At 38.3% G+C, this 1153433-nt stretch overlaps 2 protein-coding genes and 1 long non-coding RNA gene across 20 annotated transcripts; all 3 read right to left on the reverse strand.

Moving 5' to 3' along the window:
* Nucleotides 1–24663: 24663 nt before the first annotated feature.
* Dlgap1 (DLG associated protein 1) lies at nucleotides 24664–907292 on the reverse strand. Of its 18 annotated transcripts, none has more exons than XM_070029505.1 (17): nucleotides 906889–907291; nucleotides 838628–838722; nucleotides 795685–795844; nucleotides 604946–605051; nucleotides 474358–474451; nucleotides 364461–365507; nucleotides 269193–269407; nucleotides 197427–197604; nucleotides 186005–186245; nucleotides 127884–127913; nucleotides 126601–126663; nucleotides 80484–80857; nucleotides 74717–74808; nucleotides 56831–57252; nucleotides 36509–36600; nucleotides 28722–28874; nucleotides 24664–25475 (listed from the first exon to the last, which is right to left on the reverse strand). In XM_070029505.1, exons 6-17 carry the CDS (start codon nucleotides 365433–365435, stop codon nucleotides 25266–25268), a joined length of 3045 nt encoding a protein of 1014 aa, XP_069885606.1. In that variant the 5' UTR covers nucleotides 365436–365507; nucleotides 474358–474451; nucleotides 604946–605051; nucleotides 795685–795844; nucleotides 838628–838722; nucleotides 906889–907291; the 3' UTR covers nucleotides 24664–25265. The 18 variants fall into 18 exon arrangements, with proteins under 18 accessions (XP_069885606.1, XP_069885604.1, XP_069885611.1 ...); XM_070029503.1 differs by having other exon boundaries at nucleotides 838624–838722; XM_070029510.1 differs by lacking the exon at nucleotides 838628–838722 and having other exon boundaries at nucleotides 80484–80773; nucleotides 906889–907292.
* LOC138832114 (uncharacterized) lies at nucleotides 245286–246925 on the reverse strand. The gene is made up of 3 exons (XR_011373511.1): nucleotides 246815–246925; nucleotides 246070–246135; nucleotides 245286–245377 (listed from the first exon to the last, which is right to left on the reverse strand). It is a non-coding gene; the product is annotated as an uncharacterized lncRNA (long non-coding RNA).
* Nucleotides 907293–1067440: 160148 nt separating the features above from the next.
* Nucleotides 1067441–1071743, reverse strand: LOC138832115 (chromosome-associated kinesin KIF4A-like). Its single transcript, XM_070029523.1, has one exon. It carries the CDS (start codon nucleotides 1071660–1071662, stop codon nucleotides 1067964–1067966), a length of 3699 nt encoding a protein of 1232 aa, XP_069885624.1. The 5' UTR covers nucleotides 1071663–1071743; the 3' UTR covers nucleotides 1067441–1067963.
* Nucleotides 1071744–1153433: the final 81690 nt, after the last annotated feature.

A 1153433-nucleotide genomic window follows, 5' to 3' on the forward strand; every position in this document is an offset into this window, starting at 1 on the left:
TAAGCCCATGAACAAGAATAGTAAGTCTTACTCGGACTGAAGCAAAGGTCAAGGAAATGGGATTTTTATGTGAAATGTTTTGTAGACAACATTTGCCTGTACAACCTTGGAAGTCCTGTGTGTATAAATTACAAATGACTCAAACCCCATGGTGGAAATTTACTCAGCTTTAGGAAAACTATGGTTCGATTTAGACATTTAACTAAGAACAGAGAGTAAAGAGAATTAAACTCTAGAAAGACTAAAAGGAGATAATCCGGTACCTCAAGAAGCATGGTGAGATTGTTCTTTAGTCTTTTTCCCTCTCTCTCAAAATATTCTATACTATTATCTTTATAAATATAACCAATGAAACTTGAACATGTTCACATTTGAACTTGTTTGAGCATCAATGTTCTGTTGCTATAAAGGTCTTTCTAGTGATTTTTATTGTGAAATTTAATTTGTTCTAATGAGTCAATGAAAAGCCAATGTGTACTACAATCCCACTTGATCTGCAGTTTTCCTTCCCAGGTTTTAGTTGATGATTAGTCAAGGTCTGAAACAAATAAATGGAAAAATCCCAGAAATCAGAATCTCCTAAGTTATAAATTCTGTGTTATTCTGAGTAGAATTGTGAGACACACTCATAAGTACATCATACCTGGTGTATCAGTCATTTATTGTATCCACTTGGGATCTGCTATCCTCCTAACCGTCACCTAGTGGCCATCTTGGTTCTTGGATCAACTGGTGATAAGTAGAGTGTATTTTAAGTAGGCAACTCAATGGTCCCAAGACATAATCGTAGAGGTAGCCATTAGAATATATCAGAAAGTAGTTATAAAGTGCTTCCTTTGAATGAAAAAGGTGAGCATTCTCAATAAGGTAAGAACAAAAATCCTATGGTGACAGTGGCTCATGCCTGTAATTCTAGCTACTCTGGAGGCTGAGATCTAAGGATCGTAGTTCAAAGCCACCCTGGGCAAGAAAGTACCTGAGATTCTTATCTACAATTAAACACCAAAAAAGCCAGAAGTGCAGCTGTGGTTCAAGTGGTAGAGCACTAGCCTCGAGCAAGAAAGTTTAGGGACTATGCCCAAGTCCCAAGTTCAAGCCCCAAGCCTGGGGCAAGGGCACAGGCGCACAGGCACACATGCACACACACACACACACACACACACACACACACACACACACACACACACATCCTATGGTAAAGTTGCTAATATCTAGGGTAAGAAATCTGTGAAACCAAGAAGGAAAAAGAAATTCATGCTTCTTTTGCTGTCAACCCCAAACTACAGATATTATGGCCATTACTTCATTAGCATCCAGGAAGAGCTATATTTGTACTTAGGAAAAGCAATTAGAGGTAGGATTTTTTAAATTAGCAATGGTTTCAAGCATCCACCAGAGGTGTCAGAATATGAGGCCAAGCTATGATGTCTACACAGGTATACTCAAATCTTGGGGCGGGGGGCGGAGGGGGGCGGTTACTGGGGCTTAATTGAAGGCCTTACACTCTCACTTGGCTTTTTTGCTCAAGGCTGGTATTCTATCACTTGAGCTATACCTCCACTTCTGGCTGTTTGCTGGTTAAACTGGAGAGTCTCATAGATTCATCTGCCCAGGCTGGCTTTGAAGTGTGATCTTCAAATCTCAGCCTCCTGAATAACTAGGATTTCAGGTGTGAGCCACATGAAAAGTTTACCTGTGTGTAATCCTATCATCGAGGAATACTTTGTGTACATTAGTAAACATTTCTCCCCAGCTGATATGTACTGTAAACTATACAATCTAGAACACCCTGAGAAGTTACCCAATCCAATCATTTCTGTTTATACATAAATCAAGACATCACATTGTACCCTACAGTATACATTTTAATTTTTTTTCATTGAAAAAGAATTTTTAAACTTCAAGGAAAAAAAAAACTTAAAACTTTTTTCTTTTTGGTCAGTCAAAGGGCTTGAACTCTGAGCCTAGGAACTGTCCCTGAGCTAAAGCTCAAGGTGAGCACTCTACCACTTGAGCCACAGCGTCACTTCTGATGTTTTGGTGGTTAATTGGAGATAAGCGTCTCACAGAGTTTCCTGTCCAGGCTGGCTTTGAACTGTGATCCTCAGATCTCAGCCTCCTGAGTAGCTAGGATTACAGGCATGAGCCACAGGTGCCCAGTTAACTCAGAACTTTTGATGGAAGAATTTTTTTATATAATGATTTTTTTTCCTAGTAGCCAGTAAACCCAGTATTGCTATATAAATTTCAGATTTGTTTAAAAGGAAAAGATGAAATATTTGCTGGACGCCTTGAACTATTATTTCTTATTATTGTGCCCAGTGAACCATTTTATCTGTCTATCTCAGTCTTAAACTCCTAATGGGAGGTGCCATTCTATTGAACAATTCATCCGAGTTTAGTTCCCAGCTGTCTTGGAGTCCTGGCTCAGTGACAAATTCACTTTTTTTTTTTTTTGTCGGTTATTGGGCCTGGGCGCTGTCCCTAAGCTCTTCAGCTCAAGGCTAGTGCTCTACCACTTGAGCTACAGCACCACTTCCAGTTTTCTCATGTTAATTGGAGATAAGAATCTCATGGACTTTCCTACCTGGGCTGGCTTTGAACCTCAATCTTCAAATCTCTGCCTTCTGGGTAGCTAGGATTACAGCCGTGAGCCACAGGTGCCCAGTGAAAGTCACATTCTTAACACACCCTGTCTGAAATGCAACAACTTAGAAAATCCCTGTTGTTGTTGTTGTTGTTGCTCTATTAAAAAACGACTTGGGGGTTGCTTTGGCACATGATTATAAGTTTCATTGCCCAAGCACCTCACCTTATTTTCCTGCAGTCTATCAAATTACTCTTTTTTCCCATTCCATTTTCATCTGAACACATTTGCTTCTTGGGGAGACTTGTCCAGGCTCTAACACAACCTCTGAGTTCCTAAGTCTCTGACCTGATACAATGAACAGTTGCCATAATGAACTTCTCCATACCCAGAAATTTATTTTGTGGCTTTTCCATGTGAGTAGTTGCATGAAACTGGATTTATTTCTCAATGCATTACATTTCTTTTCCAGGCTTGCAAATTTAAGCTATTTTTGTTGTTGTTGTTATTTTGTTTGTTTTTTAAAAAAACTGTACTAGACTCTTTCGGCTTATCTTTGTGTCTACTGTTTCATTCTGTAATCCTGATACTCAAAAGGTTGATATCTGAGGATTGTGTTTCAAAACAAGCGTAGGTAGAAAAGCCTGTGAGACTCTCATCTCTAATTAACCAACAAAAAGCCAGAACTGGAGCTGTGGATCAAGTGGTAGAACACAAGCCTTGAGTGGAAAAAGTCAAGCAAGACTGAGACCCTGAGTTCAAGCCTCATTACCAGCATGTGCACTTACACACACACACACACACACACACACACACACACACACACACACACACACACACACACACACACACACACACACACACACACACACACACACACACACCATAAAACATGCTTTCCTTAAACAGAGTTAGGAGGACTAACAGGCTGTTTTGAATCCCATCTGCATTAAAAGCTAAAGAATATGACAACACATTCCCATTCTCTCTCTACCCCCAAAAGTCCATCTTTTTTTGAGAAAAGGCAGATATACATTGATTAGAGACAGAGGGCTTCAATGGTATACACTGTAAAGCGAAGACCAGCTTTAAAATAAACAAATACTTTTGTGCAAAGAAAATAGATCATTGCCACTCCTTCAGAGACCCGGATTGAGTGGGAATAAAGAGCCCAAGTAAGTTTTATGAAAGGATCACCGCCTCCCTCCCACCCTTGACACAAAGATTAGCTTTATTGGGTGAAATGTGTTGCTATTCCCAGGCAGGTGCGGCCCTGATTCGCCAACTGCCCGTTAATTTGAGGCTGCAGAGGTAGCTTTGATCAGCTTTTGCAGAGCCTCCCTGCCTTCCACAGCTGGCTCGGGAAACATCAAAAGAGCCATAAAGCTGACTCTAATCTCAGCCTTCCTGTTTCTAAGCCTGCCCCCGAGGTTCACCACACAACAGCCTGGTTTCCTTGAAGGGCATTGACCATATTGTCCCTCACTGTGCACTGAGCTGTGGATGAATGATTGTACCCAGTGTCTGTCCCCTTCCAGGTTGTCTCACTTTGCGATTCACGTATTTACACAAGGAGAGTAGAGACTTGGGCTCTTAACAATGGCATGTATAAGGTATGGAATTTACTGCCTGATGGCCTGAAGCTACAAGGAGAAACAGTTTGGTCTAGGGGAATTCTATTGTTTGGGGACAGCTTGAATTACACAGTGAGACACTGTCTCAAAAAAGGTACTTGAAGGAAAAAAATGCCAGTAGCTCATACCTGTAATCCTAGCTACTCAGGAGCCTGAGATCTGAGGATTGGAGTTTGAAGCCAGGCTGGACAGGAAATTCCGAGACTCCCATCTCCAACTAACCATCAAAAAGCCAGAAATGGAGGTGTGGCTCAAGTGGTAGAACAATAATGCAAATGAGCAAAAATACAAAAGGAAAGTGCCCAGGCTCTGAGTTCAAGCCCCAGTACCAACACATTCTTCCTTCTCTTCATCCTCCTCTTCCTCTTCCTCCTCTCTCTCTCTTTCTCTCTCTCTCTCTCACACACACACACATAAACATAGACATAATGCAAACAAACATTCAGGTGCAAGTATACTGAAGTACTCAGAGAGGTGTGTCTGCAATTAACTTTGAAATTTATTACAAGATAAACTGATACACAGAGGATGGTAGATATGTGCTCTAACGGTAGGACATAAACATTAGGATCTTGGTAGTAGGTTTTGGTTTTGGCTTCATGTTCAAAAATTTTGCTGAAAAAAAAATGTGATTTGGTGTACACAACTGATGAAGAGTAAGTGAGTCAAACCCAAAACTAACCTGTTTAACTGGTTGAAAGGCTCTTAGGCTAAGTATTTAATAGCTAATCTAAGATGTTGTAGTTGAAATGTTTCAGGCCTTTGTTGAAGGGGCAAAAGCTACAAAGATTCTGCTAGAAGGTTTAAAGAACTGATTGTTGAGGGCTAATTTGGACTCTGTTGAATGTTTTCTATGAAGTGCATTATTTAGTTGACGCCTCAAAACAACTTATGAAATAGGTAACCTACAAGGAAACCCAGCCTCAGAGAGGTCAATGGTCATGGCATTGGTAAATAACCGAACAAAAATCCAGTCCTTAGATGAAGATTGCTCTTAACCTGGGTTCTGTCCTGCTCTGCTTGCTCCTCCAAGCATGTCAGGAAGTTGATGGTAAGGTGAGGGTTATAGTTTGGGAGTACATTAGTCAAGGCTGGCCAGCTTCAGAGCAGGCCTAATGTGGTAGAGCCTGCCTGCTCATGCAGGGTTCAGCACTGCTGAAAATGACTCACTGTGATCCCCCCACCCCCCAAGTCATTATGAAAACCTGCATCCTAATGTCTTCACATGCAAATGAAGATACAAAGATACACCCCTGTCTTTTTTGTTTTTCCTTTTTGAGCCAAGTCTCACTATGGTGGCCCCGGGCTGTCCTGGAACTCTCTATTCTACCTCAACCTTTCTCAAGTGCTGGGATATATTAGGCTTCACTGAGCCTCTGTGTTTTCTTTCTTCACACTTCTTTGTGTGACCCCTTCAGCCTTCATTTGAAGGACTGAAGGCCTCAGAACCAGGAGGAGTGTGAATATTGATATACTAAGCAAAAGATATTCTCATTTTGCTTATTGGTTTCACTTTTTTTTTTCTTTTTTTGCTGATCCTGGGCCTTGAACTCAGAGCCTGGGTACTGTCCCTGATCCTCTTTGTGCTCAAGGCTAGCATTCTACCACTTGAGCCAGAGCACCACTTTGGCTTTTTCTTAGTTGTTTATTGGAGATAAGAGTCTCACTGAGGGCTGGGAAGGTGGCTCAGTAGTAGAGTGCTTGCCTTGCATGCCTGAGGTCCTGGGTTTGATTCCTCAGCACCACATATGCAAAAAGAAAAAAGCCAGAAGTTGCCCTGTGGCTCAAGTGATAGAGTGCTAGCCTTGAGCTGAAGAGCTGAGGGACAGCGCCCAGGCCCAGAGTTCAGGCCCCACGACTGGACCCCACCTAAAAAAAAAACAAACAACAAAAAAAAGAGTCTCACTGACTTTTCTACTCCAGCTGGCTTTGAACCATGATCCTCAGATCCCAGCTTCCTGAGTAGCTAGGATTACAGGTGTGAACCACCGGTGTCCAACATTTGGTTTCACTTTCAAAGTACAACTTGAGGGCTGGGAAGGTGGCTCAGTGGTAGCGTGCTTGCCTTGCATGCATGAGGCCCTGGGTTCGATTCCTCAGCACCACATAAGCAGGCAAAAAAAGCTGGAAGTGGTGCTGTGGCTCAAGTGGTAGAGTGCTAGCCTTGAGCTGAAGGGCTGAGGGACAGCGCCCAGGCCCAGAGTTCAGGCCCCACGACCGGAGCAAAAAAAACCAAACCAAAACAAAACAAAAATCAAAGTACAACTTGAGGGTCAAGGAAAGGCTGGGCATAATGGTATACACCTGTAATTTTAAGCTACTTTGGTGGTTGAAGCAGGAGGATTTCAAGTTCTAGACCAGCTCTGGCAAAGGTAATAAGACCCTATTTCAAAACCAGTATACAAACAGAAAGTAGCCATGGATCAAGGGATGAGACATTTGCCCTAGCATGAGACTCTGAGTGCGATTCCCAGTACCACAAGAGAAGAAAGAAAAAAGAAAGGGAGGGAGAAGGATAGAGGAAAAAAGAGGACAAAAATGAGAGGAAGGGGCTGGGAAGGTGGCTCAGTGGTAGAGTGCTTGCCTTGCATGCATGAGGCCCTGGGTTCAGCACCACATAAGCAGAAAAAGCTGGAAGTAGTTCTGTGGCTCAACTGGTAGAGTGCTAGCCTTGAGCTGAAGAGCTGAGGGACAGCAACCAGGCCCAGAGTTCAGGCTCCATCACACACACACACACACACACACACACACACACACACACACACACACACACACACACACACACACACGGGGGGGGGGGGGAGAAGGAAAGCAAAACATAATGTTTTAAATACAACAATAGATTAAAATGTGAGGAATAGCCAAACTACACTTATCAAAAAGGTCAAGGCTATTGGGAGGTCAAGGACATCAGAAAGGCCGTGAGGACTTGAGTGAGAAGGGGTAGAAGATGAGGCCATCTGCATAAATTTCCAGATCAGGATAGAAGGGAGCCACAGTGATTGAAGAAAGGGAGACCACTGAGCCTCTGAATCCCAAATTTGGACAGTTGGTCTGACTAGAGACTTTTCTTTTGGCATATATATGTACCCAAACAAACATCTATGGTCTTTCTTCAGCAAAACCCATGTTGAGGCTTGATCCTCAACAGATCCAAGTATAACCATGTTGAGAGGTATTGGGGCCTTTAAGGGTGACTGCTTTTCCTGAGGGAATGAATTCTCACTCTGATTGCTGGATTAGATACCATAAGGGTAGGTTTTTATAAATGAGCCTGGCACCTACCCTCTGTCTCTCTCAAACTTGCTCTTCAACCAATGCCTGCTTCCCCTTCTCACCATTAGTCGGAGTGCACTGAGGCTCTACCAGAATCATTGCAGTTACTTGCGCTAGGCTCTTAGATTTCCCTTGAAATGTAGCTTTGTATATGTGTGTCAGTCCTAGAGCCTGTGTTCTGTCCCTGAACTTTTTTGCTCAAGGCTAGTGCTCTACCATTTGAGTCACAGCTCTACTTCCAGCTTGTTCGAGGTAGTGGAGATAAGAGTCTCACAGACTTTCCTGCTGGGGCTGGCCTCTAGCTGTGATCCTTAAGTGTTATCCTCCAGGCTTGAGCCAGTATTGCCAGGTTGTATCTCTTTTCGTTATAATGTACTAAGACTCAGATAGTTTATTATGACACAAAAATAAACTAAGAATGTAGCCAAAATGTATATCATCAAAATTGGATCCTGGATCCATCAAAAATGGGTCCTGGAAATTTCAGGACCCATGGTTTCTTAATCATAGCTCAAATCTCATTCTGTTTTTATTTTCTGGTTGTAAGTGTAGGTTGGTTAAAATGAGGAATCCATTTCCACATCTTTTTGTGAGACAATCTATCACTGTCTTTTTGTTGCATAGGATTCATTCTATCCAATATTGAACATCTCTCAGAATAAATAATATTGATTACTATGTAAATAATTGATGACTCATGATCAAGTTGTCTATGGATTCTGGAATTTCATAACAGCAAGTGATTTTAAAAATACTGTCATTTTAATTCCTTGTAAAATGTAGCTCCTGTGTGCTAGATAGCCACAGAACAGCTTTTCACATTCAATCATTGCTTTCATTTAGTTACTATATAGGAAGATGCTCCCAACTTCTGTGCTATGATTCTCAGAATGACTGTCAAGGAGCCAGCTGACAAAAATGTCAAGCCTTAAAGCTAAGCTCACACTAGACTGACACACTCACTTATGCTCCTGACAAACATCTCTCTGATACAAATTGAGAAGTCATGTCTCCCGAGTAAGCAGGTCATAAAACTTGCAGTCATGCTTTAAGTAAGGATGGATTATGTTTTTGGTGTGTGTACAGTATACTAGTTCTTACTTGTCCTTGTGCTGGCATGTGAGTTAAAGTCCAACTTCTGCAATGAATAAGTTGTCATTCTAGTTATGTCTACTTCCCTGTGACTTATTTCTCAAATATTCACTGCTCCCATGCTCTTCCGGACCTTTGTTCAACCTCTTCCCTTCATTTCAAATGCCTTTTCAATGACAGCCGCACAAAAAATAGGTAAAACAGGAATGCATTTGCCCTCCATTGCTGCTGTCTGATTTTGATGTCGTTGGTGTTCTGTGCAGGGTTTTGTTTGTTTACTAGTTTTTTTTTTCGTCATTCTAGGTTCAAACCCAGAGCTTTATGTATGTTAGGCAAGTGTTCTACTGCTGAGCAATTGTTCCAGCCTGTGTGCAGATTTCTTAAAGATTTCTAGGCTGAACAGTGGTTTCTTAGAGGGTGGTCTATGCAGGGCAGTCTGGCATTAGCTTCAAGTGGATAGATTTGTTAGAAATATACATGGACTCACAGACCAGTTGTTCAGTCAAGATCTGCTGTGGGCTCGGGCTGGGTGGGGGTTAGTGGAGCTGGGAAGATCCCAGCAGATCCTTAAGAATCAATGTGGTTTTTTGTTTTTATTTATTTTTGTTTGTTTCTTTTGTTTTTGTCGGTTGTGGGGCTTGAACTCTGGGCCTGGGCCTGGGCCCTCAGCTCTTCAGCTCAAGGCTAGTGCTCTACCACTTGAGCCACAGAACCACTTCCGGTTTTGTGGTGGTTAATTGGCGATAAGAGTCTCATGGACTTTCCTGCCTGGGATGCAATCCTCAGATCTCAGCCTCCAGAGTAGCTAGGATTACAGGCATGAGCCACAGGTGTCCTGCAAGAATCAATGTTTTTATGGCTGTGAAAGGCCATGAGAAAAATCAGATCTTACTTCATCCATAATCTTTGCCTATTCCCACATCTATTTATCCTATACATATCTATGAGAGCGTTTTGGTAAAGGCAGAATGATTTCTAAGTTCTTATTTCTTTGAGACAGCATCTCAATATGTAGCCCAGCTAGCCTCCACCTAATGATCTTCCTGCCTCAGCCTCCTCAGTGCTGGGATTGTAGGCATGCCCAGGTATTATCAAGCTTTGAGTTGCTTTGTTTCTAGTACATTTAGACTGTGCATGTTTTTCTTTTCCCTTTCCCACCTGTGAACTACAGAATATGGCAGCCAGAACCTGGGGACAACTTAATCCAATGTTTCACATTTAACAAGGAAAAGGAGGATTGAGGATTATAGCTCATGGTAGGACAATTGTCTAGTGTGCATGAGATTCTGAGTTTCATCTCCAGCATTACAGAGGGGAGGGAAGAAGGAAAGAGTTGGAGAAAGAAACAAAGTAAACAAAAAAGTGGTTTAAACATATAGTTTTTCATCTGAAATTGACCAGGCCTTAGAAAACTGAAACTGCTGTGTGGGTTCCACAACAAAAAGTTCTAATGCATACATGTGGAAAGACACCAGGCTGTTTGTCTAATCAAAGCTGAAAGTTCGCTCCTGGTCACAGCCAGGACACCGGTGGTGTTAGGTGATTACAGCCTGGAGGGACAGGCAGTGATTTTGTGGCAGCAAGGAGCTGCAGAGGCTACAGGGAGAAAGGGTCACTCCCTATAGCCGGAGGAAGAGAAGCATCTGGAAAATGAAGAGTTCTTGCTTTTGACAGGTCTCAAAAGTCCCAGCCTCTGAAGTGACTGCAAAGGGCTCAGGTAGAACAGGAAAACAAAGATTTCTGATGTGTCAAGAGGTCTGCTTGAGAAGAGAAGAAGAGAGGAGGAAAAAGAAGAGGGAAAGAGAAAGAAAAATGGGTAAGAGAAGAAGGTGAAGATCAGAAAAGAAAAGAAAAAAAGAGCACAGTTGAACTATTGCTTACTTCCTAGAGAAGAACACATTTTGGGGCTTGATGTTGGATTTAAAAAGGACAGCAGAACTAATTTCATCTTATTTTGGGATCATTTGTTTGTCCTGAACTCCGACTTACTCAAAACAATTACATAAAAGAGGAGTAATTTTGTTGTTGTTGTTTTGGTCATGGAGCTTGAACTGTGGGCCTGGGCACTGTCCCTCAGCTCTTCAGCTCAAGGCGAGCGCTCTACCACTTGAGCCACAGCACCACTTCTGGTTTTCTAAGTGGTTTATGGGAAATAAGAGTCTCATGGACTTTCCTGCCCAGGCTGGCTTTGGACTGGGATCCTCAGATCTCAGCCTCCTGAGTAGCTAGGATTACAGAGGTGATCCATGGCACCTGCTAAGAGGAGTAATTTTAAAGACAGATTACTACCATGATTACAAGGTAGTAATGTTCATTGTGAACTTACACATAGCTTAGCTGTGTTTGCAGAATTATCTCCATAGCTCTTTGGACACTGAAGGAACATGTAAAGTTTAGGTGCCTACAAAGTGAATGAAGACTGACTGTAAAGTTCTAAGCATCGTCCTCTGCCTAGCAGAAAGCAAGGAGAGACATTTCATGTTTTCTTGACAAACTTAAGAATTTGGGAGTTTAGTGAGCTATTTACTTATTTTCTTTTCTCTTTCCTTTCTTTTTTTTTAAAAAACTGTTCATAGGGCTATAGCTCAGTGGCAGAACATTTGCCTGACATGTGCAAAGTCCTGGTGTCAGTCTTCAGCAAAGGGGAAATAAACGTTATTTGATGTTTTGTGCTAGGCTTTGGATTCAGGGCCTCATATTTGCTAGGCTGGTACTCTATCACTTGAGCCACGCTTCCAGTCTTGTTTTTTGCTGATTATTTTTGAGACGGGTCTGATGAACTTTTCTACCCAGCTGGGCTTGATCTTGGATCTTCTACTCTCAGCCTCTCAAGTAACTAGGACTATAGGAGTGAGCTATCAGCACTTGGATAATGCTTTAAGTTTTAGTTCTGTAAACCATCTTGAAGTCCTTTTAGAAATGGAGTTTCATTTAAAAGGGGGGGGCAGGTGCTGATGGCTCATATGTGTAATTCTAGCTACTCAGAAGGTCGAGATCTAAGGATTGTGGTTCGAGGCCAGCCTAGGCAGAAAAGTCAATAAGGATCTTATCTCCAACTAACCACCAGAAAATTGGAACTAGCTCTGTGGCTCAAAGAAAAAGGTCAGGGACAGCATCCACACCCCAAGTTCAAGCCCCACGACCAACATGACACAAACAAAAAACAATGATAATAAAATAACTACCAAACATCCAAATTGGTATAAATCCATACAGTACCTAATTTCTCAGGCTCTCTTCCTCCTTCTAGAGGGTTCTCTGTCTTTAAGGTAGACACACATAGATACACTTCTTCATGGGTTCCCATTCTAGAGCTAAAATTATATTTATTCCTTTACTTCTGTCTACTACATCCTGAGAATTATAGAAAAGATTACATTCACATCACATCCACATTTTTGGAAATGTTTTTCACCCTGGTATAGTGAAAACCAACTGGAATATGCTCATTAAAATTTGTTTTTGTAGTAGCTTACTCTGAATTTACTGTCTATTTCTTTGTCTGAGGGCTTTGGGTGCTAGGGATTGGACCCAGTGTCCTGCATGCTAGGCAAGTGCTCAATCACTGAGCTAAGTAAACACATACCGAACTGACTTTCTGAATGTTTACATTCATCATTTGCAAAAGTAGATTCTATAGCTGGACTATGCCTATGATCCTAGATATTCAGGAGGCTGAGATCTGAAAATCAAGGATCAAAGCCAGCCTGAGTATAGAAGTCCATGAGACTCTTATCTTCAACAAACTAGCAAAAAGCTAGAAGTGGAGTTGTGGCTCAAGTGATAGAAGGCTAGCCTTTAGAAAAAAGCTCAAGGACAGTGCCCAGGCTCTAAGTTCAAGCCCCAGGACCAGTACACACACACACACACACACACACACACACACACACACACACACACACACACACACACACACACACACACACACACACACACACACACACACACACACACACACACACACACACACACACACAAATCAAGGGAGTCTTTTGTGAAAGTAATTTGATAACACTTAAAAGCAAAAATGTATACTCATTTTAATTTGCCAGCCCTGGGGCTTGAACTCAGGGCCTGGGCACTGTCCCTGAGCTTCTTTGTGTTCAAGACTAGCACTTTACCACTTGAGCCACAGCAGCATTTCCAGCCTTTTCTGTTTATGTGGTACTGAAGAATCAAACCTAGGGCTTCATGCATGGTAGGCAAGCACTCTACCACTAAGCCACATCCCCAGCCCCTGTATAACCATTTTTTTTAAAGGAATATAGTCTATGGATACATTGCCATGTATATTGAAGATACATTGTAAAATGATTTTTCACTTTGGACCTTTATTTTGGGGGGTGCACTGGTTCTAGGTCTTGAACTCAGGGCCTGGGCACTGATCCTGAGCGGTTGTGCTCAAGGCCAGCAATCTAACACAGCTCTACTTCTGGCTTTTTTGGTTGGGTTTTTTTTTGGTCGGTCATGGGTCTTGAACTCTGGGCTTGGGGGCTGTCCCTACGCTCTTCAGCTCAAGCAAGCGCTCTACCGCTTGAGCCACAGCGCCACTTCCAGTTTTCTAGTGGTTTTATTTTTTTTTTCTAGTGGTTTTATTGGAGATAAGTCTCACAAACTTTCCTGCCCGGGCTGGCTTTGAACCCTGATCCTCAGATCTCAGCCTCCTGAGTAGCTAGGATTATAGACGTGAGCCACTAGCACCCGGCTCTTTTTTGGTTGTTAACTGGAGATAAGATTCTCGCAGACTTTCAAACCACAATGCTTACAACTCTCCTGAGTAGCTAGGATTATAAGCATGAGCCACCTGCCCAGCTCAGCCACCTGCCCAGCTCAGACTATCTATCTATCTATCTATCTATCTATCTATCTATCTATCTATCTATCTATCTATCTATCTACCTACCTACCTACCTACCTACCTACCTACCTACCTACCTATCTATTGTGGCCAGCAATGAAAATAGCCTTTAAAAAAAAAAAACAGCAGTAGAACGCTTGCCTTGCATGCATAAGGCCCTGGGTTCGATTCCTCAGCACCACATAAGCAAAAAGAAAAAAAAAAAAAGAAAAGAAAAAAGCCAGAAGTGGCGCTGTGGCTCAAGTGGTAGAGCGCTAGCCTTGAGCTGAAGAGCTGAGGGACAGTGCCCAGGCCCAGAGTTCAAGCTCCATCACCGGACCCCCCTCCAAAAAAAAAAAAAAACCCATCAGTAGAAGAATTTAATAACATATTATGGTTCATGTGCAAAAAGGAATACTGTGGAAAGCAGTAAAGAAAATAAATGGATCATAGTATTTTGAGGCAAAACAATACATTATTAGGTGAAAAAATGAGGTGTGTAGTGTCCTTCCATTTGGTGGGGAAAAATATACACAGATTTGAATATTGTTTGGTTGCATATACAATCAGCTGTTCAAAGATGTTGAATATCAAGGGAAGAGCCAGAGGGAAAAGTAGGTCCAATGTGTATCACTTTCATTCTTTTGGAAATCTGTGTGTAATCAGAAAAAAAAGTTCAACATAGGTTAGTTGCTTTATCCTACATTTATCACATGCTTATGAACAAAGGACCTGATTCAAATAGTAGATCTATATCCCTTCCCAGTGATCTTGGGATGTTTTCTACTCTCTCCTGTACTCACCTCCTAGGTTATCATGAGATTATACTTACTGAATACACATAAACAGTCCAGGGAGGGTACAAGGCACTTTCTCAGTAAATGATTAATGTTTTATAACAATAATAATGATTAATATTAAATCATGATAAACAATATGATAAAATATCATTTATTAGCTAGATGGTGACTGGGTGCCTGGCACTCAACTAGTTGACTTAATCCTATAGGTACCTTGTGAGGATCTATCTCACAAAGGACAGGCACTATTTTCAGGCACAGAGAGGTGAAATAACTTGTTCAAAAGACAACATCAGTAAAGGAGAGAGCCAGGCTTCAAACTAGGTAGTCTAGTTGAAATTCAAACCTTTGCCTGGTTCCAGAAAAAAAAAAAGTTTCTGGGGAGGCTTGGGACATGTTGTGGCTGGTAAGAAGGTGGGTGGAGTTTATAAGAGAAATGCGGGGAATATTTGTAAGCATAAATTTATGACAATGCCTTCCTAACCCAGTCACAAGTCAGATTATTATAAACAATATAACATATGATACCTGAGGCTCAGGGTTTGACTCCTAGCATTGCCAAATACACCAAATCCCAAAATGACATGTGAGTATTTCCGGTGGAATGTATTGAGACTTTTCCTTCTGTATTTGGGAATATGAGGTTGATTCCAGCAATCCTGGTGTAGAATTATTACTTAGGATGAAAGCCAGCAGGAACAATGGAGTGGGACAAACTACCTGTTATGAATCCATTCTCCTACACATTTAAACAATAAATCTACAGAAGACCTATGTTCCCTAGCAAACATCATTCAGATGACAGTTTTGTCAGAGTGATTTCTCTCAGGTGTCTATCATGTTTCTCACATTCAACACCTGACTTTTTAAAGTTAATTTAAAAATTATTTATTTATATATTTATTTAGATACCTGTTCTGGGGCTTGAACTCAGGGCCTGGGTGCTGTCCCTTAGCTTTTTTGCTCAAGGCTGGTGCTCTTCCATTTGAATCATCCCTCCATGCCTAGCTTTTTGGTAGTTAGTTGGAGATAAGAGTTTTGTTGACTTTCCTTCCTAGGCTGGCTTTGAACAGCAGTCCTCAGATCTCAGCCTACTGATTAGCTAGTGTTACTGAGCATTTCTTCTGATTCTTTCTTTCTTTCTTTCTTTCTTTCTTTCTTTCTTTCTTTCTTTCTTTCTTTCTTTCCTTCCTTCCTTCCTTCCTTCCTTCTTTCTTTCTTTCTTTCTTTCTTTCTTTCTTTCTTTCTTTCTTTCTTTCTTTCTTTCTTTCTTTCTTTCTTTCTTTCTCTTTTCCTTTCTTTCTCTCTTCCTTCCTTCCTTCCTTCCTTCCTTCCTTCCTTCCTTCCTTCCTTCCTTCCTCCCTCCCTCTTTCTCTCCCTCTCTCTCTCTCTCTCTCTCTTTCTCTCTTTCTTTCTTTCTTTCTTTCTTTCTTTCTTTCTTTCTTTCTTTCTTTCTTTCTTTCTTTCTTTCTTTCTTTCTTTCTTTCTTTCTTTCTTTTTCATTATTTCTCTTCTTTGGCTGGTCCTGGGGCTTAAACTCAGGGCCTGGACTCTGTCCTTATGTTTCTCTGAACTCAAGACTAGCGCTCTACCACTTGAGCCACAGCAACCACTTCCAGCATTTTCTGTTTATGTGGAACTGAGGAATCGAACCCAGGGCTTCATGCATGCTAGGCAAGCACTCTACCACTAAGCCACATCCCCAGCCACCTGATTATTTCTTTAGGCAAGCAATTAATTAATAATTTTACCCAAGTTGTCTCAGTTGAATATTTAACCCAATTCTATGCCAAAAGAATAGCTCATCCTTGGCTCCACTCATAATCTAGCTTCAAATAAAATACACATGAGACTGTGATGAGTTCAGCTGCAGATAGATCTGAAATAGGCTAAGGCCAAAGCAGCTTAGGTTTTCCTATGTAGGATGTTTTGCTCTTTCTTTGTTTCTAGAATTACCCAGAATTATCTGAATAATTATTCTCACACTTCACCATTATTTGCAAAATGATTAATATTCACTTAAAACCAGTGTAGAAATCCTCATTTCCTTTGCCAACACCTTCCCACTGTGCCAGTTTTCTAGTTGATCAATGTTGTCATTCTCTTTAACTCATGAATCCCATTTTGAATAACTTGCTGGTCAAGGAACCCCTGCTGTATCCACCCTAGGTTAGACAGAAAATTACCAAGTCCTTGACAGGGACCCCTCACAGACTCATCACCTGGCTTGGCTCACAGACTTGCTCTTTCATGTTTTTGTAGCCCTATGTTGGAAGTGCCAGGGTCCGCACCACCTCCCAGGGACCAGGCTGCATGAAGAAAAGAGATGATCTCTACCAGTAAAGGCAATGCAAGGAATGCAAGGGCAAATGAGTGAAACTCCCTTTTTACCTTTTGGTCAAGTTCTGCCTTTGGGAACTACTTCTTGCCTCTTGGGAGATACAGACAGATTTCACAGGCTAAGGTTGTTGAAAGCACAGTAGATCTTATTCTGGAAAGAAACTGATAGGACAAATCTATTATTTGTTTTTAAAAAGTGTCCCATAGGGCTGGGAAGGTGGCTCAGTGGTAGAGTGCTTGCCTTGCATGCATGAGGCCCTGGGTTCGATTCCTCAGCACCACATAAGCAAAAAGAAAAAAGCTGGAAGTGGTGCTGTGGCTCAAGTGGTAGAGCGTTAGCTTTGAGCTGAAGAGCTGAGGGACAGTGCCCAGGCCCAGAGTTCAAGCCCCACGACCGGACCCCCCAAAAAAAGTGTCCCATAGAGAAGTAAACATTTTCTAGAGCAAGAAATTTCTAAGACAAAAAATTCAAACCAAGGGCTGGGAAGGTGGCTCAGTGGTAGAGTGCTTGCCTTGCATGCCTGAGGCCCCGGGTTCAATTCCTCAGCACCACATTAAGCAAAAAGAAAAAAGCCGGAAGTGGCGCTGTGGCTCAAGTGGTAGAGCGCTAGCCTTGAGCTGAAGAGCTGAGGGACAGCGCCCAGGCCCAGAGTTCAGGCCCCACGACCGGACAAAAAAAAAAAAAAAATTCAAACCAAACAACCAAAAAAAAAAAAAAAAAAAAAAAAAAAAAAAAGCAAAAGCACTTCCCTCTAAAATAAACCCTTTATTTATTTATTTATTTATTTATTTTTGTTAATAGAATATTTTTCTTTTAATCCCTGGAGATGTTTTCTTGACTCTTTATGGGGGCAGTTCTGGGATTTGAACTCAGGGCCTCACGCCTTGCTAGGCAAGCACTCTATCACTTGAGACGCTGCCCTCATGTATGGTATCACCTAACTTCTTTGATATTCCTCCTCACCTTTTATAATTAAAAATGCTGATGCACATGAAAGCCCTAGCAGGAAGGAAGTGCCCACAGTCATTTCTCCATACCCACAGCTGACTGGTTCCAGGATGTTTCTTGGATACCTAAGTCCATGGAACCTCAAATCCCTCCAATTTGCACAGGCCTATGCACATCATTCCATATAGATGACTCATGACACTCAGAACAAGGTCAATGATAAGTAGCTGTGCTATGTTGCTCAGGAAATAATGACAAGAAAGAAAAAGTCTGTATATGTGCAATAGGATACATTTGTTCTTTTATGAGTATTTTCTATCAATAGTTGCCAAAATTTGGGAAGTGAAACAGATGGATAAGGAGGACTGACTGTAAATATAAATTTCTGAACCCCACCTATGCTAGGATATTTTCTATTTGGAAAATATTGATCTTCAGAAGCAGCAAAAGTACCAGGTTATATGACTACAGAAAGCCACCACTGTTGATTACAACTCTGCCTAAAGAGCAAAAGGAAGAATGTGTGTGTGTGTGTGTGTGTGTTGGTACTGTGTCTTGAACACAGGACTGGGTCCTATTTCTTAGCTTTTTCTCTCAAACTGGGTGTTCTACCACCTGAGCTCTACTTCCAGCTTTTTGATTGTTAATTGGAGATAAGAGTCTTATGGACATTTCTGCCTAGTCTGGCTTTGAACTGTGATTCTCAGATTTCTGCTTCCTGAATAGCTATGGTTAGAGGCCTTATCTGCTGGCATGGGGCCAAGAATGTACCCCCCCCCCACACACACACATATGCACACTCCAGTGTGCATATGCTTCCTTCCCTTTCTGGTCCCAAAGTGAAAGTGTTTTCTATTGAAGACCTTCCATTGCAATCTTAGCAGAAGATCCCTAGTGACACTAGTTCACCCATTAGGTTTCCAGATGAAATTAGCATATGTATTCCCCCAAAGGCAGTTAGATTAGACTTTGTTAGATTAGACTTTGCCAACATCACAAAGCATTTTAGTAGACAGGAGACACAGAGACACATGGCATACCATAATGCAGACAAGTACACCAACACAGAGACATGTAGCATGCCATAATAGAGTAGACAGGAGACAGGACAAGAACACCCGTGGCATGCCATAATGGTGCCTGGGCCGGTCAGGGGGGAGTGTTAGATTAAATTAGACTTTGCCAGAAAACCATGCAGACATCCAGAAAGGTTTATTGCCAGGAAAGGGGCCGGCAAGACCCCTTCTCACAAGGGAAAAGTGAGAAGTACTAGCTATTGTCTGAGGTGACCTATATAACCTAGGAGGTTTAGGAGGGGCTAGAAGGGGCTAGGAGGTAGAGACCCTGGTGTGGACGTGAGAGCCAGAGGCTTCATCATGGAGGACTAGGATTTATGGCTGCTGCCCAAATAGTAGATAAGGGGTCCTGCAGCTGCCAGACCTGAAGGTCACTCTGAGGGGCTCTTGTTGCCTTATATGGTGGTAGCTGCCCCAGAGAAGTGCCATCCCAAGGTAAAGGGGGTTGGAGGCTGATTATTTACTGCCTTTACTACAGGGGCCTAGTGTTGCCTAGGAAGGGAGCATGCTAAGCTGTGGAGAGGGGAAGGAGTGTATAAGTACGGGAAGGGAGTTCATTTCGCTAACAGGCATTCTTCATCATTCTTCATCTTTGTATGTGATGAATCATAGAGGTTCAATCAGCTACAGGTCAGAGCTTGACTTTTTGGGATTTATGAAAATGCTTACCTGCTTTCAGCTATGTTCTTTAGCTCAGATTTGTGCTCATTTACATAGAAGACATATGGAAATAACCTAAGATGGTTGTCTAAACGGAGAAACAGGAACCACACTGGGACTCCACATTCCTGTGATGTTTCTGGTTATGGCAATCCTGGGCCAGCAGAGAACATTGTACCAGGAAGTGGCATTGTTCTCTTTTCTTTTCGTCATGGGTGACAGAGACTTATGGGAGAATTTTAAGACTTATTTTGTAAATGTGTACTAGTAAATTTGTTAGGACTAACAGAGGAATTTCAAACAGGGTTATTTGTTCCTGTTTACAAAAAGAATTGATTGGATTGATTGCTCACTGAAAGTTAAAGAGCCCATCTGGTAGATCAGAGAGGAATTGCTGCCTCTTTTCATACCACTGGCATTGGAGAATGAACACATCCACACACTATTTTTAAAATATATCATTTATTTAAATCCATGTCAATGTATACCTCAAGGAGTGAATTTCAAGAATTGAAAAAAATGTCATTTTTCAGAGCAAATAATTTTGTCTAATTTCTATTAAAATAAAACGAAATGATGTTGGGTGGGGGAAGTTAAGCTCTGCAATGGGAAATTGCTTTGCTGACATTCAAATTTCTGTACTCCAAAACTACTTCCTTTTGTTTGGGGATTGGCTGAAGCATTTACAGGTCCTTTATGAAACAGAATAATTTTTGAGAAGGCAAGAAATCTGATCATGGTGCCGGATGCACCAGAGTAATGAGATCCTGGTGACTTCACAGGCTTCAATCACCTGCTCATTTCTCTTTTGAAGCAGTTTCAAAGGTGCATCATGTAATTTTGGTGACCAGTACAGGCCTTATGTACAAAATCTCAGAATAGGTGACTTATCTGCTTATTAGTTTGTTGCAGATTAGTGGATTGATTTCCAAAAAACAAAAACAAAACAAAGCAATAACAACAGCAGCAGCAACAAGAAAGCATTGATAGGGCCTGGGGAAGAGATACTATGGACATCATTTCATAGTCCTGTGGTTTGTTTAACCAACACCAGGGTGCAAGTCCACTTCATAGGTCACTCTGTTACCTGGCCCCCCTCCCCCCTCCAGACACCTCATTACCTTTCTTTTTTCTGTTATCTTTTTTTTTTGTTCTATATTTTTGTGTGTAGTGTATGGTTTACAAACATGACAGATAAAATTGAATGGCAAATGTGGAAAGAATGCACATAGAAGGAACTTGGATTTGAGCTGGCCATTGGTGGTTCACACCTGTAATTTTAACTACTCAGGAGGCTGAGATCTGAGGATCATGGTTCCAACCCAGCCTGGGCAGGAAAGTGTGACTTTGAGTTCTAATTAACCAGCAAAAAGCCAGAAGTGGAGATGTGGCTCAAGCAGCAGTGAACCAGTCTAAAGTGAAAAGGCTAAACTATAGAGCCTAGGACCTGAGTTCAAGCCTCAGCGCACATACACAGACACACACACACACACACACACACACACACACACACACACACACACACACACACACACCACAAAAGGCTGAGATTTAGGGCTCAAATATGTACCTTAGTAACAGTGTCACATTGGGTAAGTCACTAAATATCATTGAGCAGGAATTTTCTTTTCTTTCCCTTTTTAAATTTTTATTTTATTTTATTTTATTTTTTGGTTGGTTGTGGGGCTTGAACTCTGGGCTTGAGCGCTGTCCCTGGGCTTTTCAGCTCAAGGCTAGTGCTCTACTGCTTGAGTCACAGCGCCACTTCCAGTTTTCTGGTGGTTTATTGGAGATAAGAGTCTCAAGGATTTTCCTGTCTGGGCTGGCTTTGAACCCTGATCCTCAGATCTCAGCCTCCTATGTAGCTAGAACTTCCTTCCTTCCTTCCTTCCTTCCATCTCTTCCTTCCTTCCATCTCTTCCTTCCTTCCATCTCTTTCTTTCTTTCTTTCTTTCTTTCTTTCTTTCTTTCTTTCTTTCTTTCTTTCTTTCTTTCTTTCTTTCTTTCTTTCGTCCTTCCTTCCTTTCTTTCATTTCTTTCTCCTTCTCTTTTTCTTTTTTTTTCTTTTTTTTTGATGAAGATTGAACCTAACCAACCTCATTGCACCTCCAGCCCCAGTGAACACTGATTTCCATGACTGTGAAAATGGAATAAAAGCCACAAAGCATTACTACTCTGGTCTTCCTTACCCTGAAAAACTATGTAGAAAACAAAATGGGTAAAATGTTTGCAAAGAATTAAGAACAGATAAAAAATACATGGATTGGGCTGGGTAGGTGGCTCAGTGGTAGAGCGCTTGCCTTGCATGCATGAGGCCCTGGGTTCGATTCCTCAGCACCACATAAGCAGAAAATAAAAAAGCTGGAAGTGGTGCTATGGCTCAAGTGGTAGAGCGCTAGCCTTGAACTGAAGAGCTGAGGGGCAGAGCCCAGGCCCAGAGTTCAGGCCCAACAACCGGCCCCCAAAAAATAAAAAATAATAAAAAATAAAAAATAAAATATACTAAGCTGTCAGAAAGTTCTGGCAGCTCCGGAACCCAAACTCCACATGCATATGATTATTAGATTTTTATGATTAAAAGACTTCTTTAGTTCTTTTCCTTTTTTTCTTTTCAGCTACTGCTCTACCTCTTGATCCACAACTCTTCTTCCAGATTTTTGGTGGTTAATTGGAGATAAGAGTGTCAAGGACTCTCCTGCCCATGCTGGCTTTGAACCCATGATTCTCCTGATATCCAAGTAGTTAGGATTACAGGCATCAACCATTAGTACCAGATTTAATTGTTCACATTTGAAATCCCTGCATATGTCCTGCAATTATTAATCTATACTCTCCTCCAAAGACAGATGGCTACTAAGATCTTGGAAGAAGTGGGATTCTAGTAAAAACACACAGACCTGAAAGCAGTGCATTGATTATTTTATTAATTTCTTCTTTTTACATTATGGGAAACATTTATCTATTTACATTTTTTTTTGCCCACACACAATCTAGGTAAATGAGCCTATGAAATTCCAATTCAGAAAGCCATAAAAATGTTCCCCACCCCTCCATCTGAAGGCTTTCAAATGAATCTATTTTTTTCCAAACCAAAATAAGTTTTAAAAATTACATTAGGGAATTCAGATCTTCTAGTGATTTACATTCCCATTATTTAAAATATGCATCTAGACATGTATTTAAAAAAGAAATGGTAAATTCACAAGGATAAGGGTTAAATGAAAGTCAGAAATGCACAGTCAAACATTAAGGGCACATCTATAAATAACAGAAATATATTACAAATAAATTAGTTCTATTTACCATTTCAAATATTAAAAATCTTTGATCCATTTCTTCATCTCTCTTTACAAAAAGGTTATGTGAATTGTATGGGGACAGCTACAAAAAATATAATAAATACGTAATTTCTTTGATTATTATTATTTTTTTTGGGAGACAAACTTCTTTTGTAATTCTCTCCCTCCCCAAGAAAATGCTCAACTTCTTTATACCAAAGCTAAACAAAATAATTTTTCAGGGCACATACATTCTCCATTATGAACTTAAATAAAAACATTTCTACAAATTACATCAAAAAGAATGATGTAAGAAGGATTATGCTCGTGAATGTCAGGTCAGATGGTTAACAAGCAGCATTGAATAGGGTCATGTTGTAACATGAATAATTAGCTTTTTATAAAGTGTTTGTACAATTTAAACTGTGTTTTTAAGGAAGGCAAAGGTCATGATGCCCTAGGCCTGTTCCACTAAAAGATTTTAAATTCTTACCAAAAATAGCTTTTGAATATACAAATACCATTCACTTAGACAAGATAAATAGACCTTCTCTCATCTCTCTTTAAAATATCCTGGGCTAAATCAGTTGGCAAAGAAAATATTTTAAGATGATCTTGAATCACATTAGCAAGTGATTTCATGATTCAGATCTTAACCCTACCTCAGAGCCTGGAGCTATACTTGAACATGGATCTGGGGATGGATGCTGCTTCCTTTATGCTAATCTGTAGTGAATAGGACCACAGGGACCCACGGTGACAGTTGGCCTTCCTTCTACAACCTCGGTGATCTTTCTTTCATCACTGCTACAATGTAAAGAAAAGTATATTGTTTTTGAAACTAGCAAGTACTTGAGCTCCAAATCTGTTCCTTCCAATTTTACAAATCATTTCAGTGCTTTGTTTACCCTAGTTAAAAGTTGGTTCGTTGGTGTTTAAATAAGTTAGTAGCCCTTTTCTTGTAAACCACAGCAGTAAACATCTGTGCCCTGTTGATTAAGATAGCTCAAAGCATTGATGGCTCTGAGAGGTAGCAAATTCTCTAGTGGTTTTTAGAATATGTCCGTGAAAATATTTGTTGCCAGAATCCATCACCTCTCTTAATTTATAGAGAAAATTAAATTAGCACCTGGCTATGAAAGTGTATTTTTTTAAAAGAGCTTCTCTGGTGCAAGCATATTTGATATTATTGTTATTATTATTTCCTTTGTTTTTTTAATGACAAATTTCTAATGCTTCAGGGTGTGAGCTTGATATAAAATGCAGGTGAGACTTTCAAATCCCCACATTGGAAATGTTTAAACTGCTACAAGTAAGGGCATTTGAAAACAACTTCAGCTAATCACTAATGCCATGCATCCTGCTCATCAACCATGACTGAAAATGGGAACCAAAGTTCTCGGCCAGAAGCTTGAATTTGTTTCAGTGTCTACGAATCCTCCTCCTCTTCCTCACCTCTTCAGGCCAAACATCTCTCTCTACCTTGAACCTCAAAATGACTGTGGCAGCTCTTCAAATGAAGCAACCTGTCTACCGGGAAGGGAAACTTCTTTTATCCACTTGAGATAGTCTTCTGCTGGACAAGTGAGCTCTGTATAGTGGTGAGAGGAAGTTAAAGAAGAAACATCCCCGAAATATGAAATACTAGGTTAAACTAGATGCATGGGGAGCATTCAGAAGGATTATGGGAAAAGCCAAAATCTCTGAAAAGAGCTTCAGAGGCAGATGGGTATTTCTATGTGTGGATAGAGTAGTAGGGCCACTCTAAATCAATAGGATTTACACTTCCCCTTTAAAAATCACCGCTACCACTCCAAGGTAAACACACATGGTACAATAAAAGTTGATTAAAAAAAAAGTAAAAGAAACATTTCATATCTAAATTTGTATAATAAGACAAAAAAATCCCTTCTGTTGAATCTTTAAAGCATCAGTGCCTTTGCCTTGCCTTTCTTCTTGTTATTGCCTTTCAGAATAGATTAATTTCCCTGAAAGATGGAATTTACAATCTTCTGCTGATTGAAACATTTGAAGCTGTGGTTGATGATGGAACACTGAGGCAGGTTTTGTGCAGCTGTGAGCAATGAAGTCCCTCCTCCCTCTGGGGACAGGCAGGTTTGTGTCTCCCCTCTCTCCCCCCCCCCCCATTTCCCCAACCCCCAGGCCAGCTTGGTCCCTTGTCTCTTTGTTACTCTGATTCTGGTGAGATGGTGTGAGTTTTGAGCTTGGAAAGAAAGTGTAATCTGGGTTCTTTATCTTTCTTTTCTTTCTTTCTTTTTTCTTTTCTCTTCTTTCTTTCTTTTTTTTAAAAATAGAATAACCACTTGGAGGGAAATAAAGGGAGTCGGAGCTCCTCATTCCTTCACGTGGAAGACGCTAAGTCCCAAACGGATCACCTAGTGATATACTGGATTTCTGAAATTCCCTATGGTTTTTATATTGCTGACACACTAGCTTGAGAGAACTGAGGATGGCAGGTGACCTAAGGGTGTAGTGTCTACACGGGGGTGGGGTGGGGGCGTGGGGTTGGCTTGGCCCAGAGTCATCAGGACAGGGGACGAAGCTTGGTGAAGATGGGCAGAGTGATCTAGGGAGCAGAGGGGCTGCTGGAGGCTCCAGCAAGGTGGACAGAGGTGGGGGAAAGAAGGCTTGGAGGGGGCGTGGCGACAGGAGGTGGGGCTGGGTCGGGACGGGGCTTCTGGAGGGCGGGGCCCGCGGTGGGCGGGGCGGGCGTGCTCAGAGCCGGGTCTGCGCCTCGGGGATGTAGATCTCGATGCTCTCGGCGCTCTCGGTGGCCGAGTTCTGGCGGACCGACGCGGCGCGCTTGGCGGCCATCAGGCGCTTGCGGGCCTCCTGGCGCTGCGAGCTCTCCAGCGAGCGCTCCCGGATCAGCGGCGCAGGGCCCTTCGCCGGCTTCTTTGGCACTGGAGGAGGGGCCCTTCTCTCCTGATCAAAGCAGAAGGTTCAGGACATTACACAGCTTCTCAGGACAAGCTTGGGAAAGACTCGGATAGGTCAGTAGTTAGAACATCACACACACACTTGTTGGATTGTTTTTAAGATGTTGCCCTAAGGGGTGATTACTGTTGATCTGCACACTGTATAGACATTTCTTTCCCCTCCTCTTCATGATTCTGGTTTGGGTAGTCAAAGGATGCAGGAAAACTTAAGAAATCCTGATGAGCTTAAGGCTAAGGGCAAGACTGGATTGCAGAACTAGGCCTCTCCAAGGGCAGGATGTGAGTATTTTAAACACCTCCCTCTACCTTCTCATCAGACCCCTGGTTGAAAGACTGAGGACCCCAGCACTTAACACCTGGGGAAATGGGGTCTCTGGAGACTCCAGGCTCTTCCTAGTGCCAGAGATGGGCTAGGAGAGCACAGTAGCCGCAGAACTATCTAGAACACCGGATCCCCTTTACGGAGGCAAGTCGCATCATCATCATCATCATCATCATCATCAATGTGCCCACCCAGATTCCCCTGCCCTCCACACTTAGTCAACCAAAGGAGCTTAGAAGACCATGTCCTTTAGCTCTGTTGATACCACGGTGAGTGAGACCCTCTGCGTGTTACACGAACACACAGCAATACAACGTACAGGGTGACCGAATAGGGAAGACCCTGCTATTTCCTACCCTGGGGGGTGGGGAGGCAGGTCGTTTCCTCAAACATCCTTCTTTAACAATGTCAATCCTGAGGAGGTCTCAGGATAACTAGTAGTCCCAAAGGGAATTCCAACCACAGGGAGAGAAACGGCAGGAACGTTTAACACTAGGCTGAAGAAGGCCCATCTGGCTTATCAGCAGCAGCAAACAATAAAACGGTTGTAGATATTCTCAATGTTACTGCAAAACATAACGGTTCATCTCTTTGGCAAGAAAACCAGTAGGGTGGGAGAAGAAGGGCATCTAAGGCACAATGCTTTAGAAAGAGGATGTTCAGCTTCCAGGGTGTGAACAGATCTACACAAACCCAATGTGTCCATTTAAGATAAAACATCCCAAGGTGCTATGGAATGAAATGTGACCCTGTTCTTAAAATCTGGATCAGATCCAAAGGGTACACTTTGTGTCTTAACACAGGCTCAGGGCAGCAGTTCTTCCTTGCTTGCCAGGAAGAAGTACCAAATTCATTGTAGTACAATGCACTGGCCCACAGTTGTCTGAGGTGGTGGAAAAGTCGTGAAGGGGAAGCATAGTGCAAACTGTCCACCATCACAGTATTAGATTCTTTCTCTTTCTTTCTGTCTCTCTTTCTCTTTCTTTCTTCCTTCCTTCCTTCCTTCCTTCCTTCCTTCCTTCCTTTCTTTCTTTCTTTCTTTCTTTCTTTCTTTCTTTCTTTCTTTCTTTCTTTCTTTCTTTCTTTCTTTTCTTTCTTTCTTTCCTTTCTTCCTTTCTTCCTTTCTTTCTCCCTCCCCCCTTCTAAGTCCATGGCACGGTGAAAAGTTCTGATCATTGACAAAATCCATTAAAAATGAAAACCTTTAAAAGTTGAGATAACTAATGATTCACTGTGCATGTATCAAGAGGTCTCATTATTGCAATTTGTACTACTTCTTTGGGACAGTTTAGCTCTTCATTGTGGGGTAATTCAGTGGATATTTTTAGGAGTATGACTGTTGGGAACTTTTTAGTCATTTACCTTTCCCCCTCCCATTTTTCTTTATTATTATTATTTTCTAATGTGTCAGTACTGAGGCTTGAACTCAGGGCTTTACACACGCTCTCACTTGGCTTTTCCACACAAGGCTGCCCCTATGTGAGCCACACCTCCATGTCCAGCTTTTTTCTGGTTAATTGGATATAGGAGTGTCACACACTTTCCTGCCCAGCTGGCTTCAAATAGTGATCCTCAGATCTCAGCCTTCTGAGTAGCTAGGATTATAAGCCACCGGTGCCCAGCCTACCTTGTTTTGTTGTGTTTTTTGTTGTTGTTTTGTTTTGTTTTAAGAACGCTTTTTAAGTAATTAATGAATGAGAAATAAAATGGATCAATTCTGGAAAGTAAATTACCAGCACGTATATACCTGCCAGGATTTCTTCAAATAAGATCCACTTAAAAGCCTTGACAGCAGATAGCTTCACACGCAGAGTAAAGAAAACTAAATGTGGTACAATGTTTGGCTTCTCAACTAAAAGCCCAGATGTACACCATATAAATTTCATATTTAATACTACAACCCCCAGTTTGGTGGCAATAGAACTGGAGGTGGGGACAGTGAAGAGATGGCATTCTGTTACAGACTGTCCCTTGGGACCAGATTTCTTCCTGGAGTCCATTGACCCCAGGAACCCCAATATAATGGGCGGCAGTGTCAATAACTAGAATGCCATTGACTCTAATAAAGGAGGAGACTTGAAGAGAGCAAGACCACCATTGCTTCAAAGGAGCCTCATTTTCTGAGGTTGAATCTCTTGGAACTATTTGACCTCAGGCAAGTGTTTCAAAACAGTCATGTATGAAGGACAGCCTGAGGAAGCAGACATTGGATACTTGTCTGAGCCTGGTGGAGCCACCCTAATCAGATATGAAATTACAGTTGCTTAATTAAAGTAAAAGAATTCCAGTCTTTATTTCTAAACTGTTGCATGAGGACCACAGTGAGCAGTATTTCCCTCCCCAGGCAAATCAACCAAGAGTAGAACTTTGGAAAAAAAAATCCCAACATTTATGATGACTACGGAAGCTTATGGTATTTTAGACTTGAACCACAGTGATTTGTTTATTACTATATTTATGAGATGATCATCAAGTCAGTTATTTTTCAGGGCTTCCTAATTTTCTCGGAAACACATCCTCAGCTTGTAAGGAAGTTGAACTCTTGCTCTATGGTACCATGCATTGTAGATGTCATTTATTTTCATTTAAAAAGCAAAAGGGAGGCAATTCCTTCCAATGACTAAAATGGTTTAACTTAAAAGTTTAATTGACCAAAAAAAAAAAAAAGCCACATTCCCATTTTCCAATTCACAAAGACAAGTTTTTTTTTTCTTTTAAAATATGCCTGAAACATATTACAGATAATATCCCAAATGATTACTATGTAAACATTGTCATTACAATGAAATTTATATGATATCAGCTCCATTTCACATTGTAAACAGCAGGACTGAATGCAGAAGCCTATTTAGACTGTCCAGCGTTTGTACAAGTTTTTAAATGAACCATACAAAATCTACATTGTTCTACCTTCTTGTCAAGAGGATCCATCTGTTTCCAATTATTGGCCTTTAACTGATGAAGTTCGTCAAATTTCATACTAATATTTTCTATGGACAACTGCAGCATGTCCCAAAACCCCGCCAAATCCTGGGAAGTGGGTCTCGGATGAGCATTAGGGTTCTGTACAAGAGAAAGAAACATATTTATGCTTTAAGGACCATGTGACACACCAGGCTCAGAGCCAATGAGACATTTGCAAATATTCCAAATAATGTAAGAATGCCGGGTTCCTTTTGGTGCAAGGAGATAAAAGCGAGGCTATGAATGGTAATCTTATCTCCACTTTTGGTTGGAGTTGGTGACTCAATTGTCAAGGCTGTAAAATTCCTCTCTTAGAAGTATCTAGACTTGTTGTATGGGTCTGATAAAGCGGATAAGGTCAAACATTTGAAAAATTCTAGCATGAGTTATTATACCCTGCATTTAAAAACAACACATTTAAATATCAACTTTGAAAAAAAACAACTTAGTATATTTATATTAGATATTCAACACTATGCCCCATAATTTGTTCACTGAACAGATAAGGAATCTAGAATATGATTAGATTTAACATTCATGTTGAATAATAATGTTTTCTAAGCACTCTGTAGGTATGTGTTTGGTTTTATTTCGTGGGTTTTGTTTTTTGTTTTGGTTCTGGGTTGAACCTTTAATCTACCATTGAAACACACCCTCAACCCTTCAAAATACTATGTATTTGGCAATTAAGATGTTATTAGTATAGGAATTCATTTTATGTGTGGCTGCTTGGATAAAATCACTTAGAATTTAATTAGATTTTTTTTTTTTTTTTTGTCATGGGGCTTGAACTCTGGGCCTGGGCTCTGTCCCTCAGCGCTTCAGCTCAAGGCTAGCACTCTACCACTTGAGCCACAGTACCACTTCCAGTGTTCTGGTGTTGGTTGGCTTTGAATTGTGCTTCTCAGATCTCAGCCTCCTGAGTAGTTAGGATTACAAGCCTGAGCCACCGTTGCTTGGCATTGTTTGTTTATTATGCCAGTACTGGGGCTTGTGCCAGGGTGTTGCGCTCTCATTTGACTTTTACCATCAAGGATACTGTTCTACCACTCTAGCCACATCCCCATTTCCAGCCTCTTGCTAGTTAAGTCTCATGGACTTTTCTGCCTGGGCTGACTTCAAACTGAGATCCTCGGACCTCAGCCTCCTGAGCAGCTAAGATTATAACCATGAGCCACTAGCACCCAGCATATATTTATTTATTTATTTTTCAGTCCTTAATTGGTTTTAAATAGATTGCCACATCATACAGTAAGCATGAACAAGTATCTATACATATAGAAGCATGATTACAAGGATTAATATGCTAGGATTGTAAACCTTCAGGGTTTGAGTTGGTTTTCTTTGTCCTCACCCATATATCTCTGACAATAGAAGGTATGACCTTAATTTATCTGATCTAAGAAAGGAAAATAAACCACATTCAAGAGACAAAGGTGACTTGGTCATTGCTGATCATTTTCTGCAAGAGTAGTTTAAGGCAGGCAAGTCAGTTTGTGGGAGCCTCCTCGTGTCAAGAGCCTCTGGCTAATGTCACTTTTTTCATGCCATGGAAAATCTGTGAGACCTCATATTGTATAATAACATGAGGCCAGCTTGTACTTTCAAAACTCATCCCTACAAAAAATGGTACCATCAGAACTTAAGAAAGAGCAAAGTTGTTGACCATGAAATTTAACAGGGTAGAAAGAACTTTGACATCTTTGAATGGACTAGTATCACTAGCCTGGTTTTTCTTTTTAAAAAGGTATAGGCAGGCACCGGTGGCTCATGCCTGTAATCCTCACTACTCAGGAGGCTGAGATCTGAGAATTGCAGTTCAAAGCCAGCCTGAACAGGAAGTCTGTGAGATTCTTATCTCCAGTTAATGACCAGAAAACTGCAAGTGGTACTGTGGCTCAAAGTGAAGAGTACTAGCCTTGAGTACAAAAGCTCAGGGACAGCACCCAGGCCCTGAGTTCAAGTCCCATGACTAGAAAAAAATAAAAAAGAAAAGGACGCATTGCTGGTGCTAGTGGCTTATACCTATAATCTTAGCTATTCAGGATATGGAGATCTGAGAAGAGAGATTTGAAGGCTGCTTGCATAGACAAATTCCAGATACTAATTTCAGTTAACCACCCAAAAAAGCCAGGAGTGGAACTGTGGCTCAAGTAGTAGAGTAACAGTCTTAAGTGGAAGAGAGAGTATACAGCCCTGAGTTAAAGCCCCAGTGCCAGAACATACAAACAAAAGATGTCTTTGCTGGGCACTATAATCCTAGCCTCAGGAAGCTGAGATCTGAGGATCGTGGTTCAAAACTAGCCTAGGCAAGAAAGCCCATGAGACTCTTATCTTCAATTTACCACAGAAAACTGGAAGTGGAGCTGTGGTTCAAGATAGTAGAGTGCTAGTCTTGAGCACAAAAATTCAGAGACAATGTCCAGGACCTGAGTTCAAGCCTCATGTCCAACTAAAAAAAAAAAAGAAAGAAAGAAAAAACAGAAAAGAAGATATATGTATAACCATAGTTCGAAAACATTCTCATAATCCTGATTTTCTTGCAAAAAATAAACTATAACATTGTAAATCCTTGAGTCACTGTTAAAATGTATTCTTGGGGTTAGTATAGCTCAGTGGTGGAATGAATGCCTGCTTAAAAAGTTTAAGGCCTTGGGTTCAATCCTCAGTATCATACAGCAACAACAAAAAATTATTTCAGTGACAATTAATGAAAGGATTTGTGTATGGTATTTTGACTTAGTAAATAATAAAATTTCTTTTTGGGCATGTTAGTGCATGCTTGTAATCCCAATTTGGGAAGACTAAGATGGGTGGATCATAAATTCAAGTTCAGATTGGGGAACACAGCAAAACCCTGTCTTTATAAAAACATTCCTCAACATCTAGACATTCAAAACAGAAAGATAATAGTTTAAACAAAGTGCCTTTCAAATAGTTTTTGATCACACAATATATTTGGCCTTATCAGGAAGAAAAAAGTAAACTACCTATTTTGGATTCATGATCCCTATTGGCTAAACTTTTAGTTTTACCACCAATATAAAGAAATAGTAGGGTTGAATACCTTATCTAAAACCACTGGGCTCTGAAGCTGAGATTTTGTACTTTTTAGGGTTTGGGAATATTTACATTTACATAATGAGATACCTTGGGGATGAGACTCAAGTTTAAACATGAACTTCATTTACATTTCATAAATACCTTACACACGCAGCCGGAAGGTAACTATTTTCCACAGTAAGAGGAGTTGAAGTCTGGGCCTCCCACTTGCCATGCAAACGCTCTACCACTAAAGCCACACCCACAGCCCTTTCCTTTTGTTTTTTAGGGGTTTTATTTTGTGTGTGCCAGTACTGGAGCTTGAACTCAGGGCCTAGGTGTTATCTCTGAGCTTTTCTGTTTAAGACTTGAGCCACAGCTCCACTCCCAACTTTTTGCTGGTTTATTGGAAATAAGGATCTCACTGACTTTCCTGTCTGGTCTGGCTTTAAACCTCAATCCTTAGATCTTAGCCTCCTGAACAGCTAAGAGAACAGGCATGAACCACTGGTGCCTGGCTCTAGTTTGTTTTTGAGGTAGGGTCTCCTGTTAAATTGCCCCTGCTGCTCTAGAACTGTCTCTACTTAGCTACTATCTGGGATTACAGGTGTGTGTGTGTGTGTGTGACACAGGGGAGGAGATTTCATGTTACCTTTCCATAGAGGTTTACAATAGATTCCAATCACTCACATACTACACCTGTGTTTAGACTACAACTTGTTATATGAAGTCAGATGTAGGATTTTCTACTTGTAATGAGTATCATGTGAGTGTAACAAAAGTTTCAGATTTTGAAGCATTTCTGGCTTCAGATTTTTTTTGTTGTTGTTTGTGGATTTTTTTATTTTGTCCATTGTGGGTTTTGAACTCTGGGCCTAGGCACTGTCCCTGAGCTCTTCAGCTCAAAGCGAGTGCTCTGTTGCTTGAGCCATAATGCCATATTGGGATTCTGGTTGTTAATTGGAGGTCAGAGTATCATGGATTTTCCTGCTGGAGCTGGCTTTGAACTGCAATCCGCAGACCCCAGCCTGCTGAGTAGCTAGGATTACAGGCATAACCACCAGTGTGGCTTGTTTTGTGTTTTTTTTTAAGGCAAGGTCTCACTTTGTATCACAGGCTGACTTAGAAATTCGATCTCAGACTTAGCCCACCGATTGCTGGGATCACAGAGGGACATCACCATGCCCAGCTGATTTCAATTTTTTTTAAATTAGAAATGCCCAATCTGTAGATCATTGGGCACAAATACCTGTAATATTTTTTTCAGTGTACTTAACTCTGTATCATAGGCAATTTATTCCCTCTTCTCAAGGGATCTCTTTTTTTTGTTGTTGTTGTTGGTTGTGGGGCTTGAACTCTGGGCCTGGGCACTGTCCCTCAGCTCTTCAGCTCAAGGCGAACGCTCTACCACTTGAGCCACAGCACCACTTCCCTCTCAAGGAATCTCTTTGCCTTACCTTTGTGAAATAGATAGGTAAGGAAACAGAAAAAGAGAGCTAGGGTCTGACCGTTCTCCAAGTGGATAGTCATGTGACTTCCCACACACAAAAGTGAGTAGCAGCTCAATGCTTAATCCAGGCCATCGTGGAGGTTAGAGGTCAGAAAGTAGAAGAAAGAGGAGGCTGGGTTCTTTGGTTTAGTTATGTTGGAAAAAGCCAACTTTTGTCAATTCATTCTAAGCCTGAGAGTCTGGTTTGGGATAATGTGTAAGTGTATCCAAAATAAAGGGCCTATTATTTTTCTCCTCCTCAGAGTAAGAACTAAAGTAAGGAGGGTTGACTCTCAGTCTGGCCAATCATAATGCTGCTTTTATGTGGCTGTAAGCCTGAGTGAGGCCAACACTAGGCTACCTTGCTTCCTGCTGCCAATGGGGTGGAGCTAACTCCTTCAAGCTAAGGAATAGAACTTCAATCCTGAGTGGAATTTATGGTACTGAGGCCAAATACACTGGGCTGTGAGTCTTGGCTCTGCCTATAACTGTGCGTGGTCATAGATTTTTAGCTTTTCATATTCATTTTTTCTCATCTATAGTATCATCATAAAAATGAGGTCACTATTATTAACTCTAAATGCTCATTCTAAGGATTGAACGAACTCAGATATCTACAGGTGCTTACTTAATACAGAGTCTGGCACATGTATGCTCTTGGCCTTTCCTGCAGAGGCCTGGCTTCACCACCAATGACCCTCTTCCCCAGTGTGGCACTGGATTCCTGCATTTCACTTTGTTTCTCCTGTTTTCCCAGAAATAAGAGCCCACCAGGAACAAGGAAACATCAGAAGTTGTTTAATAAGGCTTTAAAGTTTCTTAGAAGTCAGCAAATCTTTTCCAAATATCTTGTCTACAATGACGTCTTTAAAATCTACACAAAGTGCTAGGTGTTGGTGGCTTAAGCCTGTAATCCTAGCTACTCAGGAGGCTGAGATCTGAGGGTCATGGTTCAAAGCCAGCCTGGGCAGGAAAGTACATGAGATTCCTATTTCCAATAAACCACCAGAAAACTGGAAGTGGCACTGTGGCTCAAGTGGTAGAGCACGCCCCTTGAGCTGAAGAGCTGAGGGACAGCGCCCAGGCCCAGAGTTCAAGCCCCAAGACTGACAAAAAAAAAAAAAAATATCTGCACAAAGTTTACATTCTACTCCACAGTACAGTTGTTCATTAAATAATTTCTTTGGGTATACCAGTCCTGGGGCTTGAACTCAGGGCCTGGGTGCTGTTCCTGAGATTTTGTGCTCTAGGCTGGTGTTCTACCACTGGAGCCACAGTTCCCCTTCTGGCTTTTTAGTAGTTAATGGGTAATAATTGTCTCTCTAGCTTCCCTGCCCAAACTGACTTTGAACCATGATATTCAGATCTCAGCCTCCTGTGTAGCTAGGATTACAACTGTGAGCCAAAGGCTTCTGGCACTTTTTTTTTTTTTTTTTGTCGGTCTCGGTGCTTGAACTCTGGGCTTACACACTGTCCCTCAGCTCTTCAGTTCAAGGCGAGCACTCTACCACTTGAACCACAGCACCACTTCCAGTTTTCTGGTGGTTTATTGGAGATAGAGTCTCACGGACTTTCCTTTTGGGGCTGGCTTTTAACCATGATCCTCAGATCTCAGCCTCCTGAGTAGCTAGGATTACAGGCGTGAGCCACCAGTGCCTGGGTTTGGCTAATTCTTCCAACAACTGTGACTTCCACAGTTTCAGCAGTATAGCTTTCTATTTCCCTCCCTCCCTCCCTCCCTTCTTCCCTTTCTCCCTCCCTCCCTCCCTTCCTTCTTCCTTTCTATCTTGCAGTGTTGGGCTTTGTGCTAGCTAAGGCAGGTGCTCTACCACTTGAGTCATGCCACTTGAGTGTGTGTGTGTGTGTGTGAATGTGTAGATTAAAAAAAAAATAGCCTAGAGAAGAGAAATGGCTTTTGCTGATTTTCTCTTTTCTCTTCATTGAGCTCTGTCTAGATAAATCTCCTTCCCCCTCCTACCCCCAGTCCGTATCTGTCCTTGTAAATAAGATCTGAAGAGAGAGCAATGGGCCAGTGATACAGAGTTAAAATTCTAAAATCATATTTTGGGTCATTTATATTGCAAACAATCAGGGTTTCATGTTCCACACATAAATAGTGGCTTTTCCTTTTCTTTATTTTAGGTCCGGCATGTTCAACAACTTAGTAATCAAAGCCAGGCTACTGAAATTATGCTTTAGGAGACAGTAGCAAGCTTTTTATCTTTTGTTTCAAGCCCAGGTGAGTTGTAGCTTGCTTTATTTTGCAGTCGACTCTTAAAATAGGATGGCTTAAATAAGGTAAAATTTTTTTCCTTTTTTAAAAGTTTACCTTATTTTTCAGTTAGTGTAAACTTGTAGTAAGAGGGGATTTCATTGTGATATTTGCATACATGTACACAGTGCACCCTCAACAGAGTTACACAAGTAGTAGAAGAGGTGCTTTTGTTTTCTTTTCTTTTTGTCAGTCATGGGATGGAACTCTGGGTCTGAGCACCGTCCCTCAGCTCACCCAAAGAGAGTGCTCCACTACTTGAGCCACTTCTGGTTTTCTGGTGGTTAATTGGAGATAAGAGTCTCACGGACTTTCCTGCCTTGGCTGGCTTTGAACTGAGATTCTCAAATCTCAGCCTTCTGAGTAACTAGGATTACAGGCATGAGCTATCAGTGCACAGTTTATTTTCTTTTTTGTATGTCCAAAATTGTTGGATTGGATCATTGTCTCAAAGAAATCTAATGTACACTTCAGGATACCTTCCACCTGTGACCTTTGAGGTAAAACAGAAACTCTGTTTAGGAAATAGCCATTGACAGCTATTTTAGAGAGAATCATGATCCAAGATGTTTTTCTTTGTAATTTTTAGCTTTGAAACAGCAGCTTGCTTTATATTATGGGAAGAACAATAAAAATCCGAGCTATCATTTGAAAGCCAGGAAAATGGAAATTTTTAGTTTCATAAAAGCAGGAAATGAAGTTTTAATGTGAGTGCTTTTCTCTCCAAAGATGATTTAAGTGTAAATATTTTTTTAAAAAAAATTTAAGAAAAGCAGGAAATAAGATTCATTAAAAAGTTGTCTGTTCTAGGTAAAAGACCCCAAAGCTTGAGTTCAAACAGTTTTACTTTAGTTTGGCTAGTCTTGAGGACAAGTTCTTCTCATGATTCTCTACTAGCAGGAGATCGTGAGGAGGCCAAATGTTACCTACCAGGTTTTCTTCACACAGTTCTCTGAACTGGTAGAATTTCTGGGCCATGAGAAGTTGGGCACTGCCCACTGCGGTTCGGATTTTCCCTAGAACTGAAAAGAGCAAACACACAAGAAGTTTACACAGATGCCTCATGGCAGAGATTTAGTCTGGTAAATAAAGAAAAGAGAAGGTTATGATGTCACGATGGGAAAAAACAGCGTACGTGGCACGTCCCATGCCCACCCACGTCCTTGTGATGTGAGTCCATGCACTCCGGGCTCCTGGGCTAACGCATAAAATGAGAGTTCTGGCTTCCCATCACAGCACTGCATGAGAAGAGGCAAATAAGGGTTTCTGTTTTGTTTTGTTTTAATTTCTAATTTTTGTGCTGGGCTTCAACTCAGGATGCTGTGTTCTCACATGGCTTTTTCTATTCCAGGTTGGTGCTCTACCATTTGAGCCATACCTCCACTTCAAGCTTCATTGCTGGTTAATTGGAGATAAGAGTCTCACAGACTTTTCTGCTTAGGCTGGCTTTAACCTCCATCCTCAGATTTCAGCCTCTTGAGTGGTTAAGGTGTGAGCCATTGGCTCCTGGCTAGGTTTTTATTTCTTAAACTTCTTTTACTCCAAGGATGAATTTCAACTGTTTGTCAGTACAGTTATGGATTCATAAAATAAGCAATTATGGTATACTACCTTATTTTTCTAACCAGAACTCAAACATAAGAAAAAGCAAAGCTTGGAGGGAGGAATCTCTTGGCAATCGCCAGACCTAACCCATAACCTTTATTATTTTGCTGGAGTTCAGCCACTGATTCTGCCAGGGAACAGTTTTTTTTTTTTTCTTTTCCTTTGTGCCAGTCCCAGGGCTTGAACTCAGAATACTGGCATTGTCCACTTCAGCCATGGCTCCACTTTCTGCTTTTTGGTGTTTAATTGGAGATAAGAGTCTCTCAGACTTTCCTGCCCAGGCTGGCTTTGAACTCCTGATCCTCAGATTTCAGCCTCCTACATAGCTAGGATTATAGGTGTGAACCACTGGTGCTCAGCAAGGGAAAGGTTTTCTAAGCAGAGAGAACATGCAGTTTGCTGCCTAGAGAATACCAGAGCCAGCCCAGCTTGTATGGTGCAGCCTGCTTTTCTCATGAATACAGGTTCAGTTCCCTATATGGACATATAGGGAAGCTATATATCTTTGTTTGTTTGGGGGTTTTTTGGGTCCGGTCATGGGGCCTGAACTCTGGGCCTGGGTGCTGTCCCTCAGCTCTTCAGCTCAAGGCTAGCGCTCTACCACTTGAGCCACAGCGCCACTTCCGGCTTTTTTCTTTTTGCTTATGTGATGCTGAGGAATCGAACCCAGGGCCTCTGGCATGCAAGGCATGCGCTCTACCACTGAGCCACCTTCCCAGCCCTGGGAAGCTATATATCTAAGGAAGCTTTTCTTCACAAGAAAGCTACTTCTGGTTCCCTGTGCAGTCCAAGGCCAGCACCCTGACTGCCAGGTGGATGTGCCCCAACTGGGTAGGGCTCTCTGGAAAACCTCCCCAAGTCTGTGTGTCTCCCAGGGATCCCCTGAACCAGCCACCGACGCAGAAGCAGCTACCACTGGTGGAGCACTGCCACTGGGCCATTTATAACATGTCTGCCCTCTGGGGCAAGAGGGAAGGGGAAAAGATGCCCACATGGAAAACCAGCTTCAGAAAAACCCTGGCCCAGTGTGAAAACCTTCCTGGAGAATAATCGACATCTAGGCAATCTTGTTGTTCTGAATTTATAGAGTATCAGAATGGAATTCTATGTGTCTCTCTCTGTCTCTGTCTCTCTGGTCTCTCTGCCTCTCTCTCTCTTTCTCCCACTCCAGCTAGTGTGGGTGTATGACCTGGGTGAGAGTTTAGAGCAATGCTTTCTCCTCCACTGAGAACCTTTGGTGCTGGTGGTACTGGGGTTTGAACTCAGGACCTGGGCTCTATCCCTTTGCTTTTTCTTTCAAGGCTGGTACTCTACCATATGAGCCACAGGTCCACTCCTGGCTTTTTGGTGGTTAATTGGAGATAAGAGTCTCATGCACCTCCCTGATCAGGCTGGCTGTGAACTGTGATCTGCAGATCTCAGCCTCCTGAGTAGCTAGGATTACAGGCTTGAACCATTAGTTCCTGCCCAGTGTCTTCTTTTCTCAGCCACATTCCCCAAAGAGTTTGATAAGAATACAGAAGAGAAAGAAACTTCATTTCCCAGGTTTTTCTAGTAATTCGCCTCTTTCTTGTCTACAATATCAGGCTGGGTAATAGTTCATCATAATAGTTTATAATATATATTATACATGTGACACTACTTAAATGTTTTGGAACATTGTTCATATGTCACAAATCACACCAAATAGCTCAGGGACAGACATGTTCCTTTTCAGTCACAATATGAGGCTATCTGGCAGAAATTCTTCAGGCCTAAGTTTTGACCTTCTTTCTACTTTGCTCTAAAACTCTTTTGAGATGCTTATCATTTCCCTCATTAACTAGGTTTCCTCTCAGTGTCTGAGCATCTCTGATCCAGAAAAGACAGCTATGTAAATATAAGATACTCTGTATTGACTGGACCCCCCCCAAAAAAAAAGATACTTTGTAATGATTGAGAGGTGATTGGGGCACTCGTGGCTCATGCCTGTTATCATTGCTATTAAGGAGGCTAAGATCTGTTCATAGTCTGCTCCAGGAAGATTCTTCATCTCCTGTTAGCCAATAAAAAGCCAGAAATGGAGGTGTGACTCAAGTGGATGAGCACCAACCTTGAGTGAAAAAAGCCAAGTAAGAGCTCAAGGCCCTAAATTGAAGCTTGCGTACTGGCACACACGCATGTATACACACACACACACACACACACACACACACACACACACACACACACACGTTTAGAATTGATGACCTGAGTGATCCTGAGTTCTTGCTTCAACTTACTGTCACTCAATCTCTGGTTTCTCCTATACAGGAAGAGGGCTACCGGTATCTATTTGTTGAGTTATTCTACTAATCTATATGAACTGTTAAGGATAGTGCTGGATATACAGAAATCATGTAATAAACATCGGTTATTGGGGCTGGGAAGGTGGCTCAGTGGTAGAGCGCTTGCCTTGCATGCCTGAGGCCATGAGTTCGATTCCTCAGCACCACATAAGCACAAAGTAAAAAGCCCGAAGTGGTGCTGTGGCTCAAGTGGTAGAGCGCTAGCCTTGAGCTGAAGAGCTGAGGGACAACGCCCAGGCCCAGAGTTCAGGCCCCACGACTGGACCCCAAAATAAATAAATAAATGTCGGTTATGATCCTTTATGGATGTGACAACCAGAGAGCCACACTTACTCTAGTCAGAAGAGAAGAGGGAAAAAAAAACAAAGTCTGAATATTTAAGGGTGACTGGACATCCTGGTTGCTTGAAACAGGTTTATTTTCTGGAGGGTTTGTCCCAGATTTGGCAAGGTAAGTAGAACAGGTAATTCCTAAGTGAATAGGTAGTTTTAAGCGAGCCCTGGGGTTGGGGAAACCTCTCTGAAATATCTTGCCACAGAGCAGATTAAGTGTGACACACCGATTCTCAGAATGTATTTTAGGAGTTTACAAAGAGAGACTCAAGTTCTCTAATTTGTTGGTTGGGATTCCATAGCTTCTGGAAGTTGTTGTAAAAACTTCAGCTATTCTGATTGACCTCAGGTCTTGAAGTTAGTGGTTCTCAAATATACCTGAATATCTGAGCTTCCTCAGACCTCCACAAAAGCAGTCAATATGACAGTGGTTCTTGCCAGGCACCAGTGACTCCTACTACTGAGGACGCTGAAATCTGAGGATCAAAGTGCAAATTCATCCCAGGCAGGAAAGTCTGTGTGACTCTTATCTCCAACTAACCAAAGTGGAAGTATGGCTCAAGTGTCAGGGCTTCAGCTCCAGCCCCTGTAGTGGCAAGCATGTGCACGCCCACACCCACACACCACATGATAGTTGTTCTCACCAGAGAAAGCATTGCTCTAAACATTCATCCAGCTGACACATTCATCCGATGAATAGAGGGTAACTTAAATGTTTTCTTAGAAGTAAAACAAGGGACATCTTTCTTCATTTAGCAAGGTCTAGAGCAAGCCCTGGATTTAGAGCCCTTGTGACAATATCTCCGGTAGAGTTCCCAGGTTTTTGCCTCGTGTTCCTTGGATGGAAATTTCTTAGGGACTGTAGGGTACTGGCATCTTTCCTAGGTCCAGGGAAGGGATAATGACGTGGGCCTAAGAGAAACCATGACATGGGAGGGCTGGGGGATAAGTAGGCAACAATTTATATTTCCTTGCCCTCCACACATTCTCTTGCAGATCACTAATAACTAACTCACTCTGAAGTTAAGAGAGAAGTCCTATTGGGGATTTTCTGGGGTTTTCTTTGTGTTTGTGTGTGTGTGTGTGTGTGTGTGTGTGTGTGTGTGTGTGTGTGTGTGTGTGTGTGTGTGTGTGTGTGTGTGTGTGTGTGTGTGTTCCCTTGATAGGTGAGATAAAATGTTTTCTCTGGAAGGCAAAATTTTTTTCTTTGTTACATGAGCCTCCAGGAAGTAAAAAAGTAATACACAATAAATGGAAACATCAGTGGAAGTAGAAAACAGAAAGGAAAAAGACCAACTATTATAAGTGAGAAATGAGAAACAAAAGATGAGTTGAGCATAGGGGCACATGCCTATAATCCCAGCACTCATGAAGCTGAGGAAGGAGGATCCAGGCCAGCCTAGACTACAGAGCAAAACCCTATCTCAAGAAGGAGAAGGAAGCTAGGTGCTGATGGTTTATGCCTGTAATCCTAACTATACAGGAGGCTGAGATCTGAGGATGTGAGGATCACAGTTCAAAGCCAGCCCAGGTAGGAAAGTCCTTGAGACTCTTATCTCCAACTAACAACCAATAATCCAGAAGTGGAGCTGTGGCTCAAGTGGTAGGGGGCTAGCCTTGAGCACAAAAGCTTTGCAACAGCATCTAGGCCTTGAGTTCAAGCCCTAGGACTTGAAGAGGAGGAGGATGGGGAGGGGAATAGAGAAGGAAGAGGCAAAGAAGAAGGAAAGTCAGAAGGAAGATGAGGGGGAGAGAGAGGAGCATCTTGATACTGTTTGATAATGTTTTGCACTCTAAAATTACAATGCCTACCTACAGCAAAAAGAAAATACTCGGAAAAGCAAGAGCAAAAGTAGAACGAGTGAATGAAATACAGGTGCAACTGTGGGCTCTTCCCATACATCTAAAGGAGCACATCTAGTATTAGAAAGTTGGATCAGGCTTTGGTAGCTCATTCCTGTAATCCTATCTCCTCAGGAGGCCGAGATCTGAAGATTGTGATTTGAAGCCAGGCACGAAAGTCTGTCAGAGACTCTTATCACCAATTAGCCACCAAAAAGTGAAAGTGGAGCTTTGGCTCAAGTGGAAAAGAAAATGTTCAGGGGCACTGCGCAGGCCCTGAGTTCAACCCCCAACAACAGCGTGTGCATCCTTGGCACGCGTGCACACACACATACACAAATCTAGTGTTAAGCATGCCTTCCAAAAGTGTTTTCATAGAGCACAAATAGGCCATGTGAATTCTGAGAATTCATTCAGTCCTTCAGCATGCTATATGAAAGCATTCTGCTAAAGGAAAATGAGATCTGGAAAGCAAGGGTCAAGTCCCTCCCTCACAGAACTTATGTCTTGGTAGAGATAAGTGGGGAGAGAGCAATAGGAAACATACAGACAGTGATAGAAACATTCTGGATTCACTAGATTACTTGTATTGGGACAGGTAGAATTCAGCCTGACTGAGCAAACCCAGAAGGTCAAGGGAGTTAGAGAACATTGTATTACAGAACATTTCCTACAGAATGGAAAACATGATTTGCAGTCAAATTGGCTACAGTATAAAAGTTGGGTCTGAATGAAAATATTTAGTTTTAGTCATCACAATTTGATAATGCCAGATTTTTTTTCCATATGGGAAAAAAAAAAGATTCAAATACTTTCAGATACTTTGGTGTTCAAAGAATGATAGAACAAAGATCCAGGTTCCTCCTCTTCCTCAGAGGAACCAATGTTGATTTTGTTTTCACATTTGCTCCCGAATTTATTTACTTGCCCACCTCCATGAAATGCAGCTCTAGAGAGTAGTAGGAATTCTCTCCTGCCCTGTTCCCCTTCAGGGACAGAGGGTGGGGTGGGGAGAAGTCGCTGGAGTAGAGAATGACTATTCCACACCATCTCTCAGCTCACTAAGGTCTCCTCACTGGCCATTGGAAAGGTGATAAAGACTTTCTGAATGTAAGCAAAGGAACATTAAATTGGGATCATCTCTCTCATCAGGCTTTGTGGCTTGAATTGCAGTAGTAGATCTTCTTTGACAGAGTGGATAGGATGTGCCCCTGGGGTTCTGTGTTGTTCGGTAAATGCAATCTTTCTAGGTTGTTCAATCTAATGTAGTATTATAGCTCAGATCCTGAATGTCCTTCCAAGTCCCATGTGTTCAAAGCTTGTTTTGCTAGCCTGTGCTGCTACCAGTAGATGGTGGGAATGAAGGAGAGAGGCCATTGTGGAAGTAAGTTAGGTTATTGGCAGCAGGACCTTGGAGATGATACTAGGGCCCAACCCCTTTCACTCCCTTTTGTTTCCCAGCTATCAGGAAGTGAGCACCAGCCTCTGCCATGGTATTCCATTACAAGTTCAAACAATAGACTAAAACCTCTGGAACTATGAACCAAAAGAAACCCTCTTTCTTTCTTTCTTTCTTTCTTTCTTTCTTTCTTTCTTTCTTTCTTTCTTTCTTTCTTTCTTTCTTTCTTTCTTTCTTTCTTTCTTTCTCCTTTTTGCTGGTACTAGGGCTTGAACTCAGGGCCTGGGCACTGTCCTTGAGCTTCTTTGTGCTCAAGGAAAGTGCTCTACCACTTGAGCCACAGCACTACTTCCAGATTTTTCTGTTTATGTAGTACTGAGGAATCAAACCCAGGGCTTCATGTGTGCTAGGCTAACACTCTACCACCAAGCCACATTTCCAGCCCTAACCCTTTTCTTTATTAAGCTGACTCCTTCAGATATCTTGTCAGTGACAGAAAGCTGACCTAACAGAAGTAGCTAGCAGTTTTAACCACCCTCTTTTCTTCTCTCTCAGCATTTAGGGGAAGTTTGGTCTGAAGCTACTTATGTAGAAGCCATCAGGGTGAACTTGACAGAGATGATTGCTGTAAATTGTAAGTTCTATTTATTTTTCTCAACTTCAAAAGGTAGTACAGTACAGGGAAGTTGCAATTTGACATGTCCAATGCTTCTTGAGGAAGTTGTGTTTTCTTTAAAGATTATACACCATAACGAAGAAAGATGTGTGTGTGTGTGTGTGTGTGTGTGTGTGTGTGTGTGTGTGTGTTGGGAGGGGGCATAAATGCAATCTGTGATTTGAAATTTCTAGCTAGATTCAATCGAAGACGAAGAGACATTTAGAGAGAAGCACATCTTGTGTGTCTCACTGACCCCTGTGGAGTAAGGTTTTTACTTGAGAACACAAAGGTATAGAAGCACACAAGTGAAGAAAATGAACACTGTCTTAGTGTTCTGCCAGTGAATCTCAGGCAGATGCAAGTTTATGCTGGTGACAGCAAGGTAGAACAAAGACCACTTTCTTTGAGGATATGCTTGACTTTTTACTGGGTCAAAATCAGGATGTCAGGGCTGGGAGCAGGGGGCAGTGCATAGCTCAGAGCTAGAGTATGTCCTTTAGCATGCATGGAGCCCTGGATTCAATCCCCAGCACTGAAACTTAATGATAAATACTAACCTAGATTTCAAATCCTTAAGCATAATTATCACCTGTATAATACCTCATACTCCAAGATGATTAGTGTTTAGGTCTGAAAAGGCAGGATTAATCGCCCTTATTTATGATATCCTACTCCACCATCATTAAGCCTCCATGTGAAGCCTCAGGCACAGTGAAGAACCTACACCTTTCTCCAACCTCTAACATAGATGTGGACATTGCATCTCACCACAGAGGACACATCTAGCTGACCCCTAGTGGTGAGACCATTACATCATCATCATCATCATCATCATCATCATCATCATCATCATCATCATCATCATCACGTGTGTGTGTGTGTGTGTGTGTGTGTGTGTGTGTGTACACCAGTGCTGGGGCTTGAACTCAGGGCCTTTCACTCTTACTTTGCTTTTTCATTCTAGGCTGGTATTCTACCACTTAAGCCACACCTCAGTTGTTTTGGTTTTTTTTGGTCGGCCGTGGGGCTTGAACTCTGGGCCTGGGCGCTGTCCCGCAGCTCTTCAGCTCAAGGCGAGCGCTCTACCACTTGAGCTACAGCGCCACTTCCGGTTTTCTGGTGGTTTATTGGAGATAGGAGTCTCATGGTCTCTCCTGCCCAGGCTGGCTTTGAACCGTGATCCTCAGATCTCAGCCTCCTAAGTAGTTAGGATTACAGGTGTGAGCCACCAGCGCCTGGCACACCTCAGTTTTTTTTAACTGGTTAATTGGAGATGAGAATCTCAAAGACTTTTCTGCCCGAACCAACTTTGAATCTCAATCCTCTGATCTTAGCCACCTGAGTAACCAGGATTACAGGCATGAGCCACCAAAGGCCAACTCAGCATTCTTTATTGGTCAAACAGTGTCACTTTTTAAAAATAAAAAATAACATGTTTAATTTGCTAGGGTCTATCTGGAATTATAACTTGTATATCCTATCTATTCTTTAGTTCTTGGACATGTACCTAGCAAACTAAAAAGTGGTATGGCCTAAATCAGGGCATTATTTCCTTTGCATTTTCTTACTTTAGTATCTATCCTCTGGAGTATAAACTAATTGAATGTCTCCTGTTGATGGCTTTCATTCAGGAAGATTTTCACAAATGTTACTGTAAGGGCAAACCATTTCTTTTGCCTGTATGTAAAAGGAATCCATAATAATTACTTCGAGATGCAGATTTTAGTGTCTCTGTGTGAAGTCTGGAATGGTTTCCTCCACCTATCTGAGTTAGAACAGTGGTCCAATAGCTGCTGGGTGATAAAGAACCATAGAAGAGACATGCTCTTAACCATGACTGGAAATAAGAGGCTCCCACTAATGCCCTCCTCCCACCTCAGGTCAGGACATTGCTCAGAAAACAGATTTGCCATGAGTTGAAGGGTGAGATGCTGTTCATGTATGGCAGCTCCCACTGCAAAACAAGGCCCATCACAATCAGGTCCAAAGAGTCTGTCACATGAACCTGCCAACCAGAGCAGCAACCCTGCTTCCCACACAGTGCCGAGCCTGTGCCTTGGTGCCAGGAAGAACCCACACCCACTCATCTTTTTTTTTTTTTCTTTTCTTTTCTTGTCGGTCATGGGGCCTGAACTCTGGGCCTGGGCACTGTCCCTCAGCTCTTCAGCTCAAGGCTAGTGCTCTACCACTGGAGCCACAGCACCACTTCCGGCTTTTTCTGTTTATGTGGTGCTGAGGAATCGAACCCAGTGCCTCATGCTTGCAAGGCATGCACTCTACCGCTGAGCTACCTTCCCAGCCCACCCACTCATCTTTTACTGCTGTCCACTAGTCCTTTGAGATGTTCTTCATTACCTCCCTTCCTCATTTATCACTTTCCTTTTTCTTTATTCGGTCCCTATTCCTTCATCATCAACCATAACCTTGCCTCTTATGAAATTAAAGGAATCACAACCAGGCATGAAGACTCTCAATGTTCTGTCTTCTCCTAAAACGTGTTCCACATTCAGTCCTATAAACCCTTCAACTGCCCTTACTATAACAATCTTTATTACAATTAGATTTATAAGACTTGATCACAATAGGAATAGCCTCCATCCTTTGCCAACCTTGTAGGACTGGTTTTATTATTCCTTCCTTCCTCCCTCCCTCCTTCCTTTCTTCCTTCCTTCCTTCCTTCCTTCCTTGCTCCCTCCTTTCCTTTCCTTTCCTTTCCTTTCCTTTCCTTTCCTTTCCTTTCCTTTCCTTTCCTTTCCTTTCCTTTCCTTTCCTTTCCTTTCCTTTCCTTTCCTTTCCTTTCCTTTCCTTTCCTTTCCTTTCCTTTCCTTTCCTTTCCTTTCCTTTTTTTTGGGTCTGGTCGTGGGGCCTGAACTCTGGGCCTGGGCACTGTCCCTCAGCTCTTCAGCTCAAGGCTAGCGCTCTACCACTTGAGCCACAGCGCCACTTCCGGCTTTTTTTCTTTTTGCTTATGTGGGCTTGGGAATCGAACCCAGGGCCTCAGGCATGCAAGGCAAGTGCTCTACCACTGAGTCACCTTTCCAGCCTTCTTTTTCTTTTTCTCTGTCTCTGTCTCTTGCTCCTAGTTCCTATTTCTTTTCTTTTTTTCCTTTTTTCCTTTTTGTTCATGCTGGCAATTAAACCCAGGGCCTCCCAGATGCTAGGCAAACTATCACTGTGCTACAAGCTCCAGACCATTTTCTTATCCCATGTTTTTCTCACATTTCAACTTTTCCATAGTTTTTTTTCCTGTTTAACATTGTTTTTGTGTTGCTATAACAGGAAACCACAGACCGAGTGATTTACAAACAACAGAAATTTATTTGCCACAGGTCTGAAGGAGGGGGAAGTCCAAGGTCAAGGTACTAAGGGGTTGAGTGTCTGATGAGAGATGCTCTCTTTTTCAAGATAGCACATTAAAAGCATCATTCAAGGCCCCTAGTTGCTTCTAAGGCCCTATTCCTTACACTATCATATTAGCAATTAAGTTTCAACATGTGAATTTTGGAAGATACATTATATCATAGTACCAACCATCCATAGGATAATCTCTGTTCAGCCTTATCTTTGTTCATTTTTCTACTGATGTAGACACTGCAGTTTCCAAACCCCCACCCTCCACCCCTGCCCAAGTTTCTCTTTAATAGTGTCTCTGTGGGTGCTAAATTACTAAGCAGGGATGCCTCCGCCTCTGAGTACTCTGCCATAGCTCCGCCCCCTTGGCCTGGCAACATCCACATCCTTCCCATCCTGGTCCTGTGCACCCTCCTCTACAAACTCCACCTTGCCACCTCTCCCTCTCCCTCCTCAAGGCTTCTTAAGCTCCCATGTCTAACCATGTCTGCACATTCCGCATTCTTCTCCTGTTTATATGTCTGATTTCAACCAGACCATGGTCCTAGGCTTACACAAACTGTGACTATGGAACCCCTGGGATCCCATTAAGGGAGTAAGTTTTGAAATAGACTAAGCCATTTACAGACACTGTGTCAACCAGAAAACGAACTGCCACATGCTAATCCTTAAGCATTTTCATCTCATCTTGCACCACTTTTTATTTTCTTCCCAAGGCAGGCCATAGACACTAGAGTTTCTTTTCATAGAGGCAGATTATAGAAACGAGTGGTTTTCCTAACCTTGGAGCTGGCCACAAAGAAATGCTCTGATCTGCCTTGCCTAATAGCAGACGATAATATCAGGAGTCTTGCTGCATAGCCAGGAGGAGGGAATGCTTAAGAATCTGAAATGAGGGCTGGGAAGGTGGCTCAGTGGTAGAGTGCTTGCCTTAAATGCCTGAGGCCCTGGGTTCCATTCCTCAGTACCTCATAAGCAGAAAAAGCCAGAAGTGGCGCTGTGGCTCAAGTGGTAGAGCGCTAGCCTTGAGCTGAAGAGCTGAGAGACAGTGCCCAGGCCCAGAGTTCAGGCCCCAAGACTGACAAAAAAAAAAAAAAAAAAAAAAAAGAATCTGAAATGACAAGTCTTGTTGGGTTTCCCCACTCAGCCTATTACCATTGGCCACACCCTTTCTCTGCTCATCCAATCACACTGCAAGAGTTTGTGCATGTTGTCATCATACCTATGCAATTGAATTTCCATAAAAACCCCCAAAGAAGAGGGTTTGGCAAGATTCCAGATAGCTGAATGCTTGGAGAATTGCTTGGAGAGTCCAGATAGCTGAAAGCCAGAATTAGTTCTCAATGGAGAAAACCATGGGGGATCATGCTTGGATGAAAACCATGGGGGATCATCTTTGCAATTTCTAGAATCAGGGAAATTTACTGGCCTTGGAAACGGATTTGTGTCCAGGCCTTGTAACCTCCTCAGGCTCCACACCCCTCCCCTCAAAAGGATACCCCCAAAAGGATGCCCTCTAATTGTTCTCACACTGCAGTGAATTGAACATTCTCAAAACTTAAGCCTAAAGTGCAATGCACACAATTTCTTTTTCACAACTGCCACGTCCCCACTGGTCCCTAATTTCAGGTTGGGCCAGAAGCAATTCTTCAGTGAGTGTGTGTGTGTGTGTGTGTGTGTGTGTGTGTGTGTGTGTGTGTGTGTGTGTGTGTGTTGTGTGTGCGTGTGTGCGTGAACAGACCAATTAAAGGCTCACTTAGAACACTAGATGAGAATCAAACAGGAAACAGCTAGGGTGCACCAGCTAGGTGCACATGACTGGCAGCAAGAGAAGGCCAGACCTCAGAAAGTACTACATTGTCTGTCACCCCCTAATCCACAGTCTGTGGGGATCCAGCAGACGAAGTCCAGCCATCCCCAAGATAGCCGAGTACAATAACGACTGTGCACAGCTTCCGTAACCAAACTCCACTACAGGTTTCATCACCAACCTTATATTCTTGCCAAGGTTTCAGAGCAGTCTGGAGAACGGAAGGCCGAGTTTCACTAACCTGGATGCTATTACAGGCAAAATTAAAGTGGAATGGATCTACCTCCTGTGCGCGCGCACACACACACACACACACACACACACACACACACACACACACACACTGTGTTTATCAGTTTGTTTCAGATAAAGCCAGGAAAATTCCACCTATAAGTTGTCCACAATTCAAGAAGCTAAAGATAGATTTCAGAGTACAAATCAACCAGTATTTCATCTTTGGCCCATTGAAACCTGAGTCTATTTTTCCCTCCACAGCTTTAGACTGCATTCCTAGTTAGAAACATTCAATTCCATCTGGCCAGTTCATTCTCACTTAGATAATAGCAGATGTATCTATGTAACATACAAGCCACTGTCAAACAACACTGTGCATCTCCTGAGACAGCTGTTTCACACAAGGGTGTCATTGTCTGAGAAAGCCTTGTATCATTTTACTCCAAGTGTTGTTGGGGGCAGGACGGGAGAGGGGGTGGCGGGGAGGGAGGCATTCTGTCAGCTGGCTGGGATGTAGCCCTACTCACTGTAGAGTTCCATTATTTTGTTATCAAGCCAAAAAGCTGCTATCAACTGGGAGAGCTGAAGGTTTACAACAAGAACTGCAGTCTTTGTTCTGCTCTGCTTTTATCAAGGGAAATAATAGCTCTACACAGCCCAAGAATTTATGGTTATACTTTTGGAAAGACAGCTTGGAGGTAACTGGTCTGCTGTAAGGGCTTGTTTTCTTTCCTTGGCTAAGGAGACTTTCTCATCCGCAGTTCAGGTCAATGAGGAAGCATTTTCCAGCCCAAGGATGCCAAAATCAGGATCCCAGATGAACCTTCAGAGTTAAAGATAACAGCTTCACAAAATAACTGATAACCAACTAATTCTTCTAAATGAGATGGATCTTTTCTCCTTTGACTCTCAAAAAAGAAAGGCTACAACCAAACATACTGAAATTTATACTTCTAGTTGCCATTGAGCAAATAGCTTCCTTGCTTACCAAACTTCTTTTTGCATATTTTGAATTTGGAAAGGTATTTTAAAAAGGTTCTCTCCCTCTCTCTCTCTCTGGTGGTTTTTCTTTTGTTTGCTTGTTTGTTTGCCAGTGCTAGGGCTTGAACTCAGGGCCTGGGTACTGTTCCTTAGCTTTTTTTGTTCAAGGCTGGTACTCTACTACTTAAGCCATACTTCCACTTCTAGCTCTTTGTTGGTTAGTTGGAGATAAGAATCTTATGGATTGGGCTGGGAAGGTGGCTCAGTGGGAGGGCACTTGCCTTGCATGAATGAGGCCCTGGGTTCCATTCCTCAGCACCACATAAGCAAAAAGAAAAAAAAGCCAGAAGTGGCACTGTGGCTCAAGGGGTAGAGCACTACTAGCCTTGAGCTGAAGAGCTGAAGGACAGTGTCCAGGCCCAGAGTTCAGGCCCCATAACCGGACCCAAAACAAAACAAAACAAAACAAAAAGAATCTTATGGATTCTCCTGCCCAGACTCTGTGTGTGTGTGTGTGTGTGTGTGTGTGTGTGTGTGTGTGTGTGTGTGTGCGTGTGTGTGTCTATTTATGTCTCATTACTGGAGTTTGAGCTTGGCAGCTACTCTACCACTCAAACCATGTCCCCAGCCCTTTTTTGTTTTGGTAATTTTTCAGGTAGGGGTTCACATTTAATCCTGGCTGGCTGTGGACTGCAATTCTCCTATCTATGCCAGGTGCACTCTACTATGCCTGGCAAATTATCTCACACTCTTATGAGCATGATGATAGTTTCATGGGCTGCAGCCTTTTGTGGAGGAGATTACACACACACACACACACACACACACACACACTCAGTGTGTGCTGAGAGTCAAATCTAGGGCCACCATCATACTAGATAAGTGCTATATCACTGATCTATACCCTCAGTCTAATCTTTTTTTTTTTTTGGTCAGTCGTGGGGCTTGAACTCTGGGCCTGGGTGTTGTCCCTGAGCTCTTTAGCTCAAGGTGAACACTCTATCACTTGAGCTGTAGTTAATTGGAGATAAGAGTCTCATGGACTTTCCTGCCTGGGCTGGCTTTGAACTGTGATCCTCAGATCTCAGCCTCCTGAGTAGCTAGGATTAAAGGTGTGAGCCACCTTTAAAGGTACCCAGCTAGCCTAACCATTTTTTTTAAGGGAACAATTGGAAACATTGATTATATTCACCAGTATAATTGTGTAAATAATCCTGGTACCTCACAAAATAAATTAAGCAAGTATGATTTGAATTTTCCTTTCTCTCAATCTATCCTAATTGTTCTCTAATGACTATGAAGAACAGATCTGGGAGTATTTTATTAAGAAATCACCTTTTGCCAGGTGTTGGTGGTTTATGCCTATCATCATAGCTATTCAGGAGGCTGAGATCTGAGGACTGAAGTTCAAATCCAGACTGGGCAGGAAAGTCTATGAAACTTTTATTTCCAATAAACGACTTAAAAATAATAACTAAAAAACAAACAAACAAACAAAAAACAGAAATGGAACTGTAGCTCAAGTGGTAGAGTGCTAGCCTTGAGCAAAAAAAAAAAACCTCTGGAACATTGATTGGACCCTGAGTCCAAGCCCCAGGACGGGCACAAAATAAAATAAAATAATTGGCCTTTTTTCTTTTTATGGGAGAAGGGATTCCAAGAAATCACCTTTATCATGATCCCTGGAGGAGGGTCCTCCCTGGGTGAGATCCAAAGAACACATCACATGGCTTGGCTAAGAGCTAGATATAATAGTGGCTGACCTAGTTATCGATGCTATTGTTTCTGGTGTACATAGATTAAGAACTAACAAACAAATACTGGCTACTTAGAAGCAGGCTCTTCTCCCATCAAATGGATTGTCCTTTCTCCCTAGCCACTCCTCTTGTTTTTTCAAAAAAATATATTAATAATAAAAGAAGTTAAATCAGAGAATTAGGAAAACAAAGGCCCTCTGCAACCCCAGGCCAGCTATCAGAACAAATGGTGGTTGCCAAGAAACCAGGGGCAGATATGTGTGGAGAGCTTACTGGGGGTAGTGCCAAGCAACACAAAGTATCATTATCTTGTCAAATGTTATTCATGTTGTATCTGCTCTATCAGACACTTCTGTGTTCTGAAACCTTGGACAAGATGCTGCCAGAGCGCTGTTTTGAGGGCAAATAAAACAGCACCTGTCAAAAGTCTCCAGTCCACTGGCAGGGGCATTGTAAGGACAAGATGAATATGCTTCCATGGGCCTTGGCCCTGTCTTCTAGCTGTGGAGAGTTGCTACTGCTTTAAGGTCAGCTTCTCACTGATTTGGCTTTGCCTCATTTGAAATTGGTGACTTCTTGCCCAAAGGAGTTTGCAGCTGTGCTATTTAAAAATGTTGAAATCCTAGCAGTTTGAAGTTTTTGCCTCTCAGAGCATGAGAGGAAAGAGAAAGCTTCAAATGTTTTGAGAGCTGGAAGGAATGAATGCCTGGGACTCATTGAGACCATCCACTTGGGCAAGATAGAGGTTCTTTGTAGTGCTACATGGCAGATGCCCACCTCTTGACCCTGTTCAGTGTCTCACCAGTGAACATCATGTGAAGCTTCTGGCAACAATAACTGCTGTGGTCTGAATCAGTATGTCCCCTAAACTCACCTATTGAAATCCAATCACTGAGGTGAGAGAATAAAGAGATGGAGACCTTTAAGGAGTGATTAGACTGGGTGTGTAGGGGCAGGGAGGGCTCAGGCCTCGAAACCTAGCTACTCAGGAGGCTGATATCTGAGGATGGAAGTTTGAAGCCTGCCCAGGCAGAAATGTCTGTGAGACTCTCATCTCCAATTAACCAGCAAGAAGGTGGAAGGGAGGCGAGGGCTCAAGAGGTAGAGCGCCAGCCTTGAGAAAAATAACAACAAAAGCCTAAGGGACAACTCCCAGGCCCTGAGTTCAAGTCCCAGTACTGGTGTGGATGCACGCATGTGCACATGTGTGCGTGCACGTGCGCGCGCGCGCACACACACACACACACACACACACACACATTTCACTTTCTAGTGGAAAAGAGAGATACTGACTGTTGTAAAAGAGTGTTGGAAGTACCTGACAGACAAATGCATAAGGTGTTTCTAAAGCACTGGGGAGTTGCACCCAGTTTAGCCTGAACAACAAATGCTTAGGTAGCTCCTACATATTCATTGCTTTGGCATGACTGATACTATTCATTTCAAAACAAATATGCTTCTCTTTCCTCCAAAACACAGCTTGAGAACCTCTTTTTTTTTGGCACGATTTTCACCCTTGGACATATGTGAGTTGTATCAGAATTCACAGTTTCCATAGCTCCTTTAGTCTCAGGAAGAATTTCCCACAGCTTTATGCCACTGCCCACCTTACCATCTTGCAGTTGGGTTGAGAGAAGAGCCAGTGTGAGATCAGAATCCAATTAAAGACTCTTGTTAGCAGATTTCCTGGGTCTTACTAATAGCCTAGGAAGCTTCAACAAGTCCTGAATTAATGAACTGAATGAATAGAAATCAAAGACAGCTTAGCCTGTTCAGCAGCAGCTCCACAACCTTTCACTCCTTAAGACAGTGGCATTTTCACTGCATTTTTCCTGGGAGTAGATGCCATTTTTCCATCAAATAAATTTGGGGTACAACCAAGAAGTAGGGAGAATAAGATAATGCAACGGTTGCCAGCCACTGGTGGCTCACCTCCAGACTCCTAACTGTGAGGAGGCTGAGATCTGAAGATCTCAAGTCAAAGACAGCCCAAGCAGGGAAGTCCACAAGACGCTTAGCTCCGTTTAACTAGCAAAAAAGCCAGAAACAGAGCTGTGGCTCCAATGGTAGAGCTTTCACCGTGAGCACAAAAGCTTAGAGACATCATCTAGGCCCTGAGTTCAAGCCCTAGTACCTGCAACTATTCACTTACCTACTGAAAGCTGCCCAGTCCCCACTTAGAGCTTCTGAGCAATGCTTCTTTTACCTGTCACTAGGAAACAAAGGGTAATTGTGCCTGAAGATCACCACTCAGGCTTTGGATCTAGGCTTAGGTGAGTCTGCATGGTACTGAGTTAGGGACAAATGTTGAGGATGTATATTTTCCCATGGTCAAGTTGTTTGTACTCATAAAAGAACAAGGGAAGTTTACAGAAATCGACTTATGAATTGTTTAACTTGCAAGAAATGAGTGAGGCAATAGGGCTCAAGCAGGAGGAAAAAGTAGGAGGAGCGAGGAGAGTGCAGGCTTAGCAAGGACATCACACCCATGACCTGATAACTGCTATCTTCCAGACGCTCTTTTCATACAATGTAATTCTTTTGCAGAAAAATGAACTGCTTCTTCACACAGCTGGTTTGGTGCATTTAGTGCATGGCTATATTAAACTTCATTAGTGGCTCATGCCTGTGATCCTAGCTACTCAAGAGGCTAAGTTCTGAGGATCACAATTCAAAGATTGGACAAGCAAGTTTGTGAGACTCATCTCCAGTTAACTAGCAAGAAGCCAGAAGTGGAGCCCTGGTGCAAGCGGTAAAGTGTCAGCCTTAAGCAAAAAAGCTAAAAGACAACACACACACACATACACACACACACACACACACACACACACACACACACACACACACACACACACATCTCTTTTGGTAGCCGTGTTTATGACAAAAAGTTATTTTTCAAAAAACAACTCAGCTAGATGTCAATGGCTCATACCTATAATCCTACGTACTCAGAAGGCTTGAGACCTAAGCTGGCTCAGAAAAGGAGAGTCTGTGAGATCCTTACCTCCATACCTGAAGTGGAAGTATGGTTCAATTGGGAGAGTCCTAGCCTTTGTGAAAAAAGCTAAGGCCCTGCGTTCAAGTCCCACTACTGCAACACGTGCACACACGGGCACGTGCACACCACACACACACACACACACACACACACACACACACACACACACACACACACACGAAAAGAAAAGCAAAAAGAAAAGAGAATCTCTAAAAAGCTACATCATGAGGATCCTTTTCTAGATAGTTCCTATACAAAATTAAAGTAGGTTTATGCCTACCACTGAATTTGATTCAAAAATATAAATTGGAGGATCCATTGTCAATTTCATAATAGTTTTCAGAGGAAAATTAACATATAACATTAAAATATACATAACCTATATTAGAATTATTGAAGATGTGTCAAATCTGCTTCAAAACTGAGATAATCTAGTAAATTTCCTATGTCAATTGTACTCTGAAGTATGTTTGGCCTGATGCCTCCATACATATGTTTAAGTTTCACCTACAGGTTTCTCTCTTCTCAGTGAATTATAACCCCAATTGATGTACTAACAGATTGTAATGTCTGTGTAACAAGTAGCAGCGTCTCAACCAGTCCAAAGCAGTCTGCAGTTCAAACCTCATTCAAATAAGATAAATACAAGCTGTAACCAATCAACCTGACTTTCTATCTCACTTCCTTTACCTGTAGGTCACTTCCTTTTCTCCATTCACAATCAGAACATGCTTATGTGATAGAGCAGAGCATTCTGAACAACTTTTGGTCTAGACTGTTGCTTAATTCTAGGACTTTAGAGAAGGCCCATGAAGAGCTGCAAAAATAGATTGGTTATAATTTTCTTTTAATTACAGGAGTTGTTAAAAGGCCAACATTATTACACAATTATTACACATAATGGTGTACAAAACAGTGCCTATTATTTATCTACTCAGCATTTGTTTTAACTCATTAAATTGAGATTGGTTTTAATTATTTTAGTGATCCAAAGTTTACATCCCTAATACAAAATGCAAACTAAATGAACTTAAAAATGCCACAAATGAGCCAAGCATCATTGTCTCACGCCTATAATCCTAGCTACTCAAGATGCTACGATCTGAAGATCTTGGACTTTTCCTGAGTAGGAAAGTCCATGAGACTCAAGAAGCTGAGATCTGAGAATCTGCTTTAAAACCAACCCCATGTAGGAAAGTCCCTGAGACTCTTATCTCCAATTAACCACCAAAAATCTGGATATGGAACTGTGGCTCAAATAATATACTAGCCCTGAACACAAAAACTCAAGGACAGCTGGGCATGGCTGGCTCACACCTGTAATCCTAGCTGCTCAGGAGGCTAATATCTGAGAATCACAGTTCAAAGCAAGACAGAAAAGTCCCTGTGAGATTCTTATATCCTATTAACCACTCAAAAACTGGAAGTAGGGCTGTAGCTCCAAGTTGTGGAATGCTAGTCTTGAGTAAAAGTGCTCAGGAACAGCAACTAGGCCCTGCGTTCAAGCCCCACAATGAAAAAAACAAAATAAAAAAATGAAAAATAAAATAAAATTATATATAGTATATGAATAAGAATAATAAAACGGTAAAGCTTATAATATTCCATGCACATATGTAACTATAGACCTTGAAAATAAGAAGAATTATTTTCAATCCTCTGAGAATCAGTAGTGTTTCAAGATCATCTTGGGGAAGGGGAAACAGCAGAGAATGAGTCCATTTCCACATGGAGCTCCCAGATCTTGAACTAGAACGTGTAATATCTGCCCAGTGCCTTTCTAGTGTGCAGCCCAGAAGTTTCTGGTCACTCAACTGGAATGGCCTACCTCTTCCCCACGCTGTGGTTTGGGGGTGGGAAACTGAAAGAGAAGCTGGCAGGAAAGGAAAACAACAAAGCCAACAAATTCAAAGGAATGGTGACCTAAGCCCTGGGGGATCCAGATGGGCATTACTTACTGTCTTCCGGTAAGTTGTTTTCCCGTTCTTCTCTCTCCATCTGCTGGCACCACCCTTCCATACGGTCTCGCTCTGCCTGGAGAAGCTTCAGAAACCAATGGCCATCCCGGTGGCACACAGACCTTTGCACGGCCTCCAGGGGGTCTTCTGTGATAGAGTCAATCCAAGGGTCGGGAGGAGGCAGGATGGAGGGGTCAAAATCTGTGTCAAAGTCATCATCGGCAGCACAGGCGTGGTAATGGTTTCCTGAGCCCTGAATGCTAACAGTGGAAGTACTGGCATCCCGGGAGAACTGTCTGGCCATTGGACCAGGACATGAATTGTCCTCTATAGATTCCAGAGAATTTTCCAGATTATCGTGGAAGTCCAGGTCAGCCTGTACCGCTGTGGTCACACTGTTAGATCGAGTAAACCTGCGGAAGCTTGGGAAAATAGAAAAAGAGAGATGTAATTCAAGGATATTTTCCTTTGGTGGTCTTACACATGCTAGGCAAGTGCTGATCACATGAGCCAAACCCCTGCCCTTTGGTTTGTATTCTGTTTTTGAGACTGAGTCTTGCTAATTTTGCTTTGGCTGATTTTGAACTCACACTCATCCTGTCTCTGCCTCCCAAGTTGCAGGAATTTTAGGAGTGTGCTAAAATGCCTCAAAGATATTTCTTGAAGGTGAGTACTGTTGACTCACACCTACAATCCCAGCTACTTGGGAGGCTGAGATTGGTATGTTTACAGATTGGTGCCAGCCTGAGGAAAAAAAAAGTTTGTAAGACCCTCTTCTAAACTCATAGCTGGGTATAGTCTCATGCATCTGTTAACTAGCTACAACCAGAAGTTTAAAAATAGAGGATCATAGTACAGGCCCAGGCCCAGGCCCAGCAGGAAGTAAGACCTTATCTCAAAAATAACCAGCAGGAAAAAAAAAAATCATTGCAGATGTGGCTCTGTGGTAGAGTGCCTGCCTAGCAAGCTGAAGGCTCTGAATTCAAACTCCAGTTTGACCTAATTGTGCAGAACTTGAGGCAAAATTCTCTCCTTCTCTGACTATGCTTGAGGGAGATCCTTGATTCAAGCATTTTGATCACTATGCATCTAATAGAATGACTGGGCAATTCTTATTTTTTTGTTCCATATGGAATATCAAAGCATATTTTGAGCTGTTTCATGTGTGGGATAAAGTACAGAGCTAACCAAAGTCAGTATAATTAATATCCAGTGTCCCACTTCTCCAAATCTGGCATGACTTAAGTCCTGAAATTAAGGCTGATGACGGGTAAGGAAACAATTCAATTATATCTTAGTCTGTGTAATTTGCTTAGAAATTTGGAGAAAACCACAGCCTGGCCTGGACCAAGACTATCATAAATCCTGCATTTTCCTGCCAGGGTAGTTCTTATCAAGTGAGACTTCCTGAAAGCAAACCAAAGTCTCATTAGGCTCCCACTCAAATGAAAACTCTTTTGGAAAGATTGCAAGAATGTGCCTCTTAGTTCTGTAGGTCCCTGTTGCAATCTGGTTCAAAGTCTTTTTGGTGCAGTGCAGCTTATGGTTCTAGAGTTCTCTGACACTGCCCCCATTCCCTCCCTCCCCCCCCCCCCCCCTTTGCCTTTAATTTTCCTTCCAAGGTAACAAAAGACAACATTAACTAACAGGTTCCACCTGGGTATTTTGCATGGGTAAACATGGCACCAGTGTTTCTCAAGCAAAGCTCTGTGTTTTTCTCCATGACTGCTGCAGTGAAGGTAAGGACCTTATGTAATTTTTTGTTTTTTGTTTTTGTCGGTCATGGGGCCTAAACTTTGGGGCCTAGGTGCTGTCCCTCAGCTCTTCAGCTCAAGGCTAGCATTCTACCACTTGAGTCACAATGCCACTTCTGGCTTTTTCTGCTTATGTGGTACCGAGGACTCAAACCCAGGGGCCTCATGCATGCAAGGCAAGCACTCTACCACTGAGCCACCTTCCCAGCCCCCAATGTAATTTTTTTTTGGGGGGGAAGGGTCCAGTTGGGGGGCCTGAACTCTGGGCCTAGGCACTGTCCCTCAGCTCTTCAGCTCAAGGCTAATGCTCTACCACTTGAGCCACAGCGCCACTTCAGGCTTTTTTCTTTTTGCTTATGTGGTGCTGAGGAATCGAACCCAGGGCCTCTTGCATGCAAGGCAAGTGCTCTACCACTGAGCCACCTTCCCAGCCCCCTGATGTAATTTTAAACACAAAAAAATTCATTGGCCGGGCACCGGTGGCTCACACATGTACTCCTAGCTACTCAAGAGGCTGAGATCTGAGGATCACAGTCCAAAGCCAGCCTGGGGAAGAAAGTCTGTGAGACTCTTATGGCTAATAAACCACCAGAAAATGGGAAGTGGCGCTATGGCTCAAGTAGTAGAGCGCTAGCCTTGCGCTGAAGAGCTGAGGGACAGTGCCCAGACCTAGAGTTCAGGCCCCACAACTGAGAAAAACATAAAAAAACAAAAAAACAAAAAAAACCAAAAAACAGAACTTCATTGACCTCTAGAACAGGTAGGAAGCAATCGAAGTCCATGGATAATGGTATCATGATCATTTCTCCACTGTGGTTTCTGTGGTTGTTGTTGTTGCTACTTACTAGTTTAATATTTTAATATTATTGTGATAAAATATACACTTTACCACTTTTGCCATTCTGAAATATATAGTTCAGTGGCCTAAAATACATTTGCATCTCACATGCAAGCATCACCACCACATTTTCTTTTTTGTGTGTGACAATACTGGGGCTTGAACTTAGGGTCTAAAGTACTTCCTTAGCTTTTACATTCCAGGCTGACATTCTACCACTTGAGCCACAATCTCCACTTCTGGATTTTTTGGTGGTTAGTTGGAGATAAGAATCTCACAGACTATTCTGTCCAAGCTGGTTTTGAACCATGCTCCTCAGATCTTAGCCTCCTGAGTAGTTAGGATTACATGTGCCTGACTTAGTAATCTTTTTTTTTTTTTTAAGGAGCTATCACATTGCTTTCCATCTCAGCGATATCATTTGCATTCCTACCAACAGCACACAAGGCTTACAATTGCTCCACATCCTCTTCCACACTTGTTATTTTCCAGGGTTTGGAAACTTGCCTTCCTAACAGGTGTGCCCTGGGACATTTCCTCTGGTGGCTCATAATCACCCCATTTAAAGAATTTGCTTGCCTGGTGATTTCCCATCCATCTCACATTTGACAATGCCACTCTTAAAGGATTGTGCACCAAACAATGACTGTCCAACACTGAACGATATAATATGTTCTTTCTTAATGCTTCTGGACAGCCCTGTCAAAGTCAATTAAAACTAGTACTCTAGTCCATCAGAATAAATAATGACAAGAACAATACCAGTAAGTAGTTATGAGTAAGATTTTAGAAGACTCGGAATCATCAAAAGGAGACAGAATAATTACTTCAATGAATCCGTTTCCATATATACACACCAGAGAATAAATGTCAAGGAAAACCTAGCCACAGTATTGATCTGCGTTAATCATTAGGATGGTCAAATCATCATGGTATGTCATGATTCTGGCCATTCATCTTATGACGATAGACCAACCAAAGCCAGCCCATTTCAACCTCTGATGTTTTTAAGAAATTACATCTGTCACCATTATCAGACCTGGCAATGTTTTTCACCAAGAAAGAAGCAATTTTGCTTGCTTGTAGCAGTGGGGTTCAAATCCAGGAACTTATGTATGCCAGGCAAGCACTTTACTGCTGATCTTATACCCCTAGTTCATCTGATCAGTTTTTGTTGTTGTTGTTGTTGCCAGTATAGGGGTTGAACTCAGGGCCTGGGCACTATCCCTTAGCTCTTTGGCTAAGGGCCAGCAATACTACTTGAGCCACATCTCTGCTTCTGGCTTTTGGGTGGTTATTGGAGATCAGAGTCTCTCAGACTTTCCTGCTGGAGCCATCTTTGAACCACGATCCTCAGATTTCAGCCTCCTGAGTAGCTAAGATTACAGGCATAAGCCCCTATCACCTGGGCACTTCTATAAATTCTTTAATGCTTAAATGGGCCAAAAAAAAACCAACAACAAAACAATTTTTCAGAAAGCAATGGTACAAGTCTCTTGTATTAGCAAGGAAAGGAAGAACAATACTGCTACACTGCTCTTCTAAGCAGTCCGTGTTTCCTGGAGGCAGTAGCCATGTCTGCCTTCTTCCTGTTCATCGCCCAGGATCACACTTAGTCTCCTGAAGCTGTGCTTCCTTCCAGCTGCATGTGTGTGTGACTTGGATGACTCCTCACAACCGTTGACATCTTGGCTGTTGTACTAACACAAAATTCCAACTACTAAAACATGAGGCTTCACTCCACAGGATCATGTTGCCAGAGGCGTTACATTTCCAAACTTCCATGAAGACTAATCCCTGATTGTTTTCTGTCATTTGCCAGAGACAAAAATCTGTTCCCCACAGAAAACAGAACAGCTTACTTTCCCTGAGCCTGTTTTTATCTCTACAAAACTACCACAGCATTCCTGAGAGCGGTCTCCTAGCTGTGGATCTTGTAATGTATCCACCTTCTTAAGAAAAAAAAAAAAATGACTTGGCAGTAGATTAATAGAACTTTGCAGTTTAGTCACCCAGAAAGAAATAAAAGTTAAGCAAAATTAAAATGGTTTGGAATTAAAAGCGGTGCCTTTGAACTCAGGCAGCCCTGTCCAAGCTGCTTGCTTCTATCAATTAAGTTCTCTAAGCAAGGGCTTTCTTCTACCAGGAGCTTTCAAAGAATCTTCTGCTCCACAAAGCTGTTTTATGTCTTTCATGTGTAAAGTCATCAAGTTGTTATTGTTGTTTTAAAAATGTTGACAGGAACATAGAAGAGGATCACTTAAGATTAATTTCTGTATTTTTTAAATGTGTGTGTGTGTGTGTGTGTGTGTGTGTGTGTGTGTGTGTGTGTGTGTGTGTGTGTGTGTGTGTGTGTGTGTGTGTGTGTGTGTGTGTGTGTGTGTGTGTGTGTGTGTGTGTGTGTGTGTGTGTGTGTGTGTGTGTGTGTGTGTCTTGGAGCTTGAACTCAAGGCCTGGACTGCTAACCCTTGAGCTTTTATCATTAATGGCTGATGTTCTACCACTGGAGCCACAGCTCCACTTCATTTTTTTTTTTGGCGGTTAATAAGAGTTTTACAGGTTTTCCTGCCTGGGCTGGGTTTGAACTATGATCTTCAGCTCTCAATTTCCTGAGTAGCTAAGATGATAAGCCTGAACCACCAGTGCCCAGCTCATTTCTGTATTTTAAAAAGAATTGACCAATAGTCATCAGGGGGAGGTATAAAAGCTGTACCTTGGGGCTGGCTGTTTCCAAACCCACAATTTCCACTCTTGAAGCTTCTTTGGTCCTTCCTGCCCTGCAAGCCCAATGTGTAATGATTACAAGTTGTGAAAACTGCTGGCCAACATGCCTGCCTCGGGGACAGAAAATGAAAGACTAGACTGACCTGTGCGGACCACAATACCCTGGCTGATCTGAATCACAGTGAAGTCACTTGTTAGCATTCTCTTTTGCAGTTGCTTTACACTGCTTCTATGAAAGAAGTTTATATGGCTTTCCTGGACACAGAATCTCAAAATGTGGTCCAGGCCGGCCTCAAGCTCATAATCTTCCTGCTTCTTCAGTGCTAGGATTATAGATTATAGATATGTGCCACTAAATCAGACTTCGATTTCTGATTAGAAGGTTTTTATTTGTTTATTTTTCCTCTCCAGAATTAAGCCATTAACTGTTAGGTGTGGTAACTCTTTCCATGACAAAATCCCCTGGCCTCTTCTTTTATCAAAAGGGAAACACTAGCTTTTTGGCTATTGTTTTCCTTTTTGTAAGAACTCAGACATTTTCCACTCAGCCTCACCAAGTCTTATGTGAGATCTGAAAAATGCCCTCAAAGGGCCAGTCATCTGGGAATTGTGTGAGGTAGTACCTTTTAACAGGTAAAAATCGAATATGTCTCATTAGATAAAATAAAGCATCAGAAGAAAGGGTAGGGGGAGAAGACTGAGATCAAGAATAAATACTTTCCCTAAAAGCTTACTCTTTTATTTTAGAGATACTAGGGTGTGAAATACTAGGGTGTGAAACTCTGGACCTTGCCATTTCAGCAAAACCCTCAGCAATTTTTGCTTTCCCTATTGTTCATGCAGCATCTTATATTTATGCCTAGATTTGCCTGGACTGTGATCCTCCTATTTATGCTTTCCCTGTAGCAGGGGTGACAAGCTCACACACCACAGCTTGCTTTTACTCGTTGAGATGGTCTTGTGGAATCTTTGCCAGGACTGGCCTCAAACTGCAGTCTCCTCAGTCTTAGCCTCTCAAATAGCTAGGATCACAGATGTGAGGTTTATCACACAGCTACAAGTTTACTATTTCTTATCAGGTCAGCTTCCAAATCAGAGCAGATTATGGAGGAACTGGGATTGCAGTACAGCTGTACAGGAACTGCTCTATCTTGGCCATCAAACTGTCTCACAGAAAGCATCTATTGTTTGTTTTGGCCCATCCTGGGGCTTGAACTCAGGGCCTGGGCACTGTCCTTGAGCCTCTTTGTGTTCAAGGCTAGTGCTCCACCACTTGAGCCACAACACAACTTCCAGCTTTTTTTTTTTTTTTTTGAGTAGTTTATTGGAGATAAGAGTCTCACAGGGATTTTTCTGCCCAGGCTGGCCTCAAACTGCAATCCTCAGCTCTCAGCCTCCTGAGTAGCTAGGATTAAAGGTGTAAACCACTGGTGCCTAGCTTCTATTGTTTATTTCAAATCTTCTACATTCATTGTTCTTTTGCTTGTAGATTTCTTGAAACAAAATAAGATAGAGGATTTTCTCCATTCTGAGCAACATACATTTGTGTATGGAAGAAAGGATGAAAGATAATGACAGAGGGCCACTTATCTTCTACCAGTTTCTTTCAGAATGAGTTGAAGCCAGGCGCTGGTGGCTCACGCCTGTAATCCTAGCTACTCAGGAGGCTGAGATCTGAGGATCGCGGTTCAAAGCCAGCCCGGGCAAGAAAGACCATGAGACTCCTATCTCCAATAAACCACCAGAAAACCGGAAGTGGCGCTGTGGCCCAAGTGGTAGAGCGCTCGCCTTGAGCTGAAGAGCTGAGGGACAGCGCCCAGGCCCAGAGTTCAAGCCCCACGACCGACAAAAAAAAAACAAAAAACAGAATGAGTTGAGTAGGTGCTAATAGCTTCGGTGGACTGTCACTATAAAAACCTTGGTTCTGAGTCTCAACAAAGTATTTTTTTAGTTGAATGTCCCTCAGATGCTCAGCAACTGGAACTTGAGGTCAGTCACTCATTGGCTCCTGACCTGTGATAACTAACAAGCATGGGAGGCCTCACTGGTAAGTTTTAAATATTATTCTTTATACAGTAGTTGTACAGAAGGGTTTCAACTCCACGAGTCAGGTTATGAGCATAATGCATCTTGATCAATGTTACCCCTTCTATCGTTCTTTCCCATCTTTCCCCATCTCCTCCCTACCCTCAAGTTACATAGTTGAAGTCTTGCACAATGTATATTGAATATGATTGCATTTGAATAGTTTCTTATTGAATCTTATTTTAAGTTAAGTGGAGACCACCAGTTTTATGAGTCAGATGATCATTTTTCTTGCTGCACAATAAATTGTTTTGAAAAAAATGGTGAAAGGAAGGAAGAAGGTGAAAAAGAAGAGGAAGGCAGATAGAGGGAAAGAATGAAGCCAGAGTTAGAGGAAGGGAAAGAGAAAGAGGGAGAAAAGAGAAAAAGAAGGAAGAAAGGAGGGAAGGAAAGAAGGCAGAGAAGGCAGATGGGAAGAAGAAAGGGAGATGAAGGTGGAGGGAGGGAAGAAGTGAAGGAAGCAAGAAGGAGTAAGGAATGTATAAGGTCAGGAGTTGAGGCCAAGCTTTCAACTTTTGAAATCTGAAACACAGGAAGGCCACACCTTTACAACTCAGGAGCAGGGTAAAGAACTGTGTGGCTAGGTCATGGTATTGTTAATTTTGTACTGGGAAGAGATTGATGAGGGTGGGTACGAGGCTATGTTGTTCTCCAAGGAAACAGTGAGGAGTGTGGATAGATTCAGAGTTTTTGTGTGGACAAAGAAGAGAGGTAGTTGACTGCCACCTGTCTTCCCAAATCTTTGGTCCCTGGGCTGGCTGCCTATCAGAGATACTTTTTTGATTCTGTCTTTAACATCTTGCTTAGTTGAAAAGATCCGAGCCACCAAAGGGCCAAACATTTATACATTTAAGTCACATGTGATCAAGAGATTTTTGCAGCAATCGACATTGTGCTAAGTTATGAGCCAGGAGCTTTAGTGTGTGAAGAAGGAAGGATTTTAAAAGTACAAAACTGGTTTACTTAAGGAGAGGCAGATGGAAATAGAGGTGATTTTGGTGAAAAATCAAAAGTATAACATTAGAGCTGGGTGTGGTATGCATGCTTGTAATTCCAGGACTCAGGAGGCTGAAGCAGGAGATCTGTGAGTTAAGGCCAGCCTGATCTACAGAGAAAGACCATGGGGCAGAGAAAGCTTCCCCAGGAATTAAGTTCCAGATTCAGCTAACTTCACTAGTGACTTCAACAAATAAATATTAGTGAAAAAATAAACAAATTTCACAAAATATCTAAAAGGAAAGAAAAGTATTTCTTAAACAGCATTATTTTGATATCAAGACAAAAAGACATTACATAAAAACTATAAAAACAAAAATCTTTCATGAATATAAATACAAGAACTTATAATCAACTTTAGTCAATCATTCAACACATACAAAGAATTATATAGGATGACAAATAGGATTTATCCAAGAAATACAATGTTGAGGTAACATTAAAAAAAAAAATGCTGGGCACTGGTGGCTCACGCCTGTAATCCTAGCTACACAGGAGGCTGAGATCTGAGGATCGAGGTTCAAAGCCAGCCCAGGCAAGAAAGTCTGTGAGATTCTTATCTCCAATTAATTATGAGAAAACCAGAAGTGGCGCTGTGGCTCAAGTGGTAGAGTACAAGCCATGTGCAAAAAACTTAGAACAGCTCTCAGGCCCTGAGAGCTCAAGTCTCAATACTGGCACTAAATAAATAAATCATTGAAACTGAATGCATATGGCTCAAGCCTCTAATCCTAGCTACTCAGATGATGGAGATTGGAAAATAACAGTTCAAGGTCAATTCAAGCATAAAAAGTAAGACTCCATGGGCTGGGAAGGTGACTCAGTGGTAGAGCGCTTGCCTTGCATGCCTGAGGCTCTGGGTTTGATTCCTCAGCACCACATAAGCAACAAGAAAAAAGCTGCAAGTGGCTCTGTGGCTCAAATGGTAGAGCACTAGCCTTGAGCTGAAGAGCTGAGGGACAGTGCCCAGGCCCAGAGTTCAGGCCCCACAACCAGACCCCCCCCCCAAAAAAAAGTAAGACTCCAAGGGCTAAACAAAGTGGTGTGTGCACCTGTCATTCTAAGTACAAAGTGAGATATGAGTCTGATTGGCTCAGGCACAGAACAAGACTTATCTTAAAAATAACCACCAAAACGCAGAAGGCTGAGATCTGAGGATTGTGGTTCGAAGCCATACCAGGCAGGAAACTCCTTGAGACTCTTCTCTTCAATAAACTACTCAAAAAAGCGAGAAATGGTGTTGTAGCTCAAGTGGTAGAGTACTTGAGAAAAAGAAGATCAGGCATAGCTCCAAGGCCCTGAGTTCAAGCCCCAGGGTTAGCAAAAAATAACCAACACAGCCTGATGCTGGTGGCTCATGCCTGTAATCCTAGCTACTCAGGAGGCTAAGATCTGAGAATCACAGCCAGAAAAAGTCTAGCCAGAAAAGTCTGTGAGACTCTTAACTCCAATTAACCACCAGAAAACTAAAAGTGGTTCTGTGGCTCAAAGTGGTAGAGTGCTAGCCTTGAACAAAAGGAACATAGGGACAGTGACCAGGCCCAGAGTTCAGGGCCAAGGACTGGCAGAAAAAGAACAAAACCAAAACAAAACACACACACACAGAACACATTACACATTAAGTGAAAGAAGTCAATATGATCATCTTAGTAACTGCAGAAAAATAAATCTTGACAAAACTCAACATCTCATAATCACAGAAGCCTAGAGAAACAAAGAATGTAAGGAACATATACTTTAACATAATAAAGATTACATATTTAAAATCTATAGCTAACATGTACTAACTAAGAAAAAAAATGAAACCATTTCCTTTAAAGTCAAGAACAATGTAAAGGTGTCTAGCCTTTCTATCTTTTTTTGGGGGGTGGGGAGGGGGTCCGGTCGTGGGGCCTGAACTCTGGGCCTTTGCGTTGTCCCTCAGCTCTTCAGCTCAAGGCTAGTGCTCTACCACTTGAGCCACAGCGCCACTTCTGGCTTTTTTCTTTTTGCTTATGTGGTACTGAGGAATCGAACCCAGTGCCTCATGCATGCAAGGCAAGCGCTTTACCACTGAGCCACCTTCCCAGCCCCTAGCCTTTCTATTCTTGTTCAATATATTTCTTGAATTCTTAGCCAGAGAAATAAGGCAAGAAAAACAAATAAAGGGCTTATAAATAATCAGGTACCATGCCTCATGCCTATAATCTTAACTACTCAGGAAGATGAAATCTGAGAATTATGGTTTGAAGACAATCTCAGGCAGGCAGTCTTATCTCCAATTAATCAGCAAAAAAGCTGGAAGTGGAGCTATGGTTCAAGAGGTAGAGTACTTGCTTTGAGCAAGAAAGTTCAGGAAGAGCACCCAAGCCTTGAGTTCAAGCTCAGGACTGGCACAAAAAAGTGATACAAATAGGAAAGAGGAAGCTAAAGTTTTCCCTATTTGTTGATGATGTAATCCTATACTCAAGAGGCCCTAAAGATTCCAACAAACAAAAACCAAAAAACCAAAACTCTTAGCTCTCATACTTTTGATAAAATAGTAGAATAAAAAATTAACATACAAAAAACAGTAGATTTTCTATATGCCAATAACAAATGGACAGAGAGAAATCAGGAAAACAATACCATTCACAGGATCTCAGAAAAATTTAAATACCTAGGAATAAATCTAACTAAGGAGGTAAAAATATCTCTATCATGAAAACTATATAACCTAGGAGAAACAAGCTGAAGAAGACATTAGAAAATGGAAAGATCTCTCATATTCATGGACTAGCAGAATTATTATTGTGAAAATGGCTGCAACTAATGAAAGCAGTCTTCAGATTCAAAGCAATATTCATTTAAAAATCTAACATCAAGCTGGGCACCTGTAATCCTAGCTACTCAGGAGGCTAAGATCTGAGGATCATGGTACAAAGTCAGCCTGGGCAAGAAAGTCTGTGAGACTTTTATCTCCAATAAACCTCTCAGAAAACCGGAGGTGATAGAGCCCTAGCCTTGAACTGAAGAGCTAAGGGACAGTGCCCAGGCCCAGAGTTCAAGCCCCATGACTGGAGAAAAAAAAAAGAGAGAGAGAAAAATACATAAATTCATATAACAACTCTCAAAAAGACCCCGAGGAGCTAAAGCAATCTTGAGCAGGACAGATCACTTCTGCAGTCATCACAGGACATTATTTCAAGTCTACTACAGAGCCAAGTAACAAAACAGCATGATTATAGCACAAAACCTGACATGTACACCAATGGAGTAGAATAAATAAGCCCGAAGCTCACACAGCTATAGACATCTTATTTTGACAACTGCTCAAACACACATTGAATCAAAAATAATGTTTTCAACAAATGGTGTTGAAAAAACTGGATATCCACATTCAAAAGACTGGGAATTAGGCCCTCATCTCTCATTCTGGGCAAAAATAAACTCTGAATGGACCAAAAATCTCATGTAAGATCTGATACTTTAAAATTATTAGAGAATCACATAAGAAAATTTAAAAATGTAGACATAGGTACTACTCAGGAAATAAAAGTACAGATCAACAAATGGGATCATATTAATTAAAAAGCTGCTGTACAACCAAGGAAACAATTTCTAGACAGAAGACAAACTACAGAATGGGAGAAAATCTTAGTTGGGCATGGGTGGCTCATTACTATAGCTACTGTAGCTACATAGCTACTCAGAAGTCTAAGATCTGAGGATCTCAGTTCAAAACCAGCTGAGGCAGAAAAGTCAAGAGACTGAAGTAGAAGTGTGGCTCAAGTGGTAGAGCACCAGCCTTCAATGCAAAAACCAAGGAAGAACACATAGCCCTGAGTTCAAGCCCTAGTACCAGCACGGGTGCGCGCGCGTGCACGCACACACACACACACACAATTTCAGTCAAGTATCTTTTAATGGCTTTATAAGTCTGTTAAGAGAATATAATTGGCTTCCTTACCCAGCTGGCATAAAATTTTAGTAATACATAGAAAATGTCTTCTGCAATGTTAATTTTATAAAAGGCCACAAAATTGCGTGCACAAAATGGTTTCAACAACTTTTAAAATGTTGAAGGGCTGGGGTGTAGCTCAGTAGTACAGTGCTAGCCCAACACAGGTGACAGGCCCTAGGTCAATACTGGTCTTATTGATACTCTATATTCTATTAGCTAAGGGATCATAATTATTAATATACTCTATTAGTTATGAGATTATAGAAGATTAATTTTATTTTTGTAATTTATAGATGTCTAGAATGTACAAAACATTTGCTTACTATTCTTACCACTGATTGACTTATTAGTAAATAATTCTTGTAGGAAAGGTACATAATGTAAAAAAGATTCACATACTTTGTAAAAAAATTTACTCCAAACCCATTAGAGTTATTAATGGTTAACCTGGTCCTATACAGTTGTCTCCCAGCAAATTTACATACTACTTTTTATCACGGGAACAATAATATAATAGTCTTCCTCTTTGTGTCCACTGTTAGAGCCACTAGTGAGCTCAGGTAACAAAGTGCAGTTTGAATCACTCTTAAATACAATTGTTACTTAAGGAAAGGGGAGCTTCCTGGGAGCAGCTTCCCTTTCTCATCTTAGTCAACAGAAAGGATTGGTTTACTAGATTTGCTAATTATCAGCTTGAAAGGCTAGAGGACTTCATAGAAATTCCTGAAGAGCGGTCAAAAGGATGAGAGAGGATGGGAGGGATGCTGCCGGCTTTGCTCGGGAGGAGGCATTGCCAGGATCTGCCTGCATTGTTCAAGATCCATCCTGCATACCAGTAAACAAGTGCCCAGTGGATCCTATAGACAGAGAGCTACTAGCTGCACTGTGAAATTTGGCAGAGCATTAGCTAATGTTTGATGGAAGCGATCAATTTCTTCACTGAGTCCTTAAGAGAAGCAGTCTTATTTCAAAACAACACATCTCACAGATCTCTGACCTGCTGCTGCTGGCAAATTTAAACTAGTGACCTTTAGATAGCATGTGTTGGTGTAGAGTCTCCTCCTCTGCAAGGTTGCACATGGTACAGTTGATATCCATGGCATTTTGAGGGTGTTCTGGCTGCCTCCAAGTGTCCCAGGAAGATTTTCTGTGTGTGTGCACACACACAGACACACAGACACACACACACCAGTGCTGAGGCTTGCACTCTGGGCCTGGGTGCTCTCCCTGAACTTTTTTACTCAAGTTTGGCATTCTACCACTCAAGCCACAGCACTACTGGCTCTTTGTTGGTTAATTGGAGGTCAGAGTCTCAAGGATTTGTTGCCTGGGTTGACTTGGAATCTCGATCCTCAAGCTTCAGTCTCCGTGAGTAGCGAGGATCACAGGTGTGAGCCACCAGGCCTTGCTCCAGCAAGATTTGTAATACTTCATTTCCATATCTCTTCTTAAAGCTGGGCATTATCTGGTGCCTGCTATTTGTTTACCAATAGATTATTTTATTTTGATTTGAAACACTGAAGAGCACCTTAAATTTGCAAGACTATTTCTTAACAAACAATTCAATGGAGGGCTTTTCTGGGTTAGTTTGGGCTCCTAAATTGTGATCATTCAAAAGGTAATGAGTCTCTAGGCTTCTTACTAAGTCTTTCAATCTGGCTTTCTTTGTCCTATCTTTTCTGGCTCTGTTTTCTTTCTTTTCTCACTTTTTTGTTAGGTTGGTGCTTTTTATCAGCTTGTTTATTTGAGGAAGGAAGAGATAGATTGTTAGTGGACATTCAGTGTGAAAACAGCAGGCTCACCATTAACACTACATAATTTTTTAAAAATCCTCAAGTCATTAAGTGCTCTCTAGTGACCATATTTGCTTTTAAAGATCCTATCTAAATGAATTACTATCAGCAAACTTATAAAAAGAATTATAGTTTAGAGCCAAAAGATAAAGGTAATCCCTTCATGTTTGACAAAAAGGTTGAAAACAATGGCTAACATCAATTCAAATGCTTATTTATAGTGCTTTACTATAAAGTGACCTTTGACAAAGGGTATGTTTTGGAAAGTTCAGGTCTGCCAGCCCTTTCAAGGATGTGTCTGAAGTAAATCACTCAGTTTATTGAGGAACTGACCATCCTGCAAACCAATAACTCAATAAATGTTTAACACATTTTTAAACAATGACAAAAGTGGCTTATCTGATGTTGGGGTGACTGTTGGGTAGGCCATACTTTGCATTCTTATAAATGGTAAAGAGTTGAGGTGTTAATTTTGAAAGATAAACTGGTTGGCTGCAGGCAGGGTCTGAAGTAGAATACAAGATTCAGATGGCTTTCTCCTATGTTTTGAGAAAAGGTGATAATGTTGCTTTGTTAAACTTTAACCTTTAAAGAAATTCTTTTTTGAAACAATAATAGACTAAGAAATATGTGTGTACACCATCCAACAGGTAAGGTATTGTTTAAGAGAATTTAAACCACTCTCCCATAACACACTGACATTAAGAATAATATCTATCCACCTTTAAGAATTAAAACTTTAAACTGGGTGCTGGTGGCTCATGCCTGTAATCCTGGCTACAGGAGGCTGAGATCTGAGGATTGAGGTTCAAAGCCAGCCCAGGCAGGAAACTCTGTGAGACTCTTATCTCCAGTTAACCACCAGAAAATCAGGAGTGGCGCTGTGGCTCAGTTGGTAGAGTGCTCGCCTTGAGCTAAAGAGCTCAGAGATCAAGCCCTACAACCAACAAAAAATATAAAAATAAATGAAAATTAAAACTTTATCTTTTATTTTTGTGTCAGTACTCAGGCTTAAACTCAGGGCCTCATTCCTATGCTTGGCTTTTTTCGCTCAAGGCTGGTGTTTTACCACTTGAACTATATTTGTCTGTTATTTTTTTAATGACCAGGATAGCTGCAATGATACATTTCCTTTCATGTTTCATGATGATAAATTGTCTTCAATCTTTTTTCTTTGTTTGCCTGGCTTATCAATTTATTTATCTTTTCAAGAATCATATTTTGGCCAGGCACCCAAGGTTTGTGGCCGTAACCCTAATTAATTGCTCAGGAGACTGAGATCTGAGGATTACAGATCAAAGCCAGCCTGGGCAGAAAAGCTCTGTAAGACTCCTACCTCCATTGAGCACCAAAAAAGCTGGAAATTCAGCTATGGCTCAAGTGGTAGAGCAATAGCGTTGAGCAAAATAGTTCAAACAATACCCAGGTCCTGAGTTCAAGCCCCAGGGCTGGCACACACACAGAGTCATATTTTGGTTTTGTTGATTGCTATGTTTTAGATACAAGGTGAATCCTATAAAGCCCATGAGTTAAAGGCTTGCTTCTCAGCTGGGGGTGCTGTTTTGGGAGGTGGTAGAAAGTAGGATGTTAGACCTTGTTAGAAGGAGTATATGTCACTGAAGGAGTTGCCCTGGGAATATACAGTATGTCCCTACACCCTTCCTATTGCCATCTCTGTCTCTCTCTCTGTTTCTCTCTCTCTGTCTCTCTCTCTGTCTCTGTCTCTGTCTCTCTGTCTCTGTCTCTGTCTCTCTCTCTCTCAGCTTCCTGGCTACCAATAGGTAAGCAACTTTGTTCTTCCAAGTTCTGCCATGATATTCTGACTTTACCACAACAATAGAGCCAGAGTACCATAAACCAAAACCTCTGAGACCATGAGCCAAAAGAAATCATTCTTCCATTTCATTGTACCTTTAAGGGACTTGTCACAGTCATGAGACTTTAACACATCCATGTTTCCTGTTAATTTTCTGCCTTCAATTTCACTGATTTCTATTCTTGTTCTAAAATATTTATTATTTCCTTTCTTCTATTTGCTCTGAATTTAATTTTTCTAGTTTACTGAAGTGGAAGCTTAGATAAGTGATTCCAGCTCTTCCTCCTCCTCTTCCTCCTCCTCCTCCTCCTTTTTCCCCCTCCTTCTCCTCCTCTCCCTCCCTCTGTCCCTCCCCTTCTCCTCCTCCTTGCACTCTACACTTTGAGCCACTGCTCCACTTCAGGTTTTTGAGTGGTTGATTGGAGACAAGAGTCTCATGTACTTTCCTGCCTGGGCTGGCTTCAAACCATGATCCTCAGAACTTAGCCTCCTGAGTAGCTAGGGTTACAGGTGTGAGCCTCTGGCTCCTGGCTTTCTTCTTTTTAAATATTTGCATTTAATGCCATCTAAGCACTGTTTTGGTATATCCCATAAATTTGGTGGTTATATTTTTATTTTCATTTAGTTCAAAATATATTATAATTTCTTAGATTTTTAATTTGGGTGTTTTGTTGCAAGTGTAATTTAAGGGTGTTGTTTAATCTACAACTATTTTGAGAATATCCAGCTATCATTCTGTCATTGATTTCTAGTTTAATTTGACTGTGGTCTGACAGCAGTGTTTGAGTTAGATTCTTTTAAATTTGTTAAGGTTTGTTTTATGGCTGAATGTGTGACCCAGTCTTTTTTGGTAATCATTCTATGTGAGCTTGACCAGCCAGTGTAATCTACTGCTGTTGAATGAGGCAGTTTATAGATGGCAATTCTATCCAATTATTGGTTGATGGTGTTGTTGAGTCAACTGTACCCTTATTGATCTTCTGCTTTTTTTATCTGTCCATTTGCGATAAAGAGTTTCTGAACTGTCCAACTCTAATTGTGGAATTATCTGCTTTTCTTTAGAGTTCTAAGAGCTTTCTTCCTTGCACTTGTTTTTGTTGTGGTTTGGTTTGTTTTTCTGTGCTGGGGATCTAACTAAAGCTCTCTCACTCGTGCAAGGCAAATACTTACCATTGAGCTATACCGACAGGCCTTGCCCCAGGTATTTTCAAGTTCTGTTGTTAGGTGTTATATATTGTAATAATTTTTATGTCTTATTTTTATTGTTTTAAATTTTTGTGGGGTATTGAAGATTAAGCCCAGAGTCTATAGCTTGAAAGGCAAATATTCTATGCCTTCAATCATAGAGGCATGTACACACACAGACACACACACACACAGACACACACACACACACACACACACACACAGCATGCTCTTTGACTCTCTGCAGGTTTTGGTGAAATGCAATAGTATTCTTTTCTTTCCTTCTTCTCTCTCTCCCCTCTGTCTCTGTCTGTCTGTCTGTCTCTGTTCTTTCTTTCTCTGTCTCTATCTCTGTCTCTCTCTCCCCTCTGTGTATATAGTCTCATACCTAATACCAATACTTTATACTATACACATACACAAAAATTAAATTTTGTTTACATTAGTTTCTGTCCTATATGATTTTTCTTTGCTCAGAATGTCTTAACATTTCTTGCAAGGCATGACTAATGGCAATAGATCTCCTCCAATTTTGTTTGAAGAATTTGGTAGTCCAAAGTACTACATACAGTGTTTATGCCAATGTGATGTACTTCAAAATACAATACTAGCTAAAACATACTATAGTCCTAAAATGGATTCATGTTTACCATCTAAATACCCCCAAACATTAGTAGGAGGCCACTGCCCTTTGTAGGCCCCACATGAAGACTACTACTTCCCCTGTACTTGCCAGTAGCAAGATGAAAAAGGATGCATGCATGTGGACTCACCACTTCTCCTCTTCTACTTGTACGCCCACAGACTGGAACTTACTGGGTGCTTTGTTCTCTCCCGTTTTCTCAGGTTCTTCAGCATCATCCACCTGAAGAAATCATCAAACAAACACTTGACTCATTTCAGTGCCTCCCTAGAAAAACAAATACCCAGCTCACCAAAAACATCTGTAGTGTTGCTGAACTGTTTTGCTACAAGTAGACTCTTTGTTGAGAAGAACCATCACTACCTTATCGGCATGCTCTTTGACTCTGCTGGTCTTCATGAAATGCAATAGTATTCTTTTCTTTCCTTCTCTCTCCTCTCTCTTCTCTCTCTCTCCCCTCTGTCTCTCTGTCTGTCTGTCTCTCTCCCCTCTATCTCCTTGCCTCCCCCCCCCCCCCACTCTTTCTCTCCCCTCTGTCTGTCTGACTGTCTGACTGACTGTCTGTTTCTCTCGTGCTGGTCCTGGGCCTGGAACTCAGGGCCTGGGCGTTGTCCCTAATCATGGCTTGAAGCCAGCCTGGGCAGCAAAGTCCATAAGACTCTTATCTCTAATAAGCTTCCAAAACATCATTATGGGCACTGTGGCTCAAGTGGCAGAGAATTAGCTTTGAGCAAAAAAAAAAAAAAAAGCTGAGGGACAGTGCCCAGGCCTTGGATTTAAGCCCCAAGATCTACTTAAAAAAAAAAAAGACAAAAATGCTTGCAAAAGATTTAAATGCATTGAAATTGTCTTCTTTGCTTTTCCTTATTGTTTTAAGCTATCAACTATGACAATATGACATTTTTATTTTAAAGCCTACTTTTAAGCCGGAGTAATTAATATTTCATTTGATTTTGATTGCTCTAAAATAATTAATTGGAGGACTGGGAAGTTGGCTGATGGTAGAGTGCTTGTCTTGCATGCATGAGGCCCTGAGTTTGAGTCCTCAGCACCACATAAGCAGAAAAAGCCGGAAGTGGCGCTGTGGCTCAAGTGGTAGAGTGCTAGCCTTGAGCTGAAGAGCTGAGGGACAGTGCCCAGGCCCAGAGTTCAGGCCCCACGACTGACAAAAAAAGAGTTAAAAAAGTTAACTTGGTAGAGGCAAATTTACCATTTGCAGTTTGGCTCATTTCTCCACACAGGATATAAAATATATCTCTGTATAGGTGATATAAACATATCAAGTAGTTAAAAAAAAAACAAGTAAACTATAGGGGAACATGGCAAGGATTCATGTGGTACAGAAGTCTATAGTACAAAATATGAAGCCTTCCTTTTTCTGCCTCTTGAACCCCACTCTCCCAAAGTGGCCACTGGCAACAATAGGTGACACCATCTTTTTTTTGGGGGGGGGGTCTGGTCGTGGGGCCTAAACTCTGGGCCTGGGCGATGCCCCTCAACTCTTCAGCTCAAGGCTAGCGCTCTACCACTTGAGCCACAGCGCCACTTCTGGCTTTTTTCTTTTATTTGCTTATGTGGTGCTGAGGAATCAAACCCAGGGCCTCAGACATGCAAGGCAAGCACTCTACCACTGAGCCACCTTCCCAGCCCGGTGACACCATCTTTTTATCTTAAGAGTAATTCTAACTACACAACTTTGGTCTACTTCCAAAGCAGTCTGCCTTCTCCTTGCCTAGCATTAGGATACATAGATGCACATGTATATACGTATGTGTGCATACACACAGAGGCATGTAAAACATGTTTGACATGTATTTCCAGATAAAAGAAGCATCTTGAAACTATTCTAGAAATCACATTTAGTAAAGCGTTTCCAATAGAAGATGGGAATTAAGACTACATTTGGCCTTTAAGAATCCAATGTAGCTAGATCATGGTGGCTCACCCCTGTAATCCTAGCTACTCAGCAGCTACTGACTATTCTGGTCTGACACCAGTTCAGGCAGGAAAGTCTATGATAAGACTCTTATCTCCAAGTAATCACCAAAAAACCATAGTGGAGATGTGGCTCAGGTGTTAGAGCATCAGCTTTGAACAGAAAAAGCTAAGGGATAGTGCTCAGGCCCTGAGTTTAGCTCCAGAACTGGTGTGCATGCACATGCACAGATGGAATAGAAGGCAAAAACAATCAGTGGAGCTTGGGAGGTGATTAAGATAAGCATATAGAGGTTTTAAAATAAAGTCAGAAGTTAAGATTGACAAATAAATTTCTTCAAAATATATTGCTAAGTGCAAAAAGGCAAAAAAAATGTAGAATTGTTTGAGGTATATAACTGCAGAATAAATATATTTTACTGGGATGTGCTCATACCAGTTCGGAATGGATATGCAAATATTGATCATATCAAGTTTTCCTCCAGAAAGAACTGCTGAGTTTTGATCAAGATTATATATATTAAGATATATAAGCTGGGCATTGGATACACTTGTAGCCTAGCTACTCAGGAGGCTGAGATCTGAGGATCACAGTTCAAAGCCATTGAGGGCAGGAAAGTCCGTGAGATTCTTTATTTTTTTGTTGATCGTGGAGTCTGAACTCGGTCTGGGCGCTGTCCCTCAGCTCTTCAGCTCAAGGCTAGCCCTCCACCACCTGAGGCACAGCGCCACTTCTGGCTTTTTCTGCTTATGTGATGCTGAGGACTCGAACCCAGGGCCTCATGCATCTGAGGCAAGCACTCTACCACTGAGCCACCTTCCCAACCTGTCTGTGAGATTCTTATCTCTAATTAATCACATAAAAAGTCAGAAATGGCTCTGTTCAAGTGGTAAAGCACTAGCCTTGAGCAAAAGAAGCCCAGGGACAGCATTCACGCCCAGAGTTCAAGCCCCAACACCAGAAAAAAAAAAGATATATAAGATATATAATATATATGTATATTATTAAAAATAACAAAGTGGCAGGGCACTGGTGGCTCAGGCCTATAATCCTAGCTACTCTGGAGATTGTGGTTCAATCCCCTGAAGTCCAGGAAGTCTGTGAGACTCTTATCTCTCATTAACCAGCAAAAAGTTGGAGGTAGAGCTGTAGCTCAAGTGGTAAAATACCAGTCTTGAGTGAAAAAGCTAACTCAAGTCCTGAGTTTAAGTCCTAGTACTGGCACTAAAAAAAAAGTTCTGAGCGAGGGAGAGATGAACTATTGAAATTAACCAAGCGAAGGGAGAAAACAGAATGAACTTTCTATTGAGGAAGTAGAGGTACGCTAACATTCCTTAGTGATGACCATGTGCCAGGGATAGTAAGGTAGATATTTTTAATTATTATAGCAAAAGATATGTACTAAAAATTATTAATCACCTAAGTGGACTGTTCAGTGATACTAAGTACATTCACATTCATGTGCAACCATCACATTGATTTATGTATTTATTTTTTCAGTTGTGGGGCTTGAACTCTGGGCGTGGACGCTGTCCTTGAGCTCTTCAGCTCAAGGTGAACACACTACCACTTGAGCACCACTTCCGGTTTTCTGATGGTTAATTGGAGATAAGAGTCTCATGGACTTGCCTGCCTGGGCTGGCTTTGAACTCTGATCCTCAGATCTCAGCCTCTAGAGTAGCTAGGATTACAGATGTGAGCCACCAGTGCCTGATTTAGGAGTTAGATATTTTAATTAATTAATTAATTATTTTTTGCCAGTATTGGGACTTCAACCCAGGACTGAATATTTTTCCTTAGATTTTTCATTCAAGACTTGCGCTACGACTTGAACCATCTTCCACCTCTAGCTTTGTTTTTTGTGCCTGTCTCGGGGTTTGAACTCAGTGCCTAGACTTTGTCTCTGAACTTCTTTTTGCTCAAGGCTAGCCAGCACTCTACCCCAGAGTTCTATTTCTGGCTTTTCTTTGGGGGTAGGGGTGTTTATTGGAGATAAGAATCTCATGGAAGTTCCTGCTTAGGCTGGCTTCTCACCAGTATCCTCAGATCTCAGCCTCCGGAGCAGCTAGTATTGCAGAAGTGAGCCACGAGTGCCAGGTTCACTTCCAGCTTTTTCTTTTTTCTTTTCTTTCTTTCTGGTTAATTGGAGATAAGAGTCTCACAGACTTTTCTGACCAGACTGTCTTCGAATCACTATCCTCAACTCTCAGCCTCCTGAGTAGCTAATATTACAGGCATGAGCCACCAGCACCCTGCAGAAGCCAGACATTTTCTTTAAAGCTCTATTTTCAAAACAATCCTATGAAGAATAAACAATGAAACAAAAGCACAGGAAGATCAATCAATTTGCCTGAGACTCTTTCCCCACTCCTGGGCTGCTTTGGAGGATGGGAGGAGAATTGGCTTATGGAAATGAGGAGACATGGGCGGGGTCTGGCTTTGGGCCCTTTCCTCTCAGTCATCCATCTACTCCAACCCTAATGCTACAAATGCATTTAGGAAACTAGACAATGTGTACTATGGAAACCTGGATGTTAGAAAGAGGCATTTGACTTGTTGCTACTAGAGAAAGATTAATTGCACTTTAAAAGTGAACTTTGAAGAGCAGACTGAAAATACAGCAGTGTTGTGAGGCTGTACCTCATGCCTGCCTTTTCTATGTGCCTGGGTTTGGTTCGGTGGGGATAGATTTATTGGCTATTATGTTGAGAAGTTATTATGCGGGGTGGGCACCTGCAGAATGATCCATACCACTAAAATGGAGAGGAGAACTGATTCTTCTCTGTAGAAGGGTTTCCTGCAGGGTAACCCACACCAAACAGGTGCAAACAACAACAACAACAACAACAAGGCAGAAGGAGCCTAAGTTTTCCTGAGAAAAGCAGGAAACAATGAGCTGAACTGCAAGTCTGCTGAGTTGCCAGTACTGGGGCTTGCACTCAGGATCAGGGTGTTGTCCCTTAGCTTTTATACTTGGCTGGCACTTTAGCCACTTAGCCACAACTCCACTTACAGCTTTTTGCTGGTTAATTGGAGATAAGAGTATCATAGACTTTCTTGCCCAGGGTGGTTTAGAACCACGATCCTCAGATCTCAGATTCAGGTATGAGTCGTCCGTGTCCAGCTTTGTCTGCTATATGATTATGAAATTCATGATTAAATAGTCAACAACTAGAACAGAACTGATGTACACTTTTCCCATACTATACCAATTGCTCCGGTCTCACTTTCCCATACCTGTGAAAAGCAATTCCAATTTTTGTTCCTACAAAGTTATTCAATGGGGTCAAACATAACATAACACAACCTAATAACCCTAACATCACATAACACAACCTAATAACACATCCTTGGATGTGTACTCCTTGGTTTTGAGAATAAAATTCACATGAAGAATTGAGGGGCACTTTATGTTTGTATTTGTGTTCCCTGAATTACTCTCCAGTTGGAGTTGCATATTCAATTTAGAGAATAAAAATAATAGCTGCTAATAGTATCTTCAGACCAAATATTTTCATAATTTTGGTCACATTTTAAAATATAGGGAATTCAAATGTGGGCCGGTAGCTCAAGCCTGTAATCTTAGCTGCTCAAGAAGTTAAGATTTGAGAATCAAGGTTCAACACCAGTTTGGGCAGAAAAATCTAAGACACTCTTATCTCCAGTTAACCAGCAAAAAGCTAGAAGTGGGCATGTGGTTCAAGTGGTCAAATGGCAGAGCAAATAACCTGGAGTGAAGAAGAGCATGAGGCTCTCACTTCATGTTCCAGTACTGCTTAACAAAATTAAAATTAAAAATTAAGAAATCAGAGCCACTAATTGGAAGGTGTTTTTATACACAGCTAAACTATCTCAAGTGGCAAAATAGTAATCTCTTGAGGATTAAACAAACACAAACGACCATACGTGTTAGAATTCTTAGTTTTGGTTCCTACTTCAAAGAACCCGGAGAAGCTGTTACCTGTATTCCAATGGACAGACATCGGTTTTTTTTGAAGTCCTTCTTTCTGTCCTCAGTGGTAACCGTGGCTATGGTAGTGGTGGTGGTGGTGACAGTGGCAGTGTTGTTGCCCATATGTTGACTTGCAGGGCCATGGATCTGAGCATTTGCAGCCTCGATGGCGGCTGTCAGAGCCTTCATACTGTCCAGGCTTTCCGTGGAGTTGCTGAGACCAGACTGGCTGATAATGTCTCCTCTCTGGCCTTGTCCATCCATGTAGGCATCCTGCGCAGACTCTGTGCTACTCTGGGCTGTGATAGAAATGAAAGGTTTCGTGGTAGTTCTGGGTGGGACTGGAGGTGGTGTCTTCTTATATGTTGTAATGCAAGATGACACTGGAAGACAGTGAAAACAAACACACTGTGATTTCTGCCTGGGCTTTCATCCTGCTATTGTCTCTGACAGCCATTGGAAATGGGGGCACACAAAACACACCCTAAGATGTAGAAGATGAAAACAAGTCCATGTACAGAGGGAGATCCCCTGCGGAGCTTCCAATGAAGCAACTCACTCACAAAACTCGGGGGAAAAGACGGAAAGAAACAGCCTCGGAAATGGAAGTTTCTGGAATGGAAATTATAAATCAACACGAATTAGATATAATTGGCTAACTGTAGACAACTTTACAGGCCACCACATGTTATGTACACATATGGAAAAGGTGAAAAGGATTCTATCTTCTCAGGAAAACATCAAATGTAGCTAAACATCAAATAACATAATTCACTAAAGACGATTTTGGTGGTTATAGTAAGCACTGAAAGGAAGGAGGCTGTAAGTATGTGTATTCTGTTCTTAATAATGAGTAAGAGTGACTCCTAGCTCCCTGAAGTATGTTTGGTTCATCAACACTCAATTCCTTCCTTTGTTCCTCCTTCCCCCTCTTCGTTCTTTCTCTCCTTCCTCTCCTTCCTTTCTTCTTTCTTTTGGATAGGTGTTCACTAGACAATGTTTTTCAGTCAGTTGTTGGGTTGAACTCGGGCCTAGGTGCTGTCCCCCTGTTTTTTTTGCTCAAGGCTAGGGTTCTACCACATTGAGCCACAGTGCCACTTCTGGTTTTCTTGTGGTTAACTGGAGACAAGAGTCTCATGAATTTTCCTGCCTGGGCTGGATTAGATCTCAGCTTTCTGAATAACTAGGATTACAGGTGTGAGCCACCAGCATCTGGCTCACTAGACAAAATTTTGTTCTCGATTTGTTTTCTAAGCACAACTATTCACTAAGAGGGATTGCAAAATCAATCTTCTATTGTAAATTGTTTTTTTTTTTGTCAGTCTTGGGGCTTGAACTCTGAACCTGGGTGTTGTCCCTGAGCTCTTCAGCTCAAGGCTAGCACTCAACCACTTGAGTCACAGCAGCATTTCCGGTTTTCTGGTGGTTAATTGGAGATAAGAGTCTAGCAGACTTTCCTGCCCAGGCTGGCTTTGATCCTCAGATCTCAGCCTCCAGAGTGAGCCACCAGCACCCAGCTTGTAAGTCAATTTGTATTATAGTATCTGAAACACTTTCAGAGTGTGTCTTTGGTCTCCATGAACTTATTTCTGAGGTGCCTCCTTTACAGCTACTTGACCAAGTCAAGGGTCTGAATCCATTCATCTGTAGCTGCTGTTCTGGTACATTTTAATCAAGGTCTTCCCCAAGGCTCTAGCTGAAGCTGACTCTAGCCTCTCTCTCTCCACCTATCTGACATTAATTTTCCACTTTTCATTTGTGAAAAACCATTTTGTCAAAAAACAAAAAGCTCAAGGGGCTGGGAAGTTGGCTCAGTGGTAGAGTGCTTGCCTTGCATGCATGAGGCTCTGGGTTTGATTCCTCAGCACCACATAAGCAGCTGGAAGTGGTGCTATGGCTCAAGTGGTAGAACTCTAGCCTTGAGCTGAAGAGCTGAGGGACAGAGCCCAGGCCCAGAGTTCAGGCCCCATGACCAACCAAAAAACAAAAAGAAAGCTCAAAAGAGAATTATGAAGCTTCCAAATGAGAATGTTTACCTAAAAAGAACAATGCCTTTCCTAGCTTTCTGAAGAGTTTTGCTAGTCTTCTTAAAATCTATTAGAGTTATTACCAAATATTCACCATGTGGACTGTCTCCCCCACCACCTCCATGTCTTTTCCTTTTACAGGTGTATCCCTGTGGTTAGGCCCAGGAGCTAGACCCAGCTGCACAAGCCTGGCTCATTGCCTGTATGTAGTTCTGGTGATCACTGGTGCCATTTCACCAAATAAAATATTTGCTTCAGTATTGTCCATGTTTCCTCTGGCCACACAAAGAAAATATCCTACAATAACAGTAAATAAAACTGTTTTGCTGTCCTCATCTCTACTGCCCAGTGGCTTGGAGGAATTTCCTTACATTTAAAAGATATAGCAACATTTCTGTTGGGCAGCTCCCCAGGGATTGGCTGTGAATTGAGAGAATGTCACACAAATGTTACTGTCCAAGAGCATATTCATTCTGGAAGGGCGATGGGTGGAGAAGCACGTACCCAAGAAAAGTGTGGTCCCCTCCTAGTTACCTAGATATTTGATTAACAAAAATTTCCCCCAAGAAGATTTTCCATGTAAGCTTACCACATGATATTATATCTTTAATATTAACAGGGTGAGCAAAACCAAGCCAATTTACTATTTCATGTGTGTGTGTGGGGGGGGGGTATGCATGTGTGTACTGGTATTGTGGCTTGAACTCAGGGCCTAGACACTGTCCCTCGGCTTTTTTGCTCAAGGCAGGCACTTAACCACTTGAGCTGCAGTTTCATTCCCACTTTTTTGGTGGTTAATTGGAGAGAAAAGTCTCACAAACTCTCCTACCCTGGCTGTCTTTGAACTATGATCTTCAGATCTCAGTCTCCTGAGTAGCAAGGATAATAGGCAGGAGCCACCAGATCCTAGCCAATGTGCTTTTGTTGTTGTTGTTGCTAAGTCTCCTGAGAGGTCCTACCACTCAGGAAGATGGTAGTGTGTGTTTATAGAGAGCCATAGCAGGGCCAGTCTACGTCAGCTTCTTCCCAATGACTCACAGCTAAGCCTCTGGCCAAGCTATGAGGGTGTTGAGATGTCTTGTCCCATTTAACTCCATGCACCTAACCACCAAGAGCTACTTCTGGATTTCCAGGAAGGGTTGAAGGATGGAAACTCTGGGACAGCAGTCAATGTCAGAGGGAGTTGGGAAGGGGAGACATGCTCAACTTGAATCTAAGGAGACTAAGTCATTACATTATTTCTCCAAAGACAAGTCTTTGCGATGTAAACTCATAACTGCCTTCAGATGGATTCTCAGGACATTCAGTTCACTCATATTCCAAAGAAGTGATATAACTAGTTCTAACATTATATGCCCCATCTTCTGGGGCATATACTGCTTATTTACACCCTCCCTGGTGTCTTCTTTCTGAGTAGATTACTTAAAATTGGGTGCTGCAGCCCCAAATCATTTCATTTCTTTTGCTGTAAAGGGCAGTGGAATTCTTGCTGTGGTATGGTAATGGGGAGAGGGGTGGTGATTAGATCCTGTTACTTCTGGTACAATTGCTAGACTTGAGCTCTGCCTCCCGCATGGTCCAACACACTCCACAGGCCAACCATATTTTACTAGTGTCAGGTAGAGTGGAGAATTGGTTTCTCCAACAGGCTGGTTTGGCTCTAACACTCAAAGGTGATAAAAATTTGAGGTTGGCCCACTTGGAGTACAGAACTTGAACTATCTGCCATGGTGGTACATTGAAGTTGCTTTGCTTTGAGACTTTACCACTGGAGTTGGCTCAAAGATGCACCTTGCAGTCACCAAACAGGAATTGAAGAGAAATTCAAACCTTGGAGGTTGATTGGTTTTTTTGAATCAGCAGCCTTGAACCTTAAACCTTGAGCCTTGAATACCCAATGCCTTGAACATACCACACAAGTGCTCTACTACTGATCTATAGTCCCAACCCAAGATTGCCTTTCAGAGACAAGTAAAAAGGATCCAAGTGACAACTCCCCCTTCTTCTGATTTCATTCCTTAGGTTGTTAAGCATTTCTGCACCTCCAAGTGCAGAGCTGTGCTATTCAACTGGTGTCTGTAACATGGGACAATTTTCAGACCACTCTATTTGTTACCGTGTAGCTCGCTGTGAAAATGTGGAGCATGCTTTTAGCAACTTTTATAGCAATGTCGTAGTGGGTTTTATCAATCTGTTGATCTAATTAAAACAGTGAGCTGGACTCTGGTGGCTCATGCCTATAATCCTAGGTCCTCAGGAGCCTGAGATCTGAGGTTTATATTTCAAAGCCAGCTTAGGCAGGAAAGTCCTTGAGACTCCTTTCTCCAGTTAGCCACCAAAAGAGGGGAAAAACAAAGAGCTGGAAGTAGAGCTGTGTCTCAGGTGGTAGAGTTAGAGTGTTAGCCTTGAGCACAAAAGCACAGGGACAATGCCCAGGCCCAGAGTTCAAGCCCCAGGACTGACACTAACCCTCCCCCTCAAAAAAATCAACCCCCCCAAACCCCAAAAATCCAAAAACTAAAACCAAAAGACAGTGGGCTTGTGTTCTGCATGTTTTGATTCTTCAAATTTCTTTTTTTTCTCCCTAAGAATTAGTTTTTATCAAATCATTGATCTGCAACAGATTGAAGGTCAAATACACAAAACTAGTCCTTCCATCAGAGATAATTTGAGAACACTGATAAATCCAGGTGAACAGTACAGAGGTGGTATAGGTGAGACAAACATATCAGACAGCTGAATTAAAACTACAGACTATTTGACAAAGCAAATGGCCTGAAGAGGCCAAAAGGAAAAAAGACCTGTGGAAGAACTGAAACGTGGGACATAAAGAGACAACTTCAGACATAGAGAATAGAAGGATTAAATGTTAGGCTTAAGAAGCACTCAGGTGCCTGTTTCTGAAAAGGCATGTACTGACTGGCAGTGTGGTATCTGCCACAGAGAAGGTGTCTACAACCATCCAATGCTGCGCTGTATTCTGGGAGAACTACTCTCCCTCACCACATTTCCAGGGCTGGGGATCAAGCCAAGTTCCTTGGGCCTGCTGGCAAGTGCTCTATTGCTGATGATTCCTCATATCACATCCCATGAGGAAGAGAGGCTTCATTTGGAAGAGAAGGAAGACAGGGTTTTTCAATGATATGAAATGCAGTTGAATAGAGCATAGAGGGACTTACTGTACATTACTCCCCAAGGGAAGAATTAGAGGTAAGAGAGGCATGAAAAATAATCAGTGGTAGAGAACTTACCTAGCATGCATGAGGTCCTGGGTTTGATCCCTAGCAATACACACACACACACACACACACACAAAACTCTTCATTGTCCACACATGTAATAAAAAGGGTAGTGAGTTCTCAATCCCTGGAGTTGTACTATGACAGACCAACTCATTTTTTTGGCTGGAAAGTTATAGAAATTGTTACCAGCATCTGATAAGTTCCTGAATTTGGTGACAAGGGATCTTTTAAATTGGTGATCCTGTGGCACTATGAATACAAGTGAAATCTAGAAAAGAATTTGAAAAGTAGGGTCCCCTGGAGAGTGACACAAAATAGCCAGAGAAGAAGCAGGGTGCTAATGGCTCATATCTGTGATCCGAGCTACTCAGGTGACTCAGATTTGAGGATCAAAGTTCAAAGCTAAGCAGGAAATCCACGAGACTCCAGTTAAGTACCAAAAGCCAGAAGTAGAGCTGTGGCTCAAAGGGTAGAGCACTAGCCTTGAGCAAAAAAAAGCTCAGGGACAGTGCCCAGACCTTGAGTTCAAGCTCCAAGACATAAATAAAATAAACAAATTTTAAAAAAGGAAACCAAAAAGCAAGCCTCCTCAAAGAGGCTGTCTGGTAATGATGATGAGTGTCCTGGAATCTCTAGGAAGCATTTGGCATTGAGGATGAAGCTGCCAGCAAAGAAGTTAGGTGCCACCCAAAGCCCAGAACTATGAGTCTAGACATCACTCTGTTCCTGGGATGTGCTAGATAGGGCAAGCAGGCCTACACATCAATGCTAGACACATTGTCTGGCTTGGGTCCTTCTCTGGTGAAAAAGGACAAACATGGTCTCAGAGATGAGAAAGATTTTACTATTTTGTGTGTGTGTATGTGTGTCTATGTGTGTGTGTGTGTCTGTCTGTGTGTGTGACAGTTCTGAGAATTGAACCCTGGAGCCTCATGCATACTGGCAAGCCCTCTACCACATAGTACCAGTATAAAAAAAAATCATTTTATTTTTTGTTTTTGCTGGTACCCTGTATTAAACCTAGGACCTCATGTTCTTGCTTGGCTTGCTTGCTCAGCTGGTGCTCTATTACTTGAGCCACACCACTAGAACAGCTTTTTGCTGGCTATTTTGGAGATGTATTCTATTGCATTTTCTACTGAAGCTGGCTTCAAACCACCATCTTCTGATCTCAGCCTCTTGAGTAGCTAGGATTACAGGCGTGAGCCACCAGTGCCTGGCTCATATTTTATTTTGAGACAAAGACTAGAAAAATTTCCTAGGCTAGTCTCACATGCATGACCCTCCTGTCCCAGCCTGTAGACTAGCTGGGATTATAAATATGTACCACCATACCTGGCTCCATTATCCCTATTTGATTGGTAGAAATATTAGACTCAGGACAAAGAGCGCCTCTAAGTCATATGGCTTCTAAGTGGTAGAGTTAGAGAACCCAGATTGCACAGCCCAGTTTAAATGAATGAATGAATTCCAAGTAACCCACAAGAATTGGTCAACTCCAAGTGGCTGTAATTTTTTTTTTTTTTTGGGTCCGGTCGTGGGGCCTGAACCCTGGGCCTGGGCACTGTCCCTCAGCTCTTCAGCTCAAGGCTAGCGCTCTACCACTTGAGCCACAGCACCACTTCTGGCTTTTTTCTTTTTGCTTATGTGGTACTGAGGACTCGAACCCAGGGCCTCAGGCATGCAAGGCAAGCGCTCTACCACTGAGCCACCTTCCTAGCCCCAAGTGGCTGTAATTTTAAAGTTTGTAGTCAGGTGAAGTGGCCCAGACCTGGAATCCTGCTACTCAGGAGGGCCGAGGAAGAAGGTGTCTTGAGTCCAGGTGCTTCAGACTGGCCTGGGCAGCACAATACGAAACTATTTTAAAAGAAATGAGTAAAGGAAGTAGGCATGTAGATCCGTGGTAGAGTGCTTGCCTAGGGCAAAGCCTGGGTTGATCCTCAGCACAGCAAGCAAGTGAGCAAGAAAGGAAGAAAGAAAATGAAAAGGAAGTATTTGAAGAATAAATATCAGAGGAGGGAAAAAAAAAACTCCCTCTATCCAACAAAATACACATGGAAAGTCACTAGCTTGTTTCAAAAATATTTACTGTTTCTCATTCCCAGGCCACCCAAAGTGTGGCTACCAGCCTCCAAAGGAGGCAGAGCTGAGGCTTCCCAGGCGGGGTCTATACTCTTCTTTCTCAACCCACTTCGGTGAGGTCTGGCACAGCACATCCCATAGTCTCTCCGGGTCAGTTTGGCCGAGGGGGTGGGGGTTGGGGGGGGAGGGGCTGTGAGGATGATTTCCACTAAAGCCATCCTCCAGGAAAACAACAAAGCTGACGAGTTCTACTTTTCTCCAAGTAGAAAAAAGCATGTTGGAGCAGGGGAGGACAGAATAATAACTTTTGCAGCCAGGCCCTGGCCAGTTGGTGCTTACTAGTATTCCAGACGCTTCCTAATGCCAGACAAATGCCCAAGCCCTGGCATGTCTGGCTTGGAGATCTATTCAAGTGATAGCAGCGGGCTCCGGTGGGGGAGCACCAGCCACGCTGCTAATCAAACACAACATTGTTCTCACAAAGCAGGAAGCACCAGGTTTGTTCCAAAATCACAACTTTTTTTTTTTTTTTTTAAAGAGGCACCAGAGTTGTTTTAACAAGTTGCTACAAAAACTTGTGCTTCCTGGGGCAAGGCAGTTTGGCACTAGCAAACACTGTAGAGAAATCCAGGGAGGACCGGATCAGAAAGTGAGTCATAAAAAAAAAAAAAAAAAAAAGCCCCAGGCACTTGATGCCTGGAAATGATGTAAGAAGCAGCCACTCCTGTTAAAACTCCAACCAAACAATGCTCCCCGTCCACTGCAGCTGCTCTCCAAATGTCAGCGCCAGCCCAGTCAAAAGAGCTTGAAACTCACCAGGCTGAAGGAGTTGCTGTATGCTTTCTCACCCACATTTTCTCCCAAGCACTCTTAGGAACCTGGCAACAGGTAACGTGGCAACCTTTGACTTACAAAATGGCAAGTGGCACCATCTCAGAGAACAAATGGATGTTTTGCAGGCCAGCTGCTTTCTTTCCTCCCCACCGACCCCACACCCCACCCCCTCCCTCCTAAAATACCCAAGGTCTGAGAAAACAAACTTCTGCTGCAGACAAGCCTATCTCTCCAGCATACCCTGCTGGCCAAGATTGGAACACCACCTATGTAACATAGGCAGATAACGCTGCTCAGCTGCAAGGTAAGTGGAGCTGTGGAAGGAGTGGACATCTTTGCTGGATTTAAGTTGCAAAAAGGATAAAGAATAGTCAACTCAGAGGTCTTGCCTTTGGGGATTTTTCTGTTGTGTGTGAAGGTTCTGGATCTTGAACTTCAGGCCTAAGTGCTGACGCTGAGCTTTTTTGCTCAAAGCTGACACTCTACTACTTGAGCCATACCTCCAATTTGGGGCTTTTTGCTGGGTAATTGGAGATGAGAGTCTCATAGACTTCTGCCTAGGCTGGCTTGGCACCTTGATCCTTTGCTCTTTGTCTCTTGAGTAGCTAGGATTACAGGTGTAAGCCACCAGTGCTGGAATCCAATGTCATTTCCCCCCCCTTTTTTTTGCCAGTCCTGGGGCTTGAACTCAGGGCCTGAGCACTGTCCCTGAGTTTCTCTTGCTCAAGGCTAGTACTCTGCCACTTGAGCCACGGTGCCACTTCTGACCTTTTCTGTTTATGTGGTACTGAAGAATTAAATCCAAGGCTTCGTATGATAGGAAAACACTCTACCACTAAGCCACATTCCCAGCCCTGTCTTTTGTTGTTGTTGTTTAACTTAGCATTTTAACAATGTTTTTTTAAGTGCAAGATGAAATGTCTGGGTTGGGAGGATTTTAAAATTATTATTATTATTATTATTTTGGTCGGCCGTGGGGCTTGAACTCTAGGCCTGGGCACTGTTCTTGAGCTCTTCAGCTCAAGGTGAGGACTCTACCACTTAAGCCACAGCACCACTTCCAGTTTTCTGGAGGTTTATTGGAGATAAGAGTCTCACGGATTTTCCAGCCTGGGCTGGCTTGGAACTGTGATTCTCAGATCTCAGCCTCCTGAGTAGCTAGGATTATAGGCATGAGCCACTGGTGCCTGGCTGGGGGAAATATTTTTTAAGGAAGCAAAGTAGAAAGTAGCTTTTGCCATTTTCTCCCAATATATTTTCTTCACTTTAACCACAGGCAAAACTGAATGGTAGTGAGGATTAATACTGGAGATTCCCTGTTATCTGAATTTGCACAGTGTACAGACACTTTCTATCCAGCCTGAAGCATTTTGACCCATTTGCAAAGATTACCTAAGATTTCCCAAGTGTAAATTTAGCTTCCAGGATAGCACACCTCTGTGTCCCACCTACTTTCTTTTATCTCTGTGTGAGGTAAAAACAAGGCAAATGCCAAAGGCAGTGCTTCTAACCTGCCTTTTCCTCTTAGTTATCCCTTCTACTCTGCAGTTTGTTTTGGAGGATGAAGAACCACAGTTGGTTGCTCCAGTTAGTACAGAGGACAGGTCATTTCTTTCCAGCTAAGAAAAAGGTTCAGATCAAAGTTAACTATTCTCTTCAGAAAGTTTCATTAATCAAGTAAATTAGAGGACATTATTAGCTGGGCATGGTGGTACATGCCTGTACTCCCAGTACGCTAAAGCATTAGGCCAGATGATCCAGCATTGGAGGCCAAGCCTGGGCTAGCAAGACCCTGTTTCAAAAAAATAAAAATAAATGTTTAAAAAACATAGTGACATTAAATGATGTTTGGAAGAAGGTAGTTTTAGAACATTCATGTCCAGGTATAAAGGTAGTAATGTGGGCTGGGAAGGTAGCTCAGTGGTAGAGTGCTTGCCTTGAGCTGAAGAGCTGAGGGACAATGCTCAGGCCCAGAGTTCAGGCCTCATGACTGACCAAAAAAAAGGTAGTAGTGTGTGTGTGTGTGTGTGTGTGTACGTACTGGGACTTAAACTTAGAGTCTTAGTCCTCTTTTGGCTATTTTGCTTAAGACTGGCACTTTAACTTGAGCTATACCTCCACTTCTGGCTTTTCAGTAGTTAATTGGAAGAGTCTCACAGACTTTCCTGTCTGGCTAGTTTCTTACCATGATCCTTGGATCTCAACCTCTTGAGTAGTTAGGGTTATAGGCCTCCAGCCTAATGTGGAGGTTACTGAAGTTTGACAAGTAGCTGAATACTATTAGAAGCTGAGGATTACCATATATGAAATCAGTTGTCTGAAATCACTAATGTCAAAGGAGTAATCTGAAAACAGGCACATATTTACTTAGTGTTTGCCCAGACTGTTAACTACTGAGGCTTGGGGTTCTGAGTGAGTTAAGTAAGCATTGCTTGGCCAGTTGTAAAGACAAATCACAGCTTCATAGAATGAGGGCACACATGTCGCAATCTGGGGGCTTAAACGTTGGTCTTACTCATTTTAAAGGCAAGAGTGTTGTTTCCAGTAGGAAATGTGATCAAGATTTCACAGCTCATTTTCCTGGCTGTTCAAACAGGTGCTCTTGAGTCACCGAGCCACAGAAGTGACTGCCCTGGCAGCTTCATTGCTGAGGATTCAGTTTCCATTTTTTCTATTACTTTCTGAAGTGATTTCTACTATTGAGTCAGATATATCACTTCCTCTTTAGACTTAGGGATTTTTTTTTTCTTCCTTTGTCAACATTTGTAACCATGTGCATGTTTTTCAAAATGTGTCCCAGCCAGGTCTACAGGTCTTCCTGGGTTGAATAGAGTGTTTACCAGAGGGGAAGATGCAAAGCCCCAAGGTCAGGGTTACAGAATGATATAAGGTTTCCTGTTTGGGCAGCTGGTCTACCAGCCCCTCTGGTTAGGACAGACAGATCTTGTTGAAAGACAGTGTGCCCATGTGCCCAGGAGGCTGGAGTGGAGATGGTGCCAAGGGTGAGAACTTTGTTCTGTAAAGCTTTTGTGAATCATTTTCCATTTCTTGTCATATTCTATATTCCTTGGTGTGTGTGTGTGTGTGTGTGTGTGTGTGTGTGTGTGTGTGTATTTTCCTGGCCAGATTGAAAGAAGGGAATTCACTAAGGATGTCATAATCACAAGGGCAAGCTTTGGTGCCTGTCTTATTCACAAGCATGTCACATAGTCCCACCATGACCATTACATAGACAAATGCTTGTTACATGAAAGAATAACCATGGTATCTGGAGAAAAAGGAAAAAGGTCTAACAGGCGGGAAAGAATATATGTAAAATAAAGTATTGCAGCAAAGCCATTCTCTGTGGCTTCCTCTGTATTCACAATTCCAGCACCCACAGTTCCAATGGACGTGGCCAATGGAAAGTATTTGCAGCAAAAGTTGCTTCTTTTCTGCGTCTTTGAACATACAGTATAACACATATTTATACAGCATTTGTTTTAGGTATTAGAAAGAATCTACAGATGACACAATGTAACGACAGAAAGTGTACAGGTTATATGTAAATATTACATGAGGAACTTGAGCCCCAGAGGCTTGGGGTATCGGGGATGTCCCCAAAGCAATCTTATTAGGCAACCAAGAGATAATTATTTCAATTCTTACCAATATCCACTTGTGTTTGGCATTAGCCAAGTATTGGCCAAGTACAATTATGGTTGACCAACTTTTGCCATAGAGCTAGAACATCAAACCCCAATGTAATGTCACTTGTGAAGGCTAGGGGTATAGAGAGTAGGCACTTGGCATGAATGAGGCTCTGGATTCAATACCAGCACATAAAAAAGCAAAGTGTTCCCGGTGCAGGTGGCTCATGCCTATAATAGGTACTCAGGAGGCTGAGATAGGAGGATCACTGTTCAAAGCCAGCCTGGGGCAGGAAAGACTATGAGACTCTTATCTCCATCCTCAAAAAAAAAAAGCCAGAAGTGAAGCTGTGGCTCAAGTGGTAGAGCACTAGCCTTAAGCAAAAGAAACTCAGGGATAGAACCCAGACCCTGAGTTCTGGCACTAAAAAGAAAAAAAAAAAAAAAAAGAGAAAGGAAGGCAGTTCTACACTCACTTGTGAACTGCTTTCTCTCTGCCAGGTGTTATTCAGGGGCATAAAGCAGATGGAACCTGAGGACTCAGCATATTAACTGCCCTTTCCCTTTGTGGCTGCTTTTCTTTTCCTTGCTGCTTTCCACTTCTTCTTGGCCTTCTTATCCTGTGATCTGTCTGCTTGCACACAAGATGGATATCTGATGGCCAAGAAACTTGCTTTAGACTTCCTGGTTTCACTTCATCAGAATTAGTATCACCTGGCCCATGGAGACTTGGGAGTGGGGAATGCTAGGACAAATCTGGAATGGAATCCCACAGCATTCCTGGGTCATAACCACAGTGGAGTAAACCTACCCCGAGGTGAGGTTGTATGGTGCAGGGTATCAGCACAGGTCACTCATGTATCTGACTGCAGATAGAAGCTGGATGTGAAGCCAGGCTAGAACTTGGGTGTGAATTTACCAATTGCCTTTCCCTGGTCATCTGTGCAGTGAAGAGAAAGTGGATCTAGCACAGCTGTTCATATTTCTAGGGGCCCTGTGAGAGAGGGTCTGTCTGCATCAAGACCTCCTGGAGCCAAAGCATTTGTACCCAGTTCACTGAAAGCCTAAATCTGGGGGAAAGGAATATATGCAGAAGTGAAAGAAAATGTGCCCATTTTGCTTTATGAGGAATAATTAGCCAGGACTGGAAGGCAGGTCAGTGGGAAATGGCCCCAGGCAGCTCTGGGCTGTATAGTTAAAGCACTTGTTATTCATCTTACTCTTTTCCTCCTTCCTCCCTCAAGGAAAAAACATCTGGGTTGATATTGTTTTACATGAGCCCACTTGGCTCAGAAAAGTTCTGCGTTTAAAATGTCTTAGTATCATAGACATAAGGAACCGAGACCTTGTCCAGGTATGCCTCCATCTCTCTCCTAGTCCACTTCCTTGCCCAGCAAGTACAAGGCCCCCTGGGAGCACTTGTTGTTTGCCAGAATTAAACAGAGTAACCTACAAAACTTTTGAAGTCAAAATGTAAGTCGGTATCAATTTACTCTCCCACTCCCCTCAGCCGCCCCCTCATTCACTTAAGTGTTTGATGGAAGGAACTGCTTTGGCTTGTCTCATTAAATTCTTAAAACAACCCTGCAGAGGCGTCTGTGGTCTCTGTTCTGCAAGCCTGAGAGTGTGCGTTAACCAACTTCTCCCAGGGTGGAGTTTGCTTGGAAGCTGGGTGCTTCCCACCAGGCCCACTGGGCCTGGGCACTGTCCCTGAAGCTCTTCAGTTCAAGGCTTACACTCTACCACTTGAGCCACAGCACCACTTCTGGCTTTTTTTTTTTTTACTTACGTAGTGCTAAGGACTCGAACCCAGGGCCTCGTGCATGCAAGGCAAGTACTCTACCACAGAGCCACCTTCCAGCCCCTGGGTGATGGTGATGGTGATGGAATGAGGTCTTACTCATCCCAACTGAGAGCCCTGGCAGCAAGACCAACCACCAGGGGGGCATCCTTCTGCAGCCCCCTTTCAGTTTCTGGACTTGGGTCCCACCTGTGAAGGTGGCGCCTGCTGGTGAGGGAGTGTATGTGCTTTACCATTTTACAATGAAAAGGATGAGGGTCCAAGATCAGATTTTTTAAATACAACACTTCTCATATTGTCCCTCCTGGCAGAGTTCTGCTTATCCTAAGTGGATGGTAATAGTAAGTGTGCTGGTTTGGTGTGTGTGTGTGTGTGCGCTTTAACTTGGTCTCTTGCTCTCACTTGGCTTCTTTGCTCGAGACTGGTACTCTACTACTTGGGGCACAGCTCTATTTCTGGCTTTTTGCTTGTTAATTGAAGATAAGAATCTCAAGGATTTGTCTGCCCAGGCAGGCTCTGAACATCAACCCTTAGATATCAGCTTCCTCACACCTCAGCTAGGATTACAGGCCTGAGCCACTTGTACACAGCATTTTTTTTTTTTTTTGGAGTCCTGGGGCTTGAACTCTGGGTCTGGGCACTGTCCCTGAGCCTCTCTGTGCTCAAGGCTAGTGCTCTACCACTTGATCCACAGGGCCTTTGGCTTTTTCTGTTTATGTGGTACTAAGGAATTGAACCCAGGGCTTCATGCATGCTAGGCAAGCACTCTACCACTGAGCCATATTCCCAGCCTGACAGCATTTTTTTCTTTTTTTTTTTTTAAAGGCAGGGTTTTTCTCTGTAGTCCAGGCTGGTCTCCCAACTTGTGATTCTCTTGCCTTACCTTTCCATGTCCGGGGATTACAAGCTTTTGCCACTACACACCAAATTTTCCATTCTAGTTTTTGAAATAATTATAAAAGGCATAGGCAAAAAAAAAAAATCTGAGTTTGTTTTGATACCTAATTATGAGAGCTCAATTGTTTTTAATTAAATAAAATGTTAGAAAAACTGTCTATACCCACGACACTAGAGCCAGAAGATGCTAGAAGATTCTGTGGGTTGTAAGCCCAGAATCTCGGGCTGTGATGGAATGAACTCCTGGCGGCCACTGGCACTTCTCAGAATGACGGCTTCATTCCAAACGGAACCCAGAAAGACAAAGGTCGGGTTAAGAATGTGGAAAAACTTGAGAAAAATTAAGAGTTAGTCTGCGGAACGAAAGGAAATGGATGGCCGGGGAAGACAATCACTTTGCAGTCCAGGGCTCCAAGGTTCTGCCCATTTGCAGTTGCTGATAACCTTGTCAGGTCCCCAGATAAAGACAAGTCGAGTCACCGTTGGGCATTGGGCTGAGGAGTAATAAAACCTTAGCCTTATCTTCTAAGAGTGGAGTTGGCGAAACCACTGCCAGCAGTAATTACAGTACACAGCCGCGGCCGGTGCTTTAAAGAGAGGGAGGAGGAAGGTGGGAGGGAGAGAAGAAAAAAAAAAAGGCTTAAGGCAGGAAATTGGTGTTTGTTTCGCTCCCTGGATTTAAAAGAGAAAGCAAGCAAACCAGCAAGAAGCTTTCTGGGAGTGAGAAAAATAGCTGGCTAAGTGGCTAGACTTGCCAGGCCGGTGTTTGCTGATCAATGCAGCCCGAGTGATGATGCTGGAAAGTGGCTTGCGAGAGAGGCAAAAGGAAGAAATCTTCTGGGGAGCCTTTGTAAATGTAAATGCCCTACGCCACGCCAGTGGGGGAGGGGAGGAGGTTACAATCACCTGGAGTGACTCAGTCCCTGCTGTGAGCTCTGGCTGGAGGATAAAAGTTCTAGCAAAAGCAGCCACGGATCTGCCCTACCTGCTAGCACGGTAAGGGAATTCCTCTCTTTCTGCATGAATGCCGTCCACTCTACAGAGCCCCTGTGGACATTTCCTTTACAATCTCCCCCAGGACACAGACAAGACCCCTTCAATAAACCCAGCTCAGAAACATCTGTTGTTCACAAGAAAGGGTTTAGCTGCCACTGGAAGCTGGAGGAAGAGGCAAGAGAAAAGTCCTTTGACCTGTGGTTGCCTCAGTGTGTGTGTGTGTGTGTGTGTGTGTGTGTGTGTGTGTGTGTGTGTGTGTGTGTGTGTGTGTGTGTGTGTGTGTGTGTGTGTGTGTGTGTGTGTGTGTGTGTGTGTGTGTGTGTGTGTGTGTGTGTGTGTGTGTGTGTGTGTGTAGAATAAAACTAATAGTTCCATTTTTTTTTTCCCCTGAGATGTATGGAAGAATTGCCTTGGAACAGTTCTCATCTAGGGATTGTGAATTCCAAATTGGATGACAACTTTGGAAAGAAATTAAGTTCTTCCAACTCTTTAATTGCCTGCCTGGTGAGTTTTTGATGGGTTGTTTGTCTCACACAAGATCTTCTAGCTCAGGACTGAAGCGCCCACCTGTCCATTGAGTTCCTCATAACCACTTCCCCAATTTTTCAATAAAGCTTTCATGTTTTCTGGAGTGTTATAGTGCTATCCAGTTATACCTCAAACGAGGCAACACATTTTTGTTTGGCAAAAAAATGAGGGGGAGGGTATTTTCAAATGTTCACTCTTCACCCTCCCAGAGAGCTACTAGTTAATGTTCTAATTTATTTTCAACCAGCGCCCTGGGCTGTATGTTTGGGGATGGGGGCGGGGCACTGGGACTTGAACTCCCGGCCTGGGTGCTGTCCCTTAGTTGTTCTACTCAAGGCTGGACCTTCCAGCCTTACTGATCAGAGTCTCATGGACTTCTCTGCCTGTGCTGGCTTCAAACATCTCCTCATCTTGAGATCTCAGCTTCTTGAGTAGCTCGGATTACAGGCATGAGCCACTGGCACTGGGCTCTGGGGCATATCTTTAACAACGGTGGGCCCTTTTCTCTCTCCTCCTGGAATTGTTCCACATCCTTTTCATTTTACTACTTAACTACTCTTTGGAGTGTCGCACCAACTTCCTAAGTCAAGCTTTCCCAGACTAAATTGTGACTTATTAATGAATCATAGGATCCACTGAGGTGAGTCACACACTTTCACCACTTAGAAAAAGGAAATAATTAAATAAAAATAATCAGAATTCATCATATGGAAAAGGATTGTGAAACTGGTTCCATTCTGTGTTTATGTCAGTGTTTATGTGAGGGGGCTTGTGAGTTTATGTGTGTTGTACGTATATATGTTTATGTGTCTTTGTATGTACATGTTCATATAACTGCATGTGTTTTGTTGTATGTATTCTTATGTGGGTTTATGTATATTTGTGTAGGTGTATATGTATGTGTTCAGATCTGTGCATTCAGCAAACAGGTACAACCTTCTTTGTCAAAATATTTCTGTCTTGTTCCTCTTTTCAAACTAGTGTACATAACCATAGCAGGAGTCACAGCTGTTACTCCAGTTGACACAGCTGCCCCCAGGGAAAGCCCCATTGGCTATGAGATTGCTGCTCACCTGGTCCCCACCTCCTAGGTCTTCCCCCTACCCTCTTTCTGACCATTTTTACTTTTGTTATTTAACCCATCAAGGCCCTTGTCCCTGGGCTTCCCTCTGTGGGGACAGTCTGTCTTTCCTCCTCGTTCTTATTCAGATATCAGCTTCTGGTCATCGCTTCCAGGAAGACACCCTTATTGCCCTTCCAAACGCCTCTTCTAGGCTTCTTTAGACCACTGCACTTTTCAGTGGTCAGAGCACTTGTTAAGTTGTAATTATCTTCCAAGTTCCCATTGCATCATAAGCTCCAAGAGGGCATTTAGGAAGTACTTGGTGGGGGATGTAGTGTGTCAACCAGTTATACCCAGTTTAGAGCTCCTTGCTGCACACAACTCAGATAGTTACTACAACAGACCCGATCCCTGTTTCTCAAAGACGTGGTTTTTATCTTACATGTCTCCCTACCTCAAGTTTGTTTTTCAAACTGAACCTATTTTTTTTTTTCAGATTTACTGAATTTCTCCTAGAAGTCAAAATAATAAAAGTTTGGAGAAAGAAGTTTGATTTCTGGTTTCTGTTAGTCTCAGATTCTTCATATGTAAAAACAAGTGCAGAATTCAGTAATCTCTAAGATCTCTTCTTTCCCCAACATTTTGGCCCTCTGACTGGAATTTCCTCCCAAGATCAAAGAGCTTTTTAGTGACATAAAGTTAACTTTCTAAAGATTTTTTGTTATTATGATCATTATTAGTATTATTATTTAATGGTGCTTTACCATGGAGATGGAGGCCAAATTTTCTCTCTCTCTCTCTTTTTTTTTTTTTTTTTTTTGCCAGTCCTGGGGCTTGAACTCAGGGTCTGGGCACTCTCCCTGAGCTTCTTTTGCTCAAGGCTAGCACTTTACCACTTGAGGCACAGCGCCACGTCTGGCTTTTTCTGTGTATGTGGTACTGAAGAATTGAACCCAGGGCTTCATGCATGCTAGGCAAGCACTCTACCACTAAACCACATTCTCAGCCCCTAGGTTTTTTGTTTTTGGTCAGTCATGGGGCTTGCACTCAGGGCCTGGGCCCTATGTCTGAGATCTTTTTCTCAAAGATAGTGCCCTCCCACTTTGATCCACCACTTCCGTTTTTCTGGTGATTAATTGGGGCTAAGAGTCTCAGACTTTCCTGCCTGGGCTGGCTTTGAACCATGATCTTCAGATCTCAGCTTCCTGAGTAGCTAGGATTACAGGTGTAAGCCAGCTAGATTTTTTTCTTTATTCTGCTTTCTTTTCTTTTCCCTCCCCTTCTCCTTTTCTTTCTTTTTCGGGCCTTGTATTTGTTAGGCAGGTAATCTACCATTTCAGCAATGTTCCCAGCCAAACTTGAACCTTGATCTTCTGATTTTCCTGCTGTCTTCGGCCTCTTCAGTAGTTATAATTGTAGGTGTGAGCCACTGGTATCTATATTATTTTATTTTGTTAAGATAGAACACTCATTTTCCCATTTCAGGCTTCTGAGGGCTAGATTTATAGGTATACTCTACCATGCCAGTTCCTCTATAGAAATTAAAAGCAAGCCAAAATGTTGGGCTATAGCTCAGTGGTTCTGGTCTTCTTAACATTGTGGGAAATGAGGCACTGTCTCTGAGCATTTGGAGTAGGAGACACCCGGCTTTGTAGTATCTTTGTAGGTGGTTTTTTTTTTGGTCTTCCTGACCCTGCTCAAAAGTCAATTCTCAAGAGCCCAGAAAATGAGTTCTGTTAGAGGGCAAGGCTTGAGAAGGTAGAAGGGTTTTATGCCAAAGCTCTATCTTACGGAATTCAGGGGACCCAGGGGGCTTGTACAGAGAGGGTAAGTACTGCCCAGTGGAGTCTTTCCAGGATGTGTCTCTTTTTGTTTTCCTTCTTCACTGGTCAGCATATCACCAGGGACCTTAACTTCCTGGGCTAGTTTGTGTGCTTCTTTAGACAGATGTGGTGCGTTTGGCAGTCTACATGTTTTGTATTTGTGGATGCAGGGGACTGAAGAATACGCATTCTGATGTTATCCAAAGTCACCAGATATTGTGGGGTCTGTAAACCTAAATAAGGATTATTTATCCATGAGCAACTTAATCATTTAGATGGGGCTTGTCTAGAATTTAGAATAGGAGGTAAAGGGAAGGCTGTTCCCTTGAGAAGGATTGCTTGTAGGGAGCAGGTGCTGAACTTCTCCCTCCAAGTAATGTATTGCTATTTGATGAGCAGATTATCTAAACCCAAATTTAACACTATGCAACAAGAAAGTCTCTCCTTACTGGATAACAGGGAATAACAGGGAATTCTTTTTTTTTTTTCTTTTTCTTTTTTTTGACAACAGTGCTGGGGCTTGAACTCAGGTTCTGGGTACTGTCCTTTAGCTTTAGCTTCAAAAGGATGGTGTTCTACCACTTGAGCCACAGCTCCATTTCAAGCTCTTTGTTAGTTAATTGGTAATGAGTCTCATGGACTTTCCTGCTCAGGTTGGCTTCAAACTGCTATCCTCAGATCTCAGCCTCCCAGGTAACTAGGATTACAGGTGTTAGTCACCAGCTGCCTGGCTAACAGAACTTTAGTGTGGAAGGCTGGGAAACATTGGAAGAACTGAGACTCACTCAACTCCTTTTTTTTTGTCTGTTTTGGGGCTTGAACTCAGGGCCTCAGTACGGTCCCTCCCTGAGCTCTTTTGCTCAAGGCTAGGACTCCACCACTTTGAGCCATAGCTCCACTTCTGGTTTTCTGGTGGTTAATTGGAGATGAGTCTCATGAACTTTCCTGCCTGGGCTGGTTTAAACCATAATCTTTAGATCTCAGCCTCCTGAGCAGCTAGGATTATACGTGTGAGCCACTGGTGTTTGGCTCCAACTCTATTTTAATTAGCTGTAGCTTTCTACCGGAACACAATTACTGGTTCAGAAATTAGGGCCTCAGTCCTAAGAAATGTACTTGGGAAGTTCTAGTACCTTCATGACATGGTGTCTGTACATTGGGTCCCCAAGGAATGCCCAGTCCAAGGGGTCAGGATACCTGATTTTAATTATTTGTATAATTTGCAGGGCTTTTTTTTGAGACAGAGTTTATTAAGTAGGCTAGGCCAGCACTCTATCATTTGAGCTATGCCACTAATCCATTTTGCTTTATTTCTCCAGATAGAAAATAGACCACAGATCACGATCATCCTTCCTCTGTCTCCTGTAAGCTGGGATTATCGATATGAACCACTAAGCTCAGCTTGGCCTCTGACCACACTGTGACAGATAATTATACTGCTTTTGCTGAAACAAGCACAGGCTCCACAAATTAAAACGCAGGAGGAAAGCTTGGCAGCTTTGCATCCATATTGTATCTGTCTTTGTTCTCAGCCATTCTCTCTGCAGTCATTTTGTGGTCACCTTGGATTCCAGGAGGAACAGGACTGATTGAAAACATCTCTGGCCAAGGGCCAGAAACTACTCCCCAAGGAACAGCAGAGTTTTGTAGGGCAGGACCTCCCTGTCCTCCAAAGGAAGAGAAGTAACTGCAATAAAGAAGCTGCATTCTGGAAGAAAGGATCATCTCATGAGAACCAGTATGCTCCTCTCAAATGATGACAGTGAGAACAACTCCAGAAATGCAGTATGACTCAATTGGGCAACACTTTGAGCAGGACTGTTGTTCAGTGACACACGCCTCTTTCCCTCTACCCCAAATTTTTGTTAAATCTAAAGCTCATGTCTGGCTGAAGTGCTTACTTCGCCTCGTCCCATGGTGTGTCCCTGGCTGCATGGTAGATCTCCTTTCTCTGCCTTTTCCCCTGGCCATCTATTTTTGGTGTCTAGAGGTGAGTGGCTGGACCTGATTGGTGGGCTCTCAGGAGTTTAGGCCTGAAAACTAAGGTTTCAGTACTTACGATACTGCTGCACACACTTCCCAGTTCCTTTAGCTTGTTCACTTCTCAAGGCTCTCATGCTGACCACAGGGACACGTATGACAAAGAAAAGTTATGTAAAGCCAGGCAGGAGTAGCTCACACCTGTAATCTTAGCTACTCAAGAGACTGAGATGTAAGGATCTCAGTTCAAAGCCAGCCTGGGCAGTAAAATCCATGAAACTCTTATCTCCAATTAACTGCCCAAAAAGCTGCAAGTGGAGCTTTGGCTCAACTGGTAGCCTTGAGCAAAAAGTTCAGGGACAGCACCCGGGCTTCGACATCAGACCTGAGGACCAGTACCCAAAATACCAAACCAACCAAACAAAAACAACCACTAAACGACAGCAACAACAAAAAATATGTTAAATTAAGATGTGTGGTTTTTCTCTTGATAACCTGTCTCTGGGTCTATAGTACCAGCCATGAACCTCGCAAAACGATGGGTAAGCAACACTTTTCTATTACTTTTTCTCCCCTTCATTGGAAAAAGCAGTGTCTCAGGGTTAGCCAGACTTGCCAATTGCAAGCTACCTCACTGTCGATGATGATGATGATGATGATGATGATGATGATGATAATGGTGATGATCCTTTTATTTTGGTGGTGTCCAGCAGCTAGATCATTAAATTATCTTGCCAGTGGAAAAAAGGAAGGGGATTAGGGTGAACCCCTGATAAGAGAAAAGAGAGGGATCCTTTCCAGTATCTTCACAAATCACAGGACTTCGAAATCCATGATGAAAAGCATTTTTAAGGGTTTTACAAAAAGGAAACTCACAAAGTAGATGTTTAGCACAGACTTATTTAGCAAAGCAAGGAAGGTAGATAGAGACAGAAAAGGAGCAGACAGCAGATGCCAGTGGCTCACGCCTGTAATTCTAGTTAGTCAGGAGGCTGAGATCTGAGGATCTCTGTTCAAAGCTAGTCGGGGTAGGATAGTCTGTGAGACTCTTATCTCTAACTAACCATCAGAAAACCAGAAGTGATGCTGTGGCTCCAAGTGGTACAGCGCTACATTTGAAAGGAAATGTTCAGGGACAGTGCCCAGGCCCTGAGTTCAAGTCCCACAACCTGAAAAAAAGGGGGGGGTTGGTGGTGATGGGGAGGAGCACCTCCTGCCAGGACATGGGTACAGAGGGTGAAAAATGGTGGTCTCAGCCAGGCTCAAGTGATAGAGCACTAGCATTGAGCACAAAAGCTCAGGGACAGCACAAAAGAAAAGAAAAAGGTGTTATTCGTTTTAAGTATATTTGGGTATATGCATATTGCCTATATCAACCTGAACTCACACAGTCAGGTCACCAGGAAACTGTCTATCACGTCATTAAATTATTGGTTTAGCTATTATTCTGGGAAAAAAAAAAAAGGATCCAGATGGGTCTTTTTTTTTTTTTTTTTTTTTTTTTTTTTTGCCAGTCCAGTCCTGGGGCTTGAACTCTGGGCATCGGCATTGTCCGGGGACTCCTTTTGTTCAAGGCTAGCACTCTACCACTTGAGCCACAGTATCACTTCGGGCTTTTTTTTTTTTTTTTTGTCAGTCATGGGGCTTGAACTCTGGCCCTGAACGCTGTCCCTCAGCTCTTCAGCTCAAGGCTAGCGCTCTACCACTTGAGCCACAGCGCCACTTCCAGTTTTCTTTATGAGATGTGCCTTTATTATGTGTTCTCCCAGGCTCTTTCTACAAGAGTATAATTTTCTTAACACCTAAAATAATGCTGGTGATGTGAGGAATGCTGGTGGCTTTCGGTGCCTTTCAGCTTTACTTCCTGGGTGTGTTAATTTCTGAATCTGTTTCACAAACATTAAAAAAAAATCCTTCTACTTTCCTGGTGGTATCCTGCTATCTCTGGCATCATTCCTGAGTTTTCCCATCTGTTGAGCCAGCATGACAATTCCACCTTGTAGCTTAGGAGGTGAGTGAAGCTCAGATAATGTTCAGTGACACTGTAGGCACTTAGCATCTGATATGGAGGAAGCTGACCCTTCCTTTCATTCCTACGTGATTTGATATGACAAGATTCCAATATTGCAAGAGTATTTTGAAACTCCTCAGGGGTTGTGTGTGTGTGTGTGTGTGTGTGTGTGAGTGTGAAGAGGGGGAGGTCAGTGCATTTTCCTAATGATTCAGACTAAAAGTTCATCTTTCTCTGGTTTCAATTTTTCATTCTTTTGTTTTTTTTTATTAATTTTTTTTGTTATTGTTGTTACTAAGACTGGGGTTTTGAACTTGGGGCCTGAGTGCTGTCTCTGACCTTTTTTGTTTTTGCTCAAGGCTGGCACTCTACTACTTGAGCCACAGCTCCACTTCTGGCTTTTTGCTGGTTAATTTGAGATAAGAGTTTCATAGATTTTCCTGCTGGGATTAACCTTGAACCTCAGTCCTCACATCTCAGGCTTCCTGAGTCAGCTAGGATTACAGGTGTGAGCCACCAGCTTCTTGTACTCTTTCTTTAGTGAGGCCTTTCCAGACTAACCAGCCTGGAGCAGACCCCTGTTCTCCCATCCCAGCCCCGTAGCCCCTCCTGATTTGAGGAGCTGCTTACACAAAATAAATGGGCTGTGATGCTGGAGATGTAGTTCAACAGTGGAATTCTAGCTCATCCTGTGGCATGCCCTGTGTTCTACCCCCAGCCTAGAAAATAAACAAAAACAAAAAGCAAAATGAAACTATGTAAGCATTTCATTTTCTTTCTTTTTTTTTTGGTCGGCATTTCATTTTCTTTCGTGGACCTTGAACTCTGGGCCTGAGCACTGTCCCTCAGCTCTTCAGCTCAAGGCTAGCGCTCTACCACTTGAGCCACAGCACCACTTCCGGTTTTCTGATGTTTATTGGAGATAAGAGATTCATGGACTGCCCGGGCTGGCTTTGAACCGTGATCCTCAGATCTCAGCCTCCTGAGTAGCTAGGATTACAGGTGTGAGCCACTGGTACCCGGCAGGAGTTTCATTTTCTATAGGGGCAGGTCTTCAGGCTCTCCTTGCTCCTTGGTATTATATTATTATTATTATTATTATTGTAGGTCTTGGGGCTTGAACTCTGGGCCTAGGCATTGTCCCTGAGCTCTTCAGCTCAAGGCCAGTGCTCTACCACTTGAGCCACACAGTGTCACTTTTGTTTTTCTGGTGGTTAATTGGAGATAAGAGTCTCACAGACTTTCCTGCCCAGGCTGACTACCTACCGTGATCCTCAGATCTCAGCAGCTAAGTTTACAGGCATGAGCCACTGGCACCTAGCAACCCAGGCTCTCCTTGGGATGGGTAGTTTTCTCATTCTGCATGATTCTAGGCGTCAGGATCTCACTCCACATCGCTAGATGCAGGCTCCTCCACCCTCCCATGGGCTGCTGTCCCTGTTTGGCGGGTGGTGAGGGGGAGCTAGAGCCTTTCCAACACCTTCCTCCACCTTTTGTCTTTCTTATTAACATGCTTGTCCCACCCCAATGCAACCCCACAGCATGCCGGGATCCTGCCTCTGCTTTGTTGTATCTGGGAAAGAGAATATTTGATGATTTGCCCTGTGGACTTCTGTCAGTGGTTTCAAACTTGCCCTCGCGTCACCTTACAGCTCAGAAAGTACAAAGAACAGAAATTCTAAAACTAAACAACAAAAGCAACAACAAACCTTGCAGGTATGTTTCCAGCTAGACTGGGCTCGGCGGAGTAGATGTGACTCAGAGACTGTGGTCAAGTTGAAGCATGTAGTGGGGAATTTAATACCACACGGCCCTCCCCAGGTGGGGCTGCAGCCTGTCGTCCAGACTTCCCTAACCTACCATGGAAACAAGGTAAGGTACTAGATCTGACTGTATTCGCTGGAGTTACTACACATCTGGCAAATTGGATAATGTTTTAAGAATATTAGTTTGAGCTCAGAGTGTGCTACCCATTGCCAGGTGTCAGGGGCTCATGTCTCTAATCCTGCTACTAAGGAGGATGAGATCTAAGGATTGAGGTGTGAAGCCAGCATGGAGAAGAAAGTCCATGAGACTTTTCTCTAATTAACCACCCAAAAGCTGGAGGCGGAGCAGTGGTTGAAGTGGTAGAGCTCTAGACTTGAGTCAGAAAGCTAAGGCAGAGTGCCTAGGTCCTGATTTCCAGCTCCAGGACTGGAACAAAAGATAAGTAAAGGGGGGGGGAAGGGAGGAGGTTTAGGTGAGGGGGTGGGGGGTGGATGAGAAGGGATGAGAAGGGGAAACAAAGGAGGAGGCTACAATGCTTGATAAGAAATGTACTCATTATCTTGCCCATGTAATTGTAATCCCTCTGTACAGTATTTTCACAATAAAAAATAAAATCTATGAGGAGGGGAAAAAAAGATAAGAAGTAAATAAATACACAAACATTAAAAAAATGTGCTACCCAGGACATTTGTTTACATTTCTTTTTTGGTGGTGCCAGGATTTGAACTCCGGGCTTCCTACTTTCTAGGCAGCCTCTCTACCACTTGTGACACACTCTCAGCTCTTTGTGCTTTTGTTAGTTTTGGAATAATGTCTCACTTTTGCCCAGGTTGGTCTGGACCAAGATCCACCTATTTATGTTTACTACATAGTAGAGATAATAGGCATATACCACCATGTCTAGCTTTTTACTGGTTGAGATGAGGTCTCAGGAACTTTTTTTTTTAATTTTTTGTCTCAGTTGGCCTCTAACATTATTCTTTCCCATCTCTGCCTGCCAAGTACTTAGGATTATAGGTGTGAGTCATGTGCTTGGCTTTTTTTTTTCTTTTCCAGTACTACAGATTGAGGGTCCAAGCTCTATACCATTGGAGCCACCTGTCCAGCTTGCTTAAAATTTTTTAGACATCTATGCTTATTCTATAAGTTGGGGACAAGAATGACTAATTTCCTTATAAGGTTGAAGACAAAGCAAAATAAAGGAAATACTCATTATATTGTTTGACTTATCTCCAAGTATCTGATAAATGGTATACAATGTAAAAACCATTTTGCAAGTACCTCCTCTTCCTCCCACCCTCTCTCTCTCTTTTTTTTTTTTTTTGTTGGTCATCGGGGCTTGAATTCAGGGTCTGGTCTTTACCACTGAGCTCTTTTGCTCAAAGTTAGCATTCAACCTTTGAACCATAGCTCCACTTCTGGTTTTCTGGTGCTTAATTGGAGATCAAGAGTCTCATGGACTTTCCTGCCCAGGCTGGCTTTGAACTGTGTTCCTCAGATCTCGGCATCCTGAGTAGCTAAGATTATAGTCATGAGCCACTGGTTCCTGACTAAACCCATTCATTTCGTATTTTCCCTACTAAGCCAGGTGAACTTATGATCCTATTGCAGAACAACAGAGACAATCTAGAGCTGCGTATTTCCTCTGCATTAAGGTGTGACATCCATCTCCATGACAACCAGATGTTTAGTACCAGATAGGTTGTAGGTTTGTTTTTTTGTTTTTTGATAAAGCAAATGGAATTGCAGGATAAATCTCTGCTGTTTAGTTTACTTGTTAGTGGTGTACATACTCAAAATCCTAAGTTTCTATGTATGAACTTTATATTCACATTTTGGTCATAGGGTAGTTCTGAAACACTGATTACCTGTTAGTTTTCCCTTGTTGTGACAAAATATTTGAGACAAATAACTTACAAGGACAAAGCCTTTGTTTACATTCTGGTTTTAGAGATTTTAGTCCCTGGTGATTTGGCCCTGTTGCTTTGGACCTGTAGTGGAGCAGAGGTCACCTGTCAGGGGATGAAAAGAACAGAGGGGCTGGGGTCCTAATATGCCCCTCAAGGACCCCCCCCCATGACTTAACTACTTCCCACAAGGCTCCAGTTCCTAAGGGTTCAACCACTTGCCAATAGTGTCACAGGCCTGTAATCAAACTTTCAAGTCATTAGATGGAAGACATTTAAGATCCAAACTACAGCACTGTCTCATATATATTTTTACTTTTATTCTCCAGATGTTTTCCTGATGTTAAAAATAAACAAAACAATAAAAAGCTCTCTACTCATAGTGGAGGGGAGGCGCTGGGATGGAATCTAGGGCTTTGTGCATGCTGGGTAAATGGTGTAACACTGAACTCCATCTGTACCCCCAGCCTTCTAAATATATCTTGTTGCTGTTGTTGTTGTCAGTCATAGTAAATATATTTTGAAGTAAGAAATTTTGTTCATTTCATTTCCTTCCTCTCTTCCTTCCTCCCTCTTTTTCTCCTCTCCTTTCTTCCTTTCCTTCCTCTCTCCCTTTCCCCTCCTTCCTTCCTTCCCTTCCCTCCCTCCTTCTCTCCATCTCTCCTTTTCCTTTTTTTTCTTTTCTTTTTAGACAGATCTTACTATGTAGCCATAGCCTATTTGGACCTTCAAATTTCCTGTGTAGCTCAACTAGTCTCAAATTCATGAACCTCCTCTTAGTCTCCTGAGTACTGCAGTTACACTTGGGTGAGTTACACTTTTCAAGTTGATGGTTCTCTCTCCCCACATTCACCTCCTTTGCAACTAGGCCCCTGCTACAATGGAGGGGAAATTATCCTTTATTTGTTTGAATTTCCCAGATTCCTAGCCCACTGTCAAGGGCTCTATTGTTCCTTTTTTCTCCAATTTGTATGTTGAAGTCCTCAGAATATAGCCATATTTGGATACAGGCTTTTTGTTTTGTTTTTTTGTGTTGGTCATGGGGCTTGAACTCTGGGCCTGGGTGCTATCCCTGAGCTCTTCAGCTTAAGATGAGCACTCTACCACTTGAGCCACAGTGCCACTTCCAGTTTTCTCAGTGGTTTATTGGAGATAAGAGTCTCATGAACTTTCCTGCCCAGGCTGGCTTTGAACTGCGAACCTCAGATCTCAGCCTCCTAAGTAGCTAGGATTACAGGTGTGTGCCACCAATGCCTGGCTATGGATACAGGCTTTTAAAAGAGGTGATTAATGTGATTCCTTAGGGTGGGTCTTGCCCCTGCATACCTGATGCCCTTATAAGAACTAAGATGCCTGGATCCACAAGCACAGATGAGACAGCAAGAAGATGGCAGGTTTAAGACAAGGAGAGATACCTCTGAAGAAACAGCCTTGGTGAAACCTTGATCTTTGCTGCTAGTCTCCACCAGTGAAAAAATAAAATCTTGTTTCTTAAATTATTGTGTCTGTGGTGCATGGTTACCCCACATACCCATATATCTGCCAACAGAAAGATCACAGGATGGGACTTCAGCTCAGAAAAGTTGGGAAAGTAGTAACCACAAGTTTCAAAAGGCAAGAATCAAGACTTTTAGTACAATTCTTTTTTCCACATCTGTTACGGTTTGAGATCTTCCTCACAGGCTCCTATCTTTGAATCCTTAGTTCCCAGTTGGTGACATAATTTTGGTAGGTGGTTGACACTTTAGGAGGAGCAGCCTGGCTGGAAGAAGAAGGTCCCTAGGGGTTGTAACTTTGAAGATGATTCCTCTAGTTTCTCTCCCTCTCCTTCCCTTTTGGTCTCTGCTTCCTGTCCACTAAGAGGTGATGCTCCTCTAACACATGTCCTTGCCACCATAATTTTCTGCCGCATTACAGGGCCTGAGAGTCAACAGAGCCGAGGACTAGGAAGAAATTTCTAAAACTGGCAGCCAAAACAAATCCATTCTTGTCATTCAGGATGGATTATTTCATCATAGCATAGTAGAAGTAATTGATGTAGTGTATTTCCCAACTAGCCTGCCGGCCGATTTAGGAAATAATGCTAGTGGCTGACCTGAGGCAAGTACTGACCTTTTGCAGGTCCAGTGGTGACGCTGAAGACTGAGTACTCAGTGTCCAGGATATAGTTGAAGACTCAGTAGATGTTCAAGGTATGATCATGAGGCTGGTGTCAAACACTTCATTAGCCCTCTCCTCTACTCCTGGCTATTCTAGTTATTTCTTTTCTCCCTTCACCTCTTCCTCATCCATTCTTTGCCTTCTTCTCTTAGTTCTACTCCTACACTGTTTCATTACCAGGTAAGTAAGAAGAAAGATTTTGTCCTTATTCTTCTGATTTAGTACTGTGCAAATCCTGATGCTGTTTTGCCTTTTTGTTTGGTGGGTGAAAGGGTGAAGGGGGATGGAGGCAGGTGCTGGAATTCATGTAGAAAGTAGGATGCCAGAGTGGCAGACAGAACAGTGGCCTTAAAAGATGGCCACATCAAAATAGTTGAGATCTGTGACCTTGTTATCTTATGTGGCAAGGAGGGGTCTCTGCAGATATGATGGAGAATATTAAAATGGGAAGGTTATCTTTAGTTATCTGAGTGTGCCAAGTCCTTATAAAAGGGAAGGTAAGAGGGTCAGAGACTGAGAAGAAGATATAATGATGGAGAGAGAATACAAGAGAGAGAACAGAAGAGAAAAAGAGAACATGAGAGAAGATGGGGAACAGACTTGAAGATCTACTTTGCTGTGGGCTTTGGAAATGGTGGAAAGGCCTATAAACCTAGGAAATCCAGTAGATTCTACAAGGTAGTAAAGGCCAGGAAGTGGATTCTGTCCTTGAACCTCCAAAAATGAACACAATCTTATCAACTTATTATCAACATCTGGCCTCCAGAAATGAAGTTATTTGTTATTCAGGCTACTAAGTTTGTGGAAATGGCTCAGCAGCCACAGGAAACCAAGCAGGTGGTAAAGATGAGAACCCTTGAGAATAGCTTCCATCATATCAGAGTAGGTCATAATCAATATTCAGAAATAAATTCTTTAAAAATGAAACAAAGCTTTTATTCCTTAAATAGTGGTTCTGAATGGGTAGTACATACCTACCCCACTTCCCCTTCCCACTCCCAGCGGCCCCCGTGGGTCCCATTCTTTTAGGTTCTGCGGCCATCGGGGGTTGCCCTGGTACCCTGGGATTAATGGGCCCTTTTGGAGGTTCTGATGCTTGGTAAGGTCTGCCATAGAAAACACATTCTGGAGCTGGGTCTTTGAGAATGCAGGGCCCCATGCACATGTAGTATTGGGCATTGGGTGTGTGTATTCACATGGTACACACAATTACTTATATGATTTACGCCTAGCTTGGGATCTGGGAATGATGGGCTATGCAGGAGGAAAGTGGGAGCAGGGCGTGTCCTGAGAAGAAGCCAGCTTCCCTGGGGCCATGACTCTGGTGCTCTCTCCCAGCCTATACTGGTGGGAATCAACCTCTACCCCTGTGAGAACTGGCCCTGGGCCCCACCTGTCCCAGCCCTGTCCTAGCCTGGGACCAACAGAAGGACAGTTGTTTGGCTCTCCACTTTCCCCTATCTCTGCTGAGGTCACCCTTCACGTGGTAGCTAGAAAGATACAGGACTCACTTTGAACCTACCAGCAAGGTAGGAAAAGTGGAAATCACACAGGCTGAGTGTGATTGTTGAGTTTGGATCTGCCTCATACCAGCTGGGTGATCTTAGGTGCTTAGCCTCTGTGTCTGTGTCCTCATCTGTGAAATGAACGGATTTCTCTTATGGATGTATGAGAGGATTAAATGTCGCCATCTAGGGGAAGGCCCTTTTGTACAGTCCAGAGCAAGGGAAATACCTAGAAGCATTGTTATTAGTGTAATTGTAGTTAATAACTACAATTATTTATACCAGCTCAGGTATTAGTCCTCTAATGCTAGGTTATGTAAGGAATACACACACACACACACACACACACACACACACACACACACACACACACACACACACACACACACACACACACACACACACTCATACACCCTCATTTATAAAAGGAATCCCAGTCCTTGTCCCTCTTTATTTTTGGTTGGTTGTAGGATTTGAAGTGGGTGCTGTCTCTGAAATCTTTTGCTCAAGGTTAGTGCTCTACTAGTTGGAGCCACAGTGCCACTTCTGATTTTCTGGTGGTTAATTGGAGATAAGAGTCTCTCAGCCTTTTCTGCCTGGGCTGGCTTTGAACTGGGATTCTTAGATCTCAGCCTCTTGAATAGCTGGGATTACAGGCATGAGCTACCAGCACCTGGCTTTGTGTTTGTGTCTTAGGGCTTGAACTCGGGGCCTGGGTGCTGTCCAGGAGTCTTTTTCCTCTACTATAGCTCTACTTCACATCATCTACTTTTGTTCTACTATATTCTACTTCTAGCTTTTTTGGTGGTTAATTGTAAATAATTGTCTCTTGGACTTTTTTGACTGGGCTGGCTTTCAACCATGATCTTCCTCAGACCAGCCTCCAGAGTAGTTAGGATTATAGGCATGCATCAGTGCTTGGCGAGAACTTCACTGAGGACTGATATGCCTGGCTAGCATGCATGAGGCCCTGGGTTCTACCCCTGGATTATATTGGGGGATTCATTGTTGCCCCAACCTACTGGAATTTTTTACAAGGGATGATGGGAGCTGAAGCAGGAGCTGGGTGGATGGTAGTGTGGATTGCTTCCTGCCTGCCTGCCTTCCTCTGGCTACTTGTCTGGCCTGGTACTTTTCCTCCCTCCTCCTCAGCTGAGCCTCTGCATCATTCGGACAGCTGCTACCACATTCCAATGCCCCTGAAGCGGAAGTAAGCACATTGAGGCCCTTTCTGGGTGAGTGACAGCATTGGAGATGAGATTAACAAAATGCCAGTGTTGAGGGAAACCAGCCTTTCTCAGTCACCTCTGTGCCACCTGTTACATGATGCATAAATCCAGTCTGCTGACTGCCAGCCTGTGTGATCAGAGTGTGTATCAGCCGTGGGCTGCTGGGTAGTGAGACCTGTGACCTAGTGTGAACCATCCAGTCCTGAGCAGAATCTTACTGAGTGAGCCAGTGTCTGGCCTCCATGTCCTGACTTTGCCACCCACTGGGCATGTGCAGTCTGCCATTCTGATGGAGGAGGAAGGATTATTCCAGTTTCTGATTGATGTTGCAGGGATTTTCCTCACTACCCCATGTGGATGGAATGAAAGCATTCCAGGAAGCCAGAGGGCCGGGCTAGCCTCTGGAATTTCCAAGTTGACAGCTTGGCCTGGCTGGCTGGCAGTTCCTTTCTGTGGTGTCATTTTCTCAGAGCTGTGAGGTGCTTCTGAAGGAGAATTCACTACCAGAATCCCACAGATGTGAAGATGAAGACTTCACCTTCTAGAAGAGGAAAAGCTTGGTTTTCCCTACGCAGTTTAGCTTTATACAATTCAATGTGTCCATGCTGGGTTACATCTGTAATTCTAACTACTCAGGAGGCTGAGATCTGAGGATCACAGTTCAAAGCCAGCCCGGGCAGGGAAAGTCTGTGCAACTCTTACCTCTTATAACTCTTACCTTCAATAAACTACCAAAAAAGCTTAAATTAGAGCTATGGTGACCAAAAGAAGCTCAGGGACTGAATTTGACTGGCGCGCGCGCGCACACACACACACACACACGGAGTTTCAGTGGGTCGTCAAAAGTCATGATAAAGAATCAGGGGTAACTAACAGATAAAGAACTACCTTTTCCTCTTTCAAATTCAAATGCATTTTGTGTATTCTGATTAATTAGAGGGAGGAATGGGTTATAATACTACATCTGATTTAGGTTATATGTACCTAAGTGTACCTCAAGAACCCAAATCCCAAGAAACAGACCATAAAGAACCACCTAGGAGTACCCTGTATTCCTTCTCCCCCAAAGACCCCAAACAGTGCTCTCCCCGGGAACAGGCAAAAGGGAAAACGAAGTTATGAGCCAGTGAGTCACACCTATATTCCTAGTTACTTGAGAGGATGAGACCTGGAGGATCAAAGTTTGAAGCCAGCCTGGGCTGAAAACTTTGAGGGATTCCGTCTCCAAATTAAACAGCAAAAACTGAACTGGAAACATGATTCAACTGGCTGAGTGCCAGGTAAGCAAGGAAGCCAAACCAGCTTGAAATCCTGAGTTCAAGCCCTGGTACTGGGAAAAATTAAATAAATAAGTAAAATAAAATAAATATTAATTTTGGTTGGATGATGGTGGCTTGTACCTGTAATTTCAGCTATTTGGGAGGTTGAAAACTGGAATATTGAGGCCAATCCAGGCAGAAAAGATTGCTAGACATCTTCTCTACTAAGCTGGGTGCAGGTGTGTATATCTGTCATCCCAAGCTACAGGAGAGGCTGAGAATAGGAGGATCATGGTGCCAGGCTCACCTGTGAGACTCCCACCTCCAATTGACCATGGGCTGAGTTAACAATGAACTTCTCCTCCTCCATCCTCTTCCTCCCTCCCCCCATCCTTTTTTGTCAGTTATGGGGCTGGAACTCAGGGCCTGAGAACTGTCCCTGAGCTCTTTTGCTCAAGGATAGTGTCTAGCCCTTGGAGTAACAGCCCCGCTTCCAGTTTTGGAGGTAAGAGTCTCGCAGGGACTTTTCTGCCCAGGCTGACTTCAAACCATGATTCTCAGATCTCAGCCTCCTGAGTAGCTAGAATTACAGGTATGCGCTACCGGTGCCTGGCTTGCTCTTTTTCTTCCTTGCTCTCTTTCTGCCTCTGAGTCCTCTACAGTTTCTGTTTCTCTGGAGATCCTGATTATAGACAGTGCAGTCCGGTTTCATGTTTTCCAAATCAACATTCCTGGTGCCAGCATCATCTACAGTAATGTTGTCCCTTCCCTACTCATCTGCAAAGCTGCCTCTCCAGCTTCCATCTGTGTCCAGGGCTATTTCTGTGCTCTGTGGTTTGTTCTGTGGGCCACTGCCATGTCTGGGTGCCGTGCCACACGTCTGGCTGGTATAAGCTAATTCCAGGTCTTGGTGCTCTGTGGGCAATTCGCCCATTGTGTCCCTTTTCAAGACTATCTGGCTGTGTTCACCACGTTCACAAATGCAATCACTACACAAAATCTTGTTAGGATTTTAATTGAGATCGCACTGGAGTTATAGGTAAGTTTTAAGAAGACTGTCACCTTTATAATTTTGAAAGTTATGGTTGTTTCGTGTTGGAGTGTTGCTCAGTCTTAAATGAGGGCTTGGATGCTGGATTGTGGACACATTAGGAGGTAGGGCTAGTAGAGGAAAGTGCATTATGGGAGGATGTCCTTCGAGGAGATATTAGAACCCCTCTCCTCTCCTCCCTTCCCTGTCTCTTCCCTTCTACTTTCCTCCCCGCCCCTCTCCTCCCTACTCTCCACTTTGATCCTCCACATCTCAGCTTTCTGATAGGAAGTTTTCAGTTCTTCTCTCCCCCCACCCCCTTGGTGGGTTGCGGGGCTTGAGCAGGGCCTGGGCACTGTCTCTGAGCTCTTTTGTTCAAGGCTAGCACTCTACCATTTGGAGCCACAGCTCCACTTCTGGTTTTCTAATGGATAATTGGAGATGAGAGTGTCATGGACTTTCTTGCCCAGGAAGGCTTTGAACTACAATCCTCAGATTTTAGCCTCCTGAGTAGCTAGGATTACAGGCAGGAGCCAACCAGTGCTTGGCTTCTCTTTCTTTACATAAACATGCATACTTGTATGATGGGAATATTAACCTAACATTTAAGTTTGTGGCGAGTCTATGTTCTCACTATGGTGTGGTGTTCCCTTGTACGCTTGGTTATTTTAATTTTTAAAATTGTTATTATAAAGGTGAAATAAGAGGGATTACAGTTACACAAGTCAGGTAATGAGTACATTTCTTGTTTTCTTTTTTTCCTTGTTGATCATGGGGCTTGAACTTGGGGACCTAGGTGCTATCCCTGAGCTTTTTTACTTGTCAAGTGCTCTACCACTTCAAGTCACAACACTACTTCCTGTTTTCTGGTAAATAACTGGAGATGAGTCGCATAGACTTTCCTGAATGGGCTGGCTTTGAACGGAGATCCTCAGATCTCAGCTCCTGAGTAGCTGGGATTACAGGCGTGAGCGACCAGTGCCTGGCTTATGATGAGCACATTTCTTTTTGAATAATATCACCCCTTCCCTTGCTTTCTCTGTTTTTCCCTTCTGCCCCCACTCATTGCTTGTTTTTTTGTTTTTGTTTTTGTTTTTTGATGGTGACCAGATTACTTTCCTGGAGCATTTATTTGTGGCCTACAAAAGTATTTCTTTTTCTGGGCTGGGAAGGTGACTCAATGGTAGAGTGCTTGCCTCTCATGCATGAGGCCCTGGGTTTGATTCCTCAGCACCACATAAGCAGAAAAAGCCAGAAGTGGCGCCGTGGCTCAAGTGGTAGAGTGCTAGCCTTGAGCTGAAGAGCTGAGGGACAGCACCCAGGCTCAGAGTTCAGGCCCCACGATCGGAAAAAAAAAATTCTTTTTCTGTAGGGGTTTATCACTTGAAATATCTTTCACGGCTTGTGATATTTGGCTGGCTCAGGTGATGTGAATTTGGGCTGATGCATGGTTATACTTTCTCATGAAAGGATCATCGTTCATCTTGTCTTGAGAGTTTGTTTTCATCGTTCATCTTGTCTTGAGAGTTTGTTTTTGTTGGTTCTCCGTGCGCACCAGCGTGCGTGTGTTTGTTTAGTAGTTGGGGAAGGATCATATTAACTTTCTGGTTAATCTTTACCTTTAGGGTATACTTGCTTTAAGTTCCAGTTTTGATAGAAAGTATTTCATCACAAAAATATTTCCTTGGGCAAGCTTTTGGACTCTGGAAGACTTTTGAAACCTAAAGACCAGGCACTGTTGGCTCATACCTGTTATCCTAGTGACTCAGGAGGCTGAGATCTGAGAACTGTAGTTTTAGACCAGTCTAGACAGGAAAGTCTATGAGAATCTTATCTCCAGTGAATCACCAAAAAGTCAGAAGTGGAGGTATGGGTCAAGTGGTAGAGTGCTGCACTGAGCCGGAGAAGCTAAGGGACAGTGCTCAGGCCCTGAGTTGGAGCTTCAGTACTGGCACAAAATAAAACAAAACAAAAAATGTAAAGACCTTTAAAATTGGCAGATGTCCTTAGGACAGATGTACTTTAATTGTTTGGTTTGCCTTTCCAAGTTCCTGCTTAACAGGATCTCCTTACTAACTTATTAGGTCTTTGATTTTGACGGGGAGAGGTAGGTAGGCTGCTGGAGACTGAATCCTGGGCTTAATAGTAGGCGAGGTCTATGACTAAGTTATATCCACAGCCCAGGTCTTTGATGTTATTAAGAAATGAGGCATATATAGATGCTCTTTGTCTTTCAATAAGGTAATATCTATAAGCCCATGGTAACTTAAAAATAAGTTAAAAATGGAATGGAGGTACCTAACCATAGAAAATCCATGCTGTCTCCTCTCCAGTGACTGACTGAGAGTCATGGCTCATGGCTGGTGCCTAGCCTCAGAGAGACCTAAGTTCTAAGTTCAGGACAGTTTCTCCAAAATATGTATGGCTAGCTTTTGCACCATTATGAAGTTGAAAAATGGTTAGGTGAGTTTGCTTTAAGTTAGAGACTGTCTGTGTATCCTATTTTCAGTGGAATGGTTTGTCTGAATATTATCTCAGAACATAATTTCACATTTGGAAGAGTAAGTATCTTTGAAAAGTAAACATACTGGTTTTTATATTTCAATGACAGAGAGTAAAGATCAAGTCAATCCTTTGTGCTCCAGATGCTACAGTGAATGAATCCCAAAGTGGTAGAGTTGGGGTGGAATGGGTAGATGGGGAGGATAAGGGGATGCTTGCTTGCCAGGGGGTGCGGGTCAGGGGTGGGAGAGTGGGGAGTGGGGAGGGGTGGCTAATAGAAGGATGACAGGGAGGGAAATGCTTGAGAAGGTGTGGGGGGGAATGGCCACAAGGGGGTGCATATTTCCATTAGGGGAATTTCTCAGAATATGAGTGGCAGATGGTGATTTCTGTCAGGGTGGTTATGTGTATGCATGTAGATCAAGTCTACAGGGTCCCTGGGTTCTCTTCACCTACCTTTGTTTTTGTGGTGTGTGTGTGTGTGTGTGTGTGTGTGTGTGTATACACACATGTGTGCGTGTGCACCCATCCTGAGGCTTAAACTTTTTTGGAGGGGAGGGAGGGTCCTGAATTCTGGGCCTGGGCGCTGTCCCTCAGCTCTTCAGCTCAACGTTAGCGCTCTACCACTTGAGCCACAGCACCACTTCCAGCTTTTTCTGCTTATGTGGTGCTGAGGAATTGAACCCAGGGCCTCATGCATGCAAGGCAAGCGCTCTACCACTGAGCCACCTTCCCAGCCCCACTGCGGCTTGAACTTTGCACCTGTGTGCTGTCTCTGGGCTTTTGTGCTCAAGGCTAATGCTCTACCAATTGAGTCACTACTCTGTGTGTGTGTGTGTGTGTGTGTGTGTGTGTTTACACGCACGCGTGCATGCTTGTGCACACATACATGTCAGTACTGGGGTTTAAATTCAGGTCTTGTGTACTGTCCCTTAGCTTTTTCGCTCAAGGCTGGCACTCTATTATTTGAGTTGCTACTCCATTTCTGGTGGTGGTTAATTGGAGATAGGAGTCTCATAGACTTTCTTTTCTGCCCTGGCTGGCTTTGAACTGCAAACCTCAGATCTCAGTCTCCTGAGTAGTTAAGCTTACAGGAGTAAGCCAGTGGCACTTGGCTGATGGTTTGCTTTTTTTTTTTTTTTTTCTGCTTGGTCATGGGGCTAGAACTCAGGGCCTGGGTGCTGTCCCTGATACTCTACCACTTTGAGTCACAGTGCTACTTCCAGCTTTTTCTGAGTAGTTAATTGGAGATGAGAGCCTCACAGACTTTCCTGCCCAGGCTGGCTTTGAACCACAATCCTCAGATTTCAGCCCCTTAAAGGTATGAGCCACTGGTATCTGGCAAATAATGCAATTCTTTAACTGTTGGCTCACTGACTCCTTAGGTATTCTGCTAACTCTTATCCAGAAATAATTCACATATGAACAAATGCACAAACTTAATGATAATTTCAGATAGCTTTAGAGAACCTTTAGATCTGTATGTGATGATACATGTCTATAATCTAGCTACTGCAGGGACTATGGGTAGGAGGATTATGAATCTGAAGCCAGCCTGAGCAATTTATGGGGGTGTAGGTCAGTGATAGAGTATTTGCCTAACATACAAGAGGAAGACCCAATGTCCACGGGTGCGGGGGGGGGGGGGAAGTAGGGAGGAAGGGCTTGGATATACATAGGAAAGTAACAGAAGGGCTACTAATGACTAATAGGTCCATTCATTAGCATGGACATGCTTGGCAAAGGTATGATTCATGTCCTGGGTGAGCCAGAATGACATAGGGCAGGATGTCATCATTGTAGTCAGAGCAGTGTTGAACCTTATTGTTTCTGGAATCTTCCATTTACAATTTGTATACCTTGGTCAACAATGGTAAATCAATACTACAGAAAACAAAATTACTGATAAGGTCAAGTCCTGGATTTGACAGACCTACTACCTGTGGTCTCACCCCCCCCCCCCCTTTCTCTGTAGTATTGCACACCAAATGCACTTCCTCTCTTGACCTTAGCCAGTACTCCAACACTGAGCTGAGTCCCGGCCCTCCCTTACTTACCTGGCCAATTCCTACTCAGCGGCAGCCTGTTCTCACCTCTCTTGTGAGGCCTTCCTGGATTGTCCACATGGTCCCTGGGTTCTCTTCACCTACCTTTCTTTGTTTTTGTGGTGTGTGTGTGTGTGTGTGTGTGTGTGTGTGTGTGTGTCTCCTGGGGCTTGAATTTTGCACCCGTATGCTGTACCTGAGCTTTTGTGCTCAAAGCTAGTCTTCTACCACCTGAATTACTGTTCCACTTCTGGCTTTTTTGTGTGGCTAATTAGAGATAAGAGACTCTCAGGCTATCCTGCCCAGGCTGGCTTCCAGCTATTATTCTCAAATCTAGGCCTGCTTGTTTGTTTGCTTGCTTGCCTGCTTGCTTGCTTCCTTCCTTTTTCTCTTTCTCTCTTTCTTTCTAACTTGAACTCAGGGCTTTGTTTTCTCATTTGGCTTTTTTTTTTTTGGTCAGTTGTGGGGCTTGAACTCGGGCCTGAGCACTGTCCTTGAGCAACTTTTGCTCAAGGCCAACACTCTAATTAGATCATTAATTTGAGATGAGTCTCACAGGGATCTTTCTGCCTCGGTTGGCTTCAAACAGTGATCCTCAGATCCCAGCTTCCTGAGTAGACAGGCTTATAGGTGTGAGTCACCAGTGCCCAGCTCACTTAGCTTTTTTACTCAAGGCTTTGTTCTACCACTTGAGCCATACCTCCACTTCAGGTTTTTTGGTAGTTAATTGGAAATAAGAGTCTCAAGGACCTTTCTGTCCCAGCTGGCTTCAAACTATGGTCCTCATACGTCAGCCTACTGAGTAGCTACAATTACAGGCATGAGCCACCAGTGCCTGGCTCTCTCAGCATTTAGAAGCTGACATTCATTCTTCTCAGTCCCTCATCAACTATAGATTTTTATCTTTCAAAGAAACCAAAACCAAGTTAACTTCTTCCCTCCTTCCCTCCCTCTTTGGCTCCCTGCCTTCTTTCTTGAGACAAAGCCTCACTCTGTAGACCAGCTTAGCCTTAAACTCGAGTCCTCCTTCCTCTGCCTCCTGAGTGCTAAGACTAAAAGTGTGCTATCATTTAATATGACCTTTTTTTAGCTTAAGTACCTGGAGTTCCATTTCATTCCATTTTATAGATGAGAAAAGTGTGTCTCAAAGAGTGCTATGATTTGCATATAAAGTCTCCCCTTAAAAGGCTTATGTATTGAAAGCTTGGTCCCTAGCCCATGACCCCAGCCATTCAGAAAGATTGGACTGTGGGGCTTTGACTTATTCAGTAGATAAATCATTTGATGGATTCAGGGTATGCTGATATTGTTGGAAGGTGGTGGAGACAGCATGTGTGTGTGTGTGTGTGTGTGTGTGTGTGTGTGTGTGTGTGTGTGTGTGTTTGTCATTGTTTTAGTACTAGTACTGGGTGCTTGAACTCCGGGCCTTGGACCTTATACTCTTGTTTGGCTATTACTTGAACCACAGCTCCACTTCCAGCTTTTGAGTGGTTAGTTGGAGATAAGAGCCTTCAGGACTTTTCTGCCCACGCTGACTTTGAACTGCAGTCATCAGATCTCAGCCTTCTGACTAGATAAGATTTCAGGACTGAGGTACCAGCACCTGGCTTACATCCGGTTGTTCTTTTACAGAAAAGGGATATGATAGTCAAAAATCTTCCAGCAGACTTCTAAAATAATAAAAGCCAATTTGCAGACACTGGAAACCCAGTTAGAGTTCTTCATCTTACAAACCAGAAAGAAAATAGAGAAAATAAACCAACAGTTAAGCATGGGAGATTTTCCCTACAGTTTTGGAGTTATACATTTCCATTTCGGGCTCCAGGGACTATGGTGAAGAGAGGTTAAGGTGTCTGGATGAGAACTGTCTTCTAGGTTCTGCTAATTTGTTGCTAGTGCTCAAGACTGCTTATTCAGCACAGAGTTTTATTCGTTTAGGGTGATAAAAGTTCACAGATTTATGAAGGATTGCTCTCTGGAAAGCTGCAGTAATATTTGCTTCACTTCTCCTTATTTGAAAAGTTCTATATTCTTCTTTTTTTTCTTTTCTTTTCTTTTTTTTTTGGTCCAGTCGTGGGCCTGAACTCTGGGACTGGGTGCTGTCCCTCGCTCTTCAGCTCAAGGCTAGCGCTCTACCACTTGAGCCGCAGTGCCACTTCTGGCTTTTTTCTTTTTGCTTATGTGGTGCTGAGGAATCGAACCCAGGGCCTCAAGCATGCAAGGCAAGCACTCTACCACTGAGCCATCTTCCCAGCCTCCTTCTTTTTTTTCTTTTGAGGCATTTATTTACTTTTCCGCATCACTCGAAATGGATCATTTTATTATTATCTTTGGTCATAGAGCTCTTGATTTTCATCATCATCATCATCATCATCATCATCATCATCATCATCATCATCATCATCATTTTCTGTACTGGGGTTTCAATTCAGGGCCTTATGCTTGTTATCCTGGTGTATGACCACTTGAACCACTGTTCCAGCTGGGCTTCTTGAATTTTTTTTTTTGTTGGTCGTGGGGCTTGAACTCTGGGCCTGGGCACTGTCCCTCAGCTCTTCAGCTCAAGGCTAGCACCCTACCACTTGAGCCACAGCACCACTTCCGGCTTTTTCTGCTTATGTGGTGCTGAGGAATCGAACCCAGGGTCTCATGCATGCGAGGCAAGCACTCTACCACTGAGCCAACTTCCCAGCCCCCAATTTTTTTTTTTTTTTTTTGAGATGGAATCTAGTCACTTTTCTGTCTAGCCTAACCTCAAACCATGATCTTCCGGTTTCCAGCCTCCTGAGTAGCTAGCATTACCAGGGGTAAGCCACCAGCATGACAGCTTATAATAAGTTTTTTGAGTCTGTGTCTTGCTATGAAGACTGTGTCTTTGCATATGAAATCTCTCCTAAAATGCTTATGTATTGAAGGCTTGGTCCCTAGCCCATGAGTCCAGCCATTCAGAAAGATTGGACTGTGGGGGTTCAAGCCCCAGGACCTGCAAAAAAAAGAAAGGAAGGAAGGAAGGAAGAAAGAAAGAAAGAAAGAAAGAAAGAAAGAAAGAAAGAGAAAAAGAAAGAAAGAAAGAAAGAAAGAGAAAAAGAAAAAGAAAAAGAAAAAAGAAGATCCTTAGCTGGGAAGGTGGCTCAGTGGTAGAGTGCTTGCCTAGTATGCATGAAGCCTTGGGTTTGATTCCTCAGTACCACATAAACAGAAAAAGCTGGAAGTGGCACTGTGGCTCAAGTGGTAGAGTGCCAGCCTTGAGTAAAAAAACTCAGGGACAGTGCTCAGACCCTGAGCTCAAGCCTCACTGGCAAAAAAAAGAAGGAAAGAAAGAAAGAAAGAAAGAAAGAAAGAAAGAAAGAAAGAAAGAAAGAAAGAAAGAAAGAAAGAAAGGAAGGAAGGAAGAAAGGAAGAAAGGAAGGAAGGAGGGAAGGAAGGAAGGAAGGAAGGAAGGAAGGAAGGAAGGAAGGAAGGAAGAAGAAAACAAATGTACACTTCAGGTTCAATTTCCCATGAGAATCTAGTCCATTAGCTATCTATTTGGTAATCAATTACCATAGTGTATCTTGACACTAAGCAGATGGCTTGCCTCACAAATGGACACAATGACAAGTGCAAAATTCATCTGGATAGGTAACTACAAAATATATGATTTGTAATGTTTCTTGAACATTAAATGCATTTGAGGATGTTTGTATACAGTGCATGCCACAGTATGGAAAAGTTTTTTGTTTGTTTGTCTTTGTGGCTGGTCCTGGGGTTTGAACTCAGGGCCTGAGCATTGTCCCTGAGAATCTGCTCAAGATTAGCATTCTACCACTTGAACCACAGCTCCCCTTGTGGCTTCTTGGTGGCTAATTGGAGATAAAAGTCTCACAAACTCAGGGCTGGGAAGGTGGCTCAGTGGTAGAGCACATGCCTTGCATGCATGAGGCCCTGGGTTTGATTCCTCAGCACCACATAAGCAGAAAAAAAAAAAGAGTCTCAAAACTTGCCTGCCTAGGCTGGCTTTGAATTGTAATCTGTAGATCTCAGTCTCTTCTGTAGCAAGGATTACAGATGTGAGCTACTGATACTGGGACAGAATTTTTTTAAAAAGTCTTTAAGTAATTGCACGAAGAGGTCAGAATATTAAGCAAAGTAAATTACAGGTGCACGAGAACAGATCAGAGCTCCATAATAGGAAGGCAGCTCTTTTTGAGATTTACAATACAGAGAGTAAGCTCAAAGTGTTGATGGAGCCCATTTTAATGATCTTAACTGTTCTATTCCTCTCTCTCTTTCTCTCTCTCTCTCTCTTCCTCTCCCTCTCTCTCCATCTCTCTCTCTCTTTCTTTCTCTCTCTCCCTATGGTACAAATATCAAACCCAGGACCTAGTGAATTGAGGGTAAGTGCTCTACTCCAGAGCTATATCCCAGCCCTGTTTTTAATTTTCTTTTTGTCCTCCTCCTCCTCCTCCTTCTCCTCCTCTTCTTCTTCCTCCTCCTCCTCCTTCTTTTTAAACTGTTGAGATGTCTTTCTGTTTGACAGACGAGAGTCCATGAAGCTATGGAAACCATGCCCATTTGTATATGACAACAATCCTAAAGTAGTCCTTCTCTAAGGGAGATTGTGGAGTAATAAGATTTAAAATATTGAACTTAGAATGAAGTGAACAGAAGGAAAGGAAAGAGAATATCACCTGTGCAGGGGAGATTTTCTCTAAGGATACTTCCTTATCTAGGCTTTAAAAGAATTCAATGTTAATTTGGTGTTTCAAACCATCACCCAAAAGGCATCAAGTTGTCTTTGGTGTGTGTGTGTGTGTGTGTGTGTGTGTGTGTGTGTGTGTGTGTGTGTGTGTGTGTGTGTGTGTGTGTGTGTGTGTGTGTGTGTGTGTGTGTGTGTGTGTGTTGGGCTAGGGCACTATACTTCAGCTTTTTTCCCATGGCTGGAGCTCTACCACTTGAGCCACATCTCCACTTCTACTTTTTGCTAGTTGGAGATAAGAATACAACAGACTTTTCTGCTTCAGCTGGCTTTGAATTGCAGTCCTCAGATTTCAGCCTCCAGAGCAGCAAGGATTGCAAGTGTGTGCCACTGGTGCCCAACGACAAGTAGACTTTGAGGGGGAGTCTTGTCAAAGAGCATACCTGGTCATAGCCTTTACCAGCCTTCCACCATGGCACCTCATCTAGTTCCTCCAGGCTGCTGCTCCCATGATACTCTACTCCTTCCACGTATTTCAACACAAACCATCAGTAGTATCACATTGTTTGGACCAATAGCATCCAGCTGGGGCTCAGAGTAATGCTGATTAAACTCTTCAGAGTTGTCACCTGTCTTTGGTAAAGATGCTGCTCTGTTTATACACCTGGCAATATGTGTCTACCCCAACCCTAATTCTTTCTGCTCTAATTTCCAGAGACAAATCCCTTTAAGAGGAATAGTTAGAGGATTCTTTTTTGCAATACTTGCCAGGCCCTTGCTTCAACTATCTCCCCAAATTGCTATCTGACTATCTCTTACCCCAATCATCTCCAAATTTGGAGCTATTCACCTAAAATTAGAGGTGAGAATTCATCAGTATTATTGATAAAACTTTACAGTTACGTCCCCCCTGCTTCCCCCTCCCTGCCCCAAATCCTGGGCTTGAACTCTGGGTTTGAGCTCTATTCCAAGCTTCTTTTGCTCAAAGCTAGTGCTCTACCACTTGAGCCACAAATGCCACTTCTGGCTCTTTCTGAGTAGTTTATTGGAGATAAGAGTGTCATGGACTTTCCTGCTCAGGCTGGCTTCAAACTGCAATCCTCAGATCTCAGCCTCCTGCAGTTACTTCTTTTAATCATTGTGAAGTCATATTGCAAAGTGTGCTTTTATTTAATTTCGAATCTTTTAAATGATATTTAATTTTAATTTAGTCATTAATGACACGAAGCAGCCCAGTGCTGCAGGCTGTTTGGCAAAGGTTTTGGTGGGAAATAGCAAGTGAAATCTTCATGGGTTTTTCTCTTGTGATATTCACAGTTGTTTATCTTTTCTTTTAGCAATGCTGGGGATTGAATTGAGGATCCTCATATATGCTAGGCAAGTTCTCTTTCACTTCAAGACCTAGTTATATCCCCAGACTCTCACACTTGTTTCTTCTCAAAAAGAAAAAGAAAAAAAAAAAGAAAGAGAGAACCTACCTAAAATCTTAATACTATTTTCAGAGTTCTAGGATAATCCAGAACAGTCACTTTTAAAGAAAAGGAAAAAGATTTTGAGATTTTATTTTTGGCAATGGATCTTTTCCATGGATGTGCATATTCTTCAACATGACCGAGTTCCATAAAGCTGCCTGGAATTCATTCCATAAATGGAAACTGGTAAGCACAGTAATTAACTAAGCAGTTGAATCTCTGCTGTTTTAATGGCTCAAGACAGTACTTGACTCACATTGTACTGAGCATGCTCATAAGAGCCTCACCTTCTAGAAGCATTAAGAAGGCATGCACGGAAATATCCCCTTACTCAATCACAACATCCCCCAACCGCCCTTGTACACACATATTCTAACACAGGTACAACACAGCATGCTCCCGAGCCTGCAAGCTTTACAGACCTCAGCCAATAAGCTGCCAAAAAGATGCTCAAGCTGCAGTCGAATTGGGCCTGATGCCTGGTACCCACAACCTCCAGGGACCCAGGGGAAGACTAGCAACAAAGCAGGCAACTAGAGGCTTACTGGCCCAGACAACTATTCTGTTTCCAGCCCTCTATTTAGTCCATGCTCCTGTCTTTCTTGGGAAAACACAACCCTGTGTGGAGGACTCAAGCCATTCCATAGTAAACCTTAGCAGAACAATTAAAAATTATTTACAGTTCTCTTGGCTTTCCGGTTTCTTTTTTTGGGGGGTAGGGGTGGAGGTAGGGGATGCCAATTGTTGAACTTGAACTTAGGGCTGTCCCTGAGCTTTTGTGCTTAAGGCTAGTGTTCTACCACTTGAGCCATAGGTCCACTTCTTGTCTTTTTGGTTTTTAAATAGGAAACATGAGTCTCATAGACTTTTCTGCCTGAGTTGGCTTCCAACTGCGATCCTCAGATTTCAGCCTCCTGGGTAGCTAGGATTACAGGCGTGATCCACCAACACCCAGCTTGTTTCTGAATGCTTTTGTTGCAAGTGGTACATTGTGCTAAAAGAAAGCAGGTAATGTAATGACTTGAAAGGCATTACTTGATAAAACATTTAAAGGGCCTAGGGTGGACCAACTGTTGCTGTCTTTCTCCAGATAATGAGCTCAAACTCAAGGCTCAAGCTGCTACTGTGAGCTCCTGTGGGCAGGGCCATTTTCCTGATTCAATTTTCTGGACTCTTTATTAGGTAGGGAACAGACTGGCGAGCCTGTGAACCAAACTTCATTTTGCATGCTGACAGAACTTGGCTTAACAAAGTCCTCTCCTTGAAGGGACATCATTTTGCTGATACTTTCTACCCATCCTGAGTCACCACTGCCTGCAACATTGCCCTGTTCTTTCATTTCTGGACTGAGGGCCTCACACAGGCTAAGCATGGACTCTTAACTGTGAGCCTCATCCTCAACTTTCTTGTTCTTCATTAAGTCTCTGGTCGTTCACTCTCCAATATTAAATACTGCTTTTGAAGCATGTGATGGTACTAAATCCACAAGGAAGGTAGAACTCCCTAGTTCATGTGAAGAGATGGCTGAGTTCATTCTTCTCTCCACCTTTAAGGGCCAGCCCTCTCAATCCTCTGCCTGAGTCCAGCTTTACTCCCACTCCGACCTGCACGTATTGCCCATTCATCAAGCCACATCTCCATGCAAGCTAGAAAACTCACCTGAAAGCCCACCACCTCTTCCAGGCAGCCTCCCCCGATTAGGTGATGAGGATGAAGACAACCCTGAAGCATGACCAACACATTCTCAATAAATGAGAACACTGACATATACCCCAAAACAAACACAGACACTCACAAAAAAAGAAAAATTACACATCCTCTATTTCTGGATTGGAAAGCCCCTAAGAGGGTAAGGAGGTCAAGTTCATGCCAATAACCCATTAGTCATTTCAGATAATGAGCTTTTTTTTTTTTTTTTTAAAGCACTCTTGGGGATTATGCAGTAAAATCTCTGGTATGTTATCTGTTGTCTGTTTTGTACTTTCTTTTTTGTTGGAGGATTGGTGATTGAGACAAGATCTCACTCTGTAGCTTAAGCTGACCATGACTGACCTAAAACTCTTGATCCTCCATGCTTCTTGCTCCCATTTGCTGAGATTACTGATCTGTATCACCAGGTCGATGGTACATACTTATTCCATTTTAATTTTATGTGTGTGTGCTGGCTCTTGAACTAGGCACTGTCCTTTAGCTGTTTCACTAAGGGACTTGAGCCACAGTTATTAGCTTCTTGAGTAGCTAGAATTACAGGAATGAGCTACCAGCACCCAGCTATATTAAGATTTTTTTGTTGTTTTTGGTGCTGTGACAGGTACCCAGGCAAGTGCCCTACCACTGAGTTGCTCCCCCAGCTCTTTGTACTTGCTTTAAATCCCCCTCTTTTTCTTCTCCTCAGGATCTTGATCTCATAACTGAAAAGGAAAGTCCACTCACTAAGTAGACAACACTAAAGTTGGTCCTTACAACATCTTGTGATGGTAAATTCTGGGTCCAGGAAGACCTGGCAATGAGACTGACCAATTCTGTCAATACTTAGATCTCTTGTTGGGAAGTCTTCACACCTCATCTTCTGTTATGTGGGGACACAAGCCCAAGGCCCTACTGAGAGAAGAAGGCACAGGTTCCTAACAGGACTGTGTCCAACTCCTCCAGAGAAGTGCTGGGGAGCCAGAGGCTCTTGGCAGAGCTCTGGATCTGGGGCCATCGCACGAGGAAATAACAGACAGACACATGTGCTCCCTTACTGCCACCCTCACTGCAGGGGGAGGGCCGAGAGACTTGCAGCGTAACAGGACCAGCACGAGGAAAGGCACGGACAAAATGGCCACGTAGGCAATTGGAACATGGCGTAAAACACCACTGCACAGAAGCTTGCTAGCTGCAGGCCACGCTGTGCAGCCTTGAAGCAAAACATTATGGGTTTTGTGCTGGTAAAAACGTACCTTCAACGGCAGAACTCAGTTTTATGACACCTTGAATAAAAACAAAAAATGGCAGTTATAGCATAGTCCCAAATTACCTTTCTTCCCCCCACCCCAGTCTTCTCATAACACATAGTTGCTTCTGATTTGAAATTTTTTCAGTTGGTGTTACGAGAACTTAATTAAACAAGCATCAAAAAAAAATCCAATGATTTCTTGTCCTTAGTTAGGCTGGACAGTGTTTCCCTTTCACCAGTTAAACCATGAAGGAGAATTTTTCATACAGTAAAGCATCCATTGTGGTTTCGGATGAGACAAAGGCCCAAATCCAAGTGGGTACTGCTGGACTGTAGATCTGTAAGACTTTAACCATCACACCTAGGTGTCAGCACTACCCATCTAATACTGGAGACAGACATCATTTTATGCATGTTCAGACAGTTTGTGTTGAAATATAGCCATGGTTCCTTTTCTGTGTGGGTTGGATTAGAAGCTTGCTGTTGTTGTATGGTTGTTGGATGGGCTCAACTTTTGGCTCTGCAGGAAAGTCAATAGGTGCACATACCTAATTGTTCAGGAAGCCAACCGGGCGGTCATGTGTGTTTTCAGTGAGTTTCAAGGTGAAAATACTAACCTAAGATAAATTAGACCTGCTTCAATAATTTGATTTGGAGAGTAAGCTTGTAAGTCATTGTTTTAAACAGTTTCCCAATTTTTATTCTATTATCACAGTCCTTAGGGCTGAGCCAAAAATGTCTCAACTATCGTTTACTTATGATTCTCTTTCTAAATGGAAGTGTTTCAAACTTAGATGGAAGTAGAAATGTTTTCAATACTGCTAAATTAAATAGGTATGAGCAAGATCTAATAAATTATGTCCACAGAGAGGCAAACTTCTTACTACCAATTACTTTATGAAAAAGCCATATTCTTTCTTACAGGACTTGTGATATGCTGCTAATGCTTAACAAGGGATTATACAGAAGAAAAAGTAGACAACTCTTTGTATGTATGTAAATTGCAATTTTATTTATTTGTTTGTTTGTTTGTTTTGCTGGTCCTGGGGCTTGAACTCAGGGCCTAGGAACTGTCTCTGAGCTTCTTTTTGCTCAAGGCTATCATGCTACCACTTGAACCACAGCTCCACTTCTGGCATTTTCAGCAATTAATTGTAGATAAGAGTCTCATGAACTTTCCTACTTGGGTTGTCATTGAATCACAATCCCCAGGTCTCAGCCTCCTGAGTAGTTAGTGTTACAGGAATGAGCCATTAGCCCCTGGCTTGTAAATTGTAAATATTATTGATACAAACAGTGTATAGCACACAATTTGATAGTAATAACTAAATGTCCATGCTTTTTATAGCAAGTTCCTTGTAGTAACAGCTTCTCAGGGAATGATCTTGTGGATTTCAGCTGAACTCTTACATCGGTCAGCGGCCAGCAATTTAAAATCATAATTGGACAAAAATTACCATTCAGTTGTAATCCAATCTGGTCTTGATGTTAATATATATATAGTATATATATATACTATAATATATACATCATATATATATGATATATATATATCATATATATATATATATATATATATATATATATATATATATATATATATAGTTACTGTATCCCTTCATATATTCTTTTTGGTGCCAGTCCTGGGGCGGGCTTGAACTCAAGGTCTGGGTGCTATAGCCTGGCTTCTTTGCTCAAGACTGGTGCTTTACCACTTGTGCTACCCCTCCACTTTTGGCTTTTTGCTGATTAAATGGAAATAATAATCTCACAGACTTTCCTGCTTGGGCTGGCTTTGAATAGTGATCTCAGATCTCAGCCTCCTGAGAAGCTAGGTTTACAGGTGTGAGCCACCGGCGCCGGCCCTACGAGTGATTTTTATTACGTGAAAATGTAACTCAATTCAATCCCAGTACCTTGAATAACTCTTCCTGGACTTGGGGTGGGCAAGAAGTGGGAAGTAGTTATCATACGGGCATAGGAAGTATCAAATAGTCTCAAAAGTAGGGTTATAGAAATGGCCAAATAGGGATTCAGGAATTCTAGGAACTTATTGCCTATGTATTTGCAGTATTGGGGTTGGAACCCATAGACTCTTATATTCATACCACCACTAAACTACAGTTTAGTATTTTTAAAAAATAGAATAGATTGAATTGTAACTTTATGTAATTTAATTTGTAATAACAGGCTCACAAACTTTCTGGCAATGTAAGAACATAAGAACTGGCTCTTGGAATGGCCGTGAGTCTCACATTTAAGGGACCACAACATAACTGAAGTTCTTTTGCACTCAGGCTCAGAGATCTTGAACTTTAGAATATTTCCTGAAATATTTGCAAAAGGGGTTGCAACTTAATTGTATAAGCCAAATGTGAGTAAGCATAGTATTTACTTTCTCATTGGCCGATACTACAAAGCATTTTAAACATGTCATAGGTGGGAAAAAGTACACTATACATACATCATTTTGAAAATAACAGTTCATGACAATCAACAAAAAGCACATCTAATATAATTAAGCAATTAAACAGAGGTGAGTCAAGTATGAGCGGTAGATTTATTAAGCAATGATTTACTGTATTCAAACTGTAGATCCTTCTGATAGGTCAGAATATTAATCTTTCCAACAATACTCATTTTCATGTATAATTATGGTGATATCAAGTGTCACCTAAGTGGAAAGAAAACAGTATATTCTATCTGTATGTAGACACAATGCATGCAAGGACATTGAAGACTTTCTTATAGTAGGTGAGGTGGTAGCCGTGGGGACCCAATAATGGATTTATTCAGTGAGGGAAGAGAAGGTAAATTAATCATAAAGAATAGTCTGCTTTTAGAGTTCTAAATTATAAATACTATTTCAATAAAAACAAAATTATTACTGATTCATTTGGATATTTCTTGTGTTTTTAAACTTTAAGTCAAACTTTTCTCTAGTCCGGTAGGCACTGATGCTGAAAAGTAACTATGTTATAGCGAAAAGCCTAAAATTAGCGAAATTTAGTTATGTGGCAAATATTAACATTATAATGTAATTACTGAATGACAGGAAAAGATATAAATTATGTTAAATTGTGAAGCAACCGGTGTAGACATTTGAAAGCTACTATAGACCTATGGGATACACAGCAGACATTATCTGGTGAATGAATGGCTGACATTGACTTTGGCTGGAATTCAGGGTAAGCCATAAGATGTGTGTGTGTGTGTGTGTGTGTGTGTGCGCGCGCGCGTACACTTGTGCGCACGCTCTCTCTCTCCCTCTCTCCCTCTCTCTCTCTCCCTCTCTCTCTCTCTCTCTCTCTCTCTCTCTCTCTCTCTCTCTCTCTCTCACACACACACACACACACACACACACAGGGCCTTTCACCCCTTTCTAAACTTGTCACAGTCTGCAGAATTTATTTGAAAGTAATTAAGTGAAAAAGTTTAAAAGGAACCAACCACCACCACCACCAACAACAACCCTTCCACTGTGTTTCCCTGGACTTGCTATTTTCAATGTGGGAGAAATCCTGACTTTGTGGTGGTGACTTGTGTATGCTCTGTCAGCATCCTTCTGAAAGTCAGAGCCAGCCTCTGGTCACTTGTGTTTTCAGCAGCACATGACCAGTTCCAAAATGACTCTTGCTTTTTGCTAGTACTTTCACCTAATGATTCTCCCCTCCTATTCCTCCCTCTTTCACCCTGTCTCTCTGCCCTCCTTCCTTCTTTCCTTCAGGCTAGGGATTGAAGCCAGGGTCTCCCACTTTCTAAATGCACACTCACTCCACCACTGAGTGACACGCCAGCCCTAATGCTGAATTTGCAATAAGCCAGATTCAGAATGATGGATATCATATATGAGAGATATATGACATAAAGTGTAAATGGGAGACTGTTGGAATGGGCAATGGCAGCTGGAAGGGAGAGGGCAGCAAGGGTGTGTGTATGAGAACAGAACAATGAAATCCGTTAAAAATTGTAAAAAGTGGCCGAGCACTGGTGGCTCATGCTTGTAACCCAACTTCTCAGGAGGCTGAGATCTGAGGATGGCAGTTTGAAGTTAGCCAGGGCACAAAAGTCCCTCGTGAGAATCTTATCTCCAATAAACTACTCAGAAAAAAAAAAAGCCAGAAATGGCACTACCACTCAAGGTAGAGCACTAGCCTGGAGCACAAAGAGGCTCAGGGACAGTTCAAGCCCCAGGACCCACCAAAAAAGAAATAAGTTATAAAATGTTATAAAAGTTAATGTTATAAAAAGTTATAAAAATGTTAGGTACTGGTGGCTCATGAGTACAATCCTATTCATGAGGGATCAGAGGATTACCATGCAAGGACAGCCCAGAGGGAAAAAATCTTTGACACTTCAGCTCCTATTAACCAGCAAAAAGCAGTGATAGAGGAGTGGCTCAAGTGGTAGCACACCAGCAAGCAAGCTGAGTGAGAGCTTGAGGCTCTGAGTTCAAGCCATGGCACCAGTACAAGAATAAATAAACAAATAAAGGACATGTGCTCAATGGGTATTAGCACAAGCAAGATACTCCCTAATAACTGAGGATTCCACCCTCCTGACCTACTTGTTATAGAGTCAGGGTAAAATAGATTATGCAAAAGTATGAATGACTAAGGCTTCCTGAGACTCTCCAGTGACATCTCATTGATGAAATACTTGATTTCCTTCCTCCCTCCCTCCCTCTCCTCCCTCCTTCCTTCCTTCTTGGTGTGGATAATTTTCAAGGTAGGGTCTTGCTTTATATCAGGAAAGCCTGAATTTCCATCCTCCTACTTGTGTTTCTCCTGTAGCTGGGATAATGGGCATGGTTTACTGTGCCCAGTCTTTTTTTTTTTTTTTTCAAATTTATTTTTTTAATGGAGAGCCAAAATAGAGGAGGGGGGGAGAGGAAGGAGAGAAGAGGAGTGAAAAGAACACTTTGTCAACAATAGGCTTTTCTGATTCTAAGCCAGGAGAACAGATTCCATATAGTTGGGATAAACAGAACTAATTAGGAAAGAGACCTTATATCCCCTAGTTTTAGAGCTTATCAGTATTTTTTTTCCCCCATCTTTTATGGTACTTGCCATTTGGGAGGCTGAAGGATATGATGCACTTTAAAAGAAAGCTAGGAAAAATAAAGAATATTTCATAGATTTAAAAACTATTTTGATATTAATTCTAGAGATGCAATTAGCAATCTATGAAAATGCCTATTCAGATTTTTCAGAGACCAGGTTATAGAAACAAAGATAGTATTCCACAACATATTGTGGAATGAATGAGAAGAAATGGAAGCTTAACCATCTCCTTGATTCTTTTTCTTTTTTGCTGGTCTAGAGTCTTGAACTCTGGGCCTAAGTGGTATCCCTGAGCAACTTTTGCTCAAGGTTAGCACTCTATCACTTGAGTGAGAGCACCACTGCTAGCTTTGTCTATTTTTTGGCCAGACCTGGAACTTGAACTCAGGGCCAGAGCACTGTCCTGAGCTTCTTTTGCTCAAGGCTAGCACTCTACCACTTCACCCACAGTGCCCCTTCTGGCCTTTTCTGTGTAGGTACTACTGAGGAATCAAACCCAGGGCTTCATGCATGCTAGGCAAGCACTCTACCACTAAGCCACGTTCCCAGACCCAGCTTTGCCTTTTTTTCAAGGCTGTGCTCTACCATTTGAGCCATAGCTTCACTACCCAGCTTTTTGGTGGTTAATTAGAGATAAGCATCTCGTGGACTTTCCTGCCTGGGCTGGTTTCAAACCATGATCCTTAGATCTCAGCCTCCTGAGTAGCTAGGATTACAGGTGTGAGACACTAACCTTGGCCAATAAGGTCCCATATGATATATGCCTATTTATCTCCCTAATTCAGCTTTATCTTACTTGACCATTCTTGTGATGCTTTAGCACAGGTGTCTTCTTGGTGGTTTGCAATGTTAGTTCTTTTTTGTCACCAGCTACTCCTAACTGCTGCTTCTGCTGACTAAAATAGTCTTCCCTAACGGTGCACTCTCCCTGTGACTCTCTTCATGCAGATGTGATTCTAATACCTTCCCAAGACTCCTGTGATATCCTGTGGCTCTCATTCTTTTAAAGGCAGTTACTATTTTTTTTGACATTATCTTGTTGACACATCCTATGTTTCTTTGTTTCCACCTGTCTTCCTCATTGTAATACAAGGTGAGGGAGAACAGACACCAGACACCTGTCTGTTTTGGTTGTTCCTGTTACTTCCTGCCCAGATCAATTCCTCACATAAATCCATTCAATACGACCTTAGCGAATGGATAAGTGGTTGTGATCTGGGTGGGGGGGGTGGGCTTATCAATTCCAGCAAATGTACTTCCAATGTGTGGCCTCAATCATCGATATCTGAGCAGGATACTCAGATTGTGTCATACTGTATTTCTTTTTAGAGGCTGGTTTTCATAGAGCTTGGTCAAGCTTGATATAATACACATACTTATGGGGATACTTAAGTGTTTCAGGATTGTAATGTTAGCAATGTTTCCCAAAGCATTTTAGTGGCTACTTGGAAAGAAGATTATATCCCACATGAATGCCAAGAATTACTAGTTAATAGTCCATTTTATGAGCAGATATCTTTAGACGGTCTAGTTCTTTTGTCTCTATTATCATCATCCTGGACCAAATTATTGTAGCAAGGTTTACAGGAATCTTCATGATAAGGTGCAGATAGAGAAGATACTCAGAAAGAATCCTTCTGGTTTCCTGAGCACTGCGAGTTCAGGCCCACAGCGCCACACCTACTTTATTCTACTTTATTCATCCCTGTACTGACAGCGGAAGAGCTTCTTAGAATGGCTTGGGATGTTCCTCACCCTGTGGACTCCTCCATGGCTTTTCCTTATCTTAAGGTAAGGAGTTCTCACGTGACCTGCAAAGCGTTTCAGGATGTCATCTACAGCAGAATCCAACCAGCCCCAATTCCTCTGACAACCTTCCCGCAGGGAGGCAGAGGTTGCTCCCTCCCTATGAATGTGGACAAGGTCTAGCTGGCTACGATCTTCATAGGAAGGCAGTGGTACCTCCTGTGCCATGAGGTCAGAGGGGCTGAGACCATTCTGATGGAGAGGTTCTGCGCAGATGTTCTCAGGAACACTGCAGCTGAGGCTTCAGGCAAGGCAAGCGCAGAAGCCATGAGATGATGAGGAGACTATTGGTAAAGGTTGACAAGATGGAGAGAATGTTGTCATTGGAGCTAGACCAAAGGCAATCTCTCTATGGTGGCAGCATTTTCCTGGTGTGACATGGAAAGTAGAAACTACACCTCATAAACTCATGAATTTTATTGGTTGGTTGGTGGACTGAAGAGCTAGAGATCAATCAAGTCTTAAGGTCTTAGGCATGCTAAGCAAGTACTCTCCATCTTAGCTCCATTCCCAGCCTGAATTTACAGGTGTTTGCTAATTAGATTTCCAAACTGAACTCCTAAAGTGCCATTATACTTTTTTTTTTTTTTTTTTGGTCCGGTTGTGGGGCCTGAACTCTGGGCCTGAGCACTGTCACTCAGCTCTTCAGCTCGAGGCTAGCGCTCTACCACCTGAGCCACAGCGCCACTTCCGGCTTTTTTCTTTTTGCTTATGTGGTGCTGAGGAATCGAACCCAGGGCCTCAGGCATGCAAAGCAAGCGCTCTACCACTGAGCCAACTTCCCAGCCCCACCATTATACTTTTTAAGCTACATTGCAGGTAGAGAAAGATGAATCAAATGAAAACTAGACAACTATGCAGGTTAGGGACAAAAGAGTAGAAATATAAACAGCTAGAACTCACTGAGTAAAAATCCTAAGAACAGGTAGGCGCTGGTGATTCACAAGATCTGAGGATCATGGTTCAAAGATAGTCTGGGCAGGAAAGTTCATGAGACTCTTACCAGAAAACTGGAAGGCTAGTGTTCAAGTGTACTAGCCTTGAGCAAAAAAGCTTTGGGATAGCGCCCAGACCCTGATTCAAGCCCCACAACTGACAAAACAAAACAAAACAAAACCTAAAAACAAACTGAAACAAATATTGGCCTCACATTTTTAGGGGATTGTTATTAAGATCAATTTCCCCCCGACCCCCCGTCAGTTCAGTGCGCTGTCCCTGAGTGTTTTTGCTCTAGGCTAGCACTCTACCACTTTGAGCCACAGATCTGAGGGCATACCCATTTCCAGTTAAATATGGAATGGAAGAATCATTCCGTTGGATTTTGCTTACATTGCTCATGTGAAATTGTCCAATTTGGCAGTTAGCTTCCCATTGCTGTGATAACATACCGGAACTAATCAACGTAAAAGGAGGAAGGCTCTCTTCTGGCTCATGGTTTTACAGTTTCAGTCTTTGGATTTGCTTTGGGCCTATGGTGGAAAGCATGCTCTGGAAGGAGCAGTGTTCATCTCACGACAGCAGGGAGGCAGAAAAGGAGTGGAAGAGAGGACTGAGGAAAGGGAGGGGAGAGAGAGAGGGAGGAGAGGGAGAGGAAGAGGAACAGGGAGAGGCAGAAGAGGAGGTGGAAGGGGAGGGGGGAACTGGAGGAGCTAGGAACTCAATTCCTTTTGGAGGCACACCCCCAATGACTTAAGTCTCTCCCATTAAGTGCCATCTTGTAAAAGTTCCCCCCTAATAGTTCCACAGACTAGTGGGAACCAAGCCTTCAATAGATGGGCCTTTATGGACATTTCAGATCCAAACTATAACCTAGAATATAATAAACACAGTTGTTTTACGGTTTGTCTTAGGTAATATAGAATTTGTACATGGCTGAACTTGTCAACTGTGCCTACATTTTCTGACCTTAGATCCAGCTCTTCCATCAACTTTCACTGTTGCAGTTACACCATACATTCAATCTTCTGACTGCAAACACCTGTCTTCTCTCTATTTTCTTCACTGATGAAGATTTTTTTTTCTCAGGGAAGTGTTCTTGATAAATTCTTTGATCTGGTAGATTCTTCCTCAAGCACTTGGGTTCATGCTGGACTCTGCCCCTAGATTGTAAACTCCAGGAGAACAGACTTCAAGGTGGAACTGCTGAGTTCAGCATAGTGTCAAGACCTAGTAAAGTGCTGCATAAATATTTGTGAAGTGGATGAATGAAATGTTTGGTACAGTGGATAAGGACTCCCTGCTCCACAGCTGGCAATCATACATTGTGAAACTTGGGTTCCAAATCCTGGAACTGGGGAAGAACTTGTGTGACTGCCTACCTGGAATTTGGTGCATGAACCTCCAGGAAAAGCAGCAGCAGGGTAGGAGGGATTTGCTTACATTTATGGCATTGGTTGCAATCTGGGAGCTTTCTGGAAAGTCTACAGAAAATTGCAGGTGTTCAAATGTCTAAAGCCTTTCTAAATTGTAATTTGGAAATAATTTATTGCCAGATGGTGAGCTGTTTTCTGAGCCAGGTACACTTAGTACTTTCTACAAGTCTTACTACCAGACTCCTTCCTTCCTTCCTTCCTTCCTTCCTTCCTTCCTTCCTTCCTTCCTTCCTTCCTTCCTTCCTTCCTTCTCTCTCTCTTCTTTCCTTCTTTCTCTCTTTCCCTTTCCTCCTCCTCCTCCTCCTCCTCCTCCTCCTCCTCCTCCTCCTCCTCCTCCTCCTCCTCCTCCTCCTCCTCCTCCTCCTCCTCCTCCTCCTCCTTCTTCTTCTGTCCTGGGGTTTGAACTCAGGGCTTCATGCACTTGTGTGGCTTTTCCCACTCAGGAATGGTATTCCACTACTTAAGCAACGCCTTTACTTCCAGCTATTTGTTGGTTAATTGGATATGAGTCTTTAGGATTTGTCTGCCTAAGCTGGTCTGACTATGGACCCTCATATCTCAGCCTGGAGAGTAGTTACGATTACAGGCAAGAGCCACCTGCACCTAGTTTAGAACTTCTTTCTTAGCATGTAATTTGCATTTGTTTGAAACTTCATCCAGGGACTTTGTAACTCCTCCCTTCCGTTATGGGAACAGGAAATGTTTCCTCTCCCCCTCCCCTTTTCTCCCTACTTTTCACCCTGTTATACTAACATAAATTCTTGTTACAACTAAAACAAAAACACAAAGGACCGAACAAGCATCCCTTTTAAATAGTTCTGTGGATATGGAAAATCAGCTACCTAGAATCTTCCCCCTCCCCCGGCTTTCTTATTAAGTACATTTTTTTTTCCTGTGAGTGACAGAAGCCCAGGTCTCTACCAGAGTCTCTGTGATTGCCATTTTATAATGTAAAAAGTGTTTTCTTAGAAATCTATATGAATGCACTCCAGCCCACACGCATGCTAGGCGAGCTCGTTACCCTCCGAACGGATTTCACTCAATGGGATTTCACGGGGGCTCCAGCTGAAGAAAGGATTGGCAGGGACCTTCGACATTCTTGCTCTTTTGAAAAGAAATCCCGGGGCGGTGGCCGGGTTGCTCGGCCCGCGGATCGGTGCCTCGGGACCGCGCCGCAGATGAGCAGGGCGGGGCCGTGGCAGGTGCAGGTGCAGGCGCGCCGTGCACCTCCAGCCTGGCAGGTTACCAGCGAGAGGGCGGACACCTGCCGGCCCGGAATCCCCTAAGACGGAGCGGCCACGCGGGGCTCCGGGGCAGTGGGGGGCGCGGGCCTGGCACCAAGGCCAGAGAGCCCCGGGCCAGGCGGAAGGCCAACAACGGTGGGATGGATTCGGACTAGCCACTAACCGGGCAGAGGCACAGAGAATCAAACAGCTGTATTAAGAAGAAGAAAGACAAAGCTTTGGTCAAAATTTCCACCACCTGTGCACAAGTGCTGGAAAAAAAAGCAGTGTGTGTGTGTGTGTGTGTGTGTGTGTGTGTGTGTGTGTGTGTGTGTGTGTGTGTGTGTGTGTGTGTGTGTGTGTGTGTGTGTCCAGGTGCTCGAACCCAGAGCCTGACTGCTGTCTCTGACCTTTGGGGCTCAAGGCTAGAACTCTCTGAGCCCACAGCTCCATTTCTCAGCCTCCCAGTGGTTAACTGGAGATAAAGAGTCTCATGAACTTTGCCTGCCCTGCTTGGCTTCGAATCTGAAGCCTCAAGATATCCACCAGCCTCTTGAGTAGCTTCCAGGTGAGCCACCAGAGCCCGAGTTCGGAATAACACTTTTGATAAGCACTCAGGAAGCTTTCAAAGAGAATTTTCAACCACTTTCCTCCCTTCACGAAACTTAAGATTTCACGTTTCCACCAGGATGCTGTGAACGTTCATCAAGGTCCTGTACTTCTGTGAATCTCTATCGCCCCCTCGTGTCCCTATCTGATCATCACGCCATCACCCCTTCAAGTCAACACCAAGGATCCATGTGCCACATCCCATCCCACAAAGAGAAACCTGTCAGAAAGCACCAGAGCTGGAAATACAGATTTGAACATCAAATCCAGACCCAGATTAGAAGACATAGAATAAAAAATACAAAATGCGCTGTTCTTCTTTCACCATCCTGAGCGGTTACTGTCTGGGCCACTCAAGTGGCTTCAAAAAGAAATTAATCAGATTTGAATCTGCCAGTTTAGTCATGAGAGTGACTACCCTCCTTTTCAGAGCCAATTCAGATGTGCCTGGAGAATGAAAACCCTTTTCTGTATCTCCTTAGCAACTGATACAGCCAAGATAATCACTGTCTTCCTATCTTACCATTAACTTCTCTCATGGAAACAGGAGAGTAATTGTTCTGATTTGTCTTTGTAACCAGGTGATTAGGTACGACCTTTCAGATACTGTGTGTCCGAAAAAAGGGTTGTTTGCTGGTCACTGAAGTAACAGTGTTTTATTTTAATTTGGTTTTTTGGAGGGGAGATTGGAATAACTTTGTAGACTATATCTTGCTGTAGCAGTCTAGAATCTATGAAGTTGTATAAGTTTTACTTCTTTCCAGAATGGTCTCCAGTGAGATCGGGAGTATGTAGTACCAATGAGAATACAGATTTCTTTTACAGCAGATATTTCTGGGGTTAAGTCTAAATTTGCTTTGATGAGGTTATAGACGATACTGTGGTATATGGTTCAGGGCCCTGAAGATTGAGATAAGTGTTAATAAAAATGAAACACAGGGGCTAGGAACAGGTTAATGAGGGGCAGAAACTGTGGCTCAAGAGTTAAGTGCACTTAGTACCATGAGTTCAGTGGTATTCTGCTCTAGGTGTCATCTCAGTGTGGGAGAAACAACCAGATCAGATCATAGGATTAATTTGCAACTCCCTCCTCCCTCCTTGAGTCTAAGAGAACAGAGGAAAAGTGCATTTGGCCAAGTATTGAACTTCATTGTGGGAAATCTCTGCCTGGGTCAGCAGAAGCTGTGTGGCACTGTGCACCAGGATACCCTTAGGTTAAGCAGCTGTGACAAACAAGGTCACAGACATCCAGATCCTGCATGTCATTGTCAATGTGTTTATATTTCTGTAGCATCTTTGAACAAAGACTGGCAAAGAGAAGCGTTAGGTGAATGCTGGTTAAATAAACAGTGATTAGGGGTAGGGAAGGTGGCTCAGTGGTAGAGTGCTTGTCTAGGCCCTGGGTTCAATACCTCTGTACCACATAAACAGAAAAAGCCGGAAGTGGTGCTATGGCTCAAGTGGTAGAGTGCTAAAGAGTGAGGGACAGCGCCCAGGCCCAGAGTTCAGGCCCACAACTCCCCCCCGCCCCCTCAAAGTGATTATTTATTGAATTGTACACTCCCAGTCTTTAAGGCAAGACAGACTAGCTTTGAGAGTTCCAGATCTCTCAGAGGTTTTTTTCCTGATTTTGCATGGTATCTTTAAATCCATTTGCTGACAAGAAAAGTGTGTTGTTACGAAGCACAGGTTGGGCTAGAATGTGAACCTTCTGCCTCATCCGCAGTGCTGGGATTATAGCAGAAAAATTGCCTGGCAAGGTAAAACAATCTTGGCAAAGAGCCCCTTCCACAGGGGTTCTGTGTCTCTCACCATAGCCTTGAGAAGTTCTGGGTGTAGGCTCCCAGACATCACATCACCAGGGCCTTGAGTGATCCCAGGTGCAGGTTCCTAGACATCACATCACCTTGGCCTTGAGCAGTCACACACACAGGCCCCTGGGCATCATGTTATGGCCCATCGCCCTTGGAAGACTTGCATATGAACAGCAGACCGACTGGACCCCAGATGTGTGTGCCTGGATGGGCACCCAGCCGCTCTGTGGAGCCTCTGATTGGGTCTGGGACTGAAGTAGCCCCCAGGCTATCCCATGATCTTAAAAGTCACATGCCTCTCTCTTGGAAACACCTTATTAACTCCTGTATGGTGCCGGTCCCTTGGCACCTTTCCTGACTAGTGCTTATTTTTTTGCTTTCGATAAATCTTTACCATTTTGCTTCTCACTCTGGGTCTGTCGATCAATCATGGAGACCCCCCAGAGACAAAGGATCTGATCCAGTGGTTGCAATTTTCCTCTTATCAAGGTGTGAGTTTTATATGTTTTGTTGTAAGAGTAAGACAATCAAAGCGAGATCAATGAACTAACATCTGTCTTCGAAGTGTAATTCTTAGCAGTAATATGAACAAGGCACAGCCAGACTTATACCAAGATGAAATGGGTAGATGATTAGAGAGATAAATGGTCCAATAATCACTCACAATGGTGTGAAATTTTATATTCCTTCAGAGTCCGGAAGTATCTGTTCTTTTTGAGAGGAGGATGGTGTAGGATTAGGCCTTCTAATGTGATTTCAAGATGGAAAGCCTCAGGAAACTATGTAGGCTGGCACAGCATACCCCGATTCCTGGGGGTTCCCCCACATTCCAGGCAAACCTGGCCCCTGACAACTTCCAGCACAGCTGTGTGCCCCATTTACTTGCAGTTCTTTTTTGGTAGTTGTCAGTTAATCTTTTCACCAATGCAATGTCCATCCTGAGGAAATAAATTCACCACAGAGGGTTTCACTTCCACTTGGCGAAAGATTTGCAGGATGGTGTTTATCCTTCAGTAGACCTAAAGAGAAAATGTGTATGTGCATTTCTTCCAGGTGCACCTAGTCTTATATTTTAGACTCTTGGTGAGAAATGCCTAAGTAAGTTCTGTGTCAATGTCCTAACTGGAAATCCCAACTCAATGTATATGTGCTTGTATAAACCATATCCTGAAAGTAATATCTGACACGTGTCATATGAGCAGAGTACTATAGTTGAATAAATAAATATCAAACATGAACTTTCCCATAACTAAGTGCCACGAGATCAAGGTTAATCTTTCAGTTTTGTTTTTGTTTGTTGCCTTTAATAAGACAATTGGAATGGAGTAAGCACTGTGTGTGTGTGTGTGTGTGTGTGTGTGTGTGTGTGTGTGTGTGTGTGTGTGTGTGTGTATGTGTGTGTGTTGGTTCTGGGGCTTGAGCTTTTTTGCTCAAGGCCAGCACCCTACCACTTGAGCCACAGCCCCACTTCTGACCTTTTTTTTTGGTAGTTTATTGGAGGTAAGAGTCTCACAGATGGTTTCTCCAAACATGATCCTCAGATTTCAGCCTCTTGAGTAGCTAGAATTACTGGTGCCTGGCTTTGTACTTCTTGATCATAGCCCCTCACTGCTCTTGGCAGAACTTTCAAGGTGACTGATGACACTCTGATTTATTTGGGTCCTTATTGCTCCTACTTGTGTCTTGGACCATTCTTATGCCTTCCATTCCTCTTTCTGTTCCTCCTTCCCAGTCTTTGTATTTCCATTACTCTCGATTGCTGAGTTCATTCACTATTCTCTCTCTCTCTCTTTTTTTTTTTTGGCCTCTGGCTTCCTCTCATCAAGGAAGACTTCCTGGATGAAGAGGCAATTTATTTTTCTTAACCAGAGAGCCTATGACTATGTTAGACAATAAAAATCTCCCTTAACCCTCTCTTCCTATTACTTATAGTGTAAAGTTATTTCCTCTCTCTCTCTCTCTCTCTCTCTCTCTCTCTCTCTCTCTCTCTCTCTCTCTCTCTCTCACTGTAGAAGTGGGTTTTGAACTCAAGGACCTTGTGTTTACTAGGCAGGTAGGCCCTCTATGGCTGGAGCCACACTACTAGCCCTGTTATTTGCTCTTTCAAGTCTTGGCAGAAGCTGAGTCTATGATATTGCTGTATCCTTAGGAGAATCCTGGTGCCCAGGAAAACAGGTTGTGCTTGCTAGGTTTAGGTAAGTGTCCCCCCACAAAGGCCCATCTGTTCGTGGCTTAGTCTCAGCCCCTGATGCTATTGGATGTGGTCAGAAATTTAAGGAGTGAGGGCTAATGAGAGGGTTTAGGTCAGCGGGGGCATGCCTTTGAAGGCGCTTGAGGTCCCAGCCTCTTTTTCTTCCTTTCATTTTTCCAGTTCTGGTCATGATGTGAACACTCTACCATGGGCAGCCTAGCCATATCCCAAAGCACCGGAGGCCAGTTAGTTGATCACTGAAACTTCCAAAGTGTAAGCCAAAATAAATAATTCTTCTTGTTCCTGTTCCTGTTCTGGTTCCGGTTCCTCCTCCTCCTCCTCCTCCTCTCATTTTGTGTGACCTGGGACTTGAACTCAGGTCCTGGACCTTGTCCCTGAGCTCTTTTGCTCAAGTTCTCTACCACTTGAGCCACAGCTCCACTTCTGGCTCTTTTAGTGGCTAATTGGAAATAAGAGTCTTATGGGCTTTATTGTTAAAGGTTGACTTTGAGTCTAGATCCTTAGATCTCAGCCTCCTGAGTAGCTAGGATTACAGGCATGAACCACCAGCATCTGATTTGTTCTTCTTTTTAAAAAGTTGACTGATATAGGAAATTTGTTATAGTAATGGAAAGCCAGCAAACCCAGACCTCAATAAATGTTTGGTAAATAAGGAAGAGGATTTTAATTCCTCTTGGCATTTCAATAGACAGGTTGTACTTTTCTGCTTCATGGCTTTACTTGAGCAGAAATGACTACCATGCCAGGGAAACTGGCTACTGGAATGTGAGACAGAGCTGGTGATAGAACCCAGGGCCTTACTCATGCCATGTGAGCATACCCTCTCTCACCAGGCCACACTCCCAGCCTGAGGAAATAGATTTTGAGCTTACTTTTCAAACACATATTTTCTTCCTTAAATACTTATTCATGAAGCTTGGGGGTATAATTTGTAAGAGAACCTAAACAGATACAATCCTGTTGAAGTAATTCCAGTTCAGAATCAAGGAAAGGATCATAGATGCATTTACCCTTTCCCACATGTGGTCTATTTCTCATGGAACAACAAAACAACAAGAACAAGTCTTTGGGAACCAAGATCATCTGAGTCACTGCTGAAAACTAGAAGCAGCTCCTACTTCATATGGGGCAGAAGTGAAATCTCCATGGCTGACAAAGTCTTGTATAATTCATGTACCTTTTGAATTTTTGCCTGTTTAATTCAGAATTTCCTGTAGTTAGTTTGTTGTTAGTTTTGTCCTGGAAAAATGAAAGCATTACTATTTTTTTTTTAAAAAGAACAATGCTATTGAGAATGGCATGTGTGAAAAATCAATATTCTGTTTCTCATTGAAAATAATGAAGACTCCAGATGTTTCCAGATGTTTTTGGGAGAGGGTGTTCTAAGTCTTGTGCTTACTGGAGTGGAGTTCTATCACTTGAGCCATGCTTAGGATCCCTGGTTATTTTGGTTGTTGTTTTTCTGGTATGATCTCAAGAGGTTTTCTGTTTGAGCTGTCTTTGAACTATGATGTTCCTGCTTTCAACTTTCTGTGTAGATAGGATTAGATTTTTTTTTTCTTTTTTTGCCAGTCCTTGGGCTTGAACTCTGGGCCTGGTTGCCATCCCAGAGCTTTATTTTTTTATTTTTTTATTTTTTAGGTCCGGTTGTGGGGCCTGAACTCTGGGCCTGGGTGCTGTCCCTCAGCTCTTCAGCTCAAGACTAGCACTCTACCACTTGAGCCACAGCGCCACTTCTGGCTTTTTTCTTTTTGCTAATGTGGTGCTGAGGAATTGAACCCAGGGCCTCATGCATGCCAGGCAAGCACTCTACCACTGAGCTACCTTCTCAGCCCTCCCAGAGATTTTGTATTTAGGGCGAGTGCTCTACCACTTGAGCCAAAGCTCTACTTGTTTTTAGGTCTAGTGCTGTACCACTTGAGCCAAAGCTCTACTTGTTTTTTTGTGGTCTCATGGACTTTGTTGCCTGGGCTGGCTTTGAACCCATAATCTTCAGATCTCAGCCTCCTGAGTAGCTAGGATTACAGAAATGAACCACTAGTGCCTAGCAGATTTTTTTTAAAAACATGATCATCACTATTTAGTCATTCAATTGCTGGCCAAACACACACACACACACACACACACACACACACACACACACACACACAGACACACACACGAATTTGTTTGCTGAGTTCCTCCTCTTCCTTAAAAGCTAATGAGAAACAGATAACACCAGGACATGTTTAAGACTGTTTCAGAGACCCCTCACTACTACATAGAAGCTTCTAATTTGTATCTGTTTGAAGTCATTGTGTTCATCTTCTTGGCTCAATTTCAGGCACGCAGCTCAGTGCAAGCCCATTTCACACATGTGGCAGGACCGACTCAATGTGGAGGAGTGGGAGGCACCAGTCCTTTCTCTATAGTCTCTTTCCTCACTGCAACACTTCTGGATTATTTTACATCTGTGCTCTTCTCTCGGTCCGGAGAGTCATGACTGCCACAGCACAAAAGGCTCTTGTCTCCTCTGTCCAGACCCTTTCATCTGTACTTCAGCTAATTTTCCTTTCTTTCTTTCTTTCTTTCTTTCTTTCTTTCTTTCTTTCTTTCTTTCTTTCTTTCTTTCTTTCTTTCTTTCTTTCCTTCTTTCCTTCTTTCTTTCTTCCTTCCTTCCTTCCTTCCTTCCTTCCTTCCTTCCTTCCTTCCTTCCTGGGCTCAAGCCCCAGGATTAGCAGACACCTAAACAACCATCCCCCTCCCCCCAAACAAACAAACAAATAACATTAGCTTCATGCTGCCCAAAGAGTAAAGTTCAAGGACCACTTGAGTCAAGATCCAACCTCACTGATCACTTTTCCCATGAACCTTACTGGGTTCACTTGTTCCTTCACACATTGAGAACAGGCGCGCTTCCACATCTTTGCATATGCCTGGGGAGCCCCTTCCCAATTTTCTTTCTGAGCTTAACTCTCTGCCTTTGATAGCAAAGCCTTCCCAATCCTGATCAGCCATAAATGTATCTTTTGACTATAGTGTAAGACCACGTTGATTACCTCTAGAATTGTTTTTACTATACAGTATCCTAATTCTTGGTTTCCTTTCCTTTCCTTTTTTTTTTCCCTCTGAGACAAAGTCTTGCTGTTTGGTCCATGGTAGCATAAAATTCTCAATATATCCCAGGCTGTCCTTGAATGCATACTCTTCCTACTTCGGCCTGAACTTATATTGTCTTTAGTGACCTGTGCATTCTACTACCACTGCGCTCCCATTAATTATCTAAAACTGTGTTTTTTAGAAACACAAACAGAAGATGTTGGTAGATAGGATATCCATAGAGAACTGTCCTAGCAAACAGGCACTGAAAAACTACTGTTACTGTACAAATTCCTTCAATGAATGAGGGAAGATCATCGCTATTGTTGAAAATGCTAACATCATCATTCCTAATAATATATCACCAGCTCTATCACCTCTCCTAATACCTCTGCCATCACCACCATCACTGCTACCACCGTCATCACCACACTTCTACCATGTCTCCAATGTATCTACATGTCTCTGCCATCTCCACCATCTCCACCATCTCTGCCATCACATCCACTGTCACCATCACACCTCCATCAATTTTGCATTCTTCCCTTTAACCATCACTAGCCCTACCTCTACCACTTCCATCATTTCTACCTTCCTTTTCTTTATTCTCTTCACCTCCACCATCTTCACTGTCTCCATCCATGTCCACCAGCATTCCTGCCACTAACTCTACTGTCACTGATAAGTGTACCAGTACTGTAATCTCCACAAATCAGCACTAACAGAGCACTACCCAGTGCTAGGCCCTGATTTCACTGTTTTCATATGCTTCATCTCACTTTATCTCTGCAGTATGATTAAATAAGAGAGAATGGAAGTTCGGAGACATAAAGTAACATCTTTCTTATCATAGAGCTCTAGGTGGAAGAGTTTGTATTATAACTTAGGACCATGATCACTGTGTCAGAGATCTTTACCCACAAGCAAAACATCTCTTACTTTCCAAGTTCCTGGGGACAGAGGGTATTTATTCATTTTATTTCCTTTGTAACTCCTCTTTCAGAAATTTTTGTACATGGTGAGAATACAAGAAGTATTAAAATTCAATATTGGATGCAAAGGTTGGTAGTTTAATTAACGTCCAGTTTGCTGGAGTGTGTCTTTTAATTAAAAAAGACATACCACATTATGACTAATTGGTTCTGGTGTTCTTTATAAAGTCTCCATTTCAACAACAGTAACCTGAGCCAGGCACTGATGCTTCACACCTGTAATCCTAGCTACTCAGGAGGCTGAGATTTGAGGCTAGTGGTTTGAAGCCAACCCAGGTAGGAAAGTCGATGAGACTCTTATCTCCAATTAGTCATCAAAAAGGTAGAAGTGGGGCTGTGACTCAAATAGTAGAGAACTAGTCTTGAGCACAAAAGCTCAGAGTGCAAGCCTCAGGACTGTCAAAAAACAAAACAAAATAAAAAAATCCCCCAGTAACCTGGTTTTTAGTGTATTTTACTCCATATTAATTTCATATTAAATCCAAGACATTTTGTTTTTGGCTTAATATAGCAAGCCAAAGGAAAGCTAAGACTGAAGATATCTGTGTCTATGTGGGATTTAAAGGAATATTAATTATAAGGAGATCAAAAGGAAGGAAGGAGTTAAAAGGAAAAGAATGACTCCTATACATTGTAGAATGTTCGTAAATTGAACAAATGCATGAAAAAAGGCCTTAAGTCCCCCCCTTTTTTTGCCAGTCCTGGGCCTTAAAACTTTGGGCCTGGGTGCTGTCCCTGAGCTCCTCTTAGCTGAAGGCTAAAAATGTACCACTAGAGCCACAGGCCACTTCTGGCTTTTTCTGTGATTAATTGGAGATAAGAGTCTCACAGACTTTCCTGCCCGGGTGACTTTGAACCTTGATACTCAGATCTCAGCCTCCTAAATAGCCAGGATTACAAGCACGAGCCACAGATGCCCAGCTATTAAGTCCTGTTTTTGTTTTTGTTTTTAACCCTAAAACTCAAAAGGGAAAAAAATCTAACTGCAGAAATGATCACCCGTCTTTGCCTGAGTGTTCAGGCTACAAGCCAGGAACAGATGATTTTCTATCAGGAAGGCAAATCTATAGAGAACTGAGTGGGTGTATCAGCATTTTAATCGAGACTTGGGAGGGAATAAATCAGTTCTTTCCTGTGACTTCACATTACAACTTTGTTTCCCTTGTTCCTGTCATCTTCACTCACTTCCATCCACTCTTGACATCTCACCCTCCAGCTGTCTCCTCCCTGTGATTCACTCAATCATTAACCCTCCAACAGTGTGTCCATTATGCTCTACACAGTGCTGTGTTGGTAAGTATTTAACAATAGGCTCTCTGACAGGAAGAGAAGGAGCCTCTGCTTTGACAGGCTTGCTCATTTCCATACTTTTTCAACCAACCAAGTTGGCATCAACCAGCTGGGAAAGAAAATTCCTTAAACTATCACCATCAGCACGCACAGGCAAGTATGTACTGCTTCCAGAGTCCTCTGAGTCCCTTTTCCACACATCTCTGCCTGAAGGAAGCCAAGGGCTTTCCTCTCTGGGACCACTGCTCTTAAGCCCTTGCTGACTTGAAGATTCTACCCTCAGCCTTTGACCAGAAGCTAAATTGAAATTGGCAATAAAACACATGTTAACTCATTAGAAAAATAATAGCCATGTTGTTATAGCTTAAAACTCAAAATTCAATAGGCAAATCGCTGGAAAGTCATTCCCTTTTTTGTGTTGTATCAAAAGGCTCTCCCCAAATGCACTCAGTGTTGTCAGTTTTCACATGTATCTAGGTACGTGCTATAAGTACCATTGCCACTTATGGCTTATTTTTCTATTACTACGACCCCGTAGAGTCTTTATTTTCCATGCAAACCATTTTTTTCTCCCTCTGTCTACTAACATCTGAGACATTCTTCATGTTCTGTAGTGACTTTGGTCTTTCTGTCATTGACCTTTCCATCTCCTTTTCTCCACATTTGTGTGTGCAGCATTAGACTTCTTTAACATAAGCCACCTTAACCTCCATTCCAGATCCCAAGTCACCAGCCCAGTCATGACTCAGACAACCACATTTCTCCTTACCACCCTAACTGTTAAGTATGGGGAGAGTAACTGAGTCCCTGCATTTTATACCTTGGTCACTGCTCCTCTATGGAGTCTGCCCTGCCATTATTTGTGAATTCCCAGTGCTTTGCCATTTTGGTCCAGCAAGTGAGCTTTTCTGGTTTCATTCTTTTCTGTCATGACAGCATTTCAGCAAGAGAATTCTCTGTGTGATCATGGCTGATCACCACTTACTTCTATTAAAATGTTAGCCATTACTGATTTCTGGGGCAGTTCTAAACACATTTCTGTGCATTAAACTTGTTGGGTTTCCTATGAATTTAAGCCAGAATTCTCAGCAAAGCCGAGTCAACACTTCCCATACTATGAAGAGACCCATGATTCTATTGTCTGTAACAACCTACTTCTTGGACCTAGTGCTTGATCTTGCTTGACCAACTTGCTTTTGTTTGAACACAGCTTAGACTTTACTACTTGTCTTATTATTCCTTCTGCTTCCATAACCTTCCCCACCTACCACTGCCAGCAAAGCCCACTGTATGACTATGAGGAGGTCATGGCGTTCTGGACAGAGGTCTAGACTGACAGTTCAAGGCTAAATGATTGTTTGAGGGGTATATAGCAAAGACCATGAGTGAGGAAAAGAAAGTAGAGCTGAGCCCGTCTATGTATTTTTCTAAAGGTGCTATTAAAATATGAAGCCAAAAGCTTGAGTAAGGAGTTATTCTTTTCTTTTTTTTGTGTGTGCTGGCCCTGGGTCTTGAAGTCAGGGCCTGGGTGCTGACTCTGAGCTTCTTTTGCTCAGGGCTAGCACTTTACCAGTTGAGCCACAGAGCCACTTCTGGCCTTTTCTGAGTCGTTTATTGGAGGTGAGAATCTCGGGGACTTTTCTGCCCAGATTGGCTTCAAACCATGATCCTCAGATCTCAGCCTCACGAGTAACTAGGATTACAGCTGTGAGCCACCGGCGCCCAGCTGATTCTTTTCTAACAAGGTGTTTACATATAGTTTCCTTGCTTTTATCATAGTTGCCTAGTCTTAAAATTTCTCTAGAAGAACTCAAAGAGCTTTCTACTGTGGTCTCCTGAAGTGTGTGCTGTAAGAGCTGAAGCTGGATCAGGTTCTGGGAATACTTCTCAGGATTTGGTTCATTCCCATGCAGACAGTCCCTGAGTTAGGACAGTTGGACTTCATGATTTTTCTAGTAGGAACCATACTTAGAACTTTGAACTTTATTGGTTTAATGATAATGAATGCTTTGATGATAATGAATGAAATAATACCTTTTTAGTAAAATGGTTTTTTGTGTTAGATGATTTTTGCAAAATAGCAGACTAACGTAGCTGTTCTAAGCACATTTTGAGGAAAGGTGGCCCAAGGCTAAGCTATAGTGTTCAGATGGCGAGGTGGATTAAATAAACTTTTTCTTTCTCTTTTCAGTGTTGGAGATTGAGCCCATAGCCTTATTCTGCTAAGCATAGCTTTCTTTCTCTCTCTCTTTCTTTCTTTTCTTTCTTTCTTTCTTTCTTTCTTTCTTTCTTTCTTTCTTTCTTTCTTTCTTTCTTTCTTTCTTCCTTCCTTCCTTCCTTCCTTCCTTCCTTCCTTCTTTCTTTTCTTTTTTCTTTTTTTCGGTGCCAGTTCTGGAACTTGAACTCAGGGCCTAGGCATTGTCCTTGAATTTCTTTTTGCTCAAGGTTAGTGCTTTATCACTTGAGCCACAGCTCCACCTCTGGCTTATTTTTGGTGTTGTTGGTAATAGGTCTTGAACTCTGGGTCTGGACAATGTCCCTCAGCTCTTCAGCTGAAGGCTAGCACTCTACCATTTGAGCCACAGCACCACTTCTGGTTTTCTGGTGGTTTATTGGAGGTAATAGTCTCACGGACTTTCTTGCCCAGGTTGGCTTTGAACTGTGATCCTCAGATCTCAGCTAGGATGAGTAGCTAGGATGACAGGCTTGAGCCACCGGTGCTCAGCTCCATCACTGGCCTTTTTTGGGAAGTCTGTTAGAGATAATTAGCATGGGTTCGAACAACAATCCTCAGATCTCAGCTTGAGTAGCTACGATTACAGGTATGAGCCCTGGCCTCTGCCTAAGCATTATTCTTTCTTTTTTTTTTTTTTTTGGGTCCAGTCATGGGGCCTGAACTCTGGGTCTGGGCGCTGTCCCTAAGCTCTTCAGCTCAAGGCTAGTGCTCTACCACTTGAGCCACAGCGCCACTTCTGGCTTTTTTCTTTTTGCTTATGTGGTGCTGAGGAATCGAACCCAGGGCCACATGCTTGCAAGGTAAGCGCTCTACCACTGAGCCACCTTCCCAGCCCCCTAAGAATTATTCTTAACACTGAGCTACATCTCCAGCTCCTTTTGCCCATATATTATAAGTATATATACACACATGTATATGTATATATACATATGTGTATACACACACACACACACACACACACACACACACTAGGTTTATTGCAATATACCTTCCCCACTGGAAGCTGAAAAACCTCTGCAAGTATTGATTAAAGATTAAATTTAAAGCTTTGAGGAAAAAACTACATTGAGTATGGGTATGTATGTATGTATGGGTATGTATGTTAGTGATTGCTTTAACTCATAAATTATGGCAAAGGAGGTGATGTTGTATGAAATCAAGTGCCAGATAATATCCCTAAACAGCAAGAGATCAATTTAGTTTCTCTTGATAGTAATGATACAAACCAAAAGAACTGTGAATACATAGTAAGAACTGTTCTGATAAAATCTTTAAAAAGAATCCAAAAATACTTTTACTGAAACCCAGCCTGAGGTTTTATGAAGAAAAGATGAGACTTAAAAGGCTTCCAAATCTGTCAAAAGAGAAACACTTCCTTTGATTCTTATTTGGGGGGGTGATAAAGGATGCATTTTGGTTTGAGAAACCCAACAAGAAACGAAAGGTGAAATAATAAGTGCTTAAATGGGTTAGGAATAGATATAGCCATCACTTCCCTCAAGTGAGGAATGGCTGCAAAAAGGATTATCACCATGGAGAGGAAATGAGGCAGTAAGTAAATAACTAAGGAGCACTGAATCTTCTCAGAGGATATTTGTAAAGGTATAAAAGGCCAAATTGCTGAGAAATAATAGTAAGAAAAAATGGATGAAATAAAATATAGCTGGGCAGGGTGGGGGGAAGAGGAGAGAATGCATGGTATTGTGATCTCTTTCTAGATGTATTTATTTCTGCAACTTAGTCTAACAGGTTCTTAGTTTTTCACCTGAAAAATGGAGCAAGAATGATTATCTCCTTCACTGGGTGACTACAGATTAAATGAAGTCATGAATATAAACCACATAAGTCTTATTCCGGCACATAAATGGGTCAATAATCAGTATTACTCAAGACTAGAAATAAGGTGATACTTGATCCAGCTGTTTAAATAATTGTATTCTATCAATGATAATGGGAAATGTACTCTAGGAGAGGTGATAGCTCATTAAAATACTATCTACTCATAGTACTGAAATAAGGATACCAGATCTAAGTATCTCACAAACATTCTGGTACCTTGCTGAGTAGTGGGGGTTTTTCACCCAGCTCCAAAAAGCCTAAAGGTGAGATAGTCCATTCTTTAATATGCAGATATATCATGCTGTTTATCCCTAGGAAAGTTTAGCTACAGAGATTGCTTGCCCTTGATCATTTCTCTGGATGGCTGGATTTGCTCACCCCTGCCTCTTCCCCTATATGGAAAGTTTTGTATTTTCCTAGATGGAAAGTTTTGTTTGCCCCTGAGTATTCCCCTATATGGTTTGCTTCTGTTGGGCTTGGGTCTCCACCTCAAGCATGTGTTATTATTAGTATTGTCTTTAAAAGCTTTGTACTAGCTGTATTCTGGGCTGCAGGTGTTTGCGACAGGAGTCTACCTGCAGTAGTTGGCTTTCTAATAAAGACTCCCAATTTGACCTCTCAAAATATGGCTTCTCTATTTCTTGTGATTCAATTCCCATATAATAGTATGATCAGGAAAAGATGATTTTCATGGAAGCCGTATTTCCTCAAAAATGGGTTATTCTTCATTGCATAAGTCGTGCACAACTGGAAAAGCAATCTCCCCCAAGATTCTGCAATGTTCTACAGAACAACTCTTCCGTGTAAAGTGGAAAAAGGAGGGATCATGAGGTTTGGGGAAATCTTCTTCAAGGCCAACAGAAGCATTCACTGAAACAATTTGCACAGAAGGTCTTTTTCTTCAGAAGAAAAATCTCTGAAATCCTCATGGAATAGAAAAAATAATGACACTTAGAATAAAACCATCATTAGCTGTCAGCACCCTGACCAAAGTCTTGAGGAGGGAAGGCAGCAGTGTTTGCTGACCTATCTGACAAAGTCAAGCAAAGATTGGAATACTGCAAAAAATTTTCTTTCTCAGTACTTCGGTTTGAACTCAGGACCTTGTATTGCAAGGCAGGTATTTTACCACGAAGCCATACCTCCTACATTTTGAGATTGGGTTTCACTTTTTTGCCTGGGTGCACACTTGGACTGTAATCTGCCTATTTTATACTTCCTGTCATAACAGGTGGTTGCTCCATGCCCAGCTTTGTCCACTGAGATGTACTTTCATGGACGGTTTTTGCCCTTATTGGTATGGTATGCAAGATCCTCCTGATCTCACATCCCATGTAGCTGGGATGACAGGAATGTGCCATTGTGCCTCTCTATTGGTTGAAAAGTGGTTTTGAATGGTTTTCTGGGCTGATCTTAAACTTTGATCTTCTGGATTTCAGTCTTCCAAGTAGCTAGGATTACAAGCATGATCCACTAGCATATGGCTTCAGTAAAAACTTTTCTAAGAATTGAGAAAGCTGTAAACACAGAGTATTCTTATACTGGTTTTTCTTGGGAGCTATATGTTCATAGTTGATTTTATTTAGCAAGCATTGATTACCCCCCTAAAAACAAGAAATAAAGGGCTGGGAAGGTGGCTCAGAGGTAGAGCGCTTGCCTTGCATGCATGAGGTCGTGGGTTCGATTCCTCAGCACCACATAAGCAAAAAGAAAAAAGTCGGAAGTGGCACTGTGGCTCAAGTGGTAGAGCGCTAGCCTTGAGCTGAAGAGCTGAGGGACAGCGCCCAGGCCCAGAGTTCAGGCCCCACGACCGGACCCCCCCCAAAAAGCCCCCCAAAACCCCAAGAAATAAAAAATATTGAGCACCGCAGGGAAGCCTATATTAGCAGGAGAAAGAGAGAGGGGGGAGAGAATGTGGAAAAAGAGCAAAGTATATTTCTCCATTAGTTAGTTTCATGGTAAAAATCCAAAGATGCACTTTTGCACCTCATTATACAACAATGATAAAGCTAGAAACATAGGAGTGCTTTCTACAATACAAAATACTTGCTCTCTGAGGCTCTGCCACCAAATAACAAGGTTATACCAAGGTTTAGACAAGGGAATGCTGTACAAGGGTATGTCTGATCATTTGGGTCAAGTATGACAATCTTTCAGGAAGTGTCAGGAATCGCTAATAGAGTAATGAAGTAGCATTAAATAAGCATACCAGAAGATTGTTTATGTAATTACTGTTATGAAAACTATAGAGAAGCATATCTATTAGTTCATCGAATTATAGCATCATTATTTAAAGAATAGGTTGGTTATAAGTGTGAGAAGTATTATATCTCTGTCTGTCTGTCTGTCTGTCTGTCTGGGAAAGTGTGTTGTTCTCTTATTTTAATGCTAAGATAACACCGGAGTCTTAAAACCAAAGTATTTTTTCACTGCAGTTTTTCTTTGCTTCTACAGCCTTCCCCATCAAATCAGAGACTTATGTTTCAGGAAGAGGACAGAGGCAGTCTAGATTAAAGAAACCACTAGTCAGGTTCTAAGTCAACTTTAAAAATCTATAAAGTGGGTATATCACCTACCCTGAGTATGGGGTGGGATTTTGATACATGTGGGAGATCCTATGGTAGGTAGAATAATGTCTAAAGATGTCCAAGTCCTCTCTCTGGGAACCTGTAAATATCTGATCTGGCAAAAGAGATTTTGCACAGCAGTTAGAAATTTTGAGCGGGGAGACGGTCTGTATGATAGGAGTGGGCCACAATATCATCACAAGGGACCTTGGAAGAAAGACTCAAGGGCTGTGAATGGGTAGAGTGTTTGCCTAGCATGCATGAAGCCCTGGGTTCAATTCCTCAGTACTACATAAACAGAAAAGGCCGGAAGTGGTTCTCTGGCTCAAGGGGTAGAATGCTAGCCTTGAGCAAAAGAAGTTCAGGGACAGTGCCCAGGCCCTGAGTTCAAGCCATATGGCAAAAGAAAGAAAGAAAGAAAGAAAGAAAGAAAGAAAGAAAGAAAGAAAGAAAGAAAGAAAGAAAGAAAGAAAGAAAGAGAAAAAGAAAAAGAAAAAGAAAAAGAAAAAGAAAAAGAAAGAAAGACTTAAATGGCCATTGTTAGCTTTGAAGATGGGAAGGGCCAAAGGATGCAGGCAGCCTCTAAAAGCTGGGAAATGCAGAGAAATGGATTTGAATTCCTCCAGAAGAAATGTAGCTCTTCATACTTTCAGCCTTCTGACTAAAGTAATGCTTCATGACTTTTAATTTCTGACCTTGAAGTATTCTAGGATAATAAATTAGTGATGCTTTTTTATCAACAAGTTTGTGAAAATTTATTACAGCAGCTATGGGAATCAGTTCACTTGGAAAGGTGTCAAGCTTGTGGGTACTCAATTGGTAGGATTTTCTCATTATATTATTTGGATTCTCCTAATTTGCCTTCATGAAGCTGATAGTTAAGAAAATTAAAGATAATAACGTGAGCATGCATAAATGACATAATAGAAAGGTTGACTTGATTTGATATAGCTCTTCATTAATTATTTATAGTTTAAACATGATGCTGATATAAGAAATTGGTTTCTAAACTCAAAATAAATTATCAAGAAGGATGAAGAAGCTGGGTATTAGTAGCTTATGCCTCTAATCCTAGCTACTCAGGAGGCTGAGCCTGGAGGATTGCAGCTGAAATCTATCCCAAGTAGAAAAGTTCAAGAGACTCCATCTCCAAACTATCAGCAAAATGCTGGACTAGAGGGATGGCTCCAGTGGTAAAGCACTGTGTGTGTGTGTGTGTGTGTGTGTGTGTGTGTGTGTGTGTGTGTGTGTGTGTGTGTGTGTGTGTGTGTGATGAGTCCTGGGGCTTGAACTCAGGGCCTTGTGCTTTGTTTAGCTTTTTTTTTTTTTTTTTTTTTTTTTTTTTTTGTCGGTCGTGGGGCTTGAACTCTGGGCCTGGACGCTGTCCCTCAGCTCTTCAGCTCAAGGCTAGCGCTCTACCACTTGAGCTACAGCGCCACTTCCGGTTTTCTGGTGGTTTATTGGAGATAGGAGTCTCACGGTCTTTCCTGCCCGGGCTGGCTTTGAACCACGATCCTCAGATCTCAGCCTCCTGAGTAGCTAGGATTATAGGCGTGAGCCACCAGCGCCCGGCTTGTTTAGCTTTTTTCACTTAAGGTGGTATGTTCCCATTTGAGCCATAGCTCTACTTCTGGCATTTTACTATTTACTTGGAGCTAAGAATCTCATGCCCCAGCTGTCTTTGAATGTCTATCTTTAGATCTCAGCCTCCTGAGTTGTTAGGTGTGAGCCACTAGTACCTGGCTTGATACCCTGGTTTTAAGTTTTTGTATACTCTCTCTTCTGAGCAGACTATAGCACTGAACAAATATTTACTAAATTAATAAAAACTATGTATTTTTTATAGTATTAGTGTATTATTTACAAAGTAAGTTTTGTAGTTTCTAGAAGAATTTCAATTTATTTCCTTGCTCATATGAATATCAAATCACTCTCAAACCTTATATTTTTTCACTGATCTTCCTGAACAACAAATCTTTGCTTCAGGGGATCAACAGTTAAAAATCTAGCTGCTCAAATAAGCTTCTCTCCATTTGACCTTTAATGGATTTCAGAAATACAATTTTAGACTTCCTGTCACCAGGATCAAGTTGCCCTCATTTTGGTGGCACTCTTAATGTTCAAAAAATAATCTTTGTCCTTGTATATCAGACAACATGTATTATATATCCTTTTAAAGTAGATCTATTTTTTTCTTCTTCCAAGTATCAGGATAAAGAGAAGGTCATCAACCATTTCAATGGGAAGCTGATATATGCTGAGAATTGCTATCTACCTCAGGAAACTGAAACATGAACAATAGAAAGGCACAGCTGATGTTTGTTTGTTTGAGACAGGGTCTCACCATGTAGCCAGGGCTGGCCTGGAACTCACTGTGGAGCCCTGACTGGCCTTCACTTCTTGATCCTTTACATGCATCTCTCAAGTGCTTGTATTATAGTATTGCAGACATGTATGCCACGCCTAGCTTAAAGGTACATTTTTATGTGTATTGTCTAGAACCCACACAAATATACCCAAGCTAAGGTAGCACAGTGTTTCAGAATCCTCGCCCACCCTCTTTTCTTTTCTTTTCTTTTTCTTTTGCCTTGGAAGGCCATTTCTGAGAGGTAGAAGATAATGTTTTGAGGAAGAAAATAGATTTTGTGGTTCAAGCAATTGGGAAAGTGATTAATTAAAGAGATTGCTAGAGTTTCCAATATTAATAATATTAAATATTAAAAATATTGAAAATATTAAAAATAAGCACGGTGATTTTCTAAGAGATTTACAACATAACTAGGGTGAATTAAAAAAATGCAATCCTGGAATAATTTGAGAAATGTTAATTGCTTTCTCTTTTTCCTTTCCTTTTCTTTCCTTTCCTTTCCTTCCCCCCCCCTTTCTCCCTTTTTTGACATCTCTCTCTCTCTTCCTCTCATTTCTCCTCCAGTGTTCCTTTAAAAGGATATTTCATTATGATGTCTATTTATTTTTGGTTTTCGTATTTTTCTCATTCAGCTTCCTAACTTATTAGGTTCTTTTATTTCCACCATTACCAGTAAAATTGGGTCTCATATTATTCACACACTTGTTTAGATATGTTCAGGGTGGCTGATTTAGAATACCGTGAGGGAGGAAGGAGGGGAAAATACAACTTTGGAAAATGCTTCAACATTGGCATGCCACACAAAATCAAGTTTGGCATAGGCTGAACGTATGAAGGTCGCTCAAAAGCACACTGCTATGGTATTTCCCAAAATGTATTTGTTGGAAATATAATTTCCAGGGTTGGTGTTGAGAGGTGACATCAGGTCTTGAGGACTCTGTCCCCATGAGTGGATTAATGCTATTATCTTGGGAGTGGGATCTTATCATGGAGTGGTAGTGGCATTCTTCCGAAGAATATGTTTGGTGTTTCTCATTTACTTGCTAGCCACGTGGTGCTTTCTGGGATGGTATGAATGGTGAGGCGTTCATCAGATACAGGTTTCTCTATCTTGAACTTCAAAGCTTTGAAGCTTTGAAGCTCTGAAGCTTTGTCAGTGTGTAGCATTCTGTTATAGAAACAGAAAATAGACATACACACACACACACACACACACACACACACACACACATACATAAAGGACCACGCCCATAGAGGGAGAGAGTCCTTTTGTCCTGTAACACTGCTACAGTTGAGCTGCTAATTTCAAACACTGGGGTCAGCTAATTCTAAAATCGAATACTAATACTAACATTAGGCTAGTAAACTATGTTAGATTAACATGCAGATGACTTTTTGTTTACATCTTTAAATTGAGTGGCTTGTATTTGCATTTATTACTATGAATGTATATTGCCAGTACTGGGGCTCGAACCTAGAGTCCTGCACTTTCACTTGGTCATTTCATTCAAAATGGGTGCTCTAACACTTAAGCCACATCGCCACTTTTGGCTTTTTGGTGGTTAATTGGAGATAAAGGACTCTAGACTTTCCTGTCAGGGCTGGCTTTGAACCACAATTCTCAAATCTCAGTCTCCTGAGTAGCTAAAATTACAGGAATGAGCCACTATAGCCCTGCTACTACAACAATAAAAAAGGTAAATACTGGCCTAGAAAATAAAGAAGTCATTTGTAATTCTTTTTTTTTTTTTTTTTTTTTTTTGTTGGCCGTGGGGCTTGAACTCTGGGCCTAGGCACTGTCCCTCAGCTCTTCAGCTCAAGGCAAGCGCTCTACCACTTGAGCTACAGCGCCACTTCTGGTTTTCTGGTGGTTTATTGGAGATAGGAGTCTCACGGTCTCTCCTGCCCGGGCTGGCTTTGAACCACGATCCTCAGATCTCAGCCTCCTGAGTAGCTAGGATTACAGGCGTGAGCCACCAGCGCCCAGCTCATTTGTAATTCTACTGTACAGCATTTTAAAAAATGCACGGAGGAATAGGTCTAATAGGAAGGATAAAGAGAAAATAATGCAATGGCAGTCTCTATTTTTCAATGTATTTGCTCAAGTTAATGTTTTATTCAGTTCCTCTTAATCTATAACAAGCTATCCTTAGGAAAATTATTTTAACATATCATTATAAACAATGCAAAGGGGCACAAACTCCTGGCTGCCTACAAGCTGCCTCAGGTAATGGAATTTAGCTAGAGGTCAAAGGTTAAGTGCCTCTTACAGAAGAGAGAAGTAATCATTTCCATTATGTGTTCTTCTTTTGGAGTGTTTCTATTGTTAATACAAAGTAAAATGGGCATTTTACCTCCCACAAACCATTAATAGTTGTGTATGTGTATCCGAAGCACATTATAAGAATCAATTATAAAGTTCTCATGGTCCCTGGAGTTCAAATGCAATCTTGTCATTTTAATTAGGAGTTTACTCCTATACCACACACCAGAGGATTTTGTATGGATGTGCACGACAGCCCCTGCTCACTTTCATTAGCTCTTCAAGGTCACGCAGTACCTTTCCATTTATCTACACTGGCAAAAGTTAGGGCCTCATCAGTCAACCCTGCTTCTTCTACAGTCAGGGTGAGATAGTTTTAGCCTTTACCTGTCTGTATGGAGCTATTCACCAACTACTTAGTTTCAAAGCACTCTCTCGTCATTGAGTTCACATCCACACTGGGAGATGGACATTATCACTGAATTACTGTTGTCAACCAACATCCTTTATTACCTTTTCTTCTCCCCCATTAGGAAATGAAGATATTATATTTCTGGAAATTCAATCAACTTCTTCTAGTGTCTCAAAGCTAGTGAGTGAGGTGGGTTTGGGTACACTGCTGGGTTAGGATTTAGGTTACTAATTCTTGACTTAGGATTTAGAGCTTCAAGGCCTTTACTGTTTGTGTTAATTAAAGCCATGTAACATGGTCTTCTAACATGAAGCTGGTAGTCTGAATGGTCATCAGTACTTCTCAGAGCTTTGCTTAAGGTATTCTAGGATCTTCAGTATAGAAGATCACTATATTTCCTTGGCCTGGGAATGTCAGATAGGGTCTCTCACTTTTGCTTAGTCCATGATTCTTCTATCTCTACCTTCTGAGGTAGAATAGGAGAACAGGGGTCCACATGTCTTGGTGATGGTTAGGACAGCTTTTCAAGCATGAAGCAAACAATTTTCTAAAACTAGATTTCCTCTTTTCCATATACACTAATATTTTTTGGGGGGATCTGGTCGTGGGACCTGAATTCTGGGCCTGGGCGCTATCCCTCAGCTCTTCAGCTCAAGGCTAGAGCTACCACTTGAGCCACAGTGCCATTCCGGCTTTTTTCTTTTTGCTTATGTGGTGCTGAGGAATTGAACCCAGGGCCTCAGGCATGCAAGGCAAGCACTCTACCACTGAGCCAACTTCCCAGCCCTCCATATACACTAATTTGTATGTGGAAAATGAGAAATATTTAATTATAATTTGTTAAAAAACTTATTTTAATCTGAAGGAAATCACAGCATAGATGTATGTCAGTCAGAGCAGCCCTATATCTTTTAGATAAAGATAATTAGATAGAGACAAAAGGGAAGCTCAGATACCCGGGGTAATTGACTCCATGCAATTTGGTATATAATTATACTCAGGTCCAGATCTCCTGTGATTTCATAGATGAAATTATGGTGTCTCAATATATTTAAAATGGAAGTATTTTCCTTCACTAATTTGTTTATTGAAAAAGATGAAAGGGAATAGGTATTCGGCAAAAAGTGTTTCTGAGGTGTGTTTACTCATAACATTTCAGTGTCATGATTTGTGTCCAGGGTGTAGCACTGATAGCGTCTGTATCAGGTTTGGATGTGGGCTGATGATGGATAGTTGGGTTTTTATTGGCATTGGTATTGAACTCAGAGTTTGATACTTTCTAGGCAAGTACTTTACCACTTGAGTCACTCCCTCTTTTTTTTTTTGCTTCTAGTTTCTTTTTCAGATAGAGCTTCTAACTTTTGCCTTGGGCTGGCTTGGATCCCAGATTCTACCTCCATCTCCTGAGGTAGGATGGGATTAAGGGGGTGTACCATTGCACCTAAGCTGATGATGGCTTTTCAAGTATACCAATTATCTCACTTCATCAGAGGAGTAAGATTGAATGGATGAAGTACCCCAATTGTTCCTATCTAGAATGAAGGTGCTTTAAGTTATGCTTACACTGTGTTCTTATTCTTTATTCTTAAATGAAGGGTGAAGTTGCTGTTAGTAATCTGTAAGGTCTGTGTGTAGCTTTCTGGCTAATGGGAGGGCAAAGTAGTGACACTACTCTTTGCTTGAAGTATGCACCCTCAACCTCTCAATAGAGGAAGACTCTGGTTCTGGTTTCTAAAAAATGTTGGAATTATTTAAGGAATTAGGACAATGGCAGTGTTGAGGATTAGAGGAAATGGCAGGGAAAAGCAGGAGGATTGTAATCATGCATATAGGATGAACTTGGTGCCAGCTCATTAACTTGAGTTCCAAGGGACTGGAAGTTGTTGGAGAATCTGTGATTTCTGCAGAAGAAGCTGAAGAAATAGCCAAGGAAGCCACTTGGGCAGTGAAGATGAAGGTGCAGAGAAGCTAAAGAAATTAAGTCTAGGAGACAGTTCAGACTTTGGGTGATGGAGAAAAGATGTGTGGGGTCCAGAGAAAAAGTGCTTTCACTAGGATAATTGAGTATGTATGTATGTATGTATGTATGTATGTATGTATGTATGTATGTATGTATGTATGTATGTATATATACATATATATGGGAGAATGCAATCACAGGATGGAGTGTGTGTGTGTGTGTGTGTGTGTGTGTGTGTGTGTGTGTGTGTGTGTGTGTGACACAGAGAAACAGAAAGAGTTCTTCCAAGTTGGGCACTGGTGGCTCCTGCCTACAATCCCAGCTTCTCAGGAAGCTGACATCTAAGAATTGAGGTTCAAAGCCAGACTGTGCAGAAAGTCTGTGAGACTCTATCTTTAATTTGTCAACAAAAAGCCGGAAGTGGAGCCATGTCTCAAGCAGTAGAATGGTAACCTTAAGTGGAAAAGCTAAGGGATAGCATTCAGGCTCTGAGTTCCATTCACAGTACTTCCAAGTGATTAAGATTTTGATTGCATGCAAGGATGTAAGGGCAGTGTTATTCTTTATACAGTGATTATCCTGAGACTGCCTTGGCTCGCTCCTTCCTTCCTTTCTTCTTTCCTTCCTTCCTTCCTTCTTTCTTTCCTCCCTTCCTCCCTCTCTCTCTCTGTCTGTCTGTTTCTCTGTCTCTCTTTCTTTCTTTCCTTCTTTTTGTCAGTTGTGGAGCTTTAACTCTGGGCCTGGGTGCTGTCCCTAAGTTGAAGGTCTTCAGCACCACATAGGCTAGCACTCTACCACTTGAGCCACAGCACCCACTTCCACCTTTTCTGTTTATATGGTGCTGAGGAATTGAACCCAGGGCCGCATGCAGGCGAGGCAAGCACTCTACCACTGAGCCACCTTCCCAGCCCCATAACAAAGGTCTTCTGAATTTTTTTTTTGTAGGTCATGGGGCTTGAACTCTGGACCTGGGCACTGTCCCTCAGCTCTTCAGCTCAAGGCTAGCGCTCTACCACTTGAGCCACAGCACCACTTCCTCTTTCTTTTTTCCTCTCTCTTTCTTTATTTCTTCCTTTTTCTTTCTCTCTCTCATTTTCTCTTTCTCTCCTTCCTTCCTTCCTTCCTTCCTTCCTTCCTTCCTTCCTTCCTTCCTTCCTTCCTTCTTTCCTTCCTTCCTTCCTTCCTTCCTTCTTTCCTTCCTTCCTTCCTTCCTTCGTTCCCTTTTTCTTTCCCTTTCTTTCTTTCAGATTGAACTCAGGGCCTGGGCATGATAAGCATGTGGTTTGCTGTGAAACTACACATTAAATTCTTTGCCTTGTATTTTAAAAACAGCAAGTGTGTTTTATCATGCTGGATCATGTTTATTTAATCAGAAAGGCCAAAGTTTGGCCATTCACCCCACGAGCCAACACCGGGGCACATAAATTGCCACTCTGTATTTTCCTTTGGGCAACTACAGGAAAGCTCCCAAAAGAGGAAATACGGAGCTAAGCCATAGGGCAGAGTGTGGGAGGGAAATGGACTATGTGGAGGTGCTTTGGGATCTTCGGCTTCTTCCTGACTCTTCCTTGGGTTTGAGAAATAGTGGGGTCAGACAGGCTACAAGATACTATAATCCCATCTTAGATGATTGCTTACAACAGGTCGCTGTTAGCAGATCACATAGCTGCTAAGGTTTAAGTAAGCTCCACTGACAGCCTGAGGTCTCAGACAGGAAGAGCTCACCTTCTGCATTAGGAATAGAGAAGAGTCAGGAAATCGGAAAGGCCCATGAGGAGGATCCCTACCACCAAGGCAGTGGGGACTGATAGGTAAGAGAAAAGCTGGCTTCTACTCTGTGGCCATGTGGGCACCAGGCAGCTCATCCAAGAAGCTGGAAGAGACAAGATAGGAAGACCCAGTTCAGGAATGCCAGCCCCAGAAAAGAGTGCCCTCTGGGATCTTACAGGTAGGCAGGCAGCTTACTTACTAGAATGAAGGAAAGCAAGACCCAGTTCTGTAATGGCAGCATCACTCCATAGCTTGGGATGGTGACTTGATGATCGATCACATAACTGTTCAGGCCAAGTCAGGACTCGTTGAGAGGATAGGGACCTAGGCATTTTATGGCACTAGGAGTCCTTTTCTCCACATTCCAGAAGCTTTCAAATGAGGAGAAGGCTGTGACTCAGGACTGACCAGAATAGCTGGTGGCTGGGATGGATGTTTAGTGTCATCCTGGTAAGGATCAGAACCCCCTGACAATAAGGGAACCTTTCATTCGTGTGGTCTAGATTTTATTTCATTGACACCCAATGCGATTGGGCAGTTGTATGTGCTAAGGTTGGAGAAAATGAGAAGAGGGTCAAGAAAAATAAAAATTAGGAAGAAGCATTATAATGGCAAGAACATGAAATTGATGGTAAAATTAAAGAAAATGAAGGAGAGAAATCGCCAGAGCGACTGAAAGCCTGAAGCATGGTGGAGCTATCAGAGTGAAGAGTATCAGGAGGTGTTCAAAGGAGAGCATTTGACGCATAGGGACACGAGTTGGGGCACAGGTTACATTAGGGCTTGGCAGACGCTAGAAGGGGAAACTGAGCAGGAGCTGTTAGCAGATTGAGAGAAGTCCCTTGGGGGACTGCCTGGCCCTGAACCACACACATTCTTCCCCAAGTTCCCTTCCCCCTTCTGGGCTCTAATCTCGAGAGTTCCCTGGGCAGCTGGCTCAGCTCCTTGTGGGCAATGATAGCACTGAGAACATGATGACTGCTTTGTAACACCATCAGCATCCAGGAACAGATGTTTCCAAAACTGTAAAGGCAGGATTAGATGCCAGCAGAAGGCTACACAGCTGCCTCCTCACCGCATTTCCCCACATGCTGTTCCTGAGTTCCCGCTCTGCAAGCCCTGCCACCTGCATGAGAGGGGCCCCAGAGATCCATAAGATTGGCATCGTCCGTTCACCTGCCTTTCTCTGGGGGACGTTTCTCACATTAGACAAAAAGGAATTTCATGACTGAGTGAGAAATGGCCGTTTTGCAAATTTCTGGCTAGATCTGTTCCCCTCCCCTCCCCTCTCCACCCCTCCCCTTACCTCTCTTTTCCTCCTCTCCCCTACCCTTCATTCTCCTCTGTCTCCCCACCACTCCTCCCTGTCCTCCTCCTCCTCCTTTTGTCTGTCTTTGTGCTAGTCCTGGGTCTTGAACTCAGGGCCTGGGTGCTCTTCCTGAGCTTTTATGCTCAAGGCTAGTGCCATTTCCCAGCTTCATTTCCTTTCCCTCTTCCCTTCCTTTCTCTGTCCTGGGGCTTGAACTCAGGGCCTCAGCTTATTTCAAAGCTAGTACTTTTACCACTTGTGAGCCATAGTTTTACTTCTGGCTTTTTGGTGGTTAATTAAAGATAAAAGTTTCCTGCCCAGATGGCTTCAAATTGTGATTCTCAGAATTCAGCCTCCTGAGTGGCTAAAATTATAGGTGTGAGCCACCAGTGATCCCCAGCTAGATTTTCTTTAAACAACACAAAGTTAAAACGTCTGAGAAAACCCAGAGTTGCTTACAGACCCCTCTGCTTCCAGATCACCAGCTGCACAGCCCACGGGGACAGGGATCTTGCTGGGAAGGAACTATTTTTAATTTGGGCTTTATCTGTTTCTTCCTGAACTGCTGTTAAGGGGACTGGGTGCAAGGCATGCAATTAGAAGGATGAGCATCTCCAGAATTTTATTATCATTAATAGTTAATGTCTTTTGAGCAATTCCAATGGCAAACTTGGGTAAAGAGAAAAAGACATGAATTCATGCAAAAGCAAATAGAATAATGAGGCTTTCTAATACTTTGTTTTGGGATTTTAGAACCAAGTAATAAAGAAGGAAAAAAATGTGTGTCTCTCCCAGGAATTATTTCTGTAGTTCAGTTTACAAGATGCAGAGTGGGATACCATTAATAGGGAGAAATAAGAAATTTAGAATTGTTTTATTACAAGAGAAACACACATAATTTGATGGGTTACTTTAATTCTTTGGGCCAAACAGATTTGTTGGCACGGTAACTTCAGCAAGCCATCTGTGAGGCTATCTGAAAATAATCTAAAATAAATGAAGGATTATTACAGCTTATTTTGGAGAAAGAAACATTTTCAACTTTTCAGACTGCTTTTTGGAAAACTTTAGGAGGTTAAAATGCATTTTGCTTTGTTCTGGATAGTGTCAGCCAGGATCATGCTGTATCACACAGAATGTGACTGAAAGAAGCGGTGAATTGGTCTTTTAAAAATATGCAGAAAAACGCTGGGTGCCGGTGGCTCACACCTGTAATTTTAGCTCTAGCTACTCAGGAGGCTGAGATCTGAGGATCACGGTTCAAAGCCATCCCGGGCAGGAAAGATTGTGAAACTCATTTCCAATAAACCACTAGAAAACCGGAAGTGGTGTTGTGGCTCAAGCCATAGAGCATTTGCCTTGAGCTGAAGAGCACAAGGACAGTGCCCAAGCTCAGAGTTTAAGCTCCACAACTGACAGAAATTTTTTTAAAAAAGCAGTAAAATATCGAGATAAATGTATGACACTTATCTCAGTCATGGCAAAATCCTTTATTTGAGGCAACTCTGTCCCAACTACCAGCAAAGATCATCCAAATACTGTTTAATCCAAAGTCTCCAACTTCAACACAATGCTAGCCTCAAAATGACACTGAAAGTGATGCCATTTCCACAGTCAAAAGTGTCACGGTTTAGATAGTAATTAAATGGCCACCCAGTACTTAATGTCAGTCCCCAAGAACACAGGATGAGAAAAATGAAAAGCCTGGTCCTCATGCACTGATGTTCCTTGTGTGCGTGCGTGCACGTGTACACCAGTTCTGGGGCTTGACAGCCTGGACATTCTCCATTAGCCTTTTCACTCAAGGTTGGCACTCATCACTTGACCCATTGCTCCATTTCTTTATTTTGGCAGTTGATTAGAGATAAGACTCTCAAACTTTCCTTCCTGGGTTGGCTCAAAGATCCTCAAAGATCTCAGCCTCCTGAGTAACTAGGATTACAGGACTGGACACCAGTGCCCAGTTTTAGCACTGATATTCATCCCAGGCACAAGCTACACTCCTCTATAGTGTCCCAGCTTCCTGGAAAGTCACACATCTACAACTCCAGGGCAAAGGCTAGAGGAAAAACCTGGGAAACCTGACAGATCTTCTGTTAGCCAACTGTGATGGTTAAGCTTGATTGTCAATTTGTTTGGGTTGAGATGCATGTAGGAGGTAATAGAGCACAGCTTTAAGTGTGTTTCCAGAGAGGATTAACTAGAGGAAGGCCTGCCTTCAAAGTGGGCGGCACTGTCTCATAGGTGGGGACCTAGGTGGAAAACAGGGGAACAAGGAAAAAGTTCTGCACACTGGCATTCTCTCTCTGCTTTTGGTAGAGGTAGAGGAATGGGCCCTTTATTATTGCACTTTAATGATGCATGGGAATCCAATATTCTTGTCTGCTCAGTCTTGGCTGCTTGTTTCTGGAAGAATGGAATCATATTTGCCATGAAAGCAAGGAGGGTATCTGTATGATTGAAAGGGGCTCTGTGGAATTCTTTAGTCACACAAAAGCAGAAGAACCAATTCCTTCTTAGGAAGGAAGTAGTCTGGGACACTGTGTGACTTGGTACTTAATAACTAACCCCCTGTTCCTGTGTCCCACCGCTCCACACCCCTACTCATGGAGCCAAGGCTGAAAACTCTCAGGAAACTCAGAACACCATTGTTTTGAGAAGATGGCAGAAATCTTTTTTTTTAATTGTGAAAATACCATACAGAGGGGTTACATTACATGGGCAAGATCAGAAATCTTGTACATGTCATTCTTCCTAATTCCTATCTGGAAACCCAGTTCTGATTGTACAATAATTTTTTCATCAGAGTTGTTCATTTGAGTTGGAGAGTATGTAGGTGTTTTCACTCATTTTGCCTGAGACCCACTAGGGTAAGAGAGTCATGGCTTGCTACAGTACTGCCTAGGATTCTAGCTTAAGGTCAAGGACACTGTAAAAGCTCCATTTCCTGAACCCTCTCTCTAAGGGAACCTCCAGATAGGGCTGAGGGTGAGTCTCTGTTGGTAAGGGACATGTGGATTTAAGTGACATTTAATTTTGCTGCCTACTCTACCATAAGAATAAATGAGTTCTAAGAAATGTAATTATAGATGAGCTAATGCTTGGGAACAGCAGTGAAAACAAAGGATGAAGAATGACTGAGCCAGCTTTGCTTGGAAGAACTCTCTGGAGCACGTCTGAGGATACCTGGGAAGGAGGTCTGCCCAGACCCCTCACTGGTGACTTGAATCTCTCATCAGTGGAAGGAAGACAGGTGAGAACACACCCTCTCCGTGGTCAGGATTCCTTGAAACTTCTCAGGAAACTTCTCAATTTCATTGAGTCAAATCTCCAAAGAGAATGGAACACAAGATATTGATAAAGTCTACTTGTTTTGTGACTTATTCCACACCAATCTGCTGGGCACTGATATGCCAGGCACTGAGTAGATGATGGACAGCTAAACATCACACGTTCTGTCAGTGTTAATCATGTAAATCCACATTTGTGAGTGATGGTAAGGGCTATCAAAGAAAGTACATTGAAGTACGCTAAAATCCATGTCCTGAACCTAAAGATATATAGAAAAGTGCAGCATAAGGGGCTGGGAATGTGGCTTAGTGGTAGAGTGCTTGTCTAGCATGCATGAAGCCCTGGGTTTAATTTCTTAGTACCACATAAATAGAAAAAGCTGCAAGTGGTGCTGTGGCTTAAGTGGTAGAGTGCTGTCCTTGAGCAAAAGAAGCTCAGGGACAGTGCCCAGGCCCTGAGTTCAAGCCCCAGGACTGACAAAAAAAGAAAAAGTGCACCATAACCCAACCCTATAAGCACCCTGCAGCATACCAGGCTATTCATTCAGCCTTGGCTATTTACCACAGACACAACTAGGGATTCCTCCTCATATTTATGAGGCCCCCAAATAATCCTCTTCTCTGTATGAAGTACCCAGCCTTTGATATTTCATTATAGTCATGGACACCAAATGAATACAAAGTTATTATTCTCTTTAGTGAATCTTCATAAAACAATGCCTTGGTGCAAAGATCAGATTCTGGGTTTGGGAGATTTATGCACACAAAATAGTAGCATAATCAGGCTCAATTTTGAATCAAGGCAAATCTACTGAGATTCCTCCTCCTCCTCCTCCGCCTCCTCCTCCTCCTCCTCCTCCTCCTCCTCCTCCTCCTCCTCCTCCTCCTCCTCCTCCTTCTTTTTTTTGGAGATTCCTTCTTTGGATCTATTTTCCCCAACCACAGCTTAAGTAAAGTTTGCACCACCACAATTGACTGACTCCTGATGGCTTTTTCTGGAAAATGGAAAAGGCAGCAAAACTTAGAAAAGTTGGTACTAACCACACAGGTGAGAAGATTAAGAACAAGGATTGAGAAGAATGAGGACAGGGCCAATCAAAGTTGAATGGAATTGAGGGCTTGTGAATACATTCCTTAAACCACTAGAGTTTCCTCAGTAATTGGAAAGATTTGTCAAACTGAGGAAGGCTTTAGTCTGAAAGGGGAGATGAAGAAATGGCTTGTTACTAGTTAGAAATATAAGTATGCACAATTGTGCTTTGGGATGAAATTAAGGCATATGTGTTGGGAGAGAAATAGTAAGCTGCAAACTGATGAATTATGACTAAATTTTAGGCCTCTGATCTCAGAACAATGACTTTGCTTTAAGTTTTCCACCGCTAGTACACTATAAACATCTGGTATAAAGTGGGAAACTTGTGCAATATGAACACATTCTGTTTGTGAGACAGAGCACCCAGGAAAGCCTGCTGTTCTGCAGATGTTCAGCGGGTGTCCATGGATTGCTGATCACGCAAAGGGCTCAGAATGGATCAATATCCCCATTTAATTAATGAGTTAGCTATTTGCCTGTGTGTATTCTTTAGCCTATGACACATGTGGAAAGAAAAAGTAAGCATTTGGGAAATCCCAAAATCAAATGAATTTAAGATGATTTTGAATTCCATGGGGAACAGAGACAACCAAGTGGGGAAAACATCAAGATTCAGTCCTATTCTGAAATGTCAAAATGCTCTGAAAGTGTAGGTAATGCCAGAAATATCTTAGGCCTAGCTATTCAGGAGGCTGAGATCAGAGGATCATGGTTCAAAGCCAGCACGGGCAGAAAAGTCTGTATGATTCTTATCTCCAATTAATCAGCAAAAGGCTAGAAGTGGAGTATGACTCCAGTGGTAGAGCACTGTCCTTGATTGAAAAAGCTAAAGGAGAGTACAAGGCTCTGAGTTCAAGTCTCAGTATGGGAAGCAAAAACACAAGAAATATCTTAAAGACAAACTTTATCTGAATGCTACTGGTTTTTTTTTTTTTTTTTTTGAGTCCGGTCGTGGGGCCTGAACTCTGGGCCTGGGTGCTGTCCCTCAGCTCGTCAGCTCAAGGCTAGCTCTCTACCTCTTGAGCCACAGCACCACTTCCGGCTTTTTTCTTTTTTCTTATGTGGTGCTGAGGAATTGAACCCAGGGCCTCAGGCATGCAAGGCAAGCGCTCTACCACTGAGCCACCTTCCCAGCCCCACTACTGGTTTTCTTAATCACCTTAAAAAAACATAATGTGATCGAGAACTAATTCGAGGGGAGAAAGAAAGGTATAACTTTCCTACTTAGTAATAGTTACATTAAATCTTTCTTTGGAAGTAAAGAAAGATGATGCATGTTTGTCTAAGGTATGTTGCAACTAAAAAGAGTTATGCCTGTTTTAGGAAGAAGCATTACAAACTAAATATGGGTTTGAATAGTCAATTTTTTTTTTGTTTTTTTTTTTTGGGTCTGGTCGTGGGGCCTGAACTCTGGGCCTGGGCGCTGTCCCTCAGCTCTTCAGCTCAAGGCTAGCACTCTACCACTTGAGCCACAGCGCCACTTCCGGCTTTTTTCTTTTTGCTTATGTGGTGCTGAGGAATCGAACCCAGGGCCTCAGGCATACAAGGCAAGTGCTCTACCACTGAGCCACCTTCCCAGCCCCGTCAATTGTTTTTTAAAAAAACATAATAAAAATTGTGCATGAGTGGATGAAAGTACAATCTCAGAAAGAATTGCTTTGGTTTGGACCTGGATATAATACCTACATCGTGCTATTGGGAGGTGGTAGAAGCTTTCAGAGGTGATACTTAGTGGGAGGTCTTCAGTCATTGGGGGTGTGCTCTCAAGGTTGTTAGTGGGATTTTAGCCTTTTTACCTTCCTTTATTTTGCTTTATAGCCATGAGAAGAGCAGTTTTGCTCTGCCACATACTTCTGCTGCAATGTATTCTTTTAGCCAAAGCAATGGGGCCAAGAAATCATGGGCTGAAACTGTAAGTCAAAGTGGACCTCTTTTCTTTGTAAGTTAATTGTCCTAGGCATTTATTATAGTAAGTCAGAAATCTGACTAATACAAGAATGGAGGTATGGCTCCAAATAGAAACCTCCCAATCAATGTATCTCGTTATTGAATAACCTTTGGTTGCAATGCTCCAGTTAGACACATTCAGCTGGGTTACAGTAGGCCTACTGACAGGCTTAAAAATAAGCCAGTGGTTCATGCTTGTAATTCTAGTTACTCAGGAGGCTGAGTTCTGAGATTGAAGTTCAAAGCCAGCCTGGATAAGAAAGGCTATGAAACGCTTGCCTTTAATTAACCACTAAAAAGCCAGAAGTGGAGCAGTGGCTCAAGTGGTAGAGCCTTGAGCATAAGAGGTCAGGGACAATGCCTAGACTCTGCATTCAAGTCCCACAACTGGAACACACACACACACACACAGACACACACAGTAACTAATAAACTGTATGTGACCTTATAAATTCAGCACACTACACAACAGGTGCACTTTGTCTTAAGGCTTCACTTATTCTACAAGCTGGTTGAAAGATACCATCCTCTGGTAGACTTGCTCAATGCAGTGTGGCCCTGTGAATGTAGGGAGGGTAATTGTTGATTTCTGGGGTCTCACTCATGCTATGTTCTCTCAAACAGGGAATTCCAGAAGGACATGTGCCAGAAAAGAGACAACTGTTCAGCATGGTCTTTTCCTAACAATATCCCTAGATTTCCTGGATGTGAGTGAGAAATGACCAAGAGCCTTTGCATTCTTCAGACAGAACAAGAGAAAGGGGTAGCAAAACAGAAAGCAAAGACTTGAAGAGGGGAAGACAAATGATGTGAGGAATCTTACTGCTTAACCTAGCACCATTTCTATTAGAGGTAGTAGGGTTGCTCATTAAGATAGTGTGATACTTAAAAAAATTGTTTTGATAACACCTCATGAAGCCAGAGTTCTCCGTGTGTTTACAGTTGTAGATTTCCCCAGTGTAGATCCATCTTTGTAGCATGCAGTTCTGTCCTCAGTCATTTCTTAATAAATAATAATGACAAGCATTCACCACACTTTTCTCCAGTTCCATTCAGTGGTTCAGTTTTTCTGTTTTAAAGGAGTTCTCCCCTTTCTGAAAACACAGGTGTCCAGGGCTATTATGTTGGCTCATGCGTGTGGCAGGGACCTTTCTTCTCATTCTAATTGTCTGGGGGGAGCCTTTCTGGCGGGAACTCAGGTAAATAAATCTGAGAATATACCTCTGAGAGCAATACTTTTTGTCAGAGTAAGGACTACAAAGCCTAGACTTAAGTTTTTTTCTTCAAGATACCATAAGCTGGCTTGATGTAGCTTTCTTCCTTTGTACTAAACTCCTTTCACCCTGAAAATCACCTGTAAGTGTGGTTGGTAAATTACCTGCCTTTGACATCTGAAGAAAAAAAGAAAAACAAACCAACCCCAAACAATTCTCCAAAATCTCAACGGATACCACAATGAGAGTCAAAGAGAACAAAAGAAAGGATTTAAAAAGTTGTTTTGCTTTTGATTTTAAGCATCCTTTCTTAAAAGGTGATTTTATGTAGTTCAGATAAATAACAATAAAGCAAGTATCTCCTTAGAGAGTTCTTCAAATATCCTATTCCCCCAACCAAAGAGGGGGGAATTTAAATCAGGAATAAAAGAGGAAAAAATGAACCCCAAAAGATATGCTAACATTAGTTGAATTGTTGTTTAAACAGTCCTACCAAAGCATTTAGCTCTTTCTTTTTTTCCAAATAAACATGGATTTATTATAAAAGTAAAATAGGGCTGGGAAGTTGGCTCAGTGGTAGAGTGCTTGCCTCGCATGCATGAGGCCCTGGGTTTGATTCCTCAGCACCACATAAGCAGAAAAAAAGCCGGAAGTGGTGCTGTAGCTCAAGTGATAGAGCGCTAGCCTTGAGCTGAAGAGCTGAGGGACAGCCCCCAGGCCCAGAGTTCAGCCCCCATGACCAGATTCCAAAAAATAAAATAAAATAAAATAAAAGTAAAATAGGCTCACTACAGAAATTTGGAAACTGAAGAATAAAGAAAAAACAAAAACTGCCTTTGGTTGCCATACTAAAGATATGATTTAATATTCTAATGCATTCCTTCTAGATTTTTCTGCCTCTGGGAACAACTTCTAGGCATCTGTGTGTACAAACATAAACACAATTTTAGATACTGCCCTCAGGTATTGTACATTTCTTGCTTAAGAAGCTCCCTCATATTATTATACAATTTTTGTACATATTTTTTTTTTTTTTACAATTACTGTAGTAGTCTATTGAAGTATAAATCCCACAATTTATCTAACCGTTCCTTTACTGTTGGGCAAATATTCACTCCCAATCAAGGTTGTTTAAATCCTTCATTACCATTGTGAACATATTTTCTTTGTTTCATATTATTTCTACAGAACATAGTTATAGAACGGAAACAGAGGTTAAAAAAACAGCAATGAGCTGGGTGGCAGTGGCTTATGCCTATAATCCTAGCTGTTCAGGAAGCTGAGATCTGAGCATTGCAGTTTGAAGCCAGCCTGGGCAATATAGTCCTTTTATCCCCAATTAATCACCAAAAAAGCTGGAAGTGGTGCTGTGGCTCAAGCAGTAGAGCACTGCATTTGAGCAGAAGAGCTCAGGGACAGTGCCCAGGCCCTGAGCTCAAGCTCCAGAACTAGCAAAAATCAACAACAAAAAACAACAATGAGGGCTGGGAAGGTGGCTCAGTGATAGAGCGCTTGCCTTGCATCATGAGGCCCTGGGCTCGATTCCCCAGCACAACATAAGCAAAAAGAAAAAAAGCTGGAAGTGGTGCTGTGGCTCAAGTGGTAGAGCGCTAGCCTTGAGCTGAAGAGCTGAGGGACAGCGCACAGGCCCAGAGTTCAGGCCCCACAACTGGACCCCCCCCAAAACAAACAAACAAACAAACAAACCCAACAATGATATTTCAAGTGTTTAGATTTCAACATATTGTTGAGTTGTAGTTTATGACCTGGATGGGTTCAAAGAGTGGGAGTTTTTTTCCTTCCACCACCCCCCTCTGGGTGTGTGGTATTGGGGGTTGACTTAAGACCTCATGCTTTATAAGCAGGTGTTCTACCACTTGAAATGCTTTAAGCCCCTTTTTGTGTGGGTTATTTTCAAGGTAGGGTCTTGCTTTTTGTCAGGACAGCCTGAATTTCCATCCTCCTACTTGTGTTTTTTCCTGTAGCTGGGATAATGGGCATGGTCTACTGTGCCCAGTCCATTTTAGTTTTTTTAATGGCTATTCAAAATAAAGGAGGGGAGGGAAGGAAGGAGAGAAGAGGAATGAAAAGAACACTGTCAACAATAGGTGTTTCTGGTTTTAAAGATTCTATATAGTTGGGACAAATAGAACTAAATAGGGAAGAGACTCTCTTTTATATCCCGTAGCTTTAGAGCTTATTAGTATTTTTCCCCCCAGATCTTTTATGGTACTCGTTATTTGGGAGGCTGAGGGATATGATGCACTTTAAAAGAAAGCTAGGAAAAAATAAAATGTATTTCATGGATTTTAAAACTATTTTTGATATTAATTCTAGAGATGCGATTAGCAATCTATGAAAATGCCTATTTCGATTTTTATAGATTAAACAGTATTAGAGACCAGGTTGTAGAAACAAGGATACTATTTGTACAATTTCTTTCTTTTTAGAAAAGAAAGAAAAAGGAAAGGAAGCATTGGTAAAGATATAGCTTCATAGGGGTTTTCCCAAATGAAGAGAGGAGGAAGAACATATTTAGAATGAATGAGAAATGGAAGCTTAACCATCTACTTGATTTTTTTTTTTTTTGGTCCTGAGGCTTGAACTCTAGGCCTGGGCACTGTCCCTGAGCTCCTTTTGCTCAAAGCTAGCACTCTACCACTTGAGCCACAGTGCCACTTACAGCTTTTTCTTTGATTTAATTGGAGGTAAGAGTCTAACAGGCTTTCCTGCCTAGGTTGGCTTCAAACTGTGATGCTCAGATCTCAGCCTCCTGATTAGCTAGGATTATAGGCATGAGCTACCAGTGTGCAGTATCTCCTTGATTCTTAATATCATCCACTTTAAAAGCTTCTTTTCTCCATATAAGTAATGATTAAAACTTAGATCCTTAGAATGATATGGGGGTGAATGTAACATCCCTCTCTGTGAAGCAAATGGTTTGTTTTTGGTGCATGGTATGAAGTACAGAAACAACATCAGCACCCAGGAATTCAAGATCAGTTTCTGTCTTGATCAGATCTGATACAGCTCTAAATCCTAGCCATGCAAAACATTGTAACCATGTAAAAATCAGGTTGTATGAGGTGGTGCTATCTCTAGAACCCCATGTGCATGTGGAAAGAAGTTTTTTTAAATAAAGAGATGATGTCATAAAACAGAGATGAAATAGTGCCTGCCCACCCACACTGTGATCTAAGGACACTATAATGCCCGGAGACTTGGAGCACCCGAAAAGACCACCAGGGACCAAAGATCAATGCAAGCGACAATGAGTCGTTTATTGACGAGCTAGAGCACGCACCCCTCGGTGCACTGATGTCCGAGTGCAGAGAGGGACCCCCAGCACAGGGTTACAGCACTTTTTATATGTTCTTTGGTAGGGGTAAGGCCTCAGTATGTATTGGCAACGAATCAATACACCACGCGGGAAATTTAAATCATAATTCTAGCGGATGATTGGCACAGTACAAAGCAGGAAAAGGGTTGGGGCTAATAATTGGTCAGGCTAGCGAGCTATTGTGCTCTCAACTAATTAGAGGGTACTTCTAGGGTAATTTAGGAGAAGTGGTTGCCAGATGGCCACTATCTCTGACCCCGACCTGGGGGAAGTGGTTGCCAGGCAGCCACTATCTCCGATCCTAGGCCCAGGGAAAGTGGTCTGGAATGTGTACTTTGTCAGGTACTCCCTGCCTGAGGGTCGTTAATTTCAGCTCCAGATCTGGGAGTGTCTGGGGCTCAAGGGCAGGTAGAATGGCAGCTGCATTCTTCAAGCAGGTCTAATACAAAATGGCAAATACAGGTCTATCTGGTTATATATATCGCGCTTCTCAAGACCACCTTTCTCAGTATAGTTCTCAAAATAGTTGCGACTCTGTCCTGGCAAGGTTAGCAAGAGAGGAGGAGAGGGGCTAGAAAAAGTAGTCATGTGAAGAAATGCCTGCAATTTTCCCCAAATTGTGTTTGCCAAAAAAAAAAAAAAGATAAAAGGAGTAACTAAATACAACCATTCTTTGAAATTTTCTAAATATTTGATATTTGAAGCAAAATGCATAGTGCGATATGTCTATACATACAGATGATATATATATATATATATATATATATATATCTACATAGCTAAAAAGATTGTAGGTCACTGAATTATAACATAATTCAACAGAGAGCAAAGAGCGTTGGAGGGAAAGTAAAGGTTCTGTTTGTAGCTCTAGAACACCAGCTCTACCAATTTCATTTAAACTGGCAAAATCTAGGTGCTATTTGATCTTTGTGGTGGTTAAATAATTCTGTATGTTCACTGCAGTGGTTGTTATAGGATTCTATGGAAGTGATAAGATGTGAACTATTCATATCCACTATCCAATGTCATTGTCTTAGGTTTAATATTGAATTACCATCATACAGTTGTTGGGGGGGAGGAACTGAATAAAAGTTATGAGACTTCTTTATACCATCTCTGTAACTTCCTATAAACTCACATTTACTCCTCCCTCTCTTCTTTTCTTTCCTTTTTTTTTTTTTGGTGCTGGTATGGAGACTTGATCTCAGTGCTATCCCTTAGCTTTTTTGTTTGTTCAAGGCTAGCACTCTACTACTTGAGCCACAGCTCTGCTTCCAGCTTTTTGGTGGTTAACTGGAGATAAGAGTCTCGTTGGGACGTTTCTGGCTGGGATGGCTTCGAACTGCAATCCTCAGATCTCAGCCTCCTGAACAGCTTGATTTACAGGCATGAGCCACCAACACCTGACTTGCTCTTCCTTCCTTCTTTCCTTCTTTTTTTTTTTTTTTTAATATTTTAAATTATCTTTAAGTAGTTTTACCAAGGAGTTACCATTCAACAAAGCACTTTGTAAATACAACGCATCTTGGCCAATGTCATCCCTTTCAACATTCTCACCCACCCCTCCCAACCCACCCCTTCCCTCACTTTTCTTAATTTTTAGGTTATGTATTGAATTTAGTTTTTTTTTTTTTGGGGTCCGGTCTTGGGGCCTGAACTCTGGGCCTGGGTGCTGTCCCTCAGCTCTTCAGTTCAAGGTTAGCACTCTACCACTTGAGCCACAGCGCTACTTCCAGCTTTTTTCTTTTTGCATTATGTAGTGCTGAGGAATCGAACCCAGGGTCTCATGCATGCAAGGCAAGCGCTCTACCACTGAGCCACCTTCCCTGCCCTGAATTTAGTTTTTGCAATTTAACAAAGCTGTTTATGTATATAATGCATCTCCATCTGTGTCAGCTCTTCAACATTCTCACTCCCTTTTAACCCAGCCCTTCCCTTATTTTTCTTAATTCTGTGGTATATACAATGAATTCTTGCTTGCATTATACTCCTTCCATTCCTCCTTTTCTCTCCTTTCTCTCTCTTTTCCTTCTTTCCTTCCTTCCTTCCTTCCTTCCTTCCTTCCTTCCTTCCTTCCTTCCTTCCTTCCTTCCTTCCTTCCTCCATCCCTCTTTCTCTTCTTTCTTGTCACCACCATTCTTGGCTTTATTTTATCTGTCTGTCTGTCTGTCTGTCTGTTTGTCTATTTATTGTTGTTGTTTTGTTGGTTGTGAGGCTTGAATTCTGGGCCTGGGAACTGTCTCTCATCTCTTCAGCTCAAGGCTAGTGCTCTACCACTGGAGCTACAGTGCCACTTCCAGTTTTCTGGTGGTTAATTGGAGATAAGAATATCATGGATTTTCTTGCCTGGGCTGGCTTTGAACCTCAATCCTCAGATCTCAGCCTCCTGAGTAGCTAGGATTACAGGCATGAGACACTAGGACCTGGCTTTTTGTTGTTGTTGTTGTTGTTTTTGTTTTTTTGAGACAAGGTCTCACTATTGTAGCACAAGGTGGTTTTGAATTCCTAAGCCACCCTATGCTGTGCTGAGATTATAGGTGTGAACTACTATGCCTGGGCTCAATATAATTATTTCTCAGTAAAAAGTCTGAAACAAAAGACAATAGGAAAAAAGTTCCATGAAAATGATAAAAACAAACTGTAAAAGTTCTCATGATTTTCTGGTATGGCCAACATTTTATAAAGTTTTTCTTCATAAAACTTTAAAAAGAAAAATAGGTAATGAAATAACAATGTTAGATAAAAAAGAAATTGAAAATTCATCTTAAATAGACATAGGATGGTAATTCTATCCAGGACTTCAATATAAGTTTAATGCATCTCTAAAGCCTGGGTCTGGCTAAGCATTATTAATTTTTAACAATATTACATATCTCCTTGAAACCATAAAATATTTTAGGGATAAGAATAAATTAAATTTTAACAGTGTGTCATATTTTTAGAGATACCTTGAACTAGTTTTTGTCTTTAATAAGTTAAATTAGAAGTTTTAAGAATTAGTGTCCTCAGTAATATTGATAACTCAGAGAAAAAGATGAATAAAAAAATTATAAAGCTGGGTGCTGGTAGCTCACACCTGTAATCCTAGCTACTGAGGAGGTTGAAATCTGAGGATTGAGGTTCAAAGCCAGCCTGGGCAGGAAAGTCTGTGAGACTCTCCAATAAATCACTCAGAAAACTGGAAGTGATGCAGTGGCTCAAGTGGTAGAACACTAGCCTTGAGCTGAAGAGCTGAGGGACAGCATGCAGGCCCAGAGTTCAAGCCCCATGTTTGACAAAAAGTAAATTAAAAAATATATTTTTTGTATGTTTGTGTAATTTGCATGGATTCAGGACACCAGCAGTTGGCAAAGAAAGATATCAGAGTGTACATGGTTATAGGGTCATTCATTGATCATTAAAATAAATGTCAGAATGTTTTAGAAGCCAATTGAGTAAAATCATGGCATTGTTCATTTTGGTCTCCTTGGTTTTAAGCAAGGACTCTTGGCAGTAGTGAAGATTTGCCCTGAAAGGGTGATAAAAAGTCGTGGCAGGAAGAATAGACACAAATATAAAACTTTGGGTTTCTATGTGGAGCTAAATCATGTTGGCTTAGGGAGTTGTCCAGCTGTGAGTGTTAATTACATGTCAGGTATGGTAGCTTGGCTGTATTTGTTAAAGTTCAATGGGAATTGAGCCAGACAATGCTGGGCTAAGAAGGTCTTGAAAACTGGCAGCTTCTTCCGTATTAAAATGTCTATGGATAGAGGTAGTATAAAAGAAAAGGTGAAATTTCAGATCCTATGTTGTCATATAAATTTTTTTTTACAATTTGGATTCTTGTTTTAGGTTTGGCAATGCTTCCTTTCTTCCTTCTTTCCTTCTTTCCTTCCTTCCTCCCTCTCTCTCTCTTTCTCTCTCTCTTTCTCTCTCTCTTATTTTCTTTCTTTCGTCAGTCCCGGGGCTTGAACTCAGGGCCTGGGCACTGTCCCTGAGCTTTTGTTTTCTCAATGCTAGCACTCTACCCGTTGAGCCACAGTGCTACTTCCAGTTTTTCTGTTTGTGTGGTACTGAGGAATTGAACCCAGGGCTTCATGCATGGTAGGCAAACACTCTACCACTGAGCCACATTCCCAGTTCATATTTATTTATTTTAATATTTTATTTTTAACATGTATTTTTATTGAGGGCCTCACTATGTATCCAGGCTGGTCTGGACTCACCATCCTCCTGCTTTAACCTCCATTAATTAACATTTTCTGAGAAATTTCTCATATGTTAAATATTCACATTAAGAAGCTTACTTTTCTAATTTGTGTTTTCTGATCGACCTTGATAACTTAGTTATCTTGTGTCTTTGCTTCAATGAAGAGACCTTTCAGTGTGTGATTAAATTATTATAGGATTTTTTTCTTAATTAACCCAAGGGCAGAGAAACCCTGTCAATTTTATTAGCCACAAAACAGAATTTTCCACCTGCTTAGTTTCCGTATGAGTGACAGCACTCTATTCAGTGCTGTCTGATACCATGACTAGATCTAGGGATTAGAAATCTGATCTCTTAAATCCATCATAATGTTAAAATGAAATAGCACACTATGAAATTTTAAACCCAGAGAATTTTCTTTTCTTTGGCCTTTTCTTTATTCAAATTTTTATTTTTCACATCTTCAATTTAGTTTTAAATTTTAGTCTTTCTTTCTTTTTTCTTTCTCTTTTTCTTTTTTCTTCCTTCCTTCTTTCTTTTGCTTTCTCTCTATCTCCCTCCCTCTCTCTGCTTCCTTCCTTCTTTCTCTCTCTTTTTTTCTCTCTCTTTCTTTCTTTCTTTCTTTCTTTCTTTCTTTCTTTCTTTCTTTCTTTCTTTCTTTCTTTCTTTCTTTCTTTCTTTCTCTCTTTCTTTCTTTCTTTCTTTCTCCATCATGACACTTGAACACAGGACCTGGGCACTGTCCTTGAGCTTTTTTGCCTGGGCCAGCTTAGAACTGTGAGTCTCACATCTTAGCCTCTTGAGTAGAAAATTTAGTTCTCTCTTTTTAGTTTTCTCTTTTTAGTTCTCTCTTTTTAGTTCTCTCTTTTTAGTTCTCTCTCTCTCTCTCTCTCTCTCTCTCTCTCTCTCTCTCTTTCGTGTGTGTGAGTATGGGGTTTGAACTCAGGACCTCATACTTGCTAGGTAGGTGCTCTACAACTTAAGCCACACTCCAAACCCTACAGTTTAATTTTAAATAGATCTTTTACAGACAAACTAACATAAGAGACTATGCCAACAATATGTGAACAAAACATATTTTTGTTTTAAAGAAGAGGATTTTAAAAAAATTTACAAAAAATACACATTTCAACTATCTTGCCCATGTAATTGTAACCCCTCTGTATGGTATTTTCACAATTAAAAAAAATACACACTTCAAACATGACAGGAGACAAATGAATATTTCTGAGAGAAAAGCATAAAAGAAAATGCTGTTGGGCTTCTCCTTCCACAAACAGAGTTATATTAACTTATTTGATAATAGGTCATTCTTTTAAAGACTTTTTTTTTGATAGTTTAAGAGCATTTACTAGCTGTAAAACTTGATCAAGTTGTGTAAACTCTTCATTGTTTTTATCATTATTATTTTTACCAGATGATGAAGACACTATCACATACATATCCCAGAGTATTCATTAGGGTTACAGTGCTAAACTATGCAGCCAGTTCACAATGTTTGTCAAATATTAAGTGCTCAAATGTTAGCTCTTATCATTATTAGTATTAAAGTAAACCAGGTTGAGCGATTTAAAATCGAAGTCAAGGAAGAGGCATTCTGATTTGTATTTTACAAAGTACTTCCTTGTTTATCTGATTTACAGGGGCCCTTTCCCTACTGGACAGGTAACAGCCATCTCTAATCATCCCTTCCCTCCCTTCCTCCCTTCCTCCCTCCCTCCCTCCATTCCTTCCTCCCTTCCTTCCTCCCTCCCTCCCTTCCTTCCTCCCTCCCTCCCTTCCTTCCTCCCTCCCTCCCTTCCTTCCTCCCTCCCTCCCTCCCTCCCTCCCTCCCTCCCTCCCTTCCTTCCTTCCTTCCTTCCTTCCTTCCTTCCTTCCTTCCTTCCTTCCTTCCTTCCTTCCTTCCTCCCTCCCTCTGTCCCTCCCTCCCTCCCTTCCTTCCTTCCTTCCTCCTTTGTCTGAGCCTCCCAGGTTGAGGGTAAGTAGAGTTTCCAGTTCTTCTTGAAAGATTCAAAGAAGGGCAAGGAACTTAGTCAGGTAATATCCAAATATTTACTGTTTGATTTTTATCTTGATTAGAAAACAAAAGTGCTTTGTTCAAAGGCTTCTGATTGATATCTATCCTTTGCACTTTTGTACCTTTCCCTCATGGCCTTATGAAAAGGATCTATTAATGAACCTGCATTCCCATAGAAAGAAGTGAACTTTCTATGAACTCTTAAGAATTCTCCAAAAATGGGTGGTCAGGCTGGCAAGAGAAGCAGCATTAGAATCTATATTCCTGCTGTCTAGGTAATTATTGTGTGTTCCTTCTGATGGTTTGTCTTTTTCCTTCCTCCTCCCTCTCCTCTATCTCTACTTTAGTCCTCTTCTTCCCTCCCCTCCTCTTTCCTTCTCATCACTTTTCTTCCTTCACTCCTTTCCTTTCTTTTTATAGAGAAGATCTCAACTTGTTTACCAGCACAGGCGGCCCTCAGATGTATGATCTTTAAGCCTCTGCCTCGTGAGTGCTGAGATTACACGCATGTACCACCATTTACCATGTGTGTCTGTCTTTTTGGGTATGCATCTGCTTATAATTGTGATAATTAAATAGTGTTTCTGCTTAAGTAGGCTTTTGGTATCACTGGAATGTCAGTGTGTCTAGCTACAATAGAGTGCTTTTGATACTAGGTCACAGAAAATGATTAGCCTAGGAAATAAAGAGAATACTCACTCATGTATGTCATTGTATTGGTATATGCGATATGAGTTTAAGCCAACATTTTGAAGCACAGGTTTGGGTTTATTTGAGGTATTAAGTTTTACTTTTACCTAAAATGTTCAGACAAATGAGTCGTGTTTTCCACATGGTTTTACTTTCTGATGGTAGTTTTAATCTTAGAACTTTGTGCCATTAATCAACCTCTCCAGGCTCTCTTTCTCTCTACCCTTACTAGCCTATGGTGGCCAGTATTGTGCTTTCTACTTCTATAAGATGATTTTTCATAGATTCCACATATGAGGGAGATCATGTGGTATTTATCCATCTGTGGCTGACATTTCATTGAATAGATAGGAGGAAAATTGATTTTCTGTTACAGGAGGACTACATTAGGGTGACTGTAACAGAGCAACAATTATACATTTTATATTTTGAAATAGGTACAAGGGAAGATTTTGAATGCTTTATCACAAAGAAATGATAAATATTGGAGCCAATGGATATACTAATTCCCTGATGGGTCATTATACAATTGATTGAAACACTGTAATGTGCCTCATGAATATGTACAATTATCATGTATCAATTAAAAATAAACACTTAAAATTCTTCATTCTAGTGGATAGAGAGCATTCTAGGTAACTGAAGTTGTTTATAAACTAAGATTCTATCACAGGTAAGCTAAAAAGAGAATAAACCCAAGAAAGAATAAGGTCAGCCACTTGCGAATTCCCTTTCTGTTTTCAGAGATGTTTCTATTTATCTTCAATCACCAGTTAATAATAATGATGTCTCAAACATCCCTGTGGCCAATGAAAGCTAAGCTCATCTTAATGCCTCCCTCTCATTTGCTATCTGATTCTACTGCATACTATTGTCTGTAATTTCCTTTTGCTAGTATGAATAAAAGAAAACCTTAACAGTACATTTTGTTAAAAGTTGGAACAATTAAAATGTGCTAACACAAAAGCAATGTCTCAAATAGGGACTGTTGTGGGGAAAATTATCCCTAATAATAGCAGCTTGCAAAAATGAGGACTATTTTTCAGGTTCAAGATAGTTTTAGGAAAAAAATGCAATGTACTGTGAGTGTTCATGAATATCTAGCAAAAGAAGAAAGAGATGTGAAAGAAGTATGTGTCAGGTTCCACTAAACCAGGAAGTATATGTGACCTGTATACATAGGGAAAGTAATTTAATATAGAGCAAAGGCAGCCCTGAGTTCTTTGGATGAGTGGTGCATCCTTTCAAGAATAGGTTGATCTGTATTAGTTTTTACATGAAAGTGTGTTTGCTCCACTATAAGAACGAAACCAATAGTAAAAGAAAACAAATTAATATGAGATCATTAAAAGTGTAGTCAGCAGCTTCCTTGTGTAACAATCTGGCATATTATACTTTAACACCCTCACTGTACTTCACCAGAAGCAAATCCCATCTTCCTGTCCCTGAGTCCTTGAGAGGGCAGTGGAGCCTAGAGCTTATGCCCAGAGAGCTGCAGTTAGAAGAGGCCTAGTTTTCGTGAAGAAGACTCATGGTGCCCAAAGACAGGGTATAAATTACCTCTGTGCAGTTTTTCCTCACTGCTTTGGATAATCTCCCACAGGGGCCTCTGTGGGAGGCCTCTGGCTAAAGCCAGATTCTCCTCAGATTCTAAGTGGAAAAACACAGGACAGACATCCTTCATGGCTCCAGCCCTCCCCTGTTGGGCGTGTTAGATTTTAGCAAAAAGTACAAATACTTCAAAAGAAAAAGTATTTCCTGAGATGGGAAGGGATCATTGCCAGAGGATTGAAAACTCCCCAACAATACCAAAAAAAAAATTATGAGTAAGCATTTAACATAGTTTTTCAACAGCTTTGTAAAAGAAAATCAAATTTGGCCACCAGGTTAGAATATGCTCCTACTAGGTTCAAGATGGCTACACAAATGACAAACAAAGGGCAATTGTTATTAAAGAAAAATACATCCCCCAAAATGTCCCCAGCAAGTTCCAGAATCAACTCAGATGTCAGACAATCTGTCAGAGCAAAAATCACAGCATTCCCTCTTAGTTGATCTAATTTGGAGGTCACACAGTGAAATAATACATTACTAGCCTTCTGGAGATAACATACTTGATGTGTGGGCTATGATCATAGTGGCTGAGGTTACTTCGCAGGAATTGAAAGTCTGCTTTTGCTAAAAACACAGATTCATTGTAGCTACTTGATGGATGACTAAAACAGAACAAAAAGCTTGGCATCTCTGTCTATACTGTGTCTGCTTCCTTTTTGCTTCAGCCTTTCCGTCTACTTACTTCTGCATGTAGACATTTTAGTCATTTGAGAAATGTTTCACTCAAGACTCTAACAGAGAGTTCACTTATATCCCAACCCTTGGGCTTTCTCATAGTTCAGTGATAAGGGTAAGCCTGGTTAAAATGAGAGAATTTTTCTTCTTGGAACCCAACTGTTTACTTCCATAGTTATACAGAGCTCAAGGCTATATTACTACCCAGGTTCCAATGTCATGGAAACGAGTGAAGCTAGTTAAGCTTCACTAGTTAAGCTCTTCTGTGTATTGGTATCTAAAAAGCCTACTGATAACAACACAATTTAACAGCAAACATCTAAACACAAATTGGAGGGAAAAAGAGATGCTAAGTATATGTATATGATCAAAGATTTTTTTAAACAATGAAATAAATTTGTTTTTGTGTTATGAAGATAAACATTCAATCAACATCATGGGGACGTGGCATGCATCTCTTCTTTCTTATTTTCTCATGGATCTTTTGGGAGAGTCATTTGGAGGTTATCTTGGAATTTAAAAAGCCATCCAACCCTGTGATTCACAAGAAGCTCTCTGGTTCTTTGGGGGTCACTAAGACCTTCTTAGTGAGAGTAAGGGTCGGCTGGAATCAACGCAGCTGTCCCTCCCTGACGGTACTGTACTTGCCTGACCCCGGTGATGGCGATGGACAGGGAAGGTAGTGTGTGCGTAGCTAGAGGTGAGAACAGACGCATGTAGGGAAACGATGCGCACTCTAGTCATGGGTGGTATCTGTTACCAGTAGCTCAGTGTGAAGCCAGCAAAGGGCCCGGTGTTTTGAGGATGATTGCGCAGAGCTCGCGCTGCGCCAGGCAGGCCCCGCGCTGCTCCCGCCCGGGCGGGCTCACTCACCGGTGCTGCTCTGGATGGTCCTCACCGTGGTGGTGGTGCGCGGCGGGGAGGATGAGCGCAGGGACACGCATTCGTCGTCCTGGGAACAGCCCTTCTCGATGGCGCGCACGTAGCTGTGGCTGCGCATGCGGAAGCAGCCGGGCATGGGCAGATCCAGGGCTTCCACCGCCTGCGACTCCAGCTCGCTGAACACCGACTCGCACACGGACTCAAACTGCCCGTTCACCTCCATCTCGCTCACCTGCGGACCAACACGGCCAACGCCTCGTGGTTAGTTGTCAGGTCCCAGAAGGACAGGCAGCCTCCGATCCCATGAAACCCCAAGCCCGTTATTTCCTTCATGTGCCCGATGAGAACGGGAATGGTATGGAGCTAAAGATGCCGTGAAACTTACTGGGGTTGGACCCAGGGCTGGGGGCCCGGCCACTGAGCTTCTCACCCAAGCCTGAGGCTCTACCATTTGAACCACAGCTCCACTTCCAGCCTTTTGATGATTAATTGGAGATGAGTCTCAGAGACTTTCCATCTTCAGATCTCAGCCTGAATTGGCCAGGATTACAGGTGAGAGCCACCAGCACCTGGCTACTAATTACATCTTTTTTTTTTTTTTTGTCTGTCGTGGGGCCTGAACTCTGGGCCTGAACCCTGTCCCTCAGCTCTTCAGCTCAAGACTAGCCCTCTACCACGTGAGCCACAGCGCCACTTCTGGCTTTTTTTTGCTTATGTGGTGCTGAGGAATTGAACCCAGGGCCTCATGCACGCAAGGCAAGCACTCTACCACTGAGCCACCTTCCCAGCCCACTAATTACATCTTAAAGGAGGAGAGTTTTGTCTTCGAATGCAACGAAATAGAGAACAGGAAGCCCTATTGCAATGTGTGCTCCAGGATGAAAGATGAAAAATTTCTTTTATATCTCCTTTTATACCTCCTCTTCCTCCACTTCCTCCTCCCTCTTCTTCTTCCTCCTCTTCTTTTTCCTCTTCCCCTTCTCCTTCTTCTTACCTGTTACTGGAGTTGGATCCCAAGGCCTCATGCATATTAGGCAAATGCTCTATCCTTAAGATACAACCCAGGCTCTCTCTATTTTTAAACAGGAATTTTATCTATTCATGATCTGAGTAGCTCATATATTCAAGATGATTTGTTTTCAGCAGATAGTATCTTAAAACTAGTGGTTTTATGTGTTTAAAAATTTTTATTGTAAATGTGATGTACAGAGGCTTTATAGTTATATGATACTTTTTTTTTTTTAAGTGACTAGTTTGTTAAGTAGTGTCAATATTGACTGATGCTCCATTGTGGAGTGTGGAAACATACTCTATTTTCTGGCAAGATACATTTTGCTCAAAAATAAACTAAAGGGCTGGGACTATGCCTTAGTGGTAGAGTGCTTGCCTTGCATGCATGAAGCTCTGGGTTCAATTCCTCAGTACCAGTAAACAGAAAAAGCCAGAAGTGGCGCTGTGGCTGAAGTGGTAGAGTGTTAGCCTTGAGCAAAAGAAGCTCAGGGACTCAGTACCCAGGCCCTGAGTTCAAGCCCCAAGACTGGCAAAGAAAAACAACAACAATAATAGAGCAACAACAAAAATCAACATCCCTTTACCCCCTGCCAAACCCAAACATGTCAAAATCTTAAAAAGCACTATCATGATTTATTTTCAAAACTACTTAGTTTTTTCTCCTCTTTATAAAAAGCTAATATGGACCACAATTTGAGTTAGTTTAGAAAAATCTTTGTAATGGAGCCCTATGTGTGTGTGCAGGGGCATGTGTGTGTATGTGATCAGTTTTCATTGACTTATTTTCTTCTGTATATAATTCACAATGGCTCACAGCATTCTGGATATACTCAAATTAGTATCTCTCTTTATATAGTTTAGTCCCTAAAGAGTTGGAAGAAATTTGAATTTTCTGTTATCTTCTGGGACTTTTTAATCTCTATTTTTCCTAATATTTAATTCATGAGTAATAGAGACTTTAATGGATTAAATTAGAATCAAATTTAGAATGTGTACCTAAATTATGACTTTTTTACTGTCTCATCTTGTGATATATAAAGATTACTCACTCCAGTAAACCTTCAAAAATTGACTAATTGCCCTTTATATAAATGAAAAGAAATTTGCATTTTAAAATAGCCTTTACATTAAAGAATAGTATTTTACTTCCTTTATCTAATTTGATATAATCCTCACATTTTCAAAGCAAATAACCATATGCATGTGTATTAATCTATATAACTCTATTAGCTGGATGCTGATGTCTCATGTCATAAATCTAGTTATTTAGGAAGCTGAGATCACAAGGATTGTGGTTCTAGGTTAACCCTGGCAGAAAATCTGCTAAATTCTACCTCCAAATAAACCAGCAAAGGAATGGACTGGCAAGGCTCAAGTAGCACAGCACCAGCCAAACAAAGCAAGGCTATAGTTTAAGCCCCAACACACACACACACACACACACACACACACACACACACACACACACACACATGTTTATTAGGAATTATATGGACATACATTTAGACGTAAATATACAAGGTATGGACAAGTCATGTCAAATGGAATGAAGGAAAAGAAATAGTGGAGGAAACCTTAACAAGGAATGTGAATCTGAGTTAAAGATTTCATCATAAATGATTCTTTTTGTAAAGTAAATTATATAGTATAGGTACGCACACATCATTTATTCGATTTTCTCCTTTTGATTGACGTGCAAACATTGTGAGGAACTAGTAAAATGTTTATCCCTGTCTGGATTACTAATATTAAACCTGAGGCTATGTATAACCTCCTTGATTTCATTTTTTAAAATTTTTTAATTTTTATTTTTTATTGTGAAAATACTGTACAGAGGGGTTACAATTACATGGGCAAGATAATAAGTACATTTCTTTTTTTTTCTTTTCTTTTTTTTTTATTTTTTTATTGTAAAGATACTATACAGAGGGTTACAGTTACATGAGTGAGGTAATGAGTACACTTCCTCTTGAACATTGTTACCCCCTCCATTGTTTTCCCCTACCATCCCCTCCCTCCCTCCCTTCCCCAAGGTTCTTTTTTTTTTTTTTGATTGTGATTAAGTGATTACTTAATTTCCGGAAATTCACAGTATTGTGGAATAATGATGCTCATTTAAAGTCACAAGTTCATTCTAACTTTCCTGGAGCAAATTGTCTATCACAGTCTGTAATATATAACGATGCTCATATGTTATATGTGATCAGCAGCATGGGGATATTTAGTAGAGGTTCAACCAGATGAGTGGGAGTTAAGTCCTGTTAGTTTTGTCATATCACCTAACATTTTGGATTCATCATCCACTTATCAGGGAGACCATGTACTGTTTGTCTCTTCGTTCTTGGCTTACCTCGCTCAACATGATTCCTTCTAGCTCCATCCATTTCCCTGCAAATGCCATTATTTTGTCATTTCTAATGGCTGCATAATATTCCATTGTGTATAGATACCACAATTTTTGGATCCATTCATCTGTGGTGGGGCATCTAGGTTGTTTCCATATCCTAGCTATTGCGAACAGTGCTGCAATAAACATGGAGGTGCACGTGTCCTTGTATATTGGTTCCTGTTGTTCAGGGTAGATGCCTAGAAGTGGTATGACTGGGTCGTAAGGGAGGTCAATCTTTAGCTTTCTAAGGACCCTCCAGACTGCTTTCCAAAGTGGTTGTATGAGTGTACATTCCCACCAGCAGTGTAATAGCGTTCCTCGTTCTCCACATCCCCTCCAGCATTTGTCGTTGGCTGATTTGTGGATGTGGGACATTCTGACTGGGGTAAGGTGGTATCTCAGGGTTGTCTTTATTTGCATTTCCTTCACCACCAGGGATGATGAACATTTCCTCATGTGTTTCTTTGCCATTTTTATTTCTTCATTTGAGAAGTCCCTTTTTAGTTCCCTTGCCCATTTAGTAATTGGTTTGTTGGGTTTGGGAGGGATTAGTTTCTTGAGTTCCCTGTATATACAGGATGTTAACCCCTTGTCTGATATATTGCTGGTAAATATTTTTTCCCAATTAGTTGGTTGTCTTTCTAGCTTGGTTGCGATAGCTTTAGCTGTGCAGAAGCTTTTTATTTTAAGGTAGTCCCATTTGTCGAGTCTCTCTCCAATTTGTTGTGACCCTGGGACTCTGTTCAGGAAGTTCCTTCCTGTGCCTATTAGTTCAAGTGTCTCTCCTACTCTGTCCTGCAGTAGTTTCAGAGATTCAGGTTTAATGTTAAGGTCTTTAATCCATTTTGAGTTGATGTTGGTGCATGGTGATAGGCTGGGGTCCACTTTTAGTTTTCTGCATGTGGCTGCCCAGTTTTCCCAGCACCAGCGGTTGAAGAGGCTGTGTTTCTTCCATTGTATGTCTTTGGCTCCTTTGTCGAATATCAGCTGGCTGTAGGCCTGTGGATTTATTTCTGGATCTTCTATTCTGTTCCATTGGTCTTCGGGTCTGTTTTTGTGCCAGTACCATGCTGTCTTTGTTATTATAGCTCTGTAGTAGAGTTTGAAGTTCGGCATGGATAGCCCTCCCATATTGTCTTTATCCCCTAGAATTGTTTTGGCTATTCTAGGTCTTTTGTTGTTCCATATGAATTTTTGGACTGTTTTCTGTATTTCAGTGATGTATGTCATTGGGATTTTAATAGGAATTGCGTTGAATTTGTATATTAGTTTTGGAAGTATTACCATCTTTACTATATTAAGTCGGCCTATCCAGGAGCATGGGAGGTCTTTCCATTTCCTAGTGTCTTCTGCAATTTCTTTCTTTAACTTTTTATAGTTCTCATTAAATAGTTCTTTTACATCTTTGGTTAGGTTAATTCCTAAATATTTTATTTTTCGGGAGGTTATTGTGAATGGGGTTGCTCCCTTTATTTCCCTCTCTTCCTGTACATTATCAGTGTATAGGAAGGCAACTGATTTTTGTGGGTTTATTTTGTATCCTGCTATTTTGCCGAAGTGATTTATGATTTCTAAGAGTTTGGGGATGGAGTTTTTGGGATCGTGGAGGTATAGTATCATGTCGTCTGCAAAAAGGGATAGTTTAACTTCTTCTTTCCCTATGCGGATCCCTTTAATGTCTTTTTCTTGCCTTATTGCCCTGGCTAAGGGTTCTAGGACTATATTGAAGAGGAGTGGAGACAGTGGGCATCCTTGCCTTGTTCCTGATTTTAGGAGAATTGGTTGTAGCTTTTCCCCATTAAGTATAATATTGGCTATTGGTCTGTCATAAATGGCTTTTATTGTTTTTAGAAATGTTCCTTCTATTCCTATTTTCTCCAGAGCTTTTAGCATGAATGAATGTTGAATTTTGTCAAAGGCCTTTTCTGCATCTGTAGCGATAATCATGTGATTCTTGACCTTGGCTCTGTTGATATGTTGGATTACATTTATTGACTTACGTATGTTAGACCATCCCTGTGTCTCTGGGATGAAGCCTACCTGGTCATAGTGAATTTTTTTTTTATGTGTTTCTGGATTCTGTTAGCTAGAATCTTGTTAAGGATCTTTGCATCTGTGTTCATCAAGGAGATTGGCCTGTAATTCTCCTTTTTGGTTGGGTCTTTGCCTGGTTTGGGGATGAGTGTGATATTGGCTTCGTAGAATGAGTTTGGGATAGCTCCTTCCTTCTCTGTTTCTCTGAAGAGAATAAGTACATTTCTTATCAAGCATTGTAACCTCCTCCTTTGTTTCCCCTTCCCATCCCTTCCCATCCTCCCCCCGCCCCCCTTAATTTCATTTTTATAAACCTTAAATCTTAAGTGTAATTCTGAAAGTTGTTTGCTTTTCACTTACTAATCAAGGTTAAACATATTCTTAACAGGATTGTTCTTACACAGATATAGAAAACCAAATGAGACAAATCTATTACTTAACAAATCCCAGTAAGAAAAATGCCAGTGAAAACACCATCAGGATCAATAAGTAGAAAATTTTCAGGCATCCCTAGTAGCCATTTACATGACCATCTTAATCACAACTCTCATCTCCAATGGTAAGTGCTATCTCTACAATTTATTCCAAACTCCACTGCATTTTTCATAGGTTTTTAAAATCATCCAAATATGCATAAAATTAGTCTTATCCAGTCTGATATCCTTTAATGTACTTTTTTTTTTTTGTCGGTAGTGGATCTTGAACTCTGGGCCTGGGCACTGTCCTCAGTTCTTCAGCTGAAGACTAGTGCTCTACCACTTGAACTGCAGCGTCACTTCCAGTTTTCTGGTGGTTAATTGGAGATAAGAGTCTCACGGGCATTCCTACCTGGGCTGGCTTTGAACTGTGATCCTCAGATCTCAGCCTCTTGAATAGCTAAGATTACAGGGGTAAGCCATCGGTGCCTGGCCTTTAATGTACTTTTAAGCTTCCTTTCTCCCTTTCTTGCTCCCTCCCTCTCTCTTCTTCCCTTCCTCTACTTTTTCCTTCCTATGTTTTTGAGATAGAGTCTTTTTGTTCAGGCTGTCCTCAAAATTTCACTCCTCTTACTGCAACCTCCTGCATGCTCAGATCACAAGTGTGTACCCTTAGGCCCCAGAACAAACATTTCTTCATATTGCATTTAAAATTTTGAGGAATCTGGATCACTTGGCCCCCAGAGCCTCCCACAGTTTATATTTTGTTGACTTCCTACTAATGATGAAACTTGATAAGTGCTTCTATTTTTCATATTTCCTAAAAACTTTAAGTTGTGTTTTTAACCTGACCTGACCCAGGTTCAATCCTTCTGGCATGACTAGAGGTCATGTGTGCTTTTCATCAAAGAGCACATTATGTCTGGCTTGTCTCTTTTTTATGTTCAAATCTGTTCATTCATTGAGGGTAGAAAAATGGCAATATTTAGTCTTATAACTTTTACAATTACTAGTGGGAATATTTTAATAAATGTTTTCTCTTTTACATTATCTGGTAGTTTAGTTCATACAGAAATGGAAGAATTAAAGGCTTTATTTCTATTCTTTTCAGTTAAATTTTTGAAATAATAAGTTTATTCTCTTTTATCTTCAGCTAATTTTTTTCTTTTGCCAGTCCTAGGGCTTGAACTTGGACCTGGGTTCTGTCCCTGAGCTTTTTATTCTCAAGGCTAGTGCCTTACCACTTGAGCTACAGTGCCACTTCTGGCTTTTCTGAGTAGTTTATTGGTGAGAAGAGTCTCCTGGCCTTTCCTGCCTGGGCTGCTGGCTTTGAACGGGTGATCCTTAGATCTCAGCTTCCTCAGTAGCTACAATTACAGGTATGAGCCACTGGCACCCAGCTTTTTCAACTCATTTTTTAAAGATACAAAAATAAATTTAAAATAGTTTTTGATCGTTGTTATAGTCTGGATAAGTGTCTCTAAAGGCCCTCGTGTTAAAGGTTTGGTCACCAGTCGTGGTGCTACTAGAAGTTGGTAGAACCTTTAAGAGGCATGGAGTAAGTGGAAGGAAAGGGTTAAAGGGGATACAATATTGGGTCTTCACTTCTTTCTAGTCAACCATGAGGTGAGCAGCTTCTTCTGCCACATGCAAACCACATGATATTTCTCCTCCCTACAGGCCTCAAAGCAACAGGTCTATTGGCTGTGGGCTGGAACTGAAACTGTGAGCCAAAATAAGCCTTTCTTCCTTTAGGTTGTTTATCTCAGGTATTTGTTAAAGCAGTGGGAAACGGATGACCACGATGGTTTTAAATCCAGTTCAACTATTACTCTGAATGAACTCAAATTTGTCCTATCTTTGCCAGTGGAAGCTTCTTAAATTGGCTATTGAATCTTCTTGACATGAAATTAGTAGTCTTGAATAGTATTCTTGATACCATACATGTATTCACTCCCCTCCTTTGTTTTGCTGTTCCCTCCTCACCTCTCTTCCAGACACATATGTTTTTTAAAATTTAATTTTTAATATCTTTTGTTGTTTTGTGTTACTGTTCAGGTTTTGAATCCATTTGCACTTATTTTTACATAGAATGAGTGGGAATTTAATATTATATGTACTGTATAATAAAAAATTTGCTTAACCTTTCACAGCTACACTTTCCTAATCTGTACACTTTCCTAATCTGTACAATAGTAGCTACCTCATAGACATGCTGTAAGAACAAAAACTAATAATGTAACAATGTATTTGTGACTTTAAGCATCACTATCCCACAACACTGAAATTTGTGAAATTATGTAATCACTTAATCATAATAAAGAATTTGCAAAAAAAGGGACAAAAGGCACAGAAAACAAAAACAGTGACAAAGGAGAAAAGAAAACAAAAACAAACGAATTAACAAAAAACCCTGTTTGTTTCCATTTCTTGGAGTTCATTTAGATAAATATCATTTTATATGATCATATGCACAAAAATGTATATTTTATTCATAGACTGGTGGTAGGCACTGAGTGTGAAAGATGGGGACAAACAAGCCAAAATTATACCAGAATGAGGCTCCAACTCTTTCCTGGGGTTGGATGATGGGTATCACTGGAAAACACTAAGATCGGTAGGTATGCATGGGTATGGAGATTCTTTTGTAGGAAATAGATGACAGCTTGGAATACTTGTTAAAATGTGAGTTCCCAGACCCTATTCTTAGCAGCTCTCTATAGTCTTGGATCCACAGTGTTTTTTGGTATGTAAATTTTGGATCTTGTTGACAACTGTCATCACAGGGAAGTTCCACTTAACATCTGGCTACTTATACCTTACAAGTGTTTTAAGAGTTAGTAGTAAGAGCTGGTAGTAAAGCAGTTGGCCAAGTAACTGACCCAATGAGTTACTAATACTGGATGTTACAGTTAATTCAGAGTGTTTTTGTGATGGTCATGTATTCAGTGCCCATATTGAATCTTTATGCTCAGTTGTGTGAACCAGTTCTATTTATTTACTTACTTATTTATTTATTTACATATATATATATATATATTTTTTGGGGGGGTCCGGTCATGGGGCCTGAACTCTGGGCCTGGGCGCTGTCCCTCATCTCTTCAGCTCAAGGCTAGTGCTCTACCACTTGAGCCACAGCGCCACTTCCGACTTTTTTCTTTTTTCTTTTGTGGTGCTGAGGAATGGAACCCAGGGCCTCAGGCATGCAAGGCAAACACTCTACCACTAAGCCACGTTCCCAGCCCATATGTATTTACTTATTTTTAAGCATTATTTCCTTTCTTCTTTATTTTATAGGAACATATGTTTTTTTTTAAATACACAAAACATGGCCAGGGGACTAATTTCTGGATATATGAAGTTGAAATTGTTTTGGTTTACTAGTTAAGATAACATTTGTGTCCAGGTGCAGTGGCTCATTTTTTCCCTTTTTAATTAAAAAGGTTTTATTGTAAAGGTGATGCACATAGGGGTTACAGTTTCACGTCTGATAATGAGTATGTTTTTTTTTAACAGTTTCACCTTTTCTCTTGTTTTCTCCCCCTCCGCCCCCTCCCTCAAGTTGGAAAGTTCATTTCCAACATAGTGTCTAGAAAATACCACTGCTGAATTGGTTCACCCTTTGTCCCACTGTTTCTGTGATTCCCCTTCCCCTCCCCAAATTGGATAAACTTACATACAAGATAAAGTGTACAAAAACCAAAAACAGTGACAGAAGGAATACATCAAAGAAAAAAGAAAGACAAAGGAACTGCAAACAGTACAATAGTAATAATTTTAAAAACACTCTTGTGGGGCTGGGAAGGGCGTTCAGTGGTAGAGTTCTTGCCTTGCATGCATGAGCCCCTGGGTTCAATTCCTTAGCACCACATAAGCAGAAAAAGCTGGAAGTGGCTCTGTGGCTCGAGTGGTAGAGCACTCACCTTGAGCTGAAGAGCTGAGGGACACTGCCCAGGCCTAGAGTTTAGGACCCACGACTGACAAAACACACACACACACACACACACACACACACACATACACACACACCCTTAAAAAAAACAAAAACCCCTCTTGCTTCAATTTCTTGTAGTTCATTTTGATAAGCATCATTTTATATGATCATATCCACATAGCTATTGATCCCTTACGATCTTCTTCTAAGGATTTCTGCCTTTACTATCACTGTGTGAATGTTTAAGATTGCTGTTTAATTAACCATTTCCAAGTGTAATTAATTGTCTTTTACTGTCCATTGGATTTACTTGTAGATTTAGAGGCACACTCTAATTATTACAAATGAGAGAAATCAAGCAGCTTATGTTTCTTTGGGCTTAGCTTAGTATAATTTTATCCAAGTTTTTCGATTTCCTAACAAATGTAGCAATGCCGTTTTTTCTGATGGAAGCACAGAATTCCATTGTGTATATTTACCACATTTTCTTGATCCATTCATCTGTTGAGGGGCATCTGGGTTTGTTCCATACCTTAGCTGTAGTAAATAATGCTGCAATAAACATGGTTGTGCTGGTGGTTCTGGTGTAGCCTGGTTTGTGGTCAATTAGATAGATGCCCAGGAATGGGATTGCTGGGACATAGGGAAGGTCTATGTTTAGTCTTTTGAGGAGCCTCCATACTGCTTTCAAGAGTGGTTAAACATGTTTACATTCCTACCAATAGTATAGTAATATTTCCTTTTAGCCAGCATCAGTTATTGTTAATTTTCTTGATATTGGCATTATCACTGAGTGAGGTGGAATCTCAATGTTGTTTTGATTTGCATTTCTTTTTTGGCCAGTGATCTCAAACATTTCTTCATGTGTCTATTGCCCATTCTTATTTCTTTTTTGGAGAAATCTCTCTTTAAGTTAGTCTTTAGCTCATTGATTAATTGGGTTGGTTCTTTGAGGTTTTTTTTTTTTTTTTGGATTTACCTTTTTGAGCTCTAAGTATATTTTAGATATGAGGCCCTTGTCTGATGCATAGCTAGTAAAGATATTTTCCTATTCTGTGGGCTTTCTGCTTATCTTGCTAGCTATGCCCTTTGCCATGCAGAAACTCTGCAGTTTGATGTAATCCCCTTTATCTGGTCTTTGATTTATTGTGATTCAGGATCTTTACTTAGAAAGTGTGAACCAGTTTTTAACGGTAAGATTCTACCTCTTTACCAAGATGTACCATTCCTTAAGATCCATTGTACCCAAGTCCTGCTTTGTTAACTTGCCTAATACTCTATAACTTTTATGATTAGACACTGCCTTGCAATCTATATTGTGCATTTATCTTCTAAGCATCTTTATAACTGATTCTTCATCCATCAACTTCCTGACCAATTTGCTGGTACCAATTGCTGATGACTTTCTAAGGATCTTCACGTTGTACCTCCTCCATCTGCAGAGGGTACTTCCCCTTGTAGGAGCATACTGTGGCTGAACACATGGTACACCCCTTGCAGGACTGGATTGAGTCTAGTCCATCAGTGATTTACCTGGGGATTGGCAACCTACCCACTTTTCCAATCTCAGTTTTCACTAAGCCCCTGTATTTACTAACTCATGGCCACAGTTGATCTGGTGTGGATTACCTGGCTAATGGTGCTCATGGCTCGCATGTAGCTCTCATTCCTGGAGCGGAACTTCGGTGATGTGAGCAAGCCTGCAGGGTCAAGGCTGTCTAGACTTCGGTTGATGGAGACTTCACTTACTGCCCTCAGGTAACTGTGACTCCGGATCTGGAGTTTGGGTGAGTGTTCACTGGAGATCCTGGAAGAGAACAATGGAAAGTCATGTAGTCATATTCCAAAGTGCAGGCAGTAATAAGATGCGGCACTATTGTCATTAATGAGGCACCTAAATACCAAGGCAGATAATATAGATGTCCAATAGTATTTCAGAAGAAATATATGTTTTTAGGTTTGCATTTTGTTTCCCTTCTTAAATTTTAATTAAAAAATTTAAATTGACATAATAATTGTACGTGCTCTTGGGGTATAGTGTAATATTCCAACGCATATATACAAAGTGTAAATGCCAAGGATGCATGATCCATCATCTCAGACCTCTCTTGTTTTTCAATTTGTCTTAATTAAAAAGAATATATTACCACCACCACCACCACCACTACTACTACTACTACAGGCTCTTGCCTGTAATCATGTTTACTCAGGAGACTGAGATCTGATGATCAAGGTTCAAAGCCAATCCAGGCAGATAAATCTGAAAGACTTATTTCCAATTAACCAGCAGGATGTTGAATTTGAGACGTGGCTAAAGTAGTGCCAGCTTTGAGTGAAAAAGCTAAGCAGGGGTGGGAGCCTTGAGTACAAGTCCCACTTACCTTCCCCTACACATACACAAGGAAAAAAAAGATAAAGGTATTCTATAAAACCAGAGAGTTCACTTTGCTTCATTTAAAAATGAACTCAATTTGACTGTGGTCATGACACTTATAAAAATCATGCTCCTAAACATTTATAGCTAAAACTAAAAGGCTTTGATTCTTGGGCTTCAATGTAGAAAATAGTACTATGGTCAGGGACAGAACTCAGTTGTTAGTTTTAGTGATTCAATCACAATGTGTTTTGTTAATCATCTTCTAACTTTTTTTTTTTTTTTTACAACATCCTGCTGTACATACCTTTCTAAACATGTAACTTTTTTTTCTCCAAATATTTCTTTATTGAGGTTAAGTGATTACATGAATTTCAAAGTACAAAGTGGCACAGTTATCCTTAGCTAAAGTCACAAATACATTTTAACTTTCACAATGAAAATCATCATTATCTTAATCTACAAAGCTTACGAACTCTATGAACTAAGGAAAAGGAAAGAAGTAAAATTTAGGAAAAAAGAAAATGGCAGGAAACATAACATGTCTCTCTATAATAACCATAAACATTAATGGACTCAATACACCATTCAAAAGAAAAAGAACTGCAAAGTGCATCAGAAAACAAGATTCATCCATTTGTTGTCTCCAAGAGACCCATCTCACAGCCAAAGATAAAAACAAACTCCAAGTGAAGTGATGAAGGAAGATCTACCATGCAAATGCTCCCAGCAAGAAGGCACGGGTCGCCATTTTGATATCTGACAGAATAGACTTCATTAAAATCTCATTAAAAGACAAAGAAGGCCATTACATATTAATACAGGGAAAAATACATGAAGAGGACATCACAACCATCAATTTATATTCACCAAAAAAAGTGGAGCATCTAAATACATTAAACAAATACTCTCAGACCTACAGAATATGATAGATCCAAATACAACAGTAGTGGGAGACTTTAATACCCCACTCTCACCAAAGGACAGGTCAACCAACCAGAGGATAACCAAAGAAGCCTTTGAACTCAGTGACACCATATCTCAAATGGACTTAACAGACATCTACAGAGTTTTCCACCCAACTACAACCCAGTACACATTCTTCTCAGCAGCCCATGGAACTTTCTCTGAGATGGAGCATATAGTTCACACAAGGTATTTAAGCACATACAAGAAGATTGACATAATCCCTTGTGCTCTATCTGACCACAGTGGAATCAAACTAGTTCTCAACAATAAAGCATAGTGCAGAAATTACTCAAATACGTGGAAGTTGAACAGTGTGCTACTGAATAACACCTGGATCACAGAACAAATTAAGAAATTAGTAAATTCCTACAACTGAATGAAAATGAAAATACATCACAATGGAACCTCTGGAACACAGAAAAAAACAGTTCTGGAGGGGTAAGCAAGTTCATTGCTCTGAGTGTACACATCAAGAAAACAGAAACAGCTCAAGTAAATAATCTCATGATGCAACTAAAACTGCTAGAAAAGCAAGAAAAAATTGAGCCTAAAGTTAGTAGACAGAGGGAGATAACCAAAATAAGGGCTGAAATTAATGAGAGATATAAAAAAATATAAATAAAATTAATAAAATGAAAAGCTGTGTTTTTGAAAAAAACTGATAAAATTGACAGCCCTCTTGCAAGATTAACAAACAAAAAAAAAAAGAAGAGAGGAGGTGTTACAATTGTTTATCTTCTCTTATTCTTCTATTTTCTTTCCTTGGACAACTCATCTACTCAATGGCTTCTACCATTAAGTTTTCATTAACTCCTCCCACATTGTTTCTATTCCATAGTTCTTAAAACTCAACATTAATCTTTCACCTCACTGCTGGGTATTTCTACCAGATGCTTCTCATTATGACTCCTACATGACTACATGCAAATTCTCCACTAAACTGCTTTAAAATCAAATTCCACATGGGATGAATGTAACCAAAATCTACCAAGGTGATAAAATCAGAAACGCAGGATGTTCCGAATCTAGTGATAATTTCACTTTTTCATTCTTGCTTCCTATATACATGCAAAGCTGGATTTATCCTTCCTGAATACTTCTTTATTACTTGTTTAGTTTAGGTTTCATCTTGATTCTCCTAAAGAGGCTCCCTGCTCTCAATCCTGCTAGTTATGGTCACATTCTCCTTACACTGATTCCATGATTCCTCTTTTGAGGGGGATGTGTATATGTGTGTATGGGTGTCCATGCGGGTGTGTGTGGGTGCACTAATACTAAAGCAGATTCGAACTGGCAGAAAAATCAATAAGCCTTAAGAAAGGCCAAGAGAGCTCATGTAATATGAAGAACAGAAAGGAAAAAGAATGAAGAATCCCAAACAAATCCTCATATACTAGTGGAAGGCCATTAGATACACAGTTTACAATGATAGGTACAAAAGGAGAAGATAAAGAAACAACATTGACCAGAAATATTTTAAGTAAATAATGGTCAAAATCTCACCAAAATTGGTGAAAACTTTACGTATTTAACATGGTTAACAACTGTAAGTATGATAAGATAATATTGAACCATACCCAAGTAAAAACATTTTAGAAGTCCAAAGTGAAATCATGGAATTAGAAAGAGAAAAATGGCTCATCATATACAACAAAAACTTGATAAGATTCACAGCTGCCTCTCACTGTATGCCATAGAAGCCAGAAGGCCCTGTGAAGAAGTATTCCCAGTGCCGAAGGAAAAAGGTGGTGAACTAGTGATTGATAACAACAAAACCATTTTTTAAAAAGGAGAAATTAAATCATTCCCAGATGAAAGACTGGGAGGTCTTCTCTGAATAAATGCTATAGTAAATCCTTTAGAATAAAAAGAAACAACACCAGAGAGCAACCTGTATATGTGAAAGAAAAGCTAGAGCACTGGCAAAGATAATTGCATAGGTAAATGTTTAAAGAAAGTACAAAGATATTTTTTGAAATTGTTCTTAAACAATGAATGAATTAATTTAAAAACTGTGATGATATTTCCAAGTACAAAGATGCAACTGTGTAATAAGAACAGAAAAAAGGGATTATTCTAATGAAATTTCTACATATTATTGAAATAATGTTGATATTAATCTAACTTGATTAAGCTAAGGTTTCATGTTGTACACATGAGTGGGTAAAGAAAATGCAGTATATATACATACACACAAACATACTCAAGGAGTTTTATTCAGTCTTAAAGAAGGATGAATTGACATCATTCACAAGAAAATGGATGGAACTTGAAATAATCATGTTAAGAAATAAGTTAGACTCAGAAAGATAAATATTACATGTTTTATATGGTAATCTTGAGTTTTAAACATTTTTTTGAAATTTATGTATTACTACCAGCATGTGGGTGTGTGTACGCATGTGCACACACACACACACACACACACACACACACACACACACACACATTTATTTATTTATTTATTGAAGAGTAGGTATTGTAGTAGAGGGGACACTATTTGTGAAAAGGAAGGGAACCAGTGAGGGGAGGAGGAATTAGAGAGGATAATGAAAGTTAATATGATTTGACCAAAGTGCATTATATACATACATGAAGTCATGATGAAAACTATTAGAAGTATAACATGGATTTATGTTATAATCTCTAGAGCAGCTACTATGAAAAATAATTTTAAAACCACAGTTGTTAAAAAGGTATTTAAGTGGCACATTGAAAAATATAACACTACAAAAGTGATAATGAGGGAACAGAGGGACAAAAGACACACAAGACATGTAGACTATTAAGCTAGGTTTGATGCTATATGCCTGAAATGCCAGCATTTTGGATGCCAGGGTAGGAGGATTTGAAATTTGAGGCCAGCCTGGACTACATTGGAAAACTCTTGTTAAACAACCAAGAAAAAAATAAAGATATATTTGTTTATTTATCTATAGGCTCTGGAGTTTGAATTCAGAGCCTTGCATTTTTTAGATAAGCCCTCTACTATGTGAGCTGTATTTCCAATCCTTTTGCTTTAGTTATGTTTTGGATAGGTTTGTGCTTTTTAATTTATGTTTGCTAAATTTATTTTCACTTGTTTGGTTAATCAACACTTTCCATGTTATTTTTTATTTTTATTATTGGCAAGGTGATGTACAGAGGGGTTACAGTTACACAAGTAAGGTACTAAGTACATTTCTTGTCAAAATTTTTACCCCTTCCCTCATTTTTCTCCTACTTTCCCTATCCCCCCAATCCCCTCCCAAGTTGTACAGATCATTTCCAACATAGTGTCTTGTGTATGTCTCTGTTGCATTGGTTTCCCCCCAGTCCTTTGTCTCACCATTCTGTTGTTCCCCTTCCCTTCCCTAATTCAGATAAACGTATATACAATACCAGGGTACCAAAATCAAATACAGTGACAACAGGGGATATACTATAGGGGGGAAGAACATACAAAAGAAGCAAGAAATCACATAGTACATTAAAAACAATAACCACAATAACAACAACAACAACAAAGAAAAACCTCTTGGGTCCATGTCTTTAAGGTTGTGCTTTTCACTTAGGCTAGGTTCAAATTGTGATCCTCTACCTATGCCTTCTGACAGCTGGGATAACAGATATGCCCCACTATGCTTTAAACAGTCATACTAATTTTTCTTTTTGCCCAGGCTTACCTCAAGCTACTGTTCTGCTATTTCTCCCTCCCAAGTAGCTGAAGTTAGAGACCCAAGTTACCATACCTGGTGTAAGAGGTACACTTTAGATTAAAAACTCAAATAAATTGAAAGTGAAGTTATTATAAAACATAAAATGAGTCCAAGCCTCAGTACTGGCACATACAAAAAATTGATAAGAGGGGCTGGGAAGGTGGCTCAGTGGTAGAGCGCTTGCTTTGCATGCCTGAGGCCCTTGATTGGATTTCTCAGCACCACATAAGCAAAAAGAAAAAAGCCGGAAGTGGCACTGTGGCTCAAGTGGTAGAGTGCTAGCCTTGAGCTGAAGAACTGAGGGACAGCGCCCAGGCCCAGAGTTCAGGCCCCATGACCGGACCCCCCCAAAATAAATTGATAAGAGACTAGCAGTTGGAGACTTCAACACTGGACTCCCAATAATAGATAACACAATTTGACAGAAAATCAGCAAGGAGATAAAGATTTGAAAAACACTACAAACATACAGAGCTACTGGACACCTACACATCACTCTGTTGAGCAAAAGAAAATTTTCACCTTTTTTACGGGCACATGGAATATCTTTGAGATAGATGACATATAAAGTCATGAAATGAGCCTGAATAAACTTAAAATGACTGAAATTATACAAGCGACTTCCTGTAATCACAATGAAAATAGATTGGAAATAGTTAACACCAGAAAAGTGAAAAAACCTTCAAGTAATTAGAAATTAAATGATGCATTTCTATAATTGCATTTCTAAAATTGCAATTATAAGCAAATTATAAAATACTTTGAATAGAATATAGATGAAAGCCCAGACTATTAAAGTTTATGGGATGTAGTTAAAGTAGTAGCCACAGAAAAATGAATAGTGTTTACATACTAATATTAGACAAAGAAATGTTCTCAATCAAATCTAAGCTATCAACTTAACAATCATGAGAATGAAGACAATTTAAATTCAATGAAAGCAGAAGGAAGAATATGACAACTATCAGATGAAACAAACTAAACTTATTGTTTTGAACAAAAGTTGGTTCTTTGAAAAATATAAAAGAAGAAAATAAAAGCTGATGACCAAAATCAGAAATGAACAAAAGCAAAATAATCAACTTGTCAAAATTAAAAATATTAAAATTAAATCTAAATTCAATAACTTAAAATGAAAAAATTCTAGAAATAGGCAAAATTTCTAGAGAAACAAAGGAAAATGTGAAAAGAACTGTAACAATGAAATTAAATTTGTGATTAAGAACTCTTCAAACAAAAAAACCTGTCTCAGATCTTCTGCCATATTTATAGGAGAAATAACACTAACACTCCACAAACTCTTCCAGAAAAGACAGGAGGAAGAAATACTTCCAAACTTAATCCTTGGGGCTAGTATTATCCTTACATGAGCTAGACAAAGATACTGCTGAGGTAGAAGGCTACAGAAAATAGACCTCATCAACAAGACACCAAACTGTACAAAACAATAGCATAATGCATTTGACAAGATATAAAAAAGATTTTATGTGATTATCAACTCAGATTGTTTCAGGAATGCAAGGTTGGTTTAAAGTCTAAAAAATTAGTATATGTTAATGGAAGGACCAAAGAAACATACTAATATCAATAAAGTAGACAAATATCTGACAAGATCTAACAAAGACCCAAAAATAAATCTGGAAAAGAATGAACCACTTCAATCTGCTAAGAGAAATCTGTAATAAACCAGCAGGTAATACTGCATTTAATGATGAAAGCCTAAAGACTCTTCCTCCTAAGACTGGGAGGAAAGGAGAGGACTCTTTTAATGACTCCATCTTAACATTATTACTGTAATTCCTAGCTTGATTTCTAGCAATCAAGAAAGAACAAGAAATTAAAGTAACTTTACATGAGAAAATATCTGGCTAATGAAATCTGGATACTAGGTATAAAGTCTTGGCTTGGCTTAACTGCTATTCTTTGAATGACTTTGAAAAAAATGACTTGAAACTCGGGATTCAGTTGTCTATGCTGTAAAATGAGAGAACTCTGACATTTTATGATACTATAATAATGGTAGCTTCAGCTTAAAGTGATTTTCTGGATGCTATTGATTATTATTGGCCAACATATATTTGAATAATACATCAGAATTACAGGTGGCTGGTTTTATTCCAGACACCTTCATTGTTATCCATACAGAGACCTGTTTTATACTTCATTTCTATTGCAACACCATATTGTTCCTTTAAAATTATTTTTCATAGAAGTATAAATTCATAAAGGGATCTATCTAGCTAACTACACAGTTCCATCAGCAGGTTACCCCTTACACATGACGTAGCTTCTAAAGGTGAAGAAATAACTAAAGGAATTGATTCCTATAGATTTCCAGCTATGTTCTGTTTCTTCCTCCATAAATGTTCACCGTGGAGGATATATGTTAGCATTATTTCTGGGAAGCATCGCTATCTGTAGAGACACCAGGGTTCAGGTGAGAGTTGAAGGATTCATCTTCGAAGTTATTTGGTGGTGTAACATTTTATTTGCTCCATCAACTTAGCTCTATAGGAAAAAAGACTTGTTTGGCTGGAGAGCCACAAGCCCAGTGTGTGTAAAACCATATACTAGAAGTTGGGATCATCCATTTCAGTTATAAAGTAGGTTTTATCCAAATTGAAGGCACAACTCTTCACCCTAATCTGCCACAGATAGAGATTATCAACATAAAGTGCAACTTTCCAGTGTTCCAAGAATGCTTGTTTATCATATTTAGATATGTGGAATCCAAATATTATCTCCTCACATTTTATAGGTTATACAACATTGAATATAAAACAAGAAAAATTTCACCATTTATTTATTTGTTCTTCCCCCCATGGTATAACCCCTGTTTTCACTGTAGTTGATTCTGGTGCCCTGCATCTTGTATATACATTTTTCTAATTTGGGGAGGGGAAGGGAAATAACAAAATGCTGAAACAAGGATACAGGTTGACCAATTATAACAATGAGATGTACAAGACACTATGTTGAAATGATCTTTACAATGTGGGGGGGGGGAAGGAAGGAGTTGGGGAGATGGGGAGGGAAGGGATGTAGGGGAAAAACAAAGGAGGGGATAACAATGTTCAAGAGGAAATGTACTCATTACCTTACTCATGTAACTGTACATGTAACCCCTCTGTACAGTATCTTTACAACAAAAATATAATAAAAAACCTTGACATTTATCTATTTATTTATTGTTGGTTGTGAGGCTTGAACTCAGGGCCTGGGCTCTGTCTCTGAGCTCTTTTTTTGTTGAAGGGTACCACTTTACCACTTTGAGTCAAAGTGCCACTTCTAGATTTCTGGTGATTAGTTAAAGATAAAGAGTCTCACAGACCTCCCTGCCCAGGCTGGCTTTGAACTGTACTCCTCAGGTCTCAGCCTCCTGAGTAGCTAGGATTACAGACGTGAGCCACCAGCATCCAGCAAATTTAACCATTTATGTCATTCATGTTATATTATTTATATATATTTATATCATTAGTTAGATGTTTTAGGAAACATTCGATTCCTTGCTCAGACGACTTTTGTTTTTAGGATGACACAAGCATGTAAAACCAATTTTAAGATTATTTATGATATGCTTAGACTAGATGTTCAATGAAGATGCAATGGGAGGGGTAGAAAAAGAAGACACTCATTCAGACTGCAGGCGTTAGGAACAATTTCAGAAGGAAGGTGGCTTTGAGTTGGAGCCTGAATGGTAAAACTGTCACCAGGTAAGATGAGACAGACACAGGCATTTCAGTCTAAGGAACTGTGGGAGCAAAGGTTTGAAGAGAAACAGTAAAGGTCTATGGCCAGGTTGTTGCTGCCAAGGATGCAGATTATACATGGTTGAGCCTGCACAGGTTGGACAGCTATGGAAGTGTGTTATGAATACCTATTGGTCAATCAGTCCCTCTCCCTGCCTCCCTCCTCCCCCCCCCCCCCCCAATAAGCCATAGGATCCCAAGGACAGTGATCATGGCTGGGGTAGTAGGAATACATCTCTGTATTCCCAAAGCTCAGCACAGGCCTGACATATATCAAGCCTCCTCAAATATTGTATAGTGTGTGAGAGGAAAAGGATAAGAGGAAGCTCAGTCCTGTTCAGATCTTGGGATAAGAGGCCCAGCAAAATCTTGATGAATATGTGATAGGAATCAAGGAACCACAGGAGGAGAAGAACAATGAGGGGTTGTAAGGCAGATCCAGATCCAGAGAATGGGCAGTGCCTAAGGGAGGCCCATGGAGCTCTGTCCCTGGCTGATGGAAGGAAGATGGTGATGTCTTTCATCTTATGTAGAATACAGCAGAAAAGAAATAACGTCTTAATACTTGGATGTGACCAGCAGAGTTTTATTGCTGTCTGGCTGAAGACCCAGCAGGGGGTGTGCAAAGACTTCCTTCCAAAGAACCCCACATAGGAAATTTTGGGCTACAGCCCACTTTTATCATCAAGGGAGGTCTATGTGAGGACACGGTGTGCTAGAACTGAACCACAACGGAAGCAGGGTGAAGCTCCTCCCCATCTTTCTTCGGCTTCACGGTGACCAGTTTTTATAGAAATACATGTATTGTCTCCAAATAACTCTTGCAATTACCTTTGCTTTAGTTTGCTTAGGACTAAATTGAACATGAAATCAATTAAAGTCACCTAGAGGGAAATGCTTTGGCAGCAGCTGGCTTTAATACAAGTCATCTCACAGTGAGAAGCTTGTTCTGCAACTTCATAAAGCTTGGACAGTCAATTCAGGTGAATGGATGGGACTGTGGGCGAGGCACTTTTTCTTCTTTAACATAGAGATATGAATACCCACTTTTACCAGGCACTGGTGGCTCTTGCATCTAATTCTAGCTACTCAGGTAGCCGAGATCTGAAGATTGCAGTCTGTGAGATTCTGATCTCCAATTAACTACCAAAAAATCCTGAAAGTGGAGCTGTGTCTCAAGTGGTAGAGCACTAGCCTTGAGCACAAAAGCTCAGGGACAGTGTCCAGGCTCTGAGTTAAAGCTCCAGAACCACCACCACCATTCAAACAACTCCCCTCTCCCCCCGCCCAACCACAAAAAAAACTCCAAAGCAACTCCAAAGCTCAAAAAATAATACCCACTTTGTAGAACTAGTCTAGAGAATTTCTTGTCTATTTCTCATTGTAGGAAAAGAATGATATAAAATATATAATTTTTAACAATTTTTAAATATACAGTTCAGTATTAATTTAAGCACATTAATATGGTTATACAACCATCACTACCTTCAGTGGAAATCTGTTCAACACCAATTCCTTGTTCTTTGATCTCATCTCCTGGCTACCACCACTCTGTATTACTATGAGTTTGATCACTTTAAGTGTCCCATACAAGTGGAATCCCACACATTTCCCCTTTTGTGACTGGCTTGTTCATTTGAGCAATGTTTTCAAGGTCCATCCATATTCATAGGCTGTAATAATATTTCCTTCCACCAAGGCTGAACATTATTCTGTTAAATATACATACACATTTTGTTTATCTGTGAAGCTGTGGATGGACACATGAATTCTTTCCCACCTTTCATTTATTGTGAGTAATAAATATGAAATGTAAAATGTAAAAATAAAACATCTGCATGTGTCCTTGCTTTCAGTTCTTTTGAGTACAATACCCAGAACTAACAATCTCTCCTTAACAAAGGTACTTATTCTTTTCTGTTTCATTTGTTAGCAATTTTACTAACAACAAATACAATGGAAACAAAATATCACTTATTTTCTCCATGAAGAGGCACTCTTGATTGCTGCAAGTTTTAAGAATGCTAAATGATACAGCAGTACTTCAGAGACTATTGTTGCCATGGCTGAAAATAGAATAGCACTTGTATTAGTTGTTAAGTACTGTTTTCCCTTGATATCTGTAGAGAATTGGTCCCAGGACCCCCATAGATACCAAAATCTGTGGATGCTCAAGTCTCCCACATATACCATGGTGTAATATGTGAATGTAACTTATACACATCCTCCCTTGTGCTTTAAATCATCTCTTGGTTATTTATAATAAATGCATAAAATATAAACACTACATCAATAGTTATTCTACTCTACTGTTAGGAAATAATGATAGGAAAAAATCCTGTACATGTCAATATAGACACAATGCTTTTTTGAGTATTTCTGATCTTCAGTTGGTTAAATCCACAGATGCAGAGCCTGTGAACATAAATTACATAAATATGCTAATAAATCTGTGTGTAATATTACAACTGGAGGTATGGCTCAAATGGTAGATCAACAGCCGAGTCAGCAAGCCAAACAAGCCAAATTAATGGTTTAATAAAATTCAAAAAAAGACACTTTGATATAGTATTATTGAAAATATGTTTTATTGCTATGGTTAAGGTATCTAGAAAAATAATTTTATGATCAGTTAGCGATTGCCAAGAGACACTTGGCAGTATTGTCAGTTTGTGACCCAGTAAGAAAAGAAATAATGTTGTTGCTAAGAAAGATGTGAAGAGAATTTGAGTCACAAGGTAGTAAAGAGATCATAATGACAGTTCTTAGGAGAGAATAAAAATAGTGACCCATACACTCTTTGAAGCTAACCACGAGTGTTTCTATCAACTTATAGAACGTCAGGGTAGAGTGATTATATGTACACAGATATAAGTTGATGTGAACAAATCGGAGCTGTTAAGGCCTGGGTAAAAGTATTTTCATACATTTTTCACAAATTGCTTCAAATTCTGACTTCACTTAGGGGGAAAATGCAACCGAGGACAGACACAGTATTCTTTCAATATTGGTTTTATTTTGCTCCTCACAGCCAAATATTCCTGTCTAAACTCGCTACTGGCATGCAAAAGGCCTCAACAAAACTTCTGTGTAACAGTCAGTGGTTGTTTGAACACACTCTCATGTCCTTGCCAACAAGTCTTTCCCTTCTATTGCTCTTGGCTCAATATTTCTAGATTCTTCCTAACTTTGATGACTCTTGTCTAGAGTTGGCCCTATTTGTTAATTTATCTTTAACAGTAGGTCACTGAGACCTACACTATGCCTTTCCAGTGTGGGCTGACAGGTGCAGAACATGGAATGGTTATTACCATCTGTGCTTGTTGGAAAAACCTGCTTAGGTGATACCCAGGAAAGCTGTAGGTTGTTTGGCTTCTAATCATACTCATTTGCTTTCAGTAAACTCCCTTTGGACAACGTTTAGAGCTTCTTTATATCATGTGATTTTTTTCTTTTTTTTTTTTTTGGACAGTCATAGGGCTTGAACTCTGGACCTGGGTGTTGTCCCTCAGCTCTTCAGCTCAAGGCTGGCACTCTACCAGTTGAGCCACAGAGCCACTTTTGGTTTACTGAGTGGTTTGTTGGAGATAAGAGTCTCCTGGCCTTTTCTGCCCAGGCTGGCTTTGAACCATGATCTTGAGTAGCTAGGATTACAGGCATGAGCCACTGGTGCCCAGCTTTTTTTTTTTTTTTTCCTTTTTCCAGTCCTGGAGCTTGAACTCAGGGCCTGAGCACTGTCCCTGAGCTTCTCTTGCTCAAGACTAGTGTTCTACCAGTTAAGCCACAGTGCCACTTCTGGCTTTTTCTGTTTACATGGCACTGAGGATCCGAATCATGTGATGTTAAATCATTGGAAAATATTAATTCTTGTTCCTGTTGAATTGAAACAAAAGAAAAATCTTGTCATCCTTAAGCAGTACCTAAAATATGTCACTCATCACTGACAGTTTTGTGTTGACAACCAACATATGATATGAAAAACATATGGACATGAATGTAAGTATTGTACCTATGGTGTCTTATTTGGTCATCACACTAAAATATGCAAAATTATAACAATCATGTAGTGTTATTCCTATTTTACACGTGAAGAAATTGAGGCTGACTTGTTGTCCACTCAGAATTGAAAGCTAGGTCTATTTAACTTTAGCAGTCTTAGACATTTTGTTCCTTCCCATAAGCATGTCATCTAATTATTCCTAAGACACTGACAAAGATTGGGAAAATCAGTGATATTTATGTTGGCTCAGTCCATTAATAGTGTAGTCTGCTACTTGAGCCACACCTCCAGTCAAGCATTTTGCTGGTTAATAGGAGATAGAGTCCCATAAACTTTTCTGCCCAGGCTGGCTTCAAACTGTAATCTTTCAGGTCTCAACTTACTGAGAATCTAGGATTATAGTTCATGAATCATGAGCTACTGTTGCCTGCCTCTTTGGCTAAAAATCTTTAAAATTTTGATTCAAGCAAGGGTCTTGGCTGTGTGTGTGTGTGTGTGTGTGTGTGTGTGTGTGTGTGTGTGTGTGTGTGTGTGTGTGTGTAGATATTCCTTTCTCCAACATAAACTTCAATCTTTCTCAATTACAAGGTATAATCATGAAACACAGAGCACCTATTTCATGTTCAATGTGTATTTAAGATAATTGTAATGAGACATTTTTTTGACTCAAATTTTAAATTGTTATTTAGGAATATAATCATATTCCTGTTATTTTCATCAGTGAAAAACTTTTATTGTTAAAAATAAGTTCAGTAGGTACTTCTGCTTTTGAGAAGATGGAGTACACCCACATCCTCCTTATTCTGTCTGTGAAGAACAAATAAAAGCTTGAAGTTGTTGGTGAAGAAGTGGAGCACTGAGGTAGAGAGGCTAGTTAGGGACCTTAGAACCAAAGGAACAACATAAAGTTACCAGGAATTGCTTCTTATCTCATATATTCTGGTATTGGAACTGAAGTGCTGCCATCTTAGAGATGCCAACAGATATAGTAGGAAAACAAAGCCCTCAGAGAAGCTGCTGCTCTGACCAAAAGACTAGAAAAGGAACCGCTTAGGAAGACAGGAAACTTTTAGGCAATGTCTCTCTCCAGTTGTACATCACAGCGTAATGGTGAAACAGCCTCCATTTGTATCAGTAAATGCCAAGAGAGGAGCCTAGAGTCCCCTCCCTTCCACAGGGGGTGTAACAAAATACTCATCCCCACCAAAGTGTTAGAGAAGGCCAAGAAAGCTCAGCAATGTTAATGTTCAGCAGAGTTCTGCTCATTGCTACTGCGGAGAAGTAGGTGATCTTGAAGTTGTTGTTGACGATCTTCCACTTCTTACAGAGCTGTTTTCAACAGAGGCCTGGTGAAGAGTGATTGTTTCCCTGGGGATAATTGAACCATGCTCAAAGGAGTGAGAAATGAGGGGTACAGCTGGAATTCGCATCCCTACCAAGACACCATGATGAGCCCCATCTCATCACCCATTTTATGTTGACACCGAGTGGAGACATTAGCAGTGATGCTGAGATGGTATCTCCTTCTCCTTTTCTGGAAGAATGATTTTAAAAGAATGTTTAAAAACAGAATGCCTGCCTAAGTAAAGTGGGTCACAGCAGTCCTCATGTGTCCAGATTTCATGTCAAGATCCCCAAAGATGTAAAATGGATTGAAAAAAGTCACTCAGCACATGTTACCATTGTAATTACAGAAATGCTGCAATGATCTGAGCAGACTTTAAAACAATCATGACAATAATGCTTCAAAGAACAATTGTGAACATACACGAAGCTAATGAGAGCTATAGACAGCCTCATCAAATTCACCAGAAAGTCTTGGTAAATAAATAAAAGATATAAAGAAGAACCAAATACAAAATGTAAAATGGAAGCATAAAACAAGCGAAATAAAAAAAAAAGCTTAGTAAATTGCTTCACCGTCAGAATAGAGGAAAGGAAAATGGAAGCCAGAGAAATAGAAGTCAATATAATCTGAGCAACAGAGAGAAATCAAAATAAAACATAAATAGACCAAAAGAGTAGAGACTCATGGGCCTGGGGGATTGTAATGAAGTCGCTGGCATTTGTGTCGAGAGAATCTTGAAAGGATAATCTGTGTAGAAGGTATGGCTGAAAAGGCATTCGAAGAAATAAAGGCTGCAAATTTATCAAAACTGCCAAAGCAAACTAAGCAACCCCCAAACAGGATGCAAAGCCATCTATGTAAAGTCACTTTGTAGCCAAATTTCTGAAAGCTAAAAAAAAAAGAAAATACCTTGAACATTGTCAAAGAAAAATGATAGCTGTCTATAGGGTGGCAACAGTTGAATGACACAAAATTGTCCCTAGAGACTCCAGAGGTGGGAGGAAGGAAAGTGGTACAGAACTTTTGAAGTGCCGAAGTAGAACTGTTAGCCCCAATTTCTATATCCAGTAAACTATCTTTTAGGACAAACAGGCAGAAGGTATTCTCAGACAAAGGAACACTAAAAGAGTTTCTTACCAGCAAATCTATCTTGATGTAATGCGAAAGGATACTCTCTAAACCGAAAACTAGTGGTTAAAAAAACAGAATCTTGGAGCCTTAAGAAGGAAGAGAGGACATGGTAAGCAAAAAATTAAGTAGGTTTCCCTTCTCCCCGTGAGCTTTTACGCCAGTGATTCATGCCTGAAATCCTAAGCTACTCAGAAGGCTGAGATCTAAGGATTGTGGCTTGAAGCCAGTCCAGACAGGAAAAGCAGTGAGACTCTTATCTTCAGTTAATTGCCAAAAACACCTAAAGTGATGCTGTGGCTCAAGTAGTAGATCACTACCCTTCAGCAGAAAAGCTCAGGGACAGTGCCCAGGACCTGAGTTCAAGTTCCAGGACACCCCCCCCCACACACCCCCACACACAATTTCTGATATGGTTCTATGTGTACACAGAGAAAATATTTAAGGCCATTTCATGATATGTTTGAGGAACAAGAGATATTTGGAGTGTATAGAGATACAGAGTAGTGACAGCTCTATACTTCTCTCAAACTGGTAAAATGATGATGTCTCTGGATAACAAAAACTAAACAAACATAAAACTACTACAAAAAATTATGCCAAGAGCCACACTCAAAATCACCATGCATATAAGAATTAGAATTCTAAAAAATTTCAAATCTCACGTCGGAAAGCAAAAAGCAAAATGAAAACACAGAAAAGTAAACAGAAAATATAAAACCCCTCAACAAACTAGTACTTACACTATATATATACTCACTAAAAGATACAGATTTGCAGAGTAGATTAAAAACTTGATGCCTATGAGGAGCTCCCTTAAAATGTAATGATACAGGAAAGTTGACAATAAAAGGGTGGCAAATACAAGTCGAATAGACATTAATTAAAGCAAAATAAGATTGACTCTATTAATATCTGATAGACTTCAGAGGAAATAAGATGATCAGAAGCAGGGGTACATTACAGAATAATATAATAATAATAATATATCTATCAAAAAGACATAGTAATTCTAACATCATGAAGTATGTTTATGTGAAAAATACTTGATAAGAATAGACAGAGGTGAAGGAAGCAAGAAGTCCATAAATGAACTGCAGACTTCAACAATTGAGGGAACAATTAGGAAGGATACAGGAGAACTCAACAACTCCATCAATAGAATCAAATAAAACCCACAAGCGCACGCCACACAAAAACAGCAGAAATTACGTTCTTTCCCAATGTTTTTTGTCACTTATATCAAGATAGACAATATTCAGGACTATAAAAAAATCCTCAACAAATTAAATAAAATGAAATCACATCTAGTGTATTCTTCAACCACAAGGGAATAATGGGAAATCAATAACAGAAAGATAACAAGAACATCTCTAAACACATGGAAGTTAAATAAAACAAAGCCAAATAAGCCATGGATCAAAGAGGAAGTTTCAAGGGAAATAATCAAATACTTGAACAGAAGGAAAATTGAAATCTAATGAACTGGGCTTAATGTAATGGTCTATGCCTATAATCTCAAATAAACAGAAGACACTGGTTGGAGGATAAGAGTCTGAGGCCAGCCTTGGGCTGGGGAAAACGAAGTATATATTTTATATCTGAACAACAACTAAATCAAAAAGAGGGTATGGGTCAGGGGCCAGGTGCGTATGGCTGATACCTGTAGTAATCCTAGCTACTCAGGAGGCTGAGATCTGAGGATTCTGGTTTGAAGTCAGCCTGGACAGAAAACTCCATGAGACTCCATCTCCAATTAACCAGCAAAAAATACCAAACTGGAGACATGGCTCAAATGGTAGAGCCCCAGCTATGAGAAAGCAAGCCCACTGAGGGAGAGAATTCCTCACTTGAACATACTAAATGTATATGTTAGAGAAATGAAGCCCATGCTACCTCAATTACCAGAATGTTTTTAACAGCGTTATTTGCAAATATCCCAAACTGGAACTGTAACCCCTCTGTACAGCATCTTTATAATAAAATAAAAGAACAAAAAAAGAGAGTGATCAAACAAACCACACCCATGCAGCGCTACTCAGTAACAGCTGGAATGAATCTCAGATAATGATGCTGAGTCAAAAGAGCCAACTGCAAAGATTATAAGTGTTAATTCCATTTATAGAAAATGCCAATTTTCTGCCGGGCGCCGGTGGCTCACGCCTGTAATCCTAGCTACTCAGGAAGCTGAGATCTGAGGATCATGGTTCAAAGCCAGCCCGGGCAGGAAAGTCCAAGACTCTTATCTCCAATAAAGCACTAGAAAACCAGAAGTGGCGCTGTGGCTCAAGTGATAGAGCACCGTCCCTGAAAAAACAAAGGTCAGGGAGACTGCCCAGTGCCCAGGACTTAAATAAACAAACAAGAATATACTCAAGTTTTATTTTGTTGGGGGGGCTGATATTACTCTAATAATAAACATTCTATTTTCTTTGTGTGATGAGCTAATGCCACGGTAGACAGAAAGCAAGGAAGAAGGGCAGGAGAAAGGGCTGAGCCTTGGCTCTAAGTCTTCCCAAAGTCTGTGGAAATACAAGCAAGCTTAATGACCTAACTGGTCTCTTGTACATTGCCTTGCTTTACCCACACAGCACTGGCTACTGTAGCTCTTCTTCATTTCCTGCTGCCTTAATAAAGGCCAGAAAAGACCATAGGAAAAGGCATTTAAATGCAGTTTTGAAACATAGACAAATACTCATGCATTCACTGTATTTTACATCAGTGTTAGCTGCCGAGATGCAACAGTCTTGAAACTTAGAGAAAACAAGTCCTCATTCAAAAGCAGCAAAACAGGAGCTGGTGGCTCATACCTGTAATCCTAGCTAAGTTCTGAGGATCACAGTTCAAAACCAGCCTGGGTAGGAAAGTTCATGAGACTCATCTCCAATAAACCACCAGTAAACTGGAAGTGGTGCTGTGGCTCAAGTGGTAGAGTGCTAGCCTTGAGCTGAAGAGCTGAGCTGAGGGACAGCGTCCAGGCCCAGAGTTCAAGTCCCATGACTGACAAAAAAAGCAGCAAAATGTTTTCCAGGAAATGTGGACAATCATTGCCTTCCCAGATTTTGAACAGAAAGCATAATCGTTCATGATGCAAGGCAGAAACGTATTTTAAAGCATTTGTGAGCAAAACAGAAATGTGTTCCATCAACTTCTCATCATCCCCACCAAACAGAATTGAAATGACCATACATATGTTGGCTAAATCAATTAAGTGCAATGACAGTAATAATTAGTAGTGTTGGCAATCAAAAGCTTTTCCAGTATGTGCTTAGATGTGAAGAGATGGCTTGTGCTCATTTGTATTGCCTTCATGCTGTGGTAAATTATAGTAATTGCTTATGCCTTAGATGGGATGCGAGAGAATAGAAAGATAATATTCACCTACTGAGGACAATTTAACTTTCTACAGAGAAGCACTGAATAATCCCTTATTAGTACGTGAAAAAGGACGTCAGGCTGTGATGGCTCATGCATGTAATCCTAGCCACCCAGAAGGCTGAGATCTGAATGGGATTTGAAACCAACCCTGGTTGGAAAGCCTGCAAGACTCTTATCTCAAATCTAAATCCATAAGTGGAGGTGTGGCTCAAGTTGTAGAGTGCGAGCCTTGAGCTCAAAAGCTCAAGGACAGAACCCAGACCCTGAGTTCAAATCCCAGGACCGGCACACACAGACACACACACACACACACACACACACACACACACACACACACGGAAGTCTTCTGGTCAAGATGTTCTCTATTGGGATAGCAATAGAATCTACACACAAACACACACACACACGTATATATCTATCTATCTGTCTGTCTGTCTGTCTATGTATGTATGTATGTATGTATCTGTCTGTCTGTCTATCTATCTATCTATCTATCTATCTATCTATCTATCTATCTATCTATCTATCTATCTATCTATCTATCTATGTACTGCTGTGGAAATGACCAAGATTTGAGTAGGTTATGTTATGTGATGAAATGTAAGCACAGTGCCAAAATTAATAAACAAAACTCCTCTTTCACACACTGTTCAGACAGCCCCTCTCTGTCACTCCCTCTTCTAACCCCCACGGGGCCTTAATCTTCTCTGGGTCTTTATTAATTGGCCTTTGTCTCTCCTCTAATGAAAAGGGTGCTTATGCATTGTGCTTCTCTTCTCTGTGCCCACAGCAGCCTGGTGTGTGTGTGTGGGGGGGGGGGGCAGGAGGAGGACTGTGATGAGGTAAGGAAGGAGGAAATCTGTTTCCAAGGAGACATGCTCTGGCCAATGGGATGTGTAGGGAACTGAGGGCCTGCAGGTGGCGCTGGACACTGAGGAATGAGCCTGGCGCTCTGTTCGGCAATGTACAATGCTTTTCGCTTACTGCAGGTAAACTGCTTATCAGTAACGATCTACTATGCACCGTGTATGGTATCATGAACTTATTGCAGATCTCCAAGTGTGTGTGTGTGTGTGTGTGGGGGGTAACTTCTAAGAAATCCAGGGTAATTTGGTTACTCAAGCTTTTCAATGCTTGTCATTGGTGACTTAATGAAAGAGTCAAAGGATTGGATTTCTGTGATCATCTTTTCTAAGTCTCTTATCTTATAGGTAAGGAACTAAGGATCAGAGAAGCTCTGCATCCAGTTAGCTAGTGAGTGGCAGAGTGAATGCTGGAAGCGAGATGTATAAGTAATCTGCCTCACTCTTAAAAAGATCTCCAGAAAACCATTGCCTAATTTTGTGAGATAAACATCTAACACTAAAAGAACATTCCTGATCTCCCTCTTTATTATTTTTTATGATTTAAGCTGAAAGTGGTGAGCTGGTTAGAGAAACACAGCACAAATCAATGTGTTACAGTACAAAGGACTTCATTGTGATCATTCTGTAGATGTATACAGAGTACTTTGAGCAAGGCCACTCTTCTGTTCATGTAATCCCCTCCCATGCTTCTTTTGCAAACAGTAGGTTTTATTATGCTGTATTTGTGTGTGTGTGTGTGTGTGTGTGTGTATGTGTGTAAAATGTACTTTAATCTTCTTAGTCCCCAATAAATTTTTTCTTCCCCTTCCCACGGATCCAGTTCAGAGTTCTCATATATTCCTGAATTATTGTTATTATCTTCTTTGTCATCATCATCATCATCATCATCATCATCATCATCATCATCTTAGGTCTGGATTCTGCATGAATGAAAATAGCAATATTTGGCTCTGAAACATTTGGTTTAACTTGTTTAATATGATGGCCTCAATTTCCTTCTGTTTTTCTGCCAACAACATAATTCATTCAACAAACAAACAAAAAGCACACATGTGCACATAGATTCTGAGAGGGTCTTGCCTTATAGGGACACTCAATAACCAACGTATGTCTCCAGAAACCTATTTTCTATTGTTTCATTTATCACTGAGCACAAACCATGCTTCACATAGGTGTGGTTCCTGAAGACCCTCATCCACAATGACAGCACACAAAAAGTCACTGGATCTCACCTAACCATAAAGTGCTACTTTGGAACAAATGGTTGCCCTGATTAGTGAAATAGTTCATGCTTTATTATTATCGCTATAAAAGTTGAGGTAGAAGAACATCTTCAGATGAGCTGTTCTGATGATTGTTAAACATGCACACAGATATGGATACACTATCCATTAATTCTTTTTCTTATGCTTGGGCTTGAATTTAGAGCCTGAGCACTATTGGTGAGCCTTTTATCTCAAGGCTAGTGTTCTACCACTTGAGCCACAGCTCCACTTCTGTTTTTTTTTTTTTTTTACATAGTTAGCGAATGAGTAACATTTTTAGTGATCATATTAAATACAGGAATGACATGTTTCCATGAACACATAATAGCTATAATGATGATGACATTTAGCTATTATATAATAGATCTTTGTTCCAAGTAGTTTATATTAGACATTATTTCATAACAAAGACCAATGATGAAATAAAGATGTATAGAAACGTGTCACTTATTGAATTCATCCATTTACTGCTTCTACAATCATATACAAACTATTTGCTATATATATCAGGTATTGTGTTAAGTGCTGCAGATAACAGCATAGAACTGGGTCTCACTTTGACAGTGCTTGCTGTTAAGTGAAAGAAAAAGAGCAACTTGTAAGCATAGAAGATGTAGAAGCCTAAGCACAAACAAACAAAAAAACAAAGGAAGAAAACGTAGTAAGATAACACCAGTGGATATCTCTGGTCTTAACAACGTTACTTCAAAACCTAGAATCTGGACATCTTGGTTTTGATTGATTTGTGGCATCTCAAAGTCAACTTTGTGTGTGTGTGTGTGTGTGTGTGTGTGTGTGTGTGTGTGTGTGCTGAACTTAGTGCCTGGGTGCTATTCCTTAGCTTTTTCACTCATGCTCTATAACTTGAGCCATACCTCCACTTCCAGCTTTTTGGTGGCCAAATGGAAATAAGAGTTTCCCGGACCTTCCTTCCTGGGCTGGCTTTGAACAATGATCCTCAGATCTAAGCCTCCTAAGTAGATAGGATGACAAGTATGAGCCATCATCACCTGGTGAGATATCCATTGTAAAGTCCATTGGTGAGATCATAGTTAAAGCCATGGTCATCTCTGAGACCACTGTGGGAAGGGGACATAGCCCTAGGCATTGAAGTGGAAAGGGGCTGAAGAGAAGGGGAGGCCACAGAGGCAATACAGACTGGAAGCCTAGAGGGAGGTGATAGGAGAACCAGGGGAAGACAATGTCCCATGAGCCAGGCAAGAAGACTTTTCAAGGATGTGGAGTTGATACTGCCGACAGGTCAGCATGCTGGAAACTGAGTTGACTGTGGGTTTAACACTGGCAGGTGACATAGCCAGAGCAGCTGTGGATTACAGAAGAAGCAAAATGTTGGCTAAGGTGGGCTCAAGAGAGCACTAGGGAGATGCAATGGAGATAGAAAACACTTGCAAGCGCTTTTGAGTGTTTTGAGACAAAGTCTTGTAACATACTCTAGGCTGATCTCAAACTCATGATCCTCCTGATGGAAAATGACCTAAACTGAAAGCACTCACCTCCTCTGTGACAGCCATCTCTTAGAACTGTCCTCACTGAGTCATCCTCTTCCCCTTCCCCTTGAACAAATGTACCCCGTGCTTTTGGATAAGAGGGTCTGAGACCCAGGCCACATCGGATGCTGAAACCTTGAAACTCCTTAGTCAAAATAACTGATCACCCTGGATCCATCTCACCCCCCTTCCACTGCCCCCATGACTACACTCTTTCTGACTAATATTTAAAAGACCCTAGTTGGAAGAGAAATGTGCCATTTCCCCTTCAGCTGAGCTGAAAGAGACTTGGGTGCCCTTCCCAGACCTCATTTTCAAATAAATCCTGTTGTTCTGTTAGAGTTCTGCCCTTTCTTTATTCTGATACCTTCATGACTCAGTTTCCTTACACCTCCTGTGTCAACCTCCCCAATGCTGGGATTACAGCTGTGTGTGGCATGGAGTGACTGAGAAGGCTGATATGGCCAAAAGGGGTGGGGTTGGAAGGATCGGGAAGAATGTTGAGTGACATAGATCAAGATGCACTGTATTCATAAACTGCTTTATTGAATGACAGCTTCTTTGTGCAACTGAAAGACAATTTTTAAAAAGCATTACAAAGTGGGAAATAAAATTTAGAAAAGAGTTAGTGCCTTGCAGGGGGAGGGGATGAGCCCATTGGAACAGGTGACCCTCGTGTCATGTCATAGACCTAGTGGACACAGCAGGAAGGAAGACTGGGGCATAGGGGAAAGGCCCTCGGCTCACAGTGTAGGCATCGACGCTGAGCATGCTTTTGCTCTAATTGGTCATAAAATAGAGGCCCAGGGTTTAAGAAATCTATCTGAAGGAAAATGTCCAAATTCCCCACCAGCACCTTCTCCATCCTGTGATGTCCTCTCTTGCATTTCTATAGCTGATGCTGAGACTTTACCTACTCACCCTGTAGAACATCTCACCTAAGGGATACACACGAACTCTGCCCAAGCCCCACCCATTTTTGTCTTTTGTTATCATTCCTGCTGGGGACATGGCAAGAGAGGCCCCTTCACTTCTGCATCTGACTGAGAGTTGGCACAATGCCAAAAGTCTACCAACTACTGTGAGAGGATGTCAAACCTGGCTAAGTGAAACTGGACTTAGGATTCTAAGTTATTTAGTATTTGTCTTGTATATACTTCAGATATGGTAAGATTCCAGCATGCGAAAAGGAACTGCTACTCTAGGGGGCTGACATTTAACATAGTATTTTATATGTCTTCTCTATTCAAACCTTCTGAAGCATGTTATGCTGGGATTGTCAGTCTATCCTGAGGATAGCTAGGTGCCTGAATTTCGTATTCTAGAATATTCTAAAGTAGAGGCTCAAGTTTATAATCAAGAATGTGCCAAATTAGATTATGAGATAATCTTAGAATTAAAAACTCGAACAGAAGAGGAGCACTGGTGGCACATGCTTGCAATCCTATGTTCTCAAGAAGCTGAGAATCTGAAGATCACAATTTGAAGCTATCCCAGGCAGGAAAGTCTGTGTGACTCTTATCTCTAATTAACTACTAAAATAGCCAGAAGTGGATCTGTGGCTTAAGTGGTAGAGCACTAGCCTTGGGCATAAAAACTCAGGGACAGTGCCCACTTTGAATTCAAATACTCAGAACCAGTTAAAAAAATAGAACAGTTCATTTATACCTTTTTATTTTTATTTTTTGGTCATGGGGCCTGAACTCTGGGCCTGGGAGCTGTCCCTCAGCTCTTCAGCTCAAGGCTAGTGCTCTACCACTTGTGCCACAGCGCCACTTCCAGCTTTTTCTGCTTATGTGGTGCTGAGGAATTGAACCCAGGGCCTCATGCGTGTAAGGCAAGCACTCTACCACTCTCCCAGCCCTGTCATCTATACCTTTTTATTAGTAGTATAAATGAACTGTACAAAGAGCCTCATTGTTGTAGATACACATGCATAGATAATTAACTTTGATCAAATTCTCTCAATGTATATTATTGCTTCATAATCCCTCGCACAATTTTTGGTGAGTTTCAGTATACTTTGGGATAAGATATTAACATCCCAAATGAATCAGCAAGTTGAGGAAAGATGGAATAAGAGTAAGTCTTGACAAGTGATAATAATTTGGCTGATTATTTTCAAAATCATTACTTGTAAGGGCCAGTGTAGATGGAATTGCACTCTTTATTATTACAGATATGCACCATTCTAAGGTATTGGGAACAAATGTACAATTCAGCAATGGTCCCCAATTCTGACTGCATCACTCCAGGGCACCCTTTGTGCAGATACAACAAGCTTTGCTGCCTCTACTCCTGGAGACCACTTAAATCAACCTCTTTAGCATGCGCGGAGACATCTGTATGTAAAATACCTCCTAGATTATCTTAATTGTGGGCCAGATTGAGACAATGAATTTATGGGAGCTCTCCTAGAAATAAAAACTACTTGAAATAATCAGAAGTGTCATGTTAAAAATATAGAAAACAAGAAAAAAAAGCAAGCCATGAAAGATATAAAGAACTTTAAATGGGCTAAGTAGGAGAAGCTAACCTGAAAAGGTTGTATGATTTCAATTCTATACTATTCCAGAAAAGATAAAATTGTGCAGACAGATCAGTGATTGCAGGGAGGGAAGTCTTCAAAGGCTCCAAACATAGATGTTTTTAGTGCATTGAAACTATTCTTTATGATAGAATAGTGATGGATATATATTATTACATATTTTTCAAAATCACAGAAGTTCCACAGAATGAATACTCCTAATATAAGCCATGGACTTTGAGAGAAAACACTGAGTGCAGGCACAGAATCTTAACCTATGTGTCATGCTGCTAGGCAATGTGGGGCAATGCTGTGTTTTGTGGGATGAGGGGGCATGTGGGAAACTTTTGTAACTTCTGGTATTGGGGCTTGAACTCAGGGACAAGACACTCTCTCTTAGCTTGTTTGTTCAAGATTCATGCACTACCACATGAGCCACACCTCCACTTCTGGCTTTTTAAAAAATATGATTTTTTTATTGTAAACATAGCGTACAGAGGGGTGACAGTTACATGAGTAAGGTAATGAATACATTTCCTATCGAGCATTGTTACCTCCTCCGTTGCTTTTCCCTTTCCATCTCTTCCCTCCCCAACTCCCCAAATCCTCCCTCCCCACCCACAAGTTGTAAAATTCATTTTCAACATAGTGTCTTGTACATCTCATTGTTACAATGGGTCAACCTGTATCCCTATTTAAGCATTTTGTTTTTTTCCCTTCCCTTCACCAAATTAGAAAAGTGTATATACAAGATGCAGGACACTGGAATCAAATACAGTAAAAACAGGGGTTCTATTGTGGGGGAGGAACATACAAAGAGATAAAAAATCACATAGTACATTATAAATACATTAAAAACAATAGCAAGAAAGAAAAAAAACCACTTATGTCCCTGTCTTGGTGTTCATTTTGCTTAACATCATCTTATATGGCCATATGTACATAGCTTTTGACCTTTTTCTGCTTGTCCTAGACATATACTAGTTGTTGTAAATAAGGGAAACTGTGGGACCTATGTTTCTTTGGGCCTGGTTAACTTCATTTAATATAATTTTTTCCAAGTCTTTCTATTTCCTAATAAATGGGGCAATGTCATTCTTCTTGATGGAGACATAGAATTCCATTGTATGTATGTATGTATGTATATATATATATATATATATATATATATATATATATATATATATATATATATATACCACATTTTCTTTTTTTATTGTGAAAATACCATACAGAGGGGTTACAATTATATGAGCATATACCATATTTTCTTGATCCACTCATCTACTGAGAAAATCTTCAAAGAAACAACTGCCCGATAAATAAGTGGGCTAAAGCGTTAAAGAGAAACTTCTCTGAAGAGGAAAGAAGGATGGCCAATGTACACATGAAGAAATGCTCAACCTCTTTAGCCATAAAAGAAATGCAAATCAAAACAACATTGAGATTCCACCTCACCCCAGTTAGAATGGCTAGAATCAAGAACTTTAATAACAACAGATGCTGGAGGGAATGTGGCCAGAAGGGAACCCTACTGCATTGTTGGTGGGAGTATAAACTTGTTCAACCACTTTGGAAAGTAGGATGGAGGTTCCTCAAAAGACTCCACATAGAGCTCCCCTATGATGCAACAATCCCACTTTTGGACATTTACCCAAATGATTACAAACAAGACATTTACCCAAATGATTACAAACAAAATCTACCAGCACAACTATGCTTACTGCAGCCTTATTTACCATAGCTAAGATATGAAACTAATCCAGATGCTCCTCAGTAGGTGAATGGATCAAGAAAATGTGGTGTATGTGTGTGTGTGTATGTGTGTGTGTGTGTGTGTACACATATATATGTATATATATATACACACACACAATGGAATTCTATGCCTCCATCAGAAAGAATGACATCACCCCATTTGTTAGGAAATAGAAAGACTTGGAGAAAATTATAGTAAGTGAAGTAAGCCAGGCCCAAAGAAACATAGGTCCCATGGTTTCCCTTATTTGCAATAACTAGTATATGTCTGGGACAAGTAGAAAAGTCCAAAAGATACGTACATATGACCAGATAAGATGAAGTTAAGAAATGAACCCCAAGATAGGGACACAAATGGTTTTTTCTTTCTTGCTATTGTTTCTAACATATTTATAAGGTACCATGTGATTTTTTTGTTGCTTGGTATGTCCCTCCCCCACGATAGAACCCCTGTTTTCACTGTATTTGATGTCGGTATAATTTGGGGAGGGGAAGGGAAAAAAACCACAATGTTTAAATAGGGATACAGGTTGATCCATTGTAACAATGAGATGTAGAAGACACTGTGTTGAAAAATGAACTTTACAATTTAGGGGAGAGTGTAGTTGTGGAGATGGAAGGGAAGGGATGGTAGGGGAAAAAATAGGAGGCAACAATGCTTGATAAGAAATGTACTCATTACCTTGTTCATGTAACCGTAATTCCTCTGTACAGTGTTTTCACAATAAAAAAATTACAAAAAAAGAAAAAGCCAAAAAATTTAACATGTAGCTTGTCCACCAGATTGGATCCACTATTCTTATTAAAAAAGTAGTATAACACACACTAAAAAAAAAAAAGAAAGAAATCTAATAACAACAGATGTTGGAGGGGATGTGGCCAAAAGGGAACCCTACTGCATTGTTGGTGGGAATGTAAACTTGTTTAACCACTTTGGAAAGCAGTATGGAGATTTCTCAGAAGACTCCACATAGAGCTCCCCTATGACACAGCAATCCCACTTTTTGGTATTTACCCAAATGATCACAAATAAGGCTAAAGGTACCAGCACAACTATGTTTATTGCCGCCTCCTCCTCCTCCCCCCCCTCCTGCTCCTGCTCCTCCTCTTCCACTTCCTTCTCCTCCTCCTCTTCCTCCTCCTCATTATTATTCTTATTATTATTTCCTAGTTCTGGGGCTTAAACTCTGGGCCAGGGCACTGTCCCTGAGCCTCTTTGTGGCTCAAGTCTAGCCCTCTACCACTTGAGCCACAGCACACTTCCAGCTTTTTCTATTAGTTTATTAGAGATAATAGTCTCAAGGACTTTCCTTCTAAGGCTGAATCCTTAGATCTCAGCCTCCTGAGTAGCTAGGATGACAGGTGTGAGCCACCAGTTACTTCTGCCTTTTTGCTGGTTCACTGGAGACAAGGATCTCACAGACATTTTTTTTTTTTTTTTTTTTTGCCACAGGCTGGCTTTCTATAGTGATCCTCAGATCTCAGCCTCCTATTAAGCAAGATTACAGGCTTGATCCATCTCCCAGCAAATGGAGGATTTTTTGTTTAATTTTGTCCTAAGCCTGAAATTGCTCTGAATTAAATAGAACCAACCAACTTGGAGACAAGTTGGTTTCACTGCATTAAGAGTCTGAATGGAAGGTAGAGATGGTCATAACAGAGTGAGGGAATCGACTGCATTTCCTTCTCTTTTTTCCCCTGCAGCCAAGCCAGTTCCTGTCCATTCAATAAAATGCATTCTGTATCGACTGTCTGCCAGGTGCTTCTAATATATCAAGAAATCTTTGGCCCAAGAAAACCTGTAGTCATTAGAGAAAAACCACAAAACAAATGGAAAGTTCAGTTCCTAAGAACAAATATTAGGGTAACAGTTAAATGGAATTTCTGGTAACAATCCTGTAGTGAGAATTTGGATTGATGATTACAGTTACTCAATTTGCTTTGGGGCAAGATGACCAATGATCCCCTAGGGCTGAAGGCTAAAATCGCTGCACCAAGATCTGACAAAATGAACTGCAATTTTCTTGAGTAACTCCTTGTCACTTTGATTTAAAAAAAAAAACAAAAAAACCTTGCCAAAGTCATTTTAAACAGATTGCTAAGTGTTGTTTATTTTTTAAAAGGATTTCTATCCTGTTCTGGGAGCAGCAATAATAGGTACTATATTAACTCAAGCAGATTATAGAGGGAAATAGACTAAGACACTCTGCTAATATTTCTGTATAGCCTGACAGCCAGATGTTAGAAGTTATAAATTGCCAAGTGAAAAAGTAACAGAGAAAACCAAAATATATTTTTCTCTGATTAGGGATCTAAGCCAAGAAATGAGACTTCTTTGCTCAGTCTTCTACCTCCAAATTAGGTTGTTCATCTCCCCCACCATCTACCAGCAGCTGTCACCCTAACTTCCACCCTCCAACTTAATAGAAATATTCTTTTCAGCAGCTGTCTGAGGAAAGTATGGTAGAAATCACCAAATTCTGGTGAACTTTTGCTAAAAGTTCAGATATCCTGTTTAAGCCTTAAGAAAATGCATGATCCATAGTTCATGTCTTCCAGGTACCCAAAGTTTTATTTCCTTAGTATCCAAGTAACCTCATTAGGAAGGAAGCACAATGGTCAATAATAGCAGAACTTGTGGTATTGGGGGAGATTTATAATCCATGGCTCTGAAAAACCACTCATTCCCTGCTTATCATCTGGAATAACATGGGGAATGGAATATTGGAGATGACCCTGCACCCACTGCAGTTCTGGAGATTTAACTCAGGTTGTCATATTTGGCAGAGAAATACTCTACTATGTAAGGCATGCCCTCAATCTTTTCATTGCCCTTTGTATTTCCAGCTAATACTTATTGCTTTTGCTTAGGCTGGCCTCAGACTGCAATCCTACCTGTACCTTCTGGATAGCTGGGATTGCAGGCATGTACCACAGTGCCTAGATTTGGAGGATACCCTTTTTAAAGCATACATAGGAGGAGGGTCTCCATCTGTGATGTCTGAGGGAGCTGTACTTCAGATGGATGATGTCATGTGACGGAATGGAGACATGTGTCTTGCTCGCGGGGAGGGCTTGGCTTGCTGGTCGGGCTTTGCTTCTGGTTGCTGGGAAAGATGCATGCTAACTATTAAAATGGAATGATGGTAGTAAGCACAGCCACCTCTTTCTACTAGCTCTAACTTTTTAAAACACTGTTTTACAAAAAAAATAATACTTGGAAGGAAGCATACCAGCCATAAAGGGATAGCTACATGAACTGTCATCAAGTGACTTGGAGACAACTCGCAGTCCAGAAAGGAAACACCACTTCTATCTCAGAGATACCCTGCCCATCCCTTCCTTCTCTTTCTCCCCTAAAGGCAATTGCTCTCTTGGCTTCTAACATCGCAGATGTGTTTCATCTACTGTCTGACCACCTTCTGTCCTGTTGCCTCTTTCTGTTCGAAGTAAGTCATAGAAACTAAAATTCTTCTTTCTTAAATTGGGTCATAGACCAGAATCCTTTTACTCCTAAAGCTAGCCATAAAAAAAAAGCTAGCCCACACTTTCCTTTTTCCCTAAGGGTCCCAATTGTTATAGCGAAGAGGAAGAAATGCTGGCCAGAGAGGTCAAGAAGACTCCTAACAGATCAGGCCTGCTGGTTCCCTTCTATTACCATCAGGTCATATTCTTTGTCCAATCACAATTCCACATGACTGTTCATTCCGCACAGAATGTAAACGTGAAAATAGACAGTGTTCCCTGGGTCTTCATTTCTAAAGGCTCTTTTTTTTTGGTGCTGATACTAGGGTTTGAACTGAAGGTCTGGGTACTGTCCCTTAGCTTTTTCACTCGAGATTGATTCTCTGCTATGTGAGCCATACGTCTACATCTGGCCTTTTGCTGGTTAATTGGAGATTAATGTCTCATGGACTCTTTGTTATTTTTATTTTTTGCCCGGGCTGGCTTTAAATTTTTTCAGCTTCCTGCATAGCTAGGATTATAAGTATGAGTCACCAGTGCCCAATAACATAAAACTTCCATTAAATAAATTTGTTGTGGTTTTTCTCTTTTTAACTTATCTTTTGTTGTATGAATGCTAGTTCTGACTCTCAGTGATAGATAAGAGAAGGTATCACAACTTTTCAACCCATGAGTGGGTGGAAAATATAACTTATTTATCCACTCTGTTGTCATTGGATGTTATAACCATTTCTAGTTTCAGTTTGTTTAAAATAACATTGCAACAATTATTTCACAGATTTTTGGTGCATGTCTGTAATGCATTTCATTCTTTGCCCTCTTTGCCCTTTCAGTTGAAGATCTTCTCTGAAAGTTCTTAGCTTTGTTAAGCTAAATAGTTTCCAAAAGTAGTAGGTGAAACTTCTTTCTGGTCAACTTAGCATAATAGTATACATAATATTTAATTGACAGAGTAGGTGCATCACTTTTTCATATAAACAGCTCTGTGAAGAGCTTTTATTATTATTATTATTATTTTATTATTAAGTACTGAAGTAGGGAGGATGAAAGGATACATGTAATTTTATGTAAGTATGATAACAACGGTTACCATGACATATACTAATGGTGACATACAACATACCCTGTGGTTCTTTCTACGTTGAGTTGTTTCACAACAATGCTACGAGAAAGGTAGTACCATCCTCAATAAAGAGATAGAAATGCAAATTTTCCCTGAGGTTCATTTCCCTTGCCCTAGTTACATACACTGTGAGAGGAGGTGTAGGACCTCCAAGATACCTCAATCCACACAACTAACTTTGTTCATCCCTCACCTCTACCTGACAAATGATGAATAAGAGTGAAATGGCCAGGAATGAGATAGGGGTACAAGAGTTTGTAAAACTTAATTTTTGTGCTGGTCCTGGGCTTGAACTCCTGTCCTTGAGTTTTTATTTTTGCTCAAGGCTAGTGCTCTACCACTTGATCAACTGCTCCACTTCTGGCTTTTTTGTGGTTAATTGAGATAGTCTCACAGACTTTCTTGCCCCCTGAATAGCTAGGATTATAAGTGTGAGCCACTGGTGCCCAGCTGGTTTGTATAATTCTTATATTGTACCACCTGCTTCCCACTCTGTAGCCAAGGCTGTGACTGCATATAGAACAGCATTCAGAAGGGGAAATATAAATCCTTATACACTCAGAAAAGCAAGTGGATAGTTTAAAGGAAACTTTAATTGTGGCTATGAAAGGGTTTATTAGTCTCCTATCTATCACTATGAGTTCTCTGTTTCCAGAAAAAATTATCCCAGAAAGACCAAGGCATATGTGTGTTTGCTAGTAAAATAGAAATAAAATGAATTTTTAGAAAGTAAGCTATCTTCTAAAGACTTAAAGAGAGACTTCTCTGAAGAGGAAATAAGAATGGCCAATAAACACATGATGAAATGCTCAACTTCTCTAGCCATAAAAGAAATGCAAATCAAAACAACATTGAGATACCACCTCACCCCAGTTAGAATGGCTATCATCAAGAAACCAATAACAACAGATGCTGGAGGGGATATGGCCAAAAGGGAATCCTGCTGCATTGTTGGTGGGAGTGTAAACTTGTTCAAGCACTCTGGAAAGCAGTATGGAGGTTCCTCAAAAGACTTCACATAGAGCTCCCCTATGACCCAGCAATCCCACTTTTGTCATTCACCCAAATGATCACAAACAAGACCACACTAAAGCTACCAGCACAAGTATGTTTATTGCAGCATTATTTACCATAGCTAAGATATAAGTAAAGTAAGCCAGGCCCAAAGAAACATAGGTCCCATGGTTTCCCTTATTTGCAATAACTAGTATATGTCTAGGACAAGCATAAAGGTCAAAAGCTATGTTCATATGACCATATAAGATGATGTTAAGTGGAATAAACTCCAAGATAGGGACACAAGAGGTTTTTATCTTTGTTGCTGCTGTTTTTAATGTACTTATAATATACTGTGTATTTTTTTTGTTTCTTTTGTATGTTCTTCCCCCATGGTATAATCCCTGTTTTCACTGTATTTGATGTCGGTGCCCTGCATCTTGTATATACATTTTTCTAATATGGGGAGGGGAAGGGAGAAAACAAAATGCTGAAATAAGGATACAGGTCGACCCATTGTAGCAATGAAATGTACAAGAGACTACATTGAAAACAAACTACAATTTCAAGATGGGGAGAGCGAGGAGTTGGGAAGGTAGGGAGGGAAGGGATGGTAGGGGAAAAACAAAGGAGGAGGTTACAATGCTCGATAGGAAATGTACTCATTACCTTACTCATGTAACTGTAACCCCTCTGTATAGTATCTTTACAGTAAAAAATGTATTAAATAAACAAGGAGGAAAATAGTGTAGATAATTTCACAAAAATGAAGATAGTGAAAGACCATGCATATATGACTGGAGAGACAAAAGATGGGTTACCAAAGTTTATACCTCAGAACAAATTTCTTATAGTGCTATTGGATATGGTTCAATATTGAAGATAAGAAAAGCAAAGGCATTCTAAGCCTATTATCTTTTTTTCTTTTTTTTTTTATAATTGTATTTTATTTTATTTGAGAACATACTGTACAGAGGGGCTACAATTACATGGGCAGGATAATGCATACATTTCTTACCAAGCATTGCAGCCTCCTCCTTTGTTTACCCTTCACTTCCCTTCCCTGCCTCCCCCCTCCCCCCACCCAATTTTACCCCCCTCCCCCCACTCAATTATACCCCCCTCCCCCCCCACACCGACATTGTAAAGCTGGTTTTGACATGACATTTTGTACTTCTCATTGTTGCAACAGGTCCACCTGAATCCTTAAATGACTTGTTTGTCCCCATCTCCTCCACATGTTATACTGACATCAAATATAGTGAAAGCGGGGGTTACACTGTGGGGGAGGGACATACAAAGCAACAAAGAAATAATCTTATAAATGCTTTAGAAACACATGCATGAAAGAAACGAAAACATTAAAATACATATTTAAGGGTTCATTTTCCTAACATCACATTATCTGACCTTTTCCGCTTGACTCATACCTATACTAGATATTGCAAATAAGGGAAACCATGGGACCTATGCTTCTTTGGGCCTGGCTTACTTCACTTAATATAATTTTTTCCAAACCTTTCCATTTCCTAACAAATGGGGAAATGTCATTCTTTCTGATGGAGGCATAGAATTCCATTGCGTATATATACCACATTTTCTTGATCCATTCATCTACTGAGGGGCATCTGGGTTGGTTCCATGTCTTAGCTATGGTACTGTACAGAGGGGTTACAATTACATGGGCAAGATAATGAGTACATTTCTTATCAAGCATTGTAGCCTCCTCCTTTGTTTACCCTTCCCATCCCTTCCCATCCTCCCCCCCCACCCAACCCTCCCCCCTAAGCCTATTATCTTAGTTTTCCCCCCCACAAATTGTTATGATCCTCTCCTCTTGAAAAAACAAAGGAATATATAAGTGTCATTCCAGGAAGCTTCTGGGGCACCCAATAAGTATGTTTTGATTGTGAAAGATGTTCTAACTTTGAATGAGTTAGCAAGAGCTGTTCAGTGGAGTCTTTTTGACATTATTGAACATTGTTTCTTTCAATTCAGAAAATCAATTAAATCAATAATAATTGCTCAGGCTCTCTGGTCACTTAGGTTGACCAGAAACACAATCAAATGTGAAGGCCGTCCAAGGGTTGGCCATCTTCTGAGATGGGTGATTGGTGGTAGAGAGGACACACAGACTAGCATGTAGGAGCCTGTAGAGTTTAAGTGGAAGGAAGAAAGCCTCCCAAGATAAGCAGCCATTCACATCCTCCCCTGCTTCATACTATTGTCAATGAGGCTTACTCATGAACCATTTCTGATAAGAGACATTGTATCTGTAAGATGAAAATGAGCACATCAGAGTCTTGAAACAATTATGGTACCCAGAAAAAGCAGGTCATGCATCTAATTTCAGCAAATGTAGGGGAGAGAAAATATGGATGGGTGGTTCTGGATCAGCAATAAAGACAAGTTTCTCCATCGTGTGGGCTGCAAGCACAGGTTTCTTGGGGGTGGCTGGGGTTCTATGTGGAGAATGTTCCAGCAGAGACAGGGAGAGACCGCTGCACAACAGGCATGTGGAAAGAGTATGCACTCCTCAGAGCTTCTCCCCAAGGTCAGCTTTAGGAAAAATGTTCAGTAGACCCCCTCTCAGTTCATAGAAATGCGGGGCATGAGGGCTGGGAAGGTGGCTCAGTGGTAGAGCACTTGCCTTGCATGCTCGAGGCCCTGGGTTCGATTCCTCAGCACCACATAAGAAAAAAGCTGGAAGTGGTGCTGTGGCTCAAGTGGTAGAGCGCTAGCCTTGAGCTGAAGAGCTGAGGGACAGCACCCAGGCCCCACGACCGGACCCCCCCCCAAAAAAAAAAAGAAAAGAAAAAAGAAATGCGGGGCATGGTTTTGTGCACCTGCCATCCTAGCAATGCATAAAGTGTAAATGGGAAGATCATGGTCCAGAGCAGTCCAGGGAAAAAGCAAGACTTTATCAGAAAAATAGTTGAAGCACAGGCTTAAGTGGCAGAGTGCTTTTTTTAGTGGGCACAAGGCCCTAAGTCCAGAACTGCCAAAAAAAAAAAAAAAAAACCAACCCAAAACAACCCCCCCCATCGTTAATTAATCCATGTGAGTTTAAAAAAGTTTGCTTTTCATCTTCATCTTTTGTCTAAGCTGTTATAGTCTAAAAAGAAATGGATTTGAATCTGTTCTCGGTTTTAGTTTTTTTTAAATTCTGGAAAAATCTATTTTTACTCATCTGTTCAGGTGTCCAAACGATGAAGACATTTTTTTCCCAATCAACGGCCACCCACCCACCATGTCAGTGTGTTCTCCGAGTTGGTTTCTTAATGACGGCCAGATTCCTGCCCAGCTCTGCCGCCTGCGCGTTACCCTGCAGGGCGCCCACACTGAGCTGCTGCTCAGAGAAAGCTCCATGCTGGGGGGAGAGGACTGCAGCCCGTGTACCTGGCCACAGCCTCTAGGAAGGAGCACTACTGACTTCTGAATTCTGTTACACATTTCACCAGGAGATTTCATGTACAATATGAAAACAGAAGCTAATAAAATCATAGTGTGTGAGGGCTTTTGGTTAATGCCATGGATATGAATAGCTCTTATCAGGAACATTGATGACGAGAGATGATAGACATGCCAATCTACTTTTCTACACCAACCATTTTCCTGTCTGTGTCTATCCCCTAATATCATGTTGTAAATCTTAAACATACATAATAAGAGTCAATTTATTTTTTTGAATATCTAGGAATGAGTTCTAGGAGGGTTCTAGAATTCAAAATTGCCAATGAACCCTTTAGTAAAAGTGTGGGTGACAGGTCTCATCTCCTTCTCCTGACTTTACTCGTTCCCTGGAGGGCACTGGCCTCCTTATCTCTGCTTAGCTCAGATGACCACACTTTCTTGCAAGGCTTTTCTGGACTTGTAAAGTCAAACCCAAGTCACTTAAAAACAATCCAGCTTACTTTATGGACTGAGAAAAGAATGAAAACGGGCTGGGAAGGTGGCTCAGTGGTAGAGCGCTTGCCTTGCATGCCTGAGGCCCTGGGTTTGATTCCTCAGCACCACATAAGCAAAAAGAAAAAAGCCGGAAGTGGTGCTGTGGCTCAAGTGGTAGAGTGCTAGCCTTGAGCTGAAGAGCTGAGGGACAGTGCCCAGGCCAGAGTTCAGGCCCCACAACCTGACCAAAAAAAAAAAAAAAGAATGAAAACATCTCAAATCTATATGGCATTTGCACATTCAGTCTTATATTGTCGAGAACTAGGTTCCCACTAATGGAATTATTTCTGAATGACAGGGTGTATTAGTTCTCTATTGTTCCTGTAACAAATTTCCACAAATAGAGGTTTTAAAACACCAGTCAGATTGTTCTCCTACTATTCTGGAGGTCAGAAGGCTGAAATGGGTCTTAACAGCTGCAGACAAGATATGGGAGAACTCGGGGCCTAGGCACTGTCCCTGGGCTTCTTTTGCTTAAGGCTAGCACTCTATGACTTGAGCCACAGTGCCACTTCCAGCTTTTTCTGTTTATGTGGTACTGAGGAATGGAACTTCACGAATGCTAGGCAAGCACTCTACCACTAAGTCACATTCTCAGCCCCACTTAACTTAATTATATCTGTTAACTTCCTTTTGCTACATAAGGAAATATGCTCGTATGCTCTGAAGATCTGAATATAGGCATCTTTTGGGGGCTATTTTTCTACCTTCTTTTTTGTTATTTACATGTTGGCATTTTATTGTGTTTTTTTGTACATTTTTATTGTAAAAATGTTGTACAGAGGGATTACAGTTACATGAGCAAGGTAATGAGTACCTTTCCTATTGAGCATCATTGCCTCCTCCTTTGTTTTCCCCCTACCATCCCTTCCCTCCCACCTCTACAACTACCCCCCTCCCTCCGATCAGAAGTTGTAAAGTTCTTTTTCAACATAGTGTTTTGTACATAGTATTTTTCTGCCTTCTACAGGGCTTAAGGCTGAATGGTTCACATGCACTATTTTGGGTCAAATGCCTCTCTTGGAATTCATGACAATGATGATTACATAGTCATATTTAGTAGTAAAAAAGGAAAAATAGTTACAGATAATAGAAGCACAAACAGAAGGAATATCTGAGACACTGTACAAAGCTGAGGGAGATTAATTTGTTGGATAGATTTTGCAGGAAGAAAGAACAAGTAGTTCTATTACTGAGTTTGATATTACATAGCAGGTGAACTTACAATAAAGCAGAGCACAGGGGTCACTCAGCTTTTAAAGAAGCTTTTAAAGATTTTGATAATATGTACTATGTTAAAATAACTAATGAAAAAAGGAGTAGAAATTACCAAGATGTAGATATGAGTTAAGTAAATAGCTATCTTTCTGGCAATAGGTGATACCATTGGTGGAAAAAGCTATATGTGAACCCTGGAGTTAAAGAAAGTAAATCTCAGCATTTGGATAAGATACTATCCTAAGTAACAACAAGAGGCCCTCACTGAACAAAGAGTGCACCCCAAAATTTAGCAAAGCTAATGGGATATATGAGTAAATGAATGCAACTTTCATTTGTAAATCAAGTTCCAGCAAGGTATCTGTGGCATAAAACAAACCATTTGAACTCAAGATTTTTTAATGTGTACGTGAGCCAGTATCAGGGCTGGAATTCATGGTTTCATGCTCTCATTCAGCTTCTCTGCTCATGCTTGGTGCTTTATGAGTTGAGCCATGCATCAAGCTTTGTGCTGCTTATTTTGAAGATGGAGTCACAAGTACCTTTCTGCTTGGGATAGCTTTGAACCATGATCTTCAGATTTCAGCCTCCTAAGTAGCTGGCAAGAGCCTCTGGTGCCTGGCTAAGATCAAGACATTTTGGGATGAATGTCTTTTACAGTCAACAAAGCAGTTATGTATGATAAACTCTGGCTTATAGATTAGGGTCAATAAATAGGGGTAAATGGATACACTTCAATGGGAAGAATAACTTGTGAGATTTCAGGGAGATTATTATTTACATTTTAATGTTGCTATAAGTGAAAGTGGTGAATAAGTATCAAATGCTATGTTGAGATAAAATAAACATATGGCTATGTTTTTTGTGTGCAATCAAAACAAGTAGTGAATATTAAAGAGAATTTATGTTGCAAAAATTGAGCTTAAGAAAAAGTTCATGATAAAGATGAAACACCACAAACTGGCTGTGTCTTTTTTTTTCACGAATATATTATTACATTAAAGTGAACAAGAGGAAAATGAGCTTACATGGGTTTCCTCATGAGTTCACTGTGGTTAATATAATTGAATTCTGATGAATTATATGAGTGAATATTACCATGAGAACGAACAGGATTTCATTATCTTTATGGAAGATTTCCCCTCCCCCCATTCCTTCAGGCTTCATTTATTGTGCAAAATCCAACAAACCACCCAAAGTTTGGGCTTTCATATGATTCCAGCATTGTCTTAGACAAGTGAAGAGACCCCCACAGCTGTGTGGACCCTTAAGTTGCTTTACTCTCTTTTATCTAAAACATGCAGTTGAACAGGGAGAAGCCACAAGGTTCCTGCTTGTGTTGAAATCTCATCATTTCAGGCAAAGAAAGTGAGGAAGGAAACTTTATTTTTCCTTTTTCCTGCTGATTGTTCAAGGCTGGTGCTCTACTGTTTGAACCACACCTCCATTTCCAGAAATTTGCTGACAAATTGATGGTAAGAGTCTTTCTGACATTTTCCTCAGGCTGGCTTTGAACATCTACTTCTCAGATTATAGGTGTGAATCATCAATTCTCAGGTAGAAAGAAACTTTTTTTTTGGTGCCAGTCTTGGGGTTTGAACTTAAAGCCTAGGCAACTGTACCTGAGCTTTCTCTCTGTAATTTTTTTTCAAGTGCTCTACCACTTGAGCCGTAGCTCTATGTCTAGCTTTTTGGTAATTAATTGGAGATAAGAGTGTTATAGACTTTCCTGCCCAGGCTGGCTTTGAACTGAGATCCTCAGATCTTGGCCTTCTGAGTAGCTAACATCTCAGGCATGAGCCACTGGCACCTGGCAGAAAGAAATTTTAAAAAGATGAAAATCAATGACTTTCAAACAACAAAGGAAGTTCAGTGTTTTTCCTTGCCTTCTCCACTTCATCTTTTCAATCCTTACTGATTAGGCAAGGTAGGTTAGCATCAACTGCTCTACTATCAAATCAAGAGATAAAGGTAAATGAGTCATTCCTATCCTATAAGCATATTTCAAATCTACAAGATACTAAAAGCATTTCTACTTATACAATAGCCTTTGTCTGAAGATTACAAGCAACTAAGACAAAGTTGATTTAGAAAATGTGAAAATTTGTTCTTGGGTTAAGTAACATTTTAAGGTCATTATATTTCAACTGTTTTGTGTGACATTCCCATCACTAGCTATCATTTTAAGACCACATTTTTCATAAAATGCAACCATTATAAAAAGGTAATCAGTATAATGCCTTTATAAGCAGTCAGAGAGATGGTTATGAATCACTTTTAAGTTATTATAAAGAAGGCAAAACTATATTTCCTTGATTGTTGTAACTACCTGAATATAGGTGTATTCCTGGGGAAAAAACATGAGAAAGTCCTGGTAGAAGCAAAGAACAACAAACAACACCTGTTTAGTGAGCACAATATGGCTAACTTTACCATTTTCAAACATTTTAATGTGACAGTTCTTTTTTTCAAAAATATATTTACTTTTTATTTGTTTTCACAATTAATTTAGTACCTACCATGTACCTAGATGCATAATTCTAGACCCAGTTTAGCTTCGGGTCTAGTGAGAGGAGTAACATGTAGAAAAGTAGCAAAAATTAATGAGACGTGTCCTGTGACTAGGATCTCCAAAAGAGCATGATGAAGAAGAGAATGTATTAGAGAAATATTTAGAGAGTAGAGTCAACAGGCTTCACTAATCTATAGATAGAAGAGAGTAAGGGAAGGGAGCTAGCAAACAAAAATCTCCATTATACCAACTTTCAATTTTGAGGTTCTGTTGAGCCAATCACAGGTAATAGCTGGAAACTTCTAGATAATTTAGAGCTCAAGTAAAAAGCCTAAGTTAATGAGGTGGATTTGAGGATCAAGCCAAACTGATAACAAATGAATCTTCATAGGTGGGGAAGACTACCTAAAGAGAGTAAGAGGCAAAGATCAAGAGAGGATCATAGAGTTATTGACATTAAGGGACAGTGAAGGAAGGAGACTCCCTTAAAAGATATCAAGAGAGAACAATTTAATGTCTAGGAGGACAGTAAGGAGAGAGCTGTAACATTTCAGCTAACAGAACAGCTACAAGAGGTAGTGTCATCAGAGTGAAATATTACAGAAATGTCAAAAGAGAGAACTCAGAAAAAGCCCTTGGCTATAGCATTGGGAAGACTCAACAGCTAAGGAGGAATGCTAAAAAAGATGATAATGTTAGATTAAATAAAAACAAAAACAAATTTAGAAGGATAAAAAGATCAGAATTTACGTGCCATAGTAACGTAAACAGCAATGAGAGGTAATTTTATTTGTCAGAGTGATGTTTTGGATAATATCAAATGCAGTAGCTCTGTGACACACACTGTTTCTGTCTAAGAAAATCCTTTTAACTTATGTGTGGACAAATGTTAGTAGTTCTTTTTGAAATATCAACCCATTACAGTTGACTTTTAGTATGTGAAGATACCTGTTTGTTCCCAGATGATGTATTAAAATCAGAAAAAGAGTAAAAATTAAAAAAATCTTAGTGTTCCCAAAGTATTTTTATTTTTTTTTTTTGGGTCCAGTCATGGGGCCTGAACGCTGGGCCTGGGTGCTGTCCCTCAGCTCTTCAGCTCAAGGCTAGTGCTCTACCACTTGAGCCACAGTGCCACTTCCGGCTTTTTTCTTTTTGCTTATGTGGGGCTGAGGAATCGAACCCAGGGCCTCAGGCATGCAAGGCAAGCGCTCTACCACTGAGCCACCTTCCCAGCCCTCCCAAAGTATTTTTAGAATAAATTACCTTGTTGTGAAACAAGTAGGAGGTTGGTAAATGAAAGAAGTCTCTTTGTAAGATAAACTTCAAAATTCCCTTGTTTTTTCCCCCCTTCTCCCTTTCTTCTTCTCTTTTTTTGAGACAGGGCCTCAATATGTGGCCCAACTTGGCCTCAAAAGCGAAATATTCCTGCTTCTTCCTGTGGGTTTACAGTTGTGTGCCACCATGTCCATGTTTCTTTAAGCTCTAATGAGGCATTTGAATGAGACTGTAATTTTAATTAATCGATCTTATTCAAGAGAACCAAGAACCAGACACAAGGTTTAAGGTAAAAGAGGACTGTTGTCTTGCTTTTCTTTCAAATAAGATGTGTCCTTGGCAGAATTTGAAGAGAAGGGAAGGACAATGACTTTTAGGGAACTGGATATGCGATTTTTGGCAGGAAGGTGTGGGAAACGGTTTCCTTTGAAGGAGTCATGGCGGGAGTGGGGTGGCGGCTTGCCAGGATCTCAGCTTCTGTCACAAGGGGGTTAAGAGATTTCTGTGCTTCTCCAAGGGGTCCTGAACTTGCTTTCAGTGTGAGATAAATCACTGTCACTTTGCAGACAGACACAGACAAACATGGAAGCTACTTTTGCTTCATTAAAACAGAAGAGCCAACCAGGGTTCTGCTCTTGTGGGCTCTGTTTCTTAGAAGTGACAGAATCAATTAGTGCAGGTTCACTTCCACTGTGTGCCATGGGCATGGCTTTTGGGCTCAGGCAATAAAGACCTGTCAACTGTGATGATGTTTCTGGAGAACAGTGTGGAATTGCTGGCAGCTCATCAAGACATAAAAAACGATACCCTCTCTCCCCAACTCGGAAAAGGGGGAGTAGGCATTGTAATCATGGACTTGAAAAGGGCCTTATCTTCCAGCAACTTTGTAAGGCATGATGATAATTACGAATCAAAAAATGGCTCAGGATAGCATGGCAACACACGCCAGAAATCTGTGTAGAAGGAAAAGTTGTAGAAAACCAGCATTTTTTCCCCCTCTCATCATTTCATACATAGTTGTTACTACAGTGTGGGTCAGAAAACTGAAAGTGCTTATGGGTACGGTGGGCTCTAGACTCAAAAAGTTGGTTCAAATCCAGAGCTGTCAGTGGTTCAGCTATGTTGCATAATTTCACTTAATTGGGCAAGGTGATATGTGTGTGTGGTGGGGGGGGTGTGAAAGAGGGAGAAAGAGAGAGATAGACACACAGAGATTTTATTTAGCAAAAATGCAGATATCTAGTATGAAGTCAATGGCAATCATTATATAATATGTGATACTATTCCACGGCTAGCACTCTACTACATGAACTATACCTCTACTTTCAGACTTTTTGTGGTTAATTGGAGATAAGAGTCTCATGGGCCTTCCTGCCTTGGCTGCCTTTAAACCATGGTCCTCAGATCTCAGCCTCCTGAGTAGCTAGGGTTGCCTGTGTGAGCCACTGATGCCCAGCTAATCATTTCACTTCTAATGATGCACACATCTTCCTTTCTCTCTGTTCAGGCAGAGTGTGGGCTGTTGAGGTCCCTGGCCACCTGTTTAAATGGCCTGCTGTCACATCCCCATGTGATTGTGCTTTCTCCTTTAATCCTTCTCTAACCAGGGCAAGAAGATGATAGCTTGGGGTTAGTGATGAGAAAGGCAACTGACTTGTCATCTGAGATCCATTATATAAATAAGAGACTCAGAGTCATTGCCAATATGTATCACTGTGCCACATATTTGAGGCTCATCTCAATTATAGACACGGGTTCATTTTTACCTGACTTCAGAAGTAACTGTCAAAAATCTTAATTGTATTTTATTTTTTGTCAGTCGTGGGGCCTGAACTCTGGGCCTGGGTGCTGTCCCTCGGCTCTTCAGCTCAAGACTAGCGCTCTATCACTTGAGCCACAGCGCCACTTTCAGCTTTTACTGCTTATGTGGTGCTGAGGAATCGAACCCAGGGCCTCATGCATGCAAGGCAAGCACTCTACCACTGAGCCACCTTCCCAACCCCCAAAACCTTAATTCTAATACCTTGTAGAACTTGGCTTATGGCCGTGAGAAGTGATGTGTGGGGAGGAGCACGTGAATAACCAACTTGGATATTCATTGCATAGAGTCACGTTAAACAGTATGTATGTAAACTCTTTGCCTTTTGGGCATCTTGTGGAAGATAGAAGAAATAATGGGATTGAATCATTCACAATGGGCTCACCCATAGTCACAGAGATGGGGCTGGGCCAGCTGCCTCCCAGAGAGAAGATCGTAGAACTTGGCAGGGACTCCACCTAATTATCAAGATGGCTGTGTGTCTGTGAGCTGCTGGCCAAAATCTCCAGCAGTGAAGGAAGTGCTGCCACTTCCCAGCATCCAAGATCGGGCTAATCTGACAACATATGGTGGAGAAGTACGTCATTGGTTTCTCCACCCACTATGCTGATTTCTGCAGATTTCTGTCTGCTTGTTTCCCCGCTGCCCACACTCTGCTGTGATCTAGTCAGCATTGTGAGAAGACTGAAAGGCTTAGAGGTAGTAGGGTATGCTCTGAAAACTTAATTATTGTTGAGAAAAAAATAATTTCAATGGATTTCCTATTTCTCCCCCAAATGGTGTGACCCTAATGCTAGGTGGACATACTGAACTCATTCTAGCCAGGAGAAGGAGGATCATGGGACCGCCTACGGAATATCCTCAAACCGGGGGATTTGTTATTATGAAAAGCCAGAAAGAACACTGTGTGTGCTGGTAACTGACATGGAAGATTAAGAATCCAGGCCAGCCTGGGCTTACTCTAGAGCTGCTGTCAAGCAAAAACAAAATGAAAGAAAAGAAAACACACACAGAGTGTGGTGGCATATGCTTGCAACCCTAGCTACTTGGGAAGCAGAGATAGGAGGGTAGAGGTCCCAGGGCAGCCTGAGAGAAAAGTTAAAATGAAAAACTAAAAGCAAAAGGTCTGGGGGATATAACTCAAATAGTTGAGCTCTTGCCTAGCAAGCATGCGTGAGACCTGAGTTCAATCCTTAGGATTGCCTCTGGCCCCCCCCCCCCCCCGCAAGTGTTCCTTGAAGTAAATAAGGGATTTTATTTTTATGGGAGGCTAAGCTAGACAGACAAAATAAATAAACTTTTCTACTATTTTTTACCCCTTTTTAAGGGTTGTGAAACATATTGAACACAAATTACCCAAGTAAAGCACCAACTGTGAAACACAGGGACTAAAAAGCCAGAATCACATTTACTACTGAATTTCCATTCTATGATTTGCTAATATCTAGATATGCTTACAGGGTAAACAGGTGGGGTGAGCAGAGCTAAAGGATGTGGTCAGTTATAGAGAGATGCCACTCGGTGGTAAAAGGTTGTACAGGAGTAAGGACACAAGAACCAACATCTACCACCGCGTTCCTGCCAGGAGCCTCAGATTGCCAGTTTTCTCCAACCACCTCAGGCAGATATGATCACTGATACTGACAATGAACATCACTCTTCTCTACATTTCCTGGGTTCTAGTGCAGAGACAGAAAGAACTTCATTTGTGATTAAGATAAACATAGCCAGCTGCTAGTGGCTCATGCATGTAATGCTAGCTACTCAGGAGGTTGAGATCTTGCCATCCCAGGCAGGAAAGTCGTGAGACTCTTATCTCCAACTCTTATCTGTTCCAAAAAGCTGGAAGTGGAGCTGCAGCATAAGAGCTCAGGGATATTGCTCAACAATAATCTCAAGCCCTAGGAGAAAAAAGGAAAGAAAAAAAAGAAAAAAGATAGTCATACCCCTTAAAACTCTAGACCCAATCCTCTTGGGAAATCTCCCATAATGGTTAGAGGAAACAAAGAAGTCTTCTCTTAAACATTATTATTCACATGTTTGAAAACACATACAAAGTCGTATGTAGATACTCACAAACAGATTGACAAAACTATGATATATGTAGGGGAGGAATCCAGTGGTATAACTCTGATGAATAACTAATGTACAGTCTAACAAAATAAATGCAGGAAGCTGAAGCATGTGTTGTGTGGGGGAGATAAAGGGGGAACATACGTATGGAGAGAGGAATGAGGGACAAAAAATGGAATCAGACAGCTTGAGAGGAAGAGTAGGGTTGAAATGGAAGAAGACCAATGGAATAAAAAGAACATCCTTTTTCCATTTCCCATTGGCATTTATCTTTGTGGAAAGTACTGTGGTTATGGAGAAGGAAGTCCTGAGCTACATTCCAGTTCTACTCATGACCTACGCTACGGTTTGGAGCAAAGGTTCACCTGCTAAATCCCTGGTCCCCAGCCTATTTATATTGGGTAAGGATGGAGCCTTCAAGGGAGAGGGGCAAAGTTGGAGTTCTTCAGGTTACAGAGGGTCTCCTTGAAGCAGAGAGAGGGATTTTAGCTTCTTTCTTCTTTTATTTGCTTTATAACCATGAGCTGAGCAATTTGCTCTACAATGTGCTCTCACCATGATGTGCTGCCTTGCCACAGGCTCAAAAGAAGCAGGGCTAATCAATCACAAAGTGGAACCTTCAGAGCCATGAGCCAAACATTTCCTCTTTATAAATAGGTTACCTAAGGTATTTGTTATAGTAATGGGAAGCTATCTAACATAATCTGTCAATTGGTGGAACAGATTCTCTTATATAGAAAGGGGATTATTTGAAAAGCCAGAGACAAATGTGAAACTTTTACAACTTCAAAAACTAAAGATGATACAGTATCTTAGAAAAAAAGTGTTTTCTGTTTTTTAAATATATATTATCGTAAAGATACTGTACAGAGGGGTTACAGTTACACGAGTAAGGTAATGAGTACATTGTTACTCCCTCCTTTGTTTTCCCCTACCATCCTTTCCCTCCCCCACCCTCCCTAAATCCTCCCTCCCCCACTGGAAGTTGTAAAGTTCATTTTCAACATAGTGTCTTGGACATCTCAAAAAGTGTTTTCTTATTACAACAGTCCATTGGCAAGCAGGAATCAGATTTAATGTGTCCTCTTAAGAAGCCAGAAAGAAAAGAATCATGCTTTTATATGACAGCCCATCCAGGAGATCTAGGAGGAAGCTCAAATCCATCTCCAGAGCTGGATCCACAATTATGCTATAGAGCAGTAGGTCACACATGGCTCAACCATCAAGCTAAGAGCTGACGTCAGTGTGAGATGGAAACGGCTGGATTTTCACCAAGATATTAAAATGAATTTCAGCAACAGGAGAATTATTACTGAGAAAGATGATCAGATTTCATATTTTAGTAACTGAAAAGTATGTTTTCCAATTTCTTCTTCCTGAGGTGCATCAACTTCCTTCCCCATTTGTGGTCTCAAATAGCAAATGAATGTCAGATCTAGGGATTCACCTGTCTCCCTTGGTAGAAGCAGAGTGCATCATGTTCAGCCTTTTGGGTTAGTGAGGGAAGTACCTTCTTTCTGGGGACCTACAGGGAGCCAAGGTTAAGTGTGGCTTCAAAGTAGAAGAAAATCATACTCTAAGGGTTCATTTTCCTGACATCACATTATCTGACCTTTTCCGCTTGACTCATACATATACTAGATATTACAAATAAGGGAAACCATGGGACCTATGTTTCTTTGGGCCTGGCTTACTTCACTTAATATAATTTTTTCCAAGTTTTTCCATTTCCTAACAAATGGGGCAATGTCATTCTTTGTATGTCCCTCCCCCACAGTATAACCCCTGCTTTCACTATATTTGATGTCAGTATAACTTGTGGAGGAGATGGGGAAAAACCAGTTGTTTAAGGATACAGGTGGACCTGTTGCAACAATGAGAAGTACAAGTTGTCATGTCCAAAACGAGCTTTACAACGTCGGTGCGGGGGGGGGGGGGGTGAGAAGGAGAAGGATTGGGATGGGGGGAGGGGGGAGGCTGGGAAGTGATGTGAAGGGTAAACAAAGGAGGAGGCTGCAATGCTTGGTAAGAAATGTATGCATTATCCTGCCCATGTAATTGTAACTCCTCTGTACAGTATGTTCACAAATAAAATAAAATTAAATTAAAAAAAAAAGAAAAAAAAGAAAAAAGAAAATCATACTCTAAATCTGTCCTGAAGGACTGACTTGAATAACTGACAGGGATTCCCAGTCCAGGAGGAAGACATAGAGGGCGAAGGGGGGTCTGTCTGATTGCACCTGCTCCAGCGGGGAACTCTGAAAACTTACCTGTTTCTGTGGCTTTTTCCTCTGAGGTTGATTGTCTGGTTATTTCACAGGAATATTTGTAACTGGTGTAGAGAAGATGCTGAATATATCCTTACTAAATAAAGTCTTCCACATTAGCAGCTGAACATTCATTAGCTTATTTTATTTTCACAGAAAACACATGGGGAGAAGTGAAGTAAGTTGTGGAAGGTGGCAAAGTGGTACAGTCTAGAATTGTCCCCAGTTCTGATTTCTGCCATCCTACCAGGCTGTCTTCCCACCAGAGGCCTGGAGTCTGTTGTCTCTAGAGGGCCCAAGAGGCAAGGGTATCATCCTGAAGGGTGAGGGAAGAGGGAGAGAAGCCATGCACCTGTCTCTTCTGTTGGGGCTTCTTTCCAACCTTCCCCTCCTTCCTGAAACCATTTCTAGCTGTATTTAGAGCAAGTCCAATGACATCAGCTTTGCTTTTAGTATGTTATCATATCATTTAAAAGTAGTGCTTTTTTTTAAAAAAATATAAAGGTGACTAAAAATCCAGTGTTAATGTATTTAAATTATCATTTAAATTTTATGTAGTACCTCCGGACACAAGCGAATAATCATGGAGGCAAGACAGAAGCTTAACAAGCTGTTTTCCATAAAATACCCAGCACAGCTACTTAGAGCGTGGGTGGTTGCTATGGGCAACTACTTAAACTCAGGGAAGGAAGGGGGGGAGAATGGATCCACAGCCCAGGGAGTTACAAGATTCACCGAATTTTAGGAAAATAAAACAAGATGCAAACGCTTAATATTTTTCTTCTTCCCAATGGTCACTATTCCCTCTCCATAATACCAGGAATATCTTCAATCTGACATGATCTTTTTCTTTGAAGATAAACAGGGAAAGGCAAAATTGGAAGGAAGATCTTATTTTCTTAGCAGCTCAATCTCAAAGTATTCGAAAGGGAGAAGAAGCTGGGAACTTTTAACAGTTGGTGGACTATCAGCGTGATTGTAAGCTAAAAAAACAAAACCAGATCTCACTTGTTTTCCCAGGGGTAGGCTGGTTCTCCTCCATCCTGGAGAAGCTCAGTAAGAATTCAGTCATGCCTGCAGGAAAGTGTAAAGGCAGGTTTTCATAATTATATTTTCCTATTTTGGTGCCTGGAAAGAAATCTTACTTCATAGAACGCTTTTTGCTTCATTTTCATTTTTTTTCCCCAGTAATCAAGTACTTGGAGATTTTAACCTATCATGTTGATTGACATTACTTTCCAACACTTAGCTCCTCCCTGTGTTCTTGCCCAAGGGTTATACTTTCACAAACATTTTGTTATTGTGAATATCTCTTTTCTCCTTATAATTAGTTTTTTGGTATTCTATAACTTATTATAAAAATATTTTCCCCGGAGGGAACTAGTTACTTATATTATGGTACATACACACAATGTAGTACTTAGCAGTTGTTACAAACAATGTAGTTAATCTACAGGCACTTGTAGAAAACAATCTTTAAGATATAATTTTAAATAAAGTGCTGGTGGCTTGAACCTGTCACCCTAGCTACTCAAGAGGCTTGAGATCTGAGGATCAAGATTCAAAGCCAACTGGAGCAGGAAAGTCCATGAGACTCTTACCTCCAGTTCACCCCCCTCAAAAGCCAAAAGTGGAGCGGTGGCTCAAGTGCTAACCTTGCATGAAAAAGCTAAAGGACAACACCCAGATCCTGAGTTAAAGCCTCAGTACTGGCACAAAAAGGATGTTATTTTAAGTAGAATAGTATACAGACCATTTAGGCACACACACATGTAATATCTGCGTAGACTGTTTCTGAACAAGTAAGAGAGAAATGGAGAATGCTTATCTATACGACTGTAAAGAAGGGATTGGAGATGGAAAGAAGCTTTTAAGTGTTAAAATGGTCTCTAAGGCTTTTGGAATTTTCATGTTTCCATAGTAAATCTTCCCATTATTCCAAATAAGAATAAAAACACACATAGACATGGTGTTTATTGTGGTATAGAGCATCACCACTGCACATAGCATCATGACCACAGCTGAGGCAAAATCAGATCCTCTGACCTAATATTTGTTGGTTTTTGATTTTTTATCCTGACTTTACTTGTTAAACTAGTTATCTCTAGTGTTACACAAGTCTTTGATTCCAGTATAATTTTCTCTGGGTTCTTTTACTTGATTTCAAATTCAAACATTTTGTTTCTATCACATCCGAAAACAGTATAGACCAGGGCGTAATATGAGCTTTGGATTCAAATCATGATTATACCACATATAGCTCTATGAGCCAGGACAACTGAGTTTTCCTCTTGTGCTCCGATTTCTTCCCTGTATGCTTAGGATGATAGTAATTCCTGTCTTATCAATAATATTAGTGTTCTTCTATGTACTATGCCTGACATATAAGGAGTGCTACTAAATGTTAGTCATTCTTATTCTTAGAGATTCTTTTGAGGGGAAAATTAAAGTTAGATACATTCTAATGACAACAACACAGAAGCAAGAAGAAAGAGAAATTAACAAGAAATGAAGCAAAAATTATTTATAACACCTCCCCACAGTGAGAAAAGTTGTTGGAGATGTTAGTCGAGTGCAAGTAGCTCACACCTATAATCCTAGCTGCTCAGGAGGCTGAGATCTGAGAATTGAGGATTGAAATCAGCTTGGACGGACAAATCTGTGAGATTCTTAACTCAAATTAACCAGAAAAAAGCCAGAAGTGAAGGTTTTGCTCAAGTGGTAGAGCACCAACAAAAAAGCTGAATGACAGTATGAGGCCGTGGGTTCAAGCCCCAGTACTGGCACAAAAAAGAGAAAGAATAAAATGAAAAGAAAATAAACAGTATTGCACCCACCCAAGTCATTTAAGCAATACAGACTATCCCTTCATCTGAATAAAAAATGCTTTTCTGTAATTTTTTATTCAAATCACATTTATTGGCATTTTTCTAAAGTAACATATCATTTCACCCCTTGTCTTTGCATTTATAAATTCCCAATCACTAACGATTAAAACCAAATTGTTTAAATAGGGATACAGGTGGACCCATTGCAACAATGAGATGTACAAGCCGTTATGTCGAAGAGGAAGCAAAGGAGGAGGCAACAATGCTTGATAAGAAATGTACTCATTACCTTGCCTGTGTAATTGTAACCCACTGTACGGTATTTTCACAATAAAAAAATAAAAAAACTCTAGATAGTTAAGGATCTTGTTATAAAAATCCTCACAGATTATCTGAAGACAGTTTTCTATTTTTAAATATTTCTTCTTATGCTTCAGTGATCTTATTTCTTTACAATCAGACACACCCGTCTCCCTACCCTGTTGCTTTTGAATTACTCAAACTTCAAGTGAAATATTTTCTCTTGCATATTAATATTTATTTATGCTTTCACAACTGAGAACTTTTTTTTATTGTGAAAATACTGACAACTGAGAATTTTTTATCTTAGAATTTATATATATATATAATGTATATACACATACTTCAAACTTTACTCAAAATTGTTTCCATCTCTTTTGGTGACAACTATTTGTGCTAAATTTCAGTGAAGAATTATTATTATTTTTCATTGAGGAATGGAGCAGCTTGAAAAACTGGAAAGATACTTGGTTGAGAGTTATAAGAAGACCTATTTCCTAAACCATACTGGCTAGGTTAAGCAGGGTATTGTTTTCCTCTTATTTGTTATGCAATAGTGTTATAATCATCTCTAGGGTTCAATTTACTCTTGCTTATTAAAATTTTTCTTTTATCCTGTCTCTGAAAACAAGTCACACAAAGATGGTCCACAATGAAATATCAGTAGACATTAAACTGACTCGTAGAGGAAAAAGGATGTAGTCGATTGATATATTGGTATATTGACTTCCCAACACGCTAATATCAAGCCAAGTAGGCTAACAAAATATGCACATGAAGTTGGGAAGAGATATCTACCATCAACTCTCACTGGCTATTTGGACCTGTCATTGCACAGTGGTTCCTTTTTTTTTTTTTTTTTTTTTTCCGGTCGTGGGGCCTGAACTCTGGGCCTGGGCGCTGTCGCTCAGCTCTTCAGCTCAAGGCTAGCGCTCTACCACTTGAGCCACAGCGCCCACTTCCGGCTTTTTTTCTTTTTGCTTATGTGGTACTGAGGAATCGAACCCGGGGCCTTGAGCATGCAAGGCAAACGCTCTACCACTGAGCCACCTTCCCAGCCTGCACAGTGGTTCCTTTCAGTGAAGAAATATAGGCTTGATGAGCATGGTACGCTCATGGTATTCTCATGTTTAGATCTTAAATGTTCCCCAAATGCTTGATCCCAGGCTGTGGTGCTTTTGGGAGCTAGTGGAACCTTTAGAAATTGGAATTAGGGGGAAGAAAGTAGGTCCCTGGGGTAGTCCCTGGAAGGGGATATTGGGACTCCAGTATCTTCTCTCTCTTTTACTTGGGAGCAGCCAGGAGGCAAGCATCTCTGCTCCACCAGCATGTACTTACATACTTCATGCACTTACATACTTACATGCTGATGAGCCAAAAATATAAACTTTACACCTTGATAACTTGCTTTTCTCAGGTGGTCTGTCACCAGCAATGGAAAGCTGGCTAACAAAAGCAACTATGGTCATCTCTAGCTTTTCTCCATCTGAAGCTCTGACACAGTCTTTCGTCATTAAATGGGAAGGTCTGCAACAAGGGAAAGTGATTCCCACCTTATTTCTTTAAAGCTCATTACAAAAACGAGTCATCACGAGCCCTAGGCTGCACAACATCTTCACCCTTGCTTGCATCCTCACTGGAGTGTCCACCTCTCCTGGATTCTGACACAGAGAGCTGGAAAATTCATATGTGGTAACCTGGATCCCTGCTGAGAGCTTTCTGCTCTGCTTTTTTTTAGGGGTTGGGGGAGAGAACTGGTCTAAAGAACTTAAAAGAGGTTCTGAGATAAAAGTCAAGAATGAGGTCCAGATGGTGTCCCCAGTCCCCAGACTGTTCAGGGAAAATCCCACTGTTCCATGAGTCATTGGGAAGAAGAAGGCTGGCATGGAAAACTGAAAGCTAGCACTGAAGATGCACGAAGAGCTGGGTTCTATGTCATGAGGCTTACAATAATATAATTTCATCTGTAAGGTCTTTGTTAAAATAAAGTCTACATTCTTTGAGATCATTGGGGGGATCAAATGAGACTGGAACACATGATAAGCTGTTATGTGCAATAACTTTATCATGAAAAAGGTAGGCTGAGAAGAAAATAATCATTAGCTATTAGGATGGATGATCAATTGCATTTCCTTCTCATTGGTTTATCTAAGCTCACAAATAAGTGAATCCACTTAGCCAAAGGCCTAATTAATCATCCATTCTCTTATAGCCAACCTCCTCTTCTTCACAGAACTAGAAAGAAAAAGGGTTCCCTGGATGAACTGGAATAAATATGCTAATGCTCGCAGCAAGATGACAATACGAGGGACGGCTGTGAGGGTATTTTTAACATTCTAATGTGTACCTGCCAGACTGAGCTCCCAGCCTCCAGGTGGGCTGGTAGTGCTAGCTAGGCAGGGTTTAAAAGGAACAGGGAACTTTTCACAGAACCACAGATTTAGAGACTGAAAGAACATAGATATAGCCAAAGGATGGAGGCAGATGTTAGATGACAATTCAACCAACTGTTGAACTCAATCCAACTGCTGGTTGAAGCTACTGTGGGAAGTTACTATTCAAATCCCCTTAAGCAAACATGGTAGTAATAGAGTAGTGAGATTTTTGTCCCGATCTCTGTGGACTCCTCTTGGGCTAAGGGAAGCTTCTTTATGAGGGACAAGAAAAGAAATGTGCTCATTACCTGACTCAAGTAAATGGTAATTCCTCTGTCTATAACTTCTGTAATAAAAATAAAGGAAATTAGTAGTAAAAAAACAAGGTGAGGTGAGGTAAGGAGGCTCAAACTATTTTGAGAAATATTAAAGCAACATGTGTGGACTTTTTAGAAGGAAGAAATAATGGCCACCAGGGAGAGTTTAAAATTTTGAGGAAGAATATAAACTTTATTCTAGCCTTTTTCTTTATTAGATTATCATATTAGGAATCCAGATGATCAGTCGATCCCAATGCTTCATATATGGCCAACAGCAATAATGACATTGATGATGATTCCTATCATATCATTCATACATGTTATGAGTGAACAGGTATGAATACTTATTATGTGTTAGGCACTGTACAGTGTTACTTTCTTGAATCTATACAATTACTTAAGGTAGGAATTACTATTATCTCTGTGTAATAGATGAGGAAATTGAAGCATAGAGCTGCAAAATGTTTTCTACAGTAATATATCTATAAGTGGCAGAACTTTGATTTTTGAATTGAGGTAACCCAGCCTCAGAAGTAAATCGAGCTCTTGAGCCATATGCTTCAGTGTGTTTGTGGAGTGAATGAATGAGTAAGAAGTATCAGTAAAGAGGAAAGGGTGAAGAACAGCGTTAATGCAGGTCTTCAGGCTTTATGACTATTGTCCACTGACTATAACGAGCCCTCCACTTTCTAGGCACATGGTAGTACTGTACTTCTTTGCCTCTTGGAAATTAGTGTGGTCACACGGTTTGTTCAGCAATGAGCTGTGAGTGCAAGTCATAGGTCTCACTTCCAGAAAGCAATGATCTCTGGGCCATATTCCCTTTTCTGTGATATGGTGCTTGTACAAAGACCTGCTGACCTGGAGCTTCTCTCATTTGGAGCATATCAGTGACTACAGTGAGCTTCTGACTAGTAATGCTAGTGTGAGCATGAAATAAACTTTGGAGATTTGAGGGTTGTATCAGGAATGAAGCACTAGTGTAACAATGAAAACAACAGAAATCCCAGAACTACGTGACTGTGGTTTCAAGGTTTGGAAGCCTTCAGTCAAGTTGACAACATTAGGGTTTGGGAAAGTATTGATCCATACTATTTATTAATGAATCATTTTATAACTTTTTCTGTAACTGATACAATAAATGAACTAACTAATGGTAGTTTCAGTAGTACACTTTGGTTGTTGTTGGCATACTTTTTGACAAGGTATTCCACAGTAGGAGGTGAACTCAGAAAAAAAATAGATTTCAAGTGGAAATGACAGAAAATAGTCTTAACATTTGTGAATTTATAGAGTTAGAAGAAGCAATTGGATTTTAACTAACTCATAAGCCCCAGCAGGCTTTGAGTGATGCAGATGTGTGAAAATTATCCTTACTACCCAAGTTCAAGTCTAGGCCTGGCTGTATTACCCTACTGTTGAAACATATGAATAGCTTCAGAGAATTTAGAATGAAGATGAAACTAAATAAATCCCTGCTAGACAAAATGGAAAGCAGCTGATAAGTTTAGTTCTCTTGCTTAGCTTGATGAACTCAGTATGTACATTACAGACATGGGGATAGGAAGGCAAACAAATTGGGCAAAAATAATTAATTGCATCTAGAAGGGCTCTGTGAGTGGTATGTTTGACTCACAAGGACACAAACTGCAGTTTTTATTTAGCTGTACATTCAACAAAACAAATGAAAAAACCCTACAAGCCTAGATCAACAGCCATGTAATTAGAGGACTTTTGAAATGGCATTTAGGTTTTTACCAAATGCATTCTCCCTTTCTCTGATGTGGGCCATAGATGTAATCAAGGGGAATAACAGGAATGCCTTTACAGAGAGGGAGCTAGGTGATATAGAGAACACTAGACAAGAAGTTCCTCCCAGTTATCAAATAGCTAACGAATCGAGAAATAGCCTCTTCCCAAAGTAGAGAGGATGTAAGAGATTATAGAATTGCTACACTCAGGGACACTGCCAACTTTCTTCTTCCTCTTTCTGAAGAGAACTGCTCATTTGGAGGTGTGTGTGTGTGTGTGTGTGTGTGTGTGTGTGTGTGTGTGTGTGTGTGTGTGTGTGTGTGTGTGTGTGTGTGTGTGTGTGTGTGTGTGTGTGTGTGTGTGTGTGTGTACTGTCCCTGAGTATTTTTTCTCAAGGCTAGCACTCTACTGCTTGAGCCACAGCTCCACTTTTGGAGTTTTGGTGGTTAACTGGAGATGAGACTCTCACAGCCTTTCCTGCTTGGGATAGCTTTGAACTGAGATGTTCAGATCTCAGCTTCCTGAGAAGCTAGGATGACAGGCATGAACCACCAGTGTCTAGAGCTCAGTTGGAGATTTTTGTTCTTATTGTACAATTATACATTGGGTGTGTGGGAAGCGGATACTTTGTCTTTTTGAGCTTGGTTGTAACAAAAATCTCACCTGTCACAGCGTAGATATTGCTACATATTATTCTGTGCTGTACACACTATCCTATATCAACCACAGGCTATACATTTTTCAGTTGGTACTGTGCCAGACTGTAAAAGCCTCTCCCTGGGATGATGGAACATAAATATATTTTGTTTGTAGGGGAGAGGGCCAGCTAAATAGTGTTTAGAAGGGAGATTTCTAACATAGTCATTAAGGTTATTGGACAGCAACTGTGAAGTTAGAGGCTGCTATGGCACTAGCTTTTGCAACCAGAATGGGAAGGAAGGTGATCTGCTCTACTTGCAGGTACACGTTTTAAGATCACATATTCTTCCCCTACATTTGGGGACTTGGGGAATATTTTTGATATGGAGTGTCCTCAGATGGCCCTTGACAACCATGGTGAGCAGAGTTCCCTACTGACTGAAGGTGGACATGCCAGACGAACAAGCAACCTATTTTTATTGTTGGAGGCCTCTGACTTGGAGGCTGGTTTTGGCATCCATTTTAATCAAGTCTATCCTGATGATCATAGGTCAGCAGCCTAAAAAACATTAAAACCTCAGAACAATTAGGCTCTCAGACTGATTGAAGCACAGAACTCTTGTGGGGAGAGAAAAAGAGAGAGTGAGAGAGAACAGGACAGAAGATCTCAAAAGAGAATGGAGGTTTACTGTGAACCATTTGAATGCTGTAGTGAGGCTGAGGCTTCGATGCCCAGGCAAAATGGGACTCAGAGATGAATTTTCAGGAATCTGGTAGAAAGTCTTTGGGAGGGCTTGGAGTAGAGAGAAGCTTGTGGCAGCAAGGCAAGTTGGACCATTTAAATCATTCAAGTGAGAATCAGTGGAGCTCTAAAGCTAGAAGAGGTAAGAGTAGGCCACCACGTTTCACAGCTGTGCTAAGGAAAATAGTTGTTCTACTGGGAGGAAGAAAAGAGCCAAGAAGAGATGTGCTATATTTCAGAAGTTCTGGATTATCTCTTTCAAAAAGCTCCTCTTTCTGCATTCTTAGTTTGAAAATGTAAGATCAATGTGCATTGTAAGAATGCAACACAGAATGCCAGGTGTGATGGGACAGGCCTATAATCTCAGAACTAGGGAGGTTGAGGCAAGAGGATTTCCAACTGAGGCTGTATAGCAAGACCCTGTGTCAAAATGAAACTATGGTACTGATCTTATGCTGAAATTTTGGGCCACTTTGGCTGGAAAAATTTCATATAGATATTTGTTCATCATACTCAAGTCTTCAAGCAGAATTATGACAGCTTTTGGAAAAATATAATTAGAAAGCTTTGAAGAATGACTAGAAAAGTATCTCTAAACATCTCCAAATTTGTTTATTTAACATTAATAACTGCAGTTAGAAGTTCCTTCTTGCAGGTAACCTGCATTTCTTGGGCTGCAAATTTGATAGTCTCTTGATTTGTGGAAATATTGATGGCTTTGCTATTCTGTATGGATCCTCTGTAAAGATGCATTTATTTAGGACTTACATTGCCTGTTTTCTAAAAGAATTAGAAGCAGCTGCTAAGATGTCCACCCAGGCTTGTATTTCTCATTCCTGAGTGATGTTGTACTATCTTGATGCACGTTGAGGATTCTTTAGTGATACAACGTGAAAGCAAAACCAATACTTTGAACTATGCCAATAAAAGAATAGCCTGGAATGAACAAATGAACAATTTAAAAACTCTTGCCCAGGCAAATGGAAGTTATTTTTTCTGACAAAACAATTCTGAATAAAACTATTACTAAGATAACCGTATGTGTCCCCTCTCCACACCAGGTTCATTGTTGGAAAGTGAATCCTCAAAGTCATATGTTCATGGTTTCTAGAGGTGGAGCCTGTGGGAGACAAGGAAGATGAGTAAAGGTAGAAGGACAGGGCTCCAGGAAGGCATTAGTGGCTTTATAAAAGAGGCATGAAGGGGCTGGGAAGGTGGCTCAGTGGTAGAGTGCTTGCCTCGCATGCATGAGGCCCTGGGTTCGATTCCTTGGCACCACATAAGCAGAAAAAAAAAGCTGGAAGAGCCACTGTGGCTCAAGTGGTAGAGCACTACCCTTGAGCTGAAGAGCTGAGGGACAGCGCCCAGGCCCAGAGTTCAGCTCCCATGACCAACCAAAAAAAAAAAAAATACTGGTACTGTGCTTTTGGACTTCTTGGCTTACAAAACTGTGAGCCAAATTACCCAGGATGTAGTTCAGGTCTTGCAGCAGAAACTGGATTAAGACAACTCTTAATTTTGATACTGCTAGTCTGTGAAGTTCCTTCCCTTTCTGTAGTATTGTCTTTAGCGTGTGTGTGTGTGTGTGTGTGTGTGTGTGTGTGTGTGTGTGTGTGTGTGTGTGTGTGTGTGTGTGTGTGTGTGTGTGTGTGTGTAAAAATCTGAAAAACCAGACTTTAGGAATGTTTATCAGGGATAAACTAAGAGATAACTATTGACTTAAATATTAAATGTTTCCTGCCTGAACAAATAAGTGAGTGATTACATTCTGTACTTCTATGAAGAGTGTTTTCTTTACCTGGTTGCATCTTAACAGGAAATGTAGATAATGAGTTGAAGGAATGACAGCCCGCAGAAGAATTTGAAGGCTCTTTGCAAACAAAATCTTTGATTAGTACTACAGAGGGGGAATGGGTTATCTTCACTTCCAGAACTAGAATCCTTGTTCTCCATACTCCCTGCTGTCCTTCAGCCTTGCATATAATATAGTGCCTAATATCTAGCTGTCAAGAGCAAAAAGCTAGTGTGCAGTCACATGAAGAAGGCTCAGATTATACACTTGAGCCACAGAACAGGCACAGGTCTAGCATTTGTTATGGCATTCCTCTTATTACACTGAACCCAGTGCCTCTGAGTCTAAGTGTGTCAGTATCCTCTGCCAGCCAGTGCCTGCTAAAGCTCTGATGCTTTTTTTGTGGTAGTCCTGGGGCTTGCACTCTGGTCCTAGGCACTGTGCCTGGGCTCCTTTTGCTCAAGCCACAGCACCACTTCCAGCTTTGTCTGTGATTATTGGAAATAATCAAGCCCAAACTGAGACTTTCTCAAAGTATTTCATGTTTCAGCTTCATGTCTGCTATACTTCCAGGTTAGATCTGACCTCACAGAGTCCCCAATACACCTTTCCTTCTTCATTCTCACTATCTGCTTCAAAGGAAGTTGTTTCTAATTACAATTTCTTATTATTACCCTGCTAGTTTTCCTTCTCCCTTTCTATTGTAGCTTTAGTAAGCTCTTCTTTCTACCCAATTTCCCATCTTGTCTGCTTTCAACACTGGGATACAATGCTTAGCTCTTACATTTATTTAGCTTCGAGGTAATCTTAGGTAAGTTATTTAGTCTACCAAAGACTCAGATTCCTCATCTTTCAAATGGACAAAATCACGTACATATGGTTGTGCTGGTCAAATGAAAATATATAGGTAAAGGCTTCAACTTAGGCATTATGTCTGACATTTAGAAACCTGTTAAAATGTGAACATGTTTCCTATATTTTAATCTTGGTTCTAGTTCTCTATAAAGTATCTAGACTTCATTCTTTCCCCCACCTTAAAGACAGAAAGTAGTTCCATCATGCCCCTATGTTTATGAGCACTGTAGGGACAGTGTCCTTCCAGAATTGGCTTTTCTTTTTTAAAATTATCTTTAAGTAGTTGTACAAAGGAGTTGCTGCCATTTAATGAGGCAGCTTATGAATGCAATGCATGATGATTAATGTTATCCCTTTCAATGTTCTTTTCTTTTTTAAAACGTATATTATTATCTTTAAGTAGCTGTACAAAGTAGTTACCGTTCAATAATTTATGAATTCAAGACATCTTGATCAGTGTCAATCTTTTTGTTATTCTCCCCGTTCCCTCCCAACCCAAGCCCTCCCCTCAATTGTCTTAATTGTATAGACTGTGAATTAAATATTATGACTTAGTTCTCTGTCCTTCCTCTCTTCATTTATTTCTTCCCTTCTCCTTAGTCCCTCCCTCTGGCTCTTCAAGTACCAGTTTCCTGATATTCATTTTGTTAGACCGTGAGTTAATTTTTTCTAAGGAATAACACCATTTTAATTCTGAAAACTGGGCTTTCAAGAAAGCAATTATATAGCAAGGGCATAGTCTATAATAACCACACAGATGAGCACCTTCTGAAGGCCGGCATTCATACCCCTATGAAAGACTAATGTTTTAAAGCAGGATGTCATGATTGGGGACTGGATATAATAGGTAATTTCTTGTCCTAGATTTTCTACTTCCATTAGGCTTAATACTAGCAGGGGTTTGAAAGGATTTAGCTTTTTGCCTACGAACAAGTAATGGTTTATCTATGAGATAGAATGAATTCCCCTGCTTTAACCTTTTTCTATTTCTTATTATTTTGGAAAGTGAGAGGGCAGTTGGAATGATCAAGGATAATAAAAGGTAGTATTATGGTCAGGGAAAGAAGAGAAATTTCTCTGAGTTTATATCACTGAGGATGTCAATTCATAATGTTCTAGTGTCTGATTGCATTATTCTGCCTTTTTTATGGCTGAATGAAGCATTTGTTATTATATGTTGCAAATTATATTGAGGAGAGAAATGGAAAAACACTTGAGGGAAATAGACAACAAAAGAAAATAGAGACTTTGCTGATCACTTAGGACAAAGATGGGATTTTGTATATTGCTGTGTTCTTAAATATGGCTCACATCTTTGGAAAGAAATAGCAATGCGCCCATCTCCACCACCCCTCCTGTTTTTCTGGGAAGAGAAGGAACATGAGGAGCCGTGGGTGGGTAGGAGGGGCGTGTGGAATGTGAAGAACAGGCAGAGGACACAGCGTGTCTGGAGAGAAAAATGAAACTTACACCAAGATAAACAAGAGACTCCAGTGAGGAAGGCTACAGTTCAGGGCTCCTGAAAGAGAATTAGCTTATTTTAAATCTGTAGAATTAAAGTTGAAGAACTTCAAAGGAAGTTGTTCTTCTCTACCTCTTCTCAAAGTATAGCCTTTACGGATACTATTTCCTTTTGTCTTTTTTATTTTATTATTTTGTGCCAGTCCTGGGGTTTGAATTCAAGACCTAGGCACTGTCCCTAAGCTTCTTTTTTGCTCAAGTCTAGTACTCTAGCACTTGAGCACTATAAAGAGTCTCATAGATTTTCCTGCTCAGGTTCGTTGTACTCCTCTCTTTGTCTTTAAACCATAAACTGAGTTTGTTCCTGTGCTTCATCCTTAACAATTTACTCATCAGTGCCATGAAATTCTTTAGAAAAACATTCGTGTAGATGAAAAACAGCATTCATGGAGATCATTGATCTATGAGTCCTGGAAATATTGAGCTTGGTCCTGAGTCCAATCTGTGCTCAGCAGGAAGGGTAATGGGATCGATCCATCAATGCTGGGATCTGCAAATACTGTCTACCATGGAACTGGGTCAGGGAGAGTCATGATCAGAGCCCCCAAGTGGTGCCATCCAGTAAACCCCATTTTTACTGGGGGTTAGATCCAGAGGTGTTAAACTAGTTGCCAAAAGCGCAGAGCTATTTAGTATTTTACCAACTTATCTAAAAATATGTTTAAGGCCTGGGGAAAGAAATGATGATGAAGAGGATTAACCATCCTGAAAATGAAAAACTGTCTGCCTTCAAGTTATTTAGGATTGAAAATCAAACCCTTCCCAAAGTTCTATGTTTATGCACTTCATAAAAATTGCAAAGAGCCTTGATTTCCCTTCATAAAAGCTAGGGGCCCTTTCCTCCAATTTCAGAGGCATTTCAAAGTCTATAATATTAAATACTACTTCTTTCAAGGGGAAATTTTTCTTAGTGCCTGGATGAGGAGATAAACAAGTCTTAGGAAAGTTTAAGGTGTTATTTGCCTTAGATTATGGATATTTGAATTTAGCTTTAGAATATTTTAAATGACAGTTCACTTGATGTCATTTTAAAAGTTCCTCCTATAATACATAGCATGAAAATTCAAGATGGGATTTAGGTATTGTTTTAACTAATCACAGTATCAGGCAGTAGTCTCACTTCAATAATAAATAGCATGTTTTAGAAAACTAGAGTAAAATATATAAGGTCTTCATCAGAGCTAAGCTGTGGGGAAATATTTTTTTTTTGGAGGTCCGGTCGTGGGGCCTGAACTCTGGGCCTGGGCACTGTCCCTCAGCTCTTCAGCTCAAGGCTAGCGCTCCACCACTTGAGCCACAGCGCCACTTCTGGCTTTTTCTTTCTGCTTATGTGGTGCTGAGGAATCGAACCCAGGGCCTCATGCATGCAAGGCAAGCGCTCTACCACTGAGCCACCTTCCCAGCCCCTGTGGGGAAATATTTTTAAGAAGGTATTTCTCCTCTAAACCTATTCCTTATTTATTTATAATTTATTATTAAACATTCAGAAACTCTTTTTGAAAATATTACTCTTCTGGGAGAAGTTATGTATGTCTCTTTAAATTAATTGTTAGCAAATAACTAAGGAAGAAGAAATGCTAGTAATGAAGTGACAAGACTCATTACTAGTGTTGAATAAGAAGAGAATGCCAGAACATTTTCCAGAGATCTGCTACTAAGTTTTGCAAGTACAATGATGGTCTTTATTGTCAGGTTGGTTGCTAACTTTTGAACATTTAGATGACTTTATGTTTTACATATTTGAAAACCTAATGTTAAGGAACTGGTGAAATCAACCCCATGAATAAATCCTCCATATACTGTTGGAAAGTAGAAAATAGAAAAGATAAAGGAAAAAAACAACAATAACGTAAGGACGTGTAGGAGAGCTTGCTCTCCACATTTTGGAGAGAAGACTGGAGATGCCAACCTCAAACAAAATGTTGTCCCAATCTCACTTGACTAATTTTAGTTGTCTTGGTTCATGGCTATGATTCATCCCTAAAGCTGTGAATTGCTGAGGAGGAAGGAGGAAAAAAATTGACTTAAATGTCAAAGAAGTAGGAATATAAATATAGTTTTCTTTTTTTAGGGGAACTAGGATTTTAGTTTATGGGTATCTTTTTTCTGATGAGGCACTGAATGCTTCAAACTTCTAGAAAAATAATGACTCTAGTCAAAACATCATTTAGGAATAGAAGATAGAATTGATTATGAGTCATGTCATGCCTGAAATTTTGCCTACTTTTTCCTTGTGTATCTCTTTAAATTCTGTTCAAGTAGAAATCATTAATAACCACATACAGTTACGTGTGACGGAAGCTTAGTATATAGATTGTAAAGAGAGATGGAACTCACAAACTAGATGAGAGAGGAATGAATGGCAGTAAGTGGAACCATAGAAAGTAATTTAGGGGAGTGACATGGTCACACAGAGAACAAAGAGACAGTTGGACTGTCAGGTGTTCTCTCACTAAGGAAGAAGAGAAAATAGGGATTGTTTGATGAAACTCTGTTCTGAGGGAGGAAAACTGTTTTTCAATTTACAACATGTTCCTTAGTATTGTGGTTTCCAGTTTGAATTTGCATAGGTTTGGAAGGAAGGGATAGCAGTCATTAACTCACACTCCATTTAATGAAATCGATGTCAGAAGTAGCCAGTCCCTTAGCACACCAGCCTAGCCACAATCCATGTATTCTCTGTCTTAGGCCTTCTGGGATATAATCGAAATATAAAAGGTCTGTAAAAATGTGGCCTAGAAAATTAGAGGGGGATGGTATTATGTTGATGGAACATGAGAAAGAAAGAGTTCCAAAGGCTTCTGAGTGGCTTCTCCATAGCCCCAGAGCCAGGAGGAAAGTAGCAACAAAGCATAATTGTGAATGTTGGGTTTTGATCTGTCCCTGTCCTCAGCCTTTCTCAGAGCACCTTACATCATCCTGAAAGCTCGAATCTTTTCTGTTTTCCTCATATCTGTGTGTTGCCATGAACAGTTACTGTGTCTCACCACACAAAACCCAAGGGTCATTCAGCTAATGAGGTCAGTGCATCCCATAATAACCCAATAAGATCCTCAGGAAGGGGCAGGGACATCGGCAGTTGCAGAGTCCTATGACTTAGTTTTTGTCTGAGGAATTAGAACCCGAATGACCTTTTTGGTCTTCACGTTTGCAGCTTCTAGAAGATGTTAATTGGCAGTATGGCTGTGTCCGAGTGATATTTTAAGGTCCAAAGAATATATTTTTCAATAGCATCTTTGATTATTCATATATGATTATTTATATTTATTCTTATTTCATATCCTTGGCCTACTAGAGGTTTTTGTATCTATGTAACAAAACTAGTTATTTTCTAGCTGAAGCATTTTTAATTTTCTCAGCCTTTGCTAGGAATACAAAGGGCAATGAAGACCTGTTTGAATCTTTTATTTCCATAATCAAGTCTTACCATGTATGAAAGTTTTATAAGTTGAATTGTGTTCTCTAAGTAGATACATTGACATTCTAACTCCCAATGTCTGTGAGTGCGATCTTACGTGCAGTATTTGGAAACAGGGTCTGTGCAGAAACAGAAGGGACAACAGGAATTGGAAGAAATGCTCCTTTCTGTGGGTTGTTACCAATATGTTGGTGTTAACTTTTGATTAAGATGAGGAAAAGGGAGGGAGAATGCAGTTATAATATTCCATGCACATTCTATGAAACTAGGAAAGTTGAAGGGGGGGTGTTGAGTTTGGAGGGATAGGGGACAATGATGAAAAGGGTGATATTGATACAAGATGCATTATTCTTTTTTTTTTTTAAAGATGAAACAGACACTATGAAAACTGATCTTGGCACCATAAAAGTTTCGATTTCCACAGTGGAATCTATAGGTAACACAGTACATGAAATAGAAAATAGAACTGCAGAAGTCAAGGATAAAACAGAGGAACTAGAACAAAGAGTCAAACTATAGAAAAAACACTCAGAACCTACCAAAGAGAAGTCTAGGAACTGTCATACTCAGCTAAGAGATCAATCTACATATAATTGGGATTGACAAGGGGGAAGAATTTAATAGTAAAGGCATTGAAAATCTATTCAATAAAATAATAGCTGAGTACTTCTGCATTCTTAAGAGAAAAAATTTCACCTGCTTAACAGAAGCATACAGATTGGATCCAAGAAGAAACACTTCTAGACGCATCATTGTAAAAACATTAGACGTGAGAACAAGGAACTGATTTTAAATGCCACAGAATCTTTAAAGAAGGAGCTATATGGCAATGTAAAGAAAATCAAAATCACTGCAGACCTCTTCACACAAACCCGTAACACAAGGAGAGGCTGGAATGCTATAATCCATGCACTGAAGATCCACAACTGCCAGTTCAGAATGATCTACTCAGCAAAGTTATCATTTACATTTGATGGTGAAACCAAAACTTTCCATGAAAAACAAAAATTAGAGGAATTCATGATCACTAAGCCTGCATTACAAAGAATTCTAAAGGGAGAAATACAATCTGAAGAAAACAATAAAATTCAAAGAAACACATCTGACAAAAATCACTAGAAGATCAATTTAGTAAACACAGGAAGAGGAAAAAACAAGGTACAGGAAATCAAGAAAATGGCAGGAAATGTGATACTTTTCTCTATAATAATCATAAACATCAATGGACTCAATTTTCCAATCAAAAGAAGAATAGCAGATTGGATCAAAAAACAAGATCCAGCCAATGTTTGCATTCTGATTTTGGGTTTCCACTAATTATGATATATGTCTTTTTAATATATTACCTGTATGTCACATTGATTGAATAAATAAAATACCTTAATCTCTGATCTTAGATAAAAGAATTCAGATACAGACATTAGCACAGGATAACATACCTTTAAATATAAAGAACCGTCGAGGATGTCATAAAGGCTGGTAAACTAACTTACAATAGAAAACAGTCCAATTGAAGAAGAAGAAAGAGGAGGAAGTGGAGGAGGAGAAGGAGAAGGAGAAGAAGAAGAAGAAGAAGGAGAAGGAGAAGGAGAAGGAGAAGCAGAAGGAGAAGGAGAAGGAGAAGCAGAAGCAGAAGCAGAAGCAGAAGCAGAAGCAGAAGCAGAAGCAGAAGCAGAAGAAGAAGAAGAAGAAGAAGAAGAAGAAGAAGAAGAAGAAGAAGAAGAAGAAGAAGAAGAAGAAGAAGAAGAAGAAAGAAGAAGAAGAAGACGAAACAGCCTCAAATATAGTCTTTCTTTCCTCCATCCCCTTCCCCCACACAAAATAAAAAGAATGACATAAGCATAAATGAAATAAATCCATGTTGGCACCACAGAAAAGCAATCATAAATTTACTTCAGAAAATAAAAAGTCAAAGTTTTAATCCAGTAATCTGTTAGTCAATAAATTCCAGGAATGCTCAGGGAAACAGATCCAAAATACATTTAATAAAATACAAGGTACTCTACAAAGCAAGACAAAAAAAGATGCATTATACTTATAAAATGACACGTTGAATGGCAACTCCTTTGTACAATGATTTAAAGATAATAAAACAGAATTTTAAAAAGAAAAAACAAAAATGATATGGGAGAGTGAATATGACCTAAGTACTCATATGGATATAAAATAGAATAATTGCATTTATTAAAGTGTTTGAAAAAGTAGGGAGAGAAGATAAACAAGAAGAAAAGGGGGTAAATTTGATCAAAGTGTATTTTCTGCATGTGTAGAACTAACAGACAATCCTTTGTTCTATTAATATACACGAATAAAAACACTTCAGAATGGTTACATATATGGTCCCTCAAAAGAAGTTCACATGAAGAATCACTCTCCTTGCCCAGTTATTTCAAAGATAATAAGCTTTACTATTTAAATACATTCCTGACATGGAAAGTATGCTATTTTTCAGTGTTCTTGATGCACAGCATGATTTCTATCTGTAACTTATAACCTTACTACTTTCATCTTTTCTGCTTTTCATATTTCTGTCTTTGAATATTTCATTTTGTAATATAATGTAAATGTCTACACAGTAATATGTATTTGTTGTCAAAAATTTTGGGTTTTGAGTTTTGCTTTGTATTTTGTTTGGTGTTGCCTATTTTTCCTAGCACTGACCGTGTGGTTCTAAAATATTGTGCAAAATAATGTCATTTTATTGTTGGAATTCTAAAAGAGTGTACGGCCAATATCCATTTTTGTGCACTTTAAAACCTATATGCATAGTATGTGCATACCTACAGGTGTGTATATCTGTGTCTGTGTAAACTTGTTCAAGGTAATCTGGCACTTTAATCAAGTTATTTGTCTTAGCAAAATATAAGTTTTGTGAGGACTTAGTTTTTTTCTAATTTCAACCCTCTCCACTATTGAAGGTTTCTTTTTATCATCAAGAAAAAAAGGTTAATCTTTCTGTGTTAATTTAATTTGGTCTCAGAGTAAGTTAGCATGTGTACTTTGGCCTAAAATGGAACTTTAAATTTCAATACTATTTTGCAATTAGATGCATTATGTACAAAAATACCCAAAATGGTCTGAGATTCCTCAAATTTGTTCAGTTTGGACTCATAGTTCAGTGCAGGACAATTTACATGTAATGCTCTTGTTTTCCCTATTTTAAAACCAAATGGGAAATATTGCCTTGCAAAAATGTGTCTAAGGTTATTGCCTTACATTAAGAAAAACTGCCATCTGAGTTCAAAAGTTTTCTAAGAGTTAATTCATAATGTGACTAAAAAATCAATAAGGAGGTAAGGAAATATAAAGGAAGAGAAATATTAGTGAGGAAAGTCTTGGAAAAGGGAATTAGAGGAAGCAAAAATGGTTTCCTTTGGATGAGAAAGGATTTAGGAAGTAAGAATTGTCTTAGGGGGCTGGGAAGGTGGATCAGTGGTAGAGCGCTTGCCTTGCATGCCTGAGGCCCTGGGTTCGATTCCTCAGCACCACATAAGCAAAAAAAAAAAAAAAAAAAAAAAAAAAGCTGGAAGTGGCGCTGTGGCTTAAGTAGTAGAGCACTAGCCTTGAGCTGAAGAGCTGAGGGACAGCACCCAGGCCCAGAGTTCAGGCCCATGACTGGACCCCCCCACCAAAAAAAAAAAAAAAAAAAGAGAATTGTCTTAAATGTTTGTTGCAAAATGGAAAAAGGTAGAAATTAAGACAAACCCCAGAAAGTTCCAGTAGGTAGCAGATGGTATGAGTATGTCTTGAATTTTTTTTTTTTTGCCAGTCCTGGGGCTTGAACTCTGGGCTTGGGTGCTGTCCCTGCACTCTTCAGCTCAAGGCGAGTGCTCTACCGCTGAGCCACAATGCCACTTCCAGTATTCTAGTGGTTTATTGGAGATAAGAGTCTCACAGACTTTCCTGCCTCGGCTGGCTTTGAACTGTGATTCTCAGATCTCAGCCTCCTGAGTAGCTAGAATTACAGGTGTGAGCCACCAGTGCTCAGCTGTCTTAAGTTTTTATAAGATAAAGCTTATTATGAAATATTAGTAAAATTGGCATGTAATGAACTGTGATTTAAATAAGGTCAAGATTAATATATTGATGTAAAATCAGCATCTTATTCTTTATGTCCATCTCTGAAAGTAATTGTGCATTATTAAATTAGTCAAGTTTTTAATATGTGTTTTCCAGGTATGTAAGTCACCTTGGATACAGAGCTGACAATGGTTTTAATCTTAAGTTGTATCCTAAAGTGCTATGTTCAGTTAATCAGTTGCTGTTTGAAAATCACATCTACTGAGTTCGGTCATTTACAGAGTGCAGATTTCACCTGCAGTATTTAGCCTGACCCACAGGAAAATAGCTCTGGCAAATATTTGTTGGTCAATTCTTGACAAGGTGCAGGTGAGTTCTATTTATTATTTCTATTGGTCTCCTTGTTGCTTTAACTGGAAATAAAAAGAGGTTTTGTGACAAAGACTCATTTAATCTGAGGATTGCAGTTCAAGGCCAGCCCAGACAGAAAACTCCCTCTGAGACTCCATCTCTCAACTAACTAGCAAAGAGCCAGGCTGGAAGCACGGTTCAAGAGACTCTTATCTCTAACTAAGCAGCCAAATGCTGGAAGTGGTGCTGTGGCTCAAAGTGGTAGAGTGCTAGCCCTGTGCAGAAACGCTCTGGGACAGTGTCCAGGCCTTGAGTTCCAACCCCATGTCTGACAAAAGAGATGGAAACTGTGATGTCATCCCAGAAATGAGCACCTAGGCCCCCAGGACCAGGCCAGTTACGACAACAAAGAATCATGGAGAGGAGTAAGACAAGATGATGACTCCTCCCGTTACTTATGCCTGCCCTTTCAAAATTAACCAGAGCCAGGAGATCAAGAAAAATAGTTAATAATCATGCCTATCTAATGTCCATAGCTGTCTATTTTGTAACTGGACAGGAATTTACATTTTTGCTTTTGTTACCTATTTGTATTTATAGTAAGTCTTAGATTCAGGACAGTTACCCTGGGCAGCCTCTTTGGTGCCATCCATCTCTATATTCTAGACATCTACCAAAGCCTCCTGTACAGCCCCCAACTAGCCAAGTTATCCATTTTTTACATTAATTTTTAAAATTTTATTGTAAAGATGCTATACAGAGGGGTTACAGTAACGTGAATAAGGTAATGAGTACATTTCTTGTTGAGCATTGTTAACCCCTCCTCCAATTTTTAATTTTCTACCCTGAACCCTTCCTTTTGCCACTTGTGTGCTCTCTAATATTTATTCTTATTGCTCAGTGCCTGCCTTGTAAGATTTTGTTCACATTTCATCTGAAGACCCACATGGGTGTTCACCAAGGAACAGTCATTGCTGCTTTCTCCCCAGTCAAATCAGACATCTCAGCCTTCTACCCAGGTAGCAGTAAGTAGACATAGAGAGTCTTCATCCCTTTCATAATTATCAAAAAGGCCTGGAATGTTAGGTGTGTCCTAGTCTCTGTGCGAATCTGCACATTGATTCCCCCTCCCTGTTTTCCATGCAGGAAGTCTCTGCCCAGTACCTGTGTTATCTAGGTAACTGGCACACTTGGAGGTCATTACCTCTCCCTTCTCTGAGGTCACATCCTGGATCGCCTCATTGGGACTGAGGGAGGTTCCTAGGCTCTGGGGTCACATCAGCATCCAGTGTAGCCACACCCTCTCCCATGTTTGTCCCTTCTGCCACTGTGCCTCTCCAACCTGCACTTGGGGCGGGGTTAGGAATAAATTACTCTTTCTTGCCTGAAGACCATGTGGTAAACTCTTTCCCTTAACCTAATTAAAATCTAACAACATGTATTTCCATCATTTGTGGAATCAGGCTGAGCATTGGTGGCTGATGCTTATAATCCTACCTACTCAGGAGTTAGTGAACAGAAGGATTGCTGTCCCAGTCCAACTTGATCAAAATGTTCACAAGACTCCCAACTCAATCAACAGCTGTATGCGATAGTGTGCTCCTGTCATCTCAGCTATAGTAGAAAGTATACTAGGAAGACTGTAGTCCAGACTGGCCCAGGCAAATCTGAGATCTAATCCCAACAACAACTAGAGCAAATGAGAGCCGGAGGTGTGACTCAAGCATAGAGCATTTGTCTAGCAAGCACAAAGCCCTAAGTTCAAATCCCAGTACTGCCAAAAATAAAAAGTAAAAGTAAAAAAAAAAAAGAATCAAAGGCACTTTTTTTTTTTCTTTTTGTTGGACGTGGGGCTTGAACTCTAGGCCTGGATGCTGTCCCTCATCTCTTCAGCTCAAGGCAAGTGTTCTACCGCTTGGGCCACAGCACCACTTCTGGTTTTCTGGTGGTTTATTGGAGATAAGAGTATTATGGACTTTCCTGCTGGGGCTGGCTTTGAACCTCGATCCTCAGATCTCAGCCTCCTGATTAGCTTGGATTATAGCTGTGTGCCACTGGCACCCAGCAAATGTGTTCTTTTTGTTGTTGTTGTTGTTGTTGGTTGTGGAGCTTGAACTTTGGGCCTGGGCTCTGTCCCTGACCTCTTCAGCTCAAGGCAAGTACACTAGCACTTGAGCCAAAGCATCAAAAGCACTTTATAAATAATAATTGTAATATATATATGTATATATATTTCAGGTCCAAGGCTCTGATTTACTCTCTATAAATAATATTTAAGTGAGGCCTTGTTTAAGATAATGAGCTTTGGTCATTTCCTTTGCAATGTTTCTCTGTTCACAAACAGCCCAAATGAAGGTAAATACTGAAAGAATCCTATACATCCATCCCAGGGGACCACACGGAGGCAGGCAAGAACAGGAGGAAAGATTATTACAAGGTTTATTAGAGGAGCCATATTTACCCTGGAGAGAGAGCACATGGTGACTTGCGCTATCTAGGTAGCACGGGGTCTCAGGGTTGGAAGTGAGGTAGAGGAGAGTTCCGGTGGGTCTGGGTGGAAAGAGGGAGGGGCCAACTGTATGGCGAGAACTCCAGGGCAGGGAGGAGTTCAGGCCTGGGTGGAGCTGAGGACCAAAGCTGAGCACAATGCTTCCAAGTGCTACTTATAAATTCATTTTGCTAAACAAACAACTCTTCCCACTTTTAATATCTCACCAAGTAATACACATGGAGCCCTCAGATTTAAACATATAGGTCGAGAACATTCACCTGTCACTCAATTTCCAAACAGGATCACATTCTATAAATGGCTTTAAGATAATCATACTATTATGTTACTCAATTATCCATACATTCCAATAGTTTCTCAGAGAATATTTCTTCTGCATCTTAACTGGCTAAACAAATGTTACAAAGTTGGGATACAGGGATCTTCTCATTGACCTGAATTCTCTTTATTTTCAGAAATCATTCTATATTGTTTCAACCTTGCTTCCTGGGATCAAGGGGGTTCAGCTCAGGGTCAGTGCAGAGTCGAACTATGAGCCCTCATCTACACAGGTCCACTTCAATGTCAAAATCAATAAGAGCACTGGAACTCAGATGCTGCTCCATCTGTGGTCTGTGTCCAGCCTAAGTCTCTTGAGGAGTCACCTGGTCTGACAATGAATGATAACTCAGGAGCTGAGTAGGAGAAGCACGGTGTTTGGACTACTTACTTGAGTGTGGTGAGCTCTGTGAGGGACGGCTGAGTAGCCTTGAGATAACTTTCTCTTCGTGCAGCCACTTTAGGAGAAGGCTTGGGACTTGTGTCTGAGTCCCCACTGTCTTCATCCCCCATGGCCTTGATGTAGCTACCACTTCGCATCCTTCGGCATGGAATCTCATCATCTTTCCCTCGAGGTGTGTATCCTGACCATTCATCTTGAGGAACCTGGTCAGAGAGAAAACAAGTCATTCCTTGTTTGTGAAATCCTACATCTCTCTCCTGGCCTTTTTTTGTTTTGTTTTGCTGTTTGTTTTGGGTGTAACTAATAGAGATCATTATCTAAAACTTTAGATGTTAACCTTTCATTGATAGGGCTTAACTGTAATGGGTTTGAAAATATACTGAAGACATGCAAATCCTTGACACAACACATTTAAAAAAAGCATCCTAGGCATTAAGGGACATGAGAATCATTGGCTCTGATTCATTTCCTACTTCTCCATTTTCTCACACTGGTAATAGCTGAGTCAGGCATAGATAGCCATGGGAGAAGATAGCAGATTTCTTTGAGCTGTTCTCGATCATTATTTAAGATTCAGAATTTTTCTGATTTATCTATACCTTTCCTGATCTTTTTTGTCTCTACTGTCTCAGAGTCAGCCTCTTTGTTTCTGAAGCCAGGGCTCTACTCGATACCAGATGCTTTTGCTGATTAATCCCCTATTCTTTCTGTATTCTCTTTAATATGTATTCAGTATCATAGACATGCTTAAAACATTCTGAAGGTTTCAATATGTCTTCCTGAAAGGTGGTGTAGTTTTGTTTATTTAGTGCCAGTCCTGGGGCTTGAACATAAGGCCCTGGAGTTGTCCCTGAGCTTTTGTGCTCAAGGCTAGCACTTGAGCAACAGCTCCACTTCTGGTTTTTGGGTGGTTAACTGGAGATGAGGGTTTCCTAGATTTTCCTGCCACGGCCTGCTTTTGAACCACAGTCCTCAGATCTCAGCCTCTTGAGTAGCTAGGGTGTGAGCCACCAGTGCCTGGCTGGTTGTAGTTTTAAAATCTTCATGTTTTCTGGCTCCTATATATGTGTACACACACATACATACACATGTGCGCACACACACATATACACGTACAAGCATGCATCCCTTGCACACACTGACAGAAAACACACTTCTGAGAGCAACTCCCCTGTTCAAATTCTGATTGGTCTGCTGACCCAGTGTAGCTATCGATCCAAATCATTTTCTCCCTCTGGGTCTGCTGGATCCTACTCTAAGTCCCTAATTATGGGGACAGCACAAGTAGGAGCTATCAGAGCATGGGCGTTCCTTCTTTTCACAGTCATGTCTTTCAAGTTGAGCCTGGCATTACATCATGCTTTTGAAAGTGCTGACATTCTCATCAATTATGACATTCTTATGATATTCTCTTCAATTCCCTTTAAATTTTCCTCTCCAGCATGAATTCAACCTTACACTCATATGATCTCACTTTGCTTCTATTTGGTGAAAGGAATGCATAATGACCACCCTGTTCATCTGTCAAGAAGTAACAAGGGCCTATAATGCTTGTAACCCGGCACAGTTTAATTAAAAGAGAGAGAGAAGCCTGGTAAGAGGGGCAGGCAGTGACAAGGTTGATTCTTGCCCTTAACATGCCTGGAACAGAGATAAGAAGACAAAGGATGAATAAATTTGGGAATTCACATGCTAGCAAGTTGAAAAGATAGTGCCACAAATGAAATAAGAATTGAAGGGAAACAGAAACAGGAGTTAGCAGTAATGGCAATGGAGAAGAATATTCCAGAAGGGATCTTGGAGCTGGACAGAAGAGAAAATTATATTTAATATTCTGATACTAATTATTTATTGGTTATCTATTATGTTCATACAATGTTTCGTGTGTGTGTGTGTGTGTGTGTGTGTGTGTGTGTGTGTATGTGTGTGTGTATTTGTGTCCTGGGTCATGAACTAAGGGCTTCTGAACTGTCCCCGAGTTTTTTTAAGCTCAAGAATAGCGTTCAACCACTTGAGCCACAGCTCCACTCTGAGACGTTTTTCTTTCTTTTTAAGATACTAAGAGCCTCGCGGATTTTCCTGATTGGCTGGCTGGCTGGCTTTGAATTACAATCCTCCGATCTCAGCCTCTTGAATAGCCAGGATTACAGGGGTGAGTCACTGGTGCTGCCTAGTGTTTTATTCTTAGCAATTAAGTATGGTAAGAAATTTACTTATGGGGAATTATTTAATCAATACAGCAAACATGAGCTTTTTTTGGCATCAATCAGAGAGCTGAAGTAATTTGCCGATCTATATAGTGTATGAATCTGACATGTAAAGAAGAAAATTGTCCACAATGATTCAGATCACATTAGGCAGAAAGTTCTAAATTGCATGAAGTGAGAATAGATGTTCCACTATAAAAATCATTCTCCTTTCCCCCTTAAATTTCTATGTAATTTGTAGGTTTATACTTAGAAGCATCAGAGATGTTACTATCCATGGACTTCAAAGCAGCAGTTTGTTGGTTCTTATTTTGAAAGGTACTTGACAGAACTACAGTATGCACAGGTCTATTTAACTTAACAAATTCTCACATTGTGTTTCTTGTGTGCATGCACTGTTAGAAATGCTTTATAAAGCTACCAGCACAACTATGTTTATTGCAGCATTATTTACCATAGCTAAGACATGGAACCAACCCAGATGCCCCTCAGTAGATGAATGGATCAAGAAAATGTGGTATATATACACAATGGAATTCTATGCCTCCATCAGAAAGAATGACATTTCCCCATTTGTTAGGAAATGGAAAGGTTTGGAAAAAATTATATTAAGTGAAGTAAGCCAGGCCCAAAGAAGCATAGGTCCCATGGTTTCCCTTATTTGCAATATCTAGTATAGGTATGAGTCAAGCGGAAAAGGTCAGATAATGTGATGTTAGGAAAATGAACCCTTAAATATGTATTTTAATGTTTTCGTTTCTTTCATGCATGTGTTTCTAACGCATTTATAAGATTATTTCTTTGTTGCTTTGTATGTCCCTCCCCCACAGTGTAACCCCCGCTTTCACTATATTTGATGTCAGTATAACATGTGGAGGAGATGGGGACAAACAAGTCGTTTAAGGATTCAGGTGGACCTGTTGCAACAATGAGAAGTACAAAATGTCATGTCAAAACCAGCTTTACAATGTCGGTGTGGGGGGGGAGGGGGGTATAATTGGGTGGGGGGAGGGGGGTAAAATTGGGTGGGGGGAGGGGGGAGGCGGGGAAGGGAAGTGAAGGGTAAACAAAGGAGGAGGCTGCAATGCTTGGTAAGAAATGTATGCATTATCCTGCCCATGTAATTGTAGCCCCTCTGTACAGTATGTTCTCAAATAAAATAAAATACAATTAAAAAAAAAAGAAATGCTTTATAAACACTAATTTGTTGGATCCAAACAACTAACAGGTGGAATACCACCCTTTATAATAATAATTATATATAATATAATAATAATTGTTATGGTGACCATCATTTTCAAATGAGCAGACTCAGGTTATTGAACTCACCCTAAGTGACAGGCCTGAGGATCAGAGTTTCAATGAGGCAGATCCTGTGCCTTGCCCTGACCATGATTATCAATAACCTACTTCCCGGTGTGTCTTTCTCTCTCTCTGTTTCTGTCTCTCTGATAATAAAGTTTGGATTCAGAGAATCCTACTTACATAGCAAGTGCTTTACCACTTGAACCACACTCTCAGTCCTTTTGCTTTTAGTTAGTTTTCTGTTTTAAGAAAGGGTCTCCCACATTTTCCAAGGCTCTCCTCAAACCATGATCCTTCTATCTCTGTCTCCTAAGTGACAGGATTGCAGGAGTACACATCACACCTTGTTTGGTAGCCTTTTGTTCTAAGCTATGCTTTGTGAAACCTGAAGAACTGAACAAATATAGTCCCTGACATCTTCCTAATACATCGCATTAAATACATTTCTAATTTATTAATTGTAGGGTTTTCAAAAATCTATGTATTTATTTTTTTAGCTCACAAGCATCAAAATCGCCATAGCAACAGGACTTCTTAGGAAAGTATAAATGTTAATGACAGTTCAGTTTTCGTTTGGTTGGTAAGTGACTCACTGCATAGATATGATTATGTTTAGAACCTCATTATTGGCTTAGCAATTAGATGGTAACAATTAACTTGGTACAGGTAGGGTCTTGGATGATGCATCCAACACCTGCCCTTTCTCAGTACTGAAGTTTATAATATTGCTCAGGGAATATGTCAGAGACTAATGACGAACTGATTAGCTAATATTACTTACAGGGAAAATGCAGCAAATTTCTGTTTAGGTGCTTTTCAAGGGTGGCTTTTGGCAGGAACTTGAGTTTTTACTAGAAATGTCTATAGTTGTTGCTAAGGGAACCAGCAGAGAAGTATTTAATCTGTATTCCTTTCAATGAAGCCTCCTTTTCAAGAGATAGCAGCTAAGACTCCACGCTGACATGCCTTCCATTGGTGTGGAATATAAGTATCAACATATTACTCAACTATCTAACGGCAACATTCAATAAGCTTACAGGGAAATCAGTTCTGGGAAAAAGTGCAAGGATACAGACAATCAAGAACTTGGAGAAGTGAAATATCGGTGCTGCATTAGAGAGGCCAGTAAAATTGCTAGATTTGAGACAGTTTCTTTTTTTAGTATCTTAAAGTTTAAAGCCAAGGTTAGACAATGCCGAAGTGCAAGTTTTTAAGGCAAGCATACCATTTGTAAGGTGCCCAAAGAGTTCAATACTATGCCCTTTGGATCATGAGGGGGCTGATGCTATGGCCACCTAGTCAAAGGTTACAGTGTCTTTCCACTTCAGTTTCACCAAGGGAAATGATTTAGGGAAATCTAAAGAAAAGGTAAACTTGCAGCTTCCTGAGAAAGACTTCATTGCTATTGGTGATGGTGGCTTAAGAAATTGAAGTCTGGTAAGAAAGGAAGCCAGAATAGAAAGAAAAGAGCACAGGTGTTTGTAACACAAGGCTCATGGGATGCAGGTCTGAACCATTTTAGGAGGTGGCTGACCCAGTCACATGAAAGAAATAGTAACAAACCAGGTGCAGAGGTGCATGCTTATAATCCTAGCTAGTTGGGAGGTAGGACAATAGTGAGTTTGAAGCTTACCCCAGGCAAAATTAGTAGACACTTTACCTCAAAAAACAAATAAAAAAAAAAGGAGTGGGGTGTGGCTCAAAAGCTAGAGTTCTATCCTGAGTTTTATCTGGAATACAGAAAAAAAAGAGCCATCTGTGATATCTTAAGTTTTACAGTAGAAGTATTCATGTACTGCTTTGTTGAATGGTTGAATGGCAACTCCTCTGTACAACGACTTAAAGATAAAATTTAAAAAAAAACATAAAAAAGATGATTTATTTTGTAATACTTATATCTCAATACTAACAGTCCTTTTTACTTTAGTTTGTTTTCAGATAGGGTCTTAGGAAAATGGATCTTCCCATTTCTGCCTCACAAGTAGTTGGAATTATAGCTACAAATCCTGCCTCAGGAGCTCTATTGTTGATAAAATGAAGAACAGTAGGCATTATTTATTATAATCAGTCTCAACCTAAGTCGCAAGGTGTCATTTGGAAGATCAAAAAAAAACATACCTGTGACCAAAGACCTACAGTCACCCTTTAATTACCTGCAGCCTGCCTGCTTGCTTGCTTGCCTGCCTGTCTGCCTACCTGCCTTCCTCCCTTCCTCTTTCCCTTCCTTCTTTTATTTTTTCCTCTTTCTCTCTTTCTTTCTGTCTCTTTTGTGTGCTAGGGCGGGTGTTTGAACTCAGGGCTCTGTTCCTTAGCTCTTTCTTGGTGCCAGTCCTGGGGATTGAACTTGGGGCCTGGGCACTGTCCCTGAGCTTTTTTGATCAAGGCTAGCACTCTACCACTTGAGCCACAGCTCCACTTAAAGCTTTTTTGTTAGTTAATTGGAGAGAAGAGAATCATGAGCTTTCCTACCTGAGCTGGTGTCATACTTCTCAAATCTCAGCCTCCTGAGTAACTAGGATTACAGGCATGAGCTGCAGGTGCCCAGCCTGTCCCTTAGCTTTTTCACACAAGGCTAGTGATCTACCACATCTGGTTTTTTTCCTGGTTAACTTTTCTTCCCAAGCTGGCTTTAAACTTCCATACTCAGATCTCAGCCTCTTTAGTAGCTAAGATTACAGATGAGAGCCACAGCACTTGGTAAGGTTGTTTTCTTATAGCTGAAGTATTGTTAGACACTGAATGGTGGATCATTCAAATGAAGACTACATTCCATTTAGTCATAAAACAAGACAAAACAGAACACCTAATGGGGCATGCTTAACAGTCTCTCTCTTGCTTTTTGACAACCCCCCCAACCCCTTATTCAGTTTCTTCTGCAAGTACTTTTGATTATTTATCTGCTAGTAGTGAATAATTCAAATGTTGATATCATTTAGGGAACTTACATTCTAGGAAAGCTGGAAGAGTAGACAAACACGAAATAAACGAAGAAGTTAATTTCAGAAAGTATAAATGCTTTGAGGAAAATACATGAGATGATGGCTCCCTTGGTTTATTCCCCAGAGTTGATGCTCTGAGGAGGGAATGTCTCTGAGGAGATCTGATGACCAAAGCAGCCTGCCCAGGGAAGACCTACGGGTGGAGCTTCCAGCCAGAAGACTCAGCAAGAGCAAAAGTCTTTAGAGTAAGCTTGGTGTAATCAATGCCTATGAATGAAAATGTCAGTTTGACCAGAGGGCATTGAGCAGAAGGGAAGTTATATAAGGGGAGATTAAGAGATCAGGGCAGGCCTCATCTATTTTGTAAGTTCATGTCAAATTGTATCTCAAACTTGGGCTGGGTAGGTGGCTCAGTGGTTGAGTGCTTGCCTTGCATGCATGAGGCTCTGGGTTCGATTCCTCAGCACCACATAAGCAGAAAAAGCCAGAAGTGATGCTGTGGCTCAGGTGGTAGAGCACTATCCTTGAGCTAAAGAGATGAGGGACAGCACTCAGGCCCAGAGTTCAGGCCCCACAAGTGACCAAAAAAATATTTTCTTTCAAACTTGGACTCAGTTACTTCAAAGTTCCTTCTAACTCTCCATCCTAAGCTTACTGTCTCCGTTATGAAATCTGTAGCATGTGCCATCTACATAAGGAGTCAGTAAACTATAGCTTGCAATCTAAATCTGGACCACTATCTGGTTTTTATAAATAAAGCTTTATTGATACATATCCGTGGTCTTTCATTGTCTATGGCTGGCTTTAACCTACAAGGGCAAAGCTGTGTGGTTGGGATAGAAATGGTCTGGCGTACAGAAAATACCTGCCAGCCCCTGCCTGATGCCCATGCTTATTTTGAGTACTTATCTGCATCACTACTAGTTCTCATCTGTAAGCTTACTGGAGACAGGAAAAGTTGAATTGCTGAAGCACTGGGTTCTACAATTCCACAAGCCAGTTTCACATTCATGCTGGACAACTTAGGTAATGACTGTCTCTTATTCCTGCATAGAACCACCTCCATAGAACCACCTGCAGACTAAATGAAGCAATGCCCACAGCTGTGTAGGGTGTGCTTGGTAAAGATGTGTTTTCTGGCAGTTCCACACTCTTCAGAGCACTTGGCTCCCGTATTGAGCCCACAGATAACTCCTTAATTATGGATCACCATAGCTCTTCACAAAGACGCTGATGACAGCTTTCAGTTTTCTTTGGTAATGTAAGGATGACAAAACTGAATTATTCTTAAGCAAAAATAGAAATGCCTAGTCCCGTCATGTCTCCCCGCCATGAATTACCCATCTTGTGGACCTTCCTCTTATTCTAGAGCACTGAGGGGAGAACCAGCCCCCTCAGGCCATCTTGGACAAGACCAGTTGTCTGGATTTCCCCAATACCAACCTCTGCTTCACAAAGCAGAAATCCTAGGGGAAAAAGAAACCCCTATGGGAATTATTCTTTTTTTGGGGGGAGGGTGTCCAGTCGTGGGGCCTGACCTCTGGGCCTGGGCGCTGTCCCTCAGCTCTTCAGCTCAAGGCTAGCGCTCTACCACTTGAGCCACAGAGCCACTTCCAGCTTTTTGTTCCTGCTTTATTCTGAACTTCATAGTGGCTCTGTTCTGTTCAGCTCAGAATCACTGAGCTGGGAAAGGCAGGATAGCAAAGGTCACAGGCAAGTTTCTCATTGTCTAACTATTTCTAGAGCCTCAGTGGTGTTAGAAACACAATAGGTTTCTGGGTAAATGTGGCACAAAATAAATGAATGAATGAGCTCCTAAACCAGCTTTGCTTTTAATCATCATGTGATCTTGGATAAATCACTTCACTTCTGTAATTTAGTTTTTCCCTCTGTAAAGTGGAATGCTAACATATCTATAATGGATAAAGATAAAATATGAATACAGTTTATAAACACTAAAACACAAAATTGTGAGCTTAAAGGTTGGAAATGCGTTATCTTTTATTTTTAATTTTCTTCCTCCCACAAGCTGGGGTTTGAACTTAGGTTCTTTTTTTTTTTTTTTTTTTTTTTTTTTGGGTCTGGTCGTGGTGCCTGAACTCTGGGCCTGGGTGCTGTCCCTCAGCTCTTCAGCTCAAGGCTAGCGCTCTACCACTTGAGCCACAGTGCCACTTCCGGCTTTTTTCTTTTTGCTTATGTGGTGCTGGGGAATTGAACCCAGGGCCTCATACATGCAAGGCAAGCGCTTTACCACTGAGCCACCTTCCCAGCCCCTGAACTTAGGTTCTTATGTTGGCCAAGCAGGTGCTCCATCAATTGAGCCTCAGTCTTTTTTGCTTTGCTATTTTTCAAATATGGTCTTGCGTTTATGCATCAGTCAGCCTGGACATAAACTATAAAAGTATCTTTTAATGTTCATTATAAAAGAGCTCTTCTATTTACATTTCCCATGTAGCTGGGATGATAGAACTAAATGACCACACCCATCTCTTATTGATTGAGATGGGGATCCCAAGAGCTTTTTGCCTAGGCTCACTCTGAACCACGATCCTCTCAATTTCCACCTTCTGAAGCTAGGGGCCACTATATACCCACTCTATGGAAATTGGATTACCTTTGTTTTTGTATGGTACTAGAGTTTTGAACTCAGGGCTTTGCATTTGCTAGACAAACACTTTACCAACTGAGACCTAACTCCAAAGCTGTTTATGTGCTGGTAATTTTTTTTGGGGTTCCGGTCGTGGGGCCTGAACTCCGGGCCTGGGTGCTGTCCCTCAGCTCTTCAGTTCAAGGCTAGTGCTCTACCACTTGAGCCACAGTGCCACTTCGGGCTTTTTTCTTTTTGCTTATGTGGTGCTGAGGAATCGAACCCAGGGCCTCATGCATGCAAGGCAAGCGCTCTACCACTGAGCCACCTTCCCAGCCCTGTGCCGGTAATTTTTGAGATAGAATCTTACTTTCTGTTCGGGCATGTGCCTGTACTTCAATAGAGTCATATTTGGTTTCCATCATTGCTGGGATGATAGGTATACACTTCCATATTCAGTTTCTTTTATTGAGATGGAGTCTCATGGACTTTTCTGCCTGAGGCTAGCCTGGAGCCATGATCCTCCCAATTTCAGCCTTTTACAAAGCTAGTATCACAGGCATGTATCACTGCACCTAGCTATTGGTTAAGAAAGAGTCTCACAAACTTTGCCCTGAATCTCCAGCCTCCCTTCTTGGCCTGCTAAGTAGTTAGGATTACAGACATGATCCATTGGCATTCAAAGAAACCTGGCTGCTTTTAAAGCATGGCTTACAATAGATATTAGGGGAGTGAAAAATAGAAGCATTTCAGAAGGCTATAGCATAAGAAATAAATACATATAGACTACATGACAGTCAACTGGGAAGAACATGACTGTAGATCCTACATTGACCTACAGGCTCATAAAGTTATTTTTATTTATCTGCCTTGTGTGTCCTTTGGAGGTGGATTGGTGCTGCTCTTTTTTTTTCCTCTCTTAGGTTTTTCCCAATCTCAGCTGAAAGAGGATCAGTTCTGGGAGGCCTGTGAGCTGTGGCTCAGAGCCAGAGGTCCTTAAAATACTTCCCTTATAAGGAAGCTTGAAAGGTTTCATGATTCAAGGTAATAACTTCTGAAACACTTGGCTAATTATTTTTTAAATCCCTTATCTCCACTTAGTTAATAAAGTTCTTCCCATTTGGAATACACAAACTAATCCTAGTTTTATCCCTCTGCTTTCTTCTAAGATAAAATACCCCATTGTTTGAACTCTAAAATGTAATTCAAATCTCACAGTTTTTTGGTACCATTAAGATACACTATCAATTAAGTGGGGGTACTCCATAGATTACATAGTGCATGTATAGATGCTAAAATGTGAAAAATAAAGATCTCAGAATCAATTAAAGACTCTTTAAAAATATGTATGGAAGGACAAGATGCTGCACAAGGGATGTCCCTTAACATGATAAGTACAGAACTTGGTGGCCATCCTCAGTGGCCAATCAGCTTTTATTTGTGCTGCAATTTTGCAAAAACCCTGTATGTTCATCTAATGTTCCATGATGCTTACAGCTGTTCTGAACAACGAGGAGAGTAAATATTATAACATTAGCTTGTCAAGTAAAGAAGCTGAGATCCAAAGATGTTAGTAACTAGTACAGCATAGCACCATACCCAGGCTGGGGTCTACTGTTCACAGTCCTGGAATCCTTTTCTTCTCCATGCCTGCAGATGGCTTTTGGAGAATAATTATTATTTTCTACAGAGCACATATTTCAGATAAGTAAACAACTTTTTGAGTTTTGTTCCCCCTAAAGTTTATGCCTAAAAAGTAAATGAATCAATGAATACTGGTTCAAATATGAGTTCAAATTAAAATGACAAAAATGACTTTACAAGTAGCTCTAATTCCACCCCTCCCCCTTTGGATGGGACTGCTGGTACCACAATGTGACTAATAGATGCAATCAGACATTCTGTGCCAGTGATGGTCCAATGGCTGAGATGAAGGCATGTGTGCCTGTGACTCCCCCAGAGTGGATCATCTCAGGATCATCTCAGGATGGAAAGTCGGAATGGTGAGGTTTGGAGAAATGAAAATGCGTGAGATTTTGGGAAATCTGAGAGCCACAAAAAGAATGAAGACACTTAGAAAGCCTGGATGGCTGAAATGGTTCCCATGTCTTGAAAATACACAAGGGCAGAGGCCAGTGCCATTCTGCATTGCAGACATGTAGGAGGACAGGGGATGAAGTGGCAGAAGTGGAATTCATCAGGAGCCAGGGAATCGAGACTCACTTAGGCATTTAGCTGACTCTTTAGCAAGGAGGAATAGTGATTGGAATGGTATCAGTAACAACTTTATAGTTGCAAGTTGATCTCTGAGCAACATTTCCTTAAGGGCAGGATATTTCAATAGGAGCCAGCAATTCAACAGGTGCTTAAGCATTGGCCAGGGTGGATGGGTGGCAACCTATTTGGTCCTTTCTGAGCTTGTTGAGGAAGGTTCAATAGCAAGGAAAAAAAAATCTACACTTGTGGAAGGAGATCTGAGGATTTAACACAGAGGGAATTACCTGATAATTCTGGAATACCCTTAAAGGGATGGTAGAAGTGCCTATGTTCCTTACTTTGATCCTTTTCAGCAGTCCCATGAAACAGACACTGCGATTTCTGTTTTACTGCTGTAAAACTGAGACTCATAGAAAGGAGAGATGACTTGCCCAAGGTCATCATAACTCACAAGAGTCTGATCTGTCTGACACCAAAACTTTTAATAACAACACCCTGTCTCTGATGAATCCCCAACAACTGAGTGGGGAAGGAAAAAGGAAAGGACTGTGGACTGCATGCTCCCATTTAATGGTGCTTAGAAAATAAAAATGTACTATTGAAGCAATCATATAATTATGTCACTGATTTCTTAGCAATCCCCAAAGAGGGCTTCAGATAATAAACGCTTGAAATGTTTATGAACAAAAGAGTGTTTGTTTTAGTCTTTTGGCTCCTTTATCTGCTGTTACTGTTTTAAATAAAGGGATGGCTTGAGGGGAATGGGAAAACTTGAATGACAGACACCCCTTCCAGGGTGGCTTTGGGGCCCTCTGGGAAGAGCACCCCAAGTATGGTTTAAGGTTCCTTAGAAGGCTTTGCTGTGAAGTTCAAGTTCCTGTCTACTGCTGTTTGCAGACATGGTGGTCACGTGCTGGCCTTCTAAGCACTTTTAGTGGGCTCTCAGATTCCCTACTCACTCGGCTCCTTTGCATCTTCTTTCCAGCTGGGAGAATTGTTTTTCTGCTCCACACAGCTTTCACCTTGACAAATGCGACTTGGCTTAAGTGTCCCTGTAGCCTTTTTAGCTTGCTCTTCTCATAGCAATCACAGAATAAAGAAAAAGAAAAGGAAAGAAGGCAGGAATAGGAAAATTACACATGACACGATATGCAGATCCCTAGGTATGATTGTCCTTTTCCCAAACAAGAGATCTCCCTGGCAACCGCCCTTCCTTCACTCCCTTAGAAGCCAGAAGCTGGTGTAAAACTTCATTTGTTTCAGATTGTTCCAAATTACTTTTTCAGGACAAGCAGAACTACCTACCTGTAAAACAGGGGTTATACCCTTTGTTATAGTTCACTCCACATGGTCTTAAAATGCTCTTGAAAGAAAAGAGCTTTGTAAACAGTGATATGACCTGGTGATGTGATCATCAACTGACCCAATGTGATTACTCTTACCTATGAACATTATACCAATCTGCAGGGGGAACTAGCCTTGCAGAAGTTTGGGGGGGGGAATACAATTAAAGCATTTTCTCAAACATTGTCTCTGAACTCAAAGGAATTTACAAGTTTTAAGTGAATCAGGCGAATTTGGAGGATGGATGAAAGAAAAGAGCAAAAATAGCTTTCAAGTACATCAAGCTGAGTCCAGTATTAAATCACAGTACGGAATTACCTACTGGGTTTGGAGTGTGATCCCATAATTCTCTTCCCTGGGGAAATGCCACTTAGTTGGGGCAGAAAGTCTGTGTGTTATATGTGGGGTAAGGGACTGAGGCCACTAAGAAACATGGCAGAGGGTATACCAAAAGACAGGAGGCTTCCATGGGAAGGCAACGCAGTGCCAGCTAATGTCAAAAATGACACTGTTCATTGGGAAGATGCCTTTATGATCAACTCAAGAAATAGTAGACTGTGTAGGCTAGACACTTGTGGGTTTTGATATCTTGGTTTCTGGCTCTTATAGTCATGGCCAATGGTTATGCACTGAGGATCCTTTCCTCGCCCATTGGAGGCCCTTGTGTTTGAGAAAGAGATACAGGAGCTGAGCTAAGCCAATTGCACATCCCATTAACCAGGTTATCCAGCACCAGTTGGTGATGCTCCAGAGATATGTGCGTGAGCTAAACCTGTCCAACGTTCAATCTGTGAGGATCTTGGGATGGGAGCCATTTTACAAAACCTAACACATAAGTATTATATCGCATAGCACACAAAAAACTTCCACAATGTTACTAATGTCATTGCAAAGAGGAGAATGTTGAGACTTTGTGGCATTGAACAATGTGCTAAGGAATATAGCTAGTACATGGTAATGGGAATTGAAATGCAGATTTGTCTCACTCAAATTTTTATGTTGTTTTCTATACACTGTGCTTTTGTCAAGAGTTTAAAAACACAGTTGGTGCCAGTAGCTCATGCCTATAATCCTAGCTACTCAGGAGGCTGAGATCTGGAGGATTGTAGTTCCAAGCCAGCCTAGTCAGAAGGGTCCGCAAAACTCCATCTCCAGTTAACCATCTAAAGGATAGGCTGGAGGTGGTAGACCACCAGCTGAGCAAGCAAGCTGAGAGAAGATAAGATCCTGAGTCCAAACCTCAGGAAAACCAACCAAACAACAATACAAAATCCTTAGTTACAATAATTTTCCATTACGAGTAAAATTGAAGCATTAAGTTACTGAAAGATATAATGCTACAACACTTTGAAGATTATAAGAAGTAGTCAGTATTAGATGCTTAGAAGAACCAAAAAGTTTAAAGTAATGGCCACAGACAGTAGTCTCCACCCAGTGGTTATAGTCAGCTACAAAATTTGGTTGAAATATAATACAACATCTCAAAAGAGCACAAGATAAAAATACAAAGGTTTAGGTAAATGGTCAATCTATTTATCTCCATTGGCTATGTAAGAGATAAGCAAATTTGGAGCCCAGGTTTGGTTTTTGATCCTGTTGTTCCTTTTGTGTGCATGTTGGAGGTGTATCTATCTGATGGCTTAGAGTTGTTAATGGATCCATTGATTATATCTTTATATTCTACTTCATCTCATGTGGTTTGTAGCTAGACTTTCTAGTTCCAAAAACTGAGTTCCCAGAGGCAAACTAGAATGATGTATCTGGTATTTAGAAACAGAGAAAGAAGTAGAGGATTCTTGCTCTTCCTTCTAAGGTCCACAGAAATGGAACTATCATCCATGGAAACGAATCTGCAACCTTGCTTAAAATCTTAACAAATTTCCCAATCCATAATCTGTGCTATACACATCCAAATTATTTGTCCAATTTGTATGAGCACGATTCTGTTTCCTCTTTCCTCATTTTTTGTTTAATGTTTGGAGTCTCATGAATTTTCCTGCTCAAGCTGGCTTTGAATGGTGATCCTCCAGATCTCAGGCTCCTAAAGAGCTAGGATTATAAGTACCACAAATGCCTGGCTGAACCTGTCTCTTTAAAACATAAAGTCCCAATAAAGAAAGAATGAGAAAATAATAGAGCTATTATATGAGTATAAATCTCTTCTCTTAGATCTCAGAGTTTGATCAATTTATTAAAAATGGTATAACAGGCTTGGAAGGAGAATTCATGAGACTCTTAACTCCAATTAACCACCAATAATGTTGCTGTGGCTCAAGTGGTAGAATGCTAGCCTTGAGCAAAATAGCCTAGGACAGCATCCAGTATGAGGACTGGCATAAAAGAAAGAAAAAAAAAAGATACAGAAAGTTTTAGCAAATCAGTCATCTCAAATATTATCATATTAGTAGTTGATTTGAACATTATGAATTTTGAAATACATTCCACAAAATAGTTTTCTTTTAGTTCCTCTATTAATTGTAGATGAGGCTACAAAGTATTATGAATTATTGATTTAACTCTTTGGCATCTGCAAGCAAACAAATCAAAGCAAATGGGGATGACTATGTAAGAAGATGTCCATCTTCCACATTTGATTATTGTCATTTAATTATTGCTGCCTCTTGAGGCTCTTTGGATATTCCATTCTCAGTGCCATCCATAATGCCTGCAAATGTACAACATTCAAATGGCTCACAATAGAATCCCTTCTTCCCGGGGCTTGGAAGGTGGGTCAGTGGTAGAGCACTTGCCTTGCATGCATGAGGCCCTGGGTTCGATTCCTCAGCACCACATAAGCAGCAAAAAAAGACCGGAAGTGGCTCTGTGGCTCAAGTGAGCTGAAGAGCTGAGGGATAGTGCCCAGGCCCAGAGTTCAGGCCCCACTTCTGGACCAAAAAGAAAAAAAAAAGAATCCCTTCTTCCCCAAGCCCATCCACCCTTCATCTGTAAAACCATAAGATGACATCTAGATCTTGGTATGGAGAAAGAGTAAACCATTGGTATCCTTAGGCACATGAGTGATACAAAATTTGACTTTCAGAATCATCATTCAAGGCAGGTGCCTCTTGAGGATCTTAACTTTCAGCTGTGTTTCAACTCATTCTCTGCAAGCAGCAGAAACAAAACTTGTCATGCAGCAGATGCACATATGAGTAGGATGTACTCAATGGCTATCTGAATCGGTGTTTCTAAGCTCGTTCAAGCCACACTGAAAGGAAAGATCCCAAGTGCAGTGCTCCTTACAGTGTCCCTCATAAAGTTTGCTCTAAATTCATTCAACTTCTTTTATTTGTTACCAGGTTTATTGAGCTCATTGTGAGTGCTACATTAGGTACTGGAGATAGAGAGCAATGTGTAAACAGAAAGGAATATCTGCCCTGATGGGGAAGGTGGAAGACAGACATTAACCAAATAAGGAACATGTATGTTGGATGTTGATATGTGCTTTGGAGAAAAAAGGAGGCAGGGAAGAGACAAAGGGAAGGAGACAAAGAGACTATGGAGAAAGGGAAGCTGGCAGGAAATGCAGTGTTAACTGTCCTCATTGGAGGGCACTGGAGGGAAAGGACTACTGAATAAAGATCAGACAGGCTGGGAGAGTTGCTCCCATGTCTGCAGGAAGAGTACTCAAGGCTAGAGGAAGAGCAGATGGTCCCAATGGAGACCAGGCCTTGTATACCTGGTGACAGGTGGAAGCCATGCAGACAGAATGCACCGAGAAGAGATAGAATTGGAGTGCAGTGATAGTGGAAGGGGCTGAAACTCATTTCAGGTGTATCTTTCAGATAGTTGTAAAGACTATGGTTTTCACTCAGGGTGAGGTGGAAATAAAAAGGTGGTTTTGATTCCAGACAGATACATACTAGTTTAAGAAAATAAGGTTACTGCAGAGCATAGTGACACAGACCTGTAATATTATCAACTTGGGAAGTAGAAGGAAGATCACAAGTTCAAGGACAAGGTAGCAAAATCTTATTTCAAAAACAAAGTAAGAAGTTGGGCGATGGTGGGTCATGTCTCTGTAATCCTAGCTACTCAAGAGATTGAGTCCTGAAGGATGGCAATTCAAAGCCTGGCCAGACAGAAAATCTTCAAGACTCCATGTCCAAATAATCAGCAAAAAACCAGGTTGGAAGCATGGCTCAAGTGATAGAGCACTGATTAGGAACAAATAAGTCAAGTGAGCACTGATTAGACTTTTGAGTTCAAGCCCTGGTATAGGCAATAAACACAAAAAACAAAATGATGTCAAAAAAGGATAGAGGCATATCTTAAATGGTATAGATTATTTGCCTAACAATTATGAGGGTGTTAAGTTCAATTTCCACTGTGAAAAAGGAAGAGGAAAAAAGGGGGAGGAGAAAGGAAAGAAGAAAGAAGAGGAAGATGAAAAGCAAGAAGAAGAAAAGGAGGAGGAGGAGTTCTTACATTACTGAATTGAGAATAACTAAAGCAAGGGAAGACACAGGCTCATGCAAGAATCCAGGACTGGAATCAAAGAGGAAGCACCAAGTGATTGTGGTGGAGGTGGGGAGAGGAGAGTGCTAATAGGTTTCTTAATAATGATACAGACACATAGGTTGGAAGAGAAGATTCCAGGATGATTCCAAGGCTTTGGCCTGGTTAATGGGTGGAATTCCCATTAGCTGAGATGAAGAGGTTGAAGATAGGAGCAGACTGTGGAAAGAGGTTTAAAATTGGAGTTCAGTTGGGCTATACTAAATTTGAGATGCCCGTGGGACATTTAAGCAGAGATGTTGAGTAGGAAGCTGGGCCCCTTCTTCTCTCTCTCTCTCTCTCTCTCTCTCTCTCTCTCTCTCTCTCTCTCTCTCTCTCTCTCTCTCTCTCTCTCCTCTCTCTCTCTCTCTGGAAAGTCAGGCAATTTGACCTAAAAGGAATCCATTGCTATGGCACTTCAGGCTCTGAGAATGAAGGAGGCCACCTAGAGAATGAATGCTGATAAATGAATTGTATAAGACCTGTGTCCATCCAGCTTTGTTCCTGTCTTGGGAGAAGAGAACCAAGGTGCAGCCAATAAAGTCTGTGAGGAGGATCAACAGTGCCTGCTGTCCTGGAGGCCCGGTGAAGAAAAGTTTGATGGAGGAAGAAGTGATGAATTACCTTATTCATTGTCCTCTTTAGTCTTTTTTTGGCCAGTTGTGGGGCTTAAACTCTGGGCTTGGGTGCTGTCCCTGAACTTTTTTCCTCAAGGCTAGCACTCTGTCACTTTGAGCCACAGCTCCACTTCTGGCTTTTTCTGTGGTTAATTAAAATCCCATGGACTTCCTGCCCAGGCTGGCTTCAAACCTTGATTCTCAGATCTCAGCCTCCTGAGTAGCTAGGACAACAGATGTGAGTCACCAGTGCCAGCACCTCCTTAGTCTTAATCCCATGAGACACAAGACTGGAGAACATTAATTTTACCATTTTACCCTTTCATGATTAGCTGCTTTATATAAATGATTCTGATGTTTGTTTTCTCATCAAGAAGTGAACTTGCTGAAGAGCCAGGCTTTTGTTTTCTTGCTTTCCTCCCTCTCTCTTTGGAAGTGGCTTTTAAACTGTTTTTGACTGTTTCACAAAAAAAAAATCCATTTTACCTTGGCAACCTTCTCTATACATATAGACAAATAAAAGAAGGAAGGAAATACTTAACCTTTTGGCTTGCCAAATGCTCAATCTTCTTGACTATTCTCTTCTTTTGTATTCTATTTAATTGAAAATGTTGTTCCTGACCCATTAAATTGATTTTAGTAAGCACTAATTGGTTGTGACTTGGAGATTGAAAAACACTGCTTTTTAGAGCATCAGGTATAGAACTGGGCTACATTCATTATTAATCAGAAAGACAATGTTATTCATCTTTTCATTCCCCCAAAATACATTCTGGAAAAATTAATACTTAGTACATGATTGTTTAATGGATAGTTTTGAGACCTGAAAGTGAACTTCTTAAACTGAGCTCTTTGAAACTTTTGTTACCTTCACTTTATTGATTGTACTTGTGAAGAAAAACATTCTCTAAAATCCTTTCATCTTTAAATGAAGACACACTTAAGTGATTACATATATATATATACATATATACATGTATATATGTATACATATATACATATATAATGTATACATATATACATGTATATATATGTGTGTACATATATACATGTATATGTGTATATATATGTGTGTATATATATATATACATATATATATATATACACACACACATATACTCTTTCTAAGCTGTCTAGGTTGGCCTCAGACATGAATTCCTCTAGCCTCAGCCTCTTAGATGCTGTAATTCTAGCCATGTTTTATCACATCAGCTCTGGGTGTCTTTCTTGTGTAGTAACAAGTCAGAGAAAGATTTAGTGTTCAGAGATGACCACCTCAATGGATTAAGTTCACCCACTGTGGTGTTATTACACATACATAGCAAGAGGGGGCAGCTTAGTGTTTGAATGCTCTTCAAATCCTCATATATTTACTTTCTGGTGTGAATATACAAATGAACAAACAATATGATTCAGAACCTAGGAAGAAAGAGGCTTTCTGACATCTTAGAAGAATCCTGTTTTTTTTTTTAATTTTTAATTTGATTCAACATGAAACATCTATCACTTAGGAAGAGAATCCAAAGTCTGAAAGTAATAGACTGAAACAGAAACAATGAATAGTAACATGTCTTAGAATGTCAGATGTCCAACCAAAGAAATGACGTGGAATTTAACCTAGACAGTTTCCTTTAAGGGATCTTTAACACCAAAACCTGGCACATAGCAATGGATGTTACCTGCATTTAAAGTCTTCTACATAGAAAATAAAATGGATCCCTCAGCTCTTCAGCTCAAGGTTAGTGCTCTAACACTTGAGCCACAGTGCCACTTCCGGTTTTCTGAGTGGTTTAGTGGAGATAAGAGTCTCATGGATGTTCTTGCCTGGGCTGGCTTTGAACGGCGATCCTCAGATCTCAGCCTCCTAAGCAGCTAGGATTACAGGTGTGAGCTACTGGTGCCCGACCTGTGCAGTTCTTACCTAGGGGGACTGACACAGGAGGGAAGCAGCTGTATATTTTGGAATCCACCTGCATTCAAAACTGATTTTGCATAAACCAGACATGATTTTGGTCTAGTTAAATTAACAACTTCTAAGGAACATTCTTTTTATTTTTTTTTGCCAGTTGTGGGACCTGAACTCTGGGCCTGGGCGCTGTCCCTCAGCTCTTCAGCTCAGGGCTAATGCTCTACCATTTGAGCCACACCACCATTTTTGGCTTTTTCTGCTTATGCGGTGCTGAAGAACTGAACCCAGGGCCTCATGCATGAAAGGCAAGCACTCTACCACTGAGCCACCTTCCCAGCGCCTAAGGAACATTCTTACTAAATAAAATAATATACAGAACACATGTACTCTGGTTTGTTAGGATTTTTTTTTTGGAATTCAGAAAAGTTCTATTTGCAAGTAGAAATCATACTGAAACCCCTCATGGGACGTTTTAATTCATGATGGGACAGAAACATAATGGAATTTATAATAAAGAGAAGATGCCTTGAGCTTTGGGTGAAAATATCAGTGAACTTGGGGAGGGGGGAGGGGCAATCCACAGGTTTTTATGAAGGAAAGGATGAATCAGCCAGGCTTCTAAGAACAGAATAGGAAATCAGGATTATTTTAAGGTATTGGCAGATATGACAACTCAGGCTGGAGGTAATGCAGCAACCTTTGGGAACAATCTAATCAGGGAAACATCAGTTTTCCTCCTAAGGCCTTTCAACTGATAGGGTAAGGCCCACTCACATTATAACTTTGTGCAAAGTCAATAAATGCAAGAAACATCCAAATTAAGGTGTGATTCACTAGCTAGGTCACGTAGCATAGCCTTGTGTAGCCAACATAGTACTAATTTCTCACAGATGAGAACCCAAATGGAAGATTCTGGAGCAGAAGGCCATGTTTAGAGGTGGACAGAGCCATTGCTCTGATAGATTTTCAGATCTCCTTAAGTTTTGTGAGCTCATGTACATTTTGAGAGGAGTTGTGATTTGAGCCAAAAATCTGAGTTCATGCCAGGGTCCCTTCTTAGCTGCTCAGGAGGTACATGAAGGCCACCAACAAGTGGGCCTGTGCTGTCATTCCTTTGTACCCAGCACCCAGCACCTAGAATGGGGCGTGGCATTCAATTTCCTTAAAAGTTTTCTTTGAGAGCAAGAGACTCACCTGTGGAATTTTCATTTCTAGCTGACAGATGAATAGGAAAACTCATAGTTACCTGAAATGTTGTACCAGATGACAAATATGAATTTTAGAAACCGATCTTTAAGGCATGCTATATGCCTTACCAAGAATTTAGCTGAGTATCAGTAGTGCATGACTATAATTCTAGCTATTCAGGAGGCTGAGATTTGAAGATCTTGGTTGAAAGCCAGACAGGGAAGAAAAGCTCATGAGCCTCCATCTTTGAAACAAACTGCAAAAAGCCAGGCTGGAGGCCTTGCTCAAGTGGTAAAGCATTAGCTAGCCATGAGAAACACACACACACACACACACACACACACACACACACACACACACACACACACACACACACACACACACACACACACACACACACACACACACACACACACACACACACACACACACCCCGAAACAAAAGATGAATATATCAGAGAGTTGATAGAGGGAAATTGAGTATCAATATAAGAAAGATGAAAGATGAGTTTGAGACCTGGCACCAATGACCAAGAATTTTATAATTCTATGCTTTCACAAAATAAAGTATTAACATTAAAAAATCAAGATTTCTGAGCAGTGCTAGATACTCGGGAGGCTGAGATCTGAGGATTGTAGTTCAAAGCTAGCTGGGGCAAGAAAGTCTGTGAGGTCCTCATCTACAATTAATCACCAAAAAGCTGGAAATGGAGCTGTGACTCAAGTGGTAGGACATTATCCTGGAGCAAAAAAGTTCAGGGACAGCACCCTGGTCCTAAGTTCAAGCCTCAGGACTCTCTCTCTCTTTCTCTCTCTCTCTTTCTCTTTTTCTCCTTCCCTCCCTCCCTCCACAGACACACACAGACACACATAGACAAAAAATAAGATTTGCTTTGACAACCTGTACATGCACTTATGACTCTTCATATACTCACTGTATATAACATTTATCACCTAGTTTTTAGGCTATTTGCCTACAAAGGAGTCTCATTTGCCAACCTATAAGCAACTTGAAGTAAGGACTATGTTTTCATCTGTAGAGAGCAAATTAATACCTATAATCCTAATTCCAAACAGAGTATTTTATAACATAAAAGTTCTCATTCCAGGAAAGTGAAAAAGGTTCTGTTGAGGATCACAAGTACCAGTGGGCCAGCCAATGGAGAGGGTGAGTATGGTAGAATTACTTCATAAGCATGAATGAAAATAGAACAATGAAACCTCTTAGAATTTTAAGAAGCAATCTGGGCATAGACGGCTCAGGCTTATAATCCTAGCTACTCAGAAGGCTAAGTTCAAAGTCAGTACAGGCAGGAAAGTCTGTAAGACTCTCATCTCCAATTAACCCCAGAAAACTTAAAGTGGTGCTGTGGCTCAAAGTGGTAGAGTGCTAGCCTTGAGCAAAAGAACTAAGAGACAGTGCCTAGGCCCTGAGTTCGAGCTCCAAGACTGGTACACATAGTGTGAAAGAAACTAGGCATCAGATGTGGGCAGGTAGGAAGTAATTCAACAGAATGTTCTCTCATGCACAAAGGAGCTGGCAGCCAGTGCCCACATGTGTGTATATGTGGGCACAGAGAGGTGGATGCATGGTCCGCATCAAAAGAGCAGCTATGGCAGTTGGGTGTTTCTGTGAAGATCTTCAGGGAACCAAGACCACATCCCACAGCAGACTCGGCTCTCCCAGGTCAAAGGAGCCTGGATCCTGGATCACTGGATCACAGCAGGCCCACTCAAGCTGAAAACAGAAACGCTCATCTTACCCTAATTACTCCCAAGCACATTTTATGGGCCAGTAACCCATTACTTAGAGATAATAATGTAAAGAGAGATTAAATAGGATAACAAAATAAAGTGCTTATCAATTTTTAAAAAAGCGCTTTACAGAAGAGGCTTCCAAGATGGTTTGCAGATGCTCCATGTGCTGTTTCTCTGAGAGTTGACATCCTTAGCAGCAGCTTAATGATTGTAGGAGGGTTTCCAATATAGAACCCTAAATATATCTATCAATTCCTCAAACCCCATTTTCCTTGCAGTATTCACATGATACCTGTGGCAAATTTTCAACTCATTGACAGTGGACAAACTAACATCCAGACTGTAAATCACACCCTTTGTCGCTAAGAGGTGGCCAGAGTGGGGAGAATTCAGGTCCTTTTGGCCATTTTGCAATTCATCGCACTGCAATGAGTTACCTAAGTATTAAACTCTACAAAATGAAAACAAAAAACCAACCAATATATATGAATACCTGCACACTTTTTCAAACTGTTTTGATCTCTCCGTATGGCTCCACAGAGATGTCGTCTATGTTTAGAAGAAAGAATTCTCGCATATCTCAGTCTCCAGGAACTTAGATGTTGTGTCAAATACATTAATAGAGAATACAAATGCCATGGGTCTGTACAACTATGTTGTACGTCTTGGTTTTCATCTAGACCATGCTGACCTTTCCATGGCTAAATATGACAGGCAGGGTGTCAGTGACCCAGGCCTACTCAGTCAGAAAGTCCATAGACTTTTATCTCCAATTAACTACCAAAATATGGGAAGTGAAGATGTGGCTCAAGTGGTACAGTGCCAGCTTTGAGGGTGGAGAGATAGGGAAGAATGCTCAGGAAATAAGTTCAAGCCCCAGTACTGGCACAAACAAGCAAACAAAACTATAATGAAGGAAGAAGACCTTACTCAAGATAATAAATGATCATCTCTGAGGGTGGAACTAAACAGAACCCTTGCTAATGTCAGGCACACCCAATTATTCCTTCTGTCTTCAAATAGCCTCTGGATTTCAGTCTTCAATACTTTCTCATCCTTTCTCACAGACCCACACTGCACTTTGTATTGAACGAAAATGGTTTAACTCTCAGAGACATTGTGAATTACCTACAGAGAGTAACAATGCAGATGCATTTCATTCAAAAAAGTCTGTCTTTTTTTAAAAAAATCATTTTTCTCCATTTTGTTGATAGGTCAAGCTGATCTGATGGGAGGTGTTGTCTGTGCTCCGTGAGCACCGTGTGCTGGCTTCATGCAATCCACAGCAGTGGAAAATGGGCACTTCACCTCCTACTCAAGTCAGCAATTGCTTGTTTAGAGTGAAAAAAAGATCCTGAATTAATAGAATAAGATCAAATTAAACTTCATGTATGATATCCTATTTGACAAAAAGGAATCCCTTTCCTTTTCCTTGTAGCAGAGTTGGACAAATAGCCAATTTAGGGGACTGGGGTTATAGCTCAGTGGTAAATCCCTTGCCTACCATGTGTGAAGCCCTCTATTTGATTTTCCAGTCACTCATTCACACACACACACACACACACACACACACACACACACACACACACACACACACACACACACACGTATACACAGTTGGAATGTCACAGATAACCTTTTTCTTTTTTTTTTTTTTTTTTGGGTCCGGTCGTGGGGCCTGAACTCTGGGCCTGGGCGCTGTCCCTCAGCTCTTCAGCTCAAAGCTAGCGCTCTACCACTTGAGCCATAGCGCCACATCCGGCTTTTTTCTTTTTGCTTATGTGGTGCTGAGGAATCGAACCCAGGGCCTCAGGCATGCAAGGCAAGCGCTCTACCACTGAGCCACCTTCCCAGCCCAGATAACCTTTTTCTTTTGTTTGAGAGAGATAATTCTTTAATATTTCGATTATCTTTAATTAGTTCTACAAAGGAGTTGCCATTCACTAAAGCAGTTTATGAAAACAGGGCATTTTGATCACCCCTTCTAACATTCTCACCCACCCCTCCCAAAACACCCTTTTCCTTAATTATCTTATTTTTAGGTTAATTATTTTGCCTTTTAACAAAGCAGTTTTGTAAAAATTGTATTGTAAAGATATAGTACAAAGGCGTTACAGTTACATGAGCAAGGTAATGAGTCCATTTCCTATTTAGCATTGTTACCCCTTCCTTTGTTTTTCCCCTACTATCCCTTTCCTCCCCACCTCCCCAACTCTGTCTGTGCCTTGTACCTCTTGTTGTTACAATGGGTCATCCTGTATCCTTATTTCAGCATTTTGTTGTTTCCCTTCCCCTCCCCAGATTAGAAAAATGTATATACAAGATGCAGGACAGCAGAATCAAATACAGTGACAACAGGGGTTATACCCTGGAGGGAGGAACATACAAAAGAAACAAAAAAAATCACATAGTACATGATAAGTATGGTTAAAAACAACAGCAAGAAAGATAAAACCTCTTGTGTCCTTATCTTGGGGTTCATTTCGTAACAAAGCAGTCTTCGTGTACAGTTCATCTTGAGCTGTGGTCATCTCTTCAAAATCCCTGACCCCCTCTTTCTTAAATTAGAAAAAAATGAAGGCAGTCAGATTTCCTGATGTGACTGGCATTATGTGGATCGGGAAGCCATTGTGGGGATGGGAGGGACAAAAATGGGAGACAGGTTATGAGGTACAGGAGGTGGAGCCAACTTTCTCCCTGTACTTCCACTTGCCTGGCAATTTCTGTTCTTCAGTCCAGTCCAAGGCTGCTCCCAGATATAAAATTTGACCTGGTTTCAATTGTACTAAATACATGAGGTGCAGAGGCAGGGACAGCTCACAAGACGTTCTCATGAACAATTTTCTAAGTAACAACTGACTTTTTCTGCCCAGTTATATTGTGGGCATAATTTTCTTAAAATTTTTTATGAATGGATATACTTATTTCTTTTGTTTTGATTTACTGAGTATCTCTTCTTTTGTTATTGTACTACAGGGTAAGCAAAGGAGACATAAAAGTTTTATGTGGGAGGCATTTGAGTATCATAAAATATTTAAGTCAGCAGTTTCTAAGCACATGTGATCAATAAAAGCACAAGGAAAGAAACTGGGACAACTGACCCAATTCTCGTGTGGAAAATTATCATAGACTCAGCTAGGAGGATTTAATTCAGATAACATGCTACTAACTTTATGAAGATATTTGAATATGTAGGTTAAAAATTCTGTTACTACATTAACTTATTAATTACCAATGAAAAATTTACAATCTATATTTCTAAAGAAGTTGACGATACAAAGCAAACACCGACTAAAGGCTGAATATGTAATAATGATTTCTGCAATTTATCTAGACAATACATTCATATACATAATTATTTACAAAGCTGATTCATCATAGATTCATTTGTAAAAGCAAACACTGACAGAGTGTATTTTTTTTTTTTTTTTACTATTTTTTCCTTATATGATGGTAAGATAGGTGAATGTGGTCTGCATGAGGTCAGGGTATTTGTTCTGTTAGACCTTGTGTCCCTAGAGCCTGCAAGTGTGCCTAGCACATAGTAAAATGGGCACAAAGCATTTGCTAAGTGAATGAACACTTCCAGCTAATGAAGTAGTTCTTAGCTATTGAAGAGAATGAGGTGGACCTAGATATAGTAACATGGAAAGATGGTCAATATACACTATTAAGTAAGAAAGGCTAAGGACTGTACAGTATAATGTAATATCACCTTGCTAAAATAGAAGAGTATATATATATATATATATATATATATATATATATATATATATTTGTGTGTTGGAATATATAGAGAATATGGGGGGAAATGGTAGGTTACCTTTGGAAAGCAGTAATGGGACATGAGGTGGAGGCTCTTGCTTTGAACTCTATATCATCTTCTAATATTTGGTCTTTTCATATTTAGCATACACCAGTTTTTTGGTGGTATTGGGGTTTAAACTCAGGGCCTCATGTTTTCTCACAAGGCATTTTCCCCCTTGAATGGTGCCCATAGTACTTATTGCTTCAGGTTTTTTGTGTATTACCCTGCAATTCTCCTGTAATATCATTGGCATAGCTTGTTTGACAGATGAATGACATCATGTCTGGTTTATTAGTTGAGATGGGGTCTCATCAACTTTCTGCTTAAAATGGCCTCCAGGGATGTGGACAGAAAGGAACCTTACTTCATTGTTGGTGGGAATGTAAACTTGTTCAACCACTTTGGAAAGCAGTATGGAGGTTCCTCAAAAGTCTTCACATAGATCTCCCCTATGATCCAGCAATCCCACTTTTGGGCATTTACCCAAATGTTTACAAACAAGACCACACTAAAGCTACCAGCACAACTATGTTTATTGCAGCATTATTTACCATAGCTAAGATATGGAACCAACCCAGATGCCCCTCAGTAGATGAATGGATCAAGAAAATGTGGTATATATACACAATGGAATTCTATGCCTCCATCAGAAAGAATGACATTTCCCCATTTGTTAGGAAATGGAAAGGTTTGGAAAAAATTATATTAAGTGAAGTAAGCCAGGCCCAAAGAAGCATAGGTCCCATGGTTTCCCTTATTTGCAATATCTAGTATAGGTATGAGTCAAGCGGAAAAGGTCAGATAATGTGATGTTAGGAAAATGAACCCTTAAATATGTATTTTAATGTTTTCGTTTCTTTCATGCATGTGTTTCTAACGCATTTATAAGATTATTTCTTTGCTGCTTTGTATGTCCCTCCCCCACAGTGTAACCTCTGCTTTCACTATATTTGATGTCAGTATAACATGTGGAGGAGATGGGGACAAACAAGTCGTTTAAGGATTCAGGTGGACCTGTTGCAACAATGAGAAGTACAAAATGTCATGTCAAAACCAACTTTACAATGTCGGTGTGGGGGGGGAGAGGGGTATAATTGGGTGGGGGGAGGGGGGAGGCTGGGAAGGGAGGTGAAGTGTAAACAAAGGAGGAGGCTGCAATGCTTGGTAAGAAATGTATGCATTATCCTGCCCATGTAATTGTAGCCCCTCTGTACAGTATGTTCTCAAATAAAATAAAATGAAATTAAAAAAATGGCCTCCAATCACGATCCTCTCAACCTGTGCCTCTTCAAGTAGCTGGCATTACAAGAATGAACGTCTTGCTTGGCCTGCACTTTCACTAAAAATATAATGTCTGTGGGAAAAAAATGAACCTACGACCACTGTAGAAATGGTTCTTTTATAGTTTGAGGTGTTTTTATTTTTTTAAATGTTGTCTCAATCTAAAGACATAGCCCCAGACAGGCTTTTTGTTGGGAAGGGATGAAAGCTGGGCTAGCGAACAAGAAATTGGAATAATGAATCTTAAATGAATCATCATTAGAATATATTTTACTTCCCTGTTGCTTCAACTTTAGCTAGAATTTTACACTGAAAGTTTAAAAAAATTATATGTAGCTGTATGTAAAACTCCATATGTTCTATGGTAATCAGTACCACTTATTTTCAATGATAAAATAGCTTATTTAAACTTTGAATTTTGCCATTGGGTTTAGACGATTCAGCTGTTTATCCAGCAGCACTCTCCTTAAAAATAGATGAGATGACATTTAAGGGTGCTTAAAAAAATATCTGTTGGAGAAAGAAGCAGAACTCTAATGCCATTGATCATTTCTATTATGTAAGCATGGCAAGTTTTCATGAAATGGAGGCTTCATATTCTCATTTCAAACATATCACAAATAAATTTTTTTGGCCAGGTATAATGGATCATGCCTGTAACTCTGTATACAGGGGAAGGAGGTGGATATTGGAAGAATTAATGTTTGAGAGCACCCAGAGCAAAAAGTTTGTGAGATCCATTCTCAGACAATAAAAAGGTGGGTGAAGTGGCACATGCCTGTTATGCCCACTTTGTAGAAGGTAGAAATAGGAGAATCATGAGTTAGGCTACCCCAAGGAAAAATGAGACCTTATTTGAAAAAATAACGAATATAAGAAGAGCTGGAAATATGTCTCAGAATGCCTGCCTAGCAACCATGAAGTCCAGGGTTCAAAGCCTAGCAGGAATAGCTTTTTTAGAACCAATCACAATCATTGGAAAGATCACTGGAGATTTACTATTTGGTGATTGTAATTGATTAATGTAATGGAAATAGGGTTGGAAAAACTTTCTGGTAATTACATATGGAGACTTTGCCTTCACTCTTACTTGCATACTTTTCTTCTACCATTCTTTATGAAGTATTTAGCGAGTGTCTGCTCTAGGAAATGCATTGTAGGTACAAAAAGGAATGTAAAAATGATGTTCTGTCTAGGCCTATTTAAAAACATTTGTACAAATCTGTCAAATATAAGAAAAAAAGAACATTAATTAAGCCTTAAACCTGTAGGGTCCGGGGTAAGGATTAAATAAGTTGAGATGAAAGTCCACTGTCACCTCAAATATCAAACTGTGAACTATTGCCAATTAAAATGAAACACATTTGGGTAAATGCCCAAAAGTGGGATTGCCGAGTCATAAGGGAGCTTTATGTGGAGTCTTTTGAGGAACCTCCATACTTCTTTCCAAAGTGAACAATTTTATACTCCCACCAACAATGCAGTAAGGTTCCCTTCTGTCTGCATCCCCTCCAGTATCTGTTGTTATTAGAGTTCTTGATTATAGCTATTCTAACTGGGGTGAGCTGGTATCTCAATGTTGTTTTGATTTGCATTTCTTTTATGGCTAGGGAGGTTGAGCATTTTTTCATGTGTCTATTGGCCATCCTTCTTTCCTCTTCAGAGAAGTTTCTCTTTAAGTCTTTAGCCCATTTATTTATTGGGCAGTTTCTTTGAAGATTTGTTTTGGGGGGATTTAATTTTTTAAGTTCCAAGTATATTTTAGATATGAGACCCTTGTCTGTACCCGGCAATCCTACTTTTGGGCATTTACCCAAATGATCACAAACAAGACCACACTAAAGCTACCAGCACGACTATGTTTATTGTAGCATTATTTACCATAGCTAGGATATGGAACCAATCCAGATGCCCCTCAGTAGATGAGTGGATCAAGAAAATGTGGTATATATACACAATGGAATTCTATGCCTGCATCAGAAAGAATGACATTGCCCCATTTGTTAGGAAATGGAAAGACTTGGAAAAAATTATTTTAAGTGAAGTAAGCCAGGCCCAAAGAAACATAGGTCCCATGGTTTCCCTTATTTGCAATAACTAGTATATGTCTGAGTCAAGCAGAAAAGGTCAGATAAGTTGATGTTAGTGGAATGAACCCCAAGATTTCAAATGTTTTTTTTTTTTCATACAATTGTTTCTATCATATATATATATGTATATATATATATATGATGATTTCTATGTTGCTTTGTATGTCCCTCCCCCACAATATAACCCATACTTTCACTGTATTTGATGTTGGTATAATTTGTGGAGGGGAAGGGAAAAAAAACGAATTGTTTAACTAGGGATACAGGCAAACCTATTGCAACAATGAGATGTACGAGTCCTTATGGCGAAAAACGAATTTAACAACTTTGGTGGTGGGTGGGGGGAGGATCGGGTGGGAGGAGGGGAGGAGTATAGGAAGGGATGGGAAGGGGAAACAATGAGGAGGCAACAATGCTTGATAAGAAATGTACTTGTTATCTTGCCCATGTAATTGTAACTCCTCTGTACGGTATTCTCACAATAAATAATAATAAAAAAAACAGAAACACAAAAATCAGTGTTGCAATCTTGGTAGCCCTGCTGAAGGCAGATAGTGAGGATCAGGAGGAAATGAAAGCCAAGACATCTAACACTTCCACCCAGAACAGCGTGCGTAACTCCACAATGTATGCACTTTATTAAAAAGTACAGCTTAGGAGGAAATTGCTTTTATGGGGTCATATGAAAGAGGAAATCAGATCTGGATACTTCACTGGGCCACAGTTCTATCTTCAGTTTTACAGGGGTTTTCTCTGAGTGCTCATGAAAGGCCGTAGGGTCAGATTCCCTTCCTTCCCTCCTCAGAGTCCTCACAGTACGTCAGTGGATTCGCCCACTGAGGAGAAGCTTCACTTCCCCCACTTCTCTTCGAAGACTTGAATATGTGGCTTGTTCTAAATTAGATTTGCCACCTGCTCCTGTCTAAGGTGGCCTGCTGATCTGAGGCCATCACAATGGGCTGCTAGGTTAAGAGGAGAATGCTTTTTCAATCTTTTCCTTGGGAATCTACCTGGCAAAGGCAGGCCCTCCATAGGACATATTGTTTCATTGTTACTGTTTCCCTTTTCTTAGATTCTACCAATGCTCTTAATGGCCTGGGGACCCCACTGTTCAGAAGGTTTGTGTTTTCTTTTGAGTGGCGTGGTCTAGTGCTCAGCACTCTGTGGCATTTTGTAAATGTGATAAATAGTAATGATAAACAGCGGATGCAGGTTCTTGGGTGCCTGGGGCTGGCTACAGGCGAACTCAGAAAGAAGAGGAAAAATAAAAGCAATTTCTAACACAAAAACAAGACTTTGCCTCTCATTAGACCCAACTGCTATATGTGAAAAGTTTGGTAATAAAATGACACAGGAATTTTCTGTGGTGGAGCCAAGTGTGCAGAATCGGTTTTCAAGATCTGTTTTCTGTCTTCCTTCCAATTCAGGGTGCTATGATGTAACAGGATTTTGGGATCCAAGCATATGCTGTTTTCTCGTTCTGCTTCTTTCATGTTTAAACCTAATTTTGATGAATTATCTCTTTCCTCAATAATTTGTAATGTTTATCTATCCTCTATAAACATATATGTACTTGTTAATTTTAACTTTACTTTTTGAGGAAAGATAATATTTAAGCATATTTCCATCTTACAGCTCTTTCCTGTATTAATTTTGTGAGCTTTATGACACAGGTATGAATATCTAAGTTTTGACAAACAATGGAGATTATAATTTGTTTTGTTTACTTTTTTGTTTCTTTTTCTTTCTTTTTTGGCAGTACAGGGGTTTGAACTCAGGGTCTTGTGGTTGCCAGGCAGGAACTTTATCACTGATCCATGCCAATGTTTTCTTTTTTCACATTATTGTTCCTTTGATATGTATACAAATACATCCTCTTCCTTTTTATAAATAAAACTTGGAAAAATACTGAACTACCTAAACCATTAGACGTAATTAATGATTCGCTTTCCTTTCTTTTCTTTTCTTTTCTTTTGGTTCCAGTCATGGGGCCTGAATTCGGGGCCTCAGCTTTTCAGCTCAGGGCTAGCTCTCTACCACTTGAGCCACAGCGCCACTTCTGACTTTTTTCTTTTTGCTTATGTGGTACTGAGGAATCGAACCCAGGGCCTCAGGCATGCAAGGTAAGCGCTCTACCACTGAGCCACCTTCTCAGCCCAATGATTTCACTTTCATTTTGACTACTTTCAGGAAAATATCCCAGAATATAAAAGTCATTGACAGGGCTAAGCAAGCATCAAACATCCTTTCGTACTAGCATATATCTAATGCATAAGGTAATTTGCATTCCAAAGGTGAACATGATATGATTTCTCACTACTTATTTTTTTGTAATAAAAAGATAATGGTTGCATCCATGTATAGACTTTGCAGTGAATATGACAAATTTCTGTTTTCTAAGAAAAATTGTGCATCTGGTGCTACCTTCTCTTTCAATTTCTTGCATCTGGTAGGTTAGATACAAAGATTTATTTGCTTCAGACACTGAACAAGGATTCATGAACTTTTATTATTTTCTACATCCTATGATAACTGTTCTCACAGGATACAATTAACCAATCACTTCCTGTATCTATTCATTCATATAAATGGATATGTATTATGAGTCAAAGACTCTGGAGTGAAAGACATAAATGCTTATAGGCTGATCTTCTCCCTCAGGGATCTTTGTGGCTATTGAAAGGAGGGGTAGAAGTACTCAGAGGTTACAGTCAAATATGGAAATGGCTAGAAAATTCACTTGTAGACAATGTTAGTATTCGTGTTTAGATAGTTCAAGGAAGCTGTAATTGACTTGAGATTTGAATGATAGGCAGGCAGGCTTTACCAGCTAGGTAGGGTAAGAGAGGGCTTTCTTTCTAGGAGAAGGGACAATATGTGGAGCCATAAGTGTATGTGAGAGATACTTACTTGTATACAATATATGGAGAACTCACATGAACCAAATTCACTGCCCACCTTGAGTATGTCAGTGTAAGGTCTAGAAAGGGATTAAATCGAAAGTATCCACACTTGTGTTAATAATAGTCTTGACTTGGATTAAAGACGGAGATCTTTTTCAGAATTTCTTTTCTTGATCTATCTTTTTGTATCATGAATGGGTCCTGAGAGCAATAGAATGTGACACCTTTTGTTTCTGGACACATGTTTCTAAGACCCATGCTGGCTGGTCATGGAAATTTCCTAAATAAGTCTTCCTTTTGAATTAATCCCCATTTTTTGAACAAGACATTCTGCCATCTGCTCAGCCACCCTACTCTGTCCTGTTCTGCCCTCATTTGCTATTCATTGGCTTTCTTCTCCAAAAGAACTCACTTGTACCAAAGCCCCACAAATTGCTTCAATCTTCCATACTACCTTTCCGGATGTCCTCTAACTCAAGCAGTGGGACACCTCCTTCCACATATTCAGGCATGCATTGAACACATAGGATCTCTCCATCCCATACTACAGTCTTTGTCATATCATCTTTCTTATATTAATGCTCAATTCCTCTTTATCAGCTCATTGAGAGAATCATTTTTCCTGTATCAAAATATCACCAACTATGTTCATTTCCTCTGATGGCCAGATAGAGTCACCCCAAGCTCAGTGGCTTAAAGACAACTCACATTTATTCTCCCACAGTTATGGCGGTCAGAAGCCCCAAGTAGATCCAATAAGCTGAAAATGAGCAGGGCTAAGCCTCCTCTGGAGGTTCCGTAGGGAGAATCTACCTCCTTGGCTTTTCTGCTGTCAACCTCTACAATCATCTCTGGTGGGCCCTTCCTTCATCTCTGCTTTTATGGTCACATGACTTTCTTCTGTGCTCAAGCATCCTCATAAGGAAACACGATTGCATTTAGGGCTCACCCAGATAATCCAGGATAATCTCTGACCTAAGGATACTTAATGTAGTCACATGTACATCTAAGACAAGACTCAGTTTCATGAGATTAGATATGGCCACAGTTGGTGCCATTATTCTATTCACTACCACCCACCCCATCGCCAGCAATTGAGAAGTCTGTGGCAGGCATTATTTCATGAGATGGACACCACTGTTATCTCCATGTCACTGTTGAGGAAACTGAGGCAGGGAAGGCTAAGTTACCTGTTCAGGACACAGAGAAATCTTAGAGAAATCCAATCTAGTTACAGCCAACTCAAAAGCTTCTACTTATACAGTTCTGCATTGTCTCTCATACTTTCCAACTATGTACATCAGAGTGTTGGTTTGACTCATGACTCCAAAGACTATAATGGTCAACAAAAATTGGAAAAATTTCCTAGAAGTTTTGTACCTTTCCCTCTCTGGGCTGTACTTGGAAAGAGTTCTTCCACAGACAGCAATGCTAGTTATGTGACTGGGTGGCAACAAGGAGGAATTTGCTTCTCCATGAAAGAACACTGGAAGCCCCTATGTAGGCTGACATCAGTCTAAGGATGAGGAACACGAAGGAACAACTGAGCTTGGGTAAAAGTGCAATGGAAAGAGTAATCACAGAAAATGCCCCAGAAAATGATTCCCATTGAAAACGACAACAGAAACAAAACTGAAATGGAAGGCCCAGCTACTTTCACTGTAGAGAATGTAGGAAAGACTGAAAACTCCTGTAGACATAGGCTGCTGTTGGTGAAAGGATAAGAATAAATACTATAGCACAATGAAAAATACTTTGAGGTTAGTAATAGTCCACACTGATGGAGATCAGAAAGCAAATGAACAGTAGCAGATAGTGGAAAATTAAGGATTTTTCTATTATCACTATACATTATAGAGAATAACTATTTTCTCTCCTTTGAACTAGGCAAGGGGCCATGTACCAGAGAGAGCTAGAGCTGGCCCCTGGAATCACACAGATCAAGGGGCCCATCCTTAATATCAGTGTCACTTAGGATAATCTGAGCTCACTTCTCTTCTTGACAGAAACAGGAAGATGAAGACCAAAGAATCTGGGTGAACTATCTTGGTAGGAACGATAAGATAAAGAATCTCTGCATTCAGTCTCTGTAACCACATAAGATAAAAGATAATAAAACTTAATAAGGAGTGCAGCTAGGAATTTGTGTGTGGACCATAGTGATGTGTAAGAGACTGGATTCATAACTTCTGGGGACTGACAGGCTAGTAGAAGAATCAAACAAGTAAAAGTTTTATAAACAGAACAGGACAAGGAAATGAGGGCTGCTGTGAGAACATATTAGCAAAGGTACCTAACTCCAACTTGGCCAGTCAGAGAGGGCTTTCTGGAGGAAGTGTTATCTTAGTGAGATGGGAAGGTTGAGAAAGGAGGAAAGGAATTTGAGGTGAGAGGATAGAAGACAGAAGAGAAGGCAATTCATGAAAACCCTTGGGGTCAAGGGTCATTGCAACAATGATACCCACAAGACTATATTGGAAATGAACTTTACAACTTTGGGTAGGGGGGAGTGAGGGAGGTGGGGGAGGGAAGTGATACTGGGAGAACAACAAAGGAGGGGGTAACAATGCTCTACAAGAAATGTACTCATTGCCTTACTCATGTAACTGTAACCCCTCTGCACAGTATCTTCACAATAAAAAAAAAACAACCTTGGGGAAGAGCATAGGGCATCTATGCTGAACACAAGGGCTGAACTGCAGCACAGACAGAGAAAGAGTAAGGAAATAAGGTTGTCCTCAGTTACAGCACGTCCTGTAAGTCATGTTAAGGAGTTTATACTTTTTCTTGAGGATAAAGAAGAACCATTGATTGCTCTCTCTCTCTGTCTCTCTCTGTCTCTGTCTCTGTCTGTCTCTCTCTAAGATATGCGTGGTCTTGCTGGGAGCTACTCAGGAGGCTGAGAGCTGAGATCATGGTTTGAAGCCAGCTGGGACAGAAACGTTTGTGAGACTCTTATCTCTAGTTAATCAGCAAAAAGCAGGAAGTGGAGATGTGGCTCCACCTTTGCACTGAGCAAAAGAGCCAAGTGAAGCCCTGACTTCAAGCCCAGGACTGAACTCCCACTCCCTACCAAAAAGAGCCATGGTCTTGCCAGACTCAAACTTACTGATCCTCCTCCCGCAGCCTCTTGAATGGGGGGATAGCAGCCTGCTCTACCCCACACAGAAAAACTGAACACGTTTTAAGAAGAGTTAATGATCTCTCTACATTTTAGAGAGATCCTTATGGCTATAGCATGCAGCTTGAACTGGACTAAAGGACAACTAAAGGCAAGAAGATCAGGTAGGAGCTATTTATAGCAATCTAGGAAACAAATGGTAAATATTTACCTGGGAGAATGAAAGGGGAATGGAGAGAAAACAGGAATAAGATGTATGGAATCTGGTGTTTTTTTCTTCTCCTTTGTCATTCAATTTGTATGAACGCCATAAAGACATGATATGAGAGAGAGGCAGGGGAAAGTATTAAGACTGTTTCCCACATTTCTGGCTAGTATTAAAAATTAACTAATTAATCGATCTACTAGGGTTTGTAGTTTGGGGCTAGACAGAGTCTGTACCACTACAGCTACTCACCAAGCCACAATCTCTATGTCTCTGGAATGAAACAAAAGTTAGATAGTGGTACCATTTACAGAAATAGGAAACACAGATAAAAGAAATCCATGCAACTGGATGTGGGGGTACAAGCCTGTAATCCAGCTGCTTGAGAAGCAGGAAGATCTCAAGTTTGAGGCTAGATGGGGCACAGTAAAGACCCTATGGAAGACAAAGGAGGAGGTAACAATGCTCAGTAGGAAATGTACTCATTACCTTGCTCGTGTAACTCTAACCCCTCTGCATAGCATTTTTACAATAAAAAAGTACAAAAAAATAAGACCCTTTGTGAAAAACAAACAGTGCAGGGTTAGATGTGATAGGTTTTGAGTAAAGCCTTTACTTTTGTGTCTCAGATCTGCTTGGGTTCCCCAGTCTGTGAGCGTGAATGAGGTCACAATGAGTAATAATATCCAAATTCAGTGATATAATTCAGTCCTCTCTCATCCACGTTCCTCCTCCAGTTAATTCTGATTTTGACCAAGAATGGGCTTCACATAGTCTTGGGAACAAGTCTGTTGGATGCCTGGTGCCAGCTGTCTTGCTGTGGTGCCAAGAGCCTTTTATGATGGTGGCCATCTGTACCAATGCTGCCACCTGAGTCACTGCTGTCCTTAGTTGGTAGCTACTCTCTGGTCCTTGCTGTGTGTGTGTGTGTGTGTGTGTGTGTGTGTGTGTGTGTGTGTGTGTGTGTGTGTGTGTGTGTGTGTGTGTGTGTGTGTGCATGCATGTGTGTGGAGAAGGTGGTGGTTCTGCTTTCTCTGTATTTTCCCCATTTATTCATTAACAGTAGTTAATGTATGTGTGTGTAAATAACAAATGACTTTCATTTGATGTTGCCAAAAATACTTTAAAGGGCTGATAGATAATTGGCCAATTGCAGAAAAAGATGAAGGGCATGATGCTGACCATATAGCCTTGAACAGCTTTGTGGAGTCAATTTTAGGTGTCAATAGTGGATAAGAAACCATGTTTGTATAAGAAGTCTTCTCATTGTATGCATAATAGGAAACAGAAATTCACAACTTGGTGTTTAAAGACTTGTTTTCTAGATTTTTTTTTGTCCCTTAGAACTTCAAGATTGATAGAGGGCATCCAGAGGTTCTGGATAACAGGAAAAAATACCAGAATCAAAGAAACCAAAAAGTAAATGGGCATTGCCAAGGAATGTCTGGAGAGATGAAGTGTGAGAGGAAAAGGGGAAAAGAGTAAAATACAATGAACACCTTACAAATTCACAACAGTGCACCATGCCTGAGCTTTCAACAGCTGCAGACAGAATAAACACCGTGAAATTGAACATATTTTAAACCTTGAAGTATGAATAGGTACCATATGTCTGTCTTGTTGTTCTTCAGAATTAACTGTGACTGACTAAAATTCCACAATCCGAAATCCTGTACATTTAGTAAATTAGTGATATTTTAAGAGAAATGTTTAAATTATGAGGGTGGATCATGGATGATCTTTGAATTAAATCATTACTAGTAGAAAAATGTAAAAAACATGACATGGTGACCAATTCAAAGGAGGAAATAAAAGTTCTTCTTTACTCATAATGTCTAATTGTGATGTTTAAAGACTTCCATGACACAAAACACCTGAAATCCACAGCTCATTTCCCATACACAAAAACAGAACACAAAGATGAGGCTGAAGGAATAGAGGAAACACTTCTTCTCTCTCCACTCCACAATTTCCCTATTTTGACTGTTTTTGACTAGACCTTCAGAAATATCTTTTGAGGTCACCTACTTTGAGAGACTAGAGTCTCTGATTTCAGGTGACACAGCTGTGTTCCCAGAATGCATGAAAACACAAATCTTAATTATATTTTCCATTTAATTATTTTTATAGAACAGATTATGATTTCTTCTTCATCTTGCTAAGCAATTGCTACTTTCAGGGACTGGTGCTATGATCTGAATAAAATCAAGCTCTCTAGCTTAAACATAGAAAAGCTATGTCATGGAAAGTAAACCCAGCCTTGAAATGGGCTCATTACATCTTGGTTGTTTTTTTTTTTTTTGATGTTGTTGTTTTTTGTGATACAGTAGCCAAAGTAGTGAAAAAGAGTCTCAGAAAGATCTGTAGCTTCTAATTCCATGAGCTTAGTGGCCAAGGATATTTTCCACATGGATCAAAAGCCTTGCAACCATGGTAGATTTTTTAAAAAGTAATAAGAAAAACTCACATTACCAATACGCTATTTTAAAAATACAACCCTGTAAAATAAAACCTACCTAAATTGAAGCTGTAAAATAATCTTAGCAATTGAAAATTACTAACTTTTGTAGAATAGCATGTACTTAGAAATGAAGTGATTCAGAAACTAACATGATGTATATAGCCTGCTTCTTTAGAGCACATTTCAACATCAATGTATATTACATCATGATAAATATCTTCAGCAATCAGTGCTTTAATAATTTTAACATACCCTTGCTGTTTCTAAATATTCTGCTGCTCAACTAAATCCACTCCGTATGAGATATGATAAAAATATTATTATATGGATGCATTGTCTCTAAAAAGCTGTTTCTCCCTCAGCCCCTCTGGTACCATAAACAACCTCATCAAAAGAAAAAAGAGTGCATTGAGGGTACTTGTTACAAATGTTCATCCCAAATTCACAGACACCACAAAATACAAAATTAACTCCAGCATGTTAATAGAAAAATTAGAAACACAGAAACCGAGCACAAATAAAAACTATTTCTTTACCTTTCCACCATCCAGAGTTGCTATATTAGCTTACCTTATTAGCTGATATGCCAAAGAGAATGTCCTTATGGAAAATTAAGTTCATTATTCATCTCAGCTGTGATTTGGTAGAGTGCAGCTGAGAGCACTTAGCTTCTATGATTTGCCGATGCAAAGTGGATGAGTGAGGCACTAAACACAGGACTGGCAGGGTGGAGGGAGAGGCATTGGAGATAGGCTCCTCACTCTCGCCTCACAACTTCACATTTTCATTCATATGAAGATGAAATTAAGTCTTCTCATTACCGAAGTGATTACCTTAGTGCAGATTGTTAAGCCTGTGCGATTGTGCATAGCGGGGCAGTGACAGTTATACACTCAGTCTCAGCAAAACTGCATTGCTCCCTTTCATCTTGGTGGATTGTTGGGCTATTGATTCACCTTACAACCCATATTCTGTGAAAGGGATGTTCACGGACAGGGAGAGGGAGCGGTACCTGCAATTTGCTAAACACAGATGCCTGATTATCTGGACTTGCAGTGGAAAGAGTTTTGAGTCTTGAAGATAAATGTGCACACACAAACTGGCTAGAACCTTCACATAGCAAATAAACAGAGATTCTGGTGATCCTAAAGTAAAATTACAATAGTTCACCATTCTCAGGAGATCAGTATTTAAAAGGGGTGATATTGATAAACACATATTGTATAAACTGCTTTATTAAATGGCAACTCCTTTGTACAACTCCTTCAAGATGATAAAGAACTTGTGTGTGTGTGTGTGTGTGTGTGTGTGTGTGTGTGTGTGTGTGTGTGTGTGTGTGTGTGTGTGTGCATGCGTGCGCACCAGTACTGAGGTTTGAACTCAGGGCCGAGATGCTGTCCCTTCTTCACTCAAGGCTGGCATTCTACACTTGAGCCATACCTCCGCTCTTGGCTTTTTGGTGGTTAATTGGAGATAAGAGGCTCACAGACTTTCTTGCTTGGCTCACTTCAAACCACTATCCTCAGATCTCAGCCTCCTGAGTAGCTAGGATTAAAGAAGTGAGCCACCAGTGTCCAACAAGTCACATTTCTTTTATTCATTAATTTTCTTTTTTAAAAAAAATTATCTTTAAGTAGTTGTACAAAGAAGTTCCTATTCTACAAAACAATATATGAGTACAAAGTGTCTGACAACATTGTCACCCATCTCTCCTAACCCATCCCCCCTTCCTTCACTTTTTTCCTTTAATTGAGATTAGGTGATTATATAAATTTCACATATTTCACAGTATTGTGGAATAGTGATACACAAACACTTTTTAACCTTCACAAGGCAAATTGTCATCATCATGGTCTATACAGTTTGTGAATTCTATGAGCTTTGACAATATAAGTTATTTTTTCCACATCAGTTGATGTTTACATTTCTTTCCTTTTGCTTAGTGTGGGCTGTTCCCTCATTTTGTTCCTCCTCTTGGCTTCCCTCTGTTGCATGCCTATATCTACCATATATATGGTCTAGAACATGGAGTCATTTAGCAATGATATGACAAAATGGGTGGCTGTCCTTTGTTTCTTGAGTTCTCTTACTTTGCCAAATCTTGTATTTTGGCTTTAGCATCCACATATCAGGGAGATCTTCAGATCTCAGCCTCCTGAGTAGCTAGGATTACAGAAGTGAGCCACCACTGTCCAACAAGCCACATTTCTTTTATTCATTAATTTTCTTTAAAAGACTTAAACAAATTTTAGAAATCTTTGGGAAATATTTTTCTGGGGAAGGCAGTACCGGGGTTTAAATTCAGTGCCTTATATAGACACTGTTCCATTGAGCCATGTATAAAGCCTTTGAGAAATATTTTATCCTTAAAAACATTAACTTTCATAGAGAAACATTCCAGAAAATAAAGTGTATGTCTCATCTCTAGATGGAGCAAGGAAACTATTGCATCTGGTTATCTTACTTACTGGTGTGTCTTACTTCATAAAGACTTGAATGAGCAGTGTTTATTAAAACCTAGCATTTTCTTTCTTTCTTTCCTTCCTTCCTTCCTTCCTTCCTTCCTTTCTTCCTTCCTTCCTTCCTTCCTTCCTTCCTTCCTTCCTTCCTTCCTTCCTTCCTTCCTTCCTTCCTTTTTCTTTTTTTTTTCTGTTACCAGGGTTTGTACTTAGGCCCTCTTACTTGCTCAGCTTTACCACCTGAACCATGCCTCCAGCCTTGTGTGCTGGTTATTTTGGAGATGGTGTTCAAATATTTTTCTACGCAGACTGGTCTCAAATCACAATCCTCCAGATCTCAGCCTCCTGAACAGTTAGGACTACAGATGAGAGCTGTCAGAGACCAGAAGATAAAAATCGAGCTTTCAAAATGGAAATCTCCAATAACCTCAGCAAGACTAGTTCTAAGTTATCAATAGATGAGGACAAAATGAGTAATGCAATTTTAACTTAGAGCATATTTTAAAATAGTTCTTGTTCTTGTTGCTACATAAAATCAAATCTGAAAATTCTCCTTTCCAGAGCTAATAAGGATATGGCTGATTTTAATGAGAAATAATTTTTAAAGGCATAATTAAATTAACGATTTGCCTCAAAATGTTTGGTATGGTATATAAGACTTGGAAATTACACTCCTGGGAATATACCAGGAGAAATAAAAATAAATATCTACAGGAAAAATTAGTATACATATTTACAATTCATAGCACCATGATTCACAATAGCCCAAAGTAGAAACAGCCCTATTGTTTGTCAACAATATTACGAGTATTACTTGGCATGAAAAAACAAATGAAAGATGGGAGATGTAGTTCACGTGGCACAGTGCTTGTTTAGCAAGTGTGAGACCCTGAGTTTAATCCACAGGAACACATGTGCACAAAAAAGAAGAAAGTACTGATGTATGCTATACATTGATCAATGAATCTTGAAAACAGTATGATAATTACAGTATGCCCATGAGGAAGGACCTCATATTTTATTATTCTATTTATAATAGAGTATCCAGAATAGGAAGAATGTATAGCAGAAGCAGGTAGAATAGTAGCTGCTTTGATCTTGGGGTAGGAATTACTGAGAAGTCACAGCTAATATGTACAGAGATGCTTTTATCTTATACTGTTGTGATGACTGTACAATCCTGTGAATGTATCAAAACTACTGAATTCTCTGCTTTTAGGTGAACTCTACCAGGCATCAGTGGCTCATGCCTGTAATCTTAACTACTTAGGAGGCTGAGAGGTGAGGATCATGGTTTGAAGCCAGCTCAAGTAGAAAAGTATATGAGACTCGGTTCTCCAAGTAATCACTAAAATGCTAGAAGTGGAGCTGTGGCTCAAGTGGTGAAGTGGTAGCCTTAAGGAAAAAAAAAGCTTAGTGACAGTGTCCAAGCCCTAGGACTGGCATTAAAAACAAACAAAAGGTAAATTTTATGCTTTGACACTGAAATCTCAGTAATATGATTGGGCTTTTAATTACGAAAGAATACAGGTGAGTGACAGATGTCTGTACTAATTGTACCAAGAGGACCAAGCCCAGAATGAGATAAGGTTTATAAAAAAAGAAAATTAAAGAACTTTACAAAAACATGTCTTAGAACAAATGGAAGAAAAAAAGGCAAATTCAAGGGTTTGGTCCAGATGGTTTAATGTGAGCAGATGACAATAAAGGAAGAAGAGGAAGAGGAGGAGGCACCGTGGGGAGGAGGTAGGGGGAAGAACAAAAATATCAAGTTCTGAAACTTTAATCTTTCTATATTTTAAAAGTCTTTTTTATTGTCAAGGTGATGTACAGAGGGGTTTCAGTTACATAAGTCAGGTAATGAGTACATTTCTTGTAAACCTTTTTACCCCTTCCTTCATTTGTCTCCTACTTTCCCTCCCCCAACATCCCCAAGTTGTACAGACCATTTCCAACATATTATTTTGTGTATATTGTTGTTGCGTTGGTTTCCCCCTTGTCCTCTGTCTCACCATTCTGTTGTTCCCCTTCCCTTTTTAATTCAAATAAATGAATATACAATACCAGGGTGCCAAAGTCAAACACACTAACTCTCTTTGTTTTCGTTGTTTGATTATTTTATGAGACAGGGTCTCACTATGAAATGCTCCCAAGTGCTGGTCTTTCAGGCTTGTACCAACACTCACTTTCATGTCTTGGAGTCCATTTTGTTTAGCATCATCTTATATAATCATATGTATATAGCTATTGACCTATTCTGCTCATCTGCTCATCCTAGATGTATAGTAATTATTGCAAATAAGCGAAGCCATGGGACCTATGTTTCTTTGGATCTGTCTTACTTTACTTAATCTATTATCATTATTTTTAACCAAATGACATCTTCACATGGGAAAGGACAGCAGAAGCAAGGGGGAGAGACATTTGAACTATAGGAAACTCTACGTAGATAATATGCAAATTAGTAATCTCTTCCTGAAACTCCCATATGAACTTCAAGTATTAGATAGCTTCTTTCTTCCTCTTCTTCCTCCTCCTCCTCTTCTTCTTCCTTCTCCCCCTCCTTCCCTCCTCCTCCTCCTCTTCCTCTTCTTCCTCCTTATCCTCTTTCTTCTTTTCCCCCTCTTTTTCTTCCTCCTCCTCCTTTGGTGCTAGTCCTGGGGCTTGAATTCAGAGCTTCTTTTGCTTAAGGCTAGCACTCTACCAATTGAGGCACAGCGCTACTTCCAGCATTTTTTTGGTGATTAATTAGAGATAAGAGTCTCACATGTTTCTGCCTCAGCTGGTTTTGAACCATGATCCTCAGATCTCAACCTCCTGAGTAGCTAGGAGTACAGGCATGAACCACTGGTGCCTGGTGACAGCTTTATTTGGACTTCCAAACTATACATACATAGCAACTTCAAGCTCAAACTCTTTTTGCTTTTACCTTTACTCTCAGAGTAAATATTCCAAGTTGCTTCAGAGTTCCCTATTTCTGTGAATGGAGCCACCATCTTTCAGTCAGAGATAACTAATCCATGGACACTATTTTCCCTCCATATTCCCAACTTCTGAAGATCTGGAATTTCTCATCTATATCCACTTGCCTCAATGCCCCTGTTTTATCATCTTGGATCAGGTTACCATTTTCTCTTATCAGAAAAACTACATTTGTCTTTGCGTAAGTGTTCCTTTCTCATTGCTCTCTTTTCACACCATATAAACAGATGTTTCCAGAAGGCAAAGTAAATATCAGCTTACCCCACTCTTTCCACACACAGAGAAGATTATAAAAGTTTAAATTTTAAATAGGACATGCAGGATCTTCAATGACAGATTCCTACTTTATAGCCTTGTTTCCTGCAATTGGCCATTCTAGATTCAATTCTGATCTTTCTAGTATTTCCTTTGAATATACTGTCCTGCTGCTTGAGACATGAGTCCCTGAACTCATCAAACGTATGCTGGTTTTTCTTTGCACCTCATCATAGTCTTTTTCTCTAAGGGGATACAGTGTTGAAAGTTATGTCAATATGCTCTTACATAGTCTTTATAGGTACTGAGCAAAGTGGTCACATAGGACGGTTTTCATTATGAGCAGAAAGTTCCCAAAGCATATCACCAATACATTCTTGGCATCTTTGAAGAAGACTTTCTTGTGTTGACTCTCTCTGTTTTTGTTATTATTTAATTATTTATGAGACAAGGTCTCACTATGAAATGTTTTATTGTTTCTCACCCTCTCAAGTGCTGGTCTTTCAGGCTTGCACCAACACACACCTATTTTGGTATTTTGGTTGCCTTCTCTGTTGGTCATCTTTCTAACAAGACAAGTAAGAGACTGTGCTGTTGATAGTAAATACGTTAGACTGAGGAACCCAGTAGTCTGATTTTAGGTGTCAGAGATTGCTACAAAATACCAGATGCCCATTTATTAGTATCCAAAGTGCCTTAGTCCTGGGAAGTGGTGCTGTGGCTCAAACAGTAGAGCGCTCGCCTTGAGCTGAAGAGTGCAGGGACATCGCCCAAGCCCAGAGTTCAAGCCCCACAACTGACAAAACAAAATAAAACAAAACAAAACAAAACAAAACAAAACAAATTCAAAGTGCCTTAGTCCTGAACGAAAGTGAATTCAGGTACAATTTCTGTGAGGGACAGTTGAAAAGAGACAGTTCTATAAGTTATAATGATTTCATGTCTTCTATGAAGTCAGTGCTGTTTCCAAGACCTTTACTTTTTAATGAAGTTTCAGAATTTTATTGTACAGTTTATATGGAAATACATTAACCGAAACAGCCAATAGAGTCTTAAGGACAATCAGTTCTTGAAGTACAATGACTAAATGTGGCATTGACTCAAGATAGAAAAATCCTTTAGTTAGTGGTCTTATGCAAAGGAAAATAGATATATTTCTATGTATGTGACTTTTTAGTGCAGTTGCAAATTAAATTGTTTTTTAAAAGAAAAAAAAGAGGGACAGTTCTGATTGCAGACTTTACCTTGAAGGAGAACCAAAGAAGAGCTCCCACATACTTCAGGAGCTCTTACCATGGTGGCAAATTTGCTTCCATTTATGTGATTGATTTGAGTAATTTTATCTCATCATTGATCACTAGAGATCAAGGAACAGAAGCTACGACTGTTTCTCTTCCCTCTCCTCTCCTCTCCTCTCCTCTATTCCCCTCCCTCCCTCCCTTCCCCCTCTTTGGTGTTGGTCCTGGGGCTTGAACTCAGGGCCTGAGTGCTGTCCCTGAGCTTTATTGTTCAGGCTGGCACTCTACTACTTGAACCACAGTTCCACTTCTGGCTTTTTTGGTAATTAAAGATAAGAATGCTACAAACTTTCATGCTGAGGCTGGCTTCAAATTGTTATCCTTAGATCTCAGCCTCCTGAATTGCTAGGATTACAAGCATGAGCCACCAACACGTGGCTGGCTGTGACTTCTCTTAATCAGCACTGAATCCTCTGCCTCCTCACAGGGAGTAAACATTTAGTATATAATTTTTTTTGAGTGAATGAAGAGCATACAAAGACCATACCATCTAATAATTAATTTAAAGCCTGTGTTCTCCATCAGGCATCAGTAATGGTGTTCTTTTTGTTCCTGATGTGCTTTATTTTTACTTTTTATTCAGTTATATTAGTTATACAGGAAGGATTTCATTGTTATACTTCCACATGTTTACAATACATTCCAAACACACTCACCTTTCCTGTCCTTCCTATCCTCCTTTCTCAAAACGATTTCAACAGGTTTCATTATTCTATTTTCATACTTGCAAAACAATTTATTTTGACTGCTTTTATCCTTCTTGTTATTTCAATCCCCTTCTTGCTAGTACTCACCACCCAACAGAATCTGTTTCTCCTTCCCCACCCCCCTCATCTTGTTCTTGTTCATATATCTAGCCCTTTGATATCTTTCTCTGGTCAACTTCACTATGATGTCACTACATCATAAAGATCCACTATTGGTCAGACACACATGTGCTTAGAAAGTTAAGATATAAGATATTGGTTTAAAGTAACCCAAGATTCATTGGATTAATAATTTAATTTTCCCAATAAAGATATTTTTCTTTTTAAAGGGATCACCTAAATATTTCAGCTTGTGTTTTTGTGCCCAGAGACATTCTTACTCTAAGGGCTTTTTCTTAGAAGGCAGAATTTAGAATTGCTTAAGAATTTTAAAGATTGGTAAAAGAAACGCTGGCAGCTAATGTGTGGAGATGGTCAAGACTTTGAAACCTTAAGAAAGACGCTATATAGACGCACCAGTGTGAAGGGCTTGACTGTATAACTTGGCACATCCCTGGAGCAGGATGTTCAATGGGTGGTCTTTGCATGACAAAAGAAGCAGCCCACATTTACTAAGAAGTGTGCTAACCAGACTATATGTGTATATTTACTTTTAAGGATAAACATGGTTTATTCACTGTAAACATACACACCGAACCTTCTTAACCAAAGGATCTTCATAACAAAAAAATAAACAGGAAGAGAATATTTGTCTCTTAATGTTAGTGGGAATTTTACCATGCCTTTTGGAATCCATTACAAAGAAAATGGAAAGAAATACCCATAAATTACATTGTCATTGAAACCAACAGAAAAAAAAATCCCCAAACAACATTAGCGTCAGGCAGAAAGCCAAAGACTAAAGTCATAATAATGTGTTAAGTGAATAGGGGTCGGGGTTACCTAGATATAGCTGAACCTAGATATAGCTGAACTCAGTAGCCACCATTGCATAGTCACTCTTTAAAAGCAGAGGCTTCGGGTTAAGAGGTAAAAGCTGGAAAGACCTCTGGGGTTGATGTAGCTGAAGAAAGGTGACCAGCCCATCTTATTAAAGTCCAGAAAATATTTGAAAGTGCCCTGTGTAATTCATGTCCCATATGTCAGGTAATCTGTGAAGTAACCCATAAAGTAACTAAGGAGGACAGAAATCACCAGGTTAGATGCATGATTTGAAGTAAGTTTAGATATGATTATCAGATATGTGATTATATAGCTTTTTCATATTATAAGTAAATGACAAATAACTTCATATTTTAACTAACTTCATATTATAAATAACTAATAATTTAATATAGTAGTATCAAAGAAGTTCTTTTTTTTCCCTTTTTTTCCAGGGCTGAGGACTGAACCTAGGGCCTTGCGCATGCTGGGCGGGCGCCCTTCCACTGGGCTAAACTCCCAGCCCCCAAAGAAGTTCTTATAGAAAACTATTGTCTATCACGCCCCCCCCCCACCACCACAAGAGTCCTCTGCCAATTCTCTAGAAAATACAACTTATGTAAGTAAGAGTAACAAAAAGGTAAGATGTTGCTGATATTATTAGAAATAAGGAAAAGAGTTGTTAAAATTTTCTCCTACATAACAACAACCCTCCTCAAAATGTTGTCATAAAGATTCAATGTATAACCTGAAATCTGACTACAGCCATTAAGGAAGATCACACAGTAGAAGAGTTCTGGTTTTTTTTCCTTTTAATAATTTTATTGTTACTACTAATGTGTTTTACAGAGGGGCTACCATAAGTCAGGTAATGAGTATATTTCTGTTTGCACAATGTCATCCTCTCCTTTGCTTCTCTCCAGTTTCGCCCTCTCATCCCTGCCCATAAGTTAATAGGTCATTTCCCACATAGCGTATAGAATAGTCTGATTGCATTTGTTCACCCTAGAAGGAGTTCTTTGCAAGAAAAAGAAGAAGAAAGAAAGACAAGGGGACACTTCTAGGAGATTGCTGAAGGATATGGATCAGGAGTTAGCAGAATTGAAAGAAAGTGAAGCAAATGAAGGGAAGTAGAAAAACAAACAATATTAGGGAGAAAATATATTAAAGATTACCAAAGGAGATCCAACATACTCATAACTGTAAAACCTTTGTAAAAAAGCTAACAAAGACAACATAAGAATGGAATAATTATATTAAAATATATTTCAGAAAGTAAGTAAAAGAAACAAAAGAACCTTCTATGTACTTAATTTATTTAAAAGATAGGTGCTGTATAGGTGAATAGGCATTCAGAATAGTTAGCCCAAAAGTATCCCAGAAAAGGTTTAAAAAGAATGCTTCAAGCACTCAGGAAAGGGAACGTTGGTTGAATGAATGCAAACGAAGGTGATGCTAACTTATCCCTGGACATTTTTAATTTCCATGCATAGTGCAATAGCATCTATTAGATACCAGCAAAAGAAGGCAAAAGGTGAGGGATGTTCTGCATTAGTCCTACCCTTCTGCAGGTTTTGAGACACCTTTGAATGTAAGCATTTGGGTAGTAATTCTCAAGCGCACACATGAATGCAGTAGAAAAACCATGACAGAAACCTAGTTCAAAATATTTCAGAGGATGTTTACTGTCATATTCCTGAATTTAAAAGAGAATATCTTGCCAGGGACTGGTGGCCCATATTTATAATCTTCAAGAGGCTGAAATACAGAAAATCAAGGCTTGAGACCAACCCAGGCAGAAAAGTTGCTAAGACTCCCTCTCCAAAATAAACAGCAAAAAGCCAGGCTGGAGGCATGGATAAAGTGGTAGTAAGCTGAATGAGAGCATGAGGCCCTGAGTTCAAGATCTGGTATTGATACTGAGGAGAGAGAGGAATGAGAACAGAGTAGAAAGAAGAGAGAGAAGAGAGGGTAGAGAGATAGAGTATCTAAGCGATATCACAAATTGCTACTGGCTAGGGATAGATTTTAAGAATATTATAAATAGCTTTTTCTTATTTTCAATTTGTTATATTTTTTGTTAAATCATGAGTGACTTGAAAATTTGAAATAACTTTTTCTGCATATATTTGGATAGTGATGTTTTTTCTTAGTGTGTTAATTATGAATCTTTTTCGATGTTAAATCTTCCTTTCATTACTAAATAAAAGTCATTAGGCCATGTTATTTTTACATGATTTGTAATTATTTAATTTTATTGCTAAGCTTATAAAGAATTTGTGCATTAGTTTCATGAAAGAAACCACATGAAAACTTTAATTCTTTGCATTTTCCTTGTCTCATGTAAGACTACTAAATCCCAATATGAACTAGACATTATTTTTTGTAATCTCTAAAAGAATTTTTTCTGTTTTAATTAATTCATTTTTATTATTGTTAAGTAGTTCTATAAAGTCCAAAACAATTTTTGTGGGTCAGAGACATTTTGTTCCTTGAAAGTTTTATAAGACTAACTCTGCCAGGAGGTAGAAGTAGAGGACCTTGAGTTCTAGGCCAGCCTGGGCTAACTAAAAGACTCTGTGGCAACAACCAAAAGCCAACCAAACCACCAAAACAACAACTATCATCACTGAACTTGGTCAGGTCTTTCTCTTTTTTCTTCAAAATAAGTTTTAAACTAATACATTCATTTCTTAAGTTGTTATGGATATGTTTGAGGTTTCTGTTGAGTTTTGAACAATTATTTTTCTAGAAAAGTGTGTGTGTGGGGGGGTCCCTAGGACTTGAACTCAGGGGCTTAGCACTGTCCCTGAGGGTTTTTTTTTTCATTTGGTGTTTAATTGGAGATAAGATTTTCAAAAACCTTCCTGCCCAGGCTGGCTTTGAACTGTGATTCTCAGATCTCAGCATTCTGAGTAGCTAGGATTACAAGTGTGAGCTACCAGTGCCTAATCAATATATGTTTCTACAGCTCATTTCTATTCTTTTCACGTTATAGATTTGTTTTCTACTGTACATATCTATAGCCCCCCTTTTTTCTATAGCTCCTTTAAAATAATATTTACTTCATGCTTTATTTTTCTCCCATGTTGGTGAGTTAATAAACTCACCAGAGGTTTTTCCCATATTATTGGTCTTTTCAAAAAGAAGCATTAGGGGCTGGGAAGGTGGCTCAGTGGTAGAGCGTTTGCCTTGCATGCCTGAGGCCCTGGGTTCGATTCCTCAGCACCACATAAGCAAAAAAGAAAAAAGCCAGAAATGGTGCTGTGGCTCAAGTGGTAGAGCACTAGCCTTGAGCTGAGGAGCTAAGGGACAGCGCCCAGGCCCAGAGTTCAGGCCCCATGACTGGACCAAAAAAAAAAAAAAAAAAAAAAAGAAGCATTGATACAATATTTGTAACTATAATGATCTTGGATTGATTTCTGTTATCTTCGTGATGTCATTACGTATTTTACAAAATTTCCTCACTCCATATATTAACTTTATTAATCCCTCTCCAACGATAATACCTACAACAGAAAGACAGTTTTAACAAATGGAAGAAATGTGGAGTAGATACAAGATTCAAAACCGGTGGAATGCCTTTTCCTACATGGTACATGAATCTATAGGGGTGTGCATACACCTTCCTTTTGGATTGTATTCTGAACATCTTTTAAAATCATCTTCAATGATGACATATTAGACAAAATGATGAGATTTACAATATAATATATCTTGGGAAGATAGTGATTGGATTTTTAAGTTCAATATTCTCCAATATGGTCAGCAAAAACATCCTTTCTAGCAGTCTAAATTGTACTTTTAGGTGGGTGAATTAGAAACAATTTCTTTCTCAAGATTCAGTGGCCATTTGATCAAAATTCATACTTATAAATAACTAAGCACAGGATAACTACTACTATAAATACCAAGTTTTAGTAATAAACAACTAACCTCAGAATAGCTTGTACTGTAAGTGGCACTCCCCAGATATGGTATTGCTCAACTGTACCACAGTAAGCAGTGGGCCTGGGCTGGAAAGATGTTCTCACATCTGCATGGTAACACTTAAAAAAGATAAAAAATAATATTTCCATCATATGAAGCCACCCAAGTGTTTGGCACAGGCTAGGGAAACATGTCCATGTGATTTGATGTGACAAAATCTAAATATGAGGCAAGGCTGCTGGACATGCTAGCACGCTGTTGTGCATCCAAAGGTTTCTCTGAACACGTGTTTTGCAGGTGGTTGAAACAGTGATCACATAGCTGTCCTGTGAGCTCAGAGGATCTGCTCTCCTTAGAGGTATAATTTGGCAGTGAAGATACTGAAAGTACTGCATGGCATTAAAGCAGTTCTTGAAGAATTATTGATTCAAGTTGGTCCACAGAACATGGAACAGTGAGACTTTTTTGGGTTTTAGTGTGGCTTTAAACATTCATCAGATTGTCAGTGGGAAGGGTAATGGCACATATTTTACACTGTTCTATAGTGAAGTGAGGGGGAAGCAGTTTTGGACTCCCATTAGAGAGGAATCTTCCAAAAGATTGTCAATGGTGGAAGAGCCATAGTTGAAAATCCAGACAATTTTTTTTATTAACTTCATTTGCCACTGTGGAGAAAGCTTTGATGGGATATGACCATTGGTCAGGCTAGAATAATTCTAGATTTTTTTCTGGAATTAAAAATTGGACACTTACTAAGAGATTATGAAGAGTGAAATATTTAGGTCGGCTACTAAATGAGAGGAAAAGATAAGTTGATGTTAGGCGATATGAACCCCAAGATGAGGACTCAAATGTTTTTTCTTTCTTATGATTGTGTCTAACATATTTATAAGAGGATTTCTTCGTTGCTTTGTATGTCCCTCCCCCACAGTATAACCCCTGTCATCACTGTATTTGATTTTGGTATAATCTGTGGAGGGGAAGAAAAAAAACAAATTGTTTAAATAGGGATACAGGTGGACCCATTGCAACAATGAGATGTACAAGACGTTATGTCGAAAAACGAACTTTACAACTTTGGTGGACGGGGGGAGGATGGAGGTGGGGGGAAGCTGGGAGGGCAGGGATGGTAAGGGGAAACAAAGGAGGAGGCAACAATGCTTGATAAGAAATGTACCATTACCTTGCTCATGTAATTGTAACCCCTCTATACGGTATTTTCACAATTAAAAAAACATTATTTTTTTTAAAAAGAAAAAGAAATGTGAAAATATCAGAAAAAGAGCAAACAAACCCGTAAACAATTGGAGAAAGAAAATTGAAACAGAAACTAACATTCTGAGCCCAGGGCTAAAAAGACAGTGAGACATTATTAGACAATTGTCAGTCAAAATAAGGTTGAATGCAGGCCACTGAAGAAATGGCCCCATTTTTTTTTTTTTTTTTGTTAATTAGATGAGAGAATTGTGATTGCTAAAATTAAGCCGAGATTGAGGAAGTCTAGTTTAGTGAGGTCAACAAAAATAGTCGGTTGGAAATTTAGCCATTTGAATCTGAAGAAACCTATGCCTGTTAAATTGTTTATAACACAAAGAAGAAGATGGATTTCTGCATAATGTTGTATATTCTAAGGCATCATCAATAGAGTAAAAGTGTGCATGCTGAATTATACAACAGCCCAGACATTTGTGTTGTCACCAATCTGAAAAGAGTAGAAAGAGCAAACTATGTCTCTGCTTAACAAGTAGGCAAAATTGGAATATTTAAATTATTTTAATATACTGAGATTTACTTGCATTCTTCCTTCACATTGAAGGATGGTATACAATATTTGGGATTAATAGTAAAAAAAACAAGTTTTAGCCTTTTACTGTAAAAGATATTTATGACAAAAATATATTTATGGCAATCCTCATGACAAGGAAAAAAACTGTAAAAGAAATATCAAATGATTGAGAAATGGATATTTGTCAAAATTTATTTTTATATTGTAATAGATATTAATATTTTGTGTTTCAAAGGTTATACATATTTCAATAATAACTTTTTTTAAAAAAACAAACTTTTGTATAAAATGATTTGTGTGTGTGTGTGTGTGTGTGTGTGTGTGTGTGTGCTTTCCTGGGTTGAGCACTGTCCTTGACCTTTTTTTGCTCAAGGCTGGTGCTCTACCACTTGACCCACAGCTCCACTTACTGAGCTTTGTTGCTCAAAGCTAGTGTTATACCACTTGAGCCACAGCTCTCCTTCCAGATTTTTGGTGGTTAATTGGAGGTAAGAATCTCAAGTACTTTTTTTGCCCTAGCTGGCTTCAAACTTCAATCCTCAAAGCTCAGCCTCAGAGAAGCAAAGATTACAGGTATGATCTACCTGCTCTTGGCTAAAATGATTTTTATCTTTTCATTTAAGGGAAATTACTGTAACAACTTAATAGCTACATTTTAGCTGTCAAGTCTGTTGGTAGAAATTTCATTCCTTGTCTGATATACAACTCTGGTAGCTGTCCAGCTTGAGCTTCCTACTTCTTGGAACTTTCTCTCTGCTCCTATACTCTTCTGGTTTTCTCCTTTCTTTTCTTTTCTTTTTAATTATATTTTTATTCTCTTTAAGTAGTTGTAAAAAGTGGTTTCCTCCTTTCTTTTTGACTCTGCAGTTACTCTTCTTTATTTCTTGTTGGTGCAGCTCAGGAAGTTGGCCTGTGCTGCCTTCTCTTCTGACTTTACGCCTGCCTCTTGTGATTTTACTCTTAAACTTTCTCCAACTCCTAGGTTCTAACTTCCTTTTATTATTATTTAAAAATTTTTATTGTAAAGGTGATGTACAGAGGGGTTACAGTTACATAAGTCGCATAATGAGTACATTTCTTTTTGAACAGTGTCATCCCCTCCCTTGTTTACCCCCAGTTTTCCCCCTCCTGACCTCCTTCTCCCACAAGTTAGAGTTCATTTCCAACTGGACACTATGTTCAGTGAGTATCACTGCTGAATTAGTTCATTCTTTCTCCCACCATTTCTGTGCTTCCCCTGCCCCTCCCCCAAACAGATAAACTTACATACAAGACAAAAAGCACAGAAGTAAAAAAAAGAGGGGGGGGGGAATAAAAACCCCACAAAAAGCAAAATCATACAAAAAACCTCATTTTCATTTCTTGGAGTTCATTTGAATAAACATCATTTATATGATCATACGCACACAGCTATTGAGCCATTGTGATCCTATCCTGAGAATATTCTCCTTTAGTCTCACTGTGTGAATGTTTAGACTTCCATTTATTATGACCATGTGTGTTTTTTGTCTTTTACCATCCATTGGGCTTACTTGTAGATTTATAGGCACATTCTAATTACTACAAATGAGGAAAAACATGCAACCTATGTTTGTTTGGGTCTGGCTTACTTCACTTAATATAATTTTTTCTAGTCTTTCCATTTCCTTATGAATGGGGCAATATCATTCTTTCTGATTGAAGCATTGAATTCCATTGTGTATATATACCACATTTTCTTGATCCCTTTGTCCACTGAGGGGCATCTGGGTTGATTCCATATCTGGTCTATGGTAAACAGTGCTGTAGTGAACATGGTTTTGCTGAAGCTTTAGTGTGGCCTTGTTTGTGGTCAATTGGATAAATGCCCAGGAGTAGAATTTCTGGGTCATAGGGAAACTCTGTGTTCAAATAGATTTCTTCAGTCCTGGTATCTTCAGGAACTCCAGCAGTTTTCTCTTCTCTCCTTTTCTCCTCTCTCACATCCAATTCTTGATAAGCTTGGCATTTTTAGATATCTTCTCTTACCAGAATAACCTTTAATTATCACTATTTTTAAAATTAATTATCACTATTTTTATTGCTTCTACACTAGCCTGCACTTTTCTGTCTGGTTTACTGTGTTAACTTTCTCAAAATGTTTGAGTTAAGTGAACACTTGCCTATGGGACATCTTCAATTGGATGTTCTACAGCCACTTCAGAGCCAGTATATATAGAATGAGACCATCTTCTCTATCCAAACTTGACCTTTTGTCTATACTATTTATCTGATTTGAGGTACTAGTGGACCCCAGGTCTTCAGACCATAAGTTGATTATCATTTCTATATTTTTCCTTCCTGATACCTCAGAGATCCAACCTCCAAGTCTAGGCAGTTCTGTACTTTAAATGATTTTCCTATTTGAAAACCCTTACCAACTGGTACAAGACTATGATCCTATCTTCTCAGGAAGCAAATATTGGAAAGAGGCCAGCCCAGACAAAAAGCTCCTACCCCAACAAATAAGCCAGGGGCAATGGTGTATGCCTGTGTATCTCAGCTATAAAGGAAACATAAGTAGAGGGCCATGGTCTGAAAATAAGTAAGGTGACCCATTGCAACAATGAGCTGTACAAGTCGTTATGTCGAAAAACAAACTTTACAACTTTGGTGGGGAGTAGGGGGAGGACTGGGTATGGGGAAGAAGTATGGGAAGGGATGAGAAGGGGAAAGAAAGAGGAGGTAACAATGCTTGATAAGAAATGTACTCGTTATCTTGCCCATGTAATTGTAACTCCTCTGTACGGTATTCTCACAATAAAAAAAAATTTAAAAAGGGCTAGAAGTTGTGTCTCAAGTGGTAGAGTGCTTGCTTAGCAATATGGCCAACAAAATCCCCCCCCCACACACACACAAATATTACAACTGGGACCCCTTCTGCCTTAGTTTAATAAGAACCCTTTGGGGCAAGAGTCCTGCCTGTTTTTAATAGAGTGCTTCAGGTATACTTAGTATTCACAGGTGTCTGTATTAAAATTTATAACATATAAAGGAGGCATAATATTTCAAATACTTTATGGAAAATGAGAAAAATACATGCCCCCATGTACATGTATATAGGATATATGTGCACAGGATGCAGTCTGCTATGATAAACCAGGGTAGGTTGAGAATGTAAGCTTACCTCCTGAGCAGCCTAGCTTAGTCTAGCTACTTCTCTCTTCGATTGTAGGAGCTGGAGTTTGCTGTTGCCACCAGCAACCAGGTAGAGGATCATGTGCATATCTTAGTCTGGGAAGAGTCAGACCCAGTCTATGGAGCTCATGTCACATTCACACCAGTTGAAAAGTGATAAGCCAGTCAATAGTAAATCAGAGACCGTCTGTACTTCAACTTCAACTGGTAGATATGAAAGATTTCAACTAATATGAAGAAGGGGGATTTACTATAGTGTGAAGAGGCAGATTAAAAACTTAAAAAAGAAGCCACAATGCATAACTCATAAAGAAAAGTATAGATCTAACAATCACAATGCTGTCTAGATATTCTTCTGCTCTAAAAAACTCCATGTAGGCTCACTTATCTCACAGAAGAAAAGTGCCACCCAGATAGCACCACGTTAGCTCTTCAAACTAAAAAAGAAAAGCTATGGATTGTTTACCTTCAAGGAGACAGACCAACAAAATGGATGCACTTTAGAGGGTTTTCTTTTCTTTTTCTTTTTGTCAGTCGTGGGGCTTGAACTCTAGGCCAGGGCGCTGTCCCTCAGCTCTTCAGCTCAAGGCTAGTGCTCTACCACTTGAGCTACAGTGCCACTTCCAGTTTTCTGGTGGTTTATTGGGGATAAAAGTTTCACGGACTTTCTTGCCTGGGCTGACTTTGAACTGCAATCCTCAGATCTGAGCCTCCTGAGTAGCTAGGATTACAGGCTTGAGTCACGGGCGCCCAGCCTTTAGAGGGTTTTCAATGCATTGAAGTCATAGGTACACTTTAGATAGGAAGAGACTTTAGAGCAGGTGGCAATATTGAATACAATCTGAAAAGTTAATTGAAAGTAAAAGCAGAATGGCATTTAATAATGTCTGGCTGCAGTGTATATAAAAAAGTACATATTCTATACGTGCTTTCACTTCAAGTGAAAGCACTGGGGTTTGAACCAGGTCTCTCAACTTGCTAGACAGATACAATACCACAGAGCACAGAGCTATCCCTCCAGCTCTGATTCTTGCTCTGACTTCCTGCCTAGACACATGCCTGGGTCTGATCCACTTATGTCAGGCTTTCTGGTAGCTAGGATACCAAATTTCCACAACCATGTCTAGCTCTCCTCTTAGAAGGCATTTTGCAAACATATTTTTGCCTGGGCTGGCCTTGAACTGTGATCCCAATAATTTCAGCCTCCTAAGTAGCTAGGATTACAAGTGAGAGTTACCAGAGCCAAGCTTGGATGATGATTTTATGCATTTTTCATAGCATGACTTTAAGACTCACTTCAGACTTCTGACCTCCAGAACTGTAATATAATAAATTTGTAGTGTTGTACAATGGACTATTATTCAAGAATGAAATCTTGAACTTTGCAGCAAAATGGATGAAAGTGGAAGACATTATGTGAAGTGAGATAAACTAGACCAGAAAGACAAGTACTGTACTACCACTTTTGCCAGGTACTGGTGGCTCATGTCTGTAATACTAGATACTGAAGAGGCTGAGATCTGAAGATCATAGTTCAAAGTCATCCAGGCATGAAAGCCCATGAGAATCTTATCTCCAGTTAACTACCAACAAACAGTAAATGGAACTGTGACTCAAAATGGAAGAATACTATCTTTGAGCATAAAAGCTCAGGGACAGAACTCAGGCCCTGACTTTAAGCCCTAGGATCAGTTACACATACATAACACACAAAGACTAATAAAGAAAAAGAAAGACAAATACCACAAGGTCTCCTTTATATGCGGAAGCTCAGAAAAGTGGACCTAAATGCAGAAGCGTGCTTACTGGAAGTATGGAATGATAGAATGAGTGAGGATGGTGCTACAGAGAGGTTGCACCTGAGCAGTGCATGTGGTTGTGTTGAAATTTCAGAATGAATCCCATTAGTATATGAAATTAATTCATGATAATAAAGATGAAATAATGAAATTAATTTGTAGGGTGTGTGTGTGTGTGTGTGTGTGTGTGTGTGTGTGTGTGTGTGTGTGTGTGTGTGTGTGTGTGTGTGTGTGTGTGTGTGTTACACACAATAGTTCTGGGGCTTGAACCCAAGGCCCAGATGTGGTCCCTGTGGGTTTTTTGGTTTTGTTTTGTTTTGTTTTTCTCACAGCTATTTCTCTACCATTTGAGCCACAGATCTATTTCCAGTTCTCTGGTGATTAACTGGAGATAAGCCCCATAAGGACTTTCCTGCACAGGATGGTTTTGAATTGTGATGCTCACATCCTATCCTCAGCTCTTCAGCTCAAGGGGGGGGGGGCACTCTCCGCTTGAGCCACAGTGCCACTGCCAGTTTTCTAGTGGTTTATTGGAGATAAGAGTCTCACGGACTTTCCTGCCTGGGCTGGCTTTGAATGGTGATCCTCAGATCTCAGCCTCCTGAGTAGCTAGGATTACAGGCGTGAGCCACTGGCACCTGGCAAATTTGTATTGTTTTAAACCACTAAAGTTTGTGGTGATTTGCTATAAATGCTGGAGAAAAACAATGTGAATACTGAAGGATTTCATTTGCTCAGTAGTCTGACTAAATGGAATGGTGTCTCTTACAGTAAGGTGCGTCATGGCTCCTACATCTGGTCTCGTTTCCATTCACTCAGTTACCTCCAGCTTTTCAGGCTCACCAATGATGGTGTTTCTGACACTATCAGCTAATAATTGCTTCCCATCCATTGCTTTATGACTTTTATATGTATTAACTCATCAAATGTTTTCAGCATTCCCAAGTAATAAGAACCTTTGATATATGTCCATATTACAGAGAAGAGGAACAAAGGAGAACAAGACTAAATGACTCACCCAGTATTACAAAATTAGTAAAATACAGGATTTGAATACAGATTTCTGGCACTAAAGCTCTGGCTTCTCCCCATCATGGCCTTGGAACTGCACAGCTGCTCTTGATTTAGGTAGTCTCCACACTAAAGTGTGATTCATTCTGAACCTCTTATTTATTTCTGTGTTATACAGAATTTGGGGTCCCAGAAGTTCTGCTCTTTCTGCTCCCAGAAGTTACTGATTGCAACTGCAATTCAGATTATTAACCAGGGACTAATCAGGCAGGTTAACTTGGATTAATCTGTGCAGAATTAAAAACAAACATAATCACATAAGCCCTTAAAGTAACAGCTTGACATCATGCATTTTTTGCTAACATAAAATCAAGTGAAAAATGATTAACAAGAGGTTTCTTTGACTGAAGATTGTGGCAGAAGAAACCAGAGAGAGATTCAAACCATGGTGAAGATACAATGTGCCAATTGTTGGCACGCAGAAGAAGGGAGGCACATTGGTTGTATAACTGCCAAGACCTAAAATTTATCATCACCTGATTGCTTTGGGAAGCATAATCTTCTTCAGAGCCTCTACATAACAGCTCAGCCTAGCTGATAACTGGCTTCCAGCACTGTGAGGCCTGGAGCAGGAAGCATCTGTGCCATGCTGTATGTGGAGGCTGGGCCCACAGAGGTGTCTACCTTATTGGTCTCCTCCCCAGCTGGTTTCCTGGAGGCCTCAGAGCTGGGCTGGTTCCTGAAACAACAGCTGTTATACTGTGTAGTCAGTTTCCTTTTCTCTTTGTCCCTTCCTTTCTCCCAGGTCTTCCCTGTATCCTGCTTCTTATCCATCCATCCATCCATCAATCCATCCATCCATCCATCCATCCATCCACCCAGAACCCACATACAAGTGGTATTCACTATGTCAGGCATGGAGAATACAGATTGAACTGGTAAGAATGAGAGAATGCTGAGGAAAAATTTTCTTAATATATTTCCATAGAAATGCCATCAAAACTTCAGAGACAAAACATTCCAGATTGGGGAGTGTTCTCATCCTCTCTGTCCTTTCCTAAACTCCAGGTTTGAATTTGTTTCTTTTAAATCTCCCTATACTTTTTTTCAGATAACTTTGTCATTCTCTTCTTCCTCTTCTTTGTGCCCATCCTGGCTCCTCCTTCTCTTTCTCCCTCATCTCTGTGTCCTCCTTCTCCTTCTCCTCCTCCCTCCTCCTTTTTCTTTCTCCTCTCTGTCTCAATTTCCTCCCCCACCTTCTCTTCCTCTTCCTTCATCACCTCTTTCTCTTCCTCCTTTTGTGGTGCTGGTATTTAAACTCATGGTCTTGAGATTGTTAGGCAAGAACTCTGCCATACATTGAAGCCCTTTTTCACTTTGGTTCATTCTTCAGATAGGATTTCATGCTTTTGCCTGGGGTCAGCCATAGACTGAGAGACTCCTAACTCTGCTTCTCAAGTGGCTGGGTTTATAGGCGTGAACTGCCATGCCTGACCCACGTGCTTCTTATGTTGCTTTGTATTATGTTTATCAATTTGTGGTGCTTTATAGACTAGAAAGTAGTTGACTGTTTCACACATGTTTGAATTCTCCTCTCCTTACTTCAACCCCTAGGAGTATCTGCAACAAAGAACTTATTTCAGGCAATATTCAGCTACAATAACAATTGTTTAAGAACTGTACCTTCTCAAATTATGTTAAAGTTATAACCCAAATGGATTTTCTAATGAGCCACCATCATAAGAAAGACAGTAATTTGCAATTTTATATTGTAAAGGAAAAAACCTATCAACTAAAAAATGTTTTATATTGTGAAAATACCATACATAGGGGTTACAATTACATGAGCAAGGTAATGAGTACATTACTTATCAAGCATTGTTGCCTCCTCCTTTGTTTTTCCCCTACCATCCCTTCCCTCCCATCTCCACAACTACACTCCCTCCACTCTCCCACCTCCCCCCCACCAAAGTTGTAAAGGTTGTTTTTTGACGTAGCATCTTGTACATCTCATTGTTGCAATGGGTCCACCTGGATCCCTATTTAAACTATTTGTTTTTTCCTTCCCCTCCACAAATTATACCAACATCAAATACAGTGAAAACAGGGGTTATACTGTGGGGGAGGGACATACAAAGCAACAAAAACATCACCTTATAAATATGTTAGAAACAATAGCAAGAAAGAAAAATCCACCTGTGTCCTTATCTTGGGGTTCATTTCACCTAACATCATCTTATCTGACCTTTTCTGCTTGTCTCAGACATATACTAGTTATTGCAAATAAGGGAAACCATGGGACCTATGTTACTTTGGGCCTGGCTTACTTCACTTAATATAATTTTTTCCAAGTCTTTCCATTTCCTAACAAATGGGGCAATGCCATTCTTTCTGATGGAGGCATAGGATTCCATTGTGTATATATACCACATTTTCTTGATCCATTCATCTACTGAGGGGCATCTGGGTTGGTTCCATATCTTAGCTATGGTAAATAATGCTGCAATAAACACAGTTGTGCTGGTAGCTTTGGTATGGTCTTGTTTGTGATCATTTGGGTAAATGCCCAAAAGTGGGACTGCTGGGTCGTAGGGGAACTCTATGGGGAGTCTTTTGAAGAATCTCCATACTACTTTCCAAAGTGGTTGAACAGGTTTACAATCCCACCAACAATGCAGTAGGGTTCCCTTCTGGCCACATCACCTCTAGCATCTGTTGTTTTAGAGTTCTTGATTATAGCCATTCTAACTGGGATGAGGTGGTATCTCAGTGTTGTTCTGATTTGCATTTCTTTTATGGCTAGAGAGGCTGAGCATTTCTTCATGTGTCTATTGGCCATCCTTCTTTCCTCTTCAGAGAAGTGTCTCTGTAACCCTTTAGCCCACTTATTTATTGGGCAGTTGTTTCTTTGAGGATTTGTTGTTGGGAGATTTAATTTTTTGAGTTCCAAGTATATTTTAGATATGAGACCCTTGTCCATTGTATGGCTAGTGAAGATCTCCCAATCGGTGGGCTTTCTATTGATCTTGCTAGCTATGTCCTTTGCCATGCAGAAGCTCTGCAACTTCATGCAATCCCATTTGTCCAACCTTTCTTTGATTTGTTGTATTTCTGGGTCTCTATTCAGAAAATTTCGGCCTGTGCCAAGGAGGCCTAGGGTTTCTCCTATTCCTTCCTGTAATGTTTTCAGGGTGTCTACTTTGACTCCGAGGTCTTTGATCCATTTGGAGTTGATTCTGGTACAGGGTGATATATAAGGATAAATCTATCAATTTTAAAGTGTAATAATTTACACTTATTAGTGGCTCTTTATGTCTCTTAGGGATGTGATAAAAGCTAAAAGTTATTCCTCCAAGAATGCAAACATAAATGCCCCTTGTAAAATTATTATATGATTTCAGGACTTCATTGATTCCACGTCTTGACTCTCTACAGGTTCATAATTCCAGCTTAGGAATTAGATTGAATTAATTAGATAACTATGCTATACCCATCTGCATTTGACTTTCTCCTCAAATCACCCATGCTGGTGGATGCTGTTGGAAGTCATTTGCAACCAGATATGGTGGCTCAAACCCGTAATTCTGGCTACTAAGTCAGGAGGATCTTGATTTAAGGTAGTCTGGGCAAAAAATTAATGTATGAGGTGAGGTGGAGACCTCACCAGCACCTGTCATCACAGCTGCAAGTGAAATAGGATTGTGGGCCAGGCTAACTCAGGCAAAACTCAAGACCCTAGCTAAAATATAACCAGAGTGTAAAAGGTTGGAGGTATGGCTAGCAAGCATGGAGGTCTATGGAAGTCTTTGGAGCTCTAGCAAGCATGAGGCACTGAGTTCACATCTCAAAATAAAAAAAATAATTAGGTAAACAGGAGTCACCTGAATGTGTGTGCAGTCACCTGTGGTATTTCTCTGCAGCTCCTGCATGAAGAAGGAACCTGTGATGCTGCAGTCCTGGCCAATGCTCTTCCCTGAATGGCTGCCATGGGCGGCCCTGCCTTGCAAGCTTCCCTATTTTTCCAGTGCTGCCAGTGGCTAGCCAGTGGCTCCACAGACTGAGATAATGTTTTCCTAGGCCTTCAAGATGCTCAAACTTGGTTACAAGGAGCAACTTCAGAAAATATGACTGTAAGTTTAGTGAGCAAACAAATGAGGCCAGTCAACAGGCTGTTTTTTTTCTTCTTCCTTTTTAATAGTTTCAGCTTCTCTAAAACAGAAGATGACTTCCCAAAGTGTATCATGTATTACTGTATGAGATTACTACCAGTGATCTACATAGACAACTATATTCATGATTCAGAACAGGATGCTTATGTCTCCCATGGATGCCTGGAGTCAATAACATTACTTTTTTAGCTGACAATGGGAAGGAAGAAGGGCTCAAAGTAAGGTGGTGTCTGGTTAATCCATAATAAAGACTCCAAGAGACTTTGGTTAATGGCAGAAGCATGTGAAGTGGGTAGCAGCTCCTCAGATAACACATACCCTATACCAGATGAAGAGGGGAGAGGGCCCCATAAAAGGCCCCACGACATATACTATAGTGCTCTGAGACTCCTGAACCTCTTCACACCCAGATGAAACTCTTAAGAGGTGCCAGAACATGGTACTTCATAAATAAAAGTAGAGGAGAGAATGTTTGTAATAAAGGAGAGAATAGCAGTCAAGGAGTAAGACAAAGAGCTTTCCCTGCAGAAAACACAGAATATGAATAGAAACATATGTAATATACTGCTGGGCCTGAGAACAGTGATTCAGACACAAAATACAGAGCGGCTGGCTAGCAGCCACATGACAGATGAGTAGGCCAAAGAGGACAACATCCCACCTATAAAAATGGCCAGTGCTTAATGAGCAACTGGGATGTGTTGGGGTGAGTTGGGGCCAAATCCCAGGCTAGTACTCATGTTTCTTCAGAGAAGCTGGCTATACTTACTGATAACTAGAGGTTGAGCTCAATTGTAGGCTATGCCTTCCAAGTCCAAAAATGCAAACTTGGAAACGTTTCAAACATCTGAAATTTTTGGAGCAGCAACATGATGTCCTAAGTGGAAAATTCTGCATCTGAAGTCCTGTGATAGGCTGCAGTCAGTGCACTAAAATAAAGTGTGTAGTAGTACCTTCAAGGCAGTGTTGGGGGTGAACACCTGTAATCTGAGCTGCTCAGGAGGTATAGTTCAGAAGTTGAAGTCTGAGGCTATCCTGGGAAAATTACACAAGGTCTTATCAAAAAGCAAAAGGATTGCTGAAGTGGCAGAGGGCTTCCTAGCTAGTGCGAGGCTCTATATTCAATCCCAAATAACACAAACACACATATATACACACATACATACAACTTTTAGAGTATGTGTATAAGTGCATAGGAAACATAAATGAATTTTGTATTCAGTGTTGGGTTCAACAACGAGAAATCTCATTATACACACACACACACACACACACACACACACACACACACACACGCCCAAACACACACACCTGTCCCGAAACAAAATTCACTTAGGATTTATATATACCTATACAAATAGTCTAAAGGGAGTGTGTACATCTGTGTGCATACAAATGTTCTGACCATAAAAAAATCTGAAGCAATTTTAGTCCCAATTTGGATAAAGACCATTGAACTTGTACACTAGATAACTAGCGTCTCAAAACCACTCCTCAAGGTAAGTTGAAAAAAAGACATTACAGATGATGTATTTACTGTTCCACAGTGATTGGAAGAATAGGCATTCCCACTATCTCCCTGACGCCATGTGACTACAGAGAACTACTGGCCATTTGGAATACTTCCAACCCCTACGATATAAAAACTTGACAATATCTTTTTATATGAAGCCTCAAATCTACTAGGAATCTATTATAGTACAGACAGAAAAGCTAGAGCAATGTTGTCCAATAGAACTTTCTGGGACAATGAAAATCTTGTCAATCTCTTTATGTCCAGCTACATGTGTCTACTTTGACCAGGGAAGTCAAATTTAATTGTTTTCTAGCTTGACTTCTTTGAAGTTTAAATAACCACATGTGATATCCAAGTTAGAATATAACAGAGCCACCTGCACACATTATCCACAAGAGCCAAGCTATGGAAACAGCCCAGATGCCCTACAACTGATGAACTTGTCAAGAAAATATGGTACACTACATAATAGAGTATTATTCTGGTAGGAAAAAATGAAAATGTGTTCTTTACAGGAAAATGGATGGAACTGGAGACCATCATGCAAGTGAAGTAAGCCAGGTTCAGAAGGACAAAAGGCATATGAATTATCTTATATGTGGAAACTAGACCTAAACAATAAACATATACATAACAAACCTCATCTATACATATATAGAGACCACATCTTGTAATCATGGAACTGTCAGACAGGGAAAGGGAGAGAGGAAGAGGAAAAGAGACTTAAATGATAATATTGAAATACATTATATCTGTGCATCAAGATGGTGTAGGGAAGCTCAATGAAAAGTTGAATAACAGAAAAGCTGGGAAGGGGAGAAAGAGAATAATTAAGAAGGTAAATCTGATTAACCTAATAGATGCATGCATGAAATACCAGGGTACAGCGTTTCTGAACAAACAACACATGCCTAAAACAATAAATAACAGAAGGTGAAGGAGAGTAAATACAGTTGTAACACTCTATATACATGTATGAAAATAGAACAATGAATGTTGTTGAAATTGTTTTAAGAAGATGGAAGGAAAGGAGAGGACAGTATTAGAGGGGGTGAATCTGATCAGGGTACATAAGAAATTATGATGGGTATGTTAACATGAAGCCATCCAATGCAACTAATAGATAGATCTCTTTAAAAAATGTAACACACATAGTCACTGTATTAGACAGAATGGAACTAGATCTCTGATTTAAAAGAAGGCCTAGAGGTTATTTGCCCTCATGAGTGCAATGTGCCTGGTGTGTTCATCTGGTTTTGTTTGTTGTTTGGTGCCTGTACTAGGGCTTGGACTCAAAGTCTCACTTTTTTTTTAATTTTTTTTTTGAGTCTCACATTCTTGCTGGGCATTTTCACTCAAGGCTGATGCTCTACCAGTTGAGTTACACCTCTACTTTCTTTTTTTTTCCTGGCTAACTAGAGATAACACACATAAAGTCTCACAGACTTTCCTACCTGGGTTGGCTTTGAAATGTGATCCTTAGATCTCAGCATCCTGAGTAGCTAGGATTGTGGGTTATGAGCCAATGGCACTCAGCTGTTTGTTTTATTTTGTTGTTGTTTGTTTTTGTTGTTGTTGGTCATGGGTCCTAAACTCTGGGCCTGGGCACTACCCCAGCTCTTCAGCTCAAGGCCAGTGCTCTACCATTTGAGTCATAGCACCACTTCTGGCTTTTTCTGCTTATGTGGTGCTGAGGAATCAAACCCAGGTCCTCATGCATGCAAGGCAAGCACTCTACCACTGAGACACCTCCCCAGCCCCTGTTTGTCTGTTTTTACTAACAAGCAGTTCTGTGCTTGGGATCTGCTGTCTTTATTAGAGAACTCTCCCTCATCTCAAAGATACATCAGCAAATGTTAGGATCTGGGGATAGTTAGGTTTGGGTGTAATAATAAATCCATTCACAATTCCCCAGTTTCCAACCTGCCATCTCTGCTTTCTCTTCATGGCTGTGAACTTCTAGTTGGACCCCTAGCTCTATCTGTATTTTCTAAGTGCACTGTGCAGCCATGATCACTTACAGAATTCACACTGAGTACATACTGCTGTCTGTGGCTGAGGAGCAAAAGATGCTCCAGAATCAGAGCATGCTCTTCCTCACCCACAGAGCTGTGCTCTTAGCCTTCACTTCCCCTTCTGGGCTTGCTCAGCCTTTCGGCCTTTGGGGACCAACATCCTGCCTGTGGGCTCAGGAATCTGTAGCCTCCATAGCTCTCTGTGGAGCTCATTCGTGTTCTCTTCTTACCTTCACACGATTGATTGTTCATAGAAATGCTGCCGAGAGATTCGCTTTCATGGGCTTGGCTTCCAGGAAAGAGCCTATCTTCACACTTTGGGAAATTTGGGTATTTTATTTTATTTTCTCTTTAAGTAGCTGTACAAAGTTTCATCCTATCAGTTTATGAGTACAATGCATCTTGATCAATATCATCACAACTTTCATTATTCGTGGCTCCCAACCCCACCCATCCCTTCAGTTTTTCCAGTTCCATGTTCACCTATGTATATTAACTACTATGACTGCATTGACCTACCTTTCCTCTCTCCATTCATCTGCCCTCCCTCCCTTTGAAAACAAAACAACAAATCTACATATCATATTTTCAACTGGAGTAATAAATTTAGTCCTTCACTTATTTATCCTCACGAATGGAGAGGCAGTCATCCATCTGTTCTTTTCCTTTCCTCAAAGAGGTCTATCCTCTATCTACTTTTACTTCACCAGAGCTTGGTTTGGGCTAATGAGTTGCTAAGTGAATCTAGGCTTAATTGAAGACTTGTTCACAATGGCTTTATTATTAAGCTTTTAAATTAAAAATAATTCCAAAGCTATGTATTATGATGGTCAGATTCACTGTCAGTAGGAGCTAAGAAATACAAAGCTGCATTCTATTCACTCATTAATCTAATAACACCTTAAAAAACATGTAAATGTGATTAAATTGGCATGGTTTAATTTTAGTGGATTCTTTCATTTCTTTGTTCCTTACAAATTCCCTTTAAGTGAATAATTAACATTTAATTCTTAGTCATGGAGATAACTTTATAAAATATTGAACTGCGGGAAAGTGAATGCACTAAGACTCTATCCATCATTTTAAATTAGCTTCATCTGGGCTGAAACAAAGAGGTAAGAGTATTAAATAAAGGGTTTCTGAAACACTGAATTATGTGCAATGTGATACATGCACCCGAGGTAAAACTGATAAGCAGATAAGAAATAGAGCAACAAAGATAACAACAACTTCAAGTTCACAACTGAGTATGAACTCCAATACCCTGAGGAATTTCAAAAGTCTGACCAGTCCATAGCATTATAACAATATCCTTATAATATAGATTTAAACTCTGTCGACATTCCCTACTATTAATATACTGGATGCCTGTAGCACTTCTAAAAGCTGGCACACATAGCTATTTCAACAGTGGATATAATACAACTTGCTAATTTAGTTCTTTTATGGGTAATCTTTAGCAAAATGTGTCTTTTCCATCAGAACTGGTGTAGTAATTTAACATATAGTGGAATTGATGAAATTCTTGAATACCTAATTAATATGCTGGGAGGTATGGAGCCCATAAACCAGAATTCTGGTTCACAATATTCCTGAAAGATAACTACCAGGTCTTTGAGATAATGGTTTGAAAAGGAATTGAGTTTGTAGATTCCTAGTTTATTTCCTTATCATTTCTTTGACATGATCTTCTTGCCCGCTGCACTGAATATGGAACCCAGAACCACATGTATGCTAGGCAGTACTAGGCAGCACTGACCACTTGAGCTATACCCATAGCTCTTATGTTTTAGTTTTGGTCTTGAGATAAGGTTTTATTAACTTTGACCAGGCTGGTCTTGAACTTGAGATCCTCGTGCCTTGGACTTCTCTGTAGCTGAGACCTACAAGCACAGAACACATACCTGGCTTGAAATAACTTTTTCAGAAGCAAACATTACCAAAATACTCCTAGCATAGCATATTAAATATACAGACAGGGTTTAACTGGAAGAAAGAAACTAAGGTTATTAATAATATTGTAACTATAATCAAGTGAGCAGTTTTATGGGATCAGTACTTTCCTTTCTTTCTGAGACAAACAAACAATAAGAGCTTTGAGTATGGCTCTTTCATAGGTTGAGGCATAATTTTCTATTTAAATGAAATAACTGTTTTATTGTAACTTAACATTTATATATCTGAATTTATAAATGAATCTTATATAATCTTTGTTTTCAAACATAGCCACTTTCCAAATTAGATTTAGGTTTACAGCTATTCAAAGTAGAAACAATTTAAAAAATCCAGCTGGGCACTGGTGGCTCAAGCCCATAATCAGGAGGCTGAGATCTGAGGATTGTGGTTTAAAGCTAGCCCAGGAAGGATGCTTTGTGAGACTCTTACCTCCAATAAACTACCCCAAAAAAGCTGGAAGTGGCACTGTGGCTTAAGTGGTAGAGCACTAGTCTTGAGCCAAGAGGTTCAAGGACAGCACTCAGGCCCTGAGTTCAAGCCCCAAGACCAGCAAAAGAAAAGTTCATAATCATTTTTTCTTGTTATTAGAATAAATTCTAATGAAGAATATATTCCTTTAGGAAAAAACAAAGGAAATACTTATAAATCAGTAGTGGCTTCACAATCTGGTAGAAAACAAATAGATTTGGGGATCAGACATTCCAGGGTATAAATCTCAGTTCTTCCACTTAGTATATTTCTTTCTCTATAACCAGGGAAGGAAGAGATATACTGGAAACTTCAGAAATAGTTGCCTTGTGTGCATGTTAACATAGGCCTGTAGAGTTCCTCCATTAAGTTGTAGGTCTTTATTTTCTTCCTTCCCCTCCCCACTTTCTCACCCTCCTTCACCTCCACCTCCCCATGTTCTTCCTCCTCCTCCTCCCACAGTATGGGATGGAAATGGCAAGATGTTCATAATACAGCTGTTGAATGAACTGATTAGGAATTGAAGGGCCTGTGTGATCTTAAGACAAGTCAATTCCTTTGCTGGGTTCATGGCTAAGAGAAAAAGTATGAAAGTGACATAAGAATTTGTTAGTGAAAGAGAAAGAGACAAAGTATTGACTAAACAAAGCACAGAGGGTTGGGTAGTACTAGCTATAGGATTGAGATCATGGTTTGAGGTCAGCCTAGGCAAAGGGAGACCCTATCTCAACAAATGAAAAGCTGGGCATGATGTCATTGGCAGTCATAAAAGCCACTCAAGCAAGAAAACCTTAACACAAATAGAAAACAATTAGTAAATTGGCAGAAGTAAGCCTTTTATTTATCAACATTTATTTGGAATGTAAATGAGTTAAATTCTCCAATTAAAAGACATAAAATGAGTCAGGCACTGGTGGCTTATTCCTATAACCCTGGCTACTCAGGAGGCTGAGATCTGAGGATTTCTGTTCAAAGCCAGCCAGAGCAGGTAAGTCCTTGTGATTTTTGTTTGTTTTTCATTTGACTCCTTTTCTTTCTTTCTTTTGTTTGATAATTTTTATTGTAAAAGTTAAGTACAAAGGGGTTACAATTACACAAATCAGATATTCAGTACATTATCTCCAATAAATTAACAAAAAATCAGAAGTAGAGTTGTGGCTCAAGTGGTAGAGTACTAGCCTTTAGCAAAAAAGAAGCTCAGGAACAGTGCCCAGGCCCTGAATTCAAACACCAAGACAGCACCAAAAAATAAAAAAGATGAAGAATGAGTTGGGCTCTAGTGGCTTACACCTATATATTCCTAGCTACTCAGAGGGTGAGATCTGAGGATTTCAGTTCAAATTCAGGCTGGCAAGGACACACGAATAATTGCTCAACACCTAGGGCTATAAAAAAAAGTAAATCAAAACAACATTGAGATTCCACCTTAAGCCAGTTAGAATGGCCATTATTAAGAAAACTAATAGAGTCCAGAGGAAGATGGTAGAGGAGAAGCTGGAGGCTAAACAGACTCTCACATAGAAAGCAGTTTAGTGTTCCAGTGAACAGTCCTAGGCTAGGGAATCACACCAAATGTGCCATCACAGTACAGAGAGTTTGGCCAGAGAGGAAAAATCCAGGCAGCTTGGTCAAGGAGACAGATCTGAGCACTTGCCAGTGTCTGTGGTGGTGGCGGCAGCAGCTGCTACCGTGGCCACCATATCAACAGAGAGAGCCCAGGACAAAGGCACCAGACGTGGTGTGTGAGTGGATTCTACTTACCACTAGCTAGAACTGACAAGGAGCAGAAATCTTCATCCTGCTGATCACAGACCAGGGATTGCCCAGAAACCAAGAGGCTTACGTGAGTACCCTCAAGACATCCTCACCCCTTCTCACAGAGCATTGGGGGGGAAAGTAGTCCCCTCCCGCCACCAGAGAAGAAGTCCATCTTTGATACTGACAAAGGCCCAACAGAGCAGCTAGCTCCAACTCAGGCCTTGGAAGAAAACAATAGGAGCCATTCCACAGGTCACAGGAACCTGACCTGACCTGCTGGGCTCAGCTCCACCAGGGGAAAGTCACCCTTCCCAGGTAGAGGAGGCTCCACCCCCAAGGAGTGTCTTTCTTCACTGGGTAAACAGAGCCAGAGGCTCTGTAGCCAGAGGCTACAGCTTAGGTAGCATGCCCAGCAGCAAGAGGGATAAAAGACAAACAACTGAAACTCAGTAAACATAAATCCAGAGAATGGCTCCAGGCTGGGCTCTGTGAGTGTCTCAGGAGCTAGCCCCTCAGGGAAAAGCTACTAATTGCTGATAGGCCTCTACACTACCCAGAACCTAGCCTCATCACAGCAGCTCTAAGCTAGAGGAAACAGCCATCTCCCTCTTTTGTGATACTCAAAGCAGATCTCCCTCCCACTAAACTAGCCTGGGAGGAAGATTTTTCTGCCTGCTCAAAAAACTGACTTAAGAAACCATGTAATTGTAACCCCTCTGTACAGTATGTTCACAAATAAAATAAAATAAAATATTAAAAAAAAAAGAAACCAATCAAGCCACAGGAAAACCAAACACCACAAACAAACCAGAGACTCCACTAAGAGACTGGTTACGGACACAAGATCTCCCCACCTGCAATCCCCCCCAAATCAAATAACTCATTTTTATACCTATTTTGTTTTAAATTAAAAAAAATTGTTTTTATTTTTTCTTTCATTATTTTTACTTTAGGGGTGTGGTATGTGTGTGTTTGTTTTTTTGCTTTATTATTATTATTTTTTTAAATCTCTTTTAACCTTTTGGTCTGTGTGTGTGTGTGTGTGTGTATGTGTGTGCATGCGTGCATGCGTGTGAGTGTGTGGCTTAAATGCTGTTCCACTCATCCCCAAATATATACCTGTTGTTGATTATTAAATCTTATCTTTCATTGTTTACATAATTAATTCAGAAATTGATTATTCAATTCACAAACTGTTAGTCTTAACTTCTTTATTAGTAGTATTATTTCTTTATACCTGTATAATTTTTAAGTATTACATTTTTAAAATTTTTACTTTTTTTTCTTTTTCCTATTTATTTCTCTCCTCCTCTCATCCTATCCTTTTCTTCTATCATTATTATTTCTTTATATTAAATAATTTTCAAGGGTTTCATTTTTTTAATTTAAATTTTTTTTCATTTTTTTCTTGTTTCTTTCTCTCTCTCTTTTCATTCTGTTCTCTACATTTCCTCTCGGAGATGAGGACTTGGTTAAATTCATTCTTTCCTTTTACCTCTCCACATCCCTCTAATCCTATTTTTCCCCACAATTCTCCCTAAACCTATTAATTTCTGGTCTGCTGAATCCAGCTTTGATGTCCTTAGCCCATTAATTCATAGTTGTTTGATGTTGAATACATTGTATCTGTGAACTAGATTGTAACTGCAGCCATTTTGACTGTGAAACCACAGACTCTGGTTGATGCTTGCCTAAAAAACTGTTCTGGCATGAAATTGGTGTTACTTTCATACCAAATGGGCAGAACAAGCAAGAGAAACACAAGAAAAATGGCAAGTTCAGCTATCTCAAATCCCACTCATGATAATCAGGTGACAGGACAGTTTATGAATAATCCGGAGAAGAGTTCCCAAAAAACTCTACAAACACTACTGGTAAACATGGTGAAGTAAAAGATTGAAAGCCAGCAAAGGACTCAGTGAGAGCATGATAGGGAGTGAGACAAAGCCAAGCAAAGATTAATACAGGAACTTCATGAGCATCATGAGGCTAACCAAAAGTCAATACAGGAATCTCGTGAGTGTGAGGAAGCTAATCAAAGATTAATACAGGAATTGTGTGAGCAGGCTGAGAATAGTTAAAGAGAAAGACAGGAATTGTGTGAACATGAGGATGCTAATCAAAGAGTAATACAGAAATTGCGTGAGCGGAATGAGAATAGACAAAGATCAGTAGAGGCATTCATGGAATCCATAAACAGACAGCTGAAGGAATCCAGAAAGACCACAAAGGGAATGCTGAATGGACTCGTCAGAAGGAAAAGGAATCCAATGAAACCATAACAAATCAACTAAGTGATTTGGGAATAAACATTGAGCACCAAATTAAGGAAGAAAAGAAGTCCAAACAAGATCTAAAACAAAGCTCCAACAAAGAATTTGAAGCCATCAAAGCCAACCAATTAGAAGGAAAGGAAATAAAAAACGAAGTAGAAAGTCTTGACAGTAGGTTAGACCATGCAGAAGATCGAATCTCTTGGATTGAGGACAGCTTAGCTATTATAGAGAAAGAACATACAAGTATCCAAGACAAATCCAAGAAATATGATAGATCTATTCAACATTTAGAAGACACCATCAGAAGGCCTAATCTGAGGATAATGGGTATAGAGGAGCACCTACAGACAGAAGTGAATGGTCTAGGAAATTTATTTAACAGGATCCTAGCAGAGAATTTCCCAAACATACAAAAAGACAGGCCAATTCAGATACAAGAAGCTTTCAGAACCCCAAATAGACCAGACCAGAACAAGACATCCCACCATCACATTATAATCCACACAGGATCAATTCAGACCAAGGAAAGGACCCTTAAAGTTGTCAAGGAGAAAAGATCAATCACCTATAAAGGGAAACCAATTAGAATCACCTCAGATTTCTCAGTAGAGACAAAGCAAGAAGACCTTGGAATGATGTATGCCATGCCCTAAAGGCAAACAACTATCAACCAAGAATACTGTACCCAGCTAAACTCTCCTATAATGGAAGGCCAAATAGAAACCTTCCATATCAAAGAAAAACTCAAACAATATATCTCCACCAAACCAGCCCTACAAAATATTCTTAAAGATGTCCTACACATAGAAAACCAACAAAAGTGCAATAAAGGCCAACAAACCTCACCCAAACTGAGAACCCAATAACCATATGAAGAACCCAGATGTCACAGTCCCCAAGAAGGTGGATAACATGGCAGGAACTACCAAACACCTCTCAGTCCTGTCTCTCAATATTAATGGACTTAACTCACCAATTAACTAGACATAGACTGTCTAGTTGGATTAAAAAGCAAGATCCTTCTATCTGCTGCCTTCAGGAGTCACACCTTGCTGATAAAAACAAACACATTTTGGAAGGCAGCTATGCTCACCATTATACCACCAACGCCACACAACAAACACATTTTGAATGTGAAAGGCTGAAACAAAATCTACCAAGCGAATGGCCCCCATAAACAGGCGGGAGTTGCAATCCTAATATCAGATAAAATAGACTTCAAAATAAAATTACTGAGAAGAGATAAAGAAGGTTGCTACATACTAAGTAAGGGATCTCTCCTACAGGAGGATATTACAATTCTAAATCTCTATTGGCCAAACAATGGAGCACCCAACTTTATCCAAGAAACACTACTTTCCCTCAAATCTCGCATAGATCCAAAGACATTAATTGTTAGGGACTTTAAAACACCACTATCCCCACTAGATAGATCAACTAGGCAAAAACTCAACAAAGATACTGCAGATCTAAACAACTGCATATACCAACTAGATTTAATAGACATCTACCAAATATTTCACCCAGCAGCATCAGAATACACGTTCTTCTCAGCAGCACATGGAACATTTTCCAAAATAGACCACATTTTAGGCCACAAAGCAAACTTGTTCAAATTCAGACACATTGAAGTTATGCCATGCATTCTCTCAGACCACAAGGGAATAAAATTAGAACTCAACACCAAAAGCCACCAAAGAAAGTCTTGTAACACATAGAGGCTGCACTACATACTATTGAATCACCAGTGGGTCATGGAAGAGATTTAAAAAGGAAATTCAAATGTTCAAGATATTCAACAAAAATGAAAACACAAATTACCAGTTTCTCTGGGACACAGTAAAGGCGGTACTCAGGCAAGTCCATAACTCTTGAGTTCCTACATCAACAAATTGGAGAGATCTGAAACCAACAATTTAATGAGACATCCGAACCTCCTTGAAAAAGAGCAGCAAGCTAAACCCCAATCCAGTAGACAGGAAGAAATAAGTGAAATTAAATCAGAATTAAACTAATTAGAATCCAAAGAAACCATAGAAAGAATCAACAAAACAAAGAGTTGGTTCTTTGAAAAAATTAACAAAATTGACAGACCCTTAGCAAATCTTATCAGAAAAAGAAGAGAACATGCCCAAATAAATAAACTCAGAGATGAGAATGGAAACATCACCACAGAAACAACCAAGATTCAGAACATTATAAGGGAATACTTCTCAAACCTATTTGCTAAAAAGTTTGAGAACTTGGCAGAAATGGACCTTTTTCTAGCAAATATTGATATGCCAAAACTAAACCAAGATGAGTAAAACCAACTTAACAGACCTATATCAAGCATCAAAATGGAAACAGCAATAAGAGACCTCCCATCTAAGAAAAGTCCAGGACCAGATGGATTTACAGTAGAATTCTACAAGGCCTTCAAAGTAGAACTCACACCAAAACTCCTCCAACTCTTCAATGAAATTGAAAGAGAAAGTTCAGTACCAAACTATTTCTTTTTTTAAATTAATAACATGAAGATGTTTTTTTAAATTTTTATTTATTTTTTTATTGTGAAAATACTGTACAGAGGGGTTACAATTAGATGGGCAAGATAATGAGTACATTTCTCTTCTTTTTTGGGGGGGGGTGTCCGGTGGTGGGGCCTGAACTCTGGGCCTGGGCACTGTCCCTCAGCTCTTCAGCTCAAGGCTAGTACTCTACCACTTGAGCCACAGCGCCACTTCTGGCTTTTTTCTTTTTTCTTATTTGATGCCGGGGAATCGAACCCAGGGCCTCAGGCATGCAAGGCAAGCACTCTACCACTGAGCCACCAACCAAGCCCAATGAGTACATTTCTTATCAAGCATTGTAGCTACCTCCTTTCTACGAAGCCATCATAACCTTAATTCCAAAACCCGGCAGCGACTCATCAAAGAAAGAGAAGTATAGACCCATTTCTTTGATGAACATCAATGCAAAACTTCTCAACAAAATTTTTCCAATTCATCCAAAATATCATACACTATGATCAAACAGGATTCATTTCAGGGATGCAAAGCTGGTTCAATAATTAATATAATTTATCACATCAACAAGAGCAAGGATAAGAACCACATGGTTATCTCAATAGATGCAGAAAAAGCATTTGACAAGATCCAATACCCCTGTATGGTGAAGGCTCTGGAAAAACTAGGAATCCATGGAACATTCCTCAATAAAATAAAGGCTGAATGTGACAAAACCTACAGTCAGCATTATGGTGAAAAATAAAAAAGCCATTTCCTCTAAAATCAGGAATGAGACAAAGATGTCCAGTCTCTCCACTTCTCTTCAATTTAGTATTAGAATACCTAGCTACAGCAATAAGACAAGATGCAAACATAAAGGGCATTCAAATAGGGAAAGCTGAAGTAAAACTCCCTCTTAGCAGATGACATGATGTTGTATTTAAAGAATACTATGGACTCCACTCCCAAATTCCTCGAGCTGATTTGAAACTTTGGCAAAGTAGCAGATATAAAATTAGCCCTCAAAAATCAATGGCTTTTCTGTTTGCCAACAATAAGAAGAGTGCGGCTGAAATCAGGAAAGCAACTCCCTTTGTAATTAGCCCACCTAATCTTTGATAAGGGAGCTAAAAATATAGAATGAAAGAAAGACAGCCCTTTCAGTAATGGTGTTGGCAAAATTGGTTAAATACCTATAGAAAACTAAAGCTGGATCCTTATATATCACCCTGTACCAGAATCAACTTCAAATGGATCAAAGAGCTCGAAGTCAAAGCAGACACCCTGAAAACATTACAGGAAGGAATAGGAGAAACCCTAGGCCACCTTGGCACAGGCTGAAGTTTTCTGAATGGAGACCCAGAAACACAACAAATCAAAGAAAGGTTGGACAAATGGAATTGCATGAAATTGCAGAGCTTCTGCATGGCAAAGGACATAGCTAGCAAGATCAATAGAAAGCCCACGGATCGGGAGAAGATTTTCACTAGCCATACAATGGACAAGGGTTTCATATGTAAAATATGCCTGGAACTCAAAAAATTAAATCTCCCAACAACAAATCCTCAAAGAAAAAACTGCCCAATAAATAAGTGGGCTAAAGAGTTACAGAGAAACTTCTCTGAAGAGGAAAGAAGAATGGCCAATAGACACATGAAGAAATGCTCAGCCTCTCTAGCCATAAAAGAAATGCAAATCAAAACAACACTGAGATACCAACTCACCCCAGTTAGAATGGCTATAATCAAGAACTCTAATAACAACAGATGCTGGAGGGCATGTGGCCAGAAGGGAACCCTACTGCATTATTGGTGGGAGTGTAACCTTGGTCAACCACTTTGGAAAGTAGTATGGAGATTCTTCAAAAGACTCCCCATAGAGCTCCCCTGTGACCCAGCAATCTTACTTTTGGGCATTTACCCGAATGATCACAAACAAGACCATACTAAAGCTACCAGCACATCTATGTTTATTGCAGCATTATTTACCATAGCTAAGATATGGAACCAATCCAGATGCCTCTCAGTAGATTAATGGATCAAGAAAAGGTGGATATATATGTGCATATATATATATATATATATATATATATATATATATATATATATATGAATTCTATGCCTCCATCAGAAACAATGACATTGCCCCATTTGTTAGGAAATGGAAAGACTTGGAAAAAATTATATTAAATGAAGTAAGCCAGGTGCAAAGAATCATAGGTCCTATGGTTTCCCTTATTTACAATAACTAGTATATGTCTGGGACAAAAGCCATGTACATATGACCAGGTAAGATGATGTTAAGTGAAAAGAACCCCAAGATAAGGACACAAGTGGTTTTTTCTTTCTTGCTATTGTTTCTAACCTATTTATAATATACCACATGACTTTTTTGTTTCTTTATATGTTCCTCCCCCATGGTATAACCCCTGTTTTCACTGTATTTGATGTTGGTGCCCTGCATCTTATATATACACATCTTTAACTCGGGGAAGGAAGGAAAAAAACAAAATGCTTAAATAAGGATACAGGTTGACCCATTGTAACAATGAGATATACAAAACACTATGTTAAAAAATGAACTTTAGATATGTACAAGTCGTTATGCTGAAAAACGAGCTTTACAACTTTGGCAGGGGGTAGGGGGGTGGGAGGGGAGATGGGAAGAGATGAGAAGGGGGAAAAAAGAAAAACAAAGAAAAATGAACTTTACAATTTAGGCAGGGAGGGGGGTTGGGGGAGGAGGAGAGTAGTAGTTGAGGTGGGATGGAAGGGACGGTAGTAGAAAAACAATAGAAGACGTAATAATGCTTGATAGGCAATGTACTCACTCACTAACTTGCTCATGTAACTGTAACCCCTTTGTATAGTATTTTTACAATAAAAATGTATTTAAAGAAAGAAAAGTAATAACAACAGATGTTGGTGGGATGTGGCCAAAGGGGAATGCTGCTACACTGTTAGTGGGAGTACGAACTTGTCCAGCCACTCTGGAAAGCAGTATGGAGGTTCCTCAAAAGACTAAACATAGAGCTCCCCCAAGATTCAGCAATCCCACTCCTGGGCTTTTACCCAAATGACCACCAACAAGACCATGCTAAAGCTACCAGCACAACCATGTTCATTGTAGCATTATTCACCATAGCTCAGATATGGAAACAACCCAGATGCCCCTCAGTAGATGAATGCATCAAGAAGATGTGGAATATATACACAATGGAGTTCTATGCCTCCATAGGAAAGAATGATATTGCTCCATTTGTAAGGAAATGGAAAGACTTTTAAAAAATTATATTAAGTGAAGTAAGCTAGACCAAAAGAAAAGTAGGTTGCATGTTGCATGTTTTCCCTCATTTGTAAGAACTAGAATATGGCTATGATATTCTTAATAGGAAATCTCAATAACCAACTGCTTAGTGCCCAGGACCATATATATAATGGAATGTATCTACGTGAATTCCAATATATGGAAACAAGATGTTGTTTTTAGACCCCATATAGTTTTTTCTTTTCTTTTTTCATTTCTCTTAGGTTTCTGTACCTTGTATCTTGCATATAAGATTATTCAGTATGTGGAAGGGAAAGGGGTGAACCAAAGTAACATTGATACTCACTTGAGACTATATTGAATGTGAACATTACCACCTGGCAGGGGTATAGCGAAGGGTATATGGGAGATAATGAGGGATGGGATAACAATGATTAAAAACAAAATGTACTCATTACCTTACTTATGTAATTGTAATCCCCCTGCTTATCACCTTTTCAATAAAAATAAAATATAATTTAAAAAGTGGGCAGGGCAGTAAAGTCTGTGAGACTCCTATCTCCAATTAACCACCAAGAAGCCCAGAGTAGAGCTGTAGCTCAACTGGTAGAGTTCTAGCCTTGAGCGAAAGTGCTCAGGGACAGCTCCCAGGCCCTGAGTTCAGTCTCAGGACCTGGACACGTGTACACACACCCATGTGCATGTGCACACCCACCCACCACATAGATAGAAAATGATGAGTAGAGAAAAATAACATGATCCAATTATGTGCTGTCCAAAAAGAACTCATTTTACCAGGGAGGACACAGTTAGACTGAAAGTGAATGAGTGAAAAACATGCATCATACAAATGAAAACTAAAAGAGAGTAACTATCTTACATATACTTTAAATTAAAAAAAAATCTGTGGAAAGAAAAAAAGTCATTATATATTAATTAGGTGATTCAGCAATAGGACATGGCAATAAATTTGCATGAACCACAGCATGTAAATATAGAAAACAAATAATAGATGGAGAGAGAGGAAAAGAGAGGAGGGAAGTGGAAGGAAATGGGAGAGAAAAATAGGAGTGAGAGAAAAGAGAGAGGGAGGAAGGGAGGGAGAATAAAAATGCAATGTAATGATAGCAAGGGACTTGAACATTTTACCTACAACAATGGAAAGATCCTCCAGGCAGAAAATTAACAGAAAAACAGCAGATACAAAGTATATTCTAGACCAAACAGACCTAACAGACATTTATAGAACATTAAATCCAGCAATTTTGGAATATATATTCTTCATTAACCATGGAAATTCTTTAGAATGGGTCATAGGTTAGACTATGATGTAACTCTTAATTGTTAAAACATGAGGTTAAAATCATGCCAAATATCTTTTCTGATCAGAATGATTAAAACTAGAAATCAATAACAGGAGGTATTATGGAAACTTTACTAATACATGTAAGTTATATAACATGTTCCTGAATAACTAATAGAGCAAAAGAAAAGAAAAATTAATTTTTCATAAGTAAATAAAAACAGAAACATAACATCCCAAACCTACGGGTCACAGCCCAAAGCAGCTCTAATTTATAGCAATAAATACATTTTAAAAAGAGGGAAGACCTCCAATAAATAAACTAATGTTCCATCTCAAGAAACCAGAAGAATATAAAAAAAAATCAATTCAAAATGAAGGAAAGGAAAGAATATAGAACAAAATAGGAATAAATGAAATGGAAGCTAGAAGAACAAAATGCAAGATCAATAAATGATTATATTGTTTTTCTTTTTCTTCTTTTTGAAATATAAGTCTTTCAGATTTTTCTGACTGGGGGCATTAACCTATGATTCTCAATCTAGGCCTCCTGAGTAGTCAGTATTACAGGCATGAACCACCAGCACCTGGATGTTTTTCTTTAAAAAAAGAAATCTGTAAACACTTGGCTGGAAAAAGAGAAAGCATTCAAATAAATAAGAGATGAAAAGACATTATAGAATCATAAAGTATCCTAAGTCTTTTTTATAACTAATGATATGTGAAAAAATTGCATGACCTAGGGCAAAGGGATAAATTCCTGGACTCGTGCAACCTACTATGATTGAGTTATGTAGAAAAAGGAAATCAGAACTGAGCAATAACAAGTAAATATAATTAGCAATAAAAAAATCTCTAATCAACAAAAAGGCCAAGACCTGAAGTCTTTACTGCTGAATTCTATCCAATAGGCACAGAAAAACTGACACAACTATTCCAAAAAGTTGAAGAGGGGGAAACTGCCAAACTCATTCTAGCAGGCCAGCACCGTCCTGATATCAAAGGCAGACAAGGACACAATTTAAATAAAGAAAATTTCCAGCCAATACCTCTGAAGAACAAAGATGAAAAAACACCCAACAAAATTGGAACAAACTAAATCAACAGCGTATGAATGTCCACCATGGCAAGTTGGATTCACCTAAGGCACACAAGGATGACTGGATGTATGCAAATCCACAATGTGATCTATTATATCTGCAGAAGGAAGAACAGTACCACACCATCATTTCATCAGATGCAGAGAAACCATTGGATACAACTCAACACCCCAGAATAAAAACTCTCAAGAAAGGAGATAGAGAAAGAACTCATATTCACAAAATTGACTGTATAATAAAGCCATTATACTGAACAGGGTAAAATTTAAGTTTTTTCTCATTAAGATCTAGAATAAGACAGGATGCCTACTTTTCACATTTCTGCTCAACAAGAAAATAATTGTTTCTAGACAAGAGAAAGAAATAAAGACATCTAGACGTGGAAGGAAGAACTTAAATTGTTTCTCTTTGAAGATAATGTATACTTTACATAGAAGACCCTAAGAACTACAACAATAAAACAAAACAAAACCCAACCAAAAAAGCCTATTAGGATCTAATAAATAAATACAGTAAAGTTTCAGGATACAAAATCAATGTACAAACATCAGTCATATTTCTAGTCAACAGTGAAGTACCTAAAAATGAATCAAGAAAGCCTATCAAATACCAATGATAGTCATTACATAAATAGATAAAACAAGTTTTTTTTTTTTTTAGTTTTCCAAGTAGTATCTTGGCTTATGCACAGATTGACCTTGGGTCTTGTTTCTCCTGTCTTCATCTCTCAAATAACTGGTATTATAGGCAGATACTATCACACTCACTTTGTTTGAGATATGGGCTCATTAACTTTTGCCTGGTCTGACCTCAAACCATCTCCCCTTGGGAGATGGGTAAATCCTTTCTTTAAAACCTTAGATTTTATAATGGGTACAAAATAGGAAGTACGTTGCAAGCTGTGTAAAACTTGTATATAAGGCTGTAATAGAGAGGGGAGATTCGATTTGAAGCCTCCAACTCTTGCATCAATGTGAGTAGCTCAGTTTTTAGATTGGTTGACACTTTTTCCTTTTTTTAAAGAAATAATTCAATGGGTGCTGGTAGCTCACTACTGTAATCCTAACTACTCAAAGGCTGAGATCTGAGGATCCTAGTTTGAATCCAGATTGGGCAAGAAAGTCTGTGAGATTTTATTTTATATTCAATAAACTACCCAGAAAAAGCTGGAAGTGGTGCTGTGGCTCATGTGGTACAGTGCTAGCTTTGAGCACAAAGAGGCTCAAGGAGAGCGGCCAGGCCCTGAGTTCAAGCCCTAAGACTAGCACAAAACAAAACAAAACAACAACCACCAAAAACCCCACAAATAACTCGATGGGTTAAAAACAATGAAAAGCACTGGGATTGGTGATGTTTTGAGCTCTTCTAGATACTCCTTTCTTTTGACTTTGTGTGTTCTCTGGGAACTTATAAAGAAAGGCATACCAAAATACACTCCAGAAATTCAGTCCCAGAGGGGCACAAGCGACTGCCAAATTAGATTCAGGGATTAGAGTGGAATAAGCAGGGTCTTGGGCAAGAATACAGAGCACCACGATAACTGGTCTCTGCTTGCTGTATGATGGAAGGAATGCTAACAGCACTCTATGATGGATGAGCTGCAGGAGGAAAGTTTATCTCCCCAGACCTCAGTTTCCTCATCTGTAAATGAATGGTTTAGACTAGCCTGCCAGGGCAAATTATGCAACAAACTAGCCCCTAAGGGATATTAAAGAAGAAGAAGCTGGGAACAGTGAAGGGGAAAACATTACAAAACATTTGCTTTCCTTTTGTTAAGGACAGCTCAGGAGATGGGTCATATCTCAGGTTTGTTTTAGTAAGTTCAGTGACGTAGAATAGGAAGGTCTTGTTCCAGGTTTCTGAATCCAAAACTTTGGAGGTTTGGTGAAAGATGCTGATGGGTGGAAGGTAAGAGACAGGCCAGTGATCAATCAACTGATCCAGTGATCTCTGTGGTCAAGAGTAGACTGGAAAGAGAAGTAGAAGAAAAACTTCAAGCTGTCCATTATGGAACAGCTACAAGAATGGGTTGTCTAGATTTACAAGTAGACTCTAATAATAATCATTTTTTAAAATTATTATTCAAATAGTAATTGGCTTCAAGAATTTTAAAAAATAATATGAAAGTCAAAGTACTTGTTTTTGAGGTATCAGAGTTCACCTGAACATTTTTGATGGTTTAGTTCATGAGATCATCTGGCATGAAATGAAGGGTTTCTTTTTCCATGCAGTGACTGCATTAAGTCATACATGGCAAAGCGACCTACACAACCATTTTCGGCCTATGGATCTGATTTTTTTCATAAACCACATCTTATGCACCTTTCACAGAGAGCTCTTGTTTCTGGTAGATGTGTTTCACCTCCATTGTAAAAGCCTTAGAGAGAAGGCAGCAAGCAGGAAAACCAGCTATTTATAGGCATTTTTTTTGACTAAAAATGTCTGCTCAGCATGCCATGGAATACTTCCAAGAGGTGGGAGAACAGGAAACGATCTAAAATCAGCGCGAGTTCTGGAGGAGTGTGACGGGGGACGATTTCTACATGGGAGTCATTTGCAGAAAGCTCAGGTTTCATTTGCAAACAAATGACAGTTACTTTCCCTGATACTCTGAGTTAGTGAAGCCCGGTAAACTTCTATTAGTTAAGGAGGGGGTGGGAGGGGAGAGAATGAGAGAGAGAGAGAGAGAGAGAGAGAGAGAGAGACAGAGACAGAGACAGAGACAGAGACAGAGACAGAGACAGAGACAGAGACAGAGAGACAGAGAGAGGCAGAGACAGAGAAAGAGACAGACAGAGATAGAGACAGACAGAGACAGAGAGACAGAGACAGGCAAAGACAGAGAGACAGAGACAGAGACAGAGACAGGCAGAGACGAGAGACAGAGATAGAGACAGACAGAGACAGAGAGACAGAGACAGAGAGACAGAGATAGAGACAGAGAGAAAAGCAACCAGTGCTGACTGCTTTAAGGATTCCAAATAGCTGAAATCCTTGTAGGTACTTTAAAGGGGGAAACAATCCTGTAGGAACTCTCCTCTCCATACCTATTTCCTGATGAACAAGTTGCCAGCCAGATGGCTGCTCCTAGAACAAGTGCGAGAACATGTGGTCTTTATGTGAACTGCAGGTCCTGGTGATCTAACAGGATCCTGCTGGGCCCACAGAAAATCCTTACCATCATCCTTTCCCATTTTCATAACTAAAAATGGCAAGGCAATTTGCTCAAGCTTTTTGAAATAGACAATGGTATGAAATGTAGCTCATTCTTCCTGCCAATTTTCATTTTTATTTATTTCTTTATTTTTCATTGTTTTGCTGGCAGTGGGAAGCAGGTGGAATAGAGAGTCTTAAGACAACCAAAAGCCAGATGGTTGATGGAGGAAGCCTGGGAGAGAGAGGTACTGAAAGGGATCTGGCTGCCGTGTTCATTTGCTCATTTGAATTCCTATAGCCTTCCCAGGATGATCGCTGTAGCTTCAGCAAGTGGAAAAGATTGAGTGAGGGATGTTGAGCAGGAGCAATGAAGAGAGAGATGGTCCAGGACCCATCCTCCTCTTCCATTGATGCTATTAGAGCTCATATCTGTCCAATTGCCATAAAGGAAAAATACTCCTCAGAGAGCCAGGTTAGCCAGTAGGGGAGATGAAACTCACAGACAAGTCCCACAGCTATTGCTGTGGATGAAATCTGTCCTTCTGATTTACCAAAGCTACCTGGAATAAGGCAGCATGGAGTGGGCAGATTTAAGGGATAAAAACAAAAGCAAGGATTGTGTGATCAAACTAAAGCTCAAAGAGGCTAGAAGGATTGTGTGTTTACAGAGCTCCGAGGAACGCTGTGAAACCCTAATGAGCTGAGAAGGATTATCCAAAGACTGACCCTTTGTGGTCCTTTCACCTGTAAACAAAAGCTTTCTGTGTTCCATATGCACACGGTGGGGGTGGGGTGAGGGGTGGTTAGCCCTCTTACATGCTGATTGAGACCGGCAGTCACCCTACATTGAGAGATGCTTACCTTTCCTTCAGGCTCAAATATACTCAGCTTAACCTTGCTATTATAAAAATCAGATCAGGGCTGGAACCATGGCTTAGTGGTAGAGTGCTTGCCTAGCATGTATGAAGCTCTGGTTTCGATTCCTCATTACCACATAAACAGAAAAAGCCACAAGTGGTGCTATGGCTCAAGTGGTAGAGTGCTAGCCTTGAGCAAAAGATGCTCAGAGACAGTGCCCAGGCCCTGAGTTTGAGCTCTAAGACTGACAAACAAATTAGATCAAACAAAATACAAAGGAAAAAGTAGTATGGTATATGGATCCCACGGGGGGGGGGGGGGAACCCAGTAAAAGCTGAGGGCATATGACTTCAAAACAATTTCAATCTACATTTTAAAGTTCTTTCTCAATTTGAAAGTAATCTATTTCCCCTAACTTCTGAAGCAAATACAGTCATATTGTCATACCCATTTTACAGACATAGAAATGAAGCGTTTAGAAGAGGGGCTCCAAATTGTGTAGGAAGCCAGATAACATGAAAGCTGGGAAAGGTCAACGGGAGCCTATGTACCTATCAGATAGACTCTACTGCCCCCTACAGTAAAATAAAGCTCATAGTTCTCTACAACTGGCTTAGTTAATGTGGTTCTGGGATTAATTTCCACCAGAATCACACCAGATCTACGGAACTAGAAACTCTTAAGTTGATGTAGAATTTTCCCTGTATAGAAACCATCAAGCTGGTTCTTGTGCATGTAAAATTAAGGAAACTTTATTCTAAATAGGCTGTGACAGAATAATAATGAATGATAAGTGACTTCAGATATATGATTTTGTACAGGTGCATACAGGTGTTGTCATAGTCATATGTATCCATACAAAGGACATTTTGTCACTTTTCATTTTCAACTTTAGAGATAGATGTTTCTCCCAGCCATACCTCAGGTCTTAATTTAGAATACAGTGACAAAGATCGGCCTGTAATGTAATGTATTTGATTTCCCTGTCCCAATATATTTCTCCTACATGCTAATGCTTATACGTGTATGTTTATGTATATGGTACAAATGTATGTCATACCACCTATACACATGTATCATTTTGAAAATATACTAATAGCTATGCTAATTTTTATCTGAGGAAAATGAAAAGAGACTCTGCTAGAGAGTAGAAGATGGTGGAGAGATGTATGTTATCTTCAAAATTTAGATCTAGGGCTCTAAGTGTGGCACCTAATACTTATTTTACTCACATATTTAAATGTAGCTCATTCAGTTCTGTGTGTCCTCTTTTGGAACATAATTTACTCATGAAAAAATTAGGATACAGGAAGGATTTTTTTTTGTAATAGATGAAATATAACAATTTTTCCCTCCCTCCCTCCCTCCCTTCCTTCCTTCCTTCCTTCCTTCCTTCCTTCTTTCATTCTTTCTTTCTTTCTTTCTTTCTTTCTTTCTTTCTTTCTTTCTTTCTTTCTTTCTTTCTTTCTTTCTTTCCTTTCTTTCTTTCTCTCTCTCTTTCTTTCTTTCATCTTCTCTTTATTTTTTTTCTCTCCTTCCCTTCCTCCCTTTCTCTCTTCCTTCCAAGTAAAAAAATACTATCATGATTCTTGTGACCACATAATTACAAATTGTGGGTAATATTTAGTTAATAACTGTTTTCATCTATTACAAGTCTTTGCGCCTATAAGCTTGCTTTCAGCCTAACTTGCATCAATTACTTTGTTTTGCTTTTTGTCTGTTTATGCCTCAGTCCTGCTGCCACAGAAGAAAATAGCATGTCTGGTAAGCTAGTCTTTATGAAGAGCCTTATGTTTTCTTTCTTATTTTTTTATTGTGAAAATACTGTACAGAGGAGGCTTAAGTTTTTGCAGGCTGAGTATGATAGCAGGAATGGAATAGCTCTGATAGTTGGGCGGTGAGTCTACTTATTTGGAGAATGATCTTGACAAGATGTTTCCTTAGGGTTTACTTTTCTAATTTTAAAAAGAAGAAATTGAACAAAGTTATTTCAAAAGTATACAATGATTATTAACTGAAATGTAAGTCAGTAGAGAAATATGATGTACACACTGTGGGAAGAAGATGGGAATGGGAAAATGCACAAGGCAGTTTTCCAGTGAGAAGGTTCTATTATTCTTAAAATGTCATTTTGGAAGAAAAAGAAAAACTTTACAGGTGGACCTGTTGCAACAATGAGAAATACAAGTTGTCAGGTCCAAAACGAGCTTTACAACGTCGGTGGGGGGGGGGGGGAAGGGGGGGAAGGAGAAGGATTGGGATTAGGGGGTAGGGGGGGAGGCTGGGAAGGGATGTGAAGGGTAAACAAAGGAGGAGGCTGCAATGCTTGGTAAGAAATGTACGCATTATCCTGCCCATGTAATTGTAACTCCTCTGTACAGTATGTTCACAAATAAAATAAAATTAAATTAAAAAAAATGAAAAAGAAAAACTTTGCCTTTATTTATTATACACCTTAAGATTTTAGAGCCATAGAGGGTTAAGTCAGGAAACAGACAATCCTGTGAACATAAACTGTAGTTTAAAGAGAAGAGGGAGTAGAAGGCATTTTCTTTCATGGTTATTGGATGCCTCATTATATGAAAGGGACTAAAAATTTCTTTTTTCTTCACTCTAAGGAAGCAAGACATCCCCAGCTAGTCTACTAATGACCCAAGATAAAGTTCAATGTAATCACTGGAAAGGCAAGGTAATGTATTTTGGGGAAGGCTTGAGAAAAATCTGTTTCCCCACTTCAAAGTTATTCATTTTTCATGGTTTTTGTGGTCTGGTACATTTAGAATGGATCTGATTTCATCCATCAGAGATCAAAGACAGTAAAGGTATAAATGTGTGTGTTAGAAGCTCGGTATAGGCATACTTGTACAGGTATGACCTGTATACACATGGGCCTGGACACAGGCCTACAGCATACTGGAACTCCAATCCACATTGCTGTGTTTCATAGATGATTTTTCCATGTTGCTAGCCTGATTTCCAGGGGAATTTTCCTAATTCTGTGAGAACAGTGGGTAGGAATTCCAATGGACCCAGAGCAATGGCCTAATACATATGAAATGAAATACCAACTTATCTAGAAAATTCAATTTGCAAATGTACCTACAGGTCTCTTTGATCTAACAATTGAAACAACACATGAAATACTGGCCAACTAAAAAAGAGTTTTTTTGTGATAGTCCTGTATTTTTTCACATTTAAAGGGTGACAGAGGTCTTGCTCTGGTTAGGTGAGTGTTCTCAAAGATACAGAGGAATCAAAATAGTGGAAATAACAAATAGTCAAGATCAAAGGAGTAAATGATATGTCTTTCCTTACACTACATTCCCACCATTACCTATGTTGATTAACGATAATGAAATAATTCTTCATATTACCTTTTAGTTAGAAGCAGAGATGACTGTTGGAGAATCAATTGGCTTGGAGATTATTCTAAGTAAAAAGCATTCATTGAAAAAAATTAATGTACCTCCCTACTGTGGTTTCAGGCTAAGAATTTAGACACTTAAATATGCATTTACTAAAACCAGGTAAAAAAATTCTCTCTGTGTTAGAATGTCTTTCAAATGGCAGTTACTAAGCTACCAATGGGGTGTGAGGTAAGGATCAGAAAAGATGTGCTTTGAGAAGCAAAATAAATGAGCCATAGACATGAAGTAAGGGGAAAGTGTGGGTTCAAATTTTCAGATGAGTAATACAAATCATAGTGAGGTGACATAAGTCTTCATGGATTTTATTAATAGTAACCTAGTTTTACCTGAAAAGGCAGATTTTTTTTTATTCTCCCAATCTTCCCTGGAAACTGACAGAAAATATCTGACTGTTATGAGATACTATAGTTTGTACCAAATGAAATTTTAGATTTCAGAATTTAAACCTATACACATGGCAGTTTTTATGGTGATTGAATCGTGCATCAGTGAACTCTAAGATCATAAACTCCAGCAACAAATTCTCTTTCAAAAAGAAAAAACTAATAAGAAGCTGAAGTAAAAGATGTATTCCATTGAACTTAAATTCATGACAAATGATAAGAGAACCTAAAATTAAAATGGTCAAAAATAATCTAACTATAAATCAAAGCTTGTCAATATTGCACACATAGGTGTATACTTGCAAAATATATATTAAATACTGATTCTGTGTGTGTATATATGTATATATATGTGTACACACACACACACACACACACACACACACACACACATACAAACTGTACTTGAGGTAATGGAGAACTTGAAACAAGGGACTAATGTGTTCTACCCTTCACAAATCACTTTCAACTCGGGTCAAACTATAATCTCAAATAGAAATTTTGGATGAATTTGTAGAATAGAAGCATCAATAACCTTGACTTACTGGCAAGTTGTACCTACCAGTACATTTTTCTCTAAGGAGAATGAAGAAGAGGAAATAAAGTTTACTAGCCACCAAGAGATTCAAGGCTGTTTCTTTTACCTTATGCTAACCATTATTACATCCTCAATTAACAAGTAGATATTTCATGCAGAAACCTACAGCTGTGCTAACCCAGTGCTTTTGGTGCTGCTGAAAATTACTTTGGTACAATAAATTGCTGATCAAAAAAAAGTTTTATTTTTTTAAATAACTTCCAAAAGGGCTTTGGTATTATTTTGAACCTTCTCTTTATCACTGCTGAGCCTTTTGGACTTCAGCCTTATCACAGTGCTTTCTCAACTGTCTTTTTTCCCCCTTACTATTAATTGGATATAAGCAACAGTAAGAATGATAGGGAATTGGAGAAAAAGACAAAGAGATAGAATTACAAGAATCTGTAGCTCATCACCCAGTTCACAGTCAAAGCTAGCATCAGACAAGAGTAACCTAATTTTTCTACCAATGAAAGCACATCTCCACTAAGATCAGTGAAAAGTAAGTAGGTAGAAGACTATGCTAACCAAATAGAAAATATAGCCAAGACTTTCGCACCCATTTGCTGAATTATTAAAACAATATCAATTAAGAAATAAAATCCTCAGTGTGTTTCATAGCATTTTAGAGAAAGGCAGCAAGAAATATCACAATAACAAAAGTCATAAACAGAATTAACACTTTCATAAATTTCATGTCAAGTTATTTAAATATAAGTAATATAAGTTAAGTTGTTCTAAGACTAGAGAAGGAAAAAACCCAGCCAGAGAAAGAAAACTCCTACTAGGCAAAGAAGAAAATAGTTTTGAAACAGATTTGAAAAATAACTGTATCTACATTAAAAAAGGAAAAAACAACTCTCAAAAGCAATCCTGTACTCATATTTGCTATGAATGCTTCTTGAATGGTCTTCTATGGATTTTTATTTAAGCAACAGATAAAATGAAACAAACCAAAAATCCCCCCAAAACTCAAAGGATCAGTAAGTACTCAGGATCATTATGTAGGAAAATGATTGCTCATATGTCATCCACCAGCTATATAATGTCCTTTAACATAGCACCCGGGATCATGCCAATTTATTTTATGAAGCCTTTGTGCAGACAGATTTATAGGTACCTGACACTCCCACCTGTTTTCATATGATCTGTACATATATTGGTTTATCAGCTCTTTCGGTCTCATTAGGCATTATTTAGACAAGAAAGAAAATAACAAAATAATAAAAGTACCTTTCTTACCCTCTTCCGTGAAAAACACAACCCACTGGACAACACAAGCCAACCACACACACACACACACACACACACACACACACACACACACACACACACACACACTTATCAAATACAAAGTAATAAAAGAGTTATACCCAAACCTGGTCAGTCCTTCCATTTCTTGAAACCTGCACGCAAACTGAAGAAACCCACTCAGCCTTAAAAAGGTCGATCATTTTGCTGTCCTAAAATTTCATATCTGAGAGTGCTATCTTTCTCAGTTCCTGTCTTACTCTCTCTCTCTCTCTCTCTCTCTCTCTCTCTCTCTCTCTCTCTCTCTCTCTCTCTCTCTCTCTCTCTCTCTCTCGCTTCCTCTCTCTGCGTGTCTCTCTCTCTACTTCTCACGGAGAGCGTTTGCTTTCCCTTTTCCTGTATCTGCTGCTGGATGAATGCAAAATGCACGATTTGAAGTGATTTTTTTCCTTCGAGGTTAACAGTTGGAAATCTAAAATGTTGCTCTCCTGAATGGCTTTGTATGCCACTCAATACACACCACGTTTATAAAAAGAGGCATAATCAGAACCGAGAATTCTGCTTCTTAAATGTAAAAACAAAACAACACCCCTCCCCTGCAGTCTATTTTATTTACTGAACTATTAGCACTTACCCTGAGATGTGCCATAAATGCTTTATTCCAAATGTATAAAAGCCAACCACATCTCAACTGAGAATTAAACAGTTTTAGTGTCTTCAAATCCATGCTCCTGCTCCTAGCCTTAATACAGACAGTCACTGGCAGCAGTACAATAGTGCTAAACAGCAGACATCTGATTCTTGACATTTAAAAATAACAATATTGGGGGGGAAAGGGAGTCTTTTTAAAAAAATTAACTGAAACAGCTTGTGAGTGAGCACATATCATTAATTGACTGTGCTGACAGGTACAATGCTTGCAAGCTAAGAATTTATTTCTAAGCCAATGCCAGGCACAGGTTAGATACCTATAGACTTCTTAATTTTTTGAACACAATCTTGACAATTCTATAATCAAATGAATTCTTGAATTCTAATAGATAATTCTACAAAGACAGGCCCAGGAATTTGCTAGTATTTTGATTTTATTATTGATGAATATTAATTTAATTTAATCTTTGTTCAGTCATAAGTAAGATGAGGGACATGATCACTTACTTCATTGCTAGGGTAAGTTCATATCTATGCCCTATTAATGCATGCACACAGTCCAGGTCAAAGGCATGTGTACATTTGCTACATTAAAATAAGATGTATTTATTCCTATATCTCAAGCATATTATAGAATTAGACAGATTTAGAGCCAATGGTTACCTTTTCTACTTACTCTCTATGCATCACCAGACAGAAAATCTTAATCATTTTGTGTCTTGGTTTTGTCTATAAAAACAAATAGTTCTCACTTTATAAAGTTGTTTTGAATACTAATTGGGATTATAGTCAGTTCTTAGTACAGAATATGCTACTTCCTCCTCTGCTTTGTTGTGTGTGGGGAGATTATAGATTGGGCAGGTATAATGGAAAGAATTCAGACTTCCAAGGCAGATGAACCAGAATGGAGCCACCATGTTGCTACTTCCTAGCTGTGTGACCTTGGGCAGCTTACTTAACCTAATTTGCTAAATAGAATGTTTTTCAACTGTGAAATACCTCCAGAGTTTTAAAGAGCAAATTAGATAGCACTTAAAAAGCAACTGCTTTTAGTAAGCAGTGAACACCTCTGAAATGAGTCTCAGGCCTTCCACCTCTGGAAAATTGTTCAAATTAGTATTCTGACATATGTAACTTAGTTGTTTAAAAATGTGGACAGAGAGAATAAGGAGGGGCTAGGAAGGTGGCTGAGTGGTAGAGTGCTTGTCTTGCATGCATGAGGCCCTGGATTTGATTCCTCAGCACCACAAAAGTAGAAAAAGCCAGAAGTGGTGCTGAGCTGAGGGACATTGCCCAAGCCCAGAGTTTAGGTCCCACGATGGACAAAAGAAAAAAAATCAATAAAAAAATGTGGACAGAGTTTATAGTTTTCTGACAGATAAAGGAGGTCCTAAAGATGGAAGGGAAACTCTAGACCATGTTATTAGTTATTGGTAGGTCCTTATTTCTACTCAGATGCTTGTATAACAGTGCTTTGTCTTCTAATTAAATCTCATGGTGCTGATTGAAACACATTTGTAAAGACAGCTTTATATTAGTTAGTAATTAAGGGAATATTACTGAAAACAACAAAAACAAAAACCTCCCATATTTCTCTAGGTTTAATTCTAGGAATGAACTCATTCCTAAATTGTAAATGAAATTTACCTTATGGGAACCAACTAAAGCTAGCTAAGCCTATTTCCAGAGAACTTTCACTGGATGGCAGATTCTTTCCATTTCCTAGAAGCAAGAATAAAACTGGAATCTGGGTCTCAGGAGGGATTCCCTGATGAATATACAGTTCTTCTTTCTCTTGGGTGGTGTACACCTGTAATCTTAGCTACTCAGGAAGATGAGATCTGACAATTGCCATTCAAAGCCAGCCAGGGCAGGAACAATCTGTGAGACTCTTAATGCCAATTAACCACAAAAAGCCAGAAGTGGAGCTGTGGCTCAAGTAGTAGAGCTCTAGCCTTGAGCAAAAGAGTTTAGGGACAGCACCCAGCCCTGAGTTCAAGCCTAATTAACAACACAAAAAATTCTCTTTTGTAGTAGTTGCTCAAAGTGTCAACAAGTCAACATGTTCCTTTCTTCATATGAACTCTTCAACTTCAGCACATAGGACTGAAAGAACACATAGTTCTCCATTTTGTAATACTATTATTATTACTTTTATTTTTACTAATATGCCATCCCTTATTTTGAAATACGGAATTATTATTTTTTAGCTTGAAAGCCTTGCATAGAATCCAATAAATGTCAATATTTTTAAAATAAAGTATAACTTGGAGTTTATATTTAAAAGATTAAACTACCATGGCTAGGAGTTAACTATGGCTCAATGTAGGATAAAAATAATATTGTTGATCAATCCTTTAATAAGTTCAAGATTGAATACAAAGATATTTTGGGTATCAGAGGCATGATAGCTATCATTTTGAGAGGGAAAGGAAGCAATATTGAACTGGGGAAAGCATGTGTATGATCCATTGTACTTGGTGTTTTATTTCTGTAGTTGAGCGATAAATAAATTATTGTGTTTTTGTTTCTTTGTCCATGGGAAGGCTGTGTCCCTTGCTGCTCTATCTCAATAAACAGTCCTTGTCTATGGAAAATTGAGTCCAGCCTGTTTCTTTCCCTTCTCTCTTCCAATTTCCTAACCTTCCACAGGAACTGCTGACCACATAATTGTGTCTTTTTCTTTTTTGAAAACTATCTACATTCTGGTGGCTTCTTCTGAACTTTGGACCTGGACTCTGGCACTGTCCTTGTCCTTGACTGTCAAAGGAACCAGATTTGTCACAGAGTTCAAAGAGGGTAACAAGAACTCAGTGGAAAAAATATCTCCTTGCATTTCTTCTTGACCTGGGAATGAAAGTGATTATACATTTTTTAAAGTCTAGAAAAAGATGTTTTTTTTAAAGTCAGTAGCAAAGAACATGAGAGAGAGAGAGAGAGAGAGAGAGAGAGAGAGAGAGAGAGAGAGAGAGAGAGAGAGAGAGAGAGAGAGAGAAACAGAGAGAGAGAGAGAGAGAGAGAGAGAGAGAGAGAGAGAGAGAGAGAGAGAGAGAGAGAGAGATGCTCCAAAAAGAAACAATCCAAGGATCATTCTTGTACTTTAGGGAAAAACTGCAATACTGGAGGGAGGAGGTAAGGAAGAAAAAGAAACCCACTTCTCTGATATTTTTATCCAGGTGGAAGGATAAACCTAAGGGGACCATCGAAGGGGAAGAGCAGCCTGCCTGGAGCCTGTCCCTGTGTGGGATTTATATGCTGACACTAATTGTATTTTATTGCACTGATGCTTCCCCCTTATCCTCCTCTGCTGGGTTGTCCTGGGCCTCTGCAGCTGTGCTTGTCAGATCCCCAAACGGCTCTCTCTCCACCTCCTCAGGGCATCATCCTGCTGTGCTGTGCGCTGGGACTGGGTAGTTACTGTTGGCGATTGTCATAGTGAAAATGTACATTTATCCCCCCCCCCCCCCATTAATAGCTTCAGCTGAATTTTACAACTAAAATAACCCTGAACAGACCCAGTTAAATGCTTTTCAAAATTGAGATCTTTGTTTACTTTTGAAAAAAAAGGTGGGTTTATTTTAAATTCGATGTAGACTCCCCATCTTGTCTCCTCCCCATCCCTGATCTCTTAGACAAAAGAGGAACACAAGACTTGAATAACTCTTGCCTTTGTGTAGGAGTATTTTGGAAAGCACTATATCTAGTCTCTGGCTGAAGCTGGTAGCAATTGCTTCCTGACAGGAGCACTCAGCCACTGAAATGGTAAAGGATATATATGCTCAGATACATACAGACACCAAGGAATAAACCGAGGACTACAACCCAGGAGAGAGATGACTACACAACCAAGCCAGGAACAACGTCAAAGCACCCATTACACAACAAAAATGGTACCTGCAGGTACTGGCAAGAGCGTTCTTGCTGACAGGACTCAGACTTCACCATGGCTTGGTCCATATTCACCGAGGCTTTCTGGTAAACCTCCCGGGCTCTGCTCACGGTGAGCGTGGAGGACCACGCGCTCTTCTTCAGGAGTGGCGCATCCAGGTTGACCGGCAGGTTGGCACACGTGGAGCACTTGACATCATTGTTACTCCGGGAGGCCTTCACCGCCTGCTCGCTGATGGTGTTGTAGGCCTCCATGAAGTATTGTGAGGCCGAGCGATCGGGGCACCTGCCCATGGTCATCACTCCCGAGGGTGTGTGGTAGATGCACATATCGCCGTCGAGGTTGTCATCAGAGCTCCACCAGCTTGGAGAGGTTGGGGAGGTGTTGGAGGCATTGGATCGCGCCTTGGGTTCTGAACGCCGCTCCTTGCTTTTGCTGCGCTTGCCGTATCTCACAGTCTGCGTGTCATCCGGGCTGGCCTTGCCCCCATTGACGCTGCCCTTGGACGGCCCCTCCAGGGAGTGGGACTTGGTGAAAAGCTTCTGGACCGAGTGGACCAGGTGGCGGATGCGGCCAGGGCTGTCGCTGCGGTGCTCCACGGCCGTGCGCTTGTACTGCAGGGTGTGGTAGCCATCTCGGTTGAGGGGCAGCTGCCTCTCGAACTGGTCCAGCAGGTTGGCGGGGATGCGATTCGCCTTGGTGGCCAGAGTGCGGGGCACCAGGGCACACTCGTCCTTCAGCTCCTGCTGGGACGTGTAGTGTCTACGTGGGAAGGTGCTGCTAGCCAGGGGGTCGCTGAAGGGACCCACACACTCGGCCTGGAAGGAGTTTCGCTGGGTGTAGTAAGGGTGGTCGGCAGGGTGGTGGTCCACCGGGCTCAACAGGTAGGGCTTGCGATCCGAGCGATGGGACAGCGAGTCACAAGCAGATTCACAGGTGATCCCGTGGTGATGGCTACGGCTGCCCGATAAGCCTTTCATTGCTGCCCGGAAGCATCCACCGGGGGCATGGGCAGCCCCTTATCAAGTTCCAGACCCGATCTGGGCAAAGACCTGAGGGAAGAAGGACAAGAGCAAGGAAACAGTAAGGACTTCGCTGTCCATTTTGTGTCGCTGTCTTTGAGGATCCTGTCTGTTATGCTGTTGGTTTTCTAGTGGAAGCGCTTATGGGCATCTTTACAACCAGTTTCAGTGAATTGCCCAGTTGGAGATACTTTTTCACAAAGTTCATTCCCCAGCTGAAAGTTGGAGATTCTAGGGGGTAAAAGCTAGTAAACTGGGAGAGAAAAAACTATCCGATGTTCACTTGTCTTTTGTTTTGTTTTGTTTTCTTTTCTTTCTTTTCTTTTCGTACTGGGTAGTCTAAGCTGGCCTCAAAGTAGATACTATTTCCATCACTCCAATAACTGAATGTACCTTTGCCTTGCTTCTCTGGCTTTATTTTCTAATGGTATGTTAATCATAGACAGAATACATTCAGTGCTTTGGGGAAGTCTTTGCTGCCCGCCCTGGCAGAGAGGATTATCTTCCTTTTTATTTTCATGGCATCTAATTCACACCTTGCCCAGCATTATTTGCATCTGTCTCCCTAAAGTTCCTTGTGGCCTGGCTTACCTCTTGAACACTTCTGACTTCTCTCCCTATCTAGCACAAGCCAGTCTTTTAAACACATAGAAGTACTCCCTAATTTGAAATTTAAGGAACCTCCATGCTACTTTCCAAAGTGGTTGAACAAGTTTACACTCCCACCAACAATGCAATAGGGTTCAAAAAATTTGAGTTAAAAAAGAAAAACCCTCAAAAAAGCCCAAAGAAGCTAATCACACCTCAAAATTTTAAGAGAGATCTTTTTAATCTTCTGTCACAAGCATTCTGTTTGGAATTCTGCAGAAACAATACAACATACAAAAAAATCTCCCTAGGTAATCAGAATTTAAATCAGAGTAAAACAAGTAAGGTATGGCAAATAAATCTAAGATGTACATTTTTTTTTTTTTGTATTTTGAGGGTCAAGGATGTCCTCTAAGCAGATTAAATGAAAAAAAAAGTTTAAAGTGGCTACTCTGGGTATCATGTCATCTCTTCTTCCTGGTTATTAAGATTTGGATCTCCAGGGCTGGGAAGGTGGCTCAGTGTTAGAGCACTTGCCTTGCATGCTCGAGGCCCTGGGTTCGATTCCTCAGCACCACATAAAAAAAAAGCCGGAAGTGGCGCTGTGGCTCAAGTGGTAGAGTGCTAGCCTTGAGCTGAAGAGCTGAGGGACAGTGCCCAGGCCCAGAGTTCAGGCCCCACGACCGGACCCCCCCAAAAAAAAGATTTGGATCTCCAAAGGCCAAGTGTTGAAGGTTTAGTTGGCAGCCTGTGGTGCTATAGAGAGATGGTAGATGGGGCCTATAGGGAGACAGTGAAGTCACTGGGACCCAGCCCTTCTTCTCCTTTTGCTCTATTCACTTCCTGTTTTTTCCTGAGATGAGATTTCTTCTACCACAAGCATCTGTCCATCATGGACCGAAAACAATAGGACCAAATTACGAGCCAAAATTAATCCTTTTCCTTGATCATCTTGCTTTTCTCAAGTATTTTGTCACAGCCAGAGAAAGCTAACACACTGGCTTAAGATTTCTGGTTAAATTGTTGTAAGCCATAGAAAATGGACAAAAGAAAGGCCTCTTTAAAGTTCTTGAGGGTGTGATGGAAACTCCTGGCCTAATTTTTAGCTTAGCCTAGGGAGATAACTGCAGGGAGTGGGAACTCATGGTGAGTTTATTCTGAGCTTTTGAGTCTTCCTCAAGCTTTGGTAATGAGGCTACAGTTTCAACAGCTCTGAGTATTTTCTTTTGATTCCAACACAGTGTGTTCGGTAGGAGCTGGACAAGGTCCTACTGAGAGCTGATTTTTTTTTTGAGGCTTCCTATAATACAATAATTGTAGTATTGAATTGTTCTGAAAAGCCAATTTACAAACATCATTTAGGATATTGAAAGAAAGAGAGATAAATGGCTAAATGGATATACAATGGATATGTTTATTGCAGCATTATTTACTATAGCTAAGATATGGAACCAACCCAGATGTCCCTCAGTAGATGAGTGGATCAAGAAAATGTGGTATATATACACAATGGAATTCTATGCCTCCATCAGAAAGAATGTCATTGCCCCATTTGTTAGGAAATGGAAAGGCTTGGAAAAAATTATATTAAGTGAAGTAAACCAGGCCCAAAGAAACATAGGTCCCATGGTTTCCCTTATTTGCAATATCTAGTGTATGTCTGAGTCAAGCAGAAAAGGTCAGATAAGGTGATGTTAGGGAAATGAACCCTAAGATATGTATTCAAATGTTTTTTTTTCTTTCATGGGATTGTTTCTAACACCTTTATAAGATTATTTCTTTATTGCTTTGTATGTCCCTCCCCCACAGTATAACCCCTGCTTTCACTGTTTTTGATGATGGTATAATTTTTGGAGGGGAAGGGGAAAAACAAATCGTTTAAATAGGGATACAGGTGAACCCATTGCAACAATGATATGTACAAGTTGTTATGTCGAAAACGAACTTTACAACTTTGGTGTGAGTGTGGGGGGGGTGGGGAGGATTGGGTGGAGGGGCGGGAGGAGGATGGGAAGGGATGGGAAAAGGAATCAAAGGAGGAGGCTACAATGCTTGATAAGAAATGTACTCTTTATCTTGGCAATGTAATTGTAACCCCTCTGTACAGTATTTTCACAATAAAAATAAAATAGAATGCCCATGTTTGGCCTCATGAATAGAGGGGGAGGGGCTTTTAAGAGGCCAGGGTTTGCCTTTTTATTTTTTTGTCTTTTTCACACTTTTTTTTATTGTGAAAATACCGTATACAGGGATTACAATTAGATAAGCAAAGTAATGAGTACATTTCCTTCTTTCTTTCTTTTTTTTTGTTGGTCGTGGGGCCTGAACTCTGGGCCTGGGCGCTGTCCCTCAGGTCTTCAGCTCAAGACTAACGCTCTACCACTTGAGCCACAGCACCACTTCTGGCTTTTTCTGCTTATGTGGTGCTGAGGAATCGAATCCAGGGCCTCACGCATGCAAGGTAAGCACTCTACCATTGAGCCACCTTCCCAGCCCTATTTCTTTCTTTTTCTTTTTTTGTTGATTTCTTTTTTATTTTCATCCTTATATCTTTTATTTTTTCTGCCATGTGACTTCTTTTATTTTTTATTGTGAAAATACCATAGAGAGGGGTTACAATTACATGGGTAAGATAATGAGTACATTTCTTATCAAGCATTGTTGCCTCCTCCTTTGTTTCCCCGTACTTATCCCCTCCTATCTCCTATCCCCCCGCCCCCCGCACCAAAGTTGTAAAGTTCATTTTTCGACATAATGTCTTGTACATCTCATTGTTGTAATGGGTCCATCTGTATCCCTATTTAAACAATTTGTTTTTTCCCTTACCCTCCACAAATTATACCAACATCAAATACAGTGAAAACAGGGGTTATAACGTGGGGGAGGGACATACAAATCAACAAAGAAATATCTTATAAATATGATACAATGGACAAGGGTCTCATATCTAAAATATACCTGGAACTCAAAAAATTAAATCCTCCAACGACAAATCCTCAAAGAAACAACTGCCCAATAAATAAGTGGGCTAAAGACTTACAGAGAAACTTCTCTGAAGAGGAAAGAAGAACGGCCAATAGACACATGAAGAAATGCTCAACCTCCCTATCCATAAAAGAAATGCAAATCAAAACAACATTGAGATACCACCTCACCCCAGTTAGAATGGCTATACTCAAGAATTCTAATAACAACAGATGGTGGAGGGGATGTGGACAGAAGGGAACCCTACTGCATTGTTGGTGGGATTGTAAACTTGTTCAACCACTTTGGAAAGTAGTATGGAGGTTCCTCAAAAGACTCTACATAGAGTTGCCCTATGCCCCAGCAATTTACCTGAAAGGTCACAAACAAAACCATACTAAAGCTATGTTTATTACAGCATTATTTACCATAGCTAAGATATGGAACCAACCCAGATGCCCCTCAGTAGATGAATGGATCAAGAAAATGTGGTATATATACACAATGGAATTCTATGCCTCCATCAGAAAGAATGACATTGCCCCATTTGTTAGGAAATGAGTACATTTCTTATCAAGCATTGTTGCCTCATCCTTTGTTTCCCCTTCCTATCCCTTCCCATCTTTTCTATGCTATGTACTATATTTGTAGCTCAGGACAGGGTTGATAATCTCTTCTCATGTCTTGTGGTACTTGTTTCTTCCTTGTTTCTCTCAGTTTTTGGATGAATAGTTCAAGACAGCTGATGGAAGATTCTAACTGCGGTAGTTGTTTGCAATTTGTTAAATTACTAAATTGTGAGGGAGGGACTCTTCTTTTCTCCTGATCAGTATCTAGTAAAATGTCATCTCATCTGTTGGTGGAAACAGCAAAATGTGTATCAGTGATGTAATGCAATTAGTGGGCAATTTCCCACCCTGATCCATTCTGTGCTTAAAGCAGCATCTTCCCAGTGAATCTATAACTATGTGGCTATCATAACCAAGGGTCAGAACCAAGAAAGGATGCTTGAGACTTGTAGGATTTCACAGGCATACTAGAGGACAGTAGTTTTCAGAATGAAGGAGGAGGTACACAGGTGCATGCATGTGTTACCCATTGATTTCTGATTTTCCACAACCCTGGACAGCATCGAATTCTTTTTAATTTTAATTCTTATTTTTATTGTGAAAATACTGTACAGAGGGGTTACAATTACATGGGCAAGATAATGAGTACATTTCTTATCAAGCATTGTAGCTTCCTCCTTTGTTTCCCCTTCCCATCCCTTCCCATCCCCCCCCCGCCCCCCACCCAATCCTCCCCAGCATCCAATTCTTTAGATTTTTTACCCGCCTGGAAATTCAACTCTGAAGAAATGTTGTTTTTGTTTGTCCAATTACTAAAGGATGCCTAGACAGCAGATGATGTAGATCCTCTATGGATGAGGAGAGAAAGAGTTGGTTGTTAAAAGGGACAGAAAGGATCTTGGGATTCATGATACTTCTGAATCAGTAAAAGCTTATGAAAAGATTTCTCACTGAAGAGATGCTAGTAAAAAAGGAAAACTTGAGGCGTTTTTCTGTAAAGTTATGGTACTAAGAGTTGGAGTTATTAGGGTTAAATATAGGTCTTCAGCAAAACTGTGGGACAAATGAATGGAGAAACATAAGAAAAAGCCTGTCTCCATAAGTCAGGTCCCATTGAGGACTTTTTTCCTCTCAAATAAAAGTAAATAAACAAAACCAATAATTATAGTCAGCAGATCCATATTCATATAAGGATTATTATTATACATTCTTCTGAAGTAGCTGTGTCTTGGAGAGATAGTTTGTACTGAATAAAATATGAAATCAGCACAAGCTAAACACATGAATTTACTCTAAAATGTGCAAGGATATTCTAGTATTTAATAATTGTCTTTCTGCCAGCAGCCTTTTATGTGAGGTGATATTACCTGAGATTAAGCAGAGTAAATGAAGTCATTTTAAGGCCATTAATGATGAATTAAGGTAAATGATGTAACTAATAATAATATTTACTAAAACTTAAATGTGGTATCTTCAGTATGGTGGCAAACATTTTTTTTTTTGTCTTTTCTTTTTTTGGTACTGGGGATTGAACCCAGGACGTTGCACTTGCTAGGCAAGCGCTTTGCCACTGAGCTACATCCCAGCCCAGGTGGCAAACATTTATATTTTCTTGGAGGGTAACAGATTGCATCATGGTAAAATAAGCTAATTTGGGGGGGAGTATAGTTGTGGAGATGGGAGTGAAGGGATAGTAGGGGAAAAACAAAGGAGAGCCAAGAATGCTTGATAAGAAATGTACTCATTACCTTGCTCATGAAACTGTAACCCCTCCTCTGTACAGTATTCTCACCAGAAAATGTATTAAAATAAATAAATAAATAAATAAGCTAACTTGCTTTCTTTGCTTGATATTTGAAAAGGGATAGAGAAATTTTGATTCTTTTTCTCAATGATGTGGATATATAATAGAATAATAGCAAAAAAAGTAAATGTTTATAAATGCTAAATTTATCTGTTTGGTCAGACTGAAATAAATGACTTCATGGCCTTGCCTTCTCTAGAAAGGATTTTTCTCATATTATCTTCTGCCTTCGTGTAATTTTTTTTTTTTTTGGGTCCAGTCGTGGGGCCTGAACTCAGGGCCTGGGCGCTGTCCCTCTGCTCTTCAGCTCAAGGCTAGCGCTCTACCACTTGAGCCACAGCGCCACTTCCGGCTTTTTTTCTTTTTGCTTATGTGGTGCTGGGGAATCGAACCCAGGGCCTCAGGCATGCAAGGCAAGCGCTCTACCACTGAGCCACTTTCCCAGCCCCCCTTCTTGTAATTTTTAAGGGAAAAGAGATCAGTTTGTGATATAAAAATACAACAGCAATTTGGCTTCTTCCTGATAAGCAGGGAAAATGTCCTCATGCCATTGACAATGGCTAGACAATTGTTGCTAGGACCTCCCATGAAGGTCTTGATCTTTTTTTTCCCCCCTCATTGTTCATTTTCTTTTTACCTTACTCTTAATTTCCCTGTCCGGCACATTTCTTTCTGTTACTTCTGGGTTTTCTCTCCTAAGTAACTAAAGCTTGTAAGGGGCATCCATGAGTATCACAGGTTCTCATCTGCAGTGTGACCCATGCCATCAGTACAAAGCATTAACTGAACCTTTCTCAGGGCAACAGCCTACAGCTTGCTGCTGCAAGGATGGCTAAGTGTATACAACAAATCCATACTGGTATGTTCAGAAAGACATGACCTAGCTTAGGAAAAAAGTGCAGTAATGATTCTCCTTATTTTACGCTTTCTTGAAGGAGGAAGCTGCTAGGCCCTGAATTAGATTTCAATTGGATGTAACAATTTCTCAAAATAGAAATAGAAATTGCCCTTTTTGCCTTGCTTTCTTAGCAAAGATGTAGAAATGTGGTCAACATGCCTTCGTAACGGTTTCCATGACTACAGTGATTACCTCTCTCTCTCTCTCTCTCTCTCTTTTTCTTGTTCACTATGACTTCAGAATTATTCTTTGTTGTACTAGGTTCTATTTCCTTACCAGATCATATGTCCAGATGCTTGGTTGAGAGAATTAGTTGAGTATATTGGTGACCCTGAGCTGAGCTTACAGTGGGTGATGCATGCTATATTTTACAGAATCTCCACACCTGGAGCAGGAGATTGCTGAACCAAGATGACTAATGCAAAAATGATGAAACACTGTAAAGGAAATGCTCAGTGTAGGTAATTTATTAGACCCAAAGAAACAAACAGTGCACACATTAGAAGATGCTGACATGGGAAAATAGCTTTGTCAAGTTAGCAAGTCCTTATTTCATTTTGATTTCTGTGCATGTCTTTATTTAGAGTTGCTGTTCTTGATTTTTCTTTTACATGTAGAGAGAAGAGCCAGCTGAAAGCCCTTCCCTGTCTAATTTAGTGAGGACTGGTTGGTAAGCAATCACATTTTGCTTTGGAAAGAATAACATGGTAGCCATTGTTCATGAGAACAGAGAGCTTTGTGTTCTAGTTGGGGAAGACAGTGAAAAGAAGAAATCTCCATGAATCTTTTCCAGTTCAATTCACCTTTTAGGCTTCCTTCCATCTACCTGTGACCTGACAATAAGTTGAGGCATCACACTCAACTGAAAAGAATACAGAATTTTTATACCAAAAACTTCAATGTAAACCAGGTGCCAGTGGCTCATGCTTATAATCCCAGCTGGTCAAGAGGTAGAGATAGGAAGAACTGCCATTTGAGGCCAACCCAGGAAAAAAGTTGGCAAGATTCCATTTCAACCAATAGCTGGATGTGTTGACACCCATTGACATGAGAGACTGAGATCCAGAGTATAATGATTCCAAGCCAGCCTGGGCATAAAAAGTTCACAAGACACTATCTCAAGAAAAAGCTGGGTGTGATGTCATGTATTGGTCATCACACCAAAGAAGGAAAGCATAAATAGGAGGATCATGGTCCAGGCTAGACCTGACAAAAAGTCAGGCCCTATCTCAAACATAACCAAAGCAAAAAGGCTTGGAGGTATGATTCAAGTAATACATTGCCTGCTTAGCAAGTTCAAAGCCATTAGTTAATCCTCAATACCACCAAAAATTAAAATAAACACCCCAACCTCCCAAACAGTGCCATATAGTCCCTGAATAATGGCTATTTTCCCCAGAGTTCCTAGATGTGATGAGGTGACTAATTCCTTTTCAGATTTTTTAAAAATTATCTTTAAGTAGTTGTACTTTCTAACTCAACTCATCAATTTATGAGTATAATGCATCTTGATAAATGTCTAGGTGACTAATTCTGACTAATGGAATATACCTGTAATTCTGGAAAAGATCTCTAAAGCAAAGAGCATATTATCTTGATCCTTGACTCCAATACAGATCTGAGAGCTGTGTGAACAGTGATTTTATGACATGAAAAGGAAGTTACTGTTTGGGGAATTGAGAAATATAAAGGTACTGGCCTTTTTGGAGTGTCACATCCTGGAACAGGTACTTGTGACTTTGGTTAATATGAGAGGAAACAGGCTTTGACTTAATCTTACACCACTGTCATATTGCTTTCTGCTATTTTGTTTTCCTGACACTTTATCTGTACCTATTGCTAAGAAAGATGGATAGCCAGGGTCCAATCCTGGCACCCTGTAGTAAGCCACACTGGGATACAGAACTAGTTCTTTCAGGAGGCAGTACTAAGGATTTCCGCACATGTCTCTGGAGGATAGATTCAGGGTAGGCAGGAGCAGGAAGATCTGAAAACAGCAATTACTTCTTGCTGACTCAGTTCATAAGAGAAGACCACAAACAGGAGGAAGGCAGAACATCCTAATGGAGGCCAGCAATGCCCTGGCCAGTGAGTCAATGCCCCTCATTCAGGCCCTCCTGGGGGGGGGTATCTAAAAACACAGGTATGGTTTTTACCACAGTCTGAACATACACATGGCACTTTGCCTAGAGAGTACAAAATAGTTTGCAATGAAGATGCAGTCTCCTCCTTTTTTGTACTTACAAAAAACCCAATTCTATGGAGATGGAAAGTGATCAACTATGAAAGTGCCCGAATGGGGTGAGGATTTAATTCTGAGAACTAAGGAATGGTTTTCATTGATGTATTACCAGAAAGTGAAGCCAGGTACATTTCAGGTTGAATATAGACAGAAAACAGAACAAAGGTGAAAGTATGGTCTTCAGAATCAGAGAGGCAATGGAAAAATGAATGCCATTTTCATTCCCTCTTCTGGGTTTCCCTACTCAGAGATGTTTATATGTTGTTACTATGGGTTGAATGTGTCCCTCAAGGGTTTACCTGGGGGGATCTTGGTCCTCAGGATGATGATATGGAGAGGTGAAGGGAAATGGAAGAGGTAGGGCCTGCTACGAGGTTGCTAGGCTGGCCCCTCCCTCTCCTGTCTATCCATGTGGTTTGGCCGTTTCACAAGCGTTCCTGCCATTTTGGTGCTATCAGTACCATGTAGATAAACCCCACCCTTATGTGCCTTAGATTTTCATCCTCTCAAACCATGAGCTAAATAAATCTTTTCTTTCTAAATATCCCACCTTAGGTATTTCCTTCTAGTAAAAAAAAATGGGCCAGCACAGTTGGCATACTTAAAAACCCAACAATACTCATAGAGCACCTTTGACAAAGCCTAGTCTGAAATACACCAATTACATTATTCAAAGCATAATGCTAAGCCATTTTTATAGATGCACAATGTATTTCAGCTTTTTATTAACACTAATTGCTCTCCTAATCACCTGCAGTTTGATTTTATTTGTGAATACCTCCTTCAATCAGCCTGTTCCTACAAATAAATGCCCTCAGATTTCCTTCCCAAAAGATATGGTATTGCAACAAAACAAACAACAGCTCAAAGCTTCTCCAATTTGGTCACAGTAGGTAGCACAATTACAATCACCATTGTCTCCATACAAAGCTTTAAAAAGGTCTTTTTGTAACAGCTTTTGAAAATAAAATGGTGGCTAATGGTTCCTTGAGAAGTGGCTAAGAGGTCATCATCACTATTGGTATAGACTTATTGCTGCTTGAGCAATGTCACAGGATTTTGGAAATGTCATAGGACTTAGAAAAGGATTTTTATATGGAGAACATCAAAGTAGCACATTGTAGATGATCTAACATTGTTTTGGATTGATATATGTTATTGTCTTAACCCTGGGGGACCTTGAAGGTAGGGTGCTCCCTGTGGAATTACTCTCATCAGATTTCCAGAACAAGCAGTCAGCAAATAGAACATGGTCACCTTGATCAGTCATGGTCAATAACTGGTTCTTCCGGAAGCACTGTGGATAGGGGGACACTTTATCTTTTGGAAATACAATGAATAGCACCAGAATTTCACAGAGAAGGGCTAAACCTATCGGTATCTACCTGACACAATAGAGAAAAACTTGCAAGCTATGCATTAATCTAGTAGAAACAAGAAACAATGGTAAAAACAAAGCTGTTTACTGAGATATAGGTAGCCATGAGACAAGATGGAAAAATCCAGAAAATAATATCAAAACAATGCAATAATGAAACTTGGGAAGAAGCAGTGAAGATGGCATCTGATGAAAACTGAGTTATTTTTTATTTTTTGGCTTGTCTCTCTTAATGAACTGATGAGTCCTGTGAATGTGTTCTGGTGTATTCTACACACACACACACACACACACACACACACACACACACACACACACACACACACACACACACACACACACACACACACACACACACACACACACACACACACACACACACACACACAGCTGGATCAAACTTCCTTGTTAAAATGCAGTTGCTTTTCCTATCATGTTAGCAACACCAGTGCTAAGGCCTGTAGTGAGGTAGTTTTGTGGTAGTCATTCAGCTGACACCTGCTTTTGGGAGTTTTCTTATACCCACAGTATCTTCTGAGAACATTCTGGCTGAAACTGTTAAAGGCAGTTACCACATTTTCTGAGTGGATTGAGCAAGATTCATAAACCAAATGCAGAGTTATACACGAAGAACCTTTACTGACCTCCTCTGATGCTAACTCTGGGAGACTTAAATGGAAATATCGCTGGGTCCTGATGAGCCCATGCGAGGTCAAGTGGAAGTATCTACACTAGCACCGCAGCAAGTCAGAGCCACTTGCTTTTGAAATTACATGGCAGCAGGGACCAAAGGCCCAGCAGAGAGAGTATTAAAATAGAAGAGGAATGAACCCAGAATTCATGCAGCTTCAGGGAAAGAAACAGAGACAATATGCCCAATAATCTTCCAAGTCTAGTTAGAACAGCTTCCTCACCCAGAATGGCTGAGATCTTGTCATAATTTTGTGACTGATTCATAGTAGGTCCACAAAAGCCTGAAATCAAGGAGATCCATCTTTGTCTAAGTGATTCCAAGCTTACTAGAACCACCACTAATGTTGTCTGTGTCCAAATGGGGCCAAATGTGAGTTTCAGCAGTAGACTTTGGCTAAGAGGTCTTCAAATGGCTTTAGGACAGCTTAAGTGTTCATTGGCTCTGACAAATCATGTACAATCATTCAGATTGTACATTGACTGTCTCTAAAGTCTCATCAGTGCTCACCTTTGGGAGAGGCTGTCAGTACCAGAGGAGGCAAGGAGAAGGGCAAAGTATGTAAGAAGCTATTTTCAGCATCATTTTTGTTGTTGTTGTTGTTGTTGGTGAGGCTTAAATTCAGGGCCTAGGCACTGTCCTTGAGCCTTTTGGTGCTCAAGGCTAGCGCTCTACCACTTGAGAAATTTTAATATTGTACTCTCACTTTTCTATCATCCACGTTTTCTCATTCCCATAATCCCTCTGTCCCTGCTGTTGGCTAGCTCTCGCTGTAGCTCCTTCTGTTTGCTGGTTACTCCACTCACTTTTCCATCTTCTTTAGTCCTGTCAGCTGACATAACAGGGAGGGTCAAGCTTTCTTCTGTTAGCACCCTCAGCTTCTTGCCCTATGATGTTTGTGCCTCACCCTCTCTGGAAAATATAAACTAGACTGATGCTACTGTCTTTTTAATCATTTAACTTAGAGGCAGGCTACAGAGTGTGATTGGTGCCATGATAAATTCCCAGTGTCCACTCTCACCTCTATTCCCAAAAGTGATTAGGAAAAATGGTATGGCTCTTCCAATTCTATCTTAGCTGTTCTCAGCTCTTGAATCCATTCATTATTTCCTCATCTGTGAAGAACTGGTAGGAAAGGAATGGCAAGAAATATTACGTTCATGAACCCATGTTGATCCCTGTGCCTTTATTAATCAGCATCTAATAAACATTTCTGAGCACGAGTTACATACCAGGTATATGTACCACTATAAATAAAATACATAAGCTTATATTCAATTTCCAAACAGTGCTATATGGTAGGGGCTATACTGGTTCCCCTTTACTCATAGAATTTTTTTTTAAGGCCTACAAATGCCTGAAATTTTAGCACTAAAATTTGTGCATGATATGTTCTGTCCTATGTATACATATCCATATATAAATTTAAAACTTATGAATTATAGACAACAAGTGATGAACACATTAAATTATTATTGATATTAGCAAATTTGGCATATGGTGTTTTTCTTCCCTTATTAGCTCAAGAACGTTTACCTTTTTACGTAAAGGAATTAATTCATAGTGTTCTCCTTGATATAAAAGAATTGTTAATGTCACTATTCATGTATTAAAATGCATAAATTAAGAGTTACTGAAACACAGGTACTATGGTCTCTTGAAGGTTAATCTGATCATTTCAATGGCTACCAAGTGACTGATGTAGAGCATACAACATAGTGTGAATATACTAGAAGAAGAATAGTTTACATCTTGGATGGGGCAGAACAGAGATACCAAGAGAATTAATCTGATTAGACAGCAAGCCATTTAAAAATTGTTAATTATTTTGCCAATTTTCCACTTAGTATTTTCAGGCCACAATTGGCTGAAAGTAACTAAAACTGGGAAAAATGAAACTGTGGGTAAGGGTGACTATTGATTTTTCTGGATTAGGAAACTGATTTTTTAAAAAAATTCAATGATTCATCTGAGATGATATAATTAGTAAATTGTGAATGCAGCACACTCTTAATTACTGTACCAAAATGACTGTTCTTGTCTCCTCTAATACCCCTTCACACAGTCTTCCATAAGGTTGACAGTATGATTTATGTGATCAGATTCTTTAATTCTTTCAAACTCTATGCTCTATGATATATTCTACACCTTTCAATCTAATCCAAACCAAGGAGTTTTGTGGTATGGCATCTATCCTCCCATCAGCCTTGTCTGTCTCATTACTTCTCTTACTCTAGCACGGCTCGACTCCACCCCCACCCCAGATGCCCTATTCTCCAATGCTTCTGTGTTTTCACGCTTCTAAAATACTACCATTCTCTAAGTAAATTCTTATCCTTTCTTCAGAAGTAAGTATAAGTATAGCCTCCTCTTAAAATATTCCCTGGCTGAAAGATGGAAATGATAGGTCTTATCCAATCTACAATCTAGTTGAAAAAAATAAATCATACGAATGCAAACTGAATAATAGAAGCCAGAATCGAATCAGGCACTAGAGTGTGTCATACATGTTGCATATGTAATATATCAAGCCACAAGCGTTAGGGGGAAAAAGTCTAGAAGAGGCAAACGCTGAGGAGGACTAATATATCTCAATGTAGCAAGTTTAGATAGATCCTAGAAACACGCTTATCCATGATGAGGTTTTTACGTTAGCCCGTGATCCCTGCTCTGTATTTTGCTCAGATCAAAACAATTCATCTTTTCTCTGGACTTTTCACTACTTCCATTTCTATCTGCTGTGACTGTGTGCTGTGCTTGTGGGTGTGAGCCAGGTTATACAAGAGTATCTGCCAGTTCCTTTCACTGTCTAGCCCCAGATATTAAAAAAAAGTATTGCCCTTTGAAAGGGAGCTACCCTAAGTAGATAGCTACCCTTACCATATATTTAATGTTGGAATGTCATCTACCTCAGCAAAGGGTAACTTGTGAATGGAATGCCATGGAGGAAATTCCTCATAGGAATTTTATTAGCAAAACAATATGCTTATACATCTGTGTTTAATTATAATTTATTTAAATTGTGATACTGAAGAATGAAGTCAGAACTTTGTGTTTGCCACACAGGTGCTCTACCACTCGAGCCACACCTCCAGTTATGCTTTTTTATCCTCCAGAACACATTCCCCCATCTAGAATACCAGAAAGGTTATTGAGAATTTATGGTAAAATATTAATGGTTTTATTACTTATCTACTTTTTATCTACTTTATTACTTATCTACCTTTATTCTAGTTTCATTATATATTCCTTAGTGCTTCACTTTATCCTTTTCCCTGGTATACATCATACACTTATGGATGTGTATATGTGAATGTTTGTATAAATGATTGTGTGAAGCACTCATCTATTTATGGAAATAAGTTGTAGCCAAGTTGGCAAATCTCTCCTGATAACCCTGGATTGTGGAATATGTAAATATTTTGTCAATATTTGTCTTTCTGTCTCTGGATGCCACTGATTGACTGTGAGCAGTGGTTACAGTCAGTGGTTCTTAAAGTTGAGTGTGCATCAGAGTCAGCTGGAGAGTCTATTAAGACCCAGATTGAAAGATCCACCCTCCCAACATCTAGGGTGGTTTCCAAGAATTTGAAACTAAAGAATTCCCTGGGACATGGGGGAGCTCTATGTAGAGTCTTTTGAGGAACCTCCATACTGCTTTCCAAAGTGGTTGAACAAGTTTACACTCTCACCAACAATGCAGTAGGGTTCCCTTCTGTCCACATCCCCTCCAGCATCTGTTGTTATTAAAGTTCTTGCTTATAGCCATTCTAACTAGGGTGAGGTAGAATCTCAATGTTGTCAAAGTATAACCCCCTGTTTTCACTGTATTTAATGTTGGGGCCCTGTGTCTTGTATATATCATTCTCTAATTTGGGGAGGGGAAGGGAAAAAACAAAATGTACAAGACACTATGTTGAAAATGAACTTTACAATTTTGCCCATCAGTACCTTTTCAAAAGAGCTCCAGGGGACTAGCACAACAGGAACTATCTCCAACAAGAGAAGCTAAAGTCTTTTGGGCTTTGACAAAGTATCTACTGCTAAGGCAATTTTTTTTTTAACCCAGGGGTAGGAGAATCACAAGTTTTAAGTTCTGTATTGCAAAATGAGACCTTGTTTCAAAACACTAGGAAAGAGAGGGAGGGAGAACATTACTATTTTTTATTTGATAAAATGAAAAGAACACAAATTTTGTTATGCCTTTTTAGAGGTTTTAAAAAATTAATCAATATTGTTATTACTCTCATTTTTTTCCAGTGCTGGGGATCTAATTTAGCACTCAGGCATAGCACTGTACTACTGGGCTATATTCCCAGATCACTAGTATCATTTAGTTATTATATATTTTTTATTTAAAAATTTTATTTGCAATAACTAGTACATTTCTGAGACAAGCAGAAATGGTCAGATAATTGATGTTAGGCAAAATGAACCCCAAGATAAGGACTCAAATGGTTTTTCTTTCTTGCTATTATTTCTAACATATTTATAAGATGATTTCTTTGTTGCTTTGTATGTCCCACCCCTACGGTATAACCCCTGTTTTCACTGTATTTGATGTTGGTATAATTTGTGGAGGGGAAGGGAAAAAACAATTGTTTAAATAGGGATACAGGTGGACCCATGGCAACAATGAGATGTACAAGATAGTTATGTTGAAAAACGAACTTTACAACTTTGGCGGAGGGGTGGGGGTGGGGGTGGGTATGGGAGGGCAGGGATGGTAAGGGGAAACAAAGGAGGAGGCAACAATGCTTATAAGAAGTGTACTCATTACCTTGCTCATGTAATTGTAAATCTTCTGTATGGTATTTTCACAATAAAAAGCATTAATTAAAAAATTTATTGTAAACTCTCACTTTCCTCCCCCTCAAGCTGTATAGTTCCTTTCTAACATAGTATCTAGTGGGTTTCATGACTGAATTGTTTCACCCTTTGTCCCACCATTTATGTGCTTCCCCTTTTCCTCGTCAAATCAGATAAACTTACGTTCAAGACAAAGGGGACAGAAATCAAAACCAGTGATAGAAGGGAATAAATCAAAGGAAAGAAGAAGAGAAAAATAAAGAACCAGAAACAGTATAATAAAAATCCTCTTCCATTTCTTGGTGTTCATTTCAATAAGCATCATTTTATATGATCTTATGCACATAGTTATTGAGCCCTTGTGATCCTCTCCTAAGGATATCCTCCTTTATTCTCACTGTGTGAATGCTTAGTTTGCTGTTTAATTAAGCATTTTAATCATACATATTTTGAGCAGAAGTATAATAATTCAATATATGTATACTGTTAGGTCCACCTGGGAAAAATGGCCCCTTCCCTTTGTTCTCTCTCCTCTGAGTGGGCAGGTGGCCCTCCTAGAAGTACCTGTCCAGCATCTATGACCCAGGTAATTGGCACACTGGGGCCAGTGAAAGGTCCCCCAGGCTCTGAGGTTACTTCCTCACCTTATGAGACCACTTTTTCATTCCTCCCCACTGTCCCCGTCGTTCCTCCTTTGGACCGTGAGAGGTTCCCCAGCTCTGAGGTCACATCCACATCTGCTGCAGCCACACCTCCTTCTTGCTCTCCCCTCCTCTCTTTCTCTCTGCCATAGGTTCTCTCTCTGCACACTTCCATCTGGTGCAGGCTCTGCACATCCACATCTGGTGCAGGCTGATGGGTTGGCTCTCACAAATAAAGTTTTCTGCCTGAACAACCACATGGAGGTCTCCTTTCTCCAACTCCTACATGTGCAATGTGAAATGATCAGTTGGCATATTCAACATTTCTATTTCCTTATCATTACAGAATGTTTGGAAGCTCCAAGTTCCTCTCTTCGAGTATCCTTAAATAAGCAGTAAGTTATCATTTCATCTTCTTCTGGTACAGGAAGAGTTATCCACATTAAACATTAATAAGGATTTCATAGACTGATCATAGACTCCTCCTTGGGAGTATATAATATTAGGTAGGGATAGATGGTGCTGAAATTCTGCTCTTAATTCAGAAACTTATTACAAGCAAAAGATGTCATCCAGTGAATGCTGCTAAGCCTAAGACATAGTTCTTTATGTCTTATTCTCTTCACCTCCAAGGCCTGCACATCCTAAATTTTTAACCTTGGTTTAAAGTTAGGCAATAACTTCTCGCCAAAAGTTAGTAACAATACTGGCATTCATGTAGTCCTTTTTTTTTCTTTAAGAAATTTTTATTGCACACTTAGTAAGTGACAGATACAATTTTAGAGACCAGGGATCCCTTACTGACTACAACTCAAAAGTCCTTACCTTCATGAAAATCACGTTTTTAATGTTAGGAGGCAAATGGTAAATACATATGCATACTGTGGTAATAAGTGCTTCCTAGAGTTTGGTGGGTAGAGAATATTAAATATTTCTGTAAGCAGTTTTTAAAAGAACTATTTGCTGAATTGGAAGCATTGATAATTTTTAAAATTACTGGAGAAAGCTTACAAAAATAAAGAAGGCTAGCAAAATTTAAACCTAGTAGTACATTTCAGTAAATATTAGGAAAATAGATATATCTGTGTGGCATACCTTATCCCAAGCCTTTTATACGTGTAACACCACTGAGTTATTGTAAAAGCTCTGCAAAGTAGATGTTCTTATTAATTTTATTTCCCTGGGGAGGACACTGAGGAGCAGAGAAGTTTAATGTTTCACCAGTATTTAATCCAGGAAGGAGATCGCAGAGTTCACATTACATACCACCACACTGGGCAACCAACATGCTGTTGGGATACCCAGGTCAGAGTGTATCACTACATAAATTGTGTTCAGCATGAACTCCAAGTGCTGAGGGGGGTGATGTTGGGTGATATAGTAGAGCCTGAGGCTTTGGTATTACTTCTGTGCTGTCAAGGAATGAGTTTTAACTTAAATAGACTCCATAAGCTCAATAAAAAGTCACTGGAGAGAAATCATGTATTACAACATTAAAGGGAACCATGGTTATTCAATATTTTAATTATCTACTGACAATAACTGGAATAACAAAGATATGTATTCCAGGGCCAAACATGTTGTGGGAATATATGCCACTCCACTTTGGGAAAGGCCATTTAAAGTAAAAACTGCTAGGCACTGAATTGGGCCATTCACACAAAATATTTTTCTGTCTACACCTCTGAATTCAACCCACAGCTTTCAATTTTCACATGGCCACATCTCACCACCTGCTTACACTGGCACAGGGGAAAATCTTCATAGTGCAAGCAGGCCTCCTTGTCTATAGTGTAAGTAAAGAGCTTCAAGTCATATGAAACAGAAAGGGGGATGACCCCAGAGCAATACTCCATTAGGTGGTAGCCAATAATTAGCTTGTACCATAGCTTCACATAGCAGCCATTGTACTTTTCCTCTGGCCACCAAACACTATTGCTTCCTCTATCCATAACCTGTGTGAAGATAAAACTCCATTTAAATAAGGTTATAAGTTTCACCTCCTAGCCAAATAAATAGTCAGCTTGAAAGTCCAACAGAGCAGATCTGGGCATGCGCCATCAGGACCGGCCCTAATGTCTGCTGCAAGATAGCAATCAAGCACAGAAGTCAGATAAGGAGAGGCAACAGGGATATTAAGAGGATGTTGCTTACAGGAAAATATTAAATTCAGAATTGATGAAACATTTTGAATGTTTAGGAACTGGGATTCAAAATTTGGAATTCTTTATACTAGGTGCCCAGGCTCAGTGGGATTTTAGAAAATAGCCTTACTGTTGTCTCAAGCTTCAGTCTAGTTTCATTCCACTGTCACTCACTAACCGGAAATAGGGCTTCTACTCTGTCTATGCCACTTTCTGCTCAGGTTTAGGAAAATCCAGGTCTATCAATTGCAAGAGATGGCTTGCTGAGATGCTTGGCATATAGCCATAGCTACATCACTTGCTTTAAACCATTGTTCTTTGTCCTTCAGATAAAGGAATCCTTTTAGAATTGTTTAGCATAAACTCTCTATCTAGAGTTACTTTTATGACCCTGAAAATTTCTCTGAATCATTGCACATATGCAAATCGCCAAGTCAATTCTAAACAAACTGAAAATTAACAAACAAAAAACAAAAACACTCAACGAGGAGTTGCTGGCTCAGGCTTGTAATCCTAGCTACTCCAGGAGGCTGAGATATGAGAATTGTGTTTTGAGGCCAGCCCAGTCAGGAAAACTAGTAAGATTCTTATCTCCAATAACCCACTATAAGGCTGGCAATGGACCCTTGAGCACAGGGATAGTACCTAGGCCCTAAAGTTCAGGCCAGGACCAGCAACAAGAAAGAAAGAAGGAAAGAAAGAAAAGGAGAGAGAGAGAGGGATGAAGGGAGATAGGGAGGGAAGAGAGAAAAAGGAAGGAAAGGAGAAAGAGAGGGAGAAAGAAGGAAAGAAAGAAAAGAAAGAAAGAAGGAAGGAAGGAAAGAAAGAAAGGATGAAAGAAAGAAGAGAAGAGAAAAGAAGGGGAAAGGAGGGAAGGAGACAGGGAGAGAGGGAAGGAAAGAAGGGAGGAAAAAAGAAAGGAAGGAAGGAAGGAAGGAAGGAGGGAAGAAGCAACCCAAATGAGGAAATATAAATTGTAGAGAAAAATGTTTTTCCAGCCTGGATTATTGTGGTTTATTTTGGAAATGAAATCTAGCAGACTTTTCTATGAAAGCCGGTTTCAAAAAAGTCATCCTTCAAATCTCAGCCCCTAAGTAACTAGGATTACAGGCATGAGCCACAGGTACCTGGTAAAATATGCTTTTATATATTCTATAAACTCTGCAATAAAAAAAAAACTTGAGAATCCAAGGGCAAACAGTCCTAGTGTGAGATTGAACCCCTGAAATTTTGAACACTGACCTGGCCACATCTACTGTACATCCATGCTCATTGGAGAACTGGAATAGGAGACAGAGAGGGAATCTGGTATAGACAACTCAGTGTGCTTTTTTCCCCTGGGTATTGCTGGAAGACTAAGTAACTTATAATGGTTCTACTGGTACCTGTTACTCTTTATCAAATCCAGGGCAGCCCTTCTCAGGAACCCTCATTAGCTCTACTTTCTGTGTGCTGATTCCTGTACATGGGGACACCAGGTCTTTGATAATATCCTTGTAGCACCTTATAAGTATTTACCTCACTGGAAAGTAGTTATTTGCTCATTATTCCATGTTTCCTGTAAATGAGAATGGCTTGAAGGATTTGTTTGCTGCTTAACAAAAGTGATGCCAGGCCCAAGAGTGAGTGCTCAATAAATAAAGGGAGGAAGAAAGATTTATCTCCTTCTTGGCTTACTTATGTGTCTCGTAAACAAACTGGAGCGGATAATCCAAGATTTGTAAGAGAAGGGGATTATGCCTTTGGAAGAACTGGATGTAGGAGGCTCCTCATGCATCCTCTTCTTCCCTCCTCTCTTGTATGGATGCAGGAGGCTCCTTATATGACTTCGTGAGATGAGACATGTGAACTTGAGCTAACAGCATCCTGTTGCTGACACCCTGCTTTGGTGTGTAGATACTGTTAGCAACAAAAGCAGGTGAGGAGAAAGACATTCAAAAATAGTATAAAAGCCCCATGCCTTCCTTCTCTTCTCCCCCTCATCATCCTTTGCACTATTCTAGGGAGATCTTTCCAGCATCCAATTTGATTAGATCCCTTCTCTGCATAACATGGTATCAGATTAAAAGCCAAGACTCTTGCCTGGCCTACACAACTTTGCAGAAGCTTTACTATCTCCAGCCTCCTCTTTCCCTCAAACATTAGTCTGCATGCTTCATTCAGATGGTTGGGAGTTTCTCTTACCCACACTGCCCTTTTGTCATTTATGACTCTGTGGTTGGTGCTCATTTCTTTTGCTTGGTGAATGCCCTTCCCTTCCTATACAAAACCCAAAGCTCTTCAGCCTACCTCTCTTGTTTGCCTTTCATCCTCTGCTCTGATAACTAATAAGATTCAGCCATTGTTTTCTGCCCCATCTAGCTTCCTTGTGGTTTTCCCTTTCCACTGTGAAGCGACTCAGGCCATATTCAGAGCCAATAGTTTTTTTTTTTTTAACTTTATCACTAGTTTACTGTTTATTAATAATGAATTTTTTAATGTAAAACTATAAAAACAGAAACTCAGGAACAAACTTTGGCATTGATTGCCTGGAGACAGAGACATCTGTCTTGCTGTCTGATAGGAACTTAGTCTCTGGCTGTTTTAGGAAGTTAGTTATCTCAGTATATATTTTCTTTTATTTCATTACCTTTGAGTAGTTGTACAAAAAAGTTACTATTTAACAAGGTAGTGTATGAGTGCAACACATCTGAATCAGTGTTGCCCCTTTCAACTTTCTCACCCAGTCCTACCTATACATCTCTTCTCTCATTTTTCTTAATTTTTAAGATACACATTGAAATCTTGACTTCATTCTCTTCTCTTCTTCTCTACATTTGTCTACCCCTCTCCCCTTAATCCTACTTCAGCTCTTTCAAGTACCCATTTCCTGGTGTTTATACTTGCTTACTACCCAATATATTTACTTGCTTTTGAAGATTTTTTATTTTATTTTCTTGTAAAGATGATATACAAGGGGGGTTACAGTTACATCAGTAAGGTGATAAGTACATTTCTTGTCGAGCATTGTTACCCCCTCCTTTGTTTTGTTCCTACTATCCCTTCCCTCCCCCACCTCTTCAACTCCTCCCCTGCCAAAGTTGTAAAGTTCATTTACAACATAGTGTTTTGTGAGTATCATTGCTGCAGTGGGTCATCCTGTATCCTTGTTTCAGCATTTTGTTATTCCCTTTCCTCTCCCCAAATTAGATAAATGTATATACAAGATGCAGGGCACCAGAATCAAATACAGTGACAACAGGGATATGCCATAGGAGGAAGAACATAAAAAAGAAACAAAAAATCATATAGTACATTAAACAACAATAACAAACAAACAAAGACCTCTTGTGTCCATATCTTGAGATTCATTTCGCTTAGACTTACATGTTGATAAGCTAATTCTAGTTTCCACTTATGAGGAAAAACATGTCTCTCTGGGCCTGACTTCATTTAACATAATCTGTTCCAGGTCTTTCTCTTCTTTACAATGGATATAATATGGGCTGGGAAGGTGGCTCAGTAGTAGAGTGCTTGCCTTGCATGAATGAGGCCCTGGATTTGATTTCTCAGAACCACATAAGCAGAATAAAGCTGGAAGTGGTGCTGTGGCTCAAGTGGTAGAGCGCTAGCTTTGAGGTGAAGAGCTGAGGGACAGTGCCCAGGCCTAGAGTTCAGGCACCATGACTGACAACAACAACAAAAGGATATAATATCATTCTTTCTACTGGCTGTGTAAAATTCCATTGTGTGTATATACCATATTTTCTTGATTCATTTGTCCATTGAGGGGCATCTGGGCTGACTCCATACTTTGGCTATGGTAAACAGTGCTGAAATGAACCTAGTTTTAATAGAGGCTTTACTGTATCCTATTTTGTAATATTTGCCCTATGTTTATCTTTGATAAGGGAGAAAGAACTGGACACTATCTATCTGTCTGTCTGTCTGTTTGTCTGTCTGTCTGTGTATCTATCCATCTATAGTGATGGGGAAGAATTGTCTGGCATCTGACCCATAGCCTCCCAGAACCTTGTGTGAGGAAATACTTTTTTTTGTATCCTTTGCTATTCTTACTGCTGGGATTTCTGTTCAATATAGAAATACTCCCTTCATTTCCTTTTCTACAAAAATAAAAGGGGGTTCTTTGGCTTGCAAATAAGAATAAGCACTAAGAAGAAAGCAGCTCATAGAGAGTAAGAATTAAATTAAATTTTAGCTATAGATTAAATCCAGTATAGTATACTAGGATTTAATTCTCAAGTAATAATGAAATTTCAAATAAGTCTAATAAGAGCACCTCAATCACTGAAGTGGCCATCAGAAGCCTGAGATGTCCCTCGTGCACTGACATGTGCATGTGAGTGTGTGTGGGGGTGTGTGTGCTACATAATTTTCATTAATTTATTTGCTTATCCTCCTGCCTAGTCTAGGTCTTAGAGAATAGAATGAAGTTCATCTTTGTATTTCCAGTTTCCAGCTCAGTAGCTGCCTTACAATGAAGAACCTGTATATCAGCTCTCAAATTCATGGTGAGAAAGCTGTTTCCATTTGAAATATTTTTCAATTCTTCTAGCTTAGTTAAAGCAGAAAAAGCATTGCTCATAAATGGTCTGTTTTGAATATATCCTCATAATTTTGAAAAGGTGTAGTTGCTACCTGGAGTAAATAACTTGTTTTGCTTTTCTGTTCTTATTTTCATTGTTAGCTTTCATCTTAAATGGGAAAGTAATTGGAAGTGATACTAACTTTCATTAAAAATATTGTAAAGGTAATGTACAAAGGGGTTAGTTACATAAGGCAGGTAATGAGTACATTTCCTTTTGAACGGTGTCACTTCCTCCCTCATTCTCTTCTAGTTTTTCCCCTCTCAACTTCTTTTCCCCGAAGTTGTCATCTTCAACATAGTGTCTAATAGGTTTTGTTGCTGAATTGGTACACCCTTTGACCCAGCATTTCTGTACTTCCCCTTCCCCTCCCAAATCAGATAACCTTACATACAAGACAGAGGGTACAGAAATAAAAAATCAGTGAGAGAAGGGAATAAACCAATAGACACATGAAGAAATGCTCAACCTCCCTAGCCATAAAAGAAATGCAAATCAAAACAACACTGAGATACCACCTCACCCCACGTAGAATGGCTATAATCAAGAACTCTAATAACAACAGATGCTGGAGGGCCTGTGGACAGAAGGGAACCTTACTGCATTGTTGGTGGGAGTGTAAACTTGTTCAACCACTTTGGAAAGTAGTGTGAGGTTCCTCAAAAGACTCCACATAGAGCTCCCCTATGACCCAGCAATCCCACTTTTGGGCATTTATCCAAATGATCACAAACAAGACCATACTAAAGCTACCAGCACAACTATGTTTATTGCAACTTTATTTACTATAGCTATATGGAACTAACACAGATGTCCCTCAGTAGATGAATTGATCAGGAAAATGTGGCATATATACACAGTGGAATTCTATGCCTCCATCAGAAAGAATGACATTGCCCCATTTGTTAGGAAATGAAAAGAATTGGAAAAAATTGCATTAAGTGAAGTAAGCCAGGCCCAAAGAAACATAGGTCCAGTGGTTTCCCTTATTTGCAATAACTAGCAAGTGTATGAGACAAGCAGAAGTGGTCAGATAAGTTGATATTAGGCGAAATGAACTCCAAACTAAGGACTTCTTTCTTGCTGTTATTTCTAACATATTTATAAGATGATTTCTTTGTTGCTTTGTATGTCCCTCCCCCATGGTATAACCCCTGTTTTCACTGTATTTGATGTTGGTATAATTTGTGGAGGGGAAGGGAAAAAATTGTTTAAATAGGGGTACAGGTAGACCCATTACAACAACGAGATGTATAAGACGTTATGTCGAAAAACAAACTTTACAACTTTGACAGGGAGATGGGATGGGATGGTAAGGGGAACAAAGGAGGAGGTAACAGTGCTTCATAAGAAATGTACTCATTTATGGGAAGGGATAGGAAGGGGAAACAATGAGGAGGCAAAAATGCTTGATAAGAAATGTACTCGTTATCTTGCCCATGTAATTGTAACTCCTCTGTATGGTATTCTCACAATAAAAAAAAAAAGAAATGTACTCATTACCTTGCTCATGTAATTGTAACCCTTCTGTATGATATTTTCAAAATAAAAAATCTTTTTTAAAAGAGAAGGGAATAAACCAAAGGAAAAAAGGAAAGAAGAGAAAAGAACTTCAAGCAGCACACACACACACACACACACACACACACACACACACACACAAACATCTAGCTTCCGTTTCTTGGAGTGCATTTGTAATAATTAGAATGTGCCTATAAATCTACAAGTAAGTCCAATGTATAGTGAAAGACAAATAATTACACCTGGGTATGATTAACTAAACAGCAGTCTAAATGTTCATACAGTGAAAACAAAAGAGGATATTCTTAGGAAAGGATCACAAGGGCTCAATAGCTATGTGCCTAGGATCATATAAAATGATGCTAACTTGCTTTTTAAACAATAAATGTACTTTAATTATACAGAGGTTACTTGTCAAAAATATTGAGTAAGAAAATCATAAAAATTTACACCAATACAAGTAGAAAAGGCAAAAATCATGATGGTCCTGCCTAAGTAAAGCATCTTTGGGAAACATTGACACAGAGCAGGTGCTCTGTCAATGTTTTAGCTCAATAAAATGAGGAAGACGACACAGGACATTAAGGATCAATTCAATTCCCGCTTGACTTTTTTGACTCAAGACTGGTGCTCTACCATTTGAGACACAGCTCCACTTGTGAGTTTTTTTTGGTGGTTAATTGGAGATAAGAGTCTCACAGACTTTCCCACCTGGTTTAGCTGCAAACTTCCATTCTCAGAATTCTGAGTAGCTAAGTTTACAGGCTTGAGCCACAAGCACCTGCCAATGTATTTTTTTTTCTAAAAAAATTAAATAAAGGAGCTTTGTTCCTTCATGATAAAATTAATAGGTAAGTATACACTGTGTGTTTTAAATTAAAATAAAATGTTTAAGGGAAGTATTTTGTGAATAGGTGATTACTAGTATAAACAAATCAAACAGTTCAGGGGAATTGTCAGCATGTGTCTAAACACATAAGAATACTTGACACATGACAAAAAGATACATGTTCCATTGTGACTGCATATATTGAATTGTTTTTAACTTTTCTGGATTCACTACACACTTCACTATTAGAACTAGATGGGAGGAGAGAGCTCATTGTTTAGGGCAAGGAGTACACACAAGGATGTAGAGGAAACAGTGATCAAAAATGAACATCTGGACTTTCACCAGGGTATGCAGGATTCACTGAAACTTACAAAATTAACCAGGTAACAGACAGCTTGAAGACTGAGACCAGAGGAATGCTGACACATTAAGAAATTCAGAGATTAAAAACTCATTGGAAGACCAGAAGAGTTTAAAGCGTACAACACAAGAGACCAGAGTTTCTGATCCACTTTTGAAGAATTGACTTTTTTTGATCAGTAATTACTGTGTATATATACAAGGTATATGATGCAATGTTTTGATCTATGTATGTGCTCTAGAAAGATGTGAATATACCTATTATCTCACCATTCTGTCATTGATTTATTTTGTTTTTATATTTAAAAAACTGATCTTCAAGCTGGGCACTGGTGGCTCATGCCTGTAATCCTAGCTACTAAGGAGGCTGAGATGTGAGGATCATGGCTCAAAGCCAGCTGGGGCAGGAAAGTCCTTGAGACTCTTATCTCCAGTAAACCACCAGAAAACCAGAAGTGGCACTGTGGCTCAACGCTTGCCTTGAGCTGAAGAGCTCAGGGACAGCACCCAGGCCCAGAGTTCAAGCTCCACAACTGACAAAAATTAAAAAACAACAACAACAAACACCCCACAAAATAGATGTACAAAGAGTTTCAACCCAACATGTCAGTTTATTAGTACAATGCTATTGATTGATTTTAATTAAAAAGGACAGTAAAAATACAGTTTACTTCCTTATCTAGATTTAAACATATACAATATATTTGCTTCTATTGAGTTTATGATATTTAATCTATGATATTCCATGCTATGTGATGCTGTGTTATCCCACTCTACTATGTCCTATTTTAAACAAAAATGTTGGCCACAAACATTAAATTCTTCCTTGCCCCTTGAGTTTAGATTAGTGTACAAATAATGACCACTGTGGCTAGAAAGTCTCACCTATGTGCTACTATTATTAAAACCTGGTGGGGCAATTGAAATGTTCAGGTCTGGGCAGTATTATCTTATTTATTTTATTATAAAATTATTTATTTGATATTTATTATCAAATTATCTTATTTGAATTTGCACTTGAAAAAACAGCAAGTCAAGAATGGAAGCCTCATATTTAGGCATAAGTTGAACTATCATTGTGAGAGTCTGGGATTGATTTTGAGGATGAGTGACTTCAAGAGCTGGAGAAGGAAAGGAGGAGATGACTTTGGAGCTGATATAGAAGTGCAGAAAGAACTAAAGGGCAGTAAGAGCCAGGCAGGGCAGACACAGGTGCATTCATTTTGTGGATGATCAAACTTGGAAGCTCAGGGGATCTGCTGGTCAGGCCACCTCTCAGCAAGTACTGATGGCCAGAATCTATGGACAAGCTATGAGGAGGAGTCCACACTCGGGATGCTGATGAAGTCTCCTATTATAGTAGAAGACTATTCAGTTTGATCAAATCCTTTCTAAGAGACAACCCTACACAGAAGGCCTGTCATCTCCACAGCATCAAGTTGATCTGGAATTGCCTGGTCAATAGCTAAATGTAATTTTAGTTTAAACAGTAAAATAGTCTGCTATTTCACATATGATTTGAAACTATAAATTTTAAACTTGTACTACCTATATTGAAAGAATTTTTAGTATATGAAAGTACCATGCAATTCCTGCTGGCATTTTTAAAAAACACATTTTCAGTGCCAATGTTCTAGGCATTGTACGGAACACAGAATCAGACATAATTCTCTGTTCACTTGGCTCATGGGCAAAATGAGATGAGCACAATACACAAAGAGACAGTGTCATGGAAAAGAGGGATTTACCTGCGATGGTGAATATGATATATTTAGGAAATAGAAATAAATACCCTCATGATGTACTGTTTAGAGGCAATTGTTATATGGAGATAAAACTACACACCCTTGTCATTGACTCCACATTTCAAAAGCAGTATATAAATATAGATTTTTTTGGGAGGGGTCCGGTCGCGGGGCCTGAACTTTGGGCCTGGGCGCTGTCCTTCAGCTCTTCAGCTCAAGGCTAGTGCTCTACCACTTGAGCCACAGTGTCACTTCTGGCTTTTTTTTCTGCTTATATAGTGCTGAGGAATCGAACCCAGGGCCTCTTGCATGCAAGGCAAGCGCTCTACCATTGAGCCACCTTCCCAGCCCCTAAATATAGATTTTTTTAACCTCCTAACTTTGGTTGGCTGTGATTCAGGATTCTCAGCAGGTTTCTTGAAACATTGCAGGTTCTGGTCTTCATTTTGAAAACTCAGGGTTTGGCCCAGTCATCTGTAGTATCAAAATGTTCCCTTGGTTTGTGATGTGTAGCTCAGGTTAGAAGTCATGGCATAGAGGCTTTTAGTTGCTGTGTGTGTGTGTGTGTGTGTGTGTGTGTGTGTGTGTGTGTGTGTGTGTGTGTGTGTGTGTGTGTGTGTGTGTATGTATGTTTGTATGTATCTATCTATATATATTTTTTACAAATTCTCTGTGTTTTTGGTTGGCATTTCTAAGAGAAGAGAAGTAAGCAATTTAGGTTAACTTACATATATATTAGTGTATATAATATATGCAATATATATGTTTAAGTAAGAAAATATCCTTAGACATAATGTAGGGTCTAACACCAAACTTTAAGCTAATCAGAATGCACTTTTAATAAGCTACATGAAAATAATCAATTTACAATATTCTGTTTGAAGCATCATGCTAGGAATAACATACTTGTGAAACTTCTGGTATAAATGCTAACACAATTATTCATACAAATATACAAACACCATTTACATATCTCAGGTTTTAAAATGCTCAAACCACAGTAACAGTAAACCTCATTTATCTTGTTCTTCACAGTTCTGGAGGCAAGGTAGAGTTTATATGGAGGAAAGCCTAACCCAACTTTACTGATAACTGGCATCAGTAGAGACAAAGTATACTACATAAAATCATGGTGATTGTCAGTTGCTTGTGGTTCATGCCTGTAATCCTAGCTACTCAGGAGGCTGAGATTATAATTCAAAGCCATCGCTGAGAAGAAAAGTCCTTAAGACTCTTATCTCCAATTACCTACTAAAAAAGCTGGAAGTGAAGGTATGGATCAAGTGGTAAAGTATCAGACTTAAGTAAAAAAGGTAGTTCAAACTCCCAGTAATGTCACACACACACACACACACACACACACACACAAACACACACACACACACACACACACACACACACACACACACACACACAGAATAATGATATGGAAGGGCCTACCCTGGAAAATCTAAGTGACAATGATAATTCCATACTTAAAGTCAGTGGGCATGAATTGTCATGCTTAGCTTTTACTATAGAGGACAAAAGATGGCAAAGATAGTCCTGCCCCCAATAGATGAAAACAATGGAAGATCTTCCCCAAGTGAGATTGTTATATACAGGCAAGAAAGACGTGATAGAGTCATGTCTATAAGTTTTTATTGTGTAAATTTTCTTATTGAAGACAACATGATGGCAACAATAGGAGATTGGATAGCAAATAAGATTTTAGTTCCTGCCTAGTAATTGAGTTAACTTTCCCTTTTTAACATGCAGGATGGGATCCCATTAATGCCATTGGTGACAGTATGTAGGGACTGACAACTGATGAACAAGCAACTACAGTATTCTCAGGATTGTACTAAAAGGGACTGAATATCTAATACTAACACACTCTTGTCATTGATGTAGCATTTTGAAAACAGTGGATAAATAAAAATTGTAGGAACTTATTTTGACTACTAAGAATCTTCATTTTGATTTTAAAATACAGATGATAATTACTTTTAATTCACTGAAGTAATAGTCAAATTAAAGAAAAACTTAGAAAATTAAGATGTTAAAGGTCTCTCTCTCACTGTTTCTTTCAGTGAGTAATGTTAATAGTGAACAGATGGTAAAATCCTTGAACAGTAGAGACCATATATATGCTCAATTTTTTGGGGGGGATTCTTCAGTATATTAAACAAAGAAGATGTTTAGACACAGAAGATGAGAAGACATTTTCATGTGATTCCATCTTTCTATTTACCTAGACTACAAAAAGTATTAGTTTTAAATATCATACACAGACTTTTTCTCTTAACTAGATATCAAATTATAGTATGTTCAACCTTTTTTTATTTTTCTAGAAAAAATCCATTTTCCTTTCCACGTTTTAAAACCAATTTAATTTCAGGGCTCATACAGATAAAATTGCAGCTTTCTTTTCTTTCTTTCTCCCTTCCTTTCCCTTCCCTTCCTTTCCCTTCCCTTCCCTTCCTTTTCCTTCCCCTTCCCTTCCCTTCCCTTCCTTTCCCTTCCCTTTCCTTCCCCTCCCTCCCTCCCTCTTTCCTTCCTTCTTTCCTTCCTTCCTTTCCTTCTTCCCTCCCTCCTTTCTTTCTTTCTTTCTTTCTTCCTTCCTTCCTTCCTTCCTCTCTCTCTCTCTTCCTTCCTTCCTTCCTTCCTTTCTTTCTTTCCTTCTTTCCTCCCTCCCTCCTTTCTTTCTTCTTTCCTTCCTTCCTTCCTTCCTTCCTTCCTTCCTTCCTTCCTTTCTTTCTTTCTTTCTTTCTTTCTTTCTTTCTTTCTTTCTTTCTTTCTTCCTTCCTCTCTCTCTTCTTCCTTCCTTCCTTCCTTCCTTTCTTCTTTCTTTCTTTCTTTCTTTCTTTCTTTCTTTCTTTCTTTCTTTCTTTCTTTCTTTCTTTCTTTCTTTCTTTCTTTCTTTTTCTTTCTTTCTCTCTTTCTTTTGTTGAGACAGGTTTTTACTGAGTAACCTAGGCTGGTTTTCATCTGCCTCACATGTGCTAGAATCCCAGGGCTGTGTCCCAATGCCTGGCTTTCTTTCTTCTTTTCTGTTAATTCTGATGGATTCAACAAGAAGTTCCTGGGATTGTGCTTTTCAATGGCATAGGAACAGAAAGTAATCATCAGTTTTTTTAATGATTAAAACTTTTACAAGTGAATACACTATAAAAATGAATGAATGTTGTCAGCCATCTAGTATTCCTAGTTAATACTGGGGAATAATTAAGATCTCTTTTCAATAGCACATGCATTATCACATCATTATTCAAATACTAAAGACATTAAAGAAACAACTTGGAGTAGTTACCTAATTATACTGGGGGACAGATTCTCCCCCTGCACCTCTAATTTCAAAGAAGTGGAGATAAAATACCATTACTGGCAAATTCTAGGTTAGTATTATCCATGGCAGAATGACGGGAACTTGTAGAGAGAAATTTAGTGATTAAAGACAAAGTGAGCAAAGTGGTTTTTTGTATTTTTTTAAAAGTACCAATATGTTCAACCATTAAAACCTACCTCTTTCTGTACATGGAATTCAGATTGGATAACCATTTAGATAGAATGAAACACAAACATTTGAATCAGTGGCCTCATGTGGACAAAGTTTTAAAATCTTCTTTGTGGACTGTTCGAATAACTAAACCTAAAAATGGGCTTGGAATAAGGGCAGCATCAGTGACTAGTGCCATCTGCTAGTGGCTGCTTTTGCAGCTCCAAAGGGTGTTGATTATGGAGCTGTATTTGTAACAAGCTTCAATGGAGTGACTCACCTCCTCTCCTGGATAGAATAAAGGGCTGAAAAGGGATACCTCATGTTCTAAATATATGAAAATGTTGAAGAAAATTAGAATAGAAATTGTTCTGATGACATCAATAGTGTCTAAAAAAAAGGAACTCCATCAGAGAAGACTGGGTAGAGGTGGGCTGAGATTCTACAAAATCAACAAGAAGCGTTGCTTGCTAGTTGTTAGTTCTAATCTCGGTGTTGACCCCATGCATTGCTTGAGAATAAGACATTTAAACATTCTGGAGTTTCTCCAGCTGTGAGCTTAGAAATCCTTAGATGAATATAAATAGAGCATATCTATTAGGATGTTTTGGGTAGCAAATGCTGATCAGGTAAACCTATGTTCTTCTAGACATTCTACAAGTTTACTCAGCACCTACTTTGTGCCACATATGGGACACTGTAGTTCTTTAGGGTGAAGGGTGAATCTTACATATATTTGATTATTTGTAGTAGAGTCACTTGCTTATAAGCAAGTTCCTAATCAAAATCTCAGACAAATTCTAAAAGTGAAAGGTAGAAAGATAGTAACCGTGTAAAGATACTTGATTGGGTCCTTATTAAAAGCTTGTTTTATTTCTCTCCCCTCCCCATAAATAGGACTTCATGTTAAATGTTTCATTTTAATAGGAGAGGTAGATTCCATAAACCTTGTCAGAAGATGTGTTAGAACATTTAAAATAACCTTTCTTTGAATGTAGCTCATTATGAGTAGACATGCGGAATGTGATAGCAAACTGAATTACTCCACAAGCAATTATACAATATTCAGTTCTACAGAATGTCAGTCCAAGTCCCTTTCCTAATGAGTTGATTGACGGCTCCTCCTGTGAGTTATTTAGCAGGAACTGAAATAAAGGCTTGATTCCCTTCCTTGAACCACAGAGCTTACCTCTGTTTTTCTAAGCTGATCATGTATACTGATCTGCTGCAGGTTGTGTATGTGCCAGAGACTGAAACTTTACTTAAGGTCAAATGAACGTATTACGATAAAAAGGCAACAGTAGTTGTTTTTGAGCGAGCCTCTGGATCTGTAGCATGAATAACACTTGGGACCTTGTTAGGATGCAAATTCTCAGATCCCCAACCTTTTGAATCAGAAACTGTAAGTGCTTCACTCTGATAAGTACTAGTGTTTGGAAGCCACTTATGTATTTTTTAATGCCCCAACGTTTATTTCCCCTGGGATCATTTATGCTTTGGCAATAAGATTGTTACTGATCATCTGTTTTGTCTGGATATCTAAACTTTATGAAACCCAAACTCGAATGCTATAATTTAATAGGTTGTAGTCCATTAGGTAGGACAACTCAGTTCACATCTACAACTGCTGCTTGATAAATTGAGGGGATGGGCTGGGCGGGGGGAGCGGACCATGAAAGGAGTGACATTGACCAAAGGGCATTGTACTCACAAACTGACATGTTGAATTGAAAACCCTTTGTACAACTAAAGCTAATAAATAAAATTAAAACAAACAAGCAAAAAACCTCAACTGTTGCCTGAGCAATATATAAACCCACCACACATTATGCATGTGCTGTAGCGGGAATGTGGCTAAATAAGTAGTTCTTTCCTTCTCAGTCTAGGGTCTCACAAACTAGTTGGGGAGCAGAGCCTCCCACAAGGTCGGGTGTAGGAGGCTTATTCATTCGAGCACATAAAGTAAGTATACAGCATGACATCTGTGCTCTAGAGAAATGCAAAGACTCAGACAGAAAGGCACTGTGCTACAGGAAGCTGAGTGCCTGGGAGCGTTCTGACCCCTGAGTGTTTAGCAAAGGCTGTGTCTGTGAGGGTGGCCAAGTCTCCCCACTTTGTCTCTGTGTCTTTGCTTCTAAAATATTCTGAGATGGGATTAGATTGGCAATTCATTAAGGTCTTTTCCTGAATTTGAAGGGCTGAAGATCAGGCGGAACTCAACTAAAGGATTTGTGCCTTTTGTTTCAATTAGAATAGCCATTTCTTTATATGTCAGAAACCCCATTTACGCATTTGCTTGAAAATTGAAAAAACAACGATAAAGGTTTCTGCAGGTGAAAGAAAACAAACCTGGAACTAGATGACCACAGGGTTGTTCCAGCTGTGGAACGACAATTTTTGCTTCTTCATAAAGTTCTGGAAAGGCTAATTAACAGACAAGCTATTTGGAAGTATTTGCAGGCAGTTTATGGGACCATCAGGTAAAGTGGTCAATATTTCTATTAACCACAGTTACAGTTTATTGCTAAACATGCACTATAAGATTTCTGAATCTTCCATATGAAACAGATGTTTACCTTTTTGATTTCTTATTCTGATTTTTATATATTTATTTATTATCTTTAAGTAGTTGTACAAAGGGGTTTCACTTTCCTGTCTCTCTTAATCCTAGCAATCCCCTCACTTTTCCTAGTTCCAGCTATTATATATATAATATATTATATAATATCAGGACTGCATTTGACTACCTTTCCTTTCTTCATTTGTCTATCTATTCTGATTTAAAAATACAGAAAATAGTTATGTTTTATTAGCCTGGATGGCAATATAAATGCCTTAGGACTTACATAAAATTTTTGAAATAGGTCAAATCTCAACTGAAAGAAGAAAAATATTTTATAGTTCAAATTCTCGTTAGTATTCCTCCTTAAACCAAATTAGTTCTTCGGTTAGCTTCCTGTGACTGAAATTAATCCACTACTCTTAATCTACAACCACATGTCTCAGTTGCTTAAAAATATTAAATAAGGCTAATTTTTCTTCGAAGAGAAATTTAAAGAATAGAAGTCAATGGGAACCCATCACTAACTTGAGCTGAAAAATCATTTTACTTTACTTTTATATTAACTTAGCAACTGAGTTTTAATTAAAAGCCCTTTTAATCATTATTGTGGCTTCCTCTCCCCACAGTCCCATAGGTAATCTACTTGTTTTATTTTATTTTTTTGTGTTAAAACACATTCCATCTATTATCTTAAGGATTGTCAAGTATACAACCCATTATTAACTACAGCCATCGTGGTACACAATAGATTAGAACTTATTCAGCCTGTCAAACTGAAGCTTAACTCTTTGTCACTAATATCTTCATTCCTCTCTCCCACCGCCTTGTAACCAGTATTGAACACTCTGCTAATGGAGAGCCCAACAGTTTTAAAACCCACACACAATAGTGAGATTATGCAATATGTCTCTTTCTGTGCCTGGGTTATTTCATTTAGCATAATGCTCTCCAGGTTCAGCTATGTTGTCACAAGAGACAGAATAAAGGCTGAATACCATTGTGTTTACATATGTTTCCCATTTCTTTTCTATGTATCCATAGATGGATGGACTATTAAGTTGACTCAGTATCTTTGCTAGTGATTAGTTTGGAAAATTCTATTGTGTGCTGCAAAAGGCACAAAGCTGCAGATTTCTTATCTCTTCAATATTCTGATTCCTTGTCATTTGGATATATATTGAAAAATAGGCTGGGTGCTGGTGCTCATGCCTGTAATCTAACTACTGAGGAAGCTGAGATCTGAGGATCACAGTTTGAAACCAGCCTGGGTAAGAAAAGTCCTGTGAGATCTTATCTCCAATTAACCCCCAGAAAACTGGAAGTGGAGCTGTGGCACAAAGTGACAGAGTACTAGGCTTGAGCACAAAAGCTCAGGGATGGTGCTCAGGCTCTGAGTTCAAGCCCCATGACTAATGAAAAGAAAAGGAAGGAAGGAAGAAAGAAAATTAGGATTAATGGATATATGGTAATTCTATTTGAAGAAACTTTTTAAAAATAATATTTTCTATAATGACCATTGATTTACATAAAGGGTTTCCTTTTCTCCAGGTCTTTGGCACTTTTGCCTTTTTCTTTTTTTAATAGCCATTCTTTCAGTCGTGAACTAATAACTCATTGTATCTTTAATTTGTATTTCTATGATGATTAATAAGGTTGAATGTTTTTTCCACATACCTGTTGGCCATTTGTGGATTTTCTTCTGAGAAAAGTCTATACAGTTGTTTATTTTTCTAATCAAGTTATTACTAGATTTTTTTAAAATTGTAATCACTGTATTATAGGCTGATCTTAAGAAACTTGTGTGTGAGCTGGGCGTTGGTGGCTCATGCCTGTAACCCTAGCTACTCAGAAGGCTGAGATCTGAGGATTATGGTTCAAAGCCAGCCCGGGCAAGAAAGTCATTGAGACTCTTATCTCTGATTACCCACCAGAAGTGGTGGGTATGGTGGGAAGTGGTGCTATGGCTCAAGTGGTAGAGAGCTAGCCTTGAGCTAAAGAGCTCAGGGACAGTGCCCAGGCCCAGAGTTCAAGTCCCACAACCAATCAAAAAAGAAGAAAGAAGAAGAAGAAGAAGAAGAAGAAGAAGAAGAAGAAGAAGAAGAAGAAGAAGAAGAAGAAGAAGAAGAAGAAGAAGAAGAAGAAGAAGAAGAAGAAGAAGAAGAAGAAGAAGAAGAAGAAGAAAGAAAAGAAGGAGAAGGAGGAGGAGGAGGAGGAGGAGGAGGAGGAGGAGGAGGAGGAGGAGGAGGAGGAGGAGGAGGAGGAGGAGGAGGAAGAAGAAGAAGAAGAAGAAGAAGAAGAAGAAGAAGAAGAAGAAGAAGAAGAAGAAGAAGAAGAAGAAGAAGAAGAAGAAGAAGAAGGAGAAGAAGAAGAAGAAGAAAAGAAAAGAAAAGAAACTTGGCTGTAACAAGAAAAAGAGAAGAGAAAACATGCAAGGAAGACCACACTGCTTGAGCTAAGGTCCTTTTGCAGTGAATCTCATGGAAATTTAAAGTTATAAGTGACCAGGACATAAACAAGATGGTAAGAGTTTAGGAACTGAGTAGCCCAGTTATGACTTATTAAGGTAATTGAGACAACTAAAATACGATAATATTGAAACTGATAATGGCCACTGAAGAAGGCGTTGCAGAACTGAATTCAGTCACAACGTGTGATTCAATTACTCAATCCAGGAAATTTCTTTTGTAAACTTGGAGAGTTTCAAACTCAACTAAAGTTTTGTTGTTTTTTTTTAAATTAAGGATCAGGAAGAGGAAGAATGATAAAACAAGGAAAATAGCACTGTTGTTATTTGCACTAATAATGAGATCTTAGTTATCTTTGGATGTAAAGTTGGCATGTTTTTTTTTCTTGTTGTTGGGAGCATGTTGTCTCTAAAAGCAACTTATTGCCTTGAGGAAAGAATAGACTCCAGTCTGAGACCTTGAATGAGAATCAGCCATAAAACCAGAGAATTCTCTGCTGTATACTGTAGTAAGATGTCCAAAGTAGTGATGAATAGTTTAGAAATGCCTGCTACACTAAATCTTCGTCATCCTTGCTCAAGTAAGAAAGCTAAAATTCCCCAGAGATATGGATAGACTTGTTTTCTGACATGTGAGGGCTTCATTTGCTCTGTCCATGGCCAGCTAGGATGACCCTGCTGGAACCCAGCTAGTGCTAAAAAGCCCAAGGGCAAGGAACTGCTTCAGAGACACCCACCATCACAATTGCACATGCCAAGTCTATTTGCTCGCCCGTGCCTTCCCAGAGAACAGAGCAGCATATGGATGGTTTGGGCTCCCTGCCATCTGTCAGCAGTGGGCAGGACAGTGCGTGCAATCCCAATATGTGCCAGTGCTCAGGAGATAACGATTCCCACAGCAAAGAGCCTGCTGGCCTCAGATAAGAACAGCTTTCAATTGGGAATGGAAAACCATCAGGCACATGCACTCTTCTCAGATCCACCCAAAGCACTCATGGGCACAAGCCATACGGCTTGAAGGAGAAAAAAATCCTCACCAATTGTCAAGTGTGTGTGGACTATGGACATCCCCTCATAGACTGTATGATATTACCACCATCCTCATCATCTTAAACAACGACAGCAGCATTTATTGCCCATTAACCTTTCCATTTTACTCCCAAGAACAACCATAGGATAATGTACTTTTCTTTGAGACTGAGACTCTTACATCACTCTTTATCTCTACTTGTATTCCAACCAGTCAGTTTAAAAATGTCAGTCACCCTTATTTTTCATTATAAAACTGAATTCTGAATTTCACACCCCCTCAAATGTTACCCTTTCTTAGAACTTGGACTGATATCTACCAAGGGCCAAACACAATACTATGAAACATATTAACATGACCAGGTTAGCATAATGGTTTGTTTGCAAAGCTTGTCCAAACTAATCACTATATACTCTGAAACGCCTGAGTTATTCCTCCAGAGAATCTTCTAGCAGGGCAGTTATCAAGCAAGATACCCTGAAAATTCAAGATGTGTTTCAGGTGCCCTGCTAAAGTTCTTTTTATATCCCAACTGATCAACTCACTTGAAGAGTTCTTCATAGTAGATACTTTAAATTGCCCCCTCTTTTACAAATTGGAAAACACTATGGTCCAAAGAAGAAAAGTAACTCGCTCTAACTAATGCAGTAAGAAAGTCTTGGGGGCCAGGAAGCATCAGGCTGCAGGGCTTCCTACCTTATCTGGGGACTGATAGGTATAGAATGAGCTGTGTAGAAAGCAGTGGGAGCCTGTGGAGAGATGGTCACCAGGTACATGGAGAAGAGGGTGGGAAGGGTAGGAAGAGTGCAGAGGATGCATGGGCATGTTCCATTCCATATGCATGCCCCCAATATTTCCTGGAGATCCAAGGCAGAATCCATGCCAGCAGGCAAGGATTTGCATTTGCTGCTGGGAAACACGGGTCAGCAGCATATGCTCTTGCACCATGGCAGAAGAGGACGGACTAGAGGTCAGACCAAGAACTGTACAAGGACAGCTCATGGGAATCGGTGGCTTATGCCTGTAACCATAGCTCCTCAGGCTGAGACTGCAGTGTGAAGCCAGCTCTCATGAGACTTTTATTTCCAATTAACCAGCAAAAGGCAGGAAGTGGAGCTAAGGCCCAAATGAGAGAGCATCAGCTTTGAGTGAAAAGCTAAAAGACAGTGTCCAGGTCCTGAATTCAAGCCCTAGTACTGACACTAAAAATAGTTCCAGGAGCCTCATATCCATTCTCCTCAGTCAGTTTTACACTAATATTTGTAAATATTCATGGTCTTACTAGACATATACATGGCAGATATCCAGGGGCTGTTGTATTTAACTATCTTCTACTAGGTAAATTACATGAAGAGAGGACTGGTTTGGACAACTATTGAGCATCTGTTGATTGATTTTTGGCTGTAGTTTCATACACATAAGCCATGTGATATATACTCTGCTAGAGCAATATAACTACACTACACTTGCTTATACTGTGAATATTGTATATATGAGAAAAGTTAGTATCCAGGGAAAAGAAAAAAAAACCTTAGGCAACAAAGTCAAAACAGGCTTTCCTTCATAGACTAGGGATGTGGGAGAGGGATGTTGGTAAAGATTGTGGAAGGAAGAGAAAGAAAAGTAGTCCAGGTTTCAGCTGGTACCTTATACTCCCTCTCATATTACAACATCATCATCATCTTCATCATCATTGGGATTAAAGAGAAAGGAAATGCTTTTTACCAGCTTCCTCATGTTTGACACGAATGAGCAAGTACTGATATTAACATTCTGAAGGACGAACAAGGCTGGCACATTTGCTTTTCTTTGGTTCTTTGCAATCATCTCTGTATTCAAGATGAGCCGTGAGTACCTGTTATTACCATGCTCGTGGACTAGGTGTGTGCTTGTTGTTTTGTTCTAATGTTGTGCCTGTTGCCATGCAAACGAAGCACTCCAGACTAAGATTTCAACTACATTGTCAGAGCACAGAAGAAATCAACACAAAGAATCATTCTAGTTTTGAATGAATATATACTGAATAAGTCATTTAACCTCTCTGTGCCTCTATTTCTTCTGTGAACTAAAGATGCTCTGTTTGATGTTTTCCAGGTCTGTTCAGCATCTCACATCTCAGTTAGGGGGAAAGATGCTCTCTTAATCAGTCACCTAACAACCAAAGGTGAAAGTATGTATTAGGATAAAATTCAGGAAAAGAAGTCATAGAAGGAGGAGCTAGAGGTCTCTAGTAAGGTCATTAAATATATTTCTGAAACTCTCTCTGCAAAATCTCTGCTGAAAGAATGATTTGTACATGTCACATAGGTGGCTCCAGAGATTGGCTTTATAAATAGAGACACTTTCCTGAGGTTTGGGGGTATAGTAGAAGGAAGGATGAAGGGAACCAAGAAGTTGCCTATGACAATAGACCAGAGGTATTAGTGACAAGGCCTTGAACAAGGGTGGCAGGTGGCAAAGGCCTGAACAAAAGGGGTGGATGGAATACAACTTGGGAAGCTCAACAGGGAAGAGAGGCAAAGCTCCTGAAGAAGCAGCAAGCATTAGTGATGAATAGACAGCTGAGGAACCTGTATGCAGAGCAAACAACCGCTGTCTCTAGATGGGCTTCCCAAGGGATACACAGAGTCTATATGCAAAGTGTCGGACAAAAAGAATTTAGGTCATTTGTGACATGTGTGTTCCAATGAGGATTTTGCCAAAACAACATTAATGTATACTGATAAGAATCATGAATGTAGGTAAAGTTGGTCAATAAGAAAAACCGGTGAAGTACCTTAGACCTTCTTAGTTCCATAGATTCTTTGGGTAGTTTTAATCTCTGTTCTTGGGAAACATTTGAAATGTACAACTCTCAAGTTCTGAGTTTTGTTTGAATGGATCCTGTGGGCAAATCAATACCCTTTGTTTACAACTGAAGGAATTTGATAGCATCCACTCCATCTACTGTTTCAAAAAATTTATGTGCAGGATTAGCATTCCTTTCATTCACCATAACAGCACAAAGTCTAGTACAGAGCAGACAGATTCCTGGTGAGTTTAACTAGAAGACAGGGCTGGAAATTATGCTGAGGTTAGATTGTGAATGAATTTTTAAATGGAATTTATTAGATTGAGAACAATGAGTTGCTGATGAGTTTTATACAAGGTTAGGTATCATTGCCATAAAACACTAATAGAAGAAAGATGCATTGACTTAAGGGAGAATTCTTGAGTTTGTAACCAAATGGCAACTTGCTGACCTGTGTAATAAACCAAGTGATAAGAATGTAACAGCTTCAAGTGATTATATGTTATGCATATATATGCATGTACATGCTATCTATGCCAAGTATGGTACTCAACAAGATGTTTCACTTTATATTATTATTTCCATTAATCTTTTCAGCAATTCCACAATAGTATTACTAGCATTTTATGGAAGTGAAAGCAGAGGCTTTAAAAATTTAGAGCACTTGCCTGCATAAATGGCAAAGCTAGTGTTGAAGAAAGATCTATTGTTGACTCTAAACCTGTGCTCTTAGCCAATAAGGTAAGCAGGTGATAGGGATTAAGAGATGTGAGTACATGTGGTCCCATGAAACAAATGTGTCCACATAGAGACAGCTCCCTGGAAGGTCAAGAGTCATCTCCTTGATCGATTTTTAGTAGATGGCTTTAAGTTGCCATGCTTACTTTTTTCATGACTTTCCTGATGCACCTCAATTCAACTTACCATTGACCTTTCTGGAATCAGAGTAGATTATCTGCTTCAGGATTCTGACCTTCCTTCTGTTGCTACCAAGCATATCCCCTTTTTGCCGTATATCTTGTCCAGTGTAGATTTAGTGTTGTCCGTTAACAGACTTCTCCCTCCTGATTCATCTCTCATATCTACAAGGGAAGTCTGCTTGCATTGCATCTAGTTGTCACACATTACATTGGACTTGGACAGTTAGGGCCCTAGTTTATCTACATTTTATTCTACCTTGCCCAAGGATCCATGTCAAATTATCAACAAAACAACATCTATTCTTGTCAAAAAAAAAAAAAGATCTTGTTAACCAGACAGAAACCATCTAGTACTTAGAAAACTCCCTCCCAATTCTTGTCAAGCACATCTCCTTTTTAATAGTATCACTAAATGGTGAATGATAGTTATTGATTTATATATGGAGTTTCATGTCAGTTTTCTACACTCCTCAGGAAAAAATGAAATGTTCAACACTGATACATGCTAGGAAGAATTATTAGATAATGCTTGCCTTTCCAGCAACAGTCCTGACCATCAAAATCCAACTTGATTGTTTACAAAACAGCCCTTCTGTTCATTTATAATCTTTTCATGGTCAAAGGGATCATTTAACTTCCCAATATGCTTATGTAAATTGGATGAAGTACAGAGCATGAAGAACAGAACATGTGCTAGGAAATTTGTTTATAAACCTGTCATAGATCTGATGAAATAAAATTAAATCAAGAACTCCAATAATGGGTTTCTTGTCATATCTACCTGGGTGATTGTGGGCCAGATGATTTAATATCCTCAGCCACAGTTTCTCCAACTACAAGATAGGAAGACAACATCCTAGCATTGTAAAAATTTACTATTTGAGAGAAGAAAGTATGTGTGTGTGTGTGTGTGTGTGTGTGTGTGTGTGTAACTGAACAGTCGTGTAGTTTTGACGCTGATAAGAAAGCATGGTAGAGAGGGAATATTATAAAACAAAGAAACAAACAAGTAAATGAATAGGGAGAGAATGAATGAATGAATGAATGAATGAACCCTCAAAAGATTAGATGGAGAGGCTGGCCCAAACAAGGTATTTGTCAAACTTCACTGTTAGCTGTAATGCCGCATGTAAATGTCAGAAACTGAGGTAAATCTTCAGTGGGGTCATGAGTGAGTGTAAGCATGGAAGTGATTGAAAGAGGCATGGACGCAACTGCCTTTTTATCTAGTTTCTGGAGCTCAAAGTCCCTGTTCTTTGCTTAGCATTGAAACAGTTTCAGTGAAACCATTACTTGGAAGAAATTGCAATTATATCAGCTTTGGACTTGATAAGATGCCTGTGGGAGACTAGGAGGACATGACCAACACATAGTAGGATATGCAGGGCTGTACTTCTACTGAGAGGGTTAGAGATGGAGAATTAAATCAGGAAAGCAGGAGGGCTCCTGCAAGACATGAGAAAAGGCTGATATTTAAAGCAAAAGACAGAAAGTCATCCATAGGACAGGGCACCAGGAAGGCAGCACTTCACAATGAAGTCATTAGTTAACAGCTACAAATGGAGCAGAAAGAAAATGCAAGAGCAAGACTGTACAAGTATATCTAATAAGTGGAAGACAAGTAGGAGATTATTGAGTTTCTTTGTCTCACCAGTTTCTTTGGAATGCAGAAGGTTCAGAACACATCAATTGGATGAATAAAGAATATATTAGAAGAACATAAATAAGGAAAATTAGTTTAGGCTTTCTTTTTCTGGATCTTGGGAGAGATGCATGTTTCATGCCCTGAACTAGGCTAGGCAGAAAGGATATGAGGTCACTTCCCTGGGAAGGAATTCATCAGGAAAGAGTGCTGTCCTAGGAAAGGGCCTCAAACACAGGAGTGGGACACAGTCTACCTGGGTTTGTACATGGTTCAAATTAAACACTTATTCAATGCCATTTTCAGCTCTAAGAATAAAGGGGAAATAAGTCAACAGTCTCTGGGGTCAATTCCCCAGAGTAACTATAGTATCTTCCACTAAAGTATCTACAATTTGTTTCTGCTACTTTTAATCTTGGACATATTTGAATATCATGATGAAGAAATTCATTACTATTATTTTTAATACCTGCATGTGACTTACTTAGGAGTTTATCAAAGTTAAACTAATCTCATATGTTTATATTATTTTAATTGTAATAGGTTTTTTGTTTGTTTATTTTGTTGCCACTGCTGGGGCTTAAATTCAGGCCCTCATTGCTATCTCTGAACTGTTTTTGCTCAAACTAGCCCTCTACCACTGGAGTCACAGCCTCACTTTTGGCTTCTTTGGTTGCTAATTGGAGATAAGATTCTCACAAGCTTTCCTGCTCTGGTTGACTTTGAATCAAGGTCCTCCTATCTTAGCCTCATAAGTAGCTAAGATTACAGGCATGAACCACAACTTCTAGCTGTTTATGGCTTTTGAGGTCATATCTCAGTTACTATATCATATATGGCTATTTCCATTGGGTAAGTAGATAAGTATGGAGTTATTTCTGTACAAAGTGATGCTAATAGCCAAAATTTAATAAAACTGTCAAATTTCTTTTCAGAAAATGATTTTTGTTCTCACTAGCAGTACAAGAGATTGAATTCTTGCCTAATCTTATCAATCCTTAATATAATCAAGTCTCCAGGTTTTTCTTGTCCTAGTTTGGGGAAATAAGTATCTTATTTTATTTAAAATATATTACTTTAATTTTAAGGCTTTTTTTTTTGGGGGGGGTTCCGGTTGTGGGCCTGGGCAGTCCGAACTCTGGGCCTGGGCATTGTCCCTTAGCTCTTCAGCTCAATGCTAGCATAGCACTCTACCACTTGAGCCACAGCTCCACTTCCGGCTTCTTTTATTTTCCTGCTTATGTGGTGCTGAGGAATAGAACCCAGGGCCTCAGGCAGGCAAGGCAAGCGCTCTACCACTGAGCCACCTTCCCAGCCCTTTAATTTTAATTTTTATTTCATCGAGAATGAGATATAGTAGCTTTTTAATTCTTTATTGAACGCTTAATAGTCTTTCTTTTTGTTTAAATTTTAATCATGCTTATACTGGATTAAATTATTTTGACTCACAAGAAGTCACTGGACTTACAGGAGTTCATTGTTTTGTTAGTCATATATTATAAAAATTTCCTAATTCATCCCTTAATTGTTTGGTTTTATGTAGTCACAAAATTTGTTTTACATTGTGTTTACAAAATTTTTTCTACTCTTGATTTTTAAAAAATCACACACACACACACACACACATATTAAAGATACCACATATCACTTTGGTTATCTGAAAATGTTTTTATAGTTGAGATCCATTTTTTATATACCTAGATCTCTTACATTCTTATGTATTAAAAATAGGAATTTTTGTGTTTTAATTTTAACTTTTCCCCCTCTGGACTAGTCCTCTATCGACCACTGAGCCACAGCATTGCTTCTGGCTTTCTTTTCTTTCTTTTTTTCTTCTTTGATGGTTAATTGAAGTTAAGAATCTCATGGACTTTCCTGCCCAGGCTGGCTTTGAACCATAATCTTCAGATCTCAGCCTTTTGGGTTGCTAGAATTACAGGCGTGATCCACTGGTGCCCGGTTTACCGCATTTTTTCTTATTGACAGTTTGTCTTTAGCAATGGGAATTATAAAATTACATGAAGACATGACAGCCTACGGCAGGATCATCACCATCCCTTACTGGGGATCGGAGTGAGGTGTAGTCTACACCCAGCAAGCATATTTAGTAAATACGCTCAGCTCAAACCTCATGGAGGAAACATGAATCTCTGACCAGATCTGAGAATTGAGCTGCATGTACAGAACAAAACCCACATTTCCTCTACCTGCTCTTGAAAAGCACCAGGGATGCCTGGAAAAACATGAGCAGTTTTCTAAGTGTTGCTATTGTAGAAAGAGTGGATCTGGCAAACAGTAGAAAGAAGCCAATTGCTGTGTGCTGTTAGAACAATGGCCATAAAGGAATGGAATGTGAGTTTATCATCTTACAAAGACATATCGGGCAGCCTGGTAAATCAAAGGGACATACACAAAGCTTTTAGGTGGAGATTTCAGTAAACAAAAACAGTTCCACCCTTTCTTCCCAGGTGCAATGTCCTTGGCTACAGGGAATTCCTCAGTGATAAAACTCTGTACTTTCCTGAAACTTTCTGGGTTTTCTTTTTTTGGGGGGGGGGTGGGAGTCCGGTCATGGGGCCTGAACTCTGGGCCTGGGCGCTGTCCCTCAGCTCTTCAGCTCAAGGCTAGTGCTCTACCACTTGAGCCACAGGGCAATTCCGGCTTTTTTCTTTTTGCTTATGTGGTGCTGAGGAATTGAACCCAGGGCCTATTCATGCAAGGCAAGTGCTCTACCACTGAGCCACCTTCCCAGCCCCAACTTTCTGGGTTTTCTATATATGTCTCTCTCATAAAGCCAGTAGTATTTCCAAAATAACCCTACAATCAATGTCATTAGGATGAACAAATCTCAAATTTGAAGAAAGTAAAAAAAATAAGCTCGCAAATTCCTCAGAGGTGACCTGGTTCATCCTCCTCTTTCTGATCTAACCACACACAAAGTTGCCTAGCCTTTACCTTTACAATGTTGCTGAGGAAACACATTTGACCTCTGGATACAGCCCAATGCATTCTAACACAGTGCTAATTATTACACAGTATTTCTAAGAAGTGCAAATTGGAAGTTTGCCATGTCTACTCTTAAATTTTACCTCTGCCCCAGAGTGTGAGAATAAAGATACCTCATTTTTATGTTTGGTTTGCTTGTTTGGGTTTTGTTTTGTTTTCATATTTTGGTGCTTAGGATTGAGTCCAGAGCTTCACATATGCTGAATATGTGTCCCATTGCTGAGCTACTCCTCTAGCCTGACTACATTTTTGGTTATACTGCATTATGATGTCAAAAATCTATGTTGAGTTGTAGATATATGTAATCTCTAAGTATACGTAATCTCTAACTGGTGGTTTAGTAGTGTTACTTTGAAGAGGTCTTTTTAAAAAATTTCTTTTAGTATTCATAAGATTGTTTTTAAAAATTTTAAAATTTCAACTCACATGTCAACTGTAAGTGTATACAGTTTATTCTGTATTCCTTCTACATGCTTTCTGACAATAGTCCATTTACTCCAAGAAATGCCCACTTGGCCAGGTGCCAGTGGCTCATGGCTATCATCTTAACTCTTCAGTAGGATGAGATTTGAGGATCACAATTTGAAGTCAGCCCGAGCAGAAAAGTCTCCAACCAACTAGCAAAAAGTTGAAAGTGGATGTATAGCTGAATTGGTAGGGCCTGAGATTTGAGCGAAAAAGCCAAATGGGAGGTCAAGGCCCTGACTTCAAACCCCACCACTGACATTTAAAAAAAGAAAAGAAAGGAAGGAATCTCATGTATTGCTAAGACATGAAAACACTGGTTTGTACTCTTCAGCAGTCACTTTCAGGCTTAGTCTGAGGATGACCTAATTCCTCCCGCCGTAATTCTGGCTAGCCATGACAGCATCATTACCTAAAATTTCAGCCTGATTTTTCAAGGCCCACGTGGAAGTATTTTGAAAATAACTTCTTTTGATAGAAAAAGGTTAGAGAAAATTACACTAGTATTGCTGAGTATTGATCTAACAGGGCTATGTTTAGAGAATTTCATACTTCAGGCCACCCAGATGTAAGTAAACCATGGCTGTTTTTAAGAGTTTCTGGGGCAGTCAGAAGTGGAAAATTGATAAAGTGCTCATTGCTCTCATTTATTCATTGTATTCAGAAAAAAGTTCTAAACCACCTGAGTGACATTTGAACACCGTAATTTGGACTATCTGCAGGCTAAAGCCTCAAAAGGAAAGAACATTCCATCTTAAAAATGCTGATAATTATTATTTTTTTGCAAGTAGCTTTGTTTACCTGTGGAGGTATGGAATAGAATTTAGAGGCATACTTTCTGTGCATATTGCTTTTTTGTGGCTTGAAGTGGCTAGAAGGTCAGGCAGGCTACAGAGAACAGTGTGGAGTTGAAATGAAAAACAACAGTTTCTCCATTTTGGTATTGCTGACATTCTGGGCTTTGTGTCTGTCGGATTGCTCATGTTTTGTAGAACAGTCAGCACTGTCCTTGGCTTTAATGTATATATGTAAGTAGCACCTTCCTCCCAGCTGTGACTACTGAATCACTACCAGACACTAGCAAATGTTCCCTGCAGACAAAATCATCACTGCAGAGAGTCCCTGGTATAAGGTAATGGTGTTCATGTCTCTAGATAGGGATATAAATTATGTGTGTAAACCTGCTTCCTGTGACTGCAACAAATACTGAGACAATTCAACTCAAAAAGGGGAAAGGAAGGTTTATTTGGTCGGATAGTGTCAAAGGTTTCAATGCATGACTATTGGCTTTGCTGCTTTGGGCCTGGGGTGAGGCAGCATGCCATTGCAGGTATACACAATGGAGTGGAGCATTTACCTCACAGCCAGGTGTGAAGGGAGGGAAAGAAAGAGAGGAAGAAATCAGGGTCTAATATCTCTTTTAAAGGTCATGCCCCCATGACTTAACTTCCGCCTACTAGGCCACACCTCTTAGAGGTTCCTGTACCTCCCAATAGTACCACTAGCTGGGGACCAAACCTTTAACACGTGGGCTTTTGGAGGATATGTAAGATCTACAGGATTGGGGTGTTTACGTGCAATGGCTTCCTCTACTGCTGGTAGTGGGAAAATATACTGTAAGATCTTCTGTCAGAAAAGAAAGCAAGGGAAAGCTCAAAAAGTGACAAGACATGTGAATGAAAAAGGCATGGGTGTTTTCTGGAACGTGCTCCTTCTAGATATAGGGCAATAAATGCAGTAAATGTGAGCAAGAAAATGAGTAATAATTTAATAAGAGTATACCGTCTATACTCAATAAACAAATGGGAAAGGAATTTCTTTCTTACTCAAGTAGTGAATCTACTTCCATGAGTGAGGAAGAAATAATGACTCAATCATTAGAAGATTATACCAGCTTGCCATAATTGATTCAGGCAAGACAAATCAATGGATGTAAATCTAATAGGTAAGGGTGAGTAACAGTGTATTTATAGCTTACAATTTTTTGTGAAGTCTTTGGTCTGATAGAAGAGTGTATGATTGTCTTCTAGTATAGATGCTTTTTGGTGATTGAGATAAAGAAACATAATTATGGTACTTTCCAGATTCAAATGAGCACATGTAATTACAGTTATCAGCATCAGTCTGGAAAAATAAATATTTGTGCAATGAAGGCATGATACATCCTCATTACATTTGATATGTGGCTGTTGTATCAGTAGAAGTCATAAATGTGCCATTGTGACATATGAGCACACAGCTGCCTGGGATTTTGCTAGCAGAAATAAATTTTTATCATACCAACAGAGAAGTTTAAGATGTTAGGCCTTCAGCTATGCATATGATTTAGAGTTTTGATCCTAACAAAAATACATTTTTACTAGCAGGATAAGGAAGACAAGTTTGCATTAGCCCTTGATATTCAGAATACTTTAATATGAAGTCCCTCTACAGTAAAAGGAAAGGATTTACCAGTATGTGAACTTATTACAAAGGAATACAAATTATAATGTGCACACTGTACCTTATATCACTAAGCATTTTAAAAATGTAATCCAGAATCATTTACATTTCTGTTGACTTGTACACCAATAAAAATATTCATCCCTATTACAACACTAGTTTCTCTAAAGGTGAGATGAATCTGACTTGCAAGCAGTCACATAAAACAAAAGACTGAAAATTTATCTATGTAGGAATTTTTCCCCTCTAAATAAATGCCCTTCCCCATTTATAGTTCATTACATCTGATATAATTTGCTAGCTTAAATTCTCTAGCTTACATTTACTATGGCTTCTTCCTAGTGTTTGTTCCACAGCACTGTTTCTTATTTGCACTTGTTTTTTTTCTAAGAACAATATCTTTATTCAGTTCTTTATATATATATATATATGTTTTTGTTGTAAAAACACTGTACAGAAGGGCTGGGAAAGTGGCTCAGTGGTAGAGCACTTGCCTTGCATGCATGAGGCCCTGGGTTCCATTCCTCAGCACCACATAAGCAAAAAGAAAAAAGCCAGAAGTGGTGCTGTGGCTCAAGTGGTAGAGCGCTAGCCTTGAGCTGAAGAGCTGAGGGACAGCACCCAGGCCCAGAGTTCAGGCCCCATGACCGGACACCCCCTCCCCCCAAAAAAAGAAGGGTTACAGTTACATGAGTAAGGTAATGAGTACATTTCCTATCTAGGATTGTTACCCCCTCCTTTGTTTTTCCCTATCATTCCTTCCATCTTATTTGCACTTGTATCTAGAACAGCATTTAATGTTTGAGATATTTTTTGAACTCATCTAACTACACCAGAATACTTGTAGTTGTTTGCTTTTAAGCATTTTGGGATTAGAACAAGACCCTTGGTAATCTCTTAGGCTGCTATGTTGTTGTCAGGTTGTAAGATGATTCTAAGTATCTTTAGTATTTGAACATAGAGACATATTTATCACCCTTTGGAGACATTCTGGAAATACAGTATATTCTTTAAAAGTACTAGTCTACGTCTGTTGTTTTGCTGTTTTCAGTTTCTACTTTCAGTAGTAGCTATAGCCTGAAAATGCTGAATGAAAAAAAATAGAAATAAATAGTTCGTCAGTCTCAAGTTGCACACCCTTGTGAGAAGCATGATGAAATGAAATCCCATGCTGTCATGTTCCATCTGCCACAGGGGATGTAACTCATGACTTGGCCCACTGTGTCCATGTTGTAAGCTTTACCAGCCTATTAGTCACTTAGTAATGGTTTCAGTTGTGAGATCAACTATGGGTAATACTGCATTGCTTATACGTAGGTTCAGTACTATTTGTGGTTTCAGTTATTCACAGGGACTCTTGGGCTATATACCCTGAAAACAATAAAGATACAGTTATTTCTTAAGAGGCTGCAAGAAAACCCCATGAGATTAGAGTAAATTACTCTTGTTTATTATTTTCAGAACAAATTAAGACAGAATTCAAGATGCACTAATAATGACAATTTTAGTTTTCTTTTTTTTTTAAGTGATGATGACAATTAGAGTTGACTTGCATGGAGACCTTTCTAAATGCTAGGTATGGCTCCATCCATCAGATCCTTTCATCTCAATAATACTAGAATAGATACAATTATGCCTCCATTTATAGTTGAAAAATTGGGCCATGGAGAAGTTAAGTCACATGTTCATAGCAAAACCACTGGCAAGTCATGAAATTGTGCTAACCATGGGCAAATCTAGCTCCAGAGCACAGGTCCTCACTGCTTTGCTGAATTCATGCTTTGCAATCCCCATGGAACTCCTGATCAGACTCACTTCCTCCATTGCTCTGCCTTATCATTCTCTTTCCCCATTTCCCACACCAATCTCAACAAGCTTCATTGTGTCTACTGGAACATGCTTTGTCACCTTTTCTGGGGTGTGATTTCATTTGTAACTAGAAGAAACTTCAGAGGAAAGTAAGGTTGCTCACCTAATCTAATTCCACATTTAGCCAACACCTCAGAATCTGAGGTTATTAAGGTACAGTACAGTACCCCCAGGGATTTACACATGAACTTGAAATGAAACAAACTGGCTAAGGAATCTCCATAGTTTGACCTTTCCAGCAGTAGTTCTGGGTCACTGAGTCAATATCAAGAGATAGAAGCTACTGGGCCCCAGTGGCTCATGTCTGTAATTCTAGCTACTCAGGGGGCTGAGAGCTGAGGATCCTAGTTTGAAGCCAGCTTGGTTAGAAAAGTCTCTGAGACTCTTAGCTCCAACTGACTGACAAAAAGCTGAAGTGGAGCTATAGTTCAAGTGGTAGAGTGTAGCCTTGAGGAAAAAAAAGAAAAAAAGAAAAAAATGCTCAAAGATAGCACTAAGGCCCTGACTTCAAACTGTAGGACTGGCACAAAAATAGAGAGAGAAAGATACCATTCCTTGGGGCTGAAGCTTGTGGATCAAAAGTCAAACACAGGTACTCTGGAAGTATACTCTGGAACCACCTATTTCAGCTTGGTGTTCAGAAGGTTGCAAGGTGCAGTCATGTACCAGGGGTCAGCCCCCAGGGTTCTGTTGAGACAGGGCTCTTCAGATTTCTCTCTGTCTCTTATCAACGTTTTCCATTCTTGTGGCATGTACTTTTTTTTTTTTTTTAGCAGCAGAGACAGAAATATAAACCACATTTATTCTGTTGGAACTTTAAATTATATGCTGCAATCTTTGTGGTCTGTGATAAACAAACTGCCTTATTGTGTTTATCAGTTTTCTCCAAAAATAGTGTGAGGAACATTTCTATAGATAAACATTTGTGTACATTCCATTTCCTTTCATAGACTCAGTTATTTCTCAGTAGAATTGCTGCACCAATGTCTAGTTAAACGTTAAAGTTTGTAATTTTGTATACAAGTCACCAGGTTGCTCTCTGCTGCTTTACAAAGTTCACACTCTCCTCCATGGTAATGAGTTAAAGTTTGCTGGATGTCACCCTGGCCGACACCATGGGTCATCATCATCACCATCATCATCGTCATCACCCTCACCACCACTGCCTTCACATTTTTGTTTGTTTGCTTGAGACAGGGTCTCCACGTACAGCCCAGATTAACCAAAAACTTCCCTCCTGCCTCAGCCGCAGAGTGCCAAGATTGCAGGTGAAGGCCACCATGCTCAGTGTGTTTAATTATCTTAATTTTATACGTATGGATTTCTGATGGAGAGCACATTTTCTGTTTTGAGGCCACTTCCTTTGTGAGCTGTCAGCTGTGAGCATTCTTGGTTTTTTTAAAAAACTGTTATCTATAAAACCCTGTTTCCGTGCCAGTAACATGAGCAACATGAGGACTATCTACTACGTTGCTGGCACAAGGCTGACATGCCGCCATCTTACACGGGCGTCTATTTCCCCAGGTGGCTTGCTTTTTAAAATACTCTCATATGAAGTCGTCATCACTCTGATTCCTTGAGACCATTTTTGGAGTATTCTGTTTTAGAAGTCAGCATTAGTACATTTTTAGCACTTAACATCTTGAGTGGGGGACCGAGGCGCTGAGCCTGTGTAGGCTGCCCCCAGTGTGCAGCTTGGTGTATGTTCTTCATTAGAGAAATGCTGCATCCCAGCTTGATGGCTGCACAGGCACAAATACAGGCCCTTCCTTAGACACTGTGGCCTGTGACTCTGCTGGTGACTGCAGAATTGGCATGTCTCTCCTGCTTGTCCATGAGTCCCAGGGGACAGAGCTCTGAGGGTCAGCACGCTGCAGGAACATGAGGCTCCTTTCTGATGACACTAACCTTTGGGGGCGAAATGGTCCTGAGATTTTTGGAATAATGATCTGATCTCTTGTAAGAAGCTGTCCAGGATAATGATCAGGGAAGAATGGCAACTACCACTGGCCTGGAAATATTGGGAGACAGAAATCACTCCTCTGTGCTTTTGGAAGCTGCCCCGCCATTTGTCATGCACCATTCACTGTGGTTAAACAAAACCTAGTGTAAATGGCTCTTCTTGCAGCATCTGGGGGTCTGGTTTAGCCATTTTCTCTACTATCTATCCCTTCTTCTCCAAGAAGACTATTAGGGTACTGCCTGGGCTTTTGAGGGCAGTCACCATGCTAAGCTGAAGGTTGAGTCAATCCCACATATTGCTCTTTGTCTTCATCTACTCCTCCCACTGAGTTTAGACTGCTTATACACATATTATTGTCTGAGTTCATTTCAGCTTTGTAAGGTATCTACCTGGGAGTCTCTGCCTCTCCTTTCATGGAGAGGTAAGTCCTAAGCTCTGGGCTGAGGAGTTAGTGTCGAAATAGACAAAAGCTGTCATTCCATCCATGTTGGGTCTATCCTGTTCCCTTGGTATGTGCCAGGAGATGAGAAGTAACCTACTTCCTTTCTGGGCACCGTCCTTCCATGGGTCTAAAGTAGAGATATACAAATGGTCACAGAGCATTTTTTTTAAAAATCTGGATGGGCTTTGGAATGCGACTGGACACTTGTTAAATCTTAATTTCTGGGCCCTGTTCCAGGTTGTCTCAAGTGGACAAGGTAGGACCTAAGAGTCTTGCCACTGAGTAATTGATTTATTTCTGATTAACTAATTACTTATTTTACATGCAGTTCTATGACACTATGTCTGGTACTGGGAAAGCACTGTCTTGGGGCAGAATTCGACATTCACTGTTTCAGTCCAAATCACTAAGACATGCAGTGATGACAATATTCTCCTTTTCACAAATACGAACAGCAGTTTAAAAAAACATTTGGACAGAGAATTGTTTATTGAAATGTAAGTGAATGACCACAAGAACTAAGATCAGTTTAAGTAGACTGCGTTTTGCAATTATAGCTTATAAATACAGCATCCAGAAACACTTTGGGAGTACATATTTGGCTTCTTACATCATCTTGACCTCCATTGTGGCATGTATCACTCAGCAATGATAAGACTCATAGTCTGGGCATCCTTGGGCATGTGCCCTTCATCTCTTATTCTCTGCATATTCCTTCCCATCCTGCTTCTTGAATTACTTTCTGATCTGCACTTCTTCCATGAGGGTTGCTGTGGCAGACATCCTCTGGTCCTATCACGGAAGTAAGAAGTATTCTAAGAGTATCCAGAAGGTTCCTCAACATCCTAGTAAGGCTTCTTTGTGCCTCATCCCCCAAAGTTGATCTAATTTATTTTTGATGCCCATTTAGGAAGGATCACCGGAGACATGAGTCTGGAAGGTGAATTGGTGGTATACAGCTGAAACTATTCATGACATCTCACCTCCCACATATTGCAGGAGTCAAAAAGTTCTTTGGACATTTTCCCCCTTCTGGAAATCTAGCCAATAACATCAACAAATACAGCTCATCTGCATCTTCTGAAGCTCAGTGGCAGATGGGTCCAACCCCCACAAGGCTTGTGCCAGAGTGAAGCTGTGAGATCAGCCCCCAAGATGGAACATTGTAGAAACACCCTGGGGAAAAGCTCAGGCTCTGCTCTCATAGGAAGCCCAATCTTCTAACGTCAGGGCTTCCTAAGAAGGTGTGGCTTATGGCAAAGTGAAAAATGTAGACAGTGATGGGAAATAAGCAAACTCAGGTCAGGCCTGCATTTGGTGAAGATTGGTGTCTGTGTGTTCTAGCTCACAGCTAAAAACAGAATAAAAGGTACCAGTGAACCTAATGCACAAAATCATTTCAGATTTGGCTTCCCATGTCCTGAAACACTCCACGTATTTATGACCACCCAACGCCAGAAATAACAGCACTAAAGTTGCTTGCTACATGCCATTAGACAAAACTAGAAAAAAAATAATCCGTTCAGCTTGGAAAACATGTCTCTGGGATGCAACCTAGAAGCTGGGGAGGAACAATCTGGATCCAGTGTGATTCACACTGCAGGAGGACTCAAAGGCTAGACTGGCCATAGCTAGGAGGAGAGATGGCAGAAATTAAGAGTTCAGCATGCTGGACAAGTGGGCTCTACCACTTGTACCCACATGCCAGATAACAGATCTCTTTAAATTCATTTGACTTTGGGAATAGGTGTGAGCTCAAGATAGACCACTAGGTATTGCATTACACTTGGACCTTTACTCATTGATGCAATTAGTTGTCTATGGACTAGGCCTTCCAATGTCAAAGGCGATGTTCTCTCTATGTCACTACTCATCTCTTTTTACTCAGTAGAGCAGTCATTGAGTGAGGAGCTGAAGATAAAATGAGCAGCCTCTGCATTTCTGTAGAATACAGAGTGGAAGGGGAACAGGAAAAAGTGACACAATCATCAGATACAGGTTGTGAGGTCACATTTATAGCCACAATTCAACTGGCAGAAATAGAATGCTCTAACCATAGCTGAACTTCACTTATTCTCCACATCTAGTTACTTCTCATAACCTTTTGGCTATCTCACATCCAATCACAGAAATCATGGTTAATTGAATCAAAGCTTGCATATTAGTGATTGGACACTTGTCTGTCCCTATGAGTTTCCACTTCTGTCTTCCTCTGTGGGTTTAAATCTGGGTGAAGGAGAAGTAACACAGCAGCAGGACCCTAGGCGGAGACCTGTTCTTTCTGCCTATTCTTCTTTTGTTGAAGGGCTCTTCTGATAGTTGGCCTTTGGCCTTCACCATAGTCTAGTGTCTAGTCCACTCTGTGAAAAGATCTAAAGACATGGTATGAAGACTCCTGTTTCCATATCCTTCTTATTTGGAGATCTGTCTGCTATTCATAAGAATGAGCTATGTAGAAGAGGAGCTATGGGGAAGAGCTATCTGGAAAAGGAAAGAGCTTGATACAATGCCATCCAGAGACCACTGACAAACAGAAACACTGGGGAACTTATCAAATTGATACTCTATCCAAACGAGAGACACTATAAGTTTCTTTTCCTTCTTTCTTTTGTGCCAGTACTGGGGCTTAAACTCAGGGACTCCTTTCTCTTGGCTTTATCCATCCATGGATGATGTTCTACCACAGGCCACACAGCTAGGGAAGATCCTAAGCAGGGCCTTGAAGAGGAGATAAGATTTGTATAAACTGTTTCAGGGGCAGTGATTAGACCTGCCTGGCTGGAGTGATGGGTCTTTCCAAAAGGAGTATACACAGTGCATTATTTTGTTTGTTTGTTTTTTTTCTCCATTGTTGCTGTTTTTGTTTTTGACATGTTTTGTCTTGTAAGTTTATCCATTTTGGGGAGGGTAAGAGGGAGCACAGAAATGGTGGGACAAAGGGTGAACAAATGCAGTAGTGACACTCATGAGACACTGTGTTGAAAATGAACTATACAACTGGTGGGAGGGCATTGGAAGAGAAAACCTGGAAGCAAATGAGGGAAGAGATGACACTGCTCAAAAACGAATATACTCATTTACTCACTTATGCAGCTATCGCCCCTCTGTACATCATCTTTCCATAACAAAAATAAAAAGTAATTTACAACTGAAATAAAGAATACTCAAACCTAAAACAAAAAGAAGTGTAGATAGTAGTATAACAAAGAATTGAGAACTCAAGACTTGAGGTTATGCCTCTGGTTCTTGAAATCTTTGAAATAGGAGCAAAAAATCTACTAGCAGAGTTATTGTAGTGAAGTTACTGGAAGAAGAATACTCCCTTGCTTGGCATAGAGTAGACCAAGAGTAAATGCCTAGGGGTAATGTGAGAGTTCCTTTCCTCTTGTAGGTAGTGCTTTAAACAAACAAGACACTAAATATTACCATATTTAGTCCTCAGCAAAACCTTAAGAGGTGAATAAGGGAGATATAAATATTCTCATTTTATAGATGCTAAGAGATTTCTCCCCTCCTTCGGGAAACAGAAGAGAGAAAAATGGAAAACAAACACTCTATGATTAGCTTAAGGACTTGAGCATCAGGGAAGGTGTTGGGATTTTAGTTCAATAGCTAATAGATGGCTACACATAGTCTAATTGAAAAGGTAGCAGGATTTTAGGAAGGTTAATCTGGCAGTGGTGGCAAATTGAGATGAGAAGGAGTTATTCAAGTAAGCCACAAAAGCAAGCACTTTGGAGGTTGCTGCTTATAGAGAAGTATCAGATTAGTGTGTGTAATAGTGGGTGCGGCATAAATTAAACAGTATTTTCTCATTCCCAGTGAGGTATGTGCAGTGATCCACCTGCTGCTCTGCCTACCTCTCCCTCCCTTGCATAATGATGATAAAGACGAGATGAGGACCATGATGCAAATGATACAACAGTTACCTGTTATAAGCACCAGTAGTGTATCAGGAGTGGCTATATAGAGTAAAACTAAATTCTTAGAATATGGCAGATAAGGACTGTCGAGATAAGAGGGGTTGAATAACTGGTCCTAGCATGGCAGAGTTAGAGCTTACAATCAGATTTGGACCTAGCTCTTATTCCAGAGCCTGTGCTTCATTCACTCTCATTTTTCTGTTCAGGGCTTTGGAGGTTGTCTTATCAAAGGGAAAAAAAGAAATGTCTTATTTATACCAACTTTATGTCGGAGTTAAAACTCACCATTGCTTCCTTAGCTACTTAATTGAAAAATCCAATAAAGAGTTCCCTCAGAAAGGGCTGTTCTTGGACTCTACATAAGATCTGTCTACCACCTCATGGTCTGAACCTGTCCCAGCGCATAGCCTTAACTGCTCAGAGATTCATCTGCCTCGTCAGCTGCTCTTCTGTTGCAAGTCCAAATCTACACAGACAATGCAGTGCAGATGCTTCTCAAATTACTAAATGCCTCATAAGCTGCAATGCCATCAGTGGAAATGCACTGACTCTATGTATCCTACAGAACATCCACGTTTAGGAGTGTCAATCATTGCAGGATCATAAATGAATGGCTGACTTGGGGCTTTAGCTGGTTACCAGTGCCCAGCCCATGATCACATGTCACTAGTCCAGAAGAAGACGACCACTGAAAATGTGAAGTATGGCTTCATACCTATGTAAAGTTGAAAAATTGTAAGTCAGATTATAGTAAATTGAGGACCATCTGTATTCCTGAGACACAGTTTTATACTGACATAAATCTCCCAGTTCTTTCAGAATGATGTACAATATCTGGAGTGAGTCAGCAAGCTAGGCCTCCTAATCTAGCCTGGCCTTACTCAGCCTGTGACTCCTTGCATTGTCATTTGCCCTCAGTGGCACTGAAATTCTGTTCAGCCATACATCATGCTAGGCTGGCGTTTGTGGAGCCTTTTCCTTCCCTATACTTTTACCTGTCAGTGGGTCATCTCATTCCATGAGGTCTAGAATTTGAAAATGAACGTCACTCACTGTTTGAGAGTACAAGCTGATTCCCCCAAATGCCCCACGTTCCTCCTGCTTTTTGCTATTAGTTTTCAACAACATTGTATCACAACAATCTGGGTACTTTCCCCCCTAATTATGGCTTAAATGTACCTGCCCCAATCCACATGTTGGAAACAATCCTCAAATTAAAGGGAGGTGCTAAATTTGGTCATGAAGATGGGGCTCCAGTGATGGTATTTGAGGTTTTAGAAGAAGAGGAGAGCCAGGCACTGGTAGCTCACACCTGTAATCCTAGTTATATAGGAGGCTGAGATCTGAGCTGGCCTAATGTTAGTTCAGGGAGACAAATATGAGAGATTCTTTATCTCCAACTAACTAGTAAAAAGCTGGAAGTAGAGGTGTGGATTAAGTGGTAAAGCACCTCCTTTCAAGGGAAAAGGCCAAGCAAAAACACAAGGATCTGAGTTCAAGCTCAATACACACACACACACACACACACACACACACACACACACACACACACACACACACACACACACACACACGAAGAAAAGCAAGAGATCCAACACTTGTTCTGTTTCCACTATGTGATATCTTTCATCATGTTACAATGAAGTCAAAGGACCCTTCCTTGATGCCAGTAGCATGCTCTTGAACTTCCTAGTCTCTAGAACCATGAGCTCAACGAACCTCTGTTTTTTTTAAATGAATTACTCAGTCTCTGGTATTGTTAGAAAACCTGAAAATGGACTCAGGCACTATCTTTGTTAGACTATAAATGCCTTGAGAGAAGTCTCTACTGTCTGATTCATCATCTTTGCATAATTTCTGCTTTATCATAAAACACTATTTAAATACAATAGTTGAGCGAATAAATAAGTGACTGGATAAATGAATGAAACACTCCTGAATTCGGCATTCTAATGGGCACAAAAACTACTCACGATCTGGAAGCACACATGGAGTGAAGCGGCAGTTGCCAGCTCACCTAGGAACATAGAAGCTGGAAGGAAAGACAATCTACCGCTGAGAAGCTGAGATGGGCATGTTGAAATCTAGGTAAGGGGGACTGGAAGGAGAGTTATTTACACATTTTGTGTGGGGGTTGGAACTCGGTTATCACTGACTCGAAGACTATGTTCTTCAGTTCTTATTAAAAACTAGTTTGCAAGAAGCTCTTGGAGGGAGCACTAGGAGGGCGAATAATTCAGGGAGTGAATGAGCTCTGAATGTCAGCTGAAACACAGTATGCCCTGGAGAAGCTAGCTTTGGAAAGAATGTGTGCAAACAGGGAAGGGAATGTTCTAGACTTGTGACTTTACATGTGACTATTTTTCACTTATTGCAACTCCTGATTATGTAATATAACAATGTGCAAACCTAGATTTAGCTTGTCCAACATGTCCACCTCTCTGAGATGCAGAACTAAATCAGAAGAAACCAAATTTAGCAGTGCTAAATCAGATATGCTGAAAGTAACTGTGTATATCACAAAATTCACACTTCAGAGCCAGTTTATCTTTACATTATTCTAGAAAGGGACAGGCATATATTATCATGGTTAAGAGTGAGGTGTTTGAGCAGACAATGTTCATTCTATTACACTCTACTCTGATATTTATTAGCTGAGTGACTAGGAGTGAGTTATTCAGGCTCTTTGTGCCTCAGAGTAGAGAGTTAAGAGACCACACATAGGACTGTTTTAAGGGTGAAAACACTCACCAGATTGTAGCTGTTGTGAAGTATGGTTTATCTTGCTTCTAAGCTCTTAGTGAGTCTGAAGCAGCAAAGAAGGTGCCTTGGGCAGGTGTGTTGAGAGTAAAGGTGGCTGAGGTTTGCCAGCAACACAGGTATCAGGAGCAGAAACACAGACACAAAAGGGGCCATTGGTTCAATCACTTGAAATAATAAGAAATATTCTATTCCTTGGGGCTTTCATTTTATTAGAGGGGACAAACTATATCGGCTAGGAGAGGCAGTTTGAGGGAAGGTGAAGCAGAAGATTGAGGAGAAATGGGTGAGGAGGTGTAAGAAAGATTCTCCAAGAACTAAATGACTGGAGAGAATGGGTCCCATGCAAATGTGGGGAAGAGCAGTCTTGGCCAGGAAAAGAACCGCTGCATGGCTGTGAACCTTGATGATGCTTGATGGGTTTGGGGGTCATGAGAACACACATTTCATGAGGTAAGCCTGTTCATTTAGTTCACTCATTACTATAACTCAGGGGTGCAGGAAAATGTCTGGCAGATGATAGTTTCTCAGCATTCAAACGAATGCATAAATGCAAGAATGTCGGCACAAGCAGAGTGTCAGAAGCAGAAATAAGTAGGGTAAAAGAGATGATCTGTAGAACAGCAGGGTCCAGACCACACAGTATTTTCCATCCATGGTAAAGGCTTTAACATTATTCCAAGGGTGATGGGAGGCACATGCTGTGTAAATGTATTTCTCTGCATGTTAGTGAGGGCAAGATCAGAGTCGATGAACACAGGAAGAAAAAAAAGCAAATGAGAGGCAATAGGGCTTCAGCTAGGGCAGTGATGATATTGGTGATAACCACTGACCAGGTTCTAGGTGTACCCTGTTTCTAACTGTAGAATGTTGGGGAGTCTGAAATTAGTGAAGAATGAGGTTACCAACATAAGAGAGTGGTTAAGTAAAATGTAGCAAATTCATAATATTAAAAATTACACATGAGCTCCATATACTAATAGACACAGGGATAGGTGTTTAAAACATGGTATGGAGTACATATTTCAGAAAGACAAAGAGCTATGGCAAAATGCTTCCATAGAAACTGGAAAAACTAACAGAACATTCAATGTAGGTTACAGGAATGCAAACTTACAGATCTGTAAATAAACCTAAAGATCTTTTGAGCTGATATTGGTTGCATGATGCTTTGTTCTTCATTAGGTAGAGGGGAGAGAGGATGGAAAGAGGACTGAAAAATACAACAAAATAAGATGAGATGGAACAAAAGAGGAGCTGTGCTAGGACCCCTTGCCCTAAGGAATTTGCTTAATAACCTCCACTACAGACCACAAGGTATATGAGATAAATTTCTCTCTGAGACTGTATAATTTACAAAGATCATTTTATTTTTGTGGTACATGTACTCTTTAGCGTCCAAGATGGTCCCCAATGAGCACTGCCTCCTGACAGGCATGCCTTTATCTAGTCCTTTGCCAAATTTAACAGGGGTAGTCTATGGACCAATGAGATATTGCAGAAATGATAGTGTTTGACTTCCAAAGATAGGTAATAAAAGCTATTTTAGCTTATGCCTTGGGTCACTTGCTCTGGAGGATTGGAGGTGGGAGGGATCCAGGTGCCATGATGTAAGGATACTCAAATAGCTATCTAGGGAGAGCCACGTGGTGAGGAACTATGACCTCCTGTCAGTAGCTCCCATTAACCTGTCAGCCATATGAGGATTTGGAATCAAACTATCTAGCTCTAGTCAAGCTTATGATTTCTTATACTTCTTCCCACATCTTTGCTGTGATCATAAAACACTGAACCTAAATACCCAAATAAACTCTTCTTCAGATTTCTGGCTCACAGAAACTCTTCAGGGAGATGAAGTTTATTGTTCTTTTCTTTTATTCCAATTTTCCTTCCTTCCTTCCTTCTTTCCTTCCTTCCTTCTTTCCTTCCTTCCTTCCTTCCTTCCTTCCTTCCTTCCTTCCTTCCTTCCTTCCTTCTTTCTTTCTTTCTTTCTTTCTTTCTTTCTTTCTTTCTTTCTTTCTTTCTTTCTTTCTTTCTTTCTTTCTTTCTTTCTTTTGCTAATTTGCTCATTTTGGTGGTAAATTGCTATGCAATACATTTAGTTGACATAATTTAAGTCATTGCTTGAATTCCTTTCCACTCCCAAGAACTGCCTTACCAAGAGTTCTGAGAAGGAAAAGCATATTCTTTCTTGAACTGATTTGTTGCTTCTCATTATGTCTTCATTTTCTCCCAATAGGAAAGGTGCTAAAACTAATAGTTTAAATCAAAACAAGTAACACCTGGCTCAGGTAAAATAATGTCCTGTGAAATTAGTCTTTATAAAATCCAATGTTGGCATTTTTAGATGCCATGTTTAGAGGCACCTTTAAAGTGATGAATTAATGTTATGATCACACAGTGGTTTTCATAAAAGCATGTTTTTCTTATTCATTCAAACTTCTGAAAAATTGCCTGCTGTGAAATCTTTTCTGTTGGTTCTTTCTATAGTCTTTTACGAAAGATCTATAATGTACCAAATAAACAGATGAGCCCAAATCAGTGAAATAGTTTTCAATTTCTTGACTTTCAGTAAACACTTGAAAATTTTCATAGATAGGGGAGGAGGGTTTTTTTTTTAAATGCTCCTTTTAGTTTCTTCAGGACCTTGGTAAAGTTAGCATGGTAGTATATGCCTGTAATTCCAGCACTGGGGAGTTAAGGCAGGAAGGTGCAGGGCTTGAGGACATCTATGGCTACACAAGTTCAAGGGATCTGGAACGCCCCCCACCCCCCACATGTGTACTCCAAAGGCATTTGGGTCTGGTAGAAGCAAATGAGCACCTTACTCTATCACAGTGGAGAAAGCCACAGGCTATGAAGCAGGAATGACATTTTCCTCCCTTGTTAAAAATGATGGCTATTGTGTGCTAAAGTACTTTTAAATAGACAGCAAAGACAAGACTGTTAGGATAAAAGTAGCAAATCAGAAGAGCAGATGTATGAAAGAAACTTACAACCTGAGACTGAAACACCATTTCTGTCCAATCTATGATTTGTGCTGCTGAGTGTGGGTTTACCATGAAAATGTTGCCATTGATTCAAGAGAAGAAAGGTGTTGTGGCTTCTGGAACTCAGGCGACAGGATGTCACCCTTCCCAGGGGCAACATGGCTGACCTAAGAGGCTCATGAGAACCCCAAGGAAAGGAGCTGGGATTGCATCTTAACAACACAGATAAACAGAAGGGAACAGACGAAGATATGTTGAGTTTAGAATGATTCCCAGAACCTAAAGACAGAAAATACCAGAAAGAACAAAGAAGGGAGAAGCCTCAAAAGATTCTTGGATTTCAAAGAGTGAAATGTTCTCTTATTCCAGCTGAGCAGTCATCACCTCCAATTATCTGTAACAGAAGTTAATATTTTCACCCTAAATACAATTCATTTTTTTTTTGCTCGAAAATCCACAGTATAACATCATCATGGTAGATTTTGAAAATCACACACAAAAATTTGACATAATGATTGGGATTGGATTATTTCCAGACCTATGCATGTGTGTGTGTGTGTGTGTGTGTGTGTGTGTGTGTGTGTGTGTGTGTGTGTGTGTGTGTGTGTTTTGTGCGCGTGCGCGCATGTGCGCGCGCACACTAGAGCTTGAACTCAGGGTCTGGGTGCTATCCTTTAGCTTTTTCACTCAAGGCTAGTGCTCTACCATCATTCTGTTTTTGGCTTCTTCTTTAAGTGGTTATTTAGAGATAAGAGTTTCACAGACTTTTCTGCTCAGGCTGGCTTCCAACTGTAATTCTCAGATCCCAGCCTCTTGAGTAGCTAAGATTAAAGGGGTGAGCCCCTGGCACCTGACCCCAGGCCTTTCTTAAGCCAGAGACAAATACAGGAAGAAGATCATGTCTTTGGAATTCAGACAGTGGATCTTGTTCATCTTACTTTGGTGATCTTAATTGAACTAGTGAACTTCAGTGTTCTGAGAGACTTCCCTCTATGCTATACCAGTGCCAGTGATCTGCATTCAGGTTTACTTTGGCTTTCTCTACCAAGCTGCTTTGGCTTAAGTGTGTTCCATAAGGTTCATGTACTGGAAACATCCCTAGTGCAAGAGTGTTGGGCTGTGATACCTTTAACTGGTGAGTAGGTGAAGATGGCCTTTATGGATGTATTAATGCCATTGTTGTAAGGAGTAAGTTTCATAAGAATGAGTTCCAAGCTGGGCCCCATGGTTCACGCCTGCTGACCTAGGTACACAGGAGGCCCAGGTAAGAGGATGCCAGTCCAGATTAGCTGGGTATAAAAAACAAGAGACCCTATCTGAAAAATAATAAGAGCAAACATGTGAGAGCTGCAGCCCAGTTCCAGGACAATGAAAACTATAGAAATGTAAGTTATATAGAATGAAACCATGATAATATGTTATATAAATTTATAACATTTAAAATTTTTTATAAAGGACATACAGAGAGGTTATAGTTATATAAGTCAGGTAAAGAGTACATTTCTTTTTGGATAATTTCACCCTTTCCCTTGTTCTCTCCAGTTTGAATTTATAGTTTATACAAATTATATTAGCTGGGTGCTAGTGGCTCATGCTTGTAATCCTAGCTATGCAGGAGACTGCCATCTGAAGATCATGTTTGCAGCCAGCCAGGCAGAGATTCTTATCTTCCATTAAGCACCAAAACACCAGAAATAGAGCTGTGGTTCAAGTGGTAGAGCACCATCTTTGACAAAAAAGCTAAGTGTTCAACCCCAGCACTGAGTTTAAGCCACAGCATCAGCACAAAAACCAACAACAAAACAAATTATACATATATTTAAGTTACTTTTGTAATTGTAATATACATGTTTATAATAAAATATCATATTTATGTAATAGATATATTTATAATTTATACAAACTCTGCTGCTTTTATATTATGGCATATGTTTATAAGTAGATATGTTATTATATTCATATAATTATAAATTACCTAGACTGTGTATTCTGTTATACCAGTACAGAATTGACTAAGAATAGCCTGCTGAGTAAATGTGTGAATAAAGAAATGAAATGAGAGATTGAACCACTGGTCCAAGACCTCAGGATTAAAAGTTCTGGGGTGTGAAGGGTTAGCTGACTATAGTGCCTGAGTTTTGTGCTATTCTATTAATTGCATGATCTCCTCCCTGAAGGGGAAAGCTGCAGAACAGCAATTCTGTTGGTTGGTGAGGCAGAAGAGATTATCTGGGAAAATGTGCTCAGTTTTGGAAGTAAGTTGTAGAAAGGCTTAATAAATCCATTATATCTGAGTTTCTGACAATCAGATTTGCCTTGGGGAAGGAAAGCAATATTAGTGTCACATCCATCCAACAGGACGAAAGAACAGACTGGAAAAAGTGCAGGTGGCCTTTCACAATAAGCCAGGCCAGGCTGCAGCTGGAGTTCCCACTAGAAACCTTCATCTGTTCTGGACTTCTCTTTGTTGGAGACCCAACATTCATTCTAAACAGGAACTAATGCATGAGAGATAATGAATAGTTTTTGATGCGAAATGATTTATCAAAATTCTTATGGAAATGTACCAGCTTTGCTTTAACCATGAACACTGTGTTTTACATATGATACACTCTCAAGATGGAGTACAGGTGGGAGGATTCAGCCCAAAGACTAAGAATGTGAATCAGAACCAGCAATGGTTTTAGGTTATTTTTTTTTCTATTCAAGCCATCTCTTGGTGCAGCTATTAAAAGTGAGTAAGAAGAGGTTTCATTTTTCAGACCTTTTCCAATTCACTTTCACAGAAAATTGGGTACCACTTTCTCTCCTGCTCTCCATCCGGTTTTCCATTTCACATCTTTGTTCTGCTTATTAAGTTCTCTGAGGTCAATCTTCTGTCTTAGATTTCACCAAGACTTATCAGCTTCCTGTTCTAAATCTATGAACCTCTGTCATTTTCCAAGGATCACGGAGGTTAAATTGACAAACATATATATTCTGGAAAGAAGGAAGGATAAAAGGAACAACAGATTTGACTTGAATGTTTTGAAGTTTAGCTTCACTGATGGCTAGGCTTCAGTGACTTAATTATGAAAGACTATTTGGATTTTATGCATCATGGAGGAGTTTATTCAAGTCTAGGTTTTAAAGGTGATAAGCTACAAAGACAGAGGATTATCTACCATGAAAGAGATTTTTTTCTCTGGCATGAAGAAAAAAACTTCAGGACAGGAAATGGGCTGGGACTACCACAGGATTACTCCTTTTGTGATTTTGCAAATCAGTAGAACTGGTCAGTCTTATGGAAAGAGCAGATAACATAGAGACTGCAAGCTACACCTGAAAAATCTGGCATGAAAAATGCATTCAAATTCAACTAAAATAACCTGCACTTCTGGTTTTTTATTTGTAAGTGATTCTACCTATTTACTAATTTAAGAAAGAAATGAAGTGGATAATATACAATCTTCTCACACTTATCTGTGTTTTATATTGCTACAGTATGTTGTTTAAGTTTTGAATTTAGGTGTCTGCTAGGGTATGAACTGTGCCTCTTTGGAATGCGTTTGTTAGAAGTCTTCAAGGGAATTCAAAACTTGAATTGTAATACCAACAGTAATTTTGATGTCAGTTTTAGCGAGCCTGATTCAAAGGTTTTATGGTTTATTTAGTTCTTGTTCTTTCCCTTGAATCTACTGGTTGAATAGATCATTTTAAAACAATAAGAAATGATGAGTTGCAGGTGACTTACACATATTTCCTAGCTACTCTAGAGGCTAAGCATGGGAGGATCATAGAGTCAAGTTTACCTGGGCAGAAAAGTAGAGGCCCTTATTCATCAGATAGTTGGGTACAGTGATGTATGTCGATCATCCTAAACTGAGACTAGGATTGGAAGGTCACAATATCACACCAGTCTAGGCAGAAAGTTCTCAAGACTGTATCTCCATGCTGGGAAGCTGGATTTGGTAGCATATACCTGTCATCCTACTAACCATATGAAGTGTAGTGGATCACAGTCCAGGTACAAATAACAGTGAAAAATGGGGCTAGATGGTCACTCAGTAGTAAAGCACCTGACTAGCAAGAGGGAGACCTTGAGTTCAAACTCTGGTACAGAGGCCAAGAAAGAAGGAAGCAAAGAAGGGGGGAAGGAGAAGGAAGGAGGGAGAGAGGGAAAAAATAAATAAGCCACCTTATTTCACTGCTGTATCTAAGAGTACAAGAAGAATGACAGGGCACCTCTATGGATTTCTTCAGATACACGGATGATCCATTATGACAATATAGTGGATAGAGATGAAGTATAAGCCTGATTCTTTTGCTCAGTATGCTTCATAATAGTTATTAGATCAAGTCAGTCCAGGGCCTCTAATATGTAGGTTGTATGGTTTCCATGAGCACTGCAGGGGATCAAGGAATCAATGAGAGGAAATTAGCATATTACATTTAAAGTAAAGCATGAAGAAGTTAAGCGATCTTGCAAGGAACCAGTAGCTCATGCATGTAATCCTAGCTACTCAGGAGGCTGAGATCTGATGTGGTTCATGGGCAGGAAAGTCTGTGGCATTTTAAATCTCCAATTAACCATCTCAAAAGCCAAACATGTCACCTGTAGTATGGTTCAAGTGGTAGAGCATTAGCCTTGAGCACAAAAGCTTAGGGACAGTGCCTAGACTCTGAATTCAAGCCTCAGAACAAGCACCACCAAAAAAAAAAAAAGTTAAGCCATCTCCCAAGCCTAATAAAAATATATTACATCAAATAAACATGATCTTTATTACTTGGTTCAATTATTTATCCTATTACATCACTAAGGGGATTTCTGGGAGTTTAGCAAATCCAAAACAAATAACAAACCAACTAATCTAACCTTTAGAGTTTTTCCTTTGTGCAAGAAAATGATCAATTAAGACTAATTTGTCTTGACTTAAAATATTTCTGGAAAAGTCCTATCATTTTCTTTGTGGCACTAAGTTTATTCATAATTAAAAGTTCTGACTTGTTGCTAATAAAAAGATGCTAGAAACGATCTGAGTCATTGCTAAAATTAACACTAAATTTTGATTGGAAGGGGGAAAAAACCAATTGCAGTTCACTGAAACTTAGATATGAGGCTTTTAGATTTTACTGCTTTAATTTAGAGGTATTTCGTTTTCCCTCTTACATCATAGTTTTAGGCTGAAAGCTCACAAAATGAATGGGGAAAAGCTCCTTGTTTTAATCTTTGGATGCATCTCCAACAACAAAGAAGGCAGCTTGAGCACGGAGCTGGGCCTCAATGTCTTCCATGAAATCCCTGATCCCTGTGCTTTCCCCACTTCCACCACTGCAACTTTGGTTGGTAATAGCTTGTGCTTATTGCAACCTGAAATAATTTCAGGAAATTAATCCTACAGAGAAATAGCACAAGCAAGACTCTATGTGCTCAGAGCACTGACCCATCATTTCTGAGTTTTGTTTTTAATTTAGACTCTATTTGAAAAAAAAATTGTGTGTCATTTTGTTTTATGGGGCTAGTGATTGAATTCAGGACTTTTTGTATGCTAAACAAGTGTGCCTGTTCCTTTTATATACCTCAATTACAAATTAAGCTTTCCGGAACCCGAGTCCTCTCCTAAGCTCTCTCAAGCATATACACTTTGAGATGGCAGGTATGTATCTTGCTGTCTTTGTTTCCTCAACCTCTGACTCTATAGGCTATTTTTTTTGACATTTTTATTACCTTTAAATAGTTGTGTGAAAGAGTTGACATTTAATAAAGCAGTTTATAAATATGACATATCTTGATCAGTGTCACTACTTTCATTATTCCTTTTTTTACTTTCATTATTCTTATGCATTTCTCCCCTCCCCATCTTTTTCCTCACTCTTTTAGTTTTGTAGGATATATACTGGATTCTTTTTCCATGTATTTTTATTGTTATTGTAAATATGATGTACAAAGGATTATAGTTATATACGTTAGATGAGTATATCTTTTTGAACAATATCACCCCTTCCCTTGTTCTCTACCACTTTTCCCCTACTGTCCCCACCCACAAATTGTACAGTTCATTTACAACATAGTGTCTAATGAGTATGGATGGTAATACATGGACATGATAAATTATATAGGTCTCTAGGCATTAACACAGTGTGACCACAGGAGAATATTCTTAGGAGAGGGGATCACAAATGTGCAATAGCTATATGCATCTGAGCATATAAAATAATATTTATTGAAGTGAATGACAGGAAATGGAAACAAGAATTTTTTTCCTTTGTTGCTGTTTTTTTTCTTTTCCTTTTGTCTCATTGTTTGTTCATTTATCTGTCTTTGAGAGGGTGAGGGGTACAGAACGGTAGGACAAAGGGCAAACAGATGTAGCAGTGACATGCTATAGGCTATTTCTGTACCACCTATTCTTGCATTTCAAACAAACACTGCTATTAGTTATTCTGTGCTCTGGACATCAATCACTCACTCCTTTACTCTCAATTCTTCTCAGAAAAAAATCTATTTTAAAGTTAAATGATACAAATAGACACAAAAGGAGATGCCCACCTACTCCACAGACATGAACAATACTTGAAGTGGAACGCAGAGGTAGCCCAGTGACAGAGCATATAACTTAGCATGGTCAAGACCCAGTACAACTAACCAACCAACTTGAAGCTAAAATTTACCTTTGAAGTTCTTTTACACTTTGAGGTTTGAGGGGATTTTTCTTTCTTCCTCTGAGTTTGTGTGGCACTCTCTCCTCACCGAGGAGAACCTGCTTGTGTCCTTTTATTTAATCTCACCGGTTACAAAATGCATTGTTAAGACTGAATAGAGTGTCTTTTATGTTCTTTGCTCAAAGATGATCTGCTAATGAAAGAATCCAGGAGATGGAAGATCTCAGAGGCAAATGAATTATTTTCTAAATTTTATGTGAGGAAACTAAAGCGTTAGAAGATACATGCTAGGAACTAGAGTCAGGAGTAGATGACAGAAGTGAGGGCAGATTCAGACTGTAGCTGAAGAATGGGATGACAGTACATGCCTGTAATCCCAGCACTTGGGCAACGAAGGCAACGAGATCCATAGTGAGCTGGAAGCCACCCTGGAGTACCCAGCAAGACTCTATCTTGATTTTATCTTGATTTCCTGTTAACAGTGCCAGAGGATGTGGAGCCGTAATGAGTCAAACACGGAACCGCTCACTGAGCTTAACATGCTATGTTCTCTTTTCTCTTTTTCAGTATTGACAATTTGGGCAAAATGGCAGAGTTCTCCAATGCTATTGGGATTTCACAGAACTCTCTGCATGTGGGTTTCCAGGCCTCCTGAAGCTTGGGGTTTTCTCAAACACTGAGAGTAAGTGGACCTAGTATCTTTTCTTATACAGGGAAGTAGCCAAGCACAAAAGCCTCCACTGGTGAGAGTTCAGAAGGAAAATAGTAACTCCTTCAGTAAGGATGAGTCAACAAGGACTCCAAGGGGGGCTACTGTCATGAAGAAAAGGCTAGGAGGTACTGATAGTAATAGGACACTATGCCATTATTCTGTTTCCTGGCTCTGCTTGTTCTCATCTCACATTCATTGCCTTTACCTGCTCTGTTCTGCACCACAGGTCTGATGCAAACTACATTTCCCAGCCTCTCTTCTATGCTTGAATTAGGTTGGGTCAGTGGGATGCTTGGCTGTAAATAAGACAGTGGGGGCAAGGGAAATGCCAGGATGGTGTTCATGCCTTGTGCTTCAAGTGGTTAAATTTCTTTTTAGCTCTTAGATTTAAGGCCTCATAAGTCTTAAGATTCAGCTGTGGCTTTTGGTTGTGTTATTTTACTCTGTCCCTGAGTCTCCACACCTCAAGCTAGAGTAATACAGTCTTCTTGCTAGTCTATTCATGCTGCTAGCCTGTGTTTACACACCATTTTCACTATCTCTGTAGGGAATCCCCTACATTAAATTTCCTGTCTTGAATCATGTGATGTGGATTCCATTTTCCATATTATCTTACTATAGATTATTTCACAGGTTAGAACTTTTTAAAATATAGCACAACATCATTTCTGAGTTATGCAGGATTAAACTGGATGTGTGTGGTTGACCTAATATAATATTTCAGTATTTGTATTTAATATTGCATGAAACATTTAGCATGAATACTAGTTTATTCTTAGTTCTCAAAGAAATCTGTTATTTTTCTTTCTTTCTGAAAGGATAGTTTATAACACAATTGAAGTGTTAGTAATAATAATAATACAGTTAGCACTGTAAATCCCCTTGGGAACATAAATCTTATTGAAGACCACCTGTCTACTCATTTGCAATCCACATGTTATTTTGTTTCTTTAAGGAAAACAAATTAATTATGTATGTCCTAAAATATAGATGGTAGACACCAAGGAAAACATCAGATTGTACCCAGCCTTTTAATGAGAATTGAGCTCTGAAGGCAGAGTAAGAAGAAAATTCCACATGACTCAGAATTTTCATGCCACTATTTAATATCCCCATGTTCAGGAACAACCCAAATCAGGGCTCTTTTCTTAGATTGACCACTTAAAGAGTAACAGTTTGAGTACTCCTAAAACACCTTTCAGGGATAGTTAATTATCACAGAAACTCCAAAACACAAAACAAAAACAGAAAGAGAAGCCCATTGTGCCTGCTTTGTGGAGCATCATGCCACCATTTCGTTTATTCCGAATTAAGGTATAAATTCATATGTTCATGAAGTACATCTTGTCAGATTTATATTCTCTCTCCAGCCTAGATTACTCCTAGCATCCTCCGAATCTCAGATCAATCGATACCTCTTTTTGGAGACAATTCTCTCTGGCACAGTAGTCCCGATGGTAGCCGGCATGCACTCAGGCACACACATCACACTGTCTATGCTTATTTGCTTAGGCCAGCATCTCTCTTTCCCACCTCACAGCAAGACCTGTGAGGATAGGGACTGTTTTTTAGGATCTTGTGATCATTTCACTAGTGAATAACACAAAATAAACAAATAGTGCAAAGTAGCTGAATGTATGTGTGCATGTATATACATATTCATGCATTCATGTATGTTTAGAGGAATGAATGCATAATGAATAGGCACAAAACTTCTCAAGCCTAGAAATGGCTTGCCATGGAACCAGATGATTTTTGTTGGGGTTGTTCCATGGCTCTGAGTTCTGCTTGAAGAGTTTGCCCTAGCCTGAAGCAGATTCACTCACTAAGATGTTGATAGGACAACAACTGAAAAGAGAAGCATAGATGCCAATGTGTGTGAACTATATGAAATGACCACTACTCATGCTCAAAGAATAAAAGGTTTGGAGAAGAGTCTAAACCGAGAAGGCAAGCTAGGAATGTGTCCCTTACATAGCAGCCTGTGAAGGTAAAAGAATCATTCAGGTAAGAAGTACATTATCTGTCTTTCATTTTCCAAAACCAGTGTTTTGGGATCAGCAGACACTAAGTAATGGAAAAAAGAACATTTAGTTAACACATGAGTGCCTTAACTGTAAGATGAATTCTATGTAGCAAGAACTTATTCAAGCATTAATGTACTGGTAGGAATAAATGAGGGAATTATGTGATTATCAATGATTTTGTAGTGGTTTGATATGTTCAGGAGTAAAGTTTAAAAAATGCTTCACAAGCATATGCAAACACAGTTATACATAGCATATAATGCTTTTGTCAATGACAGACACTGTACAAATGTGTTCTGGTAAGACTGTTATTTCCCAGTGTCACACTTGTCTTTGTTTAACTGCACCCTGTGAATAGGTGGAATCACTTAACTGTGCATTTTCCAGACTGTATCACTTTCCCAAAGCACACATGACTCCATATATGTAAAAATATTTCTGGAGAAGAAACCACTGAAAACATTCAAGTTAGTAATTTTAAAATTTTGAAATAAGTGGGGAGTTGGTGTGTGGGGGGGAGATCGGGAAGGGATAGGAAGGGGAAACAAAGGAGGAGGCAACAATGCTTGATAAGAAATGTATTCATTACCTTTCCCATGTAATTGTAACCCTTCTGTATGGCATTTTCACAATAAAAAAACATAATGAAAAAAAGAAATTAGCATTCTGGTTCTTCATTTTTTTCATTTTATGTAATCTTTATTGACTGACTGATTTAACTGTCTCATTGAATTTTCTTTCCAATGTAGGCACCAAAATCTTGCAATTTGAAAAGGCTATGGCTCACAGGAAGGAAAAAGTTGGCCTATTAACTGTTACTTTTTGAAGATTTGGATTATTAGAACTGTTGAGACATTCTGTGTGAAGTGCAAAATGGTAAAAAAAAAAATACAGTTCAATTGCCACAATGAGAGATGGTTAGAAATGTTACATTACATCCTTGTTGATGATTAGTCAGCTTGTAAGATGGATTCTAAAGCCATGCGTGGGAACATTTGAAGTCAATTAACATGACTCAGATCATACCTTTTTTGGCTAGAACAAAAACATTTTCCCTCTTGGAGGATGATATTTACTGCTTTTGTTTTTTAATGCCAGGGAAATATGTTGAGGAAGTTCGCTTTTATCTCCTGGGCTCACTACTAAGATGCTTACGTAATGGTGCTCTGGCTCTCTGTGACCAATGCTGTCCCCTTAGGGTGGATTTTCCCAATCACAGTAAAGGCTACTCTAACTTTACACCACTGACCCTTCTCCCTATGATGTCCATTTACCAACTTCCTAAATGGAGGTGATAGGCTGGCCTTTGAAGAGACTGATTTCCCACTTGAATGAACTGGTTGACCCTGTCCACAAACCTACATTCAGCCCCATTAGCCTCCTCTTTAATGGACTAAGCTGAGAAAAAACATAAAAGAACTGAAGAACTGGAACTAAAACCTATCAAATGTTCACAAAGAATTGGATTAATTAAATATCAATAATTTGCTAACTCTATTTTCCTTAGTGACACCCCAATGAGATTGTCTTACATAAGAAGAGATGGCTATTAGGTGGGATAAGACTATAAATAAGTCTCTGAGGGGCTGAACAACTTAATTTGTTTATATGGATATGGAATTTGAAGCAGTGCAATAGAATTTCCCTCAAAGCATGAAGGTCAGGTTGTAGGTCATCCTGTTGATGCTCAGGGTCTGTTGCCACTGATCTGTGAAGGATTCATCTGCATAAATCCATGAGTTCCTGCTGTGGTTAGGCTGCCCTCAGAAGTCACGAGTTCTTCTCCTACTCTATTAGTTGTTCACCAAATGCACATCACAGAAGGCAAGGTACCTCTTTAAAAATTCAGTTGTCCTAAACAAATTGCTTTATTTTAGAATTTTAAGTAAATTATTCTTTCTTCTTCCTTAACTCCTTAAGTGGTATGTTCCAGTGTTCTCCTCTGTATTTCTCAAGTGGAAATATTCTAACCATTGAAATATTGATGCATAAATGATGATGGAAAGGTATCTAATATTTCAACCAGTGTAAAACAATAAGATTTTTGTGTCACCTCTAAACTAGGATCTATTGAGACAGAAGAAATGGCAGGGAAAAAATTGCTTGGATAAAGTTTTCCAAGGGATTTTGCTTGGAAGTTTTCATCATGCTCATGATTGTACTAAAGAATGAAACTATTTTAAAAAATATTGTTATAGGAAGACCCTTCATCTTTTGTTCTTAAATGATGGTATTTATTTTGTTTTTCAGAAGATATGAAAGCTTCAGGCAATTGTTTATCATATACAAATGAAATAGGTATTTTATTTTATGGAAGGAAATGGTCAAATGTGAAAAAGATTTAAAAAAAACTTTTAAGAATTAAGAGATCAAATATCTCTTTAAAGGATCTTCCTAAAAGATATTATCCTAAAAATTCTCTTCTTTCAGTCTAAATCAGAACACTGTTCATACAATCCCTCCCAAGGGGCAGCAATAAAAGGCCCTGTGGGAACTTCAGAAGACTCTGATATTAAACTGCCAAACAGGATTTTTGATGTTAAGTGGTGTGAACAGCTTGTATTTTAATTGACACATCTAAAGATGACTAATAGGACGACGGAAGGACCAAATAATGAATGTACTTCAATGAAAGTTAAACAATATTTTTACTAATAAGTAAAACTATTTTACAAGAGGAAGTTCCAGTCACATTTCCTGGTTTTTAAAACACAAAGTTATTTGACAATCTCTCCCAACACCATGACATTGTATCTAAATGAATGGAAAATCTCAGTGTTTTTATAAGAAATGTGGAAAGTGACCTTTTAAGACAATGGTAAACACAGGAATGTCTCAGAGGGCCCATAATCACCAAGGTATAAAGTACTTCTGCCCAAGAGGATGTCACAAGGAACTAGCATTAATCTCTTGCCTGACTATTATTAACACCAACTAAGATTCATAGACTATTTACTTTTAAAGAACTGGACATTCAAGCAACAAAAGACAGTAATGAGATGAACAGTTGAACCTGTTTCACCTAAGGTTTTCCTGGCTGTGGAGCAAGGTGAGAAAATTAAGGCAGATGGACTCTTGAGAGAATGCACAGAGGGGAAAAGTAGCAAGCATTTCAACTTAGAATGACAAAGATTAAGGCTGTTCCCAAATCTGCTAGTGATTTCATATGAAGAGACTACCCAAGGGTGTGGGGGCTGGGGAGGTGGGAGGAGACCATCAGAATAGACTACACTGCAATGCCCCATGATCCTTCAGGGCTGTGATTCCTACCAGGTAAATGGAAGAATTCTGAATTTGGGAGCATTGGGTGGTGCTCAAGAATGTTTCATTTCCGGAGAGGAAAAGAATGGGAGAATGCAGTCAGTTTTCAGTACAAAACCCATGAAATTAAGAGGGGAGAGGATGGATTGGGAAAGATGGAGGAGAATGGTGAAAGGGGGTGATATTAAACAAGATGCATTGTATTTAAAAACTGATTTGTTGAATATTAACTCTTCTGTACAACTACTTAAAGATAATAAATACATAATTTAAAAATGTCTCACTTCAGGAGTGGGGCATAGCTGGCTTCATAGTGAACATGCTCTAGATTCATCATAAAATCAAAACCCCAAATACGAAGCTCGTCTAAGTGACTTAACTGAATCTGTAAAAACCTTAAGAATATTTGTGTGTGTGTGTGTGGGGGGGGGTCCCTGTGCTCTCACTTGGCTATTTATTGTTCTCTTTTGGTCTTTTTGGTCAAAGCTGAATTTAAGTTGAAGCACACCTCCATTTCTAGCTTTTTGCTGATTAACTGGAGATAAAAGTCTCATAAGTTTGTCTGTCTGGGCAGGCTTTGAACTTCAATCCTCAGAATTCAGCCTCCTGAGTAGCTAGGATTATAGGCAGGAGCCATGAGAACCTGGCTAAGACTATTTATAGGAATCAAAACTGCCCAGCACCTAACAAGAAGCCGTTCATTAGAAACAAAAATAGAGCTACAAGCATAACTGACATTCTTCTACTAGATACAATAAAAAAACAATTAGTATTAAAAATAGATTTTAACTCAGCATATCAATAGCACTATTACCTGAACACATAATCAATGTACAATTATTAGTGAGTGATTTTATGTTCTTTCCCTCTCCCTCTTCCTCTCTCAGCTTGAAATCCAGTGGGCATTTTACATTTATGATCCACTTCAATTGAGATGAGCTTCATTTCAAGTGCTCAAACAGCTACATGTGGTGAGTAGTTAATGTACCTGAGAGCGAGGCTCTCCTTTCACAGTGCTCAGGAAAATCCTCCCCTGAGAATTACTTTGTACTAAGTATCTTTTCATTGCATCCACTATTATTGAAGCGCCTGCCTTCCTTGCCCTTGATTGTGTTTCAAATGTGCACTTGATTCTTCCTTGCTCTTCTTTGCTTATTGTTTTTGCTCTGACCCATACTAGAAGGTCGCCATTAGACCAGCAATTGGTTCACTGACTCAGGATACCTTGGGTTCACTTTTGCTTGCTTATTAAAAATCAAATTGTTGATGGATGGTTGTGGCTCACACCTATAATCCTAGCTACTCAGGAGGCTGAGATCTGAGGATGGAGATTTGAAAAGTCCTTGAGACTCTTATCTCCAAGTGAGCACCCCAAATGCCAGAAGTGGAGCTGGGGCTCAAGTGGTAAAACTCAGAGATAGCACTTAGGTCCTGAGTTCAAGCTCCAGTGGTAGTGATTATGTACATGTGCGCACGCACACACATGCACATAAAGTCAAATTGCTGAATTCTACCTCCAGAGTTTTTGATTGTACAGATCTGAGGGAGGTCTGAGAAATCTGCATTCCTAACAAGGTCTTGGGTGACGCCACTGCTGGGAAGTGACCACATTTTGAGAACCTCCGCACTATGTTCAGCCTTGCTCCCAGAAGCTGCCTCTCCATAGATGTGGTCCTTTCTTCTAGCTGTCAGAGCCCAGACTTGGCTCAGTGGCCAGTGAATTGTTCTACAAAGAAGATCTGGGGCTCAGAGAATATTCCTAGTAGTTTCCTTACTCTAGAAAAGGAATATAAGAGAGTCTAGTTTGTTCTCTGCTTCTGTGTTATTATTCTATTGCGGAATGACACACAATTATGGGTTTGTGTATAGGAAGTCCTCAGGACTCTGGGGGGGGGGGGACCAACAGGCTTCATCGGCTCTGATGCTGTCTTCACTGTAGAGCCTTTTCCTCGAACATTTCCCAGGATTTTCTCTTCTTTAATTTTTGTTCTTCTGTTTATGAAATTCCAAGGTTAGACTGTATCCTTCATTCCTCCATCTTAGCCTTTCTGATTCTTTCTACCCTATGCTTGCTTACATAATATTTTAGAGAATTCTTCCAGAACATTCACTTTTTTCAGGAGTATTCATTCAATGTTGGACTGAGAGTATGTGTTTGTTTCTTGGAAATTTAAAAGAGAGTAGTTTGTGCTTACTTGAGAAAAATATTTATATTTATTTTGTTATAACATGTTATAACTATATATGTATATAAAACACTGTATATTCTTGTCATTAGTTCTTCAGTTTGTTGAATTTGATTTTTCTCTTTGAAGGTGTTCGTTTTCTTTCAGAGTTTTGTGTTTCTTAGCTTTCTGTTCCTACTGATGAACAAAGAGCTGGATTTAGACTGGATTTGCTCAGTCTAAATGGAAAATCCTGTTGGCTTTTCTACTAATATGTGTTCTGATCTCTGCAGTCTTCATCCTATAGGAAGTCAGGATCAGGGAGGCAGTGAGGGAAGTTTTTCCTCATCTGGAGCACAGTATTCTAGGATCTGGGCCAAAGGGCTCTGCTACCACAGGAGTTGGCTTCCAAAGGGCCAACAGAAACTTCCCATACTCTGAAGTGGTTCAAGAGTTATTAGAATGCAAAATGTTTAACCAATGGAAGCTTTTATGGAGGCTTTTTTTGTTGTGCATTATTATTATTATTATCCTTAAGTAATTGTACAAAGGATTTTAACTCTACATGTCAGTAAGTGTAATGCATCTTGATCAGTGTTACCACTTCCCTCATTCTTCCCCATGTCTCCCAACCCTACTTACTACTTAGCTCCTAAATTTACTTAGTTCCATTTTCATATATGTAGTATGTGTTAGATATTGTGGTTTGGGTTTTATTTTTTTCCTTGTAAAATTGAATTTGTTTTTCCAACCTGGCACAGGTGACTCACACCTATAATCCTGTCTACTCAGGAAGCTGAGATCGACCATTGCCATTCAGAGCCCAGGCTAGAAAGTCTGGGAGACTGTTAGCTCAAAATACCCCTTAAAATGGCATTGGAGCTGTGACTCAAGTGGTACAGGACTAACCTTGGCACACACATACACAAAGTAAATAAGCAAATAAATACATTTTTTAAAAGATAAGGATTTTAAGTATTACAAAAAGAGGAGAAAGTGCAACTCTGTCCTGAGGGAGTTTATTCGGGCAACAAGGAAATCTCACCTACGTTTTGATTGGGATGAACAAGCCTTGCTCTTCATCCTGCGTGTTTATGGAAAATTCTACTTAGAGACTTAACTAACCATGGAAAGAAAAAGGAACCAAATTTACTTTAACTCCAAATTGAAAGCTGTGTCCAAAGGTGTTTGTAATCTTAAGCACAGGGCCAAAGGCAGCTCCTGTGGTTTTTAATGTGATAATAACAGCATTCTAGCTGGGGGTGGATCATTTTGTAAACAGCTGGGGGTGTAGATTCTCTTTATTTCTTTTCTGCGTCCTAATTTTGAGACATACAATCCTATACAACATCTTGAAGGACGAAATCACTGTGAAATGTTGCCGGGAACCAAGTGCTGTTTGCTAAGAAAAATACAGCTACTACCTTCAATAAGTAAGAGCTGTTAAGTCTTGGAACCTATCAATATCCTGTTTGACAACATTGTTTGGCGCCACTACTTTCGATAAGAGCCATTAAGCCTTGGGGCCTACCGATATCCTGTTTGACAACATTGATGGTGCCTTCTGGAAATTCCTCACCTATGACCTTTTGCAAGATATATTTTGCAGTTTGGGTGCCTAGCAACCCTATGGACCTGCTGATGTTAATTACCCTGCTCAGTGTGCTATATATACTGCCCTGTAAAAATTAAAGTTTGAGACCTTGATCAGAACTCTGTGTTGGTCTCCTTCCTCCCATCTGGTTTGTCTCTCATTCAGGTCAGTTCCTCTTTGAGCCCTTGTTGACCGACCCTGCGGGCCAGGGCAAAATGTATAGGCTACCTAGAATATTTTGATAAAACTCACCAAAGTGGCAAGACCTAGTTCAGTGGGAACTTTGTAAGAATTAAGAGACTATACTTACTTGTTCTGCTTTGGCAATAGCTATGCACAAATTAGGATTTTTCTCCAAATGTGGGTTATACTACTAAGTACAAGATTTAGTTACAGGAATAAAGGAACAGATACCACATTTTTTTGTGTTTTGTAGTTTGCGGAGATTTATATTTTTATTAATTATACTTAAGAATATTTATAGAGGAATAATAACATCACATTCTGAAGTACATGCTGTCACTTAGCAGGCTGAGGTGTATCTGTAATTCTGTATTTTAGTCTTTTGGCACCAACGTGTATCACTCCACTAATACTAATTTATGTGTAGCAATGCCTGTCTACTCCTGATAGAGAGAATGTGCCTGCCATACCGTCATAAAGGTATTCAGTAAGTACTAGCTTACCTTTATTCCTCAAGGCAATTATTAGGCTACAGTGATATTCCAGGCACAGTGGTAGGCAAGGAGAACAGCAGTAATAAATGAGAACCAGAACTTGAACAGTAGTGTTCACAGATAACTTTAAGATTTGCAGCTATTCAATCTGGGGATTGCCGACTTTTACTGAGAGCAATGACTCTAGAGAGTTGGTCTCTAGACCAATAGGCTTTGCAGCACTTAGGGACTTGTTGGATCTCTGACATAAATCAGGCCCAGAGAGGCAAAAGATATATGTTTTCTCTCATATGTGGAAGTTGGGTCTAATATCATATATATATATATATATATATATATATATATCTACATCATTAGATACATTAGAATATATCTGTTATTATATAGGGATATATCTATTATATCTCTTCTTAGAATTATAAAATTATATCTGTTATCAGACATAATATATTTACTATTAGCTACATATCTAATTTATATACATATTTTATATATAAATTAGATCTAACATACACATTAGCTCTAATATTTTATAAATTAGATTTGTATCTGTATTTATGTATATATATGCATATATACACCTATACACATGTCACATGAACATATATACAAATGTATTTACTAAAGTATGGTGTACCCAGGGGATAATTCCAATGATGTAACTCCTTTGAATAATTAACTTACAGTGTAATAAAACAATTACCAGGAGGCTGGTACTAAAGGTTTCAGGGGGAAAGGAGAGGAGGTCAAGGAAAGGGAGAGGTGAATGCATGGCAGAAGGAAGGGTGAGAAAATGGAGTTATAATATTCAATGTATATATGTGAAAGTTGGACTAAGAAAATAGAGGGGATAAGTGGGGTTGGGAGAGATGGGGGAGAATGAGGGAAAGGGTGACATTGGTCAAGACACATCCTACTCATGAGCTGAAATGTTTTTAAACAGTGACTTAAAGTTAATAAAATTATAATTTAAAAAAAAGAAATGAGAAGTCCAGGGTCTATTGAATCTGAAACTCTGGGAGCCTGGGTTTTAACTAAGGAGCTAATGCTCCAGAGGTTCGTTAAGCACGGAAGTTTGAGAAGCACTGGTAGGGTGGACTGTAGCCCATTATCTGAAGCATTTCTTAGTTAAGCTCTATTTTAACGAATACTATGCAAAGAGACTAGAAAATCCTGGAGGTAATGGTGGCGTGTATCACTCTTACTTTGCTTCTAAAGCCAAACCTAATTATTTTGGCTTAAGGCATATTGGGCTCTACCTTTGGCTTCGAACTAAGGGGGATTATTTAAAAGTCTTTGCTTTTATGTATTTCTATTATCTAAGTAAAACTGTTGAGGGTTTCCGAGAAGTCATCCAACTGTTCAGGTTGATCCCAGGGTAAATGCATAAAATAGATGGATAGTTGTCAACTGCCTTGGTGTAATCCAAGTGGCAAGCCTACCATATTTGTTTGTCATGTGCCCACACATTCTCCCAGCAGATGTTCTGAATATTTTATTTGCCTATTAACTCTGCTAACTACTAGTCTTCAAGGAAAAACTGCCTGCCATGAATCCTAATCAAAATGTTTTTATAGATACAAGTTTTGGAAAAATATCTTGACAATCACTCTGTAAATTTGCTTAATTCTTTTGCCCCTTTCTGACTTTGATCATGTTTAAATGAAGGCAGGAACCATAACTGCTGCTCCACTTAAGCATAAAAACAACTCACCCCTAGCCCCATTGTCCTTCTCCTGTAGTGTAGGTCCTTCACTGACCCATTAGTATTTTTCCTTCAGTAGTCACGTGTTCTTTCATCTTAAAGAGAAAGCTGAACCTCATCTCAGTTTTACATTATTAAGAAGCTATTGATCTTAACATTACTATTATTCTATTATTCTTTTTTGTATGTATTTTTATTGTAAAAATACTGTACAGAGGGGTTACTGTTACATGAGTAAGGTAATGAGTACACTTCCTATGGAGCATTGTTACCTCCTCTTTTGCTTTTCCCCTACTATCCCTTCCCTCCCCACTCCCCAACTTCTCCCTCCCCCCCACAAGTTGTAAAGTTACTTTTCAACATAGTGTCTTGTACATCTCATTGTTACAATGGGTCAACCTGTATCCTTATTTCAGCATTTAAATCTAACACTTAGCTACAACATTGTTCGCTTTAATTCTCTATTAGTCAGCACTTCAGTTGACTCCTGGCAAGTATTTATTTAACTAGCATTTGCTGAGTAAAGTGGCCAAATGTTTACCATACACACACACACACACACACACACACACACACACACACACACACACACACACATTTACAAAGAAACCTAACATACATGTTCTCATTATCTAAATAAAACCACCACATAAGTTTTAAACAGTTAACATTTTACATTTTTGTTCCTAGTCTTCAAAAGACAAATAGAATGAACAAGGGAGTGTTTGCAGGATAGTTTAGAATCAGAATTCAATTACTTGGGCAAATATTATCTAGGGCAAGTAGGAACAAATCAAATGCAAAGACAATGCCCTTCTTTCAAACTTTGACTCCTAATACACAGTCAGACTTGTAATTGGGAAAGCTAATGTGTACTACTATATAAAGGAGCTTTACGTTTTTCTTCACTACTCCCCCTACCCCACAATGAAATGGAACTAATAATCCACATAATTGATAACATTTTGCTCCAAGACGAGAAATATCAAAGAGGAACAGGCAACAAAAGAAATAATGTTTTTTGAAGAAAAATTACCCAGTATCTTTTCCCAATTTTCTTTTAAGTGTTGTATATTGCAGGAGACACATGGCCAATGAGACAAAAGAAGAGGGCGGTCATTAATGAGTGAGCTGTGTTGGGAAAATAGGAAGTATGTTCTGAAAGAAAAGTGCTATTTTCTATAATAACATCTACAGAAAATCATGATTATTTACTTTGCTGCTATGAAGGAGTTTTAAAGGGGGAAAATACACTGAAATTTATGTGGTTTAATTCTCTAGGTCAAAATATTTTAATTTACATATGCCAAATTTTATCAAACGCCATTACTACAGAGCCACACAGAAATTTCACTATTACTTGGCCAATCCATACACAGAATTAAGAATAATTGTTCTTAATTAGGTAATAATTATTCACCCCTTTTTTGTGTGTGTGCTGGTACTGGGACTTGAACTCATGGCCTGGGCACTATCCGTTAGATGTATTCACTCAAGGCTAGCTCTCTACCACTTGAGCCATAGTTCCACTTCACACTTTTTTGCTGGGTAATTGCAGATAAGTTTCTCATCGGTTGACTTTGAGCTATGATCCTCAGATCTCAGCCTTCTGAGTAGCTAGAATTACAGGCATGACCCACTAGCATCCAGCTAGTCACTTCTTCTTAAAAAATAAATAGCAATCAAAGCACAGGGATATATGGCAATCAAAGCACAGAGATGTCTCTTATTGAAGGGTGAACACTGATCTCTTATAACATATACCATTGTATATTCTACTTAATGTGCTCAATACCATTGGCACACTCCAGCTATACGAAAACAATGTTAACAAGGACACAGGATGACCCATTACAACAATGATACTCACAAGACACTATGTTAGAAATGAACTTTACAACTTTGAGGGGAGGGGGGAGTAGTGGAGGAAGTGGGGGAGGGAAGGGATAGGAGGAGAAAAACAAAGGAGGGGATAATAAGAAATGTACTCATCACCTTACTGATGTAACTGTAACCCCTCTGTATAGGATCTTTACAATAAAATAAAATAAAAAAGAATAAAATAAAAGACTGTTCAAGAGAGGAGGTACTTACTGTCAAACAAGAAAGATACACAAGAAGAGAGTGGTCTTTTAAATTAAATTAATAAAAGAAATCCAGAATAAAGAATGGATGCCTGTGTTAGCAGAAAAATAATGGTACCCAAATTTGCAGAAGTTACACAATGTCTACCTGTCCTTAAAATATTCCTACAAGAACTCTAATAACAACAGATGCTGGAGGGGATGTGGACAGAAGGGAACCCTACTGCATTGTTGGTGGGAGTATAAACTTGTTCAACCACTGTGGAAAGTAGTATGGAGGTTCCTCAAAAGACTCCACATAGAGCTCCCTTATGACCCAGCAATCCCACTTTTGGGCATTTACCCAAATGATCACAAACAAGACCATACCAAAGCTACCAGCACAACTATGTTTATTGCAGCATTATTTACCAAAGTTAAGATATGGAAGCAACCCAGATGCCCCTCAGTAGATGAATGGATCAAGAAAAATGTGGTATATATACACAATGGAATTCTATGTCTCTATCAGAAAGAATGACATTGCCCCCTTTGTTAGGAAATGGAAAGACTTGGAAAAATTATATTAAGTCAAGTAAGCCAGGCCCAAAGAAACATAGGTCCCATGGTTTCCTTTATTTGCAATAACTAGTATATGTCTGAGACAAGCAGAAAAGGTCAGATAAGGTGATGTTAGGCGCAATGAACCCCAAGATAAGGACACAAGTGGGTGGGGGTGGGGGGAGCAGGGGAGGGAGGAGTGTAGTTGAGGAGGTGGGAGGGAAGGGATGGTAGGGGAAAAACAAAGGAGGAGGCAACAATGCTTGATAAGAAATGTACTTATTACCTTGCTCATGTAATTGTAACCCCTCTGTACAGTATTTTCACAATAAAAAAATTCCTACCAGAGAAGTTAACATGCAATTTTTAAGTTTAAAAAAATCTTAGCAGTAAATATTCAAAATCTAAATTAGGGCTGGTATGTAGCTCAGTGGCAAAGCGCTTGCCTAGCAAGTGCAACGTCCTGGGTTCGATCCCCAGTACCAAAAAAGAAAAGACAAAAAAAATACAGTAAAAAAAAAAACCCAATCAAAATCTAAATTATTGACATGAAGAAGTGGGCTAACTTGTTTCAACAAAGTACTCTATGTCTGTCTTCCAACTGGTAACTGAGAAATTCTAGCAAAAGTTGTTTACTTGAGTTTGAATGTGTTTCATGTTAAAAGGCTTTTTGTGTATAGAATATGTAAAGGAAAAGATTCCAGAAGTAAAGATATCATTCAGTCTATCTTTCAGTCGTGTCTGTGTTTATGATGGAAGGCGTGCATGAGAAGCAAGCAGATTTGCTGCATTAGGATGTGGGCGTTTAACAAGTGCTTAATAATAATGGTAAGTTTGATTAATGTTTGTTACTGAAGGAAAAGCAACACAACACAGCTCTACTGAGCAGGATGAAGCAAATAGATTACAAAGATGAAAAGGCAGCATCTAAGATGAGCTGAACGCGGCTGTGTTTATGCAATTTACCCTTTTCCTTCTTCTCTTGTTTTCCCATTAAGATACGATGTCATTTAATTTTATTTTAGCTAAAATGATCACAGCTTTAGTTTTAAATTTCACATTGAAAAAATGAGATGATTTCTCTGCCCCCTCCCATTGCAGATGAGTAGCTTCAGGAAAATATGGGAACTAAAAACACTCCCTCCTTACCCTTCCCTACTTACTGCAGCCATTAGGATTAATTATGTAAGGGTAATAATAAAACCTCCCCCAAGAGTGCCTTGGTAATGAATGTGCTTTGTACTTCTCAGGTACAACTGTCAAATGCTATTGTACAACAAATTCATTACTATAAATCAGAGCAAAACTTAATGAGAACCCACAGAGAGAAGACGGGGAAATATTGGACTAATTGAGAAGAGTGCTTTTTAGAAAATTTGAAAAATAAAAGGGAACACAGGACATAAACATCTTTCCTTGCAAGTAGATTGCAAAATAGAAATAGAATTGTAGTGCTTTCCACCTATTAGCTTTCACCCAGGTCCAAAATCTAAAACCAAAGGTATTTTATTATTAAATAATAATAGCAATATTGTATTACTATGAATACTAAGACATGTAAGTGAATTTTTCTAAAAAAATTCTGCTGAACCGAAATCCATTTAACTTTAATAAGGATTCAAGAAGTGAATGCAAGCCTGCTTGTTTGCTTAAAGGTCCCCAGATGGTGGGGTAGCCTGGGCCTATGAGGTCTGCTCTGCTTCCCATCTGTACAATCATTTACAGTGGCAGTCTAAGGTGGAACAAGGGCAGGGCCTAATCAGGCTCTGAGGTAGGGGTAGTAGCTTTGTCTTCACTTGTGTCCCTGCAGTACTCAAATCTGCCTCAGATTATACAGTACCTCTCCTTGCCTCCCATCAGAAACTATAGTGCTACCTGTGGTTGCTGCTCTCCATCCAAATTTTAGTCTGTAAAACCCACCCAGAAGATGAATTCAATTCTTGCCCTTGGCAAGAATTGTGGGATGAGATGTTATCTAGTTGTGACCATATTTTTTAGTATTTCTCTTTAGAAGTAGCAATTGTTCTCATTCTAAGTGCTTTAGATTAGTTTAGGATTGAGTTCTCTGAACCAATACCCCATTAACATTTCTTTTTGACTACTACTGACACTAAGAAATACATTTTATATTCTGACTAGTATATTCATAGATAAATATATAATACATATAATAAAACATATAGGACATTTTTATATGATATGTACATCTGTATGTGTGTATACTTAACAAAATTCTACTTAGAAATTCAATAAATTTTACCTGTTCACTTATTTTTCTCTTAAAGGAGGATTGGGATGGCTAATTGATGAATAAGACTTAACTCAGAATATATGCAGACAACATTTTGAAAGAAAACTTATTGTTCCAAGATTTGCTTTGAAGCCTCATTTGTCCAGTCATACCTCAGCAAGCTGAATTTGACTGAGGATTATGGAGGTAGTTATTCATTTCAGAGAATTTTCCTGGCTGACTGTTTTGGAGAATGACAGTGCTATAGGTTTAGAAAAGTTGATCTCTAAAAAAACAACAAGATTAAACTGGGAAATTCCTATTTTAAGTATCCTCCATCTAGCAATTTGTGAGATTCATGTTAATAGGCATTACCGCTTTCATAGTCTCCAAGACTGTGATGATCTTCATAGATCCTGGCCATGGTTAGATCATGGCATGTGCCCTCTGAATCTCATGTTGAAGTTTGATTGTGGTACCGTTAGGAACTGAGCCTTTTAAAAAGCAATAAGTCATGAAACTTTAGCTCTCATGTGTATGTATGTATATATATATATATATATATATATATATATATATATAATGCATTCATATGTTAAAGGATTAAAGTATTAATTGGTTTTCACAGGAATGACTTTTTATAAAAATAAACTTGCATACTATATCTTAAAATGTGATGTTCTCTGCTATGATGTAGTGCAGTTAGAAGACCTTCTCCAGAAGGGTCGAGAAAATGATAACGCCATGTTTTTGGACTTTCCAGACTCTGGAACATTTGTTAAATAAGTCTTTGTTCTTTATGAATCACCAGGTATCAAGTATTTTGTTATAGCAACAGAAAACATCATTTAGAAGGGTTTTTTTTTGAGAAGGTTTGCTTTTCTTCTCTTATTTCTCTGTCATCTTTTGTGATGCAACTCAAAACTAGCCAGGAAATTAAAATAGCTCAGTACAGCTCCATACAGGAGAATTGGTTACAAGAGTTTTGCATTCCCATGAGTTCTTACGTAAGGCCTACTGCCTTCTATCTTCCTCCCCTTCTGTGACAAATCAGACATGGCTGATAACCCCTAATGGAGTGAAGTACAAGAGGAGGCAAGTACATGGGGTAAGAGATAACAAAGTTGCCGGGCACCAGTGGCTCACGCCTGTAATCTTAGCTTCTCAGGAGGCTGAGATATGAGGATCACAGTTCAAAGCTAGCCTAGGCAGGAAAGTCTGTGAGATTCTCAGGAGGCTGAGACATGAGGATCATAGTTCAAAGCCAGCCCAGGTAGGAAAGTCTGTGAGATTCTTATCTCCAGTAAACCACCAGAAAACCAGAAGTGGCACTTTGGCTCAAGTGGTAGAGTGCTAGCCTTGAGCTGAAGTGCTAAGGGACAGTGTCCAGGCACAGAGTTCAAGCCCTACCACCACCCCCCTCCCCCCCCAAAAAAAGCAGATGAGAAAGTTGCAAAGAATTTATGGATTACAGTGATAGGAGGGAAGAAAAAACTCCTGGGGAATGTTCTTTACCCAAGGTAAAGGGACGGTTTGTGGCATTCCAGAAGGCTCTACATCTAAGGGCAGGAACCTGAAATAACTTAGAAAATGAGTCTAAGTGAGAAAAATTCTCCTTAAATTTACAACATCCTGCAGAGTCTGTATGGGTTGCAATAAAGTACTTAGAACTGAAATAAAGAACTGATTAAATATTTTCTATGTGACTTAGGATGGTCTCAGCTAGAAAACAGAACATACTGGATGGATGTGCCATTGGGTTATAGTATTTAGGAATTTCCTTGGCCATCCTAATTCAATGATTCTTCCCTTCTGTGATCATACTTGTATTTCTATTGTCATATGTCAATTCTTTTGCAATAACATTTGTAGATTGTTGCTATTATTGTTATTATTAGAGTAGGACAGACACCTGGGAACCTGTCAGTCTCTTAGAGATGTGCTGTGGTTTTAATAGGATAAACTATGGTAAAGCTCTGGGCTTGACACACAATAGCCCTGTAAGACTTTCATTCCTTTTAGACTCATACTTCTTTCTTATCAGTCTGCCTTCCCTGTCTACCTAGAAGCTCAGCCATGACAAGCAGCCTTTGCAAGGCTTCTTGGTGTAGTCTTCAACATTCTAGCACAGTACCTTTAAGTGCTTAGTGATTAGTAATGCCGTTGTGTGTGTGTTAGGACTAGAGCTTGAAACTCACTCAGGTGCTGGGTGCTACCCTTTAGCTTTTTCGTTGAAGGCTGGAACTCTACCACTTGGACCACAGCTCCACTTTCAGCTTTTTTGCTGGTTAATGGGAGAAAGAATCTCATGCACTTTTCTTGTTCCAACTGGCTTCAAACTATAATCCTTAGATCTCAGCCTTCTGAGCACCTAGAATTATAGACACAACTACCAGTGCCTGCCTTGTAGTTACTTATTAATTTGGATTGCATATGTAATGGAATAGATCAAAACAAGTGCCCTCAATTGCTTATTTATCTTATGAGATTTCTTCTCAATTTTTTCTCAAACATATTTTCTACATTTAACACTTCTGTATGATAAATGAGTATCAGTATTATTTGTTTTCTGAAGAATTTAGTGACACATCATGGAAATGGTTTCCATAAAATGTAAGTAAAGGAAATATTGGAGTACATATTTATTAGAGGGCTTGAGGGAGTCTTAACAGTAAAAAGAGTAGAGAGGATGCCTTTGATGACATCTGAAAGCAAAATTATTGGCACATCTGTTGCTTACTTATCTAGTCTTTGCAAGATTTCAGGGAAAACTAGAAGGAAAAGGCCACAGATAATCTGAACTAATAATAACTTTAAATAGTTGCCACTTCTTGCACCAACTTTGTACTAGGTATTTATTTATTCCTACAATGTGGTAAGGATGTCACTGGTATGTTTTAGCAGGACCCTAAGTACAACATCCCAAATAAAACCTATTTTCTGATATATCCTGGACTAAATCAGTCTCTGCTTTCAACAAAGGAGTCAGCTAAGACTAATAAAGTTTACATTTTCTGGTTATATGTCGGTGTGCATGTATGTGTCTGTGTGTCCATGTGTGTGTATGTGTGTGCACATGCACATGTATATGTGTTTGTGTGTGTATATATGAGAGAGAGAGAGAGAACATAAGTCTGCAGGTACTGGGGTCTGAACTCAAGGCCTGGTAAAGTCACTTGATTCATTTTCCAGGCTTGCATCTACCACTTGCGCCATGGGCTTTTCTGCATGGAATAGCCACAAACAAAGGTCCTCCAGATCTCAGCTTTCTAAGTAGCTAAGATTGTAAGAGTGAGCCACTGCCACCCAATAAGAGTTTTTAAAATAAGCAATGTACAAAATGAGCCATCTCTATTACTAGAGCTTACTTGAAATATATTTGGATAAAAAAATGCTTTGGGCTCACTATGGAAACTGAATAATGATTAAATCTGTAAAAGAACATAAATTGAGCAAAGAATGATTAATGTCATAATGAAATTTATGACATTTCTCACAACCCATTCTCCTATCAAGAACAAAAATATCTAAACCTGTCCTTTCCCCTAAGACTCCTGCATTATAAAAAGAAGCTCTTGTCAGACTCACCTGATGGAGAAAAATCTTTAGCTCACTCTAAATGGTACAGTATTTTTGTGGAGAAAAGCAACAGAATGGACTAGAGGGTTCCAGGCAGGCAGGTTTCAGGCTCTGTGTCACCTGTAATGACCAGAAGTTGCCTCTGAAGAGATACCAAGGAATGTGAAACTGAGACTTGAGGAAGAATTAAACAAAGGCAGGCGATTTCAAATTCTGAACAAAGAGGAAGGCACCAAGAGCCCTAATTGGTCAGAAATACTAAAGAGCAGAGATTTAAAAAAAGACCTCTGGGGAGGAAAAGAAGAAAATAAAAGACATCCACTGGATGGGAAAACATCTGTAGATTATGTTGTCTGAAATTAGAAAAAAAAATTCCAAAGGTAAAAGCATATGGTATCTTCATTGTTTTTCATTATAATTTCCTCTTTATCTTTAGGGTGCAGTTTTTTCATTTTTTTTGCTTGTTTGTTTGCTTTTTGTTGTTGTTGTTGGTTGTGGGGCTGAACTATGGGCCTGGGCACTGTCTCTCAGCTCTTCAGCTCAAGGCGAGCACTCTACCACTTGAGCCACAGTGCCACTTCTGTTTTTCTGGTGGTTCATTGGAAATAAGAGTCTCATGGGGGGCTGGGAAGGTGGCTCAGTGGTAGAGCGCTTGCCTTGCATGCATGAGGCCCTGAGTTTGATTCCTCAGCACCACATAAGCAGAAAAGAAAAAAGCCGGAAGTGGTGCTGTGGCTCAAGTGGTAGATGTTATCCTTGAGCTGAAGAGCTGAGGGACATTGTCCAAGCCCAGAGTTCAGGCCCCATGACCAGACTCCCCCCCAAAAAAAGGAGTCTCATGGACTTTCCTGCCTGGGCTGGCTTTGAACTGTGATCCTCATAGCTCAGCCTCCTGAGTAGCTACAATTACAGGCGTGAGCCACTGGCATCTAGTTTAGGATGCAGATTTTATTGGTATTAAAAATATCACCTTTAAAAGTCACTATGACCTGATATCACTGATGTTCTTTCATTAATCTGGTACAGTAAAGATGCACATACGCTTTCTCTAGGTCACCTCTGAATCACGAGCTCTGTGCTTCATGATTTAGGAGTTGACAAGACGCGCTGCTAACAATTAGGTTTGCAATATTTATTTTCCAGTATGATTTACCTAATTGGACAAGATGTCTGAGAATGTCAATTCTGATTCCACTCAACATGGGAGCTGAGAGAGGAGAGATGAGCCTCTGGTCAATTGCTTCTGTCAGCACTTTTATATGTATTGTCTTCTTGGTTATGAGTTTTCTTACCTTCTGTGATGATGGGTTGAACTGTACGCCCATCCCATTCATAAGCGGAAGCCCTGCTTCTTACCTCACAATGTTTGCATTTTGGAAATAGTCTTTGAAGAAGTAATTAAGATAAAATGAGTCACATCAATGTGACAGGTGTCCTAATAAGGAGAGGAAATCTGCACAGACACACAGAGAAGGAAGCCCAAAGGGGAGACATGAGAACATAATTCCCTCTGTCAGCCATGGAGAGAGGTTGTGAAAGAAAATGACTCCGCTCACACCTTGATCTTGAACTTCCAGAGTCCAGAATAAACTAGGATAAACTTCGGTTGCTTAAAATGCCCAGTCTATGGTTTTTTTGTTACTAAGACAATCACATTCATTCAGAGGGCAGGGATTTAATTACTTATTTATTTTTATTTTGTGGGCCTGGGAGTTGAACCCAGGGCTTCATGCATGCTAGACAAACATCCTATGACTTGAATCGTGCCCTAGTCCTTTTGTCTGTGTTTTGTTTCTGAAGTGCGTTTGTTAACTTTAGGCTGGCCTTAAATTCAAGATCTTCCTGCCTTTACCTCCACAAGTAGCTGGGATTATAGGTGTGCCTGATAGTGCCTGGACATTAAGAGTAGGTATTCATAGTCTCCCATCAGTGTGATTTTGTCTCAACATCCTTCCATCTGTTGTATTGCTTCAATTAGCCCACATCTCCTCTGTACAAGGTTTTTCAAATGGTTACTGCAAGTCTCTGCTTACTAAATCCCAGCTCCACATTTTCAGTGGCCTGTGAGAATCTGCTTCAGTGGCCTGTCCTGAGAGCAGTCTAGGCTTCGTGTGTACAGAATAACTCTTTCTTTTCTTCTTCTTCTTCTTCTTTTTTTTTTTTGGGTCCGGTCGTGGGGCCTGAACTCTGGGCCTGGGCGCTGTCCCTCAGCTCTTCAGCTCAAGCCTAGCGCTCTACCACTTGAGCCACAGCTCCACTTCTGGCTTTTTTTTTTCTGCTTATGTGGTGCTGAGGAATCGAACCCAGGGCCTCATGCATGCAAGGCAAGTGCTCTACAACTGAGCCACCTTCCCAGCCCCCCAGAATAACTCTTTCTCTGATGGATTCCACTCACTCATATCCCATTATTCCTTTGTCCCAGCCAGAGACTCCAAACCAGCTTTAATTTTCTTTCCTAGTGTTTCTCAAAGCTAAGCAGCCATCTCCTTCCTTTGTGGTATTTTCCTTTCTGTGGCATTCCCTCTGCCTCCATCTTGGGGGGTTAGGGTGCATCTGTTTCCTAGGCCAGTCTATAGTAAACTGCTAGCCAGAATCCCTGCCTCTTGGCCTACCTTGTCCCCAGGTACATTACACAGCCCTGAATACTTTTCCCTGTTAATACATTTTTGACCCTGGAGCCTTTCTACTGCCCTCAGAACTTTGGCTGCTTAGTAAGTGCTGTTACCTTTGGTTTCTGGTCAACATCCACATTGCTAACCCCTACAATCCCATGGGATTATCTGCTGATCTTGCTTATATCTTGTGCTCAGTCTACAAGAAGGGACTTACTCTTAATTTCTACCTCATAGCTTTTGCTGTAGTCATTTTTATTCCTTCTCAGAAATCTGGTCCATTTGCTTGTGTTACAAGTTCTTCAATGGGAAATTCACATCTAATTCCTGTTCACACCTTTCTTCAGATACTGGTGAGATGCACCTGCCTTTGCCAGCTCTGTTATACAGACTGTTTGCCTGGCTGTCTTCAGTAGCAAGCATCGCTGAGTCAAATGTAGTATTGCAAAGCAGCCGCTATCCCTGATCTCTGGCTCGTCAGAGCTGGCTTTCTCTCTTCTCCTGGAGATTTACGATATTGCTTTTATTCCCTTCTGAAACTCCCAATGGAGTATTGTTCTCTTTCAGCAAGAGGCCTCAAAGGCACAAGGCCTGGCTCATAGTAAGCTCTGAAAAATATGAGCTATTAAATTATAAGCAAATAAAATGTTACACTAATTATAGCCTATGGCTCTCCCTGGGTTGTCATTTCTAAAATTTCCCTTTTCATTATTAGCTTCATTTTTTTAAGCAGATGATGAACATCTTCCTACCCGACTTTATTTCATCGGGCTGGGCCTTTATCATGCTTTTTGTTTTTCTTCCAGGCTTAGAATAATGCCTAAAAGAAGCACTCTGTGAACATTCTCTTGTTCAATTAAAATGCAGTACTTCTTAGGAAGACTAACATATGCTCTAACAGGTAAGTTGATATACCTGGAGGACAGCCTGACAGTTCACCAGTCTTTTTCCATAAATGTGGAAACATCTGCTTTTGTATTGTATGGAGACTTTTTTCTCTCTTTACAGTTTAAAGACTTGAAAAATAGTTGTGCTCCATAAATATCCTAGTATGACTCAACTGCTTCCCAAACAGCTGCTTGCCATTAGCCAAATGCTCTTCGTTTTAAGTCATATGCTCCCTCCCCCCAGAGCCAGAAAAGCAATGTGAAATACTTTTTGGGATATTAAAGTGGTACAGTCCTGCCTTTGACATGGGAAATCTAAACACCATGATGGAGAAGAGTGGCAGCTTAGATCAACACACATCAAGCTTGTTTCCCATTTTTTTAATCTCTCCCCAGCACTTCCAGAACATTCTCTCTCTTCCCACATACTTCTCCCATTTAGGCCGCCTTGTAGGTTTTTTGTTAAGTTTTTTTCCTTTTGCCTTTGCTTGCCTATTATACAGGGAGATAGTGTCAAAAACTACTATTTATTTCAGTGAATACAGGGATATCAAGTTTCTTCTTTTATAGAAACAGTTACAGATCAACTCCTACACCTAGGGGATTTCTGGTGTTACTTTAATGAACTTATTTTTAATTAATTAATCATTTAATTAATTTGAGATAGGCTTTCCCTATGTTGCATAGGGTGGTCTGACTAAATACACTCAAGTGATCCTACTGACTCAGATTCCCAAGTAGCTGGGACTACAGGTATGAGCCACCATGTGCAGTTCATTATCTTATTTTAAATGATAAATACAAAATAACTTCTTGCACTTACTGTCAAACTGTAATGATCTGAGTTAAAAATTATCTATTTTTATTAAATGGTATACAAATGGGTGCAATAGCCTGAGTTCAAGAATTTTAAGTTAATAAGACTACTTTCTCATTACAAATTCATTAATGGCAATGGATACTTGGTTTACATTATTTTCTCCAACCTAATAGTGATTCACACTATTATCTTCTTTGAAAATAGTCAGCAGCAGCTAGGTGCTGGTGGCTTATGTCTGCAATCCTAGCTACTTAGGAAGCTGGGATCTGAGGATTGCAATTTGAAGCCAGGTTAGCCAAGAAAGTCTGTGAGACTCTTACCTGCAACTAACCAACAGAAAGATGGGAAGTGGGGCTTTGGGTCAAGTGGCAGAGTGCCAGCCCTGAGTGAGAAGGGACAGTGCTTAGGCCCTGAGCTCAAGTATGCATACACACATCAGCAGCAGCATGACTTCCTTTCTCTGGAAGATAACAAGTGCCTAAACATTTTCCAAGAGTCCAAAGAACTTTACTTGTAGAATGACCACATGAAAAGAAACAAATGTAGTTCTCCCAAGTTTCCATGTGTAGTATAGCATAGCTGTTCTCAGCAGGAATCTAGTCCAATGTGGATTTTTCCAGACATCAGAGAACATGACACTTAGTGGGTACTCCTCCAGACTGCTGAAACCGCCTCATTGTTGAAGCCATTTCTATACCAATTAGCAACTGTCAATTGTTCTGAGCCCTGTGGCTACCCAGGCCCTCCAAGGTGACACCTTGTGCTCTATGGTTTAGCAACTACATAGCTAATGTCTGGCCCAAGAAGGACCATTAGGACCAGGGCCTGTTTATGTAGTCATACTGATTGTGTCCTGGTTAAATAGTTTGAGATTGCCTTATAAATACTTGTTGTTTCTAGGTATAGTGATTATCTTTTGGAAAGCTAGCTGAATATCCTAGCTTTGAAAATGAGAGCATTTTCCTCCTTCTGTAAAGAGGTAGGGCGCTGGCTGAGGTTTCAGATGGAGCTGCTGAGCTGCCTTCACAGGAGATTGCTGACACACACGCTGTGCCCCAGGCTAAGCAGCAACGCTGTACCTACTCACTGCCTAAGGCCAACACTACAGAATTGATTTTTTTTTTTTTTTGGTCGTGGGACTTGAACTCTGGACCTGGGCGCTCTCTCTCAGCTCTTCAGGTCAAGGCCAGCGCTCTACCACTTGAGCCACAGCGCCACTTCCGCTTTTCTAGTGGTTTATTGGAGCTAAGAGTCTCACGGAGTTTCCTGCCCGGGCTGGCTTTGAACCGTAATCCTCAGCCTTCTGAGTAGCTAGGATTACAGGTGTGAGCCACTGGCGCCCAGCTGAGTAAAAATTTAAAGTTAGTCTTTTCGACTTAAAGTTTGCAAACACTGGTTATATGAATATTAATCTTTCATTTGAAAATCAAACAATAATCAGGATTACAAAAAAAAAAGATGGCATTTATAGAACACTAGCAAATTAAGTTAAACTTGGATCTGGTTTAGACCGGCCACTGCTTCAAGGGTTTCACATATTTAAACTCACATAGGCCACAGAACACCACATAGGCCTAATGTAATTATTACTATAATTATTAACATTTAAAAAGAATGTGTTCAGGTATGTTTATGTTCATTTTTGTAACTTTATTACATTTGAGATTTTAATTTATTAAAGACTAATATTCTTACAATGACTAATAAAATGTAAGCCAAGAATTATCTTTGTTATATAGTCAAATTTCCAGGTATAGTTCTAAGAGCATTTTTTTCTTTTCCTTCCTTCCTTCCTTCCTTCCTTCCTTCCTTCCTTCCTTCCTTCCTTCCTTCCTTCCTCCTTCCCTCCCTCCCTTCTTCTTTCCCTCCCTCCCTTCTTCCTTCTTTCCTTCCTTCCTTCTTTTCTTTTTAAAGATTTTTGCCTGTAACCCTTGGATTTCGTGTTGAAAATTTAGGCTGACTGGCAACTTTGTGCACTTTCTCTATGACTTCTACCATTTATTTCTTCCTTTTCAACCAAGACTTGGAAATCAATTTGTGTGTGTGTGTGTGTGTGTGTGTGTGTGTGTGTGTGTGTGTGTGTGTGTGTGTGTGTGTGTGTGTGTGTGTGTATGCATGCACTGATAAGCTTAAACTCAGGGCCTGAGTGCTGAAAGGTGCTCTACCATTTGATCCACAACTCTAGATTCAGCTTTTTGGTGGTTAATGGGAGAGTCTCATGGACTTTTCTGTCCTGGTTGACTTTGAACCTCAATCCTCAGCTTTCTGAGTCACTAGGATAGCAGATGTAAACCATCAGTGTCTGAATGAAATCAGTTTTAACGATCATCTGTGGATGTGTGTCTGGATAGCTACAACTATGCTTAGGTATTTGCTGGCATCAACTGACTACTGTTGCTTAGCTGTAATAAAACACTAGGTATAACTCTAAGTACCAAGCTTCTCATCATGTCTGTAGACCCCCTGTCTGTAGACCCCTCCCGTGTGCTTCTGGAAGAGAGAGGGGATATTGGGCTGAGTTTCAGTGAGTCCATCCAGCAGAGTTGAGGAATGGAAACTACACCATGTGAGAAGGAAAAATTGTGTGGTGTAAAGAGAATAAGACCTAGAGTGTTCCTGTCAGACACATGGACAGAGCTGTACAGATTTCTGGAATCTCTGTGGGCTTTAATGGTGGTGATGATCAGCAGTTTCTGGAATCTACATGTCAATGGGAGAGACAAACCATCTACTATATCCCTGGAGATAACCACGTTGAGGTGGTAAGATGGCTTGCTTGAGATTATAAATAAATTCAAACATGATGGATGAATTAACTTCAGCATTAACTATCCAACGGACTTCAACACTTTGGCCCTATTGGTTCCCAAAGCATACACTGATGTCATCATTCTCATGTGAAGTTACAAACATACACTTGGTCTCCTGTATTGCTAAAGCTCCAGAAATTCTGACACTTTATGATTTTTCACTTGATGTCTTTCTCACACTTTCTTGCTAGAGATTCAGATGGTTGAGATTAAATCTTCATGTTAGCATGTCTTTCTTTCTCTATACTTTTGATGTTGTGGTCCAGCTGAGTAGATGAGAAAGATGGTTATCTTGTACAAGAGTCAAAGCTGATGACCGCACTTTGGGGACTCGGGCTTGTGGGAGATAGCAATTTAGCTCAGAAAGTCCTTGACATTGTATCACAGAGGTGCTGGGTAGTGCTGCCTATTCTGGTGGTCATTGCTGACAGACCCAGGTCAAATGAGGTCTTTTCTGGAAGCATCTACCCAAGCAGACTGGGTATCATGAGGACACATTCTGTCAGACCGTATCCTTCTCCCTTAGCACCAGCTGTATCTGAACTGAGGTGAAGCCTCTAAAGCTGCACAATGTGTTTCATACACTCAGGCTCTGTTGTGTGACTCTCTCATCTACTCTCCAGGCTAGGACTTTAGGAATTTGTACTGTGGTCTCTTTCCTCACAAAAGAAAATTATTACCTTCGGCATTTTTTTCAATATAGCTGTTGGTTGTCTCATTATAACGAACAACTTTAATTCCTTTTATATTTGACCCTGCCTTGAGATAACTTCTACATAAAAGACCATAGAAAAAAGAAAAAAAAAGGCATTTCTTTGTGGTATTTCTTCTAAAAAATGACAAATGGAAGAAATTTTGTCTCTAGAGACTGGCTTTTACATCAGACTTTTCCTCTCCTCTGAGAGTTAATCCATTCACACCCTTTCACTATAAATAGATAAATTGAGATTAGCAAGACAACGTGTGCAGAAAAAAACCTTTTACTCCTCATGGCTTCATTCCATATGCCTGAAACGTGCATTAAAACATTCCCTGCTGTGCTGTTTTGCTTCCTTATACCTAGTTACTGGTATTGCTCTCCCATGCTTTGATTATTTAATTTTTTAAATATTTTTTTAAGGTGCCAGCTCTAGGGCTTGAATTCAGGGCCTGAGCACTGTTCCTGAGCACTGTTCCTGGTAGGCTAATGCTCTACCACTTGAGCCACAGTTCCACTTTGAGCCTTTTGGTGCTTAATTGGAGATTAAAGTCTAACAGACTTTCCTGCTAGAGTTAGCTTTGAACTGCAGTCCTTAGATCTCAGCCTTCTAAATAACCACTGGTACCTGCTGACTTAAATACAGTTTAGAAAGGGATTTTTGTTTTGAACTTCCTTGACTAGTTCAGTCTTTTGCAAAGTAGAGAAGTCTTTTATCTTCTATTACCCCCCTTTGAATTGAGTGTAGAGATTTTTTTCTTAACCATATCTATCAATGTTTTTCTTCTCTTCTTCAGAAGTTATAGTTCACATAAAAATTTAAATTGAGTTTCATTGATAGTAACTGGGAAATAATTTGAGCTATAAATACTGGCATTGATAAATACACAAGTAAAGAAGGAATTCCTATTTCTTCAGTCAGGTAATGAGTACCTTTATTTTTGGACAATGTCACCATTCTTTTGCTTACTCCCAGTTTTTCCCTCCCATTGGGAATAAATATTTCTTTACTTAGCTCTCAGTGATTCCTGCAAAACATTCAAGATCCATTTTTAAAAATGGGAGAAAAACATACCATGCTACACAAGAGAACTCTTGATGTAGGTATCAAAACCCAGTTTCCATTCTGCCCCAAATAAATAAGAAGATAATCAAGTTAGTATGGGACAGGTTGAATATTGGGATGCTGCAAAGGTTATGTTTTTCCACAGCATAAAAGTAAAAACAACAACAACAACAAAAGTAAGCAAGTCCCTCTGTTTGTTCTTATTCATCTATTTTCTGAAAGCAAAGACAGAAGCCTAGCATCAAGTAGGGAAAAGGCAGGAATCAATCAACAGAGTGGAGAAAGGAGAAGGAAAAGGACTCTTTGAAGAAAACCAGAGAAGGTTTCTCTTGAATAGTGGAGAGACTCCAGGAAGAGAAAAATAACGGAAGAAATTTGTATTCACTGATTAAATTCACTGATTAAAAGCAGGGTATGCTTTTAGAAAGAGAGCCTTTGGCTTTTATCCATTGCTTTTATACAGAGCTTTGTCTATATGTGGGTGACAAAGTCATCAGTCATTCATAACCGTCTGTTTAGAATAAAAATCACTGAAATGTCCTTTCAGCCTCTCAAGAAATGTAAGACGGGAGGAAAGAAGGGGGAGAATGGGGTCATGAGAGCATATAATATATGAAAGTAATAACATGTTTTGAATTTTTCTTTTTGGCTGGAGTTTCAAGTATGACATCTCAAGAAAAGGAGAAGCTGCAAATTCATCAGACAAGAGGGTGAAATTAAGATTATTCACATTGGGCTGAATTAAATTTTGGGTGCTTATATGTGAATGGGGGATGGGGCAGAGAGAGAGAGAGAGAGAGAGAGAGAGAGAGAGAGAGAGAGAGAGAGAGAGAGAGAGAGAGAGAGAGAGAGAGAGAGAGAGAGAGAGAGAGAGAGAGAGAGAGAGAAAGAGAGAAAGAGAGAGAGTAGGGGGAGGGAGGGAGAGTGTTTCTTCTCTCAGAATCCTTATCTGAGCTCTCAAGATCAAGGGGTGCTGAACCCACTTAAAAGCCTGTCATGTCAAGAAGCTGAGAAGAAAAGCTGGATTTTTACATAGAAGAAATTCTTGCCACTGAATCACACAAAAGACAAGATGTATGAGATGGGGGAACAAAAGGTTCCATGGAAAAGCCTGACATTTTAAAGGCAAACTTCCCCGAAATGATCTTTTCCCTTGAGTTCTGTAAGGATGTCATGAATGAAATGACAAGATACAGATAGACCTACGGGGACATCTGGAAGAGGGAGACCAGGTACATGACAAGTCTGCCCTTCCCTGAGTTGCTAAGATTGTCAAGGGGAGGTTCTGGCCTAGGACCAGAGCAAGGGAGAAAGACACAGGTCTGGACCATTCTGTCCTATACTCTGTCCCCCCAGCCTTGGTGTTTGGCTGTGGTTCCAAGAAAGCAGCATCTTTCTAGCACCATTAGTTCTTGTAGGCTGGAGCAGCCATTTCCCCTGCCTTGTCTATTCCTTTAGGCCTGGGGAGGTGACTTTCCCAATTTATTCATCTCTGGGTTCCTCAGCCTCTCTGATTAGTTTCTTTCCACCCTGCTCTGTATCCTGTAAATAATCTTTTCTTCAAATTCATTTTATCCTTCTCACGTGGGTTCCTTTTTCTGGGGGATTCAGACTGCTATAGAGGAACCAAAAATAGTCCCAACCTATAGAATCCACAATGAGCTGAAATTTCTGGTTGTGAAACCCTGGATGCCTATCTCTGCCTACGGGAGGACAAACCATTTATTATTTATAAAACTCTAAGAAAATGGGCTATAGAAATTCCATGAAGAAATGAATCAAAATCAACTAAGATTAATTATATTAATCATGCACATTATAATCACCTGAACCACCTGCTTCGAAATGACACCTTCCAGACCTGAGGAACTGTTCAAAGCAAAATCATGTAAACTACGAAGCATGATTTATTAGCATTTAAAGTAGGTCAATCTCACAGTTCAGCGTATAGCACAGGTAATCAATTTCAAGAAATTGATTGGTTGCTTGCATATTAAAAAAAACTCAGTTCATATTAAGAAGGCTCTAGAAATTAGCTCTCTGTTCTTTTGGGTCTAATATGATTATTTATCTTATTATGTATAAAATATATGTGACCTACAACCAAATACAACAATATATGCCCAAAGCCATTGCTCATAAGAATTTTGTGTTTCCAACAGGCAAAAATATGATTTTAGAAAATATAAATAATTCCCTGTAGCTTTTTTTGTGTGCCAATTTTGGACTTTTTTTTTTTTTGTAGGCAATAATCAACGTTCTGTTAATTAAGTTCTGGGGCTAGAATTCAGGGCTTGCAAGGCTAGCACTCCTACCACTTGGAGCCACAATTCCACTTCTGAGTCTCTCGGACTTTCTTGCTTGGGCTGGGCCAGCTCCTGGGTTTTTCAAGATATTTTGAAAAGTATGGGGCTAGTAAAGAAGCCTGGACGTGGTGGAGAAAACAAAGGGAATGGTGATGGGAGTAAGGTGAAAATCAGAGACACTGACAGGGTTATGCTGCACCGGGGTTAGTTCTTAGAAATTGAATTCAATACTAGTATCCTTCTCTTTAGTATTGTATTTGGGACAGAAAATATAAACTTCTGTGACGGCAATGTGAATGTTTGAGCAAAGGGTGTCTCCAAGAGATTGTGAATAACATTCCTACTTACATGGTCCATATAAATTCAGAAAACTGAAGGTTAAGCACATTGTGTTGTTGCTCTTATGCCCTGCTTATTTCATTAATCATTGGTAATTGATTTAAGCTCTCCTTTCCAATTCCCTCGAGCTTTGTGCTGACAGCACTGCCCCCTAGTGTTCTCTCATTTTAGTGCAGTGTGAGGAACAAAACCAAACCAAGATGTATTTTTAATACATACATTGTTATTTATCAGTATATTCCTATTTGAGAGTTAAGGTAGCTTCTTAGGTGTTACTAGCTATCACAGGGTATTTATTGTCATGGTTAAGAGATTAAACCCTGCTAAAATGGACAAGACTTTCTCATTAATGAGTAAAAATACCCCAGAAGCTCAAGTTTAGATAGCATTAATTTTCAATCTAATAGAATTGAAAAATGAGTTATCTCATATATTTGACTTCCCACTATAGTGGATATGTAAGAACTGTCACAAGTCTGAAAAAGCTCACACCTATGCTTTCAAAGCTTCTGATATTTGAAATAGTAACATGTCTCTAATTTTAGGCAAATAGGAAAGGTGGGAGAAATGAAAGGGTTTAAATTTTTTACATATAAATTTGGTTTTGCATTACATTTTATTCAACAAAATATTTTAAGCAAGTCCATTTTCATAAAATGGAGGAATATTATTTGAAGGCTTAGGAAGAGTGAATTTGTGTCAAAGCCTTTTTAATAGTATAGTAACAATAACTATGTATTTATTCATCTGAAAAAGTGAGAGAGGTAAGTTGTACACTGATGTTTTTCCACAGAGCAGTCCACATACTGCTAGTGATAGAACAAACCACTCTTGGCAATTCAAGCACTAAGGCTATAGATTGCTGCACAACCATTACAATGAACAGTTGCAATAATACAACTGAGATGTCAAATTTATGTTAATATTTAGGACTACCTTACACATGAGTGACAAAGCACAGGCAAATGGATGTCTTGCCTTGTTGAGTTTACAATTAAATTGGATTAGAAATATAAAATTGGGCTTCCAAAATCTATATCCTAGACTTACTCTTTCCCTCCTCAGGGCATTGAACAGTTCCTTCCTATAAATTGTGGCTAGAATACAGTAGTCTGTTCAATAGCAATGGATGACGAGTCACAAACATAATTTAACATTTTAATGAATACTTTAAAAAAGTAGTAGTAGGGATTAGCCTTATCATGATACTTTAACCTGATATATCCAAAAGATGATGTTAGTATATTATCAATATTAAAACTTACTGAGATAGGTTATATCATTTGCTAGCTAGTACGTACTTTCTTTCCATTTTCAGGATCTTTTATTTTTCCTCGTTGCATTTTAAATGCCTGGTAGCTAACTGGGGCTTACAGGGAACAGCGCAGGCCCAGGCATGACACCTGACTTAGGTACAGTTTGGGGGTAAGTACTCTACTGGTATACATGTGTAGTAGACTTCTCTGACATTAACCATCATTGTCTACATGAAATTCTTCATCAAAGATTTCAAAACAGTGATACTTTCTTCTTTTTTGATTAAATAATGTTATAAAGATAATTAAATAGATTATCTTATAAAGATAAAAATGTCTCATTAACTATGTGATTACTTAGAATAGTTTGTATAGGGTAGGAACATTCAATACTTTTTCCCTTCCTATTATTTTTTTAAATTTTATTTTCAGAACTGGGGCTTGATGCTTTCAAAGTTAGCACTCTCATCACAGAGCCATACCTCCAATTCTGACTTTGGCTGGTCATTTGTCATCTAGGTCTTTGTTTCCTGTGTGACGGGGTGCAATTCAACTGTTAGGTTTCCTGGTAGCTAGGATGAGAGACACACACATCTGTATCCAGCTCATCCCTGAGAAGGGGTCTTGTGGACCTTTTTACCTGCCCCCCCACCCCCGGTGTTGGCATCAGACCATGATGTCAACAATCTTAGCCTCCCAACTAGCTAGGATTTCAGATGTGAGCCACTAATACCCATCTATTTGCTAGTTTTATTGTGTATGCAAGTTCTGGGCCTTGAACTCAGGATTTGAGCACTGTCCTTAGCTTTTTTTGCTTAAGGCTAGAGTTCTATCACTTGAGCTACACTTCCATTTCCGAATTTTTTTTTCTTGTGTGTGTGTGAATTTATTTACTCATGATTACGTCGTTTAAAGTCACTGGTAGCCTAGCAGTGGTACAAGCTTGCATAGCATGCTAAGACCTTGAGTTCTATCCTTAGCAACACAGAAAAAACAATGACATTGCCCCATTTGTTAGGAAATGGAAAAACTTGGAAAAATTATATTAAGTGAGGTAAGCCAAACCCAAAGAAATATAGGTCCCATGGTTTCCCTTATTTGCAATATCTAGTATATGTATGAGTCAAGCAGAAAAGGTCAGATAAGGTGATGTTAGGAAAATGAACCCTAAGATATGTATTCAAATTTTTTTCTTTCATGCATTTATAAGATTATTTCTTTGTTGCTTTGTATGTTCCCCCCCCCCCAGTATAACCCCTGCTTTCACTGTATTTGATGTCTGTATAATTTGTGGAGGGGAAGGGGAAAAACAAGTCGTTTAAATAAGGATACAGGTGGACCCATTGCAACAATGAGAAGTACAAGTTGTCATGTTGAAAACGAACTTTACAACTTTGGTTGGGGGGGGAGAATTAGGTGGGGGGAGGATGGGAAGGGATGTGAAGGGGAAACAAAGGAGGAGGCTACAATGCTTGATAAGAAATGTACTCATTATCTTGCTCATGTAATTATAACCCCTCTGTACAGTATTTTCATAATAAAATATATAAAAAAGAAATGAACCCCAAGATAAGGATTCAAATGTTTGTTCTTTCTTGATATTGTTTCTAACATATTTATAAGGTATTTCTTTGTTGCTTTGTATGTCCCTCCCCCACCATATAACCCCTGTTTTCAGTGTATTTGATGTTGGTATAATTTGTTGGGGGGAAGGGAAAAAACAAATTGTTTAAATAGGGATACAGGTGGACCCATTGCAACAATGAGATGTACAAAATGTTATGACAGAAATGAACTTTACAACTTTGGTTCTCAGGGGAGGTGGGGGGGAGGGAAATGGGGGGAGATGGCAAGGGATGATAAGGAGAAACAAAGGAGGAGGCAACAATACTTGATAAGAAATGTACTCATTACCTTGCCCATGTAATTGTAACCCCTTTCTACGGTATTTTCACAATAAAAAAAAAATAAAGAAAGAAAAGAAAAAGAAAAAAAAAGAAAAAAATCAATTGCCAGACCTCATTGTCTTGCTCTGCCACCTACTGGATGGGAAGGTGTAATTGTCTTGGCTCACTCTCTTTCTTTCTTTCTTTCTTTCTTTCTTTCTTTCTTTCTTTCTTTCTTTCTTTCTTTCTTTCTTTCTTTCTTTCTTTCTTTCTTCTTTCTTTCTTTCTCTCTCTCTCTCTCTTTCTTTCTTTTCTCTGCCTGAATAACAGCATTTATGTTGCACATATTTCTTTATATAGACATATACACATCGACTATGTACACACATCTATATATCTATGTCTATGAATCTGTCCAACTCTTTCAGTACATGAGCTATTCCAATGAGGGCCAATAAACTATCAGAACTTTAGTTTCTATTCTTATTGGGATATGTTTATAGGAACAGTGGCATTCCCTCATCTTTGGTTTGGCTTTCTATGGCTGCATTTACCCACAATCAACTGTGGCCCAAAAATATTAAATGGAATACTCAAGAATTTTTTTTATGGTACTGGGAGTCAAACTGAGGGTTTCATACTTGGTAGGGAAGTGTTCTATCATGTAAGCCATGCTCCCAGCCTAGTATACTTTAGTTATTTTTCAATTAAGGTCTCAAATGTTGGCCCAGGCTGGCGCTGGACCATGATCTTCCTACCTCTATTTTCTGCATACGTGAGATGACAGACACAGACCACAATGCCCAGCTTGTTCTTTGAAATAGAGTCTCAATAAATTTTTATTTTCGCACGCCTGGCCTTGGGCTGTGATTCTCTTATCTCTGTCTTGCAAGTATCTGGGATTATAGGCATGAGCCATCATTCTTGGCGTAGCAATAAATAATTCTCAGGTTCTAATTTATGTGTCAGTGTGAGTAGTATAATTAAAACGTGTCTTTCCACACAGTCCCATCTGAGACATGAATCATCCCTTAGCCCTGTGTATCCTATATATATAGTAATTTGAAAATGCACTTAGTATTCTTAATGTAACAAACATCTGAACTTAGTCAAATCTATCTTAAAGTGGTCAGTATACTTGACATTTGCCTATCATTGGGCAAAATCACCCAACAGCAAATCTTTCAGTATTCAAAATATTGAATATCCTATGCAATTTGTTAAATACTGACATTATGGGAAGTGCAAACACAAATGATTGTGTATGTGTTTGCAATACTGTGAGGTTGAAAAATCATTAGCCAAGCCATCAGAAGCCAGGAACAATCTATATGTTGTTTAAACAAATGGGTGTCCACTCACGCAAATGTTTGAATCCTCCATGGTTCTTTTCACATCAGTCTCCTCCATCCCCAGGCTGTATAGGATCTGTGGATAACTCTCCAACACTATTATCAGGAATGACCATGCTATACTTTAAACCCTGATGCTCTCCTAAAGGTCCATGTGATAGAGGATTGGTCCCCTGCCTGGCACTATCAAAAGGTGGTAGGGTATTTAACAGATGGAGCTTAGTAAGAGGTCTTTAGGTCATTGATGGTGTGACCTCAAGGAAATTGTATGAGTTCCTGCCACCCTTCCCTGTGAATGTTTCCCTCTTTCTCTCTTCTCTCCCTGACTATATGGCAAGTTGTTTTATTCTACCACCTGCTTCTACAGTAATGCCTGGCCTGAGTACCTAAGATTACCGGTATAAACTACTGATACCTGCTCAGCTTAGTCGTGATTCTTAATCTGGTTGGTAGAGGAAGAAGCTTAGATGTTGCAGAAATCACTCCAGGGATAAGTAAGCCGCACTTGGAGAGCTGAAGAGCTCAAGTTTATTATGCCTGTGGGCCTAGAGGCGTTCCTGTTCCAAAGTCCGAGCCCTGACTCTCATGAATACAATCCTTTCATAGTTCGGGTAGAGAACAGATGCTTTAGGTTTTTGTCTCCACCAATGGTTTCTGGTCAGGCTGGTTGTGGCAATAGCAGGCCTTTCCTTACCAGGTTGAGCAAGTTTTGATACTGGCAAGTTTTCCTTATCAAGAGAAGCAGATCCCAACATACAAAAGGAGGAGGGAACACCTTGGGAAGCAGTGGTAGTTTGATAAGTTTCCCAAGTGATTATAACAGATGTTCCAAGGGTTGTAGCTGGGTTCTCTGCTCTTGACAGAGAAGAGAGAGGAGAGGGAGTTATGAGATGTGGCCCCAGGTCCAGGTCTCACTTGTCCATCCTCAGGCAAAAGATTGGGAGGTGACAAAAAGACTGGGAGATTAAGATGGAAGGAAAGAGATCGGAAGAAGCTAGTGCAGGATTAGACTCTTTTTCAGCCTATTTTCTTTCAATAGCTTGCCATCTGAAGTAGATTTATCATCAAGGCACTTAATGTTTTCCCTACTTAATGTTAAGCTTAGAAATTCAACTCCAAACACAAACCCAAAACCTTTAATTTTATAGGCAGAAATCAAAGATATTGAGTGGGAAAGTCTGAAAGAGAAGATGGCGGTAAATGGATGATACCACCTTGTAGCTGTGGAGAATCCAGGAAGGTCGAAGAGACAAAGTATAAGATATATACCGGAGGTTCCCAAGAGAAAAGGACTGGAAATTTTCACAAACTTGCCAATTAATAAACATATTTATCTTATTTTGTGCACAAATCAAAGGCCCTGCCAGTTAGTCTACAAAGATGCCCAGACTGTAATAACTCAGTGCTAGGGAAGAAGAATACCATGTAACACGGTTTGAAAGAACCCATGAATGTGACTTGATTCTTGGTGGATTAATTAAGAACTGCATTGCATAAAATATTCGGGAAGCTGAAGTTTTCTAAGGCAGGTTTGTAACACAAGGTCATATCATAATTAAACAGAACAAATAAACAAGGGAGTTCATATTCATTTTGTGAGAAAAGCTGCCTTTTCTATCAAAGTGGGTGGCTTCAAAGTTCCTGCTTTGGCCTGGTGGCTTGGCTCTCCATTGTCCTATTCTGGTAAGACTATGGGTAAGTAATGACAGTAGCAGAGGGTTTCTTAACCTGAGGTTAAGAAAGTAGTTGTGGGTATGTGTAATTAAGATTGTTAATCCTATTTCAAAGTCTTTCAATGGTCACAACCTACCTTCCTCAAACTAGGCCATCCTGAAGAGATTGTGAACCTGAGCCGGACCGATCTGAATAGAAGGGCAGGGCTTGATGGCTAGGGAAAAATAGGAAGCAGCTCACCTGCTCTGTCTGCAAGCTCGCTCACCAGGATTTCAGTTAGTGGCTCACCTTTCTGCACAGAAGTAAACGTTTGTCTGACCAAGTTCCTTTCGAGTTGGTCTCCTTATTCCTACTCAGCATCCCAACACCCTGAGTCATTTCTAACACTATGGAAGTAAGGAGCTGTTCTCTCCAGAAACTAAAATGTTGTCATTTTGATTTCAGCAATAGATACATTTGTATTTCTGAGCCACTTAATTCTTTTCTCTTTCAGATGTTATTTCTACTACAATTGAAGAAGGACCACAGGAATTTTGGTCAGTTTTCTCTCTTAGTGTTTATCCACTTACTATTTGTGTCTTTTTTCTATTTCTGGATATGCTGGAGTACATAGATTATTTAGTTCACAGGTGGGAAGTGAGCCCCACCCCCGCAGGTACTCCGCCTTCTTCCTTCTGTCCTCATCAGTACTTCTCACCTTCTGCGTCAGCCTGTTTGTTTGTACCTAGACATTAATGCAATCCAGCCCCTGCTGCAGTCAAAGTTAGAGTTCCAGAAATGTACCAGACTACCAGAATCTTCATTGATCCGTAACATAAAAAACCCAAAACAACAAAAAAGAGAACCTTGTGAATTGTAAGTTCAAAACAGTGAGTCATCACTGTTTTAAGTCTTGATTTCAGCCACACAGTGCATAACAATCAGTATCCAAGAATCTCTCAGCTTTCATCCAAAGACCATTTAGAAAGCCACCAAGAAATCAAACTAGAAATGATAGGGAACATTTATTTTGTGGAATGCAGGGCCTTAGACATGGTAGGCAAGCACTTTGCCAGTGCCCTATATCCCAACTCCAGGGCATATTTTTTGAAGTTACAATATTAGTATTGAGCTTGGAGAAATAGTACCGATTTCTGATAAATTACTGTGCATTTATCTTTTCTCTCAAGCAAAGGAAAGAGAGTCAGTTTGGGCCATGTGTGTGTGTGTATGCATGTGTGGGTGTATGTGCATGTGTCTGTGTGTTGGAGTATGTACTGGGATGGGAAAGCATGGTAGGAAGATATTTTAGTGCTTTTCTAGCTTCATTGAAAATAGCAGGTCTTAGAGGTTCCACAATGCCCCACCTTACACACACACACACACACACACACACACACACACACACACACACACACACACACACACACACACACACACACACACACACACAGACTTACTGCTCTTGGCGTCTTTGTCATCCAACAGACGTTCTCTGGCGCAGACACACAGGACCTTCTAGTAACATTCAATAGATTCCAGAGGAGATGGGGCCTGTCAAAAGCACAATGGGTTTTAGTGTCCTGGTTACACACAAATAGAGCAGAAGGAGATGGACTAACTTACAGAACACCAGGAGCTCTCTGACTTTTCTTTGCACATGTTGAATCTATTTTTACATATCTAGTAACTTTAAGTCTAAAACTAAATTCATGGTTTTTTTTCCCCTAACCATTTATCTTTCTAAATTTCCTTACTGTGTTTTGGGGAAACCATATTTGTAAGTCTTCACCAGTTTTCCAGGTTATCTCTGTTGCATGTACTCTATATAAATATGTAATTAACAAATACTTGTTTAGTTGATGTGTCATGTGTCACAGTGCGGGCATCGGGGGTGGCAGAAGTGACCCCACCTCGTCCTCAGGTGTTTATAGATCAGCAGCTCCCGATTAGCCTCCTCCTCTCCCTCCTGTCCTTCCCACAAGGTGTACTCGTGCTTTAGATTTTTCTTATCTCCAGATAGGGGCTCTCATGGGACTTCTTCTGTTATGACTGGCCACAGCAACCAAGTGCTGAGTGCCTTTCATTAGCCTAACTCTAAATGCCTACTCTCCACTTTTGCATTTTCTACCCTGTTCCATTACTTTTTCTTCCCAGTTATGCATAAAGATCAATTGGGAATTTTGAGGGTGGCCTGTTTCTTTCTTTTTTTTATAAGTTTTTTATTGTGAAAATACTGTACAGAGGGGTTACAGTTACACGAGAAAGGTAATGAGTACATTTCTTATCAAGCATTGTTGCCGCCTCCTTTGTTTTCCCCCTACCATCCCTTCCCTCCTGTAAGGTCCATTCCTGGACGACGAACAGACCTCGCCCAGTATCTGCGTTACCTAGGCAACTGGGATACCTGGAAGAGGTCACATCCGCATCTGCTGAGGTCACATCCTAACCTGATGTGGCCACACCTTTCTCCCACCTGATCCCACTTCCCTTTACCTGGACACACCCTTCCCCGCCCCCTACCCTATATAAGGCCTAAACCGCCGCCAGACCGCCCTCTTTTTTTCCTTTGCCAGCCGCGTGGAGTGCCAACCTTGCCTGGTCCCAGCAGGTCTACTGAATAAACCCCTTACCTGAATACCACGGTGCGTGGTGCAGTTTCAGTTCTTACTCGGTCACCTCTTTTTAAAAACCTAACACCTCCCACCTCCACAACTACACTCCCCCCACCCCACCCCCCAACTATGCCCCCCACCTAAATTAATTCATTTTTCAACATAGTATCTTATACATCTCATTGTTACAATGGGTCAACCTGTATCCCTGTTTAAAGATTTTGTATTTTCCTTTCCTCTGCCCAAATTACACCAACATCAAAAACAGTGAGAACAGGGGGGAGGAACATACAAAGCAACAAAAAAATCACATGGTACCTCATAAATATGTTAGAAACAATAGCAAGCAAGAAAAAAACCACTTGTGTCTCTATCTTAGGGTTCATTTCACTTAACTTCATCTTATCTGTTTATATGTACATAGCTTTTGACCTTTTCTGCTTGTCCCAGACATATACTAGTTATTGAAAATAAGGGAAACCATGGGACCTTTGTTTCTTTGGGTCTGGCCCATATGGAACAATAAAAGACCCCGAATAACAAAAACGATCCTTAACAGAAAGAACATTGCTGGAGGAATATCAATTCCAAATTTCAAAATCTACTCCAAAGCCATAGTAATCAAAACAGCTTGGTACTGACACAAGAAGAGGCCTGAGGACCAATGGAATAGAATTGAAAACCTAGAAATGAATCCACAGACCTATAGCCACATAATCTTCAATAAGGGAGCTAAAAAAATAGAATGGAAGAAAGACAGCCTCTTCAGTAAATGGTGCTGGCAAAAATGGTTAAACACCTGCAGAAAACTAAAGCTAGATCCTTATATATCACTCTGTAACAGATTCAACTCCAAATGGATCAAAGACCTACAAGTAAAAGCAGACACCCTGAAAACATTACAGGATGGAATAGGAGAAACTCTAGGGCTCTTTGGCACAGGCTGAAAATTTCTTAATAAAGACCCAGAAACACAACAAATCAAAGAATGGCTGGACAAATGGGATTGCATGAAATTGCAGAGCTTCTGCATGGCAAAGGACACAACTAGCAAGATCAATAGAAAGCCCATGGATTGGGAGAAGATCTTCACTAGCCATACAACAGACAAGGGTCTCATATCTCATTTGGAACTCAAAAAAATTAAATCCCCCAACAACAAGGCCTGTTTATTCTTGACAAGATGCTAGAAGCCTACCTGTGGAATGGGCAACTCAGTAAAGACACCTTGGGTTTTTGATGGCAGCCAAATTTGAAACATAGATGTAGTCTCCTTAATGGAAATTCTCTTTAACTTTCACTAGCTATACAAGTCTGTGATTGTCATTCTTCAAAAACCATCTCCCTTACCTCTAAAGCCATTTTTCTACTCAGCCTGCTTATGCCTTTCTCCTTGTGGAAATCTTAAGCATATTTTTCTATGCTATTTCAGTTAATTCTCCAAATAAGTAGGGAATGTATATGATTATACAGATAAAAAAGTGAAGACTGAGCTAAGTCTAGTGACTTCTCTAGTCATCAGAGCTAATAAGTAGTACTAGTAAGCATAGGGCGGAAGCTAAAAAGTGGATCTTGTGACTCAGACTTCTTACATAATATAATTGGAATAAGTAAGCTTTGGATTATGAGCATCAGATGGGAGGTTTTCAAGGTAGTTACTTGAAAGGTAAATGAACTTGGATATCAACTGCAGCCCTGATGCACATACTTTCTTCTGTCTGTCTTCATCCCCGGACCACTTAATATAAACAAGTTGTATAAAACAGTTGTATTCCAATAGGAGTCTACTTACAAGGGAACAATTCTAACTTGGTTCCCAAAGTCCATGAAAATTATAGGTGTCATCTTTAGTTTTGGCTTCAGCTCTGGCCTTTATTTTCCAATATTCAGTACTGGCATGAGAATGCTCCTTACTTCTCTCATACCTGTATCCCCCAAGGTGCTGAACCTTCTGAAATGTTTTGCTATTCTTTCCAAGAATCGCTGGCCATTGGGGTTTGGATCACATGTAATCCCTAAATTATAGGTCACTTCGGCTTCTAGTCAAGAAGCAAATGTTCATTCTTCCAAATGTCCTTTGTGCTTAACTCATATATATATATATATATATATATATATATATATATATGCATTCTATTATCATTAAGTTGTTGTACAAAGTGTACTTAAGTCTCCTGACATCTATATAATAGAATGCATATATATAGGCATATATATAATAGAATGCATATATATGCCTATATATATGCATTTTATTATCATAAGTTGTTGTACAAAGTGTACTTAAGTCTCCTGACATCCCGACGTTTGGTCCCTTTTATCAGACTTGGTCTTGAAATCAAGAAATATCATCTGGATCATGTTTGTGTGATTATTTTCTTTTACCCCAGGTTTAATTTTTGACAATGGAGAGTAAGTTCTTGATACATTTTCATCTCATTATATATCCACATCTTGCCATTTTGGTCAAAATAAAACCATTTTAAACCCTCAAAGCCCTTGTACCTATTTGTCACTTAGGACCAGCCTAGCTTGTTTAATTGTGTTACAACAACAGAAAAGGAGTTATTCCAACCTTATGTTACAGAAAGTCCAAGAGGCATCTGAAAGCCTAGCATTCTCTTATGTCCCTGGAATGACAAGCTGTAATTTCTCATTTCTGCATGAACACTCTTCCCACTCTTCTCCCAAGAAGATACTTTTTGCAACAACTAGTATCATGTTAACCTGATTCCTTAATGAAAACAGAGGTGCCGGTTGAGAGTGAGTGATACTCAGCTGTGGGGCTTCACTTTGTGCAGCTGTAGTTGCAGGAGTAGAAGTAATAGAGCAGTCACCAACACTCTGACCTACCAGCCTCTCCATTTTCCCCTCCTTACAAAAATGAGTGCTTATGTCTATGTCATCCATGAAACACAGGTGGTGGCAAGGTTAAACGGAGTGAAAATCATGTAGTAATTAAATAGAACTAGGGCTGTGGTGAGGACTGAGTGGGTTAAAGGACAGCAGCTGGTCCATGTGAAGCACTGCCTATGAGAATCATCACAGTGCTACATATTATTCCTGTCACAGGACAGTGCATATTCTGAAGGGAAATCTTAGGAATAAAGTGCAGATCAATTGCAGGCTTTGGAGATGAGCTGGAGTACAGAGTACAGACATGGCTTCTTGATCCCTAGGACTTCAGGAGGTGCTAACCATCATGGACCAGTGGTCAGGGAGCAGTGGGAGTGGCCTGGCTGAAGTGTTGACACTTTTTTCTGTATGGGTATTTTGTTACTTGCTTAAAATCTTTTCTTACTCTGAGGAACTTTATCTATTGAGAGAAGATGTGTTTCTTTGTGTTGGCTTGCTACTCACTCAGTACCTAGTATCTTAAGGATTGAAATAAAGTCAGCCCTCTCTATCCACAGATTCAGCCAACCAATGAGCCAAAGTATTTGGAAAAAAAGTTGTATGTATTCTGAACATGTACAGTTTGTCATCTTCTTGTTACTATTCCCTAAATGATATAGTGTAGCAACTATTTACATAGCATTTATATTATAATAGGCATTGTAAATCATTTAGAGACCATTTAAAGTACATGGAAGGATGTGCATCAGTTATATGCAAATACTGCGCTGTTTAAACAAGGGAGATATACAGCTACAAAGTCGGGTATGGATTAGGGTCCTGGAACCAATGCTCCATGAATGCTGAGACATAAGTGTGTGCTTATCATATATACTATATGGCTCCAACAAATTGTCCTGTCTTTATTTAGACCTTGTAAGTTTGCTTTTTATTATTTTGTGTGTCAGACTGATTCCTTCTGTTTTGTCCATTCTTTTTCTGTCATGGGAAACTAAGGATTTAAATTTGGAAGGTGTGACTAAATTGAACCAGTCCCTAACAAACACTGCTGGACTGTCCCCTCTGCTTTAACTGCTCTCTCATTGGGATTGTTCTGTAGACCTTTGATGTAACAATGTTATGGTTGGAATGTAAAATGTCTTCCTCAGGCTCAATGTGTTGAAGGTTTGGTACCCAGTTGGTGACAGTATTGGGGGAAATAGCATAGGCTTTAGGAGCTTGGAGCCTGGCTGGAAAAAAGTGGTTCATTGAGGGAATGACTTGGGTGGTAATACCTGGCTCTTTGTTACCCATTATCACCTCTTACTTCCACCATGATGGATCTAAAATATGCACAAAACACATCTTTTCTCCCTTAGTTTATGTTAGGTATTATATTTCAGCAATGAGAAAATCTAACTAATTCAAATGAAAACAAATTGGTGTCCAACTCCCCTATAAGTATCAACTTGTCATCTTTGTGCAAAACCACACACCTTGCTATATATTTTTTTCAAGTAGATGTTAGGCAAAAGTACCCACCTTCCTAAGATTCTTTTAGTTATTTCCTTTAAAACCAAGCAGTAAAAGACTTACCCAAACTCTACATGGAAAGCGATAGTCTTTTTTTGAAGTAAAGTTTCTTAAAGACAGGTATAGTTGTCGGATATAAATGGCTTCTAAAAATACATCAGATCTGTCCAAAAATGAAAATCATTTTTCATGCATATCACATCCTAACTTTCTGAATTGCTTTGTGAGAATATTTTCTTTTCATGCTAGGAAAGGCAGACAAACCAAAGCTAGTGATGAGGAAAAATAATAAAAGCATTTTCTATACAATTACCATCTGTTTGCTATTCAGGTAGCACAAGTGCTCAATAAACTGCATCTGGCTGGGTGGGGGAGGGACTTATTTTACTTTTCTGACACTTGGACCAATACACACAATGGGAAATTGGGTTATTCAAAGGCAAAAGTAGAAGAACAGATGCTAATGAAGCTTTGCTTCAGGGCACAGAAAGAGAGTGATAACCACCATTCACGACTTTATTTCAGCTTTACTTATACTCCAAATTTATTCCTGAATAAGTGAATGTGAATGACCAGCTTACTGTTTTTCTGCCTAGCTAGCATCAGTAATCTTTCATGAGCAGCAGTAACCAGAACATTCACTGGCATCCATATTCCAAACTCTATGTAGTTTTTGCTAAAACAATCACTCCAGTAGCAAATATTTGCTTAGTTACTATATATTCAACCATTTATCCACTCATTCACTAAGTCATCATTCATCCATTCATTCATTCATTTACTCTTTTTCTTTTTTGTTGGTTGTGGGGCTTGAACTCTGGGCCTGAGCGCTGTCCCTCAGCTCTTCAGCTCAAGGCGAGCGCTCTACCACTTGAGCTACAGCGCTACTTCCGGTTTTCATTGGAGATAGGAGTCTCCCGGTCTCTCCTGCCCGCACTGGCTTTGAACCGAGATCCTCAGATCTCAGCCTCCTGAGTAGCTAGGATTACAGGCGTGAGCCACCAGCGCCCGGCTCATTCATTTACTCTTATATATTTGCCTACTCATCCAACAAACGAGCAACAAAGCAGTTGAGCATATCTGGTACAATTCCCATTCTTCTTTGGGGACAAAGAAGAAATAGATATGGCTGACCTCTTTAACAGTAAAGGATATGGATTTCCTTGTTCTCCTCACTCTATTGGAAATAGATTTATAAACAGAGACCATAAACCATGTGGAAGTTATACCATGAGTGGGACTAATGTCCTCACCATTGACATGTGGTGAGCTGTGAACTGTTGAGTTTCTGCATCTCCTGAGCACAAAAAGCTTGGACAACATACAGACGGGTCATGTGGGGAGGTCAGGGAGGGGAGAAAGAAGGAAAGAAGCATTCCATGGGAGAAAAGGGTTGTTAGACTGCCATTACCTAGTTGAGTGTAGAGACTGAAGATGTAGGAAGGACAAGAAATTATTTGTTCCATGTCATGGCATTTGAACATGTTTTGGTCATAAAAGAGTATAATTATGTTGTAACTAACTCGATCTGCAGGTCCTTTCAGATGTGGAAAGACATAAATTAGGATTATATACGATCTCTCTCTCAGGGCTTGGAAAAGTCCCTTGCTAATTTTAACCCATAACTTTTTCAAGCTTCTGTCATTCTAAATGTACCTTGTACTATTGTCATAAGTATGGATGCTACTATTTCAAGATCCATACCTTTTGCCCCTTCTCTCATTTTTATGAATTGGCTAGCCTATTCATCAAGCATTCACATGTTTATGTATGTATCATGGACTGTCTGCTAATAAGAAGGGAGACAAAATAAAACAAATCCCCGTGGTCACATAACTCCTGACCTAGCTAGCTTGGAGATGTCAAGTGAGCATGCTAATCACTTTTTCATGAGGGCTTCAAGAAAGCAGAGGGCATGAAGAGAGAAGGCTCTTAACAGGTGCAGCAAGACTTGTCTTGAAGGGAGACAAAGATCACAGAGACTCTGTGTGAGGAGAAGGCTGGGGATTTCCTGGATAGTCAAGGGGATGGGTGTATTCCAGACAGAAAAAAATAGCACCTGCAAACAGGAATAAATGAAGTAACAGTAGTTTTGGAAAGACAAGGTGTGGAAGGTGATAATGAACTGGTAACTAATGGCAATACTCAGGCTTCTCAGGAAAAAGAGAGGCCTGGGTATAGTCCAAAGACATGACTTGTTCTCAAACATGATGTAATTTGCATCCACTCATTTCTTACTGGTGACATCCTCCCTCCCCAGTAGCATCCTCCCTCCCCACATCCAGTAGAATTCTTGGTGGTACTGTTTTCTTTGGTGTTTCTCTACCTCCCTCCATTACTTTGGCATTGCCACAATGCAGGAAGGATCCTCTTCTACTTGGTGACCTCTTTTCTGCTCCCAGTCTTAGCACCGGCATAGCTCTTTTCCCTTCTATATATCCTCTACTCAGTCAAATGAGTGAATTTTCTAGAATACATGTCTGCTTTATATACTCAGTATGCATTGCTCATACTTCAATAGATCCTGCTAGCCCCAAGGCAAAGTTCCATATTCTTAGCTGTGTTGAAGGGTCTTACAGATCCCTCTACCACTTTCCAGCCTCCTTTCTGCCATTCTCACTCACACATAGCTCACACCTGCCATCCTCTGACTAAACCACAGTCTTACAATGCAGAATAGCAAGCAGGGAGAGACATTATGAGAGAGGCCTTTCCAGGTTCTGCTGCCCACTTATATGCAAGGGTGGCTGAGAAATGAAGTTTAACTGTAGTGTAAGAAGAAAAAGCTGATTGTGTTAAGTAAGAAAGTAGCCTGTTGAGCATCTCTTGAACTGGTCTTCTATGTGTCTGAGGTTTGTTTTTTTTTACTTTTCAAGCTATACATCTTCTCTAATAGATGGTTCCTGGTTCATATTTTTGTTTTCTGATTGCAGTATCTTCCCAATATCCTGGGAAAATTCTAATTTGGTGATTTTAATTCCAATTTCTAAAAATTTTCTTGATGTGGTTAAAAATAATTACTCTTCACTTTGGTGTTCACTTATTCTGCATGATATTTTTAGCTCCAGTCTCCTGTGCTGTTTGATGTATCTCAAATAATTGTGATTGGTACTTGCTTACTGTGCATCAGGTATGCTGTAGCTTGGATCTGGAATGCCACTTCCCCAACTCAGAACCCATCTATAAAATGTTTGATTCCCAGCCTATCACATTATTGGGAGGTGGGGGAATTTTTAAGAGGTAGGGTCTCCCATTAGAGAGGTTTTGTGTTACTGGGGCGTAGGGCATGCTTATTGGACTAAAATGTCCCAAACTGTGAGCCTTTCCTTTTTTAAAGTTATCTCAACTATTTGTAAGAGTAACAGAAACTTGACTAGTCTGAAGTACTACTGTAAGCATTGAGATATATATATATATATATATATATATATATATATATAATCTTTTAATATTTAGAATATTTCTCTAGGGTAATACATTATGAACCCATTATAAACACAAGGAAACCGAAGCACAGAATGTCAACTTCTTACTCAAGTGAATGAGTTATATAAGCGGAAATCCAGACAGTTTGATCCTAATCTTATGGTATACTAACTTTCAAGTCTGCGTGGCACTTTGACTATCTATTCATGGTATAAAACCAAGCTCTGAATTGATTAACTTTTGTAGTTAGAAGAATGATAATAATGATGATAAATTGCAATGTTTATCTCTTCTTCATCTGTCTCCTGCAATTCTTTTCCTCCTCCCCTCCCTCCCTCCCTCCCTTCCTCCCTCCCTCGCTCTTTCTTTCCCTTTTTTCTTTCTTCTGTGATTTTGTGTCATTACTTCAGCTTATACTTAGGGCCTGGGTTCCTCTTGCTTGATTTTGTTTTTTGTTTTTTGCTCATTGATGGAGCTAAGCTTCCAGTTTAGGCTTTTCCCTGGTTAATTTGAAATAAGAGTCTCATGGATTTTTCTGACAAGGCTGGCTCCTATCATAATCCTAAAAATCTCAGTTTCCTAAGTAGCTAAGATTATATGAATGAGCTACAAACACTTGACTAGTGACCACATCTAATGGCTCTATTTTGCTAAAGTCTCCATGATTTCTCTTTCTGTTCTCAGCATGTTTCTTCTACTTAATGGAGAAAGAGGATTCATCATGCACTTCAGTCACAATCGAGATAGGATGCCCCTAAGTTACAAAATCAAGCATCACAAAGTTTCTTAAAAGTTGGAAGTCTGTGGCTTTACTTTATGGCAAGTATTAAATACTTAAAAATAACACTATCAGAAATATTTGCAACTATTGTCTAAGTAACAGAGTCTATGAATTTCATCAAGAAACTATTTGCTATCACCAAATTTATAAATGACATATTTTTACAATCTGAAGCTGGAAAAATGAACTGAAATATGATTACATGATAAACAAACTATTTATCTCTTCATAAATGAACATGATGAATTTCAGTCTATAAAAGACAGACAGTACTGGATACTTGGCTATGCTTGGTGGGAATTCTTGAGACAAGTTTGTCTTTGCATTTGTGTCCTGAATGATACTCAGCCATTTCTAAAAGCCATGTGCATCTTCCTTGTTTCTTATAGCGAGTCACAAAAATTATAACAAATAATTGTACAGACATTAGATTAAACCCAGTCTATAGGGTAATCTATTCAACATGGTACGCTCATTTTCTGGAATAGAGTGGTCACCTTAGAAATGTTATGGATTGGCTCAGCAGCGTTTCTACTCTTCCCTCTTCATGCTAACGTGGGCATTAAGTACCAGCCTGGGAGAGGCTCTAAGTTTTTGTAAGAGTGGATCAGCTGATGGCATACTTTGATCTTTGCCTTGCCTTTAATCACCAGCACAGAATGCTGGCCCTTGACTCTCACCAGCATCTGCCTTTGAACTGTGTGCTGTTCACCTTTTATTAAAAGCTCTTGATGGAAATATTGAAGGACAGTATTTGAAGAAGCTGTGGTCAATGCATTCTTGACTGTGACCCTTTCATGGAGTAAGCGCTCTGAAATCCTGCCCTAGAAAAATACACTTGAGACATAGACACAGTAGGTATATAATTCTGTGATCTCTGGAGGATAAAGTATATGATAACAAAAAAGCTTCAGTTTTTGTTACCTATAATCAGTTTGTAGTGAAGGCCAAGACCACTGTTTAAAAATGTATGTGAGTCAAGTTTAGTCTCAGAAGAGATCTAAGACCTATTAGCATGCCCCATGTATGGGCACGGAAAGGGATATGCCAGGCAATGGGTTATGCTTTTGGCATTCTTATTTTTTTTTTGGTCGGTCGCAGGGCTTGAACTCTGGGCTTGGGCGCTGTCCGTGCTCTCTTCAGCTCAAGGCGAGTGCTCTACCGCTTGAGCCACAGCATCACTTCTGGTTTTCTAGTGGTTTATTGGAGATAAGAGTCTTACGGAGTTTCCTGCCTGGGCTGGCTTTGAACTGAGATCCTCATATCTCAGCCTCCTGAGTAGCTAGGATTACAGGCATGAGCCACCATCACCTGGCTTCATTCTACTATTTCTACAGGAAGGATGTTCAGTCAGCAAGCTGTGTTTATCAACTACACACTTAAAAAGCTGAGCCAAAACTGTTTCCATCAAATCAGACTTGATTATTATGTCTCAGCTTTTATTTAAAAAATCTGACTCTATGATTATTATCAGAATACAGAAAAGATTTTTTTCACTGAAGACTTTTATGCTTCCAGAACAAAATATGAATGTTATAGTATTCTTTTGGATTTTAAGAAGGTTAGCTTAATGTCATGATACATTATTTACAAAATTCACATTATGACACAAAATTCACACAATGATTTCAAATTTTTATTTTTATTGCCCTATTAATCTATCACTCCATCAATCCATAAGCCATTTTAAATCCTTTGTGGAACAAAACAGGATCAACAAATATTGCATATATGCCAGTACTGTAGATAACCCCTCCCCCAAACCATAAGATATCCTAATTTGACTCCAGAAAATTTCACTAATTTTCTATTTTTAGCTGATCTATTGAGTGATAACTGCTCTATACAACTACTTAAAGTTAATGATAATATAATTTAAACAAGAATGAAGAGTAATAAAGGTGTGCTATTAACAACTAGTCTAAACAACTAGTTTGTCTCCCTTCCAGAAAAGTAGTTTGTCTTCTCTCCAGAATAACTGAACAGTTTTTTTCCCCATGTAGACATATTTAGGGAGTTAGTATTATACATGCTTACCTATGGGAAAACATACAATTTTAGAGATTCAAAACCAACATAAGTTTATAAAGGTTTTCAGAATTCATTCATTTTCACCAGAGTGAACACCTAAAAATGTTTTGGATGGGTTCTGGAGAGCTGGAAAGGTATGCCTCATGGGTCTGTTGGAGGCTCATTCACAGTCCATTCATTTTCAATAGAAAACAAACATTATTTAAAATAACTCCCCCAAATGTAGTCTCACAGCCTAATGGAGGCCAGTGATCAGACTCAACTGTGTCCTCCATCTTTGGCCTCTCCATACTTGACACGACTTACAGATTAAGTACGAGATGACTCCAATTCAAAGTTAGATGTGAAGGAACTGGGGAAATGGCTAGAGAAGCAGAGTACACAGAAAATCTGGTATATGTTCTCTGGGAGCAGCTTCTGTAGCAGGGCTGTGAAATCTGTAACAGTCACCATGAAGAAAGGCTCAACAGTTACACAAACCTTTTTCACTATTTTTCTTCTGAGTTTTTTACATCCACAGGTCTCATTTGTCCAAGTTCATTTTAAAACACCTTGGTTTCAAGGCTTTGAACATATTAAATAAATTAGGAAAATGATTTCTCAAAGTTCAGGTTCACTGATAAGTTGGGCAGACCAGAAGTTTCATGTTTCTACAATTGAGACTCAGTCTAGTAAGTGAGTATAGAAGTAGCCTGGGTTCATTCCTAGCTCAGTGACTTAATCCTTGTATGATCTCAAGAAAATTATTTCATGTATCTCTAAGCCTCAGATTCCTCAAACAATAAAGCACAGATAAGGACAGTATCCAACTCTCAGTTTCACTGTGAAGAATAAACACAGTATCTTACATAAAAAGGATGGAGTATAAGTGCTCAATGAATATTATTCTCCCCACCTTTGCTGTCCCTGATCTCCATAGCAATACTTTCAGATAATGAAGAGATGAGAAATTTCCATATAAATTTGCACCAAAATAGCACATTTTACTAGTCTAGATTAAAGTGACCGTATATCTAAGCAAATCTGTGAATTACATGGTGAGAGAATGAGACAGGAGAATGATGAAAGGGGTTACATCGATCAAAATTAATTGTATTCATAGAATATTCTGTCAAATGGCAATTACTTTATAGAAATACTTAGGTAAAAATAAAATAACAATACAGAAATGTACAAAAGAAAGCAGCCCTGTGGGAAAATCTGGAAATTTGTTATACATAATCTTATCCTTCTTGTGGTCTTCTGTATCTCTCCAGCAAAGACAGTGGACAAAAAGGAGGAACTTAGGGCAGCAAGCATGCTGCATTCTTCACTGATGTACCCAAGCTGTGCAGTACAGTACTCTAATATAAACACAGTACTCAATAAATATTTGATAATTGAATGAGAAAGAAAATAAGAATACTGTTGTGGGGCTTGATATATTGTCTTCCCTGGAGTTTATGGATGAAAATAATTATTTCTAACAGAAAATTAGAAGGAAGCCCTTAATTTTCCACTGCAGAAAAGGTGCTAGATCCTTATTTATATCCTCAAGCATATACCATGCCACACTTGAAAATAATCTACAAACAAGCCAACAATAAAGCCATCATAAAACTGCCTTGGTGTCCCCAGGGTAGCCATAAGTACTTGCTTGGCCTTTTCACTAATGGCTGGTGCTTTACCACTTGAGTCACAGCTCAACTTCTGTACTTTACTGGTTAGTTGGAGATAAGAGTCTCTCAAATTTATCTCATCAGACTGGCTTTGAACAGTGATCCTTAGATATCAGCCTCTTGAATTGACACTGAGGTTTTTTTCCAGGCCCTGCAGGATGGGAGGCCTTTTATCTCCTGAATCAGCCCAAACTGAAGTGTTAGGTATAACCAACATTTAAATAGGGATACAGGTGGACCCATTGCAACAATAAGATGTACAAGTTGTTATGTCGAAAAACGAACTTTACAACTTTGGCCGGAGGGTGGGGGTGTGGGGGGTGAGTGGGGAGTGGGGAGGGGGAGGATGGGAAGGGCTGGGAAGGGGAAACAAAGGAGCAGGCAACAATGCTTGATAAGAAATGTACTCATTATCTTGCCCATGTAATTGTAACCCCTCCGTACGGTATTTTCACAATAATAAATAAATAAATAATAACTAAAAGAAAGAAGTTGAAATCCAAGAGAGTATCTCATTTGCATTCTAAGCACAAGATGAACAGGTGCAAAGGTTTGCTTTGTTGATGGAAGGAATGCTACCACCAAGTCTACTTAAAGCCTGACCTGATACCTGAGAAAGTTGGTTCAATTAAGGAATCACTTGAACATATTTTGCTGGGTCAGTTAACAACTCATTTTATTTTGGAAAATAAACGAGGACATTTGTGAAAACGGAACCAGGGAACTTGAGGGATGGGTGGGGCTGGGTAAGATGGAGAAGAATGATGAAAGAGGTGACAATGGTCAAGATGCATCGCACTTATGAACTGACATGTTGAATTCAAGCCCCTTTGTGCAACTACTTAAATATAATAAATCAAAAAGAAACCTAACATTAGTATTAAAAGTCAGTTAAAAAAAGAATCTGGTAATGTACTCATTGTCTTGCCCATGTAATTGTAACCCCTCTGTACAGTATGTTCACAAAAAATTAAAATTAAAATTAAAAAAAAAGAATTACAAACTTGTAATCTCAGCACTTAGAAAGCACAAGTAGAATGAGAGTTCATGGCTAGCCTGGACTATATAACAAGGCACTGGAGAGAGAGAGAGACAAGGACAGAGAACTCATTTAACCATTCTCTTTAAACATAATCTAGACAGGGAGAATCACCCAGATGCCTTAGATTGCAAGATTTATAGAGAAAACAGCAGAATTTTGTTGTTTTCAATTCTCCTCCTCCTCCTCCTCCTCCTCCTCCTCCTCCTCCTCCTCCTCCTCCTCCTCCTCCTCCTCCTCCTCTTCCTCCTCCTCCTCCTCCTCCTCTTCCTCCTCATTCTTCTCCTCCTCTCCTCCCCTCTTCCTTCTTTTTGTATTTCTGGCACTTGATAAGCAATGGATACTTTGGTAACCAGAAAAATGTTTCTCTGGATACTGAATTTATAGAAATAGCTATAAGAGTTTATAGAAATGGTACCTTGTGACCAGCTTGAGTCTTGGGGTTGCTTCTTTGTAGGTTTGCTGGTGACATAAAGATTTATGAAAAGTTACATTGTGATATGTTCTGGAGCAAATCATCGCTGCAGTAGTGAGGGAACAAGACTTGGGGAAGGGAAATATTGGACTCTCCAGCTGAGACAGGACAGCTCTTCACATTGTCCCAATTGAGGCAAGGATGCTAGGCCTTGTGTCTCCCTCAGCAACTAGCTGCTATATTTAAGCTATATTTAAGCAAAGGTAATACCCTGGAAGGGATGCAGAGGAGAGCATCATTGCCACCATACTTTGTTAGGACCAGTACTTAGGATGTCAGGACAGCCAGCCACAGCATCCACTAAAACCTGCATGCTTAAGAGCAAAATATTTAGAAGAGAGACTTGTCATACAATCTGTACTTACTGTGAGAGATTGAAGAAGTACTTGTTGAATTATTGAACAAATGAGTAGTTGTTATGAAGGAAGAATGATAAGCAATAGATTTAAACATCAGAAGAAATTTAAATGAGCCCAGAGAAAAATACAAAATGATACTAAACCAATTAGAAAAGAAGTGGCAGTTTAGAGATGTGTACTGCCACTTTGGGATTTGATTTGTTAGAATTATGCAGATTCTGAGTTTATTAAGCCTTGGTGAAAATAGTAGCTAGAAACAAAGATCAGGAAGCAAAGTATCTTTGATTTGAAGAATAGAGGCTCAACAAGTGTCCATCATTCTGTGTCTGTAGAATCCATCATTCCTCTACTGAGAAGTTCTATAGAAAACCCCAAGGCTTTGAAAAGGAATCACGTATTCTCTGAGAAGCAGCTGAAAGCAATGAGAAGCACCATTGATTGAATCTTTCCAAAATTAATGACTCTTCCTGCTTGGAGCCTTTCAACCGTGGTAATCATTGTCTCAAGTTCTTTGTGAAGGTCATTTTAGAGCAATCTCTTCCCAAGCTAATGATCCAGGATCTCCTCCTCTGGCTATGTGGACATGCTCTCTTTGCAATTTGCAGTTTAATCACTATGATACCTTCTGACATGATGCATCTTTGTGGTAGTTGTTACCCTCTACTGTGTAAAATTTTGGAAATTAGATGCTACAGGGCATCTGTTTCATGCAGACATGGATAGTCATGTTGAAGAAGTCTTACCTTCTTTTGTAGGTGGTGTTCAACCTAATAATAGATTTTTCTAATACTTAATGCATAATCATTTGCCTTTTATAATTCATCTGATCAAATGTTTAGGAATAAATATTAAGATATATTAAATTATTAATTATTTTCTTAAAGCAAAGGCCCTTTTAGTGTGTACTGTGAAGTAGTATGTTCTGCAGACATGCTTGTTTGACTCTTCCTTTCAAGGTCTCTGAGAAGGAATATTATGTCAACATAGGTTGAATGTAATGAATGACTCATGATTTTTTTTTGTAAGACAGATTTAGGGTAGTTAGGTTATTCGGGGGATTTTTTACTCCAAAGAAAAGTATTACTAAAAAGATATTTCTTTGATAGGGTATTTCAAGTTCAATTGCTAAACAGGATAACCAACTATACCAGTTGGGGTAATTTCAGCATAGAGACACATAGGTGAACACCCATCACACTCACACACACACACACACACACACACACACACACACACACACACACACACACACACACACACACACACACACACACGTTCCCAAACCTGAAATTTTACCAATGGCAAATCATATACCCTTGTGTAAAGATCAGTTCTCTCCACAGTTCCCTGTCAAAGTCCTCTTCAACAAGGTATCATTAAGGTGATGGGAAAGGCAGAGTTTCAAGATCCAATCTACTTCCCACTTCTACGTGAGAGGGAATCAGTGCTAAATTTTGCCCAAATACCTGCCGAATGCACAAGTCATCACTGAAAGAAATTAAGAATAATTTCATAAAATCAAAAAGTATAATAGAAAATGTAACAATAATAGTTCATCATAAAAAACCATATTTACTGATTATTAATAATAAAGGTGTAGCAGACCTTTTCTAAGTCTAGGAATGAAAGTTAACAGTGGACCTAAAAGTGTGATATTCATTAATGTTTTATAGATTATCTTCTTGTGGTTGTTACTAAGAATAATCAAATCTTAAAATAGAACCATTACCTTCATGAATCCATGAATGAAGTAAGTACTTTCCTAAACCTTGCGTGTACTACATTTTTATCAATAGAAAAAATACATTTGGACTATTTTTTTTTAGCAAAATGTAGCCCAAGGTTAAAACCACCCCTATTTTAAGTTGTATTGGATAGCATAATGAATAAGTCTACATCCAAGACTGAGCCTAACATATTTATCATGTTTTACTTAATGGGAAAGCTACTACCATGTTTTCAGATTTTCATTAAGGCTTAGCTCCAAAAATAGAAATATTCTACTTCTAAAATATAAATTCTTTCATTCTACAGATTTTAATGAGTACATGTTATGAGCCAGAACTGGTGGCCTAAATTGAGAGCATCAAATGAATTGCATACATTCCTTCCCTCAATGGCAAAGATTGTAATGAAATTTTGCTACTTATCTTCAGGTCAGTTTCTATGATCAGATTCACTCAGATTCACTCTCAGCTTTCAGAAAGCTGAGATTCAATAGGTGTTTTTATCTTGTTTATAACATGTTCTTTGAGTTTCACTTTGTCTTACCTTATTTTTTTCTTGTGGAAGTCTTGGGGAATGAAACATGAATAAAAAGAAGCTTTGAAAACATGTGACCCTGATGGTACAAAAATATAGCATTTTTTTCTTTTTGGTGTAAGCACCTCTTCATATTAGTACTCATTTAGATAAGTTTTACTAACAGTGAATTCCCTATTTGCAGAAACAGAGATATTGCTTAGTTTTTGTTTTCTTTTATTTTTCTCCTTTGTTTTCTCTTTAAAAACTATACTGCATGGCAAATTTTTACTAAAGTCTTTTAAAAAGAAAAGCTTGAGGATTTCCTGAATGCTACACTTTTTTTTTTTTTTTGGCCTTGGCTTTCAGGAAACTTATAAAACCGTATTTGGCATGGAATCACTGTTATTTTTACCCTACTAATGAGTGTCTTTGTGTTTTCATATTTTTTGGAACCTATACTTTGATGTCAAAGTTATTATTATTATTTCAATGCCTTTTGTTATAACATAACTGAAAATATTATTTTGAAGAGTCAGGCCCAAGTGAATCAATATGCCTAGTTTTAAAATGTATCCATTTAAGTTGGTCTTCTTACTAAAAAAAAAGTTTTCTCACTCACCTTAGAATGACAAAAAGCTTTTAGCACTACAAGGCTGTAATGTCCTCTAATTAAAGCACACACCTTTTGAAGTGGAGATGGTACCATGGAGGTCACCCCACACAATTAGCAGTACAAGTAGGGCCAAACTGAATAGCCTAGAGATGAATTTGAGGTTTGTTTTATTTTTATTGATTTAGATTTTTTTCTCTTCTGTTTTTTTGTATTTGTGGAAACATATGTATTTCATGTATCATAATATGTTTTGAGTTAGAATATGGCAAATGCTTGGTACCCACCTGCATCCCATAGATAGTTTTTGTGTGACAATTGTTCTGCACTAATATAGGTCCTAGGAACTTAAGAAAAGAAAGTGGAAGGAAAATGACAATTCAAACACTTAGTATGAACAGGGAAGAAAACCTATCGGAGGTTGGATGTGGGCAAAAAGAGAGACCCTGTCTGAAGTTGGACTTGTGCATGTAACCTGAGGATTTCATACAAATGTCTCATGTACTAAATGAAAGAACTCAATGAGATGAAGGTGGCCATCTAATTGTTGTACGAAGAGGCAACAGCTCATTAGGGTGGTAAAGTGACTGGCCCACAGTCATGACATTGTTCCATGTTCTGGTTGACTAAAACTTAAGATCCTTTAGATAAAGGGTTTTTTTTTTTGACTGTTAACATTGTTATTTTCAACAGCACAAAACTATAATATTAAAAAGTTTTGTGTTTAAATCTCTACTTTCAAAGGCTGATTCTTTCACCTGAGTTCTATTCTCTGCTGATAATCACAAAGTTTTGAAAATAATTAGAACCACACACACACACACACACACACACACACACACACACACACACACACACACACACACACACACACACACACACACACACACACACACACACACACACACCCTCCCCCCATAACATTTCCTATTTATTTCACATGACCACTTAAAGAATTCTTCAAAATCCCAAGGTTATCTTATCCCAAGGTTATTTTAGGAAATAGCTACTTTGATTTGAAACAATCTCTTTCAAGGCTTAAAAATGGTCTCAAATCTAATCAGGATCTGGCTTTTCCTTGTGGGGATTGAATTCGAAGCATTAAAACACTGATTTGTTTTCCCAGGCTCATGGTATTCACAATGGTTCTTTTCATGCAAAGTGAGAAAGGTCCTAAGAGTGCTCTGGGCCTCTGTTACCCCCATGGGCAAACATTAGCATCCTAGTTAGGCTAAGTTGACTTCAGTTCAAGAAGTGCCAGAAAAAAGCTCTTAAATTGTTGAAAACCATGCTGAGGGTGAGTTTGTAGCTTCTTAACTAAGCGGGTAACACAAATGTCTTTAGCTCTTTCAATTAGAGGTATTCAGGTTCTCAGATGCGAGCAAGAAGCAGAAAAGGAAAAAAAGGACTACCACAAGATTACAATAAGATTCAACTCTTTTGCTTTGATTTAGAATAACTGATGTTCATTTCAGTAAAGAAGACTGTACGCAGAATATACTGGCCAAGCTATAGCTGGAGGTTGGGTTTTATGAGAAGGCTAAAAACACAGAGACTAATTACAGAATGAGAGTTTTCTGAGTTAGCTATACAATTCATAGGACAGCTTTGAGGGTAAGAAATCATTTTTATTTCTCAGGATTAGAAAAGTAGGAGGCAGACCTCACCAGACCTTAGTAGAAAACCACCTTTTAGTAGTTACCAAATTCTTATTTGTAATTCTTGGGTCATACAGTGACTTTTCAGGTCCAGTCATGGGCCTGAACTCTGGGCCTGGGCACTTTCCCCTCAGCTCTTCAGCTCAAGGCTAGCGCCCTACCACTTGAGCCACAGCGCCACTTCTGGCTTTTTTTTTCCCCTGCATATGTGGTGCTGAGGAATCGAACCCAGGGCCTCATGCATGCAAGGCAAGCGCTCTACCACTGAGCCACCTTCCCAGCCCCTGTCATACAGTGACTTTTTAGGCTACTAAAAAGTCCCCTCCACAGCAATTCTGGGGTTTTAATGAAGGGTCTTACGCTTGCTAGCCAAGTACTACTGCATACTACTTGAGCCATAACTTCACTATTTTTGTTGTCAGTTTGTTTTCCAGATACAGTCTTTTGCTATCTTTTGCCTGGGCTGGCCTTGGATTATGATTTTCCTACCTCTACCTCCTAAGCTGTTAGAATTACATGCATGAACTACCATGCAGACACCCCAGGATATAGTTTGGGGTAGTGAAACTACTTATCAGGAAGAAGATGCGAATACCACTTTTATAATGTTAGTCATGAAATGTCTCACAAACTATATTGTAAATTGGTATTTATAGCCAGTCTCAGAGATTTGTTACTTCTCAAAATCTAGGCACTGGCTGCCATTATTACATTATAAATCATATGGTGAGATGCAGCCTGAATAATCAGCAGGCCCAGCGAGAGCTGAAGAAAATGGATAGGCTTCCCGTGTTTTGGGACCATTGCAGGCCATACAAATTTATTTTTATTACTGAAACACAAAGATACCCTAGGAACTCTCTTCTTTTGAGATAGATATCTACAGGTTTTATTTATGAAAAGCAGAGCTGTAAAAAAATACAAAAGCAAATGTCAAAATGGTGCAGCCCATAATCAACTAAATAGAACTGACCTGTGACAAGGCTCAATTGGTATGTGCTTGTCTAGCAAATGGGAGGTCCTGCTTTTAATCCTTGGTACCATCCAAACAAACTAAATGAAGTAGAATTTTAGCTAAGTAATCAGTAGCAAAAGTTAGATATCTATTAGATGATATAGCATAACATGTGCTGCATTTAGAAATACATTTCCACCAAACTATTGAAAACACTGGTGATTCTACCATCAGTAAAGCTAAGTTTTAACCAAATTTGAACTAACTTTTAACTAAAATGATGACCTAATTAAGAAACTCCTCTGTAAGTGCAACCAGTTGGTGTTCCAATCAATGCTTTACTCTGTCTGCCCCAATGTTCTCTCATTTGTTCGATATGAGACTGACTTGTGCTCTTTAAAGCTTAGTGGTGGAAAAATAACAGTGTTTGTCAAAGAAACAGAAGTTGTGGGATGTTTTAAAGAGTAATCTATTGGAAGGTACATAGGAAGCTCAGCAACCACCGGTTTCAAAGAACACTGAGTGAAAAATCAGAAAAATTATAGTGAATGTAAAGATGCTCTTAGATAGGGTTAATTGGAAGGATTTGAACTCTTTAGTAATAGGAAATGGTTAAGAAAGTAGCCAGAAAATAGGCTTCAATGATGATTATAAGACAACAGAGCAACTTATATCAACAGAGCAAATTATGTTAATATTAAATTACTTAGATTACTTATATTCAGGAAACTACATATGGCAGCTACAGTCAAGCAAAAATATGCGTAGGGTTAAACTTTAAGACAGCATCAGGGGAACATCGTTCCGGGAAGATGGCGGAGGAGAAGCTGGAATCTGAACAAGCTCTCGCATAGAAAGGAGTTTTAGAGTTCCAGTGAACAGTCCTAAGCCAGAGAATCACACCAAGTGTGCCATCACAGGACAGAGAGTTAGACAAGAGAGGGGAAGCCAAGGAAACGCAGCAGCTGCCGCTCCGGCGGCGGGGCCGCGGCGGCGGCGACCACCGCCCCGGAAACATACCTGAGACACAGAGAGTCGGGGACGAAGGAGCCAGACGCAGCGGACGAGCGGATTCTACTCAACACCAACAAGAACCGACAAGGAGCGAACATCTTCATCCTGCTGTTTGCAGACCAGAGACGACCCAGGATCCAAGACTCGGCGTGAGTACAAGCCCGACATCCTCACTCCTTCTCAGGGAGCAGAGGAGGGAAGGCCACCCCTCCCCCCCCCCCCCCCCCCCCCCCCCCCCCCCCCCCCCCGGCACCGGTGATCTCCATCTTGGATACCGACAAAGTTCGGAGGAGCTGCTAGCTCCAGCTCAGGCCTTGGAATAAAATGAGTCATTTAGCAGGTCACAAGAACTTAACGGCGAAGTGACCTGCCAGACTCAGCTCCATCCAGGGAAAAGCCACCCAGCTCAGGCGCCAGCCATCGGAGTGCCTTACTTCACTGGGTAACCAGAGCCAGAGGCTGCCCCTCCCTCTAGCAGCCTCGACAATCAATTGAAAAACAGAAACCCTGAGAATGGCTCCAGGCTGGGCGCTGTGAGCTTTATCACAAAATAGCCCCAGGGAAAAGCTACTGTTTATTGAAAGGCCTCAACTCTACCCAGAACCTAGCCTCATCACCACATCCCCCTCTTTTGTGACTCTCAAAGCAGACCACCCTCCCAGAAAACTAACCTGGGAGGGGGATCTCAAAATCTTGGGTAAAGCAGAGCATTTTTCTGCCTCTTCCAACCAACCGACTTAAGAAACCAATCAAGCCACAGGACCTCAAGCTGACCAGAGACTCCAACAAGAGACTGGTTGCAGACAAAAGGGAGATACAGGATTCTTCCCACTCCTCCCCCCCCAAAAAAAAAAAAATCAAAAGACTTTTTTTTTCTCTTTTTCTTTTTTTTTCTTTTTTTCTTCTTCTTCTTTTCTTTTTTTTTTTTGCTTGTTTTTTGTTTTTTGTTACCTTATATATATATATATATATATATATAAATTTTTTTCCCTTCTAAAACTTTTATTAATCTTTAATTTTTGCCTCTTCTGAAAAAATAATTGTTTTCCAGTAACCTTTTTTTTTTTTCTCATCTTATAATTTTTATTTTAGGAATACGTGAATAAGAGTTTTCCTTTCTTTTCTTGTCTTCTTTCTCTTTTTCTTTCTTTCTTAATTATCTTTTTGTTTTTTATCTAGCTCTACTGAACTTCTGATCTTTTCTTCTCCCGTTCCCATCCTTAAAGGTTTTCACATCTCCTCTATGTCCCTCCCCTTCTCTGAACATATTCACATTCCACTCTAAATAGATGGTCTTTTAACCTCTATAATAACATTAATTTTTATGTTTCTATTCTTTTTCTGGTCTCTCTTTATTCCCCTTTCCGTCTCTTCTTTTTCTCTCTCTCTCTCTACTTGCATCCTACCCAACTCATTTCCTGCACTGTGATTAGGACATAGTTAACTCTCCCTGTGCCTCCCCACACCAACCTACTCCTATTTTTTACCCAAATCTCTCCCTAATCCTAATAATTTCTGGTTTTCCAAATTCTTTTCTGTGCTTCGAAGTCCTTTAACATATAGTCGTTTGATGTTGAATAGATGTATCTGTTGAACTAGATTGTATCTGTAGACTATTGACTGTACAAATGCAAACTTTGGTTGATGGTTGCCTTAAGATAGGGTTCTAGCACAAAACTGGTGCAATCTTTATCTCAAATGGGCCGAGTAAGCCGGAAAAACACAAGAAAAATGGCAAATTCGGGTATCTCAATTCCCAACCTTGATAATCAGGGATTAGAACAGATAAAGAATAATCCAGAGGAGAGTTCCCAAATAGCTCTACAAACACTAATAGCAAACATGATAAATGAGAAGTTTGACAATGTACAAAGGACTCTGTATGAGCGTGATAGGGAGAGAGAGGAGGCATCCCAGAAGTTTATACAGGAATATCATAAGCGTGAGGAAGCTTCTCAAAAACTGATACAGGATTTGCGTGAACAACTTGAGAATACTCAAAGAGAAAGGGAGGAATGGCGTGAGCAGGCAGAGAACACTCAAAGAGAACTGCAGGAATCCCACAGAAGGGAGGAAACTAATCAAAGAGTAATTCACGAATTAAGAGACCAGGTAGAGAATACACAAAGATCACTAAAGACATTCATGGAATCCATTAACAAAGAGCTGAAGGAAGTCAGGGAGACCACAAAGGGAATGCTGAATGGAACCCAACAGAAGGAATGGGAGTCCAAAGAAACCATAACCAATCAACTAAGTGATTTGAGAACAAACACTGAACACCAAATTAAGGAAGTAAAGAAAATCATACAAGACCTAAAACAGAGCTTCAACAAAGAACTTGAAACCATCAAAGCTGACCAATTAGAAGGAAAAGAGATAAAAAACAAAGTAGAGAGTCTTGACAGCAGGTTAGACCATGCAGAAGATCGAATCTCAGGGATTGAAGACAGCCTAGATATTATAGAGAAAGAACATACAACCATCCAAGACAAGTCCAAGAAATATGATAGGTCTATCCAACACCTGGAAGACACCATCAGAAGGCCCAATCTAAGGATAATGGGTGTAGAGGAGCACCTAGAAACAGAAGTTAATGGTCTAGGAAATTTGTTTAACAGGATCCTAGCAGAGAACTTCCCAAACATACAAAAAGATAGGCCTATTCAGATACAAGAAGCTTTTAGAACCCCAAATAGACCAGACCAGAATAGGACATCCCACCGTCACATTATAATCCACACAGGATCAACCCAGACCAAGGAAAAGATCCTTAAAGCTGTCAAGGAGAAAAGGTCTATCACTTATAAAGGGAAACCAATTAGAATTACCTCAGATTTCTCAGCAGAGACAATCAAAGCAAGAAGAGCCTGGAATGATGTATGCCATGCCCTAAAAACAAACAACTATCAACCAAGAATACTGTACCCAGCTAAACTCTCCTTCATAACTGAAGGCCAAATAAAAACCTTCCATAGCAAAGAAAAATTGAAACAATACATCTCCACCAAACCAGCCCTGCAAAAGATTCTTAAAGATGTCCTACACATAGAAAACCAACAAGAACGCAACAAAGGCCAAGAAACTGCACCCAAACAGAGAATCCAAGAACCTTAGGAAGAACCCAGTTTTCACAGCCCCCAAGAAGGTGGATAACATGGCAGGAACCCCCAAATATCTCTCAGTCCTATCTCTTAACGTTAACGAACTGAACTCTCCAATTAAGCGACATAGACTGTCTAGTTGGATTAAAAGACAAGACCCCTCTATCTGCTGCCTGCAGGAGTCACATCTTGCCCGTAAAAACAAACATATTTTCAAAGTTAAAGGCTGGAACAAAATCTACCAAGCAAACGGCCCTCATAAACAGGCGGGAGTTGCAATCCTAATATCAGATAAAATAGACTTCAAACTAAAATTCGTGAGAAGAGATAAAGAAGGTCGCTACATACTAATTAAAGGATCTCTCCTTCAGGAGGATATTACAATTCTAAATATCTATTCGCCAAACAATGGAGCACCCAAATTTATCAAAGAAACACTACTTTCCCTCAAATCCCATATAGATCCAAAGACATTAATTGTTGGGGATTTTAACACACCACTCTCCCCACTAGATAGATCAACTCGGCAAAAACTCAACAGAGAAACCGCAGATCTAAACAGCTGCATAGATCAACTAGACTTAACAGACATTTACCGAACATTTCACCCAGCAGCAACAGAATACACGTTCTTCTCAGCAGCACATGGAACGTTTTCTAAAATAGACCACATTTTAGGCCACAAAGCAAACTTGTCTAAATTCAGAAACATTGAAGTTATACCTTGCATACTCTCTGACCACAAGGGAATAAAATTAGATCTCAACACCAAAAGCCACCAAAGAAAGTCCGGTATCACATGGAGGCTGAACAACACACTGTTGAATCATGAGTGGGTCATGGAAGAGATTAGAAAGGAAATTCAAATGTTCATGCTATTCAACAAAAATGAACACACAAATTACCAGCTCCTCTGGGACACAGCAAAGGCAGTCCTCAGAGGCAAGTTTATAGCTCTGAGCTCCTACATCAACAAATTGGAGAGATCGGAAACTAACAATTTAATGACACATCTAAACCTCCTTGAAAAAGAGCAGCAAGATAAACCCCAATCCAGTAGACGGAAAGAAATAATCAAAATTAAATCAGAATTAAATGAATTAGAATCCAAAAAAACTATAGAAAGAATCAACAAAACAAAGAGTTGGTTCTTCGAAAAACTTAACAAAATTGACAGACCCTTAGCAAACCTTATCAGAAAAAGGAGAGAACACACCCAAATTAATAAACTCAGAGATGAGAATGGAAACATCACCACGGAAACAACCAAGATTCAGAACATTATTAGGGGATACTTCTCAAAACTTTATGCTAATAAGGTTGAGAACTTGACAGAAATGGACCTTTTCCTAGCAAATATTGACATGCCAAAACTAAACCAAGATGAGTTAAACCAGCTTAACAGGCCCATATCAAGCATTGAAATAGAAACAGCAATAAGAGACCTCCCAGCTAAGAAAACTCCAGGACCAGATGGTTTTACAGCGGAATTTTACAAGGCCTTCAAAGCAGAGCTCACACCAATACTCCTCCAACTCTTCAATGAAATTGAAAGAGAAAGCTCACTACCGAACACATTCTATGAAGCCATCATAACTCTCATCCCAAAACCAGGCAGGGACTCATCAAAGAAAGAGAACTATAGACCCATTTCTTTGATGAACATTGATGCAAAACTTCTCAACAAAATTTTGGCCAATCGACTTCAACAATTCATCCAAAAAATCATACACCATGATCAAACAGGATTCATTTCAGGGATGCAAAGCTGGTTCAATATACGCAAATCAATTAATATTATTCATCACATCAACAGGAGCAAGAATAAGAACCACATGGTTATCTCAATAGATGCAGAAAAAGCATTTGACAAGATCCAACACCCCTTTATGATGAAGGTTCTGGAAAAATTAGGAATCCATGGAACATTCCTCAATACAATAAAGGCTGTATATGACAAACCTACAGCCAGCATTATACTCAATGGTGAAAAACTAAAGCCATTTCCTCTTAACTCAGGAACAAGACAAGGATGCCCACTCTCTCCACTTCTCTTCAATCTAGTATTAGAATGCCTAGCTACAGCAATAAGACAAGATGCAGACATAAAGGGGATCCAAATAGGGAAAGAAGAAATAAAACTCTCCCTCTTTGCAGATGACATGATCTTGTATTTAAAGAATCCCATAGACTCCACTCCCAAATTACTCAAGCTGATTCAAAACTTTGGCAAAGTAGCAGGTTATAAAATTAACCCCCCAAAATCAATGGCCTTTCTATATGCCAACAATGAGAAAAGTGTGGCTGAAATTAGGAAAGCAACTCCATTTGTAATAGCCCCACAAAAAATAAAATACCTAGGAATTAACTTAACCAAAGAAGTGAAGGACCTCTATGATGAAAACTTTAAAATCTTGAAAAAGGAAATCAACACAGAACTTAAAAAATGGCAAAACCTCCCATGCTCCTGGATTGGCAAGATTAACATCGTGAAAATGGCAATACTTCCCAAGGCTATCTACAAATTCAATGCGATACCTATCAAAATTCCAACCTCATTCTTCAAGGAAATAGAGGAGGCAATCCAAAAATTCATATGGAACAATAAAAGACCCCGAATAGCAAAAACGCTCCTCAACGGAAAGAACACTGCTGGAGGAATATCAATACCAAATTTCAAACTCTACTATAAAGCCATAGTAATCAAAACAGCTTGGTATTGGCATAAGAACAGACCTCAGGACCAATGGAATAGAATTGAAAACCCAGAAATGAACCTACAGACCTATAGCCATCTAATCTTCGATAAGGAAGCTAAAACAATAGAATGGAAGAAAGACAGCCTCTTCAGTAAATGGTGCTGGCAAAATTGGTTAACTACATGTAGAAAACTAAAGCTAGATCCTTATATATCACCCTGTACCAGAATCAACTCCAAATGGATCAAAGACCTTGAACTCAAAGCAGACACTCTGAAAACATTACAGGATGGAATAGGAGAAACCCTAGGTCTCCTTGGCTCAGGTCGAAATTTTCTGAATAGAGACCCGGAAGCACAACAAATCAAAGAAAGGTTGGACAAATGGGATTGCATAAGATTGCAGAGCTTCTGCAGGGCAAATGACATAGCTGGCAAGATCAATAGAAAGCCCACCGATTGGGAGAAGATCTTTACTAGCCATACAACGGACAAGGGTCTCATATCTAAAATATACTTGGAACTCAAAAAATTAAACCACCCAACAACAAATCCTCAAAGAAACAACTGCCCAATAAATAAGTGGGCGAAAGACTTAAAGAGAAGCTTCTCTGAAGAAGAAAGAAGGATGGCCAATAGACACATGAAGAAATGTTCAACATCCCTAGCCATAAAAGAAATGCAAATCAAAACAACATTGAGATATAACCTCACTCCAGTTAGAACAGCAAAAATCAAGAACTCTAACAACAACAGATGCTGGAGGGGATGTGGACAGAAAGGAACCTTACTTCATTGTTGGTGGGAATGTAAACTTGTTCAACCACTTTGGAAAGCAGTATGGAGGTTCCTCAGAAGACTTCACATAGATCTCCCCTATGATCCAGCAATCTCACTTTTGGGCATTTACCCAAATGTTTACAAACAAGACCACACTAAAGCTACCAGCACAACTATGTTTATTGCAGCATTATTTACCATAGCTAAGATATGGAACCAACCCAGATGCCCCTCAGTAGATGAATGGATCAAGAAAATGTGGTATATATACACAATGGAATTCTATGCCTCCATCAGAAAGAATGACATTTCCCCATTTGTTAGGAAATGGAAAGGTTTGGAAAAAATTATATTAAGTGAAGTAAGCCAGGCCCAAAGAAGCATAGGTCCCATGGTTTCCCTTATTTGCAATATCTAGTATAGGTATGAGTCAAGCGGAAAAGGTCAGATAATGTGATATTAGGAAAATGAACCCTTAAATATGTATTTTAATGTTTTCGTTTCTTTCATGCATGTGTTTCTAACGCATTTATAAGATTATTTCTTTGTTGCTTTGTATGTCCCTCCCCCACAGTGTAACCCCCGCTTTCACTATATTTGATGTCAGTATAACATGTGGAGGAGATGGGGACAAACAAGTCGTTTAAGGATTCAGGTGGACCTGTTGCAACAATGAGAAGTACAAAATGTCATGTCAAAACCAGCTTTACAATGTCGGTGTGGGGGGGGGGAGGGGGGTATAATTGGGTGGGGGGAGGGGGGTAAAATTGGGTGGGGGGAGGGGGGAGGCCGGGAAGGGAAGTGAAGGGTAAACAAAGGAGGAGGCTGCAATGCTTGGTAAGAAATGTATGCATTATCCTGCCCATGTAATTGTAGCCCCCCTGTACAGTATGTTCTCAAATAAAATAAAATACAATTTAAAAAAAAAAATAAAGAACATCTACTGCCCTATAAAAAAAAAAAAAAAAAAGACAGCATCAGGGTTACTTTCTCAGTTTAGGCATTTCATATCATAAGGAATAAAATAATAAGAAAAAACTATTGATTATGGAAACTAAGTGATAGCAATTTACCAAGAGTACTAAGGAAAACTTGATTCACAAAGACAATTGCTGATATTTTCAGACTGACATTTGTCACCCACAAACAAAAAAGACTTAATGTTAAAAAAGATTGGATTCTTCTCGGAGATTAAAAATGCAACACTAATGAAAAGCTCTGAAAAATTCTGTAGTGAGATCAATGATCTTTTCCCACAAAATATTCAACCACCTGCCATCTTTTCTCCCTCCAGCTATCTATCCACACCTTCAAAAGACCACTGTTTCACTGAGCAACATTAGGAGATAGGGTTACTGCATGAAGAACATATATACTTATTTTTTGCAATGATGATTTGAACATAAGAGAAAATACAAGCAAGCAAGGAAAATAAGGTTTTAGGAGTTTGAGTGTCTGGTTCCCTCTTGCTTTGTCTTGCATCTAGTGTTGGGAGTTGCAGCTTTGCATCTAATTTTTGAAGTTGATAGGTAAAGGTCCAATCCCTCTGAAAAGAGAAGCAGCTAAGTAAAGTCCAGAAGGTTCAGAGACCTTTTGCAGGACAGAGTCAAACCCAGAAGCAGACACTGTTGGGGAAAGAGCCACTTAGATGTCAATGTCTGAAGGGTTTAGAGAAAGGAGTTAAGAGAGGGCTGGGAAGGTGACTCAGTGGTAGAGTGCTAGCCCTGCATGCATGAGGCCCTGGGTTTGATTCCTCAGCACCACATACACAGAAAAAGCTGGAAGTGGTGCTGTGGCTCAAGTGGTAGAGCGCTAGCCTTGAGCTGAAGAGCTGAAGGACAGTGCCCAGGCTCAGAGTTCAAGCCCCATGACCACCAAAAAATAAATAAATAAATAAATAAAATAAAATAAAAGAAAGAAAGGAGTTAGGAGGAACTTGGGAAGTTTTCCATGATACCTTGCATTTCTCATTCCTAGTGCACTGTTAATTTTCACGCGTGCACATGTATGTGTGTGTGTGTGTGTGTGTGTGTGTGTGTGTGTGTGTGTGTGTGTGTGTGAGTCCTGAGGTTTGACCTCAGAGCATAGGACCTGTCCTTGAACTCTAGTGCTCTAGGCTAATACAGTCTACGACTTGAACCACAACTCCGCCTCTGACTTTTTGGTGGTTACCTGGAGATAAAAGACTCTCACAGACTTTCCTCTCTGGGCTGGCTTTGAACTGAGATTCTCAGATCTCAGCCTCCTGAGTAGCTAGGACTACAGGCATGAGCCACTGGTGCCCAGCTTTGCATTAGTAATTTTCTTAGGCATGCTTCTCAATGGCATGCAAACCTTCTGTTCCTGTTTCTCCCAACCTGATAAGCTTCTTGTGGACAGCGTTCATGGTGACCATCTTTGTATTTCTAGGGGCTAGGACTTAGTTGATGTGGCTTAAATAAATATGTATCGAGTTTGTGACAGAAAGAGTCAGAGAGTTAGTGAATGAATGCCCTTGTAGGCTACAGAGTACTGGGCCAGATGAACTGAAATTTCTTTCCATGTTTAGTTCTCAAATATAATAGTCTTTAACCAAATCTCTTATTTTTCCATTACATTAAAAAGTACTAAGATAAAATTGCTTAACATTGTCCTAATTTCTTCTCTTCCTATTAGCTTAAAATTCATATTTATTTTTAATTTCACAAAGTATGACGCTGTGAAACATGCAAACATTACATATAAAACTAAGCATCCAAGCTCTGCAGTGAGCTGGAACTCTTGGAATCAGTTTGGCACACAGCTTACTTATGGTATAAGTAAGATTTTGTGTTTTAGGAAATATGGATTACTTATAGTTTTTCTCTATTAGAGGACACCATAAAATGCTTATGCCATAAGAAATTTAATTTTCTCTCATTAGCAAACAAGTATGTTGCACTAAGATGTACTATTGTGGGAAATGATTTTTTTTTGTATTCGAGATCAGTTATTAAGAAATAAATTTGCCTCATAATAATTTTTAAAAGTTAAATATTGCTAAATTGTCATCAAAATGGCTTCAACTTTCATATTCCTTGGAGCAATGCAGGACATAGGCATCTTCTTAAAAATGTAAGCCAATGAGTTTAATAAATAAATTTGTAAAACTAAAAATTAAAAAAGAAAAGATATTCACAGATAATTTGTTTTAGAATAAATAATTACATGTCAAAAACTTTTCTAGTCACTGATAGGTGAGTGGTAAAAAATGTAAACTTGAAACTTACACTCTATCAAGAATATCTCTTTTAAACCAAGAAGGAATTCTGTGTTTCATTTGGAAGTATCCTTTTCTTTTCCATGTGCAGCTTTTCTCTTTTGTAACCATTGTTATTGTAAAGATGATGCACAAAGGGATGACAGTTACATAAGTCAGGTAATGAGCCCATTTCTTTTTTGAACAGTGTCACCCCTTCCTTGCCTCACTTTTTCCCTCCTGCCTCACTTCCTCAAGTTGTATAGTTAATTTTCAACATAGTGTCTAGTGAGTACTACTGCTGCATTTGTTCACCCTTTGTCATAAGTATCTTTTATATTCCTGATAAAGTATTTATGTTCAAGTTTTGGAAATATATTTTTTAACCATTTTAGTTAAAAATAGTAAATTCTCTTATTTTGTACCTACTTGATTATGATTGAATTTCCTTCCTTTTTTGTTTTTATTTTGCAGTGCTAGAGATCAAAGACCTCAAGCACACTAGGGAAGAGTTCTACATTTGAGCTATACCATCAGTTCCAAGAAAATTTTTTATACACTATTTACAATGTGTTAATCTCAGCCAAGATATTTTTAATCATACCAAAATCATGCTGACACAAATACCGCAAGGCACCAGTATAACTTTAGCCAATCCTGTTGTCCTTTCTATAAATAAAACGATATTAAACCATTTGTGACTGTACAGCTGTCTATCCATGTGCGTTCTGAGATCTCTGGCATGGCAGGTCTCCAAGTCTTCCTCAGAAGACACCTCTACTGATTAAACTCCATGAGCTCAGCGTTCTAGACAAATGATCCTTGCTTAAGAAAACACCATTGCCCCTACCTTCGCTGTCATTACCATCTTGGGGACAGGTATTGCATCTCTCCTGTTGTTGCCCTTGTGCCAGGCAGAGTGTTGAGCATGTTAAACCAAGTATATTACATTGTAATGGATTTTGTCACTCAACGATAGTAAATTTCAATACTTGCCCTGCCCTGCTCCTCCCCCGCCCAGCCCCACTAAACTCTACTTCTACCAACACTTACAAAAGAAAAAAAAAAGAATCTTTTTGTGTTGTCAGGTATTACAATCATGATCAAAGCAGACAAGACTGTTGTGATCTAATCTAATTGAAATAAGTATTGACTTATCAGGCAAGGCAAGTAAAGATCTTTATCTTTTTCCTTTTTGCTAAGCAAAGTTGAATGGTACAAAGAGTGTTTGATTGGAAAAGAATAAATAGGAACATTAAAGTACTAATTAAAGTACTTCACACACACCGTCACCACTGCCAAGACGTATGGTAATTGAACAATGTAATGTTAGATGATTTTATGAGCAGAGATTATTAACTCTAGTAAATCATTATGAGTCAGGTGCTAGTGGCTTACATCATTAATTCTAGTTATTCAGGAGGCTGAGATTTGCAAACTGGGCAGGAAAATGGGAGAGACTCTTATCTCCAATTATCCATTAATTGGAGGTGTAGCTCAACTGGTAGAGTGCCAGCCTTGGGCAAAAAGCCAAGCATGTGCTCAAAGCCTTCAGCTGAAGACCCTGTACAAGCAAACACACAAAAAGAAAATTGGTTGAACAAGTTTACACTCCCACCAACAGTGCAGTAGGGTTCCCTTCTGGCCATATCCCCTCCAGCATCTGTTGTTATTAGAGTTCTTGCTTCTAGCCATTCTAACTGGGGTGAAGTGGAATCTCAATGTTGTTTTGATTTACATTTCTTATGCATCATCTATGGCCAGAGAAATTGAGCATTTCTTTTTTTTTTATAAGTTTTTTATTGTGAAAATACTGTACAGAGGGTTACAGTTACATGAGCAAGGTAATGAGTACATTTCTTATTAAGCATTGTTGCCTCCTCCCTTGTTTTTCCCCTACCATCCCTTCCCTCCCACTTCCACAACTACATCCCCCCACCCTCATATTTCCTCTTCAGAAAAGTCTCTTTGAGTTTTAGCCCACTTATTAATGGGGTGGATATTTCTTTGAGGATTTGTTGTTCTGGGATTTAATTTATTGATAACTAAGTATATTTTAGATATGAGACCCTTCTCTGTTGTATGGCTAGTGAAGATCTTCTCCCAATCTGTGGACTTTCTATTGATCTTGCTGCAATTTTATGCAGTCCCATTTGTCCAACCATTCTTTGATTTGTTGTGTTTCTGGGTCTTTATTAAGAAAATTTCAGTTTTTTCCCTTTTTAAATAGGGATACAGGAAGACCCATTGCAACAATGAGATGTGGCAACAATGCTTGATAAGAAATGTACCCATTACCTTGCCCATGTAATTGTAACCCCTCCATACGGTATTTTCACAATTAAAAACAAAAAAAAATTCAGCCTGTGCCAAGGAGCCCTAGAGTTTCTCCTATTCCATCCTGTAATGTTTTCAGGGTGTCTGCTTTTACTTGTAGGTCTTTGATCCATTTGGAGTTGATTCTGGTAGAGGGTGATATATAAGGATCTAGCTTTAGTTTTCTACAGGTGTTTAACCAATTGTGCCAGCACCATTTACTGAAGAGGCTGTCTTTCTTCCATCCTGTTTTTTATTTCTTTCTTTTTTTTTGCTCCCTTGTTGAAGATTATGTGGCTATAGGTCTGTGGGTTCATTTCTGGGTTTTCAGTTCTATTCCGTTGGTCCTCAGGTCTCCAGTATGGAGGTTCCTCAAAAGACTTCACATAGAACTCCCCTATGACCCAGCAATCCCACTTTTGGGCATTTACCCAAATGATCACAATCAAGACCATACTAAAGCTACCAGTACAATTATGTTTATTGCAGCATTATTTACCATAGCTAAGATATGGAACCAACCCAGATTCCCCTCAGTAGACGAATGGATCAAGAAAAGGTGATATATCTATATCAATCTATCTATATATATCTATAATGGAATTCTATGCCTCCATCAGAAAGAATGACATTGCCCCAATTGTTAGGAAATGGAAAGACTTGGAAAACATTATATTAAGTTAAGTAAGCCATACCCAAAGAAACATAGGTCCCATGGTTTCCCTTATTTGCAATAACTAGTATATGTCTGGGACAAGCAGAAAAGGTCAAAAGCTATGTACATATGACCAGATAAGATGATGGTAAACAAAATGAACCCCAAGATAGGGACACAAGTGATTTTTTTCTTTCTTGCTATTGTTTCTAACATATGTATAATCTACCATGTGATTTTTTTGTTTCTTTGTATGTTCCTCCCCTATGGTATAACCCCTGTTTTCACTATATTTGTCTAATTTGGGGAGGAGAAGTGAAAAAACAAAATCTTTAAATAGGGATACAGGTTGATCCATTGTAACAATAAAATGTACAAGACACTACTGAAAAATGAACTTTACAATTTAGGCAGGGGTGGGGGGTTGGGGTGGGGGTTAGTGTAGTTGTGGAGGTGGGAGGGAAGGGATGGTAGGAGACAAACAAAGGAGGAGGTAACAATGCTCAATAAGAAATGTACTCATTACCTTGCTCATGTAACTGTAACCCCTCTGTATAGTATTTTTACGATAAAAAACAGTAAAAATTGTCACAAAAAAGAAAATCAAACCGCTTTTCATGATTTTTGAAACCCATTTGTCATGAACTCTAATTTTTTTATTTTTTATTTATTTTTTATTTTTATTTTTGTCAGTTGTGGGGCTTGAACTCTGGGCTCTGGCGCTGTCCTTGGCTCCTCAGCTCAAGGCAAGCACTCTACCGCTTGAGCCACAGTGCCACTTCTGGTTTTCTAGTGGTTTATTGGAGATAAGAATCTCATGGACTTTCCTACCTGGACTGGCTTTGAACCGCGATCCTCAGATCTCAGCCTCCGAGTAGGATTACAGGCATGAGCCACTGGCGCCCGGCACAACTCCATAATTTTTAAAGGTAGCTTTGGTCTTATTTAAGTAAAACGTTATTGAAAAATGAAGTATAGATTTGGGAAATATTGGCAATGTAATGTTTAGTCTCTCAAGTAGCTTATTTTCCAGTCCTGTTAAAACAGTTTATCAACTAGTAAGTATGAAAAATTCCTCTTGTAAATCATGACTATTCACTTATTTGGTGAAAATAACTGAGACAGTTTCAGATTCAGGGAAACTAATGAAGGTATCTATTAAGATAATAATTTTACTCTAGTTCAACAAATAATATAACCTGAAACTCTTTAAGCCTCTTTTACTTCCAAACACTCTCCTGGAATGTCATTCCTAATCAGGAATGAAAAAGATGGAAGAATCAAGAGACAGTCTTCTAATTTGGGCTCTAACACTAACCATCTACTTATGTGTGTGTGTGTGTGTGTGTGTGTGTGTGTGTGTGTGTGTGTGTGTGTGTGTATTTCTGATCTTTTATACCTTAGTGAGTTGAATATGTGATTGTGTCAGATTGAGGGATCCAAACAGAATTTTTTTGATTTGTCTTCTAACCTTAAAAAATATATACCTTTTCCATGAAGATTATTATCCTTAAAATCCTATTGATCTGACTACTTGGTTCCCTCATCCTATGATTCAGCCAAGCCCCTGAAACTGTGAGGCAAACAGACCATACCTCTTCAAAATCGACTGACTTCAGATATTCTTACAGTGACAAAACACTGACTAACACATTGAGCCACATACTAAAGGTAACTTTTCATTTTAGTTTATTTTTTGACCCACTGGCACTTGACCAAATTTTTATTTATTTATTTATTTATTTTTGGTGCCATTCCAAGACTTGAACTCAGGGCCTGGGCAATATCCCTGAGTTTTATTTCTCAAAGCTAACGTTCTATCACTTGAGCTATACAGCTCCACTTCAGGCTTCTTGTGGTTAATTGGAGATAAGAGCCTCAAGGACTGTCTGCCTAGGCTGGCTTTGAACCATGATCCTCCGATCTCAGCCTCCTGAGTAGCAAGGATTACAGGCAAGAGCCACTGGTGCCAGGCTTCAACTTAAAAAATTAAATTAATTTTAACTTATATCAGAAGCAAAAACTTTACATATAGATGAGGTAACATGGCATATCAGAATAGCAAACAGTGTTCACCTTTAGATCATGTTAAACATGTCTATTTCCTCAAACATTTATCATTTTTATTGTACAACATTCAAAACTCTGTGTTTTTAGCTTTTGGTGTACAGAACACATTATTATCATGTGTAGCCAACCTGCTGTATGACAGCATGACTGGATTTAAAAAAAAATTCTGTCTAATTATAGCTTATTACCCATTGATCTACCTTTATCTCCATTTTCCCACGATTATTCTTTTATTGACTAGCTACAAGTCCATTTAATATTTTCTGTACTCAGATTTTGAAGTGTGCTGATTCTAAGATAACAGTGTTTTACTACGTCCAACTTCTATTCATAGTATCCACGTTATACTATCATTACCTCATATTTTGCTTATTTCACTCAGGCCAGGTATTCTTGTTGAAGTATCTCACATAACTCACCATCTGCACTCACATTGTACCTACAGTTTCCTAATATAATTGGAAGAAGACTGTCTCTATTCCCTCTTAGCTGTCTTACTCTATTGCATTAAAATTTACTTTCTTTACAACTCCAGAGCAAAGATTACCTGTTAAATTACAGGTATCTGAGTTTGTATTAAAGAGATTGAAATGCATTAACTATAAGAATATAAATCAAACACTGTTTTCTGAAAGTATTTCACATAATGTAGCTATGAAAAAAAGAATCCAAAATTTTAAAAAAATCTACAAGAATGGAAGATACAAAAAGCAATAGTTTATTCTTTCCACTGAAAATGATATCATTGGTGTGGGGAGATAAAACATACTCACTTGACCAGGTTCTGGGACTTAAGAATGTTCCTGAAATAAATCTGTGGAGCTCAAAAGAAAAGGAAATTGCCACTTCACACCTAAAAAGCCACCAAGAAACAAACAAACAAACACCTACTCTCTCTATAGTGTATTAGTTGCTAATGGTTTCTGGCCAAGGGTTGGATTTTCTTTGTCTTATGGGGAATGATCATCTTTTTCCAATTTAGTCACAGCCCCTGGTTAGTTTGATTCCAAAATGTAGTTCTCAGTTCCCTTCTGTCTGCAAAGTTTGAGATTCATGATCAGTTTAATTTTGCTAAAAGTTGACTTGATATTTCACAGTTCATGAAAAATTATTTGACCTATAGATAAGTCCTTTGGAAAAAACATAATTCAGTTTTTATTTTCCAGTTGCAGAAATAAAGACTACATATCTTTCAAAATTGTAGTTCTGTTTACACATTCCATGACAGCTTAAAAATATCTTTTTTCTTGTGTATATTGAAATTTTTTACTAATTATCTTGAATCGTTATTGAGTATTTAAAAAATTATACATTTGCAGTTATATAAGTTCATGGATAGGTTTAAAATTTGGAAAAGGGAAACTTTTTTTCTGGCTTTATCCTTTTTTAATTTTTGTCTGTCCTGGGGCTTGAACTCAAGGTCTGCCCCTGAGTTTCTTTCTTTTTATTATTATTATTTTATTTTTGGTCAGTCATGGGGCTAGAACTCTGGGCCTAGGCATTGTCCCTCAGCTCTTCAGAGCGCTCTACCACTTGAGCTACAGTGCCACTTCTGGTTTTCTGGTGGTTTACTGGAGATAGGAGTCTCACGGTCTTTCCTGCCCAGGCTGGCTTTGAACAGTGATCCTCAGATCTCAGCCTCCTGAGTAGCTAGGATTACAGGCATGAGCCACCAGCTCCTGGCTGCCCGTGAGTTTCTTTGAGCTCAAGGCTAGTGCACTAGCACTTTGAGCCATAGTCCCATTTCTGGTCTTTGCTGAGTAGTTTTATGGAGATGAGAGTCTTACGGACTTTCTTCCCGGTGCTGGTTTCAAACCACAATCCTAAGATCTTAGCTTCTGAATAGCTAGTATTACAGGTGTGAGCCACCACTCCCAGCTTAAGAATTCTTTTTAAATTAAAATTTTATTTTTATACTATCCTTAACTAGTTGTTCAAAGGGGTTTCAATTCAATGTGTTAGTTGTGAGTACAGTGCATCTTTCATGATTCTCCCTGACCTCTACCAACCACACCTATAAACATCTTTATTAGGATGACAAGGTACTGCTGTACAGAACAATTGCTTGATAGGAAGTAGTATGAGGAAGATCACAGCTGGCATATTTAAAAAGCAGATGCTTTAAAGCTCAACGCAGGTGTGAGGAAGACATGGAAATCAGTCTTGATGCAAAAGCAGCATGAAGTTTGAAGCTCAGCAGCTGGGAAAAATCCTGGAGAGCATTTAATTAAAATTCTCTTAAAATAAAAAGACTGACTGTTCACACGATTGAGCAGAGAAAGATTTGTTTTCTAACCTGAGATTTATTCTAATGGGCCCTTCCCCAAAGTGTACAGTTCTTTAATGTTTCCTTAATTCTGCACAAATAATTCTTTCCCTTCCAAAGTACCAGGATATCATTTTTTAAGATTCTTCATCAGCATAGTGATCACTTTTGATTCTAATATTGCACACCTTCCATTTGAATACTTTTATCTATAGGAATTAGAGCTTACTGTGTTTCATAGAGGATGTTTAGTTTGTTTACTCCCTAGACAGAGATGACACATTTTTAAGCCTCAGTTGTGTACTGTGTAAGTTTTGATTTTGTGAGATTTTGTGAGTAAAGCAACCTACTTTGATAGAAAGTAAGTGCTATTCTTGAGAGAATTTTTCTGAAGAGTTCCTGCTTTGGTCAGGTGGCCCTTGTAATTTATATATATATATGTATATATATATATTATATATACATAGTTACTATATATAATATATAAATATATAATTTCTCTCTCTCTCTCTCTCTCTCTCTCTCTCTCTCTCTCTCTATATATATATATATATATATATATATATATATATATATATACTTTTCCTGAGCCTTTAATTAAGACATTCTGTTAGTAGCTCCTTGAATTTTAACTATATACTGTTATTTAAACCACAGCCTTTTGCAGATTGTGAACCTGAGTTTAGCCAATGGAAGCAGAGGGGCAGGGCCTGCTGTGCTACAGATAAACAAGGAGCAGACTGTTTGCTCTGTGTGCTTGCTTGTTAGATTTTTGGCTGATGGTATACCCTTCTGCAGAAGTAGTATGTGCCTTGTAGAGTTCTTTATTCACACTTTACACCCTAACATGCCAAACTATTTCTAAAAATTTACAACTTTTTCAGGAGATAAAGTGGAGGAAAAGGAGCAAGGGGTACCGTTTCATTCTTAAGACTGAGAAAAAACATCATAATAGATTTAAGTACCAAATTAAAGTGCAGTGGAATGAAGATTCAATAAACAAAAGTAGTAGTATTTTTCATTAGTGTGTTCTATTCTTTGAGCCGAGTATGATGGTACACACCTATAACCCCAGCACTGGGGAGACTGATATGAAGAATTGCAAAATCAAAGCCAGCCTGGTCCACATAGACACTGACTCTCATCCGTATTATTAAGAGATATATAAATATAGAGTTTGTGCTAAGAAAAAAATGTGATTTACAAAACATTATTTTCAGCAAAAACAATCCTTAGCATAAAGAACAGTGCTGGAGGAATAACAATACCAAGCTTCAAAGTCTACTTCAAAGCCATAGTAATCAAAACAGCTTAGTACTGGCACAAGAACAGACCTGAGGACCAATGGAATAGAACTGAAAACCCAGAAACAAACCCACAGACTTATAGCCACCTAATCTTCAATAAGGGAGCAAAAAAAATAGGACGGAAGAAAGACAGCCTCTTCAGTAAATGGTGCTGGCACAATTGGTTAAACACCTGTGGAAAACTAAAGCTAGATCCTTATATATCACTCTGTAACAGATTCAACTCCAAATGGATCAAAGACTTACAAGTAAAAGCAGACACCCTGAAAACATTACAGGATGGAATAGGAGAAACTCTAGGGCTCTTTGGCACAGGCTGAAAATTTCTTAATAAAGACCCAGAAACACAACAAATCAAAGAAAGGTCAGACAAATGGGACTGCATAAAATTGCAGAGCTTCTCCATGGCAAAGGACATAGCTAGCAAGATCAATAGAAAGTCCACAGGTTGGGAGAAGATCTTCACTAGCCATACAACAGACAAGGGTCTTATATCTAAAATATACTTAGATCTCAAAAAATTAAATCCCCCAACAACAAATCCTCAAAGAAACATCCACCCCATTATTAAGTGGACTAAAAACTTAAAGAGACTTCTCTGAAGAGGAAATATGAATGGCCAATAGACACATAAAGCCATGCTCAACTTCTCTGTCCATAGAAGATGCATACAAAATGTAAATCAAAGCAACACTGAGATTCCACTTCACCCCAGTTAGAATGGCTAGAAGCAAGAAATGTAATAACAACAGATGCTGGAGGGGATGTGGCCAGAAGGGAACCCTACTGCACTGTTGGTGGGAGTGTAAACTTGTCAACCACTCTGGAAAGCAGTATGGAGGTTCCTCAAAAAATTACACATAGCGTTCCCCTAAGACCCAAAAAATCCCACTTCTGGGCATTTACCCAAATGATTACAAACAAGACCATACTAAAGCTACCAACACAACTATGTTGATCACAGCATTATTCACCATAGCTAAGATATGGAACCAACCCAGATGCCCCTCAGTAGATGAATGGATCAAGAAAACGTGGTATATATACACAATGGAATTCTATGCCTCCATCAGAAAGAATGACATTGCCCCATTTGTTAGGAAATGGAAAAACTTGGAAAAAATTATATTAAGTGAAGTAAGCCAGGCCCAAAGAAACATAGGTCCCATGGTTTCCCTTATTTGTAATATCTAGTATATGTATGAGTCAAGCGGAAAAGGTCAGATAATGTGATGTCAGGAAAATGAACCCTTAGATATGTATTTTAATGTTTTTTTCTTTCATGCATGTGTTTCTAATGCATTTATAAGATTATCTCTTTGTTGCTTTGTATGTCCCTCCCCCACAGTATAACCCCTGCTTTCACTATATTTGATGTCAATATAACTTGTGGAGGAGATGGGGAAAAACCAGTTGTTTAAGGATACAGGTGGACCTGTTGCAACAATGAGAAGTACAAGTTGTCATGTCCAAAACGAGCTTTACAACGTCGGTGCGGGTGGGGGGGAAGTGGGGGGGAAGGAGAAGGATTGGGATTGGGGGGGAGGGGGGAGGCTGGGAAGGGATGTGAAGGGTAAACAAAGGAGGAGGCTGCAATGCTTGGTAAGAAATGTACGCATTATCCTGCCCATGTAATTGTAACCCCTCTGTACAGTATGTTCACAAATTAAATTAAATTAAATTAAAAAAATATTGGTTTATTTCTAATTTAAAAGTACATTTTGTGTTTTACTAGTATCATAAAAACTAATTATAGACACAGGCAGAGGTAGGGACAGCTAAAACTTAAATTATGAAAGTTTTAATTTAGTCAGGAATTTTTATAGGAAATATTTTTTCTATTTTATATATATATTGCTGGAGCTTGAACTTGGGGCGCTGGTCCTGAGCTTCTTTTTGCTCAAGGCTATGGCTCTGCCACTAGAGCCACAGTACCACTTTCAGCTTTTATAGTTAGCATTTTTCCAATGTCTTATGTAGACTGACATTTCTAAGACTCACATGGCCCTGTAAGTACAACAGAAGAAATAAGTGTTCCTATAACTGATGTGTTACATTAATTTTTTTAGAGTTTCCATTCGTTCCATAATACAGTTTTGGGTTGGTAAGTTTAGTGATTTTTATTATAGTCATTCAAGTCACTTGGAAAGTTTTCAAAAATCAAATGTCCCCAATTTCTTGGCTAATGGGAACAATTTTCTTTCCCTCATTTCTCACTAAATATAGCTGATTTCAAATTTGTGTTTTCATAAAACACCTCACACTATTCTAAATTCCTTTCAGCACTGATATCAATGTTCTATTGCAAGGCTAGACTGCATAGCAGTCTTCCTTTCACCGGTGAAGACAGCCTTCATGTAGCTGTAGTTGGAAGGTGTTGTGCTAAGAAGCGGTCTAGAGAGGACTGCAAGATTCTCATCACTTGATTATTCAAATTCAAACCCATGTATTGCCATGAAGGAAATTTCCAGTTGTGCTTAAAGTTCCTAGCTGGTTTTTTTAAGCTAAGAGGTTACTCTATGGCAAAAAGGATCCAATTTTCAAATCAGAAGAGGAAACTGTAAATAGAGTTCAGGGTGACCAGAGGTATGGAAAGGATTCTCAGTGTTACTGCTGGATTTGAAGTTAGAGGAGCCATAAGCAAAGGAATGCAGATGCCCTGTAGATTTCAGGGAACAAACCAAGAGCAACAAATGTCATGAAATAAAATTTCAGTCTATTAAGTGTATAGAGCTAAGTTATATTAGCAACCAGAATGAGCCAGAATAATTCCCAAAACACCCAAGGGAGAGCTCAGGCCACTAGGCAGGCAAGCCTGGCTAGGCTTCTGACCCCTAGAACACAGAATATGAAAATAACATTTTTTATCATGAAGGTCTTTAATTCTTATCAGTGCTAGAAAGGGAGTATAGGTTTTGACCCTGCTTGAGTTAGCAGTTGTTTTATTATTTATATTAAAATATCATAATTCTCCCAAAAGATTATTGTACTGGCCAAAACACCCTACAATATTTACTTACAAATAGTTCCTAGTGAACAGCTGAATGCAAGACACTTTCTTTCAGAAGACATTCATTTATATAATTTGAAATTATTTCAGATAAATATACTACTTTAATTCCAACTACTAACATGTCCTTGTATCTATAACCACCAAAAATCTAGACCTTAACTTTTCTCTTGGAAACAGAAAGAAGAGCAGAATTCCTCATAGAATTTTCATTTCTCTACTAATATTTGCACATACTTAATTTTTTACTGGAAATATTTATTGTAAATATAATTTCTATACCCAGGGCAGGCAATACAATCAAATCTAATTAACAAAAAGCATTTGCATAGCCAGTCTGGCTGCACTTTATGCAAATACAGAAAATGACAAACCTGAAATTAATCACCAAATGTCTGACATTAAAACAGGAATTTGTCAAAGCAGAAATGTCTGAGTCATACAAGCATTTAATTCTTCGGTTTCTGAGCCCAATTTTCAGTATTTTGATGAAAAGGATTTTTTTCAACTTTGCCAACCAAAAAGTTGTTATATTTAATTCAAACAAAATCCCCAGGTAGAGAATATCAGTATGAAAGATTTCAAAGAAAACAATCAGTTTAGATGTTACCTTCAGGTTATTCATGTTATTTTGTTCCCTTTCATATTATCTCTGAATATTGTCTTTGAGAGATAGGTACATTTTCTCTTTTATATTTTAGCATTCCAACTTGATTTAGTAACTGCAGCCAGGTACACTAATCTTTTATGGGCCACTGTTCCTATTTATAATATTCACAGAAGTGATTTCCCTCCTTCAAGGATATATTGGAGGAACAGGAGTAGGAAATCTCAGGAGAGAGAGAGAGAGAGAGAGAGAGAGAGAGAGAGAGAGAGAGAGAGAGAGAGAGAGAGAGAGAGAGAGAGAGAGAGAGAGAGAGAGAGAGAGAGAAAGAGAGAGATTTTGTTGTTTCAGGAACTTTATCATTTTCTGGTGTTTATATTTAAGAATTAAATAAGAGAGAATTGGGGGCTGGGAAGGTGGCTCAGTAGCGGAATGCTTGCCTTGAATGCATGAGGCCCTGGGTTCAATTCCTCAGCACCACATAAGCAGAAAAAGCCGGAAGTGGCGCTGTGGCTCAAATGGTAGGATGCTAGCATTGAGCTGAAGAGCTGAGGGACAGCATCCAGGCCCAGAGCTCAGGCCCTACAACTGACAAGAGAGAGAGAGAGAGAGAGAGAGAGAGAGAGAGAGAGAGAGAGAGAGAGAGAGAGAGAGAGAGAATTGGTACAGCTTTTGAATATTATCTTAGCATTGAATAAAGTCTACTGATAAATGTCATTACTATGCATTATAAAGCATTTAAAATTAATTCCAGATATTGTAGAGTATTTCCAATATTTTTTGAATTAAATGAAGAAACTACCAAAGTAGTTATGATGCTAGCTCATGGTCACCACTGTAGGAAGACAAGGAAACAGGGAGAGAATAAGAACTGAGAAGAAATATCAAGGTCTCTGACAAGCTAGAACTACTAAAACAAAACCTTAACAATCAATGGACAATAAATTTCATACAAGACAAAGTACAAAGGGCAAGTGATTTCTTTTACAGTATGTGTTGGTTTCACATTAGTACAATGAAATACCTGAGATAGTTACCTTATAAAGAGAGGTTTATTTGGAATGCTTTGGCTATGGAGAGTCAGAAAAAGATGAAAGGGTATATGGCTGAACAAAACTTCTCATTGTCTAGCCAGGAAGTGAGAAAGTAAAAGAAACAGGGGGAAAGGAAGAGGGAAGGAGAGAGAACTAGCATTTTTGACGATATGTCCTAATGGCCTAAGAACTCCCAATAGGTCCAGCCTCTAAATTTTCCTAACTTGTCAATGGTATCATAGTGGGGCCAAGTCTTAACTTTGGATCTATGGCGGAGGGGGGGGCAGGGGGGGATGTTCAGGAGTCAAGGTACAGCACAGTATTGATTAAAATCTGGTAGTTGCAACTCCACAGTGAATGAGCTCCAGTAAGACACTATTCATATAAAGGATGCCTGTAATCCTAGAGGCTGAGATCTGAGGATCGCGGTTCAAAGCCAGCCTGGGCAGGAACATCCGTGGGACTCTATCTTCAATAAATCATTAGAAAACCGGAAGTGGTGCTGTAGAGCACTAGCCTTGAGCTGGAGAGCGTAGGGAGAGCGCCCAAGCCCAGAGTTCAAGCCCTACGACCGACCAAAAAAAAAAAAAAAAAAAAAAAAAGAATGTAATCACCAAGTGAAAAAACCAGGAAAAACATCTCTCTACAACCCTGTTTTGTACATTACAAACAAGGAACACATAAAGATAAAGGTCAGCAGTCATTTCTCCACATTGCCCAGTGTTGAGAATCAACAGGCCTACTGGTTAAAAACCCAAATCCCCAGGCTGAACCCAGATGGAATGTAAAATGAATCGTATGGCTGGGGAAGAAATCTATCATTTGCATAAGTGTGTTGTTGAGTTTTATCTTTAGTCAGAATTGGGAAATAATGCAAGTGAGTGCCTCCCTTGTCCATAAAGTAAACAACACATGCCTATTGTCATAACTAACCTCCTTATCTCCCAAGAAGCAATATAATTTTATCCTTTCTACTAGATGGCTCTGGTTGAGGGGTAACATGGTTGCAAGGTTGGCCACTCTTTGCTCTTACTAACTGCTTTGTACTTTGCATTTATTTAGCTTTCTATGGTCTCTGTTTAGAAACACCCATAGTTTCTAATGATCTCACAGTTTCACATGCATCCAAGGTTAAGGGAAATAGAAACTGGCAATTTCTGGAAGACACGGGTCTTCCAATTGGTTTTAATCATTGGCTTCTAATTCCTAGAGTTACCTAAAATGCTTTGAGAAAATAGATGGCACATTGAAAGCAAGTACTAAAAATTTTTAAAAATGTAATTTTGTATCATAATTGATGTTTCATACTCTTTCAGAATCTTTTAAGCTTTTCTTGAAACACTGCTTCAAAGTGACCAAGAATAGTAATGGCCTCACTGGAACAAAATTTATTTATGGAAAAAAATTGTACTTCATGTATTTAGCATTTATGTGCCTGCTACACGAAGTTGTTAACAAAACATAATTACCTTATAAGCTGGTGATTTTCAAATTGTGATAGAGAAAATTATACATAGTCACATTTTTGCAAAGTTAACTGCTTGTGGGTTTTGTTTGTATAGTGGTTGGTTGGCCTATTGTTGGTACTTCTAAAGATCGCACATGCTCTATTATACAAATTTCAATAATATTTACCTAATCTTAGCTGGATCACTGGGGGAAAGTATGGTGATAAGTAATTTAACAGATCTTCTGATCTGAGCTTATTATAAAAATTCATTTTTTCCATATCACTTAAGTTAATCTGTAATGAATGCTGACTGAACAGTTCTTATAATGCAAAGTGGAGTTTTTTTAATATGCTGGGAGCTCGCAATTTCATGAAAAAATCATGCATACTAAAATGATTATAAAGTGGCAAAATATAGGTCTGAAGCATTCTGGAACTGAAGTAAAGGACATGACTATTCTGTGTATTAAGAAATTATCTTTTTATACCGCCAGCTAGTACTTAGCAATGTGGAATGCTCTCAATGAATTCATCTTGAAAGGAAAATAAAAATTAATTAAATTATCTAACATCTGTAGTAATTGAAGGAATGAAGCCATTGGGAGTGTAGTTTTGGGGGCGGTGGATTAATGGATAGTTCTTTTGTTTTTGTTTCTTTTTCCAATGCTGGTCCTGGGGCTTGAACTCAGTGCCTGAGCTCAGTCTCTGAGTTCTTTTTTGCTCAAGGCTAGTACTCTACCTCTTGAACCCCATCTCTATTTATGGCTTTTTTGGGTAGCTAGTTGGAGACAAGAGTCTCACTGACTTTCCCGGGTGGGCTGGCTTTGAACCACCATCCTCATATCTCAATCTCCTGAGTAGCAAGGATTAATGGTGCAAGCCACAGGCTCCTGGCTTAGAAAGTTCTTTCTTGACGTGACTAAATCTGAAGTATCTGTGACTCCTAGAGTTGGAGGTTGATGATGGTAGGTCTGGAGTTAAGTCTGCTTTAAACAGTGCCTTCTTCATTGCTCTCCAAACTGAGTAAAGCCAGCAATCCAGAATGTAAGGAGCAAAGTACAGGAGATGTGAGGAGCCCTGTGAGATTAATAAACACAGGCTGAGATGCTAATGCCCCTTATCCTTTGCTTCCAGGTACCTGATCCTGGACCAAGAGATTTCCATTACAGAATTATAGAAAAAAATACTTTTCCAGCCTTTTGCTAGCTTATTCTACATTTGACTTCTAGAAAAAAACCGAAAACACCAAATCTTCTTTAATCTGCATTAAAAACAATGCAGAAAGGACATGTTGATTATGGAACTGTTTCTAAGTTGCACTCCAGGACTGTCCTGGTTTTACAAGATTCCCAAGGTATCCTTAGAGAAATAAATGACTGTATTATCCCACAACATTTTCCGTTCAAGGCTAGCGCTCTACCACTTGAATGACAGCTCCACTTCTGGATTTTTGGTGGCTAACTGAAGATAAGTGTCTCATAGAGGTTTTTTGCCTGGTCTGGCTTTGAACTGCAATCCTCAGATCTCAGCCTCCTGAGTACCTAGGATTACAGGTGTGAGCCACTATTGCTCAGCTTAAGTTAGCTTTAACTTTCCTAACAAATATGTGACTCGCCTATGAATTTGCATCTGGCAAACCGTGAAATAAGGAGCTGCCAGTTATCAAAATAAATTGTCAGTTATAAAAAGAATTTTTTGAAAGGTATTTTATATATTACTAAAGTAATACAATGTCATGTCAGTTATAACCAAGATTATATTGTGCCATGTTGCATGTTTTAGGATCAAATCTTTTTCTGCACAGTAGATGAAAGTAATAAAATTGATACAAGAAACACTGCAGATTCCATTTACACAATGAAGAAGAGCCATGAAATATAACTTCAAAAGTTAAAGATAAGGCCAGGAGTGGTGGTTCACACCCGTAATCCTAGCTACTCAGGAGAGTGAGATCTGAGGACTGTGGTTCAAAGCCAGCCCAGGCAGAAAGTCCGAGAGACTCTTATCTCCAAATAACCACCAGAAAACCGGAAGTGGCACTGTGGCTCAAGTGGTAGAGCATAAGCCTTGAGCTGAAGAGCTCAGGGACAGTGTCAAGATCCAGAGTTCAAGCCCCAAAACTGACAAAAAAAGTTAAAGATGAGGAGAGAACCTGATAGACAAGAACCCAGGCTCTATGTAACTCAGGTGTCCATGTAGAACTAAGTGTCGATGGTGTCACTTTTATTCCATTTGCATTGTTGTCTCTGACATGCTGACATACATTGCCCTTAGGACAAACAATCCTTAGTCTGCCTCATTCATCCACTCCAAGAATGGAGTTGTACGATATGCTTAATACTTAGCATCTATAAACTGGTTTCTCCTAGTAGATCATCCGGGCTTAATGAGGAACAGAACATCTACTCACATTAGAAAGAGACCTTTCCTCCCATGTTCATCTGAATAAATTTGAGAAACCAATAAAATGTACAGTTGTGAATTACATTGTTCCAGAGAGAATATAATAAAAGCTCTTATTTGGCCATTTTCAAGGAATGTGTTAGTTGTTGAAGAAATATAATCACTCTGATTTAAAATAAAGAATCAAAACATGAATCTAAGCCATGAGCCTATTCTTGACATTTGAAAGTAATGAAATTCAAATTTTAACTTTTACACTTAACTTGTACCATATTGACTATAAATGTCTTAAAAGTTGTTTGCAGCATGACAAGGCATGGAGCACCCAGTGTGCCAAATGCTTTTTTGGGTTAGAAGAAGCATTGATCTCAATGGGCCTGTCAGTCAAACAATGTCTACTCACCCACACAGTACAACACTCTGAGCTAGACTTTCCAGGTAGTTGGGGGTTCCCTCCCCCATTTCTTTGACAATCAGACAAATCTTAGAATGTAGATGGACAGAGAGGAACTGAAAACTGTCCTGACTGACTTGTGGCATCTGTTGGTTCACTCTTGTACCAGGCCAGGCAAAGGCATGAAAACAATTTTGACTATACTTGCAAATTCAAGGAGAGTGTGGTTTTCACAGAAAAAACAGAAGGGGGAGGCCAACTTGGACTACAGAAGAAAAGCTGCCCTGTCTCTAAATAGTACTGGGGCTTGAACTCTGGGCAGAAGTTCTTCCCCTTGACTTTTTCCCTCAAGGCTGGCCACTCTACCACTTGACCCAGAGTTCCACTTGTGACTTTTTTGGGCTGGTAAACTGGAGACAAAAGTCTCATGATCTTTTCTGCCTGGGCTGGGCTTGAATGGTGATCATTAGATCTCAGCATCCCAAGTAACTAAGATGATAAGCATGAGCCACTGGTGCCTGGACATAGTTCTTTTTTGAATATGCAAATCTGTGCTTTAAATTAGTACCAGTTAATTGTACAAACGGTTTTATTTTAACATGTCCATTTGTGTATACAAATCCATCTTGAGCCACCACCCAACTATCTTCTGTTTCTTCTTTTTTCCAGGCCAGTCTCATTAAGTTTTCATGTTCCATTTTCATGCACTTATAAAGATTATTATGACATTATTATGACTTCCTCATCTCCATTTGGCCAGCTCCCTCCTCTTAGTAACCATACCCTAGTCCAGGCATATTTAAAATTTCTATTGGTTTCTTGATTAAACTTACATACAGTCCTTTAAACATATTCTCATTCTTTGCAAATAATTAGTGGAAAAGTAACCTTTAAGTTCAGGAAAGTGATAGTGAGAGAACAATGAAGGAGGGGATAAAAATGCTCAACAAGAAATATACTTACTACCTTACTCATGTAACTGTAACCCCTCTGTACAGCTCTTTACAATCAAACAAAATTAAAAAAAACCCCAAACCCCAAAAGCTTGACACCCATCGGTACAGTTGCCAGCTACCTTGCTTAGTCTATGGAGATGTGCTCAGGGGTGGTATCCTCATGCTCACTCAGCCCTGCCCCAATCCTTCTTGGCCTTCCCCTCAATAAACAAGCTGCTTTTTGCTCCTGGGTCCTTTGAGTTCCTGAACTGCTTCTGCCAGTCCAGCCTCCAACTATACTCATAGTTAAAATATTAGGCTTTAACCTTTAACCTTCTTCTGGGGTCTAGTTCCTAACTCTGGAATGTTGCCTCTCTCTCCTTATGAAATTCTGTTTCCAGTAAGCAGCTTCCTCTGGGAGCTGGGACATCTGTCTTAGTCCTGTGTCTGAATTTGTCTTTTGCTAAGTGAAATGTTCCTCTTTCTCTGGGCAGTCCTCAAGTCCTGAATGTTTTCTCAGGACACACTACCCAATTGAGCCATATCACTTGGTGCCAGATCTATACATGGTTAGTTTACTGCCTTGTAACCATGAACTAGTCTTGACTTTTTTCCCAGAATATAGTATCAACTCGCCTATCTATGCATGCATGCATGCATCCATCAATCTTTTATTTACTCTTTCTTACTTCTAAGGACTTATAGCAGGCCTGGCTTTGGTATGGAGATACAATGGCATCTAAGACAGACATTATCCATGTTCTTGGAGATGTCAGAACTAGAGAAGGAAACACAAAAGTGTAAGAAGTAGATCTCTTACACATCTTCCTTAGTAGGTAAGTCATGTGAGAAGTTTCCATACAAGCTGGCTTTCCTATGTCTATGCAAACGGCCACATGCTGCTGAGGCCAAACATACAAATATTGTCAGTTCTTTTTACCTGAACTTCACTAGAAAGACACTCATTTAAAGCCAGGTGAACTAATATAATATGGCACAAATATTTAAATAATAATCTCTTAGACTTTTGTGGTGTTTTATGATATACAACTACATTCCCTTATAGATCTTGCTTGATCTTCAAGGCATATCTGTGAGGGGTATGCAGGATAGGTATGATTGCCATCTTTAGTTTATGGAGAAGAATCTGAGATGATGGAGTTAAAATTGCTGTAGTAAAGCTTCTAGTTGAAATGGAAAAGAAGCATGTTATCTCTAGAATGAAATTCTATGCACTCTAGCAGGGCTCAAAATCTTAACAATGCCAGTACCAGTGAGATGGATTTGTGCCATCTGCTCTGGAGAAATGACACAAGACAAATCACAGAACTTGTAATTGTTTATTTATCTTCCATTAAATGTTCATTACTTTTAGCTGGGTGCTGGTGTCTCACACCTGTAATCCTAGCTACTCAGGAGGCTGAGACCTGAGGATCATGGTTTGCAGCCAGCCTGGGCAGGAAAGTCCACGAGACCATCTCCAACAAACTACTCAGAAAAAGTGGGAAGTGGAGCTGTGGCTCAAGTGGTGGACTGCTAAATTTGAGTACAAAGAGGTTTAGGGACAGTACCCCAGACCCTTAGTTCAAGCCCCAGGACCAGCAAAAAAAATGCTATTACTTTTATCCATTAATCTAAATAAACAAGAATAAAGATGAAATCTGTCCTTTTTTTTTTTTGGTTGGTCATGGGACTTGAACTCTGGACTTGGGTGCTGTCCCTGTGCTCTTCAGCTCAAGGTGAGCATTCTACCACTTGAGCCACAGCACCACTTCCTCTGTCTGTTATTTTTGAATGAGGTAAAGTCATTACTGAACCCTGACAGAATACTTGGTATTCAATTCATGACAGAAGTTCTACCGTGGCATTTTTCACCACCAGTGAGGAAGGCTCTTCCTTTTTATCATATCACATCTATCTACTATCTATCTACTATCTATCTATCTATCTATCTATCTATCTATCTATCTATCTATCTATCTATCTATCGATCTATCTATTTTTGGTAATATTCTAGCTTTAATTCAGGGCTTTGCACTTGCTAGAAAGGTTGCTCTACCACTTAAGCGATACCTCAGCCCCAGGATGTGTTCTTATACAACCTTTCATTCATCTTTTTTTCTTTTTTTTTAATTATGAAAATACCATACAGAGAGGTTACAATTGCATAAGCAAGGGGTTACAATTACAATGTACAGAGTACATTTCTTACCAAGCATTGTTGCCTCCTCCTTTGTCTTTTCCTTACCATCCCTGCCCTGCCATCTCCATGACTACACTCCCCCCCGCCACCAAACTTGTAAAGTTCCTTTTTCGACATTGCATCTTGTACATCTCATTGTTGCAATGGGTCCACCTGTATCCCTATTTAAGCGATTTCTTTTTTCCCTTCCCCTCCCCAAATTATACCAACATCAAATACAGTGAAAACAGCAGTTATACTGTGGGGGAGGGACATACAAAGCAACAAAGAAATCACCTTATAAATATATTAGAAGCAATAGCAAGAGATTTTCTTTATATAACAATCTTACTGTCATCTCCTCAGTGGGTTGCATCCTGGTACCTCAGCTAAAAGTCCTTTAGGTCATCTCTTTAAGTCTACTCAGCTACAAGTTTGAATTCAAGCCATATCTGGGATACTCTGTGTTTTTATTTACTTTATTTCTACCATGACAAGAAAAATCTGGTGTTTAATGCCACACAGTTAGGATACATATAAATATGGATTTTTGACTTTTATGTGGATTCTGTCCATGTAGATAAACCTTCAATGAGATATCAACAGAGTATCATGATTACTTTGAAGAAGAGTCTTGACATAGAAAAAAAATCATCACAACTTTTCAGAGAGCACCTTTGCATGGGCAAAGGGACTGTGGTCACTGCCTATTATGGTTTTGTAGAAGGGAGAACTTTCCCCCAATGGCTCCCATTTGCTTCCTGATCTCTTATGTCTAAATATTTGTCTTCTGAAGTTTTCTGGTGGTAGGTTCTGGAGCTTGATGCTAGGAGAGCCTCAGAAGGTTGCTGAATTGGTAGAGAGGGGAAATCCTATAATTTCATACAATGTGGGTAGACTCTTTTTAAGGCTAATTTTTCTCAGAGGTATTATATTATTATTTTGGTATGGTGGTTTGCACGCAGGGCTTGATGCTTGTGAGGCATGCACTCTACCACTTAACCTATACCCACAGGTCTTTTTAGTATAGTTACTTTCATATAAGGTCTCACATATTTTTTTTGTCCAGGGAGGCCTGGGGTATTGAACCTCCAACTTATATCTCTTGAGGTATTACAGGCATCTCCCACCATGCCCAGCTCATTAGTTGATAAGGAGCTTCTGTAACTTATTTTTGGCAGGAAGGTTGGACTAGCTTTGATCCATGATCCTCCTTATCTTTACCAACTGTAAGTGGGTTTACAGGTGTGAGACAACATACCTAGCTCCAATGTTTTAATCAAAAGCCTTCTCACAATGGCAGGGAAAGAAATTAGTCTGCCGTTAAGGAGGACATATTTTTTTCCAAGTTGAAAGAGAGAATCACTGAACTGCATGAATGTCTCCAGGGAAATAATTGCAGAAAATCCACATGTATGAATTATAACTACATAACAGGGAATATAGACAAAAGAGAAGCATCATTTCTTTAGTAAGAGTGAAAACATTCCTTTTAGAGTAACTTGAAAGTCCTCTGTTTCTTTGGATAGGACACTGAAGATACAAGAGGCAACAATGCACCTGAGAACCTGAGGTAGTGATTGGAATGGTTCATTTCCCATAACATTTCACTTTGGCTCACTTGTTAGGCACAGCATCAAATCTACCCCATCATGCCCTGTCAATTATATTTTGCTTAAAGGAAAATGAGTGTGCTCATCAAATATTGGAATGTTTGCTTTGGGAAATACATACTCTGGAGTGTGTAAGAGAAAACTCTCTTATGGTATGGAGGTGGTAGACACCCAAAGTCAGTGAAGATCCAATTCATGGTCTTGACAATGGTTCACTAAAGTATTTCTCCTGAGCTATGGTTCTATGTGTGTTGGGAGGGAAAAGGTCATAGGATGATGTTTAGTTGGGGCATTATGTGAGCATGTGCAGTGTCAACATTCCAAATATTCCAGTGATTTGGTATAACTTTGGTTTCATACTTACCCAAGGTGACCAGCAAGGTTAGTATGGGGGATCTGGTCACCTTGGCAGGGAGTGAAGCTGGCAAACAGATTTCATTCAGACATGGTTTTCCAAGGTCACCATAGAAGTGGGAAGAGACAAGTAACTACCAAGTGGCTGTTGATGTTTCTTCTAGCAGTGACAAGATGTGTCTGCCCCCATTTTATGGGTCAAGCTAAGAGAATATGCCGAGAGCCCAGATCTAGGGCTGTATCTGTTTAAAGGGGCCTGGAAGTGTAATTCAACCAGGTCCTCTCAGAGAGCAAAAACTGATGCAACTCAGTTAAGGGGATGGTGACTCATGCCTGTAATCCTTGCTACTCCAGAAGCTGAGATCTGAGTGTTACGGTTGGAAGCCATCCCTGGCAGGAAAGTTGGTGAGATACTTATCTTCAATCAAGCAACAAAAAATTTGAAAGTTGACCTGTGGCTCAAGTGGTAGAGCATTAACCATGAGCAAAAACAGCTCAGAAATAGCACCCTGAGTTCAAGCCCCAGGAGCAGTAGAAACAACACCCCAAACAACGAAAACAAAAGGATGGTGAGACATATTTGCTACTCAAGCATCTCTAATGCCATCAAATATGCTGGTTACACCTGTACCATCACAATAACACCAGTGTTAATTATATTGTCAAAAACGAGAAAGGCAAGATGTGCAGTTGGATGGCTTCATCCTCGTCTGAGCTTCTGCCTGAGAGGCTCCACTGCAAATCAAAGCGTGAAGTCTTTCAGAGATTCCAGAATTTTTGTTTTGGTTCTTTTTGTTTTTTAAATAAAGGGTGCACAAATGCAAGGAAGAGGGGAAAGTACAACTTCAATTGTCCTTGTATTAACTATTCATGTGATATGTTAATTCAAGTCTTCCATGAAGCTGATGGCCAAGATGAGATTAGACAAGCAGGTGATCCACGGGGAAGAGATGGGGAAAGGTGGGGAAAACATTCAGGTTGATCCCTGAATGCAGAGAAGGAGAAGGAAGGAGGGGCCTCAGACTTGAAGGCAGGGCAGGCTGCTGAGAGGTTTGGTGAAGCAGTCACTTGTAGAAAGGCCCACAGGTGACTGGATGGACCTTATACTTCTGTTGTGCTCAGTTACTGGATGAAAGCAACACTTTGGAAAGTTGACACCAATGTGAGGGTAGATCCAGGCCAGCACACAGCTGATCCTTAGGCAGTTCTGCTACCCCAAACCAGGGACCTGAGAAGTATGTTTTCCATGGCTTTCACGCATGCTGTTTAGAATTTGTCAGTACCAATAGAAGTAGCCCCAGTCTTACTTAGTCTGATTCTCAAAGAAGTTAAGAAATGGTGCAATAATAAGCAAGAAATTTTGCATGTGAAGGATGTTAACTCATCTCTGAAACCAAAGGAATGTCACCTGGGACAGTCTGAGGAATTCCAGAGAAGACCCACAAGGCCCCCCTAGAAATCAAAACATATCTTAAAGAAGACCAGAGCTCCATGGATTTTTTTCGGTGTCTTTCCAAGAGTTGGGCTAGGTATTTGAAACCAGGTATGTTTGTTTGTTTTGCTTTTGTATGTCAGTCCTGGGGCTTGAACTCAGGGTCTGGGTGCTGTCCCTGAGCTTTTTTGCTCAAGGTTAGCACTTTACTAAATGGGTCACAGTTATACTTCCAGATGTTTTGGAGGTTAAATGGACATAAGAGTCTCATGGATTTTCCTGCCCCAACTGGCTTTGAATTATGATCCTCAGATTTCAGCCTACTAAGTATCTAGGCTTATTGGTATCTGACTTTGAAAGCAGGTTGTTTTTGTTTGTTTGTTTTTTGTCCGTTGTGGGGCCTGAACTCTGGGCCTGGGCGCTGTCCCTCAGCTCTTCAGCTCCAGGCTAGCACTCTACCACATGAGCCACAGTGCCACTTCTGGTTTTTTCTGCTTATGTGGTGCTGAGGAATTGAACCCAGGGTCTCATGCATGCAAGGCAAGCATTCTACTACTGGGCCACCTTCCCAGCCCCAAAAGCAGATTTTTAAGGGGTTAACTGTACTATACTTTAGCTTGTTCCTAACCCATATGAACATCCAAGTTATATGTGGCATAGACAAGCTTACTGGAGTGGCTATATGGAAGTTTCTCATTTATCTGTGGGTTTACAGACACACACACATGCTTGCTCAGGATGCATAGAGTTTATTATCAATTCATTTTCCCCATAATGCTGACCAATTTCCACTAAAAGATAAGCTGCCTTTCAACAAATCTAAAATTGTCACTTTATTATCCCACTTAGTTACATTCATTTTTATCTTGTTTTTTGAACACCATTTGCTTTTAAGGAAGAATGTTTCCATAAAACAAAGGGCAGTGAAATACTGAGTAGATCACACAACAATTTAAACTCAAATGGCAATAACAAGAGCTCAAGGGACCACTTCTCTGCATCAACGGAACTGTGCAATATGCATGTGGGAATTCCAAACTTTTATTTCTCAAAATTTGTTTTGATTTTTAAAAAAAATTTATACTATTTTTTAAACCATGCATGGTCAAAACCACATGCAATAGATCTAATCATAAAGTGAGTTTACTGCATATATTTCTTTGGTAACATTTCATCCAGGTATACTTAATATGTTTTTCTAAACCTCAAGATACAAATCAACTAAAAAGAAAATAGAAAAGTCTATATATAGCCTGAATATGAATAGTAACTAAAGAGAAGTCTCTAGCTGGCAGACATAGACAAAAGACTAAAAAAACCCCATAATTCTAATGGGTAGAATTTGGTGAACGAACAGAAATAATTTGTAGGTACCTAGCATAGGTACCATTCCCCAAGCACTGTGATTTTTCTTCTTCTATCAGGATCATTACTAGCAGTTGCTGCAATCTATGAAAGGCTGAGTTTGTTCTTCTTGTCCAATAATGGCATGTTCCATGCTCAAAGATGAGATGACCATCTGTATATAAGCTTGTCTATGTCACAGTATTTACAGCAAGAAAATCTCTACTTTGTGTATGTGTGTGTGTGTGTGTGTGTGTGCATATGCACACTTATAAAATGTAGCAGAGAGAGGATTTTTTTAAATATTATTTTATTTTATTTGAGAACATACTGTACAGAGGGGCTACAATTACATGGGCAGGATAATGCATACATTTCTTACCAAGCATTGCAGCCTCCTCCTTTGTTTACCCTTCACCTCCCTTCCCAGCCTCCCTCCTCCCCCCACCCAATTATACCCCCCTCCCCCCCCGACATTGTAAAGCTGGTTTTGACATGACATTTTGTACTTCTCATTGTTGCAACAGGTCCACCTGAATCCTTAAACGACTTGTTTGCCCCCATCTCCTCCACATGTTATACTGACATCAAATATAGTGTAAGCGGGGGTTACACTGTGGGGGAGGGACATACAAAGCAACAAAGAAATAATCTTATAAATGCGTTAGAAACACATGCATGAAAGAAACGAAAACATTAAAATACATATTTAAGGGTTCATTTTCTTAACATCACATTATCTGACCTTTTTCTGCTTGACTCGTACCTATACTAGATATTGCAAATAAGGGAAACCATGGGACCTATGCTTCTTTGGGCCTGGCTTACTTCACTTAATATAATTTTTTCCAAACCTTTCCATTTCCTAACAAATGGGGAAATGTCATTCTTTCTGATGGAGGCATAGAATTCCATTGTGTATATATACCACATTTTCTTGATCCATTCATCTACTGAGGGGCATCTGGGTTGGTTCCATATCTTAGCTATGGTAAATAATGCTGCAATAAACATAGTTGTGCTGGTAGCTTTAGTGTGGTCTTGTTTGTAAACATTTGGGTAAATGCCCAAAAGTGGGATTGCTGGATCATAGGGGAGATCTATGTGAAGTCTTTTGAGGAACCTCCATACTGCTTTCCAAAGTGGTTGAACAAGTTTACATTCCCACCAACAATGAAGTAAGGTTCCTTTCTGTCCACATCCCCTCCAGCATCTGTTGTTGTTAGAGTTCTTGATTTTTGCTGTTCTAACTGGAGTGAGGTGATATCTCAATGTTGTTTTGATTTGCATTTCTTTTATGGCTAGGGATGTTGAACATTTCTTCATGTGTCTATTGGCCATCCTTCTTTCTTCTTCAGAGAAGCTTCTCTTTAAGTCTTTCGCCCACTTATTTATTGGGCAGTTGTTTCTTTGAGGATTTGTTGTTGGGTGGTTTAATTTTTTGAGTTCCAAGTATATTTTAGATATGAGACCCTTGTCCGTTGTATGGCTAGTAAAGATCTTCTCCCAATCGGTGGGCCAGAGAGAGGATTTTTAACACTCATATTCCAATCCAACTTTTCCTTGGGAGAGTCTTCATGGATCTAAAACTTCCCCAGCAGAATTTCAATGCATTGACATGCTTTGTGGCCCTCAACCTGATATTCTATAGAAATCTTCTGTACCACATGTTCTAGTACCTAATATCTGCCTCCCTCTCAATAATTGATCCTCATTTGAAATAAAAAGATAGTATCATAAATACATATTTATATCTATACACATACATATATGCTTTTCATATAGACATACTTCTCTCCCTTGATTTTTTCTCTTCTACATTCATTATCATCTGACATATTATCTATGATAACATTCTTTGTTTTTATTTAATCCTAGCTTTCTTAATGGAACATAGGCCTGATACAGGCAGATCTCTAGGCATCTAAGAGGACCTGAATCACTGATGCACAAGAAATATAGAATGCATGATTTATTAGCTTTGTGTTTTGGAATAACCACATATTATTATTATATGTGTTTGTATTTATATATGTGCATGATGCTCTGTATATATTAGTGTTGTGCATTTTATGTAGGTTTACATTTAAAAATAATCATTTTAGTCTTCTGATTTCCAGATTTAGACTACTAACAGTACCGTGAATTGATTTAGATGTTATGGTTGTTTGCAGATAATGATAAATATGATGCACATCTGTATAGTTTTTAATGCTTATGAAAATATTCTTTCCTGTGAACTCTATGGTGGAAAAAGGCTTTCATGCTGGGTGCTGGTGGCTCAGGCCTGTAATCCTAGCTACTCAGAAGGCTTAGCTCTGAGGATCACAGTTCAAAACTTCTACTACAGTAAAGTCCTTGAGAGTCTTATCTTCAATTGACCAGAAAAAAAAAATTGTAAGTGAAGCTGTGGCTCAATTGTAGAATAGTAGCTTTAAGTAAAAATCTCAGGGACAGTTCCTGGGCCAGAAGTATAAGCCACAGGACCATTACACACACAATGACACCAACCAAAAGAATGCTTTCCCATCTTTAATGGCTGTGTCATACCTAGTTAACAGGAAGCATTACTTATGGAATCCTATAGGCTTGGAGGGAAGAAGGGCAGCTATCCTTGCTCTTTGGTGCCATCTTCTGGGCACTAGTAAAACAAAAGTGACCTTGCCAAATGTCTTGGAAGCTTGGAAGAGTCTCAAAGGCTTTCCCATCCAAATTCCACTTGTACAAACAATTGTACAAACAATTGGCAAGCTTGTATATGAATTGTCATTAGCACAACTGAGTGTGGGAGAAGAGCTGTGGAGAAGTGGGAACATGTGCTCTGAGTCAGGCCCATTGCAGCATTCTGCTGCATGGCCTCTGCCCCCATTACAGCGCCCTCAGGGAGTCTATGGTATTTGCATTCTTTGATTCTGTGAGAAGGTCTATATGTCTATAGCTCACCTGGTACACAGCACACAGACTGGGATTGGGAAATATTCGTTATTAACCTGCTGGGAGGTAAGTTCTTTTACAACAAGCTTCTCAGTGATAGGAAAATATGCAAGACATTTGGCCCTTACTAAATATTAAAGGAGTCTTGAGTATATGAAAGATTAGAAAGAGGTCCCTCACTTCTTATGATAAATTGACCTGAAAGTCATATATTGGGGTTTGGTGGTCTGTTTATAACATTCAAGTAATATTGATCAGTTCATCTCTTCATTTGCTTGCCATGAAGTTCCTAACTTATTTGTCAGTGTGTTTGATGCAAATCATGATTTCTACTTCTTCTGTTTCAAAACACTCATGTGCACTACTTTTGATTCAGACTCAATTTGTACACAAAATATAGGTCCACGTTTTCTACCCAGATTTCTCTCTCAGCTATGAATTTTACAGTAACTTCATAGAAATCTTATATTTAGGAAAGGTCAACCTCTAAAAAGAGAAGAAATTGGAAAATTCAGCTACAAAGAAATTATATGAAAGTGACATGCAAAAAGAAATATGGCTGAATAAAAATGTTTCCAAATATAAAATAGCTCTTATTTTCTGAGATCAAAGTTTTGAGTATAACAGCAGTCAGGAAAACCACCTCTAACAGACAGTGACAACCTATGTTTTAAAAAGCTCAGGTCAATGACAGTAAAAATCCAAATTGAATGACAGTGATGAAAGGGTCTGAGCCTACATGTAAATGTGATATCATGTCACTTACTGTGTTATTTTTATTAGACATAAATGATATTACTTTGCACAATATTTTATGGGTCCCTTATGGAGCTTGAAAATAAATTTGATAAAGTATCTAATCAAATAAGCAGAAAATGGCTGCTAAAATTGAAATTAAATGTAGGAAAATACATTGTTAGGGTATAAAATCTTAGTGTGTAGATATTTCCAAGGTCTTGACAGGGTTTTGATATATAGCTCAGGCTGACCTCGATTTCTTGGTCCTCCTGTCTCTACCTCCTAAGTGTGTCTCCAGGCCTGGGTATGAAACTGGTTAATGATGGTAACTTAATCACATTTGTCTACTACTTTCTTTGCTCCACACACAGGGAAATAGCAGAAAAAATATTTCTCTTCAAATGCCTCATAAGGGGCTGGGAAGGTGGCTCAGTGGTAGAGTACTTGTCTTGCATGCATGAGGCCCTGGGTTCGATTCCTCAGCACCACATAAGCAAAAAGAAAAAAAGCCAGAAGTGGTGCTGTAGCTCAAGTGGTAGAGTGCCAGCCTTGAGCTGAAGAGTTGAGGGACAGAGCCCAGGCCCAGAGTTCAGGCCCCACGACCAGACCCCCCCCAAAAAAATGCCTCATAAACATTAACAGAAAACAGAAAGTACTACCAAAACGAAAAAAATGGTTAATTAAAAACATAGTCTGAGGATTGTAAAACAGGAGTAATGGACTGAAAGGGGGAAAAGGCTAGAGAAGGCCATTCTCAGAGCAGAGAAGGCCCATTCTCAGAGCAGATTGCTGCAAAGACTAGAATAACACTGGGTTTTGCTGAAAGGAGTTTATAGGAGCAGCACCAAAAAGCAACCCTAGGACGTTCACAGTGAGTGGTCAAGGAATGATGTATATAGAAACCAAGGAACTCAACATACACCCCTCCTCCCACTACCCCATGTCAGGTAGAGTGTAAGCTCTGGAGAGGAAGAGACACACTTGTTCCTGGTAGCTAATGTTTCCACAAGGCAAAGTGCCAGGACATCTAACTGTCAGCAAGCCTAAGTTTTCCCAGATCCCAGAAGTCAGATCTCAAAGTAAGAGTTGGACACTTAGGGATGTGAACAGTCACAAACTCAAGCACATAGTTAAGGATAATCAAGCAGCTGCTAACAAGCAATACCACCAAAAAGAAAGACAAAAGTTAACAGTAAGAATACACTGAACGTCGAATACAGTAGAACAGACATAAGACTACATGAATCGAGGATAATTAGAATTCTTCTAAAATTGCAGTAGTGAAATGTACTAAAGAAAAGACTGATTAGACAATAAAAGAGAGTGGAAGTTTAAATCATGTGTGTTGGTTTTTCCTTTTCAAATCAGAAGGCTGACTAGTATCATAGATGCAGATGAACTGGGGTGTTAATGAACCAGAAGATGGGGCAGAGATCTCTCAGAACACAAAACTAGTAAAGGAGGAGGTAGAAAGTGTAGGAAAAATGATCAGAGCTTTCTAGAAAAAAATGAAATAAAGCTTCTAGAAATAATTCTGTAAGTTCTCATGTCTGTCTTTATATAAGTATACCAAAGAGTATGAGAAAAACAAAGTAAATAATTAATTACCATGACCTTGGGAGTTCCAAGTCTTCAGATGGAAAGATACCTGACTTCCAAGAATGAATAAAGAGACTAAAATCATGTACTATGGTGATATTTCAGGAAGCAAAGATACATGTGAACTCTTCTGGACCTCAAAGGGAGAACATTAGTGTTTTATAAAGGAAGGGAACCCATTCTTGATTCTTCATGATTCCTAAAGATAATGGAACAATATCTTCAAAACTCAGATGGAAGATAAACCCTGTTTTCACTGCATTTGATTCTGGTGCCCTGCATGTTATATATACATTTTTCTAATTTGTGGAGGGGAAAGGAAATAACAAAAAGCTGAAATAATGATGACCCATTGTAACAATGAGATGTACAAGACACTATGTTGAAAATGAACTTTGCAACTTCGGGTCGGGGTGGGGGGGAGAGGTAGGAGTGAGGGAGGTGGGGAGGGAAGGTATGGGAAGGGAAAACAAAATTTTAAAAAACTCAGATGGAAACTGTTTTGAAACCTGTAATTTTTTTGTGTAGCTAAAGTAGCCTTTTTCTTGTTAAAAGGCATATGGGTTTTACCCTGACAAAATAAGACATGCAGATTGGGGCCATAGTGTCTCTTGCCTGTAATCATAGCTACTCAGGAGGCTGAGATCTGAGGATCACAGTTGGAAGTTAGCCCAGGCAGGAAAGTTTATGAGACACTTATCTCCAATCAGCCACCAAAAACAGGAAGTGGAGTTGTGACTGAAGTGATAGAATACCAGGATTTCATGAAAAAGTTAAGGGATGGATGCCCAGGCCCCGAATTCAAGCTCTAGCACTGGCATATACACAAAATAAAACATGCATGTAAGATGAAGGGAATCAGAAATGAAAAATCGTAGTGACCAAAATAGCCTATTAAACTGATTGTTTATTCAGGGTATGAAATAAATTATGCTGATGATCTGGGTGGTCTCAATGAGAGTCACAAGGGATGGGGGAATAAGAAAGGCCGTGAAAAGGAAATAAAAATATGGTCATATTATCATCAACCCAAGGAAGGATATGTACACTGACCAAATCAATACAGTGATCATGAGCTGAATTGTAAGTGCAAATCTGACAGGGCTGAAAATACAATGCTAGTGAAGCAATAGAAAGAGTGTAAAGATATGACAAAAGTAAGTAAAAAAGAAAATCATCAGGATATAGGTCAGGGTTGAGCAGTCACTTAGCATGCATAAGGCCATTGGCTTTATCTCCAACACTACAAATATCACAAAAAGAAAGACAAAAGAATCTTTGTGCAATTGCAACTCCACACATATGAGCTATCAGAGTAAAGTCAAGTGGACAAGATCCCCTGTTAAAACAGAAAGGCTGGGTGTGGCGTAAAACACAAAGGAAAATGCAAAGCAATGAAATTATTGCTCATAACAGACATATCTGAAACTAAATGACACAGAAAGGTGAATAATAAGTGGACTTATAAAGATATGCCAGATTAATAGTAAGAAGAGGAAAAGAAATGAGTTTAAAAATGGGGACTGGGAAGGTGACTCAGTGGTAGAGCGCTTGCCTTGCATGCCTGAGGCTCTGGGTTTGATTCCTCAGCACTACATAAGCAAAAAAAAAAAAAAGCTGGAAGTGGCACTGTGGCTCAAGTGGTAGAGCACTAGCCTTGAGCTGAAGAGCTGAGGGACAGCACCCAGGCCCAGAGTTCAGGCCCCATGACCGGACCCCCCTCCCCCCAAAAAAAAAAGAAGTTTAAAAATCACAGAAAAACAAGTAACTTAAAACTCATATGAGAATTTAATACATGCCTCTTAGAAATCTATCATGTGATTAAAAAATTCTTAAAGGTGACAATCCTCAAATTCCCCCAAATGAAAAAAATATATGCATATATATGAAGAATACATATATTCAGATAAAAATATAAAGAATCATCACAGAATCATCACAAACTGGTCTCATATAAAAAATGTGTGAATGTTCTCATCTCTACTCAACTGAAATTTGTTTCTGGACTTCTAGTGATTTAAATGGAAAATAATAATAATATTAATAATATTTATTATTATTAGAGATAACCCTAGTTAATAAAGGACTTATTAAGCATATTATAATTTTGGTCAAGTCTAGACATTTTAATTTTAATTCTTGTTTTTTATACACTATTCTATAATGTTAAATATTTCCTATTTCCTTAGAATTGCCTTTTTTTTATTGGTGGTGGTGGTAATGTGTGGCTTGAATTCTGGGTCTTGGCATTATCCCTGAGCTTTTATGCTCAAGGCTAACACTCTACCACTATGAGCCACAGTGCCACTTCTGGTTTTCTGTTGGTTAATTGATTAAAGTCTCCTGGACTTTCCTGCTTGGGCTGGCTTTGAATTGCAATCCTCAGGTCTCAGTCTCCTGAGTAGTTAAGATTACAAGCATGATCCACCAGCTTCCAGCAGAATTGCTTTTTTTGAAAAGGGTCAATAGATTTAAAAGTTAACCTTAAATATAAATATATGTGCAAGTATGTCCATTCAAATATTTAATTAAAATATTTGTTAGCAAAACAAAATAGTTAATTAATCCTTGGTTGCTATTTGAATTTTTCATTGGAACAATTAAATATTAACAGGACCACCACCTTCTCCTAAGGGACCAATAGTAAACACATCAAAATGATAAAACAATAAACCTTATTATTATCTATATGTCTTTTGGTCAACTGTCATTTTGCTTCTTGAAATTTTTATGAACAATTGAGCCACACTATATCTTCATTCTCTCACAGCTGGGCAACTTCCTCTCACAGATACAAGAGCTGGACATCATAGGTTAGCATCATGTAATGTATAATAATGACACTATTAGCAAAAGAGTTCATCTCAACATTGAAGTAAAACTAAAAGGATGGTTCTGGTTGTCTGAGCCATCCCAGAGAAGAAATCAAGACAATGCCTTCTTCCTTGCAGCCAGCCATTACAATTTTCTAATTTCCAGACCTATTCATTTGTATAGAAGAATTTTAACTTTGTGAATTCAAAGTTCTCATCCTTCCTAGTCTACTTCAACTCTCAAAAGCACTAGAAAGAATACTTTCAGTTTGATGTAAAGTCATTACTCTCTATGTCAATTGCTTCTTCCCTTCCTTCCTCCTTGCCTCCCTCCCTCCTTCCTTCCTTCCTTCCTTCCTTCCTTCCTTCCTTCCTTCCTTCCTTCCTTCCTTCCTTCCCTCTCCCCACCTTCCCTGCTTTTTGACAGTACTGGGGTTTGAACTCAGGACCTCATACTTGTTGGACCATTTTTCCATACCACAAATAACTAAATTGATAAAAACTCTTCTCAGGAAGAAAACTTTTCAAAGTTTACTTCTGAGTACGTAATTTTATTTTTAGATAATTTTATTGGGTAGGAAACAAATGAAACTCATTTTTTGCCCCCATGGCTAATCCTATACAAAGTTTAAAATGTTTATTTATTTGGGTTCATGCATGTGCTAGGTGAGGAAGTATTGTGTCAAACAGACATTTTGAAGGTGGAACCAATGGGTATAGGTTTTAGACTCGCCGCTACATCTGCATAAGCTGGGGTCAGTAGGTTCTCCTTTGGGGTGTATCAGCCCTCCTTTTTGGTAAGATTATTGAATAGGTCAATTACTTCTAAAATTCTCTGTACTGCACATGCTTTGTCCAGACACTCAGTCTTGATCACACGGTATCTCAGGGCTTGAAGGGGGCCACCAGCTTTTCTACTTTTTATAAAATTGTTTGGCTGTTCTACTTAGAAGGAATGGATTAAGGGAGATCTGGAACCTCAGAAACAACTGTTTTCATATTGTCAGTTTTTGGTAATTTCAATATGATCTTCAGAAACTCATTTCAGTGTGAGCTTTAATTTTGGAAGCCAAATCAATTGTCAAGAGTTTTTTAAAACAGTTATTAAGGTTTTAAACATAATTTAATAATTTACATCATCTTGCCAATTTTAAATGTTTTCTTTACTGGTACCTAAGAAAAGGTTAAAAGTAAATCTTATTGAAAATGTCAAATCACAATTACAAAGATTACAAAGCTCAACCATGATCATCATTTCATAACTGAATATTAATAATATGCACCTTGCTGAAAATCATGGGTAAGGATGATATGTATTCTCAAACATGTTTTCCTTCTTTGCCCGGTAAATATAAACTCAAATTTTCTCATCTGCACCCAGTTGGCACTCCGAATTTTCAATGAATGTCATTCCACACTGTGTACAGTTGGCACTTGGAGAGCCTTCTGCTGCAAATCCCAGACTGTATATAGTCAGCATTCATAGAGATTTTGCCACATGTACATTTAATAATGTGTATAGCTGGCACTCAGAAAACTTTCACTGAATGACTGGATAAATTACTTTGCCTACATGCATTGGATCAATCGGAACATTAAAATTCCAAGTTTCAACAAAAGAAACTTGGTTTTTCTGCTCAGAACATTTCTCGTTTTGTTCCATTAATCTAACCTTTTGAAGGTCAAAACTTTAATTTCATTAGTTTTCTTGGCAACGAAATGACTTGAACCTTTCCACTTGAGAATTCCCACAATTTACCAAGGGGAACTTTTCTCTCGTTGATCTTGTGGGCAGCCACTTGACATTAAACAGCTCTTAAAATTCTTAAAAAAAATCCATGACAACAGTTTCTGCAGCTATGATTTCTTGTATCCAAAATCATAGGGTGCTGGTGAATAACTACAAGAAATCCTCTAGTACTTTCATCACAATTGCTGGTTCCAGTTTTGTGAGCAGTGACTGGGTCCACTCTTTTTTACTGAGTAAAAAGAAATAGCTAAGAAAAAGTAAGACACATGTTCCACTATTTTTTATGAAGCATAGCAACATAAAAATATGTACAACCAAGTTGGATAGAAAGTGAACGAATTTTCCAGTAACTAAGGACATTACCCATTTGAAGGCACTCACTGTTCCTAATGACTACATTTCTGTGGGAAAAATAAGAGTGGGTCATCAAATAGTTGATTATTTAAGTCACAAGTACATTGTTCCTAAAATGAGGTGGCAAAGAGCTCACTGAACAAAACCATAGATATAGCATGTTTTGTCTAGCCTCATTAGGTGAGAACCAACAACAGGCAGGAAATGGTATTTAATTATCTAGGTATTAATAGGGTTGTGTGAGACAATAGATTCAATTCTGATATTTCTTTTCAGGAGCAACAGGTCAAGCACTGATTCTCATTAGGGAGGTGTTCTTTGCTCAGGTGTATTAAATGAAACATGAATTTATAATGTTTTACACAAGACAGATGCTGATTATTTTAAGAAGAATCTTAAAACGTTGTTACTTTCATCAGAATCTTTTGTTCTAAATTGAAAAATGGAGCTTATTGTTAGTCTGGAATCCATCCCACCTCTTTTTTCCCCCACAGTTGATTTTCAGTCTCTCTTCCTCTTCCTCTCCCTCACTCTCTTCCTCTCCATCTCCCTCTGTCTGGCTCTTTCTGTCTGTCTGTCTCTGTCTGTCTCTCTCTCTCATGCTCTCTCCATGCCTCCAAAACTCCTAGGATTCTTTTATTTATTTTTTCTGATACTTTCTCCTCTCCTGCTTACTTTACCCCTCACTCCCTTCTTTGGCCCAGCACTTCCTCACAAAAGCATAAATATAGTGGTTCAAGGCCATCCTGGACAAAGGATTTGAGACTATATCTCAAAAAAACTAAAAATCCAGGTATAAGTGACTCATTACTGTAATCATAGCTACTTAGAAGATCCTGGTTCAAAGCCAGGCTAAGCAGGGAAATCTTTGTAAGGCTATTATCTCCAAATAACCGGAAAAAAAGGCAGAAGTGAAGCTGTGGCACGATGATAGAATGCAAATCTTGAGCAAATAAGGCTAAGGGAAAGTGCCCAGGCTCTGAGTTCAAGCCTCAGTACTATCACAAAACAAAACAAAACAAAAAACCAAAAAAAAAATCAACAAAAAGCAATCCTAGAGTAACTGATAAAGAACCAGCCTAGCAAGTGCAAGACCTTGAGTTCATATCCCAGTACTGCCCCCTCCACAAATATTATACAACTCACTCTGGGGAAGTCCCATGGTATAAAATGTAGAATAGTGAGTTAAAAGAAGATTCTTTTAGTTCTCTGCATACATACTTTTTTTTTCTCCAATTATCTCTTCAGAGACACACCATATGTTTCACTTAAAAAGTATTGCTGTTTTTTTTAAAGGGAAAGATCTTTGCTCATTAATATTGATACATTTGATTGGTTCTGGTATAAACTTGGTAGAACTGAGAATTAACAAAGATACAGTAATATCTTCATTTACCAAGACATTCAAAACTGAAAGCAAAGCAGTTTTGTGTAGTGGCACACAGTTGTAATTTCAGTTCTTGGGAGATCCAGGTAGGAAAATGGAGAGTTTAAGGCCAGCCTGGACTACAAGGGAGATCATGTCAAAATAAAGAGAAGAAAAGAAAAAGGAAAACAAAGTACAAATTAAGTTCCTTCTTTGAAAAGGCTCAAACTACATTTTCACATACGAAACTGAAGGAAACGAGGAATTTACATAATGAAATAGGGAAAACAATAGAAAACCCTACTGCTAAACACTCATTTAGAGCTTTCTTTTTGTTTTTAGTTTTGTTTTGTTTTGTTTATTATCAGTCATGAGGCTTGAACTCTGGGCCTGGGTGCTATCCCTGAGCTCTTCAGCTCAAGATGAGCGCTCTACCACCAGGCGCTGGTGGCTCACACTACTTAGGAGGATGAGATATGAGGATCTCAGTTCAAAGCCAGACAGAAAAGTCTGGCTTTGAAAAGTCTGTGAAACTCTTATCTCCAATTAACCACCAGAAAACCAGAAGTGGCGCTGTGGCTCACGTGTTCAAGCTCTATGACCAAAAACAAACAAAAAAAAAGGACTCATTTAGGAAAATAAAAGGTTTGCTTTCTAAAGTCATGTCCTTCTCTCACACAACACTGTGCTTTCTTTCTAATTGCTATTACATACTAAATACTTGACTGTTCCTTGCTTACTTCCCTCAGGGGCTAAATTGCTCACTTCACACTTGCTAGGGACCTATCTAAACAAACCTGAACGCCTATGAGTTTAGTTCAGGGTAGGCCTTCAGCAAGTATGAGTTGTATTAATTTATGAATGGTATACCACCTATACTACAAAAAGCTCACTGTTAAAAATGAGATTTACCACTTTCAGTATTTTCCTATCAAAACTCACAATGAACATAAATACACAAAGAGAAAGAGTTAAATAAAATAGCTAAGTATTCAGGGATTTGTGAATATGTGAAGATATTCAACTCTGAATAGACAAAAGCCAAGTTTGAAATGATCAGATCTTAAAGATGATCCTAAAATGATACCAATTAGGAGTCTAGAGGGTGTAAAGCTCTGGGTAAATTTAAAGTAGCATTTAGATAATCTCTGAAAGTCATTTAGTCTTCTGTGAAGAAAGACACTGAGTATTTAGGAGCTCTTACCCATAAGAAGTGCCAAGTTTACCCACAGGGGTTTGAACAGGCCATGTATACACAGGTGGAATGCAAAAGCCATCCTGGAATCAGGTCTGTATATTGAGGGGCAAAGCTGTGGAAATGCCATAGAGTTTTTCAAGTTTAGGAATTTACCTAGTCATTAGAAACCAAAACAAAATCAACCCCCCCAAAACCAACACTTCCCTAGGGGCCTTGTTCATTTTCAAGGTTTCAAGTAAACTGGCTAGATTTTCTGGGAAATAAATTATTAGCGCTTCAGACACGTATCAGAGTTACAGTGGGATCTAAGCTTTACTAGTTTTGTAATATCCACCTAGAAAGATATTCTGTATAACTAATAGACTGAAGACTAAAATGGGAAGCATAAAATCATTGGCTATGAATAATTGAGGCAGATAGGGTCAGCAGTTAGGGAACCTACTAAATCCATGGAACTCTGCATGTGTCATATTTTTGAAATACTTCAAGTATCTCCCTAATCTGCCAACTTGGTATTTAATGTTCCTGGGGATGGGGGAGAATGGAAGACTTCAGGAAAGATATTGATGGATGAGGTCTCGTAGGGAACAGTTCACCAAGTCCAGGTTTCTTATCTTGGCATAATGACATAGAGGTGTTGTTTGGTCCCCATGAGGACAAGATCACAGTTTTCAAATTTTAAACTATGACTATGTGCAAATAAATATTCTTATTCATGAATCTTAGATAAGGGAGGGTGTTTTTTAAGCAGAGCATTAACATCACCTGGACTCAGCCCTTTCTAAGCAGGGGCACACAGAGCATCAGCTTCTCACCCAAGCCCACGGCATCCCAAATGGTGATGTGGATTTCTACAGGAATGTAATATATTCTTGTAGTACATGTGGCTGTCCACGTCTAATGGGGATGAGAACCACTAGCTTGTTAACAATGAGATTTCTGACTTTCATATTAGTCTCTGATTCAGTAAATCGAGAATCTGTAATTTAAATTATCTCCCTCAAGTGAGTCTTACATGCTTTTCTGAGAAACAGCTGCCCTGAACAACCATTACCTCTCCTAATAAATTCCACCATGCTTTAACTCACAATATGAAAGTGTGTGTTCATCAAATTCTTCTTCATTAGGTATGCTCACAAACAAGACAGAAATAAAGTTCATCCCATAAACTACTGAGGAGCCATTTATTTTTGTCCTTTGCTAGGCAATTTCAAAGTTTAAAGGAAGTTTCATGATCAGCTTTGTTCTATTAGAAATTCTCAGTAACATCTGTTCTAAGAGCTATGCTCTCATTTACCAGGAATTTGAGCTGAGGGAACAATAGATTTAACTTTCTGTTTGTATCTAAACATAGACATATTGAGGTGCTTTCCTATATGAAATTTGCTTTGAGGGAATGAGGAGTTTTTTTAAAATTCCATTATCTTTAGGTAGTTGTACAAAGAAGTCACCATTCAATTAATCAGTTCATAAGTAAAATGCATCATGTTTGGTGTCACCTCTTTTATCATTCTCCTGATTCTTCCCAATCTGTCCCTTTCCCTCAATGTTCTTAGTTTCATGAGATATGCATTGAATATTATGACTGCTTTTCAGGATTTTTTTTCTTTTAATTTGTGCTGGTCTGTGGCTTGCACTCCGGTCTGGGCCTTGTCCTTGAGATTTTTTGCTCAAGGCTAGCACTCTACTAATTGATCCACAGCACCAGGGGCTCATGGACTTTCTTGCTTGGGCTGGCTTCCAACTGTGATCCTCAGATCTCAACCTTTTAAGCAGCTAGGATTATAGGTCTGAGCCACCCACGGTGCCCAACCAGGGTTTAATTTTAAAGGCAATTTCCCTGGACCACACTGTATCTCTTAATGATACCTCATTCATGATAACTGGAATTATATGAAGTACAATGTAAAGGAAGGACTCAGAAAGGACTTGTCATTGATATTTGCTTTTCTTGGTTTCTCCTATCCAGGAAAAGGATGAAGTTTTTTAGTACTCTATGCCAGATCTTTGGGATACACCACTTAATTAGTTTGGATGGGGAGATTGAGGTTCTGATAGATAAGATGTGAAATCAGGCAGCTGACCAATCTGGTTCTAAGGCAGAGTCTAGGGCTGGCTTCATGAAAGCACAACCTGCTCAGTCACATGAGGTCCTATGTGCTTGGGCTATGGTGGCCCCAAAATGTCAAACTCACGGTCAGAAAATGTCAGAGACAAGTACACATATAGGCCCTACTATTAGTGGGCTTAGAATATATAATGGCTCAGGAAAGTCTAAAAATTTGGTCTGCTCATAAGTTCTGGCATTCAGATTCTTGACTAAATGACTGTTCTCACTTTTATGTCTACTCTTATGGGCAAGACATCACTACTAGATATTCTTTTTCTGTAAAAATATTTTGCCTTTTTCTTCATTGTAATTAATGCATATTTTATGGAGAAAATATGAAGAAAACAGAAATCATATCTAATGAAACATTATACTATTAGGTATTATGTATTCATATGTACTTTTGTGTATACAGACATTTTTCTAGGGATATTTTGTTTATTTACAAATTGACCATATGGATCTATTTACCTGTTGGTATCTATCTATCTATCTATCTATCTATCTATCTATCTATCTATCTATCTATCTATCTATCTATCTGCCTATCTGCCTATCTGTCTATCTGTCTATCTGTCTGTCTGTCTGTCTGTCTCTGTCTGTCTGTCTATCTATCTATCTATCTATCTATCTATCTATCTATCTATCTATCTATCTATCTATCTATGGACTACCTATAGGTCTATCTTATCATCTATCTATTGGAATCATATCATTATTTGAATTTGAGTTTTGTGAGTTTTTAGATTGAATTTGTTCTAAATGCGAAAAATGGATTCTATGACATGATTCATTAATTTTTTTTATTATTAGAAACTTAGATTTATTCTTAGGTGGTTTAAAATACTTTACACTACCCCAAGGAATGAGACCTTGGCCCCATGAGTATTTTAAGCTGTAGACTTTTGAGACAATTTTAGTAACAAGAATGTTTCTGTAACCTCCCACCTTTTCCCCTACAGCAGGTCACAGGACATAGGTGAGTGATACTCACTGCATACCCTGAGATAGGAGCATCCTTATGTTTGAAGACATCTTTGAAGACACAAAGATAGGATACAGAGATGAATCTGAACACAAGCCTTACTGAGAATACACCACAAGTCAGATTACTAGCAGATCATATCTTTTTGTACAGTCATCAGACTTAGTATAAAGTACACATAGTTACCCATTTCTTTGGACCTCTTATTTCCTTATGAAGACATATATGAACTATGAAACTTAAGCAATACATTGATGTGCTCTTCTCCCATTGGTTATTTTCAGACACGACCCCTAAGGTGGTTGAGGGACATTTCTTTTTTCTCTACTAACTTCTTTTTTTTTTAAATTTTATTTTATGATTGACTCTAAATTAAGCCGAGTATGGCACAAGGAGCAAGCATCAACTACATTCAGGATGATTAGCAGCAAATTATAAGCCTATGAATCAGGAGGATTTCTGTACTTATCAGACACAAAAATAGAACAGATAATTCTATGTTGTTCTCTCTCTCCCCCCCACATCTATATATCTCATAAGAAAATTACCCAGGCAGGCTACACAGTCTCGGTACAACTGAATGGTAGAATTAAATAGACCCAAGGAAAAAGAAAGGGAAAACAGTATTTGCAGAATCTTTCCAAATGTCAGCCTCTTTAAAAAAAAAATCAAGAAGCCAATTGTTTACTTCATAGACAAGTCACCAAGGCAGAAAAATAATGTGGGCGGTCATAGGGTTTGATTATTTCCCCCAAGCAGCAATTATGAGCATCAGCATCCGATTCACTTACATGCTAATTAGAGGCTTTGTCTTCATTGAAGAATCTGTTTCCTTTGTTGAATTCTGCAAAACTAGCTTACACCAGAATTTTGCTATGCTGGAAACGTCATCAGTTCCTTATCACAGGAAGAAGTATCTTCAGAATCTAAGACATAACTCCACCTTTTCTACATCCATGGTGGTGGTGTGATAGTTTTAGAAATAGATTCAATGACACATAAAAATCTTTAAAGAGGAAAATCTTCTAACTGGCCACTGTCTGTCTTACAAGTTTTACAAGCAATCCGTGTCTCATTCCTGGACATTATCTAAGCCAGGACAAACTCAGACCTGCGAGAAGTCAGGACATAACCTGTGGGGAGATGCTGGGTCAGGGAAGGTGGTTAGGAAATTACATAGAGCACTGCAGTTTGAGAATCAGTGTGGTCTGCCATTTGAAAGGTGAGATGTTAGGCTTGTTTGTTCAATTTATCTTTTGGCTTTGTCTCAGTGTGAAGAATGGCAAAGTGAGAATAAGATTTCTCTACAGGGAGAAGAGATGAGCAACAGCAGCAGCATTATTCCTTATCAACTCATTTAACTTAACAATTTACTCAGAAAATGTAAGTACTTAATACAATACATTTTCTTGCAAGCACACCTATTTTCTATAAGTACAGCTTTGGCTGTGTCACAGAATTTTATTTTTCTAGTAATAGGATTGAAATCAGGGCCTTGCAAAGCTGGTGTAATACTATTTAAGTCATGTCTCCAGACCAGCTTTTTGCTGACTATTTTAGAGATGGAACCATATAGACTATTATGCCTGGGGTGACTTCTACAGTTCTCAGATCTCAGCCTCTTGAGTAGCTAGGATTACAGGCATGTGCTATAAGCACTCAGCTGTGTCAGAGTTTTGATATTTCGCGTTTTCATTTTCATTCTATTCAACATAAAATTTTAATTTTAATTGTGGCTTTTCATGTAACCTATAGATTACAATACAGGGTATTGTCTAATTTTAAAATGTTTACATGCTTTTCTATCTTTTTGCTTTTTGACCTGGTTTAAGTTCTCATTTTAATTCTATAGAATTTGCTTACATTTGCTTTATGACCTATAATATGATCTATTTCATATGCTCTTTGAACGTATGCAAAGCCTTGGACAAGCACAGTGTCTCACTCCCTGGTTCAAGGCCAGCCCAGGAACAAAGTTCAAGAGATACTATCTCAATCAATAAAAAATCTGGGCATGATGGCACACACTTGTCATTCAAGATAGGAAGTGTCAATAGGAGGATCAATGTCCAGGCTGGCATGGGCATAATGAGAGACCCTGTTAGAAAAAGTAATGAAAGAAAAAACAGCTGGGGGTATGCTTCATGTGATAGAGCATCTGCTTAGTGAACACAAAATTCTGAATTCAAGCCCAAGTCCTGCCGGGATGAAACTGCCTAGCTGATGCTCAGCCATGTCCCCAGCCTTGTTTTTGCTGGTTAATTGATGGTGCAGTCTCTCAGTCTGTTCTTCCTAGGTTGTAATCAAAATATGATCCTCTGGATCTCAACCTCCTGAGTATGTAGAACTACATGTGAACTTCCAGTACTAGGCTTCAAGTCAACAAAAAAACAGTTAAGGACTTCTATATAGTATGGATAGCTGTATATGTATCTATGCTTAAATGTGCCATCTATTTCTATCTATCTATCTATCTATCTATCTATCTATCTATCTATCTATCTATCTATCTATCTATCTATCTAATCTATCTATCTATCTTTATGTAGGTATATCTATAGGTATCTACATACACATGTCTATATCTATCCACTTACATACTTTTAATCACATTAGGGACAAATTCTTTGGACTGGTACTCAAAGACCTCTAGCACAAATTGAGTCCCTAATTTGATAATCTAAAATTCTAAATGCTGCAACATCCGAACCTTTTTGAGCAATGACCTAATGCCAGACCTAATGACCTCATGTGATGGGTTGTAGTGGAAATGCAGACACACCAAATATCAACTTAAATTCAAAACAAAATTCCTTCAGTCGTATCTATATGGTTTATATGAAACATCAATGAGCCCATAGACATGGGTCCTAGCTCTGAGATATCTCATTCTATATTTGTACACATTCCGAAATCAGGGGGGCAAAGCTGAAATCCAAAACCCTTTTTGGTCCAAGCATTTACAATAAAGAATATTCAATCTGAATCTATGAAGGCGAAGAGAAAGGATATCGAAACGAGCCTGAAGTTGTTCCCACTGGCAACATCTTAGAAAGTATGAGTGAGAAAGGGAGTAATGGGTTACAATCTACTTTCTTAGAACAGAATGCAGTGTGAAGGGATCTGTTTAGACACCACTGTTTTGCATCAGGAATCTTTAGCTTGTACCTCCCTCTGGTCTGCTGAATGTTGCTCAAGCACAGGGAGCATTTTACTGTTTCTCTAACTTGTTCTATTCTCTTTTGCTCTAGAGCTGTCTTTCTCTATCTTCCATGTATATATCCAGCATATCCTATCTTCCTTTATTTTACCCTTTTCAAGATGCTCAACAAAATGGTCCCATTCTGGTCTCCTGGTTTTGGAAATCTTCATAGCCTTCTATTAGCAGCTTTCTTCATACAGTGCCAAGCAATTCACACAGGAGAGGTAGTGATTCTGCCCCATTCCCTATTTCTGAGTCTATGTTTTCCACAGGCAGAAGTCAAAGCCTGTATATGTGTATATTCTCTGAAGTTCCATCTGTGTATTTCTCTAGTGGTGGTAGCTTAGCAAATAATCACTGTTGTAAATTCAGCTTTACAATCAACCTGTTAAGAAGCAGGACCCCTGCTGGGCTCCGGTGGCTCATGCCTGTAATCCTAGCTATTTAGGAGTCTGAGATCTGAGGATCATGGTTCAAAGCCAGCCCGGCAGGAAAGTCTGTGAGACTCTTATCTCCAATAAACTACTAGAAAACCGGAAGTGGTGCTGTGGCTCAAGCGGTAGAGTGCTCATCTTAAGCTGAAGAATGTAGGGACAGCGCCCAAGCCCTGAGTTCAAGCCCCATGACGGGGGGTCGGGGCAGGGGGGGGGGGAGAAAAAAGAATCAGAACTTCCAAGATAATTTTCCTACAATAAATCCTAGTGAAAGAGCCTATTATACAAAACTATTTTCTTCATTGAACGTTTGAAGTATAATACAGCAGAACTTTAAAACAAGTTTTACATGCTCCAACAAAAATCACTCGGGTAAATATACTTTCCCACAAGATGTCACAAACAAATAGCCAATAGATAAACTTAATCCTACAGTGTCATTTCAATGGGTCAATACATAATTGATGGATACAGATTTCAGATCATGAGTCAAATAAAAGGAACTAAAAAATCCATGATTCAAATAGTATCTATAGAAGAAGAAACTATAGAGGACGCAGGTAAAAAGTAAGAGAAAGTAAAGGGGAAAGGTTGTATTACACTAAACCTCAGTGATGTATTTGTTTAAGACAATGGCTATTATACAATTTGAGACCAGGCTTTGATATCTAATGAGATGAAAGAGTTAACACATGGTCCCATTGATGGGGTCCAGACATCCCCTGTGATTCAGCCACTGTTGAGGTGAGGAAGAATGGTAGGAGGGACGGAGAACTGAGGATGAGTTAAAGATAGAGAACATGGGATAAGGAGATTAAACAGAGACAAAAAGAGGGAGTTGTTTCTCTTCTAGTTTAATTTTTGTTTATTTGAACCCTAGAACACTGAGAAAAAAAGGACCAGTATAAGGAAACAAGAAAATTAGGAAATGAGGAAATCATTAGAGATGGCAGGAGAATCAGAGAGAAAGGAAATAAGTCATTAGAAAAACCATGTATGGGAAGTAGTGTTCAAACAAAAATATCCAAGGAGGGAGGTTGTACATGATCTTTACGGGTTTTGTCCTAAAGCTCCTTTATGTCTATCATTGTACTACTCTTCTCTAGATGGCCTACAAAGTTCAGGGAGGTTAAATAAATAGCTTGCTTCAATCCCAACCCGTGTTTGGATTTGGGTTTGGGTTCATCCCAGTGTTTGAACTTCTGTTCTTTGATTTTATGTGAATTGCTGCATTTCTCATCCAGATCTGTCTCCTAGATGTGGAATGAAAATGAAAAGACATAAAGCTCTTAAGGTGGCCAGCACAGAAAACTGCTTTGACTTCTATCTGTTAGACTACTTCTACACCTAGTTCACCAGGAACTTGACAGTTCAAGTTTAAGAGAGAGTAAAAACGAAGAGGGGGAGAGAGAAAAGAAAAAGAGAAGGAGAGAGGTTAGAGAGAGAGAGACAGCAAGAAGGGGGAAGAGGAGAAAGAGGAACAGAAGGAAGAAGAAAATAGGCAAAGTAGAGAGAAATCAAAGAAGAAATGGCAGCATAGGTGGGAAGAAAGGGCAGAGACAGGAGGGGAGGTCTTCAAAGACTGGAGCAGGTCAGGTAGATGGGAACAGTGGGGAATGACAGTGCAAGCATTGACTGACCGCTACTGGAAGTGAGCACTTAACAGTCTCCTTCCCTGTCTCAGTGAGGCAAGCTTCCTGCTCCTTATTTTCCCCAAAGTCACTTGATCAGGTTATCAGGTAGGTAAGGCTGATTCTTTAGCCTACACTTTCCTTCCCTTCCTCCCTCCTACCTTCCCTCTTTCCCTCTCTCCCTCCCCCTCTCTCCCTTCCTTCCTTTCTTCCTCCCTCCTTTTATTCCTTCCCTCCTTTCCCTTCCTCCTTTTTCCCTTTATTTTTAAATAAAAAGGTTTCTTTCATCACAAAAGCAACTTATGCTAATTATGGAACATTTGGAAACTGCCAATATAATGAAAAGCAAACCATCCAGGGATAGCAATTGGTATGTAAGCCTATGTGCTTTTTTCCTTTTTAAAATTTATTTTATTTTATTTACTTTTTATTCTTATCTTTAGGTAGTTGTACAAAGCAGTTGCCATTTAACAAAGCAGGTTATGAATGCAATATATCTTGTGTAATGTCATCCCTTTAACATTCTCACCCATCCATCCCCCACAAGCCCCTTTGCTCACTCTTCTTAATCTTGTACCATATACACTGGGTTCTTTTCTGAAATTTCCCCCTCACGTCCTCATCATTTGTCCCGCTTCCCCTTAAATTTCATTCTACCCTTTTCAAGTACCCACTTCCCGGTGTTTTATTTTGCTGGACTTTGATTTTGGCTTATTTCTAAGGAACTACGCTATTTGAGATCTCCCTTGAATCTACTGTATTTCAGTGAGTACATTTGGATACACTTGCATACCACCCAATGTATTTACTTATGAGTTGGTAAAGTAAATCTAGCTTCTGCACAAACATGGCTCTTTTTTCTCTCTAGGCCTGACTTACTTCAGCTTTTAACATAAAATTTTCCAAATCTTTCCATTTCTTTAAAATGGTACAAAATGGGCTGGGAAGGTGGCTCAGTGGTAGAGTGATTGCCTTGCATGCCTGAGGCCCTGGGTTCGATTCCTCAGCACCACATAAGCAAAAAGAAAAAAGCTGGAAGTGGCGCTGTGGCTCAAGTGGTAGAGCGCTAGCCTTGAGCTGAAGAGCTGAGGGACAGAGCCCAGGCCCAGAGTTCAGTCCCCATGACCAGACCCCCCCCCCAAAAAAAAGTAAAATGGTACAAAATATTCTTTTTCATGGATGAGTATCTATACCACATGTTCTTGATCCATGTGTCCACTGAGGGGCATTTGGACTGATTCTGTACCTTGGGTATAGTGGATGGCATTGCAATAAACATAGTTGTGCTGGTGGCCTTACTCTATCCTAGTTTGTAATCGTTTGGATAAATGCCCATTTGGATAAATGCCCAGGAGTGAAATTGCTGATCATAGTGTAGTTCTATGTTTATTTTCATGAGGAACCTCCACACTGCTTTTTACAGTGGTTGAATAAGTTTACATTCCCACTATATATGAGGGTTTCCTTTTGTCTACATCTATTATTATTTGTTATTTTGACAATAGCCATTCTAATTGAGATGAGATAGAACCCCAATGCTATTTTGATTTTTATGTCCTTTATGGCCAGAGATGTTGAGCAATTTTTCATGTGTCTATTGGCCATTTTTACTTCTGAGAAGAATCTCTTTCAGTCATTATTAATTGGGTTGTTGCTTTTTTGAGGATTTAATTTGTTAAGTTCTCTGAACCAAAAACATAGGCTAGAAGAACGATGCTGGAAACACTGCTTATCCCTATGCAGAAATCTAGATACTTATATATCACCCTGCACCAGCATCACTTCAAAATGGATCCAAGTCCTCAATGTAAGATTGAAACCATGAAACTATTACAGGAAAGAGTAGGGGAACACTAGAGCTCCTGGGCACAGGTAAACATTTTCTGAGAAAAGATCCAGGAAGACTTTCTAAATGGGACTGCATTAAACTAAAAAGTTTCTGCACAGCAAAAGACATAGACAACAAGCTAAAAGAGAACCTGCATAATGGGAGACGAATTTTGCCAGCCACATATAAGAAAATGGCCTAATATTCAGAAAATACAGCTTATGTGTTTTGAATATATTTTTCTTCACGTAGGCAGCAGGATTCTTACTTGCTAGAAGATATGCCCAGATTAGGGGATTTTACATCTTGCCTCTGATGTATGTATACTACATCACAGATGTCAGACCATTGGCTCCATCACTTGTCTCCAGTATTTTTAAAAACTCTGTTGATATAGTGAATTTTTTTAGTACTGAAGAACTTGATTTGGGGCTAGGTAGTTTAACATTTATTAAGGGGTAATGGGTTTAGAATTCAGGGCCTATTATTCTGAATGTACATTGGGGAGTTTGAATTCAGGACCCGGGCACTGTCCCTCAGCTTTTTGGCTCAAGGTTAGAGTTCTACCACTTTGAGCCACAGCTCCAATTCCAGTTTTCTAGTGGCTAATTGGAGGTAAGAGTCTCATGGACTTTCTTGCCTGGGTTGGCTTCAAAGCATGATCCTCAGATCCCACCATCCCTGAGTAGCTAGGATTACAGGCTTGAGCCACAAGCGCCTGGCCCATCTTTCCAATTCTTGGTTAAAACGTCCAAAAACATTTATAATATAAGCTCCACATTTAAGACTATAAAGGCATATTAGTGAACAGATGAGCATAAATCCTGAGTATTACTGGGTGCTGGTGGCTCATGCCTATAATCCTAATCTATTCAGGAGGCTGAAATCATAATACAAAGCCAGATCGGACAATAAAGGTGGTGTTTTAATAATAGCTTGTGATTTATGTTAGAAAGATGTTCACATTGCTTTTTTCTCTCATTCACACACAATTACCCTGAGACTCACTAGGTATTTCATTACAAATAAGATCTATTTAAGGAATTAAGAGGCAGTTCTATTATAACCTGTTAAATTTTTCATTCAAAGTGAGAAGATAGTTGAAGAAAAAGGTAAATGATTCCATTCATGAGGGAAAAAAATCAGTAAGTTTGGTTGTTGTTAAGTATTTACAATTAGGAGCCAAACAAGATTTTTTTTTTCAGGGGTTCACTCAATATTGGCAAGAATGGAGAAGGTCTAACTTTGGAATGAGGGGTGGAAGAGGTGCTGACTTTGACTGGTCTATTTAAATGAGCAACTGTACAACTACAGGCAGCTGTTGGTTTGTGGTGCTTGAGATTGAATTCAAGCTTGTTAGGCAAGTGCTCTGCCACTTGAGTGATATCCCTAGCTCTTTTGCTTTTAGTTTGTTTTTCACATAGGGTCTCCTGCTTTTGTCCAGGCCCATCTGGTACTATGATCCTCCTGTCTCAGTTGCCTGAGCAGCTAGGAGTAGGTTATGTTCTGGCACACCTGGCCTAGAAGCACTTTTCTTTTTGTTTTTGTTGAGAACTTGAGGAAAGCATCCCCACATTCCCAGTTGTCTTTCATTCCTTTCTTGATGAGTTCATGCTGAAATCCCAATGGTTGCATTCATTCTGCATTTGGTATTACCTGAGCCTTGAACTGCTCCAGGCTTTCCTGTGGTGAAATTGGGCTTGGGTTAAAGCTTCCTGGCTTGTTTTCTGTCATTTATCCTCATCTGCATTTTCTCTCTGTCTTTGAGTTAATTCAAATAGAATTCAATTTTGTTTCAAAGATCCTATTTTAATTCAATTAATTTTAATTGAATTTTAATTCAAAGCATGCTAATTAAATATGTTACCTATATAAAAATACAACATAGATAAGCGAAAGGCTCCCTTGATAATTATATTTCTTCTTTTTGGAAACTGAATGTTTATATCATTTGTTCCCACTTGCTGTTGGATCATTCTTCTCCTTACAATAAGTCTTCCTTACATATTTGTACTATTCCTTCTGTATCTTTGAAAATCCTCTCTGTAATGATGTTGCCTTTTAGCTGCTTTTCTGTGTGAATTTTTGAAATGTGGATGCCAATTGATAGGCTTCTTTCCTCTTTATAGTGTCTGTGCTCATCTTTTTTTTTTTGTCTAGAAAAACTTCGGTACTCCAAAATTATATAAATATGCTCAGTATTTCTTTTTTATATTCTATTGCTTTCTTGGTTTTAGTCTTTCTACATTTTCAAAACCAGTTTACACATCTTTTTCACATTCATGTGTTGAAAAGGACCAACCTTTTATAAGAGACATGTACTGAAAAATTCTTCACCTGACTTTTTCCTTAACTACTTCAACTAGTCTCATGTTTATTCTTCCAATATTTCATTGTAAAACATGTTATAATTTTCTGTGTTCTATATTACCTATTTGTAACTGTTTATGGATGTACAAATACAAATCTGCTACTATATCGGCAGATAAGGGTCTATAAGAACCCTAAATGAACTTTGTGGTGAGATTTGGGTCTCATTCCCAAGATAGCTCATGTATTTATAAAATATCAGAATTCAAAACCCCATAAATCTTCAAAACCCCAAAGCATGTCTGGTTCCTTCCATTTCAGGTAGTAATTTCACAGCCTCGTACTTTGGGTACAGAGGCCCCCGTGGGACGTGCTTGTTAGTGGGGATTTTGTCTTCTCTCCCAGAACTGACTCAACCCTCCTTTGGGAAGGGAAGTCACTTATTTGATGCAGGAAAACAAGCTCTTGCCCTTCTTGCTGACAGCAAAGAACCATTGTCCCAATTCCTTCTGGGAGTGAATAGAAACAGCTCCCAGGAGCTGGCTCTGTTCTGCCTCTGACCTACAGGGTGCGGTGTGAAAGCTGAGGAAGACAGAGAGAGCTCATGTGACATGGTCTCTTAGGCAGGAATCGACACTGCAATTCTAAACCAGTTCAGTTCTTTTTTCTTCTTCTTTTCTTTTTAAATGAGGAGCAGGGGAAATGGTGGAAGAAGCAGAGGCAATGATGGAAGTATATGTGCACGCAGGGTTTCAGGGAAGGTGTAAACCCTCAATAGTGTGATCTCATGCCTGAGGAAGAAAGTGCCTCCATATTTGCTTTTATTTATTCTTTTGTCTTCCTCTCCATTGTCTGGCTTTACTTGTAGACAATTTTTAGGTGAGATTTTTGGAACTGATGGCACCTCTTTCTGGTATTTGATAGGGGCTGAATTAAATGTATAGAACAACTTTTGAAGAACTGGCAAACTTTCCTTTTTGGGAATTTCTGGCATATTTTCTGTTTACTCAGTACTTTTTCACAAAATTTAACAGTTGCCCTCAGTAAGTTTTATATGTTTATTTGTATACCCACTGCTAAGCATTTTATGATATTGACTACCATGGTGTAGAGGGTATATGTAAAAAAATTCTAATGGGGTTTATGATGCTGTATAGAAAACCACTTATGCATGTTTATTGATTTTTATCATGGGAAACTTGATTAAATCTTTTATTAGTTTGAATAGCTGTTCATGTTTTATACCACATAAAAATATCATATTAAATAATAAAAGCTTGCTCCTCTTACTACACTCACTGTTTTGGATTTAACTTCATTGGTTAGAAATTTAAGAGCATTGAAATTAGCTAAGCCATCAGGAATGTATACTAACATGTAGCTCATGTCTTACTATAGATTATGTTACTTGCTGTAACAGCAAGATAAAAGAAGTTTATTTCATTGCTAGCTCTGAAAAAAACACCTGAAATGGGTTTTAAATACTTTTTATCATTTTATTTTTTATTATCTTAAAGTAGTTGTACAAGAGATGTGTTATTTAACAATGCACTATATGAATACAATGCATCTCTATCACCCCGTCAAACAATCTCAACACCCTTTGACCTATCTCTTCCCTTACATTTCTCAATTTTGTGGTCTATAAATACCATATTCTTGACTGCTTTCTTCCCACGTTCCCCCTACATTATCTACCTTTCTTCACTTTCCCCCCAACCGTACCCATTTCTTGGTGCTTATTTTGTTGGGTTTAGGCCTAGTCCTTCTAAAAACTTGTACTATTTGAGTTCTTCCTAAGGTCAGTTAATTCATTGGGAACTGCATACATATTACCAAGAATGTTTACTTAAGGATTTAAAGGCACATTCTGTGCCTATAAATCTATGAGTAAATTCAATTTCACTTGGACATGATAAATTAAACAGGACTCTAAGTATTATATACAGTGAGACCCAAAGAGGAAATTCTTAGGAGAGGATCACAAAGGCTCAACAGCTATGTGCATATGATCTTATAAAATGATTTTTATCAAAATAAACTCTAAGAAATGGAAACAAGACATTTGTAAAATATTATTTTGCTCCCCCCCCATTTGTAGCGATGTTTTACTTCTGCACCTTGTGTCTTATATGCATTTTATCTGTTTGAGGGAGAATAAGGGGATGCACAGAAATGATGGGACAAAGGACAAATAAATCAGCAGTGATGCTCACTAGACACTATATTGAAAATGAATTCACAAAATGGCAACACTTCCCAAGGTTATCTACAAATACAATGTGATACCTATCAAAATTCCAACCTCATTCTTCAAGGAAATAGAAGAGGCAATCCAAAAATTCATACAGAACAATAAAAGAACCCGAATAGCAAAAAATGATCCTTAACAGAAAGAACAGTGCTGGAGGAATATCAATACCAAATTTCAAACTCTACTACAAAGCCGTAGTAATCAAAACAGCTTGGTACTGGCACAAGAACAGACCTTAGGACCAATGGAATAGAATTGAAAACCCAGAAATGAACCTACAGACATATAGCCATCTAATCTTCGATAAGGGAGCTGAAAAAATAGAATGGAAGAAAGACAGACTCTTCAGTAAATGGTACTGGCAAAATTGATTAACTACTTGTAGAAAACTAAAGCTAAATCCTTATATATCGCCCTGCACCAGAATCAACTCCAAATGGGTCAAAGACCTCTGAGTCAAAGCAGACACTTTGAAAACATTACAGGATGGAATAGGAGAAACCCTAGGTCTCCTTGGCACAGGCTGAAATTTTCTTAATAAAAACCCAGAAACACAACAAATCAAAGAAAGGTTGGACACATGGAACTGCATGAAATTGCAGAGCTTCTGCATGGCAAAGGACATAGCTAGCAAGATCAATAGAAAGCTCATGGATTGGGAGAAGATCTTCATTAGCCATTCAACAGACAAGGGTTTTATATCTAAAATATACCTGGAACTCAAAAAAATTAAATCTCCCAACGACAAATCCTCAAAGAAACAACTGCCCAATAAATAAGTGGGCTAAAGACTTAAAGAGAAACTTCTCTGAAGAGGAAAGAAGGATGGCCAATAGACACATGAAGAAATACTTAACATCTCTAGCCATAAAAGAAATGCAAATCAAAACAACTTTGAGATACCACCTCACCCCAGTTAGAATGGTTATAATCAAAAACTCTAATAATAACAGATACTGGAGGGGATGTGGACAGAAGAGAACCTTACTGCATTGTTGGTGGGAGTGTAAACTTGGTCAACCACTTTGGAAAGCAGTATGGAGGTTCCTCAAAAGACTCCACAAAGAGCTCCCCTATGACTCAGCAATCCCACTTTTGGGCATTTATCCAAATGATCACAAACAAGACCATACTAAAGCTACCAGCACAACTGTGTTTATTGCAGTATTATTTACCATAGCTAAGATATGGAACCAACCCAGTTTCCCCTCAGTAAATGAATGGATCAAGAAAATGTGGTATATATTAAATAATGGCATTTGCAAAGGAATCATGTTGAGCGAGGTAAGCCAAGAGCAAAGAGACAAACGGTACATGGTCTCCCTGATAAGTGCATGCTAAATCCAAAATGTTAGGTGATACGACAAAACCAACAGGACTTAAGAAACAAAGAACTCCCACTCATCTGGTCAAACCACTATTAAATATCCCCATGCTGCTGATCACATATATGGTGTATAACATGTGAACACCATTATATGTTATAGACTGTGACAGACAATTTGCTCCAGGAAAGTTAGAATGAACTTGTGACTTTAAATGAGCATCATTATTCCACAATACTGTGAAATTCCAGAAATTATGTAATCACTTAATCACAATCAAAAAAAAAAAAAGAACCTCGGGGATGGTAGGGGGAAAACAATGGAGGGGGTAACAATGTTCAAGAGGAAGTGTACTCATTACCTCACTCATGTAACTGTAACCCTCTGTATAGCATCTTTACAATTAAAAAAAAAAGAAAATGTGGTATATATACACAATGGAATTCTATGCCTCCATCAGAAAGAATGACATTGCCCCATTTGTTAGGAAATGGAAAGACTTGGAAAAAATTATATTAAGTGAAATAAGCCAGGCCCAAAGAAACATAGGTCCCATGGTTTCCCTTATTTGCAATAACTAGTATATGTCTGAAACAATCAGAAAAGGTCAGATAAGTTGATGTTAGGTGAAATGAACCCCAAGACAAGTATTCAAATGTTTTTTCTAACATATTTATAAAATGATTTCTTTGTTGCTTTCTATGTCCCTCCCCCACGGTATAACCCCTGCTTTCACTGTATTTGAAGTTAGTATAATTTGTGGAGGGGAAGGCAGAAACAAATGGTTTAAATAGCGATACAGGTGGACCCATTGCAACAATGAGATGTACAAGTTGTTATGTCGAAAAACGAACTTTACAACTTTGGCCGGGGGGGGGGGGAGGGTGGAGGGCTGGGGTGAGTTGGGGTGGGAGATGGGAAGGGATGGGAAGAGGAAACAAAGGAGGAGGAAACAATGTATGATAAGAAATGTACTCATTATCTTGCCCATGTAATAGTAACCCCTCTATATGGTATTTTCACAATAAAAAAAAGAGAAAAAAATGAATTCACAACTTTTGGAGGGGCTGGGAGGGAAAAACCAGAAGAGAATGAGGGAAGAGGTGACACTGTTCAAGAACCAATGTACTCATTACTTGACTTACTTAACTTTAACCCCTTTGTACATCACCTGTACAATAGTAAATGAACAAACAAACAATTAAAATAAAGGCACATTATGTCTACCAACTAATGAGAGAAACCATACAACACTTGTTTCTCTGGGCCTGGCTTATTTCACTTATTATAACTCTTTCCAAATCTTTATATTTCCTTGTGGATGGTACAATAACATTCTTTCTAATAGATGAGTAAAATTCCATTGTGTATATATACACCACATTTTCTTGATCCATTTATCCATTGGGGGGTAGCTGGGATGATTTTATATCTTGGCTATGTTGTAAAGTACTACAATGAACATTGTTCTATTGTATAGATGCCAAGCAGTGGAAATATTGCATCATAGGGGAGCTCTATTTAAAATTTTAATATATATATATATATTATTGCAAAGGTGTTGTACAGAGGGGTTACAGTTACATGAGTAAGGTAATGAGTACATTTCCTATCAAGCATTGTTACCCCTCCTTTGTTTTTTCCCTACCATAACTTCACTCCTCACCTCCCTAACTCTTCTTTCCCCAATCCCCTGCCCAAAGTTTTAAAGTTCGTTTTCAACATTGTGTCTTGTACATCCCATTGTTACAATGGGTCAACCTGTAACATTATTGCAGCATTTGTTATTTCCCTACATCTCCCAAAATTAGAAAAATATGTATACAGGAAGCAGGACACTGGAATAAAATACAGTGACAACAGGGGTTACACCATTGGGGAAGAACATACCTTAAAAGAAACAAAAATATCACATAGTACATTAAGAATACTTTGAAAAGAGCAACAAGAAAGATCTTGGGTTTCATTTAGCTTAGCATCTTCTTATATGGCCATGTGTACATAGCTTTTGACCTTTTCTGCTTGTCCAAGACATATATTAGTTATTGCAAATAAGGGAAACCATGGGACCTATGTTTCTTTGGGCTGGCTTACTTCACTTAATACAATGTTTTCCAATTCTTTCAATTTCCTAACAAATGGGGCAGTACCATTTTTTTCTGATGGATGCATAGAATTCCAGTGTGTGTGTGTGTGTGTGTGTGTGTGTGTGTGTGTGTGTGTGTGTGTGTGTGTGTGTGTGTGTGTGTGTGTGTGTGTGTGTGTGTGTGTGATTTTCTTGATCCATTCAAAAACTGAGAGGCATCTGGGTTGGTTCCCTATCTCTTAGCTATGGTGAATAATGCTGCAATAACCACAGTTGTCCTGGTAGCTTTACTATGGTCTTGTTTGTGATCATTTGGGTAAATGCCCAAAAGTGGGATTGCTGGCTCATAGGGGAGCTGTATGTGGAGTCTTTTGAGGAACCTCCATATTGCTTTCCAAAGTGGCTGTACAAGTTTGCACTCCCACCAACAATGCAGTAGGGTTCCCTTTTGGCCACATCCCCTCGAGCATCTGTTGTTCTTAGATTTGATTATAGGCATTCTAACTGGATCTCATTGTTTTGATTTGCAATTCTTTTATAACTAGAGAAGTTGAGCATTTCTTCATGTGTCTATTGGCCATTCTTTTTTTCAAAAAATAGTTTTTATTGTGAAAATACTGTACAGAGGGGTTTCAATCACATGAGCAAGGTACACGAATACATTTCTTATTAAGCATTGTTGCCTCCTTCTTTGTTTTTCCTCTACCATCCCTTCCCTCCCATCTCCACAACTACATCCCCCCCCCCCACCTAAATTGTAAAGTTCGTTTTTTGACATAGCATCTTGTACATCTCATTGTTGCAATGGGTCAACCTCATCCTTATTTGAACAATTTGTTTTTTCCCTTCTGCTCCGCAAATTATACCAACATCAAATACAGTGAAAACAGGTGTTATACTGTGAGGCAGGGACATACAAAGCAACACAGAAATCAGGTGGTACCTTATAAATACATTAGAAACAATATCAAGAAAAAAAACCACTCTAGTTTCTCTTTAGATTGATAAATCTTTTACCTTTTACTATTGGGCATTCTTATTTCCTCTTCAGAGAAGTCTCTCTTTAGGCCTTTACCTCAGTTATAAATCAGGTGGTTGTTTCTTTGAGGATTTGTTGATGGGGGATTTAATTTTTTGAGATCTAAGTATATTTTAGATATGAGACCCTTGTCTGTTGAAGATATTCAACCTTTCTAGTGAAGATATTCTCCCAATCTGTGGGCTTTCTATTGATCGTGCTAGCTAGCTAAGTCCTTTGCCATGCAGAAGCTCTGAAATTTCATGCAATCCCATTTGTCCAACCTTTCTTTGATTTGTTGTCTCTCTGGGTCTTTATTAAGAAAATTTTGGCCTGTGCCAAGGAGCCCTAGAGTTTCTCCTATTCCTGTAATGTTTTCAGGGTGCTTGCTTTTACTTGTAGGTCTTTGATCCATTTGAAGTTGATTCTGGTACAGGGTTATATATAAGGATCTAGCTTTAGTTTTCTACAGGTGATTAACCAATTTTGCCAGCACCATTTACTGAAGAAGAGTCTGTATTTCTTCTATTCTTTTCACTCCCTCATGGAAGGTTAGGTGGCTATAGGTCTGTGGATTCATTTTTGGGTCTTCAGTTCTATTCCACTGGTCCTCAGGTCTGTTCTTGTGGCAGTACCAAGCTTTTCTGAATACTATGCCTTTGTAGTAGAGTTTGAAATTTGGTATTGATGTTCCTCCAGCACTGTTCTTTCTTTCTTTCTTTCTTTCTTTTTATTATTGTGGAAATCCCATACAGAGGGGTTACAATTACCTGGGCAAGATAGTGAGTACATTTCTTATCAAGCATTGTTGCCTCCTCCTTTGTTTCCCCATTCCATCCCTTCCCTTTTCCACCTCCACAACCCCTACTACCCCCCCATCCCTCACCCCATTAAAGTTGTAAAGTTCCTTTTTCAGCATAACGTTTTATACATCTCATTGTTGTAATGGGTCCACCTATGTAAACAGTTTGTTTTTTCCCTTCCCCTCCACAAATTATATCAACATTAAATACAGTGAAAGCAGGGCTTATACCCTGGGGGAGTTACATACAAAGCAACAAAAAAATCATCTTATAAATATGTTGGAAACAATTGCAAGAAAGAAAAAAAACATTTGAATCCTTATCTTGGGGTTCATTTTGCCTAACATTAACTTGCCTGACAGTGTCTGTTTGTCTCAGACATATATCAGCACTGTTCTTTCTGCTAAGGATTGTTTTTGCTGTTTGGAATCTTTCATTGTTCCATATGAACTTTTGGGTTGCTTATTCTATTTCCTTAAAGAATGAGGTTGGGATATTGATAGTTATGGCCTTGAATTTGTGGATAGCCTTTGGCAGTATTGCCATTTTCAAGGTGTTAATCCTCCCAATCCAGGAGCATGGGAGGTTTTTCCATTTACTTAGTTCTGCTTTAATTTCCTTTTTCAGGTTTTTAAGGTTTTCATTATAGAGGTCCTTCACTTCTTTAGTTCAGTTAACTCCTAAGTATTTTATTTTTTTGTGGGGCGATTACCAAAGGAGTTGCTTTCCTGATTTCAGCCACTCTCTTCTCGTTATTGGCATAAAGAAAGGCCATTGATTTTTGAGGGTTAATTTTATACCCTGCTACTTTACCAAAGTTTTGAATCAGCTCGAGTAACTTGACAGTGGAGTACATGGGTTGTGTTTTTTTTTAAATACAAGATCATGTCATCTGCAGAGAAGGAGAGTTTTACTTCATCTTTCCCTATTTGGATCCTATTTATGTTTATATCTTGTCTTACTGCTCTAGCTAGGCATTCTTATCCTAAATTGAAGAGAAGTGGAGAGAGTGGACATCCTTGTCTCGTTCCTGAATTTAGAGGAAATGGCTTTAGCTTTTCACCATTAAGTATAATGCTGGATGTAGGTTTGTCATATACAGCCTTTATTATATTGAGGAATGTTCCATGGATTCCTAGTTTTTCCAAAGCCTTCATCATAAAGGGTTGTTGGATTTTGTCAAATGCTTTTTCTGCATGTATTGAGATAATCATGTGGTTCTTGTCCTTGCTCTTGTTGATGTGATGAATTGCATTAATTGATTTGCGTATATTGAACCAGCTTAGCATCCCTGAAATGCATTGTTGGATCATGGTGTATGGTTTTTTTTCTTTTTGATGAGTTGTTGAAATCGAATGGCCAAAATTATGTTGAGAAATTTTGCATTGATGTTAATCAAAGCAATGAGTCTACAGTTCTCTTTCTTTGATAAGTCCCTGCCTGGTTTTGGGATGAGGGTTATGATGGCTTCATATAAAAAGTTTGGTAGTGAACTTTCACTTTTAATTTCATTGAAGAGTTGGAGTATTGGTGTGAGTTCTGCTTTGAAGGTCTTGTAGAATTCAGTTGTAAATCCATCCGGTCCTGGGCTTTTCTTGGGTGGGAGATCTCTTATTGCTGCTCTATTTTGATGCTTGATACGAGTCTGTTAAGTTAGTTTAACTCATCTTGGTTTTGTTTGGGCATGTTAATATTTGCTAGACATTCTTCCATTTCTTCCAGATTCTCAAACTTACTAGAATAAAAATTTGAGAAATATTCCCTTATAATGTTCTGAATCTTGTTTTTTTTTCCCCTGTGGTGATGTTTCCATTATTATTTCTGCGTTTGTTCATTTGGGTGTGTTCTCTTCTTTTTCTGATAAGATTTGCTAAGGGTCTGTAAATTTTGTTATTTTTTTTTCAAGGAGCTTCAGGTGCCTTGTTATATTGTTGGCTTCAGATCTCTCCAATTTGTTGATGTAGGAACTCAGAGCTATAAACTTGCATGTGAGGCTGGGAAGGTGGCTCAGTGGTAGAGTGCTTGCCTCTCATGCATGAGGCCCTGGGTTCAATTCCTCAGCACTACATAAACAGAAAAAGCTGGATGTGGTGCTGTAGCTCAAGTGGTAGAGCACTAACCTTGAGCTGAAGAGCTCAGGGACAGTTCCCAGGCCCAGAGTTCAGGCCCCATGACTGGCAAAAAACAAAAACCAGCCAAAAAACTTGCCTGTGTCCCAGAGGAGCTGGTAATTTGTGCATTCATTTTTATTACATATCACGAACATTTGAATTTCCTTTCTAATCTCTTCCATGACCCACTGGTGATTCAACAGTGTGTAGTTCAGCCTCCATGTGTCATAGGATTTTCTTTGTTGGCTTTTGGTGTTGAATTCTAATTTCATTCCCTTGTGTGATGAGAGAATGCAGGACATAATTTCAATGTTTCTGAATTTGGACAAATTTGCTTTGTGACCTAAAATGTGGCCTATTTTGGAGAATGTTCTGTGTGCTGCTGTGTGGAAATGTGTAATCTGATGCTGCTGTGTGAAATATTCAGTAGATGTCTGTTGAGTCTAGTTGATCTATGCAGTTGTTTAGATCTGAAGTTTCTCTGTTGAGTTTTTGTCGTGTTGATATATCCAGCAGGGATAGCGGTGTGTTAAAATCTCCAACAATTAATGTCTTTGGATCTATGTGAATTTTGAGGGAAAGTAGTGTTTCTTCAATAAATTTGGGTGTTCTGTTATTTGGTGAATAGGTATTTAGAACTGTAATATCCTCCTGAAGGAGAGATCCCTTAATTAGTATGTAACAACCTTCTTTATCTCTTCTCTTCATTTTAATTTGAAGTCATTTTTTCCATTTTTTAGAACTTTTTTGTACATTTTTATTGTAAAATAATTTGAAGTCATTTTATCTGATACATTACAACTCCCCATAAACTCTGTTTATGCAGGCCGTTTGCTTGGTAGATTTTATTCCAGCCTTTCACTTTCAGAACAGGTTTGTTTTGTGGGCAAAGTGTGTCTCTTGAAGGCAGCAGATAGAAGGATCATCCTTTTTGATCCAACTAGACAATCTGTTGATTAATTGGAACTTTAAGTCCATTAATATTGAGAATTAGGACTGAGAGGTGTTTGGTAGCTCCTGCCATGTTATCCACCTTCTTGTGAGCTGTGCCAAATGGGTTCTTCCTATGATTCTTGGATTCTCTGGGGGTTGTGTTCTTGTTGGTTTTCTATGTGTAGGACATCTTTAAGTATTTTTTGTAAGGCTGGTTTGGTGGAGATATATTGTTTCATTTTTTCTTGATGTTTACTTTTCTTGAGCAACCTCCATACTGCTTTCCAGAATGATTAAACAAAGATTCCCACCACAGTGTATTAGCGTTACCTTTTGGCTGCATTCTCGCCAGCATTTTCTTTCTTTCTTTCTTTCTTTCTTTCTTTTTTTTTTTTTTTTTTTACAATGTCCATTCTAACTTGGTTGAGATGGAATCTCATGGTTGTTTTTAACATTTCTTTATGTGTCTATTGGCCATTTTTACTTCTTCTGAGAATACTCTCTTGAAGTCATTAGCCCATTCATTAGTTGGGTTGTTTCTTTGTGATTTATGTTTTGTTCACTATTTTTTCAGAGTCCAATAAAACAATCATCCTTTTTTCTTTTTTCCATCCTTTCCTTCCCTGCTTCCCTCATTCCTCCCCTCTCTCACCCTTTATTTCTTTCACTGGTATCTGAACTCAGAGCCTCCTACTTAGTTAGTTTGTTCAATCAGCTGATACTCTACCACTTGGGCCACCTCCAGGCAAGCCTTTCCACTGGCTATTTTGGAGATAGAGTTTCATGGACTTTTCTTTTATACTTGTCTGGAACCATGATCTCCCAGATCTCAGCCTCCTGAGTAGCTAGGATCACAGGTGTGAGTCACCTCTGCTCATTTTTTTTTCTTGGATAATAACATGAATGAATATTTTCAACTAAATTGATTTACATAGTTAGATTCATGGCACTTAATCCATGTATTTACTTCTTTAGAGGTACTGCTGTTTATTTAGGGTATTCCTATCTATATTTGCAAGTGAACTTGATTTGCCACTTGCCTTCTCTTATGCTATCACAGTTTGCTAGTCTTTGCTGATTAATCAGGATATTTATAATCTTTCTTATTATCTGAATGTGACTTTATAAGAAAATTATCTAATTATGATATTTTTAACGTTTCTTTAATATATTTATTATGATTCTATTATATAATTTTTTGGCTAAATAATTTCTTCTGTCTATTGTTCCATTAATTTTTTTCTTCTGTTGGGCAGTTTTTGTAATTGATTCATTTTTGGCAACTAAAAGTAATGTGTGCAAAGTATTCTCATATTCTTGTTAGAGATGCTCTCCCCTTCAGTTGTATTTGTTTTCTTATTTCTACTTTTTGGGGTTTCCTTTCTGCTGGTACTGAGGTTTGAACTCAGCGCCTTGAGTTGGTCAGGCAAGGCAACGGCTCTACTACTTGAGCCATACCTGCATTCTTTTTCACCTAAATTATTGTTGTTGTTGATGATGATAGTGTTGATCCTGGGGCTTGAACTCAGGGCCTGGGCACTATCCCTCAGCTTTTTAGCTCCAGGTTAATGCTTCTCTACCAGTTGAACTACATTTTCACTCCTGGCTTTTTGGTCGTTTGTTGGGTCTTCGGATGGATGGGGTCCCAGGAAAGGTAAGTGCGAAGTGCGTGAGCATCCCCTTTTTAAAGCAAAAGATTGCGTGGGAGGGGAGGAAATGGAACCAACCAATCACTGAAAGGACATACCTTATCATGCACCTAAGCTTCCATGAGTTGTTTACACACTGAACTAAACAAATCCGGCTCTGCCCACTCAATTTCCTCTCAGGGCCATCTTTGCTACCTGTGTTCCCCACAGATTTCCCCACAGTGGTTAACTGGAGATAAGAATCTCAGAGGTTCCTGCCTGGTAAGATTTCAAATCGCAAACCTCTGATCTCAAACTCCTGAGTTTAAGAGTCTAAAGGTATGAGCCATTAGTGCCCACTCTTTAGTTATTTTTTGAATAGGGTCTTATGCTCTGCCCAAACTAGCCTGGACCATCTGCCTATTTTTCCTGGGCTGGCCTGCAGCTACAATGCTTCCTATCTCAATCACCAGAGTAGCTAGGATTAAAAGCCTGAGCCACTGCTCCTGGCTTCATTTTCTCACTTCTAACATAATTTACTTGCAGCAATTCCTTTTCCCTTTGATTTTTGGAATCTAGCTAGGTTTCTCCCTATTTTTACTTTAAGTAAAATAGCATAAAGTGCAGTTCTTTATAACTCTCTCCGTTATTCTACTACCACCCAAACTCTGTTAGGTTTAGATTTGTCAGATCTTATTTTGTTCCTTCACAGAAACTCTTCACATACAGTAACGTCAATTTAAATAGGAGTCTAAATGTTCTCACCCCAAAGAAATGTTGTGTGTTTGAAGTGATGAAATGGTACTTACCTTCATTTAATCATTGCACACTGTTTATATAGAAATTCACACTGTACTCCACAAATATGTGCAATTATTATACATCAATTAAAAAGAGATCCTAAGAAACTGTCAAACAAACTATAGAAATACCTGGTACTTGGACCAGGCATTTACTAGTATAGAGGGCAAGGACTGAATCATATATAGGTCCTGGGAGTGAGGCATTGTGAGAGAAAAACAACCTGAATTACAAGCCTCATAAAGGAGGGCTTAGAAGAAAGCATGATGTATGTCCTCTGTGACTATGTCTTATTGTGAAGGGACCATATATGTCCTAAAGGCAAGGCAAGTTGTCAGGAGATAGATAGGTAGGTAGGTAGGTAGGTAGATAGATAGATAGATAGATAGATAGATAGATAGATAGATAGATAGAGTCTCAAGAAGTACCATTAGACCCTAACAATGCAAGAGTGGATTAATCAAGGAACAGATGTGGCACTGTAGCAACTAACCTTTGTTCATGTCCAGCTTTGATGTGGTACAGGCAGGGAAACAGGGTAAACTAAAAAAGTGGTTACAAAGAACCTACTGTGCATATATTTGTGAGGTTGTTTCCATCTCTTGAGGGAAAGGAAAATAAATATAATATAAATGTTATATTCATTATAAAATTTAATATTATGTATTATATAATATATAGTATATAATAAAATTATATTAATATATTATATTATTACTAAATATAATGTGATCTAAAAGTCTTTGATTCTGAAGTAGGATGGACATTTTCATTTCAGCCGTCAATCTGGTCAAAATCTCAAGGTTTAAACCATTTCTAATATTTTAAGTATGTTACTTGGAGACCCATATTCACATTTATTATTGAGTTATGAATAAAGCATATTTACATCAACTTATCCATTTGCTTTAGCCCTTGAAATTTTGGGTTAATTCCATGAACTGTGTAGACGACAGAGAAATACATTGCTAGTGAAAAATAATTTAAGTGCAATCCAATCCATTTTTTAAAATGTTCATTGCTTCTTTGACACTTATATCCACAGCTCAGAGAAACAGAAGCAAGATTGTTATTTAGAACTGAAATGTTCTGCTGTGGTCATAGGTTAAAGCTTGGTCCTCAATCTGTGGCTTTACTAAGAAGCAATGGAACCTATAAAGCATGGGGTGGGACCAGTGGAAGAAAGTAGGTTAGGACCAGTTGGGGTGTGGCCCTAACTTTGTCTTTCTTGCTTTCTGACCAGCACGAGGTGATTATTTTCCCTCCTCCACACACTCCCAAATGTGATGTAGCCTTGTCTCAGGCCAACATGACAGAGCCAGGTGAACATGCACTGAAGCTTCTAAAACAGGGAGCCCCCCCAAAACCTTTCTTCTTTTTTATTTATGTAGAGTATTTTGTCACAGTGACTGAAAGTTATCATAGGCAGTAACGAAAAAAAATATTGCTTCAGTTAAAAAAATAAAGAAGTTAGTAGCTAGGTGATCATCTGTAAAAGGAAGGAGTAACATATTCACATCCTTTCAACTCAGAGGACAAAGATAAAAACTGCAAATTCAGTGACACAATACCTACTTTGTCAGCTTTCCATTGCTGTGACAAAGCACTTGAAATAATCAACATTGAAGAAGGAAAGGTTTGCTTTAGCTCATGATTCCCTAAGTTTTAGCCTATGGTCTCATACACATACACCTAGGATGAATCTGAACATCATGGTGGGTAGAATGTGGTGGAGTAAAACTTCTCCCCTCATGGCACCTGGGAGGGGGTGGAGTGGGAGAGGTAGAGGGAGCACTTGCAATGTGTCAGGGTTCTGATAGTCCTTCTCAAGGGTATGCTCTCACGGACTCAACTTTCTGTCATTAAAGCCCACCTTGTAAACGTCCTGCCACCATTTAATAGCACCAGAAGCTAGAAGCCAAGGCTTCATCACATGACCTTTGGGAATACTAAAGATTCAAATCATAATACCCATAACATTATAAAATAATGAGTATGGCTGTAGGTCATTACAGAGTCTCAGACCCTTCCTGAGATCTTCCCTCATCTCCCCAAGAAGGGAAAAAGACTCTCCCTTGAATCCACACCTTTTTCATTCATTATATAAATGTCACACTGGCTGAAAGCAAAGCTGACCTACAGCTGTCACCATACAGGCCCTGTGTGCATTGCTTTCCCACTTCTCATGCTGCAGGAGGAGTAATAGGAAGAAGAAACTTCACTGGTCTTGGGAAATTTTAAAATTGACTACTGCACTTCACTGAATTCTTGTGCAGGCTTCCAGATTTCCTTAGATATCCATGAAGTACCAGTAGTTCTTCCTTTCAGCCGGCAGAGGGAACAGAGGAGCAAAAGTTCACAGAGCTAGTAACACACTGCTTTGTCTTTACACACAAACTGTTTGCTCCTGTGGCTTTAGAAAAATCACACGTGGAAAAAAAAAACACACCTTTTTGAAGAGGGCTGTTTAATATTAGAACAATATATTGACTTTAGTAATATGATATATATGATGTTAAGATGTCAAGATATACCTAAGTGAGGACAAAAACAAAAATAAAAAACAAGACAAAGTTAGCCCCAGCTAGCGTCAACCTTGTAATCAATTCTTACATCAATTCTAAGTTCATAGCTCTCAGGAAGGAAACATTTTGTACATATCCTTTTTTATTTTGTTCCAGTTCTGGATTTGAACTTAGGGTTTGGGTGCTGCCCTTGAGCTTTTTTGCCCAAGATTAACACTCTACTACTAAAGGAATGGCTCCACTTCCAGCTGTTTGCTGAATAATTGGAAGTAAGAGTCCCATGAACTTTACTGCTTGAGCTGGCTTTGAACCACAATCATCAGGTCTCAGCCTCCTGAACTACTGGTATCTGGTAGAGACACTGATGCCTGGCTGTGCATTTTTTTTCAATTTTTTTTATTGTGATTAAGTGGTTACATAATTTCCCAAGTTTCACAGTATTGTGGGATAGTGATACTCAGTTAAAGTCACAAACACATTGTAACTTTCATAGGACAGATTGTCTATCATGGTCTATAACATTTATGAGTTCTATGAGCTTTGCAATACAGTTACTTCTTCCACATTGGGTGATATGTACATTTCTTTTGTTTTGCATAGCATCAGCTCTTCCCTCTTTCCCATTTGTTCCCTCCCCTCATCGCTGCCACTGCATTGCTTAGTTCATTTTGGTCAATGTCCAGTGCAGCTGATGGGTCCCGCTGTTGTATGTTTTCCCCTGATTCCCTCTAGTTCTGTGTCGTCCTCCTGGTTTCCCTCCAGTGTGCACATATATACCATACATGTGATTAGCAGCATGGGGGTTATTTAGTAGTGGTTCGACCAGATGAGTGGAAGTTCTTTGTTTCTTAAGTCCTGTTAATTTTGTCATATCACCTAACATTTTGGATTTAGCATCCACTTATCAGGGAGACCATGTGCCGTTTGTCTCTTTGCACTTGGCTTACCTCGCTCAACATGATTTCTTCTAGCTCCATCCATTTCCCTGCCTGGCTGTGCATTTTCTTATAGCTATTGGCTTCCAGTGAATATTCTAGTCACAGTCCAATTATTTTACAATAGAATACTCTAGGTTTTCTCTAGTACTATGGTCTCTAAAACTTGAAAAGAAATAAATGGAAAGAAAGCCACACAGTCCTTATTAGAAGCTGCCCAAATGCAAGTATTTGTTTGAAAATTGCCCAGCTAAAACAGCACCACTGGATTACAATTGCTTCTTTGCTCAAGGAAAACACACACTGAGCTTTGATGCCAGCTCACCCTGGACCTGTTTGGAAAGGACCGGGAGATTGCTGTGGGGAGGAACACAATTCACAATTCAGCCTTGTATGAGCCTGCATACTCCCATTAGGCTTAAATGGAACCATGCCGTGTATGTTCCACAAGCTAAATTTACTAGGGAAAACATCTGAAACATGTTGGTCTTCTTTTAGTAGAGACAGAGGAGTCCAGGGCAATCTAACAGAATACAGACATTGTCTCACCTCCCCTTCCGCTCCCCAATTTCCTTGACCCCCATAACCCCAGATCCTACATAGTACTTTTTACCTTTCTAAATAGAAGGATTTCAGGGGTTCTTTCAGGGGCAATGAAACTTAGATTGTGATGATGGTTGCATAACATTGGGTGTATGAATATACTAAATACCACTAAAGTATTAATGCACTTGAATTAGTTGAGTTGTAGGGGATTTGAATTATTGCTCAATAGAGCTATTGAAATTGAGTTCTCTTTTTAAATAGAATGTATGGCATATGAAAAATAGTAATATTTGATCTCTTTGTAAACAAAATTTAAGTGTAGGGATTTCACTTTCTTTTGGATTTGCGATACTTCCATTTGGTGTCTGTTTAATCTTTCTTTTAAGTAGTTGTACAAAAGAGTTGCCACTTAACAAAGCAGTTTCTTGATCAATGAGAAACCTTCTAACATTTTCACCCATCCCACCCCTACCCACTCTCTCTCCTTCTCTTCCTAATTTTGTAGGATATACATTGGATTCTTGATTGCATTCATGAGTTTTCTCTTTAGATTTACCTTTTAATGCTTTAGGTCTCATTAAAAATCTTGTCTTCATTTCTCTCTGTCTCTGTCTTTCTCTGTCTTTATCTTTCTCTCTGTCTCTCTGTCTCTCTGTTTCCCCTCCTCTCCCTCCATGCTCAAACCCTTCCTTCCTCCTTCTCACTCAATGAATTGAGAAATCTACCAAATAGGTAAATGCTGCACCAAAATATGGTACTTTAACATACTGAGCATTCTTTTGATAAGGTGATCAGATGGGTAACACATTGATGTTGTGAAAATGTTTAAGGGAAGCACACCTCATGCAACACTGTCAAAAACCCAGCCTTGCTTCTGAAACTTCAGAAGAATCCACCGAGTATTGTAACCTGAAGGACAGTGAAAACAGAAGATGGTCTTTCAGACCTGCCCTTCTCTCCTCTCACCTGAAGTTAGCCAAGGAAACTGAATTTCCCCTTGGGTGCTCTTAATATTATGGATAGTGGACTTTCAATGTCCACTCTCTGTAGTCCAAAAATGTACTGTTATAACTATTGGTTTATAAAATCTTTCAGATAACCTATAGAAAGAAGGAGAGTATTTTGGAAGCTTGCTAAGTTAACCTTTTTTGTATACCATTTGTGATTCTCTTCATTTCTGTCCATTAGAGCTACCATCCTACATCATTTTCACTCCAATAAAGCTATCTTGCTGCTTGCTTTCTCTCTACCGTTATTGTCAAACACATTACATTTCTATGCTAACAACTCAGGAATATGACAAACAAATTTTTAGGAGATTTCTCTCTTATACCTGTTTATAGAAAAGAGATAAATATTCAACTACATTGTCTTTTTTATTTTACTTTTATCTGCTCTATTTCTTAAATGCTTTTGATTTTTCCCATTTAAAATTTTCTTTTACCTTTTCCTTGGTGGTTATCTGGGTTCAAGTCAGCATCTTGCTCTTGTAAGGGCCTTGATCTACCACTTGATCCAGTCACTCCTAATTTTTTAAATGTGGACTTGAATTAATCTCTGGTGTGACTTTCTTTTAGAGTAACTTGTGAAACAAAATTACTCTTCCTTTTGAATCCAGCCAAAAAGCTTTAAAAAATCTGGTAATGTTTTTGTTTTGCCTTCACTTTTCATAGATAATTTTGCTAGATTCTTGGTTGATGGTTTTTTTTAACTTTCATCCACTTGTTAATAGTCTCCATTGTTTTTTATATTGTTATTTTTTTATTGTGAGAATACCGTACAGAGGAGTTACAATTACATGGGCAAAATGTACTCTTTACCTTTTTTTTTTTTTTTTTTTGTCGGTCTTGGGGCCTAAACTCTGGGCCTGGGTGCTGTCCCTCAGCTCTTCAGCTGTAGACTAGCACTCTACTACTTGAGCCTCGGCTCCACTTCCAGCTTGTTCTGTTTATGTGGTGCTGAGGAATCAAACTGAGGGCCTCATGCATGCAAAGCAAGCACTCTACCACTGAGCCACCTTCCCAGCCACCTCCATTGTTTTTTTAATTTTAATTTTTTATTGTGAGAATACCATACAGAGGAGTTACAATTACATGGGCAAGATAACAAGTACATTTCTTATCAAGCATTGTTTTAAAGAAGTCAACTCTTAATCTTTTAAACCTTTGTAAGAACAAAGTCCTTTATCCATTGCTGTTCTTCCACGTTTAGACTGTAGTGTGTCTAGTTGTGGATATCTTTGTATTTCTCTATTCTGAGTTTACTCAGCTACTTGGATAGATAGATCAATGCTTTTCATCAAATTTAGCAAGTTTTCAGACACTGTGTCCTAAATGATGCTTCCTTCTCATTTTTTTTCTCTCTTCCTTCTCCTTCTGTTACTCCTGTTATTAGGGATTTGTGCACTGAATGCAGTCCCACATGTTTCTGAGGTACTGTTCATTTTTCCTAATTCCTTTTTTCTCTATCTCTCTCTTCATGATTTCAGAATCTATCTTCAAGTTGATTGCTTCTTTCTTCTGCCAGTCCAAGCCTTCTGGTGAGCTACTTGACCATCTTTTCATTTACATTGTACCTTTTAAGTCAAGAATTTACATCTGATTAAAAATAATAATTTCTCTATTACTAGGTGTCTATTTGGTATGAGACAGTGCCATCATGCATTTTAATTAGTTACAGGTATGCTTCTCTACTGTGTTGACTGCCATATGTATGGCTCAGAGATGTTTTCAGGTCTAGAGATGTGATCTCCTTTCATTCACTGAATGTACTAGTAATCAATGCATTGAAGTCACTCTGTCGGTTAGATAATCACAAAGCAGTTTATTTTTCTTGACATTATTCTGCTTGCAGGTCTGCTTTGGGCTTAGTGGTACTACCTCAATCTCTGTAAGGTGAAGTTTTAATCCCCAGTACCTGAGGAGTGACTGTATTTGGAAATAAGGTCATTAAAGAGGTAACTCAGATAAAATGAAGTCATCACCTTGATGCTTAATCCACTAGGGCTGCTCTCCTAAGAAGAAGGAGAGGCCAGAGGGAGATGATCATCAACAAATAAGGAGAAGACCATGGTAGAAAACAACTCTGTTGACATCTTAACTATAGACTTCTACAATTTGGAATCTTGAGAAAATATATTTTTGTTTTTTAAACCACACAGTCTCTGGTGCTTTGTAATAGCATCCTTAGCAAAGTAATATAGAATCAAACATTCCTGATCCTTTGTATATTGTAATTTTTGTTGAAAATTGTGCATTTTGCATGATGTAACAACTCTGCTTACTGAGTGCTTCTTCTTTATTCCAAGGGAATTAGAGTGGTGTGTGTGTGTGTGTGTGTGTGTGTGTGTGTGTGTGTGTGTGTGTGTGTGTGTGTGTAAGAGGTAACATGTATTTAGTGAATTTTCTATCCCCCATGCAGCATGCAACCTCTTGTTATACTTCAAATCCCTTATCAAGGTACATTGCTTGTTGGGTGCAATCCCAGTTTTTGTTTGCCTCTATGTCTTGTGAGGGATTACTAGCCTGAACTTTCCTTTTCTCATCATAACATATTTAGGTGTAATCCTAAGTGTGTATACAAATGCAAACTTTCAGACAGGCAAGTATATATAAGATTTTGTATTTAAGCAGACTTTCCATGGAGATGCTTCTAGATCACAGTAGCTCAAGCAGTTTTTGATGACAACCTCTAGCTACAGGTATGCTTCTTTTTTTTTTTTCGGTCAATCATGGGACTTGAACTCGGCCTGGGCACTGTCCCTCAGCTCTTCAGCTCAAGGCCAGTGCTCTACCACTTGGGCTACAGCGCCACTTCTAGTTTTCTGGTGTTTTATTAGAGGTAGGAGTCTCACCATCTTTCCTGCCCAGGCTGGCTCTGAACCACAATACTTAGATCTCAGCCTCCTGAGTAGCTAGGATTACAGGCGTGAGCCAGAGGTGCCCAGCGTAGGTATGCTTCTCTATTGTGTTGACTGCCATATGCATAGCTCAGAGAAGTTTTCAGGTCTGCCAACAGCCTTTCTGGTTGTAGCTGAGTTAATACAGTCTAGCACTTCACTCAACCTTTCTGACCTCTAATGTTTCTTATGATCCCAGTAGGGCTTTTCTTGGCTCTTTTTGTCTATTGTACTCTCAACTGCACTTCTCATTGTTGATCTGCCATTTTGCTTTTTTTTTTTTTTTTTTGCTGTCTGCATCTTGGAGCTACGAGTGCTTTCTTAATTGCTCTCCATCAAGATGTTCATCACTTTTGACAATGTCCTTGGGCATGGAATTCTCCATGCACTATCCCCTGTTCTAAATAACGTCAGCTCCCTCAAGCAGAGCCATGGAGTTTTTCAACCTTGAGACTTGCTTATCTTTCTGGGCAGAATCTCTGTGCCACTGAAGGAGGACTAGTTTTAGGACTCAGGGGCTTGCTTTGCCAAGATGAACATCCAATGGTGTGTGTGTGTGTGTGTGTGTGTGTGTGTGTGTGTGTGTGTGTGTGTGTGTGTGTGTGTGCGTGTGTGTGCGTGCATGTGTGCATGTATGCATGTGTTCCATTTTCCTGGTTGGACTTTCCTGATGTGAAATTTTGACCTCAGTGGGCTGGGGTGAGGGTTATTAGGGGATTCTAATAATTCTGGCATGTTATGACAATGGGAGAGCTTCCATCCCACAAATGATGTAAAGATAGAAAGAGGAAGCCCAGGACCTCTTTGACCCATTTAACTGGAATACAGTTTGGCAAAATGGGGCTAAACGATATGTAAAATACTAGAAGCCTGTTCTTCCATGATGAGATGATGGTACAAGTCTGGAAGCTGGGAAAAGACTAAAGGAGTTATGTTCCATCTTCAGGTGCCCTGGCCTGGATAGGATCCACCTCAGGAAGATCAATACCAAACTTCAAACTCTACTATAAAGCTGTAGTTATAAAAACAGCTTGGTACTGGCACATGAACAGGCCTGAGGATCAATGAAATAGAATTGAAGGCCCAGAAATTATCCCACAGATCTATGGCCATCTAATATTTGATAAGGGAGCCAAAATTATCAGATGGAAGAAAGATAGTCTCTTTAACAAATAGTGCTAGCAGAATTGGCTATACATATGTAGAAAACTGAAGTTAGATAGATCCTTATATATCACCCTGCACCAGAATCATCTCCAAATGGATCAAAGACTTTAAGGTAAGAGCAGATACCCTGAAAATATTACAGGAAAGGATAGGGGATAAACTAAGACTCCTTGGGACAGGCTGAAACTTCTTAAATAAAGACCAAAAAAAACACAACAATTCAAAGAAAGGCTGGATAGATGGGATTGCATTACACTGCAGAGCTTTGTATTTGATGTTGACATAATTTGTGGAGGGGAAGGGAAAAAAACAAATCATTTAAATAGGGATACAGATGGACCCATTGCAACAATGAGATGTACAAGTTGTTATGTCGAAAAACGAACTTTACAACTTTGGTGGGGGGGAGGATCGGGTAGGGGGATAGGGGGGTATAGGAAGGGATGGGAAGGGGAAACAAAGGAGGAGGCAACAATGCTATCTGATAAGAAATGTACTCGTTATCTTGCCCATGTAATTGTAACCCCTCTGTACGGTATTTTCACAATAAAAAAGGCATAGTTATTTAGGTAAACAGAAAGCCCACAGATTGGGAGATCTTCAATAGCAATACAACAGATAAAGTCCTCATATCAAAAATATACCTAAAGTTAAAAAAAATTAAACCCCAAAACCAAATCCTCAAATAAACAACCACCCTATTAATAAGTGGGCTAAAGAATTAAAAAGAGACTTCTCTGAAGAGGAAATAAGAATAGCCAATAGACACATGAAGAAATGCTCTCTGGCCATGAAAGAAATGCAAATCAAAACTATATTGAGATTCCACCTCACTCCAGTTAGAATGGCCATTATCAAGATAACAAATAATAACATATGCCAACAGGGAAGATGCTAAAAGGAAAAGTTACTACACTGTTGGTGGGAATGTAAACTAGTTCAACTACTCTGAAAAGCAGTATGGAGGTTCCTCAGAAGACTACATATAGAGTTCCCATAATCCAGCAACCCTACTTCTGGGAGTTTACCCAAATGATCACAAACAAGGCCAAACTAAAGCTACCAGCACAACTGTGTTCATTGCAGCATTACTCACCATTGTTAAGATATGGAACCAACCCAGATGCCTCTCAGTAGATGAATGGATCAAGAAAATGTGGTATATATACACAATGGAATTCTATGCTTTCATCAGAAAGAATGACATTGCCTCATTCAGGAGGAAATAGAAAGACTTGGAAAAAAAATAATATTAAGTGAAGTAAGCCAGACCCAAAGAAACATAAGCTCCATTTGTAATAATTAGTATATGTCTAGGGTAGTTCTAGCAGAGGATCACAATAGCTCAATAACTATGTACATATGACCATATAAAATGATGTTAATTGACATGAACTCCAATATATAGAAACAAGAGGTTTTTTAAATTTACTGTGTACAATTATTTGTGTTTTTCTTCATTTCTTGCCCCCTGTGGTTTATCCTTTGTTGTCACTGTATTTGATTTTGGTACCCTGTGTCTTGTATATATGTTTATCTGATTTGGGGAAGGGAAAGAGCATAACAAAATGGCGAAACAAGGGACAAAGAGTGAACCAATGCCACAACAATACTCACATGACACATGTTGGAAATGAACTTTACAGCTTGGGGGGAGGGGAGTCAGGGAGAGGGAAAGTGGGAGAAAATGAGGGAGGGGGTAACAACATTGGACAAGAAATGTACTCATTACCTTACTTATAACTGTAACCCCTGTACATCACCCTTACAATAAAATTAAATTAAAACCAAAAAAGAACCACCTCGGCCAGTTTCTTTAAGCTCAAGTCCAGATTCTTTCCTTATTGAGATATAGCAGATTTTTCTCAGTGACTCCAATAAGTATTTCTCTATTTGCTAAATGTCTTTAGGACAACTTCTTATAAATGAGTATTTAATTTCTTTTTCAGATAAGTGTATGTTGGGATGGAGGCTCTGAGGTGCTTTTTCAAATGCCATTTTCCCCTTTTCATGCTTAATATTGGGAATACCACGAACAATGACATTTTTTCAGGACACAGATGATACCTTCTATTATATCATAAGTGTTTTTATATGTTAGTCATTATTTCCGAATTTTACACGTGATAGAATCACCAGTGTCTAGTAAACTGTAGGACAGAATAAAGAGCAAAGCTATCTCCTATAGGTTTACATTTGGAAAGCACTTTATTGTCTCATAGTGCTATTGAAATAGTAATAGCACTTTGCCCTTACTGGCTGACATGTTCTTAGAGCTAAAGAAAATACCAGGAGCATCACACAGGTGTTTTCCACAGAGCTGGAATGGAATCTGGGTTCCCATCTTCCAAATCTCATTGCCTCATTACAGAACAGTGAGTGGGGGTATGGTACTAGAGCTCTACCTGCATAGAGGAGACATTGGGTTTAATCCCCAGCATAGCTGACAATGCACTTTACCCTTCGTTTGTATTGATTGACTGATAGGCCTGGGGCTTGAACTCAGGGCTTGGGCTCTCTCTCTGGACCTCTTTATGCTCAAGGCTAGCACTCTACCACTTGAACCACAGTGCCACTTCCAGCCTTTTTTTTTTGAGTAGTTTATTGGAGATAAGAGTCTATTAGGGGAAGTGGTGCTGTGGCTCAAGTGGTAGAGCGCTCGCCTTGAGCTGAAGAGCTGAGGGAGAGCGCCCAAGCCCAGAGTTCAAGCCCCACGACTGACAGAAAAAAAAAAAAGAATTAAAGAGTCTATGAGGGACTTTTTTGCCTGGGCTGGCCTTGAACTGCTATTCTCATATTTCAGCTACCTGAGTTACTACAAGCTACACTTTGTTTTAAATCTGCTTATTTTTTGCCTGAAGTAGTAGCTTACCTACTACCCACAAAGATTTGGATCTTTATTAATCTAGAAGTTTTCTCTTTGCATATTTTAACTCAGCCACAATTCAAGGAAACACTGTGTTTTTGATAAGATTGTCTGAAACGAGACATTACCTAGACATATAAATATTCTCAGTGGTAAAATTACTTGACAGTCGTGCCTATTCTTTATTTGATACAATGACTGAAATTTTAAGTGTCTCTCTGAGGTTAAAAAAAGACATTGAAAATGGAAAAAAAATCCAACCTTTTAACAGAAGAGGAGGCTAGCTGAGCTAATAAAAGATTGTTCTTAATTGCTACTTATCATATAAATAAAGAATTCTCTTCAACACAATCACAATTTTTAAAAACGAATATTTAGCATGCCAGAAAACTAATGAAGATTAATTTTAAGAAGAGATCTTTAATAAACTGTCCCTTGTTTTAAAAACACCCATAAAATCAAGTCACTGGTTCAGACATTTAAGTTAGCAGTTTGTTGAGAAGAACAGGGCTGCTAAATTTATTACAGTACACAAGTAAATTGTTACAGGTCATCAGATAGCATCACTGCAGATGGAAGGGCTGATGTTAAAGCCTTTGTCATAAGAAAGCAATCGACCAATGAAATCCTGTGTGTAACCCATAGCATGCAGAAAGTCAATATGAAAAAGTGAATTTCACATCATTCTCAGCTTTTTCAAACTATGCCCACAATTTAATCTCAATATGAATCACTAAAACATAATTGGAAAACATAATGATAGACAGGAAAGAATGACTTCAATGCTGGGTGCTGTGGCTTACATCTATAATCCTAGATACTCAAGAGACTGAAATCTGAGGATTGTGGTTCAATGCCAGACTGGGCAGAAACTCAGTGAGACTTATCTCCAATTAACCCAAAACAAGCTGAACATGGATCTGTGACTCAAGTGATAGAGTGCTAGCTTTGAGTGAAAAAACGAAGGGACAGCACCCAGGTCCTTAGTTCAAGCCCCAATATCAGGCACACATACATACATGTTCACACACAGACACACAGACACACACACACACGAAACTGGGGGTGAGGATGTCTAAACATTTTTCTTGATAAAAGAAGAGAATGGAAAATGGCAGAGCAATTGCCAACCTTCTCTCCCATACCTTCCTTCTGAATTCAAAGTATTCAGGAATGCAAACAAACTCATCTAAATGGTTGCCTATCTCCTTTCTTCCTGCATTCAGAGTAAGGTTAATCAACACAAATAATGACAACTTCCTACCTATCCATCTCTTTCTCCTCATGGGCATCACCTAAAAGATGGTAAGTGTGAAGTGCCAACTTGTGTAGTGTGGGTGGCTCTGGCCAGTTGGATGAAGTGAGTTTTTTAGGGACTAAGGAGATCAGACTCCAGGGTGACTCTCTTCCTGCATTTCAGGCACAGGAATTCCATGAATAAAGAGGATAGACTAGACTGTCAAATTAAACATAGGCAGAGGAAACTCTCACTCCAAAGAGTAAAACAGCGACCCAATAGATCCTCAATAACTGTCTGTATAGGAAACAGAGAAGGAGGGAAGAAGAAAGGAGAGTCTGATAAAGCATATGTAGCAGAATATACTCAGAATGTGGGACAGAGGCAAAACTCTGGCAGGAATATGGAAAGTGATGATCTTCACCATGGGATCCTAAGTGCCCAACTGGGCAGAACAATTAGAAATGCTGACCTGCTCATGAGTCTCCAAGGAAGAAGTTGGAGCTGCTGACTGAACTGAACAATGACCTAGGGGCTCTGGAAACTGTGACAGAACTTGGTCAGCAATTGCTCTGTGGAAAAAAAGGAGCCCTACACGCTCACTTCTGTTGTCTGATTGATTTCCCAGAGATTCTGAGCAACACAGATTGTTGTTCACATGGCAGATTTCTGATGGTGATATGTGACTTGACTTTGCTGCTTTCTAAATGGATCCTACGAGAACAGACCCTTGTTGGGGCAAAATGTTTGGGTAATTTTGTTTCCAAAAGCAGTTGTATCTCCTACCAACTTTCAATTGCTTCTAATATAGAATGTTGGTGTGCTGAGCTAAAGAAAGTCTCTTCATGGAGCCTCCAGGTCTAGAAATGTAATGACAAGCAACTGCCTCTGGCTTACCAGGTGTAGAACAGCTTTAGACCTCAGGGAGAGATTGGGTCTCAGCTCGTTTTAATATCATGGTCATGAATTGTCAGAGACCCTTTATAAATATTTTGCTATCTCATTAATCATTGTTAAAGGTGTAAAGATGATTGATTCGCTATTTTAATTTTTCTATTAGGGATGAAGGTTTACATGCTTGGCATTTCTTGGGCTCAAAGTGTATGAAAATCACATTTTCTTAATATGGATTTCCTTCTAGTCAGAAGCCAAAAAAAAAAAAAAAAAAAAAAAAAAAAGCCATGCCTCTGTCCCAGGATTGCAACCATTGCCAACAGGTGTGAACACCTGAATAGATCTTTCTAGAGATAGCCAGGAATTAACAGGCAAGACAAAAGCATGAAGTAAGCAAGTCTGTGGTCTAGGTTGGTGGTCAACAGCCAGTATAGGCAAGGAACAGGGTTGGACAGAGCTTGAGATTCAGGATACAGGAGCAGGGCAAGGGATCAATTATTGTAGACTTAACACATACAATACAATCTTAGGAGTCAATCTGTCACTCAAGAAATTTACTACTCAAGGGTAGTGGGTATGACAGGTATGAAAGTGGAAAATTATGTCAGTGCCAGTATCTAAAAGATCCACAGGCCATTCTGAGGGCCTAATGAAAGACCATCTAGCAGTGTGTGTGTGTGTGTGTGTGTGTGTGTGTGTGTGTGTGTGTGTGTGTGTGTGTGTGTGTGTGTGTGTGTGTGTGTGTGTGTGTGTGTGTAGGATAGAGGAGTCAGAAGTAAGGAAAAGGGAGTCCAGAGAAGGTTTCATGGAGAGTGAATGTCAGAGCTAAGTTCTAATAGAGGCTAATAGAGCACATCACCAAAGGAAAGGAGATTTCTAGCCCTGGGACAAATATTGGCGCATAATGTGTTGCTACGAAACTCAGAGAATCAAGGCATAGTAGCTAAAGACCCACATCTAGTGTCTGGTTGTTCAGATGGAGCTGAGATAATGGAATCTTGGGGTGCAGTGCTGTACAAATTAATTCTAGTTGGGTCAGGGAAGTATGGTAATCCCAAGAAGGCTGGCTTGCAGAGTCCAATATATAAATCATCCAGGAACGGTATGGATTAAGGCATGAATTCTAATTACAGCTGAATTAGAGATTAACTGCCTTAGAGAAAATAAGGGATGTTGAAGAAACTAGATCGAAGATGCTAGAACAATGAGACCGGATAGATACACACTGCTTTGTTTTTTGACCAGAGATTGACTGCTCTTTATGCTTTGGTCTGGACCCAAGAATTGTCCTAAACTAAGAGCATGAACTTGGGGCCACAGATGCATGCTGTAAACCTTTGCAGGGCTGGAATGATTGTAGTCATAAGGCCAGAGGACCACAGAGGCCAGGAGACAGGCATCAGCAAAGAAGGAAATAAGGACACAGGCTTGAGGCAGCATGAGCTGATGAGGGAGGCAGTTTTCTGACCTAGTTCAGGCTCTCTTTCGTTTCCTGTGAGACAGGAATCAATCCCAACCCAGCTGGTCCCAGACTCATGGACGGAAGTTTGCAATTTGAAGCACCTGGCCACCATAGGCTATGCAGAGTGGGGACACAGCTGTAGCTTTCTCTGAGTGAATTCTCTCATGAGTGGTGGTGATGGGGACTATATTACAAAATAAATAAAAACCACTACAAAGATGGCTATAGCAGATCTCTCTACCATTATTAGGTGCTTTGTCTCTCAGTGACTTTGTAGTCCCCTTAAGTGCAGAGATAGCAGCAGAAATCTCAGCAGTGTACAAACTCATTTGCTCACAATTACAAAGGGACAACTTCTGAGGTCACATATCTGAGTCAAATACAAATCTCATTTACAATCCAGCCTGGAGTTGACCTGGTAGGTACCATATACAAGTGCATCACTTTTGATATTTGGAGAGAACATTTTTATATCCATTTGCTTTAATTATATATATTTCCAGATGGAGTGATATATATATATATATATATATATATGCATAGTGTGTACATATGTGTAAAAAGTATAGTATGTGTGTGTGTATATATGTATATATTAGCTATATATCTACGGTCTTAATAAAATGAGGGCGTGCCTTCCAGAGGGATCTTGTAGGGGATTACCACTGCTTAAAATCATCAGATGGCTTTTTTCCTGGCTTACCACACGGCTGCTGGGCAAGTTCCCAGCAGCATCCCTAGTACTCTCACGGTGGCTACAGATGGTGTTGGGAAAAAAATGCTTCTTATTTTTAAATCACAAACACCCAGATATATAATGATCAAAGAAACTTTTCAAAGGCAACCTCCAAAAATGATAAAATCTCTTGAGACTGCTGTCCCAGATTAGTAAAACCTTTTCCCTGGAGGGAAATGGGAGCATCCTGCACGACAGAGTAAAAAGTGGCATGACAGTGTCTCTTGCAAACGCGTCTGCTTCACTTCATTCTTCTGTATCTGTATAGCAAAAGCCGAACCATTTTGCCTTAAACATCCAAGCTCATAGCTTAATATTTTGTATTTCTCGTCATCTGGCCTAGAATACTATAATATCTATTGAAAGTTCCCTGAATAATTGTATCATTTCAGAAGAGGAGCTGGAGGAGGCGCCTGAGTGGGATCTGTATGGAAGCTGCAATTCTACTCATCAAGAACTACCCATGCAGCTTCAAGGTTATTCTAAGGTCATACACACACCTACACACTTCCCTAAGCAGAATGAGCTATTGTGTAGCTGATAAAACAGACTGGTAGCCAATAATAGATTTTCAAAAGAATGAATATTTTTTTCCAAAAGGAAAAAAGAGCATTATTAAGTATCAATATAACAAAGTATGCTTTTTTCCCCCTTTAAAAAAATGTATGGTACAGGCCCTGTTTAAACATTTGAGTTACACTTCCAGACATTTTTTCCCCCAGCTAGGGTCTTGTGCATATTTCATAGGCTAACCGAGACCACAGTATTCCTCTGGTATAGCTCAGATTCCAGACATGAACCACTATGCTTGGCTTGTTTGTTGAGATGAGAGGAACTTGACTACTTTTTGCCCAGGTTGGCTTTAGCTGGCAATCTTCCTATCTCTATCTCCCTCTCTCTTTCTTTCTTTTTTTCTTTTGTTGCTGGTACTGGGGCTTGAATTCAGGGCCTTGTGCTCTCTCTTGGCTTTTTTACTCAAGGCTGGCATTCTACCACTTGAATGTTAACTCAACTGCCACTGTTTGCTAGATAATTGGAGATAAGACACTCATGAACTTTTTCCCAAGGTGGCTTCAAACCGAGATCCTAAGATCTCTGCTTCCTGGATAGTTAGGATTACAAGCATGAGCCACTGGCACCCAATTATACTTCTATGTCTTCAGTAGCTGGTATTACAGATGTGCACTACCATAGCTGGCTTTATAACAAGATGTTATCTATTGCTAATGTTTGTATCTGTAAATCTCCCCCACAAAGGCCCCACATGCTAAAGGATTGGGCCTCAGGCTATGGGACTACTGGAAGGTTAGGTATTGTTCCTTCAGGTCAGTGGTATGTTCTTAAAGAGGATAGTGGGGTCCTAGCCCCATACCCTTAGTCTTTTTCTCTCTTTGGTTTCCCAGTCCTAAGATGACTAGGTTTGCACCACCACACACACCATGTTACAGTGCACTTTCTTGCATAGAACCAATAGCAATGGGACCAACAGATGGTGGACTGAGACTGAAGAGTATAGGAGACAAGATCCTCAGAGGAACAAGAGGTGTATATGCTTTTCCTTTCTTTTTCTTATTTTGGCAGCAATGGTGTTTGAAGTCAAGGGTTTGCTGCTAGATTTGTGCTAGTTGAGCCATACCTCTAGCCATGCTTTTTGCTGCTTATTTGGAAGATAGAATATATCAAAATTTTCTTCCCAGGCTGAACCAAGGTCCTCCCGATTTCAGCATGGTGAGTACCTTGTATTACAAGTATGAGCTACTGGCAAATGTCTAAGAAACATAGGTTTTTGAATTCATATCCTGTTGTCCACTAAAGTAGAAGTAAAGATCTCATCCTGTCAACAATGTGCAGAATGTGCCCTTCTTCCTTAATCTTTATTCCCTCCCTACTCTCAGTGCCAGAGACAGTGATGTCATGATGTCCCCAAGGATGCACAGGCCACTGCCTCTCATCTCACATGAGAATGATGGATGAGGTGGCATTGCTCAAGATGAACTGTACTCCTAAGATGTCACGCTGAACTGAAACCCCTTTACACAATTACTTAACGATAACGTTAAAAAAGAAAAAAAAGCATGTAATTTCTTAAAGCATGAATAAAAGACTTTAAAAAATAATATTAATTCTTCCTTAATCCCAGCACTTAGAGTATCTTGAGTTTGAAGTCAGCCTGCACCACTTAGAAAAACCAACTCAAAATAAAACTGGCAGAATGAAAGGAAACAAAAACCAACCCTCCTCATGACCACTGAGAAATTACTGGACCCTGGACTGCTCAAGCAGGGGTAGCCTGAATCTGAACATCTTTTAGTATTCCCCTTTTCTCCTGTCCATTTCCAATTCCTGAAAAGTTCAACCTTTTGCTTCAAAAGTTTTTGGAACCACCATCTTAGTTTCCTGAGAGATTCCTCCTGACTAATGTTTAAAACCCCAAAGCTATGAGTCAAAGTCAACATTTTTTCTTTATTAGTTGATTGCCACTGTTGCTTGTTATGGTAACAGAAAAACATAACTGTTGAAATCCTTCTTGTGAGCATAAGTCAATTTTTACTGCAAAAATATGGTGAGGAGCACAGAAGTGCAAGAGGAAAAAGAACAGAGAAAGGAGACAGGAAGATATCCAGTTCAGAGGAAGGGCAGCAGGGTTCTTTGGAAGCATTTGTACAATTGACTCACTGATACATTAAAAATTGTCAATTCATCTCAAGGAGACAAACTGGGGCCACCACACTAAAGTTTCAATGATAATAACTTTTTGGTATAAAACATATTATAAGAATCATAATGAACCTAGTTGCAAGATTCACATATTTGCTACAGAATAGGAAAACAGATATTACTTTATTGTTAAAGTCTCTTCTGATTTAATAGTTAAGGTTCCCCAAAATAAAATGGAAAAGGCGAAATATTTTACAATTATCTATTCCAGGTATGGTACATGTTATGTTAAATTTTCATATGTAATTTCTTAGTTTATTCAACGAACTTAAACCATCCAGTCACTAGAAATAAATATATACAAAATCCATTTTAGCTGGGTGCTGGTGTCTCACCCCTGTAATTCTAGCTACTTAGGAGGCTGAGATTTGAGGATCATGGTTCAAAGCCAGCCCAGGCAAGAAAGTCTGTGAGACTTTTATCTCCAATTAACTACCAGAAAACCAGAAGTGGTGTTGTGGCTCAAGTGGTAGAGCATAAGTCTTGAGCTGAAGAGCTGAGGGACAGCACCCAGGCCCAGAGGTCAAAACCCATGATCAACAACAACAAAAACTTATTTTAGATGAATTAATACTGTATAAGATAAGCTCATCTGTCAAAAGAAATAACTGAATATCATAATCACAACATAACTGAGGGCTTTCAAAAGCATTTTGAATTGTAGATAAGCATTGTTTTTAATAGAACTTTTCCTTTCTTTTTAACTACATATTATTTTCTCTCAAGATCACCACTAAGTTCATTGAGAGCATTCTGTGTCACTCATTAGAGGCATTTATGTGTCTCCTGTAACTGCTGAGTTCCTTTCTGAGATTGTAGTTTATACTATACTATAATGTCTAGCCCACTTTCAGTTTTCTAAATGCTTTACAATCTCCTGAGCTATTCCAATGTGTGGGAAAGCAAGCCCCATCCTGGAAAGGGTGGGAACAATTGCAAGGCTGGACTGAGTTCTCAGTCAGAAAAGCCAGTCCATGAAAGGAGTAGGAGAAGAAGGGAACATGTCAGCAAAGGTCCAAGTTGAGACTGAATTGAACAAAATGAAGGGTAAAACACAAGTCCACGGACAAGCAGGGGCCAACAAGTAAGCTAAAAACAAATTGAAGATCTCCTGAGTTTCAAAATGACATTTTGAACCACAGAAGAATAGAGTTTTAATGACGCCCTACTGAATTTCTAATTCCCCATAAACAACAAAAACTGGTTTTATTTTTTTTTCTTATAGTTTTCCCAAAGTACATGCAGAATTTCCACTTAAATATATACTAGAATATTTAGTCTTTGACAATAAATTAGGGTAAATCTCTAACAACGAAGGAGTCTGTAACCAGAAGGTTTGGGACTCTAGAAGGGAAGAAGAAGGAAGGACTCATTAAGCACAGTTGTCACTCTAAGCCGAATTAATCAATCCCCAGAGCAAGCCTATAGAAATGTGACAGTTAACATCCTGTTCTCTGTGCTCAGCACAAGAAAACAAAGACATTCTTTTGATATACTCAACAGAGAGAAAAACTATCATGGTATCTAAAGATGAACACTGACAAACGTATTATGGTAGAGCACATGGCTTGCAAGCAAGAGACCTTGAAAAAACTTCAGTACTGAAAAAAGAAAAAGAACAAGAGAGGAGAGGAGGGGAGGTAAGGGAAAGAGAAAAGAGAAGACAGAAAGAAAAGAAAAGATAAGGGAAAGAAAAGTATGTCTAGAAAATAAAAAGAAGCCTTTAAAGATTCTGTGTATTGAAGAGGAGCTCTGAGATTTCTGGATTATTAGCTGGTAAGCAGGGAGAGATGCGATATTGTAGACTACCCCTGCTGATCACTGCACTATCTCTGCAAGCCATCTATGCCAACTAGGATACTAACTTACTTGGGAGTTAAGTTTACAAATGGACTGTCTTTCATTAGGTAAAGATTTCTCTAAAAGAGAGCTTTAAGGAAAAGTATAAAAATCTACAACAGACTTTGCAAAGTGTTTTGGCCTATAGGTAATTGCTTTAGACAATGATGACATGCCACCATCAGTTTGCTGTTGAAGTATTCTTTACATATCTGAATAGGGCCTTTAGGTCCTATTCAAAGCATTAAGTTTTTGGAAAGGATTAATCACACACTTACTTGTGTTGTGCACTGCCATGTCCAATCTTTCTCAAGCATTGTGTATTAAAGAGCTCATTCAGACTCATAAATTGCCAAATTTCATGAGCAATATCCAACACGTTGTTTCTCTGTGGGTCTTGCAAGATGGTCTTAAATTTTCATGACCTCTAAAGACCTTTCTCTATCCTAAAAAGAGATGGCTATCTTCCATTTCCACTACTTCCAAATGAGGAAACTCCATTGGGCATACATGCACATGTGTGCACAGAGCATAAACATGGGACTGGATTAAGGGTTACTCAATGATCAGCAGATGAATGTATCAATAACACCAGCACAGTCATGTGCAAGCCCTAATGATATTTGGATGTGCATTTAAATCTCTCATTTTCACACTACAAGGTACAGGATATTCACTTTGCTATTGTTTTGTTGAACATTAACTATATTAGAACCACGACAAACAAGACAGGTACAGGTCTTTCTTCCTAACACTTTGAAGATGAATATGGAGCCACGCTTTGTGATGAGCATCAGGAATGTTAGGGAAACAAGGCTGAGGGTGATTTAGAGGCCAGGGGAGGCTGTGCTTAGCTGGTGATAATATTTCAACAATGATGTAAAGAAGAATATAGGAGATAAGAAGAAAACCACATAGTGTCTGGCAAGAGTAGCAAGAATGTGACCTTTTTCAAAAAAGGTAAGGACATCTCCCAGTGTGGTTGGCTTGAAGATGGCCAGTGGGACGGATAATGGGGTGGTGGTGAGGGGCAAAGGGCTCACAGAGATAAGAATTTGTCTGGTTAGTCTATAATATAAAAGAAAATAGAATGAAGAGAATATTTGCACCTAATTTAACTTTTTAAAAAAGAATAAAACATGAGACATATTTTAATAGTCATACCCACATTGTTCTGTCTTTTTTTCAGAAATATAGTACAATATGACTCTTGTTTATATACTAGGACAACTTTTAGAGCATTTGTCAAAGATCTCATTTTTACAATGTTGTGTGAATAATTCTGGCATGAGATAGCAAGTTGGCCCGGACAATTTTAGTTCTCATTCAACTTGAATGTCCTAAGACTGCAAAATTTGAATTATAAAACAATCACTAATATCTGGCTGCAGTTTGAAAGCAGTTGAAAGGGTGTTTTATGGCTTCATTTTCCTGGCTTCACATTTTTGCAGATTCTAGGATGCTAATTCCTGAAGCTTGGCAGCCCAAACAATAATCGACTATTTCCTAGTCACGTTGCAATTGCTTTCTTTTAATTGAGGAAGAATTTGTAGAGTTTGTAGAATCTGAAAACTAAAAATAGATGCTGCACACCCTCCTTTTTCTTCACTGAAATGACTTCACTGCCAGTAAGTGGAAAATCTACTTTTATACGTAAATCAGTGCCCTCCCTGACTCTGTACTCACATGGTATAATTGTTACATCCATGTTCACGGGCCACCAGAAATCCTCCCAACATGCCTGGTATATCCTAGGATAAAAATGCTGAACTGAATGAATGAATGTAACTCAGAGCTTGGGGCCTGGGTTCAAATCTCAGATCCGTCACTTTCTAGCTATGGGATCTAGGGAGAAATTGCTCAAACTTTCTGTGCATCCTTGTTACTTAGTAAAATGGGGATCAAATAATATATACACTAAAGGGTATTGTAAGAGTAAAATGAGACTTTACCAGTAAAGCACGATGCCTCTTACACAGTTGAATTTTGGTAAGAGCTGTAACATTTCTCCTTTTTTGTTTTTTCATGTTGTCAGGTACACTAATTGCATCATGTAATTCTAGGGCAGAAATTGTCCTTCCTATTAGCCCAGTGTCTGTCTTCTGGCAATGCTAAGCTGCTTAAAATTCTACTCAAAAGCATCTTGCATCCAAAATGAAAAGAGGAAAGCAACATGAAATGAAAATCTTTTGGTTAGAAAATTGAGTACTCTGTGTGTGTGTGTGTGTGTGTGTGTGTGTGTGTGTGTGTGTGTGTGTGTGTGTGTGTGTGTGTGTGTGTGTGTGTGTGTGTGTGTGTGTGATATCCCAGCTTACTTGTCAAGCACTCTACCTCTTGAACTATACCTTAGTCCTCAAAGAATTTTACTTGTTCTGTGTGATGTACGTAAGTGACGTAAGTGTGTTTGATGAGGGCTACAAAAGCTTGCAAAGTATAATTGCTGCTAGGTAGTCATTTACGTTTTACTTAAGTCTTCTCACTCTCAGTTGTTTTGCTTACGACTGGCACTCTACCATTTAAGCCACATCCCAATTTTGGGCTTTTCTGCTGGCTAATGTGGGATAAGAGTCCCTCAGAAATGTCTGCTGGGGTTGGCTTTGAACAGTGAGCCTCAGATTTCAGCCTCTTGAGTAGCAGGATTACAAGCATGAGCCCCTAGCACCTGGCATCAATCTTGTAAATAAAAATATAATCATATGGATGTAATTAATATACTTGGTACATCTTTACCGGGCATTTATTTACTAGGTCATAAGCATCAGCAATGAATAGATGCTTCAGCTACAACAGAGGCAACTCACATTCTTGCTGTTAACCTTAGTTAGTGTTTTTATCCTACAATCAGGGTAGCAATATCTCAATAAGACTTTGGAGTCAGGAGAGAATCAGCACACAATGGCTGGTAACAGAGTACATGACTATGCTTTGAGTAGAAGTTGTGGAGGAGACTCAGGTCCCCTCCAGGAAGGCAAAGAGATGGGGAGAATCTGGAAAAATGAATACGAAGCTGAGAAATTCAGGAAGAATATCCCATGTAGATATGATAGTACCTGTTAAAATGAGGGAGCAGGAACATGGTACCTGGGCGCAGTCCTTGCTTTCCCAACATGGTAGATATAGAGATCTCCCTAGATCCAAATCCTGTTATTCCACTCACAACTATTTAGCAAAAGAAAATCTAGTCATGGGTCTCCTTGATGCTGGCTTAAAAGCTTGAATACATTTTGACCACTGAATAAACTTTATGGACTCATTTCTAATCTGATCATAGCATGTCCAGTTTTATCTCTTGGCGTTTGGTCAGCATTGTCTCATACATGGTCCCAGAAAGTTTGGGCTTGGGAGTTTGGCTTGGGTATAGTTAGGCTTGTAACTTACACTGCTTGGGTTTTGGAGTTCCACTTTACCCCTGTTTAGGTGCTGTAACCTTGAGTGAAATCACTCCAAACCCTCGACACATTAATTTTCTCATTTGAAAAGCTGGAATAATATCAGCAATTATGGTCTAAAATTTGCCTTAACAAGGAAATAATGAACAGCATAGGTTTTAGTATATAAAGACTCTACAACATTCTACAGTGAAAACAAACACATCCTTGCACTCCTGGGTATATCAAAAGGAAATGAAATCAGTATGTCAATAAGACATCTGCAACTCCATGCTTACTGCAGCACTAGTGACTACAGCCAACCAATGAAAACAACTTGAGTGTCCACTGATTTATGAATGGATCAGGAAAAGGTGGTAACACACACACACAATGGAATACTACTGAGCCATAAAAAGAATGGAATCTTGTCATTTGTGACTACATGGATGTTAGATGTAAATAAGCCAGGCACAGAAGTTGAAAGTAGAATGGTGGTTACAAGAGGCTGAGTAGAATGAGGAGAGAATAGGGAAAGGCTGAACAAATGGGTACCAAAACATTGTTAGTGGTGCTCAGATGCTGTTGCATAATATGATGACTGCATAAAAATTATGTATTGCACATTTCAAACAGCTAGAAGATTTTGAAAGTCTTCATCGCAATGAAAAGACAATTATTTTTGTCAGTCGTGGGGCTTGAACTCTGGGCCTGGGCGCTGTCCCTCAGCTCTTCAGCTCAAGGTGAGTGCTCTGCCACTTGAGCTACAGCGCCACTTCTGGTTTTCTGGTGGTTTATTGGAGATAGGAGTCTCACGGTCTTTCCTGCCCGGGCTGGCTTTGAACTGTGATACTCAGATCTCAGCCTCCTGAGTAGCTAGGATTACAGGCGTGAACCACCTGCGCCCGGCTGAAAGACAAATCTTTGAGAAGATAAATTGCCTAACCTTATTTAAACAGTATACACAATGTGTTAAACATTACATGGTACCTCATTCATATGTACAACTTTTGTATGTTATAGTTAAAAAATTTAAAAGAGCTAAGTGCTTGTGCCTGACCCCTGACATTGTAGCTACTCAGAAGATTGAGACCTGGAGCATCTGGGTTTGACTCAGGCCTAGGATGAAAAGGCCACATGATCCCATCTCCAAAACAACCAGCAAAATGCCAGGCTGGAGGTATGGTTCAACATGGTAGAACTCCAATCATAAGCAAGAAAGCCAAATGAGCACAAGGCTCTGAGTACCAGAGAAAAAGAATCCAAAATTATAATGAACACAAAGATGGCTTGCAAAGTTGATTTCAGAATGAGGTTGGCAAGAGGCCTAGATATTGATAAGCATGCTAAAACAGCAGCTATGAGGTAAGGCAGGGAGTACGTAAATGAGAGTGTTGGCTGGCTAATAGGGTGCTAGGAAGGACCAGAAAAAAAATATAACTAAGATCTGCTGACAGGCTGGATATGTAGGTGGGAACCAAGTAATGTTTGAGTCAAACATGACCCTAAGATTTTGACACTGAGATAACTGATGGTGCTTTTAAAAATTCAATAAGTCAGGTAGGTGAGGAAGGATGATGAATTTGTAACTTCACAGTTTATAATTATGCAACTTATTAGATGCCATGTTTGAAAGAAGTTTCTAAGTTTAAAATTATGCCATGACTGTGTTAATTAAATAATCCACTCTGAATTCTGGAACTTTCTAATCAGGCTTCATGTCAAAATACATTACTAGTTTCCATGTCTCTTGACATCCTTCTTGGCTAATTCTTTCTTCACCTATCACCCAACTGAGGGCCTTTCCTAGAGGACAAGCCACAAATCCTCCTGTCCTATAAGCTGTCTCCTGGGCTGGAAGCTGACTTTATGTTACTTTTCATCCTGTCATGCCTGTCATTACCTACCTGAAACATCCTCCTCATCTTTTAATTATGTAACATTTTCCACATCTAAAACCAGGATCAAGTGAAAAACTGTAATAATTGACATAATAGGAAAAAAATCAACAATTTCAAAGACAATTACTATTCAATGATTCAAACCTTTATTATCAGGGTATATGCTACTTACTTCTTACATAGAAGTGGTCCAAATGTGTGAATCTTTCCTTGTCCCTCATGAAGTATTTTTTTTTTTGGGGGTCTGGTCGTGGGGCCTAAACTCGGCCTGGGCACTGTCCCTCAGCTCTTCAGCTCAAGGCTAGTGCTCTACCACTTGAGCCACAGCGCCACTTCTGGCTTTTTTCTTTTTTTGCTTACATAGTACTGAGAAATCGAACCCAGGGCCTCAGGCATGCAAGGCAAGCGCTCTACCACTGAACCACCTTCCCAGCCCCCTCATGAAGTATTTTTTTACGTGGAACACTTAATACTTTCTGGATCCCCAAAGGAGATTAAAGTATATGCCCAATTAAACTCCACTAGAAGTTACTTGTTGAAGTGTTGAATTTCTTTTAACATAAGACTCAGCCTTTAATTATGGACTCTATGTTGCCAAGAAGCTAATCATCCCCTCAGGAAACATAATTGTCAAAAGCAATATTCTGTATTTGGCAATATAGACAATATCTTCATGGAGAAGACAAAGATCACCACTCCTCTGGCTACTCTGTGCATCTATTTAGGTTCAAAGACAGCATCACCAATGATATCACTATCAACACATAGCCAAAAACCAACTCTTACAAAGGAATTGAATAGCATAGCCAGAAACTAAAATACATTAGAAATATCAGTGGATTATAATGTTCAATTATCAGACTCTCTTTGGCTGTAACTACACAATGAATTGGGGATTAAAATATTAGATGGTTCATCTGTTACTTCATTCAAGAAATTAACTCAAATTTTCCAACAGTGGGAGGTGAAGGAGATTTCATTGATGAGCCCTAGGTTTTTAATTGGAGCAATTGGGTGGGAAGAGAGCAGGGTTGTAGACTGAGACAGAGAGCAGAAGAGGGAGGAGAAGGCAGGAGCAAATGGTTATGAATTCAAGTTCAGAAAAATGAACATGGTGTTGACTATGAAACCTCAGTATATATAATATATATAATATATAATATATATATATAATATATAGGCCCAAAACATTATCAAGAATTCAGGTCTGATTTAATAAAGGGAATTGATTGAAGGTACTTCAAACTAAAGTCACAGGTCACATACAACATCTGGTCAATGATGAGCCACATATATGATGGTGACATCTTAAACATGTCACCTAATGACTTCATTGTCATCTTAGCTTGTGTAACTATACTCAGTGCTGTTACATGGTGAACATTTATTAGATACAGCCCTGTCATAAAGGGATCCATGAGCTTAAACATTTAGCAGTTACATAAATCTAAATAATTCATTGTATTTTGGATGGTTATCTTGTACATCTAGCTTCACAGATGATAGGATACTCCATTTCTTAATCTCAAATAGGCAGTTTCTTTGCTTCATAAGTAAATTGAATGTAATCTCTAGACTTAATGTGTATAGTATAAACAATCTCAATAAAGCCCAGCTCTTTGCCTTGCCCAGTTATGTACAGGTGAAACAGCATCTGGTTAAGTGGGCTCTGTTGGCAAATTGGGTTTATGCTCTGGCTCTACAAAGCACGAAGTCTACAGATGACTGTTGATGAAGCTTATGTGTTGTTCAAACCATCTTTATTTTCAAAAGGAGGTTTTTCTTGTGAGTTTCCTCTGCCATTGGTTCATTTTGAAGTCTATTATCATAATAGATTGACCTATAGCTGTACAGAATTTTCTCATAGTAATTTAGGAAGGGTGCTTAAAATAATGCCTGGTACACACCTACGTGCATTATATAAGTTTCCTATCTTTCTTGTCATTATAAGGAAATGCCCAAATATTTGAAGTGTGAGAATAATGGGCTCTGTATATTTCCATAATTATTTTGTCAAATTTCTATATCTTCTTTAGTTTCATTACAAGATTATACTGGAAAGGTAAAGGGGATCCAGTGATAATGTTGGTTGTCTTATCAAACAGCTTTTAAGTGACTATTTTAATTCACATGTGAAACTGAAATTCTTTATACAAATACCTAAAGACGACAAAAAATAAATTTAAAAATGTTTTAGGTGAAAATTTGTAGCACAAATTGACAATACAGCAAGAATGAAATAAATCCAGCCAACATGCCTTTCATCCCTTTTTTGTAATTCTTGTCATATTGCTTTTATTTATGTATTTTTTTGCTGGTCATGGGGCTTGAACTCTGGGCCTGGGCACTGTACCTCAGCTCTCCAGCTCAAGGCGAGTGCTCTACCACTTGAGCCACAGCGCCACTTCTGATTTTCTGAGTGGTTTATTACAGATAAGTCTCACGGACTCTCCTACCTGGGCTTGCTTTGAACCGAGATCCTCAGATCTCAGCCTCCTGAGTAGCTAGGATTACAGGTGTGAGCCACTGGCGCCTGGTCATATTGCATATTTTTACTACATAGTAAATGCTGTCCCTGAATATTCTTGCAGTGGAAACCAATATGCAGAAATATGATTGTGTGGAACAGCACTATAGTTGATTTTATAAACAAATTGCTCCATCATACAAAATAATATTTCTATTGCTTTTAGAAAGTACTTAACGTTAGGTCATTAAAAATGTCAATAGCAATAATAATTAGTTTATATAGAAATTAATATGCTAATTATTGCATTACCTAAATAGACAATAGCACCTAAATTCTCCCATGGTCTTACCACTCCACACATTATCTATCTATCTATCTATCTATCTATCTATCTATCTATCTATCTATCTATCTATCATCCATATATTTCTAGTCATTGAATATCTATACCACACATAACTATCTATCCATCTATCATCTATCTAGCTATCCATTATCTACCTATCAATTACCAATCTACTTATCTATCATCTATCAGTTTATTTCTTTAATCTTACATTATCTATTATCAACATTGCTACAGCCTCCCCAAAAGGAATTCATTTTGATTGTGCTATACCTCTGAGACATGAAAAATAAGCATAACATTCTACAATTAGATTTTAGTGGCTTACAGATGTCTGAAATAATCAAGGCAGTCAAATAGCACAGCAGTTCTGTTCCTCAATTATTTCCAACATAAAAAGGAAAGGACAGTAAGTGGTAAGATTTATCTCAAAACATATGAAGTTACAACAGATTTATATAATATTGACGTTGAAAAAACTCATCAGGACTGAATCCTCCACTAGGACTGATAAAATATCCCCAAAATTTACTGATTATCTATTACATAGACAGCTCTGAATTTCTGCTGACAAAATACTGAGATTAGCCAGAATAACAATTCAGTCTAAAAAACACAGAAAAAAGAGCAGAAAGATGTTAATATGAGCACAAATCCTGTAGTATGAAGCATCTATTAACTAAAATTTGATTTATTTTGCCAAGGAAAAGATCTCATCAGGCATATTAGCTATGCAAATAATTACTTTGGAGAACAATAACAGAAAACAACGTTTGATGTACTAAAATTGGATAAAAATTTGGAGCATGTGAGCCTTTTTAGGGTAAACTTATGTCTTGAAAATATTCCTTTTGGTTGCTGCCCAAGCTATGGCTGGATTATAGAATTGAAGTTAGAATTCAAATGTACAGATCTTATGCTTGATGCTGAACCAGTCACTCTGGATAAAAATGGCCTTCCTTGCTATGTGTGCTCATTAGCCATGTGTGGAACCAGAACCTCCTGTCCAGATAAAAAATATGTGAATTTTCCCATTAGCCTCCAAGACACAGATGACTAAGTACTGGATGCATTTTTGCAAACTGTGTCTATTTTTAAAGTCTCAAGTGTAAATGTTGTAGCTTTGTGGAATTATATTGGAAGGAAACATAATCTTCATTAACCTCTAATATCTTGGTTAGTAGTATTGAAGATTAAACTCAGGACTTTGTGCTTGATAGACAAATGATTTGTCATTTGAGTCATACTCACAGTCCTTTTACTAGCCGTGCAGTGCGCAGACAGTGATCTTTCTACCTTTGCCTTCTGAGTAACTGGTGTTATAGACACGAACCACCACTCCCTTTGAGATAGGATCATGCTAACATTTCACAGAAGCTGACCTCAAACTGTGATCCTCTTATTTATACCATCCAAGTAGTTGATCACAGGCATGTGCTACTAGCACAGTTAGCCAGGAAAAGGGTTTTAGAACTGTTTATCTTTAATACCTTCCAAGTGCTAGATCTTTAAACCAACCTTGCAGATAATAATAAAAATGGCACTCATTTTACATGTTTTGTCCTAAGTACAGAGTATGGTTTGGTGCATTTTCTAAGCTCATCTATTTAATGGGTAAAAAAGATGTTTTTTTTTTCTAACTTACTTTATTGTTGTTTTAGAGTGATATACCGTGGGGTTACATTTACATATGTATGTATGTACCATTAGGCATACCAGAAAATAAAATAAAAATACCAAGTTCTACTACTGAAGTGAATTATGGAATACACTTGTAAAAATTTGAAGCATATGTATTAATCATTCATTGTTATTATTTATACTGACATGTAATTATAAGCTTTTTCATAGATGCGCTTTGAAGTTAGCTTCACAAGAGAATACAAAACAGAAAAAAATTGAGAGTTTGGTTTAAAAAAACACAAGTAACCTGAACACAGAGCTCTACAATTAGGCATTGAGTCCAGTTTCTGGGATAAAATAAAAAAGCAGGTAGAAAACAGATAGCAGAATCAGATATTTTAGCAAGTAAATGAGACTTAGTTTCTCAAGCCAAGCACTGAATGATGTGTGCAGATTAAAGATGTAGAGAGGAAATGTGGGACATTTGCACACACACACGTGCACACACACACACACACGAATGTACAAGAAAACAAGAGAGAAGAAAGCACCATTGTTCTCTGTGAATAAACACTCGAATTACACTGCAGCTGCAAAATTGAAACGCAAGGAAGAGACATTTGCAAATGTATCTTATTAAATTGATGTAATTTCCTGGTTTCACATACCCAGTGGTTCTTTTATAAAGTAAAATGTACAATTTGTCTTGATTAAAATGACATTTTTCTCATTCTACTCAATCAAAAAGCAAGAAGTATTTTGTGAAAACTCTGTTTATTAACGAATACAATGCTATTGATATTCAGAAGCCCAGGCTTTGAATAGATAGAAGTTAGTTCACACAATAAAATGTCTTCGATGTTGAATGTGACCTTATAGAGAGGTTTCCTTGTGAAGAAAACCAACTGGTCCCTATACAACATGCCAGATTTTAAAAGCTATAGTAGGAAATTTTAACAGGTTAGGATGGTATCATGATGAAGCTTGAATATTGTCGTAAACTAACAAATCTCCCCACACTGAGATGTTGAAATCTTTTTAACTGTGAACTCTCTGACTTAAACAATGTAAATATCAGAGTGCTGGCCTGGTCATTTGGTCTACAGAACCCTTCTCCAAGTAACACCTGTGGACCAGTAGAGTCATTGTTTGGGAACTTGCTATACATCCAGGTTCTCAGGTCTCATCCTGGACCAATCTGATTTTGAGAAATACAAGCCACGAAAGCAACTGATAAATCATAGACCCCCGATGTGGCTAGATCTCTGGTAAGTGAAGTTAGGCAGTAAGCAAATTTAAGAATGGCTCACTTTAGAGCATCTAGTACCAGACATAGATATTTTCTGAATGAAAAGCAGATTGATTAGCAATTAATAAGGAAGACTTTGGAGCCAAAGTAAAGTCTAGGAGGAAAATTAAGAAGACATAGTAAGGGAATCCATGAAGTTCAGGGATGAGCTGAGGCCACTCCCTAGGTTTATTTTATGTGCTCAGGAAATGGCATATTTTCAGACACATCTCTGTACTATCAAGGCATTGTTTTCATCCTGTGGCGTGTGTCTGCTCACCCCTTTTGGTCTTTTGCCTTGCCGTCTTCTGGCCATCCCTGGTTTTCCTGCCCCAATGTTTTCTCCTGCTATTGCACTCCACCTCTATTTCCCTGGCCTTTCCTAGAAAACTGTATATGTCAGATAGTTTAGATGTTTGTTTCCATCTATTTTATCTTTCTAATTGCTTCTCAGAGTTCACTGATTATATATTTCTAAACCTGTGACCTGTGTCACAATAAAACCACAGGCTTTACCCAACCCCCCAAATAACAACAAAAAATCCTGATTTACTTTAAGGCACTAAGTCCATTTTGCTAGAAGACCATCCATCTAACATGGTGCCCATCCATGCATAATTTCAGTCACACTTTCACACAAATAATGCCACTGCTCACAGGGTTGTTTCTGAATAGAAAGGGTAATGAAAAACTTCCACTTGTGCATTCAGAGATACTCTATCGTATGTGAAACAACATACAATTGGCAAAAAAGGCTTATAGTTGAGTATTATATTGCTTCTAGCTATTCCAAAATGTTTTTCACACTATGTCAAGTTATTTTTAGTAGTACTGGGGTTTGAACTCAGGGGCTTATGATTGCTAAACAAGTGTTTGTTAGGTTTAGTTATTTTCCAGATAAAGCCACACACTTTTGGCTGAAGTTAGTTTTGGATTGTAACCTTCCTTCCTCTACCTCCCAAGTCACTGAGATTACTAGCATATAGCACCATGCCAGGCTTGTTCTTTTTTTTTTCCTTGACAGTACTTGGATTTGAACTCAGGATCTTGTGCTTGTCAGGCAAATTCTCTACCACTTACTTATTCCCCCACCTCCCCCAGCTTATTCCTGAAGATAAGAGTCTTTCTAACCTCTTGCAGACCTGGAACTTCCAATGTAGCTGTGATTATAGTGATCAGCCACTGTGTCTAGCACTATATTTCCCTATTTCCTTCCTTCCTTCCTTCTTTCCTTCCTTCCTTCCTTCCTTCCTTCCTTCCTTCCTTCCTTCCTTCCTTCCTTCCGTCCTTCCTTCCTTCCTTCCTTCCTTCCTCCTTCCCTCCCTTCCCCTCTCTCTTTCTCTCCTCTCTCTCTTTCTTCCTCTCTTTCTTCCTTTCTTTCTTTCTTTCTTTCTTTCTTTCTTTCTTTCTTTCTTTCTTTCTTTCTTTCCTTCCTTCTTTCCTTCCTTCTTTCTTTCTTTCTTTCTTTCTTTCTTTCTTCTTTCTTTCTTTCTTTCTTTCTTTCTTTCTTTCTTTCTTTCTTTCTTTCTTTCTTTCTTTCTTTCTTTTCTTCTTTCCTTCTTTCCTTCTTATCTTTTTTCCTGTCTGTCTAACTGGAGTTTGAATTCAGAGCCTTGACTCTCATTTAGCTTTATTACTCAAGCCCAGACCTCCCCCACTCAGCACCATCTAGTTCTTTTAATTTCTTAAAAATACTGTTGGGACAAGATTCATGTCTCATTCTGAATGCAAAAAAATTCTTACTGAATTAGTTTTCAAACAAAATTTAATTATTCTGGTGTCATGATAATTGGATGTAACTTTAAAACACAAATGTTTTCTTCCCGAAGATATTTCATGTAGGAGAAAAATTCAGTATTAAAATTACATAAATGGAGCCATGACAGATGTTCCTCAGGTTTTCTGAATCCTGAGTCATGAATGCGTTTGAGACACTAGCCAGAGCTGAAAGGAGAGGCATGCCTGTGCCCACCTGGATGCTCTTTACATTCATAGCATCCAGCCTCTGTGGACATCTGAGCATCTTTCTGCTTCTTAGACACATCTAGAACTGCAGGAGAGTTCAAGTCCCTCGTGGTATTTGGCTACCCAGGGAAAGAGCCAGAGGATAGTCCTCCTGCTGCTTATCTTTCGAGCAGAAATTCTAAAAGATTCTACTTTCCTCTCGAGAGATCTCTGAAAAGTCAACACGCTACTGGCCACAGTGGACTTGTTAATCCACCATGACTTCACCTGCATACCCTCTCCAATTCACAATCCCTGTTTATCTTCTTGTTCTATTTTTGCTTTAGAGTTTTTGAGACAGTCTTGTTAGATATCCCAGACTGGCCTCAAATTCTCTTTCTTGTGTCAGCTCCCTGAGTGCTGGGTGGGAACGTAGGTATGTACCACCATGCGCAGTGTATGAGCCATAGTATCAGCTTCCCAATAATTGTCACATCCATCTTTGCTGGGCAAGTAACCCAAAGACAGAAGCTCATTATCGTATCCAGCAACTGAATCCCTTTCTTCATCAACATCGCATATGTAGTGGGTCTGATTTAGACATTGTTAAGCGACTCCTCCCCCTCTAGCCCCACATAATGAAATGAAAGAAGTGCTATTCATGGCACAAACTTAAGTTCTTTTATTTCATTCCCCTTCTTAACACAATTAGAACATGTTCAGCCTGTCTGTGTTAATAAATGCAAAATTGTACAACATGCTAAAAAATGCTGATTCTGTGCCACCTACTTCCATAATGCTTTACTTCATACACAATATTCTGGTCTATAGATTTGTAAAAATGACATTTGCCTTATATCCTATCCTAGGTGAACTACAATATGAACATTAAATACATGACCTACATTTTTCCAAGTCTACACATATAATCAAGGAGTTAAAAACATAAAAGCTTTTTTTTCTGTGTTGTTGTTTTTATTGTACTATGTGATTTTCTTTTGTTTCTTCTGCATGTTCTTATTCCTATGGTATATCCCCTTTTGTCACTGTATTTGATTTTGTATATACATTTATCTAATGTGGGGAGGGGAAGAGGAATAACAAAATGCTGAAATAAGGACACAGTATGACCCATTACAACAGTGAGACTCATAAGACACTATGTTGGAAATGAACTTTACAGCTTCAGGGGGAGAGAGTGGGGGAGGTAGGGGAGGGAAGGAGAAAAACCAGAGCGGGGGTAACAACACTCAACAAAAATGTTCTCATTATCTTATTTATGTAAGTGTAACCCCTCTGTACAGAATCTTTATAATAAAAAAAATTAAAAACAACAAACTTTAATATCAGTGGTCTGTTAAAATGTCTGAAATTATAAGATACAAACAGTTTTGTTCAAATATAGTACTTATTTAAAAAAGAAGCTATAGGGGCTGGGAAGGTGGCTCGTGGTAGAGTGCTTGCTTTGCATGCATGAGGCCCTGGGTACGATTCCTCAGCACCACATAAGCAGAAAATGTCAGAAGTGGTGCTGTGGCTCAAGTGGTAGAGCCCTAGCCTTGAGCTGAAGAGCTGAGGGACAGTGCCCACCCCCAGAGTTCAGGCCCCATGACTGACAAAAAAACCCCCAAAACAGAAACAAAAACAAAAAAGAAGCTATAAAAATGGATTACCTTTGATTATCAATTTTTCATTTTTCTTGTTTCCAAGGTAGAAGAAGATCCAAATAGTAGGGTTTTAAAACCTGATGTCACTCTTGATGTATGAGATTCAATTGTTCTGAAAGACAACAATGCAATGATTACACATGACAAATGGAAAGAAAAAAATGGCACGTAAGAATGATATTGAGGAGCTAGCAGCTCACACCTGTAATCCAAGCTACTCAGGAGGCTAAGATCTGAAGACTGCAGTTTGAAGCCAGCCAAGGGAAGGAAGTCCAAGACTCTTATCTTCAAAAAGCTGGAAGTAGAGGTGTTGTTCAAGTGGTAGAGCACCAGCCTTGAACAAAATGCTAAGGGAATTAGATTGCTTGACTTCTGTCCTGAATGTACTATATTTAAGTTAGTACATTTTTATATACTTGCCTACCTCTTGATTTATATATAGATATATAAATACATATGTATATATCTCTATATAAATATAAATATTTATATCTATATATGAAGGGATTCTAGTTTCTACATAATAGAAAAGCTGTTCTGTTGAATGGCAAGTCCTTTGTACAACCACTTAAAGGAAATTAAAAAAAAAAACAAAAACAATGCTAAAGGGAAGTATCCAGGCCATTCATTGTATGTATACTCACTTATGCAAAAAAAGAATTATCTTATAAAAACTTCACTAAGAGCCACTGGAGTCAATGATGTGAGACCAGGAAACTTACATATGGCATTCCTGCTGGATGTCATACTATGTGCTTCTTTTATGCCTTTCTGAAATTTCAGGAAATAACTGAAACATGAAAATTATATTACTGTAATAAGTAGGTTTAATATGTACTATATAATACTTTTCAGTCACTATCCTTTCCATTCTATTTAAAAAACAAGCAATGTAAAGGTTTACAATGGTTCTAGTCTTTTTGGAAAATAAAGCATCTGCACTTGTAAAGGAGTGGACTTCCAGGTAGAGGACCTACATCAATGATATAATCTTACAAGATTCAGAATACACAGAGGATAGGTTACATTCATTTCTTAAGGCTTATTTGTGATACAAATAGAGTCACTTAGTGATTGTGACAAAAGTGAACTAAAAACATCATTCTTCCCAGGGTGATTGTTTCATCTTCATAGGGGATCCAGGCAAGGGCAGGAATGTACTGTGGCTTGCTGACACCTTGAGGAAACTTTTACCTCTAATTATCAGTGATGCTGCTCTCTAGAAAAGTGACAAAATTGAACATAGAGCCAGGACCACACTTGTGGAAGATGCTTTAGGTCACATCACATGCTATATGCTGAGCTGTGATTTCCCTTCTGGAAGATTACACAGGGAAGGACTTGTGTCCCCCACACAAATCTTCTGGTGTTAAAAAGTGTAAGTGTCTGCACAGATCTGCTTCTACTTGTTTAAAAAGTATGACTTTGTGGACCTAACTAGCTAATGTGTAAATATAGCTTTAGAAGGGAATGAGAAGAAGAGTAAATCTAAGTAATAAGCAATTGTAGTCAGATTGAGAACTAAGAATATCAATTTAAATGCTACTTTTTTACCTTCATGATGCATTACAAGAATTACAGTATCTGCATGAATACAGAATTTGTATAAAAGATGAAGAATCTGAAGCCAGAAGTGTATTGTAGCTCAATTAATTTTATACAATTGGTAGGAAAAAAGACAGAACTATAACCTAGGTCCTCCACCTGGAAGTCCACTCCTTTACAAGTGCAGATGCTTTATTTTCCAAAAGACTAGAACCACTGTAACCCTTTACATTGCTTGTTAAAACACTTTTTTTTTATTTGGTACTAGGGTTTGAGGTCAGGGCTCTGAATATTCTGCAAGCACTTTATCACTAGAACTACTCTCTGGCCCTTTTTGTTTCTGAACATTTTCCATATAGGATTTCATATTTATGCACGAACTGACCCAGACTTTGATCCTCCTATTTATGTTTCCCACACACTTCGATGATAAGCATGCACCACCACATCCAGATATTAATTGGCTGGTATGGACTCTTGTGAACTTTTTCCATGGGATGGACTCACACTATGATCCTCCTAATCTTTGCCTCCTAAGTAACTAAGGTTATAGGTGTGAGCCACCATGCCTAGCTAAAGCACTATTTTGAACCTGGTACTGTTGACAGGCATTGCAAGGCCTGGATAAAGAAATGCAAGGAGAGCAATGAAAAAATAGTCCCAGCTAAATGTAAAGTACTTAAGGTATGCTGTGAATGTTATATGTCCGTGTGTGTGTGTGTGTGTGTGTGTGTGTGTGTGTGTGTGTGTGTGTGTGTGTGTGTGTAATTCAATCTATAAGAGGTATAAATAAGATTCCATTATAACAACTTGGAACTTTGATTTATATGCTATCATACTGTTCAGTATTCTTGATATTTCTATAAATTATACCAAGTCAGAAAATAATTTATTCTCCATATATTGATGGACTCGAGTAATTGTTCATTTTTAAAATATACAGAACTACTTATCTACTTATAAATATTTATTGAGTCTATTTTATGATAAATAGTGTTTCAAATTATCTATAAGAACAAAATGGAAAGACAATGTAACTTATGAAAAAGACACCTGAACATACAAATTTTCATTAAAATTGGAGGTTTTCCTAAGTTAAATGACTGTTAGGTAAAGATATAAGTCAAACATTGAAAAGGGATTTATGCCTTATTTAGATGAATAATTCCCCACTGTAGTTGGTTGTCATGGTTTTCTGGAAAGCTGCTTGAACATATAAATTACAATGGTTCATGCAAGATTTTTTATCTGAATTTTAATTTTATTGATTCAGGTTTCATTATATTGTACAAGCTGGCCCTAATTTCCTAGCTTCAAGCAATCCTCCTGCTTCAGCCTTCCTAGTAGCTGGGACTTTAGGCATATGCCACCATGCTCACTGAGGTAAAATACTTTAAATTAGAACATTCCTAGGTAAATCTGGGGAATCTGAACATTGAAAATGTTTGCAGTAAATTCTTCTGATAAACATGAGGGATCTAAGAATTGTCTTGACCAGACATTATTAGTTCCCTCCCCTCCTCTCCCCTCCCCTCCCCTTCCTTCCCTTCCCCCCCTCCCTTATTTCCTTTCTGTGCCAGTACTGGGCCTTTAACTAAAGACCAGGCTGCTGTCCCTTAGGTTTTCTGCTTCAAGGCTGGCACTCTATAACTTGAGCCACACCTCCACTACTAGGTTTTCTTTTGCTTGCTGACTGGAGATAGAGAGTTTCATTTACTTTTTTGCCTATGCTAGGTTCAAACTCTGATTCTCAGATCTCAACCTCCTAAGTAGTATTACAGGCATGAGCCACCGGTGCCTGCTATTGGGTTCTTTTTGAGAAGATTGGGAATAGAATGAAGAACTCCTGATTTTCTGATACTTTTGTTTACTTTCCTGTATCCCAAGAATCTTAATAGTAAGGTATATTAAATATTAATTCCTAATCTTAGAGAGAATAAGGGCAAAATAACAACTAAACTATTATTTGCGCTTCAGGAGAATCAAATGAGTTTCCTTACAAAGAGTCTCATTTAGATCACAGAGATGGAAGAAAAGAAACAGGAATCTGGACTGAAGGGCTTCGATTCTGTAATGTGCCTTCTACCATTCCACTGTCTGTTTTTGAGAGTCCGTCTGTTTCACGATGTTAGCTGATGCTCTTTCCCTGGTATTTGCCAGATATACCTCCATTACCTCATAGTCTGGTGTGGCATTTGTCAGTGGTTTGATTGTTAAGTCCTGATTCTTAGCCATTATTAACTGGAGGCATTTCAATCAAATATTGCCTCTCACTTAGGTCAAGAAGACAGTAGCCTCACTCAGGTTAAACTCCAATGGATGAAGCTTGATGGTATTCAGGTAAGTTGGGAAAGAAGAAAAAGAAAAACATACAAGATGGTGTGCAAAGTCTTTAAAATTTATTTTCTTCCCTCACTTCATTTTCTTTGCTTAGTGGCTTCCATAAGCTCATAATATTCTTTAGATATATTCTTCTTTGTTAAAAATCCTTTATATTATTTTAAAATTCATTTTTGGCTTAAGCTAGCATCAGTTAAATTGATTGTATAACACTGCAATAAGTTAAAACTAATATACTTTCTATCATCATTCATTCTATGAGCGACACTATAAGCCAGTCACTTAGCTTAAACATTTTGAAGCACATTTAAAAAATATTGCCTAAGAATGTGCAGAACAGGAATACAAACTACAAGTTCATTGCATATTTTATGGAATAACTATATTTTCATAAAGTACAAGTTTTGATATATAATAAAACAGGAAAGGTTCAGGTTAGAAAAGTCCCTTTTCATGTTAGCTCACAAGATCTTTGACCTGTGGAAGTTACCCAGCCTCTCTGTGTTTCAGTGTTCTGGCTTGTAAACCATGTTCTGACTACTACCTTAAAAATGTTGTAGGAGTTCTCATTCATTTATTCACTCACTCATTCACGAATCCTACCACTCCATAAAGATTTACAGTACTGTTTTCCAAGCACTGTCAGTGATTCAGAATTAGTCAGCAGACATTTCATGTTAGCAAAGACATGTACACAGAATTAATTAATGAACATTTTGACACAGTAAATTATAGTTTTGAAAGTGAACCAGACTTCAGATGTAAGAAAAACAGGACAAAGTAAGGAATATTAAGAAGTGAATGGGTGGAGTGTGTGAGTAGATAGGTGGACCTGTTATGGTCTTTGCCTGCCTCTAAGGGATCAGCTGTTATAAAATGACCCCCAGATTGGAGATGTTATGATGTGGTAGGGTTGTAGGAGGTGAAACTTCATCGGAGGTTATAAGGTCACTGGAGGCATCCGCCTCAGAAGTAATTAATGTAGTCCTTAGGAGACTCTCACAAGAAGGCTTTTACAAAAGATAATGAATAGCCCTTCTCCTCTCTCTGGATCTCTGTCCCCTATGTGACTCTATTCTACAAGCTACATAGGCTTCTGCCATTGTGATACACTCTTCTATGAGACCCTCTTCAGAGTCATAATATTTGTGTCATGCCTTTGAGTTTCCAAACGAGGGCCTGGCTACTATCCCTGAGCATTTTTGCTCAAGGCTAATGCTATACCACTTATACAGCTCCACTTCTGGCTTTGTGATAGTTAATTGGAATTCAGTCTCACAGACTTTTCTGCCTATGCTGGCTTCAAAAAGCAATCTTCAGATTTCAGCCTACTGAACTGTTAGGATTACCTGTGTGTGTGATCCACCAGCTCCCAGCGCTATTTTCTATACACTTTATCCAGTCTTAGGTATTTTGAAAGCTGACTCATTAAAATGTGAGTTGAAGAAAATCTTGAAAGATGTCATGTGCAAGACAGGAGTGTTCCAGGCAAGAAATCTTCTGGGGTAGAGATCCAACCTTGAGTGTGCCTTGTTGGTCTTAGAATTGCCAAGAAGTCAGTAAAGATGGAATGAAGTTGGGCAAGAGGTAGTAGAAGAGGAAATAGGCACCAAGAGAGGTACCAGGAGGAACTGAGGAAAAGTTATGAAGACTAAAATGGACTGCATTGCAGGAATCTGGGCTCACAATGGAATGAACTGTGTTTGAGATTTCTCATGCAGCCTGCTGCTTGGGATCAAATTACAGAGGAATATCTGGAAAGCTTATCAGGTACCTGGGATAGGCAATGTTAAGGCAGGTTCAGTTGGGAGTGGGCCAATTGTAGAGCCAGAATTGACAGACTAGAAGGAAATAGTGAAAAAAGAATATACAATGATGATCCCTAAGATTTCTAGACCATACCCCTGGAAAAGTCAATTTGCCATTACTTGAAAAGAGAAAGTTGTGGCTAGAATAGCTTTGATACCTGATGGACAGTTTGTTCATAAGATTTTGAGATGTCAGTGTTACGTCCACATGTCCTGTAAATGGCTGGACATACAACATGGGAACCTGAAATGTGATAGAGTAGTCTAGACTGGGTTTGCATTGAGAGCTCTGTTGCATATCATAGGTAATTGCTCATTTTGTTATTTACATCTGCCATAGATGATCATGCAAGAGTTAAATAAAACGCCTGGTGCATAACCAAAACTTGGCATTTATTTTCTTCTTTTTCCTGTATTTATTTTATATTATTTGTTCTTCTAGCAATTGTATTATAAGATAGAGTCTTTGTTACCATTCTGTGATAAAAATCATTTTTTCTCACTAGGCACCAGTGGCTCATGCCTATAATCTTAAGTAGTTAGGAGGCTGAGATCTGAAGATCCCCATAAGTCAGCCAGGAAAGTCCATGAGACTCCTAATTAACTACTGAAAAGCCAGAAATAACACTGTGGCTCAAAATGGTAGAGCACTAGCTTTAAGCACAAAAGCTGAGGTCCCTGAGTTTAAGCCCCAGGACTGGAATACAAATACAAATCAGTTTTTCTTCAAGACATAATAAAAAAACATACTTTACATGGTGGCACTTCTTTTTAAAACATAGGAAAAAGAATCACTCAATAAAGTATCAAGAGTACTCAGTAAGTAACAAAATAGCTAGGTAAATTTTGTTTTGAATAGAGTGGAGAGATTTCAAGGAAAGCATGAAGACAGAATAGAAATGAATCCTGAAGTCACCCAACTTCTCTCCAATATCTCTGGATGTTGTTGATACACTGTCTTATTTTTTCACTCTATTTTCTGTGACTTATACATGCACCAGTTATCAATAGCTCTCTGAGACTTTCCTTTCTTTTCCTTTCCTTTCCTTTCCTCTTTCCTTACCTTTACCCTTCCCTTTTCCCTTTCCTTCCTTTCCTAACCTTCCTCTTATTTTTCCCCTTCCATTTTGCTTTCCTTCTCTTTTGGGCTGGTACTGTGGCCTTGCACTTTCCCTTAGCTTTTTTGCTTCAGGCTGACACGATCAGTTGACCCATACCTCTAATTTTGGCTTGTTGCCGATTAGATATAAGATTCTCTCATGTTTGTTTGCCTGAGCTGGCTTTGAACCATGATCCTCAGATCTCAGCTTCCTGAGTAGCTAGGATTTCAGGCATAAGTCACAGGCACCCAGCTAAACTCTTTGATTTCTTCATTTATAAATGCCTCTTTAATTCAACTAATGTTAAACTGGAAAATGTCTCATCTGCTTTACAGGTAAGTTTTATGATGACTTGACAGAAGAAATGGAATCTCAAATCATAGCCAATAGTGCAGTCAGGTTCAGACCTTAGGTGTCCTGACTCTCAGGACTGGTGTCCTACTCAGCAGTTCCTCTTAAGTTTGATCATCTAGTATCTCTTTTGTCCTAATTAAAACATTAGTCTTTTGTCTTTTATCTTAAAATTTTACAGAAATTTTTCACTGGAGCCCATAAAATTTGTACTTTTTAAAAGGCAATATAAATCTACCTAGTATCCCATTCCCCCTGAAGCTCTTAAATACACAAAAACCAAATCTGTATTTATCCTTTGACTGCCATGTGTCTGAGGCAAGGTTAATCACTTAATAAAACTAAAGGGGGATGTTTTGCCAAAAGTTTTGCTAAGTGATTCGTTATTAGTGAGCAACAAACTTCAAGGTGAGACAGGATCCGTGGGTAGGAGACCTAGGCACAGCACAGGGGCTTTTGAAAATGTAAACCAGTGTTTGTGAGGTAACTTCAAGGGTGGGAGCACCTGCAGGCCACAGGGGTGTTTGCAGGGGCTGTATCTTCCCTTCACTGGCATAGTGTGAATGATGGTGAATTCCCATGCATAGCCACTTCCTCGGATTTCATTGGTGCAGTGAGATTCATTGGGAGAGCAGGAATACATGTTCTATGCCTACAACTAAATAAGGAAGCTGGCAGCCACAAAGAGGAGTTCTGAAACCAGAAATGCCTCAAACCTAGCAAGAATGCAATGTTATTCTAAGAAGAAAAGACCTTCTACATCCTTTATTCCTTTCATTATACCTGTTTGGCTAGACTGTTTTAACCAACCAGTTAGGTTGAAAATGATGACATAGGAAGGAAGGAAGAAAGGAAGAAAGGAAGGAAAGGAGGAAGGAAGTTAGGAAGTTAGGAAGTTGGAAGGAAGGAAGAAAGGAAGGAAAGAAGGAAGGAAGGAAGGAAGGAAGGAAGGAAGGAAGGAAGGAAGGAAGGAAGGAAGGAAGGGAGGGAGGGAGGAAGGAAGGAAAGAAGGAAGGGAAGGTGGGGGAGGGTGGGGGGAGGGAAGGGAGAGAAAGACTTATCCATAGCTCTTTCTTATTTCTCTGTCTCTGTCTCTGTCTATCTTTCTCTCTCACACATGCACTCACTCTCTCTTACACACACACACACACACACACACACACACACACACACACACACACACTCCTCTGGACATTCTTAGGTTTGAACTCAGGGTTCCATCCTTGCTTCACAGGCATTATGCAGCTTTAAGTCATGTCCCTTTCTGCTTCATGTTTTTAGATAGGGTCTCATACTTTTGCCTAAGCAAACTTTGCACAACGATCTTCCTACCTCTATCTCTCAAGTAGCTGGGAGTATAGGAAGGTGCTACCATGCCCATTTTCATGCATTTTATTCCTAGTCACCAGTACTCTGTAGGGAGACATGTTGGTTGAATGAGCATCTATAGAGAAGTGAAATAAAAATAGTTTAGTGTGGCATTTTCCAGTCAATATGGCACATATATGCTTAAATTTTGAAATACAAATTGTGAAGCTCTAAGTGATTCTCAAAGCTAGTCATGTAATCTGTGTGTGTGTATGCGTGTACACGCGTGTGCGCATGTGTGTGTGCACACGAACTGGTCTTCGGGCTTGAACTCAGGACTTGGGTATTGTCCCCATGCAATTTTGCTCAAGACTTAGTGCTCTACTACTTGAGCCACAGCTCTACTTCTGGCTTTTGGGTGATTGACTTTCATTTGGTGTGAGTCATCAGCACTTAACTTAGGGATTCTCATATGTGTGCTGCACAGCATACAGCCAAATTGTAAAACTCATGCTAATAATGTGTACTTTTGGTTTTATTTTGGTCAAGATTAACTAGTAATAAAAGGCACTAACACATGTCAAGAGTCAAGGATGGTGGAAGAAAAGAAATTTTTTGGGTCACGTATGGTGGTCCATGCCTGAAATCTGAGCTATTCATGAGATAGAGACTGGAGGACAATGGTTCAAGACCATTCAGAGGAAAAAGCAGAAAGCCAGGCACCTGTGGCTCACACTTGTAATCCTAGCTACTCAGGTGGCTGAGATCTGAGAATTGCAGTTCAAAGCCAGTTCAGGCAGGAGAGTCCATGAGACTCATATCTCCAAATAACCACCAGAAAACCAGAACTGGCACTTTGACTCAAGTGGTAGAGTGCTCACCTTCAGCTGAAGAGCTCAAGACAGCACCCAGGCCTAGAGTTCAATCCCCATGACTGACAAAAAAAAAGTTAGCAGAGCTCCATCTCAACAAACAAGTTGGGCGTGGGTGCATCCTATCTGTAATTGTAGCTACAGAGAGGGTATAGGTAGGAACATTATGATTCAGGACTGATTCCAGGAAGAAACAGGAGACCCTATCTTAAAAATATATGAAGTAAAAAGGCTGTAGGCCTTGGCTATGTATTAGGGTAGTTGCCTAGCAAGTGCAAGGCCTTAAGTTCAAACACTAGTCCCATCAGAAAGAAAAAAGAAGTTTCACATTGCAGTACTTTTAATGACCCTTTGTTCCTATTTTCTGATCAAAGGGTATGAAAATACCTCTTCATTTTACCCTTGATGCTGCAAATTATGTAGCCATGAATTTTCACACTGTGGTAATGGACTGATACAGACTCAAGCAAGTGTTTCAAGCATTATTAACTCAGGTTTTATCTCTAAGATTTGGGTAAATGGACCATTGAGTTAAAAAAATTTAGCATGACAGCAAAGTTAATTAGTGTAATTCTCTCATGTGTTTTCTCTGTCTCCCAAGTAACTCCTTGGGTGTCTGACCAGAGTTCTTAATTTAAGTCAAGCCCCACTCTCACAAGTGCCCTGGTTTTTAATTCAATTTAATTTTGAATGTAATTTAATTTTAGTCCTCCATTTGAAATTCTACTATCCTTAAGGTCACTTAGAGAACAGAGGAAATTCATTGATGAAAGAAATTTATTCCAAAGTATTTAGAGTGGAGACATTTGACCCTCTTAAGTGATATTAATTCCTATTATGAAAAGGTGTATGCCTAAACTCATTAAATAACATATGTGCAGTTTTCTGTACATTAAATATATATATATATCAATAAAGCTTTAACGCACCCAAGTTAAACCTAAATGACCTTAATGTATAAGAAACCTTATTTTTTTAAGGGAGAAATTTGCTTTGCATTACTCTGCTAAGCAGATTATTCTGACCATTCTGCCCCTATTTATTTGAAAGAACACCCATATCTGAACAAGTATGTATCTTTTTTAAAAAAATTTTTATTGTGAAAATACTGTACAGAGGGGTTACAATTACATGGGCCAGATAATGAGTACATTTCTTATCAAGCATTGTAGCCTCCTCCCGCCCCCCCCCCCCCCACCAAAGTTGTAAAGTTCGTTTTCGACATAACGATTTGTACATCTCATTGTTGCAATGGGTCCACCTGTATATCTTTTTATCCTTTTGGAAAGATTATAAGCATCATTACCAGGTCTAGTGACAATTTTACCTTTTTTTTTTTTTATAAAAGAAATGGAGTACTATGTGCTCAAACATCACCAAAAATTTCTAGTAAATTGCATCTCCCAGTTGTGCAATATATACTTATATTTCCTGGTTTTTAAAAGCTCATCAAAAAGAAATAACCTCTAAAAGGTGTACTGCTTGCTGGAATAAAGTAGCCTCATTTCATTGTTCTTATATTCTTCACCTGTATTTCCATTCTGACCTCATATTCTCACTGTGTATGTGTGGAGCTCAGTGGCTTGAGGACTTTGGCTGTAGTATTCTCTGTGTTGAAATGCTCAGGTTCTGACCCTCCTGTCGACCTCTCCTCTGCAAACAAGATTAACTGGTGTTCCGGAGGAACCACGTGTGTGCAGTGACTCATTGCCTGTCACCCTGGTCATCTTGTTATAAAGTGATGGGAATTTATTTACAACGCGCAGAGCACTATTTACTGAGGCATTTTTAATCTGGTGCACACCTCAAGTTCTTTCCTACAAGGACAGATTTCTTGGTCACATGGAAGGTTCATCCCCCAATCAGAGACATCATAGTGACCGTGGTAGTTATCCTTAGTGATTATAGTAAGGGCGCAATGACTTGCTTTGCCAGATATTTGTTTCCTAAAATTTCAAAGGGCTTACCATGATTATACAGAGGTTTCTCAACTAAACACTAAAAGAAATTCACTAGATTCATGATGTGTGAGACCCAACTGCCAAGTTCCCTGACCCATCTCTTCATTCATAGGGCTGAGTACTCTCCACTATCTCATTTTGTCCCTCTGTATGAGCTTAACAGGCATAGGAATGAGTATGTTTATTGAGTGCTTACTTTGGGTTAGCTGTTGCTCTAATCTTATTATATGGATTGTTGCATTGAAAATCCATAATTCCCTTCTGACATAGGAGCTACAATGATGACCATTTTGCAGAAGGGGGAACAGTGATGGAGAGATCGTAAGATACTGACTTATTAGAGTTGGAAAGTTGAGGCTTCTTTACACAGAATGAGGTAAGCTTGCCTCAATGCCATCTTTCAGTGCTTACACCAAACTAGATAATACAGATTTATTTTTCATGAATTCATTTATATCAAACTAACTATCCCTTTCAAAGATTACTATATCCAAGAAGCTTTAAATAACTCACTTTATTTACATGGTTTTTTACATCATCTCACTTTACCTGAGGTACTAAGAGATTATGTCTTGGAGAAGATTACTTGGACTAAGTCTCATAAAACATTGTAGAGCCAAGAATTATTCTAATAGCTCTCTTTATCACAACATCACATTTCATTCTTCTGTATCAGATTAAGCGTTCCTTATTCTTAAAAAGCACTTTTTCATGCCAAAGTAGAAAAGATCCTTATTAATTTCTGAATCAAATTGGTGAGTAGCTCAATGATCAGAGCCAAACTTTTAGTTGCCAAAGGGAACCAAGTCTTAGTTTCAATCCTGTCTATGCCAATTGGCAAGGGTGGTCCCATGACCACAAACTTTAACTGTTCCCAGAAACCTAGTCCCTATTGCTTGCCTTCAGTTATTCATGAGTCAAGCATATTAAAATATTGGCTAGAATTCATCATTTGTTAATCTAATCTCTTCATTTCATAGACCACTGATAAGAAAGGTACGGAAGGGTTAAATAGCATATGTAGTGAATTAATACACTCCCACAACAAATTCATAGCAGAGCCGACAAACATTGGGATTTCCTGACGTCTGGGTCTTGAAGACCTACAACAAAAGCCACCTCTGCAGTTATGATTTCACAGTGAGTAAAGAAATGCATTCTTGCACCTGGACAGTGTTAAATGTGGCAGTTCTGTGCCAGACTCTGTTCTGGACGCTGGAAAGATAGTAGAAGACTAAGAAGGAAGTTCACTTCATGTCTGCCACTGTCATGATAAAATGCAATGAATTTTGAAGTTATAAAATGTTATATACATTTAAGGTTTCTGCAAATGAATTTCCAGTTTTAAAAGTGACTGTTTAAGAAGCAAAATTTGAAATGGATAATCTCAAGCTTTAATGTCTGAGACAGAAGAACTCAGTATTATGTGTGAAGGCTAATTTTGATGTCAACTTGATTGAGTTAAGGATTCTCTAGACACTAGTAAGTTAATGTTTCTGAATGAGGCTGTGAGTCAGTGGATTGAGTAGGGGATTCATGTGGGTGGGCATCCTCCAATCAGCTGAGGGGCTGATGGACAAAAAAGCAACGTGCACTCTCCTGAGGCTTCTATGTATGCTCTCTTCCCCTATCCTGGGACTCTAGAAGTCCAGGCTTTCTGACCTTTGGTATTTAGAACTTATATTAGGAGCCACCAGGGTTTTTAGTCCTTCTGTCTAATATTCAGAGTTTTTAAGTTTTAAAGGCTTTGAACGTGGACTGAGCAACACTATCAACGTAAGGCATAAAGCCTTCTCTCTCTCTTTCTCTCCCCACTTTTTATCCCCCTCTCCAGCTAGATAGATGAATTATAGATAGATGATAGATGAAAAAAGATAGATGAAAAATATCAGATAGGAAAATAGATAGATACAATGTTAGATAGGTAGACAATAAATATAGAAGACATGTAGATAGGTAGATAGATAGATAATATATTGGTCTGCCTACACCATTGTACACACAAAACTAAATCTTAGTCATTATACTGAGAACAATTATGGAGATCAATAAACTGAGATCCCAGTGGAGAAATGGTGTAGATAAGGAACCCACCTTCAGGGATCTTAAGGGTTAACTATACATCATGTAAATTTCAGCAGTGTTTCTCTTAAAATTAAACTTCTTTAGAAAAATTGAGTAACATTTTAGCATTATTGTTTACTCAGTGACATTAAAAAATCACTCTCTAGAGATGCTCTAACTAAAGTTATAACTAAAGTTAATAATCAGAAATCCCCAAACTCAAGTTTTCTGAAATCACTCTATCCAACATCTTTTTACATGTATACTTTATTTTATATAATCATGTAAATATAAATTTGCCTCCAAATACATATGCAAGTCTCTTCCTCAATATTATTAAAATGAAGTGAAACAATTGAGCTCTTGGTCACAAAAGCAAGTTACAATTTCTGAATAAAAATAACCACCCCAAAGCTGCTTAATAATAACCATAAAGTAATGTGGTTTAAACTTAGCTTATTCTTTAATTATAATATCTTGAAATGCCAATACACACCATTATCTGCAATGTTTATTTTAGGCTAATCACAAAGTGTGCTTCATTGTCTTCCAAACTACTAAATAATAGTTTGAGATTCCCAGCTGGTGAATGTGTCAAGCAGGTATGGCTGCTTATCAGATTCACTGAAGATGCCATTGAAGGACAGGGGTTGGATGTCTTAATGATCCTTCCTCAATTGAAAGTCAAAATATTGAATTATGTTTTACAACAAACCTGGAATAAATAATGATATCAAGTCATGATCATCCATCATTGCTCCTAACTTTGTCTGAGTGCTGAAATGCCAATAATGAATGTTCACCAGGCAATGGTGGCTCACTCCTAGATCTGAGCATCAAGGTTCAAAGCCAGCCTGTATGGAATGTCAGTGAGACTCATATCTCCAATTAATCACCAAATAAACCTGGAAGTAAAGCTGTGGCTCAAATGCTAGTCCTGAACAAATAAAACTCAGGGTCAGTCCAGGCCCTGGGTTCAAGCCCTAGTATTGACACCAAAAATTAAAAAAAAGTGACCCTTTTTTGAAGTGTATTAAAATCTACAATAAATCTCTTACTGCATCTTAAGGGGCAAATATACACATCATCACATGTAAATATAACAAGTGTGAGCTGGAAATGGTGATGAACACTTGTGATTCCAGTGCTTGGAAGACTGAGATAGGAGAATCACACGTTTAAGATTAGACCTGGTTCCCCAAACCTCATCTCAAAACAAACAACAAACAAACAAAACTGAAATAAGGGATGAAAGTCCAAAAGATGAGCAGTTGAAGTCTCTTATGTTATTCGTACTCAGTATGATTGTATGGTTCCTCACCATATCTTTAGAAGGCCCAGTGGGGGAAAGCTATTTCAGGCCTAGTAAATCCACAAGAAAGCATAAAGTAAACTGCAGAGTGCCCACATTACGACGTTTGTTGTAACTTGTTTGCTTTCATTCCCTCCTGGGTCACAGCTGGCAAAAGAATCAGGAGGAATAAGTAGCACTTGTGTCATCTCAAGGAAACATCTGCTCCAACAGTGCACAGTATTCTAGCAGATGTTCTGATTTGGTGAGCTGGGCCATTGCAGAGGCAAAACCGAAGGACACTTTCTTCCTTTTGCCTCCTTCACAGGTGGAAGGTTACAGGGTCATCTCTAGCAACTGTATGGGAGGTTCCCTTTGTCTTCTCCACTTTGCTGGGTCTGTTTACTTACCCTTTTTCCTATGTTTTTGTCAGCTACTGCTCTTTGAATTTTCCTCTAGTAAAAATCTAATTTATAACAAGAAGCGACCCAGCTCAAGAAGCTTCTTGGTTCCTGAATCCCTTAGAGGTTCCCCAACACTGAGGGACATGAGAAGATGTGCCAGCAAGCTGCACTCAAACTACTCCCACAGCACCAGCCATAAAAGAACCCAGAAGACCAAATTACCCTGGTACAGGCAATGGGGACTAAAATGAAGCTGAAGCCAGGCCCATATCTGATGGCCAGGATCTGCTTATAAATCTAATCAGGGTGGCTGGCTGCAAAAATAAAAGAATTTAGTAGGAGCAAAGGTCCCTACTTTAATAAAGGCCCTAAATACAATTAACCATCCCCTCTACCACTATACAAAACAAACCATGAAAATAATAATTTGAACAAGGAAGAACAATCAACTGACTCCAAGAATCGGATGAGTCCAATGATGAAGGTTTTAAACCACTAGCATTACACTGGTTGAAAAATCCATTACAAGTTCTCTTGGAATGAATTACAAGTAGAAATTTCAGCAAAGAAATAGAAGTTATAGTTCACACTTGTAATCCAAGTTGTTCAGCTAGGGACCCAAGGGTATTTTTTTTGTTTTGTTTTAGTTTTCCCTTTGGGAAATTTTTTTAAATTAAAAATTGTAAATGCTATTATCTTTAAGTAGTTGTACAAAGGGGCTTCAATTCAACATGCCAGTTTCGAGTACAATGCATTCTGATCAATGTCATACCTTTCATCATTCTCTCCCATTTCTCCCAACCCCACCCATACACTCCATTTTCCTATTTCCATTTTCACATATGTACATTGAATATTATGGCTGCATTCTCGCACCACTTCTTTCTTCATCTGTCTACTTACTCTCCCCTGGATCTCACCTCCTGACACCCCATGTTCTACCTTCTTGATATTCAATTTGTTAGATTGTAAGTTAGCAGTTGTTCAAAGAACTTACACGATTGGACTCCCCCCATGTTTAAGGAAACTTGAAAATAAAATGGAATTGAGATACAGGGGTTGGGAGGAATGGTGAGGGGTTCTACCATGTTGGACTTCTGACATCAGAGAACTCTTGAACAGAGTAGAAGAAGCAAAGGTGCTTCTTCTCACAGGCTTTACATGTATGTTTGCTGGCTTTTGGTGGTAGAGGGTACAAGAAAGGGGAGTGGAAGACACAGTTTGAGAGTCATATGTGCCAACTTCTGTGCTTGCACCTTTACTACATGGCTTTTATTTAATTTTTGTTTTGCCAGTCCTGGAGCTTGAACTCAGGGCCTGGGCACTGTCCTTGCCTTTCTGTGCTCAAAGCTAGCTCTCTGCCACTGTGGCTCAAATGGCCACAGTGCCACTTCCGGCTTTTTCTGTTTATGTGGTACTGAGGAATCGAACCCAGGGCTGCATGCATGCTAGGCAAGCACACTACCACAAAACCACATTCCCAGCCTGGCTTTTATTTTCTTAATAAATTGAAATTTTAAGGCTTAAGTATGTGTGAACAAGGATATAGATGTTCCTACATATAAGTAGATCCTGCACCATCACAGATTGGACATAGGAATTTTTCCTATGTCACAGTTCCCTTTACTTACCTTTCTCTATTTAGAATGAAAAAAAATCTTAATCTTACCTTTTATTCAGGAATCGAATATATGTATCTATTTTTGTATCTATTTCTCTAGTTGGAAAAGTCATATCTAAAGAATTCTTTGAGTTAATGTCAGATTGTATTCTCTGCAACCCAAATGCATACAATTTCCTTAACTGTCAAAGGTAGAGAGTATTTTTAGGATGAAAATTACTGAGATGTAAAACTCATTTTCAATAATTGAGAATAAATACTTCCAGGAAGCTACTCAGTTATTTTCTAAAATAAATTTTATTATAGAAATGTGAAAATTTCTCATAAAACTAGCTTTCAACTAATATTCTTCATTCCTGAAGATTCAAATGCAACAGAATCAATAATGATCAAATGTGATCATTATGTACCTCTAAGTAATAAAGTCTTGATTCCCCAAGATTAAGCCAATTTACTTATATTCTTTTCACAAGTCTACTTCTGAGTGCTTATTTGGAAAAGCTACAAACAGACATCTTGTCCTGTTTAAACAGATTAACAATCAGGGTACAGGATTTCTGGGATCTTATTTTCCAAAGGTTATTTTGCTGGCACTTGAGGTAAAAGGATCAAGATTAGAGACGGTCATTATGATAATGACAACAATAATGTTCATTTCCAAGGATTTCAAATTTTGATTTGTCAGGTACTGAAATACTCAATTAACACAAAGACAGCTCCTCACCAGGTAGATCCAGTGGTAGAGAATTTTGACTCCCCACACAACTATACTGATGTTACCTTTCAAGTTCGGGGGAGCACAGAGCTACCTTTATGGAAAAGGAACTCAAATAGCAGCTATTTTTATTAATTCTGACAGTTATCACTGAAGGTGATGATGTGGATACCTCTAATTTGAAATAATTTCTCTCTTTAGGATTAATGCATAAACACCAACATTTATCCCGTTCTGTTCCTCTGAATCTTATGATTTAGGAGTCACATGCCTTGCACAGGAGGCACGTTACTAAATGTGTCTCTGTGTAGTCTTCTGGCATGGTCTGGTATTTATGCGCATTTCCTATACGTGCCCCTTGGATTCTTAACATTTTCTAAGGAGAAAAATAGTGGGATTCCGTTATATCTAATTTCAGTTCTTTCAAAGCTGATCAACATTATTGAGCCTACCCTTCAAATTAAAATAAAATAGCATGATTCAACATAGAAAAATGTCAACTGTTGAACAGACGGGCGCTGAAATAACCAATCGCAGTTTGGCAAGCACCCAAGGTATCCCCCATAGCAACGGAGCTGATGGCATAGCAACCACAGCTGCTTCGCCACTGAAAAAAAATAGCAGACATATTCTGGGAAGAAAAGCATAATCCATGTTCAAGTCACCTATGACATTTTTCCTTAACAAAAGAAGCTATGAGTATGAATGTATTAAATGACACATTTAACACAGCTGTAAACTGTCTAGTACTAGCTGAAAGTGACTTGGATCACAGTACTCAAACCCAAGTGCTTTAAAACTGAAACTTAAGTCTGCTGTTCTCATCTAGACTGATGTGTTTTGATGCACTGGTAGAGAGTAACCTATGACTTAATTATTTATTTTGCTAAGATAATAGGGTTTTCCATAGGCTTATGAAAGGATTATTTGAAAGAAAACTTTCCCTGAAATTATAAATTCATTTCATTTGATGCAGTGATTCTGCAACATTGGTGATGGGTTACTAGCACCAGTCCCCAAATGCAAGACTCTTCCTTATTCTCATCCTCAATATGTTTTATCTTTGTCCCTCCACCATACAGCCATGCCTCCTAGAAGGAGCTTCTTGTCCTTAGAATTCCATTTCTAGTGCTAGGGACTGAACCCTGTCCTGAGCTGCTCTGGACCCTGGCTAACTTCTCCAGTCCTTTTATTGAGGTTGGAAGCTTGAACTATCTGACTTTGCTTTCTCAATACAGGTTCTTATTATTTCTAAATGAAAACTCCCAAATTGCAGCCTCCTGTGTTCTGGTCTTTTGTCTTTAGATGTTTGCTATGGGCTTTCTTCCGTAATTGTTGTGTAGTGCCTTTATACATTTAAACTAAATTCATTTCTATTATAAACTTGGGACCATTCATGAAAGTTATGGGTGAAACCTGACCCATGGTCCATTCTTAAAGGATCAATACATTCATGTTGCCTAAGTTCAAAGCTTCAGAGCTAACTCCTACTTCTTACTGCTAAATAAAGCTTAGTAGTGGCCATTGGTTTGCACTGAACTCCTGCTTTAAGACTAACTGGTCATATACTAGTTATTGCAAATACGGGAAACCATGGGACCTATATTTCTTTGGGCCTGGTTTACTTCACTTAGTATAATTTTTCCAAGTCTTTCCATTTTCTAACAAATGGGGTAATGTCATTCTTTCTAATGAAGGCATAGAATTCCATTACTAGTATATGTCTGAGACAAGTCTCATAAGTTGATGTTAGGTGAAATGAACCCCAAGATAAGTATTCAAGTTTTTTCTTTCTTGCAATTGTTTCTAACATATTTGTAAGATGATTTCTTTGTTGCTTTGTATGTCCCTCTCCCACGGTATAACCCCTGCTCTCATTGTATTTGATGCTGGTATAATTTGTGGAAGGGAAGGGAAAAACCAAATCGCTTAAATAGGGATACAGGTGGACCCATTGCAACAATGAAATGTATAAGATTTTTTTGTCAAAAAACGAACTTTACAACTTTGGCTGGGGGTAGGGGATGTGGTGTGTGGGGGAATGGGTGGGGATGGGAGGGGGTGGGAAATGGGAAGAGATGGGAAGGAGAAACAAAGGAGGAGGCAAGAATACTTGATAAGAAATGTACTAATCTTGCCCATGTAATTGTAACCCCTCTGTACGGTATTTTCACAATAAAAAAAATGACTATTAAAAAAAAGACTAACTGGTCAAACCAAAAATAATCATTTGTGATAAAACTTCAGACCTCCAACTCAAACTAAGGTGTTTATCTCCCAGAAATTAGGAGAATGAGAGAAAATTGTACAACCCCAGTAGATCAAATGTTTAGTTGACTCAAGGTTGACTGCAACAGAGCAGAGCTGAACTAAAGCCTAGGTCTTAGAGGATTACTTCCTTGTAACTTTCCATTTAGTAGATGAGGAAGAAGGAGAGTGAAGACCAGTAAAGGCAAGAGTATAGAAAGTCAAGTGAAACTGATACAACTTTGATACGGTAGTTACTCTGTGGATGAGTGTTACAACTTGATCTCTATCATAAAGCATGAAATATTTACAGGTTAAGAGAGCTTGGTTAAAGTAGTTCTTTTGTTTTTGTTTTTATGACTAGTCAAGTAGGAGGACAACAAAACTAAGACTAAAATGCAACTCTGTACTTTCAACTTAAGATAAAGAAATTTTATTTATTGGATAAACCTGTTATTTGTTTTAACCTTCAAGGCTGAAGGGGATTATGGAACATAAAAATCACCAATAAGTAGACATTGCTCAATTGACACAAACAGCTGTCAAAACTGCAGCCTTCACAATGCTTCCTGGCAGAGATGATCACTATTCAATAAAGTATGTAGAGCTACCTTCTGCTTAGCTCAGCTTCCTAAGTTAAGGTCATTTCCTTTTTAAATGAAAAGAGTTATCACTACTTCTGAGATTTTTTTTTTATTAATTTAATACTCACTAAATACTAGGTATTTTGACATTTACACTGATGATAGCAAGTGCTTTCTGGTGATGAGATGGGGAAACTGAGGTTTAAGGTAGTTTGTTCAAGATCTCACTGCTGGGATGACAAGTATATTAGTCTAGACTCTGGCATGTACGCTCTGACAACTGCCATTGTGACTTTGATGGTTTAATAATTTTATCTTTAATAAAAGGTAAAAGAAAGCTTTCACTACCTTCTTAGACGTGAATCTTAGAATGAAAACACTAGTTTCTAAAACCTTTACCAATAACTTCATCTATCACGTATCTATCCATTCATTAATTTTACTTATTTTTCTTTTACTATCTTTATTTCCTTACCAATGGCAAAACCCTAAACAAAGTCTTTCTTTTCTCCATTAAAAACAAACTTATTGGATAGCATATATGTTCAAACATAATGCTTAGTAAACAAAAAAGGAAAAAAGAAAAATAATCTTCAGAAGACTTTTTGACCTTAAAGATTTAAAATCCTGGCTGGGCAGAGTGGTTCATGCCTGTAACTCCGGAATTCAGGAGACCATGTCAGGAGGATAGCAAGTTTGAACCCAGACTGCACTATATAGCAAGACTCTGTCATAAAAAATGTTGAAAATTTCATCAGTAATAAGTTATATACTTATTTTATAGTAATTCTATAATTAATATATCAGGTTATATCATGTATCAGAAAATTGGTATTTCATCTTGGACTAAGTACAAATAAATGGCCCAGTGGTCAGGGATGGGAGAAAACAATTCTTGTTGGATTGTTATTAGGAAATTTGTACACAGAGAAAATGATTAAAGGATGGAGAGACTTTAGGTGAGTGGAGCCTGAGAAGACATGCCCACCAAGGATCACTATGAGCGGTCCAAGAAATAGACACAGCTGTGTAGCTGCTATTTATCCTTCTATGGGGGAGACTGTGACTAATGAATGGTAAATAGAAATGCACCAATTCTGAAGGAAGCCATTGCTGTGATTTTGGATTCTAACTGAGTTCCTTGAAGAAGGCACTGTAACTTTCTGGTCTTCAGTGTCCATATTTACCATTTGAGTAAATAAGACCAATTTTGCAAAGCTATGTTGAAGGTGAAGGAGGGTCAATTATATAGCTGTACGTACATGTTAAGTATGTTTCCCATTCTGTTCTGTGGATTTTGTACTTCACTGGACAGAAATGGGAATCTCCAAACAGTGGGGCAACCTAAGTCTTCTATATGCTGTTCTACTCTCAAAAATCATTGGGTACTCTTTCTACTATGACCTAAATGTTTAATAACACAACTCTAATATTGTAGTTGAAAGTTATTGTTTGGTTTCCCACTGAGTAAAGAACAAATTAAAAGGGTATTCTTTTTTCTTTATATATATATATATATATATATATATATATATATATATATATATTATTGTAAAGATACTGTACAGAGGGCTTACAGTTACATGAGCAAGGTAAGGAGTCCATTTCTAATGAGCATTGTTATACCTTCCTTTGGTTTTTCCACTACCATCCTTTCCTTCGACTATCCCCCCGTCCTTCTCCCCCTGTCCCCCCCAAGTTGTAAAGTTCATTTTTAACATTCTGTCTTATACATCTCATTATTACAATGGGTGATCCCGAATCCTTTCAGCACTTTGTTATTTCCCTTCCCCTCCCCAAATTAGAAAAATGTATATACAAGATGCAGGACACCGGAATCAAATACAGTGATAACAGGGGTTGTACCATGGGAGAAGAACATACAAAGAAACGAAAAAATCACACTGTACATTAAAAAGAACACCAACAAAGATAAAACCTCTTGTGCCCCTATCTTGAGGTTCATTTCATTTATCATCAGATTATGTGATCATATGTACATAGCTTTTGACCTCTTCTGCTTGTCCTAGACATATACAAGTTATTGCAAATAAGGGAAACCATGGGACCTATGTTTCTTTGGGCCTGGCTTACTTCACTTACTCTAATTTTTTCCAAGTTTTTCCATTTCCTAACAAATGGGGCAATGTCATTCTTTCTGATGGAGGCATAGCATTCCATTGTGTGTGTGTGTGTGTGTGTGTGTGTGTGTGTGTGTGTGTGTGTGTGTGTGTGTGTGTACCATTTTCTTGATACATTCATGTACTGATGGGCATCTGGGTTGGTTCCATATCTTATCTATGGTGAATAATGCTGCGATAAACGTAGTTGTGCTGATAGCTTTAGTATGGCCTTGCTTGTGATCATTTGGGTAAATGCCCAAAAAGTGGGATTGCTGGGTCATAGGGGAGCTCTATGTGGAGTCTTTTGAGGAACCTCCATACTACTTTCCAAAGTGGTTGAACAAGTTTATACTCCCACCAACAATGCAGTAGGGTTCCCTTCTGTCCACATCCCCTTCAGCATCTGTTGTTATTAGAGTTCTTGATTATAGCCATTCTAATTGAGGTGGAATCTCACTGTTGTTTTGATTTGCATTTCTTTTATGGCTAGAGAGGTTGAGCATTTCTTCATGTGTCTATTGGCCATTCTTATTTCCTCTTCAGAGAAGTTTCTCTTTAAGTCTTTAGCCCACTTACTAATCGGGTGGTTGTTTCTTTGAGGATTTGTTGTTGGGGGATTTAATTTTTTGAGTTCCAGGTATATTTTAGATATGAGACCTTTGTCCATTATATGGCTATTGAAGATCTTCTCCCAATCTGTGGGCTTTCTATTGATCTTGGTAATTTTGTCCTTTGCCATGCAGAAGCTCTGCAGTTTTATGCAATCCCATTTGTCCAACCTTAGAAAAATGTTCTTTTGGAATTCCCCCCGCCCCCCCCAGCACTTTGTTTATTTATGTTGCTATGCAGGTGCTTCATTGCTAAGCCCTGTTTCTAACCCCTTTTATGTTCTAGCTCTAGCTCTCACTTCCTGCTAAGGCATGTGCATGGGCCACTGTTACCCTATTTTAGGATTTCTGTTTTGTCTGGGCTGACAGGCATACATCACCACACCAAGATTCTTTTATTCATTTGGAATGTCAAATTTTCTGCTCATGCTGGCCAGCAACTATGATGCTCCCAGTCTCGGTCTTCCAAGTAGCTAAGATCATGAGCATGAACCACTAGCACCCAATTTCCCTAGCATTCCTGAGAATCATTTTTGGCACCAGTAATACTGATCTGTTCAGAGGTTGTCCAAAACAGACTATACTGGATTTCCTGGAACTTTACTACTTTTAGCACTGAAAGTTCTAAGTCTAAGAAACTGCTCTAAGAACAGCAGTTAGTCATCCCACACCAAGCATGTTTAACTTTAAATCTTTTGCATGTTTAACTTTACCCCTGTGCTGCTGTATCATGAAGTACACACCTGCAAAGCTTAATTCAACCCTAATACTTATACTGAGAAGCATATTGTACTTATAAGAGAACTTTCACTAGGTTTGGTAAACCCCCATGTCCTGAATCAACTTGTTTGCAAATAAATATTAAACACCACAAAGTTGCAAGAGTTGCAGAAAGACCACAAATTTATCCTTTACCAAGATTCAGTGAGTATTACTACTGCTGCTTCACTTAAGCATTTGTTTTTCCTTATAAATATGTTTTTTATATGCTGAAAGTTTTAAAATCTCTAGGACAGTGTATAGATATGTTCAGAAGTGGGAACAATCATTTCTATTCCAGAAAAGGCATTGGAAGCTGAGCTACACAATTACAAGATTGTGTTGTAAACGCTGGGAAGAACCGTCTAGACACACAGACAAATCTGGACACTACAGACTTCAACTAATGGGCAGAAGACACTGCTAGGTTTTAGTAAAAATGAAACAGTATTCTGAGGCACATAAGAGCACTGCACAATACCATTACTATTTGACCTTATGTAATATGATTGATCTCTAAGACCTTCCATTATTACTTTTTTCTTAAAGCTGAGACACCTTTTCTCACCATAGTTATTAAATGGAATGATAAAATTAAGAACCACATGAGGAATCCCATCTCCATTTTATATGACAGACTCATTTCTTGGCATAGTTACCCTGGATAAGTGAGTTAGTTGCATGTGAAAACATGCTTTAATCCTGAAACATTAGGATTCTGCTTTTAATTATCATTGAAATGTCACCATAGATGCTTTTAAACAGTGTGCTTCTTTTTTCCTGAGATACAAACTAACAAACTGGATCCAACTGCTTCAGGGAAAATTTTTTAATTTCACAGTTGGTTGGAATATATACTAGGGTAGCCTTGAGGAGAAAATGAAGCAATGGTCACTGACTACAGGAGAGCCCACGTCCATAAAGTAGAAGCAGCGCTTCCACCTCTCTTTGTTATTCATGGTAAATCCTAGAGCTCCTTCATCTAACCCTCTTGTAGCATTTCCGGGACTCTTTTTGCAATAGCTTCATGATTTTCTGAACAAAAAATAAATAATTTAAGAAAATAATTTACTTCATTGGTCCCTTGTTAAAATCTATTTGGGTTCTTTTTACCTTTTTACAGGGCTGGTATTTTGTTCTTTCACTTCTCACACGGGCCATATTCATGCATTCTTCTTATAAACAAACATCTGCAGCCTTCACATTGCTTAGATAAAGTTCTAGTTAGTTCACAGAATGAAAATTAGGGCAGTTCTTATTGAGAAAATAGCAGAGCTGTTTGTATCCATCAGAAGACAACACCAATAGCAATGTGTCCATGTCCATCTATGGTGTAGGGACTTTTAGAGCCGCATGCTCACATGGGTCAAGGAATGAGATGCTGAGCTATATGGTAGCCAACTGGGTGACTAAGTCCATCTTTTTGTAAAGCAGGGACTAGTGAAGACTTGTTGATGGCTTGAAGTTGGCCATGGAAAGAGTGCACAGTTGACAGAAATTGGTATGAGTCTTCTTCTGTAAGCTAGTGGAACACGAGAATGAAAGAACTCAAAGTATGCTCCTGGGGATAAGGATGGGTTGGGCCTCAGGCAGTAAAGAAGTGGTAGGTACAGGACAGCTCTCTGATTTCCCTGTTTGCCTAAATGAAGGGAATAGCTTGACAAAGGCAGATTATATTCTTTTTTTAATTTTTAGTTTTTGTGAACATACTGTACAGAGGGGTTACAATTACATGGGCAAGATAATGAGTACATTTCTTATCAAGCATTGCAGCCTGCTCCTTTGTTTACCCTTCCCATCCCTTCCCAGCCTTCCCCTGCTCCCTCACCAAATCCTCCCCCCCCACCACACCAAAGTTTTAAAGTTCGTTTTTGACATGACAACTTGTACTTCTCATTGTTGCAACGGGTCCATCTGTATCCTTAAACGACTTGATTTTGCCCATCTCCTCCACAAATTATACCGGCATCAATATAGTGAAAGCAGGGGTTATACTGTGGGGGAGGGACATACAAAGCAACAAAGAAATAATCTTATAAATGCATTAGAAACAAATGCATGAAAGAAAAAAAAACATTTAAATACATATCTAAGGGTTCATTTTCCTAACATCACATTATCTGACCTTTTCTGCTTGACTCATACATATACTAGATATTGCAAATAAGGGAAAACATGGGACCTATGTTTCTTTGGGCTTGGCTTACTTCACTTAATATAATTTTTTCCAAGCCTTTCCATTTCCTAACAAATGGGGCAATGTCATTCTTTCTGATGGAGGCATAGAATTCCATTGTGTATATATACCACATTTTCTTGATCCATTCATCTACTGAGGGGCATCTGGGTTGGTTCCAGATCTTAGCTATGGTAAATAATGCTGCAATAAACATAGTTGTTCTGGTAGCTTTAGTGTGGTCTTGTGGTTGGGTAAATGCCCAAGAGTGGGATTGCTGGGTCATAGGGGAGCTCTATGTGAAGTCTTTTCAGGAACCTCCATACTGCTTTCCAAAACGTTGAACAAGTTTACACTCCCACCAACAATGCAGTAAGGTTCCCTTCTGTCCACATCCCCTCCAGCATCTGTTGTTTTTAGAGTTCTTGATTTTTGCCATTCTAACTGGGGTGAGGTGGTATCTCAATGTTGTTTTGATTTGCATTTCTTTTATGGCTAGAGAGGTTGAGCATTTCTTCATGTGTCTATTGGCCATCTTTCTTCTTCAGAGAAGTTTCTCTTTAAGTCTTTAGCCCACTTATTTATTGGGCAGTTGTTTCTTTGAGGATTTGTTGTTGGGATTTAATTTTTTTTGAGTTCCAAGTATATTTTAGATATGAGACCCTTGTCCATTGTATGGCTAGTGAAGATCTTCTACCAATCCGTGGGCTTTCTATTGATCTTTCTAGCTCTGTCCTTTGCCATGCAGAAGCTCTGCAACTTCATGCAATCCCATTTGTCCAACCTGTCTTTGATTTGTTGTGTTTCCGGGTCTCTATTTAGAAAATTTGGGCCTGCGCCAAGGAGACCTAGCGTTTCTCCTATTCCACCCTGTAATGTTTTCAGAGTGTCAGGCAGATTATATTCTGTCTTCCCCTTTGTACCAGGAAGAAAAAAAGATTGGATACTGAAGGCAGCTTTAGACCCTCATGTGCCTGGAGACAACACCAGAAAAACTTGGGTGAACATACTTTCACTAACTGACCTTTATCCATGTATTTGTCTTCCCAAACCTTGTATCCTTTGGGACTCAAAATTCTTTTCCTCATGTAGTCACTATTCTAAAAACTTAGCTCTATTTGTTAAGGTTGCCTTATAACCTGGAATTACATTGATTTCTTTGAGAACTCAATTGTTTGTTCTCTCTCTCTCTCTCTCTCTCTCTCTCTCTCTCTCTCTCTCTCTCTCTCTCTCTCTCTCTCTCTCTCTCTCTCTCCCTCTCTCTCTCTCCCTCTCTCTCTCCCTCTCCATATATATGTTCCAATCTCTCTCTAGTTGCCAGCCCAGGTAGGAAAGTCCATAAGACTCCTATCCCCAATAACCACCAGAAACCAGAAGTGGCACTGTGGATCAAGTGGAAGAGCACTCACCTTAAACTGAAGAGCTCAGGGACAGTGCCCAGGCCCAGAGTTCAAGCCCCATGACTGATTTAAAAAAGTATTGCCTCAGTGAAGCCAGGGACTCTCATCATGACCCTGAAGTCACTTCTTAAGGGCAAAGAGGTAAACAAAATAGTTTAGAGAACATTGTGAAAAAGAAAGGAGTTTCAGATAAAGGTGTCCATAGTTAAGCTTTTCCAAATACCACCTATATTTCAGAGACAGGCCAAAGCTGGTGGCTACAGAAACATGAGGGCCCAAAATAGTCTAAAAGAAGATAAAACAAATAAGAAAACATGAAACTGCTTTCAAAATAAGGAATGAATTCCTGGTATGTTAAATATGCCAGGAAATTAAATATTCAAGTCAAGCTGAAAATCATCAGTTTCCTTATCTGTAACTTGATGTCTACTGCATAAATGATTTCCTAATTGAGCTTTTGTAACTCATAAGTTTAATTATAGCACAAAGCAGAATGGCTGGTAATTAACATACTGTTAGAGGCTGAGGAAATAAATACTTAAAAAGGGATATATCAAAAGTATATAAATTGTACTAGAATAAGAAGATTAATGAGAAAACTCTGCTGTAATATATGAAAATGTATAAATATATATAAAATTAGTAATACTTATAAACATAAATATAATAAATTTAAATACATACATATGTATATACACATACACACATACATTTTATATATGTGCATATACATATATGTACATATGTCTACATACATACATATATATGTACATACTTTATAGATACATGTATATATGTATGTACACACACACACACACATAACTTGATAGACAGACACAGATAGATTGGCATTGCAAAGAAACAATGAGGGAATTATCTGAGGAGGCTTGGGGTTATCGGGTATAATCCCAGGCATGTCAGAAATGAAGCAGGAAAATTGTGGTCGGAGGCCAGCCAAGGCAAAGTTAGTACAAGACTCTATCTCAAATAACAAAAACGAAAACTCAAAACAAAGGGATGGGACATGGATCAAGTGGCAGAATACTTGCCTACCAAGGCTGAGGGTCTGAATTCAATCCTTGGAACTGAAAAACTACTTGAAGATGAACACTACATTCTTGACAAGTTTCTAGTTCCGTTTACACTAGCATTTCACTTTCTGGAGCTGTTCACTCTGTTATTTTTTTTATAAATGTATTCTTTTTACAGTCCGTGATTACCATAGGTTTTTTTTTCATCTCCTTTACTTCAAAAAGAGGTAAGCTCCTAGCTGGAAGCCAAGAAGAACCAAGCACCATCAAGTTTCCCCCCCTTTCCTCCAGGAGGACACCAAATGATCTTTATACAGGCTTCATGTAGAGTCCCATCTTTAACAATAGGAAGCCTCAGTCTACATATAAATGAATTTTGATACTTAGTCTTCCATTGAGATTTGGAAACATTGTATTCTTTTCCAGATCAAATATGGTCTAAGCAGTCTTTTCCTTTTATTTTTCAGAAAGCTTTCAGAGAAAGATACCTGAGGGTATTTTTTCATCTCGCTGTAGAATGAAAGCATAGAAGGTGCATAAATGCCCACACAGCAAAGTTAATAATATTCTATGAGCAGTCTGTTTTTAGATTAATAGAACTAGTTTACACAAAGCAAGCCTGTACTGTGAAAAAAGAAAAGGAAATAGAAAGATCTTTAAATGTTAGGAATGATTCTGGATAAACTTTAAGAGAAAAAGTAAACATTTTCTTTTCCCACATTGAGTTTAGAATAATTAAGTGAATTCAAAGCCTGAGCCACTTCGTAAAAGGCTTTTTAATTGCTCCTATTGATCATGACCTAAATTTGCTTCTGCACAGTTCATGGAGCAGCACTGGCATTGAATGGAATCCCTTGGGGAAGAAAACTCACAGTCATTCTAACATTATCCAATGGATCCAATGGGAGAATAACTATTTACATTTATTAACACACAGAGAAAGATCGTTTTTGTTGGTAGACCAGATAACTATGGCTTCATGGCTAATACATTAAAAATATAATATTTGAAAACCCAGAATTCTCTCATTGGGTTTTGGTAGATCATGATTTTAGTTTATCTCTCATATACACATAGGTAATCATTCTAAATCTATTGGATAATTGAAGTTGTACATAACCCTCACAAACAGACATGCTGATTCACTCAATGATGGTGCTTCTAAGCATCAAGAAACCTGTAGAGTAAAACACACCACTCAGGGTCCAATAATTTGGATAAAATGACAAAATCTCTCTGCCTTTTCTCTTTTCATAGGAGAGGGGAATCACTGTGGTGATTATTAATGCCAGTCTGTACCTGGGCTTAAACATAGGCCTTCTTGCTGTCTCTTGGCTTTTTTCTGGGGAAGGCTGGTGCTCTGCCACTTGAGCAACATATCTGCTTCTGGATTTTTGCTAGTTAATTGGAGATAAGAGTCTATAGGTTGGCTTTCAACCTTCATCCTCAGATCTCATCTTCCTGAGCAGTGAGGATTACAGATGTGAACCACTGGCATCTGTCTGTGGTTTTGTTTCTGCTTCATTGCAAATCAATAGATTTAAAAATTCTAAAGTAAGCCCAAGGCTATTGGCTCAAGCCTATAATCCTAGCTATTCCTGAGGCTGAGACCTGAGGACTGAGCTACTCAAGAGGCTAAAATATGAGGATTGCAGTTCAGATTCAGCCCAGGAAGAAAAGTCCCTGAGACTCTTATCTTAACCACAAAAAAGCCAAAACCAGAGCTATGGAACAGATGACAGAGTACTGAGAAAAAAAGCTCAAGGACAGCACCAGGTCCTCAGTTCAAATACCAAGAACACTACCACCAACCTCCCCCCCCCCCAAACACTCTAAAGTAGATTTCTCTACATTTATACTGATTGGAGGGGGATGTGTGCATAGGTGCTGTCCTTGAGCTTCTATGCTCAAGGCTAGCACTCTGCCCGTTGAGCCACAGCTCTACTCTCATCTTTTTGGTGGTTAGTTGGAGATATTATGAGTCCCATGGACTTTCCTACCAGGCATGGCTTTGAACCACAATCCTGATATCTCAGCTTTCTGAATATGTAGGAATATAGGTGTAAGCCAGTGGCAGCTGGGTAAAATTTTTAACTGGCATTATCTATAAAGTAAGCACTAAATCTACAAATTGTTCCTGAAATAAAAAGGACATAAAGAAGGTTAATATTAAGATGTCAGTTTTTCTCAATGTGATCTATAGCTTTCATGCAGTCAAAATAGGTGGGGGTGGGGTGGGGTGGGAGATGGGAAGGGATGGGAAGGGGAAACAAAGGAAGAGGCAACAATGCTTGATAAGAAATGTACACATTAATTTTTGTTTTTGTGTCCGATCGTGGGGCTTGAACTCTGGGCCTCGGCGCTGTCCCTCAGCTCAAGGCCAGCGCTCTACCACTTGAGCCACAGCGCCACTTCTGGCTTTTTTCTTTTTGCTTATGTGGTGCTGAGGAATCGAACCCAGGGCCTCATGCATGCAAGGCAAGCGCTCTACCACTGAGCCAGCTTCCCAAGATAAGTATTCAGTATTTTTTTTTGTTTTTTTTTCCTTTCATGCAATTGTTTCTATCATATTTATAAGATGATTTCTATGTTGCTTTGTATGTCTCTCCCCCACAGTATAACCCATACTTTCACTGTATTTGATGTTGGTATAATTTGTGAAGGGGAAGAGAAAAAACAAATCGTTTAACTAGGGATATAGGTGGACCCATTGCAACAATGAGATGTATAAGTCCTTATGTCGAAAAAAACGAACTTAACAACTTTGGTGGGGGGTGGGGAGAGGATGGGGGGAGAGGGGAGGAGTATGGGAAGGGATGGGAAGGGGAAACAATGAGGAGGCAACAATGCTTGATAAGAAATGTACTTGTTATCTTGCCCATGTAATTATAACTCCTCTGTACGGTATTCTCACAATAAAAAAAAGAAATGTACACATTATCTTGCCCACGTAATTGTAACCCCTCTATATGGTATTTTTACAATAAAAAATTCTTAAAGAATCAAGGAAAAAATACAAACTCACAGAAAATTAATTTATAGATATGACAAATGGATTCCAATGTCTTGTGGGATGGCAAATAATCAGAGTGGCCAACACACAATGTGGACAAAGAAGCAATCAGAGGATCAATAGATAGTACCTGATTTCAAGATTTACTGTAAATCTACACTAATAAAGACAGCAGAGCATTCGTATGACAACAGACAAACAGATCAATGGAACAGAATAGAGAGCCCAGAATGGGACCCACACAACTGAAGTCAATTCATCTTTGTCAAATGAACAAAGGCAATTCATTGAAAAAAGGATAGACTTTTTAACAAATGGCACTAGAAATACTGGACAGTTATAAGCAAAGCAATAAATTAGGCCATAGGAACAACAGAGATTTTGATGTGTTGTTGAGAGCAATGCAAAATGGTACAGCTACTTTCCATATAGTCCAGCAATTACTCATATTGGTCCACATAGCCTTACCATATAATCCGGCAATCACATTCCCAGCTATTTACTAAACAAATTAGAATCTCCTCTCTATACAAAAAGCTTGTACCTACATGTTATTTATAGCAGCTTTATTTATTTGTAATTATATTTTCAATTGAAGTATATTAGTCCTATGTGAAATGGATTGAAAAGCTAAGGATGACTAAGCATATGGCTTCTGTGGTGGAGAGCTTGCTTCCCAAGCATGAGCTCAAGCCTCAGTTCCACCAAGAAAAAGAAATCATGACACACAAACTAAAGAGAACATATGAATAAAGTCCAATATTTTTTCCTAGAGAAACATGATACTTCATGAGTATATCACAGGTGTGGCTTAAAGTGTCATAATGCTTGCTTAGCAAGTATGAGGGCCTTGAATCCAATCCGTATTAGTGGGGAAAAAAGAGAAACAAGTGAAGCCAATGGCTCAAAGATGTATAATTCCTCTAATTTAGAAAAATGTAAGAGCTAGTGGGGCTGGGAAGGTGGCTCAGTGGTAGAGCGCTTGCCTTGCATGCATGAGGCCCTGGGTTCAATTCCTCAGCACCACATAAGCAGAAAAAAAAAGCAGGAAGTGGCACTGTGGCTCAAGTGGTAGAGCACTAGTCTTGAGCTGAAGAGCTGAGGGACAGTGCCCAGCCCAGAGTTCAGGCCCCCGACCGGACCAAAAAAAAAAAAAAAGAAAAGAAAAGAAAAGAAAAGAAAAATGGAAGAGCTAGAAAGAATGGAAAGAATCTATTTCATATAACCTCTTACCAAAAGTTACAATTTTTCTCTTTTACCAAAAGTTACAGTTTTTCTTTTTTATCTCCTCAGGGAGATAAAAAATGTTTCTCTTGAACCAATTGTTTTTGCTACATTTAACACCTCAAATGTGTTTTCCATAATGACAGATAAAAGATCACATTTTTCTTCAGTTTTTCATTTATTTCTCCACCTTCTCATGATTGCCTTCTGAATTCTATGATTACTACAAGAGCTGATAATCCAACCATATTTCTAAATGTTCTTTAAACCTAACAATTTATCACAAAAGAAGTTTTCACATAAATTTTATTTTAAATAAAGTATGAATACCCAAAGAGGAAAATCACATATAGACAACTAATTCGAATTCTGCAAGTATATAAGAAGTATATCTAAAAAAAAGAAGTATATCCACTCTCTCCATTTCCAAAACTCTTTGCTTACCTAAGGTAACATTGGGTATTTGATGGACAGCCTTAATAGATATTCACAGTTCTCTATCTTCAGTTTTCCTTTCTTTCCTAATAGATTCTTTATAGTCACCATAGTGATATCTCATAGGCACAACTTGATCATGTTACATTCATACTTAAGATCCTTCAAGGCACTAAGACGCCTCTTTTCTCCCTTTACCTTAGGCTAATTGTCTCTTATCCATCAGTACTCCACTTCAGTGGAACTTCTTAGGGAAGGGCATTCTGAGTCTATACTCAGAAGTTAGAACACGAAGTACAGTCTCAGGATGTTGTATTTCCCCTTGAACACTTGTTCAACTTCAATGACAGAGTAAGCTACATAATTACACACATACTTTTCATCCCTGCTGAGGCAAAGTGAATTTCATGGATTTATATAAGTGGTGTCTGTCTTTCAATCTTAGTTTCTTAAGTGATTACATCATTCCCAAGAGAAACCAAAGGCAACACGAGGACTCATAGTACAGATGACAGAGAGGGAGGAAAGAGTAAACAATTTAGGTACCATAATTAACTACCTGGAAAACATCATTTTCCCCCTAACCATCATTTCCCTATAACCATCAAAAAGCCCATACTTACATAATTTCCTGAGGCTGAAGCAAGAAGATTCTATTTCCCACAATGACTCTCTTAATTATTCTGACTGAAATTTCCATTCTGTAGTTGGGGCATAGCTTAGTGGTGAAAACTCTTGCCTAACACACAGAAGGCCCAAGTTTTGATCCCCAGCATTGAAAAAAAAAATTCTGTATTAAAGTGCCTAATGAGCAAAATGAGTAAAGGGATGTACAGTGAAATATAAGAAACGAACAGTGAAACTGCACTATTCAAAGGAAAGAATGAGAATATTATACCTGCTACAACTTGTTTGTCTCTTATCCACAGGCTGGAAGTCAATGTCCTTACATCCATTGGTGTCCTCCTGTGAGATTTGTTAAGAACTCAATCATCTCCAAGCTCTGTGCCAGCACAATATGGCATCTCCTGGACATGCCACAGAGCAAGACTGAGCAAAGGCCAGCATAGATTTCAGGACTGATATGTGACCAACTCTGGCTAGAATTCGTATTTGATCACTTTTTTTCTTTTGTCAGTTGTGCGGCTTGCACTTAGGGCCTGGGCCCTTCTCTGGGTCTTTCCCCCTCAAGTCTATTGCTCTACCACTTTGAGTTACAGTGCCAATTCTGGTTTTCTGGTAGTTAATTGGAGATCAGGGTCTCATGGACTTTCCTCTTAGGCTGACTTCAAACTGTGATCCTCAGATCTCAGCACCCTGAGTAGCTTGATTACAGGCGTGAGCCATCGGTCACCAGCTTGATCTCATTTTTTTTTTTAAACTGTTTCCCTGATAATTTCCAAATTATCTATAAACTATTAAAACTAGGTCAAAACTAAAATCATCAGCAAAACAAAGTTAATAATTCATGATTAGTTTTGCAGTTCATCCTATTCAAATGAAATGCTTGGAGAAACTCTGTAGTGTTGCTGCTCTGTGAATCTGCCCAGAAACAACAGCTTTGGAGGGAAACAAGGCAAATACTGAACTGATACTAATTTCAATCCTGGAATCTATGAAAAGATAATTTAACAACAAAGGTGAAACAGTTTTATGGGGTTGGGACTTAGAAAGTATTGATTAGAACAACATTTATAGGATTGTGCAAATAGATATATTTGGATGAAAAATATGAATTGTTAGTGTTTTAAAATAAATATTGGTTAAGTATATGAAACAATAAAAGACTCTTATAAGGAAATTGAAGAGAAAGAAAGCTAAAGCCAAGTTTTGAATGTTCTCTTCTACATTGTCCCTCTGCTTTTTCTGTTCTGAGGGTATTTTCAAAGTCCCAGTGAACTCATTAACATATGTGTCAACTAAAAAAAAGTTTTTCTTGGCTCTTTATTTTTTGCAGAAATAGAAACTGAAGTTGAAACACTGATATATCTCTTGCTGTTGATAAAAAATACTGAGATAAAGAGATTAAAGTATACATTCTTCAATCATTAAATCACTCTTTGCTGCACATTAAAAATTCTTAACAAACTGATTAGTAAATCTGAGTTCAAAACAGTCTTGAAGTGCTTCAGAACTTGCAAAAATAAAGGCATCTTATTAATAATTATATAGAGAGAAAGAGATAAGTATGTATGTATATATGTAGATGTTTCAAATAACATAGCCCACTGTCTTATGTAAGTTCCTAGATTTGTAAATTCATTAAGAAAACACCATCTGGAGTTATTTTCCTTGCAATTCAGCCTTTATAGTTAATCCAATTTAAAGTGATATATGTCAATGTAATTTTTTATATCTTTTATTACTTAATAGAAGCTATAGGAGTATTTTCCTTTTATATTAGTGTTGTTTTATTGGCAAAGCATAATTGCATGCACACATAGGCATAATGTCTTATCATAATATATGTGTATTATACAAGATGATTAAGCCAAGACAATTAACACACCCTTTAATTCACTCATTTTCTGTGATGATAAAATTTACTCTTAGCTACACTGAAAGATATAGTGCATTAAATATAGTCACCCTTCTAAGCAACAGACCTCTAAACCTATTCCTCAGAGAGATCTTTTGCAGAAAAAGAAAAAAAAACCACAAATATATTTTAAATTGTCATTTTACTGGTAAAAATTAGAATATTGGATAGTTTTGTCAGCCTAGAACTTCAGAAAGATCTATTTGTATTTGAAGATATCCGATTAAGTAATATCTAGCTATACATTTTCTATTCATCAGACACAGTAAATTACACATATTTTTACCTCATGAAAAATAATCTTGAGGAGACATTATGCATCTTTAAAACCTCCTAAATCTTTAGATTGGCTCAAGTAGAGTAAGATCAAGATGTAGTAAATTCTTTAGTGCATAACTCTAGTCAGCCTTCATATCTTTCAAGATGAAGAATGAGCTATTAGTAGTGGCACCAACTATATTTGCAGTACTTGAGGAGTTTGAGGCAGGAGAGGCTCGTTTTAAGCCAAAATAGAGTACATAGTAAGATAGTCTCAAAATAAAGGAGTATGTAGAAAAGGGATTGATCCATGTGAGGCACTGCATCCAAGTCCTGGTAACCATCCCCTTACCCACATATGCAAAGATGAATTAAGGAATATTTAAGTGCTACCAGTACAACTTTATAAAGACTACTACCAGAATATCACATACTCTTGTTTGTTTTTGTGATCTATGGGGATTGAACCCAGGTTCCCAAGCATGGTAGGCCCTTGCTTTACCATTGAGCTACATTCCAGGGCATAATGATAGTGTTTTTAAATAGAAGACTGCTCTTGTAAAGAAGGCTTTATTCTCCACAGATGTTGACATTGCTGTAGACGAGGGAACTTAGAGACATAAAGATAAAACTTAGGAATAAGACATTCTGCATATGGAAAACTCACACTGCTGACTGTCATGGTGACTGCTGCTGCACTGGCTGTCATACATCAGGGTCTGTGATGGTGTACATGTGCTATCTTAGTATAGAAGTGGGGAGGCAGTGAAGGGAAATCAACACAGAACCACTGTCCCTTCTTTCAGTGCTTTATTCAATGTCTAACACTAATGAATTATAGTTAGAGGTTCAAATTTGCAGCTTTTAAAATTATATCTATATAACTATAGATGTAATCTATATCTAATTTGTCATATCTTTAACAAGAGCAGGGACAAAAGATTTACACAATTTGGTCTCAAGATATAATTCATGTTTCCTCCCAAACTCCTTACACATGGACCTCAAAATACTGCACGATGTGCTGGTTGATCAGTACTATCCCTGTAACACTTCTGTTCTCACCTGCATTGGGGAGTGGATAAACATTCATGCCTGGAGGAAAGAACCAGTATTGTAGACAGGCAGAGGGTTAGCACCTCACCCAGGGTGAGGTGCAGCCAAAGCAATTAGTGTGGTGTTCTCAATGAGGGGCCCTTCCCTACTTGGCACCTACTTCTTACTAGTAATGGATAGTGCAAAAGTGGAGTTTGCAAACAGTGGAAAATCAGTTTGAAAAATCAGTGTTCAAACAGCTTACAGGGGCACTGTACAATCACCACAACATGGCTCAGACCTCTGCCCCTGGGGTGGTTTGTCAATTTGCTTCTTTTGGAAGAAAGTATCTTAGACTCTTCCTGTATTCAGATATCGTGGGAGAAGGATAAAGGAGGGATAACTGTACATATATCAATGTTTCCATTATTTTACTATGCATTTTAAAGCATTTGCACTTCTAGGAAATAAAATTGCTTCTTGCAATCAAACAGCATGCCAGTGGCACACCATGACTCAGTGGCACATAATATATATTTTATACTTTGTGCCAGATTTGATGAATTATGAAAATTGTGAATACGATGACCCATACAAATGAGTCATCAGTACCAATGTCCTATGGCTTATGGGGGAAGTGTTCTCCAATTTAACCACCACCTTAATATAATCACCACATTTACACATTTACATGTAGCATCTGACTTCTGGATTTGCCCTTAGGAATTAAGCAATTTTTTGAAAACTAATGATGGAAAAACTATTTCAGTGGATTAACTTTGGGATCATGAAAAGATGAGGGGAAAGCAAGTATCTTCTTAATTCTCAGAAGTAGATTTTCTATTCTGAATATTATAAAGAGAACATAAGAGTCTTGTTGCAGGTATAAACATTTTTGAAGAGATATATAGGTGATAAAGCATCATGATGATAGTTTGACTATCTTGATAAATTATTTCATTGATTAAAGGGACCTATGCTTCTATATATTTTGCACTATCCAAGTTAAATAGACTATAGCTACCAAACTACAACTGATCTAGACGTGTATTTGATTCAATTCCCATTTCATAATTATAGTTTGCATTATTATTGAATGTGTATACAATTTTGTAGCCACATCTATTTAGTTGTGTTTGGATGGCAAATATTTTCTGAGTAGCATCCAGCCTTTGCTAAGTACCATTTTTAATAGCTACATTACAATCTCTTTAAGCATAAGTACTACATTTTACATGTCACTTCCCTATTGTTTCCAAAATATTGCAATGTAAAGCCAGGAGATATGTGAACTTTGAAACATTTCTTTAGGCACAGTTTAAGAAATACAATTTCTTGTATATATGATCATTGTATACATAATATAACAATGATTAATTTTTGTAGTTTTTGTAGGAAAAGACTATTATTAATCAGATACTATCTATAATATTATAGATTCCATTTATATTATGCTTTAGTGAGGGTAATTACTTTACCTGTTTAGCCTTTCTTAACATATGAAAAATTAACCTTAAATTGAATTTCCTTGATTAGTTCTAAGGTTGAATAACTTCCCATATGTTTGGCTAATGATTCTTGTTTTATGAATGTCATAAAATTTAAAAAAGATATCCTCATACACTGTATTCCTTGATTTTTCTCACTCAATTATAGTCTTTATGCCTAATATATTAAATATTCTGTTATTTGCCTCTGTGTATGTGTGTGTGTGTGTGTGTGTGTGTGTGTGTGTGTGTGTGTGTGTGTGTGTGTGTGTGTGTGTGTGTGTCTAAGTGTCTGTGTCTGCATTTGTGCATACCAGTCTTAGGGCTTAAACTCAGGGCCTGGATATTACCTCTGAGCTGTTTTGCTCAAGTCTAGTATGCTACCACTTGAGCTACAGCTTCACTTCTGGCATTTTTTTCTGGTAAACTGGAAATAAGAGTTTCACAGTTTCCTATCTGGGCTAGCTTTGAACTACCACCTTCAGATCTCAGCCTCCTGAGTAGCTAGGATTACAAACATGAGCCACTGGCATTGGGCTTGATTTGCCTTTTTTTTAACATGGAAATTTCAATAACCACAAGTTGAACTTTTATACCAAGAACATATACCTTCTGTTATATTTTCAGAAAGCTTACAAAGACTTTTATCATTCCGTTAATAATTACTTCAAATGTTCTGTAAAAAAATTTTTACTCTTTTTTACTTTTATTGTCAAGGCGATGTATAGAGGGGTACAGTTACATAAATAAGGTAATAAGTACAATTTTGTCGAACTTGTTACCTGGACCCTCGTTTTTCTCCTACTCCCCCCTTTTTATTCTTAAGGATTTATTTTGCTGTAGTATATGACATAGATGTTTCACTTGATTTCATCCTAGGTACTTTTGTTACCACTTATTCTGCTACTATATATTAAATAAGTTTCCTTTTCCTCAGAAATTTATGATGATTCGAGTGATGTATTTCATGTCTAGGTAACATCACTGCATTTTTTGGCTAATAAACCCATCTGTCCATTCTCTTAATCCTTTTGGGGTGACAGTATTCTTGAGGCTTGAGCCCAAGGCCTCATACTTACTAGGCAAGTACTATACCATTAAGTCATGCACCTAGACTTCTTATAATTCTAATTGTTTTAATTATTACTGTGCAAAAATCTTAGTGTTTTTGTTTGCTTATGATATCCTTCCCAGGGTTTATATGTTTTATTTCCCCCTCAATGTATCTTATGAACAGTAAAACTATTTACTTATGTTATTGAAAAGGTGTTTTGGAGTTTTTTTAAAAATCAAGATTGCAATAAACCTGTCAAATCAGAGAATTAAAAAATCATAATACATGCCACTCATAATTTTTATGATTTTGAATACATATAACTCTCATTAAAATGATCATCAAGCACTTTATGCAATTTTGCCAATACAAATAAAATATTTCCACTTTATTTTCTAAAATAAGCTTCAAGCCAGGTGCCAGTGGCTCACGCCTGTAATCCTAGCTACTCAGGAGGCTGAGGTCTGAGGCTCACCTTTCAAAGCCAGCCCAGGCAGGAAATCCATAAGATTCTTATCTCCAATAAACCACTCACAAAACCTGAAGTGGTGCTATAGCTCAAGTGGTAGAGTGCTAGCCTTGAGCTGACGAGCTCAAGGACAGCACCTAAGCCCAGAGTTCAAGCCCCACAACCAACAAAACGAATAAATAAATAAATAAATAAGCTTCAGAAAATAGCATTGATGTGTTCTCATTTGATCTTGCTAGATGTGTTAGTTTTTGTGCTGCTGTTAACAGATAACTGGCATAAATGATTTAAAGGAAAATGCTTGCTTTGGACTCAATTTTTCAGAGGTTTCAGTTCATGCTGAGCTGACTCTGTTTTTCTTAGGCCTAGAGCAAGGTAAAGACATCACTGTAAAAAACCCTGGGGGATAAAAGCTGCTCACCTCATGACAGCCATGAAACAAAGAAGAAACAAGAAGGGAGTAGGACAGGCATATCTTTCCAGAGCATGCCTGCAATGATATACTCCCCCCAAGCAGATTCTACCTGATACTGGCCACTGCCTCCCAATAATGTCATCCTATTATGACTATACCACAGGATCAATTCTTGAATGAGATCAGTGCTCTCAGTATCCAATCATTTCCCAAAAGTCTCTTAGTTGGCAACAAAGCTTTCAATACATGAACCTTCAAGGTACATCTCATATTCAAACCATAATACCTAGTTATCAATGTTTTATAGGTTACAGCTCTTTTCAACAATGGCATCACCAATAAAGTATAGTATATTCAACTGTTCTAATATTAATAGTTTTGCCTCCATCTTTCTCATTGCCTTGGTTAGAACATTCAAATCAATGTTAAATAATTTGGGTAAAACTAAGAATTATTGCTTTATTTCTTAAAAAAAAAAACAAATGCTTTCAATAGCTAATAGGTGGGGAGTTTGGGAGGAGGGAAAGTAGGAGAAAACTGAGGGAAGAGGCAACAAGTTTGACAAGAAATATACCTTATTTATGTAACTGTAAACCCTTTGTACATCACCTTGGCAATAAAAAAAAGAGAAAAAAAGTTAAAGGCAAATTGTAATTGATTAACTTTAGCCTGGCTAAAGTTACAGCTCCTAATTACCAAGAGTATGACTAAAGTTAGGTCATAACCCCATGCCTGCAGTGGCATTGAATCTTGTTAATGGATACATTTTGCTATTCATTTGAGACAGATGATTTAATTCTGATTACAAGGGAAACCTGAAAGAAATATGAAGGTCTTAGATAAATGATGAAAGTCATTTCATTATTATCATCACAATTTTGTATTGAGGATTTTTGCTGCTCAATTCCTCTATTAGACTTTGAATACAATTTGAGTAGGAGATAGACTATACCCAATAGTTAAAGCTCACGGTGATAAGACTAACACACTGTAGCAAACTGGAATATTTTAGAAGATATTTTCTAAACAGATTACAAAAACAAGCATAGATTTGTACTTGATGACAAAGCCTAAAATTCCTTAGCATGCTAATGTCAGCAGATGTTCTCATTTTTCAACCTATATAGCTTTACAGATGTCTGACAAGTCATATCATTTTATAATTTTACCTCTGTTAATAGAAGACAGGAAGTTTTTTCTTGCAAAAAGATTTTACCCATAACAACATTCTCTTCTCTTATTTAGTCAAATAGGCTAAGATATTTCCCAATACAATATGCAAAATGAAGTTCAACTTAAAGATCATCGGGGCTAAAATACAGTATATACAGGAGAGAATTCAAATGATGTAACTCCTTAGAACAAGTAACTCAGTCTAACAAAATGCATACCAGTAAGCTGGTACTTGAGATGTGTAAGGGAGATCAATAGGAGGTGGTGGGGGCAGACAAATGAAAAGAGGAAGGGAAGGAGAATGCAGTCATCATATTCAATGCATAGCCAATGAAACTAGGAAATCTGAGGAGTTGTGTGTGGCTGGGAAGGATGAGGGAGAATGATCAAGATACATTGGGCTCATTAACTGACATGTTGAATGGTAACTTCTTTGTACAACTATTAAAGATAATAAAAATGTAATAAAAATTAAAGATAACCAGACTCTCAAATGCATTTTTTCTTTTTTTAAAAAAATTTTGTTGTTAAGGTGATGTAAAGAGGGGTTACAGTTACATATGTAACTTGTTACCCATTCCCTCATTTTTCTTCCACTTTCCCTCCCCACCCTGTGTTTTCAAAAATAGATTAGTTTGAACTGTATAGTAGATAGTGGAGAAAAATATCTGGTAAAGAAGAATGTAGAATACAGGAAAGTGAGGACAGACAGGGTGTCAGAACATGTTTCCAAGTTCTCCGAGTATCTAGCAGTTAAAAAGTTACTATTTTTAAAAGTTAATATTTTTATCCAGGCTCAGGTGGCTCATGCCTGTACTCCTAGCTACTCAGAAGGCTGAGATCTGAACATCAAAGGTTCAAAGAGTCTGGGCATACAAATACAAGAGACTTTTTATCTCCAATTAGGTAGCAAAATGCCAGAAATAGTAGTATGTCTCAAATGGTAGCGCACTACTTCTTATTGAAAAAGCCAAGCAAGAGTATGAGGCCTCGAGTTAAAGCCCCAATATTGGTGAACGTGTGCGTGTGTGCCTGCGCGTGTGTACTCATTCACACACACGCACACACACATGCACACATGCACACACAGAGTTTAATGATCTTAAGGAAATTTGAAACAGGGATACCAAGTTGCAAAATTAGGCAGAACCTTTGCAAAAGAAAATCTAACTGCTAAAACTAATGAAGAATTGAAAGTGATTTTGTGGTTATCGATTCCAAAACCCCAAATGTAAATCTATCAGAGGTGGAATAAGATAATGTGTGTGGACATATATTTCAAGCTAGAGCAGATTCATGACATAAATTGAGAGATACTGTGAGCCTCTACGTGAAAGGTCTTGGAAAATGACATTCATGGATCAATAAAATATAGCCATCAAGCAAGAGCCATATCGCTTTACATCCTTCACAAAATACCTATTACTACAACATTAATATTTTACCCTGAAGAGATTTTTAATAGGAAGATGATTATTTACATAACGTTTTGTTTGAGAATATATATGGACATAGGAAGATTTTCTTCCTGAACTGTGCTTTACATCAGTCTATTGAAACATGAAATTCCTAAAAGAGTGTTTTACAAAACATAAATATAGTACAAAATATCATCTACTTTCAGGAACACTTTGAAATATTCACTTAATATTTTTTGGGCTTGGAGTGTAATCAGTGTGGTTAGTATGTGTGAGGAGCTGGTTTCCTTACCCAGCATGCCGCCTTCTCCAAATTTTAATGGCCTGATGAAATACTTTAGTAATAGGTAGAATCTAGTACTAATTTTCAGGTCTTTAATATAAAAGACATGATCAAATTAACCAATCTTTTAAAAGTATTTAGAAATATTAAATATTAATGTTTTAAATATATTTTAACTAACTGTAGTCAATATATAAGTATAAAATATTAAACATATTTTAGAATATTAAAAAATATGTCTGTTGGGGTTGTGAGCTTTTATTTGGGCTTATATTTGAAATTCATCTTTTTCTCTATAGCAATGACTTGGCTCATTAGTTCAGGTGGTGCCTCCAGCCTGCTTTTGCTGTCTTTTGGAGGTAGAGTCACTTAGACAATTTTGGTTTGGAAAACCCATTCTCCAGATCTCAGATCTCTCTGAAAAACTAGGATTGCAGATATGAACCATTGGCACCCAGCCTATTTTAACATAATTTAATGATTTAGATCTCTTAAAATTAAGGAACTTTTTGGGTCTCATAAAATTTAATGAAAATCTGTTCATCATTAAGTCAGGTCTAAGAAATAAGCATCTTTTCCTCCTTGAAAACATCCGTCTCCCTCCATGAAAACATTTAGTCTATCTAGTTCATGCCAGGCTCTGGGGGATGCAATGATGATTGCAAAGTTCCCAGGCCAGTGGTTGTATAATTACAACATCTAATTACACATCTAATTACAATATAATCTGGGCTTGGTGATAAATGTATGAGGACACAGGTGCTTGAGCACCTAGCAAAGCTCGGTCCTAAGTCTGAGATCAGAAAGGATTAAGAAGCAGCAGCTAGGTTAAGACTTCAGCTCTTTCTCAAAATTCCCTTTAGAAATAAAGTTTATTGTTTGCAGCAATAAAGGAGACCCCTGGGGTAATTCCCAGAACAATGTTTTCCAGAACAAAGTAAGCAAGAAGATTTTATTTGAGAAATTTGCTACATACAATCACATAGGAAAGACTCATCAACACATTTTGAAGGAGGTACAGTCCTGGCATGCCCATTTTGAGGTCATCGTATTTTCACAGATTTGCTTTTCACAAAATGCCATATAGATACATCTCACTCAAACACTTGAAACAGAAGTATTAAAAGTTAGCCATCACCTACTTGGCATAGAGAAAGAGCTGAAGTTTGATAATAAAAACTCTTACAAACCCACCATCTTATTTTCCCATCTAAAATATCTAGACCTAAGGGAAAGTAATTTCTACATGTCATTTGTGTACTGGGAATGAAACATCTTTTTATTCTGTAATAAAATATTTTACACAAATCCAAAGAAATCCTTCTTGATAAAATTCTCAAAAGGCAAGACACTTAGGATTTACCACTATATGCAGACATAACTGTCAAACACCACATGGTCTGTAAATAGAAATCTGGATGATGGTGAGAAGCCTCTTAATAAAAATAGGAAATTATACAAACCACCCATTCTGTATTAATTTTGTACAGCATTCGACTTACTTGTCATTGTGCTTTCAAAGGCTGTACATAAGTGTCAATGAAACTAGAACTGTTTGAATAGGTACTAAGGAGAATATAGTTCTAAGTACTCTCTCTTTTATAAAGGCAATAATAGAAATTTCAAAACCAGAGTGGATTGCTCTGCATTCCATAAAATAGAGCAAGAAAATACTATCTTCTTCACTCTCCAGTAAATTCAAAGGTGGGACTCTTTTCAAGGTAACTCAATGAGCAGGAAGTCATTTTCCCAGGAAAAATTTTAAATACATTACTTAACTCTGATTTTTAAAAAAAAAATTAACTCTGATTTTTAAAACAATAATTATAAAACATTTATAAGGCTGTTGTATCTTGCAGGTTTGACAGACAGGATTGTTTTTCCTGCAAGATTTTGCATCATTTTGCAAACATGCTTTGTGCCATCGTCAATTTCAGAGTGAAAAAACTAGTGCTTTATTCTTACCTAACCTTGAAAAATATATGGCATACTCAATGGAAAATCTATTAGTTAGTTTTAGGAGATTTGACATCAAGTAGGAACAAATTTCAAATACAAATGAAGTAAGAGCTACAAGAATCCTGTTTAGAACTATAAAGAGAAATGTTCTATGAAGGTCAAAGTCAGTTCTTTACCTTTTCTCAAAAGACATATTGATGGAAGTACACAAAGTGGTCTTGATAATGAATCTCTTCTCATTTTATTATTCCTTGTTCCCTTCCATAATTAATTTGAAATTTAAATCAGCCCCTTCTCTCAAATAGATTAACTATCTAGCATGTGAAATAATTAGAAACCTCCTTTCTCCTTTTGGTGGTGCCAAGTCTTGAACTCAGGATCTTATATTTGCTAGCCAGGTGCTCTACCACTTGAACATACCCCTAGTACTTGATAAATGTTTTCTCAATGAAGAGAGGGGGAAAAGTGACTTGTAGGATAATAAATAATAAACAATTTCCAGGTCATTTTTGACCAGTGTGTTATTAAGAGAATATACATACTCATGCTAAGGAGGTAAGTGGATGCTTTTCATAGATAATATTTGGTAATAGACACACAGGATTCATAGATGTGATTCTCAGGAGGTTAAAAAGAAGGAGAATGTAACACACATTCCAATTGACAAGCACACAGAAAAAGTCAGAATAAAAAGCCCTGTTGGAAATCTATAGACATGATGAGCAGCTGTTAGTTTGCAGCATGCCACCAATTAATGGGATAGAAATGGGGTGTTGAGAGGACTGACTGGTCTCTGGGCAATCTTATACACCATACCAAAATTTTTGCATTTTATCTTTTTAGCATGTATTGTTCAGCATCATAGTTATTATCCATCAGCAGCCATTTAAATTTCAATTAACAATAAATATAAAAAATAAGTGTCTTGGTTGCACTGGAAACACTTCTAGTGTTCAGTAGCTACTAATAACTCATGGCCATCATAGCAGACAGCACAGATGCAGAAGGGTCTTATTGTCAAACAAACAGTTCTGCTTCCAATATGGAGATGGTATAGACAATTGCGCAAGAGACTGATTTGATGGAAACTGTGCTTGATTCAAAAAGATAACTCAGAGTGAGGTAAGGACTGGTGTGGAGGTAGGTGGGAATGGAGACAGGGTACAAGAAGCAATAGTTGTTTAGTGAATGAACACAAAATGTAGCTGTGGAGAGGTAGAGAGGGATGTAGAGGGCCAGAGTCAAAGATGGTGATGCCTGCAATAGTAAATGTGGGTTGGAGAACAGATAAGAATGTTTTTGACCTCTCCAGTTTGAGGTTCCTGAGACTTGAGAGCAGCTGTTTGGGTCAATAGGTTTCCAAAGTAATTTTTAGTAATTTTTGTTTCAAAATTGACTTCTGGAATCTACTATCCCCAAACAACTATCTAGGCTCTCAGGGATGTAATGATGATTGTTAAGATTCCAAACAATTCTTAAAGTTTTCATACTGAGCTAAACAGAAAGCAGAGTGGAGGCTCAAGGGAGCAAAAATGATGACTTTGAGTTTAAGGCTTTTGCTACTTGCAAAAATGCAATGCAAAAGAATTACACAAGCGAAAAGAACTAGGAATTGGTTATTTCTCCCTGACCTCTCCCAGCTTCTAGGATTTGACAATCAGTGATGTCCACACAGAATTAAGCACTCCTCAGCTTAGAGGAAAGGTGCTATGACTTCTAGTTCTTAATGGACATTAGTCTGGAGAGCATATTGCAATGCAAGTGCTCCTATCCAATCATCTGCACCACAGTTAAAAGCTAAGGGCCAAAGAGTGAAAAGCATGGAGTCAAGAGGTGGAGCTGTTGCTTAGCAAGTGTGAGGCCCTAGATAGACAGATAGATAGATAAATAAATACAGTATATATAGAAGAAGAATGTAACATATATTCCAACTAATATACAGGAAAAATCAGAATAAAAATCCCTGTTGGAGAACTCATATATATATATATATATATATATATGTGTGTGTGTGTGTGTGTGTGTGTGTGTGTGTGTGTGTGTGTGTGTGTGTGTGTGTATATTTAAACATATCCTTCCTATGGTATCATATATCTACGATGCTATATACATATATTTATAGTATATATATATATATAGTATATGTAGTATATATATTTATGGTATAGTATAGATATTATATATATTTATAGTATAGTATATAGTACACTATATATAGTATATACACTATGTACTAAATATATACTAGAGTATTGTTATATATGATATACAGTATATGTATTATATACTGTATTGTCATATATACTTAATTTAGTATGTATATATATCTATATGAACAAATACTAAATCAAATATCTATATGAACAAATACTAAATCAAGGCTCCTCTTCTCCTTCACATATAGTATACTATATATAGTATATACACTATGTACTAAATATACACTAAATAGAGTATTGTTATATATGATATACAGTATATGTATTATATACTGTATATTCATATATACTTAATTTAGTATGAACAAATACTAAATCAAGCCTCCTCTTCTCCTTCACATCCTCCTAACCACTAACAAAACCTCCTACTCTATGCAGAAAACAGATGTACTCCAATCCTGGATTGATAGCTATCTTCAATCATCTCTATAAATTTCCTGCTTATTTCATAGGAAGTCATTCCTATAATTTGGTTTATAAAAAAGAAATTCACAAAAGGATCAATTACAAAGGGAGACCCAGGGTTAAGATGGAATTTCTGTTTAGCACAGGAGTTAATTTGTGATGCTTAAATACTCTTGTAAAAGATATAGTAAAGTTCAATAACTTGAAGATACAAAAAAAAAGGAAAGGCTTGGTAATGATGGTAATGAGATTTGTCACCATGAAGAGATGGGACCATAGTATGGATGGGGGGGTGGAACTGGGCTTACACAATGACCACTCATTCATCAGCACAGGAAGGAGTTAAGAATAATGGAAGGAAAATAGTCTAATCTGAACCCTAAAGTCTGCAACAAAATTATCAGTGTGATATACTTATGGATATACTTATCAAATTCATGTGTAGTAAGCTTAGCTTGATTGCCTATTCCAGTAGCTTCATATAAATCCTGAAGTCTGGGTTTACCTGTACGAAGATTTTCCAGACTTGTGTGAGGCCAAAGAAGTACATATCCTGGGTGTGCCACAACTTCTACATGGGATGCTTGAAGTCCTTGAACAATTCCAGTCTACAAACCTATTGTCCAGAATTGACTGTCTTTGGATCCAAAGCCCAGAGTTACATTTATGTTTGAGAATATATTTATCTTGGTTTGAATATTAAATCTTGATCTGACGTGTGTGTGTGTGTGTGTGTGTGTGTGTGTGTGTGTGTGTGTGCAGAGTTACATTTATGTTTGAGAATATATTTATCTTGGTTTGAATATTAAATCTTGGTCTGACTTGTGTGTGTGTGTGTGTGTGTGTGTGTGTGTGCGTGCGTGCGCTCACTGTTCCTGGTGTTGAACTCATGGCCTAGACTCTGTCCCTGCGCTTCTTTTGCTTAAGACTAGCATTCTGACACTGCAATCACAAGTCCATTCCAACCTTCTGGTAATTTAGTGAAGATAAGATTCTCACAGACATTCCTGCCCAGTCTAGCTTCAAACCAGATCCTCTAAGCTCAGCCTCCTGACTAGATAGGATTACAGGCATGAACCACTGTGGCCTGGTTTTAGATTTATCTTCAGCTTCATTTGTAAATTGATTCATGCTCTTCAAATTGTCAGTTATCTACTAGAAATCACTCATCTTTTTTGGGGTTCGGTCATGGGGCCTGACCTCTGGACCTGGGCGCTGTCCCTCAGCTCTTCAGCTCAAGGCTAGCGCTCTACCACTTGAGCCACAGTGCCACTTCCGGCTTTCTTTCTTTTTGCTTATGTGGTACTGAGGAATCGAACCCAGGGCCTCATGCATGCAAGGCAAGTACCCTACCACTGAGCTACCTTCCCAGCCCCAAATCACTCATCTTTTGAAGCAACACACATGCTACTTTTTCTAAATATTCCTACCTGGTATCTGTGTCTTTTAAAATACTTAAAGACTCTTACCTCACCCTAATGATCCTCATTCTGTAAAATACTTTCTATTTTCAGTGAAAGGTCAGCTGCATATAGAAAATTTCTACGCAATTAAATTTTAAAATGAAAATTTCTGTCCTTATTTTTAATGTCACAATCAGGGAAGAAATAAAACATAAAATACCAGCCACTCTGTTTTCCTGTACAGGTTGTCCCCACCTTAGGAGCAGGCTGTGTTTTGGAAGTTCATTTGGAAATTGAGTATTTTGAACATAGAATATAATTTCCACTGGAAAAAATTACAAATTGTAATTAGGTTTCCGGGCCAACTCATAAAAGCAAATTTGATATATAATATAGTTGAAGTACCATAAATTTGCATAAAATAATACAAAATAGCATATGGAACCAAGATCTGTTTTCCTGTTACACTAAATCACTTTTGGAGCTCAGGCAAAGCTCAATGACTTGACTAATTTACTGTTGGAGGTTAAGCCATAGGTGTGACAAGCATTCCTTCTGGTCTATTTTCAGAATGCCAGGAACATGTTATTGGAATTTAGGATAAATGAACAATGAGTGGTGGAGATTCTGACTGTCATTTGAGGGTATCACAATATGAATATGAACAAATGGTTAACCCTTGAGTCAAGAATTACAATTTTATTTCTGCCATTTTTACATCCAGAAGAATCAGAATGCTCTCTCATTTATCAAGGCCAAGGGGAAAGGGAGAAGGAAGAAAACGATGATGAGGAAATAGAGAAGTTGTGCTATGGGAATGAGCCAACCCAGAAGGTATGAACCAAGAGGAAGCCAAGAAAATAGGCAGTGAATTCACCACCTGCAGCAAAAAGGAGGGCTCCCATTAGTCAGTGGAGATTAAGTTTCCAAGCAACAGGCAAAGAAGGAAACAACAGTTCAGAGTTCTCAGGTGAGGGAGAAAAGACCTTCCTCCATCAAAGGGAAGAGAGGGTGGAGACAAGAGCCAATGAACTGGTGCTGAGGATGAGGCTCCGCTGAAGGTAAGGTAGAACCAGCAACAGCACACTGAAAATCTGAGATTTTTTAAAATTACGATAGTACAGAAGTAAGAATTAAGTAGTGGTGAATCACCAAGCACCTGGAACTTGCCAGGAAGCTTGGACTAGAACCATTAAAAGAAACCAAGGAGAGAAAGTATTCTTGTGCTTCCCAGAAGGCAAAAAAAATAAAGAGATGCACTATTTTCTACTACAGAGGAGTAGTGATTTGTGTGTATGTAAATCAGAGACTGTTAATCCTAAGTATGTGAAAAGCAGATTTACCTTGATTCGTGTTCTCAAGAACTCTTTTTAATAAGTTCTTCAACCTCAGTAATTGAAACTATCAACCACTTCATGTGTATAATTTAATTTAAATTTAATCAAATTTTAAAAATATTGCATGCCCAGCTTAAATATATTTCTCATGGTATCCTATCAAACTTAAAGCTTTGTTTTGGATGGCTAAAAATGTATATAAACAAATACACTAGAAAACATTAGTTAATATATGTGTTTGAGTTCTAATTTTAATTTATAAAGGTATTTCATTGTACAAATGTCATTGCATACATTTGGTGCCAGAGTCTACATTAAGTGGAGTAAAGACATTGATATATCAGAAAGACATAGTTCTTGTCTTTTTAAAGAAAAAGTACAGCAGAAATCACAAGGAGTGCCATATATTTTGTGATATGCTGTAACAGTATAAATTGCTATGGTATCCCTGAGTGGACTGATGCATATATGTAATAATAGCTATGTGGGAGGGGGAGGATCACATTCCGAGGCCTTCCTTGGTCAAAAGTATGAAACCCTATCTCAAAAGCAATGAAAGAAAGCCTGGGTAGATCACCTATCAGCAAGTGCTAAGACCCTGAGTTCAAACCTTAGTACTACAAAAAAAGTGACTTCTAAGTAGGACCCATTTCATAAATAGCCTGGAATTAGCCAATAAGAGAGGGCAAGAAATAAGGAGACATTTTCTGCCTGGGATACTACCTGGGATGTTTGATCTATGAGCAGTTATTCCTCTCGGAGGCAGTTGTGTGCACTGGATTGGGATAGTACCTAGGCAATAGTCATCATTGGCTGCCTGTCAAGGCACCACTTCTCTGGTTAAGACCCCTAACCACATTCAAGTGGCCACCTCTCTTCCCCTGCATGATCTAGAGGAAGATGATGATCCCAGTCTCATAGCACCAGATTCATCCTGATGATGTTAAGTCAAACATGGCAACTGTTTGATTTTTCTCATTCTAAGGTGATGAACATAAGCATATATGTTTTTTTCTTTCTTGCTATTGTTTCTAACATATTTATAAGGTAATGTTTTTGTTGTTTTGTATGTCCCTCCCCCACGGTATAACCCCTGTTTTCACTGTATTTGATGTCGGTATAATTTGTGGAGGGGAAGGGAAAAAACAAATTGTTTAAATAGGGACACAGGTGGACCCATTGCAACAATGAGATGTACAAGGTGCTATGTCAAAATATGAACTTTACAACTTTGATGGTGGGGGGACAGTAATCATGGAGATGGGAGGGCAGGGATGGTAGGGGAAAAGTAAAGGAGGATAAGAAATGTACTCGTGAACATGTATTTGATATTGTTATAATTTGTGGAGGGGAAGGGGAAAAACAAATCATTTAAATAGGGATACAGGTGGACCCATTGCAACAATGAGACGTACAAGTCGTATGTCAAAAACGAACTTTACAACTTTGGTAGGGGCGGGGAGGAGGGCTGGGTGGGGGGGCAAGGGGAGGATGGGATGGGAAGGGGAAACAAAGAAAGAGGCTACAATGCTTGATAAGAAATGTACTCATTATCTTGCCCATGTAATTGTAACCCCTTGTACAGTATTCTCACAATAAAAAAAATCTTGTTAATAAAGATGAGCATTGAGGAAAGAAAAAAAAAAGAAATGTACTCATTACTTTGTTCATGTAATTGTAACCCTTCTGCACAGTATTTTCACAATAAAAACTTACTTTAAAAAAAGCAACAAAGGAACAGAAGCCCTACTTTTCTTTCCTCTGGTTGTTACCAGATTGGAATTTGATACCTAGAAGCATTGCTGTAGCTGTTTTCCTACTCAGCTGGGAATGAAGCATTATTCCCAAAAGGGCTCAGTGAAGACCATCCAATGTGACCATATAAGATGATGTCCCTTCCCCATGGCATAACCCCTGTTTTCACTGTATTTGATGTTGGTATAATTTGTGGAGGGGAAGGACAAAAACAAATCATTTAACTAGGGATACAGTTGGACCCATTGCAACAATGAGATGTACAAATTGTTATGTCGAAAAACGAACTTTACAGCTTTGGTGGGGTGGAGGAGTGGATCGGGTGGGAGGAGGTGGGGGAGTATGGGAAAGGATGGGAAGGGGAAATAAAGAGGAGGCAACAATGCTTGATAAGAAATGTACTCGTTATCTTGTCCATGTAACTGTAACTCCTCTGTACGGTATTCTCACAATTTTTTAAAAAAAGATGATGCTAAGCGAAATGAACTCCAAGACATGGAAACAACATAAAAACAACACCATGTTGTTTTTAATGTACTATGTGATTTCTTCTTTCTTTTGTGTTTATCTCCTGTTGTCACTGTATTTGATTGTGGTGCCCTGGGTATTATATATACATGTATCTGAATTAAGGAAGGGAAGGGGAGCAACAAAAAGGTGAGACAAAGGACAAGGAGGGAATCAATGCAACAGTGATATTCACAAGACAATATGTTGGAAGTGAACTGTACAACTTGGGAGGGATTGGGGAAAGGAAGGGGAACTGGGAGAAAAATGAGGGAGGGAGTAACAATTTTGACAAGAAATATACTCACTACCTTACATATCTAACTGTAACTCCTCTGTATATCCCCTTGACAATAAAATAAAATTTTAAAAAAACAAAACAGACGTCAGGTTGGGGACATAATAACAGTGGCCAGAGCTTTCTCTACCTCTGCATCCTTTCTTGTGAAGTAATAATCTCACTGACTATCTCAAACTGTAACACAGCTTGAGCAAATGTATTATTTTTTCCCATGCTGTAGAAAATATATTGATTATAAAAAGTTATGGCTAAGCTAGAGACAAAGGTAATCCTGAAAGGAGAGTTATTTTCACACAGAGAAAGTCTGTTGTCCACCATAAAAAATATAAACAAGGAAAATATATTCTTCTTGGTTTTTAGAGGACTTCTTTTGGGTATACATGGAAAATCTCTTCTTTTTTTCATGTAGGAGGACAGGTTCAGGGTCAAGGTAAACAATGAAGAAAATACTGCAGTAACAAAAATAAGAGGGTATCTTTGCTCAACATGGTGGTAGAAGAAGATGCAAAGGTGTGGACAGAGGCACGTGCTAGCTAGTTCAGCACAGATCAAAAAGAAGAGGCGGGAGATCAGAAGAGCAAGATGGTCTTTGCCTTTAAAGTGCTCACCAATTACCAATAGGGAAAGAAGATCCACCAGTAGTTCATCTATACAATGCAGTCACTCTGATAAGACAAGTAGTTCTGTGTGGAGGGGAGAATATGGAGGAGTCCCAGGAAAAGGGATGACATGAAATATTCCAGAGAGACAATCCCACCTACACTGTAACATATGGCAATCTAACTTCAGGTTTATTCCATTCTCTCCTTGAGTCTTTAGCAGCTTTATAAGGGACTTGAGCTGGTTCTCTTTATGCTTAATCTTCTCCATTCCCTCCTGTAGTTGTCTTTGGGCTTAAAATTCACTTCCTGGGACAACTTTACCTAAGCCTGTAAACTAGGTCAATTAATCCTCCCACGAGGTGCAACAGACTGCTTTGTGTCCTCTCTCATTTGTCATAATTGTTTAGGAAGTCAATTCATTGTCTGTCTGTGTCATTCAATGGTCAATTAGGTCCCTGGGGGTTGGCACAGTTTCTGATAGGTTCATAATCCACTTCAGTTTTCTGTCAAGTGCATAAGAGTTAAAAGCTGTCATGTAAATATCTGTCTGGTGAATGAATGAAAGAATGACTATGTTGGAATAATAAGAAATATTAGATTCAATGTTAGATTGACAGGAGATAAAGGTAGAAATAGTAGACAACTTGGGTACTTTTGATTTAAGGGTAACCAACTTCATTGGAAAAGAGGAATCAAGTTTATCATCAGTGTCCCATATCTAGTAAGTTAGGGAACGGAAAGGAAGATTCAAATGGAATAGATTCTCAGGGAACAGATATGGAATTAAAGAGCTGCTGTGACATGCTGTGGCTCTCAGATCAAGAACAACCACATTAGAGCTAAAATTTAGAAGTGAGTTTCTTGATTTTGATACTCAAGCCTCAAATCCAATGCAACTGGGTAAAGCTTAGTAAAGACCTCTTCAGAAAATCCTGATGTGCAATGAAAACCTCTGATTAAGTTCAAGTTTTTTACTGAGACACAACAGTATTATGTAGGAGATGATGAGCCAAGCTAAAACTGCAACCCCAGGCTCTAGACCAGGATGTCAGGAATCACAGCCTTCATTCTAGAGCAGTTAAAGGATTAACAAGAAAATGGAAGAATACAATTCAAAGGGGAGGATGTAGTTCAACTGAAATATAGTAATACATTTTTGAAGTTGCAGGAATGAACTACCTTCCTCACCTTGAGCAGGGAAGCATGAGGGTAACACGGACCCACTGTTCCTGACACAGATACTTTATTTAGTGAATTAGCACTACAAAAGGGCCGAGGGAAGCTCCCAGATTTCCTAGACTTGAGATGACTGTGTATCTGCAGATGGTAAGGAGCTTTATGCTGACAGATGAGCTGCTAATGGTATTAATCATGAGCAGCCCATAGAGAATGAGAAACATCTGTTCTTCCTAACTCCTAAATACAACATAAAAAGGATGTACCACGTGACATCGATGTGTTTCAATGTTATGGACTTGAGGTAAATAACATTAACTCTTTTTATTAGTAAATGTTAGAAAGGATTGCCAAGGGAGATCGTTCAATTATCTTTTTTGGCGGGGCTTAAGTTTAAATCTGGGAGACATTATAGTGGGCCTTTCCAAATGACAAAATATATTATAGGTTGATGGTCCATTAGAGACCAGTGTTTCTTTCATGGAATATCCTTGAAAGTCCCAAGAGATTCAGCAGAGAGCCTAGTGGAAATACCTGAGGTTAAACCACTCTGTTCTGCATTTTCCTCAGAAATCCCAGCTATCACTCCTTATGCTTCTTCAGAGAAACAGTAGTGAGCCTCTTTAGGTCTCTGGAGACAAGGATGCAACTGTGCATCACTATGTGAAATAATGAAATCACTACAGGTGAGTGACAGGGCGCTGTTCTTGTGCGGCCAACATCAATCATTTTCTCTAATGAAGCTTTTCTGAATTAGGTTTTAGTTGCCTTCCTTATCTTTCTTTCTGACCACACTCTTCTAGTTCATTCACCTAATTAAAAAAGGAGACCATTCAGACTTTTTTTTCATAATCTCAGGAGAACTAATTAAGTCTTTTCAGTAAACATATACAATATGCATTTGCATATATTTTTGGATATGCTTTATTTACCTCACTTTTTCTATACTGCTTCCTTCCTATGTGTTTCTTTGGGCAAAGGCAGACAGTACCAATCAGAATATAGTTTCCCTTCAGGACAAAATCTATATAAGGCAAATTGTGCATTATTTAACTCTGTAGCAGAATGGAATTCAGGAAGACAACTTGATGTTTAATGTACAGCACTGACAGAAGGGGGCAAGGGACACTGAACTACAAATGTCCCATCAGAATGACTTTGCAATGCAGCCTGCTGAACCATAAATACCACTAGAGTCATTTAGTCTTCATCTCTAGCCATAATTCCCAAAGAGACAGATTCTGCTATTAATCTGGAAATGTATGAGCAAATAGGTGATTTCTTTCTTTGAAGTAGACATAATAATTATACATTATCATAGAACCTTTATAAAGATAAAATCTAATTAACATCACATGCTATTAATATTATCACTCATAACAAAATATTCTGGGTAACTGAGACTCCATGCAACTCCATGAATTATAAATTTTGAATCAGTACAAAGAATCCTATCACTGAAACAATATTTAATATAACATCAATTTTAATCATCCAAAAGGACTTTCAGAAAGGCACAATAAATCAATATCATTGCTGAAGACAGTTGTAGTTATTTGGAGGGAAACAAATTTACAAGATACATACAGATTATAAAGAGAAAGGCAAATAAATAATGCTTACATTACTTCATAAGATATTTCTCATGTATTAAAGTATACTAACATTTATTTTTTTCCATCTGCTTGATTATGTACTGAACATATTTGGGTATTAAATACAAAGCTATATGCTAAAGATTAATTCATTACAGTCTTTGCCCTTTCTTGAGGTTTACTGCAGACCAAATAAGGACTAAAACATACATGCCAAAACTAAGACATTTTATTTTTGCAGAGAAGTCAATGGAAGAGCATTGAAGAGCTTGGAGGAGTGAAGAGAGATGATCTGTCTCCTGGAGGGAACCAGCTGGAAAGATATTGTAGTAATTCAGGCAAGAAATGATGCCAGGCAGGTCCTTGAACTCACATTGAATCAATAGAAAAATGGAGAGAAGAGATGAATTGGAAAGATATTAAGAGTTTAAAAATCCACTAGCTGTGGATTTAACAAGGAGGATGTTAATCCCAAAGTTTAATTTGGACTTCTGAATAGATGATGGCACCACTCAAAGATGTGAAACACTGGAAAAATAGCAGATTAGAATTTAGAGGAAATTATGATATACAACTGGATATACACTAAAGATGTACATGAAAGTTCCAGTTCATCTTGAAGCTCAGGGGAGATGTTTAAGTAGGAGCCATATGGGGCCTAATAGTGTTCTACTGCTGTTGAAAATCAACTGGAACACCTGTCCCATTCAAAGAAAAGTTTCTTAAAGTAATAAAAAGTAAGGGCAAATCTTGGCCTCTCAAGATTAAAGTAATGGCCAGCCTGGCAAGATGGTAGGAAAATTAATGATTCAGTGTCAGTGTCCTAGAAGCCAAAGGTAAAGAAGACATGGTTGAGTGTATCAGTTCATTCAGAATCCAGTCAGGGAGACTTCTTGATTTGGAACCAGAGTCTTCTGGGTACCGAGCCAAGGAAGTTTCCATGGAGGTCAGTGTCCTGGACTGCTATGGAATATGAGAAGGATGAAGACATTGTATGAAGACATTGCTTCAAAAAGCCCAACTGTAAAAACTATAGGAAAAATACAAAGGTGGATGAAGATTCAAAGAAGGACTTGCATTTCGTCTGCGTGAAGAAAGCAACATTTGGGAGAGTTACAAAACCAGAAACATAAGGGGCTCAAAAGAAAGTGGGGAAAAAGAAGTCAACAAGCAGATGAGGAAACAGGTGAAGACGTGAACTAAAACATGTAGATACAAGATAAGAATTTTTTTTTTCATTTAGGAAAATCATCCCATATAAAACCCCCTGTGACTTCTCATTTCAGAAGTCATAGAGTTATTTATTCTACTAATTTAACAAGATTTACTGAAGGTCTGCTTCATGTAAGTACTGTCAATCACACAGTAGAGAGTTGAACATGGGATTGAAGTAGAGGCAATTGGTCTAAACATATAATTCAAGATAATCTGTGATAATCTAAACATATAATCCAAGATAATCTGTGATAATCGCAGCATAGATGTACAATCTACAGTGAGAACATAAAACCCTATATACACCTTTCTATTACTTACATATGAAAATAGTAAAATAGTTCACATTCTCTCATATAACATTCAAAATATAATCTAATTAATGTTGGCCACTATATAGATACATTAGTTATTAATCTAGCCAGGGAAGTAGAATTAATTAACCTTAGCAGTGAATTGTATTTTGACCTTGGTCTAATCAGGCCAATTTTCCACTCTAGAGAACATGATTAATTATCTGGTTCATTTAGGGAAAGAACCCTAACAGAAAAAAATAAACAAACACATGCCAGAAAACTTTCCTTAATTACAAGGATTTAAATGCAATTCTTCTTAAGAGATTAGCTTTTCCCTTTGATAAAAATTTAATAAAATGAGAATGAAATTTTGGACCAATAAAGGATAAAGAAGAGATAGATGAAATTTTAGGTTAACTTATCAAAGAAAACACATTTATTTGACTGTAAAACCAATTTCATTTTCTTTCTTTTTTCTACACTTCATTACAGTTGTATCAGTTTCTCATTTGTAAGATAAGATATATTTGTGTTATTTATAATCTATACATATAATTAAGCACTTGATAACCTGCTATAAAATACTTTGAAATGATGAAACAGTTATAAATTACATTGTACAAATATAAAGTGTGCCTTTCACTATTGAAAAAAAGAATTCAACGTGAAAACATGAAGTTATCTAGATACACATTAACTAAGGGATATTACAACAAAATATCTTTAAGTAAAATCTATGCACAACATGATGTTAATTAATTGATTAATTAATATATGTATTTATATTTTTGCTGGTCCTGGGGCTTGAACTCAGGGACCAGATATGGTCCCCGAGTTGCTTTTTTGCTCAAGGCTAGCACTCTACCACTTGAGCCACAGTGCCACTTCCAGCTTTTTCTGTTTATGTGGTGCTGAGAAATTGAACCTAGAGCCTCATGCATATGAAACAAGCACTGTACCGCTGAGCCCTTTCCCAGCCCCTATTTATTTAATTTTTATTGTAAAGGCGATGTGCAGAGGGGTTACAGTAAGAAAAGTCAGGTAATAAGTACATTTCTTTTCAAACAATATCACTTCTTCCCTCATTTTCTCACAATTTTTTTCCCTCTCAACTCTGCTTCCCTCCAAGTTGTATGGTTCATTTCCAACATAGTGTCTAGTGGGTTCAACTGCTGAATGAGTTCATTCTTTATCTCATCATTTCCATGCTTCCCTTTACATACAAGACAAAAGGTATAGAAATCAAAAACAGTGACAAAAGGGGAAAACAGAAAAAAATACAAAAATTAAAATAAAAATATCCTCTTGTATCCATTCCTTGGAATTCATTTAAAAATATCATTTTAAATGATCATATGCACATAGCTGTTGAGCTCTTGTGATCCTCTCCTAAGAATATCCTTTGTTCTTACTGTGTGAATGTTTAGAGTCCTCTTTAATTTATCATTCCAAGTGTATTTTTTGTCTTTTACTATCCATTGGGTTTGCTTGTAGATTTATAGGTACATTTTAGTTATTACATATGAGGGAAACCATGCAACCTATGTTTCTTTGGGTCTGGCTTATTATTGTTGCTGCTAATTATTTATAAAACAATCTGACAGGATTTACATAATTTCCAAGGTTTTAAAGAGAAAGACTGAACGTGTCAACAAATAAAATGCAAACATCACTTTTAGTAGATTATCTCATACAATCCAAGTCTCTGTCAGCCTCAATGCTGTGTATTTATTGAGTTGATTTATCAAATGAACCTTAAAAGTAAATACTCTTGGAAGGATAGCAGCCATTTCCTATTTCTGCAGTTGGTATTTCTGGTTCTATGTGGCAAAGAAGGGAGCCATTTTTCTCCTTTCATTAAAACAGATGGGCTTATTTACCAGCCAAAAGTGAAGAGGGTCAGCATTAATTTAGGGCATCCAATTTGTGCCCAGAACATTGGCAGATTTTAACAGTCAAGTAATGACTTAGTGTGTTTTTTAAATCACTGATGCAGGTTTCATGGCAAAGGTAAAGATCACATCCTGGCAGTACTACTACTCTTTATGCAGGTGCAACTTTTTCTTTGCCAAAGCAAGAATGGGTTTAGGAGGAAGATAAAGCTCAAGAATTCACTAGAATGAGGTCAGCACTTCACCAGGGAAGAAGGAAGGAAAACCCAAAGCAATTGTAGAATACACACACACACACACACACACACACACACACACACACACACACACACACACACACACACACACACACACACACACACACACACCCCATCCTTTAAATTCATTACCTCCTCCAAACTGATCTTAAATGTTGCTTCCTTTTAAACTTATTTCTACTTATCTTTTATTTATACTCATCATCTTTTAGCTATGATTATCTCAAAATGATTTTAGGTAGCATTTGGAATGCCTATATGCATGTACCATAGACAATAGGTGTCCTTATTTTTGCTTAGTGGAAATAAACATATACTGGCTCAATATAACAGTGACTAAATCTTCAGGTTTGCCTTTTATCTATTATTGTAGGATTTAGTTATTGAGACAAGTACAAAATATTCAAGCAAAGTAAATACCACTTTAATAGATAGAGTGTGGGAGATTGGGTCATCATTTTTAAAAAACTGATAGATATTTTTAACCATAGATTTAGTTTCAAAAAAACTTGAGTAAAACCCACAAGAATTTCCATAACCCCATTATCCCACATATAATTGTTTTGCATTTGTCACAACTGATGTGTCAATTTGATATATAACTGTATCAACTAAATCATGGTTTACATTAGGCTTCATTACTTATGCTATCATGTTCTTGAAGTTTACCAAATGCATAACGTTATTGCTCTGTCTTGACAATATAATATTGAATAGGTTTGTTAACCTAAATATTCCCTAGGTTCCAACTATTCAGCCCTCCCTGCTCTCCTTGAACTCTCAGTAAACACTGATTCTTTGAGTGTCTATATTTTTGTCTTATCCAGAATTACATATGCTGTATTATATGGGAGGTAGACTTTCTGACAGCCTTTTCCACTTAGTAATATTATATGCCTTTATGTGGCTCCATTGCTAATTTCCTTTTAGAGCTGACACTGTTTTGATGTAATATAGTATATCTATTCACTTATTGATGGACATCTTGGTTGCTTCAGAACTTTAATAAGCATGAATGAAACCAATACACACACACAGGTAGGTTATTATGTGGAGATGTTTTCAACTGAATTGAGTAAATATCTAGGAATGAAAACATAGTAATTCTAAAACATATGGTTTTATATTGTAAGACTTTTAAACTGTCTTCCAAAGTGGATGTATTCTTTTGTATTCCCACAAGCAATGAATAAGTTCTGTTTCTCTGTATCCTTACAGGCATTTCATATAGACCTTTTTTCTATTTGTAGTTTCTCAGTAGCATCTTGGTTTATTTTTCAGTTCTTTAATGATATATGATTTTGGGTATCTTTCCTATGTTTATTTATCATCTGTTTATCTCCCTTTGTGTGGTATATGTTCATTTCTCATCATTTCTTATTGTGGTCAGTTACATATTGTTTAGCTTTAAGAGGCCTTTGTGGACTTTGGGTACAAGTACTTTATTAAATACGTATTCCTCAAATATTTTCTCTGGTTTGCCTTTTCATTCTCCTAACTATATCTTTTGCAGAGAAACAGATTTAATTAAAAGATTAGCATATTAGTATTTTTCTTCAATAAATTGTGCTTTCTGTGCTAGTATAGCTAGAACTCCATTACTAAAAACCAAAGTCTATTAGATTTTGTCTTTGGTTATCTTCTGTAAGTTTTATAAACTTATAAAAATACTGATTGTCTAATTTAATTAACTGAAAGGCATAAAACCTGTTTACATTTTTTTCCACATAGAAGCCCAGTTGTTCAAGAACTGTTTGTTAAAAACATCTGACTTGGGCTGGGAAGGTGGCTCAGTGGTAGAGCACTTGCCTTGCATGCCTGAAGCCCTGGGTTAGATTTCTCAGCACCACATAAGCAAAAAGAAAAAAGCCGGAAGTGGCATTGTGGCTCAAGTGGTAGAGTGCTAGCCCTGAGCTGAAGAGCTGAGGGACAGCCCCCAGGTCCAGAGTTCAGGCCCCACGACCGGACCCCCCCCCAAAAAAAATCTGCCTTCTCTCCATTGCACTGCCTTTGTTCATTTGTGAAATATCAATGGAATGAATTTGTGAGTTTGTTTCTGGGCTTTCTATTCTCTTTCATTGATCATTTTTATCTATTTGTTCACTATGCTGGTTTAAGTATAGTAATTTATAATAAGTTTATTTATAAGTAGTACCAATCACTAGTCTTCTCCCTTTTCTCTCCACACTTGTGGGTTGTGTTGGCTATTGTGGTGTTTGCCTTCCCATGTGAATGTTAGAGTCAGTTTGTAGATATTTGTAATATGAAATGCTGGGATTTTTATTCCACACAGCCAATGAATTTGTTGAGGGGGGAGAGAGAGAGAGAGAGAGAGAGAGAGAGAGAGAGAGAGAGAGAGAGAGAGAGAGAGAGAGAGAGAGAGAGAGAGAGAGAGAGAGAGAGAGAGAGAGAGAGAGAGAGAGAGAGAGAGAGAGAGAGTACGCGCGCATGCACACTGGTCCTGAGGCTTAAACTCAGGAGACTGAGCTTCTTTTGCTCAAGACTAGAGTTCTACCACTGGACCTAAAGCTCCACTTCTAAAAGTCTTTTTTGTAGTTATTGGAGATAACAGTCTCATAGACTTTCTTCCCAGGCTGACTTTGAACCACAGTCTTCAGATCTTAGCCTCATGGGTAGCTAGAATTACAGGCATGAGCCACCAGGCACTTGGCAGAACTGATAAATTTTAACTATAGGAATTGACTTATCTAATGAGTTGACTTCTCCTGTTCATATATGTGAACCATCTCTACATTTAATTAATCTTTGAGTTATTTCATTAAAGTTCATCATTTCTCTCATATAGGGCCTATAAATACATATTTTAGATTTATGTTGCTATTTCCATGTTGATGCTGATGTAAATACTATTGTATTGTTAGCTTCAAATCCATCCATTCACTGCTGCTTTGTATGAAAACAACTGACTTTCTATATTCCCCTCATATTTTATAACTTTGTAACAACTACTTATTTACTTCTTTATCAGTTACAGCATTGTTTATGCCAGTTCTTTGAGTTATTTTTATAAGCAAGCAAACCATTTGTAAATACAAACTTCTTATTTCTCAGCTGATATCCTTCATTTTATTTTGAATATATATTCATTTACTTATTTATCATTTATTTTCCCTTCTCTTATTGCATTAGCTAGGACTTCTAGTACTGAGAAGTGAGAAGTGACTTCCTTGCTTTGCTCTAATCTTAGCAGGAAGTAGTTTCTCACCATCACATGTACAGTTAAGTTCAGGATTTTTATAGATGTTCTCTGTGAAGCTGAGAAGTTTCTTTTATAGTTCTTTTGTGTGTGTGTGTGTGTGTGTGTGTGTGTGTGTGTGTGTGTGTGTGTGTGTGTGTGTGTGTGTGTGTGTGTGTGTATTTCTGTTGATCCTGGGTCTTGAAATCAAGGCATGGACACTCTCCCTGTTTTTATTTTTGTCGGTCATGGGGCCTGAACTCGGGGGCCTGGGCACTGTCCCTCAGCTCTTCAGCACAAAGTTAGTGCTCTACCACTTGAGCCACAGCCACAGCTTTTTTTCTGCTTATGTGGTGCTGAGGAATTGAACCCAGAGCTTCATGCATGCAAGGTAAAAATTTACCACTGAGCCACCTTCCCAGCCCCTCCCTGGACATTTTTTGCTTAAGGTTAGTTCTCTACTTCTTAAGCCACAGCTCCACTTTAGCTTTTTGTTGGTTAATGGAGATGAGAGTCTCACAAACTTTCCTCCCTGGGCTGGCTTCAAACTGAGATCTTTACATCTGTGTTTTCTGAATAGCTAGTATTATAGGCATGAATCATGGACACACAGTTGCCATATATTTTTTTAAATGATAGATGTGTGAGAATTTTCTCAAGTGCTTTTTTTCTGAAGATTAGACTTATCTGTTCTCAGATTCTACCAATTATTATTCTTACTTTACTTGTGGGTAAGAGTGTCCTGACTAAATAGAATATTACATTTTGTTAGGTCTCTCACACTTCTTGTGATAAGCAGCTGCAAGTGATCAGTTTATTCATCAAAAATGTCAACATCTTTGGATAGTCTTTTGTGCTAAGGCAATGAATGTCTTCAACATACAAGAGGGTCTGCTCTTTTTCACTTCTACATTCACTTTCCAGAACTTGCATCATCCTAAATTTTTCATATCCAAAACAAGTCAATCTTGGGTCCTGTCTATCTCCATTTCAATACATCAGAACTTATCTTCACTGTCTTTATTGTTTTTCAGCTTAGATTACATGGTTCTCAGTTTCACTAATATTCTTGCCAAGAACTTAAGAGTTTTTCAGTCTCTTCATTTCTACCCAACACAAGCCCAAATCATCATGAATGCATCTCAATTGATCTATTTTGCCTACATTTGAGCAAACACTGATGACACTGTTAACTTCCAATCATTTGTTAGGAAATGGAAAGATGTGGAAAAATTATATTAAGTGAAGTAAGCCAGGCCCAAAGAAACATAAGTCTCATGGTTTCCCTTATTTGCAATAACTAGTATATGTCTGGAACAAGCAGACAAGGTCAGATAAGATGATGCTAAGTGAAATGAACCCCAAGCTAAGGACACAAGTGTTTTTTTCTTCCTTGCTATTGTTTCTAATGTATTTATAAGGTACTAGGTACCATGCGATTTTTTTGTTGCTTTGTATGTCCCTCCCCCATGGTATAACCCCTGTTTTCACTGTATTTGATGTTGGTATAACTTGGGGTGGGGAAGGGAAAAACAAATTGTTTCAATAGGGATACAAATTGACCCATTGCAGCAATGAGATGTACAAGATGCTATGTCAAAAAATGAACCTTACAATTTAGGTGGGGATTCGGGGGTGGGAGGTGGGAGGTGTAGCTGAGGAGGTGGGAGGGAAGGGATGGTAGGGGAAAAACAAAGGAGGAGGCAACAATGCTGGATAAGAAATGTACTCATTACTTTGCTCATGTAACTGTAACTCCTTTGTACAGTATTTTCACAATTAAAAAAACCTTAATTAAAAATCACTGAATTGGTCCTCAAAATTAACTATTTGACATTTTTCCTATTCCACCTCTGTACATTTTCCCACAATGATTATCTAAAAATGTTTCTATTTTCTTAAACCTTTGACACATTCCGTAACAATTCTCCATTGTCCTAGTAGATTTTGTGTTTTCTTTTCCACAGAGTGAGAAGCCTCTTTACATTTGGGAATTCCGTTCAGTTCTAACAAACCTAAAAATCTCTCTAGATAAACTTGTGGTGACATTGATCAAGATGCATTGTTAAATTTAACATGCATTGGCATGTTAAATTGAAATTTCTTTTACAAACACTTAAATTAAAAACATAATCAAAATAATAAAATAGAATTTACAAGTTTTTCATTTAATGGAGGGAAAAATTCTTACCTCTAGAGACAAGTTATTCCATTATAACTTGAATCCTCTTTATCAGAAAACTCAAATAAGAAATTATTTATTAAACTACTAAAAGTTATTAAATTCTTCCATTTTCTTTTAAAAATGTCTCAATTCATATAGCTTCTCAGCTCTCTTTTTCCTAGTTACAATTTATCTGCATATACACATGCAAATTAAATATTTAATTTAAAAATCCCCTTTCCATTGATACTTCATCTGGCTTTCTATTCTCATTTTCTTTAATGAATAATAACATATGAAGGTGATATGTGCCACTTCCTTGTATAAAACCACTCCCACCTCTTTTCCTTCCCTTACAAAATCAACATTGCTGCAGGTAGATGCTGCTGCTTCACCCTGTTCCTGTATCCTGTAGAACATCAGCAGAGCTGATGTCAAGACCCAATACATGGGAATTTGAGAATGGAAACAATCTTTGTGATAATATACCTACTAATATTTAAAAGTTGTTACTGATGTATTTTACATACATTTATCTTTTGGGAATTATATTTTATTACCTTTAAGTAGTTGCACAATGAAGTTATGATTCAAAAAATCAGTTTATGAATGTGATGCAACCTGACTAGTGTCACCTCTTTCATCATTTTTCCCTTTCCTCCCAACCCAACTCCTTCCCTCGATTTTCCTACTTTCATAGGATATACATTGAGTATGATTGCATTCTCTTCCTCTCTTCATTGTCTTATACATGTATACATGACCTCTTCTTACAATTTCTCCTCTTTACTCTTCAACAAGGAAAATGATTAGTTTTCAGTCTTGTTTTATTTATCTCTCTAAGCAGCATTTTCAATAGTTGATCTTACCTCTATTTTGAATCAGTCTTCTTTCCAAACTATCTTGAAAGATTTTTTTTCCAGTCCTGGGGCTTGAACTCACAGCCTGGCACTGTCCCTGAGCCTCTCTGTGCTCAAGGCTAGAGCTCTACCACTTGAGTCACAGTGCTACTTCTGGCCTTTCCTGAGTAGTTTACTGGAGATAAGAGTCTCATGGACTTTCCTGCCAGGGCTGGCTTTGACTGAGATCCTCAGATCTCAGCCTCCTGAGTAATTAGGATTACAGGCATGAGTCACTGGTGCCCAACTTATCTTGGAGTTTTTGAGAAGGAAATATACCTGATTTCCATTTAATATATTGTTGCTTCCTCTTGGTCCTGTTCATTCTCAGTTTCCAAGACCATTAAATAAGCCTTGAAACCCTTCTCAAGATTGCCATCTAAAACTTATATTCACATTTTACATTCTCTTCTTAGGAAATTTAACCTAAACTAGTACTTTGTTTTCCTTGTTACTAGATGATTGCCAAACTTATATCTTTGTTCTAAACTTCTGGGTTTTTGAACCACAGAAATGTTTGCTTACTTGATAATTTTATTCAAATATCTTTTATATCTTTACTTCAATAAAGATATAACCTATCAAATGTTCTAAAACTTGATGTTCAAGTTAAATCTTGCTCCAAACTAGGTTTACTTCTGCTATTACTCTGTTGTCCATTATTTCCTAATTAGCTCGCAAGAGTCCAGGCCACATTTGAATCTCACAGCATCCCATGTGAAAGCCTCCCAAATTCCAAGAATAATATATATTTTTAAGAAATCATTGTAGAGGGAAAACAAAGGAGAAGAAATCATGGTAGGGGAAAAACAAAGATATCATAATTTCACACTGCAGGGAGGAAGTAAAGATATATCTATGACCTTTTAGCTCAAACAGTTGTTTTCTAATGAAGATTGTTTGCTAATTTCAGCAAAAACAATGAGAGGCAGAAGTGAGTAGAATAATATATTTAAGAGGTCCCAGGAAACTACAAGCAAGTTAGAATTGTATATTTAATGAAATCATCTTTCAAGGACAAACCAGAACAAAGGGCATTTTATATATGGAAAACATATATTTCTATAGAACTGGCTCCTTCTATAGAAAATCTTCAGATGTATTTTTAGGCAGAAAAAAAATGACCCTAAATGGAAAATAAGATGCAAAAATAACAAGAGGCAGAAACTTGGCAAAAAATGGATAAATCTATACAAGTGAAGACTGGATAGAATCCCAGTAAGGTTCAACTTGGGGAAGTTAAGATATAGAAGACAAATATGTGGGCATAACTGAATATTGGAATAACCAAAAACAAAAAGAAAATCAAATAACTACTTAACAGTCATTCAGGATTCTGTTATAATTTTCTTTTTAAACTATGGGTAGGTTATGTAGTTTCTAGTGCACTGTTATTCTTTTCCTTACAGATGTTTTATTAACATTACTCTTTTAAATTAATATTTAACAAAAACACAAAAATGCATTTTATCACCAGGTGAGTATAAATATGTTTACAGAATATGTTTACTAAATTTATAACTCACAAGAGACTAAGATTAGCCTCATTTACTATTCTTCATATTTCTTGAAAAAGTATTCCAAGAACTGATCTGTTTTGAAATATATAATTTATTGGATCATGGTGGCAAAATATGGTTAGCAAAGTCATTCAGGATTGTATCTACAGCAATTTTAATAAATCTCAAGATTGTACAACTATAGTTGACATTATGGGGAGCACTAGGCTCATAAGTAATACTATAATTCAGAAAGCAGCTTTAAATGTTTATATTCCCCTGCCAGAAATGTAAATTTGTTGGAACTTGTAGCATCCAGTTCTGCAGTGTGAAACTTTACTACACTCAGTGTACACAAAAACAAAGAAGCCCCACTTAGGGTAATGTTGTAGCAGATACTCAGCTTGTCATGTGAGAGAGAATGTCTGCAGCAAAGGGCCTAATCCTTATAATTCACTTCTTAACCATAATTTATAACATTTTTATATAGAATAAAATGATACTCTCAATCATTATAATACAAATTAGGAAATTTTAACCAGAGAAATTGGATTAAGGATCAGGTGCTAGTGAAAGCTAGAAGGTTGGTCATAAGGAATCTGTCCATGGTTCTGAAGAAGATGCCCATTGGTTATTTTTCCATTACTTAGTCAAAGTCTATATAAATGAATTTCAACATTATGTATCAGGGCTTATTTATTATCATCATATGCATGATTTATTAGGAAAGCAAGTGTCATACTCAACATTATTGCAATTATTTAATTCATATTAATTGAATGGAACTCCAAAACCTTATAAAATCTTATAGTAAGTACATTCAAAATATGAGAAAAAAAGGATGGCTACTATTAATAAAGTATTTTCTTCTTCATTATTTTTGTGCCAGTACTGGGGATTGAAATCAGGGCCTCTTGCTTTTGTTGGGTATTTTGGCTTAAGGTTGGAGCTCTACCACTTGAGCCAGAGCTGCACTTCCAACTTTTTTCTCATTAATTGGACACAAGTCTCTACAGATAACTCTGTCCAGGCTGGCTTTGAACTGAGATCCTCAGATCTCAGTCTCCAAAGTAGCTAGCTAGGATTACTGGCATGACTCACCAGAGCCTGGTTAAACTAAATATTTTCTTATGTGTTTCTGCTGCTTATTCATCAATATTTTCTTTTATAAAGTCACTTTTCCTTACTTCTACTTCTCTGCCTGGCTCTGGATGCCTGGGTGGATGATCTCTACAACACTGCCTAGCTAGTTTGGGTCTTCAGGAGAGCAAGATATTAACAGGCAGGATAACAGAAAAGAAGTATTTCATCCCAAAAGCTTACTGATTTGGCCAAAGTACAAGAAGCAACCAAGTATTTTGAAGACTACTAATCTTACTGTGTGATCTCTTTTTCAGGAATTCATCCATTTTTGTAGGCTCACTTAATTATTTACTAGTGTTTAAGAAAATAAATTATTCTCACCATCACTGTCTCTGGGTACTTTCTCATCTCTTATTGACTTAGTCCTGCTGACCACTCTTCATTTTAAAAAATCTTCGTTTACCAGACACTGGTGGCTCGCACGCATCCGTAATCCTAGCTACTCAACAGGCTGATGTATGAGGACTGGCCCAAATGCAGCCCAAGCAAGAAAGTCCATGAGAATTTTATCTATAATTAACCACCAAAGAGCCAGAAGTAGAGGTGTGACTCAAGTGGTAAAGTATTAGCTTTGAGCAAAATAGCTCAGAGATAGCACCAGGCTCTGAGTTCACTTCCTAGAATACACACACGTGCATATCCACATACACATGTGTGCATGCACACACACACAATTATTCATTCAAAACACCTGAGATAGTTTTCTTCAAGAGCCATGATAAAAAGGTATTTTAATCACAACAAGTATTTCAACCGTAAAGATATAAGACTAGTAGATGAGAAGTGAGCATCAAAATCTTTAAGTTATATAAGTTAGTAAGAAATAGATCATAAGTATTGTGCATTCAAATAGGTCATTATTTGGTCCCTGATTGATCCTCAATGTCTAGCTCATTGTATTTATTACAAGAAAGTGTCAATACATATTTGCTGAATTCAGGTAAAGATAACTAAATGAAGTATTTACCACTTTAAAATTACTTAGCGATTACAGAGGTTAGTTCAAAATTTTACATTATAGCACTACTATCAAGAATTCCTTTCATCACACTAAAGCCTATTTACCTCACAAATATGACAAACAGCATAAAATATACAGAATGTCCCAATAATTCCTGCCAACCAACAGAAACACAAGTGTTATTGGTCATAAAATGCAATCTGATCTATAACAATGAATGTTTAATAAAGGTCTTTAAATAAAACATATGTTTTATAACTCTTTCTATGGGTTAGTACTTATTTTTTAAATTGAAACAAATCATCTTAAATTTAATTGTAGGTAATGTATTCTTGCTTGTATGGAGGAGATACATTTATTCAGAACAGAACAAAGAATTATGAGAAATATACATTATTAGATTTGTTTTCCTAGTGATTATTTTCCTAAAACAAATCCACACTTGGAAAGAGTCTGCTAGTTGATCCAAATGCATGCATCACTTTATGAATGAAAACATAAAGACTATGACCATGTAGGAGAATTTATAAGACAAGATTATTTTGATATGTAACAAGGTGTGTAAGTCCTTTAACAAACTACCAACTAAGAAAATTAGGTATTAAAAGCAGGGAAATAAGGTTCTGGCCTAACAAATGCTAGAAATTTTACAATTGCTCGTTTGTACATCTGGATGTAATTCAACCCACGTTCAAGAATAAATGGCTAAAGGGTTAATTGATAATTAACATATAGTATCAGAAATGAACACTGAAAAAGTTACAGAAAATATAACTTCACTGTACAAAAAGGGTATGAATTTCCCTTAGTAGCTGAATCTCTGGTAAGGAATCTCAGATTTAATGAAGTGTGCACTCTTCAAAAAATCATAAGGAAATCCATTCACAGATATGTTGTTGAAACTTGTGGTGGTCACCAAAGAGGAGCAAATAGTAGACATATGCATATTTAAAATTCAACTTAACCATCTTACAGTTTTTCACTGAACTAAAACTTTGCAGTAAATCCTATTGTGGATCATTTCATTCATGGAAGTTTGTAAACACCATAGTGACAATTAAGAGTTATAAGACTTCTCTGGAATATGTAACAACATTGTCTTGGTCAGATTAGTAGTTGAAGAGAGTTTACCAGATAACAGATTTTTTAGACTCAAAATTATATTAGTAGTACTAAAATTCAATTTTTAAATAGCCCTGACACTTTATATCTACTTGATATATTACAATTTAGGTAACTGTTGTTAGAAATCACTGCTGCATAATAAATCACTGCAGAGCTAAAAACTTTAGAACAATAATCACCATCAAGTAGGTGTTTCTTTTTGTGGGATTGTTTGTGAGATTACAGTCAGATGGTGGTGGGAACTGTCATCATTTATGGGCCTTTCTGACACTGGAAAACCTAATTCTGAGCACACACACACACACACTCACACACACACACACACACACACACACACACAAAGTTGGTGCTGGGTTGGTGGTACACACACACACACAAAGTTGGTGCTGGGTTGGTGGTGGAAGAGATGGGTTCCTCTCCACAAGTGACCTTTAGATCTGCACAGGAGTACTCAGAGAATAGAAGCTAGCCTCCCTCAGAGGAAGCAATCCAAGGGAGAAAGGTGACAGCCTTAAGTTCTTTTATGTCCTCACTGCAGAAGTCACAATCCATTACGTGGTGCAGAACTGTCTTTCACACAGGCCATCTCTTATTCACCAAAAAGCTACCCAAGTGTGGGTATGCGCAGAAGGAAGCAAGTCCAGGAAACTGTTATGGGGCTCAGCTACCAGAGTAACCAACTATCTAGCTACCACTACTCAATCATTTATTTTGTATTTTGAAATTATTTTGCATCCACAAAGGGTGAAAAATCAGCTCAGAGAGTCTTAATACCTTCCTCTAATGTGAACTATAATTTTCAAGAACAACAAAGCACTGGTATAATGATATGCTTTGCTTGGTATTCCCCAGATCTTCCATCAATATGCTATGTCTGATCTCATGCTAGAAAAGCACAATATTTTTGGCCTTGTCTCATTTGTTCCTACCACTTGTTGTTTCTTAATATTCTCCTGCCTTTCATTATCATGGAGGTTTTAAAGAGTACTAGTTAATTTTGTCCCTCAGTTTGAGATTTCCGGCACTTTCTCATGAATAGACTGGAACTATGGGTTGAGGGGAAAGAATCATGGAGGTGATAGTACCCTGTCACATTGTAGAATAGGTATGTGATCATCCCCCCACTTACTACTATGTGTTAACGTTAACCCAGTTAAGATGTTGTATGCCAGATCTCTCACTGTAAATCAGTAACTCCTACCTTCTTTCCTATACTTTCTTTGTTAGAATAAGTCATTAAGTGACTGACACTCAAAAAGAAGAGAATTAATCTCCACCCACATGAGGGAATATTTTCAAAGAACTTGTGCACAAATGTTAAAAGTCTCATAGTGACCAATTAGTTTTTGATTGGAGATGCTTCGGGATTTTTTTTTTGATGAAGATAGAGGATTGCATAATAGATAGATACTTGCAATGGAAAGAGTATTTGCACATAATTTTATTACTTGTACAGTATCATTTCTTTATCCCTATAACAATTTGAACCTAAGAAAATGTAAGTCAAATCAATTGTATTTTCCTCCTATCAATTTGATGTTACACCAAAATTTCAAAAAATATTTTGAAAAACATGATTACTATACCTAAGTACCCAATTTTCAGCCTGATTCAACTTAAGGAAAATTACAAACATCTACAGAAATTACATTAAAAATGGTCCCTCAGATGCATGATGTGATGCTGCTTGTTTTGCTTTGCTTCTAAGGTTCTTGTTTAGAAGGTCAAACAGATGTTAGCTGTTATAATCCTCCAATGAATACTAATAATGGTACTAAGAACATCTTAACATACTGGAGAGTTTCCCAGATAGCAGATTTTTTAGACTCGAAATTATATTAGTAGTACTACAATTCAATTTTTAATTAGCCCTGACACTTTATATCTACTTTAGAGCTGATGAAGTGCTCTTCGAACTAACAATTCCTAATAAGCTCTGTTTAAATTTAATTTCTATTTCCATCTGACAGTATCCAAGCCAAACTTGTGGTTCAAGGCAAGAACAACACAACATTGTTCAAGTGTTGCAAATTTCCACTTGGCTGCCAGTTACTCCTCTCATCAATTTTATTTTGAAATCACAAACCCTTCCACCTTCCCTTCTACTCACAATCATTTTCTTTGATTCGTCAGAGATTTTTACTTTTTAATTATATTTAAGAGGTTGTACAGGGGGTATTCAACATGTCAGATTGTGAGTACAATGCATCTTGATCGATGCTACCACTTCTATCACCTCACTAGCATGAGCTAGAAGGGAAGAAACTAGGGCTCTCTTACCTAGGGCAGTCACTCATGATGAGGGGAAAGGAGGAAGAGGTTTGGAGGGGACTAGAGGCAGGGAGCAACCTGACAGCAGTATGAAACTAACAGCCAAGCCATGTAACAATTGTTCCACATTTGTCTGGAAAACAGCAGTTACTCTGCTTTCAGAACTACATTCCATGAAATCATCAGAGGCTTTTGGAACCTGCTGATACTTTATTTCTAGCATGGAATATTCAATAAATGAAAACTCTGTTTGCCTGGTTCAGGCTGTACTGCCTAAAGTAATGCTTTTTCTTATTCATCTTAAAATACAACCTATTTGCAGTATTTTCTAAAATAAAGAATAAATCCAAGTCATGTCTGTCAGCAGGATATAAAATTTTAAAACTTTATATGTTTCCCCTCTCAAATTTATATAACAGCGCATGAGAGTTTCTGTGTACACTGTTCTGTTATTATTATTGCATAGACTTTGCAGCTAGATTGCCTGGGTTTAAATCTTGCCTTGTCTATCTATTATTTGTCTAATTCAGGTAAATGACTTAAAGCCTGCTCCACTGAAAAGTAGAAATAAGTAATATTCCTTGCCTCATAAGATTCTGTGAGGAATCAAAAAGCAAGTACATGAATACGGGCATACTGGAGAGATTAACTCAGCATTGAATGTTTATTACTAATATTAGCAGATGGGACAGAATCTTTTTAGCTATTTAATATTATTCTGTTCCTTGGACCTTCAACTCCAGACTTTGAAGGGATTGTATGTAAACTATACATAATTTGTGAGATGCATGGTATAGCTTCCCTCTTCATAAAGAGGCTAAGGAATCTGCCAGCTTAGATACCACAGCAGCACATGGAGCTAGTGTTCTGTAAGGCCAGTTAAGATGACTTCTTGATTCATATGCTGCATTTAAGAGCTCAGACCCTTGAAATCTTGGCTTTGTTCTCTCCCTTAAATGAATTATATTAACACTTTAATGCAATGCTGTCTATTTTTTTGTGTTTATCTACTTATTTTCATTGATGTTTCTCTAAGAGGAGCTGGTTTATCCCACATAAAAGAAAACAGTACCACCTACACAGTTGCATTTCCTACTTGATGTACATTCATGACCTCTGTCCCTAACCAGTCTCTAGAACGCTGAATAAACATCAGCTTTCTTAGGTGACCTCTATTTTTATTCTATTTGCTTGATTGTTAGCAAACATTTACTGAACAGTTTAAAAGATGTCCTTCCTGGCACAATTTAATGGAAAGCAACATAAAAGCCATTTTGCTGCCATTGAAAACTACATGAAACGTGTCTCCTACTCTTCTCAGCCCAGGTGTAGACACTCTGATATGGAACACTATATGACTGTGGTATCTTCTCCATAGTACTTCCCAGAGAATGCTGGTAGAGCTACTGAGTGGGCCAGGTATACTGGCTAATGTGGATACCTGAGAGGCACAAGTAGGTGGATCACAATTGGAGGCTGACCTTGGCAAAAATGCAAGATGTTACCTGATAAATAATCTAAAGCAAAAAGATCTGAAAGCATGGTTCAAGTAATGGAGCACCTGCTTAGGATGCATAAACACCTGAGTTCAAAACTCAGTCCCTTCCTTCCCCTTCTCCCTCAAAGGTTACCAAGTAGCTCAGTGTTGGGGCAGAAGAAGTCCTTATGAGGGACATACAGCAGAGAGTTTCCTTTTAGTAATCCTATATTCACCAACTAATAATCAAGTTATTTTTGAGGTCATGGTTCTTGCTTGTTTATATTCTATTAGGGTAGATTTTAAGATTCTGTACTGGAAACTCTTTACTTTCCCCTCAAATTAATAGTGTACTCTATGTCTCCGTTGAAAATATTTGCCAGTGTGGCCTAATGGTAAAATGGAAAATTTCTCACATGATTTTTGTGCTCTCTAGATGTGAAGTAACTTAATCTGTGCTTCAAATGATTCAATGTTCTGACATTATTATGAAGATAAAGTAATTAGAAATGTAAAACACACTGAAATTTTGCTGTATTCTTAGCAGCCAGATATCTTATTCAAATTTTGATGAAAAATTGTAACTTTTCTTTTCTATTCTTCTACTTTCTGGGATGTACTGTAAAGTAGTTAGTTCCAACACAATGTACTTTAAAATCTTGCAAACAGATAAAATTCAACTTGGATACTTAATATTACTACAGGAATCCTGCAACATGGCACCATTATCTGAGTGAGGATTACAATAATTGCTGTGACAAGAATTGTTATCAGGATGATACAAAAATCTAGATACAAATATCTAGAACATACCCTGTTCTGTTCATTATCATTTCTTGACAATGTCTAGGCTTTTGTTTTGTTTTGTTTTTTAAACTGGACATTTTTAAACCCATACAGGGATGGTAGTGGAAAAGTACTGAACCTGACAGGAGAAGCTCACTTACAAATTTTGGCTCTCAGTTTCTTTTTCGTAAGGAAAGAAACTTGTAAAGCAAAGGAACAGAATAAGATAGTCTCTGGGAAATGGAGAAATGATTGTATCATTCTGCAGGTGGGCAGAGCCTATATAAGTCATGGTCTTTGGACTCATCCCTAATTCACTCCTCCCCATGAGTGACTTTCAGTGGACTATTTGAGTGAGAGGATCCTGCTTAGCTCAGCACCTGCCCCTTCTCTGTTTTGTGCTTGCCTGCCAGTGAGGAGGCCACATGCTGATCTGCTTGCTGCCATTTGGTCCAGGGCCTCCTGGGGTAGGCTGGAGTTCACCAGCTGTTCCAGTGCCTGTCTCACTAACAGGTGCAGTCTGACAAGTGCACTTGGCCACAATTCTAATACCACTTCCTCCAATCAGCTTTAGTGGGGACTTTCAGAGGTGACATTGTCACTCTCTCTCTCTCTCTCTCTCTCTCTCTCTATATATATATATATATGTACAGGTGTACATACGTATATGTGTGTACATATAAAGCTCAGAAGAGTAATAGGGAAGGTTATTTGTTTCTCAAAAAACTCCAGCAGATATTTCATTTCTGCTGTTTGTTCACATTCTATTCATTTCACTTTGTAACAGTATACCTAATTCTTTAGGGAGAATTTTCTCTCCTTTGCAGATACTCACTCCATTGAGATGATAAATCCATGAAGCTAAAGGAGTCTCTGGAGGTTCCATCTGATAGGAATTTGAATTGAGTGGAAAAACAAAAGCCAGAAGAAATGATTGGACTTAACACCTTATTGCCTGCTCTCATCCCCAAAGCAGGTAGGTATTCCTGCCATCAAGAGCCCTTCAGTGCCTAGACCCCTATCTTTTCCAAGATCAATACTCTGCTGTTTTCTTGGCTGCTTTTTTTTTTATAGTGTGCTGGTCCTGAGACTTGAACTCAGGTCTTGAGCACTGTCCCTAAACTTCTTTTGCTCAAGGCTAATGCTGAACCACTTGAGGTACCGCTCCATGTTCTTTTTTTTGTTTTGTAGTTAGTTGGGAGATACGATATCATGGACTTTCGTACCTGGGCTGGCTTTAAACCATGATCCTCAAATCTCAGCCTCCAGAGTAGCTAGGATTACAGTTGTGACCCAGCAGCACTCAGCAATACTCTGCAGTTTTCATTGCAGACTCATTAGTTACCCCAAGAGCTTTCTAACAAATTCAAGATCTGCTTGTTTCCCAGAGTTAGTTTCAGTATGTAGCAAGAGATTTTAATAGATATCACTTTTGAGTGGAATAGGAAAGCAATTGGTTTCTGAGTTATGAGTGAATTGAAATTCAATATGTACAAATGGCTCCAGTGACAGCATGAATTATTAAACTTAAACTAATTTATGTTAACATGAATCACTTTGTAATTACTTTATATCACCAATCATGAGTAATGCCAAATGAGTTACTTTGAGTTGTAAAGCTATAATGAAAATATTACGACACAATATTATTATACATGCAGTATGAAAAATTCTTTTGGATCTCTTACCTGCAAAACAGTCTGTAGATGCCATATGTCATTCAAAGTATTTCAGGTATGGCACACAAACCTCTATTTATACAAGTTATAATCCCATGAGATCTGTTTCATCCTCTGTAATTAAAAATAACCACCGTCTTCAAAGTTGATGCCCATGAAAGTTCTTAGGAGACCATTTCTAAATTATGACTCAAATAAAAATAGCCATTCCAAACTATTTCCTATTGGAAACCAAAGGTCAGATTTATGCCCTTTTACAGAAAAATTTTAAAAGGCTGACATCTGAAGTTATTTAGATCACACAAAAGAATAAATCTAGCCTCTCAAGTTGATTTGACAAGTTCCTGACAATGTTTTGATGAATTGCATTTACTTTTAATTAAATAGAAGCAGTGTTGAAATTCTGAGAGCTGGAATTTTTAAAACTATGTAAATATATAGAAGATTTGAGAAGTAATACCTTAAACTGCTCATCTTTTATATCTTTCCTCCAAAAAATGATTCAGTAACTACTTATTGAGTAGGTTTATGTAAAAGAGAACAGGATGATACAAGATAATGAGGGATTATGTATTTATAGTAGCACTATTAATTCCAATCAGAATATGTATTTCAGGCTACTGAAAGCAAATGAGCTGGCAATGGGAGCTGTATAATTCTTACATTGTTAGACATGACTACCCTTTAGGAAAAGATTGCTCCTAGAGTAAATCCATGGACCTTTTATACTCAAATTACTTAGAGTTACTTTTCAAAAGACAAAATGTGTAAAATACGTTTATGCCCAAATTACTGAATTACAATTTATTAAAGCATCGAAAACAGAAGTTTATTAAAACATAGATACGTTTCTCATGATTTTGATGAGCATCAATACACAGTTCAGATAATTGTAGACCACCACTGAGTAGACAGAAAGCAAAGCAGGTCAATTTAGCCAACGTGGTTCACTGAACTTGTTCTGTGTTGTATAGTCTGTGTTGTACAGTAGCTCCAATCGTAAGACTTGATTGATGTCACAAAGGAGAAGTTGTTGAAACATATCCCATTCACACTTGATTTTTTTTCTTACAGATTGGCATGTAATGTTTGTACAGATGTATCTGGGAAAATGTGGTGTTTTGATTTACATAAAGGAATCAAATGGGTAATGACCAACTCAATAGTTAACATATTTACCATTTGCACTTTTTAAATCCTTGGGTTTAAGGGTCTCTAAGTATGAAATGTATAGAATCTACCCCCTAAATTTTATTTAATATTGACATAATCTAAAAAAAAATGTTTTCATCCCTGTTGAAGTCTAGGCTTTTTAACAAGGCAGCTGAAGAAAAGAAAATCCCTTAATTAGAAATGCCAGACCATTAAAGTGTTGTATAATTTTAGCTGTTAAGAATTGCTTTTAATCTGCTGTTCATTAGTTCACTCTTAAATGATCCCTAAAATACAATTTTATTTTAAAATCTTTTATGTCTTTTCTTTCTATAGAAATAATTTAAAAATTGGCCGGTTTAAAAAAAAACACAAAAAATTATAATCACTGGTGTCTCATGCCTGTAATCCTAGATACTCAGGAGGCTGAGATCTGTGCATTGTTGTTTAAAGCCAGCCCAGACAAGAAAGTCCATGATACTGTTACCTCCAATTAGCTACAAAAAAGCTGGAAATAGAGTTATGGTTCAAGTGGTAAAGCACTAGCCTTGAGTAAAAAAATCTAAGGGGCAGCGCTCAGATCCCAGGTTCAAGCTGCAGTCCAGGAACACACATACAAAAAAGCAGTATCATCATTGGAGCAAATTCAAGTGATAATCCAGGATTGAGACCCTACAATAGGCAAATGTGAGGCCCTGGTAGCCAGGGTGTGGCTCTGGAAGCCACAATCAGAACACTCATTTCTTTGAATCTGACACCAAGCAAATGGTCTTCCATTTAAAATCAAACTATATTAGCCTTTATGGTTATCTGCATGTTTGCAGTCTAGAGTACTATAAATTGAAGAGGTTAAAAAGTGAGATGATTGTTTGCCTCAGTGTAACTCATTAAAGTTAATCTAACCTTAAGAACCTATTTTTCAGTTTGAATTCGGTTCTGAAAATTCACAGTGAATCCATTAACACCTATTTAATATCATTTCCTCCACATGTTTTTATCCGCTTTATCCATGCTCTGTTTGTTTATTTAAATCTCTTCCTTCATCTTAGTCCTTCAAGCATGTCAAGTTTGCCCTCCACACAGACATTTCTTCCCTTGTAATTTACTTGTGCTGAAAATTCTCAAGATAGTCCTTTATTGAAATGCAAAGTCGTTATCAGATTCAAGTTGTTGTTATTTTATAGTCAAGAAAATTCTAGTGAGTGATTACTGCTGATATAGTTTCAACAGTCTTTGTAAGTATTTTCTTTAGTGGAAAGGATGTGTAGGTTTGTTTTGTTTATTTTTACCTGTAGTTTTCCTTATTCATTACATCTTCCTTATACATCAAAATATAGTTGGCATCTAGTCGAGTTCCATGATGACTTAACTTTATCAAATATAATACTCAATAAAACATAATTGATGTAAACATACTATCTTAAAAAGAAACAGTGTTAGGAAAAATTTTTTAATTTTATTCTATTTTGTACAGGATTCTTTGTACAGGATTTGTATAAAGAAAACTTTGTAGGATCCTCAAAAGTAATCTTTTCTAATAAGTTCCTAGAAAATATCACACCAATTCAAAATTTCTGATAAAAGTAGAACTTATAAAGCTAGAACGAGAACTTAAAGAAAAATGACATTCAATTGATTAACTATTTCTTCCAGTGTAAAATATAAAAATAAAACAAATAGAATAATATCTAAATATCCTTACAAGACCTAAGGGCCTTCTCGATGATACCAGTGTTAAACCACAGAAAGTACATAATTTGCTTTCTGATGTGAACTGAATTGCTGAGCATATTAAACATTTGAAAATATTTTATTGGAAATTGGAGTTCTGGACGTTTTTTCAAGATGTGTTGTTGAAAAGATCAACAGCAGATAGGGTTCTCAAAAATCCACGTGGCTTCTATGCAAGTTTAAGAACTTAATATAGTTTCATTTTAGCCCAGTGATGGGTTATTACCAATACAATACAAGATGCACATGTTCTATGATCTCAGGACTAATGGATTCATTGCTGGCGATCACTTTATTTCCCACTTTTATGGACATGCTGAGAATAAAAGGAAGAAATAAATCACCTTTTCTTTGATTTTCTTGGTTAACCTGAGGAATTCATTTTGGGGCTATCAAAAATCAAAGTAAGCTGGAAGCTGGCGGCTCACACCTATAATCCTAGCTACTCAAGAGTCTGAGATCTAAGGATCATAACAGCCCGGTGAGGAAAGTCCATGAGACTCTTATCTCTAATAAACTACCAGAAACTCAGGGGCACTGTGGCTCAAGTGGTAGAGCACAAAGCCTTGAGATGAAGAGCTGAAGGACAGTACCCAGGCCCATAGTTCAAGCCCTACGACCTATCCCCACTTCCCCCCGCCCCGCAAAAAAGTAGTGAGTAGTGAGTACCTAGGACTTGGGTCATATTTGCTTTGTAGGTAGTAACTTCTTTGTGGAATTCAGCATTTTTGGAATTTATCGGACTCTTCCAGGGGGTTCTGAAACAAGTGGAACTTAAAATACTAAGAGATAGTGTTTAATCCCAGACCTCCTGATTCTGTAGGTCTGGGATTTGGACTCCAATTTGCATGTCTAACAAATTCCTAGGTGATGGGCTTGCTTCCAACTGGGAAGCATACTGAATGACAGCATTGATAAGTGAACTACTGAATGATTTCATGGACTGTCTGTCATCACCATAATGAAATCAAACTAAATTCCATACAGATAACGAACGCAGAACAAACTGAATCAGCTTGGAATATAATGGTAAAACAATATAATATAACGGAAAACAATGGTCTTGGTCTGGAATGTGGCTTAGTGGTAGAGTGTTTGTCTAGTATGCATGAAGCCCTGGGTTCAATTCCTCAGTACCACATACACAGAAAAAGCCAGAAGTGGTGCTGTGGCTCAAATGGTAGAGTGCTAGCCTTGAGCAAAAAGATGCTCAGGGGCAGTCCTCGGATCCTGAATTCAAGCCCCAGGACTGGCAAAAGAAAAAAAGTACGAAGAAAAAAAAGAGAAAATAACAAACAAAACAAAACAAAAACACCAATGGTTTTATGTGAAATACAAACGTAGGATGAAAGTGACACAGAGCCTACAAAGAGACGAATCTTTGCTAAATGATTGAAAGTTTGTTTATCTGAAACAAATAAAAAGACAAAATCCAATAGTACTGACTGTAAGATATTATCATATAATAGAATAAAGTGATATTCTTTCCATTATTCTATTAAAAAAGTTATTTTATATGGCTACACATTGGTGTGCTCCTGAATAGAGATATTTAGGCAATAATATTTTTAGAATATTATCCTGTCACTTTCTCTCTTGCACAACTATTTTCACACTTTCAAGTTATGTTAATACAGAAGAGATTTTGTGAATATAGAAAATATGTATACATGTTGTTTGAAATATGTGAGTATTGTGGAATGGGTAAAACTAGCCATCTATTATAGTTTTTATCTGTGATGGTTACTTGCCATTATATAAAAAGTGATACCTTAAAATATATATGTCAGAGAAACTAACAGGACAGATGTTTATGCTACTCAGCAGTGGTGTCTCTTCATCCTCACAGACTTTATTTTTTTAATATTATATTACCAAGTTTTTTTAAAATTTTTATGGTGAAAATACCATACAGAGAGGTTAAAATTACAAGGTCAAGGTAATGAGTACATTTCTTATCAAGCATTGTTGCCTCCTCCTTTGTTTCCCCTTCCCATCCCGTCCCATCCCCCTTCCAAGCCCCCCCCCCACCCCGTGCCAAAGTTGTAAACTTTTTCAACATAAGGACTTGTACATCTCATTGCTGCAATGGGTCCACCTGTATCCCTATTTAAAGGGTTTGCTTTTGCACTTCCCTTCCCCAAATTATACCAACATCAAATACAATGAAAGCAGGGGTTATACTGTGGGGGGAGGGACATACAAAGCAACAAAGAAATCATTTTATAAATATGTTAGAAACAATTTCAAGAAAGAAAAAACACCTGAATACTTATCTTGGGGTTCATTTCACCTAAAATCAACTTATCTGACCTTTTCTGCTTGTCTCAGACATATACTAGTTATTACAAATAAGGGAAAACACGGGCCTGGCTTACTTCACTTAATATAATTTTTTCCAAGTCTTTCCATTTCCTAACAAATAGAGGAAAGAAGGATAGCCAATAGACACCTGAAGAAATGTTCAACCTCTCTAGCAATAAAAGAAATGCAAATCAAAACAACATTGAGATACCACCTCACCCCAGTTAGAATGGCTATAATCAAGAATTCTAATAACAACAGATGCTGGAGGGGATGTGGACAGAAGGGAACCCTACTGCATTGTTGGTGGGAATGTAAACTTGTTCAACCACTTTGGAAAGTAGTATGGAGGTTCCTCAAAAAACTCCACATAAAGCTCCCCTATGACCCAGCAATCCTACTTTTGGGCATTTACCCAAATGATCACAAACAAGACCATACTACAGCTACCAGCACAACTATGTTTATTGCAGCATTATTTACCATAGCTAAGATATGGAACCAACCCAGATGCCCCTCAGTAGATGAATGGATCAAGAAAATGTGGTATTTATATACACAATGGAATTCTATGCCTCCATTAGAAAGAATGACGTCATCCTCACAGACTTTAAGCAAGTATACTATGCTTTTGAATTTTTGAAGTGTTTTTCCCTGACATTATATCGGGGCTTGAACACAGGGCCTGTCCCTTGGCTTTTCTGCTCATGCCTGGTGCTCCACCATTTAGGCATAGCCCCACATGAGACTTTCTGCTGGTGAATTAGAGATAAGAGTCTCATGAACTTTCTTGTCCATGGACTGCCTTAGAACTGTGACCCTCAGATCTTATCATTCTGAGTAGCTATCACAACAGGTGAGTGCCAGCAGCACCTGGCTTATATCATTTTTTTTTGTATTAGGAAGATAATACTCTCCTTAGTGTTTTCAGAGGCCAAAGGAATAATCTCCATAGGATATTGTGAAGAAACAGCTTAAAAGTATTTCCTTCATTGATTTTTTTTGTGTTTTAATCCACTAGAATTAACTTTGCTCACGGATCACCTTCCAAAGGACACAAGCAGCATCTGCAGCTGACTGCTCCAGCAGGTGCTCAAATGTGTACCCAGAATATTGGTGTACAAACTTGAAATCAAGAAAAATACAAGCAACCATGCTCTAGCAGAGATTGGAAGCAGATCTAGTCTTGTAAATAGAAAGTCAGAAAACAGCTGTCTCTTTCACAAAGGAGTCATGCTTTCCTTTGAAGAATGGCAGAGCAAGTGGGTCTTGCGATTAAGATACCAAGGCGAAGAAAGAGCAGGATGAGCAGCTGCATTCGAAATGCCATAGGATGAGAGAGTGATAATAGCCCCCTCTCTACCCAAGCCATCTTCAGCTGCTGCTTATTGCATCAGAATGGTAGGATGTGTCAGAAATAAAGGAAAAGGTACATACAGTTAACACAAGTGCCTTCCTAGCTGCCCCAAATCCAGAGCTAATCATTTGGTAATGTTTTATGAAGGTCAAGAATAAATGTGGGGGGTTTTCTGGAGTTATTCTTCGACAGAACACTTAGAAAACATATTAGAACACACAACTAGGGTTCTTAAGTTTTGATTTTCCCATCTGCAAAATGGGTACAATAATAACCTTCCTGGCTGGAAGTTATCCATGCATGATGCAATGCCTGACATTTAACACATGCTCTCTAAACAGCAATGACAAAAATAAAAGGTGACATTATTGTCACCATCTCTCAGGAATGTAGAGATAACTGACAACTGACAGGTGCAGAACATTATGCAGGTCTTGTGCCCAGTTATGCTTCTGTGTTTTAATGCTAGCTGCTCCCAAAGCTCAGTATTCCTGAAGCATTATGAGAAGAGAACTTGCCTCCATGAGAGAAGATATTCTTCACCCACGACCTTATCATATAAAGAACTCATCTAAGCCAGGTTCAAGTGGCTCACACCTGTAATTCTACCTTATGCAGATGGCTGAGATCCAATGATCACAGTTCAAGGCTAGCCCAGGAAGAAAAGACTGTGGAGCTGTGGCTCAAATGGTGGAAAACTAACCTTGAGAGAAATCTTGCCATGGCACTCTTACCACCTGAGGCATACCTCCATTCCTGCTTTTTTGATGGCTAATTAAAGATAGAGTACTTTCGTTTGAACTTCTCTTCCAAGGCTATCTTCAATCTGCCATTCTCCAGAACTCAGACTCTTGAGAATCAACCAGTAGGATATATTATTTAGGTGTGTGGTTTAGATTTTTGGGTAAAATCAAACCCACTTTTTGACCTAAATAGAATACCCTACACTATTCTTAAAAGACAGGCAATGTATAAATAACCTTTAAACATGAAATATCTATGTTTTAGAATATTTTTGTCCTGACATTTATACTTTCTAATAGTTTAAATCTTCAAGATTAACAGATGATATAGTGAACACCATGTGTTCATTGCCTGGTTTTATTATTTTTTTTATCAGTCCTTACTATATTTGATCACTCTTGCCATCTTTTTTGTACCATTTGAAGTTGAGTTGCCAATCATGATGGCTTACTGTTAAATGTCAGCATGTCTTAATAAATAGGACACTTGCCTACATAATTATGCAACCTTAAGTGCATCAGGAATGCTGGTCACTAATATGTAGTTCATTCTGTTAGGAGTATAAATGTCATCTATTCTATTAGGACCATAGTTTAAAATATATTTTCATGGATAAAATTTCCAGGAAGGAATCTAGGTTCATTATCTCCCCCAAAATTCTCCTAAGCAGAAAGGCAACACACAGAAAAGAATCTCACTTGGATCAGTTCAATGTTCCTGACTTGAAGAATTTAGCCAGTAGTTTAGTGTTGTTTTTCATTTATGTACCACTATGTATTCACTAGCAGCTTATATTTTCTTTGTTTTGAGATATTTTAGAGATTTTTGGTGATGTCATAACATGCTAAAGTGTTCCAGTTTGTGCAATCTGCCTATTTACTCCTATTAGGTGGAACCTACTTACCACATACCAAGCTATCTGGCAAGCCTTTTTCAGTAAACACTGCTTAGATATGACACAGTAATCAGAAATATGAATCACAAGTTAGTGATCAGAGTAATGGCAATGGCCATAGGATAGATATTGTTGAGGATTCTTTGTTGATTCTACCTCAAAAGTTGTCCCTGTCCCAAGTGAAAACATTTAAGTGAATACAAATTAGTATTCTGCTGATCTGCACATGATTTTCTTTAACCATATACCTATCTCCTTCAAAAACACATGGATATTGAGAGAAGGGAGGTAGGATGAATTTGGCAGTAGCAATGGGGTATAATCACAGGCAACAAGGTACAACATAAATCTCAGGTACGTGCATCTCAATGATAATGGCTGTGATCCAAGATAATAGAATGAGTCCTTGCCAGGTATACTGTGTTGGGAGAGCTACTTATAATGTAGTAAGTCTAGTAATACATTTTCTAAACAGCTGACAAAATTCATAAATGGTTCCCATTTACTCTTGCTGTAAAGGGTGAATAATCTGAAATGATCAATTGAGAGGTACAAATGGTCTAATATAAGCAATTACAAATAGTTTAACCTAATAATCACAATAGCTATTGTCTACTGCTGTTTTAGCTACTTACTATTACACAAAACATTATTCCACTATTGAAATTGTGCAAACTCTTATGTCTGACATTCAAACTATTAATTATATCAAGTCCAAATATTTCCATATCAGTTACATTGATGCTTCAACATCACATATGCATATCTATATTATACATATATATATATATATTCACATATACTGTAATTTGTTAAAAGATTGTGATGTAGGGGTGGCATTTCAAGACTCACTATATTCATACACTACTTTGTTGGATGGCAACTCCTTTGTACAACTAGTTAACAATAAAAAAAATAAATAAAAAATTGTGGCACGAATCTGCAAAAGACAAAGGTTTTTACTTCACAAGCTTGTGTTCAAAAGAGATTTCCCAGCGTCTTTCTTAAATGAAGTAAAGGATTTCAGGAAAAAAAGAACACAACCAAAGCCTGCTGTTTCAGCAGCTTTTCTGCTGTGTGTTTTGTTTTAATGCAATAAAAGAAACATTCCAATCTCTCCACTGTCTTTATCTTAGCAAAGCTATTTTTCCTTATAAGCAATAGGCCTAGATTTTAAAATGAGCAGCAAGTTCCATACTGGAGCAACACAGAAATAACAGAGTCCCAGACCAATTCATTGACCTTACAGCAGGAAATAACGATGCCTCACCAGAGCCCACTTGGCCAAAAAGCATTGCCCCAAAACCATTCACTTCCTTTTAAAATAAGATTTGATTGTGCTGCTCTTCCCAGAAAGATGAAAGCATTTTTATCAATGAAATGCAAACATGCTTTTATTCACCTAATATGATCACACAAACATTATGTAAAGAAAGCCAAGACTCTGGAGACAGGACTCAGTTTCATCACTTTTTCGTTTGCAAGGCTCCAGTTCATGTCATCAACCTGGTGTGTGGGGTGGGGGTGGGGAGGGAATGACCCTTTCATAAAATTCAAACATCCCTTACATTATATTTAAATAACTTGCCCATAAAATTGCTGATATGATAGAAATCTTCCTTTGTCTTATTATAATTGGGGACATTATGTGTTTGTTTTGTGAGTGAGAGAGAAAATGAGGGAAAGAGGAGAAAAGAGAGGAGAGGAGAGGAGAGGTATGGACAGGAGAGAGAAGGAGAGGGAAGAAGAGAGAGTGAAAGGGAGGGATGGATGGATAGGGAGAGAGAGAGAGAGAGAGAGAGAGAGAGAGAGAGAGTTAGCTATTTAAGACTACCTTGAGAATATATATCTGGTAGCCCCCAGAAAAACAAAACAGTATGAAAGAAAGCATAAAATATGTTGAAACACAATTAAGTTCATAAAATAAAGTACTAAGGAAATATGCTAAATATGTTACACTTTCTGGTTTAAAAATACAGAGTGAAAAATCATGGCAGCTGTTATTTTGAAAAAGCCAAATGAATTTCTTTTTTTTTTAGCCAAATGAATTTCTAATTTAGAATTTCTAGGACAAATAATTTATATACAACTGTATGCACAATTTGCCACTAACAGAAAAGTATTTGTTAACTGTATTTTTATGTCAGCATTTGTACATAAAAATGTGCCGAGCTGCAAAATATATGTTTAATTTTAAATAGCTATGTCTGTTATTTCAAGCTATTTAATCCTTTTCTACATTACGGACAGAGATAGTCCCAATTATCAGTGTTCTATTTTATAGTGGTTTCTTTCTTTGGAAAATCTTCGTTGAAAGTGGGCAATATTTTCTGAGCACTGAGAGCTGGAGAACATTTAAAGGGATAAAATGCTGACGCATCTGTCTGGAACATCACTGCACCTTTTCCTTTAACTTTCAGCTACTGAGGGCTCTGAACATCACAAACACAAGTTCTTCCTTCTGTGAGAGGGTCTCAATCTCTTAGGGCTTCTGCAAACAGGAGAGGCAAGTATCAGATCTCAAACAGAAAGGGCTTCCTAGGGCTCGGAATACTACCACCCCACTCCCAACACACACACACACACACACACACACACACACACACACACACACACACACACACACACACACACACACACACACACACACACACACACACACGAACGCAGCTTCTGCCAACACATCTCTTTCTTAATCATCAGGATTTTCCCCTTAAAGCTAATTACCTAGAACAAGAAACAAGAGTCCCTTCGTTAAATCCCAGGACAAAAGAAGTAAAGCAAAGACAACAAAGGTTGTTTAAAAAGCTTCTTAGCCAGTTTTTTAGTATTTTTTTCAATTAGCAATGACATTTGTGAACTCATTTTACTTTTATTTTTTCTTTTAGGGGAGAGAGAGTTAAAAAGGAGAAGGAATGGGACACCAATTCTTTTTTTATTATGTTTTTTATTGTAAAATAAGTGTACAGAGGGATTAATTACTTGAGTAAGGTAATGAGTACATTTCCTATCAAGCATTGTTATCTCCTCCTTTGTTTTACCCTTACCCTCCCTTCCCTCCCCCTCCCCAACTCCACCCCCAAGTTGTACACCAATTCTTTTATTAAAATATTTTCATTCAAAGTCATGAAGCCTCATGAGATAAATCTATATATTATTCTAATATATGCCTTAGACTTCTGCCAGTCTCTAAGATTTGATATATTAAAATTTTCATCTGGGATACAGCAGTGGTGATAGTATTAGTTACCCAAGGAGGAGGAAAAGGAAGAGAAAGCTGGAGAATGAGAGGAGAAAAATATAGCATAGCAATGCCTTCTCTGCAAAGGAGTATGTTCCAGAAACCATTTACTCCCCCTGGAAGCCATGGATGGTACCCAAGTTTATGTATGATATGTAAAGTTCATTTTTCGACATAGTATCTTGTACATTTCATTGTTGCAATGGGTCCACCTGTATCCCTATTTAAACAACTTGTTTTTCTTCCCTTCCCCTCCCCAAATTATACCAACATCAAATACAGTGAAAACAGGGGTTATACCATGGAGGAGGGACATACAAAGCAACAAAAAAATCATTTTATAAATAGGTTAAAAACAATAGCAAGAAAGAAAAAACATTTGAGTCCTTATCTTGGGGTTCATTTTGCCTAACCATCAACTTATCTGACCTTTTCTGCTTGTCTCAGACATATACTAGTTATTGAAAATAAGGGAAAACATAGGACCTATGTTTCTTTGGGTCTGGCTTACTTCACTTAATATAATTTTTTCCAAGTCTTTCCTTTTCCTAACAAACGGGGCGATGTCATTCGTTCTGATGGAGGCATAGAATGCCATTGTGTATATATCCCACATTTTCTTTCTTTCTTTCTTTATTTATTTTTTGTGAGCATACTGTACAGAGGGGTTACAATTACATGGGCAGGATAATGCGTACATTTCTTATCAAGCATTGCAGCCTCCTCCTTTGTACCACATTTTCTTAATCCATTCATCTGCTGAGGGGCATCTGGGTTGGTTCCATATCTTAGCTATGGAAAATAATGCTGCAATAAACATAGTTGTGCTGGTAGCATTAGTATGGCCTTGTTTGTGGTCATTCAGGTAAATGCCCAAAAGTAGGATTACTGGGTCATAGGGGAGCTCTATGTGGAGTTTTTTGAGGAACCTCCATACTACTTTCTAAAGTGGTTGAACAAGTTTACACTCCCACAAACAATGCAGTAGGGTTGCCTTCTCTCCATATCCCCTCTAGTATCTGTTTTTAGATTTTTTGATTATAGCCATTCTAACTGGGATGAGGTGGTATCTCAATGTTGTTTTGATTTGCATTTCTTTTATGGCTAGGGAGGTTGAGCATTTCTTCATGTGTCTATTGGCCATCCTTCTTTCCTCTGCAGAGAAGTTTCTCTGTAAGTCTAGCCAGTTATTTATTGGGGAGTTGTTTCTTTGAGGATTTGTTTTTGGACGATTTAGTTTTTTGAGTTCCAAATATATTTTAGATATGAGACCCTTCATTGTATGGCTAGTAAAGATCTTCTCTCAATCCTTGGGTTTTCCATTGATTTTGCTAGCTATGTCCTTTGCCATGCAGAAGCTCTGCAATTTCATGCAATCCCATTTGTCCAACCTTTCTTTGATTTGTTGTGTTTCTGGGTCTCTATTTAGAAAATTTCAGCCTGTGTCAAGGAGACCTAGAGTTTCTCCTATTCCTTCCTGTAATGTTTTCAGGGTGTCTGTTTTGACTGCAAGGTCTTTGATCCATTTGGAGTTGATTCTGGTGCAGGGTGATTTATAAGGATCTAGCTTTAATTTTGTACAAGTGATTAACCAATTTTGCCAGCACCATTTACTGAAGAGGCTGTCTTTCTTCCGTTCTATTTTTTTTAGCTCCCTTATAGAAGATTAGATGACTATAGGTCTGTTGGTTCATTTCTGGGTTTTCAATTCTATTCCATTGGTGCTGAGGTCTCTTCTTATGCCAGTATCAAGCAATCTAAAAATTCATATGGAACAATAAAAGACCCTGAAAGAACAGTGCTGGAGGAATATCAATACCAAATTTCAAACTCTACTACAAAGCCTTAGTTCTATTCTTATGCCCATTTTCAGACTTGAAAATTAAAATGCATAGGAATTGTGAAATGACCCAGTTCACCTTGCTACTAAGAAGTGGAAGAATTTGAAGCCACATGGCCTAATGTCAAACGTCTTGGATTTTTAGAATAGCTTTTAAGGATTATTTTTTCTTTTATTTTAACAATCTTTATGTTTTTGTTCATGTGGTACTGAGGAATCAAGCCTAGGGTATCATGCATGCTAGGCAAGCGCTCTACCACTAAGCATCATTCCAGGCAACTTTCTTGGTTTTAATAGCTATATTACCTTCATTATTTACCTCTTTTACTGTGAAAAGTATTCTTCAAAAGGTTAATCTCTGTGTTCTTCATAGCAAAGTTTTAAGAGGTAAACACATTGATATCAAGAGAATTACATTTTCCCCAAAGGTCAGTATATGATAGTTCTTGAGATCCAGTTGGATTTTATTCCTACTTTTTCATTAAATCATCATTATCTAAGATTTCAGTATATATTGTGATCTAAAGTTAAATATGCTGTTGAAAACAGCACAATCAACAACTTTCGGTTCTTAACATAGAAGTTGCAGGATGGAGTGATGAAAATAATACAAGTGACTTTGCTCAAGGTCACCCTCAAAAGGCAATACAAGGCATGGCATGCATGCTTCCCTTGTCCTCTATTCAATGCAGCAGTGACAGGTCTATGCTGCCTCCTCCCAAGCCTATCTTGAGTTTCCTATAAAACTGTGTTAATTAACTTAGTCTAATGAAAGAGAAAAAAATGTGTTGGTAATATCTTTGAGACCCAAAAGCAGCAATTTCTCCAAGGTGAAATGAATAATGGACTGAAGGTGCCCTTAACCACATTTTCAACACCTTCAAGGTATTTACTCTGTAGAGTCTGCAACATTTTCTGGCATAAGGATTTTCTTGATCCTGAAGTGAAATTTGCCTGATTTCCCTACTATTTTCCAACAAATCAGGTTAACTAATGATTCTCTACTGTAATTAACTGCCCATTGCATCATTTTCTTGCAGATACTGCTGAATCTGTTGAATTACTCAGGGGGAGAGTGGAGACATTTCGACAAATGTACCATGAATGTGGAAAAGAAAGATACAGGAATAAAAATGGAGAAGCCCAAACTCCGTTTCATATACTGCTTCTCAAATCCACCATGATGTATCTATCTTCCTCAAACTTACAAATTACCTCTTTTTCAATCTGTTCTGAAACCATAAGGAAGTTATTCTTCCTAAATCTTTCATTGCTCAGGCAAATCAAGGTCACCAAAGCAGAGGCTTCAACCCTACACAATTACACAGTAGTCCCCTTGGCCTACCCGGCTGCCTGGTTCCTTGGTCTAGAGCCTATGTGCTTCATTTAGCCCTGGAACATCCAGACATTCACATTCATTTCTGGTCTTGCTCTATGACAAAGAAGTCTACACACATATGTGATTTTGGTTGTGCCCTTCAGTATTTCTTTAAATATGCAGTACATGCAGTACACTCACCTTTCCCTGCTTTATTTTTCTCCATTGCACTTATTCATGCTTATATTTGTAATAATTTATTTCCTTCAGTGCCGCATATATCACTAGAATATGAACTAGATGAGAACAAGTTGTAGTCTGTTTAGTTCACAATGTATTTCTAATTCAGAGAGCATTGTCTGGCACATAGGAAAGGTACAAGGTAGATTTACTGAATGAATGAATGAATGAATGAATATTAGATTTTCATTCTGTAAAATAAGGAAAAGAACCCAGATGTGAAAAGATCAAATGGACATTTGGTTATCCATGAGTCCTACTAAGGAGTCCATCAAGGTAACAGCCTGGCTTAATTATATGTATGGCAAAGAAAACAATTGAATATTGCTTATGCATATTAGATATGCCTGGCCAAAGAGTCAGGTAGCATTTTTCCTCTAGGTAAGTACAGTAGACATTCACTAGTAGTATTTATTTCTCAGTTTCAGTGCCCTCATCAATATACTTGGTAGAAACACTTTCATCTCCACCCTGTTATACTTAATAGTTTCTAAGCTTGCATGTGTGTGCGTGACTTCACTTCTTTGTGCCTTTTAAATTTTTTATTTACTTTTATTGTAAAGGTGATGTACAGATGGGTTGCAGTTACTTACGCAAGGCAATGAGGATATTTCTAGTCAAACAATATATTCCTTCCCTCCTTTTCTCTCATTGTCCCTCCCCCTACTGCAGATTCCCTCCCACTGAAGTTTTAAAGTTCATTTCCAACATAGTGTCTTGTGAGTATTGCTGTTGCATTAGTTCATCTTTTGCATCCTTTGTCCTTTGTCTCACCATTTGATGATCCCCCTTCCATTCCCCAAATCAGATAAATGTATATATAAGGAACCAAAATCAAAAACAGTGATAACAGAGGATAAAACAAAGGAAAAAATTAAAGAAGAAAGAAAGATTTTCAAACAGTACATTAAAAAAACAACTCTTGTTTCCATATCTTGGAGTTCGTTTTAAGTGGCATCATTTTATGTGGTCATATGTACCTAGCTATTGAGCTATTGTGATCATCTGCTAGGACTATGCTAGACATATACTAATTATTACAAATGAGGGAAACCACAGAGCTTATGTGTCTTTTGGTTTAGCTTACTTCACTTAATATGATTTTTTCCAAGTCTTTCCATTTCCTTACAAATGGGCCAATGTCATTCTTTCTTATGGATGCATAGAATTCCCGTGTGTGTGTGTGTGTGTGTGTGTGTGTGTGTGTGTGTGTGTGTGTGTGACATTTTCTTGATCCATTCACCTACTGAGGGGCAGCTGGGTTGGTTAAATATCTTAACTATGGTGAATAATGCTGCAATGAACATAGTTGAGCTGATAACTTTAGTGTGGCCTTGTTTGTGGTCATTTGGGCAAATGCCCAGGAGTAATCCCCCTATGTTTAGCCTTCTGAGGAACCTCCATACTGCTTTACAGAGTGGTTGAATCAGTTTAAAGTCCCATCAACACTATAGTCGGGTTCACTTTTGGCCTCATCCCCATCAGCATCTGTTATTGTTTTATATTTTCTTTTCTTTCCTTTCTCTCTTTTTTTTTTTTTGTCAGTCATGAACTCTGGGCCTAGGTGTTGTCCCTCAGCCCTTCAGCTCAAGTCTAGTGTTCTACCACTTGAGCCACAGCACCACTTCCAGCTTTTTCTGCTTATGTGGTGCTGAGGAATCGAACCCAGGGTCTTGTGCATGAAAGGCAAGCGCTCTACCACTGAGCCACCCTTCCAACCCTCAGTTATGATTTTCTTCATAATGGACATTTTAACTGGGGTGAGGTCAAATCTCAATATGTAGTTTTGATTTGCATTTCTTTTATGGCCAGAGATGTTGAGCGTTTCTTCATGTGGCTATTGACTATCATTATTTCCTTGCCAGAGAAATCTCTTTTGAATTCTTTACCCCATTTATTAATGGGGTTCCTGCCTCTTTATAGAGCAAAGGATTTACAAGCACTAAGTAATTGTACTTCTAAGTCTAGCAGATGCTGGAAGCAAAAGCACATCTTGTAGGTATCTGGGAAATGTTCTTTCCTCTTTTACCCCAAGATTCTTCCTTTGCCTTTGGTCCCTCTCAGTTGAAGCAGAAAAGGGCAAAATAATTATATGGAAAAGTTATTACTGCAGTAACACTGGCATTTTAATTTGTTGTGAGTTCACTTCTGTTTTAGGTAACACACTCATAGGTTATACCTCCTGAAGCAGTTAACAAGAACAAAAATATAATTTTGTCAGCTGCTGGGTCACACCTTCTCTGTACCTGAGAAAGGCCTGATGCCAAAAAGGTTGAAGATCACCATCAAAGATTATTTTTTAAATGTGGTTTTATGCTTCATGATTCATTAAATTACTGAGAGACTGGTTTTGTTTTTTCCATCTCAGGGAAATTTGTTCATTTCATTTTAGGATCAGATTGAGTGACAATACATTTTTTATGCCTCTTACCTTCATTCTTAAGCAGTATTTCTACTGAGAAAAAGGTGACTTTAAAAGAGAAGATAAGTTGTCTTGCTACCTGATCTGTGTGACTTCCCAATGTGGAGTGAGGGGAATGCAGAATGTAAAGCAGAGCTGGAACATAGATTTAAAAAAAAAAAAACGAAATTTCAAAACAGCATTTCAAAGCTTCAATCATTTATTTAAACACAGATTTGCATGTTGCTGGACAAAAGAAAACCAAAAAACAACAAACAAAACAAAATCTTATGGTCTTAGGAAGAATATAATTATGTAACTTGAAACAGTTCCTATATGCAAAATATTCAATACAAAAGAACCCCCCCACCCCTAGCAAACACACGTTCATTCCCTTATTTCGGGTTGAGAGTGATCACACAAACACAGAAAGAAATTCCACAAGTAAAATCTCCAGTGCCTCCAGAGATAGATGTAAACTGGAATGTGAGGTCACTGAACACTTCTAGAAATATATAAATGAGAGGGTCCTTAAATTCTCATAGCCTCCGGGAAGATACACTGGACAGAGAAAATCAGAGATAGACATTTATCCCCTGCCCCCTGTTAAATTTTTCATAGACATAAATCCTATAAATTGCTTTTTTTCTTTCTGAAGGAAGTTTTCCAGATCTGGGGTTACGTAACTTTTAAGTCTGTCAGAGCTCATTTAGTCTGAGAATCCAACTCCACAGATGAGAATGCTATGTCCGGAGGAGGTCAGGAAGTTTGGTCAGTCAGGATTGTGCCATGGCATTTCTCCCCCTAGAAATCTGTCTCTAGTCACCAATGTCAGAGACAACTGACTGACTCCCAGGATTTGCTCAGGATTGAAATACTCTTGTTAAGAGTTAGTCACATAGTTTTATTTCCCTTATTAAAAAATAAGATTTAAAACAATTTGTCACTTTCCCAATTCCTAGTATAAAATTATACATAGAAGTCAGTGTCAAAAAGCAATAGAAGCAAATTAAAGAAAATAGGCATGAGGGTCTGAAACAAGGACACAGGATGACCCATTGCAACAAAGATACCCATAGGACAGTATATTGGAAAAGAACTTTACAACTTCAGGCGGCTAGAGAGGGGGAGGAGGGAATAAGAGTGAGGGAGGTCAGGGAGGGAAGGATAGTGGGACAACAACAAGGAAGGGAAGGGGTAACAATGATCGACAAGTAATGTACTCATTGCCTTACTCATGTAACTGCAACCCCTCTGTACAACATCTTAACAATAAAATAATAAAAAAGAAAATAAAAATGAGGCCCTAGGGTTCCCTACTCTGTGTATTGAGTCCAAACAGAGTTATGGAGCATGTTTGATGACATTGTTATATGATAAATAATTACGGGTATAGCTTTTGGTTCGCAAATCTCCCAGAAAAATCATTTAAACTCCTTCATTTCCTTCTTGACTGTTTATGGTTTCTGTGGTTCCTTTGTTTCCAAGCCTTCACGTTTATTTTTGGCCAGGTTGGGGGCACAGCATGCACTGAACATTTATTTCATCCCAGGCCCCCATCTGGTTCTTTATGAGCTTTGGGAAGGCAACTAGAGCCCAAATGCTTATGTCCCAAGTGGAGTTGTCTTGAGTCATCTCAAGCCATGGCAAATGGGCAATATCAAGGAATCTGTCTGGTGGCTTAGATAGCAGAGCCAACAATTTCACTGGGGATAGCTCTGCTCCCAGAGTGAGGGGAACCTGGTTTTCTCTGGATTAGAAAGAAATGTGGTGTGTGTATTTCTTTTTTATGTTGGTCCTGGGTCTTGAACTCAGAGCCTGGGCACTGTCCCTGAGCTTTTTTCCCCAAGCCTTGCTCTACCACTTGAAACATAGCTCAACTGCTAGCAGTTTGGTTGTCAATTAGAGGTAAGAAGATTTTCCTGTCTGGGCTGGCTTTGAACTGCAATTCCCAGATCTCACCCTCCTGAGTAGCTAGGATTATGGTCCTAAGTCACCACTAGTGCCTGGCTAATCTATGGAATTTTAAGATGGCTACCTATTTCTCTTTTCATTTCTGTCTTGTCTTCCTTTCCTTCTCTTTCTTCTCTTTCTTTCTTTCTTTCTTTCTTTCTTTCCTTCTTCCTTCCTTCTTTCCCTCCTTCCCTCCCTCCTTCCTTTCTTCCTTCCCTCCCTCCATCCCTCCCTCCTTCCTTCCTTCCTTCCTTCCTTCCTTCCTTCCTTCCTTCCTTCCTTCCTTCCTTCCTTCCTTCCTTCCTTCCTTCCTTCCTTCCTTCCTGTTCCCTTGCTAATACTTGAACCAAGGCCTCATACACTCATTCAACTTACTTACTCATGCTGCTTCTTTACCACTTGAGCAATGACAACATCTGTCATTTGGCTTGCTATTTTTAAAATCTTGCAGGCTTCTTTTGACCAGGCTGGCTATGAACTGAATTAATCCAAGTCTCAGCCTCCTGGGTAAATAGGATTATAGGCATAAGACATTGATGTCTGGTTTATTTCTGTTGTGTCCCATTTATTTTTGTCATTCTTAGGTTGCAAATGTACAAATCAAACCTATTCATTTAGTGACTGGAGTGATTGGAACAGACAGGAATTCTGAAACTAAATAAAACCTTTTTCTAGCTAGGTACCAGTGGCTCACATCTATAATCCTAGCTACTCAGGAGGCTGAGATCTGAGGATAGAAGCTCAAAGCTAGCCCAGGCAAGAAAGTCTGTGAGACTCTTATCTCCTCCAATTAATCCCCAGAAAACCAGAAGTGGTGCTGTGGCTCAATGGTAGAGTGCTCGCCTTAAGCTGAAGAGTACAGGGACAGTGCCCAGGCCCAGAGTTCAAGCCCCACAATCAACCAAACCAAACCAAACAAAACAACAACAACAACAACAACAACAACAACAACACACACACACATACACACACACAAACCTCTTCTAAAACTGGTGAGTGGTTCAGGGAATTGAGAAAAACATTTAAGGTTGATGTTGATGATGCCTTCATTGTACAAACTGAAGTAAAGTTTATAATACTTACTCTAAATACAGCCAAAAAAAAAAGGAAAAAGGGAGAGAGAAACAGATGGTATCTCCCTGTAGCATTGTATTTGGACTCCTCTCTTTTGCACCAGTATTTATAATTCTCAAACAGTAATAGGCTTAAAAAACACTTTTGCTTTCCATTTTAAACCAAGAAAAGGGAAAGCTGAATATTCAAAACAAAACAGGCTTATATTCAATTTCAAGAATAATAGTTTTTGCAGAATTCAAGTACAGCCATTAAAGATGAGACAGAGAACACTGCCCCAGAATGTCAGAGCTATTTATCGCCATAAAGCTAACATCAGAAATGAATTTACCTATCACAATGGCCAAGCCATTAATCATGAGATACCCTTTTTTTTTCTTTAAACTAAGTCATTTTGAAGGGAAATGCTTTCACGACACTTGGAGATTGATCTTCAGATTCAAAGTACCATAGCAATTAAAGATTTTTATCATAAGTCTTAGTGCTGGTGGCTAGCATTTTGAAATTTCTGGGAAAGGACAAATGCAGGCAATTGCTGCAGGATAAATGATAGGTAATTATTTATCAGTATACTGGCCAACTTTCTCTGCTTCTGGGGAACTAACAAAAGATCTTCTCATTCCCACAGTAAAGTCAGAAAAAGGAAAAAAGATCCTCAGAAATACAGTAATGTATTATGCAGTAGGATTCTGAGGCCAATGAACTCTACTCATCAGTCTTATCTAATCTTTTTTAGGATACTGTATGTTATTCTTAAATATTTTACAAAAATAACAGTAATATGATTTACCCAAATGACAAGTTTCCATGAGAAAAGGAAAATGTTATTCTAAAGCATTCAAGCCACCACAACAACAAAAATCATGAGAGATCTTTCTTAGAACTACTCTCAAAAGATACTATCCCAGGGCTGGGAAGGTGGCTTAGTGGTAGAGCGCTTGCCTTGCATGCATGAGGCTCTGCGTTCAATTCCTCAGCACCACATAAGCAAAAAGAAAAAAGCCAGAAAGTGGCGCTGTGGCTCAAGTGGTAGAGTGCTAGCCTTGAGCCGAAGAGCTGAGGGACAGCGCCCAGGCCCAGAGTTCAGGTCCCACGACCAGACTCCCTCCCCCCCCCCCCAAAAGACACTATCCCTATTACCAAGGTAATCATAATGTAGGCTGTAACTACTAATAATTGGGAACTCAATGAACATAAATACCTGTCTAAGCTGGCAGACTTTTCCAAATATAAATACATATTCCTTTGGGATTCAATTGAATTTTTAAAGAATTCTCACCATTCATATTTAACTTTATATGTTCCTACAACTCCCTTTGGCTCTCAGGTTTGGCATCCAGTCTCTGGCATCTATGTGAGACCCTTCCTTCTTTCATCTTCTTCCTGAAATATTTATGCTTTAAGATATAAACAATCCATTGCAAGCCTAATATATGGATGTTAGCCTCCTTACCTGTGTTCTATGCCCTCTAGATACCCCATGATGTAACTCCGAACATCAATCCATATTTATTTTGCCATCTTGTGCTATATAAGTCAGGATGGACCCCTGACTTATCTAAAGCTTATCTAAGGCTTATCTAAGACAGCATCTCCCAAGAAGATCTTTGCTCTGACTTCAAATTCAGATTCCTGACTCCCAGAAGTGTTGCTTTCTCTAAGTGATGCATAGCCACCGCCTTTGTATAAACAGGTGCTTCTTTTGATGATCCTAGTTGCCAATGATTAAATAGAATCTGAAATGTCACTGCAAGACTTATTAGAGATAGATCAAATGAAGCAAACTGTCTTAAACTTAAGGAGTTCATATCCAGTGTAGGTAAATAGCAAGTGCATGCTCACCCAGCTTGTTAGTAGAAAATAGTTCAAGAAAATAATTCTGAGACATCCAGCAGTTAGTAATTGAGTTAGGCCTTATATCTCTGGGTTTTTTTTTTATCAAAGTCAGATAAGACTTAAGCAAATGCATTCCCTTATTTACAGTAAAACTGTCTTGCATTCAGGAGCTCTATCCCAAATCTAAAATAATGCTTTCAACCATATTACATTATATTATCTAGATGACAGGCAATGAGATCACATTTTGAGGTCAAGAAACAAGAAGCAAAAAAAAAAAAAAAACCAAGAAGCAAAGAACTTTTTTTTTTTAATTTTATTTTATTTGAGAACATACTGTACAGAGGGGTTACAATTACATGGGCAGGATAATGCATACATTTCTTACCAAGCATTGCAGCCTCCTCCTTTGTTTACCCTTCATCTCCCTTCCCAGCCTCCCCCCTCCCCCCCACCCAATCAAAACCAGCTTTACAAAGAAGTTTTTATACAAATATATACCTCTGACTCTGTCCCAAGTCATAAGCATTGAAAAAAAGATGAAATGAAATATATTTTTTCTTTTTAAAGCTACTTCTAAGCTTTCAGAGAGAAATAGGGAATCAAAGAATGCTTTGTGGTACACTCAATTTTTTGATGGCCGTGGAAATACAAATTGCTAAGAGATGACCTTGAAGTAGTTTCTTTGCAAAGCAAACACTGACATTACTAGAATCAACATAATCTGTAGTAAGGTACCACTTGTATTTGGTGGCATGAATTCAGTGTGATGTAATTGGGGAAGACATATAACTTTAAAGAGAACAATGGGTGGAAACCATGAAGAACATCTCATGGGAAGCACAGTGGTCCAGAGGAATGCAAACCAGTCAATTAGAGAAGAGGTACTGTGAAGAATGGGAAATAACATGGGAATTTGTTGCAGGAATTCCAGACTCCAAATCTCAGCAAAGGGGTGAAAACTTAATGAATTTTGGAATATGATACTCATTCAAAGTCATTTATGCTTTAGATTGCCTTTTGTCATAATTTTCTGAACTGATCTGGAAAGCATAAGTGGAAAAAGGGAGCTGACAAATGAAGATGAAAACTTGTTTTCATTAGTTGTGAGTTGCAGATTTCTGTGCTCTTAATTCAGGGATTTATTCAATAGAATAGTGTCTCTCTCTATCAATCTCAGAGCAAAATGCCATTTTCACCCTTTGTTCTGTTTGTTTTTAATACAAAGACAAATCCAGAATATAACATAGATGGAATATATATATATATATATATATATATATATATATGTGTGTGTGTGTGTGTGTATATACATACATAGAAAATTTACAGTTATATACAGACACACACAGACACTACTACAGGGTGTATATGTGTAAGTGCACGTGTGTACATACATTTTTTCTTTTAAAACTATGCTCATTAGAATTGTTAGTAAAAGTCCAACTTTAAGCATAGACACTATAATTACCAATGAAACTTAGCATGTTTCTACCATGTTTTCATCAATTCTGAACCTGAGAACATTTTTTCTTAAATAATTTTAATGTTTTAGGACTAAGACAATATCCAAGAAATATTATTGCTTAAAATTCTAGTTCAGTGATATAAATTAAACTTTTCCCAAAATACATTAAACACATATATATTTTTCTTTTGTAAAAGAAAAATAAATGCACCCATGTTTAACGTATAATACTAGAACTTTCTAATCCAGAAAATGTCAATTTAATCCTAAAGAAATTCAGCACCTATCATGTTTTAGTTTCTTTAGCAATAGAATTAATGATCAGATTTTACTTCCTGCACAGCTATTTATTTTAGTATTTTCTTATAAGAACAAGGACTTGAGTGAGGTTCAGAGAGTTCTGACAACTCAAGGCAGCAAACAGGCATAGAGATGCTAATCTGAGTTGAACTACTGACTCTCTGTATTACTACACACAAATCATTTTATGTGCGACTCTTCCAGCCAGCCCTGTGGCAACAACTAATCAAAAGCAATACAAGTAATGAAAATCATACTTTCTGTATATCAGTCCTTTTACTTACAGACTTATCAGGAGTTATTCTTCTTAAATGTGTTTTGCAAAATTTACTCAACTGCACTCAACTTAGCTTCTTTAGGGTAAAAATGCAGGTGTGTATGTGTATGTGAATATATCATATTCAACTTAGAGTTATTAAAGGAAAAAAACATATACGTGGGGTTGGGTGGGAATACATATTCCATTGGTTTCTATATCCTTGGTTAGTATCTCTGTATACTGAATCAACTCTAGATCAAAAATGCTCAGAAATAACTTACACTGTTGACACAAGCTGTGTAGTTAGAACTTCAATGGTTGTGCCTACACTAAACATGTGTGGGACTTTCCAACTTGCTTTTAATTTTCTAAACAAAATGAATAACAATTATTTACATACCATTTATGTTGTGTCAAGTATTATATGTAATCTAGCTGTGATTTAAAGTTTATAGACGACACACATAGGTTTTACACAAATATTAAGCCACTATGTTTTAAAGCCTTGGATTCCGGTATCTACAGGAAGTCTAGAATGACCATATATAATATATATATATATATATATACATATATATATGGTACACATATATGTATATATACATATACACACAAACATAAATACACACATATACTCATCAAGATTAAAGTTTTCACCTTCACGTTAACCAAGTGCCTTTTATTCTAAAATATTTCAAACAGAATTTCAAATTATAGTATAGTATATATTTCTCTTTCCTGAGAGAAGTTTCCATAGTGAACTTGGGTTTATCATTGAAAATGTTTCCCACTTGAAAAACAGAATTTTCTCTGAAGATAGTTTGACTCTTCTGCTTTGACACCAGGCTTCCTGTATAGCTCTGGGATACAGAGAAAGTGACATTATCAAGAGGAAGGGTGAGGACATGGTGGGAGGAGGAGAAGGCACGCAAACCAAATGCTGGGTCTCTTCCCAGCACAGAGCCCATGTAAACAGCACTGTCATCACTCACACAATATGACTTTGGCACTGACTCTGACTGAGAGAAAGAACAGAAGTGACATCCTGCCAAGGGCTCTGGTGATGTGTATATTTCCTACAGAAAGAATCCTACAGAAAACAGAGTAAGGGGCTAATTATGTTTATACTTTAAAATCTGGTAATGATTTCCTTCAGTGGGCAGGATTCTGAACTGGCAGGGTAAACAGAGAACCATAATGATCTACAATAAGGAAACGAGAGAAATACTGGGAAAAATGTCTCGGGGGTAGGTGGAAGTACAATACATCAGTGTGGAAAGCTGGGCACTGATTGTGGGCTGCAGGAGGGCGCTTGGTCCATGAAATGGAATAAATGGAAAACAGAAACTGGTTCCACCTGGTAGAGTTGTTGTGCTTACAATGTAGGCTTTATAATACACATTCGTGTATTTGACAACATCTGTGTAAATAGTTATAGTTTATTTAGTTAAACACTCAAAGCTTTTTATGGGGGGGGTCAGTTGTGGGCACTGAACTCTGGGTCTGGGTTCTGTCCCTCAGCTCTTCAGCTCAAGTCTAGCATTCTACCACTTGAGCCACAGCACCACTTCTGGCTTTTTCTGCTTGTGGTGCTGAGGAATGAAACCCAAGGCCTCATGCATGCAAGGCAAGCACTCTGCCACTGAGCCACCTTCCCAGCCCTCAAAGCTCTTTGACTGTTCATTTGCTATTTCCTTGTTACCTAACAGTTAGGGGTTGATGAGATTCAGATGCACATGCACATATTTAAGTATCTATGAAATTCTGTCAATAAAAGCAAGGTTTCTTACTTGAATAAGTAAGTGATTCACAAAATGGATAAGAATCCCCCCTTTCCTCTCACAGTCTCTTAAGAGATCAATGATGCATTTAGACAAAGTAAAAATTCCTGTTTTCAAACTAACAGTCAAAGCCATGTGTTGGTCAATTGCCCTTTCTTACGTCTCTGTTTTTGCAGAGCAAAGTATTTCATTGTGCATTTCTCTTCTATATTATATTGATTTTGCTCACAGTCTATAAGATGATCAGGTACCATATTCATATATATATATATATATATATATGTGAAAAACATAGAGCTGGAGAAGAATTTAGCAATAATATGATTATAAATGTTTTCCAATCAAAGGTAAGAAAAATAGAAATAGTTGAAGTAGGAAAAGTTTATATATATATATATATTAAACTATGGTGCAACTTAATTCTTGGATTTGGATAAAACTAATAGAATGCAATTTATTTCATTTCTCATCTGACAGGCCATGTACCAATATAAGGCAGTATGGAGAGTCCTCAAAATATTAAAGATAGAAATACCCTATGACCCAGAATTTCCATTTCTAGGCATTTAACAACAGAGCACAAACAAGGATACGCTAAAGCCACCACTACAACAATGTTTATAACAGCATTATTTACCATAGCCAAGATATAGAATCAACCCAGATGCTTCTCAATGGACCAACAGATCAAGAAAAATGTTACACATATAAACAATGGAATTCTACTCATCTATCAGAGTAACATTAGTCATTCATAGGAAATGGAAAAACTTGGAGAGGATTATGTTAAGTGAAGTAAGCCAGACACCGAGAAACACAGGTTGCATGATTTCCTTCATTAGAAGGAACTAGAATATGCCTATAAATATAGAAGTAAGCACACTGGGTAGATCCCAAGAGGTTATAAATGAATTAACTGAAGCATAATAGAATCTATGGAGAATGTAAATACTATAATTATTTAGAAAGATTAAATCAAAGCCTAACAAAATGAGCACTAGGAAATGGGTATGTGAAATGGGTGGGGGTGAAGAGGAGAGTGGTAGATGAATGAACTGGGGAAATGAGTAGAATTCAGGCAAGAATGCATTGTGCATGCCACAGAATTGAGAAATGGTTGAAGGGGACAACGGTGTTGAAAGGATGGCATAGGTCAAGATGCACTGCAGACAGAAATCTCTTTGTTAAATGACAAAATCCAGTACATACCTAAAAATTAAGAAAAGTGAGGGAAGGGGTAGAGTGTGATGAGTGGGTGAAAATGTTAAGAAGGGTAATATTGATCAAGAGGCACTGTATTCATTAGCTGCTCTGTTGAGCAGCTCTGAGGCAACTCTTTTGTACAACTAACTAAGGAAAATAAAAGTATATTTACAAAAAAAGCATAATCACCAGAAGGAAGAAAATAAAAGTATAAAAGTATGGAAAATGTATATACATACATATATACATATATATTCACATATACATATATACATTGCATTATACATATATACATATGTAAATGCATATATATATATATATATATATATATATATATATATATATATATATATATATATCTGGTACTGGGGCTTGAACTCTGAGCCTGTGCACTGTCCCTGAGCTTCTGTGACAAGGCTAGCACTATACCGCTTTAGTCAAAGTTCCATTTCCAACTTTTTGATGGTTAATTGCAGATGAGAGTCTCATGGACTTTCCTGCCTGAGTTAGCTTTGAACCATGATCCTCAGTTCTCAGCCTCCTGAGTAATTAAGAGTAGCTGTGTGGAGAATTTTTAAATTCCTTAACATTTGACTTCACCTAGGTTTTTGTCATGAATCAAACCATGTGTAATCTTTAATCTTGGGACACTGGAAACAACATTTCACTATGGTTCTACAAAAATCTCATAAAACACTGAGCATAAAACATTAGCTGCTTTTTAACTTAGAATACTGCAAGGCTGATGCAACAATGCTTTTGGTGTCTTCGTTATATTATCCACTAAACCATCTACAGATATTCAAACTCATTAACTGTACTCATGTACTCAACATCCATGATTTTTGCTTCTGTCAATGTATGGCACGTAAATGAGTCCCAGAACACTAGAAAACTTCCAGCCACGAGAGGTAACAGGGCCACCCACTGAGGATCACTGCAAAAGGAGGTGAAAGCAGAGCTCAAGAGAGTGAAAATGGAGGAGAATGGGAAAGGGAAAACTGAGAAAGAACTGGAAATAACATGAAGAAAAGTCTAGCATCTATTGTTATGGAATGTGAAGCGAAGTCAAAAAATAACCATTTGCTCTTCACACATAAATTATCACTTTATAAAGTTATTTAAGACCCACTATGATGGCACATGCTTATAATCTCAGCTACTCGGAGGATGGACATAGTAGGACCACGGTTTCTGAGACTCTATCCAAAAATCAAACTAAAGCAAAAGGAAAGAGGTCAAGGGGGAAGGCTCAAATGGGCTCACCTAGTACATTTAGAAGACAGCGAATTTGACTTTTGCCTTAATCATATATAACTGGACACTTAAAGATAAGGAAGGTAAATTATTGACCCAGTTGGTCAAATATCTGTCTAGGCAATTGTAGACATTTTGACTTGAAATTTTTTGCTCAAATTTTATAGCCAGTGCTGTTGCTGGAAGTTTGGACTAGATCTATTGCTATTTACCACTATTATTCTATTTCTTCTATTAAATTATCTGCTACTTTGTACGTATCCTAGCTTATAACATTGAAGAGTAGAATTCCATTGAAAAAACACTTTTTGTATATTAAAAAGGACATATCCTTGAAAATCAAGGACTAGTACATTTGATTTCAGGATCATGTAAGCTCAAAATGAGGAGCTTTAATTGTGTGGCTAGTCATAGTAACAATGTCTTCAACTTTGTCTAAAATAACTAAATTAACATTTCTTTAGGGGCAAGTTGTTCAATTCATTGTAAGTGTTAAGAGAAAAGGAAAAACCATTTAAAATGTTTACTTGCACAAACAGATTCAGAATTTATGAAGCTCAAAACTAGGTGTAGTTGGAAACTTCCACTGTGGGAACACAAAGGATGGCATTTTCTTTTTTCCTTTTTCCTTCTATTTAAACAATTATCTGTAAGTAGTTGTACAAAGAAGTTGTCGTTTTAACAAATGAGTTTGTGAATAGCATGCATCCTGATCAATGTCACCTCTTTCAATATTGTCACCAAAGGGATGGATGGCTTTTTCATAGGAAAAAAATGAAGTAAAAATGATCAGTTAGTTATATAGCTGTCTTATTTTATTCTATCCTGCTAGAAAATCCCTAATTATATAAGTTATTTAGTATTTCTTGTGCATTGGCCTATACTTCCATTTCCCTTTAATCTAGATATTTATAGTAACCAACTCAAGTAAACTTTACTTGCTTGCAAATGATGAAAAGATAAAATCACCCATGAGGCCTCACTAGCTTTGTGTGCTCAAAAATTCTTCAGATTTGATCTCAAGCCTTTCCTTATCTTTCTACATTGCTTTGTAATCATTTATTATTCAATTATATAGAAATGAATAGGACAGGGTGGGGGAAAAGTGATATAAGAGATGATGTGTACTGACCAAGATGCATTGTACACATCAATGGACATGATTAACTGAAACCCTTTCTATAGCTATTTAAAGATAATAACAAAAGTAGAAAAAGAAAAAAATGTGATTATGCCTGAATAAGAATGAACATATTTTTCCATGGTTGTAAATAAATTCATGTTGATTTTTGAAGTATTATATTTAACAAAATTAAAATTTTTAAGAATTCATAGGATTTTATAATTAATTCTAAAATCTGATCTGAAACATATTCACTTGAAGTAGATATGAATATTATGAAAAGAAAATAAACTTTAATTTGCAAGTTTTAAACCTGTACTATTTATTTTGTCTCAGTAACTGGTGACTAGATACGAAATACAGAACAGATAGGTGAATTAATGTACATTTATTAATGCATTATTTATTCAATAATGTACATTTATTGAATAAATGCACATTAATTCACCTTTATTCAATTATGAGTTTTCACAGTAGATTCATGAAAAGATGAAGCAAGGTATTCTTTTAAACATCACCTTTTGATTTATTTTCATGTTTTTGCTTTGAAATACATTACTATTCCAAATATTAAAGTGATGAATAAGAAGAAATGGTTTACAAACATTTCCCTTCAAAATAATCATTAAACATGTATAGTTAATTTGAGTCCATTATTTTATCACAATGAACACAGGTTTTTTTAAAAAAAAAAACAGTTTAAATGACATCTATGGAGATAATTTCCCACAGCGTCTGTATTTTTCTATATTACATTCTGGAGGAAGTAGGTTATGGCACGCAAAGTAAAAGTGATAAAGTCGGATATATAAAAAGTCCAATTAGTAGTTCCTTGAATCTTTAGGGCAAGGCCATACCAATTCCTCAGAGTCAGGGAAATCCCAGCACATTAAACTAAAAATAGGAAGGACAGAGACAACGTGTGGAAACATCATATGCTGTAGTTGGTCCAGGGACTAGTTTGCTGTCTCCATCTGCACACTCAGGATTCCCTCTTTCTAGGCCACCAGATGTGCATGCTACCTTGCAGAGCCCACCATATTCTGAGATTCTATTTAGTCCAAGAGAGAGAGTACAATGTCATTGGTCTCTAGTCATGATTGGGTAAGAGTTCCTCTTGATCCTTGATTTTCCTGTCAGCTACTAGACTGCTGCCCCTATCCAATAACTGGATCATGAGATTCATTCTCCACCTGCATTTTCCATCAACTCTACTCACTGCCTGATTCCCGTAGCCTGCATTGCTTTCCAGACAGCTTCTACCAGGCTTCTCAGAATCTACCTTGTGCCAAATCTTGAAAATATTTAGGTCTCCTCAGTTCTTTTCCCTTTAAACTTTTTCTGGCAAAAGATAGGACTTTGATACAGGCCAATCTACTAAATTTAGATTAAATGCACTAGTCCTTGGTGACTCTGAGCTGAATTAAAGGAATTGACATTCAGACTCCCAAAATGGTTCTGGAAGCTCCCCTCTAGCATAAACTAACTTGAGGCTGTCCAATGGCAGCAGATGGCACAGGCTGCTTTTCCCCCCCATATACCCCAAAATTGCCATGATCCCAAACAAAACCATAAGAAGGTAGAGTGCATGGCGACTCGGTCTCATCTTTGCAATGCTATTTACTCATACAAAGAATATCCACATAGAATTTCTCAGGCTCTGTTCATTTTGTCTCTGCACAAAATCTTTTTTTCCTCAAAGAATGATAGGCTTATGGCAAATCCTAATCAGATTAATATAGTTAACACTGAATTATTCAGGATACAGAACTCTCCTATGTTATTTTATTTCATAAAATGTCTTATTAATCTCAGTGACACAATAGCATCTGAAATCTGTAGTACATATGAAAACTCATTTTTATCAGGAAGTAATTTTTATTTCACCTTATTTTCCAAAATAAATTATATTCAACAAATCCATCTCATTAGCACCAACAACTCTTCATCATTTCACAAAACCTTTTTACAAATAAGGCTATACTGCACTTGCCTATAAATTTGGTAATACTCAATTTGGGAAAGAATATGATTGAGTTTCTCACCAATAAAGCATGAAGAGACTCCACTAGTTGCATTTTTGGGTGATAAGACAATGAAAAGGAACAAGAAAACATAAAAAAATCAATGTAAGTAGAAAACAAATGGTCCTTTAAGCACCAGAAGACTGGTAGAGGAGAACATTACTGAGTGCCATTTGAGGTGAAAGGTCAACAGGAAGCATAGAACTTTGCAGGGACAAACATGTCAGTCTTTTGCTTCTTTAGATTTCTCCTTATACTACCCTCTCCCATCTTTCACTGCTGATGTGCATTTCCATAAGAAATCTAGACAGAACACCAATGTAAAATTATCATTTCAGCTGCTTATTTCACACCTCCAGCAATAAGGTTATAAAGTTAAAACTAAAAGCACAATGACAGTTAATGAATATCAGATAATTTACATTTGCCCTCATCTCACAAAGACAATCAACTGCCTTTTATGCAAATAAGCTCTCTGTGACTTTGTAAAAAAGACTTCAAACAGTATATGAGCTATGCATGCCATTTTGTAATTCTCTGAGATAATATAAACAAAACACATATATGTTTTAAAACAAGAGTAAGATTTATTTAAATTACACATTCTAAGCAACTCTGTCACTCCTATAGTCATTACTGATTTATTTGCTGACTGAAATCTGAAGTCAGTTGAATAACTGACTTACCTATCACATCTGTTCTCCACGTACATCTTATGAAGCTAATACTTTAGTCCACTACTGTCTAATGCTATAATTAATATTATGTGCTACCTGCACCCCAAACTCCTAAACTTTGGTGGTTTTGACAAAGAAGATAGGCAGTCACTGGGAGATAATACAGATTATTTATTTGTCTTTTCTTGCAAAAATCACGGGCTAAACTCTACAATTTACATTTTCTACCTATGCTCTTTCCATCTCCATCTATTCTGGTTTTTCCATAGGCTATTTTATTCTTTATTCTATTCTCCTATTATTCTAGTTTATTTTGTGGTATTGGCAATTCAACCAAAGTCTCAAGCTTAGCAAATGCTTTATCGCTTGAGCCCTTCATCAAGTTAAAGGTTAAAATAGAGAACAAGGGAGTGAATGGCACTGTTAAAAGAAAATGTACTCATTACCTGACTTATGTATATGCAAACCCTCTGTATATCACCTTTATAATAAAATTTTTAAAAAAAAGAAATTTATGCTCTTTGGAATAGGATCTACCACATTTCACGGTGTGATAAAGCTTATCAAACATCACCATCCTAGAGTCTACCTTTAGCTCCTGCAACTCCATTCTACTTTTGTGAGATTAGATCCTTATGGTCTGACATTTAAAAATATATGTACCCATGGTTCGATTTATATTCCTAAGTAATAGTCATGCTGCCCTTGCTCAAAGCTTGCTTACAGTATTGTTTAGCTTGTGTAACTTCTTGCTTGACTTGCACCTGCAGGAAAGAACTGTTAGGGACTTTTCACCCTTAAACAAACAAGGATATAAAATTGTAAAGTTCCTTTTTCAACATAGTGTCTTGTAAGGATACAGTCAAACTGTATCCTTATTTAAACATTTTGCTTTTTCCCTTCCCCTCCCCAAATTAGACCAACATTAAATACAGTGAAAGCAGGGGTTATACTGTGGGGGAGGGACATACAAAGCAACAAAAAATTCACATGGTACATTACAAATACGTTAGAAACTATAGCAAGAAAGAAAAAAATACTTCATATATATGTGTATATATATATATATATATACATACATACATACATATATATATATATCACATTTTCTTGATCCATTCATCTACTGAGGGGCATCTGCGTGGGTTCCATATCTTAGCTATGGTAAATAATGCTGCAGTAAACATAGTAGTGCTGGAAGGTTTAGTATACCCTTGTTTGTGATTGTTTGGGTAAATGCCCAAAAGTGGGTTTGCTGGGTCATAGGGGAGCTCTATGTGAAGTCTTTTGAGGAACCTCCATACTGCTTTCCAAAGTGGTTGAACAAGTTTACACTCTCACCAACAGTGCAGTAGGGTTCCCTTCTGTCCACATCCCCTCCAGCATCTGTTGTTATTAGAGTTCTTGATTATGGCCATTCAAACTGGGGTGAGGTGGAATCTCAATGTTGTTTTGATTTGCATTTCTTTTATGGCTAGAGAGGTTGAACATTTCTTCATGTGTCTACTGGCCATTCTTATTTCCTCTTCAGAGAAGTTTCTCTTTAAGTCTTTAGCCCACTTATTTATTGGGCAGCTGTTTATTTGAAGATTTGTTGTTGGGGGATTTAATTTTTTTGAGTTCCAAATATATTTTAGATATGAGACCCTTATCCATTGTATGGCTAGTGAAGATCTCCCAATCCGTGGGCTAGCTATGTCTTACTAGATATGTCCTTTGCCATGCAGACGCTCTGCATTAGTGCCATTTTAAATGTGCTCAAAAGCCCAGTATTACAATTTAGTTTCAGAAACAATATTGGAAGTTTCTCTTACTAAGAAACTAGATTTCTCTCACTTACTGAGAAAGTTATTTTGCAGAGAAGACACATTGCTGTTATTAAAAGTATCACTATTAAATGACTAACATGGGGAGATTCATTAATTCATGACACTCCTTTAGTAGATCATTTTGTAATGGCATTATTTATTTGACATTGTCTATCTCATTATATTTTTATAATCAAAAATAAATCTTTTATATGATTTTTTGTATTGGAAAATAAAAATTTCTTTCTTTTCCTCTTTGTCCTTTACCCCACCCTCCAATTAAGTCCCAAATCTTCTACCAGATGTTCTATATTTGTTAGTATCAGAATTTATTTCAATTTATTAACTGAATTTTTTTCTTAATATATATTTTTTATTGTAAAGATTCTGTACAGAGGGGGGTTACTGTTACATGATCAAGATAATGAGTCCATTTCCTATTGAGCATTGTTAACTGAATTTTTTAAATGCTTAGTTTCCAAAAGTTAAGTTTCAAGAACAACTTTATATGGCTATGGGTTTTGCATGAATTTTTCTCCACTGAAATTCTTAAAAGTGAACATATATCTTAACTAACATATAATGACTATTATTCCTGATTTACCTTCCTCTTACTATTCAATCCTCCCATCTTTACATTGATGAAGTAACAGGTTCCATAATGGATTTTTCCACTCTGGTGGATTGCTATCTATAGCTTAGATGCAGAATTCCAGAGGCAGTGTGTACCCCTGACTTACTGCAGCAGCACTAAGATCAGCTAACTCCGAATCTCATCTGTATTCTGGGCGTGGTCCTGATGTAGAAGTTGGTCCCAGGCATTTTTAAAGAACTTTTTTCAAATCTTGTTAAACATCAGCAACATTTAGGAATATTTACAAAGGACTGAATACCTACAGATACTGATTTAATTGGTCTGGAATAGGTCCTAAGGACCAATATTTTCAAAGCTCCCCAGGTATTTCTAGTGTGCAATCATGATTGAAAACCTCATTAGACTTTACCATGAGGGTCTTGCCTTTTTCAATACTGCATGATTTCATCTATAAGAACTGTCCTCATTAAGGCAATTTCAGAGAGTACCTCATTTGTCAGCTATTATTTGAGAATAATGACTATGAGTGAGAAAATGCTTATAGAACTGTAAGCTTTCCTTGCTCAGATATACAACATTCAATCTAGTTCACTGGAATTTTTTTTGGGGGGGGGTCCGGTCATGGGGCCTGAACTCTGGGCCTAGGCGCTATCCCTCAGTTCTTCAGCTCAAGGCTAGCGCTCTACCACTTGAGCCACAGCGCCACTTCCGGCTTTTTTCTTTTTGCTTATGTGGTGCTGAGGAATTGAACCCAGGGCCTCATGCATGCAAGGCAAGCGCTCTACCACTGAGCCACCTTCCCAGCCCCTACTGGAAGTTTAATAAATCCGTACAAGTCTATACTTACAAGAAAATATATTCGTTCCTCTGCATTGTCAAGGGATGGTCTTTGGGACTACCAAGTCCATACATGTGCACATCTCTTTTATAAAATAGCTTTCATTTTCCTTATGATCAGTGTATTTCTATACATTTAAAATCATTTCTAAAACATTTAGAACAACACAACTGCTACACAAATATTTGTCACATGATATCATTCAGGGAACAAAATACATCCATCTGTTCAATATGGATACATTTTTCCAAATATTTACTATCTATGGTTGGTTGTGAACAGTTGACTATATAATAAACACAACTTGGATCTTTTCTTGATGTTTTACTCATATTATCATTATCAACACCTATGATTATACTATTTTCTTTGTGTGATATTTGTTTATTTATTTATTTATGTTTTGTCAGTCGTGGGGCTTGAACTGCTTGGGCACTATCCCTCAGCTCTTCAGCTCAAGGCGAACGCTCTACTGCTTGACCCACAGCGCCACTCCCGGTTTTCTAGTAGTTTCTCGGAGATAAGAGTCTCACAGACTTTTCTGCCCGGGATGGCTCTGCACCATGATCCTCAGATATCAGCCTCTTGAGTAGCTAGGATTATAGGCATGAGCCACTGGTGCCTGGCTTCTTTGTGTGATATTTATGAACTTCCTTTAAATGGTATAAAAGTTCTAACAGATTTTGGAGTGTAGCGAATCTCACTATACTCTGTATCAATTATTAGTTCTGAGGGTTTTTTTGGTGAAAAATTCTGTGTGTGTGTGTGTGTGTGTGTGTGTGTGTGTGTGTGTGTGTGTGTGTGTGTGTGTGTGTGCATGCATGTACATGCACATTTTACTGGTTATTGAACCAAGGGCCTCAGGTTTACTAGGCAAACATTCTATCACTGGAATCATGCTTTAAGCCTATTATCTCTACCTACCAAATAGCAGCAATTACAACTGTGTGGTACCACATCCAGCTTAGTGGGTTTTTTCTGTTTGTTTCTTTTTTTTTGTTTTTGTTTTCTGTTGGTCGAGGGACTTGAACTCTGGGCCTGGGTGCTGTCCCTGCCCTCTTCAGCTCAAGGTGTGCACTCTACTACTTGTGCCACATCACCACTTCCAGTTTTCTAGTGGTTAATTGGAAATAAGTGTCTCACGGACTTTTCTGCCCAGACTGGCTTTGAACCATGATCCTCAGATCTCAGTCTCCTTAGTAGCTAGGATTACAGACATGAGCCACCAGTGCCCAGCTTAGCTTAGTGTTTTAAAATTATTTCCATTCTCTTCAAGTCTTTAGCCCACTTATTACAACTTTGGCCGGGGTAGGGGGAACAGGGATGGGGAGGGAGATGGGAAGGGATGGTAAGGGGAAACAAAGGAGGAGGCAACAATGCTTGATAAGAAATTGTAACCCCTCTGTACAGTATATTCACAAATAAAATTAAAAAATAAAAAAAAGAAATGTACTCATTACCTTGTCCATGTAATTGTAACCTCTCTGTACGGTATTTTCCCAATAAAAAAATATTTCCACTCACCTATTTCCCTTTGCTTTGCCCTTCCTGCTTTTAATATAATGATGTCAATAGTGATTATGCTGAAATGACTTAATATAACTTAGGAAGAAGTTGAAGCTTGAAAAAAGACAATTATTCTTATTAAACCCAGTAACATAAATGATTTATATTATGAGGACACATTTAGTGTCCTTTATGAGTACTATGGCTAATGTTACCTTTGCAGTTCTTCACTTACTCAATTATCTTGCATCACTGCATTAAGTACAATTCTAAGTAGGCAAAAATATTTTTGCTAGGCAAGTAAAATAATATCATATGAAATGCTAGATTATTTAGTAAAAGAGGGCTTTTTCTGAATGAAAGATGTTGAAAGTTCTATGAACTGAGATGTCCTGTGTGTAAGAAGACGCATGTCTTTTCTCCAAGAACGCACACTGATGCTAAGACAGGGTCTCCCTGCTTGACAAAACTGCCAAAAAATATTCTGGTGTGTGATCCAGTTATTAGATAAGTGATCCCAATAAACTACATAGAAGAAATGTAATAAGAAAGATTTCATGTTCTCCAGAATAAATGAGAGTAGCTCACATTCTTCCCACTATGAGTACTAGTGGCTGTGACCAAAAACAAAAAAATACACCAGATGTAATTACTGAACTTATGGTCTATGTTCACTGAAGCCTGCTGTGCTGGTATTCTCTATTATAATTTTTAATTTTGATTTTATATCTAGTGAGAGTATCTAATTTTCTTTTCTGCTGGGCATTGGTGGCTCCCTGCCTATAATCATAGCTACACAGGATGCTAAAATCTGAGGATAGAAATTTAAGGCAGGACAGTCTATGAGACTCATAGCTTCAATTTACCACCAGAAACCTAGACGTGAAGTATGGATTGAAGTTGTACAGTGCTAGCCTTGAGCCAAAGAGCTCCGGACATCACTCAGACCCTGAGTTCAAGCCTCATAATTGACAAAAAAAGAGTATGTATTTTTTGTTTTCATTTGGGAGAACCTAGAAGTAGCCTATATTTACCTAGTACATATGTCTAGCTCTATCTCCCAACACTGAGGCATATCAACAATATTCATGCTAGAAGACCAGTCTTATGTATAAAAATTGTGAATTATTCTTTTTTTTTCCTGCCAGTCCTGGGGCTTGAGCACAGGGCCTGGGCACTGTCCCTGAGTGCTCAAGGCCAGCACTGTACCACTTGAACCATAGCACCACTTCTGGCTTTTTCTGTTATGAAACCCAGGCTTTCATACACGCCAGGCAAGCACTTTACCACTAAGTCATATTCCCAACCCCCCCCCAAGCGTGTTATTTAATGTATAAATATACATATTTATTTATGGTTCTTTTTATTTTACCCTTGATGGCTCATGATAATATATGCTCACTTCATTGCTTAAGATGTCATAATTCTTTGCCTATTTCTGTGATTAAAACTGCTCTGAAAACCTCTCTTCTATATAAGGTTTCCTCATATATGATCTTACAGAAAAATCCATCAAAAACTCATAAAGTGAGCTGGACTCCAGTGACTTACACCTGTCTGCGTAGCTATTCATGAAGTTGTCACCTAGAAGATCATGGCTTGAAGACATCTGGGGCACAAATGTCCGCAAGATTCCATCTTTAATTGTTTGTAGTGATTTGTTATGGCAGCATTCCTAAAAATTCATAGAGCACTGAAATAAAAATATCCTGTTCTACAGAGTGGGGAAGGAATGGCTCTCTTAAATCATCTACTCACTCTGGCTTTCTCAACATCCACAGGTCTTCTCTCAGTGTTAGTTTCTTTTCTTAGTCTTGGCTCAACCAAGAATTCCATGAAAAACTTCAGTCAACACCACCCACATTATGATATAAGTTCCAACAATGACACTATATTGTTGTTTTTTACTGCCTGTGGTGCCCCTCCCTTTTTTTTTTCATTGAAAAGAAATTGTTTGGGGCTGGGAAGGTAGCTCAGAGGTATAGTGCTTACCTCGCAAGAATGAGGCCCTGGGTTCAATTCCTCAGCACCACACATCCAGAAAAAGCCTGAAGTGGTGCTGTGGCTCAAATGGTAGATCACTTGCCTTGAGCTGAAAGCTGAAGGACAGTTCCCAGGTCTAGAGTTCAAGCCCCACAACAGACAAAAACAAAAACAAAAAACAAAAGGAAAGAAATTGTTTGTTGATAACAAAATCATATGTGAGTCTATTAGAGGGTCTGCATTTTTCAAGTTTAAAACATGTAAAAATGCTATCTATGATTATTTTTAGCTTTCATACAACTTGCAGAGAAAAGCTGTCTATTGCTGATGTATGACAGGACAAACTTTTTTCCAACCAGGCCTGATCCCAGAGAGTAGGGAACTTTCTTTTGAGATAGTGGAACTATTACCTCATATCAGTTTTCAGTTACTCACAAATGTAGGCCAACAGCTATTTAGAATATATTACATAAGAAAAAATTTAAAACCCAGCAGGGGCTAATCAAACTATTCAAGTGAATTCATATTGACTTTGCATTACACAGGTGGTCATTAGTATTGATTTTTGCCTGTGAGTCATCATGGGTAACATCCTTTGCAGATCAAGTGGTCCTGACTGATCAGACAAAGCTATGCCTTTCTTAGTAATATATAATATAGTAATACTATAATATAGTCAGCTACTGCTTTCCCATGTCATATCTTCCATAAAAGTTGTAGAAAAAAAACTAAGATAGCAAATTTTCCATGCAGGAGGAGTTTACCCCCATGTGCACAGACAGATCACTGGCAGTTATACTACACTAATTGGGGTTTCATGCCTTTACTTCTTTCTCCCTCTGTGGGCTATTTGTCTTGCTTTTCACTTTGTTTAGCTCAGACACATCTACTTTATCAGTACCCTAATATAACATTTATAAAAAGAAGATGTGATACTGGGCAAAATTTTAAATACTAGTTCAATTCCAGTTACCTGTGTGAATCATCTTCCCATCATTTTATTTTTTAACTGTTTTTTGAGATGATTCACATACCATAGAGTTCATCTATTTAAACTGTTCTATCAACAGGTTCTTAACAACTACAGATGCATGCAAAAGTCACCATAGTCTTAGAGTACTTCTATCTCAAAAATAGGTCCTATGTATGAACTATATGAACTATCACTTGCCTCTTATCTTGTCATCCTCAGCGTCCCAAACCTAAACAGTTAGTAATCTGCTTTCTCTTTATATATAAGTCTTCATTGTGGACAATTTCTTCTAGTAGAATCATAAAATATGTGGTCTTTTCTGACTGACTAACCTAGCACAAACTTTTTAAGGTTTATCTGTGTTCTGGTATGTATTAGTAATTTATTCCCTTTTATAACAGAATCATATTCTAGTCATGACTTCTTTATCAATTAATTGGTGGATGATCACTTGTTTCTATCTATTGGCAGAAATGAATAATGCTTCTATGAACAAAAGTGCATACATTTTTGTGTGAGTGTATAGTTTTATACATATGTATATATGTATATCTATCTAGCTACATACACACAACTGGAGTTGTGAAGTTATATAGTTAATGTTAGATTATTTGAAAACCTAGATCATTTTCCAAGGCAATTACACTATTTTACAGTCCCAACAGCTGGTAAAAGTTTAGATTTCTCCAAATATTCCCAAACATTTCTTTGCTATGCTATTTAGTTGACAATTTAGTTAAAGAAGGTAGCATCTAATTCTAGGTTTGATTTTCATTTCACTGAGGTTTAATAATGTCAGGTACATTTTTGTGAGCTAATGGACCATATGCAAACCTTCTTTGGAGAAATATTTTCCTCAGTATTTATCTGAGTAGTCTTATTATTGGGATATAGTAGTTCATTACCTTTTCCATATAAATGTTCCTTATCAGATATATAATTTGAAATATTGTTCCCATTTTGTGGCTTATCTTCTTGCTTAATTGATGGTATCTGCAGACACATCAAAGTTTTTAATTTTGATCAAAGTGTAATTTACCTATTTGGGGGAGAAGGGAATGTTTTAATTTTTGATGTCATATATAAGCATCATTTGCTAAGTCTAACATTATTCAGTTTTATCCTTATGCTTTCTTGTAAGAGTTTTAAAGATTTAAATATTGCATTTAGGTCTTTGTTCATTTTCCAGGTTTTTTTGAATGTACAGTGTGAAATAAAGTGTCCAATTTCATTCATGTTCTATAGTATTTCTCATTCTTTCCCATCACACCTACCTTAAATTGTAAACATTCGAAAAAAAAAACCAATAGTTTATTGTTTTCTTTGGAAACTGACCAAAGTCATAGCACAGGCTGTCAACTCTTTTTTTCTCCAGTTCCTTCCTACTTACCTGACTTTTTAGACACTCCTCTCTATTTTACTTTCTGTGGTTCCAGGACATTTGTATATGTTCTTTCTTCTATTCTCTTCTAATTATAGTTCCTCCAACTTTAAAAGTAATTTTCTTTCTGAATATTTAACTATAAATATGTATGAATGAATGCATCCATAGAAATACATTATGTAAAAAATATATGTCTTAAATTATTTGTTAAATACATATGAACTTCAGCTCCAGTCTCATTATATACTTCAGTTACTTGCATGCTAGAGTTCAATGAATATAGAGTTTCTAACTCATGAATAAATTTTCTAAGGAATTTAGTGCATGCTGATTTTTGTTTTAGTTGGCCATTTTCTGTTTGCTTGCTTGAGATAAGGTCTGGTTATATAACCCAGGCTTGCCTTGAACATACAAGGTCAGGGACCAGAGAGCTAAGATTACAGGTATATGCTGACTTATAATCATTTTTAATCATTTGTTTTTTTCTTGGAAGTACTGGAATTTGAACTCAGGGCATCATGCTTGCTAGACAGATGTTCTACCACTGAAGCCATATCCCTACACGATGCTTTTTAAGAAAGAATAAAACTTGAAATACCATCTTGTCACCAAAGCAGTAGGAGGCTCTTCCCCTCAAAGTATAATCATCTGATTCTGATCACCTTGCAATTGCCTAATTGTGAGTGTGAGAAAGAGGCTTGCTCTGATTGGAGATTATGTACAGTGGACTCCTCAGAATTCAATCATGCTTCAGGTTCTTTCTATCAGAAACAAGCATAATAAATGCATAGAGTTGCACAATTTAATTTGACTTCAACTCTGCTTGCAAGATTCTCAATGTTTTATTCATAACCAAATTTCAAAAGTCAAAAATGTCCGTGTATGTGTGTGTGTGTGTGTGTGTGTGTGTGTGTGTGTGTGTGTGTGTGTGTGTGTGTGTGTTATGAAAGGCTTTGTGTACCAGCTTACGATTAATACTGTTCTGATCATTTTAAGATGCCATGGTAACACTGAAACTAATGCATGGAAGAATGTATTCTGAAAATAAGAACAGCTGGTAAGGATTTTGTGAGGGAAGTTATATGTCATGTGTTCCATGAAGGATGTCTAGTAGATTAGTATATGAGCCACTGAATATTTTTATATCTTAAAGGCTACCTGCTCAGAGCAAGCTTTGTTTAAAAAAAAATTGTAACTGAGCTGGGTGCTTGTGGCTCATGCCTATAATCCTAGCTACTCAGGAGGCTGAAATCTGAGGATTGTGGTTCAAAGCCAGCCCGGAAAGGAAACTCTGTGAGACTCTTATCTTCAATAAACCACTAGAAAACCAGAAGTGGCACTGTGGCTCAAGTGGTAGAGCATTCACCTTGAGCTGAAGAGCTGAGGGATAGCACCCAAGCCCAGAGTTCAAGCCCCACGACTGACCAAATAGGGATACAGGTGAACCCATTGCCACAATGAGAAGTACAAGTCGTTATGTCGAAAACGAACTTTACAACTTTGGTGGGGGGGGGGGGGCGGGGAGGATTGGGTAGGGGTGGGTGGGAGGAGGACAGGAAGGGATGGGAAGGGGAAACAAAGGAGGAGGCTACAATGCTTGATAAGAAATGTACTCATTATCTTGCCCATGTAATTGTAACCCCTCTGTACAGTATTTTCACAATAAAAATAAAATTTAAATTTAAAAAATTGTAACTTTCAATGCTATAACTGATCTATTCGAGTTATTTAGTGCTAATTTTTTGTGAGCTGTTATCATTTATAATATAAACCAGAGAGTTTCCAGGAATATTCATATGATGGACTTTGGTAGAGGTAATCATAATAACTATCTTTTGCTCTAGCTTTACAGCTTTATGCATTTCTGCTGTATTAATTTTTGTTGCCCTATAGAATCATTTTTGTTGCTATTGTTTTATATATGGTAATGACATTCTCATGAAAAACCTATAATTTTCAAAATTCTTCATGTTAATGGGCTAAATATGTACAAAAGAAAGTTATTTTGCCTTGATACTATTTTCAGAGTGATAAGTTCAAAGCCTACAATAGTTCTTGTAAGTGAATCTGAAAAATCCTTTGTCTCTTCCCAGTAAAACAAAGAAAAAATATTCCTCAACAATGGACAGAGCTGTAAATGCTGGTGCAGTGTGGCTGTTTGCAGCCACTACCTGTCCACAGCAGATGCAGGCTGGGGAAAAGGAAGAACTGAGGTAGGAAGCCACACACCTGGATTAAGTATTCAATGCTTTTAATGTCTTATAGCTACACCTAAACCATTAAAATTTCTTTCCACAAAACACGGAACAAGTTACTTCGCATAGTCACATACATATGTGTGTCTATCATATAACAGAAATCTAAAGCATTCATAGTTTTTTCATTTACACTAAGAAAAAATTATAAAGGTGACATTGATCAAGATTTATTGTATTCACATACCACTTTGATGAATGGTAACTCCTTTGTATAACTACTTAAAAATAAAAATAAGTAATAAATTAAATACAACTTTAATAATTAAAAATAAATTGACATCTCTTTTAAAATTTTCACTATTGTCCCTGTAAAGGTGATGTGCAGAGGGGTACATAAGTCAGACAAAGAGTACATTTCTTTTTGAATGTCATCCTCTCCTATCACCTTGTCTTGAGGCATTTCAGATACATTAAATAGCATGTGTGGACAATGACTCCAAGACTGAGATAAGGGTCTTACTTTTTAATGATAAAGACTATGTAGGCTTTTCAAAACCAAATGTGGGGTAAACCTTGGTCCAAAGGTGAAATGCATAATAGTAAAATTCAGACAGAATTGTAAGTAAGACAAATTATATGGTCTCCCTATAGCTCTCAGCCAACAGTGAGTGCCTATATATTGTATTATAACAATGACTTAAATGTCATTTGAAGTTAAAATAACATTTTAAATGTTGTAAGAGAGCTAAAACTGTTGTGCTTATTTTACTTACTGAAGCAGATTTTTCATGTAATGCAGATTAACTATTATTTCATTCAAATTTACTAATATAATAAAATATTTTGATGATTGAGGAAATAAGCCAATCAGTTCAATATTGAGAATCTCATTAATTTTTATGTACTCCATTAACTGTACCAGCTAATCTTATTACTGTTATTTCAACTTACTACCCTAAGTATTGAAGTATGTGCATGATTAGTTTTTAACCAAAAGTTTTATTTATTCATTAAAAAATCATTTTATTGTAGTTTTCCCAATCTCTTTTCAAGTATGAATAAAATCAAGTTATCATTTTAAGCTTTTTGCTTTCCTGTTATGTAACTGCAATTCTTTGGAAATTTACATTTTTCATTGATTTTGTCACTTGGAGTACCCGGTTTTCTACTGCTTTTATCTCCAACATGAAGTTCATATTCATAATGCCAATAATATTTGTTTGTAAGTATTGCTGATGTGAATTTAAGGTTTTGTGCTTGCTAGACTGTTGCTTTACTGCTTGGTCCTTACCTCTGGCCCTTTTTGCTTTGGTTATTCTGAGATAGGCTCTTGCTGTTTGTCGAGGCAGGCCGGTACAATCCTCCAATTTTTCTCCCCCATGATAACTGGGATGACTGACTTGTACTATGGTATCTATGTATTGGCTGAGATGGAGTCTTGAGAACTTTTTTCCCTGACTGGCTTCAAACCATGATCCTTCTGATAGCTGTCTCCAGAGTAGCTGGAGTTAAAGGGTTGTGATAGAGTACATAGCCAAAGAAAATTTATTAATTATATAAGAAATTGTATAAGTAATTTTTGGATTATCATTTAGCCTAATTTCATTTTCATTTTCTGACATTTGAAATTACAATAGTTGATCAATACTAATATAATATATAAATATTTTACTATCAAGATGTATAAATTAATAAGTCGAACTGAAACCCCTTTTACAAACATTTGAATATAATTTTAAAATTAATTTTTAAAAGAAACTATTCATTTAAACATATATAGGTATTTATAATATATCTTTTAAAATGTATTTATTTGCTGGGTGTTGTATGCTCACACCTATAATACTAACTACTAAGCAGGCAAAGACCTAAGGATTGTGGTTCAACATCAACCCAGGCAGGAAAGTCCATGAGATTCTTGTCACCAATTAACAACAAAAAAGATGGAAATGAGATGTCCCTCAAGTGATGGAGCACTTGTTTTGAACAAAAAAGCTCAGGGACAGTGCCCGGACCTTGAGTTTAAGCCCCAGGACCAGCACACACATAAAGAACATATATATAGAATGCATAGTTCGTGTGCATGTATAATATATACTATATAATTTATTTCTTTTTATATATAATATACATTTTAATACATTTAATACATTTTAATGATGTGAAGATCACTGCTTTCAAATATGCAAAAATTGGAGAAATGTTGGAATTTTGCAATCATCTATTTATGGATATATTTTCCAGTTTCCTAAAATGTAACACTATACATAACAGACCATATTAACTTTCATAGCTATGCAACAGTTATTGTTTTCTATATTATTAAATAGAGATAATGTAGCCATTTGTCACAGGATAAACATTCTTTGTAGGTTCTCTGGAAGCTATAAAGATGAGCTTAGCTCTTAATTTTAAGTTATTCACACACATATAAAATGCACATACATACAAATATATTTATGTCACAGTTTCTGCTTCTGTATATCTAGAAAATACTTTGAGTGAGACACATGTAAGAAGGGTGATGTATTTAATAATCTTTAAAAAGAATGGTATTTTATGATGAGTATCACACAATTTAGAAATGTCTAAAATTTGATATGAATAATACATATGTCCATTCTCCTTACTGCTAAAACAGTAAATAAATTTGCTTTTGACACAAAAGACAAAATGATTTTTGAAAAAGAAGGAATAGATAAGATGCCTGATAGTCACATATGTATATGCTCTAACAATTTAGTCCCTTATGGAAATAAAAATGGCAAGTGAATACCAACAAAAACATGCATTGATCTTAGGGAAACTCATCCATTTTCACTTTAACCCAAGTAGAATAATCCACCTAATGTATGTTTAGCATTGACTGCCTTCAGTAAACAAGGAAAAGCTTTATGTGAAGGGGATACCACTTATATGTGGTATCCATTCTTTGCTAAATTTTCATCCTTAAACACCAGAAGCACCCTTTTATAAGACCACACAGCTGGAGCCTTGAAAGAAAAGATCACCTTTTACCATGCCCTGGCAACCATTTTTAAAACTATGGATTTGATCCTAGCCAATAATTCCAGGAAATATGTCAGAAATTAACGCGCACCATAATAAACTGTCGGAATTGCTTTTTCTCAGCCCTGTCATTTGGTAACACTTTTATTTTCAAAAATAGTGATCAATCTGTTCTGAATATCAACTGAAGCCACACCGAAGGGGGAAAATTGGTTTTGATATTGTGTCATGTGATACATGACAAAGTGACAGGGATGTGCTGCAGGAAGTATACTATAGGCACACTGTGGGTCCTTTCGGCTCTGATTGCCCAAGGAAACTGATGAACTATTAGGCGGCAGAAACAGAGGGATGAGTACAATAAAACAGTATTAATCTCATTGTACTCTATGATATTTAATATATAATTTCTGAGGGTCATTTTTGTAGAAACATAGGTGAATTAAAATGTTTTCAGAATAAAGCAAATAATGCTGAAATCTTGCATGAGAAGAGCTAAATTCAAGTAAAAGGGGAGAGTTAGGGAAATACCTGTATGTCTTTAATTCTCTTTTTCTTCATGGGGTGAAGGAAATGTTTCCTTCTCTTTCTTTATTTCTCCCGACTTTAACCCTTTTTACTAAAATAAATCCTTGCTAAATTTTAAAAGACAGAGAGAGAAGGAGGGAAAAGAGGAGCAGAGGGAGAGGAAGAAGGAGAGAGGAAGCAAGGGAGAAAGAGGCACTTTTCTACTATTATATAGTAGGAAGATTAGAGTTATTTTGGCTTCTTGGACTGCACTAACAACAAAGTAACTAGTTACCAGATAAAATATTCTTCAATGCAACAGTAATATGCACAAAGCAATATATTGGAAATGATCTGTGCAGTTTGGGAGGAAGGGAAAGTCCGAGAAAAATGAGGGAAGGGGTAACAAGTTTGATTAGAAATATACTTATTACCCTACTTATGTAACTGTAACCCCTTTGTACATCACCTTGAAAATAAAAAATACAGTGATTGCCAGCTCTGATGAAAATCATTTTATTACATGTATTCTCCACAATCTTTTCTTGAAGAAACCTTGAGACCATCTTAATACATCAGAGCACAGAAGGCTTCCCATCAAGTTTGTAAAGTAAGCTATACAGACATCAAGCAGTTTGTGGTAAAGAATCTTTTGAAACATACCACACTTGATAGTGAAGATATGTAATTAATAAACAGACTTTTCTAAGAAGTCATCTGCATACTTCTATCAGCTGACACTCAAACACAAAAACATTACTTTAAATAAAGCCATGTCTAAGTTTAATTTCAAGCAGCATATAGCCATATCAAAATGGCTGACTGTATGTGCTTTGGTCTGATGCAAGAAGTTTTCAGCTCACTCCTAACAAGCCAATATAATTAAATAAAAGACAAAGGCTTGAATGCAAGAACAAAAGAAACACTAAGGGAAACAGATGGTAGGATCCAAAGCCACTGGTCAGAGGTCATTTACAAGTAAAGATCAAATGCAGCCAGCTCTCTAGCTCTTAGCAGCAGAACTAGGAAGTCCTCTTCCTAGAGAATTTAGGCCTAGTAAGTCATAGTTGAGTGTGGGAGAGGGGAGACAGGAGTTGGAAAGGGAAGACACAGACCAAACAAAACACAGTGACAAGAAGGGGAATCACTTGGTGCATAAAACAAGCAATTGCACAGTCATTTATGAGGAAGGAGATTTTCAGGTTAAGCAGCAAAGGTAAAAATGGGGACAGGTGATCATGTAATCCTCACTACTCAGAAAGCTGTAATCCTTACCACTCAGAAGTTTTGATTGTGGTTCAAAGTTAGCCTGTGTAGGAAAGATCATGAAACTCTTATTTCAAATTAACCAGAAAAGGGCTGAAAGTGGAGCTCTGGCTCAGGCAGAAGAGTGCCAGCCTTGAGGTTAAAAGCTTAACGGAAGAGACCAGACTCTGAGTTCAAGTCACATTACCAGAACAGCAACAACAATAAAAATGAGTAGTGTGTGGGAAGAGTAATGTGTTTTTCAGTATTAGGAGGTCTGAGTCTCATGATTCCATTGTGTTCTTTGATGTATAGCAGCAACAGAACTATTATTCTGATACTTAATTTTACATGTGTAAATCACTGGGCACCGGGTCTGACAGCCAGTCACTGGCCTTCTTCATTCTATTGTGTACAGGTCAGAAGGTAGGTTTGGACCTCTGGGGCTTCAGTATGAGGACCTCAGTTAAGTGTTCACATCTTAGTCCTGATCATCACTTGCTTATCAGGGACCCAGACAATTGGTAAAACTAATTACAACAACAACAACATAAAGCTGAAGGTGAAAGGGTCTTATAAATCTCTGTGAAACTACACAAGAAATATCGAGAGATATTATTACAAATTTGAAACCAAGAAATATTAGACTCTTATGCTTGAAGATGTCCTTTTATTTAGAGTTTCAAAGAAAACTGGGTTACTTAAAAGCAAATACCTAAAGTTAGAACAAGGGTAAAGAAATCAGTTGAAAAGAATGTAAAAATTTGGTGACAGTGGAAGAAAAGAGATATTCTTTTTGGATAGTGAATGTTTTATAATATTCAGGACAGTTCAAACAAGTTTTTAAAGGAAAAAGAAACCACAGACATCCTAAAGCAGAGTAGACTGCTGTAGCCTAACTCTGCAGGGATGGTAAATTTGTCCTAGAGATGAAAATACATTTGAAAAGTAAAATGTCACTTCAGCACCTACGCACACAATATCTTTGCACCTCTCACATATAGGAACACTTCAAGGGGCAGCCTGAACAGGAATGTTGATAAAACAATGTCAAGATGCAAAGCAAAAAGAGAATGTTTTTTTAAGTGACTGTAAACATAGCAGTATTGTATAGTAGAGGACAGAGAAGCCCAGCTAAGCAGCAGGTAATAAAATCAAACAAACATGAAAGAGAGCAAAAACTACTTCGCTTCACCTGTTTGAAAGGAAATAGAACAGAAGGCTGATCTCCTGTAACAAGTTAAAAGTATGGTAAAAGGAAGGAATATCCAAGTCTGGAATATGCAAAACTAAGGGAAGACAAGAGCTGAGCCCTCAGGATGCAAGCAACAGAAAGTATCAGTACATGAGTCACAGTACAAGTATATGAGAAAGACTATAATGTTAGTACATCTCAAAGGAAGCCATCTCTGGAAGACTATGGTTCAAAGTTAGCCTGTGTAGGAAAGACCATGAAACTCTTATTTCAAATTAACCAGAAAAGGGCTGAAAGTGGAGCTCTGGCTCAGGCAGAAGAGTGCCAGCCTTGCGGTTAAAAGCTTAAGGGAATTCTGGGCCCTGAGAATTCTAAGGCAAAAACGAATAGTTATGGGGTACTTATGGGTGGGGATGCCTCTATCAAACATTCAAGAAATACTGAGTGAAAGTCACACATGCTAAGGATTCTCCAGGGTAACAGAGAAGGCTGGAAGCTCTGTCTTTACTGAACTTACATTTTAGGAAAGCAAAAGAAATAAGGGAATTGAATGAGTAAAATTGTATGTGTCTGTGTGTGTGTGTCTCTGTGTGTATGTGCATGCGTGTGCACACATGCATGCAGGTGTGGGTTACAGAGAGAGAAAGGGATAGAGTAGTGCAATCTTGTATGGCTTTTTTGTTCAAACCTGGCATCCTACCATTTGAGCCACTCCTCCACATCTGACATTTTAGTGATAAATTGGCTTTGAACAAAGATCCTCAGCATCTAGTCTCCTGAGTTACTAGAATTATAGGATTACAGGTAAGAACCACCAGCAGGGAAGGTGGCTCAGTGGTAGAGTGCTTGCCTTACATGCATGAGGCCCTGGGTTTCATTCCTCAGCACCACAAGCAGAAAAAGCCAGAAGTGGTGCTGTGGCTCAAGTGGTAGAACATTAGCCTTGAAGAGCTGAAGAGCTGAGGGACAGCGCCCAGGCCCAGAGTTCAGGCCCCACAACCCACCAAAAAAAAACAAAAAACAAAAAAAAAATCAACAAACACCAGTTCCCAGTGAGGAATTCAATATTCCAATGAAGAATATTAGGGGATATCTTAAAATGACATACAGTAGGAATGGTAATAGATGACTTTATCCAAAAGTAGGGGAGCAAACTATGATGGACATTTGGAAATCTATTCCTTACAGATACAAGAACAGTGCAAATTTAGTCATGAAGGCTGCCTATTAAGAGTGACATGCCCTACGAAGAAAGGAAGTAGAGGTTATCACAGTACAGATTTATCATTGAAAGCCTGAAAACGTGGCAAAAATTGTACAAGTATGAACTAAACATAGAGGAAAAGGAGACAATGAGTTTTACAGGATGCTAACACAGCAAACTCCCATAAAGCAGGTGAGGCTCAATTTCCACGTTATGAGAAAGTCTGTGCAGTGTGGACTTCCTTTAAAGTGATGAGAGGCATATTGTCACAATTAACCTTTTAATGGGAAATAGCTCCCATAGGAGTTTCAATTAGAATGTTCCAGAGTCCAAGAACTTGACAATGACTAATGAAAACTCTGCAAGAACAGAAGCAAGAATATTTTCATTTTCCTTCCATACAGAAATACTATATGTGTGGGTGGGAGATGGGAAGGGATGGGAAGGGGAAACAAAGGAGGAGGCTACAATGCTTGATGAAAAATGTACTCATTACCTTGCCCATGTAATTGTAACCCCCGCTGTATGGTATTTTCACAATAAAAAAAGAAATACTATATGTATTTCTCACTCGAAATATCTCAGGATACATTTACTACTATATATTAATTAAGCCTATATAAATTGTTTTGAGAGAATCACTCTATGGATTGGCTTATGCTTTAATATTTTTGTGGTCGGGTCTGGCACTCTAATGTTTCATGAGTTTCATGGATTTTGAGGAAACACACACATGTGCACACATGCACACAGTAATATTTTAGTAGGAGAGTCATACAAATATATAATGCTCTAGAAGATGACTCCACATAGATCCCCTCACTGCTTGGTTTATTGCCTGCCTTAGGCTAAGCAGAACAAGAAATGAAGGGGCTAGGAGTCTGGCTTTCAGTATGATTGGTATTTAATATGAATTTCCTTGGGGGCCAGTCAATTAATGATCGAGGAAGGCCCACCTGCCTTTTAGCCTTGAAAAATTGTACTGTAGCTGCTGGATATTCTGGCCCATCCATGGTTTGTCCTAAAATGCTAATTAACAAATTTCTCATGTCTTACTCATGTCTTACTATACTGCACTACGTCCTGGGTGTGATATGACATGGAAAATAGAGTAACAAATACTTTTTCCACTTGGAGAACGAAATTTACTTTGGGATGACTAAAGGCACTACTCTATTTTGGTCTATTTTGAGACTTCTGAGGACAAGCTGCTCACTTTTCCAACAAAGACATTCTTTACATATTTCTTCACATAGAACTGCTCTTTCTTATGTTTCAGGATGGGTGAAGGTAAGTGAAAATATCCTTTAGAAACGTGAACATTTGATCCTTAACAGGAAGAACAGTGCTGGAGCAATATCAATACCAAATTTCAAACTCTACTACAAAGCCATAGTAATCAAAACAGCTTGGTACTGGCACAAGAACAAACCTCAGGATCAATGGAATAGAATTGAAAACCCAGAAATGAACCTACAGACCTATAGTCATTTAATCTTTGATAAGGGAGCTAAAAAAAATAGAATGGAAGAAAGACGGCTTCTTCAGTAAATGGTGCTGGCAAAATTGGTTAATTACTTGTACAAAACTAAAGCTAGACACTTATATATCACCCTGCACTAGAATCAACTCCAAATGGATCAAGGACCTTGGAGTCACAGCAGACACTCTGAAAACATTACAGGATGGAATAGGAGTAACATTAGGTCTCCTAAGCACAGGCTGAAATTTTCTTTAAAAAGACCCAGAAACACAACAAATCAAAGAAAGTTTGGACAAGTGGGATTGCATGAAATTGCAGAGCTTCTGCATGGCAAAGGACATAGCTAGCAAGATCAATAGAAAGCCCACAGAATGGGCTTCTTCAGTAGCCAGACAATGGACAATGGTCTCATATGTAAAATATACCTGGAACTCAAAAAAGTAAATCCCCCAACAACAAATCCTCAAAAAAACTCCCCAATAAATAAGTGGGCTAAAGACTTGAAGAGAAACTTCTCTGAAGAGGAAAGAAGGATGGCCAATAGACACATGAAGAAATGCTCAACCTCCCTAATCATAAAAGAAATGCAAATCAAAACAACATTCACATACCACCTCACTCCAGTTAGAATGGCTATAATCAAGAACTCTAATAACAACAGATGCTGGAGGGGATGTGGACAGAAGGGAATCCTATTGCATTGTTGGTGGGAGTGTAAACTTGTTCAACCACTTTGGAAAGTAGTATGGAGGTTCCTCAAAAGACTCCACATAAAGCTCCCCTATGACCCAGCAATCCTACTTTTGGGCATTTACCCAAATGATCACAAACAAGACCATAATAAAGATACCAGCACAACTATGTTTATTGTAGCATTATTTACCATAGCTAAGATATGGAACCAACCCAGATGCTCCTCAGTAGATGAATGGATCAAGAAAATGTGATATATATACACAACGGAATTCTATGCCTCCATCAGAAAGAATGATATTGCCCCATTTGTTAGGAAATGGAAAGACTTGGGAAAAAATTATAGTAAGTGAAGTAAGCCAAGCCCAAAGAAACATAGGTTCCATGGTTTCCCTTATTTGCAATAACTAGTATATGTCTGAGACAAGCAGAAACAGTCAGATAAGTTGAGGTTAGGCGAAATGAACCCCAAGAAAATGATTCAATTTTTTTCTTTCTTGTGATTGTTTCTAACATATTTATAAGATGATTTCTTTGTTGCTTTGTATGTTCATCCCCCACGGTATAACCCCTGTTTTTACTATATTTGATCTTGGTATAATTTGGGGAGGGGAAGGGAAAAACAAATTGTTTAAATAGGGATACAGGTGGACCCATTGCAACAATGATATGCACAAGACACTATGTCGAATAACGAACTTTACAAGTTTGGCAGGGGAGTGGGGGAAGATGGGAAGGGATGGGAAGAGGAAACAAAGGAGGAGGCAACAATGCTTGATAAGAAATGTACTCATTACCTTTCCCATGTAATTGTAACCAATAGAAGAAAGAAATGTGACATTTCTCTTCTGTATATTCAGCAAGTAGGCAATAACCAGGAACATGTAAGGGAGAGTAGGATGATAAAATGGGAGCGTATGTGTAGCCATAGTTGGCCTGTGTCTGTGGGGAACTAGTCTACCTTCTGAAGAATGCCAAGAGTTGTTTGCAATCCGATAAATAAATAATGGTGAGAGTGCTGCTGGAAACGTGTTCAGAATCACAAATTGCTGCATAAATTCTATGACTTGGTTGATTCTGTCCAACATCTGTGTGGAAAACCCATCATCGAATGTGGTTCCACAGCTATTAAAATATTATTCATGCCAGATATAGTGGTGCACATCTGTAATACTAGCACTCAGGAGGAGAAAGCAAGAGGAATATTTGGTTATGTTGTGAAACCTTGCTTCAAAACAAATAGTTTTTTTTAAATCAGCATAGATATTATAAATGGAGGTATGGGGCTAGGGAGGGAGAATGGAAGATATTTTGTTCAATGCATTTTTAAGGAAATGGAACTTATTTTGGAGGGGCTGTTATGATTAAAAACAAAAAGAGGAGATGAGTCACCTAGTTTTAAAGTTATTTTAGATGACAACATATCTGTCCTGAAATTAGAGTTTAAATCCCTCCTGTCACTCCACATTACTGATATTTATCTTCTAAATTATTCTTAAGTAGTTGCACAAAGCAGTTACTTATTCTGAAACCTAGCTTTTGTGTAACTTTAATGGCTGTGTACATAACATATTATAATTAATTTATGCACCCAATACAAGATACAAATAGTGAAAGAAATTTTCTGCCCCCTTTCAGTTTTTATACTTGATAGTTTTATCATTTGAATAATACTGTTCTGATCCAGCATTCTACACTAAAAGGAAATAAACTCAGAAGTTTTTTTTTTACTTTTTAAGAAATGCTACTACACCTGACAAATGGTTCCATTTCATTCTTGCACAGACAGGCTTTTCAAATACTACAGCATGAATTATTGTTCAGTAGAATAATTCCTGTCATCAGGAAGATGAATGCTGAGCATGTCAAATCTTATAGAAAGCATTAGTGTTTATATGCTAACTACTATGCATATACTTTGCAAACAAGTTGAGAAATATGGTGTTAGAAGAAATACTTGAATTATTAAAAACTACTCAAATGACAAAATAACTGTCATGATGGCAAAGGCGTATAATAACAGCACTCAGTTAAGGCAGGAGGATTTGAGTTCAAAGCCAGCTTGGACTAGTTAATGAGCTACAGGCTATCCTGGGCTATGTAACAAGACTGTCTCAGAATAAAAAGAAGAAAAAAAGAAAAAGACAATATAAGTTGTAGGTTCTGTTCAAAGAATGTTAGTATTAAACAGAACTGGACATTACATATATCTTTAATTTAAACTGTAATAATCTATAGCCTAACCATCAGCACTTTTTTGTTGGCTAACAAGAACAGTAATTGTAATACATTCTGTGCCTATCCAAAGATAATGTAGACACTAACTGGCAAGATAAGCAACCTCTTCATGTTCACCATAAGAGTAAAGTTCAGTTCATTTTGAACCATCTTTTATAATTTATTAAGGACAGCTATGGCAGTAGTACATTCAAGCATCCCAAGCAGACAAATGTCAGTTACAAATTAAAATTCAAGAAAAATAAAACAGTTACTTATGTAATTATAACCCCTCTCTCTGTACATCTACTTGACAATAAAAAATAAAATGCAAAAAAGAAAAATAAAACAAAAAGAAGCCAATATGCTTGAATTGTTAATGAGCACTCAGATTTGGTGGAGGGTAAAGTTTACAATATTTTGTTTGTGTGTGTGTGCATATTCTGGTCCTGGTTCCTGAGCTTGTGTGTGTGTATGTGTGTGTGTGTATGTGGTGTGTGTGTGTGTGTGTGTGTGTGTGTGTGTGTGTGTGTGTGTGTGTGTGTGTGTGTGTTTAATTGGAGATGAGCCTCACAGCCTTTTCTGTCTGGGCTGGCTTTGAACCATGAACCTCATATCTTAGCCTCCTACGTAGCTAGGATTACAGGTGTGAGCCACCGGCACCTGGATTTTGCAGTCTCTTATAAGACAACGTTCTTTGATTTATTTGTAAGCATATTGTAAGACACTTTAGATATTTTATTAATTACTATTTACTTTAAAAGTAGACTAAATAGGGGCTAGAATGTGGCTTAGTGGTAGAGTGCTTGTCTGGCAAGCATGAAGCCTTGGGTTCTATTCCTCAGTACCATATAAACAGAAAAAACCAGAATTGATGTTGTGGCTCAAGTGGTAGAATACTAGCCTTCAGCAAAAGAAGCTCAAGGTCAGTGCCCTGGTCCTAAGTTCAAGCCCCAGAACTGGCACAAAAAAGTAAAATAAGTAAAGGGGCATGGTTCAAGTAGTAGAGCACTGCTTAGCAAGCACAAAGATAAGTTAAAACGAAAATACTTCCAAAAACTAAATAAAATACAAGAAAATAGTCTATTATAAATAATGTGTCTCTTTGATTAACTCTTTATGATAAAATTTTCCTTAAGACATTAATATATTTCTAGGATTATAGGTTGGAGGCATGCACATTACCTTTTTATTGTTTATTTTATTTTGTGTATATGCTGGTACTGAGGCCTGAATTCAGGGACTAGGTCCTATCCATTAGCTTTTTTGCTTTAGGCTGATGTTCTATCACTTGGGACAAACCTTCACTTACAGTTTTTGGTGATTAATTGGAAATAAGAGTCATACAAACTTTTCTTCCTGGGTTGGCTTCAAGCCATGTTCCTGATATCTCAGCCTTGTGAGTAGCTAGGATTGCAGGCCTAATGTAAGCCACCAGTACTGGGCTCACACCTTTTACTACAAGTAAGAATTAGGACAGGTAGAATTTCAGGACAGTATTTTCTGTCTTCTTAGAAATAGAAATTACAGAAGAGAAGAACAAGAGATAAAACTAAAGAATGGCATGATTACAGGCCCTGGTAGTGACTGTAATCCTAGCTACTGAAGAGGCTGAGGTCTGAGGATTGCAGTTCAAAGCCAGCCCCGGCAGGAGGGTCTGCAAGACTGTTTTTTTTTTTTCTTTTTTAATTTTTATTTTTTTATTGTGAAAATACTGTACAGAGGGGTTACAATTACATGGGCAAGATAATGAGTACATTTCTTATCAAGCATTGTAGCCTCCTCTTTTGTTTACCCTTCCCATCTCTTCCCATCCTGCCCCCCCCCCCCCGCCCCACCCAATTCAAATTGTCTTTAAGAGACAGGTTTTTTTTTTTTGGTTTTTTTTTTTTAATATTATTTTATTTTATTTGAGAACATACTGTACAGAGGGGCTACAATTAGTCGTTTAAGGATTCAGGTGGACCTGTTGCAACAATGAGAAGTACAAAATGTCATGTCAAAACCAGCTTTACAATGTCGGTGGGGGGGGAGGGGGATATAATTGGGTGGGGGGAGGGGGGAGGCTGGGAAGGGAGGTGAAGGGTAAACAAAGGAGGAGGCTGCAAGACTCTTATGTTCAATTAACCACCAGAAAACAGGAGGTGGTGCTGTGGCTCAAGTGCTAGAGCACTCATCTTGAGCTGAAGAGCTCAGGGACAGCGCCCAGGCCCAGAGTTCAAGCCTCATGACCGACAAAATAAATAAATAAATAAATAAATAATAAAAAGGAATGGCATGGGGGTAAGACCACAATACCTTGGGGAAGAGGCTCAGAGTTGTTGTTAATGCCTGCTACTTTTTGTCCCAGTCTTGCCAAAGACAGTAGCTTGAATGAGCAGAGAAATCTAGTATGTTAATGCCTGCTACTTTTTGTCCCAATCTTGCCAAAGACAGTAGCTTGAATGAGCAGAGAAATCTAGTATAGTCCATTTCCAGAAAGATTCCTATGTAAGCTACAGCTTGGAAAAGGTGGTTATTATTTGGGGATAGAACCTATCGCCTTATGCATGTTAGAAACCCACAGTTTGCATGCCCATTTAGATAAACTCTGATCATAACACACATATATATCCAAGGGCAAAGGATAAAAGAAAAAGGATCAATGACAACAAAGTGTTAAAGGACAAAGATCATGGTGATTCCATTGTCTAAAGGGGACCTCAGAGCATGATGACAGAAAAAAAAGGAGCAGACATACTATCTAGTTTCCCATACCATTTGGGATAAAGGGAAGACTACATAGATGCTACCTCATCTCTGAAAACTATCTGTCACATGGAACAAATGGCCAACTTAGACCCTGAAATAAGTCTCATTTCTTGGAGAAGGGCCAAATTAGATGTAAGAGATGTGACAATTTCAATAATATTAATAGAAATCAGAATTTCAATGAGCAAATTAAGAATATTGCTTTTCCCCCCCAAATCAGATTACTCTGCACTTCAAAACAATAACAGCATTTAAACCATTTAAAAGCAACAAAACCATTTAAAAGCAGAGTGTCCTCTTGAAGATTTTGATATGCAAAGACAAAGCAATTAGATCACAAAATACCAACTTCTCCAGACTCTGTGTCATCTTTAAATCTCATTTTCATTCTGCTGTGGACAAGACCATTTGGCATTTGCTAAAGAGTTTATGTTTATATGCACTCCCTGAATACAGAATCACTGTCTTTATGACAAAAAAAACTAGTGAAGAAACATCCTTATAGTATTTAAAGTCATTAACAACAGTAATGCATAATGCAGTAATATGATGGATTTCTACAGCCAATCTCCCATTCACTCTACCTCTTCATTTTCCCCTCACCTATCATAGGCCCTCCAGAAAGAGAATTCAAGCTCTTAATAACAAGATAGATCTCTTAAAATAATATATTCCTACCTCATGTCCTTAATTAAATTCAAGTTTAGGAGATGTTCTTAAATGCTCAGGAGAGAATAGGCTGACAAGATAATGTAGAAAAATTATATTTTTACAACAGTGGATAAATCTATAAAAACACATAGTCCATCTTCAAGAGTGAATTAAACACAAGTATTCTAGAAAGTGTGTGTTTTAAATGTTACGCATTTATAACTACTTCCCCCAACACTATTTTCTACCAACTTAAACTATAAGCAAACTATAAGAAATTCAAACTATAAGCAAACCAGCAAATCTTAAGAGTTGAAATGTAGCAGAAAGTAGGAATATCACATATTGTCTCTGCTTTTAATTTCAGCTTGAAAAATAGCTTCGCTTGTGAAATGAAAGCTAAACTTGAAATGGCATTTAGAGCCTGTTATCACCTGATGCTGATCTGCTTTTCCTTCCTCACTTCCTTCTCATCTATCCACAATTTTCTTTTTCTTTTTTAAAAAAATTTTTTATTGTGAAAAATGCTTGATAAGAAATGCATCCACAATTTTCTAGCCAGGCCAGACTACATTCTTCCCAGAACTGACCACACTTGTGATGTCATGTTGCCAGCTAAAATGTCTTCTCCAATATTTACACGTATCCTTCCAGATACAACCTAAATGTCACATGCTCCCTTAGAGCAACCCTGACTCTTGAGTTGGAGTGGCAGCACCACCCAGGTATGGCATCCAGCTGCTTCTTTATGCTTTCTGTCCCTATAGTTCCAAAAGTCCACTTTTTCCAGGGCTTCACCATTCCCCACACTATGCTGTGGTAATTCAGTCATAGGTATGATTTCACTATAGACTAACAGTGGTCCAGGTCCTGAGTCTTATATATGTCTTAACTAATATTTATTGATTTGAACTGAATTAATTTTCTAGAGTGCCTAATTCTCTCAAAGTACCACGTCTAGTCATTAGGAGAGGGTCAAAAACCCTTGTTGAAACCAATGACTCAAGCTACTCGGGAGGCTGAGATCTGAGGATTACCATTCAAAGCCAGTCATGCAGGAAAGTCCATGAGAATTTGCAATTAACCACAAAAAAATGGCCAGAAGTGGAGCAGTGGCTCAAGTGGTACAGTGCCAGCCTTAAGCAGGAAAAGCTAACAGATAACACCTAGACCCTGAATTCAAGCTCTAGTACTGACATAAAAACATAAAAATACGATCATACAAAATGATGCTTATTGAAATGAACTCCAAGAAATAGAAATGAGGTTTTTTGTTATTCTACTTTTTGTAGGTTTTTACTTTTTGTGTTCTCTCCCTTTGTTGCTGGTTTTTTTAATTTCTTTTTTCTTATATGTAAGGTTATCTGTTTGGTAGAGGGTAAGAGGGAGCACAGAAATGGTGGGACAAAAGGTGAACTAATGCAGCAGTGATACTAACTAGACACTATGCTGAAAATGAACTATACAATTTGTGGGAGATGGGGGTCAAGAGGGAAAAACCTGGGGAAAAAAGAGGGAAGAAGTGTGCTCATTACCTGACTTATGTATCTGCAACCCACCTATATATCATCTTTACAATAAAAAATAAAAATATAAAAAATTAAATAAAACTAACAAAGAAACCCCATGTACTGATTCTATTTTAATCTTTTAAACCTCAAATCAACCATTATCCACAAAAAGTCTCTATTCTCTTGGATTATCTGATTCTATTATGTACTTAGATACATAACACCCTGCACTCACTCTTATATTGCACTTTTTATAATTTTTGTTTATTCTGTTTCCCTTTTTATGAGGATAAAATTTAAGACTGGGAATGTGTTTATCTGTTTTGTTACCATGCCAGCAACATGTAGCACAGTATTTGTCCCATGAGAAGTGTAGTGATTGTAATAATAACAACAATAAAACTTTTCAAATGAATGAAAGGAAAAAAACATTTATTGAGGTAAAGAATAGAATAGTCAATGAAGACCTCCATTGGAGAAAGCTGGAGACAGAACAATAAAACAAGCAAATGAATAAAATTTACTAGAGGTCAAAGACCTACAATGTCAAATAAGCTAGTACAAAACTTCATCTTCCTCTATTACTTCCTCTCTGTACAGCCTTAAGTAAATCACATACAAATGAAACATACTTTGGTCTTCTATTTCAGTAGCTGTAATGTTAAGCATAAAATACCATCGAGCTCCTAGCACAGCTTAGAAGATCAAATAATGTAAGTAAGGTACTTACCAGAATGTGTAAAAGGGTATGCTTGATAAACATTAAGCTTTTTATGAAAATCTCTTATTAGCAGTATTTAAAGATACTAATGATTGATGAGTCAACAGTCAATATTTTTGAGGGTTTACTATGAGCCACTCATGTCTTCACTGTACCATAAATTTTAATAATGAAGACATATATTTACATGAGTACAAGGGGTTCAAAGAAGCACAAAGTAAAACTCATGATTATTTTTATTCCACGGAGCTATTAGCAAATATATGACGTTTAAGTAGAATTCTATAAAGATAATCATACATTATTATCCTGTGTCTTAGTGTTTCCATATTGATAAACTTTGTCTTAGTATAATTAGATGCATTGCCTTCTTATTGACTGTGAATTCCATGAAAGCAGAGACTGTACTGCTCATCTATCCAGCATCACAGATCAAAGCTGTTACACACACACACACACACACACACACACACACACACACACACACAAACACAGAGAGAGAGAGAGAGAGAGAGAGAGAGAGAGAGAGAGAGAGAGAGAGAGAGAGAGAGAGAGAGAGCTCCCTGTTAAGGGGAAAATGATTTTAAAGGCCAGCTTCAGAAATATTCTAGCAAGAGCAGAGAAATTGGACCATCTAATTGGATCATGTACTGACATTCACAGAATTATCATATTTCAGGTACAATTGGTTAAGTTTTCAAAATCTGTTATTTTTGGTTAAGTTTTCAAAATCTGTTATCTAGTTGTGCTCTTTCAATCTTGAATCATCTTACAGTTGCATTCCAGTTTCCTTCTCTCCTAAGTCCTTTCATTAAAGTCATTTCAGCTTGACTGCCTTGATTAATAGCTCTGAAATATCTACAGTCTCTGTTGGATAGAACATTTTGTGTTCCAAAGTCATTCTTTTCCTTTAGGGGGTGACAACTGCAACATTGAAAGAATAACTAACTACTTGGAACCATATTCCTGAGGCTAGGTCCTCACCATAGGAAATCTAATCTGCTTATCTTCTTCCATCAGCTCGAAACTGGGGGCAGAAACACAGGGCATCTAACCAAGCAACTATTCTGTGCCTGGCAAAGAAGCAAATTCCTGTGCAAATCTGGGATGAGTTTAAATTTTCAATATACTTAATCACCAAATGGCACTTCCGTGTAGGGATGCAAAATAGAAATTTATTTTTCTAGTAATGTCACTTTATTAAAGTTGAGTCACAGATAAAGAACCTAGGTGTTGAGTAGGTTTGGGTATAAATAAGGATTAACAAGAAGCATCATGACTGTTTTGCAGCTAATCTTATCTGTAATTACAATTTCTGAACAACTTCTACAGGGTAGGTCCCCATAAGCAAGATAAATATTATTCAGAAAATACTTCCATTTTCAACAATAGTTCCAGGAAAGTATCCAATTTTACCAGAGACAAAAACTCTGTCCCAGAAAAAATAAATAAGATTTAGCATCAAAGTAAGATGCTACAAATGACAGAGAAGAGATAATCATTAGATGATAATTATGAAAATTTTCTCTCTTTCTCTCAGTGTCATGACCTGGAAGAAAACACATTCATACCTAATGTTGACTAAGAAGACTTATACCATGGGCAAAAATTGTTGTGGAATATAATTTACATGGAAAATTAATGAACAAAACTTTATTACTGAAACTCATGGAGAGAAAAATAAAAATATATTTAATTAGAAACTTACAATACGCTAGGCTCGGTGGTTCATACCTATAATTCCAGCACTCAGGAAACTGAGGCAGAAAGATCATAAGCTCTTGGGTAGCTTGGGCTACATAGTAAGACCTTGTATACAATGAAATTTAAATCTGACAATTTAAACATGTTCTCTATAACCCATTATTAGGAAATAGTTATCCTCATTTATTTATTATACATGTTTATTTTATTATACATGTTTATTTATAAAATCAACATTGGAAGCTCTCAAACTGCTTTCTGGACTAACAATAGTAGCTTAACTTGGAAACTTGTTAGAGAAATAACAAGTATATATGAGCCCAGATATACCATCAAACCTCAGTATGAGGCTCAGAGATTTGTGCTTTAATAAGCCACTCAATTAATTCTGATGGGTACTTAAATTTATGAACCACTGAAACATATTTAGTCATCTATTTCTAGGATTAAAAGTGGCATCTGACAGTACACTGCTGACCTAAATTCATTTTGAGCCAACGCTCACAAGATCTAAATCTAAAAAGTTTTCACCTGCTAGATTTAATCCCTTCTATATGGTTAAGGTTTTTTAATCAAAAATTTCCTTATGTTGGGCTGGGAAGGTGGCTCAGTGGTAGAGCGCTTGCCTTGCATGCTCAAGGCCCTGGGTTCGATTCCTCAGCACCACATAAGCAAAAAGAAAAAAGCCGGAAGTGGCGCTGTGGCTCAAGTGATAGAGCGCTAGCCTTGAGCTGAAGAGCTGAAGGACAGCACCCAGGCCCAGAGTTCAGGCCCCATGACCGGACCCCCCCCAAAAAAAAATTTCCTTATGTGGTTACAAACTCTATATTCATGACCATGACTTAGTACAACTCAGAAGAGTTACCTGTTTCACACATTGTATTATTTCATTGTATTTGTTTGTATTTAATCATATTATTTAATTCAGCCAAAGATAATCATCTATATTTTGAGTATCTATGAAAATAGGGGTGAGTTTTATCATATTGTCACTAAGTAGAAATGTATCTTGATTTTAAAATCTAATTATTTCTTAAAATTCTGCTTACTCATTACAAAAATTCTCAGCATATATAAAACTGAATGAGAAATATTAAGAGCTATGAATACCTATTCTGTAATCTTCCCAGTAAGGCTAAAAAAAGAAATTCCGAACAAAGAAAAAGATGGTATCAAATATGAGTCCTTATTAATAGGAGATAATTCATTAAATATATTAAAGTGCATGACAGTAGTTTATATTTTAGCTATATATTACAAAAATTTCTACATTGTTCTATGCAATGACTTAGGAAAAACACAACTGGAAAGCTATAGAAATGAATAAAAAAATCAATGAATGTGTTCTATCAAGTAGTTAATAACTTCTGCAGAAGCCAGCAAAATCTATTTAGAACATTCAATGAAAAAAATCATTGAAATTTTTTTAAATTTAATTTTATTTGTGAACATACTGTACAGAGGGGTTACAATTACATGGGCAGGATAATGCGTACATTTCTTACCAAGCATTGCAGCCTCCTCCTTTGGTTTACCCTTCACATCCCTTCCCAGCCTCCCCCCTCCCCCCAATCCCAATCCTTCTCCTGCCCCCACTCCCCCCCACCCCGCACCAACATTGTAAAGCTCGTTTTGGACATGACAACTTGTACTTCTCATTGTTGCAACAGGTCCACCTGTATCCTTAAACAACTGGTTTTTCCCCATCTCCTCCTCAAGTTATACTGACATCAAATATAGTGAAAGCAGGGGTTATACCGTGGGGGAGGGACATACAAAGCAACAAAGAGATAATCTTATAAATGCGTTAGAAACACATGCATGAAAGCAAAAAACATTAAAATACATATCTAAGGGTTCATTTTCCTGACCTCACATTATCTGACCTTTTCCGCTTGACTCATACATATACTAGATATTGCAAATAAGGGAAACCATGGGACCTATGTTTCTTTGGGCCTGGCTTACTTCACTTAATATAATTTTTTCCAAGTTTTCCAGCACAACAATGTTTATTGCAGCATTATTTACCATAGCTAAGATATGGAACCAACCCAGATGTCCCTCAGCAGATGAATGGATCAAGAAAATGTGGTATATATACACAATGGAATTCTATGCCTCCATCAGAAAGAATGACATTGCCCCATTTGTTAGGAAATGAAATTTTTATAAAAAGTATTTTTTCAGTTGTGTGACAAAACTTTGGCCATATCTTTTTATTTGGAAATAATGGACTCTTTTGTTTGAACATTTTAGACAAAAGAACATAAGGACTACTTTTTGAGTCATTCTGAGTGTGCCTGTCTTTCAATACAAATTTCATGTATAACAATAGCAATATTTGATACTATTCTTTTATCTTACTAAATGCTCCACTGTTTATGCTTTTATTATATACCATTTCTTGATTTAACTAAAATGCTAGTTCTATTCAACTTCTCAGTCACTCATACATGATGCACACCAATTATATTCTATTCTGGCTTATCTATAAGTATAAAACCACTATATAACCCCTGCTCTCACTGTATTTGATGTTGGTATACTTTGTGGAGGGGAAGGGCAAAAACAAATCGTTTAAATAGGGATACAGGTGGACCCATTGCAACAATGAGAAGATGTACAAGTTGTTATGTCGAAAAACAAACTTTACAACTTTGGCCTGAGGTTGGGGGATGGGAAGGGATGGGAAGTGGAAACAAAGGAGGAGGCAAAAAAAATCATTGAATCTCTATCAATATTATATACAAGAAAAAACACTGAGCAAATATTTACTTATTGTTTTTCTCCAACTTACCACCCTATGTACAAATACCTACTACCAACAAATACAGTCATTTTTCTTTTTAACTATTATATATTTTCTCTATAAATTCTTTTCCATTTTTGCATTAAGCTTAAGCCCCACATCAATGGCAGTACTACAGTTTAGACTTGATCCTGAACCTCTAATTGTACTTTCGATCAACACATTTTCTGATCTAAAAAGAAAATCTTCCTTTTCTGGGTGTATTCAGTACATTTAGTGCATTCAGCAAATGAGTTCATTTGTATTCTAGCATACTTTAAAGTGTTTCCTTTCCTTTTGTCAGCATCCCTAAATAAAGGCCTTATTAGGGAGCTAGAAGAGTCAGCTATATATTTTTCCTCCACTGTGAGTTTTTGTTCTCTTTCATTTTTTTCTCTTTCCTGCCTCCTAACCCACCAATGTTTTTCCTTTTTTAATCTTTCTACCGCAGCCTCACAATTGCTTGGTTTACAGTTATGCACTATTATGCCTAGCTGCTGTTCTCTTTTTAGAAAGCACACTCTTCTACTTCCAAAGTTGGGCACTGTTTTTTGTTTATCAATTCTCAGATAAAAGATTATCTGTTTTGTTAAGAAACCACTCCAAAGATACTTAACTCTTGATCACTTTATCCTCTTTAAGTTTTCTTTTTATATTTGTTTTATTATATGGTGACAAATTACCATAGTGTAGATTTATGGGGCACAAGGTAACAGGATTTATGAAGACAATATGGAATAATTAAATAAATTGAAGTAACCTCTCACTCATCTCAAATGTTTACCTTTTTGAAATTCACTCCGTGATTTTGAAATGTACAATATGGTTTTTTTTACTCTATTCACCATACTGGGTAATAGATTTTAAAATAATATTCCCAGCAAACCAATAAAATCTATTTAGAACATTCAAAGGAAAATCAATTGAGGCTTTGTACCCTTGGCATGTCACATCCTCCCCCTTATCCTTACCATCTGTAAACCACTACTCTTCTCTCTCCTGTTATGATCAATTGTCTTCGAATTCACATGTAAGTGAGAACATTAAGTATTTTTCTTGCTGAGCATGGCTTATTTCACTCACCATAATGTTTTCCAATTCTACCCATGTACTTGCAAAGGACAAAAATTTCATTTGCTTGTAAGGATGAACAGTACTCCTTTGTCTTTATCCATCACACTTTCTTTATTCGTCAACTGTTCAGTTGATTCCACATGTTGGCTCTTATGAATCATGCTCCAATGAACACCTTTGTTTTTAACCTACTGATTTCAATTATTTTGTATGCATAGGCTGTAGTGGGATGAATCTGCATTGGCAATTCCAATTTCTTCAACAAATTGTCCAGTTTCAACCCAGAGGAGGTATTACACGGCTCTCTGCTTACTCATTTATTAGCTCTATATAGACAATGCGCAAGTGCAGTGCTAATTCATTGCCTACCAGAAATTATGGAACTTCAGTTATAGAAGAGAAATGTTCTCTTGTTCCGTGCCAATGAGAGACTCTTAGTTGAGTCTCTTCTGAAACATGTCAGGAGAGAGAGAAATTTAAACATAAATGGGCTTATGGTATTATAATCATCCTAAAACTTTTCATTTTAAATTGATTTTTGATATTGCTATCATATGATTTTTCAAAGTGTTCAAGAGGAGATGACTTAAGCTAAGAATAAAATGAAGTATATTTTTCAGCAAAATTATCAGTTTTTTAACTACTTGTTGATCAAGATTGCAAACTTTTTCCACTTAGAAGTCTGTTGGTAAACAACTGATGGTCTTAAAACTTGTTTTATAGTTGGAGCTGTAAAACTTGTATGACATTGGGACATTAGTTATAAGAATGTAAGAAATGCTATATTTTGGTTGGGGAAGACTGAAAAACTCAATAGATGGATAGTAATGGACGTCCCAGAACATTGTGAATAAATAAATGTAATACCATGGAACTAGATACTTACCATCTGATTTTGGTAGGATTGTTGTTGTTGTTGTTACTTTTAGAAACAAGTAATTAGCTGACAATTTCTGTCATTTTTGCAGACTATATACTCCACTAATATTGTAAATTTTCTTATCTTATGATTATTCTCTAAGTTATTTTTGTGTGGATGTGTGCTCAGACCCTGGGCTTAGACTCAGGAGATTCAGGAATTGGGTGCTATCCCAGAGTTTTTGTTTTTGTCTTTGTTTATAACTTCAGGCTAGCAATCTACCACTTGAACCACATATGCACTTCTAGTTTTGATAGTTAATTGGAGGTAAGAGTCTCATAGACTTTCTCCCTGGGCTGGCTTCAAACTTCCATCCTCAATTCTCAGCCTCCTTTAGCATTTAAGATTATAGGCAAGACCCACCTGCACCTGGCTCTCTCAGCAATTTTTCAGTAGTAACAGCTAATATGTAGTAATTTCTAACTGGTTTTCCTAACATTATATATTGTTTTTCTTGTTTACTGATGATAATGTTGATATTATTTAATAAATACATTCAATCAATCAATTTAATAAATATTTCTGTTGTTATCATATGCTGAGTGGGAATACAAAAAGAAACAAACTCTGAACTCCAAAAGCACATCACTGAGGTATATACATGTGGTACAGTACGGATTGGGAATAGAAAAGGGAATGGAGAAAGGTAAAGTAGAATAAGAAGAATTAACAGAGATTTTAACAGGATCAGCTTTATGTGTACGTCAACCCAAAGTATTTCTCAATGGCCAATCTCATTGGTTTCATTAGTTTCATTAATGAAGCCATTCCTGAAGCATCATCCAGTTGGGGCGGGGGGGGGGGGCGGGGGACATGGAGAGAAAGGGAGAAGATTGCAGAAGAGCAGATAGATGGATGGTGACAAAATTTTAATCTGGAAAACTGATGGGTGACTGGCAACTGCTTAATCAGGCTGCAGGGAGGCAATTGCTTCAGCTTTGCCTGAAAAAAAAAAGTAGCTTTCAAGCAAGTTGATTCTCCTGTCAGATCTACCAAGTTCTTAGGGAAGTGGGGTAGAGTGATTGACAGAGCGCTTGTACAGGAAGTGTTGTGTGTTTGTGCATATGTATGAGAAAGGAGGAAGAGAGGGGAAAGAAGAGGAGAAAAGAGAGAAGCCTTGTAAAACTATTTTTAACCGATATCCTTTGAAGCTTGAAAAAAATTAAGTATTGAATTTAACCAATATTGTAAATTTCCCAAATAACAAAGGAATTAGGAATGTTAGACTACTATACTCCAAGAAATTTAGTTAATTGACATTCTTTCTTAAAGTCTTTTGGGGGATTTGGCATGTTTGTTTCAAGTTACATCTACAACCTTAATGCCTGGGTGTGTTATCTACCTAAAGGCAGTTGGAGTGATTTTTCATGAGAATTTGTTAAGTCCGTTAACCTTATCTATCCCAGAATGGCAATTGTTGTTTATATGATATTAAATGCATTGAAATTCAATGAGCTTTTGTTCTGATTTTCCTGTTAATTTGAAATTTAAGAGACATTTAATCTGACTTTATAGCTAAGTCATAAGAAATGTAAAATACCTTCCAAGTTTGGTGCTACTTAGTAAAACTACTCAATGCATATACCTTGGAAAGGTCAGCTTTTATACAGTAACCTTTTCCTTTGATGTTTCAGATATGAAACAAGTGGTAATAAATGAAGTGTTGTCATTGTTAATTGTGCTGATGTAATTTGTTAGGCTTTTCCTAATCTTTTTTACTCTTGATAACCTGGATATAATTTAATAAATGCATTAATTCTTTCAATTACTTTAATACATATTTCTGCTTCCATTTTATGTTGGGGCCTACAGTGAGAATTAAAGGAAGAGACCTAGAATTCCAAAAGCTCATGATTGGTTTACATTGTGTTTGGGGAGGAGTTATGGATAGAAGATGGAAAGGGGACACACTAACTAAATAACTAGAATTCAGATGTATACTTCAAATGACAATAACATGATTCATTTCAGATGACTTCACAACTGAAAGAATACAGGTACAAATGAGGTTAGAGGTGCTGTGTGTACCCAAGTTGTCCTTAAGTGTATGTATCCTTAAAGAAAAACAGAACCTAATAGGCTTGAGAAGCCAGTATTATAGAATGAAGATGATAGTTTTGAACACATTCCAGAAGGTTCTTTTCCTCTCTGCCTGGCTTCCAGGCAGCAAATTCCTAGTTGTCCTTCACATCACCTCAACTAAGTATTTTCGACCGAGCAAGAGTCATTGTTTTTTACCTTTAAAATGCATAAATTAAAAACTGTGCATGTGCGGCTTATACTTGTAATCCTAGCTATTCCTGAGGCTGAAAAATGAGAATTGTAGTTTGAAGCCTGTTCAGGAAAGTCCATGAGACTCTTACTTCCAATAAACTAGCAAAAGCTAAAAGTAGAGCTGTGGCTCAAGAAGTAGAGAGGTAACCTTGATCAAAAATGCTCAGAGACAGCCTCTATGCCCTCAGTTCAAGCCACAGGGGGAAATAAAGGCAAGAATTCATTCCTTTGGCAAAAACATCCTCATGTACTTACTGAAAGAGCTGCCATTTTATGTCTCACTAAAACACCACATATATTCTCATTTATATAGAAAATAATTTTCTAGCATAGTATTAGTCTTTTGACAAGTACAGAAACTAGGGCTTCGAGAAAGGGCCTACCTAGTGACGGAAATTGAAAAGGAACAAGCCAGGTCTCAGAATCCAAAGTCTCTGCCCTCCGGCCCCATCACTCTGGTACCAGGTAGCAAACTTGTATGAGACCCCAAATAGTATAAGGGCCATTTAACACTTTAAAGCCGATCGATGGACAGATTACTGCTACTATTAATGCCTGCATATGAGGAAATTGTATAGAGACTAAGTAACCTGAAGAAGACTGCACATCTAACAGATGGCCAACAGGACTCATAAACTGACATGGGGAATTGAGACATCTTTGTACAACCACTTAAAGATAATTTACAGAAGTCAAAATTTAGCCATTGACTCAAGCCTGTAATCTTAGTTTACTCAGGAGGCTGAGATCTGATGGTCAAGTTTAAAGCTAATTCTGGGCAGTGAAATTCTCATTTACAATTAATCATCAGAAAACAAGAAATGCTGCTGTGGCTAAAAGTGAGTGAGCCTCGAGTTCAAGCCCCATGCCACCACCACCAAGAAAAAAAAGAAGTAAAAAATTCAAAAGCATTAAAAAAATTGCCATGTAATCCAAGGACACTCTATCCCAAGGCCCAATGAATACTGGTTTCTACTTTTTCGCTACAATGATGTCAAAATACTCATTGCCATGTAGAACTACTCAACACTATATTGATTCTTACTAAATACCTAATAAGTATAAATTTACTTGTAGTTCATAAAAGGTAGAGAGAAATATGTGAGAAACAATGAAACTCGTTATAAAAATGACCATTTCTGGCCTTAAAAGTAAAACCTTCAAATTTTAAGCAATAATCTTTACTGCTTAGTGACATGTTCAGTTTTTTGGAAGATAAATTGAATGAGGAAACCCCAAGTAAAGAGTAAATGATCTAACTGGGCACCACACTTACAACTTTAACCATCTCCTTTTATTAAAGTACACAAAACTCATAAAGCTTCTCCATCAGATTAACAATAAAAACATATGGTCGGTCCTGGACATTGCCTGACAATGAAACTCACAGTAAAATCAACTTATTTTCTTAATTTAAAATGCTTAAATTTGTACAAATAGTAATAGATCCACAATTAAGCCTTAAGTAGGAAAGAAAAAAGGACAAAAGAAGAACAAGAAATAACATATTTCAATGTGAAGACCTGGCAGCAAACTTAAATAATAAAACACAAAGTCAGTGGCAAAGAACTGCCATCATATTCTGTGCCAAATAACATGAACTTCACCTTTTAAAAGCTCCAACTAAACTAAAATCAGTTATTAAACAGCACAGTGTGTGAAATTCAAGTCTTTTCATGACATAGAAGCCAGAAGGACAAATATAATTGCTTCATCCATTAAAAAGTGAATTGAAAAGTAAATACCTCTAGGTCATTATAACAAGTAAATCAGAGAAATAAGATAGATGTAATATAAAATGAATGACCATAATTATATAATATAATATCATATATCATGTATATGATTATAGTAACATGCATATACACAAGCAAATTGATTAAAGAATGGTATACTTAGGGGAGGAGTCCAATAGTGTAACTCTTCTGAACAACCAATGAATCATTTAAAAAAATGAATACCAGGAAGCATAAATATGCTCTGTAGTGAGGGAGGGAAATAAGAGGAAGGCATATGAATGGAGGGAGGAAGGGTGAGCAAATACATTATGTAAAAAATGAACTATACACCTTGAGGGTAGGGATGGGATTGGAAAGGTGGGGGAGAATGATGGAAGGGGTGACATTGATCAAGATGCACTGTACTCATAACCTGACTTCTAGAATTAAAACACTTTTGTACAACTACTTATTTTTTAAAAATTATGAAGAAAAATAAATAATACACACAAAACACCCTACTTTGTTATCATATAAGGTGTAGGTAATCAAGATACAGTTTGATTTCAATTCAGAGACTTAGTTATATACTTTCTGATGATGGTGTCCATTAAGAATGTCTAGAATTATACTTTCAGGTATGAAGAAGAAATTTACACAATGATCCATGTAAAAAGGGCCTTTAAACCACATAAAGAAAGGGTGCAAGCAGAAATAATAATGAGTATATTGAATACATGGCAGTATTTAAACCATCTAATTTTTTGTGCATTTAGGTAAGAAATTATTTTTTTGGTGGGGGGGGGAGAAGTCCAGTCGTGGGGCCTGAACTCTGGGCCTGGGCACTGTCCCTCAGCTCTTCAGCTCAAGGCTAGCGTTCTACCACTAGAGCCACAGCTCCACGTCCGGCTTTTTTTCTGTTTGCTTATGTGGTGCTGAGGAATCAACCCCAGGGCCTCAGGCATGCAAGGCAAGCGCTCTACCACTGAGCCACCTTCTCAGCCCAAGAAATTCTTTAAAAATGCTGATGGATGCTCCAAAAGCAAAATAGTGCAATAGAATTTCAACTGGGTTTTGCTAATTTGATGTGGTTTGGAGTTTTGGATGGATCAACAAGAAGAGTTTGGGATGAATGGTTCAACAATGATAGGTAAAGAAATACATAGTTCAATCCAAAAGCTAGCTTCTACTTCCTACACATTTTCAAAAATAAAACTGCAATGCAAAAAGACACAAATAATTTGTTTGACACAAGTTTCTATATGAGCCCCAAGTTTTCAAAGTTTAGAAGAGAAAAGAAGATAAAATTATCGATGTCAAAGAAGCCACATGATATGTGAGGGACGTTCTGGATTCCTAGGAATGAAGCTGACACCACCTTTTAGAAGGTTCCTACCCTTGTCACCAAATAGGAAAAAACTCCAGTTTTCTTACCTATAAAATGGGGACATGAAGAACTCATTCCTATACCTTTTAAAAATGAAGTTCTTCTAATATGTTCCTTCTTTTGATATAATTTCTTCTTTGCTCTGATATAATGTGAGCATTTCTTAGACTCTTAAAAGTCAAAAAAAAAGTCATTGTAATGATACAAGCGCCTCCCCTCCAAAAAACAATTCCCTAAAATCTACAACAGCTTATTTTTTTCTTCTGCATTTGAGAGCTTTGTGGTCAATCTATAATATTTTAATTTTCTCCTTAACTGGAAATTATTAGCATAAGGAATTTATGCAAATTAAATGTGACAGTTTAATTTTAAGAAAGAACAGTTCATGAATCAGGCAGCAAGCAGAACCTGAGGAGCTTCAGAGCTCTAAACCATGCACTGTAGGCAGGAAGTATTTATGGAGAAAGCCCAAAGTGAGGAAGTATTTATGGACAAAAATCTAGAAGTGATAGACAGAGATGTCTTGATTGGTTACAACTCCGAGCTTATGACTGACTCAAGCTCAGATTCTGTGATGGGCTCTTCAGCTATTTGTTACTAAAGTGTGCTTTTAAATTGGGCTTTTAATTAGTCTACCTACTAAATTGGGTACCAATCTGTTATGCATAGACTCAAAGTACAGAGGTATCTCTGGCCAAATTTAATTTAACACAATGGGCCATGTGCCGGTGGCTCACACCTGTAATCTTAGCTACTCAAGAAACTGAGATCACGGTTCAAAGCCAGCCTGGGCAGGAAAGCCCATAGACTCTTATCTCCAAAAACCCACTCAGAAAACTGGAAATGGCACTGTAGCTCAAGTGGTAGAGCGCTAGCCTTCAGCTGAAGAGCTCAGGTACAGTGCCCAGGCCCAGAGTTCAAACCCCATAACTGACCCCCCAAATTTTTTTTTAAATCTAACACAATAGAAATTAGAAAGATTTAATTAAGGCATTTTGAAGAATAAGTGCAATCTATTCTCAACTCCACTAAAGGACAAATTACCAGGTTAATTGTTTCAGTGGGAAACAAGAGTCCTCATTGATCAGTTACAGGTTTACCTCTTTACTTTTCACTTGACTTTTACTGACTTTTGTTCAAACTAAAGGTTGTGAAAATCCTCGCTAGAACAATTATGTCTGTGGCATTTTTCTAACCCTCATGATCTCAGGCATGTTTTGGGCAATAATGTATTCTTCATTAAGTTACACACTTTTTCAAAAAAATATAATGTCATTGTATATTGAATTGAGTATAGCATGAACTTTTTTGTTATTGTTGTTGCCAGCTACGAGGCTAGAACTCAGGGCTTGGGCACTGTCTATAAACTGTTTTGCTTAAGGCTAGCATTCTGCCTCTTTGGCCACAGCTCCACTTCTGGCTTTTTGGTAGTTAATTGGAGATAAAAGTCTCATGGACTTTCCTGCTTAGGCTGCCTTTAAATTGTGATCCTCAGCTCCCAGCCACCTGAGTAGCTACGATTACAGGTGTGAGTCACCGATGCTTAGATATGAACATAACTTTTACATGTCCTTAGAAACTAAAAACTTAATATGTTTTACTTTATTGCAATATTCATCTAACTGTGGTGGCATACAACAAAACCTATGTGATGTTCTCAAAGCACCCAATACTCTTCATTTCCTTGGCTGCTTCTTTTACATGCTAAAAAAAATATTGCAGGAAGTGGCGCTGTAGCTCAAGTGGTAGAGCGCTCGACTTGAGCTGAAGAGCTGAGGGACAGTGCCCAGGCCTAGAGTTCAAGCCCCACGACCGACAAAAAAAAAAACAATATTGCACTGAATTATATCCTTTCTTTGATTTTTACTCTGTTAATGTTCCTAAGTGGTATGGGACAAGTTGCCACTCTTAATTGATGGCATTACAGGAATATGCTACACATGTGGGTAACTAAATGTTTATGAAGATAAAAAATCTACAAAGAAGTTGCAAAGGCCATTTTCCAGGAAGTTTCCCATCTCATTCTTTCATTTTTCCTGGTGTGTGGATTGAACTCAGGGCCAGGGCTCTGTCCCTGAGCTTCTTTGTGATCAAGGCTAGCACTCTACCACTGTAAGCCACAGTGCCACTTTCAGTTTTTGAATGGTTAATTGAAGATAAGAGTCTTCTGGGGTACTGGGAAGGTGGCTCAGTGGTAGAGCGCTTGCCATGCATGCTTGAGGTTCTAGGTTTGATTCCTCAGCACCACATAAGCAAAAAGAAAAAAGCCGGAAGTGGCACTGTGACTCAAGTGGTAGAGCACTAGCCTTGAGCTGAAGAGCTGAGGGACAGCGCCCAGGCCCAGAGTTCAGGCCCCACAACCAGATTCCCCCCCCCCAAAACAAAAGAGTCTTCTGGGAATTTTTCTGCCCAGGCTGGCTTTGAACCTCAGTCTTCAGATCTCAGCCTTCTGGGTGTGAGCCACTGGTGCCTATCTCATTCTTTAGGAAGAGTTTAACCGTCACCTCCATACATTTTCCTTCCAGTTAGATAACCCATCAGTGTGATTTCCTGATACCTTGGACATGCATTAAAGGTGTTGTGCTTACCATTAGGGAACCCTACTGCATTGTTGGTGGGAATGTAAACTTGTTCAACCACTTTGGAAAACAGTATGGAGGTTCCTCAACAGACTCCACATAAAGCTCCCCTATGGCCCAGCAAACCCACTTTTGGGCATTTACCCAAATGATCACAAACAAGACCACACTAAAGCTACCAGCACAACTATGTTTATTGCAGCATTATTTACCATAGCTAAGATATGGAACCAACCCAGATAGCCCTCAGTAGATGAATGGATCAAGAAAATGTCACACACACACACACACACACACACACACACACACACACACAGGAATTCTATGCTTCCATCACATAGAATGATACTACCCCATTTGTTAGGAAATGGAAAGACTTGGAAAAAAATCAGTGAAGTAAGCCAGTCCCAAAGAAATATAGGTCTCATGGTTTCCCTTATTGGAATACCTATTATATGTCTAGGACAAGCTATGTATTTATGACCATATAAGATGATGCTAAGGGAAATGAACCCCAAGATAGGGACATACATCTTTTTTGCTGCTGTTTTTAATGTACTAATAATGTACTGTTTGATTTTTTGTTTCTTTTTGTATGTTCTTCCTCTATTGTATAACCCCTGTTTTCACTGTATTTGATTTCTAACTTGAGGAGGGGAAGGAAAATAACAAACTGCTGAAATAAGGATACAGGTTGACCCATTGTAACAAGGAGATGTACAAGACACTATGCTGAAAACAAACTTTACAACTTTAGCTAGGAAGGGAGAGGGTGGAGTTGGGGAGGTGGAGAGGGAAGGGATGGTAGGGGAAAAACAAAGGAGGGGGTAACAATGTTCTATAAGAAGTGTACTCATTACCTTACTCGTCTAACTGTAACCCCTTTGTACAGTATCTTTACAATAAAAATATATATTAAAAAAGGTGTTGTGCTTGTTAATAGGATAAATATTTAAGACTCTTTCCTGCACTAAGCTTTCAGATCTCTGGGGCAGAAATTCTTGTTACCCCTTTCTATTCTGTGATTAGTTATTTGACATATAATGATGCACTGTGTACATGAAAAGTATGGAAGAATGAGAAATGCCACTGTGTCCCTTTTCATTTAAAAGGTAAATACTCTTCCATATCTCAAAAATGTCCATCCATTCTTGCTTTGATACTTCAGCAAACTATTCTCAGATAAAAAGACAGAGCCAATCTGTCCTGCTTCTTTACATGATCTTGTTATAATTTGTGGAGGGGAAGGGAAAAAACAATTTTTAAAATTTTAAAAGCCTTACCTAACTCCTTAAACTCACTCTGATTTTACATTTTATGATTCATTGCTCAGTCCAACAAATGCACATTTATTCTGTGACTGCATGTAAACAATGTTGACTTATTTTCCCATTAAAATTCAGGAAAAAAGAGAAAAATGACTCAAAATAATCTGTAGCATTAAGTGAAAGGAAGCCTACGTTTTAGTTAACATATGATCCAATAGGTTAAACCTGTGCATCCTGCTTGATAAAGATGCTTACACCAAGCTCTTGCTTTGGGCAAAATTCATCTGCAGTCATTTTTACTGGGGACTAGCTCAAGCAGAATCAGACAGAAATTTATTGCATACAGCTAAACTTAAACAAAAGCAAAATTTTTTTGTCCTCTAATTCATAAAGCCCCATAATTTACAATCAACCTTACTTTTATAGAGTGCCCACTGGGATAATTGCAGTGTTTGCTTCCCTGTCTGCTTTATTTAGATAATAACCCTCAAAGGCCAGGGATGTCTTTGCAGTTTCTATCTACAGCACTGAATAGAATATATGTGGACATCTGTGAAATAATAATACTAGGCTTTGCAACAAATCCTTTGACTAGTCTAAGAGCTATACTAGAGTCAAGTTCTGGTTATATTTTACTTAAGATTTCTATATTCCAGAAATAGAACTTATGATCCATTAGTGCATCATTACTGATACTTTATTCTTGAACATTTTCAGTACAGCATTACTGGTACTTAGTTCAATATTTTAATCTAGTTTAAGTTCCTCAGGATCTAATGCCAATAATGCCATTAAACTTTTTCTCAGTGATAACTCAGTAGTAACAATGCGTTAGAACTGGGTGATGGTGTTTCACATCTGTAATCTGTAATCTGAGCTATTAGGAGGCTGAGATTTGAGAAGTGCAGTTCAAAGCTATTCTGGAAGGAAAGTTATACCCAATTATCACCAAAAAGCTGGAAGCAGCATTGTAGCTCAAGTGATAATGCACCAGCCTTGAGCAAAATAACTAAGAGATCGTATCCAGGCCCTGAATCAAACCCCTTTACTGGCACACACACACATACATACACAATATACACATGCACACACACACACACACACACACACACACACACACACACACACACACACAAAGTGTGTCATGAACTATTCTAAGTGGTTTTTGGAAAATTAAAATGTATTTTAAAATCTAGATAATCTTTTGAAAGCAAAAAGCAATATGTGGAAATTATACACAGGTCTAGAAATGAAACGTCCTTTTCAGCACATCCTACACACAAAAAATACATTATGTAAGGAAGTTGTTTTACTTAGAAAAATTGACTTGAATTTTATAATTAAAACTCTTAACTCTAGTTTTAGGAGTTTTAGCAGCAGACTTATCTCTTTTAACGTTTTATTTCTAATATCATACCTACTGAATACTTTTAGAAAAAAATCATTATTTGCTATTTTGTCTAACTTCTCTAACAATTAAATTCTTTTCAAAGCATAATAAGACTCACAGAATTTCTGTTTAGAAAAAATAAAAATCATTTCCTAATTAAATCTGTGAGTACTCTCTTAACATTCATTGCACAAAAATGAATGCTTGGAGTTGCACATCTAAACTCATTCAGCTTTTTTTTTTTTTTTACTACAGATTAAGGCTTCACTCACTCAGTTCTTGGTCTTCTCAAGACTTTTTTTTTAATATGCCTCATCTTTTTATGCTAAAAATTCTTGTTTGCACAATTTATTGGAAGATATATTCAATCATGTAACAAACATTTATTGTTTACAATGTTCATAGAGTGATACAATGCTCATAGTGCTTAGTATACATTAGTAAGTACACAGAAAAGCATTTGCCTGCATGGGACTTACAGTGTGATAGCAAGTAGGAGGTTCAATAAAGAAGTAACTTTTATATTAATTTGGAAGATGGTACGTCCTAGGGAATAATTGAAAGTAGAATCATGCTGGGTGGATACATAGAGCTCAGAATGGAAGTTGAAGTAAATGATATCAGTAGAGAGGTATGTGAAATAGGCTGATACTTAGAGCCTAAGTATCAGGCTGACCTAAGACACTTGACTCTCTAACAGAGAGTCACCAAGAGCTAAGAATGGAGTGAATTCTGCCTTCTGGTCAATTGAGAATAGCTTTACTACTTCTAATTAATTGCAAAGCCCATTCTTATTTTATTAGAAGCACATGAATATGGCATTGGAAAACATCTGAGCTGTACACTAGCGTTACGAAGAACTAGATAACATGAGTAAAGACCAGTACTGCAGCATGTCTCATATGTAAATGTCTTTCATGTGGACACTGGCTTAGCAATGGTACTGAAATGAGAAAAAATCCACCAGGCTATCCTTTGACCAAAAAGAGAAGACTGTGGGAGTCAGAGGAGAACATTAAAAAAGTACTTGAAATGATGACATTGACTTTTGTAATAAACTAGGAAATAATAGATAACATGTTGAAATTCAATATGTCTTAAGGTTTGAGTACCTTAACAATGACTAGCAAGCATGCTGCAGGAATGCTGAACAGAGACATCATTAACCTTGAGGTTACCCAGAACTTACCCAGAGCAGTGCTTAGCAAAAGTTTCAGGACATATAGAGTTCAAGGAGTTGCAGACAAAAACAAACGGAAGGTATCTTTTCAAATACCTGATTTTATCTACATTCTGACCTGTTGGTATCAGATCAATTCAGAGTAACATAAACAAATTTTAAACTCTAGAAACTACAGTTAGAAAACAGTTATATACCACTTAATTCTGCATCATGAGCTGAGAAAGGACCTTTGGAAATATAAATAAGACAATGATTATTCTGAACACTTAAAAATGCTTTCATAAACCTCTGCAATTTCCTTAAATCATGGATTTGTAATTTCTATCACTAATATTTATTCCTGGACTCAAATATTACTTCCTTAATGACACCTTCCTACTACAATAGGTTATTTGACTTTTGGGTCTCATAGGACTTCCATCATTGTAATTAAGCAAGTATCCCATCTTTTTCTTTGTAAAGTATAAGGGTGACACAGAGATAACAAGCAATTTGTTGGTCTTAGTGCTCCATTTTTTGTTTTGTTTTACTATCTAGTACAATGCCAAGATAAATGATGTCTATGATAAATATTCCTCACATGAACCAAAGCAGAGTCCAAGTAGCAATTATGACAAAAATGTGGCCAGTTATTTTAGTGGGACAGAGCAGAAGGGTATGATAAAGACAAAACATACAACAACAGAGTCAGGAAGGCAGTCAGAGTAAAGAAAATACAGTGATTTCCTATAACACACAGGATGAATTCTAAAAGCCGTGGTGAAACCAAGCCTGAAAGCTGTTAGTACTAAACTTTACATATGCTGTTATTCGCTATACATATACACCTATGAAAAAGCTTAATTTACAAATGGAAGCATAGCAAGAAACCAACAACAGTTAATAATAAAAAGTACAATTGTTAAAAAAAAACACTTTTATATAAATGTGGACTCTATTTCTTCCTCTCTGTCTTTCTTTGTCTCTGTCTTTCTATGTTCTCTCAGTCTCTATCTCCTGTTTCTCTGTGTGGGTCTCAATCTCTTGCTTATTTTTTCTCTCTCAAAATATTGTACTCTCACCCTTTTATTTAAAGGAAACATTTTATGGCTTCCCTTGCCATATATGAATTGTCAACGTCACTCCTTATGTGTTGGGGACTATTGTTAGTTAAGTAAGAGTTACTTGATTACAAACTCTGAAATACTGAGACTACATGAGACTATATGATGACTGCAGTGGCTATTAAGTGACCAGTGGATGGACAGTATTGCCTAGAGAATACACTAGGCAATGGAATGACCATGTCACTCTGTGTCCTACAATTTAAAACTGATAAATTAGCCAGGCACTGGTGGCTGATGTCTGTATTTCTAACTACTCAGGAGGCTGAGATCTGAGTATTGTAGTTTGAAGCCAGCCGGGAGAGGAAAGTCCAAAAAGCCATAAGTCAAGCTAGGGCTCCAGTAGTAGAGTGCTACCCTTGAGCAAAAAAGCTCAGGGACATTGCCTAGGACTTGAAGTTCAAGCCCAGGACTAGCACAAACATATAAAAAGAAAGGAAAAAAGCTATTTATTTCTGGAATTCGTTATTCAATATTTTTGTTTTGTAGTTAACCACAACAAATAAAATGTGGGAAATGAAATGATGAAGCAGTGGTGACTGCTGTGTGGAGTCACCGGGCATGTGAGAGAGCACATTCTGGGTTCACAGTGCATCATGAAAAGGGCTCCACTGAAGAACAGGATTTTTTTAATCAGAAACTAAATTTTAGAAATTCTTAAAATGCATTATTATTATTAACACATGGCTCATATATAGGAATTAGCTGAACAATTTGAGGAGACATTTTTAGCACCAAGCTTGTATTCAAATATCTAGAGTGGCTTCATAACTCAGTCATTTACCAGCTGGATATAATATTTAACTCCAATTTCTTAATTTGAAAATCTAGGACAATAATAGTAACATGAGTTACTTAGAGTTGTAAGAATGCAACTACACAGTATATACAAAGTGCCATAATGTATCTCCCATGTGGTAAGAGGGGTATAGACTAATTATTATGCTATTATATATATATATATATATATATATTTAACTGAAATTATGTACAATAAGACTATACCTACACATTACTGAATGAATTAAATATTTACTTGCTTAACAAACTCTCTGAGTTCTAAATATTCTCTCTCATTCCTGTTCATTAGCTTTTAAAATATCTTTGACCACTCCCTAATTATTGTGATTTACAGGAGTTTTAAACTACAAATTACCTCAAAACTCTACAGAAGTAGACAAGTTAAAAGTTATAATCTTTTAGGCATTATGTGATGAATAGTATTTATTATGCTTATAATTATCAAATTCATTGCAATTGTAACTTTTAAATTAGTGTGAATAAATTGTAAATGAAGTGATTTGCTAAAACTGAAATTAATGAGAATTATTTCAGTTCAGGTCCCAGATATTTTAAAAAATCAATAAACTTTATTTAAACCTCTGAAATCTCTAAAATCTACAGGATGGATATACCATGGCAATTTGTTGAATTTAAGTAGGAATGAATAAATATACTTGGCATCAACTAAGTGCTCAATAATTATCGATTGACTGAGTGAACTGTTCTACTGATATTTTCACAAAGGCAAGCAAGCTAAGAAGTTCATAGGAACACCAGGATCTATCAGTACTAATCATATAATGAATGCCATACTTGGTGTAAACACAGAGAAAACGTAACGCAAAGACATAATGAACTAACATAAAAAGTAAATTTTTTCTTTATTGTTATGATTTCTTTTCCAACTATCTGAAAGACTACAAATTTCGTATGCCTAACTGGATCCTTAGATTGATAGTCTACTTATTTTATCTATTTATTTTTATTAGCTTTGGATTGCTCAGGTTTATATGTCTCTGTGTTACATAGCATTGTGCATTCTCCAGGTAATAATGATCTCACATGGGTATCATATGAAATAATTATTTGCAATTCAAACTTTAGGCTGGATAGAAAAAACATCATGGATTTATTTAGTGAGTGTAGATGTATAATATAGAAGGCAAATGGCTCTTATCTCTACTCCTATGGTAAGATGTATAATATAGAAGGCAAATGGCTCTTATCTCTGTCCTATGGTAAGTGCCAGTACAGGCTTTATGACAGGAGTTGGGAATGAGGCAGGGGCAAGGTGATTAGCTGTAGTTAGCAATCCCATATAACTACCACATGCAAGAGTCATATTCAGAGGTACCCCAGAAAATCTTAGTTTGCTCCCCCTTATCCTCCATGGGGTACCATGTCCAGCAGCAGTGGGAGAGCCCTCTGCTCAGCTTCCTGGTGCTGCAATCTCTTTCTGCACAATTATAGTCATATCTTGATTGTGTGCAGGGAGGATTCAAAAACCTTGGGCTCACACTTTTAATCTACATCTGTTTCTTGCCACACTCTGGCAAGCTATATTAATATTACCAAGATCATTAGCCTTGGGCCATAATTTGATCTCGGAGACCATGAATTTTCCCTCATGCTCATATCCATAAAGAGTTCCTCAGTTAACTTAGAACAGAAACTCTTACAGTTGTCACCCCGCCAAGGATTCTAGGGTTTTATTGGAATTTTTATCAATAGCCACTTCCCCCATCTTCACCACCTTTATCTCATGATCTATAACCAGGTCAACTGGTAAGGGCTTAGGAAATAGTGTAAGTACAGATATCACTTGTGTTTTTTGAAAGTAGGCCAGATTTTAGTATTTTTGTATAAAATTTGAAAGAATGTAGGAAGAAAAACATAATGCTGTATGCTTTTCTATTCTGTCCATATGTTCACTGTCACACTCTTGACCTTGAATTCCCCACTGTGGTGCTCTACCACCTGTGGGGAGACCTATTCATTACTTACTGTCAGGTCTTTGCTACTGACATGTACACCTGTTTGTGTAATTCTTCATCTGTTACCATCATTTCCAAATGACATGGTCTGCTTCTTGAGCAGGACTTGTTAATATGTTTTCTTTTTTCTAATAACACCTGACAGACCATGAATAACTGTATCAAGACAGAAACCCATTGGTCCGTGGTAATTTTTAAAGTATCATGACATCGAATTACCTGAGACTTTACTCAGTGTCATTTCCTTTATATTTTAAAATAAAGGTGTCTTTTTCTTGTTACATTTCATTTTCCTAAAGTAGGAAACAAAAAGATTAGAAGATGTTTTCCAAGGCTCTCTGATCATTCATAAATAAGTTTTATACTGAATTCAGATCTTAAAGGGTCTTATAGTTGCCAGGGTCCAGTGGCTCATTCCTATAATCCTAGCTACTCAGCAGGCTGATAATTGAGGATCACAGTTCAAAGCTAGCCTGGGTTAGAAAGTCCATAAGACTCTTACTTCCAATAAATTACAAAAAAAAAACACTTAGTAAAGCTGTGCCCAGATGGTATAGTGCTAGCCTTAAGCAAAAGCAGCTCAGGTACAATGCCCAGACCCTGAGTTCAAGCTCAAGATAAAAAAAAAAAAAAGTAGTCAACAAACTCAGAAAAGTTAGTTGTATATTTTCTCTTTCCCCATGTTTTGTTCTCTGTAAGTAAGTCCCTGGTTTCCCTTCAAGATTTCAAATCTTTATATAAGAGAGGGAAGAAAGCCAGGAGTTGGTACAAAGTTGGTATTTCATTCCCAAAATGATCAAACATAACTTAATAACTGTTCTAGTCAGACAGGTACAGAAAAATAAGTAAGTAGTATAGAAAGGATGGTAAGTTTTCTATTTAATAGAAATAGTTTGTTAAACTGAGAAAGTGATATTAACAAAGAAAGATGAATCATAGTATTCACATACGGCCAATGGCTCAAATACTAACTAAGAATATTTTAATTTTCAGATATCACTAAAACATTTCATTTGATATCACCAATCTGAACTTAAGTTAGAGCATTCCCAGTACTCTAACTTATATGAAAAATTCCCAAATGTTTATAGAGCATATCAATGATTAAGATCTGAACTGTTGAGCCATGAAACTGCAGTACATGACAGACAGTAGGAAATCTTGCAGTTGTATTATAATGTTACAATTAATGACCAAGTCAAGTGCAGTCCATTTCTGAAGAGAATAGACTGGTTCTCAATGTGAGTCTTCACTTACAAGATGGGAAAAGGCTTTTCATGCATGATGGACTAGATCACCAAAAGGAAATAATTTAACAGGCAAAAATATTTTGCTGGAAAATTTATTACATCCATCTTGAGGCCAAGAGAATTGAGGCCAAAACAAAGATCCACTTTGCTTATGAAAATGATCATTTTCGAGGATGGGAAGGGATGGGAAGGGGAAACAAAGGAGGAGGCTACAATGTTTGATTTTAAAAAATGTACTCATTATCTTGCCCATGTAATTGTAACCCCTCTGTACAGTATTTTCACAATAAAAATAAATAAATAAATAATAAAAAAAGAAAATTATCATTTTCTATTTGCATGTTCATTAAGAATGAGAAGTATAAGGCTTCGTATTTCAATGAAATAATATAATAGGATCTCCTTAAATTAGTGAATTATACTGCAGGTCATTTTGTGACTCTAGTCTTAAGGTATTAATTTAATTTTATTACAGTAGGAAATATTTTAGAGGCTTTTAATGAAGACAGTACACTACTTTCATCTCAAGACACAAAATTTCAGTTAATATATGGCAAAAGTTCTAGAGATCTGTTGTAAATGTCAGAGAGTAGAGTAAAACAATATATTGGTTATGGCTTAAAAAGTTATAAATGGAGCATTTCTAGGCGAGTAAAGAACATTAGTAGTATATATAATATAACCTTCACATTTTTTTGCTGTTTTATGTGATGATCACATTGTTTTGAATTATTTTCTTCCTTTTTTATAACATACTTTTAGTGAATGTCTAATTTAAAGGATGTGAAGACTAAAAACACAAATTAGCACCTAGTCTGAATTTAGGGGAACTTGTACATGAGACAAGGGCTAGGAGAGTCATATTAACAATCAAAAGCCAATTCCTAGCAGAAGAAAGCCATTTTAGACTTTGTATGTAATTATCATAGAATGTGGGAAAATTTGGTTGATCCTAATGATTTTGATAAAAATTAACAAATACTGTTGTAGAGAATGACATTCTTGAAAAGGCTCAGACCTACTTGACGTACTTGTCAGGATATAGTTTTTCAGAGAATATTCTTAAAGTGCGAATAAGGAAAAATTAGCCATTAATGTCATGATAGCTTCATGTGGTTTATATGTTGTAAATAGCAGTCACTAAAGATTTCTAAACAGGATTTTAAAGATTTCATCATAGAGGTCTTTCACTTTAGTTAACTCCTAGGTATTTCATTTTTTGTGGGGGTATTACAAAAGGAGTTCCTTTCCTGATTTCAGCCTCACTCTTCTGACCCATTGTAACAATGAGGAGATTTACAAGATTGAAAATGAACTTTACAACTTGGGGCGGGGGAGAAAGGAGGGAGGAGTTTGGGAGGTAGGGAGGAAAGGAATTGTAGGGGGAAAATAAAGAAGGGTGTAATAATGCTAGATAGGAAATGGACTCATTACCTTGTTCATGTAACTCTAACCCCTCTGGACAGTATCTTTACAACAAAAATATATATTAAGAAAAGAAAAAATAAATAAAAGCAAATAAAAATATTTCTAAACAGGATCATGCCCTCTGAACCCCATGGACTCCACTCCCAAGTTATGCAAGCTGATGCAAAACTTTGGCAAAGTAGCAGGATACAAAATTAACCCTCAAAAATCATTGGCTTTCTGTATGGCAATAACGAGAAGAGCGTGCCTGAAATCAGGTAAGCAATGCCTTTTGTAACAGCCCCACAAAAAATAAAATACCTAGGAGTTAACTAAAGAAGTGAATGATCTCTATGATGAAAACTTTAAAAACTTGAAAAAGGAAATTGAAGCAGAACTAAGGAAGTGGAAAAACCTTCCATGCTCCTGGATTGGAAGGATCAACATCGTGCAAATGGTGATACTGCCAAAGGATATCTACAAATTCAATGTGATATCTATCAATATTCCAACCTCATTCTTCAAGGAAATAGAAGAAGCAATCCAAAAATTCATATGGAGGGGCTGGGAAGGTGGCTCAGTGGTAGAGCACTTGCCTTGCATGCCTGAGGCCCTGGGTTCGATTCCTCAGCACCACATAAACAAAAAGTAAAAGGCCAGGAGTGGTGCTGTGGCTCAAGTGGTAGAGCATTAGCCTTGATCTGAAGAGCTGAGGGACAGCGCCCAGGCCCAGAATTTGGGCCCCACGACCGGACCCCCCAAAAAAAATTTCATATGGAACAATAAAAGACCCAGAATAGCAAAAACAATCTTTAACAGAGAGAATAGTGCTTCAGGAATAGCAAAACCAAATTTCAAACTCTACCACAAAGCCATAGTAATCAAAACAGCTTGGTACTGGCACAAGAACAGACCTCAGGAACAATGGAATAGAACTAAAGACCCAGAAATGAACCCATAGACCTATAGCCACCTAATCTTCGATAAGGGAACTAAACAAATAAAATGTATAAAAGACAGCCTCTTCAGTACATGGTGCTGGCAAAATTGGTTAAACACCTATAGAAAACTAAAGGTAGATCCTTACCTATCACCTGCACCAGAATCAACTCCAAATGGATTAAAGACCTTGAAGTCAAAGCAGACACTCTGAAAACATTACAGGAAGGAATAGGAGAAACATAGGGCTCCTTGGCACAGGCGGAAATTTTCTTAAAAGAGACCCAGAAACAACAAATCAAAGAAAGGTTGGACAAATGGGATTGCAAGAAACTGCAGAGCTTCTGCATGGCAAAGGACACAGCTAGCAAGATTAGTAGAAAGCCCAGGGATTGGGAGAAGATCTTCACTAGCCATATGATGCACAAGAGTCTCATATCTAAAATATACTTAGAACTCAAAAAATTAAGCTCCTCAACAACAAATCCTCAAAGAAACAACTACCCAATAAATAAGTGGGCTAAAGACTAACAGAGAAACTTCTCTGAAGAGGAAAGAATGATGGCCAATAGACACATGAAGAAGTGCTCAACCTCTCTGGCCATAAAAGAAATGCAAATCATACAACATTGAGATTCCACCTCACCCCAGTTAGAATGGCTATAATCAAGAACTCTAATAACAATAGATGCTGGAGGGGATGTGGCCAGAAGCAAACACTACTGCATTATTGGTGGGAATGTAAACTTGTTCAATCACTTTGGAAAGTAGTATGGAGTTTCCTCAAAAGACTCCACATAGAGCTCCCCTATGACCCAGCAATCCCACTTTTGAGCATTTACCCAAAGGATCACAAACAAGGTCATACCAAAGATACCAGCACAATCATGCTTATCACAGCATTATTTACTATAGCTAAGATATGGAACCCATGCAGATGCCCCTCAGTAGATGAATGGATCAAGAAAATGTGGTATATATATATACACAATGGAATTCTATGCCTCCATCAGAAAGAATGACATTGCCCCATATATTAGGAAATGGAAAGACTTGGGAAAAATGTATTAAGTGAATTAAGCCAGACCCAAAGAAACATAGGTCCCATGGTTTCCCTTATCTGCAATAACTAGTATATGTCAAGACAAGCAGAAGAAGTCAAAAGCTATGTACATTTTACCATATAACCTGATGCTAAGTGAAATGAATCCCAAGATAGGGACACAAGAGATTTATCTTTCTTATTGTTCTTTTTAATATACTACGTGATTTTTGTACATTCTTCCCTCATGGTACAACTCCTGTTGTCACTGCATTTGATTCCAGTGTCCTGCATCTTGCATATACAATTTTCTAATTTGGGAAGGGTAAGGGAAAAAATGCTTACCTAGGGATACCAGTTGAGCCATTGTAACAATGAGATGTACAAGAAAATGTTGAAAATGAACTTTACAATTTTTTTGGGTGAGGAGGGAGGAGTTGGGGAGTTGGGGAGGAAAGGGATGGTAGGGAAAAAACAAAGGAGTGGGTAACAATGCTCAATAGGATATGGACTCATTATCTTGCTTATGTACAGTACAGTATCTTTACAATAAAAATATATATTAAAAAACATTTCCAAACTGGAAAAATATTATGTTAATTTTGGAAATGGGATTCAGTAGCACTTGGAGGAAACCATGACATCTGCACTCCTCCCTTTACATGTGTACATTTTTTTTCCTTTCTCCATTCTGAGGTCAATCAATCTTCCGCTTTCCATGTCTCAGCCTTATTCTCCCACAGCAAAGATACCCATCTCTGTCTCCCTCCCTTCTTCCCTCAACTTTGTCTTTGTTATTAGTACGTCCCTGTGAAGATTTAATTATAAAATGTTAGTTAACTAGAAGAAATATTTTCAAAAATATTTAAGAGCACAGAAAAAAACCCAGAACGCTTACATAGGGATACAGGTCGGCAGGTAACAATGAGATGTACAACACACTACGTTGAATTTATGAGCAGGGAGGGCGGTTGGAGTGGGCGTGTAGTTGTGGAGGTGGGGAGGGAAGAAATGGTAGGGGAAAAGCAAAGGAGGAGTAACAATGCTCAATAGGAAATATACTCATAACCTTGCTCATGTAATTGTAACCCCTCTGTACAGTATTTTTACAATAAATATGTATTTAAAATGTTCTATAGGCATTTCCCCTAAAAAGTCATTTTCAGAAAGGAAGCAATGATGAAAAACAAAGTAAGGCATTATATAAGTGCTCATACTTACACTGTTTATTCCTCCAACTATTTTTTATTGTTTCAGCTGGTAGGTTAAGGGAAGTGACCTCCACAGTTTCAGATATGGAAGAAGACACATATTTAAGGGATTAAATCTTTTCTTTCTACATGAATTCAAGCTGAATAGAAGAATTAGAACTACCTTTTAAACATTTTGTTTTGGGAGTTAAAGGTATTTATTTTTATTTTAGCTTAACCAATGACATATTCCATCATTGTTTCAAGAGTTGTAATTCTCTTGTTCTCTTGAACACACCCCCACAGTACATAATGATTCTCTTCTTAGCCAAATCACTAGCAAAACAGAGTAGGAAGAAAACAGAGAAAGCCAACAGGAGATATGTCAAATGTGGAACTGTATAATCAATGTGGCCAAGTCCTCCCTCCTTTGCTCTCCTATAAACACAATGCAAGCTCTTATTTTTATTCACTCTTATCCTCATTCCTAATGAATTAAAGTTGCCCTTTTCAAGCTTTAAAAATCATCTGTGGTAGAAACACCAATTATAAATTTATACACGCACACAACTAATACCATTGCTAAAAGAAAGCCCTAAAAAACAAAAAGAATTATTTGTTATTTTTAAATATTAAAGGAAGACCAAAATTACTAAAAGCCATTGCTACCCTATATTGTAAAACTTAGTGAAGGTTTGCTGAGTGTTAATATTAAAATAATCTTTCTCTGTATGTGTGTGGAAGGGGGGGGGCTGGAGTTAAACTCAGGTTCTTGCAATCTCCTTTGGCTGTTTTACTTATAGCTAGTGCTGTACCACTAGAGCTACAAATAAACTTCCATAAGTTAATCTTCACAATATTTTAACTCCACAATTTGGGGATGGAAAAGCAAGTATTTGAGTCAATGACATTAGAAAAACAATTTTTAAATAATTAACTTTGTCATAGCTAATAAAAGAAAACTATTTTTCAAAGTACTGTCATCAATCTTCTTTTTCTATCCCTTAGTTTGAGAATTCAGTCAAATGAAGATAATACAAACGTCATTTTCAATTTGCAGAATCAAGATGAAAGAATCTTGTATATTGTTAGCACTTAATATTCACTATCAATTTACAACTACATAAGGTTAGTGTTAATAGAAAATGAGTGCTGGAAATAATTTACACAGGATCAATGTGTGTTAACCATGAGTAAAATTACATAATTACTGGTGTTCTGATATATTGTCATCATCATTTCAACATTTTATGGACTGCATACTCATGGTTGAAAGCACTCAATTACCAACAAGAAGTTATAAGACTACAGAAAAAATTTTAGCTGTTTAATTTGAGGACAGTGGCACTTTGTCATTTAGCCTTCAACTATTATATAAAACAGTAGAGCTTCTCTTCATGGGGCTGGAAAGTTTATTAACTTCAATTTAAAAATAATATATCTAGGATAGTCCTAGCAGAGGATCACAATAGCTCAATAGCTATGTACACATGTCCATATAAAATGATGCTAATTGAAATGAACTCCAAGATATGAAAACAAGAGATTTTGTTTTTGTTGTTGTTGTTTAGTTATTTTTTTGTCAGCCATGGGGCCTGAACTTTGGGCCTGGGCGCTGACCCTGAGCTCTTGAGCTCAAGGATAGCTAGCACTCTACCACTTGAGCCACAGCACCACTTCTGCTTATGTGATACTCCGGAATCAAACCCAGGGCCTCATGCATGTAAGACAAGCAATCCATCACTGAGCCACCTTCTCAGCCCTGGTTGTTGTTTTTAATGTATTGTGTGAGGTTATTTCTTTTTCTTTCATTTTTCCCCCTTTGGTTTATCCCCTGTTGTCACTGTTTTTGATTTTGGGACTTTGTGACTTGTATACACATCTCTCTGATTTGGGGAAGGGAAAGATAATAACAAAATGGTGAGACAAATGACAAAGGGTGAACAAATGCAACAACAATACTCACAAGACAACGTGTTGGAAATGATCTTTACAACTTGTGTGGGGGAGTCTCTGGGGGAGGGAAAATAGGAGAAAATGAGGGAAGAGTAACACTGTCTGACAATAAACGTACTCATAACCTTACTTATGTAACTGTAACCCCTTTGTACATCACTTTTACAATAAAATAAAGTAAAATTAGAACCAAAAAACCTCCTCACTTAGAACCAAAAAAACTCCTCACTTATATGGCATATTCACTTTAAAACTAGACTACAAGGACACTACTATTTTCAAACTTAATAGAATCCATGGAGAAATCAAAGACAATATTTGAGCATTCCTCGAAAATCTACAGTAAAGAGATCATCTTAAAAATATATCAGTCCTCAGCTGGGAAGGTGGCTCAGGGATGGAGCACTTGCCTTGCATGCATGAGGCCCTGAGTTTGATTCCTCAGCACCACATAAGCAAAAAGAAAAAAAAGCCGGAAGTGGCGCTGTGGCTCAAGTGGTAGAGTCCTAGCCTTGAGCTGAAGATCTGAGGGACAGCACCCAGGTCCAGAGTCAGGCCCCATGACCAGACCCAAAAAAATTAATATATACATATATATATGTATATATCAATCCATTTCAGGAATGTTCTGTATTTTATCACCTAGAATATAGTTTGAGTCCACATACCATGTATAATTAAGTGTATAATTTACAACGATTTTCATGAATGTTTTCTTTGTGCATGAAGCTCAATGTCTTAAGCAAAAAAGTACAATTGCAGATATTGTACCACCTAACTTCAAGCTAATAATACAAATATTTAATAAATAAAATAACATGTTTCTGACATTAAAAGTATGCCCGTCAACTAACAGAACAGAAAAGAAAGCCCAGAAATTAAACATATATTTATGAACAAATCACTGTTCACCAAAGGTGCCAAGAACACAATTGGATGGTGGTGGGAAAGAGTAGATATTTACGTGCAGAAGAATGAAATGGTCCCAAACTTTTCATATGAAACTCAACTCAAAGTGCAGTAAGACTTAAGTGTATGGATTAAAACAATAAATAACTAGAAGAATATACAAGTGTGACAATTCCATGACTCAATTTGGATACATGTGTGTGCATGTGCATGGGCACATGCACAGAAAAACAGACAAATAGGATTGTATCAAACTAAAAAGCTGCTATTCAGGAAATTATTAATAAAGTAAAGAAGCAACCAGTGATAATGTCACTATAGTATACACTTTGTAAGGGGTTAAACCAACAATATAAAAAAAAAACCCTTACTTTCATAGCAAGGAAACAACCTGGTTAAAAAGAAAGAAAAGAATTTAAGATAAAATCCTCAAAAGATTTACAAAAGATTAACAAGTATATGAAAAACATGTTTCTCATCATCAATCACCAGGGAAATGCAAACTAAAATCACAGTGAGATAGAACTTTCAGAATGGCTATTACAAAAAGAAAGAGGGAAAAAGAAACAAGTTTTGGAAGGGACATGGAGAAAAAGGATCTCTTATGCACTGTTATATAACTGTAAATTATGTATTGAAACCATATTCTAACCACCCCTTGAGTTCCTTATCATTCCTTCATCCCAATGAAGTCTCTGATCCTCAGAGGATTCTGACTGGTGACTAAAACTAAGAAAAGTATCAACTTCAATATATACATTATATATGTAATTATTCTCCTATATATGCATACATATCAATGATAAAGTTTCATTTATGAATTAGACCCAATAAGAGATTAAGTAATAATTATTAAATTTAAAATTACATATAATTTAGAAAAATTAAATGAACTTATTTATCTACCAAAATATTGTACTCATCCTTCTTGTGATGTTCAGTGGCTCAATGATTATGTGATTAGATGAATTAAGATGAAGAACAACATAAGCATTATGATATCATGTTAAGCCATTATTGATCTTCTGACAGTAAGTCTGAAGAAGGATCATTTACTTTGGGTAACCAAGGACCATTGCCCATGTACATTACATGTGTACATGTGTGTGCATATATATCTGTATACATATGCATATATGTGTACATATATAGGTGTAAAGTTTTGTCACATGTTTTACAAAAGTGTTCTCCCAGTCAATTGCTTGTCCTTTAATTAATTTTCTAAGCAGTGTACTATAAGGAATAAATATTTTAAATTTGAACAATCTAATGTATTTTTTCTTTTGTAACTTGTGCTTTGCCTTACCCAAAGTCATAATTATTTCTCCTGTTTTCTCCTACACTATATACTTTATAGCTCTCTATGTAGCTTGCAAGTCTATAATCTAGTATGAATAAGTTTTGTGTATAGAGTAAGGTAATGTTTAAGCTTATTGTTTTCTGTATGGCTATCCAATTGCCCCAGCAAAAGCTGTGGGGAAAACTAGCAATCCCATGTTGAATTACCGTGGATCTTTTGTCAAAACCCACTGATCACATTTCTGAGCTTTCTTGTTTTGTACTTCAATCACAGTGTCTTGAGTATGTAACAGTATAACGAAGACTTGAAATCAAACATTGTAAGTTTTCTAGCTTTGTTTTCTCTTTTAACAAAAACCTTGACTATTCTTTTTGGAATATGCTATGCAGTTTTAAAATCAGTTTGTTTGTTAAAATACTTTGAAAATGCTACCTTTGTGGCTGGGAATGTCACTTAGTGGCAGGGTGCTTGCTTAGTATGCATGAAGCCCTAGATCCGGTTCCTCAGTACCATAAAAACAGAAAAAGCCAGACGTAGCTCAAGTGGTAGAGTGCTAGCCTTGAGCTAAAGAAGCTCAGGGTTAGTGCGTAGGTCCTGAATTCAAGCCTCAGAACTAGAAGAAAAAAAAAGAGCACATTGAAACTACTGATCACTTTGAAAACAATGTAAAGTTGCTCTTTTTGTCCATATCCAATGGTTTGTTGTTAGTATAGAGAAACACAACTAAGGTACATAGAAAATATGTCTGTGGTTTTCATTTCTTGTCATAACTTTGATTTTGGTAGCTAGATAACTTTGAACTTTTAAAATCATGTCTTATTATCTTTGATAAGTTCCTATCTTGTTGGCTTTTTTTTTGGCAAAGGGTGACTAGAAATTATCGATGAAGCCACTTGTGGTTGAAAAATTTCTTTTTAGAGAGATTTGAAACAAAAGATTCAAATCTGTTTTACACTTACTAATTACTTCTTCAGAGAGCTTGGTAGTTCCTTTTTAAAAGTTATTTCCTATTTTTAGTTGTAAAATTATTTACTTAGTAGTTGCACTTAATATTCTTTCATTATCCCTATTTCTCTGAAGTCTGTATTCTGGTATTTTGATATATTGATTGTTTCTTCTTTAACTTGACCAGTCTGGCTAAAGACAGTAATTTCATTAATATTTTTCCAAAATGATCATTTGGTTTTATTTGCTTTTTAAATTTTCTGGTTATACTTTATTCAGTCCTTGACTTAGACTTAATATTTCAGTCTTTCTGCTTGTTTTGAGCTTAATAATCTGTTCTTATTAATAACTTTTAAGTACATTGATATGATACTATTCTTCTTTTATAATAAAAGCAGTTGGTGATTTAAAAAATCAACTCTAGCTGCATCTTACCTATTTTGCTCTCTAGGAATTTAATTTTCATTCCACTCAAAATATTTATTATTTTATTTTGTGATTATTTCTTTGACATGGATTATTTATAAACATGCTATTCTCTTATTACTAATTTCTAGGTCAATTCTGCTAATCATACATTTTGTGAATTCATTTGTCATTACGTTATGGAAACTTGCTCATGTCCAGCATATGGTTTCTCCAGATGGATGCTATGGGTGTGAACTCTCTGTTATTTGGAAATGTATCCATGCTGAGCATTTAAATGATAGCTTTGTTCAAGTCTTTTATTCTTTTCCCGATTTTCCCTACTTGCTCTATATCAGTTACTGAGAATGGATTGTTGGAGCCCCTGAAACACTGTATATTTCTTCTTCCAATTCTATATAGGTTTTTCTTCTTATGGGCAAGGCTACTTTAGTACTACTATGTCCTCTGAACAAAGTGAACTATTTTTCATACATTTATATTTTGTATGAAAATTGTTTTCCCCCTCTATTGCTCTCCTCATTCTATTCTCCATCATACTCAAAAGCTTTTAGTGAATTTCCCATGACATCTTCATATATAAAATCAATGTATTTCAATAGTATTCACTCTATCATTCTCTTTCTGTCTCCTCTCTCCTCTTACGCCCTCAAAGTCCCACAATTATAATCGTGCTCTATTTCTAGCACATAAGCATATACATATATTTATGTATATGTACATCTTTTACATCTAAATCATACATATAAGAAAATGTAACTTTTGTCACAGATATTACCTTAGCCTATTTCACATCACAAAATGATCTCCAATTCCATATATATTTTCTTACCAATAGCATAATTTCACTCTTCATGAATGAATAATAATGTATACTGTATATACTACATTATCTTCATCCATTCCTTACTTGTAAGGAATCTAGGCTGCTTGCACAGTGAATAATGTATGCTGCAATAAACATGGATGTGCAAGTGTCTATTTTATTCTAACATAAATACCAACATGTTTATTTTCAGTTTATTAAAGAACTTCCATACATTAATTTACATTCTCAATTATAAATTCTTTTTCCCCTGCATCCTCATCAGTTTCTTTATTGTTTTTGCATTCTTGATGGTGATCATTCTGAGATAAAATGTTTATGTAATTTTAGTTTGCCTTTCCTATATATCCATGGATATTGACCATTTCTTCATATATTTACTAGATATTTTTGTTTTTAAAGAACTGTCTATTCAGTTCATGTGCCTAATTATTAATTGGCTTGTTGGTTCTTTAAGAGTTTTGATTCTTGAGCTCTCTGTATATTCTGGATTTCATCCCTTGTCAGATGGATAGGTAGCCAGGATTTTCTCCTATCGTAGGCTGTCTTTTCAGTCTAGTGAGTGTTTACTTTATCATACAGAAACTTTTTAGTTTGACATATTTTTATTTGCCAATCCTTACTTCTTTTGCTGACCTATTAGAGGAAATTATATTCAGGAAGTTATTGCTTATTCCTCTTCCTTCTATTGTTTTACTTAAGATTTCATGCAGTAGCTACAAATTTTTAGGACTTACATCAGGGTGTTAGATCTAATTTCAATTGATAGTAATACAGGAACGGCGACAGCATGTAATTCCAGTCATTCATATGTGAATATCTAGTTTTCCCAAGATCTTTTGTTAAAAGAACTATTTTCTGTCCAATATACGGTTTTGGCATCTTTGTCAAAAGGTGAATCAGGATAGGATTTTCTGTATTATTCCATTGGTCTATGTGTTTATTTTTGTTCCAGTACTATGCAAGATTTGTTACTAGTGCTCTGTAGTATATAATTTGAAGTTAGATATTCATCTCTGATGAGAGTCTCACAAAATTCCCTGCCCAGACTGGATTTGTACTATAATCCTCAAATCTCAGCTTCCTGAGCACCTTGGATTACAAGACAAGAACCTCAGATGCCCAGCTTTTTTAAAAAAAATTGCTGTTGAGAATATGAAGAATAAATTTGTTTTCCTGATTTCTTTTTGAGCCTATTCATTGTTGGTATAGAAAAGATACTGATTTTTGTACATTGAATTGTATCACCATATATGTATTTGTATATCTATATGTGTATATATATGTATGTATACATGTGTATATACATACATATGTACATGTATGCATGTATATATGTATGTGTATGTATACAACATATACACATTTATATATGCATTTGTTTACATTTATATACAAACATATATAAATGTATATGTATATATTTATACATATATAAGCATATATATGTATACATATATATAAGCATATATATGTATACATATATATCTTCTTGTCCCTAATGTAAAACAGAAAGACCTAATGGCATACATTAGTGATCACAGAGATTATTTTGATGGAAACAAGAAATACTTAGCATTTCTTAGGCCTTTTCTATATGTGCCCACATTTTAAAAAGTGGGCTTATAACTAGAGGCAGAATAAATTATGACATAAAACATAGATATTTACATTTTCATCTCTTTTGGGAAGGCTGTCATCACATATGGCCTGTGTGAGGTAAAGCTAGTAATTCAGTAGAAATATGCCATCATTTGATATAATGCAGCAAATGAAATGCAAAGTGAATATGTACATTCCAACCATGTTTTCCTTCAGGACTGTCTGTTGTGCTGAAATGTCTTCCTTATCTATAATGGGTACTTTTTGGTTTTTCTTTCGTCTTTTTGTTTTGTGCTTAGCCAAATACGTGCATGTGCAGGTGCACATTCACACTGGAGCTTGAACTAGGCACTGTCCCTTGGCTTCTTTGCTCAAGGCTAATGCTTTAACCCTTGAGCCACAGCTGCAGTTCTGGTTTTTAAATGATTCATTGGAGATAAATAGGGTCTTACACACTTTCCTGGCTGGGCTTGTTTTGAACCATGATCCGTATACCACATCCTCCTGAGTAACTAGAATTGTAAGCATGAGCCACTGGAACACAGCTGAATACTATTTTAGAATCCAAGTTTAAAACAAAATATTTCTTTACCTATCTATCTCTGTAAAAAGTTTATCCACCAGATTATCCTGATAATCTAAAATCAATTGTATTTACCTGTATGCTATTCTCTCTCCTAATGTTGCACAGGTTGCTGACTTTAATTTTATAATAATAATTATAAATTAACTCTGGCTGCTTAATAATCTATTCTCACATCCAGTGGTGGACAATAATCACCATTTATTTAGCTTAAAGTTCTGTTGAACATTTTGTCTGGTCTGAACTGCATCTCACTAACCTCAGCTATGTTAGTTCATGCATTTTAAGTGTGCCAGATGTTAACCAGGAGTGCTGGTGGCCTGACTGAGAGGACTTGTATGTGGCTGGAGACTGAGCCACACAATTGTCATCCAACATGCTGGCCTGTGCTTCCTCCTAAAGATCCAAGATACTAAGAATCAAGACAACAAACTCCTTGTGCAGGCACTTCCCAAGACTATGCTAGAATCACTTCAGTGACTCTCCCATTGGTCAAAGCAACCTACTTTTGGTAGAAAAATCCCTCCCAATACAGAGAAAGGTAAACTTGGTCCCATTCTTTATAATGTACTAAAATATAGACTTTTTTGTTATTATTTCCTAAAGCATACATGATAGTGACAATTTATGTAGTATTTACATATTATTGGTCATCATAAGCCATCTAGAGATAATTTAAAAATATTAGAAGATATGTGTAGGTTTGTTCTTTTTTAAAGGTATTATGTTTTATAAAAGGATTGACTATCCAAGGGTTGTCATAACTGAAAGTATTCCTTGAACAAATGCCATGTGGCTCTTACTGTAAGTTCTTCTAAACTTGAGGATGTTAAAAAAGAAAAGCAAAATTATTTATGTCTGGTTTTAGCCCACAAGATGTGAATATTTGGATTATTTTTTATTGCAAATGCATTTTAAAGAGGTAATTAAATAAGTGATGTGCTAAAGTTCTTGAAAAGTATACATAAATTCTGTTGATTTTTGAAATAAAACCTTTATCATATTACATTCAGGTATTTAAAGTATGAATATACAATATACAGATCATTTGTAACATTTTTATGATTTAGAAATGTAACTTTTGGTTGGCTTCGATTCTCAGGGCACAAATTGATATATCAAAATAAGCTTTTAATTTCTCATTAAAAAGCACTAAAGTACACCATGAACGCTAACCTTCCTACAATTAGTATTTACAGTCTTTCCTGCCAGTTATAATGTAGAAGCTGACAGCACTCTCCTGCCCCATAGCTCCACTAGCATTGAACAAATTTGCTTATATACCATGCTACACCATTGCTCTTACAACTGGTTATTGGGCTGTGAATGAATAGTTTCCACAAGTGGCTTTAAAAAGCTGATCTGAAAAGCCTGTGGAGTTAAGACTTTGGGGACAACTCAATTATGGGCAAAGCCAATCTGATGAAACCAAGATGGAAATGAAATAGAGCCACTGAAAAGATGAAAGACAAGAGGCTACAAGCTCCACAGAGACTAGATAGATAGATAGATAGATAGATAGATAGATAGATAGATAGATAGATAGATAGATAGATAGATAGATAGATCAATAGATAGATTATATTTATATCTATATATTTATATGCCCTCAACCCAGCATGAAAGAAATGAAAATATTAAATAAAATAGTCCTCAAAGATCATCCCGTTAAAAAAATCCCCTTTACTAACATTGGCTAGAAACAGTTTAGGTACGTTATGACAAAATGAATTCAAATCATCAAGTCATCTTTTATGTAAGGGGCTGAGTCACCATCTAACCCCAAGTCTAATACCTCTTTTACTTTATTTTTGATACATCTTAACATAAACATGGGACATGGAAATATATTTAGCAAAAGACCTCAATGGAATAAAACTTTTTAGACTGGTCTAGAGATTCTTAATTCCTTTTCTCTTCTACTAAAAATAGCACATAAAATATCTAAAAGTAATAAATGTGATATTCTGATAAACGGAGAAGCTGAGTTCCTTACATTTACATTTTTACATTATAAATAGCTCATGCCAGGCACTGGTGACTCATGCCTATAATCCTAGCTACTTAGGAAGCTGAGATTTTAGGATTGAGGTCCAAAGACAGCCTGAACAAAAAAATCCAAGAAAGACTTTTATCTCTAATCACTTATCAAAAAGAGCTGGAAGGAGAGCTGTGGTTCAGTTGGGAGATGTTAGCCTTAAGCAAAAAGTTGTGGAGATGGAAGGGAAGGGATGGTAGGGGAAAAAACAAAGGAGGAGACAACAATGCTTGATAAGAAATGTACTCATTACCTTTCTCGTGTAACTGTAACCCCTCCTGTACAGTATTCTCAAAAAACTTATTAAAAAAAAGTTCACAGAAGGTGACTAGGCCCTGAGTCAAAGCCCCAGAACCAGCACAAAAACAAACAAAACCCCATATATTTGTATCCTGAAAAGAATATTTCAGGGGTGACTTACAAATATAATAGTTTATAGAGAGATAACTTAGCTTCAGTACTCTATTCTAGTACTCTGTAAAAAATATACATTCTAGTTAGGTGTGGTGACACATGTCTACAATCCCCACATTGGGAAGCTGAGGGAAGACCTTGACAAGTTTCAGGCCAGCCTTGGCTATGTAGCAGAATACTGTCTCAAAAAGCAAATTAAACAAAAAAAACTTCATCAAACATTCCAGTGTATCAAGAGCTAATTGTTAATTGTTTTAATAACCAGCTAGTACAAACATGAAAACACATAAATACATGCTGATAATTTCCACATCAATAGGAGTATTACTGGCAAGTCAAGCTGTTATTATTTCTTATGTTGAACTATCTTTACTTAATTATTTTCCACTGCCATAGCTAAGATAAAAGTATACTTCTATGTTGGGTTTGACAATGTTACTTTGCCTGTGATCTTTTTTCCTTATTGTCTTCTATTTATTTCTGTATTAACATGAAATTACTATTGCTATTTGAAACACCAATTATTTTTAAAACAGAGTTGAAAAACTATGAATTAAAGCATCATTTTAATGTCTCTGCTGAATTTCTTAAGATTAATAGTGGGTATTGGATAGAAACTAGCCTAAAATTCTACTCAAGCTCAATTCATAAAGCTTTGCACATTTCTTGAAAAGTTCCATTATCACAGCAATTCATTATAAAATTATGATACTAAATAACTTCTTGAAAAATCCATCATTAATGTTTCAGGTTTTTAAAAGTTTAATCAGGACCACTTTTACCAACTAAAAATTGAGGCCCATAAAAGTAAGAGGTTTTTGTGGGTTTTTTTCTGATACAGATTCAACTTCCAGAAAAGTACAAAGAACATATTGTATGTCCACTGAATGTTTCTGGAGTGAATAAATCAATAACAAAAATAAAATGCCTTTTACTATCCATTAAAACAGTGGCTTAAGTGACTTTGAACATGGACTGAAGTGTATTTATTCTTAGCTTAGATTTTTAGTAAACACCTACCCTCTGAAATTGAAATTGGGAGTAAGGCTACCAAGATATCTAAGAGTTTACAATGAGATTATAAGCCAGTCTTTCACCATAACAGCACAATAAGTAGGTTGAAAATTTAAATGAATAACATGTTAAATTTACAAGGAGCTCTGTGTGTCTTAATTCATAAATTAAAATGAAGAATCTCATAGTCTTTGTTCAGAGAGTCTGGTTTGCCATGAAGTCATTATAAAACTATTTATAGGTCAATGAGGCACTGATTTAAACATTTATTACATGTAAATAAGCTAAAGGTGGTTTCAAAAATGTCTCTCCAATTCATGTATTAAATTTTTCCGCAAGAATGCCTTTCCTAGATTAACATTGTGAAAATGGCAATACTTCCCAAGGCTATCTACAAATTCAATGCGATACCTATCAAAATTGCAACCTCATTCTTCAAGAAAACAGAAGAGGCAATCCAAAAATTCATATGGAACAATAAAAGACCCCGAATAGCAAAAACGCTCCTCAACGGTAAGAACACTGCGGGTGGAATATCAATACCAAATTTCAAACTCTACTATAAAGCCATAGTAATCAAAACAGCTTGGTACTGGCATAAGAACAGACCTCAGGACCAATGGAATAGAATTGAAAACCCAGAAATGAACCTACAGACCTATAGCCAACTAATTTTCGATAAGGGAGCTAAAATAATAGAATGGAAGAAAGACAGCCTCTTCAGTAAATGGTGCTGGCAAAATTGGTTAACTACTTGTAGAAAACTAAAGCTAGATCCTTATATATCACCCTGCACCAGAATCAACTCCAAATGAATCAAAGACCTCGAAGTCAAAACAGACACTCTGAAAACATTACAGGATGGAATAGGAGAAACCCTAGGTCTCCTTGGCTCAGGCCAAAATTTTCTTAATAGAGACCCGGAAACACAACAAATCAAAGAAAGGTTGGACAACTGGGATTGCATGAAATTGCAGAGCTTCTGCATGGCAAAGGACATAGCTAGCAAGATCAATAGAAAGCCCACAGATTGGGAGAAGATCTTCACTAGCCATACAATGGACAAGGGTCTCATATCTAAAATATACCTGGAACTCAAAAAATTAAATCCTCCAACAACAAATCCTCAAAGAAACAACTGCCCAATAAATAAGTGGGCTAAAGACTTGAAGAGAAACTTCTCTGAAGAAGAAAGAAGGATGGCCAATAGACACATGAAGAAATGCTCAACCTCCCCGCCATAAATAAGAAATGCAAATCAAAACAACATTGAGATACCACTCACCTCAGTTAGAATGGTTATAATCAAGAACTCTAATAACAACAGATGCTGGAGGGGATGTGGACAGAAGGGAACCTTACTTCACTGTTGGTGGGAATGTAAACTTGTTCAACCACTTTGGAAAGCAGTATGGAGGTTCCTCAAAAGACTTCACATAGAGCTCCCCTATGACCCAGCAATCCCACTTTTGGGTATTTACCCAAATGTTTACAAACAAAACCACACTAAAGCTACCAGCACAGCTATGTTTATTGCAGCATTATTTACCATAGCTAAGATCTGGAACCAACCCAGATGCCCCTCAGTAGATGAATGGATCAAGAAAATGTGGTATATATACACAATGGAATTCTATGCCTCCATCAGAAAGCATGGCATTGCCCCATTTGTTAGGAAATGGAAAGGCTTGGAAAAAATTATACTAAATGAAGTAAGCCGAGCCCAAAGAAACATAGGTCCCATGGTTTCTCTTATTTGCAATATCTAGTATATGTATGAATCAAGCGGAAAAGGTCAGATAATGTGATGTTAGGAAAATGAACCTTTAGATATGTATTTAAATGTTTTTTTCTTTCATGCATTTGTTTCTAACTCATTTATAAGATTGTTTCTTTGTTGCTTTGTATGTCCCTCCTTTGTATGTCCCTCCCCCACAGTATAACCCCTGCTTTCAATATATTTGATGTCGGTATAATTTGTGGAAGAGATGGGGAAAAACAAGTCATTTAAGGATACAGGTGGACCCGTTGCAACTATGAGAAGTACAAGTTGTCATGTCAAAAATGAACTACAACTTTGGTGCGGGGAGGGGGGGATGGAGGGGTGGGAGGGAGGCTGGGAAGGGATGTGAAGGGTAAACAAAGGAGGAGGCTGCAATGCTTGATAAGAAATATACTCATTATCTTGCCAATGTAATTGCAACCCCTCTGTACAGTATGTTCACAAAAATAAAAATTAAAAATAAAAAGAAAGAAAAAAAAAGAATGCCTTTCCTACAAATGTCTTAGCATTTACATAATACTGAGTATCCAGCTAATGGAGACAATGCAGTCGTTTAATCAATGGCTTTGTTTTTTTTTTTTTTGGTCAGTCATGGGGCTTGAACTCTGGCTTGGGCGCTGTCCCTCAGCCCTTCAGCTCCAGGCAAGAGCTTTACTGCTTGAGCCACAGCGCCACTTCCAGTTTTCTAGTGGTTTATCTAGTGGAGATTTGGGGAAGGAAAGGGAAAAAGCCAATTGTTTAAATAGGGATACAGGTTGACCCATTAAAACAATGAGATGTATAAGACATTATATTGAAAAATGAACTTTACAATTTGGGGTGGGGGAGGGGAGAGGAGGGAAAAGTGTAGTTGTGGAGATGAGAGGGAAGTAGGGGGAAAACAAAAGAAGGAGGTAACAATGTTCCCTACGAAATGTACTCATTACCTATTCCTGTAACTAACCCCTCTATACAGCATTTTTGCAATAAATATATTAAAAATAAGTTTTTTAAATTGGGAAAATATTGTACAGAGGGGTTACAGTTACGGGAGCAAGGTAATGAGTACATTTTTTTTCGGTCGTGGGGCTTGAACTCTGGGCCTGGGTGCTGTCCCTCAAGGCTCTTCAGCTCAAGGCTAGTGCTCTACCACTTGAGCCAAAGAACCACTTCCGGTTTTTCTGAGTGGTTTATTGGAGATAAGAATCTCACGGTCTTTCCTGCCAAGGCTGCCTTTGAACCTTGATCCTCAGATCTCAGCCTACTGAGTAGCTAGGATTACAGGCGGGAGCCACTAGCACCCGGCATAATGAGTACATTTCTTACCAAGCATTGTTACCTCCTCTTTTCTCCCCACCTCCCCAACTCCTCCCACACCCCACACCCCAACATTGTAAAGTTCATTTTCAACATAGTGTCTTATACATCTCATAGTCAAACTGGGTCAGCCTGCATCCCCATTTAAGCATTCCCCAATATCCCTTCCCCTCCTCAAATTGCAAAAATGTATATACAAGTTTCAGAACATAGGGATCAAATCCAGTGAGAACAGAGGTTATGTTGTGGGGAAAGAACATACAAAAGAAACAAAAGAATCACATAATACATTGTAAGTACATTAAAAACAGTAGCAAGAAAGAAAAAATATACTCTTGTATCCCTGTCTTGGGGTACATTTTGCTGAACAATATCTCATGTGAGTTCCTATGTACATAGCCTTTGACCTTCTCTGCTTGTCCTAGAGAGGTACTAGTCATTGCAAACACGGGAAACCATGGGACCTATGTTTCTTTAGGCTTGGCTTACTTTACTTAATATAATTTTTCCAAGTCTTTCCATTTCCTAACAAATGAGGCAATGTCATTCTTCTGACAGAGGCATAGAATTCCATTGTATATATTTACCACATTTTCTTGACCCTTTCATCTACTATGGGGCATTTGGGTTGGTTCCATATCTTAGCTATGGTAAATAATGCTGCGATAAGCATGGTTGTGCTGGTATCTTTGGTATGACCTTGTTTGTGATCCTTTGGGTAAATGCCCAAAAGTGGGTTTGCTGGGTCATAGGGGAGCTTTTGAGGAACCTCCATACTACTTTCCAAAATGGTTGAAAAAGTTTACACTCCCACCAACAATGCAGTAGTGTTTGCTTCTGGCCATATCCCCTCCAGCATCTATTGTTATTAGATTTTTTGATTATCACCATTCAAACTGAGGTGAGGTGGAATCTCAACGTTGTTTGATTTACATTTCTTTTATGGCTAGAGAGGTTGAGCATTTCTTCATGTGTCTATTGGCCATTCTTATTTCCTCCTCAGAGAAGTCTCTCTATAAGTCTTTAGCCCATTTATTAATCGGATGGTTGTTTCTTTGAGGATTTTTTGTTGGAGGATTTAATTTTTTGAGTTCCAAGTATATTTTAGGTATGAGACCCCTGTCCATTGTATGGCTAGTGAAGATCTTCTCCCAATCCATGGGCTTTCTATTGGTCTTGCTAGCTATGTCCTTTGCCATGCAGAAGCTCTGCAGCTTCATGCAATCCCATTATAAAAAAAAAAAAGTGGGCTGGGAAGGTGGCTCAGTGGTAGAATGCTTGCCTTGCACGCCTGAGGCCCTGGGTTCGATTCCTCAGCACCATATAAGCAAAAAGAAAAAAAGCCAGAAGTGGTGCTGTGGCTCAAGTGGTAGAGCGCTAGCCTTGAGCTGAAGAGCTGAGGGACAGCACCCAGGCACAGAGTTCCGGTCCCACGACTGGACCCCCCCCCAAAAAAAAGTCAACACACAAAACAAAAGAAATTCTTGAAGCATAAAGCCAGAGAGGTAGTATTTAGTGTGCTTTGAAAAGAAAGGCAGCTAATCTGTTGTTCTATATATGGTAGGAAAAAATGATTCAAGAAAATGAAGGAAAAAATTCAAGTCAAATGTGAGAGTATTTCTTCCACCTTTACAGATCTTTTGCAGGCTTCTAAATAGTTTATGGTTTTTGTAATGTATTCTGAGTTGAATTGTCTGAGGATTATTCTATCTGTCCTTGGTTAGTCCATAGCACACCTTTGATTTTTATCCTCATAAGTCTTAAAAAAAAAATAAACCACTCTGTGTGTTTGTGTACATGCATGGATGTGTGTGGCTTTTTGTTAATCTAAAATTAAAACTTTCAGCCAAATCATATTAAATGAAATAAGCCTGACCCAAAGAAACAAAGTTCCCATAGTTTCCCTTATTTGCAGTAATTAGTATACATATAGGATAATCTTAGCAGATGAGCAGAAAAGCTCAAAAGCTATGTACATATGACTGTATAAGATGATGCTAAGCAAAATGAACCCCAAGCTATGGACACAAAAGGGTTTTCTTTGTTATTGTTTTTAATGTACTATGTGATTTTTTTTGTTTCTTTGGTATGTTCTTCCCCCTATGGTATATCCTCTGTTGTCACTGTATTTGATTTTGGTACCCTGCATCTTATATATACTTCTATTTAATTTGGGGAGGTGAAGGGGAATAACAAAATGCTGAAACAAGGACACAGAATGATCCATTGCAACAATAATACTCACAAGACACTATGTTGGAAATGAACTTTATAACTGGAGGGGGGGAAGGAGGAAAGGGAGAGTTGAAGAAAAACAAAGGAAGTGGTAACAATGTTTGACAAAAAATGTACTCAAGAAATGTACCTTACTCTTGTAACTGTAACCCCTCTGGACAGAATCTTTATAATAAAATAAACATTTTTTAAAAGCTTCAAAAAAAAAGAGTTTCACAGACTTTCCTGCCCGGGCTGGCTTTGAACCGTGATCCTCAGATCTCAGTCTCTTGTAGCTAGGATTATAGGCAGGAGCCACTGACAACCGGCCAATGTCATCTTTCATAGTACATATGAAGATATATGGCAAGTCCAAAGGAGCCTCAACTTGGGGATCAGACAAGAGTAGGCTTAATGCTACCTCGTAAATTACCAACTGCTTCAACCACCTTATTAGGCCAGGACCAAAGTTTTCATTTACACATGAAAACTCTCTTCTACTATTAAGCATATACTTTATACAGGCCGATCCGTGCCTTTTACTGCTTCTCGGTATATCCTAATCACACCTCACAATGAGCTCAGGACAAATTCTACCTTTATTATGAATTGTATACCATTTTAATTGACTTCATTAGAACCACTTAGATTAAAAAAAACTACAAATGCTTGCTTAAAATTTATTTGCCATTATGGCTCAAGTGGTAGAGTGCTAGCCTCGAGCTAAAGAGCTGAGCTCAGGGACAGCGCCCAGGCCTAGAGTTCAAGCTCCATGATTGACCCCGAAAAATTATCTTGCCAGGAAAATAAATGCCAGGAAACTGAATCTTTAATATCTAATAATTCAACAAGGATTTAATAAAAATTGAATGTTAATACCTATTAATTATTCTGATGCTCCAAGTTCTCCCAATTGATGAAGCACACAATCTGAACATTAAATGAATTAAGATGCTTTGGCCGAGGAAATAGCAATGTGTGTGATGCCAAGTCTATTGACAATGTTTAACTTTGCCATGGTTTCTAATGTTCAAAGGATTTTTACACTTAGACCTTAACACTTGTATAATAAAAGTTTCTTGCTGGGTGCCAGTGGCTGGTGACTGTAATTTTAGCTACTCAGTAGTCTGAGATCTGGGGATCAGAAAAGCCTGTGAGATTCCTATCTCCAACTATCCAGCAAAAAGCTAGAAGTGTAGGTGTGGCTCAAGAGGCAGAATTCCATCTTTGAGTAAAAAAGCTAAGAGACAGCGCCCAGTACCTGAATTTTTTCTCTAATACTATCTCACTTACAAAAAATTTCTAGAGCCTTTATTTGCAAGAACAGCTCCACAATCATCTCATTTAATCTCCACAGTCCAATAAAGCATTAATATTATTTTAAAGGAAATGAATTCTTAAAGCTTAAGATACCTAGAAATTTGGTCCAAATACATTGGTCCACTGACCTTAGTCCAGTCAGTTTCCTCTTACACAAATGTATTTAAAGGTAATATGAAAATATAGGACATCCATGTGTACCACTGTGTTGTTCTCTGATGATAGATGGTAACCATCCATACTTCTTTACTATGATGCATTCTCTCTGTCAGGTTTTCCTTGTGCTTTAGTTGATCTCTCAGTAAAGCTGATAAGAAATGCACTAAACATTTTGCTATTACTAGACAAATTGATTTTTACAAGAATATAAAGGGATGTTCACTGAACTAGAATCTTTTCACATTTGTATTATAGAGATGACTGTAAGTAAGGAAGTATATATAAATAACTCATCTAGAAAGGCCTGTGCTGTGTAAAAACAATGTTTTGGTATGATTTAAAGCCTCTAATAATGATTCACAAATATAATTTAGTCAATTTCATACTCAACTGAAATTCTGAATTCCAATTTCAATATTCCACAGCCCTCTCAATTCTTATAAAGAACTATGAGTGGCAACAATTATCCATAAACTTCTAAAATTGAAGGGATATAGATATCAAAATATGTCTAATGAGGAAAATTAGGCTTTTTATAAATTAGAAATAAGATTAAAAGAATAGATTAGGTAAGAAAAGTATTGAAGTCTTGGATTATTAAAGGATTTTTGCTTCTGAAGGCTTCTTAACACATTTTAACAAATAAGAAAACAAAATAATTATATTTTCATTGAACATTATACCAATCAAAATGACTGGGTGTTGAACCCAATGACAGAGTGTACCATTTATGTGGGTTTTAGATTTTCATTAACTGCCAATGTCAATAATAAATATTTAGTTTGCTTCAGAACAGTAAAGAAGTAGTGAGAAATTTCTACCTAGTTACCATCCTAAGTGCACTGAATACATGTCCACTTATTTGTGGTTTCCCTATACACTTCCTCTTCTACAGCCCTACATCAGTCTCCCTATCCTTCATCAGAACAAAAACCAATAGTTCCTATAGACTGTCAAAAGGTACTCTGCATATTTTCAAGCAAAACTTGATATAATTTTTTCCTTTGTTGTTGTTTTTAATTTTTAATTTTTCCTTTTTTATTATCAAGGTGATGTACAGAAAGGTTACATTTACATAAGGCAATAAGTGTATATTTCTTGTCAAACTGTTACCCCTTCCCTCATTTTCTCCTACTTTCCCTCCCCCACCGCAACCCCCAAGTTGTACAGATCATTTCCAATATATAGTCTTGTGTATATCACTGTAGCACTGTTTCCCCCTTGTTCTTTGTCTCACCATGCTGTTGTTCCCCTTCCCTTCCCTAATTCAAATAAACATATATACAATACCAGAGTAACAGAATCAAATACAGTGACAACAGGGGCTGTGCCATAAGGGGAAGAACATACAAAAGAAAAAGAAAATCACATAGTACATTAAAAACAACAACGAAGAAAAACCTCTTGTGTCCAAGTCTTGGGAATTCATTCCACTTAGCATCATCTTCAATGGTCATATGTACATAGCTATTGAGATATTCTGCTCATTTGCTAAGATAATCCTAGACGCATACTAATTATTGAAAATAAGGGGAACCACGGGACCTATGTTTCTTTGAGTCGGGCTTACTTAGCTTAAAGTGATTTTTTCCAAGTCTTTCCGTTTTCCTAACAAATTGTGTGGTGTCATCCTTTCTGATGGAAGCATAGAATTCCATTATTCACCATGGCTAAGATATGGTACTTACTCAGATGCCCCTCAGTAGATGAATGGATCAAGAAAATGTGGTGTATATATAAAACTTGATAGATTTAACATTACCTATTTTTGTTAAACATTGAAAAGTAATGATTCAGTTCAAGTCTTGCTTAGAAGGAAATTTTTTTCTGGCTTTCATAGAATAGAATTAGAAAGCATGACAAAATAGTGAAAGGTAGATTTGAAAATGAATTGATCTGAAGGCTGGCCTTGGTGTCTCATGCTTATAATCTTAGTTATGAGGCTGAGATCTAAAGAACTCAGTTCAAAGCCAGCCTAGGCAGAAAAAACCTAGGAGACTCTTATCTCCAATTAAGCACACCAAAGTGGAGCCTCTTCTGAGCAAAAAGGCTCAGGGATAGCACCCAGGCATCCAGTGCCCACACACTGAAAATAATGAGAAAGAGAGAGAGAGAGAGAGAGAGAGAGAGAGAGAGAGAGAGAGAGAGAGAGAGAGAGAGAGAGAGAGAGAGAGAGAGAGAGAGTTGATTTAGGTAAGACTTTTTCTTCTCTTTCTCTTTATTTCTTCTCATGTTTCTGTATTTCTTTGATAGTTTAATTTTGAGTAACTTAATTCCTTAAACTTATTTCACATATTAAAGTTATTTAATTTAATATACTTATTTCACAGGTAGAGTAAAACAAAAAGCCAGATTCATTTTACAAGATCTCCAGAATTAATGACTAGATACACAAAGTTCTTGGCATGTAATAAGAACTAAATAAATACTACTTCTCTTCCTCAGTTTATAGCATTGAAAATGATATAAAATTTAATGTTGGGCAGTATATTATAGTACCAATGTAACAGGAATCTGTGGAACTCATATTAACATGAAGATCCCCTAATGCTCCAAACCTACTTGTAAGCAAACAAGATTATTTTAAATATTAGATTTATATATTTTAGTGTATAAAATATTATGTTTAAGAGCATAAATACAAAGGTACATGAAATGTTTAGAAAAAGAACACATTTTAAAATTAGAAAAGAAATACTAGACATTTCTAAAATGAAATACCTTTAGTATTTTATTTTATTTTCAACAAAAGCAGTCTGTCTTGGTACAGATGGCCTAATGCTACCTCGCTGCCCATACTGAAAGAGCATATGGTCTAGTTACTTGTAAATGTGTCAATGAAATAATTTAATTACAGTGTTACTATCAAAAATCTGGCATCAGCTCAGATTACATAAAAAGATGAATTAGCTGTGTTGAAAAATTATTTGCATTGTTTAGTGGTAGATATTCCATAAATTTCTAGACTGACTTGAAATACTTAACAGATAATTCTTACCCTAGTTTATTCACACACTTAATCTACTGAAAGAAATATTGGAAATAAACCACAAAATTGAACAACATCAAATGATAAGAAAAATCTAAGTTTGTTTTTATTATATGCAAAGATTCACAACAAACATTACCATCAACCCTGGTACACAGCTCTTCTGAATGATCAAGATCAGAGTAGCATGAGAGCTGGAATCAAAATTTGTGGTTTCCTAAAATTAATTGGTTATTTATTTCAAACCCAGGACTGTACTAGGCTGACTATAACCTAAGTCACAGTTTGTCATTAAGAGTGCCATCCAGAATCAGGTTCTAAGTATTTGAAGCCAAGAAGAAAAGACTTAGAAGGACGTCAACAAAAGGTAGATGGATTGGGTAGTGAACAGTAGTGTTGTCCTGATCATCTAAGAGTTATTTTATGATTTTTACACATTCAATAGGTTAGCTTGCTACTTTAAAATTCTAAATATGAGTGATATTTATATCTAAAATATACTTGCAATCAAAAAATAATAAATGCCCCCAAAACAAACCCACAGAGAAACAACCATCCCATTATCAAGTGGGCTAAACACTTGAACAGAAACATATCTGAAGAGGAAATAAGAATGGTCAATAGATACATGAAGAGATTTTTAAAATATATTAATACTTAAAATTTCTAGGTTTAATGTTCCATTTCACAAAGATTGCCATAACCATACCAGAAATAGTTAAGAGTAGTACTCTGGTATTGTATATACATTTATTTGAGCTGGAGAAGGAAAGGGGAACAACAGAATGGTGAGACAAAGGACAAAGAGGGAACCAATGCAACAGCCAGATACACAAAACAATATGTTGGAAATGATCTGTACAATTTGTAGGATGGGAGTGGGGTGAGGGAAAGTAGGAGAAAAATGAGGGAAGGGGTAACAAGTTTGAAAAGAAATATACTAACTACCTTACTTATGGAACTGTATCCCCTCTGTACATCATTTTGGCAATAATTTTTTTAAGAATATATTTAAGCAACCATGGCAGCAGTGATTCTAATGACGCTAGTCTTAGCTAACATAACTTGGGAACTTCTGTATCACACACGGTGCATTTAATCTCCACCAGAATTCTGATAAATATTCTACTGCTCTCTTCCCAAGATAAGGTATAGCGGAAACATTAGATAATTGACTTGGTAAATTAAGATACTTGAAATGTGACAGTTCTGATATGATAAAATTACATTAAAATCAAGGTCACTCTTAACAAGCATATGGCTCTGAATTTGAACCCCAGTACCACCAAAGTAAATAAATAATGTAAAAGGATCACAGTTGCCAATGAATTTTATAAAAGCCCTTATAAATATTTGCACAAGTGATTAACATTGTGTCCTAGGCTCAGTATTAAATCCTTTTTTATATTTTTGTAGGACCTGGGAGTTGTCTCCAAACTTTTTTGGTCAAGTATAATGCTCTACCATTTGATCCAAAGCTCCACATCCATCTTTTTGATGGTTATTTAAAGATAAGAGTTAGCCCTGCCTCTGCTGCATGAACCTTGATCCTTAGGTGTAGCTTTCTAAGTAGTTAGGATTACAGATTTGAGCCTCTGGTACCTGGCTTTAAACACTCTTCATAATATCAGCACATTTAATTTTTATAATACCCTAGGCGTCAGGACCAAAAGGTGTCAGAGTCAGGACTCAACCTGGAGAACCAATCTGTGCCAAAGCCCTTGCTGCAAGGGTCTTGCTATGATGGGGATATTTGCATACCTTGAACTCTGCTGATTTCTATTTATTACAAAGGTTCTTTCTGCTGGAAAACATTTGGTGTCTTCCTTCTCTACATTATCCATAAAATATTTCAATAGTTGAAGACATTGTAAACCAAATTTTATCTAAGAGATCATTGTCCAGATACATACTCACTTATTTTCTGATTTATGTCTCAGGAGTAATAACTCTCCAGTCTCAGATCTTTAAGATGAAGAATAATATGTAATCTTCAGAAGGGATTCTTATGGATCAACTGTTTTTTGATGTCCGTGTACCAAAGATAGTTTCATGTCATGATTCAGACAACTTTTTGAGTCCCAGAGCTTTACTTTTTTAGGATGCCAACTGCATGACCTTCTAAGAGATTCAAAGTGATCCTGGCTCATCATCATCCCCTACCGAAGAAACTCAGCTGGAAATACTCCTATCCTTCCATATGATTCACCAGCCCTGATTTTCCCAACCCTAATTCTGTTTCATAATTAACCCTGGCTAGAATATCTGGCAATAGTATACAAGAGCAGAAAAGCTTGAAGCTGAGGAAAAAGTATACTGATCTAAACTTATGTGCATTAGCAGATAGGAAAGGGAAAGTCAGCAAGGAGAAATTTACACATAGTTTATCACAAAGGTATTTTTCATCATAATCAATTTCATCTCTTTTACAGTTACTGATTTTTACAGCTGTAAAAACAATATAGATTGTAGCAATTAACATTTTCATAAAACTCTATTACTATTATTTTCCAAAAGAAGAATGCTTGTCATAAAATTCCACTTATATGAAATGTTAACTCCTACGACTTTCCTCAAATGATAAAAGTATCTTCAAATACATCGACATATGCTTTGCCAATAAGCATCCTAATCAACTCATCAATGCCTCTGTGCTAGCCTATCCCCTTCCTCTCCGTGATGTGGCTTTTCCATCCTTCCTTCTCTTCTTTCTTACTTTTCTTTCTTTTCCTTCCCTCCCTTCCTCCCTTCCTTCCCTCCTTTTTTTTGCCTATGCCAGTCCTGGGGCTTGAACTCAGGGCTTAAGGGATAAGTTATTTTGCTCAAGGCTAGTGCTCTACCAACTTGAGCCACAGCTTCATTTCTAGCTTTTTCTTTAATAGTTTATTGGAGATAATAGTCTCACACACTTTATTATCTGGGCTGGCTTTGAACATCAATGCTCAGACCTCAGCATTCTGAGTAGCTATCATTACACATGTGAGCCACCAGAATCCAGCTGTCTATTTTCCAATTAATGTAAGAATAGACAAATTCAAAGCAGGGCATAACATGAAATGTTGTCTGCAAATAGAAAATATACTTTTAATCTCTTACCAGTTGTAGTGTGACAAGTAGTGCACTCCACTCCACGAAACTTTTGTAATTGGGGATCTGAGCAACTTGATATATATGCAGGTCCTTTCAAGATAGTGTCCCAGGAAAAGGTCTAAGTTGTAATCACTCAAAGGGGTTCAGGAATGCCATTCACAGTGCTCTAAAATCCAGAAGGGGACAAAAAGGAATAGGAATCTATTAACAGAACTTCATAGACTCTTTGGCAATATTCCTTGTATTTGTTTAACTACATGAATAGAAGCTTTGGCTTATTACAAATATTTATGATAGTCCAGTCCCACAGGGTGCTCTGTATGTTAACTATGAACAAAAGTTCAGTAATTCCAAGACCCCCCAGTGGACACCTGAAACTCCATATAGTACTGATCTCTAAATATACTGTATTTGTTCTTTTACATTCACTTTTTTTTTATTGTGAGAATACCATACAGAGGAGTTACAATTACATGGGCAAGATAACGAGTACATTTCTTATCAAGCATTGTTGCCTCCTCTTTGTTTCCCTTTCCCATCCCTTCTTATATGCCCAAAGCCCCCTACCCGATCCTTCTCCCCCCCAACCCAAGTTGTAAAGTTCGTTTTTCGACATAACGACTTGTTTGCAGTGGGGCCACCTGTATCCTTAGTTAAACGATTTGTTTTTGCCCTTCCCCTCCACAAATTATACCAACATCAAACACAGTGAAAGCAGGGGTTATATCATGGGGGAGAGACATACAAAGCAACATAGACATCATCTTATAAACATGTTAGAAACAATTGCATGAAAGAAAAAAATTGGAATACTTATCTTGGGGTTCATTACTCTAACATCAACTTATCGACCTTTTCTGCTTGACTCAGACACTCTTATGGTAGTTTTTTTTATCTTTTTATTATCTTAAGTATTTATACAAAGGGGTTACTATTCAACAAATCAGTTTTTGAGTCTAATGCATCTTGATCAATATCACCCCTTTAACTCATAAATTAGGCACAGTGCAAAATGAGTAACAGCCATAAAATAGTGCACTATACTAAAATAAGATTTTCAGATCACTACTTTTGAGTTTGGGGCTATTATTAAATGAAGTAAGGGTTACTCAACCACAAGCAATGCAATACACTATTACTCTATCTGATGACCAAGATGACTACTATGTAACTGACGGGTGAGTATGATATACTACATGGATACTCTAGACAAAGGGACAATTCACATTCTACAGAGCATGGAGCATGATGAAATGAAAATTTATCATATACTCAGATCAGTGTGTAATATAAAACTTATGAAATACTCATTTATAGAATTTTCCATTCACTATTGTAAATAACCTGACTGTAAGTAACTGAAACATCAGAGGTAAACTGCATTGGGTCCAGATGTGGGGCATGTGTTATGTATTTGGATTTTTTTAAAGCAAGCAAGGCTTTGAGTCAAAGGCTAAGATTCATGGACTAGGCAGGTCAAGTACCAAGGCTACTTTGGAAAATCTACATATGCACACCATAGAAGACTGAAATGAAGAACTAAGCTGACCCAGGCCTCATGCTTTAAAATGTTCAACATATATAGTATTTTAACATTTCTGTTCTTTCCTTTTTAAAATTTACTTTATTGCTATTTATAATGGTAATGTGCATAGGGACTACAGTTAAATAAATAATGAGTACATTTCCTTTTGTACAGTGTCATCCCTTCTCTCACCCTTGTTTCTTCTTATTTATTTATTTATTTATTTATTTATTTATTTATTTATTTATTTATTTATTGTCTGTCTTGAACTCAGGGCGTAGGTGCTGTTCCTGAGCTTTTTCACTCAAGGCTAATGTTCTATCACTTCACATCTCAGCATCACTTCCTGTTTTCTGGTGGATAATTGGAGCTATGTTTCTTGGACCTTGCTGCTCAGTCTGAATTCAAACCCCAATCCTCAGATCTCAGCCCCTGAATAGCCAGGATTATAGGCATAACCCACCAGCACCTAACCGTTTTTCTTTTACTTTTTTTATTCTCTTCCTTCTCTGTTCTGTTCTTTTCTTTCCCTTTTTCTTGCTTCCTTCCCTTCCTTCCATCCTATACTTTATTTTATTTTATTGTTTTGTCAGTTGTGAGGTTTCAACTCTGGGCCTGAGTTTTTCAGCTCAAGGCTAATGCTCTACCCCTTCCCTTGGAGCCACAGAGTCACTTCTGGTTTTCTGGTGGTTAATTGGAGATAAGAGTCTCATAGTCTTTCCTGCCCTAGCTGGTTTTGAACCTCGATCTTCAGATCTCAGCAACCCTGAGTAGCTGGGATTACAGGCTTGAGCCCACAGGCATCTGGCCCTTCCTTCCTATTCTTGGTTAAAATGTTCAAAGGAAGAGAGAGTTCCACTCATTGGGCTGGTGCTTTTTAGAAATTATCTCACTTTATCTTCAAATCAGATGCCCTGATTTCTGTTTTACAAATAAGGAAACAGAATTAGGGAAATAAGAATTTGCCAAAATCAGATGATTAGGTCCAAGAATGAAATTCAATCATGTTTTTCTGTCTTTCAAACTCCATACCACATCTGGCCTCTTGCATATTTGAGATAAAAAGACATTTCTCCAGAGAAATGCATCCTAAAATAAAAAAGCATGGTATAACACTAATCACTGATAACACTAATTGTTAGTGAAAAAATTCTCTATTCTATGAACCTCCAGGAATGCTAACTAGCAGTTAGGACAAAGGGTGGCCTTTGGAGTAATGATGACATTGTCTTTTTATGTAAGTGGGAGTGACAAAAGTGAATTAATCCATAATATTCACCAACCTGTGTACTTAAGATTCTTGTGTTGTACTTAGTGGGAAATTAAGGAAAAATCTTTTTCCTTTAAAATACCCTTTTGTCTCAGTTTTCATACATTAAGCACATCACATAATCAATTTCCATAGGTTTTAATTAAAACTAAGTAACGATTTCTAAATATACATTTTTTTCATTAAATGCAATAGAAGTAGAAACAGGAGGATGAGGAGCAGTAAGTAGAGAAAAAAAGGAGGAAGAGGAAGAAGAGGAGGAAGGAGGGGGGAAAAGAAGGGGAAGAATGAGAAGAAGGAGGAGAAGGAGAAGTAGGAAAGGAGAAGAGAAAGAGGAGAACTGGCTTTATTCTATAACTCTTTTGATGAAAAATATATGCTATGGATCTATTTAACATTTTGGAGGGCAAAAATAACTTCATATTTGCTATAGGTCTGAAACCTTCACTTTGTTCACAGATTTTTTTTCTTCCCTGAAAATGAGAAGACATTATTTATTGGATATAGTAAAATTCAGCACCCTGGGGTAGCTTAGAGAAATATGGACCTGCACAAAATATATAGTTGTTTGTTAAAGGAGACATTTTTCCAATACTAAAAGCAGGTTATCTACATAAAAATGCTAATGGAAAACAATATAATTCAATTCTCTTCATCACATTTGTCATTAGGCATTGTTTAATTTCTAGATCTGTCCAAGCATATGGATGCCAAATGGTAATATCAGTTACTTTGTAACCTCTTAAAATGCACCTATCCTTGAATTTTTCCTGACAGTCTCATTTTTAAACAAATAGTATATAATCCCTTTCCTTAAGGGCTTTGTAGTTTATTGTCAAAAAAAGAGAAGTAGCAAGCCCAGTGCTGGTGGCTCACACACACCTGTACTCCTAACTACTCAGGAGGCTGAAATCTGAGGATCACAGTCCAAAGCCATCCAGGGAAAGAAAGTCCATGAGACTGTTACCTCCAATAAATGACTAAAAATCCAGAAGTGGCACTGTGGTGAAAGAAAGAACGAAAGAAAGAATGAAAGGAAGGAAGGAAGGAAGGAAGGAAGGAAGGAAGGAAGGAAGGAAGGAAGGAAAGAAAGGAGGAAGGAAGGAAAGAAAGAAAGAAAGAAAGAAAGAAAGAAAGAAAGAAAGAAAGAAAGAAAGAAAGAAAGAAAGAAAAGACAGAGAGAAAGAAAGAAAAGACAGAGAGAAAGAAAGAAAGAGAAGTAGCAAATGCTTAAGTCTATTACTGGCCTATGTAATGTGAGTTCTAATTACATGAATAGTAAACAAAATATAAGATGTTCCTGATATCAAACATGGTCAGCTGTCAACATATGTTTTTCTAAACTCCAAAAGGTCAGCTGTCAACATATGTTTTTCTAAACTCCAAAAGGTAACACCCTAAAAGCAAAAGGAAAGGGAAATTGTGATCAGTATCTTCTACTGAAAGAAGCTAGACAATACATACACAGTCGGGTTTTTTTTAATATAAAAAAGTCAAATACAGTTAGCTGTGAAGATATGTTAAAACTGTCTGAAAAATGTATTTATTTTCCAATGTTTATATACATTGCCAGGTAAATGAGATGTTACTTTGCATGGACACAGTCATTTACACATCAAGAATCAGAGTGGCTGCAGTAGAACTATTTGGATAGCCATATTTTCCTCTTCAACTTTAAGAGAGCATCATAAGATGCATATGCTTTTGTCAATTATACCTCTCAGATCTTTTTTGAATTTAATGGTACTTTTTTATCTTTTTCTACTCATACAACCCACAACATTTTCCATTTTCACTAAATTTAACTCTTCACAATGCTATGGCCAGTTTTTCATATAATAAGTTTGGCCTAATTCTTGCAGCATTATTAAAATGTAGGTAGAGATACGTTCACATTTTACTATTTAAAGCTCTCCACGAGACGTGGGAATAAATATGAGCCACTTTGTGAAAGTAGTGATCACTGAAACTGTAGTCCTTAGGCACATATAAAAGATAACAGGCAAATATGATTCTGCTCTTAGGGAGTTTAGCAAAGTAAGTTAATGACAGTCATTTGCAGAAGCCCTTAAATTTACATTATTCATAAATGGAAGAAAGTGGTTCCTTATCAGGCAGTCACCTATACCTTCATGATTCTCTGACACTCTTGTAACCATAAGAGAGGAATATTAAAGAAGAATTACATAAACCTTTCTTGAACCAATTGTCAGCTTGTTTACTGTAGATTAAACACTGCCACAGGCTTCTAATGGCTGGCAAGTCACACTGTGGAAAATGTCACTGGGCCCTGCCACCCTACTTGCTGTGCTCTATGGAGCAGAAAATTAAGCCTGGCATATTTGGGGGAGGAGTTTTTTGGTTTGTAAGAATTTATAAAAATAGCCATACTTGATACATTCCACAGTCACATTTGCAAATTAATAACTCTGAGAAAAATAATCTAATCTTATTCCACATGCTAAAAATATTAGATCATTCTGATTCAAAACTCTAGCTAATAATTTTTTAGGTGAGTAGATTTCTCTTTCTAGTTAAAGAGATGCACACACAACACAATCAAACATCTCTATGCCTATGGCAGTTGAAAATAAATTGGAAAAAGTCTGTACAACCATACATATGTATTTCAATTATTCAGATTCCTCTTGAGTAAAGATAAGTCAAAATAGCTAATCATTTATCAAAGTATTAGATTTCATTAACACTAAATTAAATTTGTTATACAAATGTGATACTACTAAAGGAATCATTTGCCTTAGTAATTCAAGACAGAAATTTATTGTTTATTTTATATATTTGTTTGAGACACAATATGGTTTTAAACAAATAATCTTCTAGTGAGGAATTTGCTTAGTCATATTTAGAACATTTAAATGCATTTTTATTTGTGTCAAAAACAGCATATAGTTTCACCATAAAACCATGCCTCACAGATTTCCATGTCACATTTAATTTTCCAATCTGGCATAAAACTATGACAATACAATGTTTAACAGAATAAGACGGTTAAAGAAAAATCCTCCAAGTGCTGTTTCTAGAAAAGTCCACATAGCTTTGTGATTGAGGGCTCCCTATGATTAAGCAATCCCATTTTTGAGTATTTACCCAAACAATCACAAACTAGGACACTTAAGCTACCAGCACAATGTTCATTGCAGCATTACTTACCATAGGTAAAATATGGAACCACCCAGCTGCCCCTCAATAGATGAATTGGTCAAGAAAATGAGGTATATATACACAATGGAAGTCTATGCTTCTGTCAGAAAGAATGGCATCGCCCCAATCAGAAGGAAATGGAAAGACTTAGAAAAAATCATGTTAAGTAAAGTAAGCCAGACCAAAGAAACGTAGGTTCCATTGTTTTCCTCATTTGTAATAATTACTATATGTCTAGAGGATTACTATGTGTCTATAGGATCACAATAACTCAATATCTATGTACATATGACCATATAAGATGATGCTAACCAAAATGAACTCCAGGATATGGAAACAAGAGGGTTTTTTGGTTGTTTATTTATGTTTTTGTTTTTTAGTGCACTATGCAAAGTTATTTCTTTTTATTATAATATGTTTTTATTGTAAAAATACTGTACAGAGGGGATACAATTACATGAGCAAGGTAATGAGTACATTTCCTATCAAGCATTGTTGCCTCCTCCCTTTCTCTTTTGTTTCCCCTCTTGGGTTTATCTCCTGTTGTCACTGTTTTTGATTTTGGTACCCAGTGTCTTGTATATACGTTTATCTCAGTTGGGGAAGGGAAGGGGAAGTCACTAAATGGTGAGATGAAGGTCAAAAGGTGAACCAGTGTAACAGTGATACTCACAAGACACTATACTGGAAATTAACTTTACAACTTGGAGGAGTGAGAAGGATGGGAAAAAACAAGTCAGGGGGTAACACTGTTTAAAAATAAATGTACTCATTTTATGTAACTGTAACCCCTTTGACATCACCCTTTTAAAATGTAATTTTTAAAAGACACTTATTTGAATCACCCAAATACATTGACCAACTTCTTCAAAATGTAGATAGGCCTCTCATCTTCTTCCAGGTTTCTTTGTTACATGGAGTAACAAACTAAACTACTACTACTCTTCTCAACTTTAAAGAGCAGAATCATATGAGTTCTAGGCTCTATTTGCAATAGGACAGACTCACTATGCTACAAATTCTAGGAATTTCTCCCTTTCCTTATCATCTTACCCTTCATGTTTGTACAAAGTTTTTAATTTTATTGTTATCTTTAATTTACTTGTAAAAAGAAGTTGCCATTTAACAAAGAAGTTTATGAATACAGTGCATCTTGATATTGCCTTTCCCAGCTATGGCTTGAAAAGGCAACCTCTGCCTTTTAGAAGTCCTATTGATCAAGCTAATAGAATTTACTGAACACTTGCTCAATGAACCTGCTATTTACTGTGTGAAAATGTTATTTACAGATATAAGACAACAGAGAGTTTCACTTAAAAGAGACAAATGTCCCATGATTCCTTCTTGTTTTTACCAAATACTCCCTAACATCTGATATGTTCTCCATTTACTAGCACACAAACAACCTCTTCTTCACTTACCTACAACTGACAGCTGTTTCATAAAGATAAGGGTGGGATTTTTTTTTATCTTTATTGAAGAAACAATGCACAGGGGGTTACAGTTACATAAGTAAGGTGAGGAGTACATTTGTTTTTAAACACTGTTACCCCATCTCTTTTTTCTCTTGCTTACCACTCCCTTCCACCCTCTCCCCCCCACACCAATTTGTAAAGTTCATTTACAACATGTTGTTAGTGTTAGTATCAATGTTGCATTAGTTCTTCCTTTGTCCAGCTGTGTCTGTGACCATAGCTAAGATATGGAACCAACCCAGATGCCCCTCAGTAGATGAATGGACCAAGATGTGGTATATATACACCATGGAGGTCTATGCTTCCATCAGAAAGAATGACATTGCCCCCATTCACAAGGAAATGGAAAGACCTGGAAAATTTTATATTAAGTGAAGTATGCCAGACCAAAAGAATAGTAGGTTGCGTTGTTTCTCTCATTTGTAATAACTAGTAAATATGCATCATATTCTTAACAGGACATCTCAGTAACCCAACTGCTAAGTGCATAGGATTATATATAATGAAGCATGTCAATATCAACTCTAAGAATTAGGGAAAAAAAATCTATCTTCAACTACATCACTGAGAACTCTGAACACACAGTTGGCCTGACATGCTTAAAACATACTCACACCGACAGTTCATGGAAGGGCCGATGTCTTACTTGACTTAGTGTTTCTCTGCCTGTAATATTTTGTTTTTTTGGGTCCAGTAGTGGGACTTGAACTCTGGGCCTGGGCGCTGTCCCTCAGCTCTTCAGCTCAAGGCTAGTGCTCTACCACTTGAGCCACAGTGCCACTTCCGGCTTTTTTTTTTTTTTGCTTATGTGGTACTGAGGAATGGAACCCAGGGCCTCATGCATGAAAGGCAAGCGCTCTACCACTGAGCCACCTTCCCAGCCCCTCTGCCTGTAATATTTTGTAAGACGCAGGTATAAGTTCTTAGGGAGAAAACACTTGTGACATCTTGAGTACTGCACAATTAAGCCCTAAAATCTTCTGTGTTAATGACAATGCTACACCTGGATTACAGATGTTCTTCACACAATCCCAAGAAGACAATACTGCACATCAGAAGACTGTAATCAAGTGCAAACTACCAAACACAAGAAAGTGAACATTTGGACAAAAATTCTTCCTCTCTGCAAATTCTTGTGTTTTAAACATAGAACTTAAAAGATTGAGGAGATACCAATCACCATATGACAAGTCTTTCTGTACTTTTAACTCTTTGTTCCCAGTCTCCAGAACACTGCAGCTTATCTCATGTTTTGCTTGTTTGTTTGTGTTTTATTCTTCCTTTGTTTCTAGATCCCAGGAGATAAGTTGGCTTGTTAATGGCAGGTTCCCACTGCGACAGTGCAGCAGATCACAATTTCTTGACAAACACTCATCCTCAGCTGACATGTTTCAAATGACCTGAAGTAGCTACATCTGTTGAGTCAAGTTATTACAAGCAGCTTCAAGAGAGAGCCTCACAGTAAGCAAAGCAGGCATAACAAGTAGGTTCTTTCTGGCCTGCAAGGGGCTGCAACCTCCATATGATAGATGTAGATTTGGGACATGAGTAAGGGGAGGCCAATGGCTAGCAATCATTACAGTACATTTTCTAAGAGCTCCACTAGTAATAAAGCTGGCACTTAATTCTCTCTGTGTGTGTGTGTGTGTATGTGTGTGTGTGTGTGTGTGTGTGTGTGTGTGTGTGTGTGTGTGTGTGTGTGTGTTTAGAAAAACTAGAGATACAGTGATTTAATTTATCTTTAAAAGAGAACTCTGGGTTTATCTGAAGTTTAGAATTGCACAAGAGGAAAGAGAAAAAGTAAAGACTATGGACAAATGTTAGAATTCAGTACCCACTACCCCCAAAACATGGCACAATGGCATTTGAGAAGATAATAGTAAGAACTCTGTGACTCTTCTTTCCATCTCTCCTGAAGCAGGTCACAAAAACCTTCTGTGAGAAAGGTACAATTTAAGACAAGGATAAGGATGTCCCTAGGTCTGAAGGCACAGAAATTCACAGAAAAATCCAAACAGTCTTTACTAAGTTCTTTCTGGGCTCAAATGTAGTTGTTATGAGAAGAAAGAATACAAAACAGCTATTGTATAATATATATGCTTCTATGTGTGTGTGTGCAAATATAAGGACCTAATGGACAGAAGTAATGTTACAAATGGAAAGAAGAAAAGAACAGTTTTTGAAGAAATAATCACTAAAAACTTCTTAAATTTTATTTTTCAAACATCATTTGTGCTGAGTGTGCTATTGTACACATGTAATCCTAGCACTTAGGAATCTGAAGCAAGAAGAGCATAAATTCAAGGTCAACCTGGGCTAAATAAGAAAGTCTCAAAAACAGACAAACAAAATTAAACATTTTTATACACATCTAAAAAGTTCAAAGAATTCTAAGTAACAGAAACTAAAAGAAAGTAACATTTAGGTCCAGCTTTGGATACTGTGTTCCTCTGTTATCCCTCACTACATAGTGGGGAAAATGGAAGAGGGTTGTCTTTGATTTTTCAAAGTGGCACATTGGGAAAGTGATAAAGATGCATAAGGTCATTAGAGGGAAGCCCTGTAGTTCAATCCTGGTGGCTTTATAAACAAAGACAGAGATATACATATATCTGAAACCAGCCAGAGATAAAGCCATCACTACACCTGTATCTCCAGAACTGTGAGTCAAAACAAATGGTATTGTTCTTCATAGTTATTCTACATGGCAGGACCTTTTATTATAACAACAAAAACAGATTCATATACCTAGAATCATCAAAATTAAATTTGTGAAATCCTAAAACAAAGAGAAAATCTTAAAAGATATAAGAGGAAAAAATGGTTTATATACATAGAAAATATAATGAACAACTGACTTCTCATTAATAAATAGGGTAGTCAGGTGCTTAAAGCTCACAACTATAATATTAGCTACTCAGAAGGCTGAGATGTGAAAGATCACAGTTCAAGGCCAGTTCTGGGCAGAAAAGATCTTCCAACTCCAATTAAACAGAAAAATGTAAGACTTGAGGCATGGCTCAAATGGCAGAGTGCCAGCCATGAGCAAGAAAGCTTACCAAGATCAAACAAAGTCAAGAATGATCACAAGGTCCAGAGCTCAAGCCCCAGTACTGGCATAATCATAATAATGAATAATTAACTTATTACTATTAACACTTTTTTCAGAGAAAGACCAAACAATATAAATGCACAAGAAGATATAGAAGACTATAAATACATAATTTTCTTCTATTTTAATGGTAACTACATAAAATACATATGTTAAAATTCTATTGTTGGTTTTATAGCAGATAAAAATTTAAAAAGCATAATAATAAAATACACAAAATTTACAGGAATTGAATTAATATTAACCTGAAGTAAACTGTCATAAATTTGTAGAATTAAAACTAATAAAACAGTATAATAATATTGTAAGGTAATCAACAGAAAATTAGTATGCTAGAAAATATTTAATACAAAAACAAAAAGCAGGAGAAGAGGCAAAGAAAACACAAGGGTAGAGAAAACAAAGTAGTGAAATTGCTAATATCACTTTAACTAAATAAATACATTATTATTATAACTTTTTAAATAAGTTTTATATTGTGAAAATACCATACAAAGGGATTACAATTACATGAGCAAGGTAATAAGTACCTATCTTATCAAGCATTGTTGCCTTCTCCTTTGTTTTTCCCCTACCATCCCTGCCCTCCCATCTCCACAACTGCACTCCCCCACCCCCACCAAAGTTGTAAAGTTCATTTTTCAACATAGCATCTTGTACATCTCATTGTTTCAATGGTTCCACCTGTATCCCTATTTAAACAATTTGTTTTTTCCCTTACCCTCCCAAATTATACCAACATCAAATACAATGAAAAGAGGAGTTATACCGTGGGGGAGGGACATACAAAGCAACAAAAAAAAATCACCTGATAAATATGCTAGAAACAATAGCAAGAAAGAAAAAACCACTTGTGTCCTTATTTTGGGGTTCATTTCACCTAACATCATCTTATCTGACCTTTTCTGCTTGTCTCAAACATATACTAGTTATTGCAAATAAGGGAAAGCATGGGACCTATGTTTTTGGGGGCCTGGCTTACTTCACTTGAATTAAATCATTAAAAAATGTTGAAGAAGGACTGGGAAGATGGTTCAGTGGTAGGGTGCTTGCCTTGCATGCATGAGGCCCTGGGTTCGATTCCTCAACACCACATAAACAGAAAAAGCTGGAAGTGGGCACTGTGGCTCAAGTGGTAGAGTGCTAGCCTGAGCTAAAGAGCTAAGAGACAGCACTCAGGCCCAGAGTTCAAGCCCCAAAACCTACAAAAAAAATGTTGAAGAGGTCTGAGAAATATACCAAGCTGAAACATTCACATGATGCAATTTCACTGATCCATTAGAAATAATAATATTGTACCATTTGTAAAGAAATAGAAAGACCTGGAAATAACTATGTTAAGTGACCCATATACATGTCAGGCTCAGAGAGACAAAGAATGCATGTTTTCCTTCATACATGAATGCTTGGTTGAGCTTATAAACTGAAAAGTAAGTACATTGGGTGGTGGTATGCAAGTATATACAAATATATTGACTGAAAGATGGTAGATTGAAAAGAGAACACAAGTAGTGTAAAAGCTTAGCAAATGTGAGGCTCAAAAAAATAAACACCAGAAACCAGGTTGTTTTTCAAGTACTCCCTTTTTCTTTTTCACCCCTTTGTTCTAGGGATGGAGTAAGGTCAAGTAGAAATGAGTGAATGAGTGAAGTAGAGAAGAAGAGGAGAATACAGTTAAGAATTCAATATGTATCCTACAAAATTAAGAAGAGCAAGGGGAAAAAAGAGCAAGAGAAAGGGTGGGTAGGAGAGGGATAGGTTAGAATACTAAAAGGGGTGACATTGATCAAGTTGCATTGTATTCATAAACTGCTTTGTTAAATGGCAACTCCTTTGTACAACAGCTACTTCAAGATAATTAAAAATTAAAAATATAAGCAAGATCGAATTATTTACCACCTACTAGAAACAAACTTTAGCTTTAATCCAATAGTTTTTTTTTAATCATAAGATGGAAATGAAAGGATGCAGGGGGGTATGGGAAGGGATGGGAAAGGGAAACAAAAGAGGAGGCAACAATGCTTGATAAGAAATGTACTCGTTATTTTGCCCATGTAATTGTAACCTCTGTGTACGGTATTTTCATAATAAAAAATAAATAAAAACTTTTTGAAATATTAAAAAAAGAAAATAAGATTTCATATAAATCATAATGGGCTGAGTGGTCAAACAAATACAAATCGATTTTAGTTAGTGCAAATGTTTTTACTAGGGACAGAGTTATTTCATAGTGATGAAATAATTAAATCTGGACACAGCTGGATAATCTTACCTACTCAGAAGACTAAAATCCATGAGATCTCAGTTTAAAGCCAGCTCTGACAGAAAAGTCTCAGTAACTCTATTGTCAAGATAATTAGCAAAAAGCTGAGCTGGAAGCATGGTACAAGTGACAGACAACCAGCTGAGCAAAGAAGGCAAAAGAGTATGAGGCCTAATAGCACCAAGGAATAAATATAATTAAAGAATCAAATCAATAGAATACAACAGGTTGGGAAGTTGGCTCAGTGGTAGAGTGCTTGACTTGCATGCATGAGGTCCTGGGTTCAATTCCTCAGCACCACATAAGCAGAAAAAGCCAGAAGTGGCACTGTGGCTCAAGGGTAGAGCACTAGTCTTGAGCTAAAGATCTAAGGGACAGTGCCCAGGCCCAGATTTCCAGCCCCATGACCAACAACAACAACAAAAGAATACAATAAATATAAATAAATAACAATAGAACTTCAAAATATATGAACCAAAACTGACAGAATGAAAATGAGAAATTGGTAATTCAACAATAGTTGGAAGTCTCAATACTACACTCTGAATAATTGATAGAACATCACACAGAAAATAAAATTTTAGAAGACTTAGAATCATTATGAACTAGCATGAAGTAACTAAAGTTTATAGAATATTCCATCCCATAACATCAACAGATACATTGTTTTCAAGTTCACTTGAAATATAATCCTAATTAAACTACATGCTAGACAATAATCATTCCAGAAATTGGGTCTAGGGGCATGGCAGAAGTGGTAGAATGCTTCAGTAACAAGGGAATGGTCTGAATTCAAACTCCATTACTGCCAAAAGTTAATAACCTGTACAAATACCAAAAGATTACAATAAATTATACAGTTTGATGAAGAAAATAATTCTGAGCAAGATGTTAGGTGCTCATCATTGTGCAAACAATTATATGCTTGCACACACACACCAAAATGGCATAGTCTTTGACTCATCTAAATTATATAGCATAGCCACTATTGTACATGTGGTCTATTGTTTATGGAAATGTGTTTATAGTACATACAATTATATGTTAAAATGAATACAAATGAGTGAATATTATGGTAAAATTCATGGGATACAGCTAAAGCAGTGTAAAGAAAGAAACTTCTTCCTGTAATGAAAAAAGAAGAATCTGAAATCACTGTTCTAATCTTCAACCATAAAATTCAAAAAGGAGTAGATGAGTCCAAAGCCAGTAGAATCCATTATTATAAAAAGTGACAATCTAGATAGTAAGCAGTGTATTAACATCTGAGGCTTGACATGGGAAGGGGAGATATGGGAAACTGCATGAAGGGATCATAATGAGATGGTGGGAAAATGTTCTAAAACTGGATTAGAAAGATGACTGGGTAATATCACAAATGTACTTACATTCATTGAGCTAAACTGGGTACTGATGATTCATAGCTGTGATCCTCTTGACTTAGGAGGCCAGAGCCAGCCACATAATCAAATCAAACCAGAAAAAGAAGGCGGAACTGAAAGTTTGGCTCAAGTGGTAGAATATCAACCTCAAGTACATAAAGCCAAGTAAAAGTTTGAGACCCTTAGTTCAAGCCACAGTACTGGCACAACAAAACAAACTGAGTTATACAACCAAAATCAACAGTAGTAATTGTGTCTAATTTATGCAATAAAGTCAATACAATAGAATGTCCTAATTGGCATTGGAAAATATGCAGATATACACGTGTATCATGAAATTCAAATTTAATAAATCAAACCACTAAAGGTAAAGCATAAGCATAGATTTAATTATTATTAATTATTCAGCCTGTTCTTTATAATTTTATAATCAATTAAATATCCTTTACTACCTTCATTTATAAAGAATAAAATATTCAAAAGAAATACTGGGAGAGAGTAAAGAAAGGGTGACATTGTCCAAAAAGAAATATGTTCATTCCTTTCTTTATGTAACTGTAACCCCTCTGTACATCACCTTTAAAATAACAATAAAGATGGTTTTAAGAAGAATAAAATATTCATAAGAAATTATTGCTATTATCTTAAGTTTTAATTAGAGTTAAAGTTTTATAACTACTTAGTATTAAAATATTAAAAGTAGGGATACAGGTTGACCCTCTGTAACAATGAGATGTACAAGATACATATTGAAAAACAAACTTTATTAGAGCTCTTGATTATAGCCATTCTAACTAGGGTGAGGTGGTATCTTAATGTGGATAGACGGGAACCCTACTGCATTGTTGGTGGGAATGTAAACTTGTTCAACCACTTTGGAAAGTAGTATGGAGGTTCCTCAAAAGACTCCACATAGAGCTCCCCTGTGACACAGCAATCCAACGTTTGGGAATTTACCCAAATGACCACAAACAAGGCCATATTAAAGCTACTTGTTTATTGCAGCCTTATTTACCATAGCTAAGATATGGAACCAACCCAGATGCCCCTTGATAGATGAATGTATCAAGAAAATGTAGTAAAACTCTCCCTCTTTGCAGATGACATGATCTTGTATTTAAAGAATCCCATAGACTCCACTCCCAAATTACTCAAGCTGATTCAAAACTTTGGCAAAGTAGCAGGTTATAAAATTAACCCCCCAAAATCAATGGCTTTTCTGTATGCCAACAATGAGAAAAGTGTGGCTGAAATTAGGAAAGCAACTCCATTTGTAATAGCCCCACAAAAAATAAAATACCTAGGAATTAACTTAACCAAAGAAGTGAAGGACCTTTATGATAAAAACTTTAAAATCTTGAAAAAGGAAATCAACACAGAACTTAAAAAATGGTAAAACCTCCCATGCTCCTGGATTGGAAAGATTAACATCGTGAAAATGGCAATACTTCCCAAGGCTATCTACAAATTCAAACTCTACTATAAAGCAATAGTAATCAAAACAGCTTGGTACTGGCATAAGAACAGAACTCAGGACCAATGGAATAGAATTGAAAACCCAGAAATGAACCTACAGACCTATAGCCATCTAATCTTCAATAAGGGAGCTAAAACAATAGAATGGAAGAAAGACAGGCTCTTCAGTAAATGGTGCTGGCAAAATTGGTTAACTACATGTAGAAAACTAAAGCTAGATCCAGAATCAACTCCAAATGGATCAAAGACCTTGAACTCAAAGCACTCTGAAAACATTACAGGATGGAATAGGAGAAACCCAAGGTCTCCTTGGCTCAGGCCGAAACTTTCTGAATAGAGACCCGGAAACAACAAATCAAAGAAAGGTTGGACAAATGGGATTGCATAAAGTTGCAGAGCTTCTGCAGGGCAAAGGACATAGCTAGCAAGATCAATAGAAAGCCCACGGATTGGGAGAAGATCTTTACTAGCCATACAACGGACAAGGGTCTCATATCTAAAATATACTTGGAACTCAAAAAATTAAACCCCCCAACAACAAATCCTCAAAGAAACAACTGCCCAATAAATAAGTGGGCGAAAGACTTAACGAGAAACTTGTCTGAAGAAGAAAGAAGGATGGCCAATAGACACATGAAGAAATGTTCAACATCCCTAGCCATAAAAGAAATGCAAATCAAAACAACATTGAGATATCACCTCACTCCATTTAGAACGGCAAAAATCAAGAACTCTAACAACAACAGATGCTGGAGGGGATGTGGACGGAAAGGAACCTTACTTCATTGTTGGTGGGAATGTAAACTTGTTCAACCACTTTGGAAAGCAGTATGGAGGTTCCTCAAAAGACTTCACATAGAACTCCCCTATGACCCAGCAATCCCACTTTTGGGCATTTACCCAAATGTTTACAAACAAGACCACACTAAAGCTAAAACATAACTATGTTTATTGCAGCATTATTTACCATAGCTAAGATATGGAACCAGCCCAGATGCCCCTCAGTAGATGAATGGATCAAGAAAATGTGGTATATATACACAATGGAATTCTATGCCTCCATCAGAAAGAATGGCATTGCCCCATTCGTTAGGAAATGGAAAAACTTGGAAAACATTATATTAAGTGAAGTAAGCCAGGCCAAAGAAACATAGGTCCCATGGTTTCCCTTATTTGCAATATCTAGTATATGTATGAGTCAAGCAGAAAAGGTCAAATAATGTGATGTCAGGAAAATGAACCCTTAGATATGTATTTTAATGTTTTTTTTCTTTTATGCATGTGTTTCTAACGCATTTATACGATTATCTCTTTGTTGCTTTGTATGTCCCTCCCCCACAGCATAACCCCTGCTTTCACTATATTTGATGTCAGTATAACTTGTGGAGGAGATGGGGAAAAACCAGTTGTTTAAGGATACAGGTGGACCTGTTGCAACAATGAGAAGTACAAGTTGTCATGTCCAAAACGAGCTTTACAACGTCGGTGGGGGGGGAAGGAGAAGGATTGGGATTGGGGGGGAGGGGGGAGGCTGGGAAGGGATGTGAAGGGTAAACAAAGGAGGAGGCTGCAATGCTTGGTAAGAAATGTACGCATTATCCTGCTCATGTAATTGTAACTCCTCTGTACAGTATGTTCACAAATAAAATTAAATTAAATTAAAAAAAAAAAGAAAATGTGGTATATATACACAATGGAATTCTATGCCTCCATCAGAAAAAATGACATTGCTCCATTTGTTAGAAAATGGAAAGACTTGGAAAATATTATATTAAGTGAAGTAAGCCAGTCCCAAAGATACATAGGTCCCATGGTTTCCCTTATTTTCAATAACTAATATATGTCTGAGACAAGCAGAAAAGGTCAGCTGAGTTGATATTAAGCAAAATGAACCCCAAGGTAAGGACACAAGTGGTTTTTTCTTTCTTGCTAATGTTTCTATCATATTTATAAGATGATTTCTTTGTTGCTTTGTATGTCCCTCCCCCACGGTATAACCCCTGTTTTCACTGTATTCGGTGTTGGTATAATTTGGGGAGGGGAAGGGAAAAATCAAATTGTTTAAATATGGATACAGGTGGACCCATTGCAACAATGAGATGTACAAGACGCTGTGTCAAAAAACGAACTTTAAAACTTTGGCGTGGGAAGGGGGGAGCGGCAGGGGTTGGGGGGTGGGGGGATGGGAAGAGATGGTAAGGGAAACAAAGGAGAAGGCAACAATGCTTGATAAGAAATGTACTCGTTACCTTGCTCATGTAATTGTAACTCCTCTGTATGGTATTTTCACAATGAAAAAGAAAAAAGAAAAAGGAACTTTACAATTTAGGCAGGGGTGGGGGAGTGGTTAGTTGTGGAGAAGGGAAGGAAGGGATGGTAGGGACAAAACAAAGGAGGAGGCTACAATGTTGATAGGAAATGTACTCATTACCTTGCTCATGTAATTGTAACCCTTCTGTACAGTATAGTAAAAGTTTGGACATATTATATACAATCATTGGTTGTAATTAAGGTCTTGAGAACTTTATGCCCATACTGGCCTGGAACCCTGATCCTCCAACCATTGACTCCCAAGTAACTAGAAATTACATAATTGAACAATGATGGTCATCTCTTGAATATTTGGAATAATTGTATCATATAAATATCTTCTCTTTTTAGCAAGATATACTGATTTTTTTTTCACCTGGAATTATCATAGCATTGAAACAAACCATGACAGCTTGTACATATACAGTATATACAACTTTGAATATATGTGACTGATTTCAATCTAATGCAATCAAGGGGCCACATTCTGTAATAAAACTGTTGTAAATCTGAATCATCTGGACCAAAGGCTCTGTATAAAATAGATTCATATGCCTAATTTCCTAAAAATGATCTATTTGGGTTCCAAATATTCAAGAATGTCTTAAAATTTTATTTCTATTTAAATAAATCTGTTTTCAATCAAATCATTGAGAATAAAAAACATGTGAACCATATCTTTTCTGATAATACTGAGATCTGAACTCAGGATAGGAGCTCAACCTTATTACTTCCATTTCTTTTTCAGGTTGAATCTCACACTTTTATATGGGGCTGGCCTTGGACCGTAATCCTCCTACATGTGCTTCCCACAGATCTGAGATTATAGTTGTATCCCATCATGGTTGACCTGTTGACTGAGATGAGAGCTAGGAGATGAGTGTTTGCTGACTTCTGTCTGAGCTGCATTTGAACCATATTCTCCCAATATCCAACTCTAGAATTGCTGAGAGTCAAACGTGAACCATTCTTTTTTTTTTTTTTTTTTTTTTGGTCGGTCGTGGGGCTTGAAGTCTGGGCTTGGGCGCTGTCCCTGTGCTCTTCAGCTCAAGGCAAGCACTCTACCACTTGAGCCACAGCACCACTTCTGGTTTTCTAGTGGTTTGTTGGAGATAAGAGTCTCATGGACTTTTCTGCCCGGGCTGGCTTTGAACCTCGATCCTCAGATCTCAGCCTCCTGAGTAGCTAGGATTACAGATGTGAGCTACCAGCACCTGGCTGAATCTGAACCATTCTAAAGAAAGAGAATACTAGTTTTCTGGAAAGATTAAGGTTCCAAAAAAAAATGATAAGCTAAAAAAATTAGCATTTCAATGTAAATGCTCACTTCTGAATTTGATGGAAAAGATAAGAGCTAATCAGCAATGTAATATTGCTTTCTACTTGAAAAATGTTTCTTGCAAGGAGTGGAAAATGATAGATATTACCATGATTTATGGCCTTGTGAGGACTAGAATACAGAAAAAGAATACAGAATATCTGTGATAGTGTGAATGGTCATCACAACAAATCAGAAAAGAAAACTATGACAAATAATCCTTTTAAGGGATAACAACAAACAAACAAACAAACAAAGCTAAGAAAAAATGGGAGACATTTCCACAGACAATTTCAACCTAATTTATTTGGCTCTTTTCTCTACCTCATTTTTAGAAATTTTCACTGGGAGAAAATGCCTGTGACTATCCTTACAAAATTGAGTGTTTTCTACTTAATCATGTGAGATAATATTAGGAATACAGAAATGCTTTCCATACACCATCCTAAAGGCCATACTCTAAAAGCCAATAGTGTTTCTCATTTTCATGTCATAAATCAAACTTAGCAATTATATATAGATAAACAAAATAATCTCTTTTATTAGATGTAAATTCCATATAATGGTTTGGTATGTCGCTACGAGTGGGTTGGGGGTCATTTAGTCTGTACTTGATTGTTTTCTTTTCTTGCAGCTGTGGAGCAGAAACTGTGGAAATTTCTTTGCTGACCTAAATTATAAAGGACTGGCTTCAAGACCATGAAGCAAACTAATTTTAAACAGTAATTACATCTCACACCTAATATCTTGAGTTTACTCAGAAATAGCAACACAGATGAGTTAAAGCAACTGGCATGGTGTAATTTCAGGAGAATTAGTAGGCATATCATTTTCAGAAACATCCCCCCCAAAAAAGAAAAGGTCTCTTTCAAATCTTAGTTTAATTTGATTCATTATTTTTAGAGTTCAAAAATGTATCCATTATAATCACGTTTCTAATTTTATCCTAAGTTGCTTTCACCTCATCTTATTAACTCGGCTTTCTTCCACAATAAATCTTGTAAAGATTTTAAGATTTAATGTATTTATTTCAGAAGTGAAATCAAGCTATTCTCTTAAATACTTTGCAGTTCTTTCAAATATTATACCTCAAAATAATATGGAGAAATAGAAGATTCACTCTGAAATGTTTCTCAGATAGAAGTTCCACATTAGTATAGAGTTATACTGGTATTTTATTCAAAAATTTTTACTGAAAACATGTAGCAAATCTTATGTTATCAACATCTATTTGGATATATACACAGAATAATTTATGAATACAAATGTATACCTTTAAATGACTTTAGAAGCAAACAGCAACACAAACATAGTGATATATGTGTATGTCCTAGAAGTCACCTGCTGGAGCCTTGATCCTCAATACTATAAGTTTTGTGGTATCTGGAGGTAGTTGTTGAGCTAGGTACTGAGCATTAGGTGAAATCATAGGATAGGACCTCTATTTTGATAGTGGTTGCTTATAAGAAGAAGAAGGATCTTTAGCATTCTTCCCCTGCTTTGTCATACAATACCAACCATGACATGTCATACTTTAGCTAGACCTTACCAGGTGTCAAGCATATGAACTCCCACACAGCCTCAGACCATATACCAGATACACATCAGTTCTCCATAAATTACCCAATCTCAACCTTTTGAGTAACTATAATGCATCCTCAAAAATGCATCATCCGGCAATTGCATCATTGTACAACTATTGTAAAGTATATTCACCAAACCCACCTAGTATACAACTAAGTTAGATGGCATTACTCATTTAAACATTTATTTGTTTACCTAAATGTTTCTTCATTTTAAAATATTTCCCCGGTGCCAGTGGATCACACCTGTAATCCTGGTGACTCAGGAGTCGGGATCTGAGAATCATGGTTTGAATCCAGCCCAAGCAGGAGAGTCCATGAGACTCTTATTTCCAATCAAATCGATAAGCAGAGCTGTGGCTCAAGTAGTAGAATGTTACCCTTGACCAAACAAACAAACAAACAAAATCTCAGAGATGGCACCCAAGCCCAAGTTCAAGCCCCAAGAACAGAAATTACCCTTTCCCCCAAAAAAAGAAAATTCATTAACATATTACCAAAACCTACACATGGTTAGTATCATCAATGTTTGTCTTTCCCCAAACAGTCTTTAGGCACAGTGGCATACATGGAGATGTCATCTATGCCTTCTCCAGAATCCTTTCTGACAGGCCTGCCTGACACAACTTTACAATTTCCATGTGTTTATTTATTTATTGATTGTTTTTTGGGGGTTAACAAGAGGTAAAAGTCTCACGGACTTTCCTGTCACAGTTGGCTTTTAACCATGATCCTCAGATCACAGCCTCATGATTAGCTAGGATTACAGGCCTTAGCCATCACAGCTTCACTTCTGGCTTTTCATTGCTTAATTGGAGGTAAGTGTCTCATAAACTTCATGGGCTGGCTTTGAACTGCACTCTTCAGATCAGAGCCTGCTGAGTAGTGAGCAACACAGGCCTGAAAGCTTTTATTTTATTTTTATTTATTTTTTATTTTAAAGATACTGTACAGAGGGGTTACAGTTACATGAGTAAGGTAATGAGCATGGTTACCCCCTCCTTTGTTTTACCCCTGTTATCCCTTCCCTCCCCACCTCCCCAGCTCCTCCCATTTCAATCTAAAATAATGATAAAGAATACAGTCTAGAAGTATATAAAACATAAAACTAGTTATCTCTTACCTTATCAAGAATTGTATATAGTATATATTATACATGCCAGATTTTATACAACAGGAAGTATGATAAGTTCATTTCGGTCAGCATCCAGTGGACATTGATAATGTGTGGTGCTAGACGTTACAATCACAATGTGATAGTGATATCTCAGCTTCATTACAATCTAATGGGACCACCATCCCATATGCACTCCCTTATTGACTGAAATACTGTTTTGCAGCATGTTGTTGCATTTGCCAACTAACCCAGACTGAGAAATATGCTAACATAACATTAAAGTCATGATTATGAGAAACAAAACAATTTAAATACAACACCAAAGACAATTTTCAATGACAGTAAATCAGAGGAAGTGTCTAAGTGCATTGAACTTTGAAGAATCTTCTAAAAATAGCTTTCCTTGCCTCTTACTAAAATTTTCTCTCCCAATTTAGCCAATGGTAATTATTTCTTTATAGTTTAGATGACATGATAGCTAATTTTTTCAGGTCAACTTGGCTAGGACACAATACCCAGACATTTGGTTAAATACGTCTGGTTGTTTCTGGGAATGTACATTTTTAGATTTGATTAACATTTAAATCAGTGGACTCTGCTAAAACAGATCACTCTTCATAATGTGGGTAGGTCTTTCCAATTAGTCCAAGGCTTCAGAAAAATATTGACCTCCCAAAGAGATTATTCTGCAGCAGATAGTCCTCAGGATCCAACCATAATATCAGGTCCTCCTCCTTTTCCACCCTGGGATTTGCCTTATAGGTTTTGGGCTTACCACATTCCTTAACTGTGTAAGATTGTTACTAAGAAATTTCTCTGTCTCACTCCTTCTGTCTCTGTACACACACACACACACACACACACACACACACACACACACACACCATTGGTTTCTTGGAGAACCCACACTAATAGATTTGTCTTTTTTAATTTTTTTTATTTTATTTTATAGGTCAAGAAAGATAGCAGCTAACTATGAGCAATGAAAATATATTTTAAAAAACTAAATTAGAAAATATGTTGAGGCTTCCAGAATTCAAAAGGAAGATGTTAGCTAGCAGAGAGGCATAAATAGTATGCATGGGAGGAAGAGATCACAAGACCTCTGAGAGAAAAACTGCACCCTGTAATTAAAACATCCCAACTCCCAGTCAACCTCAGCCCAGTAGGCTGGACCCAGTGATAGAAATTTCTCATGGATAATTCAAACCCCAAAGGCAAATGTTGCCAACCTCTCCCTAGAGACAACCTCCTTTCTGTCTATTGAAAGTACATTTGTAACAAGCATTTAAACTGTTTCTGCTAAAAAGCTCTGATCCTTTCCTTTAACCCATGAAATGGCTAAAAGAGGAGAAAAGCTTCACATCTCTGCCTTCATTTTGTATCTGTCTTAGCTCTAAGCCATTCTCTCCACAATCACTTTGCAAGTACTTTGGGTTCCAGGAATGACTGGTAACATTTTTATGACAAGGGACTAAATCTACTCCTAAAGAACAGCAGGACCTCGCAGAATAGAACTCCCCCAAATGGGGCAATTACCTAAAATGAAGTGGCTGCACCCTAGGGAAGAAGAAACCATCTCTCAAGAACCAAACTGATCCCCTCAAATGATGATAAGGATAATTTCTCTGGAACCCAAGAGAACCAGAACTGAGTAAAGATCAGCCAGGCAACACCTATGATGGGTCAAACTATGGATACTCCTATTCCCTGCCCTTATTTAAATCTGAGAATATTCATATCTATCCTAAAAATAACTGAAAATGATCTGAAGTGCCATGTTCCCAGGTGGTGCCCATGACACATAATAAGTCTCCTTCCCATGTCCTTCAGCATTTCTCTTTCTTTGGCACCTAGGGACAAGTGGCCAGATCTGACATGTTCCTTTTCTAACAGACTTGCCTATCACTTTCACTATGTTTCTCATCCTATCTGAATTCTGTAGACTGACATATGGACTGAAGTACATCTCTCCAATAACAATCCTAGGGTACAAGTAGCTAAGGTTACAGACTTGAGCAACTGTACTCAGCTAGAGGCTAAAATAGCATCTGATATAATCTCATTTAAAATAAAAGATTATTAAAATTCACAGTACCATTTCTACAGAGACAAAAAAGATAGATAGATAGATAGATAGATAGATAGATAGATAGATAGATAGATAGATAGATAGATAGACAGACAAACAAGATAGATATTTCTCCCACTCCTTCTGTTTTTTTTTTCCAGCAAACACTAATAAGCATCAGTTATGGAACGAATTTGGGTGAAGATCACAGGCAGATTTTAGCCAACAGAGTTAAGTAGCAACCTACCAGAAGCACTTCAACATGTAGAGCTTTTATCAAGAAAAGAAACAAGTTTAAATAAGTGAAGACAGACCTCTAAGGTCACAAGAAATACCAGATGGGAGATCCAGAAATAGAACAGCCTCTCTCTATCTGAAGATACTCTTTATATGTAGATGAGGACATATACATACACACATACATGACCACATATATTTCTGGGCTCTCATATTTCAGTGTGTATGCTTCAATGATAAGTCAAAAAATAATATACAAGTTTACACCTATTTTGTCTCTAATTGACAGAAGCTACACAGTATTATCTTCACATTATATTATATTAAATTTATAATCAAGACCTAAGGGACAGATACAATGGCATATGCCTAAAGTTCCAGCTACTTAAAAGGCTAAGGTATGAAGACTGCTTGAGCCCAGGACTTCAAGAACAGACTGAGCAACATATGGAGAGGCCCTCCCCCAACTCCCATCTCACAAACAAGAATGAGAGGAAGACTTGAAGGAAAAAGGAAGAAAGGAGAGGGAATGGAGGAAGGCAGGAAGGAGGATACAAATTAGAATCATCATCTAGTTTCCCAATTATGGCAAAGCTAGAGAATGTGGACAGGAAACCATGCAGTGGAGATGGAGGAGAAAAGATAAGATAGTATGATAGTGTCAATAATACAAAGTTCCTCTGGAACAGTCAAATGGAGAAGTTCGAGTGGTGTATCAGATTTGTTGGTCAGGAGCTCAGGAGTTCAGGAAAAGCATCAGAGTGAAAACAGAGGCTTGGTGATCAGTAGAACACATGTCATTAGATTAGAAGCACAGCAATAAGAAGGACCACTCTGGCAAAGCAATCTTTTTAAAGTGGAATCGCTTTCAAATGATTTTTCCTCATCTTCAAATTTTTTGTCAATAGCATCTACCTAGTTTTGTTTTAAGATTGAATGAGAGCAACAGTTAAATAATCTCATCTCCACAGAGGTGAGAGGTGAAAAGGGAAACAAACTTGGCTCCTTACCACCTCTAGGAGGACATGGGGGTGGATTAGGGATGAAAAGAAATGGAAAGAGATGTCTGAGTAAAGGCTTTTTATTCCTCACCTCTACCCATTTCCCTTCTAATTCTGCTGGATGTGTCTTTCTTGGTTTTCAAACCCAAAACATGTTTGTGATTCCATGTAAAGTAATACAAAAAAATTAAAAAAAATATTAGGCATCTCTCTCCCACATGAGGTAACCAACTAGTTATTTTTACAGTAACATTTTATTCCACATAAAACCTAGTGTCCTTCTTTGGCAATGTAACAAGAAGAGACTACATATGTGCACATGCAATCATACTCACAAAAAATACAAACAAAAATGAGTTTGAAAATGTCAGCAGTGTCCTAACCAGTAGGGAAGAGCAGCTGTTTAATCTATTCATTTGACAATCTTCCCCTTTAGGAAACAGAGTACCAGAAATAACTTTATAGTCTAACAAAGGAAGAAATAAGTCAGCAGAAAACAAATAAATAGGAAATTGTAAATGATGTTGCTAAAAAGTCAAAAACATCTGACTAACTATTAGGCTCAGAGAGGGATCACTGGAAGAAGCATGAATTTTAGGAAAATTGTGTCAATTAAGCAATATAACCAGGAGACTGGACATTCTTAATCTTACCTTTCAGCACGCTGGTTTTAAACTCACTTTTTTTTCACTTATCCATAAAATATTCATTACAGAAAACTACATCACATGAATGCATGACTTAAAGAGAACAAGCAGCCCTCTTAAGCAGCAAAGACATGGCTGACAAAATCCAAGTCTCACAACAAATATTATTTGCTCTGAGGCTGTACCACATTCTTGCTCTAAGCCTTATAGTTATGATTACAAATTCTAGTTTAAGTCATTTTCTTTAGTCATTGTCTATTAAGGTGAAATGTTGTGCATCTTATGTCTGTTAGGATTAAAGTACAAAAAGATTATATATGCATGAAGCTGCACCGGACAGCAAATATTTGATTATTTGAGATTAATGAGAGCTGAAATGGGAAAGTAGGGCAAGTTTGCTTTCAAAATGCATCACCCCACTCTTTGGTCCTTCCTTCCAAAGTCCTTAACACTCAAATGTTTAAAATAAGAATTCAAGTATTCTAGCAACATGGTGGTCTAATTCCTATCAAGACACGATCATTATAACTTCTTATCATGAGAAAGGACACTGTAACAACTCTTAATTCTTAACCTAAACAAAACATCTCTTTGAAGATGGAATATTAGACCAGGTTGCTTTTCTTGAGTTCAGAAAATAATCTCTTCTTTAAATAACACTGCAGCAAATGCATCTATCAGCAGTCAAGCTAGACAACAGAGCTCTATTAGAAAGCCATATAATTTCATTGTATTTAAAAAACAGAAAATGTGAGTTAGTGTGGGCACAGTTCAAGTGAAATGCCCTCTGTGGAAGCCTGTTATATAGAACCTATGTGAACACAGGAGACATTCAACATCTAAAGTATAGCTCCTATTTAGTTCAGACAGTAGGGTGCCATTGAGAAAATCCGATCAGAAGGAAGGAGCATTTGGGTACAATCACTCTTAAAAAGAGTGCTAAAGAGACAAAGACAAAGCAGCTAGAGTGATAATCTCAGGAAACAAAAGGTAGACCTAACTAAAGTAGGTACTGAAGACAGAACAGGTGATTAAGAGAAAAGGCAGATCACAGAAAGTAGAGAGTAGTAAGCCAGGGGCTCATGAAGGTGAAAAAAACTTCAAGGAGAATGTGAGCATGTGAAAAGAATTCAAGGAGACCCCTAGGGTCAAGCAGGAATGAAAAAGGAAATACAATGTGAGGGAGAAGTAACTAAGTCATTTCCTGTCACCTCTCCTTTCACTGAATGTCCACCTCTGGGCCAACTGTCCTCATCACCACATCACACACACACACACACACACACAGACACAGACACACACACACACACACACACACACACACACACACACATACACACACACAAAACACCTCTGCACATACATACAGGATCTGTTTCTCTCCTTTCTTCCCGTCTTCATCTCTTCCTTTCTTCTTTTGTCTTCTCCAGTGCTCACTCTGAAATTGTCTACTCATCTTTTTTTCTTATGTAAAATAAACATTTATTTATTTATTTCTCTTTTCATTTCCATTTCCTTCCTTTCTTTTCCTTTTCTCTTTGCTTTTCTTCTATTCATTTTTAAGAAATTATTTATTGTTATTGTAAAGATGATATGCAGAAGGGTTACAGTTATATAAGTCAGAGAAATGAGTACATTTCTTTCTAAACAATAGTACCCTTTCCCTCACTCTCTCCCAGTTTTTCCCTCCCATCCCACCTACAAGTTATATAGTTCATTTTCCACAGTGTCTAGTGAGTATCATGGCTGCATTTGTTCACCCTTTGTCACACCATTTCTGTGTCCCTCCTTGCCCTTCCAAAGATAGATAAACAAGCAAACAAGACAAAAGAATAAGAAAATAAAAGCAGCAACAACTCAACAAAAAACCCCACAACCCTCTTGTTTCCATTTTCTAGAATTCATTTCAATAAGTATTATTTTATATGATCAGATGCACATAGCTATTGTGCTTTTGTGATCCTCTCGTAAGAATCCTCCTTTGGCCTCATTCAATGTGAATACCTGAGACCTGTATAATACATGGGGGCATGATAAATTACACCCTTCTTCTTCCTCCTCCTTCTTCTTTTTCTTCTTTTAGTAATACAGGGATTTGAAACTGGAACTTCACACTTGCTAGGCAGGTGCTGTACCACTTGGGTCCCAGTCTTTGTGGGTCTTCAGTTGATTTTTCAGGTATGTTCTTTCAGTTTTGCTTAACATTATCAAGTGACCATGATTCTTCTTCCTACAACCTCTGTGTAGTTAGGATCACAGACACATATCACCAAGCCCAATACATTGAGTGAAATGAACGTCTCAATACTTTTTGACCTTGAACTGTAACCCTCCACTTCTGATGTACCTTGGTTTACAAGTGTGGGTCATCATTTTCAATCCTTTCTTTCTTTCCCACAGTTTGTGTCTTACTACTCTATTTATCCAAAGAAAGGATTCCACCTAGATCTGTATTTTTTAGAAATCTAGACAGTAGAGTTGTGTAAATAATTTGCTTAAATATATTTATCCTATCAAATATATTTAGGTTGGGAGAAGTAATTATGTGAAAATTTTAAATATTTCTGCCTTATGTATATTGTTTTGTAAGTAATAAATAGAGATTATGATAAAAGAAAAATTAAAATCCTTGAAAGTAGTTGCCAATATATCCCTAGGAAATTTTAAATAAAGTAGTTTTTTACTCAGTAGATTTAAAAGGACACTATTTTTCAACAAAAATAGTCACAGAAATGCTAAACACTGGAACAAAACCTAATAAAGCTATTTCACTATAAAATAGCAAATAAACTACTGTAATGCAACAGAAAATATTTATTTACTTATATTTTTATTGTCAGGCATGAGTCTTAAACTTAGAGTCTGGGCTCTGTCCTTGAGCTCTTTTACTCAAGGCTAACATTCTACCCCTTTGAGCCACAGTTCCAGTTTGGTTTTCTGATGGTTAATTGGAGATAGTCTCATAGACTTTCTTGTCTGGGCTGGCTTTGAACCATGATCCTCAGATCTCAGCCTTCTAAGTAGCTAGCTACGAATACAATGTGAGCCATCAGCACCACATAAAAATATTTATTTATGAAGAAAAAAATTTCCTTATGAATGACTAAGCTTGCTATTAAATATATTTAATTGTAGACAGACTACTGATTAGAGGATAGTGGAACAATATTTACAAAATTAATTTTTATTAAACAATCAAAAGTTTGATATATTGTCAAGGTAGCATAAAGACTGAAAAAGCATGAAGCCAACATTTATTAATATGCAAAAATATTTAATAATTTTATGAGTATTATTGAGCTTTGCAAGAGAGAAATAGAAAAATCACGGTAAAGACTGACAATGGCATAGGATCTATTCTAGAGTAGAAGCAAGACTAAAGCAAATGTAGGATTATAGTAAAAGAAGACAAAGGAAATTCTACCTCAAAAGTAGACTAGAAGGGAACAAAATGGAATATAGTTCACAGATTCTCATAAATGTTTGGGAAATAATATATCATTTAAATCTAATAAATCAAATAATAGTGACTCAACATGTATTTGCCAGTAAAAAGACAAATCTGAAGATAATTTGCTGTTGAGAAAAGTGGTGAAGCAGCAAGGTAGAGAAATGGAAAAATGATGTTAAGTGAGCTAAGTCAGGCTCAGAGAGACAAAGGATCCCTGTTTTCCTTTCTATGTGGAAGCAGACTGAGCTTATAAAATTGTAACCAAATACATCCAGTGCTATAGAAGTGTATATAAATGTATTAAGTGAAACATGAAGGAAATCCTTAGAAAGGCAAAACTCAAAGTTAAGCAGAATAAAAACCAGGAAACTGGTACTCTAAAGGGTTGTTGGGTCAAGTGGAAAGTGCTAGACAAATGAGGAGAAGTAGGTGAGAATGCAGCAAAGTATGATGCGTGTGTATATGTGTGTGTGTATGTGCATGTGTGTGCATATCCTTGAAAACTAAGAAGAGTGAGGGAAGCGGAGGGTGGTGAGAATGTTGAAAGAGGGGACATTGATCAAGATATATTGTGTACATAAACAGTTAAATGGGAATGCCTTTATATAGATACATAAAGATAACAAGAAAAAAGAAGGAAAATAAAAAAATGAAAATGTAGGAGATACACAACATTTAACTATTATTAATAGGAATAGTGATTAGAAAAATAAGGATACAGGCGGACCCGTTGCAACAATGAGAAGTACAAGTTGTCATGTCGAAAACAAACTTTACAACTTTGGTGAAGGCATGGGGGGAGGATTTGGTGGGGGGGGCAGGCTTGGAAGGGATGGGAAGGGGAAACAAAGGAGGAGGTTACAATGCTTGATAAGAAATGTACTCATTATCTTGCCCATGTAATTGTAACCCCTCTGTACAGTTTTTTTCACACACACACAAAAAAAGAAAAATTTAAAATAGGGGCTGGAAGGTGGCTCAGTGGTAGAGCGCTTGCCTTGTATGCCTGAGGGCCTGGGTTCGATTCCCCAGCACCACATAAGCAAAAAGAAAAAAGCCGGAAGTGACACTGTGGCTCAATTGGTAGAGTGCTAGCCTTGAGCTGAAGAGCTGAGGGACAGTGCCCAGGCCCAGAGTTCAGGCCCCATGACCAGACCCCCCCCCCAAAAAAAGAAAAATTTAAAACATCAATTTTTCCCTTTTAGGTAGAGGATTACTCACATTTTTTTTCATGACAAATCTTGGTTTATTTGAAATGTCCCTGAATTTTAGTTGGATACCAGATAGAAGCTACTATAAATTGTTCTGTGATGAACCTATGGAAAACATTTTATATTTGTACAATAATTTATTTTTTAATAAATATATTGACAATTTATTTTTAAGATTTTCTTTATTAGCATAATTAATTGAACAAAGGCATTTGATTATATTTCTAACATGTAAATAATGTACTTTGATCAAATTCACTTCCTCTTTATTGCTCTTTGCAACAATGAGATGTACAAGTCATTATGTTGAAATTGAACTTTACAACTTTGGTGTGGGGGGAGCAGGGAGGATTGGGTGGGGGGGCGGGGAGAGGATGGGAAGGGATGGGAAGGGGAAACAAAGGAGGAAGCTACAATGCTTGATAAGAAATGTACTCATTATCTTGACCATGTAATTGTAACCCCTCTGTACAGTATTTTTACAATAAACTTTTTTAAAAAACAAAAAAACATAACTCTAAAATAAAATAGTATAATGAAATCAAGAAAAAAACTCCTTAAAGGAAGGGGAGGAGGGTTAGGATTAATCACATCTAAAGTGAACAAATCTGTATGCATAGCTAGGCATTGGTGGCTCAGGCCTGTAATCTCAGCTACTCAGGAGTCTGAGATCTGAGGATTAAAGTTCAGGTAGAAAATTCTACCATGAGACTCTTATCTCCAATTAACCACCCAAAAAAGCTGGAAGTGATGAGGGTATGGCTGATGAGGGTAGAGCTCTAGCTTTGAGCGTCCAGGCACTGAGTTAAAGCATCAGAACCAGCACTCCCCCCAAAAAAAAATTATGTATAATTCACAAAAAAAAAGAAAATCAAATCACCATAATGTTGGGAGAAAAATCCAGAAATTAAACTGCATTGTATATGCTTATTAACTGAATATTGGTTTCCTTCCCTTTTTTAGATAAAAATGTACTGTTATACCATGAATTTCTATTGATTTGAGTTTTAATCCACTAGTTCCAGATATATTTTAGTGAAATATTAATAAATGAATACTGATAAGGAACAGATATAGAATAGCATTCTAAATACAAACACTATTTGGATGAGGTGAATAAATTAATCCCAAATTTTACATTTCTTGATACTTCTAATCCTCTTTGAGGCTCAACATCATCATTCTGTCCAATGTCAATCAGCAGAAAAAAAATCACAAACTATTTACTTGTACCCTGTGGCTACAATATATATATAGTCCTCAAACAGTAGTTGGTTTCCTTTGTGCTAATGGTTGGTTTTCAAAACCTAAGTGTTTCAAAACACCAACTAACCTAAGTCCAAAGCTATATCCTTTGAAATGATTTCTAAGCATTGTTTGATATATGAAAGATTCCAAAACAGATCTGATTTCAACATCACCATAAAAGCAGTTAACACAACATTATTCCTGTCTTTTTGCTGCATATCCTACACACTACAGAAGCCTGTGCGGACTGAGAGGGATTCATGACTATAGATCACACTAGCGCTACTTACAGCATACAGCAGATTGGCATCTCAGGAAGGATCTGTACAAAGACTTAAGTTGAATAAAAAGCAAAAGAACAATGAAATGTACAAGGTGCTATGTCAAAAAAATGAACTTTACAACTTTGGGGGGAGTGTAGTCATGGAGATGGGAAGGCAGGGATGGTAAGGGAAAAACAAAGGAGGAGGCAACAATGCTTGATAAGAAATGTACTCATTACCTTGCTCATGTAATTGTAACCCCTCTGTATAGTATTTTCATAATAAAAACTTATTAATAATAAACAGGGAAAGAATGAAAGTATTCTCATTATAGTCTGAGAGTTGAATTTAATCTGCTTTTTTATTGTAAAGGTAATGTACAGAGAGGTTACAGTTACATAAGATTACCTTACATTTCTTTTTGAACAGTGTTACTCCCTCCCTTGTTTTCTTTCACTTTCCTCACTGACTCCCCTCCCCACAAAGTTGTAAAGTTCATTTCCAACATAGTGTTTAATGAGTATCACTGTTGCATTGATTGGTTCACTCTTTGTCCCACCATTTTGTGATTCCCCTTCCCTTCCCTAATCAGATAAAATTATACACAAGACAAAGGTACAGGAATCAAACATAGTGACAACACGGCATAAACAAAAGGGGGGAGTGGGAAAAAACAAAGAAAAAATGGAATAACGGCAATCAGAACATTATAAAAACCTCTGTTTTCTTCAAGCCTAGCCAATCCTTATTTCCAGTTAATAGTTTGAGACTAGTATCTATGGAGCTATTGTTTATAACTATAAACATTTTTTCATCATCAACTTGCAGTTTTTAAATGATATTCATAATTAGTTTAAACTCATAGTTTCTAGATGTTGCTGTATGGACCATTGGCGAAAACAGGCAGCTTTGGTTTATAATATACCACCATGATTACATAGAAAATAGTAAATCTATAGATTCTTCTTTCAGGAGACTATAAAACAAACTAAAAACAAGTAATATTTGGTCACAGAAAATATCAAAAAACTGCCTGAAACAAGCACAAATGTAATTGCATGTATAGTAGATGGTTTCAATTGCTATATGGGGATTAAGGTTGCTACTATCATTCTTTTGGAACACAAATTACTACAATTGTCTTCTTGAAATATGCAGAAATTGCTTCTATTATACACTCTAGTTCCATAACCTGTTCTCTTTGATCTAGAGAACTATCTGATTACATTATTGATGATGTAAAACCACAACTCTCTTAGTGGAATTTATGTAGAAATAGCTGAATTCTGTGGTTTCTTCCCTTTGCGTTACTCTATAAACCTTTATACAATTACAATTGTTATCTGAATTTATGTTTACCACAATTTCAGTGGAGAGGAATGCTACTGTTCCAATCTCAAGACTATGATCTTTGCCACTGCTTAGGAATGAATACTCACCAATTTCAGAAATATTTGTTCTAGACAAACTGTAATTAGTATCAACAGGAAATTTTCTAAATAAATGGACCTCAATCTATTACAAACATTTCAACAACAAAGTCAGGATGCACTTGAGTGATTTTTAAGGACTTGGTAAAGACTTTGTCAATGGCTACATTTCCATCATTGAACACTCGGTAAATGTAATACAATTTTTTTTGACAGATTCATTAAATGCTTACTCCAAATAAAACAGTGTCCTGATTTTAGGTGTTTGCATTAATCCTAGATGTAGAAAAGGATAAGAGTAGGCCAGCATTGCACTTCAGCTACATTTTTCAAAACTGAGACAGCATTGCCTACCATTTTAATCTTTATAAGAAGACTAAATTCAACATTGAAAAGGAGTCATCTATTTGTCTAAGTTTATTATTTAGCTTTGAATTATTTTTAATATAAATACATTGCTTCAAAATGTCAATTACTTACAAATGCTCTAAAGCATTTAGTCATTGGCCATATTCTTCTGGAAAATATGGAACATATTTCCATATCAGTGAGATGAGTAGTAAACATTTCCTTTAAAGGATAAACAACTTCTGTTGAAGAGATAACATTCCTCAGATTTTTAAATTAATTTCCTCTTCAATCACTCATGAAAAGTGTTTTATATCATTCTTATTTTGTGACATATAAATTATTACTTTCTTCTAAAACATATAATCTACTCCACTGAAGCAATATAGGAATGTTTAAAGGATGCCACGGGAAAAATTCTTAATCAAATAGGTGAAAGAAGAGAAAAGGAGTGATCTCACACTTGGTGGAAGTACAAATTGCTACTTTCTTTTGGAAGGCTTTTTAGCTGTATTCATCAAAATTTAAAGAATATTTATCTTTGATAAAAAGAAAAAAAATCTCAGCCTGGTGCCAGTGGCTAATGCCTGTAATCCTAGCTACACAAGAGGCTGAGATCTGAGGACAGTGATTCGAAGCCAGACTGGGCAGAAAAGTCCATGAGAAATAACGCTAATAAACTACTCAGAAAAAGCCAGAAGTGGTACGGTGGTTCAAGTGGTAGAATGCTAGCCTTGGGAAACCAGAGGCTCAGGGACAGCACCCAGGCCATGAGTTCAAGCTCCAGGACTAGCAAAAAAAGAAGAAAAACCCTCAACAATTAGGAGTCAATCATCTGTAAGCATAATTACATATGCATAAAAATTGCTAGAATGTGTATAACAAACATCCTTAACACTTACTGAACATGACTTTAGGACAATGACTAAATTAAATCTCTTTTACAAAATTATATAAACTCTGTGTGTGTGTGTGTGTGTGTGTGTGTGTGTGTGTGTGTGTGTGTGTGTGTGTGTGTGTGTGTGTGTGTGTGTGTGTGTGTGAATGCATCTGTGTATACCTGACTGAGAGTCTGCAAGCATAACACCAACAACATCTCCTGGTATCTATGGAGATTGACTTCAGGACTAAAGAAACTAAAATCTATGGATACAAAGTCCTGTATATAAAATGCATAATATTTGCATATAACCAACACACATCCTCCTGTATACTTTAAATCAACACTAGATTATTTATAACACTTCATATAATGTAAATACTACATCAGTAGCTGCTATAATTTATTATTTAGGTAATGGTGACAAGAAAGAAGAAAGTCTATACATATTCAATACAGACATACTATTTTTTGAATATTTATCTGTAGTTTGTCATATCAGCAGATGTAGACCTTCACATCCTGAGGGCCAGCTGTCTATATTTCAGAGAAGCATTCTAGAATAATATGAAAATTATGATCATCTATAGTAAATGCTGATGGTTGAATGGAAGATGGGGTGATGAGACTAGGTAAAAGCTAAGAACAAATATTTTTGTATTTCACATTTAGTTTTGTTGTTTGAACCTTTTACAACAAACATGTGCTCTGTATCACTTTTCAACTGAAAGTTTAAAAGACAAATTAACAGGAGTTATGCAATAGATGAATTTGTTAATCACAAAGTAGTGCAGAATAATTAAATATATAAAGATAGAATAAGTGCAGATAATAGAAGTAATACTCAATTGAAGGAGATTTCACAGTCATATATGATTGGTAGGTAAGTTTGCTACCTTAAGACAAAATCAAGAGGTACCTTCCATCATAGGGAAGAGGACCAGTGAGAGAAGTGGAGAAGAGAGGGTCTGAGAGGGGAGGAATGAGGGTGAATGTGATCGAAGCATGGTCTATGTATGAATGGAAATCTCATAGTGACATTCATTCATTTGCACAATTAATAAATCTACAAACTGAGTTAAAATAAAAGCAAAACTGAAAACCAAAACAACAGCAACAACAACAAAATAAAAACTTCTTGATGTGCTTGTGGATTGAGTAGGGGTTCCAGAAGGCCACCCCCACGCCCCACCAGGCTTGGTATGGAAAGACCTAACATGGTTAATACTCAACATGCACTCTAAATTATTCTGGCTTCTTGTGCTTAATGCCATTTTTATTTTCTATTCTTCTTCAGTGTGTTTTCCCTCAAAAGACCTTGGTTAGTTTATAATTCCATAAACACTTTTTGGTGAACCCCAAACCACTGTTCTATTTACTTCAGCTTTAACAAACTCAGATTTCCTCCTCAGCCATGTTCTTCTTTCTGAGAGCTTCTTGAAAGCTATATATCCCACCATTTCCCTCCAAAGACTACTTTTTGTATGTGTTCACACAATGGTCTCATTCACTGTGATCACAGATGATTAGTTGGCTTAAATGGCAATCTCTTCTTTATAATGTAAACCAATCCTATCCTGATAATAGGTACCTAAAAATAGGTAGAATCCAAGACCAAGTCAACTACTATTACATTTTGGAGATGGAAATTCAAGCAGAATTAAGCTGCTAGCACTATTGTACTACATTGTTAATGTACTAATTATTTACTACATGCACTAATTATTTAGCACAGAAACAAAACCCAAATGAAAATGAGAACAAGGTAAGGACTGAGGAGAGGACACAAATCCTAGCTACTTAGGATCTCACCCTTCTAGGTAGCTAAGATCACGTGTGACCCACCAGTACTCAACTCACTATTACCGTTTCTTTAAGAAAAAATTGGATGAGCTGGGGAGGTATAGATGAGAATGTTGAAAGGGGTAACACTGATAAAGATATATTGTATTCATAAACTACTTTGTTACATGGCAATTCCTTTACACAACTACTTAAAGATAATAATAAAAAAGTATTTTCCTAGAGCAATTAATTTGACTGGTTTTCTGGTCTTCTGTGTCTGTCCCTTAGATTGTCCTTCTACCAAACTAGAAGTCTACTCAACTTTCAAGGAGTACTAAAATTCCTTTTTTTCTGGAATTCTACAAAAGACCAAGGACTCAATGCCAATTCACTCCAGATGACCCCTCACCGAAGTCTGCACATAACTTATAGGTAGGAGAAATTTTCACATGTAAAACAGTAACTTTGTCAAGATATAACTCACTACATTTGAAATTTCTTTAGAGTAGAGGAAAAGTGTTCCACTTCCTTAGAACTTTCTAGTGTTGAGAACTAAGTAGGCATTCAAGAAATACATTGAATTGCTTAGAGCACATCTTATAGACAACTAAATCCCACTGAATGAAAGTAAGTAGCATAAGTGCACTTTCTAATATAAGACATTAAGATCCAATGAAATATTTAAATGAAAGAAGATACTATATACTCCAAATTTTAAGTCTATTTTGAAATATGAAAAAAATCAATAGATTCTGAGGACTACTCTCTGGTGAAATCAAAGAAACATGCTGAAAAAATATTCTACTTTAGTTTCTATAAAACATAGTAAACTAACTATCTTGTTCAAAAATAAATTGACCTTAAGAAGTTGCCAATGCAGGAGGTACAAGAGAAGAATCATGAGCATTTGTCTTTGGTTGGAGATTATAAATCACAAGCAAAATGAAAGTAGAAGATGATCAGAAGAGAAAACAGAGAAAATATATTTCAGTGCATCATTTTACCTCTATTCTTTCTCACAAATCACTTCCTCTTCTCATCTAGTAAAGATGATCTGTGTACATGCTGATTACATTTTTGACATGCTTCAAGTCTCAAGAGACACACCAACCTTCACATTTAGGAAATATCTCTGAGAGGAAAATGTAAATCTGACAGGTGGTCAGAAGTTAATTAACATCTGACTTCCTATTTTTCCATTCCTCTTAGGCTTTGCCATATCATTCATATGTTTCCCAGGATCTCAGCTCTTGACCTGTATGCTAATTGGCTAATCTCTTTTCCTTTATTCAGACAAAACAGTGATGAATGTATTTGTCATATGACCTCTGTTCTGGCATGGACACTCAGCCTCTCCTGAAGTATATTCCAGACAGCACCTTAAAGATGCAGCAATCAGGTCAGTTCTACTCTGGTGCATGCATGAAATTTCCCTTATTACTGGTCTGATTAAAGTATTTGTGTTCAGGTATAAGGTAAATGCATTTTAAATTAAAGGAGCTTCAAGCAATAATAAATAATACTATAATCAATAATACTAATTCAATTTCTAATAATGATTTATTTCCAGTGCTTTATCAGGTAGTATTTCCTAGGTAGCTAATTTTATTCAAAGATATTTGGCAGGTACTATATAAAATGGTTGAAAAATGGTTCACTAAAAAATATCCCTACATTAAAATTAGTGTGACTAGCTCTGTAAGGAATAGAAGTTTAAGAAAAGTATGGCTATTTTTCTATTGAACTGCACTTAAAATTGTTTTCAGAGACCATTAGAAAGGTAGGTGTACAGATAGGTGATAGATTAAAAAAATAGTTTTAAATGAAAAAACAATCATAAATACCTCATAGTGCATTTTACCATAATATATGCATTCATAGAAATCAGGTAGCATATTTTGAAAGCAACAGTTCACAGGTACTGTTTAATAAATTTCATAGTTAGCTCAAAACCATAAAAAGTAACTTGCCATGGAATGAAGTAAAAATCCCTATCTTCAAAGCATCAATTATGCTCTTCTATCATTTCATACCTAAGGTTTTCTTCATTCTGTCTTGCGATGCCTTCTTTACTAAGTGTTTTATGGTTATCCAGTAGAGTGGAGTGATCAACAGCCCAGGCTCTACACACAAATGTACCTGGACTGCATTTCCTGGCCATACTCAGTGAACTCTGACTCAATTTTCAATCATACCTCAATGAGTTTCTAATGTCTGCACATGTATTCATAATGATGATCATTGTACCAATTTTCTTTTAGGTTTGTAGTACTCTGAAAAAGTTAGGACTATTAATCACTCAGTATAGGTTCACCATTATTAAACTCTATTTTTATTCCACATTATAAGTTGCTGAATTTTATTTCAGTTTTTCAGTTTTTAAAGAAAACTTATTGACCATGAGGGAAAAAAGCCAACTCTGTACCCAATAAGAATATACAGCTAGCCAGAGGCCGTGGCTCATGCCTATAATCGTAACCACTCAGGAGATTGAGATCTGAAGATCAGGTTCAAAACCAGCCCAGGCAGGAAAGTCCATGAGACTCTTATCTCCAATTAACCTCCAGAAAACCTGAAGTGGCGCTGTAACTCAAGTGGTAGAGCTTGCTCCTTGAACTGAAGAACTGAGGGACAGCATCCAAGCCCAGAGTTCAAGCCCCACGGCTGACCCAAAGCAAAACAAAACATATAGCTTTGTGTTATTGTTAATTATTGTAATTCAATATGAAATTGTTTTGTAAAGTTTTCTTTTCTTCTTTTCCTCCCTTTCTCCCCCCTGTCCCCCACCCCACCTTTTTCTTTTGCTCTTCTTGCTGGTGTTGGGGTTTGAACTCAGGGCCTGGGTACTGTACTGAGCTTTTTGGCTCAAAATCGGTGCACTACCACTTGAGCCATTGCTCCACTTCTGGCATTTTGCTGACTAATTGGAAATAAGAGTCTCTCTGACTTTCCTGGTCAGGCCAGCTTCAAACTGATGCCTGGCCAAGTAAAGTTCTTTAATAAACCACTAATTAAACATCAGGAAGAAATTTGCAGGAGAACCAATTACTGGTGTACATTACTTGATCATGGGATATAGTCCGAGAAATGCATAGTTATGTGATTTTCTTGTATAAACATCTCGGAGTACACATACACAAACTAAGATGGCTATTCATAAGGTGAAATAACTTTATGACCCCCCCCCCCCACACACACAGAGTAGGTGGTGAACTGAGAAGTCATGTGTTTCATAGACATTGCTATTTTTAAAGAAATCTTCAGCATTTCTGATCTTTAGCTCATTATTTTAAATAAAAGATTTTCTTCCTAACACTCAAGGATAAGAATGCTAATCTAGTTGTGGGGAAGGAAAGAGAAATGATGAGACAAAAGGTGAACAAATGCACCAGTGATATGCACTAGATACTACGTTGAAAATGAACTATACAATGTGTGGGGGAAGAGGTTGGAAGGAAAAAAAACTGGAAGAAAGAGAAAAAAAATCTGACATTGTTCAAAAACAAATGTACTCATTACCTGACCTATGTAACTGTGACCTCTCTGTATATCACCTTTACAGTAAAAATAACTTAATTATGTTTAATGCTAATCTATTTTTAGTATCGGACACATAAGAACGAAATCTATTCTATACAACTTATTTTGTAATTATGCTATCTCACATGTATACAATTCCACCTATGGTATAATGTCTAGGATATAATACGAGCTTAATAAAGAAAAAATAAATTCTTTTCCTGAAATTGTTTAAATCAAACAAATTTGACACTACATTTCAACAATATAGGCAACACAGTGCACAATTTCAGTTTCAGAAAAACTCATTACCTTGAAAACAAAACAATGTGTATAGGGGCAGCCAGTATACTTCAGTAACTAGATTCAGAATTTATACAAAATTTCTAGCCACTTCTTTTCACCACATGACTTTTAATAGTGATCAAGTAATTAATCTGCCAAACAAAGTTTAACAAAGAAATTGGAAGTTATCTTCATTCTTTCTTAAAAATGCTAAATGGGGCTGGGAAGGTGGCTCAGTGGTAGAGCGCTTGCCTTGCATGCATGAGGCCCTGGGTTCACTTCCTCAGCACCACATAAGCAAAAATTAAAAAAGCCGGAAGTGGCGCTGTGGCTCAAGTGGTAGAGCGCTAGCCTTGAGCTGGAGAGCTGAAGGACAGCGCCCAGGCCCAGAGTTTAGGCCTCACAATCGGACTCCCCCCCCCCCAAAAAAAATAAATAAATAAAAAATAAAAATGCTAAATGTCCTGACAATTCCTGACTCATATTCCAAACAGAACAAAAACATTAAAATATGACCTGGAAAATAATGTAATATTCATCTAATTATAGAGTCATTATATCTGGAATTTAAACTTTTAAAATTCAACTGCCCTGTAAGCATATTTATTAATGAGTAAAATATCACATACTTGATCTTAAAATATTCAATGTATTAACAAGATTTTCATGGTTTCCATTACATGTATTTTCTTTTTCTTTGTATAATTAAAATTTGAAGGTAAATCATAATGGAATTGAGATGTAAGGTATCTGTCTAGTTTTACAAAATAAAAACCCTTGTACTAGAAATAAAACTAGACTATGAGCTAGAATTCATTCATTCTAAGATAATGAAGCATTGTACAAGCTATGTTTTGGATATGTAGAAAACTAACTATACCCATTCATACAACTAGGAGAGTGTATACTTCATGGAGATGTTTATCATATGAGGAAAAAGTAGAATTTTTTGGGACTGTGCTGTTTAGAACACTAAGAGCTCAAATAACTAGCAAAATGAAAAGGCCAAATATCATGATATTGATGGAAAAAGCTAAATCATTCCATCTCCACTTGAACCTAAATTACATGTATATAAATGCTACAAACACGAGGGAAAACATTAAGTGTACCATTTCAGTGGCTACCATTTAATAAGTAAAAAGACCTCTGAATTCGTGTAAAGGAATATATGAGCAAAAAACATATTTCACTCTGCTAAAAAAGATGTGCAAGAGCCAAAATCACTTCTAAACAGAATAGTTGTACACACAATGATGAATCCCTCCCTGTAGAAACAAGCACTTTGCATTTCCCAAAACATCTCAAGTCAACTGAAATGGGGCACCCTCCAAAGTCAAGTGCCAGTGGCAGAACCGAACTTATACTTCAAAATTCCTTCTCATGAATAACGAACAGCAAATGTCTGTCCTACCTAAGATCAACTTTATCGTCCACCACATTTTCAGCAAATGCAGAGATAACTTTTTTTTTTGGTTGATTGTGAGGCTTGAATTCTGAGTGTGGGCACTATCCCTCAGCTCTTCAGCTCAAGGGGAGCACTCTACCACTTGAGCTACAGTGGCTACTTCTGCTCTTCTGGTGGTTAACTGGAAAATAAAAGAGTCTCACAGACTTTACTGCCCAGGCAGGATTTCAGCCTCCTGAGTAGCTAGGATTACAGGCCTGAGCCACCAGTGCCTAGCTCAGAGATGACTTTTTTTTTTTAAGTTTCCATTCTGAAGGTAAGTGCAAACATTAACTATAAATTTAAGACCTTTCCCTCTTAACAGAAAAGTTACCAAATTAATAGGTTAAAATTGATTTACCATCATAACAACCTTAGGAAGTAATCAAGTAGCTCAGAAAGTTTTATAATTACTGGTCTAGTCTAGTTTTAATTGCAGTTCACTTTGCTTACAGACTATATATAATAGCAAGAATTAATGTATTTTTCTATATTATATCCCAGCCATCAAAAGAGTTTTATTCCCTCATCTTGGAAGATAGTAAGTACCTTTACCACAATGGAAATTTGTTCTGTTTTGCTGCCTGCAGATCAAGCTCTCTATATGTGTATCTTCAATTGCATAACAAAACAGTTAAGGATGTCAGGGAAGCCAGATGAAGAAGACTGCTTACTAGTGTTGTGTGATATCTAAACCTTGTGCCTTAAGCAGCAATGTCATCTTGGGAGAGTGTTCTACTTTTTTTTTTTTTGCATTGTTTGAAAATAAACAAACCCCTAGTTATCTTATTCACTGACCTAGTAAACACAAATGAAGTAAAAATTTCCATTAGCTGCAATAGAAATTAGAACATCTTCAATACTCTCTGGAATACCTGCATCTTTGCTGTCAGAGTTCTTCCTACTCCCCCCGCCCCATTCCTTTTTGCTCCATCCCCTTTATCTTCCTTGCTGATTCCCAACTCCATTGTGGCTGTCATGCCTCCCTGATGCCTGGAATAGTGCCTTGTTGCCATGGAAATAATCACTTTTAAAAAAACAATACAATACAATAAAATAAGTAATAATGAAAGCTTAGGCAGCCTGTACCGCAGCCAGGGAGGGAGGGTAAAGCCAGAAATAGACTTACTGACACTGACAAGTAGACCACCAGATTTCCCTTTCTTTGTATCACTTTCACATTCTTGTATGTCCTCTCAGATGATACCAGACAGCAGGCAAACTGTGACTAAAGAAAATACCAAAGGCATGGTGAGACAATGGAACCTTTTCTGTGATGATTCAAAATCAGACATGGCACAGCACCCCCAACATTCAAGATACGTTAGCTCTTATAATATCCTAATCAGAGTTCTCACAATCAGGACCAAACTGGTATCTAATTTTTATTTTTTATTGTATTATTCACATATAATACTTAAATCTATTCATTTTGTCTATCCCTTAGCAGGAAGCAGTTACTGCAGGAATAACTTAACCGCATTATAGACAGATGACAGACAGACAGCATAAGAGCCACTGGAATGTGCAATTTGGATCTTATGAAAAGCACAGAGTAACAATGGTACAAATGGAAAGCCTTTTCACTAAAAATTATACATGCTCATAGGTTTTGCCCTCTAGAGACTTCTAAAACAAGATACACAACAAAAATACACTTAAATGTAATCAAGTAGTAAGTAAATTCACTTTTCACACTTGACTTTTATTACTTCAGTCATGATAATCCCATATTAATTGTGTAGTAATTGGAATAAATATGTCTCTAAATTCATAATAATATACTATTGTTCAAATTCTTTTGTAGAGAATAAGAAGTTTCTGTAGATCTTTAGAGGAAATTCCAAGAAACTTTCTGGGCATAGAAAAGCAAGCAAGCATATATGTGTGTGTATATATATATATATATATATATATATATATATATATATATGTATATGTATGTATATATACATATATATGATGAAAATCAAGACTTTAACTGCTTGGAAAATGTCTTGAAGTGGGTTAATGAAGTGTCTGAAAGCTAATAGTCATTTCCTCAAAAAGTATTTAAGTGTATTGGTGGCCAGGGGTGATTAAAATGATAGATATGACCTCTTTTGGACTAAAATATCCCCTCCAGATATTACAGTCGACTGAGTATGGCAAATTATTAAATGAAACTGTAGTCCATCATAATTAATGCTGCATTAGCAATATACAGAAGCAAGACTTATGGCGATAGATCATATTTTAAGTTCATCTCTGGATAGTTTAATAAATGTTTAATGATTAAATGATTTAAAGAACATACCTGGTTAAGAAGTAACTTGGGTGATAATGAGAAGACAGGTGCAGGATTATTCTCTGTCCCTCAGATTATGCAAACCCACCATAGGTAAAGACTAGGGAATGGTACAGTAACAATTCTTGAGACCACTAGAAAATGTCTACCTGAGAGAACACCCAAAGATGTAAGGATGAAAGGATGAAAATAAACATACAGTAAATGAAGCTGTGCTTACAATAGAGGAGTGGGCAGTTAAAGCAAAGGAAACAAGGCAAATAAAGAAAAAGTTGCATAAAAGGATAATTAGAATATAAAATCTGTGGAGCAAGACTGTTTAAACTGAAAGAGAGATATTGTAGTTTTAACACTCAAAGATAAATAAGACTAAACTACCTTTCTAGTATCCTTTTCCAGTGAGAGGAGATTTCCATGAGAATGGAGATTGCACTGTTCCTCCTGAATATTTATTGAACACCCACTGTGTTCTAACTGCACAAACTCTCACTGCTATGCTAATAAAAACCTTAGGAATGGATAGAGATGACAGAATTTGGAAACGATGGGGCAAGGTTGAGTGGAAAGGTAGGTGGTTTTAATCAGTCAAAAGGCATTTATTGGGCCTCTATACAAACATGGCTACAAAGCATTTAATTAGCCTGTTTGAATAGTGACAAAGAATTCAATGGTTTAGGCTGAACTAGTGGTTCATACCTATAATTCCAGCTGCTTAGAAGGTTGGTATTACAAAGATTATGGCTGAAGAATAGGCCAGGAAAAATATTGGCTACTGAGATTTGTCTCCCACATCTCAAACAAACTAGACCTGGTGGTTCATGTCTGTAATCCCAGCTAAGTGTGAGGCGTGGTAGTAGGACTGTGGTTTGAAGCTGTCCTGCCAAAATGTGAAACCCTATTGTAAAAATAACTAAAAAATAAAAAAAGGACTGGGACTATGGCTGAAGTTGTACATCATGATTAAAATATAAGGCTATGAGTTCAAATCTCCTAGTATCACCAAAAACAGAAAGAACAAGAAGAAGAGGGGGACAGGAGGAAAAAGAGAAGGAAAACAATAGCTTCATTAGGAAATAGGAGATAAGTGAGTAAAAAATAATAATACACACATAACCATATTTAAATAATTTACAGGTTATAATAGAGATTTAAATAATTTACAGATTATAGTAGAGATTTAAACAATGCCATCTAATTGACTAGATGATTCTAAGAAGTTGAAATATGATAGAAGTTTACTTAATATATGGAAATAAATGGAAAGTTGTCATGCACTAACAAACAGGTTTTGGTTTCAATAGACTGTACATATGCAGGTGGTTCCTTATGGTGATATTACTGGAGAAACATTGTAGGAATCTTAGCTTGTGGTTAGCTGTATATTCCATGATGTTCACTCAATTGCAGTTCAGAGAGCATCTGCCTATCTTTAAGAAAAGAATGGCTGTAAGTAACATTAAATAAAGAAAGGAAGAGTAATGAAGTGTCTCTCTGTCAAGCTAAGGTGACTCTGCCAATTTTCATTAAGAACTGAGACTTAAGGAGAACTGCAGTCAGAAGCATGGAGGATAGATCACAAACAAGGTGCAACCATCAAGATAAATTCAGAGATCTTTGCAACATCCATGGGAAAATTACATTTTAAATTGGAGTTAAGGCAATGCTAAAGACGGCTATCCAATGGAATAGATGAAACAAGGGAAAGAAATGGGAAAGATAGGAAATCCTGGAGAGGTAGAATTCTAGTGGCTAAATAGAGCATTTCGAAGGAGAGCAGGTTCTCAATTTATGTTCAGGGAACACTCCTAATCTGGAGAAGCAGAGTTAGGAATTGCTAGTGAAAAGGCAATGATTAGAGTCATCAGAAAAAAAAATGAGTTCATCTAAAGTTTTTAGTGAAAACAAACTTTTAGGTAGGGCTGGCTGTGACAGTGCATACCTATAATATCAGCTACAAGGGAAGCAGGATCACAATCACAACATGTAAGCAGAAGTACAAGACCATACATGGAAAATAAACTAAATGCAAAAGGATTTGGGATATAGCTCAAGTGGGAGAGAATTTGCCTAGCAATTATGAGGCCCTGAGTACAAACCTGAGGACAACACATATGCAGGTAAAAAAGCCTTCAGCCAGGGTAAGCCATGAGAGGTAAAAGGCCTAAGAAATCCTTTGATACATGGAAAGATGGACACATTTGCTCCTCATCAAGGTCCTGTGGTCTATTTGCCCATATAGATAATTTAGGATGGCCCACAAATGATGTTAAACACAACCAAATGGCTCTTGGCTGGAAAAGTGTTCCCATTCCTGCTAGATATAAACAAAGACAAAAAAAATCAGTAAAGAAAACCAAAAAAAAATTCTATAACACTGAGACTACTGTAGATAAATTGCCAATGTTTTCCTTATTTCTTTTATTATTAACTTCTGATATTGTATTAGCAAGGGAAAAAAAGACACCCACATACATACCATTCGCCTAGGAGGCACAATTGGCAATCCACTGATAACCATCTGCTTGAAGTGTTAGAGAGGGGACTAATCACATCCAGATGACTTATCTAACATTCATGTGGACTGAATGATTGCCTCACTTATTGAGTGATTGGAACCATAAAATCAGAATGATAATATATCAGAGCTTTCTCAAGAGTGGTTAACATAGATCTAGCCTTCAAAAGAACTTATTTGCTAGAGTCTTATTTATTCCAAGTCTATATTCACATTTCAGATGCTTGAGGAAGAAAAAGAATTTGGCCATCTGTTAAAACACTATAAAATGTCATTCTAAGAGCAGAAGATCAAAAGAGAATGCTAGATGATCTCTTATTGTTATTGGTGTTCCTGCTCAAAATTTAAAGATTAATAAATGACAGGAAATTTTCTAATCTATTGGTCTCTCTATAATAACTTCTCAGTCAAAGGTGTTTTGAAGCCTATGAACTTAAATATTATCTTTATATTCCTAGGACAACTCTTAATTTTAAGTTACAACCTAATAGCTCACAGTTCTCCTTAGCATTGTGGGTATCTCAAGGATACTTTAAACTTGGAAGGACCAAGTCCTGATGTCCAGCTGCTCCCATACCAAGCTTCTCCCTCATTGGTTATGGCACCAATCATTATAACCAGAAATATAAAATTCATCCTGTTCTCTTCTCTCCTTTTACCTCCTACCTTAATCCATCACCATCATATCTACTCAATCTCTAAAATGCATAAGGAATTCATTCACACATCCCTATATATCCTATTTCCAGACTTGCATCATATTTTATTATTCAGAGCAGTCCCCTTCCTCTAATGGTTATCAGCTTTCTATAGTTGCATTCGTTCAAACATCAGAAATGGTCTGCTTTTGCCAGTCCTGGGCCTTGAACTCAGGGCCTAGAAACTATCCCTGAGCTTCTTTTGCTCAAGGCTAGCCTCTACCACTTGAGCCACAGCACTACTTCTGATCTTTTCTGTTTATGTGGTACTGAGGAATCAAACCCGGGGCTTCAATGCATGCTAGGCAAGCAAACCACAGTCTATGACTACGCCACATTCCCAGCTCCAGAAATGGTCTCCTTATGACATAAATTACACTGTGTCACATGCATACTTGATACTTTTTGGTTTCCCTTTGCACTTAAAATAGAGCCCAAAGTCTTTTTTGTGATTCATGATACACATGCCTGATTTCTGTTTATTAGTATACTTACACTCTGTGTCTTGTCTCATGCCTTCTCTCATTTGATTTCAGCTATAGTCTCCACACTTCCTAAACATAGCAATTCTGTATTCTACCTGGAATGGGCTCTACTTCTGAATCTTTGTATAGTTAATTCTGTGTCAACATATAGGTCACATCTCTAAGGCTATTTCTTTGAATATGTCTAACTTCATCATCTAGTTAACTGGCACCACTCTTCTCCCCACTCCGTTATTTTTTATTATGTACACGTGTTTAATTATCAATAGGAAATAAAAAGTAAAAATTTACAGTGATTGAGAAAAGGTCAGAAAGTGGGATAGGAAGAGTAATACTGTATAATCAGAATATCCTAATAGCTTACTGTAGGTTCCAATGATAGAGTTTTTCTTTTATAGTTGAAATACAAAGAAGTCATAGAAGATCCCAGGAAGATAACATTATATATCAGAAAATTCAATGTACTCCACCATTAGGATTTCTATCACACATTTAATTTCTTCTGTACAAATAAGCTCATTGTTTGTTTACTTAGGGACATTTTAATTTGGAATAGCATTTTTATTTGCATTTGCCTGTTCATTATTGTCTTTCTTGCTAGCACATGATGTCTCTGCATGTAATTCTATGTCCATTTTACTCTCCTTGAGTTTCCATTCCCTAGTACAACCATGGAAGTTCTGTAATAAATATTATTGAATGAATGAGTAGGAAGGATAACTATATTGAAGAATATGGCAAGGTGACAAGAAATATTCTGTACATATGAAGAAAATCACATAAGAGGAAAGTGATAGTAAGTCCTACTGTGAGACAGATAAACTTTGAAAGTCTCCATTGACTAGAAGCTATAGGTTTTGCTGTTGTACTGACTCCTGCCCTTGGTGAAATTTTAAGAAGCATCATTGCCCAAATATTTATTGTTCTTTAATCAGGAGGAAGCAAGGAGCTGTTGAAGGCACATGAGATAATAAAAAGTTTAAAGTAAATTGATTTATTTTTTTCCTTATCTACTGTTTCATTGGTATCTTGAGAAGAATTTGTTTCAAACTAAGCAATTATTTACAGGGTGACAGCCTTACAAGAAAGACACATTTGTACATGAAAAGAGTCCCTTGGACAAGAATTTGGAGGAAAAAAAATAGCTAAAAATGAAATGACTTCAATCACTGTCTTCAACTGCTTTTTGAAAGCAATATTTCAATTATTCATGAAAATGAAGCTCTTAAATCAAAACTTCACTTTTATTGCTTAACTACTTATTCTTTGTGATATAAATTTCTTTATCGGTGAATCACGTAACAATTTTAAGTAAGTAGGAACAAATCATTTTTAGGAATTAAGATTTTGACAGTAAGGGAAATAGTAAGGTTTTGATGATAGTAATAAGTAACAGTTTGAGATTTCTTTTCTCTTCAAGGATTCTGACATGCTTTCCAGGGCTTTCAGTACTCATTTGTTAATAATAAGCAGTGCTCATCTCGAGTAAGCAAAACATAAATGAGATACAAACTGAGAATATTTTCAGCAGGCCCAGTTTCTGTGAAATATGCCATTTGGTACCGAGAGCTACCAGTTACCTGAAATAATCTATCTTAGGATCGTCAGAGAATAGTATTTGGTCAAAGGAAACAGTACAGTCTTTTTAACTCACCAAGATACTTCAATGTTAATTTTCCAGGTTCTGATTTCAGTCTTCCATTTGTGTTTAATGCACAACTTTGAAGTGTTCCAATGCAAACTTTACATGTTTCAAAATGATACCAGATTGCATTGGAGTTCCTTAGCTAAGCTCACATTTTTCCCTACTGCCACATAACATAAAAAGCACAGAAGAGAAAAAGCCAAGTGAGCATTACTTTTTACTTAATCTTATCACTTTTTCATCTTAAACTCTTGTAACTCTTTCTAAAAAAAATAGGCAGCTGAATATTGCTGTCTCCTAGGTCAAAAGAAATCAAGACAAACTCACCTAAAATCTAGTACTGGGTTTAAAATACAATCAAGATTTTGGTTCACTTCTATAATCATTATTTCTATACCTATTTCAGTGAGAAAATTCAGTGGGTTGCCTATAGCCAGGTGCTGCTGCTTTTAAAATTTTGTGAGCACAGAGCAGTTACTCTATAACTACTGTCATTAATTAGAAAGTAGGCTGGTAGCAGGGTCAGGGCAGATGAAGCCAAGTTTTTTCTAGCAAACCTAGAAAAAGGTATTGTAGTTTTAAGGGTCAAATGGCATTTTTCCCCAGTCTAATGTTTTTAAATACTATCAAAGCATATATCAAAATCTGCTTCAGTCAACACCTATTAAATTGTAAAAGCTAACCTGTGGGAGAGAGGGGACTTTCTGTCACTTGAACATCAAGATGAAGCATTAAAACATTTCTAGGCAAATATCCAAGTAACATAGAACATTAGAACTAGAATTAGCATAATGTTTTTAACCATCATGGTAAATACCATCTGCATCCTGCATTTATCATTGGAAAAGCGATAGACATTCTTTGAGTGAGATTCAAGGTCTACTGTGCCGAAGAAATAAGCATCTTGCAAAATCCAGATAAACTGCCACCCTGAGCATAACTTACATACACTACCAGATATTCTGACTCACACATGGGCTGCAGACCTGGGAAGACCCATAAAGAAAAAATGCTTTGGATGTGCTAACAAAGAAGCTCTTGATTCTTCTAGTCAATTATATCTGTACTTGATCCCAAGTCTGAGGAGGAAAGTGTAAAGTATGAAAGAATGCAAATTCACAAAGTTTCCATATACAAAACCCATGAGATCAAGCCAGAAACCAGTTGTGCCTGTAATCATAGCTACTTAGGAGGCTGGGATCTGAGGACTGACATTCAAAGACAGCCCAAGCAGAAAAAGCCTGTGAGACTGCTATCTCCAATTAACCAACAAAAAGCTATAAGTAGAAGTGGGACTCAAGTGGTGGAGCACTAGACTTGAGTGAAAAAAAGCTAAACAAAATCTCAAGGCTAAGTTCAAGCTCTACTATCAGCGCACACACACACACACACACACACACACACACACACGACACAAGATCATGCCATTAACAGATCCTTGTGCTTTACTTTGTGAAAAATTATAATAGCTGACAATAGGATTGGTATTGCGTGTCTATGAAACAAAATCAAATGTTCTTCCCTCTGCTACGATTTAGCTGGTTCATGTGGGAAGATAAGACCTGAGGTTGGGGCTTGAGTAATTACAAAAGGCCCAAAGGAAAGAGCAAAAGAGAAAACTCCTGCCTTTTCTTCTTCATATGAGCTAGAATGAGTTAACCTCGCAGGTAAGCAGAGGCCAGATAAGAAAGTGGGGCAAAGGTTTGTGTTTCACTAAATTAAGTAGTTCTGAACAGGCTTGGCTCATAGCTATCCAAACCTATGTTGTATACTTTGCTGTCTGAGTAACAAAAATATTGTCTATGCAATAATTTACAGTACGAAAGAACCAAAAATAAAGGAGAAAGACACCATGGATTTAAGGAGTAGAGTCAAACAGTAACAATAAAACTCCTGGAAGCAGACACACCCAAGTTCTGATCTCATTGTTCACTCACTCGCCATCATGATCAAGAGAGGATCTTAAATTCTCAGAGCCTCTCTATCTTTACTTGTTAATATATCTCACCATAGGGTAGTTCACACAAAGTAAATAAATAATTTTCACAGTATCTAGGATATAACAACCATTTGACTGCATTCCCTATTAAGTTTTGAAAGGCTCATTTTTCTTCCTCACAGTGTTTGATGTCCAAGTCAGAGTGAGTAGAGTCAGCCTTCAGTACCATTGAGAATTGGTACCAGGTCTGCAGAGGGCAGCAGATGTGAGAATGTCCCTTATCTAAAATAGCACGGTGTTTATATTCTATGCATCATTTTATAGATTTTAAACCATCTTTGTTTGCTTACAATACTTAACATAACATAAAAGTTATATGAAGAGTTGTTGTACCACCTAGGAAATAATGACAAGAAAAAAAAAAAAAACCCACCAGTACGCCTACAATGTTTTCTGAATATTTTCAGTCTTGCAGATACAGAGAGCTGACTGGTAATAACTCTAACACAAATCATTTTAAATTATTAAAGTCTACATAATAACATTTACCATTTTTGATTTATTACCTTTGTGTACAGAGAAACTATATTTATTTATAACGATCCTGCACTCCTCCTCTTTGAACAGCTCACTTAAAATTGTGAACAAGAATTTGTGTACTGCAATGGAATATTAAAGCCTCCAAATATTTTTCTTAAGGTATAGTCCTTGTTTCTGAATGCATTGACAGAAGTAACAAGAAGCTTTTCCCCCCTAAGCTGTAGAGCAGCAAGCTAACAGGGTAAAATTATGCTGAGTCTAGGATTATTAGAGCCTAAATTAGGAACTTTCACCTATTATTATAGTTTTAATTGATTTAAAAATGTTAGTATACAAAAGGATAAACTGGCAATTTTGTAGATTAGGCTGGCTATATTTTAGGAACCACTGGTATTTACAATTTGAATTAAAATGGTAAAGATTTCTAAATCTACTATTTTCCAAGATAAGCTTTAGTCGGGCTATTAAGTAGGTTTTATAGTAATATAAAGCTAGTTTATACAGCAGTCATTCATCAACATGCAACTCTAATTTACTGTGTACTCTTAAATTTAATATTTAATGATGCCTGTGGTGTAAATTGTAAACAGACTGGAGACACATAACATTGGATAGAATACATACTCACATATGTGCTGCTCTCTTATATATTCTTTTAGAAATATGAGCTGGGTGCTAGTGACTCACACCTGTAATTCTAGCTACTCAGGAGACAGAAAAGTTCCTGAATCTCTTTTTTTCCCCTTCAGTTTATCTTTTTTTATTGTCAAGGTGATGTACAGAGGGGTTAAGTTACATAAGTAAGGTAATAATTACATTTCTTGTCAAACTTATTACCCCTTCCCTTATTTTTCTCCTACTTTCCCTCCCCCACCACAAGACAACATATTGTCTTGTGAATATCACCGTTGCATTGGTTCCCCCCTTGTCCTTTGTCTCAACATTCTCTTGTTCCCCATCCCTTCGCTAATTCAAATAAATATATATACAATACCAGGGTATCAAAATCAAATACAGTGACAACAGGGGATATACCATATGGGGAAGAACATACAAAAGAAATAAAAAAGATATAGTACATTAAAAATCTCATCTCCAATTGTGGCTCTAATGGTAAAGCACCGCCCATAAGCAAAAAAGCTAAGGAATAGTGCATAGACCCTGAGTTCAAGCCCCAGTACCCACAAGGGAGAAGGGGAAGGAGATGGGAAAGGGGAAGGGGAAGGAGAAGGGAGATGATTAACTATTAAATACTATATCAAAGTCAATAATTATTTATCAACTTTTAGTATGTGAATAAAGCCAGGGCTATGAACTCAGGCATGCCAAACTAAAGCAAACAATAAATAAAACTAAACTGAAACAAAAACTATTTAAATCATCTTAAATTTATCCAATGTAAATGACTGGTGATTCTAATTTGTCCTCACTGCTTTTTTGTGCAGGAACACAGGGAGAAATAAAAAGACTTCAGTAAAGCAATTTCTTTTATACTTTATTAGTAATATCACTCTTCTCTTTTCCCATCACCTTAAAAGTTGACGTCAAATACAGCAAAAGGAAAATTGTTTGTGTTCAAATGTAGTGAACGTGCTGCAGAAATTACCCATGCCTGGCCCTGCTCTGTGCTGCACAAATCATTTAGCAACTTGATCTAGCAGTCCTGAAATGTCTATTAACTTAATAACTATTACAGAAAATATTTTGAAACTGATGGAATTTGAGAGTGGGGATGAGGAGTGAAGATAATATTGCCGTTACTGGAATATAAATATAGGATCCACTTCAAAAACACTGGAAGTGGGAAAGAGAGGAATTGTCCTCTACTTACATCTGTGTTGCTTAAATCAATTTTCTATTATTTGTTTGCTTAGGATAAATAACTAAATCTCAAAACAGGAAAGAACATTTAGAGTTTAGCCATCCAAGATAGCCAGAGTATTACAGATAAAATGAGACCTATTATAGAGAAACTCAGAAAAGGTGATTTTTTTTGAACAACTCATTGAAATATAAAATTTATTCCTAAATTTAAAAAAAACTATTTGCCCCCAAATGAATTATCTTGTCTGCATTTCAGATAAATGTAATCTTCTACAATGAACAGAAATCCTTAGGCACACATGAGTCATAAATGATAGCCATGAGTTTTTAAGGATCTCTCTGTATGCGTTCACTTTATGTTCATCACTTGTAGCATAAGAATTCTTGTAAAATAAGCATTATTATCTAACAGGTGATGAAAATGAAGATCAGAAAGTATATATGACTAATGTCATAACAGCTACTGAGCTGAAGATATATAAGCATAGCAACTGTTAATATATAAAATATTATATAATATATGTCAAATATATTATATAAAAATATATAGATATATGTAAGAATAGTCAAGTGTTGCTTTTTCTCTCTTCTTTCTTTTTATGGCCTTTTGTCTGTTTATATAATATATAAAATATTTTATTTTGTTCATATGAAATAGATATAATATATAATACTCATAATATATAAAATATATAAGCATAGTCAAGTGTTTGCCTTTTCTTCTCTTTTCTTTCTTTCCTTACTCTTATGGGTTTTGTTTTGTTTGTTTCTTTGCTTAATTTTTGCTATTAGCATGGCTTAAACTCAGGGCCTGGGCAAGGTCCCTGAACCTCTTTGTGCTCAAGGCTAGTGCTCTACCATTTGAGCCAGAACCCCATTCTGGCTTTTTCTGAGTAGTAATTGGAGATAAGAGTCTCATGGGCTTTAATGCGTAGGCTGGCTTCAAACCACAATCCTCAGATCTCTTGAGAAGCAAGGATTACAAGCATGATCCCCGGGTGCCAGGTTCCTTTATATTTAATGGGGTCTCTGTTGTATGTTGCCTAAGCTGACCTTGTACCTTGTACTCCCAGGCTCAGGACTTCCTCCTGCCTTATGCTTCCAAGTGTCCAGGACTACAAATATGTATCAGTCACCATACCTGGAGACCAAGATTTTAATTTTTCACTGTTTTATGCTATCTGAAGAACCCCTTTTCCACATCTTGTCTCAGAAATCCTTGGTTAAAATTGCTGGAAATAGAGCCAACAGTCTACCTAACCCATTTAAATCTGACATACATGATGTTTAATATTTTTCTTTTAAATTATAGGTGTAGAAGCAGGCTTTCTTCTTTTTTTAATTTAATTTTATTGCTAAGGCGATGTACAGAAAGGTTACAATTACATGCATGTTAGTGAGTACATTTCTTGTTGAACATTGTTACACCTTCCCTAGTTTTTCTTCCCCCCAACCCCAAATTGTAAAGTTCATTTCCAACATTGTCTTGTGAGTATCACTGTTACATTGGTTTGCCCTTTGTCCTTTGTCTCACCATTTTGTTGTTGAAAGTAGAAGGGAGGGAGGCAGGGAGGCATAGACAAAGACAGCTATCTAAAATGGATAAAGAAAGAGAAAACTCTTCTGGTTATTCTGTAAGTGCCTTTACTTTCCAAGACATGCCTTTTCTTCTTTTATGCACAAATATGTGAGTGTTGCCTACTTACTTCACATTCTAAATGACAAACTAAGTTGAATATGTCCAAGCAAGCTGGATATGTCCCATTTCAGGACAGCCCTGAGAGAACACAAGCAAATCTTAATTGACATATGACATTCAGACCCTGAACTCAGAATGCACAGACATGTCTGTACCAAACCTACAAGTGTCAGGCATCATCAGGCATGGTATGTGTGTTCTGGTTTTGCCTAAAGGAGACAGTCAAAGACTTTGAAAAGTTGTAAACAGGTTGATTTTTGCTAGGAACAAGCTTACTTGAATTACTCTGTAAAAACATTCAAGTTTAGGCCCTTACATACCATAAAGGACAATTCTTGATCTCAACAGAAAAAAACAGAGACTGTATGACCTGCTTCTACAACATCTGCTAATAGGAAGATGTTTCTCATGGGTTTCTCACAAGGGCTCAACCACTCAGGGCTGAGCCAGTCTCAGAGAAGCTAATTGTCAGTTTGACTCTGACTGTACCCCAGGCTTATTTTTAAAATATTATTAAAAATTATTCCATCTCATTTTTTTGCTAGCACTAGGGCTTAAATTAAGGGCCTTTTGCTCCTTTGGATTTCTTGCCCCTGGCTAGCTGAGTCGTACCTGTAGCCTTGAGTTTTGTTAATTAATTGATGATGGAGTTAAAATTTTTTCTGCTGGGCTAGTTTCTAACCACGATCTTCCAGGTCTCAGCCTCCTGGGTAGGATTCAGTCATGACCAACTTGTGCCAAGCTAATGTCAATAAACTTGAAGGACATGAGATAATTATGGTGAGGGTATGTTCCTGTGGAATGGGGTGGGGGGCTCTGTGGGCAGCATCTAGTGGACACAGAACATTCTTCTACCTGTGTAAGTGAGGAAATATAGATGCTGAGACACTGTGGAGACTATAAATCAAAACTGAGGATATTCAAGAGTTGAAGATTTCATGGCAGATCAATCAGGACAGAATGAGGTAGCATTGCTTTAAAAATAAAAAATAAAATGGGACACATGATGATGGACAACACAGTAGGAGGTTCTAGGAATTTCAAATCTACCAATGAAGAGACCAGATTAGCCTGCTTTTTTCCTATGTTGAAAAGCTGACATTAAGGCCACATCTAGAGACACTGATCTAGAAGCCCTAATGCTAGGGCTTAAACTCCCCAAATGCAATGGGTGAGTTGTCCCATTTTGGACAGTCAAACACTGTTGTTGGTGAGATGAGGAAGGAAGAGCTGCATCCCAGGGTTCATAAATGGTGTTAGAGCAGTAGGTCTGCAATGTCAGCATCCCACTTTGTTATACTAAGTCACTGGTCTCCATTGACAGATGCTCTGATTCAGCAGCTCCAAGACCTAGTCTAATTGTCCACATTTTCAATAGGCTCCTCTGAGATTGAGAATAACACTTGAAGGACTAGCCCAACATAACCACTAATTAGCTTTGGTTTCAAAAGTTCAGAGATTTCTTTTTCTATAACTCATTCTACACTGACCTACTGATGTTCACTATTTGGGAAAGCATTGTGGACCTTATTTACCACTTCAAGACTAGATATCTTGTGGCTGGGATGGTGGCTCAGTGGTAGAGCGCTTGTCTTGCATGCCTGAGGCCCTGGGTTCAATTCCCAGCACCACATAAGCAAAAAGAAAAAAGCCAGAAGTGGCGCTGTGGCTCAAGTGGTAGAGCGCTAGCCTTGAGCTGAAGAGCTGAGGGACAGCGCCCAGGCCCAGAGTTCAGGCCCCATGACCAGACCCAAAAAAAAAAAAAGACTAGATATCTTTAGTCAGAATAATATCCAGAAGGATGAATAATGTAAAAACCAAGAAATCCAGTTAAACACTATTGCCAATGTAAGCAGAAATATCCCCAAATAGTCATTGGTCAAAATGTCAAACACTGATTTCAGGTAGAGGTGGAGCTGAATGTTCCTGTTAAAATGAGTTCTGTATAATATTTCATTTTCTGAAATTCTCACTTCCCAGTTTACCTTTCTAGAATCTACAAATGTAAGACATCTGTGAGAAGCTTTTATCCTTATGCTTCATCTTTGCCTATTTTAAAGGTGATATACAGAGAGGTTACAGTTACGTGTCAGGTAAAGATTGTACTGATTTTTGGACAATGTCACTTATTCCCTCATTCTCTCCCAGTTTTTCCCTCCCATCCCTACCCATAAGTTGTATAGTTCATTTTCAACACTTTCTATTTTTTAGATGTATTATTATTATTGCTGTTGTTGTTGTTAGTGATGCCGGTTTCCTTGAACATAGCAAAAGTATTAGCCAAAACTGCCATTAAAAAGGGGTAAACAAAGGAGACGGCAACAATGCTTGATAAGAAATGTACTCATTACCTTGCTCATGTAACTGTAACCCCTCTGAACAGTATTTTTGCAATAAAAACTTATTAAAACTATGAGCCACAGCAAGCACTAGTTTAAGCATAGTTGTATTTGCTTTCTCCTGAGTTTTTGGTATAAAATTCAAAGAAGCAGGATCAAGAGATGTGGCTCATACCAACAATCTCAAGTACATGAGGCTGGGGACAAAATCACTGCTTACCCTAGGCCAACTACGTAAAAAGCTAGAAAGACTAACAACTCAACTGACAAATTGGATGTAGTATCCCACATTGGTAAGCTTAGCTACACAGGAGACATAAGTAAGAGGATCAAAGTTTATGGCCAGCCTCAGACCAAAAATAGGTAATTAAGTAAAATGTGAACCCCTACTGGAAAATAATTAAAATATAAAAGGGTTGAGGCTATAGCTCAAGTCGTAAAGAACCTATTAATAAGCTCAAGGATCTGAGGTCAATTCCAAGTACCAAAACAGACATTAAAAAAAATTACACTCACCAATTTGACAAACACATAGTATTGAATGTGATACCTAGTCATTAGTGTGTTCAGCAGCAATTGAAGTTCTCTGCAAGATAATTCTAGTAAGTGAGGTCACTTAAGTACTACATGGAAGGACACAAACAGGGAGAATAAAGTGCTCAGGGCTCCATGAAAGAAGAGAACCTCTCAGCATTCCTGAAATTCAGTATCAGAGCCCCTTGATCAGCATTTAGACAATGGAAAGGTTTATTGTCTCCTCTAGCTGAGCTCAGCTCATATTTGGCCAATAAGTACAGAAGTCATTATCTGTGTGTGAGTGACCCAGCTGTGATAATACTCTTTGATATCTCTCTAGGACATTAAGATGTGGAAAGAGTCACAATTTAACTCAAAGCTCTATTATAAAGTTTTGTTAACTTCATTAAATTTCAGGAAATTACTCTTAAGCTGATGAACAAAAACATATGGTGCAGAAACATCCAACCATTTATTTAACAGAGTCATTTTCAAATTAAATAATATTTGTTGCCATATTTGCTCTTCAAAAGAACTATGGGTGGTAGGCCAAGCAGGCCTGGGTAATCCTGTTTCATAGATGGGGAAATTCTTTGGCTGCTAGTGCTTCACTCCCATAATCCTAACTACTCAGAAGGCTGAGAGCTGTGGTATTGTGGTTCAAAGCCAGCCCAAGCAGAAACTCTGTGGGACTCTTAATCTCCAATTAACAGCAAAATACCAAGTTGGAGATGTGGCTTAAGTGGTAGATACCAAGAGAAAGCAAGTGTGAAGCCCTCAGATAAAACCCCAGTGGCACCACTCCCCTCCCAAAAAAAGATTATATGGCCCTAAAACATCATAATTCTATTTCAAGGGTCACTTTTGGGGGGGGGGTCACAAAGAGTTTGCCATTATAAAATATAACATTAAAAATACTATTATAAGCCAGGTGCCAGTGGCTCAGGCCTGTAATCCTAGCTACTCAGGAGGCTGAGATCTAAGGATCTCTGTTCAAAGCCAGCCCAGGCAGGGAAGTCCATGAGACTCCTATCTCCAATTAGCCACCAGAAAAAAAAAACTGGAACTGGCGCTGTGGCTCAAGCAGTAGAGCGCTTGCTTTGAGCTGAAGAGCTGAGGGACAGGGCCCAAGCCCAGAGTTCAAGCCCCAGGACAAATAAAAACAAAGAAACAAACAAAAAACTATTATAAAAATCACTGAATTCGCCAAAAGTCACTTTGCAAAATGACAAGTCAGGAACAGTGAAAAGAAAGTCAAAAATATTAACATCACTCATAATAAAAGTTTATAACCATCAAGAAATGTAATCTAGCTTATGAGTGAATAACCATTGTCCCTAAAATCTATGTTTACAGAACTAATTACTTAGAATAGCTACAGGTCAAGCCCACTAAGATAAAGATCAAACAGATTTATATATGTTCTTATTTCCAACAACATTGCATTCTTTGAAATCTTCATAGTAATGTTATACTATAAAAGTTAATGGCTCCATATATCAGATATAAGAAATGTAGCTGCTGCCTCCTGGCTCTGGGAAAAGATATTCTTCCATCCCTTTTACTTTGTTCTTTTTCTTATGAATAATATTGCAAACTAAAGATTGTTTTCCTAAATTAACTAACATAGGTACTATTAGCCCTGACTTGGAAATGTAAGCACAATTTAAAATTGAAATGTTATGAAATGCTTCTGAATTCTGAACCCTCTTTCTACTACAAAGTGTCCAACAGGATTCATGAGTAGTTATTGCTCATTAATGTGCATTAGAGTACCTGCTATGTAAGCAAAGTGCTAAAATTTCCACCAAAAGGCCCTTATCTATGATCAACAAACTTTTTAAAATTTAGAAAATGTGGAATTTTAGTGTGATAATAATAGACCTTTATTTTTCAAGCTCATTATTAATAATGATAGGCAAGTATGGTGAATTAGGAGGCAGAGATGGGGAAGATCAAACTTTTAAGTAATACTAGGGGAAAAAAGTTAGGAAGATCTTCATCTCAAAAATTAAGCCAGGTAGAGTGTTTCACATCTGTGGTCCAAGCTGTGTGGGATGCATAGTTAGGATGAACACAGTCTAGTCTGGCTCAGGCAAATATATAAGATTCTATCTTTAAAATAACCTAAAACCGAGAAAAGATGGAGGCATAGCTCAGGGGCAGAGCAACTAACCTTAAGTTCCTGAGTTCAATTCCTATATTTTAAAATATTTTAAAATGATATTTGATGCTCTGTGTGTATTTAGGAGGACTAGGAGAAAGGAACAGAAGGAAGAAATATAGGGTAAAGAATCTGAAAATATATTTAATCTATTAGAGAGATAGAGAGATAGAGAGAGAGAGATAGATAGATAGATAGATAGATAGATAGATAGATAGATAGATAGATAGATAGCATAAGACATCTTAAGGAAAGCTGTTAAAATATAGTGGCTGTAGGATAAGGAGAAATAGCAATAGAAAGAATTACTCTGAAGTAATATATACATACATGAAGTATTTGGCACAGTTCATATGCATTAAAGAAAATGAATGACGGGATAGTAAAGCAGTCTGTTGGATAGGGGATATCAGCAAGAGGTGGGAGTGTAATTAAGATGGCAAATGAGGTTGAATATGGCATTTAATATACATGCATATAAAAGACCTGTGAAATGTGTTCAAATTGTTTCAATGAGAAAGGAGAAAAAAGCAAAGGCTGACATCTATGGAAATGTAACAACAAAATCCCCTTGTGCAACTAATGTATGCCAATCATACATTTTTAAAAACAAAGATTAGATTCTCTCCATTAAGACTAAATCCCTGCTAAATTCTAAGTTATGTTTTATGTTCAATTACTCAAACCGATGTTATGTCACATTTGAATCCATAGATTTTGTGAGGGATCAATAAGATGCTCTAGGAAATGTTACATGACTATTAGGCTATGTAATATTAAACAGAACTAATTCTCTTGACTTTATTTTTTTCCTCTGTCTCTGCTCTGCAGCCTGTTCTCAATCCTGTTCAAAAAGCCTCTGCTTAATTGGTGTCAAGGATCCAGGCCTGTACAGAAAACTCAGATGGCCAGGGTTGAGTGAGGAGGCTTTATGCAGAGGCCACCAAAAGGCTTTTGCGAGAAGAAAGGAGAAAAGGTTTACTGTAGGACAAATGGTATTTCATCCAACAGTTCCTTGTATTTTACAATCATTTGAGTAGTTCACTACATCTTACTTGAGAGGAATACACAGCAGTTAATGATATTCATTAATGGGCAGGACTAAATGAAATGTCACTGAATAGCATTAGATATCTCAGAATGCAGTTGTATTAAGTTTGAAATGCATTTCAACTTTCTTCCTATGAAGCCTATTTTCCTTTCTAATAATTATTTAACACAGCATTTGCTGAGCACACACATCAGCTGCTCTGCAAACAGAAGCAAGAAATTAGAATGTCTTATACAAGTTGAGTCTCCTTAATTCCAAAATCCAAAAAGTTCCACTCAACACCTTTGAGTGCCAATATGTTATTACAATTCAAAAATTCCACACCATAAAACTTTTGCTTCATGTACAAGAGTATGAAAAATATTTTGTAAAATTACTGTGAAATATAAATGAATTTCATTTAGACGTAAATCCCAACCCCAAGATATTTCATTATGTACATGCACAAAATCTGAAAAATCTCCAAAATTAGAAACTCTCTGGTTCCAATCATTTTGGATCTTGCATGACTTAAAAAATTGGGGCTGGGCAATCCCACTTTTGGGCATTTACCCAAATGTTTACAAACAAAACCACACTAAAGCTACCAGCACAACTATGTTTATTGCAGCATTATTTACCATAGCTAAGATATGGACCCAACCCAGATGCCCCTCAGTAGATGAATGGATCAAGAAAATGTGGTATATATACACAATGGAATTCTATGCCTCCATCAGAAAGAATGACATTGCCCCATTTGTTAGGAAATGGAAAAACTTGGAAAACATTATGTTAAGTGAAGTAAGCCAGGCCCAAAGAAACATAGGTCCCATGGTTTCCCTTATTTGCAATATCTAATAGATGTATGAGTCAAGCGGAAAAGGTCAAATAATGTGATGTCAGGAAAATAATGTTTTTTCTTTCATGCATGTGTTTCTAACACATTTATAAGATTATCTCATTGTTGCTTTGTATGTCCTTCCCCCACAGTATAACCCCTGCTTTTACTATATTTGATGTCAGTATAACTTGTGGAGGAGATGGGGAAAAACCAGTTGTTTAAGGATACAGGTGGACCTGTTGCAACAATGAGAAGTACAAGTTGTCATGTCCAAAAGGAGCTTTACAACGTCGGTGCGGGGGGGTGGGGGGTGGGGGGGGAAAGGGGGAAAGGAGAAGGATTGGGATTGGGGGGGAGGGGGGAGGCTGGGAAGGGATGTGAAGGGTAAACAAAGGAGGAGGCTGCAATGCTTGGTAAGAAATGTATGCATTATCCTGCCCATGTAATTGTAACCCCTCTGTACAGTATGTTCACAAATAAAATTAAATTAAATTAAAAAAAAATTGGGGCTGGGAAGGTGGCTCAGTGGTAGAGCGCTTGCCTTGCATGCCTGAGGCCCTGGGTTCGATTCCTCAGCACCACATAAGCAAAAACAAAAAAGCTGGAAGTGGCACTGTGGCTCAAGTGGCAGAGCCCTAGCCTTGAGCTGAAGAGCTGAAGGACAGTGCCCAGGCCCAGAGTTCAGACCCCACAACCAGACCAAAAAAAAAAAAAAATTATGCCAGAAGTTGACCAAAGGTGGTCTACCTAAGTGTAGAGTTCAAAGATCAACAATATTACAATAAGATAAAAATGTAATTTATTTTCAAATACAATATTGGGCAACAACAGTCTATTGAGTTACAATGTCTCCGTACTTATTCTAAATGATTCCATTAAAAATTCTTTTTATTTTGTGAAATATGGATTAAAATCTAGGCTTTGTACTTAAAAGCAGATGCATATAGGCAAGTGCTTTCCCAATTGAGATACAGATCCAAACCAAACAAAGCCTTTCAAAAGACAAACATCAATATAAAATCAATTCCTCTGAAATAAAATTATATAATAATCTGTGGAAAATACAGAAAGGACTAGAAAATACAGCAAAGTCACAGAAATCTCTGGCAGAAGAGAAGACCATCTCATGGCTTTTAGAGGCCAATTACTTATGGTACCTATAGTCTGAAAGAAAACAAAACAAAGGCCTCTCCTTATGCTTTCCCCTGATCTTAAGTGCTAAAAATAGAACCAACTGTATTTTATTATTTCTTCGAGCATATAACATAGGGAATAACCCTAGCAGAGAACAGCACTCTTCATTGTATAGAGAAAGAACAAGAATATCAGAGATCTACTTAAGATGAAGTACACTCAATTATACACAGTTGGAAGAACATTCACATTTGTAAGTTAGCAGCAGATAGAGAAAAACAGAGTTTCTGTGCAATTAGGAAGTAGATTTATATCAGCGCTTTGTACAGGCTGTGTCAAAGCAGGGTTGTCAAAGCTGTAACCCACCCCATCATTCCAAATCAGTAGCAGAATGATGGTATATGTGCATCCTCTGGAAATTGTATATATCAGGAGAGCATGTAGGAAAAATGTATCACACATTTTAGGTCATTTTCTCTAGACAGTTTCTATAATCTGGATACCACATAATTAAGTGTGCGGAAGAAGGAGAGGAAAATAAAAAACCACTTTTCCTCAAATTCAGCACTGTATTATAAACAATTCAAGAGGCAATGAAATGAATATTTTCAAAAACAGCCAATCATCTTTTTTTTTTTTTGCAGAAACTATCTTTCCTTTTGAGAACTAATGATCATACATAATGACAAAAAATGATCATGGGATGGGGGGGTGTAATAGCTTACATCTGCCTTATTACAATCCCACAACTAATAAAAAGTGGTTTTAACTCCAAAAATTTAAACAAATATTCCCAATTTCAATGGAGCATAAGCTAAAATTAATATATACTAAGAATCACTGTGTAAATTGGACCAACTAATGGTCTGTATACACTCAGCTTTAAGAGAGTTGATAAGAATAAAACTTAGATGCACAAAAGCAGTTTTTGGTATTCTGGAAACAATCTTGGAAAAGGATTATACAGCGTTAGTGCAACTGGAACATTAGACCATTGTCTACAAGGTCTTTAACAATTCTTTTTTTAAATTTTATTTTAGTATAAAGATGCTGTTCAGAGGGGTTACAATTACATGAGTAAGGCAGTGAATACATCACTTGTCAATCATTGTTACCCCTTTCCTTGTTGTTGTCCCACTATCCCTTCTCTCTCCACCTCCCACACTCCTCTTCACCCTATCCCCCGCCACCCAAAAGTGTAAAGTTGTTTCCAGTATACTGTCCTATGTGTATCATTATTGCAATGGGTCATACTGTGCCCTTGATTCGCTGTTTTGTTATTTCCCTTCCCCTCTCCAGATTAGACAAATGTATATACAAAATACAGGGTACCAAAATCAAGTATAGTAATAACAGGGGATGTACCATAGGAGAAAGAACATACAAAGGAAACAAAATCACATAGTACATGTAAAACAACAAGTACGGACCTCTTGTGTCCTTATCTTGGGGTTCATAGCATCATCTTATATAATCATATGTACATAGTGTTTGAGCTTTTCAGACCATCTGATTTGGTTATCCTAGATGTACACTAATTATTCCAAATAAGGGAAATTGTGCGATCTAAATTTCTTTGGGACTAGCTTACTTCACTTAATGTGTTTTTTTTCTAAGTCTTTCCATTTCCTAACAAATGGGACAGTGTCATTCTTTCTGATGGAAGCATAGAATTCCTCTTTCACAGTTCTAAGGGTGCTTTGATGCACCCCCATTTAATCTTTGAAATAGATCTATGAAGGGTGGGGTGTTCTCATTTTTAATAGCTGAGAACATTGAGGTTAACAGAGGCTCAATGGATGTACAAGTCAGAAAGAGGTGGCATCTTCTCACCAGGGGAGAGAAGATATGTCCTTTTCAGTGGCAAGCACATAAAAATTCCTGTAGCATATTTGTGGCATGCCATGAATTATATGGGAGTCAGCAGGCCAGTGAAAGACTAAGTAATCCAAGTAAGAAATGAGTTTTACAGACCAAAGAAACAAGTATTAAAAGGAAAGATAAGGCATTCACTTGATTTCTAAGTCAAAAGACATCTCATAATTAGAACTACGTAATATAAAAAATTATTCACCCTATCAAAAACTGCAAATGGAACTAATTTAGTCCAAAGCTGGGTAAGCATAAGCTACAGTCTGGATGTTGAATATTCCTTAAATACTCCTAAGTTAAAGGAATGGCCTCCAAGGTACTGCTATTGGGAAGTGGCAAAACCTTTAAGAGATGGGCCCCAATGGAAAGCTTTTAGGTGGTTTGGGGTGACCAAAGGGAACTGTAGGACTGTAGTCCTCTCCTCATTCTCTTTTGCTTATTATCCATGTAGTGAGTGGTCTTCCTGCACCATATGTTTCTACCAGGATGAGCTGCCTCACACCTAGACTAGAGAAAAAGAAGTCAATCTTTCATGAGCTAAAACTTGCAATACTATAAGCCAAAATAAACCTCTTCTCTTAGAAGTTGAGTATCTCAGGGATTTGTTATAGTGACAGAAACCTGACTCGTATATTTTGCTGATGTTGACTTAATTTGTAGATTTGAACAAAAGCAATTTCTCTGATCTCTCCTAACTCAAAAGAAGTTGATGACTGCATGATCTCTGGGATCTTTCCATTTAAAATTGTACTCTCCTGTTACAGTAAAGCAATTTTGTGTTAGTTGCTGAACCATGAACCCTATTTATTTTATGTAAGAACGTGACTTACTCCATGGAATTCTAGCCACAATGAAGTGCAGTTAAATTTAATCTCACTTTAGCAATACAAATTTTACCAACTAGAATAAAAGGAAAAACATAATTTAAAGGGGAACAAAGATAACAGTTGTAGTAAAAACAAGAAAATTGGTGTTGGAGAGATTTTAATTCTGACTATCCAAAAATACTATTTGGTCATCCAAGAGTATTTCCATAAAAGATTTTAAAAAGTAAATTAAGTAGAAGTAACAGAAGTAAATTAAGTAACTTCTAGATAGATGAATATAAGCTAAAAAGAAAGGTTTTGGATTTCAATTTTCTGGATTGAGCGTCTGGCCCGTAACATCCATTCCTATTCACCTTGACCTCAGAAGTAACATAGTAGAAACACGATAAGTCAGAGGGACAAAGTATTAGGTTGAGGCTTGGCTATGTTTTCTTGGTAGTCTCCTTGGCTTGGGAAAACAATGTCTCTCATTTATGACTTCGAAATACTCAATGGAGGCTCAAAAGACATCTTTTATGCAACTTTCCTACAGCATATGATTTAATAAATACTGGAAATACAAGAAGAATGTGAGTTTTCTCAATGCGTTAATAATTCAATAAAATCACAAAAATCTATAATCAAGATAAGACTTCAAGTATCCTACTGGATGTGTTATGATAACTAGGGTGGTGGAGAGAAGGAAAGGGGACTTAGGGTAACTTAGTGGCTTCAACCAATGGCCATTTTACTATCTATAATGATTTCTGGGTTGACTCAGCACAGTTGGACCACTTTTTTTCTCCATGCAATACTGCTTGGAATCATCTGAGGGCCTGATGTTCTGGGTTATGAAATATGGCTCATCATGTCACTTGGGTTGGATTCTGGCACATAGCTAGAAAACCAGCTTCAGTGTGTATCTAGAGCACTTCAGTTCTCCTTCATGTGACTGGACTGTGTTACCTGGGCTTCTCATAACCACCTAAGGTGGCTAGATGAAAGTTTCAAGTCCTCTTTATGGTCTCAGAGACACGGTTGCCCAATGGTAATGAAAAAAACTCAGTATCAGGAATGGCATTTGAAATCGTAATTAAGCATTCCTGATCCTTTTTGAGTAATGGGCATGATTAATAAAATTCAACATTCTCTGTGGAAAAGATAAATGGGTAACCACTTGGGTATTAATCAATTATAGGATCAAAATGGACTCTCTTAAGGTGGAGGCTCGTGAACTCTGCCTAGAATGGCTTCAAACTTTAGTCCTACAGGTTTCAGCCTCCTATCTAGGATAACAGGTATAAGCTATCTTGTAGGGAGCCGAGGCGAGACTCCGCCCACTCCCTTGCAGCTTTGAGGTAACCACCCCAGATGGTGCTTGGCGGGACGCCTGGGCTGTGCGCGTGGGCAAGCCAGGTAGAGTCCCCAGCCAATCCCATGACACCTGGTGACGGTGAAAGGCAGGCGACCAACAATAGACTGACCCACGTTCCTATTTCCCTATATAAGCGGCTATGTTTCGGGTGCACCGCTCTCTCGCGCCCAAGCTCTCCTACAATTAAAAGGCTCTCCAATAAAGCGTGATCTGAGAAGACTCCTGGTGTGGTGGTCGTTTTTTCTCGCTGGTCGAGTAGACGGTCGCTACACTATCTGTGCTTTTATAAAATAAACCTTTAAAAAAGAACAAAGAAGAAACCAAGCCTGTACAGGCACAAGCCTGTAATCTTAGCTAGCTACCTAGGATGCAAAGATCAAGGAATGGCATGCTTACCATTCCAGCACCATGGGGAAACATAAATAGAATGATTTCAGTCTATGCTGACCTAGATATTAAACAAGACTATCTAAAATGTAATCATTCCCCAAAGGGCTGGAAGAATAGCTCACATGGTGGAGCACCCATTTACCAACCACAAGTTCCTGAATTCAAACCCCAGTATACCAAGAAAAAAAAACAGAGAAAGAGGCCAAAGTAGAATTTAGAAATCATGTATCAGAAGTTGACAATTTGAAAAATGTAGTAGAGATGAGTATGAATTTAAATTATGTATATGGTGTGTCTATGAAAATGCTTTCCAAAATAAATATAAGAGAACATGTTTTTTTATACATTTTTATTGTAAAAATACTGTACAGAGGGGTTACAATTACATGATCAATGTAATGTTTGTTTTACTCATAAAAATAACTTACCTAACTGTTTGGATTTGGAGTATAGAAGAATTCTATGCTAACTTACAGTTGGTCTATTCATAAACACAGTAATATATATGTAGTCAAGAACTGTCATCATACTCTGTAAACTTAGCACCCAGCATAGAAATTTGTTTCACATATTACCTGGTTTTTATGAAGGGTATAAATTGTATAAAAATGGAACCCACAATTAACACCCCAGTGTCATATTCTGGACAATATTTTTAACTAGCATTTTGTAATCTGTTTCAGAGATTGATTTAGCAAATGTAATAATATGACAATGTATTATAAAATATATGCTACAAAGCATGTATGTGTAATAGTAAAAGTTACTTATTACTTTCCTTATAAACATTCAAGATTCAAAAAAATTAAATCAAAAAGCATATATGATATGAATCACATAATATATGATCCGTCTTTTAGTAATGAATTAAGCTCAAGTTTCTAAGAATATTATTTCTTTTTTTTAGAATATTTTTCTTTTACTATAAATTGGGTTCACAAACCTATACTGCTACCAAAAGCTGTTGGACACTAGATTGACAAAGAAGATTGTTAAAAGAGAAAGATCCAAGGGGTTAAATCTGATTAAAGTATAATATATGCATTGTGAAATATCACAGTTAAACCCCTTTGTAAAATTCATATACAGTAAAGGAAAAGAATGACAGGAATGTATAACAAGTTCAGTTGGGAGGTGGGTATCAGTGAGAAGCTGGAGGTGAACAGGGAGAATGTATGAGGTTGAATATGGTTGAAATACTTTATATGCATGTATGAAAATAGAACAATGGAATTGTTTCAGGAAGTAAGTAGGAAGGAAGAGGAAGAGGGTTGAATTTGGTCAGGAAATATGGTATTTATTTAAGAAAATATCAGAATGAAACACCTTTATGCAACCAACATATAATAAGTACAGTAAAGGAAGAAAAATAACAAAAATAAATCACTTAAAATGAAACTGATTGCCTTGATAGAATGAAAATAAGTGTATATTTTGCATTTCAGTAGTTATAGGACCCAAAATGAAAACTGACATTTATTAATTTTCTTTCTTGAGCTAAGTTTCTTATCTCTCTGACCCTCAATGTAATCTGTAACATGGGCTCATGGCCTCGTGAAGAGGGTAGTTGTAAAGAATAGAAATAATAATGAAGGAGCCTAAAATACATTGAAATTCAGCAGGAGTTCAATAAAGGGGAGCTATTTATATCCTGACATTTTCATTATGAATTGCATTGGTAAGAACCCAAGAGTTGATTTAGTTGGAGTTTTTACAGAGCTTGTCAGTTCTCTTCCTCTCTTTCCCTCTGGTTTAATCAGTCTGGGGTCTTACAGTGAAATATATACCTGCAACCTTACCCATTATGTGCATGTTGTTCAATAAACACATTGCAGTATTTCAATTCTGACACTAGTACCTTGGCAAGCATTCTGGTTAGAATATATTTTATGCTTCAGGACCTAAATGTGTAGTGACATATTAATACATCATGAAATTCTACAAAGATGCAGTGGCCTTTAAGAAAGAACTACGTGTGTGTTCCTACTCCATCATCCCATGTTGTCTATCCTATATTATTAATGTCAGATGTCTTGGCATTTGTGTCCTTCAAGGATAAGTTATAGTGACTAAGATCCATGGGTGAGATAGAACTGTATATCAAGAATTGGTCGACATAGGTGTTGATCTAAGTTATACTAATAGAAGGGGGGTCATCAAAATCAGCAAATTTTGTTACACTTGGGATTAATAAAAATGAAAAGCTATCATGTTAATAACAACCAGTTTTAGTTCAAGTAAGAACTGGGCTATAAAGCATTTGCAAAATAACATATACCATAATATTTTTAAGTATTAAGTATATTTAGTTACTATCTTTGAAGCTAGATGTGCAGACCTAAATAACTCTAAATTCCCAAAGGCAGTAGTGATTGACTAACTTTGTGTAAGACCCAGACATCTTCTAAATATTTATTTATAGTTATGGAGAGTAAAAGACACTGTTTTCAGGCTTTTGAAGACTCATATAGGGTGCCAGAAGAAATCTGCACTTGTCAAAACAGCATGTTGGCTTGCCTCTTTTCCAATGCATTGGGAGAAAATGACATGGGCAAGAAAAGGTGGATAGATCTGGAATCAAATATGAGTTCAGAAGCTTAGAACCTATTTTCCTTCTAGTTTTCTTTTTTTTTTTTTTTTTGTTTCTTTGTTTGTCGGTCATGGAGCTTGAACTCTGGGCCTGGGCACTGTCCCTCAGCTCTTCAGCTCAAGGCAAGCGCTCTACCACTTGAGCGTCAGCGCCACTTCCAGTTTTCTAGTGGTTTATTGGAAATAAGAGTCTCACGGACTTTCCTGCCCTGCATGGCTTTGAACCCCAATCCTCAGATCTCAGCCTCCTGAGTAGCTAGGATTATAGGTGTGAGCCACTGGCACTCAGCTCTATTTTTCATATTTTAAAGCTTTCTAAGTGTTCTATGTTGAAGGAGCAGGCTACAATGCTTGATAAGAAATGTACTCATTATCTTGCCCATGTAATTGTAACCCCTCTGTACAGTATTGTCACAATAAAAAAATAAAAATAAAAATAAAATAAAACAAATATGTTGCAACAAAATTAGATGCCCTAACCTATTGGGCTTATGTATGTATATAGTATATAATATATATGTATTATGTGTATTCAACAGCGTGAGGTTACATTTATTACTTTCTTGCAGATGTCCATTGACTCAGTAGGTTTGAGAGATCAGAATTATTTTTATAACAAAACTAACATGTCAGTTCCACTTTCTTCTCTCTTTTTCTTACAAGTGTACAATGGAATCTACCGAAGATTATATGGTGTGTAACAGTGAGAAGAAGACCCATTAAAAGTGGAAAGCAGATAGAATTCTGCTGTGTTGTCTCTTAAGCTAGACCATAAATAGACTTCTTATATGTATAACAATCACTAAAATATTTATCATTATGCATATTTTATTTTAGAATGTTTTTAAATGTTATTATTTATAAATCAATGTATAGATGATTTTTAAATATACTAGTTATTGCTATATTCTTGTGAGACTAAGATTGGGAAGATCAAGGTTCAGTTAAGGGCCAGAATGGTTGTCACCCAATAGCTGGGTAAAGTGATACACTGCATCATCTAAGCTACATGGGAGGCTGAGATAAGGAAGACCATGGTAAACAGAGTTCACAAAACTGTATTTCAACAGAGTAAGTTAGGTGCAGTGGCATGTGCCTATCATCCTAGCTGCAATGGGAAGCAGAAAGCTGATTATAGTCCAAGCCTGGAAAAATTCCAGATGCTATCTCAAAAATATTGGAAGCATACTCCTCTCAGCAGTAGAACTCTTGCTTAGCAAGCTCAGAACCCAGCATTCAAACCCAATACTTCCCCCAAAATGCCCCAAAATATCTAGGTTACAATTTCCAATTTGAAAGATAAAACCAACACAAACAGATCTTTGGATTGTCAATAATTCCCAATAGTATAATGGGAGTCACAACAATGAAAGATTTGATAACTCCTGCTTTAATATAATTATTTAGTACAAGTAAGAGCTCTGGAACTTGAAGTTTTCACTGAGAGTTAAAGATGCCTAGAAAAAAAAATCACTCAAACAATGCTCTGTGACATGCTATGAAGTTACCTTCTATTAAATCCATTGTAAACTGAAAATATGTAAGTTGAAAATGCATTTAGTATACCAAATGTACTGAACATCATAGCTTAGCTTAACCTACATTAGGCCTACTCAAAACACATACAAAGTTTGCTGGCAGTTGGGAAAAATTATGTATTTATAATAAAGTGTTGAATATCTCATATAACATATGAACATATCACTTAAAAAGGAAAAGCAGTAAGGTAGATGGTACACTTTCACAAGATACATTGATAGATAAAGTATAAGCAGAACCATAATAAGTCAGTGAAGATACGAGAAAATAATGTAGACAACACACATTAAAAAAAAAACTTCACAAGATTTCTGGAATCAATTGGAGAAAGAAGTTGTAAAGCAAACAACTGGCCCAACATTTAATGAGAATCTACTTATTACAAGACCAACTGAACCTTAACTTGCTTGTGAATGATACTAGAAAGATAACAGATACTAGAAAGAAGAGCTCTGCAAGGGTTGAGGCTAAGGATATTATAGCAAAAGAGAAGTCTCTAGAGGCCAGGAATATCTGAGTCCACACCTCTTCAGATAAGTTTCTGTATAAAAGCACCGGGTGTTAATAGAAAATCTGGTTTATAAAAAGAATTATACCAGACATGCTGGTGCATATCTGTAATCTCAGCTACTTAGGAGGCAGAAGTAGGAGGACCACATTCTTGAGGCTGGTCCAAGTAAAGCAAGATCCCCTATCTGATAGCAAACTAAAAGCAAAAAAGCTGGAGATATGGCCCAAGTGGAATGTTTTAGCTCAATTTCCAGTAGAGTATAAACAAGCAAACAGAGTTTAAAAATGGGGCTACATGTGCTAGTGTGGGAATATAGGGCTCTACCTGTCTCCCTATAGAAGGGGTCAAAAAATCAGTTTCTCTGTGGAGGTGATTTTGAATTTGAAAAGGAAAACCTAAATCTAGCCTAAAATGGCCAACAAGAAGAATCTAGATCAGGCTTAAATTATCTATAATTGATAGAGTGCATGAAAAATGGGAATATAATTCTATGTTTATTTACATAAAGATGATTAAAAATATCTAATGCTATGTACAGATGACCATATAAGATGATGCTAAGCAAAATGAACCCCAAGTTAGGGACAGGAGAGGTTTTATCTTTCCTGCTATTGTTTTTAATGTACTTACAATGTACTAAGTGATGTTCTACTCCCATGGTATAACCCCTGTTTTCACTGTCTTTGATTCCAGTGCCTTGCATCTTGTATATACATTTTTCTAATTTGGGGAGGGGAAGGGAAATAACAAAACGCTGAAACAAGAATACAGATTGATACATTGTATCAATGAGATATACAAGACACTAAGTTGAAAACAAACTTTACAACTTTGGGGGTGGGGAGAAGGGAAGAGTTGGGGATATGGGAAGGCAAGGGATGTAGGAGAAAAACAAAGGAGGGGGTAACAATGCTCCAAAGGAAATGTACTCATTACCTTACTCATGTAACTGTAACCCCTCTATACAGTATCTTTACTATATATATATATATATATATATATATATATATATACATTTATACATATATATTATAAGTGGTAGAGTATGCTACCTTAGCCAAAAATGGAGCACCTAAAAGAACTTGGAGGAGTTGATCACACAGATATTAGTATTAGTAAGATCAACAGAGTTTTTTATTCTATTTTTCCCCCAGGAGCTTGAATTTTTCTGTAGTGAGCTGATATATAACATCTAAGTTATTACATTTACTGTTAAACACATACTAGTTGTGTTCAAAATGAATTTGTAATACCTAAGATTTCATTCAGTTGAATGAGTTACTCATATTATTTTCTGATAAGAACAGTTACAGAAGTACATAAAAAATCAATCTAGGGAAAAAAACAAATACTTTCTGCCTAAATATTACAAAGTCCAAATACCAAAGAAACTGTATAAAATATGAATCTTAGCCTAATAAAATCCATTATTTAAGGAAAAGCTAGTTTATAGCTATAACTATACTGTAAGAACTACTTAAAAACCAATTTGTGCTTTGTATGTAAGACTGTGTATGAATTGCATCTAAACTTAAATTATACACATAAATTATGAAATTTAATTGTTTCTGGAAGTCTCTAATGACATTAAGTATCATAATGTTAGCACAAATGGATCCTTCAAGATTTATTTTGATTTATCCATAAAATAATACACTTTTATATACTACTCATACAGCGTACATTTTATAGCTCAACCTAAGAAATATAACCAAATTGCAATTTTTCTACCATTAAATGTGATTCCACCAGTTCTTCCCAAAGCAATAAATATTCACTTCCACTGGTATATGCTTCCTCATCTGGAAAATGGATTAATCAAAAAATGTCCTGTTAGTGCTTTATGGAGAACTTTATGTGGCTCTTCATAAAATAATGGAAATTGTGCTGTGTTTCCTTGGCAGAACATTTGCACCTATATTAAGGTGAGAAGTGGTTCACAATTTACCAATTACACAATTGCTTGCCTCCTAATTGCAAGGAAGGCATTTCACAACAAACTACAGTAATAATTTCCCTTAGTTTTTGTAGGCTATAATTGTTGACATAATTCTTGTTTTATTATGAACTACCATAGATAATGTAATCTTGTTAAAACCATTAATGACCTAAGATACATCTTTTCAAGTTCTTATTTCATAAACAGAATTTGCTATATTGTTGAATATCTGATAGAAAAAGTAGGTTAGAACCAGATGCTCAGATGCTGGTGGCTCATGCCTGTAATCCTAGCTATACAGAAAGCTGAGATTTGAGGATTAGAGTTTGAAGCCAGCCTGGGCAAAAAAGTCTGTGATACTCCTATTTTCTACTTACTCAGCAAAAAGCCAGAAATGCAAGCGTTGCCCAAAGAAGAAAACACTAGCATTTTACAAATAAGCCAATAGAGAGTGTAAGGCCCTGAATTCAAGCCCCAGTCCTGACACAAAAGAAAAGAAAAACTAGGTTAGATATTTTCCTTCCAACTTTTATCATTCAAAGAATGAACCTCTTAATTCATAAATGAGCTTTTTCTAATACAGCAAGAAAGATCAGTGTTTCTGTCATTTCACAGGAGTCTTAAAAGGTTACTATCCCAATACAGACATATAGACATATACTTGGAAGGGAGACACCCCTTAGGATCTGAAGGGTAGGAGACAATATGTAAATAAAGGACCTGAGAGGCAGACATACAAAATGCCTGTGGAATAAAGTAACAGATCATATGAAGTCCCAAGAATTTACTAGGTACTTGGTGAAGGCTGGCGGTAAAAGGGTGCATTAAATCTTTGCACTCAGATGGATCTAAGCAACCTTTTTCTCCTTTCTAATTTTTCTTACTCTAGTATACAAGTGTGTTAACAATGTGCTAGTAACCCAAATCTCAGAATTCCAAATTCGTCATTCCAGTTAGGAAAGAGCTTAGATACAAATATTTTCTCTGAAATTTGTCTCTTCTGGTTTTGACATCTACCTAGTTTAATTAATATGAATTAAATCTTAGAATACATTTAAAATTATGCACACTTGATGGAAAGATAACACAGGTGACCATAGTCACTATCATAGAAATACCAGAATATTCACAAGGATAAAATTAGTAATTTATACTGCATTCTCTTGAAACTATCCACAAATGCCTTAAAACTGTGAGCAAATACTGAGCAAACTGTTCTCTGTGGGATTTTGATTTAATTCATGGAAATATCTGAAAGCATAAAAGTTATTCATCACAAATAAGAAAAGAAGAAAGTAATAGCTTCGCTTAATAACTGACTCTAAGAATGTCTTTTTAAAAAATATTTTTGAGGGAAAAAGAAAGTGAAAATAGAGGGGATAGTGACACTGAGGATACTTTAATTTATTTTTCATTTACTTTCCTCAAACCAATTTATTGCAGCATGTATGTAACATTTACTATCATTGGTTATTCTACTGGAGAAAACTTCTTTTAACTTTTTTGACTTTTTTGAAACAGGGTCTCATTATGTATCCAAGGCTAGCCTAAAATTCATTAAGCCCAGGATGACCTTGAACTTGAGATCCTTCTACATCAGTCTTCCAAATGCTGGAATTATAGGTGTGAAACACCATGCTTGGCTCAAAAACTTAAATGTAGAATTTAGTGCCATCTTTCACTCCAACACAACTCTGTACAAGAATTCCAGGAGAAGAATGGCAACCATGTAGGAGATTCATTGGCATTTCTTTATCTTTTTACTATTGTTTCTGATAGTCCAGGCTATTGGAGCTGGACGAATGACTAACCATGTTCATGTGCTCACTGGGGCCACAGTTCAGCTCAAGCTTCTTTCATGCCACTGTAGAGGTAAGGGTGAAGAAAGATAACATACGCACTTTCCAGCGACTGTTTTGATGGAAGACCCCTTACAATAGGAAGCATTGGACACATATTTGAAAATAGTTCTGGAGTTCTGTCAAAGACTCTTCTCTGACTACTCAGAGTCACTCAGAGACACAGTCTTCTCAGTCCTCTAGCAAGTATAAGCCATACATGTGTGTATATGTATATGTATGTGTATGTGTATGTGTATATATATGTATGTGTGTGACTTGGATTTCAGAAATGAGAAAAAAAGTCTATATTTTCCAGCCCAATATATTTGTTTCCTCTTTTTTTAATGGGCAGGTAGTAATTGTATAAGTGCAAAAGATGCAACCTCTATCTCTCTGTACAAAACTCAATTCAAAATGGACCAAAGACCTAAAGCCTTAAAACTATTACTGGAAAGCTGAAGGAAAACATTTGAAAAATAGGTATAACTAATTCCTTTTCAAAGATGACTCTAGTAACTGAGAAAATAAGAGCAAGAATTGACTAGTGGATAAAGGATATGAATGTAGAAGAGGGTTTATTATTATTTATTATTATAGTCACTTTCCTGTGCAATAGAATACTGTAACTTCTTTCTCCTTTCTAATTATAAATTTGGACCTTTTGCCATACTCTCCCATTTCCCCCTCCCACCTGCCCCTGCAGTCTCCGATAATCACTGCTCTACCTTCTACTTCTACAATAAACATGAAAACAACACAATGACTTCCTTTCCTTTTGGTTATGTGTCTGGTGTTTTAGAGGACTCTCCATGTTTTCTATGTCTGTTGTAATTTACCTTTCCACTAACAGTGCATAAGGTTCCCCCTTTTCCTACTTTTTCATTAATGAAATCCAACATGTGTTGAGAATCTGCTACCAGCAAGACATTCTGCTACAAGGTGAGGACACTGGGGCGACAAAGACAACAATGATCATGATCTCCATGGAATCTGAAAACAAGATAAGACTAAAGAAAAGTTGGAAGGAAAGAAGGCCACCCTATGCCTTACCTCTCACCCTCCGAAACCATATTATAATATTAGATACCATAATTACATTAAGTATATATTATATAATTATATTCATATACATATTATACAATTAAACTCTGGTTATATTATAATGAGCTCTTAGTTGCTCTCATAAAGTATCACATTAAGGCTCCCCTATATTCATCCAATGAATGTGACCCCACTAGACTTTTCTCCCTAGCATGACAATACCTAGGAATCCCACATCCCAGAAAAAACATTTTTAAAAAAATCCTCAGCTGACACATGGTTGACATTTGCTAAGCTGGTTTTTGTTTTGTTTTTGTTTTTCCTGCAAAATGGATAAGATCACATTCACTTCTAGGTAGAAACAATAGCAAAGGATATTCTAACACTGGACACTCTAAAGATAAAACAGTTCGCAGTAGAGAGTGAGTAGCTGAGGGTTGTTTATGACTCCTATTAGAGATATTCCACAAATACTGGTACTGCTGACCTGTACTGTGATCTCACTACACTACCCCTATCTTCATGGTTTGATTCATGTTGGATGTCCGTACAGCCTGATCTGAGATCACCATAAGTGTCCTCTACATAAAAACTTCTCCAAAAATAGTCTTGCTAAAGATTATGAAAGCCCTGTCTCATCATGATCTGAGTTAAGTCTCTTTTAAGATATAAAGGTTGGCTGCAATTGCTTCTGCCTTTGTATTCTTTTGCTATACTCTGTCTATGCTCATGGACTGAGTGTATTAATTTAGAGAAAATGTAGAGGTTAAACTTTTGAATTGTATTTCTTTTTATTTTTAATATATTTTTATTGTAAAGATGCTATACAGAGGGGTTACAGTTACATGAGCAAGGTAATGAGTACATTTCTTCTTGAGTATTGTTACCCCATCCTTTATTGTCCCCCTACCATCCCTTTTTTCCCTTTATAGCCAGAGATGTCAAACATTTCTTCATGTGTCTATTGGCCTTTCTTACTTCTTCTGAGAAGGCTCTCTTTAAGTCTTTAACCCATTAATTAGGTTGTTGTTTCTTTGAGGGTTTATTTGAGGGAGGTATTAATTTTTTGAGCTCTAAGACTATTGTATGAACCTCTTGTCTGAGGCATAGCTGGTAAAAATCTCCCATTCCGTGGCCTTTCTATTTATCTTGTTAGCTATGTCCTTTGTCATGCAGAAACTTGTCAGTATGATACAATCCTATTTAGCCAGTCTTTTTTGATTTATTGTGATACTGGATCTTTACTTAAGAAGTTTTAACGCATGCCTAGAAGCCCTAGTGTTTCCTGTAATATTTTCATAATATTGATATCTTTGAACCATTTTGAGTTGACTCTGATGTACCGTGATATATAAGGGCCTAACTTCAGTCTTCTGCATTGTGGATAGCCAATTTTGCCAGCAACACTGAGATTCTAGCTCATGCTAGTTAAAATGGCCATTATTATTAAGAAAACTAACAATAACAAATACTGACATGGATGTGGCCAAAAGGGAATTCTATTACACTGTTGGTAGGAATGTAAGCTTGTTCAAACACTCTAGAAAGCAGTATGGAAACTCTTCAAAAGACTAAACACAGACTTTCCTATGACCCAGTAATTCCATTCCTGTTCTATCCAAGAGAACACAGACAAGGTCACACTAAAGCTACCAGGACCACTATGTTCATTGCAGTATTGTTTACCATAGCCAAGATATGGAATCAACCCAGATGCCCCTAAATGGACAAATGGATCAAGAAAACATGGTACACATGATACAAATGGAATTGTACACATCCATCAGAAAAAATGATATGGTACAGTTCATAAGGAAATAGAAAGATTTGGAGAAAGTATATTAAGCCAGAGACAAAGAAACCTGGGTTGTACAGATTTCCCTCATTTTTGGATAAGGAAAATGTGCCTATACCTCTATTGGTAAACACACTAGATGGTTAAAAAAAAAGTACACTGGGACATGATAAATTATACAAGTCTCTAGACAATGAGACCACAGGAGGACATTCTCAGGAGAGGATCACAAAAGCATAATACCTATATGCATCTGATAATATAAAATAATTTTTATATAAATGAACTCCAAGAAATGGAAGCAAGAGTTTTTCTCCTTTGTTTCTGTTTTTGTTTCCTTTTCTTTTTTGTCTTATTTTTTCATTTATTTGTGTTTAGGAAGAGGGGACATAGAAATGGGGACAAAGGGTGAACAAATACAGTAGTGATACTATGTTGGAAATACTAGATACTATGTTGGAAATAAACTATACAACTTGTGGGTGGGGATTGGAAGGAAAAACTGGGAGAGAGCAAGGTGAGGAATGACATTGTTCAAAAAGAAATGTATTCTTTATCTGATATATAATTGTAACCCTTCTGTACAATATGTCTACAATAATAATTAAAATGCATTAAAAATAACAGTTTAGTGAAGTCTATAAAGAGAAAGAATAAAAATATTTTAAATCCTTGAAATATTTGTTAATATAATTCTCAATTATATCTAGTGAATCTTAACAAAGAAAGTAGCACATTTAATACATTATCTGATAAACTCCCTTTTCTTAAGTAAATAAAAATTTTATTTCTTGTCATATAAGTGGGAGCAAATGAGAGATGGATGCTACTGAAGACTTAGTGTCTACACATAGAGCTTCCAGGATCTGAGCATCAACTATCACACAGATGATTCAGAAGTGAGAAGGGCTCGCCAGGGTGGTACATAGACTATGACAGAGAGTCGTTTGTTCTTATATATTTTAAGTTGGAAAGTGTGTCATACCTACGCTTTACGTTTGTGTTTGCATTTGTGGTTTCTGTCCATGTATTTTGTGCATGCATGTATATGCATATGCACCAATTTGTATGTGGTTTAACTGATCAAAATGAACTTTGACCCTAATTAGATGTAATTTGAAATTAAATATGCTCACAAGTGGAAAACATTTTTAAATAGAGAAATAAAATATTTAGCATATTGGTAAGATCTCACAACTAGAGACTACTGATTAAGACACTATGTTGAAAATGAACTTTACAACTTTGGGGGGGGAGAAGTTGGGGAAGTGGGGAGAGAAGAGATGGTAGAGGGAAAAAAAGGAGGGATAACAATGCTCGATAGCAAATGTATTCATTACCTTATTCATGTAACTGTAAACACTCTGTACAGCATCTTTTCAATAAAAAATATATATTAAAAAAGAACTATGGGTATGAGCCAGGCATGGTGGCACCCATCTGTAATCCCTGCACTCATGAGACTGAGGCAGGAGGGATGAAGAGTTCAAAGCCAGATCAAAAAAGAAGAGAGACACAGAGAGAGAGAGAGAGAGAGAGAGAGAGAGAGAGAGAGAGAGAGAGAGAGAGAGAGAGAGAGAGAGAGAGAGAGAGAGAGAGAGAGAGGGAGGGAGGGAGGGAGGGAGGGAGGGAGAGATACTTCATTTGGAGCCAGACCTCATATGGTTAAATTATCTCTATAGTGATTACACCACTATTGCTTCCTGTGTGTCCTTGGACAATTCTACACTTCAATTTCTATATCTATACAATTCAAATAAAAAATTTGTAAAAATTAAATGGTAGTACAAATAACTCACTTAGCAAAGTCATCATGTGCCTAAAATGAAACAGGACCTCAGTCGATGATAGATAATATTAAATTATGATTTTTTTCTTGTTATTTGAATGGCCTCTTGAGTAGGATATGAAATCATATAAAACCAATAAAATGAAATTGGGTACCTTCTAGAATACTAGGTTGCCATGATCAGAAGGGCACAGTTGTAATAAAACATAGATCATATTAGAATAAATTATAAGTATGCAAATTAATAAACTTATGTTGAGATAAAAAGATGAGTATTGGGTTGTATAAATTCTGAATGAGGAAATAGAATGTCTTACTGTGGTGAATTTTGGATATAACAGCTTAATGGGAGTGCAGTATAGAGATGAAGGAAAACTAAAAAGGAAAGTTTCAGAGTTTTCTTCATTTAGAAAATATAAGCACAAGGTGAGCAACAGACACTGAGATTAATTAACCAAACAGAACAGAGAGACTGTCTTTCTGTGCTAGTGATATCATATTGGGCAAAGCCTCATGGAGAGGAAATGAAAAATAAATAGGGACAAAGAAACAAGCAGATGGGTTAAATCTACCTTGGGAGAAAACAGGATGTGGACTTAGAGGAGAGTTATGTAATAAATGATATGGACCTGCCCAAGTGTTAGGGCATACCTGTAACCTCAGCATTCAGGAGGATGAGGCGAGAGGATCCAGTATGAGACTAGCCTGGGCTAGTCAGTGAGATCCTGTCTCAAAATCTCAAAGGCTGAGGATATGGCTCAAATGATACGAAGCATTTGCCTAGCAAATACAAGGCACTGATCTTATAACCCCAGGATTACACCAAAAATAAATAAATTAACCAATCAATAAAAATGAAAAAAACATTAAAAGAAAGGGATCAGAGATGTCCTTGACTATATTAAATTTGTAAGCATTAAATCTTAATTTCTGCCCACAAAATTAGGAAATCCACATTGCCTTCCAGGTTTGATCAGAGATTTTTGGTGTAAAGAAGGAACCTCAATCTAGAAAAGGCTTCTGTTTTGAGTGGGGAGAGACTGTACTATTTGCCTAGGCTTTTGACAGCTCTTACAGCTTGAAATCTAGACCATGTCCCTTAATCGAGTGGATAGATTCCAAGAGAGAGCAAGGAAGTAAGAAGGAATCAGTAAAGAGAGTGCCTAGGCCTGATCAGGGAAGCTTTAGAGACCAAAACCATTTGCTGCTGTTATTCATTGCCTGAGGATTCTCTGGATGGTCACAGGTTTGAACTATAAGTTGTTGGGGGGAAATGATGAGCTCCTAGTATCTTAGAGTAAATCTAATCCTGAAACTTTATCCCTATTCTAATTATTGGTATCTGACAACTGGAGCCCTGAGTCCTTAGGGTAACTGTAATACTCGAAATGACCTCATTGTGTCAGCAGTCAGTGTTTCCTTACAAAACGATTTCCTAAGACAATGATGATCCTTACCATCAAATCTCAGTGCAAAATGTTCAGACCAGTGATCAGAGAATAAGAGCTTTATTCAATTTCTATTGAACTTTGATCACTTACTGGATTTTATAGCAAAACCAATTCATCTCTCCTTGGGAATAAGTTTTTTTGTTTGTTTGTTTTTTTCTTAGCGCACAGCTGCCTTTACTTGTTTCAGGGGAAGGTGGAAATGTACTTGGGATCCCTTTGACATTACCATCCCAGTAAGACAGAAAGGGTCCATCAGATTCCAGTGGAGCAGAAACATCCTATAGTGTAAGCCAGGAAGGCCTATGGCCATTATTAACTTCATTAAATGTCATACAGTAAAGCAGAGCCAGAACTTATGGTGTTATTAACTCTATAAACCTTTGCAGCACAATCTACTTAGGGTGTGTGTGTGTGTGCGCGTGCATGCGTGTGTATTTTTGTGTGTCTGTGTTTGTGTGTGCGTGTGTGCATGTGTGTGTGCGTGTGTGTGTGTGTGTGTGTGTGTGTGTGTGTGTGTGTGTGTGTGTGTTCAGTACTGGGGCTTTAACTTAAGAGCCTGGGCACTGCCTTTTATGCACAGTGCTGGCACTCTACCACTTGAGCCATACCTCCACTTGCAGCACAATCTATTTAGGTCAATATATGATTTCACCCAGAGTCATTTATATAGAGTTAATTTCTATTTTACTATATTCTCTTATAGGATGTGTTAAAACATGTGTTAAAACATGTGTTAAAATGAATAGCTACACAGAAGTTGAACCCATTTAATTAATTCTAGGTTATCATTAAATATTAACGAACATGAAGGTGCTATTGCTGAATTTAGCAACAACGATCACTCTGAATGTGTAAAAATACCTCTCCAACTACAAAAGCATAACAGAGTCTGCATGCAGATGTCATGATTTTCTTGTGTTGGCTAAAATTATTTGCCTTGATTGCCTTGGCTAAAAAAATTGCCTTGAGTTTTGCATCCTCTTATATTGTACATGGGTTTTTCAGTGGTACAGCACTTTCCTACTATGTATAACAGGCTCAAGACTTGGTACCAAGCATTAGATTAGAGCCCATGCCACAATAAAAGTAGTTTACATGCTAATATCCACCCACCAAGTTGGTAAAAATAAAATTAAGAATGGTGACACGAAGTGTTGGCAAGGTTTAAAACATTGAGGGGTCTCTGGCAGCACTTGTGGGAGTCTCACTTGATACACTGATACATTCACTTTGTAAAACAGCTGAGTATTATCTTCTAAATCTGGCACAGTGCACAGCCTAGCTTCCTACATATATTTATCATGAGACATCCATAAGTCGAAGTACAACCCAGTTTTTAGCATCAAAAGAAAAAAAAAGAAGTAAAAGATTTAAAATGAATTCACAAACATATATGTAGATGTATACATGTAGGTGAATTAATGAACAGTGAGATACTTATAAGTAAAATGGTACTCCATTCAAATATGTTCACTGTGTATATCAGCATGAACTGATCTTCAAAATACATTGTTAAATGAAAAATAACGAGAGTTGAAGAATGCATTTTGTTACCATCTTTGTAAAGTTCAAACACAAGCATTTCTGTTATAAACTGATAGTTTATAAATCATGCAGCCAGGAACTGGCTCATACTTGTAATCCTAGCTACTCAGGAGGCTGAGATCTAAGGATGATGGGTCAAAGTTAGCCCAGGAAAGACAAATTTGAGAGACTTACTTCCAATTTACTACCAAAAGGTGGAAATGAAGTTGTAGCTTCAGTGGAGAGCAATAAGCTTGAACATAAAAGCCAAGGGAGAGTGCAAGGCACTGAGTTCAAGCCCTAGTACAAGCAGAAAGAAGGAGAGCGGTGGGGGGGGGGGAGAAACAGTGTGTGTGTGTGTGTGTGTGTGTGTGAGAGAGAGAGAGAGAGAGAGAGAGAGAGAGAGAGAGAGAGAGAGAGAGAGAGAGAGAGAGAGAGAGAGAGAGAGAGAGAAAAGAAATCATGCATATAGTGATAAAAATATATAGAGAAAAATGATGAATAAAGGCAAATTTAGAGAGGTGATCCTTGTGTGTCTGTTGATGATAAGGAGTTGAAGGTAGAAAATAGAGGACTCAAGGAATTTTATTGTTGATAATATTCCATTGGCAGATGTATGAATGTTTGTGATAGTGGTTGAATTCTTATGCTTCCCATCTCAAGTAAATAATAAAATATTAACATATGTTTTAAATTCATCACCTTAAATCTAAATTTTCTCCTTAAAAATATATATTTTGCAGATGAAAGCTTTATTCATTTCTCCCAAATTAAGCACCCTGCATTTCAGTTCTGATGCATTCAATAGTAGCTCTGTGACTTAGCACAAATCGTTTGATCTCTCTAGGGATCTTGTTCATACTGTATGAAAGTACAAGTTTTGTGCAAGTTGTCCTTTAGGTCTGTTTGTTTTTATGTGTGTTTGCATGTTTACATGCAAGCATGAATGTATGTGCAAGGCACAAGCACTTATATGTGTGACTCAAATATGTTTTTTTCTGTTTGCACAGCTTTTATTTGCTTCTCTTCAAGGCTTATGAAAGTATATTTGAGAAATAACACTTGTACATATTTACTTGTATGTCTGAGTTGCTGATCCCAAATGCAAGGCAGGAGGGGCTGATGGGGACTAGTGTGTACAGGTGCCCTGGATTTCTCTGGGGCAAAAAAATCTGAGGCAGGCACTTTCAAAAGCCAAGGGACAAGAGTGAATATAACAAGTAACTACATTTGAACATAAGGATATAGTAGAACCAAAGAGAGCCAGTCATGAGAAATCTGTCATTAACTTGCTAGTAATCATAGGACATGAGATTGAAGTGTTTAGACCCCAGGGAGGGAAGAAGGAGAGAGGGATGGAGGGAAGGAAGGAAGGAAGGAGAGAGAGAGGGAAGAAAGGAAGGAAGAAAGGGAGGAGGGAAGGAAAAAGGGAGGGAGGGAGGGGGAGGAATGACAAGAAAGAAAAGAAGAGGGAGATTTAAACTTCTCTTACAGATACAGTTAAAAGCAGTACTCAAGCATATATGCTAAGTCTTCAGACATTTATATACATGCTTGATTTGAAAATACTATGGAATTGATTGCAAAGTACCCAAATGGCTTCTGTGAACAGAGATGATATAGAATGAAGTCATTTATATTATTACCATTTATTATATTATATATTTAATATGTTATATATAATATCCATTTATATCATCCCCAGAATGACATCAGGAGGCCTGGGGGAAACACCTAGATGTCATACGCTATTGTGTAAGTATCTCTAACAAACCCAAACTACAAAAGACTAAACCTTAACTCTAAGGTTTGCTACCTAGTAACCACTGATACTGACCAATGAAAGCACGGCTTTTAGAAGGACCCAATGAGATTGCTTCTTTGGATTTGTGGTAAAATTATCTAGAAAACATAGCTAAAATCTGACTACATTGGAAAATTGTATTGGTTCTGTCTTAAGGACTGCAATAACTCTCAGACTTGGCTGTAGACACTTGCTGGTTCTGTTGATGACTTTTGTATGTTAGTATTGTTAGGCTAACAATTTGTAGCTTATATACTGAAAGAAAAATATTCTGTGTAGAAAAAAATGACTTTAGATTATGGAGTCTATTCAAATAATGGCTTAAAATAGAATACTTTTGAGGGGAAAAGGCAATTAAGAATGTACTAGTCAGAAAAGCTGTATCTGAGGTAAAAATGTGTGCCTTGTCTTAAAAGAGGCATAGTGTTAATCAAACTTACTTTATATCATTATTTCTTATTTCTTATGATAAAACAGTATATATTTGACCAAGCAAAATAATGTTAATCAGTGAATCTTTCTATTTTCTGCATTTTTTTTCATTTTAGTCTTTGAATAGATTTAAATATCAATTGGGGCTGGGAAGGTGGCTCAGTGGTAGAGCCCTTGCCTTGCATGCATGAGGCCCTGGGTTCGATTCCTTAGCACCACATAAGAAAAAAGAAAAAAGCCAGAAGTGGTGCTGTGGCTCAAGTGGTAGAGCTCTAGCCTTGAGCTGAAGAGCTGGGGTACAGTGCCCAGGCCCAGAGTTCAGGCCCCACTACCGGACCCCCCCCCAAAAAAAAGAAAAAGAAAAGATTTAAATATCAAGAAATTCTGCATTTTAAAGTAATTTTATAAAAAATGTTTCCTTCTTATCTTTGTTTAGGTAGAATACCACCTACTGACTATTATACTTTCTGTATTCCTTAGGAGAATACTAATGACTTGGAGGTAGTGGCAAAGATGCCAAATATTGTGGTACCTTGGAATCTGTTTCCTTTCTGTGCTAAGCAGAAAGTTAAATTGGTTGAATCATTCTCTAATATAGAAGTCATTTTATTTTCAGTCCAGTCTTTGTCTTAATGAGATGATTATATCCTATTTTGTTTTATCAAACAGGTTCAAGATAAATATTAAAATGTCTGGTCACATTTAAGGAACATTAAAAGAACATCCTTATATGTGACTTAAACTTTACAACTTTGGTGGGATGGGGGGTAGATGGGAGAGCAGAGACAGTAAGGGGAAACAAAGGAGGAGGCAACAATGCTTGATAAGAAATGTACTCATTACCTTGCCTATGTAATTGTAACCCCTCTGTATGGTATTTTCACAATAAAAAAAACTTATTAATAATAAAAAATTATTTAAAAAATCCTCAAAAGTTGGGGACATTTTCTTGGGTATGGTAAAAAATTAGATGAAAAATTCAAATTATATCAAAATGAGAATGTGTGCTGGCTGTGGTGGCACACACCAGTAATCAAAGAGGAGGATGAGGCAGGAAGATCATGAATTTGAGACCAGCCTGAGAATGTGCCATAATTAAAAGTAAGATGCCACAGGTTATTATTATTAAATACTGCTATTATAATTATAAATATATAGTCTAGAAACTTTACTCACTGTCAGAATTCAATACATATTGAATTAAGTAGCATTAAATTAATAATGTTATCCCCATCTCTGATAATGAATTTTAGGCTATAAATAAATATACAATAGATCTAATTTAAAAGTCAAACTAGGTATTGAAATATATTTGATCCTGTCTTTACCTTGGAGTCTTGCTCTTTTGTTGGTTAGGTCTGTTTGTTTGCTTGCTTGTGTTTGTTTGTGTTTTGGATCTTGAACTCAGAGTCTCACTCTCTGATTCAGCTTATTTGAGGCTGGTGTTCTAGCACTTGAGCCATACCTCCAATCTTGTATTTTTGCTGATTATTTAGAGATGGAGCATTGCAGGCTTTTTTATTTAGCGTAGGCTGGAAGAGTGATTCTCCAGATCTCAGTTTCTTGATTAACTAGGATTACGGACATGAGCCAGCCAGCTAGTCTATGAGAACTTAGTCCTCAAAAACAGGCCATCAAGAACTAATCAAATAGACAATCCACATGTGCTGCTTGAAAAGAAAAAAAAAAAAAAAACGCTGTTTATGTAACAATACCACAATGTTAATTTCCTTTCCTGAGTTCCACCATCCCAGGATTTAAACTTTTTCTGCAGCCACACAAGGTACAGTCTCTCTGGAAACCTAACAGACATAGATGGATTTTTTTTCCCTATACAGTTCAAGTTAGGATTTGAATTGGTAGTCAAAGTGGCATGCAGTGCTGTACAATGAAATAATATCAGATTGCCTATGAGCCTGCCGTGAGTCTCTGCTTTAACACTGAAGCAGTTAGTTGAATAACTGGGGGTAAGTCATTTAATTCCTCTAAGCCTCGATTTATTCATCTGTAATAAAGTACAAGAAATGGAGTAAGACTCTTTGGGAACATTTTCTATTCTAGCATAGTTCTACCCAATTTTCTTGCTTTGGGGAGCTGTTGTTTGCCCAAATAACCAACTACTAACAAAAAGTGTCAACTAGCTTGTAAAAATTACTATCATGAACCAAACTTCTCAAAACCATTTAGTTTTAGCAGGCTTTATTTTCAGACAGGCCAAAACGAAATGCTTATCTACATTTGTAGAGAAACGTTTATAAAAATTCAAGGGTGTGATTCACCCTTGTAATCCTAGCTACATGGAAGGCTGAGATCAGGAGGACTACAGTTCAGTATCAGCCAGGGCAAAAAGTTCAGTTCCTGAGACTCCTATCTTAACCAATATCTTAATGTGACAATATGTGACTAACATCCCAGCTATGCAGGAAGCTAAGATCATGAGGATTGTGGTTCAAGAATAGCTCAGGCAAAATGTCTCACAAGATTCCATTTCAGTAAAAGAAGCTGGGCATGGTGGCTCACACCTGTCATCACAGCTACAGTAGGAAGCATAAATTAGGAGTATCGCGACCCAGGCACTGACTAGCAAAATTCTGTCTCAAAATAACCAGTGAAAAAAGATCTGGAAAAATAGATCGGTGGTAAAGGGCCTGCCTAGCAAAACTGAAACCCTGAATTCAAACCCTAATACTACCAAAAAAGTCTCTATTTCACTATGTACTAGGTGCTGTCTCATGGAATTTATACTATTGTCATAAGAAAATTTAAAAAAAAAATATGTTCTGAAGGGTCATAAAGGGTTCAGAATAATGCCAGACTACATCACACTGATTCATTCTTTCTCAAATTCCATTGGTATTCAATTGGTCAAACCTTAATGCACCTAACTGAATCTTAATGCGTCAATTACCTATTGGGGATTTAAAGAAAAACCTTATACCATATAAATATAACTCTCATCTTCTCCTTTAGTCAATTCTTGAATATGCTACAATCTGGATAGACTCTGAATGAGAACGTTCTTTTTAAAAAAGTTAATGATTTTTCAGTATGTTCTCAAATAAAATTAAATTAAATTTTAAAAAGTTAATGATTCTTGTATACATTTAAGTAAAATCATAGTCTTTTTTTAGAGTTTGTGTTCCAAAGCTCTACTCTCGCCCCTGTGTGACTACACATCCTATTTTCCAGCCTTACAAATCTCTCCTTGTGATCTAAACAGATGAGTCTTTTCATTTACTCACTGAGTTGTTTGAGCTTGAGCCTCAGTACAAACTCCTAAGTCCAATCCAAAACATATCTCCTTTATTATGGGTTTCCCTCCTATATTCTATCTTATAAATCAAAATCTGTTCCTTCCTCTCAAAATATATCACCCCTAGATAAAAGCAATACTTTCTTCTGCTGCTTAAGTTTACATGCTCTCCTCAAAAGAAAGCTATCCCTTATCTGAATTCTTCAATGTATAAGTATAATAAAGTGGTTGTTTTATATCTCTACGTGTTATAGTAATTAATGAAATAGCCAAAGATAACTGCTTTGTTTCCAGGCTTGGTTCATGTGTGTGTGTGTGTGTGTGTGTGTGTGTGTGTGTGTGTGTGTGTGTGTGTGTGTGTGTGTGTGTGAACACACAAGCATGTGCTGATACTGGGGTTTGAACTCAGGGATGGGATGCTCTCCAATAGCTCTACCACTTGATCCACAGTTTCATTTCCAGCTTTTTGGTGGCTAATCAGAGATATGAGGCTCATGGAATTCTCTGCCCAAGCTGACTTAGAGCTGTGATCTTCAGATATCTGCCTCCTGAGTAGCCAGAATTACAGGCATGAGCTTGCCTTATTTCTGTTATGTTTTTCTTTTTTCTTTTTATTTGCCTTGTTTATTTTTAGGCTCATCTTTTTATCTGATCTTTATATTCTCTGAGCATCCTTGTCCTTTGACCTGATCAAATTGTAGCAACAGCCTGCATGCTACTCTGTCTTTCCCTTGTGCTGTAGGCATCCATCCTCAACTCTCCTACCATGGGCCCATATACTTTCACTTTGTTCTAACATTATTCTCCAATGTTCCCATTTTTAGCTTTTCTGAATCTTCTTCTAGTGAACCTGAGGATCTCATTGCTGAACAAGTCAGGGAGGGACAACATGGTAGGAAATTTTACAATGCATTATCAGAATACACATGAAATACTAGAACCCAAAAAAGATGGCATGTAAATCTTCCCAGGGAAGCTGCAGGAGCCCTCAAGCTGTCCTTGAACAACATTTAGAGGTCTGATATGCAGAAAATGAAGCAAGGACATCCAAAAGACAGGATGTAATACTGGACAAAGAACCATCATAAAACATGATGTTATTTTGGACATGACAAATAAAGCAGCCTGAAGCATAAAACTACATGATATTAAAAAAGGCTAAAAGTTAAGGCTGGAAAATCATTCCAGTGGGCCATAAGAAACTTCAAATGCCAGCAATACCATATACTTGAAGCTTCATCTTACAGGTCACAAAAGACTAAATATCAAAGGACATAATCTAAGGACTTAGCAAACATGTCAAAACTGATCTATCAAATATAACTCCAAAGGACAGTTTGAAGGGTAAAAATACTAAACAAATAGGGCTTGGATTTGCAGAGAACAGAGGGATGGCGAAGGCACTGGCTAGGGTATGTTTTTAACAGCTGTGGAAAGTAAGTTTATTTGAAAGAAAGCTAGGCATTTGGTCAGTAACCAAGTGAGTTGATGCAAGAAATGAAATCAGAGGCTGTATCTCAAGCACATGGCTTGAGCAACTTCAGAGATAATAAACATAAGGTAGAAAATATGGTATCACTTGACTGGTATAAAATTCTCAACAGTGGAAGTAACACAACAAAATGTAAAGGAAGAGGGAGTCAAGAAAGACAATTCTAACTCCCAGGAAATGACATCCAAGGTGGAAGAATTGGGAAACTGATACAGATCCAAGCAACACACACAAGGAGAGGGGTAACAATCTTCACACTGAAGGAAGGAGAATATTCATATAAAATTACCATGATTTATCTGCATCTACAATTTAACTTTTGAAAGAGTTTTGGTATATTTAAATGCAATTGCTCTAGATGTTCTACACACTCCTGACTCTTTAATCACAATAATAAAATTACTTTGAAAGAAATGTAATTCGGAAGGGATAAAAGTTGCCTTAATTTGGATTCTTTCCTTACTTCACTCCCCAATACATGAGAAACATAAAATTGCAAAGCACTCAAAGCCAGGTACATATGAAGTTAAGCGAAATGAACCCCAAGATAGGGACACAAGTGTTGTTTTTTTCTTTCTTGCTATTGTTTCTAACATATTTATAAGGTACCATATGATTATATTTGTTGCTTTGTATGTTCCTCCCCTCAGTATAACCTCTGTTTTCACTGTATTTGATGTCAGTCTAATTTGGGGAGGGGAAGGGAAAAAACAAAATGTTTAAATAGGGATACAGGTTGACCCATTGTAACAATGAGATGTACAAGACTTTATGGTGAAAAACGAACTTTAGGTGGGGGCGTGGGGTGGGGGTGGGGAGTGTAGTTGTGGAGGTGGGAGGGAAGGGATGGGGAAAACCAAAGAAGGAGGTAACAATGCTTGATAGGAAATGTACTCATTACTTTGCTCAAGTAACTGTAACCCCTCTGTACAGTATTTTTACAATAAAAAACTTATTTTTAAAAAGCTAGGTTAGCAGCAGATCACAAAAAAAAGAAAAAGAAACAGGAAAAAAGTGGTTTGGAAGGGGAAGGAACTAGGGCTGTAAAGGACAAACTGTGGATGTGGAAAGAGCTCAGTGAGGAACAAAGGGCTTCATCTTAACCACAATTGGGCCAGTTTTGTGTTTTAAAACCAGAGACTACAGGGATTAAGTGGTCATCAAGATCATCATCAGTGCAGCCAAAAATACACAGGGTAAAGTTGATAGTAGGGAAAAGGTTAGCAACTGAGAAAAACAGTTCTAGAAGGAGGGAGAGCTAGAAGCAATTTGGATAAAAGACAACATCATACCAGGAAGATAAGAGTCAAGATCACTGCAGTCATTAATGACTCTTCTCTGACAAAAGAGCCAGTTCCCAAGCACTGGTGACTGGGACCTGCACCTAGGCATATAAAAGTAAGTACTTGACTGGAAGCAAGAATCTAAATGAACTCCAAGATAGGGACCCAAGTAGGTTTTATCTTTCTTGCTTTATAATGTATTACGTGATTTTTTTAAAATTTCTTTTGTATGGTCTTCCCCCATGGTATAACCCCTGTTTTCACTGTATTTGATTCCAGTGCCATGCATCTTGTATATACAGTTTCCTAATTTGGGGAGGGGAAGGGATATAACAAAATACTTAAATAAGGACACAGGTTGGTCAATTGTAGCAATGAGATGTACAAAAAAATGAACTTTACAACCGGGGGAGGGGTGGAGGAAGGTGTTGGGACGTGGGGAGAGAAGGTATGGTATGGGAAAAACGAAAAAGTAGGTAACAATGCTCCACAGGAAATGTACTCATTACCTTTCATGTAACTATAACTCCTCTGTACAGTATATTTATAATAAAAATACATACAAAAAAAAGAATCTAGAACACCTATTTCTGGCCCCATCCTGAGAGTTTTCTGAGCTGCTAAGTCTAAACTTCAGCCTAATAATCTGCATTTGTAACAAGTTCCTAAGTAGATGATACTGCTTGTTCAGGGACCACCTTTTCATAACCACTTCTATCAGTCATTGATTCTGCTCCCTGCTTTCAAGCTGTTCTTACTGAACTGAATTTATAAGCACTCTGGAGCTTGAGCCCATCAGAATGACAGAGCCTTGGATAGAATTTGAGGTCTGTATTTTTTTAAGTTCTCTAAATGATTCAAATGTGCAGGTGAGGTTCAGAATTCTGATGCAAATAAAAGTAAAGTCAGATAGTAGCAGATGAATTCTTTGAGGATTCAGGAAAACATCTTTCTGAACTTAGGCTGCTTTCTTTTCTTTAAGCCTATAGACTTATATTCTGCAATGATGCCCAGTAGTGGTATTGATGAATTAAAGCATGATACTTACAGTCTTATTTATGCCAATGAAATATCTGGATAACATTATCCATAATAGTAAACTCTCTAGGAATGTTAAACAGGTCCTGTCCAGGTAAGAGTGAGGAGGCTGAAGGAGGGTGAATGTATTCAAACTATTTTATGCAGATATGTTTAAATGGGAAAATAAAGCATATTGAGTTAAATTGGAAAATGGGAGGATGAAGAAGAAGACTTACATAAGGGACCTCTGATCAAAGTACATTGTATACATCTATGTGCATTTTGAAATGAAATCCCTTTGTACAACTAATTGATGCTAATAAAAATTGAATATGTAGAAAATACCAGCAAATAAATGAAAAAATAGTAAACTGCCAAGATGGTTCAATTTATTGTTTGTGGGAAAAATGATTAATCTCTCAAAGTGAAAAAAAGAAAAACACTTGGCTTCTTCATCCATGATTCCAAGGTGAATTCTTGGAAACAATGATAAAACAAACAAGAGGAGAATAAAACAGACTTGTTAAGGAATGACAGAGTTCTAGGAACAGATGGCTTGTTTATTTCTGAAATAGTATGAATAATGAAATACCAACAAACACAAAGATTTTTTATGTACATTTCTTTTTAATTTTTTTAATTTAATTTTATTGTCAAGGTGATGTACAGAGGGGTTCCAGTTGGAGTTGGGGAAAACAAGTGCTTTGTAACACACTAGCCAAGAAAGATGCCTGAATATGGAGATAATGCTGTGGATATCATTAGAATTTTTTAGAGCTACTAAATAATTGATCAATTTATAAGCACTAATGTGAGATATATATTACTGGTTTGATGTTGGCTTTATTTGGCATTGTCTCTCCCCTATGAAGTATGGCTTTTTAAAAAATATTACAACATTGGTCAAGATGTATTGTATTCATAAACTGACATGGTGAATTGGAATCCCATTGTATATCGACTTGAAGACAATAAAAGAATTAAAACAAAAATATTATCAGCTGAAATTATTTTTTACTTCCTTCTTATAATCTTTAAATTATCCAGCTAACATAGGTGGAGAATATTTTAACAGAAAAACAGAAAACAATATACAAGGGATATTCATTCATTTTACTATGGCTAATTCTTTCATCAAATAATGGCTGTCCTCAACAACTTGAGAGCTCCTACAGAAGACGTATAAAGCCACTCAACAGTAATATTTATATCATGTATCACTAAAGTGTCCATGAAACACCATTTTTAATTGAAATTATAGCTCAGAGAATGCCTTTATTTTATGGAAACCTAAAAATCACATGACTGTCAATTATACATAAGTGATTTTTGGCCCTCAGAAAGAACATTTGACAGTTCACAAAGCACTGTTACTAGAAACAAGAAAGGAGCTTTGCATGCAATGATTTTTTTTAAAGGCTCTGGAGCTGGGTACTAGTGCTTCATGTCTGTAAATCTTAGCTATTCAAGAGACTGAGATCTGAGGCTTAAGGTTTGAAGACAAATTGGGCAGGAAAGTCCATGAAACTCATCTCCAATTAACCACCAAATAAAACAGCCAAAAGTGGAACTGTGGTGCAAGTGATAAAGTGCTACCTTGGGCAAAAAGCTTCTGGACAGTGCCCAGGTACTGAGTTCAAGTTCCAGGACTGGCACACACACACACACACACACACACACACACACACACACACACACACACACACAACACACACATACACACAAAACACACACACAACACAAAAACAAACTAAAAGCTAAGTTAAATTTTATCTAGCCATTATTATAAGCAAGAGACTTAAGTCATTGAGCTTTGTTATTTTATATTCATTCCTTCTTTTATGATTATTTTTTATCAGCTTACATTCTTTGTATAAGTGAGACTTTCATTGTGGCATTTCATACATGCATACAACATACATCATATGCCAATCAAACTCGGCTCCTCTACCTTCTTCTACCACATTCATCCTTATTTACCTTCTCTATTTGCTGTCTCCCTCCTGGTGGTAACCTCTCGGTCTCTTTTATTTTCCTATCATTCTTTATTTTTTTCTTAATTACCCTATATGTTTTCAGCATAGTACTTCAGATGTGCATATGTTATATTTTAATCAGAATAACACTCGGTTGCTTTCTCTTTTCTCATTCATCTAACACTCTATTGATCAAGTCTTCACTGAGATCCTTTTTGCCATCTTCATATATACTTGCTATGTATTTCAAAATTATTAATCTTTATCTTTCTTGTATTCATTCTTTTGACATACTTATTAAGAACCAATATTTTTCCAGTTGCTAAAGGCTCATATCTATAACCCTAGCTACTCAGGAGATAGAGATTGGGAAGATCTCCATTTACCCTCAATCTGTTCAAAGCCAACCTAAGCAGATGTCTGTAAGACCCCATCTTAAAATCTAGGCTTGCCATGGCTGATATCACAACTATGTTGAGAAGCATAGAAGGTAGGATTGTGGTCCAGATGATAGGTAGGACTTTAACTTCAAAAATAACCAGAGCAGGGCTGGGAAGGTGGCTCAGTGGTAGAGTGCTTGCCTTGCATGCATGAGGTCCTGACTTCAATTCTTCAGCACCACAGAAGTAGAAAAACCGGAAGTGGTGCTGTGGCTCAAGTGGTAGAGTGCTAGCCTTAAGCTGAAAAGCTGAGGGGCAGCACCTAGGCCCAAAGTTCAAGCCACACAATTGACAAAAAAATAAACAAAATAACCAAAGCTTTTGGGCTGAAGGAGCTAGGTGCCAGTGGTTGACACCTGTAATACTAGCTACTCAGGAGGCTGAGATCTGAGGATGACAGTTCAAAGCCAGCCCAGACAGGAAAGTCACTAAGACTCTTATCTCCAATAAACGACCAGAAAATAGGAAGTGGCACTGTGGCTTAAGTGGAAGAGCCCTAGCCTTGAGCTGAAGAACTGAGGGACAGCACCCAAGGCCAGAATTCAAGCCCTATGACTAATAAAAAAGGGGGGTGGGGGCACTCGAGGCAGAGTGAAAGTGAAAGAGAGCATGCCTAGCAAGTATTAATCCCTAAATTCAAACCCCAGTAATACCAGCACCCAACAAAACAAAACAAAACAAAACAGGAATAGATCAGATGACTTTACCAATGGTGGTCAAGAGTACCATTAATGAAAAAGAAACCATTATATAAACAAGAGTAGGGTGAGTAAATGGCAAAATTCCAGGCAGATGAATAAAATATCAGAAAATGCCAGCAAACAGGAGTTATCCTTACATTTCACATGATTCTAATGTATATTTTTTAATTTCAATTGTATAATTTTTTTGGGGGGGGGGGTCCGATTGTGGGGCCTGAACTCTGGGCCTGGGCATTATCCCTCAGCTCTTCAGCTCAAGGCTAGCGCTCTACCACTTGAGCCACAGCGCCACTTCCGGCTTTTTTCTTTTTGTATGTGATGCTGAGGAATCGAACCCAGGGCCTCAGGCATATAAGGCAAGCACTCTACCACTGAGCCACCTTCTCAGCCCTCAACTGTATAATTTCTAATAAACCACTTTGGCTCACATAAATGAATACATAAATTAATTTTAAGGACATTCCCAATATAAATAAACTGACTCTGTATTTCAATATAGGGTACTATTAAAAATAGTAAAGTCTTTGTCCATATATATCCTGTATTTGACAAATTAATGCATTGCTATTAGTGCATTGTTTTTCCTATTACTCCCATCAATAACTTTCACTTTGCTTATGTACCAAGACAACTAAATTTCCTAGTTTGTTTTGGTTCAGGAATGTACAGTGATTCTGGACAAAACAAAGGCATTAGAAAAACAGGAAGAAAGATTTAAGACAGTTAACTTATCAATGCAAGGGCATTACAAAGACACTGTTCTATCAGTTTTGAGCAAATCTATTTTCCTTTCAGCTTCTGTTACTTTACATGAGCTCGACATCCTGTAGCAATATTTATTTCTCTGAGGTAGAGATAGGTATACAGTGAGCTAGCTTCCTTTTCTTTAAAAATTTAAAGTAGAAAATAAACTACATAAGCACTCTGCCATTTCATGGGTTGGTTGGATTAAACTACTTTGCTTTTGAGTCAAGATTAACAATGTTGATCTTCCATTGTTTATTTAAGCAGAGGGATGTTTTCAATTCTACCAGGTTGAGTTAAAAAGCTCCTAGGATATAACACACACTATTTTTTCAGGGTGTCTGTTAGGAGACCAATCTAACACTTTGTTTCCCCCTTGCTACTTTAGCCCTTAACTGAACCTTGCAGAAAGTGTGCCAGGTTTGACAACTGTGTTCTCAAGTTGGGTTCTTACTGAAGATATCCTCCTTTGCCTCTAAGGTATGAACTCATTTATCCTCTCACACATCTTACTCAATGGGAAGCAGGGAGCTGAAGTATCTCTTTCAAATGGCAGATCCTTCCCTGGAAAGAATGATGTTTCTCCAGAGCAAGCAGATGGCCACACACCTAGAAGGTTCCCTAGAGATTCACCTCTGTCATGCAAAAATTTCTCAGATAAGTGGAAAAACCTGGTGGAAAGGGGAATGTAAGCCAAATGCAACCTATTGATGTACTTTGATCCTGAAGTCATCAAAATAGTTTGCTCCTGAAAGAATCTATTTAAAAGAGGCACTAGTGAAATTCAAAAGCTCAAAAATAAAAAATAATAATTAGGACTACGTGGAAACTTCTTAATACAACTGGCATTAGAGAATAAAGTAGCTCCCCCTTTGGATCACAGACTAGTGATATTAGCAGAGATAATTTTGTGTCCACTCTGTACTATGCGTATGATATATAAAAGCATAGGAAATAAGAAAAAAATAAGGAAAATGAAAGTGAGAATTTCCACATAACCACTTTCCAGGCCAGACTAGGTGTGAAGTGAAATAATTTAAAGAAAGAAGAGGTACATCCTGCAAACAGCTAAAGACACAGTTCTGATAGGCTCCACAATTCTGCAAAGCTACAGCTTATTTGATTTTCATTTCACTTAGCATTTCTTGGATGCCAGCCAATGTCTGGCAATGGTTTAGGCACAAGGGAAGTACACAGACTATTACAGACCCAGTTCAATTATCAGCTCCAACCATGGTAGTTATGTGGTCTTAAAGTATATTCTGTAAAGTATGGTACCAATTTCTACAAAATGAGATTATTAGCATAATGCATAGTGCATAGTAAGTACTCAATAAAATATAATCGCTGATATGATTACTGAAATCCAAATTTGTAGGCAATATGCCCTGTGCTACAGTCATGGCCTACTTGGAGATTAAAAGGAAGAAAAAGGTAGCTACAATGCAATGTGGTGGATACTTTGAGGACATAGACAACTCTAGGGCAAAAGAATAACCAAACACTGAAAGTACTCTCACCTTTCTTGTTGAGCATTCTCAAATCTTAAAGCTAGGAGATTTGTAGTGAAGGTCTAAATATAAAAAGAAAGAAAAATGTCATTGCTTTTATATATATATATATATATATATATATATATATATATATATATATATATACATATATATATATATATTACCCCAATTCATCATAATAGAGTTCTGTTTCTCCCATAACTGTTACTTCTTTCTAACATTCTAAAACAGTATGTACATATTAACTGTGTACAAGTGGCCCAGGCCTGTAACCTAGCTATTCATAAGGCTGAGATCTGAGGATTGTAGTTCTTGAGACTCTTATCCCTAATTAACCAGGAAAAAGCTGAAAATTGTGGCTCAAATGACAAAAGTCAGTCTTGAGCAAAAAAAAAAATAATAATAATAATAAGTGAAAATAAGCCCTGAGTTCAAGCCCTGGTACTGGTATACATATATACATGTACACATGTACATAATTACACACACACACACACACACACACACACACACACACACACACACACATATTATGTGTCCTTCCACTGGTATACTTGGCCTAAAGTAGTTTAATGACTTGTTAATTGAATAAATATATGAAAGAATGAACTGATAAGATCTGTGTTTCAATAATGGATATCTTCAAAATCTGAAATGCATAGGAAAACAAAGATCTGGCAAAAATTACTTGAATTCGAAAGAATAAATCCTAATCTATAATTCCTACTTTGCTAAAATCTAACTCAAAAATGACTTCAAAATAGATATCTTGGCTCTGAGTACAGAATACACTAGAAACAACAGAGCTTTATTAATTTTTCTTATACTTTATTCAAGCATTCAAAAAAGTGTCCTAAGTAAATTCTGAATAGTCCTACATCCCCACTCTGAGTTCTGGCCCTGAAACATGATATGATATAGCTGGGCCATGTTTCTTCCAATAGCTCCAACCATGGGAGCATTCTGCAGAACCCACCCAGGGAAGAGTCAGGGCTCTTGTGATTCTACAGCAGAAAGGATGGCTTATGTTCCTAACCACAATTTGTGTTCACTTTCTCATAGATACCCTGTCCTAAATGTATGGTTTTCATTAGAGCAATACTGCATCGTTTGCTGAAGATGAGTCATATAGATTGTAGGAGTTACTTTAGAAGCCTGTACCTTTGTGCAGCCCTTTCAATGGAGAGATCTTGTTTAATATCCAAAACTAGTTAGCTTCTAAATATGTCTCTGAATACAACCTATTTGTAAACTGATATTGCCAATTATTTAAACTGCAATATTTAAATGTCCTAGGATCCCTGAAACAATACAGGTAACAAGAACAAGTATTTGCTTATCTCATGAGGTTTAAACCTAGCCTTCAAAATATGACATCATGAGCCAGTGTAATAGACAGTAAAATGACATAACCCAAAATCTAAGTATGAATGCCCAGATATTTGTCTTAATGGAAACTCACTGGATTTTTCCCCACCTCATTCAGAGGTTCTCTTTCTGCTTTGTGTGTGTATTTAGCTGAAACTCTTTTTAACTCCTTTTCCCCAAGAAAGAAAATAAGCTCAGTGAACACAGGATTTTCCTGCCCATGTAGCAGAGAAGGTGGAGGTTATCAGAAACCAGGGGTGTCCCAAGCCAGTACTCTTAGCTACATGGAGACTGACATTTTTGGGATAGTGATTTGAGGCCAGCATGGGGCAGAAAAGTCCAGGAGAATCTCCTTTGTCCATGAAAATCTAGATGCAGCAGTGAGGGCTTGCTATCCTTGCTTTTAAGAAGCAAGACATTGGTGGACTTCACTGCAGATGTGCCTAGACAGGAGACAAAACTCAATTTGAAAAACAACCAACAAAAATCTGGGCTGGAGGCATGGATCAGTGCAGTGTAAGAGCACCTGCTTATGAATCTTGATTGCCTATGTGCAATTAACTTAGAAAACACTGTTCCTAGCAGAGACAAATCCTCTGGGCAAAATCAAGTCACAACAACCTCCTTCTGCTCAGTCCCTTCCACTTTTTCCATAGATCATCTTCCTCTCTAACTAGAATATATTAAAATTCATATTTTGAGGTGTAGCTTTAGCTTTACAAAATTGTTTTATGAAAATAACTTCTCATCAACATAATGAAGTCTTCCTTGGAGAGAAAGTCATGACATTGATTTCCTTTGTCCCCTTTTCACAGCAGATGGTACCCTGTCAGTCAGGGCTAGGTTGTGAGCCTCCACATCTTGTATATACAGCAATACTACTGCCTACATGCAATAAGGAAAATGTCTGAGAACAAAGACCAGGGTGCTCAATAAATACTAGTTATTACTGAAGCTGCTCACACAATTACTGTCATTGTCATTGGCTTATAAAGTAGCATGAAATAGTAAGATCTACAGATTTTTTAGTAGAAGAAAGTGTTTTATGACTAGATTGGTCATTTTGTCATCCTTTCCTTAGAACTCCTTTAATTTAAAAAAGCTGGTTTGCAGATTAGTTCATAAATATAAAACATATTGTTAATAAGAGCATATTTTAATTGCTCACCATGGTCCCTGCTTTGAACTAGATATACAAGTTGGCTCATTTAGTCCTTTCAAAAATGGTGAAATGTATGTTTAATGAGCCTCGTTTCTCAGATGAGAAAACCAAGTTCAGTAAAATTAACTTGTTCAGTTATTTAGTTAGTTAAGTGGATCAGGAGAATGGAATCAGGACTGGAAGAAGGTAACATTTCCTTCTGGGAACATAGACACAACTGCTAGAATCATAAATCTACTGGCCACTTTAGCAGATAACCCCAAATTAAAATCTCACTTGTCATAATTTTATACACTCAGGTTTAATATGTCCCAAGAAGCTTGCAAACCATGTCCAATATGATCTGAAAATTAACCAAAATATAGCTCAGTTACTACAAAACAGCTTCCTATCTCAAATGCTTGAATGTTCCAGTAATGTTCTTATGCCCAATAAACTCAGACTACAAATCTCTGCTTAGCCCTCTGCCATCTCCAATAACTAATTATCAATGATCAAGAAGGCAGCTGCTACCCACTGAAAGCAACTCTGTTAGCTACTGGGGTTAGGCCTATGAGAAATGCAAAAACCCATAAGCTAATTCATCACCTAAAGAAGCTTAAAAATTATCTAGAAGTATCTACATATGTAAATCATAAAATAAGTGATCCAGATTAATACAAATGAAATTCACAGGCGAGTTTCCCTGTGGCTAACATAGCTATAAAATGCTTCATATAAGAAGTCAGATTTGGCTGGGCTCTAAAACAATTACTTTAAAAGAAATCAATGTTCAATCTAGATAGCAAGCAAAGGGAGAGCCAATCCTGTAACTCCCAGTTTCTCATAGTTTCTAACAGAATCCACTGTAAATAAGTCTTCAAATAGACTTTAAATTCATGAAAGAAAAACAAATATGGAGGACAGAATGGCCAATCATAGTCCTGTCCCACAAGTGTGGTTATTGTGGAGAAGTTTCTTGCAAAGTGCTAATGAAGACATGACTCTGTGACAATAAGAGCTAGTTGTACCTCCACACTATGTTTCAATAACAATCTGACTGCCTACCATTCCTAGACATTGATTTTGAGTAGACAGGAAAGAAAACTGAAGTTTCATTAGTAGGCTTTTTGTACTACACACACAAAATAAACCCTAAAGTCTGTTGATGGATGCAACAACCTTACCCATAACTTAATAAAGAAGAAATTAAGACTAGGAGAAGTCATGCATTTGCCTAAACATTAAATGTAATTACACACATGATGGATGAACTATGAATATAAAAGTCTTGAAGAATTTCATGTGAAAATAAAATCTTAGTAGTTAATGAGAAATGAAAGGATTATATCTTTATCACTTCAAAATTGGGGAAAAATTCTTAAACAAGCTACTTAACATCACAAAGAGAGGAATAAAAATCTCATCTATTTTAAAATTTAAACATAATATTTTCTCCCAAAGACACCATAAAAATAAAAGATTACAACTGGGTGAAGATCATCAAAATGCTGTTATAAGAAGAAGGAAAAGAAGTCTTTGGCATCCAGAATATATTAAAAACTCTTTCAAACCACTCAGTAAAAGTAAGTAACAGGAAGGCAGTAAAGAATGTGTATAAAAACACAATCTGCAAAAGCCAAAATTTTAGTAAAGTGAAGGAAAAATTTGCAAACATTACTAGCAGTCAGGGAACAACAAAGTAAAACTACAATGATATATTCTCTCTCATCTATAAGATTAGCAAACAAAAAATAAGGTGTTGGAAGTATTGGCAAGGATGTGGAACAAAAGTGCATCTTATAAATTGCTAGTAAGAATACAAATAGCTACAATCATTTTTGGTAATTTGGTGTCATCAGTTAAGGATACCACTCTCCTACAATCCTCTCCTAAGAACACACCTTAAGGAATTCTTTATTAACACAAGTAATGTGCATATGAATATTCACAAAAGCCTCTCAGGAAACAACCTAAACATCCTTTGACAAAAACTTGAGATAGTAATCATAATATAGTTGTATGATGTGATGTAGAGGTAAAAATAAAATTTTGAACAAAGAACATAAAATAAAGAAAACACACTGAAATTCAGAAAAATGACAAAAGATGTAATCCATATATTGAGTAGTTGTGAGAAAAAAGAATGCTTAAAGAGAGAGAGAACATTGGAATTACCAACATACTCACGTTATCACATCTATTTCATAATCTCGGCAATAGGTACATAGGTGTTTGTTATCAATATTATTTAATTTTCTGTACAACCAAAATACAACACAAAGATTAAAAAATAATCTAATATTACTTGAAAATATTTCTAAATATTTTCAGTGGTTCAACCTTTTTTAGAGCAGTTTTCAACAATTTAGGCTATATTATGGGAATCTGAGATTAAATGTCTGCTTCTTTTTAAAATTTATTATCTTTCAGTAGTTGCACAAAGGGGTTTCAGTACAACATATCAATTTATGAGTACAATGCATCTTGATCAATGTCACCCTTTCTATTATTCTCCTCCAACTCTCTCAACCCCACTCATCCCTTCCAGCTCTATAAATCCAAGAGTCCCTTTCTTTCAGTCATCTACTTTGTAAATCCTTGAGTAGCTTCCATCAACTCTAACATTCTTGTACAATCAGTATACCGTCTGTAGTACGTCTCCATCTTACTCAATTGAATTCATTTCCAGGTCTAATTAAAATTCACTAGGGGAACTAAAGGACTAACTACCAGACCAGTAACAGGCCAAATTCATTTACATCTCCATGTCTTTGTAAATGTTTTACCTTACCTAAAGGTGTCCCTTGTTCCTATTTCTATCTAATCCTTACCATTCCATAACGAGCCTATATATTTCCCTCCTTATTCTCCCTCCCTCTACTTTTTGTTTGGGGTGTGTGTGTGTGTGTGTGTGTGTGTGTGTGTGTGTGTGTGTGTGTGTGTGTGTGTGTGTGTGTGTGTGTGTGTCTGTCTGTCTGTGTGTGTGTGTGTCTGTGTCTGTGTGTCTGTGTGTGTGTGTGTCTGTGTCTGTGTGTCTGTGTGTCTGTGTGTCTGTGTGTCTGTGTCTGTGTAGAGGTGGGAACTGAACTCAGGGCTTTGTACATGCTAGGTAAGTGCTCTACCTATGAAGTACAGTCTAGCTCTAAGACTTTCCTCTTTAGGAAATATTTTGCAATGATCACATTTTTATTAATTCCACCATTCCAGAAAAGTTCAAAATAAATATGATTGGTCCCATATATTCGAGTATTTACTTTTACATATTTTTACTTAGTTTTATCCTAGAACACAATGTACTAATTATTTCCCATAACTTAATCATACCTTTTTCATTACCTTTTAAGATGCCCAATAGTTGAACTGTCTTAAACTTCTATATTCTCCAAGGTAATGAATACCCAGGAAATAATATATTTTTGTTTATACATACATAAAATATACATTATACCAAATACTATATAGCTACCATCAAGATACTTTAGAAATCTTATGACCCAAGAAAAATGCTTTAAATTATCCACAAAATACACATAAATCTTGAGCAATTACTTCATAGCACAGTTTATGAAAAATATGGACCATGGCCACATTGAGTCTCACCTTTCTTCACAGACAACTCAAGGCTCAGTAGACCAAGCAACTCAGAGCAGGATACAACAGCAGGCTAGAGCAGGCAGGAAGCTGGCTCATCTTCTCCTACCTCCCACATATCCCAGAAGCAGAGAATCGATGCAGAAATACACTCAACATCTAACCAGAAACTAGTTGTGTGTGTGTGTGTGTGTGTGTGTGTGTGTGTGTGTGTGTGTGTGCAAGTGCACACATGTGCATATGTGCTGATACTGGCACTTGAACTAGGAGCCAGAATGCTCTTCATCAGCTTTTTTGCCCAAGGCTGTGCCTATTACTTGAGTCACAGCTGTACTTGACTTCCAGGTTTTGGGTGGTTAATTGTAGATACGAGTGTCATAGACTTTCTGGCTTGAACTAATTGTAATCCTCGGATCTCAGCCTTCTGAGTAGCTAGGATTGTAAGCATGAGCCTCTAATGCTTGGAAGAAACTAGAATTTTAAAAAAAATCACAGAAAAACCTTGAAGACTGTGATTCCTTAGTATCTGAAACATACGATCCTCAGTAACTCCTGTAAATAAGAGCCACCCCATATAGGATGTAATTAAGTGCCTAAAGAAAAAAAGCAGCCTCAAGCAAGGCTACTTCTCTCCCTCCACTTCTCTCCTTCCCAGTAAATTCATCTCTCATCCTCTCATTGGATTCATTCCTCAACAGACATTTGCTTCCTTTCATTTGCAAACTGCATACCAGCCAGTGTCTTTGCTATCCCTTGACCTCCTAATCTCCAGGAAATAGAAGGCACTTAGATAGAAAATGAAATGAAACTATGTATCAGATTTAGTGAAGGCAAAAAAGAAGTGCCTAGTTTCTAAGGTAATGGACAGGAAAAAGAGGGTAAGTCTTAAAAAGTGGGAGAAATGGGAGTGGAATAGGAAACTATCGATATGATTATTTTGAAAAAAGGGAAGAAAAAGAAAGGAAAGACTTTTTTCTATAATACTCATTTTATTTCAGAATCCTCTATTCATACTTAGAAAATCCTTAGCATGATATTTTGTCCATTTGGGGATCAGCTCTGTGCCTTCTAGGTATTATGCAAGTATGCATAGGGCCAAAGGATACAGAGTTTGACCCTGCAAGGAGAGCCATGAAAAAGCCAAGGAATGCTCTCCTCAGAGTTTTGGTCCTAACAGTTGGAACACAGATCAACATCCACTCAACTTCTCATTCCTTCATTCCTTCATTAACTCAGCCAATGTTTATTGATCACTTATAAAGTGTCAGGTACTATGTGAGGCATTAGTGATATCTGATGAACATGCCCTACATTTAGTTCTTGATTTCATGGTAGAGAAGGTAGTTAGACCATCACAAGACAACACATCCTTATTTACTGTAAAAGATCCATGAAAAGATAATAAAATGCTAAAACTGTATTCAACCGTGGAGCAGCACTAATTAAATGACTTTTCAGTTGCAGTCTAGGAAAGAAGAAACAATATAAGAAATAATGTTCCATGGAAAGGGGAAAAGGACCTTTTATTCTCCCTCACAATGACTACAGAATCAAGTGAGTCTCATCTGAATTTCTCAGGAAATTCACACATGAATTTCCAAATGTGTCACTGTTTCAAGATTCCCCTGTGACCCTTCCACCATTCTAAATGGGGAAGCTGCATCTGTATTTGAAAGAATGAGACAGTTACCCTGCCTTCTGGGTTAATGTTTGCAGGAAAATAGCTTTGAAGGAAGTGATGTGCCTTGCTTTCTTGTGAGTATACTGTGATGAATCATATCAAAGACTAGTTGTTTGCAAAGTCTCAGACAAGATCAAAATGCCATTTTCTTCTGAAACTGCAGCCTATGTTTTGTAAAGAAATCCCAGCCTGATATCTAGCAGAAAATTTTCTAGTCCGGAAATAGATTTCCCACTGAGCATCCACTGAAATTGAAACCAAGAAAGAAAGGGTCTCCAGGGAAAGGGTATAATCAAGAGGTTAGAGTGAGGGTTAATGCCAGTCTGCCTATCACATACATACTCATAAATGCTTGCCAGTAGTAGAATTAACAGGGAAGTTACTCTAGCAGATGTTTTCAAATTAGCCAAAACCGTGTCACAGAGTAAGGAAGAAAGCTGGAAATATGCCCAGAGAGACCTTCCCCCAAGCTGCCTGAGGGAGCCCTTTAAATGTCTGAACCTCCTGATAGAGATTCAGATCCAAGGTTGGGGAGATAAGTAAGGCAAAACAGCATTCTTCCTTCTCTGATTGCTTATCCATGGCTTCTACAAGCCCCCATTCTGCTGAATACTAAGGAAAATCTAGTAATATTGGACAAAGCCAAGTTGCACGCTTTTAAGGCTCACAGTCATGTTCTTGCTTCCAAATCTGATAAGAAGACATTGAACAAGAAAAATCGTCAGTGACAACCAATGAGCAAATATGAGTGAGTGTAAAAATGAATGGTTTAGTTTCTGGCAAATTCTAGGAAGAAGGAGGAGGGTTCTCAACCTCATCATCTATTCAGAGCACTGATCCCTAGTTTGCAACCAAACATAAACAGGCAATCATGTCCCAGAAATGTTCTCTTCTTAACTACTTATCAAATGAGGCTTCCTGGATGTGAGCTAGTTTTCCAGCTAAGTGGATTATTACTTGTTATAAAGTGGACCTTACCATGTATAGGAGGAAGAAATAATAAACACCAACCAGGTCAACAAAGGATAAAAATATCCCAAGTTTGTCACTCATATAATAGACATCTGGCTCCTACTACTTAGAATAGAATGAAGGGTGTAAAAGTGTTAGGTCAAAGACTTCATGCAACATCAGCCCTTATGCAGAATCAGAAGCAGAGGCCATCCAAGGGTAATCTTTCATCTTTTTAATTATTTTATATCCACACCATCTTTTCTTGTTCTTGGCCACTAGTTTTGTTCTGTTTGGCCATATGTTATAGGGTTATAGAGAAAGGAGCAGCAAATGTATATTGTCATGTTAAATACATATGTATTGGAATAAAAGGGCTTGGTAAAGTACTGGCTCATATATACAACCACCTATCTGTGGATATTGTCAGAAGGCTATTTCTGCAACCTACTTGGGGTATGAGAAAGTTTTAGAACTTCTTAGGAACACATTTGGCAATTTCTGGTAAACCACACATCTAAGCAAAGTCACCTTCATCAACCTATGATAAGAACTAAACTACTAATTTTCTATGATAAGAATTTTTTTAAGGAAGTGGTTCAGGGTTAATTGCAGTTATGCTTGTCTTGGAAAATGGAGAACTATAACTAGTTAAGAGTCTTCTGGAAAAGAAGATCGTACAAGAGACAATGGGGTACATTGGAATCTTCAAGAGTCCATGCAACACAAAGATTTTTCTAGAAGGTTAGCAAAGGGAATTCAGGTGATAGTATTTCTTTAAAATAAAAAAGAATGTATACATGGCCAACCTAGACCCAGGTTATAACTATGGCAGGTAGGTAGTCAGCTTTCCTGATTTAATAGTGTTCTTTTAACAGGGGGAAACCTCATTTAAGAGGAAATACACTGAAGGACTTACAACTAGATTGTTTCCTTAATTTAAGAAGGAAAGTAAGTGTGGTTTCTACAGAGATGACATCATGAAAATCTTTCAATTGGATGTTTCCTAAGGAAAAACAAACAATTCCTGTTCCTCTAGTAATAATAATCATGAAGGTGGCATCATATGAGTTTGAGTTAGCCATAGAAGGTCCACTATAGAAATGTATATTAGCTATCACAATAATATTCTTTTTTAATTTGAATTTTACTATGTAAAATCAAACTGAATTCTAAGAAATATGTAATACTAAGAAATATGTAGTACTTCTCTCAAAATATAGTTGAAATCTACCCACCTCTAAATAAGTAGTTTGTAAAACATGTTCTCCTCTTAAAATCAATCTAAATGGCTACAATTTAAATGTACAAAGGTGTACACCACACACAGGGTCAAAGTACATGTTAATTCTGTCTCCAAATTTAACTCAACATAGCATTTAAACTTAGGATAATCTAGAATGCAGAACTTCACAGTTAGGTTTGGGATATTTCGCTATATGGGCTACACAAAATTTTGGGAGGAAAGACTTGTTTCCTTTTGCTCTGAATAACATTAATATGATAAATCAAGTTTTTATTGTGTTCTTAACATGAAGTCTTGACAAAAAAATTGATCCTGAGGGAGAAATTAAATGTTATATATCATAACAAGGCTCCCCAGCGAATATTCATATATCTGTGAATCCCCTAAAGCAAGTTGAAGAACTTGGTCAGAAAACTACATCAAAAATTTTAAAGTATACATTAACTAGCTTATTTTTCAAGTAATTCCATCACTAATATTTTAGATAAATGATTTTATATGTTGTTAACTGTGGAATCATAGAGAAATGACGATAGCTGTAATTTAAAAAAACACTCCACAGTTGCCAGAGCATTAAAGATTTTCTCATCTAAAGTGTGTAATGTTTTCTCATAAGTCAGGAAAAAAAATCACAGAATTGTAGGTCTAGAACTAGGAGTTGAGCAGTGACCTTATTTAAATGGACCTTCCAAAGCCAAATTAAATTAAGAAGAAAGATTTCTATCTACCTTACCCCATGCTGAAGTATGAATTTTCTGGGATAAATTCCATGCATATTACATAGATATATTTAACATTTCTTTATATATTGAATTTTCTTTTTAAAAATTTAAGCAAAGACAATTATTCTATTTGGCACTGGATGAACTACAGCCCTTGTAGTATTTCTTGCCATTTCATGTCATTTTTAGAATAAACACGGAACTGTTGGAATAAAAAAGAATGCTTTAAGTAACAAGAATGAAAAGAAATTTTCGTATGCAAAAATGACCTAGGTCAATAGACACTTGCTTCCTAAAACTGAGATTGTGCTATAAATAACAATTCCAAAGAAAAGCCTTTTGACTTCCAAAAAGAACAGCTCTTTTCTGGTTAAATAATGATATGATAATTTGCAAGGTGTTTGCCTTGGGTTTTAAAACCTCATTCTTACTTTTAAGCATGCCTCAATCCAGTGTCTAAGTCCACAGAAGATTGATTCATCACCATTTTCTACCAAGCCATTCATGAAGCGCATCAAAGCTCAAGAGCTATCTTTAATTGTTACTTTTATTATACATCTTCCCTCCTTGTAATTCCATAACTTCTCCTGCTGTGCCAGGAGGCAGGGATCATCCACCTCCCACATCCTCTATCTCCTTGGGTCTGTGGCACAAGAGACACAAGAGACACCCGGAGTAAAGAATCTCCTGGATCCATCCATAGAAGATGTCACACACACACACACACACACACAGACACACACACACACACACACACACACACACACACACACACGCATCCCTGTCCTCGCTGTCTGGCCTTCTCCAGCCCCTTCCCCTCTGCATGCCGGTCCTTCTGAAAGACAAAATTCCGCAGCGCACCAGGCCACGAGGGGGGCCAACCCGAGCCGCCAGGGGCAGAACCGCTCCGGGCACAGTCCCCTCAGTGTCTCCCGTCGCGGGCACCCTGGCCGCGGGCCGCCCCTTCCACAGTCTCCCGGGCTACACAGAGAAGCGGGAACTGCTCGCCTTCAGCAGGTCGGGATTGCAGGGTCTTCACGGTAGCTCGGCCCACGGAGGGTCCTCCCCGCTGCTGCAGCCGGACCCCTCTCTTCACCAAAGTGCAATCTGTTCTCTCACCATTCCCGAGGAGAGACCTAGGCTCCAGCCCCCCCTCATTCACCTCATTCAGTTCGCTGAAGACTGGCTCTCATCGCCCTCCACGCGATGCGATCAGCCCGCACTTGGCCTCCGCCACCGGCGGCGGGGCGAGTCTCCTGCGACCGCCCGCTCGCACCGCGTTCCCTCTGCTTCCTCTCTCCGATCTCCGCATCTCTGTCTTTGTGTCTCTGCTTTTCTCTCACACACAGAAGGGGAGGGATCTCTCCACACACACACGCGCACACACACGCACACACACAATGCCAAAATGTCACCCCCCACGGCAAGTGCAACAACTTGCTTTGCAAAAGACCCAGAAGCCTGTGGAGAAGTCGCCTGCAGTGCACAGCGTCCCTCTCCTTCCCGGCGGGGTGTTTCTGAGCGAAAGGGGGGTGTGGATTTGTCCAGAAGAGATTATGGGGACTGGGGAACCCGTGTGTCCCCTCTTTTTCTCCTTCAGGGACCCTGTCGTAATTAGAAACCGGTCCCTTCCCTCCCCGGGCTCCCCGGAGGACACCTGCGAGGACCGCATGCCTGGAGAAGGGCACGCGCTCCCCCCAACCCCCCGAGATCCTGGAGTCCCCACGGGGCCCGGGAGGACACCCCGACAGGGGCCGGGTGAAGTGAGGGCGAGAGCCAGTGGAGAGAGAGCCCGGCCCGCGGTCCCGCAGCCGCGGTCCCTCGGCGGCGACCTCCCGGCGAGCAGGAGCCACCCAGCGCGCGGCCGCCGCGACGCGCACGCCCCAGCCCCGCGGCGCAGCCCGGCTTTACCTTCCCGCTGCCCGCAGTCCGATCGTCGCTGGCTGCATCCGTCGGTCGGTCCCAGTAGTCTCGGAGGGAGGACGGGAGGAAGTGGACCCCGAGGTGGGGACAGCTGTCAGCGAGGTAACGGGAAGGACTCGGGGTAGGAGCCGCGGCGGCCGCTCGCGCTGCCGCGCGTCTGGCCGTTTCCCCTGGGCGGAAGGTGCCGGCGAGGCCGTGTCCCCGGAATTGAGGCTCCGGGAGCGCAGCGCTCGCTTCGGTGGCGAAGGCTGAGCGCCGGGACGCGGCGAGCTGGGGCGGCGAGGCTGCGCTGGTCACCCGCCCATGGGCGCATGTTAATACGGAGGGGAGGAGGAGTCCCGCGCTTCCTCCGCCCAACCACCCGAGCCGGCGGGCTGGCGGGCGGGTGACAGCCGCGGCCCGGAGCCAGACTCTCCCACCCGCCTCAGCTACTACGGTACGGCCACTCGCCCTGGCAGCGGCCCAGGCACGTGCGCCGAGGCCGCGGGGAGGCGCCCTCTCCCGGAGCGCGCGGCCGGCGCCACCCCGAGGGGAAGCCTAGCAGCGGAGGGGCCGGGCCGCGAGGCTGCCACCCGCTCGTGGGCGTGGCATCGGCCCCGGGCGCAGCGTAGCGTCGGTGGAGAATTAAACCTGCACCCCGCGCGCCCGCCGAGCCTGCCAACCTGGATGCTGAGGAAGAGAATGGAACTCTGCGCACTTCTCAGCACGGAAGAGGAAGTTGTTGGGCCAAGGGTCTGGCAACCTCTCCTCTCCATCCCCACCGTCCAGAGAATGTGTTGGGGGGAGGGGGGAGAATCACCGGGGAGGAGAGGGGGTAGGAAAGTTAGGATCATGCATCACAGTGAACCAGCACCAGTGACCCAGCAACCAGTACTCTTCAACAGCTCTTCGTGGCAGTCTCAGTTTCCTCAGGGAGTTGTGTGGGTTCGTTTGCCCGATCTAGTTCATCTTAGGTTCATTTGGCCTAAGACAATTAGAAGAAAGTGCTTCTCTTTTTGTCCTCCTCTGACCTTGGTAAACTCCTCCTTATCTGCCACAAGGACACAGAAAGCCAGGCCCCTTCCCAGAGATGGCTTATCGCATCTCTACCAGCTCTGAACGGAGAGTGGATTCAGGTTGCTTCACAGCGCCTAATATCCGGTGTGGATAGACAACTGAGAGGTGCATCAGAGGCAAACAAGTGAATCAATTAAGTGTGTCCGTCCTACTCGCCTAAGTATTAACTCAAGTGTTGAATATTACGTTGAGTATTAACACTTAAAATAATGGTGTTTAATCACCGTCGTTCTGTTTTCCTCCATCCAAAAAAGCAATGACATTTTTATGAAGGAAAAAAAAAGCTTTTGTTCTATACCTCACAAGGAGTACATTATGCTGAAAAGTATGTAATCTTCTTTATGTAACTGTACCCATAACGTTATAGCATAAGATTTAGCATCTATTTTATGTGCTATCTAATTATAAATATTAATAGAATATCCCCCTTTCAAAAGAAAACATTGCTCTAAAAATGAGTAGAAGTGAAAAAAGGTTTCCTTACAATTGTGACTCAGATAAATAATCCCTTTCTACCATTTCACAGAGTGATTTTTCCATTAAAGAAGAGGGGATCAGTAAATAAACTATAAAATAAGGTGAATTCTTAGCATTGCATTTTCCTAGTCACCAATGCCCTAGCACTATCTAAAAAATAAAGTAATTCTAGAATTATGTGGGGACACAAAGGCTGCAAGTCAGACTTCATGAAAAGGGAAAATACAGAATCTGAAAATACCCCATAATATTTTCCAGAATCCAAATATCATCTTCCCTTTCCTGAATAGTAAATATATTTAATCTACAGAACTTTTATAGACATCCCCCTAATTAAGCAGGGCAATATAATTGTCAATACCCAATTCAATTTAGAAGATGTTAGGCAATAAATAACCTGAAGTAGAAAATCAATTTTCATACAAAACTGTTATGGTAGATTTAATCTGAAGCATCTATAGAGGACAGTTACTATTCAGGTTTTCTGATGCAAGTGACAGAATCCAAATTTTACTATCTCAAGTGAAAATGATTTTGAAAGATGTGGAAAGCTATCAGAGTTAAAGAGAGGGCTAGGAATCGGGCAGGATACAGGGAGCAGAAGAGACAGAAATAGTTCAGTTTTGTACTACACTGACAAGGGAAATGTCAGTTGTTTCCACAACCCTTGCATTACTGGACCTAGGCTGAGCATCTGACTGGCCAGGCTGATTGACTGCCTATCTGTACCAGAAGGAAAAGCAGAAACATTGATTTCTAAATTTCCAGAATAGAAAGGAGGCATCTGAATTTATCACCTTTCCAGATACATATATATATTGTTGGAAATAGGTAATTTTTTAAAATGAGAGAGCTTAAAAGAAGAATTTGATGCTCAGAGAACTCTCTTACATTGACTGTGAAATTTGCATTATAATTTGTTTTGGTCCTGGGGCTTGAACTCAGAGCTTGGGTGCTGTCGCTGAGTTCTTTTACTCAAGGCTAGCACTCTAACACTTTGAGCCACAGCTCTACTTCCAGTTTTCTGGTGGTTAATTGGAGATAAGAGTCTCATGGACTTTCCTGCAAGCTCTGGCTTAAACCACAATCCTCAGATCTCAGGCTCCTGAGTAGGATTACAGGCATAAGCCTGTAATCCTGATTGCTTTAGAATTCTTATAGTTACTCTGAAACAATGATATGATGTAAAGAAAATTGATAGCATCAAAACAGAAGACCAGATGATGGAAGCAAAGGCTGAAATGAAGTATTGTGAAGGTGGAGGAAGTTGACAAAGAGAAACACGGGGGATTCCTAGAATGTAAAAAAAGAAAAAAAGAAAAGAAAAGGAAATTATTTTTCCAGAGTTTATAAAAGGGTCTGCTAGCATCTTGCAATTAGCGCACTGAAACTGATTTTGGAACTCCAGAACTGCAAATAAGATTGTTTCTTCAAGCCATCAAGCTTGGTAACTGGTGGCTTGAGGGCCCTTAATATAGAGAAGATTCCAGAAGAGTATATCTACTTCTCGAGATGGTTACTCAAAGCTAGTTAATTCAGCAAGCATGGTAGTAATAATAGGAAATTGGAAGTCATGGACAGATAGTGTACTTATACAGTATTCTGCAATTCTTTGGTTAAATCAAATGTTAGTATTCATTCTAGAAGTGATCAGAGAAAATCCAATCAAACAAGAATATTGTGAAAATTCAAAGGGTATTCTGGATAGTAACTGTGAAAGACGCCCAAATTTCTTTATTTTTTTTTTTAGAAATAGGACTATTTATATGTAAATTTCCATAGCTTCCCTCCCATTATGTACAGAAAAGAACATACAAAGAAGATGATTGGGTAGTTTTATATAAAACAAGCAAATACAAGAATCTGAAACTTTCAGAAAGCTGAGCAAGACATGAAGAATCTTTTAATGTCCCATTTTAAAACACACACACACATTAAATACATTGTCCCACACATGGAGGACTTGCGGGGGAAGAATCATTGCCCCTGTAACCGAAGGAGAAGAGATTTGGTCAGGAAAGCAGGGTATTTAACAGTTTATGGAGAACCCATGGGACACAGCCTAAAATGTCCCACAGTGGGGGTTGAACCAAGATGGCACCCCTTTTCCAGCCAGGGATCCTTTTTTTATCACAATTTCCTCTGTTAAGATATGGCTACAAACAGTTGGAGAAAATGGTTCCTCTGCTCTCTGCACTCTGCTCTATAATTTCGCTCTCTCTTCTTCCTTTTCCTTTTGCTCCTCTCATCTCTTCCTATCCTCCCCTCCCCACACCTCAATAAACAGGCTCAACAGGAACCCCTCAGACCTTACTACTTCTGCTCCAGTTCATATACAGGACCAATTCAGGATTGACCTTAAAGCCAGAGCAGCTCTTCAATAGTCATGAGATCAAGAAGGATTTCCTGAAAGGGGAGGAGACTGGAGGCTAAGAACACCCTCTTGTCCCAGCCTGAGACTCCCTTTAGGACATTCACCTGCCTGTGCAAGGTCAGCACCTGGTCCATCCTGAGGAGGAGTGGCTTAGCTGACAGACCACACAGGCCTGTGCTTTCTGGACAGTCCCCCTTCCCTTCCACCTCATCCTGAAACCTCCTTCCTCAGGTGAGTCCAGGCTTTCTTGTTTGTTCCCTTGGTTTTAAATAACATTTGAAATGGTGATCATTTTCATGCCGATTATCTTCACTTCTGACCTCTCTGTTACGTTTAAGATTAGTGAGCTCAAGGAGGGCATGGGTAGCTCATAGCTATAATCCTATTTTCTTAGGAGGCTGAGATCTGAAGATTGAAGTTCAAAGTCAGCCCAGGCAGGAAAGTCTGTGAGACTTTTATTTCCAGTTAATCACCAGGAAAAGCTGGAAGTGTAGCTGTTGCTCAAGTGGTAGAGCATTATCCTTGAGCTTTTGGGCAGTATCCAGGTTCTGAGTTCAAGTGCCAGGATCTCTCTCTCTCTCTCTCTCTCTCTCTCTCTCTCTCTCTCTCTCTCTCTCTCTCTCTCTCTCTCTCTCTCTCTCTCTCTCTCTCTCACACACACACACACACACACACACACACACTTGTGAGCCCAAAAACCTGCTAGAAAAATCCACCTGAACCTTCCACACAAATCTCAAACTTAACAGGTCCATATTAAATTCATCATATGCCTTTTTCCTTCATTCAAATTTAGTCTACATTCTTAGCTTGGGTATGGCAATGGTAGAATACTTGCAAGCATTTATAAGGACTTTGGTTAAATTCCCAGCATCACCAGAAGAATTTATCTCATTTCTTGTTATAGACATCCATGGCAATATTGTCCACCAAGTCACCCGGACCTTTAAATTGGATCAGGCTTTTGTACTCACCAGACACCTCCCATCCATCACCAAACACTATTGATGCCTTGCACCTGTTGAGTAGGTTTTGAAACCTTCCTTGAATTTCAGTTCTGATGTATATTTCTATCAGATCTTATCATCTCTGCACCAGGTTATAAACATCTTCCTGCATCTTACTCCTGCCTGTTTTGCCTTTTCCCTGTTTTGCTACAGGAATGTCCTTCTAAAAGTCAATTTTGTGTTGGTTGTTATGACTTTTCAGAAGACAAAGACTGAGTTTATAGTTTAAAGCCAGGCTGAACAAAAAACCAGTGAGACTTCATCTTCAATGAACTAGCAAAATGGCAGACTAGAGTCATTGTTCAAGTAGTATAGAACAAACCATGAGCATGAAAGCTGAACAAGTATGTGTGGGCCTGAGTTCAAGTTCTGACTCAAAAAGTATGCAACTTTTGATCATGTTATTCTACTATTTTAAAGTATTTAATAAATACCTTACTTGTCATATAAAGTATAGCTCCTGATAATGTCAAACAACGTTGGGCTCCATATAATTGCTTTTGCCCTCATCAATCTGTTGTGTATGATATCATTTGTGAAACATGCTCTTTAATATATCTGTAGCTGATTCATATATTTCTCTTTGACTTGAGTTGCACAGCTTTTGCTGAGTAATATTTATTTGTACTTCTAAGACGATTTTTGTAAACTCCTGGCCTAAATCCTTAAAATAAGATCAAGTTTTTCCAATGTTAATTGTATGTATCACTATCATAGGTTTTACCACATTGTAGTAAAAATTTCAGTTTATCTAGGTTATACTCTTGAGACATTTGGATCACCAATGTCTAGCATAGTGATTGTCCAGTAGAGAGACAGAAAGAAACCCAGAAGAACCAAACAATGGGAGAATTGCATGAGGAGGTGAGACAGGCTGATGTTGAATTTCAAACAGCACCTTTGTATGAATTTTTTAAAAAATGAAAGAATGTGCCATGTATTTAATGTTATAAATCAAATGGTGCAGCTTTATTAGCCCTTTTTCACAGTCTTTCCACAGATGACTGTTGATTTCACCATAGTGTGAAAGTGCAGTTGAAATACAGGGGTGATTTTTCAGGTCATCAGTCATAATGTAATTCTGTGAGAGAACACTGAAGCCGGAAATGAGGAAGTCATCTGGAAAAGCTTCCTATCACCTCATCATGACATCTAATTAGTCACCAAGTTTTACCAACATCCTAAAATGATGAGCTATTTCACTACAGCTTAAAACATTTCAGGAATTCCTTGTCTTCAAGATTAAATTGAAAATGTTGGTATGACATGCAAAGTCGTTCACAACTTGGCTCTTCATTAAATTATCAGAATATTTCATTGAATAGCATGATTTTTCACATTTTGAAAAACTCAATTAAAAATTCATACTTAATATTATTAAGTAGAAATTACTACTAAACAATATTAGTAATATAATATTCTAATGTTATTGTAACCTTGTTTATTGTTCTAATATTGTTTATTAGAATAACATTAACAGTTTGGAAATAAATCTTTGTAGCTAAAAAGACATGAAGGGTATGGATAATACACACAGCAAAGTATATATTCATTTGCATATATTAAGGATTGTTAATAGTACCTAACAACAGGCCATCTAGACACTACCACAGAAAGTAGTAAAAGAGGGAGAAAGAATATTCTAGAATATTCTGATAAGTAACACAAAAATTAATATGATATTGTATAAATTTATAAAAGGAACATATTTCAGATTAATTAAGAGGTATTCTATTTAGAAAGTTTCCCTTAACATTGTAATTTAGCATGGTATTTAATCCATTATAAGAAAACTCTTATAATTATGTAGTAATCTACTTTCTTCAGAGCTATAAGTATTCTTGCCAAACTGCTTTAAGTAATATTATTTAAGGAAACAAAGGAGAAGGCAACAATGATTGATACGAAATGTACTCATTACCTTGCTCATGTAATTGTAACCCCTCTGTATGGTATTCTCACAATTTAAAAAAAGACACAAAAAATAAATGAATAAAAATAATGACAGAATTAGATTTGACCTTTAGTTTTGCATGTAATACATTCAGACAGTTGAAAGAATAAATAATTTAATTATGAATCTTAATAATCTACACATTACAGTTTGTCTCTAATTTGCAACTCCTGTTCACACTAAATTTATATATATATACATATATATATGTATATATATATATATATATATATATATATATGGTGGTTGGTCACAGTCTCAGTTTGACAGAGGGAATACACCATTTTAAATATGATTCTCATTTGAAATAGACCATCTTTTTTTAAAATTTTATTTTAATGTAAATATGTTGTTCAGAAGGATTACAGTTACATGAGTAAAGCAGTGAGTACATTTCTTGTCGAGAGCATTGTTATCCCCTCCTTTGTTTTTCTTCTACTACCCTTTGCCTCCCCACTTCCCCTACTTCTCCCCCTTAGAAGTTGTAAAGTTCATTTTCAACATAGTGTCTTTTGAGTCTCATTTTTGCAATGGGCCATCTTGTGTCCTCGTTTCAGCATTTTGTTATTCCCCTTCCCCTCCCAAATTAGATAAATGTATATACAAGATGCAAGGTACCAAAACCAAATACAGTGACAACAAGGTATGTACCATAGGGGGAAAACATACAAAAGAAACAAAAAAGTCATCTAGTATATTAAACAACAACAACAACAACAAAGAAAGACCTCTTGTGTCCATATCTTGGGGTTCATTTTGCTTAGCATCATCTTACATGGTCATATGTACATAGCTTTTGAGCTTTTCTACTCATCTGATAAGATTATCCTAGACATATACTAATTATTAGAAATAAAGGAAATTATGGGACCTATATTTCTTTGGGTCTGGCTTACTTCACTTAATATGATTTTTTCCCAAGTCTATTCCTAATAAATGGGATGGGGTCATTCTTTCTGAAACTAATTCACAATATTGGAAATGACCTGAACTTAGTTTAATCCAATAACTAAACCAGCAATGAGCAACACACATTGATGTAGTATTTTATTTTTATTTTCATTGCCATATATGGAAGGATTAAAAGGAATGCATCTTCCTTTATTCAATGAAATAATATGAAATTGAAGAGAAATAATCAGTGTATTCCCAGTGATTACATGAATAATTGGTCAAGTTACAAACAAATATTCTTGGCAACACATTCTTAAGAGTCAGATTCTATAGAAACAAATTTGTTAGAATATATTATTTTGATTTTCAGAATGTAGCTTCCAGATGTGTTATTATTATATTGTTATGTCCACAGTAACACATTTTCAAGACACATTAAAAAGAAAGTAAATACAATTTATATCTGGGACAGTAGAAAGATTGAGATAAATTTCTTACAAGTTATTTTAGTAATTGTTTCTATTATTCATTCATTCAAAAAAGATCAATCATAGTCTGCTTTTTATAGGCTTAATACTAGGAGACAATACTAAGGGAAAAATATACAAGATATGTCTCTATACTAAAGAATTCTTCATTTAAAGCACACATTAAAGATGAAAACTAGAGATAAAAATATTGGTAAAATGCAGAGTTCAGTGCCAGTCAGTAAGAAATGACAGCTGACCATCACGATGATGATGTATTTAAGTGATAGCATACATGTTACTCACAGGCCAGTGAAAAATAGTCCCACCTTAGTCTCTCTGCACAACAATGCATCTTACCAAGACTATAAACCAAAGTTCATCCAAATGTTCCTTAGATCATTATTCTTAAAGTTTTCAGGGAATATGGCCAAGCAAACTCACCATTCACCTGAAATTAATTTTCCCTACTTCCTGAATCCATAGGCAATCTTTTCTCCCAAACTACATTACAGTTATGATCATATGACCAGGTTATATCTATGATGATAACCATGTCAGTGAGGTTTAGGATATTATAAGCCTCAGACTCTAAGTTACTTATTTTAATACAGTCATTTTTAAAAGTGGAGTGTCTATTATGTCCTTTACCTTTCTCATAGACATTATTTAATTTATTCCCTCAACCAAATTAGTTATTATGATATTCCGTGCAAACCAACAACTAAACCAGTAATGAGAAAGGCATATGTATACATTTCCTATTTATGATAGATAAATTGATGTTTAAGTTTTAAAAAATTCCCAGGATCAATCTCAAGTAAGCGACAGATTTAGAATTTGGCACTGAGTTGATTAGTCTCAAAGTATTTGCTTTCACAACTCCTTTCTTTAAATATTTGATTGACTTGACAATTGCATAATCAAGTTTTCATTTAGATGAAAGATTTAAAGCCATAAGTCATAAGACCAAAGGTTTAACATTTCAATGCAAAGATAACAAACAATAAAAAACTGAAATAAAAGTTTGTAAGCCATCAAAGCCAAGGGCCATTTGTGTAAGTAAATAGTACTAATTAACTTGGGAAATATTGGCATTTTCTTTGTATCCTAAAGAGTGGTACAACTAATAATTATGCTGAAATAGGAAGAAAAAGTAACTAAATACAATGTTTAAAATGGAAGCGAATTTTGCAATTTTATTAAATGGCATTATTGAAATATAATTGATGTACCATAGATTGCATATGCTAAATTGTGTAAGCCATTAAAATTTGATATGCAAAGTATAATATATATATAAATTATACATATTCTTGTTATGTTATCTTTCTTTCCTTCAAAACTCTACTCTGTCCCTTGTCACCATGGATTATTGTAGTGGTTAATCTTGATTGTTGACTTGGTTAAATTGAGAAATGCAGAGGCTTTGTCAAGCATGTCTGGGTCTGTGTGGGTGTCCAAGGCTTCCAGAGAAGATAAATCAAGAAGGAAATTCCCACCTTGAATGTAGATAACCCATCCAATAGACTGGGGATCAGATGGAACAAAAGGCGATGAAAAGGAAATTCTGGGCTGGGAAGGTGGTTCAGGGGTAGAGTGCTTGCCCCACATGCATGAGGCCCTGGGTTTGATTCCTCAGCACCACATAGACAGAAAAGGCTGGAAGAGGTGCTGTGGCTCAAGTGGTAGAGCTCTAGCCTGGATCTGAAGAGCTGAGGGACAGCACGCAGGCCCAGAGCAGAGTTCAAGTCCCATGACAAAAAAAAAAAAAAAAAAGGAAGAATAAAAAAAACGAAAGAAAGAAGGAAATTCACAAAGGTAGATGCTTGGCCTGTCTGGTTCCTGGCAGTCATGAAGTGAGCAACTGGCTCCCCACACCCTTCTACCATGATGTTCTGCTTCAGCACTGTCCTGATACATGGGAGTCAACCAACTATGGATCAAAATCTCTGAAACTGTAATCTAAAGTAAGTCCTTCCTCCTTTAAATTGTGTCTCTAAGGTGTTCCTTACAATGATAGAATGTATGAGTGCTCCAGTTATATATTTTTTTAATTTTGTACAAACTTTAAATGGAATAACACTTCCCTTTTTGGCTTATGTTACATAATATGTGAATATTGTTCATGTTAATTAATTCATTTTTAAAGAAATTATTGTAAAGATGATGTACAGAGGGGTTACATTTACATGAGCACATTTCTTTTCGAACAGTGTCACCACATCTCTCATTCTCTCTCCCCTCCTTACTTTCCATCCTCCAAGGTTGTATAGTTCATTTCCAATCTGATGTCTAGTGGGTTTCACTGCTGAATCATTTCACTCTTTCTCCCACCATTTCTGTGCTTCCCCTTCACCTCCCCAAATCAAATGAACTTATATAAAAGACAAAGGGTACAGAAATCAAAAACAGTGACAGAAGAGAATAAACCAAAGAAAAGAAGAAAAGTACAAACAGTATAATAAAAAAAACCTCTTACTTCCATTTTGATAAGCATCATTTAATATGATCTTATGCACACAGCTATTGAGCCCTTGTGATCCTCTCCTAAGAATATGCTCCTTTGTTCTCACTGTGTGAATGTTTAGACTGCTGTTTAATTAATCATGCCCAGGTGTAATTATATATCTTTTACTATTCATTAGGTTTACTTTTAATTGTATAGGAATATTCTAGGTATTACGAATGAGGGAAATTATTCAGCCTGTTTCTTTCAGTCTGGCTTACTCTGCTTATCAAACTGAAGAGCTTTAACATGGCAAAGGACATAGCTAGCACGGTTAACAGAAAGCCCACAGACTAGGAGAAGATCTTTACTGGCATTGCTTCAGACAAAGACCTCATATCTAAAATATACTCAGAGCTCAAAAAATTAAACCTCCCAAAAATAAATCCTCAAAGAAACAACAACCCAATTAGTAAATGAGCTAAAGACTCAACGAGAGACTTCTCTGAAAAAGAAATAAGAATAGCGAATAGACTCTTGAAGAGATGTCTGACATATTTGACCATAAAAAGAAAATGCGAATCAAAACAATATTGAGATTCCACCTCACTCTAAGTTAGAATGGCCATTATCAAGAAAACTAACATTAATAGATTCTGGCCAAGATGTGGCCAAAAAGGAACACTACTATACTGTTAGTGAGGATGTAAACCTGTTCAACTACTCTGTAAAGCAGTATGGATGTTCCTCAAAAGACTAAACATAGGGTTTCCCTATGACCTAGCAATCCCACATGTAAATTTGTTTATCTCTTTGCATGTTGGTCAAGTTTTGACTAGTTTTTAGCTATTTCACCATAAGGTTTTATGAATAGTTGTGTGTTGTTTTATATTGTTTTTTTCCCCTGAGGTCCAGAGGAATATGCCTATTTGATCTTATGGTGGGTGTTTATTTAAGAAACTGCTACAATCCTAGTGAGGGTGGCTCACGCCTGTAATCCTAGCTATTCAAGAGGCTGAGATCTAAGAATCACAGTTCAAAGCCAGCCCGGACAGGAAAATCTGTGAGACTCTAATCTCCAACAAACCACTAGAAAACTGGAAGTGGTGCTGTGGCTCAAGTGGTAGAGTGATAGCCTTGAACTGAAGAGTCCAGGGACAGGGCCCAGGCCCAGAGTTTAAGCCCCATGACCGACAATATAAATAAATAAATAAATAAATAAATAAATAAATAAATAAATAAATAAATAAATAAACTGCTTCACTCTTTTTCAACCTGTTTCAATCATTTTAAATTCCCACATTCAATACACAAGGATTCAATTTTCTCCACATCCACACTAATACCTAGTATGTTCAACCATTCCTATTTTAGATAATCCAATAACTGTGCAATGTATTTCTTCGAGATTTTAATTTGCAATTTACCTGACTAATAATGTTAAACATGTGTTTTGTGTCTATTTGTCGTTTATATATCTTTCCTAAAAAAGTATCTGTAAGTGTTACTAAAAGGAGACCACCACACAGTTCAGGCAGAAGAGAGTTTATTGAGAGAACCAAACTGGTGGCCTGTACCAGATGTAGGTGTGCAGACAGGAAAACAATGGTAGAGAGAGATTGTATAGGGAAAGGCAAGGAGGAGATGTGGCCACAGCAAATGCAGAAGTGACTTCAGAGCCTGGGCTCCTTTTGCTGGACTCACAGTCAGGTGATTGACAGTTACTGGTGACATCAGTTTCCAGAAGGTGCTTTCTGGTAAGGCTAGGTGCTATCCTTCATGAAGAGGAGGAGGGCAGACCTAACAGTATCAGCTTCATATTTCTGCCTATTTTTAATAGGATCTGTCTTTTTATTGAGTTTTGAGAGTCTACCAATATTTGTTATATTTACGTGCATATGTGTTCTCCCAGAAAGGGCGTTGCATTTTTTTAAATAACACTATAGATTTTATGTTATTTTACTTTGTGTCAGTCCTGGGGCTGTAACTCAGGGCCTGGGGATTATTCTTGAGCATTTTTTCTCAAAGCTAATACTCTGCCACTTGACATACAGCTCCACTTCTGGCTGTGTGTGTGTGTGTGTGTGTGTGTGTGTGTGTGTGTGTGTGTGTGTGTGTGTGTGTGTGTGTGTGTGTGTGTGTGTGTGTGTGTGTGTGTGATTAATTGGAGATAAGTCTCATGGACTTGTATGACCAGGCTGGCTTTGAACTGCAATCATCTGATCACATCCTTCTAAATAGCTTGGATTACAGGTGTGAATCACTGGCTTCCAACTTAAACTATAGATTTTAAACATCAGAATTCTTTAATTTCTATGAACTCATGCCTATTATTTTTTTATTTGTAAAATATTAAACAAAATCACAAAAATGTTTCTCTTTTGTTTGCATTAAGAAGTTTAATACTTTTCAATTTTAAGTTTAGGTCTATGATCCATAATGTATTGATTTTCATACTTTGTGTGAGGACCAAAGATTTTTTTGTTTTATTTGTTTATATGTTTATTTATTTATTTATTTTAAACAAGACTTTACTATACTGTACAAACTGACTTCTAACCTAAAACTCAAAATGTTCCTTCTAGGATCATTGTACCTGGCTCATTGTACCACTCCTAGTAGTTCTTTTTTGTCTATTTTATTTCTGAGATAGGGTCTCACTAACTTTTGCCTAGGTTGCCCTCAAACTCAGAATTTTCCTGTCTCCACCTCCAGAGTTTTGGGGATTGCAGGTATTAGTCACAATGTCTGATTCAGAATTATTTGTTGAAAAGATAATCCTCTTCTTTCCATTTAAAAATAAAGCAAGGGACAGTACATGTATGGCCCTACTTATAGACTATATCCTGCTGTATTGATCTCTATCTTTATGACACACTGTCTTTATTATAAATACTTTGTAATAAATCTTGAGGTGAGGGTGCATCACTATTTTAATATTTTTGGTTTTTTACCAAAAATATTTCTTATTTTTGGTAGTTTCTGTATTTCTATATAAATTATAGAATTTAAGTGTCAATTTCTGAAAAAAAGTTTGGAATTTAGATAAAGCTTTCTTTGACTCTAAACATCAATACTTGGGGAGGGGGTTGATAATAACCTTATATAAACACTACGTATTTCTCCATATTTCTTTCAGCAAATGTTTACAGATTTCAGTAGATAAATTTTGCATGTCTACTGCAATAATTGCATGATTTTGATGGTATTATGAAAATACTGGGGAATTTAATTTCTAATGTGCACTGAAATTATACAGAAATAAAACCCTACTTGTATATTGATATCCCCTGCTAAAAATTGCTAAAATCAATTGCTAGCCTTAGTATTTTTTTGTACATTACATCTGATTTCCTAAATGGACAATGATGCGGGCTGTAAGGCAAGCCAATTTTACTTCTCTTCTAGTAAGTTGCTGCCTTCTGTTGGTCACTGGCATAGCTACACTGCAATGTGGAATCGAGATGGTAAGAACACACATCCTCATATTCATGATGAATATTTCATATTCATCATGATAGTAGCTATTATTTTTTAAAAGATGCTCTTTGTCAGATTAAGAAACTTTCTTCAGGGGGCTGGGAAGATGGCTCAGTGGTAGAATGCTTGCCTTGCATGCATGAGGCCCTGGGTTCGATTCCTCAGCACCACATAAGCAGAAGAAAAAAAAAGCCTGAAGTGGCACTGTGGCTCAAATGGTAGAGTGCTAGCCTTGAGCTGAAGAGCTGAGGGACAGCACCCAGGCCCAGAGATCAGGCCCCACGACCGGACCCAAAAAAAAAGAAAGAAATTTTCTTCAGTAGCTAACTTGCTTAGATTTTATTAGATTTATTACTATATTATAATATATGATAATTGTTATATAAGATGATTAATATATGTTATTCAGTTTTATATCCTTTGACTTACTAGTTGTGTATACTGTTCTATTATTTTGTAGGCTGCTTTAATTTCGTAGTATCCAACTTTAACTTATCATGATATAGCTGTAATTTTGCACTCTGTAATGTATCCTTGGAAGATCTTCTATTAGGATTTTTTCCCTTTTTCCCGCCAACCCTTACGATATTGTTTTCAACCTTAGAATTCCTATAAAGCCTACCTGTACTGTTAGTGTTAAGCCTCAGTCAATATCATGTAAACAGATAGAAATAACAAGAAAATAATTTGGAATATTTATATAGTTATTATTTCTGATGATCTCCACTTATTTATGTACACATAAGGTATTTCTTAGTATTTTCCTTTTGCTTGAAAAAGTTACTTCAGCAATTTATTAGTGAAGAATGAATAGAGATGAATTCTTTCAGCTTTGGTGGACCTAGCAAAATCTTTAGATTTTTATTTTGGGAGTGTTTTCCAGGGTATAGAGCTCTAGATGGGCAGATTGTCTTTCAGTATGGAAGTTTTTATTCTACTTTTTCTGACTCATACTGTTTGTTTTCTTTTACAAGATCTCTGCTAACATTCTTTCTTCCTATCCATACAATGGGTTATTTTTCCTGGCTAGTTTTGTTTGTTTCAATTTCATATCTTCTCTTCATCATATAAATATGATGTGTCTTCTTTTTTTATTCTGGAAATTATTTGAATTGCTTGCATCTATGTTTCAACATGTTTATGAAGTTTGAAATTTTTCAACATTATTTTTTTCAATTTTTTTATATCCTTGCCCCTTCCTGTTTTTTAGAGACTTCAAATGTTTTGGTATTTGTGGTTGTCCTTTAGTTCATTGTTAGTCTGTTCGTTATTTCTAGTCTTTTTCCCTGTGTTTGTTTTATTTTAATTTTTGGTTAGTGATGTCTGCAGGGAAATTAAGTACTTCTCCTGCAAAGTCTCCTTCAATGTTCATCCAATTAAGTGATTTTCATATTATACTGTAATGTAAAAGGAGTTAAGCTAACTTCTAGCGATTAGATACTCTTGTTTATTTTTGTTTGTTATTGGACATTAATTGTATAAAGGGATTTTTTCACTGTGATATTTCCGTAAATGGTCACCTGCAATGACTATTATATCTCATTAACCCCCACCATTTATTACAATCTTGAGGGCATTTCATTATGTTATCTTCATATACATGTGATAAGTGTGATCCTTTTCACCCCCTGGTACTTGCTACTTTTCCCTTCCTTTCCATTGATTTCCTGTCTGGACAATCCACCCTTACTCTCACCTCAGTCAGTGACAAAATAAGAATTACTAGAGTCCTGAATGCTGGTACATTCATTGTTAGATATTGGTATCAGATTGGTGAAGCATACCTCTGCTGACATGTCAGATCCAGTAAAGTATCAGACATGAAGCAAATGAAATCCTTAGGCCTACCTTGACTACAAACTCTATGAGGGTACAACCTGGGTGATCTGTATCCTTTTTCTGTTGCTGGGTTCTTAAGTACCTTACAGAGTACTGAATCTTAACAGATGCCTAATAAGTCCCTTTGGAATGAATCAACAAGTTAATTGATAATTAAACCTGTCTCCTAACTACTGTTATGTTGCTTTTCTGAATCCATGATGCCAGACTTGTTTAGTATTACTTCAATATTTCACTTTAGGTAGGATTCTTTGAGTTAGATGTGCTAAATTCGCAGAGGAAGATACAGAAGTATAAAACACACTCTTTGGCCTCACAGAATTTGAAGTCTAGAGGGAAAATTAGATATAGGAACAGATTAACTGTGAAACAAGAAATCATTATTTTGTGTATCATGCCTACAAGAGTTTAGAATCAGTCAGTAACAGTAATGAGTAATTAAATTGAGTGGAGATGCTTCCTTTAGAATATAGGATGCTAATTCTTATGAAATAGTTTCTAAATTAATGTTGCCAGCTCATTGGAAATTTGATAATTTTCATTTAATTAGTCCTGTGACAGATTGAAATATTTATCCATTTATACAAATGGAATAGGTACTGTGGCACTGACTCTGTATTTCTGGCTTATTTCACTGAATATAAAGATCTCCAAGTTACTGCAAATGATAGGATTGAATTTCAAATGTTTTCCCCATAAGGAAACAAGTGTTTGAGAAGGTAGGTCTGCGTAACCTGATTTAAATTTTACACAATGAATTTCAAGTGTCAAAGATTCATGTAGTTCCTCATAAGCTTCTAATTTTTAAAAAATATTCTGCTAAAATATATTAGTGAATTAAATTTTAAAAGTTACCACTCTTCCCAGCTCTTTCCTTGGTTCCTTAGCTCTTTTGTTTTAGTCTTCGGAACCTGTTTTAATCAAGCCTCAACCAGTACCACAGATTTGTGCATTTTGCAATTTTGAAAAGGCATTAAATTAGGACAAAGCCTCCTGACATTCCAGCTCGTTTCCTTTTCTTCTGTCTAGTTGATAGTCTCCAAGTTGAGAATAATGAGTTGGTCACAAAAAGTACCTCAGAGAGTTTAGCCTTCATCACAATTCTTGTGTTAGACATTCCAACATTGAGCAAGCATCCAGAAAGAGATTTCAGGTAGAAGTGTGAATATTTTATGTTTCAAATGCTCAGCTCTTGAAGTTTTATTTCACAACATAACACCTTAGACTCTGCTCAGTAATTCAGTCCTCATTCTTTTCAGCTCCTTTGGGAAACAGGGGGTGAAGGGGCCAAGTTATTGCGGTGTAAAAGTGGTTTATGTCACAGGCACACAGCTACTGCTGTGAACAAAAATCTACACACTTAGCTTCTTGGAGCTGCATGCACTTACTTCTGCAGGAGCTAGCAATAGGAGCCTCTGAGGCATTTAGTCAAGGAATGAGGACCCTAAGAGTAATAGTAATCACATGTCATCAAAGCCCTAACAACAGAAGAGACAAATCAAATATTTACAAAGCAATGTTCTTGCAGACTCTTTGCCTTTCAAATAAAATTCTTCAGAATAGTCAACCTTCTTGCTCTTTAAATCAGTGGGAGGGAAAGGATGGTAGAGGGGAAAAAAAGAAGGAGGCAACAATGCTCAATAGGAAATGTACTCATTACCTTGCTCATGTAACTGTAACCCCTCTGTACAGGATTTTTACAATAAAGTGGACAAAAAAAGAAAAGAAGAGGGAGCAGAAAATGAAAAGTTAGGAAAATAAAACAACAAAAGAGTGGGGATGTTTGTAGTTCTTTCTACTGTTGATATGGTCTTATCATGAGCTAGATAGAAATATGTTTCTCACTAAAACTTATATCTGAGCTAGCCTTAGATTAGGGAACAACTTATACAGGTTTGACCATTATAAAAATTAGTTGATATTATTTGAGCAGACTATTTTTGAGAGTGTGAGAAAGGTGATGGTAGGAAAGTCCAGTATGAGAAATACCCATTGAAAAAGTATTAAAAAAACAATTTTGCATGTTAAAATAGCCTCAGAAATGCAGTGTGTGTGTGTGTGTGTGTGTGTGTGTGTGTGTGGTCTTTACTGCTGCTCAAACTATCTAGTCACACTGATCTAATCTAGGATTCTCTCACTGCCCCATCTCAGCTAGCTTTAGAGTTTAAGGTAGCCAAAAAGTGACCATTAGATGTTCTGGACAATTCTCTCTCCTATCCTGCTCTGTTGTGTACCGGGATGAAAAGTGATGGGTCCTTGCCTTTAACATGGAGACAAGTTTCTGTAGTTCTCCCATAGAACCATGGTTAATCTGTTAAGAGAAAATGCTAAGAAGCTTGTCATCTAATGAAGTTATTGCAACTACTCAGATAATGAATCTGTTAGTCTCAGTACACTTAGCAGCCAGGGGTAATTCACTCCTTTCAACACCTTGGCCCATGCATTGCTGCCCATGTGTTTCAGACTTACAAGCTTTACTTTTACTGTATGTTTATCTCCTTTGTTTCCTCTTCCTTCTTTGCACCTATAGAAGTGTGGCTCCCTGAGTCCATTTTATCAGCCAACACTGTTGAAAAAAGTCTCATCTCCTGTTGTTACAACACATTGAATAAAATAGTCTCAAGCTAAGATAGATCATCATAAAAAATAAAACACTGCTGATAAGAGAACACACAATATTTTTAAATTATTGTCTTTAAGTAGTTGCACGAATGAGCTTCAATTCAACATGTCAATTTATTTGTAAAATTCATTTTGGTCAATAAAGAACACTTTCAGTAATATCTGAAGAAAAGAAAATCATACCTTAAACTAAGAATAGTATTCCGTTTCTAAAATGCTAACATTTTAAGCAAGAAGACAATGAAACTTTGACCCCTAAATAAGTCCTATGTGTTTATGCAGAAGAAAAGAATGTATTCCAACCATAAATGCAAATGAACTCAAAGCAACAAATCTAAAGCCTAGAAATAAAAAAATTCAAGAAGAAAATAGAGGATAAAATAATGAGGCTTTTGCTTTAGATAAAGTCTTTTTGATTCTGACAGTGAAAGTACAATACTTTAAACCAAGTAAATTTGAATTCAGCTAAATTACAACTTTTTCTCTATAAGAAACAGTATTTTTGAACATATGAAAGAATTTTAGGTCACTAGATAAAATTAGGTCTGTGTTTTCCAAATCCATTACTGTCAAATATGGAAAAAGAATATATGTGTGTACTTATGTATATATATATATATATACATATATATATATATACATAAGTATATATACATATATATACATGTATGTATTAAAACGTGAAAAAAGCATAAAAACAGTATTTTTCAAGTGGAAACACAAGACACAGCCTTGGAGTCAAATTTTTGCACAGTACATAGCTGACAATGGAACAGTATCAAGAATACATGAAGAATATTCTAAACTAAATAAAAAGAAAATACCCAGCTACAGGTTTGTGAAATACATGGCCCTTCACTTAAAGATGTACAGATGATAAATCAACTTATGAATAACATCAATCATCATTTGAGAAAGGAGAATTAAAATGATAGTGTGATGCCAAGAAAACACTTAAGATTTAGAACATTGTACAATATAAATGCCAGGGATGAAGTGGATTAAGTATATTGTTACTGAATATCTGTAAGGATTACAAAGGTGATTCAGCATTTAGAAAAATCAAGATGCATTATATTCATAAACTGCTTTGTTAAAGGCAACTCTTTTGTGCAGGTAAAGATAACAAATAAATTTCTATAATAAATAACAGTGTAACATTTTCGCACATATTCAAGCATACACTTAGCATATACACAGTAAACCTTCTCTGAAGTATTTGTCCAATTGAAATGTAAACCTATGCTCCCATAGCTTATACATGAATGCTTTCAGCTGTTTTATTCATTATCCCAAACTATAAATAGCTGTCCCTTATGTAGTCCCTTATGTAGTAAACTTTCACATATCCATAGAGAAGAATATGACTCTGTTATAAAACAAAACAAATGAGTGACACAGCACAGATAGATCTCAAAGACATTCTGCTAAAGAAAGGAAGTAAGGTTTAAAACATTCCCCAATCATGCTATTAGTCTGATAGACATACAGACCCCTCATAGTGGTGCATGCTATAATCTCATCAATAGGGGGCTGAGGTATCCGTTTAAGGCTGCATAAGGAAACAATGTGTAAAACAAACAATCCTGCAAGAAAGAGAATATATAAGAGACAGTCAGGGGTTGTAGATAGGTAAACATGGTGACCACAAACAGTCAGCACAGGAAATTGTTGAGGAAAATGACCAAAATAATTGTGTATCCTATTTATCTTATTTGCACTTTTTTGTCCAAACTCACAGAACCGTATGCCAAAATGAATGTTATTGTGTGATACATTAAAAGGCAAGGCCAGAAAAAGAGGAAAAGAGATAAGAAATGCCATAAATTATTTTGTTTGGTTCAAAAAATCCAAGCAGAATTTAAAGAATCTGTAGAATAAAATGTCTAGAATGATGGGTGCTAAAAATAAAGCTGTCAAATTTCATTAAATCAAGGATCAATACGCATACTCGAATTTCATAGGTAGAGAAGAAAGGAGAGAAAGAGAAGGAGGAAGGAGGACAATAAGATGGGGGGGACTGGGAAGGTGGCTCAGTGGTAGAGCACTTGCGTTGCATGCATGAGGCCCTGGGTTCGATTCCTCAGCACTACATAAGTGAAAAAAAAGCTGGAAGTGGCACTGTGGCTCAAGTGGTAGAGCGCTAGCCTTGAGCTGAAGAGCTGAGGGACAGCGCCCAAGCCCAAAGTTCAGGCCCTATGACCAACCAAGAAAAAAAAAGAGAGAAAGAGGAGAGAGATAGAAAGAGGGAGAAAAAGAACATAAAACCTACCTACAAAACAACCTACCTCCCACACACTACAGATTTATAAACAGTTAACCTACAATTCTGCCCCAAACAACTACCCAATTGTACAACAAGGATAATATAATTCTGTGTATGTGTGTCTGTGTGTGTGTGTCTGTGTGTGTGCTTATGTGTGCACATGCATGCATACTGGTAACAGACTTTGAACTCAGGTCCTCACATTCTCCTGTGCCTTTTTTTGTTCATGGCTGGCCCTCTACCACTTGAACCACACCTCCAGTTCAACATTCTGATTAACCAGAAATGGAGTCTCTCAGAGTTTTCTGCTTGGGGCTGGCTTTGAACCATGAGCCTCTAGTTCTCAGCTTCATAAGTGACTAGGTTGAAAGTCTTGAGCCATTTTCACTTGGCCAAGATCATGTAATTCTTGCAGCAATAATGAAGTTCACTTTTAGTGTTCCAGCTCTGAGGAAATTCATTCTGGTGTACTCCACAATAACAGAGGTATTACTCCAGAAAGAGAAATAATGAGTGAAAGTTAGGAGCACAGCAAAACAAGTGGCTTGCATGCAGATAGCTTAAATTACATAAACTTAGTGGATACTAAAGAAGGATGTCTGGAAAGGAAGGTATTAATTCAAGTTAATATATGAGATATAGAACTGGAGGTTCTAAAGGTTATTAGTAGAAAATGTATATTTTCTCTGCAGCTACTTTTTTTTAAATTTAATTTTATTTTATTTGTGAACATACTGTACAGAGGAGTTACAATTACATGGGCAGGATAATGCGTACATTTCTTACCAAGCATTGCAGCCTCCTCCTTTGTTTACCCTTCACATCCCTTCCCAGCCTCCCCCCTCCCCCCCAATCCCAATCCCAATCCTTCTCCTCCCCCCCTTCCCCCCCCCCACCCTGCACCGACCTTGTAAACCTCGTTTTGGACATGACGACTTGTACTTCTCATTGTTGCAACAGGTCCACCTGTATCCTTAAACAACTGGTTTTTCCCCATTTCCTCCACAAGTTATACTGACATCAAATATAGTGAAAGCAGGGGTTATACTGTGGGGGAGGGACATACAAAGCAACAAAGAGATAATCTTATAAATGCCTTAGAAACACATGCATAAAAGAAAAAAACATTAAAATACATATCTAAGGGTTCATTTTCCTGACATCACATTATCTGACCTTTTCCACTTGACTCATACATCTACTAGATATTACAAATAAGGGAAACCATGGGACCTATGTTTCTTTGGGCCTGGCTTACTTCACTTAATATAATTTTTTCCAAGTTTTTCCATTTCCTAACAAATGGGGCAATGTCATTCTTTCTGATGGAGGCATAGAATTCCATTGTGTATATATACCACATTTTCTTGATCCATTCATCTACTGAGGGGCATCTGGGTTGGTTCCATATCTTAGCTATGGTAAATAATGCTGCAATAAACATAGTTGTGCTGGTAGCTTTAGTGTGGTCTTGTTTGTAAACATTTGGGTAAATGCCCAAAAGTGGGATTGCTGGGTCATAGGGGAGTTCTTTTTTTTTTTTTTTGTCGGTCGTGGGGCTTGAACTTTGGGCCTGGGCGCTGTCCCTCAGCTCTTCAGCTCAAGGCAAGCGCTCTACCACTTGAGCTACAGCGCCACTTCCAGTTTTCTGGTGGTTTATTGGAGATAGGAGTCTCAGGGTCTCTCCTGCCCGGGCTGGCTTTGAACCAAGATCCTCAGATCTCAGCCTCCTGAGTAGCTAGGATTACAGGCGTGAGCCACCAGCGCCCGGCTCATAGGGGAGTTCTATGTGAAGTCTTTTGAGGAACCTCCATACTGCTTTCCAAAGTGGTTGAACAAGTTTACATTCCCACCAACAATGAAGTAAGGTTCCTTTCTGTCCACATCCCCTCCAGCATCTGTTGTTGTTAGAGTTCTTGATTTTTGCCATTCTAACTGGAGTGAGGTGATATCTCAATGTTGTTTTGATTTGCATTTCTTTTATGGCTAGGGATGTTGAACATTTCTTCATGTGTCTATTGGCCATCCTTCTTTCTTCTTCAGAGAAGTTTCTCTTTAAGTCTTTCGCCCACTTATTTATTGGGCAGTTGTTTCTTTGAGGATTTGTTGTTGGGGGATTTAATTTTTTGAGTTCCAAGTATATTTTAGATATGAGATCCTTGTCCGTTGTATGGCTAGTAAAGATCTTCTCCCAATCGGTGGGCTTTCTATTGATCTTGCTAGCTATGTCCTCTGCCCTGCGGAAGCTCTGCAACTTTATGCAATCCCATTTGTCCAACCTTTCTTTGATTTGTTGTGTTTCCGGGTCTCTATTCAGAAAATTTCGGCCTGAGCCAAGGAGACCTAGGGTTTCTCCTATTCCATCCTGTAATGTTTTCAGAGTGTCTGCTTTGACTTCAAGGTCTTTGATCCATTTGGAGTTGATTCTGGTGCAGGGTGATATATAAGGATCTAGCTTAAGTTTTCTACATGTAGTTAACCAATTTTTCCAGCACCATTTACTGAAGAGGCTGTCTTTCTTCCATTCTATTGTTTTAGATCCCTTATCGAAGATTAGATGGCTATAGGTCTGTAGATTCATTTCTGGGTTTTCAATTCTATTCCATTGGTCCTGAGGTCTGTTCTTATGCCAATACCAAGCTGTTTTGATTACTATGGCTTTATAGTAGAGTTTGAAGTTTGGTATTGATATTCCTCCAGCAGTGTTCTTTCCATTGAGGAGCGTTTTTGCTATTCGGGGTCTTTTATTGTTCCATATGAATTTTTGGATTGCCTCTTCTATTTCCTTGAAGAATGAGGTTGGAATTTTGATAGGTATTGCGTTGAATTTGTAGATAGCCTTGGGAAGCATTGCCATTTTCAAAATGTTAATCTTTCCAACCCAGGAGCATGGGAGGTTTTGCCATTTTTTAAGTTCTGTGTTGATTTCCTTTTTTAAGATTTTAAAGTTTTCATAATAGAGGTCCTTCACTTCTTTAGTTAAGTTAATTCCTAGGTATATTACTTTTTGTAGGGCTATTACAAATGGAGTTGCTTTCCTAATTTCAGCCACACTTTTCTCATTGTTGGCATATAGAAAAGCCATTGATTTTTGGGGGTTAATTTTCTTCAGCTACTTTTAAGTGACCCCAAATCATGCAATGATGTATATTATTTTGTAGATTAACGATAGGTTTAAAATATAGTTCTTTATTTTTCCTAGTTTTCCTTATTTTTACTACATTTTCCAGGTTAGAAATCATTATGCTCAAGTGATACTGTGTACATGGTCTTAGACAGGTAGAGAATAAAATAGTATCTTAGTGTGCTGTTCTTCAGTGCACAATAGTTATACAGCTGTAATAAGTCAATGCTATGTATTGAGCTGTGCAGATCAATATTTAATTTTGGTTTACAAATAGAACATAAAATGTTATTAGTGTTACCATTGTAAAGATGAAGCTATATTTGATGGAACTCAGATGAGAGTGAAGAAGATGGGAAAGAATGTTGATGTTAACCTTTTCAGATGAAAAACTGGCCATTTGATGTTGTTGTATCGTGATGTATAGGTAACTCTGTTTAAAGTATAAAACTAAGCTAAGACTAACCTAAAACCATACAATAACAAGTAAAACTAAGAACTTGATGAAAAGACATTCAAGGACCCTGAAAATGATCTAATATTTACTCATAAGAGGTTAAAAAATTGTTTGATGAATAAGGAATAAAAATGTCTTATTTAAACTGGTTAGTTTGTTACTTTATTAGTGTGACAGATAATCATTGTGTAGCAAAGAGCCCTTACTTCTCAGAAGCAGGATTTGAGATGAGGTAGGATAAAATGAAATATTATAAATTATTGAATGTTATTTAACTTTTAATTTGTATCCAAATAGTCTTTTGATGAAAATAAAACAAACAATAAAAATTGAAATGTATGTCCTATGCAAAAAACACTGTAGAAAAGAAGCTATAATGATAATAAAGACATTGGAAATAATAAACAGAATTCCATAACTTGAAACATATGCTATAACTTTCATAACTTCCACAATGACATTATAGTGGAAAAATATTCAACAAAGATCAGGCATTCTAAATTAGTACAATCACAAATCAATCTGCACTTACAGAAAATAGCCAGGCTTCTAAAGCAAGAAAATGAGTTTCAAATGGACCTTTTTACTGAACTGTTTTGAAAAACAGAGTTAACCTATTAGAAAAAGAAACAGAATCAAGGATGTTCATGAACATATAGTTCAGTTTCCATTTATACAATTATATTATAAGTAAAACTTAAAAATTTTATTAAGTAAAATTGGAGTAATACCAAAGATAGTTTGAGGACAGTCATTTTGGGCAGCTGGTACCAGTCACACCACTCAACTTATTTTCAGTGTTTTTGTTTATTCTTACTTCTTTTTCATCGAAGTTTTACAATATAGGAAACTTTTAAGATCTTTACAGGGAGCTCTAGAATCCAATGGAGGTGCGAAGTAACCAGATAGCTTTAGATACTTAATATATACTACAGGAAAGCACAGTGTGTTTGCAGATATACTTGAAATCTTTGATATGGAAAAACCGTGTGCCTTTAGATGGACAATGTCATGATAATTTAAATTTTATTTTATTGTTAAAAGATGCTGTACAGAGGGGTTACAGTTACATGAATATGGTATTAAGTACATATCTTGCCCAGCATTGTAACCTCCTCCTTTGTTGTGCTAAAGTCTTAATAGTGACCATTACCAAATTTTGCATCAATCCTCAGAAAATTCTACAAAGGACTATCAAAAAGAGAATTAAAGACCTTAAACAAAGTAACTAGATTCTTATGGCATATCTGTGGCTCATGCCTATAATCCTAGATGCTCAAGAAGCTGTAATTTGAGGATTGAGGTTTGAAGCCAACCTGTGAAAGAAAAGCCCATCAGATTCTTATCTCTAACCACCAAAAATTTGGTAATAGAGTTGTGGCTTAAGTGGTAGAGTACTAGCTTGAGCACAAAAGACAGTGTCCAGGCCCTCAGTTCAAGCTCGAGGATTGGCTCAAAAGAAAAAGAGAAAAGAAAAAGAAAGAAAGAAATGAAATAGATTCTCATCCACTAGTTTGTAACAAAATAGGATTATTGACTAGACCAGGAGAAACTTACAAATATATTGAGTGTATCTTAGTTGTAACAATACATGTACATCTATTACACATATTCCATGGATAATATTGGAAAATATGAGCTGCATTATAACTCAGTTAGTTGCAATCATGTCTATTTGAACATGTTTATCCCCAAAATGTTGATTAATATGATGTTTCAGTCACTGAGGAAGATCATTGGGATAATTAATTGTGCAGGGTTCTCCCATGTCTCTTTTGCAATTCTGTCACTGGATTCAATAATTTCTCGATGTTGATTAAATCTCCAAATGCTCCAGCAGCTACAGAAAAATCGTATCATAGGGCCAGATAAATACTCATGTGCACACAGTGAGCTAAAACAATGTGAAATTTACTAAGAATAATTGTTATGGAGTATCAATCTTTCAAATCTTTTTTGGGGGGTGGGGGGAGGAGGGTGTTGGTCATGGGGCTTGAACTCTGGGCCTGACCGCTGTCCCTCAGCTCTTCTGCTCAAGGCTAGCGTTCTATCAGTTGAGCCACGGTGCCACTTCCAGCTTTTTCTGCTTATAGTGCTGAGGAATTGAACCCAGGGCCTCATGTATGCAAGGCAAGCACTCTACCACTGAGCCACCTTCCCAGCCCTTCCAACCAATTTTTAAAAGATTAAGTAAATGGGGGTGGTTTATTCACAGTTTATGTAAAGAAAAATTCAAGTATAATATAAGCTTAATAGAAACCCAAAGTAGGCTACCCATATTAAAATTGGATTTAGCTTCATTAGTAAACATGCAGTTCTCTGTTCTGGAGTATTGAGATTTCTGTGATTACATCTTAATTTAGTCGATAGTCCCGTGGTTAAAATTCAATCTGTTAGTCATATTCAAGTGGGCTCGCACAAAAGTAGACAAGCAAAAAGTGGAACCTCTATCATATCAGACATAGTTAAAACACAGCAAACAGCCCAGCAAAAAGGATATGTTGGTTATATATTACCAGTACCTAGTAGTAGTCAACAAATACTCATGATGTTAGTGTGGGTAAGACCTTCTGTTTGATCCCCTCACAAGAGGGAGAGAGAAATAGAGAAGGAGAGAAAGAGAAAGAAGGAGGGAGGAGGAGAGAGAAGTGAGAGAGGAAGGAAGGGAGGGAGGGTGAGAAGAAAGAAAGAAGAAAGGAAGGAAGAAAAGAAGGAAGGAAATACACACCCACATATACATATATATGAAACTTTTATTACCAAACATAAAAGAGGTTTTATTTTTTATATTACAAATGTGTCACATTCATGGTGTTTATTTTTCTGAAATAAAAAGTGATTCTTTGTTTATGGCTTAAGCATTATCGCTGTAGTTGTGGGATACTTGGAAGCAAGTCAGACCTTACTGACAGCACTCAACAACCTCAGTGATTAAATTGTCTGAGCAAGTGACATTACGAAGAATCAGATGTGGCAGAGTCCATTGTCTACATAGCATTATTCACAGTAAACTGATCAGATAGGCCTTTCAGTAAAGTGAAGGCATATGTTGGGTACTTGAGTTTTCTTTACTTTTGTATTTAGATAACTATTTGGTAACAAGGCTTCTTTCTCAGGTATATTCACACAAGCACGTTATGTTTTCTTCTTTTATGGACTACAGGCCTTGGCTCAACAATAAAGGATTCACTATTTTTCAGGTTCTCTAAGAATGTACAAAGGATCAGCTCTCTGCTCTTTTTTTCTTTTTCTTTCTTTTTTTTTTTTTTTGCCAGTCATGGACCTGAACTCTGGGCCTGGGCACTGTCCCTCAGCTCTTCAGCTCAAGGCTAGCGCTCTACCACTTGAGCCACAGTACCACTTCCAGCTTTTTCTGTTTATGTGGTGCTGAGGAATCGAACCCAGGGCCTGATGCATGCAAGGCAAGTACTCTACCACTGAGCCACCTTCCCAGCCCAACTCACTGCTCTTTTCTAGCTCTTTTATCTCTCTTTCCTCTCTCTTTCCCAGCTCTCTCTCTTTCTCAGGCTTTTCCCAGCCACGTGGAGTGCCAACCTTGCCTGGTCCCAGCAGGTCTACTGAATAAACCTACCCCTTACCTGAAAAAAAACAAGAATGTACAAAGGAGAGGTGGTATATTTTTTCAGAAGCTTTGGAATAATAACTTCATTCTTTTGACCTTTTTTTTTTTTTAGAAGATAATGCTGGCTGCTATTAAGGCAAAGTTGACAATGTGACAATTCTCTGCAAACGTTTTCCTAGCATGTAAGAAATTTTCCCTAATTTTTGTGAGGAAGTCAGTCATCAAATTCTACATTGTAATTATCCCAGAAAATAAAGCCCATCATGGAAACAATAGCCATGTCCAATACCTTTTGAACATCTGAGATCCCATATCATGACTTTTGAGCTAAATCAAAGGAATCTTCCATTTTTCCTCTCCATTTTATACATTCAAGATGGGACCATATTTGTTTCAGAAATGCTATGAATTCCTCTCCAATCTGTCACTGTTAAGGTCAGGTCTCATTTTCTGAATTATTTCAAGTGCATTCTGTATGTCACAGTCATTTTAATTCTGGTCCCCAAATCACCACCAATGACTATTACAATGTGTCCATTATACAAGTCTTTAATTCCACAAGCATATGTTGAAAACAACATACATGACAACCAGTGTTTTACTACCTACAAGTATTCAGATGAGATAATGTGAGTTGTCCCTATAGCCGAAAGAAGTGATTATGAATCAAGAATCTAAAACAGCATAGTATATGATATAACAATAGTAATGCAACACAGAAGTGGGGCAAGAAAGATGGAATATTTTTCTGCTATAAAGCAGGGACAAATTTGCAGTGGAGGACACATTTGAACAGAAAACAGGATTATAGGATGAATAAGAAATAGCAATGCAGAGAGAATAACAGAAATCCTAGTACAAAGAAATCCTCATGATGTAAAAAAAAACCTATATAAAACAACTGCCCAATTATTAAGTGGGCTAAAGAGAAAATACTCCGAAGAGGAAATAAGAATGGCCAATAGACACATGAAGAAATGCTCAAGTTCTCTAGCCGTAAGAGAAATGCAAATCAAAACAACATTGAGATTCCACTTAACCGCAGTTAGAATGGCTATAATCAAGAACTCTAATAACAACAGATGCTGCAGGGGATGTGGCCAAAAGGGAACCCTACTGCATTGTTGGTGGGAGTGTAACTTGTTCAACCACTTTGGAAAACAGTATGGAGGTTTCTCAAAAGATAGCCAGGTGTGGGTGGTTCATGCCTGTAATCCTAGCTACTCAAGAGGCAGAGATCTGAGGATCCCGGTTCAAAGCCAGCCCAGGCAGGAAAGATTCCTATCTCCAATAAACCACTCAGAAAACTGGAAGTGGCTCTGTGGCTGAAGCGGTAGAGTGCTTGCCTTGAGCTGAAGAGCACAGGGACAGTGCCCAAGCATAGAGTTCAAGCCCCACGACTGACCAAAAAAAAAAAAAAAAAAAAAAGACTCCACATAGAGCTCTCCTATGACCCAGCAATCACACATTTGGGCATTTACCCAAATGATCACAAACAAGGCTATACTAAAGCTACCAGCACAACTATGTTTATTGCAGCATTATTTACCATAGCTAAGATATGGAACCAATCCAGATGCCCCTCAGTAGATGAATGGATCAAGAAAATGTGGTATATTTATACAATGGAATTCTATGCCTCCATCAGAAAGAATGACATTGCTCCATTTGTTAGGATATAGAAAGACTTGGAAAAAATTATATTAAGTGAAGTAAACCAGGCTCAAAGAAACATAAGTCCCATGGTTTCCCTTATTTGCAATAACTAGTATATGTTTAGGACAAGCAGAAAAGGTCAAAAGCTGTGTACCTATGATCACATAAGGTGATGTTAAGCGAAATGAACGCCAAGAGAGGGACACAAGTGGTTTTTTCTTTCTTGCTATTGTTTTTTTAAACATACTTATAATGTACTATGTGATATTTTTGTTTCTTTTTTATGTTTTCCCCCCATGGTATAAACCCTGTTTTCACTGTGTTTGATTCCAATGCCCTGCAACTTGTATATACAATTTTCTAATTTGGGGTGGGGGGAAGGAAAAAACAAAATGCTTAAATAGGGAAGAGGTTGACCCATCGTAACAATGAGATGTACAAGACACTATGTTGAAAATGAACTTTACAACTGGTGTGGGGGAAGGAGGGAGGAGTTGGAGAGATGGGAAGGGAAGGGATGGTAGGGGAAAAACAAAAGAGGAGGTAACAATGCTCGATAGGAAATGTACTCATTACCTTACTCATGTAACTGTAACTCCTTTGTACACTATTTTTTACAATAAAAAGAGTATTTAAAAACCTATATAATCTTTTGTGTTTATAAATAATTTGGAGACACAACTAGAGAAATAGAAGAACTTTAATTGGGGAAAGTAAGAATACTATTGAAGCTTTACTTAGTAAATACATGAAATTGCAGAGCTTCTGCATGGCAAAGGACATAGCTAGCAAGACCAATAGAAAGCCCACGGTTTGGGAGAAAATCTTCACTAGCCACACAATGGACAAGGGTCTCATATCTAAAATAAACCTGGATCTCAAAAAATTATATCCCCCATCAACAAATCCTCAAAAAAACAACTTCCCAATAAATAAGTGGGCTAAAGACTTACAGAGAGGGGCTGGGAAGGTGGCTCAGTGGTAGAGCGCTTGCCTTGCATGCATGAGGCCCAGGGTTCGATTCCTCAGCACCACATAAGCAAAAAGAAAAAAGCTGGAAGTGGCACTGTGGCTCAAGTGGTAGAGTGCTAGCCTTGAGCTGAAGAGCTGAGGGACAGAGTTCAGGCCCCACGACCGGACCCCTGCCCCCCAAAAAAGACTTACATAGAAACTTCTCTGAAGAGGAAAGAAGGATGGCTAATAGACACGTGAAGAAATGCTCAACCTGCCTAGCCATAAAAGAAATGTAAATCAAAACAACATTGAGATACCACCTCACCCCAGTTAGAATGGCTATAATCAAGAACTCTAATAAAAACAGAGGCTGGAGGGGATGTGGACAGAAGGGAACCCTACTGCATTGTTGGTGGAAGTGTAAACTTGTTCAACCACTTTGGAAAGCAGTATGGAGGTTCCTCAAAAGACTCCACATAGAGCTCCCCTATGATCCAGCAATCCTGCTTTTGGGCATTTACCCAAATGATCTCAAACAAGGCCACACTAAAGCTACCAGCACAATTATGTTCATTGGAGCATTATTTACCATAGCTAAGATATGGAAGCAACCCAGATGCTCCTCAGTAGATGAATGCATCAAGAAAATGGAATTCTATGCCTCCATCAGAAAGAATGACATTGCCCTATTTGTTATGGAAATGGAAAGACTTGGAAAAAATTATATTAAATGAAGTAAGCCAGACCTAAAGAAACATAGGTCCCGTGGTTTCCCTTATTTGCAATAACTGGTATATGTCTGAGACAATCAGAAATGATCAGATAAGTTGATGTTAGGTGAAATGAACCACAAGATAAGGACTCAAATGGTTTTTCTTTCTTGCTATTGTTTCTAACACATTTATAAGATGATTTCTTTTTTGCTTTCTATGTCCCTCCCCCACGGTATAACTCCTGTTTTCACTGTATTTTATGTTGGTATAATTTGGGGAGGGGAAGGGAAAAAACAAATTGTTTAAATAGGGATACAGGTGGACCCATTGCACCAATGAGATGTACAAGACGTTATGTTGAAAAAGGAACTTTACAATTTTGGCAGGGGGGGGTGGGGGGAGATGGGAAGGCAGGGATGGGAAGAGGAAACAAAGGAGGAGGCAGCAATGCTTGATAAGAAATGTACTCATTACCTCGCTCATGTAATTGTAACCCCTCTGTACTGCATTTTCACAATAAAAAAACTTATTAATAATTTTAAAAGAAAGTGAAAAAAAGAAAGTAATTAACACTAATCTGGTAACAGTTTGGACATCTACTCTTGGAGTGAGAAGGTCAGGTAGAAAATCATGGTTCTGCCAGATTTGAGAATATAAGCGCTTTTCATTAGAGGTGGAATGAAAGAGATGAATGATTGGGATAGTAACTATAGGCAGAAGTGTATTACAAGAAGATAAGGCATCAGGACATAAACTCTAATTTTCTGGATTCTTGACAAGGTGACTGTTGTTGTCAGTGGGCAAGAGTAGAAATGCTAGAGAAGAGACTGCATGGGATTGGTACAGATGCTTCCTTTGGACTGTGCTGAGTCGTAATTGCTGTTAGACAGCAGAGAAAGCAAGAAGTTGGCTAGATATCTACAAATGTCCCAGCATGAGAGTGCCTGCTGTGCAAAGTAACTGAGGAACTCCAGTTTAGCAGAGGTTTCTAGTTAAGTTTCTTCCTCTTTATCTGTGCTAGCACATTAAATAGTCTCTGCCACTCTGAACTTTCCAACGCTGTGATTTTTACACTGATCAGGTTCTATATTCAAATTTTCAGTATGCATAGGAACGAATACTTATGAAACCAAACTGCTTTGTTTTTTTTTTTTAACTCAAGCTTGCATCTAGATTTCCTGCTGCTGCAGTTAACAGTCACAGCATAGGAAGATAGAATTTTCCTGGTGGTGGAACAAAGGGTGAACAAACAAAGCAGTGTTACTCAGTAGACACTATGCTGAAAATGAACTATATAACTTGTGGGGAAGGTGGGTCAGGAGGGGAAAACTAGGAGAATATGAGGAAATATATGACAGTTCAAAAGGAAATATACTCATTACCTGACTTATGTAACTGTAACCCCTCTGTTCCTCACCTTTACAAAAAAAAGATTAAAAAAAAAGAATTGCATCTGGCATATAATTTGCACTCACTTAACATAATTAGAGCAATATTTCATTAAAAAAGTATTTCTTCACTCTTGTAAGAGCACATTTTTGAAAAAAGTCTGTGGTTGAATACATATTAAAATCTGCTCCATTGACACAAAGTAAAAGAAATTAATAGAATGATTCTCTCACAGTGTGCTCTCCTTGCTTATAGAGTTTTCACTGTTAGTAAGTAGAAAAAATACAGACTTAGGGAGAGCATTTACTGCCATTGAACATATTATATAATTATTTTAAAAACTACAACTAACTCCAATTACTTAATATGTATACTCTATTTGTTTCCTAGGCCCTGTGAGACACCTGGTGTCAACTTGGGAGTATTTATCTAAGTTGAAGTATGGAGAATCAAATTATTAAGATCACACCGTGTATATGATGGCATCATTAATGTAAGTCCTGTTCTCCACAATTGGTTTGTGATTTATTTGCATTGCAAATAATTTTACCTGTTATTTTTGATTTTATAAAAGTGTCTATTTAAAAATACAGAAAGCTATAATTTCTAGCTTAATATTTTTATCAGAAAAAGTCACGTGAAATTAAGCAAAAATGTTAAGACTTCATACAAGTTCTCAATATTTAACATGCTTTATTTCCTTAAAGCTTGTTTACATATAGCTTATTTTTTCCTTGTACATGCTCTTCCTCAGCTCTTTTTACAACCTACACTAGGGTCACCTTGATTGTTCTAAGCATTTATCCTATTACCACTTAGTCGGCCTAGGAGAGATGATTTTCTTACCCTAAATCTAAGTTATTACTTGGATCACTCTTAAGAGACCTCCTTTCTTACCCCTTTCTGCTGTCTACTCTTGTCTGGTCTCTTCTTTCTTAACAGAAGGCCATGCATGCTATCATTTTTGTTCCAATTCGTAACACTTTTTCATATATTCCAGTTCCTCATGTATCTGCCCTTTGTAAATGAATTTCCTTCCATTGAAAATGATGAATGGCAAGTTAGTAGCTTGGGGTTTTTCTGATGCCTAATGATTAAAATAGCATTAAATAATTGAAATTTTTATTGTAAAATTTACTGAGCCAGACATTGTTTCTTCATACCTGTAATCAGGAGGCTGAGATCTGAGGATCTTGGTTCAAAGTCAGCCAGGCAAGAAAGTGTGTGACTCTTAGCTCCAATTAACCACCAAAAAGCAGGAAGTAGAGCTGCATCTCAAGTGGTAGAGTGCTATCTTGAAGTACAAAAAGCTCAGGAACAGTAATAAGGCGGAGTTCAAGGCTGAGGACAGGCACACAACACACACACACACACACACACACACACACACACACACACACACACACACACACACACACACACACACACACACACAAAAATCTACCAAGAATGTCAAGCTAATATTTGAGAAATGCATCTGACACACTCATTCTTTGACATTTAGATACTTGATACTTTTCTTTAGTCTTTCTTCTGATTTGCATATATGAAATTAGATTGAAGATTTATATTCTCATCTCTAAGTTTAGTACTATGATTTCTCCTGTTCTGTCAATGTTGAAGCTTAAGTGTAATTCTTAATTCTCACTCTATTCTTTGCAAAGCAACTTGCACCAGTATGTCCTTAGAACCTTTTCAGCCTTTCTCAATGACTTGAATTTGTAGTTCAGTAGTAGAACAGTTTTCTCAATAGAGTATTTGCATAGCAAGCCCTAGTTCAAATATTACTGTTTAGTTATTTTGTTTTGTATTGTTTAGAGTCTTCTCTATACTAATATTTTATAACCTCAGTAAGTTTTCTTTGATCTCCTTCACAAACCAATTTGAACAAAAAGGTAAATTTAAACTTGCAAGTAAGAACTATTGGCGAAAGTATAAAAATCACTTTGATGCACAACATAAATTTGGGGTAGGACAATATGCTGTTGTTTCATCCTTTGAATTAAATGTCACTCAATTTTAAAGAAATAATCATTTTTTGGAGATCAGAAGATTAAAATTCCAGGAGATTAAAATCCTGAGGAAGAGTTAGTGTGAATTCAATAAAGAATGATATACATTAAAATGATAACAAGCAAATTAAGCTGTGTTAAAGGTTAGGTACTGGTGAGAGGGAGAAGGGCTATAACCAAACGTGTAAATAAGGATGAGTCTGGTGGTGGAAATCATTTACTTGTATGTATGAAAACAGAACAAGATGTTTGCTGAAACTCTTTTAAGAAGGAGGAAGGGTGTAAAGGAGAGTGGTTTATGGAAATATCACAATAAAACCCCTTGTAAAACTAATATATGAAAGGAAATATAAAAGAATGATGAAAGATTATATATTAACAAAAGGTCTTTAAAAGTCCTATGTGCAGAAAATTAATGCAAGGTGTACTAAAGACCTACTTGCAAGATCTAAAATTATAAGACTCACAAGAAAACAGGTATAAATCTTTGTAAGCCTGTTTAGGTAACAATTTCTTAGATATGAGAAAAAGAGTCATAACTGCTTCAGGCTGATATCAAAGCAAAGTAGACTAAAAATAGAAAAATGTAAATTAGAATAAAAAAACCCTTTGTGTTCTAAAGCACAATATCAAGAAAGTCAAAAGGCAGTCACAAAATCAGAAAAGGGATTTGAAAATAATATATCTGATTGCTATCTAGTATCTAAATGCATAAAGAGCTCTTACAACTCAACAATAAAAAGCATAACTTTTAAAATGAGTCAAGTGTTTGAGCAGACTTTTTTTAAAGACAGTATGTGAATGTTCAATAAGGTCTTCAGAAGCTCTTGAAATTCAGTAGTCATTACAATAATCATACTCACAATGAAGAAATACTTCTCACCTACTAAAATGGCTTCAGTTGAAAAGAAAGTAACAGGTGTTGACAGAGACATGGAGCAACTGGAACCAACATCTCTTGCTGGTAGAAATAAAAAATGACCCAAACACTTTAAGAAAGTGTTTGGAAGTTTCCTAGAAAGTTAAGACAGGAGTTAAATATAACCTAGCAAATTCAACCAGTTAAACTTAAGAGAAATGAAGACATGTTTATACCAAACTTGTTATATGCATTATTCAAAATAGGCTGAAGAGTAGAAGCAATTAAAGTGTCCACAGACTGATTACAGAATACAGAAAATGTGCTATTGCTAAATAGTGCAATTTTATTCAGACATAAAAAGCAATCACACTACAACATGTTTGGATATTAATAATGGTGTAGTAAGTGGAAGAATCTAGGCACTAGGCTGCTTGGTCTTTTTATATTTTTTTGGAACCAGTCCTGGGGCTTGAACTGGGTGATGCCCTGGGAACTTTTGTCAGGATGTTTTGTAATTGTAATCCTCAGATCTCTGCCTCCTGAGTAACCAGGTGTAACCTGTTACCAGCACCCAACTGCCACTTAGTCTTTTATGATTCCACTTACATGAAATATACAGAATAGACAAATCCATACAAATAGAAATTGCTGTGGTTACCAGATATTGGGGGAAGAGATAGAGGGGAATTGTGTACAATTCCTAATTGTTATGGGACTTTTTTAGTGTGGTGAAATATTCTGGAGATGGTTATCTAAATTTGTGAATATGCTCAAACCAATCAATTATATACTACGAAAGGGTAAATTCAATTCCACTTAAAACAAATATTTTGTTCCAGTCCTGGTGCTTGAACTTAGACCCTGGGCATGTCCCTCTATTTTGGTACTCAAGCCCAGCACTCTACCACTTGTGCTACAGCTCTACTTCCAGTTTTTTGGTATTTATTTATTGATAAGGTTCTCAAGAACTTTTCCACACAGTATGGCTTTAACTATGATCCTCAGATCTCATCTTTCTGAGTAGCTAGAATAACAGGCATAAGTCACTAGTATCTGCTTCTATTTCAGTTTTTAAGAGCAATAATTTTTGTCTGAATGTTTAAGAAAAGGTAATATAAAGAAATATTTGATCTGAGAATTAGAATCACTGGAAAATAAACTAAATTATGGTATGCTAAAACAAGTAAAGAAGAAAGGAAATAAATTATGTGGATCTATACACATGTACAGAAGCATTTTATTGTTAATCATATAATTCTACAAGTTTGCTTTGTGTGTTTTTATTATAAAAAGAAAGTCTGGGAGTTCCGGGAAGATGGCAGAGGAGAAGCTGGAATCTGAACAAGCTCTCGCATAGAAAGCAATTTTAGAGTTCCAGTGAACAGCCCTAAGCCAGAGAACCACACCAATTGTGCCATCATAGGACAGAGGGTTAGGCAAGAGAGGGGAAATCAAGGCAAAGAGACACATCAGAGCATTTGACAGCAGCTGCCGCGGCAGCGGCAGCAGTCGCGGCGGCAACTGGAGGGCACCATAATTGAGCCACAGAGTCTGGGACGAAGGAGCCAGACGGGGCGGGCGAGCGGATTCTACTCAACACCAGCAAGAACCGACAAGGAGCGGACATCTTCATCCTGCAGTTTGCGGACCAGAGACCACCCAGGAACCAAGACTCGGCAAAGTGAGTAGAAACCCGACTTCCTCACTCCTTCTCAGGGAGCAGAGGAGGGAAGGCCACCCCTCCCCCCCCAGCACTGGAGATCTCCATCTTGGATACCGACAAAGCTCGGCAGAGCTGCGAGCTCCAGCTCAGGCCTTGGAATAAAACAAGTCATTTAGCAGGTCACAAGAACTTAACGGCGGGCGGCGTGACCTGCCAGACTCAACTCCATCTAGGGAAAAGTCACCCAGCTCAGGTGCCAGCCATTAGAGTGGCTTTCCGAACTGGGTAACCAGAGCCAGAGGCTGCCCCTCCCTCTAGCAGCCTCCACAATCAATTGAAAAACAGAAACCCTGAGAATGGCTCCAGGCTGGGCTCTGTGAGGTTTTCACAAAATAGCCCCAGGGAAAAGCTACTGTTTGTGGAAAGGACTCAACTCTACCCAGAACCTAGCCTCATCACTGCATTCCCCTCTTTTGTGATACTCAAACCAGATCACCCTCCCATTAAACTAACCTGGGAAGGGGATCTCAAAATCTTGGGTAAAGCAGAGCATTTTTCTGCCTGTTCGAACAATCTGATTTAAGAAACCAATCAAGCCACAGGACCTCAAGAAGACCAGAGACTCCAACAAGAGTCTGGCTACAGACACAAGGGAGATACAGGATTTTTCCCACCCCTCCCCAAAAAAATCAAAGAACTTTTTTTTTTCTTTCTTCTTCTTCTTTTTCTTTTTTTTTGGTTCCTTATATATAAGAAAAAAATTTTTTTCTTTTCTAAAACTCTTATTAATCTTTAATTTTTGGCTTTTTTGAAAAAAATAGTTTTCCAATAACTTTTTTTTTCCTCTTATAATTTTTATTTTAGGGGTACGTGAAGGTGCATTTTTCTTTCTTTTCTTGTCTTCTTTCTCCTTTTTTTCTTCTTTTTTTAATTATCTTTTTGTTTTTGGTTTAGCTCTACTGAACTTCTGATCTTTTTATTCTCACTTTCTTATCCTTTTCACCTTTTCCTCTCCTTTGTTCTTCTTTATATGACTTAACTCTTGTCCTGCACATCCTCAGACAAACCCGTAGTTAACTAGTAGAACCTATCCCCCATTGTGTACACACTTAATCCACAAATTTATTACTCAATTCAAAACCTCTGAGACTTAAATTCCTTAATAGCAGTACTACCTCTTTATACCTATATAACATTTTAAGCATTTTTAAAGTCTTTCACATCTCCTCTATGTCCTCCCCAATCTCTCAATATAGTCACGTTCTTCTCTAAATAGATTGTTCTTGAATCTCCATAATATCATTAATTTTTACTTGTCTATTTTTTTCTGGTCTCTTTTCATTTCTCTTTCCCTTTCTTCTTTTTCCTCTCTCTCTCTACTTGCATCCTACCCAAACTATTTCCTGCTTTGAGATTAGGACATAGTTAACTCTCCCTGTGCCTCCACACACCAATCTATTCCTATTTTTTACTCACATCTCTCCCTAACCCTAATAATTTCTGGTTTTCCAAATTCTACTCTGCGGTTCCAAGCCCATTAACATATAGTTGTTTGATGTTGAATAGATGTATCTATTGAACTAGATTGTATCTGTAGACTATTGACTGTACAAATTCATACTTTGGTTGATGGTAGCCTTAAGATAGTGTTCTAGCACAAAATGGGTGCTATTTTCATCTCATATGGGCAGAGTAAGCCGGAAAAACACAAGAAAAATGGCAAATCCAGGTATCTCAATTCCCAATCTTGATAATCAGGGGACAGAACAGATAATGAATAATCCAGAGGAGAGTTCCCAAATGGCTCTACAAACACTGCTGGCAAACATGATAAATGAAAAGTTTGAAAACATACAAAGGACTCTGTATGAGCGTGATAGGGAGAGAGAGGAGGCAACCCGAAAGTATATACAGGAATATCATAAGCGTGAGGAAGCTACTCAAAAACTGATAAAGGATTTGCATGAGCAGGCTGAGAACACTCAAAGAGAACTGCAGGAATCCTGCGAACGGGAGGAAGCTAATCAAAGAGTAATACAGGAGTTGAGAGAGCAGGATGAGAATACACAAAGATCACTAAAGGCATTCATGGAATCCATTAACAAAGAGCTGAAGGAAGTCAGGGAGACCACAAAGGGAATGCTGAATGGAACCCAACAGAAGGAATGGGAGTCCAAAGAAACTATAACCAATCAACTAAGTGATTTAAGAATAAACACTGAACATCAAATTAAGGAAATAAAGAAATTCATACAAGACCTAAAACAGAACTTCAACAAAGAATTTGAAGCCATCAAAGCTGACCAACTAGAAGGAAATGAGATTAAAAAACAAAGTAGAGAGTCTTGACAGCAGGTTAGACCATGCAGAAGATCGAATCTCAGGGATTGAAGACAGCCTAGATATTATAGAGAAAGAACATACAACCATCCAAGACAAGTCCAAGAAATATGATAGGTCTATCCAACACCTGGAAGACACCATCAGAAGGCCCAATCTAAGGAAATGGGTGTAGAGGAGCACCTAGAAACAGAAGTTAATGGTCTAGGAAATTTGTTTAACAGGATCCTAGCAGAGAACTTCCCAAACATACAAAAAGATAGGCCTATTCAGATACAAGAAGCTTTTAGAACCCCAAATAGACCAGACCAGAATAGGACATCCTACTGTCACATTATAATCCACACCGGATCAACTCAGACCAAGGTAAAGATCCTTAAAGCTGTCAGGGAGAAAAGGTTAATCACCTACAAAGAGAAACCAATTAGAATCACCTCAGATTTCTCAGCAGAGACAATCAAAGCAAGAAGAGCCTGGAATGATGTATGCCATGCCCTAAAAACAAACAACTATCAACCAAGAATACTGTACCCAGCTAAACTCTCCTTCATAACTAAAGGCCAAATAAAAACCTTCCATAGCAAAGAAAAATTGAAACAATACATCTCCACCAAACCAGCCCTACAAAAGATTCTTAAAGAAGTCCTACACATAGAAAACCAACAAGACCACAATAAAGGCCAAGAAATCGCACCCAAACTGAGAATCCAAGAACCTTTAGAAGAACCCAGTTTTCGCAACCCCCAAGAAGGTGGATAACATGGCAGGAACTCCCAAATACCTCTCAGTTCTATCTCTTAATGTTAACGGACTGAACTCTCCAATTAAGCAACATAGACTGTCTAGTTGGATTAAAAAACAAGACCCTTCTATCTGATGCCTTCAGGAGTCACATCTTGCCCGTAAAAACAAACACATTTTCAATGTTAAAGGCTGCAACAAAATCTACCAAGCAAATGGCTCTCATAAACAGGCGGGAGTTGCAATCTTCATGAGAAGAGATAAAGAAGGTCACTACATACTAATAAAAGGATTTCTCCTTCAGGAGGATATTACAATTCTAAATATCTATTCGCCAAACAATGGAGCACCCAAATTTATCAAAGAAACACTACTTTCCCTCAAATCCCATATAGATCCAAAGACATTAATTGTTGGGGATTTTAACATACCACTCACCCCACTAGATAGATCAACTCGGCAAAAACTCAACAGAGAGACCACAGACCTAAACACCTGCATAGATGAACTAGACTTAACAGACATCTACCGAACATTTCACCCAGCAGCATCAGAATACACGTTTTTCTCAGCAGCACATGGAACATTTCCTAAAATAGATCACATTTTAGGCCACAAAGCAAACTTGTCTAAGTTCAGAAACATTGAAGTTATACCTTGCATTCTCTCTGACCACAAGGGAATAAAATTAGAACTCAACACCAAAAGCCACCAAAGAAAGTCCGGTATCACATGGAGGCTGAACAACACACTGCTGAATCATGAGTGGGTCATGGAAGAGATTAGAAAGGAAATTCAAATGTTCATGCTATTCAACAAAAGTGAACACACAAATTACCAGCTCCTCTGGGACACAGCAAAGGCAGTACTCAGAAGCAAGTTTATAGCTCTGAGCTACTACATCAACAAATTGGAGAGATCTGAAACTGACAATTTAATGACACATCTAAACCTCCTTGAAAAAGAGCAGCAAGATAAACCCCAATCCAGTAGACGGAAGGAAATAATTAAAATTAAATTAGAATTAAATGAATTAGAATCCAAAAAAACTATAGAAAGAATCAACAAAACAAAGAGTTGGTTCTTTGAAAAACTTAACAAAATTGACAGACCCTTAGCAAATCTTATCAGAAAACGAAGAGAACACACCCAAATTAATAAACTCAGAGATGAGAATGGAAATATCACCACGGAAACAACCAAGATTCAGAACATTATAAGGGAATACTTCTCAAAACTTTATGCTAATAAGTTTGAGAACTTGACAGAAATGGACTTTTTCCTAGCAAATATTGACATGCCAAAACTAAACCAAGATGAGTTAAACCAGCTTAACAGGCCCATATCAAGCATTGAAATAGAAACAGCAATAAGAGACCTCCCAGCTAAGAAAAGTCCAGGACCAGATGGTTTTACAGCGGAATTTTACAAGGCCTTCAAAGCAGAGCTCACACCAATACTCCTCCAACTCTTCAATGAAATTGAAAGAGAAAGCTCACTACCGAACACATTCTATGAAGCCATCATAACCCTCATCCCAAAACCAGGCAGGGACTCATCAAAGAAAGAGAACTATAGACCCATTTCTTTGATGAACATTGATGCAAAACTTCTCAACAAAATTTTGGCCAATCGACTTCAACAATTCATCCAAAAAATCATACACCATGATCAAACAGGATTCATTTCAGGGATGCAAAGCTGGTTCAATATACGCAAATCAATTAATATTATTCATCACATCAACAGGAGCAAGAATAAGAACCACATGGTTATCTCAATAGATGCAGAAAAAGCATTTGACAAGATCCAACACCCCTTTATGATGAAGGTTCTGGAAAAATTAGGAATCCATGGAACATTCCTCAATACAATGAAGGCTGTATATGACAAACCTACAGCCAGCATTATACTTAATAGTGAAAAACTAAAGCCATTTCCTCTTAACTCAGGAACAAGACAAGGATGTCCACTCTCTCCACTTCTCTTCAATCTAGTATTGGAATGCCTAGCTACAGCAATAAGGCAAGATGCAGACATAAAGGGGATCCAAATAGGGAAAGAAGAAATAAAACTCTCCCTCTTTGCAGATGACATGATCTTATATTTAAAGAATCCCATAGACTCCACTCCCAAATTACTCAAGCTGATTCAAAACTATGGGAAAGTAGCAGCTTATAAAATTAACCCTCAAAAATCAATGGCTTTTCTGTATGCCAACAATGAGAAAAGTGTGGCTGAAATTAGGAAAGCAACTCCATTTATAATAGCCCCACAAAAAATAAAATACCTAGGAATTAACTTAACCAAAGAAGTGAAGGACCTCTATGATGAAAACATTAAAATCTTGGAAAAGGAAATCCACACAGAACTTCAAAAATGGCAAAGCCTCCCATGCTCCTGGATTGGAAAGATTAACATCGTGAAAATGGCAATACTTCCCAAGGCTATCTACAAATTCAACGCAATACCTATCAAAATTCCACCCTCATTCTTCAAGGAAATAGAAGAGGCAATCCAAAAATTCATATGGAACAACAAAAGACCCCGAATAGCAAAAACGCTCCTCAACGGAAAGAACAATGCTGGAGGAATATCAATACCAAATTTCAAACTCTACTATAAAGCTATAGTAATCAAAACAGCTTGGTATTGGCATAAGAACAGACCTCAGGACCAATGGAATAGAATTGAAAACCCAGAAATGAAACCACAGACCTATCACCATCTAATCTTCGATAAGGGAGCTAAAACAATAGAATGGAAGAAAGACAGCCTCTTCAGTAAATGGTGCTGGAAAAATTGGTTAACTACATGTAGAACACTAAAGCTAGATCCTTATATATCACCCTGCACCAGAATCAACTCCAAATGGATCAAAGACCTCGAAGTCAAAGTAGACACTCTGAAAACATTACAGGATGGAATAGGAGAAACCCTAGGTCTCCTTGGCTCAGGCCGAAATTTTCTGAATAGAGACCCGGAAACACAACAAATCAAAGAAAGGTTGGACAAATGGGATTGCATAAAGTTGCAGAGCTTCCGCAGGGCAAAGGACATAGCTAGCAAGATCAATAGAACGCCCACAGATTGGGAGAAGATCTTTACTAGCCATACAATGGACAAGGGTCTCATATCTAAAATATGCTTGGAACTCAAAAAATTAAATCCCCCAACAACAAATCCTCAAAGAAACAACTGCCCAATAAATAAGTGGGCGAAAGACTTAAAGAGAAACTTCTTTGAAGAAGAAAGAAGGATGGCCAATAGACACATGAAAAAATGCTCAACATCCCTAGCTATAAAAGAAATGCAAATCAAAGCAACATTGAGTACCACCTCACTCCAGTTAGAATGGCAAAAATCAATAACTCTAACAACAACAGATGCTGGAGAGGATGTGGACAGAAGGGAACCTTATTTCATTGTTGGTGGGAATGTAAACTTGTTCAACCACTTTGGAAAGCAGTATGGAGGTTCCTCAAAAGACTTCACATAGAGCTTCCTTATGACCCAGCAATCCTACTTTTGGGCATTTACCCAAATGTTTACAAACACGACCACTCTTAAGCTACCAGCACAACTATGTTTATTGCAGCATTATTTACCATAGCTAAGATATGGAACCAACCCAGATGCCCTTCAGTAAATGAATGGATCAAGAAAATGTGGTATATATACACAATGGAATTCTATGCCTCCATCAGAAAGAATGACATTGCCCCATTTGTTAGGAAATGGAAAAACTTGGAAAAAATTATATTAATTGAAGTAAGCCAGGAACAAAGAAACACAGGTCCCATGGTTTCCCTTATTTGTAATATCTAGTATATGTATGAGTCAAGTGGAAAAGGTCAGATAATGTGATGTCAGGAAAATGAACCCTTGGATGTGTATTTTAATGTTTTTTTCTTTCATGCATGTGTTTCTAACGCATTTATAAGATTATTTCTTTGTTGCTTTGTATGTCCCTCCCCCACAGTATAACCCCTGCTTTCAATATATTTGATGTCAGTATAACTTGTGGAGGAGATGGGGAAAAACAAGTCATTTAAGGATACAGGTGGACCTGTTGCAACAAAGAGAAGTACAAATTGTCATGTCAAAAAGGAGCTTTACAATGTCGGTGGGGGGGAGCGGGGGGGGGGGAAGGATTTGTTGGGGGGGAGGGGGGAGGCTGGGAAGGGAGGTGAAGGGTAAACAAAGAGGAGGCTGCAATGCTTGGTAAGAAATGTATGCTTTTTCTTGCCCATATAATTGTAACCCCTCTGTACAGTATGTTCACAAATAAAATAAAATTTAAAAAAGGAAGTCTGTATACTGTAGAAATAAACACATTAAAATAAGATTATCATACTAAAAAGTTAACAAATTTCTACTTTTTCAATAGTATTTTCACTTAGTGACAGGCATATCTTGGAGCTATTGCAGACAGTGATAATAAATTGAGTCACATAAAATTTTCAGCTTCCTTGTATATAAAAAATGTGTTCACAGTTCTAAACTTGTCCAACAGGATTACACCTCAAAATGTACATATCCTAATTAAAAAGTACTGGAATCCTAGCTGAATACCAGTGGCTCCCACCTGTAATCCTAGCTACTTGGGTGGCTGAGACATGGAAGATCATATTCTCCAGCTGGGCCAGAAGAAAACTCAGTGAAAGTTATCTCCCAATTAGAGTAATGGCTCAAGTGGTAGAGCGCCAGCCTGACAAGTAAGCTGAGTGAGCATTTTAGCATTGAGTTTGAACAAGAAAAAACATATATGTAAACATTTCAGAGTGGTATGCAAGTATACACAAATATATTTACAGCAATATGGAAGATTCAGGGAAGAACACTGGATGTTCAAAAAATAAAATAAATTTGAATACAGATCTAAAGAAGATGAAGTACACATTCATATAGATATAATGTAGAAAGAACTATGAAAGAACTCACTGTTAAAAATTGTGTACATTAGCTTTGATAAGAATTTTGGAGCTGACTTGTGTGCTGAATTATAGGCTCACACCTATGTTCCTAGTTACTCAGAAAGGCTGGCACCTAAGAATCCCCCGTTTAAAACCAAGTCTAGAATGAAATTCCATGAGATTCTTATCTGCAATTAACCCCCACCCCAAACAGAAGTAGAGATTAGAGCTGGAAGGGATAGTTCAGTTCTATTATTTTACAGGTTAAGATGATTCATTATTCCATACTGATCCTATCCCTAAATCTTTCAAAGTCTGAAGAAGATAGACTTCAGCAAAATTTGTATGACAAATAGAGTATTTTTGAAATTAAAGCTTTGTTTTGAAAAATATGTTTAGGAATTAAAGAAAAACATAGATTGGGAGAAAATATTAGTAACACACATATCTGGCAAAAGATTTCTCTGTCAAGAACATACAAAGACCTCTCAAAATTTAACAAGAAAAAAGAAAAAAATCAATAAATGTAAATGAATCATGTAAAAAGATACCTTCTCCACAGAATGTATCTGGATGCTAAGAAACTCACAAGATAGATCCTCTATGCCATTTGACATTTAATAACTCTCAAAACAATTAAAAACCTATTAAAAGCTGCTTAAAAATAAAATAGACTGACTAAACTGATGGCTAGTAGAGATATGGAGGTTGTGTTCCAGGTTATGGCCAAAAAACAAAATAAATGACTAAACAAATGAGCAAATAAGCACAGAGAGATAGCTCTCCCAGCTAGAAAGTCTCCAAGTAACTTAATTATGGAAGAGAGGAACTCATGCCTCAGTTGTATACATCAGTATATCTAGGCTCCCTGCCCTGGGGCATAGGTGAATCATGAAGAGTCCCTCTGCCACACACTGAAGTGTGTCCCCCACACAGTGACTTCCCCCATAAGAATGAAAAGGAGTGAAGAGTGAATCTTTCCAGTGAAGAAATTCAATCAACACTGTGCAGCTTGGTGATCAAGGGTTTCATCCAGTCACAAACCATCTTGAAAGTGTGTACACTCGATGTCAGGTGGCATGCATAAAAGATCAAACCAGCTACGGAAATCTCTTTAATTAAATAGAGCCTAATCCCGCATTGGGACCTATCTTTCTCCAGCTCTACAAAGGCTGAGAAAAAAGGTTGAAGCGAGGGTAGGTTGGTGGGTAAGATTTGAGGAAAGGAGCCATCCCATAACACAGAAATGTAAGGTAGGAGGCAGCATGTGTTGGTGCAGGGCTGCAGGAAGTTCTGCAGAATGAATAGCATAATAACGGAAGAGGCTGTCCCAAAGAGTACATTCCCAGAGACCAGACAGCCTTCTGTTGCAAGAGTATGCAATCTGGGACTTTCTAACTAAGGAGGAAATGTCAATGCTTGGCTTAGAAGCTTCAAAAGATAGTCCTAGCTAATACAACTAGACACTTTGAATTGAAACCAGAAAAATAGGAGTATTGTTGTTCAGGCTGGCCCTGGCAAAAAGCAACTCTATCTCTAAACTAATCAGGTAAACAAACCATAAATTACATTTTTTTGAGATAGAATCTCTCTATGTAATCAAACTGACTCCAGATGGTAATCAATCCCTTTGTCTCTGCTTCTTGAGAGTCAGAATTATAGGCAACAAATGTGCTTAATGGTATTTAGAATGGGTGAGCTCTTTCTAGAGATTTTAAAGTTACTTCTCTCTTATCCAGCAGATGGTAAAGGCTGAAGAGGTCTCAGTGATAGCAAACCAAAGACTTCACCCAGTTTTTCCAGGTTATTCGCACTATGAGAGAAAGAATTCAGAGATTAGACAAAGTACAGAACTGGGAGCAAGTTTTGCTCCAGGGAGAGAGTACACACTTCAGAGGCAATGCAGGCTTCACAACAAAGTCTCAAACCAGGTATGATGGTTCATACCTTTAATGCCACCTACCTCTGAGGTAGAGCAGGAGTAATACAACTTCAAGGCCACACTGAATACTTCCCGAGACCCTGTCTCAAAAACAAAATAAAAGCCAAAAGAGCTGGGCTTAGGGTGTCACTCAAGTAGTAGAGCACTTTTCTAGCAAGCACAAGGTCAGTCCCTAGAAATGCACACACACACACACACACACACACACACACACACACACACACACACACACGCGTGCGTGCAAGAGTCACATTACCTGTGATTTTTGGATACCTCATGTATGGATACCCCTAGGAGTATTTAGGTTTAAATAAGCCAAAAAAAGAGGCAACGTTTTAAATAGTAATTTCCGAGGAGCCAGAGAGTTTTCAACATCTGTACCATGGCCTTAAGTGGCAGTGCCCTATCCTGTCTTAGAGCCAGTTGTGGCTAAGAATAATCCTTGGTGGCTAAATTACTTGGCAAGAAATGCCTGTTTTTCTAGTATATCCTCCAAGAGTAATTTAAAGTGGTAAAGAATATTACAATTCAGGTGTCAGAATAGGTCTGAAAAGGTATTACATATTTAGATTCTAACAAATACTTTAACATTAAAGAAACTGCATAAAGGAGCAGGAAATGTTTGGCTTTTACTATTTCTCCCTACCTGAACTCTGTTATACTAAAATAAACCCTTGCTAAAACATTAAAATAAGAGTTAAAATAAATGTGTTTATAGTCAAATAATTTTTTCACAGTATGTATTTTGCTGGTATTTTAGTTCATTATTAAGTCTTTAGAAAACCAGTTTCTTTTAATTGGAAATGGAACTTTAAACTCTTGACATTCCCAAAGTTTATGATTGAAGATTCCAAGGAAAGTAGCATAACAGTTTACTCAAAAAATATTAGGTTATTTAAAAAAAATTATTTCAAAAGAATTTTGTATTTCACTCACTGGACCCTTGCTTTCCAGCCACCCACTAGTATTCGCATCATTTTTGCATGATTTTTAGCTTTCTATATATTTATTTCATTTTTGTTACCTCTTCTTATACATGTGTTGAAATGGGTGTGATTTTTCATGTCTATACTATCAGCACTTTGGAGACAGAGGAAGGAAAATCACAAGTTCAAGTCTAGCTTGAGCTAGATAGCAAGACTCATCTCAGAAGAACCCCCAAAATACATGTATTTAAAATTACTTTACCCTGTCATGCACTTAAAAGTATCTCACTTGCCATAAATAAAAAGTAATTGTAAATGTAAATATAATTAAGACAAAATTTTTATGTTAACGAATATGTATGGCATGCTAAGCCTAATCAATTTGCTAAATTGGATACCTAAAATTACATTACTCAATGATAATGTTTTTGATTAGTCAATGATACATAAAAATTGCCTTTGCAAAATTGTGAAGATTCAGTTCCTGAATAAAACTATGGTTGTGCTTTAGAAAGTTTTGATGTTGACTAAAAAAAAGAGACTTTGTGTGTAGAAACAGAAAAGGAAATAAACAATTACTGAAGTCCCTGATACAAGAAAATAATGAGCATTTATTTATTTCTGAAAAATATAGCACCTTTGTCAAACACATAATAAGGATTTCTTTTCTTTTCTTTTTGTAGGTCCTGGGGCTTGAACTCGGCCTGGGCACTCTCCCTCAGCTCTTCAGGTCAAGGCAAGGGCTCTACCACTTTAAGCTACAGCATCACTTCCGGTTTTCTGGTGGTTTATTGGAGATAGGAGTCTCATGGACTTTCCTGCCCGGGCTGGCTTTGAACTGCAATCCTCAGATCTCAGCCTCCTAAGTAGCTGGGATTACAGGCGTGAGCCACCGGCACCAGGCTCGTAATAAAGATTTCTTATTCACTCAACAGTGCTTTTGACTAGAAAAATGTCTTTGAACACCGTACACTCCAACTCTGATCAAACATATATGCACATGACTAAGTACATTATCTTTCAATCTGAAGATGAACTGTGAAGTCATTATGGACTCCCACTGTACTGGCTCTTAATGTTCCTTCACCTGGTTGCTTCTACTTTTGAAATTGCACCATGTGATTTGCTTTGGTGAATAGAATGATGAAGGTCATTTCCTTATGCATGCCTTTAAGGGCTAGCATGCAATACCTTGTATTTCTTCTCATCTACCAAGAAATTGGTCATGTTTTGGTGGTGGCCATCTGTCATGTGAGGGAGAGATTCTAGAATGAAGATCATCACCATGAAAGAGACAGGGCATTTATACTTTGCAAGTCAAAGTCAAGACAGAATTGTTTATTGCCAAAGCAGAAGGTGGCCCAACCTTACCATTACATACACACTTAGATTTCTCAGATGAGCAAAAATATATGCAAAATTCAGTCAATCTGCAAATTTGTGCATATAAATGTTACTGATTAAAGGTGTTTCTTCAAGTGAAATTTGAATTTTGATTACCTGATAAGACATTGAAGACTTCCTGAATGAGAATCAACATCAGTTTTAAGTAGAAGTTATTTGTATATATTATCCATGTATTTGTGAAACTAGAACAGTCAAGTTATGTGGGGTCTGTCCTGATACAAATGACATAATTGATTTTAAAATATCATTGTTTAAAATAATTATAAATAACCAAATAGTATCACACTTTGTTATGTATTTCACTCCACAATGTTCTTTTATTGTAACATCTTAAAATTGCCTGAAATAAGATTTCTTACAGTTAGTAGTGTATATTGTGCCAGTGTTTAACATAATACTCACTTTCATTTTTTTTTTCTTTTTTTGGTTGGTTGTGGGGCTTGAACTCTGGGCTTAAGTGCTGTCCTGCTCGCTTCAGCTCAAGGCAAGCACTTTACTGCTTGAGCCACAGGCTGGCATTGAATCACAATCCCCAGATCTCAGCCTCCTGAGTAGCTAGGATTACAGACATGAGCTACCAGTGCCCGGCTACTTTTATTTTATATTACTATTTGTGATGGCACTGTCAGTTCATTAAAAATGTCTTCTATAGGCCAAGTGCCTGAATTTGGGAGGATTGAGGTTTGAAGCTAGTCTAGACAGAGAGTCACAAGACTTTTCTCACCAGAGAGCTGAACACAGTGTCATGTGCTGTTATCCTCGCTAGATAGAAATTTTGTTTTTAATTTATTGTAAATATGATGAATAGGAAGGTTGCAGTTACATAAGTAAGGTAATGAGTACATTTCTTTTTTTAATTTCTTTTTTATTATTTTATTTTTGGGTCCAGTCATGGGGCCTGAACTCTGGGCTTGGGCGCTGTCCCTCAGCTCTTCAGCTCAAGGCTAACACTCTACCACTTGAGCCACAGCGCCACTTCCAGCTTTTTTCTTTTTGCTTATGTGGTGCTGAGGAATCGAACCCAGGGCCTCATGCCTGCAAGGCAAGAGCCCTACCACTGAGCCATCTTCTCAGCCCTTTAATTTATTTTTAATAAATTTTTTATTGTGAAAATACTGTACAGAGGGGTTAAATCACATGAGCAAGGTAATGAGTACATTTCTTATCAAGCATTGTTGCCTCCTCCTTTGTTTTTCCCCTACCATCCGTTCCCTCCCATCTCCACAACTACACCCCCCCATTGAAATACATTTCTTTTTAAACACCATTAGCTCCTCCCTCATTTTCTCCCGCTTACCACTCCCCACTCCGCTCCTCACCAAATTGTAAAGTTCATTTCCAACATACTGTCTAGTGAGTCCCTTTGTTTCATTAATTCATCCTTTGTCCACAGCATGAGCTAGATGGAAATTCCAGCCTGTTCAGATTGTGCTCAGGCAGAGAGCAAAACTATTTCAAAAAGAGCTAACAGAAAACAAAGTTGAAGGCATGGTTTAACAATAAGAATACCTTCCTAAGTATGAGTTTGGAGTTCAAACCCAAGTACTGTCAAAAAAGGAAGGAAACAAGTGGAAAGGAGGGAAGGGAGGATGAAGGATAGGAGGGAAAGAGGAAAGGAGGAAGAACAGAAGAAGGAAAGAAGTAAAGAGAAAGAAAAAAAGGAAATAAATTAATCTCTAAGTAATAGATATTTTGTTTGATTTAAAAAACATGTATTTTTATTTAAGATGCTGGACAGAGGTACTGAGTACATTTCCTATCAAGCATTGTTATCCCCTCCTTTGTTTTTCCCCTACCATTCCTTTCCTTCCCCCCTCCCCACCCCCAAGTTAAAAAGTTTGTTTTCAACTTAGTGTCTTGTACATCTCTTTTTACAATGAGTCAACAGGTATCCTTGTTTCAGCATTTTGTTATTTCCTTTGTATAGTTCATTTTCAACAGAGTAACTATTGAGTATCACTGCTGCATTTGTGCACCTTTTGGTCCACCATTTCTGTGCCTCCCTTTATCCTTCCAAAGACAGATAAACTTACATACAGGAGAAAAGGTACAGAAAACAAAAACAGCAACAAGGGAGAGGAAAGAAAGAAAAAACAAAATAACAAAAATAACCCTCTTGTTTCCATTTCTTGGAGTTCATTTTGATAAACATCATTTTATATAATCATCTGCACAAAGCTATTGAGCCTTTGTGATCCTCTCCTAAGAATATCCTCCTTTGGTTAAAAACTGTCTTCATAGCATTCTTTATTGGCCCATATTTGAAAAATAATTGTTAATGAGTCACACTTAGGGTTGAAATCATTTCTTTGGTCTCTGCCAATATCTGTGATATTAAATTAGGCTTGAGTTTTTGATAAAAGCACTCTATTAATCATATTATTTGTTTTGAGTCCAAATACTGTTTTCACCATATCGAAGCATGTACACTAAAGATTCTAATTCTTCAGCATTTCTAGCTCTTATATTTGGATGTGATGCTATATTCCAGTATTGTAAAGTTTTTGCATTTGTTCCCTGTCACAATACTCATTAATTTGGGGGATAGTTGTGCATCCTCATATATAATTACAAGTATTTTTAAAGGTAAGTAAAGCTACATTTTATTCAATTTTATTGTGCTTAGTTTAGCTCCCTTTTTAATTTTTAAAATTTTATTGTAAAGATGCTGTACAGAGGGATTACAGTTACAAGAGTAAGACAATGAGTATATTACTTGCTGATCATTGTTACCCCTTCCCTTGTTGTTGTCCCAATAGCCCTTCCCTCCCCAACCTCCCATACTACTCCTCTCCATATACCACCCCCCTTCGAAGTTGTAAAGTTCATTTCCAATATACTGTCCTGTGGGTACCCTTGTTGCAATGGGTCATCCTGTGTCCTTGTTTCAGTGTTTTGTTATTCCCCTTCCCCTCTGCAGATTAGATAAATGGATATAGAAGATTCAGGGTATCAAAATCAAGTATGGTGACAACAAGGAATATGCCACAGGGGAGAGAAAATACAAAGGAAATAATAACAACAATAACAAAAATAAGATCACATGGTACATTTAAACAATAATAATAAAGACAGACCTCTTGTGCCCATATCTTGGGCATCATCTTATATGGTCAACCATACATAGCTTTTGAGTTTTTCAGCTCATCTGATTATCCTATATGTATACTAATAATTGCAAATAAGGGAAACCATGGGACCTAAATTTCTTTGGGACTGGGCTACTCCACTTAATATGATTTTTTTTCCAAGTCTTTCCATTTCCTAACAAATGGGGTGGTGTCATTCTTTCTGATGGAAGCAAAGAAATGCTCAGCTTCTCTAGCCATAAAAGAAATGCAAATCAAAACAATATTGAGATTTCACCTCACCCCAGTTAGAATGGCTATAATAAAAAAAATCTAATCATGACAGATGCTGGAAGGGATGTGGCCAAAAGGAAACCCTACTGCATTGTTGGTGGGAGTGTAAACTTCTCAACCACTCTGGAAATCAGTGTAGAGGTAACTCAAAAGATTACACATAGTGCTCCCCTATGACCCAGCAATCCCATTTTTGGACATTTACCCAAATGATCACAAACAAGGTCATACTAAAGCTACCAGCACAACTATGCTTATTGCAGCATTATTTACCATAGCTAAGATATGGAACCAACCTCAGTAAATGAGTGGATCAAGAAAATGTGTGTGTGTGTGTGTGTATATATATACATATATATATACATATATGTATATATATACATATATACACACAATGGAATTCTATACTTCAAATGTTTTGATCAATTCTTTTTAGAATTCCTTGGGTATAGTACTTAAAAATTATCCTTGAAATTGTATGATTTTGTCAATAAACATATGATTCATAATAGAATAGTATAAATGCATTATAAGTTTATAAAAATAGTCTTTCCTGCACATTTGTTTTATTATTATTTTAAGTAGTTGTACAAAGGAATTACTCTTTAACAAGGCAGTTTATAGATACAATGCACCCTGTAGCTATTTGCAAAATACTAAGTTATTTGTTTACGTTTTCCTTTTTGAAGACCCATGGCTGATTTAATCATTACCAAGTTCTCTATTTATATTTTTTCATTGTGAAAATACTGTACAGAGGGGTTACAATTACATGGGCAAGATTTTTTATTTTTCCTTTTTCTAAAATGTGGCAGTTGATATTTCACTCTGTAAAAAGGAGGCATCAGTGAGGAGGCCTGATATTCTCAGGGGAATCCCAATCATGGGTCAGTCAATTATGAAAGCTTCCTATATACTATTAGTCTGGGGGGGGGTGGTTTTGAAAGTATTATGGAATAAATTGTGTTTGTTTCTAAAATACATTTTGTTGTTACTTCCTTGTCCAGCCTTCCAAAACTTGCAATGCTAACTAGTCTACCTTTAATTACTTTTAGAGTCTGATGACTTGACTCAGATGAATGGGTATAGTCTTCCTTTTATTTTTATTGGTTGGGAGTCTTGAACTGTGTGCCTGAATGCTGTCCCCCAGCTCTTCAGCTCAAGGCTAACACTCTACCATTTAAGCCATAGTGCCACTTTCTGGTTTTCTGGTAGTTTATTGGAGTTATGAGTTTCACAGCTATTCTGGCCTGGGCTGGCTTTGAACCATGATCCTCAGATCTCAGCCTCCTGAGTAGCTAGGATTACAGGTGTGAGACACTGGCACCCAGCTTAGTCTTTCTTCTTAAACAATTTCATTCACCAGCAATGAGAGTTGGTTGGAACTGGAATGTTCAAGATGGCTTCATTGGCCAGGCTATGAAGTACCCTTATGTGGATGGTTTGGGAAGGCAAGGCTTACTTTTGTACTGGGCGCTGGGCCTCCCTGCAACTCCAATGTACACTTGGGGCCTCTCATTCTCTGTGAGACTTCTCAATATATACTTAGTTGTACATCATATCTGATGAGTCAAAGTAGTTTCAGGTTCACAAATGTGCAGAAAGACAAAAGATGTCAGAGCTCTATAAAGTAGATAACTGAAATTGGCAAAAATATGTCTAAGGTAAGGTAAGACAAGAATAAGAACACTGCCATAGAAAGTTTCATTTTAAAAGGGAGTTGGGAAGACCTAACAGGCACTGATCCATAGTAATTCTGAAGTCCAGATGGAATCTCAGGCTTTCTTCTTGGTTTGTTCTTGAACCACAATTCATCAGCCTCAGACTACAGATCTTGGGATGGAGGCATACACCACTATGCCTAAGTATAGCTTGAGAAGAGGTCTTATGTATGAACTTTTGACTGGGTTATCTCAAACCATGAACTTCAAATCTCGGCCTCTCAAGTTGCCAGGATTACAGGCATTAGGCACTGTGGCCTAGTTATTTTTTTTTTCAAAACTATTCTTAGCTTTTGGAAGATTGTTAATTTTTCTCAATGACTGTTTTCTAAATGAGTTGAATTGTGATTAGATATGGTTAAATGTAAATGGTCAATGGGGAGAATTTATTTTTCTAAACCTATCAGTGTCATTTGACCCTTGAGACACTTTCCTTATTTGGCATCTAGAATATTACTTTTTATTCCTTTTCCTGTTACTTTACTGTTGATGTTGTCTTCTTTGTTTCAGTCGTTCCTTTCTTGACCATCTCTATAACTGTCCCTAGGCCTACTTCTTTCATTCTTTCCATATATTCATCATCTTATCTAAATTAGCCCCTTCACTCCAGTGGCCATAAATAGCTTCTCTGTGTTCATTATTTCCAAATATTTCTTGAAATTAGACTCACATCCATTTCTCACTGATCTGTGAATCTGAACGTCAATGAAGAATATTAATAATGTTTAACAAAAACACTAAAAATATTCTTCTCCTTTTAGTATTTCTCATTTCAGAAAGTGTACATCAACTGAAGTCTATAGTTCCAATGTTCTGAAGATTTTCTGAATCCCTCTAAATCTATTGCATGGTGCCTCCATTCCTTAATAGAACTTGTAGCCTTTCTTTAAAATGCATCTGGAGTATGATTGCTTGTCTCTTCCATTACCATAGTGCTGGTTCAAGCTGCTTTCCAGAAGAGTCCTGGGGCCTAGAAGAGAACCTTGATTAGAACACATGTTCCATTAAGACATGTGAGTGGTTAATGAAGGCAGTTTTATTTATTCCTAGCATTCTAGGCCTAAGAGAAACCCCAGTAACAACATTAACGTCATTTTGTTTATAAACAACAACCACGATATCTTAGAAGTTTGAATATTGTCAAAAATTACTTTCCTATGATACCAACTCTCCTAATTATTAATTTTACAGCAATGAATTTGGTGTTTAGAGATGGAAACCCGTTTTCTTAAGATGTATTACCTTTGCTAATAATATCTTGACATTTTAAGATTGGTTTATCTTTTTTTAATGAACAGCCAACTGTCAGATGAGAGCATAGCTCAAATGATAAATTTCCTGCCCAGCAAGTAGTAGGCTCAGTGTTCAAATCTCAGTGTTGCCAAAAGAATCAACATTTTATATAATGAACTTACTGCATTCCAACACATTTGATTTTTCTGTCTTGTATAGCAATGGTGTTATATCCAAAGATAAACAAAAATAAACATATCTAAGTTTACAATTTAGTGATAGCCAAGCATAGTACATTTAAAGTTTATATTACTTTATTTTTATTAGTGCCAGTAGTGGGGCTTGAACGCTTGTCCTTGCATTCTGGTTTAGCTTTTTGGATCCAGGCTGACACTTTATCATTTGATCCATACCTCCCCTTTCCATGTATTTTTTTCAAAAACAGAGATGCGGTATACAAAATGATAAGTGAAGACTCTAGATTATCCCTAGATAGAATTAATATAATTAATTAGAACTATGCCAACTTAAATAAATGTGGAATGTCTTTAATCTGAACTGCTAATGCAATCTTATTTAGAACTAAGGTCTTGGAGCAGGTAATTAAGTTAAGATAATGACTTAAGAAGTTCCCTTAATCCAATATGACTGGTATCTTTATCAGAAGGGATAAAGGATATGAAAGAGAACATGTAAGCATTTAGGCAAAGACTGTAGGGTTGCATCTTCAAGCCAAAGAAAACTCAAGTTTCCCAGCCACCAGAGGTTGAGAGAGAAACATGAAAGAGATTCTGTCCCTTCAAACCCTTCAGAAGAAAGAAACCTGATGATGCCTTTATTTAGAACATTGCCCCTAGATTTATAAGAAAATAAATTACTGTTGTAGTTCTTTGTTATGTCAGGACTAGGGAAATAATGTGAATTTTAGAAGCAAGTACAGTGCTGCTTTAATCATATTTTTTAAAATATTTAGGTGGCTTTGAATGGGTTAGTGGATAAATGATATATGGTAAATGATAGAAAAATAGCCTTAACTAGATTCTGGGTAGAGATAGAAACATTACAAGGACTTCTTGTGAAGACATCTACATTGGAAATAAAGGAATGTTTCTGTAAGCAAAAGTTTTATTTTCATAATAAAGTGGTGAAGATTTAACTAAATTTTCTGCTGCTGCTCAGTGGAAAATAAAACACTCCTCGCACTTTCATTTTAGAGTTACTGCCTCCTGAACTGTAAGAGAATATATTTGTGTTGTTTCAAGCAATCAGTTTGTGGAAATTTCTTATGAAAGCTACATCTTGTATATACATTTATCTAATTTGGAGAGGGGAAAAAGAATAACAAAATGTTATAATCCTCTTCCACAGGATGACCCATTGCAACAATGATACTCACAAGACTTTATGTTGGAAATGAACTTTACAACTTCAGGGGGAGAGTGGGGAAGGTGGGGGAGGGAAAGGACAGTAGGGGAAACAAAGGAGAAAGTAACAATGCTTGACAAGAAATGTACTCATTACCTTACTCATTTAACTGCAACCTCTCTGTACAGCATCTTTACAATAAAATAAAATTTAAAAAGAAGTACAGGTGTATTCTAAATATGAAGAGTGCTAACTTCTTTAGAAAAGTAGGCTTTGATCTATTAGCATTAGAAACAAAAAGGTTAAACATATAAAATCCAGTTGATAGCTAGTATATATACTTATAGGACAAAATTAAAAGGCCTAGAGTCTAAAGAAAATGGGATATTATTTCCTTAGTATGTATGGTTTGATAGCAATGTTTAGAAATATATTTTAAGTTTTATTTTTAAATTTTCACAAAACAACTCTTGGCAAACATCATTTACTCTGATCTACCTATTATAGTCATTCTTCTATTCTATTCTATTCTATTCTATTCTATTCTATTCTATTCTATTCTATTCTATTCTATTCTATTGTATTTGCTTCAATTGCATTCCATTTGAAGGCTGATCATAAAGACTTTAAGAATCAAGTGTGTAAAGTGTCATGTATGGAAAACAGCTCTGGCAGTGTTTCTTGTATTATTGTCAGTGCCCAAAGTGGCATTTCATAAATTGTGCTTCATTCTTATTTGCTGCTCTTAATATTGTACTCTTCTAACTAGAAATGTTGAGCACTGCTCATCAGAATGGTACATATGGCACACTGACTTCTATGAATATTTTGGCATATGTTAATCATGTACCATTTTCTTGAACATCATGTAAAGAGAACATGGAGATTTTTTCCATTTGTCCAAGATTTATGGATGAATGCTATCATCTTATAAAAAATGTTCCATTGTTACAATACAGCAACAAATAATCATATACTAATGTCATATCTTCGTGGCAAAGATTCCTAGTCTTGCTTATGGGTGTGTGTGAAAGAAAAGCACTGAAATTGGACAGGACTGGCATTGGCCTCCAGACAACAGTGACTGGGGCCATAAGACTTTGTTAGTGGTGTACTCATTAGCTATGATGTCACCATGGATGCTGGTGCAAAAGCACAAATCATGAGTGGGAGAAAAAGAAAATGATGAGAACCAAGAATAGTTTCTCTACATACAGTATGTATTTTAGAAAGATTTTTCTTTCTTTGTTTTTTGGTAATTTTTGTACTGTAATTTTCCTTTGTTTCACTCTGTTGAAATGAAGCTCAAAAGCTCTCCTAACAGAAATAGAAAGATGCTATCAACAACCAGTTCTTTTCTACCGTCTTTTGGTCATATCTTTTATCACATTGTGAAAATACTTGATGTTTATTAAAAGAATTAGAAGACACATAGTTTTTCTCTCACAGTCAATAATCTCACAGGCGGTTTGTTCTTCAGTATCATAGGTGACAAGAAATATAAATTCTTGGACTCCACTCCCAAATTACTCAAGCTGATTCAAAACTTTGGCAAAGTAGCAGGGTATAAAATTGGCCCATAAAAATCAATGGCTTTGGGGCTGGGAAGGTGGCTCTGTGGTAGAGTGCTTGCTTTGCATGCCAGAGGCCCTGGGTTCGATTCCTCAGCACCACATAAAAAAGAAAAAAAGCCGGAAGTGGCACTATGGCTCAAGTGGTAGAGTGCTAGCCTTGAGCTGAAGAGCTGAGGGACAGTGCCCAGGCCCAGAGTTCCCCCCCCCCAAAAAAAATCAATGGCTTTTCTGTATGCCAACAATGAGAAAAGTATAGCCGATATTAGGAAAGCAACACCATTCTTAATAGTCCCACAAAAAATAAAATACATAGGAATTAACTTAACCAAAGAAGTGAAGGACCTCTAGGATGAAAACTTTAAAAACCTGAAAAAGGAAATGAAAGCAGAACTTAGAAAGTGGAAAAACCTCCCATGCTCCTGGATTGGAAAGATCAACATCATGAAAATGACAATACTTCCCAAGGCTATTGACAAATCAATATTCCAACCTCATTCTTCAAGGAAATAGAAGAGGCAATCCAAAGATTCATATGGAACAATAAAAGAACAGTGCTAGAGGAATATCAATACCAAATTTCAAGCTCTACTATAAAGCCATAGTAATCAAAACAGCTTGGTATTGGCATAAGAACAGACCTCAGGACCAATGGAATAGAATTGAAAACCCAGAAATGAACCTACAGACCTATAGCCATCTAATCTTCGATAAGGAAGCTAAAACAATAGAATGGAAGAAAGACAGCCTCTTCAGTAAATGGTGCTGGCAAAATTGGTTAACTACATGTAGAAAACTAAAGTTAGATCCTTATATATCACCCTGCACCAGAATCAACTCCAAATGGATCAAAGACCTTGAACTCAAAGCAGACACTCTGAAAACATTACAGGATGGAATAGGAGAAACCCTAGGTCTCCTTGGCTCAGGCCGAAATTTTCTGAATAGAGACCCGGAAGCACAACAAAGCAAAGAAAGGTTGGACAAATGGGATTGCATAAGATTGCAGAGCTTCTGCAGGGCAAATGACATAGCTGGCAAGATCAATAGAAAGCCCACCGATTGGGAGAAGATCTTTACTAGCCATACAACAGAAAAGGGTCTCATATCTAAAATATACTTGGAACTCAAAAAATTAAACCACCCAACAACAAATCCTCAAAGAAACAACTGCCCAATAAATAAGTGGGCTAAAGACTCAAAGAGAAGCTTCTCTGAAGAAGAAAGAAGGATGGCCAATAGACACATGAAGAAATGTTCAACATCCCTAGCCATAAAAGAAATGCAAATCAAAACAACATTGAGATATCACCTCACTCCAGTTAGAATGGCAAAAATCAAGAACTCTAACAACAACAGATGCTGGAGGGGATGTGGACAGAAAGGAACCTTACTTCATTGTTGGTGGGAATGTAAACTTGTTCAACCACTTTGGAAAGCAGTATGGAGGTTCCTCAAAAGACTTCACATAGATCTCCCCTATGATCCAGCAATCCCACTTTTGGGCATTTACCCAAATGTTTACAAACAAGACCACACTAAAGCTACCAGCACAACTATGTTTATTGCAGCATTATTTACCATGGCTAAGATATGGAACCAACCCAGATGCCCCTCAGTAGATGAATGGATCAAGAAAATGTGGTATATATACACAATGGAATTCTATGCCTCCATCAGAAAGAATGACATTTCCGCATTTGTTAGGAAATGGAAAGGTTTGGAAAAAATTATATTAAGTGAAGTAAGCCAGGCCCAAAGAAGCATAGGTCCCATGGTTTCCCTTATTTGCAATATCTAGTATAGGTATGAGTCAAGCGGAAAAGGTCAGATAATGTGATGTTAGGAAAATGAACCCTTAAATATGTATTTTAATGTTTTCGTTTCTTTCATGCATGTGTTTCTAACGCATTTATAAGATTATTTCTTTGTTGCTTTGTATGTCCCTCCCCCACAGTGTAACGCCCGCTTTCACTATATTTGATGTCAGTATAACATGTGGAGGAGATGGGGACAAACAAGTCGTTTAAGGATTCAGGTGGACCTGTTGCAACAATGAGAAGTACAAAATGTCATGTCAAAACCAGCTTTACAATGTCGGTGTGGGGGGGGAGGGGGGTATCATTGGGTGGGGGGAGGGGAGAGGCGGGGAAGGGAGGTGAAGGGTAAACAAAGGAGGAGGCTGCAATGCTTGATAAGAAATGTATGCATTATCCTGCCCATGTAATTGTAGCCCCTCTGTACAGTATGTTCTCAAATAAAATAAAATTAAATTAAAAAAAAAAGAAAATGACAATACTTCCCAAGGCTATCGACAAATCAATATTCCAACCTCATTCTTCAAGGAAATAGAAGAGGCAATCCAAAGATTCATATGGAACAATAAAAGAACAGTGCTAGAGGAATATCAATACCAAATTTCAAGCTCTACTATAAAGCCATAGTAATCAAAACAGCTTGGTACTGGCACAAGAACAGACCTGAGAACCAATGGAGTAGAAGTGAAAACCCAGAAATGAACCTACAGACCTATAGCCATCTAATCTTTGATAAGGGAGCTAAAAAAAATAGAATGGAAGAAAGACAGCCTCTTCAGTAGATGGTGCTGGCAAAATTGGTTAACTACTTGTAGAAAACTAACACTAGATCCTTATATATCACCCTGTACCAGAATCAACTCCAAATGGATCAAAGACCCAGGAGTCAAAGCAGACACTCTGAAAACATTACAGGATGGAATAGGAGAAACCCTAGGTCTCCTTGGCTCAGGCCGAAATTTTCTTAAAAGAGACCCATTCATTTCCCTAACATCAACTTATCTGACCTTTTCTGCTTGACTCAGACATATACTAGTTATTGCAAATAAGGGAAAGATGGGACCTATGTTTCTTTGGGCCTGGCTTACTTCACTTAATATAATTTTTTCCAAGTCTTACCATTTCCTAACAAATGGGGCAATATCTTTCTTTCTGATGGAGGCATTTATAAGATTATTTCTTTGTTGCTTTGTATGTCACTCCCCCATGGTATACCCTCTGCTTTCACTGTATTTGATGTTGGTATAATTTGGGGAGGGGAAGGGAAAAAACAAATCATACAAATAGGGATACAGGTGGACCCATTGCAACAATGAGATGTACAAGAGGATTGGGGGGGCAGGGGAGCAAGGATGGGAAGGGATGGGAAGGAGAAACAAAGGAGGAGGCTACTATGCTTGATAAGAACTGTACTCATTATCTTGCCCATGTAATTTTAACCCCTCTGTATGGTATTTTGACAATTAAAAAAAGAGACCCAGAAACACAGCAAATCAAAGAAAGGCTGGACAAATGAGACTGCATGAAATTGCAGAGCTTCTGCATGGCAAAGGACATAGCTAGCAAAATCAATAAAAAGCCCATGGATTGGGAGAAGATCTTCACTAGCCATACAACAGACAAGGGTCTCATATCTAAAATATACCTGAAACTCAAAAAATTAAATCCCCCAACAACAAATCCTCAAAGAAACCACTGCCCAATAAATAAGTGGGCTAAAGACTTAAAGAGAACCTTCCCTGAAGAGGAAAGAAGAATGGCCAATAGAATGAAGAAATGCTCAACCTCCCTAGCCATAAAAGAAATGCAAATCAAAACAACATTGAAATACCACCTCACCCCAGTTAGAATGGCTATCATCAAGAACTCTAATAATAACAGATGCTGGAGGGGATGTAGACAGAAAGGAACCCTACTGGATTGTTGGTGGGAGTGTAAACTTGTTTAACCTCTTTGGAAAGTAGTACGAAGGTTTCTCAAAAGACTCCACATAGAGCTCTCCTATGACCCAGCAATCCCACATTTGGGCATTTACCAAAATGATCACAAACAAGGCCATACTAAAGCTACCAGCCCAACTAGGTTTATTGCAGCATTATTTACCATAGCTAAGATATGGAACCAACCCAGATGCCCCTCAGTAGATGAATGGATCATGAAAATCTGGTATATGTACACAATGGAATTCTATGCCTCCATCAGAAAGAATGACATTGCCCCATTTGTTAGGAAATGGAAAGACTTGGAAAAAATTCTATTAAGTGACGTAAACCAGGCCCAAAGGAACATGGGTCCCATGGTTTCCCTTATTTGCATAACTAGCATATGTCTGAGACAAGCAGAAAGGTTCAGATAAGTTGATGTTAGGTGAAATGAACCCCAAGATAAGGACTCAAATGGTTTTTCTTTCTTGCTATTGTTTCCAACATATTTATAAGATTTCTTTCTTGCTTTGTATGTCCCTCTCCCATGGTATAACCCCTGTTTTCACTGTATTTGATGTTGGTATACTTTGTGGAGGGGAAAGTGATAAACAAATTGTTAAAATAGGGATTCAGGTGGACCCATTGTAACAATGAGATATACAAGTCGTTATGTCGAAAAACTAACTTTACAACTTTGGCAGAGGGGTGGTGTGGGGGGTGGGCGATTAGGGAGTGGGAGATGGGAAGGGCTGGGAAGGGGAAACAAAGCAGGAGGCAGCAATGATTGATAAGAAATGTACTCATTGCCTTGCCCATGTAATTGTAACCACTCTGTACGGTATTTTCACAATTAAAAAAAGAAAATTGGGGAAAATAAAAAAATAAAAACAAAAGCAAACAAACAAAGAAATAGGAATTCTGTGATCTTGCCCTTGATGTAATTATTTAAATTGGTGACATGGGTGGCTCTCCTTTCAAATGTTTCATTCATTCATGCATACTTTCATTTATTTCATAGATTGGTACAGGAAGTGGCAATGAAGTTTCTGAAATAAATGCGTAAAATGTATGCACAATTTCATTGTAGTAACAGATTTGTTGTTGTATTGGAGAAACTGGCGGGGAGAAATTTCACATTTATTGTTGTGGGCATGATATGTGTGAGCAATAGATGATATAGGAGTATTGTATAAAGAAAAATGGCACAATAATAAAAACAGACCATTTTATATACAAGGATCAGTTTGGGAAGAAGCAGTAGGTGCGTGTGTATATGTATGTGTGTCTCTGTGTGTGTGTGTGTGAGAGAGAGAGAGGCAGACAGACAGACAGACTGAGACAGAGACAGACACAGACAAAGAGACAGTAAGACAGAGAGAAAGACAGAGAGAAACAGAAACAAGGAGAGAACATTGAAGATAATGTTATTAAATTGGAGTCAATTGGGTTTCTGGCAGTAACTTTAAGTAAATAATGTCATGCACTACATAATAGCCTTTTGGCTAGTGGTGAACTGCAGAGGTAGCCCCATCACATTATATTGTCTAATGATGTAGGAACTGTCTTAGTTTTTGCAAATCCATTCTATAATTTCTCTTTCTATCAAACTTCACACTGTAAAGTTTAATACATGCTATGAGATATTCCATCATAAAAATGGCTTTTTTTTTCAAAGAAACATCTCCGGGGCCTCCTGGCTTTATTCATAACCCGTTCTATAATTTCTTTTAGTGCCTTATGATGAACTTATTGGCTATGTCTCCATCACTAAAGTGATACATGATTATAACTATAATGTAAATCTTCATGAAATTTCAATCACTTAACAGCTTTTTTTCATTGTCTAAACTTGTACACCAGTTAATATGGTACAATAGATGTCTCCCACAGTCATGCCCATGAACAGTCAGCATCACTGTGCTTGAATCACTGTTTATACGGACTGGCCCGTGGTTTATAACAGTCACTGGGAGAAGTGACTCTATCGTGCAAGGTCATTCCTTCCTCTACAAGAAACAAAAGACACTAGAAAATAGGCAGCTGGAGGGGGAGAACAGAATGGACAAATAAATTGAAAGTAATTAAAATTGGATTGAATAAGGAAATATTCAAAATGTTGAATGAGGAAATCAAAAGCAAATAAAAACAATGGGACTCCTATAAGAAGAGAAACTGTTTGTATGAGAGAGAACTTTACTAACCACCTCCTGGGAGTGTACTAAGCCAATTCCTGGAACTGATATCATTAGGCTAATTTAAAATTAGAACACTTATTAGTCAGAGAACATTATTGAAAATAGAAAACATTAAGAAAATAGTTCCATAGGAGGGCAGACTTTTATTAATGATTCTTGACTTCTACCTTGGAAAAAAATTAAATGTGATATTCCAGAGGGTGTTTATGCTTTCTATAAAGCAGTCTCTGTTTACTTCTAGGCATATTGCAAGGAATAAAGCAACGTTAGTAGATCTTTGAAGTGGAAGACAGCTTAATTTGCTTTGATTTTTAGTGATTGAAGGGGAAATAAAAAAAAGTGAATACTGAAGCTATGTACTGGTGGCTCACTCCTGAAATCTTAGTTAGTCATGGAGGCTAAGGTCTGTGGATCACCTCAGCTTGAAGCCAGCCTTGGCAGGAAAGTGTGTGAGATTCTTATCTCCAATTAACTACCAAGAAGCTATAAGTGAAGCAGTGGCTCAAATATCATGATAGCTTTGAGTAAAACATCCCAGGGACATGGCTCAGGCTCCCAGTTCCAGCCCTAGAACTTGCATATACCAAAAAATAAATAAAAAGACTGCAATTGTTCAGGAAGTTTGGCAGTGAGAGGGAGGAGGGATGAAGGATTTCCTTGGTTCTGGCAAGGCTATTTGTTATTATTAGAGACACTTAGATATGTCTAATTGCTAGCATAAAGGAGCTCATAGCCAAGAATTCCTGTGGAGCATAACAGGAAAGGTCAGGCTTTGATACATAGTATTTACTATGCAACAGTAACAAGCTAATGTTTTCTGCTGGTTACCAAATCAAGTCATTAGGGAGATATAATATGTAGATGCTGATAACTGACATTTTGGGTAGACATGAATATTTTGAATCTCCTTTTCTCCTGGGTAGCATTGTTGCTAATGTTAAAAGACTCAAGTATAATCTCTGTTAAATATAGAGACTATAAATAGAGCTCCCTGTTGATATAAGGTTACGGGTGAGCTATGATAATTTTATGATGATTATAAAAAGATATGTTTGACCAGGGAAAATTGTCACCCATCTCCACAAGGATATGGAAATAAGTCACATTTTAAATATGTTAAAAAAACAATAGCAAGAAAGAAAAAAAAAACTACTTGTGTCCCAATGTTGAAAACGGACTTTACAACTTGGGAGGGAGAGGGGGGGAAATGGAGAGGGAAAGGATGGTAGGGGAAAAACAAAAGAGGAGGCAAAAATATTTGATAAGAAATGTACTCATTACCTTGCTCATGTAATTGTAACCCCTCTGTACAGTATTTTCACAATAAAAAAACTTATTAATAATGTTTAAAAGTGGTAAAAATTTCATCATGTACATCAGGACAATGATCCACTACAAGCGACTGGTAAGCAAGAATAAATATTTGATTTGAATAGAGAATGATTGGATAAAACAAATTTAATTAAGTAGCTATCAAATAAATACACATTTTAATTCATCTAACTTTGTGGAGTTAAGGGACACACGATGAATTTGGTTTAAAAGTGAGGTATGGCTGGGCACCAGTGGCTTATGTCTGTAATCCTAGCTACACAGGAAGCTGAGATCTGAGGATTGCAGTTTGAAGCTACCCTGGGCAGAAAAGTCCCCTGGAGACTATTATCTCCAATTAACTACTCAAAAACTAGAAGTGGCACTGTGGCTCAAGTGGTAGAGCACTAGCCTTGAGCACAAAGAGGCACAGGATAGTGCCCACAGCCTGAGTTCAAGCTCCACAACCCACCCACCTCCCAAAAAGAAAGTGTTGCCAGGCACCTGTGACTCATGACTGTAATTCTAACTACTCATAAGGTTCAGAGCCAGCCTGGGAAGAAAAGTCCATGAGACTTTTATCTCCAATTAACCATCGAAAAGCCAGAAGCAGAGTTTTGGCTCAAATAGTGGAGTGCCTGACTTGACTGAAAAAGTCCAATGAAGAAAGAGGCTCTGAGTTCAAGTCCCAGTACTGGCAAAGAAAAAAGGAAGAAAAAAAACTAAAATAAGATACAAAGTATAGAGAAGGGAGTATGTTAGGAAGAATAACTCATGAGAAAATTACCAGATTAATGAAAAGAAGATCTGAAGTTTGCTATGTAAGTTGTTCAAAAATTTTATGCCTAGGTTGATAAAGAGAATAAAGACTCCAGAGAATAAATTTTAAATGCTATGGAATAACAATACAGAATGACTCACTTGTCAAAGAGGATTTAATAAAGGAAAGCTGAAGTTAAGTTCAACTTTATTATTTTGAGTCTAGGACTCTGTATCATTAGACTAGAGTCTTAAAAATAAGTGCATGAAACATCAAAATAGAGTCAACACACCCAAGCGATAGCAAGATCAAGAGTCGTTTTTGCTTTCTTTTCTTTCTTTCTTTTTTTTTTTGCCTACAACCTTCATTAACTTGGCTACAAATTTTACTGTTTTTAGAAAAAAAAAGAAACAAAAGTTGAAAGGAACCTCTCAAGACTCTTAATTGGTATCCCAAAAGTCTTCCTATATTTTCTTAAATTAAGAAGTATGGTCATTAAAATATAATTAGAATGTTTACATTTCTAATAAAGGAAGACTTAGCTTCCTGCTGGCCAGTCCTCCCACAGAGATCAACTATAATTGCTGTAAATGAAAATCAAATGTGAACATCAAAAATCCAACCAGGCAGCAATGGCCTGATGCTAACATCTGGACATCATTCTTAAGCAGGCCATTTGTCAAATCACTGGGAGAGGCCAAAAAGCTGAGCACCAAATCTGGGCTCTTAATGGGTGACATAAAAGGGTGAAATTTGGGGAGGGGTGTTTTGTGAGAACTTCTGAAGGGTAGACAATATATGCTGCAGAAAAAGGGGTGAATCACAACTGAATCAGTATTAGTTTAGGTCATAAAAGAAAAAAATAACACTTTAAACACACACAGAATAATTTTTACATGTATAGAATTTAGAACCACACACATATTGATTGTGTTTCTATGCAAAGTCTCATTCAGTAGCACCAATCTCACAGCATGTTGAGCATAATACAATATTCCTATTTCACAGACAAATGAACTATAATACATGATTTGGCAACTCAGTATAGCATTGGCTGTTTGTCACCAGAATCCAACTTCTCCACTTTATCTAACTAATATTTTATACATATATAGTATAGAATATATAGTATAGTATAGAACTAATATTTTATACATATATTAGTAAAAATAAATTATATATGTGACTGTCAAGTGATGAAGATTTTCAAGTTTTCTGTTCACATCTAAAGCTATGGAGATAGAAAGCACATATTGAATTCAGAAGTAGTAGAATATAGAATCTTTAAAAAGATGTAATGAAGATGTTCCCATTTATTAAAGCAGTGTCACACTCCTACTTCCTCAGGTAGCTTATAATGTCAGAGTGCAAGGTAAGAGACTTACCCAGGTACAAGTAAGTGTTTCATTCAGCCAAAGAAACAAATACAAAACCTCTAGGCATAAGCTCTTCCTTAAGACCAATTCTTTCCAGCCCCTGGAATGTGTACAGCTAGAGAATTCCAGTGATTTGTTGATTAGCAAAATCTGGGAACTTCTGTCATGGGGTTTCTGTTTTACAGATGGCCTATCACAATGGATAAAGTTGAAGTTTAAACTCATTAAAATGAGCTGTGGAGCCCTGTGCAACTTGCTGCCCACCTGTATCTCTGGCTTCAAGCTCAGTGTTCTCACCTCTGTCACAATAACCCTGCCCTGTCCACACCTGTGACACTGCACTGTGACACGTTCCGATCCACCCCACATCTTTTATTCACATTTTCCCTGTTAGGTTGCCCTTGGCTGCCCCTCTCCTTTCTCTAATAATCATCTCCCAGCTTCCTAAATAGTTCAGATCCTCAAGCATGTGGCCTCCTCTCCTTTTTTTCCCTCCATGTTTATTTCATCGTTTCTCAACACAATTACAGTAGATTGTTTATGAAATGATTTAATATGTTTGTCCTATTGGCTTATACATTCCATGAGGATAGAAATTGGAGCCCTGTTCTATTCACCATTTAGTTCCTGATAGGTAGCAAAGGGTTAGGTGTGCAATAACCATCTAATGGGTACATATTGGATGAATGAATGAATGAATGAATGAAAGGTCAGTTATAGCCAATGACATGATTATTGAACTACTCACCTGCTTGGAGTGTAGTAAACTTAAAAAAATTTTCTATTTCTCTATTTAAATTAGCTGGGCACTGGTGGCTCACACTTGTAATCCTAGCTATTCAGGAGACTGAGATCTGAGGATCGGAGTTCAAAACTAGCATATATAGGAAGGTCTGTGAGACTCATATCTCCAATTAGCTACCAAAATAATCCACCAGTGGATCTGTGATTCAAGTGGTAGAGTGCCAGCCTTGAGCAAATGAGATCAAGCGGGCCTGAGTTCAAGCCTTAGTATAGGAATAGCAGACTATAAACACCAAGAAGGCTAGCAATATGATTTAACAGGCACTTAAATGTTAAGAAGGAAAGAATCACTTTGCAAAAGTTACTGTCTGGACTTTATAGGTCAACTAGAGAGCTGCTTTGTGCTTGCCAAAGAAGCACCATGCAATACATACAGAGTATTCTACTGATAAAAATAAATCATTTGAAAGAGTCAGGGGGAAATCAGTTCTAATTCATGGGGGCAGAGTTGTTGCAAAACAATGAAATAATTTATAATTTTTCATAACTTACATGTAATAAAAATCTCATTTTATAGCATTTATTTCTATAATAAAACACTATGAGAAGAGATAACATACTTTAGGCATTACAGTGCATTCCAAAAGTACTTGTTATAGTTTAGGAACTTAATCTTGTTTTCTGAATAATGTTTAGTATTATAAAAAGGAATATGAAGGAATAAAAACTTCAGCACACATTTATACTGTGGTGATTACTGTAATGACTCATTAGGACATCTGGACATCTGTTGGAATGAGCTAATTAAGTATTTTAGCAACTTTATCTCCATATGTCTTTAAGTGTTTTTACCCTTGCATTCAATATTTATGTGGGCATCAGAAATGACCTGTTTTGGCTATTAAAAAGTAAGGAGACACAATTACATTTTTTCTATAGAGTGGTAAATATTTGGCCAAGTTTTATAGCCTACTATCTTACAAATCAAGCACAATATGCATAGAGTTTATTCTTTAATCCTCCTCTCTGTTCAAACATAAAGAAGAAGCCATTAATGCATTCAGAGTTCAAGCCAAAGGAACTTGGGTATTGACCTCAAGAGAGACAAACATCTGAATAGGATTGAAATGGAAATATCAAAGAATGAATGAAGCTAGCCTTCATCTTGGGTTCTCTGGAAGTGGACATTGGATTTAACATAGATTTTAGGTTTGACACAGTTTAAAGGGGGATCATCAATTAGAAAACAGTACTGAGAGTCACTATGAATGTGCCACAGAGAAACCATGGTAAGATTAAAGGAAGAGGGAAAAAGAAAAAAGGAAGGAGGGGAGGGAGGGAGAAATTGAGAGAAGGTGAGTATACAAGGAAAGGAAGTAAAAGGAAAGGGCAGGGAAGATGGTAAGAAGGCAAGAGGGATGAAGAAAGAAGGGAGGAGGGAATGTAGAAAGAAAGAGGAAGGAAGGAAGAGAGAAAGGAAGGAAGAGAGGGAGGAGAGAGGGAGGGAAGGAGGGAGGGAGGAAGGGAAACATTTAAGAAGACTTTGAATAAAAAGCCAGGCTCCTCAGCTCACCTTCCCCAGAGTAAGCACTCGACCCAATACCACAGATGCCCACCAAAATCTGCTTGATCATCCATCAAAAAATGAAGGTGAGCAAACCAGAAGCATACAATCATCACTTAAGACTTTTTTGGGGGGTTTGGTTCATAGATTCTGTAAAGTGCTAAGAATGAAGCCTAATCTTACTGCATGTGTTTGTTATCAAACATAAATAACTTTATTAAAATTATTTAGTAAGAAAAAAAAGCCAGGCTCCCACACTTCTTCAATAAATAGTTTAATAAGTGGGGAATGAACCATGTCAGACCAGGTTTGGTAGAGTACTTTCTAAAAATTTTCAGATCAAAATTATACTCCAAGTACTAATCAGAATGAATTAAAATAAATGAATGCTAAGACCCAGTCTGGTGAGGTTGTAGAATATCAGGATAAAGAGAAAAATAGCACCCAGTAAAACACAACTATGGGAATGACCAATTAAAACAGTAAGGGATATCAGCAATGACAGATCCTAAAACAAGATGGAATAATACTGAAGGCAAATAACTATAACCTTATATACAAATAAGCTATTATTCAGGAGTAAAGAAAAATAATGTTCATGCTTACAGCTACCAGAAGAATTTCCCACCCACATGCACTCATTAAAATAACTATTAAGAGTCTACTTCAATAAGAAGAAAATTGAATGGAAAAGGAAGCTGTGTGATTCAAAAGAACATATGTTAGCTCCATAACTGATTAAATACCAGGAAATTTCATTAAATATTTACAATAAACCTTAAGTAAAAATTATATTTAAAAATAAGTATTGGAAGTGAAGGTGTGGTTTGTGTGATAGAATGCTAGTATTGAGTTAAAAAATTAAGCAAAGAGCATTAGAGTCTGAGATTAAACCCAGTACTAGCACAACAAAAGTAAGTAACAGTATTAGCTTCTACAGTTATGGGAAGATTGAGGAGGAACCTTCAAAAAGTTCCAAAAAGTTGATTTCCAACTTCGAAGTAGAGGGGAATGAAACACTGAATAAGTTCAGAAAATTTTAAAGAAATGCCTAAGGGTTTAGCTGTCCACTAGTATTTATTATATTGAAACCAGAAGAGGATAATGAGAGGAGAATTGTTTAAAGGAAAGTTAAATATATATATATATATATATATATATATATATATATATATATATAAAGTGAAGTAAGCAAGGCCCAAAGAAACATAGGTCCCATGTTTTCTCTTATTTGCAATAACTAGTATATGTCTTAGACAAGTAAAAATGATTAGATAAGTTGATGTTAGGCGAAATGAACCACAAGATAAGGACTCAAGTGGTTTTTCTTTCTTGCTATTGTTTCTAACATATTTATAAGATGATTTCTTTGTTGCTTTGTATGTCCCTCCTCCATGGTATAACCCCTACTTTCACTGTATTTGATGTTGTTATAATTTGTGGAGGGGAAGGGAAAAAACAAATAGTTTAACTAGGGATACAGTGGACCCGTTGCAACAATGAGATGTACAAATCGTTATGTCGAAAAACAAACTTTACAACTTTGGTGAGGGGGGAAGGGGGAAGGATGGTTAGGTGGGGAGGGCGGGGGAGGATGGGAAGGGATGGGAAAGGGAAACAAAGGAGGAGGCTACAATGCTTGATAAGAAATGTACTCATTACCTTGCCCATGTAATTGTAACCCCTCTGTACAGTATTTTCACAATAATAATAATAATAATAATAATAATAATAATAATAATAATAATAATAATAATAAACAAAAGCAATAGGATAGTTGCCAGAAAAGTAAGATGAAATTTAGAATAAAATAACAAGAAATAAAAAATGACATGACTGAAAGAAGTTAAAAAACTCAGAAATCACTTGTGTAAAACATGCACAGAAATACAATAACACATTATATTTTTAAAATTCTTGTAAGAGAAAGGGACAGGGTGGATAAATGAAGAGGAGAAGGGGGTGAGAATGCAGTCAAGAATCCAATGTATGAAGAAGAGTAAGAGAAGGGGTGGGGAGGAGTGGGACGCATGGAATTTGAAAGCTGTGATGTTGATCAAGATATATTTGTGAACTCTTTTTAAAATGGCAACGCCTTTGTACAACTACTTAAAGATACTTTCAATCTCTGTAATATGCTTAAAAGAGAAATACACAAAACAGATTGAGAAATGTTGTAAAAATGGAAATCAGAAAAAGCAAGCATGAGAGTTATTTTTTTAATTGTCAAAGTGATGAATAGAGGGCTTTCAGTTACATAAGTAAGGTAATGAGTACATTTCTTGCCAGTCTTGTTATCCCTCCCTCATTTTTCTCCTACTTTCCATCCCTCCAAATTCCCCCAAGTTGTACAGATCATTTCTAACATATTGTCTCATGTATATCGCTGTTGCATTGGTTCCCCCTTGTCCTTTGTCTCACCATTCTGTTGTTCCCTCTTCCCTTCCCTAATTCAAATAAACGTATATACAATACCAGGGAGCCAAAATCAAATACAATGACAACAGGGATATACCATACAGGGAAGAACATACAAAAAAAATCACTTAGTATATTAAAAACAATAAAGCTGGGTGCTGGTGGCTCATGCCTATAATCCTAGCTACTCAGGAGGATGGGCTCCGAGGATTGTGGTTCAAAGCCAGCATGAGCAGGAAAGTCCATGAGACTCTTATCTCCAATTAATCACCAGAAAATCAGAACTGGTGTTGTGGCTGAAGTAACAGAGGGCTTGCCTTGAGCCGAAGAGCTCAGAGACAGCACCATGGCCAGAGTTCAAGGCCTATGACCAACAAAAAGAAAAAGAAAAAAAGACATAAGAAATGTACTCATTATCTTGCCCATGTAATTGTAACCCCTCTGTATGGTATTTTCACAATAAAAAAGTAATGGGATGTAAAATTTAGATAAATTTATGTCAATATAGAGATTAAACTTTATTATTTAAAAAAGAAAAAACGAAAAAAGAAAACCCTCTTGTGTTCATGTCTTGGAGTTCATATCACTTGTCATCATCTTATATGGTCATATGCACGTAATTATTGAGCTATTCTGCTCATCCGCTAGGATTATCCTAGACATACACTAATTATTGCAAATGAGGTGAAACATAGGTCCCAGAATAACGATGTTTATTGCTTCCATCAGAAAGAATGACACCACCCCATTTGTTTTTTTTTTTTTATGTTTTTGCTTTCTTTTTCTTTTTTTTTTTTATTGTGAAAATACTGTACAGAGGGGTTACAATTACATGGGCAAGATAATGAGTACATTTCTTATCAAACATTGTAGCCTCCTCCTTTGTTTCCCCTTCCCATCCCTTCCCATCCTCCCCAACCCCTCCACCCAATCCTCCCCGCTTCCCCCCCCCACCAAAGTTGTAAAGTTCGTTTTCCACATAACGACTTGTACATTTCATTGTTGCAATGGGTCCACCTGTATCCCTATTTAAATGATTTGTTTTTCCCCTTCCCCTCCACAAATTATAACAACATCAAATACAGTGAAAGCAGGGGTTATACTGTGGGGGAGGGACATACAAAGCAACAAAGAAATAATCTTATAAATGTGTTAGAAACAATCGCATGAAAGAAAAAAAACATTTGAATACATATCTTAGGGTTCATTTCCCTAACATCACATTATCTGACCTTTTCTGCTGACATATACTAGTTATTGCAAATAAGGGAAACCATGGGACCTATGTTTCTTTGGGCCTGGCTTACTTCACTTAATACAATTTTTTCCAAGCCTTTCCATTTCCTAACAAATGGGGCAATGTCATTCTTTCTGATGGAGGCATAGAATTCCATTGTGTATATATACCACATTTTCTTGATCCATTCATCTACTGAGGGGCATCTGGGTTGGTTCCAGATCTTAGCTATAGTAAATAATGCTGCAATAAACATAGTCATGCTGGTAGCTTTAGTGTGGTTTTGTTTGTAAACATTTGGGTAAATGCCCAAAAGTGGGATTGCTGGGTCATATGGGAGCTCTACGTGGAGTCTTTTGAGGAAGTTCCATACTGCTTTCCAAAGTGGTTGAACAAGTTTACACTCCCACCAACAATGCAGTAAGGTTCCCTTCTGTCCACATCCCCTCCAGCATCTGTTGTTTTTAGAGTTCTTGATTTTAGCCATTCTAAATGGAGTGAGGTGGTATCTCAATGTTGTTTTGATTTGCATTTCTTTTATGGTTAGAGAGGTTGAGCATTTCTTCATGTGTCTATTGGCCATCTTTCTTTCCTCTTCAGAGAAGTTTCTCTTTAAGTTTTTAGCCCACTTATTTATTGGGGAGTTGTTTCTTTGAGGATTTGTTATTGGGGGATTTAATTTTTTGAGTTCCAAGTACATTTTAGATATGAGACCCTTGTTTGTTGTATGGCTAGTGAAGATCTTCTCCCAATCCGTAGGCTTTCTATTGATCTTGCTAGCTATGTCCTTTGCCATGCAGAAGCTCTGCAACTTCATGCAATCCCATTTGTCCAACCTTTCTTTGATTTGTTGTGTTTCTGGGTCTGTATTAAGAAAATTTCGGCCTGTGTCAAGGAGACCTAGGGTTTCTCCTATTCCATCCTGTAATGTTTTCAGAGACACCACCCCATTTGTAAGGAAATAGAAACACTTGGAGAATTTTTGTAATTATATTAGAAGAATGTTTTAGAATTTTATTTATTTATTTTTTGTATGAAATAAACTACTGGGGCTTGAACAAGACCTTGAGTTCTTGCTTGGCTTTTTTCACTCAAGTTTGGCACTCTACTACTTGACCCAATCTTCACTTCCATATTTTTGCTGTTTAATTAGAAATAAGAGCATCATGAACTTTTCTGCCTTGCTAGCTTTGCAGTGCTATCCATAGATCTCAGCTTCCTTACTAGTTAGAATTACAGGTATGAGCTCCCAGCATTTGGATATTTTATCATTTTAGTTCAAAGCCCTTAAGTAATAAAAATGGACAAAATCAACTAAATACAAATTGAATATCTCCATATCAAGCTGTAACATAAAGTTAAAAATTAATTGAAAATCTGAAGCTAGTTAATTGGAGATGGAGTTCTTCAGACTTTTTTTTTTTAATATCTGGGCTGCCTTTAAACCATGATCCTCCAGATTTCAGGTTACTGAGTAGCTAGTATTACAACAACAATTGTGAGCCACCACTCAAATTACTTCTATGTTTTTAAATATCATATTAGAATTTAGTCACAATCAATCCTCATTTTCCTAGACTTTGGCCATGATAACTTATAAAATAAACTAGACATTTAGAATAAGGAATTTTTTTATATGCAATATCTAGTATATGTCTGAGTCAAGCAGAAAAGGTCAGATAAGGTGGTGTTAGGGAAATGAACCCTAAGGTATGTATTCAAATGTTTTTTTTTTCTTTCATGAGATTGTTTCTAACGCATTTATAAGATTATTTCTTTGTTGCTTTGTATGTCCCTCCCCCACAGTATGGGAGGGAAGGGATGATAGGGGAAAAACAAAGGAGGAGGCAACAATGCTTGATAAGAAATGTACGCATAAGTCTCTGTGGTGCAATTGGTTAGCACGTTTGGCTCTTAACTGAAAGAAATGTACTCATTACCTTGCTCATGTGATTGTAACCCCTCTGTACAGTATTTTCACAGTACAAACCTCATCTAGGAAAATAAAAATATACCAACATCAAATACAGTGAAAACAGGGGTTATACCGTGTGGGAAGAACATACAAAGCAACAAAAAGGGCGATCTGGCTGCCACATCTGTCACCCCATTGATCACCAGGGTTGATTCGGCTGATCTGGCTGGCGAGGCAGGTGTCCCCTTCCTCCCTCGTGGTAGCTGAGCTCGGTCGAAGAGGACGACCATCCCTGATAGAGGAGGACCGGTGTTCGGTCAAGGGTATGCGAGTAGCTGTGCTCCCCTGCTAGAACCTCCAAACAAGCTCTCAAAGTCTATTTAGGAATTTTTTAAAAATAATTTCTTTTGAAATGAAAAGGAAGCCAGTTTTCATTATCCTTGTGGACCTCCAGAAAATTTCCCTAGCATCATTGTATATCCCAAAATATGAATGGGATCACTCTTAGTAGACAATTATCTCATTCCTTGGTCAGTGTTCTAATGTGCATTGTGAACAGTGAAACCAAATATTCCCTCTGTTATGGTAGCTAATTCAGCTTCTTCACTCCTGACTCACATATGAGTCGCACAACCAAAGTACACTACTTCTGTTGAACCACACCAATTCAGACATAGCTAGTTCAGGATACTCTAAGAAGGGATTATCAGTGAGAAGGAAGATCATCCATTATTGCAATCCTTAAACCTCAATGCAGAGTTAAATTGGATCATTCTTTTGAGATATAATACCTCTACTTTCATATTTTATCCTAGAATAGTATTTTATAACAATTTATGCCATTTCATGAAGCTTTAAATTACTAATATTATTGGATTTACTGTTCCATAAAATGAGCTACTTGACCAAAATAGTCATCTAGTAATATGATTTCAAAAAGAATCTTTCAGAAGGTATATTTATTTCCTTATGGAATACTTCATGACCTAAAAAAAGATTTTGGGTTCTCCTTTTTAATCATTGGAATAAAGTTTATCATATAGAATTCTAAAGAGAAGATAGCTTTTCTAATAGTGGAGGTTATTATATATTGGTTCTTCTTGACCATTTTCTTGAACTTTTTGTATGTCAGATAGGATAAACTTAACAAAATCAAAGCAATATAAGTACAAAGCATTCTCAGGACAGTTCATATACACGCATTGTTCCCAACATACTCAGGAACTGATTTCAGCATATAGTCAACAATGTCTGTACATCTATGCTTAATAAATGGAGCTGGGGACAAGACTCATGTTTACAGTGCTTACCCAGAAATCTTTGAGTTGAAGCACCAGCCTCATATGCAAGCAACACCAACATAATATACCAGTTGAATTGACATATGCCTGTAATCCCAACTATGTAAGAAGGCATAGGTAGAGACACAATGAGCTGAAACTAACTTGGGCAAAGACAAAAACAAGAAAAAAACCAAACCAAAACAAAACTAAAGCAAAAAAGCTCTGGCACAACTTAAGTGGCAGAGCACCTGCCTAGCAAGCAGAAAACCTGAGCTCAGAATTTCATTATTGTCAAGGAAAAAGTGGGCAAGATAGGCATAGGGGCATATAGCTGGAATTTCATCATTTGAGAAGGAGAGGCAGGACAATCAGAGTTAAAGGCAAGTCCTGACTTCAGAGAAAGATCTTGTCCCTTGCCACTCCCAATACCAAATAATTCTATTTGAAATTCATGGTATATTATCTTGAAAGGTAATATAATAAGCTAAATAGGGTAAACAAGTGGGATATTTTAGAATTGGACTTTTGTGGGAAAGATGCACTTATTTGAATTTACTTCTTATGTTAAGCTTGTGTCATATAAAACTTAAAGCCATTTGGCAATAAACCACACTTGCCTGAATAATGATTACTATTTTTAGAAAACTTGAATTCTGCTTCGGAAAAATGATAATGTTCTATACCTTTAGTTCACAACTGAAATAAATCTGTATTTACAAGTACAATGAGATCAGCAAAGGAAGATAATGTAAAATGTAATTCACCTTATTTCAGCTTGTTTAACTGTGCTTGCTTTATACAGAAGAAAATCACATGTATTCATACTCCTGAGTGTGACATTCCTTCTATCACTAGTATGAGATGCTATTAATTTTACAAACTTAGAAATCTAATTAGAGGCATCTGATAGCTTAGGATTTTTTAAATTGCTTTTCCTTTGTGACAATGCTAATATATGTGTTTTCTAGAAATGCTTTGCTCTAAAATTTGCCCCAAGCCCATACTTCAGGTTCTATTCTCATTTAATATATGGGGATAGGCACTGCTTATGAATCAGAATATTAATTAACACATTGCTACATTTATTTCTTTCGTTAGAAATTTATAATTTTCTATGTATGGCCTTCATCTTTTTTTTTTAATTGTATTTTATTTTATTTGAGAACATACTGTACAGAGGGGCTACAATTACATGGGCAGGATAATGCATACATTTCTTGCCAAGCATTGCAGCCTCCTCCTTTGTTTACCCTTCACTTCCCTTCCCCGCCTCCCCCCTCCCCCCACCCAATTTTACCCCCTCCCCCCACCCAATTATACCCCCCTCCCCCCCACACACCGACATTGTAAAGCTGGTTTTGACATGACATTTTGTACTTCTCATTGTTGCAACAGGTCCACCTGAATCCTTAAACGACTTGTTTGTCCCCATCTCCTCCACATGTTATACTGACATTAAATATAGTGAAAGCGGGGGTTACACTGTGGGGGAGGGACATACAAAGCAACAAAGAAATAATCTTATAAATGCGTTAGAAACACGTGCATGAAAGAAATGAAAACATTAAAATACATATTTAAGGGTTCATTTTCCTAAGACCTCATGTATTTCATTTACTTTTGAATGTTTATATATGGCACTGTGTTTTTAGTTTGGGTTTCTACATGTGTATTGTTATTATATAGAACTGTGTTGTATATTAATCTTATACTCTGTAATTTTGCCTTTTCTGGTTTTTGTGTTGAGATAATATTGGTCTCAGAAGATGGGATAGGAAGGATTATCTTTTCTTAGCATGTACTATATATAATGTAAAATAAAAGAGGCATTAATTCTTTAAGCACTTAGCTAAAATCCTTCAACACAGCCATATTTAGAGCTTAAAATCTTTTAGTTATAAATTTCCTGAATAGTTATAGGATATGTCAAGGTATTTATTTAATCTTTGTGGAGTTTTGAGACTTCATACTTTCAAAGAACTAGGCCATTCCTTATAAGTTGTCAAATTTTTGAACAACTATTTTGACGCATTTAGTATATATCTTCTTATTTGTATGTGTGTAGTATTTTATTTATGTAGTTATATAAATTTATGTAAGAATTTTATTTCTCGTTCATTGTATTGCTCCTGTGTTTATTTAACACTATGTGTTAAATAGATGCATGTACATTTATGTCCATATGTATTGGTATAAATATACATCCATATATCCCCATTCATATAGGAATACATACATATATACACATACATATTTATATACATAGACATATCCATGTGCATGCATAAACTGAAAACTGTCCACCTACCATGTTTAAACTATTTGTTCTTTGTATCTCTTCATATTTGTATAAAAGTGACAGTTTCATTTTGATGATTTTTAAAGTTATTCATTCTTTCTAATGTTCCTAGCCATTAACTTAAAACTTTTCATCTTCCCCCATAATTTTGATAATGAGTAATTTATTCTGGCATTATATAGATCCTATTTAACTTTACTTTCTTTACTGTCTTTTTTTTGGGGGGGTCCGGTCATGGGGCCTGAACTCTGGGCCTGGGTGCTGTCCCTCAGCTCTTCAGCTCAAAGCTAGCGCTCTACCACTTGAGCCACAGCGCCACTTCCGGCTTTTTTCTTTTTTGCTTATGTGGTGCTGAAGAATGGAACCCAGGGCCTCAGGCATGCAAGGCAAGCGCTCTACCACTGAGCCACCTTCCCAGCCAGATAGATCCTATTTAAAATAAAACATAAATTTACTAACGATTAACGTGAACTGCGGGTTAGCTGATCATTTTAATATGGCTAAATAGAACATATAAGAAATATGTATTCCTTAAATAATCCCAGTAATTTCATAATTCCCATTCAATAAATTTCTTTTCTGGACATCTAGAGAAGTAATTATTCAACAGTCTTTTCATTCAGACCTATTTAAGTGCACTTCACAAAGGAGCTTCCCATGGTCATTCAGCCAAATCTCTTACTTACACCACATTGTGTTAATTATTTCCATAGCACTTATCACCCTGAATTTTCTTCTGTTCTCTTATTTTTGTTATTGGTCATGAACATTTGATTGAAAGCATACCCCCATGAATCAGCAAAAAGAAAACAATTGGTTTTTAATACTGTTTGAAGCTATCTGTCTGTCTGTCTGTCTGTCTACCATGTCTGTCTATCTTTAATTTAAGTAGACCTCGTTTAAAATAAAATTATACCCCTGTCATGGGAGAACATTTGTTATATGGTTATAATTATGGTAACAATTATTTTAATGGAAATTGTTTTTCTTTTTCTTTTTTTAAATCACCCTTTTATTCCTTTTTATCTTTAGAATTTTGAATCACTCTTGCAGTCATAAAAGTCATTAAATGTGTGTAATATTTAAATGGGATTTTATTCTTACTGACTTGGAATATTTTCCACAAACTTCTGTTTTCAGAACCAAGACGAAGATGGCAAGAGAAGATTGAAGATATGCCTACAAGTAGTGGCCATCCTTTCCTTCCTTGCTTCTCCAAAAGCTCCAGTTGGGGAACTGCTCCACATTCAGTGGCATAGCATTCTTTTTTTATTGCATAGCATCATCACTCGATGTGAAAGCAATTGCTTTTACCCAATCTTGTCCTGAGAAATAGCTCAGTAAATAGACATATCTTGTAATTCTCAGAAAGTAAATGTCAGTTGGTAAGAAGGAAGTAACTTTTTGTGACTTTTGTACATTTTGAGAAGTAAAACATCCTTTTCTGCTTAAGGCTGACCACAACAAATAGAACCATAAAATAATCTTGACAAAAATTCAGTAAGAAATTTCCATTTCCCCTTAGTAGGCTGGCAAGCAGTTACAGAAGATAATATTCAGAAAGTTGGGAAAGAAAGATATCGTTTATGTAGTTGATGAGCATTTTATGTCCATCTTTCTGGAAATTTAGCAATAAGATCATACATTTTAGAAAAACATACATAGTTAAATATTTAGGAAAAATCTTGAAATACTTTACTAAATGTTATTAGTGATTTCCACATGGGAAGATTATGAATGAGTTTATTTTTGCTGCAATGAATGCATGCCATATTACAATGAAAATAGTAGTTAAATTTAATTTTGAATCACAAATATTTTTAACTTTTTTTGGGGGGGGGGTCCGGTCCGGTCATGGGGCCTGAACTCTGAGCCTGGGCAGTGTCCCTCAGCTCTTCAGCTCAAGGCTAGCATGCTACCACTTGAGCCACAGTACCACTTCCAGTTTTTATTCTTTTTGCTTATATGGTACTGAGGAATCGAACCCAGGACCTAAGGCATGCAAGGCAAGTGCTCTACCACTGAGCCACCTTCCCAACCCTTTTTAACTTTGTAAAGATACTTCTTAGCTGAGTCTATTGCTATATTCCTGCTATTTTGTTGCATTCAAAAAATGCATGAAAAGGAAAATAAAAAGGAAATAAAATCTTAGTGCTAGACAGTAGAAATTGCTGCACAGAGAGTCAACAATGGTTACTAATTGTTGATTGTCTGCTATGTGTACTTAATGAGCAGATGCAGAAGAGCAAGTCCTAAGATTCCCACAGACTGCAGGACTTTTATACAATAGAAAACAGTGGTGTATTGATTGAATTAATAGCTCCCATAATGGCTGCCCTGTGGGCATGCCCTTAGCCCTCTTTCTATTTCACATTCAACTCAGCAAGTGACTTCTTTTTGTCAGTGGAAGGTACCTTAGTCAGCTAGGCTACCCTTACAATCTACCCGATCCTTAGCTGGCTCGGAGGAACCCCCAATTTTCCACAGATACACTTAAATGCAAGCAGGTGTTTCTTACAGGCTTGGAGGCTGTGATAGGGAATAGCAAGATATTGGGGGAGGGGGAGTTTTTCTCCTGGCTCACAGGCAGCTGCCTTCTCCCATGATAAACAGCAGATTCTTTTCTTTATGTTTTTTTTGCTGTCATGATATTGAGCTCACCACCTTAATCAGCACCTCTAGAATCTATCTGCCCCCAAAACCTATTGCTGTCACATTGGGCATTAAGACTTCAAAATATGGAGATAGATAGGAGACAGAATTACTCAGTTTATAACAGAAGGTTATGTGTGAGTTAATGTCACAGAAAACCACTTGTTTAATTAGGGATACAGATGGACCCATTGCAATAAGATGTACAAGAAGCTATGTTGAAAAACGAACTTCACAACTTTGGCATGTGGCAGGGGAGGGGAGGCCGGGTTGTGGAGGGGAGGGATGGTAGGGGAAAACAATGCTGGATAAGAAATGTACTCATTACCTTGCTCATGTAACTGTAACCCCTTTGTACAGTATTTTCAGAACAAAAAACTTAATTAAAAAAAGAAAGATAAAGTGATAGAAAAGCAAAAAAAAAGAAAGAAAATGAGGGTTGGAAAATAGATATATACATCTGATGTCTCTCTTGCACAGTCTTAATTTTTCTATCTCCACTGCAGTATCAGAACATTCTGGACTATTCTGCTGGAGCTTTGTGAGAGATCTAAAAGGAAATGAATCATCACAGATGCAGGTATTTCAGCCCAGGCCATCTCAGGTCAGCCATTACCTAAAACTCTGCCTAACTACAGACCACTCAAGATGTCTGACTACATCAAGTAAAGTCCCAACAGCAGAGTACTCAGTCATGCTGAAGGCTCATGAAAATCGACATATGGTTATTTTATGTTCAGCCACTAATACAGGGTGCTGTATTACACAGCAATAGCTAGCTAAAAACCCAATAGGCAGATGAGGATCTTTTATATCTCAGAGGATGCTAGAAATGCCACATATGTAAACTAGTCACAGTCTAGATGGTGACTTCAACAACTTAGATGAGTATGCTAAAACACTATCCACATTTAAGGATCAAAGGTCTAACAACCCAAAACAAGGAAGCACTACTTATATTTGAGTTATCAGAAATGATAGCTGGATTATACACTCAAGGGTCAATCAATTATCCTGATTGACAAACAGGGAAGGTAAACATCAGAGAGATTGGTGTCTTTTCCAACACAATGAGTTTTCCTAATTTTGAAATACCCTCTAGTTGCATATGACTCAAAATCAATAGGGAGATAATAAATATAAGCTGAAGCTCAGGGAGGAGAGGAAAGCATGTGGTTTTTTAGAACTAGAACTAAGTGGTAAAAGGGCATCATTTCACTGGTAATTGATATAAACTGCTTCTTTTATTTATTTTTGCCACCAGAAGGATGAACTTAAACTCTTCCCAGAAAGGACTGGTCAGAAGCAGGTCCTACATTCAAGATCTGCTATGTTCATCCTCACCTTGAGGGTTTGCTTTGTCATGAATCCCAGCTCTGTCATTAAAGATCTTCAATTCATAGTTTTGTAATTACTTCTGTTAGATATTATTTGTTCATTGTTCTATGACAGTAACAAGGAAAGAAGAGATTATGTCTCTATTTGTTTCTTTAGTGTCTTCTGCATACAGTATACTAAATAAATCTTTGACAAGTGAATGAAGGTAAATTAAATCTATAAAATTCATGTATTTGAACATACCTTTAAAAACTCTTGTATTTAGAAGCTTCTAAAACATTTTCTCAAAATTTTTTTGGTTGTTAGTCCTGGGAGCTTGAATTTAGAACTCAGAGCCTTGGCACTTATCTGAGCTTTTTTTGCTCAAGGCTAACACTACCACTTGTTCCACAGCTTCACTTCTGCCTTTTAAAAATATTTATTTTATTGTTATTGTAGAGGTGATATACAGAGGGGTTACAGTTATATAGGTCAGGTAATGAATACATGCCTTTTTGAATCATGTTTCTTTCTTTGCTCTCTCCCAGTTTATCCCTCTCATCCCACCCATAAATTGTATAGTTCATTTTCAACACAGGGCCTAATGAGTACAACTGCACATTTGTTCACCCTTTTCCCCGCCATTACTGTGCTCACCCTTACCCTCCCAAAGACAAACAATCTAACCAACAAGACAAAAGGAAAAGAAAACAAAAACAGCAATCACCACAACAAAAATATCTCTTGTTTCCATTTCTTGGAAAAATATTTTTTTGTTTTTTTGTTTTTTTTTTAAATTTTATTTTATTTTATTTGAGAACATACTGTACAGAGGGGCTACAATTACATGGGCAAGATAATGCATACATTTCTTACCAAGCATTGCAGCCTCCTCCTTTGTTTACCCTTCACCTCCCTTCCCTACCTCCCCCCTCCCCCCACCAAATTATACCCCCCTCACCCCCCACACCGACATTGTAAAGCTGGTTTTGACATGACATTTTGTATTTCTCATTGTTGCAACAGGTCCACCTGAATCCTTAAACGACTTGTTTGTCCCCATCTCCTCCACATGTTATACTGACATCAAATAAAGTGAAAGCGGGGGTTACACTGTGGGGGAGGGACATACAAAGCAACAAAGAAATAATCTTATAAATGCGTTAGAAACACATGCGTGAAAGAAACGAAAACATTAAAATACATATTTAAGGGTTCATTTTCCTAACATCACATTATCTGACCTTTCCTGCTTGACTCATACCTATACTAGATATTGCAAATAAGGGAAACCATGGGACCTATGCTTCTTTGGGCCTGGCTTACTTCACTTAATATAATTTTTTCCAAACCTTTCCATTTCCTAACAAATGGGGAAATGTCATTCTTTCTGATGGAGGCATAGAATTCCATTGTGTATATATACCACATTTTCTTGATCCATTCATCTACTGAGGGGCATCTGGGTTGGTTCCATATCTTAGCTATGGTAAATAATGCTGCAATAAACATAGTTGTGCTGGTAGCTTTAGTGTGGTCTTGTTTGTAAACATTTGGGTAAATGCCCAAAAGTGGGATTGCTGGATCATAGGGGAGATCTATGTGAAGTCTTTTGAGGAACCTCCATACTGCTTTCCAAAGTGGTTGAACAAGTTTACATTCCCACCAACAATGAAGTAAGGTTCCTTTCTGTCCACATCCCCTCCAGCATCTGTTGTTGTTAGAGTTCTTGATTTTTGCCGTTCTAACTGGAGTGAGGTGATATCTCAATGTTGTTTTGATTTGCATTTCTTTTATGGCTAGGGATGTTGAACATTTCTTCATGTGTCTATTGGCCATCCTTCTTTCTTCTTCAGAGAAGCTTCTCTTTAAGTCTTTCGCCCACTTATTTATTGGGCAGTTGTTTCTTTGAGGATTTGATGTTGGGTGGTTTAATTTTTTGAGTTCCAAGTATATTTTAGATATGAGACCCTTGTCCGTTGTATGGCTAGTAAAGATCTTCTCCCAATCGGTGGGCTTTCTATTGATCTTGCTAGCTATGTCATTTGCCCTGCAGAAGCTCTGCAATCTTATGCAATCCCATTTGTCCAAACTTTCTTTGCTTTGTTGTGCTTCCGGGTCTCTATTCAGAAAATTTCGGCCTGAGCCAAGGAGACCTAGGGTTTCTCCTATTCCATCCTGTAATGTTTTCAGAGTGTCTGCTTTGACTTCAAGGTCTTTGATCCATTTGGAGTTGATTCTGGTGCAGGGTGATATATAAGGATCTAGCTTTACTTTTCTACATGTAGTTAACCAATTTTGCCAGCACCATTTACTGAAGAGGCTGTCTTTCTTCCATTCTATTGTTTTAGCTTCCTTATCGAAGATTAGATGGCTATAGGTCTGTAGGTTCATTTCTGGGTTTTCAATTCTATTCCATTGGTCCTGAGGTCTGTTCTTATGCCAGTACCAAGCTGTTTTGATTACTATGGCTTTATAGTAGAGTTTGAAATTTGGTATTGATATTCCTCCAGCAGCGTTCTTTTTGTTGAGGAGCGTTTTTGCTATTCGAGGTCTTTTATTGTTCCATATTAATTTTTGGATTGCCTCTTCTATTTCCTTGAAGAATGAGGGTGGAATTTTGATAGGTATCGCGTTGAATTTGTAGATAGCCTTGGGAAGTATTGCCATTTTCACGATGTTAATCTTGCCAATCCAGGAGCATGGGAGGTTTTGCCATTTTTTAAGTTCTGTGTTGATTTCCTTTTTCAAGATTTTAAAGTTTTCATCATAGAGGTCCTTCACTTCTTTGGTTAAGTTAATTCCTAGGTATTTTATTTTTTGTGGGGCTATTACAAATGGAGTTGCTTTCCTAATTTCAGCCACACTTTTCTCATTGTTGGCATATAGAAAAGCCATTGATTTTGGGGGGTTAATTTTATAACCTGCTACTTTGCCAAAGTTTTGAATCAGCTTGAGTGATTTGGGAGTGGAGTCTATGGGATTCTTTAAATACAAGATCATGTCATCTGCAAAGAGGGAGAGTTTTATTTCTTCTTTCCCTATTTGGATCCCCTTTATGTCTGCATCTTGTCTTATTGCTGTAGCTAGGCATTCTAATACTAGATTGAAGAGAAGTGGAGAGAGTGGGCATCCTTGTCTTGTTCCTGAGTTAAGAGGAAATGGCTTTAGTTTTTCACCATTGAGTATAATGCTGGCTGTAGGTTTGTCATATACAGCCTTTATTGTATTGAGGAATGTTCCATGGATTCCTAATTTTTCCAGAACCTTCATCATAAAGGGGTGTTGGATCTTGTCAAATGCTTTTTCTGCATCTATTGAGATAACCATGTGGTTCTTATTCTTGCTCCTGTTGATGTGATGAATAATATTAATTGATTTGCGTATATTGAACCAGCTTTGCATCCCTGAAATGAATCCTGTTTGATCATGGTGTATGATTTTTTGGATGAATTGTTGAAGTCGATTGGCCAAAATATTGTTGAGAAGTTTTGCATCAGTGTTCATCAAAGAAATGGGTCTATAGTTCTCTTTCTTTGATGAGTCCCTGCCTGGTTTTGGGATGAGGGTTATGATGGCTTCATAGAATGTGTTCGGTAGTGAGCTTTCTCTTTCAATTTCATTGAAGAGTTGGAGGAGTATTGGTGTGAGCTCTGCTTTGAAGGCCTTGTAAAATTCCGCTGTAAAACCATCTGGTCCTGGACTTTTCTTAGCTGGGAGGTCTCTTATTGCTGTTTCTATTTCAATGCTTGATATGGGCCTGTTAAGCTGGTTTAACTCATCTTGGTTTAGTTTTGGCATGTCAATATTTGCTAGGAAAAGGTCCATTTCTGTCAAGTTCTCAAACTTATTAGCATAAAGTTTTGAGAAGTATTCCCTTATAATGTTCTGAATCTTGGTTGTTTCCGTGGTGATGTTTCCATTCTCATCTCTGAGTTTATTAATTTGGGTGTGTTCTCTCCTTTTTCTGATTAGATTTGCTAAGGGTCTGTCAATTTTGTTAAGTTTTTCAAAGAACCAACTCTTTGTTTTGTTGATTCTTTCTATAGTTTTTTTGGATTCTAATTCATTTAATTCTGATTTAATTTTGATTATTTCTATCCGTCTACTGGATTGGGGTTTATCTTGCTGCTCTTTTTCAAGGAGGTTTAGATGTGTCATTAAATTGTTAGTTTCCAATCTCTCCAATTTGTTGATGTAGGAGCTCAGAGCTATAAACTTGCCTCTGAGTACTGCCTTTGCTGTGTCCCAGAGGAGCTGGTAATTTGTGTGTTCATTTTTGTTGAATAGCATGAACATTTGAATTTCCTTTCTAATCTCTTCCATGACCCAGCAGTGTGTTGTTCAGCCTCCATGTGATACCGGACTTTCTTTGGTGGCTTTTGGTGTTGAGTTCTAATTTTATTCCCTTGTGGTCAGAGAGAATGCAAGGTATAACTTCAATGTTTCTGAATTTAGACAAGTTTGCTTTGTGGCCTAAAATGTGGTCTATTTTAGAAAACGTTCCATGTGCTGCTGAGAAGAACGTGTATTCTGATGCTGCTGGGTGAAATGTTCGGTAGATGTCTGTTAAGTCTAGTTGATCTATGCAGCTGTTTAGATCTGCGGTTTCTCTGTTGAGTTTTTGCCGAATTGATCTATCTAGTGGGGAGAGTGGTGTGTTAAAATCCCCAACAATTAATGTCTTTGGATCTATATGGGATTTGAGGGAAAGTAGTGTTTCTTTGATGGAAAAATATTTTGTAAAGTATTATTTTATATTATATTTATTGAGCCTTTGTGTTCATAATAAACATAACAAATACATGTAAAGGGGATCCAAACAGTGAAAGAAGAAGTAAAGCTATCCCTCTTTGCAGGAATCTATAGATTCCTCCCCAAAGTTACTTAAGGAGACCCAAAACTTGGGCAAAATAGCAGGGTATAAAACCAACCCATGAAAAACCAGTAGCTTCTCTGTATTCCAACAATCAGAAGATAAGGACTGAAATCAGGAAAGCAATTCTGTTTGTAACAGCCTCAACAACAACAGCAACCAAAACCCTAGAAATTAACTTAACCAAAGATGTAAAGAACCTCTATTGTGAAAAGTTGAAAACCTGAAAAAATGAAACTGAAGCAGATTTATTTAAGGAAATGGAAAAGTCTTCCATGCTCCTGGATGGGAAGATTAAATATCGTAAAAATGTCAACCCTTCTGGCTTTTTGGTGGTGAACTGCAGATAAGAGGTCTCATGGGCTTTCCTGCCCCAGCAAACTTTAAACTGCAACCCTCAGATCTCAGGCTCCGGAATAGCTAAGACAACAAGCATGAGTCACCGGCACCTGGCAACATTTTATATTCTCACATACCAATAGATAGATTCTTTGCTTAATTTTTGGAAATGAAGGAACCATTCAATCCTTTTCCTAGCTCTCACCCATATTTCCCCTTTGTTGACTCAAAATTTCACTTGCTGATCAATGCATCTTTACAGAAAGTAGAAAGTAGAATAATTACATTTTTTTCACATCATTCACATCAGGATGAAGTGACTCCCTGTAGTGTTCTTAAGAATATATAAGATGGGCTGGGAAGGTGGCTCAGTGGTAGAGCGCTTGCCTTGCATGTATGAGGCCCTGGGTTCGATTCCTCAGCACCACATAAGCAAAAAGAAAAAAGCCAGAAGTGGCGCTGTGGCTCAAGTGGTAGAGCGCTAGCCTTGAGCTGAAGAGCTGAGGGACAGTGCCCAGGCCCAGAGATCAGGCCCCACAACCGGATCCCCCCCCCAAAAAAAGAATATATAAGATAAAGTCTCCATAGTGATGATGGTGACAACTTCCTGGCTAGTAGTTTCTCTGGCAGAGGCAGCTGTTTTAAAAGTTGAACAAATAAAAGTTTATCTACAGCACCCAAGCCCAGAGTTCAAGCCCCACGACCGACCAAATAAATAAAAATAAATAAATAAATAAAAATAAATAAATAAAAGTTTATCTAAAAACTATATATCATGGGGCTGGGAAGGTGGCTCAGTGGTAGAGCGCTTGCCTTGCATGCATGGGGCCCTGGGTTCTATTCCTCAGCACCACATAAGCAAAAAGAAAAAAGCCAGAAGTGACGCTATGGCTCAAGTGGTAGAGCACTAGCCTTGAACTGAAGAGCTGAGGGACAGCGCCCAGGCCCAGAGTACAGGCCCTACAACCAACAAAACAAACAAACAACAACAACAAAACAGCATAACACAAGACCAGACCATATTGGGCTGCACAGAGTTCCAGCTTTTTGGAGTTAATGCAACAAACAGTTTTCCTACTCAACAGCCTCTACAATGCTGGCAAAACAAGCCCACTGGAGAGTTTCCATGCTAACCTAATACCAACAATGTATCAACAAAAATGCTTCAGGTCATACTCTTTCCATGCATTCTCTGATCTCTAAAATACTAGAAAGCAATAATGTGAAAATATCAAGTCTCTACAGCACAGCTTGTAACTTGGATTCCTTCTTCTGCTTGGAAATCTTACAACTAGTAAGTAGTTATTTGACAGTAGTTCTTTTTGTTGCACTTAATAATCCTCCTTTGATTGTCTTATCAGCTCACATAAATTTGTTATGAAAATAGGTATCTTTTTACACTCACAGTTCCTATTATTTTATTTGGAACCAACCATCAATACTAAAAAGAAAAGTAATGGGAAATAATTGTTTAGAAAATTCTCTACATGCCAGCCATAGACCATATTGAATACTAATGTTCTCATCTCTTTCTTTGCTCTTCTTATGGGCAGACAATATTTTCATCAGAGACCTATTCAGAATTATAAACATAGACAAAAGAAAGAACTATTTGGAAAATAGTTTCATTTCTAGAAAGTAAAAGCCATCGCTACTAGATCTTAATACATTTTTTCAAATAAATGAGGTCTTTCTCCTTCCCTCTAGATTGTCATCCTCATGTCAACACCAGTAAATACTCTTAGAAATGATCAATTCTAGAAAATGGGATCTGTTGTTTGAACTATCCATTATTACAATGTGATAATACAGATCAAGTCCGAAGGGCTCCTTTTCCATAGCTTAAGCATCTTTTCCAGGACCTGGCAGGCACCTTTCCCAGAGAGTTCATCATTTTAGGCCCGCTTGGTGCAGGCAGTAATTAGAGCACCAGGCCTATTTGGTGCTGGCAGTAAATAATCGGCCTCCACCCCCCTTTACCTTGAGATGGCGCATCATTGGAGCAGTTACAACCATATAAGGTAATAGGATCCCTTAAAGCGACCTTTCGTCTGGGCAGCTGCAGGCCTCTTATCTACTACTTGGGCTGCTGCCATAAATCCTGACCCACCATGATGAAGTCCCTGGCTCACATGTCCATACCGAAATCCCTACTTCCTAACCCCTGTAAGTTCAGAAGGGTTGCTTCAGACTCTGACTGGTGATTCTATTTTGAGAAAAGGGACCTTGCCGGTCCCTTTGCTGGCAATAAACCTTTCTTTGTTCTGTGTGTCTGGGTGTCTGCCTGGTTTTCTGTCAGGGCTTAACATACATATTGGGCTTTGGGGACTTTCTTACTTGAAGCTGCGCCTAGGGAGCCAGATGCCAGAACACTTAAGCAAGTGTAATAGACAAGACACATAGGTGGACAGGTAGCAGTTACAGAGAGAGCAAGAGCAAGTAATTAGTAAAGAAGATGTAGCTGATAATTGTACTCAGTTCACAGGTGTTCTAAGATGGCAGAAACACATATTTGCCTTCCAAAACATAAGATCTCCAAAACAAAGAGGAAGAAACACTGGCTCAGGTGTGCATGCTTTTATTGGAGTCATTTCATGATAGTACACCTCAGCTTTCTGTCTCACTCATCATGGTCATCATGGATCTAGTGGAGTCCTTGGACTCAATGTATACTGCATTGAGTCATTTAAAATAAGCATTCCTGGCACATAATAGGCTGTTTGTGACATGTGACAGATGAAAATTATCATTAATAACTTTCATTTACCTACATACTCTGAAAGAACACATACCTTAATTACCAAATAGTCTGAAAAATATGCAAAAAATGAGGAATTCCAGTTAGGTCAAATTCCTAGCTTAAAACAGATGGACCCAGGCACCAAAAACTCTCAATAACATCAATCAAATCCAGATTGCATCTTGGATAATGCCTATTGGCTGAGAGGACAGCTCTAATCTTCTGGTTCTTTGGCTGAAGACTGATACAGTCCATCATTTGGTGAGTCTACTACTTGCTTTCTGTTTTTAGATAAGAGCAATTATTTCTGTAACTGTTCATATATTTGCAATGGTTATAATTGTTTTTTTTAATTTAATTTAATTTTATTTGTGAACATACTGTACAGAGGAGTTACAATTACATGGGCAGGATAATGCGTACATTTCTTACCAAGCATTGCAGCCTCCTCCTTTATTTACCCTTCACATCCCTTCCCAGCCTCCCCCCTCCCCCCATCCCAATCCTTCTCCTTCCCCCCTCTCCCCCGCACTGACTTTGTAAAGCTCGTTTTGGACATGACAACTTGTACTTCTCATTGTTGCAACAGGTCCACCTGTATCCTTAAACAACTGGTTTTTCCCCATCTCCTCCACAAGTTATACTGACATCAAATATAGTGAAAGCAGGGGTTATACTATGGGGGAGGGACATACAAAGCAGCAATGGTTATAATTGTAACTGTGAAGTTATATAAGAAGTTAGGCTGGTGTCAAGTGCTCACATTTGTATTCCTAGCTACTCAGGAGGCTGAGATCTGAGGATTACAGTTTGAAGTCAACCCAGAGAAGGAATGTCTGTGAGATTCTTATTTCAATTTATCACCAAAAAGCCTGAAGTAGAGTTGTGGCTCCAAGAGGTAGAGTGTCAGCCTTGAGTGAAAATGATAAAGGACAATGTCCAGGCACTCATCAAGTCCCAGGGCTAGCAAACACACATGCCTGATAGGCATTAATCAAATTTCTTCCTTTATTTTCCTTTAGCCAAATCTAGGAGGCCATCCGCAGTCTGGGTTGCTATATAAGATTCTGGATTACAAGGATCCTGGGGCCTACAAAAGTTTGTCTCCAAATTTTTGCTTGCTCTTTTGAACCTGCTACCATGCATGTAATAAGTGAGTGAATGGAAGTAGATGGAAAAAATGTATTATGTGCTTTGTACTTGAAGGAGGAAAAGGATTAAGTTAAAATTTCATAAAGTATGCCACTACACTGAATTAAGCCTCTTAGTTTTATTTTACTTTTATGCTTAAAGTAAGGTTCATATGAGGAAAACTTTCAAATACTGATTAAATGTCTCTAAGTTATTATTTGTCATCAATTTAATTTCTACTTAAGCAAATTGAGGTTATATTTTCTAGAAAAAACATTGTTAATTCAAATTTAAAAATATTTTCATTTGTAAATATAGATGATCTTAAGATCTTGCTAGTGATTATAAAGGTAGACTATGTAAACATATGTATTTTTTAATTCTCTGATGATAATTATCACTAGCTACTGATGATAATCACAAAATGTTTACATTATAAGATACTAAAAAATGACACAAATTATGTCAAAATTATGCTTTTGTTAGTTAATCAGAAACCCAAAAGATAAACTCTGAGTTACAGAATAATCTTTAAAGTCATTGCAGATCTATGTAGATCTATCCCTCCACAGGCCTATAGCTTGGCTGTCAGCCTGTGGCACTATCGGGAGATGGTGGAACCATTAGGAGGTGGGCATAGCAGAAGGAATTTGGGTGCTTGGGGCATGCTCTTAAGGAAGATGTAGCATCCCAGCTCTTTTTGTTTGCTTCTTGGCTGTCATGAAGTAAGCAATTTACTTTGCCACATACTACTCACAGTGCTCCACTGCACCAAAGGCAATGATGGCCAATAACCATGAACTGACATCTCTGAAAGCATGAGCCTAAATAAAACTTTCTTCTGATTACCTCAGTTATGTTGTCATAGCAATGGGAAGCTGAACTGTCATTCATCATTCATCACATGCTCTAAAGCATTTAAAATTGGTTAGAAAGTTTAGTGTTTATAAGTAAGAAAGTGTAGGTTAGACTAAATATCATAAGGCTAGGCATGGTTAAAGAAGATATACTTTCTACTTCCTTAGTTAATTTCCTTTTTCAGGTTTTTAAACTTTTCATCAGGATTATGAGGATTAACATAGTAAAAATGGCAATACTGCCAAAGGCTACCTACAAATTCAATTCAATAACCATCAATATCCCAACATCATTCTTTAATAAAGCATAAGAAGCAATCCAAAAATTCATATGGAATAATAAAAGACCCTGAATAGCAAAAACAATCCTTGGCAGAAAGAACAGTGCTGGAAGAATATCAATACCAAACTTCAAACTCTATTGCAAAGCTATAGTAATAAAATCAACTTGGTACTGGCAAAACAACAGGCCTGAGGACCAATGGAATACAACTGAAGACCCAGAATGAACCCACAGACTATGGACACCTAATCTTGGATAAGGGAGCTAAAAAATAGGATGGAAGAAAGATAGCCTCTTCAACAAATGGTACAGGCAAAATTGGTTAAACACCTGTAGAAAACTAAAGTTAGATCTTTATATATCACCTTGCACCAGAATCAACTCTAAATGGATCAAAGACCTCAAGGTAAAAGCAGGTACCCTGAAAACATTACTGGAAGGAATAGGAGAAACAGTAGGGCTCCTTAGCACAGGTTGATATATATAATTGATAAAGACCCAGAAATAAAAGCCAAAGAAAGGTTGAGCAAATGGGATTGAATTAAACTTCAGAGCTTCTGCATGGTAAAGGACATAGCTAGCAAGATCAATAGAAAGCTGACAAATTGGGAGAAGATCATACAACAGACAAAAGCCACCTCATATCTAAAATATACTTAGAACTCAAAAAATTAAATCTCCCAAAAACACATCCTCAAAGAAACAACCACCCTATTAATAAGTGAGCTAAAGACTTACAGAGAAACTACTCAGAAGAGGAAATAAGAATGGCCAATAGACACATGAAGAAATGCTCAACATCTCTGGTTATAAAAGAAATGCAAACCATTGAAAAAGGAAATCAACACAGAACTAAAAAAATGGCAAAGCCTCCCTTGCTCCTGCATTGGAAAGATTAACATTGTGAAAACGGCAATACTTCCCAAGGCTATCTACAAATTCAACGCAATACCTATCAAAATTCCAACCTCATTCTTCAAGGAAATAGAAGAGGCAATCCAAAAATTCATATGGAACAATAAAAGACCCCGAATAGCAAAAACACTCCTCAATGGAAAGAACACTGCTGGAGGAATATCAATACCAAACTTTAAACTCTACTATAAAGCCATAGTAATCAAAACAGCTTGGTACTGGCATAAGAACAGACCTCAGGACCAATGGAATAGAATTGAAAACCCAGAAATGAACCTACAGACCTATAGCCATCTAATCTTCGATAAGGGAGCTAAAACAATAGAATGGAAGAAAGACAGCCTCTTCAGTAAATGGTGCTGGCAAAATTGGTTAACTACATGTAGAAAACTTAAGCTAGATCCTTATATGTCACCCTGCACCAGAATCAACTCCAAATGGATCAAAGACCTTGAAGTCAAAGCAGACACTCTGAAAACATTACAGGATGGAATAGGAGAAACCCTAGGTCTCCTTGGCTCAGGCCGAAATTTTCTGAATAGAGACCCGGAAACACAACAAATCAAAGAAAGGTTGGACAAATGGGATTGCATAAAGTTGCAGAGCTTCTGCAGGGCAAATGACATAGCTAGCAAGATCAATAGAAAGCCCACCGATTGGGAGAAGATCTTTACTAGCCATACAACGGACAAGGGTCTCATATCTAAAATATACTTGGAACTCAAAAAATTAAACCCCCCAACAACAAATCCTCAAAGAAACAACTGCCCAATAAATAAGTGGGCAAAAGACTCAAAGAGAAACTTCTCTGAAGAAGAAAGAAGGATGGCCAATAGACACATGAAGAAATGTTCAACATCCCTAGCCATAAAAGAAATGCAAATCAAAACAACATTGAGATATCACCTCACTCCAGTTAGAACGGCAAAAATCAAGAACTCTAACAACAACAGATGCTGGAGGGGATGTGGACAGAAAGGAACCTTACTTCATTGTTGGTGGGAATGTAAACTTGTTCAACCACTTTGGAAAGCAGTATGGAGGTTCCTCAAAAGACTTCACATAGAACTCCCCTATGACCCAGCAATCCCACTTTTGGGCATTTACCCAAATGTTTACAAACAAGACCACACTAAAGCTACCAGCACAACTATGTTTATTGCAGCATTATTTACCATAGCTAAGAAATGGAACCAATCCAGATACCCCTCAGTAGATGAATGGATCAAGAAAATGTGGTATATATACAAAATGGAATTCTATGCCTCCATCAGAAAGAATGACATTTCCGCATTTGTTAGGAAATGGAAAGGCTTGGAAAAAATTATATTAAGTGAAGTAAGCCAGGCCCAAAGAAACATAGGTCCCATGGTTTCCCTTATTTGCAATATCTAGTATAGGTATGAGTCAAGCGGAAAAGGTCAGATAATGTGATGTTAGGAAAACGAACCCTTAAATATGTATTTTAATGTTTTCGTTTCTTTCATGCATGTGTTTCTAACGCATTTATAAGATTATTTCTTTGTTGCTTTGTATGTCCCTCCCCCACAGTGTAACCCCCGCTTTCACTTTATTTGATGTCAGTATAACATGTGGAGGAGATGGGGACAAACAAGTCGTTTAAGGATTCAGGTGGACCTGTTGCAACAAGGAGAATTACAAAATGTCATGTCAAAGCAAGCTTTACAATGTTGGTGTGTGTGTGGGGAGGGGGGTATGAATGGATGGGGGGGAGGGGGGAGGCTGGGAAGGGAGGTGAAGGGTAAACAAAGGAGGAGGCTGCAATGCTTGGTAAGAAATGTATGCATTATCCTGCCAATGTAATTGTAACCCCTCTGTACAGTATGTTCTCAAATAAAATAAAATTAAATTAAAAAAAAAGAAAATGTGGTATATATACACAATGGAATTCTATGCCTCCATCAGAAAGAATGACATTGCCCCATTTGTTAGGAAATGGAAAAACTTGGAAAAAATTATATTAAGTGAAGTAAGCCAGGCCCAAAGAAACATAGGTCCCATGGTTTCTCTTATTTGCAATATCTAGTATATGTATGAGTCAAGCGGAAAAGGTCAGATAATGTGATGTCAGGAAAATGAACCCTTAGATATGTATTTCAATGTTTTTTTCTTTCATGCATGTGTTTCTAATGCATTTATAAGATTATCTCTTTGTTGCTTTGTATGTCCCTCCCCCACAGTATAACCCCTGCTTTCACTATATTTGATGTCAGTATAACTTGAGGAGGAGATGGGGAAAAACCAGTTGTTTAATGATACAGGTGGACCTGTTGCAACAATGAGAAGTACAAGTTGTCATGTCCAAAACGAGCTTTACAACGTCGGTTGGGGGGGGAAGGGGGGGAAGGAGAAGGATTGGAAGGAGAAGGATTGGGATTGGGGGGAGGGGGGAGGCTGGGAAGGGACGTGAAGGGTAAACAAAAGGAGGAGGCTGCAATGCTTGGTAAGAAATGTACGCATTATCCTGCCCATGTAATTGTAATCCCTCTGTACAGTATGTTCACAAATAAAAAAAAATTAAATTAAATTAAATTAAAAAAAAGAAATGCAAACCAAAACAACATTGAGATTCCACCTCATCCCAGTTAGAATGGCCATTATCAAGAAATCTAATAACAACAGATACTGGAGGGGATGTGGTCAAAAAAAAAACCACTACTACCTCATTGATGGGAATGTAAAGTTGCGCAGCCACTCTGGAAAGCAGTGTGGAGGTTCCTCAAAAGAGTAAACATAAAGCTCCCCAATGATCCAGCAATCCTACTCCTGGGCATTTACCCAAAGGACCACAGACAAGGCCACACTAAAGTTACCAGAACAACTATGTTCATTGCAGCATTATTTACCATAGCTAAGATATGGAACCAACCCAGATGCCCGTCAGTAGATGAATGGATCAAGAAAATGTGATATGCTTCCATTAGAAAGAATGACATCACCCCATTTGTAAGGAAATGGAAATATTTGGAAAAAATCATATTAAATGTAGTAAGCCAGACCCAAAGAAATATAGGTCCCATGGTTTCTGTATTTGCAATAATTAGTATATATCTAGGATAATCTTAGCAGATGAGTAGAATAGCTCAATAGCTATGTACATATGAACACATAAGATGTGCTAAGCTAAATGAACTCCAGGACATGGACACATGAGATTTTTTTTTTATGTACTATGTGACTTTTTTGTTTGTTTTGTATCTTCCCCTTATGGTTTATCTCCTGCTGTCACTGTATTTGATTTTGGTACCCTGGTATTGTATATACATTTTTCTGCATTAGGGAAGGGAAGGGGAACAACAGAATGGTGAGACAAAGGACAAGGGGGGAACCAATGCAACAGTGATACTCACAAGACAACTTGGAGGGGGGTTGGGGAGGTAGAGGGCAAGTGGAAGGTAAATGAGGGAGGGGATAACATGTCCAACAAGGAATGTACTTATTACCTTACTTATGTACCTATAATACCTCTGTACATCACCATGACAATAAAGTTCAATTCAAAAAAGAAGATACACTTTCAAAATGTGAATTCCTATCTGAGAAAAAACAGTAAATGAAATAAAATTGTTTATTTTTTCTATGCCATAACATCACATCATACAAAAACTGAAGGTGAAATAAAAAACAGCAAAGTGGTAAAGAATTGAAGGACTCAGATTCAATACAAAAAATGTTTAATTTTGTTGGTCTTATTTACAACTATACTGACATTTCTAACAAGCACAATAAATAACCCCCAAAATGAATTATAGTTTCAGACATCAAGGAAATAAAATCAATTGTCATTACTTTTAGATAACATGAGTGATTTATAGAAATTTCTTTTAATAAGCACAATTGTTTGAGTAAATGGAGTGTGTAGGAAGCTGTAAGACTATAAGGGGAATATAAAAAACTATTACTATATTTATAGAAATAAAACTTCAAGAACAATTTTAACAAGATATAAATATCTAAGTTATAAATATCTTAGGATCAATCTAGAAAAAGATATGGGAATATATTAATAGTCATTATACTTTATTAGAAGATATCAAAGAGTGATATATCATGTTAGTTGAAAGGAACACTTACTTAAAAGTAAGGAATATTTAATGCTATTCTCATCCGAGCTACACTATAGATTCATTGAAACCTCATGCAATATTCTAAAATGGTGAAGGTTTTTTTTGAAGAATGAATTCTGAATGTTAGAAATAGTGTAGGATGTCACATAGGAAATAAAGATAGCAACTTAAAAAGAATTAGGCAAGGCAAAGTTTACTTCTACACTATCAGCCAAAAATCTGGCAACCAAGCACACAAAGCAGCCAGACTGCTCCCTTTCTATGCCTAATAAGCTAGCAGACCCTGCCCAATCTGCACAGATTGACTGAGCTCTGGTTCACAAAAGGATGTGGCCTGATGAGCAGGATATAATCAAAACTCAAGGAGCTTCTAATGTAATATCTTAATAAAATACAGAAAAAAAGGATGTAACTAAAATGTAATTAACCAGGGTCAAGCCACCTGGAAAAAACAGGAACCCTTCAGAAAAACAATTCTCTCAAGAGTCACAACAAGTAAGCAGCCTATTTTGACAGAAAAGACACTCATAGAGTAGCAATTAGATGGAAGCAAGAATAGAGGCTCAGCATCATAAAATACTCCTTCAGTCTGTTAAAGAGACAAAGTCAAACTAGGCATTAGTGAGATCTTATCAAACTAGATATTACCAAAACTAGATAATATCAAACTGGGTAATAATGATTGAAAGGAAATACTTTGAAATTAAATATTGATGATCGTTGCCCATCTTTGGGGACATAATAAGCCCCTTTGAATTGTATTTTTTTGGAAGTAATGAAGTTCAAACACAGAGCCTCCTGTTTGCTAGGTACCTACACTACCACTTGGAGCCACACCCCATCTCCATCCCTATGCTGTAGTTGAATTTTATATGTGAATTCACATGGAATTATATCCCAATTAAAGAGAAATGAGGAAAATAAATTTTGATTCAAAAACCATGGGTTAATGTAATGGTAATCAGCTATGGGATTTGACTAACTTTTTACTATAGATAAATAATAAGATCTAACATTTGGTAAGGAAAAAATAGAGAATGTCTAAAGCCTATTAACTTATAAAGTAATAACATGCATATTGTGTTGTATCTCAATCAGCAAGAAAACAAAGGACACCACAATTAATAAGCCAAAATTTAGGAGTTTTATTGTTACCTCCACAAGCTGGTGGCTGCATAGTGTACAGGTTTTCCAAATCATGCAGGCCCAAGACAGCTCAGAGTCAGTCTTTTAAAAAACAAAACCACATCCTTTTTAGCTTTTTATTTTTGAGAATCATATACAGAAACAAAACCAGCATTACCAGTAAATGTAGACTTCCCCAAATACTGGGTGGCTGAAACATTTTAGAGTTTTATTTTTGCAGTACTTGCTGAGCAAACAACAATTCTGGGGTCATGGGCCTTTCTTCTTAGGGGACAAAATGGCATCACTTCTGTCAGACTTCAAGTATAAAGATGTAATCTACTTAAATTGGTATCCTCTAAATTCAGCTGTTGAAGTCCTTATGACCACTGATGGCATTTGGAGGTGGAGCCTTTGGGAAGTAATTAGGTTTCAATAAGATTATGAAGTTAGTGCACCTTATTGGTTAACTGGTTTTATAGGAAGAGGAAGAGATTCAAGTATGCTCTCTCCCTTTCTCACTCCTCTTCCCTCTTCTTCCTTTTACTCTCCCTCTCCTTTTCTTTTGGCTTTACTCAGGGCCTGAGTGCTGTGCCTGAGCTTTTTTGCTCAAGATGAGTGTTCTACCACTTTGAGCCACTGCTCCACTTCTGTTTTTTTCTGGTGGATGGAACTAAGAGTCTTAAGGACTTTCCTCCTGCCTGGGCTTCAAACCATGATCATCAGATCTCAGTCCTGTGTAGCTAGGATTACAGGTATTACACATGGCTCCCTTTCTTACGTAAGGAGAATACAGGAGAATTACAGAAGGCAGCCACCTGAGATCAATGGTAGGTAGCCCTACCATTCATTGGATGTGCTTGTTCTTCAATTTTCTAACCTCCAGAGATATGAGAAATAATTTTCGGTTGTTAAAGCTCCGCTGTGAATTCATTTGAAAAAAAAAATATTATAGACTGTGTGGCAAACAAAAATGAAAATTTGTTTCTCTGGTCCTGGAAGCTGAGTGGTCAAATCAGGGTGCCAGCATGGTTAAGTTCTGATAAGGATCCTCTTGAAGATTGCACTCATGCTGCAGAGAGTTGGAAGAGACATTCCTTTCAGATGCCTTGCAAGGGGGCGGATTCCATTCATGAGGCTTCTACCCAGCTCCAATTACCTCCCAAGTGTCACACTTTCAAATACCATCACATAAGAGGGCAGAATTTGACAATAAAACTTGTAGAAGGACATTACATTTGTACATTCCAAACAGCCTTCCAGGCTACAATAGTTTACTATTTCAGCCTTACCTAAGAGAAACAATTAGCTGGGAGGGGATAATAAGACTTCACATGTGCCAAGATGCTATATTTCTTGAGATAACTGTAAAGCTATTCATCAGTTAAAGAATCTGTTAAATTAGTATACATGTGAAAGTGTCTACAATATGGATTTTTAAAAATTGGAAAGATTAATTCACATGACTTCCAAAATCATGAAGGAAACATGAAATTTCAAAAGAAGATAGAACAAACTAAAATGATTTTAAAATTCAGTGAAATAAGAAAGTTATCAGAGAAAAAGAATAAATAGAAAAGACACATACTCCTAACCAACACTTATTTTAACTGTTTTTTTCAAAGCATGCTAGTGTGGTAGAAAGTAGTGTCATTTTTATTTTTATTTATACTTCCCTAAAAATTCATGATATTGAAGGTCCCTTCACTTGCTTAATGGTTACCTGTGCAACTCCTATGGAGAAATGTCTATTCAAATCATTTGTCTATATTTAATTGGACTATTTTCAATTTATTATCAAGTCACAATATTTCTTTTTATTTTATTTTATTTTATTTGAGAACATACTGTACAGAGGGGCTACAATTACATGGGCAGGATAATGCATACATTTCTTACCAATCATTGCAGCCTTCTCCTTTTGTTTACCCTTCACGTCCCTTCCCAGCTTCCCCCCTCTCCCCCAATCAAAGCTCGTTTTGGACATGACAACTTGTACTTCTCATTGTTGCAACAGGTCCACCTGTATCCTTAAACAACTGGTTTTTCCCCATCTCCTCCTCAAGTTATACTGACATCAAATATAGTGAAAGCAGGGGTTATACTGTGGGGGAGGGACATACAAAGCAACAAAGAGATAATCTTATAAATGCATTAGAAACACATGCATGAAAGAAAAAAAACATTAAAATACATATTTAAGGGTTCATTTTCCTGAGATCACAATATCTGACCTTTTCCACTTGACTCATGCATATACTAGATATTGCAAATAAGGGAAACCATGGGGCCTATGTTTCTTTGGGCCTGGCTTACTTCACTTAATATAATTTTTTCCAAGTTTTTCCATTTCCTAACAAATGGGGCAATGTCATTCTTTCTGATGGAGGCATAGAATTCCATTGTGTATATATACCACATTTTCTTGATCCATTCATCTACTGAGGGGCATCTGGGTTGGTTCCATTTCTTAGCTATGGTAAATAATGCTGCAATAAACATTGTTGTGCTGGTAGCTTTAGTGTGGTCTTGTTTGTAAACATTTGGGTAAATGCCCAAAAGTGGGATTGCTGGGTCATAGGGGAGTTCTATGTGAAGTCTTTTGAGGAACCTCCATATTGCTTTCCAAAGTGGTTGAACAAGTTTACATTCCCACCAACAATGAAGTAAGGTTCCTTTCTGTCCACATCCCCTCCAGCATCTGTTGTTGTTAGAGTTCTTGATTTTTGCTGTTCTAACTGGAGTGAGGTGATATCTCAATGTTGTTTTGATTTGCATTTCTTTTATGGCTAGGGATGTTGAACATTTCTTCATGTGTCTATTGGCCATCCTTCTTTCTTCTTCAGAGAAGTTTCTCTTTGAGTCTTTCACCCACTTATTTATTGGGCAGTTGTTTCTTTGAGGATTTGTTATTGGGGGGTTTAATTTTTTGAGTTCCAAGTATATTTTAGATATGAGACCCTTGTCCGTTGTATGGCTAGTAAAGATCTTCTCCCAATCGGTGGGCTTTCTATTGATCTTGCTAGCTATGTCATTTGCCCTGCAGAAGCTCTGCAACTTTATGCAATCCCATTTGTCCAACCTTTCTTTGATTTGTTGTGTTTCCGGGTCTCTATTCAAAAAATTTCGGCTTGAGCCAAGGAGACCTAGGGTTTCTCCTATTCCATCCTGTAATGTTTTCAGAGTGTCTGCTTTGATCAAGTCACAATATTTCTTTACATGCTGTGGATAAGTCCCTTGTCAGCTGACTTGCAAATATTTTCTCTCATTCTCCCATCACTTTCTTGATGGTGTTCTTTGCAATAAAATACTCTATTTTCTATAAACTTCTATATGCTTTTTTCTTTTCAGACTTGAACTTCGGTGTCACATTTATGAAACCATTTCATAACCTGAGACCATAGATATCTATGACTTCTAAAATATTTTCCATGTGTTTATATACTTGTAATTTTTCCATTTAGATCTTTGATATATTTTGAATTAACTTTTGTGCATTTTTAAATAAGTTTTTTATTGTGAAAATACTATACAGAAGGGTTACAATTATATGAGCAAGGTAATGAGTACATTTCTTATCAAGCATTGTTGCCTCCTCCTTTGTATTTCCTCTACCATCCCTACCCTCCCATCTCCACAACTACACTACCCTTGCAAAAGTTTTAAAGTTTGTTTTTTGATATAGCCTCTGGTACATCTCATTGTTGCAATGAGATGTTTTTTCCCTTCCCCCCCCAAATTATACAAACATTAAATACAGTGAAAACAGGGGTTGTACCATGGGGGAGGAGCATAAAAAGCAACAAAATAATCACCATATAAATACATTAGAAACAATAGCAAGAAAGTAAAAACCATTATGTCCTTATCTTGGGGCTCATTTCACATAAACAACTGCCCAGTGAGGAAAGAAGGATGGGCAATAGACACATGAAGAAATACTCAACCTCCCTAGCCATAAAAGAAATGTAAATCAAAACAACACTGAGATACCACCTCACCCCAGTTAGAATGGCTATAATCAAGAACTCTAATAACAACAGATGCTGGATGGGATATGGACAGAAGGGAACCCTACTGCATTGTTGGTGGGAGTATAAACTTGTGCAACCACTGTGAAAAGTAGTATGGAGGTTCCTCAAAAGACTCCACATAGAGCTCCCCTCTGACCCAGCAATCCCACTTTTTGTCATTTACCCGAATGATCACAAACAAGACAATAGTAAAGCTACCAGCACAACTATGCTTATTGGAGCATTATTTACCATAGCTAAGATATGGAACCCAGATGCCCCTCAGTAGATGAGTGGATCAAGAAAATGTGATATATATATACAATGGAATTCTATGCCTCCATCAGAAAGAATGACATTGCCCCATTTGTTAGGCAATGGGAAAACTTGGAAAAAAATTCTATTAAGTGAAGTAAGCCAGGCCCAAAGAAACATAGGTCCCATGGTTTACCCTATTAGCAATATCTAATATATGTGTAGGACAAGCAGAAAAGGTCAGAAAGGTAAATTGTGTAAAGTAGGGATCTATTTTTTCTAAGTTGTCATGGCATCCATTTGATAAAGAGACGTTTCTTTCCTACCCGATTTTCCTTGCATCCTAGTTAAAATTTAATTGATCATACAGATGAGATTTAGTTTAGGGATCCTTAATTCTTTTCCATTGACTTCTATTCCTGCCTGTATTCTTTTTTTTCTTTTTGTCGGTCATGGAGCCTGAACTCTGGGCCTGGACCCTGTCCCTCAGCTCTTCAGTTCAAGACTAGCGCTCTTCCACTTGAACCAAAGCACCATTTCCAGCTTTTTCTGCTTATGTGGTGCTAAGGAATCAAACTCAGGGCCTCATGCATGCAAGGCAAGCACTCTACCACAGAGCCACCTTCCGAGCCCCTCGTATTCATTTTTATAATTTCTACAACAGGTACTTATGCCTGGCCTCTAGGAGTACAGCATATGTACATAGCTTCAATGAGTGGAACTAAGCCAAAAGAGCTGTCTTTTTCTGATTTCTGTCTTAGCAAGTCTGATGGCTTTTTAACAGATTCATTGCAAATGATTAGAAAGGCGTATCCCATCCCTATAATCCCAGTATGTCTTAATTACAGTGAGAATGTCTAACTTTTGTGGTATAATGGTCCCAGCTCAATGTTAGACAGAAAAATGCTCAGTGTTTGGTACTGTTTTTCTGTTTCTTGACTGTGATACTCCATATAATACTTGTTAACTCCATTCTTGCATGTACATGATAAAATTTAATTTACAAGAATTGCAATTGTTATATTTTTGAAACACAGAAAAAGTTTATTTTGCTATTTTAATTTTTATATATTTTCAAATAGGTTTCAAATAGGTTCAAAAACTATGTCGAATGACAATGTTATCAAGCCATATAGAATATATAAGATATCAGATTATCCATCTTTACTATGTGCTATACATTGTGTTTTTCTTATGTGATTGCATTTTACCTGTGTTCCAGTAATGGATACTATGCACCATTACTAGCATACACAGTACAGACAAGTTAACGGATGTCACAGAGATAAGATTTTTGACACCAGAATTTAAATTCAGATATAAGTTCCAGAACGTATTGCCTCCACAAACAACTACAAAAGATAATCTTGTAATTGTCATGAATGAGGGAAATAAATATCAAGACACTTAATAATTATGTCAGATAACACATATCTACTGAAAAGATTTTGAGTTTGTGTATCTAGCTTGTGGGAGTGGGGGCAGTTGCAGAAATTTAGGAATCTTACTTATATTACAATGTTCTACTTGAAATCATCCAAGCTATTTTCCCTTTCTCTCTCTCTCTCTCTCTCTCTCTCTCTCTCTCTCTCTCTCTCTCTCTCTCTCTCTCTCTCTCTCTCTTTCTCTCTCTCTCTTTCTCTCTCTCTCTCTCTCTCTCTCTCTCTCTACTTTCTCTTTCTCTCTTTCCTTCCTTCCTCCTTCCTTCCTTCCTTCCTTGCTTTTTCTTTCTCTTTTCCTCTCTCTTTCTTCCTCCCTCCCACCTGCCTCCCTCTCTTTTTCTTTCTCTCTCTCCTCTTTCTCTTTCTTTCTTTTATATTTTTGTTGGTTGTGGGGCTTAAACTGTGGGCCTCTGGGTGCTGTCCCTCAGCAATTCAGCTCAAAGCAAGTACTGTACCACTTGAGCCACAACACCACTTCCAGTTTTCTGACTGGTTTATTGGAGATAAGGTCTCACAGACTTCCCTTGTCCAGGCTGGCTTTGAACCATGATCCTCAGATCTCAGCCTCCTGAGTAGCTAGGATTACAGGCGTGAGCCACCAGCGCCTGGCTTCTTTCTCTCTCTCTCTCTCCCTCCCCCTCTCTTTCTTTCTTTCTTTCTTTCTTTCTTTCTTTCTTTCTTTCTTTCTTTCTTTCTTTCTTTCTTTCTTTCTTTCTTTCTTTCTTCTTTCTTCCTTCCTCCCTCCGTCTCCCTCCCTCCCTCCCTCCCTCCCTCCCTCCCTCCCTTCCTTCCTTCCTCTATCATGAGGCTTGAACTCTGGGTCTGGGTGCTGTCCCTGAGCTTTTTGACTCAAAGCTAGCATTCTACCACTTTGAGCCACAGCAGCGCCCCTCCCTCCCTCCCTCCCTCCCTCCCTTCCTTCCTTCCTTCCTTCCTTCCTTCCTTCCTTCCTTCCTTCCTTCCTTCCTTCCTTCCTTCCTTCCTTCCTTCCTTTCTTTCTTTCTTTCTTTCTTTCTTTCTTTCTTTCTTTCTTTTCTTTCTTTTTCTTTCTTCCTTTCTTCCTTTCTTTTAGTTTCCTTTGTGTGCCTGTCCTAGGGCTTGAATTTAGGGCCTGGGTGCTCTTCCTGAGCTTTTGTGATGAAGGTAGTTCCCTACAACTTGTGTCACAGCTCCACTTCCAGCTTTTTGCTGGTTAATTGAAGGTAAGATTGTCACAGACTTTTCTGCACAGGCTTGTTCTGAACTGTAGTCAGCTTCGAGTAGAATTACAGGCTTGGGCCACTGGCACCTAACTGATCCAACCTATTTTCATCATTGTAGCCCTGCATATATTTGCAGATAGCAATCATGAAATCCTCAAAATTCAACATATGTGTTCCTATGATCAGATTCCAAATTTCTTCTAGCACCAGATTTGTACTAGCTGATGACATTCTCATTGCTTATTAAATAGTTTTCACATATAAAACAATTAGTTTCTTACAGTCTGCAGTATGTCTTGGGATCCATAACATATGAATTGGTGTAAAAAACTGTCATAAAGAAGTCCACCTTTAGCTGGGTGATGGTGGCTTACACCTGTAATTCTATCTACTCAGGAGGCTGCGATATGAGGATCTCAGTTCAAGGCCAGTCAGGGCAGGAAAGTCTGTAAGATTCATCTCCAATTAATCACACACACAAAAAAGCCAGAACTGGCGCTATGGCTCAAGTTGTAGAGTGCTAGCCATAAGCAAAAGAAGCCTGGGACAGTCCCAGAGCCCAGAGTTCAAGCCTTAGGACCAGCAAAAAAAAGTCCACATTCCTATTGCCCAGTGCAGTCAGTGGAATGTGACAAAGTCTCATAATCATGTGTCAAACAACCAACTTAGTATCATACAGAACATTTCTACCTTGGTCTCTAATGATAAATTTGTCTAGAAAGAGGGAGTTCTGGGATATATGACTTTAGTTGCTCTTTCTTTCTCTGTTTCTGTCTCTGTCTCTCTCAAATTCCAGTCTGTGGCCTCCTTTGAGGTATATACCCCTGCCCCAAATTCAGCCCTTAGCAATCACTCAACAGTTCTCTATGCCTATTGTTCATGTTGTAAATGGAACCATGCAACATGCAGCCTTCTGTGCATGGCTCTCTTACCTCAGTTCTCTCATGGATTTAAGAAAAGTCAGTGATTCATAGTTTGTTCAGATTTTCTTGTTGTAACAAGAGGAATGCCAATTTTCCCAGCTTTCTACATTTCTCATCTGGAATTCACCATATTGTTTTTGAAAGAAGAAGTCTCCTGAACAACATCATATCCAAACATTGGCCCAAGTGACAAATTCTTAATATTATATGTGAAATGAAATATATCATACTTTGAGAATTTTTCCCAAAGACAAAGCCAGACTAGGCTCTAACAAAAGAATAAATAAATGTTCAAAACCTTGAAGAATACAGAACACAGTCCTAAAGTGCTACTAAGACTATAGAAACACAATAGTCCCTTTATGAACATCTAGGGGAAAATATAGCTTTAAGCAGTTCTCTGCTGGCTGTTATCATACCTGAATATCACCAATTAAAGACCAATGTCTCATGGAAAACAGTGATTGGTATCATAACTCTCTTCACATGATGCTGTTAGGAATAAAGATTTAGCAATCACTGTTTCCTAATGGACTCATCTTCTAACAGCAATAATAAAATTACTACTCTGCAATCTTGTAAATGATTACAAATTACTACAATAAGGAAAAGGTGCTCAACTTTATGATTGCACAGTCAAGGCATTTTAACACTAACCAAAGAAATCAGCAATGAGCAAATGAGGCATTTCTTCAGACAAACAGAATGACTATTATTCTCTATACACCACCTCCTCCTTTCAGGTTTGAAATCTTACAAGTAACTTGTGCTTCTCTCTAAAACATTGCTACTCACATCACAGTAAATGTCTTTATTCTCATGATTAGACTTCCTTTCTTGAACAAAGGTAATAATTCCATATCTGTATTTAAAGAGAGATGTCTTATCCTGGGTAATGGTAAGAAATGGAAATGGCAAATGTATAATGTAATTGTCAAGTTTTTTTTAACAAATTAAAATTGGCCCCTAAAAGGCTTTACTTCAACAATAATGTCAGAAACACCCCAAACTCCAAGGATGCCTTGGTAAAGAAAGGCAGGATAACATCTCTCCTCCATCTTTGATAGTTTTAAGCTATAGTTTAAAGCATTACAAGTAAAAAAATTGACATAAAATGGATAAAAATACACACTCATTCATTCATCCCAATCATATATAAAGTGGGGAGTCTATTTGGAAACAAGTCAGATCCTTAGTTGTCAGAATCAACACCAAGTTGGAGCCAAACTACCTTGATGTTGGAACACCAAAAAGTTCAGCTCTAAATTCTGAAATCCTTACTCACAAAAGAGCTCAAACATTAAATGTGAAGCTTTGGGTACATTCACTCCCTCCCTTAGAAAGCGAAGTTGTGGAGATTGTTAAGTTGGCAAAATATGAAAAAGCTAGAGGGAAACCTATAAGTGTACCTGAAAATATGCACATAGTCCCTCCTCCCCTCAAAAAAACAATCATAGAATACAATTATGATAGGCAGGTACTCTGTGTTAGACATCATTCCTTTATTATACGAAAGTTGTGAATAGTGGATCTATTCAAAAGGAAAGGTTTGTTTTTGTCTCTGGTTTAGAAGTTCCAATCCAATCATGAATTGGTCATTTCTCTGGACTTGTGTTAGGGCAGAACATCACACTTAGGTGCCTCACCATGGGAAAGCAGAAGAGAGGAAGACTGACCTTGTAAGTGTGTGCTCTCCAATAACTTAAATTCCTCCTACTGGGCCCTACTTCCTGAAGTTTTGCTACCTCTCATCACAGCCACCTCAGGGACAACGGCTTTCACACATGGACTTTTCAAGGACATTCAAAGATGGGACACAGTGGTTCAAACTTTTGTAATCCTAACTCCTCAGAAAATGAAGTTGAGGGTGATGAAAGTTTGGGGCCAGTCTACAGAGGTAGCTAGCTAGAGTTTATCTTAATAATGAGCTGGGCATGCTTGTGTAACTACTCAAGAGGTATAAGTTCAAGGGTCTCACTTCAGACCAACTGAAATTAACACACACTCACACACACACACACACACACACACACACACACACCAAACCCCATCTGAAAAATAATTTTTAAAGTGACAGAAAGCTCAAGTAGTAGAGCCCCTGCCCAGCAAGTTCATGGCCCTGATTCCAAAATTTCAGTACTGTCAACAACAGCAAAATGATATTCAAGATCCAAGCCATAGGAATCTTTAATTCCAGTTTCCTGTATTGGGAGCAGGAAATTTCTCTCCCTTCTCCCATTTCTCTCTACTTTAACTCTGTTATACTAACATATGTCCTTGCTGAAGCTTAAAAATTTATATTAAATGAAGTAAGCCAGTCCCAAAGAAACTGCATGTTTTCCCTCATTTGTAATAACTAGAATGGGTCTAGGATATTCTTAGCAGAGGATCACAATTGCTCAATACTTATGTGCATATGACCATATAAAATGATGCTTATCGAAATGAACTCCCAGAAATGGGAACAGGAAGTTTATTTTTTTATTGTACTGTTTTCAGCTATTTCTCTTTTCTTTCTTTTTTCCTTTGGTTTATTTCCTGTTGAGACTGATTTTCATTTCTGTATTCTTTGTCTTGTAAGTTTATCAGACTTGGGGAAGGGACAGGGAATCATAGAGAGGTGGAGAAAAAAAAGGTGAACCAATGTAACAGTGATACTCACTAGACCTTATGTTGAAAATGAACTTTACAACTTGGGGTGAGTGGATTTGCAGGGACAGTGGGAGAAAATGAGGGAAGAGGTAACACTTCCAAAAAATGTGTTCATTACCTTACTTAAGTAGTTATAATTCCACTGTCCATCACCTTTATAATAAAACTTTCAAAAATAAAAATAGAAAGATCCAAATTACATCATATTCTTCACAGTTTGAAGGTCACAATGTAAGGTAGAGAGTATACTAGTTGCTAAATCCAATAATAATTTTCTCTTTTCTTGTTGGTAGCAGAACTCTAAATGTTGTATGCAAACTGCATCCTAAAGGCAGACACTGGATTCCCACCATACCTTATAGCTATTTGTTTCTTTTTTATTAAATAGAGGTGTTACAATTACATGAGCAAGGTAATGAGTACCTTTCCTATCAAGCATTGTTACCTCCTCCTTTGTTTTTCCCCTCCTCTCCCCTTCCCTCCCACCTCCACAACTCCCCCTTCCCCCAACCTAAATTGTAAAGTTCCTTATTCAACATAGTGTCTTATACATCTCATTGTTACAATGGGTCAACCTGTATCCTTATTTAAGCATTTTGTTTTTTCCCTTCCCCTGGGCAAGCTAGAGACGTGTATATACAAGATGCAGGGCACCGACATCAAATACAGTGAAAACAGGGGTTATACTGTGGTGGATGAACATATAAAGAAACAAAAAAATCAAATGGTACATTATACATATGTTAGGAATAATAGCAAGAAAGAGCTATTTGTTTCTATATGAAGAAGTTCTGGCTAATGACACACAGTTACAAATGTGGGACTTCCAGACTGATCTTCAAGGGGAAGAAGGCTAATCTTTCTTGATTGTTTTTGTTTTTTTGTTTTTTCATTTTGTAGGTTAGAAAACAGAAACACCTGGGTGCTGGTGGCTCACACCTGTAAACCTAGCTAAAAATGGTCTGAGTATCATGGTTCAAACCTAGGTGGCAGGAAAGTCCCTAACATTCATCTCCAATTAACCACTAGAAAGCTTGTAGTGGACCTATGGCTCAAGTGGTAGTGTACTAGCCTTGAGAACAACAGCTCAGGTCCTGAGTTCAATCCCCAGGACCAGCACACACATACAACAAAAGCAGAAACAAAGTCTAGAGCTCCAGCAGTTAATTTTCATGGCCAGGTAACCTTGGTAATGAAAGAGATATTTAGAAGATAGTGGAGCAGAAAGATAGCTGAAAAATAGGATCCTAAGCCAATGATAGAACTATCACATCAAGCCAAGTGGCCTAACACCTGGTCTTTGTGGGTAAAAACAAAGATGTCTTCTTGTTGTTGAATAAAGCCCAATCCAAACCTGGAATTGTATTGGACTTGGAATGTTTTCAGGTGTGTGTGTGTGTGTGTGTGTGTGTGTGTGTGTGTGTGTGTGTGTGTGTGTGTGTGTGTGTGTGCAACAGTTGTTTAGTGGACATCTACTTAGAATTGATATGCTTTCAGTCACAGATTATTTTTATAAAGTCTGAGTATTTTATAGCTATTAATTCACAATTTCCTGTCATGGTCAGTCTTCATATGCCAACTTGGCTAGGCTGCAATCCTTAGTTATCCAATTAAACACTAACAAAGATGTTGCTGTATTTTCCACAATCCAACATAATATATGTGATATAATTCTGTCTATGTAAAGGCCTTAGAAAAAGACTCAGACTTTCCCAATGAAAATGCAACAATGCAAGAATGCCTCTGAATTAGCTTCTTTTATTAAAATAAGTTTTTAATTGTGAAAATAATGTACAGAGGAGTTATAGTTACATGAGCAAAGTAATGAGCACACTTCTTACAAAGCATTGTTGCCTCCTCCTTTGAGCTTCTGTCAGTGAACTCCCACTGGTCCTGCCCCACGGCCTGCCTTATGGACTTCTCTCTTGCCCAACCTCCCCCACACTGACACAGGCCAATTCCTTGCATTAAATCTCTCAACATAGGTCGCCTGCTGATTCTATTTCCCTGACTCAACCTTGACTGATACAGTCCCAAAATCTAAAAGAATAAAAAGATCCAAATAGCAACTGGGGAAATAAAGGAAATAAATCCTATGGAGAGATTTAGCAATGAAGTTTTTTCCTTCACAATCACCTCACACTTAAGTTCCAAATATAGACATACTGTTTCTTATTTTCTTTCTTCCTCATTTAAGCCTTAGGAAATCTGACATCTTCTAAAATGTTACTGTATGATTTTTTTTTTATACCTAAGTACTCCTGAGTCAGATGCTTTCATCCTGAGATATGTCAATGAATCAACATGTTTTCCTATTGTAACCAAAGACAATATTTTTTTTGACTTAAGAGGTGTTTATGATAGATAACAGCTGCCCTGTTCAGAGTTTTGCTACTTCATAAATTTGATCCAGTTTTCTATTTATCTTTTTTTTTTAATGTATGTGTGAGTGTGTGTTTGTCCTGGGGCTTAAACTCAGGGCCTTCCCACTGTCCCTGAACTTTGGGCTTAAGGCTAGCTCTCTAGCACTTGTGTCACACGTCCACTTCTGGCTTTCTATGTTGGTTAATTGGAGATAAAAGTTTCATCTGTCTAGGCTGGCTTGGAACTTTGATCTTCAGATCTCAGCCTCGTGAATGGTTAGGATTATAAGTATGAGCCCTCTGTGCCCAGATCTGATAAGATAGTCTGTTTGTTCCTTGCTATTGGTTTCTAGCACTCATAACTTGGCTCAGGAACTGATCATTTTTCTTATTTTGTGACTTCTTTCCAGGAATAATGTTAGTCTCTGCCTATGTTCTTTGTTCTAACAGATGAAGAGAGCAAAATGCTTCTTTTTGAGCCTTGATTTGGAGAATCTGACTTTTTGTGTACACTGATGATCCTCCAGGTCAGCAGCTGAGGACCACTGTCCTCAGTCATTTGTTGGAGCCTGTGGTGTGGTGGCAGTGCTTAGTGCTTTGAGGCTGGTTGGTAGTCAATGTCAAGATGATGTAATAGGGCATTTGCCTTGATCTGATTTCCTGAAAAGTGTTTCTGAAATATGTGTGTATGCAAATAATCTTATGTAAAATAAAATTCATAACAATTAGGAGAAACTGTAGATTTACCCAATTTACCTGAAAGGTATGTCTACTGCAGAACAGTTCAGTCTTTGACATGCTAATCATGAATGACGACAAGAGAAGTGAACATGAACATGTCTCATTGTACCGACCCAGACTTAAACAACCAGCCCCTAGATAATGTAATTGACAGTAGTCCATGGAATAGTCTTCTTTTAAAAAGCTCTCATTGATATCTGAAGCATGCGACCAGAGATCATCTCACAGATTTACTTTAAGTAATGCAATAGAAAATACTATACAGTCATTATGTAGCCTTGATTAAGTCTTACATGTCATTTATAGCATGATATTGAAGATACCTAAGCTATCATAGATAATAGATGTGTGCCTCATCTACAAAATGGACTTGAAGTTTAAGTGACTTTCTTCCTGCTTCTAAGCTCCACTGAACATTTTTATTTCAGTGCTTACCAACACCCACTACATGTCAGAAATGTCATTAGGCTTTTACTGTTTCCTTCTGTGTGAAGCATTTATCAAGTCTCATAGATAGGCAGAAATCTTGTAGGCTTTAAAACATTAGTTCTGTTAGACTAATCCATGTGAGATGGACTTCATGTTAACTTTGCTTCTGTTTTTTTAGATAATTTGCTATTTTTCCAGTGACTTCTTTTAGGGTTTAGAGGTTTATTTAACCAGAAAAGGGAAAAATGTTATTTATCATAGATTGGATATGTCAACCATAACCTAAGTTACCATGACTTACACCATTGGTACATCTAGTCGTCATTCAAGTTCTTTCCTGTTAATTTCTTAGGTGGCTATATTTGCTGTGAGGACTAAATAAATTCAAGACAAATATGTTGAGAAGAATGGTAGGTTTAGCAATACTGGGTCAGCATTGTTTAGGAGTACATGGGGATGTCATTTTTAAATTGTTGGAGTCTAACAATAATCTGGTAAAATGAAATCTAGCTACAGTGAAAAGGGGTTTTTCATTCTTTTTATCTTTTTAAATTAAATTTTTATTTGGGAATATCATTATTGGCTCAGTTTTTTAAAATTATTTTTAAATAAATTTTATTTTATTGTAAGGGTGATTCAGAGGTCTTACAGTTACACAAGTAAGTTAATGAGTACATTTCTTATCAAAGATTGTTACCCCCTCCTTTGTTTTCTCCCACTTTCCTTCCTGCATACTCCCCTCCCCCCAAGTTGTAAAATTCATTTCTAATATAAGGTCTTGTGAGTATTGCTGTTACATTGGTTCACCCTTTGTCCTTTGTCTCACCATTTTGTGATTCCCATTCCTTTCCCCAAATCACATACACATATACACAGACACAGGGTACCAAAATCAAAAATTGTGACAACAAGGAATAAACCAAAGGGAAAAAAGAAAAATGAAAGAAAAAGAAATAATTTCACACAAAAATCCAGTACTGCCAAAAAATATTCAAAATGCTAAAGAGATGTTAATTAAAAAACAAAAACAAAGAAACAAAAAATCCTGTTGTTTCCCTATCTTGAAGTTCATGTCAATTAACATCATTTTATATGGTCATATGTACATAGCTATTGAGTTATTGTGATCTTCTGCTAGGACTATCCTAGACATACACTAATTATTACAAATGAGGGAAACCATGGAGCGTATGTTTCTTTGGGTCTGTCTTATGTCATTTAATATGATTTTTAATGAAAATGTTTTGAAGTGATTTAAAGAATTAAAGGACAACACAAAATTCAAGCTGCAACTTGGCAATAAAAAAAAAAGATGTCTCTTCTTTCCTCCATTCCTTTCAAAGGTTTGAATAAGATTGCCCACATTTATTACTTTTAGTACAGATTGTATTTTTCCTTTTCAATATTCTAAAACTAATTTAGCTAATTTATGGTATCTTAATCATATACATATTAAGTACAGACAATTAACACTGTAAAATATAAATTTTAGTTTTGAAAAATTCCAGAACACAATGTTTTCTTATTCAGGCAACTTTTCTGATATTATAATAATAGATTTGAAACCCACACAAAGGCAAAATGCTCCTCTTGAAAGAAATATGATAAAAAATTAAAATATCATTCTTAATTTTCTGTATTTTCTGAGGGAGAAATAGCAAAAACAAATACATAGTGTTTATTTTTTTTCAAAATTATTGAATATTATTATCATCAACCAAGAGACAACATCATGGCATTTCCCCCTTCTTTTCTCCCTACTTCTCATGTGAATATAACCTACATTTATAAAAACAGTCCTTCTGTATCTCTTAAGGTTTATGAGTAACACACAAAGTTACGACCCACACATTTATTCTACAACAATGTAGAAGTGAAAAGAACTCAGTGCTTGCAACTGATAGAAGATACAAAGTAAAGCTGTCCTATCTCCATTTTCCATTAGTTCTGCTTACATTTTAGAAATTTTCTCTTTTCTCCATTCTTTCTTTCACACTTGACAGCTTTCTGTCCTCCAAAATCAAGAAAGAAACCATACAAAAACTCCTCAAGGTCATTGTCTCTATTTTCTTGTTTTGTTTCAATACCTCACATTAATGAAAGGTCTTGAGAGACAGACAGACATGGAAACACACCAGAATTTGAAAGAACAAATACAGTAATGTCTGTAGAAATATGTATTATTGTTATTTTCATTATACTATTTCTGAACGCACATTTTCTTCTATCATTGGTGAATTGTTTCCCTACATAAGATTCATCTCTTCATCGACTTGGGTATTCACTCTTTTTCTTATATTTTTTCGTATTCAGAATTGAATATTGATTTAATAATATTTATTTAAATCAGTTGTATCAATAAAATATTTGCCTGAATTTATTAATTACATTTATGACTCGTCTAGACATTTTCCGACGTATTTATTTACTTCCAATCAGAACATTCACTTAAATTTTATCAGGGAGCCATGCTTTGTATCAGCTGACTCTCCTCAGGTACCCTGGCACCCCACTTCAGCTCTCCATTGGAGTTGATCTGGTTTGTTGGTATTATTTTTCTGTGTTTTCTTTACTCTCCTACTATCATGGTTCAGTTTTCCAACAGTGTTAAGTGTATTCACGGTTGGGGATATATGTCTGCCTGCAGTTGCTGGCTTTCTAATAAAGACTCCCAATTCAACCTCTCAAAAATATTTTTATCAGATCTATAATTGCATGTAGTTTGTCGAGCTTCTATTGTCAGGTTATGTACAATGACTTTTCTATAGAGAAGGATGAACTTCATTTTTTACATACTTTTAAAAGTCCCTTTTATTATCTTTAATAGTTGTACAAAGGACTTTCAATTTATCATGTCAATTTAAATTTATGAGTATAATCCATCTTGATATAAGTCAGCCCTTCCAACATTCTCCCCACCTCTATCTATCCCAACCCTACCTATACAAGTTTTCTAGCTCCATTTTCAAATATGTACATAGGATAATATGACTATATTTATCCACCACTCTTCTCTACATTCATACATCTCCCTACCTTTACCCTTCTACCTCCCTAAAACAAGCTATGTTTCAGCATCTTGATATTTATTTTATTAAACTGTCTGTTGTTCAAAGGGGTTACATGAAAAAAATCATCCTCTGCATATACCATTCTTTAGTCAGTTTGATTGTATATATGCATATGAACATATATATCTATGTGAACCTGACTTACTTCAGTCATTATGATTTTTTATGGATCCCTCTATTTTCCTGCAGATAAAAAATTGCAGGGAAGCACTTATTGCATAAATATAAAATGTTTTATATTAGCTTAGCTGTGCAGACTCTTTTTAGCTTGATACAATCTCTTTCATATGTATTGAACTCCTGAAAATTATATTCAGAAAGTTCCTGACTCTGATAATAAGTTCTAATATTTCTCCTTTTCCTTCCTGTAATAGTTTCAAATTTTCAGGTCTTATGTTGAGATCTTTGATGCATTTTGAAGTAATGTAAGTACCAGGTGAAAAACAAAAATCTGTTTCAGTCTTCTGCATATAAATTTTCAGTTTCCCAATAACATTTGTTGAAGAGGCATTTTTCCAACATATATTTTTAGCTCGTTGGTCAAATATCATAGAGCTGTAGGAATGTATGTTTATCATTGGGTCTTTTGATCTGTACCCCTGGTCTTTAGGTCTGTTTTCCTGCCAGTACCAAGCTATTTTTGTTACCCTGTAATGAAATCTATTAGTCAAGTTTGAAGTCTGGAATGGTGATACCTCCAGCATTGCTTTTCTTTTCCCAGATTTGCTTTGGCTATTTCAAGACTTTTGTGTCTCCATAAAGTTTTGAATTGTTTTCTCTATTTCTGTTAAATTGAGATCTTTATGGATACTTCATTGATTTCATAGATTGTCTTTTGCAGTCAGGCCATTTTCACAATATTAATTCTGCCAATCCATGAACATGGTAGGTCTTTCCCTCCTAGTGTCTTCTTTAATTTTGTCCTTCAAAAGGTTGTAATTTTTGTTATAGAAGTCTTTTGCCTCCTTGGTTAGGTTTATTGCTAGGCAATTTATTTATTATTTGCTTTAAATGTTGTTATAAAGGGAATTGTTCTCATTTCTCTATCTGCTCTTTTTTAATATACAGGAAGGCTACTATTGTGTGTGTGTGTGTGTGTGTGTGTGTGTGTGTGTGTGTGTGTATTGATTATACATCCTGCCACCTTGCTGAAAATATTTATCATCTCTAATAGTTTGGAGTGCCATCTTTCAGGTACTTTGCATATAGGGTCATATCATCTGCAAATAGGGATAGTTTCCTGCTTTGAGAAGGACAAATTTTAATGTATTCAAGTCAATTTTCTTTATTTCTTGCTAGTCATTCTGGCTTATCTGGCCATATCCTGCTTATAACATCTATGTGTGATTCTATCAATATTTTTGATTTGAGGGCCAGGCAGTATTAAGGATCAAATTCACAGCATCACATGAGCCATGGCCCCTAGACCTTTGCTTCTAGTTTGTTTTTCGGGCAATTTGCAATTAATTGTTTCAACAGGTTACACCATAGAAATCTACTCCTGCCTAAAGGCTGTTCTTGAATAGCAATCCTACCTCCACTTCCTAAGTTGCTGGAGCTATAGACAAGCACCACTATAAGCAAGCTTGTAATGCACTAAAAATTGTAAATTATTTGGTTAGTGTGACTGTATAGTATTAGCTGGAAGATCTGACTTAATGCTGCTACTTAGTTTGATTTCACCATTTGTAAATAAGATGAATTCACAAGTTTTACTTTAGTTGCTATGGACTTTTAATATTTTTTAAATTTTATTGTAAAGGTGCTATACAGAGGGGTTACAGCTACATAAGTCAGGTAATGAGTACATTTCTTGTCAAACAGTGTTATGGATTTTTAAAAGCCTAAGCCTCCTAAGAAATACTTTTCCTTAAACTTTGAATATATTTTTTAAGTTTAGTGTGGTCCTTTTAGATGTTACTTGGGGAAACAACGTTTATGGCTTCCCTGTTCCCTATTACCTGTTTGTTGTTTGCTATTTCCAAAGCCAGTTTCTGTAATATATTTAACTTTGTAAGGGAAACAGTCTTAGAGAAAAGAGTGGTATCGACCCTAAGAGGAGATTTTTTCAAGAATCTCTTTAGCACAATCAATAATCTGCTTTTACTTTTCCTAAGGAGAAGAACAATCAGGAACTTTTTTATTTTAATGTAAAGGGGATATACAGAGTTGTTACAGTTACTTAAATCAGGTAATGAGTACATTTCATTTTAAACAGTGTCACATTTTCCCTCGGTTTTCCCCGTTTTTTTCCTCCTGACCACTCCCCCTGCCCCACTTTCCCACATGCTGTATATAGTTCAATTTCAACTAGTGACTAGTGAGTATCACTGCTGACTTTATCCAGGACCACAGCACAGACTTGGCCTGTAGACAGGGTTAATGGCTTTACTTTCAATGTTTATGACTGGTTATCTACTTTTTTAATCCATTTTTTGTTTGAATGTTTAACAGATCTAGAGCAACCCTACATGGATTTTCTCTCTCTCCTAGCCTTCTCTCTTCCAGCATTCTTGCAGTACATGTGTTTTAGCTCAGTTAGAGTTCACGTTTGATTGAGGATAAATTTGCATAAGACTGCTGTGACTTTTTCTTGTTCCTGTGTTATGAGTCCTTATTACTATCATGTGAAAAGTAATAATGTATTATTCTTTGCTTGGGCTCTTGTTCAAGAATCTCTGAAGAAGTTGCTTATCAGTATGTTTCTTGGCCCTAATGCCCTTTAATATACAAGGAAATTGACCAGTAGTTCTTATAAGCCAAGTGTGTAAGTGCTACTGGTATAAGGTCAGATAAGATGATGTTAAGCAAAATGAACCCCAAGATAAGGACACAAGTAGTTTTTCTTCCTTGCTATTGTTTTTTTAACGTATTTATAAGGTACCATGTGATATTTTTGTTGCTTTGTATGTCCTTCTCCCATGGTATAACCCCTGTTTTCACTGTATTTGATGTTGTTATAATCTGGGAAGGGGTAGGGTAAAAACAAATTGTTTAAATAGGGATACAAGTTGACCTATTGCAACAATGAGATGTACAAGACACTATGTCGATAAATGAACTTTACAATTTAGGTGGGGGGCTGGGGGTGTAGCTGAGGAAGTGGGAGGGAAGGGATGGTAGGGGAAAAACAAAAGAGGAGGCAACGATGCTGGATAAGAAATGTACTCATTACCTTGCTCATGTAATTGTAACCCCTCTGTACAATCTTTTCATAATAAAAAACTTAATTAAAAAAAGAAATAGTTCCATGCAGTTGAATAAAAACCCTTAGGAAGAGTGATATCATGTCATTTTCAGAGAAATAAACGAACCAGGAAACATTATGTTAAGTGAAGTAAGTCAGGCTCAGAGAGACAAATGATATATATTCTCTTTCATATGTGTAAGTTAGTTCTAAATTATAAATACATATGTAATCATATACATCTGCAGGCAAATATATAACTATAATATATGCATGGGAGTATTCCAATGGTGAAACTCCTTTGAACTATGAACTTACAGTATAACAAAATGAATACCTGGAACTTTGAATATGTGTTGTCAGGGGAGGAGGGAGGTCAAGGAGAAGGATGTGGAGAGACAAAGGCTGGGGGAATGCAGTCATAATATTCAGTGTACATATGTGAAATGGAACCAGGTAACCTGACAGGATGAGTGGGATTGGGAGGCAGGAGAATAATGAAATAGATGACATTGACCACGATGCATTGTATTCATAAACTGACATGTTGAACTGAAACCCTTTTAATTTTTTTAATTTTTTAATTTTTTATTTTATTTATTTATTTTTTGGGTCCTGTCGTGGGGCCTGAACTCTGGGCCTGGGCGCTGTCCCTCAGCTCTTCAGCTCAAGGCTAGCACTCTACCACTTGAGCCACCTTCCCAGCCCGAACTGAAACCCTTTAGTACACCTACTTGAAGATAAACTAACATAGATGGGCCACATCTCATGTCTACATACTAGCTACATACTAGACTAAAAGTCAGAAGATCACAGTTCAAAGCCAGCCCAAGAAGAAAAGTCTGTAAGATTCTGTCTCCAAAATAACCAACCACAAGCCAGACTGGGGGTGTGGCTCAACTGGTAAAATGCCAGTTAAGCAAACCAAGTGAGTGTGAGATTCTGAATTCAAGCCTCAGTATTAGAAAAATAAAACAAGAAGATTAACATGGATAAAATTCATATAAAGAAGCAGAAAAGGGTCTGATAAGATTATGTGGGCCCAGATGGAGGCTTTCCTCTTTTATCTGGTGACATCTTTGTGGCTCCAAGAACAATGAAAAGCCTGTTGAGGACAAGTGAAAGTATTACCAAAAACCTTTTGAGGGGAGCTAGATTACTAAAATAGGCTTTAAAGATATTCCTGATGAGAAAAATTATTCTTAACTATTTTATTGGTGGTTTAAAGGCTAGCTTTGGATCAATTATTAATTCTATCATACTCCTATTTTTATTCCATTCATCATCTCCTGTTATGTTTTTATGGCTTACTTTTATTTATTAATCAAAGACTTAAATGACATGTTACTGTCATTGTTACCATTCTTGTCCATTTTTCATAGTTTTTGATTGACATAAACTATCAATTTAATAGACATACAACATCTCATGTAAAATAGATCTTTGTTATGAAGGGTATTATAAACATGCCATACACACCTAAAACTTAGAAAAATAAGAATGCAAACTCATTGTTCAATTAACTTTGTAAGATTTGAAATATAAATTGTTCTCTTTCTAAATTCAGAATATCCAAGGGAAATTTTAAAAAGTATTTTAAGTGAAAAATACATTAGCATTGAAAGAGTGTGAAAGAAATACTAAAAATTTGTAATCTCTTTAGGAGCTCACCTAACTCCAGCTCATTGTCATTCTCTGTTAGCTAGCTCCACAGGGAGCCATAAAAACGGTTCTGGTTGGAAAGCTCTAACTACCAGTGCAGAAGAGAATTGTGTCAGGTTTATTTAGTCATGACATGGAGCCTTGAGGATGCCAATAAAATCTTCAATGTTCTGGAGAAAGGCAGACACTTACCACATGGAAACAGTTCTAAAAAGGCTTCAGTTTTCGTTCAACTACCTTTTAGAGAAGAGAAAGAAAAGCTGCATAATCATATGCTATGGAATACTGGATAGACTCACAAAGAAGTAAAAAATAGAAATAAGCCTATTAAAGTGGGCAAAGGATCTGAATAGACACTTCCCTCAGGAATCTACACAAATGTCCCATAAGCATGCAGAAAGTGTCTTTCAATCATTCATCACCAAAGACACACAAATCAAACCACCATGAGATATTGCTCACATCTGCAAAGATAAATAGAATTTAAAAGTTGGATTTTTGTTAAAGCAAGTAATGGCAAGGGGGTAGAAATGAACTTTACAACTTTGGTGTGTGTGGGGGGGGGTCAGGGAGATGGGAAAGGATGGTAAGGGGAAACAAAGGAGGAGGCAACAATGCTTGATAAGAAATGCACTCATTACCTTGCTCATGTAATTGTAACCCCTTTGTATGGTATTTTCACAATAAAAAACTGAAAAAAATTGAAACTTTGTATATTGATAGTAAGAAACTAAAATGGTTTCGTTGCTTTTAAGATACTATAGCAGCTTTTAAAATGTGCAGCTATACAACCATCTTAAGTTCTAGTAATTTATCATTCGCTAAAATGAAGTGAAAATCTGTGTTCATAGAAAGACTTGTCCATGAATGTTCAGAGAAGACAGTTCAAATCAACTATCTTAATGAGCAAAGTAAATGTGATATGTCCATAACGTGGAAACTTATTTGGACATAAAAGGGAATGAAGTTCAAATACATGCTAACAGAAAGGAAAATTCAAAACGAACCACAAAATGCTGCCTGTTACATGATTATAATCATATGAAATGTCTTAATTGAAAAGTCTATATGTGTGAATATGGATTGAAGATTGTATAGAACTAGGTGTGGGAGAGAAGGTAGATGGAAAACAGCAAAAGGACATAGAAGGTTTTCTAAGGTCATGAAAAGGGTCTAAAATTGTGATGTTCATATCTAAGAATACTAAAGCCACACTGAACTTTACACTTTAAGTGGATGATTTGCATGAGAATGTCAATTGTTTCCAGTTTTATTTTTAAAAGAAGTCTTTGGAGAAGCCTAAGAAGGTTCATTATTAGTCCACATAACTGGCAATAGTCCTTCATTTTGGTTAGCATAGATTTTAATACAGATTAAAGCTAAAAGGGCACTGGTGAAGAACCATACCTTCTATCATATTCTTGTGACATATTGCAGTATTGCAGAATTCACTATTCTGAAACAAGTACAGAATAAAGTTAACAGATTGAACAAAGAGATAGACATGTAGATGCTGAAACTGTTGTTCCCAAACTAATCAGCAGTGACAACTAGAACAGAGTATCAGAACTTTTTTGTTCTCCAATTGTCCTTTCAGATTCTCAAATTTTCCTGAAAAACAAAACAAAATACAACAAGCAACCGATGAGTCACATGGGTTAGGAAGACTGAATTTCCTGTGGTTGGTTGTCTATTCAGAGTACTGAAATTGTGTATCTACCAATCAACTACCATATCCTCTGTTCTCATTAGAAAAAAAACATCCTTAGAATCACAGCTTCATAATAATTACAAAATAAGAGCCCATAACAACAATGAAATCTTTAATGCTTATTCAAAATAGCATAAACAGCCTCACAGTGGTTTAAGTTCCCTATTCCTTCTTTCTGTTTCCTAGTGGAAACAATTACCATTAACATCCCCTGGTTTGAGGAATAGGTCTTGTTCAAGCTATGTTCATCTTCTTTCCTGGGAGCCTGTGCCTAGGTAACATCAGTTGCGCTAATATTTAAACCAATCTTCCCTTTCTTATTTGGAAGAATAGCATAGATCTTATTGACATTATTAAGAAACCACTCGTCATTATAAAATATAATTTCACAAGATGCTTATGATGATAAGCAATGCCAATATTAATACTAATTTGAGAACAGCCTATGTTATTCTTACCTAGTAGGTTTTATGCAGACACTAGCTTGACACTAGCACAAATGGAAAATTGTTATGACAATTATATATGCAGATTTTTTTTCTGGGATTATCTCTATTTCAAGCTACTTCTTCCACTGCCTCCTTGTATTCATCCCATCAGGCAGCATATCTGAAGGTTCCTCCTGTAGAACATGATCATTATGCTTGCCTGGATGAATTGGATGCTGGTATCCAAGAAGATAAACTGTCCCTAGTAGCTATAAAAATAATTAAGGTAGATTAGTAATATAATCCAAAGAAATGTCTTTCAGAAGTTCAATCAAAATGGTAAGGCTCATATGATAACACCAAATACTATCACTGTAAGATTGGAGCACATTACTGGGGATGACAAAATAAGCTTTTATAGCCAGGTGTTAGTGGCTCACACCTGAATACTAGATAAGGAGGAGGCTTAGATCTCAGGATTATGGTTCAAAGCCAATCTGTTCAATGAAGTCTGTGAGACTCTTCTTTCTCTCCAATGAACCACCAAAAAATGAGTACATTTCTAATCAAGCATTGTTGCCTCCTCCTTTGTTTCCCCTTCCTATCCCTTCCCATCTCCTGCCCCCTCCCCCAGCCCTGCCCTCTAGCCCCCCAAAAGTTGTAAAGTTCGTTTTTCGACATAACAACTTGTACATCTCATCATCTCATTATTGCAATGTATCCTATTTAAACGATTTGTTTTTTTCCCTTCCCCTCCACAAATTATACCAACATCAAATATAGTGAAAGCAGGGGTTATACAAAGCAACAAAAAATCATCTTATAAATATGCTAGAAACAATCACATGAAATAAAAAACATTTGAATACTTATCTTGGGGTTCTTTTTTTTTAAGCTGGAAAAATAGAGCTGTGGCTCAAGTGTTAACCTTGAGCAATAAAGTTAGGGATAGTGCTTAGGCATTGAGTTCAAGCTCCAGGACTGACACATGCACAACAACAACAAAAAAGTTAGGACTTGAAAGTAATAGTGTATAATGAGCCAGGTTCTTCTTGGGCTTCAGCTTCCAACAGGCTTGATTAGGTAGTTTTTCGAACTTATCTTAACTCTTTAAAACCACAAGGGATCTATTTAGTAAATTGTTACTTGTGTGCTAATTTGCATGGCTGACTTGCTCTAATTTTGAGATGGGATGGGAACTTGGTAGGGCATAGTGAATGAGCAGAGCTAGTGTGAATGACTGTATGTGAATGAGTCAAACTGCTACACCTGAACATTAGATAGAACGTGATAGTTTGTAAGATGTTTGAAATAGAAGGTATGCAAGTTTAGATACTGCAACAAAGATACATTGAATATAGTGGTTGGAATATGCTTAATGTAATTGTTTCCTGTTCACCTCGTTATCCAGAGATTATTGGGGTACACGATAGAAAAAGTAAGAAACTTTATTCTTAACAATGAAAGATTTTCCTCTCACTCTTACCAAGTAACTCTTTGATAGGAATTAAACAGACAAATAAGTGTTTTCTCTAGTAGTCACATAAATCTTGCTTCATGAGGCCATTTTGAAAGTAGGGACCCTTTTATCTTACTGCCTTGTTGGGTTTTAAGGTGCTGTTTTGTTATACTCCAAACCATCTTTCCTGATACCTCCTCTTCAAATTCTAGGAAGAAAGAATGGGAGGATTTGAAGTGAAAGCATTTCTTTATTAAAAACAATTTATCACTTGTTTTCATTCATGCTCCATTGATGTAAGCAGGTACATAGCCACACCTAGCTTCAGTGAAAGCTGAGATACAAGGTTGACCCTCAACAGCCCTGGGTCCTGTAAAAATCTGGTGAATGTTGACAGCTACAAGACTGAGAGGAGACATTATGCAAACAAAATGAAATTGGTTGTGGTGACAGTGATAAGGCCCTGAGATAATCTCAGAGCCTCAATGATCTAGTGGCTGGATGATTACTTTTTCTTATCTTGTATAGAAAAAAAGAATTAAAGCTGGGATGATAAAAATATCAATTTAATATATATGTATTATAACTGAGGCCAATAGATAATTTATAAAAGATAAATAGCAGAGTAAATATTATAGGATATAAATGCCAAGAAAATACCTGAAGGAACTGAAAATGAGGGTCTCAGTGTAACTGGGTTTGAGGTTGAGGAGAAGAGGTGGGAAATGGCTGATTTTCATTGTAGATAGTGTGATTTAATTTGATTTGCTATTTTGATGAATTTAAATAAAAAGAGGACAATTTAAAATGTATGATCAAATAAACACACACACACACACACACACACACACACACACACACACACACACACACACACACACACACACACTTACAAGTAAAATCACCAGCCATAAATCAGGCAAATTGTTTCCACTTATCTCTAATGGCTCCTGATAATAGCAATTCTGTCTCCCAAAAGCTCTTTAGGGGATGTTAAACATCAAGTCACAATATTGTGTGGTAAATAGACATGTTAAAATTTATCCTACCACACTTAACTGAGTCCCTGTCTCTTCCACATGAGGAATTCACCACAGATGTAGAGGGTTTGATAAAGAAGGAGTAGTTGACTTGTATGAACAGAAGCTACTGCTTCTAATCTCAGTGGGCATGACCTGCACCCAGTTCTAGTTAAGTCCACTAACATTTCAGTGAGATAATAGAAGTAGCTATGTCCTTAAAGATCCCTATGTGTTCTGTCAAGCATGCTTGTAACATTCTGGCAGCTGCATGGTCCTTGAGAATCTTCTGAAGCCTCTCTGGACAGGGGAGCTCACCACCCTATATGCCATTCATTTATCTAAGTACAACCCTCAGAACTACATCTTTCCCAGCCCCAGGCACTCAGTCTGTATCACCGCTCCCTTCCTACCACCTTCCCTTCTTCACAGGATAGTGTAACTACCTTAAAATACAAATTTGCCTTGGTATGTTTTTATTTTCTGTAGAAAGTAGATCTCATAACTTTGTGATAAAAGTGCCTGCTCTTTAAGCTTTTAACTTTTTTGAGTTTTTCTATGCACTCTTATAATACAATACTGTATTATGTTTCTTTCCCCCCCGCCCTTGGTCAATTACCTTGGTTAGGTTTGTCTGTACACTCAGCATTACTTCCTCTAGGAATCCTTCCTACACACACTAGACTGGGTTAAGTACCTATTTTGCATGTTCCAGTAATATATCTTTGTACTTCCCCCGAGACAGTACTCATCACACTGTGTTGTAATTACCTGCTTTTTATTTCCTCTTAATACCAAATGTGATGAGGGAAAGGGTTGTGTTGATCATGCCCGTGGTTGTCTCTTGCACTGAGCATGACTCATAGTGGATTCTTGAATAAATCATTTGATTTAATGACTTTACTTAATTGTTAAACTTTTTCTGTACATTTAATATAAGTACTTTCCTGAAACTATGTAGAGTGATTCCTATTTTAAAAGTGAGCCCTGGGCTGAGAATGTGTCTTAATGGCAAAGTGCTTGCCTAGCATGTGTGAAGCCCTGGGTTTGATTCCCAGTACCACATGAACGGGAAATGCTGGAAGTGGCTCTGTGGCTCAAGTGGTAGAGGACTATCCTTGAGCAAAAGAAGCTGAGGGACAGTGCCCAGGCCCTAAGTTCAAGCCTCAGGACTGGCAAAAAAAACCCATAAAATAAATAAATAAATAAAAAGCAAGTTCTTCCAATATTTGAAAGTTGCTATAATTTCCTATTCTTATATCTTCTATAAGCTTGGCTAAATATTGATATTTGCAAGTTGTTTCACATGAAAACTTTATTTGAGTCTGAGGTGCAAGATGAATAGTACTGTTTTACCCACGTGACTTTAGACAAGTTGGACACACAAAGTAAATGGAAGATGCAATCTATGTTGGAATATTGGGTTGATGTGCAGGATGTAGTGTATGTGTGCTTTTCAATAGTGTAGTCATGAAAATTTTGGGTTTATAGAATAGATGAATTTACCTTTAATTACCATCACAAAATGGCTGAAGATGAAAAGAAATAAACTTTCATCACTCTTACATTCACAGAAAATATATTCTACTCAATCTATAAATTAATGATTTTTATCAACATTCCAGTAAATTTGAAATCAGTGACTGGGAATATCACTGTGTTGAACTGAGGTCTCTCCAGATGAAAAGATAAAGCAAAAAGAAAGGCATCTCTTTTCTAAAACTGAAGTCCAGGTTTTCTCATCTCAATTTTTACCAATGACATGTATAGATTTAATGGCAAAGTTTATATTACCATCAAATTTTATTATTTATTTTGAGTTCATAATTCTAATTTGTCAATTCTTTCTGCATATTTTACATACTACTTACTGTATTCACTATTGTCTACCTCCTTGTATAAACTAAGAACTGGATAGAGTTCTATTTCAGTTATCACGTTCATAAAGGATACTTTTCCACCAAATTATACAGAATAATTATAATTATACAAAACAATTATAGCAGAATAATCCCGCTACAGACCACTGGAGACTTCTGACTTTCTGACTGGTAGGCTAGTGATGCTATACTGGAAGGTAGCCCTGTGTCCCATAGTCAAAAGTAGGAACCACATGGTATAACTGAAGGTCACAATAAAGGACAACATCAACTCTTCTGTACTATCACTTTATAATCTTTCTGTAGATAATTTCATTTTTAATTAGTAGACTGTGTTCAGTATAGAGCTATTTAATTACTCCTGGAACTATGTAGGAAACAGAACCAAGTTGAACACTCTTTTATTTTCTCATAAATCATATCTTGTAACCACTGCAGCTTTTTATTCTTTCAAGAAAAGTCTCAATTGGGCATATTATAGCCACTGGGCATGTGATCTTCTAGCAGAGCTAACTTAGTCTCTTTATTCACTCTCTTAACAGATCTGTCAGAATGACAAAGAAATTATTATGTGGCTCATTCAAGAATCGTAGCACTTCACACATTTCCAAGGAGCGATTGGGAAATTTTGTCACCTGCAGCTTCCACATTGTTGCTAGTGAACAAACAGAATTATATTCTTTCATACTGTATTTTTAAAAATCATTTACCACCAGAGAAAAAAGCATTAGGTTTTAGGAAAATTAATATGTGTATAAACTGATGTAATTGCATTTTTATAAAAATTGAGCTTTATATTTTCACTCAAAATTAGCACAATGATTTTAGACCTCAAGTTTTATTATATTTATAAAAGTTATCAGGACCCAGGGGCTGGGAAGGTGGCTCAGAGGTAGAGTGCTTGCCTTGCATGCATGAGGCCCTGGGTTGGATTCCTCAGCACCGCATAAGCAGAAAAACCCAGAAGTGGCACTGTGGATCAAGTGATAGAGGGCTAGCCTTGGGCTGAAGAGCTGAGGGACAGCATCTAGTCCCAGAGTTCAGGCCCCACGGCCAACCAAAAAAAAGTTATCAGGACTCATTGATAATTTCCTTAAAGCTAAGGTGAAATAAAAACATAACATGAGGATATTTCAAGATGGTCTGTTCTTATGATATAGCTCTTACAGATTTTACAGAGAATTCTTACACTTATATTAAAATCTCATAAAGCCCAGTAGTTCATATCTAATCACCCAGAATACACTTCATGTTAAACAATATTGTCTCAATTATATGTGACATTTGAAAAAAACTTCGTAAGTGTTAAGTTGTTTTACACAATGTTCACTGTCCCTTGACCTGCAGCAACAGTTGTCAGAAGAAATAGGAGGAGGCAAGAATGCTTGATAAGCAATGTACTCATTATCTTGCTCATGTAACAGTAACCCCTCTGTACAGTATTTTCAAAATAAAAATATTTATTAAAAATGTAAATGATAAGGTCCTGTCTTCTGAAAGGACCTTAAATTTTTTTTATCAAACTGAAGAAACAAATTATGAATGATCATCTATCACATTTTTGAGATCACAATTTTGTTTGGAAGCATTTTAAATCTTAAGATATAAAAATTACCACTGGGCACCTGGTTGGTTCATGCCTGTAATCTTTGCTACTCAGGAGGCTGAGATATGAGAATTCTGCCTAGGCAGAAAAGTCTGTGAAACTTATCTTCATTATCTGCCCCCAAAAGCCTGAAGTGTTATTGGAGGGTTTACTTTTTTGAACTTTAGGTATATTTTTGATATGAGACCCCTGTCTATTATACAGCTAGTAAAGATCTCCCAATCTGTGGGCTTTCTATTGATCTTGATAGCTATGTCCTTTGCCATGCAGAAGCTCTGCAGTTTAATGTGATCCCATTTATCCAGACTTCTTTTGATTTGTTGTGTTTCTGTATCTTTATTTAGGAAGTTTTGACCTGTGCCTAGGAGCCCCTCACATATCCCCTATCCCTTCCTGTAATGTTTTCAGGGTCTGTTTTTACCTCAAGGTCTTTGATCCATTTGCAGTTGATTCTGTGGCAGGGTGATATATAAGGATCTAACTTCAACTTTCTACATATGTGTAGCCAATTCTGCCAGCACCATTTCTTGAAGAGGCTGTTTTTCTTCCATCTGATAATTCTGGCTCCTTTATCGAAGATTAGGTGGTCATAGGTCTCTGGGATCATGTCTGGGTCTTCCAATCTATTCCATTTGTCCTCAGGCCTGTTCCTGGGCCAGTACCAAGCTGTTTTTGTAACTATAGCTTTATAATAGAGCTTGAAGTTTGGTATTGAAAGTCTTCCAGCACTGTTCTTCCTGCTAATGATTGTTTTTGATATTTGATGTCTCCTATTGTTCCATATGACCTTGTTATCGTCAATGTACTGTATATAGTTCTTTCCTCTTATTTTATTTCATTTTTCTTTTTCCATTGGTTTATCCCTGGCAATCACTATCTTTGATTCTGGTACCCTACAGCTTGTATTTACATTTCTCTGATTTGGGGAAGGGAAGGGAAATAACAAAATACTGAAACAAGGACAAAGGATAACCCATTGCAACAATGATACTCACAAGACACTGTTGGAAATGAATTTTACAACTTTAGGGGGGAGAGGGGAAGGGAAGGGATAGTGGAAGAAAAACAAAGGGGTAAGTAACAATGTTTGTAAAGAAATTCACTCATTACTTTACTCGTGTAACTGTAACCCCTGTGTACAGCATCTTTACAATTTAAAAAAAGCCTGAAGTGGTGCTATGGCTCAGGTGGTAGAGTGCTAGCCTTGAGCAAAAGAGCTCAGGGAAAGTGCACTGAGTTCAAGCCCAAGACTGACCTAAAGAGTTTTCTCTGCTTTGTTTTCCTGTCCTACTTGACATTGTTGTGTTTCTAGGTTGATCACTATGCCAACCAACCAAAAGAATAAGAATTTCAGCAAACTTCGAGAGAACATCCATTGTTATGAACCCAAACAATTGTGTGTGTGTCTTTGTGTGTGGAGGGGGGTGGCGGGGAGCTGTATGCTCTCATGCTTGGACATGACCAAAACCACAAAGACCTGGAAATCATTGACACAGTCCTCATCCAGCCCTCACATCCAGTAGGTGAGTAATTTTGCCAAGTGGTTACTTGTACTCAGGTTTTCTGAAACTAGCTTCAGAGAGTTGAGGTAGTAATCATACACTAAAATACTCCTGCGCTTTATAAATATTATAAATATTAGGAGTTATTGCTATGCATCCTCAGTCATTTTCTGATTGAAGAATCCAGTATGAATTGGCTTTGCTTCTCAGAAAAGGTCCATGTATGTAAAATATAAAACCTTTCTTTTGAACAAATGCATAGGCTTTGTGTAAAAATATAGCTGAAATGTTTACTTATGCTTTGTATCAGTATTGTGGATCTATAAGGAAGAAATTGTCCTGTTGCTTTGCTGTAAACCCAAGATCCAGCCCATGCTACTCAGAAGTATCAAAAACAAGACACAGTTTGGCCGTTTACTGCAGAGGGAAGCTTCTGTGAAGGAAATGCTTCCAGAAAAGGAAAGACATACCTTGTGGCTCTTCTCCACAGACTCAGAAAGGAAAGTGAGTCCAAATGTTCCTTCAATTGGGGCTTTATTGGATGGAGCTCTGGCCCAGGCTCTGCAGGTCAGCTGAGTCAGCAGCTGCAGCTCTGTTGTGCTTTCATCAATGACTCCTCCCCACTACCCTCTGAGGGAGCACTAACAACAGAGCTTTTCAGGCTCTAGCTCCAATTTGCTCCCTGTGGCCTGATTTCAGAGTGGAGGTATGACCACAAAAACTTAACCAGAGAATCAGTTCAAGGCACCTTGGATTCTTCACCTGTTCTTCTTGGAATCCTTTTCAGTCACTCATTCATGTTTGGATGCATTGCACATGCTTTCAGCCATCGCTGAAATGATTCATCCACAGTTCTATCGCATATATTTTTTGCCTTCCTTTCTGGTTCTACATCACACACACACACACAGACACAGACACACAGACACAGACACACACACACACACACACACACACACACACACACACACACACACACACACACACACACACACACACACACCTACACCTGTCAGGTAGGGTATCATTTTTATTGAAGAAAGGAGAAGCCACCTAGGGGACCAAATAAGGGTCTTCTTGGATGGGAGGAAGGAAGTTTTAGTTTTGTCCTATAGTATTTTCTTTTAGACAAGTTTAGATAGACTCAAGGAGACTTAGCAAGGGCACATAAGAAAATAGACACGAGATTTCTAAGAAACTAGCTTCCTCTGATGACTCAGAAACACTGAATTACATAAAAAGACTAAGAGTTCTACTGGCTGGAGCCACAGAGGATGGGGCTGTCCTGGCATGCACTCAGACTTTCTAGCATACTTACCTCTAGCTGTCTCATTTTTTTTCACTCCAGACTGTGAGACACAGATTTCAATTGTACCCAACACCTGCTTTGGGCTCCAGGACACTTACATACCTTTTGTAGAGAAGTGTCAAAATAACGTTCCTCTTGGAATAAAGAGAAGATGTGAGATATTCTACTGTGAAGGATTAAGAAGTCATTCTCCCTTGAGGATACAGTGTCACTGTTTTAAACATTACTTTAAGAATCATCCCAGGCTGGGAAGGTGGCTCAGTGGTAGAGTGCTTGCCTTGCATTCATGAAGCCCTGAGTTCGATTTCTTAGCATCACATAGGCAGAAAAAGCCAGAAGTAGCACTGTGGCTCAAGTGGTAGAGTGCTAGCCTTGAGCTGAAGAGCTGAGGGACAGCGCCCCAGCCCAGAGTTCAGACCCATGACCGACCAAACATAAAAAAGACTCATTCCAGAAACACTTGAGTGGAGGCACACTCATGATTCTGACCCATAAAGATACTGATTCTACTTTGTGTTTAAAATGCATGTTCTACAAGCATCATTTATTTTTAAATAAATTGCCCCATGATCCAAAATGGAAAAAAACAAGAAATGATGGGAAAAGCTTGTGTTTTGAAACAGAAAATACAGTCCAGTCCTTGCTTAAACATTAACTAGTTTTGTCACTTTCATGGGTCTAACTAACTTTCTGAGTCTGTTTATTTCATAATTAAGATAGAGCCAGAGGTGTAGCTCAGCATTAGTGTTTGTATTTAGCAAACATAAGGTCTTGAGATCAAACCTAGTACTGCCAAATATTCTCTTTCTCTTTTTCTTTCTCTTTGTCTCTGTCTCTGTCTGTCCCTCTTCTTTTCTCTTGCACTCACACACATACATATACATATACCCTAAATTGTAGTAGCCTCTGGTGACTCAAGGACAACCAGGCAGAAAAATTCACTAGATTTCATCTCTAACCAGAAAAATGTAGAGCTGGAGCTATGGCTTAAGGAGCAGACTACCAACTGAGCAAGCAATCAGATTTTGAGATCAGAATTTGTTTCAACCCCAGAGCAGAAAGAAAGAAAGAAAAGAAAGAAAGGAAAGAAAGAAAGAAAGAAAGAAAGAAAGAAAGAAAGAAAGAAAGAAAGAAAGAAAGAAAGAAAGAAAGAAAGAAAGAAGGAAGGAAGGAAGGAAGGAAGGAAGGAAGGAAGGAAGGAAGGAAGGAAGGAAAGAAAGAAAGAGAAAGAAAGAAAGAAAGAAAGAAAGAAAGAAAGAAAGAAAGAAAGAAAGAAAGAAAGAAAGAAAGAAAGAAAGAAAGAAAGGAGGGAGGGCTGGGAAGGTGGCTCAGTGGTAGAGCGCTTGTCTTGCATGCCTAAGGCCCTGGGTTCGATTCCTCAGCACCACATAAGCAAAAAGAAAAAAGCCAGAAGTGGCGCTGTGGCTCAAGTGGTAGAGTGCTAGCCTTGAGCTGAAGAGCTGAGGGACAGCTCCCAGGCCCAGAGTTCAGGCCCCACAACTGGACCCCCCCAATAAAAAGAAAGGAGGGAGGGAGGAAGGAAGGGAAGGAAGAAGGAAGGAAGGGAAGGAAGCAATAAATAGAAAGAAGAAAGAGCCATAACATAGAATAGAATATAAGCAGTAATCCTTCCCAATTCTCAACCACTACTCTCCAACAACAATGATGCCATATTACTTTTCTTGGTAGTTTTACTACCTAAATGTCTCTAAATCTTAGTTCATTTTTAGCTATTTTAGGTAAAGTTATTACATAATTGAACTACTATAATTATGCTAAATAATTGCATCCACTATCCAAATTCATAGGCTGAAATTCTAACCCATTACTAAAATATTCAACTGAAAGGGCTGTTACGGCTTGGACAGTTTCCAAGGTTCCTGTCTGTGATCAGGTAGCCTTGATTTGCTGGACAGAGGGGGGATATCTATGGCCAGGTAGTATAGAATGGTGGGGAGTAGGGTTACAGTCTGTTCATTCCTATTGGCTGGGAAGAAAGAGAGAAAGGGGGAGGGGATCTCAGTATCCCCTTCTAAGACAAAAGTCTAACTTACTATCCTTAGGGGTGACGGGTAAGGAGCCAACATCTCCCAAGAATGCCAAAGGCTGGAGACCTGTAGAGCACATTTATCTAGACTATAGCAACCATTGTGAGGGTTTTAGCAAAGGAGGTCTTTTTGTAGAGATGATAAGGTTCCATGTGGACCTTTTATGAATATTAGTTTCCATTATATAAGGGACTCCAAATACCTCTTTGGTCCCTCTGTTGTGTGAGGACAGTGAATGAGTGTGGAAAGGCTTTCACCAGATACTAATAGACGGGGCTGACACCTTCACTTCAGACTTCCACTCCACTGAACTGTAAGAATAAGTTTCTCAGTCTTTGTTATACAACACTACATTAAGACCTGAACTATTCAATCTGCTGAATCTAGCTTTTTTTTTTTTAATGTAGCATCTTTAAATTCACCCACGCTGCTTTATACTTCTATAGATTATTCGCGCAGCTGTGTAGTGCTGCATAGTTTAAATACAGTGTATTGGATATATCTTTTCCATTTGTGTGGGTATTTGATTGCTTTCTGACTGGACACAATTCAAAAGCTTTTATCCTGCTATAGAGTAATGTATATTTATGTGGAATATAAATCCAGAAATGGAATAGGAGGTTTTTTTCCCTCCAGATTTAGTCAATGTTGCTAACATTTTGTTTAGAGATTTGACAGCTTTCTCTACCCTTCAGGTTTGTGTGAGAATTTTAATTACTTCCTTTTTTATCCAATATTTGGTTTTATGTGACATCTTGACATTTGTTAACCTGAAGAGTTTGCACTATTATCACAGTAGTTTGAAATTTATTGTGACTTTATGTATGCACTTTCCTATCATTAAGAGGTTATGGAGTCTTCCTTGTCTTTATAGGCCTTTTCAATATTTTTTCCCTTTCAATATTTTTGTTGTCTTAGTACTGGGGCTTGCTCTTACTTCACTTACTAGTAGGTACTTTCAGCCACACTCCACCCAGGCTAATGGGATGTTTTTTCTCTCAGACCTTGAGGTATTTATTTAAAAAAATACATTTTTCTTTCCTTATTAGATTTAAAAGTGTTTCTACATTCTAGTTCAAGAATTTTGTGGGCAATGTACTGAAAACAGATTTTCACAAACCGTGTCTTTTCTTTTCTCCCTCTAAGGTCATTGTTTATTGATTAAAAATTTTAGATAAGAAAATGTAACAGATTTTTCCTGCCAATTAATTCTTCTGTGCTTTATTTTAACACTATTTCCTACCTGGAGATTATTTTAAAAAATCCTGTATTATGTTCTAAAGGCTTTACTACTTTGATTTTTACCTTCAGAGCTACTATCAATATGGATGGATTTTTTTTGGTAGGAGTTAGTTTTTGTTGTTATATAAACACTCTTCCAGCATTATTTCTCAAAAGATACTTACAGTAGTGTTTATTGCAATCAAGTCAGTGTCTGGAGCTATATCTATTTCTATATACATGCAAGTGGTTTATCTGTGTCTTAAATTTCTGTAGTATTATGCTCAGCACCAAGTCCTTTACCCTCAACTCTTAGGGAGTTTCTGTGCTACTTTTCAGTCATTATATTTTATGTATATTTCCAAATCAACTTACTACCTCCCATTAACACCCAGAACAAATAGAAGAACTTGGATTGTTTTAAGAAAAAGAGCTTATATTTTGACTGAAATTGCATTGGATCTATGTAAACCAACTAAGGATAATTAAACAGTATTTAGTATATTGGATCTAACAATCCAAGAATATAATTTGTTTATTTTTTAATGTTAATTCTTTCATTCCAGTATTATTTATGCCTGGGTCCATTTAAAAGGGACCACAGAACATTTACAAACAAGTATTTTCCAAAATAATTTGGTTTTTAATTTTCATTCTGTGAAAAATACCACTTTTGAAGGTAGAATGTCCTCAGACATTAGGAAGTTATGAATCACTGGCTCTTCTTTCCTGAAAAATATAATATGGTTTATTAGTATCCCCCCATTCCTTTGATCATTTCTTTCAGCACAGTTTTATAGTTTTCCTATGTAGAGTCTTAATTATCTTTTATATTCCTCTGTGCATAATGATTTATCTCTAGATTCTTTTGAATTATCTAAATATTTAAACCCAATAATAACATCTTGGTAGCTCCTTTTCAATACTTAATACTTCCTTAGTTTATTATCTTATTTCCCTAAGGCTAAGACCTTCAATAAAATACTGAACTAAACTGGACATAGAAAGGTACCTTTGTTTTTCCACCATCTCAAAAGAAGAATTTAATGTCTCTATTCAAACACTTCCTCAAACTAAAAGTATATTCTATGACTATTATTTTATAGGATTGAATCTAGAAAATAATATCCATTACACTGATACTATTTTGAAGTTAAAGATAGAAGTGATCCATCCAGGCTTCCTTCCATGGTACTCTTCACCTTCCCACCTCCACCCCCTCATCCTGAGGTGTCCCTAAAGGTAAGGAGTAAGGAATGGTTCACTCTGAATGCAGGTCACACAGCAAAACGCAGCTCCTCTCCTCTCACACACACATACCAGCTTGTTATTCCTGAGGCCTTGTTGATTTTGCAAAATCAACAAGAAGAGAAGTGACCTAGTTGGAATGAAGAAAGGCAGGAAGGAAGCTCAGAGAATAGTTCTAAAGAATTTCTCTTTCTCTACAGGTACTCTAGGGACAGAGATGCTGGTCCTACCAGAAGTTGGCAGGTATTCAAAAGAAAAAAAAAAGGGAAAGAGGTAGAAACTGCTGTTCTTGGTTAGACTGTGGTGTGTCTAATCATACTTTTCTTAGTATAGTCTTCCTTTGTCAGCTAATTGCTCATTGAGACAACAAGGCCTCAGCATCCATTCTCTGCCTAGCCTTTCTACTTTGTAGATATTTTTAAAAAGGCATTTCTGATGCATTAGAGGATTTTGAACAGAAACCGTTTTTTCCAGCCTCAATTTTGTATTTGCCAACTATTGAGCCAGTTCCCTGAGGAGATGAATACAAGTTTACCAAATCATCCCAAAGGTTTATCTACACTGTAGGGGTATACATGTATGTTTATACATTAAATATAAAACCAATATTATCATTCATTTCTCAGACATGGATTAAAGCTTCATTGTCACCAGAACACCTTTCAACCCCATAAGCACAGCCTGTAGTACATGACGTTCAGGGTCTTGCCTTTCAAATTCACTTCTTCATCAGAGTTCTTTATTTTTGTTGATGACAACATTCATGTGCTATTGGGATCATTATTTGAAATTCATCTGTTTTTAGAAAGTGTATGTGCTCAAATTGGGGCTAGAACTCAAGGCCTCAGGAACTCAGCTTTTTCATTCACTGTTATTCTATCACTTGAGCTATAAGTTTACTCCTGGACTTTTGCTGGTTAGTTAGAAATAAGAACCTCTTGGTTTTGTCTGCTAGGGGCTGATATTGAAGTCCATATTTCCAAAAGAAAATAAATTTTATTTGAGGTTTACTAAAAATGAATACCTGTTTTGTGTTTTTGTTTATGAGACAAGATCTGGAATTGGTAAATCAAGTGGACTTTAAACTTTCTATGTAGTCCAAGCTGGTCTTGGCTGTTGTATTCTTCAGCCTCCTAAGTGCTAAGTTTCTGTACACCAAAGGAAACACAAGAGTGAAGAGACAGTGTACAGAATTGGAAACAATCTTTGTATGTCAGTAAATTATCCAGAATGTATAAAATATATGAAAGAACCCTAACTTACTTGATATCAGTAGCTCACACATATAATCCTAGCTACTTGGGAAGCTGAGACTAGATGCTCATGGATAGAGGCTAGCCCATGTAGGAAAGTTTTCAAGATCCTGTTTTTAACCTATATCTAGGCACAGTGGTACATGCTTATGATCCTAAATCATGAGGAAGACTGAAGATTGGGAGAATCATGGTTCTAGGCCAGCTGTAACAGTTGTAAAAAGAAAAAAAAAGCAGTATGTGTGCCTCCATCTCCATGGAGGGAAGCTGGAATCAGTAAAGTGAGTCTGTGATACCAACAACGGCAGATGGAAGCTCACATGTGGGAAGCAAGAGCCTATCTACAGCTAATGGAAAACGGACTAGAGGCATAGGTCAAGTGGTAGAGTGCCAGCCTAGCAAGTATAAGACCCTGAGTTCAAATCCTAGTGTAGCACTCTCCTAAAAAAGAGGACTCAAAAATAAATACTGAAAGAACAAGCAATTCAATCAATAAATGGGCAAAAGGGAAACTGAATACTTCTCAAATAAACACAAATGGCCAATACATCTATGGGAACAAAAAGGTTAAACCACTTTAGCCATCAGGGAAAGGCAAATCAAATCCACATGAAGATTCCATTCGATCTGAGTCAGAAAGGATGTTTGTTCAATTGTAAGGATTTCAGAGGGCTCAACAGGGCATCCATTATCCACTGACTCCCTGTTCAAATGCCTGGGGACTTAATCCAATAAAGATACCTAACATGGGATGGGCTGGTTTGGGGGATGAGTAGGGTTAAGTGAAAGCAAGCACTTGGTCATACAAGAGCCACAGTTCTAGGAGCCCACGAGTCTCTAGGGAATGGAATACCTCTATACAACCCTTAACACTCTCTTCCTCTTCATGTCTTCTTCAAGGACAAACGTGTGTGTGTGTGTGTGTGTGTGTGTGTGTGTGTGTGTGTGTGTGTGTGTGTGTGTGTGTGTGTGTGTGTTACAAGACTTTAGGGCTCTCATCTGATTGCCATGATAGATTCTTCACTCTACATAATAACCTAAGAGCTGCAGGGGAAGGGTGGAATGCACAATTCATCCTTTGTCTCAATAGGGTATTTGCAGAAGCTCTGAGCTGGTAAGTAAGCTTCATTTCACTGAGGAGCACGTAGATTGACAGCACTATCAGAAGTCACAGATTCAGTTCACTTGTTTTTCTCTCGACTGCCATAATCTTCATTTTTAGCCTGTTCATCTCATTCCTCAGGCAGAGTAAATTACTTTCAGTAATTCAGTAATTATTTTCAGTATATGGAAAATGTTACATGAGATTTGTGCTCTAACTCTTGTGATCTCATCTATTATCGCTGCAATTCCTGATGTAGTAACCCTGATCTTCTGGCTTTCATCGTTTGCTACGTGGAATTTTAGTTAGTGATGTATGTGTCTTTTGGCTTGTTCTTCTTGACTGTAAGTGCTTTGTGAGTATAACTCATGCAATAGCAAATGCTCAACAACTCTTTTCTGAGTCGAATGCTTCATTGTAATTTTTCTTTTGAAATGATGTTGTGGACTTCAAACACTGAAACATAATGATATTCCCTACACTTCAAAATTATGTAGACACATTACAAAGAGAAAAATCACAAGAAACTCTAATATTAATTTAATTGGTATAGTTTTATTATTTAAATCTCTTAAAGCATAACACATAGCATATAATATTTATTACTAGAAAAAGGGGTAGAGGAACTATTCATAAGTTAATATTTTTAAACAATGCAGTTAAATCAAAATAAAAGGCATCAATTAAATATGAGAGATGACACTATTTTCCTTCATAACATGAAAATGCTATTGACTGCAATGCCATAGCTCCTTTTGAGACTGATACTCTTTTGTTTTTTTTCTTTATTTTCTTTTTGTTGGGGGGGAGGTAGTCCTGGAGCTTGAACTCAGGGCCTAGTCATGCTTCCTGCACTTTGTTGCTAAGACTAGCACTTTACCACTTGAGACACAGCTCTGTTTCTTGCTTTTTGGTGGTTAATTGGAGATAAGACTCTGAAAGACTTTCCTGCCTGGCTTCAAACAATGATCCTCAGATCTCAGCTTCCTAAATAGCTAAGATTACAGGCATGAACCACTGGCACCTGACAAGACTGATTTTCGTTTTTTACTTTTTTTTTTATTGTTCTTATAAAGGTGATGTGCATAGGGGTTACAGTTACATAAGTCAGGTAAAGAGTACCTTTCTTTTTGGACAATGTCACCCCTTCCCTCACTCTTTCCGAGTCCCCCCCTTCCATCCTCACTCACAAATTGTATAGTTTCTTTTCAACATAGTATGTAGTGAGTACCACTGCTACATGTGTTCATCCTCCATTTCTTCCTCCATTTCTGTGTCCCTCTTACCCTCCCAAAGACAGAAAATGAACAAACAAGACAAAAGGAAAAGAAAACAAAAACAGCAACAAAGACAAACACTTCTTGTTTCCATTTTCTGGAGTTCTTTTTTTTTTTTTTTTTTTTGTCGGTCGTGGGGCTTGAACTCTGGGCCCGGGCGCTGTCCCTCAGCTCTTCAGCTCAAGGCGAGCACTCTACCACTTGAGCTACAGCGCCACTTCCAGTTTTCTGGTGGTTTATTGGAGATAGGAGTCTCACGGTCTTTCCTGCTCGGGCTGGCTTTGAACTGTGATCCTCAGATCTCAGCCTCCTGAGTAGCTAGGATTACAGGTGTGAGCCACCAGCGCCCGGCAATAATAAATATTATTTCATATGATCAGATACAACTAGTCATTGTGTTCCTCTCCTAAGAATATGGTCCTGTGGTCTCACTATGTGTGCATGTCTAGAATCCTTTATAATATATCAAGTTTCAGTGTATTTTAGATCTAGCTTCTGCATATGAGAGAAAACTTTGAGTATGACTTACCATACTCAACATAATTTGTTCTAGAACCATCCATTTCTCTGCAAATGACATAATATTATTCTTTGTAATAGACTGATTTTCTTACATTACAAAGTACATTCATTTATCCCGTGATTTATTTGCTGCAAGGCAATCAGGCAGGTACCATGATTCTATTTGCAAATGATGTCCCCTGCATTCATGAGGGAAGAATGAAGAAATAAGCAAAAGCACTAAACAAGAATGTTACCTGGACTCTTCTTCACCTAACACACATGCCAAAGGTCATGCAGGACTCAGGGAGCATCTAAATCCATTCTATAAATTGACAGTGAGACCTCTGTTTCATGAGGACCATATGTTAAAGTTTTTATTCTAATTTTAGTATCATAAACTTTGTCAGAAAAAAGAAAAAAGAAAATCAGATAAACTTTGTTATTTCCCTTTCAGTAGTGATGAACTTCAAGGACCAGAACTTTCTAGTGTTTGAGTGAAGATATCCAGGGAGTAGAACAGGATGGAAGGGAAGATGCCATGTCAGAACCTAGGATCAGCCTGTTCCTTTGTGAGGAGATGATGGGTTTTGGATACGCTGTTGGGAGAGGAGCAAAGGCCCTCAGGAAGGAGCAGTCTGAAGGTCAGCCTGAAGGATCCTTGAGTAACTTGAGTACACTAGACAATGGGGGCTTGGAGAATAGGGACAAATCTCGGAGTCTTGTCTGGCTTATGCTGGGACACTGGTGGGCCACATGTAAGAATGAGATTCTTTATGAGTATATATGATGCAATTAAGGGGAATATAGAGAAAAGGTCATGATCTTCTGATGAAGTCCCATTGGAGAAGGAGGTGAGCATTTGGAGACCTATATAAGATGTGGAGGAGTAATTGTGGAGGCAGTCAGTCCACCCACCTGGGATTTCAGGGTCAGCACTAACAGTGCAACATCTCACACTGACCAAGTGCCGAGCACCTAGTGTCCTATCAAGATGTCCATCTAGCTCATCATGGCTCTGTGGTGGCCACTGCCAAACACAATTACAGGGATAAACTGAGGCTCCATAAAGGGACATACTCCTTTTTTACTTTAGGTGTTAACACAAATAGTACCCAGCAGAATATCCAGGAATGGATTGATAGTGCTGGTTGAAGAATTGGTGTAGCTGGTTAGCTATATGCATTGAGAATTCTTTTAAATACGGAATCTGATCTTCCCTTAGTGTTTTCTATTCATCTACAAGACAGGGTCATGTGGCTTCCTGTAAGTATAGCTATAGACCCAAATATCTTTTTATTTTTATTTTTTTGTCAGTTGTGGGGCCTGACTCTGGGCCTGGGTGCTGTCCCTCAGCTCTTTAGCCCAAGACTAGGGCCCTATCACTAGAGCCACAGCACCAATTCGGGTAGTGCTGAGGAATTGAACCCAGGGCCTCATGCATGTGAGGCAAGTACTCTACCACTGAGCTACCTTCCCAGCTCTCCCAAACCTTTTTTTTTTTAAATTTAATTTAATTTTATTTGTGAACATACTGTACAGAGGAGTTACAATTACATGGGCAGGATAATGCATACATTTCTTACCAAGCATTGCAGCCTCCTCCTTTGTTTACCCTTCACATCCCTTCCCAGCCTCCCCCCTCCCCCCATGCCAATCCTATTCCTTCCCCCTCCCCCACCCCCCACCCCCGCACTGACTTTGTAAAGCTCGTTTTGGACATGACAACTTGTACTTCTCATTGTTGCAACAGGTCCACCTGTATCCTTAAACAACTGGTTTTTCCCCATCTCCTCCACAAGTTATACTGACATCAAATATAGTGAAAGCAGGGGTTATACTGTGGGGGAGGGACATACAAAGCAACAAAGAGATAATCTTATAAATGCATTAGAAACACATGCATGAAAGAAAAAAAATATTAAAATACACATCTAAGGGTTCATTTTCCTGACATCACATTATCTGACCTTTTCCACTTGACTCATACATATACTAGATATTACAAATAAGGGAAACCATGGGACCTATGTTTCTTTGGGCCCGGCTTACTTCACTTAATATAATTTTTTCCAAGTTTTTCCATTTCCTAACAAATGGGGCAATGTCATTCTTTCTGATGGAGGCATAGAATTCCATTGTGTATATATACCACATTTTCTTGATCCATTCATCTACTGAGGGGCATCTGGGTTGGTTCCATATCTTAGCTATGGTAAATAATGCTGCAATAAACATAGTTGTACTGGTAGCTTTAATGTGGTCTTGTTTGTAAACATTTGGGTAAATGCCCAATAGTGGGATTGCTGGGTCATAGGGGAGTTCTATGTGAAGACTTTTGAGGAACCTCCATACTGCTTTCCAAAATGGTTGAACAAATTTACATTCCCACCAACAATGAAGTAAAGTTCCTTTCTGTCCACATCCCCTCCAGCATCTGTTGTTGTTAGAGTTCTTGGTTTTTGCCGTTCTAACTGGAGTGAGGTGATATCTCAATGTTGTTTTGATTTGCATTTCTTTTATGGCTAGGGATATTGAACATTTCTTCATGTGTCTATTGGCCATCCTTCTTTCTTCTTCAGAGAAGCTTCTCTTTGAGTCTTTTGCCCACTTATTTATTGGGCAGTTGTTTCTTTGAGGATTTGTTGTTGGGGGGTTTAATTTTTTGAGTTCCAAGTATATTTTAGATATGAGACCCTTGTCCGTTGTATGGCTAGTAAAGATCTTCTCCCAATCCGTGGGTTTTCTATTGATCTTGCTAACTATGTCATTTGCCCTGCAGAAGCTCTGCAACTTTATGCAGTCCCATTTGTCCAACCTTTCTTTGATTTGTTGTGTTTCCGGGTCTCTATTCAGAAAATTTCGGCCTGAGCCAAGGAGACCTAGGGTTTCTCCTATTCCATCCTGTAATGTTTTCAGAGTGTCTGCTTTGACTTCAAGGTCTTTGATCCATTTGGAGTTGATTCTGGTGCAGGGTGATATATAAGGATCTAGCTTAAGTTTTCTACATGTAGTTAACCAATTTTGCCAGCACCATTTACTGAAGAGGTTGTCTTTCTTCCATTCTATTGTTTTAGCTCCCTTATCGAAGATTAGATGGCTATAGGTCTGTAGGTTCATTTCTGGGTTTTCAATTCTATTCCATTGGTCCTGAGGTCTGTTCTTATGCCAATACCAAGCTGTTTTGATTACTATGGCTTTATAGTAGAGTTTGAAGTTTGGTATTGATATTCCTCCAGCAGTGTTCTTTCCGTTGAGGAGCATTTTTGCTATTCGGGGTCTTTTATTTTTGCATATGAATTTTTGGATTGCCTTTTCTATTTCCTTGAAGAATGAGGTTGGAAATTTGATAGGTATTGCGTTGAATATATAGATAGCCTTGGGAAGAATTGCCATTTTCACAATGTTAATTTTTCCAATCCAGGAGCATGGGAGGCCAAACCTCTTTTTTTTTAAATGGTTCTAGCTCCAGGCATTTATTGTCATCATCTTCTAGATGCCTTCCAAAATTGAAGAGTTTAACTTGCTATTCTCATTTCTCTTCTCCTTCTCAATCCTAATTTTAAGCTCTAACTTTGTTTAAGTAGGTTTATGCGAAATGTGAAACAATGAAAAGAGAAAAAAGATACTAGTTTCTATTTCTTTTTTTTTTTTTTTTTTGCTTAAACACCACATTTATTTCACATGGTACTGAAGGTTGTGAAGTACAGGACAAGGGTTCCAGGCTATTCAGCTCCTGTTGAAGGTCTCTTCCTGGTTTGCAAAAGGATACTTTGTTCTTGTACCCTCATGTGGCCGAGTGAGACCACCTTTCTTGTGTCTCTTCTTATAAAGGCACTAATGCCACATGGCCTCTACCCAGATAAACTAGTTACTGCTAAAACCCTACTGCAAAAATAGCATTATATTAGGAATTAGAGTTTTGGCATATAGACTTGAAGAGGATACAAGTGTTGCTTTTATAGCTATAACACTAAGAAACACCACACCCTAAGAAATACTCTTCCCTACCTTCCCTACCAGACATACTCTTCCCTACCTTCATACGCAGAGCCAGTCCAGTTCCTCTTGATAAGCAAAATAATAACCCCAGCCAGCACTATAAAAATTTCCTATTTGCCTATTGACTCTGGGAATGAGGAAAATAAACTTGCCAGATGGTTGTCATGATTTCTAGTTCAACCAAGTCATTTTGACATCTACCAGTAGGAACAATCTTGCCTTTGGAAAAAGGATTCTAGACCAGCAGACTATAAGGTCACAAGAGTGTAATGCAAAAGCAGGTTTCTAGAAATAATATTTCGTGGTGTTACTTCCATTTCCTCCCACTCATCTTGGACCCATGACTCTGAGGGAAAAAGCACCAATGGCCACATGCAATTGGAAGCATATTCAGCTTCCTAGAGGAAATTGCCTCAGTCCCGCAAGGTATTGCCATCTAGCTTTTGCTGTGACTGAATTTTTCATAAAGCCATTCCATGATTTTGTCATGCTTCAGCATGAGGACATAAGACCAGACAATTGCACAACTATGGCTCCATTTCCATTTGCATTTCTATGGAGTGAGTTCTTTTTTTTTAATATTATTTTATTTTATTTGAGAACATACTGTACAGAGGGGCTACAATTACATGGGCAGGAACTAGTTTCTATTTCTTAAGAAATACTCTCAACTTTAGCTCAGGGGTTGATTCTTTAAATGTCTTTGGCATCTGACAGTGCAGAAATCATTTTCTTTCAGGTTCCTCGGCCCTTTTATATCTGTGATCTACTAAGGTTATCCCGAGAGAAGCAGAAAGATGCTAGTAGATCTTCATCACTTAACTGAAGGGAGATATTCAATGCAGATTTACAAACAGTTATGTATGTCTTCATAGATATAAATTTGCCTAAAATTTCTATAAATCTTCCATTTATGCACAAGAATTCTGTATGATAATTTTGATAAAGGCATGGTTACATTGTCACAAGCAAAAGGAAAACTAACCTTCAGATTCATTGATTTCAGCAGTTCAGCAGGTCAAATGACTGCTTTTCTTTCTCATACAAAGCAGAGCCCAATTATCTTAATCAGATGCTGTTAAGATATTGTATCTAGACCTTGTTTACAATCTACAGAAGACTGTAGTATTCAACTTGGAATAAAAAATGTTGGAAGAATCATCTAGCTTGACAGAACTGTAGGAGTCATGGCAGAATCAATTGGAAAAAAGAGGTTCTTCTGAACCTAGGAAACTAGATGCAGTAACAGAATGAGCTGCCCACAAAAAAGAGACAAAATAAGCAAAATAAATGAAACTATGGTTTTGAAGATCCTGAGCATCATGCAGTAAGAGACAGTAATTCCCAAGAGACAGAAACAAATGATGGGAACCTTATTCTTATACTAGCTTGGAGAGGTTTTTCTTTTAATTTATTAGGTTTTCTACATTTTTTAAGTCACTCATCATTATGTGACATGAAGTCTAACACATATTTTATTTTATTCTTTTCAGAGAAAACAGCCAACATCTGCTCAAACTTTCCAAGAAACTTTACCTCACAAAGTGAAACATGAAGAATACTTACATAAAAACATGTGTCTAAAGCCCAATTTGGCAAAAATCATAGTCTGGAATCCAAGAGAAGTTTATAAGTCAGGAAAAGAAGCAGAGAAATATGGTTCACAACAACGAGAACAGAACGGAAAGCAGAATTGGCAGAGGAGGATTATAAATTAGTCTATGTGGTCCAATGGTGAAGTAAAACATGGAAGATAAAACAAACCAGACAGGATTAAAATCAGACTAAATATTTCAAAACCAGATTTAGTAACCTTGATACCACAGCAAGGGTAAGGATGTATGCCTGGATAGTACAGTCCTCTAGGCATTCACACACAGTGAGACCAAAGGAGGATACTCCTCTTAGGAAAGGAACAGAAAGGCACAACACCTAGGATTATCTGATCATATAAAATAACATTTATCAAAATGAACTTTTTGCTGTTTGTTTTCTTTGCTTTTTGTCTTGTTTGGGAGGATAAAGGGAGGCACAGAAATGGAGGGACAAAGGGGGAACAAAGGTAGAAGTAGTACTCACTCCATACTATTTTGAAAATGAACGTATGTGTGGGATAGGAGAGAAAAACTATGAGAGCAAGGGAAGGGATGGCGTTACCCAAAAGGAAGTATTCTCTTTACCTAACATGTAATTGTAACTTCTCTGCTTTTAGCATTTCCAAATAAAAGTAATAGAAAATATGTATACTTTTAAGCCCTAAAATAAGCACTGAATTTAAAAATTGTCTTAATGACAAATCAAAGCAGAATAAGAGAGGAAAAAGAATAAATAAGTTGCCAGAAGTAGAAAGTAAGTGGAAAATTGGTAGATTCAATCCTAATTATATCAATAATCACATTAATTGTAAATGCATACTCCAGTTGAAGCACAGTGCTTCAAAGTACATTAAGATTTAAAGTAAAAGAGTGAAAAAAGATACACCATATCAGCAGTGGAGAAAATAGTCCTTGAGTAGTTACATAGCATCATTCAAAGAGGATTTTTAAGGAAAAAGCATAAGAAATAAAGCCCTTTATCTTGTAATGATGGGGAGGCTAATTAATCAAGATGTTAATTAAGCAAGAATATGTCCCAATCCTCATATACCAAGTAACTGTTCCACGTACAGAAAACAAAAAGGATAGAACTGAAAATAAAAAATAGGTAAGAATTAACTAAAATTAAGTTGATGAACTTAAATGTAAAGTTCAAACTATATCGCTTTTTAAAGAAATTATAAAATAAAACTGGTTTAGGCGATGCTTTTTTAAATGTAGAAATAATGGTAGAAAAGTATAATGAACATGCAAAATATTCACTGACACTAGTTTTTCCAAAGTAACCCTTTTGCGGGATGGGGGGTGGGTGGGTGAGTGGGTTGCTGGTACTGAGGATTTAATTCAGGGCCAGGGCCCTTTCCCTGAGTTTTTATTGTTCAAGGCTAACACTCTTCCATTTGAGCCACAGCTCCGCTTCCAGTTAGGTGGGGTAGTTAATTAGAGACAGGAGTTTCTCAGATTCTCCTGGTCCAGCTGGCTTCAAACTGTGATGCTCAGAGCTCAGCCTTCTGAGTACAAAGGATTAGAGTTATGACCCACCAGTGCCCAGCATCCAAAATAAAAACATATCACAGAAAGATACAGAGAAGGACAGTCAAAACTTATGAAATACATAAATTGTACATCTAACTTTAAAATTTATTCTAAGTATAGAGCTCTCAAAATTCAATAACAACAATGAAACAATTCAATAAGAGAGAGGGGGGTTGGGGAGGGAAGGGATGAACAACAAGGGAAGAGGTAACAATGCTTGACAAGAAATGTACTCATGGCCTTACTCATGTAACTGTAACTCCTCTGTACAGCATCTTTACAATAAAATACAAAAACAAACAAACAAACAAAAAAGGGCAAATGTTTGAATATGTACCTTATCAAAGTTCATACCTGGATTGAGCATACACATATAAAACAATATTAATTATTTGATAAATTGATATTTAGTATTAGCCCACAATGGGCTAATACTATACATTTATTATACTAGCTAAAATATATGCAAGAGTGAAAATAACATAGTCATACTAGCTATAGATGGCATTGGGGATTTTATTATTGTTCTTTGAGAGTTTATGGTTCTTTCTTTTGCATCTGCTTTTCACTTTCATAACTGGACTTTTCAGTTCTTTACCATTTACTAAGATTTCATTTGATATAGAATATCCGCTATAATGTGATACATTTTCCTATCTGTGTGAATGCAAATGAATTCACCAGTTATTTATCCCTAGCCAAGTTAATAAATCTCATAGGTCTCAGAGCTGGGCACTTTGCTCTTCACTATTTCTTAATGAAGTGAGAAAAAAATGTGTTTATACTTTTAAATCAATAGCTTTTTACTGACTTGAATTTAATAAAAATTATTGGCACCCACTGAGTTCTGGAAAGCCTTAGCTCCATTATTATACCACAAGCTAACAAAGCATGAGCTTCACATATTGACAGCACAAGATGATAATATTTTATTTCATCTGTAAAGCAGAGACACAATATTCTTGCCTTAAAAATGTTTGCCCAATGTTGCCAACGTTCCTTGACAAGAGTAGAATGTAGGGTAATTGATACGAGGCTGTATGGTCAGTAGTCTGGATGAGAAAACCATTTCTCATGGGGTTGTTTCTGCTTCTCCAGCTTCTTCTGCTTCATTACACAGAAAATTCTTAATTTCCCCAGTTACAAAAAAGAAAGCAACTATTTCTTTTGTGAAAACAGGAATGAAGATTCAATGACTAGGCTAATGGGCTCATTTAGTTTCCTACCTAGATCTATTACTAGATACATTGTAACTTGCAAAAAAGTGTAGTTTTAATTTTGTCCACCTACATAATCCTGAGCATTAGAAACAATCAGTTCTTACACATTGTGAGGACTGCAAAATTTCTTACTCATATTGTTTTAGAAATACTTCCTGGCATAGAAAAGCACATGGAAGTGACTTTAGGTTGAATTGAAACAAATATTTTTTAATTTAATTTTATTTTATTTGTGAACATACTGTACAGAGGAGTTACAATTACATGGGCAGGATAATGCGTACATTTCTTACCTAGCATTGCAGCCTCCTCCTTTGTTTAACCTTCACATCCCTTCCTAGCCTCCCCCCTCCCCCCATCCCAATCCTTCTCCTTACCCCTCCTTTCCCCCCCCCCCCCAGCACCGACGTTGTAAAGCTCGTGAAACAAATATGTTTAAGTGCCACTGTAAAGGCAAAAAGAACACAGTTAAAGGAAGAGAATCCAGTTAAGGTATCAACTCAACAATTAAATCCTTGAACTCTTCTCTACGATAAATCCACCAATGAGAAACGATTTTGTCTTACTAGATATTCTTGTCTTAATAGATATCTGGTAGGTATTTTTCTCTTCTTTAAGAACCTGTGCTGTCTAAAAGTCTTTTTTGTACCCAATAAAAGATTATAGGGCAAATAGGGTATTTCTTTTTTTTTGGTCGGTTGTGGGGCTTGAACCCTGGGCTTGGGCACTGCTCCTCAGCTCTTCAGCTCAAGGCTAGTAGTGCTCTACCACTTGAGCCATAGCGCCACTTTCGGTTTACTAGTTGTTTATTCAAGATAAGAGTCTCAAGGACTTTCCTGCCTGGGCTGGCTTTGAACCACGACCCTCATATTTCAGCCTCCTGAGTAGCTATGATCATAGGCGTGAGCCACCGGCGCCCAGCGAGGATAAAAATTTAAATTATACATCTAGCTTTATTCAAACTTAGGTGTGTCCTTTCTTCTTTCCTTCCTTCCTTCCTCCCTTCCTATCTTCCTTCCTTCCTTCCTTCCTCCTTCCCTCCCTCCCTTCCTCTCTTCTTTCTCCTTCTTTCCTTCTTTCCCTCCTTCCTTCCTTGCTTCCTTCCCCTCCTTCCCCTCCTTCTTTCCCTCCTTCTTTCCTTGCTTCCTTCCCCTTCCTCCCCTCTCTCCCTCTCTCCATCTCTCCCTACCTCCCTTCCTTCCTGCCTTCCTGCCTTCCTTTCTTCCTTCTTTCATCTTGGTATTACTAGATTTGAAACTGAACTCAAGGCATCACTTACTAGTCTTATAGGATACTCCTGAACTGTGCCTCCAACCTTCTTTTGCACTGGTTATTTTTATGATAGGTCCTGAATTCTTCCCAGACCTGTGCCTGAGACATTGTCCATCATCCTGGAATCACAGGCATGCATCTCTTCCTCCTGTTTTCCTCTGTGGGCATAGAATGTAGTAAATTTTCCTGCCCAGGCTATCCTGGCACTACAAGCCTTCCAATCTCAGCTTCCCATTTAGCTTACACCCAGCTATGGACTGAGAAGGAGTCTCATGAGCTTTTCTGCCAGGGTAGTCCTCCTCAAACCTCGATCCTCCCATCTTCAGCCTTCCAATAAGCTAGGTTTACAGGTGCAACCACCAGTGTCTGGCATGTCTTAATCTTTCATTTTTCAGTTCACCTGTAAAGAAAGGAACAGCACAAAGACAATATATAAGTAGGATACACACCACTACTAACTTCATTTATAGTTATTGAACACCAAGTATAAAATCATTCTTGTTGAATTCATATGCTGTTTCAAAAAGCTTTGTGTGACAGTATATCCATACAGTGAATTTATTGAATTTTAGTGCATGCTTACTCTATGTATGTCAGGCAATCTGTTAAATGCTTACCTGGATTAACCAGTAATTATGAGTTGTGTCATAACTAAAGGAATATTTTACAGCTATGCAAAATTAAGCCTCAAAATTCAAGTACAGTAAGCAGTGGAGCCCAAACTGAGAAATACTTGCTTTTCTACTCTCTGCTGTATGCCTTTTAGTTCTTTGCTGTTTACTTCAATACAAACATTATGGTTTAGTTCTGAAAATGTGCTATGTATATTTAATAGGGACAAGTGTCCTGTGCTCTTTGGAGATTTTAGTTTTTTGTTCCTTCACAGCTGCACTCCCAGCACCAAGTCCAGTGTCTGACATAAAATGCACAGTCAGTATTGATTGAATAAATTAACACTGCTATCTCCACAGCCAGAATGACTACACTGCTTAAAATACACCTTGAAATCATTCTTTCTCCTTATATCATATCTGTATTCATTTTGTAACATGCACATGGAACATTTTCTTGGCAATGTCTTATTTTGTTTCTTAGCTAACGTTCTATATGAGTCCCTCATGGGTAGGGTGTTTTGCTTATTTAGTTTCCATGGGTGAGAGTCTGACCATAGGAAATCATTGATTGTAGGACCAGTAATGATGCTTTGCATGAGCTGACTTTTTCCATGTAAAAGAAATAGCCTGAAATGAAAGTGGTCAATTGCCACAATGGGAAAAGCTGTGACTGACCAAGGGACAAATACTCTTAAGCATATTTGCAATGATCTATGTTGCTACATAACTAAAAGAGTGTCATAAAAAAAGGCAATTTGGATTATTTTGAGCAAGATTTCATGGTGACTCACTGTCCAGACCTTAACAGTGACACATATAGAAGAACTAGATCAGCCATTGTTTGTAGCTAAGTACAAAGACTTACAAGAGACAGGATAAATCAAGAACAACCAATGACCTATTTCCCCCTTAATGCCTATGCTCTAACAAAATAAACTAGTCCTTCACTTGCCTAAATTTAAGTGGTAACATAAAAGCACAGGCTTGGGAAATGCTTATCAGTGACATTTTCTACAAATGATGACAAGTATTTGAGAAGTAGTCTTTCAAGTTTTCTGTATATACACCTAATAAGTATGATGTGTGAAAAACTAACATTTATTCCAAATGCCATTGTCAAGTCCAGGAATGAATGCTTTCTAGAAGTTCAAAAATAGAAACACAACTATGTGGAGGTAACTGTGATTACACAAAGAGTAAGTCCAAGTGGTCGTGGTTCATACCTATAATCCTAGCTACTCAGCAGGCTGAGATATGAAAATTATGTATCAAAGCCAGCCTGGGCAGAAAAGTCTATGATATTATTATCTGCATTAAACTAGCAAAAAAGCCAAAAATAGAGGTATGGCTCAAGTGGTAAAGTCCCAGCCTTGATCAAAAACGCCAAACCAAGTGTTTGGAACTCTGAGTTCAAGCCCAGTACTAACACCAAAAAGAAAAGAAAAGAAAGAGAGAGATAAAGAAAGAGTAAGAGAGAGAAAGAAAGAGTAAGAGAGAGAAAGAGAGGAAGGAAAGGAGAGGAAGGAAGAAGAAAGAAGGAAGGAAGGAAAATGAAAGAATAGAAAAGGAAAGGAAAAGGAAAGGAAAGAAAAAAGAACTAGTGCAGAAAAGCAGAAAAGCTATACTAAAAACAAAACAAAACAAATAACAACAAAAAACACCCACTGTGAGTAGGAGCTATAAAAGAATTCAAAAAATATTGAAGGAGTCCAATGGGGCTTCCAAGCTGATGCTACTCATACTGTAGCCGCTGACCACCTCCTTGTGATTCTTTGTGCTTAGGGAAACTTCTTTCAAAGTACAAGGTACCATCCTCCAAAGATAACCCTGTACATCTTTGAGAAGCAGGCATTCCTTGAACATGTTGAAGCAAGCAAAATAAGACAGCAATAGTCATTTGTATGAACATACAGCCCGTACTTACTTTAAAATAAAAATACCCAATATTAGGAGACACGCTATGATAAAGAAGAAAGTTTGCTAAATGCCACTGTCGAGTCCTGGCCACAGGCAAGTGCCAGCACAAACACACCTCAACTGCTCATGGTCCCTGTTTGGTAGAGCAGTGTGAATTTTGCCTACACATTGTCCTGCTGCCTGGGTGATATCCTCCCCTTGGCAACACCCGACCCAACTAGCTTTCTCAAAGAATTTTGTAATAATCCAAAGATCCTTCCTCTCAGGCTTCTCATTTTGAAAGAGGCCCAAGCGCTAAAACTGTTCCACTCCACTAAAATAACTATGCTGAAACTCTGATGCTCATGCGGCAGTATTTGGAGACAGGGCCTGTAGGTTCTGTGGGTTTAGATGCCATTGGAAGAAGGAAGAAGCAAGCTACTGGCTTCTTTCTCCTCACCTGAATGAGGCAATGAGATGACACACAAGAAAGTGCTCATAGCACAAACCAACATCCCTGTCACTTTGAACTTGAATTTTTGGTCTCAAAACTGTGAGAAACAAATGTCTGTGGTTCAATCTATGATATTATGTTACAGCTAACTGAGATACCCTCTCTGGTCCATATCATCTAAACGTATACTAAAGTATACAAAAGTATACTAAAACACAGGTAGGGTTAAAAAATACATTTCTTTTTCACTTAGGAAGTCAAATGATCCCAGTTCTGCCAAGAGTTAGTCAGGTAGCTGGGTGATGGTGGCTGATGCCTATAATCCTGGCTACTCAAGAGGCTGAGATCTGAAGAACATGGCATGATTCCAGCTCAGGCAGAAAAGTCCACATGACTCTTCACTGAAACCACTAAAAAGCCAGAAGTAGAGCTGTGGCTCAAGTTGGATGGTAAAGTACCATCCTTAGGGTGGAAAGCTAGGAGACAGCTCACAGGCCTAGGGTTCAAACCCCAGTACCAGCACTCCCACACCCCCTGCATCCCTACACCCCACACACAGAGTCATATAGACCTGGCCAATGTACTCAGCTCTGTTGCTCTTCTCTACAAAAGGAAGGATTTGGATAGAGAATTTTAAAGAGTCTTCTACCTACCCATACGCTGTCCTGGAATCTTTTCTAAGAGCTACTTATTTGCTAAATGAGTACAATTGACATAAGGGCTGGAGGAGATACCAAAGAAGAGAATGTCCACTGCTGTGTTATGTCCTCCATGGCATTTATCCCTACTGCCAATGATCGCAAAACCATGGTTGGCAAATTGACCCTCTGTCTCTGTAGCTTCTGACCCACGATATAGCATGTTAGAAAAGAAGCCAGCCAGCTCTTGAGGCTTGGATGAACTCCCACTGCAATAAATAAAAGCTTGCTTATGGCTGTCACCATACAAAGAAGGGAATGCCAGTAGTTACCATCACTGAGCACCGTTGTGCATGGACCACCTTTCCTCTCCTGAGCCAACACATGCTGAGTTTTTCAGGCAAGGATGCTAAAGATGCTTCTTCAATGATGGGGGATATATGTGCGATGTCCTGAGACTGGGTACTGCCACATTGGGGTTATTACGAGGATGATGCCTTCTTAGGGACTTCCTGTAGACAAAGAAATCAGACTCACCAAGTCTAAAAGGCAAGTATCTCTTTCTTGTTCCTGTCATCTGAGATATCAAATACATCCATAAAGCCAAATTCTAAGGTACTATGAAAATTACTCCAAAGCATGTTTTGTTTTTAAAGTGGGATTCCTTTTACTCACTCTCTGAACAAAATGTAAAATGGCGTATAATAGCAACATTGAACTCAGAATAAAGGAGTAGGTAAAAGAAGGCAATTTAAATGGCATTCCTTCAAACATTTTCTCACCTTTGCCCATGCAACTTTGTCCTTGTTCATCTAAATTCGAACAGGATAGAGCTAATGTAAAAGCTGTGAAATCCGTGAGAAACCTGAATGACTGAGACAGATGAAGGATACATTCCTCTAAGAGTTATTTGGGCCAAAAATAACTTCAGTCATTTTTACAGCTCTCCACGGAAGCAATGAAAAGTCTTTCAGAGCACACTGAATTCACAACAAGAATAGAACCTACACTTGTAAAAAGTTTAGTGTTAAAGCACCTGGAATTCAAGAAATCTTCAAAGTGATCACATATAGCAATGACCAAAGGTTGGATCCTGGAAAGTGTTTTAATGTTAATTTGCAAAATTATTGTTAAACTGGTGCTAGAAAGAAAGGCAAATTCTATCTAGGAAAGAGAAAGTATTTCTTTAAATATTAATTTTAGAATTAAGTTATCTAAAATTCAGCTATAAATATGGGGAAAAAGTATCCTATCAACTTAAAGTATTTTTTCCCAACTAGAGATGGATTTGCTCTTCCAGATAACATTGAGTAATGTCTAAAAATATGTTTGTCATCAGAAGATGAGGGGTGGGGACTGCTGTATTCTAATAGGTGGAGGCTAGAGATGCTGCAAAACTAGTTGCAATGCAAAGGACAGCCCCCACAACAAAAGCTACTCAGCCCCCAAAACCATTTGAAGGAACCAGTCATACATTTTTACAAGGGAATGGTCCAAGTGATTCATACCTGTTATCCTAGTGATTCAGAATCCTTATATCTAATACTCACAGTTCAAAGCCAGTCCAAACAGGATAGTCCATGGAACTCTTGTCTCAAATTAACTATCAAAAATTCAGAAGTAGAACTGTGGCTCAAGTAGTAGAGTATTAACCTTGAGCACAAGAGCTCAGGGGCATGCTTAGGCCCTGAGTTCAAGTCCAAGGACTGGCCAAAACAAATTACTACAAAATAACTTAAAACAAATCCAATATGCAAATGAGAGGTGCAAGTGTGCTCAGTCCTGATTGATTTTCAAATCTGACTGCAGATCATAGCTTATCTGGTGGGTTAAGGTAGAGTAATGGGATCTTTTGGAGGCTAACATCTTAGCAGTTGAAACAGATAGTTACCCTGGCAAAGACATCTTGTGAGCTATCTCCAATGAGTAAACAGCTACCAGACACCATTTTGAATGTAGGCTCAATTAGCCCTTTGGGACCCTTCTTGAAGACTGATTTTTCTTTAAGTTCCCATTATTTTTTATTTTAATAAAAGTTGTCAGTGATACTATGGTATGAACACAAATGGCAATGCTGTAATGATGAGAAAAAGGAGAATCAAGTTCTTTATAAATGTCAGCTGATGGCATTTTCTTTGCAACTGAAGATGAGAAAAATTGCTAATTTTCAGTAACTATACTTGGAAGAATTTTGACGAGGAAATTAATAATGAAAATGTTATAAGCAGGTTTATTCTTTCAGAAAAAAAAAAAACAGGTCTGGATCTCTTATTTGTGTAGTGATGCTTTGACTAATTCAATTAACATCTTACTCCACAATATTGGTGTTGTGAAAATTCTGGCTAGAATGTTTCCCCAGGCATAATTTTTACTTAGCTTCCATACAAATGGTTTTATTATTCTGAACAATCAATAGTGACTGTGGTTATTTGCTAGGTAGCACATGCATATGTGCATATACATATATGCATACCTGCAAGTAGGAATATTTCTTCTCTCCAGTCAGAGTTGCTACCATATAGCTGACATGGGCCAAGAATTTGGAGATGTACATGGAACTAGAAGGCACCAAGTCTTCTAGTGCTCAACTCTCTGAGTGGAGGGGAGAACTTAGAAATCACTACTACTTGCAAAGTATAAAAAGACAAGAAGATACTTTATATGCATATTTTCTGGCAGTTTTAAACAATGAGGGTCGTAAATCCATAATCAACATGTCAGTATGGTTTTTGGGTGACAGTCCTAGAGCTTGAAACAAGGCCTGTGTATTGTCCTTAGCTTTTTTTGTCAAGACTAGTGCTCTACCATTTGAGTCACAGCTCTTATTTCCAGCTTTTTGGATAGAAAAGTTTCATGAAATATCTTGCTTGGGCAATCCTCAGATCTCAGCCTCCTGAGTAGCTAGGACCCACAGGAAGCTGCCAACAAGTAAATATGAAAGGAGCTCAGAGTAATTCCAAGGGTTAGATGCCTTGCTGAATAGAACAAAGGTGATTTTAATGAGACACAATTATCAGGATTTTAATATATAAAGTGTTTTGTTGGGTTTCAGTGCTAAGGATCAAACCTAGGGTCTTGTACCTGCGAGGAAAGTGCTGAGTCATTAAATCACATCTTTAACTTTATATTTAATATACACCCTAAGAACAGAGTCCGTATTTTAAAAGGCCTCACAGTTTGACTAGCAGAAGTGAAGATTTATTTTCCATATTGAGAAAAATAATATGAAAGGGGCAAAAATTGTTATTTCATAAAAGTGGGATATTTGATTTCTGCCACAGAATGTAAGCTACATTAAATACCTAGTGAATACTTGTAAAATAATACCACCGGATATTCTATATAGAGCAAAAGACAATCCTGTGGAAGGGATTGCTAGCTTACTTACATACTTTTATTCTCCTAACAAATAAGGAAACTTCAGCTTGAAGAAAATAGCTAACACAGGCCTGCAAAGCAAACCCAGCCAGATATCAGGAGTTTATATGAACCATATCAATATTCTGTCTCGTTTCTCTATGAATTTGAATATTCCAGACACATTATAGAAGTGAAAACATCCAGTATTTTCCCTTCTATGTTTGCTTTATTTAGCTTAGGACAGTGTCTTCAAGGTTCAGTCATGTAGACTGTCAGAATCTCATTTCATTTCATAGCTGAGTAATATTCTACTGTGTACATGGACTATATTTTGTTGATCCATTCATCTATTAATAGAAAACTGTGTAGCTTTCCTTTTTGTTAGTGTAAATAATGCTACTATGAATGGGTATGTGGATGGATATTTCTTCAAGATCCTACTTTCTTGCTTTCATGATATATGTATATATATGTGTGTTTATATGTATGTATGTATATATATATATATATATATATATGTTTATATGTAGCCATCCAGCTGAAATTGCTGGATCTGGTAGTATTTTTTATGTACAATTTTCCCCAATACTGGGGTTTGCATTCAAAGCCTCATGCTTGCTAGCAAATGGCTCTACTACTTGAGCTACATCCCAAACCTTTCTTACTTTGGTTGTTTTTCAGATAGTCTACCCAGGGCAAACTGATATCATTATCTTATGTAGTCAGGATTACAGCTGCTTCTGTCTTATTGACTGAGATGGGAACTTCATTAACTTTTTGCTTATGCTGGCCTCAAATCTCAGTCCTCCTGATCTCTGTCTCAAGAATCTGGGGTTATAAGGGTAAGATGATACACGCAGACTTATGTCTAATTTTTTGAGAAATTGTCACACTGCCTCTACAGTGACTCTTACTATTTTGCACTTCCACCAGTAAAATTCAAGGGTTCCAATTTCCCTGACAACCTTGTCAACATGTTCTTTTATTGGTACTATGTCATAGAATAGTCTTCCTAATGCATATGCCATCTCATTATGGCTTTGCTTTGCATTTCCTTAACATTAGTGACAAAGAATATACTTTCATGTGCTTATTAACACCATTTGTGTACCTGCTATTGACGTTTTTAGTCCATTTTTGTGTGGTGTCTTGTTGAGTTTTAAGAGTTCTTTATGTATTTTGTATTTTAATATCTAACCAGATATAAGATTGAAAATATTTTCTCCCATTCTGCCTTTAATTCTATTTTTTTAGTCTATTTATTGTTAAAATACCAAACAGAGGGGTTACAATTACATGGGCAAGATAGTGAGTACATTTCTTTTTTTTTTCTTTTCTTTTAGTGAGTACATTTCTTATCAAGCATTGTTGCCTCCTCTGTTTCCCCATACCATCCCTTTGCCTCTCCACCCCACCCCCCACCCCCTATGACCCAGCAATCCCACTTTTGGGCATTTACCCAAATGATCACAAACAAGACCATAGTAAAGCTACCAGCACAACTACGCTTATTGCAGCATTATTTACCATAGCTAAGATATGAAACCAACCCAGATGCCCCTCAGTAGATGAATGGATCAAGAAAAGGTGGTATATATACACAATGGAATTCTATGCCTCCATCAAAAAGAATGACATTGCTCCATTTGTTAGGAAATGTAAAGACTTGGAAAAATTATATTAACTGAAGTAAGCCAGGCCCAAAGAAATATAGGTCCCATGGTTTCCCTTATTTGCAATAACTAGTATATGTCTGAGACAAAACAGAAACTGTCAGATAAGTTGATGTTAGGTGAAGTGAACGCCAAGCATTCAAATGTTTTTCTTTCTTGCATTGTTTCCAACATATTTATGATTTCTTTGTTGCTTTGTATGTACCTCCCCCATGGTATAAGCCCTGCTTATAGATGTTGATATAATTTGTGGAGGGGAAGGGAAAAAATAGTTTAAATAATGTTACAGATGGACCCATTACAACAATGAGATGTACAAGACATTATGTCAAAAAAATGAACTTTACAAATTCTATTGAGATAGTGTTTTGACTCATAGTAGTTTTAAATTTTAATATATACTTTTTACTTGCCTGTGATTTTGGTATCTTATTCAAGAAATTCAATACCATGGACATTTTCCCCTTATGCTGGTTTCTAATGATAATTTTATTTTTTAATTTTGTCGGTTGTGGGGCTTGACTTCTGGGCCTGGGCACTGCCCCTGAGCTCTTCAGCTCAAGGGGATTGCTCTGTTTCTTGACCTATAGTGCCACTTCTGGCTATCTGGTGGTTAATTGAGGTAAGAATCTCATGGACTTTCATGCATGGGAAACGTGATCCTCAGATCTCAGCCCCCTGAGTAGCTAGGATTGCAGGCTTGAGCCACCGGCGCCCAGCTTAATTGGCTTTTTAAAGAGATTCTTTTACTTATTGTGATGCAAGGAGTAAAAATCTCATGGAATAATTGTGATTCGACAGGAAATTTATTTATTTAACATGTGAGAGTTTCATTTACTTCAGAGAGCTGGCAGACAATTAGGGGTCTTGTTCAATACTTAAAATCCAGAGAGTCAAAGTAGCCCCTGACTGCAGTGAATGTGGGCAGGCTCCTCCACTAAGCGGAGAGGACCTTGACAGGGGAATGCCTCAGCCTCATCTCCATCAGGAGATGGACTCAGCTGTTCACAAACAATCAAGAACTGGATGGTCTTTGGCTCTGGCTCCTGAAGATCCACTGGAAAGTGAGTTGATTGTTTATTCAGCAGGTGGCTTAAGAATCTTCTGGAGGAACAAAAAGGCATCCAGGGTAGAGGGTTGGAGACTGATGACCAACATTTATCTAAAGTCCCCTTCCTTGCCATAAAGACTTTGTCCCCTTTTCTCAAAAAGAAGAAACCCAAATCCACAGAACTCATTCAAGAACCCCCTTCTGGCTACAACCTGAAAGTGTCTCCCAAGGCAAATAGATAGAGATGATGGCCATGACTTCAATAGGCCTCTTCTTCCATAGAAGAGCAGCCAGAGAAGAAACTGGTATTGCTGCCCAGAGTTCGCTTCTTTTTCTTCCCTGGGGCCTTACTTGGTTGGGATTCTATTGTTCTATGTTTCAATTCTGAGAAGCCAAAGGAGAGAGCAAGCGCAGTCTTGTTGAACAGAACTTGATCCTCATCGCACACCTCTTTTAGGATCTTGCTATTGGGAGTGGCACAGACAGGACTGAAGAAGCTCAGTCCTGGGGTTACCTCTGTGGGATCCTCCAATTTTAAGGAGTCTTCAGAATCCTGGGCCTGCTCACCACAACTGGAGCTACTGCATTGGCTTTGCTGGCGATTCCGGCATTTTGTGGAGTCACAGTTACAGGCCACACTGCAGTCTGACCTTTGCCTCCTGCACCCACACTTCCTGTTCCCACACCAGCACTTGCAGGAGCATCCGTGGGTGGTCTTCTGTGTCACCTTAGTTAATTTAGTGGGCTTCCATTCCTCATCGTCCCCATCACTGCCAGCATCGTCGTGTATATCTATGGAATTCTCTGAACCGTACTTTAGTTCTTCCACATCCAGGCTTTGCTCCAGGAACTTTTCTTTAACCCGAAAAGGCTTTGGCTTAGGTGGGATATATTCAAAGGAAGAGTCTGGAAAGTGAATAGTATCCCTAAAATGAGATTTGTGTCTGCTGGCTACTTGGAGGAGGGTCAGTTTCTTCTTAATGACTTCCTTCTCTTGGAGAAGCTGCTGGTTTTGTTCACACACCTCTTGCATCTTCCTCAGCTCATCATCCTGACACTTCAACGTGGTTAGCAGCTGCTGTTCCCTCCCACTAACTTCTCTTGATGCCTCCAGCTGGGTCTCTGCCATTTGGCTCTGCTGCAGCTGCATAAGAAGGTAAAGAATCTTCTCTTGGTGCTGTTGCTCTGCTCGGACCAGGTCAGCCTTTAACTCGGTCTCTGCCTCCGCAAAATGATTTCGCTCCTCAAACAGCATCTTCTGTATGTCTGCACAGCCCGCTGTGCTCTGCTTCACGCTGCTTTCAAGCTTACTGATCTGGATTTTTGAGGAAACCAACTCTCCAATTAAATATTTCAGGGCATATTTTGCTTCAAGAATTGTAGTGATATTCTCCCAGCGTTGTTTAGGCCTGTCTTCACTTTCTGCATCCAGGAGTTTTTGCTGGAGATCAGCAATCTGAGCACTCCTGAGTTCCATTTCAGTCTCTAGGCCTTCAATCTGCTTTGTAATCGAAGCCTCTGACTCTGGAACTTGCTCATGAACCTGAGTACGTGAGAATGTATATCTCCGGAGTTTAGGAGGCAGATTCTCCCCACATTCCTTTTTTGCTTTGAGTTGAGCCACATCTTGAGCCAGGATCTTCCTGTCTTCAAGAAGGTCACTCAGATGGCGTTTGGCTTCCTCGGTACTGACCATAACTTCAATTTCACTTCCAAGCCAATTCTTCACTCGAGTTGCTGTGCTTTCCATTCCACAGCTCTGTGTCTCTTTTCTTTTTCTGGCTACCTCCCCTTGCTTTTGGAGAGCGTCCTTGAGACGCTTGTTGGCAGCTGCTGCCTCTTCTGTTTTACGTCTGAGAACAGTGGACTGTTTCTGGAAGTTTCTTTCGAGTTTGAGCAGCTCATACTGCCTCTTGCGGTCTCTTTCTTTTAACTGGATTACTTCTTTATCTTTTTGATGCTTCCACTGTCTAAACTTCTCAGCATCATCCTTCATCTGCCTCATCAGCTGTACGCGGTGGTTTTTCATCATCTGTATCTCCTGGTTCAGTTTGGAGACAGTACTCTCGGTGGATTCCTTCAGCTTCAGAAGTTTTGACTGTTCGTTTAGTTTTTTCTTCAAATCAGCTATCTGGCCCTCCAGCTCCTGGAGACATTTGCGACGGTGTTCACTCAGCTTGGCTTGGTTGACATCTTTTTTGGCTGACTGAAGCTCAAGAGATAATTCTTCCTTTTCCTTTTGCAAACTGATGATATCCAATTCTAGGTGTTTAATGTTATCTTGGTATTGGAGCTGAATGGGCTGCAGCTGGCTGTCATTTTGAGTCATCTTTCTAGCGAGGTCTTCCTTCAGGACAAGAGCTTTATTCAGCTCAAGGAGCTCCTTAGATATCTGGGCTTGGCGTAGAGCATGTTGAGTGGTAAAAACATCAGACGACCTGCTTGTATCTGCATTGGTTTCTGCTTGACTTTCTGGCTCCAGGCTGCCATCCGTGGCTGTCTCTATACAAACAAGAGTTTCATCGGGTAACTGGGAAATTGCTTGTTGCAGGTTACAAATTAACACTAAATTTCCTTTTAATTCCTGGTCTTGTGAAGTCTCCACCAGCTTTTCAAGGTCTAGCTTGCAGGCTGCATGTTGCCTAAGCTCTTTGAGTTTGGCACTCATTTTTTCATTTGCTTGCTCTGTCAAAATGATTTTTTCCAACATCTGGGCTGTCTGGCCAGCTGCTTCACTCAGGCCATGACTTAGTTTTTCGTTCTCCTCTATCAGGGACTGATTCTTTTCCATGAGAGACTGGAGATTCTCACAGGATTCCATATTTATAGACCCAGGGAGGGTCCCTCCATGGGCTTGTAGCAAGAGGACCTGTAGCTCTTGTACTTGTTGCTTAAGATGATTAAGTTCAGCTGTCTGGGGATCAATATTAATAACAGGTTTGTTCTTGATTTTTCTTGCTCTGTCTGCATAGCGGAGGGTGTTTAAGGTTTCCTCTAGATTAGAGTCTGCGGGACTCACACAGGCTATCATCAGTGTATGGCTATTGCCTCCTAGAGAATCTTGAAGCAGTCGAGTCAATTTGGAATCCCTGTAGGGCACAAACCTCCCCCTTTTGTCATCTCCCAGAGCACTGATGACATTTCCTAAGCATAGGAGGCCCCGGTTAATATTAATACCCTCTTTTAGCCGATCCCCTTCGGCCTTGGTTTTCTTCTGTCTTTCTGATCCAGCAAGGTCTACCAGATGTAGTTTGGAGCGAAAGCTGCAGCTCTTGTCATTTTTCTTCCTTTGTTCTATGGATATTGTAAAAATAGCATGCGATCGGGACGACTGGGAGTTCATGGCGGTGGAAGCCACAGTCCTGGAGTTGTTGCCCTGCTCCAAACAGGACACAGTGCTGGAAGCAACTGAAACAGTCTTTTCGGTCAGTCCCACGATCTTGATGCCTTCCTTAGGATCCTCCCTGATACTTATTTGTGAGACTTTCTCTCGAGGCGAACACAGAAGGTCCAGAATTTCTTCATTGTAGATCTCCAAATAAGATACTTTCTGAATAAATTCGAAGTCACTCTTTTCCCGGATTTCTTTGAAGAGCAGCTGTATCACTCGAGGAATGACCCCAACAGTTGGCTCATTCTCTTGCTCTGCTGTGTAGGTCCCGCCCATTGAATACGTTTTCCCAGAGCCAGTCTGCCCATAGGCCAAGACAGTTGCGTTGTAACCTTTAAAGATGCCTTTGATGAGTGGTGCTACTGCTGTATTGAAGACCTCTTCCTGCTCGGTAGAGGGATCAAACACGAAATCGTAGGTAAAACATTTATCTGTCCCAACCACCACTTGAGGTTCCCCAGGCACAAAGGACAGGCACATCTGGCAGCCCTCACTAATCTCTTTAGGGACCAGAGGGCGACAGCGCAGCGCCACTCTCACAGGAATCCCCTTCACTTCTTCCTTCATGGTTCTAGCTCAGCATCTTCTCAATCTAGGGTCCCTTCTTGCAGCCCTCCCGGGTCCTCCTGATCTCCTGTCTCAACTGGATCTTTAACCGCCAAATTTCCTAAGGATTCCAGAGGCATCAACCAATCAGAGCACACACAGCTTGTGGGCGGAGCATGCAGGGCTGTGCCATCCTGATGGAGGTTCTGGGGATGAAAAATGACTGGGCTGATGGGAAGACAGGGATGACGTAGCCTGCCCCCACCCTCTTTCCTCCCCATGAAATATTTTTAGTTCACACTCGAAGGTCGTCTCAGATGCTAAACAAAGATAGTAAACCAAGAGAGACTGATAGTAATTTCAAAAAACAACTGATATTTTGGGTGAGATTGTGAAGAAAGCAACTTGATACACTGGACAACCATTCATGCTATTTAATCATGGCAAATCTCATTGCAAATAGATGCATTCCATTTATGGCACATGTAAAACAATATATGAACTGTATTGAGTCACTGTGGCTTAAGTGGCTATGGGGAAATGAGTTCCATCTGTTGAAGCAGAACATCTGAGAAGTCATTCATTACATTTATCTGTATTCCGCTGATGTGGACATTAATGGAACTAAATTATAGAGATGGCATTATAGAATGAAACACTGAAGCGCTGATGGACCAAAGGTACTTAACAAGCTGCTATATAAGAGGCGATTTTGTATTCAAGAGAAGAGAGGAAATTAAAAAAGACCAATAAAATGTTTGACTTTTTATTTATAGCTTTATTCTGAAACTATTTATTGACAGTAAAACAATTCTGAGTCTAGATTTTGGAGGGTGTAGAGTCATAGTGGTAATAATGAAAAACATGAAAGGAAACAGGGTCTGCTACCAAGGATCAGGTTAAGAACTTGCTCTTGCTTGATGCAATGGATCTTTTCTGCTTGTAATAAAATTGTATTGGTGCTAAGATTCCAGGAAAATTGAACTTAGTGGCAAATTAGGTCTTTCTAAAAAGTGGTGCTGGCTGGGAAGGTGGCTTAGTGGTAGAGTGCTTGCCTAGCATGCCTGAGTCCCTGGGTTCAATTCCTCAGTACCATATAAACAATAAATGAAAGAAATAAAATTTAAAAAGAAAAATTAACAGGTGGTGCTGTGTACCAAAGCATGAAAGAAGGAAGTTAATCTTCCAACATTAGAAACAAAAATTGACTCAAATTAGATAGGAGTTTTGAGTGAAATATTTCTCTTGAAGGGGTAAATTTTCATAAACTTGAGTTGGTTAAAGCCTCCTAAGAAACAACAAAAAAGTAAAAGTAGGGAGAATTGAATAATATATATTTACCAAAATTAAAATTTTCTGTACATACAAACAATGAGAAGACAAAGCATTAAATTAGAGAAAATATTTGTAACCATATATTTAAAGTGGACTTGTATCCAGAACATATATAAGACTCATGATACTAAAAAGATTAACATTTCAATTAAATATACTTGAATATTTTTCAAAAAAAGGAAGATGATACACAAATTGCCAAGAAGTGCATAAAATGATACTCAATGGCATTCACTAATAAGAAAATAAAAATCAAAACCAAGAAACAATGAGAACCAGTTCAAATCAATTTATTGAGACCTAGAAGCAAATGTCAGGTATAAATATATGTTGTATATGTATGTATACACACATAATATGCACATAATGGGTTTGTATAGAAGTGGGGGTATTATTCAGTTATAAAATAAATTTGCTGGTAAATGGATGAACTTGAGATCATCATATTCTTTTAAATAGTAGGGTCTATTATATATACCCAAGCCAACATGAACCACTTTCCATGAAGTTAGGATAACAGTCACATGACACTGCATCCAGCTAATGGTTAAGATATGGTCTCAAGTTCTTGCCCAGGCTGGCTTGGAATTGTGATCTTCCCAATATCAACTTCCATTGTATCTGGGGTGACAAGCACAAACCATTGACATACAGCTATATCTATAAATTTTATGGACATTATATTTGAGGTAGTAGAGAAAGCTAACTTGGAATCCCTTTCTTATTGCTTAGTAGATGTGTGCCGTACATAATACTTGTTGTTTGTGAATTGCATAAAAATTATGATTGTATCTAACCGATAGCTCCTTGAAATGAAGGACTTGGAGAATGCAATCAGCATACTTTGTATAGCAAAAAAAACTTGAATACTTGATAGCTAGTATTTTCATGGATTTTATTTTATTTATTGTTATTCTCTTTCAATGTGTAAATTTTTTAAATAAGTTTTTTATTGTGAAAATACTGTACAGAGGGGTTACATGAGCAAGATGTGAGTACATTTCTTATCCAGCATTGTTGCTTCCTCCTTTGTTTTCCCCTACCGTCCTTTCCCTCCCATCTCCACAACTATACTCCCCTGCCCTCCCCACCTAAATTGTAAAGTTTGTTCTTCAGCATAGCATCTTGTGCATCTCATTGTTACAATGGGTCCACCTGTATCCCTATTTAAACAATTTTTCCCTTGCCCTCCCCAAATTATACCAACATCAAATACAGTGAAAACAGGGGTTATACTGTGGGGCAGGAACATACAAAGCAAAAAAAAATCAGGTGGTACCTTATAACTACGTTAGAAACAATAGCAAGAAAGAAAAAACCACTGTGTCCTTATCTTGGGGTTCATTTCACCTAACATCATCTTATCTGACCTTTTCTGCTTGTCTCAGACATATATTAGTTATTGCAAATAAGGGAAACCATGGGACCTATGTTTCTTTGGACTTAGCTTACTTCACTTAATAAGCTCAGGGACAGTGCCCAGGCCCAGAGTTCAAGACCCACTACTGACCAAAAAATAAATAAATAAAATATGCTGAAACAATGTTAGATTTTTATTTATTTATTTATTTATTTTTATGTGGTACCAAGGAATTGAACCCAGGGCTTCATGCATGCTAGGCAAGCACTCTACCACTGAGCCACCTTCCCAGCCCAATGTGTAGATTTTTGTAATTATATTTTCTTGTGTCAAATCAGTGCAAATATGCTTTAGTTTCCACAGTATATTCTAACCTCTTTTTTCACCTCAGTGAGTAGGTTTAGATTGTTTAATAAATACGTTATTTGTTGAAACACATAATCAAGTCATAAAGAGACAAAATCTATTCTCTATCACAATAAAAGTGCCAAAGCAAAAGGACAAAAAGCTAAGGAAATAAAAACCAAATAAGCAAGGAAATCAGGCTATGTGTGAATGAGAGAGGGCAGGGCCAAAGGTTGCTTTGCAAACAAGTAATCTAGGAAGCAGGAAAGCTCATAGCCTCAGAGGTGAAGCTAAGCTGAGAAGCAGCAGCTACAAGCCAGGAAATTAACAGGGACTAAACCTGTAGCTGGTATTTGCTTCCAGCTATGGAACAAATCTGTGTCTTTGGATTTACTCCCTAATGAGAAAGGTGAAGTATCTTCTCTTCTTTTTACATTGCTTAGCAGACACATTGGTTTGTCTAGTTGGAAGGATTTGTTTTATATAAATGAGATAGAACATATATGTGCACATTTTTATCTACATGCACATATCCACACACATTTATGTATACACATTTCTATCATATACTGTGCAAATTTCTTCCATAGTTAAATAACCTAAATGTTACTGTAATCTCTGTGTGTGGATGCTGTATTGAAAGTCCTCTTACATGCTTCTCTCTGTAGAATCCATGGAAGAAAAATTGCCAGCATCTTTCATGTGTCTTGGATGCTGGTTTTTAATGAATGATGAAATATGTACACTTTAAAGGAGAACATGATCCTACACTAGACTTTCACTTAGCTTTTCAAAGAGCTGCTCCATGGAAGCAGGTAAAGTCATTTGATGGAAATACACAGACTAGAAGACAGCAGTATTACTGCTAGTACAAGCTCCTGCCCATCAAATGAATGGTCTTTATTCACAACTCCTGCTTTCTTTCTGATTAAAAGAATTGTTCATTCAATACCTCAACCCTGAAAAAAGGTCATTATGTCCTCACAGTATGATTTGGCCAGACCTATTTGTAAACTTGGCTCTGAAAATTTTCTTCTTCTTCTTCTTTTCTTCTTCTTCTTCTTCTTCTTCTTCTTCTTCTTCTTCTTCTTCTTCTTCTTCTTCTTCTTCTTCTTCTTCTTCTTCTTCTTCCTCTTCCTCTTCCTCTTCCTCTTCCTCTTCCTCTTCCTCTTCCTCTTCCTCTTCTTCTTCTTCTTCTTCTTCTTCTTCTTCTTCTTCTTCTTCTTCTTCTTTTCTTCTTCTTCTCCTTCCTCTTCTCCTTCTCCTCCTCCTCCTCCTCCTCCTCCTCCTCCTCCTCCTCCTCCTCCTCCTCCTCCTCCTCCTCCTCCTCCTCCTCCTCCTCCTCCTCCTCCTCCTCCTCCTCCTCCTCCTCCTCCTCCTTTGGTATGTCATTTAAAAAGTGAACACTCTGTACTACTACTTCTTCCCAGTGAATTATTCTAATAATTACAGAACTGGTTATGCAGCATCAGAGAAAAATGTGTTACAAGTCTGAAGGGAGCTTTGGATATACCCATGTTAAACCCACTATCCAGAGTAATCTCCTTGCGTGATTATATAGCTCATATGAGCATGTTTAATGATTCTTTTAAAACATACTTTGCATCAGAATGTCTTATTATTAGCATATACACTATAATCCTGAATATATCAGTGGCATAATCACATTAGTGAGGTGATTTACTTTTAGTGATATAACAAATCACTAACCGAAGTTTTACAAATATTTTTATTATCTTTGAGTTGTTGTAGAAAGGAGTTGTTATTCATCAAAGCAGTTTATGAGTACAATGCGTTTTGAATAATGTCACCCCTTTCAAGCTTCCCAATCAATCCCTTCCCTTACTTTTCTTGATTTTGTAGGATATGTATTGAATTTTTGCCATTTAATGAAGCAACTTATATATACAAAGCATCTTGATCTGTGTAACTCCCTTCCATAACAAGTATAAAAAATAGAACTAAACTTGAAAGGATTTTTGTGGAAATTTCTAGCATTTGTTGGAATTTTTCCCCAAAAAATACTCTTCATTAATAGAAGGAATTTTTCTAATCCTAAATTGCATCCACGTTTTTTTTTGTGGTTGTTATTGGTAATGGGGCTTGAACTCTGGGCCTGGGAGTTGTCCCTCAGCTCTTCAGCTCAAGGCTAGTGCTCTATCACTTGAGCCACTGTACCATTTCTGGTTTTCTGGTGCTTAATTGGAGATAAGAGTCTCAAGGCCTTTCCTGCCAGGGCTGGCTCCTGAGTAACTAGGATTACAGGCGTGAGCCACCTGCATCCAGCTTGCATGCACTTTTAATTTCCATTTTTCAAAACATGGAATTGGACTAAATTTCAAGAGTATTATTTGTTATGTTTTGCTAGATACTAGTACATTAAAGAAAACTAAGTATATATCTATTTTTACTTTCTCAGTGGTGATAATGTAATTTGCATTCTTATTTGTTACTAGTAACTGAAACAATTCTCTGCTACTTGGTAACATAAATATTTTCAAGAAGAAATGAGAAGATGAAGAACATTTGTCCTATCACAAACCAGTATGAGAGCACTATATATAAAGTTCTGTGGCTAACTGGCACAGAATGCTGATACAGGAACTCTGTCCTACAGTTGTTAATTCCTTTCAGAAACTAGAAATCTTTCCATGAGCAAGACTTCCTGGAGCCTGTTATTCAGTGTATATGTGTGATGGATTGGATAAGTGCATTACTTACTTCCTCTTAATTGATCCAGAGCTACTGTGTGAGTTGCTATTCTCATATGCACCCTCCAACTTAATATATGAGTCAGAGAGACTCAAAGAGACTTGCTGAGATGTCATGCCAGGAAGGAACACACACAAGGTCATATGACAGAGCAGGATATGTCACTGGCTCTGGAGGGATTCCACAGCTTGTGAGCCTCTGTGCTTCTTTGAGATTCTGCAAATAATAATGTGCTAAAATAAAAGTAATCAAGTGTTTGGTTTATCCTATAAGCCATTCCCGTGTTGGGCATTTTTGCTAGAAAGTAAATCTTCTCTAAGTTGGAAAAGATTTATCTTAAGAAGGAGTTTCTGTACAAGTAGAATGAAAAACAAAGAAGTTATATCGTTTTCTCTTGATTTTTATTCCAAAACATTTCTGATAATCAACATTAATTGTGCTGTTTTAATTCTGAAGTAAAAGGCTATCCAAAAATTATTTTATGATAGAAAATGATGCCAGCAACTATGCAGTTAAAAAGATAATTTTTTCAAATAAAGATATAATAACTAAAAGAATGTTTATAAATTTTCTAGCCAAATAAATTGTTCACTTTTTCCCACAAGCAAGTTTGTATGCTTCAATAAAGGAAATAAAACATGTACCTGGCAGCTCACAAATGTATACTAATTATAGCACAACCTTGGTTATCATGAAGAAGTTACTCTTATATTTGTCATGATATTTCCTTGTGGAAAACCACTAATGAAAAGTATTAACATTACATAATTTGAGCTAATGTTGCTCAGGACATGTCTCCTAAATTATTTCAGTGAAATTACAAGTATTAGACAGCATATCATTTAAGAAATACCATATTTTAGGAGATGTGTAATGGTTCACACTTATTATCCAAGCTACTAAGGAGGGAGAGAGTAGGCAGTCAGTCGAGGCCAGTGTGAGAAAAATGTTTAGGAAAACTCATCATAACAAACAAGTTGGACATGATGCTTCCTGCCTGTAATTCCCAGCTTATTTAGGAGAATTATGATCTAAGGTTAGCCCAGACAAACAAGTGTGAGACCCTATCTGAAAAGTAACAAAGCACAAGAGGTTAGAGGTATGGATCAATTCTAATTTCTATTATCTTTTTATAATGATATCCAAATTATGCCTGATGTACTAAGAGAAACTGCATCTACAAAGCTGAAATGTAGCATTAGATTATACAAAACAAGAATTTGACTTAGAGAGATGTATTAAGTGGTTGTTGCCTTTCCCCCATAAACTAATTAGTATATTTTCAATTGAAATCTTTCCTCCAATAGAATACCACAAAGACCTTGAATCCTCAACAATAAAGAACTATCAGGTAAGACACTTGGAAAGAAGTTGATCTCAGGGAACAACCTTTCCTTGCAAAAGCTTCAAAAAATAATGGCAAAACGATGAAGGCTACTTATTTGAGAACTCTAAAAATAAGTCAAAGGAACAGAACAAACCAAATGTTCATTTAAGGAAAACCACTAAGGCTGGTAGGAATGATGTGGGATCTGTGCCTAGCTTGGAGCTGCTCCCTCCCTACTTCCTAGATCCAGGAAACATTATTGACCTTCCAAGGAGACATACCCTATCTGGAGTTTTATTAAAAGTTCCATTCCCAGGGCATAGTCAGATTGCAGCTCCCTAGAAAGTCCTTGATTACCATTTGATCAGACTGAGAATTTAACTCTGCAGAAAATGCCCAAGTCATGTTAACATCACAATTACCTAAGGCCAATTTCAGCTGGGGAAAAGAAGACACAGAAAAAAAAAACCTAGGTATTACTTGACCACAATGTACACTGAAAATGTGATACGTTGCTGGCTCTCTAGGAGTTTGAGCACACTCATGGTTCAATGCATGCTAAATAAGAACTGGAAAAGACAGATTTCAGTTATTCACTTGTGGCTGATGTGGTACTCTAGGCACAAAGAAATGGAAAGCCAAGGATAAATTTAAACATTGTAAAGGTGTCCTTTCTCATATAAATTTCCTTGACAAGTTCATTTTTCTTTTCTTTTATTTTCTTTTTTCGGTCCGGTCGTGGGGCCTGAACTCTGGGCCTGGGCGCTGTCGCTCAGCTCTTCAGCTCAAGGCTAGCACTCTACCACTTGAGCCACAGTGCCACTTCTGGCTTTTTTCTTTTTGCTTATGTGGTGCTGAGGAATTGAACCCAGGGACTCAAGCATGCAAGGCAAGCGCTCTGCCACTGAGCCACCTTCTCAGCCCCACAAATTCATTTTTCGACATACCGTCTTGTACATCTCGTTACAATTTAGGTGGGGGGGAAGAGTAGAGGGGGGTAAGGGGGTGTAGTGTGGGGGAATGGGGTACTTGAGGAGGTGGGAGGGAAGGGATGGTAGGAGAAAAACAAAGGAGAAGGCAACAATGCTGGATAAGAAATGTACTCATTACCTTGCACATGTAACTGTAACCCCTCTGTACAGTATTTTCACAATAAAAAACATATTTAAAAAATAAAGTAAATTTCCTTGACAAAACAAAGAAGACAAAGGTATTTTAGGAAATACACCAATGGCTATTTAATGGGAACTCATCCTTAAATGATGATGATTCAGTAAGGAATAGTTGGAAGTCCTCAGGTTTAAAAGTGAAGCTAAGAGCCAGGTGCCAATGGCTCACACCTGTAATCCTAGCTACTCAGGAGGCAGAGATCTGAGTATTGAAGTTTGAAGCCAACCTAGGTACTCTGTGAGACACATACCTCCTATTAACCACCAAAAATCCAGAAGTGGAGCTGTACCTCAAGGGGGAGAGGGATGGCCTTGAGCAAAAGAAGTTCAGAGACAGTGCCCAGGCCCTGAGTCCAAGTCCAAAAGGACTAAGGAAAGCACATGCACGCGTGTGCGCACATGCAGGCACACACACACACACACATACACGCACACACACACATACACTCAGAATGAAACTAAGAATATTGTTAAATGGAGTGCTATGGTTTGGATATGATTCAAGTATGTTCCTCAAAAATTCACATACTGAAATCTTGGTCATCACCATGGAAATGTTGATGGTGGAGTCTTTAAGAAGTTGAGCGTGACCATATAAGATGAGGCTAAGCAAACTGAACTCCAACATATGGACACAAGAGGTCTTTCTTCGTTGTTGTTGTTTTTAATGTACTATGTCATTTTTTTGTTTCCTTTGTATGTTCTTCTCCCTACAGTATATCCCCTGTTGTCACTGTGCTTGATTTTGGTACTTTGCATCTTGTATATACATTTATCAAATTTGGGGAGGGGAAGAGGAATAACAAAACGCTGAAACAAGGACATAGGATGACCCATTGCAACAATGATACTCACAAGACACTATGTTGGAAATGAACTTTACAACTTTGGGGTGAGGCTGAGAGAGGAGTGAGAGAGATGGGGGAGGAAAGTAGGATAGTAGGAGAAAAACAAAGGAGAGGTTAACAATGCTTGACAAGAAATGTACTCATTACTCATGTAACACTAACCCCTCTGTACAGCATCTTTACAATAAAATATTTTCTAAAAGGGTATAAATAAAAAAGGAGAAGTTGAGCATATTAGGAGATGATTAGTCATTTGGGGACCCTACTCTCTGAGAGGATTAATGCAATTCTCATGGGACTCCATTAGTTTCCACAATAGTAAATTTTTTTTAAGTGGTTGCTGTAGGGACTAAAGTTACCAGTACAACTGTGTTTATTGCAGCATTATTTACCATAGCTAAGATATGGAACCAACCCAGATGCCCCCCAGTAAATGAATGGATCAAGAAAATGTGGTATATATACACAATGGAATTCTATGCCTCCATCAGAAAGAATGACATTGCCCCATTTTTAAGAAATGGAAAACTTGGAAAAAATTATATTAAGTGAAGTAAGCCAGGCCCAAAGAAACATAGGCCCCATGGTTTCCCTTATTTGCAATAATTAGTATATGTCTGAGACAAACAGAAACGGTCTAAGTTGATGTTAGGCGAAATGAACCACAAGATAAGGACTCAAATGGTTGTTCTTTTTTGCTATTGTTTCTAACATATTTATAAGGTGATTGTTTTGCTGCTTTGTATGTCCTTCTCCCACAGTATAACCCCTGTTTTCACTGTTTATGATGTTGTTATAATTTGGGGAAGGAAAGGGAAAAAACAAATTGTTTAAATAGGGATACAGGTGGACCCATTGAAACAATGAGATGTATAAGATGTTATGTGGTATCCCAATGTTGTTTTGATTTGCATTTCTTTTATGGCCATAAAAGGTTGAGCATTTTTTTCATGTGTCTATTGTCCATCCTTCTTTCCTCTTCAGAAAAGTTTCTCTTTAAGTCTTTAGCCCACTTATTTATTGGGCAGTTGTTTCTTTGAAGATTTGTCTTTGGGTGATTTAATTTTTTGAGTTCCAGGTATATTTTAGATATGAGACCCTTGTCTGTTGTATGGTTAGTGAAGATCTCCCAATCTGTGGGCTTTCTATTGATCTTGCTAGCTATGTCCTTTGCCATGCAGAAGCTCTGCAACTTCATGTAATCCCATTTGTCCAACCTTTCTTTGACTTGTTTTATTTCTGGGTCTCTATTAAGAAAATTTTGGCCTGTGCCAAGGAGTCCTAGGGTTTCTCCTATTCCATTCTGTAATGTTTTCAGAGTGTCTGCTTTGACTCCGAGGTCTTTGATCCATTTGGAGTTGATTCTGGTGCAGGGTGATATATAAGGATCTAGCTTTAGTTTTCTACAAGTAGTTAACCAATTTTGCCAGCATCATTTACTGAAGAGGCTGTGTTTCTTCTATTCTATTTTTTAGCTCCCTTATCGAAGATTAGATGGCTATAGGTCTGTAGGTTCATTTCCGAGTTTTCAATTCTATTCCATTGGTTCTGAAGTCTGTTCTTGTGCCAGTACCAAGCTGTTTTGATTACTATGGCTTTGTAGTAGAGTTTGAAATTTGGTATTGATATTCCTCCAGCACTGTTCTTTCTGTTGAGCATCATTTTTGCTATTCGGAGTCTTTTATTGTTCCATATGAATTTTTGGATTGTCTTTTCTATTTCCTTAAAGAATGAAGTTGGAATATTGATAGGTATTGCACCAAATGAATTTTTGAAGTACTGAAACACACAATCTAAAGCATTTTGTCATTAGCACAAGCAACAGATAAAAACAAGAAGACATGGATAACTCAGTGGTTCATACTGCAGGGAATATGAAATCTAAAAGCAACTAAGTGCTGGAACTTGGCTCAAGCAGTAGTAATAGCTTGGCTAGCATGTGTGAAATCCTGGCGTCATCCTTAGTACAGTTAAATAATAAATAAAATAAAAATATTAAAGCACGTGAAACAAGCACTAAGAAAAAGAAACTTCATTCCAAGGTTTTTACAACTTATTATCTAATATTATCCTTGTCAAGGAAAAAGTTAGAGTACATGCAAAGAGCCAAAAAAGTTTAAGTCATAAACAAGGAGGGGAAGGTAGTCAAGAGAAATTACTCTAAACCCAAGCACCAGTAGCTCATGCTTGTAATCCTAACTACTCAGGAGGCTGATATCTGAGGATTGCAGTTTGAGGCCAGCTCAGGCAGGAAAGTCTATGAGATGTTCATCTAATTAACCACCCAGAAAAGTCCTGAAGTGGTTCTGTGGCTCAAATGGTAGAGCACTAGCTTTGAGCAAAGCTCAGGAACAGCACCCAAGCCCTGAGTTCAAGCCCCAGGACTAGCAAGAAAAAAAAAGAAAGAGAGAGAGAGACAAGCCCCAGGACTAGCAAGAAAAAAAAAAGAAAGAGAGAGAGAGAGAAAGAGAGAAAGAAAGAAAGGAAGGAAGGAAGGAAGGAAGGAAGGAAGGAAGGAAGGAAGGAAGGAAGGAAGGAGGAAAGAAAGAAAGAAAGAAAGAAAGAAAGAAAGAAAGAAAGAAAGAAAGAAAGAAAGAAAGAAAGAAGAAAGGAAGGAAGGAAGGAAGGAAGGAAGGAAGGAAGGAAGGAAAGAAAAGAAAGGAAGGAAGGAAGGAAGGAAGGAAGGAAGGAAGGAAGGAAGGAAGGAAGGAAGGAAGGAAGGAAGGAAAGAAAGAAAAGGAAACACTCTGAGGGGGACTCAGATGTAGACAAAAGCCTTAAATAACCATAACAATTACGTCCAAAGACTTAAAAATATGCAGAGTTAAACAAGATGATGATAATTTGTCTGAGCAAAGAGATCATATCAGTAAGGACACAGAAATAACTTTTCAAAGAAACAAATAAAAAATTATGCTTTAAAAAGTAAAATAACCAAGCAAAAATTCTACTAGATACACTCCATTTATGATGGTAAAAGAATCACAAATTTGAGGTTAGGTCCTTAGTGACTAATCTTTTTAGAACAAAAGAAGAAGAAAGAGGTGGAAGGAAAAGTGGAGGTTAAGAGAGGAGAAGGAGAAGAAGAAGAGGAAGAAGAAAAGGGAATGAGCTTCAGAGACCTTTGGAATAACTGAAATATGCGTAATTGCAGTTTACAAAGAAAAATAAAGCAGCAGAACAATATCCGAGTAAATAAACCTTTTGAAGATTTATTAAAATCATTTTTTCTGTATATCTAAATTATTCAACAAAGACCTAGTAACATAAACTCAGGAACACATTGTACTCAAATTGTTGAACATCTGGGACAGAAAAGGGTTTTCAAGTCATCAAGTGGAAAAAGACTTACCACATGCCAGGAACTTTCCATTATATTAGTAGACTTGTTATTAGAATGATAGAGGTCAGAAACTAATAGGATGAAATAGACAACAAACTGAAAGAAAACAGCTGCTTTTAAGACATTCTGCATCTCCCAATTGCGTACTTTAAAATTATCAAACTGGGCACCGGCGGCTCACGCCTGTCATCCTAGCTACTCAGGAGGCTGAGATCTGAGGATGGCAGTTCAAAGCCAGCCCGGGCAGGAAAGTCTGTGAAACTTTTATCTCCCATAACCCACCAGAAAACCTGAAGTGGTGCTGTGGGTGAAGTGGTAGAGCACTCACCTTGAGTTGAAGAGCTGAGGGACAGCGCCCAGGACCAGAGTTCAAGCCCCATGACCGACAAAAAAAAAAAAAAAAATTCAAAAGAACAGAGTGATTTTCAGATAAAGTTATTTGATCATAAATAGATATGCCATACAAGAAATACTATAAGGAGAAACTTGGACTGAAAATATAGGATGTAGGGGCTGGGAAGGTTGCTCAGTGGTAGAGCGCTTGCCTTGCATGCATGAGGTCCTGGGTTCGATTCCTCAGCACCACATAAGCAAAAAGAAAAAAAGCCAGAAGTGGCACTGTGGCTTAAGTGGTAGAGCGCTAGCCTTGAGCTGAAGAGCTGAGGGACAGCGCCCAGGCCCAGAGTTCAGGCCCCACGACTGGACCCAAATATATATATATATATGATGTCAACTGTATCTCATATCCAAATAAAGGAAGGAAAAAAACACTATAAAATAATTTCATAGAAAGCTGTGCAATGTAAAAGGCATTAAGTTATATAATAATAATCATACAAATCTGAGAATGAGGGAAGAGCTGTGTTGTAGCACAACTTCTCCTTACAGTAGAATTTAATTTATCATAATCTGAAGTTGATTTCCTTAAGATATGTATTATAATCTCTAAAATACTTACAAAAGGAGTTTTGAATATTAAACTAGTAGGTCTATGTCTAACACAACAGGAATAATGGAGGGGACAGAGAAAAATCAACAACAAATAAGACAGTATATAGATGTAAATCTCACCAAATAATTTAAATATTTGCAATATTAAATTTGAAAGCATTATGGCTCCAATTTAAAAATGAGACTAGCTAAAATATAGCTCAATTATCTACTTAATTTCTAATACCAAAAAGTTTGAAGTAAAAGAATAAAAAATCATTTTCTTACCAAAGGTAACCCAGACAGATTTGGAATAGCAATATATTTATGTAACTGTAACCCCTGGGATATTACCCTTACAATAAAATAAAATAAAAATTTTAAAAAGAAGTAAGTAAAATAGAGTTTAAGATTAAAAATACTACCAAAGACAGATATTTTATAATGAAAAGTAAAAATCAGAAGGAAAACCTATAAATGTATATGTGCCAAACAATAGGAAAACAAAAATTATGAAGGAAAACTGACAGAATTAAGGCAAGAAACAGACAATTCAACAATAATGGTTGAATCATTCCATTCTTCAATCTTAACAAGGTAAATTGTGTTATTTGTCCCACTGAAGAAAAGTTTTTATGTAAATAACATTATTATTTTACATTAGCTAGCACAAATCCTGAATTCAAACCCTAGTACTGCCAAACAAACAAAAGTAGAATAATTACACATGAAAGGAATAAGAATTATGGGAAGTTCATTTAGGCCACTCTTTATTTAGAAAAACAAACACCTCAATAACTTAGGCTTCCCCATAAGAACTTGAAAAATAGTCAAACCAAATCCAATGTGAGGAAGAGCAAACATGGATAGAGAAATAACAAAATGCTGAAAAAAGAATACAGGTTGACCCATTGTAATAATAAGATGTACAAGACACTACATTGAAAATAAACTTTACAACTTGGGGCGGGGGAGGGAGAAGTCAAGGAGCTGGGGAGGGAAGGGATGGTAGGGGAAAAACAAAGGAAGGGGTAACAGTGCTCCATAGGAAATATACTCATATTACTCATGTAATTGTAACCACTCTGTAGAGTGTCTTTACAATAAAAATTATATATTAAAAAAAGAAAAAAAGAAAAAATGAAAAGAGATTACAACAGAAACCAGTGAATCAGCATACAAAATGACAAATATATAGGAAAATAAATTGTTCTTTGAAAGATTAAATGTCAAAAATATAGCAGACACAAACAAATGTTACATATCCATGAAATGGAATCCTAGTCATCAAGAAAATGAAATAACCACTTATATGTTTCATGAATGGAAATAAACTTATAGCCCTAAATGACAGAACAATGCCCTTGAGAAGAGATATTGATATATACAATATAGGTATATTATATAATATATTATATATAATCTTCATGCCACAAAGCTTGTTCATTGTAATCTTGGGGTAATTTTTTAAAATATAATTTTATTGTTACTAAGTTGTTGTACAGAGGCATTTCCATTTTATAAGTCAGATAATGAGAATATTTTTTTTCTGGACAATGTTACCCTAGTTTTATTTTTTATTATTTTAAAGTAGTTGTACAAAGGGACTTTAAATCAACATATCAGTTTGTGAGCACAATGCATCTTGTTCAATGACACTCATTTTGTCAGTCTCCCACCCCTTAGTGTGATAAAGATTGGTTTTCTTAAATTAATATTAATATTCACAAGTCATCATGCATAGAACCACACAGAGGAGATAAATTAGTAGTCATATAACATTTAAAAGATCTACATTAAGACACTGAAATCCAAATGCATGCTGTGGTTTGTTCATTCACTTATTGTTAGCATGGCCAGATTAGCAAACCCACTGTGGATCTTTACTGAAAATATAAATAGTGAATTCATCTAATGAATAACTATTGATAGAAGCAGGATTATTTCTCTTGATAAGAAGTTTATAGGTACTGTATCTCAAGCTGCCTCTGCCTATAGTGTGCATTACTGTAAATACAGAGAAATCTCCAGTTCTCTTCAGCTGAACTAGAGATAGAGAAGAAATGCTCTTCTACTGTTTGCAGTAAAGGTTAGTTTGTATACTATATATATATATATGTATATATATATATATACACTATTTATAATATATCATATATAATACATATATGATATATACAATATATGGGTATATAAATACTATATACAGTATGTATATTGATATATTAATGTGTACATATTATGTATAATATGTGTATATGTATATATTTTTCTTTAGTACTTTTTCTCTAGTATTTCTGATAAATTATAAAATTTTAAAGGCAGTTTTTAATTGTAAAGGAAAAAGTAATCAGTGCCATAGTTTGCTCAATTATAGTCCTATGCCATGACATAATGTTGTCCTTACAATAAGACTATAACATACAAAATTATGATTTTGTTCTTTTTACTGAAAACCTTTGTTTATAATATTATGATATAAAACACGATCAATAGATAAAACTTAAGGCTATTCACAGAATTTGTTTTCAGATCAAAGATTATATCAGAAAATCAGCAGCCAAACAACAGATATAAACAGTATGTTGCACATGTAGTGAGACTCTACAAAACAATCATATTTTTATCTGAAAAGCCAAAAAGCGTGATGAGTTTCTACATGACTATAATTCTGGAGAATGAATATTTTAATCTCGGATTGAATACTTAAATCCTTGATGGTATGTTGGCTCAATGGAACAAGTTTAATAAAGTCAATATCTTTTCTCTGAGACTACAGCACAGATGATATTAACATATTTTGACTATTGTCCAAACTAATGTTTAAAATTAGAATCAAACAATTTCCTTTTGTCAAAAGCAATACAGCCTAGCAGAAAGAGCCATGCTTTGAAGTTAGCAGCATTATTCCAGAAAGGCTCTGTATTGTGCTAGCTATTCTTAAACTCTACACACTGTAAGTTCATTGAAGAATACTATTCTGCTTGTTCAATTAAATAGTTGTGATGACCAAATGTATACAATAGTAAAAGGTCATCATGTGTAAAATGCTATAGAAAAGTAGAACACCAAAAGTTAAAGACAATAAGAAAATTACCTTTTCTGTAATAGTTTGTTAACCTTGATCCTCCCATTCTCAATTTGCCAAGGGGTGAAGATTATAGGAGTGAGTCACCTACACCTGACTCTTTTTACTTGTTTCTTCCAATGCTAGTGATTAAAAGCAGGGCTTTGCACATGCAAGGAAAGTGCTCTACCACTAAGCTGCACTCCCAGCTCTCAAGTTAGACTCTTGAAGACAGAAGTCTGATGCATCTTTGTGTCTCTTGTAGATCCTAACCTAGTATCATATCTTGTAGTCATTTCAAATTCTGTAGGAAAATGCAGATAACAACTTAGTTGAGAGATGTAAATGCAAGGCCTATCACATCTTAAAGTTTCATTGTTAAAAGTCTGATGATAAAGAAATTGGGCTTCCTGGGAAAGAGCAGAGCTCAGTGATGTTTAGATAAGGGTCCCCAAAGGCCATATGCTGAAGGCTTAGTGTTAGTCTGGTACAGTTGGGAAGGTGATGGAACCTTTAAGAGGTGGAACCTAGTGGGAAGTCTTCTAGTTATTTTATGTCTTGTGCTCTTGAAGAGGATAATGAGACCTCATCTTCTTCCTCTATATGTATCCCAGCCATGGGGTGCATGGTTTTACTATATGCTGTCAGCATATAGTAACCATATCAGTGACCAAAAAGAAATGAATGTACCTCATTTGGCTGATTCCAGGCCTACTTATAGACTGGAATCTCCAAAACTGTGAACTCAAATAAATGTCACTAGCTGATTATGTAAGGTATTTTTCACAGTCATAGGAAGCTCACTAACAAATCTCATCATACTATTCTAATCAGATTTATAATTCTACCAACCACACAGGACCCAGAAAACTGTCACTTCTATATCATACAAGTAATATGTTACATTGTTTAAATTATCCTTATATTCCTCACATTTGCTCAGGGTTTTGTCTCTTCTGTTGTTGGCTTCTTATAAGTGTAGCAATGAGCCAATGTTTCTACAAAGGAACATTTTGTTACTGGTGAATTAATGAGTTTTTCCATTCTTAAAGAAAAGCAGGAATTAGACAGATGGCTCATACCTGTAAACTTAGTTACTCAGGAGGCTGAGATCTGAGGATGTTGGTCCAAAGCCAGCCTGGACAGAGAAATCTGAGAACTGATACGTATTTACAATTAACCAGCAAAAAGCCAGAAGAAGAGATGTGACTCAAGTGGTAAAGCACCAGCCTTGAGAAAAAATAAAACTAAAAACTAAAAAACAGCACCCAAGCCTTGATTTCAAATTCCAGAGAAAAGAGAAGGAAAGGAAAGCAGGAAATGTAGAATAGCACTGGGAAATTCTGTCATGGGTAGGCAAAAGATGCTCATGATTTTGCCATTACTGTTGCTATGTGGCCACTATAACAACCAGCACTAAAGTGAAATGTAACTTCCTGAGTGAAGAATGGCTTAAAAAGAATGTGGTTATTCTATTCCAGAACCTACTAGAATTTCCTGAAAGGAAAGGAAAGGAATGAGTGCAAAACCACATCAGGGCTTTAGAAAACTTTACAGGTTTTTTTTTTATTTTAAGAAGCACGAGTATAGACTCATGAGAGTGTTCCTTAAGTGCTATAATTACCCTCAGGCAATGCAGCTGGAATGTTCAGCTAATTTTGATTAGAGGAGTAATCGGCCACCTATACCAGTTATGATGCAAATGAGACAGGTTGGCATTTTTTTTAATATTTCAACTGTAACTGAAATATGATATTTTATACTAGAAAGAACATGGTCAGGAAGATAATTGGAAATGTTAACTCCATATCTTCACTATGAAACTTGGAATAAAATTAGAATTCTTGTTACTGTTATGTGGAACTTGATAAAAAATGTCCCTTGTGCTTTGAATGCTTGGTGAACTTGCTTTATGTACTCAAATCATTTCCAAGGTCTGAGGTTAACTCTAATCTTCCATGATGCTTTGTGGTCCTTCTGCTTGCATTCATCTCTTTCTGAATTCCTGTGGGATGGAATTTGCCCTCTCTAAGGTTATTTGGATTACAATCTGCTAAAAGCTGTCTTATTACATGTGTGGTAATATTCTCAGAAGACTGTAGATTTGTTGTGAGTGCAGGCATCTGCTGTGTTCATTTATTTAGTCAATATGTGTCTTTAAAAATAATATACTATTGCGTGGGGTGGGGGGGGGCACTAGTGGTACACTGTTTCCTTAGCTACTCAGGAGGCTGAGATATGAGGATCATGGTTTGAAGTTAGCCCAGGCGGTAAAGTCCACAATACTCTTAGATTCAATTAACCACCAAAATGCCAGAAGTACAGCTATGGCTCAAGATGCCCCTCAGTAGTATATGTGATGTGATGTGATGTGTATGTGTGTGTGTGTGTGTGTGTGTGTGTGTGTGTGTGTGTGTGTGTGTGTGTGTGTATGAATTCTATGCCTCCATCAGAAAGAACGACATCACCCCATTTGTTAAGAAATGGAAAGACTTGGAAAAAATTATATTAAGTGAAGTAAGCCAGGCCCAAAGAAACATAGGTCCCATGGTTTCCCTTATTTGCAATAATTAGTACATGTTTGGGACAAGTAGAAAAGGTCAGAAGCTATGATCATATAAGATGATGTTAAGCAAAATGAACCCCAAGACAGGGACACAAGTGGTTTTTTCTTACTTGCTATTGTTTTTAACATACTTATAATGTACTGTGTGATTTGTTTTTGTTTCTTTGGTATGTTCCTCCCCCATGGTACAACCCCTGTTTTCAATGTATTTGATTCCAGTGCCCTGCATCTTGTATATACACTTTTCTAATTTGGGGAGGGGAAGGGAAAAACCAAAATGCTTAAATAGGGATAGAGGTTATCCATTGTAACAATGAGTACAAGACACTATGTTGAAAACAAACTTTACAGCTGGTGGAGGGGAGGGAGGGAGGGGTTGGAGAGATAGGGAGGGAAGAGATGGTAGGGGAGGAACAAAGGAGGAGGTAACAATGCTCGATAGGAAATGTACTCATTACCTTACTCATATAACTGTAATCCCTGTGTATACTATTTTTACAATAAAAACATATTTTTAAAAAAAGATTGCTACCTTTGAGCACAAAAGCTCAGAGATAGTATCCAGACCCTGAGTTCAGGCCCCAAGACTGACATTAAAATTTTTTTCTAGCAAAGTGTTCACATTCTTATATGAGAATGAATGTCATTAACAGAGAAGAACTTGAGATCTAGCTATGGAGTTCAGGCTATAAAGCTGTCAGGATTGAAGCTAGACATGGTGGGTTGCAGAAGTCATCTTTGCATTTCTGTTGATTGGAGACCTAGGAAATGGAAGAGTGGAGTGAGAAGAAAAGAGCCAAAGACCAGTCAAAAGAAACCTGAAGGATGGAAAAATAAAACAAATCCTGAGAAGAAGAGGAATCCCTACAGAAATGAGTGAACACACATGCAATGGTCTACAATTCCCTCAGAACATACAAGGTGAGAATCCTTGTATATTCTGTACAAGTATAAAAATGTTATTTATTCTGTACAAATCCTTGTACAAATTTGCTCATTGACTGGCATGCCTATTAACAATAACCAAATAAAACCTTGTCATAGAAAGCATTGTTTTGACACATAGACTGAAGACATTTTATATGTTGTAAATGCAACCATGTCATTTGTAATTCTTTATGAAAGTCTTCATGAAATTTCCAATGGCTCATTTGCATGAAATTTTATTGATCTTGAGAGATTACAATTTTTTCTTAATTTACTAAAAGGCAAAGTTGTATATTTATTGGTTCCTGGACATAAGTTCTGAATCCCAGTGACACCAAAATATGGTTTTTTAAGAACAAAAAGCAAAATTCTAGGTTGAAAATAAGAACTGATTCAAATGAGTGTATTACAGGAAGTATTTATTGGAGACACAAATTAAATTTTACTTTGCTCCCCAATATAACCTGGAAATATGATGACACATTTTATGATAAAGCTTGCTTCCTGTTACAAATTACAGTACCACACATTAGTAAAAGCACAGAAAATTGAATGAGAATTCATTAAAATATGTCTGAATGTGCAAAAATTATTAGTAACATGATAAATCATTTCTATTTACATAATACATGATTATATGTCTTTAAAATCCAAAACATAAGTTTAAAACCTCTTAGAACTTCTTTAAAACTTCTTAGAACTACAAGGTAGCTTGGGACCAGCCTATGAAAAACACTCACATCTTACCCAAGAGCTAAGTGCAATGTTGCTTGCCTATCGTACTAGCTAGGGAGGCTGAGATGATAGAGAGATCATGATCCAAGACCAAAACAGGCAGGAAACCAAGAGTTCACAAGGAAAAAAGTCCTAAAAGGAAACAAAAGCTGGATATGGTGACATGCATCTGTCATCTCAACTACAGCAGATAGCATAAATAGGAGGATTGTGGTCTAAGCCAACCTAGTTAAAAAGCGAGACATATATCAAAAACATCCAGAACTAAAAATGTCTGTAGGTGTGGTTCATACAGCAGAATGCTTGACTAGCCAGTGTGAAGTCCTGAGTTCAAATCCTAGTACCACACAAAAGACTCTGATGCTAAGTAGTTCAGTACGTTTCTATACAGAACACAATGATCTCCACATTTCTATCAACAAACAATAAGAAGACACTTTCTTTCAATTAGGAAAGCAAAATAATAGACACAATGTATCTAGAATTGGCGAGATAAATTCTCAATGTCTATGAAAATATCCACAGAGCTGAGCTGGAAGATTATGTAATATGAATATGATATTTATATAGTTACAAGCACATTTTTCAGGTTTAGATACTTTTGGAAAGTCATTAATTCCCAAGTTAGCGTAAGGACTTAATGCAATCATGTCTATTTTGTCAACTTGATAAAAATAATATTAAAATTTACTTAGAAGTATATGTGGAACAATAGCTTGTATTAGTTATGCAGGGGGCAGATTTCATTGTTACAGCATTACACATGTAATTTATTCCAATCCGTTTCACCTTCTCCATCACACTCCCCATACCCTTTCCTCAAGAAATAAGGTCTCCAATGGGTTTCCCTGTCTTATTTTCATAGTTTTGAATGGACTATTTAGACAGGTTTTGATCTTCTTTTACTTCTTTATACTTTTCCCAGTCACATCTCCATTTCCTGCTGTTTCCCAGTGTTCACAGGTCTCTCTTCCCTCTTATCCCCTGGTAGTCATCTGCTTTTGTTGTATTTGTGGTGTGTTACCTAGTTATTCATCCTCTTTCTTTTTCAATTCTCTCCTCTCCTCCTGAGCAGACTCCTAGCTGGATTCATGTTCTATGTTTAATCATCTAAATGTATGTGAATATTTATACTTTTGTAAAAGTCTATGTATATAAATATCTTTTAGGTATAGCTTTTACATGTAAGTAAAAATGAATAATATTTCACTTTTGGAGCTTGGCTGAACTCAGTAGGATGTCTTCAAGTTGTATCCATTTTCTGCAAATGACAAAATGCATGATATATTTTTCCTTATGGATCTCTAGTATATATTCCCTAGTGTATATTCATATATGTAAGAATATGTATATATACACATATATACACATATAGATACATATGTATGAATCATAACTTGTTTATCCATTTGTGTGTTATGGGGCATCTTGGTTGATTCCATCATTTGGTTATTGTGAACAGCTTCTTTTATTGCATTTCTTTTCTTTTTAATTAAGTTTTTATTGTGAAAATACTGTACAAAGGGATTACAGTTACATGAGCAAGGTAATGAGTACATTTCTTATCCAGCATTGTTGCCTCCTCCTTTGTTTTCCCCTACCATCCCTTTCCTCCCACCTCCACAACTACATTCCCCACCCCCATCCCACACCCCCCACCTAAATTGTAAAGTTTTTCTTTTTCTTTTTTACTTCTTTCTTTGAACCATAAAAGTCTATTTATTTATTTATTTTATTGTGAAAATACCATACAGAGGGGTTACAATTACATGGGCAAGATAATGAGTACATTTCTTTTTTTCATTTTTTTTATTGTGAAAATACTGTACAGAGGGATTACAATTACATAGGCAAGATAATGAGTACATTTCTTATCAAGCATTGTAGCCCCCTCCTTTGTTTCCCCTTCCCATCCCATCCACCTCCCACCCCCCCCACCCAACCCTCCTCCCCCAATTACCAAGGTTGTAAAGTTCATTTTCGACATAAAACTTGTACGTCTCATTGTTGCAATTGGTCCATCTATATCCCTACTTAAACAATTTGTTTTTTTCCCTTCCCCTCCACAAATTATAACAACATCAAATACAGTGAAAGCAAGGGTTATACCGTGGGGGACGGACATACAAAGCAACAAAGAAATAATCTTATAAATGTGTTAGAAACAATTGCATGAAAGAAGAAAAAACATTTGAATTCATATCTTAGGGTTCATTTCCCTAACATCAAATTAACTGACCTTTTCTGCTTGACTCAGACATATACTAGTAATTGCAAATAAGGGAAACCATGGAACCTATGTTTCCTTGGGCCTGGCTTACTTCACTTAATACAATTTTTTCCAAGTCTTTGCATTTCCTAACAAATGGGGCAATGTCATTCTTTCTGATGGAGGCATAGAATTCCATTGTGTATATATACCACATTTTCTTGATCCATTCATCTACTGAGGGGCATCTGGGTTGGTTCCATATCTTAGCTATGGTAAATAATGCTGCAATAAACATAGTCATGCTGGTAGCTTTAGTGTGGTCTTGTTTGTGAATATTTGGGTAAATGCCCAAAAGTGAGATTGCTGGGTCACAGGGGAGCTCTATGTGGAGTCTTTTGAGGAACCTCCATACTACTTTCCAAAGTGGTTGAACAAATTTACACTCCCACCAACAATGCAGTAAGGTTCCCTTCTGTCCACATCTTCTCCAGCATCTGTTGTTATTAGAGTTCTTGCCCAATAAATAAGTGGGATAAAGACTTAAAGAGAAACTTCTCTGAAGAGGAAAGATGGCCAATAGACACTTGAAGAAATGCTCAACCTCTCTAGCTATAAAAGAAATGCAAATCAAAACAATATTGAGATACCACCTCACCCCAATTAGAATGGCTATAATCAAGAACTCTAATGATTACATTTCTTAGCAAGCATTGTCGCCTCCTCCTTTGTTTCCCCTTCCCATCCCTTCCCATCCCCCCCCACCCGATCCTCCTCTCCCCCTCCCCACCAAAGTTGTAAAGTTCCTATTTCAACATAGCATATTGTACATCTCATTGTTGCAATGGGTCAATCTGTATCCTTATTTAAACAATTTGTTTTTTTTTCCCTTCCCCTCCATAAATTATACCAACATCAAATACAGTGAAAACAGCGGTTATACCATGGGGGAGGGACATACAAAGCAACAAAAAAAATCACATGTTATCTTATAAATACGTTAGAAACAATAGCAAGGAAGAAAAAAAACACTACCACTTTTGTGGTACTCAAAGCAGTCCTGGGGGAACAGAGTTTCAATAAGCATGGATATTCTGTTTTAAGAAAGTCTTAACAAATACTGTGATTGTTAGTTGCTAAGAAAACATAGAATGTAAAACTACCACAAGCAAAATGTCAGGGAGCTAGTACAATATGCAGCTTGAGAGTAAATCAGAACAGATAGGTTGAAATATAGCTCTGCCCATATAGTTACGGATTGAAGGATTGCACTGCCAACAATACTTGGACAGTTTTGGAGAAAATTGACCTGAATGGAGATACTAATCATAGCAAAGACTTGCTGTCAACTCTAAACTCAACAGAAGAATTGATTTTTATAACTATCTATATGTGTATATGTGTATTTTTATGTATATAAATGTGTATGCTTATATGCACATACATTTATGCATGTATAATTACGCATATGTTTTTATGTATATAAATTTTGTGCATTATATTTTATATACTTCTTTGTTTTTAGCGTGGAAATTTTATGTAATTGATATTTGGATATTCAAGGACTTCTTAAGTGTATGTATAGGAAAAGGAAGCTAGAGGAACAGAAAGCATAGTATATTTGTACATTTGTGGGTGTAAACATTTAGAAGTGTTTCTTGCCAATTGAAGACTCTCTGCACCCCACCCCACCCCAGCAATCTCAGCAGCACCCAAGTCAAGTTGTCCTTTGCCTTATATCTGAAGGCCACGGCCACTTACCTCATTCTGTCTGCTCATGTTCTCCTGACATAATGTCTCTGAGCTCTGTTTGTTCATCCTGTGCTCTGAGCTCCAGTATGGCCAAAGGATTTGTCTCTTCACTTTTGTAGTAATCATTACAAGGTGGCAGAGTCTGCATGCAGGGAAGAGTATAGGTTTGTTAATAATTCTTGGCTGTAAACTTTCCTTCATTAACTAAAATCACGTGTTACTGACTTGACATGTTAAACCCTATTGCATCTGGTTGAATGATATGCTACAACACAGTTCCTCAGACTGTTACCGTATATAAAACATTTCTTTGACATGTGTGTGTGCACACACATGCCTGTGTGCACATGTACATACCAGTACTGGAATTTGAACTGAAGACCTTGAGCTCTCACTCAGCTCTTTCACCCAGAACTGGCATTTTACCACTTGAACCATACCTCCAGGTGTGGCTTATCACTGGATAATCCAACCGGGACTAAGAACTTCTTGGATTTGTCTACCCAGACTAACTTTAAATGGTAATTTTCAGACCTCAGCCTCCTAAGTACCTGGGATTACCAGTGTGAGCCACTGATGCCTGGCTCTTTGACATTTGATTTTGAACTTGAATTATAAATCACGTAATTTTATACTTTGCCTTATAATCTTCCCAGAGACTTCCAATTATCTATGGACATTTTTTTGCCAGTACCAAAGTTTGAACTCAGGGCTTTATACTTGCTCACTCAGCTAGCATGTCACCACTTGAGCCATACCTCCAACTCAGGTACTTCTGCCCAGGTTAGCTTCAGACCATAGTTCATCTAGATCTCAGCCTCTTGAGTATCTAGGATTACGGATATAAACCACTGGCTAAAAAGGACCTTTTAACCAGCTCTTTCTCAAAGCTTGCTGGAAATGTAGCAGTTAAATGTCAGTCTAAACACAATCCACATTCTCATCTCTCATCTCTGAGAACAGGGTAATCATCTCAACTCACTACCTTGGGAAACACTTCATAATCACTTGCCCCGCTTGGTGGTAAAAGGTCCAGTGGGTTATAGCTGGAGGAGACAAAGAATGCAGGTAAAAGCTGTTGTGCCACTTCCCTGTGAGTAGCTTAGTCTGAGGTATAAACAAATGCTGCCTCCTACATCTAAACCCACAAATGACATCCCAGCAAGCCTAAGCCAAGCAAATCAGTGCAAGACCTTTCACACACACACAAAATAATGGAAGGGGTGGGTCGAAGGGGAGTTAAAAGGCAGTGACACAGATCAAGATGCATTGAATTCATAAGCTATTTTGTTAAACTACAAACATTCAATCTATATCCTTCAAAATTAAGAAAAGTGAAGAGAGGGGTGGATCAAGAGGGGGGGTTGGATGAGAATGTTGAAAGGGGTGACATTGATGAAGATGCATTGTATTCTTAGCTTTGTTGAGTGGCAACTCCTTTGTATAACTACTTAAAGATTGTAAAATATTTTTTAGAGAAAATGGGGGGAAAATCCACCTGGATAGGTGTCTTTGAGAAGAAATGCAAATCAAAACAACATTGAGATTCCACCTCACCCCAGTTAGAATGGCTAGAATCAAGAACTCTAATAACAACAGATGCTGGAGGGGATGTGTCCAGAAGGGAACTCTACTGAATTGTTGGTGAGAGTGTAAACTTGTTCAACCACTTTGGAAAGCAGTATGGAGTTTCCTCAAAAGACTCCACACAGAACTCCCCTATGACCCAGCAATCCCACATTTGGGCATTTACCCAAATGATCACAAGACCATACTAAAGCTACCAGCACAACTATGTTTATTGTAGCATTATTCACCATAGCTAAGATATGGAACCAACCCAGATGCCCCTCAGTAGAGAAAATGTGGAATATATATGCAATGGAATTCTATGCCTCCATCAGAAAGAATGACATTGCCCCATTTGTTAGAGGAGGTCTATTAATCTGTTTGCTTCTCCTCTACCTGAGCACCTGAGTCTTTGCTTTGTTTTAACCATGGCATTGTCCTGGGATACCTTCTCCTCATGCCATTGCAGGATGCACAACCCAGCACCAGGAAGTTTTAAATAGCTGTTAATTCAGAATTCCCTCTAAATACAAACTGTATAGAATCACATGTAATATTCCTCAATACCTAGAACACCTTTGTGTGCACACTGCTAAGACAGAGGGATGTCCACTATCTGAGTCCTTCTCCCTGCCTCTTATTTATTTATTTCTGAAATACTAGGGATTGAAATCAAGTCCTGGCATTTGTTAGACAAACATTCATTACCCCATTGTCCTTTTTGCTCTACCTTATTTGTTTTAGCTCGACTAGCCTTGAACTGTGATTCTCCTATTTTTGCCTTTCCAGTAGCTGGGATTATAGGCATGTGATGCCTGGCCCACTTCCCTTACTCTTGTATGTCTCTGTGTTGCCATCTGTTCCTATTTATAATGCAATTTATACTTGGAAAAAAGAGACTCTATTCTCGCTTGTATGAACAGGTCCTGAAATGAATGAATGAATGAATGATATTAGCTCCATTGAAAGAAAAAAAAAACCTTCTCTGTCATTGATTACAAACATTTCCTGAACTGGAGAATCTCTGGCTAACATCTACCGCCAGAGGAAGGTTAATATGGATTTCTGAAGGAAATGGCTGTGAAAAGGACAGAGAAATGATGGCAAGAGAAACTATTTTGAGACACAATTAGAATGTCTTCTAGAGGAGAAAGGGTGAAAGGAGGAATGGATTGATTTGATTCAATTAATTCTCAGGATGCTGAGGTCATCTATTTTTACTTCTGTTGTCCTAAGAGTTAAAACTGTGCTACTGTTGAGAATGTCTGAGTCTCTGGCCTCTTCCAACCTTTGCCCTGATTTTTCTCTACAACTATCTTCACATAACTTTATTTAATTTTGTACAGTAAGGGAGATGAGATGAGGCTCAGAGCCTTTCGGAAAGGCTTGTTTCCTAAGACTAGAAAAATTTAAGTGTTTTAATGGGCATTCTTTTCTTGTTGAAAGAATAACAGCACGTTAAGCTTTTTTTCCTCTGATGGAACCCATCAGTACTGTAGTTTCGTTTTCTTATGCATCTTCCTACCCTTCTTCGTTTGTGGAATCCTTGCCAAGTTGTATCACAAACTTAAGCGTTGGGGAGTAAAGCACAATTAGGGTTTGAACTCAAGGCCTTGAGCTCTTGATTGTCTTTTTCCTTTCAAGGCTGGTGCTCTGCTACTTGATCCATACATACCTCCACTTCTGGATTTTTGCTGGCTAATTGGAGATAAGAGTCTCTGATTTTTTATCAACCCTCAGATCTCAGCCTCTGGTCCAGCTTGGATTATAGGATAGAACTTGAGTTTTTTTTAACCAATCACAATTTAGAATTGCCATGATCTCTGCCAGGTAAAAAGATGCACCAAAAATCCTTTCATAAAGTAGTGAAGACAATGTTAACTTAGAATTTACAAAATGTCTTGCCATGTTTAGTTATCTGCTTCTTGTGGGTTAACCAAAATGGGAGCCACTGGCAGCACAGAGGGGAAAGGAGTCAGGAGATAAAAATGAAATAATTGTTAATAAAGGTTAAAAAATCCCTTTAAGGATTTTTTGTTGGGGGATTTAATTTTTTGAGTATATTTTAGATATGAGACCCTTGTCTGTTGTAAGGCTAGTGAAGATCTCCCAATCCGTGGGCTTTCTATTGATCTTACTAGCTTTGTCTGTTAGCATGCAGAATCTCTGCAGTTTCATGCAATCCCATTTGACCAACCTTTCTTTGATTTGTTGTGTTTCTGATGCTATGTCGAAAAAACGAACTTTACAACTTTGGCAGTGGAGTGGGGGTCGGAGTGTAGTCGTGGAGATGGGAGGGCAGGGATAATAGGGGAAAAACAAAGGAGAAGGCAACAATGCTTGATAAGAAATGTACTCATTACCTTGCTCATGTAATTGTAACCCCTCTGTACAGTATTTTCACAATAAAAAAAATCTTACTGAAAAAAAAAAGAAAAAGAAAAGAAAATTTCGGCCTGTGCCTTGGAGAACTAGGGTTTCTCCTATTCCTTCCTGTAATGTTTTCAGGGTGTCTGCTTTGACTTCACCGTCTTTGATCCATTTGGAGTTGATTCTGGTGCAAAGTGATATATAAGGATCTAGCTTTAGTTTTCTACTGGTGATTAACCAATTTTGCCAGCACCATTTACTGAAGAGGCTGTCTTTCTTCCATTCTATTTGTTTAGCTGCCTTATTGAAGATTAGATGGCTATAGTTCTGTGGGTTCATTTCTGGGTTTTCAATTCTATTCCATTGGTCCTGAGGTCTGTTCTTGTGCCAGTACCAAGCTGTTTTTACTATGGCTTTGTAGTAGAGTTTGAAATTTGGTATTGATATTCTTCCAACACTATTCTTTCTGTTAAGGATTGTTTTTGTTACTTGGGGTCTTTTATTGTTCCATATGAATTTTTGGATTGCTTCTTCTATTTCATTGAAGAATGAGGTTGGAATATTGATAGGTATTGCACTGAATTTGTAGATAGCCTTGGGAAGTATTGCCATTTTCACGATGTTGATCCTTCCAATACAGGAGCATGGGATGTTTTTCTACTTCCTAACTTCTGCTTTGATTTCCTTTTTCAGATTTTTAAAGTTTTCATCATAGAGGTCCTTCACTACTTTTGTTAATTCCTAGGTATTCTTTTTGTGGGACTATTGCAAAGGAAGTTGGAAACAACTGCCCAATAAATAAGTGGGCTAAAGACTAAAGAAAAACTTCTCTGAAGAGGAAATAAGAATGGCTAATAGACATAAGAAGAAATGCTTTCTAGCCATAAAAGATATGCAAATCAAAACACCATTGAGATTCCACCTCACCCCAGTTAGAATGGCTATAATCAAGAAATCTAATAACAACATGCTGGAGGGGATGTGGACAGAAGGGAACCTTACTACATTGTTGGTGGGAGTGTAAACTTGTTCAACCACTTTGGAAAGCAGTATGGAGGTTCCTCAAAAGACTCCACATAGAGCTCCCCTATGACCAGCAATCCCACTTTGGGGCATTTCCAAAATGATCACAATCAAGACCACACTAAAGCTACCAGAATGACTATGTTTATTGCAGCATTATTTACCATAGCTAAGATATGGAACCAACCCAGATGCCACTCAGTAGATGAATGGATCAAGAAAATGTGATATATATACATATATATGTATATATATGTATATATATGTGTATATATATATATATATATATATATATATAAATAAAATGGAATTCTATGCCTCCATCAGAAAGAATGACAATACCCCATTTGTTAGGAAATAGAAAGACTTGGAAAAAATTATATTAAGTATACTAAGCCAAGCCCAAAGAAAAATAGGTCCCATAGTTTCTCTTATTTGCAATAACTAGTATATGTTTGTGACAAGCAGAAAAAGTCAAAACTATGTACATATGACCATATAAGATGATGTTAAGTGAAAAGAACCCCAAGATAAGGACACAAGTGGTTTTTTTTCTTGATCTTATTCCTAATGTATTTATAATGTACCACGTGATTTTTGGTTTCTGTGTATGATCCTCCCCCATTGTATAACCCCTGTTTTCACTGTATTTGATGGCAGTGCCCTGCATCTTATATATACATTTCTCTAGCTTGGGGAGGGGAAGGGAAATAACAAAATGCTTAAATATGGATACATTGACCCATTGTAACAATGAGATGTACTATGTTGAAAAATGAACTTTATAATTTAGGTGGGGAGGAGGTGGAGAGGGGTGGGAGTGTAGTTGTGGAGGTGGGAGGGAAGGGAAAGTAAGGGAAAACAAAGGAGGAGTTAACAATACTTGATAGGAAATGTACTCATTACCTTGTTTATGTAACCATAACCCCTCTGTACAGTATTTTTACAATAAAAAACATTTAATAAAAAAGAAAGAAAGAAAGAAAGAAAGAAAGAAAGAAAGAAAGAAAGAAAGAAAGAAAGAAAGAAAGAAAGAAAGAAAGAAAGAAAGAAAGAAAGAAAAAGAAAAAAATCCCTTTAATGGTTTGGGATGGAAGGCTGAAAATTTCAGAAAAAGCATTCAAAAAACAAAGAAGAAGGAAGTGATAAAAGATGAAAACTATGTTTCTTGAGCTTGATTGTCTTTTCTGGTATCTAACATAGGACAGAGACTTGTAAAGAACAGAGACTACAAGTGTTAGCTGAATGTGAATCCAGGCTTCACAATATCCTAGATGTCACTTGAGAAACTAGCCAGATAAAGCCCCTTCTCACTTAATAATGAATTGTTGTGATTTTACTAGATATGTATTGGAAATCTGGTATGTGGTAGGTATGATTCCTCTTAATCCTATCCACACCCTCCCAAATTCTCCAATGTTACTCTATGTATCACAAATTTACAAAGGAGGACTACTGATATTAAAAAGGTTTAAGAAAGTTGCCAAGTCACAAAGCCAGAAGGGAGGCAAGTTTGAACTGAAATTCAACTCAGTCATTCTCTAAAACTTGATTTTTATCACATCTTCTTGCCTATCTTATATCAAAGAAACAAAATTTAATTACATGGTATTGAGCTACTAGTACTAAAAGCATCCAAAAACATCAGTATGTCTCATAAAAACATCAATGAAAGAAAAGAAAATTCTGCCTCAATTACTATCTTTGAGATGCCCAGCAGTTAAGAATTCAGTATTTATTGGAGGATGGATTGTTATTTCTTTTCTCCATTCTTCCTCCCACTCTTCTCTCTTTTCCTCTTCTTTTTATTGACTGTAGAATATTTCCTTTCATTTTTCATTGCTACATACATATCCATTACTTAGTAAGTGTGAAATACATATTTTCAACAATTATATAACTTGGCATCTTTCTTTGTACCTTTTATTTTGCTTCCTGTTTTAATGCTTATTTGAAATAAGCCTTATTTCATATATTTCATTGCTGCTAATAGGCACCACAAAGACTTTCTGAGAGGTCAAGATAAAAGGAAAGAAGAGGTAGAGAAAATTCTATCATTAGTATATATTTAGTGCTTTCAATGTGCAAATAATTATGCTAAGAATTTTTATTGAAAATCTGCCTTTCCCAATTCCTCCTAAAAAGGTGACATTTAACAATTGTCTCATTATCCAGAGGAGGAGACTAAGGCTCAAAGAGATTATGTGACTTTCCTAAGACCAGACAGCTACTCAATGTAGCAAGGGGTTCAGTTGTGCCATACACTAGGTTTTAGCCTGGGCTCTAAAACCCTGTCTAATCAAGGCCACGTAGGCAGTTATCGTACAGCACAGGTCATCAGAAAATAACAGCTGGAAAGACCTTCCAAAAAGGGAAACAACACATTTTCTGGTATGGTAGTTAAGAAAATGGAGGGGTAAAAAAAAAAGAATCCAATCCAATACAGGCAAAAACTGACAAAATATTGTTCTTCTGAAAGAAAAGGACATTATAGCAAGTGATTCTACAAGAGTCAATTTTGTATAAAGTCTATAAGGCAAAGAACGAAATATAGAGTTCAGAGAAATTACAGTAAAACAAAATTTCTAATTCTAGAGGAAGTTATACTCTCCCAATGAAAGAACTAGACACAGAGACCTGAAATTAAAGATACTACTGGTAGAAAATGGGAAGAGTGCTAGAGAAAGCTGTGAAAACAGAAAAACTTGAGAAAGATTAGACCCTATTGGTTGGAGGCTTGACTCAAGTGGTAGTGAACCTGCAGAGCAAGCACCCACCCTCCTCCTCAAAATGGAATCTGTGTTGCAAGTCTTGCAGACACACAGCATATCTTTGAGAAAAGATAAGCATACAAAATGTATTGCCAAACAATAGAAAATCTATCTGTAATAAATGTACTGATTTGGGGTTTTCATGCCAATTAAGAGGATAAGTTCCCTTAAAGAACTGTCTTTTTACCACAGGTTAAAAAAAAGATAGATCAAACTTCTTGGAATGTAAAAATGCACTGTATAAATTGCAAAGAATGAATGTTAAGGAATATAAATGATCTTGATTTTTAGAATATGGAACACTTAGAGACTCCAGTGCTTGCTTCCTTGTGTATGTCATTATTGAGACTTGAACACTTACAATAACAGCCAGCACTGTACACTTGAGCCATACCTCCACCTCTTGCTTTTTGCTGCTTGGTTGGAGATAAGAACCTTTCAGAAGCTCAGAATCTCTGCCCAGGGTGTTATTGAACCTTGATCCTCCAGGTCTTGGTCTCTTGAGTAGCTAGAATTACAAGTATGAGTCACAGGCATCTGGTTCAATGACATTTTTAATTGTGTTTCTCCAATACCATCTAATATTAACTAGATAAATCTGACCTTCAGGTTGTGTCCAAATAAATTTCCATTATTTAAGTAAAAAAAGTCAATGTCATGAGAGGAAGGGCTATGGAAATGTCCCTGATTAAGGATACTAACAAATCATGTGAGCTAAAAACAACATCTGAGTTTAGATTGAGTCTGTATTGGAGGGTATCAGCTAGAATATAAGAGATATTATTAGGTAAACTAGCAAACTGGAATCTAGACACAAGATTAAATAAAAAATTTTTTATTAATATGAAAGTATTAGGTTGCTAACTGTACTTCGGTTAAGTAAATATCCCAAGGTATTTGTGTGCTAAATAGAAGACAGATGAGCTAGATAAATAGATGGATTGATAGATAGATAGATAGATACATACATACATACATACATACATATATAATAAAAAGACAAGTAGGAAGAATATGAAGAGAAAATGAGAAGTGATCAAGCAAATGAGTAAATGAACAATAGAAGAATGTAGATAAAATGTGCATGGATATTGTTTATAATAATTGAATTTTTCCAAACTTTTCAAATGTTTAAAATATTCCCCAAAATATTTAATTTAAAATAATAAGGGTAGACACTAAAGCTACCAGCACAACTATGTTTATTGCAGCATTATTTACCATAGCTAAGATATGGAACCAACCCAGATGCCCCTCAGTAGATGAATGGATCAAGAAAATGTGGTATATATACACAATGGAATTCTATGCCTCCATCAGAAAGAATGACATTTCCCCATTTGTTAGGAAATGGAAAGGCTTGGAAAAAATTATATTAAGTGAAGTAAGCCAGGCCCAAAGAAACATAGGTCCCATGGTTTCCCTTATTTGCAATATCTAGTATAGGTATGAGTCAAGCGGAAAAGGTCAGATAATGTGATGTTAGGAAAACGAACCCTTAAATATGTATTTTAATGTTTTCGTTTCTTTCATGCATGTGTTTCTAACGCATTTATAAGATTATTTCTTTGTTGCTTTGTATGTCCCTCCCCCACAGTGTAACCCCCGCTTTCACTTTATTTGATGTCAGTATAACATGTGGAGGAGATGGGGACAAACAAGTCGTTTAAGGATTCAGGTGGACCTGTTGCAACAAGGAGAATTACAAAATGTCATGTCAAAGCAAGCTTTACAATGTCGGTGTGGGGGGGGGGAGGGGGGTATGATTGGGTGGGGGAGAGGGGGGAGGCTGGGAAGGGAGGTGAAGGGTAAACAAAGGAGGAGGCTGCAATGCTTGGTAAGAAATGTATGCATTATCCTGCCAATGTAATTGTAACCCCTCTGTACAGTATGTTCTCAAATAAAATTAAATTAAATTTAAAAAAAAAGCTCATGTATTGAAAAAAATAATAATAAGGGTAGCCACTTAATAGGAGAGTTAGAGTATTAGCCAAGGGCCTTCAGACATGATAAAGCTTGAGCCGCATCACTGATGAACAAAGGAGGGCCAGGCTTGATAAACGGAGACCCTTAAAGACTCTGCTGCCTGATGTAGAACTAAATGGCCCACTGGCCCTGACCTCCACTCTTATCTGATGTCTTTATAGCTAGAGGACAGAAGATGAAGAAGTTGGCAAAACCACTGTAATTACAGATATAACATGGAATTGAAAAGCCAACTCCCTGTAATGGCCTTACTAACAAATTAACAAAGTGGTGTTGGCTTTTATAATCAGGTTTATAGATTTATATTTTATTTTATTTTTTACTTTTTTATTTTTTGTCGGTTGTGGGGCCTGAACTTTGGGCCTGGGCACTTTCCCTCAGCTCTTCAGCCCAAGGCCAGTGCTCTGCCACTTGAGCCAAGGAGCCACTTCTGGCTTTTTCTGCTTATGTGGTGCTGAGGAATTGAACCCAGGTCCTCATGCATGCAAGGCAAGCGCTCTACCACTGAGCCACCTTCCCAGCCCATTAGATTTATTTTTTGAGTTCATACTGGGGCTTGACCTTAAGGAAGGCCTCATGTTTTCGCTTCACTTTTTCACTTAAGTTTGACATTCTACCACTTGAGGCACAACTCCACTTCTTGCTGATTAGTTGGAAGCAAGAATTTGATGGACACAATATCTTTTTTTCTTTCTTGCTATTGTTTCTAACGTATTTATAATGTACCATGTGATTTTTTTTGTTGCTTTGTATGCTCCTTCCCCACAGTATAACCCTTATTTTCATTGTATTTGATGTCGGTGCTCTGCATTGTGTATATACACTTTTCTAATTTGGGGAGGGTAAGGGAAAAAACAAAATGCTTAAATAAGGATACAGGTTGACCCATTGTAACAATGAGATGTACAAAACACTATGTTGAAAATGAACTTTACATCGACAGGGGAGGAGGTGGGGTTGTAGAGGTGGGAGGGAAGGGATGGTAGAGGAAAACAAAGGAGGCAACAATGTTCAATAGGAAATGTACTCATTACCTTGCTCATGTAACTGTAACCCCTCTGTACAGCATTTTTACAATAAAAAACCTACAAAAAAAGAATTTCATTGACTTTTCTGCTCCAGCTGGCTTTGAACTTGATCCTCACATCTCAGCCTTGTGAATAGCTAGGATGACAGGTGTGAGCCACTGGCATTTGGGTCTTAGCCTTACCATTTCTATTAAAAAGTTCCTGCTGGATTAATAACTCTGTATTGTGGCTGATGTAAAATGTGTTAGAGGATTCTTTTAGTCATTGAAAAATAATTCAGATTTTACAAACATAATTTTTTCCAAGTCTTCCCATTTTCTAACAAATTGGCGGTGTCATTCTTTCTGATGGAGGCATAGAATTCCATTATATATATATATATATATATATATATATATATATATATATATATATATATATATATATATATATACCATGTTTTCTTGATCCATTCATCTACTCAGGGGCATCTGGGTTGGTTCCATATCTTAGCTATGGTGAATAATGCTGCAATAAACATAGTTGTGCTGGTAGCTTTAGTATGGCCTTATTGGTGATCGTTTTGGTAAGTGCCCAAAAGTGCGATTGCTAGGTCATTGGGGAGCTCTATGTGGAGTCCATTAAGTGAAGTAAGCCAGGCCCAAAGAAACATAGGTCCAATGGTTTTCCTTATTTGCAATAACTGGTATATGTCTAAGACAAGCAGAAAAGGTTAAAAGCTATGTACATATGACTATATAAAATGATGCTACCCAAGATAGGGACACAAGTGATTTTATTTTACTTGCTGTTGTTTTTAATGTATTTATAATATACCATGTGATTTTTTTGTTTTTTGTTTTTTGTATATTCTTCCCTCATAGTATAGCCCCTGTTTTCACTGTATTTGATTCTGGTGCTCTGCATCTTGTATATACATTTTTCTAATTTGGGGAGGGGAAGGGAAATAACAAAATGCTGAAATAAGGATACAGGTTGACCCATTGTAACAATGAGATGTACAAAACACTATGTTGGAAATGAACTTTACAGCTTTGGGGGTGGGAAGGAGGACTTAGGGAGGTGGGGAGGGAAGGGATAGCAGGGGAAAAACAAAGGAGGAGGTAACAATGCTTGATAGGAAATGTAATCATTACGTTACTCATATAACTGTAACCCCTTTGTACAGTATTTTTACATAAAACAGTATGTTTTAGATGTTTCATTCATGTTGTCAATTAGCTTCTTATCTCTTTTCTTCACATTTAAAGGGATTTCCACCCAATATTATTCCATAAAATACAGAGAAATTGTTATTCACACAAGCCAAGCACACCACATTATGATGCTCTTCTGGAAAACTTAATGATATTTTGAAATGTACTACCAGTGTTCTGGTTTATTTTGTGGTGCTTAGGTCTGAACTCAGGGCCTTATACTTTTCAGCATAGCACTCTTCCACTGAGCTAACATCCCAAGCCTTACTGTTTTAAATCAATAAAAACATAAGATTTTTGGACACTTCTCATTTTCTTATGTTTAGTAAAATATCCATTTTATAATTTTTTTTAATTGTATTTTATTTTATTTGAGAACATACTGTACAGAGGGGCTACAATTACATGGGCAGGATAATGCATACATTTCTTACCAAGCATTGCAGCCTCCTCCTTTGTTTACCCTTCACTTCCCTTCCCTGCCTCCCCTCTCCCCCCACCCAATTTTACCCCCCTCCCCCCACCCAATTATACCCCCCTCCCCCCCACACCGAAATTGTAAAGCTGGTTTTGACATGACATTTTGTACTTCTCATTGTTGCAACAGGTCCACCTGAATCCTTAAACGACTTGTTTGTCCCCATCTCCTCCACATGTTATACTGACATCAAATATAGTGAAAGCGGGGGTTACACTGTGGGGGAGGGACATACAAAGCAACAAAGAAATAATCGTATAAATGCATTAGAAACACATGCATGAAAGAAACGAAAACATTAAAATACATATTTAAGGGTTCATTTTCCTAACATCACATTATCTGACCTTTTCCGCTTGACTCATACCTATACTAGATATTGCAAATAAGGGAAACCATGGGACCTATGTTTCTTTGGGCCTGGCTTACTTCACTTAATATAATTTTTTCCAAGCCTTTCCATTTCCTAACAAATGGGGAAATGTCATTCTTTCTGATGGAGGCATAGAATTCCATTGTGTATATATACCACATTTTCTTGATCCATTCATCTACTGAGGGGCATCTGGGTTGGTTCCATATCTTAGCTATGGTAAATAATGCTGCAATAAACATAGTTGTGCTGGTAGCTTTAGTGTGGTCTTGTTTGTAAACATTTGGGTAAATGCCCAAAAGTGGGATTGCTGGATCATAGGGGAGATCTATGTGAAGTCTTTTGAGGAACCTCCATACTGCTTTCCAAAGTGGTTGAACAAGTTTACATTCCCACCAACAATGAAGTAAGGTTCCTTTCTGTCCACATCCCCTCCAGCATCTGTTGTTGTTAGAGTTCTTGATTTTTGCTGTTCTAACTGGAGTGAGGTGATATCTCAATGTTGTTTTGATTTGCATTTCTTTTATGGCTAGGGATGTTGAACATTTCTTCATGTGTCTATTGGCCATACTTCTTTCTTCTTCAGAGAAGCTTCTCTTTAAGTCTTTCGCCCACTTATTTATTGGGCAGTTGTTTCTTTGAGGATTTGTTGTTGGGTGGTTTAATTTTTTGAGTTCCAAGTATATTTTAGATATGAGACCCTTGTCCGTTGTATGGCTAGTAAAGATCTTCTCCCAATCGGTGGGCTTTCTATTGATCTTGCCAGCTATGTCATTTGTCCTGCAGAAGCTCTGCAATCTTATGCAATCCCATTTGTCCAACCTTTCTTTGATTTGTTGTGCTTCCGGGTCTCTATTCAGAAAATTTCGACCTGAGCCAAGGAGACCTAGGGTTTCTCCTATTCCATCCTGTAATGTTTTCAGAGTGTCTGCTTTGACTTCAAGGTCTTTGATCCATTTGGAGTTGATTCTGGTGCAGGGTGATATATAAGGATCTAGCTTTAGTTTTCTACATGTAGTTAACCAATTTTGCCAACACCATTTACTGAAGAGGCTGTCTTTCTTCCATTCTATTGTTTTAGCTTCCTTATCGAAGATTAGATGGCTATAGGTCTGTAGGTTCATTTCTGGGTTTTCAATTCTATTCCATTGGTCCTGAGGTCTGTTCTTATGCCAATACCAAGCTGTTTTGATTACTATGGCTTTATAGTAGAGTTTGAAATTTGGTATTGATATTCCTCCAGCAGTGTTCTTTCCGTTGAGGAGCGTTTTTGCTATTCGGGGTCTTTTATTGTTCCATATGAATTTTTGGATTGCCTCCTCTATTTCCTTGAAGAATGAGGGTGGAATTTTGATAGGTATCGCGTTGAATTTGTAGATAGCCTTGGGAAGTATTGCCATTTTCACGATGTTAATCTTGCCAATCCAGGAGCATGGGAGGTTTTGCCATTTTTTAAGTTCTGTGTTGATTTCCTTTTTCAAGATTTTAAAGTTTTCATCATAGAGGTCCTTCACTTCTTTGGTTAAGTTAATTCCTAGGTATTTTATTTTTTGTGGGGCTATTACAAATGGAGTTGCTTTCCTAATTTCAGCCACACTTTTCTCATTGTTGGCATACAGAAAAGCCATTGATTTTGGGGGGTTAATTTTATACCCTGCTACTTTGCCAAAGTTTTGAATCAGCTTGAGTAATTTGGGAGTGGAGTCTATGGGATTCTTTAAATACAAGATCATGTCATCTGCAAAGAGGGAGAGTTTTATTTCTTCTTTCCCTATTTGGATCCCCTTTATGTCTGCATCTTGTCTTATTGCTGTAGCTAGGCATTCTAATACTAGATTGAAGAGAAGTGGAGAGAGTGGGCATCCTTGTCTTGTTCCTGAGTTAAGAGGAAATGGCTTTAGTTTTTCACCATTGAGTATAATGCTGGCTGTAGGTTTGTCATATACAGCCTTTATTGTATTGAGGAATGTTCCATGGATTCCTAATTTTTCCAGAACCTTCATCATAAAGGGGTGTTGGATCTTGTCAAATGCTTTTTCTGCATCTATTGAGATAACCATGTGGTTCTTATTCTTGCTCCTGTTGATGTGATGAATAATATTAATTGATTTGCGTATATTGAACGAGCTTTGCATCCCTGAAATGAATCCTGTTTGATGGTGGTGTATGATTTTTTGGATGAATTGTTGAAGTCGATTGGCCAAAATTTTGTTGAGAAGTTTTGCATCAATGTTCATCAAAGAAATGGGTCTATAGTTCTCTTTCTTTGATGAGTCCCTGCCTGGTTTTGGGATGAGGGTTATGATGGCTTCATAGAATGTGTTCGGTAGTGAGCTTTCTCTTTCAATTTCATTGAAGAGTTGGAGGAGTATTGGTGTGAGCTCTGCTTTGAAGGCCTTGTAAAATTCCGCTGTAAAACCATGTGGTCCTGGACTTTTCTTAGCTGGGAGGTCTCTTATTGCTGTTTCTATTTCAATGCTTGATATGGGCCTGTTAAGCTGTTTTAACTCATCTTGGTTTAGTTTTGGCATGTCAATATTTGCTAGGAAAAGGTCCATTTCTGTCAAGTTCTCAAACTTTTTAGCATAAAGTTTTGAGAAGTATTCCCTTATAATGTTCTGAATCTTGGTTGTTTCCGTGGTGATATTTCCATTCTCATCTCTGAGTTTATTAATTTGGGTGTGTTCTCTCCTTTTTCTGATAAGGTTTGCTAAGGGTCTGTCAATTTTGTTAAGTTTTTTGTTTTGTTGATTCTTTCTATAGTTTTTTTGGATTCTAATTCATTTAATTCTGATTTAATTTTGATTATTTCTTTCCGTCTACTGGGTTGGGGTTTATCTTGCTGCTCTTTTTCAAGGAGGTTTAGATGTGTCATTAAATTGCTAGTTTCCGATCTCTCCAATTTGTTGATGTAGGAGCTCAGAGCTATAAACTTGCCTCTGAGTACTGCCTTTGCTATGTCCCAGAGGAGCTGGTAATTTGTGTGTTCATTTTTGTTGAATAGCATGAACATTTGAATTTCCTTTCTAATCTCTTCCATGACCCACTCATGATTCAGCAGTGTGTTGTTCAGCCTCCATGTGATACCGGACTTTCTTTGGTGGCTTTTGGTGTTGAGTTCTAATTTTATTCCCTTGTGGTCAGAGAGAATGCAAGGTATAACTTCAATGTTTCTGAATTTAGACAAGTTTGCTTTGTGGCCTAAAATGTGATCTATTTTAGAAAATGTTCCATGTGCTGCTGAGAAGAACGTGTATTCTGATGCTGCTGGGTGAAATGTTCGGTAAATGTCTGTTAAGTCTAGTTGATCTATGCAGCTGTTTAGATCTGCGGTTTCTCTGTTGAGTTTTTGCCGAGTTGATCTATCTAGTGGGGAGAGTGGTGTGTTAAAATCCCCAACAATTAATGTCTTTGGATCTATATGGGATTTGAGGGAAAGTAGTGTTTCTTTGATAAATTTGGGTGCTCCATTGTTTGGCGAATAGATATTTAGAATTGTAATATCCTCCTGAAGGAGAGATCCTTTAATTAGTATGTAGCGACCTTCTTTATCTCTTCTCACGAATTTTAATTTGAAGTCTATTTTATCTGATATTAGGATTGCAACTCCCGCCTGTTTATGAGGGCCGTTTGCTTGGTAGATTTTGTTCCAGCCTTTAACCTTGAAAATATGTTTGTTTTTATGGGCAAGATGTGACTCCTGCAGGCAGCAGATAGAAGGGTCTTGTTTTTTAATCCAATTAGACAGTCTATGTCGCTTAATTGGAGAGTTCAGTCCGTTAACGTTAAGAGATAGGACTGAGAGGTATTTGGGAGTTCCTGCCATGTTATCCACCTTCTTGGGGGCTGTGAAAGCTGGGTTCTTCCTAAGGTTCTTGGATTCTCAGTTTGGGTGCAGTTTCTTGGCCTTTGTTGCGTTCTTGTTGGTTTTCTATGTGTAGGACATCTTTAAGAATCTTTTGTAGGGCTGGTTTGGTGGAGATGTATTGTTTCAATTTTTCTTTGCTATGGAAGGTTTTTATTTGGCCTTCAGTTATGAAGGAGAGTTTAGCTGGGTACAGTATTCTTGGTTGATAGTTGTTTGTTTTTAGGGCATGGCATACGTCATTCCAGGCTCTTCTTGCTTTGATTGTCTCTGCTGAGAAATCTGAGGTAATTCTAATTGGTTTCCCTTTATAGGTGATTAACCTTTTCTCCTTGACAGCTTTAAGGATCTTTTCCTTGGTCTGGGTTGATCCTGTGTGGATTATAATGTGATGGTGGGATGTCCTATTCTGGTCTGGTCTATTTGGGGTTCTAGAAGCTTCTTGTATCTGAATAGGCCTATCTTTTTGTATGTTTGGGAAGTTCTCTGCTAGGATCCTGTTAAACAAATTTCCTAGACCATTAACTTCTGTTTCTAGGTGCTCCTCTACACCCATTATCCTTAGATTGGGCCTTCTGATGGTGTCTTCCAGGTGTTGGATAGACCTATCATATTTCTTGGACTTGTCTTGGATGGTTGTATGTTCTTTCTCTATAATATCTAGGCTGTCTTCAATCCCTGAGATTCGATCTTCTGCATGGTCTAACCTGCTGTCAAGACTCTCTACTTTGTTTTTTTATCTCTTTTCCTTCTAATTGGTCAGCTTTGATGGCTTCAAGTTCTTTGTTGAAGTTCTGTTTTAGGTCTTGTATGAATTTCTTTACTTCCTTAATTTGGTGTTCAGTGTTTGTTCTCAAATCACTTAGTTGATTGGTTATGGTTTCTTTGGACTCCCATTCCTTCTGTTGGGTTCCATTCAGCATTCCCTTTGTGGTCTCCCTGACTTCCTTCAGCTCTTTGTTAATGGATTCCATGAATGCCTTTAGTGATCTTTGTGTATTCTCTACCTGGTCTCTTAATTCGTGAATTACTCTTTGATTAGTTTCCTCCCTTCTGTGGGATTCCTGCAGTTCTCTTTGAGTGTTCTCTGCCTGCTCACGCCATTCCTCCCTTTCTCTTTGAGTATTCTCAAGTTGTTCACGCAAATCCTGTATCAGTTTTTGAGAAGCTTCCTCACGCTTATGATATTCCTGTATAAACTTCTGGGATACCTCCTCTCTCTCCCTATCACGCTCATACAGAGTCCTTTGTACATTGTCAAACTTCTCATTTATCATGTTTGCTATTAGTGTTTGTAGAGCTATTTGGGAACTCTCCTCTGGATTATTCTTTATCTGTTCTAATCCCTGATTATCAAGGTTGGGAATTGAGATACCCGAATTTGCCATTTTTCTTGTGTTTTTCCGGCTTACTCCGCCCATTTGAGATAAAGATTGCACCAGTTTTGTGCTAGAACACTATCTTAAGGCAACCATCAACCAAAGTTTGCATTTGTACCATCAATAGTCTACAGATACAATCTAGTTCAACAGATACATCTATTCAACATCAAACGACTATACGTTAAAGGACTTTGAACCGCAGAAAAGAATTTGGAAAACCAGAAATTATTAGGATTAGGGAGAGATGTGGGTAAAAAATGGGAATAGATTGGTGTGGGGAGGCACAGGGAGAGTTAACTATGTCCTAATCACAGTGCAGGAAATGGGTTGGGTAGGATGCAAGTAGAGAGAGAGAGAAAAAGAAGAGACGGAAAGGGGAATAAAGAAAGACCAGAAAAAGAATAGAAACGTAAAAATTAATGTTATTATAGAGGTTAAAAGACCGTCTATTTAGAGAGGAATGTGAATATGTTCAGAGAAGGGGAGGGACATAGAGGAGATGTGAAAATCTTTAAGGATGGGAAAGGGAGAAGAAAAGATCATAAGTTCAGTAGAGCTAGATAAAAAACAAAAAGATAATTAAGAAAGAAAGAAAAAGAGAAAGAAGACAAGAAAAGAAAGGAAAACTCTCATTCACGTATTCCTAAAATAAAAATTATAAGATGAGAAAAAAAAAGTTACTGGAAAACAATTATTTTTTCAGAAGAGGCAAAAATTAAAGATTAATAAAAGTTTTAGAAGGGAAAAAAATTTATATATATATATATATATATATATAAGGTAACAAAAAACAAAAAACAAGCAAAAAAAAAGAAAAGAAGAAGAAGAAGAAGAAAAAAAAAGAAAAAAAAGAAAAAAAAGTCTTTTGATTTTTTTTGGGGGGGGGGAGGAGTGGGAAGAATCCTGTATCTCCCTTTTGTCTGCAACCAGTCTCTTGTTGGAGTCTCTGGTCAGCTTGAGGTCCTGTGGCTTGATTGGTTTCTTAAGTCGGTTGGTTGGAAGAGGCAGAAAAATGCTCTGCTTTACCCAAGATTTTGAGATCCCCCTCCCAGGTTAGTTTTCTGGGAGGGTGGTCTGCTTTGAGAGTCACAAAAGAGGGGGATGTGGTGATGAGGCTAGGTTCTGGGTAGAGTTGAGGCCTTTCAACAAACAGTAGCTTTTCCCTGGGGCTATTTTGTGATAAAGCTCACAGCGCCCAGCCTGGAGCCATTCTCAGGGTTTCTGTTTTTCAATTGATTGTGGTGGCTGCTAGAGGGAGGGGCAGCCTCTGGCTCTGGTTACCCAGTGAGGCAAGGCACTCCTATGGCTGGCGCCTGAGCTGGGTGACTTTTCCCTGGATGGAGCTGAGTCTGGCAGGTCACTTCGCCGTTAAGTTCTTGTGACCTGCTAAATGACTCATTTTATTCCAAGGCCTGAGCTGGAGCTAGCAGCTCCTCCGAGCTTTGTCGGTATCCAAGATGGAGATCACCGGTGCTGGGGGGGGAGGGGTGGCCTTCCCTCCTCTGCTCCCTGAGGAGTGAGGATGTCGGGCTTGTACTCACGCCGAGTCTTGGATCCTGGGTCGTCTCTGGTCTGCAAACAGCAGGATGAAGATGTTCGCTCCTTGTCGGTTCTTGTTGGTGTTGAGTAGAATCCGCTCGTCTGCTGCGTCTGGCTCCTTCGTCCCCGACTCTCTGTGTCTCAGGTATGACTCCGCGGCGGTGGTCGCCGCCGCAACCCCGCCGCCGGAGCGGCAGTTGATGCGTTTCCTTGGCTTCCCCTCTCTTGTCTAACTCTCTGTCCTGTGATGGCACACTTGGTGTGATTCTCTGGCTTAGGACTGTTCACTGGAATTCTAAAACTACTTTCTATGTGAGAGCTTGTTCAGATTCCAGCTTCTCCTCCGCCATCTTCCCGGAACTCTCTCCATTTTATAATTCTGCTTCAGAGGAAAAGCCAATGCAGAAGATTTTCGCTCTAGTAGTTAAGCCATGCTAGAAAGCCAGTAGTCATCAATCTTATTTTCCTGAGAAAAGATAAATGAAAAACAGATATATTTAATGATTCATCATAAATTGTAGCGATACCTGACCATTTTCCCCCTAAAATCCTCTTGTGACTCTCAATTGAGCATTTGCACATGAAATATTTAATGGTTGTTTTATTTGTAGCAGGATGGTAGAAATCTACTTACAGAAAAAGTTTCTTTTACCAACCATGCATACAGATAGATAGTTTTATTACTTCGAAGGATTGGCTCTATCTGAGTCCTTCTTCTGCCTGCCCAAGTCAGCACTTTCTACCCTACATCTAATTCCTTGTGTTAATTTCTGAAGTGCTGGCATTTCTGAAGCAATCAAATGCTCACATCACATGCTATTCTAATTACATTAGCCAATCATTAAATATTCTAATTGTGAACTATCCATGTTGTTATAGACAACAGCTCATACTAGGAGGGAGTCTCTCCCCACAATACAGAATTCAAACTTCCCAGACATAGATATGTTCTATGAAACTTATGCCATTAGTAATCTTTTGCCTGCTGAATATGAAGTGCCTTATAGACACAGTCCTTTTAATTGCAGCAGAACAATGGATGCAATAAAGAACTTAGAGGAGATCCTAACACTATAGTTCACCTGCCCTACTGTTATAATCCTTGGAGACCATGAGGAGATGTGGTAGTATAAGCAGTTTAGGGAAATCCCAGATTCAACTCTAAATTCCATCAGTGATCATTGTGTGTCTGTTCTATAAGCAGGAGATATACAAAGGAGATAGAAGTTAGGGGTCTCATTTTGAAACTTTAAAAATAAGATACCAGTTAATACAGCAATTCCCAGCATTGCTTTGCACAGTACTCAAGTAAGGGTCTGCCATAGTGAAGGAAATCACCAAATTTTAGTAGAAAACAGCAGAGCTTTTATAATGTGATTCCTTTTGCAGGTCAGGGGCAGAAGTACTAGGGTATGAACTCAGCGCCTCACAATGGCTATGCAGGCATTCTTACCCCTGAGTCACACTTTCATCCCTGTTTTTTGCTAGATACAAACTCACTTCCACCCTAGACACTTGTTTGGGTGTGATTCAGCTGTGTTAGAATCCTGTTACAGGTAGGAAAGCAGGTGTTTGCCATCCAGTCCATCTCTCCATTGAGAAGGACTCTCCAGAACTTTTAGGCCCAAGTTGGCCTCAAACCACAGTCCACTGATTGCAGCCTTCCAAATTTACCAATGGCAGCTACCCATGGACACTGGTTGCATTTCCTTTTGAGAGTGTGTTAATACATATAAGATTCTTAGGGTCAGCATCCAGGCCCTGAGTTCACGCCCCAAGATCAGGGGAAAAAGAAAAACTCTAAGGATCAATTCACCATCAACAAAGCCATCTGAGCAACTTTTGGGTTGCTCTCGTTCAATGAACAGATAAATAAATTGTGGTATATTCATATAAGGAAATACTATTCACTGCTAAAAAGCAACGAGTTCTCAAGCCATGAAAAGACATGGAGACACTTTAAATGAGTCTTACTGAGTGAAAAAAGACTGTAAAAATGATCTATTTCATGTTCCCAACTATATGACGTTACAGAAAGACTGTGGAGGGAGTAAAAGTATCAGTGATTGCTAGGGGTTGGGGAAGAGGGAGGAAGGATAACTACGAAGGGCTGGGGACATGCAACAAATGGACAACTTGGAGCCATATGTAAATATGGGGATGGCTTGGGTGTGTGGGACTGATATCTCTGTACCTTGCTTTCAGTTTTACTATAAACCTCAGATGCTCTAAAAGTAAGGTGTGTGTGTGTGTGTGTGTGTGTGTGTGTGTGTGTGTGTGTGTGTGTGTGTGTGTATGTGTGTGTGTGTGTGTGTGTGTGTGTCTGTACAGGAGTTTGAGCTCAGGGCTTTGTGCCCTCACTTGGCCTTTTCTGTTCATGGCTGGAGCTCTTGAGTCCCATCTCTAATCTAGCTTTTTTTCTTTCTTTTTGTTTTCTTTTTGCTGATTATGGGATATAGAGTAAAAGGAGATTTTTTCTGCTTGAATTGTCTTTGAACCTTAACTCTCAGATCTCAGCCTCCTGAGTAGTTAACATTCTAGGCATTGGACACTGAGGGCCCTATGTAAGGTCGATTTTTTTTTAAGAGTCTGGATGCAGTGGGAGAAATTGATTTCATGGGGGGAGGGTAAGAATGGATGTAGGGCACTGGGTGGAAGACTGCCGCAGGAGTCTGGGTAAATGGAGGCAGGGAAAAGCCAGGAAAGTTTTAGAAATAGAATGCACATGATCTGGTGGCGGCTGGCATTGACTGTTGACTCTTTCTGCCTGAGAAAATAGGAAAATGACACAGCATGGTGAATGGCATGCAGTTCAATCATCTGTTTATTTTTATTTTATTGGTAAGAGCAGTAGGTATATTGGTGGTAGTAACAGTATGCTTCTGTGAATGCTGAAACCTGCTATCAGTTTGGTCACTCTCCTACCCACCCCTCCCTTTTCCATATTAGAAGGTTTTGAGCACTTTAGACAAGTTTGATACCATTTTGGGACCTATCCTGAGAAGTGAAAAGTGTTTTTGTGAATTAGAATTAAGTTTGCATTTTTGTGGCATTGAGTGTAGAACAAGAAGCAACTGAATTTCTTGGAGAAACATCCATTTAGAATCATAAGAAACTCTAACACTAGAAGAGACAGCACTGCATCTGTAATTCCAGAGAAGTTGTGGGGAGGATGAGGTAGTAACGTAAGTTTGAGATCAGACTAGGATATTAGGATGCGTAGTAAAATCTTGTCTCAAATAAACCAAAACAAACATATAAAAATAACTTTCTGCTGGGCGCCAGTGGCTCACGCCTGTAATCCTAGCTACTCAGGAAGCTGAGATCTGAGGATCAAGGTTCAAAGCCAGCCTGAGCAGGAAAGTCCACGAGATTCTTATCTCCAATTAACCACCAGAAAATCAAAGTGGCACTGTGGCTCAAGTGGTAGAGCACTTGCCTTGAGCTGAAGAGCTGAGGAACAGTGCCCAGGCCCAAAGTTCAAGCCCTATGACAGACCAAAAACAAGAAACAAAACAAAACAACAAAAAACCTTTCAAAGCTGGGCGCTGGTGGCTCAAAGGTGTAATCCTAGCTACTGAGGAGGCTGAGATCTGAGGATTGCAGGACAGCCATCCTCAGAACGGTGCCTAGGCCCAGAGTTCAAGCCTCAAGACCGGCAAAAAAGAGAACTCTTTCTCTACTGAAGAGTTTTCTAAGGATAGAAATGTCCACCCTAGCAAGACAGTGAATTATTCCCCAGTGCAGTCTGATATCATATTGGCTGACCCCTTAGCCAGGTTGCTGAAATAGTGGTTCCCAACTTGGCATTTTAACAGAAGATCTTTATTTTTTCTTTTCAACTTTTCTTTCCTTCTTTCCTTCTTTCCTTCCTTTCTTTCCTTCCTTCCTTCCTTCCTTCCTTCCTTTCCTTCCTTCCTTCCTTCTTTCCTTCCTTCCTTCCTTCCTTTTTCTTTCTTTCTTTCTTTCTTTCTTTCTTTCTTTCTTTCTTTCTTTCTTTCTTTCTTTCTTTCTTTCTCTTTCTCTCTTTCTCTTTCCCTTCTTTCCTTTCTTTCCTTTTTGTGCCACTCCTGGGGCTTGAACTCAGGCCCTGGGTGTTGTCTCTGAATGAATTAATTTTGATCAAGGCTGATGTTCTACCACTTGAGCCATTGCTGTACTTCTGGCTTTTTGGTAGTTATTTGGAGATAGAAATCTCACAGACATTTTTCCCCCATACTGGCTTCATATTACAATCCTCATATATCAGCCTCCATTGAAGGCATGAATCACCAGCTGTCAACTTCAGAAAATCTTTTATAAAGATAGAGATCTTTGGATTCCATTTGAAGCCACTGCTGGAGAGTATTTAAGATGCAGGACTCTCAGATTAGATGGTTCTTCAGACCCCAGAGTTAATAAAAACTCATGAAGAACTCTTTCTTCCTGCTGATTGACTTTATATGTCAGGATGCACTCTCATTTTCTTTTATTTTTTGATTCTTTTTTCCTACTTACTTTTTTACTCCTACACTTTCTTCTCTATTATATTTATTTCCTTCCAAGTGTTTCCCAATGAACTGTTAGTTCTGAAGAAGGATAGTCCCTTAGTGTCTCAGATCTGCCATTTCCTAAGGAATTTATTTAGTACAATATCTTTCACTTGCCAGCCACTCAATACACTATTGCTAAATGCAGCTCTAGGATGCTTCACTGTGGGCTTACTGTTGTCTCTCTCCATCAATGCACTAAAAGGCTTCCTACTGAACTAATTGAACCAATGGATCTTCTACAGTGTCTTGCATGACATTTAGGGGATAATTTAGTAGACAGATTTCCTGGAAAATGTCTCTAAGATTTATATTACTATAAAAACAGGGAAATTCTTTGCCTCTTAATATAATTCAAAACTTATTTTATAAATTTTACAAACAAAACTCTCACTAATAAGTCACATTCACGGAACCTTTTCAGTTTAGACAGACTAAATGCTTTTCAGATAACCACTTTTAGAGAACTTTACTATATGGGAAAATATCAATTACCTAAGTCTAAAAGGTGGTAAAGTTTCCAGAAAACCAATTCAATATTATCTTTAAAATATGAAAACAAAAAACAGGATGACCCAAACAATTGTATGTGAGTGTGTATGTGGGTGCATGCACACGTGTGTGTGCTGGTCCTGGGGCTTGAACTTAAGGCCTGGCCACTCACTGTTCCTGAGCTTTTTTTTTTTTTTACTCAAAGCTAGAGCTCTATCATTTGAGCCACAAGTCAACTTCCAGTGCTTTTTTGGTGGTTATTTGGAAATAAGATTCCCATGAACTTTCCTTCCAAGTTCAGCTTTGAACCACAATTCTCAGATCTCGGCCTCTTGAATAGCTAAGATTACAGGTATGAACAACTGGAACCTAACTTTTAAATTGAAATTTTGGGAGCTACTCATCACTACTTCCCTGACTTAATAGTGAGGCAGTAATGCTTGAAACAAATGAAGTCAGAATATATTGAGGGATTTTTATGGTGAATCCCTATTCCCAATCATGGGGATAATACCAGAGTTTGTTATATTGTTCATTGCTTAAAATTTTAGCCCACAAATATCTTTTCAGTACTTGCCAGGTGTTAACAGACTCTGCAGGATAACACGAGACACCCTCTTGTCCCATGTGAATTCCATTTTGGTTCCAATGCGGCCTCTCTCCATCCTCAATCACCGTGCTGTCCATCATACCTATATGAATTTCTCTATCATACTTTCTCTCCCTTTCTACTGCCCCTTAATGAAAGCAGTACTGGAGTAGAAGGGTATTTGCTTATGTGTTCTCTTAAGTTTTTAGTTTCAATAAAGTTGATGTGTTATTCAACTTTCTGTTCATATAACTAATATCTGGAACAATCAACAAGAAAAAGTTACTTTGGCTCATAGATTCCAGGGGTTTCAATTCCTACTGCTTCAGCCTGTAGTAAGGCAGCACTTCATGGCAGGGAGCAAGAGGTACATCAAAAACCATGCTCACTCATGGCTGGGATGCAAAAGTGGGAGAAAGAAGAGACTATCATTCCACATTCCTCCTGAAGGGCATGATTCCAACTTGCTTTCCTACACACCACTTACAAATAATCCACTATCTTTTTTTTTAATGTGATGATGAATCTCTAGTTGAATAAAATTATTTTTCCTTTTAAAATTTTTTTATTTTATTGGAAAGATGCTGTACAGAGAGGTTACAGTTACATGAATAAGGTAATGAGTACATTTCTTGTCGACCATTGTTACCCTCTCCTTTGTTTTTCTCCTACTATCCCTCCCCTCCCCCACCTCCCCATTCCTTCCCCCTACCTGAAGTTATAAAGTTCATTTCCAATATAGTGTCTTGTGCATATCATTGTTGCAATGGGTCATCCTGTATCCTTGTTTCAGCATTTTGTTATTCCCCTTCCCCTCCCCAAATTAGATAAATGTATATACAAGTTGCAGGGTACCAAAATCAAAAACAGTGACAACAGGGGATATACTATAGGGAGAAGAGCATAAACAAGAAACAAAAAATCACATAGTACATTAAAAACAACAGCAACAATGAAAGACCTCTTGTGTCCATATCTTGGGATTCATTTTGCTGAGCATAATCTTATATGGTCATATGTACATTTGGAAAAAATCGTATTACATAAAATAAGCTAGATCCAAAGAAATATAGGTTGTATTTTCCCCTTATTTGCAGTAATTAGTATACATCTAGGAAAATCATCAGATGAGCAGAAAAGCTCAAAAGCTATGTACATATGTCCACCTTCTTTTAAAATCTCCATGACTGAAAATGAACACTTTAACACATGATGGTTTTTTTAATGAGTACATTTCTTTTTTTATTGTGAAAATACTGTACAGAGGGGTTACAATTACATGGGCAAGATAATGAGTACATTTCTTATCAAGCATTGTAAATGGAACACATGATGTTTTGGAGGACACTTTCCCAAACCATAGCAACCCAGTTTATACATTAATTTTTCCATGTATCATGTCTTCAGTTTTATACCAGAAAGTCATTGTCATACTCAAGGTTATGTAGATTTTATATTATGTTCCAGAACTTTTACTGTTTAGATTTTTTTTTCAATCATGGGGCCTGAACTCTGGGCCTGGGCACTGTCCCTCAGTTCTTCAGCTCAAGGCTAGCACTCTACCACTTGAGCCACAGTGCCACTTCTGGCTTTTTCTGTTTATGTGGTGCTGCGGAATCAAACCCAGAGCCTCATGCATGCAAGGCAAACACTCAACCACTGAGCCACCTTCCCAGCCCCTCACAGTTTGGATTTTACAGCAAGTACTTTGATATATTTTTCAGTTAGTGTTTATAAAATGTATAAATCACCATTTATCTTGCATTGCCTTTACTTTTTTACATATTTATATAATCATATTCTTACTTATATAGGTTTATCTTCAGCATGTGGTGAATACTCAGACATTTATTTGACAGTAAGTTCATGGTATAGAGCCCAACTATGAGCTAAGTACAATGACTTATGTGTACTGAACATATAAATGAACAAATGATAGACTTCATAAGGAAGTCTATTATCCATTTATTCACATTATGACACTTTCATTTTCAAGTGAACAAGATAAAGACAAGTTGGCTGAGATAGTAATTATTTTTTAGAAACAAATAAATGTTGATTACTTATTTACTTGTAATCCACTGTGACATTTTGCAGGGTTGCCTTCTTTCTTTTATTACGCTCTGATTCCTTCTTGGAAACTCTGGTGCCTAGAACTGCACTGCACTCATGTCAAGGCAAGTACGTCAAATCAAGCACTTACACTCCACGTAAAATGTTGTTGATGGACTTGTTTTTATATGGCTAAGGGATGGTGCTGGATTTCTGCAAGAGTCAACTATGGAAAAGGAAAACTCTTGACCTGGAAGAATGTTTTGGTCACTGCACACAGAGTAATTTGGCCCTTTTTCTGGGAGCAGGTAGGGCTTTAGAGGTGATGATGATGTATGACATTCAATCATGGAAGAAGATTTCTTTTTGAGGTCAGGAAGGTCATATCCAGTCTGGTACATACTCACTTCTAAACTGCAAGAAAGGACATAAGACTTTGAATGAGGTACTAGGTTGTGGTCAATAACACACTATCCGTTATCTCTGGCTTTTCTTCTTTTTTTAAACCTTTTTTGTAGGTTTTTTTATTGTAAAAATGCTGTACAGAGGGCATACAGTTACATGAGCAAGGTAATGAGTACATTTCCTATTGAGCATTGTTGCCTCCGCCTTTGTTTTCCCCCTACCATCCCTTCCCTCCCACCTCCACAACTACCCTGGCTTTTCTTCTTTAAAAATATTTTATTATCTTGAAGTAGTTACAAAAAAGAGGCTTCAATTCAACTTGTCAGTTTATTAGTACAATGCATCTTGATCAATGTCAGCCCTTCCATCATTCTTCCCAGCCTGTCCCAATTTTATCCACCCTCTCAAGTTACCTGGTTTCATTTTTATATGAATATATTTATATGAATATATATTCATATTGGCTCACTCTTCCTCTCTCCTTTCATCTGGCCCCCCTCCTCTTGACCTTATTCCCAGGTGACAAAATGTGTTTCAGCTCCCTGGTATTCATTTTATTAACCTATAATTTAATTTCTCGAAGGAGTTACACAATTGGAATCCTCCCCTGTTTATATCATACTTAAGTCAATTTGTTTGTGCATATATACATATGACCCTGTTTATATTTTTATATATGTTATAATTTAGATCTAACTTCTACATAGGAGAGAAATTTTGTGTCCTTTGCTTGAGCCTGACTTCTTGAAAGAAAATGTTCCAGGTCCATCCATTCCCCTGAAAAAGACATGATATTATCTTTCCTGATGGATGAGTAAAATTCCATCATGTTTTGGTGTAGACTATAGAAATAGCAGTTTATTCCACAGAAATAGAAATGACTAAGGAGATCAGTATCAGTAAAAAGGATATATTTCTAAGCCCCAAGGAATTCTAATACAGAGGGGAAACAAGGATTTGGGAAGAATGCATGGCAGTGGACATACTGCTTACCAGCTGATCTGGCTGGGAGCTACACAAACACTAATCAGAGTAGTCTAAGCTTATTGGAGTGGTGGGGTCAGGGGAGGAAAAGGATAAAGAGCTGCAGAAAATGTAAAAGTAAAAATCGAAACATGCAAGAATACACTTTTATCTTAGAGAGTGACCTGTTAGAAATGTGGATGTTCTGTTAGCTGAAATTTCCCACCTTGCTCACACTTTAGTCATTGCTGAGACACCAGATTCATAGACCTAGGACGGAACACTAAGTCAAACAGTGAGACTTTATACAAAAAAAAAAATCCCAAAGAAGGGTGGCCTGTAGATAAAGCACAAGAGCTATATGAGTTTCCTAAACAAGTTTCTAAAAATTACCTAAAGGCAAGAATGCTTTCCTAGTCTCCAAAAGAAGAAGGAATCTGGAAAATGGAAAATCAACCCCTCTCAACCCACACTAAGATACAGAATTTTTAATAGTGTTATCCACATGTTCAAGAACACTTTTCCTGGCACTGAGTGTGAGGTTCAGCAGGTGAGTTTAGACTAACAACATTTATCAGGCAAATTTTAATGAGGCTGTCATCAAGTTTCTATAGATAATATACATATTCTGTTGTGTTCTATTATCAATAACCATATAGATCTAGAATACAAGTTTAATTGACATATTCCTATCAAGCTCTTGACTGAAAAAGGAAAACAGTGATTGAAACAGAAGTGGAAAATTGAGTCTGAATATGTTTTTGTCAATATTCAGGAATTTTCTTTTCTATGCAGTAGAATAGTCAGGCTTTTCCAGAGAAAGATACCACTAGGATGTATGTATAAATAGACTTATTTATAGGAATTTAGTCACTAAATTGTGCAAGTTTCGAATGCCAAAAATATATGGAACATTGAATATTGGTGGACTTCCAAAAACATACATTGAAAGCTAATGGCATTATTGGAGTGTTTGGCCTTTGGGCAGTTATTTATTTATGAGAGATTTACCGCATGAATGAGATTAGTGGCCTTATAATAGCACTTTATACCATGTGGGGACGCAGAGAGAAAGCACCAGCTATGACTCAGAGAGCAAACCCAGCAGAGACCAAATCATCCAATAACTTGATCATGGACCTCTCCACCTCCTGAATTGATTGCTTACAAACTCCTATTTTATGGCATTTTGTTACCGGAGTTCAAATGGGACTGTGATAATGGTGGAGTCTTAGGCAAGAGTTGCAGTTAAAAATCTAAAGGGAATCAGGCTGGAACCAACAGAAGCTAATGTCACCAATGAAGTAAAAATGTCCTGTCTGCTAGCCCAATTCTCTCTTTAGATCTTAACTGATTAGAATGCCCCCCCCACACACACTGGGAAAGATAACCCAATTTATTCTATTGTTGTAAATGTTAATCTCACCCCAAAATTTCTTCACAGCAAGGTCTAGAATAATATTTGAAAATATACCTGAGCTGCATGGTCCAGTCAAGTAGATATATGTTAACCATCACACAAGCAAGTAGGAAAACGAGCATTCATGTGAACCTTTATATGAGGGGAAAGAAGATAGATTTAAAATGAGGAATTTGAAGATGAGATCTTTTATGTTCATGGTAGAAAGGCCTTTGGAAAAGATGAGGTGATTTTAACATCTAAGAAATTTCAAAGGAAAATTGAGATCATTTGAATCTGCCATGAAGTTTCTGAACTTCCTTTAAATATTTTGTGAAACTTAAATTTACATACAAACACACAACTGAAAAGGATGTAGAGCCAATCCCATCAGAAGTTTCTATAAGAACTGAAAAAGGAAAACACCAGGTAATCTGGCTCTTAGAAATCAGGAAGTATATGCTTAAAGAAAAATACCATCAGAATTGTAACTACTATTTCAAATCAAGTTAAAAATTTTAATATGCTACAGATGTTATCTTCAATTCAGAAATCTTATGAATTAATCATTATGGACAGGCATTTTATAAGATCATGGGGAAGCCTGGCACAGGTTTCTCTGTAATCCTAGCTACTCCGGAGGCTGAGATTGGAGGATCAAGGTGCAAAACCCGGGAAGGGTTTTGACTCTTATCTCCAATTAACCACCAAAAAGATGGAAGTGGATTTGTGGCTCAAATGGTAGAGTGCTAGCCTTGAGCTAAAAAATTCAGAGACACTAACTAGGCCCTGAGTTCAAGTCTTAGTACTGGCACATATATGTATACATGCATGTTGCGTGTGTGCTCACATACACACATCCACACAATTAGGGGGAAAACAATCTAAACGATGAAAATTATAGTTTCCATTAACTTAGAGACCAGTGAAGAAGGAAACTCAAAATCCACTCAATCATAAGATTTTGTTTTTTAAGGAAATGAAATGTGGCATTTCAGTTGATGGTTGATGGTTCAGTTGAAGCTTTCAGCTGATGGTTAACTCTAAAGTGTTTAATCATTGACCAAATTCACAATCTCTCTCTAGGTTTTGCTTTAGAAAATTCCAAAATACCTTTTTATTTACTTCTTTCTATCAAATCTCAAAGAAAATCAGAGTTGAAGTACCAGTCAAGCTGTTTCAATTATTCTTGAGGAAAAAAGGCTAAAATCATGTCTGTTTTTTTTAATGAAACCCTTCAGAGCCAGTGTGACCAGATCACAAAAGGGGAGTCACACTTGAAAACATTTTAGGCCACAGTGTTCATTTGCTAGAGAACTAGAGGTCCTTGTGAAGGGGGGGGGGGGATGCAGAAGAGAGGTGCCAAGAGCCACAGGGAGAAAGGATCTGACCTCCTTTTCCCAGATGCAGGTGGCTGGCCTCTTTGCCTGCTCTTGCCCTCATTTTCCTGACAGAGAGATACTTGACACTTAATAGCTCTCTGGATTCTTTATCTTCTTCTTGCTCCCACCCACGGCAAGCCCATCATACTCAAGGCCAGGCCTGCCCATGCTGCAGTCCAAACATTGACCCACTATCCGTGTTGTTATTTATAACATAGAAAAGAGCTGGAGTTCATTACTCATTAATCTGCATTACTTGTTTTCTGATCAGTCCAATCTGATCATGTCTGTTAACTGGAATTTTACTTACTCAGGACAAAACTTGTCAGTTTTCTTATCCCAAATTATAGTCTATGTGCTTCCTGTAAATGCTGGCTTGTTTAGAACTTCTGTCCTCTAATACAGAGACCCTCTCTTGCTCCTTTCAGTCACCTCCAAAGAACTCTGGTCTGGTCCTCTATTTACAGCCACTTCCATGTTTGAAATTTTTTTGAATCTTAGTTGGTAAATGCCATGTCTCTGAGCTGTGGTCCCCTCACTTCACCTGCTACTTGTGTGTGTGTACACACACACACACACACACACACACACACACACACACACACACACACACACACACACACACATCGATCTTACTTTTTCCATTGTGGATACCATGAGGGATTGTGTGGTCCTACCTTTCAAAGTCTGACTGAAGCTGGTAGAGTCTAGTAGTGAAGAAGTATCTGTGCCTTTTCCCTTCTTTCTCTCAGGCTCATTTCCAACCCATGAATATGTTCGGTAAATCTTCAACACATGTACCAAATCTGACCTTCCTCAGCTCTCACAGCTTAGATATCCTGGTCTGAATCACGGTCATCTCTCATCTGAACTATGACAGCAGTCTTTGCTTTTACTTTTGACTCTTACCAAATGTGATGATGCCATTCCCTTGCTCAAGCCCATCTGTGGCTTGGATCACATCATAATGAAATTAAATTGGATCACATCATAATGAAATTAAAAAATCTTTATCTTAAAGCTTTCCTTGATTGGGTACCTGACGCCTGTCTAGACTCATCTTCTATGACTCTCTCATATGTACACTACTCAAATCTCCCCAGACTTCTGTATTACAAGCTTCTGCCTTCAGAGCTTGGAATTTACCCTTATTGGCACAACCGTCACTATTCACATAGTTTCCTGTGTGTGTGTCTATGTCTGTGTCTGTGTCGTATTCTGTTCCATCACTGCTTCCTCCAGTGGAGCCCTTCTCCCAAACAGTTTATCCAAAGTAACCACACTATGTACACACATGGCTTGAGCCAGCTCTTCTGGTCCCCTTCTTTGGTTTCTTTTATAGTTTGTTAGGGTTATTTTAGTTTTCCCTTGGGGAATGCATTCTCTTCAGGGCAATGGTCTTTTCTTTTAAGACTAAGGCCTTTTTGAAGTTTCACAACTGTTTCCCAAGTCTCTTTACCCTGCTGGAACTCAGATTCCACATTTAAACTCAATGATGGCTTAGTCCTGGCATCTAGAATGGAAGAGATATTTGACATTTTGCTCACTATTTGTCTTCAGTCTGGTTTTTGCCAGGACACCATATTGGTTAGAAGGATGGAAAATATGAATATAGTTCATTGTTTTACCTAATTTACTACATATTTTCCTTTTCAGATTCTCTTGTTACCTGCTCACCATGTCTGAGCTTTCTTGCTTAAGATAATGAGTCTATCATTTGAGCCACAGCTCTACTTCCAGCTTTTTGGTAGCTAATTGACATGAACTTTCTTTCCTAGGCTGGTTTTGAACCTCAATCCTCAGATCATAGCTTCCTGAGTAGCTAGGATAACAGGTGTGAGCCACTGGTGCCTGGTGCTAGTTCCACTTTTATAGTGATTACTCAAAGATCATCTCTTTATTTTGGCCTACTTTACCCTTGAAGATCTTGTATCTCCCCTCAAATAAATAGCTCTTTGATTTCATCTCTTGACATGGCTCCATTCTACCTTCTTCTGTTTTTGCATAACATTTTATCTTTGTGCTGTTTCCAAAGTAAGTATACATTTTCATGACGTAGCAGAACATACTTGTCTGCAAAAGGCCAGATCAACATTTTGTGCAAATGAACATGCATTTGGAGCAACAAATGCAGAAGATTAAGATCTATTATGAACAAAAATATGCCATTTAAAATTTCTGATATGAGAACCAGAGTACTTGCATACACATTCCACCTGGTGAGCCTGCCCGTTACATGACCTAGGGAAAGTGACTGAGGCCCTTTGGGCCTCTATTTCAATAACTATGAAACAAAGATAAAACTGTGTCCAAAGACAAAGCAACAACAAATTTCCTTAAAACAAAACAAAAAAAACCCAAATTTCTCAATTGACTTTTACTTGCAGTTCTAGAACATGACAACATCTCACCTTACAAAGTAGAATGAGTATTACAATGAACTGAGCAAAGCATGTTGGCTTTATAGACAAGAAAGGGCAGAGATGAGTGGAAACAGAGATTAGAAAGTGAATTGTCCCTTTTTAGAGTTACTTTCCCTGTGCAGTTTAGGCAGAGAGAACTCCTTTTCATGCCACATAAAACTGGCCTGCTTGGGGATTTGGCTGATACATTTTTTCCTGATTCCTTAGAAAGTCAGATAAACAACTTAGTTTTGGCTTGGTGGCAGGCACTTCCACATGAGTAACTGCAATTTAGTTTGGTCTGTTAGACTGGCAGCTGATGTTTAGTCCAAACCATTGGCCTTCTGCAACTGAATTAACCACTCTAATGATACCCACTTCATATAGAGAGCCATCTGGTTGGGATGCATGCAAAATACAGAGCATGGTGTGAAACGTATTGAAAGCACTAAATATATGCTGGCTAGCTTGTATTTGTTCACTGTGACAAAATACCTGAGTAAGTTAGCCTGTGAGGAAAAAGTTTATGGTTCATGATCTCTTGGCACTGTTGCTTTTGGACTTGTGTCAAGCTGAAACAGCATGGTGGAGAACTCATAATGGAGAAAAGCTGCTCACTTCACAGTGCCCAGATAAAAATGGAGAAAAAGAAGAGAGCCCAGGCTCCCTATAATCTCACCCAGGACAATACCTTTTCAATGACTTCAATTCCTCTCACTAAGCCCCACTTGCTAATGGTAGAAAATACCACGTTATAGCACCACTGGCTGGCAACTAAGCCCTTAACATATGGCCTTTGGGGGACAGTTTAGATACAAATAATGATATTAAGTTATGATCTTCATAGATAAGCCTGAGAATAGGCCTGACCCAACATTCCAAGGAAACAGAATTTCTCTAAGAAGCCTGTACCACTAAGGCTGTGCTGTCTGTGGGGAAGGGTTCTATGTGAAAGAGTTGGGTGGTATGACTGGAAGAGAACACTTGCAGGAGGGTTAAATTAAGATAGAAAAAGTAGATAGAGTGTCAGGTGCTGGGGACTCATGTCTATAATCCTAGCTACTATGGAGACTGAGATCTGAGGACCACCGTTCAAAGACAGCACAGGCAGTAAAATCTGTAAGACTCTTATCTTCAATGAATTCCCAGAAAACAGGAAGTAGAGCTATGACTCAAAGTGGCAGAGTGTTAGCTTGGAGCAAAAAGAGTTCAGGGACAGTACCTAGGCCCTGAGTTCAAGCCCTATGACTGACAGAAAGAAAGAAAGAAAGACAGAGAGAGAGACTGAGACAGAGACAGAGACAGAGACAGAGACAGAGAGAGACAGAGAGACAGGGAGACAGAGAGAGAGTGAGAGAGTGAGAGAGTGAGAGAGAGACAGAGAGGGGAGAGAGAAAGCAGATAAAGCTTTAAAGATCAGACCACAGTTCTTACCTTGAACTGAAGTTAAAAGATTGGTGGGAATCATGAAGCAGCTGACTGGAGTAGATACCTTCAACTGGACTCGATGCACCTTCTTGGTTGGAGAAGTTGTGTGTGTATATCTGAAAGTGCTAATGATGTTCCAACTGATAGAGTCACAGTGGCATTCACAGTTACATTCCAAGAGTGAACTGCTTCTGAGGAAACAAGCAAAAGAAGTAACAATTTGAAAACACAGTTACCATCAAGGTAAAAGTGTACTGACAAATCAGTCAAGGACAAAGTAGCGTTAATGAAGCACCTAAATGCAAAAGTTAGGAAAACAAAGCTTCCTTGAGAAGTTAGGAAGGTCAGTTAGAGGTAAAAGAACTGAAGTCTAAAATATTAAGGCATGTTTAGAAGCACTGATTATTGAGAATAAACTAAAGGCTTACTTTTCTGTATTACTGCAGATCAAGCCTCCTGAGAAGTACATAGACTTTATTTTTAAGCTTAATCCACAAACGCCTTCTCATCGTTTGGATTTCAAAGGGCTGCCAAAAGCTCCAATACTGAAGGTGTGATTCCTTGAAGCAAAGTTCAAAGGTGAGGCTCTTGAGAGATAACTGGATCCTGAGCTTATGAATGGATTAATCCATTGATAGATTCATAGCTTTACTGGCTATTGGAGGGTGATGGAAACTTTGGGAAGCTGGGCCTGCTTGGAAGAAGTAGGTCACTAAGGATGTTCTCTTAAAAGGTATATTTGGTCTCCTGTCCCTTGTTTTCCCAACACCCCAATTTCTCTGTGTGTCTACTTCTCTGTTTCTCTGAACTTCCCACCAAGATATTCTGCTTCACCACAGGCCAAAAGAGCAATGGACTGGCCATGGACTGAAGCCTCCTAAACAACAACCCCAAAATAAACCTTTTTGTCCTTCAAACTGGTGCTTTGTCACAGTTATGGAAAACTGACTAACATACTTGTCTTCACCACTTCTTCCAAGTCTCCTATTGTCCTGTTGTCAGATCTCCAAGATCTTCAAGAGTGCTGCTATGCTTCTCCATGCTGACATGGAGAAATCTCCTCCCTCCCACAGAGGGCCTTGATCTTTTTATATAGCAGGAGGTAGTAGCAGATGATGAATGCTCTCTAATAAAAAGTTTTGGATATGATTTGGTCATAGTTTGTCCCCCACAGATACAGGTACTAGAAGTTTGTTCCCTAATGTGGTAATACTGAAGGGCTTGGAACTTTAAAAGGTTGGGTCCCACTAGAATTTATGGGTCTTCAACCCATGAGTGGGCTAGTGCTGGTGAAATAGCTTGAAATAGCTTTGGTCTTAGAGGAGCAAGTTAATTCTAGAGAGAATGAGGTGTTAAAGTTATTATAGAAAAGAATGAGTCTGACCCTTACATCTCTCTTGCTTACTGTCTCTTCCTCTCAACTATGTTTCATCTACCATGTAATAAGACTCCACCATGTTTTAATGTGCCCTGAGACCCATACTGGAGCTGAACAGGTGCTGCTGCCATGATCTTAGATCTCCAAAACTATGGACTAAACCAATCTTCTATATGTTATTCAGTTTCAAATATTGTTTATAGTAACCCAAAAGTGTATCTATATACTTCCTGTATGTGTGCACATGTTGCAATGTCTTCTAATTGATAGAAATTTATATACTATAAGAAAGAGAAAGACAGTAAGTAAGGTCTCTAGGCTTTCAAACGAGGCCACACAAGACTATAGGATACGACCAATATCATATCCACAGTGCATTTTTCTCAGGAATTATCCAACCAGTCGAACACTGATGCAACCTTGAGCCTTTTGGTATCTAAATGCCATATCTTTAGGGAGAACATATTAGGAATTTGCTTTCTCAAATACTTTAATTCAAAGCTAAGCTCTAGTGGCTCAAATCTGTAATCCTAGCTACCCAGGAAGAAGCTAAGATCTGAGGACTGAGGGTTAGAGGCATCCCAGGCAGAAATGTCTATGAGACTCTTATTTCTAAATTTACAAAAATAAAGTTGGAAGCAGAGGTGTCCCTCAAGTGGTAGAATATAAGCCTTGAATGAAAAAGTTAGGGGATAGAGCCCAGGCCTGAGTTCAAGCACCAGTACTGGCACAAAAAAATACATTAAATCAATCTCCCTCACTTTATAAAAATTATTTCCCCAAAGGTAGTAGTTGTATTCATGGGCATGGGTCTGCATTATTTTACTGGGGAAAATGAAGAGTCAGAGATAATTCTCCAGATATAATGTTGCTGCATATTTCTTGTGGTAAGAGATTTAATTTAAGCCAGTTGCCTGTGGCTCACACCTATAATCCTAGCTACTCAGGAGGCTGAGATCTGAGGATCAATGTTTGATGTCATCCTGGCAGGAAAGTCTGAGACTCTTACACTGTGACTCAAAGTGGTAGAGTGCTAGCCTTGAGTAAAAAAGCTCAAGGATAGTGCCCAGGCTATGAGTTCAAGCCCTATAACTGACCAAAAAAAGAGATTTTATTTAATGTGTATAGTTAAAATGCAAGTTTAAGATGATGTCACTTCATATAAGGGAGAAAACAATATCTTTTCCTCATTTATTACAGAGTCCAAGACTGACATCTCTATAACAAAAGCCATTTGAGTAAGAGAGAAGCATAATGCATTTATTTCTCCTAAGTCTTATGATACAGGGGACTTCAGAAATAAAGACCCAAAGACTCAGGGAAAGCTTCTGTTGTTTGTCAAGGTTGAATGAAAAATGTGGGGGCTATCATGTGGAAACATGGTTGGATGAAGTGGGTATAATTTCATGGCAAATGCCTGGGGAGGAAACAGACTTAGCAAGGTCTGTTTCTTCAGATTATTTTCAGTGTCTCTTTGTCTTTATTTCTTTTCTCTAGGTAGCGAGCAGGGTATGTGAAACAACAGGGAAGAGAAAAATTCTGTGTTCTTAAAGGAGAGGATCAGGAGATGCAAGTATCTTTCTTTTTATGCTAAAGTCTCCTATTTGAAGAATAATGCCTTGACTTTCTGTACCCACTGCATGATACAAAGAGTGAGGCTCCAATAGGATATCCTCAAATTGTACAGGTGTTTTGTTATAGACCTAGTCAGTATGGATCTACTTCATAGAGCACTATCCACGACCTTTACAAGTAGTGTGTGTGTGTGTGGTATTAGAGATTCAACTCAGGTCTTTATACTTGCTAGATGGGTGCTTGAGCCCATGTTTTGGTTAGTTTAAGATAGGTCTCTTATGTTTTTATCCAAATTTGGCCTTAGATCATAATCCTCCAACTTATTCAGGGATGACAGGTGAAATCACTATACCTAGCTTTCTTGCTGAACATGTGCTCTTGCTGTTTTCCTTGGGTTAGCCTTGAACTATAATACTCTCACCTTTGTCTCCCAGGCATCTTTAATTACAGATATAACCACCACCACTCTGGCATATTTTTGAGGTGAGAGCTCTCTAATTTTTTTCTCAGGCTGGGCTTAAACTTTAAACCCCATATCTCCACTTCCTAAATCATTAAAGAGGTTGTTTTGTTTGTGTTTGGGGGGGGGTTCTTTTTGCTTTTTGTATTTTGGTACTGGAGTTTGAGGTCAGAACTTAACATTCACTTGCTCAGAGCTGGCACCCTATCTCTTGAGCAACAATACCAGCATGGATTTTTGCTGATTATTTTGGAGATGGAGTATCACAGACATTTTTTTTGCCTAAGCTGGCTTCAAACTATGGTACTTTGCATTTCTTCCTTCTGAGTAGCTAAGATTATAGATGTGAGACATCAGTGACTAGCTCTGAGGGTGTTTTTGAGGTTGAGCTGGAAGAAATTTAAACAAAGCAAAGCTCAAAGAATTGTGCACTGTCAGCTGAAGGGAGACAGCCCTTTGGGCATCCCAAGGCACAGCCTAAACTCTTCTTCTACTGTGTGTATGTGTCTGTCTGTATGTGTGTGTGCGTGTACATGCCAGTACTGAGGCTTTAACTCAAAGCCTAGACACTGTCCCTTAGCTTTTTCTCTCAGGCTGGCATTCTACCACTTGAGTAGCAGCTCCACTTCTGGATTTTGGATGGTTAATTGGAGATAAGAATCTCATGGACTTTCTTACCCAGACTGGCTTCAAACTGAGATCCTCAGATCTCAGCCTCCCGAGTAGCTAAGATTATAAGGTATGAGCTATAAGCACATAGCTCTCTACCCTATCTTGTTGAAAGCTTTTATGCACCTCAGAATTCCCTTTCAAGATAAGTACCTCCCAGCCACCATGATGCAGACCTGCACTCAGACATCTGATCTTCTTTGTGTTTCCTCAACCAAAGGCTCAAGGACATCCCATACCAATCTCTTTGCATGCAAGCCGGTAGCACCTCACTGCCAGTCTAGCATGTGTTCTTCAAACAGGTCACATCATTTTCAATCTGTCAACAGTGGTCCTGTAATAATAAGACTTAACTACCATCCATGAATATGCATAGGAGCTGCAGCTGTTCTCCAACATCTGCTGCACATCTGCCTCAAATCTCTTTTAGCACATTATGGGTCCTCTCTCCCTTGTGTTCTAACTTAATGACAGACCTGCAAATTACTAAGGAAACAAGTTATATAACCCTTCAAGTGGCCAGTTGACAGGTTTTAAATGTTCTTGGCTGGTGTATGTCTGCCTTACTGCCTCTTGTCTTTGGGGGAATCATTTCTATTGTTACTACTTAAACTTTTTGACAATTAGTTAGCTTAGACATCAATCTTTTGGGAGGACTTTTTAACAATTGTCAAGCTCAGCCTCAGGAATAGAGTCAGAGATACTGGGTCTCATCTAGAGAAGCTGACACAGGCCCGACTTGCTCTTGGTGACATTTGGGTTCTCGTGCTTTGAGGCACAGCACTTACCCCTCCAAGTGTCTGCTCAGCCACAGCATTTGAACAGATGAAAGTCAAGCATTTGTTTCTTCTCTCTTTTATGGTACATTTGTTCAGGTTCTCATGAAGCTTCACTAAAGCACCAGAGAGTTCTCTGATGGCCAAAATTATTCTGCCATCCAAAATAATATTCTCTCTGCCACCTCCTGACCTAATGCAGTAATATTTTGGGAAGGTTAAAGGGAGACAGAGTGGGAGGGGGTGGGATCTTGAGGCAGCTGAAATGAAAGTGGTGATGTCTTTGGATTTGCTTATTTGGCACTAACCTTACCTGTCACCGACATCAGTTTGGACACACCATTTGGGTAACATAATGACTAGTTAGCAGCCTACTCTAAGCTTCTGGGGAAGGCATCTTATTTTTTCTTTCTCTCTGCCCTTCAGTATGTGTGTAAGCTTTCTTAATGAGACTTCCAGCCTGGTGACACACTGTGATGTCAATCATCCTCTCTGGTTCTTACCAGATGCCTCTGAAATAGACCACTGCCCACAACCTGGCAGGTTGAGTATGTGGATGGTGGAGACAATTAAGAGAGGCCAATTAGCACACTAGATCAGCAGCAAACTTGCCTTTCCTGTGCAGTCACTGTGCAATGTTTGCTCCAGAAATTTCTTCATAGCAATGTTACAGGCTGTTCTTTTTTACCCTGAGAGGTGAAAACAAAATAAGAACTAAAATTGGAGTGTGTGGAGCCATCTGGATCAGATGCAGCACAGAGACGACGGCCTGGCAACTTTTCTTATCCTTGTCATGCAATAAGAGTTACTAAGGGCCCAGAAAGCCAACTCTACCCAAGGAGATGGGATAATCAAAGTGATTCTATACTAGACTTTCTCTGGCAAAAAGCTCTCCCTGAAAAAATATCTACAAGCACTCAGTACTTCCCTTTACCTAGTTCTTTGTCATTTTGTAGAATCAGTAACAGAAGGCATTCTTTTGTGTCTTCCTAATAAGAGCTTTAGAATCCCAGAGAAAACCTCTTGGATGAATTGTAATGCTTTGAACACTAGAAACTGGTGGCTCAGACCTATAGTCACAGCTACTCAGGAGGCTGAGATCTGAGGATTACTGTTTAAAGGTAACAGGTCTGTGAGACCCTTATCTCTAATTAACCAGCAAAAAATCAGAAGGGACCATGTGGTTCAAGTGGTAGAGCACCAGCACTGTAAGAAAGAACCAGGCAGGCAAGAGCATGAGGCCCTGAGTTCAAGCCCAAGTACCAGCATACTCATGCCAGAGCAAGCATACACACACACACACACACACACACACACACACACACACACACACACACACACACACACACACACACACACACACAGAGGATCATCAGATTCACCTGATGATATGGTATGAGTTGGACAGCTATGATCTGTGACCTAGATGGCCCACCTCTATCTGAGTGTCCTTCACTATGTACATGCTATCCTTTCCCTCAGTTTTCTCATCTGCAGTACAAGCATAGGATGACTTGCCTTTCTCAATCCACAAAATTTCATAAAGTCAAGCATGTAAAGTTTTCTATTCTATTAGGAATTCAAATATGTAAGTTGGTCCCTCCTATTTTAAATAGAAATGCTTTCTATCATTGTAAAATTATGTCTGTTTATTCTTAAACATTTTTCAGGAAAATACAAAGCAGACTGAAAATTATTTTTATTGTCAAGGAAAATGAACATTGCTAACAATTTGGGACTATTTTCCTGCTCGATATTCTTGTGCATATATTTCCTGTTTACAAAAATAGCATCATGCTATACAAATTGTTTGCAAATGCAATTTGTATTTAATGTGGTATGAAAACATGTAAGCTATTATTATTTTACTATGAAAAAGAAAGCAACCTAGATGCAAGTTGAAGATAGCACAAATATAGGCAGCATATGGCATTTCTCCGCTGTGTCAAAGTGAATTATTCATAAGCATTTGTCAGAAATATCCAAGGTTACTGAGCTATTCTGGAACAAAGGGTACAAATTCTGAGGCAGAGATTGCTACATGCTTGATAAAAACCTGCTTTGTTGTTCTTCCTGAGCACATGGCTGAACTATATTTGCTGGAGCCCCTTGAAATTAATGTGGTCATGTGACTGGGGATTGGCCAATAGAACAGAAGTGGAACAAGTGCTAGCTCAGATCACATGGTCAGTTAAGACTTTTTGCCCAGAACATGAAATCCCTCACCTCTGCCAGCTGAAGGGGAATCCATGTGCATAAGCTAGATCTCCAGCCAATCACACATTGATGTTGAAATTAATAAAAAGTACACTTCTGCTAAGTGATTGAACTTCAGAACTTTATATTATAATAACTAGCCTTGCTTAGCTTAACTCATAAGGCTTTACATATTTCCCAGTATCATATATAGTCATTTTTAGTATTTGAAAGAATCTGTTTCCAGGAAACCCATGGAAAAACCATGGAAACCATAATCTACTGAAATCCCTTATATAGACTGGTACAGTATTCACATATAACCTATGCAATCCTCTCCTGAACTTTACATTACCTCTAGATCACTATTATTACTGTCATGTAAATGTTATGTAAATACTTCCTGTGCTGTGTCTTTTAGGATGTAATAAAAAGAAAAGCCTGCACATTTTCAGTAACATGGCAAATATTTTGGGTTGCAGTTGGTTGAATCCATGGATATGGAATCCATGGGTTCAGATTGCTGATGACACAAGTTGTACCCTGAAGTAGATTCAGAGCATTCAGGCATATAGACCTTGCTATAAATTATGGATTGTTTTAATGTCAGAAGTAAAGATTGGGAATTTTAACTTGATACAAATCAGTTTCTTCCCACTTCCTTATTAAAGATTCTCAAATTGCTATTCCTAGAGACAAAGTCTTTTTCCTATATATAAAATTAAGACTGAAAATGCAAATGTCTCTAGAAGTAACACTTTTATTTTACTTCAATGTGTAAAGAATGGATGAAATTTCAATAGCTAAAAGACTGAAATAAAAAGAAAAAAGGAAAAGAAAAAGAATATTACAAAAGAAAAGAACATTATAAAAAGAAAGGAAGGAAGGAAAGAAGAAAGGAAGGAAGGAAGGAGGGAGGGGGAGGAAGGAAGGGAGGGAAGGAGGGAGAAAAAAAGGAAAGAGAAGGAAAGGGAGTATATGGTTCAAAGTTCAAATATTTCAAAGATCTCATGGAGGGCAATGATGTATGTCACCTAAAGGCAATGCCTACTTTAAGCACTAAAAAGGACCATGAATTGAGGAGAATGGTATAATGTCAGAATCTGTAAAGAGTCTGAGGTTTTAGGTTACTTGCAACTGAGTAAATTAACTCCACATGGTATTTTGTAGATCTGATAGAGAACACAAAATCTCCAGGTCAGAGAAAAAGAACTAATATTCTGAGATCACAGCCAGCATCATGAACTTAGGTTCCCTTTGCTTTCCTGTGCCTCCTCGCAATCAGGCAGAAGATGTGGAAGAAGATCACACATGTTATGTCTCAGTTGAGGCATGATGAATTTAGGAAATCCCAATACTTAATAATAGGCTGTAAACAAACCTGATAGACATTTGTCCTGAAAAGACACAATTTTATTATATTGGACAGTAAACAAATCTACCATCTGCTCCAGGAAATTTTTTTTTTTTGTCGGTCATGGGGCTTGAACTCTGGGCCTGGGCGCTGTCCCTCATCTCTTCAGCTCAAGGCGAGCGCTCTGCCACTTGAGCTATAGCACCACTTCCGGTTTTCTGGTGGTTTATTGGAGATAGGAGTCTCAAGGTCTCTCCTGCCCGGGCTGGCTTTGAACCATGATCCTCAGATCTCAGCCTCCTGACTAGCTAGGATTACAGGCGTGAGCCACCAGCGCCAGGCCAGGCAATTTTTTTCTAAAATATCTTAACAACAAAAAGTAGCACTTCTCATAGGACATGTAGGAACCTGAGAGATCAGGGAGTATGGTCTCAAATAGTTAATTGCAATGTTTAAATGCTTACCACTTCAAAGAGGAAGCAGCACAGTATAGTACATTCATTGATAAATGGAAATGTTCCATGGAAAGAGCATATGGTTAAGAACAAAGTTTTGGAATGAGATGGTCTTAAAGTTGAAATCTGTTTCTATCATTTGCTACTTACATGTTTTGCTTGGTATCTTTCAACTTCAGTTACCGAAATAATAGTATAAATTTCAAATATGGCAAGGATATTAAATAATATCATGTCATATAATGTGTAACACATGGTTAAGTCTTGGAATTTGATTCACATTATTATTACTTCATCTCTGAATAAGTATGCGCAAATATTTCCTTGGTACCTACCAGTAGCCTAATAGAGCATTAATGTCGATGTTAGAGATAATGAAAAAATACATTAGATTCCCTGTCCTGGATGAAAAAATTACACTATAAAAACTTACACCCAATCTAGTGCCAATTTAATTTGGATGGATAAAGTTCTGTATGTTCTATGAAACTGAGAACTTTGTTTTCTTAGTCTCGTGTAGCATATAAGTAGGTTTTGTTTTTAAAACCTGTAGGATAAGCTGGGCTCCGATGGCTCACGCCTGTAATCCTAACTACTCAGGAGGCTGAGATCTGAGGATCACGGTTCAAAGCCAGCCCGGGCAAGGAAAGTCTGTGAGACTCTTATCTCCAATAAACCACTAGAAAAATGGAAGTGGTGCTGTGACTCAAGCGGTAGAGCACTAGCCTTGAGCTGAAGAGCTGAGGGACAGCACCCAGGCCCAGAGTTCAGGCCCCACGACTGACCAAAAAAAAAAAAAACCTATAGGATGACTATCAAATAAAATGATTAGAGAATGACTAAAATAACTCAAACTATTGTTAAAATCTTCATCATAATAAACCAGACTTGCAGAAGGCTTACTAGTTGGTAAGGACATAAGACTTGATCTGTGTCCCCTGAAGTTTTGATAAGAAAGGAAATGTAAAAGATGATAAGTTCTCTTCAAATTCCTGAGCCAAACAGAGGGCTTCTTATAGACACAAAGCTAGTAATATCAGGTTAACACTGTGGCTCTCCTGCTTGAACTCCATGGACTCCATGGCTGAAGAGAAATATCAGAGATTATTGGACAGGGCTCTGCTGGACAGGGAGTCTAGACATTGTCAGGAAGCTATCAGATATGTGAAAATGGAGCCAAGAAACTTGGGAGGATGAGTAGGTTAGAAGAGATGAAGGAGACTGATGGAAGGGATGGCATTAATCAGGATGCATTATTCTCATACATTGTTATGTTGAATGGAAACCTTTTTGCAAAGCTCCTTACAGATAATAATAAAATTAATTTTTAAATAAAATACAAAACCACAACAAAGAAACTACCTGAATGGGTGCAAGACAGCAAGGTTTTTTTTAAATGCAACATCTTTATTGAGCTATAGTTTACATAGTATAAAATGTGCACACAGTCAGAGTGCAAAGTTTGGTGAGTATAGAAAATGTACATATCTATGCAAGTATTTTCATACTCCAACTTTATAATCTTCCATCACCCCCACATATTCTTTTTATCATATTTTAGTCCATTTCTCTTTCCCAAGCAGCCAGGGGATCTATTTCTGTCTTCATAGTTTTCTCTTTTCTGCATCTTTCCCATGAATAGACTCATATAACATATGTTTTTGAGTGAATGACTTCTTTCACTTATCATATCCTTTTCCTTTTGGTTTTTCTAAGTCATATATTCAGAAGTTCATTCTTTTATATGATTTCATATAGTCTTTTACTGTGTATATAAGATATTTTGTTGATCAATTCATTTGTTGATGATTGGGTTATTTCTTATTTAGGGAAAAGGCTAGAGGATTTACTTGGCATTTTACCAAGGAATTTTTCCTCTAGCCCCAGTAGATTTCACCATTCATGATGGCAAAATTTTAACTAGCCTTGACTTTGTGGTCAACTTTATCTTATAGACTTCTTCTCTAGGCAAGACATTTGTCTGCTTTTACCCAAAGATCTCTCATTTTTATTTTAAGAATAACTATTTCTAAGGCTGAGCTTAATGGGTCCCAACTATACGGGCGAAGTAGGTATGTGGACCTTGTTCTCCATGCAAAAATTTGAGACGGTATTTGAAAAATAACTAAAATAAAGTATGGTGGGGAGTGTGGCTCAAGCAGTAGAGCACTTCCTTAGCAAGCATAAGGCCCTGAATTCAAACCCCAGTACTGCCAAAAATAAAAATCAATGCTTCATTTTTTGTTTCTACCCTTCCTGTCAATTTCTAAGTGTCCTGTAATGGGTGCTTTTGACAGTTTTATCTGATATTGTTCAAAGGAACAACTGACTTTTTTTGCTCTACTCTAGCCAGGAGTCCCTTTGTTGTAAAGGATGTTGAAAGTCAGGATGTCAAGCTTGAATCCTCTGTGAGGAAACTGTTATTCTGAGTTTTGTAAAAATATACCTGGTGTGATGTCTCAGAGATGTTAGTGTACAGAAGCAGGGGAGGCAGTTGGAGAAGAAAGATTCCAACCAGGAAATTCTTGTACCAATCAAACAGAAGTTTGAGGATTTTTAGCTCAATTAACTACAATGTAGTTCAGTTCTGGAGAGTTTTACTTAAAGATCTGTGTTCCCTCCGGGATGTAAGTTTGATGCTATTAAATGTATTCCTCCTGAGGCTATGCGCTCTCCCACATGCTCTGCTATCCATCACTGCTTGATTTCTTGGTGGTGCTGTGATGTCTTTGGTCTACACAGTGTTTCTTGGTACTGTCTTTTGCTCACCATTGTCCCCTGGAAAAATGCTACACATCCTCCAGTAGGCCTTACATGACATTGTGAGAATCTTCTGTGCAGTTGGATAGCTATATTGATTGTACATTTATAGCTTTCATTAGTTTTGCACTAGTGGGGTTAGAGTCTGCACCATGTAGTTCTTACTGTAGTCTAAGAAGGTGATAAATGCTTAGAAATAGAATATGTGTTTGTTTGATCAATATGTTAGGGAGCTTCCCATTAAAGTACCAAGTACTTGGGATAAATCAACTTATAAAGAGGAAGTGTTTATTTTGGCTCATATTTTGGAGGATTTCAGTCCATGGTTAGTTGGCCCTATTACTTTTGAGTATGTTGTGGCTCAGCAAATCAAAATCCGAGGTATTTAGTACAGCAAAGCTCTTCACCTCATAACTAAAGGAAAAAGAAAAAGACTCTGTGGCCTTAAGATCCCCTGGAGGGCATGCCCCGATGACCAAAAATCTCCCAGGAGGCCCCATATCCCAATTGTGTCAAGCTTGGACCAGGCTTTTACCATGTGGGTTTTAAAGGGACATTTATGATTCAAACTGTAGCGGACAGTATACAAAATTATTTTAAATGGAAAGTTGCACACAATACTTATTAATGCTATGGCCCTGGATAAATTACTTAACCTCTCTAAGCCTCAGTTTAGTTTTGAATAGTGCAGATAATCGTTAAACTTATTGAGAAGATTAAGTGAGAAAACACATTTAATAGCTCTTAGCACAGAGCACCAGCATGCAACAAATGCTCAGTAAAGGCAAACTGCTAATCAGATACCTATGGAATCACTGTTGGTGGCAATGGAAGGAGCTGCTCAGCTAGACACAGGAAGCATATTTGACTCTTGGGCTTCCCCTATGTTAACGCCAAGGCCCCTATCCCAGCCTGAAGGTAAGTAAAGGACATGGTGTAGGGTAATTACTGCTGAGTAGAGGAATTCTCTTGAGAACTGTGCTTCACCAAGAGGATTTTTTTTTTTTGGGAACTGCTTGTGATTTGATTTTCTTGTTACTTCCCATGAGTCTTTCCTGGCATTCTTCCATTCAGTGAATGTCTTAGCATCTACTGTTTGAAAACTTGAAGTAACATAGGTGGTTGTAGGATGGGCCGAATAGCTAAAAGATTGAAGAGAGGCCTTGGAGCTGGCTTGCTCACTACCAGGAGGACAAAGCAGCCTCAGGCTTGAATGAAGGATGGCATACATAGACTGTTGACATATACCATGCTCAGTTCATGAAGAACTCTTTGTTAGTCACTTAGGCAAATATCCTTGTGAAGAAGACACCCTTCATGGGTAATGGTCATGGCATTTGGAAGATATGGGAGTAATAACTACAAAAACAGACAAGAGTAGCTAAGTTGCTAAGAGGCTATTGCTAAGTTGTACTGCGTCCCTGTAGAAGCATAATGAAAAACTGAGGATTGTGAATTCATAATTTGTGAAAGAAGGTAAAAGTTGGAATGTCTTTCAGCTGTTTTTCAAAGAGGCCTTTAACTCCTATAATGAGAAATCTGACTCAGCAGAGGACATACTAAAGAAACAGAACTCAGAGTCACTTAAACGCTCATCTTAGGAAGTCTGATTTCTCAAGTTTAGAGGCCTGGCTAAGAGAACTTGGCCCCTAAAACCTTGGACAGGTCTTTGAAGTTGCTCCTGTAGAGATGTCTTTATGGACCCTACCATGCCAGCTCTCCCTTCTAAAGGGTTGGCCCTCCACCTGGAGGGTGCAGAGAGCCCCACAAGGGCCTGGGCCTTCCTCAAGAGTTTCTCTTTCCTCCTTGGGTGTCAGGCTGATTACTAGAAGTAAATCTGAACATAATACAGAATAATACATAATAATTCTGAACCTGAGACAGGAGGAAAGATACAGTTCAGGACCAATAAAAAATACCTTGCATCTTGTAGTAGTAATAAAAGGATGTCCCTGGGAGAGGACTTTAAGGATGTGTGATGAAGGGGGATGGTGAGAAATCACTAGCATTGGAAGAGAGGCTGTCTGTTACAGACCTAGATTCATTCATACCAATGGGATCACTAGAGTTGAGGCAGTAAGGACCATGTGGTAGTACTTACTCAGTGAAAGCCAGGAGGTTAAAATGGCTGTAATACTGAAAAGGCCCATGGGCTAGTCAATATGGATCCACTCAGATAAGTGTAGAGAAGGTTAATAGGCATTCACAGAGGCAAACACACAAGGAATAAGTAAGGATGGTGCTTATTATCTGTAGACAGAAACAACATGACTTAAAGAGGAAGAAGATGATGTAGTTGCTCTACTGTGATATGAAAATAATCATAATCACTTGATCAGATTCAGAACCCACTGAATTAAAGGAAGGAATTGACAAAGCTAATGAGTGTTTAATCTAATGATTCTTCATGATTTTCTCTTCAAAGGTACCTATAGCCTTCACTCTGATGACTGTACTGGAGATATGAAGAGACTAGAGTATTAAGAAGACTATTGGAAACAAGGTCTCAATTGATATAGACATGCAGAAATCCAAAGCATCACTGGTAACTATCCAGAATTACAGTGATACTGAACAATCAAATAGGAAAAAAAAGATGGCTCAGTTGATATTACCTAAACACTGACATCAATGTGATGGGGACATGAATCACATCCACAGTAGTAAATTCCTATAGGACTCACAAGAACAAAAACAACAACAAAAAACTTCTAAGAGTTACCTCTGAAGATCCATATTGCCTACACCAAAAACTAACTTGTACACAGCCCTCATATAGCTCTTTTCCTTAAGAAGACCAATCTACTCTCAGTGACAAGGTAGCTAAGGGCCACTTGCTTATTATTAAGGGGCTGTATACTTGTTTTGGTTATAGCTTTGCCTCTCCTGTCTGTAGAACCACAGATAACATGCCTCCTTAAGACTGCAGCATGGAACCCTACATTCATAGCCTCTAACCATAGGACTTACTTTATAGAGAAGGTGGAGGAGTGCCCCCATAAGGAGCCACTGCTTCTGTGTGTACTATATCATTCAGAAGCAGTCAACCTTGGAGTGTGTAAATGGATTTCTAAATGCACAAGTGATGCATAGAAGGAACCCTATGGATGACAAAGTTCTACCTTTCAGAATGTAGTACATACATTTAATTAAAGACCCCCCTTTATGCCATTGTGTCCCCAATTAGAAGACGACATTAATGTTAGAAAAACTGGAATGGCTCCCACTAAATCCCAATCACTGTCTCTCCCCAGGGGTACTTTGTGTTTCCCATCCCTGTATCTTCGGGCTCTGCAGGTACAACTTGGGCAGAAGCCCTGGAAGGAACATCCAGATCCTCAGATCCAGACCTTCAGATGTATCAATTACTTCTCTTACTCTCAACCTCTTTCTCTTCTTGAAATTTCCTAGACATATTTTGTCTTTAGTTCCTGGTGTTTCAGTCTTCTGTTTGTATTCCCTAGATGCCTTTGCATAAGGGCAAGGTAATGTAGACACAGTTACACATTCAGTTGCAAGCATCCTCAGCCCAGTTCTATTTATTTCAATAACATTGACAAAAGAATCAGATCATCTAATGTATGTGAGAGCCATTTTACTATTTAAACACTTCCTACTTCCTGATGCATGCCAGGCAGTTAGCCAAATTCCAGGCCCACATCCAAATGAATAGCTAATTTATATGTAACTGGTTCATGCAAAGTTAGTCTTTCTATCAAACTGTAATAATTTGTACACATTGCTTTTGTTTGAAGGGCTAAAATATAACTAATGATAATAAACATATACTAATAAACATACAAATAAACTTCCTTACAGTAATCATATATCATGCCTTGGTTTCCTTTTTAAAAAATGAACACTTGCGCTAAGTTATCTCTATGAACTTCCCTCTCTCCAAAATGTTAATATTCTAATTCAAACAGTGATTGTATCAAAACATTTTTTGGCAATACTGTGATTTGGACACAGGGCCTCATGCTTGCTCCAGAAGCGTTTTACTACTTGACCCACAACTCTGTTTGCTTTCACTATTTTTAATATGGTATCATATATATCCTATTCTGGCCTGGACTGTGAAGCTCCTATTTATGCTTTCAGTGTAGCTTGGTTGACAAATACACTCTACTATCCCAAGCTTTTTATTGGTTATACGAGGTCCACAGAACTTTTTTTTACTTGGACTGGCCTTAAACCATGATCCTTCCAATCTCTGATAGACAAGATTCACAAGATTCACAGGCATAAACCACTATACCCAACCCAGACCAAAATGTTTGTTATTATGTATTTAAAGATACAGAAATGTGTTTAAATATATCCTCATTGGGGCCTATTTTATATGAGTCCAATTGACCTAAAGTCTCCTAAATTGTCCTCACCAAAGCTCAGCCCTTCAGAAATGCAAGTATGATCTGGAAAAATGCTTTCAAGCAAGGCTTTAAGTTTTTAATCCCAAGCCCTATTTCAACTCAATTATTCATCTCATTGAAAATGTCTCTATCAATTTCCTAAAGATAAATATGCATGAAGTTTGGACTCCAGAATTAAACTCTGGGATTTTGAGGCTGATTTTTGTAAATGAAGTTAGATGATAGCAAATTCAGAAACTGAATATAAATGTATGTGAGCATGCAACTGAATCACTTAACACTCCTCAGAAGAAAACAGTTTCTACAAATATTCTCTTCCCTGTAAATTCTAGGTAATTTTCTCACCATAAATCTTGATGAAGTTAATAAAGTAAATTTTGATTCATTGTTTTATCCTGAATTAATCACACATAATTTCAAAAACATATCCACTAATGATCTGGGGGATTGTATCAACAGCTCCTAAACAGAAAAGAAGCCCTTCCTCTTGGAAAATAAAAATATATGCCAACATCTATAGGATAGAAAACCATTTTTGGTGGAAGGGTAAACTTGTTCAACCACTTTGAAATGCAGTATGGAGGTTCCTCAAAAGACTCCACATAGTGTTCCCCTATGACCCAGCAATCCCACTTTTGGGCATTTACCCAAATCTTCACAAACAAGACCATACTAAAGCTACAAGCAGGACTATGTTTATTGCAGCATTATTTACCATAGCTAAGATATGGAACCAACTCATTGCCCCTCAGTAGATGAATGGATCAAGAAAATGTGCTATATATACACAATGGCATTCTATGCCTCCATCAGAAAGAATGACATTGCCCCATTTGTTAAGAAATGGAAAGATTTGGGAAAAATGTATTAAATGAATTAAGCCAGACCCGAAGAAACATAGGTACCATGGTTTCCCTTATCTGCAATAACTAGTATATGTCAAGACAAGCAGAAGGGGTCAAAAGCTATGTACATATGACCAGATAAGATGAAGTTAAATGAAATGAACCCCAAGATAGGGACACAAGTGTTTTTTTTTCTTTCTTGCTATTGTTTCTAAAGTATTTATAATGTACCATGTGATTTTTTTGTTGCTTTATATGTTCCTCCCCCACAGTATAACCTTTGTTTTCACTGTATTTGATGTTGGTATAATTTGTGGAGGGGAAGGGAAAAAACAAAATGCTTAAATAGGGATACAGGTTGACCCATTGTAACAATGAGAAGTACAAGACACTATGTTGAAAAACGAACTTTACAATTTAAGCGAGCAGGGGCGGGGGGGGGGGGTGGTTGCAGGAGTGTAGTTGTGGAGGTGGGAGGGAAGGGATGGTAGGGGAAAAAACAAAGGAGGAGGTAACAATGCTGGGTAAGAAATGTACTCATTACCTTGCTTATGTAATTGTAACCACTCGGTACAGTATTTTCACAATAAAAACTTATTAAAAAACAAGAAAAAGAAAACCAAACATTTGGGGTTTGGAATGTGGCTTAATGGTAGAGTGCTTGCCCAGCATGCATGAAGCCCTGGGTTCAATTCCTCAGTACCACATAGAAGTGGTACTGTGGCTCAAGTGGTACAGGGCTAGCCTTGGGCAAAAGAAGCTCAGGGACAGTGCCCAGGCCCTGAGTTTAAGCCCCAGGACTAACAAAAAGAACGAAAAAAAAAAGAAAGAAAGACAAACATTAGACCCTCAATGTGTTCTGCCATTTTCAGTAGAAATGAAATTTTATGGCTGCAAGAACAATGTGTCCTATTTAAATGTTACCTACTTGACATATTATTTCCTGCCTTGTTCTCATGGGTTTACAAAATCTTGGTGAGATCATCAGATTTATGGATGGTAAAAGATGAACCATTATGGATAACGTAACAGCCAATAGACATTCAATGAGTCCATGAGATGTCCAAAGAGTTTTCATTCCAGTAACATGCTTAGTCCTCATAGCTTCCATTTACAGGTAAGAGATGCAGATGACAGAAAAACAGAATATCTTGTGTAAGGTCACACAGTGGGTTACTAGCAAAGTGACAAATAGAACCTAGATTTTAGAGCCTGAGTTCAGAGTCATTGGCTCTTACTTGGAAGTTGAATGCTCTCCAAGGGACTCAGTGCTGGAGGCTTGGTCACCAGGATACTACTGTTGGAAGGCAGTGGAGCTTTTGGTAGTGGGACCTTATGGGAGGCCCTTAAATTATTGGGCATGTGCCTTTGCAAGGGTGAAACCCAGGCATCTTCATTTTTCTTCTTACTTACAGGGTGCTACCTAATCACAGGCTCAAAACAATAGTGCCAGCCTATCATGGAATGGTATCTCCAGAGCTCTGAGCCAAAATAAACTTTCTTCTCCATAAATTACTTACCTCGAGTATGAAGAAAAAGGGACTCTAGGCATAAGCATAAACTTCTCTCCTGGCTTCTCCATTTCTAGTCTTTCCATTTGTCTTACCACTTGAAAAAATTACCTTTCTAAAATGTGGATGTGTGCAGATTTCTACTGAAAAAGTTCTCACCCAGCATGGTGGAATATGCATGTAATCACAGCTATCAGAAAGTTTTCACAGGAGGATCTTTTGAGGCTAGTTCTGAAGCCAATCTGGGCTACCTAGTGATGTCCTATTTCAAGAAAGAATTAATTTCATGGTATACCACTAACTATAGGATAAAATCCAAAATCCCAGACATGAATTTATACACCTCACAGCAGGAATTTATGTCCAGTAATTGAAGCTCACCTCAATTCATACTATAATCTGTCTGGCCTTTTTATTCTCTACTCTTGGGCCTCTCACTGGTTTTCTTCTATATGTTAGCCATGAGATGTTTGATTTGGGTATTAAATGCCACTAGAGGTACAAGGCTGGAATGTCATTTGTTTTCCTGATTCAACGACCTCCCATCCAGATACAACTTGGATCCTATGAGAACAGAATCCCTCAGAATAAAGGAAGAATAGAATTGCTTTTGTACCAACAGTAGGGTCTTGGTGCTTTCTCCTTACTTGGAGTTCATCTTTACGGAATGACACTCACATGCATGTCTGATAGTCATGTGACAGTCATCTTGTTCATCAAACTGAGCCATTCCTACTACTGATTGATATATTAACATTACCTAAGCTTTCAACCCAACATGGTACTTCAAGTTTATATATATGAATATAAATATATATAATATACAAATATATGTATATATAAATATTATTTTCAAAAAACCAACCAAAAAAGAAGTATTTGAGCATTTCATCTGTGGTTTATATAATTAAAGCCACATTAAAGAACAACACCATTTCTATGGATAAAAATTGATATCTAGTTCACAAAATAGAACTAAACTACCAACTTTTATGAGCAGCGTAAATCAATATGTAATTAAGAAAGCAAATTAGGCAGATGACTAATGCTAAGCAAACTCAAGGGGAGGTCTACAACCATGAGTTCTAGCATTTTTACCATAAGCTTCCTGAAATATATTGGTTCAAGTTGGAGTTCGCAAGGCAGGGAGATTTATAAAAGAGGAGGCAACTAGGCCAAAGAAATAATATGAACAAAAATTCAAAGACTAAACGTTTCCTGTTTTGTGAGAGTATCAGAAAGAGAAATAAGAACTGGAATGTTGGATAATTGGAAAAGGCTACAAAATCAGAAAGACTTGTTTAATAGTTCATCACTGAGAGTTGTATTGTATGTCATTTTGGACATATGTTTCTGGAGAAAGGACAGAAAAGCAATTTAGAAAGAAGAACATCCTTGTAGAATCATAGTGCCTGCCAGATGTAAGCTGTAGCCAAAGAATCAATCTAAGAAATTGAGAAGCCAGTGCAGAATTGAGGCAGGATGGGTATCAGCTTGATTGAGTAGTACCTACGGCATGAATTGGAGAGGTGTTGTGGGGTGAAGGGAAAAGAAACAAGAATTGTGAGAGTCTGCATTTTATCATTAAATGTAAAAATGGGTAATAACCAATGACCACAAAATTTCATTGTAAATGATAGGATAATAGTGCTATAAACCTACACAAGAGCTTCCCTGAATGATGAAAAACTAGTCTTTTCCTTTTGAAAGTCGGCTGAATTTGAAGAGGCCCTTTAACCTCATTTCTTTAGAAAACAGTGATTAAAGCCCAGTTATGATCTGAGAGAAGGGAAAAATTCAGGGATGAAGGACATTAGCAAGGCAGCAATTTATCTTAGATTGGTAGAAGGGCTGTCATCCCACAAAGAGCCAAGGAGAGTTACATACACAAAGCAATTAGTACATTGCTTGCCAAATATTGTTACCCCTCTCTCATTTTTCTCCCACTTCCCCCCCCAAGTTGTAAAGTTCATTTCCAAAATATTGTCTTGTATCACTGTTGTCTTGGTTCACACTTTGCCCATAACCCCTCTGTACATCACCTTGACAATAAAATTAAATTAAAAGACCCAAGAAGTAACACATTCACTCAGCTCACAGGACTATCTCCTACAAGCTGAGGGAAAATCAACTTCAGATGAGTCTCTGGGTGAGAGTAGGAAGAAAACTAAAGACTCCCTTCTAGACTCCTATTTCTCATTACTCAAACATCACTTCAAGGGAGATTGACTTTTCTTGTTATCTGGCTCAAAAACAGGAGCTCAGAGACAAAGCTCCTGTGTTTGGCTTTTCTCCAATCTGTTCTTAAATCCAGAGCACCTAGGCCTGCATTCCAATAGCTGTGTATGGTTACAGGTATTCACAGAGCAGTTCACAGCCCAAAGTGAAACCTGGAAGCCTAGAGAATAAGTCATGCAGAAGCTCATGTGGACACAGTTCAAGACAGGCTCCACATCTTCATGTCAAATAGATTTGAGGTTAGTTCTATTCAGAATAACTAAGTAAACTGCAAGATGATCACTCTTACCAATATACTTACATTGTGCGTTTCACACATTACAGCTTCTGTATTATGCTGTAAATATTATACCAATTCAATTGTTCATGTATATTTTAGTAGTTTTGAATATCTGCTCTTGCTGTCATCTCAGCTTTCTCCTTCCTTTCTCTGCACTCCAATGACCTGGGCTTCTTTCATTTCCATAAAAGCACTATATGCCCTTAAGTCAAACATCTTGTTTGTGCAGAGCTCTCTCTCTCTCTCTCTCTCTCTCTCTCTCTCTCTCTCTCTCTCTCTCTCTCTCTCTCTCTCTCTGTGAAATAAGAATGCCTCACCCCTGCTCTGGTTCATTTCATTTATTTTAGCTTTCTGCTCAAAGATAAATTTCTCACAAAGGCCTGTCCCATAGCTGGCTCTTCCCAGCTCAGTTCAGGACCCTCCTGTTCATCAAAAGCCACATCTGTTTAGCTTCCACGTTTGTGCCTTGGTATTTAATAGACGCTCAATAAAGAAATTTTGAATAACAGATTGTAGTCAGCTTCAGTTGCCTTGACTCAACTCTGCTAACACCCCATACCCAGCCTATGAATCTCTTAAGGGCCCAATGGATTCATTCTTAATGACCTATCCGATTGACAGATTCCAGGCCTGGCAGGAACATCTATGAGACTCTTATCTCATAACCACCAAAAAGCTAAACGTGGAGCTGTGATTCCAGTGGTAAAGCACTAGTCTTGAGCAAAAAAACTCAGGAATAGCGCTCAGACCTTAAGTTCAAGCCCCAGGACCAGAAAGAAAAAAAAAAAGACTTCTCTGACTAAGGAGCTATTTTATTTTGCACAGCTTTGTAAATGTAAACAATATTGAAGCATGTAATAATAATCATTATTAATCCTTGGCATGTGGCAAAGCTTGCATTTTAGTGAAATAGCTTCTTTGTTCAAAATGCACTAATATTTTACATAAATTGTGCACAGTTATTTGGTGATTTATTTTACTATTAGTAAAATACGGTACTCACTGACAGAGTATAATGTGTGAAAGTACCCAAAGATTCACTCAATTTCTATGAAAAATATTGAGTAAAAACATGG

The sequence above is a fragment of the Dipodomys merriami genome, unplaced genomic scaffold, assembly GCF_024711535.1.
Source record: "Dipodomys merriami isolate MVZ:Mamm:240054 unplaced genomic scaffold, mDipMer1.0.p SCAF_2, whole genome shotgun sequence".
NCBI lineage: Eukaryota > Metazoa > Chordata > Mammalia > Rodentia > Heteromyidae > Dipodomys > Dipodomys merriami.

Bases quoted from the DNA above. Each gene is read 5' to 3' on its own strand.
- Dlgap1 (XM_070029508.1), bottom strand. From the start codon at position 365,435: ATGAAAGGCTTATCGGGCAGCCGTAGCCATCACCACGGGATCACCTGT. The intron at 186,246-197,426 runs GTAATCCACACC...GTTGGTCCGCAG, and splicing joins CCATGAGCACCATTAGCCAG to GTGAGCGAGATGGAGGTGAA. The intron at 57,253-74,716 runs GTGAGTCCACAT...TATTTTCCCAAG, and splicing joins CAAGTAGAAGAGGAGAAGTG to CTTCCGCAGGTTTACTCGAT.
- LOC138832115 (XM_070029523.1), bottom strand. From the start codon at position 1,071,662: ATGAAGGAAGAAGTGAAGGGGATTCCTGTGAGAGTGGCGCTGCGCTGT.